General features: G+C 41.9%; 4 protein-coding genes across 7 annotated transcripts; 2 read left to right on the plus strand and 2 right to left on the minus strand.

Annotated features, from left to right (window-relative positions):
* Window positions 1-198,582: 198,582 nt before the first annotated feature.
* On the minus strand, window positions 198,583-198,960 carry LOC121289668 (histone H2B 7-like). The gene has a single exon (XM_041209294.1). The coding sequence runs from the start codon at window positions 198,958-198,960 to the stop codon at window positions 198,583-198,585; it is 378 nt and encodes a 125-aa protein (XP_041065228.1).
* Window positions 198,961-215,346: 16,386 nt separating this feature from the next.
* Window positions 215,347-908,596, plus strand: dock1 (dedicator of cytokinesis 1). Its single transcript, XM_041210280.1, has 52 exons — window positions 215,347-215,658; window positions 266,107-266,190; window positions 275,563-275,603; window positions 283,705-283,760; window positions 311,003-311,099; window positions 315,612-315,760; window positions 322,060-322,195; window positions 332,525-332,682; window positions 342,202-342,283; window positions 346,849-346,984; window positions 355,215-355,287; window positions 360,514-360,593; window positions 363,255-363,380; window positions 369,785-369,909; window positions 370,221-370,319; window positions 370,425-370,497; window positions 376,248-376,351; window positions 376,485-376,668; window positions 389,099-389,196; window positions 404,519-404,608; window positions 406,350-406,450; window positions 409,759-409,893; window positions 425,278-425,386; window positions 427,726-427,796; window positions 434,569-434,675; window positions 445,022-445,149; window positions 454,784-454,879; window positions 605,826-605,927; window positions 609,852-609,946; window positions 674,784-674,862; window positions 704,997-705,097; window positions 719,339-719,397; window positions 750,469-750,617; window positions 767,738-767,823; window positions 768,016-768,172; window positions 771,868-771,908; window positions 772,841-772,931; window positions 779,278-779,397; window positions 789,370-789,459; window positions 789,560-789,664; window positions 817,715-817,856; window positions 820,343-820,424; window positions 827,326-827,410; window positions 828,776-828,862; window positions 854,627-854,803; window positions 855,208-855,291; window positions 879,142-879,279; window positions 891,369-891,514; window positions 895,301-895,499; window positions 897,656-897,794; window positions 904,676-904,821; window positions 905,933-908,596. Exons 1-52 carry the CDS (start codon window positions 215,616-215,618, stop codon window positions 906,026-906,028), a joined length of 5,577 nt encoding a protein of 1,858 aa, XP_041066214.1. The 5' UTR covers window positions 215,347-215,615; the 3' UTR covers window positions 906,029-908,596.
* On the minus strand, window positions 482,782-539,088 carry LOC121290102 (inhibitory synaptic factor 2A). Of its 4 annotated transcripts, XM_041210281.1 has the most exons (5): window positions 538,773-539,088; window positions 530,899-532,098; window positions 523,216-523,287; window positions 516,423-516,608; window positions 482,782-484,215 (listed from the first exon to the last, which is right to left on the minus strand). In XM_041210281.1, exons 2-5 carry the CDS (start codon window positions 532,089-532,091, stop codon window positions 484,026-484,028), a joined length of 1,641 nt encoding a protein of 546 aa, XP_041066215.1. In that variant the 5' UTR covers window positions 532,092-532,098; window positions 538,773-539,088; the 3' UTR covers window positions 482,782-484,025. The 4 variants fall into 4 exon arrangements, 2 of the variants coding, with proteins under 2 accessions (XP_041066215.1, XP_041066216.1); XM_041210282.1 differs by lacking the exon at window positions 516,423-516,608 and having other exon boundaries at window positions 538,773-539,087; XR_005945704.1 differs by lacking the exons at window positions 482,782-484,215; window positions 516,423-516,608 and adding an exon at window positions 527,765-527,844 and having other exon boundaries at window positions 538,773-539,086.
* Window positions 908,597-931,977: 23,381 nt separating the features above from the next.
* LOC121289670 (ribonuclease H-like) lies at window positions 931,978-932,580 on the plus strand. The gene has a single exon (XM_041209295.1). It carries the CDS (start codon window positions 931,978-931,980, stop codon window positions 932,578-932,580), a length of 603 nt encoding a protein of 200 aa, XP_041065229.1.
* Window positions 932,581-1,153,433: the final 220,853 nt, after the last annotated feature.

The raw sequence follows: 1,153,433 nt of genomic DNA on the forward strand, positions 1-1,153,433 counted from the left end.
ATTCTTTGCTGTTTTTTATATCCTGTCCAACCTTCTGACCCACCACTAATCTTCATGGAATTGTACACTTTTTCAATTTAATATTATCTTTAACATCTTTAGATGATGTGTCCCACCCTTAGGGTTTTTCTTTCTCACTGCAATATATCTTTGCTGAGAGTAATAAAATATCCCCTTAAGTATCTCCCACTGCATCTCTGCTGTCCTATCCCTCATTTCCCAGTTCACTTTACTCCTTCAACTCTCTCTAATGCTGCCCTAGCCCTGAAGTTGTATCTTTCTCTAGTTTCTCTCCTATCTCTCCACATGTCCTTTCTGAGCACATCTTGTCCATGAGCCCAACCTCCTGTTCTCTCAATCCTATTCCCAATAATCTATTGACCACCCAACTTTCTCCCTGATCCCCATGTTAGCCAATATTGTAAACGGTTCTCTCTCTTCAGGTGTTGTTTGTTTCTTTTTTTAAATCTGCTGTCATTACCTCTCTCAAAAACCAACTCTTAACCCCATTGTTGCTGCAAGCTAACATCCCATCTCCAGCCTCCCTTTCTTCTTCAAGGCCCTTGAACACATTGTTGCATCCTAAATCCATTCTGATTTTTCCTGGAACTCTATGGATCCCCACTCTAGGCTTCCACCACTCTACAGTACCAAAACAGCCCTTGCCAAAGTCACAAATTCTATCCTGTGCAACTGGGACAAAGGTAAACTCTCCTTTCTCATCCTTCTTTCCCTGGTGCTGCTGAATACAGAAGAGCTGCCAGCCTCTGATTGGCTGCAGCTCTTGGTGGGTGGGGCTTCCATCCTCGGGGTCCTGGATCTCAGGGAAGGCCTATCAAATGCCTGAGCGGCCCAAGGTGCAATGGGCCTTCTCGAAAAGAGGTGATGGTGGTTCTCGGCAGCTTTCCAGCTGGCGGCCAAGACCCCATCGTCTCCACAAGGTTCGGGCCAATATCTCCTTATGTAGCCTGGTGTCATATTTTGTTTTATATTGCTCCTGTGAAATATCTTGAGATGTTTTATTATGTTAAAGGCGCTATACAAATTGTCACTTTTGGACATACCAGGATAAACGCTTCACGATGTGAGGTGCAGTGTTGATGTTCTGCAATAGCTCAGCTTATGGAGAGGGGGCAGCTCATTCTAGCACACAGGTTTTTAGTACTACCATTGGGAAGTGGTCAGGATTCATAGATGTCACTATATCCAGTGCATTCAGTTATTTCTTAATGTCACATGGAGTGAACCAAATCAGGAGTTCGGCCATCACATATAATATATTCATAAAGTGAAACAAGGCCCTCTTGGAATGGAACACATTTCAGACAAAACAAAATAATTTCAAGACACAAAATAAATATACTCACAAAGATTAGTTATTAGGTTAACATGTACGTTGACATAAATTCTCTGCAGATTGTAGTTGTAATAATTCAGAAATATATAGAAGAGTTCTGACTCTTCATAAAATGCTAATTTCTGCCTGAAAGATAATGCATTTTAAAATGAAAAGTCAATTCACTTTGTGAAAAATCTGAAAAGGTAATTCAGATAAAAAGGAAATGGCATTTCTGAATATTTAAAAAAAACAATTTCTGCTTGAGTAGAATCTGATGAGAACAATACCAGGCATTTACATATGTCTTTGAAATCTAGACACTAAAGTATTGTCAAACTGCCAGCCAACATTTGAATACAAATGTATGTTATTCAGTTTAAGAACCAGGAATACAATGAACTAACTATCAGGATTATCTTGCAAGCAGTTTTCTGGTCAGATTCAGATAGTCTAATTTTGGACTCTTTTGTAATTACTATCTTCAAATGTCAAATTTGAAAGTCAATCAAACCTTTTTCAATTGGAGTTTGAAATTCTAAAAGTCATATGTAATTTTCCATTTCAAATTTTTTGATTTGAAAACAAATCCCTTTTTTTGTCAATTTTCTCCCTTCTTTCATTGCTGAATGTGTTAACTCTGGTTGAAGTATATCTCAACAGATGGCAGCTGCTTATCATGCTCTAGTAACCATTGTTCTGGTGTAAGCCTGAAGAGTGAGGGCTGACTATTTCACCTAGAGGTTGGGCATCACAACACAAACTCTCTTTGTTCATGCAAGTGTACTTTCTATCCGGTGTCACTATCAGCCATTCAAAGACAGATGTTATTCCATCTTTAGATGTCCCGGCATATATTCACCGTAAGTTCTCTCAGTCATTGCACTCTGCTTAATTGGTGCTCAATCCAGCAACCGAGGCGCTGATTTTTCCTGGGTACTTTATGCACTAAAGAGCTTCTGAAGTGGCCAAGGTGCAGCTTTAAGCTGAAATGCTAGTTTAGGCTTTGTTAAATACAAGATGCCACCTTGGTAGGGAGTTGAAGCTTGCTTTAAGAATCACTGTCTGTAAGATAGCTAAGCAACTGATTACCACAAAAATTGCCTGCCAACATTTATTAACAAAGCTGCACTGTATTTTGGTGGACAATGTTTGAACTGATGCCCACTTCTAACAGCAATAAGCTGACTGGGAGTAAACAAGTGGTTGCTGAGAATTTTGAGTGCTAATTAAAATATATAATCTTTGTTCACATGCTGGAGATTTGAGGAAGACACTTGAAACACATTGGCTGTCTTTTACAAACACTTTGTCAAGACTTCACCAGCATTCATCATCATTTATTTCAGAAATTCTCTGAGGACCTAAAAAGAGTGAGTGCTGTGCTATTCTACCTTATTGGACACCTTATAGTCAACATCAAGAGAAAAGGAGAACTTGGGTCATCAGCATCTTCTTAGGGGATCCCTTGGTCTGCAGGGGTATTGGGTGGGTGGGAGGAAGGGTGGGGAATAAAGCCAGGCAGAACAACTTAAGCTGTTGCAGGAGAGATGGACAAGATGGTCAGGTGGACTCCTTCCCACCCTATGGGTACAGGACATCCTTCCTCTGTTCTATCTCCTCCACTGGGATCTCCAGTGCCATGTTCGAGCATCTGTGCATCCTCCCAGTCAGTCCCTCAGCCACCCTGAAACCACTGTTGGCCAGCCACCTTTGGTGAAAGCCCAATATGCTGTTTCCTGAAAATTCCGTTTAATCAATCCTTGAATGCTAAAAAGGCACTGTTTTAGCATCTCCAGGCAAGTTCAAATTACAGTAATCAGCAATTAAGACTAAAATTGTGTGCTAAAACCAGACTTTCAAACAGATGTGTCTTATTAGCACAGCGTTCATTGAACATCTGTTTTCACCCTTTCACCAAAACATCTCTCCCGAATCTGTAGATAGTGAAATTTTGTAGACTATTTTTAGAAGTTATTGGCTTACCTCAACTTCTCCTCAATCTCAACAAAGATCTCCACCTGAATAAGACACTAGGGTTAAGGTAAATGGTTGCAGTAGGTCTTCAATTGCCTGAACCTCTGACAAAGGATAAAATTATGTCCTCACACCCTCCCTTTTCCAGTGCCTGGATCACTGGTGAATTGGACTTTTCATTATTGTTGAGACAGTCACATTCTCTTTAGTTTACCAAAAGTTGACAATAGAGTTCTATACACCAATGATGACCATGAAACCTTTGCCAATTGTCATAAAAACCCATCTAGTTCACTAATGTCCTTTAGGGAAGGAAATCTGCCATCCTTATCTAGTCTGGCCCACATGTCACTCCAGATCCACAGCAATGTCATTGACTCTAAATGCCCTCTGAAATGGCCTAGCAAGACACTCAGTTGTATCAAACTGCTACAGAAAATTGGATAAGGAATGAAACAGGAAGGACCATCCGGCATCGACATAGGCACCGGAAACAACTACAGCAAACTGAGCCCTGTCAACCCTGCAAAGTCCTCCTTACTAACATTTGGGTGCTTGTGCCAAAATTGGGAGAGTTGTCTCACAATTATTCAAGCAACAGCCTGGCATAGTCATACTCACGCAGTCATACTTACAGATAATGTGCCAGACACTACTACAAAGCTTCAGGGTATGTCCTGTCCCACCAGCAGGACAAACCCAGCAGAAGTGGCAGCATAGCGGTATACAGTCAGAAAGGAGTTGCCCTGGGAGTCCTCAACATCAACATCGGACCCCATGAAGTCTCGTGGTATCAGGTCAAACATGGGCAAGGAAACCTCCGGCTGATTACCACTTACCACTCCCTGCCCACCAACCCCCCTATCCCAGCCCCCGCTCAGCTGATGAATCGACACTCCTCCATGTTGAACACCACTTGGAGAAAGCACTGAGGGTGGCAAGGGTGCAGAATGTACACTGGGTTGGGGACTTCAGTGTTCATCGCCAAGAGTGGCTCAGTAGCACCACCACGAACCAAGCTGGCCGAGTCCTAAATGATATAACTGCTAAACAGGAAATAGAGAATAGCAATAAATGGGTGTTTTTAGCAGTGGCAGGTGGTGACTAGTGGGGTGCCGCAGGGATCAATGCTTGGGCCCCAGTTATTCGTAATATGTATAAATGATTTGGAGGAGGGAACCAAATGTAATATTTCCAAGTTTGCTGATGACATGAAACTCGGTGGGAATATGAGCAATGAAGAGTGTGTTAAGAGGCTTCAAGGTGATTTAGACAGATTGAGTGAGTGGGCAAATACAAAGCAGATGCAGTATAACATGGATTAGATGTAGCTGCCATTTGGGAGGTTGATGTTCTTAAACCACTAGCTTTTTTTTACTCCATATACATTCACAGAGAGAGGCCAAGCTAATCAGAAATTCAATCTACATTTGCCATTCTGAATTGAGAAAAATGTTAATCAAAGCAACTCCAGGGAATGACAGCATTAATTCAGAAATAGTGGGCTACATACTAATAAGTCAGCTGGGGAAATGTACCTTTCGCACAAGCTGTCCCTTGTCATACTAACCACTCCCTCATCCATAAGGTCAATCATATCTACCTGCTAGATATGTTTTTAAAAATCTATGCATATGTGTTGTGTGCTGACATGAGTTATCCTAGACAGAAAATTGAATTTGAAAAGTACATAATCTGTCACTGATTTATCCTGCCATATAAATAAAACATGTCATGTTGCTAAACCCTGAAAAAGGGACAGGTTTCAATATTAACAAGGTGTAAGCTTAGTGACCTATTGAGCTCAATCCTTTGAATTATTAGTTTTTTAAAAAACTAATTGATATTCAGTTTGGGCATCTCACTTCTTCTCATCATAAAACCCTTTACTAGACTGTAAACAATTGTTTCTTGGCTTCTAAGAGTATTACCAAATCGTGCTCAAGTTTTACAATACTGCAGGTATCCTGAAGGGGATAAGAAATTGAGCGACACATCATGGATTTGGCAGTTAGCCAAGCAATTGTTTAAATTGCCACTACTGTTGAAGAGAAAGCAAAGAACCGCAGCACTTAATGTAGCAAGTATGGACCAAGTGGCAGGAACAAATTAAGAAAGTATGAGTTTTGTCTCTTTTTGGATTCTAGTGGTATATCAAAGCTTTCAAAGTTAATTTGTAGTTTAATGCAAGTTGCTGCTCTCAGCACTGCTCAGCTGTTCAACCCTGTTCACCAAAGCTTTTCACAGCTGAGCAATACCTTGCTCAAAGTGACAGCTTTTAGTTTGAAAACTGCTCCAGAGCACATTATCAGACTTTCACGTGTAGTGACCATTTGTTAATAGTGATCATTTTGGGACTTATCTAAATTGGTAACTATAGCTATCAGATATGTTATCAACGTGTAATTGATGTAACTCTAGGTTGTTAAGATGCTTGCAATGGACTTACAATTGCAGCTGCAAACAATGACACTTAGTTGGAAAAATCCCAGAACCCCAAGGGCAGCATAGTGGTGTGAAGACCTAACACAATGGCCCATAAATCCAGCCGTTTTTCTAGTGCTGAATGGCTTACTAAGGCTCATATTTTCACCGAGATGAAAAGTCTTCCCACCCCAGCCAAAATGGCATAGGGGTCCTGAATCCAGAAATCCTGCCCCCATATTTTCAACAGGGTGGGATGTATTTCACATATCTGCGAATCACAGAGGCAGCAGTACTTTTAAAATGCAGCTACCTGTTGTGATGTCACTTTAAGAGAGAATATGCTAATGAGTAAGTAGCCAGAATGTAAATCATGTGATCAGCAGACATTGTTCAGAGGATCCAAAACAAAAACAGAATTATCTGGAAAAACTCAGCGGGTCTGGCAGCATCGGCGGAGAAGAAAAGAGTTGACGTTTCGAGTCCTCATGACCTCTGTGCGGAAGAGTCACGAGGACTCAAAACATCAACTCTTTTCTTCTCTGCCGATGCTGCCAGACCTGCTGAGTTTTTCTAGGCAATTCTGTTTTTGTTTTGGATTTCCAGCATCCACAGTTTTTTTGTTTTTATATTTGTTCAGAGGATCTTCTAGTTCAGCTAGCAGCATATGGTGTGAAGAGATTGTAGCTGTACTTTCATGTTAAAAATAGCTGTTGAATCTTTAGAATAAATATGTCCACAGAGCAATCCTGCACTCCATCTTCAAATAAACTGAACCTATGTTTAGTTTATAGTCCTGTGTGAGATTGGTAAGTTTGTATTAAGCAAGCATAGAAATTGTGAGCTGCAGTAGTTCCTCTTAAACAGAATGATAAAGATTTGAAGATCACAGGAAAAGCCACAGACAAGATTTTGTGTTGTATAGAGGTTGTATATGCATTGAAGACCCTGGGAAGCAGAGTCCCTATACAGACAATGCTTTACAGAGATGTGAGTAACTGATTTGTGAAGTAGCTGATTTGATGGTGAATCAGGCAGTTTGACTTTGAATCAGGCAGTCAATTTTGAGTTGGACAATACAAGCTGCTGGGCCACCATTACATTCTCAGGTGCCATTCCAGCACAAAAGACAGAAAGCGTGTGAAGCAATAAAAATAACCCAAACTCCAGACAGCAAAACAAAAAGAGCTTCTGCATTGCTGAATCTCCCTACAGAGTAGAGGAGCTACAAATCCCCTACACATTGACAACACAAGATAGGAAACATCAGGAAGATGACTACCAAGTTTTCCAGCATGAGTTAGAAGGCCGCAGATGTCCTATCTGAATTCAGGCTTTCTACACAAAGGATGGAGCCACTCTTTTTATATTTATCTACTACACAACTGGATAAACAAGTTGTGAAAATAAAGATAACCATTTTAAATAAGGGGATTCACCTAGTTCTGTCGAAGGGTCATGAGGACTCGAAACATCAACTCTTTTCTTCTCCGCCGATGCTGCCAGACCTGCTGAGTTTTTCCAGGTAATTCTGTTTTTATTTTAAATAAGGGGTTGGACAGAGTCAACAATTTGGGCCTGAATGCCGTGCCTATCTTCAACACCTTCCTTTTTATTCTGAGAAAACTTCCTGGGAATTTCCAGCTACTCCTTCTCAGAATAAATTGAACGCCTGCAATGGGCAATTTTTCCACCACTCCAACTTCACCTGTCTTCCATTTGCCCTTTAAACTTACCTTCCACAATGAAATAGATTTAGCATCTTCATGAACCCCATTTATTATTACTATCTCCTGCAATACTCCCTTCCTTTCACCTTCCCACTTTTTATCCTTTTCCAATTTGAAAGGGTGACAAAAAAAGTTTAGCTCTATGAGCTAACTCATAATTGTCAGCCATTCCTGCTGTTTGTCTTACAGAATCAACCCTCTGTTCCTCCACATGAATTCTCAATACCGAAGGGATTGATTCTTTAAATGTTTCCAAAAGAATTACTTCCCTAAGAGCGGCATAGGCTGTTTCTATTTTTAATGCCTGTATCCACCAGTCAAAATTACTTTGTTTTACTCTTTCAAACTCAATATAAGCTCGCCCAGGCTGTTTTCTCATATTCCTAAATTTCTGCCTGTATGCTTCAGGAACCAACTCATATGCACTCAAAATAGCCTTTTTCACTACATCATAATTTGCCGACATTTCTTCTGATAGTGAAGCATATACCTCAAGTGCCCTATCTAACAACTTAGACTGTAAAAATAACGTCCAGTTTTCCTGTGACCATTTCATCTGTTTAGCTAGCTTCTCAAATGAAATAAACAACGCTTCAATATCTTTTTCCTCAAACTTTGGAATAGCTTGTACAAATTTAAACATATACCCACTGGGTTATACTCTGGAGATAAATCCTTCCTCATCTTCTGGCATCTCTTTTTTAACTGGCAACATTTTCATTTGGAATTTTCTCTCTCTCTTTCTCTTTCTCTTACCTCCTTTTTCTTCACAATTTCTAATTCCATTTTAAAAGCCATTTCTCTGTCCTTTGCTTCTAATTCAAGCTTTTTCAATTGCAACTGAAGTCTCACTACCTGCAGCTGTGACTCACTAGTGTCAGGTTTCACTTCCAACTGTACATGCTGTGCTATACTTTTAATGTTATCTGATTTCCTAGCCCTGACAGGTAACCCCAATTTTAACTTATCTGCCAACTCTGTTAACTTACTATTGGTTATTTTCTCCAACCAAATCAGAGTTGTCTCTTCTACTCACAGACAAGTCTTAGCAATTGCCAAAGCCATCTTGCAGTCTCACCGCTTCTATAATACTTCACTAATTTCTGAATTCAAAGTGCTTCTCGTACTTGTAACCTTAAGATTCACCATTTCCAAATCAATCAAGGAATTTAAAATATTTTAACCCTGGACAAGCCTCCAATTGTTATGACACAGCAGTTGGTAAAGCTGAGTTCTTTAATAATCCCTGAGGGAAACTTTAAACAACTGTCATAACCTATATTTTTAAATTCAGGAATCATGACCCAGTTCTTGAGAGGTTTTATATTAAACTAAATGAAACATTTTATTAAGTTACAACACATTAAACATATATTCATGACTACAAATTACTACTATTATAACTTTTAACAAATTCCTAAACTAATCTCCACAAGGGCAACAGCACCCATAGACTTAACCAGACACCAGGCAAAGCATTTTCACCTTACAAGTTCAAAATGAAGTTCCTCTCACTTTGGTTCCTGTGGATAGTTGGAGGTTTACAGCTGCTTTGATCCAACTTTTCCTCTGCTCTGCACACACGAAAACTGCTATTGGTTCCAGCACATCTCATTGAATATAAATTCTCATTGTATCACCAGCCTCTTTGAACTTCATCTCTTCTAACAATAAAACCCCTTTCATAGTACCAATTTTATTAGTAATATAAACATATTGCTTGGTCTCTTCTAGCTAGGTGCCAGGTTTTACCTGACTTCTTAAATACTGTATTCAAAAAATGCAAATGTATTCTACCTCTCTGTTTACTTCTCAAAACTAGAATACATCAAAGCATCCAGACTATCTGGTTTTAATCCAATTAAGACACACCCAAAAACTAAACGTCTATTTTAAAAGAAAACTATTTTCCAATAATATATACATTAATAGCTTCATGACAAAATCCATAGACACCACATTAATAGCATTGCCCTTATCAACCTTCTCTATTACCTCCTCAAAAATCTCCAGCAACTTAGTTAAAAATAATTTAAACAACAAGCTAAAGAATGAGTTGAATGACATGGAGTGTAACAACATTACCAGCTGTGTGCATCAGCACATTGACTAGTGCAGTTCCATCACGTACATAGTGAAAAAAGATGGCATAATTCGGGTATGCTGAGATCCAAGACATCTAAATCTTGCTCTAAAGAGGTGCCCACACAAGATTCCAACATTTGAGGAATTGAATCCCAAATTCATAGGAGCAAAGTTTTTCTCCACATTGGATGCTAAATATTGATACTGGTTGGTTCATTTGGCAGAGGGATCTCAAGAAATCACTACTTACAGGACACCATTCAGAAGATATTGCTTCTAGAGCTTACCCTTTGCTTTATCCATTAGTCAGGATCTGTTCCAGCAGCATATGGAGAGAAAATGGATGTGTATCCGTCACCGATGATATTGCAGTGGGGAACAAAACCAAAGAGCATGACCAAAATCTACAGATGGCAGCGGGTCATTGTGAAGGACTCATCTTCAAGAGCAAGAAATGTCAGGTGAACGTGGGTCAGATTGACTTTATTGGTTCTATCTATTCAAGCTTCCAAATCCATCCTGACCCACTTGAAGATGTATGAGACATGCCTACTCCCCAAGACAAAGAGGACTTGTAGAGATGCCTTGGATTTTTCAACTTCTTAGCAACATGCATAGCCAACTTTGCTGATAGAGAAACACTGATTGTGTTTATTTACACAAGGTTAAGAGATGTGTAGTGGAGAACAGTTTTTGGCATTGATATTTTAAATGGCTGTGATTGATTAAAAGCTTTATGAGAAGGGAAGAAGGCCAATGCATTTCAATGCAAATGCTGAATGGCTGCTTTTTCTCGTTGATAACTCGGGACTAGTTTCTCCCATTGTTCACAACTCCTCTGAGGCACTATGAAGCATATCTTCTAATGGAAATGGGCCTGACTCCACCAAAATTGTTGGGGGCGGTTTGAAATGTTAACCCATGCAACAGAGCTGGCAGTGGTATGTGTGCTTCCTACTTGCATCCTTATCCTGCACTGGCAAAAATGACTAGAAACGGGATTGGGGTCAGGAATCCCGGAATTGGGTCCTGCTTGCCATTTTTAAATCCCTCCGGACTCAACCCAATTTGGCAGAATGAGGTGTGCCTCTAACAAAGCTTTTCCAGTAAATTTACAATTGACCAGGAATGTCTTGTCCATAAAAGACAGGATAAACCCAATCTGGCCAATTACAGCCCAATCAGCCTATATTCAATCAATCATCAGCAAAAATGGCACTTTCACAGCAAAATCTGCTCATATTAGCTTCAAAGTGAGGGTCACTTAGCTTCAGACCTCATTACAGCCTTAGTCCAATTTCAGAGATGAGGTGAGATTGACTGTCTTTGGCATCAAAGCAGCATTTGACTGAGTGTAGCTTCAGTAAAACTGAAGTCAATAGAAAATAGGAAGAACACTCTCCACTGGATGGAATCATACTTGGCACAAAATGTTGTGGTTGTTGAAGGCCAATCATCTCAGGCCCAGGACATTACTGCAGTTCATCGGGACAGTGATCTCAGCGCAACTGTCTTTAGCTGCTTCATCAACAGCCTTCCCTCATCATAAGGTCAGGAGTGGGGATGTTCTGATGATTACTCAGTGTTCAGTCCAATTTCCAACTCCTGAGGTAATCCAGCTAATCTGTGTCCACATGCAGCAAGCCCTGGACTACATTCAAGTTTGGGCTGATAGCTGGTAAGTAACATTCACGCTTTGCATGTGTCAGGCACTAGTCATCTAAAACAAGAGAGAATCTAACCATTTCCCTTTGACATTCAATGGCATTACCATTGCTGAATGCCTCACTATCAACCTCTTGGGGGGGGGGTGGGTAACAGAAACTGAACTGGACGAGCCATGTAAATACTATGGCTACAAGAACAGATCAGGGGCTGGGAAGCCTACAGCAAGTAGCTCACTTCCTGAAGCTTGACCAGCATCTAAGTGGCACAAGTCAGGAGTGCGATGGAATACTCTCCACTTGCCTGGATGAGTGTGGCTTCAACACTCAAAAAATTCAACACCAAAGTGGCTGTGCTCACTACTGATCTTGAAGAAAGCTGTGCACAAAAAAATGTGTTTTTTGCAGTGAGAATTTCACCTTTCCTAACATTAATTTGATTCTGCCACAAATTATAGGGGATTCATGATGTTCAGAAACAATGATTTCATTAAGTAAGCCAAGCAGTCCATGACGTTGAAGAACCCTCAGACAGCAAATCAGGAGGTAAAATGCTCTCTTGTCATTCACTTTTCAATTATTTTACAGAGACCAAAACAAAGATTGGGATGTACAAATGGAGATTAAGGTAGAAGCTGAAATATTATAATCAAACTTTAAAAAGAAAATAATTTTTGTCATCTTAGACACCTATGGGTGGAATTGTCCCAGATTGTCCCAAAGTGCAGTAACGGGCAGGAAAAAGCATGTTTTACTCTCCGGCTGCAAAAGTGGCTTTTGGTGCTGTTTCATCCTATTCCCGGCATGTCCCGCCTGCTTAATTATGTATTCACAGGGAACACATGGATTGCTGGCGGGCGGGCTCAGATTTGCCTGCCATGCCTGACCTCAGCGCTCCAGGCATCAAATTTAAAGTGCACAAGAGCTCGTGCCTACTTCATGTCTACAGACCAGGACTGCTGCAGATGGCTGGCGGCCTCGAAAGCAAAGAAGGCGACAGCCCCCAAATTTAGAGACACCTCTCTGGGGCACCTACTGGACGCAGTGCAAGGCCGCTATGATGTCCTCTATCTCCACTCTGGGCACAGGAGGTCCACCAGAGTCATCAATCCGGCCTGGGAGGTGGTGGCAATGGTGGTCAATGCCATTGGAACACAGAGGAGGTTAGTCATGCAGTGCAGGAAGAGGATGAATGCTCTCATCTGTTCTGCCAGGATAAATCAACCACCTCATCACTCTCAACTCACACACTCACAAGCCCATCACACATCCACAGGGATCTCACACATCAAGGGACAACGCCACTAACTCTCACACAAACCCTCACATCTCCATCAGACTTACATCCTCTGGAGCTCACGTGCTCATCCCATCCAAGGCTCTGCTCACCACACGAACATTCCATGCAGTGCCTCATGTTCTGCTCACACTCTGCATCTGTTTTCATGCAGGAGAAGCTGGCTCAGAACAGTAGGGAGAGGTCCAAGACTATGGGTGGAATGGCCCACATTAGGCCTTTTTTCACTTTGAGGAGTGTGCCATTGTGCTGACTGGTGAGGATGTGGACCATGCCCGCAGCAGCGGTGAGGTCGGCGGCAAACATCCTCGTGAGGATCCTGCATCACATCATCCCTCTCCCAGCACAACTGTGGGTGCTCCCTCTCCTGCTGCCATGCACTAATTATCTCCACTTTGTTCACAGGGTGCTCTGCCAAACGACCGACACACTCAACCACCCAGTCCCTCAGTTCCATCCAGGTCCTTACCTACAGCTAACAGGACACTTCCTCTATTGAACAGCTGGAAATAAGCAGCCTGGAAGACCTGTCACAGCGCTCACCCACACCCTCCACCAGAGACACACTCCTCGGTGGGACCTAGATCTAGGGCAGGCTCGGGTTCACAATCTGGTGGTCACCGCACAGACACATGTTCATGGCAGAAGGAGGCAGGTTCAGCCAAGTGGCCTAGCACTCAGAGGACTGCTGGGGTAGAGGCAGATGACAAGCCTCTAGATTTGGCCTTCCAACTCATCATGGAGAGTCAGTGGAAGGCAGGGGAACATCACGCGGAGCTGTTGGAAGCCCTCAACAGAGTGGGATGCCAATCGGAAGAGTGCGTCCACCAGCTCTCTGATGAAGTGGTGCCCACAAGTGTGCATATGGAGGTCTCCATGGGAAAGATGACAGATGCATGAAGTCCCTGATCCAGCAGAACATGGAGATGTGCGCAGACCTGTACTCCATCGGGGTAGCTATGGGTGAGTTCCTGCAGTGTCAATGCGAGAATGAACAGGGCACCTTGACATCCCTCCAAGTGCTCCTTCCCCTCAAGGAGACAGGCCAGAGCCCTCAAGCACCCAAAGAGTGGAGGAGTGGCAGCTGGACACCCCTGGGTCATCCACTCAGATATCCCGGAGGCTGTCCTTTCCCCTAGAGTCCCCTTACCTGTGATACCCTCAATCTCATCCTCTGTCAACACAGAGGGAGCAGCTGGCCTACAGGAGGACAGCAAAAGCAAGTTGGGGCCCTCAAGGCCTCAGCTGTCTAGAGGACACACGCCAAAGTCACCAGAGGCAATAGGGCAAACCATTGCACGAGCTGTCTCCACCCTTGCTGCGGAGGCTAGTGCAGCACTTAGAAGAAGTGGTAGGCCTAGAAAAATTAAGAAGTTCTGATCACAGTTGGTTGCAAGGGTGAACACATTTTGTCACTTTATAATCTGAAAATACATTCACTTTCACTGAACAATGTGCAATGTTGTCTTTCAGCTTCATTTACAGGCTTCGCAAATCCTTCCCCTGCAATAATCTCCCACTAGCATTTCAGCTGCAGGTAGCCAGACCAAGAGTGAGAAGCATGTGTGCGGCAGGCCTTTTCGGAGCCACATGCAAGAATTCTCCCACGTACGCGGAGCCTTCCTCTATCACACCCATCTCAACGTCCCAAGCATTTTCAGTGCTGCCTGCCAGGGTTCTCTTTCAGTTGTCCATCTGAGCTGACCTGCATCTTTACCCGCCCACTGCTCACAATCTTATGCAGCACCCGTGCCCGTCCAACACAAGGCTCCGCTCACTTTTGATTTGAGAAAACTGGTAGTCATCATGTTTCTACTCAGCTCCCCCATCTGTGCCCCTCCCCAGTCACCCATGTCCATTCCCCCATCACTAGTGAACCCCCTGGCATCACCTTCCGCCTCCCCATCATCACCCACCAACCTGAACCCTTTTCTTTCCAGAATGTACAGGTAGACGTATATGTTCCCTACCTCCCTGAGAATCCTACCTCCATCCACATTGATCTGCCCAACCTCCTCCTTCCCACCCCCCCACCTAGGGTCCGAGTCTGACTTCGAGACCCCACCAATGACCATCTCCATCCCGTCTACTGCTACTGTTGCATTCTCGCCCTCCCACCCTTCTGGCTCACCCTGCCCCCTCTCATACTCAACAATTCCTCCTACCACGTCCACAATCAGTTTGCTCCCCTGGAGGTAGTCATTGATTCCAGACTCTCTCCCTTGCATATTCACCTGAATGTCCCCCCCACCATTGCTCCCCTCTCCACACTTACTTCCTTCTCCACCATTATACCTTCCCCCCTCTGAACTCCTTCCTCCTCCTGAACTCTACCCCCCCTCTGAACTCCTTCCCTTTCACCTACCTCCCCACATGCCGCATTCTCCCTCATTACACCCTCCTACCCCGTACTCCCTCCTCCCCCCTCCCAACTTCAACCCATCACTGACACCTTCGCTTCTCCCCCGCCACTCCCAACATCACGTCTCCATCCCGGTACACCTTCTTCTGCCAGTCAAACCTTGACCTTCCTCTCCCACCACCCCCTCCCACCAAGTACACCTTCCCCTCCCACTCACAGGGGGGCCTTCTTCCCTCCCCCTTCACCGATCATCCAAAGCAGTCCAAAGCCAAGACGGTGTTGTTCTGAAGCAGGCCTGAAACATCAACAGGGACCTCCCACCTTCCAAGAGCTGCTTCTGCGACGGAGCTATTTCCATGAGAATCCACCCAGCATGCGATGCACTTGTTGCTCCAGGTTCTGGTAGCTGTAAGGCTCCAGCATCTTCTGCTCCTCAGATGTCTGCAATCTGAGCAAGGCCCTAACGGTAAGTCCTGACTTCTGCACGTCACACTTGTTCAGGTATGTTCTGACGCTCACATCCATGAATTAATTTCTTTTTAAACTTCTGAATTTTTGTGCTTAATTGCGTATGTGCATATGCCAGAAGTTGCTGACAGTTTCATAGTTGTAATAGCGGTAAATGCTGACAGTCTCACCGTCATTACAACAACAAAATTTGGGCCAAGAAAACACCTCGCACTTAACAAGAACTAGTTCATGGATAGTAATTGCCATTATCTGCCAAGTCAATATGTGGAGTGCCCTCTGCTTAATTTTATCATGAATGTTTAAAAACTGCTGTGCTTGTGAAGCTATCGCCTATTTGAATGAAAATCTTGAGGTAGCTCCAGCTGTTATTTATTTGCTGAACATATGAGCTGTGGACCTTGCAACCCAGTTCACACAAAGTATGGTGTGTAACAGCAGTGTATGATATTGTACCGATGGGAATGGGTTCATTTAATTTAAAAATGGCTTAAAACATTTTTAATTACAGCTGTAAAATTTGTAACTGTTAAGAAAGACAACTCTGCTCTAATATATATGAAGCTGGAGGAAAAGATGCTATTGTTTGATTGCAGTTTTCTGAATATTTACATGTAGAAGTTGATTGGAAGCTACAGTAACATAATTTTGCTACTTAAATAAATATGTTTTGGAGCTGGAGGTTAAGGGAAGAGTATGAAAATCTTTGCAATTATTACTTCCATGTTCTATTTAAATCCCAGAAGTGCAGATCTTTAAAGGAGCAGTGTGCACTCATTTTAATTTTAAACAAATGAATTTCATGGATAATTATAGCTCATTAAAATTTGTTCAGAGGATTTTCAGTGGCAGAAATGGCTCCATAATTCATTTGTACAAAGTCAGTGTTTGCATCCTCCTCACCCTACAATTCCAAGCTGAGCCTCTGGCTCCATATCCACTGCATCACAAAGATCGCCTATTCCCAAACAATGTAACTTAGTTCACAACCATTTCAATCTCACCCCATCACTTGATGAAACCATACCTTCAATACCTTCAGAGTTAACCATTTTCATATTCTCCTGGACCCCACTCAGCCTCCACCCTCCAATAACTCATTCAAAACTCTAATGCCCTCTTCTAATCCTTTCTACATATCCATTGCCTCAATCCTTGCTAATTTACATTGGTTCTCAGAGCCCCAGGTCCTCAAATTTGAAACCATTATCCTTGTTTTTAAAGTCCTTCATAGTTTCACCCCTTTTTATCTGTATAACATTCTCTAATCCTACAACACCCTCCCCCTACGAACTCTTTTGTCCTCTGTATCTGACCATTTGTACATCCTGTATCATCTCCCTACCATTGGCAGCCATGCCTTCAAGTCATCCAGGCCCCATATTCTCGAAATCACTTCTTCAGCCCCTTTGCCTCTTCAGCTCCCTCTTTCTCCTCCTAATATCTTCTTATAAAATTTAAGAAGAGCCCTATACTTGTTGTAGACCCTTTGTGAAATTAATCTATCCAGTGTTTGACTTGCCATGAAATGGAATCACCAAGCAAATCGTGACTACAACAGGCAGCAAGTTTCCTTCAGGAATGATATTTAAATGGCTCATGCAGTCTCACCATGCAGTTTGGTTTCTGGTTTCATCTCAGACTGCTAATTAATTTCTGGGCTATTTATTGGCTATTTTTTGTGCTCATCAACTGAATTCTGTTAATAATGCTGTTAATTCTGCTGATAATTCTGCTCTCCATTTTTACGAGTTGCCACCATGAATTTTATGCGGTCCTTGCACTATGTGAATTTCTATGCCCTTGCTTCTATTTTGCAATGTTGATGGTCTGTTATACCAACCTATCTTCAATTTGTGAAGTTAGATGATCCATATGTTGGCACTGAATTGAAAGTTCAAATATATCCAAAGCCATATCCACATGGGCCAGACCAAACTATTTTTTCTCAGTTCAATGGTCTGTGAACTTAGGGCTTGTCTAAGAATGGTATTGACCTCAGCCAATTTGTCACATTTCTCCTGACTTCTATGTGAAAGTAATGATTTTAACAGTTTAGTCAATCACAAGATCGTCAAACCTGGGTCCGATTTCCACAAAGCTAAGCAGTATTCTTTTGCTCCTGTTATAGCATATTGCATTCTGCACTGCTACTGACCTGGTTCACAGCCAAATCGAGAATCATTCAGCACCATGAGCAAAAAACAATGATTCCATTCTTCAATGCAATTATTTCTTGCAGCTTCCCAAAATGCGATTTGCCTCCAGTTTTCATTTGAACGACTTTATTCATCTATTTCCATTCTACCTCGAATGATGATTTTACTCATGACTGTCAGAAACTAATTCTGTCCCACAGGAGGAGTCTTGGGCTGCAAAATTGTTTCCTTAGCCGCCTATTTCTCGGCGCCATGTTTTGGCTTCAAAATGGTGTCCAATTCAGTTGAAGCGTTGTGTCCTTCAAAATGGCAAAGCTGGATTCAAATCAGTATCATCCTTTGACTAATGTCACAATCTGCCTACTCTGTGTACGTTTGCGGACACTCCCTACGTGCGTGTGTAAGGAAACGCCCTCACCAAAATGAGGTGGCTACTGGGTGAAAAGACCTATCGGTTAATCACATGGCTCATGACTCCAGCACACAGCCAATGCATGTGTGGGTAGCCGACATACAATGAAAACCATGCTGTCACATAAAATCTGATAGAGCAGGCCATTGGCAGGCTGAAATACTTCTGCCGCCAGGACTACTCTGGAGGTGCACTGCAGTATTTGGCAGAGTGGATGTCAAGATTTGTGTTGGTCTGCTGTATGCTGCACAACCTCCCCATTACTAGGAAACAGCCCTTGCTAGTAGCTATGAAGTGAGCAGATGAGGAGGAAGAAGAAGAAGACAAGACACATTAAACACAACCTTTCTGTGCATGAACGACTCATCTGACTGTGATTCCAATAGAGACAACCAATTCCCCATTCACTAACAGTCCCGTACCTTAACTTTTTTGTCACTGACCATTACAGCATCTGTTTGGCCACATTGCGAAAATAAAAGCCAACACAAAATAAACATTCTAAACCAAATTTGTAAATCAAGCTATTTTAAAATGCATATAAATGTCTACTAATCATCCTTGTGCAGTCTCTTAGTGCCTGTCTTCCAGGAACCTTTGCCTGTCCTAGTGCCCCAATGTACTGCTACCCCAGCGGCTGCAACATGGCTGGCAGAAGGCTGCTGATTTCCAATGGGAAAGACTGCATTTAGCCTTGCAGTATGACCACAAGTAGCACTGCCCCTAGAAGGCTCGAATTTGGAGTGCACCAGCTTGCCATGGTCAGTCTTGTCTGGCTGACAGGCAACAGCAAGGGCATTTGTGGAGTACCAGATTAGGAGAATGCTGTTATCCTGGGAGAGGACAGCACAATCTTGCAGCGTGGAACCACTGCCAATCCCCGAAGGCAACCCTTCAAAAATCCTCGTAATCTATCAGAGGGCAGATTGCTGAACTGCTGTCACTTTGAACACCAGAATTTGCAGGAATTCCATTGCAGCAAGCTGAGCTCATATGACTTCAGTCTGAGTCCAGACATTGTGTGCCTTTCGCTGGTGCTGCAATGGAAGCTGAGACATCGGTCATCACACATTGCATCATGGTTAGGTCCACTAATGAAATTGACCATAATTTCCAAGTTACAAAGGATGGGCTCGAAGCTCCAAGCAAAGATCCTTGCAAAATTGATGTCAGGTTCCTCACTTATCAAAATGCCACTCCAAATGTTATTTATAGACAGAGCTCTGTTTGTGTAGCAATATGCAAAAGGTGGACAATCTGTTGTGTGGTAGTTTTATTTGAGGAAGTAACATTAGTGTGTAATATTTTTCAGACTTTTTCATGGCGAGGCTTCTTCCAAGGCTATCATCAAATGCATGCAGGCTTGCTGGCCGACCTGCCAATGCATTAGGCATTTCATTGTGCATATCCATCTGATGCTTTCTGGGGTTCACCCCATTGAAGTTCTTATCTGAGCCCTCTACAGCAGAACTTGTGTGACCTCCCCCTCTGTTACTATTTCCCCTGCCCTAGCAGCAGGCCAGTTATGCCCAGTGTCTCATCATGTGAAAATCCCCCCCTCTGTGCTATGCTCTAAATTACCCGTAGTGTCAGTATTTGAGCCGGTGGCTGTGATGGTGTTTTCATTACTGTCTCTTTGCTCCTTCACCTGTTGCTCTTCCGCTAGTGCCTGTCCAGATTGCATTTCTTGGGTGTCTGAAAAGAGAAAGGCACAATGGTATTGTGGTGATGAAGGGAAAGTGGTGGGGAAGTATGAGGTGCAGCTTGTAAATCAGAGGAGATTGTGATATGAAGGGGAAGTGGGATGCAAGAAGAAGGATTAGGTATGAGGATAATGTCAACTGTTCAAGTCTCAGTCCACTTGCTGGTCATAGGCTTAGCAATGAACGCTCCAATAATAGTGAGCACCATATCCTCCATCAGGGCAAAGTCATGCTGCCATGTCTATCCCCCACCAGTTAGGTGCTGCTGCCTCCAATTATGTGCAAGAGAGAGGGAAGGGTGTCAGTGACCGTGGTCCAATGCCTTTAAAATGTCATGATTGAATAGCAAGCAGTGTGTGGAACTGTGAGATGTGGGTTTGAGACTTGCAATGGTGCTAATTGTGTGAGGGTGAGGTGAAGCTATGAATGTCAGGTATGAGTTGTTATCGACAGAGATTGCTGAGTGAGGGGGGTGTGGTGCACTACGCAGTGTGTGAAGCGAGTGGTGCAGTTTGCTGGGTATGGCATTTGAAGATGCATTCCTTGACCTTGATCACTCATGTGAGGTCATTGAATATGTTATGGTACTGTATCCAAGTCTTTGGGGTTTGACTCCTGACATTGATCACAATGGTTATGTAATCCCACAGCCTTCCGAGAGTTTGCCTACCATCCTCTATGGATAGATGATCTCTTTTCTCCTTTCCAATTCCTCCATCAAAGTGTCCAGTGATGTCAGAGAATCTTGGAATATGCTATTTCCCTTGTTGTACTATAATTCACTTTTCTTCCTGCTCGGAGTCTCTTCCACAAACAGTTCCAGCACCTGTCCCATCTCCCCTTCCAGTGGTGCACGCTAGTTTCATGTGATACTAGCCTTGCACAAACATGAAGCCCCTGCTGACGTGTGCAGCTGCCTATTTGGTGCTGGCTGCACACAACAATCATGCAAATTAGTAGACAGTGCAAAGCTGGCATCTTGCCTGTATTGGAAGTAACAGGCATGGGTGAATCACACATTATAATCCCCGTGCCTGTTTTGGGGGAGCTAGGGAATTTTGCCCTCTGGGTTTTGTGTTGACCCAGATGAAAAATGCACAAATACTGATGCTATCAAGCCTGAAATTCCCACTCCAGGAATTATGGCTATGTGATTTATCACATTAATCATAATTCCAGCATATGAAAATACTTCCATTGTTGTAAATCTAACCTGCATTCAACAGGTTTCGGTTAATCACAATCAACAGATTACATCTAAAGTAAACCATATGATGTGCTTCCTTTGCGTATGCAGATTGAGTTCACTCATATGAACGCACAACACTTCAAATAATAAACAAACAGCTGTTGCTCCACATCAATTTCTGTTGCTGTTTTTTTCATTATTAACAGAGTATGAGAGAGCCAGGATACATAAATTTAAATAAGGAGTAGTCAAAGCATGTGCATGTGAGTGATTTGCATATTAATTACTGCATTGATAAAGAGATTCTTCTATTACAAAATATTTTAATGTCAAATGTTTCAGAAAGTTATATTTGATTTAAAGAGACAATTGCATGACCTGAGTTACAGTTCTCGGAGGTAATGAAATACAATGGACGGAACTTTAAGCCGGTGGGATCTTATGATGCCGCTGAAGTCAATGTACTTTTGAACGGCTCGTCGCATTTTACAGCCCCACCCCTGAGGCGACAGGGCCGTAAAATTCCACCCAATGTATTACTGTGAACTATCCAAATACAGCCTGGTGGTTCAGTCCTGTCTGCTTGGCCAATGCATTTTTCTGACAAAGATTGCAGTGGGATACAGAGGCAGGGATTTTCTGCTCCGGGGCTTAAGTCCTATGGTGGGGATGGGAAGGGGGGATGTATTTCCCTCCGTGGAGCCCAGCAAGAAATTGCACCAAACTGCGCGATGTTGGGCTCATTAATTATGCAGCCAGGTGTTTCCCTGCATTTTACGTGGTGGAGTGGGCAGGATTTCACCTTATTGGGTGCCATATTTAAAAGACTCCTGGTCAGCTGCTGCTCTCATTGAATCTGAGCAGCGGCCTAGAAAATGGCCCTGAGACAGCAAGCTGCATCGGCACCCAGGTTTAGTGGTGCGTCCCTGGAAGTACTGATGATTGCAATAGAGGAAAGGAGGGACATCCTGTACCCCAGGGCTGGAAGGAAGAGGCACACCCGACTCACCAACCCTGCATGGGAGGCAGTTGTCAGGGGGGTGAGTGTGAACAGCACACGCCAGAGGACAGCCCCTGCGTTGCAGGAAAAGGATGAATGACCTCATTCCCACCGCCAGGGTAAGTGAACTCTCGACTGCTCCAACTTACCTCACAGAGTGGGAACTGGGTGATGGGCCTCACTGGACAGACTTTATACCCACGCATAAAGGGCTTCTCAACGTGAAGCGCTGAGGCCTCATAGTCATGCTGCAGTTCATGTAGTCTGCAGGTACAGAGTCGACTGCAGGTCACTGACCCTGCCACACAGTGAGCTCATATTGTGGAAGGTGGGGTAGGGAGTCTGGTGTAGGGGACACCAGCAAGTCTAGCAGGTGCCATGCCTCCTCCTGCCTATTCCTTCTATGCGCATGGACTCACCTTTCTGGGGGGGTGCTGCCAGAGAGCCCTAGTGGTCTAGGTGCAGTGGAGCTTTCACATGGCATAGAGTAGCCAGAGGGTTGCTGCTGTCGACTGGCAGCATGTGTACGCCACCCGCATGCCAAGTGCTCTCAAGCCATTTTGTCTCCTTGTGCAGGAGGAGCACAACAAGCACAAGAGAGAGAAAGCTTGGGGTGGGGCATGGCTGTACTCTGGCACCTGGCACCATACGAAGAGCAGACTGCCAGGCTGGCAGAGGAGGCTCGGGAGCGGGCATGCGGAGATGGCAAGGTTGGCTTCCGGCCTGCATCCTGTTAGCAATGAAGCTTAATTTCTGTGCTTAGAAACCGAAGCCTCATGCGTGGCGTCATGTTGGAGGCAGCTCATGCAGACATGCACTCTCTACACCCACAATTGCAGGTGCTACCAAGAAGAGGCTGAGGCTACAACCTGAGGCCAAGTCCATCAAATCTGGCAGCCCACAGATGAGTGAGGAAGATGAGGGCAAACTAGACATTTCACCTCTAGAGCCATCACAGCAGTCACCTGCACCCACCACCAGCCCAGAGACATTAATCTGGGTGGGTTCAAAGGTTAGTTCAAGCAGGGTTTCACAATCTGGCGGTCACTGCACGGGCATATTTCCACAGCAGGAGGAGGAGGCATGGACAGCCAAGGTCACTGGTGCTCAGAAGACATGGGGAGGAAGGGGCAAAGTCCAAGTCAGATGATAAACCTCTGGGACCGGTCCTACACAAGATGCTTGACATGCAGCAGGAGGCAGGGGAGCATCAAGCAACAAAGAAGTCGGAGGCTCCCAATAGAGGTAGAGGAGTCAGTCAGCCTGCTCTCTGATGAAGTGTTACCGACATGTACACATATTGAGGTCTTCATGGCATTGGTGATGGATGCCATGGCAACCCTCATCCAGCAGAACAACCAGTTTCTTCTGGAGATCTGCACAAACCTTTCACTCCATCACAGTATCCATGGGCGAGGTTTCACAGTGGCTACATGAGAGGGTTACAGGGCACCTCGACCTCCATCCAGATTTCCCCTTCTCCTCAAGGATTCAGGCAGGGGCCCTCGGGCACCCAAAGGGAAGAGGAGTGGCTGGCAGACACCACAGGGACATCTGCTCAGGGCTCTCAGGGGGGTGTGTGGCCCTTCGGAATCTCCTCAGTCTGTGACACCATCAGCCTCGGCCTCAGTGAGTGCAGACTGTGCAACTGCAACAGAGCAGGAGACCCAAAGTAAGCAGGGGCCCTCCAGGCCTCGAGGCAGAGTCATTTAGGACAATAGGGCACAGTGGTCAGCAGGCTGACTCCACCCCTGCTGCGATGGTCTAGGAGCAACAAGACACAAGGGCAGGGCACGCAAAATTAAGATTTCACAAATGGTTGCATTTGTGCACTATAATTGTTAAATGTTCATACAGCTTTGTGAGTAGGCTACACTTATACCTTAATCAGGTCTGATGTGGTTTCATTGCGATTCTTACTCATTAATCCTGTGCAATTCCCCCCATCTTCAGGGGGACACACAGGCTGGTCTATGACACCCGGAATCATGCATGTGCAGGGAGGCAAAGGTATTGCCAGGACTCTTGCAAGCCATGTGCATGAAGTCTTCCACACATGCTGAATATTTGACCTTCACACTCATCTGTTCCAACGCCTTAGCTGTAAGGACTACATGCTGGGGTTCCCCTTCAGTTATCCAGTTGTGATGACCCTGCAGCTCCACCCACCCCTGATGACCTACCTCCCACGCAGCATCTTGAGATCTCCACCACAAGGCTCTGGATAGTTGCAAGTGGCCATGGTTCGTGTTATGTTTGAAGTGCAGATCAAGACCTTTATCCCTCCCCCTGGGACCCACAACTTCTCCCCTATAACCATTGACTCCCCCCTCCAGGTGTAACATTAGACCTTCCCATAGTTACTCTTGGACCCACCTCCATCACCCTCCATCCCTCAGGTGAATGTCCACATCCCTACTTTCCCTAGGAGCCGACCCCCACGACAATAGATCTGCCGATCCCCAGAATCTGCTTTTACTTTCTTATCTCCTCCAACAACCCTCAGCACCCCTTCACCTGTCATCACTGAACCCGAACCCTCCCACCCTACTGGCTCCCATCACACCCTTTAACCCTCATCACCCCTTCCTATCAACAATTCTCTCAGTATGCCCCCAGGACTCATCTGTTGACAGCACAGACCCCTCCCTCTGAACCCCTTTCTCCCTCCTTTCCACCCCCTACTGTCCTTGATCACCTACATACCCCACCTGTCGGTACTCGAACATAGCCTTTCCAACCCTCCCGCTCCTTAAACCACCTCGCCTATTCCACAATCATCGCAGCATCCTACTCTTTCCCCTACCTCCCCTGCCCCCCTCTAGGCCTACACACCTGCCCCACCTCTTCACTCCTCTTCTCCATGTTTCATGCACACCCCCAACACAGGCTATCGCCGCCCAACAGTGCCTCATTCAGCCATCCACCTGCAGCTTGAGGGTCCACATGATAGATGCGCCACCCACCCATTGCTGCACATGATCTTCCAGGGTCCAAGGTCACTGGAGGCCTCCATCTCTTCCACACTCAGCAAGCTGCCCCAGATCCTCATCCAGGTAGGTCCTGACATAAGTCCGAGACATGTTCTGGACTGGTGTGAAATCGCCTCGGCGGGAGGGTGATTGGATGGTGAGGGAAAATTCCAGCCGGGGCTTAATTTGCATCCCACAAAATGGCTTTCCAACAGCCTCTGGTGGGAATGGCGACCCGCCATGACTGTCGGGACTGCAGGTTTTCGCCGTCGATTCCTGCCAACAGGAGATCAATTTTACAGTCCCAGGGTGATTGTCCGCCCCTGCTCACCATGACTCCTGCCAGTGATGGTATTGGAGCGGGGGGGGGGAACAATTCCAACCAGAGAATCAGCAAGGGCATTCCAAGCTGACACCACAATTACAGCATAAAGATTCAAATTATTTGTTGAGCATAATTTACTGCCTCATTCTGAGCTTCAGGACTTTCCTCTGAAGGTAGATGATGAAAGCTTGCTAAATGTCATTTTTGGCTTCATTCCATCACATCAAAATTAACTAGCCACCTGTTTTCAGGTTTTAATGAAAAATAATTGTCAAGCAATTACTCATCTACATATTCATACTTAATTAGATCCAGTAATTGTATCTATAAAAGAGCAATTCCAAGGGCTGAAGAAAGGTTAAGCTCATTTTATGCATCATATACAATGTCATAGCTGTTAAGTTGGCAACCTGGGCCAGTTTGAAACCAGTGGTCACCCAATCCAGTCAATTTCCCACCAGATAAGTTAAGTGAAAAATACAAACTGCCTCAAAGTACTTTATTGGTTAGAGGTCAAAATGGAACAGTGGTGTTCAAATTACTAACTGGAAAGGCAGAATATAAAATTATAGCACAAGTGGAAGCCATTCAGCCCATTGCAACAATGCTGGTGCTAGCTTTTCAGCTGGAGCTCTTCACAGTAGTCCCATTTCACTGCTCTTTCCCATATTCTTTTATATTCTGTTTTTCAAATAATTGTCCAGTTGTCTTTTAAATGATAATATAATCGCTGTCTCACTAATGATTTGTGATAAAGGATTCCCCGTTCTACTAACAATCTGCATGAAGAAAATTCTTTTAACTTCCCCCTTCCCTTTTCTCAACCCAGCGTCCATGACCTATAGCTGATTTTCAAAACATTCAGAGTACCCTTTCATTATTTATTCCCTTTTTGAATCTTTTTTAAGTTCAGCTTCTCTTTTCTGGTACAGTCTATTCCTGCAAATTCAAAGATTTTTTTCATTCAAGGAAGTCAAATTATCCAGTAATTTGAATGAGACAATTTCATTAAAATGACACAAGGCTGCTTCTTTTCATTTTTAGTACACTTTGGCTTTGAATTGTTCGGTAATTAAAATTAAGTGACTTTGAATTAACAGGAATAAAATAATACAACTGTGGCCTCACTAATGCCTTGTATAAATTCAGCATCATTTCCATGCTTTTATACTCAATGTCCTATGCAAAGGATCCAAATCCTATTTGTTTATTTTTTCACTAATTATTCTACCTGCACATTTCAACCTATATAGACATCAATTTTAATTCCACTTGCCTGGTGGAAACTAGGCTTGGAAGGGGGATGGTGGTGGGAGTTGATAGATAAAATGGAGTAAAGGATTTATCCACTCCTTTCCCTCTCCATTCTAGTCAACTGCCATTTTAAATTAATGCAAGCTCTTTAATCTAGTAGGAATGTATTTCACCTGCCTTTTATTAATCTGGCATTTAAATATCTATAAATAGAGTGCAGTTTTATGAGTAATATTTTCCAACTTATCTAGGGCGGGCAATTTTCATTTCACTGAAATTAACTAATTTATAGTCCAACAGCATTTTCCTTATCCATATCTACATCTTCAGAATTCTCCCACTACAGTTGCTTACTTGTCCTACTCCATTACCCAATTTAATCTGAGTCTACCTTGCATCAGTTCTGACAATGCCACCTCTCAGCCCAAGATTTTGAAATGTGCTCCCTTTTGCTCATCCAAGTATTCACTTCCACAGTGGTTGACCCTCAACTGTCCCATTTCCTGCACTTCTGCTCTCACTCCTTCCCCTTCCTCCTACAGAAGTTTTCTGCCCCCCTTGTCCTCACCTTCCACCTCACCAGCCTCCACATTCAATGGAACATCCGCCGTTATTTCAGCCTCCACGTGATGCCTCCACTAAACACATCTTCCCCTCCACTCCTCTTTCATCATTCCAAAGAGACCCTTGGCCACTCTTCAATCACCACCAACACCACCTCCTTCCACGGCACCTTTCCATGCAAGTACAGGAGATCCAACACCTGCCCTCTCACCTCGTCATTTCCCACCATCCGGAGCCCAAAACATTGCTTGCAGTTGAAACATTTTTACTTTCAATTTAGTTGTACTGTATTCACAGCTCATGGGGCAGTTTCCTGTACAAAACATAGGTTGGGTGATTTTGTTACGGAACGCTTCTATTCAACCTGCAATGTGACTCTAAGCTTCCTGCCGCCTGTCATTTTAAAATCTCCGCTCTACTGCCATTCTGACCTCTGTCTTTGAACTTCTACACTATTCTAATGAAGCACAATGGAAGCACATGGAAAAAACATCCTATCTTTTGATTAGACACTTTACAACCTTCTGGACTCAACATTGAGTTCAACAATTTCGGATCATAACCATCACTCCCCTTTTTGGACAGTAGCTGTTTTCTACAGTTGCCATTTGCATCTCCTGCAGACCCATCTTTTGTTTCTTTATGTGCCCATTACCTTCTCCTTTTGACTTGTACTATTGTTCCTCTTGTCATTTGATCTTTCCTACCTTCCATCCTATCATAGACTTTCCCTTTTGTTTTTTTTATGCCCCCCACCCCACTCCCTTTTCCCTCTCTCTGTGGTTGCTTAAATCTCCTTTTCCAGTTCTGATGAAAGACAATTGACCCACAATATAACTGTTTCTCCACAAATGCTTCCTGGCCTGCTGAGCATTTCCAGCATTTTTTGCTTTTATTTCAATTTTCAACATCTAAAGTATTTTGCATTTATATTTGTCTCACACTTGACAGGGTGGATGCTGAGAGGATGCTTCCCCTTGAGGGAGTATCTAGAACTAGTTAAAAAATTCAAGGTCTCCCATTTAAGACTGATATAAGGAGAGATTTTTTTCTCACAGAGAGTCGTTGGTCTGTGGAATTCTCTTCCCCAGAGAGCAGTGAAGACTGGATCATTGAATATGTGGAAGGCTGAGTTAGGTTGACAAGGGCATCACAGGTTATTGGGGGCAGACAGGAAAGAGGAATCAAGGCCACAATCAGATCTACCAGGATCTTATCGAATGGCGGAGCAGGCTCGAGGGGTGGAATGGCCTACTCCTCCTCCTAATTCTTGTGTGTCCTTGTGTGTTGATATTTAGACATATAAAGCACTGATTGAGAAACAGTCCTAAATGTATTCTAGAATCTCACTGTCATTTTAATAAACTATTGTCTATCTAACTTTACTTTTATGGACAGTGAAATTCTCTTTAAATTTCCCAAAAATATTATCTTAAAATTTTCCCCATTTTTCAGTGGTTAACAGACCCATTAATCCCCCTTCTCCATCCAGAAAGACCATTTGAACACCAACATCAATAGTCGTGTTTCTTCCTATGACGGTAGCCATGTTTAATTCATATGCAATCCCTTAATTTTTAATTCATGGAAGAGAAACAGGTAAAAAGTATCTGAGTACTGCACTTAAAACCCAATGAATTTATAGTGGTTAGAATTCAATAGTTAAATGTCATTATGAATAAAACACATATTTAATGGACACCAATTTAAGAGATCACCGATTTAAGACACTGAATCTATTACTGTTTTTAATTTAGCAAACAAAAATCTGCTTTCCTTCCAATAAGTCTGTGAAAGGATTAGTATCACTATTGAGATGAACTGTTTATGAACACCCTATTTATCATATATCAATGTCCTTTGAAAGGAATATATATTTTTATTTCTGTTGGACTGTTATAAAGAACATATCTTTTTATTTTCTGTAGTTCTGTAGATTAAGAATACAATGGCTGTAGTTTGAAAGACATGTCCACTGAAACAGGATGAGAGATGTGCCATGAAAGACAGGATGGTGCTGGAAAGGAGTATTGGACTAAGGGAACTGCCTGGCAACTACGTTTTAATTGGCTACTGAGCAGGTGACCAGGATTTTGTGTGAGGAAAGTGCAACAGAATAGCTCTTAGCCTGAAAAGAACAAGACCTAAAATCTCTTTCTCCTATGTGTGGAAGATTCCAGTAATTCCACAATAATAGCTAGCCGGCCTTTTCTCCTCATATCTCTATAACCTGCTCTCTCTCTGATAACCTCTGCCAAAAGTTAAAGAGGAAAATCACTGTTAAAGACATTAAAAGGCAAGTATTCAACCAGTGAACTATAGGCTGGAAATGCTGGAAGACCACCTTGTGTTATCAACAAGAACTGAAAAGAATTTGGAAGACACCAATCAAAATCAACCCATCAAATCCTGTATTCTGGATTGGTGCTATTGCACTCTTTTATCTACCCTTAAAATCCTTGTTTTGTGTGTCGTGTGTGTGTGTGTGTGTGTGTGTAGGGGTTGGTGGGGGGGGGTGGTGGTGGTGGATTTAAGAAGGGGTAGAATTTAAGTTATAGTGTTAGAAGTTAGCAGTTCATATTTCTTTTTGTTGCTCATGTTCTCTTGACCTAATTTAAACAGTTAGGAAGAATTGGGGCAATCTGGTGGTTTGGTCAAACCTTTCACATTTGTTGTGGCTCGGGGAACAGTGGGGCTTGATACTACCGCGCATTATCCGCAGTGAGTCATGACACCTTTTAAATCGGTACTGTTTAAATATAATTCCTGATGTCGGCAGGTTTTATTCAGAAAATCCCAATACCCAAGATTTCAGCAAATTCTTTAACTTGGTAACATAGAGCAATCTTTTGTTGGTTTTATTTTGCATTCAGATTGTTAAATTAGACTAGTGGTGTCCCATTATAAAGCAAGTGAATATGATAATTTAATTGCTGCGTGATTGTTCAGAAAAATTTAGTGAACTAATCCTTTGGTGTTTCCCAGAAGCAGGAAGGTGCAATTTGAGATTTCCCAACTGAGATTTAACAGAGTCATGGCGCTGACAGCACTTGAAGTTGTAAAGAGTGAACCTAATTAAGATGTTAAGAAGTCACCAGATACAGCAGAGAGGTTGTAAAGCTAATTAGTCTTGCATAGGGACTAAACAAAATGGAGCAAAAGGACGTGTGATTGCCTTAGGGCACTACAATATACAGGAATTACAGAAGTTCAGCTCAGAAAAATGGATTTCTCCTCATTGAATTGCATGTAATCAAAGATAGGTATTCTTGAGGCTGGATTTTTTCCCTCATCGGGCAGGCGTGGTATGCAGGCCACTTAAGGCCATTAACAATCCAATGGTCTGTGATTTTTTTGTTGCCAGTGCAACAAGCAAAAAATTGCACGGGCAGCGAAAAATCACAAACAATTGGATTATTGATGGCCTTAAGTGGCCTGTTAATTAGTGGCGGGCACCACTCCGGCACCCACATGCACCCACCAAGCAAAATATTCCACGAGTGTGCCTTGATGTCGGGATGCTCACCCAACGCCTTTGCGCACTATTGTACTCCCTGGTCAGGCGCATGCCTGCCTGCGGGATGAAAAATTCAGCCCTTGAAAACAAAACAAGTTAGTGTAAAGGACACTTGGTGGAGCAATGCTAATTGCAAATTTGCTTGTTATGATCCTGGACCAGATCCCCATGGCTTTGGTAAGATCTGGTTAGGGACCAATAACATTTTGTTTAAAGCAAACAATGTTTGAGATTCAAAATACTTACTCAGTGAATAAAGACACAATATTCCATGGGTTTTGATCAAACAAAAATAAACTTTACTGTACAAGGTCAGAAAGATAAAACAATTTACAATATCCATCTTATACTCTAACATTTAGGGTTAATAGGAGATATATGTGAATTAACAGGCAAACTGTGAACAAACACATCACATCACATAATCAATGGCAAATGCGACCAAGACAGAATCCATGGGTTTCTCAACAACCCACCCAGACATCGGTAAGCACTGTGAGTCAACCAATCTCATTGGAACTCTGCCTCTCTTACAAGGGATTCCCTTCTTTGCCTTTGAAGATCATGCCTTGGAATTCCTCCACAAGTCGCTCCAACTTGAATGGCCTCAACAATCGTCCACCTTGTACAGTTTCACCTTCGTCTCCCAAGATTCTGTTCCCCTGGATTCATGAATCTGCACTCAAGCACTAAATCACAAGCACAGCTTTAGTTCTTCAGTGTGCTGAGTAGAACACCACTGCTCTAAAGGGTTACCTTTGCCCCAGTGGCCCGCAGCATGGAGTCACCAACATTCTACTGCATTCTTGCATCTTCAGGACTTCTCCTGAGCACTTTTTGATCACCAGGCATTATCGTGAGCCCCCTTCACTTAAAGTCTGCAACCCGCAGTCCTTTTCCTGCTTGGTGCCTCTTTCTTTACTCCTCTCTTTTTAACTTAACTGTGACCTCTTCCTATCCCTGTTCCCCTGCCTGGGACTGCTCTTTTTGGGACCTCTCCTTTTCCCCTCCACCTTGGGACCTTTTCCTGCCCTCTCTCCTGTCCCCTGCCAGGGACTCTTAGCTTCAGTGGTGTTCTGCTCCTGGTCCCATGATCTGAGTTTTCACTCCATTTTCACTTATGCTAAGGCACACTGGGCCCAAAGAACTTAAAATGCTGCACTGCGCATGTGCAGCCCACTACTGGTCTGTATGCACGGAAACTCAGAGGTCTGTCAGGATTTGGAGTTCTCAACCTCTGCTCTCAACGAGAAGGTGAGTTGGATTTCATAAGATGCTACATTGTTTAGTTTGATGAAATAATGAACATAAAGCAGAAGGAATGTTGTTTTGATTTGGTAACGGTCAGTTATGTATGCATTAAGTTGAATCATTTAGAAAAATTTTCCTTCCTATGCTGTTCCTCTGGATTGAGGATGACTTGCTTCCATTCTGGATCGATGGGTTCTGAGATGACCAATCAGTCCAATACATGATTTGCAAACTCTGGTGCGTGTGGGGCAGCTGCTGCTTGAAGGCTCAGGTGAATGAGTTGCCTGGAAGTTTGTGTGCTCTCTCCAGCACCTTTACTTTGCCACTGCATGCTCTTGGCGAAGTCTCTTGATGTGCTCAGTGCCTTCCCAAAAGAACCTTCTCCATTTTGGTCAGTCACAAGCAAGGAACTCCAAAGAGTTGGAGTGGGTATTTGAACTCTTCAGGGATGTTTCAGAACACCTCTAAAGCACTCCTGCTGTCCGCTTGAGAGTCCTGGTCCTCAAATGTGATGAATTTCATCATTTGTGTCTGCCTTTGCCTAGAGGAGGCTCCCAAGATACGGAACAAGTAAGACTCTGCTTCTGTCCAGAATCTGCTGCTATTATTTTTTTTTTGATCAGTGGCCTGTGGAAAAGGTCTGGAAAAACCTAGATTGACATCATCTTTCAAGCTTGGCTTCAAATTCCTCTGCTCCGCTCAACATCAAGAAGATCTCTGTGCTCTGGACTGCCTGGCCATACTGTAAGACCCAATTTCTCTCTCTGCCTTGATGATATTTTGTGCCATTTAAAGTATCTGGGGTCAGTCTACTTGTCTTCCCCTACCACTGCAATGAGAAAAATTAATCTTACCATGATTGGTGGTATAATAACACCAAGGCCAGGATTTTCCATTTGTCTGGCGGGCTCGGTGGGAGTGGGCAGGGGACGTTGTGGAGCTGACAACCGCCCACGATTGGCTACACACCGCGATTTCACGTGGGCAGGCCAATTAAGGCCCACCTTGTGTGGATCGCGAGCAATAGCGAGTGCTACCTGTGCGGGTGGGGGGAGGAGGGAGAGCCAGGCCTAGCACACAGTTTGCGCATGTGCTCAAAAGACGCTTCAATCTCCCTGAGGCACAGACTGCCTCAGGGAGATTGAAATGCTTTTTGAAAAAATTAATGAAGAGCAGAAAATTGAATGAAACATGTCCAGTAGCTTCCAGACTGTGTCATATGAGATGGGACATGTTTTTATGTTCAAATGAAACTTTTTATTTAATTTGTAATAGCTTCAGAAAACCTCATCCCACTCGTGGGTGAAGTTTCCTGAAAAACGTAAAGGCTGCTTGGCCTTCTCACCTGCCCGCCTACCAGAAGGTTTGACAGGCAGCGTAAGATTCAGATAATTACCTAGCTAATGGCCTTTCAATTATCAACAGGCCCGCAGCCAACTCCGGTGCGCACCCACCAAATGAAATATCGCGCGACTTCACGAGGACATCGGGTCGCACGCCCAATGCCATTGCGCGTCACTTTCCACTCTGGCGTGTCGGGCGCGTACCTGCACGCCAAATGTAAAATTCTGCCCCAAACGCTGGAAAACAAAACTGCAGCTTTTCAACTGGTGAGACCTAGATTCAAACCAATGATTCCAATTACTGTGAATTACTAATTTCAAACCAGCCACTTCGGGCAGATTCCAAAGTGAGGTAATCACTTTCCAAAGGAGTGAAAATTAGATGGAAAAGCATCTCAAGTACAATCTTATGCACCTTACAGCAGATTATAATGGAACTGCTGAGATTGATCTATATCCAACATTGGACCCATCAAATGCCTTCCCTTCAAGAAGACATGCCAATAAATGTATTAGTACTTAAAAGGTTTTACTAACAGTGGTATAGTTTACAAATAGTTGTGAAACTTAACAGGGGTAGTAAGGTTTATTAATTATAAATTAATTAAGAAAAATAATTAATTAACACATAATAAAGTTGGCAAGGCAGATGATGTGTTATGATTGCATAATGTGGGAGCTACTGGACATCATTATTATCCAGGGCAAACATATCTGCAGTAAGTGTCTGTAGCTCGAGGCACTTTGGCTCAGAGTAGTTGAGATTGAGGCCAAGCTATGGACACTGCGATGTAGCAGGAAGGGGGAAAGTTACCTGGACACTATGTTCCAGAAGACAGTCACCCGCCTTAGGCTAGGGTCATCTGATTTGGTCAGTGGTCAGGGGCAGGAGGGTGTGACTGGGAGTAAGGCAGGTAAGGGGACTGAGAAGGTGTAAGTGAAAGAGCCTCAACCCTTGCAATTGTCCAACAGCCTCGAGGTTCTTGCAGCTTGTATGGATGAAAGCGGGGGTGGTAAGGTGGATGAGTGAAATGACCATGGCACTATGGTACAGGAAGCCATTCAAACGGGGGAATTAAATAAGAATGTAGTGATAGTAGGGATAATAATATAGTCAGGGAGATAGACAAAGTTCTGTGAAGCCGAGAGCATGAATCCACATGGCTATGTTGCCTGCCCGGTGCCAGGGTTTGGGGCACCTGTGCTGGGCTGGAGAAGAACATGCAGTGAGAGGAGGAGGATCCCGTTGTCATGGTCCACGTTGGTACCAATGGCATTGATAGGACTAGGAAAAAAATCTGCTTTAGGATAATGAGCAGCTAGAGTCTAACTTAAAAAGCAGCATCTCAAAGGTAATATTCTCTGGATTATTACCTGAGCCACAAGCAAATTGGCATAAGATAAATAAGATTAGTGCGATAAATATGTGGCTCAAAGGCTGGTGTGGGAGAAATGGATTTCATTTCATGGGGCACTGGCACCAGTACTGGAGAAAGTGGGAGCTGTACTGTTGCGATGGGCCTCACCTGAACTGTGTTGGGACCAGTGTTCTAGCAAGTCGCATAAGTAAGGTAGTAGAGACAGCTTTAGGTTCAATAGTGGGGAGAAGGGATCATGTTAGAGGAGATATAGTACATTAAAGTGTAAAAATAATGTAATAGAGCTGGGTAGTGATTTGGGTAATGATAACCAGAGTGTGGCAGGAAGTGACAGAGAGTACAAACTTATGAGTGCACCAGCAGATAAGGGCAGAGTGGTAAAGGGCAAAAATGGTAAAAAGACAGGGTTAAGGGTCTGTATCAGAATGCGTGCGACATTCGAAACAAAATGCATGAATAGTTAGCACAGATTGAAAAATATATGTATGACCTTATAGCCGTCATAGAGACATGGTTGCAGGGAGACCAAGTCTGGAATCTGAATATTGAAGGGTATGTAACATCAATAGTGATCATAACATATAAAATTTCATGTTCAGTTTGAAGGGTAAAAGTGTGGATCTAAGACTAGTGGTTTAAACCTGAATAAAGGTAATTATAAGAGTATGAAAGTAGAGCTAAAATGGACCGAGGAACTAGGTTAGAAGATAGGAAAATAGAGAAGTAGTGGCATTCTTTTAAGGAGATATTTAATAACTCTCAGCAAAGACTTATCCCAATAAGAAAGAAAGGCTCTTTGCTTTGGCATCTCTTTTTTCAGCAATACTCAAAGATTCTTTGAGAAGGATGCATCATCCGTGGCTGAATAAAGAAGCTAACAAAAGTATCAAAATGAAAGAAACACTGTACAAATCTGCAAAGATTTGTGGTAGGCCAGATGATTGGTCAGATTTTAAGAACCAACAAAGAAGGACTAAAATAAAAGAGGAAGAAAGTAGAATTTCAGAGAAAGCAAACTAGTAATGTAAAACAATAATAAGAGTTTCCACAAGTATTTAAATAGGAAAAGAGTAAATGAAGCTTATGTTGGTCCTCTAGGGAGTGAGTATGGGAAATTAATATTGAAAAACAAAGGAATTAGCAGAGGCTTTGAACATGTTTGTATCTGCCTTCACTATAGAAGACCTAGAAAACTTCCCAAAGCTACTTGACAATCAAGAGGTGAGAACTTAAAACAATGATCATCACTAGGGAAAAGGTACAAGGAAAACTATTAGACTTAGAGCTGACAAGTCCCCAGGACCAGATGGCCTGCATTCTAGGGTTGTTAAAGAAGTTGCTGCAGACATAGCAGCTGCATTGGTTATAATCTTCCAAAATTGCTTAGATTCTGGAAGTGTCCCAGTGAGTGGAAAATAGCTAACATGACACATTTATTCAAGAAAGGAAGGACACAGAAAGCAGGAAACTACAGGCCAGTTAGCCTGACATCTGTCATAGGGAAATTGCTAAAATCCACTTTAAGGAGGTTTTTGCAGGATATTTGGAAACATGGCTTTGTGAAAGGGAAATCATGTTTAATTAATTTATTAGAGCTTTTTGAGGAAGTAACAAGCAAGGTGAATAATGGGGAACCAGTAGATGTGTTGTACTTGGATTTCCAAAAGGCATTTGATAAGGTGCAACATTAAAGGTTACTACACAAGATAAGAAAACATGGTGTAGGGAATAACATATTAGCATGGATAGAGGATTGATTAGCTAACAGGAAACAGAGAGTAAGGTCAAATGGGTCTTGTTCAGGTTGGCAAGCTGTAACTATTGGAGTGCCACTGGGGTCATTGCTGGAGCCTCAACTATTTACAATCAACATCAATGGTTTAGATGAAGGGACTGAATTTATGGTAGCTAAATTTGCCAACGACATCAATGTAGGTAGGAAAGTAAGTTGTCAAGAGGAGGTAGAGAGTCTGCAAAGGGATATAGACAATTTAAGTGAGTAGGCAAAAATTTGGCAAATGGAGCATAATGTGGTAAAGTGTGAACTTATCAACATTGGCAAGAAGAATAGAAAAGCAGTATACTATTTAAATGGAGTGAGATTGCAGAACTTGATGGTACAGAGGGATCTGGGTTTCCTGCTACACAAATCACAAAAAGTTAGTAGGTAGGTACAACATGTGCTTCAGAAGGCAAATGGAATAGTTGCATTTATTGCTAGGGGATTGGAATATAAAATAGAGAAATTTTACCGCTGCTCTGCGGAGCATTGGTGAGACAACATCTGGAACACTGTGTACAGTTTTGTCTCCTTATTTGAAAAAGGATATAATTGCATTAGAAGCAGTTCAGACAAGGTTTACTCAACTCATATCTGGGATGAAGGGCTTATTAAGAAACGTTGAACAGGTTGGGCCTACCTATTGGAGTTCAGAAGAATGAGAAGTTGAAACATATGAGATCCTGGGGCAACTTGATAGGGTAGATATTCGGAGGAGGTTCCACTTGTTGGGGAGACTAGAACTAGGGGACACAGTTTAGGAAATGAGACCATAAGACGTAGGAGCAGAAGTAGGCTATTTGGCCCATCGAAACTGCTCCGCCATTCAATGAGATCATGGCTGATCTGATAATCCTCAACTCCAGTTTCCTGCCTTTTCCCCATAACCCCTGATTCCCTTACTGATTAAAAATCTGTCTATCTCAGCCTTGAATATACTTAATGACCCAGTCTCTACAGCCCTCTGCGGTAAAGAATTCCACAGATTCACTACCCTCCAAGAGAAGAAGTTCCTCCTCATCTCTGTCTCAAATGGGTAACCCCTTACTCTGAGGTTATGCCTTCTGGTCCTAGACTCTACCACAAGGTGAACAACCTATCAGCATCTACCCTGTCAAGTTTCAATAAGGCTGCCTCTCATTCATCTATAATCCAATGAGTACAGGCCCAACCTACTCAACCTCTCTTCATAAGAAAATCCCTCCATACCTGGGATCAACCTAGTGAACCTTCTCTGGACTGCCTCCAATGCCAATGGATATTTCCTTAGATAAGGGGACCAAAACTGTTCCCAGTATTCTAGGTGTGGTCTAACTAGTGCTTTGTATAGTTTTAGCAAGATGTCCCTATTTTTATACTCTATTCCCTTTGAAATAAAGGCCAATATTCTATTTGCCTTCCCTTTTACCTGTTGAGCTTGTATGATAGCTTTGTGTGATTCATGCACAGGAACCCTCAAATCCCTTTGTGATGAAGTTTCTGCAGTCTTCCCCATTTAAATAATATTCAGCTCCTCTATTCTTCCTGCCAAAGTGCCTAACCTCACGTTTTCCACATTATATTCAATCTGCTAAGTTTTTGCCCACTCACTTAACCTGTCTATAACCCTCTGTAGACTCTGTCTCATCCTCACCGCTTGCCTTCCCACCTATTTTTGAGTCATCCGCAAACCTGGCAATAGTGCATTCACTTCCCTCGTCCAAGTCATTAATATATATTATAAATAATTGTGTCCCCAGCACTGATCCCTATGGCACTCCACTAGTTACAGGTTGCCACCTTGAAAGTGTCCCCCTTATCCCAACTCTCTGTCTCCTATTAGTTAGCCAATCCTCCATCCATGCTAATATGCTACCCCCAACACGATGGGCTCTTAACCTACTAAGCAGCCTTATATGCAGTACCTTATCAAACATCTTTTAGCAATCCAAATATATTACTATTGGTTCTCCTTTATCTATCCTGCTTGTCACCTCCTCAAAGAATTCTAATAAATTTGTCAGACATGATTTCCCCTTCATGAGGCCATGCTGACTTTATTTGATCATATTATGTATTTCTAAATGCTCAGCTATTACATCCTTCATAATAGACTCTAACATTTTCCCACTGACAGATGTTAAGCTAATTGGCTTATAGTTACCTATTTTTTGTCTCCATCCCTTTTTAAACAAGGGTATTACATTGGCAATTTTCCAATCTTCTTGGAAAGTTTACTACCAGTGCATCCACTATCTCTGTAGTTACTTTCTTTAATATCCTAGGATGCAACCCATCAAGTCCAGGGGACTTATCGACCTTTAGCCCCATTAGTTTCGCTAATACTTTTTCTCTCGTGATAGTTATTTTATTTATTTCCTCCCTACTGCCGCCACCCCCCTCCCTGTTTTTCCCCTTGATTATTTAATATTTTTGGAATGCTATTAGTGCTTTCTACTGTGAAGACTGATGCAAAGTATTTATTTAACTCCATGCCATTTCTTGGTTCCTCATTATTATTTCCTCAGCCTCATTTTCCAAGGGGTCTGTGTTCACTTTGGCCTCTCTCTTCCTTTTTATATATTTAAAGAAGCTCTTACTGTCCGTTTATATATTAATTGCTAGTTTACCCTCAAAGTTTATTTTCTTCCTCTTTATTTGGACATCCTTTGTTGGTTTTTAAAACTTTTCCAATCCTCTGGCTTACCCACTAATCTTTGCCACATTTTACATTTTTTATTTCAATTTGATACTATCCTTAACTTCCTTGGTTAACCCTGGTTGGTTTATTCCCTTCCTAGAACCCTTCTTCCTCAGAATTTAAGACAGAAGAAATTAAGACAGAAATTAGGAGAATTTTTCTTCTCTTAGAAGGCTGTTCGTATGTGGAATTCTCTTTCCTAGAAAGAAGTGGAGGCTAGGCCACTGAATTTATTCAAGGCAGAGTTAGACAGATTTTTGATAAACAAGGGAGTCAATGGGGAAAGAGGGGCAGATAGGAAACTGGAGTTGAGACCACAACTGAATCAGCCATGATCTTATTGAATGGCGGAGCAGACTCAAAGGGCTGAATGGTCTACTCCTGCTCCCAAGTTCTATGTTCCTATGTTCTTAAATGTTCAGGAAGTAATTATGATCTCAGGAAGCAGACTCTATTGGAGATACACTGATGAAGCCTTCAAATATTCTATTGGAGTTACATTGAGGTTTCTATTTTAACTGGGTTCTTCTGACATCCAGGCTCTTTATTGAGAAAGAAAGCCGTTGCTCATGATTCACAAACAGACAAAGTTAGCTGATGTGATGGTTCCACAGAAAACCGTACCCCTGCCACAAGTGCCAATTCAGATGATACCCTTTCATCAATTTGCAGTTAGAGAGGTGTGTCTCCAGGCACCTGGGAGTATGCCACAAGAGAGACATTTTAGTTTTCCCTAGCCATTCTTCCACCTTATGTTAGATTTCTTGACATAATGACAGTTTAAAAAAAAGCTTTAGACTTGCAAAAGCTATCACAACCCAATCATCAGATGTCAGATGAAACTATATTAGCTTGAATCAGTCTGCAGGAAAATTAATGAGATCTTAGTTTTGCTTGACTAGTTTCTTTTTAAAAAGATTATGAAACCTATCTACATTAATATCTCTCACCAAATTATTTTATGCAGCAGGGAAATGTGCTGCCCTGACAACGAGTACAGCCCTTTAATAGCTTTTTAGAAATGAATTGAGATGGTTTGTTAGCATTCAGTATTGATTCAATTAAAAGATTAATAAGATGTTGCAGAGCAGATATGCTCTTACTGATATTTTCTTAAACACTTTGGAGTTGGAGGCAGTGCTGAGGAATGCACTAACGAAAGCAATAATGTTGTATATAAAAATCGATGATCTTGTCAACTGACAAACCCAACCATCCGTGAACAAATCCCTAAGAGAAACTAACCTATGACTTTCTGCAAAGCTGTATTCATCCATCTTAAGTAACTTAAATAAAATGTTGTTCAGTCCCACTTGTTTTTCAGTTCATGCACATCTCACAGCCTAGAGGCTTGATAGCCCAGCTATGCTGCTCTGAGCCGGCCCTAGGAGTGTGTTTGACAGAAATGCAGGAATTACTTTTCTTCCAATTTTCCCTCCCTGCTATCTTGCCAGACAAGGTGAGAAATTTGGCAGTTTAAGAAATTCACTCCGTGTCTTCCTTTGTACTGGTGCTCCTCCATATTGTGCCAAATGTGAAAGATCTTAAAGGTATCAAATTTTATTAATTCCTTGAAAATATTGTTATTAGACGTTACTTGTGTTATAAATTCACAGAAACCCAATGTAGCCATCAAGGTCTGAAAAAGAAGTTCAAGTGTCGATCAATTCATGACCTCTGGAAAAATAAGTAATAACAGACTACACAACGAGAGCTTGGAATGAGGCAGTTTCATTCCCCACTCCTAAATTATTTCCTAAATTGGTGGATTCATTCTTCCTTTACAACTACACAGCATGAAGTGAATTTAAAACAACTTGTTATATCTTAAGTAAGCAATGTTATTCAAAAGGAAACAGTAGATTTGGTTAAAATGATGTTTTTCCTTTATAGAATACCCTCTGTTTCAATTTGATTCACAAATCCTTGAAGGTGGTGGGGCAAGTTGAAAGGTGGTTAAGAAAGCATTGAACACAAAAACAAGGAGGTTTACAAATCACAGTGTTGGCCTCAGCTATGGTATGGAGTACAATTCTGCATAGCGCATGATAGGCAGGATGTCATAGCCTAGGAAAGGGCACAAGGAGGTTTACAAAAGTGACACCAGAGATGAGGGACTTCAGTTATTGGAGAGACAGCAGAAACTGGGATTCTTTACCTTTGAGCAGAGAATGTTAGGGAAGGCCTAATGGAGGTATTCAACATTATGAAGCATTTTGATAGATCAGGCAGGGAGAAACTGTTTCATTTGGCAAATCAATCAATAACCAGAGGTGATAGAGTTCAAATAATTGGCAAAAGAAATAGAGGAAAGTGAGAAAAATTGGGCTGAGTTATGTGGCTAATGGTGAGCTTTGTGGCCGGTGATACAAGTGGGCACAACCTTGCTTCAGCTGGCGGTGGGACCAGGGCAGCATATTGCTAACAGTGGCCAATTAAGATGCCACAGCCCAGTTAAGAATGGTGGACCACCAAAAAGAGCTGCTGGCTCAGTCAGATGCCCCTGCAGTTGATAGGTGGGGATTATTGAGCACCAGTGCCACCATTGCCACAAAGGCAATCATTGCCACCGGCAGGACCCGCCATGAACCATGGAATGTCCATAAAAGAGGGTCCCACAAACCTGCTGGGGAGTTGCTGGGTTTCAACCAGTGATGTCCACAAGCGGTGGCAAGACTTGCCAATGTGGGAAAAATGCCAGCTGAAGTTGGAAGTGACTCTTAAGTGGCTCAATTGACCATTGGGTGGCCAAGCTGCCACATTCTCACCAAGTAACCCCCATGTTTTCTGAATCACCTTATCAACTTGCTCTGCCACCTTCAAGGATTTGTGAATCAAATTGAAGCGGATGTTATTCTATAAAGGAATTGCGTTAATGTCACTAAACTTATTGTTTACCTTTGAGTAACATTACTGGTTTAAGATATAAGTTGCTTTAAGTTCTCTTCACATCATACACTGTGCAGTTTTAAAGGGGAAAAAATGCAACATGGCAATTGGCAATATGGCATGGTGGCAGGAAGACATTAGGCACCCCTCCTCATGCTTCTCCCTGCCATTTTGCCTGACCTCCCATCTTCCAGCACATCATCAATGGGCTGGGAAAATTCAGTCCATTGGCCTGAAATGTATACTGTAAGGGTCTGGCACATATAGGGTTAATGTGGGACAGAGTACAGTACCGCCCACACAATGATGTAAAAAGATAACCCAGAACTAGGACCAGTGTGGTATTGAACAGAGACATGTAAAGACCTAGGCATGAAGATGGCTGTTTGCCTGTACCCTTTCCTGTATATATGTGTATGGCTACAAGTATTTAATAAAGACTTGCTGTTAACCTACAGAAGACTAGGAAGACTTCTTTAAGAGATAGTGTTCTGTAACCAACACTCTCCTAACAAAATGCACTACCTGAAATCAGGTTCCATAAGAACTTTCAAAAGACAATTGGACACGTATTTGATGAGAACTCATTTTCAGGGTCAAAGAGAAAAAACTGGGATGCGGGGTTGAATTGGATAGCTCTTTCATAGAGCCAGCACAGGCACAATGGAGTATCGACTCTCCTGTATTGTAAGGATCTATGATTTTAAATATTATCATAATGCATGAAGATGATTAGTAATATTCAATAATTTATTAATAATACTAATCCCAATTCCTTTAACTGCAAATTTATCATCAAACTACCACTTAATTTGCAACTTGCCCTCAGTAACCAATAAACAAGCACATGTTAACTCAAACTGACCAGATTAATTTATCAGTGAACAATTGTGTCTCTTAAAAAGACATGTTTACCTTTTCATGAGGCAGAAATTTCACCCCGTTGGGGGGGTTGTGTGGGGGCGGGCAGGGGCGGGTGCGAACCTGATTGGCACCCCTAATTGGGGCCGTGCTGCCATTTTACATGTTTGGGCCAATTAAGGCCCACTCAGCGTGACGTGCGCCCGGAAGTGCTGTGCACTCCCTGTGCGGGCAGGGTGGGATTCCCTGAGTCGGGACCTGCACTCTTCTGTGCCTCAGGGAGATTAGTTTAAGGTTTAAAAATTTAAATAAAGAAAAGGAAATATTTTAAGACATGTCCCCTCATGTGACAGTGTCACATGAGCTGGGACATGTTCATTAATTTGGATAAGAAATTTTATTTAATTAATGAAACCTTCATGAAACCTCATCCTGTCCGTGGATGAGGTTCCATTAACAATGTAAAGGCCGCCTGGGCTCTTCGCCTGCCCAACTCAACTAAACTCAAGGTTGGACAGGCAGCCCTGTTAATTGCTTTAATGACTGTTTAAATAGCTTTAATAGGCCTTTGACAGCTCGGTGGGTGCACAGCCGACTTGGCTGCGTGCCCGCTGAACTGAAAATTGGCGAGGGGGCCCTGCCCCCGCTTGCTGACGCAAAAATTCTTCCCATGGAGTTCTTGGCTGACTCAGTACATAAAGCACACAATGTGTGGAATTTGGTGCCCTCCCTCAAGGCAAGTTTGGTGGCGGGGAGGCATTTAATTATGTGGGAGGGTAATGGTGGGCACCCAGTCACCATTCTGCCTCTGCCCTGATTGAGTCCAGGGCAGGAAAGCTCGTGGACGGCCTTCCCAACCCACTGCTAATTGAGGACCTTAAGTGGGAAATTAATGCCCACTTATGGGCCTCATTCCGTCTCTGCTGATATTAACCCAAGGCAGGCGGGGAAGTCGCCACATGAGAAGTAGAAAAAGCAAACCCTGGCATGCTTGCTTGCAAGCTACCAGGGAAGGACTCTCGTTGTCAGACATTTAGTGCCTAATCAAGGGACCTGGCATTGGGAAGGGATTAGTGTTATTAATAAGCTATTGAATATTGTCATCTCATTGCTGAAAGTCAGCCGCTTGCTCTTGCTACCAGCCGTCTCCCTCTTTCCCATGACCCCCAATGTATGAGTCCCATCCTGCCCTCACTCAACTGTGGCCTGGGTCGCTCAGTTATTCTGGGCGTCTGCTGGATACACTACCACCCCTGACCCGGTGTGCTGCATGCAATGAAGGGCTGCCAGCCTCTGATTGGACAACAGCCCGAGGGGCGTGGGGGCAGGACTCTTGTCGCCTGGATTAAATTTTGCCCAATGACTCTGTTTTGCAAATAGCACATCAGTCACTGGGAGTATTTATGCAGAAGTAATAAGATATCTGTTTCATCATGAGTTTTTGCAATGCAGGTATTCCTGGGCCATGAGCTTCAAATGATTTTCAGGAGCACATTCACTAAATTGACTGACATCATTCTGTTGGCAAACCTGTCTAAAAAAAACAGCTTTCCATACACTCTCAATGGAGATGATGTCTTTAAAATATTTTCCAACACTTTGGGTCAAAAAATGAGCCAGAAAGCACCAACGGACTCTGGTTTTCTGGGAACAATACGGTCAGATTCTGAATAGGATCAGGATATTCAGTAAAGCTAATTACAGGTTCTCTCACCATAATTATGTAACACTCAGTTCAAATTTCAGTCGAGCTTTGATCATTGCTAATTCATTCTGACAGGAAACAGAACCATCAAAAAGTAGCTTCCTGCATTAATAACCAAATAATTTCAAAAATATGATTGAACAGAGTAATTTCAAAAATATAATTGAAATAGAGCATTGGAATCAAACAAGGCAACATATTTCATTTTAATGTAGACTTCAATGTAAGCAAATAAGGAAGAAATTATGTAAATATTTGACATGAAAATGAATGTACTTATCATTAAATGTAATAACTTTATGAATCCACATTAAAGTTAAGGCACACAGCTTGGCACCACAGTTTTTATAAATTCTACTTGACAAAAACAACTTGGTCCCTGGAAGCTTCATTCTCAACTATAAACCAAGTCCATCTCACTCAACAATTACACAAATCCTCACAATTCATCACGACAAGGCTTCTGTCCCCTTTATCAATCTGAACTCCAGGTACTGAAAATCAAGCCCAAGTGAATTCTTCCTTGTATTGAACAGATCTGCCAACCAGATGGGAATCAAGTCAACTAATCTGGTTGTTTTTCTCTCAACATCATGGCAAATAAAGATTAATGCCTAACAACCAGGCAAGGCAAGACTAAAAAAATCTAATTTCAAACTTTGTTATTTTTCAATAGAATACAGGAAAAATGTAAATGAGACTGACATGCTTGCTCCTGAAAAATCCAGTTGTAACACTCAAGGTCTGAAGACTTCTTAGACAGATGGGAATCCTGAAATAATGCACATTTGTATAGCACTCTTGTGTGGAAACTGACAATTGAATACATTTTTCCAATGATCTTTCTTTTCCATGATTCATTCAGCTGTGTGGACCAATATTACTTTACTGTAACGTACTCAAATGGTCAGAACAATTCTAGTCAAAGCTTTATTTGTCACTACCTCCTGGGGCAGTATTTTCTCCCCGTCGGGGTAGGGGACTTGTGCGGGTGTGGGCACAGATGGATGGATTTCTGATCGGTGCCCCCAATTGGGGTTGCACCGCCATTTTGTGTGGGCGGGCCAATTAACCCTCGCTCAGCATGACGTCCGCCCGGAAGCGCTGTACACTTCCTGTGTGGGCGGGTGGGGGGTGGGGTGGTGTGGGGGAGGGTATCCCTGAGCCAGGAGTGCATTTTATGGGGCTATGTGCTGCCTCAGGGAGATCAGCTCCGATTTAAAACTTTTAATAAACACGTTTAGAAATTTTCCCTGCCATGTTGCCTCATGTGACACGTCACGTGAGTTGGGACATATCCATAAGTTTTATTGAAACCTTTCTTAAAAATTTAAATACCCTCATGAAATCTCATCCCGTGGATGAGGTTTCATGCTTTTTCCGAAGCCCGCCAGGGCTCCCGGCCTGCCCGCCAATTTTGAGGTAGGTAAGGTTTAACCTGACAGGCAGGTCCATTAACGGCCTTAATTAGTTTTTCAATGGCCTCAATAGGCCTTTGACAAGTCGGTAGGTGCACAGCTGACTCAGCTGCACACCCGCCGATCTGAAAATGGAAATGATGAGGGGTGACGTCAGGAGTTCCACCCGATGTCATCCCACATCATTTTACACATCGGTGAGCAGCCCCCGCCCCCACTCGCCGACCGGAAGATCGTGCCCATAAGATAATAAGAAGGATTTGAAATTAATGTAGGTGTTGGGGTCTCATCTGCCATCTGGAGAACAAGTGAGAGCAGCTGTCTCCTCTTTTCAGGAAGGCCCACCACATTAAGTGCCAATCAGACACTTAAATGGGCCGTGGCGGACCTTCCCTGGGATCAAGGATCCCGGGGGTGGGGGGAGGAGGGGGTGTGGGGGTGCAGAGGTGCTCATGTTGGAAATTATTGGCCAATCAGAGGCCATCATCTCTTCATTGCTCAGCAGCATCACCAGGGAGGTGGTGGATGTTGCTGGTAATGTACCCACCTGAGGCTCAGGATTGCCAAGGGACCCAGGCCATGGGTGAGTGATGGCAGGAGGGGGATTGCAAGGTCGGGGTCATGGGGGGGAAGGCGGAAAAGGTTCAGCAGCAAGGGCTGGGGGTGGTTCTCAGCTGGCCTTCTTCCTGATGCCAGGTCTGGCGATCAAGCACTGAGTATCTGATAATGAGGGATCCCTTTCAGAGGCCCACACATCCTCAGCAGGGTTTGATTTTTGGACCATCTGCTGCTGGATGAATATCAGCAATTGAGGGATGAGGCCCTTAAGTGGGCATGTCAGCGGGCTATTATCACTCTATATTTTTATAAAATGCATATTTAGGTCATCAATGATACTTAATAAAATTTTTAGAACTGGCAACCATTTTAAAATAACTGAAGCCATGGCTGGCTATGGCTCAAACAAAAGGAACTTTCCGGCATTCAGAACAGCTGTCACCTCGTTATCTCTGAAGAGTCACTAAGGTGAACTGCAGAAGACCAACTTCCAAGGGAATTATACCAAGGCCATTTATATTACTTAAGCCAGGCCTGGCCAATAAAGACTGCCATTCTGCTAGGACAAAGGATTCTGAAACCTCTTTTGAAATTCTTAATGGTTAAAACATTACCAAATTTAAGAATCCAGACTAAGGAATATACATCCTTTGTCCAAGCCAAAGAACAGCTCAGAACCAGAGCTCTGTCCTGATTTAACTGCTTGGCCTCATCTACACTGTTTCTACTGGAACTTTTGTACCAACACCTACAAGACTAATACATTTCTACATGCCTATGCCATCATGGAAGGCATCTCTACTGGAAAAGTGAATTATCCAGCATCAGTCATCAACCTGCCGATTCCATGAAAGTGTAAGCCATTGGACTTTGATTCTGGACTCCTGTCGGGTTTGTGTAGAAATAAACTACCCCTCTGAGTTAACCCTATCTCAGGTTTGCTGTGGAGTTGTTAATAGCAATTGGATCACACCAAAACTGAGGGGTTGGGAAAATACACCACCGCTTATAAAGGGGGAAATCAAAATCAAAACATCTTTCTGTTTATGGACGAGTGGTGGGAGGAGAAATCAGTGCTGCATAAATTAATCCCCCTCCTGTCCATAACAGGCATTAACTGCCCATATAAAGACCTCAATTGGCAGTGGTGCAGCAAGGCCATTCACGAGAGTTCCCCAACACAGACTTAGTTGGGGCAGAGGCAGGAAGACTACGGGAAAGTGGTGGAGTCCCCACCCGCCACCCTCCTGCCTGATTAAATGAACCCCACCACCACCAAACTCACCATGGGGGAGGGCACTAAATTCCATTCAACGCTAAAACATTAATTAAAAAAGTTAATAAAATAAACAGGAAATTGGCCTGTATCTACCTATAAATTCTGACTTTCGTTCCACAAAAAATATTTAAGATAACAGATGAACAGGAGTAGGCCATTTAGCTCCTTGAGCTTGTTCAGTCATCCAATGAGATCATGGATGATCTGCGAGCTAACTCCATCTTTTTCCGATATCTCTTCACGCCTTTGGTTAACAAAAAAAAAAAATCTCAGTTTTACAATTAACAGCTGATCTAGCGTCAATTGCTGTGAGTTCCAAACTTCTACGACCCTGAGTGTGAAGAAACGTTTTCTACCTCACTCCTGAAAGGCCAGCTCTAAAGTTTAGACTATGCCTCTATCCAGACCCTTAATTTTCTTTGGATCTCCACTGTTTCTAGATTTTCACAAAGCACCATGGTCTATCTGTTTTAGGCCCAAAGTGGATGACCTCACATTTTCCTACATTGAAATCCATTTGCCAGAGTTTTATTCATTCACTTAACCCGTCAAAATTTCTTTGTAATTTTACACTCCCAGCTACATTGCTGACAATACTGTCTACCTCTGTGGCAAATGAACAAAACCTTATAAGACAAGTTGAAAGCCACTTCAGCTGAAGATATGAAGGATGTTACAGCAATATCCATAACTTTGAATGGACTGAGCTGATGTAAAATGTTTTTCTGTACTAACACTATATTTTCCACTGCACTTGTAGTTAAGCATGCAATTTGACAGTAGGATCAACAGAAGTTCCTTACACTTGCGCTGATTGAGTTTTTCAATTTTTAGGCAGAAACCATGTTGCATATAAACAAAATTTTGAGTTTAAAAGAAACTCAACATCACAAGAAGGATATTCTTGGGCCATTGTTTGGCAGCTTGATGTACTTATTCAGCAATATGAAGAAAAGTAGATCCGTTCACTTTATAGATGCTTTTAATCATTCCAGATTGTCAGTAATAAATCCTGTTTACATAGAGCAATTCATGCTGGAATGAATCCAACGTTGTTCCTCCCTGAAATATTATAATTCTTGAAAACCCTATTGAAGATTACATTTCAGATAGTACTAGCTTAGTTTTCTACTACAGATTGATTCCAAAAGTCCACTCCAGAATAAAGAATGATATGTCATCTACTTGCAAGTATGAACTGTTTATATTAATGTAAACAATCCATAAAATGTAAAGGAAATCCAGCACAGGAGTAAGCTCCATTCTAATATAAATTGACATGATTTATCAGCAGAAAAAGAAGATGAATCATGTTCTATATCAGGCATCCAAGCAACTTCCAAATTGGGGCTATTGATGGCACACGGACATCAAGCAAATGCTAACATCCTCAAGTATGACAAATCACAAATATACTACAATTAGTCTGCTATTTTAAAAGCCTGTGTATTAGAACAAATCATCTTCACAAGCTCTGTCTGTTTAAATGGTTATTCTTGCTAGCGTTGAGGCTTTCTTTTAGATTACAGGTCCTGAGTTATAAAATAAGAAAAATGTGGTTGTACTTGTTATTGTAATGTGTAGGTACACCTGGATGTGTAGCTCATCGGGCAGGTCACCAAACTTTACAATGCTAAATGCCCATGGCTTTGTATGCAGCACAGTATGCCCCAGAGCAATTGGCTCCCCATGCAAGAGGGTCAATGCAATAACCATTGAATTGTGGAATTGTTATAGTACAGAAGGATGCCATTCATCTCGTGTGCCGTGTCTGCTTTCAGCAAGAGCAATTCACCTAGTTCCTTTCCTCTGCCTTTTCCCCATAACCCTGCAAATATTTTCCCCCAGATAATTATCTAATTCCCTTTTAAATGTGTCAATTGAATCTGCCATACTCTTTGGCAATTCATTCCAGCTTCTAACCATGTACGGCAAAAAGAAATTTTCCCTCATGTCATCGTTGCTTCTTTTGCTAATCTTAAATCTGGTTCTTGATCCTTTTGCCAACAGAAACAGTTTCTCTTCATCTACTCTTTCCAAACACCTCATGATTTTGAACACCTCTATCAAATCTCCTTTTAATCTTCTCCTCTTCAAGTAGGACATTCCTAGCCTGTTCAATCTATCCACATAGCTGAAGTTCCTCATCCCTGGAACCTTTTCTGTGAATCTTTTCTGTACCTACTCTAATACCTTCACATCTTTAATTATAGTTAAGTCATAATAATAGTTAAATATCTGTTATGTCATTTGGCATACTAGAGTCCAGTTTAATTCCAGGTCCCAAATGAGCTGGAGAAATGGGAATTCCTGGCGTAAGAAGTTTCATTCCCCCTCCCACACACCAAGAACCATCCCTGTGGCATCACTTGTCTTGGAAACAGAGGGTGTATTTTTCACCCTTTACAAATTGACTGGAAAGTCTCAGAAACAGCTTTTTAAGGTCATTTTGTGTTAAATCCATGTTGAAGCAATGAAATTTAGGTATGCTGGGAGCAGTGTGGGGTAGTCAGGGAGGGTCCTGTTAGCACACAGGAAAGTTGGAAGTCTGGGTGGCCCTGCACGCTATGGAGCTTTAACTGATTGACAGACTTGGCATCCAATTGGGCAGGAAGCGCTCGAACAAGATAAATCCTATCCCTGATTTCGGGGGACGTCCGACTCTGAATGGGGGTCCAATCCTCGACCTTGATGAGAATTGTCCCATTCCAGGGTGGGGATGGCAGTTGAATGGGGTGGCATGGTTTCTGATGGGTGGAGAGCTTGAGCAGGCTGCGAGGAAGACTCCTGCCTTTCTTGCCAAAATAGGAATTCTGTGAAAGTATTTGCCTTCTCCCTAAGTTTGTCTTGCTTCCAGCCTCATTAATGTATTTAACATGTCAACCTGCAACTTGGGAATGGGAGGACTCCACATCATTTGTCACACAGTAAAACCTGGAAGTCAGTGGGTTAGAGTTGGCTTCCTGAGGTGCTTGGAATTTTTTTCCATTCAATCCCCACCAGCACCCAATTTTACCTGCTCACTGATTTTAAAATTCCCCATAATCTCTGGGAATGTTATACTAAAAGCTGTCCCAGAGAAATGAAGGAATTGTCCTTTGATGATTTATTTATGCATGAAATAATCATCCTTTTGAAGACCAGAGATAGATTTTAAGTATTTTTTGAGGGAACTGATCATCTAGGAATCAAATAGTATTTTGGAGATTGCTAGTATTACATCTTTCAACCCTGATTGACTGTAAAGAGCCTTGGTAAAAATTCACCTCTGAAACAATAACCACACGAATGGTTATATAAAAAAATGTACTTGCTCCTGTTCCAAATATTTACAATTAGCAATTAACTTTGATAGGAACACTCAATTTGAGCTCTCTTTGAACATGATAAGTGTAGCTTTACAATTCAAAAACCAATCAATTCTCTTTTGTTTTTGATAAGGATTTTTGTATAATACTTTCATAAATAATCATAGATATTGCACTGTCTGCAATGCCTGCTGATATTTTTTTCTGCTCATCCTCCTTATGAAAAAAATAGCAAATCAGGACGGCAGTGCTTGTGGTTACATGATTTTCAAAAGATAAACAATGTATTAATTGATCTTTAAAGCATTTTTATGTTGAGCATTTATCACAAGCCTTTACGAAAGAATTCTAATAAAAACAGTTCTGAGCAATTTAATTCCTATGACATCAGCTCACCAATGTGACATTGGTTAGCTGGAGTCAGTCATAAGAGACTTAACTACTTCAACTATGAGAATTGTGCATATTTGGCAGTGGCATGTTTTTTAAATTATAGCAATCAAGATGGCCTAGGAACTCGAGCAGTCTGCACTTGATTCCCAACCAGAAGGTCATCGTACTGCCTGTCACTCACTCCTTTGTCTTAGTTGGATAAGATTCATCAGTTCTTATCAGTGCTGTAAGCCTAAGTGACAAGGAATAAGAGATATTTCATCCTGGACAGATGCTGATGAAATTATTATTACTGACAGTGGGAGGGAATTCTTGCCCATTCTGCTGACCTCCCAGACAGAGAATATATCTTGGTTAATGTACTGGCATATAAAAAAATTAGTTTGTTGCATGCAGATTATGTTATGTTTGCTATATTTGTCTCAAGTAGTTTATTTCCATGAGTTGGTATTATTTCTGTCAGTAATTATTCTTAAATGCTGCATACAGCAACAAATTGCCTATAACAAATTTTGCGCTCTTATACAAGAGAATTTTCATATATACAGTGTTACAAATATGTCTGTTTATAGACCTGGAACAGAAATAAAGAAAGCTGATAATCTGCAAAGAAATGAAAGAAAGGAGAGAGCTATATCTTGGAATTCCATTGATGGGTTGCACTGATTTTAAAAATGTTTTTATAGGGCATGTGAAACAGAGCAGATCAAAGTTGTGCCTCCTCTCTTGAGGCTCATATTGAACATAAACGCCAACATGGACTATATGGGCCAAATGGCCTATTGCTGTACTTATAAACACTATGTAAGCAATCAACCATCATTAAACATCCATTTTATTTTTCCTTTGTCTCTTGAAGACAGCAGACTGGATTATCTGCTGAAGATGGTTTGACAATGCAGTGGAATATTGCCCACCAACATACATTTGCCACTAATCTTCCTGGAGCTCTAATTAAGGATGTAGAGCAGGACTAGGGTAGATAAAACAAAATGTTTCTATCATTGGAAAGGAGAAAAATTAATTTCTGATACAACTTTTAAGAGTCTGAATTAATTAAAAGCAGAGAGGTGGTTGAGACAGTCAACATCGCAAGAATTACCACAGTGTCTTAAGTGGTTCAATGACCTCCCAAGAATAGCTATGTTATGCCTAGATACTCGTGCCAATACATGTGTATGACTGGGAAAGCTTTCAATACCTCCTGAAAGAAAAGAGAAAGTTGCATTTATGTAGCACCTTTCACAAGTTATGGTGTTCCAATATAATTTACATCCAATTAAGAACATTGTTTGAAGCATAAGCACTGCTGTAATACAAGAAATGCAGCAGCTAACACTTAAATTGCTTTTCAGTGCCAAGTGACAAAGATAGGCATTGGCCTAGACTTCATAGCTGTAATACCGAGAAAACTGTTAGCGATCACTATCAATAATTTTCTGGGAAACTGACAGCAACTCTTGGCATTCGCACATGCTCTGTTAAAGAGAAAAATCCAGATGCTGATGTCAGCTATTCCCTGTTCCTTCCCTGTTCCTTCACAAGGTGCGCTGTTGAAGTCCTTGCAGATGGAAATCAATTTGAAATAACTTAATTGATATGAACTTCCACATTTAATGCTATCCTTCACGTTGTAAGAATCCTTGAAAATGTTAAGCCTTGTTGAATGAGGTGTAACTGGATTCTTAACGGCATACTATGTTCATAATTAGTGCTAAACCGCTCTGGCCTCAAAAAACTACTTTTATATTCGTGGAATTTCAAATTTCTTCAATGATAATTTTAATTCCTCTCTGGCCACGGGGGAGGTGCCAGAGGACTGGAGAACAGCTAATGTGGTTCTGCTATTTAAGACGGGTTGTAGAGATAAGTCAGAGAACTACAGGCCAGAGAGTCTCACGTCAGTGGTAGGGAAACTATTGGAGAAAATTCTGAAGGAGAGAATCTATCTCCACTTGGAGAGGCAAGGTTTGATCAGGGATAGTCAGCATGGCTTTGTCAGAGGGAGGTCATACCTAACAAATTTGATTGAATTTTTTGAGGAGGTGACCAGGTGTAGATGAGGGTAGTACAGTTGATGTAGTTTATATGGATTTCAGCAAAGCCTTTGACAAGGTCCCACAAGGGAGACTTATAAAGAAGGCAAATGCACATGGGATACAGGGTAATTTGATAAGGTGGATTCAAAATTGGCTGAGTTGTAGGAGACAGAGGATGATGATAGAAGGATCTTTAGTGACTGGAAGACAGTGTCCAGTGGCGTACCACAGGGATCTGTGCTGGGTCTCCTATTATTTGTCATTTATATAAATGACACAAATGACTATGTGTGGGGTAGGATTAGTAAGTTTATGGATGACACAAAGATTGGCCAGGTTGTTAGTAGTGAGGCTGAGTGTCTTGGGCTAGAGGAAGATATAGACAGGATGGTCAAATGGGTAGATAAGTGGCAAGTGGAATTTAACCCTGAAAAGTGTGAGGTGATACACTTTGGAAGGAGTAATTTGACATTCAATGAATGGCATGAAACTAGGAAGTTCTGAGGAACAAAGGGACCTTGGCATGTGTGTCCATAGATCTCTGAAGGCGGAGGAGCATGTTAATGGGGTGGTGAAAAAGGCATATGGGACACTTGCCTTTAACAATCGAGGCATAGATTACAAAAGTAGAGTTGTATAGAACCTTAGTGAGGCCACAGCTGGAGTAGCGTGTGCAGTTCTGCTCGCCACATTATAGGAAGGATGTGATTGCACTGGAGGGGGTGCAGAGGAGATTCACCAGGATGTTGCCTGGGATGAAACATTTAAGTTATGAAGAGAGGTTGGATAAACTTGGGTTGTTTCCGTTGGAGCGGAGAAGACTGAGGGGCGACCTGATCGAGGCATACAAGATTATGAAGGGCATGGACAGGGTGGATAGGGGGCAGCTGTTCCCCTTAGTTGAAGGGTCAGTCACGAGGGGTCACAAGTTCAAGGTGAGGGGCAGGAGGTATGGGGGAATGTGAGGAAAAGCTTTTTTACCCAGAGGGTGGTGATGGTCTGGAATACGCAGCCTGGGAGGGTGGTGGAGGCGGATGGCCTCACATCCTTTAAAAAGTACCTAGATTAGCACTTGGCATGTCATAACATTCAAGGCTACGGGCCAAGTGCTGGTAAATGGGATTAGGTAGGTAGGTCACGTGTTTCTCATGTGTCGGTGCAGACTCGATGGGCCGAAGGGCCTCTTCTGTGCTGTGTGATTCTGTGGTTCTGTGATAAAAATTCCATAGATAAAATGGGAGCAGTTTTGGTCAGTTGGCTAGATGGCTAGCTTGTATTTCAAAATAACACCTACAGCATAGGTTTGATTCCCATTCCAGTTGAGGGAGACTTGGGACCTGCCTCCTTGCCCTGCCCCTGAAAGTAGAAGGCAAAGGCAAACCTCCACTGACAAAAGACTGCCAAGAAAATGGCTCAGAATGAAGCATCATCAGACAATGAGCCAAGGACCTGCCTTCAGACAGATCACGCACAAATGAATGAATAAAAATTATAATATGCAAATACTTAAAAACCTGCTTGTTACTTCCTGGTTTTCTGTAGGTGAGAATTCTCTAATGTCATTAGCTGCATAGCTTGTTTGATGATATTACTGTTGTGGGACATCAGAGATCCCCAACAGCTGCCTCCAGAATGAAGTTAACATCGGGAAAGATGCTATTCACACTGTAGAGTTCTCTGGATCTTTGTTGGCAGCTTTCTTTGAGATCAACAGCAAGTGCAGTCACTTAGGCACTGCCTGGATAATTTAGGTCAATTATGCAAAGGGTATGCTTTGAAAACACTCAAACTCCAACTAAAAGCCTAACTACCAGCTACTGAAATTATATCAAATTAGACAATTCCAATGGACAGCAGTGTCAATTTCTATGGGCCTGACAGCTTAACCTCTACTTGATTATCTCTCCCTACTTTTGTCCAGAATAATTCTCTCATGTGGAATTTCTGAACCGAGGCATTGAACCCTTATTATGCTCTGGAGTCCTGAAAAACACCAAGTAATTAAACTTTAAACTGTCAATTTTGAATACATTCCATTAAGTGTATATTTCATAATTGATGGTTACTGCTGCCATACAAGTTTAAAAATCTATTTAGTTAAAGCAATAGAGTCCACCATTTCTTTTCAAGTCCAACATATTTTCATTTACATTACATAGGTTATATGGCACAGAAGCGGGCCATTTGGCCCAACCAGACCGTGTTGATTTTTATGCTCCACTCAAGCTTCTTCCCATCTTTCCTCATCTAAATTTACTATTGTAAACCTCTATTCCTGTCTCCCATGTATGCTTCTCCAGTTTCCCCTTAATTGCATCTATACTATTTGCTACAACCACTCCCTGTGATAGCAAGTTCCATATTCTCATCACTCTTTAGGTAAAGAAGTTTCTTCTGAGTTTCCTATTGGATTTCTTGATGACTATTATATATTGATGGCCTCAATTATGATGAGCCTCACAGCAGGAATCATTCTCTATGTGTCCACTCTTTCATAATTTTAAAGACCTCGATTAAGTCACCCCTTGGCCTTATTTTTTTGGAAAGAGACCCAACGTGTCAATCCTTTCCTGATATGTATACCTAGGCATTTTTGGTATTATGCTTCTCTACACCCTCTCCAGTGCCTCTATATCCTTTTTATAATAAGGCTCTCAAATCTTCAGTGTGGTCTAGCCAAGTTTCAATACACATTTAGTGTAACTTCCCTACTTTTCAATCCTATCCCACTAGTAATAAAGCCTAGTGCTCGGTATGCTTTTTTATCACCTTGCTAACCTGTGGCACATCTTTTAGTGATTGATTCATTTTTTGTTTTCGTTGGACTTGTTGGATTTGTTGGATTTGTACTTCGAGATCCCTTTGTTCCTCAACCCCACCTAGCGACCTCCCTACTTTTCCTACCAAAACATACTATCTCACATTTATCTGTGTTTAACTTCATTAGCCAATTATTTGCACATTCTGAAAGTTTATTAATGTCCTCCTGTCATTTGTTGCAGTCCTCCTCAGTAGTGACTATCTCCCGTCCCAATTTGGTGTCATCTGCAAATTTAGAAATTGAGCTTTTGGTTCCAAAGTCCAAACTGTTATTGTACATTGTCAACAGCAGTGGCCCCCACCACTGATCCTTGTGAAACACCACACCCTACATTCTGTCACTTTGAATACTATCCTCTATTCCCAATCTCTACTTTCTGTCTTGAAACCAGCTATCAATCAGTTCTGCCACTTGTCCACTGCTCCAAATTCTCTGATTTTATTCATTAGTCTATGATGGAGCACCTTTTCAAAGGCCTTTTGAAAATCCAGAGAAATTACATTTACTGCATTACCATTGTCTACTCTGTCTGGTACCTCTTCAAAAATTTCAATAAGATTGGTCAAGCAAGATCTTACCTTTTGAAATTAATACTGACTATTCAGGTTTTTTTGTTTCTACATGTTCTTCTATTCTCTCCTTTAGTGGGGATTCATTGTGTTTCCTACCACTGAAGTTAAACTGACTGGTCTATAACTCCCTGGACATGTTCTGCCCGCCCCTTCTTAAATATAGGAATTACATTAACTATCCACCAGTCTTCTGGCACTACACCTTTTTCTAAAAAAATTATTAAATATGTGTATTATTGTCACTGCTATCTCTTCCCTAGACTGTTTTAAAGTGCAATCCTACACAATGAATAAAAGAACACAAAGCAGGTTGTATAATCAAAATATTTTTCCAACTTGTAGATTTTTCTACCAATTTACATATTTGTGACTTTCATCCGGTCAGATATCAGCCTTGGCTAATTGTTAGCACTCGTACCTCTGAGTCAGAAGATTAAGGGTTCATACCCACTCCAAAGACTTGGGCTAGAATTTTTAGCTGTCAGGGAACACATTCCTGCCAAATCCAAGAGTTCCGCTGCCATTTCACACTAACGAGTGTTGATTGGCAATAGACGGGACTTCTGCACCCTCACTTGGGAGGAGGTCCCACCTTGGACAGCTGCCAGCCAATCAGACTGGCCGGCAGCTCCTCCATCCCTCCAGGGACAGTGCTGCAGTCGCCGGAAGAGGCACTGCAAGAAGCTTCCTGAGCCTCCCCAAGGAAACCGGAGAAAATGATAAGTGTCAGGGGTCCGGGCAGGGAGGGTAGGGGAGGTCTGAGGGGTCAGGAGGAGGGCAACTGTGGTCTTGGGGGATGGGAGGGAGATCCTCAGGTCACCAGGCCTTAAAGGGAGGGCACCCCTAGTCAGAAGGGGGCCTTTGATGGAGGCGTCCACCCACCCCCCCCTTCCCGTCTGAGGTCGAACTCCCTTCATTTCCGGCCTTTCCCCCTGATCTGTCGTCTGCCTGCCAGCCTAAAAATTGAGGTTGGCTGGGAAACGGCTCTTAAGTGGACACTTAAGGGCCTTAATTGGAGCAAGGGTGGACTTCCTGTCTGAGGCCCTGCCCGCCCCAGGGTGAAATCAAGGGATGGATGGAATCTGGAGGGCATCCCGTCTGTGCAATTTCACACTGCCCCCAACCACCTCACTGCCCCCAACCACCGGCCGAGGGGGCGGTGTAAAATTCTGGTCTTGGGTACAAAGCCCAGGCTAATATTTCTGAAGGACTGCTGCACCATTTGAGATGCCAACTTTTGGATGAGATTTTAAACAAAGTCTGCCTCCTCAAATGGACATATAAGATCCGACGGCTCCATTCAATAAGAGCAGCAAGTTTGCCATTTTTATGGCCAATATTTATGCCTGAACCAACACACAAAACAATAATTTATTACATTGCTGTTTGTGGGACCTTATATGCAAATTGACTGATGTTTTACTATGTTACAACAGCGACTGCACATTGCACTTCATTGGCTGAAAAGTGCTTTGAGACATCTGGAGATCATGAAAGGTGCTGTAGAAATGCAATTCTTTCTTATCTTTCTTACTAATTCCTAACTCCTGGCTATTTGGATTATTTACAATCACTATTATTTTAGAGACTTCCTGGTCAGGGAAATTGAAACCGACTGAAAATCCATGGCATCATTCTTTAAAGGGACAAGGATATCTGAATATAAATAGCACAAATCAGCTATGATATCAGAGTATGCTCCAGCAATTGTCCTTGGTACTATTCCAAACTGACTGCAAAGCTGATTACATTGGATTTCTGTTGACAAAAGTTTTCAGGTTCAATGAGTACAGTGTTTTTTAATAAAAGGTTTGGGCAGATTTTCCATTACCTTGAAGAACATAGTTTTCCTTCTGGGTGCTCAATCTATTGTTTTGAATGCTTTTGGTTGGGACTGATGAAAAAAGAATGTTTACTTTCTCATCCTGTTAAAACAAAATTACAATTGTATCAATACAGTATCCTTGCAGCATTTTGACACCTTTGAAATATATTAACTAAGACCTTTATAAGACACAGTCATCTGTCAATCATTCCTCACATGTGAAGAGACTGGCTGTTTGTAGACAGCTATGTAACCAGCAATTAAAAATTGCAAAACTCATCCACCGCTAACTTGCTTGACAATTTTTGGCTTTGGGCAACTGGAAATCACCTCACCTCTGATTATCAACATGGCCAGAGAACCGAACCTCAATAAGAATTTCGGGTTTGGATGTTTTGTGGGGGCATGATCTTTGAAGGATATTGGTGGTGGGGTGCATTGGGGTGGCACTGCCATCCACCCAATGTCCACAAGCACTAATCCCTCCATAATTTCCACGGTTTGCCTTCTTATAGTAATGGCTTTGCTCAGTGATCAATCTCTTGTCCCGAGTCAGAAAGCCATGTTCAATAGCTTGAATGTAATCCAGATTGACACTTGCTGCAGTACTGAGGGAATGCCACATTATTCAAAATGGAATGCTTAGGATCAGACATTAAAGCAAAGCTTTGTCCACCTGGACAAGTTTTGTGGGCAAGTTTTGTCAGCAAAACTCTCATGGAAACATTTAAGAACGAGGAAGGGATTCCAATAATTTTCAAGCCAACATTTTCCCCTCAATCAACGACATTAAAACCGATTAGCTGATAATTTACCTCACTTGCTGTTTGTGGGATTATGCACCAAATTAATTGATGTATCCATCTACATAATAGCAGTGGCAACACTTCAAAAGTAATTCATTGGTTGTGAAGCTATACAAGATATTCTGAGGATGTGCCTTTTAAATTTAAGTCACTCCTTTCTTTAACGTGGGCTACCCCAAATTATTGGAAAAGAGTCTGGTTCAGATGATTTCCTATGAGGAAATGGGAAATGTAGCCTACATAAATTATAATTACATTTTTGACAAACAAGTGTAGAAGATTTGAAAGCTGCACTGGGCTTGAATTTCAGAAATACATTAAAATAAGATGAGGGGCCATTTAATGGATTTTTCAATTTGCAATGCCAGATCTAATTTTCAAAACAATATTCCTATTGAAAAGCATTACTCCTGACAATAACTTTTTCTTCCCCATGGCTAACAGACCAGGAGTGTTTTTCAGCACTTTCTGGTTTCATTTCCTGAGTCTTTGGGACATTAGAATAGCTACATTCCATTTCTGAGATTAGGAATTTAGTTTAAATGGACTTAAACAATACTTCACCATAATGGTAAATGACTTTTGAACATATCCACAGTTACAATTGTGACAATTGTGTCCTTTTGAGGTGTCCTGGGATTTTTGAGTGTCTTGTTTAGCTAAGGGATACTAATGGTTGTGTACTGAGTAAGCTGACAAAGGGATTATGAAGTCATGGTCCTATGTTAAAGCTTTTTTAAAAGAAACAGTATTTGGTGGGGAGGAAACACTTTTAACCTAAAATATCACACTGCCAATGAAAAAAAATGCTAAGCAATCCCTAGCCTTGATTCCTTCTGTTGGAAAATGCTGATAGCTGGAAACCCACATATTGGACCACGCACCAGAAAAGTCTCTTCAACAGTTTATTAGGCTATGGACTTTCCAGCTAACTGTCAATAATTTGCACAGAAATGAACGAGGCCAAAGTCCTTGGTATTGATATGATGCTGAAAATCCACAGCCATGTCAGTATACTTTCCAATAACTCAGTCAAGGATGTATTAGAAGTGAGTCAAGGATCTGATAGGCCTGGTCTGACATGTGGGTTCCAATCAGAGCCTCTGCTCGCCATAAACAAAGCCATCAGTGCAAATGGGAGCAGGACCTGAAGCGGAGACTCCTTAAGTCAGGATCCCAGGTTCCCAGTCCTCGAGAGGAACTGGCATTGGGTCAATTGAGGTACAGCTAATAAGACGAGATGTACCGACTAAAGTGGGTTTACTTGAGGTTCCAGCTCAGAATTGCATGCAAGATGACATAAGGGTAAGAGAAATACCTATATTTCATACATATAAATTCAAACCTTCCTTATAAATGGGGCTGGTAGGGCCATTTCAAACCTATTTCAAAGGAGGGAACACCCTTCCAGAACCTTAAATCTCCATTTCAATATGAAGCTAGTAGAACAAGTAGCTGCCATGGATGTATCCCTAGTGGTGTTGGTCTTTATCAGCAGGATTGAAACCAAGTCACTCTCCTGACCCCACAAGCTTTCCTGGGGATCATCAATGGAGGTCCCAATCAGTTACATTTCAGTACTGACATAGGGATCTGTTCCCCTACAGGGTTTTCAGTCCATCAAATCAATACCTATTAATGCTCTCACGTAGGTCTTTTCAGCAAAATGTTGCTATGGATAGTTGGAAGAATGTGTCTATGATTTTGCTAGAAATACTGAACAGAGACATCTGGATGGACATACTTACAGTATTAGTGCTAAGAAAAATTTCCCTACTGCATTCCACTGTGATAGTAGCAGACAGATACATCCACAACCTGGTCAGAGTTGTTAACATGCTTTGGATCATCTATTCACCTTCAGATTAGACTTATTCACTATCAGTCTGCATTTGTATCTCGTACTTTGCAGCCTGACTGTGCCGAAAACATATAAATGTACAACTATATATTCTAATAAAAAACAGTGGCTTTAAGAATAAATTAGAATGTTTTCTGTAATTGATGCTCTGATTAATGAGGAGTATTGTCATTATTTTTTAATATCATTGGAATAATATCAGCATTTTGAAGTTATTGTCTTACCTCTGTGTAACGTATTGCTTCTTTGTTGTTGCTTTGATTTTCATCGACAATATAAACTGCAACAATGCTTCGCTTGGGTAATTGGCGGTATTTTACAGTATCAGATGTTACTAGAGTAATATATTCTTTCTTTTGCATGCAAGTGTTTTTTATTCGTACTTTCTCAATGCTTGTACCAAAGGCACTTTCGGTGTTAGCTGCTCTGTAAGCTGAAGAATCTTGTATTCTCTGGGCATATGCTGTAAAAGGAATATCTAAGTAGTTCAGGTTGGATGTACACTTTGTGGAGCCTGAATAACATTGATTTAGTCCTTCTTTGTTGCCAGATCTATCATTTACATTCTGGTTGTTCAAGCTTGGTGTGTGTATAATGTGCTCACTGGACAGTCCTGGCATTGATGCCGTCCGGGAAGCTGGTGGAGCAGCTCTTTTTTTAAAGTCCCCTGTGACTCTTCTCTGTGTCTTTTGAGCCTGGAATGGCATGTTTCCCAAACTGCTGTTTCCCATAAATTGTCTGGGTGGCAAAATCTTTACCTGCGACATCATAAATTCCCAGTAGTTGCCCTCGCATTTCTCATTTGTGTGAGCTGTGGGCACTCGTTGAAAAGACAGCTCCATTGTTCTACATTCGTCAGCTACACTGTCAGTATTCCTCAGGCAGCACAGGCCGAAGCACAGTATTTCACTTTCTGCTTTTTGATGACCTGATCAGGAAATAAATTTCTTCCAGTTAGAGGTCCAGCTCACATATTCCACTCAGGAGCAGAACAGCAAAATCCGGAGAACCTGAGAAGCATGAAATATCCACAATATTACATTATCAATAAATGCTAACCTTGTTAAAATGATCAAATCCAACAAAGACAGATATAGTGGAGGGTTGTTTTCTGACAAATCAGCAAACATGCAACTCCCTAGCACACACATACCTTCATTTCCATTGCAGTGTGTATTTCTGTTTTCTGTTCTTTGAAAAGAGAGATGATACAAATAAATGTTTTATAATGTGCAGAAACTTTGTAACCCAATCTGCTTGCTCACTTCAGGATTGATTACACTTTGCAAGCTTTACAGCTTTGCTCAGTCTCTTTAAGTATCAGGCATGTTGACCCAATAAACAATAAATTGTTTTTCAGCTTCAAAAACACTTAAAACTTGTTTGTTAGTCATACTTTGTAACCATTGGAACATTTTCAAGTCATGCATGAAATAACTGAGAAAGTCTCCCCTCAAAATGGACAAAAGGCAGCTCTGTTAGAATTCAAGGCAGAGATCACACTGGTTCCATTCAGAAGAATAGAGCTGTTATCTTTTCAGATTGAATTACTTCTTTATTTTGTGGTGTTAGGCCAGTTTCAACCCATGCATAGAACATATTCTGAGGTTGCTTTGCTAAATCATATGAATTTTGCTATAAATAAATAACCTATTTATTATTATAAATAGATTTATTCCTAAAGTTGTTCAAATTCACCAACAACAGTGATGGATAATGTTGCTATCTGTATTTATTCAGTTATTACTGTAATTAGTTCCCTGTGTCATCAGACTCGGCAAGAATTCATTCCTCTGAACGTTATACTCCACCAGGCAATTTAAAAAATGTTCACTTTATTGTTTTTATCAAAAAACTTCCATTTGGAAATCACTTTGCCATCTTTATATTCTTCCAAATGTTTTCATTAGTAGAGGGTGTTGGCCCATCCCCCACTGGCCGCTGCTAATGCTACACTGTTATTGGGCTCTTGTATATGGTCCTTCCATCACTCTCCAATCTTCCCTGCACTAGAGACCTCCCTCACCGTCAGACCTAGATATATCCTGCCACACTGGAGGATCACAGGATTGACATTTATTCTGCAAATGCATGGGGTTGCTCGTCGAAGCGCCAGCATACCTTGTCACCATTCAGCCTTAACCTGTACAATACTATGCAGCGTGGAGTAAACACATCAGAGCAAAAATACATTCCAGAAACTGCTAAACAACTTACACAGCCATGCTTTTATGATGTTTTGATATTGAAGGGGCTGAAAAAGGTGGACAGTGGAGCCAATTTTCATCTGGAGGACCCCAAAATTCACAGGGGCTGCAACCTAGCACAAGGTCTGGGATGTTGATGTCCAGGCGTCTCTGCTGTTGATCCTAACAAAGTTTACAGGGTCAAGGGAAGATCCCTTGAGAAGAAATTCTGCTTGTCTTCAAGCGCCTAAGCCACTAAAGTGGAGTTGATGTGAATTCAATATATTATTGAATGGTGAAGCATACAGCTATGGTCTATTCCTGCTTCTTTTTCTTATGTTCTTATTCCAGTTGTCAGGGATGTTGCTGATCCAACAAAGTATAACTCTGCCAATCCAACTTCTAAATTGCTTTGCCATAGTGATGGGTGCTTTTGGGGTAGGCAAAGGCTCTGGCCCCAACAAGCCATCTCAGATACTTCAGCACAAAGTCAGGACCTAGTTACCCAGGTCCTCAGCTAGTCCCTGGCCATTCTTGCAAATTACAGCTGTCAATTTTTGGGAGTTGTTTTTTGATTAAGTTGTTCACAATTCTAAACTAGATGGTGATGACCAGAAGCACAAAGACATTAAATAAGAAAAATGGTTTTAATTATTTTGAGAGAAATATGAAAAAAATAGTCTGGGCAAAAATAAATCTTAAATAGTGGGGGAGAAAGACTTGATATATGAAAAGCAGGGTGAGCAAAACAGTAGTGTTTAACTATTTCCATTAAAATTGCATCTTAAGCATTTAGAGTTAAGGTTATTTATGATAAAAGTACCTTTTACATTTGAGGAACTTTATTATGTATTATATTTGTGTTTGTTTCAGTTTTGCAGTGGAATATATATTATATTCTAACCTTCATGAGATAACAGTCAACATACCTCCTGCTGATAGTTACTTGCTTATCCTCGTACTTTGGACTTGAATCGATTGCAAAAGCTAATTTAGTCTGAGTCACGACAAGGTTTTTACTTTTATACCAGCATTCCAGTGAGTTGGTCACTGAAGAAATTTAATTTATATAATGCTTTACACATCCTCAAGATGCTGCAATGTACTTCATACCTTCCCTAGGCACTGTGGTTTGCTGTTGTATGAAGGTTTAGATGCTTCTAGGATCTTCATTCTAGCAGGAGTGTGACCACCCAAAGCAAACAGGTTGAAAGATAGCCCACCTGTCCTCCTGTTCACTTGCTGTGAGTCAGGCTAAAAATGCCTTCTAATAATGCAAACAGCCCAGAGATAAGGCAAGCTTATTGAAAATATAAAAATAAACTATGAAGAACCACAACCTGCTGGATGCAAGGCAAGATGATACTTTGACAGAGTGAACTATCTTGCTCTGGACAGACAACAATGGAAGAAATCAGAAACAAAAATAGAAAATGCTGGAACAAATCAGCAGGTCTAACAGCATCTGTGGAGAGAAAGACAGAGGGCAGGATATTGAGGTCGGCAAGGGGGGGGGGGGGGGGGGGGGGGGGGGCCCGCTCACCGACGCTCAAAATGACGCAGGATGATGTCGGGTGGAACTCTCGAGGTCACGCCACGTCATTTCAATTTTCAGGTCGGTGGGGGCACAACCGAATCAGCTGTGCACCTGCCAACCAGTCAACGGCCTATTGAGGCCATTTAAAAAGTAATTGACCTCGTTAAAGGACCTGCCTGTCCAACCTTAAGGTTGGCGGGCAGGCCGGGAGGCCAGGCGGGCTTCAGAAAAAGCATGAAACCTCATCCACAGGTGGGATGAGGTTTCATGTAGGTTTTTAAAAATTTAACAAAAGTTTAATTAAAAGTGATAGATATGTCCCAACTCATGTGACAGTGTCAGATGAGGGAACACGTCAAGGAAATTTTATTTTTCTACATTTAACATTTTTGAGTCTGGTGCCAATCCCCCTGAGACAGCACTTAGCCTCAGGGAGATGAGTGCTCTTTTTCACGCGCATGCATGAAATAGTGCACTCTCGGCTTAGGGAATCCCCCCACCCCCCCACCCCAGCCTGCACAGGGAACGCACAACGTTTCTGGTGGACATCACGCTGGCCGGGCCTTAATTAGCCCGCCCACATAAAATGGCGGCATGCCCTGATTGGAGGCACCGATCGGAGGCGTGCCCACATGCGCCCGCTCCTGAAACTCCCCCCCCCAACGGTGGGGGGGGGGGGGGAGGGGGGGGCGTAGGGGGAAGGGGGGGGAAATTCTGCCCAGGGGTAATGTTTCGAGTCTGTATGACTCCTCTTCAGAGCTTTTATTATAATGAAAGAAATCAGTTGTTTCATAAACCACAAAGAATGGGAGACTCTAACTTACTAAAAATAGTTCCCAGTCAGTGAAGTATTTTTGACTTATTGTCCATGTTGTATTGTAGGCAAATACAGCAATTAAACTGGGTTAAGAGCAAAGTCTCAGTAACAGGATTGAGATAAATCAGCTGATCAGTTCAATGCTCTTTGTTAAAGGATAAACATTGGCCAATATAGTTTCATTGGTTTTCTTTGCTTGGGATCTTTTACATCCATCCAAGATGACACACAGGGCTTCAGTTTAACCTCTTGTCCAAAAGATGGCCCTCAGATAATTTCTCACCGCTAAAGCATTGCACTGAATGTCAGCCTATATTCTGTGCTCATCTGCATAATTGGGTTTTGAACCCATAAACTTTATAGCTCAGAAGCAACAATATTGCCAGTGAGCCAAGGATGACACCAACTGGTTAATTAGGTTACTATATTAGACAACTGAAAATGAGGTTGCTGACTACAGCATTGTTGATCTTCCAAGCTTTAGAAGTTGTCTCTTCCCATGTTCCTATGCATCAGCTAAGTGGGCTGATTCAATCTTTACTTCTCTCAAAAACTTGAGATAAGGTAATAGTTCAAGCTTAATAGATATGCAATGCGAGTAGAAATAAAACAGAGTGATGAGAAAAATAACTTTAAAAATCAAAGTATTACTGATCAGGGGTCTTATTTTCAATCCTTTATTTGTCCTGAGTTAGTCAATCTCAGCTGAGGTGGAAGCCAGTACAATTGGCCTAAGGATACTTACCCTTAAGAGGGGAGAAATCAACCAGAGTTCTCACTCGTGATTGCTACTCAATACTCCTCTAATGGTGAAACAAAAGTGATGTAGGCAATGGTTCTGATTAGTAGGTATGATAATCCAACAAAGAGAAAAATATTGAGGAGTGCAAGCTTGGATACTGAGCAAAAACATGGTTAGGTTTGACTGTGAAGACCCTCAAGGTCAAACAGCTTATTAACACTGACTGACAAGGTTCACAAATTAAGAATAGTAACTTGGGTACAGGAATGGAGAAATCTTGCAACTTATGGTGAGCACAGGGAATGTTGTAGGTAAACAAGAGGAAAAGTATTGCAAATAATTACAAAAAAATAAATTAGGTGGTATTTAAATTTACAAGAAGTATGCAGTCAAAATGTTTACTTTGATTTCAGGACGATTGTACAGAATCCTTCTTTTCCCTCTTTGTTTTTCTATTGTTTTGCTTTGTACTTGCCACAGTCAAAATGGTGGTCATGAAAACAACTTTTTATCAAGGCTGCTATTCTGTTGGAAGCATACAACAGTAGCCTCATCACAATTTTCCCTCTCATTTGCCGCCTCCAAAAATAAGCACCTGAACGCTGTATGATGGTTCACCATAACGACAAACTTGAAATTAGAAACTTGGGAGTTAAAGTGGGGCATAAACCTGCATCTTTACAAAAACGTTCAAATATACTCTCCTGGACAGAACAATATCCAAATAACAAGACCAGGAATTTTTTGTTGAACACTGATTTTATTTAGAAAGAATTTATCATGTTTTGGAACAAAGTTGAAGTTATTAGCTATAAAGAACCCATAGTTACAGGCCGTTTTATTGTCATGCCTGACACAAATCTATGCTCATGACTTTCTTTGGTAATCACAGCAGCCAACGCAGTTGTGGCTCACAGCTTTTAAAGGCTAGGTCATCCAGCTAAGATTTTTGAAGAAGTGTTTACGAGAGACATCATGCAATTATCATGGCCATGGTCATATCAATAATAGTCTGATCCATACGACAATAAACTGTTTGTCTACTATTCTTTAAATAGTGCTACCTTATAGCTCAGGAAATCCACTGTCAATCATAAAAAACAATTCAGATTCAATGGGCTTACTCTATTAAAAATGCAGATGAAATATAAGAAAGGAATATATACTAGCATAAAACGAAGTACTCAGCTATTAAGTCCAATTCTTTTAATGACAAAAGCTTATTTATCAGTACATTAAATATATCTACTTAGAGACTCATGGCTAACTGAAACATTCCTGACTTCTTAATTCCAGGAAATAGCTTACCCATGAAAAGTCCAGTTTATTTAATAATCAGCATGAAAGCATCCTCCTCCTCATATATACAGCGTACATATGGTACATCTTCTGAAGTTTCTAATCATAAAGTACTGTTGATTTTTGAAAAACAGTAAAACAAAATTCAAGCTTAGTAAACTTCTTTGGAAACGGTTTGATGTCAAGTCAATCTGTTATGAGGACTGGGTGCAATCAATCATGCATTCATAACATTTAAGGGTCACTTAATGATTAACATTGAAAAGCTTGTTTGCAGTAGAAAACTGTATTGAGCTTTCTGTTGGATCACTTTTAAAGGGTAAATTCACAGAATTGTAATTTTCTGAAGTTGAGGCATTTCAGTTTTTTTAATTGTACTTAATTCTCCTAGACTTATTCAATTTTATCTTTGGTGAATGATCCCATGAGAAGTATGAATTCAAGTATGTAATGAAAAAAATCAATCTTGTTCCATAAAATATATGATAATGTATATAAAATAATGTTTCACTTTGTATATTTTAATTTTGTCTCAAATTCCTATCACTGCTTTTGTTCTCACTGCAAAATCAAGCAGCTATTCACATTTGTTTGCAACTTCAGAAAATAATATGCATTGTAAGGGTTTATAACTTCAATATTTAAGAAAAGTCAGAGAGAGGGGCAGAAACAAGGGGTGGAATTTTCCACTCTGGAGACTAAGTGCAGTGGGGGGGGGGGGGGGGGGCGGGGTTTGCAGCGTGTTTCCCACTGGGCAGCGTGATGGGAAATCGCCCCGATTTCACTCTCAGAAGCTCATTAATTATGCATCGGTGAGTAGCTCTCTGAGTCACATGGCAGGTCGGGTGCTGATTCGTCGACCCTGCTATTATCTAATGGGGTCAAAGGTCCAGCACCATAATTAAATGCCACCCGAACATACACATTACTCTCAGCAGCTCAGCTTTGTGTGTAAGAAACTTCTTGATATGGCTCCACTGAAGAAAAAAGCTGCTCCCAGGTTCAGCAATGATTCCCTTGTGGCCCTCATCACTGGGGTCCACCAGCACTGGGATGGCCTCTGGGATGTCTCCAGAAGACCCACCAACCTCACCTTACCAACCTGGGAGGCAGTTGCAAGGGAGGTCAGCTCAATGGGAACCCGCCCAAGAAATGCCATTCAATGCGGGAAGAGGATGAATGATCTCTTCCGCTCCGCCAGGTTACGTCAACCTTCATCTCACTCCAATCTGACATTCTCATATTGCCATCATGCACTCAAAGGGTTACACTGCTCAGGGATCTCACACAATACTAGCGGGGGTGCATCAGCACTGAATGTCTCACGGGCACATTAACATCACCAGGATCTCACCTAGCATGCTGCACAAACTTCATCCTCAGGCCTTACTGGGGAGGCATCAGCACACACAGCAGACATGCATGCTCCATCCCTACTCATCACATTCCATTCTGTTTATCTTCATGTAGGCCAAGCCTGCCCACAACCGGATGCTGATATCACAGATGGGATGAGGGACGGCAGACACCCAGGAGCTGTCCCAGATTGAGGAGGATGCCGCCAAGCTAGTGGGAGATGACAAAGATCACCCTTGTGGGGAAGGCGAGGTCGGCCTCTTCCAGCAAGAAAGTAGGGATGAGCTCTCCATGAGTTGGTCACATCCTGATAATCGCAGTGAGTGACATGTCATGTTGTATTCTGCCTGCTTACGAACTAAATCTATCTCCTCTCTCTTACAGGCAGCAGCAGGCCCAGGCAGACCTGCAGACCAACCATAAGCCCCAGTCCCCAGGCTGCCTCAGAGGAAAGTGCTGAGGATGAATCAGATGAAAAACTGTCACTGCGTTCACCTGCGCCCTCAACCAGCGCAGGGACGGACACCTAGGTGGGTCATGGGTCTAGATTAGGCTCGGGGTCACATTCAGGGAACACCTCACTGACACATCTCTGCAGGCAGTGACAGCCCAAGTCTCCGGCACTCAGAGGACTGTTGGAGATCAGGCACCTGCTGAGTCTGAATCAGATGATGAACCTCTGCAAGCAGCCATCTCTGACATACTGGAGATGCAAAGGCAGGCAGCGGAAAATCAGGTAAAGTTGCAAGAGGCAGTCAACAGTCTAGAGCAAAGGATGGAGGTGTCTATCTGCATTCTGCCTGATGTTGTCGCTCCAACATGCGAGCACCTCAAAGTCGCCATTGGAAGAGAGGCGGCTGCCTCGGAGACCTTGGTCAGCAGGTTCTGCTGGATTTGCGTCCGGATCTGCAATCCATCACTATCGGCATTGCTGAGGTGAGAGGGGAGTGCGGCGTCTTGACTTCACTCCAGGAGCCCTTCTCCTCAGGAAGTCAGGCAGGGGCCCTCATAGGAAGGAGGACCAGCAGCTGCAGAACCCGGGGCCAACCATCCAGGGATCTCCGAGAGTGTCTAGCCCATCCCAATCCCCTCTCCCTGCGACCCCACCACCTCCAGCTGTATAGGCCAAGGAGGGTGCACCTGCCGCACAGCAGGAGACCTAAAGCAGGCCTGGGTCCTCCAGGTCTCAGCCCTCTAGAAGACGCCCGCCAAATTCACCAAAGACAACAAGGCATAGCAATCAACGGGCTGCCTCCACCTCTGCTAGAGATGTTGGGGGTGCACCAAGTTATGACGATAGGGGTAGAAAAATTAAGAAACTTTGACATCACTTCTGGGTCACAGGTGTTCAATCACTGTATATATCATGCACCTTTGTAAATACACTTGCTGTTCATGAGAGTGATCTTGTCATTTGAAAGCTGAGTGCACATGCGTCCTCTTATTGTGAGGGTGAGCCATGTTCCTCCTTGGTGATTGCCTCCCTTTGTGAACCTCAAATTCATGTGAGGTGTAGCTGAGTCATGACATTTACTTGACCCTTGTGTTAAGTCAGGGAGATGTGTCAAACTCTTTACTGGAATTGTTTACAAAATGCATTAGTAACCTTTACTCCTTACAAGACAACATGGAGATGGGCATATAACTAGCCTTGGAGGGTTAGCAGTAATTGTATTTCTTCATTGTTTGTGCCAAAGCATAAGACCTGCAGCCATGATGCTCTCTCCAACCACACATGCATCTCAGTGTCCGCTAAAAGTTTCTCATTAAGCTGGTGAAGACTACATCAAGTCCTTTGAAGCAGCGTTTGCGCCGTTGTACTGACTTTCACTTCCCAGAGCGCACGGATACAGGGTTCGCCGCTGACCCTTCCAAGGATTAGGGCCAGGTGAATCAAGAGGGTTGAAGGTGTAAGTCTTGAATGCTGAACTTGCTCTCGCTGTTACTGGTTGTAAAGGCCTTTCAGTGCACTGGCATGGCACTAAGGGGCAGAAGGAATGAGGCCATGTCCCGTTGCCTGCACCTTACTCCTCCTGGAATCTTGTGGCTGTTGGTGTGGCACGGACACGTCTTCCACGTCGTGCTTCTTTGATGGCATTGTCATGTGGAAGCTGACCCATATCTCCCTCTTCAGGTTCCTACCCTTCCTGCCCTTCATTATCCAAGGAGCTCTCAATCTCCTCCATGTCTCCCTCTAACAAGGGATCCCTTTTTGAAGTGCCAGGTTGTGAACGGTGCAACATACCACAATTATGTGGGACACCTTCTGTGGAGGATACTGCAGAGCCCCACCTGAGCAGTCCAAACATTGGAAGCGCATCTTCAGGATGCCAATGGTCTGCTCGATGACGGATAATGTCAAGATATGCACTGCATTGTATCTCTCCTTCGATGCACTCTGAGGACGGTGCATGAGCCACCATTTGAGCGGGTATCCCTTATCCCCAAACAGCCAGCCCTGTAATTGCTGAGACCCTGTGAATATGTAAGGCATCCTGGCAGTGACTCAGTATATATGAGTCATGGGTACTTCCAGGGTGCCTGGCTCTAACGTGCATGATGCGCTTCTGATGATCACACACCAGCTGAATGTTCAAGGAATCCTTTCCTGTTAATGAACATCAGGGGCTGCTGCTATGGAGCTCCCAAAGCCACATATGTGGAATTAATTACACCCTGTACTCTAAGGAAGCCTGTGATAGCTGCAAACCCCAGAAATCTAGCAGCCTGGCTAGCTTCATCGAGTGTGAACTTCACAGAATGATGAGCCTTATTGTAAAGGGCATCTGTCACCTCCTTGATACATTTATGTGTTGTGGACTGTGAGATGCTGCATAGGTCCCCTGTGGATCCCTGGAATGATCTGTAGGCATAAAAGTGAGCGTGGCAGTGACCTTCAAGGACACTGGCAGGCAATGTCCTCCCAGCCCATGGGGTGTTACATTCTCCCACAGAATATGGCAGATATGATCCACCACATCTCTGGACATTATCTTTTGCTCATCTCCAGATAGGAAAGTCTTCGGTAGACATTTAGTCTTAAGAGTAGCCTCGTGGGATGGGTCTGACTTCCTCACCCTCTGGGTCTTTATGGGGCTCCCCTGGAACATGAACCTCAAGCTGGGCCTCCTCTCGAAGCTGTGCTAGGTGGCGCTGGACCTGTCTCCTCTTCAATCAGATCACTGCCGTCAAGGAGGCAGCATTGAGCACAGGCTCCATTATTCAATCCTCCTTCTCCCTGTGGATTGAGAGATGCAAAAGGTTAATGAATACTGGGCAAATATAATAGAGCTCCTCCTGTAAACAGAAAGCCACTGTCATGACCTTGAGCTGTGTCTGTGTTACTAGCTTCTCACTGATACAGCATTGTAGCTGAGGACCACACTCACAGATCTAGGTGACCAAGATGCCAACCCTGATACCTGACATCTCAATCCCACAGAGGTTGAAAGATGCTTGGGCGCATTCATGAACTGTGCCACCTTACCAAAGGCACCCCTGCAATCTCTGATCTGGTATGCTGATTAAGCTCAACTTGCACTTCAGCAATGACTGGATGCCCTTTGGCCCATTATCCATGCCAGTTGGAGAAAGCACATTAGAGGCTTTCATTGATGATTTGGCAGATATACAGCAGCTGTGTTTCCTTTATGGTTGTCTGCATTTTCTATTCTCACATACCTCTCTGTTAATGCTCAAATGGAACAAATGTATTGTGGAGCCAATGACTCCTTCCTTCGCTCGTTAAAGTCCACCAAAAGGCAATGGCTCCAATTGCACCTTCTCAAGGGAAGTCTTCCTCTTTTCTCTCAGTCTGACTCTATTTCAATGTTGTGACTCTAAGCAGTTTGAGGGTGTCCCCTTCGTCCAGCTTTGGACTCCACCCACACTGGCTCAAACCCCTCCCAAGCAGATTTGTTTCCAGTTTCGATTTAAAACTGCACAATAACTTTGAGGTTTCAACATGGTGGTGCTGCATTTCTACTTCCAGACCAGCTTCAACATTCTCTCTGTCAGTCGGGTCCCTCCAATTTTCCTGGAACTTCACGAGTGCAGATAGACCTCCCTCCAGTTATTCTCCAGCCTCCCCCAGTAACCCTGGATCCCATTGCAGTTGTGGTGCATATTCCAGCCCTGCCCCCCACCACCATGAAACCATCACCCCATGCCCCATGTGGACCTCACCCCTTCCCATCTCGAGGCTGTGAGGCTGTGTTCATGCTCAGAGGAGAGCAGCTCCCCTCCCCACCCCCCAGAGAGCTTTGAGTACCCCTCCTTATTACCTTTTCCTCACTTACAGACTGCAGATGCCTCCCCTAACCATGATCATCCCATCTGCAGCCCAGTACATAGCCAGACAACCCCATGGCCACCAACAGTAAGACCACGAACATGCCCTGCACACCAAGTTGTGCCCTAGCCTAGTTGAGAGCATAGGCCTTGCCCCTCCTTGGAAGCAGGACTATGACATGCATAGCACTGCAGCATGGCCTGCAAAACCCCAGGCCTGCTTTAATCTCTCACTCTGACCATGAGGCCCACAAAACCCCAGGACTGCCTTTAATCTCTCACTCCAACCTCTTGGCTCCAGATGAAGGACTATGACTGTCTTTCAATGAGCTCTCCCATTACTTCATGACTGATCACAACACAGCCTCCCTTCCCCACCAACCATGAATCTCTGCGCAACCCATTCCTCTTGTAACACACTAACACAACACCCTCCCTCTCCTATTCCGGAGTCTACATGAACACCCTCCCATTCATACAGTTTGATTCCCATCCATCCCCTTCTGTGTCTATGTTCCAGTCTTCCAAGTTGGGCTCCAGCTTCTTCATCCTTGGTCTCCCCTCTGCTTGCCATCGTCCCGCCCACCCCCACCTCCTAACCCACCATTGCCCATCGTCTCTCATGTCTCTGTCATCCATATCCCCGTCACCAACCCCACCATACCCCACTGACCCCCATGTCCCTGTCATATCCTTCCGCCCCACCCCAATCACAATGCTGGTCTCTGTTTCAGAGTGCAGCCATGCCTGAGACCTGCAGGGCACACAGAGTGCTGTCATCCTAGTGTACAGAGGCACCCATCACGAGTGGGCCAACACTACACCGCCACCAGTGTGGTGTAATACTGGCATTGCTGAGAAACCAGTGCAGAGCTGTTGCAGGTAGGTTTTGAATGTTGCACTTACCTCGAAGTCACAAACAAAGTGAGGGCAGACAGCTGCATGCCACTTATATTCAGTCATGATTTAGATTGGTCTAATATCCCATTGGCGTGGAATATAATTGGGAGGAGGAATGTGATTCCTGTGAGTAGCGTTTATAATGAGTATCACGACATGCTAATAGATGCAAATTATATTCCTGACATAGATCAGCAGGAAACCCAACTGGCCAGCAGCCTGCCATGAAAGTGGTGGGGGGAACCTTCCTGACTGATTTCCTGCTGGCGGGATTCCAAGTTTTAGGCTCTCTTCGAATTTTCCCCTCCCGCCTGCCATGAAACCTACCTCTGGCAGGACTATAAGATTCCCAGAGTGTGTGTAAGAGAATGACACACGCACTCTTACACCTCCATCTGGCCTCATCTCCTCTGGAAACTTCCTCCTCAGCCCTCACCATCTTGAGGCCACTTGCACAGATCAACTTGAGCCCCCACACACACTCTGGGATACCCACCCTTCCTGAGTATAGCCCTCACCCTGCAACCTCTTCTCTTGTCTGAGGCCACTTCTCCCCCTTCTCTGAGCAAGCACTAGCCCTGCAGCCATTGAGAAGCCACCCCCTGCCTTACTGCTGGTCTGGTAGGTAGAGATCTGCCTGTGAGACCCCCCTTAACACTAATGTAGTGTTGCCTATCAAGCCTGGGGCTGATGACCATGAGTGCTGCCTGAAGAAATGTAGGCAACAAACCTCAAAGTCCCTAGCGAAGTGCAGCTTGCCATGTGCAGGTCGCTTATGTACAGTTGTAAAACACATCCCATGATGATCCAGCATGAAGGGACGATTCCAGCAAACAGGGCTTATAAATATATGCAGATGTCTGAGAATGAAGTTCCCCACCTCTGATGGCGGGAAAGGCGGGAAAACCATTGATGGGCGGAAGGGACGATTGAAAACTGGCTTCACGGTGGCCAATTTTTGGCCTTTTCGCCATATTGTCCGCTCACGCTTGCCATGATGCCTGATGCCAATGGGGGTGGAAAATTCCACCCAAAATGTGCTAGCGGATGGAAAAGTCAGCACAGTTCCCACCAGTTGGCATGGCAGGTTGCCGCGCCAGTGCGTTGGATTTTCATCTCATTATGTATGTATAAATAAGCAACGCGTGGTATCTCGCAGCTGGACGGGCTGGGATTTGTCTGCACCGCCATTACCTCATTGGGTTATTTAAACAGCACCCGTGCACACATTCATTCTCTGCAGCCCAGGCCTTGTCGTGGCAAGCACTAGGAAGGCCCCCAGAACAAACAAGCACTTTGCGCTCACGTTCAGTGACAAGGGACTGCAGCACTCCTCCAGACAGTTGAGGACTGGCTGAAGATCCTTTACCCCTGTGATGGGAGCTAGAGGTCCACCAACCTCAACCCACATGCTTGGGAGGAGGTCACCAGGGCGGTTAGTACCTGCAGTCCTCAGAAGAGGACTGCTCTCCAGCGCAGGAAGTGGATGAATGAGCTCATCTGCTCCACCAAGCTAAGTCAACTTTCTCTTAAATCTCAACACACACTCTCAGAAGACCATCAGGCACTTGCAGGCTTACAGCACAGAGGGATCTCACACACTGCCAGCACAAGGGACATCATCACTGATTCTCTCACACACACATTTACATATTCATCTCTTGTCACATCCTGCACAAGTCACATCTTCAGCCCCTACATAGGTCCACTCAGCACACACAGAAGGCAGACATGCTTATTGTCTACTTTTGCATCTTTCCTGCTCACAGTCTGTCCATTTGTCTTTATGCAGGAAAAGATCAGCCCCAACAATAGGGAGAGATCCCAGACAAGGCGGGGGGGGGTGGTGGGGGGGGGGGATGCCTGAGCTCAGGCCATTCAGCCCCTTTGAATAGCAGGCAGCAGAGCTAGCTGGCGAGGACAGGGACCGTTCCTGCACCAAAGGTGAGATCAGCATCTCCCAACAAGCCAGTGAGGCCCCATTCATTAGTTTCCATCCACCCACCGAAACTGTGGTTGCTCTTTAATATAGGTGACCATCCAGCCAATCATTAATTCTCTTTTCTGTCTATTACAGTCACCAGCAAGGAAAGGAGGCACACTGCCAGCCAACCCATCAGCTCCAGCTCCCAGAGCACCTTGGAGGAGGATCATAAGGATCCACTGAATGTAGAGCCGTCTCTGCACCTCCACCAGTATAGACACACACCTCGGTGGGATCCAGTTTTAGAGCAGGCTCAGGGTCACTATCTGGTGAGCACAGCACAGATCCAGGTCCCCAGCAGGTAGAAGCAGTGACAGTCAAGGTCACCGACACTCGGATGACTGCTGGAGGCCAGGCTCCTGCTGAATCTGAGTCTGATGACGAGCCTCTGGAAGTGGCTCTCAGAGAGATGTTGGAGTTCCAAAGACAGGCAGGGGTACAGCAAGCAGGATTGTAAGAAGCCGTCACCAGATTAAAATGGAGGATGGAGGAGTCTGTCCACGTTCTGTCTGATGTTGTGTCGCCAACATGCCAGCACATCAAGGTCACCATTGGATGTATGCCGTCCACCATGGAGACCTTGGTTCAGCAGTTTGTGCCGGATATGCGTTTGGACCTGCACACCATCACTACAGTCATGAGTGAGATCCATCAGCAGCTATGCAAGAGGAGAACGGGCACGTCAATCTCATTGCAGGAGCCCTTTCCCCTCAATAGTCAGGGAGGGGCCCTCAGGCACTCATAAGAGGGGCATCAGCCGGACACCCCAGTGTAATCCACAAAGGACTTTCCTCGATTGTACAGCCGCCCCAAATCCCCTCTGCCTGTAACCTCATAAACTTCAGCTGCTCATGCTGAGGATGGTGCACCTGCCCCAGAGCAGGAGGCCCGAAGCAGGCTGGGGCCCTCCAGGCCTCAGCCCTCCACAGGACGCCCGCCAAGGTTAACACATACAACAGGACATAAAAGTCAGCAGGCCACCTGCACCTCTGCTGGAGATGTCGGGGATGCATCTAGATGTAGCAGTAGGGTAAGAAAAGTTGAGAAATATTGAGAGAACAATGGTGGCATGAGTGTTCACTTCGTAAATATATTTTGCTTTTCTGTAAGTCTAATCTAGTGCCTAACTCTTCTAACTCATGCAATGCTCTGAGGTCATACAAGTATACTTCCCACTTACTTCCTATCGTGTCCCTCAGGCCTATAGTGTTTTGCACAATTTCAGTACAGTGAGTCTCCTTTCTGACCACAGCATCGACATGAGCAAAGGCAGTTGCTCTGCCAACATGGTGGATGAGCAATGAATATCTTAGGCTTGCGTCAGAGGATCATATCATGTGGCCTCATGAGTATAGATTTTGCAGTTATTTTTATTCTCATGATGCTCCTGCACTGAAGTCTGTTCTATGTGTATCAATGCTGAGCTGCATTGGAGTTATTCTAACTCAGCGCAGTTTTCAATGGCCTCCATACAATATCTGTCAGGCTTGGACATGGGTTACATTTCAAGTAGTAGTCAGGACCTTAAGCACTCATGGAGGCCTGTAGTGTGATGTCATGACAGCGTGTATAGCTATAGTAGTTCTACTCTTCACCTGCATGATGCAGAGCTATGGACCTAGCTAGCATTTGGTAATTTATGAAATGTCTGCTAGATGGCCACGACTATGCAAGATTAGGGGGGTGTGTCTAGCCTCATGATGCTGACCTATTAAATAGGAGGATGCTGGGTTGCACCTGAAGGTCTGGCCAGTATGGCTTGACAGAATCCCTGAGCTAGCTCTCCAAATGGCAATCAACATGGTTATTTGATCATGACGACAGTGCCAACAATGTTCCAGGTTTCCTTGTGTAAATCTGAAACTGCTGGAATGAAAGTGTGGGGGCCTCAAATCAGATTAGAGTATAGTAACACTATGTCTGATGCGTACACTTTACTATCATTGAAGTTACTAAGTAAGGCCTTAATGCAGTGTTGACATTTACTGGGGGATCACCTCAATCCCAGAGGCCAAGGCAATGCTGAACATGAACTTGGGAAGCTCCAGACAAAGGCTGGGTCATGAGTTCTTCTCAATGATCAGACGATGGTGCCGTTAAAGCTCTCTCTGTGCACACAAAGGTCATCTGACTCACAGGCTCACATCCAAGACTGAGAGTGACAGATCACTGTGTCCTAATGAACCATCTCATGCTGGGGACTCAGTATGAAGATAAGACCGGAATGTTATTCTTGCATGAAGGATGGTCTGTGCAGAAATGGAACCCAGATTAAGATCAATCCTCAGACATTCACATGAGAGCCAGTGATTGATGATTGTCCTCCTTGAGGCGCCTTGCAACACTCCTGGCATGCTGCCATGCAGGCACTGAGGTTTGCAGTGCTGCTCCTGCCTGCTAAAGACTGCCATTGGCAATGAAATATTAGCATGAAGCTTGAGAAGACTGCACCATTCCTCATTTCATTACAGCAAGCACTAGTGGAGTTCTTATCCCATAACAGAACGGCCACATGCTCCAGAGTCTGTCTAGTCTTCCAAGGATGAGGCCATCAGCGTGTAAGATTTTGACTACTCATTTGTGACTGATGTCCTGCATTGTGTTCCTGAGGACAGCAAAAAAGGTGTTAATGTTGAGCCTGCAGGGAGTGCACGGGTGAAAGAGGCTTGTTTGAGTTAGTCATCTTCAACATCCTGGAACCGTATAGCTATAAAGATCTCACGGGCATGTCTGCTGTGTCTGGCCCATGCTATGGCCTCTTCCTCCCCCTCATTGAGCTCATCCGTTTAGATGTCCTCCTTATCAACGGAGATGTGTAGCTCCTCTGTCTCTCCATCTGGCAGCTCATCCCTCCTTTGGAACACCAGGTTGTGTAGAGCACAGCAAGCCACAATGATTCAGCAAACCCTCAGGAGCAAGTACTGGAGGGCACCACCTGACCAGTCCAGACATCTAAAATGCACCTTCAATATGCCAATGGTCTGCTCAATCAAAGACCACCGCTGAATGAGCTGCATTGTCCCTCTCCTCTGAAGCACCCTGTGGCCACCAAATGGAGGTCATTGGCCACAGCATGCACACCATGAGCTAATGTGCCCAAATCCTTCAATTGGAATTTGAGTCTTCCTAACATGTCTCAGCTGAGCCTTATTCTCCATGTCCTGAAGCAGAAATTATTAGGGTGCCCCTTCAATCGGCCCAAATGTGCAGTAGTCGACTCCTCCCACAAGCCCCCTGACCCCCTCCCCAGCGATTGTTTTCCAAGGTTATTGTTCAACTGTGTCATTCCATCAGCCATTGAAATGGTGCTGCTCCACTTCTATAATGAGACCAGCTTCCAACCTAACGTCCGTCAAGGTCCAAGTTCCTCCAATCACTCTGGAAGAGCAAATTTCCCCTCTCCAATCACTCTGCTGCCTCCCCCTTTCGCTGGAGGCCATCATTATTGTTGTTGTTATCCCTGTCCTCCCCTGAACTGTTTTCCGTGGATGTCCTGATGCCCCATATCGACTTCACCCTTCCCCATCTTGAGGCCCTATGCACAGTGACCTATCAACACCACCCCCCACGAGACCATCGAGTGCCCCCCTCTTAGTTACCAGTTCACCACTTACAGGCTGCAGATACCTCCCCTGACTGTGACTGTGCCATCTGCGGTTCAATACCTGGTCACCAACCCCCAGGACCCAAATTTGTGAGGGACTGACCACACCATGCACACCATGCTGGGGACGACTGATGCAGCACAACAGACCCTCCCCCTCTCTGGACTGGGACCAGGAAATGTGCGCCTGGCACAGCCTTGTAGCAATGTGCACACTGCCCCAGGACTACCTTTGCTTTCTGGGCCCCAACTACATGGTGCACACAGCCCCGGGATTGGCTTAGACCTATACCCCTCTTCCTTTAAACCCCCCTTAGTCATGTGTCTCTGTCCACCCTTTCCCTCCTATGCTCCAGTCAACCTCCATCAATCCCTCCTGGGGTCCAGCCAATGCACCTAGCCCACCACTAGTCAAACATGTGCCTTCCAGCCTCTTTCCTTGCCTCTGCCCAGTCTCAATGTCCCCCCACCACCACCCCTCACCACCACCTGAGCCAAGCCCTTTCTCTTGCCTTCCTGCTAATCTTGCCTGAGCAGCCTTGGCATGGAGTGAGAGCAACTGCGAATGTAGCGTAGTGAAAGGTAGGTGACTGCTGCATGACGAATCTCGAAGTTGCACGTGAAGTTTGCCAAGTGCATGTCAGTTATACTATTTTAAGTACTCAAACCAAATTAAACAAATTTAAACAAATGGGACAGTTCCTCAAAAGCACTAATGGATTCTCAAGTGAAGAATTTGTTTCCTATTGAATTATTGGAGGACAATGCTGCAAGAATTCCTCAAGGCAGTGACTGTCCTGAGGAATGTGAGTTGAATGGCTATGACAAATTCATAAGCTTCTTAAGAGGCTAATGTTAAGTGCACATTCAAGTGATGGGTGTTTATTTTGACAGATATATGAGATTCTGAAGTGGCTAATGGTTCTTCAGTTGCCAATTCAAGTAATGTTTATTTATTTTGACAGATTTATGAGCTTTCCAACAACTTCAAAATATTACTATGGGGTATGTGAGCTCTCTTTATAAAGTGGATCCTGAATGAGTGTGTTGGGGATTAAAAGTGTAAAGAGGGTTATGGGGGCTGAAATGGGAGTAAGGGGGTTAAGGGAGTGAGGATGAGGGGGATTTACACTGATCTGCAGGTTTAACTAATTGGTGGGGCACTAATGGCACCAAAAAATGGGACAATATTTTTGGAAAAGGAGGCAGGCCTTTTAACTTGCTGCTTTGGCAATGCCCTGCCCAGTGTCAGGCCCAACTCCAGTTTCATCCTTGAAGAGAGGAAAGGCCCGCCTGCTTGGACACAGGCAGGATCTAGATGTCAGGATTAATCCCAACTCCTGCCTCCCAGGAAAATTCCGGGCTGTTTCAGGTGTTGTCTGGGGTGCTGTCATGAAGATATTAATATATATAATGTTATTGGAAATTATTTTAAATTGGACTTGGAGTAGGGTCTGTGCCTGTGGATGTGAGTGCCTATGTTTTAACTGGATTAAAGCCAGCTAGCCTGCTTTGATGTATAGTAGTTTTGAGCTGTTAAGTAGTAAGGTAGAGGGTACCTTTGCATTTTGTTGAATAAACCATTCAAAGGCTGGGGCTGAAATCTTGCACCTAGCTAGGAGACACCAAGCAATATGTTTATATTACTAATAAAATTGGTATGCTGAAAGGGGTTTTATTGTTAGAAGAGGTGGAGTTCAAAGGGCCTGGTAATACAATGAGAATTTGCATTCAAAGGGAAGGAAAGGTAAATACAGAAGAAGAGCTTTGTATGTGAGACAGAGGCATGCCACCTGTAAGCCTACAACTGCCTGTGAAGGATCCAAATTGAAAAGAACCTAATTTTGAATTCATAAGATAAAATAGCTTTGCATGGTATCTGTTTAAGTCTGTGGGTTATTGTTGCCTTGGGGAAGATTACCTGGTTCATTTGGGGATTTGTTTAAGAGTTATTATGGTAGCAATTTGTAGACGTCTATATGTATTTAATACCTTGTTAAATTAATAAATATTTAGTTTAATTTATATAAAAACCTTTGGAGGTTTGGTGGTTTGATTTCTGAATTCAGAGCTGCATCTCAAACATACCAATAAAAATATAGGTTATGACAGTTGTTTAAAGTTTCCTTCTGGGATTTTAAATAACTCAGCCATTACCAAATGCTGTGTCATAACAGGAGCCAATCAAGTTGCATTGTGCTGTCCTGGATAATGTCAAGTTCTCAACTATCATTGGAGCTTCGTTCAACCAAGCAAGTTGAGAATATTCTATCACATTCCTGACTTATGCCTTGTAGATGGTGGAAGGGCTTTATGAAATCTGGAGTGAGTCACTCACTGCAGATTGCAAAGCCTCTGACCTGCTTTCACAGCCATACTAGTTACAGGGTTAGTCCAGTAAAGTTTCTGGTCAAGAGTGATCCCAGGATGTTGATGGTGAGAATTCAACAATGGTCATGCCATTGAATTTCAAAGAAAGATGGTTGGACTCTCTTTTATACAAGATGGTCGTGGCCTGTCAATAGTATGGCACAGATATGACTAGCCACTTACTAACCCAAGCCTGATTGTTGTCCAGATGTTGCTGCAGGTGGGCACAGACTACTTCATTAGCTGAGGGATTATGAATGGAAATGAATACTGTGCAACCAATTGTGAATATCCCAACTTCTGACCTTATGATGAAAGAAAGTCACTGCTGGAGCAGCTGCAATTGGTTGGGCCTAGGTCACTGCCTTGAGGAATTCTTGCAGCAATATCCTCCAATAACTTCAACCATCTTCTTTTGTGCTAGGTATGATTCCAACCAATGGAGAGATTTCCACCTAATCCCCATTGATTTTATTTTTGCTAGTCGCCTTGGTGCCACATTCAATCAAATGCTACCTTGATGTCAAGAGCAGTCACACTCATTTAACTACTGGAATTTAGCCCTTATGTTTGAGCCAAGGATGTAATGAGGTCTGGAGCCGAATAGTTTTGGCTAGACAAAAACTGGGCATGAATTAGTAGGCTATTGCTGAATAAATGCCACTTAATAGAACTTGCCTATGACTGCTTCAATCACTTTGCTGATGGTGAGCGTTGGCTGAGGGGTAGTAATTGGTTAGATTGGATTTGTCCTGTTTTTTAATGGACAATTTTCCACTTTTTCCCGTGGATGCTGCTGTTGTAGCTGTACTGGAATAGCTTGGTTATGTGGCTAGTTCTGAAGTGCAGGTCTTCAGCACTACAGCCAGAATGTTTTTAGGGCCTATAGTTTTTTCCATGTCCAGTACATTCAGCCATTTCTTGATATCACCAGTAGTGAATTGAATTGACTGAAGACGGGCACCCATGATGCTGGGGACCACTGTGGGAGGACAAGTTGAATCATCCACTGAGCACTTCAGGCTGAAGATCATTGCAAAAGCTTCAGCTTTGTCTTTTTCACACATATGCTTGGCTCTGACATTATTGGGAATTGGAAAGTTCATGGAGCTCTGTCCAAAGCATGTTGCTTCTGATGTTTAGGAACCTGGCTTCACTAGGTTGGCACATAATTTCCAGGTATACCTGGTGCTGTCCCTGGCATGATCTCCCACTCTCTTCACTGAGCCAGGATCGGTTGTTTGGCTTGATGACACTGGATGATTGAAGAATATGCCAGGCCTGAAGTTACAAATTCTGGAACAATATTTTGCTCCTGCTGATGGCCATAGCGTCTCATGGATGCCCAGTTTTGTGCTGCTAGATCTGATAAGTTCACTAAAATTAAAGCTCATGGAATTGAAGGCAAATTATTGATATTGTTGAGAGATTGGTTAGGCAGTAGAAGTCAAATATTAGGAATAATGGGTATGCACACAAATTGAAAAAAATGTGACTAGTGGTATCACAAGGGTTGGTGCTGGGCCTCATCTATTCACTATATTAAGGACCTAAATAACAATACAGAGAGCCATAAATCCAAGTTTGCCAATGACATAAAGATAGATGGCATAGTTACGTACAGATAGGATCATGAAATTACACTGATAAATTAAATAAATGGGCAAAATTGTGGCAGCTGGATTTCAACACAACTAAGTATGATGTCATCCATTTGGGATCAAAATAGGTTAGATCCGAATATTTTTTAAATGGTGAAAAGCTGGGAACAATGAAGGTCCTAAAAGATGTAGATGTTCGTGTAGTTCTTGGGAGCTAGAATATAAACAGGAGGATTTTTTTCTACAGTTATACAGAGGCTGGTTAGACCATATCTGGTGTACTGTGCACTGTTCTGGGCACTGCACATTAGAAATTATATTTTGGCTTTGGAAGGAGGGCAGTGCAGATCCACCAGAAATTGTCAGGGCTCCATGGGTTAAATTATAAGGAAAGATTACGTAAACTAGGATGGTATTTCTGCAATGCAGAAAGTTAAGAGGTGACTTGATTGAGGTTTTTATGAATCTGAAAGGGATTGATAGAGTGAAACTTTTTCAACTACCTGGTGTGGTGCAAGAGTGCGGTGCCTAGGGCAAGGAAACATGACATTAAAATTATATCCAGGCAATTGAGAAGTGATTTGAGAATTTAAGAAAATTTCTTCACACAATCGGTGGTAAAGTTGTGGAACTGTCTTCCACAAAAACATACAAACATACAAATATGAATTAGGAGCAGAAGTCGGCCAGCCTGCTCCGTCACTCAATAAGATCATGGCTGATCTGATTGTAACCTCAATACCACATTTCTGCCTACCTCCAATAACCTTTCCCCTCCTTGTTAATCAAGAATCTATCTAGCTCTGCCTTTAAAGTATTCAAAGACTCTGCTTCCACTGCCTTTTCAGGAAGAGAGTTCCAAAGACCCTCGGACCCTCTGAGAGAAAAAGATTCTCCTTAAATCTGTCTTAAATAGGCAACCCCTAATTTTCAAGCAGTGACACCTAGTTCTAGATTCTCCCATAAGAGGAAACATCCTCTTCACATCCATCCTGTCAAGACCCCTTGGGATCTTAAAGGTTTCCATCAAGTCACCTCTTACTCTTTAAACTCCAGTGGATACAAGCCTAACCTGTCCAACCATTCCTCATACATCATCCTGTCCATTCCTGGTGTTAGTCTAGTAAATCTTCTCTGAACTGCTTTTAAATACATTTATAGCTTTCCTTAAATAAGATCGGTACTGTACACAATATTCCAAATGTGGTCCCACCAGTGCCCTGTACAACTGAAGTGTAACCTCCCTACTTTTGTAATCAATTCCCCTCACTATAAATGATAACATTCTATTAGCTTTCCTAATTACTCTCTGTACCTGCATACTAGCCTTTTGTGATGCATGCATTAGGACACTGTATCCCTCTGAATCTCAGAGCTCTGCAATTTTGTGCCATTTAGATAATAAGCTTCTGTTTTTTATTTAAGCTTTTAAAAAAGTTGGCGAGAGGGTACATTCATGTTGAAGGGCAGGCTGCTCCGGCTTTCAAGTCTACAGGCCTCTGACAGCCTTGAGAGCCTCCCTGCCACCCTTTGTTGGGCAGGGGACATGTGACTTTCCCGAGAGTGGGTTCAGGATCCAAAAACAGTCCCAGTTCCCATTTCCCAGCCCTGGAAGGAAAATCCAGCCCTAGGTGTCTGCAATATTGACAAAGACTTTTCTAAGGTGATGTAAGGTGTTTGCTGCCTTGAGCTCACAGAGAAACAAAACCATACTTTTTAATCTTTATTATGCCTCAGTTAAATGCATTTCACTATCATGGTAATTAAGCAAGAATACTGCCTTCAAGATTTTTTCGATATAACATATAATTTTAATATTTGATAAGAATCAGTATCAAAAGTTTGTTAAGTAATATTTGTTAATATATTAAAAATCTGACATCTACATATATTTTCTGTCAATGGTTCAGATTATAAATTCCAATGATCACATTTAAAATAAAAACTGTCAATGTAATTACGCTCTCCTCCCAGTGGAGACACCGCAGCTTTGATCAATCATTTGGTCACAATTCCGAATATCTCCTTCTTTGGCTCAGTGTCCATTTTCCTTACACTTCTGCAGGGTTCCCTACATAACGGTACTATATAAATGAAAATTGTTGTTGATGCAGTTCACAAAAAAACTTGCACTTTTATCAAATGGAATCCCCTCCTCTTGATAAATGTGATCGCCTTGTTGAAAGGAGTTCATATGGTTATGTGGGTTGCACTGATGAATCTATACTCCTCCGGGAATCTTGCTTCTTTGAAAAATATGAGAACTCTTCCCTGTTGGTTTTCTTCATCCTTTGAAAAAGTTATGTAGTCTGTGTCTCTAGAAAACAATGCTTCATTCACTGGCTGTTTCCAAAAGGTAAACTGGTTGATCTGGTATTTGTCACCCATGACACCCTGAAATGGGGCAGATATAAGTGATTAATATTAGATTCACTTTGTGATCCTCATGTTTATTACAGTTTCAAAAGAAACTACAATAAAAGAAGTAAATGGCTTCAAATATAAGCTTTAACACAGCAAATAATGGCCAGGATTTTACGGCCCTGCCACGCATGTCTCCCCCTGGCAAATGCAGTGAGCCACTTAAGTCTCCATTCAGTTTGGTAGGACCGCACTATCCCATTGGGTGGGAGGGGCTGTAAAATCCTGCCCAATATGTTGAAATCAATCAGTTAGCATCACAATGTTCCAAGGTGATCAAGCTCACTGTGCCTTATCCAGGGCATACTCAGTTTTGCTCTGAACATTCTAATAAACTAGGCTTTACGCCTTCCTTATATACATTATAAAGGCATTCATACTCCTAACTATCCTTGCTCCCCCAGCTGCCTCCATTAATTATAGTTTTTTTGTCTTGACCTAATAGCCATCTGTTCTATTAGCTCACCTGTGATGGCACATAGAGTACCTGAGTCTACTGGTGGAAGGATCAAGAACAAGGGGCACAGATTTAAAGTAATTGGCAAAAAAAACAATGGCAACATGAGGAAAATATTTTTTACTCAGCGAGAGGGTCTGAAATGCACTGCCCCAAGATATGGAGGCAGTTTCAAACGAGGCATTCAAGAGGGAATTGGAGTATTACCTGAAAAGGAAGAATGTGCAGGGCTAGAGGCAGGGGAGTGGCACCAGGTGAATTGTACCTATGGGGTGACACGACAGAATGAATGGCCTTCTTCTGTGCTGTAGCCATTCTGTGATTCTCCAGACCTCCCTCAAGCTTTCCTATAAAACATAAGATAGCAAGAATGAATTAATGCCTCCTTATTTGGAATGCTGAAAGGGCAGATGTTACTAGACAGTGTTTCAAGCTTTAGCTACCTAATTATTAATTATACAATGTTTATATAGAAAGCCTTATTCTAAACTTGATGTCTCATTTTAAAATGGAAACCAGCAAAAGCACTTTACTTACACAGTGGTATGAAAGTTCAAGACAATCATCTCTTTCACTGCCAGGGATGGAGTCATGTCAACATTGAGTATGCTTGGATTCCCGCTGCAGGTGACAGCAACATTCCATGGCTTCTTCACTGGTGAAGCATAACAGACTAAACTACAACCTCTCTGAATTATCCAAGAAATTGTGGAACTGTCTGTACATATCAATCCATGGACAGGCACATGCCTGCTGAGTCTTTCTCCAATGCAGCTGCACCTGTGTCTACTCATGGCTACAAAATTCCTCTTCCTTCTCCTACTCAAGGCAATATAGAGAAATTCCTAAAAGAATGCCCAGGTTATACACAAAGGATTGGTGCCTAACTCAGGAAAACTAATCAATTTTCTTTTTTGGTTTGGAAGGAAGTTTTGCTGCACTCCCGTTCAAAATTAGGTTCCAATCTTAAGAAATTGAAAACACAAACATGCAATGGAGAGGAAGCAATTTAAGGCACCAAAACTTCTGAAATCACTCAAAGGTCAGGCAGGATAGCTGGTTGTGCATCAGCAGGAGAGTGCCAGACTCCCATGTTTTACAGCAATAACATTTTGCCAATGATACAATGCATTAGAATTTCAAGGACAACAAGGGCATAAAATGAATGAGATACAAGAGCTCATTCCCATGGTTTCCCATCCCTTCTTCACAAAATGTAATTTCAGCCCTGAGATTTGTGTTCTTGAGGGGTCTGGGTCCAGCCCATGAGCTAATCTTAATTTGCAATGTTTTATGAAATGCCTTTTCTGACATTTTGGAGCCTACTATAATTCTGCATTTATCTTGTACAGGCTACAGGAAAGCAGCAGTGTGGTCTTCAATAAAACTTCCCAGGTCCAATTGTCACGAGGAATCTAACTCAAGTATATCACGTTAATCTGTAAACTGAAACCTATTACAATAATGTAATACAATGGCAGGTGGGGCATTAGGTTATGCTAATCCAAATTTTTTGAATAAATGCTTATTTTAAGTAGTTATTGGAGGGTTAGTAGAGTATCAACACTATTAACACAAAACTTTAGAACCGTTGTGATGGTCACACCAAATCATTAACCTGTCTTTCCCTCTTTTACATGTTGAGCAGTCTGTTGTGTATCTCAAACTCTACAGGGCCAAAAAGTACCATTGGAGGTGATCGTGGGCAAACACATAAATTATATTATAAAGACCTAATCTAAATCAAACACAAGGCATATTATATTATCATTTCGAAACATTTGCATCTTCTTGTAATAGTATGGCCTCAATGCCTATATCACTTGCGTCAATGGCCAACTTAAATTGCTTGGCATAATTGGGTGCTGCCAAAACTGATGTTATTGTTAATGCAGTTTTCAAGCTGTCAAATACCTTCTGACTCTCCTGTGTCCATTGAAACTTCTTGTTCATTTTTAATAGTTCCGTCAGTAGAGCAACCACACTGCTAAAATTTGGTACAAATTTCTGATAAAACCCACTCATGCCCAGAAATCTCAAAATTTCTCATTTTGTTGTAGGCACTGGGAAATCTATGACAGCCTTGACTTTCACATCTCTCGGAGCCACCTTACCAGTCCAATGGTATAGCCTAGATATGTAACTTGCGCTTTTGTAAATTCACTTTTAGCCAAGTTCATCACCAAATTAGCTTCTTGTAATTGAATAAATAATCCTTCCAGATGTTGTAAATGCTCCTCCCACATCTGACTGAAAACTATCAAGTTGTCATTATAAACAGCACAATTGCTCAAACCTGCAATTACTTTGTTTGTCGGTCTTTGAAATGTTGCAGGTGCATTTTTCATATCAAATGGCATGACTTCAAACTGATATAGTTCATCTGGTGTCACAAAAGCCAATACCTCCTTTGCTCTCTCCAATAATGGCACTTGCCAAAATCTTTTTAGCAAGTTAATCTTTGTGATAAATTTTGATTGTCCCACTTCCTCAATAAAATCTTCCAACCATGGTATAGGATATGAATACACTTTTGTCACCACATTCACCTTTTGATAGTCCACACACAGTCTTTGTGTTCCATTTGATTTTGGTACCAACACAATAGGTGAACTCCAGTTACTGCAGCTAAACACAGTTATATAATTTTGAAGCATGAATTTGATTTCTTTCTATACTTGTGATAACCTTGCCAGATTTAATCTACAAGGATGTTGCCTTAGTGAAGATGAAACTTTTACAGACACCTCATGTAAAGCTAAATTTGTCCTCCCCAACTTGGATAGATTTAACTAGATTTGTGTGACCACATTAGCTTTCCCAAATTTGACACTTGCCTGGAAGGTAACTCAATATTACATTTAAATTTAAAGTACCCCCTCATTATTCAATTTGATTAGAGGAAAATCAATTTCAGAATCCTGCATTTCTACTTCTTTCTCATTATCAACCACCACTAATACATCCTTTTGGTCCTCTTCCCTGTCAAAGTACTTTTAAAGCATATTTACATGACATGCCCTCTGCTTCTTTCTTCTATCTGGAGTATTATTAAATAATTCACTTCACTCAGCTTCTTTTCAATCCTGTAGAACCCACTAAACCTTGCCTTTAATGAGTCACCCAGTACTGGTAACAGAACTAATACTTTCTGCGCAGCAATAAAACTACAAACTGTAAACTTCCTGCCTGTTTTCATTTTTATCACTTGCTGTGATATCTTTAAATGTTCCCTAGCGAACACACGTGCTCTGTCCAATCTCTCTCTGAAGCTTAATACATAACCCAGGAGAGTAGTTTCTGAATTTTGACCCACCAATTTCTCATGAATCAATTTCAGTGGTCCCCTTACCTCATGACCATAAGCTAGTTCAAAAGGACTAAAACCAGTCAATGCTTTAGGAGCATCCCTAATAGCAAACAAGAAGAATAGAATTCCCCTATCCCAATCCTGTGGATAATTCTGACTATATGCCTTTATCATAGTTTTTAGCGTTTGTTGCCATCTTTCCAAAGCCTCTTCTGATTCAGGATGATAAGCTGTTGACTTCAACTGTTTAATTCCCAAACTGTTCATTACTTCCTTAAACTGCTGTGACATGAAATTTGAACCCTGATCTGATTGTATTTCTTTAAGTAAACCATATCTTGTAAAAAAAACTTAGTTAACTCTTCCACAATTTTCTTTGTTGCAATATTTCTCAAAGGTATTGCTTTAGGAAACCTTTTAGATTCATCCATTATTGTCAGTAAGTACTGATGTGTACTCTTAGTCTTGGGGGCGGGGGGGTCCTACACAATCAATCATGGCCCTAGTAAAAGGTTCTTCAAATGCTGGAATTGGAATTAAAGGCGTAGGCTTAACCACTGCGTATAGTTTCCCTATCACCTGACATGTGCGACATGTTCTACAGAAATTGACTACATCCCTAAGTAATCTAGGCCAAAAAAATGTTTTTCTGTCTTTGCCTGTGTCTTTCTAATTCATAAATGTCACCCCCCCCCCATTGGAATTTCACGAGCGATCCTCAGAATCTCATATCTATATCCAAATGGTAGTACAATTTGATGCACCTCCCTTCAGCTTTCATTTGCTGAAGAATGATAAGGCTTTCATTTTCTCATTAAAACATTACTCTTAAGGTAATAAGATCCTGGAACACATTTTGCCTCTGTTTCTGAGTAAGCTGTCTGATATAAATGTTTTATTTGCAAATCCTTTTTCTGTAACTCCGCTAACCTCCTTGAGTTAAACACTTCAGCTGAACATTTATTAATAAGAGAAATGATTTTCAGCACATACATATGTCTACAAATTATTAATATAATAACTTCTAATTAATCTAACTCCCAGTTACACCTCCGTTAAGGCAATAGTAAGACACATAGATTTTAAAAGGCCCAGGTAAAGAAACAATATATCCTGAACAATCCAATTCAAAGTGAGTTTTCTTAACTTCAGTTCATTGTAGACAGCAGCTTGAGGCATAGATGCTGAAGGATTTTCACACTTGTTAGTGTTAAATAAAATAAAATAGACATAAAATGCCTACATTTACACACAGCCTTCACTCCTTTATACATATTTTCCCCTTTGAATGCAAATTCCCATTGTTTCACTGTGTCTTTAGACTTTATCTCCCGATCATAAAAGTACTTGTTTTACCAGTAATCTTTGGGGACAATAAACATACTATTTCTGAACTTCGCCTGGCTAGGTGACACATTTCACCCCTCTTTTGAAAACAATCTAATCTGGTTTATTTAAAAATGCAAATGTCCTTTTACACCTTACATTCTAAACTTCCCCCATGTTTATCTACTTAATGTTTCAAACCTAGCTTGCCTTTTAACACATCAAAGCCTTCAGACCAGCTGCTTTTAATTCAATTAAGTCACACACACGAAGACACATATAGACACAGATATCGCTATTTTACAATAAATTCCAATAATATTATTATATCTTCCTAACATTCCCTCCCTCACAGGATGGAGCTCATTATTGTTATTTCTCAAGTTTTTTGTGGTTATTGACCACTCTTAAAATCTGTGGTTGCCTTTCAGGTTACTGTCTGTAACAATGAGACCTTCACCACATATGAATAAACAAACTGAAAATAACATTAAAGCTATAGAACATAGCTGGGTGCTTTCATTCATCCACTGTACATATCATAGTGGTGCACTGCAACAAAATCTGATACACCTATCACCACACAAACCACAGGTAAAAGAGCCTTGGAGAAAACATATCACCACACAACTGAAAAAGTATTGCCCTCCCCAGAAAATTGCTTTGAGGAAAATTAAATCCTCACTATCTAGTACATTTTTATGGGAGGGAGCAGGCTATTTATTATATATAGTATGAAGTACTAAGGCCTCATTATAATGTATACTTTTATAAAATATATGTAGATATCTGCATGGTAATTTCTAAAACTGAACGAAGATCCTTAAAATGACGGAAACTGTGTCCGTCTGTGACCCCAGGACAAAATAAGCCACTTTACAATTTCAGAAATCTCATGCCTCATTATTTCGAGGAGCTACCAATGCCTGGGAACTGCAAAGCCCCAACTTGAAAAGGAGCTACACTAAGGCCATTTGTATTTGATAACCCAGGCTGGCTAGTGGAGACGGAATGGCTACTAAGACAATGGCCTCCCAAACATTCCTTTTAACCCATAACGACTGAGACATTATTAGTCTGGAACACAAAGCCAATTTCCAAACACTGGATAAACACTTTTTGTTTGAGAGGTCATGTAGAGGTAAAGTCACATGACCTAGGCCTCTGGCTTGTTGAACAAGTAATATTGTGTTGCTGGGTTGAATAGCTCAGTCTGTTGCTTAACATCTCACTAGCTGGCCACACCAAAGAAGCTCTGGCAAAGGTCAGACACCTGGCTCCATCTACCTTGCTTCTGCTGGAAGTCTGTACCATCACTCACAAGACTGATTCATCTCTGCATGCCTACCTCATCATGTGAAGTCAACACCATTGGAAAAGTGAATTATGCCACCTTGGTTTTCAGCCCACCACTCTCTGTGAAGGAATACCTCATTGGACTTTGATTCTGGACTTTGGAACACATATGCAACAATATTTCTTTTCTCTGTGGTCTCTGTACTGTAAATTGTTCTTTTCTCTATACCTCTCTTTACTTTCTAAATAGGAGGAGGGTGTTGTGAACCTTCTTTTCCCTTTTTGAGTGTATGCAAATAAACTAACCTTTTGAGTTCATCCTATCTCAAGTTAGCTGTGAAGTTATTAATAAAAAATTGGATTACACCAAAACCAAGGAATTGGGAAATAGCCACCGCTTATAAAGAGGGAAACAAATCAAAACACCTTTCTGTTTAGGGACACGTGGTGAGTGGATAAATTAGTGCTGTTTAAATTAACTTCCCCTCCTTTCTGTAACAATAATCTTAGATGGGATTCCTGCAACTCAAACCAATTTTTCATCTTAAAACGTTTTGGTCTTAAATTGTAGGCAACTAACAGTGAAAATCAACCTGATCCCATCTTCCAATTAATCTGATTCATCCTGATAAATTCTAGTTCCATCCTCTACCTGATCTGATTGGTTGATACTAACAACCTTAAATCTCAGAGAAATTGACCAATGAAATACTAATACATAGGTTTATATTCTGTCAGCATTAGAAACCTGATTTTTTGCATTGTCAGCTCTCTTTGTAACAAGCAGGAATATGTATTTTAATGTATTTTTTTCACTTAGTTTCGCATTCAATTGTAAAACAAATCAGTTACATATCCTCCCCATTCAAAATAAAGAAAATTCCACCTCATTCATGAAGTTGCTTGCTGTAAAGGATAATCTTCAAGGTATCCCAATCACTTTGGTACATGAGCTTTGAAGGCAAAGTTTTGCAGATTGGTTAACTCTAATGCTTTTTTGAAAAATCACATTCATGGGTAAGCAAACCAGTGTTCCTTTCAATCCCTAAGGAAATGACATTGTCATCTCTCTGCAGTACTTTTTGCGAAACCTCTCAATTGAAATAACATTTACATTCTTTTTATAGTGAGTGCTGAAAAGACTATAAAACTGACCATGATAGAGATGTGGGGGAAAAAAGAATGAGAACTACCCACTGGTAGACAAGTTAAGCAAACAGATAGTTCTAGCTTCAATTTACCAGGTGGCATATATATTAAATCTATGCTCCAAGGATTACAGGACTCTGTGGTAATTTGTTACACAATATACAAGTCCATTTTTCTGTTTGGTACTGTGTAAAGTTAGAGGTCATTGGTTAATCAGAGTCTGCATAACATATTCAAACCCCATTAAAGTGGGTAATTGCATATCATTCTGCTGAAATATGAAATGAGTTTACTCATTGACAGCAATTTTGTAAGGTACTAACAATTTCATAATCAATCTTTGCAATTCATAACGCACAAGGAGTGACAGTTAGCTGTACATTGTGATACCATCTGGAAAGCTGACAGAATGGGATGGGGGATGGGCCCAGTTTAGTTCATGAGACGGAGGGATGCTTTTGCACTAACCGTAATCGTTAAAGTAGCTTGTTGTTACAGACAGGGGAGAGCTGATGGGCATAGCACCCTTTATTTTTCACCTATCCATTGACCGAAGGCAGCCTTTTTTAAAGTTGTGTTTAAAATTCTGAGTGCTTTAATTGCCAACAGCAGGCAAGTGTCAGGCTTTTGTAAGTTTTGAAAAAAAGATGAACTGAAGGAAAAGCACCTCATCTTCCGACTAGGCACTTTACAGCCTTCCGGACTGAATATTGAATTCAACAACTTTAGATCTTGAACTCCTTCCTCCATCCCCACCCCCTTTCTATTTCTTCCCCCTTCCTTTTGTTTTTTTCCAATAATTTATATGGATTTTTCTTTTCCCACCTATTTCCATTATTTTTAAATATTTTATGCCCTGCTAGTCTTTCCACCCCAGCCCCACTAGAGCTGTACCTTGAGTGCCCTACCATCCATTCTTAATTAGTACATTCATTTAGATAATATCACACCTTCAACACCTCTGTGTTCTTTTGTCTGTGACATCTTTTGATTATCTGCTCCTATCACTCCTTGCTTGTCCCTACAACCATACCACCACCCCGCCACTTCTCTCCCCCCAACCCACCCCACCTCCCCCTCCCAACCCCCACCTTAAACCAGCTTATATTTCACCCCTCTCCTTATATTCACTCAGTTCTGTGGAAGGGTCATGAGGACTCGAAACGTCAACTCTTTTTTCTCCGCCGATGCTGCCAGACCTGCTGAATTTTTCAAGGTAATTCTGTTTTTGTTATGAATGTTTATTGTTCAACACCCGAATATACGCAACTACACCTGTGCTCACACAGATACACATATGTTTAGGAGAAGATTGTAATTATAAAAGTAACATGCATTATCTTTTATGATTTCAAGAGTTCCTTGTTACATCTTTCCCTGGGGTGAGGAGATTTCCGGAGAACACTTCATAAGCTCTTATTTGTAATTCATATATTCATACTGAGTGAGAATTGCAAGCTACCCAATGCAAGTTAATAGGGAGGGCCAACGGCAGGAATTATGTGATACACATTCATATCCATTCCACTGTCATTCACAAGTGGGCTTTGTCTGATGATAAATTGTTGATCTCAGTGATCAAAAGCAAAAAACAGGGAGAATCAGAGGGAAGAAAATTGTAAAATTCTTTGATTTCATGGTCAAAACTTTCCACGCGTAGATTTTGCCAAATAAACAACAAAAATCTGAGTTTCTACTTTGTAGTAAGTGTAAGTGAGTGGGAGAAAAGGAGCGACAGAATTTTGTTCAAAAATCTGGGCTGAAGCCAAGCCTCTGAATTCCCCAAACACAACTTCTGTGGCTTTGCTGCACTTAATCATTGATTCTCTCCTCAAAAGGATTGAGAAGACAGAGGACAGCAGGAGTGTGACATGCACACACCTTCGCTTGCAGCTTCAATCCACCTTACGTACAGTTTTGTCCTGAAAATATTGTTTAAAAAGCTGTGAATGCTCAATTGCCAGGGCAAATATAATGACACGTCCACAGTGGCTGTCAAAACCTGATGGCACGATATGCAGATTAATTGGAGAAATACCATTTAGGGAAGTCAACAATGGAGCACATAAAGTAAAATAGCTGCTGCAAAGAGCGACCTGCTGTGCAGTGGGTGTTCATGGAAAGCACTCAAAGTAAGACTGTGTCCAGGATTTCCCAGTGGGTGAGCGGGGCCTGCTCGCCGACATGTAAAATAACGCGAGATGACATCGGGCAGAACTCCCGATGTCACCCTGCGTCATTTCAATTTTCAGGTCGGAGGGGCACAGCCGAATCACCTGTCAACTGCCTGCTGACCTGTCAACAGCTAATTGAGGCCATTAATAAAACAACTTAGATAATTGACAGGGCTGCCCGTCCAACCTTAAGGCTGGCAGATGGGCCAGGAGCCCTGGCAGGCTTCAGAGAAAGTATGAAACCTCATCCACGGGCAGGATGAGGTTTCATGTAGGTTTTTAGAAATTTAATAAAAGTTAAACTAAAAGTGATGGTTATGTCCCAACATGTCAGGGGAATTTTATTTTTCCATTTTTAGCATTTTTAAATGTGGAGTCGATATCCCTGAGGCAGCACTTAGCCTCAGGGAGATGAGTGCATTCTTTCGCACACATGCACGAAAAAGCTCACTTTCAGCTCAGGGAATCCCCCCCCCCCCTCACCCGGTCCCCCGCACAGGGAGCTCATAGCACTTCCTAATAGATGTCACGCTAGGCAGGCCTTAATTGAGCCACACGCCCGCTCCTGCTCCTGAACTTCCCCCACGATGGGAGAATATTCTGGCCTGTGTGTAGATGTTCTGCATGTTTAATACATATCATGCAGCCAACGACATTTAGCTAAATACCAAAGGTACCTCTGCATGCTCAATATAAAACCTTGCTATTTACTGAGTATTTTTTGTCAGACTTCACGTCATTGGCACATTTGTGTGATTAATAAGGCCTGTTATTAAATTGTACTGTACATAAGCTTAGTGATGAAAAGTATTAATTTGTATGCATTATTGAGATAATTCCTGAATTTTGGGAAATATTGTTAAGACATCTTAAAGTTGGCGTCTCTAAGTGTCAAATACTGTGATATCGCTTTAAGAAAGAAAAACTGAAGTGGTGGTCAGAGCACTAGGTTTTCCAAGACATCCAGTCAAAATCTTACAAGATGAAGTTAGAAGGGACGCCAGGACTGTGAAGCTGATTGGCTCTTGGAAGGTGGTCTGAGGGCCACCTCTTTAGATACAAATTACAGTCAGCCTTTAGAAAGAATGCTAATGTGAGAAGATTGTTGGGTGAGAAGTTTGAGACTTAGCAGTGGAGCATTTGCTATGAAGTTAGTATTTGCACAGGGAATTGCCAGTCAATGGGTAATTGTCATGGGTTGGGGTTGCTGTAAGAGATCAGAAGTGCCTAAATAATTGTCACAAGTTGGGGGCTATTATATGAATCCAGTATTAAGGTTGAAGGTAATTGCCTTAACAGAAAGTGAATAGTCTTTGTTAGGAAGCTGTTTTCTAATTGTGAGAGAAGGAGAAACACTCAGCAGCAGCTGTAAAGTCTGTAGATTGAGAGAGAGAGAAAGAAACATTCAGCAAACAGCTTTGAAATGTGCAGCTTCTGCAGTTAAGGTGAGCTGAAAGCTACAGCAGGTAAGGTAGACTAGGGAACTAGAGTTGCAGTCTTAAGCTGCAGAGTTTTTAGAATTTAGAATTTTAGAGTTAAGTTGACTAAGTTAAAGTCTTGAAGGGCTTTGTGAGTCAAGAGACCAGAATCAAGGGTCCAAAAAGAAGACCACAAGTCCTGGGGTTCGGGCAAAGACAGACGGACACATGTTGAATTTGTGTATTGTGCCATGTCTTGATTAGTGGAATGTCAAGTAATAATCTTTGTTCAATAAACATTGTTAATTTACATTCCAAATTAGTGATTATCCTTTTTTTGTCAATAAGATCATTCCTTGACAAGAATTTTCTTACTCTGGGGTTTACTATGGAGTCCAAATCCCAACACTGTTGACGTGAATGTTAACTATCGTACTTGGCCTTTTCATTCAGAATCAGCAATGGCACTCAGAACTGCTGCAAGGAATACGCCTATTGTGCTTCTATAGCAACAGAGAGCTATAGCTATATTGCTAGCCATAAGCACAGCATCCACAGTATTTTGCTTTTGTATCAAGATATCTATTGGGATTGCCTAGCAACAGAAAGTATTGCTACCATTCAATAATTTGGCATTTCATGAAGCTGGTTACTAATTATTTACCATACAAAGCATAATCTTACATCTATTTTAAGAATAAATCCTATTTTTCTTTCTAATTATTTCCTTTATTGTGAGTGCTAGTTGTAATTTCCATTTCAGTCCTACGTAATTAATGCTTGTGAATTGAAAATTTGAAAACTGGAAATCAAAGAGGCTCTGTCTTCTGAGAAATCAGTTTATAAACCTTGATTTGTTTTCAGACGGAGGAGAGCCAGAGGAGCTGATGGACCATAACAACATCACATATAAGTAATACATTATGAGCAGATTTGCACAATTGTCTTGTATTTTGAAACAAATGAAAGTTTGCGAAACATTTAGCATAAAGACAGTGCTCCTTTCATACCCAATTTATAGTGCAGCACTGCTTATGGAGCCAATGAAACTCCTCTCAGGAGCTGGTTTCACATCTGTTTTAGCCTGTGGACGTAAAGGGACTGAGTTCAAGCTATTTTATTGGTCTTAAAGCCATGAATATGACTTTGCAGTAACTTTAAAGGCCCTTTGGATTCAATTAGGACCTAAAGGAGGCTAACCAACAGAACTGAGTGATTGATGCCATATGTAGAAATCTAAGCGTCCGCTTCCATTGACGGCATGACAAAATGGCGAGAAGGCCAAAAATCGGCTTTACACTGTTGTGAAACAAGTTTACAATCGTCCACTCCACCCGTCAATAGCGGACCACGGTTCCCACAATCCAACACCGAGAACTTCATTTTAATGCATTTGCATCTCATCATTGTGGCCGCACATTGGAATCACCCCCCCTTGTCAAATTTACTCCCACTTTGGCATGAATTCAGAATGGTGTGACTTATGACTGCCTTTAAAAGGGAAATTCGAGGGGAACTCCAGAGGTGAGTACACACAGCCTTGTGCAGCACTCACAAGGATCGCCCATAGGAAATCAAGGAAGAGGCACCACACATTCGGCGGGGTGGCACAGGCAAATCATTTCTTCCCAGCTGGCTTTCAGTGAGGTGCCAGGGCAAGGGCTCCAGTGCAGGTGGGGCTGGGATGACAGGGGTGGAGGGGGGGGGGTGCCAAGGCAGCACAGACTGCTGGAATTACACAAGCAAATGCCGGGGGAGGAGGTGGGGAGAAGGTGTGAGAAGCAGATACACACTTGGAAAAACTTGTCAAAAGTGAGCATTCTTCTGCAGCTGAGACCGTTCAGCTGCAGCTCCATTGACATGTTTGGAGTCGGGCCTCTGAAGCATTTCTGCCCCCTCAAGCAATGCAAAAGCATGAAAGAGCCACCAAATGCTCCAGAACTTTTCACCCCTCAGATGCAGAGTGCAAATTAATGTGAGTTTTAGGGGGCCTCAGAACAATTGGACGATTGGGCAGGCTGTACAATTCCTTTGTGAAAGGCAGCCATGACGCAGTCACTGGTGGAGGTGCTCACAGCCCCTTGCAATGTCTTTATTAAGGTTTGGGGAAGAATACAGCAACTGGGGAGGTAGGTGTAAGGGGGGATGGGTGAAGGTGTAAGGGAAGGAGTTTGGAGGGAGGGAGGAAGGAGTCCATGGGAGGGAGGAAGGAGTCCAGAGGGGAGGGGGCGGGGAGGAAGGTGTCTGGAGGAAGGGGGTAGTGGCAGAGGGGGGAGGGAGAAGTCTGGAGGAAGAGGGGTGGAAGGAGGATTCTGGAGATGGGATGGAGGAAGGAGTCTGGAAGAGGGGGGTGGTTGGAGGAAAGAGTCTGGAGGTGGGGTGGAGGGAGGAGTCCGGAGGAGGAGGGTGGTGGGGGCACCTGGAGGGAAGAGTCTAGAGGAGGGGGGAGTGGAGGCTGGAAGGAAGGAGTCTGGAGGAGGGGGGTGGTGGTGGGATGGTGGAAGGGGTTTGAAGGATGGAGGGGGTCTAGAGGAGGAGGGCGGAGGAAGCAAGGAGTCCGGAAGGGGGGGGTGGGAGCAAGGAGTCCGGAGGAGGGGGGAGGGAGCAAGGAGTCCGGAGGAGGTGGGGGGAGGAACGGGTCTGGAGATGGGGGTTGGAGTGTTGGAGGAAGGAGGCCGGGATCCTTCCTCTCTCCCCCTCTCCTCTGGACTCCTTCCCCCAGCACTCCAACCCCCATCTCCAGACCCCTTTCTCCCACCGCCCCTCCCACACCTTCTCCAACTCCTCTGGACTCCTTGCTCCCTCCCCACTCCTCTGGAGGAGGGGGTGTGGAGGAAGGAGTCTAGAGGATGGGGGGGCAGTAGGGGTGGGAGGTGAAATGAGTCTAGAGGAGGGGGGTGGTAGGTGAGGGAGGAGGAATGAGTCTGGAGGAGAGAACGATGGGGTGAGGACAGGAAATGCCCGGAGGAGGGGGTGGGGAGGAAGGACCCCGGAAGAGGGGGTGGGGGTTTGCAGAAGGGAGTTGGAAGAATGAGTCTGGAGGTGGGGGGTGTGGAGGAAGAAGTCTGGAGGAGGAGGGCGGTGGGGGCATTGGAGGAAGGAGTCTGGAGGAAGGGGGGTGGGGTTGGGGAGGAAGGAGTCTGGTGGGGAGATGGGACAGGGGAGAGGAAGGAGTCTGGAGTGGGGGAGGGTGAGGAAGGGGTCTGGAGGGTGGAGTGGTCGGAGTCTGGGGAGTGGGAGGAAGGGATCTGGAGGGGGGGGGAGGAAGGGGTCTTGAGGGCGGAGTGGAAGGAGTCCTGAGGAGGGGGAGATGGAGTAAGAGACGGTGATGTCCAGGTGAACTTACCAGGGAAGTTTCTGTGTAGTTGATAAAAACAAAATACTGCGGATGCTGGAAATCCAAAACAAAAACAGAATTACCTGGAAAAACTCAGCAGGTCCGGCAGCATCGGCGGAGAAGAAAAGAGTTGACGTTTCGAGTCCTCATGGTTCTGTTGAAGGGTCATGAGGACTCGAAACGTCAACTCTTTTCTTCTCCGCCGATGCTGCCGGACCTGCTGAGTTTTTCCAGGTAATTCTGTTTTTGTTCTGTGTAGTTGATGACTGCTTCCTGGGAAGCGAAATGAGGGTGGGCATAGTAGGAGGGAATGGTGAGAATGAGAGGGCAGAGTGAGCCAGTGGGGTGGGAGGGTGACAGTATCAGTAGAAGGGACAGTGGGGGTGGTTGGTGGGGACTCAGAGGCAGACAAGGACCCTGGGGTTGGGAAGTAGGGTTTCGGAGAAGCTAATGTAGATGGAAGTGGGATTTTTGGGAAGATAGGGAGCATCCTCGTTCATCTGGACATCCCCGAAAGAAAAAGATTGTGGCTGGTAGGTGATGGTGGGGAGGTGGAAAGTGGTGCCGGGGGGTCAACAGTGATGGGGGAAAGACCATGGGTGACTGGGGGAGGGGAAAGGATGGCAGAGTTAAAGATAAATGTTACACGCACAATGCTTCTAAATCTGAAAGTGAAAGGAGACCCCTGGTGGGTGAGATCAGGTGCTGCATGGGAGTGTGATCAGAGGGTGGGCGGAGATGCAGGTCAGCTTAGATGGACAACTGAAATAGAACCCCTGCAGGCAGCATTGGAAATGCTCAGAACATTGTGTGATGGCACACACACATACACACAGGGACACACAGACTTTTCTCTCCCAAATCACTCATGGACCAGCTGTGAGCAGCTGAACTACTACTGGGAGGGGGAGTGCAATGCAGTGGGAGGACTCACGAAGTCTGTCAACGAAGCTGAAAGACACCATTACACACTAAGTAAATATATTTTCAGATATAAAGTGACAAAATGTGTTCATCCATGCAGCCAATTGTGATCACAATTTCTTAACTTTTCTAAGCCTAGCACTTCTAGGCACTGCCTTGACATCCACAGCAGGAGTGGAAACAACTTGTGCAATGCTTGGCCCTGTTGCCTCTGTTTGGTGTGGGTCCTCTGGAGAGCTGAGGCCTTGCGGCCTTGTGGGCCAGCTGCTCCCTCTGCAGAGACAGCAGATGAGGTTGAAGGGGTCACAGGCAAAGGGGTCTCAGGGGGAGAGGACAGCCTCTGGGATTCCTGAATGAATGACCCAGGGCTGTCCAGCTCCTGCTCCAAAAGGACCCGATGGCCCCGGTCTGATTACTTGAGGGGAATGAGCACCTGGAGGGACGTCAAGGTGTCCCATTTCCCTATCGCATTGCCACTGCAGGAACTCAGCCATGGCTACCATGATGAAGTGCAGGTCTGTGCATATCTCCATGTTCTGCTGGACCAGGGTCTCCATGGCATCCTCCATCCTTCCCATGGAGACCTCCATATGCGCACATGTGGGCACGACTTCAACAGGGAACAGGCTCACCAAACATATTCCATGCAGTGCCACATGTCCTGCTCACACTCTCTCCATCCGTTTTCATGCAGGAGAAGTCAGCTGAGAACACCAGGGACAGGTCCCAGACTGGGGATGGAATGGCCCACATTAGGCCCTTCACTCACTTTGAGGAATGTGCCATTGCTTTGGCTGGTGAGGATGTGGACCGTGCCTGCGACTCTTCCAACTCGTGTGCCACTCTATTGAGGGCCTCCAACAGCCTTGCATGATGTGCCTCCACCTTTTGCTGACTCTCCATGGCAGATTGGAAGGCTGAATCCAGAGGCTCGTCATCTGACTTGGGCCTCACAGATGCCTCTTCTCCAGTAGTCCCCCGAGTGCCGGGGAGCTCGGCTGAACCTGCCTTTTCCTGCTGTGGACACATGTTCATGCGATGACCACCAGATTGTGAACCCGAGCCTGCTCTATACCTGGGCCCCACCAAGGTGTTTGTCTCTGTGCTGGTGTGGGTAAGCGCTGTGACGGGTCTTCCAGGCTGCTTATTTCCAGCTCTTCATTGGAGGAGGTGTCCTCTTGGCTGGAGGTGAGGATCTTGGTGGAGATGAGGGATTGGCTGGCTGAGGATGTCGATCGCTTGGCAGAGCTCCCTGTGAACCAAAATAGAGATAATTGTGCATCAGAGTCAAAAGCAGGAGAGAGAACACTCCCGTTGTGTTGAGGGAGGGATGATGTGGTGCAGGATCCTCATGAGGGGATTTGCTGCCGACTTTGCCATCGTCGAAGGCACGGTCCACATCCTCAACAGCCAAAGCAATGGTACATTCCTCAAAGTGAGTGAGGGGCCTAATGTGGGCCATTCCATCCCTGGTCTGGGACCTCTCCCTGGTGTTCTCAGCTGACTTCTCCTGCATGAAAACGGATGGAGAGAGTGTGAGCAGGACACATGGCACTGTATGGAATATTTTTGTGTGGTGAGCAGAGACATGGGTGGGATGAGGACGTGACCTCCAGAAGATATGAGCCTGTTGGAGATGTGAGGGCGTGTGTGAGAGTTAGTGGTGTTGCCCCTTTGAGGTGTGAGATCCCTGTGGATGTGTGATGGATTTTTGAGTGTGTGATTTGAGAGTGATGAGAAGAGTGACCATTCATCCTCTTGCAGCACTGGGTGGCTGTCATCATGAATTGGGGGGCTGCAGTCTTCTTGTCTTTCAGGGCCATGTCTTCTGCGCAGCAGTCTTGGGCTGGAAGCACTGAAAAGGTGTGTGCACGACTGCATTTTAAATGCGGCGCCCGGCTTGAGGAAGCAGTGAGGTGACGGCAGAATGGGCAAATGAGAGGCTGCCCCCCAGCACCCCGGCATTTTTCCCAAGAATACACAATTAATGAGGCGGGGTTGAGATGATATAGCATGAAAAGTTGCCTTTGCGGCCAGCGGGTATTACATTATCTTTCCCGCCTGCTACCGCACTTAATGCAAAGCTGGGACAATTCTGCCCTAAGTTCAGTTTTAATCACCATTTTGTTGTATCTCTTCCCTTGATAAAGTAAAAGCTGGATCATTATAATTACACTGAATATCAGATCAGTTCCAGAGCAAGGATGGATGAAAAAGTTGTTTGAAGCCAGATTTGAATATGAGTAGACTGATTATAGTATTTCCTTCTGCTTTATAAGGAACTAAATTGAAGCTTTAAGCAAGTTTCATTTTTACCAAATATTAATCAAGAAAATCTGATAGAAAACACTACTGTCGCAACCAGTCAAATCATACTCTGATGATGATTAGGTGGACTTTTTTGCTTTTCCTGGTCCAATACTGGGTCTTAATCTATGGAATCGTCATAGAAATCCATTCAAAATGTCAGTGGTGAACACGGTTGTTTTACATGGAATTCAACTTGCTTTCATTGTTTTTATTCTTTGAGGACATTAATCTTCTAATGCTTTTCACACTATTTATGTTTAATTATTACCGTCTGTGTTAGAAAAGGAGAACACCCAAAGATGTAATATTCTGAAAGCGATGTGTCATGTTGATAAAATGTATAGCTAACGATTAAAAAGCTCAATGTATTGGCAATGTCATATTTAAGTCCCAATGTTTTATGTCTGAGAGGGAGCTTTTATTTGCCAGCAAGGAGATCTGCATGCATCAGAAATTCACACAAATCGTCTCACCTACCTCAAATTGTATACTGCATAATATCAAAGGCATTGCAAATTATAGTTTTCTAGATGGTTCAAAAAAAATTCCTGAGCAGATTTTCACGTTTAATTAGTCTACTGCTGATTTAGAAATTGTGGGTATGTTTGTTTGTGCTTTCACCAGCAAAGTTAATCATTTACTGATTTTATCACATTATGGTCAATCCTGTAGGATAGAAATTATTGGATAAGAAATTGATAAAGCTAAGATGGTATACACCTGCTCCAAGTATGTTGGGCACATTTAATATACTGTAAATACAATTCATTTTAGATTCTTTCTGAAATTACAAATTTCAAGTAAACAATTCTTGATAGACTGCTAGAATAACAGAGCTTTTTTTCACCTCTGGGGCTTGGATAGAGTTTTGCCAAGAATGTGATAAACCTTGCATTGGGGTTTTGCGGGGTGTGTCAAGCAGCAAAGCTAAATGGTTGTAGCCAATGTCAGGTTAACCACCTTGAGTTCTGCTGGTCTTTTAAGCACCTTCTCCTGGCATCAGTGAAGGTCTCAGCCAGATTGCCTATCGTGATTTACAAGCAACTGCCCCATGATCAAATCTTGCAAATGCACAATTTTTCAATTGTTACCAAATCCACTCCATGGTATAAACAGAGCATATTTGGCAGGTATGGAACCAGCTTGTATTATGAACCCACTTCTATGAATGGAATATGAATAGCGAGACATTACTGGGATGTACTGGACTTTTACCTGAGACTAAAAGTTTGTCTCAGGTGGTGACGTATATAGGGTGATGTTGGATCAGTTGTCCATTATATGCAGTGCCTAGCATTCAGTCAATGGAATTAAATATCAGGCATTGAGTAATGAGCAACTAATCCATTACTGCCTATTTTGCACCACTGCCTGAGATGACTTTCTACCCCATATTCTCTTAAAGCTGACAGATTTTCATCCAACATAAGATAAATTTGGGCAGTCTAAATCCAATTAATAGTGGCCAAGGACTTAGTGCAAAACTCTCCATAAATCAGAATTAATCAATATAATTTGAAGTCTGTCATACATACAAAGTATATATCACGAAAGTTGGCATGTTTGCTTGTTTGGATTAATATCATGTTTTTTAAGTTAAAGTTAAATGAACAATGCAGATTGGCTCACATTACTGATCAGACTGGAAAACAAATAGGAAACCTACCAAATACCCAGGTAGCAGGCCTGGGTATTAAATTTTATTTTAGTAGGATTTAGGTTGTCTGCTTAATTTGACCATTTTTAGCTGTTTTTACAAGACATGTATTCTGCAATAGGCTAACAACAAGGTCAAGTGCCATTTTATGCTAACACTGTATTTTCCACTCCACAGACTAAGTGCGGCAGCGGGTCGGAAAGATGGTTCGGCTCCTGCTGGCCGGCGGGGGGGGTTGCCCATGCCAGATCATCCGCTTCTTACCTCATTATGTACAGATAAATGAGCAGCTTGTTGTATCTCGTGGCAGGGCGGGCTGGGATTCATCCGCCTCTCTGTTACCTCATCAGGTCAAAGGGCTGGGCACTTGGACACTTAGACACACACGTTCACTCTCTTCAGCCCAGGACTTTTTGAGGCAAATGCCTGAATGGCCACCAGAAGAAGCAAACCATCTGCCAGAAGTTCAGCAACAGGTGCCTGTAGAGTCTCCTCCAAGCGGCCCAGGACTGGCGGGATGTCCTCTACCCTCATGATGGGACATCACAAAGCAGGCTTGGAAGGAGGTCGCCAAGGATATCACGCCTGCGGACCTCAGAACAGGACTACTCTCCAGTGCAGGAAGAGGATGAATGATCTCATCCGCTCCTCCAGGATAAGTCAGCCTTCTTCTCACTCTCAACACACACTCTCAGAAGGCCATCAGGCATTTGCAGGGTTACGGTCCACAGGGATCTAACATACTGCCAGCACAAGGGACATCATCACTGATTCTCTCACACACTTTAACATCTCCATCTCTTGTGACTTCATGTCTTCAGCCCTTAAATAGGTCAGTTCAGCACACACAGCAGGCATACTTATCATCTAGTTTTGCATCTGTTCTTCTCACAATCTGTCCATCTGTTTTTTTGCAGGAAAAGATCATCCACAACAAGATTGAGAGATCCCAGTCTGGGGTGGGGATGCCGGATCTCAGGCCACTCACCTACTTTGACGAGCAGGTGGCAGAGCTGGCTGGCAAAGAAAGGGACCATTCCTGCACCAAAGGTGAGTTTAATGTCTCCCAACTAGCCAGTGAAAGTCCATCTAACACTGTGAGTGCTATTTAATGTAGGTGACTCTCCAGTCAATCACTAATTATCTCTTCTCTCTATTATAGCCACCAGCAAGAAAAGGCCATGGGAAGCCACCAGCCAGCCCATGAGCTCCGGCTGCCAGAGCACCTCGGATGAGGAGGCTGAGGAAGCATCTGAAGAAGTCCTGTCACTGCATTCACCTGCACCCCCCACCAGTGCAGATTCACACCTTGGTGGGACATAGTTTTAGAGCAGGCTCAGGGTTACCATCTGCTGAGCACAGCACAGGAATGGGTCCACAGCAGGTGCAGGCACTGACAGCCAAGGTCTGCGGCAGCAGGCAAAGTTATCAGAGGTCATCACCAGATTAGAATAAGGATGGAGGCGTCCGTCCACATTCTGTCTGATGTCATGGCACTGAAATGACAGCACATCAAGGCCACCATTGGAAGGGTGGCAACCACTATGGAGACCCTGGTCCAGCAGTTTATTGCCAGATATGCACTTGAACCTGCACACCATCGCTCTAGTCATGAGTAGGATCCACCAGTGGCTAGGCAAGAGGGGGTCAGGGCACCTTGATCTCCCTCCAGGAGCCCTTTCTCCTCAAGAAGGCCTCTCTGGCATCCACAGGGAGGATGACCATCAGCCAAGGCAATCCACCAAGAACTCTCCAAAGTTGTCCAGCTGCTCCAAATCCCCCCTGCCTGTGACCCCAACAACTCCAGCTGCTCCAGCTGAGGAAGGTGCACCTGCCATAGCTAGAGACCCAAAGCAGGCTGGGGTCCTCCATGCCTTGTTTCTCCAGAGGATGCCAGCCAAGGTCACCTCGGACAACAGGGCATAGCAGTCAACAGGCTGCCTCCATCTCTGCTGTGGGCGTCGGGGCTACACCTAGACATAGCAGTAGGGCTAGGAAAATTAAGAAGTAATGATAGCACAATGGTGACACAGGTGTTCACTCACTGTATGTACTTTGCTATGTATGCATTATACTATACCCTGTGCTAGCTTTCTGAAAGGCAATCAACATGGTTATCTAATCATGACAGTGCCATCAGTGTCCGAGGCTTCCTTGTGCATATCTTAATTTGCTGGAATGAAAATGTGGAGGCCTCTAATGGAATCAGGGTGAAGCTCCAATACATCTGCTTTGTGCTCCCTATTATCAACCAAGTTACTACGTAATGCTTAAATGCAGTGTCGACATTTACTGGGCCACCTCACTCCCAGAAGCAAAGGCAATGCTGGACATGAACTTGGGAAGCTCCAGGCAATGGCTGGGTCATAAGTACTGGTCAATGATCAGCTGATGGTGCTGCCGAAGCTCTCTCTGTGCACACAAAGGTGACTTGACTCACAGCCTCGCATCCATGACTGAGAGTGACAGGTCACTGCATCCTAAAGAATGATCTCACGCTGGGGACTGAGTATGAGGATGAGGCTGGAACATTATTCTTACATGAAGGTTGGCCCTTGGAGAGGTGCCACAGTCTGGATTCAGATCAGTCCTCAGACTGCAAGCACCTGGGGTACATTGCGCAGACCTACATAATCTGCTTTTGGGAGTAACAGATCAACTGCACATTGAGAAAGCGTATCTGTATCACTTTGGCTGTTGCCAGGGAGCTCTGAATGCCAAGTGTGCACTCGATGGTACCCTGCACCTGTGGGAAGCCGAAAATCGCTGCAAATCCCACTGCTCTGGCAGCCTGGCTGGCTGCATCCAGGGAGAACTGAATGTAATTGTGTGCCTTATTGAAAAAGGGCATCGGTGACCTCCCTTATGCATTTATGGGCGGAGGATTGTGATTTTCCACAGAGGTCCCCAGTGGAGCCCTGGGGCAAGCCATTCGCAAAAAAATTTGAGTGCGGTAGTCACCTTTAGGGTCACTGGCAATGGATGGCCTCCCAGGCCATGCAGTGTCAGATCCTCCAGGAAAATGTAGCAGATGTGGGTCACCACATCTCTTGACAAGCGAGGGCATCTTTGTCTGTCACTCACCCTGCAAGTATGAGAAGCGTCTTCGATACTGGGTCATGCCGAAGGACTCTGTGGAACTGGTCTCTCCTCTTCAGCTTCTTGGTCTTCATGAAGCCCTGCTGGCCCATGTTCCTCAGGTTAAGGCTCTTTCCTTTTCCACACCTGATGGCAATAGGCCCTTCTTCTCCTCAGTTGCATGAAAGCCATGAAGAAAGCAGCATTGCCTGTTGCCTCCATTGTGCACTCCTTGTGTCTGTGGAAAAATAGTTCAGAGACATGATTGAACCTTACCCTGCAATGGTCACTTTTCATTGGCAAGCTAGAGAGTCATTGTGAAGACCTTAGGTTGCCCTCATTCCAGGCATTCCATCCCCATATCCTCCCTTGCAGCCTTAAGGATCACTGGTAGCTGAGTTCTATCCCCACCCCCCCTCATTATGCCCCAGGCATGATAGCACTTTCACAAACGGGGTAGGATCTGGATGAGTACAGCCAGGCATGATCAGCCTCAGTCAGGGCATTATCAGGCTCAGCACAAAAACAGAATTACCTGGAAAAACTCAGCAGGTCTGGCAGCATCGGCGGAGAAGAAAAGAGTTGACGTTTCGAGTCCTCATGACCCTTCAACATTATCAGGCTGCCTTCTTTGGAATAAACTAGAACACAGCCTTGCACTAACGTAGTGACTGTAATCATTGGTCCATGTAAAGCCTGAACTTCTCGACTGCAATGTGTAGGGTTGTTTGCAGTATTTTGCATATCACTTTAGCCAAGTCCCGTTTATAGTTGCACCCTTCTGACTTTTGCACATTCCTACGAGAGGAACAAATAGTCAGTCACAGCCAATTTATATTTGGCATCTACGTAATGGAGCTGATTATTATTTACATGGAGAAAGACTGCAGAAAGCCGCAGCACAGAGGGATTTGGGGGTCCTTGTGCATGAATCCCAAAAAGCTAACATACAAGTTCAGCAGGTAATAGGGAAGGCAAATGGAATGTTGGCCTTTATTTCAAAGGGAATGCAGTACAAAATTAGGGAAGTCTTGCTAAAACTATACAAAGCGCTAGTTAGGCCACACCTAGAATACTGTGAACAGTTTTCTTCCTCTTATCTAAGAAAATATATATACTGGCATTGGAGGCAGTCCAGAGAAGGTTCACTAGGTTGATCCTGGGTATAGAGGGATTTTCTTATGAGGAGAGGTTGAGTAGGTTGGGCCTATACTCATTGGAATTTAGAAGAATGAGAGGCAGCCTTATTGAAACATATAGGATTCTTAGGGGGTTGACAGGGTAGATGCTGAGAGGCTGTTTCCCCTTGTGGGAGAGTCCAGGACCAGAGGGCATAATCTCAGAGCAAGGCGTCACCCATATAAGGCAGAGATTAGGAGTTTCTTCATTCAGAGGGTAGTGAATCTGTGAAATTCTTTACTGCAGAGGGCTGTAGAGGTTGGGTCATTAAGACTATTCGAGGCTGTGATAGACAGATTTTTAATCAGTAAGGGAATCAAGAGTTATGGAGAAAAGGCAGGAAAGTGGAGCTGAGGATTATCAGATCAGCCATTATCTCATTGAATGGTGAAGTAGACTCGACGGGCCAAATGGCCTACTTCTGCTCCTATGTCTAATAGCCTTGTGGCCCTAAACCATAATGGATTCTCACAAGAATGTGCACCATGAGTTAAATTGCCCAAATCCTTCAGTTAGCTTTGAGTCTTCCTGACATGTCTCAGCTGAACCTTACTCCCCATGTCCTGAAGCAGAAATTATTAGGGTGCCCCTTCAAACAGCCCAAAAGTGCAGAGGTCAACTCCTCCCACAAGTCCTCAGAATTCTCCCCTTGCGATATTTTCCAAGGTTATTTTTCAACTGCATCATTCTATCGGCTATTGAAATGGTGCTTCTCCACTTCAATTATGGGACCAGTTTCCAACCCCATCCAAGTCCAAGTCACAGTCCAAGTCCCTCCTACTATTGTCCTAGAAGTGCGTCATGTGCAAGTTTTCCTCTCTACGATCACTCTCCTGCCTCCTCTTTAACCCTGGAGCCCATCGTCATTCAAAGAGATATCCCTGTCCTTCACCTTGAACTCTTTTCTGTGGATGTCCCCATGTCCCATGTCAACCTCATCCCTCCCTATCTTGAGGCCCTATACACAGTCACCTACCGAGACAACCCCCATGAGACCATCGAATGCCACCCTCTCACCAGTTCACCATTTACAGGCTGCAGATGCCTCCCCTAGTGGTGACTGTGCTATCTGCTGCCCAATACCAAGCCACCAACCCCCAGGACCCAAATGTGCGAGGGGCTAACCGCACCCTGCATACGATGCTGTGCATGACCAACACAGCACAGACAGGGCCTGCCCCTCCCTGGACTGGGACCAGGACATGCATGCCAGGCTTTGCCTTGTAGCATGGCACACACTGCTCCAGGACTGCCTTTACTCCCTGACTCTGACTACATGGTATGCACTGCCCCGGACTGCCTCAGAGCTATCCCTCCTTTTACTTTAAACACCCCCACCCCTCGGTCATTTGTCTCTGTCCACCCTGTGCTCCAGCCACCCCAAATTCAAGCATATCCCTTACCAACAACTCCCCCCCACCACCTTCCGTTGTGCCAAGGCTGCTCGGGAAAGACCAGCAGGAGAGTTGGAGCGGCCACAAGAGGAGCGCAGTGAAAGATAGGCGAACGCTGCTGGTACAGACCTCAAAGCCACGAGTGAAGTGCAGTTTGCCAGGTGCATGCCAGTAATATCAGGTCGTGAATCAGACCGTCTACTTATCCACCGGTGGGGCGATTAGACTGAGAGTGCGAACGTGATTCCAATGAGCTTAGTTTTTAAAGAACATTCATGAAATCCCCAACATGGCGCAGTGGGAAACCTGACCCATCATGAACGTCTGGTTGGGAAAAATGCAACTTGTTTTCCTGCTGGCGGAAAGCTATTGGCTGCGCTCCGAATTTTCTGGTCCCACCCGCCACAATGCCTGTTGCTGGTGGCACCAGAAAATCCCACCCCTTATTTAAAGGAAGTTATTTTGTGATTCGAACACCTGCTGCCAAACTATACAATATTTTAGTGCACTAACCTGCAACACGTGTATTGGAAAATGGCAACAAACCAGCTAATAACAGATGATTGTATGAGAAGAAGTACCTCAATTACTCTGTCACTGAAGAGTAAATAATTAATCAGGTGGTTAATAAGGGTTGGATTCTATTCATTTCTGTTTTTTTTACTAACATTGCTATTCCGTATTTTAAACATGCTGTGAGTGTGGCTGTGGGAAGCAACTACATTATTCTGTCAAGGCCCTTATCAAAACAAACTGTCCTTGGCTATTCTGGGAAGTGCCCCTAATGAATAAGGAGTCTACACGGTTTAGGATAAAGAATACATCTTAAAATAATCTATTATCTTATGTTTACAGCAATGTGTGCAAATGGCCAGATCCAATGAAATTAATCCTTACAACATTACTGACCAATTGGCTATTAACAACAACTTTGGATCAAGGTGGAACGTGCTGTAGGAATGTGCTGTAAGATTGTATGTTGCCTCATGTGGAGGTCTAGAGGCTTGTATGGTTGAAAAGTGACTTCTTTTTATTTACAACACATAATTATGTGTATATAGGATACAAACCTGACTAGGTACTATCTTCAAGCTGACTTCTACCAGAGTCGCCACTTCACTCTACTACTCACATGTGACTCTCTACATCATAATGTGGACAGTTATGTTTCCCCAGTCCCACATTAACCCTTACAGTCCTGAACACCTTAATACGACAGAGTGATGCCAGAATCAAGTGTAAAAGAGGGTTTTGGGAAGCATTTTATTTGTGTAAACCAAGTAAAGGTCCCCATATTGTGCTTTCTCGGGGCGGATGTAGAATTCCTGTTGGCGTGGACCCTGAATAATGCAGTTTTCTTCGAGGATAGAGAGAATTTCTGTCAGCGAGAAGATTTGAGGTAATTTTCTGCTTCTGGACTAGCCATACACTACAGACTTCATGATTTTAAATGTATTATTCATTAGTATGGCTTGAATCGTATGTTTGTCAGGTGTGCGCAATTGGCGGGCCCAGAAGCAGATTCAAAATGTCCTTCCACTTGCAATTGGCCCCTGAACGCAATTTCACACTGGCTGGCCAGAAACGCACAATGAGAAAGCCTCACCATTGCCGAGGGGGGCGGGAAGAGGACAGGCACTGACAAAAGTGAGAGTGCGGGTGGGCACTTCTAGCGAGCTCCCTGAAGGCAGACAGCTGCTGTTGCGGAGCTGCCTCAGGGAGCTGCAGACATGGGCAGATTAAATGGCAAGAAAAATATACACCAAATTGTGTCTACGTAACACATTCAAGCACCAGACAGCAGAACTCAAAAAACATCAAACCCTAGTTATCTTTTTATAATCATATTTCATCCTGCCCTGGATTGAGATTTCAGTGAAAATGTAAAGGCCGCCTGGCTGATTGACCCGTCTGCCAGCCGTAAAAGTGGACAGGCCATATAAAGTCGATTTCAATTGCTTCCTTAATTGGCTTAATTGCACGCCTGCCAAGCGAAATATCATGTGACTGCGCAATGACGTTGGGGCAAGCACCTGACGTCTTCTCGCTCAATTTCACGTGCTGTCAGATCAGGCGCATGCCCGCGCACCTAGCACCGAATTCTGGCCCATATGTTGGTTATTTTCCTCCTTTAGTTAATTGATGTGTATTTTTTTAATCCTTTGTTCAATAAACTTTGGTAATATTTGTTAATTCAGTGTCTATTTCTTTGCCTGATGGTTATATCCCTGTTGAACTAAAGCAGGTAAAGGGTGCATTTGAGATCCAGTAATTAAGTTGTGCACAGCTAAAGTAAATCATGTCTAACTTTATCAAACCACCCCTTGCAATAGGAAAACTATGAATAAAAAGCAAACAACCATTGATAAATGGCAATGGACAGAAACCAATGGAATTGTTCAATTTTTTTTCTAATATTGCGTCTACTGTCATCGAAAACAAAATTTCTCATCTAATAAACATCAAAATTGAATACGTCACAATAAAATCATGAAACATACCATTAAGTCACCATTTGTGCTTGAAATTTCTAACACACCTGGGCCCATGACATGATTACTGCTATTTTGCAGAATTTTCATCACATACCTTGTTAATAAGGGTCAATCAGGAAACAGATTATAACACCTAAAACACATCAGCATGATTCTGGGCATATCGCTCTGATAGATGATCACTTCCAGAATATAAGTGAAGACTGCCACCTTCAACTCCAAGGGCAGAATTTTCCTTTTGGCGTGTGGGAGTGGGCCCTGCACTTCTGTGCGTAAAATGGCGCGCGATGATGTCGGGTGAGCGTCCCAACATCATTGCGCACCATTGCAATATTTCGTTGGGCGGGCGTGCGATGATGTCCGATGCGCGTCCACAATTAATTATCGGGCCACTTAAGGCCCTTGACTCACCAATCGACGCCGATTTTTCAGCGTCCTTGCAATCTTCAGGTTGACGCACAGGCGCAACGGGCAGGCGGGTAGGACACATTTGTAAAAACCTCATCCACGGATGGGATAAGAGGGCTCAGTGGGGTCGAGAGTGTGCTCTCTCAAGTATTTATTTTTCAAAGTTATTGAAACTTGCCTGTGAGATCTGCAGTACTTCAAAATGCATACCAGCTGCTTTGTCTGGACTCATTACCTTCAGGTCAGCACACCGCAGTGAGGAATCTTTTCTGGGTCTGCAGGTTTCAGAAAGCCTTCCTGTAGCCTGGGAAGGCAGCTGAACTATCCACTGGAGGCAGCTCCTCTGAGGAGGAAGGGAGGGCTAGAAGGGGGAGGAGGCCAAAAGTGCACATTCAACCTCCAGGGGAGCCACCTTTGGGAGGAGAGGCACAGGCACAAGGGGTGCAGGGCCAAGAGGTGGACCAAGGCAGAAGGGGCCGCAGAAGACCCCGCTATCCTGCTGCCAGGGTATACAGGCGGCGAAGCAGCTACCTCAATAATTCTGAGGTGCAGTGCAGAAGGAGGCTCCGTCTCTCGAAGGAGACAGTCAATTATATCTGTCAGATGATTGGCCCTGAGATCTCCCCTAACTGTGTGGGTGGACACCCCATGCCAGTGGCTCTGAAGGTCACAGTTGCCCTCAACTTCTCCCTCTGGCTCCCTCCAGGGGTCGGTGGGTGATCTTTGCAGTGTCTCCCAATCTGCTGTCCACATTTGTGTCAAGCAGGTTACAGACGCTCTGTTCAGGCGTGCATTGACCTTCATCCATTACCTTTGGGACCAGGCACAGTGAGCCAAGAGGCTTTGCGGCCATTGCTGGCTTACCCCGTATCCAGGGTGCAATAGGCTGCACACAGGTGACAATCAACGCGCCAGCAGGTGAGCCCAGTGCCTTCGTCAACAGGAAGGGCTTCCACTCCATGAATGTGCAGATAGTGTGTGATCACAGGATGCTGATTCTACAAGTCTGTGCAAGGTACCCAGGCAGCTTCCACGACGCCTACATCCTCAGACATTCCCAGGTGCCAGGGATCTTCAGTGCTCCAGCCCAGCTTGATGGATGGTTGGTAGGTGATGAGGGCTATCCCCTCAGAAGGTGGCTCATGATGCCTCTCCGCCATCCAAGAACAGAAGCTGAGCAGTGGTACAATAGGAGCCAGGCCTCCACAAGGGCTGTTGTGGAGAGAGCCATCGGTCTTCTCAAGACGTGCTTCCGATGCCTGGACCACTCGGGGCGCACTCCAGTACCCCCCAGATAATGTCCCGGTGATAGTGGTAGCATAATGCACTCTCCACAATCTTGCACTGGAAAGGGGCCACACGGTGGACGATGAAGACATTGACGCAGTGGCTGGGGCTGCACACGATGAGTCCAGCAGTGAGTCTGAGGATAAGCATGAACAGGGAAAAGCTGAGGGGGTAGACACTGACCTGGGTATACAGCAGATAGGCAGGGATACTTGGGAGGCTTTAATCCAACGAACCTTCAGCCAGCACACCACAGATGGACCTCCAGGACAAGCCTGGGCTGTCGGCTCGATACTCGGCACCCAAGTGTAAAACCTGCTAGGTTAGCAACAGTAACGAAGGGCCTTGTTAATAAAGCTGAATGTCCAACAAAGCACTCATTACTGTTTTGGAAACCATCTACATGCAGAAGAAAAGAGTCACCCTCAGCCATGGTGACATATCTGAACTTAATACATCAAGCAAACAAACTTATGCAACAAAAACAAACTGTTACAAATCAGAACAAATCATAAGGATCTCATCTCGGGCCAACACAAATGCGCCAGTGAAAAACCCATGGTGTGCCTAAGGTGCCTTATGTTTTCGTTTCCTGGTGCTGCGTCTTGGTGCTGCCCCATCGCTCGGTGAGGCATCTGAGACAGCCTGCTGGCTCTGCTGTCCTGTTGGCCTCTATGGCCTTGGCAGTTGTCCTCTGGCCCGTGGAACCTGTGCTGGCCCCGCCTGGGAGGGAACTGCCTGTTCCGCAGCTGGCATCTTCCCAGACGTCGCAGCCTCACTGGATGTTATGGTCACTGGGAGAGGGGCGGAGGAGCTGCCGACCTCAACTGGAGTGCCCTGAGAGGAGCCTGGAGAGATGACAGGCAGCTGTTGCACTGACATGAAGTCGCTTCAGAACTCCCTGCTCACCGTGGATGGATGGGCACCGAACTGGGAAACTTGATGCCCACACCATCTCCACGCTGGCCATGACTAACTGAGATCAATGCTGATGTGAGGGCTTGCTGGTCATAGCGCATCCCCAGGAAGCCCTGATGGGTCTCCTGGAGGAGGCTCTCCATGAGAGTCGCCACTCTGTCCATGGAGGACGCATGGCGCTCAGGCATATGGCTCATTGCTTCGGCGATCGTCCACGTAAACTCCTCCACCATGGAGACCAAGCCAAGCATAGCCTCAAGTATCTCCCGCAGATGCTCCCGCACACCCGGCCACATTTCCTGTGCTTGCTGTGTCGCGGATGACTCCAGAGGCACATCATCTGGCACTGACTGAGCATGTGCCTGGTCCCCTGAAGTCCTCCGACTGCTAGCGTCATGGGCATTCTCTGTCTCTACCAGCTCCTCCAGCGACTGTGAAGTGCCCTCACCGGTGTGCCCCAGGACACTAGCCGATGTTCAAATTCCCACCGAGGTGCCAGTATCTGCGCTGGTGCCTGCCTGCCAGAAATGGTGTGACACTGGTGAGACTTCAGGCCTCTCAGGTGTGTGAGGAGGCATCTGCTGCTCCTCCTCCTGGCCCTGCTCCAATAATGCTGAAAGGAAGAACAAGGAATGTGGATCAGTTAACGTGGAGACAATGACAAAGTGCATCCCTGTCCCCAGGATCATTATGCATTCATCCTTTCATAAGCAATGGTCAAGCCATGTTGCAAAATTAAATCAATTAACATTCAGCATTGCTATGGCTGTTGGGAGAACAATGCTGACCTTACTGGGCATAAATACCTGGTCGTGGCACCCCAGCCTCACTGACACCAGTGGACCTTGGCGCATGGCGCCTCTCCAAATCCAGGGCCTCCTGCTTGAACCGGCTAAGAATGGTGATCCGCACCTGGCCACCTCCAGTCCTCGCATGCTCTGCCGCGTTATGAGCATTCTTCTCCTGAAAATGAGAGACGAGAATTGATTTGTGCAAATCGTACATGGACTCGCTTCGTGCACGGCCCACCCCAACCCGAGTGGGACATATCAGGGCTCCAATGTCTCCTCGCCCTGCTGCTGCTAAACACTCACGCAAAGATGCTAGGCCTGTTCCCCACCCCCCAACCCTAAGCCCCCCCTTGGACACATGCTGCCTACATCACATTGGACACCACACGGTATATCCTTCCATGGCAAAGAGGCGCAAGCACATGGAGTGCAGAGGGCAGCAGATGGTTTGTTGCCATGCCACCTTGAAGCTCCCCTCCCAGCATGTCATTACCCTGTCTTTGACGTGTCCTGCAGTTCCAGCACTGCGCCTAGGTGCAGCTCCTCCAGGTTGTCCCCAAAACAGTCATGCGGGTCTCAGTGTGCCACATGCTGCGGGCGCAGAGCCCATCTCTTCACCACCCTCTCAGGGTGACCTCAGCATAGGCAATATCTGCTGGCCCACCCAGCAAAGGACACATGCCGTCAATGATTCAATGCAGTTGTGACACTCAGACTCGGGGGCAGGGGTCCCGCTGAGGGTAAGGCTACCTGGGTTAAATGCCCAAAGCCAACATGGTACTCACCCTGCCAGAGCGCAACAAGTTGTTGAAGTGCTGGTGACACTGGATCCAGGTGCACCGCACCACATCGTGGGAGCTCACCACCTCCGCCACCTCCTCCTAGGCACATTTCGTCATGTGGGGAGGGGGCCTCTTCTTCCCATCCTGGGGAACCAGCACCTCCCACTGTGCTGCCACCTCATCGAGGAGGGCAGCAAGGCACACATCTGAAAAATGAGGGGTACACTGGCCCCCCCACTACCCTCCGGCCTGGCCTGCTCCGACGGGCTACCCTCCGGCCTGGCCTGCCCCGATGGCCTACTTACCGGACTTGCGTGGACTTCATTGCCCCTCTGCATAGCCCTTCGCCCAGCCATTGGAGCTGCCTTTCCGAGGCTGCCAGGGCCTTCCTTTATACAGGCCGCCGGGTTGTTATTGGATACGTTGGCCTGAGTGCACCTGCCGCGGCCTGCCCACTCCCACTATGCACAGGAGTTGTGAAGTACGCTGGGTGGGCCTTAATTGGCCCGCCCCGTAAAATGGCAGCACGGACCTGATCACAATTGGCGATCGGGTTCACGCCCCCCCACCCACCCAACACCACCACCCCCCCCCACCCCCCCCGCCCCACCTGGCCAACCAGAAAATTCAGCCCCAATTGAGAGAGTAGGATTTGCCATCAGGATGTTAGAGTCCATTTTGAATGGAAAGTTACAATGCCAATTATAGGAACTAAATATGATTTATTTTAAAGAAACAATTAGACCTTCTGATTCAAAATCAAAAATAAAATTCTCTGATTGCAAATCAGATGCAGGCAAAAAGTTCTATCAAGACATCTGCCATTACTGTTTATTGTGTCCTCCACTTTAATGTGCAGGTAAGCTCTGTGACAACAGGCAATGGTTAGCCTATGGCCTAATTTTGGCTATGCCTCTTAATTAATTGAACTAATTTGCCTCAGTACCACCAAACAAAAGATCGAAAGAATATGCCCCTTTTTTTTAAAGAGGGGTACAGTTAATAAAACCAAACTTATAAAAAAAAGACAAAGGAAACTTAGCAATTTAAGTCATAATGGCCCAGGTTTGCCGATCTCTGGATGGTGGTACCCCAGAAGAAGCGCTCCCCTCGGAAGTCCCAACACAAGGACTCTGTGGGAATTGCCCAGGAAATTTCGACTTCCAATGGGCAATTCCCCTGCATCTGGAATACTCCGAAAAAGTTTCCAACTCTGAGTTTGATTCAGAGACTTCAGAAGGTTCCAAGTCACTTACCAGAATTGTTACCCAAGAAATATTGGACAGCAGGATAAAACCACACCTAACTTCTGGGCAACTACACAACTGATGGTCCCTCCCAACCCTTCAAACTCCCAACTTCACCACCCTACCACCCTACCCAGCTGGCACTCTGCCACCCTACTCACTCTGCCACCCTACCCACTTAACTCACACACTCCTTACTCCTTCACTAACATGATGAAAAGTTATTTAAATGTCCCAAAGCTTTTCACTGTGTCAGTGAATGAAGACTTGCCCAAATACAGCACCTAGTGTCGTTAAAAAGGGGGCATGGCTTGGCTTCTCCTGACAATCCGGCCTTATGAAGAAACACTTTGAGAACAGGTATCCTCCTCATTTCTGAAGAGGCCCAGTTTGGAAGTCAGGGCAAGAAATGCGGAGCTCTGGCACTGTGTAAAATAAAAGAGTGCAGTGACAATCTGAAGGTGATTGCCACAGCTTGGAAGATTCAGCCCAATGTTTCCACCCATCTTCTGTACACACAGTTCACGCGACCTTCTCAAGGACAAATAGGGATGGGCAATAAATGCTGGCCTAGCCAGCAACACCCACATACCATGAATGAATAAAAAAATACACACTCCAGTCCCTACAGTGCCCACAAATCATTAAAGGCCTCAAGTGTACCAACAGACATAGCATGCTCCTTCTCCAGGGCCACCAGATGTAGACAAAGCTGGGGAAGACAGGCAATCAGGGCAACCACCATAATCTAAGGATGGCCAGGTACAGGAGGTAGTCCTCTGACTTGCCTCCTAACCCTGAAGGCACCCAATGGCCAAAAAGGAGCGTGCATCTGAAGTAGATCCAGGCATTGAGGAGTAGCCCTTTCAAATAGTGAAAGAGGGGTAGCAACTTCTAACACTGCCTGTAAATGGGAAATGCGGATTAAGCCGGAATGCAAAAACTACAGGCAAAACTGGTATGTAATTGAATTAAATAAACTAGGTTTCTTATTGTTCTGGTGAGTTATGAGATGCTTTAAAGTTATTAGTGAGATTAAAAATGAGAATAAATCCTACATTCTCTTGAAGTTTCAATATTAATATTTGATGTGTGTATCTTCCCACCATACCCATTCACTGTGCAGCCTTCCCTGGCTTAGAATGGGACCATCCTCATCGATGGCTCTGTGACAAATGTAAACTCTCATATAGATGCAGTAAGAGTTGCTGTTCTGGAGTTACAGCTCAGGCATGTTGCTGAGGTGAGAGTGTAGTACTCCTTATCTGATGAGCATAAAATTGAACAAAAAGGCTTAAAATTGATCCATATTATTGCAAATCCAGATGTTTTATCTTTAGCTATATGCATACTTCTTTAACTAAGCCTGGTAGATTGAAAAAGCTGGATTAAAACGCTTCTTTCACCTCTGGAACCTAGAAAAAAAACAAACAAAGCAAGATAAAAGTTTCCTTTCTCTGATAGCTGGATGATACTCAAGTAATGCTCTCTGTGAAGATTCAAATCACTGGACTCCATAATATCTTCACATTTATATTTAATGGAATATTATTGTTTAATTACTGTTGAAGAATATTTTAAAAGTCAAAAGATGTCAGATTTGATCTTTATTATTTTTGTTCATTTTTACGGTATTCTACAAGCAAATCAAAGTGCAAAAATTATAATTCACAGAGTACCTATTTTCAAATGTTCCACCATCAAGATATTGCCATTATATTTGGAGCTATTTCATGGAATGGATAGGATAGCTTAGTACCAATATTATGCCTCACTGAGTTACTTCATTATTGAATAATGGCTAGAACTTTCTCTCTCAATCACCTAGGCTGGGATTTTCTGGCCCTGTTGGCTTCGGGTGTCATGGTGGGCAGGGGGCTACTATAAGGCAAGAAGGCCAAAAATCTGTTTCATGCTGGTGGAAAGCATAGTGGGGTCATCTGATGGTGTCCGCCATGGCGGAACGCCAATCCCGCTGGAGGCCAGCATGAACATGCTTTGCATCCCGCTAATAGGATGCAAAGCAAGACCCAACTGGAATCATCCACCCATGCCAGATTTACCCATTACGCCAGTGGGAAAACACACCAGTGCAGAACACATCTGGACAATTGTGACACGCAGAAGTTGGGACTTACCGTTAGGGCCTTGCTCAGGTCATGGACATCCAAGAAGCAGGAGATGCTGGAGCCCTGTGGCTACCGGACCATGGAGGAACACATGCATCACATGCTGGGTGGATTCTCATGGACATGGCTCTGCCGTGAAGCAGCTCACAGAAGGTAGGAGGTCTTTACTGATGCTTCAGGTCTGCTTTGGAACATCACAGTCTTGGACACGGGCCGTTACAGGTGATTGGTGAAGGGGGGAGAGGAAGGTCCAACTGTGAGTGGGAGAAAGTAGTGTATCTGGGGTGGGGGATGGAGGTGGGAGAGGAAGGTGTAGGTTTGACAGGGAAAGGAAGCTGTACCAGGGCAAATGAGGTTAGAGAGGGGACAAAGGTGTCGGGGGGGTAAGGTTGGGAGGAGGGAGGAGGGAGTACGGGGACGAGAGTGTGACAGGGGAGAATGTAGTGTGGGGAGGTAGATGTAAGGGGAAAGATGTAAGGGAAGGAGTCCAGAAGGGGAAGGAGTACAGGGGGCCAGAAAGTATCTGGGCAGAAGAGGGAGTAAGGGTGGAGAAGGGATTAAGGGAGGAAGAAGGAGTAAAGGCGGGGGGTTGCTGTCCAGGTGAATGTGCAAAGGAGGGGTCTGTGGAGTCAATGACAATTCACTCCCCAGGAGGCAGGGGGTTGGTGTGGTAGGGGGGTATGGTGAGCATGAGAGGGGGCAGGGGGAGCCAGAAGGATGAGAGGGTGAGGGTGCATTGGTAGCGGTAGAAGGGATGGCGAGGCTGGTTGATGGGGACTCGGAGAAAGATACAGGCTCTGGGGGTGGGAAGGAGGAGGTTGGGAAGGTCAGTGTGGATGGGAATGGGATTCTCAGGAAGGGAGGGAATGTGCACGTTCACCTGGACATCCTGGAAAGTTCTGGTTGGTAGGTGACAGTGGGAAGGTGGAATGTGATGCTGGGAGGTCAACAGTGAAGAGGGAAAGGACATCGCTGACTGGGGAAGGGAAAAGGACTGGGGAGCTGATCAGAAACTTAACAACTACCCTGGTTGTCGAAATCAAAAGTGAGCGGAGCCTCGTGTTGGACGGGCAGGGGTGCAGCACTGGAGTGCAATCAGTGGGTGGGCGGAGATGCAGGGCAGCTCAGATGGACAACTAAAACATAACCCCAGCAGGCAGTACTGAAAATGCTCAGGACAATGAGATGAGCGTGATGGAACGTGGGAGAGTGCTTGCACGAGATTCCGAAAGGCCCCTGCCAAACATGCACTTCTCCCTCCAGAATCATTCATGCTCTGGCTGCTTGCAGCTGAACTGCTAGTTGGGGTGGGGGGCTGAAGACTCACAAAGCCTGTCTGTGACCTGAAAAACATGACATATTATTTAGTGGAAGTAAATATATTTTCAGGTTATACAGTGACAAAATGTGTTCACCTGTGCAATTACTTGCGATCAGAATTTCTTAACTTTTCTAGGCCAACCACTTCTTCTCAGTGCTGCCCTGGCATCCACAGCAGGGGTGGAGACAGCCTGTGCAATGGTTGGCCCTGTTGCCTTTGATGACTTTGACATGGGTCCTCTGGAGCCAAAGCCTTGAGGGCTCCAGCTTGCATTGACTGTCCTCATGTGGTCTAGCTGCTCCCTCTGCAGTGACAGGGGGTGAGATTGAGGGGGTGACAGGCAAAGGGGACTCAATGGGAGCAGACAGCCTCTGAGATTCCTGAGTGGATGACCCAGGGTGTTCAGCTGCCACTCTTCCTCCCTTTGGGTGCCCAAGGGCCCTGGCCTGGCTCCTTAAGGGAAGGGGCACCTGGAGGGATATCAAGGTTCCTCGTGTCCCTGTTGCATTGCCACTGCAGGAACTCACCCATGGCTACCCTGAGGGTGCCGATCTGTACACATCTCCACTTTCTGCTGCACCAGGGTCTCCATGGCCTCCACCATCCTCCCCATGGAGACCTCCATATGCACACACGTGGGCACCACTTTATCAGAGAGCAGGCGGACACACTTTTCCGACTGGCGTGCTACTCTGTTGAGGGCTTCCAACAGCTCTGCGTGATGTTCCCCCTCACCCCCTTCTTCTGCTGACTCTCCATGGTGAGCTGGAAGGTTGATTCCAGAGGCTCGTCATCTGACTCGGATTCACAGATGCTTCTTCCCCAGCAGTCCTCCAAGTTCCGGGAAGCTCAGCTGAACCTACCTCTTCCTGCTGTGGACACGTGTCTATGCGGTGACCACCAGATTGTGAACCCGAGCTTGCTCTACATCTAGGACCCAACAAGGTGTCTGTCTCTGCACTGGTACAGGGTGTCGGTAAGTGCTGTGATGGGTCTTCCAAGCTGCTTATTTCCAGCTCTTTGATGGAGAAGGTGTCCCCTAGGCTGGAGGTGAGGACCTGGATGGAGTTGAGGTCCTGTTAGCTAGAAGTGAGGACATGGATGGAACTGAGGGAATGGCTGGCTGAGGGCATTCATTGCTTTGCAGAGCTCCCTGTGAACCAAAGTAAAAAATATTAGTGCATGGCAGGAGAGTCTATAGCAGGAGAGAGAGCACTCACAGTTGCACTGAGAGAGTGATGATGTGGTGTAGGATTCTCACATGGGTGTTCGCTGCCGATCTCACAGCTGCAGACATGGTCCACGTCCTCACCAGTCAGCGCGATGGCATGCTCCTCAAAATGAGTGAGGGGCCTAATGTGGGCTACTCCACCCCAGCGTCTGGGAACTCTCTCTACTGTTGTGAGCCAGCTTCTCCTGCATGAAAACAGATGGAGAGAGTGTGAGCAGGACACATGGCACTGCATGGGGAATGTTTGTGTGGTAAGCGGGGACATGGACAAGCTGAGGACATGAGCTCCAGAGGATGTGAGCCTGATGGAGATATGAGGGTGTGTGTGAGAGTTAGTGATATTGTCCCTTGAGGTGTGAGATCCCTGGTGGATGTGTGATGGGTTTGTGAGTGTGTCAGCTGAGAATAATGAGGTGGTTGACTTACCCTGGTGGAAAAGATGAGAGCATTCATCCTCTTCCTGCATTGGTTGGCTGACCTCCTCTGTGGTCCCGTGGCACTGACGGCCATTGCCACCACCTCCCAGGCCAGATTGATGGCTCTGGTCGTTCTCCTGTGGCCAGAGTGGGGGTAGATGACATCACAGTGCCTTTCCACTGTGTCCAGCAGGCCCCCCCAGAGAGGTGTCACTAAATTTGAAGCTTGTCGTTTTCTTTGCTTTCAGGGCCATCTGTCGCCTGAAGCAGTCCTGGTCTGTAGACATGTTGTAGGCATGTGCTATGGTGTGTTTTTAAATCTGGCGCCTCGAATGAGAAAATGCCGAGGTCATGGCGGGGCCGGCAAACCTGAGCCCACCGACCAGTGATCCAGTGTGTTTCCCATAACTGCTTTATTAATGAGGTGGGACACGCTGGGAACGGGACGATATGGTGTGAAAACCTGCCATTGCGGTTGATGGGTAAAACGTCCATTTTCCCAGCCGCTGTCACGCTTTGTGCAAATCTGAGACAGATGTACCCCTAAACTCATCTATTGCTGTACACATGGCAATTTCTTTGTTAGGAAAGCCAGAATGCAACAAGTAATTAATCTAAGCAGGGATTTAACTTATCATCTACTAATAATCAAACAATTTCTGGGATGAGAAGGTTATCCTATGAGGAGAGGCTTAGTAGCCTTGGCTTCTTTTCTCTAGAATTTGGAAGAATAAGAGGTAATCTAATTGCCACATAGATTGACAGCATAGATGCTTGCAGGATATTTTCCCTAGTTGGGGAGTCTCGAACCAGGGGTCATAGTCTCAGAATAAGGGGTTTAGAACTGAGATGAAGAAAAATATCTTTACTCAAAGGTATGTGAAACTTTGGAATCCTCCACTCCAGAGATTTTAGGTCATTGAGTGTATTCAAGACAGAGATCAATAGATTTTTGGGTACTTAGGAATTTAAACAATATGGAGATACTGCTGGAAGGTGGAGTTGAAACAGAAGATCAGCCAGCCAAGGCAGGCTTGAGGGACTGAATGGCCTACTCTTGCTTCTATTTCTTATATTCTTATATAAAAAAAACTATATGAATACAGCATTGAAATCATAGTTAGCATATGTTAACACTTTTAAATCAAATGATAGGAGTATATGATCCATTTATATTATATGGATTCATTTCATCTGAAAAACAGTAGTACACAAAGCAATAAAGTACCTTAAGCATTTGTACAGGAACATCAATTGAAAAATATGTTCATCGGAAGCAATTTATATATTCATATTTCCAAAAGTAAAACCAGACCATGAAGCAGGTGGAAACTATTAAATTATGATAGCGTAACTTTCTCTACTTTACCTAATTTTACCGCCATATTTTTATATGTGAGATTTTTTCTCATATAATGTGGTAATTCTTGAAAATACACAACCTCAGTTATGTTAAATGTGCTGCACACTAATCTGCATAAATTGCTACTAAGACCTTGATTTTGTGAGGCTCCACTGGGAATGAAGAGCCTCTTTACGGATGAGCTTGGATTGAAAATTCAGATGGGCAGGCTTATTTGCCTGATTCATTGCAGTCGCCTCCTGCAGTGAACAAACTAGCCAGGCAGAAGGAAGCTAAACTAGAGTCTTGCCTGATTTAAATAGTAAAATAGATAACTAAGTTCCCCATTGAATTTCATATCATTGTGTCCAATTTCACTCCAGCTATGCACCATATAAATGGGAATGTATCTGCTCTATGGTCTGACCTGAGTAAGTAGGCTTTTTAAAGTCAAGAGAAAATTCAATGTTGTTTTTCATTAGCATCTACTTTAGGTACCTTTTATACTAGTTTATATTGCTGAGAAAGACTGAAGTTTTGCACTGGAAACTTTACATACAAACTTATGTATTGGGAGCAGGAGTAGGCCATTCGGCCCCTGTTCCCCCGTTTGTTAAAATCACAGTTGGCTATAGTTTTAGTACTGTATTCTTCCTTGCAGATATCAAATCAAGTTTGTTCCCTTAAATACATTAAGAATTAACAGGATGTGGGAGGCACTGGCTCTGCAGAGATCCAAACATACTGTTGTAATGTGGATTCTTTAGATGTCTCAGTGATGAGACCTTGAGATTTGTGTATTTAAACAAGAACTACTTATTGTTAGTCTTTAACTATTTACAGATCCCAGGTTAATGTCTTGCATGGTGCTGTTACCTCCATGCTGGCTGGTTCCAGAGCATTCTTTCTAGCCTGTTCTCTGTCTATTACCATGTGACTGTATACTCATACAGCGGGAGGTGCTACTCTCCAGTCCCACATTAATCCTTGCTCTGCTGAGCACCCTTACATTACATTGGCATGCAGGCACATGATACAACACATACTAGGCAAACTCACAACTGGATCCAGAGGTATAGGGCCACTGTCATCCCTGAGGCCTATGCTGATGCTGCAAATGCACACCTGTCCACACAATTGATTGGTTTGGCCTCAGTTTTGCCTCAATTGCAAAACTGGAACTTAATTTGGCAGAGTCGCTCAGAGAGGCTTAAAGGATGATTAATTTGGGAAATGGAAATGCATAAGAGATGCAAGACTAACATATTTCATTCATTTAGACTATTTTAATGCATCTCATTCTGAAAAGTAAACACAACACCGCATTTCTAAATGGATTTGCAATTGATTTTACTCTGCCAACCATAAATCTCACTAATAACATTTCTCTGAGTGTTCTGCACTCAACAACTTGCCAGAGCCTGTATGTCTCAGGAAGTCCATTTGTATCATTCAGCACTTCACATGCTTACAGAATTTGCTGATAGATAAGTGACTTTTTTTCTCATTTCTGACGTAACCACAGATCTTCAGTTTCATTCCATGTGTTTCTATATATTTATTTTTGCCGAAAGTTTCCCTTCAATAACTGAAACTGATTTGTTTAACAAAAATGCTGGAAACACATAGGTCAATCAGAATCCATGAATTGGACAGATAAAGTAATACTTCATCTGCAGATCCTTCTTCAGAACTCACAACTGTTTTCAGATGCTTATTTTTCTGATTTTGTTTTAGGTTTCCAGCATCTGTAGCATTTTGTTTTTAAGATTGGTTAGTGCTTTATTTTTGTCCCAAGAAATGGAGTTTAGAAGTATTACTGGGGTGGGGATATCCTGCCCTCTTTAGCAAATGTGCCACTGACATTTTAAGCCATTTTGTTCACAAAATATATATAATAGCAATATCCTTTCAAAGTATATGAGGAAACAAAACATGAGTTTTAGTAATATGTTCAACTTTATATATCTTGTCCAATTTTAAAACATAGATATGATATTTTTAGCTGTATAATTCAAATTAACATGCAGTTCTCTGATGAAGAAACATTAAGTTAGTTGATAAACCTGGGATTTTAATCACTATTTCATTGACAGCCAATCTTCCTAAGTAATTTAAATTGGAGTATCAACTTGTGTTTCAATTAATTTTGGGGATGGGGAAATTGTAGCGCCTGACGTTTGAGTGGCTGAGTTGATCTCTTATTAATATATCATTTGCAATTTACATTCATACGTTGGTGAATTATGTTAAATGTGATGGGATATTAAAATATTCCAATTTTAAAACTGGTCTAAAAACAAACCTTTCCTTAATTGTGCCAATATATTTAAAGTCTCCTTTTTGAGACAGTAGGAATCATTTCCTTGGCAAAACAGGATCCCAGCAATGTGAAATCACATCAGTCACTGCAATGATAGTTTTATTTAACCTGAGCGTGTATTCAGTCTGCAGCATGGAGCTATGTCAAAAGTCACTTCTTTTCCAGTGTAATTCCAGAAATTTATTGTGATTGTGTCTCAGCTTAAAATATGCTTTTTGTAAACTTTTAGTCTTCCCTAGCGTATTCCTTTAATAAACTAGCAAATTGATTTGTTTTATCTAATAAAAAATTGCCAACATACTCAGCACAGTGGTTGCCCAGGATTTTAAAACTGAGGAGTATTTCCTGGCTCCCAGCTATTTACTCTGCCAACTAGGGTTGTCAAAAGCCTTACTACATGATATACATTACATGATGTATAGTGTTTGATTTAAAGTGGCAATGCATGGTTCAAAAGTTTGATTTTGAAGTAAATACCAGAACTAATAGTCACTGATATTGTTCCATCTTCTATCCCTGCCTGTGACCCATGTGGAAAAACACCTTGGTGCAGACTTGGTGGGTCAAATAGTCTGTTTCAGTGATGTAAGATTCTAAACCTATAATCATATATCTCCAAGAATAAAACTTATGTCAGAAATGAAATAAGAATTCAGCAACTATGGGAAAGAAAACCACAAAACTTATCAAGTAACGTCCTTGCAATATCTTTCAATACCTTGAACAGATTTTTTCCACACAGGCTTCCCCTCTTTCGTTGGCCTCAATTTTATTTAATACTCTGTAGTGGAGCTTGGATCATTTAGCTGGACCTTGGATCAATGACATCCACTTAGACCTCAATCTCCTGCTCTCCCCTGCACATGCTACCCTATATATCTTCTGAATACACTATATGTCTTTACATTTTGGTGAACATTCCATCCTCAGCTTAGTTAATGTGTTTAAAACAGCATGTTTGCTGTGTCCAGCAGGTTGAATATGCTTCCAGTGGCCATTCTTTTGCTCAAAGCCCCAGGTCTCCACATTGCTCCCAGTTCCAGCCTGCTTCAGGGTCCCCAGAGCCCACCTGTACTCCAAACCCATTTTTTGAGTGCTCCCAGATACCCCCACAAATACTCCCAGATCCCAAACCACTACAGTGTTTCCAGGCATTTCAAATGCTCCCAAGCAGCTGGAACATCTTACTGCGACTGATCACAATATTGTAATGGAATCCATGACGTGGAATCTTCAGGTCCCACCAGCAGCCGGAATCGTGGCGGGAGGCAAAAAAAATATCTGTTACTGATGGCAGGATAAACTGCTTGAATTTTGTTCTCCCAACTTCCAAGGTGGGTTAAAGGGGGGTCAAACTTCCCGACAAACAATGTCAGAAACTTCATTTGCAAGCATTAACATCTTATGCATGTTCATCAAAAGTCCGCCTCACCGGAATTAAGTTCGCTCTCCAAAATAAGTTCTCCACCAGCAAGAATTTTGAACATTCAGTTTTATGACTGTATATAAATGGTGTGCACCTTCTTCATCTCTTCAATGACTTTGAGGTCAGTGGATGCTGCTTTTGCTTTCCTGGGGATGTCGCATAACTTCACTCATATTGAGCGCCGGTTGCAAAAGCTGCGCCAAAGCTGGACATGGGAGGCAGGCGAAACGGGAAAGTGGGGGAGGGAGAGTCTCCAGGAAAGTTGGGAGGTGGGCGACTGAGTGTCTTAGAGGATGGGGTTGGTGGTGTCGATGGTGGGGTCCTGGAGGATGCACTCTGTGACTGTTCGCTTCTATCACCAGTACACTGTCAGACTGGGGAGTGGGGTGCAGTACGGAAGCAGGTCTAGGTTGAGAGTTTGGCAGGTGAAGGTCTCATGGGCGGATCACGGTGGGGGAATAGACAGGTGGCTTGGGTAATGGGAGGGAGCAGGGTCAGGGTGGGAATGGGGATGTTTACAGGCGTTGGCTCTGAGGGGAAGGAAGATACATGGAGATGGATTGTAATAGGGTCCAGAGTAAAGGGGGGAGTTACAAGAGTGACAGAGGGGAGAGGAGTGGTGATATTGGGTGGGTCAGGGGTGAAGGGGGGAAGTTGGTAGGGGGCAGGGGGAGGGTAGAAGGTGGTGAACTGGGTCTGGGAGGTGACGTCCACCATTTTTCAAACCAGACCTTGACCAGTTAGTCAGTGTCATGAAGACATATTAATGTCTATAATGTTATTGGAAATTATTTTTAAATTGGAATTGTAGTGGGAGCTGTGTCTATTTGTTTGACTGTGTGTGTCTTAATTGGATTAAAGCCAGCTAGTCTGGGTGCTTTGATGTATAGTAGTTTTGAGATGTTAATTAGATAAATGTAAGGAGGAGAAGGTAAAGAGTAAATTTGCATTTGTTGAATAAAGCATTCAAGAGTGGGAGTAAAATCTTGCACCAAGCAATGTGTTTATATTACTAATAAAATTGGTGGAATGAAAGGCTTTATTGTTAGGAGATGTAACATTAAAAGCCTAGTGATACAATGATAAATTTATATTCAAAGGAAAATCTAGGTATAAACAGAAAGAAGTTTGTGTGTGTAAGGCAAAGGCATTTAAGATCCAGTTCTGTCGAAGGGTCATGAGGACTCGAAACGTCAACACTTTTCTTCTCCGCCAATGCTGCCAGACCTGCTGAGTTTTTCCAGGTAATTCTGTTTTTGTTTTGGATTTCCGGCATCCGCAGTTTTTTTGTTATTATCTCTGCATTTAAGATCTAATCAGCCTTTAAGCCTACAACTGTGTCTGCAAAGGAACCAAATTACAAGGAACCTTATTTTGAACTTAAAAGGTCAGATGTGCTTTGCCTGGCGTCTGTTTAAAGTCTATGGGTTATTGTTACCTTGGTGGAGATTTACTTGGGACTGATTTATTTGGGGATTTGTTTAAAAGTTATGGTAATAATTTGTACACATGTGTATGTATTTAATCTGTTGTTAAATGAATAAATGTTCAATTTAGTTCTATATAAAAAGTTTTTTGAGACTCGGTGGTATTATTCCTGAATTCAGAGCTCCATCTCAAACATACTAATTGAAAATATAGATTATGACAGTTGTTCAAGTTTCCCTCTGAGGTTTAAACAACTCAGCCTTTACCAACTGCTGTGTTGTAACAGTCAGTAAGTAATATCCCTCAAAGTGGGAGGAAGATCTTTTCAGGTGGGTAGAGTTCAAGGTAGGCACAAGGGGCCAACTAATAGGGCACCTAATAACTTTTAGGCAACTGGATGACAACCATACTCAGTTGTATTCTCCTCTCTTTGGTGAAGCCCCACGGCAGCAGGTTTTTTTCCTGCTCATGAGCCTCATAACATCGAGATCCCAAAAAGGTGTGGAGATCCCATTCATTCTGTGGCATTTGCCAGTCAGAGTCAGGGATGAAGAAAGGGAGGGAGATGGATGCCTCCAAGAGGCACCACTGGTGGACAGCAGCCAACTTCCGACTCCAAACCTCCATCGTCCCAGGTGAATGGTCATGGCTAAAAAGGGATCACGTGGTTACTCTTTCTATGCTGTCAAGGAAATGGTCTCTCCATAGAGTTTATAAGGTAGTGGAGGCAAGTGGAATAGTGTCAAGTTAGGTTTCTTGTACATGGCTCTCACCACCCTGGTCAAAGAGAAATGTCACCATGTGCAGAAATGGATGAACGAGATGAGTGTCAATCTCTGATCCTCCAGAATGTCCTTCACCTGGAAGGCGTGGAATGGGGAAGCCATGTTTAGATGGAGACCAGACGAAGGGTTAACACTGGTCTGCTGGTTTTGAGATAGGGGGAAACCTGTAAAGGACATGCCTGCTAAATTTATCACTTCGATTTGTTCACTGTTCCACGGAGACATCAATGATGCAGGCTGCAGGCAATCCTGCCTTGGTAATGGCTGTCATTCCGTTAAGACGAAATAGAGCCCAATGCAGGTCGGCACAGCGTTAGGTGGAGCAAGGACCAGACCAGCAAGAGGCATAAGGGCCTGAAGAAAGTCAAGATGCTGGTGAAAAGAGTCCACTTCAACAGCCAGCATTGGCCCTACCATGGATATATCGCAAGCGGTGCTATTATATAGAAATGAGTGAAAGGCAATGCTGGCTGTGCCTTCATACCTGCCAGCTTTTCCAGTACGAACTGCGGCCAGAAGAACTCTGGAGGAGTAATGTGGAGCTTCAGGCCTGCATTGAGGAAATGGGTGGCTGGCTGCTGTTTAAATATGGGGTGGTGAGTGAGCTTCTGCTCGACCCGCCATGAGATTCATCGAGCTCCTTGCGGATGCCTAATCAATGAGCTGAACAGCAGGAGATTGTGAATGTTCAGCTGTTGCACTGCATAGCAGGAATCAAACCAACAATCCCGCCCACCAACAGACTTCAACTCCAGAACGACAGATTCCGCTCATGATTTCAAATCTTGTATTTTTTGAGACAGACCCTAATTGAAAAGGGAAATTGAGAAAGGTAACTGATCCTCCCAGTTGCTAAGGAACCCAAGACTGAAACTGAGATTGGAAACCAAAACCTCTGGTTGAAACCATGGGCAGAATTTTTAGGTCAGTGGGCAGGCATGATCAGCAGGTCCAGGATCAGCCAGGGAACGGACTGCTGACTGCGATTGGCCCCTGACTACAATTTCACACTGGCTGGCCAATTAACGGCCAGCCAGCATGAAGTGTGTGCTGAAATGCTCAGCGCTGCCAGGGTGGGGGCAGGTGGAGGGCGGGCGCTGACATTTCCGCTGGCATGGGTGAGCACTGAATGAAAACTCCCTGAAGACAGAACTGCCTCAGGGAGCTGAAGACTTGAAAACAATTAAAGGTTTTAAAATCTGGAAAAAGAATGTCTAAGCATCACAATCAGTCACCTGAACATATACATGATAAAATTGCTGTCCATAGATATTTCAAAAATTTATTAACGAAAACTTCATCCTGCCCTTGGATGAGGTTCCATGTAAAACGCGAAGCCTGCCTGGCCGGATCACCCGTTCACCAACCACAAGGTTGGACTTACCATGAAAATTTGGAGACAATTGCAACTTTAATTACACTAATTGGCCTCTTAATTGTCAGTAGGCACGCTTCCGCCGACTGAAATATCGGGCGAGCGCAGGATAACATCGGAGTGCTCACTCAACGTCATCTTGCGCAATTTTGCCTCTGATTGGGTTGGGCACGCACCCGCCCACCAACCTAAAAATTATGCCCCATATAGGAGACAGAATCATCGGAGCTCAGTTGATGGTGAGTTCAATGGTGCAGTACAAGCAGGCTGAATATAGAAGCTAGATCTCGAAACTGATAATAAGCAAATATATAGTTGCTGTAGCTTTTCCTGCTACTTGAAGATAACATTAGTGGACCTACACTATCCAGACTATCATATGCAGAGTTGAGGAGGTTAAGGAGCGTTGAGGAGGTTCTGCAAGTATACTGTTTTTGGTGAAGACCATGTCCATGGAACTCTGGTTGTGCACTGCTGTTGGCTGAGGATCAAGTAACATCCTAGAAGAGAAGCTGAAATTCTTCCTAAGGAAGGTGGAGTTTTGAAGGACTCTTTGACTGAGTTTGATTATCTATATGCTGAATAAACTGCTGAGCCAATTCATAAGATCTGTCTTAGTTATATCTGCAATTTAATGTGTAATTTATAGTTTATAACTGATTGCAATATGTCTGTTAATTCATGTTTAACTAATGTTGACTTTGGGTATTAGGGTAATTAACTAAGATAATTAGTGTTTGCTTTTTTGACTCTTGTATAGTAAAAACTCTTGTTTCAAAAAGTGGAATCTTGCAGTTTCATTCTTTGAGTAACTAACAGTAATTTGGGATTTCTTTCTTTTTAAAGTTACTATCTCAAACAAGAGCAAAACAGTGTCCACCTTTGAACTGTTGAACATGTTGGCTGTCATCACTGCTTTCAGAAAAATTGAGACACATTCAGGAGAGCAGACAGGAAAAAAATGACTTCCACAAAGGAAATAGTCAGGTAAAGAGTTGGAGCCAATTAGGAAGAAACAGACCAAATTAGAGATGCCTCACCGCAGTGAAACATAAAACAAAAGGCCAGATAGAGTGACAAAAAAAAAAGAAAGAACAAGAGAAGTAACTGCAAGAAGAGGTACGCTTGCTTTTATTTTTTTCTGCAAATAAGACTATGGGAGGTCCATTAGTTATTATTTCAGAAGCTTCTGATGGGGCAAGCTTGATGGACTAACTAGTTTTTTTCCTGCTGATCAATTTTGTATGTTCGTATATATTACTATTTGAATTTTAAAAGGAATCTTCTTGAGTGGGAATACTTTCTTTAACAGGGCAGTTTACTCACAAACAAAAATTTGCAGAGGAGGTAGCAATTCTCATTTTAATTCTAGAACTTTTAACATATATGGTTGTGGGCTCCAAATCAGTTTCTAGGTTGCAAGTAGGAGAGGAGAGAGTTAGCAGTAAAATTTCTGTTATCGGATAATCTACCAATTAACCAGAATTCTGTTATCGGGTCTGTCAGGTCTCTTTTTTGATTGGAGATGTCAAGCTCCCTGGTAATATTAATCAGCGGCCTGTCCTCCTTCGGGTCTCAGCCTCCTACTGTTCTGCAGCACCATCTCTCCTCAGTGTCTCTCATTCGATTCATGCACTCCCGTACCTTTCGTTAGACCTCAATACCCCATGATTATCCTGGAGCTTTCTCATTGGATGAAAACGCAGAACTCACCTTACCTCTCAATTAACTGCTAACCATCATAGTTGATCAACCAGCACCTCCCAGACCTGAAGCATGGCGGATAACAAAAATTTTCCTGGAAATCCACCTAACATGGATCGAGATGAATTCAGAAATAACTGGTCCAGTAACTGAGTGAGTTGTTGGTTCTTTAAGCACTTTATTGAGTTACATTGTTAATTAAAAAGGTACAAAAGTCTTTATATTGCATCAGTTTAATAATTGTAAAAGTTCAATCCATTTATTACATCAATTTTCAAATTTGAGCCACATTTTTATCAAAGGCGAGCAATGCAATAAAAATATTCATTTCAAATGTTAATCAAATCACAATGTAGGATAATTGAGCTAGAAGAGAAAGCAATGCCATTATTTTATCTAGGAACTTCCTATCTCACAGCATCGTGGATGCACCTACACCACACAGACTAGAGCAGTTCAAGACAATGGCTCAAACCGGTGCAGACATAATGGGCTAAATGGCATCTTTCTACACTAACTTTTCTATGGTTCTGTGGCTCACCAGCACCCTCTCAAAGTGAATTAACAATGGACAGTAAACACTGGCCTTACCAGAGACACACAAATCTGATGAAAAAGTAATTTTTTAAAAATCAGAAAGCAGTGTGATATCTAGGGAAAAATTAGGGAAAGATTTCCTTTGTGAGCCATGTACATTCCCTCCATCTGATATTCCTTCAGGAGTATTGATTGTGAACTGTTAGATTTTGTGGATGTTTACCCGCCAAACCTGCTTACTGAATATTAATTTGTTCTTTTGAGACTTTCACCATTGAGTAATAGGCGACAACTTAGTGATGTAACTCAGGAAACATTTATTAAGCAAAAAAGTTATACTTAACAAAGCTAGGCAGAAACTTTACTGGCTCAACGCAGTTACTGTTTCCCGGTTCAACCGAGGGCACGAGGTGACATGGGGTCTTCCCTCTCTCGAGTCCTTTCGTCTTCTGCTTTCAGCTGACAAGCAGTCCTCAATTTCAAATTCAGTACACACCTTGTAGCACAGAGCTGGTGCTTTTTAAGTCTTTCCCAACCACAACTCATGTGCATGATCAGTGATGTTACTGATTACTGATTGGCTCATGCAATGCTTGATCAGGCCTGAGTGAATTAGGCGGTGCATAATCAGTTTCTGATTGGTTTCTCAAAGGTGATGATCATCCATTAATGGCATTTCCTATTGTCCCCTGACCGGCTCTCTGAGGTGTCAATCACTTGTGGGAGCATCTCATTATAGCCTTCTCCTGTAATTTCATTAAATTTTACAACTTTCTTCTAAGATAATGGAGGTTTTAGGATGGTTTCGATGTCTGCTTATTTGAGATAAGACAGCATGTGATGTCTAGTAACTCTGAACTCATTGGTCCAGATGTCTAATTAATCTAAAGATATTAATATCATATGTATTGTAGAAGTCTCATTATGACAGGCGCTTACCAGTGTGTTTTGGTTGAAAGAACTGCCTTGTCATTGTACGTTTTTGTTGTATCTGCCAGTGCTCGGTATAATTTAATTAAAAATACAGGATAGTGCATAGCCTTACAAAAATTACAAAGTTACAAAAATGACAAAGTTACAAAAATTACAAAGTTACAGAAATTACACAAAGTCTATATAAAATACATATAAAATCGCTCCTTAAAAGTGATTGGAATGCTAAAGTTAAGGCAACAAGATATGCATAAAAATATAACATGACACTTCCTAAGTAATAAAAGTCAAGAGAACTATATAACTAGAAAAGGCCAATTACAGAACTTAATTCTAAACTTACAAAATCAAACATGGTTACACATTGTGATGGAAAGTGACTGCTTCTTCTGATAAAACATCACTAGTTATACTAAATTAATTAAAGACACAGGCTGAATGTTTTAACTTTTTCTTTACACAATAGGCCCTTGAATCTTTGAGGAATACAACTGATAAGTTTTAATGGCTAGAGAGGTTGATGGTCCCAGACCAGAACTGTACAACCTTGACATCTTGCAACACTGGTTTGAGGCATATGGTTTTTCTCCTTTGTCATGTATGAGTAAGAGGCTAACAAAGATCAAGTCATGTGATGTGCTGGTGTCCGACAATTCAACATATCATATTGGGTTTGTATACTTCAATTAGATCCAACAGAGGGCATTGGTGAGAAGTGACTGAAGCATTCTGGGAGAAGTCATCGCACCACCGCGACTCAGGAGGGAATGGAGGAGAAGGACTCTTGCATTCAATAGGAGGAAGGGCATCCAACAGAGGGCGCTGGTGAGAAGAGACTGAAGCATTCTGGGAGAAGTCATCGCAGCCATCGCGACTCAGGAGGGAATCGAGGAGGACCCACTGTCAAAGAATGGAATAGCCCCAAACATTACATTGCTGTAGTGTTTCCATCCCTCCCTCCTCGTCAAACCTAAAAAAAAGAGAGAGGAAGAGGCAGTACCTTCAGGAGTGCACTAGACCTGTGAGGGACACTCTTCTGAAAGTGGATTTTAAAGAAAAAGCAGCTGACTGTGAGTAAATCCTGGGAGCAGACTCGGAGGGAGGAGCACCGGAGCAGTGAGTATAAATCTAGCTTACCTTGGGGATTCGTGGCCTTGTCTCTAAGGAGCAGACTTGGAGGGAGGAGCACCTGAGCGGTGACCTCGGGGCACAGAGTAACTGAAGCCAAAACTGAAAAAGTCACATCACAGGAAAGCTGTGACCTGATTGGTTGGTCGGAAATCTGCACCTAATTTGAAAAAAAAACACTGCAAAGCTAATTAATAAATGAATTATCTAAGTAGAGATGGCTGGGCAGGTGATGTGCTGTAGCTGTATGATGTGGGAGCTGGCAGATCCCATTGCGAGCCGCAGTGACCACATCTGCAGCAAGTGTTGGTTGCTGGAGGAACTCCGGCTCCAGATGAGCTCCAGACGCTGCGGCACAACCGGGAGGGGGAGAGTTACCTGGACGCTTTGTATCAGGAGGCAGTCACATCCGGTAGATTAAATACCTCAAGTCTGGTCAGTGGTCAGTGTCAGCAGGGTGTGACTGCAAGTGAGGCAGGTAGAGGGATCCTGTGTTCAGGAACAGAGGAGCCTCAGCTCTTGACCTTGTCCAACAGGTACGAGATATTTGCTCCCTGTGTGGATGAGGAAGAGGGCTGTAGGGAGGATGAGCTAGCTGACCACAGCACTGTGGCACAGGAGATGATTCAAGAGGGGGGAGCAGAAAGACAAGTGGTTGTTGAAGGGGATTCTATAATTAGGGGAATTAATAGCTTCCTTTGTAAGCAGGATCGTGAGGCCCACATGGTATGTTGCCTGCCTGGTGCCAGGGTGAGGGACATCTCTGGCTGGCTTGAAAGGATATTGGAGAGGGAGGGGGAGGATCCAGTTGTTGTGGTCCACTTCAGGACAAATAACATAGGTAAGACTAGGAAAGAGGTCCTGTTTGGGGATTATCAGGAACTCGGAACTAATTTAAAGAATAGGTCCTCAAGGGTTATAATCTCTGGATTACTACCCGAGCCATGTGCAAGTTGGCATAGGGACACGAGAATAAGGGAAGTAAACACGTGGCTAATGGAGTATTGCAGGAAAGAGGGGTTCCATTTCGTGGGACACTGGCATCAGTATTGGAACAGGAGGGATCTGTACCATTGGGACGGTCTCCACCTGAACTGATCTGGGACCAATTTTCTGGAGAAAAGGGTAAATAGGGTAGTCAACAGGACTTTAAACTAGAAAGTGGGGTTGGGGGGGTGGGGTGGGGGGGGTGGTGGGAGGGAAGGGTAAAACTCCAAGAAGAATGACAAATGGGAAACAAAGCAGTAGTGTGTGGGGGGTGGGGGAGGGGGGTTGGATTCAACTTCATGGAAAATTATGAAAAAACTGAAAAGAAAGGAGAGCCCAGGAGAGGCTATTAAAGTCTCCAGAACACAAAATAGGACAGAGTGTTTGGAAAGGGCTAGGAATCTAACTTCAAGCACATCAGATAAAGGGACGACAATGAGAAAGGGGACAGGAAATACAGGACTGAAGGTGTTGTATCTGAATGCATGCAGTATACGAAATAAGGTAAATGAGCTTCTGGCGCAGATTGAAATTGGCAGGTATGATGTGGTGGGCATTATGGAGACATGGCTGCAAGGGGATCAGAACTGGGAGCTAAATATCCAAGGATATACATCCTATCGAAAAGATAGGCAGGTTGGCAGATGGGTTGGGGTTGCTTTGTTAGTAAGAAATGAAATTAAATCGATAGCAAGAAATGATGTAGGGTCAGATGATGTAGAATCTGTGTGGTTAGAGTTGAAGAACCACAAAGGTAAAAAAACCATAAGGGGAGTTATGTACAGGCCTCCGAACAGTAGTCAGGATGTGGGGCACAAGATACACCAGGAGATAGAAAAGGTGTGTAAGAAAGGCAAGGTTACAGTAATCATGGGGGTTTTCAATATGCAGGTAGACTGGGAAAATCAGGTTGGTAGTGGATCCCAAGAAAAGGAATTTGTGGAATGTCTACGAGATGGCTTTTTGGAGCAGCTTGTGGTGGAGCCCACTAGGGAACAGGCAATTCTAGATTTAATGATGTGTAATGAGGCAGATTTGATAAGGGAGCTTAAGGTGAAGGAACCCTTAGGAGGAAGTGACCATAATATGATAGAATTTACCCTGCAATTTGAGAGGAAAAAGATGGAATCAGATGTAACAGTGTTACAGTTGAATAAAGGCAACTACAGAGGCATGAGGGATGAGCTGGCCAGAATTGATTGGGAGATGAGCATAGCAGGAAAGACAGTGTAACAGCAATGGCAGGAGTTTCTGGGAGTAATTTGGGAGACACAGCAAAATTAATTCCTAGGAAGAAGAAGCATACTAAAGGGAGGACGAGGCAACCATGGCTGACAACGGAAGTCAGGGACAGCATAAAAGCTAAAGGGAAAGCATACAATGTGGCGAAGAGCAGTGGGAAACCAGGGGATTTGGAAGCCTACAAAGACCAACAGAGGACAACTAAAAAAGAAATAAGGAGGGAGAAGATTGAATATGAGGCTAAACCAGCCAGTAATATAAAAGAAGATTGCAAGAATTTTTTTAAATATATAAAGGGTAAGAGAGAGGCAAAAGTGGACATGGGCCTCTGGAAAATTACACTGGAGAAGTAATAGTGGGGAACAAAGAAATGGAATCGAATAGGTACTTTGCGTCAGTCTTCACAGTGGAAGACACAAGTGACACCCCCAAAGTTCAAGAGAGTCGGGGGGCAGAGGTGAGTATGGTGGCCATTACCAAGGAGAAGGCGCTAGGAAAACTGAAAGGTCTGAAGGTGGATAAATCCCCTGGACCAGATGGATTACACCCCAGAGTTCTGAAGGAGATAACTGAAGAGATAGTGGAGGCATTAGTGGTGATCTTTCAGGAATCACTGGAGTCAGGGAGGGTCCCAGAGGACTGGAAAATCGCTAATGTAACCCCCCTGTTTAAGAAGGGAGTGAGGCAAAAGACGGGAAATTACAGGCCGATTAGCCTGACCTCGGTCGTTGGTAAGATTTTAGAGTCCATTATTAAGGATGAGATTTCAGAATACTTGAAAGTGCATGGTAAAATCGGGCAAAGTTAGCGTGGTTTCATCAAGGGGAGGTCATGCCTGACAAATCTGTTCGAGTTCTTTGAGGAGGTAACAAGTAGGTTAGACACAGGACAGTCAATGGATGTTATCTACTTGGACTTCCAGAAGGCCTTTGATAAGGTGCTGCACAGGAGGCTGCTCAGTAAGATAAGAGCTCATGGTGTTAGAGGCAAGGCACTAGCATGGATAGAAGATTGGCTGTCTGGCAGGAGGCAGAGAGTGAGGATAAGGGGGTCCTTCTCAGGATGGCAGCCGGTGACTAGTGGAGTTCCGCAGGGGTCAGGGACCAGAACTTTTCACTTTATACATTAATGATCTAAATGAAGGAACTGAGGGCATCCTGACTAAGTTTGCAAATGATACAAAGATAGGTGGAGGGACAGGTAGTATTGAGGAGGCGGGGAGGCTGCAGAAGGATTTGGACAGGTTAGGAGAATGGGCAAAGAAGTGGCAGATGGAATACAACGTGGGGAAGTGTGAGGTCATGCACTTTGGTAGGAAGAATAGAGGCATAGACTATTTTCTAAATGGGGAGAGAATTCAGAAGACTGGAGTGCAAAGGTTAACTTGCATGTTGAGTCGGTAGTTAGGAAGGCAAATGCAATGTTGGCATTTATTTCGAGAAGACTAGAATATAAAAGCAGGGATGTGTTGCTGAGGCTTTATAAGGCTCTGGTCAGACCACATTTAGAATATTGTGAGCAATTTTGGGCCCCGTATCTCAGGAAGGATGTGTTGGCCCTGGAGAGGGTCCAGAGGAGGTTCACGAGAATGATCCCAGGAATGAAAGGCTTAACATATGAGGAACGTTTGAGGACTCTGGGTCTATACTCGATGGAGTTTAGAAGGATGAGGGAGATCGGATTGAAACTTACAGAATACTGAAAGGCCTGGATAGAGTGGACATGGGGAAGATATTTCCATTAGTAGGAGAGACTAGGACCCGAGGGCACAGCCTCAGAGTAAAGGGAAGACCTTTTAGAACCGAGATGAGGAGAAACTTCTTCAGCCAGAGAGTGGTGAATCTAAGGAATTCATTTCCAACAGAAGGCTGTAGAGGCCAGGTTATTGAGTGTATTTAAGACTGAGATAGATAAGTTCTTGATTGGTAAGGGGATCAAAGGTTATGGGGAGAAGGTGGGAGAATGGGGTTGAGAATCTTATCAGCCATGACTGAATGGCGGAGCAGACTCGATGGGCCAAATGGCCTAATTTCTGCTCCTATGTCTTATGGTCTTATTTCTTGATTACTACACCTAACTAAACCACGAATTGTAAATAATTATCAAACTTAAGCTTTTCTACAGAACCAAACAGTTTGCATAAATGTCCATCTCTGCAATATGAGAGAAATGATGTGGGCTGTCTCACACCAATTTAAGCAGATGGTCAGTTCTACTTCCTTGGTGGGTTAATCATTAAATCTGTCCACAAAAGACTTATGTATGACAATGATTCAACACTGTGAGCCTTTAATCACCTACCTCCTCCCCAAAAAACCCTTGGTGGGTTAATCATTAAATCTGTCCACAAAAGACTTATGTATGACAATGATTCAACACTGTGAGCCTTTAATCACCTATCTTCTCCCCAAAAAACAGACAGGATCCTTGAAATCTCCTTTGACAACTAAACCTGATCCTCAAAGTGTGGTTTTTTAGCATTTGCTCAACTAAGCAAACAACCTCAATGTGTCAACATATTCTCTTGCAAATACTATGTTTTGATACAGACTGTGGTGCGAAGAATTATCCGGCTTGTGACCTGATTCTTGTAAGACAATGCTAATGTTATTGCTTCTAGTCAAATAAAACTACCATGAGAATTTATGAAATTTATAAGCAAATGATAACATGGTAACATCATAATATTTTGGGTAGGTCTACTAGCATCCCTTTCCAAACCATCAGGTTCCTTACCATAGTTATGGATTTAATAGCTCTATGTCAATTTTCTGAAGGGAAATTAATTCAGTCAATTTTTAAAAGCAACTGGCATAGCTTTGTCTCACCACCCTGCTGGTAATCTGTTTCATAACTTTACCACCACTTAGGAAAAAACTTTATTCAAATTTCCTTCTTTTAACGTTAACATTAAATATCTAAAGATTGGATTTTATTGTTTCTTGGCTGAGGGGAACATGATGCATGATTGCCCTACATCCCATTAAGGTGACACAGCACTGTCAGGAAAATATAATAATTTTCATAATGTTATTGGAATTTATTGTAAGGTAGGAATAATGTGTATCTGTGTGTGGGAGGTGGGGGACTTAAGTGAATTAAACAAATCTTGTCTGAAGGCTTTAATGTATCAGAAGAGAAGCTAGGTTTGAAATATTAAATAGGTAAACATAGCTGAAATTTTAGAATGTGAGGTGTAAAGGGAAAATTTATGTTTTTAGATAAACCAGAGTAATTTGAATTTCAAAAGAGGTGGTGAAATGTTACACTTAGCCAGAAGAAGCCAAACTGTGTGTTTAATTTTCTCAAAGCTTACTGTTAAAATTGGTACTATGGGAGATTTTTATTATTAGAAAAGTAGAGTTGAAAAGACATATTGGGACAATGGGATTTACATTAAAAAGAAAGAAACCTGTATAAAGGTTATGTGTAAGAGGAAGGCATTCGAACGTCTAACAAATGTGAAAAGTCTCAGCCTCTAAGCCTCAAGTTGCCGTCTAAATGAACTGAAGTGAAGAAAACTCACTTTGAATTCGATTGTTCAGGATATTGTGTTACTTTGCCTCGGTCTTTTAAAATCTATGGGCAGAATTTTCTCCCTTATGGGGGGGGGGGGAAGTTCAGGAGCGGGTGCGTGCAGGCATGCCTCCAATCGGTGCCCCCAATCGGGGTGTGTGGCCATTTTACATGGGTGGGCCAATTAAGACCCGCCCAACATGACGTCCGCCAGAAAGTGCTATGTGCTCCCTGTGAGGGTGAGGGTGATTCCCTAAGCCGAGAGTGCGCTCTTTCACGCATGTGCATGAAAGAGCGCACTCATCTCCCTGAGGCTAAGTGCTGCCTCAGGAAGATCGTCGCCAAATTCAAAAATGTTAAATATAGAAAAATTAAAATTTCCCCGACATACCCCCTCATGTGACACTGTCACATGAATTGGCACATGTCCATCACTTTTAATATAACTTCTATTAAATTTTTAACAACCTACATTAAATCTCATCCCACCCGTGAATGAGGTTTCATGCTTTTTCTGAAGCCCACCAGGGCTCCCGGCCTGCCCGCCAACCTTAAGGTTGGACGGGCATTACTTTTTAAAAGGCTTCAATTGGCCGTTGACAGGTCGGCAGCGCACAGCTGATTTGGCTGTGCCCCTGCTGACCTGAAAATTGAAATGACGCAGGGTGATGTCAAGAGTTCCGCTCGATGTCAGCATGTGTCATTTTACAGGTTGGCGAACGCCCCCCTCCCCCCCCACCCGCCCCACCCCCACCACCACCACCCCCCCTCCCCCCGCCACTCACCATCCTCAATATCCTGCCCTATGTGTTTTACTGTTGCCTTAATTGAGGTGTAACTGGGAGTTAGATTAACAAGGGGACCTAGGAGTTATCAGAGTAGTAATTTGTAAACCTATGTATGTGCTTAAAGGTTTAATTTAGTTTTGTAAGAAACCTATAAGACTCGGTGGTTTTATCACTACTGAATTCAAGGCATGCACCTCAAAATAAAGACAAATTGTAAAATCGTTGTGCAATTGTTTCAAGTTCCCCTCTGGGATTTGAACATCTCAGCATTTACCACCTGCTGTGCCATAACAGGCACATAAACTGTATGCTGCCTGCTTATCTCAGTGATTGCAACATGTAGTCCAGCACTAAACATGCTGCATATGCTCATCAGGGGCAGGTGCATGCAGAACTATCAGTAGTTAGAGCTGGTCTGCACTTCTTAAACGAAAGGTGCATTCTTGCAATGTACATGTTGGACCTGTTTCAGAACATGTTTTTTTTTTACAAGAAATAAAGAATTCTAATGGAGCAGCAGGTCAGAGAAAGAGATCCCATTGTTATCTGATGCAGATCTGGAGGCTTTAGTCCAGAACATAGAAAGGAGGAGAGATGTCATGTTTCTATAAAGGGCCAGGGGGCCTTCCAGGCATACACAGTGAAGGAAATGAGAGCAGCCACAGAAGTCAATACAAAAAATCTAACCCAATAATCAAGCTGTAGTGCTGGAAAAAGCACCCCAATTGCCTTACACGAATGGTCAAGGTCAGTGAATGCATCCTTTAATTCTATCTGCTACCCACTACACCGTCAACATCACACACTGTTCAATGCAACTAAGCCTCATAATTAATCCATCAGCTATCTCTAAAAATCAGGACTCATGAATAACCTCAACCTCACATACTTCCGTTGCTGAAACCTCATGCTCATACCTCACAGCTCCCATACACTTCCAGCTATTCAGCTATGACAGGCACATTACCCAAACACATTGCGATACAGTCCCTGTCACTCTTCCTTCTTGCTTGCAGGACACAGTGATGCATAATAGGAGGGAGCAGCAAAGAAGTGGAAGGGGACAGGCACAGCTACAACTCCTGAACCCTGAACATATTGGAGGCGATGGTGCTTTGAATAATTGGTGAGGCAGTGACTAAAACCATTGTGACTGGTGTAGCTGAAGCTATCCAGTTGATGGTAAGTTCCTGCATTATGCACCTTCTCGAATCCACTTCACCTTCATCCCGCAAACTGATACGATGTAAAAGCTGCATATGGAGTGACCATGCACCAAATCTTTCCACCACATCTCCTACCCACACCCCAAACCTCCCTTTCTTCATTTATGCTTTCAGAGACCCAAGAACTGCTGCCTGGCTAAACAGTGCAACCTGACCATCAAGGACAAGAACAACAGCAGACACCTGATGAAGAAGCATCATCACTTGATCTGACATTTGCCAGCACAAGTGCAGATACTGGTACTGCATATAGTTTAGAGGGCATTATAGAGTTGGGATCAGCATGTGGTGAGGCGCTTGGGCGAGACCTGCTGAGTTTTTCCAGCATTTTCTGTTTTTATTTCAAATTTCCAGCATCTGCAGTATTTTGCCTTTATCTTAGAGTGTATCCCTTGAATCCAAGGAGCCATCCACTGATTCAGCTTGGTTTTGCAAATATCTGTGGAAAATGTGACTGGTGAAGTATAAATGCATCATGGCAGCTGCCTGGATATCTTGTACAGACATGCATAATAGTTTATTAGTGGGTGCAGACCAGCTGAACATTAATAGAGTGGAATCCCTTTTGGTTGACCTAGTCCTGGGTGACCTAGAGGCACTTTGATTGCCATATGTGGGCAATTGATGACTCCCTGTACCTGTGGGAGTCCAGTTATAGCAGCAATTCTGTCATTTTGACTGGCCTCTTCAGTAGCAAAGTGCAAACATGGCATTCATCACCTGGAGATACACTTGTGGACAGCAGATCATTAGATTCTACAGATATCTCCAATATATCCCTGGAAGGATTCGGAGGTAAAGAAATTAACGGTTGTGGTGACCTTGACCATCACTAGTAATGCATGCCCACTTGGTTCACATGGAAAGTGGTCTTCTGCCAGGAGGCTGAAAATGTCAACAACCACCTGATGGGAAGAACTGGGCCTCCTGGGGCTCTGGTAAAGAGTCATGACCAGAAAGCTAATCCTTTGCCTGTATAGGCTGTGTTGGAGGTGCCCACCTCCTGAGCTGGAGTGCTGTGCTCACCCCTTCTGTTCTGCAGAGCAGCAGGTGGTGGAATAAAAGGCTGCAATTGGCGCTGCTCCTCTTGTTCCTCATCAGAGGTTTAAGATACAGCTGCAAAATCGGCTCCCATGCTGCTGTAAAAGCCAACATCTGTGAAAAGCAGATCAAAGGCAAAAAACTACAAGGTGCGAGAAATGACCTCCAAAGTGTTTCCAGTATTTTCTGTTTTTATTTTCTATTTCTGGCATTCACAATCTTTTACTTTTGTCCAAAATATTACAAATCACTTTGAAAGCAGCGAAAGCAAACTCTCATAAAAAGTTCTATGAGTAAAGACCTTTCACTTGAGCAAGGAAGCAGGATCTGGTACCTGTCAATTGCTCAGCTCCAACAATCCGCACTGTCATTTCGTCTTGTTTTATGTGGTAAGTTTCATGAAACCCACGCACTAAGGATGGGATTTTCCAGCCCCGCCCGCTCCAGGATCATCCAGTTCCAAAAAAAGCAATGGACCTTCGGCTGGGCCGCCATGGTGGGGCCAGAAAATCCCAGCCTAAGAGTTAAATGCAGAATTCTGTGTTAAAGGTGTGTTAAAATATCCTTAAATCTCAGATTCACCTGTCCCATTAGGGTTTCCTACACACTAATAAAAGCACTCTGGTTAAATGTGGAAGTCGACGGGTTCTTGTTGGCTTCTTGACATGTCAGAAGTTTCTGGTCTTTTTAACACCACGCACCGTAACTGGTTAAAATGTTCTCCTGCGTGGTCTGGCACTGGCTGCAGAAATCTGGGCTGGTCTGATGGGAGCATGATTGCTCTTTTCCTGAGGAAGGAAAGCAGGTTCATGCTCCCTAGAGGCTCTGGCAATCCCCCTGGGACTGTGCCTCAGCAATGCTAGTAATCTGTTGGAGTGCAGTTTCCTGTACTGCTGTGAGAGTTTGCATGTCCCTTTGAGTACTGAGATTCATAGCCATACTGGCAGCAGCCAGAGCCTGAATGACAACAAGCATGGATGTCATAACCTCCTTCTAGGCTTCCACTGCAGCATTGAGACATTAGGTAGCTTCTACCAGTGCTGCTGTGGAAGTTGAGATAGCAAGGTTCTGGAGTATACAGCAAATCACCACAAGCTTGCTCTGGTGAGAACTGGAGTGCTCTCCCTCAGCTGTACAGACAACGGAATCATATGTGGATGGGTGCTGATGGTTTGTTCCATGATGTTTCTTCTGGCTGCCTGGATCTTGTTAGGGGCATGTGATCCTTGCATGGTCAAGTGTCAGAAGGGAGTCATGAGTCACATGTACCGAAGTTATCCCTTGTCTCCAAGCAGCTAGTCTCAGGTGGTCCAAAAATGACAGGAATGGCTAACTGCCACAAGGTGTCATCGCCGCTACCAGGATACTGAGCATTCACCATCATGATTATCATGGTTGCATACCACAACCCTTGTGGTTCCTTTACTACCTCCTGTTAACATGTTGAGCCTCCGAAACAATGTGTATGTGGTGATGCCTTCCTGCACATTGGGAATGCTAATATCCTGGCAAAGTCATGTGCCTGTTCTTCCTGCTTCTCTTTGTAAGAAGTCCCCTCTCTTGGCATACAGGATTTCTACTATCTCCTGAATGCAGTGATAGACAAAAAGCTAGAAAATGTTAGCTATGTTGCCTGCTCTCATCTGGAAAGATCCATTTCCGTAGAAGTTTAGGGTGATAGTGACTTGATGGCCACTTGCAGTGCTGTCCTTGATCTGCTGTGCAACTCTAGGTCTTGTAGAAGGAGGTGGCACAATCCAGCAACCATCCCTTTTGTGAAATGTAGGCACTTCACACACTGTTCCTAGCTGAAGTGGAAGTGGGAGAAGTGTTACCTGAAAAGCCTTGTTGGGTAGAGCTTCTGAAGAGCCCTCCTCCTTCCTCTACACAATGCTTCCCTTTTCACAGCCTGTGCTCTATGACCGTGTCATGTTGCAGGCCAAAAACAACTGTAACAATAGCTGCCATAACTCCAGTAAGCTTTCTTTACACAGAAAATTCCTCCAACTTCCCTGTCAGATTGCCGCAATATTCCTTCAAAATCTAATAAATCACCAAAACTCTTCCAAGAATACACCCTAAACTTTGCAAAAATGCCTCAACTATGGTTGAATGGCTTGTCTTTTAAATAATGCAGTAGTTTGGGGCGGGTGATGTCCATTTTTCAGCTGAATGCATATTCAGTTGGGACTGTTTAGGACCTTCACTAGACCTTCGCAGTTCAGATTAGTGGAACATGTGTCAAATCAGCCTGAGAGGCAGTTTAATGTCAAAATCTGAAAGGTTCTGGCACAAGCATGCTCACTTTTACCAGCATGGGGTGCTGAGCGAGTCATGTGAGAAGTGATTGGAAGCAGTATGATTGCCATTTTTGGCAACTCTGGGTCCTGTTGCACCAGTACTAGCAGCACCTCAGAGCCAAACATGCTGGCCCTACTAATCCGTTTGCACAGCTAACACAATCAGATTTTGAACCAATACATACATATGCACCAAGTTGAGATTGCAGTTTGGAAATTACTTTTTCTCCTGTTTTTACATAGTCTGCATTGGTAAAATTAGTTTCCAATGAAACAATATAATAATAACCATAATCATTATACTGGTCACAAAACAAAAACAGAATTACCTGGAAAAACTCAGCAGGTCTGGCAGCATCGGCGGAGAAGAAAAGAGTTGACGTTTCGAGTCCTCATGACCCTTCGACAGAACTTGAGTTCGAGTCCAGGAAAGAGCTGAAATATAAGCTGCTTATATTTCAGCTCTTTCCTGGACTCGAACTCAAGTTCTGTCGAAGGGTCATGAGGACTCGAAACGTCAACTCTTTTCTTCTCCGCCGATGCTGCCAGACCTGCTGAGTTTTTCCAGGTAATTCTGTTTTTGTTTTGGATTTCCAGCATCCGCAGTTTTTTTGTTTTTATCATTATACTGGTAATAGCTTCAGTGTGCTCAACTGTCATACATTTCTATCACTGGCTATTAATTCAAATAATCAAAAAAGCCACATAAGACAGAATGAATGAGAGTAGATATTGAACAAACAACATAAATTGAACCCACTGAAAGCTTTGAAAATGTCACCTTAGATTAAACAAATTTCAGGTGAAATGTTGAAGTGAGCGATTAAAAATATGATGTGTTTGAAGAAGAGAATTTTCATTTAAAACATATTTATCAAATATCCCCTGTTACAGTATGGACTTCCTTCAATTACTTTCATTTTGTGTTTATAAGAGAAAGCAATAACCATGTGCATACAAATCTTCCTTGAACTGAAAACTGCAACATTCTGCGTGCCTTGATAGCCTGGCATAGGGTTAACAACTACTTTCTAATTATGTATAAAGCACCAGGGAACACATGGGATGCCAGCCATAATCTCTTATAAATTGTCTAAATACCACAATGTCAACCATTATGTTAAGAATAAAACTAATAATCAGAAATATTTATAAATTGGGTAATTACACAGAAGCAGACATGCACAGCAAGCTACTAATGGTGCAAATATTTAGAGGCTAACTGTGAAGAAGACTGGAAGTAACTGAAGGAGGAAACAGATTAAGCAGATGTCAGATGAAATTTAATGTAGAGTATTGTGGGATGATACATTTTGAGCGACATAGGAACATAGGAGCAGGGGTAGGCCATTCGGCACGTCAAATCTGCTCCGTCATATAATTAGATCATGGCTGATTATCTACCTCAATGCCACTTTCCTGCACTATCCCCAATATTCCTTGATGTCATTAGTATCCAGAAACACATCTTGTACACACTTCAGGAATTCATCCTCCAAAGTATTAGTGCTAATTAGGTTTACCTGGTCTATATGTAAATTGAAGTCATCCATTATTACTGTATTACCCATGTTACATGCAGCTCTAATTTCCTGATTTATACTGTGCCCAATGTTACCACCACAAAAACTCCCACCAATGTTTGCTGCCCCTTGCTGTTTCTTAGCTTCACCCAAACTGATTCCACATCTTGATCCCTCAATCTGAGATCCTCTCTCACTAAAGTACTGATCTTATCCCTTATTAACAGCATTACCCTCACTCCTTTTCCTTTTTGCCTATCCTTCCTAAATGTTGAATACCCTTGAACGTTCAGTTCCCGGTCTTAATCATTCCGCAGTCATGTCTCCATAATAGCAATTAAATTATCCCATTTACCTTTATTTGTGCCTTCAAATCATCTACCTTATTGCGAATGCTGCATGCGTTTAGATAGAGTGCCCATAATTTTGTTTATTTAACATTATTCCGTATTCTGATCCTATTTGATGCTTGCCTTCACTTCATCTGCCTGTTAATTTCACTTACTACTTTTCTACTTCCTGACACTAGTTTTGCTTATCTCCAAGCTGAGCTCCCTCTCAAACTCCCACACTCCTTGCAATCTAGCTTAAACCCTCCCCAACAGCGCTAGCTGTGAAGATGTTAGTCCCTGGTTCTGCTAAGGTGCAACCTTGTACAGGCCGCACATGCCCCAGAACCAGACCCAATGCCTCAGAAATCTGATGCCTTTCCTCCTACACCAGTTCTCCAGCCACATGTTCAATCATTCAGTACTCCTAATCCTATGCTCCTGAGCACGTGGCATTGGGAGTAATCCTGAGGTTACTGCTTTTGAGGTCCTGCTTTTTAATTTTTTTCCTAACTTCCTAAAATCTGCTTTCAGGACCTCATCCCTCTTTCTACCTATGTCGTTCGTACCAATGTGGACCATGACCTCTGGCTGTTCACCCTCCCCCAGAGGAATATCCTGCAGCTGCTCTGTGACATCCTTGACCCCTAGCACCAGGGAGGCAACACAGCATCCTGGAATCACATCTATGGCCGCAGAAACACCTGTCTGTCCCCCTAATTAATGAAGACCCTATCCCTATTTCTCTCCCACTCTTCTTTCTCCCCTCCTGTGCAATATGGTGCCATGAACTTGGCTGTTGCTGCACTTCACTGAGGAACAATTGCCCTCACCAGTATCCAAAATTGAAAACAGGTTAGCCAGCGAGTTCGACTAAGGGGACTCCTGCACTACCTGTCTGGTTCTCTTAGACTACCTGGTGGTCACCCATTCCCTTTCCATCTGGCTGCAGTGTGACCACCTCCCTAGAGGTGCTATCCACATAGTTCTCTGCCTCATGAATGCAACACAGTAACTCCAGCCACCACTTGAGTTCTGAAACATGGAGCTCAAGTTTCTGCAGTTGGTGACGCTTCCTGCAGGTGTGTTTGTCTAGGACACATGGCATGTTTCATGACTTCCCATGTGCCATTCGGCTGAGCCACCCTGCCATATCTTAACTTTACAAGCTAGTTATTAAAAGCAGAATAACTTACCAGTTATCTCACCAATCAGCTTCTTCTTCTGTACTAAAATAAGAACCTGAAAAAAGTAGAAAAAGAAAGGAGCACCTCCTTCCCCTAACTCCTTCACTCACCAAACTCCAAGCTGCTCATTCTTTCTTTCTAATTGCACTCTGTTTGTCAGCTGCACAGGGAACCTTGTATTTATACTGGCTGAAACTCAGATGAGTCAACTCTGCTAGAAACCAGAAATAAAAACAGGCAATGCTGGAAAATTCTAGCAGGTTTGGCAGCATCTGTGGAGAGAGAAACGGAGCTAATGTTTCAAGTCTGTGTGACTGTTCTTCAGAGCTGTTATACTGACCCAAAATATTAACTCTGCTTCTTTCTTCACCGATGCTGCGAGACCTGCTGAGGTTTCCCAGCATTTTCTGTATTTTTTTCAAATTTCCAGCATCCACAATATTTTGCTTTCATTCCTAGAAACTGGCCTTCCATGGAAGGAGTAGTCAAAGTTTCTCTGAGCATGACCAAGCAAATGCCAGAAATTTACCCAAAATTGGTGTCTTGCCATTGCTGCCCCACACTACCAATTTGCTGTCACACTGATCTGAGATGAAAGAAAATTTTTGTCAGGCATTCACATTTATTCTGCTCATCAAAATTCATATCAAACAATGAGAAACAATAGAGAAATGTGCCCTATTTGATGTGGGAATGAAGCTCATTCCTTAACTCAAAAACATTCTAAATTTTTATTTCAAATTTCGTATGGAACTCTTTCTTAAAAATAGATTTTATTGCATAAATCATATACAGTACAGCAATTAGGTCTCAATAGATAAATACTAAGAGCAGTGAATAGGAATTACTGTAAACCAACATTCTGTCGTGGATTCACTGAGATTTATACAACTGGACACAGGAAAGCATTGATATGGCCAATGGTTACAGTACTTAATTTGATGTTTGCTTGTTTCTGTGGAGGTACATTTTAATGATTTACTTATCTACTGTAGTAATGTATCATGAATAAAAGCAAAAATATCAATTTTACATTTTGATAAGGCTGGTTTCCCAATTGGGCTCTTCCAATGATGTATGGTGCTCTCAGGACTCTCAGACCTTAACTTGAATGGTACGGAAACTAGGGCCGCAGCCCTTAATTTTCCCACCAATGCCTCCTAAGACAACAGCTCCTAGTCAGAATAAAATTAGAGAGATGAATGCGTGGCTCAAAGACTGGTGTGGAAGAAGTGGGTTCTGCTTTGTGGGACACTGGCACCAATACTGGGGAAAGTGGGGGCTGTACTGTTGGGACGGTCTACACTTGAACCGTACTGGGAGCAGTGTCCTTGCGAACTGCACTACTAGGGAAGTACAGAGGGTTTTATTCTAAATAATGGGGGCATTGAATGTGGAAGGATGTGGTATATCAGAGTAGAGACAAGGTAAGAAAGGAAAGTAGTAATGTGGGAAATGAGGGTCGGAGAATGACAGGAAGGGACAGAGAGAAAAAAGCTTAGAATGCACCAAGAATTAAGACTAGCTGTCACAAAGATAACCAAGAAGACAAATCTAAAGGCTCTGTATCTGTGTGCGTAGCATTCATAACAAAGTAAACTAATTGATAGTGCACATTGAAGTAAATAAATATGATCTGATAGCCATTACGGAAATGTGGCTGCAGGATGATGAGGATTGGGTCCTGAATATTGAGGGGTATATGACATTCAAGAAGAATAGGAAGCTAGGTAAAGGTGGAGGGGTAGCACTGTTAATCAAGGATGCCATTTGTGCAATAGTTAGAGATGATCTTGGTTCAGGAGATCAGGATGTAGAATCAGTTTGGGTAGAGATGAGGAATAGTAGGGGAAATAATTCACTAGTGGGAGTGGTCTACAAGCCTCCTAAGAGTAACCATGACGTAGGACAAAGTTTACAAGAAGAAATATTGTGTTCTTGGGATAAAGGAACGACAATAATCATGGGTGACTTTAATCTACATATAAACTGGAAAAATCAGATTGGCAGTAGTAGCCTTTACATTCTGACCAATCATCTGACCTGCTCATTTTTGTGCTGTTGTATGCTTTTTCCTTAAGTTTGATGCTTTCCCTAACTTCTTTGGTTAACTACAGATGGTGGGAGCTCCCTTCAGAATCCAAGTACAGTACATCTACAGGCTCCCCTTTATCTGCAGCACATGTTACTCCTTAAAAGAACTTTAATATATTGGTTAAGCATGATTTCCCTTTCACAAAACCATGCTGACTCTTTGATTACCTTGTGTTTTTCTAAGTGCCCAGCTATAACCCCTTTAACGATTGACTCTAATGCCTCCCCATGACAAATGTGAAGCTAATTGGCTTAAAGTTTCCTGTTTTCTGCCTCCCTCCCTTCTTGAATAGAGGGGTTATATTTATTACTTTCCATTCTGATGAAACCTTTCCAGAATCTAGGGAATTTTGGAAAATTAACATCCACTATCTCATTAGCCACCTCTTTTAAGGCCCTAGAATAGACCTGGAGACTTGTCAGCCCGCAGCTCCATCAGTTTGCTCAGTACCACTTCCCTAGTGACTGTAATTTCACCAAGTTCCTCTCTCCTCTCCACTTCCTGATTTATAGCTATTACTGAATTGTTTTTATATCCTCTATGGTGAAGACAGGAGCAAAATATTTGTTCATTTCATCCACCATTTCCTTATTATCTACTATTAACTCTCCATTCTCAATCTCTGGAATGCCAACAGTCACGTAACCTTTTCCTGTTTAAATACCTGTAGAAACTCTTGCTATCTGTTTTTACATTTCCAGCTAGCTTGCTCTCATACTCTAATTTCTTACTCCTGATTAACCTTTTAGTCATTCTCCATTTGTCAGATGATTAGGCCTGAGACCACCTCCAACTGTGCGGTTGACACCCCATGTCAGTGGCTCTGAAGGTCACAGTGGCCCTCAACTTCTATGCCTCTGGCTCTTTCCAGGGGTCAGTGGGGGATCTGTGTGGAGTGTCCCAATCAGCTGTCCATGTTTGTGTCAAGCTGGTGACAGAAGCTCTGTTCACGTTGGTCATGACATTTATTCATTTTTGGACAGATGAGGCCAGCCAGGCTGAGCAAGCCAGAGGGTTTGCAGCGATTGCTGGATTCCCCTGGCATCCAGGGTGCAATCGACTGCACACTTGGCCATCAAGGCACCAGTGGTCAGCCGGGTCCCTTTGTCAGCAGGAAGGGATTCCACTTGATGAACATGCAGATAGTTTGTGACCACAATACGCATATTCTGCAAGTCTGTGCATGGTACCCTGGCAGCTCCCATGATACTTACATCCTCAAACACTCCCAGGTGCCGAGGCTATTCAGTGCTCCAGCCCGACTGGAATGGGATGGCTGCTGGGTGACAACGGCTATCCATTGAACACCCAAGAACAGAGGCAGAGCAATATTATAATAGAAGTCATGCCTCTACAAGGGCGGTGATAGAGAGCACAATATGTCTTCTGAAGATGCGATTCCAATGCCTGCACCATTCAGGGGGAGCATGAAATACCCCAAATACTCCCAGAGCGGGTATCACTGATCCTGGTTGCATGCTGCGCTCTCCACAATCTGGCTTTGGCAAGGGGGGACCCACTGGAGAAGGAGGATCTTGACATAGCTGCATAGGCCACAGGTGATGAATCCAGTAGTGAGTCAGAAGAGGAGCACGGTGAGGAGGACGCTGAGGGCATGGAGGCAGATCCCTGTAACCTTCAGGGAGGCAGGGACACCAGGGATGCCTTGATTGAACCCTCCTTCAGCTAGGCTTCTGAAGATCCACTCCCACCTCATGCCAGGGCTGTAGTCTCATCCAAGATGTTTGAAATGCCCCTGTCATGTGAAACCAAAGTCCACTCAGTGCCTATGCAATAAAGTTTAGAGCCACTCATTATGTACTGGTGTACCTTGCAACAAAAATAAAAGGTGAAGCATACTCAGGCCACAATAACAAAAGCAAGTTTAACGTTAGAATCATAGAGATCTGCAGCACAGAAAAAGGCCCTTCAGCCCATCGGGACGGTCAAACAAGTACCTAACTATTCTAATTTCATTTTCCAGTACTAGGCCCATAGCCTTGTATGCCATGGCATCGCAAGTGCACATCCAAATACTTCTCAAATGTTATGAGGGTTTCTGCCTCTACCATCCAGATTCCCACCATCCTCTGGGAGAAAAAATTCTTCCTCACATCCCCTCTAAACCTCCCTGCCTCCTTAAATGTATGCCCCCTGGTTATCGATCCCTCCACCAAGGGGTAAAAATCCTTCTTGCCTACCCTATCTATGCCCCTCATAATTTTATACACCTCAATCATGTCCCTCCTCAATCTCCTCTGCTCCATGTTATTGTCACATTCAAATCACGTTGACGTGACCATTACTGGTGTTGATGTCCACACCAGTAGACATATAAACCAAACATAACTGAACAGAACATTACACATGAACAGTTCCTCTTGTGCTCATGGTACCTTAAATTTACATTTGCGAGTGCTGTGTCTTGGTGCACCTCCCTCGCTGGCAGAGGCATTGGGGACAGCTGCTGACTCTGCTGTCTTGTTGGCCTTGATGACCTTGGCGGTTGTCCTCTGGCCAGTGGAGCCTGTGCTGCCCGTTTGGGAGGGACCAGCCAGTGCCACAACTGGCATCTCCCCAGTCATTGTGGCCTCACCAGATGCCATGGTCACTTGCAGAGGGGCAAAGGAACTGCTGCCATCATCTGGAGTGCCCTGAGAGGAGCCCGCAGAGACAAGCAGCTCGTGTGCCAACGTGAGGTTGCTCTGGGCTTCCCTGCTCGCCATTGATGGACAGGCACCTAGCTGGGATACTGGGTGCCTAATCCATCTCCCACAGTGGCACTGACCACCTGAGGTCATTGCCTGTGTGAGGGCTTGCAGGTCCGAGCGCAATCCCAGGAACCCCTGATTCTGCTTCTGGAGCTGCCGCTCCATGAGAGTCGCCATTCTCTCAATGGAGGAGACAGTGTACTTGGCCCTTCAGCCCATCGGGACAGTGAAACAAGTACCTAACTATTCTAATCCCATTTTCCAGCACTAGGCCCATTTTCTTGTATGCCATGGCATAGCAAGTGCACATCCAAATACTTCTCAAATGTTATGAGGGTTTCTGCCTCTACCACCCTTTCAGGCAGTGAGTTCCAGATTCCCACCATCCTCTGGGAGTAAAAAAGTCTTCCTCACATCCCCTCTAAACCTCCCTGCCTCCTTAAATATATGCCCCCTGGTTATCGATCCCTCCACCAAGGGGAAAAAATCCTTCCTGCCTACATAACAGAGACCATGGCACGTATATCCTCATGGATCTCCATCAGGTCTTCCCGCACATCCCGCTGGACATTCAGCATCTGCCGCTTAATGGATGACTCCAGAGGCTCATCATTTGCCTTAGACCTAGCATCGTCCTGGTCTCTGGCAGTTCTCCTACCCATCTCCGAGGTGCTGGTATCTGCGCTAGTGCCTGGTTTAGAAAGCAGGTGTGACACAGGTGCAGATGAAGCCCGGCAGTCCTCTGGAGTCAGGGGTGGCCCTTCGGGGTCCTGAGAGTGAGTGCGTGCTGGCAAATCTAGGAAAGAACAAGGATGTGTCATTAGTTAAATTCACCATTCTGTAACTGTGCATGCCAGGCACCCTGGAAAGACAATGGAGATCTGCATCACGGTGCCATTGTCTTTCAATGATCAATGGGGACTCCAGGTTCAAAGCTCCCATCATTTAAGAGACTAGAAGGGTTGTATGAACCAAAACTCTCACCTCTGTGCACTGCGCTCTTAACTCGTCTGACACCCCTACCTCTCGATGACTGGTTGCATGGGGAGAGTGCCGGCTCTCCAGCTCCAGGGTGTCCTGCTCGAACCTGGTCAGCAGCAGCAGCATGCTGGGCAGGCCGCCACCTGTATGAGACCTCTCCAATTAATTATGGCTTGTCTTCACCTAAAAGGACAAAGGAGCATTGATTAGTCCCCTCTCTATGTGCAGTGGCACTGCAGCCCGGCCAACCCCAGCTGAGGAACACCTTGAAGGGCATGTCCAAGTCATGGCCCTTGAGCCACAAGGCTCTCAGTCCAAGCAGCCAGGGCTCACTCCCATAGCCAGCTTCGGATTCATTGACAGTTGGCAGTCGGACTTTAACACCCCTGAGCTCCACAGGGGAACAGCCAGCCCTTAACACTTCAGCACACTGATCCAAGCCAACAAGGTACTCATCCTTCCTGAGTGCAGCAGGTCATTGAACCTCACGGCACTGCACCCATGTGCACCGCACAACGCCATGGCTGCTGACCTGGGTTGCCTCCTCCCAGGCTTTCTTCGTCAGATGTGGTGGCCTCCTCCTCCTGTCCCTCGGTACAAGGGTGTCCCTCCTGGCAGCCACCTCCTCCAGGAGCAGGCAAGGCACTTGTCCGAAAAGCAGGGGCTGAGTGCCCACCCGACCTGCCCTCCCCCCCGGCATCTCCAGCCACTGACAAGGCCATAAGTACCGTCTTTGCAATGCAAACTGTATGCTTCTCCACCAGCATCCTTCAGTGGCTGCCTGTCCTTTTTTAAACTGCCCACCGGGTCGCCATTGGACCCAGTGCACAACACGCCTCCGTCCCCGCCTGGCCCCTCCCAACCTTTGGGAAACTATGTTTCCTTACTTGGCCTGAAATCGTGGTCATGGGCCAATTGCAGTTGGGGGCCTGTTTCCCAGATGATCCCAGGCCTGCCAATAGCACCTGCCCGCTGAGCTGAAAATTCAGGCCAAGGAGTTTGCAGACAGATATAAATAAGTTGAGTGATTGGGCAAATATCTGGCAGATGGGGCATAATGTGGGAAAATGTGAAGTTGTTCACTTTGGCAGGAAGGATAAAATAGCAGAGTATTACTGAAATAGAGAACGACTGCAGAATTCAGAGATGCAGAGGGATCTAGGTATTCCTGTGCATTTTTAAAAATTAATTTCTGGGATGTGGGCATTTCTGGCAAGGTCAGCATTTATTGCCAATCCTTAATTGCCCTTGAGAAGGTGGCGGTGAGCCACTTTCTTGAACCTCTGCAATCCATGTGGTGTAGGTAGACCCACAGTGCTGTTAGGTAGGGAGTTCTAGGTTTTTCACCAAGTGGTAGAGAATGAATGGCAATATACTTCCAAGTCAGAATGCTATGTGGCTCAGAGGGGAACTTCCAGGCGGTGGTGTTCCCATGCATCTGCTGTCCTTCTCCTTCTAGATGGGTTTGGAAGGTGCTATCTAAGGGGGCTTGGTGAGGCTTGGCATGAGTGGGTTGACTTATGAGTCCAAGTTTGGGTAGTCTTGTCTTGAAATCCTGGTTCCACGTACATAAGGAACAACCACTTTCCTAGCTCAAGTCATACAAAAACTTAGTATGCAGATACAGCATGTAATCAAGAAAGCTGACAGAATGTTATCCTGTATTATGAGAGGAATTGAACAGAAAAGTATGAATGCTGTGCTTCAGCTATACAGGGCATTGGTGAGACCGCATCCCGAATACTGTGTGCAGTTTAGGTCTCCTTATTTAAGGAAAAATGTAAAAGCATTGGAGGTTTTTGAGAGGAGGTTTACTAGGTTGATACCTGGAGTTGAGTGGGTTGACTTATGAGGAAAGGCTGAACAGGCTCGGTTTGTTTCTGGAGTTCGGATGGATGAGGGGTGACTTGATTGGAGTATATAAGATCCTGAATGGTCTTGACAAGGTGGCCATCGAAAGGATGTTTCCTCTTGTGGATGAGTCCAGAACTAGGGGGCACTGTTTAAAAATTAGGTGTCAGCCTTATAGGACAGAGATGAGGAGAATTTTTTCTTTCAGAGGGTTGTGTGACTTTGGGAATTCTCTGTGTTAGAAGGCAGTGGAAATGGGGTCACTGAATAATTTTAAGGCAGAGGTGGATAGATTCTTGTTAGGCAAGGGGATCAAAGGTTTTCAGGGGGTAGTTGGCAAAGTAGAACTTGAAACACAAAAGATCAGATCTTATTGACTGGCGGAGCAGGCTCGAGGGGCCGAATAGCCTATTTCTGCTCCTATTTCATATGTTCATATGTATGTATGTTTGTAAATAATTGAGGCAAGTGCCCATTTCCATAATGGGAAAACTAGAATACTCAATTCAAAGAAGTGACATTTATTTGGGTGGTACCCTATTGCTTTGAAGAAGTAGCGGTGGGACATAAGCTGGGCTATATGAAGAGTAAGTTGGTAAAAATGGTTCAAGAAACTATCCCACCTTAAAGGGAAGCTCTTTGGTGATAAGCAATCCCATGGGAAGTCCAAGTTTGGGCAGTCTTGTCTTGAAATCCTGGTTCCACATACATAAGGAGCAACCACTTTCCTAGCTCAAGTTTTCTTCAACATTCTAAAAAAGGTTTAAACCCAGCAAATTCTGCACCAAAATTATACACAGGTGGAATTGCTACCATAATCCTTCTAAGCTTCCTTACATTATTGTGAGATGAATGATCCATGAGAGTAGTTTAATTTTGCGAGGGTTTTGCTGGTCTTATTGGTTGAATCATGTTTACACAATATTTGCATTTATATAAAAACAAGAAGTGCTGGGTGTGCTGGTGACTTCTGTGGGTTGAAGGGTACACAGCTGAAACATCATGGCCCATAACTTCTGAGTTCCCCACCATCAGATTTGGGGGGTACCCCAAAGATGCACTGGGGAATCCCTCTAGGAAGTTCCCAGATAAGGGCTTGCATGGCAATTGCTTAGGAGTGCACACTTCCTCTGGACATTTGCACTACATTGTGAGCCATCTGAAAATGCAGTTTAAATCGCAAACTTCAGGTGATTCCGCCAGGATTATACCAATTGTTACTCAGGAAAAGTTAAAAGAATTAAAACATCTTCTAACTTCTCAATAACTATTGTGAAGACCCAGACCAACCCCACAGGACTCCCCCCACACCCCCGACCTCTCTCCCAAGGGACACACCACACCCCTCCCGAGGCCCCTGACCTCCGACACCTCCTTCCCCCTATGACATCTGAACCCCACTCCCCCCCTAGCCTGCATTCTCCCAGACCTCGGACATCCACACCCCCATGGACATCTGATCACCTGTCACCCCCACCGCCACCCCCAGACCTTTGACTGACCTCTGCCCTCGACCTTGGACCACATCCCCATTACCCATGGACTTCCGACCTAGCCCCACCCAACCCCCGGACCTCCAAACCCCTGGACCCCAGACCCCCCTCACGATCACCTCGGACCTCCGACCACCAACCCACGATCCCCCTGACCTCTGCCCAACCTCTACCCCCGAACTCGGACACCCACCCTAACAACTGCCCCAAGACTTCCAAACCAACCCCCCTCCCGCCCACCGGACCTCCACCCAAAACCCCCACCCCGGCTCCTCGTACCCTCCGACCAATGCCCCCACACCCCCAGACCTCCCACCCATCCTTGGGACTGCCCCAGGACACCCCCCACTCCCCAAATCGTATCCACTTATCTTAGTCACTTACCTTCTCCCTGGCCTGTCAATTTCTCTGGCCCTTTAAACTTACCTGCTTTATGGCAGCAAGTGCCGTTAAAAAAAGGGGGCATGGCCTCCTTGAATTCACTGGGGCCTGCAGGGAGTCTTTCGATGTCGGTCACAAGCAGCTCCGGCAAACGGAAGTGTCAACGTTATTTTCAAGGGCAATTAAATAGGTATTTATTTCTTGTAATTCCTGCGAGCCAGCACTTTCTGAAGCCAGTCGGAAGTTATTGCCCCGTATGTCTTTTCTCTTTCCAGATTCCAGTAGGCCTGTTGCTTTTCTTTAAAGCATTTTCTGTTTGATATTATATTCCTGGCAGTTTTTAATCAATTTATTTTATACTAGTAAATCTTCCACGCACGGTTAATTGCAGAATGTGGGGCAGGATTTTCAGATTGGCGGGCAGGCGTAGTGGGTGGGCCCGGGAGCAGCCGGGTAATAGGCTGCCACTCACAATAGGCCCCCGGCCGCGATTTCATGCTGGCTGGCCAATTAGTGGCCAGCCAGTGTGAAAGGCGCGCTGAGAAGCTCAGTGCTGCCTCAGGGAGCTGAAAATTTTAAAAACAAAAGTAAGGACTATGAAATTCTGAAAAAACATGTCCCCACATAGGACTCACTCAACTGAACACATAAATAATAAAAATTCTGTCAAAACACTTTTACTTTTTTAAATTAATCTTGGAAACCAAATCCCGCCGGTGGATGAGGTTTCCTCAAAAATCCAAAGGCTACCTTGCTGATACGCCCGCCTGCCAACTGTAAGGTTGGATGGGCAACGAAAAAAAGCAGTTAATTCATTGATTAATAGTTTTACTGGGCCCCTTAATTGTTGGCAGGCGCGCTGCCGACTCTTTCATGCACCCGCTGACCAAAATATCATGCAAGTGCACGATGATGTTGGGACGCTCGCCCGATGTCATCGCGTGCTATTTTATGACTGATTCTGCACATAGTCTCTTTCTCTAGCCTGTCCGTTGTTCGTTGCTGTTTCATTCTCTGTCTCTTTTCAATTTATTCGAAGTCTGTCATTACATCCTGACATCAAGTCATGATTCTAACTCCAAATGCAAATCGGGCAGGTGGGGATCGAAACATGTGGCAATTCATAACCTCAGCAGCACGAGACCCAGGAGATTTTGACTATCAGCCATATTCTACATGCCCATGGTTGGTTTCCCACCTGAAAGTTATGCAAAGTTGCAGTGACCAGTTGCTGGCAGCATTGAAATGTTAGGCAGTGTATGGATGTGACCAGGGATCAAGCGAACGCTGGCCAGCCTGACCTAAGTAGATCATGGAGGGAGTGCCTAGCGGAGGGGGAACAGGAACAGCCTTGTTCTTCTTGTCCCCACAAAGAAGGTAAAAAGAAGTCAAAAGACAACTTTCTCAGTTTCTCCTTGCTCCCACATGTCTTCCTACTCGGTTGGCCTGTGGAAAGCCACCACCACCTTTTCACTCAAGTTAACTGCAGTTAAAACAGTAGTTGGGCTCCGATGACATCATCGGAGCCCAATCTGAATAGTTAAAGATGGATCCCACCAGTCTCTAATGGCTGTCCTTACCGGCTGCTCAGAAGAGCAGGTTGAATTGTATCCTGTAGAATTTCTTCTTTGGTTCTACTTTGTTGACATCAGCATCACCAACATTCTGTCAGCATTTATGGATATGTTTAACAATGGGCAGAATCATCCCAGATTTGCACTATGTGCGGTAGCAAGCGGGTAAAATGACGTTTTACCCATTGGCCGCAATGGCGGCTTTTCACGCCATATTGTCCCAAACCTACCGCATTAATTATGCACCATCAGGATACACACCATCTCGCTGGTGGGTAGACTCCAATTCGCATGCTACGCTGTCACCTTGCCACTTCTTTACGCCAGGCACCACATTTAAAGCATAGCCGCACTCAGTGCTTCCAGCCCAAGACTGCAGCAAAGAAGACATGGCCCTGAAAATCAAGAAGACTGCAGCCCGTGAGTGCCTTTTTAACACCGTGAAGGCTCACTGTGATGTCCTCTATTCCCGCTCTGGCCGCAGGAGGGGCAGCTACATTACCACTCCGGGTTGGTAGGTGATGGCAGTGGTGATCAGTGCTAATGCTGCACAGAGGAGGTTGGCCATCCAATGCAGACAGAGGATGAATGGTCTCATCCATGCAGCCAGGATATGGCAACCATCTCATCGCATTCACATGCACACACTCAAGGCCATCACACATTCACAGGCATCTCACTGATTGCCAGCTCAAGGGACATCATCATTCACTCTCTCACACACACTCTCACGTGTCTATTTGGCCTCATCTCTGAAGACTGCCTCCTCAGCCCTCACCATCTTGAGGCCACTTGCACAGAGCAACATGTGCCCCCACACACACCCTGGAATACCCTCCTTCCCCAGTACAGCTCCCATCCTGCAGCCTCTTCCCTTGCCTGAGGCCACTTTTCCCCCTTCCCCAAGCAAGACCTTGCCCTGTAACCTTTGAAAAGGCACCTACATATGACTGATCTGGTAGGTAGAGACCTACCTGTAAGCCCCTCCTAAAAGTGATGTGGTGCTGTCTGTGAAGCCTGGCGCTGATGACTGCAAGTGCTGACTGAAGCAAGGTAGGCAAATAAACTTTTAAATCCTGAGCAAAGTGCAGCCCGCCAAGTGCACGCCTTATATATGCTGTTGTGAAACACATTAGTGTGTTTTCCTGCCGACCTGGGCAGACAATCTAGTGGGGGGGATGAGTTCGGCAGGCTGGCCTTATGTATTATGTATGATATGTATTACAATGAGGTTCCTGACGTCAGATGGTGGACAACATGGTCCGACATTGGCAGGCGGAGCGGATGATAGTAAACTGGTTCACCATGTCGTGAAACCAATCTTCAGCCTTCTCGCCATTTTGCCTGCTCATGCCACTGGTGGTCATGGAAAATCCCTGCCAATGTGAGATGACCAGATATTCTATTTTTTGCAATGTTGATCGAGGGATAGTGTCAGGACACCATGGATAACTCTCCTGCTCTTCTTCAAAATAATGTCATGTTATCTTTTACACCCACCTGAACATACAGATGGAGCCTCAGTTTAACATCAAGAGAAGGCACCTCTAATAATGCACTGGAGTTTCAGCCTTGATTTCAGAAACCTAAGCTCCGGAGTGGGTCTTGAACCAAGAACCTTGTAATTTAGAAGTGATAGTGCTATCAACTGAGTCACAGCTACCATGCTTTGGATTGGTGGGCGAATTTACTGGGTGAGATCTATGGGCGATTTTAATTGCCTACAAGATTAAAATCATTTCTAAAGCATTTCCAATAGGGTAATAGGGATTTTATGATCAGAAAAATGTGACTAAAAGGTGCTCTATATGGGAAAACTCTAGTAGAGCGCCATCTATTGGCTTTTGCAGCCACTTACAAACAAAGGTGCAGCCACAATCAACATCTAAATGACAATATGTATTTCTATGGATGGAAAAGCATACCCATTTTAATAACATATTGATTTACATGATAAGTCTGTTGGTACAACTGCATATACTGAAGTTGCATTAAATACTTGAGAATCATGTTGTTGTATTAGTGTTATACTGAGAACTGAGGTACATGGTAGGCGGAGGGGGTAGTCAAAATAAAAGCAAGAAACTGCGGATGCTGGAAATCCAAAACAAAAAATAAAAATATCTGGAAAAACTCAGCAGGTCTGACAGCATCTGTGGAGAGGAACACAGTTAATGTTTCGAGTCTGTATGACTCTTCAACAGAACTAAGGAAAAATAGAAGAGAGGTGAAATATAAGCTGGTTTGGAAGGGTGGGGGGGGGTTGGGTTGGCGGGACAAGTAGAGCTGGATAGAGGGTCAGTGATAGGTGGAGATAACCAAAAGATGTCATAGACAAAAGGACAAAGAGGTGTTGACGGTGGTGATATTAGCTAAGAAATGTGCTAATAGGTGACATTAAGGGTAGAAAGCAGGACGAGCAAGGTACAGATAGCCCTAGTGGGGGTGGGGTGGGGGGAAGGGATCGAAATAGGCTAAAAGGTAGAGATATAACAATGGATGAAAATACATTTAAAAATAATGGAAATAGGTGAGAAAAGAAAAATCAGTATAAATTATTGGAAAAAAGGGGGATCGGAAAGGGTGTGGGGATAGATGAGAGAGTTCATGATCTAAAATTGTTGAACTCAATATTCAGTCTGGAAGGCTATAAAGTGCCTAGTCGGAAGATGAGATGCTGTTCCTCCAGTTTGCACTGAGCTTCACTGGAACATTGCAGCAGGCCAAGGACGGACATGTGGGCATGACAGCAAAGTGGAGTGTTGAAATGGCAAGCGACAGGGAGGTCTGGGTCATGCTTGCGGACAGAGGAGGGGGTAGTCAAACTCATTTAACCCTAACCCTACAAGGTCTTCTGTCAATTAAAATTAATAGGCATTAATGTCCATTGACCACCCTGCCCTGAGTCACAGATACAAACACCCTAAGCACAAATCTTCAAAATCTACCCCACTGTTTCTAGGAAGACGGTCCAGACAAATGATACTTTGAATGCAGATAATGCTGCAACAGGTGATATAGCTCAGTAACTATCTCCCAGGTAAAGTGGAGTTAACAGACACAATTTTCTCACTCGAGGTAAAATACTGTGTTGCAGCGGAAGTACATGCATAGAGGATTCTTGCAGCCTGCCTACCACCCTCACATTTTCTCTCTTCTGCCAGCAGCTGCTGGTCACCTCTCTTCTTTGCTGCTTGTCCTCCTCCAACCCCAATATAAGCCAGAGCAACACATCTATTCTTACCAACCTGTTTAGCAATAGCGCTGAAACTCCTGAAATTCAGTTCTCCCTGAATTTTCTGAACAGATATAGCAACTACAATAGCCAGAAGAAAAGCCCACAAGTCTACTAGCAAACTAAAAAGATAAGCAGCTTAGTAGAATTTTACATTAAGGTAACTGAGGATCTCATCAAAAATAAAATAAAAACAGAAAATGCTGGAAAAACTCAGCATGTCTGGCAGCATCTGTGGAGAGAGAAACAGAGTTAATGTTTCGACTCTTCTTCGGAACACATATTCCTTCAAATATCATTGACGCATTCTGCTTATTGACTGTTGGCACCCAGGCTTACTGGCAGGGTTAAGAATCCATTAATCCTGCACTTTGGTAATTCAACAGTGAAGGACTTTTATTTTAATGAAGCCTCCACTGCTTAGAGACAGCTGTCTAGGATAGCTAAAAGCTGCCCAAAGTAATATGGCAACCAATACACGTCCAAGAGTGATTGGGAGTGAGAAATCATGAGCCAAAATTCATTTAATAACCACGTTGAATTTCTCCCCCACCAACCCCGCCCATGTGCCTATATTTTGATTCGGAGTAAAACTAATGGCGCGCAGCAAATACTGTGTACCACATAATAAACAGCATTGCCAGTTTTTGCTTTTAGTGCATAAGTAAAAAGACAAGAGGGTTGAAAGAGAACAAACCACATAGAGCTTTCTCAGTCTCTGGCATCAGATACCCATGGCATTCCATGATCTCTGTTTGAGAACCAGCTACCTGGATATGACTATGAAATAATGCATACACTATCTGTGGTTATCCGGAGAATGGTTTATTGAATTGTGCCATTGTCTACCTGAATGATATGGTACCACCTTTTCACTCAAGTTAACCGCAGTTAAAACGGTAGTTGGGCTCCGATGACATCGTCAGAGCCCAATCTGCATATTTAAAGATGGATCCTTATCGCCTGCTCAGAACAGCAGGTTGAATTATATCCTATAGAATTGCTTCTCTGGTTCTACTTTGGTGGTGTTAGCATCACCAACATTCTGTCAGCATTTATGGATATGTTTAACAATGGGCGGAATCATCCCATATTTGCACTATGTGCAGTGGCAAGTGGGTAAAATGACGTTTTACCTGTTGGCCGTAATGACGGCTTTTCACGTCATATTGTGCCAAACCTGCCGCATTAATTAAGCACCCTCAGGATACACACCATTTCGATGGTGGGTGGGCTCCAATTCGCCTGCACGCTGTCACCTTGTCCAAGACTGCAGCAAAGAACACGTGGCCCTGAAAAACAAGAAAACTGCAGCCCGTGAGTGCCTTTTGGACACTGTGGAGGCTCACTGTGATGTCCTCTATCCCCGCTCTGGCCGCAGGAGGGACAGCTACATTACCACTCCGGCTTGGCAGGTGATGGCAGTGGTGATCAGTACTAATGCTGCACAGAAGAGGTTGGCCATCCAATGCAGACAGAGGATGAATGTCTCATTCATGCAGCCAGGATACGGTAACCATCTCATCACATACACATTCATGCACTCAAGGCCATAAATGGTGAAACTCAGGGCACATTCAGGTTGTGTCAGCAAATAATTGCATTATTATCAATATTCTTAGCAACAATTTTAGAAACAGAGGAATTGGCTTTGAAACATGTTAAAACCAGTTGCATGAGAGTATTTTCATAAGGAAAATGTGAATCTTTTCTGCAGGCTCCACAACAACAAAAGAATAACATAAGAGAAAGTTTGGAATAGAAATTTGAAGGTAAGGATAAACTTCTGTGGGAAGCTGCCTAAAGAGATCATCCTTTGGGACTCTCCTGGGAATCAGCATCTCCCAGACTGCTATACTCTTAAACTTTATCTACCTGCTGGTTCTAAATTCCATTTCTATGTTGAGTGTAATTGGCTTTAAATCAGAAATCCTTGAGTATGTTTTCAGTCTAACTTTGTTAGTGACCAGCAAGCTGATTATATAATTCAGGCCAAAGTCACATATTTCACACTTTTGTGGTTCAAATCTTTCTTCGGCATATCTGCTCAATAATGACTTTTCCAGTCTAAGACTTTCATCTCGCTGCTTGTGTTACCATGTTAGAGTCAAGTTCTTCAGTCATCTACATAAAAAAGCATTTGTGTGCAACTAGCAGCATTTGGTGTGCTAACTCACTATTTATAGAATGTTCTGCCTGCTTGAGTTTGACATGAAGCCATCAATATTCAAGATACAACTGCCACCATCATAACCAGGTTAAAACCAGTGGCTCTAAATACACTATAAAAACTGGTTTGGCTATTCATTTAACATATTCATAAGTGTTCTGAAAGACTTTTTCCACGTTATTATTGCTCTTCTGTTTAATAATTAAGTGAACTTCAAGAAGTATTGTAGCTCAGGTTCTGGCTATGTGCTAGACTATGCACATGCATGACAAAGTGACCTTCAAATAAAATGACTGTAAATAATGATGAAGTTCTGCATGTAATGAATCCAAGGCGTTTAAGAATGGATCAGGTGTCAGTCGCTGAATGTGAAAATTTACTAGTTCTGTATTTTCCCTATATTTCTGTAATTTACTGATGTTCATACTTTCACATATTTAAGAACTAAATTAAGAATTGTCATCCAGTAACAAATATAAACATGCTTGAAGAAGAAAGCTTGCCATCAGGACTCTAGTTAAAAATCAAATGATTACAAAAATATTGCAATTCATATCCTTCTGTTCTGCCTGTTTCTATTTTTTACATTTACATTTAACAGTTAATGCTGAAAGCTTCATCAAGAGTATTGATTTAAGGAATTACCATGGCTGACTATTAGGGAGCTCTTACTATTATGAGATATACAACCTTTATATTCATAGATAAATCAGCAAGTGTGTAGTCCAATTTAGATTCTTAATGCCAGTAATCCTTTAAATCAGCATTTGCAAAGATGCCATCAGCCCTCACTATTTGACAAAAATATTTTAAATAATGACTGAAGTGAGAAAAGAGTAATTTTTACAATTAAAAATCTTGCTAATTTGAAATGCATCTTTCCTGAGAATATAACCTAGAATTGTCCAATTCATCACACATCACTGCTCTCTTCATTAACCATTTATCTATTTTACTATTCAAATATCCAATCAATATATGTGAACAAATTAAAGGTAACAAAGCGTGTTAATAAGGAACTAGTCATAACCAGAAAACTGAGCAATCAAGTTTCTTATTCATCTTCAAAGTTACCATTCGAGAGCTAGCAAGTACCACAACATTGACCAACAAAGTCACTCAAATAATTTCTTCACACAACTTTCGCCTGATATTTTCCTTCTTTGTTCACCTAGAAATAATCGGCTGATTGCTGTTGCACTCCAGTGCTGGACAGATTTATCAGGGCCCAAATGAACGCCCTGCTGCTGCCCGCTCCAATGATGCAAAGACCATCTCCTCCAAGGAAGTAAGGAAACAGATCCGTGTTTGTCTTCCATCGGTTAGGTGCTGCTGCCTGCAGTTATGTACCACCTTCAGAAGAGAATTAAGTGCCCCAGTGAGTGTAGTGCAATGTGTTTGGATGATGTGATTGTGATGGCAGAAGACCTGGCAGTATGTGAAAGGTATGAGATATGGATGTGAGGCTTTCAGCAGTATGAAGTACGTGAAGGTGAGATGAAGCTATGAATGTGAGGTATGAGTCATAGTTGATAGTGATTGTAGGTGAGTGAAGGGGTGGGGGTAGTGGTGAATTCAGCAGTGTCTGAGGCTAGTGGCTCAGGTGTAAGAATATGGCATTTGAAGATTAATTCACTGATCCTTACCAATCATTTGAGGTAATTGAACTTCATAAGGCACATGCATCCAGGTCCTCAGGGTGTTACGATCCATGTAGAACCAATAAGTTTAAAAAATAAATTTGAACTTCCAGTTAATAGCTGAAAGGATGACATGATAAGATTTCACGTTTTAAGCTTTTACTGTAACAAAAGACTAAAAGCATTATTGACTAAACACCATTGTTGTAGGCTACTTATACTTTAAATTACAGAACAGAACTTTTACTTTTAACACAACCGAAAAATCAACTTCACAGGTATACTTTATGCTGTCCCTTAAATAGTTATTCAATTTTCCTGGACATACTCCAAAGCGATTCTTAGCACCCGAGGGTTTAATTCTATTCTTTTCCTTTCCGAGCCTGGTAGCTTTTCATCCCAGAACTGTCTTTCATGGTGATGGTTTTTCCTGGAAATTCTCCCACTAATGCAAGCTTCCAGCCTTGTTTCAAATCCTCACAAATTTGGTCTTTTCAGTCTGAATGTGAGCTCTCACCCACATTCCTGAGAGGTGAACCTTAGAGTCTCTTGTTCTCCGGCTGCTCTCTCTTTCTCCCAAATCCTGGCAGACTGTCTGTGTCTGTGGGTTTTCAGAGATATCTTAGAAACCTTTCTCCTCTCACAGCCCATCTCTATGGCAATGTGAATTGCCTGGGCTTTGTATTCAGGTAGAAATGCTAATTAGCTATTCTTGATACCCTAAATCTCTTTTACCTTGGAAGTAAATGAACAGTTTAAAGCAAAACTGTTTACAACCCAACATTCTCAACATATTCCTGGGACTTTAGAGACTAGTAGCCTAACCATTGTAAACACAGATGCTGCTGCCATTATCTCCAAGTGTAAACACCTTACATCTTCTTTCCAGCAAACAACCCAGGACTCCCTTTAATCTTTAACAGACACATCACCCAGTTCTGCTGTCAGGCAGACTTCAGAATAGGTCACTTGACCATTTTATTTTACCCCAAATTAAAGGCACTGTCCTAAAATATAACAATCTCCTAAAAGTCATATTTGTAACAAGGGCTACACTGCTTGCATTGACAATACAAATATCCTCTTCCATGTCTCCTGAGATATTTCTGGTGGTCCTCCTGGCTCCCTGTGTATCGAGGACTTCTCTCCTCGTCTACCTCCTACGACTAGTCCTCTAATGATGTTTCTGAGAACCTTGAGTACCTTGTTGCGCCATTAGCTATTCTTCTTGCAGGTAATTCTCTTTCCCAAGCACTTCAAGGGTCTCCCCTAGCCAGAATGCACCTGATCTTTAAGAGATGTAAGCTGGCTTAAATGAACTTGGGCACCATTCCCTTCCTAACAGCACTGTGGATGTACCCACACCACATGGACTGCAGCGGTTCAAGAAGGCAGCTCATCACCACCTTCTCATGGGCAACTACGGATGGGCAATAAATGCTGGCCCAGCCAACGAAGCCCACATCCCATGAATGAATAAAAATAAAACCATGCTGAGGCATGCCAATCAACACTGTGTTTAGCATTGGGTTGCACACAGCTATCATGTAAATGAGCAGGCAGCACAAAGTTTGCATGCTGCCTGCATCGAAAGGAATGGGCACAGGTTAAACATGCATTATGATCCCCATGAAGGTTTTTGGGGGTTATCCAATTTTGCCCCCCAACCCTTATCTTGATTCACCAGATCTATGTAGCAGCCCTAAATTATTTAATGACATTTCAGAATAGTATGGTTGAGCTTTCAAATCATATCTTCTCTAGAGTTAAAAAAGATGAAAAGCCTTAAATCTGACCATCTGTATTCCTTTATCCCCAAGAGTGGGAAGGCCCTAATGATGGTGCTCATGTGTCTCATAATGTAATTATTGAACGGAAAGCAGAAAATAGCTGCAGACAGAAATAGGAAGCATTTTTCATTCCATGTGGTGCTCATTTGGAACTTCCCTTCCCACCCCAATCTACCAGAGTCAGGACAGGATGTAAGACTTGTATTAGATTCAGTGTATCCTTTGTCAAAGACTAGAGCAGTTTTACAAAATTGGGCTCAGCTCTGTGACTATCAGCTGGGCAATTTAAGATTTGATGCACAACCATTTATCATGTAAAAAGGCATATGCTTGTAGGAGTACAGCAGAATATTGCACATGCAGTCTATTAAATAGAAACCATGCAAATATACAGTACAACAAACAGTTCTAGTAAAGTTGAATAATTAAATTCTAACAGTATGGATCAAACTGAGATGAAATATAGGGCAGAATCTTTTGGAGGCGAAGGGGTCTCAGACGCCGGCTGAAGAGCCACTGTGACCCCTGTGTCGTCTCTTTTTGGGAAGGTCTGCCCACTAAACAGGCCAACAGTGAGCCTTACACAGGGATCAAGGGCCCTGGAGGTGGAAATACTGCTCACCATGAGCTGCCAGCCAATCAGAGGCCAGCAGCTCTTCTGTACTCAGCAGTGGGGAAGGTGGTGGATGCTACCAATACCACACGCACCCAAGACTCAGGATTGAGAAGGAACCCAGGTACACTTGAGTGATGATGAGAAAAAGGTCACGGCATGTGGGTCATTGGGCTGGCAAGGGGAGGAGGGCTGGCAGCAAGGGCAGGCAGTGGCTTTCAGCAACCCTCTCTTCCAGCTGCCAGGTCCCACAATCAGGCACTGAGTGCTTTTGAACTAGAAACCCCCCACCCGCCGCAGCTGCGAGAGCCCACAAGCAGTCATGCCGCTAATGCATGTCAAGCTCCCTGCAAGGTGAGCCCTCTGCCTACCATTGGGTTAATACCAGCGGTGGCAGGTTGAGGCCCTTAATTGAGTAATTGTTGCCACTTAAGGGCCTCAATTTGTGGCAGGGCAGGGAGGCTATCCACAGTCTTTCTTGCTATGAACATAATCAGGGTAATTGTAGGAAAGTGGCGGAGTCCCTACCTATCACCCTCCCATCCAATTAAATGCACCTCCTTCCATGAAACTTGCCACAGGGAGGATACAAGATTCCACCTAAAGATGCAAAATGGCAATCATGTTCTCAGAGAGGTGAAAATAGCTATTTATTACCAGGAATTGTCCCCCTCTCCCTATCATGACCTCTCTTCCTCCTCCAATTGTGGTCTTTCTCCCTCAACTCCTAAATCTGCAGGCACTGTCCCATTCCAATCACTACAGGATATTTGAACGCCCGATACCTGCCACCTTAAAATGGCTGCAGACTACATGTATGGTGGGTTGGGGAGGCAAACAAGTATTTAAATCTTTAAACCCCCACTGTCGACCCTCTACTGACCATCATGGGATGGTGGTTAATATTGAGTACATAAAGTTTGTAACTTGCTGCTTCTATGCATGAGCAGTATTTGCATGTGTATGGATATGGCAAATTATGAACTTTATTGAGTGAGAACTCATAGGAGCCAGAAATTTGATTAGAAGTAGTAGGCAGCACAATTGACATGAAGCAAAAAGGTGAGCTGCCAAATCTGATCGTAAGACTTTAAGTCCTGCAAACTCTGTAAAATCTCTGTTGGCAGCTGTGTGGAAACAGGCAGAAGAGAGAAATTGGTAACAAAAAGAATTGTTATCAATTAAGAGGAAAAGCAAGAAAGTACAATGTTTCTAAAAGTCTTGAGAAATAGCTGACCTCACAACAAAAATGTTATAGTAGATTTTCCCAGGGTATCTGGAACTATACCTACACAGAGGTTAGAGCTATCATTCATTTCAATAATCTACTTGACCAGTAAGATCTTCCATTCCACCAATGTGTAGGTATGTTTTGACGTCTGAAAAATTCTGCTTATTAAAATTATCCAGGTACAATTTTTTAATTGCCAGCTGCCCATTTCTCTCCTGAAAAATGGATTGATCACAATTGAAAATCAGGTGAAAATGCATGCTGCTGGGATATTACTTAAATTCTTAGCTCAAGATTTCTTTGCACCACTTCCCAAATGCCAGTGTATAGTAATGCAGAAAGGTTCACACATGCTTGGGAAGACATTTAAGGCAATGAATTATCGCTGTGTTGGGGTGTTGTAATATGAGCCAACTAAAGCTGCTAATTCTGCACATTTCATAACTTTATTAATCAGTAACAAATAACTTTGATATCCACAAATGTTGGAACTGTGTCCTGGCTGTGCGTGAAGAGGAACTGCAATAGTCTGCATGTGGTAACACCCTAAAATTGACAAGGCAGGACAACAGCAATCTTGTTTAGCATTATATAATTTGATAATATCTCTGTTGTTTATGTAGTCTCAGTCAACTATTATTTTTGTCTAATTTTGGGCTTGGAATGTCATATTATAAATTACACATTGCTGTCAGCTCATTCTGAGGATAGGATACACTGACTGGAAATTCATCTGGTTTCCTTGTGGTGAACGTGGTAAGGCAGAACCTTTACCTGCCCCTTGCAAAAATCATTGATCCTATCCAAAATTGCAGGGTTGGGGCATTAGCACATCTTGAGTGAGTGTCCACTTCGTTTTCAGTGCAATGGGAACATCCACATTCAGTAGGAGAAAGGGAGGGTTTGCCAACATCATGCCACACAAGTGCCTGGCAATGACCATCTCCAGTAACAGAGAATCCAGCCATCTCCTCTTGACATTCAATGACATTACCATTGCTAAATCTCCCGCAATCAACATCCTGGGGGGGTTACCATTGACCAGAAACTCAATTGGACCAGCCATATAAATATTGTGGCTACAAGAGCAGGTCAGGGCTGAGAATTCAGTAGTGAGTAACTCATCTCCTGACTCCCCAAAGCCACAAGTCAGGAGTGCGATGGAATACTCTCCACTCGCCTGGATGAGTGCAGCTCCAATAACACTCAAGAAGCTCGACACCATCCAGGACAAAGCAGCTCGCTTGACTGGCATCCCATCCACCTCCTCCAACATCCACTCCCTCCACCATCATGGTGACAACAGTGTGTACCACCTACAAGATACATTACAGCAACTCACCAAGGCACCTTCGACAGCACCTTCCAAACCCGTGACCTCTACTACCTAGAAGGACAAGCGAAGGAGATGCATGGGAACACCACCACCTGCAAGCCCCCCTCCAAGTCACACACCATCCTGACTTAGAATTACATCGCTGTTCCTTCACTGTTGCTGGGTCAAAATCCTGGAACTGTCCCCCGCACCTCCCCACCACCCCCCCCACCCTCCACCGACAGCACTGTGGGTGTACCGGCACCACATGGATTGCAGCAGTTCAAGAAGGTGGCTCACCATCACCTTCTCAAGGGTGATTAGAGATGAACAATAAATGCTGGCCTAGCCAGCAACAACCACGTACCATGAAATGATTTTTAAAAAAATTCTGCCCTGGTCTGCTGCTGTGTTGTACAACTGGCCAAGGATCAAGGATCAGTTATAACTTTCTGGAGCTTGACATTGTTCAGCTTCCACTAAAAGTCTGAAGGGGGCTTTCAGCCCTCCATTCCTCTTCCTGATTGTTTGCTTAGACTAAATCTGACTAGCTAAACTTATTCAGAGACATGGCATTGCCAGCAGCCTATAACCTCTATGCTTTTGGATCATTCTGATGTGCCACATTAGTCAATCAGTAAATTTATGTATAGTGTAAGTTTAGGTGTATATCTTATTTACTTGAGCAAGTGATTTCATCTTCTTCCCTATAGCTAACCATCAACAGTATGAAAGAAATGTAGAAATTTATACAGTGACAGATTTTCCGAAGGTCAAAGAGATTATAGATTGAATTCATGTCTCTCTACGTGCTTTAATTGCACAATGTTACTACCTACATGGATTGCAAAGAATTTCACTCTGACCGTCCAGCTTGTTTGTCACCATTAGCATAGAATTATGCACGTGATTGTTCATTAAGCAGGCAGCTATCACAATGCCTTGACTTTAAGGTAGTTCACTGTCAATATATTTTGACCAACAAACTTGTCAAAGCTACACCTGTACAATCAAAGATATCCTCTCTAGCTTTGACTCATGCACTTATACAAGATCCAAGGTCACCACCATCTGAAAACAGTATAATGAGGTGGATCTTACACAGAGTAATCATACAGCACACCACTGGAATATTAAAGTACCCCTTCAGATTCTGTTGCAGATGCTTATTTGTGCTCAAATTCACCTGCTATGTGCAACCTGCTATAATATGATTTCATGAGAAGGTTAAACTTGTAATTATAGCATCTTTCTTGAACTCAGGCCATCCCAAAGTGCTTCACAGCCAATGAAATACATTTGAATTGCAAGCAGTGTTGTAGGGAAACATGACAGTCATGCACAGTAAGATCCTATTCAAAACAATGAAGATATCATTGTTTTCGTGCCGTTGGTCAAGGCATACCTTGACCAGGGCACTAGTAAAACACTCCTACTTTTCTTTGAACAGTATCATAGAATCTCCTTCATTCACCTAAAGGAGCAGGTAGGGTCCTGGTTTAATGTCTTACCCAAAAGAGAGCCCCGTGGACAATGTATCACAGTCTCAGTATTGCACTGAAGTATAAGCCTAAATGATGAGCTCAACTTCATTGGAGTGCAACCTTGTAACTTAATGGTGAGACTACTACCTCTGAGCCAGGGCTGAGATTAGTATTGCAATTGACCAAAGAGAGCCAAAAAAAAGCAGCAAAGGGCTGCCCGAGTCAGGTGCCATCCAAGACTACTGTGAGGTCCTGGCAATACACAACACAGCAAGGAGATTCTAACAAAGCTTTGCCATCTACTCTGTGCATCCCCCGAGTAATAAACCAACATCTGTACAGCACTGCCAGTGTTTACAGCTCTCAATATTTATTTATCCGGGCCATTCAGGCTAACACAATTTAGACACAACGCAGTGTCAGATATTTAGTCGTCCACAGATCTATTAAGGAAGCTTTGGGCGCCATAGACACACACCGTATGGAATTACCTTGTTAATTATAAGCCACCTTGCTGTGCAAGCAGAAGAATATAATTTATTTCTTAAAAGACATAGATCACTGGTACCAATTTTTTCTCTTAAAGCCCACAGAATCAAATACTGGACTGGCTCCTGCCCATTCCCTGTCTATTCATCAATAAAAAAAAATCTATGTTTTCTTAATTATTTTTGGTCAAAGCCGGGATTTTCTGCTCCCAATTGTGGCGGGTGCCATGGCAGGTGCCATGGCGGGCACGAGAGCTAAATCTCACAAAATGTAGAGGAATCTGGGTGTCTTAGTGTATGAATTGCAAAAGGCTAGTATGCAGGTACAGCAAGTAATTAGGAAAGCTAATAGAATGTTATCATTCATTACGAGGGTAATTGAATATAAAAGTAGAGAGGTTATGCTTCAGTTACACAGAGCACTAGTGAGACCACATCTGAAGTACTGTGTACAGTTTTGGTCACCTTATTTAAGGAAGGATGTAAATGCATTGTAAGCAGTTCAGACAAGGTTTACCAGACTATTACCCAGATTAGGCAGGTTGTCTTATGAGGAAAGATTGGACAGCCTAGGCTCGTATCCGCTGGGGTTTAGAAGAGTAAGAGGTGACTTGATTGAAACATAAAAGATCCTGAAGGAACTTGGCAGCGTGGATGTGAAGAGGATAGTTCCTCTTCTAGAATCTAGAACTAGGGGTCACTGTTTGAAAATAAGGGGTTACTGATTTAAAACTGAGATGAGGAGAATTTTTTTCTCTCAGGGGATCATGAACCTTTGGGACTCTCTTCCTGAAAAGGTGGTGGAAGCAGAGTCTTTGAATATTTTTAAGGCATAGATGGATAGATTTTTGGTAAGCAATGGGGTGATAGATTATCGGGGGTAGGTGGGATGCAGGTTTGAGGATACTAGCAGATTAACCATGATCTGATTAAATGGCAAAGCAGGCTCAAAGGGTTGAATGGCCTCCTCCTACTCCTTGTTCATGAGTTCGTAAAATCAGTTTTATGACAACGTAAAACTAGGAAGCGATTGTGCGCTTCAGCTGTCAATGGTGGGTTTCCCGCAGCTGAACATCGCGATTGTCATTAGCATAAATCAGCATCTCATTATGATACCTGCTCATCGGAATCATCCCTTCATGTTGGATTAAGACTCCATATCAGCATGCAATTGGAACGATGTGTTTCACAACAGGATTTAAATGACGTGCAGCTGGTGACCTACACTTCGCTCCTGACCCTGAGTATCTTGCACTGTGCAGTGCTTGGGGGTTTCAGTGCCAGGCTTTGGAGGCTGCACCACATCGGCTTCAGGGGTGGGTTTCAAAGCAAGTCGCTACAGGTACCGCAGCAGGGTTAAGGCAAGGGTGGCTTTTACTGTGCTGCAGGACAAGGACTCCACTGGGGAAGAGGCCAGACAAGACTGAAGGAAGGGAAGTGGCTGCAGGGCAAGGACCTCACAGTGGAATGGGCCAGACAGGGCTGAAGAAAGGGAAGTTGCTGCAAGGCAAGGGCTCCAATAGGGCCAATGAGTGGGGAAGGTTACACTGAGACACATGGCTGGGGGTGAGGACACTAAAGAGCCACCCAACTGAATTGATTGTTCCAAAATGAGGACAAAGGCACATCTGAGACAGCTTAGCAGCTGTTCAACTGACATGCAGAGAGTCAGTAAAATGAAGCAATAATGCCCTTTCATGTAACACTAATTCCTCAAAGTAGCAATGATTGTTCTCCTAGTTTTAACCCCTTATTTGCATCCTTCAAATTCACCAGAGTATTATGGAATTGCAAAACTATTGGGTGACTGGACAAGCTTGAGAACCCCCCTGGAAATGTGGCCATTCACCACTAACAGAGGAGAAGCCTCCAGACCCTTTAAATTAATCCCATGTACTCACCGAACATTAACCCTTGTGTTTAATGCAAATGGTGCAGTCTTGAAGTACAGGTAATGATGATCTCAGGACGGAAAGCAGAACATCCAGTCACCTGACTGAAGCTGCCGCCGGTCTGTCATGTGGGCTGCAGGGGGAGGGGTTTGTATAAATATTCACGCACACCCTGCACTGGGCATCATTTCAGGGGCCAGTACTCTCTGGCAAGAGATTAAGCAAGACAGAACGCAAGAGTACTGGGCTTTACAGAGCTTTCTGGTTTCCCACAGGTGCAGGATGCCATCGACTGCACTCATGTGGCTATAAAAGCTCCCTGGCAACAGGCAGTCCAGTATGTCAACCGGAAAGACTACCACACACTCAACATGCAACTAGTGTGTGACCATAACAAACTTATCATGCAGGTTTGTGCCAGATTCCCAGGTATGTCCATAACTTGTGCATCCTGAGTAGGTCTGAGATCCCTGACATCTTTGAGGGACCACACAGGATGCAGGATTGGCTCCCCAAGGACAAGGGTTACCTGCAAATGTCGTGGCTGATGATGCCTGTGCAACTGCCTCAGAGTCCTGCAGAGAGAAAGTACAACAAGGCTCATGCCACAACCTGGACATTGGTGGAACACACCATAGGGATCCTGAAAATGCAATTCTGATGCCTGGACAGATCTGGCAGAGCACTGCCCGGTACACTTCCAAAGGGTCTCACGCATCATTGTGGTTTGCTGCGGAACTTTGCGCAACAAAGGGGCAGATGCACATCTTCTCCAATGAGGAGAAACTTGAAGGGGATGATGATGATGATGTCTTGGAAGCCCAGGATGTAGGCAAAGAGGACATTGCACCGGCCAGACGAGGCAGGCATGCTCATTGCCAGCAGATTTCAGGAGGAGGATGATGAGATGCATTGAGGATCCTCCTGGAAAACTCTCCTCCATCATGGCCAGCATGACCACCAGCATAGTACTCCTTGAATTTCACCCATGAACTTCCAGATGACAGTGCATCGTTGCACAGAACGATCACATTGCCCTGATGCTGTGAAGGATGAGCAAGCCTCGAGGGCATGTGTCTGTGCTGAGATGTGGTGCTACCTGGAGAAGGGCATTCCAGCATCAGACATCAGAAAGTGCTGCCTCTTCACACATCCATCCAGCATTCCAGTCACAACAGCATCCTACAAAACACGGGAGTACTTGCATGACCCTTAGTGGCCCAGTGTCTGCATGCCTTTAATCTGGCACGGCTCCTCATGGAGATCCATCAGAATCAATGCAGCCATGCATGATGTGTTACATCAATGGTGACACAGTAACATAACACTTGGAACAAGGCAGCAGATGAAATACCGCTGCTGTGACTGTATTTAGAATGACTCAGCCAACTGTGACACACTCCCTGAAATGACAGTGACATCTGGCAGTTAAAGTTATGGATTCTGAGCTGCATTTCTCCTAACCCTAATATGGAGACGGAGCACCTGAGCATGATGAGGTCAGACACTTGGCTGCTTGATATTGAGCTGATTCCTCTTGCACACAACCAGCTTACCCTCATGGCCAGTCCTGGTCCTAGTGAAGTCCAACATGATCAGAGAACATGAAGCCCTCAAGGACGCGCACCATTACTAATGAGGAGCACTGTTCTTTTTCTGAGCAAGCTAGTCCTGCATGAAGACAGCTGGAGAGAATGTGAGCAAGATACATATAAAGGCAGATGATAAGGATGCCTGGCATTTGTGGGTGTTGAGTGGAGCCCTGAACAGGATTAGGATGCAAACTCCAGAGGAAATGAGGACAGATGGTGATGTGGGGGTATATGAGAGTGAGTGGTGAGGTCGCTTGTGATGACAGTGAGTGAAATCCTTGTGAATGTGTGATAGGCTTGTGAATATGTGAGTTGAGAGTGATGATATGGTTGACATACCCTTGTGGAATGGATGAGATCGTTCATCCTCTTTCTGCATTGGGTGGCTGACCTTTTCTGCAGGGCATTTGCACTGACCACCGCTGCAACTGCCTCCCAAGCGGGATTGGTCACCTTAGTGGAAGGCCTGTGGCCAGAGCGGCAGGAGAGGACATCACAGCGGGCTTCGACTGCATTCAACAGGTGCTCCTTGAGGCTTCGCTGACTTTGGGCGCAGCATGCTTTCTGCCTTTGGGAGCTGCTGCAGAGAGTGAGAATGCTGTGCAGGGGCATCGTTTAAATATGGCATTCGGAGTTAGGGAGCGCCAAGGTAATGGCGAGGCGACCAATCAGATGCCGCCCGCCATTGGAACGGCGTGTTCCTTGGGGATGAATAATTAATCAGCTGGGATGCAGGTGATTTGCTGCAAAAAGCTGCTATTGTGGCCGGTGGGCTGAACACCATTTTACCTACCCACTAATTTTGCGCATTTCAGGGAAAATCCCAGCCAAAGTGTCAGATTTTTAAATTTGAGAATTTTTTCCCCTTTCAGAATTTAGCACTGGAGGGCCTCTGACCTGAAGAAACAGAGTCAGGACTGGTGAATGCAAGATTTTTTTTTCATAATTTGAATGTGTAATAGGGTAGTCAAAGTATGCTATCTGAGTTTGTGAATTTTGCTGTGCGTGTGCATAAAGGTCCAGTAAACTAGTGACAACAGAGTAGAGGACATTTTTATACATTGACCTCTGCTACAGTATTGCATGTAATTAGATGTTTAAAATGTACTATATGTTTAAATTTGTAATATATAGTGTGAGTTGCTAAAAGTATAAAAGTGGGTGGAATTTTATAGTACTCCTGCAGTGGGTTTTAAAATGAGCGGGGAGCACAATGTGGTGGAAACTGAAAAATCAGTTTCCTACCGGCATAAAATGGTGGTGGGAACGTGCACATCCAGCTGTCATGGCGGGTCGTCATTCCTGTCAGAGACTGGCATGAAACTGTTTTCCATCCTGTTAATGGGATGCAGATTAAGGCCTAACCGGAATACACCCTTGCTGCCCAATTATTCGCACTGCCAGTGGGATTTCATGCTAGTCCAGAACACATCTGGACCAATGCGGTGTGAACATGTTGGGACTTACCTAAAGAAGGCCTGGGGGAGTCTGCAGAGATTGGAAAATGGAGGCCTCCAGCAACTGTAGACCTTGGAACACTAGGTGCAGCAGTGAAAGAGAAAATGTTGGCTTTCATGGAAATTGTTTTTGACTCTTCAAGCCAAATAGAGCATTTTAAGATTAGTTCTAAGTCATTAAAATATAATTTCTGGAAGAAACCTCTGTTCAGTTCACAGTCAAAGCTATTCAGAATCAGCTGCTACCAATCTTATGCCAATCTCCCAGAAATATCCCCCTTTTTTTAAGCCAAATATTCAATAGTGAGTTTGCTGTGATTGATAGTGTGAAATCTGCACTATAATCACTGCAGTAAAAGGTCAAAGGACCAAAGCAAAATATGTTGGGATCCAATAGCAAATGTGAAATACCTTCTTTGTTGATTTTAGAGCCAAAGCCGATGCCTGTTTGACCCTGATCACAAATTTGTTTTTGCGCTAAAGCATGTGACAGTATCCATGGTTGATCATAGCTAACTATCTCATCCAAAGAGATGAAATTTTGTTAAATTCTTAAGATTAGAAAAAAATATATACTCTGTGTAATGGAATATAGATCAAACATTATGAATATAATAAAGTGGTAAATATTGTGTCATTGAAATATATTAGTATGCAAACTGTGCAGCTGAAACTACAGACGGAAGAAGACAAAGCAATGCTGCCTGTATGCCCATTGTAGTATCACAAAGGTATCACTGTACTCTGGCACTTGTCCAGTTTATTTATTATTGTCATACTATAAAACAGGAATTTGGGCGATAAGCAGAATGACAAATAAGAGAGAAATCTTGCACAAAGTCAAAATAAGGGTCACTGTCGTGAGAGAAAAGCTTTTACCTGCATCTTACGTGCATTTTCTTTGTTTCTGTTTTCTTAATTATTTTGGATAGTGTAATTTTGTTGTAAAATTAACGTTGGTTCCTGTGGCTGAAAAGATGTCTTTTCATCTTTCAGATAATGGACAGAACTTTTCAAGGTCCCACCAGTGTGACTTCAGATGCGGCAAATGACTTATCCGAACTTTTGCTTTGCCAACAGATATTAATGGAAAGAAAATCACAGCAGATGCACTTGCAACTTTCTAATAAACTGTTGCTGTGTGAGACCCAGTTGGTGACATGCAGACTTGGAACATTCTACCCAGTGAATCATATTGTAGAAGGATGTTTCGAGCTGAAAGAATGCAGCTCAATTTAAAAAGATGAATAAAAACAGATAGATGTTTTTACTTTGGTGCTGTTACTAACATCTTGTGGCAAGCTAAAAACAGCAATGGTTGTGACCTGAGGCCATGTTGCCCATCCACCCTCTTGGACCATGGCATGGGAAAAAAACACATGATAAAAATAGAGGAAATTGTCTTAATTGGGAGATCCTCCTCCTAGTACCATGCCCTAAGAGTGCATTGGCAACCATGGGCTCCCATTGGATTGGTCCATGATTATGCTTGGCAAAGTACTGCAGTGGATTGGCATTGCCTTCTGCAGTATGGCTGACCTGGAAACTGCTGTTCTTACCACCTGCCATCAGGCATATTGGAAGGATTTACAGGTTGATAATCAACCTGTTTTGCCACATTATTACTGCACCTTCTGTGGCCATCAAGTCCTTCTAGCCTAGAGCCTACCCAATGCACCACAAGTCCTCCAGTGAGTAACAGATACTCACAAAAAATATTTTTAATGAAATCAAATAATTTCAACAGTTTGGGTTATCTCTCAACACCAAATATTTATTTCAACTTAATTAATATCTGCTTTGGGTCACATGTTGGTTGGTCAAATTATTTTGAACTGGAAGAACTGCTGATCTTAATTACACTCAAATTGTTGCACTTTCTGATTTATTGTTTCAGTTTACATTGCCATGAGCTCCACAAGATCATTTCTGTTATTTTAATCAAAGCTATAGATTCCTTTTCCAATATCACCAGCCAGTATGTTCCCATACAAATTTGATTTATATCATCTAAGTCTTTGGAAATTCCATTAGTAAGATGCAGTACAATTTAATAATGAAAATGCACATTTCCGACTTTGAAAATTCTTTTCTGCTGTATGTCAAGATGGCACTGTACTAAAAACAAGAAGGTGACTAGAGATAATAGGGCAGAATCGTCCAAAAATTGAACGAAGTGCAGTAGCTGGTGGGAAAAAGAACATTTTACCTGCCATTGCAGCTGGCGGGTTTTTGCACTGTATTGTCACATTCCCAGCGCATCCCGCCTCATTAATAATGCATTCACGGGAAACACACTGGATCACTGGTGGGCAGGCTTGGCTTTGCCTGCGCCATCATGACCTCAGCGCTTCCTCGCTCTGAGCACCATATTTAAAGTGCACCAGAGGGCATGCCTACTTCATGTCGACAGACCAGGACTTCTCCAGGCGATAGATGGCACCGAAAGCAAAGAAGACCGCACCCGCCCCCCCACCCCACCCCAAATTTAATGACGCAGGGCAAGGCCACCATGACATCTTCTACCCCCACTCTGGTCACAGGAGGTTCACCAGAGTCACCACTCCGGGATGGGAGGCAGGGGCAGCGGTGGTCAGCGCCACCGGAGCACAGAGGAGATCAGCCATCCATTGAAGGAAGAGGATGAATGCTCCTATCTGTTCCACCAGGGTAAGTCAACCACCTCATCATTCTCAGCCCACACACGCACAAACCCATCTCACATCCCCAGGGATCTCGCATCTCAAGGGACAACATCACTAACTTTCACACACACCGTCACATCTCCATCAGGCTCATATCCTCTGGAGTTCGCACACTCTTCCTGTCCATGGCTCTGCTCACCACACAAACATTCCACGCAGTGCCATGCATCCTGCTCACACTGTCCATCAGTTTCCATGCAGGAGAAGCTGGTTCACAACAGCAGGGAGAGGTCCCAGGCTGGGGGAGGAGCCGCTCACTCACTTTCAGGGGCATGCCATCATGCTGACTAGTGAAGACGTGGATCATGCCTGCGGTGACGGTAAGGTGGGTGCCGAACACCTACGCGAGGATCCTGCAACACAACACATCATCCCTCTCCTAAAGCAACTGTTTTTGCTCTCGGTCCTACTTTTGACTCTGCTGCCATGCACTAACTATTTCTGCTTTTGTCAAAGAGCTCTGCCAAGCGACTGACGTCCTTAGCCAGCCAGGCCCTCAGCACCATCCAGGTCCTTACCACCAGTGAAGAGGACATCTCCTCCATTGAAGAGCTGGAAATAAGCAGCCTGGAAGACCTGTCACAGTGCTTCCCACACGTTCCACCAGCACAGAGACACACACCTCGGTGGGACCCAGATCTAGAACAGGCTCAGGCTTTGCAATCTGGTGGTCACCACATGGACATGTGACCGCAGCAGGAGGAGGCAGATTCAGCCGAGCTCCCTGGCACTCAGTGAACTGTGGGGGAGAGGCATCTGTGAGGAAATTGGATGACGAGCCTCTGGATTTGGCCTTACAGCTCATCATGGAGAGTCAGCAGAAGGCGGGGGAACATTACAAACAACTGTTTGAAACCCTCAACAGAGTGGCATACGGGTTGGAGAAGTGTGTCCACATGTCAGCTCATGGAGGTCTCCATTGGAAAGATGGTAGAAGCCATGGAGACCCTGGTCTACCAGAACGTGGAGATGCTTGCAGACCTGCACTCCATCACAGTAGCTATGGGTGAGTTCCTGCAGTGGCAATGTGAGAGGGAAACGGGGCACCTCAACATCCCCCCCAGGTGCTCCTTCCCTTCAAGAAGTCAGGCAGGGGCCTTCGGTTACCCGAAGGAAGGAGCAGGGGCAGCTGGACACCACTGGGTCATCCACTTAGGAATCTCAGAGGCTGTCTGCCCCCTCCGAACCTCCTTTGTCTGTAAGCCCCTCAACCTTGTCCTCTGTCACTACAGAGGGAGCAGATGGGCCGCAGGAGGACAGCCACTCAAGGCTCTTCAGAGGATGCATGCCAAAGTCACCAGAGTCAAAAGGGCCAACGATTGCACAGGCTGTCTCCAACTATGCTGCAGATGTCAGGGCAGCACCAAGAAGAAGTTTTAGGCGTAGAAAAGTTAAGAAATTCTGATCACAAGTGGTTGCATGGGTGAACACATTTTGTCACTTTATAATCTGAAAATATACTCACTTTCACTGAATAATGTGTAATGTTGTCTTCCAGCTTCATTTACAGGCTCCACCCACTGAATCCTTCCCACCATTAGCAGTTCAGCTCGCTGCAGCCAGACCATGAGTGATTCTGAAGGGAGAAGTATGTGTGTGCATGTGTGTGGCAGGGCCTTTCAGAACCTTGTGCAAACACTCACCCATGCACGTGTGGAGCCTTTATCCATCACACTCATCTCATTGTCCTGAGCATTTTCAATGCCGCCTGCAGGGGTTCTCTTTCAGCTGTCCATCTGAGCTGACCTGCATCTCTGTCCACCCACTGATCACACTCCCATGCAGCACCTGTACCCATCCAAAACGAGGCCCCTCTCACTTTCAGTTTCGACAGCCATGGTAGTCATTAAGTTTATTCTCAGCTCCCCTGTTCTTTTCTGCAGTCACCTGTGCCCTTTCCCCCGTCACTGTTGACGCCCCTGGCATCACCTTCTACCTCCCCACCGTCACCTACCAAACTGAACCCTTTTCTTTCCAGTATAACCAGGTGATCATGTACGTTCCCTACCTTCCTGAGAATCCCACCCCCATCCGCATTGACCTCACCAACCTCCTCCTTCCCGCCCCCAGGGTCCGTGTCTACCTCCAATTCCTCCCCAACCACCCTGACCATCTCTTTTACCGTTACTGTCACACCCTTACCCTCTAAACCTTCCGGCACCCTCTGCCCTCTCACATATTCAACATTCCCTCCTACCACACTGTGAGAATGGAGCTATTTTAAAAAATATTTAGGGTATATTGTGTTATTCTGTAAAAAAGGCTGGATGTGTGCATGTGTAATTTAATTAAGCAGGACAAGGGTTTGATAGGAGTCAGGTTGTCTGGGGGTTTGGAAACATGAAAAGGATAGAGGTGTTAAGTTGAGGTACAAGTAAATAGGTTAGATCTAACATTTACATTTTTAGATAAGTTGAGAGTTTGTTTGAATATCAATGGGGAGTCAGACGTAAAGAGAAACATGTTTACATCTTGCAGGAGTCCATAGGTAAACAAGTAGTGAGGATATGATATTTTATTGACCCAAAAGCAAAGACAAGATGGAAACATGAAAAATCTTATATTTGGAAGGGTTTGAGTTCAAAGAGGTGTGTGAGAGCAATAGAAAGAAGATAAAAGTGAAAAAGGTATATTAGAGTTACTATGGATAGCTATTGTGTTGGAGAGAAAGCTAGAGACGGCTAGAGATGGCTGGAGCTGTTTGAGCTGTTGAAAAAGCTGGAATGCTGGGCTGGAGGAATTTGCAGTTTGAATCACCCATCCAGTCAAGCCAGAAAAGTCTTGGGCTGCAGCAAGCAGTTTTATTCTAAAGTGGATTCTATCGCAGAGTGGAAGAAGATAAAGGTCATGTGGTACACTTTTATTGAAGGTACAGCAGTTTGCCTTGTGTAATATTACTGGATTTCATAGTTAGCAAGTGTTGTCTGGAAGGTGTTTACTTGTGGGTTTGACCAAATAAAAAGGTTTGAGGGAATATTTTGTAAGGCTAACCTTAATTGTATAATTGTAATCTTGTGTGCATAAGTTTTCTTTTATTTTTTTGTTAACAAAACTTTTACTTTTAATTTAAAAATGGCTGTGGACCATAAGCCAAGTTTCTCCCTGGGGTTTGGTTTGCACAGCAATTAGTACCAGCTGTGGTCATAACAACGCCCACCCTCGGCTACCCAGGAGTCAGTCATTGGCTCCACAGACCCCTCCCTTAAACATTCATCTGGACATTCTCCCCTTACTTTCTCCTCCACCCTTACTCCCTCCTCCATCTATACTGCCTCCTCCCCCTGGGCCCCCCGAACTCCTTCCACCCCCGAGATGCCTTCGTCCCCCTGACTCCTTCCCCCCTCTGAAGTCCTTCTCCCCTGCAAACACCTTCCCTTACACCTACCTTTCCACTTGCCGCATTCTCTGCCTTGACACCCTCCTTCCCATACTCCCTCCTCCCCTCTCCCAACCTCACCTCCCTGACACCCTCGTTCTGCACCCCCACAAACCTCACCCCCACCTGACACCTTCGTCCACCTCTCCCAACCTCACCATCCGCGGTACACCTTCTTCTTCCAGTCAAGCCTAGACCTACCTCTTCCACCACCACCTGCCTCCATCCCAGTACACCTTCCACTCCCACTCACAGCTGGACCTTCTTCTCCCAAACCCCCCGCTGATCATCCGTAGCATCCCATGGCTAAGACCGTGAGGTTCCAAAGTAGATCCGAGACATCAATGAAGATCTCCCACCTTCTGAGGCGGAGTCATGTCTTTGAGAACCTACGTAGCATGCTAGCATGCGATGCATGTGTTCCCTCCAGGGTCCAGTAGGTGTGGGGCTCCAGCATCTTCTGCTCCTCAGAGGTCTGTGACCTGAGCAAGGCTGTAATGGTAAATCCTGACTTCTGCACGTCACACTTGTCCAGACGTGTTCCTAGCTGGGGAGTTTTCCCATCAGTATAATGGTAAATCTGGCACAGGGGGATGATTTCATCCCACTACTTTGCATCCCATTAGAGGGATGCAAAGCGGATTCATGCCGACCTCCAACAGGATTGGTGTTCCGCTATGGCGAATCAGATGTTCCTGCTGTGGTTTCATGCCGGCATGAAGCCGATTTTTGGCCTTCTCGCCATATTGTGCTCCCCCCCCCGCACCTGCCATGACAGCTGACGCCAACAGGGCCGGAAAATTCTTGCCATATTTGTTACATACAAACCATCATTTGTGTAGTGCTTTCTGTAGCCTGCGTCTGAAGCACTGCAATTCCCTCCCTAAAATTCTCCATAAACAGAAATTTTGAAGTCGGCGGGCAGGCATGGTCGGTGGGACCGGGAGCAGCTGGGAAGCAGCCTGCTGCCCGCGATCGGCCTCTGACCGCAATTTCATGTTGGCAGGTCAGTTAAGGCCTGCTCAATGTGAAACACAGCTCTTCACTGGTCTGGAAGGGCCGAGTGGGGGCGGGGGCCTGTCAGTCGCTGGGTCCAATGACAACCCGGTGGCCAGTTTAAAAACAGCCCAGGCAGCCCCAGAAAGGCTGCCATGGAAGGACATCTATTCTGCATTGTCTTGATGGAGTTGAGTGTAGCTGGAGACACCGGGTGGGAGTGCAGGTTGGGTGGGCACTCGGACCCCACTTTTCGGATTAGTGCCTCGCGGTCCTGGAAGAGGTGGCTGCCAGGAGGGACACCCTTGTATGAAGGGAAGGAGGAGGCCACCACACCTCACAAAGAGGGCATAGGAGGAGGTGGCAGCACTGGTGAGCAGCCATGATATAGTGCGGCACACACGGTGCAGTGCCTGCTGCCCTCAGGAAGGGTGAGTACCATGTTGGCAAGGGTCAGTGTGCAGAAGTGTTAAGGTCTGGCCATCCCCCTGTGGACCTCAGGGGTGCTAAAGTCTGACTGTCAACCGTCAATGACGTCGGAGCTGGCCAAAGGGGTGAGCCCTGGCTGCTTGGACTGAGTGCCCCTTGCAGCTCGAGGGCCACGACTCGGATGTGCCCTGTGAGGCATTCCTCAGCTGGGGATGGCCAGGCTGCAATGGTGCAACAGGTAGAAAGTGGACTAATCAATGCTCCTCTGTCCTTTCAGGAGAAGACGAGCCATAACTAAGCAGAGAGGGCGTGTACAGGCGGAGGCCCACCCAACCTGCTAGTGTTCAGCACATTTGAGCAGGACATCCTAGAGCTTGAGAGCCGGCATGCTCCCTCCCGGCGTGGAGGTGGGGGTGCCAGATGAAGGTAAGAGTGCAGTCCACATAGGTGAGAGTTTCAGATTGTGGAACCATTTTAGTGTAGTGTCTTCATTGATGTGAGCCTTAAACCTGGAGTTCCCATTGATCATTGAAAGACAATGGCACCATGATTCAGATCTCCATTGTCTCACCAGGGTGCCTGGCATCTACAGTGACAGTGTGGTGACTTTAACTAATGACATGTCTTGTAGGTTCACCAGCACGTACTTGTTCTCTGGACCCCGAAGGGTCACCCCTGACGTCGGAGGACCAGCAGGCTTCACTTGCATCTGCATCGCCCTCGCTCTCTGAAGCAGGCACCAGCGCAGATACCAGCACCTTGGTAGGCATTAGATCGGTGGCTAGAATGTCGGTGCACATAGGTGAGGGCACTTCACACTTGCTTGAGGTGCAGGCGATGGTTGAGAGTGTCCAGGGCGCCAACAGTCGGAGGACCGCAGGGGACCTGGATGATGTCCAGTCAAAGGAGCTGATGAGCCTCTGGTGTCATTCATTAGACGGCATTTGCTGAGTGTCCAGCGGGATGTGTGGGAGGATCTGGCAGAGATCCATGAGGGTCTGCGTGCTATGGTCTCCATTGGAGGAGCTGATGCAGATGTGAGGACTGCGTTTCCCCTCAAGGCTGAGCGCACTGCCTCCTCCATTGAGAGTGGCAACTCTCATGGAGGGGAAGTTCTAGGGACAGAATCAGGAGTGCCTGGGGTTGCGCTCCGACCTGCAAGCCTTCACACAGGTGGTCAGTGCCAGTGTGGGAGATGGATGAGGCACCCAGTATCCTAGCTAGGTGCCTGCCTATCCATGGTGAGCAGGGAGGTCCAGAGCGACCTCACATTGGCACATGACCTGCTTGTCATCTCTGTGGGCTCCTCTCAGGGCGCTCTGGATGGCGGCAGCTGCTCCTCCACCCCTCTGCCAGTGATTGTCACATCTGAAGAGGCTGCGATGACTGGGGAGATGCCAGCCGTAACACTGGTCCCTCCCTCCCAGGCAGGGCCAGCACAGGTTCCACTGACCAGAGGGTAACCGCCAAGGTCATCAAGGCCAACAAGACACCAGAGTCAGCGGGCTGTCTCCAATGCCAGTGTCAGTGAGTGGGGTGGGGGGGCACCAAGACATAGCACTCGCAAACGTAAGTTTAAGACAACATGAGCACGAGGGACAGTTCACGGGTGATTTTCTGTTCATTTATGTTCAGTTTTTATGTTGGTGTGGACATCAACACCCAGTAATTGTAATGTCATAATGATTTCAATGTGGCGATACATTAAATTTGTTTTGGTTCTGTGTCCTGAGCTTTGCATTTTTTCTTTCTGGTGCAGGGTACGCCAGTGTGTAATGCTGGATGTGAGTGGCTGGATACTTTATTGTACAAACATTGAGTGGACTTAGGGTGCAAATGAAAGGGTCATTTTAGACATCCGGGATGGAGGCGGCAGCCCTGGTGTGAGATTGAAGCTGATCTTTGGTAGCCTAGCTGGAGGAGCGTTGGGTCAAGGCATCCCTGGTGTCCCTGCTTCCCTGGAGGTTACAGAGGTCTGCCTCCATGCCTTCAGCGTTCTCACAGTGCTCCTCTTCTGACTCATTATTGGACTGATCATCTGTGGCCTGTGGAGCTGCATCAAGAACCTTTTCCTCCAGTGGTAAAAGATAACTTTAAGATGAGAGAATTTTTAAGTTTATATGCTGTGAAGTATATCATAACTTCAAATTGACCTTCACAGGGTCAGCACTGATGATAACTTAAGTTCCCACTTTGTGGATCATCTGACATCTATTTGAAGATATAAATCTGTTATAAAACAAAAATAGCTGTAGTGAGCAGGGATTAGCTTCAGGATTAACAAGGCAGCAACTTTGGAAGTAATTGTGTCTCCTGTTCGGGTCAAAAATATTTTTCAGTGATTGGTCTGCTATTTTGCCACAATGTTTCAGATAAGAACTTGATTGATGTCTCAGTACTCTGTATGATTGGTTAACTGAACACTCAATCTTAATGATCTCATTATTGTTTGTCTGCTTCATAAAAAGAGGAGATATGTCAAAGATATTGGCAAAAGTCTGCTGAGCAGCTTGAACTCCAACGTGAAGTGAAAGATTAACTACAGAGATTGTATTTCACTAATTTGAAGCAATCATCCATCTAACTGCTGAAGCCAATAAAATGTTCAACTGGAGCAGCTTTGGGTTTTGTGACAGTGCATATCCTTAACTTTTTTGTGCTAAGCTTTTGTGGAGACTTCATTTAAAAAAAGAGTGGGCAGAGTGCGGAGGCTTCATTTTAAAAATGACGGGGAGAGTGTGGAGACTTCATTTCAAAAACGAGCAGGGAGAGTGTGGAGGCGGCATTTAAAAAACGAGTGGGGAGAGTGTGGAGACTTCATTTTAAAAAAATGAGCAGGCAGAGTGTGGAGACTTCATTTAAAAAAAATGAGCAGGGAGAGTTGGAGACTTCATTTAAAAAAAAACGAACGGAGAGTGTGGAGATTTCATTTTAAAAAAAGAGTGGGAGAGCAGCTGATTGGTGAGTAAGATTGGTGAGCATTTCTAGCCTTTAAAGTAAAATTAAGGTCTTTAGTTTGTGTTTCGGTCTCTAGTCCTTATTTTCTCTTTCTTAAAAATAGCTTGTTAAATATAAGATTGATACCGGTGTGTAAAAAAAATAATTACAATCAAGTGTAAAGAGCGGGGGAATCATCAAGTGTAAAGAGTAGCGATACTAGAGTAATTAATTAATAAATTAAATTAGATACGATATTGATGGCACGACAGGTGATGTGTTGCTGCTGTAGCTTGTGGGATCTGCTGGACACCAAGGTGATCCAGAGCAAACACGTCTGTGGTAAGGGTTTGCAGTGCTAGGAAATTCGGATCCGAGCTGCAGACATTGTGCCATATCATGGAGGGGGAAAGTTACCTGGACACTTTGTTCCAGGAGGTGGTCACACCCCAGAGATTAGGTAATTCAAATTTGGTCTGTAATCAGGGCCAGGAGGGTGTGACTGCAAGTGAGGCAGGTATGGGGACCCAAGAGGTAGCGTTCAAGGGACCTCAGCTCCTGCAATTGTCCAACAGTTACAAGGTTCTTGCAAGCTGTGTGGACGAGAGCGGGTACTGCAGGGAGGATGAGCAAACTGACCACAGCACTTTGGTATAGGGAGCCATTCAAGTGGGGGAGGAAATAGGAACGTAGTACTGGTAGGGGACAGTATAGTTAGGGGGATAGATACGGTTCTCTGCAGCCGTGAGTATGAGTCACAAAGGCTGTGTTGCCTGCCCAGTGTCAGGGTTAAGGACATCTCCTCAGGGCTGGAGAGAACTTGGAGTGGGAGGGGAGGGATCCAGTTATTGTTGTCCACGTTGGTACCAACAACATTGATAGGACTAGAAAGAGGGTTCTGCTGAAAGAATTTGAACAGTTAGGAGCTAAATTAAAAAGCAGAACCTCAAAGGTAATAATCCCAGGATTACTTCCTGAGCCACAGGCAAACTGGCATAGGGTAAATAAAGTTAAGGATTAAATGTGTGGCTCAAAGATTGGTGTGGGAGGAATGGGTTTCAGGTTATGGGGCACTGGCACCAGCACTGGGGTAGAAGGGAGCTGTTCTGGTGGGACAGGCTTTAGTTGAACAGTGCTGGGACCAGTGTTCTGGTGAATCGAATAACTAGGGCTATAGAGAGGGCTTTAAACTAAATAGTCAGTCTGCGGGGGAGTGGGGGGGGGGGGTGCGGTGGGTGGTGGTCTGGAGATGGTATACATAGGCTTACAAGACAAAAGGATATGGCAGCATAGCAGGGCAGCTATTTAGGTTATGATTCCCAGAGTGTAAAAGGCAGTAAGAGGGTGTACAAACATTAAAAAAAAGCAGCACATAGGGTTAAAGCAGGAAGAAATGGTAAAAGGGCAAAATTATTGGCTCTTTATTTAAATGCACGTAGTATTCGGAACAAAATAAATGAAATAATGGCACAATATAGGTTAATGGGTATGATCTTATAGCCATTACGGAGACAAGGTTATAAGGAGATCAAAACAGGGAACTAAATATTCAGGGATATGTAACTATTTAAAAGGACAGGCAGGCAGACGTTTAAGAAAATAGTTCTTGACTCACAACAAAAATATATCCCAGTGTGGAAGAAGGATTCTAGGAAGGGGTAAACCAACCATGGTTAACCAAGGAAGTTAAGGAGTGTATCAAATTGAAAGAAAAAACACACAGGGTTGCATCTTCCGGTTGGCAAGCGGGGGGCCGGGGCCCGCTCGCCGATGTGTAAAATGACGTGAGGTGATGTCAGGTGTGCATGCTGTCGTCACCTCTCGTCATTTAGATTTTTAGTCGAGTCGGCTGCGCATCTGCCAACTGTCAGTTGCCACTTAAGCCCTTTTAAAAAGTAATTAAAACACTTAATTGACTTGCCCGTCCAACCTTAAGGTTGGCGGGCAAGTGAAGAGCCCAGGCGGCCTTCAGAAAAAATATGAAACCTCATCCACGGGCAGGATGAGGTTTCATGAGGGATTTAAAATGTGTATGAAATAAAAGAAATTGACATGCGCCAGCTCATGTGACAATGTCCCATGAGGGGACGTCAGGAAAATTTTTTTCGTACCCTTTAAACATTTTTAAAATGTCCAACGATCCTCCTGAGGCAGCACTTTGCCTCAGGGAGATCTGTGTGCTTTTTTGTGCGCATGCGCGAAAGAGTGCACTCCTGGCTCATGGAATCCCTTCCCCGCCTGCACAGGGAGGGCATAGCGCTTCTGAGCGGACGTCACGCTGGGCGGGCCTTAATTGGCTCCTGCACATCACCCCCTAATGGGGAAAATCCTGCCCACAATGTGGCAATGATTAGTGGTAAGCCAGAGGATTGGGAAAGTTTTAAAAACCAACAAAAGAAAATCAAAAAAGTAATAAAAAGGGAGAAAATTAACTTTGAGGGTAATCTAGCAAGTAATATAAAAATGGACAGTAAGAGCTTCTTTAATTGTATAAAAAGGGAGACCAAAGTGAACATGGGCCCTTTAAGAATGAGGCTGGGGAAATAATAATGGGAAACCAGGAAATGGCAGAGGAGTTGAATAAATACTTTGCATCAGTATTCACGGTAGAAGACACTAAAAGCATTCCAAAAATACTAAATAATCAAGGAGCAAAAAGGGGGAGGAAATAAATACAATAACTATCACTAGAGAAAAAGTACTAGGGAAACTAATGAGGGTAATGGTCGATCAGTCCCCTGGACCTAATGGGTAGCATCCAAGGATATTAAAGGAAGTAGCTACAGAGGTAGCGGATGCATTGGTAGTAATCTTCCAAGAATCCTTAGATTCTGGAAAAGTACCAGAGAATTGGTAAACTGCCAATGTAATACACTGATTCAAAAAGGGAGGGAGACAAAACACTGGTAACTATAGGCCATTTAGCTTAATATCTATTATTGGGAAAATGTTAGAGTCTATTATAAAGGACATAATAGCAAAGCATTTAGAAATGCATAATACAATCAAGCAGAGGCAGCATGGCTTCATGAAGGGGAAATCATGCTTGACAAATTTATTGGAATTCTTTGAGGAGGTCACAAGCAGGATAGATAAAGGGGAGCCAGTACGTGTATATATTTGGATTTCCCAAAGGCGTTTGCTAAGGTACCGCGCATGAGGCTACTTAACAAGATAAAAGCCCATGGTGTTGGGGGTCGCATATTAGCATGGTTAGAGGATTGGCTAACTAATAGGAGACAGAGAGTTGGGAAAAGGGGGAAATTTTCAGGATGGCAACCTGTAACTAGTGGAGTACCACAGGAATCAGTGCTGGGGCTACAGAAGTCTACAGAGGGATATGGACAGATTAAGTGAGTGGGCAAAAAGTTGGCATATTAAATGTAATATGGGAAAATGTGAAGTTATGCACTTGGGCAAGAAGAACAGAAGAGCTGAATATTATTTAAATAGAGAAAGACTGCAAAAAGCTGTAGCACAGAGGGATTTGGGGGTCCTCGTGCATGAGTCCCAAAAAGCTAGCATACAAGTTCAGCAGGTATTAGGGAAGGCAAATGGAATGTTAGCCTTTATTTCAAAGGGAATGCAAATAAAAATAGGGAAGTCTTGCTAAAACTATACAAGGCGCTAGTTAGACTACACCTAGAATACTGTGAACATCTTTGGTCCCCTTATTTAAGGAAAGATATAATGGCAATGGAGGCAGTCCAGAGGAGGTTCACTAGGTTGATCCCAGGAATAGAGGGATTTACTTATGAGGAGAGGTTGAGTAGGTTGGGCCTGTACTCTTTGGAGTTTAGAAGAATGAGAGATGACCTTATTGAAACTAATAAGATTCTTAAGGGGCTTGACAGGGTAGGTGCTGAGAGGTTGTTTCCCCTTGTGGGAGAGTATAGGACCAGAGGCCATAATAAGAGTAAGGGGTTAGCCATTTAATACAGAGATGAGGGTAGTGAATCTGTGGAATTCTTAACTGCAGAGGGTTGTAGAGGCTGGGTCATTGAGTATATTCAACGCTGTGGTAGACAGATTTTTAATCAGTAAGGGTTATGGGGAAAAGGCAGGAAAGTGGAGTTTAGGATTATCAGATCAGCCATGATATCATTGAATGGTGGAGCAGACTTGATGGGCTGAATGGCCTACTTCGTCTTACGGTTTTAAATTTGATTTCTGTATTGTCTCAACCAGTCTCTTTAGAAATGCCTTCTTCCCAGACTTGATTAGATTCTACTTTAGCTCTTAGGATAAGTTGTTTTTTAAAAAAACCTATCTTTACCTTATTTACTTACGCCTTTTTACAACCTGCATATACTGAGAAGAAGGATTAGTTCACATGAGTGTTGGACAGAGATCAAAACTAACCTGCACCTCTGACTATGCTTATGGAGCTGCTGGCCACCCTGGCGTCATTCCACCTAATGCTACTTTGATTTTTGATGTAGAGCTCTTGAGACTCGAGTGAAATCATTATTCGGTTTGTCTCCTGTTTTTGGCACACAAACATGAGCAAGCTTGAAGATTGTGCATTGAATGTGCAGGGCTTGGCTATAATCACACTACATTTACCTTCCCCATTCACAACCTGCTGTATGTCAGCAACAAATCTGCTTCTCTCATGTTCCTTTTGGGCTGTAACTTAAAACCTGATGCTCTTAATCCTGAACTTTATTTTTTTAATTTTTTAAAGAAAATCATGCTTTGCTTTCTGATAGTTCTAAGTTGTGCATGATCAAGAATGAACATCAAGCTGCCTGTTAGTAAAAAAGGACAGCTGATCATTTATGACATACTACTTTGAATTAAAACAACTCAATTCAAAACTACTCCTGTTATTGCTTTATGTAAAACTCTGAGGTTCCTCTTGGTTCATTAACATATCTAAACAACTTCTTACTTGTTGGCTTTAGACTCTTGCAGTCATTCTGACTCTTATTCCAATTATTATATTTACACCCCCAACAGCCTGTCTTCCAGTGCATAAGAAATATGGCAGGGTTATTAACAGAAGAAAAATATTACAATTTCTTGTTTTCTTGACAATATAAACCTTGCTTGAGGACCCCAGTGGTTTGTTCAGTGATATTTCTGTAGTCATGTGTGTGAACAGCTGGTGTCTAGAATTTTCTCAGGGAAGTCAGTCCTGTGCTATGGCAACAGATCATATCCCTGGCCACTAAGTATCCAACCCTGTACATTGCGCCGGGTAACAAAGATTTGTGGAATGGATGAAAGTATCTTTATAAAAGCACCAGGGCAACTTCCTGTCATTCACCTATATGATGAGCTATTGGTGGTCACACACAAAATGTACACTAAGGGAATGGAATCCTTTCCTGTCCTGAACATCTCTGAGCTTAAATGAGGGGCTTGCATGGCTCTAAGTGTGCAGACAATGGCTCCCTCGATCCTGGGGAATCCTGAAATCCTGTTGAATCCTAGAACTCTCTGCCCCTGCTCATAGCAATAGGGAATGACATATAGTCATTCTTGTAGAGTGTGTAGGACCTCAATGACCACCGTTATGCAGAATTATAGAGGTTCATGACACGTAACCACTATCACCTGTGCAGCCTGGAAGGTTTCAGTGGCGTAAACATTAAGTGCTACTGTGATCTTGATTGGCACAAGCCGTGCCATCCTGCGAGATTTAAGTCTTCTTTCTATGAGGCTACAGATCTCTGTGATGCGCTGTTTGGAAAAGAGCAGCCTTCTCATGCACTAATATAGGGTCATGTGAATGTGCTTCCTGAAGACCCTGGGTGGACAGGGCCTTCTGATGAGAGTCCCCTTGTTCCTCCTCCCCATCTCTCCTCCTACAGTTGGTGCTGCTCTTCCTGGAGTCATCTTCTCCTCCCACTCCTCCTTCAGACCAAAGGGGACTCCTTTCTGTATTCCCCATGGCCAACCACTCCCTTTCTAATGAAGATTCCCATAAGGTCTCTAATAAGACACAGTGGTATTCCACTCACTTTTTTAGGTGAGTTCCTCAGAAAATTTCCATAAAAATATTCTTAGAATGTTGGTGAAGCCTTGAGAAAGTGTACCAGAAAGGCTCTCGTCTGTGGCAAAACTCCTCCTCAAGTTCAGTGAAGTCAATTTCAATCAGTAAGCGGACAGCAGAAGCGAGCATGTCTTTAAGTAGCGATCGTAATTGTCACCAACAATTCCTTTATTTCCATTCAGCTGATCACTGTTAGGAGGGGTTATTAATTGCAGCACCCAATAGCCAAGTGGTTATGGTACTGGGTTTGTAACCCCAAGATCAAGAGTTTAAATCTCACAATGGCAAACTATGAAACAATGTAACTTCATCTGAAACAGATGGAAACAGGTTTACTCAAAAGAGTATCAAGAGTTCAAATCTCACAATGGCAAAACTATGGTGAATGGGAGCTTAAGAAATCAACAAATGCTTAAAAATGCTGCATCAAGAGTTCAAATCTCACAATGACAAACTATGAAACAATGTAACTTCATCTGAAAACAGATAGAAATGTGTTTGTACTCAAAAGAGTTACCAGCAATATGTGTGTGGTCTCTTTTAATGAGCATTAAGGGCCAATTTAATTGGTAATCAGAGGCTTAATGATCCTTGGGGTGTTGTTATTATCATGCACTTAAGATGTTACTTTGGCAATGGAGTTTGCGCTTGTTCTTTTGTTCAGTGCATCGTGGCGTTTCACTTGGAGCTGGTGTACTTGGTGACCGCCTTGGTGCCCTCCGACACGGCGTGCTTGGCCAGCTCCCCGAGCAGCAGCAGGCGCACGGCGGTCTGGATCTCCCGGGAGCTGATGGTCTGCCGCTTGTTGTAGTGGGATTGGCGGGAAGCCTCGCCCGCGATGCGCTCGAAGATGTCGTTGACGAACGAGTTCATGATGCTCACGGCCTTGGAGGAGATGCCGGTGTCCGGGTGGACCTGCTTCATCACCTTGTAGATGTAGATGGAGTAGCTCTCCTTCCTGGATCTCTTCCTCTTCTTGCCGCCCTTCGGCGGCGTTTTCTTGATGATTTTTTTGGACTCCTTCTTGGCCGCTCCTGATTTCTTCTCGTCCACCATAGCGTCGCTTAGCCTTATGGCACAGCTGATGACAAATGCTGAATTGTTCAAATCCCAAAGGGAAACTTGAAACAACATCCACACCTTGTTTTGCAATTTGCATAAATTTTGAGATGCATGCCCTGAATTCAGTAGTAATAATACCATCAAGTCTTATAGGTTTTTACAAAACTAGATTAAACATTTATTGATAGAAGAAATGGTTTTAAACATATACATAGATCTACAACTTACTACTACGATGATTTCTAAATCCCCTAATCAATCTAACTCCCAGTTACTTTTGTTAAGGCAACAGTGAGACAAATAGGGCAGAACTTTGCCCTCGTTGGACAGGCTTGGCGGGGGTGGGCAGAAGTCGTTGGGAAGCCGACCGCTGCCTGCGATTGGAGTCGGACCGCGATTTGTCCACCCAGCGTGAAACATGTGCTTCAGCGCTCATTACTGCCTGTGTCGGCGGGAGAAGTAGGACGAGTGCGCAAGTTCACACATGCGTGCGGGCGTGTGCAGGAAAAGCTCCCTGAGGCACAGAGCTACCTCAGGGAGATAAAGATATAAAAAATTAAAAATAAAGCATTTTAAAAAACATGTCCCCTCATGTGACCCTGTCAATGAGCAGGGACAGTTTAAAAATTGATATGAAAATTTTAAATTTCTTTTTAATGATGGATCAAAACCTCATCCCGCTCGTGGATGAGGTTACACAAAAAATGGAAAGCCTGCTTGGCCTTTTTGCCTGCCCGCCAACCATAAGGTTGGATGGACAGAGAAAAATTTAATTCAGTTAGATTGTTAATGGCCTTAATAGGCCTTTTAATTGTCAGCAGGTGTGTTGCTGACTCCCGCATGTGCCAAAGACTGAAATAAGCTTGGCCTAAATAGCCAAGTGGTTATGGTACTGGTTTTGTAACCCCAAGATCAAGAGTTCAAATCTCACAATGGCAAACTATGAAACAATGTAACTTCATCTGAAACAGATGGAAACGGGTTTGTACTCGAAAGAGTTACAGTTTCACCACAACCCTGTTTTAGCTTGGTCTAAATAGCCAAGTGGTTATGGTACTGGGTTTATAACCACAAGATCAAGAGTTCAAATCTCACAATGGCAAACTATGAAACAATGTAACTTCATCTGAAACAGATGGAAACATGTTTGATTTAAAGGCTTGGCCTAAATAGCCAAGTGGTTATGGTACTGGGTTTGTAACCCTGAGATCAAGAGTTCAAATCTCACAATGGCAAACTATGAAACAATGTAACTTCATCTGAAACAGATGGAAACAGGTTTACTCAAAAGAGTATCAAGAGTTCAAATCTTACCATGGGAAACAATGTAACTGCAGTCAAGCAGCAGATTGTCAAGGTCCAAGGAGAAATGTTTATTGTAGCTGTTTCAGAGAACCAAAGACTGAAATATTGCTCGAGTGCGTGACGATGTCAGGATGCTCACTCACTTCATCGTGCGTCATTATATACTTTTGGGTTCAGGCGCGCGCTGCCCAACAAGCAAAAAAATTTGTCCATAGATTTTAAAAGATCCAGGCAAAGAAACATGATACCCTGAGCAAGTCGACTACTAAGTGAGTTTTTTTAATTTCAGTCCTTTGAAGTCAACAGCTTGAGGCATGGATGCTGAAGGATTTTTCACACACATGTAAGATCTTAAAAATGCCTTCCCTGACACACAGCCTTTGTTCCTTTATACATATTTTCTCCTTTGAATGCAAATACCCATTGTTTCACTATGTCTTTGGACTTTAACTCCCTAATAATAAAACCCTCTCATAGCACAAAGATTTACCAATAATCTTTGAGAAAAATAAACACACTGGGCAGGGTATTTCAGTTGGTGTGCAGGGGCGGGCCTGACATGTTGTCACGTAAAATGACACGTGATAATGTCGGGCGTGCGTCCCGATGTCATTGCGCAGTCCTGTGATACTTCAGATGGTGGGCACATGATGGAGTCGGCTGCGGGCTGCCGATATGTAAATGGAACATTACGAAAGTAATTGATGAAATTGTTAACGCTGCCCACCCAACCTTAACGGTTGGCTGGCAGGTGAAAAGGACAAGCGGCCTTCACGTTTTTTGGGAAACCTCATCCACGAGCATGATGAGGTTTCCTAAAGCTTTTATTAAATTAGTAAGTAAATATCAAAACGTGCCCCTTCTCATGCGACACAGTCACATGAGGGCACATGTTTAAATAAATTTTTAAACCATTTATTTGATTATTTTGATGTTGATTCAATCTCCCTGAGGCAGTTCCATGCCTCAGGGAGATTGAAGCACTCTTTCTCGTGCATGCGAAAGAGCGCTGGCCCCGACTCTCTCTCCTCCCCTGCCCACACAGTAGCGCTGAGTGCTACAGCTTGCGTATTGTGCTGGGTGGGCCTTAATTGGCTCGCCCGCGTAAAATGGCGGCACGGAGCTGATTGTAGGCTGCGACTGGCTCCGTGACTGGCCCTGCCCGCTCCTGCTGAGCCCACCCACTGCCTGAAAAATTCAGGCCACTGTTTCTAAACCTCACCTGGCTAGATGACACATTTCACCCCTCCTTTGAAAACAATCCCGTCTGGTCTATTTCAAAATGCAAATGTTCCCTTGACGCCTATATTTCTAAACTTATCCATGTTTATCGAATTAACATTGCAAACTTAACCTCCCTTCTTAGATCAAAGCACCCAGACTAGCTGGCTCTAATTCCATTAAATCTCTCACAATCACACAGACACATAGGGCAGAATTTTCTGCTGGTCGGGAAGGTGTGTGCTGGAACGAGCGTAAAATGATGTGCGATGATGTCGGGCAAGCGTCCCGAAGTCATTGCACACTCACGTGATATTTTGGTCAGCGGGCACGCGTGGGAGTTGGCAATATGCCCACCGACAAGTTGAGTGCCAGTGTGACCTTCAGCACCACTGGCATGGGGTGTCCACCCACACAATTGGAGCTGATCTCAGGGCCAATCACCTGACAGATGGAGGTCATGGTCTCCTTTGGCATTGCACCTCAGACATATTGAGGTAGCTGCATCGCTGTCTGTAAACCCTGGCAGCAGGATAGTGGCATCTTCTGCGGCCCCTTCCGCCTTGGATTTCCTGCTGGCCCTGTGCCTGCGCCTGTCCTCCCACAGGTGGCTCCACTGGAGGCTGAATAGGGACACCTGGCCTCCTCCCCCTTCTGGCCCTTTCTTCCTCTTCAGAGGAGGTGCCTCCAGCGGAGACCACAATCCCCATTCCCAGGGTAAGGGAAGGCTGTCTGATACCTGAAAGGCCCCAAGTGTTATGACTCCTCCGGAGTCCTGAACTGGAGCTGTTATTTCAAAGCAGCTCTGAAGTGAAATGAGGTTGTCCTGTTCACACAAGCAAGTAGCAGTAAGTGATAATCCAAAATTCTAACAACTCACCTTAGAAAGCCCTCCCACCCCTCTTATCCCGCCCGTGGATGAGGTTTTTGAAAATGTAGCCTACCCGCCTTCTAGTTGCCCATGTGACACCCTGAAAATCGCATGGGCTGTGCAAAATCGATTTCAATTGCTGCCTCAAGGGCCTTAATTGGCGCCGTCATCCTCATAGTGCCTGCTTTCCGAGATATCGTGATGGCGCACAGTGACGTCAGGACGCACGGCCGATGTCATTGCGTCATTATACGCTCATGCATGTTGGGCCCGCCCCCCACACGCCAACTGTAAAATCCTGCCTTATGTTTCTTAGAAAAATGCTCCAGGTCTGTCAAATAGGAGGTGGATTCCCAAAGGTGAATCGCCTTTCACAGTCTCTGAAGAAGGTCAACCACTTACCCTGTAAAACAGGTAATGCTGAAAATTACGATAGGCAAAGTTAAACATTTGAATTACATTTCTCGGTTTGCTATTTTAATGCAGAATGTAGCCCAATTTAAAGTAAATGTGTAATGCCTGAGTTCAAATGACAGAGAAATGTCAAACAAATATGTTAAAATGGTTACTAATGTCATAAGTAGTAATTTATAGGCTTCGGTTCAGAAATATCCGAGAAATAATTGCAAATCAAGAGGTGAAAGGGAGGGAGGAACTTAAAATGACGTGGGATGACATTGGGCGTGCATCCCGAGGTCACCACGCGTCATTTAGAGTTTCAGTTCAGCTGGCACGCAGCCGAGTTGACTGTGCACCCGCTGAAATGCCAAAGGCCTGTTAAGGCCATTAATGAACTAATTAAGGTTATTGAGAAAGCTGCCCGTCCAACCTTAAGGTTGATGAGCAGGTGAAGAGCCCAGGCGGCCTTTGAATTTTTCATGGAACCTCACCCTTGGGCGGGATGAGGTTTCATGAATGATTTAAAATTTTCAGGAAAATTTTTATTAAAATTAATGCGCATGTCCCAGCTTATGTGACAGTCTCACATGAGGGGACGATTCATAAAATTTTTGAAAACACTTTATTGAACTGTTAAAGCTTAAAACTAATCTCCCTGAGGCACCTCTGTGCCTCAGGGAGATTTCTGCACTCTTTGGCACGCATGCGCAAAAGAGCGCACTCCCGACTCAAGGAACTCCTCCCCCCCACCCGCACAGGGAGCGCACAGTGCTTCTGGGCGAGCATCAGGCTTGTCGGGCCTTAATTGACTCGCCCATGTAAAAGGGCGGTGCAGACCCAATTGGGGGCGTCGATCGGGTCCGTGCCCATCCCCGCACAACCCCACCGACAGTGGGAAAATTCTACCCATAGGCTATGACAGTTGTTTAAAGTTTCCCACTGGGATTTTAAATAACTCAACCTTTAACAACTGCTGTATCATAACAGTCGCTGATAATTTTTATTTGATTCTTTTTCAAAGTTGTTTCAAAAATAGTAAGCAAAACTCAAAAGCTTTAAATAAAGCCTTTATTTTGTTGAAAATAAGTGTGTCTGTGGTTCTAAGTGTGTTATAGAGAAGAAAAGAAAGAATGAAGAAACAATGACTGATTGCATCAATTACGTATCTTAAGTAGCTTTAGCTTGTGCATGAACTACAAATACTGTTTAAGTAACAGGAACCAGTTTAAGATGAGAAAATGTCGAGGCCAATAAGAGATACATAAATTCCCAGTGACCAATGCAAATAATCACATGACAAAATTTCACATTTTAAGACTTATATTGTATCAAACAAACTAAAATGAACATCAAGTAAACATTACTTACTAGGTGACTAATGCACTAAACTACAGAAAAGGTATTCCTTAATAACTTCTAAATACAAGAAGGGGAGGCGATGGTAATGTCACTGGACTAGCAATCCAGAGACCCAGGCCTAATGGTTTGGGGACATGGATTCAAATCCCACCACTGCTGGAAATTGAATTCATTTAATTAATCTGGAATTAAAAGCTAATGTCAATAACGGCGCCCGTTGTCGACTGTCATAAAACCCCAACTGGTTCGCTAATAGCCTTCAAGGAAGGAAGGGAAATTTGCAGTCCTTACCTGGTCTGGCCTACATGTGGCCTTTAAATGGCCCCTGAAATGGCCTACAAAGCCACTCAGCTGTATTAAAACCACTACAGAAGTGTCAAAAAAGAATGAAACTGATGGGCCACCCGGCATCGACCTAGGCACTAGAAATGACAACGGCAAACTCAGCCCTGTTGACACTGCAAAGCCCTCCTTACTCACATCTGGAGCTTTGCCAAAATTGGGAGAGCTGTCTCACAGACTAATCAAGCAACAGCCTGACATCGTCATACTCACGGATTCATACCTTACAATGTCTCAGACACCACCATCCCTGGGTATGTCCTGTCAAACTAGCAGGACAGACTGACCAGAGGCAGCGACACAGTGGTATACAGTCTGCCGTGGGAGTTCTCAATATTGACTCCGGATGCCATGAGACTTCATCGTGTCAAACATGGACAGGGAAACCTCCTGCAGCTTACCACTTAATGCGTTCGGCCGCCCGTCAGCTGACGAGTCAGTACTCCTCCATGTTCAACACCGCTTGCAAGAAGCACTGAGGGTGGCAAAGGCACAGAATGTATTCTGGGTGGGGCTACATTATTCACCACCAACAGTGGTTCAGCAGCACCACTACTGACTGAGCTGACCAAATCCAAAAGGCAATTTGATAGAAGTTAACAAAATTATGAGTGGCATGGACAGAGTAGATAGTCAGAAGCTTTTTCCCAGGGTGGAAGAGTCAATTACTATGGGACATAGATTTAAGATGAGAGGAGAAACCTATAGAGGAGATGTGCGGGGCAAGTTTTTTATGCAGAGGGTAGTGAGTGTCTGGAATTCGCTGCCAGAGGAGGTGGTGGAAGCAGGTACTATAGTGGTATTTAAGAGGCAGCTTGACAAATACATGAATAGGATGGGAATAGGGGGATACGGACCCCGGAAGTGCAAAATGTTTTAGTTGACAGGCAATATGATCAGCGCAGGTTTGGAGGGCCGAAGGGCCTGTTCCTGTGCTGTACTTTTCTTCGTTCTTTGTTCTTTGACATTTGCTAGATTGGCTCTGTGGCAGGTGGTGAAGGAACCAAGAGGGAAAAACCTACTTGACCTCTTTCTCACCAATTTATCTGTGCATGTGCATCTGTCCATGACTGTATTGGCAGGAGTGATCACCACATAGCCCTTGTGGAGAAGTCCCATCTTCACATAGTTGTGTGGCACTAACACTGTTCTAAAGGGGATAGATTTCAAACAAATCTTGCAACTCAGAAGTGAGCATCCATGAGGTGTTATGGGCCATCAGCAGAATTGTATTCTACCACAATTTGTAACCTCATGGCCTGGCAAATCCCCCACACTACCATACCATCATGCTGAGGGATCAATCCTGGTTCAATAAAGAGTGCAGGTGCGCAGGCCAAGAGCAGCACCAGGCACACCTAAACATGAGGTGTCAACTTGGTGAACCTACAACACAGGACTACATGAATGCAAAACGTCGTAAGCAGCATGCAATAGACTGAGCTAAGCAACCCCACAACCAATGGAGCAGATCTAAGTTCTGTAGTCCTGCCACATCAAGTCGTGAATGGTGATAGAAAATTAAACAACTAACTGGAGGATGAAGCTTTACAAATATTCCCATCCTCAATGTTGGGGGAGCCAAGCACATCAGTGCAAAAGATAAGGCTGAAGCATTTGAACCATCTTCAGCCAGAAGTGCCAAGTACATGATCCATCAAGGTTTCCTCCTGAGATCCCCAGCATCACAGATGCCTGTCTCCAGCCAATTTGATTCATTCCACGTGATATCAAGAAATGGCTGAAGGCACTGGATACTGTAAAGGCTATGGGCCCAGTCAACATTCTGGCAATAGTACTGAAGACTTGTGCTCCAGAACTAGCTGTGCTCCTGACAAGCTGTTCCATGATAGCCACAATACTGGCCACAGCTGTGTCCTGTCCCCAAAAAGTAGGACAAATTCAACCCAGCCATTTACTGCCCCATAAGCCTACACTCGATTATCAGCAGTGTTGGAAGGGATTGTTGACAGTGCTATCAAGTGGCGCTTACTCAGTAATGGCCTACTCACTGCGCTGAGTTTGGGTTCCATCCCAACTCAACTCCTGACCTCATTACAACCTTATCCAAACATGGAAGAAAGAGCTGAACTCAAGCGGTGAGGTGAGAGTCACTGCTCTTGACATCAAGGCAGCATTTGACCGAGTGTGGCATCAAGGAGCCCCAGCAAAACTCGAGTCAATTGGAATCAAGGAAAAACTCTACACAGGTAGGAGTGTTACCTAGCACAAAAGACGTAGCTTGTGGTTGTTGGAGGTCAAATCATCTCAGTCCCAGGGCATCACTGCAGGAATTCCTCAAGCTAATGTCCTAGGCCCAACCATCTTCAGCTGCTTCCTTTCGTCATGAGGTTTGAAGTGGGGATGTTCGCTGATGATTGCATAATGTTCAACACCATTTGCAACTTCCCAGATACTGAAACAGTTTGTATACATATGCAGCAAGACCCTGACAACATTCAGGCTTGGACGTTAAGTGGCAAGTAACATTCGCGCCACACAAGTGCCAGGGAATGTCCATATCCAATAAGAGAGAATCTAACCGTCTGCTCTTTACATTCAATGGCATTACAATCACTGAATCCACTACCAATATTTTGCGGGTTCCTGTTCGAAGGAACAAAGCTTGTTGTGAAGTGTTGAAGGAGTCACCAGTAGATGTCTTGCTGCTAGAAGTCCATTCAAGTATAATCAGATGATTGGTCGAAGAGGACTTTGTTTAAAAGGACACTGGAAGATTTAGCCTGGCAGGGCAGGAAGGAGGGAACCTGTTGAATTGCCAGGAGACATTTGGGACTTAAGGCTACATATCAGCTAAGAATGTGCCATAATGTATAAACATGGCAAGGGATTTTCAATTTTTTTTTATTCTTTCAGGGGATGTGGGCACCGCTGGCTAGGCCAGTGTTTATTGCCCATCCCTAATTGTCCTTGAAAAGGTGGTGGCAAACTGTCTTCTTGAACTACTTCTGCCGATGTGGTGTAGGTACACCCACAGTGCTATTAGCGAGCGAGTTGTAGGATTTTGACCCAGTGACAGTGAAGAAATGGCAATATAGTTCCGAATCAGGATGGTGTGTGGCCTGGAGGGGAACTTGGAGGTGGTGGCAGTGTTCCCAAGCATCTACTGCTCTTGCTCTTCTAGGTGGTAGAGATTGCGGGTTTGGAAGGTGCTGTTGAAGGAGCCATGGTGAGTTCCTGCAGTGCATCTTGTAGACGGTACACACTGCTGCTATTGTGCGTCAGTGTTGAAGGGAGTTAATGTTAAAGGTGGTGGATGGGGTGCCATTCAAGAGAGCTGCTTTGTCCTGGATGCTCTCGAGCTTCTTGAGTGTTGTTGGAGCTGCACTCATTGAGGCCAGTGGACTTATGCTTTGTAGGTGGACAGGCTTTGGGAAGTCAGAAGGTGAGTTATTCTCCATAGAATTCTCAGCAACTGACCTGATCTTGTAGCCATAGTATTCACATGGCTCTTCCAGTTTAGCTTCTGGTCAATGGTAACTCCCAAGGTGTTGATTGTGGGAGATTAAGTGATGGTAATGCCATTGAATGTCAAGGGGTGATGGTTAGATTCTCTCTTGTGGGAGATGGTCATTGCCTGGCGCGTGTGTGGCACGAATGTTATTTGCCACTTGTCAGCCTAAGCCTGGATATCGTCTAGGTCTTGCTGCATTTGGACCTGGACTGTTTCAGTACCTGAGGAGTCATGAATGGTGTTGACCTTTCTGCAATCATCAGCCAACGTCCCTACTTCTGACCTTATGATGGAAGGAAGGTCATTGATGAAGCAGCTGAAGATAGTTAGGTCTAGGACACTATCCTGAGGAACTCCTGCAGTGATGTCCTGGAATTGAAATGATTGGCTTCTAACAACTACAACAGTCTGAGGTCAGGACCTGAGTTATCCTGGTGAAACTCAACTTGAGCATCAGTGAGCAGGTTAGTGCTCAATAATGGAATTGTTTCATTTTTGAACTAAGATTTTTATCAAAGATTACATTGCTCATTAGCATGAGTAAATTTATGCACTGACTTGTCGTGTGTCTCTTAATACCTTGTGACGAATATCTACTTCATGGTTTACTGTTAATGTTTTAGAGGTAATGTTTAGTTCTGGAAGGTTGTTGTCGTGAAGGTAAGATAACTACAATTCTGAGCTTTAGAGATTGCCAGAACACCTAGAAGAAAATGGCAGTTCAGAAGGTTACCTATACAAAAACAGAATTACCTGGAAAAACTCAGCAGGTCTGGCAGCATCGGCGGAGAAGAAAAGAGTTGACGTTTCGAGTCCTCATGACCCTTCAACAGAACTGATTGAATCTAAGGAGATGGGTGAAATATAAGCTGGTTTAAGGTGGGGTGGGGGGGGTTGTTGGGTGGGGGGAGAGAAGTTGCGGTGGGGGGGTGGTGTGGTTGTAGGGACAAGCAAGCAGTGATAGGAGCAGATAATCAAAAAATCAAAAGATGTCACAGACAAAAGAACACAGGTGTTGAAGGTGGTGATATTAGCTAAACAAATGTGCTAATTAAGAATGGATGGTAGGGGACTCAAGGTACAGCTCTAGTTGGTCTAAATAGCCAAGTGGTTATGGTACTGGGTTTGTAACCCTAAGATCAAGAGTTCAAATCTCACAATGGGAAACAATGTAACTTCATCTGAAACAGATGGAAACGGGTTTGTACTCGAAAGAGTTACAGCTCTAGTGGGGGTGGGGTAGAAAGACTAACAGGGCATAAAAGATTTAAAAATGATGGGAAAGAAAAATCCATATAAATTATTGGAAAGGAGAAGAAACAGAAAGGGATGGAGGAGGGAATTCAAGATCTAAAGTTGTTGAATTCAATATTCAGTCCAGAAGGCTGTAAAGTGCCTAGTCGGAAGATGAGGTGCTGTTCCTCCAGTTTGTGTTGGGCTTCACTGGAACAATGCAGCAAGCCAAGGACAGACTTGTGGGCAAGAGAGGGTGGAGTATTAAAATGGCAAGCGACAGGGAGGTTTGGGTCATTCTTGCGGACAGACTGCAGGTGTTCTACAAAGCAGTCGCCCAGTTTACGTTTGGTCTCGCCAATGTAGAGGAGACCACATTGGGAGCAACGAATACAGTAGACTAAGTTGGGGGAAATGCAAGTGAAATGCTGCTTCACTTGCAAGGAGTGTTTGGGCCTTTGGATGGTGAGGAGAGAGGAAGTGAAGGGGCAGGTGTTGCATCTTTTGCGTGGGCATGGGGAGGTGCCATAGGTGGGGGTTGAGGAGTAGGGGGTGATGGAGGAGTGGACCAGGGTGTCCCGGAGGGAACGATCCCTACGGAATGCCACCAGGGGAGGTGAAGGGAAGATGTGTTTGGTGGTGGCATCATGCTGGAGTTGGCGGAAATGGCGGAGGATTATCCTTTGAATGCGGAGGCTGGTGGTGTGATGTGAGGACAAGGGGGACCCTATCATGTTTCTGGGAGGAAGGAGAAGGTGTGAGGGAGGATGCGCGGGAGATGGGCCGGACACGGTTGAGGGCCCTGTCAATGACCTTGGGTGGAAAACCTCGTTTAAGGAAGAAGGAGGACATGTCAGAGGAACTGTTTTTGATGGTAGCATCATCAGAACAGATGCGACAGAGGCGAAGGAACTGAGAGAATGGGATGGAGTCCTTACAGGAAGCAGGGTGTGAGGAGCTGTAGCTGAGGTAGCTGTGGGAGTCGGTAGGCTTGTAATGGATATTGCTGGACAGTCTATCACCAGAGATTGAGACAGAGAGGTCAAGGAAGGGAAGGGAAGTGTCAGAGATGGACCATGTGAAAATGATGGAGGGGTGGAGATTGGAAGCAAAATTAATCAATTTTTCCAAGTTCTGACGAGAGCATGAAGCAGCACCGAAGTAATCATTGATGTACCGGAGAAAGAGTTGTGGTCAGGGGCCGGAGTAGGACTGGAACAAGGAATGTTCCACATACCCCATAAAGAGACAGGCATATCTGGGGCCCTTGTGGGTACCCATAGACACAACTTTTATTTGGAGGAAGTGAGAGGAGTTGAAGGAGAAATTGTTCGGTGTGAGAACAAGTTCAGCCAGACGGAGGAGAGTAGTGGTGGATGGGGATTGTTCGGGCCTCTGTCCGAGGAAGAAGCTAAGGGCCCTCAGACCATCCTGGTGGGGGATGGAGGTGTAGAGGGATTGGACGTCCATGGTGAAGAGGAAGTGGTTGGGGCCAGGGAACTGGAAATTGTTGATGTGATGTAAGGATTCAGAGGAATCACGGATGTAGGCAGGAAGGGACTGGACAAGGGGAGAGAGAAGGGAGTCAAGATAACGAGAAATGAGTTCCGTGGGGCAGGAGCAAGCTGACACGATCGGTCTACCGGGACAGTTCTGTTTGTGGATTTTGGGTAGGAGGTAGAAGCAGGCTGTCCGAGGTTGGGTGACTATCAGGTTGGAAGCTGTGGTAGGAAGATCTCCAGAGGAGATGAGGTCAGTGACAGTCCTGGAAACAATGGCTTGATGTTCAGTGGTGGGGTCATGGTCCAGGGAGAGATAGGAGGAAGTGTCTGCGAGTTGACGCTCAGCCTCCGCGAGGTAGAGGTCAGTGCGCCAGACAATAACAGCACCACCCTTGTCATCGGGCTTGATGACAATGTTGGGGTTGGACCTGAGAGAATGGAGTGCAGTAAGTTCAGAGAGAGAAAGATTAGAATGGGTGAGAGGAGCAGAGAAATTGAGACGACTGATGTCGCGCCGACAGTTCTCAATGAAAAGATCAAGAGAAGGTAAGAATCCAGAGGGAGGTGTCCAGGTGGAGGGAGAATATTGGAGGTGGGTAAAAGGATTCATTGAACGGGGAGAGGACTCCTGCCCAAAGAAGTGAGCACGGAGACGAAGACAGCAGAAGAAGAGTTCAGCATCGTGCCGAGCCCGAAATTCATTGAGATGAGGGGGTAAGGATATGAAACTAAGTCCTTTGCTGAGCACTGAACGTTCAGCTTCGGAGAGGGGAAGGTCAGGGGGTATAGTGAATACACAGCTGGGGCTGGGATTGGAAGATGGGGTGGGGACGGAGGGACAGGCAGGGGTGGAGGGTCCTAGATGGCTGTTGGTGTTGATGAGTTGTTGGAGCTTGCGTTCCTTAGCACTTGAGAGAAAGAGAAAAAGTTTCTTGTTGAGGCGTCGGATGAGACGAAGAATAAAATGAAATTGGGAGCATGCGCAGCTTTAAAAAGGGTGCGGTGGTGCTGCTGGAGGGAGAGGTCGAGTGTGTTCATATGGCGGCGCATGGCACTGAGTGTGGATCTCAGAATGCGACGGGAACAGCAGTCCAAGAAACGTTTTATGTCCCAGAGATACCTGTAATCCTGGGTGGGTTTGAAACAAGAGGGATGGAATTTCAGTTGAAATCCACGTGGGATAAGTCGGAGATAGAGACAGTCACTAAGAAAGGAAATGTGGCTGTGAAAGTGGGTTTTAGTAAACACCTTGTCAAACACCAGGAGAGAAATGGAAAGCAATGAAGGTGAACAAGGCAAAAGAGAGATACGGAAATCTTGTCGCAGAGCGGAACAAAACTTCTTCAAGGTAGGCATTTCTTGAAGAGAAATGGCAGTCAATTAAACACAGAGATAAAAACAAAAAACTACAGATGCTGGAAATCCAAAACAAAAACAGAATTACCTGGAAAAACTCAGCAGATCTGGCAGCATCGGCGGAGAAGAAAAGAGTTGACGTTTCGAGTCCTCATGACCCTTCAACAGAACTGAGTGAATCTAAGGAAAGGGGTGAAATATAAGCTGGTTTAAGGTTGGGGGGACGCTATTGGGTGGGGGGAGAGAAGTGGGGGGGGTGTGGTGTGGTTGTAGGGACAAGCAAGCAGTGATAGGAGCAGATAATCAAAAGATGTCACAGACAAAAGAACACAGAGGTGTTGAAGGTGGTGATATTATCCAAACGAATGTGCTAATTAAGAATGAATGGTAGGGCACTCAAGGTACAGCTCTAGTGGGGGTGGGGTGGAAAGACTAACAGGGCATAAAAGATTTAAAAATAGTAGAAATAGGTGGGAAAAGAAAAATCTATATAGATTATTGGAAAAAACAAAAGGAAGGGGGAGGAAACAGAATGGGTTGGGGATGGAGGAGGGAGTTCAAGATCTAAAGTTGTTGAATTCAATATTCAGTCCGGAAGGTTGTAAAGTGCCTAGTCAAGGTTACCTATGTTTGTTTAATAGAATCAGAGTAGAAGAGAGAGAGAGAGAGCCATAAAACAGCAGGTGGGCTCATTTAGCTGGTGATATGATGTCTATGCTGCTTGCAAAGAAATGCAGTTCTGAGAGATGTTTTGTTGTGGGAGTTAGTTTCAAAGCATTGAGTGAACCCTGAAAGGCTGTGTTGTTATGGAAATAGGTGGAGCTTAAGAAGGTTTTTTGGTTTCAATTTATCTGTGTGTTTGCTGGGAAACTGGGTTGGTTGCAGTTTGGACCTCAGGTGGATCACAGCTCACCGAGAAGTCTTAGCAGCTGGTACCGGGTTCCAGGCAGTTAGGGCTCAGAAATGTCCTTGGGAGCTGAGAAGGTGATAGAAGGTCACTGTTTCCATGCCAGGCAGTTAGTACTCTATGTTTCTATTGGGGATAAAGTGGGAGCAGGCTATTGAGTTGGATGATCAGCCATGATCATAATGAATGGTGGAGCAGGCTCAAAGGGCCAAATGGCCTACTCCTGCTCCAAGTTTCTATGTTTCTAGAAGCCCAGGGAGCCATTTATAGCTTGGTGCAGCTGGGCAACTTAAATTCATGAAAACCCAGGGGCAGTGCTAGCTAGCAGTTTGTGAAAGAGTTGGAATTGTGCCAGTAATTAGAGGCAGAAGTGCAGTTTTGTGAATCCCATAGAACACAGTTTCAGAAGAGCTTAAACCATTAGGAGGTGAGCAGTCATTGAGGCAGTTTATAAGGGAATTCAGAGGCTAAATCCTCAAAAGTGAAGACTGAAAATCTCTCATGAGAGAACAAGAATCTTAACAATATATTGTGACTCACAGTGTTCACTGACATCTGGGTGGGTTGCTGAGAATTACGTGGGATCTGTCTTGGTTGCATCTGTCATTTAAGGTGTAGCGTGGTGTGTTCAACCACAGTTGGCCTGTTAATTCATATTTACCTCATGTTAATTGTGAATGTTAAGAGTATAAGATAGATATTGTAGATTGTTTTGCTTTTCTGACTTTGTATAGTAAAGTTTATTTTGTTTGTTTAAAACCGTGTAATTTTGTGGCTGTATTCTCTTAATGGGTAACTGGGATTTCAAACTTTATTTGCTTTAAACAAAAAGCTACTGGTCCCAAACCAGATTGTAACAATCTTTACATTAAGGTTTTTACTTCAAGGCCTCAGCTTGTCTCAAGAGTCAAAGCTTTAACTAGATGTTTTACCTTGGAATAGCTGGAACCAGCTTCATCTACATCTATGTGTTTGATTGTATAATTTAACCGCCCCTATTCTATGATTTCTGAATACGTGTAGTTTGCATAATTTTTCAACATGCAATGAGAATTTGAGAGTTATTATGCCTTCTTGAAAAAAACTGTCAACAAAACAAAATTTGAATTGTTGAAACTTGATTTCAGGAAAATAGTGACATTCATTTAAATTTATTTTGCTTTTCTGTTCTGAACTGCTCGAAACAGATGACATGTGATGAGCAATACTAATGATTGAGGTTTCATCGTTGATGGTTAGAAAATAAAACAAAAAGATTGTTTATTGAGAATGGATTTCTTTTCAGGCATTTAGATTCACTTTTTCCTGAACCAATTTTGAAGCGTGAGGAAACTTCTTTTAAAGAAACTCAACAACTTAAATGTATTTTGGGTATTTTATGAAATCATGGCTCATCTGATTCTGATTAACTCTACTTTCCTGCCAGTTCCCCATAACCTTTGCCTACCTTGTAGATTAAAAATTTGTCCAAAACCACCTTGAATATATTCAAGGCTCAAGGCTTTTCGCAAGTAGCAGGTACCACAGGTACTCGAGGGCATGGTGGATAAAAGTATGAAGTCATTTTTTTTGTTTATAGTTTAGTTTTGGCCCTCTAAAAAAGGCAGCCACTTTTGTTGAGGGCTAATTTTTGTTTGTTGACAGTAGGGCAAACCAATGTCTTCCTTATTTTTAAAAAAATTAAAAAGTTTACCTAATGGAGGTCTTTAAAATTATGAAAGCTTTGATGAAATAGACAGAGTGAAAACGCTTCCATTTGTGGGGAAGTGCAAGACTAGAGGCCATGAGTATAAGATAGTCACCAAAAAAAATAATTGGGAACTCAGGAGAAACTTCTTTAGCCAGAGAATGTGGAACTTGCAATTACAGGAAGTGGTTGCAGCCAATATACAGTAGATACATTTAAGGGAGGCTAGATATGAGGAAGAAGGGAATAGAGGATTACATTGGAAGAAGTAGAAAAGGCTCACTAGGTCAGGCAGCATCTGTGAAGAGAGAAACAAAATTAATGTTTCAGGTCCATTCCGATGAAAGGTCACAGACCTGAAACGTTAACTCTGCCTTTCCACGGATGCTGCCGGATCCACTGAGTATTTCCAGGATTTACTGTTTTAATTCAGATTTCCAGCTTCAGTGTTTTGGTGTTGTATCAGGATACCGCGCTAGAAGAGGAAAGATGGGAGGGGAGCTCCAGTAGCGCGTAAAAGCTGACAGCGACTGGTTGGGCCGATTGGCCTGTTGCTGCGCCGTCTATTCCATGTAATGAAAGGAAAGGCAACTGGATCACATCGTGGATTTGTCACGGCGCAGTTGGAAGTTCCCTAACAAAGGAAAGCCCTCCCACATCCCCGAACAATAATAGTTAAGAGCCAGCGCCCCACTGGAAACTGGTTTGTTAGTAAAACAAAGTAAATGGGATAACTAATTAACTACCTACCTAAGTAACTAGTGCTTGGACAGGGAACGTAACCGTCAGAGGACAGCGGTGATGAGGATGAGGCGGTAACTCGCAGAAGTTTTTTTTGGGGGGGAGTTTGATGGTCGGTGACGCTCGAGACACATGACTGGAACTTTCTCTCTCCTCCTGTGGAAAATGGCGGCCTGGACTTTCCGGGAGAAATAAGGAAAAGCTGGAAAATAAACACCGCAAACAAGTTGAAGGAAGTTTAATCAGCAACAATGACGCGTTGGGTTCCAAGCAAAAGGGAGAAATACGGAGTGGGTGAGTGACAATTCCTTCACAGTGTGTCCCAGCCATTCCTGAATGGAAGATCTTGCTGTTAAAACTAATTCTAATTGTTTTTGTTTGCAGTTTCTTTCCCTTTTCATTCCGTATGTCCTCAAACCCGGGGCCCTTGGCCTCCTTTCTCAGCACAGCTCAGTCAAGGGTATTAAATTCTTTAGCCTCCCGGGTGCGTGTTTCCTAATTTTAACGAATAATTAACGAAGAGGATGAATTGATCCTGGGAATCTCCCTCCGTCCACTTTTCTATCAGATGAGGCTGATTGGCGTTGAGGCGCGCCTAGTTCGAAGGCCGTGTACATGGCGATTAGTTTTATAAGGACATGAATTCAAAACTAAATCACTCCTAAACTCAAGTCTCTCTGATTTGAAATAATTACTGTGTAATGTTGAGATGTAAATCTGCGGATATCTTGTAACCTCGCAAAACCAGTAGTAGTTACTCCCACTTTTTCAATCTTGAGCATAATGGCATCCACCAGTACACTTAGCTACGACTTTTATTTTGAATAGTTGTTTATTGAATTTCCACTTTATTAGTAAAAGTATTGGCGATCTGAACCGAAACCTTACAAATTAGGTAAATGAAGATAATCACACTTAAAAATAAACTTGCATTATAAGTGAAGAGCCAGAGTCGTAACACACTACAGCACCCGGTCATCACGAATGGATTACTGTTCGTGATTTAAAGACATACGCTACCATGTTTATAAGATCGTGTTTTTCAGCGCACATGCTTTACCTCGGTGTGGTCCTATATGTTGAGTATAGACAAGTAATATGATAATTTAGCATTTTGTACAGACAGCTTTAGTTGAGCATGGAGCATAACTTTTGTAATAATGCAGCAGTTCGGGACCTGTCAGCAAAAAGGTGCATAGCAGTTAAAGCCAATTCATAGATGAAGGTTGAGCTATCCTACAAATTTGTATTTGGTCAATTAGCTCAAAACTACACATCCTTTTTTTTCTATTTCTAACTTTTTCCTGATTATTCATGTCTATAGTCAATGCCTTATTCAACACATGCTGGTACATAGCCTCAAGTAATGCTCCAATATGTAGCATTTCTTTATCTGTCATTGAGACTTTACTTTCATTGTAATCTGTATTTTGGATTTCCTCCTATGTTTCTTTAATGTGCTTCATAACATGTACCTGTAATTTGGCCTCAGTCTCCTAATGCATATTGAAAATATGTGTATTAATATGTGCAGCTTGTCTCATGGTTAATGGCTTAGCTTTAACATATTAACAGTTAAAGGAGGGACAATGTTAAGGGAGTACTTTGATCATAGGATTCTGATATTTTTACAAGGTAAATAAGTGACAAAGATATTTAGAATTTGATATTTTTCTGGTTATGTGCTTGAAAGTAATTGCTATGGTCGCACACAGGACTGGAAGAATGAAGTCTAAGTAAGAAAGCTTGGAAGTAACTTCTTTGTGCTAGTTTTGCAGGTAGTGTCAGGAAGGTAAGCATGGTATTGGTTTGATGGTAATTACATGTTATGTTCAACAGTATAATGCTATGTCTTGACATTATAGGGAGTATAAATTAAAGAATGTTATGTTAAAAGGACGTTTTGCATTCATTCTGAAAATGTCTGACCAATGTAAGTGCCCCTGTGTGGATTAAATCTAAACTTATGCTTCAGATGGATCTTGAATTCAGTGTGTGACTTAATGTCGAATCTTCATCTAGTTTTGATTTACTGACTTTCTCCTTAAATTACTTATATACTGGGACTGGATTTTAAAATGCCAGTACAAGCCAGAATCCTATACTAAACTTCCATCAATACAATGCTGCAAGTTTTTAAATCATGAGATAGAGAAGTAAGTTAAACCATTTTTAAAATTTGATAGGATAATTAAATTTGATAATGCTTTTCTGGGATATGAAAAAGCAAATTTCAAATAAGAACCTGCTTGAAAAAGAGCCAGTCAGTGTGGAATTACACAACTTGTGTTTATACATTGCTTTGAGTGAGTAAAATATTCCAAGATGCTTTGCTAGGAAGCAAAATATGACACTGAGCTACATAAGGTGATATTGAAGCAGTGGCCAAAAGTTTGGTCAAACAGTTTGGTGCCAGAGGACTGGAGAATTGCGAATGTTACAGCTAGGCACAACAATTTCAGGCCGTCAATTTAACTTTGGTGGTGGGAAGCTTTAAGAAACAATTTGGGACTAAATTAATAGTCACTTGGGCAATTGCTAGTTAATTATGGAAAACCATCAAAGATTTAAGGCAAATCATGTTTAACTAACCTGCTGGAGTTTTTTGATCAAGGAAGAGAGAGACTTGATGATGGTAATGCTGTTGATGTGGTGTATGTGGATTTCCAGAAGGCGTTTGATAAAGTGTTGCACAACTAACTTGTGAGCAAGGTTGACGATCATGGAGTAGAAGGATCAGTAGCATCGTCAATTTGAAATTGACCGTGCGATGGGAAACAGTAATGGTGAATGTTTGTATCTGGACTGGAGGAAAGTTTATAGTGGAGTTCCCCAGTGTTCAGTGTTAGGACATCTGCAGTTTCTGATGATATTAATGATCTAGACTTGAGTGTACAGGACTTCATTTCAAAATTTGTGGACATTATGAAAGTATTGTGAATTGAGAAGAGGATGGTATAGAACTTCAGTAGGACATAAACCGGTTGGTGCAATGGGTGGACAAGTGACAGATGAAATGTAATGTGGAGAAGTGTGAATTGATTCATTTTGATAGGAAGAATACAAAGAGATAATATAAAATAAAGAATTATATTCTAAAGGGGGTGTAGGAGCAGCGGGACCTGGGTGTATGTGTGCATACATATTTGCAGGACAGATACAATAGCAACATGAGGAAAAATGTTTTCATGAAGTGAGCGAACCTGGAATGAACTGCCGGAGAGTGTGCTGGAGGCAGGTTCAATTGAAGCTTTGAGAAAGGAAGTAAATTATCTGAAATGGAAAAAATGTGCAGGTCTACGGGGAAAAAAGTGGGAGGGTGGTGGGGGAAGTGGCACTAGATAAATTGTTCCTTCAGAGAGCTAGCACGGACATGTTGGGTTGAATGGCCTCATTTGTGCTGTAACCATTCTATGATTCTAAAAGGTGGGTTTTAAGGAGAGTTTTAAATGATAAAAGCGAGGCAGCGAGGTGGAGAGAATTCAGGAGAAAATTCCAGAACTCAAGGGCTAGGCAGCTGAAGGCATGGCTGCCAGCAGCAGAGCAATTAAAGTCGGGTATCCTTACAACACCAGAATTAGAGTGCCGATATCTTGGAGTTTATAGCGGTAGAGAGGGATGAGGTCAAGGAAGGATTTGGAAATAAGGATAAGAATTTTAAACTCGATGTGTTGCTTAACAGGGGGCTGGTTTAGGGCAATGAGCAGAGGGATGATGGGCAAATGGGACTTGGTGTGAGTAAGCAGAGTTTTGGATGAGCTTGTTTACAGAATGTGGATGGCTGACCAAGAGTGTGCTGGAGTCTAGAAGTAGCAAAGGCATGAATGAGTGTTTCAGCAGCAAGTGAACTGAGGCAAGGGTGGAGTTGAATGATAATGAGGTAAAAATACGAGGCCTTGGTGATCACAAATATGTGGTCTGACTCTCATCTCAGTTCCATATATGTGCAAAGTTGGCGAATAGTCTGGTTCAGCCTCAGGCAGTTGCAAGCCTGAGGGATTGGGTTGGTAGCTAGGGGATGGAGTTTATAACAAAGATAATGGCTTTGATCTTGCCAAAGTTGACGGAGGACCCTTCTGGTACTGGAAGTTGGATGAGCGGTCTGATTTAGTGACAGTTGAGACGTGGTGGAGAAGTACCGTTATGTGTAGTCAGCATACATGTGATTTCTGACGTTTTCTTATGATGGTGCTAAAGGGTCAGTATAAAGATGAGAAATAGGACGGGGCACAAGAATGGGAGACACCAGAGGTAACAGTATGAGGCTGGGAAGGGAAACCATTGCAGGTGATATTCTGTCTTGGATTAGATAGTAAAGGACAAAACCAAGCGAAATATGTCCCACTGAGCTGGGTGTTGATGGAGAGATATTGGAGGAGGATAGTGTGGTCAACTATGTCAAAGGCTGCAGACAGTTTGAGAAAGATGAGAGGAATAAGTCATCTTTCCTGGACATAAATGGCATTCAGCGTGACTGCAAAAGTCTTTTTGGTGCAGTGGCAGCAGTGCAAACTTAGTAGAAGGATTTGGACATGGAGCCCTGGGAAAAGTGGGTGTGGATTTGCAAGCTGACAACATGTTCAAGGATTTTGGAAAGAAAAGGGAGGTTGAAGATGGGCTGGTAGTTTGAAAGGATGTTAGGTGTTGAGGGTTATGTTTTTGAGGAGAGGGGTGTTAACAGCGATAGATTTGAAGGAGTGGAGGGACAGAACCTGAAGGAGGAGAAAATCTATTATAATATCAGCTAACATGGGGACCAGGAAGGGAAGTTAAGTGGTCAGCAGTTTGGCGGGAATAAGGTTGAGGGAGCTGGTGGTGGGCCTCATGAACATGAGCTTGGAGGAAGCATGAAGGTGGATAGGAGAGAATGATGAGGTCAGAGCTAGGGTGGGTGGGAGGTAGTTTGACCCAGTGGGCTAGTGGAAAGGAGGAAAGTAACAGAGACTAAAACAGACAATGCTGGTCAAACTCAGTAGGCCTGGCAGCATCTGTGGAGAGAGAAACAGCGCTAATGTTTCGAGTCCGTATGACTTCTTCAGAGGCAGCTGTTTGGATGGTCTCAACCTTTAGCGACAAAGAATTCCATGAGATCCTTGCACGAATTGTTGCAGGTAAGGGTGCAAGAGGTAGTTGAGAGGGATTTAAGAAGTTGGCTTACAGAGTCAGAGTTTATGTTGGCATTCCAGAATGATCTGGAATAGCGAGCAGTTTTAGCAGAAGAAAGCAGGATTCGAGAGTGTCTTATGTGGTCCAGCCAAATCTGGCAGTGGATTATTAAACTGGTTCTCTGCCATATCCACTCAAGTTTACATCGCTTGGACTTAAGGGAGTGGTGTTGAGGCCTGTATCTGAGGAACAACCAAGGTGGGAGTGTAATAGTTTTAGTGGGGACTGTGATATCAAAGACGGAGGTTGAACGCAATTGGTAACTGTAAATACGTGTGGTGCATGGAGGGCCAAATAGGATTTTGAGAGTACTGTTGTAAGTGAATTGGGGAAGAATTTTTTTCAGGGGTGGACACTTAAGGAAATAGGGTTGGGAAGGGGAATGTGGGTGGAGAGTTAAAGGAGGAAGTGATCAGAGATTACCTTATCTCTGTGATTGAATCGATGGGAGTAGCAAGGCCATGTGATATTTGAAGGTGGAAGGGGTGGCTGTGAATATGGATTGGGAATTTCCATGGTGGCAGAGATTAAGGGAGGTTAAGAAGGCAGTGAATTCAGGAATTGGAGCATGATGAAATCATTGAGGATGCAAAGTTGTTTGATGCAGAGACTGAGGAAAGAAAGTAAAGGCATCTCAATGAGAAAATTTTAATGGCACATGGTTGGGCGTAGATATGAGGATTTTGAATGAGGTAAGAACAGGGTGAGATGCTCAGGTGAAAGTGTCAGAGGAGTAGGGGCAGATCAAGGTGTAATTTGGTGATTAAGAACTCCTGAAAAGGGAGTAGAACCAGTTTTAATTTGCAAGAAGCTACACATTAATTAGGCGCTCTTAGTTGTAAAAACATTCAAGAAACTCTGCTATTTAAAAGTTTAAATAACTTATTTATTTACAAAGAACTAGGTTAATTGTTTTTAGAGTTGTAACCTTTACGTTGTTCAGTTAGTTGGTTGGAGGGATGACCATTGTAAATCTATGACTTCATAAGCATGTTTATCTATTTAGTAAATTCACTTAAGTCCAGACCTCCAAGTTAAAGATATTATGAGATGCTAAATCAGTTTAGAGATCGGAATAAGTCTGATAACTAAAGGAAATTAATGATACTTGTTCATTTTCCTGGACATGTTACCACAAACCTATTTGGATCTCGAGGCAGGGATAGAATTGGATACAGATTTAGGGCTTGTTTGTCAGAGTGATCTAAGATGTGAAAACCAAAATAACACAGGATAAGGTGGTTACAAGAAAAAACAAAACGTATGGTCAAGTCAAAGAAATTGCATTCTGCCAGAGGCACAAATTTTAAAATTACTCACCGCTTCAGACTGTGACGATTGTGCACATATATCAAGTAAATACTTTTGAAACTTGTGTTTCATGCATTTACTTGCAGTCTGAGTTGTAGTCATGCTTAATCTCATCGATTTTTGTTTTTCGTTTCCAATTCCTATTTTTCATCTGATGCTTTTCCTACATTTGTCATTTTCACTCTCCCTGCTCCTCTATCTCTCTTTCCCTTCTTTCCCAGTTACTAGCTGTTTGTGTCATAAACCTGAGTGGCACCTCCACTCCAGGTAATGCCATCTGACATCTTTTATGCTGTAGAAACCTGTAACTTACCATAAATTTGTGCCTATGGTTAAAGCAGTGTTGCTTCCTGTTTTGCTTTTCTACAAGGTGCTGGACGACTTGCCAATGTGTGTAGCATTATCCTGCTGGATAGTTTGAGACACATTTTGATTCGAATGAATTAGCTTACATTACTATTAGTTTAAGATTTTTGGTTACTTGGTTCAGAGCAGGAGTTTGAGTACATTGGCAGTCCTTGAATAAAGAATTTATAGAGGCATGTGTCAGCGATGGAAGAGCTGCATGCAGTTCATGAGATGCCAGTTGGCCATGTCTGAGATGCAGGTTGAAGCTATTGTTAATAGACTGTTTTGTGCATTGCAATTCTATCTAATAATTTATTTATAAATGCTGAAATATAAGTTCAACTTGAAACTAAATATTATTTGAAATTATTCATTGATAAATTGCAGTTCTGCCAAGGAACTCCAAAATATTTTCAATTGGAGTGAAATTGACAATCAACTTAATATAAGGTGTTTGTTTACAGTTTTTACACCTAACATTTAGCTGTTTTTGAAATAAATTTTGCATTGACTTGCTGTTTGGATGGTCTTTCTCCCCAAACACTTCCTGAAGCGTAGGTAGGCCCTACGGTCCATGTAGATACCCACGACATAAGCAGAACTAGGAACTGAGGGATTTTAAGAAGCTAGGGGCTAAATTAAAAAGCCAAACCTCAAGGGTAATAATATCTGAGCTACAAACAAATTGGAATCGGGCAAATAAGATCAGAGAGAGGATGTGGGAGAAATGGGTTTTGAGCTATTGGGCACTGACACCAGAAGTGGGAGCTGTATTGTTGGGATGGTCTACACCTGAACCATGTGGTGACCAGTGTTCTGGCAAATTGTATAACTAAACTTTAAACTAAGCTTTAAACTAAATAGTGCGGGAAAGGGATCATGTGAGAGGATATATAGTAAAGTAGAGGGAAACAATGAAGTAATAGAGTGTAAGAGTACCACAGTGTGACAGGAAAGAACAGAACATGCAATTGTAAGAGTTTACCAGCAAACAAGGCCACATTGCAAAAATGGTAAAAAGAAAACAGAGTTCAAGGCCCTATCACTGCGTGCACGTAGCATTTGTAACAAAAATGGATGAATTGTTATCACAGAAATAAATATGCATGACTTGAAAGGCATTACAGAGACGTGGTGGAAAGGTGTCCAAGGCAGGGTTCTGAATGTTGAATAGTATTTGACATATGAGAATGACAGGAAGCTAGGAAAAGGTGTTGGAGTAGCTCTGTTAATTAAGGATGACAGTTTGATACCGAAAGTTGATTAAGAGCAAGAGGTTGGATCAGTTGGATTGGGATAAGAAATAATAGAGAAGTGGTAACTTCTGGGAGTAGTTTATCGACCCCCTAACAGTAACCATGCTGAAGGATAGAACATACAGGAAGAAATAAATGGGGTGTGTAAGGCACAACAATAACCTTTGGTGACTTTAATGTGCACATAGATTGGGTAAATTAAATTGGCAAAGCTAGCCTGGAAAATTAGTTCATAAGTGTTTTCAGGGCACATGCTTATGGTAGTACGTTCTAGAGCCAATCCGGGAGTTCACTATCCTCAATCTTGCAATGTGCAATGAGTTGGGATTAATCAATAACCACATGGTAAAGGAGCATCTAGGTGATAGTGATCACAACATGATAGAATTTAAAGGGAGAAGTGCGGATCCATGACTAGTGTTTTAAACCTAATTAAAGGTAACTGAGGGTATGAAGGCAGAGCTGGTTAAGATGAACTGGGAAACTATGTTAAAATTTAGCACAGTAGAGTTTCATTGGCAGACATTTAAGGAGATATTTAATAATTCTCAGCAAAAATTTATCCTAGCAAGGGAAAAAAAGGCTGTTTGAGAAAGATGCATCTTTTCGTGGCTAAATAAGGAAGTGAATCATAGTATTAAATTGAAAGAAACACTGAATAAATCTGCAAAGATTAGTAGTAGGTCAGAGGATTGGACAGATTTTAAGAACCAGCAAAGAATGATTTAAAAAGATGATAGAGGCAGAAAGAACATGAGAGAAAGCTAACTGGTAAAATAAAAGCTGATAGTAAGAGTTTCTACAAGTATTTAAATAGGAAAGACTAACTAAAGCTAGTGTTGGTCCTCTAGAGTGAGAGTAATGGAAAACAAAGAAATGGCAGAGGCATTGAACAGGTATTTTGTGTCTGTCTTCATGGTAGAAGACTTGGAAAACCTCCCAAAGATACTTGATAATCAAGAGGTGATCGGGAGGGATGAACTTAAAATGATCACAATCACCAGGGAAAAGGTGCTAGCAAAGTTCAGACCTAAAGCTGACAAGTCCGTAGGACCGGATAGCCTGAATCCAATGGCCTTTAAAGTGTTGGCATAGATAGTAGATGCATTAGTTATAATCTGCCAAAATTCCTTAGATTCTGGAATAGTCTTGGCAGGTTGGAAAATAGCTAATGTAACACCTTCTATTCAAGAAAGGAGGGAGGCAGAAAGTAGGAAACTATAGGCCAGTTAGCCTAACCTCTGTCATAAGGAAAGCACTAGAATCCATTATTAAGGAGGTATAGCAGGATACTTAGAAAATCACAAATGTGATCAGGCAGAGCAAACATTGCTTTATGAAAAGGAAATTGTGTTTAACTAATCTATTAAGAGTTTTTTGACTAAGTAACATTCAAGGTGGATGAAGGAGAACTGGTAGATGTGTATGTAGATTTCTAAAAGGCATTTGATAAGGCACCACATCAAAGGTTACTACACAAGGTAAGATCGCATAGTATAGGGGGTAGCATATTAGCATGGATATTGGATTTGTTAGATAACAGGAAGCAGAGTAGGGATAAATGGGTCTTTTAGGTTTGGCAAGGTGTAACTAGTGAAGTGCCAAAGGGATCAGTGCTGGGTCCTCAACTATTTACAATCTATATCAGTGACTTGGGGTGTAGGGATCGAATGTATGGTACCTAAATTTGCCAATGACACCAAGACAGTAAGTTGTCAAGAAGAAGCATAGTGCTTGCAAAGGGAAATGGACAGATTGAGTGGGCAAAAATTTGGCAGACGGAGGATAACATAGGTAAACATGAGCCTTTTCACTTTGGCAGGAAGATTAGAAAAGCAGTATACACTTTAAATGGATAAAGATTGCAGAATTTGTTGGGTGTCCTGGTACGTGAATCACAAAGTTAGTATGCAGGTACAGCAAGTGATTAGGAAGGCAAATGGAATGTTGGCTTTTATTACAAGAGTGGAATATAAAAGTACGGAAATTTTGCTGCAGCTGTACAGGGCCTTGGTGAGACCACATCTGGAGTATTGTGTACAGTTTTGGTCTCCTATTTGAAAAAGGATATAACTGCTTTGGAAGCAGTTCAGAAAAGGTTCACTTGATTCATTCCTGGCTTGAAGGGCTTATCCTATGAAAAAAGGTTGAACAGGTTGGGCCCATACCCATTGGAATTTAGAAGAATGAGAAACATATAAGGCCTTGAGGGGACTTGATAGGATAGATACCAGGAGGATGTTTCCACTTGTGACAGAGACTAAAACCAGGGGACTTAGGTTAAGAATAAAAGGTCTAGCTTTTAAGATGGAGATGAGAAGAATTTTTTTTCTGAGGATCGTTGGCCTGTGGAATTCTCTTCCCCAGAAAGTAGTGGACTCTAGGTCTTTAAATTTATTCAAAGCTATATTAGACACATTTTTGCGAGACAAGGGAATCTAGGATTATAGGAAAGTGGAGCTGAGACCATAATTAGATCAGCCATGATTTTATTGAATAGTGTAGGGCCAAACAGTCTACTCCTGCTCCTTTGTTCCATATCTTTCATTTCTTCCCAGATCTGTATTTAACTGTGGTGTCCAAATATTACAGAAATGCTAAATATGAAGCACAACACGTTTTCCATTGATTGTTAATTCAGATGAATAACTCATGACATCACAAATTCCCTTAGGTACTTTTTATGCATTAGTTTGTCTAACATGGTGCAGCTAGAATAGATTCTGGAGTCCAGAAGGAACAATATTAATCTTTATCCTGCGTAACCATGATGAAGGCGGGAGAGCAAGAACTGTTTGCACAAATTAGAATAAGGGTCAGGTGGGAGAAGAAAGAGCTTTCAACTTACATTGTTCCTGTCATGTTCTCTGGGCTTGAAGTTTAACCTCTGTATTGTTGTCAATGTGAATGCTATTTTGTGGACCGCAATGAGATAAATGGCCAGTTTGGTGATGGCTGAAGGTTAAATATTGGCCATAATCTCTGTTTTTCTTCAAATTGTGCCATTTGAAGGAGACCTGATAAGGGAGAGGGGAATGCAATACCTCATTTGAAGGATAGTGCTTCCCAAAAATCAGTATATTCCCTGGCATCAGCCTTAATTATGTACTTAGGTCCAGGATTTGCATTTAAACCTGTACCTTTGTCACTAGTGGGTGAGAGTACCACGCTAAACAAGCTTTCACAGCAGGGCAGGGAAAATCATGTTTGGCATCAATGTTTTGTGGGAGAAAAGGAAAGACGCCTCGGTCATCATTGATACAGATTTCCATTATTTGTATGTTGCCAAACTTGCCCAATTTCTTTTATAAGTAAATCAAAAATTTAATATCTGAAATCTTATTAAGTTTATTTGTCAGTCTTGGTTTAGTGGTAGCATTTTTACCTCTAAGACAGAAGGTTTATGGGTTCCAGTCCCACTCTAGACACTTGAACACATGATTTAGGTTGGCACTTCAATGCAATTCTGGGAAGAGCTGCACTGCCATGGGTGCCATCTTTTAGCTGATGTCACAGAATCTTGCAGCACAGAGGGAGGTCATTTGGCCCATTGTGCATGTGCTGGATCTTTAAAACAGCTGTCTAATTTAGTCCCTCTTCCAGTTTTTTTTCCCATAATCCTTCAAATTGGTCCTGTTCACGTACATGCTCAGTTACCTTTCGAAAGTTACTATAGAAACCTATTTCACCACACTTTCAGGTAGTGCATTCCAGACTCTTAACAACCCTTAGTGTGACAAGTTTCTTATTTCCCCTCTAGTTCTTTTGCCATTTATTTGAAATCAATGAGCTCTGATTACCAACCTACTTGCCAGGAGCAATAATTTCTCCCAGCCTGGTTCTATCAAAACCTGATATAATTTTGAATACCTCTCGTGGGTCTCCCCTTAACCCTTCTCCACTCCAAAGAGAATAATCCCCTCTTCTCCAATCTCACCATGTAATTGAAGTTCCTCATTTCTGGTATCATCCTGATAAACTTGCTCTCTACCCTCTGAAGGGTTTTGACATTTTTCCTAAAGTTTAGTTCCCAGAATTGTGTACACTACTCAGATAAGGCCTAATCACTAATTTGTTAAGGTTTAACATGACTTCCTTGTTTTTGTATTCAGTGTCCCTATTTACAAAGCCAAGTATCTCATAGTTTTCTTAACTGTCTTTGCAACTTGCCCTGCTACCTTCAAAGATTTATGATTACACACCTGAGGTCCATTTGCCTAGCATACCCCTTAAAATAGCACCATTTAAATTATACTGCCTTTCTGTAATTTGTCTCTGAAAGTGTATCACTTCACGTTTTCCCACCTTAAATTGCATCTGCCATGTGTATGGTCATTTCACTAGTCTACCCATGTCCTCCTGAAGTCAGCTGCTATCCTGTTTATTATTTACTATGTTGTCAAGTTTTATATCATTCACAAATTTTGTAATTGTACTCCCTGTACCCAAGTCCAGGTCATTTATATACTCCGTCAAAGCAATGGTCTTAATGCCAACTCCCATGGTCCCCCCCACATACTTCCCACTAGTCAGAAAAACTTTGTCTCCTATTACATGGCAGATTTCGTACTCAAAGTTCCACCACTTTTGCAGCATGTGCTTCTATTTTCAGAATAACTGTTACATGCTAATTTATCAAATGCTTTTTGAAAGTCCGTATATACCACATCTGTTGCTTTAATTTTATCAATCCTGTCTGTTACTTAATTAAAGGACCCAAATTGTTAGTCAGACATAATTTTCCTTTAACAAATCCATACTGGTTATCGCTTATTAACTAACGCTCCTCCAAGTGAGAATTAATTTTGCCTTTCATAGTAGGGTCTCATAATTTCCAACAACTGACTTTAAACTGATTGGCTTGTAATTACCAGGTTTATCCCTCTCTTTTTTTGAACAGGGGTGTAACGTTTGCAATTCTCCATTCATCAGGTAGCAGCACTCTCATATCCAAGAAGTATTAAAAGATTATGGTTGGAGTTTTTTCCTGTCTCCACTCTAGTTTCTCGCAGCATTGTAGGATGCATCCCATCTGGACCAGCTGACTTATTAGCTCTAAGTGATATCAACTTATTTTGTAGCTCTTCTATCTATTTTTGTCCTATCTAATATTTTTATTTTACCCCTATCACACCCCTCCGCCCCATTCCCCCACCTACCTTACTGCAACATCAACTTCATCCCTTTTTGTGAAGACAGAAGTAAAATATGCATTCAATACCTCAGTTTTGCCCTCTGCCTCCAGGAAAATTTCCTTTTCTGTCCTTAATTAGTCCCACAATTCCTTTTCCTCTCCTTTTATTTTTTATATGTTAATCTTGGGTTCCTTTTTATGTTACCTGATGATCTTTTCTCATATTTAATCTTTACCTTCCTTATATTCCCCCTTTGCTTTCCCTCTGTACTCTCCGTATTCTGCACCTAACATTTCTCATAAACCTCCTTCATTTTGTTTTATTTTAACTTTTATTTCCTTTGTCATCAAGAAAATGTTAGCTGTGGATGCCCCTTCTTCATTATTGGATATGTTTTGTTTGTACCAAACATATCTCTGTTTTGAAGGTTTGTCATTGCTCATCAACTGTTTTCCTGGTCAATATTTGTTTCTAATACACCTGTGCTAGATCTCTTTCCACATAGCTGAAATTAGCTGCCTTCCAGCTGGACATTTTCACTTTTGATGTTCTTTGTCCCTTTCAATAACTACTTTAAACCTATTTATATTGTGATCATAGATACGCTGATGTTTTCTCACTGCAACACATTCCATTTGCCCTACTTCGTTCCTCAAAACCCGACCCTGCACTACTTAGTCATTGGGCTCGAAACACACTGCTTAAGTAATTTCTCTTGTGTGCAGTTTAGGAATTTTTGCTCTTTACTTTTTTTCCCCTGGTCTATAGTAGGGACATTGAAGTTCCCTACAATTACTGTTCTATTATTTTTACATTTTTTAAAAAACTTGTCTACAGATTTTCTGCTCAATCTCTTCATTATTTGGGAACCTATGGTAAGCACTCAACACTGCAACAATTTTTTTTCTGTTCTTAGGATTAGTCTTTGAACCCTATAGAACGTTGTCCCTCGGCAGAACTGTAATCTTATTCTTGATCCATACTGCCATCCCTCTAGTCCTTTTTCCTTCTCTTATTCCTTTTAAATACATTGTAACCAGGAATGTTTAATTTCCACTCCTGCCTATGTTAAAGTGAAGTCTCCACCATAGCCATTTACATCACAACCCCATATGGCAAACTGTGTCCATTACTTGTCAATTTTATGTACAATACCATCATTAACACACACACACACACACACACACACACACACACACACACACACACACACAAACATGCATTCCAAAGCATCTTAATAGGCTTTGCTTTCTTCTCCACCCAACTTACTGCTCTTGTTTGCACTATTCTTTGTTCTGTTGTTGCTTGTCTGTCCCCGTTTTCTAGTTTAATTGACGCTTGCTTGCTCTCCGCAGTGAGCTTAAAGATCCCATGGCACTATTTGAAGAAGAGCATGGGAGTTCTCTCTATGATCTGGCTGATATTTATCTCTTGACTAACAATACTGAAATTATCTGGTCATTATCTCATTGCTGTTTCTAGGACCATGCTGTGTGCAAATTGTCAGCTGTGTTTCCCTACAGGACCATAGTGACTGCACTTCAAAAATTATTTAATTGGCTGCAATACTTTGAGATGCCCTTTAGGTTGTGAAAGGTACAATATCAATGCAAGTCCTTTTCTTTTGCTTTATTTAGTGACCATATCATTTGATGTGTTTTTAATTAGTTTATTCACCTTCAGTTCATAAACTTTTTGCGTTAAAACATTTCAGCTTTGTGGCATTATTTAAAATGTTTATGATCAATGAGCCAAACAAATCTTATTGCTTAGAAGTTACAGATTAAAAACTTATTTATAATCTGTCCTGATCTGACACACTGGTTGTAGTATTGTTAAAGCTGTATTTTAATGATGTCATAGTCAACATAAGTTTAAGGAATAATCCAATGATAAAATTAGTTCCTATACATGACCAGAACAGTGAACTGAGAAGAGGGATATAGTAACAGTTTCACATCAATAAATTTTTATAAAATATTGTACTTTTCCTAAGTTGCAATGTAGTGCTTTGACTAAGCTTTTGTAATAAATTCATGTGTCTTTAGACTTGACTTTTTTATGAATACTATATAATCTCAAATGTTCAGTATTTCAGGAAACAAACAATTGAATTATAAAAAATGGACACACTTAGATTGATACTTGTTCAAGACAAAGTTAATTTTTCCTAAACATGGACTTCAAAATTTTTAGCCAGTTTTTACAATAGATGTCACATGCTTTGTTAATCATAATTGAACTTTAAGACTTGGTGACAGATTTTAAGGTTTAAGATCATTCTTGGGAGGAAACTCTGGCTTAAGAATTATTGTTGCCAGATTCTTGAAACATTGCGGTTGACCAACAAAGGGTATTAATGACTTGGAAATATGTGCACTCTTAATCATTGAGAAGATAGCACGAATTTACCAAATAACTTCAGGAAAGAGTCGTAATCTCATTGCTGTTTCTAGGACCTTGCTGTGTGCAAATTTTCAGCTGTGTTTCCCTACGTTACTAAAGTGATTGCGTTTCAAAAACTATTTAATTGGCTGTAATGCTTTGAGATGTCCTTTAGGTTGTGAGAGGCACAATATAAATGCAAGTCCTTTTTCTTTGCTTTACCTAGTAACCATATCATTTGATATGTTTTTTAATTCAAAAGTTAGTTTATTCATCTTCAGGAAGAAAATAAAGAATAGATGATTAAAGAATTATGAATAAGTCCCTGAATGCATTCTTCTCTTCTTATGAAACTGCACACTATTGTTTTTGCATGCCTAGAGCTGGCTTCAGATATGCATTAATGTAAACGTGCTGGGAGCTGGGTCTTGATCTGTCTCAGTGTATTTAAGCCAAGAGGCCCGAGACCATTTCTGGTGGGAAAGCCCCCACAATTTTGCCTTTACACTCAGCACAACATCACTGATTCCCAATATGGAGCATGTTCAAAAGTAGTTGGCCAGTCCATTGAATTGCTTTAAACATTAACGGAGGATTAATTATTCTATTTGTGTTCTAACATTTAAAACAAGCTTGCTGGAGAGGAAACTATAGTTGGCTTGACTGTAATGCACAGCTAGAGGTTGAGGTTAGAGCTTATGATATATTGGATCTACTGGTTGTGTATCGCATGACATATTTTGTTTTAAACTTGTAAAACACTGGTTTTATAAAGCAGTGCACATCTATTCGGTACAGCCATGTTCGCACAGGCCATTAAATTATTAGGAAATGTTTTAAGGCTTGTTTTCTTGTGTTGCATACAACACCCGCATGAGTAGGCGATGAATAAGAATTTTGGACGAGCTACTACTGATTTAAAAAAAAATTCATTTGTGGATTGGGGAAGTTGCTCGCAAGGGCAGCATTTCTTTCCCATCTGTGGCGATGGGCTGGCTACCTTCTTGAATTGCTGCAGTCTGTGTGTTGTAGCCCACAGTGCTGTTAGGTAGGGAGTTTCAGGATATTGATGAAGGAATGTCAATATGTTTCCAAGTTAGGATGGTTTGTGCCTTGGATGGGAGCCTGGAGATGGTGGTGTTCCCATGCTTGTTCTTCTAGGTTGTAGAGGCCAAGGGTTTGGAAGGTACTGTTGAAGAAGCCTTGATGAGTTGCTGCCAGGCACCTTGTGGATGATAAACAAAAACGGAATTACCTGGAAAAACTCAGCAGGTCTGGCAGCATCGGCGGAGAAGAAAAGAGTTGACGTTTCGAGTCCTCATGACCCTTCGACAGAGGACTCGAAATGTCAACTCTTTTCCTCTCCGCCGATGCTGCCAGACCTGCTGAGTTTTTCCAGGTAATTCTGTTTTTGTTTTGGATTTCCAGCATCCGCAGTTTTTTGTTTTTGTTTTTACCTTGTGGATGATAGTGGAGGGAGTGAATAGTTAACTTGGTGGATGGGATACTGATCAAGTGGGCTGTTTTGTTCTGGATGTTGTTGAGTCTCTTGAGCATTGTTTGAGCTGCACTTATCCAGGCATATGGAAAATATCGCATCACACTCCCGAGTTGTAATTTGTGGAGGGTGGAAAGACTTTGATGAGTCAGTGGTGAGAATTCCCAGCCTCCGACCTGCTCTTGTCACCTCAGTGTTTAAGTGGATCGTCCAGTTAGTTTTCTTGTTAATGGTGAACACCACCCAGGGTGCTGATATTGCTGGATTCAGTGATGGTAATGCCATTGAATTTCAAGGGGAGGTGGTTAGACTCTTTCTTGTTGAAGATATTAAATGTCTGGTGCTTGTGGTGTCAATGTTATTTGCCGCTTAGCAGTCCAAGCCCAAATGTTGTTAGGTCTTGCATGCAGGCACGGGACTGCTTCGTTATTGAAGGTGCTGTGAAGCGAACTGGATAATTTGTGATAATCAGCAAACATTGAGAATTGTGGCTTCCCATTTTGATATTGAGTTTATCTTAAATGTGAAGTTTCCTACAATTAGTGCATTGGAATGGTAAATTAAATAAGCTATTGTGGCGTTAGTTTGTACTTTGGTCGATGGTGTGCCCTTAAATATGAGTTCTGTAGCTATCAGTCTAGGAACAAATCCATTAAAAATTATCTTCCCACATTCTGTGTATGAAGCTGTTTTGATGTTACTTGCATTTCTGTTTCTTTTTACAGAAGTTCAAATGCTAGTGTCGGTCCCTTGCTAATTCATAATTACTGGGCCATGCATTAGGCTATGCAAAATTTCTGACTTGCTCATTTGTACCTTAGTATAATTTATCAGTGTCTTTCCATGTTTTCAAACAATCACCAAAATCAAAGTTGCAATAAAGTTACCTTGCTTACAGTTATCTCTTGTACCCTGTGTTGCTATTGCTTCAGATATTTTAAAGAAACTCCAAACAAACCGTATCTTGTGACAGCGCATTCCAAATTCTCTGTGTAAATGCCGAATGATCGTGTCACTTCAGGCTTAAACTTGTCCACCCATAACCTATCTATGTTTGCATATCGGATTGCACATACCATTTTTTAGGGTGGGGACAATAGGAGATGCTAACATTTGCTTATATCTAGATTATGTTACAAAACTTTTTCCATTTGAAGCAGTTGTGCAACCTGTTGATGCTTGCAGTTTTGAAGAATTTTTCGTTTATAATCAGAATCCTGCAGCACTAGTGGCAATGAATGAAAGAGTGCACTTTCTTTTGGAAGTCACAGCTTGTGTTCTGGTGATGAATCTGCCTTGATGGTGAGCAGTAAATCTACTGAGCCTGAGCCAACATCTTAGCCTGAATGTTGCTAGAATAAAATAGTGGATGGTGCTGCTGATAGTAGTAATTTACATTTGCTCTGCTCTTCTGCATTGGTGAGGTTTCATGTAGTTCAAGAGGCATGTTACTGCCAAAAGGGTGAAAGTTGATACCACTTTGGGCAATGGCACTTTAAGGTAAATACTGCATTAGTTTAGCTGTGTTGCATGTTGGTTTCTAAATAAGTTAATGAAAAGGTTTTATGTAAATGCACCACAAGTATTCTCAACTACACTATTCCCCTTTCAAGGATTAAATTAGTTGAATTATTAGGGTCTTAAATACATTTATTTTTGTGTGCCACATCCAGATTGCAGTCCCAAGAATTCCACTATCAAATATTTTGTGGCAACAGATTTTTTTTCGTAGATAAAGATGAGATTTTTTTGTCTACCACTCAAGTTCCCGTGTTAGAATTGGACTTCAGATTCTTTGAGTGGTTGATGCCTCATTATTATAGTCTACACCTTGATACAAGATTTACTGTGCCAAAGGTATGAAACCAAGGAATGCTTACATCTCTGTAAATAATCACAGTTGTTAATGGTTTATAGGATTAATGTAATCTTGGACTATTTTGCACATGTAACATTGCTCACAAAATGTTTCAAAGACACCCTGTTGGTATGAAAGTTTTATTTCAATGATCATATTGCACTTGATGTCTACTGAGATCCCTGACAGTGATGCCTCACCACAGAGCACCTTTCCATGCAAACACAGGAGATGTAACACCTGTCCTTTTTACCTCATCATGCAAGGCCATAAATACTCCTTGCAGGTGAAGCAGTGATTTATGTGTACTACTTTCAATCTAGACTGCTGTATTCGCTGCTCACAATGTGGCCTCTACACTGGGGAAACCAAATGCAGATTGGGTGACCACTTTGTAGAACACCTCTGTTCAGTCTGTAAGCATGAACCTGTAAGCCTCTGGTGGCCTGTCATTTTAATTCTTCATCTTGCTCTCAGGCTGACATCTCTGTCCTTGGCTTACTGCACTGTTTCAATGAAGCTTAGCGTAAGCTTGGAAAACAGCACCTCATCTTTCACTTAGGAAATTATAGCCTTCCGGACTGAACATATCAGACCATAATCTCTGCCCCCAATTTTGTTTCGTTTTCTTTGCTTGTTTCGGTTTTTCTTAGTTTTGCTTTCAGTTGCCAGCCCACCTGCTCTCGGCATATCTTTTGATTCTTTGTTTCCTTTATTGCCCCCTCACCATTTTGTTTGGCCCTGGAAGACTAACTCTTCTGTTATTTAATCTCTCCTGCCTTCCACTCTACCACAGAGCTTTCTTTTGTCTTGTCCCACCTGTCCCTTGCTCAAAACCTATTATGTTTTTGACTTCTCCCAGTGTTAATGAAAGGTCACAGACCTGAAACGTTAACTCAGTTTCTCTCTCCATAGATATTGCCTGACCTGATGAGTATTTTCCAGCATTTTCTGTTTTATTTGTGGATCCTTTTAATTTAGGTATTGCTAGACCGGGATCCAATTTGGGCCAATGAGCACAGTGGTGATGGGTTGTTCCAAATTAGGATAAGGGCAATAGGGTTTTTGATGAGTTTAAGTTTATGAAGGCTGCTAAGTAGGAGACCAGCTAGGAGAGCTTTGGTATAGTCGAATCTAGAGGTAACAAGACGTGGATGAGGGTTTTTGCAGCAGATGAGCTAAGGCAGAGGCAGTGATGGGCAATGTTATGGAGGTTGAAGTAGGGGATCCTGAGGATAGAAGATACAGAGTTAGAAGCTCAAGACCAATATGTACCCTTAAAGAGCAGAAATTCAACTTGTGTAGTCAAACAGCCATGGTCAATGTATGAGGTATGATGCAATATAAAGCTGAAGGAAGTGGTAATGCAATGAACTGGGAGAAATATAGAAAGCAACAATGGGACGCAAAATGTTAAGAGCTGTAGGAAGGAATGCAATAAAAAATTTGCAAATAATATAAAGGCTTGGACTAAACGTTTTTATAAATATATTAAGGTTGAGGGTGAGCAATGGAAATGTGGGCACATTAAGGACAGGCACAAGTGATTCTATAATAGACGACAAAGTAATGGCAGATATTGGTTCTGTTTTCACAGGAGAGGAAGAGGTTAAAATACTGGCGCTAAAAATGGAAAATAAAAAAAGAGATGAACTTACTAGAATAATTCCTGTGATGAGCATGATGCCCTATGAAGAGAGATTGAGTAGAATAGGCCTATACTCTCTGGTGAAAAATGAGGTGATGAGGGACAAAGAGGATAAGAACAGATGAGCAAGTAAAATAAGGGGAACCCAAACATCTAGACAAAAGAAGGATAGGCCACAGTAGGGAACAAAAACTCTGGGATGCTTTTCTCTGGGAAAGTGAAAATGTGGGGTGTGGAATTGATCATTTGCAGTTAGTCTTTTCAGCATATGAAAGGGTTTAGTAGGCTAGTCATAAACAAGATGTTTCCACAGGCAAGTGAGTCCGGAACTAGGGGCTGTAAATATACATAGTCCAATATACCAATAAATCCAATAGGGAATTTAGAAGAAACTGCTTTACCTAGATAGTGGTTTGATGTGGAACTCACTATCACAAGGAGTAGGCCAAGTGGCCGTCTTCTGTGCTGTATTCTATGATACCATCATAATCTCAGGCCATCTCAAAGCACTTTATAGCCAATGAAATACTTTTTGAATTGCAGTCACTATTGTAATGTAAGCAATGCTGCCAACGTGCGCACAAAAAGGTCACGCAAACAGCAGTTTGATATTGACTAGAAAATTGTTTCAGTGATGTGGGATGAAAATATTTATGCCTTCCTGGCATAAATGGAAAATATTTATGCCTCCTGTTCTTCGAAATATTGCCATGGGATTTTCCATGTCAACCTGGGAATGCAGATGTAGCCTTGGTTTAACTTTTTATCTAAAATAACTCAACAGTACAGTACACCCCCAGAGCAGCACTGAAATGTCAGCCTAAATATTGTGCTCAAATCCCTGGAGTGGAACTCCTACACACAGCCTTTCGGGCTGGATTTTACGCCTGCCGTCACCCCCTCGCATCTCCCTGCTGCATTTATTAACAGTGGTGGATAGCCCACTGTCTTCCTGCTCATTCCTGAACCAGTACCCTTAGTACAGTAGGCCACAATTTTTAAATAATTGAGTAATTGAGCTTGTTACCAAACCAATGGATCCAAATTACACTGCCCATGTCATAAAATGGTTGGTGTGGGCTGGTGGGTGGGAGTGGATAGGCATTTTTTTTAAGCAAACTGCTTGAAAGGTGGGAAAGAAGGGGGCGGCTACATTCTTTGGGTGTTGCCCTGTGCCTACTGGGTAACCCCACCCCCAAGATGTTACTCCCTTTTTTTCCTCCCTGCCTGTCCTCCAAAATCTACCCCCTTACCCCTTGAGCCCCTTCCTAGGCTCCCCTACTCCCTGTTCAATACTCCCGACTTGCCTCACTCCAGGATCCATGTCCTCTTTATCTTCGGGCTTACTTGCAGCTTCAGCAATGCCCACTGCTGATTTCTGGCACTGCTGGGACTATTAGAATGGCCGGCAGCTCTAAGAGCTAGAGGGGCAGAAGTCCTACTCTCACCTTGTCCATGCCGCTGGCAGTACTTACTTCTGCGGGGCAGCCTTATTGAGCATCGGTTGGAGCAGCACCGACTTTCCTTCTTGGTGGGTGTGGGGGTGGCGGGAGGGAAGCAATAGCGCCCCTCCCTCTCTCTCTCACACAGACATACACACACACCCTCTCTCACAATAAAAATCCAACTGTTAGGTGACAATGCTACCACTGAACTAACAGCTTGCACATAGCTCTTCATGTACAGCACAGCTGTTTTTGCATTTTAGAAATACAGCAATCTGAATTTTATTTCAATTATCTGCCATTTATGCTGATTAAATACTAAATAGCATTTTTTTCACTTGCCAAGCAATTAAAAAGGCCCCACTTCTAACCTCTTTTAGGCTCATTAATACTATTCAGTACCCTCTGGTTCAGGCTTGGCCTAAATAGCCAAGTGGTTATGGTACTGGGTTTGTAACCCCAAGATCAAGAGTTCAAATCTCACAATGGCAAACTATGAAACAATGTAACTTCATCTGAAACAGATGGAAATGTGTTTGTACTCAAAAGAGTTACATTGATCTAGAGCTTGGCCTAAATAGCCAAGTGGTTATGGTACTGGGTTTGTAACCCCAAGACTCAAGAGTTCAAATCTCACAATGGCAAACTATGAAAAAATATAACTTCATCTGAAACAGATGGAAACAGGTTTACTCAAAAAGAGTATCAAGAGTTCAAATCTCACAATGGCAAACTATGAAACAATGTAACTTCATCTGAAACAGATGGAAACGGGTTTGTACTCGAAAGAGTTACCCTCTGGTTCAGTGGGTAGTTTACACTTTATAGTTGGCTAATGGGTGGTAATGAGAAAAACCTGATGGTGTTTGCTTCTTGTGAGGAAGAATAAATCAATTTTGCTCACAAGCTTCCGTACCAAATTAGCTGGGGAATTCACCACTTATGTACCTCTGTCATAGGTATAAATTGCTGCTTTTTCTTGTTCAGCTACGTGCAAATCACTTTAAAAATATTTTTATTCCGTAACTGCCGAAAATCTTGCTGAAGCAATTTCTGACTTTGTACTTAGTCATTCAAAAAGTTTGAAAGACTTGGAATTCTCAAAATTGTCTTGATTGACTGCCTTTTGTTTCTAACCAGGCTGTTGGATAGAATATTGAATGTAGCCTGTAGTGAATGATGAACTTAGCTTGAATTTCTATGGACATAAATAATGTAATCTTTTCAGCATTTGCAGATTTTTCATTTAAATGGAATGGGTTTATGATCATTTTTCTTCCCTCATCCCTTCCACCCCTCCAATTTTCTCTGCACTTCTCCCCTTCTTTCCAAATACTGACTTGCGCTCCATGGTCACCGTAGTAGCTATATCTTTTGTGTGAGCCGAGACAGTAAGTGATGAAAGGCAATTTAAGAATAGTTGGAAAGATCAGAAATACAGAGGGCAAAGAAATACCTTCAGTATGTGCTTGGCTTAAAATCAGATAGCCAGTTTTTGACCATAGGAAATGTTCTGTGTTCTTTATCAAAGTGTGGGTAGATGAAGGCATGAAATGGTGAGTGATAGCAAATTTCATTATTTCGAGCAAAGATTTCTAAGCTTTTGCCCAGCAATTTATATTGTTGGAAAATCTAAAATGTAGAATACTAAAAATGACAGTGCAATTCTCGCAATTGATGAACATTGTCAGAAGCTGGAGATTTAATTAATGTATTATTTTCATGTCATAGAGCATATTTGTACAATTGATGTAGTGCTGCATTGGTGAAATTCTGGTATAAAAGTAGAAAATTACACCATGTGTCCACTCCAGCCAACTCTGCCCTCATTTATTTGTAATTACCCTTATTTAAGTTTAGCACAGTTATTTCCGACCCAAGTTTCTCACTCTCAAATTGAATGCTAAATTCTACCATGTTATGGTCACTGTTTTTGTGGGGATCTTTTATTCTGAGATCAGTTATTAAACCTGCCTCATTACATATTACCTGATTAAAACATCCTGATCTGTGATTGGATCCACAACATATTGTTCTAGGAAACTGTCCTGAATACATTCTATGAATTCTTTCTCATGGCTACCTCTGCCAATTTGATTTTCCCAACCTACAAGAAGATTAAAGTCACCCATGATTAATGTACTGTCTTTTTTACATGGCTTCATTTATTCTCTGACCTACAGCATAGCTACTGTTAAGGGGCCTATAGACTACTCCCACCAGTGTCATCTTCCCCTTGTTTTTTCTTACCTGCACCCAAATGGATTCTACATCTTCCGATCCAAGATCATTTCTTGCTATTGTACTTCTTCCATCTCGTACTAACAAGGCTACCCCACCACCCTTTCCTTCTTGCCTGTCCTTTCAAAAAGTCACATACCCCTGAATATTTAGTTGCCAGCTTTGATCTCCTTGTAACCATGTCTCTGTAATGGCAAAAAGATCATACCCATTAACCTCTATTTGTGCTGTTAATTAATGTATTTTGTTCCAAACGCTATGTGCATTTAAGTAAAGAGCCATTAATTTTGCCTTTTTATCATTTTTTCTCCCCTTTGACCCTATTTGCTGCTTTTTAAAAAAATGTTTGTAAACTCTTTCCCTTACTGTCACACTGTAGTATCATTGCCTAAATAGCTTCCCTGCAATGCTGCCATATCCTTTTGCTTTGTAAACCTATGTATCCCCTCTCCAGAACCACCACCCCCCCCCCAATTTAGTTTAAAGCCCTCATTATTTGATTCACCAGGACACTGGTCCCACTACAGTTCAAGTGAAGCCTGTCCCACCGGAACAGCTCCTTTCTACCCCAGTACTGCTGTCAGTGCCCCAAGAAATGAAACCCATTCCTCCCACGCCAATCTATGAGCCACACATTTAACTCTTTGACATATTTACCCTATGCCAGTTTGCCCGTGGCTCAGGTGGCAATCCGAGATTATTACCTTGGAAGTTCTGTTTTTAAATTTAGCTCCTAGCTGTTAAGATTGTTTCAGCAGAACCTCCTTTCTAATCCTATCAATGTCGTTGGTTCCAACGTGGATGACAACAACTGAATCCCTCTCCTTTCACTCCAAGTTCCCCTAAGCTCTCCTGGGTGCCCTCCCACTTTCTACATTCCATAAACTTGAGGTCATCCTAAGCCCTCCTGCCCATGTCTTACCCCTCAAGAAATTCTATTTACCCATCGTCCCCATGCTCGTTGACCTACAGTGACTCCCACTCAAGCAATGGTTCAATTTTTAAAATTCTCATCCTTGTTTTCAAATCCATGGCCTAGCCCCTCCCTGTTTCTATAATCTCCAGCCCTACAACCCTCCAAGTTACCTGCACTCATCTAATTCTAACCTTTTGAGCATCTGCAGTTTTAATCACTCCACCATTGGTGGTTATGCCTTTAGCTGACTAGGCCCCAAGCTCTAGAATTCCCTCCCTAAAACCTTCTGCCTCAGTACTTTAGTTTCTTCCGTTAGGAGGCTTTTTTGAAACTTCCATCTTTGGCCAAGCTCCTGGTCATGTGACCTTAAATCCCTTTGGATGCCTCGAGTCATATTTTGTTTTATAATGACTTTGTCAGGGGCCTGGGTCATTTTATGTTAAAGGTGCTATATGAATATAAATTTAGTTGTAGAGTGGTATTTGGGCACCCTTGTCCTTGAAACACAAAGGTAAGGGTACAGCAAGCATTTTGGAAGGCAGTATGCTGGCCTTGCAGGGTGGTTGAAGTACAAGAGCAAGCAAGTCTTGCTGCAATTATACAGGGGTTTGTTGAGATCACATCTGAAGTACGATATACAGTTTTGATCGTCAAATATAAGGAAGGATGCACTTGCCTTAGCAAGTGATTGCTGGGATTAGAGGTTGTTCTACAAGGAAAGATACAGTAGAATGGGCCGATGCTCTCTGGGGTTTAGAAAAACAAAAGGTGATCTGATTGAAATGTATGACACCATGACTCTGTTCTCCCTGGTCTAGAATTAGGAGGCATGTTCTCAGGATAAGTGAATCGTCATTTTGGACTGAGATGAGAAATTTCTTCACTCAGAGGTTTGTCTTAGCCCTTCGGGGTAGAGAATTCCTGTGGGTGCCACTTTCTCCCCCCTCTTTTCTTTTTCCATTTCTTCTCCTCTGCCATCAGCCTCCTGGCCCCAGAAGATGTTGAACTGGTTGGACTGGTCATCCAGGGTAACTGCTTCTCAACCTCCAATCACAGGCTTCCTCCCTTGCTGCTCCTTCAGTCATAGATTCTGTCTCTGGAGGAGTAGGAATGGGAGGGAGAGAACCTGAGATAGGAGGAGCGAGCATGAGAGAGACAAAATCTGTGACTGGAGGAGTAGCTACTCTCAAGTTCTGTCTCTCCCACACTCCCTGCTCCTCCGATCAAACTCTGCATTATTTTCCTGCTCCCACTGAGATGCCTGCAGCTCCAATTGTTCAGCCATAATGTAAGCTAATATGCACAGAAATGATTTATCTTGAATTTTTTGCCCCCGTCTTTGATTCTTCTGAGCTTTCAAGGGCGAATCCACTTACTGCCACTTTGAACCCTGTTTCAGCCCTAATATCTCCTTATGTGGCTTGGTGTCAACTGTTTGGTAACATTCATATGAAGTTCCTTAAGGTGCCCTTTACTATGTTAAAAGGAACTATATAAATTAAAGTAGTTAATGTTGTTGTTGCTGAATCTCAGTTTTTCAGGGCAGCACATAGGTTCACATTAAAAATAAGCCTGTTTTTAAACAGAATTACCTTTAGTTTTTAGTCTTTAGTGTTCAACGTTTTATGATTCCCAATAGTTAGACAAATTAGTTTATTGCCTGCTCCCTCCCTAAATTAAGTTTCTACTCCCTTTCTGCTGAAAATTTCTGCTATTGCAACTTTAATTCTTCATTTCATCGGCATAAACATATTGTTCACAATTCTGTAGCAATTGTCAAACTATCAGAGATTTTCACATTACTGCTCTTCAGTGTAAACCTTGGAGCTGACCAATTCAAACAAACCAATGTCATCAATTAAGTCTTGTCAGTTCAACATCAAAAACTAACCAACAGACAGTCAGCATTTCCGGATTCTTACCAAATCATAAATCACACGTATAAAGTAACCAAACTGCTAGGAGGATAAGGCAAGAAAAAGTGCATGGATTTGCAGGAAGAGTTTGTTCTTGTGTATTTCCTGCCAGTCACCTCAATACAGCATTGGTAGAGCTTGAAAAGCAGTGTTCCACTCTCCACATAGGTAAGGTGTGACCCAGAGAGTAAAACACCCTTCTTAAGAAATAAAACTTTAAATAAAACTTCTACACTACTGCAATGGAATTAGAATGTTTTTTTGCTGGTAGGAAAGGAGTGTTTGGATAAAATAAAATAAGTTTTATTTACAAGGAATTTGAAAGAGGGATGAGTTTTTGGAATATTTTGTGATTTGAAAACTTTGACATCCTGTTTCCTGTAACGATTTGCATAAAAACAATTTCTGCAAGAATTAGGAATATTCCAGAAATAACTTCCTCTTAAAGAATTCTGAAATGGATGTGCTACAGATTTTCAACCAGAAGTGTGAAAAAACGTAAAGAAGCACCAGTTAGTGCAAGATATATTTGTGATGGTACAATATATGGTAATTAAAAAAAATTATTCAAGCACTGTACACTGACTAGGCTATCTTTTATTGATGCCAATAGCTTCCTAACCAGTAGGAACTAGAGCCAACCTTTTTAAAAATTGATTTATGGGATGTAGGTGTTGCTTTAGGCCCATCCCTAATTGCCCTTCAGAAGGTGATGGTGAGCTGCCGCCTTCTGTGGGCACCCACAGTGCCTTTAGGGAGAGAGCTCTGGGATTTTGACCCAGCAACAGTGAAACAACAACAATGTATTTCCAAGTCAGGATGGTGAGTCGCTTGGAGGGGAACTTCCAGGTGGTGGTGCTCCCAGGTGTCCTTCTCATTGGATATGGGCATCGCTGGTTAGGCCAGCATTTATTGCCCATCCTTAATTGTTTATGTTCAGAGGGAATTTAAGAGTCAACCGCTTTGCTGTGGAGTCACATGAAGGCCAGACCAGGTAAGAACATCAGATTTCCTTCCCTAAAGGACATTAGTGAACCAGATGGGTTTTTACAACAATTGGCAATGGTTTCATGGTCATCATTTTAATTCCAGACTTTTATTGAATCCCGTGGCGGGATTCGAATCCGGATCCCAGAGCATTTGCCCTGGGTTTCTGGATTACTGGTCCAGCGACAATACCACTACACCATTGCCTCCTGTTTTGGGTTTGGGAAGTGCCGCCGAAGGAGCATTGGCAAGTTCCAGGAGTGCATCTTGTAGCTGGTACAAAGTGCTGCTACTGTGCGTCAGTGGTGGAGATAGTGAATGTTTGTTGATCAGGTGCCAATCAAGTGGGCTGCTTTGCCGTGGATGGTATCTAGCTTCTTGAGTGTTGTTGCACTCATCCAGGCAAGTGAAGAGTATTTCATCACACTCCTGACTTGTGCCTTGAAGATGGCAGACAGGCTTTGGGAGTCAGGAGATGAATTACTCGCTGCAAAATCCCTAGCCTCTGACCTTTTCTTGTAGCCACAGTATTTATCTGGCTCGTTCAATTCAGTTTCTGGTCAAAGGTAACCCTCAGGATATTGATAGTGGGGGATTCAACGATGGTAATGCCATTGAATGTCAAGGGGCGATGGTTAGATTCTCTCTTCTTGGAGATGGCCACTGCCTGGCAATTGTGTGGCCGAATGATACTTGCCACTCGTCAGCCCAATTGTGGCATTTTCCTGATCTTGCTGCATTTGGACATAAACTGCTTCAGTGTGAGCAGTTGTGAATGGTGCTGAACATTCATCAACGCACATCCCCATTTCTGACCTTATGATCGAAGGAAGGTCACTGATGAAGCAGTTGAAGATGGTTGGGCCTAGACACTACTCTGAGGGACTCTTGCAGTCATGTCCTGGAACTGAGATGATTGGCCTCAAATAACCATCACAGCCATCTTCCTTTGTGCTAGATATGACTCCAACCAGCGGAAAGTCTCCCCCCCGCCCCCAACTGATTTCCATTGACTCCAGTTTTGCTAAGGCACCCTGATGCCACACTTGGTCAAATGCTACCTTGATGTCAATGATTCTCACCTCATCTCTGGAGTTCAGCTCTTTTGTCCATATTTGAAACAAGGCAGTCATGAGGTCAGGAGCGGAGTGACCCTGGTAGAACCTGAACTGAGTGTCGGTGATTAGGTTGTTGCTAAGCAAATGCCGCTTGATAGCACTGGTGATGACCCCTTCCATCACTTTATCGAGAGTGACTGATGGGGCATTAATTGGCTGGATTGGATTTGTCTTGCTTTTTGGGAACAGGACATACCTAGGCAATTTTCCATGTCGTTGAATAGACACTAGTGTTATAGCTGTACTGGAACAGCTTATGGTCCAGGACCTGTGCGGCAGGTCCTGGACCACAAGTCTTTAGTACTATTGTCAGAATATTGTCAGGGCCCATAGCCTTTGCAGTATCCAGTGCCTTCAGCCGTTTCTTGATATCACTTGTAGTGAGTCGATTTGGCTGAAGACTGGCATCTGTGATGCTGGGGGCCAGGAATTTAGAAGAAAAGATTGTTGTTGATTAATGGCAAACGTTTAAGAAAATAGTTCATGACTCACAACAAAGATATATCCCAGTGAAGAAGAAGGATTCTAGAAAGGGGACAAACCAACCTTGGTTAACCAAGCAAGTTAAGGGGTGTATTGAAAGAAATTGAAAGAAAAAACATACAATGTGGCAAAGATTAGTGATAAGCCAGAGGATTGGGAAGTTTTAAAAACCAACAGAAGATGACCAGAAAAATAAAAGAGGGAGAAAATAAGCTTTGAGCGTAAACTAGCAAGTAATATAAAAGCGGACAGTAAGACCTTCTTTAAATATATAAAATGAGAGAGAGAGGCCCAAGTGAACATAGGCCCCTTAGAGAATGAGGCTGGGGAAATAATGGGGAACCAGGCAATGGCAGAGGAGTTCAATAAATACTTTGCATCAGTCTTCATGGTAGAAGACACTAATAGCATCCCAAAAGTACTAAATAATCAAGGGGCAAAAGAGGGGGAGGAAATAAATACAATAATTATCACTAGAGAAAAAGTACTAGGGAAACTATTGGGGCTAAAGGTTAATAAGTCCCTTGGACCTAATGGGTTGCATCCTAGGATATTAAAGGAAGTAGCTGCAGAGATTGTGGATGCACTGGTAGGAATCGTCCAAGAATCCTGAAATTCTGGAAAAGTCCCAGAGGATTGGAAAACTGCCAATGTAACACCCTTATTCAAAATGGGACGGAGACAAAAAACAGGTAACTATAGGCCATTTAGCTTAACATCCTTCATTGGGAAAATGTTAGAGTCTATTATAAAGGATCTAATAGAGCATTTAGAAATTTATAATATAATCAAGCAGTTAGCATGGCTTCATGTAGGGGAAATCATGCCTGACAAATTTATTAGAATTCTTTGAGGTAACAAGCAGGATAGATAAAGGGAAACCAGTAGATGTAATACATTTGGATTTCCAAAAGGCATTCAATAAGGTACCACACATAAGACTACTTAATAAGATAAGAGCCCATGGTGTTGGGGGAAGTATATTAACATGGCTAGGGGATTGGCTAACTAATAGGAGACAGAGTTTGGATAAGGGGGGCATTTTCAAGATGGCAACCTGTAACTAGTGGAGTGCCACAGGAATCATTGCTGGGGCCTAAATTATTTACAATGTATATCAATGACTTAGATGAGGGAAGTAAATGTACTATTGCCAAGTTTGCGGATGACACAAAAATAGGTGGGAAGGCAAGAAGTGAGGATGACAGAGTCAACAGAGGGATGTAGACAGGTTCAGTGGTGGGCAAAAACTTAGCAGATGAAATATAATGTGGGAAAATGTGAGGTTATGCACTTTGGCAGGAAGAATAGAAGAGCTGAATATTATTTAAATGGAGAAAAACTGCAGAAAGCTGTAGCACAGAGGGATTTGGGGGTTCTGGTGCATGAATCCCAAAAAAGCTAGCAAACAAGTTCAACTGATAATAGGGAAGGCAAATGGAATGTTGGCCTTTATTTCAAAGGGCATGAAGTATAAAAATAGGGAAGACTTGCTAAAACTATACAAGGCACCAGTTAGGCCAGACCTAGATTACTCTGAACAGTTTTGATCCCTTATCTAAGGGAAGATGTACTGGCATTGAAGGCAATCCAGAGAAGGTTCATTTGGTTGATCCCAGGTATGGAGGGATTTTCTTATGAGGAGAGGTTGAGTAGGTTGGGCCTGTACACATTGGAGTTTAGAAGACTGAGAGGTGACCTTATTGAAACATATAAGATTCTTAGGGGGCTTGACAGGGTAGATGCTGACAGGTTGTTTCACCTTGTGGGAGAGCCTAGAACCAGAAGGTGTAATCTCAGAATAAGGGGTCGCCCATTTAAGACAGAGATGAGGAGGAATTTCTCTTCTCGAGGGTAGTTAATCTGTGGAATTCTTTACCACAGAGGGCTGTAGAGGCTGGGTCATTAAGTATATTCAAGGCTGAGATAGTCAGGTTTTTAATCAGTAAGGGAATCCAGGGTTATGGGGAAAAGGCAGAAAAGTGGGGTTGAGAATTATCAGATGAACCGTGATCTCATTGAATGGTGGAGCAGACTTGATGGCCTGAATGGCCTCCTCCTGCTCCTACACCTAATGGCCTAATTAAACCTGGCTTCATGATCATTGGTATAGATTGTGAATTGCTGTGGCTCTAGCACGATTCCTGCAGCACCCTACTGGTAACAGCTTGCTGCCCTGAAAATACCCCACTTATTCCTACTTTTATGTGTCCGTTAAGCAATCCCTTATTGATGTTAACATATGATCCCATGCCCATGAGCCCTTATCGTGTGCAACAACCTTTTGTGTGGCATCTAACTGTATGCCTCTTCAGAATCCAAATATAATGCATCTGCTAGTTTTATTTCATTTACCCTGCTAGTTACATTTTCAAAAACCTCTTTAATAGATGTTTCAAACATAATTGCCCTTTAATTAAACCATGTGATTTTGCCCAATCATATGATTTTCTAAGTACCCTGTTACCATTTCCTTAATACTGGACTCTTGTATTTTCCCAATGTCTGATATCAGGCTAACTGGCCTTGAGTTCCCTGTTTCCACTCTCCTTTCTTGAATAGTGGTGTTAGATTTGCTACCTTCAAATCCACGGGATTGTTCCTGAATTGTGAATTTTGGGAGACTGCAAGCATTGCATCCACTATCTCAGCAGCCACCTCTTTTAGAACTGTTGAACATAGGCCATCAGGTTGAGTGGATTTGTCAGCTTTCAGTCCCATTAGTTTTTCTAGTACTTCACTAATATTAATTACTTTAAATTCCTCAGTTCCCCTTTATTTCTGGCATGTTTCTTGTGTCTTCCACTGTGAAGGTGGACACAAAATATTTTGTAATGTCTCTGCCATTTCTTTATTCCCCGTTATAATTTCTCCTGTCTCTGCTTCTAAGGGGCATGTGTTGACTTTCACTATGTCTACCATTTTACATACCCTGCAGAAACTCTTACACAATCTGTTTTTATATTTCTGGCTTGTTTATTCTGATTCCTTTTCCTCCTCCCTTTATCTGTCAGTCCTTCAGTTTACTAATCTACTTGTAAATATTATCTGCCTCTTTTAATCTAATATTGTTGTTAACACCTTTTCTTAGCCACGATTAGATCATTTTTCCTGTGGAGCTTTTATTTCTCAGTGCAATGTCGATTTGTTAAGAAATATGAAATATTTATTCAAATGTTCACCATCGTAACCCTTTTAATCTAATTTCCCGATCTATCTTGGCTAACTCACTCCTCATACCTATGTAATTGGCTTTATTTAAGTTCAGTAGCTTTGGCCTGTTGTATATCACACTCAACCTCAATGTCAAAGTTTATCATACTATGATTGCTTGTTCCCAGAGGATCTCTTATAATGGGATTCCTAAGTATCTCTGTCTCATTCCGCAAATCAAGGTCTAAAATAGCCTCTTTGTGGGCTGGTTCATGCATTGCATGAACTTTTCCTCCGAACTACCTTTGCTAATTTGATTTAACCGGTCTACATGAGTATTAAAATCCCCCATAATTATTTCATTGCCTTTGTTCCAAGCTCCTCTTATTTCTTAATACTGTCTCCTTCAGTATAGTTTTAAAAAACGTTTTCCATGGGCTGAGAGTATTGCTGGCAAGGCCACTTGCCCTTCAGGATTGTGGTGAGCAACCTCTTGAATCATGGGAGCCCACCTAGTGCAGGTCCACCCACAGTGCTTTTAGGAATGGGGTTATAGGCTTTTGACCCGGCAACGGTGAAGGAACGGCAATATAGTGCCAAGTCAGGATGATGTGTGACTTGGAGTGGAACTTGCAGTTGCTGGTGTTCCCTTGGGTTAGCTACCCTTGCTGTTCTTGGTAATAGAGATTATGGGCAGAATTTTCTGGGTGGCGGGCCCTGCACGTCAGCGCTTAAAATGGTGCACGCTGACGTTGGGCGAGCGTCCCGACATCCTCGCAATATTTAGCTGGGCGAGCGAACGATGAATTGCAACGCGCGCCCGCCATTAATTAAAGGGCTTGTTAAGGCCCTTAACTCGGCATTCGACGCTGATTTTGAGGTGCCTGTGTGATCTTCGGCTCGGCGCACGGGCGCAATGGGCAGGCGGGTTAGTGACTTTTTAACAAAACTCATCCATGGGTGGGATATGTGGGCTCAGTAGGGTTGTCAATGTTTTATGTGAAGTATTTAATGCAGCAAGTGTTTTAAACTTGCCTGTGTGATCGGTAGCAGTTCAGATCGATTTCCAGCAGCTTTCTCTGTACTTTGACGCTTCAGCTCAACATTCTGCAGTCAGGAATCTTTATCGGGCCTGCAGCTTTCCGGAGGCCTCCATTTAGCCTGGGCATGGGTCCTGACATCTACTCTGGAGGCTGCTCCTCTGAGGATGAAGGGAGTGCTAGAATAAGGAGGTGGCCAGGATTGGATAATCAGCCTTCAGGGGAGCCACCATTGGGAGGGCAGGTGCAGGGCCAAGAGATTGTCCAAGGTGGAAGGGGCCGTAGAAGATGCCACTATCCTGTTGCCAGGCTATACAGGCGGCGAAGCAGCTACCTCAATATGACTGAGGTGCAATGCCAAAGGAGGCTCCGACTGTCAAGGGAAACAGTCAACTACATCTGTTAGATGATTGGCCCTGAGATATGTGTGGGCGGATACCCCATGCCAGCAGTTCTGAAGGTCACAGTTGCCCTCCAATTCTCTGCATCTGGCTCCTTCCAGGGCTCAGTGGGTGATCTTTGCAGTGTCTCCTAATCAGCTGTCCACACTTGTGTCAAGCAGGTTACAGACGCTCTATTCAGATGTGCATTGACCTTCATCCACTTCCGCTGCGACCAAGCAAGTCAGGCACAGCGAGCCAGAAGCTTTGTGGCCATTGCTGACTTCCCCTGTGTCCAGGGTGCTATATAGTCTGCACACATGTGGCCATCAAGGCGCCAGCAGGTGAGCCCAGTGCCTTCATCAACAGGAAGGGCTTCCACTGCATGAACGTTCAGAATAGTGTGTGATCACAGGATGCAGATTCTGCAAGTTTGTGCAAGGTACCTAAGCAGCTCCCATGATGCCTATATCCTCAAACTCCAGGTGCTGGGGCTCTTCAGTGCTCCTGCTCGGCTGGATGGACGGCTGTTGGGTGACGAGGGTTATCTCCTCAGAAGGTGGCTCATGATGCCTCTCCGCTATCCAAGAACAGAAGCTGAGGAGTGCTACAATAGGAGCCACGGCTGCACAAGGGCTGTGTTGGAGAGAGCCATCGGTCTTCTCAAAATAAGCTTCTGATGCCTGGATTGCTCAGGGGGCTCACTCCAGTATCCCCCAGATCGCGTCTCTGTGATAGTGGTAGTGCTCTGCACAATCTTGTACTGAAAAGGGGGGATGCAGTTGATGATGAAGACTTTGACCCAATGGATTCGGCTGCACACAATGAATCTAGCAGTCTCTCAGAGGATGAGGAAGCACAGGGCAATGTTGAGGGGCAACACGCCAACCTGCAACTACTCCAAGGAGGCAGGGACATCCGGAAAACTTTAATCCAACGAACCTTCAGCTAGCTCCACACAAGTGGATCTGCAGGACCAGCATTGCCTGGCGCATCCGTAGATGGCACTTAAGTGCCACATCTTCCACTTCATCAGCTGCAACTAAGGGCTTAGTACATAAACATCAATGTCCACTCAAACATTCATGATCTGTCTGTGAAACAGACAAATAGAGCACAAAGGGGACATCCTCAGCCATGGTAACAAATGTGGACTTAATTCCCATCCATCAGATGGTGCCACCAAAAACATCACAAAACGTTGCTCTGATGTTGACAAAAATAAATTCTCTAATTTAGGGGCAACAGAAAAGCACCACTGAGAAACCCGTGGAGTACCTAACGTTCGTTATGCTTATGTTTGCGGGTGCCTCGTCTTGGTGCCACCCCATCGCTCGGAGTGGCTTGTGAGACAGCTTGCTGACTCTACTGTCCTGTTGGCCTCGATGACTTTGGCAGACGTCCTCTGGCCCGTGGAGCCTGTGCTGGGAGGGAGTGGCCAGTTCCAGAACTGGCACCTCCCTGGTTCTTGCAGCCTCAACGGATGCAATGGTCACTGGCAGAGGGGCGGAGGAGCTGCTGCCCTCATCCGGAGCGCCCTGAGAGGAGCTCGCAGAGACGACAGGCAGGTGCTGCGCTGACGTGAGGTCACTTTGGACCTCCCTGCTCACCGCAGATGGATGGGCACCAAACTGGGACACTTGGTGCCCAGAACATTTCCCACATTGCCAATGACCACCTGTGGCCATTAGTGCTGTGAGGGCTTGCAGGTCCGAGCGTAACCCAATCAGATGCTGATCAATCTGTTGGAAGCCCTTGTCCATGAGAGTTGCCAATCTCTCAATGGAGGAAGCCTGACGCTCTGACATGAGGTTCATGCCATCACTGACAGTCTGCCTGAATTCCTCCACCACAGAGACCAAGTGAAGCGCACACTCATGCAACGCTGCCAGATGGTCCCATGCACCCAGCCGCATGTCCTGCAGCTGCTGCATGGCGGATATCTCCAGAGCACATCATCACTGCTAGACTCAGCATGTGCTTGGTCCCCTGCAGTTCTCCGGCTGCTGGCGCCATCGGCACTCTCTGTCCGTGCCATCTCCTCCAGTGATTGTGAAGTGCCCTCTCCACTGTGCCCCGGGACACTAGCCGATGTTATATTCCCCAACGATGTGGTAGTCGCTGTGCTGGTGCCTGGCTCACTGAAATGATGTGACGTTCGTGCCAATTGACGCCCCTCAGGTGTGGAAGGGGGACTTTGGACATCCTCCTGGCGGCCATGTGGTGGCGATGCTGAAATTAACAACAAGGACAGTGGATCAGTTAGCGTTCAGTCAGTAACACACTTCATCCCCCCAGGCTCATAATGCGCTCAACCTTCAAGGACCTAAGGAGACGAACATTGGTGGGGTGGTAAATAGTCAAGAGGAGACCCAAACATTACACGTGCATACAGACAGGCTGGTCAGATAGCCTAAGAAATGCGACATGGAATGTTATATGGATAAGTGTGAGGTTATGCACTTGGGCAAGACAAACAAGGTATGGGAATACAGGAGAAATGGTAGGACTGTGGAAAGTAAGGACTGATTGCAGGGACCTTGCTGGGCAGACCTGTTAAGGTAGCAGAACAGGAACATAAGGCGTTTAACAAGGTAAAAGCCAGACTTGCCTTTATTAGCTGAGGAATAGAATGTAGGAAAAGGGAGGTCGTGTTGCAAGTGCAGAAAACGCTGTCGAGGCCACAGCTACACTTATGCGTTCAGTTGTGACCTGCACTTCATTGGAGGAATGGCAGTGGAGTGGAGAGAGTGCAGAGTTTCCTGACCAGGATGCATGCTGGCCTGGAGAGTTGGAGTTTTGAGGAAACATTGCATACACTTGTGACATTTGCCATGGAGCACAGGAGATTGACAGGTCACATTATTGACCTCCATACCATTATGAGGGGCATAGACCGGGTGGACAGAAGGCAACACTTCCCCTTGGCGGAGGGATGACTAACATGGTGGCATTTATTTAAGTTGAGTGCATGAGGTTGACAGGTGAGGTGCTGGCTGAAAGGGTGGTGGAGGTCCAAACCCTCCTAAGATGCAATAAGTATTTGGATGTGCAGCCGTGATGCCATGGCATGTTAGGCCATGGGGATAGTGGTCAGAAAAGGGATAAGGCAACTTTGGAAGGTGCTAGAGACGTGCATCCTCAAGGGGCTGAGGGACCTTTGTGTATGACCCACATGTCTGACTGTGTCTGTGAATGAGCAGTGTTGCTGCATTAACAGTTGCAGCAATCATCAGTGCTTTGGATGGTGGGAAGACAGAGTGGATGGGACTGTGGACCCCCTGCTGGCCTATCCTGCAGCCTGCCCTTCTCCTCTGGCCTGCCCTCCTCTGGCCTTTCCTCCACCGGAGCCTGCTGTGCAGACCCTCTGCACCTCGAGCTGGCCATGGTGATCAGCCTAATGGAGGCTGCCTGGCCTTTATGCAGACTGTCGGTTCCCCATTGGTGTCAGGAGGTGAGTTACTCACCACAGAATTCCCAGCTTCTGATTTTTTACTTGGAGTATTTATATGACCCCCAGGATGTTGATGGTGGGGGTTTCAGCAGTGGTAATCCTATTGAATGTCAGGAGGAAATGGTTAAATTAATTGTTGTTGGAAATGGTCATTGACTGGCACTTGTGTGGCATGAATATTACTTATCAACCACTTATCAACTCAAACCTGAATATTATCCAGGCCTTGCTGCATGCAGGCATGGACTGCTTCAGTACCTGAGGAGTCGTGAATACTACTGAACATTGTTCAACCACCTGTGAAATCCCACTTCTGACCTTATGATGGAGGGAAGGCCATTGATGAAATAGCTGAAGATGGCTGGGCCTAGGACACTATCTTTAGGAGCTCCTGTAGCAATGTGCTGGGACTGAGATGATTGAACTCCAACAACCACAGCCATCTTCCTTTGTGCTGGGTATGAATCCAACCAGTGAAGATGTTTCCCCCTGATACCCAATGACTTCAGTTTTGCTGGGGCTCCTTGATGTCACACTTGGTCAACTGCTCCCTTGATGTCAAGGGCAGTCGCTCCCACCATTACTTGGTCACCAAGCAACTACACCCCTAATGGTAAAAGCGAAATACTGTGGATACTGAAAATCTGAAACAAACACAGAAAATGCTGGAAAAACTCAACAGGTCTGACAGCATCTGCGGAGAGATCTCTACATCTCTAACGGCTAGGACAAGGGGTCATCTCAGAGCCAGGGCATTCAGGGAAGTTAAGAAACATTTCTTCACACACACTGTGGTAGAAGTGTGGACTCCTTTCCTACAAAAGCAATAGATGTTAACTCAATTAATAATTTTAAATCTGAGATCATGGACTTTTGTTAACAAGGACATAATTGGATATGGAACCAAGACAGGTGGATGGAGTTGAGATGCAGATTACCAAGATCTCATTGAATGGTGGAACATATTTGAGGGTCTGAATGGCCTCTCCTGTTCCTATGTTATTCTAAATAATGTCAGAATAAAGTTCCTCAGTGCCTGTTGGAATATGGAGAGGAAGCTACTAATTAAAACCATAGATTATGTCTCCTTTTTCAAAGGAGATCAGATGTATTAAGGAACTTGATCATATGTATGAAAGAATTAGTTCACGTGGTTACCACACCAGTGAGGGGATAAAGAGGTACATACATTATTGAAAAATCTACTTTTCCCACTAAATGTACTTACGTGAAGCAGTCGCAGATAAGCAAACTTGTTGGCACAGAACTTGCAGTGAAATAACAGTGCTTGCTGTTGACCTTTGAGAAAGCTGTTTACTAAGATCTAGCACTCTCTTGTGGCATGGACTTCCCCTTTCCTGACTGCAGTTTAAATCTGATGTCAAGTCAACAGGATGTCTTGATATGCTGAAACAGTGATGTTAGCAAGCAGGTAGGAAACAAATCACATTGAAGTATTTACACTCAGTAAACCAGGAAATTAAAAACTTGCATTTTTTAAATTGTCAGATAGCAAAATCAATTATTCTGATTGCATTAAGATAGAAACTAAAATAAAGGTAAGTAAGCTTTTGAAAATTTTATTTTTAAATGTGAAATTGTTTTATGGAGACATTTGACCCTCTGCAAATATCAAATTAACTTTTTAGGCATGGTGGCGGTGTTTAGTGGTAATTATCAAATTAGCATGTTGTTTAAAAACCCATTAAAAACCTTATTAAACAAGATACAACTTTTTCAAGGGTTTTTCCAGTGAGTCTACCAGTGAGAGAGTGGAAGTTTGCCTCAATTCAATTTATTTCCCTTGATTGCAGTCTGCGGGTGCTGAAACATCACATCCCCTGGACAAGTGTAGAACCACTGACAGCAACTTCGGGGGTCTGCAAATATGCAGAATTATGCAGAAATCCAGAAGTTGCTGTCGGTTTAAGTGGAGTAATTGCTGCAAACACAGACAGTTTTGCATCCATTATACTGTAAAACCTGGGTTGTTAAATTGTTCTGATTTTGAATGAAAAGTTGAAAAAAAATTGATCACTTTTTGTTTGAGAATGTAGCAACTGGATTTTATACCTGTCTTAGAACCTCATTTAAGAGTGAAGAATGTGGTTAAGTGTATCGCAGTTTTAGATGGGATTGATGGGAGTGTGACGGGGAGGTGGTGGAGTAGATGGAAATGCAAGATAAAAAAGAACAAAAAAAACTTGCTGGAAAGTATGCCATAAATTTGAGAAATGGGCTTAGGGCTTAGGTGCTCTTGCTCATTGTTTCATAGGTCCACTTTGGCACATTATTGGTAGATCTCTGCATGTTCATCAAAAATGCAGGTAGATGGTAGGCAGCTGGAGCAGCTTTGGAGCAGTATAATAGATGATGTGATCAGGGTTCTGATTTCACTGGTTCTGAGTGGGTGTAGGATTACTTCAAAGGGAAAGGAAAGTTGAATGCAAGTCATTGTTCTACTTTTGAGGACCTCCCAAGAGCTGACATAAAGAGTAATTTAACAGAGACCTTGAAATTGGGAATGCCGTATTGCTTGGTGCCATCTCATTTGCAGTTTGTGGAACCTTGCTTCAGGCAAATTGGCAGCTAAGTTTACCTAGAACTATAGCTACACTGCACTTGTCCTTTATTGGCATTAATTGTTTTTCGAAATCTTGAGGATATGAAAGTCTCTACATGTCTTATTAAACATAAGCAGTGACAGAGGAGCACTGTTTGTGATTTTTGAAGATCATTTCTACAAAACATTATGTTGGGGTTGGTTATTGATTCCCTGTTAAAATATTCATTCAGCTTGTATCAAAAGCGTCTTTTTTGATAGTATTGTACTTGTGAGCAAAATAAAGGTCCCAGGCTTTATTACTGAAAAAAATCTTTCTGCTAAAATAAACCACTTTACCACTTTATTTCTTAATGCTAAGTTACAACAATTTTTGTTTAGGCCTTGCAGCATGGCTGTTGAGCTGAGTCCTGACAATATTGAACCTGACTCAACATTTTGCCATGTTTTTTGACCTATGTGCATTTTCTAACACAATACTACACTAGTTTAATGTTTAGCACAGACTCAGGTTCATATTGAGTATCCTTGGAGTCTTGTAGTTCAATTACGTGAAAAATACAGAATCTATCTAGTGAATGCTTTAATAGGCTTGACTTAGCTCACAAAAATTGGCATCTTTTAAACTGTGAGACAATTGAATGACATTATTCTCTGGAGGCTGGATCTTAGTCTAAAAATCAAGAATAAATTGGGGTAAATAAAAGCAAAACACTGCGGATGCTGGAGACCTGAAATAAAAACAAACTGCTGGAAAAATTCAGCTGGTCTGATAGCATCTGTGGAGAGAGAAACAGAGTTAACATTTTGGGCCCAATATGACTCTTGGAATAAATTGATCTCTTGCTGGGTGAAATATGGGCAGGCTGTTATAGTAAAATATTTTTATTAAGAAATGGAAATGTAATTTGTTATACATAGCAGTTACTGTATTCTGAGAGATTTAATACTGTGCTGATTGTCTGGTACTGTAGCAATGACGTCAATAGATTAACCCTTCTTGTGAATTTTGTACCATAACTTTATGACTTTGAAAGTCTTTAACTTATCTCTTGAAGTAATTAGCTAATCTTTCTTATATTTATGGAATTCTGATTTCTTCAACAAGTCAAAAGTTTAATGTGTCAAAAATATAAGCATCTCTAAATGTAAGGAATAAGCAAAAAAGCACCTGTGAACCCACCCAGGTTAAACCTAGAAGTGGGCAGGACCATGAATAATTCCTGGCCCAATGCCATTTTATGAGGCTTCACCCTCCTGGCTGCAGCCAAACCCATGTCCTCTTGGTAGTTAAAGTTCTGCCCCTAGTCTTCTGTATGTGCCAAGGCTTCAATTTTTCTGTTGTAATTGTGACAGCCTTTCAGGAACAACAAAAGACTGGTTCTGCTGTTTCTGTTGCTTCCCGAAATTGGAAATGCAGATCTTGGAACTGACAGTGATCTTTCTAAGTTTGTATAACAGCAGAACTACAGAATTATTTGTTCTGGTGGCAAAAAATAAACCTATAAAAACAGTTGGTCTATACTGTTGCTGTGCTTGGAAAATTATCTCTTTGTACTTGGAGCACAAGAGGCCTGCTCACTACACACAACAAAAGCACCTCAACTGGAAAAGATTTCTGGTCCTGCTTCCATTTAAATCGGAAGAAGTGATAAATTGGAAAGAATAGGTTGTAGTGATATTTCTATGCTTTCTAGCTAAATTCAATTATTTGAACTGTATGTTCAATCAACTCATTCATTGAAAGATATTGTGCAGTAAAAACTTGAACTGTAATTTTGAAGCTGTAGATATTTCCATTATTACTTGATAAATATTAGTTCCCTATGAAGTTTAGAAGTAAAAATTGGGAATAAATGCATGCTGCGTGTTAATCCTGTAATTAGCGTTACTCAAAGCAGTAATCTTAAACTGTATGGAAATATATAAGAACGTAGCTATAAGAAAGGACATTAATTGCATCCTTTTTGAAAATTCTTCTTTTCAGGGCCTGTGCTGACTTTCATTTTTCCTCATCAAAATTCATAATAATTCTCCTCTTCACTGAATTTGGATTTCTTCAGTTTGTATTCGTATTTCCTGGTGTTGCATTAAGTGCCTCTTCTGTATCCCTTTGACTTAATTCTCATTGGTACTTCAGGAAAATTCCCAATTTCCCCACTCTTTAAAAACTTTCTTCACTGAACCAATTTAACTTGCTGAAATTGTCTTTATAGCCCTTTGGTTTATAGTTTGAAATCTACCAAACCAGAACAAATGAAGAAGTGCATGAGAAATTAGCTGCCACTGACAAATACTTGAATTCCCTATCAGCTACTTGTTTTGTTTGCAGTATTTTTTTCTCTGTTAGCTGGTTTGAGAAATGGACCAATTTTATGAACTATCATGAGAACCGATGTTTGTACTGAATAAAATTCCTTTCTGAAATAAATGAGATATTATTTGCTTGGTATAGATTCAGGTCCTTCATAATTCTGGTTTGATAATGCTTGGGCTTGGTTATCGTTCAAATGCAACAGGCAGAAGTGAAAAAATGTGAAAAATGTCTGATTAAAATGAGCTACTTTCCTGGACATATAAAAAACATGTACAATAATTTGTACATGTAATCTTCTTGTAATCATTTGGGAAATGTTGCTAAACCTGTTAACTGTACAAATTTTCCTGGATTTTCTCAGTTTTAACTGCTCCTTCCAGGAGGTAAGAAGCTTCATAACATTAAATTTTATTTGCAATCATCTTGAGTTAAGCTGTTGGTATAATAATTGCAGTGATAATATCTATCTTGTATTATTTAAATGCAATTCAGATGAGTTCGGCAAAGGTTTACACGTAGATTCCTCACCACTTGAAACATCTAGGTTTAAAATGAACAGTCACTTATATCAGCTAAAAAGTGGATAATCATTATCCGTTTACATTAACATTAATTTCAAAGTTTCCAGTTAAGGTGTCTTAAGTGTTTTATTTCGGGCAGAAATAACTGTGCTCACTCTCTAGTTCGCTGAACCAAACAATAAACAGCTCACTAGCAGTGTTCAGTAATTTGTTTTTATTGCTCCTTCAATCAGTATTAAAGTGGTGTAGTTGTGCATGTAAGCACTGTTTAAAATTTAAGCAAGTGCAAATGGATAACATAAATGAAATACAGATCCTTCCAAGAGTTGGATTGCTCTGTGTGATCAAAGATTGACAGGTAGGTTTTAACATGCCAACACTTCTTCCCCTCCTGGTCCAAAAGATTCTTGTTTCACAGTTGGGGTGAAGTGGCACCACTTGCTGCTAATCTCAAAGCCGTCCACAAAGATTTAGGGATCTCTGGTGCCACTTTCACCTTTCCCGATGTTTGACGCCACATCGAGGGGCTCTCCAGGCATCCAACAACAGTGCTGTCATCAGGCAGATTAAGCAGCTAATTACATTAAGAATCCTCACAGACAGCAAACTAGGAAGCAAAATGCACTCATTATCCATTTTACAGAAAGCAGAATAAAAATTGAGACATACACACGGGTCTTTTAGAATTAAAGAATTTTTTGAAAGGCCAGGAGTTGAACCATTTCTTGCAAAGCATCCAGTCTTTGCTCTGCTCTTGGAGAGACAATGTTGATCTGCTTGACTCAGTTTAGCTTCTGACCAGTGGTAATTCCCAAGGCCTTGAATGGAAGTCAGGGACAGATAACTGGGTTCCTTTTGTTTGAAGTGATTATTACCTGGGACTTGTGAAACATTCATACTACACTTGTTAGTCCAGTCAATATCTGTATTTTTGTACAAATATTGAAGAACAAAACAGCAATGTAAGCTTTTTCCTCTGCTGATAGGAATGTTTTCGATACTGCAAATATAGGTGAGTCATTAAAAGACTAAACAGCAAATTCACTTAGTTATGAAGGCTTTCCTCACAAATCAAATAAAACAAATGAAGAGGACACTCAGTAGGGCACATATCTCTGTCACACTGTGTTAACTCAATGTTATTAGAATTATTCAACTTTACCCTGAGGCCTTTCCCTACTTGGCTGGTGCTCTGTAACTACAAAAGAGAGGGACTTAGAGTGGGAGGGGAAGGATCCATTTGTCGTGGTGCATGTGGGTACCAGTGACATAGGACTAATAAAAAGATTTTGCTGAGTAGCTAAGGAACCACAAAAGTAGTAATCTATGGATTACTGCCTGAGCCATGAACAAATTGGCATAGGGTAAATAAGATCAAAGAGTTGAAAGTGTGGCTCAAATATTGGCGTGGGAGAAGTGGGTTTCCACTTTAAGGAGCTTTACCATTATCATGGTCTTCACCTAAAATGCACTGGGACCAGTGTCCAGGTGAATTGTAGAGAGGGTTTTAAATTAAATAGTGAGGGTGGGGATGGAGGGTGCGTTCCTGTGAGGTGAGATTTGGAAAATTAAAGAGAGCAAAGCAATAGCGTGGATTGGCGATGCAGGTAATGGTAACCAGCGTGTACGGACATAAAAGTGCACCAGCAAATGCAGGGTAGGGAAAAATATGTTTTAAACAAACGGAGGGGGGAGAGTTCAGGTAAAGGGGGCGGGGGGTTGGTGATGGTGGCAGTGGCAGACGGAGCAGTAAAATATAAAATTGTGTTCATAATATATATATATATATAGTTGTAAACTATAGTGTTAAGCTAATAGTGATTATTTTGTTTAATTCCTTTTGACATAGAATAAAGTTTGTCACTGAAAAAAGTGAAATCTTGTGGTGTAGTTCTGTCAGTTAATTGATGGATGTTTGGATTTCTTCTTTAAATGTTAACAAGTTCCTAACAGATTGTAACAGTACATAAAAAGGAAGAGAGTTGCTAAAGTAAATGTTGGTCCTTTAAAAGCAGAGATAGGAGGAATGTCAGAGACATTAAACAAATATTCTTTCTGTCTTCACAGTAGAAGACACAAGTTACATACCAGAAATAGAGGGGAATCTAGGGGCTAAAAAGTAAGGAAATTGAAGAAAGTAATATCAGCAGAGATAAAGTATTGGAGAAACTTAAGTGACTGAAATGTAATAAATCCCCAGAACCTGATGGTCTGCACACTAGGGATCGAACAGAGATAGTGGGTATGATTTTTCAAAACTTCCTAGATTTGGAACAGCCCCAGCAGATCGGAAGTGAGCAAAAGTAACATACCTAATCAAGAAAGGGGGGCAGAGAGAAAAGAGGGAACTGCAGGCCAGTTAACCTTACGTAAGTCATCGGAGAGATGCTAGAATCTATCATTAAGGAGATCTTAACAATGCACTTGGAAAAGCATAAAATAATTAGAACAAGTAAATATGAAAGAAAAATCCTGTTTGACAAATTTGTTAGAGTTTTTTGAGATGTAACTATTAGAGTAGGTAAAGGGGAAAACCAATATATGTAGCATATGTGGATTTCCAAAAGGCATGCGATAAGCTGCTACACAAAAAGGTTAGTACAAAAGTAAGGGCTCAAGGAGTTTATTAGCATTGATAGAGGATTGGTTAATGGACAAGAAGCAGATAGTAGGGAAAAAAATGGGGTAGTTTCAAGTTGGTAGGCTGTTACAGGTAGAGTTCTGCAAGGGTCAGTGCTGGGCCATCAGCTATTTACATTCTGTCTCTAAGTCATTAATATAGAGTAATGTATCTGACGTTTACTGACCATACAAAGCTAGATGGGATTGCAAGCTGTGAGGAGGACACGGAGGCTCAAAGAAATATAGACAGGTTGAGTGGGTAACAAGGTGACAGATGGAGTATAATTGTGAGCTTATTCACTTTGGTTATAAGAATCGAAAAACAAAATATTTTTGTAAGCCTTGTAACTTATAAGTGTTGATCTTCAGAGAGACTGGGTGTACTCATACAAGGAACACAAAGTTAGTATTAATGTTCAGTAGGCAATTAGGAAAGCAAATGGCATGCTGGCGTTTATTGCAAAGACATTGGAGTACAAAAATAAAGAAGTACTGTTAGAATTAAACAGTGCTTTGGTGAGACCACACCTGAAACACTAATTTTGGTCTCCATATTTAAGGAAGGATATACTTGTATTGGAGGCAGTACAGTACAGGTTCGTTAGATTGGGCCCTGGTATAAGAGGGTTGTCCTTTGATGAGAGGCTGAGTAAATTATGTCCATATTCCTTGGAGTTTAGAAGAATGAGAGATAATCCCATTGAAGCACTCAAGATTATAAGGGGCTTGAGAAGGTAGATAATGCAAGGTCGTTTCTCCGAATGGGAATTTCATTTAATTTTTTCATGGGATGTGAGTGTTGCTGGCTAGGCCAGCATTTAATACCCCATATCTAATTGCCCTTGAGGATGTGGCAATGAGCCACCTTCTTGAACCTCTGCAGTACATGTGTAGGTACACTCACGATGCTGTTAGAAAGAGGGTTCCAGGATTTTGACCCAGTGAAAGTAAGGAATGGTGATTTAATTCCAAGTCAGGATGTGTGGTTTGGAAGGGACTTTTCTAGGTGGTGGTATTCCCATGCATCTGCTGCCCTTGTCCTTCTAGGTGGTAGAGGTCATGGGTTTGGAAGGTGTTGTTGAGTTGCTGCAGTGCATCTTGTAGATGGTGCACACTGCTGCCACTGTGTGTTGGTGGTGGTGGGATTGAATGTTTAAGGTGGTGGATGGGGAATCTAGAATAAGGGAGCACCGTTTCTGGATGAGGTGCAGATCAGTTAGGGCTGAGATGAGAAATTCCTTCACTCGAAGAATTGTGAATCTATGGAATTCTCTACCCTAGAGAGTTTATGTGCTATTATTGACTGTTTAAGGCTGAGATAAACAGATTTTTGGTGTCTCAGAAATCAAAGGATATGGGGAGCGGGCAGGACGTGGAGTTGAAGTCTAAGATCAGCCATGATCAAGCTCAGCAATGATGATATTGAATGATGGAGCATGGTTTCCTTCTGTTTTTGTTTCTTTTTCTTACCTCTGCCACTGAAGGTAGGGGCAAGTAATATTTTTGTCCCTGTTTGTTAGCCTGTTAGTCTTTGTCTATTTGTAAACAATATACCTCAAAAGCTAATGGATAGATTTCAATGAAATTTGGTATGCAGGGTATGGCCCAAGGAGGACTGATTAGTTTTTTGCCGAGATTTGGATCCTGGAATTTTTAAAGGATCTGTTAACACTGAGTGATATGGCAAATATTTTTATAATATTGTTGATTTTATTTTAGAATGTTGTGGATTGTCTCAGCTGCTGTGGTGGAATTTGTCACAGCGGCCAAAATGTGAGCAGAGATTTCAGAGCAGATTGTTGGATGTAGATTGGCTTAAAGCCTCAAAGAGATGAAAGCTCTAGTAAAAAGATTTCTTTTTTCATCTTTGTAATTACAGAGCATCAACCAGGCAGGGAAAGGCCTCAAGGAAGAACTGCAAAATTGTAAGGAACAATGTTGAGTTTATGCAGTGTGGTGGAGCTCTGTGCTTACTGAGTGCCTCTTCACTTGTACTTTTGTTCTTAAAGCTGAAAAACTAAATATTTTTATTAAAAGCTTACATCTCTCAGAGGAGGCTGCGGGTCAATCCACATCCACCAACCAGCTCTGGAAACTGCTCACGTTGTGACAGCTGTGAGCAAATCCACCACAGCAGCTGAGGCAATCCACAACATTCATAAACAGTCAGCAACATTCTAAAGCAATGTGCTCCATGTTAATGGATCTGCATTAGGGTTAGGATTAGCACTAGTATTGCATGGGTGTATCAGTGTAGACAATGCTTGGGTCCTGGAATGGGTCATGAACTGACAACTTCTGATTTGATTTTAAAACAAAATTCCCGGATCTGCATTCATATCCTCACCAAAATGTAATCATTTCTTCCTTGGGCCATACCCTATCTCTATACCAAGTTTCATTGAAATTCATCGATTAGGTTTTGAGATATATTGTTTATAGATGAACAGAGTAAAAGCATTGCCTCTGCCCACCTTCAGTGGTGGAGGTAATAAGTCTATTATGATGAATTCCGTTTGTAAAAGAAGTGTGGGGATGATTTTGTATTGAAATCTGAGAGTATGGTTGTTTCATCTCTTTGAGGAACAGTGACATGGGACAGAATTTTGCCGTTGGCAAGCAGGGGGCGGGGCCCGCTCGCCGATGCGTAAAATGATGCGGGATGATGTCGGGCGGAACCCATGACGTCATCCCACCCCATTTAAATTTTTAGGACGGCGGGCCTGCAGCAAAATCAGCTGCGGACCCGCCGACCGGTGGGATGAGGTTTCATGCAGGGTGTTAAAAATTCTAATAAAGTTATTCTGTAAATTATGAACATGTCCCATCTCATGTGACATCGTCACATGAGGACATGTTAGGGAATTTTTTTGCTCTCTCATTTTTAATATTGTTCAAAGTGGAAGCAATCTCCCTGAGGCTGCACTTGGGCACAGGGAGATTTGCGCTCTTTCGTGCGCATGCGTGAAAGAGCGCACTCTCACTTTTAGGGAATCCCCCCGTCTGTACAGGATGTGCATAGCACTTCCTGCTGGACATCACGCTGGGTGGGCCTTAATTGGCCCGCTCACGTAAAATGGTGTTGCGGCCCACTTCGCTAGCAGGGATCGGCTCCCCGCCTGCTGGAGATTGGGTCGGGCCTGCCCGACAGGCAGAAAATTCTGCCCATGAACTTGAGCATGAACTGTAGATGTTATAGATTTATTGAGAAGCTGTCTTGCTAATTTTCAAAGAAATTCATCTATAATATAATTTAGCTTTTAAAATAAATTGATTTTGATGTTTCTTTTCAGTTTTGGTCTAGATCACAAATGAAGACCCTTTTCACAACTCCTTATACAAAGACCTGCTGTTTGTTTCCTTCGGCATGTGTCATGAAAATCCCCTTTGAGGGAAATATTTTATCAAATTCATCTAGCTAGTTCTTCTTCAAATATTGCTAGTTTCACATGGGAATTGGTGTATCTTCATGATTCTATTTGAAGATAACTTAATAGCGCTGCAAAAAAAAGCCTGTTGGTTGATTCAACTGGATAGAGCAGGCTACGGTATGGCATTGCTGCTGTAATGCAGTTGAATGTAGTAGATTTATAACAGTAGTGGGAGCAAGTGATTTTGGTTGCAATATTACAGTTCAATGTTTTAAGTTTACGCAATGAATGAAGAAAACAGGTATCCTTTTTTTTGGTTGATATTGAGCATTTATTGAGAGAGAAAATCTGTTGGTGATTAGTAATTAGATAAATTAAGCATTGTAAGATTTAAGTTTCCAAAGGATAATGGCTGTAAAATTTTCAGTACTATGGTGTTGAAGGACTTGCATTGCATTTCTGTAGAGTATAGCATCCTCTAGAGAATATGCACATAGCAAGATCTCATGAATAACAGAGATGAATGTCAAGAAAATTTGGTGGATTTTTTGGTGTTTGAGGGAGAAGTGTTGGCCAGGACCCAGGGAACTCCCTCGGATAGTGCTGTGGATACTTTAATTACCAGTTGATTCACCTGGAACAGGCAAACTGGTAACAGTTTACTGTTTCACCTGAAGGTCAGCATCTCTGGCACATCATATTGCATGGGAGCATCAATGTAGACCATGCTGGGTCCTGGAATGGATCATGTACTGACTATTTCTGACTTGATGCTGAACATGCTGCCAATCAAGCAGACGCTGTAATATTTTATCTGAAAAATAATAGAGAATGTAACTTTTATCGCCAAATTACTTTGATCTATTATGACTCCTGTGGTCTGTTTTGATTTTTGATTTAAGACTCCCTTGACTTGTGGTTCCTTTCCTGAGAGAGTAATTACAAATCTCCCTCTTTAAAACCTCTGATAAATCTTCTGTTCAAAGACATAAAACGGTAAAGAAAAAAATAGTTGAAAGAATGGGGGACCAGAGGCAGTGGGACGACTTACATCCAATTGGGACAAACGCTGACTGTTGAGACATTTTATTCAAGACTGAAAGGGAAACCCGAAAGTAGAAGCATGATCAGTGAATTTTTAAAGTAAAAGCACAATGCATCGATTTGCCTTCTTATCTAACCTGAAGAAAGATCCAATAAAATTGCCAGAGAATTGCAATAGAATAGTCAATCATTGAGGCTACTTTCATTTTGCTGAGGTCTGAAGCCATGCTGAATGTTAAATTCTCAATTTCTTCCCCATTTCTCTAGGCTGGCTTGTAATTTTCTTTTTACTCCCTCCTCCTTGTTTCCTTTCATCTGTCTCTCTTCCTCTCCCTTGCTTCCCTCATCACCATGCCCCTCAGCACACCAATAGTGTACCATTATCAGAAATATCCTCCTTGCTTTGGTTTGCAAAATGCTGTCTACTTTTTGAAAATTGTTTTACATTGTGGAATGCGCATATTTTAAAAGAAAAATTACCAAAAAGAATGTTGCCTTGATAGAAATTTGTGTAATATTTGTATTGTAAACTGAATTTAAATAGTTCAATTTTTGTTCGTTTTCAGCCATATACAATTATGACTCCAGGGAGGAAGTGGAGCTTCCTCTGCAGATTGGTGATACAGTGCACATATTGGAAACCTATGAAGGCAAGTACAAATATTTTCTGAATTCTAATGTGGATATTTAAAATCAGGAAATTTAGATCTGCTTTCTATATATCTCTGGTTGAAATTTGTATCTTAAGATTACTTTGAACTGGCATTCATACTTAGCTTTTTAACTTTTGTGTGTGGAGATAACAATGTCAAGGAGTTGTAAGATGTTGGCTCATGTAAAAGGTTGCCCACTTTCCATTCAAGACATCATTGGTAGTCCTATGGAAGTTATTGAATGGAGGGCTGCTGTATCCTCAAAAGCAAAACCCCCTTGACTCTACTGGCTTTCTGCAGAACTGCTGCCTTGTTTGGTGATGTGTTTGACAAGGAAGGAAATAAAATAAGGCGCTTTTTCAAAAAAAAAAGGAAATGTAGCACACATATTTGAGACCCATTTTTAGTTGTTCCCATTTTTTTCTCTCTTCCATCTGGAGTGAAGTAGTTAAATATCCCTACGTACAGTGAAACCCACAATGTGGCCAACTTGGGAATTAGACTTTTTTTACTTGGTCATTGATCATTTACTGGTTTGAAAAAAATTGGTGTTGTTCAAAGTTCATGTGGATGTGGATCTGCAACAGAATGCAGGTAGTTCTCCTGATCTGTAATTTCCTAAACTTTACAGACACTTGGCCGTACTAAGTGAAACATCTAAAACTTAAGAAGTAGGAGCATTCAGTCAAGTGTGCCTGATGTAGATAGCAAGTATCTTAGTTCTGACTTTTATATAACAAAATATTTTGGCAAAGAAACAAGATTATAGTATTGTAATAATTTTACATCCAGATTACAAGTTGGAAATCTGATGATTTGATGAAAGGAGTTTCCTAAAATTTCTTTGCACCCATAGAAAAGAAAGTCTGGTAGTTCCTGCAACAGGTGGTTGATTTACATCTTTCAGACAGTAAATTGAGACTTAATCCCATCAAGTTTCTGGAGTATTGTTGAATTGATCTGGGTATGAATATTTGATTCATATGGCTTTGTTGCTCAACTCATTTGTATTTCAGAGAAAGGCTGCTCCTACCTTTGTCAGAGGATTAGGCAAATGACTTCAGAATTAGTTTAGGTAGCTATTTGGAAAGTTGTGATTTTAATTTATTTATGCACCACTTTTTCACATATATGGCAACCTAGAAAACTAGCAAAGCTGATCCAGAGCTTCAAAAAAGTAGGACACAGCCCCGTAAAAACTAACTGCTCAATAATGACTTTGGCATTAAGTCACGGAAGTCAGATATGACCTCACATGGGCTTTGTGAGCAGTAAGTATACATATTAATATTTTACTTGCATGTTGGGCAATGATTTATGAAACCCTGATCCGGATCTTGACTATACAAACATGGGGGTACATTTTTGTGGGGGAGCAGGGGGAAGAGCGGGTGTAGTGGGGGCATGCTTTTCAGAAAGCATTGAATTTAAAAATGATTAATTCTGGTTAATTTAAGCACTTAATATCCTAATTAAAATTAATTAAATAAAATAATAGCATTTGATGAAAATCAAAGCTGGTAGTGTCCCACATCCAACCTCTCATTGTCCCAGTTTCCATAGTCCCTCTACATCCTATTGTTTTAGTGAACTGAGACACTGCATCCCATCCAATCTCCCAACCTTTTGCAGGGACACACTTTTCCACCGCTCCCAATTTACGTCTCCTAGTTCCTTCTTTCCGGACTTCCTCTCATTTGAAGCTTGCATGCTCCTTTCCTCTTTCCAACACCTGCCCTCGCCCCACCAACCTTGCTGTCACATCCTCTGCCCATCTCACCTTGCCACCCACTTTGCCCTTTTTCATCTGTTTCCTCTGTTGCAATGCATTCAACCATATATCACGTTGCCTGTACGTTAATCTAGTGTCTACTGCACCAGGAAGCACCTGCTTCTGATTTTGTCTTTGCACATGGTGGTAGTAAAGGATTGCTGTCTATATATTGAAGGTGGCAACTCCTGTTTTCATGAACTTAATGCATAAAGTATAGAAAGACAGAAATCTGGTCATTGGCGCTAAGAGCAGCACAGAAAGGAGCAGGACCTGCCTGGTGGGTTGGGAAGCAGTGGGTATCCAGTTGAATTGTTTCAGGCTTCAAAACGGTGACAATAAACCCGAAACACTTAATTTGGCTTGTTATAGTATGATCACTGTGTTTTCACTATGTAAAACCTGATCTTGAAAGTGTGTCATTAAGACTGATATTAACTGGTTACTGTACTTGGAAGGTTGATTTCACATTTTACAGTAGATCTACTCTTGCTTTGATGGAAACTGAAAGTGATATGACTTGATTAAAAGAACTCTCATCTATTACTTCAGTAGTTCCAGTCTTGTATGAAAAATGCTGCACATGGTGATAGTGTCTAAGAGCAGCATTTTATTATTTCAGATGTAACATAAGTTAAAAGTATGATTTGAATGCAAAGCTGCACTTGTAAAGATAACTCTTTTCAGTGTAGAGGAAGCAAGGAAGATTATATATTAGTAAAACTTTATTTTTGAGAGAATATTGTAATTCTTAATGTAAGATATGCTTGGGAATAAATCTATTTTCATTCATTATCACCTGCATTAAACATCCAAAATCCTAGAAATTAATGACTACCTATAGCCAATTGCTTACTCAGCAAGATACTAAAATTGTGACTTAACTCAGTGCCTCAGAATATCATCTCCTATTGTGTCATTGTGCCATTTTCATTTTTGATAAACTTCACCTTTGTCTCTCTGTGATGTCCAACTAATTGAATAATTTTACACTGTGGTTCTTTCGTCAGACGAGTTGTATTAGGAGTTGAGAGTGAGAAGTTCTTTTTGAGAACCCTGGACTGAATTGGAATCCGGTTGCTGAATTAAACGGGAAAGTGTTTCAATTCATTCAGAGCACCAAATCCCTCAAGCTATCTTTTAAAAAGAGGGCCTCTTCTGATTCGAAGCTTTAGAAGTTGTTTTTTAAAATCTTGTCCAAGCTAATCTTGTGAAGAATTGGAGGACTATGTGAGAGATAGTCTTGAACCATATCTATTATGTTATGCATATAGTGATTGGTGAATAATATGGCCATATGTTAAAATGTGGCAAGCCAGATGTGCCAGTGATGACTTTAATCATTGTGTTCAAAAGTCTGATTCCCTGTCAGTGCTGATAAACTCAGCTCGGTCAAGATGGTGGTATGAATTCTCACTTAATACCTCTATCCAGTGACTCCTACTGAAAACAATGCATTTGTGGGTTCTTGTTGAGAGAAGGATACAGCATATCTGTGATGTCTTCCATATTTAAAAACCGTGGTAGTGCTTACATTGTTTCATACAGGGAAGCCTGTTGGGTAATGTACTGGCCAGTATCAGTCTATGTGGCTGCATCTCAGCATGGATCAGTGCTTTTGGGTGAAGAAGTAAAAACTGGTGCAGAAGTAAATACTTAAACACAGTGATCTGAATTCATTTAAATTTCATAATCCTATAATCAAATAATGAGCTGCAGTTAAAAGATCGTCATAATAATCGGAGAGGCAGTAGCATAGTAGTATTCTCACTGGACTGGTAATCCAGAGACCCAGGGTAATGCTCTGGGGAGCCATGTTAAAATCTCACCACGGCAGATGGTGGAATTTGAATTCCATAATAAACTGAATTAAAGTCTAATGATGACCATGAAACCATTGTCAATTATTGTAAAAACTCATCGGGTTCACTAATGTCCTTTAGAGAAGGAAATCTGCCATGTGACTCCAGTCCCACATTATTCACAGCAATGTGGTTGACTCTTGAATGCCTAGCGAACCACTCAGTTGTATAAAACAGATAAAAGGAATGAAACTGGATGGACCACCTGGCAAGGACCTAGGACCTAGGCACTGGAAATGACAATGGCAAACTCAGCCCTGTCGACCCTGCAAAGTCCTCCTTACTAACACTTGGTGCCAAAATTGGGAGAGCTGTTTCACATACTGGTCAAACAACAACCTGACATAGTCATACTAACGGAATCATACCATACAGATCATGTTCCGGACACCACCATCACCATCACTGGCTATGTCCTGTCCCAGCGGCGGCACCATGGTATACGGTTGGGAGGGAATTGCCCTGTGAGTCCTCAACATCAACTCTGGACCTCGTGAAGTCTTATAGCATCTGGTCAAACGTGGGCAAGGAAACTTCCTGCTAATGACCATGTACCGCTCCCTTTCAGCTGATGGACCAGTGCTCCTCCATGTTGAACACCATTTGGAGGAAGCATTGAGGGTGGCAAGGGTGCGGAATGTACTCTGGGTGGGGGATTTCAATGTCCATCACCAAGAGTGGCTCGTTAGCACCATTAAAGACAGTTGGCAGAGTTCTAAAGGACATAGCTGTTAGACTGGGTCTGTAGTAGGTGATGAGGGAACCAACGAGAAGTAAAAACATGCTTGACCTCATCCTTACCAACCTGCCTGCTGCAGATGCATCTGTCCATGACAATATTAGTGGGAGTGACCACCGCACATGCCTTGTGATGATGAAGTCCCACCTTCACTTTTGAGGATCCCCTCCATTGTGTTGTGTGGCACTACCACCATGCTAAATGGGAAGATTTCAAGCAGATCTAGCAACTTAAGACTGGGCAAGACTGAGGATCTGTGGACCATCAGCAGCAACAGAATTGTACTCAATCACAATCTGTAACCCTTATGGATAGAGGGTCAGTGATAGGCGGAGATTGCCAAAAGAAGTCATAGACAAAAGGACAAAGAGGTGTTGACGGTGGTGATATCAGCTAAGAAATGTGCTAATAGGTAGAAAGCAGGACGAACAAGGTACAGATAGCCCTAGTGAGGGTGGGATGGGGGGAAGGGATTAAAAATAGGCTAAAAGGTAGAGATAAAACAATGGATGAAAATATATTTAAAAATAATGGAAATAGGTGGGAAAAGAAAAATCTATATAAATTATTGGAAAAAAAGGGGATCGGAAAGGGTGTGGGAATAGAGGGGAGAGTTCATGATCTAAAGTTGTTGAACTCAATATTCAGTCCGGAAGGCTGTAAAGTGCCTAGTTGGAAGATGAGGTGCTGTTCCTCCAGTTTGCGTTGAACTTCACTGGAACATTGCACCACCGTCAACACCTCTTTGTCCTTCTGTCTATCACTTCTTTTGGCAATCTCCACCTATCACTGACCCTCTATCCAGCTCTACTTGTCCCACTCAGGGGTTAAACCAGCTTATATTTCACCTCTCTTCTATTTTTCCTTAGTTCTGTTGAAGAGTCATACGGACTCGAAACGTTAACTGTGTTCCTCTCCACAGATGCTGTCAGACCTGCTGAGTTTTTCCAGGTATTTTTATTTTTGTTGTGTTGTAAAAAGAAAATGTTTGGCTAAGACAAACGTAGGTCCATTATAGCAGAGTCAGGAGAATTTATAATGACGAATAGAGAAATGGCAGAGAAAATAAATGATTATTTGTGTCTGTCCGCACTGGGGAAGATACAAGAAATCTCCCAAAATTAGAGATCCAAGGGACCAAGATGAAAGAGGAGTTGAAGGAAATTAGTATTAGCAAGAAAGTTGTATTGGAGAGTTTAATGGGATTGAAGGTTGCTAAGTCGCTGGGACCTGATATTCTCATCCCAGAGTTGAAAGAGATAGTTATGGAGATAGTGAATGCATTGATGATCACCTTCCGAAATTCTATTGACTCCGGAATGGTTCCTGTTAGATTGGAAGATAGCAAATGTCACCCCATTATTTAAGAAGGGAGGAAGAGAGAAAACGTCGAACTACAGACATGTTAGCCTCACATCAGTAATAGGGAAAATGCTAGGCTCTATTCTAAAGGATGCAAAAATTGGACACTTAGATAATAACCTGATTGATCACAGTCAGCATGGATTTATGAATGGGAAATCATGTTTGATGAACCTGTTGGAGTCTTTTGACGATGTTATTGACAGAATTGATAAACGGGACGTAATGTACTTGGATTTTCAGAAGGCTTTTGATAAAGTCCCCCACAGGAGGTTGGCTAGCTAAATTAAAGCATATGGGATAGGAGGTAATATGGCATGGATTGGTTAACAGGCAAAAAGCAGAGTAGAAATAGAGGGGTTATTCTTGCGTTGGTGACCTGTGATGACTGTGGTACTGCAGCATTTGGGCCCCAGCTGTGCACAATATATAATCAATGATTTGGATGTGGGGCGCAAATGTAATATTTACAAGTTTGGGAATGACACAAAGCTAGGTGGGAATATGTGGTGAGAGGAAGATGCAAAGCAGGATTTGGACAGACTTAGTGAGTGGACAAGAACATGGCAGATAGAATACAATGTGGGAAAAACATGAGGTTATCCACTTTGGTAAGAGGAACAGATGTGCAGAGTATTTCTTAAAATGGAGAGAGAGGTATTGGAAAGTGTATATGTACAAAGGGACATGGATGTCCTCATTAGTAAGTCACGCACGCTAATATGTAGGTACAGCAAGCAATTAGGAAGGCTAATGGTATGCTAGCCTTTATCGCAAGAGGATTTGAGTACGGGAGTAACAATGTCATGCTTCAATTGTATAGAACCTTTGTTAGCCCTCACCTCGAGTAGTGTGTGCAGTTTTGGTCCCCTTACCTTAGGATATTATTGCCGTAGAGAGAATGCAACAATGGTTCACCAGACTTGTTCTCGGGGTAGCAGGACTGTCCTATGAAGACAGATCGGGGAAACTGGGCCAGTATTCCCTAGAGTTTCGAAGAATGAGAGGTGATCTCATTGAAACCTACTGAACATTTAAAGGGATAGACAGAACAGATGCAGGTAAGATGTTTCCCCTAGAGTCTAGAACCAGGGATACAATTTCAAAATAAAGGGGAAGCCACTTTGGACTGAGGTGAAGAGAAATTGTTTTACCCAGAGGGTTGTGAATCTTTGGAATCCTGTACCCTGTGGGCTGTGGAAGCTCAGTCATAGAGTATGGTTAATGCAGAGATTAACAGATTTCAAAATAACAGTGACATAAAGGGATATGGGGTTAGTGTGGAGAAAAAGGTATTAAGTGGACGTCAGCCATGATTGTATTGAATGACGGGCCAGGCTTGATTTTAGTCACTAATTGCCCAGATGTAATACTTTCACCCTCCTGGATCAGGAAGTCCCACCTCAGAGCAACCAGAGACCAGCAGCTCTCCAGCACTTTGGGAAAGAGGTGTGTTATGTTGGATTAGGATTTGGGCTTATCAAGCCTGCTGCCAAGCTGGCAGGCCGTGACATGGGGGATGGGAGGTTGGGGGGTTTGAGAGGCCATGGTGGGAGGGCAACCTGGTATGTTAGGGGCTGCCCTCTGATGGGCTCAGGGAGCCTTTTAAAGAGGGACACCCCTGCCTGCCTCTGGCTCGTGCACGGAAACTTGTCAGGTTGGCCACTTGTTGTGGTCTTCTCCCCCTGTTGGTTAAATACCACTGGCAGCAGGATGAGTCCCTTAAGTGGGCATTAATTTCCCACTTAAGGGCTTCAATTGGCCCACTGGCGCTGGGCTGCCTGATTCCACCATTGCTAATGGTGTAATCGCAATGAGGGCAGTGGCAGGCAGACAGGCTGCCTGCTGGATTTAACAAGCTTCCTCTTTCAAACCTGTCGGCAGGGGAGTGGTAAATCAAACCCGTTGTTATTTATTGTTTGTGCCATTTCAAGGTGAACTTTTCACCCCTCCAAAATCAAAATTTTGACTGCATTATGGAAAATCTGCAAAATTAAAGAAAAAGCCTGTAGAAAGAGGCATGGCACTCAAACATGAAAAGCAATCAAGTGTTTATTGTAAATTAACTCATCAGTTCTCAGTTTTTAGGCCATCCATTCCAAATGACCAGTAGCAAACAATTCCACTTGAATAACTGGGAAAAAAGTGACTGCTATCCCTGCCCACAACAAGCACACTTTGAAACCAGTGCTATCCTCTGAAGGACTGATTCAATATATACACTGGAAGCACAGACCTGCTTGTTTGCCATCTGCTCACTTACACCAGTCTAAAAGAACACATTTGTGTTTACATCAGGACTAAGCAGTGGGAATTGGGGCGGCACTACTATTAACTATCCAAAAAACAACTTTTATTGACGCAGGAAACATTAGCATAGTGGTTATGTTACTGGTGTAATTATTTGCTAGTGTGAGTTCAAATGCTGTTAATTAAGTAAAATCTGACTGAACAGCTAACATTGGCAATGGTGACCATGAAGGTACAGCTAAAAAAGAACAAACTTGTAACAACCCATCTGGTTCACTAATGTTCTTTAGGAAGGAAATCTGCCTTTCTTACCCAGTCTGGCCTACATGTGACACCAGATCCAAGGAAATATAGTTCACTTTTACCTGCTCTCTCAAATGGCCTAGCAAGCCACTCAGTTGCATCAAACTGCTATAAAAAAAAACAATACGATCAAAAGCACACTGACCTAGGTGCCGGATGCAACAAAGGCAAACTTAGTCCAGTCAACTCTGCAAAGTCCTCATCAAAAACATCTGGGACTTGAGCCAAAATTGGGAGAACTTTCCAAAAGACTAGAGCAGCAACAACTTGAACACTCATACCTATCAGCCAATGACCCAGACTCTTCCATCATCGTCCCTGAGTTGCCATCATCTTCACCCAGTGGTGCCAATCCATCTTGATCTCCCTACTTCTGAGGTCCCCTCCAGCACAGAACTCAGTCTTTTGCCAATGTGATTCACACCACATGATATCAAGAAATGGCTGAGTGCTCTGGAGAACAGCAACCTGGCACTGCAGTCCTGAAGAGTTGTGCTCCAGAACTAGCTACGCCTCTAGTAAAGCTGTTCCGGCACAGCTACAACACCATCTATCTGACAAAGTGCAAGACTGTCCAGGTATGTTCTGTCCACAAAGTGCAGGAGAAATTGAACCAGCCAATTGCTGTTCCACCCATAAAATTGCAGATAGACGGTGGCGCAAGGGTGTCCTAACCTTGCCTGCAAACCTATTGGAGGGAGACAGTAAAATCCTGACCCCTGATTAACTAAAGGTCCAATTCAGTCTTAAATATACTCAGTGATGGAGCATATACGATCCTCTGGGATAGAGAATTCCTAGGATTCATAATCCTTTAAAAGAATTTTTCCTCCTCTTGGTCCTAAATGATTTAGAGCCTTGCTGAAACAGGTGAATGTAATTATATAACTCTTCCTCCCCGTTCAAAACAGCGGCAATGATGAATTTCTATGACTCCTGTACTTTTATTTTGTCTGCTTTGTTTTGTCTATTCTGTTAATGCTATCCATTTTGACATAAGCTAAATTCAGATCTACTGCATAATGACTTGATTACTATATTTTCATATTATTAGCTGTATTTAAAGCTATTTTTCTTTTTAGGTTGGTATAGAGGATATACACATCGGCGCAAAGCCAAAAAGGTGAGCAATTATTATGGAGTTTACAAAGCTGATTCTTTGGGCATAGTGAGAATTATCAAATGAATGTGTTATAACAAAGGAATTGAGAGACATAAAAAGACCAGGATCCATCTGGTCACATGTTCCTGCCAAGCATGCTACACATACCATATGCCATGTCTCACATTACTCATACTGTTTTCCAAAATGCTGTTTTTTGAACAAAATCTTTCAAATTTGCAATTGAATGAGTACTGTCTGCTTCCACCATCCCCCCCAAGGAGCCTTTTCCATAGTTTTACCACTTGCTCGTTGCAATGTTCCTAGTTTAGCTTTGATGGCTGTTTTACTGGTCAAGACTACTCTTTTAGAAAACAATGTATGATATTGTGGAAGGCAATCCATTAAAATTCCAGAATTGTATGTCTGAATAGAAGTTGATGTAATCACCATAAGCCATTGACCCTAATTATAAATGGACTGAACCGCAGAATGAGAGAGGTGATTTTAACTATTGGGCTGGCTGTCAAATTCCTCCGATCGGTGGCTGGGTTGGTTTGGTTTGAGGGCTGAATCTGGGTCATCTGTGTGTGAACTGCGTGCCCCAACAGGTGTTCTGTTGCAAGTTACTGGTGCAGTATTGGGCTGTCTAAAGGGGCCATCAACGGTGCTATCAAGCAGCACTTGCTTAGCAATAACCTGCTTACTGATATAAAGGCAAACTGTTGATGCTGGAAATCTGAAGCAAAAACAAAAAATGCTGGAAAAACTCAGCAGGTCTGACAGCATCTGTGGAGAGAGAGAGACAGAGATAACGTTTCGAGTCCATATGACTCTTATTCAGATCTGCTCACTGATGCCTACTTTGGGTTCCACCAGGGTCACTTAGCTCTTGACCTCATTACAGCCTTGGTTCAAACATGGACAAAAGACCTGAACTCCAGTGGTGAGGTGAGAGTGACTGCCCTCGACATCAAGGCAGCATTTCACCGAGTGTGGCATCAAGGAGCTTTAGAAAAACTGGAATCAGTGAAAATCAAGGGGAAAACTCTCCACTGGTTGGAGCCATACCTAGCATAAAGGAAAATGGTTGTGGTTGTTGAAGGTCCGTCATCTCAGTTGCAGGATATCACTGCAGGAGTTCCTCAGGGCATTATCCTAGGTCCAACCACCTTCAGTTGCTTCATCAATGACCTTCCTTTCACTATATGGTCAGAAGTGGGGATGTTCGTACCATTCGCGATTCCTCAGATAATGAAGCAGTCCATGTCCAAATGCAGCAAGACCTGGACAATATCCAGGCTTGGGCTGACAAGTAGCAAGTAACATTCACACCACACAAATTCACGCAATGACTATCTCCAACAAGAGAGAATCCAACCATCGCCCCTTGATGTTCAATGACATTACCATCACTGTATCCCCCACTATCAACATCCTGGGGGTGTTACCATTGACCAGAAAATGAACTGGACTAGGTTAGAGGCTAGGAATCGTGCGACGAGTAACTCACCGTCTGATTCCCCAAACCCTGTCCACCATCTGCAAGTCACATGTCAGGAGTGTGATGGAATACTCCCCACTTGCCTGGATGAGTGCAGCTCCCACAACAAGAAGCTTGACACCGTCTAGGACAAAGGCCGCTTGATTGGCACCACATCCACAAACATTCACTCTCTCCATCACCGACGCACAGTAGCGGCAGTGTGTACCATCTACAAGATGCACTGCAGGAATTCACCAAGGCTCCTTAGACAGCACTTTCCAAACCCATGGCCACTACCACCTAGAAGGACAAGGGCAGCAGATAGGTGGGACGCCACTACCTGGAAGTTTCCTTCCAAGTAACTCACCATCCTGACTTGGAAATATATTGCCGTTCCTTCACTGGCACTGGGCCAAAACCCTGGAACTCCCTTCCTAACGGCACTGTGGGTGTATCTACACCACATGGTCTGCAGCGGTTCAAGAAGGCAGCTCTTTACCATCTTCTCAAGGGCAACAAGGGATGGGCAATAAATGCTGGCCCAGCCAGCAAAGCCCACATCCTGTGAATTAAATAAAAGTCTGAAGGTAGCTTCAGCTGGCAGAAAGGCAGGTCCTTGGGGGAGCAGCGGGTAGGGTGACCCTCAATATTTCGAAGCCTGTTATTATTCCTGACAACAGGAAACTTTTTGAGGTTTCTTTTCGACCACCTGGTTTTACTGAGTAGAGCATCTATAATGAAGACATCACAAAATAGGCATTTTAAATTGTACTGGGGTCCTATATAGTTTGGCTTGTTGCACTTGTGTTGTCTTCTAGCTGGATGAGGTTTCTCTTACTCTGACTGACTTGGACATAGCCTATGTTAAATTTTTCTTAAAACAAAGTATTTGCATCCAAGACCTCATGGTAAGTGTAGAAGCAAAATACTGCGGATGCTGGAAATCTGAAACAAAAACAGAAAATGCTGGAAAAATTCAGCAGATCTAACAGCATCTGTGGAGGAAAAAAACAGAATTAAAGTTTCGAGTCCTTATGACTTCTTCAGAACTGAAGAAGAGTCATAAGGACTCAATGTCAACTTTGTTTTTTTTCCTCCACAGATGCTCATGGTAAGTGTTATTATTCTTTGACACAGGGTGTTCTGTGTTTTGCTCCCTTGGAGTCCCTTCATCATCTGACCCTGATGTCATGCTTACATCATCATTAATATCATTGGCTGATTAACATAATGTTTAACCCTTTACATCTCCCCAAATTATAATCTCTAAACTGTTAAATTGTTTTATTAAACTATTTATATTCTCACCATCTGTTAATCTCATGTACTGTTTACAATTTCTATTCAACTCCCTCCGCCCCTCCAAGTCACTTTCACCAAAGGTGTCAATTCTCTACAGTATTCTCTGCTTTCTTGGTGGACATGTAGGACATATCTGTTCCCTTACCTTCGCCTTGGAAGGACACATTGGTGGAGTAGGATAGCAGCTTTTCATGACAGCTGGCTCCTGGGCTGCGACTCGTATGATGACCTGAATGCAAAGGCAGTGAAAACTAATCAAGGAAAAACTGACTGAAGAGTGAGCCCTGCAGGACTCAAATGATCACAACCCCTTGAAAAGAAAGACCAAGAACTGAAAGTCTCTCTCTTATCTTCTTCTGTGTTGCACATTTGAATCCTGAATGAATTTGGTAGACGAAAAGAAGAACGAAGAACATCCTGAAGATACTGCTGGATACGAGGAAAGGAGGACTTCCCTACTACACTTAAGGTAGGGATTTCACTTTCTGTAGGTAGTGGTATCGTTTCCACACTTGCTTCAGTGTGAGGCTACTCCGCTGCAGACAATGAAATCTTGGAGTCAGCTGGAGAAAGTAGGATTGCGCTGTCATCAACAATGGAATAAAGCTCAGGAACACGATCTGTAGGAAGCTCCTGCATAGTAGTCTGGTTGAAAGTTCAATATGCGTGTTGGGGATTGTTACTGCAAGGTCTCAGTAATAATAGGAAAGACAGCTAGTGTCAGGTACTTGTTCAGAAAGTTACTCTATAACCAACACTTTTGTCTCATGCTGTGGCAATTTCCTTAGATGCGGTATAGCATTTATACACTCCTGTACCGCAATATGTTCAGTTACTTTTGTTGCACTATTTCTAACGTGTGAATACTGCTCTGTGACTTTGGAGTGCTGTGTGACTGCTAGTGGCTGGGCTTTTAGTTCAGCATTCTCTTTTTTAGGTAGTTGGACTTCTCCAACTATTGCTTAATTTCAATACCTTCAAGCTCCATTTTAAGTTTCACAAAGGTGCTCTTCAGCTGTTAAAGCTCTGACATTTGGGCCTCTGATTCTTTACTGAAAGAAAGCTTTGAGTGCTTCCATGTCTTGCTGATGAGATTCAAGTGAGAGCTCCAGCTTACATTTGTACAAATTAATAAGCTCTGAACTTTCACTATTGGTTTGACCGAATTGGAGTTAAGGACCTCATTCTCCCTGGGTAGCTTTTTGCTGGTTGCTTGCTGATGGATATCATCGGTGGGCTCAGTGGAATAAGTAGATAAGTTCATTTCTTTATTACCACCTTCAACAAAAGGATGATTTTCCTCAACAGAGACTTCACGATGATTGGCAGTGGAGTCAAAGAGTAAGGTCTAGGAATTCTTCTTCAGTTTTTCCACATCATCTGCCTCTGTGGTGGCTTCATTCTCTTGACCTGTGCCCCGAAAGAGCAAGCCAAAGTCTAGATGCTCATCTAGTGGATGGTTACATTCATTGTTGATGTATCCTGTTTCTACCTCTTCTAGCCTGTCTCCAAAGAGAAGTGAAGATCTGCAATCTCATCCTGTGGTAAAATGGATGGTGTTTTTTCAGTAAAGATTGGCTCACTGCGTAATGAGTCGTCTTCAATTTCTGATGCAGTTCAGAGCTTTCCTAGTCCTCGAAACAACTTTGGAAATTTGTCCCTGAATGTTGCTCCATTCGTCACCTATTATTGGCTATTTGTAGAAGACCAAGTCCTGCACACACTGCCCTGCTGAGCAGAGTTGCTGAACAGAGTAAATTGCTGGTTCTGTAATATATAGTTTCATTAATTTCTTTATCATTTATGTCTTTAGGGTTTTTGTGATCTGACCCTTCATTTTAAGGTCTTTGCCTATTGGCCCCTGTAGCTTTATTTTAGATGGCTGGATTTCTACTTCATTAAGCCAGTCCTGAAGCCTGTCCAATTTGTCTGGTAAGACTGTGACCCCAGTCCCAGTGTCCAGTTTAAATTGCGTTTTGTATCTTTGAACTTCCAGCTGTACATACCAGAACTGCTTATTGGGATCTTTGATTTCTCCTAGGGAATTATCAAGGAGAAATGTTGTATTTCCAATTTCTAGGACTTTAAAATGGTTGGAAACTTATTTCAGCTTTCTTTCTTGAAATTGTGCTTCAGACTTGCCAAATTGTTTAAAATGTTCAGTCTTGCCACAGAGAAAGCATTTGGCACCCCTTGTGGTGATTCTTTGTGGTGATGCTGCTTTTTTGGTGCCACATCTGGAACATTTTTAAATAGCTGGAATAGTTCTTCCAACCCCTTCAGTGGTTTCGGTGGGCGTTTCGGTGAGCGGGTCTCCTGACTTTGGGTCTACATACTGGATCGATACCTCCTGAGCCTTGACGTCTCTCTGAAGTACATCCCAATTCTGCTTTCGCAGCTCCACCTGCTTTGCAATCTGTTTGTCCTTCCCTGACCTAAAATCCCTCTTGGTTTGCAAGAAGTCCAGTAGCGCCTCATTGAGCACACTGACTGCAGTGAGGTCGCGGATTAAGTCTCATTTTAAAGCTCTGTAGCCACAACTACTGGCCAGCCTATACGAGTCACTAATCAATGAATCAATGGGTTCACCCGGCCTCTGGCTACTTTGGTTGAATCCTACCCAGTCAATGAACAGATTCTTCTTAGGACTGAAATAGTTATCAAAGGCCTTCAAAACCTCTTCGTAGGACGCTTGGGTCTCCTTGACTCCTTGTCTCGCTCGGACATCATTTGGCCCCAGTTGGGTTTGAATGAGTACTGGCCTGGTGCTTTTGTAGCTTCTCCTGTAAGTCCAAAGCTGTTCAGTATCTTTCAACCTGGCATCTCCAGAGCTGGGGATCCTTGATGTGTTGGAAGGGCTGTAGAATGGGTATTTGTTGTTCAGTGGCTGTCAACATTGTGACTGGTTTGCTCACTGTCCCTTGCCAAGGTATGTCTTATTTTTGTTGTTGTTCCTTGCAAAGTCAAGCTATCCGTAGGACTTCACCTATGTGTTACCAACCTATGGCCTCAGTTTTCTTAAACTGTAGCCCTCCAGCACTGCCACCATGGCTTGGCATGTTGCCCTATGCTTGTGTCATCTTCTAGGTGGATGAAGTTTCTCTTACTGAGTGACTTGGACATAGTGCAGATGAATAAACTATTTACATCCAAGACCTTATGATAAGTATGCACAGTATTATGTCTTGGTCATTTGACCCTGATGTCATGCTTACATCATTAACTCATTGACTAATTAACATAACCATTAATACATTACACTATAACATCACAAGATCTGAATTTGCATACAGTAATTAGGCTCCCACCTGATTCAGAAGGGCCATTGGGTTGCTCAGCCCAGAAGATAGAATTAAGATTGTGGAAGAACAGAAATAGACTAATCTGTATCCAATGAGTGGATGAAGTTAAAATTGTCCTTATGTCCTTCAAAATAATGGCAAAAATTCAGAATTTTTGTAAGAAACACTGATTTACCTTAGTTAATTACTGTAAATGAGTGAACTTGTGATGAATGAAATGTAAAAATTTCTGTTGAGTGTTCTGACAACATTTTAAAGTTAAATATGAACTAGAATTTGTAACAGCTATGAACTGCTACAGCTGTGTAAGGCCATAGTAGACCACACCAGTAGTATAGTGAGCAATTCTGGTTATCATATCTTAGAAAGGATGCATTGACCTTGGAGGGAGTACAGTGTAGATTTATCAAAGTGATGGCTGGACTCCAAGGGTTAAATTACAAAGAGAAATTGTACAGGCTGTATTCACTGGATTTTGAAAAGTTATGAGGTGATTTGATTGAAGTTTTCAGGATATTAAGAGAAATAGATGGAGTAAATGGATGGAAACTGTTTCTGCTGGTTGGGGAGTCTAGGGGGTGTTGTCTAAAAATTAGGCCTAGACCTTTTAGAACTGAAATTTAGGAAACACTTTTACACAATTGGTAAGAAATAACAATTGATGACATAATTTTAAATCTGAAATTAATACATTTAGTTAGCCATAGACATTCCACTTTGTGTATCATTAGTTAAATTTTGAACTTAATAATTTTGATCCATTCTCTCAGCAAATACTACTAAGTAATTAGCCTGTCTCCCTTGATTCCACTTCTTCTAAGTTAAACAACATGATTCAACCTTTTTGTTTATATACAGTCCTCTGAACAGCATCTTCACTTTCTCAGCAGTAAAACCTGACTCAAATTTAACCAGAATATAAAACATTATTCAGGTGCCATGCCAAACTTTGAAACACAAGCTATGTGTACAAGAGCTGCTCATTACACGGTATGGTGCAGTATTGCTCAGGCTTTTTACTCTCTCATATGTAATTACACAAAATGTAAGAAATATCTCTAGTTATCTATAATGTATAACTTGGCTTTGCATGAAATATGGAAAACAAGAAAATTGTGTGGCTGGCATACAATTCCATTATTTTGATAACTTCAACCACAATTTTTTAAAAATCTTAGGCATACTCATTATGTTAAAAGAAAGAACACACTACACAATTACATGAGTAGAAAGATTTACGTAAACTAAAGAATCCAATGACAAAACTACTTTCCTGTATATTACTTAGAACAGAAATGTCCAAGTCATATGTGCTTTTTAAAAAAAAATGGTGCTCAACAACATGGAATTTCAACAAACCTGGTTTCAGAATACTTTTTCAATTTCAAGTTGGGATACATGATTTAAAAAAAAATAAGCTGAAGAGACTAGAGAGTTTGGATTTCATTAGACTTTGACTTTGGATAGTTAAATCTTAAACCCACAGTGATTTTTATTTTGCTGGGTAAACTGAAATGTTACAATAACAATAAGTGTCTTTGTGTTTACAAATAAATTTTCAGGCTTGCAGTGGGAACAAACAAGAAAGGTACTTTAAGAGTTTACAGTGATTTGATTTATGTCTTATTAGGGCTCATCTCTTATAGATTTTCAAGAGACCCCAATGTAATATTGATACAGGCTTTGTCTAAGTTCTGCTATTGTCTGAGGAAAGTAGTTTGTAATGCAGTTACCCAACTGAGCCCAGTGACATTATGAAGTGGTCTCATTGCAGTTTTGGAACATTAACTATGGCATTTGATTAAATGAAATTGTGCATTAATGAATACATTTGAGTGGAATACAACAGCTGTGTACAGCAGTATGTTAAAAGTGTGATGTTTTCTCCTGTGCTAATTCAGTTGGCAGTGAACATTTGTATATACTGATCTTGGCAGAATTCCGAAGTATTTTCTAAAATCAGAAAATTAATAAAACCATCATTTCTGATGGCAAAATGCCACTGTTCTAATTAAACATTGTCTTCTTACAGGGCATTTTTCCTGCTTCATATATTCAGCTCAAGGAAGCAACAGTTGAAGGCAAAGGGTGAGCTATTTAATCCAAGTATTTTTGTATCCTTAGAATTGTCTCGCTTTTTAATTATAAACTTGCATTACACAGCAACGTTGTTCTCACTCACTACACTTAACACCTACTTCCTACAGTTGTGGTCATGTCTGATGTCTTCCTAGCTACAAAAAACGAAGTGGGTCATTACAGGACATATTTTTTGTGAATAAGATAATTGAGCTATCTTTGTACAAATTAGGTGGAACTTGAGTATAACAGTCATTCTACAATAACAGAGCAGATATAAACTACTTTTAAAAAGAGTTGGTATATATAACAAACTGTTACTCTTTGGAAAATGAATATAAATTTAGAGTGGCTGCAATAAAGCGAAGTGGGAACGTAAGGAACATATCTTTTTACTTCTGTTGGACTGTTTTAAAGAACATATCTTTTTATTTTCTGTTGGACTATGGATTAAAATTACAATGGCTGCAGGTTGAAAGATATATCCACTGGAACAGGATGAGAGATATACACAATATTGCAGTCCTGCAATAGAGTATGTCATGAAAGACAGGATGGTGCCAGAAAGGAGTCCTGGACCAAGGGAGCTGCCTGGCAACAACATTTTAATTGGATCCTTGCCAGGTGCCCAGGTTTGTGTGAGAGCAGTGCAGCAGAATAGCTCCTAGACTGAAAGGAAGAAGACCTAAAACCTCTTTCTCTTATGTGTGGATGATTCCAATAATTCCACAATAATAGCTAGCTGGCTTTTTCTTCTCATATCTCTATAACCTTTCTCTCTGAAAACCCCTGTCAAGAGTAAAAGGGGAAAATCACTGTTTGGGACATTGAAAGGCAAGTGCTCAACCAGTGAACTAAATGTTGAAAGTGCTGGAAAACTACCTTTGAATTGAAAAGAATTTGGAAGACATCGATCAAAATCAACCCGTTGAGTTCTGTACTCCGTAATTGGTGCTATTGAACTGTTTTATCCCACCCTTAAAATCCATGTTTTTGTGTGTCTTGCATGTGTGTTTATAGGGATTTAAGAAGGGGTAGAGTTTAGGTTATGGATCTAGAAATCAGCAGTTCATATTTCTTTTGCCACTGATTAATGACAGTTTGTTCAATAAACAGCTTACTTATTAAGTTTGCAAAACTGGTGCTCATATTCTGTTAACCTAAATTAAACAGTTGGGTGGAATTGGGGCAATCTGGTGGCTTGATTAAACTTTTTCACATTTGTCATGGCTTGGGGAACAGCGGGACTTGATATTACAGCGCACAATCCCCAGTGAGTCATGACAGGAGGTCACGGTATTTAAATACACTTTATTTGAGTACAAGAATAAAGTCGTCTTGCCACAATTGTGCAGGATTTTGGTGAGACCATATCTGCAGTTTAGGTCTCCACATTTAAAGGATATACTTGCATTGAAGGCAGTACTGTGAAGGTTCACTAGATTGGTCCCTGGGATGAGAGGGTTGTCATTTGATGAAAGGCTAAGTAAATTGGGCTTATATTCTCTGGAGTTCAGAAGAATGAGGTGTGAGCTCATTGAAACCTACAAAATTCTGGGGGGAACTTGATAGGGTGGATGCTGAGAGATTGTTTCTACCAGTTGGAGAGTTTAAAACATGGGAGTATAGTCTCTGGATACTTCAATCAAAGGGTAGTGAACCATTGCAATTCTCCCCAGCATTGTGGATCTCCATTATTGAATATATTTAAGGATGAAATAGATTTTTGGTGTTTGAGGGAATTAAGGGGTATGGGGAACGGGCAGGAAAACGGCGTTGAAGCCGAAGATCAGCCATGATTGTGTTGAATGACAGAGCAGGCTCTCCAAGCCATATGGTCTACTGCTGCTATTTCTTGTGTTCTTCAGATATCCTGATGGTTCTTGAGTTTATCCACAGGCTCGCTAAACCTTGCAGATCTGATAGTTGTGTATTGTTTTGGATGTTTTGTTAGAGAAAGGACATGGCAACAATGGGTACATACAACCTAGATTCACCAGGTTGGTGCTACAGATAGAGAACTAGTTATAGGGAATTTGAGATACTAGGCCTTGTTACATTTGATTGAAGAAGACCAACAGTGGGACTAGTTTTGGATTGCTCTAGCAAGGAGCAGGGAAAGACATGGTGGGCCAATTGGTGGTTTGTTGTGCTGTTAGCATCTGTAACTATAAAACCTACTGTGTTGGATTACTGACATGGGTGTAGAAAGAGTGAACTGATCCTTTTTCCCCACATTTAATACTCATCATCAGCTGAAAGAGGAAAAGTATGTTTTGATTTAAACCAAACAAAATTGGGGCTGGGGGAGAATATGGTGATTCCATTAGCATGCTGTTATTTCATTTCTGGAACCTGGATTTGAATTCAACCCAGATTTGATTGCTTGAACTTTTTTACTAGTTATGAGTACTAATTTAAATAATTTTAGGCAGTTTCAACTCATCAGATCCACAGTGTAGAATTGCCTTGCAAATCATGATCTTTTTTAAGCTATGGTGTGAAGAATGAAAATATCACACCGCTGCAACATTGGGTGCTCTTTTGAAGTTTGGATGGATTTGGAAGAATTTTACTCTACTATTAATTCATATGGTCCATGAATTTAGAATGTTTGATTGCTAGGTGACTGAAATGGGGAAAGTACTACTTTTTCAATGCAGTTTTGAGTTCACCCATGTTGTGTAATGGGCCCTTTTTGCTCCTTTGCATCCTTCAGCAGCACCAAAGAAATATTTCCATCTGGTAACGCTTGATTGGGGGGAAAAAATGCAAAAATTCATAATGAAACACTTTTGCTAATTGCTAATTAGTTTATTGAAAAATTTATCATGGTGCCGAATTGTGATGGCGATACAAATAAAGTAAGTAATCATAATTCATAACATAGTTATAGACTAACATTAAAATAAAGTATAAAATAATGATGGACGCATGACCCAAGATGGGTGTTGGGACCCTGCGGAAATACCAACGTGCTGACCTCTCTGAGAATTGTCTGGGAAGTTTGAACATCTGATGGGGATTTCCCCTGCTTCCCAAGACTGTCTGTGATTGTCTCCAGTTCTTCACTAGAGTTGGAGACTTTGGACAGTTCAGTGGCACTTGCCTAAATAGGAAATGACAGGAAAATGCTAGTCTAACTTCTGGGTAACTACAGAACTGCCCCCCCCCCCCCCCCCCCCCCAAACCACACCCACCCACACCCACCCCATCCCCGATTACTACAAAACTGACACCTGCTGCCCGCACTCCCCCCCCCCCCCCCCCCCCCCCCCCCCCCCCCCCCAAATCACTCTCATTGACCCCCGACCCCATCAACGATATCTCCTTACCCCCACCCAACTATCCCTCCAGCCACCTGACTACCTCCCCCTGCCCCAACTTGACCTGACTACTTTTCTGACTTGACTGCTGACCTACCCACTCCATCCACCCACATTCACACTGGATATTTAAGCAGCTTGTGCTGTAAAAAGTGGGTGTGTCTTATCTCCCCCTCGATGCTCCAGAGCTGTGATGGAGTTCTCCGAGGGACACTGTGTTCCACATTTCTGGAGAAGCCAGCCTTGTCAAGAAATGCAGAGCAACACCAAGATGTGAAAAGGTTCGAGTGGAGTGGCAATCTGACGATGATTGCTGCTCCATGGAAGATCCAAGCCAATAAAATATTTGCACAATGATGAGCATTTCGGTGTACAAAGAATTGTAATATGTTGAAAAATAAAATTCTCCTTAATTTATAGAATAAAAATTAAACGTCTACTGCACTCTGCATTTTCTATTAAAATCTGTAGATCATATGTCATCAGCTTGTTTGTTACTCAGACTCAAAGCTTCATTTTTAATGTACTTATATAATGCATAAAGTACTGCTAAATTGATGTGAAAATGTCTGTAAAATTATCTTGCAAACAGCAGAGATATCATTGGTTTAGTCATGTTGTGACTTTGAAATTAGAATTTAGCTTTATCCTTTGCAGGAGGTTTGTTCTGACTTCCAGAGCCTTTGAGGATTATTGCTATAATTAAATTGTGACAATTGTTACTATATAATGCTTAATAATGCTTTCAGAATGGAGCTTTTAGATTTGTTCTCTAGATTAAAAATTTTTAAGCACTAAATATTGGTGCAGTTTGGGGAGAATCTGGATGCTGACAAATGTTCTCAGGGGGCTTTATAGTATTATACTTAGCTATTCCATAATGTCTGCTTTTATGAAACTTTGCAACTTGTAATTTGTACTGTGTTGCCTCTGAGAGGCAAACACCTAAGGGGAAAAATCAGAAATTTTACTTTTTGACATTTGAAATTTTGATAGTCTGAGTGTCACTGAGATGGGTTGTGTTCTGCAATTAGATTGAAGAATCTCTGTGCATGTCTTACAGCTGCAATCATTTCTACTTGGAATTTCTTATTCTGAACATTGCTAGTTATGATTCATTGGCCCAAATCTTCCTATATGGGGAGAAGCCACCAATGAAACTAAGCTTTTAAACTGCTGATGCACATCGGAACCCTGAGGAAGTCCCAACGTGGGCACCTCTGAGAAAAACATGGCAAGTATTCGCTTTTCTGAGTCCCTGGTTCCTGTCCAGCTGATGGCTGAAGAGTTAGCATTGTCGGGGAATGTGGGGGTCGGGGGATGGAGATGTTGAAGGTGGAAATGTGTTGATCGTTTTCATGAGGCAGAGGGTTGACTTTGTCAGGGGGTGGTGAACATTTTCAGAGGGTTGAGCATTGTTGGAGGGGTGTGCTGTGAGGGAGGTGGGTGAATACTGTTGGGAGAGTGAGAGGGGATTAGCATTGCCAATGAGGGGAGGTTGTGCAGTGTTGGGGTTGAAGGCTCCATTTAAACCAATATAAGTCAATGAACTGAAGACAGACCTTAAGGGGCATGTCTTCAGTTTGTGATGAGAAAAGGGACCATGGCTGTGCTGGAATTATGCTCGACGATTGGCAGCCCGACAATGTTTGTCCCTGCTGGAGCTGGGACCAGGAGTTGCAAAGGCTCTATTGTAACTGGGCTGATTAAGTCGCAGTCGCTGTCGAGTATTCACTATCCGAAGCTGACCAGAAGGTTTGGGCCATTGGAATTTCAAAGCAAGTCTCTGTGGACTTCATCCAAGAATTTGACTTTCAGCTTTCTGTAAGGATCTTACAACTAATCTGTACAAGATCCTTGGTCAAAGCTGCTGAAATAATGCAGCCAATAACATCGAACTGTTGGAGGATGCCTTTCTTTATGATTAGGTACTCTATCCATTTTTCATACTCCGTAAGGTTTGTGAAACATTGAGGTCAAGCACTCATAAATCTATTAAGTAGAAAGTATTTGCAATGATATTTGAGCACTTAAATCAATACCTACAACCACAATGAACGACGTTGATTGGGAAATCAATGTGTTATGGTTCTGAGCTCAGTATTCAGGTTGATTAAATTTTCAAATCTAAATTTGAGGTACAGTTCGCTACACCTGTACCTTTCTCTAATCCTCATTATCTGACAATATGTAGCTCTTTACATTACGCAGTGATATAGTGAAAAACAGCTCTGTATAATGTTACAATCCCTATAGAGGCTGATAATTTTTTAAGAGATGAATTTCCCAAATGATCAGTGGAAGTAACTAAAGGACAATATTTCACATTTTAAGACTTTTATTGTAACAAACAAGCTAAAATCAACAGAAATCAAACATTATTTAACAGGCAACTAATACATCAAACTAAAGAAAAGGTACTTTTGCGACAACTAACCCAATCAAGATGCTTCTTATAGCTCCTTTCACTGTACACGCCACCTTTGCCAGCCATATAGTGTTCCACTTAGCCTGAGTATTTCAGAACTGACTTCCACCTGCAAGGCCCATCTCGGCAACTCATTACTCCTTAAATCTCCAAAAGACCCATCTGCTTTATCATCATCCTTTTGAATACAGAACCAGCTCTTGCCATCAGCCTGCTCGTTTGTTAATACAAATTTCACAGCAGTAGGTGTATTCTCTCTCTCTCTCTCTCTCTCTCTTGCGCATGACACATCAGAACCAGCATTTGGTCCAGCCTGAGTGTCCAAACAGTAGAACCGACCAACAAGCTTTGCAGTTGCTCTGTCCCTTCTTTCGGGAATTTAATACTGTTTGATCGTGTGCATTTAATTAATCCTAGCTTGACTTTGTTATCAACTTGAAATACAGCCAGCCTTTCTAATACCGTCTCTTTTTATAACTAATTAAATATTTTAAGATGTTACAGTTTACGAGTAATTCGACTGTACTTGACAAAGATTAAAGGTTTACTGCAATCTCAAATCACTTGCAACATCCTGCTGTTAGTTTGATTAACTCTTTCTTTACATAACTGACAGCTATAGTTAAGTATTTGATATACAGCGAGTCTAATAATGCCTCCAGTGTGGTTACAAAAGGACTTGCAAGATCTTGTTGAAATTAGTTTCCACTATTATGGGCATACAGTCTGATCAGATGACAACTTTGACATGAAGAGATCCTGCTTGGCATCCCAATCCAGATTTTCCAGATTGGTGTACACCTTGACACTGACTGAGAACCATATAGCAATGCAGAATTTTTAAAAGTTCAAATTGGGCTTCCAATCTGCATGGCAGTAAGCTCAATACAGAGAAGGCTGAAAACTTCACACATGTAGCACCTCTGCTCATGTCTTTTTAGACTTTTGCTCAAAAGTAAATCAAAGTGCAAGTCTATGACCCATGTGGGAGTACCATCACTGCAAGGAATACAATTCAAGGACAAGTCTCACCAACACCTCAGAACAATTAGGATGAGCAAGTAAATCCAATCTTGCCAGTGTTACCTATGTCCCAAGCACAAATAAAATAAAATAAATTAATATTGAGATAAATGATGCTATCTTGAAATTGAGATGTATTGCATATAATAAAGTCATAGCACATGGTATGTTGTAATAAACTCTAAACTAAGGTTGGGAAGCTTATAATAGGTAAAATTAACAGCCCTTGTTATTAATACCCTTTCAAATTTGGAAAATGAAAGTAAATGCGGACTGGGATAAGTTTTCTTTCTCCGGATGAAAAGTTTCAATGTACAGTTCGTTTCATAAACCTAAACTGAGTCCAAAACAACCATGTGTCCATAATTTATTTGTTGGGTGGGTATTATACCTCATAGAGCCATATTGATAATTTGAGACCATAAGACAAAGGGACAGAAATTAGGCCATTCGGCCCATTGAGTCTGCTCCACCATTCAATCATGGCTGATAAGTTTTTCAACCCCATTCTCCCGCCTTCTCCCTGTAACCTTTGATCCCCTTACCAATCAAGAACCTATCTATCTCGGTCTTAAATACACTCAGTGACCTGGCCTCCACAGCCTTTTGTGGCAATGAATTCCATAGATTCACCACTCTCTGGCTAAAGAAGTTTCTCCTCATCTCTGTTTTAAAAGGTCTTCCCTTTACTCTGAGGCTGTGCCCTTGGGTCCTAGTCTCTCCTAATGGAAACATCTTCCCCATGTCCACTCTATATTCAGTATTCTAAGTTTCAATCAGATCCCCCCCTCATCCTTCTAAACTCCATTGAGTATAGACCCAGAACCCTCAAACGTTCCTCATATGTTAAGCCTTTCTTTTCTGGGATCATTCTCGTGAACCTCTGGACCCTCTCCAGGGCCAGAACATCCTTCCTGAGCTACGGGGCCCAAAATTGCTCACAATATTCTAAATGTGGTCCGACCAGAGCCTTATAAAGCCTCAGCAGCACATCCCTGCTTTTATATTCTAGTTCTCTCAAAATAAATGCCAACATTGCATTTGCCTTCCTAACTACTGACTCAACCTGCAAGTTAACCTTAAGAGAATCCTGGACTAGGATTCCCAAGTCCCTTTGCACTCCAGATTTCTGAATTCTCTCCCCATCTAGAAAATAGTCTATGCGTCTTCTTCCTACCAAAGTGCATGACCTCTCACTTGCGCATGTTGTATTCCATCTGCCACTTCTTTGCCCATTCTCCTAACCTGTCCAAATCCTTCTGCAGCCTCCCTGCCTCCTCAATACTACCTGTCCCTTCACCTACCTTTGTATCATCTGCAAACTTAGCCAGGATGCCCTCAGTTCCTTCATCTAGATCATTAATGTATAAAGTGAAAAGTTGTGGTCCCAACACTGACCCCTGCGGATCTCCACTAGTTCACCATCCTGTGAAGGACCCCCTTATCCCTCCTGCCTTTACAACTCCTGCCAGACAGCCAATCTTCTATCCATGCTACTACCTTGCCTCTAACACCATGGGCTCTTATCTTACTGAGCAGCCTCCTGTGCAGCACCTTGTCAAAGGCCTTCTGGAAGTCCAAGTAGATAACATCCATTGGCTCTCCTTTTTCTAACCTACTTGTTACCTTCTCAAAGAATTCTAACAGATTTGTCAGGCATGACCTCCCCTTGATGAAACCATGCTGACTTTGCCTGATTTTACCATGCACTTCCAAGTATTCTGAAATCTCATCCTTAATAATGGACTCTAAAATCTTACAACGACCGAGGTCAGGCTAATCGGCCTGTAATTTTGAGAGATAGTTCACCGCATTGTGAATTGTGCAGATTCATCAGCATGATGCCAGAACTGAAAGGTCCAAAGTTAAACTGACCCTTAAGATAGTTGGGATGATTTTCCTCTACAGATTACTTCACAGGCAGTTAGAATTTAGGATAGTAGATGGGTGGACATTTGAGAGTGTAGGGTGGCACAGAGTACAGGAGTATGGGGCATCTACTCTCAAGCAGGTACTTGGCATGGGAGACTGCAGGAAATGACAACGCCTGGAAGGAATGCTTTTCAGACTGTGTCACTAATAGACTAGGAACTGCACAGGAGGAAACAGCAAAGAGCAGAATTGAAGTTCTAGGAGATTCCATTGTCGGGGGACAGAGGAATTTTGGTAACCGTCATTGTGAGTCCTGCATGGTGTTTCCTCCCTGATGCCAGGGTAAAGGGTATCATGGAGAGTGTAGAGCATTCTGCAGGGGTCGGGAATGAGTCACTACAAGGACTGCAGTGGTTCAAGAAAGCAGCTGACCACCACCTCCTCAAGGGCAACTAGGGATGTACAATAAATGCTGGCCCAGTCAGCGAAGCCCACATCCTGTGAATGAATTAAAAAAGAGTAGAAAGGAGAAATAAGGTGCATAAAGTGAGAGTATTTGACAGTAGGAGAAGTATATCATATTAGACAGGGGAGGACGAAAAGACTATGAGGAATACAAAGACCGGTTTACAATGCGTATTATGATCCCTGTGGGGACTGATAACTTAGATATGAATTTCCCAGTGATGGAAGCAAAGAATCGCACAAGATTTCATGTTTTAAGACTTTTACTGTAACAAACTAAAATCAATATTGATTAAATAATACATAGTAAGAAATTACTACATTAAACTACAGAAGAGGTATTTTCCCCATTAACAAATTAATATAACCGAAATCCCAGGCCACATTTATACTTTACACCACACGCTCTGTAATCTTCTGATAAAGTCCCAAATTCTTCCTGGTGATTCAACAGGCTCTCTTCTCCCTGCCCCACTGGAAGAGTCTTCCAGTGATCTTTTAAAGGTATCTTTACTCAATCCACCTGAGTATAATTGGATTGACTTTCAGCAACAAAGCACACTCTGACGACTCCGCAGGTCCCATCTCTTTGAACAGGGATTCGATTCTCACTAGCGTTCTGTTTGGTGGTTAACACAAAAACACACTCTCCCTCTGCTTGGCATAGCAGCTGCTGCTTTTGGTTTCCTTCTCCAGGTCTCTCTATCTGGCTGAGAGTCTGTGATGGGCAAGACCTGCTTGCCCCTCTTTTGTCTCAAGGTGTGAAAACTAACACTTAAATTTCTTCTGAGTTTCAACCAGGGCCCAATGGCAACCAGATCACAGGCCTGGCCTGTCCCTGGACAGATCTCAGTACAATTGCATAACCTCCATTCTAAGACATTCTGTTTTACCTTAAATTAACAGAAGCAGTTTAAAATATAACCACCCTATAAAGTCTTGCATTCGTAACCAAGTGTTGTAAATAAGATTGATGAGCTACAAGCACAAATAGCCATGTGGGAATTTGATGGAATGGCAATAACAGAAACGTGGCTTAAAAATGGTGAGGATTGGGTGCTTAAAGTTCCAGGACATGGTGTTCAAAAAAGATAGGAAAAAAGGGAGGTGGAGTGGCAGTACTGATTAGGGAATACGTTATATGGATGGAAAGAGAGGATTTCCCTGAGGGGGCAAGGACAGAATCCATTTTGTTAGAGTTGAGAAGCAAAAGGATATGATCATGCTACTGGGGATATTCTATAGAGTTCCAGATAATGAGAGGGGGTAGAGGAGCAAATCTGCAGGGAAATGACAGATGGGCAAGAACTAGAGTGGTGATATTGGGGAACTTTAATCACCCAAATATCAATTGGGTTGTGTTAAAGGGTAAGGAGGAGATGGGGGGTGGGATTTATGCAATGTGTTCTGCAGAACTTTCTTATCAGCATGTTCATAGTCCAAGTCTAAAGGATGCGTAGCTGGGGAACAAGGTGGATCAAATGGACCAAGTGTTGGTAGGTGAGAGTGATCATCGTATCATAAGGTTTAGACTAGTAATGCAAAAGAGCAAGGAGCAATCTAAAGCAGAATGTCTAAATTGAACAAGGGTTAATTGCAATGGGTTGAGAAGGGATCTAACCAGGCTAAAATTGAACCAAGACCGACAAAAAAAAAACTGTAATAGAACAATGGGTGATCTTTAAAGAACAGATGCTTCATGTACCGGCTAGGTACATTCCAACAAGGGGAACCAAAGCAAGGGCTCCTTGGAATATGAGGAAGCTAAAGAATATGATGAAACAAAACATGTCAGGTGAATTTTTCAAGATAGCCAGGTGAGATACGATCTGTTGAGAGGGGAAGTGAAGAGGAAAATGAGACTGGCAAAGAGAATATGAGAATAGAATGGCAGTCAACATAAAAGAAAACTCAAAAATTTACTATTGGCATGTAAATAATAAGTGGGTAGTGAGAGGTGGACCTCTATTAGGGAGAAAGGGGGTGATATATGCTTAGAGGTGCAGGGCAAGATTAGAATATTTAATGATTACTTTGTATTGGTGTTTACTAAGGAAGAGGAACCTGACGGTAGAAATGGAGATGGTAGAGGTAATGGGGTGAAAATTGAGAGGCTTGCTGTGCTTAGAGCGGATAAATGACCTGGTCTGAATGGCTTGCATCGCAATTTGCTAAAGGAAGTTACGGGTGATGATGTTGGGAGGGCGTACCATAATCTTCCAATTTTCCCTAGATATGTGGAGGTGCCAGAGGATCAGACTTGGAAAACTTTCCTCACCTAGTGATGTTTAAGGCAGACAAAACACATGGTTACATCTGGTTTCTGTAGCTTGTTTTCCTGGAATATGTTTCTGCTTGAAGCCAGAGGCTATAGCTTGAGGGGCACCACTCTTCAGTGTCACAAAAGTATAATAATTTTTATAATATTATTGTGATTTATTGTAAAAGTAGATTGAGTGTGTGTGTGAGAGAGAAAGATTTAATTGAATTGGAGACAGCTGGTCTGGAGGCTTCGATTCATCAAAAGAAGGTAGATTTGCTAAATTAGTAAATATGAATGAAGTTTTAGAATGTGAGGTGAGGAGAATTTGCATTTTTAGATAAATCAGGTTAGTTTGAATTTCAGAGATGGTAGGATGTTTCACCTAGCCAAAGAAGCTAAGCAATGTTTGTTTATTTTTCCCAAAGGTTATCAACAATATTAGCACCATGCAATGATTTATATTATGAGAAGAATGAAGTTCCAAAGACATCTGGGAACAATGGAATTTGCATTAAAAGGGAGAAACATGTATAAAGGAGATTGAGATTATGTGTTAGGGGGGGTATTGCAAGATCTACCAGAAATATGAAAAGCTTCCAGTATTTGTACATTAAGCTGCTGTCTACAGAAACTGAAGCTGGGAAGAACTGCTTTGAATTCTATTGTCCAGGGTATTGTGTTGACTTGCCTGGATCTGTTTAAATCCTTTTTTACTATTGCCTTGACAGGGGTATAATTAGAAGCCAGATTAATTAGGGTTTTTAGGAGTTATTATGTAGTAATTTGTAGACCTATGTATGTTCTTGAAATCTGTTCTTTTGTTAATAAATATTTAATTTAGTTTCCTAAAAAATCTCAAGTCTTGGTGGGCTTGTTGAATTCAGGGCATGCATCTCAAAAAAAAAATATGGATTCGCCTGGCACACATCATCTGCTGCATCATAACATCAAACAAGACTGACTAGGAGTGTCTTCCGCTCTTAGCGACTGCCGTAGAGTGTGTTGTAAGGGTTTACAGGTAATCAACTTGTTTGACTATGTTATGAATGCACCTTCTGTGGTCATCAAGTCCTGGAGTGGGACTTGAACCTGGAGCTTCTGACTCAGCTGTAAAGCACTACCCCCTCTGCTGCAAGACCTCCCTGACAGAGGATTGGAGAGTGGCAAATGTGACAGCCTAAGTGAAGAAATGGCATAAGGACAGTGCTAGTAACTACAAGCCAGTTAGTTTAACATCAGTGGTGGGTAAGGTTTAAGAAACAATAATCGGGGGAAAATATCAACAGGCATTTGGAGAGGTTTGAATTAATTCAGGATAGCTAGCATAGATTTGTAAAAGGCAGATCGTGCTTGACGATTGAATTTTTTGATGAAGTAACAGAAAAGGTTTATGAAGGGTAAGCAATGAATGTTCTCTGTATGGATTATTATAAGATTAATAAGGAGGGAAAAATTAAGAGTATAAGAGAAAGCTAGCTAGTAATATAAGGATGGATAGTAAGAGTTTCTATAGATGAATAAGAAAAGAGTTAACAAAGTGAGGATTGGCCCTATAGAGAGTGCGCCTGTGGAATTGATCATGGAAAGTAGGGAGATGAAGGATGAATTAAACAGGTAAATTTGCTCCTGTCTTCACTATAGAGGACACAAATAACATCCTGGAAATAGTTGCAAATCAAGAAATGGAAGGGAGGGAGGAACTCGGAGAAAATTACAATCACCAGGGAAGTGGTATTGAGCAAATTGTTGGGGCTGTGGGCTGACAAACCCCCAGGTTCAGATGGACTTCAATGTAAGGTCTTGAAAGAAGTGGCTGGTGACATAATTGATGCACTGGTTTTAATTTTTCAAAATTCCCTAGATTTGGGGAAGGTTCCATTAGATTGGAAAATATAACTCCCTTATTTAAAAAGACAGGGAGACAGAAAGCAGGAAAATATAGGCCAGTTAGCCTAACATCTGTCATAGGGAAAATGTTAGAAGCTATTATTAAAGATATTATAGCAGGGCACTTAGAAAAATTCAAGACAATCAGTCAGAGTTAACATGGTTTTGTGAAAGGGAAATCGTGTTTACCCAATTTATTGGAGTTCTTTGAAGGAGTCACTTGTGCTGCGGATAAAGGAGAACCAGTGGATGTACTTACTTAGATTATCAGAAGGCTTTTGATGAAGTGACACATCGAACGTTATTGCAAAAAATAAAAGCTCACGGTGTAGGGGGTAACGTTTTGGCATAGATAGAAGATTCACTCGCTAACAGGAAGCAGAGAGTTGGCATAAATGGGTCTTTTTCTGGTTGGCAGTTTATGATGACTGGTGTGCCACAAGGATCAGTGCTAGGGCCTTAACTTTTTACAATTTATATGTGACTTGGATAAAGGGACCAAAGGAGTGGTTGCTACATTTGCTGACGACACAAAGATAGGTAGGATAATAAATTGTGAAGAGGACATAAGGAAGCTACAAAGTGACATAGGTTAATTGAGTGGGCAAAGATCTGGCAAATGGAGTATATTGTGGGCAAATGTGAAATCATTCATTTTGGCAGGAAGAATAAAAAAGAAGCTTATTATCTAAATGATGAGAGATTGCAGAGCTCTGAGATTCGGAGGGATCTGGGTGTCTTAGTGCATGAATCACAAAAGGTTAGTATGCAGGTACTTAGGAAAGCTAATAGAATGTTATTGTGAGGGGAATTGATTACAAAAATAGAGAGGTTATGCTTCAGTTGTACATGGCATTGGTGAGATCACATCTGGAGTATTGTGAACAGTAATGGTCTGCTTATTTAAAGAAGGGTGTAAATGCGTTACAAGCAGCTGAGAGAAGGTTTACTAGACTAATATCACGAATGGGCGGGTTGTTTTGTGAGGAAAGGCTGGACAGGTTAGCTTGTATTCACTGGAATTTAGAAGAGTAAGAGGCGACTTGATTGAAACCTTTAAGATCCTGAGGGGTCTTGATAGGGTGGATGTGGTGAGGATGTTTTCTCATGTGAGAGAATCTAGAACTAGGGGTCACTGTTTAAAAATAAGAATTCACTCATTAAAGACAGAGATGAGGAGAAATATTTTCTGAGGGTTGAGAGTCTTTGGAACTCTGTTCCTCAAAAGGCAGTGGAAGCAGAGTCTTTGAATATTTTTTAAGACACAGCTAGGTGGATTTTTGATTAACAAGGGGGTCAAAGGTTATCAGGGGTAGGCAGGTATGTGGGGTTGAGGTTACATTCAGATCAGCCATGATCTTATTGAATGGCGGAGTAGGCTTGAGGGGCCAAGTGGCCACCTCCTGCTCATATGTTAAGAAAGAATTTCAAAAAGTACTGCATAACAGGCTGGTCACCAAAATTGTGGTTTATGGAATTAGGAGGGTCAGTGTCAGCTTGGGTAAAAAAAAAATGGCTCAAGGGTAGAAAACAGCGAGTCGTAGCAAATGGTTATTTTTCACACTGGAGCATGGTGGGCAATGATGTTCCCCAAGATTACCACTACTTTTTTTGATATATATAAATGACTTGGATAATGGAATACAGGGTAACATTTCAAAGTTTGCTGATGGTTCCAAATGGGGAGGTGTGACAAGCAGTGGAGATGATACAAATCAACTATAACAGGATGTGGATAGGCCAACAGAATGGGCAGAAATGTGGCAGATGGAGTTTAATAGAGAGGAGAGTGAGGTGATACATTTTGGCAGAAGAGATAGGCAGAGGCAATATAGAATTAATGGTACAGGCCTAAAGGTTATGCAGGAACAGAGGGAGCTCTGGGTGCATATGCAGAGATCCTTAAAGGTAGCAGGACATGTTGAGAGAGTGGTTAGCAAAGCATATGGGGTTTTGGGATCCCTAAATAAAGGTATTGAATACAAAAGCAGTGAAGTTACGCTGAACCTTCATAATCTCTGGTTAGGCCACAACTAGAGTATTGCTCCCAGTTCTGGTCACCATACTTTTTAAGAAAAATGTGAGGGTCATTGAGAGGGTGCAGAAGAGTTTTACCAGAATGGTTCCAGGGGTGGGTGATTTTAGCTACAAGGATAGTCTGGTGAAGTTGAGGTTATTTTTGAAGCAAAGGAGATTGAAGAGAATCTGATAGAAGTGTACAAGATTATGACTGGTTTAGATAAAGTAGATAAGTGTTCCCATTAATTGATGGTACATAGACTAGGGATGGTGCACATTTAAGGTTTTGGGAAAGAGATGTAGGAAAAACCATTTTACCAAGTGTGTTCATGACCTGGAACTTGGTACTGATAAGGGTGGTGGAAGCAGATATCATCATGATTTCAAAAGGAAATTGGATAGGCACTTGAAGGAAATAAACTTGCAGGGCGACAGGGAAAGAATGAGGGAATGGGACTATGGGTTGTTCTACAGAGAGCTAGTTTGGACTGAATGTTCTGTGCCATAAATGACTCTGATTCAATGAGATTAGCACTGTTTGTACTGAGGTTGATATAAAAGCTGGTACTTCTAACATGGCTAGAAATCAGGTACTGGTGAATTCATATACAGCATAAAGTCATAGATAATAATTGGCTCTCTCCAAGAGAGACTGAGAGCTAAGGACAGGACTTTAAAATCCAGAGAATATTTTATTTTGAATGCTTTCAATGTGAGGTTGTCTCTTCTCCTCCTACTCCATTCCCCACCCATTGATGATGGTGTGCAAGCAAGAAACCTCCATTTTGTTGATGTGTGACGTCATTCCTAGATAATTGCATTCTGATGTCATTGCATTATTAGCAGAATTCCATCCATAGTGTTTAAGCTGAGAATAATATTGCTTAGTATACAATATTTAATACGATCCATAAACTGGATTAAAATTCTGCAATGACCATTTTCTCAACTCCAGGCAGAGTCTTAAATTGAAAAATGGACTTTAATTGAGTGAAGCAACTTCAAATTTGGACCAAAAATTGCCTCTGGAGATGTTTTATTTAAATTACTTATGAATTAACAGAAGTCTTTGTCTCTGTAATTTCACAACACAGCGAATTGTGATCTCATCATTTATGCTTGAATATAATCAAACTCGTTTCCCTTTCTCTTTAGCTCCAAAAAATATGCCATTCGACTTTTTTTTCACAACTTTTTAAAACTTTGGATTATGGCTCAGTAAAATAGATCTATTGCCACAAACTCACCTCTAGCTGCATTCTATTTTTAGATTGCTTGAATTTATCTCAAGTGGTTCATTTGAGACTATGGGAGGCTAAGCTGAGTGCATGTCTATTCACATCTTTTTCATTTCCTAACGTATGAAAAAGTACCTTCCTCAAGTTCTTAGTAGTTACATTTTTATTATTAAAGTAAACTAGCAACGATATTGCTCACAGTGAGTAGGAAGTTTAATAGAAACAGTGATTAGTCATTTGGTATTACTGAACTTGAGTATTGCTGAAAAAGGAGAATTTTTTGTTAAAGCTTTTCATCTTGCACTCATCAGGACAGTTTGCAAGAAAATACCAACATCGGGGAAACAACATATTTATACTGACGAGAAGAGAGTGCTGATTGGTGGAGGTGTTGTCATGGAGAATGCACCGGTTGATGGTGACTGACAGATAACTGCCAAACAAAACTTAAACCAAATAACCAGACTTCCATTGGTCAAGATGTTGCCCTGGGGAATGAACCAGCGAATGGCTGCCACTTATTTTGATTCTTACAGTTCTATGTGCTGTAAGATTGGCCTTATCAGCAACCTTGTAAATAGGGCCCGAGCCATCTTCTCACCGTAAAAGCTTGATGCTGCAAAAGGGTGCATTAAAGACATCCTTCGGGATAATGGTTACCCTGATCAGATCATTTTATGCTGTATATTGCACAAACTCATGAATGGGCCTAAGGTTTGGCCCTGAAAAATGCCCTTTCTACCTCATTACCTTGAAGGGCAAGGTACCTCAAAAATTTGAGCAACAGGTTAAACTAGCTGTTTCATGCTGCTACTATGAAGTAGCAACATGAGTGGTATTCTCCACTAACAGGATGCTGCCCTCAAGCCAAAAAGATGCTCTGCCTATCACACAAATGAGTAATGTGGTGTATGAATTTCAATGTTAGTGTGATGCTAGGCATGTAGGCTTTATGTCCCAAAGACAGGTGGATCATATAAAACAGCATGCCCCTTCTGCTGTTCACAATGGGTAAGGTACGGACCATACCCACCAATCTGTGCTTGCAAAACTCAAAAAACAGTGTCCTAAATTAGATGTGATTCTGCTATTGGACAACATTTGCTAAATACTCCTCAGTGTGCTAAGAATTACGCTGTCCACCAATTTAAGCTTGTCAGTTGGGCTTGCAGTGTGATGCATTTATGGGTACTGGAATATATTAGTACTCGGGGCCCTGTTCTTTGCAGAAAGAAAGAGCATATACACATGTTATGCCTGTTTCAGCTAAACAAAATATGTGACAACCATTTGCTAGGTCATTCCCTGGGGCAATGTCTTGACCAATGTGAGTCAGGCTGCCTGGTTTAAAATTTGGACAGTGCTTGGCAGTTATCCATCAGTTACCATCACCTGGTGCATTCGGTATGGCAACACTCTATCAATCATAGTCCACTTGCCAACCAATCAGCACTCTATTTTCATACAGTTGTTTCCCTTGACGTTGGTATTTTCCTGCGATTTGTCCTGTTGAGTGTAAGACGAAAAGCTTTGACCAAAATGGCGCTCTTTTTCAGCAAGAAACAGTGGTATTCTGCAGAGTAACATTGTCCATGATGACGTTGAATCTGGAATCCAAAAGTAGTAGTTTTTTAATCAATCTATCCTCTCAATAGGCTTTGTTACCTTTTCAACAAAGAAATTACGGGAACAGCTGTAGCTATTCTTAGTGCATACTTCCTCTTGCTTGTGAGGCATTCATAACAGTAAAGCACGATTATGGATATAAAATCTCTAGTAAAGCAAGGATATGCTCATTTGCTCAAGAGGATGAAGCAATATCATAAAATTGTTACAGCACATTCGATCTCTCCATTCTTTGCCAGCTCTCTGGAAGAGCACCTCACCTAGTCTCGACGCTCATCTTTTCTCTGAAGTTCTCCAAATTTTTTTGCTTCCTCCCAATTATTCAATTCTCTTTGAAGGCCTCAACTGAATCTGATTCGCAACATTAAGGCAGAGCATTCCGGATCCTAACACTGGCTGCGTTTAAAAAAAAAAAAATCCTCATACCATTATTGCTTCTTTTGCCAGTCACCTTAAATTGGTGTCTTCTGGTTCTCAAATCTTCTGACAACGGGAACTGTTTCTTTCTTTCTATTCTTCAGACCCCTCATGATTTTAAATGGCTCTATAAAATCATCTTTTCTGCATGGAGAGCAGCCCTAGATTTTCCAAACTATCCAAGTAGCTGAAGTTCCTCATCCCTGGAACCATTCTTCTCTGCATCCTTTCTAATGTCTTCACATCCTTCGTAAAGTGTGGTGCCCAGAATTGGGCATAAAACCCTGACCTCAACTGAAAAATTATAATGGTTCGTTATAACTTCTTTGCTTTTGAACCGAATGCCACTATTTATAAAGCCCAGGATTCCTTATGTTTTATTGTCTGCTTTCTCAACCTGCCCTGCCACTTTTAACGGTTTGTGCACATATACCCCCAGGCTCCTGTGCTCCTGCGCCCCCTTTAGATTTGTAACCCTGCAAATTTTTTCACTTCAGATAATTATTCAATTATTTTATGTTGCCTCCTTGTTCTACCTACCAAAGTGAATCACTTCAGACTGCTCTACATTAAATTCATCTGCCACTTATCTACCCATCCCTCCCACCAGCCTGTCTGAGTCCTCTTGAAGTATATCACTACCCTCCCCAAAGTTCACAGCGTTTCCAATTTTATGTCACCTGCAAATTTTGAAATTGTGCCCTGTACACAAAAGTCTAGATAATAATATAGATCAAGAAACATTGACAGCTGGACCCACTGTATATATATATTCCTTCAGTCCGAAAAACAACCATTCACCACTACTCTCTATTCCCTGTCAGTCATTGGATTCCGTATTCATTCTGCAACTCCCCCTTTTATTCTGTGGACTTTTGAACTTTATTGATAAGTCTATTATGTGGCACTTTATCAGATGCCTTTTGGAAGTCAATCTACACCATATCAGCTGCATGACCCTCATCAACCTTCTTTGTTAACTCATCAAAATGCACAAGCAGCTATTTGATCATGTTTTGTGCTTAACAAATTTGTGCTGGCTTTCCTTAATCCATGTTTGTCCAAGTGACTCTTAATTTGGTTTCAAGTTACTGTTTCTAAAAACTTCATTCCTACCACTGAGGTTAAACTGATGGTTCTGCAGTTGCTGGGCTATCCTTAGGCTCTATTTGAACAAAGGAGTAACATTTGCAATTCTCCAGTCTCATGGCACCATCCATGTATCTTAAGTTTGGAAGATGATGGCCGGTGCCTCTGAAATTTTCACCCTTACTTCATCTTATCAGGCCCTAGTGACTTATCAACTTTTAATTACAGATAGCCTATACAATACCACCTCTTTATAGATTTTTAGCCCATTGTTATGATCCCAGCTGATGTTACCCCTTGATGAGCATGATCCCAGAGTGAAACCCAGCTTGATAGATCCTAATTTTTATTTGTTTGTTTTGCTACATGGAGAGTAGCTACTGAACAGAGTCACAAGAGTCAGCTGATGAACTTTTAACAAAAGAATAAAACATTTTTTCAACAAGAAAAGCTGAACAATGTTACAATACTCCTTCACCCGCAACTATGGATATACAAAGATTTGTGAGGATAACACAAGTTACAAAAGTACTTGCTATGGATATTTAAAGTATATAGTCCATGTACCAACAGGCACCCTGTGGTCAGACACGCCACACTCTGAAACCAAGTGATAAACGCTACCTCAACCAGATTCTTTGGATCTCTCCTCGACTACCCCCCCTCCACCACAACGCTTGTTACACCGTGAGCCAACCAGTCTCACTGAACTCCATTTTTCACACGAGGGTTTCCAATCTCCACTCTCCAAATTCTTGCTTTGGAATCTTCTACCAAACCAATGTTTTCTCTCAGATGCCTTCTGCAAGAGTTCATCTCCAGGGCTTTGAACTCTCCTTCTGATGTTCCTCTTCCCTAGGTCCACACATGCATTCAGGTTGTCTTCCATGCACTCTCTTTCACTGACTGACTCAGCTGTCAACAGTACACCACTGTTTCACATGCCCACAGGAAAGAGTTACAGACCTTCAGCTGTACCTTTTGGACCTTCTGTTCTCACTTTAAATCTGCTTTCTGCAGCTGTTGTCTTTAAATCTGAAGCTTGGAGCCTTTCTCTCTGCCCCTCACTCTTGACTTTACTTAACAGGACTTTTTCCAGGTTCCTGTCCTTCCTTTGACTAGAAGGCCTGTTTTCCCCCCTTCCACTCCCATGGATTTTTGGAGTTTTCCTTAGCTTGGGACTGGCTATCTGTTCCCTTCTAGGTTGCTTCTGCTTCACAGCTGTCTTCAAACCAACTGAATTCCAACAGCTTCCAAAACAAACTGCTGTTGCTCTTGTATGTGTGTGTTTGTGGGAGGGATCTGCCTCTCCGGCCTCCTGTTGCTAGGCAACAGCTAGTTTTCTGCTGTTGTGTTTGTTTAACTTCTAGGAGTCATAAAACTCATTAGAAATGCAAGCACCCTTTTAAAGTGAAACTAAAACTCGATTTGACCTTCCTTAACACGCAGATACAGAAATGCAAATCAAACTTAAACTTTAAAGCTGAAACTCATTCCTAACACCTGCAAATACAAATATTTGTACTTAAACTACCTCTATTTCCTAACACTATCCAGTGTCTCAGCTACCTTCTCTTATATTATGACTTGGGCAGCACCTTCTTCCTTAGTAAAAACAGATGCAAAGTACTCAATTAGTATCTCAGAAATGCCCTCTATCTTCATGAATAAATCTCCTTTTTTCTTCTCTGATCGGCCCTACTCCTCATTTTACTGCTCTCTTCCGATTTATATGCCTATAGTAAACTTTTGGAATCCCTTTGGTGTTACCTACTAGTCTCCTCATCTACTCTCTCTCTGCTTCTCTTATTTAATTTTCTCATCTCCTCTGAATTTTCTATGTTCAGTCTGGTTCTTAATTCTGTTACTTGCCTGATATCTGTCATACACACAGTAAACATAGTTTAGACTTAGTTGATTGTCTCGTACTCTAACCCCACCGAACACCATCCTGTTTCCTACCCTAGTGCTATCCATCGCTCCCAATTCTCTGTTTTACCTTGCTAATATTTCCTAGTTCCCACATTTCTGCCAAGTTATTTTAAACCCTCCCTAATAGAACTAGCGAATCACCCCACAAGGATATTGGTTCTAGGTCTGTTCAGGTGCAACTCATATGTTCTGCACAGGTCCCATCTCTCCTAGAATCAATGTATCAGGAATCTAAACCCCACCCTCCTGTACCATATCCCCAACCATGCACTCATGTTCTCTCCTCCTGTACTCACTAGGTGTCAAGGTGGGAGCAGTCCAGAGATTATTAACTTTTGAGGCTCTGCTTGCTAGTTTCCCTCCTACCTCTCTAAGTTCTGCCTGCAGGATCTCATCCCTCTTTCTACCTATTTCTTTGGTGCTGCTATGGGCCACGACCGATAGTGGTTCACCCTCCCCTGAGAGTGCTCTGCAGCCACTCAGTGACATCCTTGACCCAGCACCAGGGAGGCAGCATACCATCCTGGATTCACGTCTGTGGCCATAGAAACCCCTGTTTGTTCCCCTAACTATCAAATTCCCTATCACTATTCATTCTTCAATTTTCTTCCTGCCCTCCTGTTTACCTGAGCCAGCTGTGGTTCTACAGACTTGGCTCCGGCTGCACTCCACAGAGAAATCATCACTGTCACCAGTATTCAGAATTGAACACAGTTGGAGAATTAGTTTTTTTATAAATTTATGGGATGTGGGTGTTGCTGGCTAGGCCAGTATTTATTGCCCATCCCTAATTGCTTTTGAGAAGGTGGCCTTCTTGAACAGCTACAGCCCTTGTGGTATAGGTACACCCACAGTGCTGTTAGGAAGAAGTTCCAGGGTTTTGACCCAGTAACAGTGAAGGAACTGTGATATATTTCGAGGTCAGGGTGGTGAGTGGCTTGGAGGGAAACTTCCAGGTGATGGTGTGCCCATGTGTCTGCTGACCTTGTCCTTCTAGGTGGTAGCGGTCATGGGTATGGGAGGTGCTGTCCAAGGAGCCTTGGTGAGTTCCAGCAGTACATCTTGTGGATTGTACACACTGCTGCCACTGTGTGTTGGTGGAAGAGGGAGTGAATGTTTGTGGATGGGGTGCCACTTGGAACTCCTGCACTGCCTGCCTGATTCTTCTTGACTGCCTGGCGGTCACTCATTCACCCTCTCCTGGCATACCCATAAGATGTGGGTGACCACAGCTATAAATGTGCTAGCAACAAAACTCTCAACCTTGTGGATGTGCTGCAGTGACACCAGCTGCTGATCTAAGCTTGAAACCTGGAGCTCAAGCAGCTGCAGCTGACAACAGATCCTGATATTGTCCAGGACATGAGAAGTGTCCAGGAGTTCCCACATGGAATTTGATGCACAATCCATGAGTCATAGATGACCTGCTTTGCCTCTATTAATTAGACTATTAAACTTACTACTCAAATAAATAAGGACTCACCAACTACTTGCCAATCAGCTGCTTCTATTGTGCCAACGTCACTTTAACTTCTCGGGACTTTAACTGAAATGTTCAACTTAAAGTTTAAGGTTTTAAATAATTTAATTTCCTGAAAAATTCAGAACCCTTTAACGTTGTTATCCCTTATTTAATTTTAACTTTATCACCAAGATCTGATTAGTTGAGCACTGATTGTAATTATGTTATAAAATTGGCTTCAGTTTTTAGTATTTGTACTAATTATTTAACCAATCAATCAATTTAAACTTACGCTATAGTTGATTAATTTAGATTAATTTAAGACTTGAAATTCAAACTCACTGCACATATCGCCTCATTGTGTGGTGTTACTTTGCTTCCTGGACAGCCGAATCCTGCTTCCCTTTGACTCTCAGCTCATGCTCTTTTTAAATCTCCACCCTGAGTGCTCAGTTTCCCTCTTTTAAATCTCTGATCTGGCTGCTCAGTTCCCAGAGATAAAAACAAAAAAACTGCGGATGCTGGAAATCCAAAACAAAAACAGAATTACCTCGCATGATGCTGAACTCTTCTTCCGCCGTCTTCGTCTTCGGGCTCACTTCTTTGGGCAGGATCCTCTCCCCGTTCAAAGGATCCTTTTACCCACCTCCAATACTCTCCCTCCACCTGGACCCCTCCCTCTGGATTCTTACCTTCTCTTGATCTTTTCATTGAGAACTGTCGGCGCGACATTAGTCGTCTCAATTTCTCTGCTCCTCTCACCCATTCTAATCTCTCTCTCTCTGAACTTACTGCACTCCATTCTCTCAGGTCCAACCCTGACATTGTCATCAAACCCGCTGACAACGGTGGTGCTGTTGTTGTCTGGCGCACTGACCTCTACCTCATGGAGGCTGAGCGTCAACTCGCAGACACTTCCTCCTACCTCTCCCTGGACCATGACCCCACCACTGAACATCAAGCCATTGTTTCCAGGACTGTCACTGACCTCATCTCCTCTGGGGATCTTCCTCCCACAGCTTCCAACCTGATAGTCGCCCAACCTCGAACGGCCCGCTTCTATCTCCTACCCAAAATCCACAAACAGAACTGCCCCGGTAGACCAATCGTGTCAGCTTGGTCCTGCCCCACAGAACTCATTTCTCGTTATCTTGACTCCCTTCTCTCTCCCCTTGTCCAGTCCCTTCCCACCTACATCCGTGATTCCTCTGACACCTTACGTCACATCAACAATTTCCAGTTCCCTGGCCCCAACCGCTTCCTCTTCACCATGGACGTCCAATCCCTCTACACCTCCATCCCCACCAGGATGGTCTGAGGGCCCTTAGCTTCTTCCTCGAACAGAGTCCCGAACAATCCCCATCCACCACCACTCTCCTCCGTCTGGCTGAACTAATATCACCAACTTTAATTTTAACACCTATGTGTTCTATTGTACTATTGTCGTTGACATCTTTTGATGATCTGCTTCTATCACTGCTTGTTTGTCCCTACAACCACACACCCCCACCCCCCCCTCCACCTCTTTGTCTCTCTATCTCTCCGCCCCCCACACACACACCTTAAACCAGCTTATATTTCAACTCTTTCTTGGACTCGAACACAAGTTCTGTCGAAGGGTCATGAGGACTCGAAACGTCAACTCTTTTCTTCTCCGCCGATGCTGCCAGACCTGCTGAGTTTTTCCAGGTAATTCTGTTTTTGTTTTGGATTTCCAGCATCCGCAGTTTTTTTGTTTTTATCTCTTTGTTCTCACACTGAACAATTTCTCCTTCAACTCCTCTCACTTCCTCCAAATAAAAGGTGTGGCTATGGGTACCCGCATGGGCCCCAGCTATGCCTGTCTCTTTATGGGGTATGTGGAATATTCCTTGTTCCAGTCCTACTCCGGCCCCCTTCCACAACTCTTTCTCCGGTACATCGATGATTACTTCGGTGCTGCTTCATGCTCTCGTTGGGACTTGGAAAAATTGATTAATTTTGCTTCCAATCTCCACCCCTCCATCATTTTCGCATGGTCCATCTCTGACACTTCCCTTCCCTTCCTTGACCTCTCTGTCTCAATCTCTGCTGATAGACTGTCCACCAATAGCCATTACAAACCCACCGACTCCCACAGCTACCTCAACTACAGCTCCTCACACCCCGCTTCCTGTAAGGACTCCATCCCATTCTCTCAGTTCCTTCGCCTCCATCGCATCTATTCCGATGATGCTACCTTCAAAAACAGTTCCTCTGACATGTCCTCCTCCTTCCTTAACTGAGGTTTTCCACCCACAGTCGTTGACAGGGCCCTCAACCGTGTCCGGCCCATCTCCCGCGCATCCGCCCTCACGCCTTCTCCTCCCTCCCAGAAACATGATAGGGTCCCCCTTGTCCTCACTTATCACCCCACCAGCCTCCGCATTCAAAGGATCATCCTCCGCCATTTCCGCCAACTCCAGCATGATGCCACCACCAAACACGTCTTCCCTTCAGCCCCCCTATCGGCATTCTGTAGGGATCGTTCCCTCCGGACACCCTGGTCCGCTCCTCCATCACCCCCTACTCCTCAACCCCCTCCTATGGCACCACCCCATGCCCACGCAAAAGATGCAACACCTGCCCCTTCACTTCCTCTCTCCTCACCATCCAAGGACCCAAACACTCCTTTCAAGTGAAGCAGCATTTCACTTGCATTTCCCCCCAACTTAGTCTACTGCATTCGTTGCTCCCAATGTGGTCTCCTCTACATTGGAGAGACCAAACGTAAACTGGGCGACCGCTTTGCAGAACACCTGCGGTCTGTCCGCAAGAATGACCCAAACCTCCCTGTCGCTTGCCATTTTAATACTCCGCCCTGCTCTCTTGCCCACATGTCTGTCCTTGGCTTGCTGCATTGTTCCAGTGAAGTCCAACGCAAACTGGAGGAACAACACCTCATCTTCTGACTAGGCACTTTAAAGCCTTCCGGACTGAATATTGAATTCAACAACTTTAGGTCCTGAACTCCCTCCTCCATCCCCACCCCCTTCCTGTTTCTTCCCCCTTCCTTTTGTTTTTTCCAATAAATTATATAGATTTTTCTTTTCCCACCTATTTCCATTATTTTTAAATATCTTTAAATCTTTTATGCTCCCCCCACCCCCACTAGAGCTATACCTTGAGTGCCCTACCATCCATTCTTAATTAGCAAATTCGTTTAGATAATATCACCAACTTTAACACCTATGTGTTCTTTTGTTCTGTTGTTTGTGACATCTTTTGATGATTTGCTTCTATCACTGCTTGTTTGTCCCTACAAGCACACCAACCCCCTCCACTTCTCTCTCTCTCTCTCTCTCTCTCTCTCTCTCTCTCTCTCTCTCTCTCTCCCCCCCCCCCCACCGCCCCCCCACCGCCCCCCAAACACACACCTTAAAGCAGCTTATATTTCAACTCTTTCTTGGACTCACTCAAGTTCTGTTGAAGGGTCATGAGGACTCAAAACGTCAACTCTTTTCTTCTCCGCCGATGCTGCCAGACTTGCTGAGTTTTTCCAGATAATTCTGTTTTTGCTCAGTTCCCTCTTGTTTTAATTCTCTCCCCTGGCTCTCAGCTGCTCTTTTTAAATATCCATCCTTCTTCCCCTTAGTTCCTGTAAGTGTAAAAATTGCTTGCTGAGAATTTGTGTAAATCGCATGCGCTCTGAATGTGATTATCATAACTGAACTATTAAGATGTAAAAATATCCACTTTAAGCCTAGGCCTTTGAATTGGGCTGAAGCCTTGCAATAGAAACTTGAATGAATGTATGACAAGACATGAGCAAATTTACTGTGTAAATGTAATGCTGTGTTGAAATTTACTTTAATTTGAAATTTCTTTTTGTTTAAAGCCTTATTTTGGGATATAATGTCCTTTTTAAAAAAACATTTTGAGTGATTCATTTGGATCTTCAAATGGCTTCAGGCATCAAGTTATATAAAGGAATTGAATTGTATGTTGATATTGGCAACTTCAGTGTTAAATGTTGAAAAAATGTGATTGAAATGATGACGCCAGGTAGCGAAGTTTGTGGAATGCAAAGATGCGCAAACAGAATTTTTAATAAGTTGCAGATGTAACATTTTCTATGAAATCTGATCTTGTTGCTGAAACAGGAATGTTTCTGCAAGAAAACATCTAAATTGGGAAACTAAATTGTCAATCCGAATATAATCACACTTTTTTAATTTCATTCAAGGCAACATGAAACCGTTACACCAAATGAACTTCCATTGGTTCAGGAAGTCACGACAACCCTTCGAGAATGGTCAAGTATATGGCGGCAGTTATATGTTGTGAGTGAAATTCAATTTGTTAAAATTTTTTTCCCACACTTTTATGGTTTGAGCTATTATATTTAACATTGGTTAAACACTTTGGTTTCCTGAATTGATACTGTAATTACATGAAGCACAGTAATGAGGATTACTCTCTTGGTCTTTGACATTAAGTAGCACTCCTATGTCTCAATCAGACTGAACTATAGATTGAACTCTTTAATTTTCTGACCTTGTTTTCCCTGCACTTTCTTTGTTTATACCTGAATTTGACCACCTTAGGTGGGGGTGGGGGGGGGGGGGGGGGGGGGGGATATTAAAACTAACTAATTGTTTTCAAAATTAAACTATTCATATTCTTGGTATGGACAAATTAAATCTGGCCAATTACTGACCCATCAGTCTACTCCAGATCATCAGCAAAGCGGTGTGAGGTATTTTTGACAGTGCTATCAAGCAGCACTTACACAGCAATGACATGGTCGCTGATGCTCAGTTTGGGTTTCTGCAGGGCCATCGGCTCCTGACCTCATTACATCTTTGGCCCAAACATGGGAAAAAGAGCTAAACTCGAGCTGAGGTGAGAATGACTGCCCTTGACATCAAGGCAGCATTTGACTTAGTGTGGCACCAAGGAGTCACAGCAAAATTGAAGTCAGTGGGAATCTGGGTCGGGGGAAATTCTCCACTGGTTGGAGTGATACCAAGCACAGAGGAAGATGGTTGTGGTTGTTGGAGGTCAATCATCACAGCTTCAATATATCATTGCTACAGCTCCTCAGCACAGTGTTCTATGCCCAATCATCTTCAGTTGCTCGGTCAATGACCTTCCTTCCGTCATAAAGTCAGGAGTGGGAATGTTTGCTGATTGCACAATGTTCAGTACCATTCATGACACCTCACACTGAAGTTGTCCATGTTCATATGCAGCAAACCTAGAACACATTGAGGCTTGGGCTGATAAGTGGTAAGTAACAATTGTACCATAAAAGTGCAAGGCAATGACTATCTCCAACAAGAGAGAATCTAACCACCTCCCTTGACATTCACCATTGCTGAATCCCCCAATATAAACATGCTGTGGGGTACCATTGCCCAAAAGCTGAACTGGACCAGCCATATAAATACTGTGGCTACAAGAGCAGGCCAGAGGCTGGAAATTCTGTGGTAAGTAACTCCTGACTCCCCAAAGCCTGTCTACCATCTGCAAGGCACAAGTCAGGAGTGTGATGGAGTACTATCTGCTTACTTTGATGAGTGTGGCTCCAACAACATTGGAGAAGCTCAACATCATCCAGGACAAAACTGCCTGCTTTATTGACGTCCCATCCACCACTTTAACCATTCACTCCCTCCACTGTGGATGTACAGTGGCATTGGTGTATATCATAGAAGATGCACTGCAACAACCTGCTAAACTCCTTCAACAGCATCTTCCAAGCCAGCGACCTCTGCCACCTAAAAGGACAAGGGCAACAGCCACATCACCTGCAAGTTCCCCTTCAAACCACACGCCATCCTGACTTGGAACTGTGTCGCTATTCCTTCACTGTTGCTGGGTCAAAATCCTGTAACTCCCTTGATAATTGCACTGTGTACCGGCACCAGCTGGATTGCAGTAGATGAAGAAGGCCACTCACCACCATCTTCTCATGGGAAATTAGGGCTGGGCAACAAATGCTGGTCTCGCTAGTGACGCCCAGATCCAATGAATTAAAAAAACTTAGTGTAGGAAACAATTGATCTGGGGTTAACTGCAACTTAGTGTTTTTTACATGCTTTAGTGGTATCATTTCTCTTATTGCTTCTGAATTTTTGAATATCGTATTGTTTTCCTTGTTTTTTTCTATTTTTTTGTCCCCCCCGCCCCCCCACCCCCCAACTGAATTCGAAGAATGAAATTAAACCTGACCCAAAATAATGTACATTGAATAAGTGGCATCAAAATTTCAGAAAGTCTGTTATGTTATGATTTTTGGAGTCATTGTAAAGAGAATGGCCAACTACACTGATAAGAAGCTTGTTGATAGTCAAGCATTCATGGGAAGTCTTTCTATCTTGCTTCCATATAAATAGGATCCTTGGTTGTAAAGCAAATGAGAGAGAGAGTTGTGTAATTGCCTGGTGAAAAATGTCGTTGCAGCCTGCAAGAGCTGTGTGCCTTTATAGTATTTTCTAGAGAATAGGACCGGTCAGAAATGATCATTTAAGGTCCTGTACAGTGCAGTTTTGCAGCACTGCAGTAGAATATATTTTCACACTCAATTCTGAATTCATGCGACTGCTCTGGGGAGTGACTTATTTGGGATATTTGGCCATTCATTTCCTTTTCCACTAAATCTATTTCCCGAGACCAAGTTAACCTACTGCCATAAAATACCATTTAGTTATATATGATTCTGAAAAAATTCTTGTTTTCAAGTGTAGCAAAATCTCACCAATTGGCAGCTTACTGCATCTCCCCTAGTACTGCACTACACAACATTAAAAAATTGGAATAGCTCTTTATGTAGGTTGACATGGCTCTTCTCATATGACTCTTATATGTTGAAAGAATGTTGTAACCATTTCATGGAATCTAGTGCATGAGTCACACCTTACTGTCATGCTTGGATACAAATCCTACAAAATGGTCCAACACATGAGAACCTTTGGTCCATTGAGCCTGCGCCAGCTCTTTTGAAAAGAAATCTAATTGGTCCCACTCCTATGTTCTTATCCCTGCAGTTTTTACTCATCAAGTATTTATCCAAAGTTTGCTTGAATCGATTACTATTCCCTTACTACTGATTCTGTTTACCCCACCTTTAGGGAAGGAAATCTGTCCTTACCTGGTCGGGCCTACATGTCACTCCAGACCCACAGCAATGTGGGTGACTCTTCCTTGTTGGACAGGAAAGATACTGATCAAGAAGGTTCTCCTGCACGTAGTCAATGTGACTCTTAAATGCCCTCTGAACAAGGGCAGTTCGGGATGGGCAATAAACGTTTGCCTAGCCAGCGACAACCACATCCCATGAATGAATAAAAAAAAGTCGTAGGGAAGTGTTTAGAAACAACTATAATCCAGGAGAAAATTAACAGTCACTTGGACAAGCGGGGACTAATAAAAGACTAATAATGTAGATTTGTTAAAGGCAAATCATGTTTGATTAATTTAATTGAATTTTTTGATGCACTAATAAAGGACTAATAATGTAGATTTGTTAAAGGCAAATCATGTTTGATTAATTTAATTGAATTTTTTGATGAGGTAACAGGGATGAGGGCAGTGGAACTGATGATGTGTATTTGGTCTTTCAAAAGGTGGTTGATCAAGTATAGGCTTGTTAGCAAAGTTGAAGTCCATGGGATAAAAGGGGCAGTAGCAGCAAAATTGGTGGAGTACAAAGCATACAGTTATGGTGAAAGGTTGTTTTCACACTGGAAGGAGGGAGACTGTGGTATTCTCAAAGGTGCAGTACTAGACCACTGCCAGTTTTATTAAATATAGTGTTTTGGATTTGGGGAAGATACAGGGCACCCTTTCAAAATTTACAGAAGACAAAACTTGCAAGAGTAGTAAAAACTGAGAGTATAGTAATAAACGTGAGGAAGATATAGGCCCAAATATTCCGGTATATGTATGGATGAACTCTGGAATAAGTTGGGAGATGTGTGTCCGACCCCACGGATGTCCTGACACATGCACATGCGCTGAAACTGCCAAAACGTTTAAACTTCCAATGGGCTAATTTCTGCTGCCCAGGACCCTCTGCGAATGTCTCCAACACCGAGCTCAGTCTCAGAGAATTAGGCCAGATGCAGGACTTACCTGCATACATACCCAAGAAATGTTACACTGGTTGATACCTGGTCTAATTGTGTGATTAGCCGGTGTAACTAAACTGAGTACCACAACCGACACCCCAAATCATCCCACCAACCCAACGCAACTATTCCCCCCCAAACCAACCCAACCCATCCATCCCCCCCAACACTACCCACTCACCCAACAACCCACTGAAGGACCAGATACCTTTAAATGGCAGCTAATGTTATAAAAGAGAATGCACCCTTTCTTGGTCTGTTTTCTCCTACATACTAAATGTTCTTCTGTCTGGTGCATGATACTAGAAGTGATCCAGAGATTACTTACGTTTTAAAATTCTGCTTTTTAACCACCCCCCTAGCACTTTAAATTCTAATTGCAGGATCTCAATGCACCTTCCTTCCTATATCATTGGACCGAAATGAGCCACAACTTCTGACTGTACCCTTTTCCCCCTTGGCAGAATATTCTGCACCTTTTTGGTGATGCCCCTTGCCTTGGCACCTATGAATTGTCAATGTAGAAATATCTTCTGTACACATAAAAGTTTGTGCAACAGGTTTTATAGCCAGCAATTCAAAACTTAGTGAACAATATTCTTTGTTGGTAAGATTAACTTGTGGCAGTTTTGTTGAACGATGTTGAGAATGGTTTTGTGAAACACTTATTATTTTCTATATAATGTATTTAATTTTCTATTCAAATCTTTTCTACTTTAGAATGACAACAGAGAGATGTTCAGCCGAGTTAGGCACATGATGTATGATCTTATTGAATGGCGATCTCAGATACTTTCTGGAACACTCCCACAAGATGAGCTGAAGGAACTGAAACAGAAAGTCACTGCCAAAATAGATTACGGCAACAGGTCTGCACAATATAAAATATCTAAATAAACTATTCTTCTTCACATCTGACTATTTTAGCCTGTGAAATATTGGTATTGTTGATCAATAATATGCAATTTAAACATTAGTAGCTTGTCAATCTATTTTGAATGGAATATTTATTCTACTGACCATTTATTTTTGTGTGGGACATTTGATGTGCGTTTATGTCCATCTGCAGCTTTATTCAATTTTCAAGCATTTTGTGATAGTTTAAAGAGTGATAGGTTTACCCAGTTGACCAAAGACTGAATGTAGGAGGCTATATTGTGAGATTAATTCCATAATTAAGAATCAACTGTCAAAAGTAACTTTGAGGAATGGATATAAATTCATTGTTCTCAAGTTGGGTGCTTTTGTACTTAGCTGTTGGACTTGACTCTATGCTTTGCCACCTCTTCAACCTCTCCTGTGTCAACTAAACCTTCTTGGGCATTTGCTTTTGTTCAGTCTATCCTCAAGAGGCGAAATTCCTCCTGTTCTTCAAGCTATCATTCTCCTACTTTTACTTTGGTAATCTCTGAAGCTAAGAGTGCTAATGTTGACATTCAAATGATCTATTATCCATGATGTTGAAAATTCTGACCTAACCATTGATCACCATTTGGTTTTATAATTTGGGTGATCAGCTATAAAATTCTGAATGAGATGTTACTAATAATCACTGACATTAGATTTTATTAATGCTATGATTAAGTGAGAGGTAATGCATGTATTTCAGCTTCAAACTGTATGTAAATTTGTACATTAGTTACATTCATTGCAAAGCCATAAAATGTACTGAAACCAAGTTCTCAATATCCATGCCATAAACGAAAGCTGTTATCTTCATATCCTCGGTCAGCTCAAATGGTCTGTTCTTCGAATATGCATATGCAAATTTCTATTCATTTTTAAAACTATTTTTAAAATGCTCATGTCCCAATTGTATGATGACCTTCAGAAATATGGAAAGAGCAGAGATGAATAATTTCATGACAATAGCTGCTTCCGTTGCGAAACTGCATAATAAGCTGCTTTGTGGCATAAATTTGCATGTGAAGATTTGTGACTGTGCACACACAAATGATTTGAAATTGTTAGCACTGCTCTTATAATGGGCAACAGGTGAGGAACCAGGGAATTTATTTATTAACCCCAGAAATGAGGAAGACCTTCACACTGCTTAAATGATGGTGAAATTAATGAATTCCTAATATTGTCTTTGTCAAAGTGGGGAGATTAATATTTACGTTGTTTGCTGTAGTAAGGCTAATTAAATCACAAGAAAGAGAAAAATACCAATGTACCCCAGCGTTTGCCTACAGCAAAATACTTGATAGAGTGAATTTCTTCCCATGTTATTTACGGTATTAATCATTATTTGCAGTCTCACTAAAGGAACATAAGGACGCTGTTTCATTCACCTGTCCCCAATAGAATGCACTCATTGCTGATAACATTGTTCATAAATACTCATTTTTTAAATATACTTGCAATGTGACCCAATTGATGGTCATGGCAAAAATATATTGGTAATTGTTTGTAAAAGAAATGTGTGTACATGTAATAATTACTTATATGTATGTGTGTATGTATATATATTTATATAAAGAGACCCACAAAAGATGTCAAATTAGTATCTTTATTGCAACAGTACTTATTTTAAATCCCATTGCATGCCGTCCCTCTCATGCAATATGCATGCCATTCCTCTGAGATCTATCATCCCCATCCCACCCCCTCTTCCAATGCTATCCCTATTCCCCATTCAGTGCATGCCAATACCTCCCATGTATTCTGCCATCTTATGCCACTGCTGTTCTTTGTATTATCTTTCCTTCCTTGCTATTCTCACCCCTCTCCACCATTGCTATTCCCCTGTTCCTCAAGGCAAGGTAACTTTACAGCCTTTCGGACTTAATATTGAGTTCAGCAACTTTAGATCATGAACTCTCTCCTCCACCCCCATCCCCTTTCTGATCCCTCTTTTTCCAATAATTTATGATTTTTTATATATATATATATTCTTTCCCACCTATTTCCATTATTATTAAATGTATTTCCATCCATTGTTTTATCTATACCTATTTAGCCTATTTCAATCCCTTCCCCCCACCCCACCCCCACTAGGGCTATCTGTCACTTGCTCATCCTGCTTTCTACCCTTAATGTCATCATTAGCACATTCCTCAGCTAATATCACCACCGTCAACACCCCTTTGTCCTTTTGTTTATGACATCTTTGGTAATCTCTTCTTTGCCTGCGCCTGTCACTGGCCCTCTATCCAGCTCTATCTGTCCCACCCCCCTTCACCCAGCTTATATTCCACCTCATTTCTATATTTCTTAGTTCTGATGAAGAGTCATACGGACTTGAAACGTGAACTGTATTCGTCTCCGAATATGCTGTCAAACCTGCTGAGTTTTTCCAGGTACTTTTGTTTTTGTTTCAGATTTCCAGCATCTGCAGTATTTTGCTTTTAACTTTGTTGTTGGGCTTCCCTTACCTTCTGCTGTTCTATAACTGCACAAACCCTTCCCCCAAGTCTCTGCCATGAACTGTTGGCAGCCACACGTGCATCATGCGCTCCAGTCCTCTGTGTATGCTTAGCTCCACCCACCAAATCAACTCACTGATTAATGTGAACAATATGGACAGGCAAAAACTGCTCATTATTACAATAGATCAAGTATCTCGTCACAGCTTTGCCTTTTGCTGTTTTTCTTTCTCCACCAGCCCCTCTTATCGTTATCAGCACCAATCGTACCTCTTGTGCTGTTTCCTCCACCCTTACCTAAACCCCTCCAGCTAGGGTAACTACAGCATTGTTCCAGTGAAGATCAAAGTAAGCTTGAGGAACAGCATCTCATATTTTGATTAGGTCTTTATAGCCTTCTGAACTCAACATTTCAGACCATAATCCCTGTTCTTATTTTGTTTCCTTTTTTTTTGCTTTTTTTTTTCCTTCAGTCAGTAGCCCACTTGCTCTAGGCACCACTTCTTGCCCCATCAAACATAGAAACTAGGAGCAGTAGTGGGCCATTCGGCCCTTCGAGCCTGCTTTGCCATTCATTATGATCATGGCTGATCCCCTTTCTCCGCCACATTCCCGCTTTCTCTCCATATCCCTTGCTGCCCCTAATATCCCAAAATTATCAGTTTCTTTCTCGAATATAGTAAGTGACCTGGCCTCCACAGTCTTTTGGGTAGAGAATTCCACAGGTTGACCACCGTCTGAGTGAAGACATTTTTCCTAATTTCAGTCCTAAATGGTTTGCCCCATATGCTGAGACTGTGGCCCCTGGTTCTAGACTCCCCAACCAGGGGAAACATCCTCCCTGCATCCAGTCTGTCCAGCCCTGTTAGAATTTTATACCTTTCAATCAGATCCCCTCTTATTCTTTTAAACTCTAGTGAATACAGGCCCCGTCGAACCAATCTCTCCTCATATGATAGTCCTGCCATCCCTGGTGTCAGCCTATGAACCTTCGCTGCACTCCCTCTATGGCAAGTATATTCTTTCTTAGGTTGGGAGACCAAAACTACACACAATACTCCAGGTGTGGTCTCATCAAGGCTCTGTATTAACTGCAATAAGGCATCCCTACTTCTGAACTCAAATCCTCTTGCAATGAAAGCCAACATACTACTTGCCTTCCTAATTGTTTGCTGCACCTGCCTTTTTACTTTCATTGACTGGTGTACAAGGACACCCAGATCCCTTTGTACATCCACATTTTTCAATATATCATCATTTAAATAATAGTCTGCCTTTCTGTTTTTTACACTGAAGTGTATAACTTCACATTTATCCACATTATATTGCATCCGCCATGTGTTTGCCCACACACACATCTAAATCATCCTGAAGCATCCTTGCATCTTCCTCACAACCCTGCCCAGTTTTGTGACGTCAGCAAACTTGGAAATATTGCATTTGGTACCCTCATCCAAGTCATTTATATATAGCATGAATGGCTGGGGCCCAAGCACTGATCCCTGCAGTGCACCACTAGCCACCCCCTGCCATCTGGAAAAAGACCCATTTATTCCCAAACTCAGTTCTGGTCTGTCAACTAATTCTCAATCCATGCCAGTATATTACTCCCAATCTGAAGTGCTTTAATTTTGCCCACTGGCCTCTTATGTGGGACCTCATCAAAAGCCCTCTTGAAATCCAAATACACCACATCCACTGGTTCTTATCTATTCTACTAGTTACATCCTCAAAAAACTCCAGTAGATTAGTTAAGCATGATTTCCCTTTTATAAACCCATGCTGACTTTGGCTGACCCTGTTAATGCTTACCAAGTGTTCTGTTACCATGTATTTTACAATAGACTCAAGCATTTTCCCCACTACTGATGTTAGACTAACTGGTCTGTAATTCTCTGTTTTGTTCTCCCTCCTTTTTTAAATAGTGTGGTTACATTTGCCACCCTCCAATCTATAGGAACTGCTCCAGAGTCTATAGAATTTTGGAAGATGACCACCAATGCATCCAATATTTCTGGGGCCACTTCCTTTAGTACTCTGTGATGTAGATTATCAGGCCCTGGGGATATTTCAGCCTTTAACCCCATTAATTTCTCTAGCACCATCTTTTTTTACTAATACTGATTTTCTTCAATTCCTCCCTCTCACTGGACCCTTGGTTCCCTAACTATTCTCTTTGGCCCTGGAAGACGATCTCTGCTGTCAATCGATCTCTGCTGTCAATCAATCTCTCTTGACTTCCACCTTATCACAGACCTTCCTTTTGTCCTTGCTCAAAACCTATTACATCTCTATCTTTTCCTTGTCCTGATGAAAAGTCACAGACCTGAAACATTAACTCTATTTCCCTCCATAGATGCTGCCATAACCTGCTGTGTATTACAAGCATTTTCTGTTTTTATTTCAGATTTCCAGCATCTGCAGTATTCTGATTTTTGATTAGGGTAATTTTGTTGTTGGGCCCACTCTTACCTCTGCTGCTCATTTTCTCCAACAACCCACCCTCACTCCACTGCCACCTACCATTGGTAGCTGCATGTGCAATATGCACTCTAGTCCTCTGCGCATCCTATGTGACTTCGCCTGCACCTGGCTTTGCCCACAGAATCAACCCACTGACCAATCAAAAGTGTGGATAGACAGAAACTGCGTATTATTATAATAGATTAAGTATCTCAGGTCACACTTTTAGCTTTTGCTATTTTTGCTGCCGCTACCACCAGCCATTCGCAGCCCCTTGTTCATCAAATGCTCCAGTTCTCCATGTACCCCACGTGTCTCCGTACACCATAGCTTAAGTCAGCAAAAACCTTTGTGATCAAAGGAACTTTATTTCAAAAGCACTTTTTAAATTCAGGATCTCTAATTATTCTTTCAGAATTAAAACTTCTGACTCTGGCAAAAGCTACATAAAGATGTGCATGTGTGAAAAGGTTGGGTTTAATATAAATTGCAGTGAGGAACCACTTCCCTGAAAGACGCACATACCTCAAAGATTAATTGAGTGCAATAAATGGGATTAGATTTTAAAAAAAAAAAATCAGTGTGCTGAAAACTAAATGTGCCCACATGAACAATACTCGCTTATCACTTTAATTTACTGCAGTCCTCTGCGTCCCCACGTGTCTTGTGTGCACCATAGCAGAGATCGGCAAAACATTTGCAGTCAAAGTAGTTTCTTTATTGTAACAGCACTTCTTTAAATACAGGATTTCTAGATATTCTTTCAGCAAAGACTTCAACAGAATCAAAACTTCTGACTGGAAAAGCTATAAGAAGTATTGCATATATAAAAAAAACATTGGGTTTAAAATGGCACTGAAAAGTAAATGTCCCATGTGGACAACGCTCAGTTGTCCAAATGTTATAAGTTTTAAAATATCTAACCAACCTACTGCCATCGAACAGGTGCAGAACAAATCAACTCAAAACCAATCTGAAAAGTGTGGACAGACAAAAACTGCATATTTTTTTTTTAAATGGTTAACCTCAGTAGGGATGAATGGGGAAAATCATTTTACTGAAATGCTTATTAAATCTTCAAAGTGTAGTGGAGAGATACGCAGCAGTACAACGTATTATTGTCACTATCCAGGTTCTTGTGAGCACGTGCTCACACCTCAAAGTTTCCTTAAATTAAAGCCCCTAAATTTTGCAGGTTCGTTTAGGGGCATTTTATAACAAAATAGAAATGTCACATTAGATCACCATGGGCTTTGCTTTTGCTGGAGTTAACATGGAACGTTTAGAGATGTGTCATATATTTAGTTTATTACAATTCTGCTCTTATTAATTTCAAGAATCCTTGATCTCGATTTGGTGGTACGAGATGAAGATGGCAACATTTTAGATCCTGATCAAACTAGCACCATCAGTCTGTTTAGAGCTCATGAGATGGCATTGAAACGAATAGAAGAAAGAATCGAGGAAGAAAAGGTGATTAAAATAAATAGTCAATTGCAGTTAAAATGCTGTAAACCATTCACTTCTGAATTTTTGCCTGGCTTTGATTTTTATACATTGTCCATTATTATGTGCTAAAGGTCTTGAAAATGTTTTGTCAAATTTGGGGTAAGCTTTTTGTTTATGGTACTTAAAGAAATATTGGATGATCTTGCAAAGTGTTTCGAAAAATAAGGAACATGAAGATGTCTTTTCTGAACCTTCTACATTCTCTTTTAAATTAAGATCGAATAAGGGAAATGTTGCAAGATTGTATTACTTGAGGTAAAAATTGAAACTTTTACTTAATGTAATTTGTCTAAATTACTTTTATGGTATCATCCAGGTATAGTGATCAATTTGGCAAATAGTGCAGGTGATCATTATATCTGAGCAAATATTGTACAGTTGCATGTGCCCCACAGTCTTCCTGTTCGAAATGATCTCCACTCCGATTCATACATTTATGCCTGCATAAAACTGTAAATAAAAGACTCTGTTAGTTTTTGCAGTTTAATTGTAAAAATGCCATAATTATAAATGCTTTAGAATTTAACAGAGTGGTAATTTGAAATAAATTTTAAAAGAACAATTTAATAATAGGTAAGCTCCAACTATTGCTTATTGTTCCTCATAAGACTCAATGCATTGAATTGAGGGGAGTTTAAAGTACAGAGCTAAAATCTGACTTATTTAGGCAATGTATCTGTTGTCTACAAAATTTCCCCTGTAAGTGGCAGAGTTTAATTCAACTCAATTGCCATAAGCTACTATGCAAACTTGGATAAGTGCCTCTGTTTAGTGCCACATTTGATTTTTTCATTACAACCCTGGTTTGAATTTTGTAATTAGCTTAATAATTTGAGTACATATTTATCTTATGAATTTCTTGATGTGAAAATTCAGTAGGCAGACTAGAAATTAGTTTATACAAATAATTTATAATAATGCCCTAATTTTTAAAATAAAAAAGCTCAACCTGTCCATGGTGGTTGTTTGTTTTCTTCATACTCATTCTAGAGTTAAACTGCGATTGTTTCAAGAAGTAACCCAGTTTGAGAGCTATGCATTTCATTGTGCCAGCTTTTCCACTTCTAGAGAGAAACTGGCTGGGATAAGACCAGCTGGCTTTTTGGTGCTAATATTCATTATTGGCAGAACTATTTGGGTTGATAACAGAAGCAATTCCTGATGGCTACTGCCTTTGTTCTATGAACAGTTAATTCAGTGAATTCAGGTTTGTAGCCGGATAGCAAATGGATTTGCATCAATCACCTTATCTGGAATTTGCTGCCACTGAACATTCTCTGTCTCCAATTCCATGTATACTTGGCAGCTTTTTGTTTTTACAAGATTCATATTTGATTTCCTTTGTTGTTAATTGAGTTTCAAAGGCAATGGGAAGTATATTTTTCAACTAGGTCTGTAGCAGTTCTGAGGCAGTAAAGAGAATAGTGGGTGGCTCTTGAAGCCCTGAAGACAAATCTCATGTAATGTTATTGTTAAAAGATGCTATCTTAAGATCTGGTATTACTAAAGCTGTTGGTACAGGGCTGCATTTTCTTATTATTTTCTCTATCTAAGGACTGTCCTGTTTAATCTGTATTCTATATTGCTACAGCTTGTCTGCTATTTTTAATAAACCTATTCCATAGTTTATAATCTAAACCATGGTCTGATGGTGTTTATTCTGCCGCTTTCTGAAGTCTGGAAGATCACAGAAGGTCTCATGATGTATCTGATTGCTAAGAACAGTGACCCCTGGGATTGTGCACATTTGGTGCACAAAAATATACTCTGGTGTGTAAACAGTAAGGGTGTACACTTTGGAATTAGATGCTAAAGAAAGAGCTGAGTAAAATGCAGAAGTGTTAATAGCAAATTATTGAACCAAGAGTTACTATTCAAATTTGTAGCAAATAACAGTGTGAAAGATAATTTTAGAAATGAATTTAATAGTACCTTGAATAGAAGTGGTAATGAGGCTGGTTTTACCAAAGCAATCGGAGGAAGTGAGAGTATGCTCTGCAATTCAATAAGATCATGGCTGATCTGATTGTAACTCCACATTCCCACCTTCCCCCCCGAAAACTTTCCACTCCCTTGCTTATCAAGAATCTATGTAGCTCTACCTTCAAAGACTCCGCTACCTTTACCTTTTGAGGACGAACGTTGCAAAGACTCAGTACCCCCTGAGAAAAAAACTCTCCTCATCTCTGTTTTCAATGGATGACCCCTTATTTTTAAACAGTGACACCCAGTTCTAGATTCTCCAACAAGAGGAAATATTCTTTCTACATCCACCCTGCTAAGACAACCTTGGGATCTTATGTGTTTCACTGATGCCTTATTCTTCTAAACCTCAGTAGATACAAGCCTAGCCTGTCCAAACTTTCCTCATAAGGCAGCCCTCCCATTCCAGGTATTAGTCTACTAAACCTTCTCTGAACTGCTTCCAACGCATTTACATCCCTCCTTAAATAAGGAGACCAGTACTGTACACAGTATTCTAGATGTGGTCTCCCCTGTATAACTGAAGCATAATCTCTCTACTTTTATATTTTATTTTCCTTGCAATAAACGTTAACATTTTTATTAGCTTTTCTAATTACTCGCTGCACCTGCATACTAGGTCTTTTGCAATTCATGGACTAGGACACCCAAATCTCTCTGCATCTCTGAGCTCTGCAATCTCTCACCATTGAGAGAATATACTTCTTTATTCATCCTGCCAAAATTGACAATTTCACATTTACCTACATTATACTCCATTTGCTAGGTCTTTGCCCACTCACTTAACCTATCTATCTCCTTGTAGCCTCCTTATGTCCTCTTCACAACTTACTTTCCCACATACCTTTGTATCATCAGCAAATTTAGCAACCAGACCTTCAGCCCCTTCATCCAAGTCATTTATATAAATTGTAAAAAGTTAAGGCACCAACACTGATCATTGTGTTCCATCTTACCAACTAGAAAATGACCCATTTATGCTTACTCTCTGTTTCCTGTTAGCTAGGCAATCTTCTATTCATGCCAAAATGTTACCCCATATAGAGGAGGCAAAAGTATTTCACTCTAGACTTGTCGAGGTCTGCAATCCTCTAGATGAAAAGGTAGTGAAAGCTGATTTCTTCAATAATTAAAGAGGTTTGGGGGGAAATTTTTCAGGGCTATGCCCTTGTAAACCACTATCTCATTTCCAACTGCATTTTCCTCTCAATTCCTTGGTGTTGTTGCCTTTTAAATCTGTTCCCATCTTTCCTGGAACTCTGTGTTTGAAACTTTCCAATCAGGTTTCTGCTCTTGCTACAGAATCCAAATAGTTCTTATCAAAGTCACAAATGACATTCTGTGTGACTGTGACAAAGGTAAACTATCCTTCCTTGTCCTGTCTGCTGCCGTTGATATGGTTGACCACAGCATCCTTCTCCAATGCCTCCCCATTTGTTGTTTCCATTTTGTTGGGACAGCTCTACGCTCGTTCAATTCTAACCTATTTAATTGCAGCCAGAGAATCACTTGCAACGGCTTCTCTTCCTGCTCCTGCAACCTTATCTCCAGTATCCTCCAAGCATCTATCCTTGGCCCCCTCCTATTTTTTGTTTACAGGCTGACCCTTGGTGACATTAGCCAAAAGCACAGCGTTAGTTTTCACATGTACTCTGACACCCAGCTCTACCGCGTGGCCTCCTCCCTGGATTCCTGCACTCTTGCTAAATTATCAGACTGCTTTTCTGACAACCTGTACTGGATGGACAAATAGGTTCCCCAATTAAGCACTGGGAAGACTGAAGCCATTGTTTTCGGTCTCCGCTCCAAACTCTGTTCCCTAGCTACCGACCCATCACTCTCCCTTGTAACCGTCTGAATAAGCCAGCCTCTTCTTAACCTTGGTCTCACATTTGACCCCATGTGAGCTTCCAACCTCATTTGCGCCATCATTAATACCGCCTATTTCCACTTCTGAAACATCGCTTGACTTTGCCCGTCTCAACTCAGCTGCTGCTGAACCCTTCAGCCTTGTCTTTGTTACCTCCAGACTTGACTATTCCAATGCAGTCTTGGCTGGTTTCCCACATCCTACCCAATGGAAACTTGAGGTCATCTAAAACTCTGCTTCCTGTTCCCCTTTTAACCCTGTGCTTCATGATCTACTTTGGCTCCCAGTCAAGCAGCATCTTGATTCTAAAATTCTCATTGTTGTTTTCAAATGGCCATGCTCTTGCCTCCCTATCTTTGTAAGTTTCTTCCATGCCCTACAACCCCCTGAGATATCTGAGCTCCTTTTGATTCTGGTCCCCTGAATTTAATCACCACCATTGGTGCCTTCAGTTACCAATGCACTAAATCTTGAAATGCCCTCCCTACACCTCTCCACCTTGCTTTCCTCCCTTAAGACACTTAAAACCCACTTCTTTGACCAAGCTTCTGGTCATCCAACCTCCTATTTCCTTAATGTGGCTCAGTGACATACTCTGTTTTAATGCTCCTGTTTAGCACCTTGGGATATTTTATTACCTTAAAGGCATGGTATAAATATAAGTTGTTGTAATAGACAAAAAAAGGCTGGAATGCAGGACTAAATATAACACTTTCACTGAGCCAGCACAGGCAAGACTGGTCAAATGACCTCCTGGGCTGTCAATTTCTGATGCTTTGATCTTCTCTAAACAATCCTACTGAATCCCGTCATAATTTTAATGACTTCCATCAGATTACCTCTAAATATTCGTAATGAATCAGTTCCAGCAGCAGGCTCAACCAAATTAATATGGTATTTCCTGCCTCAGGAAATATGGTATTTTCCCTTTTTCTTGGCTTTTTAGGAATTTTTAATCAAGACTAATCCACTTATGCACATTTAAAAAAAAAGTATGCTTAAGGGAGTGATTGACAACACTGAATTAGAGTTGCTACCTGTGACAGACACACATTCATAATCAAGGCCAAGGGGTGATTGCAGGAGGGGAGAATAGAAGAATGGCTGAGTACCAATGTCATTATCTAATTGTAAGGTAGAGGAAAATAGAATATTAATGCCTCTTTTATCCTGAAGGGGTTGAGAGGTATTTTGTCAAATCACTTTCCTGCCATTGAATGGAAACATTACTTTGTGGATGCATAGAGAGCATTATCTTTTGCGTTAACTAATGAAAAATTATCTTCTTGTCTGGGCAAACATTTTGTAAATGAAATGTTAAAACCATTATCAAAAGTTAACTAACACAGGGAGCTGAGGCCAGGTTTGTCTCTTGATTTTTCAAAGCCCCCTGCTGCTGCCGCCACCCCCCACCCCGGTAGAGAAAAGATAATCAATATTCTTTGTTTAATGGCCTGCCACTTATCTTTCCATCAGCAATAATTCAGAATTCTTGGGAGGGGAATTAAAAAGAGGCGAATAATTATATTCAAGGTTTTATTTGCTTTCCATTCTGATTCTTAAAGTTAAGCAACTTCTCTCAATCCTGTGCTATTCATCTACCCATTGGGAGTTGTTTTTACAGAGACATGGTAATGACTCTCCAATGCACTGTGTTGGCAAACAACCTTGTCAAAGTGTTAGGTTATATTTCAATTTAGTACTGAACATATGGGTGATATTCCCAAAGTGAAGGTTATAAATTATGGGTAATATTTATCAAAGTGAATTTCTCCCATCAAGAACATAGTTCTTTTTGCAAACAGATGTGCTAAGATTAAAAACTTGTTGAGATTTAACAGTATTTTTCAGATGGATTGGTAAGGTGAGCTTTGGCATAGCTGCATAATTTTTTTATGCCACACAGTTAATCTTCAAAAACTACATTACACGAAGAACACAGCTCACTTCGGTTTCTATTGATGTTTCCACTCTGTTTTGGTTGTGAATTTTGAGGCTGTTTGGTAGTTGATTTTTATAACCTCTGAGTTCTTTCTTCATGAAGAACATTAATTGCATGCTTAGTTGCTCCAAACTCGCTTTATTTTAAAGTAAATTTATATAACTTAAAATGAGGTGGCACAATGCAAGTTACTCTTTCTTCATGAAGAATATATACAAAGCACTCTCTCCACTATGCAACATTAGCAGTATTTAGAACAGGATTTTTTTTTTTTTTGTTACAAAAATCAAAAGATTTGTTTTTCAACTAGTCAGTACAGATATCCAATTTATATTTTATGCAGTGTTCTTCAGCTAGCAAATATACTTCCATTAAGATAGTATGCTGCTCATTTTCAAGAAGAGTTGATGAAACTGCATTAATCCATTACAGACCCCATTAGTCTTCAATACAATGCAAAATAAAAGTTGAATGTCAGGAATAAACTAATTACCATAACAGACTAAGCAATAACCAACTTGGATTCAGAAAGGGAAAAGCCTTCCTAACCAATTTTTTTGATTTTTCTTGAGTATATGATATCACAAGTAGAAGGTGATTAGACATCTTGTGTGTTGTATCAGAAAGCAATTTAATAAATTATGCCATTAATTAGATTTGAAGCTTTGGTGATTCAGGATAAACCTCAGAGACATATTAGGGTGGGGAGGAAATGAGAGCAAGTGATGACTATGTACCCGGTAATCAGTTTTGGGATCACTACCATATCTAATTTACAACAAGTTAGATTCAGAAACTTTAAGCCAATTGCTTGGCATTGCAGATGTGATCAAAGCAGGAAGAACAGAGCGGTTGAATGTTCAGAAAAATCCAAAAGTAGTTACAGATTATTTGGAATTCCTCCTCCAGTACTCTACTTGGAAGTCCATTCTATGTATTTACCATGTATTTGAGAAGAGTTTCCTGATATTAGTTCTAAATGTACTTTGAATTGGCTTGGAAAATTGAGTCTAGAAGCCAATATGCTACCACCAAAGAACACTGCACATTGACAAACGAACTCACCACCCTACACTGAGGCAGCTTTCCTGTAATAAGAGAAACCTTTAATGAATTTGGAAACGGCCAATATGAATCGAGTCAAACTTGTAATTTTAAATTCAAGGTTAAGACTCAAAGAAAAATCAATACCATTTTCCAAAGGTTAATAAGAAGTCATCAGCCGATTGTGCTTGCTGCTCTGCTTTTACATTAATGTAAATGGCACAAGTAACCATGAAGCTTATTGATCGTTTCACAGCCTTAAAAGATGTTAACACTTTGACCAATGATATTCAAAATAGAGCATCAGTTTCAACCTAGCTTCAGTGGTGTGAAATTTGTGCCAGAGCTGCTTAATTTTTAATTTTAATATCCACTAAGGAATTAACTTCTCACAATCGATGATTATCTACAATGCATAGATTACTGAAATGCCATCTATAGATTAAAATACAAAATTTTGTATCTTAAGTATTTGCAAGAAGTATAAGGAAATTGGGGGATAGTTCAAGAATGTAAGGTTGAATGTAAGGTTATCTATGAATTGTGGAGCAGATTCTAGGGGCTGTATGATGTACTCCTGCTCCTATTATGTTCTTATAAACAGTTGTCACCAAGTGATTGCTGATAACCCAAATGGTTCATTATTTTAAGTTAACTTTGTTCTGATTATGTAGGCAAACAAGGGAGCATCATTTTTAATAGAAGACCTGTAGACCTCACCTGTTGTACCAAAGTTATTTTAGTCAATAAAGATGTTACTGTTTGTAATTTGTATGACAAATGTATGATGCTAGTGATTGAATAGAACTTTAATTTGAGAAGAAAGCTTTCAGCCTCGAGGAACTAGACCCATGCAGATAGTAGATTTAGATGTTTTGCAAGCATTTGCCACAGCTCAGGCCTGTTCCACTGGTTTTGAAATTTGTAGTTACTTACCTATCCCAGCCAATATATTTACAATCTGTTGTTAAAACCGAGCAATATATGTATTCAGAATGGTTGAGATTTTATGAAATAGCAAGTTTTATTGAATTCATTTATATGCAAGTCTTGTCAAGTGATGCATTTTAATCCGTAAAAAGATTTTATATTATTTCTATTTGGACAAAAATAGTTTTGAAAATTGCAAAACCAGAAGCTTCCTTTTTTTCAGTTTTGATCCCCTTCAAAGAAAACAGCCATATTGGATATTTCTTCCAATGTTGTTTACTGAGACCTGGTCAGTCTGTAAAAAGTGAAACAATGGAGGAATACTTTTGCTAAATTATAGCCAAATTATACAATTGTACAAACCTTTATGTTGTTGCTAAAAATAGCAACCATTAGAAATCTTGCGCTCTTTGCCTTTAGGTTGTACCATTATTACTAAAGCGTAATTGCAGGTTTTATTTGTATAGTTGTAAAATCTGATCGTAGTAGCAGCAATCAAAATTGTTGAGCAAGTACATTAATTTTAATTGTAACTGCCTTAAAACTTGGCTTCAGGGTTGTGTGAACTGATTAATTTAACAATTCAATGTTCTATTGATTTCTGAAATGGTTTAACGTTTGCAGCTTATCTAACAGTAAATTGCTAGGATCTCTTGTTAAATATTCTGTTAGAGTGTATTGACACACTCAGAAGTAACCCCTATTCATTCAGTTTGTTTTCAACTAATAGTTGCCTAATTAATAAACTGCAAGCTGAGGTTTTTGGCTGTTTTGGTGATTGTTCCCATAACACAGTCTGCTGTAGATGATGACTTATGTGACAAGATCAAATGTGCATATTTATGATAATGCTTAATCAGTTCCCATCTTTTGACTATGGTCAATTTGACAGATCTAGTAAGCTTTAAACCTAATTAATGTATAATTTTGGTTATTGAAGTGGATATCCTGTAAAGTAACTGGCTTAACCAGCTTAAAAAAATTGATGGCATTTGTAAGCATTGTTTTGTTTCCCGCACCCCAAGTTGTAAGTGCTCCAAGGGTAGTATATGCAGACTATGCAGTATATATTAATGAACAAATTACAAACAACTCAAAATAATTTAAGATTGATGCTTCTGGAATTATGATTGCAGCCTGAGGATGTTATACATGACACATATGCTCCTGATTGTACCCTTGCTAACTAAGAGTGGGATCAAATGAAGATTAGTTGACTCCACATTAGGTGAGAAATAGACTTTTTTTTTAGCACTTTTGAGTGCCTCGGCGACCATTTACGGAGTCCCTTTTTGGGTATGATGCCTGAAAGAAGGCTTGAACACAAACAGCAAGAGGGGAATTTAGCTTTAAATGTGATTAGTATTTTTTAAAACCCAAGTTGTAGCTTAACTTATTTTGTTTATGTACAGAGAAATTTTAAACCTGTTCATTATTAATAGATTTATAATTTCATTATGTATAGTGTATTGAGGAAATATTCCAAGATGGGTTATTGGCATTAGATCTGCCACCATGAGGGCTTGCGTGGAATTAAAACTTTTCCCAATTGCAAAGACATTTTCTCCTTCCCATGTTATTATTTTATCCAAATCATGTCTCTAACTGCATTGTGGAATTTGGTATTCTGCTTGGAGCAGGACTGCAGTTTGCTGTGGCAGTAGAAGTTAGGCAGGTTTTGCCGATAGAAACAATCTGTCTCCTGTGAGATTGCCAAAAGTTCATAAATAAAAGCTGTTGTTACTGTTGATGTAGTTATTACTGTTATTCACAACTTTAGTTACAAGCAACCTTATTCACCCCAAACATTATACTGTTTGCCGATTTACATGTTAAATTATGTAGGAATTCCTACATGGCTGCAGTTGCATGATTTTTAAAATTTTATTTAGAATTAAAGCTGTAATCAAAATGCTTTTGTAAGTTGAGTATGTATTTTTACTACTAAATTTATATGCCAAAATAAACTCTAACTTGATTTTCAAACACAACAACATGGTCATCACGATTGTAAATATACTGGCAAATAGGACCAGGGCTGTAATACCTTGGAGAAGAGATGTTTTAATGGAGCAGTCTTGCCAGTAATGCCCTGATTCCATGAAAGAAAAAAAATCCTTTATAAATCTGAATACTTAAAACTTTCAAGATTGTTTTAAGCTAATATGATTTGGGACTTTGCAACCTTAGATTTTTTTTGCATTCATGCAGAAAAAGGAGAATGTGGTGATAAAAATGTAACTTCCAATTTGAGCATTTAATTAGCTCCAGGAAATGATTGAGATTCTTTACGGCCCTAAAATGGTGGAAGTAAATAAACTGTAGAATGGTTAAATAGGTCTTCACATCATGTGGTAATTCTCCAGAGACAACTTTTTAAGTGGTATTTGTATGCATGGGAAACAGTTTTTCTCAGAGTATATGCTTCTGCTAATTAAGTGGAATGTATGGATGAAATACTGAATTGTTAGGAGATGATAAGTTTTGAAGCCTCTAAAATAACTTTTTCTTGTCTGTCTTACAGTCTCAGAAGCATAACATTGACATAAACAGACAAGCAAAGTTTGCTGCCACACCTTCTTTCAGTCTCTTTGTAACTCTGAAGAATGTTGTCTGCAAAATAGGAGAAGACGCCGAAGTCTTGATGTCTTTATATGACCCTATTATGTCTAAATTTATCAGGTTGGTGTTCAGCCTAATTTTGGCTTAGGTAACTTTATGGCATTTTGGATAACTTTTAAGTTATCTATTTATCTGTTTCCTAATCAAAATCACTCAGCAAGGAGTATCTGTATAATTAATGCATTCCACAGCAAGGCCATCAGTATAAAAGACTGTCTCTTTGATATTTATATGAGATTAGCAAACTTTTATATATTTAAATGTAGTATAGCAATGGACATATTTAAAGCCCAGGAAAAGATACTGAAAGTTACAATATGTTCACTCCTTTGGAAAATAATCAGCCTGAATCAATGTATAGCATCTTTCTATTTTTTCCTTTCAAAATTAGATGTCAGTGGACTATTGTGTTCATTATTCTTACTGTTGTTTTGCAACTGCTTTTAATGTGTTTGCAGCTAGAAAGCTGTTGTGTAATCTGAAAAATAAAACATAAATCGCCTGGATTTCATACATCCTTATTGGAACATATTCAGCTGTACACCTTTACCCTGAAATGTTAGTTGAAATCTATTCTGCTTTTTCTGTTTTAGATAATTTCAGTTTGGCATTAAGAGATTGAACTTGCTTTAAGATGCAGAACAAGAACAGACTATTCAGTTTCTGAACCCTGTTCTGCCTTTCTATTTTATCATGGCTGAGCATGTATGGTTCTATATTGTTTTTCCTATGTTTCGTAGTCCATATCAGTACCAACGACATAGGTAAAAAGAAGAATGAGGTCCTGCAAGCAGAATATTGGGAGCTACGAAATTAATTAAAAAGCAGGACCTTAAAGATAGTAATCTCAGGATTATTCCCAGTGCCATGTGCTAGTGAAATTAGGAATATGAGAATAGACCAGATGAATGCGTGGCTGGAGAGATGGTGTAGGAGGGAGGAAGGGACTTAGATTGCTGAGGCATTGGAACTGATTCTGGGGAAACTGGGACCTGTACAAGCTGGACGGGTTGCACCCCAGCAGGACCGAGACCAATATCCTCGCAGGGGTATTCGTTAGAACTGTTGGTGGGAGGGGTGGTTTAAACTAGATTGGTAGGGAGATGGGAACCTGAGCGGGGAGACACAAGAGAGGGAAACAAAGATAGGAATAAAAGACAGAGGAGAAGCGAGCAAAAGTGCAAGGCAGAGGAAATGAGGGATAGCAGCAAATAGGGCCATAGTACAAATGAGATGTGTAAAAATGTTAAAAAGACAAGTCTAAAGGCACTGTATTTGAATGCACAGAACATTTGCAATAAGGTAAATGTGCTAATAGTGCAAATTGATGCAAACAGGTACGATATGATGTGATTGCGGAGACATGGCTGCAGAGTGATCAAGGCTGGGAACTGAATATCAAAGGGTACTCGATGTTTAGGATGGGCAGGCACAAAGGAAAAGGAGGTGGCATGGCATTGTTAGTTAGGGATAAAACCAGTGCAAAAGTGAGGGAGGATATTGGCTCAAAATCTAGATGTAGAAACAGTCTTGCTGGAGCTAAGAAGCAACAAAGGGTGGAAAATATTCGTGGGAGTTGTCCATAAGCCTCCAAACAGTAGTGATAAGTTAGGAGATGGTGTTAAACAGGAAATTAGAGATGCACGTAACAAGGGTGCTGCAGTAACCATGGGTGACTTTAATCTACATATAGACTGGGCAAACTAGATTAGCAATAATACTGTAACAGATGAATTCCTGGAGTTTGTATGAGATGGTTTCTTAGACCAGTATGTTGAGGAACTGACTAGGGAACAGGCTATCCTAGATTTGGTATTGTGCAATGAGAAGGATTTAATTAATAATTTTGTTGTGCCGGGTCCTTTGGGAAACAGTGACCATCTCTTGATAGAATTTTTTATTAGGATGGAAAGTGAAGTAGTTCGATCTGAAACTAGGGTCCTGAATCTTAACAAAAGAAGCTACGAAGGTATGAGGTGTGAGTTGGCTAAGATAGATTGGGGAACTTCATTAAAAGGCATGATGGTGGATAGACAATGGCTAATATTTAAGGAACTAATGTCTGCTTTGCAATAGTTAAGCGTTGCTTTCTGGTTAAAAAACACAACAGGAAAAGAGGCCCAACCATGGCTAACAAAAGAAATTAAGGATGGTATTAGACCCAAAGAGAATTCATATAAATTTGCTAGAAAAAGCAGCAAACCTGAGGATTGGGAGCAGTTTAGAATTCAGCAAAAGGAGGACCAAGAGATTGATTAAGAGAGGAAAAATAAAGTACAAGGGTAAACGTGCAAGAAACATAAAAGCGGACTGTAAAAGCTTTTATAAGTATAAAGGAAAAGATTAGTGAAGACAAATGTAAGTCCCTTACAGTCTGAAACGGGAGAATTTATAATAGAGAACAAGGAAATGGCTAAGCAATTAAACAACTACTTTAGATCTGTCTTTACGTCGGAAGACAGAAATAACTTCCCGGAAATACTGGGGAACCAAGGGTCTAGCGAGAAGGAAGAATTGAAGGAAATTAGTATTACTAAAACAATAGTGCTGGAGAAATTAATGGGACTGAAAGCCGATAAATCCCCATGGCTGTGGAGGCCAAGTCACTGAATATATTCAAGAAGGAAATAGATTTCTCGACTCTAAAGGTGTCAAGGGGTAAGGGGAGAGCATGGGAGTATGGCTGTGTTATTTCAGGCGGATGGTAAATGCCAAGGTGTCCAAATCCCAGAGGGAAACTTGAAGCAGCTGCCACAATTATTTGCAATTTGTTCTTATTTCAAGATGTGGGCTTTGAATTCAGTAAAAAGGCCACCAAGTCTCATAAGTTTCTTACAAAACTAAATTAAACCTTTATTAATAGAAGAAATGATTTTAAGCAGATAAATAAATCTACAAATTACTGCTGTGATCACTTCTAAATCCCCTAATTAACCTAAACCCCAGTTACATCTCTGTTAAGGCAACATAGCTTTTAAAGACCCAGGCAAAGTAACCCACAATACCCTGAATAGTCAGATTCAAAGAGCTCTTCCCAGCTTCAGTTCCTTGTAGACAGCAGCTTGAGGCTTAGAGGCTAGCGGCTTTTCACACTTGTGTTAAATCGTAGAATGCCTTCCCTGACATATAACCTTCACTCCTTTATACATATTTTCCCACTCGAATGCAAATTCCCATTGTTTCACTATGTCTTTGGACTTTACCTCTCTAATAACAAAACCTTTCGTGGTACCGATTTTACCAGTAATCTTTGGGGAAAAATAAGCACACTGTTTCTTAACTTCTAGCTAGGTGTAACATTTCATTCCTCCTTCTGAATTCATGCTAGTCTGGTTTATTTAAAAATGCAAATATTCCCATTACACCTTACATTCTAAAACTTCCCCCACGTTTACCTACTTAAAATTTTGAACCTAGCTTATCTTCTGATACATCAAATCCTTCAGACCAGCTGCCTTTAATTCAATTAAGCCTCCCCCCAAACACACATACATGCACGCGCGCACACACACACACACGCACACATATAGACACAGATTCCACTATTACTGTACTTTACCATAAATTCCAATAACATTAAGAAAATTATTATATCTTCTTGACAGTCTGTTATGACCCGGCAGATGATGTGAGCCAGGCGGATCAAATCCTTGAGGGAAACTTGATCGCGCCATCACAGTGGTTTTGCCATTTGTATTTAATTTGAGATGTGTGCACTGAATTCAGAAGTAATAAGTCCACTAATACTTTGAGATATTTAAAGAAAACTAAATTAAAATTTTTGTTAACAAAAGAGAAGATTTCAAGCACATATAAAAGACTTACAAATTACTACAATGCTAACTCCTAAAATTCCTAATTTACCTAACTTCCAGTTACACCCTGTTTAAGGCAACAGCCCAAATATGGATTTTTTAGAATTTGAACAGATCCAGAAAATTAACACGATACCCTGCACTTTGGAATTCAAATGACTTTCTCCAGCTTCGGTTTCTGTAGACAGCAGGCTTATGCACAAATACTGGCGGCTTCATTAAGGCTATTTCACACACCTCTCTTAGATCTCACGATGCTTTCTCCTTACATACAGCCTCATTCTCCTTCATATATGTTTTTCTCCTCTTAATATGTAAATTCTATTGTTTCCATATGTCTTTGGAACTTTACCTTTCTCACAATATAAATCTTTTCATGTTGCCAATATTCTCATTAACTGCATTGAAATTCAAAATTCCCTTCACCTATCTAAAAATGCAAATTCTTTTCACACCTTACATGCTAAGACCCCAACCATGTTTACGTACTTAGCATTTCAAAGATACTTCTACACCTTACACCTTCTGATAACTTCAGCTTGCAGTTTGCTTGGCACACACGCACATACACACAGAAGAAAACACAACCCCCCCCCACCAATAAAGCTACTTTACAATAAACCAGATAAATATTATGAAGAGTATTATACTTTTGTGACAACAGAGCTGAGATAGTGGATCAGCCATGATCATATTGAATGGTGTAGCAGGCTGGAAGGGCTGAATGACCTCCTCCTCCTATTTTCTATGTTTCTATGCCCTTTGATTGTCCTTGAGGCGAAGATGTCGGTATGTTGCAGCTGTTAAGTTGGATGATTCTGCTAGGGCTGACCTTGGCAGATTCACGGTTAGTTCCGGAAGGTAGCTAAAAAGGCTGTCCTATTTCATTTTTCTTGTGGATTCTGCTGAGCCTTGCCTCCAGCAACAGAGAGGGGGAGAGACTCTGCCTGCAAATTGCAGGGGTAGCTGCTTTTCTCCTTGCTGACACACACTAGTCTGCAGCTGGCTTTTTAACCCATTTTTTCCTGTGTATTCCAGGAGAGGAAATACTCTTCTCTTGCATCCATCTCAGAACTATTAACCCATTCTGAGCTATAAATCAACAGGAGATGGATTTTTGGCTGACGGCTGAGACGTGCAAATTGGTCTTTTGTCTCAACAACTACCTATTGACCCTGCTCCGCCTTTAAATCAGATCATGGCTAATCTGATTTTGGCCTTAACTCCACTTTCCTGCCTGTCTGCCATAACCCTTTACTCCTTTGTAGATCAAAAATATGTCTTGTCTCAGCCTCGATTATATTCAATGACCCAGCCTCCGCTGCTCTCTGTGGAAGAGAATTCCAAAGACTCATGACCCAACGAGAGAAGTAATACTTTCTCATCTGCATCTTAAATGGGAGACCCTTTCTTTCTAAACTGTGGCACCTAGTTCTAAATTCTCCCACGAGGGTAAGCATCTACCCTGAGAAAATAATACGTTTCAATAAGATCACCTCTTGTTCTTCTAAATCCAATGAGTAAAGGTCCAACCTTTTCAACCTTTGTTCATAAGACAGCCCCTTCATCCCAGGAATCAGCCTAGTGAGTCTTCTCTGAACTCCTTGCAATGTATGTATATTGCTCCTTAAGTAAGGGGACAAAACCAGTCCACAGGGCTCTGGGTGCGGTCTCACCAATACCTCATACAGTTGTAGCAACACACCCCTACTCTTATAATCCATCGGCTTTGCAGCCATAATGCACGGTAAACTTGACTTTTAAATGGAGCCAGTGGGATCCAGAATGAAATGTGGGCTATGTTATGTCACAGCTGATGGTAAATGCCGAGCTGCCCAAATCCCAGCAGGAAACTTGAAACAGCTTCCAAACCGGTTTTTGCAATTTGTATGGTATGAGGAGAGGTTTTGAAATCAGGAAATGATGGTCCCGACTACTTGTGATGATTTGAAAGTAAAGTAAATGTTTATTAAAAGAAAATAGAGAAAAAAATGCACAATTACACTTGAACACAAGCGGCTTCACAGTAAACCTTACTTTAAAACAGTTCCACAAGATCTTAACTACCCTCAGATTTAACTGTCCCCTTTTCTGTTCAGCAACTATCTCTATAGAGTTCAAAATCTATAGAATTCCAGTAATTTTTTACCACAGTGCCTTTTTTTGTTGGGGGTGTCCTCTCAGGCTGACATCTGGCCTTGTTCACACTGTCTTCTAGAGTTCTGATCAGCTATAACTGTTGTCTTTTGGGAGATCTAAACAGCTGTCCTGCTGTCTTCTGGGAGATCTGAGCAGCTACCCCACCTAGGCTTCAGTATTTTCTTAAATGCGTTCCTTCCCTTTGATCTCTCTATTGTCTCAACCAGTCTCTAAAGAAATGCTTTCTTCCCAGAATTGATTAAACTTATTTCTTTACTATAGCTCTTAGATTTATTAAAAACAAACTTACCTTACCTTTAACAAAAACAATAATACCTGGAAAATTCAGCAGGTCTGACAGCATCAGAAACGTCAACTGTATCCCTCTCCACTGATGCTGTCAGACCTGCTGAGTTTTTCCAGGTATTTTTGTTTTTGTTCTGGATTTCCAGCATCCGCAGTATTTTGCTTTTACCCTACCTTTACCTTACACCTTTTTACAAACTGCATATATCACCCTTTGAATTAAAATAACTCAATTTGAAACCACTCCTATTATTGCCTTATGTAGAACTCTGATTGAAGTTCCTCTTGGTTCGTTAACATATCAAAACTGCTTCTTACTGTTGGTTTTAGATTCTTGCAGTCACTCTGGCTCTTACTCCAATTACCATATTTACAAACTCCCAACAGCCTGTCCTCGAGTACATAAGAAATATGACAGGGTTATTAACAGAAGGAAAATCTTACAATTTCTTGTTTTCTTGACAGCCAGGAATAGATGTTTATATTCAAGCAAGAACCTGTCACTACTAAATAAGAAAAAGCTGATCTTCAGAGATAAGAATAGATCTAGAGAAAGTAAACTGGAACATTTTCTGACAAGCAAAGAAATAGAATAGCAGTGGGAAATATTTACAATAGTGATTAATAGAGTCCAGGAATAATATATCCTACTGAAACCCAAGAACATGCTAGCCAGTGATGACATATCATGGATAAATAAATAAGGGCAACACAGAAACTGAAGAAAAAATGCATATGCTAAGAACTTGGACAATAAAGGAGAGGATACAAAAGCAATACAAAATGCTTAGGAAAGAAGTCTAAAAAATAGTTAGGAAGACAAACTAAGTCATGAAGGAATATAAGAATAAACAGTATTCTACAGACACAAATAACAGAAGAAACAGGATAGAGCCACTAAAGGATGTATATGATAACCTCACAGGTACTGACAGTGATATTACAAAAGTATAATAATTACTTTGCCTCAGTATTTACTAGTGAGATTAGCGTGGTGTACATGATATTAGAAGAAGAGGTCAAAAAAGACACCGAGATATTTAAGATAAAGTTTGGGTGGTGCGATAATTGGAAAACTAATAAAACCTCTGGCCTGGATGGATTGGATCTGCATATATTAAAAGAAGTTGGAAAAAGAGATAGTGGAGACACAATGACAAATACATAAAAATTCATTTGAGAAAGAAATAATGCCAGAGGACTGGCAGACAGCTATTATGATTCTTGTGTATAAAAAGGGAGCTAGAACAAGTGAAGGGAACTTTAGACCAGTTAGCTTCGTGTAGGTACTAGGAAAGTTAATGACACCCTTGCTCAAAGATGTAATGGAAAAACATTTAGAAACTGAAAACATAATAAAGAGTAGCCAGTACAGATTTCAAAAAGGAAAGTCATTTTGTTGACCAATCTTTATTTAATTCTTTGAAAATATAAGAACATAAAAAATAGGAGCAGGGGTAGACCATATAACTTCTTGAACCTACTCTGCTATTCATTACGATCATGGCTGATCTTCTGCCTCAACTCCATTTTCCTGACTGCTCCCTATATCTCTCGATTCTCTTGGTGACCAAAAGTCTGTCCATCTCAGCCTTGAATGTATTTAACAATAGAGCATCCACAAAGTGTTGATGTAGAGGAATCTGAAAATGCACAACCCTTTGAATGAAGAAATTTATCCTCCTCATAGTTCTAAATTATCGGCTCCTTATCCTGAGACATTGCCCTAGTGTCCTAGATTTTCTTGCCAGCGAAAATAACCTCTAGGTGTCTACTCTGTCAGGTTCTGTTCAGAATCTTGTATGTTTCAATGAGATCACCTCTGATTCTTTTAAACAGAAAGTGTAGATAAGGGTATTCTAGTAGACGTAATATATTTGCATTGCTAAAAGCATTTTGGTAAGGTCTTACCTAGTAAACTCATGACTGAGATCAGAACATAGCAAAATGGATCGCAAGCTGGCCAAAAAACAGAAAACAGAGTAGAGATAAAAGGTAGTTGCAGAATTGGTGCTGGGATCATAGTTGTGCACCATTTACATTGACTCGAGCATTGGCAGTATAATTTCAAAATATGCAGATGACAAAACTGGAGGGTAATTAATACAGAGAAGGGCTAGGACAAAATTCAGGAAGTCACTTGCAGAATAAGTGTGCCATTGGCAACAACTTCAATATTGGTAAATGTGAGTTGGTACATTTTGGTAGGAAAGATGTTGGAGGTTACGCATCTTGGAAAATGTGCTGAAGAAACAGAGCGATCTCGGGGTACAGCTACACAAATCACAGGAAGTGGTGGTGCAGGTTACTAAGACCATAAAAAAACCAAACAGAGCACTGGGATTCATTTTTAGTGGGATAAAATTGAATAGCAGAAATTATGTTAAACTTGTATAAAACTTTAATTAAGTCACACTAGGAGTACTGTGAACAGCTTTGGTTGTTGTATCATAAGGATATATAGATACTGGAGAAGATGCAAAAAAGATTTACTGGAATTATACCAGAACTGATTGGTAACAACTATCATGAAAGTTGAACAGGCCGTGGAGCTTGAAAGGAGACTTAATAGAGTTCCTTAAGATTATTGAAGGGCTTGAGAGAGTAGGCTTAGAGATGATATCTCCACTTGCATGCAAAACCAAAGCTATGGAGCATAAATATAAGATAGTTACTAATAAACCCAATATGGAATTGAGGAGAAATCTCTTCATCCAGCGTGTGGCCGGAGTGTGAAACTCACTACCACAAAGAGTAGTTAAGGTGATTAGCAAAAATGCCTTTTGGGGGAAGTTAGAGATAAGCACTAGGAAGAAAGGAATAGGTAGAAAGGCATGTTGATGAGGTAAGATAAAGGAGTCTCTTGTGGAGCCTAAATATCGACATGGAACTGTTGGACTGAATGGCCTGTTACTAGGTCTTGTAATATTGCAAAATACTTGATCACTAACTTGTTTATCGTATAAATTCATGATTCTTCTCATCCATGGTATTTGGCACTATTTTGCTTCCTGCCATTGGTTTCTAAAGTGGTATGCATTCTGGGTGTGACAATGAAGAGCGCATTTTAAATGTGTATTTCTGTATGCATGCCTACTGTCTCAAACTTGAGAGAGTATATTTTGCATATGGTTTGGAATTCCACATTTCATTTTAGCAGAATGTTAGCCTGATGTCATAATGATTTATATTGCTAAAGTCTACATAAAAATAAATATTTTCATTCGCAGTGTAATGTACTAATGAATAGAAGGAGTAGTGAGGATGAGTGCAAGTGTGTTTGGAGTATCAAATTTACAAATTAGTTTTATTTTTACAGTGAAAACTACCTAGTTCGATGGGCGAGCTCAGGTCTTCCAAAAGACATAGACCGGCTAAACAACCTGAAAGCCGTATTTACTGTAAGCTATTTTCGCCTTTTACATTTTTTAGTGAACTAGTAGCTTGATAAACCTTAGTGTGATAGAGTGGTTTTTGTTCTGATACTTCACTTTTACTTCAAATTGGTTTTACGTTGCAGAGATTAATGATGTAGCTAATCCCATGCAGTTGGTTAAAAATTTGAAATAAGGTTATAGTTGAAAGGGCTTTGCTTGTTCCTCCGTTTGGTTAGGTTTAGGTTAGAAGTTTTAAAATGCCGCAGTCTAACATTTTTTTAGAAAATTGTTTCTCTACAGGTACTAAAATCTAAGGAAGAGTGCAAGAAAAGCCAACATAATATGACCAGAGTAATGAATGTTTTAAAAATAGGTGGAAAGGTTTAACACAAAAAAATTAGTTTTTAAAAATTTCAAAATTTGTAATTTATTGAAATTATGCACGTAATCAGCTATTCAGATTGGATATCCTGCATTCATTAATAAACTTCTTGAGGCATCATAGCACAGGAAGAGCACTTCACCTCAGGAGAAGACGGAATGGTAGCATAGTGGTAATGTTGGGCTGATGCTCCTGAGGCATGGCAACCAGGGGAACTTAAACTGAATTAATTAATACATTTGGAATAAAAAGATAGCCTTAGTTATGATGATAATGAAACTACTGGAACCCATCTGGTTCACTAATGGCCCTCACGGAAGGAAATCTGACAACCTTGCCTGGTCTGACCTATATCTGACACCAGACCGAGAGCAGAGTTGGGAACTCAAGTGCCCTCTGAAAGGGTCTATCAAACCCCTCTGTTATATGAACATCAACAGAAAAATCAAATAAGAATAAAACAGAACGGCTCACCCAACATTGACCTAGACACTGGAAGTTACAAAGGCACAGCTAACTCTTTAAGACCCTCCTCCTTAACCCCTGGGGACTTGGGCTAAAATTAGGACAACTATCTCACAGACTAGTCAAGCAACAACCTGACATACACATACACACTGAATCAAACCTTACAACCAATGTCCCACACCCCTCTATTGCTTTCCATGGGTATGTCCTGTCCCACTGGCATGACAGAACCACAACAGGTGGCAGCAAAGTGCTATATAGTCGGGAGGGATTGACCCTAGGTGTCATCAAGATCGACTCTGGATCCTATGGAGACTAATGGCATTGAGTCAAACATGTGCAAGGAAACCCCCTGTTGATTACCACCTACCTTCCTCCTTCAGCTGATGAATCAGTGCTCCACTTTACCAATGTCATCAAACTGGGGTATTAACCCTGGTTCAATGAGGAATACAGGAGGGCATGTCAGGAACAGCACCAAGTGTACCTAAAAATGTAGTGTCAGCCTGGTGAAGCTACAACATAGGACTAGTGTAGGCCAGACAACGAAAGCAACATGCCATAGAGCTTAGTGATCTCAACCAATGGATCAGATCTAAGCTCTGCAATCCTGCCACACCCAGTAGTGAAGGTTGTGGACAATTAAACAACGATCTGGAGGAGGAGGCACCACAAATACCCCCATTGTCATTGATGGAGGAGTCCAGCAGATCAGTGCAAAAGATAAGGCATTTGCAACAATTTTCAACCAGAAGTTCTGAGTGGATGATCCGTCTCGTGAGGTCCCCAGCCTCACAGATGCCAGCTTTCAGCCAATCCAATTCATTCAATGTGATATCAAGAAATGGCTGAAGGCATTGGATACTGCAAAGTCTATGGGCCCTGACAACATTACAGCAATTGGACGGAAGACTTGTGCTCCAGAATTAGCTGCATGCTTAATCAAGCTGTTCCAGTACAGCTACTACACTGGCAACTACCCAGCAATGTGGAAAACTGCCCAGGTATGTCCTGTCCACTAAAAGCAGGACAAATCCAACAGACCAGTTACTGCCCATCAATCTACTTTTGATCATCAGCAAAGTGATAGAAGGTACCATCGACAGTGCTTCAGCCTTAGTCCGAACATAGACAAAAGAGCTGAACTCCAGAGGTGAAGTGAGAGTGACTGCCCTTGATACCAAGGCAGTGTTTGACCGAGCAAAGGTCATCCATCTCAGTCCCAGGATATCACTGCAGGAAATTCTCAGGGTGGTGCCCTGGACCTGACCATCTTCAGCTGCTTGATCAATCCGTCGTAAGGTCAGAAGTGGGGATGTTCGCTGATGCTTACACAATATTCAGCACCATTCACAATTCCTCAGGTACTGATGCAGTCCGTGCCCATATGCAGCAAGACCTGGACAATACTCAAGACTTGGGCTGATGAGTGGCGAGTAATATTTGAGCCACACAAGTGCCAGACAATGGTCATTTCTAGCAAGAGAGAATCCAACCATCTCCCCTTGATATTCAATGGCATAACCATCACTGAATCCGCCACTATGACCAGAAACTGAACAGGACAAGCCACATAAATACTGTAGCTACAAGAACAGGTCAGAAGCTGGGAATTCTATGGAGAGTAACTCAACTCCTAACTTCCCAAAGCCTGTCCACCATCTTACAAGAGACAAGTCAGGAGTGTGATGCAATACTCTCCATTTTCCTGGATGAGTGCAGCTGCAACAACACTGGAGCGCGACACCATAAGGACGAAGACTGCTTGATTGGCACCCTATCCACGACCTTCAATACCCTCTCCCTCTGCCACCGATGCACAGTGGCAGTGCATCTGCAAGATGCACTGCAGTAACTTAACAAAGCTCCTTCAACAGCATCTTCCAAACTCATAACCTGTACCACTAGAAGGAGAATGGCAGCAGATGCATAGGAACACCACCAGCTGGCAGTTCCCCTCCAAGCCACACACCAACCTGGCTCGGAACTATATCACTGTTCCTTCACTGGTGCTGGGTCAAAATCCTGGAACTCGCTCCCCAACAGTACTATAGGTGTACCTACACCACATGGGTTGCAGCGGTTGAATAAAGCAGCTCACCGCCACCACCTCAAGGACAATAAAAATGCTGGCCTAGCCAGTGACACTCTCATGCAGGGCAAGAGTTGAAAAAGAAACACTTTCAAGTTCCACTCCATGTCCGCACCATCCTGGTGTGGAACTCTTTCACCATACCTTTGCTGTCACTGAGTGAAAATTCTGGAACTCCCTACCAGCACTGAGAGTGTATACCAGACATCACGTGGATTGCAGCGGTTCAAGAAGGTGGTTCACTACCACTGTCTCAAGGGCAGTTAGGAATGGATGATAAATGTTTGCCTTGCCAGCAATGCTCAGATCCCATATTCATTCATTTATGCGTTCATAACCTGTAAAACAGTGTAGTTCATCTACACTATGGTTCAATAATGAGATTTTTCATAAGACAGTATTTCCATTCCCTATATTCTCACACACATTCAGATCAGAAATTGTACAACGCAAATAATATTACGCATCCAATTTAGTTGTTATTGCAGAAATAGAGATTTTAGAACAATTTCCCATTTTCCTTTGCACAGATGCATCAACATCCAATGCCTTCAAGTAGTCGTAGTTGCAGACTATGCCTTCTGTGTCTGCAGCAGCGGCCTTGAACATGCTGTGACACTGGTAAACTGATCAATTTTTGAGAGATATAATGGCACGTCTCACCAAATTGTTGATTTTCTTGTGATCAAATGGATAATGATGTGTTGAAAACTGCAAGTTGGCACAGGCTTGGTTCAACTGTGTTTTTGTGAAGACTAGTAATTTCCTTAGATGCAATTGTTCTCCACATCAATCCTACACTGATGATGGTCAGATGACCGTTACTGTCTAGCATGAAAAATTAAGAGCATTTAAAGGCTTTCTATTTCTAACGTAGAGTTTGCTTACTAAAGTAACTTTGAGTGCTCATTTTCATAATGACCTCTCAAGGTAAAGCTTTAATCCCCTGGTAAGATACATAATTACTCAGCTGAAAATAATGTCAATTATGGAAGAAATTAAAGGTCAACTTTAATGTTACATTTTAATTAGAATATTAATTCAGGCATTTTAAAGGAAAAACTACCTTGCATAAGATGAGTAAACTGTCTCAATTAAAACAAAAAGGCTGGAAGTACACAAAAAACCTTGCATTTATATAGTGCCTTTCGAGACCACTGGATGTCTCAACAGCACCTTACCATGCATGTAGTCATTGTAGTAGTATGGGAAATGCAGCAGCCAATCTATGCACAGCAAGCTCCCACAAACAACAATGTGATCATGACCAGATAATCTGTTTTCGTGATATTGATTGAGGGTTAAATGTAGTCTAGGACACCAGGGGAATCTCTCCTGCTTTTCTATGAAATACTGCCATGGAAAGTTTTATGCCTACCTGAGATGGTGTTTGAGATCTCATCTGAAAGATGGCAGTGCAGTGCTCCACAGTACTGTACTGGAGTTTCAGTCTTGATTTTTGTGCTCAAGCCCTGGAGTGGGACTTGAAATTCAGAACCTTGTGACTCAAGGATAAGAGTGCTGCCAACCTAGCCACAGCAGTCAGCATCTGTGAAAGGAAAAGAGAGGTTATGATATTTTGAGTGTATGTGTATACCTCATCGGAACTGAAATATTTTATTTGGGATATTTCTATGTTTTTCACAGGACCTTGGCAGCAAAGATCTTAAAAGAGAAAAAATTAGCTTTGTGTGCCAAATTGTCAGAGTGGGTCGCATGGAGCTGAAGGACAATAATACCAAGAAACTCACTACAGGGCTGAGAAGACCCTTTGGAGTGGCAGGTAAAGGCTCACCTGTAATATATAAAATATATTACTAATTAAACTTGAACTACCAAGTATGATAAATGCTCTTTAATTTTCTTCCTTTCGGAAACTTTCAAATTTTCAACTAGTTTAATAAACATTACAACTTGTAGGGGTATATGTAGAATTCTAATCTTTCAAAGGTTTTGTATGTGACTTGCCAATTAACCACAGGCAATGCAATGTTTAGTCTTCAGTTGACAAAGAGAATAAGCAACTCACTTGAATAAGCTAATTGAGTAGGTGAATGGGGGGAAATGGGGTGAAAGCATCTAGGATCAGAGTGGGTAAGTACAGTGAGGGTCATTTGCTTTCCTGGATGATAAACACTTACGTGGATTGGTTGGGCCAAATGGCCTGTTGTTTCTGCATTGTAACATTGATGTATTTCAATGTGTAATGGTAGGAAGACTGCTCAAGAAAGCTCAGCGTGACTTGGCGCTTAAATATTGCAACAAATCTGACCACCCAACTACAACCTTACTGACTATCTCCCAAGCTGACACCCCCGATACCTACCTACCCCCCACCCACGTACCCATCTCTCACGCCCTGGCCCCCCACCACACACACACACACACACACACACACACACACACACACACACACACACCTCTCGCACTCACCCCCAATCCACCTCCTTCAATCACCGATTCATCCATTTACTAACATTCAAATCGGACCTTTAAACTCATAATACGGCAGCTAATGCCATTAAAAAAGGGGCTAGTCTGCTGTGCTGATCCTCTTCACAAGTCTCTGCATGGGCTCCTGCACTGAGGGGGCTCATCAGGTTGCTGCATTGAAAGTCAGACTGTTTTAAGCATAACCAGGTCAGTGCGCAGTTTCCTGGCTGATCAGTGTTGGATGCAGTGATTTCAACGCTGATTGAAGCATTTGGGCTTTTAGCTCAGTTGGCTAGATGGCTAGAGTGTGGTGTAGAATGAGGCCAATGGTGGGGGTTCAATCCCTGAACTGGCTGTGGTGATTCCTGGAGGTCTACTTCCTTGCTGTTGTGTCCCATGCTTGGTGTGGAGTAGTGCTCCTCAAGCTACATAACCAATTGTGTATCTCTAATGGAGAGAGATGCCTCTGGTCCCTTGTGGACTATGGTTAATCGCCTACTTTTAAAAAAACATACTTGATAATGGATTTCATTGGATTTCTTTGGTTACCTTTATATCTGTGGATGCAGCTTTTCTATTTTAATAAAATTTAATAATTTTCACAAGGAATTTGAGTGATTTGTGGTTTTCAGCAGGGAACTGTCAATGTGTCTAGCAGCAATTATAATTACTCAACAAAGTGGAATATGACAAATGATTCATCTGGATGCATGGATAACTATTTACCATCCATATAGGGAAACATTTTTACATATTAAAAAATGGATGATGACATTGCACTATACAAATTGCAACTGTTTGCTGTTTTTAAAAGTAATCTCTAAAGATTTACATGCTTTCTGTGTGACATCATCTGTTTGCTATTGTATCACTTTGATTTTCATAAGCAATTTTCTGCGTAATGCATTTAGGAAGGGATAAATGTTTCAATAGTTAGCTGCTGAGAAAGCACTAATAACTTAATTGCTCTTCATTTCCAAAAAGTTGCCTGAATTATTTTTAGAAAGCCTTCATTTATTGTGTAATCAATATTTTTTTAACGGTTTTGTTCATTTGAGCAGTAATAGTCACAAAAAATGTAGCTAACATACTGGAGAAACGTATGTTTTATTTGTATGAATCTTCGATGAACATCTTGGGATGATTTTTTTGAAAAAAAATGTTTCAATTCTTCAATATTTCAGTTGGGATTTTAAGTATTAAACAGAACGCTGTACAAGAATTTGATAACCCACTAGTTATATTTACCATAGGCTGACATGCATGCAATAGTTGGGAGTCAGGAGTATGCTGGGCTGTATGTACACAATCAGACATAATGCTACATAAGGGCAAATTTGATCATTTCTACTTTAAAGTGTAAATTTGAATACAGCATAAAATCTTGCACTAACAGTATGCAATTTATCAGGTGCTATTTTAAGTAAAATGTGGGATTCCTGCACACACTGCTCTGGCACAGATCAAAAAACATATATGTGCAGGTTAAATGAATACAAGTCAGTAATCTGGATGCTGGTGATGTCATTCTGCCAAAAATGAACATTACCTCACGAGATTCTACTTTCCATTCATTTTCACATAAAGTGGATGCAAAGCTGCATTCTTGGAAATATATAGTTGTTGAAATTGTTTACATAGGTTCTAGAGTGATGACTTCAAAATAATCAAGGGACTGGATTAAAAGTGAGTCATGATTGCAGTTTCTACATCTGTTCCTTTAATTTGTTATCCGAATATCGTATTTAGAACTATTGACTTCTACACTAATATCTAAGATTGGATCTTTTGTCACAAATGTGAATAGCAGTTATATATCAATTTACATATACCTGGCACCTGAACAATGAGGACAACCACCATGTGTATCTTGGCCTCAAGTGTACACAAGTTAGCAGGCTGCCTCATCTGAAACCACAAGAGGAGCACTGCTAGAAGCGTCCGGAGCGAAGGTCACCACGTCGATCATAGCATTGAGCGATTCACTTGGGTTGATTTCATTTATGATTGTGCACATTGTAATTTATTATTAAGATTGGAAATGCTGAGCCATGACCCCAGCTGTATGAGCTTACATTTTTTAATGGTAAGATTGGAAAAGAAAGAAGTGGTGAAGGGAAGCAGTGGTCCTTGAAAATGGACACAGATTGTTGGAGAGATATGTACTATGCATTGTCAGTAAGAATGGATCTGTTCAAAGTTGTGCATTTAATGGATCTGTTCTCACAGGCAGATCAAAGTGAGTGCCAATGCAGACAGTCCTGCTGGATGAGTAGCACTTTGGTGAAATATGCTTGGATCAGATGTTCATGCCATCCTGATGAGGGCTTTGATACCTAAGCTTCGTGGATAGCATGGTTATAGAGGTGGTCACACTGCAGCTTAGGAGCATTGAGGTAGGAAGGGAATGGGTGACCACCAGGCAGTCCAGGAGAACCAGACGTAATGCAGGAGTCCCCTGAGGTCCCGCTCGCAACCGGTTTTCCATTTTAGATACTGGTTCCTCAGGAGTACAGTCAGAGCCAAGTTTGTGGTGCCATGGGCGGCTCAGCTGTACAGAAAGGGTGGAAGAGGAGAAGAGCAGTAGTGATAGGGGATTCGTTAATCCGAGGAACAGACAGGCGTTTCTGTGGCTGTACGTGTGACTCCAGGATGGTATGTTTCCTTCTGAGTGACATGGCCAAGGATGTTGAGTGGCTGCTCTTCTGGGGGAGGGTGAACAGCCAGAGGTTACGTTCCATGTCGGCACCAGTGACTTGGGTCAGAATGCTGATGAGGTCCTGAAAGCAGATTTCAGAGAACTGGGAAGCAGATTGAAAAGCAGGACCTCTAAAACGTTAGTCTCAGGATTATTTCCAGTCCCATGTACTAGTGAGCATAGAAATAAGAGAATTGAGAGATTGAACACGTGGCTGGAGAACTGGTGTAGGAGGGAGGGCATCAGATTTCCAAGGCATTGGGACTAGTTCTGGGACAGGTGGGACGCATACAAGATGGATGGGTTACACCTTAACAGAACCGGGACTAACAACCTTATGGAGATTTGCAAGTGCTGTTGTGGGTGGTTTAAACAAGATTGGCAGGTGGATGGGAGCCTTAGAGGGAGCTGAGATTTGAGGGAAGCAAAACAGGTAAAGGCATTTAGAAAAGTAGAAAGCAGAAATAGATTGACTAAGTATAGGCAAACATCAAATAGAATCAGAATAAAGTTATAAAAGCAGAACTAAAGGCACTCTGAGTGCACATAGCATTTGCAAAAAGGTCGATGACTTGAATGCACAAATTGAGGCAAATGGGTATGATTTAGTTGCCATTACGGAGACGTGATTACAGGGTGACCAAAACTGGGAATTGAATATCCAAGAATATTTGGCATTTAGGAGGGATTGACAAAAAGGAAAAGGAGGTGGGGTAACACTCTTAATAAGGGATGAGATCAGTACATTGATAAGAGAAGATCTTAGCTGCACCCAAACTGATTCTACACCTTGATCTTTCAATCTAAGAAACAGCAAGGCGCAGCAGACATTGGTGAGAGTTGTTTATAGGCCACCAAACTGTAGTGGTAATGTTGGGCAGGTTTTAAATCAGGAAATTAGAGATGCATTTAATGTGAGTAATACAGTAAGAACAAGCGACTTCAAATTACACACAGTTTGGGTTAACCAAATCACTACTGCTGTGGAGTATGAATTCCTGGAGTGTGTACAAGATCAGTTTCTGGAACAGTACATTGAGCCAGCTGGGGATTGAGATATTTTGGATTTAGTTTTATGCAGTGAGAAAGGGCTAATTAATAACCTTGCTGTAAAGGAGCCTTTGGGAAATAGTGACCATTATATAATAGAATTTTGCATTAAGTTTGAATGTGATATAGATCATTCTGAAACCAGGGTCTTAAATCTGAAGAAAGGAAATTAGGAAGGTATGAGGGGCAAGTTGACTATGGCGGACTGGGATAATACACTAAAAGATTTGACAGTAGACAGGCAATGGCTAGTATTATGAAGAAATACTACATGGGCTACAACAGATATATATTCCTCCAAGGCACAAACACACAAAGGGAAAGGTAAATCAACCGTGGTTAATGAAAGAAGTTAAAGATTGCATTAAATTAAAGGAAGTGGCTTATGATGCCAAAGAAAGTGGTAAGTCTGAGGATTGGGAGCAGTTTAGAAACCAGCAAAGGAGGATTAAGAAAGGGAATATGAATCTAAACTAATGAGGAATACAAAGGGTGTCTGTACAAGCTTCTTTAGGTAAGTGAAAAGGAAGATATTAGCGAGGACAAATGTGGGCCCATTACATGTAGGGACAGGAGAATCTTTAGTGGAGAACAGGGAAATGGTGGAGAAACTAAACAGTCATTTTGCATCTGTGATACAGAATATCTCCCAGAAATACTAGGCAACCAAGGGACTTGTGAAACTGAGGAACTAAAAGAAATTAGTAATAGTAAAGAGGTAGTACTTGAAAAGCCAACTAGATTGAAGGCTGATAAATTCCCTGGACCTGATGAGCTTCATCCCAGGGTGTTGAAAGAGAGGTGTAGTGGATGCATTGATGATTGTCTTTCCAAAATTCTATAGATTCTGGAAAGGTTCCTACAGACTGGAAAGCAGCAAATGTAACCCTACTATTTAAGAAGGGAAGAAGGAGACTGGAGAACTATACATCCGTTTGTCTGATGTCAGTAGCAGGGAAAATGTTAAAATCTATTATAAAGGATGTGATAACTGGACATTTAGCAAAGAATGATAAAATTGGGCAGAGTCACCATGGATTAATTAAAGGGAAATCATGTTTGACAAACTTGGATTTTTTTGAGGATGTCACTTGTAGCTTAGATAAAGGACAACCAGTGGATGTGGTGTATTTGGATTTTCAGAAAGGTCTTGATAAGGTCCCATACAGGAAGTTAGTAAATAAAATTAGTGAGTGCATGGGGTTGGGGGAAATATACTTGCCTGGATCGAGAATTGGTTAGCAGACAGAAAGCAGAGAGTAAGAATAAACAGATCATTCTCAGGACGGCAGGCTGTTATGTTGGGGTACCACAAGGATCCGTGTGAGGTCCATAGCTGTTCACAATCTCTATAAATGATTTGGGTGTGGGGACAATTGTAATATTTCCAAATTGCTGATGGCACTGAACTGGGTGGGCATGTAAGTTGTGAGGAGGATGCAAGGAGGCTTCAAGGGACTTGGACAGGCTAAATGAATGGGCTAGAACATGGCAGATGGAATGTAATGTGACTAAGTGCTAAGTTATTCACTTTGGTAGAAAAAACAAGAAGGCAGAGTACTTCTTAAATGGCGAGAGATTGGGAGGTGCGGGTGTCCAAAGGGGACCTGGGTGTCCTTGTTCATGAGTCACTGAAAGCCAGCATGCAGATGCAGCAAGCAATTAGGAAGGCAAATAGTATGTTGGCTTTCATCGCGAGGGGATATGAGTACAGGAGTAAGAATGTCTTGCTGCAGTTATATAGAGCCTTGGTGAGCCCCCTTCTGGAGTATTGTGCATGGTTTTGGTCCCCTTATCTAAGGAAGAATATACTTGCCATAGGAAGAATCTAACAGAGGTTCACCAGATTAATCCCTGGGATGGCAGGACTGTCTAATGAGGAAAGACTTAGGAGGCTGGGTCTGTTTTCCCTAAAGTTTCAAAGAATGAGGGGTGGCCTTATTGAAACTTTCAAAATTCTTACAGGGCTTGACAGGCTGGACGTGGATAAGATGTTACCCCGAGCTGGTGAGTCCAGAACCAGGGGAGACAGTCTCGGAATGAGGGGTAGTCTATTTAAGACTCAGATGAGGAGGAATTTCTTCACTCAGAGGTGGTAAATCTTTGGAATTCTCTACCCCAGAGCGCTGTAGAAGCTCAATTGTTAAGTATGTTCAAGACAGAAATCGATAGATTTCTGGAGACCGATGACATAAATGGATATGAGGATAGTGCAGGAAGGTGGCATTGAGGTAGATGATCAGCCAAGTCAAATTGAAAGGCGGAAAATGCTCAACAGGCTGCATGACCTACCCCTGTTCCTATGTTCACCATTGATGGCACAAATTTCACTTATCATCTGCTTAGATCGGCGCAGTTTCCTGTTGCACTGATTCTCTCGTATGCCCAGGTAGCTTCTTGATCAACGATATGCTTGATACTCAGGGTATGGCCATCACTATCTTCTTGCTCCTCATTTCTCTCATCTGCCTCATGATTTACCATTGTTTGCTGGAGTGTAAATACATTGTTAAAACATGAATTATGTAATGATGCGTAGGTACACATGCAAAACTCCACTGAAAACAGAGTTCCACATTTATGTCTTCATATTTTTTGAGGATTATACCCTATATCTTCCTTATATAAGAGTCACTCTTTTTGTTTACTCTGAACACTTTTCAAAACATAGTGGTAGGGAGCTTAAATCAGTAAGCAGTACTCTAAAAGTGAGCCCCTCATTGGTCTACTTTGGGCTATAATCCAGCCTCTTTTGTAGAGGATTTGTCTTCCTCCTGTGAGCTGCTACAACATGGGTTGGCTAATTATTTCTAACTTCTTTCATTATTTCATCTGGCTTGATGGTTAAGATCGAAGTCTGTGGTATGTTGGTCTGCTGTTTACCTTGCTGACAGCTGGGTTGGGGGAAGTAAAGCACAAAAGGCTAAATGTACCATTATTTTTTCCTTTGTAAAAGGGCAAGGATAGCATGATGCAGTTTTTTTTAAAAGGCTGTATTGATCTGCAGCAGAATCCAATGATACTTTGATCACTTGGGAACATCAAGTCAGAGTCCAAGGTATTTCAGTCCAAAAAGTGTTTTGTTTTACTCATTTACAAGATGAGAACGTCACTGGTTAGGCCAGCATTTTTATTGCCCATCCCTCATTGCCCTTGAGAAGGTGGCAGTGAGCTGCCTTGTTGAACCGCTGCAGCCCCTGTGGTGTAGATACACCCATAGTGCTGTTAGGGATGGAGTTCCAGGATTTTGACCCAGCGACAATGAAAGAATGGCGATATATTTCTAAGTTAGGATAGTGAGTGGCTTGGAGGGGAACTTCCAGATGATGGTGTTCCCACGTATCTGCTGCCCTTTTCCTTCTAGATGGTAGAGGTCATGGGTTTGGAAGGTGCTGCCAAAGGAGCCTTGGTAGATGGTACGCACTGCTGCCACTATTGTCGGTGGTAGAGGGAGTGAATGTTTGCGGAAGAGGTTCCAATCAAGCAGGCTGCTTTGCCCTGGACGACAAGTTCCTTGAGTGTTGTTGGAGCTGCACTCATCCAGGCAAGTGGACAGTATTGCATCACACTCCTGATTTGTGCCTTGCAGATGGTGGACAGGCCTTGGGGAGTAAGGAGGTGAGTTACTTGCCACTGGATTCCTAGCCTCAGACCTGCTCTTGTAGCTACAGTATTTATATGGCTAGTTTACTTAAGTTTCTGCTCAATGGAGTAAATTTGTGTAAGTGAGGGCGCTGAAACTCTTGTCAGCTTGTGTATCACCAACTTCTGCAAAATTTCCCAGACTTTTAAAATAATTGAAAAAAATACTTTTTTTGTATTATTATTTCAGTTATGGACGTCACTGACATAATTACCGGGAAAGTGGATGACGAGGACAAACAACATTTCATTCCATTCCAACCGTAAGTAGTCTTGGTAGCTCACAATCTATGGTCAAAACATTATGTTTATTTACCCTTATAAATGTGCTTGTATGTTTGATGATACTTGTAGGTGTTTGCATTTCAGTGTAATGTCGATGATTATGATTGCCATGTGCCTAGCAACAAAAACTAACTTATTGAAATGATTTATTTTGTCTTCTCAAAAGCTAAAATGATATGCTGTAGTTTGCTTTGTAAATCTATAATGGCCTATATTATAAAGATTTTCTTTTCACAATAAGAAAGCAGATGGATAATCAAGCATTGCCTTGCTTTGCTTTGCATGTGCATATGGTGCATAATAGGTAAAAATGGAAATGAAGATCAATACATTACAAGTAACAACAGAACATTTCTTTTTCTTGAATGCAACAGTATAATGAAATGTAAATAAAAGAGATTGATACATTGCATTGGGTAAAGCTTTATCCTGTGACAATTCAGGCAGGTATTGAAAATTCAAGTATTTCAAATTTGTTTCTTGAAAAGCTTTTTTTTCTTTTTTATAATTTCCACACACATTCAAGTTGGCAGGTCTGGCAGATAATATATTTGAAGATCTTTGCCACTCTGTAATTGGCTGCATGGAACAACTAAAATGTTGCCAATTTTCATTAACGATCTCCTCCACTATCCTAGTTTGCAGTTCCACCATCTCAGGGGAGATGATGGCATACTTGTTATTTCACTGCACTTGTGATCCAGAGGCCCAGGCTAATGTTCTGGGTACATGGGTTCAAATCCCACCACAAATCCCAAATTCAATTAATTAATTAAAAAAAAATCTGGAATTGAAAGCTAGTCTCAGTAATGGTGACCATTAAACTATGAGATAAAAACAAAAACAAAAAAACTGCGGATGCTGGAAATCCAAAACAAAAACAGAATTACCTGGAAAAACTCAGCAGGTCTGGCAACATCGGCGGAGAAGAAAAGAGTTGACGTTTCGAGTCTTCATGACCCTTCAACAGAACTTGAGTTCGAGTCCAAGAAAGAGTTGAAATATAAGCTGGTTTAAGGTGTGTGTGTGGGGGGCGGAGAGATAGAGAGACAGAGAGGTGGAGGGGGGGGTGTGGTTGTAGGGACAAACAAGCAGTGATAGAAGCAGATAGAAAGGAGATATGGCTGTGAAAGCATTTGACTGCCACTGCTCTTCAAGAAATGCCTACCTCCTTGAAGAAGTTCTGTTCCTCTCTGCGACAAGATTTCCGTATCTCTCTGTTGTCTTGCTCACCTTCCTTGCTTTCCATTTCCCTCCTAGTGTTTGACAAGGTGTTTACTAAAACCCGCTTTCACAGCCATATCTCCTTTCTATCTGCTTCTAACACTGCTTGTTTGTCCCTACAACCACACCACCCCCCCTCCACCTCTCTGTCTCTCTATCTCTCCGCCCCCCACACACACACCTTAAACCAGCTTATATTTCAACTCTTTCTTGGACTCGAACTCAAGTTCTGTCGAAGGGTCATGAGGACTCGAAACGTCAACTCTTTTCTTCTCCGCCGATGCTGCCAGACCTGCTGAGTTTTTCCAGGTAATTCTGTTTTTGTTTTACCATTAAACTATCATCAATTTTCATAAAAATCCGTCTGGTTCACTAACCGTGTCTGGCTACCTTCTGGAAATATGCTTGGGTGGAGCTGACTCCACCAGCTCCTGGAGAAGTCCCAGTGGCTGTTGACAGCTTCAAGAAGTCTTGTATCATTTAAGGCTGGGAGTTACAAACAAATAACTGTAAAGGATGTCCTGAGGAACATGCTTATGGCCACGGAAATTGTGATGTGGTTTTACATTGGCGAGGTCATTGGCCGAAGAAGCCTGATTGGACATAATGTCTGAACTCTGCCCTGTGTTGGACCAGCATTCCGTTCAAAATGAATGAATAATATTTCAAATTAATTGAAGCCATTATTAGGACTTTAAAAAAAATCCTCTAGGGAAGGAAATCTGCCATCTTTACCTTGTCGGGTCTACATGTGACTCCAGACCCACAGTAATGTGGTTGACTCTTAACTGCCCTCTGAAATGGCCAAATAAGCCACTCAGTTCAAGGGCAGCTAGGGATGGATAACAAATGCTGGCCTTGCCAGCGATGTCCGCATTCCATGAAAGAATAAAAAAAAAGTTCATTGCTCTGGGTACCTTCTGTTTTACTGTTTACAGCTGTTTAAAAGCTAGAAAAACAAAGCATTCTTATTGTTTTATCAATTCATTAGCATTTCCCTACACAATGATAGGTGTTATACAGACAGGCATGACAGTTGATTTGTCCACAGAAGGGTCTCCCAAACATCAAAGAACTGAAGCGCTCTGTCATCTGCTATATGCTGATGGTGGTTGAGGAATTAATGTTCTCCAGGATACTGAAGGAAGATTATGAATATTTGCCTGAGTACACATTGTTCAAATGCACAGTATTTAATGTAATGTGAAATTATTTAATGTAAAAATTGCCCAAAGCCTTGGTGCGCTAGTCATAAAGGTTCCTAGCCCTGGTGTTGACTCTTTCTTCAGGACCTGCAAATGCATGGACTTGAAATTTAATCAGCAACATGAATGGGTGTGTTGTGGGTGCGGGGTTGAGATTTCCTGAAAATTTGGTGGGTGCCTTTCCTGCTTGACCTCGCTGCGAATTAATGGGCGGTGAGCGAGGCTTTGGATGACCTGCCTGTGCTCGCACCAATTCAAGCCCTTAAGTGGCCAATTAATTGTCACTTAAGGGCCAATTCTGGCCTGGCTGCAATTTTTCGGCCAGCGGGAGGAGGTCGACAATGGATGGGATCCCCGGCAGGTAAGCCTGCTTGACCCTCAGGTGGGAAAGGGAGTGGGGGGCAGGGCACCTCCTTTGCAGGCCCCCTACCCCCCCCCCACACAGGTCTGACTCCACCCCCTAGACCCCAACCCAGGCTGTGCCTGTGCACCCTGGCCCCATGGGGAACATCCCAATTTAAGTTTTATTTGGCTCCTGGCTCCTCTTCGCTGGGACTGAATGCAGCCCCAGTAGTGGCTACCTCTCCTGGTGATGCTGCTAGAATCAGAGAGCTGTTGGCCCTCCGATTGGTTGGCAGCTGTCGGAGGCAAGTCTTCCTCCCCAGATGGGGGTCTTTTGCTGGTTTTTAATGCAGCACTTGAACGATTTTTTGGATAATTGTCACATAAGATGATAGCAATGAAGATCTAGAAATCTGATGGTTCTGATCTCAGAAATTCAGGACTAAATATTCCATCAAACAAACTGTTCATTATCATATTAAGTTTATGGGGCATGCTTACAATTATTTAAAAACCTTTAAAACTCATACCGGTAAAGATAATTGAGGCAGTTTGATATTTTTGCTAGATGGTTTAAAAAAAACAGTTCACATTTGATATGCTTTCAGTGGGCTACACTTCTGTTGATTTGGTTTATGCTGTATATGCAAATCTTTCACTCCTTCCAAGGTTTGGTGTTTCTCTATTTTCTTGAGTTTATTATGTGCTTGTGTATTTCTTTACAACTATTGTAACATAATATGTAGGGCAGTCTAGCTATCTGTCTTATCTGATTCTTTTTATTTCCTGCCTTTTTGTATTGCTATAAAAGCTATCTGAAATAGTGGAGTCCATTTAAGCTCAGTTGTCATTGAGTTCTATTCAAGATGGTTATGAATAGCTAGGGGGTATAATGTAGTTCTGCTGGAAAATAGAATTTGTTGGGAGGGGGAGGGTGTGCAGAGGAGTTTGGGGCATTGGGGAAAAAGGTTCCATAAGTTTGACTTAAGTTTCTTGCTGCTTTTCACAGAGGTGTTAATGGTTTTGTTTAAGAAGAGGTGCCAGGAAACTTCAGTGGAATGACCAAGGAGAGACATGCAGTAGTGAAGAGTATCTTACAAAGCAGATAAATGCCCTAGCATATGTAGTAGCAAACTTGATAGCATTTATCTTCTGAAGTGCTGGTGTGTTCTGAGGCAGCTACAGTTTATTTGAAGGCTTTAGAGTTGGAAAAAATATAGATTTTGTGTTGGAATCTCAAATTAGCTGAGATTGCACAACAAAAAGCACAAGGTGTGCTGCACGCAAAATCCTCAAGGTTAGAATCATTACTGAGTGCAAGTTTAGTAGGAATTGTTTTGTGCCCTCTGATTTTCACAGTCTTAGAATTGTGTTATAACCTAGTTAGTGTAAGTTTATTAACCAGAAGCTATAAAAGAGCAAGTTATGTTATGGCAACAGAGGAAATGGAGAGATTTTAAACTTGGTTGATTAATTGATAGCATTCTGTGTGGAAAAACATACTTTATTATATTGTAAGGAATTGATTTGACTTTTAAGCAGACAATTCTTTTAAAAGTGTCATCACAGTGTGGACCATCAATTAACCATGGAAACAGTATATGCAGTGAAGTCCAAGGAGTAATGTTATCAGGTATTTCTTGTTTTCCCCTACCTCTTTGTAGTGAACCATCTTTCAAAATATGTGGGTTATTTCTGATTCTCTGCCTTTTCAGTAGTCTCATTATGGCGTCAGGAAGGTGGAACCAGCTTTAGAGGGTTTCCATGGAAAGTAATCCATTTAAGGAGAGAAAAAAAGACTTGAATTAAATAATTTCTTACCTATTACTGTGGAAGCGTGAGGGTGTAGACTTTGATTAGCTAATATATAGAACGTTCTTCGATATTGTGCATGAAACAGAGGAATGGGATGAAATTGATACAGTTGAATGGACCTATGTGTGTGTCTATCATTATTGTGATCAAATGTTCAGTCTAGATGAAATTACACCGAAGATATTTCTTTGAGCACTCATTTTAGGAAGATTTCATTGTATTATGAAACCAGACATGCGCACATTAAGATTTTGTATTTTCTGTGGAAACAGGGTGATTCTTTTCGTTATGTTGTTGGGGGAGGGCTTACATTAGTCCATGAAGATGTTGGTATAGTGATGCAGATTTGCATTTATTCTTGTGCAATCAGCATTTTCTTGAATAATGATCTTCCTATGTCTTTCTTGTTATCCATCTGTCCTGTCCCTTGCCTTGGCTGATGATAACTGTTTGTTGCATTTATGCAATGATATTTTGTGTCCCCTTGTACTGTGAATTCTGGTTTGTGTGGCCCTTCTGTTTCCTGTGGTGTTGGTCGTCATGTGCATCTTCCAGGCTAGCATTGGATGACGCCATTCGACACAAGCAGCTGAACATATCATCCCGTTTTTCACCCAGGGTAGCAGGGGAGAATGACTTCCTTCAGACTGTGATCAATAAAGTCATTGCTGCCAAGGAAGTAAACCACAAGGGTCAAGGTAAGTGCAGTTTTGTTACAAAATATAATTATGAGAGATTAAAATACCTTTCATCTTAACGGAACATTCTGAATTTTTTGAACATTGCTCTATTTTTAGCAAAATAAAGTATAAACGGGAAGATCTCATGAAATTGCTCACTTTAAAAAAGCATTTCCGATTATACCAATGTACAGTTTTTATATCAGCCTTCCTCTGGCATAAGCAAAATTATAACTTTTTTTATTGAGAGTCTATATTAAATAGGAACAGGATTGAAACTGGCCAAAACAGGATACTATCACTCTGGGTTGAATTACCTTGCAGTCTATTACCTGGTCACTGTTTTCCTTAAAAATGCTATTAAAGTGATCTGAAGTTCAATTCTTATGGCCTTTAGAGGAGCAGTAAACACAATTTTGTCAAAATGACTTGTAAAATATTAAAAAAATAAATCGTTATGACCCTAGATCTGACCCCCAAGTTTTTGGTGAGATCGGGATAGGGTTCAATAACGTTTTGTTTAAAGAAGACAAGGTTTGAGATTCAAGACATTTGCTCAGTGAATAAAGCCACAAGATTCCATGGGTTTTAAACAAACAAAAATTAAGTTTACTATACAAGGCCAAAAAGATAAATCAATTTACAGCATCTATCTTATATGCTAACATTCAGGGTTAATATGAGATACATGTGAATTAACAGGCAAACTGTGCTTGAACACACCACACTGCACACTAAATGGTAGATGCAACCAAGACAGACCCCATGGATTTCTCAACAACCCATACAGATGTCAGTAAACACTTAGTCAATCAATCTTCACCTTTGAAGATCTCGTCTTGGACATATCTCAACAAGTTGCTCCAACTTGGATGACAACAGCAACGGCCCACCTTGCAGGATTTCAGCCTCGCATCCCAAGATTCCATTCCCCTAATTCCCGAATTTGCACTCAAGCCCCAACTCAGAAGAAAAGCTTCAGCTCTTTGGCCGAACTGAGCAGAACAACACCAAAGGGGTATCTTTGCCTCAGTGGCCACTCCCCCAATCTAAAAGTTGGTCAGCACCTTGCCAGCATTAAATTTGGCTGCCCCAAAGCGATATTTACACTGCACGGCGGCCTTAATTATGCCCCATCCCTCATCCAATGCACTTATTTTAAACACTTACCTTCCCCTGGCCTCTCAATTTCCCTGGTCCTTTAAACTTACGTGCCTTACAGCAGCATATGCAGTTTAAAAAAAAAAGGGCGCATGACCTCCTTGAATTCGCTGGATTTAGATTTTGCTGGGGCCTGCAAGGAGTCTTTTGATGCAGACCCAACCAGCTCTGGCAAGCGGAATTGGCAACGTAATTTTCAAGACCGGGTAAGTAGGTATTTATTTCTTCTAATTTCTGCAGGCCAGCATTTCCGACTAGTGTCAGGAGGTTATGCCCCATTATATCCAATAGTCCAGACATTGTAACGAGTACACATATGCAATAAACAGCATTTAAATGATCTTAAATGACTTATTATCACCCATGGAGTTAATCAATTTCACACAGTGGGGAAAAATCTGTTCTAATATGGAAGTATATATGCTTGAGCAGAGATATCAACATGACAAGTTCTGGCCACCTTAACTATTCTGATTTAACCTGTACTGATTTATATTGCTAATCTCCCATTTGCCTTCAGAAGTTCAGAATCAATTGATAAGGAAGTTGGGTTTCTATTGCTACACAGTTTCATGTACTTCGGGGTGAATTCTACAGACTGGCTGATAGCTCTCTAGAGTGGACTTTCTGAAGGACAGAAATTAAGGCATAATTAAGTCCGCTACATGGTGTAATATCACGCCAGGCAGCCAGATTTAACGCTGGTGAGGTGCTGACCGACTTTTAGATTGGGGGAATGGCACGGGAGCAGGTAACTCTGGACCTGAGTTTCCTTACCCACCATCCCTTAGTTCCAATCTACCAGCTTTTTCTTACTTTGTTGTCTTCAGTTCCCATTTTCTATTTTAATTCTGACATCCACTCTGTTCATCCTTCCTGATCCCTGTCACCATCTGACAACTAGATCTGTTAAGCTGGAATCCCTGCTGGATGGATCCAAGCTGAGGCACAGCTTGACATTTTCCACCATAGCACATATCGCTAGTCCTTCCAAAGGAGCCAAATGAATTGCTCAATTTTGCTTCTGTTACCGCCTTCTCTTCCTGCAGAAGCAGCAATTTTTTCAGCTGCAGATCTCACCAGCATTTTCCTACTATTTTGGAAATGAGACCCTCCAATTTCCGACTTCAGTGTGTGCATCAGCATCATGTTTTTGAGCGATGCCTTGCTCATTGACAGCGACTCCTTCCCCTTCACGAAAGCCGTCATCTAGCTCACCTAGTTGTACTTCTATTCACAATGACCCCCGCCTTATTTCCAGGCTCTGTTTCAGCTTTTCTCTGAAAGCCTTACATTTGGATGGATATAGTAGAAACATTTGTAGATTGTATTTCTTATCTGCAGTTCATAAAAATAAAAAGAATAAAATATATTGATGAATTATTATTATCCTTTGGATTTCAACAGTAGTTTCACTGAATTTTAAAAGTCAGTTCCTTTTCTATTGTGGAGATAAGTCTTCTGATCTAAATAGTTTGAATTGTGATTTTTTTATTTTGGTATCTTTTATTCACCTAGGTTTGTGGGTGACAATGAAGCTACTGTTAGGCGATGTTCATCAGATTCGAAAAGATTTTCCACATCTTGTTGACAGAACCACAGCAGTTGCAAGAAAAATGGGTTTCCCTGAAATAATAATGCCTGGTGAGTTTATCAGCAAACAATTTAAATGTGGTAAATACTTCATCAGCCTGTATTTTTGCTTACTGTAAATATATTAACATTAAAAGCAAGTTTAAAGAGTCTGCCTCTGCTGACAAGATTGAAGACCTTGGGAAGGTCTATGAAAACAATGTAGATTGGTCTGTGTTGTTCATGGCACCTCTCTTGTAACTGCTGAAGTGAGAAAACGATGTCAACTGTCGATTTGCCAGCTCTGAAGCCAGGCTGAGACTCATTGTGGATGCGCATGCCAGGCTCTGCAGTTTGGTCAGAACAATGAGAGCAAGCATTTTCCCACAATACTGAGCAAGAAGATGCCTCAGTAATTGTTGCAGTCGCTGCCATTCCCTTTATTTTTGTGTCAGGTAACTGTTTTGGCATCATAATGTCTTGAGGCATAAATCTTGCCTCCCAGCGGAGACGCAAAAATTCATGGACTCTTTAAACTGCTGCGGAAAAGAAGTTGTTTGCCTGAACTCCTGGGCATCCTTTCTTCTGTCCATGAGCACATGCATAGTTTCATTAGTTATGATGGAGCATCATTGGAGGCTTTCAAGATCAGCAGCGGGTAAAGACAGTAAGATGTAGGAGCAGAAGTCGGCCATTTGGCCCATTGAGTCTGCTCCGCCATTCAATGAAATGATGGCTGATCTGAGAATCCTCAACTCCGCTTTCCTGCCTTTTCCCCATAACCCTTGATTCCTTTACTGATTAAAAATCTGTCTGTCTCAGCCTTGAATATACTTAATGACCCAGTCTCTTCAGCACTCTGCGTTAAAGAATCCCACAGATTGACAACCCTTTGAGAGAGGAAATTCCTCCTCATCTCTTTTAAATGGATGTCCCCTTACTCTGAGATTATGCCCTCTGGTTCTAGACTCTCCCACAAGGGGAAACAACCTCTGAGCATCTGCCCTGTTAGGCCCCCTAAGAATCTTGTATGTTTCAATAAGGTCGCCTCTCATTCTTCTAATTCCAATGAGTACAGGCCCAACCTATTCAACCTCTCCTTGTAAGAAAATCCCTCCATACCCAGGATCAACCTAGTGAACCTTCTTTGGACTGCCTCCAATGCCAGTGTATATTCCCTTAGATAAGGGGTCCAAAATTGTTCACAGTATTCTAGGTGTGGCCTAACTAGTGCCTTGTATAGTTTTAGCAAGACTTCCCTATTTTTATATTCCATTCCATTTGAAATAAAGGCCAACATTCCATTTGCCTGCCCTATTACCTGTTGAACTTATGTTAGCTTTTTGGGATTCATGCACAAGGACTCCCAAATCCCTCTGTGCTGCAGCCTTCTGCAGTCTTTCTCCATTTAAATAATATTCAGCTCCTCTATTCTTCCTGCCAAAGTGCATAACCTCACATTTTCCCACATTATATTCCATCTGCTAAGTTTTTGCCCACTCACTTAACTTGCCTATGTAGACTCTTTGTGTCATCCTCACCACTGGCCTTCCCACCTATTTTGTTAGCCAATCCTTCCCACCATCTATATGTTAGCCAATCCTCTATCCATGCTAATATATTACCCCCAACACCATGGGTTCTTACCTTATTAAGCAGCCTTATGTGCAGTACCTTATTGCACGCCTTTTGGAAATCCAAATATATTACGTCTACTGGTTCCCCATTATCTATCCTGCTTGTTACCTCTTCAGAGAATTCTAATAAATTTGTTAGGCATGATTTCCCCTTCATGAAGCCATGCTGACTCTGCTTGATTATATTATGTATTTCTAAATGCTCTGCTTTAACATTCTTCATAATAGACTCCAACATTTTCCCAAGGACAGATGTTAAGCTAACTGGCCTATAGTTGTCTGTTTTTTGTCTCCCTGCCATTTTGAAGAAGGGTGTTACATTGGCCGTTCTCCAATCCTCTGGGACTTTTCCAGAGTCTAAGGATTCCTGGAAGATTACTACCGGTGCGTGCACTATCTCTGTAGCTACTTTTGTTAATATCCTAGGATACAACCCATCATGCCCTGGGGTTATATTGGCCTTTAGCCCCATTAGTTTCTCTAATACTTGTTCTCTAGTGATAGTTATTGTATTTATTTCCACCCACCCACCCCGCCATTTGTTCCATTTTTATATTACTTCCTAGTTTACCCTCAAAGTTTATTTTCTCCCTCTTTATTATTTTTTGGTCATCTTCTGTTGGTTTTTAAAACTTTCCCAATCCTCTGGCTTATCGCTAATCTTCGCCACATTGTATACTTTTTCTTTCAATTTGATACTGCCCTTAATTTCCTTGGTTAACCATGGTTGGTTTACCCCCTTCATTGAATCCTCCTTCCTCACTGGGATATATATTTGTTGAGAGTCATGAACTATTCTCTTAAACGTCTGTCATTGTTCATCAACCGTTTTTTCTGCTAAACTGCTTTCTCAGTCCACTGCAGTCAACTCTGCCTTCATTCCATTGTAATTACCCTCGTTTAAGTTTAGCACAGTTGTTTCTGACCCAAGTTTCTCACTCTCAAACTGAATGCTAAATTCTACCATATTATGGTCACTGTTTCCTAGGGGATCTTTTAATCTGAGATCATTTATTAAACCTGCCTCATTACATATTACCAGTTCCAAAATAGCCTGACCCCTGGTTGGATTTACAGCATATTGTTCTAAGAAGCTGCCCCAAATGCACTCTGAATTCTTGCTCGTGTCAACCTCTGCCAATTTGCTTTTACCAATCTACATGAAGATTAAAGTCACCTATGATTAATATACTGTCTTTTTTTACATGCCTTCATTGTCTCCTAATTTATTTTCTGTCCTACAGTATAGCTACTGTCAGCAGGCCAAAAGACTACTCCCACCAGTGTCCTTCTTTCCCTTGTTATTTCTTACCTCCACCCATATGGATTCTACATCTTCCGATCCAAGATCCTTTCTTGCTATCATACTTATTCCATTTCGCACTAACAAAGCTACCCTACCACCCTTTCCTTCCTGCCTGCCCTGAATATTTAGTTCCCAGCTTTGATCTTCTTGTAACCATGTCTCTGTAATGGCTATAAGATCATACCCATGAACCTCTATTTCTGCCGTTAATTCATTTATTTTGTTCCGAATACAATGTGCATTTAAGTAAAGAGCTAATAATTTTGCCTCTTTACCATTTTTTCTCCTTTTGACCCTATTTGCTGCTTTTTAAAAAATGTTTGTACACTTTGTCCCTTCCTGTAACACTCTGGGTATCGTTAAGTAAATAGTTGCCCTGCAAGACTGCCATGTCCTTTTGTTTTTTAAGCCAACATATCCCCTTTCCAGAACTCTTTCCCACCTTTCTATTTAGTATAAAGCCCTCTCTATAGCGCTAGTTATTTGGATCGCCAGGACACTGCTCCGAGCAAGGCTCAAGTGAAGCCTGTCCCATCGGAACAGCTTCTTTCTACCCCAGCACTGGTGCCAATGCCCCATGAATTGAAACCCATTCCTCAAACACCAACCCGCTTTGGCATATTTTTATCCATGTTGCTATTATATGCTTGCAGCAACTCAAATGAGGCTGCCTATCTCCATACTGGAACCAGCGGCAAGCTTGGCAAGACTGCGTGCCAAGACCGAAGTGCATAATGTCCTAATTTGAGAGTTATGGGACAGGATGTAGAAACTCCTCCTTCCACCAACATTGACAACCTTACTCTGAAGCTTGTCAATGGCTTTATATATTTTGGATCAACAATTACAAGAATCTTGTCCCTTGATGGGAGAAATCAGCACCAAGATTGCCAAGGCTGCAGCTGTCATGTCAAAGTTGAAAAGTCGAGTCGTAGACCAACAGCAAACTAACCGAAAACGCAAAGCTCCGTGTGTAGCAGGCTCATGTTCTCAGCACTCTCCTTTATAGTAGTGAGGCATGGACAACTTATGCAAGCCAAGAAAAGTGGCTGAACAGCTTCCACCTCCGCTGCCTCAGACAAATATTGGGCATCTGCTGGCAAGACAGAGTACCAAATATGGAAGCACACCAGTGTGCAGGGATCCCCAACATGTTTGCCCTTTTGAATCAGTGGCGAATCCATTGGCTAGGTGTTGTGAGCCGAATGGATGACAACTGCATCCCGAAGATACACTTTATGGCGAACTTGCTATCAGCACGAGACCAACAGTTCAGTTCGTCACATCTGCAATGCAAGGATATCTGCAAGCAAGACTTCAAGTTGACAGGGATTGGAGTCAATGCATGGGAGGTCCTCACTGTTGACCAGAGTTACTGAAGATAAGCAATCAGGAAGGGTGTGGAAAAAGCAGACGACAAAAGAGAAGACCAGATGGCAGAAAAGAGAGCCCACTGGAAAGAAAAAACATCACTCGACCTTGGGCTAGCACTACTCATCTGTGCCAGCTACGCAAGGTTCTGCTACTCATGAATCGGCCTCTACAGTCAAAACAGATGATGCTCAGTGCTGAAATGACATACACCCTGGATGCAGTCCTTCATTTCCCGAGGCGGATGGATGCCAATAATAACAATAAAAGCAGGTCAATATGGAATGAAATGGCAGAGTTATTTTAATTTTGTTGCAACAACCAATTTATCATACTTGGATTTGATATTTTAGTTAAATATCAAAATTAGTGTCACTTAGTAATGCAGAGAAATAGAGTTAGTTGGAGCATAGGAGTTGCTTTGCACTGAAGGTTTAGGAGTGGGGAGATACAAAGTTTTGGTGTTACATTGCCATAATTGGAGGGTTTGATTGTAGTGACAGGTTTATCTAGGCAGTTCCATTATAAATTGAGGAACTTATAATGGCAAAGCTGACACAAATATGTGATGAAAATGCAACATCAGGAAATAAGATTTCGCAAACATGAAGTATTCACAGATATAAGAATTTTAATAGATATATTAGTTACAGTCGATATTAGACTATGCCACCTTCCTCAATGTGTAAGTAAGAAATAGCTTGCAATATCTGTGCACATTAACTATTTTATATAAAGTTTTTTTTCTTAGCAAGCACAAAAGCTACCAGGCCTGACCTATTTCTTTGATAGTTCCAGACTAAAACTTTAATTAAAGCAGTCCAGGTTAATGCAAACGTAGTTTTTGGAGCTTAGTGAAAGAATTACTTTGCAATTTTGAGAATAACAGGAGCAAACTGGAATTTATGTTTGTGTTTGAATTGTGTCGTTTGGCTGCTTCCTCAAAATTGCCTGGAAGCAACTGAACAGTTGTCATTCAACATTAGGTTAGACTGGGATTTGTTATCTGAGTAGTTTGTTTTTGATTTCTTATACGCTGGGACTGTATCAAAGAAGCCAATACCATGTTAGAAGTGGTCATAAATGTTTCACCATTGTTTTTGGATGTCCAGGGGTTCCCTGAAGAATTGGTTGACACAGTTTAGTTTATGAAGTTTCTGCTGTTTGGCATCAATTGACGCTTAAGGATCTTAAATAGGCAGGATCTATTGGATCAGATTAGGGCCAGATTTGAATAAGCTACGTGGAAAACATCTGATTCCAATTTGAGGTCTGGCTTGGTGACCTAGGCTCCCCAGAAGTTGGTAATGTCTACCCTCCTCATACCCAAGAGAACGGCCTGCATTGTAATCTATTGGGCTATAGTATTGCAAAAATGTTTGTCTTGTAATGAATGCTGCTAGGGCAAGAACATGATTTCTGTTCATTGAGAGTTCATTTATTAACACCAGGAATGGTGTTTGGAAAATTCTGTGAAAACCAAGCTTGATCTGGCTGATACTGCCATTTATTTGTCAGGACCTTAGATTCAATCTGTACTTGATGGTGAACTGATATTTCATTTGATATGCATATCTGCCTTTTCCGGACTGTATTCATCTTCATACGAAAAAATCGTTTGAATTTCAGTTGTCTCGGTAAGTTGAGGTACTGAGGTTTTACCTGCTGCCTCATATTTTTTCAATTAATTATTTAATGCAAACTGTACTATAGCTCTTTATCAATATCTCTTATCACTGGATAAAGGCCAGAAATTGTGCAGTAGAATATATATCCTATGTATGTCCTGTTAGCAATCAAGTCTTCCAAAGTAAGTCACACCTCACTACTGGTGCTTGCATAACAGGTGTGATCTTCCCTTTATTTTCAAATATTGAATCTGTTCAAAAACTGCTCCTTGATTATTTCTTCAAATGACTTCTTAACCATATATTGCTTGACCTACTTTTGACTGAGGTTTAAATGCTATTTCTGGTCAGGATTAAATTGTATGGAGCTTTGTTTACCCCTACTTGTACGCTATGGCAATTCCAATATGCATGTAAAATTTACTTTCAAATGATCATATCTCTAGTTATAAATAATTTGAGTTGATGCAGGAAAATAATTTTTATTTTACCTACAATGATCTTAATGACATTTATCTTTATTTCATCATCAAGGTGATGTTCGTAATGACATCTATGTTACATTAGTGCTAGGGGAGTTTGACAAAGGCAACAAAACAACTTCCAAGAATGTAGAGGTCACAATGGTGGTATATGATGAAGAAGGCAAACGCTTGGAGGTATGACTGCAATGGATGACACAACAGTGGGGCTGAGAGAGTTGGGCTGTTTGTGTATGGAACAGTTAACTTTTTTCCAGAATTGAGCCCTATGCTCTTATGCTGTTATTGTTATTTTACAGTTATTGCTTCAATTGCGTCTTTGTGTGAATTATATCCTAAACATTGGAGGATGCTGAACAGAAATTTCATATAAATTTGCCTGTCTTGCATGCATTTTGTCTGGAATGTTCCTCAGTAATTTTTCAATTCCTTAAAAGCGTTATTACATTTTTAAGACCATACTGACATTTGTTTCTTGTTTTTAAAAGAATGTAATTTTTCCTGGTGCGGGAGATGACGGTATCTCTGAATATAAATCTGTTATCTACTATCAAGTGAAGCAGCCCCGTTGGTTTGAGACGGTTAAGGTATATGACCTCTGTATATAAGCTGGAATTGCAAAAGTTAAACTAAACACATGAGCAATATTATTTTAAGCTTTAGCTTGAGTATATATTGGTATTATATTGTAGGTGGCAATCCCTATTGAAGATGTAAATCGAAGCCATTTAAGGTTCACGTTCCGACATCGATCATCTCAAGATTGTAAGTACTTCAGCTGATTTTTGTTTTATATAATGTGGAAAATAGTAAAGTTCTTCTTTATGTTTACACTTATTGTTGAAAAACGTGCCCTTTTTAGGCATGTATTTTTAAAACTGTGATGCTACTATTACGATTTGCGCTTTTCTTCTCCATATTTTTATTTGCAAAAGTTGACTTCCATAAGTTGGTGCATGCTTCTTATGATCAGAAACTTGACCTTGTGCATTATGTATTTAGGATGCTGAAGGCGATTAATTTATATTTTTAATGTTGGTGTGCACACAACCTCAACTCTTGATCTCTCCAAAATTGGCAGAAAATAATACTTTGCAGAACACCTTCGGTCTGTCCGCAAGCATTACCCAGACCTCCCTGTCGCTTGCCATTTCAACACTCCACCCTGCTCTCATGCCCACATGTCCTTCCTTGGCTTGCTGCATTATTCCAGTGAAGCTCAACGCAAACTGAAGGAACGGCACCACATCTTCCGACTAGGCACTTCACAGCTTTTCGAACTGAATATTGAGTTCAACATGAACTCTCTCCTCCATCTCCACCCCCTTTCGGAACCCCCTCTTTTTTTTCCAATAATTTATATAGATTTTTCTTTTCCCACCTATTTCCATTTTTAAATATATTTCCATCCGTTGTTTTATCTCTACCTTTTAGCCTTTTTGGATTCCTTCACCCTACCCCACCCCCACTAGGGCTATCTGTACCTTGCTTGTCCTGCTTTCTACCCTTAATTAGCACATTCCTTAGATAATATCACCACCTTCAACACCTCTTTGTCCTTTAGTCTGTGACATATTTTGGTTATCTCCACCTATTACTGGCCCTCTAGCCAGCTCTACTTGTCCCACCCCCCCTTAAACCAGCTTATATTTCACTTCTCTTCTATTTTTACTGAGTTCTGTTGAAGGGTCATTCGGACTCGAAACGTTAACTGTGCTCCTCTCCACAGATGCTGCCAGACCTGCTGAGTTTTTCCAGATATTTTTGTTTTTGTTTTGGATTTCTAGCATCCGCAGTTTTTTGCTTTTATCTCACTGATACATCATGCGGTTCAAATTGAAAATTCAGTAATTAATATTTATTAGGAGACAAATAGCACACACAAATAAATACAGTGGCAGATTTAGATAAGTTACAGTACTTAGCGATATTTGTTTCAAAACAATTATTGATAATCACTAGTAGCATTCTATGGTAAATTATTTTATACTTTATATTTTCTATTTTATACTTGCACCATGCATATTTGATATAAAGCATTTGTGTGTGAAATGCTTGACCGAGTTCACGCTAGCATCAGGCCTGTGTAGTGATACTGCAAGAAATGAATGCAAATGAAGATTCTAGTCTTAATTAATAAATAAATAAATATATATATATATATATATATCATTGCTCTAGAATGGGACATAAGGAAGAAACTACTGATTTGAAATCAAAACTACTGAGTGCAAGAGTTCAAAATGTTTTTTGATCCAATTTTCATGCCTCTAGTACAAAGCAATACACTCTCATTGGGCGAAAGTATCCCCTCTCCTGCCCCCCTTGTTGATCACCAACACAGATAATATTGTCTGCTGTCAGACAACAGGAAATTAATAACTCAGTGATCAGTGTAATGTCTACTACTATTTGCTAGGCAATTTTTATGACATGGCAGGTGATGTGTGCCAAGCGGACCAAATCCACAAAGGAAACTTGGCCACGTTATCACAACGGCTTTGCAATTTGTATTTATAATGAGAAGATATGTGCATTGAATTCAGAAGTAATAAGTTCATTAAGACCTTTAAAGATTTTTAAAAATATTTTAAATTATTTATTAACAAAAGGAAAGATTTCAAGCACGCACATAAGATTGCAATTACTTAATATGACAACAAATCCTAAAATTCTTAATTAACCTAACTCCCAACTACACACCCCCTTTGAGGCAATAGGCTAAAATAGATTTTAAATTTAAAAAGCAAACCAGCCATTTACCACAGCACCCACTCAGCAGTGGAATTCCAAAGATTTTTTCCCAACTCTAGTTACTGGACATAGCAAACTTGCAGAAATGGCTGGAAGCTTCTTCAAAGCTGTTTCACATAACCCTGTTAGATCTTACATGGCCGCCCAGTGTGATCTTTCGTCTTTCATATGCATGTACGAACATACAAATTAGGAGCAGGAGTAGGCTACTTGGCTCCTCGAGCCTGTTCCCTCTTGCAATAAGATCATGGCTGATCTGAATGTAACCTCAACCCCATATTCCTGCCTACCCCCTTTAACCTTTCACTCCCTAGTTAATCAAGAATCTGCCTAGCTCTGCCTTAAAAATATTCAAAGACTTTCCACAGCCTTTTGAGTAAGAGTTAAACCCTCTGAGAAAAAAAAATGTCTTCTCATTTCTGTCTTAAATGAGCAACTCCTTATTTTTAAACAGTGACCCCTAGTTCTAGATTCTCTCACAAGAGGAAGCATTCTCTCCACATCCACCCTTTCAAGACTCCTCAGGATCTTAAAGGTTTCAATTAAGTCGCCTCTTACCCTTTAAACTCCAGCGAATACAAGCCTAACCTGTCCAGTCTTTCCTCATAAGAGAACTCACCCATTCCTGGTATTAGTCTAGTAACTGCTTTTAACACATTTACATCTTTCTTTAAATAAGGAGATCAATACTGTACACAATAATCCAGGTGTGGTCTCAACAATGCCCTGTACAAGTGAAGCATAACCTCCCTACTTTTGTAATGAATTCCCCTCACAGTAACTGATAACATTCTATTAGCTTTCCTAATTACCTGCATACTAACCTTTTGTGATTCATGCATTAGGACACCCAGATCCTTCTGAATCTGAGCTCTGCGATCTTTCACCATTTTGATAATAAGCTTTTTTTATTCTTTCTGCATTTATCCATATTTTACACCCATTTGCCAGACCTTCGCCCACTCACTATCTATGTCACTTTGTAGCCTCCTTATCGCCTCTTCACAATTCACTTTCCTACCTATCTTTGTATCATCAGCAAATTTAGCCAATATTCCTTTGGTCCCTTCATCCAAGTCATTTATATAAATTGTAAAAAGTTGAGGCCCCAGCACTGATCCCTGTGGCACACCACTCGTTACATTCTGCCAACCAGAAAAAGACCCATTTATGCCAACTCTGCTTCCTGATAGCTGGCCTGTCTTCTATCCAAAATGTTACCCCCTACACCATGAGCTTTTATTTTCTGCAATAATCTTTAATATGGCACTTTATCAAATGCCTTCAGAAAATCAAGTGCAGTACATCCACCGATTCCCCATTGTCCACAGCACATGTGACTCCTTAAAAGAACTCCAATAAATTGGTTAAACATGACTTCCCTTTTACAAAACCATGTTGACTCTGCCTGACTGCCTTGAATCTTTGTAAGTGCCCTGCTATGACATCTTTAATAATAGCTTCTAACATTTTCCCTATGACATTCCCCTTCCACCCCCCCCCCCCCGCTTTATATATGTTTCTCTCTCTTTAATCTGTGAATTCCATTGTTCCTTAAGTTTGTGCAAATTTACTTTTCCCATAATATAAAAATCTTTTATGTTGCGAATATGACCTCTTCCTTTTTGGGAAAAATAAACACACAGCTTGATCTCACTTATCTTGCCAGTTGCAAATATCCTACCATCCCTTTGAAACCCAAACAACTCCTTCACTTATCTAAAAATGCAAATTTCTTTCACACTTTATATGCTAGACCTCATCCACATTTACTCATTAGCATTTCAAGTACCCTTCTACACCTAATTCCTTTTGATAATTTCAAGTTTGCAGTCTAGCTGACTCTAATTCAATTAAATCACACACAGAGAGAATCATCCATTCTCCCCCCCAAAAAACCTACTTTACAATATCTCACAATGATGTTATGAAAATTATTATAATTGTGTGACACAATGTGTCTAGCTTTGTTCTGTTAAATTTATGTTTATTTAAGAGATGGAACTATTTTGATGGGTGTATTTTCCACAACACTCTCAAAAGTAGAAATGAGAAGACATTTAAAGATTTTTACATCCTAGCAAACTATAAATTTAAATTTTTTTGAAAAACATTTAATATTCATTTAATATATAAACTGTATCCCCAATCATTCACAGCTACTTTGCTCAATAGAAATACTTTTTTTTAGAACAATTAAATATGAAATTGTACCGTGACAAGTATTTGGTTTAAACAGCCACAGTGGGACTATGCCCTGCAACCTTATGTCATCAGACATGAGTGGGTTGAAGTGAGGATCAGAAAATAATTTCAGGAAGTTGCTGCAATGTTGCCTGCTTATGTCTTCTCTTCTGCAACGCAAGTAGTGCACTTAATTCACCCATTACACATGAGCATTAGAAGCAATACAGATTCTTGTCTGTTGGAAGAGGATCCTCACTAAACAGCAGCATGCCAGTGCTACCTAATTTTACCACAATGTTGAATTTGCCAAAGTTTATGATCATTGATGCCACCTTTGTTTCCATCAAGGTACAACGCTGTAGTCTCTGAACAGATATCGTTTAATTGTTTCAATTTGGAGCTGATCAGGGATTGGCAGAATCATATTATATAACTCATTGGCCATCAGGTGGTCATGGACAAAAGCCAATTACCAACATCATGAGGCTCTTATAGCACCCATGATAATTATAGAGCACCATTGGTACCGTGAAACACTCACATATCTTGACAAACCATGTCAGTGTCTCCAAGATCATCGCATTATATCCTGCACATTCCACCACATTGTGATACTAAGCATCTCCTAGAAGGGGAGGAGAAAGGACACAGACAGTGACCAAGAACACATTGCTGCAGATGCACCAGCCAAGAAGATTGGTGCACAACAAACTCATCCGGAGGGAAATGTTTCTTGAGGTGCCCCTTGAAAGCCCCCTGATATCTCAAGGGCTGCAAAGTGCTCTGAAGCACCTTCTGCAAAACTGGCATATGTTTTTCCTCATTGGACGTTAATCCTCTACTGTTGCTATGTTGCTGCCTTTTTCTGCAGGATCAAAGAGAAACTCTTTTGTTATAGTTCAAACACTCTGCAATCAATTTATTCACTTAGTTTATGTTCGGTGCCTGTGATAAAAATGTCATTTGCCACAGTGCTAACCCATAGCCTGGTGGATTGTGCAACTTCTAACTCTTAATCTGTCATTCCTGTGATCCCCCAATGAAAGAGAGTGGAAGCTGGCTGCTGGCTTTCAGTGTGAACTGATTGGAATTCAGATGGCCTCATTCGAGCATCTACAATTTCCTAAGATTCCTGTGATTCATTGCCATTCTTAGCTTGTCTTCTCCACTTTCTGGTGCATATTGCTTGAAAGCAAATATTTCTACTATTTGTTAAAGGTTCTGAATACATTTCAAATATAAATGCAAGTTAATAAAAATAGAAACCCTGTTTGGGCATTTATTAATTCAAAAGAAGAAATAAGTTACCTTTGCGATTTGAGAGATTCCTCCATCAAATGCATATCACACTTTCTCTGTTTTAAATATTGCCTTTTTTCCTACAGTACTAATCCAATATACAAAGATAAGTCCTGTACTGAGCACATTGCAGTTCTTTAGTTGTAATATTTATATTATGTTTTGCAATTGTAGGCATGTGTTAACAGTTTACTTTTGGTTTAAACAGGTATTTACTGTGGTGTTGCATGCATAACGAGAATCATTTAAGACTCATTGTGACTTTCTTTGTTTAGCTAAAGACAAATCTGAGAAGATATTTGCATTGGCATTTGTGAAGTTGATGAGGTATGATGGAACAACGCTAAGAGATGGAGAACATGACCTAATTGTATACAAGGTATGTTGGTTTATAATGTTTTATGCACACACCACTGAAGAAGCTTAAGCACTGGATAATCTGATAGTAATTGTGCTTTTAATATATATATATTGAAATATAACACATTGAGTCTAAGGTTTTTTCTGAACAGTGGGATGCCAAAAAACTGGAAGATGCATCACCATATTTAAATCTGCCAGCAACTAAACCTGCGCTTGAGGAGAAAGGCTACACAATGACTGGGAAAAATATGCACAGTTTTGGAAACTTTGCCATCAGCAAAGACTCATTTCAAATTTCTACTTTGGTTTGTTCGACAAAACTCACACAAAATGGTAAGATATTGAAAAGAGCAAAAAAATGACTCGTATTTTAATTGTGTTGCTCAGTTTAGAAAGTGATGGTTTCTCATTAGATTATATTTATTGTTTGTTTTCAGCATATTGAATTTCTTCCACTAACTTTTTTTAACACCTGAAACTTTTGGTTGTCTTGCCTCCAAATTTTTCCACAAAAATAAATAATTGGGATTGTTGATGAGTGTTAGGACATAGAAGGTGGAAATGCAGAGAACACAAGATTTTTTGAAAATTTCACTGAGTTTGGAGGCATATTTCCAGGTCCTATTGGTGTTTTTCTGGTATGATTTTATTTTCTTTGAATAAACCAAATGGTTCAATTTAATGATTTTCGAACAGCAAAAACTCTTTGTTACAATAGCCCATGAGCCAGTTGAAAACAATGGATTCATCAATGAAAATTAACAATGTGAAAAAATTGTCGAGCTTGATACGAATTGAGCAATAATGCATAATTGGATGCATGTTATTGTACCACAGTGTATTGTACCACAGAATGTGCAAACAATTCGCCCCATGCTGAGTTCATAATCTTAACAGTGTTGTATGGGAGGATTGAGTGGAGGTAATAGGCACTTTCTCACAGAGAGGCAACAAGAATTTAAATGGCAGTTCTCAGATACTGCCAATCACTTTAGAATAATCATGTATACATACACACGACTTAGGAGTAGGAGTAGGCCACTTGGCCCCTTGACCCTGCTCTGTCTTGCAATAAGATCACGGCTGATCTGATTGTAACCTCAACTCCACATTCCGACCTACTCCTAGTAACATTCCACCCCCTTGGTTATTAAGAATCTACCTACCTCTGCCTTAAAAATATTCAAGGACTCTGCTTCTACTGTATTTTGAGGAAGGGAGTTCCAAAGACTCACGACCCCCTGAGAGAAAAAAAATTCTCCTCATTTCTGTCTTAAATGGGTGCCCCCTTATTTTAAACAGTGACCCCTAGTACTAGATTCTCCCACATGAGGGAACATCTTCTCCACATCCACCTAGTCATGACCTCTCAGGATCTTACATGTTTCAGTCAAGTCACCTCTTACTCTTCTAAACCCCAGCAGATACAAACCTAGCCTGTCCAATCTTTCCTCATAAGACAACCCTCCCATTCCAGGTATTAGCCTAGTAAGCCTTCTCTGAACAGCTTCCAATGCTTAACATTCCTTTCTTAAATAAGGAGACCAATACTACAGACACTCCTCCAGATGTGGTTTCAACAACACCCTGTATAACTGAAGCATAACCTCCCTACTTTTGTATTTAGTTTATTCGCAATAAACAATAAAATTCTATTAGCTTTCCTAACTACTTGTTGCACCTGCATACTAGCCTTTTGCGATTCATGCACTAGGACACCCAGATCACTTAGCATCTCAGATATCTGCATTCTCTCACTATTTAGATAATATGCTTTTTTATTCTTCCTGCCAAAATGGACAATTTCAAATTTTTCTACGCTATACTCCATTTTCCAGATCTTTGGCCTTAACCTCTCTACATCCCTTCGTAGCCCCGTTATGTCCTCTTCATAACTTACTTTCCTACCGATCTTTGTATCATCAGCAAATTTAGCAACCATACCTTCAGTCCTTTCATCCAAGTAATTTATATAAATTGTGAAGAGTTGAGGCCCCAGCATTGATCCCTGTGGCACACCTTGTCAACCAGAAAAAGACCCATTATTCCTACTTTAGAACCAAAGAAAAATTACAGCACAGAAGGAGGCCATTTGGCCCATCTTGTCCACGCCAACCCGAGGACACCCAGGTGCCCTTTCTAATCCCACCGTTCTGCACCCGGCCCATAGCCCTACAGCTTACAGCACCTAAGCTGCAGATCCAGGTACTGCTTAAAAGGGTTTAGAGTTTCTGCCTCTACCACCAACTTGGGCAGCGAATTCCAGACATCCACTATCCTCTGCATAAAAAAGTTTTCCTTCGTGTTCCCCCTACACCTTCTGCCACTTGTCTTGAATCTATGCCCCCAGGTTCTAGAATTCTCCACCAAGGGAAACAGTTTTATCCTATCCACTCTATCTATTCCCCTCCTAATTTTGTACACTTCAATCAAGTCACCTCTCTGCCTTCTTTGTTTTAAGGAAAATAACCCCAACCTATCCAATCTCTCCTCGTAGCTACACTTTTCTAACCCTGGAAACATTCTTGTAAACCTCCTCTGCACTCTCTCCAGAGCTATTACGTCCTTCCTATAATGAGGTGACCAGAACGGCACACAATACCCCAGTTGTGGCCTGACCAGTGTTTTCTCCAATTCCAACATTATATCCTTACTTTTATATTCTATACCTCTGCCAATAAAGGAGAGTATTCCATATGCCTTCTTTACAACCTTGTCTACTTGAACTGCTGCCTTCAGAGATCTGTGTACTTGTATGCCAAGATCTCTCACTTCATCTACCCTCTTAGTATATTCCCATTTATTGTGTAAACCCTGTAACTGTTTGACCTCCCTAAATGTATGACCTCACACTTCTCTATGTTAAAATCCATCCGCCACTTACCCTCCATTCCACCAACCCATCTATATTGTTTTGGAGATTATGGCTATCCTCTACACTATCCACTACTCGGCCAATCTTTGTGTCATCTGCAAATTTCCCAATCGTGCCCCCCACGACACGTCCAAATCATTAATTATATAACACAAACAGCAAAGGTCCCAACACCGAGCCCTGTGGAACACCACTTGAGACAACTTTCCATTCGCAAGGGCATCCATCGACCATTACCCTTTGTTTCCTGTTACAAAGCCAACCTTTTATCCAGTTTGCCACATTACCCTGAATCCCATGGGATTTTACTTTCCTGACCAATCTGCCATGTGGGACCTTGTCATATGCCTTGCTAAAATCCATGTACACAACATCCACTGTATTACCTTCATCAGCCCTTCTTGTTACTTCCTCAAAGAATTCAATGAAATTTGTGAGGCAAGACCTTCCTTTAACAAATCCATGCTGAGCATCCCTGACTAGTCCATGCCTTTCCACATGGCAGTTAATCCTATCTCTCAGGATTGCTTCTACTAATTTGCTCACCACCAATGTAAGATTAACTGGCCTATGATTGTTTGGCATTTCCTTTGATCCCTTTTTAAACAATGGAACTACGTTTGCATTTCTCCAGTCCTCTGGTACCTCCCCTGTATCTAGTGAAGATTGGAAAATCATCCTCATCTGCTATTTCCTCTCTGACTTCCTTCAGCTGCCTTGGAAACAATCCATCTGGCCCTGGTGACTTATCAACTTTCAAGGATTTCAACCGTTCGAGTACTTCCTCTCTCTTTATGACTATCCCTTCCAATGTCTTGCAGTATTCCTCCTGGTCTACTATACCTACATCCTCCCTTTCCTTTGTAAACACGGAGACAAAATATTCATTCAAAACCCTTCCCACATCCTCTGTATCTACACACAAGTTTCCATCTTCATCTCTGATAGGTCCTACTTTTTCCTTAACTAACCTTTTAGCATTAATGTATTGGTAAAATATCTTTGGGTTATCTTTAACTTTACTTGCTAATCTTTTTTCATGCCCTCTCTTTCATTTCCTTATTTCCTTTTTTACTTCGTCCCTGCACTTCCTGTATTCATCTAGGCTATCTGCAGTGCTTAGCTCTTTGTGCCTATCATACGCTTTAGTTTTCTGTTTGATCTTCCCCTGTATTCCTCTAGACAATGACGGGGGTCTAGATTTGGAGTACTACTCTTATTTTTGTAGAGGACATGTCTACTTTGTACAATTAGGATCTTGCTTTTTAGTGCTTCCCACTTTGTTTCCTGTTAGCTAGCCAATCTTCAATCCATGCCAAAATGTTAGCCCCCTACACCATGAGCTTTTATTTTCCACATTATCCTTTGATGTGACACCTTATCAAATGCCTTCTGGAAATCTAAGTACAGTACCTCCACTGATTTCTCTTTATCCACAACATATGTTACTTCTTCAAAGAACTCCAATAAATAGGTTAAACATGACTTCCCTTTTATAAAAATCATGTTTACTCTGCCTGATTACCTTGAATTTTTCCAAGTGCCCTGCTTTAATGTCTTTAATAATAGCTTCTAATATTTTCCCTATGACAGATGTTAAGCTCACTGGCGTGTAGTTTCTTGCTTTCTGTCTCCCTTTTTGAAGAAAGGGTTACATTCACTATTTTTCAATCTAATGGAAACTTCCCCAAATCCAGGGAATTTTGGAAAATTAAAACCAATGCACCAACTATCTCACGAGCCATTTCTTTTAAGACCCTAGGATGAAGTCTATCAGGACCCGGGGACTTGTCAGCCCGCAGCTCCAACAATTTGCTCAGTACCACTTCCCTGATGATTGTAATTTTCCTGTGTTCCTCCCTACCTTTCATTTCCTGATTTACAGCTATTTCTGGGATGTTACTTGTATCCTCTATATTGAAGACAGATGCAAAATATCTTTTGAATTCATCTTCCATCTCATTATTTTATATTATTAATTCCGCAGACTCACTTTTTGTAGGAACAATGCTCACTTCATTAACTTTTCCTTTTTAAATATCTACAGAAACTCTTACTGTCTTTATATTTCAAGCTAATTTTCTCTCTTACTCTAATTTTTCTCTCCTTATTAATCCTTTAGTCTTTGCTGTTTTTTATATCCTGTCCAACCTTTTGACCAGCCACCCACCTTTGTACAATTATATGCTTTTTCTTTAAGTTTGATACTGTCTTTAACTTCTTCAGTTAACCGCAAAGGGTGGGTCCTCAATTGAAATTTTTCTTTCTAGTTGGAATGTATCTATTCTGTGTATTCTGAAATATCCCCTTAAATGTCTGCCCCTGCATCTCTGTTGATCTCTCCCATAGCCTAACTTGCCTGTTTATTTTGGCTAGCTCTGCCTTCATGCCTTTATTATTGTCCTTATTTAAGTTAAAATACTAGCCTTGGATCCACTCTTCTCTCCCTCAAACTGAATGTAAAATTCCATCATATTATCATCGCTGCTACCTAGGGCCACCTTCACTATGAGGTCATTAATGAAAGCTATCTTATTGCACAATACCAGGACTAGTATAGCCTGTTCTTTGGCTGGCTCCAGAATGTACTATTGTAAGAAACTATCCCGAAAACATTCTATGAACTCCTCATCTAAGCTACCTTTGCTCATCTGATTTTTCCTGTCTATATGTAGATTAAAATCCCACGTGATTATCGCCGCACCTTTCTGACAAGCTCCTATTCTTTCTTTCTTTCTTTTATACTCTGTCCTACTGTGTGATTACTGTTTTACTGTTAGGGGACCTGTACACCACTCCCACAAATGCCTTTATCATTTTTCATCTCTACCCAAAGTGCTTCTACATCCTGGTTCCCTGAACTTACATCATCCATCTCTAATGTGCTAATACCATCAGTAATTAACAGAGCCACTGCTCCATCTTTTCCTAGCTTCCTGTCCTTCCTTAATGTCATGTACCCTTAAATATTCAGGTCCCAATCTATGTCATGCTCCAGCCATGTCACTGTAATGGCTATCAGATTGTACTTATTTGTTTCTATTTGCGCTATCAGTTTATCTGTTTTGTTTTGAAATTTATGTGCATTCAGATACAGAGCCTTTACTTTTGTCCTTTTATTATTTTTTAGCCTCTAGCTTTATTTGCTGATTTACTCTGAGAGTTGTACTCTCCATCTCTTCCTGTCATGGTCTGTTTATCATGACCCATATTAATACCTTTCCCTCTTGCCTCATCTCTAGTCTTTGGTTTGTCATATCTTCCCAAATTTGATCCCTTGCCCCAGTATTTAGTTTTAAACCCTCTCTCTACTTCCTTAGTTATGTGGCTCACTAGAACACTGGTCCGACGTGGTTCAGCTGTAGACTGTCCCAATGGTACAGCCCCCACTTTCCTAGTACTGGTGCCAGTGCCCCATGAACCGGAACCCACTTCTCCCATACCAGTCTTTGAGCCATGCATCTTATTTGCCCTATGCCAATCTGCATGTGGCTCAGATAATAATCCAAAGATCATTATCTTTGAGATTCTGCTTAATTTGCTACCTAGCTCCTCATTCTGACTATGCAGAACCTTTTTCTTTGCCCTACCTATGTTGTTGGTACCTGCATGGACCACAAGGACTGGATCTTCCCCCTTCCACTTCAAGTTCCTCTCCAGCCCTGAACAGATGTCCCAAACACTGCCACCGGGCAGGCAACACAGCCTTCTGGACTCCCGCTCTTTGTTGCAGAGAATGGTGTCAATCCCCCTCAATAAACTGTTCCCTACTACCAGTACGTTTGTTTTTGCTCCCCCCACTTGAATGGCTTCCTGTGCCACAGTAGCACCTGAACCCTGCAGCCCACACTCTCATCGAAACAAGCAGAGAGAACCTCAAAGCTGTTGGACAATGGCAAAGGCTGAAGCTCTTGCATTCCTTCCCCCGGGTCCTCTTACCTGCCTCACTTTCACTCACACTCTCCTGTCTCTGACAACTGACCAAATCAGAAGACCCTATCATAAGGTGTGTGACTGCCTCCTGGTACAGAGCATCAGGGTATTTCTTCATCTTCCCCCCCCCCTCCACCACACACACACGCTGATGTGTTGCAGTATCTGCAACTTGGCCCCCAGCTCAATGACTCTGAGCTGAAGCTCCTCGAGGCGCAAACACTTACTGTAGACATATTTGCCCTGGATCACACTGGCATCCAGGGGGCTCCCTCATGCTGCAGCTATGCCATATCACCTGTCCTGCCATCCTTAATGTGTTTTAATGAACTACTGAATTATTTTATTCATTTATTTCTTTTCCTTTTTATATATATTGTATTAGCCTTACCACCAGTTTGTGTACTATTTTAAACCTTATGAATTGAATAGACTACTTAGCAGATACCCACCAAACAGCTATTGTCTTTCCCTGTAGTAGAGTAAGAACCAATTGCTGCTGGGTGAAAATGTTGGCAAAAACAAAAGCAAAGAAGCAACTCTTTCCCCTCCTCACCTAATTCTCTCGTTCACCAAACTCCCAGGTATCCACTCAGTAACAAACTGCACTTGTTTGCGAGCTGCACTAAAGACCCCTGTATTTTTCTATCTGAATTGCAGCTTCAGAAACCAGTTATCTAATTAACTACTCAGCTACTATCAGTGTTTACCCTACCTAAGGCTGGAAGGTACTTACTGTACTTACACAGTACTTTCCAGTTACTGCTAACTACAAACAGGACTAGATTTTTCAAGAACAAGATTAACACTTTAAATTCCTCCACTCACCAAACTCCCAGGTATCCACTCAGTAACAAGCTGCACTTGTTTGCAATTCCAAACTTTTGAATTGGCTGTGGCAGGTGCACGATATGGAGATGTTCAATTGTTTTTTTTTAAAAAAAGCATTTTACTGTTAATTTGCCAATTGGAAACAAAAATTTGCAGTCTCTTCTGGTTATCGAACACTTAAACTCAACATGCAACTGCTCACAATTTCTTTAAGAGTAATATATAATATAATTTGTTTGTGATTAAAGCAACATGTGGCACATACTGGGAATCTTAAATAAAAAAGAAAATGCTGGTAATACTCAGGACGTGAGGCAGTATCTGTTGGGAGAGAAACAAGAGTTAATGTTTCTGTTAAGGACCATTTGTGTTGTCTTTCTTTTATTCTTTCACAAGATGTGGGCATCACTGGCTAGGCCAGCATTTGCTGCCCGTCATTAATCTCCCTTGAGGAGGTGATGGTGAGCTGCCGCCTTCAACCTTTGCAGTCCATGTAGTGTAAGTACACCCATAGTACTGTTATGAAGGGAAACAGTGAAGGAACAGTGATACAGCTCCAAGGCAGGGTTGCTTGTGGCTTGTAGGGGAACATCCAGGTGGTGTTCCCATTAATCTGGTGCCCTTGTCCTTCTAGCTAGTAGAAGTTACGGTTTTGGAGGGTGTTGTCAAAGGAGACTTGGTGAGTTGCTGCAGTGCATCTTGAGGATGGCACATGCTGCTGCCTCTGTGAGTTGGTGCTGGAGGGAGTTAATGTTCAAGTTGGTGGATGGTGCCCCAATCAAGCAGGCTGTTTTATCCTGGATGGTGTCGAGCTTCTTGAGCGTTGTTGGAGCTGCACTCATCCAGGCACTCATCACACTCCTAACTTGTGTCTTAAGGGTAGACCAGCTTTAGGGAGTCAGGAGGTGAGTTACTCATCGCAGAATTGCCAGCCTCTGACCTGCTCTTATAATATTTATATGGTGGTCCAGTTAAATTTCTAGTCAATGCTAACCCTTAGGACGTTGATGGTGGGGGATTCGGCAATGGTAATGGCATTGAGTGACATGGGACGATATAAGTTTTTCTTATCTAGGCAAGAGCCATGGATGGGCAACGTACGTGGGATTAGAAAATAAAAACAATCAGGATGAACGCATATAGAAGCGCGAACTATATAAGGACAATTATGCTGAAAGCAGTTTAGCAATGGGGGATATTGGAACCGATGAATAAACCAAATACATTGGTTATAATTGAGGACATCGGAGGTTGTGTATACCTTAAAAAATAAAATCATGAGAAAATGAGCAGCATTTAAAAAAGCTTAAGATTATTAAAATGACTATGTTGCAATACACAGGGTGTGGAAACTAAACTAGTGAAACTGGAAACAATTATTTTACAGGAAGATTTAGATCTATTGGCATTAACAGAAAATTGGTCGCAAACTTGACAAAATTGGAAAATAATTATAGCAGGATATAAAATTTTTGTTTTGGGAGATTCTAGTTATCTATTCGTCAATTGGGACAAATTTTGCTTCTAATTTGTAAGCTCCAATTAAGTTCCTTGCCAGGTGTTAACACAGTTCCTTATTTTAAAGGAGATAGTCAACAAATAATTTACTGGTTTTGTTGAGCCCATTCCACTGCTTGCGTTGGAGGAGAAGGTGAATTATAGTATTCTGTGTTGCTTCTCAATTCAAATACTGAATTCTGAGTCCTTTTAACTTAACTAAGCATCAGAATTGGCACCAGTGAGTTTAGAACTTTTTCAATGTAACTGTACCTGTAGTTGAGGAAATTGCTCACCATATTGTGAAGGTAGGCTCACCAATAAGCTATGTCGTGTTAAAATGGCACAGTTCAATTTTGAATTGAAGTTGTCGAGTCACATCACAGTGCTTTATTTGTCTTGTCAACAGGCTTGCGTTAAGTAGGCATTTGCAATGATTGGAAATATAATTGTCAGAGTAGCCCAGGTTAGATAGCGTTCCTTTTCCTTATTACTTGTGATTTCTCATCCTACTATAACCCAAATGGTTGAACAGCTTGCTAGAGTTTGTTTCCTGGACTAAGAGATGAAGTAGCCATTTGGGTGGCACTGGTGGAGAAACAGGACACCTTCAGGACATAAGGAAATATAGGGGAAAAAAATCAGCTTTTTGTTATTTCAAAGTGAAAGTAAACAAGTTTGTGGATTTGTAGAACATATCTTAAATGAACACATTACTTGAGTTGAAGTGTGAAGAAAAACATCTTCCCTCTGATTATTATGTGGTTCATAATTAACTAGAGTTCTCACAATATGTTAGCTTTTGTGCGGATGCATGTCTGAGTATGAATCTAAATTGAATTTGGTGGCATAACAGCCCATGGCCCTTTTCTACCTTGGAAAACTTCAAAGTAATGTTGAGATACTACTTTGTTTGAAAAGTGGTGCCATGACTTTTTTTTGGAGAGTTTACTTTGCTGTACTACAAAAACACAGATTTCTTTGTAAGCATAAGGGTGTCTGGCATAGCAAGGATTAATGTGGGACTGGGAAACAGTACCACCCACAGTGTGATGTAAAGAGACACATAACCGACCCTTGTCTCAGGTCATGAACTGTACAGAGACCTGGGTAGAAGCAAGCATGGAGTTAGCTCAGCTTGTGCTATATCCTGTGCGCATGCACGTAGTTATATGTTACCAATAACCAGTTAATGGTGAGCCATTCAAGACTTGGAACCTTTTTGTGAGACCTACTCAACACACAAAATACAGCATTCTTCATTTTTAGATCTATCATTAACTGCTTTGAGAATGATAAAATTGAGCAATATGACAATCTGTGATATTGATGCACAGAATAAACCTGTTTTGTGGAATAGATGAGGATGGAAGAATCATTTCTGAGATCAGTTTTAAAATCAAGTTCAGACTGATGGATTAAGATCTGCTCTCTGATTAATGGTCCTTTGTTAAATGAGTTTTCTGATCTTAATTCAGTGTCTAGTGGGCTTAAGGCACAAAACTAACTATAATTGGGACTAAATTAGCAGTACCTCTTCAGACACCCCTGAGGAAGTGGAATTAGCAATATAAATGTTTCTTTGAACAGATGCTAGAGGCTTATACAGGTGATAGAATTTGCTCCAATCTGCTTACAAGGTCTGCAGCTTCTCTAAAGAAGGTGACGTTTCTAACACAACATCTGTTGTGGCATTAAAATAAAATATAACTGCTAGCACTTTTACAATTTCGCACTAAGTAGATGTTATTTCAACACTTGTTTCAGTCTTTCCACTTGTGTGTTGAACTTTGCTTTGATGTATTGAAGTAAGGACATGTTCAGAATCCTATTTTAACCTCTCAATTCCAAACGTCTCAAAATACTCATCGGTCCAGCAGGCAGTTTAAATGAAACTTTCCTTAGAAATCTAAAAAGAAACAGGGCTATCTACTGTCTCTGCTTTACTTCACAGTGAATATGTCTCTGTGCAGAAAGATCAATTTATTGGAGGTAAATTTAATTCTACTCAACCAACTGAAGGTTATTTTGTTTTAATTCATTTAAAACTCAGCAAAAGTAAATCATGTAATTGTTTTCCATGGATGGGTGTGGGGGAGAAACGTTTCACAAGTTAAATTGCATAGATTTTGTCTACAATAGATCATTGTGACTAAAACACATTACTCTTAACAGCCACATGAAGTACAGTTGTAAAATGAAAATGTAGCTGCATACAACAGCTTTTGTGCTGTCTAATCCTTTGGGATTGGATTGAGTTTCTGTTTAACATTAAGATAAAAGCAAAAAACTGCGGATGCTGGAAATCCAAAACAAAAATAAAAATACCTGAAAAAACTCAGCAGGTCTGGCAGCATCTGCGGAGAGGAACACAGTTAACGTTTCGAATCTGTATGACTCTTCAACAGAACTAACTAAAAATAGAAAAGAGGTGAAATATAAGCTGGTTTGGGAGGGTGGTGACAGGTAGAGCTGGATAGAGGGCCAGTGATAGGTGGAGATAGCCAAAAGATGTCATAGTCAAAAGGACAAAGAGGTGTTGAAGGTGGTGATATTATCTAAGAAATGTGCTAATTAAGGATAGAAAGCAGGACAAGCAAGGTACAGATAGCCCTAGTGGGGGTGGGATGAAGGGAAGTGATCAAAATAGGCTAAAAGGTGGAGATAAAACAATGGATGGAAATATATTTAAAAATAATGGAAATAGGTGGGAAAAGAAAAATCTAATATAAATTATTGGAAAAAAGGGGGGTATCGGAAAGGGGGTGGGGATGGAAGAGAGAGTTCATGATCTAAAATTGTTGAACTCAATATTCAGTCCGGAAGGCTTAAAGTGCCTAGTCGGAAGATGAGGTGCTGTTCCTCCAGTTTGCGTTGAACTTCACTGGACCAATGCAGCAGGCCAAGGATGGACATGTGGGCATGAGAGCAGGGTGGAGTGTTGAAATGGCAAGCGACAGGGAGGTCTGAGTCATGCTTGTGGACAGACCGAAGGTGTTCTGAAAAGCGGTCACCCAGTCTGCGTTTGATCTCTCCAATGTAGAGGAAACCGCATTGGGAGCAACAAATGCAGTAGACTAAATCGAGGGAAGTATAAGTGAAATGCTGCTTCACTTGAAAGGAGTGTTTGGGCCCTTGGATGGTGAGGAGAGGGGAAGTAAAGGGGCAGGTGTTGCACCTTCTGCAGTTGCATGCGAAGATGCCGTGGGAGGGGGTTGAGGTGTAGGGGCTGATGGAGGAGTGGACCAGGGTGTCGCGGACAGAATGATCCCTGCGGAATGCTGCCAGGGGGTGTGAAGGGAAGATGTGTTTGGTGGTGGCATCATGCTGGAGTTGGTGGAAATAGCGGAGGATGATCCTTTGAATGCGGAGTCTGGTGGGGTGATAAGTGAGGACAAGGGGGACCCTATCATGGTTCTGGGAGGGAGAGGAAGGTGTGAGGGCAGATGCGTGGGCGATGGGCTGGACACGGTTGAGGGCCCTGTCAACCACTGTGGGTGGAAAACCTCGGTTAAGGAAGAAGGAAGACATGTCAGAGGAACTGTGTTTGAAAGTGGCATCATCAGAACAGATGCGACGGACATTGTTGGTCAATGAAGAAGTTTTATATGTGTGGTTTGTTTACAGTGGATCTCCTGGGACTTCTGAAATGGCGGTCAAACACAAATTTGCTACAGCAGAACTTGAGACAGCTGATGAAGGTGGATGGAGAAGAGGTGGTTAAGGTAATTAGCTTCCTTTTGATATGAGGTCCAAATCTGTGCAAGTCTGAAAAAGAACTGTGAAAATAACTTAAGGTAACAGGAAACTATTTCAAATCGTGCTAAAACTATCAATTACACTTGTAGAAGGATTTTAATTAAGGTGTCAGACTTGATTCAGTGGTAACACTTCTACTGTTGATCAGAAAGTAGAGTCCCTCTCTGTATCCCTAAGCACATAATCCAGGCTGACACTTCAGTGCAGAGCTGAGGGTGTACTACACTGTTGGAAGTGCTGTTCTTCAGGTAAGACATTAAACTAAGGCCTCATCGACCTTATTTGGTGGACGTATAAGATTGTTTGTACTTTTGAAAGATGACCAGCAGATCGCTCCTGTTGTCCTGGTCAGTATTTGTTGTTCAACCAACATCATGAAAACAGATTATCATTGCTGCTTTTGGGAATTTGCCAAGTGTAAATTGGCTGACATGTTTTCTTACAACAATGTTACACTTCAAAAAGTACTTAATAGGCGGTAAAGTGTTTTCGCATGTCCTGAGGTCATGAAAGGCGTTATGGAAAATGTAAATACTTCTCTGTTGCTTTGCTTTACCTAATGACACACCTGAACCCCTAGATTAATGCACTGTCTTGATGAGTTAAAATTAATTGATTAAAAAACAAAATATTACTTTATTGTAAGATTTTTGGATTCACGACTACAGACACCTAAATAGGCAATTGGTTTATTAAGTTGTTTAAGGAACAACACTTTTGATATGATACATTAACTAATTAGACAGAAAAAAAGTATACGACTTGTAACAGCTTGTGATAACTACGTTCTGTTTGTCATCTGTAGAAGGCAGCTGCCCAACGAGCACTGTCACCTCACTAGCACCTCAGCCGCAATACCAGCAGTATGACTGTCATGAAAGTATAATAATTTTCATAATATTTTTCTGGTTTATGGTAAAGTTGGTTTATGGGGAGTTGTGTTTTTCTGTCTGTGTGTGACTTAATTACATTTTGTAGCCAAGCACACTGCAAGTTGAAGTTATCAGAAGAGGTAAGGTGTAGAATTGTCTTTGAAATGCTAAGTAGGTAAACATAGTTAGGGTCTTAGCATATAAGGTGTGACAGGAATTTGCATATTTAGATAGATGAAGGGAGGTTTGAATTTCAAAAAGTTTAATGAGAATATTGGCATCATGAAAAGATTTATATTATGAGAAAGGCAAAGTTCCAAAGACATATCGAAACAATGGAATTTACATATTAAAAAGAGAGAAACATATATAAAGGAGAATGAGACTATGGGCAGAATTTCCTGCCTGTTGGGCGGGTGGGTGGGGAACCAAACCCCACCGGAGAAGCGGGCCCCGCCGCCATTTTACGTGGGCGGGCCAATTAAGGCCCGCCCAGCGTGACGTCCGGCAGGAAGCACTGTGTGCTCTCTGTACGGGCAGGGGCATTTCCCCAAAATCGAGAGTGAATTCTTTCGCGCATGCGCACGAAAGAGCCCACTTCTCCCTGAGGCTTAATTACTGCCTCAGGGAGATCGCTGACGCTCTTAAAAATATTAAAAGTAGAGAAAAAAAATCCTTAACATGTCCCCCTCATGTTCACATGAGCTGGGTCATGTTTATAATTCACATAATAACTTTATTAAACTTTTTTAAACCTGGCATGAAACCTCATCCCGCCGGTGGATGAGGTTTCATGATTTTTCTGTTTGCTGCCAGGGCTCCTGGCCTGCCAGCCAACCTTAAGGTTGGACGGGCAGGTCCTTTAATTGTATAATTGATCCTGTCAATGACCTCAATTGCCATTGCCAGGCCGGCGGGCCCGCAGCTGATTTTGCGGGCCCTGCCCCCTGCTCGCCGACAGCAAAATTCTGCCCTATATGTCAGAAGGCATTGTGAGCTGTAACAGAAATATGTTAAATAGCCTTAATGAAGTCTTCAGTATTTGTGCATAAGCCTACTGCCTACAGAAACTGGAGTTTCACTGTCCAGGGTATTGTGTTAATTTGCCGGATCTGTTTAAAATCAGAAAATCTATTTGTGGATTGTTGCTTTAATGGGGGTGTAACCGGGAGTCAGATCAATTAAGGATTTTTTAATTAGGGAGTTACTATAATTGTAAATTGGAATTCTATGTATATGCTTGAAATCTTGTCTTTTGTTAATAAATATTTTAATTTAGTTTATTTTTAAAAAAACTCAAGTTTTGGTGGACTCATTACTTCCGAATTCGGTGCACACATTTCGAAATAACTATAAATTGCAAAACTGTTGTGATAGCGTGATTAAGTTTCCCTCGTGGATTTGACCTGCCTGGCATACATCATCTGCGGTGTCATAACAATGACACTAATCTACATATCCTTTTTTGGGGTGGTAGTTTACCCAGTGTCGATCATCTATCTAACTATTCTGACCAATGGATGAAGGACAGATACTCAAAACATCAGGGTGGTTACCACCACCACCACCACACACACATACACACATACCGCCCCCCCCTCCCCTTGCGTCACCCTGCCCGAGGTCTGTTTTTTTTAGCTTACACCTTGCTGAGGGTCATAATCTTGGTCTTTTCTAAACGCTTGGGAGATAAGGGGGTGCACAGGATGCCATCTAACAACTTGGGAACCTGAAAAAGACAGCCTGGACTAAGTGACCTTGATGTTTCTGAAAATTGTTCAAAGGTCAAAGTGTTTAGAAAGAGATGCAATTAGTGCTTCTTAGAAAATTCTATAAAATGCAGAAGATACCTGCTTAATAAAGACCCCGATTTCTTACATTATTGGAGATACTAGCTTTTTTATATAAAAAAAGACTGCTTACTCCCATAATTCACTGGCCTATCTTGCTGGAGGTGAGGTGGGAGAGACAAGAACTACCAATTTTGGGCAAATAGGGTCACGACAGGGATTTTCTTGGCAGGTGCCTGGAGATGGCTTGTGGGTGCTGGCCCTTGGCCTGCGAGGCTTCCTACACTTCCGTTTCCAGCCCTGCCACTGGAGCTGCATGTATCAGCAGGTAATTTTTGCAAAATTGAAAAGTCTTCAGAAGATGCCTAAGATGGCAGTCCCCTCACAATCCTTTTTCTGAAGCATCAGTGCCCACCTCTGCTGCTAGGGCTGCCATCCTTCCAAGGTTGCAGGATCTCTGGGCTGCAATCATTTATTGAATGGCAGATGTGGAGGTGTCCACTTAGGCCACCTCCCAGACGATCATGCAATTGCTTCACTGCTGATCACATAATTCTGCCCCTGGAATTTCAGTGGAATTACCTCTCTGAGTAAAGTCCACTCAATAAATGGTCTTTATAATTGTATGTATGTGTTTGTGGAGAAGAACTAATATGACTAAGTACTTACAATGGTGATTAATTTATGCTGCCTTATTGCTGAGATTCTCAACAAAGGGTGTGCTAAAGCCCAAATTATGATCCATTTATTGCAGTGCCTTCCCAAATTGAATTGAGGATAGTCTGAGTATACACTCATTTAGTATTGCCTTGATATGACTGTTTTAGGTTATGATCTCCATAGAGACCAATATCATTTGAAGAGAAATTTGAACATCCAGGTAACAGCTGAAAGAATGAGAGGTAAAGATTTCACGTTTTAAAACTTTTACTATAATAAATGACTAAAAAACATGTTTGCATAAACACTATTTTCGTAGCCAACTTATACTTTAAACTACCGAAAGGAGATTCCCCATTTAACTTTTAGTACAACCAAAAATTCTCTTGCTACAGTTATTCATTACACTGTTCCTTAAGTGGACACTTCATTTTCTAGGAACCAATTTAAAATTATTCCCAGATCCTAATGACTTGCTTCCTTTTTAGTTTCCCAGCTGGGTAACTGCTGATTCCAGAACTGACTTTCACTATAAGCATTACACTGTAGATTCTCTCCCTCTAGCCCAAACTAGGCAAATATTCCAGCCTCCTTTTAAATCATCACAACCTTGGTCTCTTCAATCTGAGCATAAGCTCCCACCCATGTTCTGCATGGTGAACAATAGAGTCAGCATTTTCTCTGCTTCAGTTCTAGGATTGACCGTTTCTGTCTCCTGCACCCTGCCTCTCGGATGGCTGCAGACCACACCAAACAAACTGCTGTCTGTGTGAGATAGTCATGGATTTGTAGGGAAGCCTGTAACCTGGTCTCAAAAATGGCTTCCTTTGCCCGTGGTAATGTGAAATGCATTAACCTTGTATTTAGGTAGAATTGCTAATTATCTATCTTTGATCCCAATTCCTCTTAATGTTAGAAATAAATGGACCATTTACAGCACAACGGTTTACCACCCAATATCTATAACACTTTCCTGGGACTTTGGGAGACTCAGGGTCTACTCATGGTATACTCAGAGACTGCTCCTATTGTATTAAAGTGTAAATATCTTGCATCTTCTTCTCAGTAAGACAATATGAGCTTTCCTTTGATCTCTAACAATCAAACCATCCTGGCTTACTGTCAGAACAGATCACATGACCCCTCCCTTTACCCTAAATTTAAAGCTTCAGTCCAAAAATATAAACCTCATAATTGTAACATAGGGTAGATGCATTCAGCCAAGAATGCAGACTAACGACAGCAACCCAGGGAACTATTTTTCCCTCATAAGAGGTGGCTCAATAGTTGTTGCAATCGCTGCGGTCGCCCTTGTTCTTGTACAAGGTCGCAATCTCTGTGTCATGCAAATCTTAGGGAACTGCCCTCTCCCTCTGGCAGAGGCAGAGAAGTTTGTGCAGATGCTGCAGGAGTGCTGGTTTCAGGTGCTGAGTTCAAGCTGTCTAGCATGTATAGCATCGTCACCTGGAGCTTTGCCAAGCTCCTCCAATGTTTTTTTAGTATCTAACTCTTCCATGACAAGTAAGACATTTATGTTGTCTAGAGCTTCCTCAGTGATGGTATTTTCAAATTAGAGTTCCACTCATCTCTCCATTTGCTTATTGGAATCTCTCATGTCTTTGTTTTTACTGGAGCTGTTTTCTATTGATGAATCTGGTGCCTTTTTGATCCCATCATAAAAGCCCCTAATGGTCCTTGTGTCAGAGAACATCTAGATATTCTGGCAGAATTGTAGCCAAACCGTCTATTGGGCTTCACTTTGAATAGCTCATTTGAGTGCATTCATTCTTCACGCCCAGTTCTCTCTCACAATTAATGAGTAGATTGCTTGACTATCCTGAATCTCAATACAGTTTCAGAAGCAGAAGATCTACAGTTGACATGATCTTCTCAGTCCAGCAGCTGCAAGAGAAATGCTGTGAACAGAGAAGGCCACAATATTGCCTTCGTCTATTTAAGCTGATGAAGAAAATTGACTGCTGCCGAAGCTGCTCCTTGTAATCATCTCATTCCATGACAAACTGAGGGGTAAGATCAGCAATGACGGGCAACTTTGGAACCCTTAACGATCCGCATTGGGGTCCAACAAGGTTGTGTTGTGGCACCAACACTCCTTGGCATATTCTTCTCTCTGCTCCTGTCATACCTTTTAGTTCATCTGCAGAGGGACAGAATCGACAGAAAGCTGTTCGGCCTTGGCTGCTTGAGATTCACGACAAAAGCGTGCCATGTCCTCATCGAGGAACAGCATCAGCAGGAAATGAATAGAGTCTCTTATGCCTGTAAAGAGTTTGATTAGACTATCAGAATCAGGAAGAGGAAAGTCATGGTTGAGGTGGTTGATAGCTTCACATATCTGGACACTTTTGCTCCTGAGGAGAGTGCGAGAGGAGGACTCTGGGACAGATAGTCAGCAACATCTAGAGGAGAGTGTGAGAGGAGGACCCCGAGCCAGGCAGTCAGCAACACCTAGTTCTCAACATCACAGGAGAAACATAAGTTCATTGGTTGGTGAGAAACTGCTGTTAGGGAGTGCCATCAAGTATCTGAGAATTAGAAAAGCACATTATTTTTTAAAAGAAGGGGCTACTTACATTTAAGGAAGAAACACAAGCAATAGGGAAATAAAGTGAAATTGAGGCCAGGTAAAATAAATTGCATAAGTAAACCAAAGTAAAATAAAGTTAACGCTAGGGAAATAAATTGAAGCCATGGCAGGAGAGCTTGGTTGTGTGGAATGTGGGTCTTGTAATATGTGGGAAGTTGTGGACATTACCAGTGTCTGAGATGACCACGTGCAGGAAGTGTCACCAGCTACGCAACTTTGAGCTCCCAGTTCGACCTGCAAGTATAGAAAGAGGAGAATTGAACGAATAAACGCATGGCTGGAAAGCTAGTGTAGAAAGGAGGGCATCGGTTTCTGAGGCATTGGGACCTGGACAAGCAAGGCGGTCTACACCTGAACAGAACTTGGACAATTATCCCGGCAGGGAGATTTGCTAGTGCTGTTGCGAGGTGATTTAAGCTAGATTGGCAAGGGGGGTGGAACCTGAAGGCAAATTCAGAGCAGGAACAGGAGATGGAGAAATAGTGATTGACTCTGAAAGACAGAAGCAGCACAGGTTAAAAAGTGTATAGCACAGGAATTTGGTAGTGTTAAAAGGTATATATGTAAATGCAAGGACCATAGTAAATAAAGCCGATGAGCTGAGGGCACAGCTTGACACATGGCAGCATAATATAGTTGCTATAATGGAAACTTGGCTTAAGGAGGAGCAAAAATGGCAGCTCAACATCCCTGGATATAGAGTTTTCAGGCAGGATAGGGAGGGGGAATAAAAAGGTGGGGGTGTAGCATTATTAGTTAAAGAATCAATTACAGCTGTGAGGAGGGATGATACAGCAAATGAAGCATCAAATGAGGCCATATTGGTTGACCTCAGAAATAAAAAGGGGCATCCACATTGCTAAGAGAGTACTATAGACCCACAAATAGTAGAAGAGAATTAGAAGAGCAAATATGTAGACAGATTTCTGAATGCATAAACAATAGGGCAGTAATCATTGGGGACTTTAACCACCCTATTATCAGTTGGGGTATGAAGACTGTGAAGGGCACAGAGGGTGCAAAATCTTTGAACTGCATTCAAGAGAACTTTTTTAGTCAGCACCTAACAAGCCCAATGAGAGGGGGCACAATTCTAGATTTAGTCTCAGGACATGAAGCTGGACAAGTGGATGAATTAGCAGTGGGCGACCAATTTGGAGATAGTGACCGTAATATATTTAGATTTAGCATCATTCTGGAAAAGGACTAAGATAGAACAGGAGTAAAAGTTCTAAATTGGGGGAAGACAAATTTTTACAAATCTTGAGAGGCGAGCTGGCGAGAATGGACTGGATACAGCTTTCAAATCAGTGAGATTCTATGGACACAATGTAGACATGTCCCCACAAAGAAAAAGGGTGGTACTGCCAAACCTAGAGCTCCTTAGTTATCCAGAAGCATACAGGCCAAAATAAAGTAAAAATAGAAAGCTTATGACAGTCACAAATGACTTAATACTATAGGAAGCCTAGAGGGGTATCGAAAGTACAGGGGTGAAGTAAAATGGAAATGGGAAAGCAAAGAAAAGATACAAACAAATATTGGCAGGTAAAATCAAAGAAAATCCTGAGATGTTTTACTAATATGTTAAGAGCAAGAGAATAACTAAGGAAAAGGTAGAGCCTATCAGAGATATATATCAGAGTAACTTGTGGGTTGATGCAGGAGATGTGGGCAGGGATCTCATTGAGTACTTTATCTCTGCCTTTGCTAAGGAGAGGGAGCTTCAGACATTCTAGTTAAAGAGGAGCAGTGTGAATTATTAGATGCAATAAACTTAGTGACAGAGGAAGTACTGGAGGAACTGGCATCTTTGAAGGTGGATAAATCACCAGGACCAGGTCGATTGTATCCCAGGCTGTTGAAGGAAGCCAGGGAGGAAATAGCGGATTCTCTGAGGATCATTTTCCAATCCTCATTAGATACATGCAAGGTCTCAGAGGATTGGAGGCCTGCAAATGTTGTACCTTTATTTAAATGCGTGTGAGGGATAGGCCACAAGATTATAGGCCAATCAGCCTGACTTTGGTGGTGGCCAAATTATTGGAAACAATTCTGAGACACAGGATAAACTGTCACTTAGAAAGACACAGATTGATCAGGGATAGTCAGCACGGTTTTGTTAGGGGAAGATGTTACCGTACTAACTTAATAGAATTTTTTGAGGAAGTAATCAGGAGGATTGAAGGTAGTGCAGTGGATGTTGTCTGCATGGATTTCAGTAAGGCATTTGATAAGGTCCCACATAGCAGACTTGTCAAGAAAGTGAGATCTCATATATACAAGGGGAGGTGGCAGGTTGGATCCAAAATTGGCTCAGTGACAGGAAACAAAGGATAATGGTTGATGGATGTTTTTGTGATTGGAAAACAGTTTCCAGTGGTATTCGACAGGGCTCCGTGTTGGGGCCCTTGCTGTTTGTTGTATATATTAATGATTTAGACTTAAATGTGGGAGGCATGATTGGGAAATTTGGAGATGACACAAAAATTGGCCATGTGGTTGATAATGAAGAGGATAGCTGTCATCTCCAGAATGATATCAATGGTTTGGTCAAGTGGTCAGAGAAGTGGCAAATAGAATTCATTCCAGAAAACTGTGAGGTAATGCATCTGGGGAGGGCAAACAAAACAAGGAAATACTCAATAAACGGGGAGTTATTGAGAGGAGCTGAGGAAATTAGAGATCTTGGTGTGCATGTCCACAGCCCCTTGAAGGTGGCAGGACAGGTGGACAAGATGGTTATGAAAGCATATGGAATGCTTTTCTTTATTGAGCAAGGTATTGAATACAAAAGCAGGAACGTAATGATGGAACTGTATAAATTTTGTGTACAGCTCTGGTCACCACATTACAGGAAGGACATAATTGCTTTGGAGAAAGTGCAGAGATTTACAAAAATGTTGCCAGGGCTTGAATATTGCAGCTATGAGGAGAGATTGGGTAGGCTAAGATTGTTTTCCTTAGAACAGAGGAGGCTAAGGGGTGACCTAATTGAGGTGATCAAAATTATGAGGCCCTAGATAGGGTAGACGGGAAAGACTTGTTTCCCCTAACTGTGGGGTCAATTACTAGGCGACATAGATTTAAGGTGATTGGTAGAAGGATTAGAGGGGACATGAGGAAAAACGTTTTCACCTAGAGGATGGTGGGCATCTGGAATTCACGGCCTAAGTTGGTGGTTGAGGCAGAAACATTCAGCTCATTTAAAAGGTATCTGGATCTGCACCTGAAGTGCTGTAACCTGCAAGGCTATGGACCAGATGCTGGAAAGGGATTAAAATGAGCAGGTACTTTATTTTTTCTCTTTTTGACCGGTGGAGACACGATGGGCTGACCGGCTTCTTTCTGTGCCATAACTTTGCTATGGTTCTGTGGTTACATCTTTTGTTTGTTTTTTTCTTGCCCCATCACCATTCCCTTTGGTCCCGTATGACAAATTCTTATCTCATTCAATCTCTCCTGTCTTCCAGCCTACTGGAGGCCTTCCTTTTGTCCTTTTTCCTATCACTGCTTGCTCAAAACCTATTTACATTGCTACCTTTTTCCCAGTTCTGATGAGAGAGTATCAACCTGAAACGTTAACTCTGTTTCTTTCTTCACAGTTGCTGCCATACCTGCTGAATATTTCCAGCATTTTCTGTTTTTATTTTAAACCCTTCCCTATGTAGTTATTAGGACCATGATCCGTATGAAGCATAATAAATGAAAAAAGATGGTTTACCTATTTTTAGGGATGATTATGGCCTTTTCTCAAAGGGATATTTGTTTGGGATGCATCCAATTATCTATCACACAGATTTATCTCTAAGTTATAAATGTCCCGACATTTTAGCATTGAAGGCTTCTTCTCTGCTCTCTGGTCCTTAATAGACGCCTAATACAAAATTAGGAAGGTTATGCCTCAGCTGTACTGGGCACTAGTGAGACCACGTTTAGAATGCTGTGTACAGTATTGGTCATCTTATTTAAGGAAGGATGTGAATGCATTGGAAGCAGTTCAAAGAAAGTTTACCAGATTAATACCTGGAATGGGTGGGTTGTCTTATGAGGAAAAGTTGGACAGACTAGGCTTGTAAACACGAGTTTAGAAGAGTAAGGGGTGACTTGATTGAAACATATAAGATCCTGAGGGTTCTTGACAGGGTAGATGTGGAGAGGATGTTTCCTCTTGAGAGAATCTATAACTAAGGGTCATTGTTTAAAAATAAGGGGTCGCCCATTTAAGACAGAGATGAGGTGAATTTTTTTCACTCAGAGCATCGTGGAACTTTCTTTCTGAAAAGGTGGCAGAGGCAGAGTCAGGTCAGCCAAGATCTTATTAAGTGATGGAGCAGGCTTGAGGGGCTGAATGGCGTACTCCTGCTCCTTGTTTGAAAGTAATGTGTAGAGGAAAACTATATCTCTTGTATTAATGCTTTTACAGATTTATTTCAATACAGGCAATACTTAGTGTATTTTAGAAATTAACATGGGCATCTTCATATACTGCATCATTTTGCTTGTCTTTTATGATGGTTTCGATTATACTGTTTGCTACTAATTTTTCTGATTTCTTATTTCAGTTGGTATTCTTTCTGATGTAAGGCCTGGATGCCAATCTCCTTCTTTACATGTTTTTCTGTGCCTCTAATTCATCATAAAATAAATGAGATTTGCATGCTATACTTGGAAAATTTTGCCTCTCTTCAGAAAACCACACATTCAAAATTGGTATGATATAACAAGATGACCATTTTCTTTTTAAAGGGACATGCTTGTATAATTCTCTCATTGCATTTCTTATGCTTGTTTTATTTGGAGTGTTTGAGCAATAACGACTGTTGCACTTATATGTCAGTAATGTTCATGTACCAACTTATGCAAAGACAATAATGTTGCCTTCAGAGCAAGGAAGTACTTTTCTATGAAATTTTCTTCTAGTTTTCAATTTTGCCTGTTAGATCTGTTGCTCACCAGAAAGGTCTATCACTCATTGATAGTGGAGTTATTTTGCTTTGTGTCCAATCTGGCAAAGCATGCTTGTACTAACTGAAACAATGGTAAATTGATCAGTTGATTAGCTGTCATATAAATGAAATAAAGATGAGAGCATTTGCAATTGAGAAATTACACATCTCAAATGAAAAATCTGCTTGTTCTGTCCCATTTCTAACTTTTAAGTTGCTACTAATTTTTCTGATTTCTTATTTCATTTGATATTTTTTCTGATGTAAGGCCTGCATGCCAATCTCCCTCTTTACGTGCTTCTGTAAGCTATTTTCTTCTGTTACCTATTCATGTATACTATTACATGTGTTAAAATTCCTGATATATCTTGAATATTCTCAGCAATGTTTTTGAACTACCTGTCATTTCTTCTATAGCACTTTTTTCCTATAACTATCCTACCTATAGTATGGTGCCCTGAATTGGATGCACTATAAAGCACTGGTCAGGCCTCAGGTGGAGCAGAAGTTCAGCATAACATCCTTGCTTTTGTATCCTATCCCTCTGTTTATAATTAAAAAAACAGGATACCATATGCTTTTTTAAGAACCTTATCAACTTGCCCTGCCACCTTTAAAGGTTTGTGCCTGTGTTCTCTCTGTTCCTGCTTACTCTTTGAAATTATATCATTCAGTTTATATTGCTCCTCCTCAACCTTCCTTACAAAATCCGTCACTTCACACTTCTCTACATTAATTTTCAGTTGCTGTTTCAGATTTCCAGTTTTTGTTGTTTTTCTTTTTCTGGATATTCATAGTATCTGCTTTGCATTTCTTCAGCTATATAACTTTCAGAAGCGTTGGACCTGCTCCAAAGCCATCACAAGTGTGCATCATAATTCAGTTGAATGTCCATACTGACAAAATGTTTGAACATGATCCATCCATAGCAAAGCTTGAGCCCTGGCCTTCTAAGAAGGAATTTTTGAGTTCCAGGTCAGGTGCTTTCAGGAGAGATTGCTAAAAACAAATTGTACCAGTTGATCAGTGTGCTCCATTTATTCATATGATTAGGAAGGGTTGTTATAACTCAAGCTTTTCGCAACACTTTAGTCTTGATCATGATGATTAGAACTCGATTTCCCCTGACTTGAAACCTGCACCATTAATGTGCATGAGTTAATATGCCCAGATTTAATAGTTAACCTCTTAAATGTTGGGTCTGGTTAGCTGGTGAATAGCGTACAATGCACATTATGTTTTCCTGCCCCTCTCAAAAAGTGAAAAATACCATGTCATCAGACTGGTACATCTGGACTAAAACATTACATTTATTTAGAATTTAATAAACAACAGTCAGTAAAGAAAATAGTTATTGAATAAAAATTAATGACATTTAAGTTGTTCATAGGAAATTAAAATATTATTTTTAGAATGCACTTCTCTGGCCAAATGGTTTGAATCTGGGGTAGTAGAGCAAGGGGGAGCCTGAGGGAATATTTTCATATTTGTGCATTTCTTGTCCAACTTCTCACTGTCATGATTCTTTTTCATGCCATTGTGTCAATATTTAAAACAATCTTTGTAAACATATATATGGAAATATTTGCCTATAATGGTTTTGTTGCAGAATCAGGCCAGTAAGTGATGCAATTGAGTAAATTTCTGATTTTCCAAATCCATTTGCCACCTTGTGTACATATGAACAAAAAAATGTAATAAGCCACTGACTGGGCAACACTACGGGCACTTTACATTACGTTTTCTGTCACGATTATAGTTTCATTTAGTTTATTAAGTCTTCACTCCTTCAGTTTGGGCTCCAATGCAGGTGCCAATATTGCCTCAGACTTCCCAGCTTAATCTTTCAGATAGGTGGTGATGTGGCATCATACACAGTACAGCTTCTAAAATTAGACCTGTGGGCTACTGCCTCCTATTCAGGATACGATGAGAAAGAAAAGAGAGGCTTTCAGCAAGTACAAGGGAAGTAAATCAGTGGAGAAATTAGTGGAGTACAGAAAGTGCAGGGTGGATCTTAAGAAAGCAATTAGAAGAGCAAAGAGGGGATATGAGAAAGCTCTGGCTGGTAAAAGTAAGGAAGATCCCAAGATATTCTATAAACATATCAATGGGAAGAGGATAACCAGGGAAAGAGTAAGGCCCATTCGGGACCAAGGTGGCAATCTATGGGTGGAGCCAGAGGACATCGGTAGAGTGTTGAATGAAAACTTCACATCTGTCTTCACCCAAGAGAATGAGGATGAAGGTATTGAACTTGGGGAGAGAAACTGCGAGGTTCTTGAGCAAATTGCTATAGGGAGTGACAAGGAGTTGGAGGTGTTGACAGGCTTAAAAGTGGATAAATTTCCAGGTCCGGATGATTTGTGTCCCAGACTGCTGAGGGAGGCAAGGAAGGAGATCGCAGGGGCTCTGACCCAAATTTTTAATTCCTCTCTGGCCACGGGAGAGGTGCCAGAGGACTGGAGAACAGCTAATGTGGTTCCGCTATTTAAGACGGGTTGTAGAGATAAGCCAGGGAAATACAGGCCAGTGAGTCTCACGCCAGTAGTAGGGAAACTATTGGAGAAAATTCTGAAGGAGAGAATCTATTTCCACTTGGAGAGGCAAGGTTTGATCAGGGATAGTCAGCATGGCTTTGTCAGAGGGAGGTCATGCCTAACAAATTTGATTGAATTTTTTGAGGAGGTGACCAGGTGTGTAGATGAGGGTAGTGTAGTTGATGTAGTTTATATGGATTTCATCAAAGCCTTCGACAAGGTCCCACATGGGAGACTTATAAAGAAGGCAAATGCACATGGGAAACAGGGTAATTTGATAAGATGAATTCAAAATTGGCTTAGTTGTAGGAGACAGAGGGTGATGACAGAAGGCTGCTTTAGTGACTGGAAGCCAGTGTCCACTGGCATACCACAGGGATCTGTGCTGGGTCCCCTATTATTTGTCATTTATATAAACAACATAGATGACTATATGGGGGGTAGGATTAGTAAGTTTGCGGATGGCACAAAGGTTGCCGGGTGGTTAACAGTGAGGTTGAGTGTCTTGGGCTACAGGAAGATATAGACAGGATGGTCAAATGGGCAGATAAGTGGCAGATGGAATTTATCTCTGAAAAGCATGAGGTGGCACACTTTGGAAGGAGTAATTTGACAAGGAAGTATTCAATGAACGGCATGACACTAGGAAGTTCTGAAGAACAAAGGGACCTTGGCGTGTGTGTCCATAGATCTCTGAAGGTGGAGGGGCGTGTTAGTGGGGTGGTAAAAAAGGCATATGGGACACTTACCTTTATCAATTGAGGCATAGATTACAAAAGTAGGGGGGTCATGTTGGAGTTGTATAGAATCTTGGTGAGGCTACAGCTGGAGTACTGTGTGCAGCTCTGGTCGCCACATTATAGGAAGGATGTGATTGCACTGGAGGGGGTGCAGAGGAAATTCACCAGGATGTTGCCTGGGATGAAACATTTAAGTTATGAAGAGAGGTTGGGTAGACTTGGGTTGTTTTCATTGGAGCAGAGAGGACTGAGGGGCGACCTGATCGAGGTGTATAAGATTATGAGGGGCATGGACAGGGTGGATAGAGAGCAGCTGTTCCCCTTAGTTGAAGGGTCAGTCACGAGGGGACATAAGTTTAAGGTGAGGGGCAGGAGGTTTAGGGGGGATGTGAGGAAAAATATTTTTACCCAGAGGGTGGTGATGGTCTGGAATGCGCTGCCTGGGAGGGTGGTGGAGGCGGGTTGCCTCACATCCTTTAAAAAGTACCTGGATGAGCACTTGGCAGGTCATAACATTCAAGGCTATGGGCCAAGTGCTGGTAAATGGGATTAGGTAGGTAGGTAGCTCAGGTGTTTCTCATGTGTCGGTGCAGACTTGATGGGCTGAAGGGCCCCTTCTGCACTGTGTGAAATATTTAAAGAACTAGAAGCTGGATGATGGTAATGGTAATGGTGAGAGCTGGAACTTTTCCCATGATAAGAACAGGGTCCCCAATTGTGTTTGCTTATTAAATAATAGAGGCTTGCTCAAAATTTTCGGGGTTTCTCTATTTATCCCAGCAATATCTATTTTAAGTAATTGTAGTTTCCATAGCCTGCTGTCCCTAGTTGGTCCTGCCCCACACCAAGGACTAAGCATTTCCCCCTGCAGAGCGGAACTACCACTAGCATAGTCATGATGGTCCAAATAGCAATTCCTGTGTTGAAATTTCTGTGACTTCAGAAGTGCAATGAAGAAAGATGTAGAGTATCAGATTTTTTTTTTCGGGTAAATGATGTTCCACCAAAAGCTTTTGAGTTCTTTGTCACAAGGTATTTTATGAACATTGGAAAGAAAAAAATGAACAATAAGCACTTGATATTGTATTAGTTTACAGATGTTCAAACCTAAGTTTTGTTTTTCTTTCAGTTTTTGCAAGATACACTTGATGCACTTTTTAACATCATGATGGAGAATTCTGACAGTGACACTTTTGACACATTAGTTTTTGATTCTTTGGTAAGTTTCATTTTTTCAGCTATTGTTATTTTCTTTTGATTCTAATCCTGTTCAGTATATCAGAATTTTTGATAGTGATATTGACTTGCGTTTTAATCATTAACCTTTGAATAATATCCTTAGTGATTGATAAAGATATACTTGGCTGTAATTTCACATAATTTGACTGTTCTTTTTCTCCTTTCTATTGTCTAGTAGATACTAATATTATGCATGATATTGAGCACTGAGTTATTTTGGCTTACTATTTTTGAGTGCTAAATGGATTATGTTTTCATTATTTCCTAAACAGTTTATAAATATTGACATTTTTTGAATGGAACCTATCTCATCCCCACTTTAATGGTATTTTTGAGAATACAGTATAGAGTTTAAATTTGATTCTCCTGCTTGTACTAGTCATGAGCAAGTGGAGGATTTTAGAACAAGCAAGGTGCATCACAGAGAAGATTTGTAAATGTTTAATTTTAATTAAGACGGCAAAACATAACCTGTCTTTGATCAGTTTACAGGTTGTTGTGTGGGGTGTTTTCAAAGAATAATTTCTCTATTGCAGTTTACATTTTTATTATATTTTCTATAAGCTTTATTATAACTTTATTCTAAAATTACGTGAATTACTCACTCAGCCTTCTTTTAAAAGACAATCAATAAACTTGAGCTGGAAAAAAATTGAAATTTGTCCACTAGCTTACCTTAAATCAGTTTTGAATAATAGCCCAATTGGTACTGCTGGAAGCTGAAGACTGAGGTGGCTATTTGGCCTGTCATATCTGTGCTGGCTCCATGAAAGAACAATTTATCTAATGCCACTCAGTCACCTTCTCCCTGTAGCCCTGCCCATTCTCCCTGATGCATTATGGTAAATTGTGCATATTATACATGCTTGGACAGTAGGATGTGCTTTCAGTTAGCAGAATTCTAAGGTTTTTGACAAAAAAAATTATTCATTGAGGGGAAGAAAAGCATTTTGAATGCATTAATTCTTTCACCTGATTTGTGTGGTATATTCTCCTGATTGACCATTCACGAATGGTTGTTTTCCGAAGTTTTTAGTAGTTTCTTGGTGGTTTCCCTAACTCTTCAGTTACGATGTCTTTCTATTTTACTTTGGTGAAGAAAATGTTGCAGCTGGAGAAAGAAGGAATGAGTTTTGTAATATGCTTAGAGATTTCAGAAACAGGAATGGCTTGTAGGGTTAAAAAAAAGTAGCAAAAAAGGTCAGGTCACGTCTGGGAGTTGGCTGAGAGGATCGGGGAGCAGAAACTTCTAATAGAGCCAAAAAAAACTTTGATGTAGAAAAAAAAATGTTAGCACTATATTCAGAAGTTGGTATTCCCTTCCTAATCCCTCTTATTTGCTCTCTACCTCTCTTTCCTGCTTTCAGATGTTCCTAAAGCCTACCTCTTTGATAAAGCTTTTGATCCCCTGTCTTAATATCTCCTTTTGTGGCTTTGTGTCGAATTTTATTTGTAAGACTCGTGTAAGGTGCCTTGTTACGTTTTACCAGTTAAAGGTGCTGTATGAATGCAAGTTCTTGTCATATATGGCTATTTACTGTAGGTTTTATTTGTTTTGCATTTACCTTAAGCAGAATTATTTGTCAATCTTTAGTAGCAAAATAATATTGAAAATTTGGCAAAATTAGTTTAAGATCAATTATATTATCATGTTACAGGCTCAGTGAATGAGTGCTGCTTGTTTCAACTCTTTTTCTTTTATTTCCCCCCCGTCAACGCAGGTATTTATTATTGGACTGATTGCTGATAGAAAATTCCAACATTTCAATCCTGTTCTTGAAACCTATATCAAAAAACACTTTAGCGCAACCTTGGCTTACACGTAAGTGTTTCAAGTGACCTATTCTTAAAACCTGTATGAAGTTTAACATGTTCTGATTAGTTGTCCTTTTATACCAAGAGTTAGTGTTTGTATCAAAGTATATGTAAAATGTGGAAAATATTCAGCAGGACTGGCAGCACCTGTGGAGAGCTAAATAGAGTTATGCTTTCGAGTTGAAATGAAGAAGGGTCATATTCAACTCAAAATGGTAACTTTCTTTCTCCACAGAAACTGCCAGACCTGCTGAGTATTTCCAGTACTTAGTATTTTTATTTCAGATTTTCAGCATCCACAGTATTTTGCTTATAAGGGTTATCCATAATATATGCATGTCCTCTGTTTCATGCTCAACAAAATGGTTTGTTGATTCACTTGAAGCTGTTCTGCTGATCATGGAATGCCTGGAGCGCCCCAGCTCAATTTGTGCCAATGCAAAGCATCTTAATGTCAAGCTTTCATCTGTTGTGGCTGGCTGTGTTGGACAGGACCATACTCACTGAAGGGGTTCTGAAAATTAGATGAGTAGTCGTTCCGTCTGTGATTCCCCAGCATTGGAAAATTATTAGTGTTGAAGTCTCTCTTACAAAAGCACCCATTATGTAAAAGGCAAATTTGAGCATTGGTGAAAAAAGACATTTTGTCAAAGCTTTTTGTCTTGCCCTCATCAGGACAATCGCGAGAATACCAATGTCAGGGGGAGCAACAACTTCATACTCTGAAAAGGAGTGCTGATTGGTTGGCAAGTGGAATCTGATTGATAGAGGCGTTGCCATGGTATATGCACCAGTTAATGCTGACTGACAATTAACTGCCAGCATTGTTTAAGATTTAAACCAGGCACTTTGACTCTGGTCAAGGCATTGCCCTGAGGAATGAACCAGCGAATGTTATCACATTTTGTTTAGCTGAAACAGGCGCAATGTGTGTCCATGTTTTTTATGTCTGCAAAGGGCATGACCCTGTGTATTAATATATGTAGCTTCCAGTACACGCAAATGTGCCACACTGCGAGTCTTACTTAAATTGGTTGTCAGCTTAATTTTTAACACACTGAGGACTATTTAACAAGTATTGTCCAATCGCAGAACCACATCTTATGTTTGACATTGTTTTGTGTTTTGCAAACATGGGCTGGTTGGGCAGAAAGGCTGTTTGATACGATCCGCCAATCTTCAGGATGTGTGGTCTACATACCTAGCATTACACTGGCACTGATATATTCATATACCACATTACTCATTTGTGTGATAGGCAGAACATCTTTTTGGCTTGATGGCAGCGTCCTGTTAGTAGGGAAACCATGCGTGTTGTTACTGCATAGCAGCAACATGAAACAGCTAGCTTCACCTGTTGCTCAAATTTTTGAGATACCTCGCCCTTCCAGGGTAATCTGAGGTAGACTGGGCATTTTTCGAGACCAAAAGTGACAGCCTTAGGCATATTCATTAGTTTGCATGATATAAAGTGTGAAATGACCTGATTAGAGTAGTCATTATCCCTCAGGATGTCTTTGATGCACCCTGTTTCAGCATCAAGCTTGCATGGTGAGCAAATGGCTTGAGCCTATTTACGAGGTTCCCAATAAGGCCAACTTTATAGCATGTGGAACTATAAGAACCCCAACGCATGCATTGACCAGTGAAGGTAGACTTGCGATAGACCGTGGTAGAGAACCCTCTGGAAGATTTCTCAACTAGTATGTCAAAGGAAAGGGAGTTCATTTGATTGCTCCACTTCAAAGTTGAATTTGAGTGCAGGATGGAGCCCATTAAGACATGCAAGGAAACGATTACATGCTGCTACGGATTTAAATATAGCAAAGGCTTCATCCACGTATCGGAAATATGCAAAGGGGTCAGAGGTTAGGTGTCATTCCATTGAAGACACGTTTCTCATGGAACCCAACAAAGATGTTTACGAGAGCTGGGCCTAGAGGGGATCCCATGGCAACATTGTCTATTTGGACATACATGGTGTCATTAAAGCTAAACTCAACAGTGCGAGCTGTTGAGTTCCTTAGCTCAATAAATATGATTCACGCAATGGTAGTGGGTTTAGATTGTCCTGATATAGTTCTGCAGCGCAAATATCTATGACTTTGTTAAGTAGAACATTGGTGAATAGGCTAGCAATGTCAAATGAGCACATGGACACAGCATTGCGATCGATATGCAAGTCCTGTATGATCTTTGCAAATGTGAAGGAATTCTTCACTGTGTATCTGGAGAATTTGTTCAAAACTGGTTGTAACAATTCACCCACCCATTTGATCAGTTCAGGCTGTGCAGAACCCATCATAGGCAAGATATGGGGGAAAAGGGACATCACTTTTGTGTGGCTTGATCAGCCCTTACCTACATGGACGCAGCGAGCAGTAAGAGTGAACCCTGTCATATATCATGCGGCAGCTCATCGCTCTTACACAAGTCCAACAAGTGTTTTTTTAGCTCATTGCCTCAAATACTCCAAATGGTAGCAAGTTCCCTTCTCTGGGCAAAGATGTTCCTCCTCAATTCCCTATTGATTTATTTGTGACTATCTTATATTTATGGCCCTTAATTCTGCCTACATGTGAAAACATCTTCTTTACGTCTTCCCTCTTAAATACTTTTATATCTTAAAGGTCTCTATCAGGTGTCCCCTCAGTTTATCTTTTAGAGAGAAAAAAAGCCCTAACCCTGTTCATCTTTCTTTGACCAGTATAACCTCACAGTTCTGGTATCATTCTAGTAAATGTTTTTTTGCTCCTTCTCCAGTGTCATTATATTCATATGTTAATATGGAGACCAGAACCCTGAGACTAGGATTCAATTAAGTTAATTAGTTAAAATAAATGGATCTGTTCACTGCATCGGACTTGACTGCTTGTTGTTCAAATTGGATGTAAAATGTTTTAAATGTTGCTTTCTCCAGTGTTAAAACCATTAGCAAAAATTCACAAGAAAATATGAGTGTTGCAGCATGCTTGCAATTGTTTAGATTGTGGGGAATACATTTGCTCAAAAAACGTGCCCTGAAGCAGAGAGGCACTGAGCTGCCAGTCTGCTGTGAAATGAAGGAGTGAAAGTTGCATTGAATTTCTCTTGCAGATCGCTTGGTTACAAGCCTGGGAGAGGATCACCGTCTAACACAGGAGATGCATATATTAGGGGTCTAGCAACAGTAGAAAATTGGTTTTGTGCAAAGGGTTGGTGGAACAGTCTGTAATCAGGCTTCTTGCAGATAATGAATGTTTAGTTTAATTCTCTAAAGCATCATGATGTGTATAAATGGTGCGCTGAACTGATCAAATCTTAATTTTTCATCAGGAAACTTACCACAGTATTGAAAAACTATGTGGACAATTCAGAGAAACCTAATGTGACAGACCAACTCTTCAAAGCAATGAAATCCTTAGAATATGTCTTCAAATTCATTGTTCGTTCAAGAATACTCTTTAATCAGTAAGTATTAAGTTTTGTTGTAATGATTTTATTCTTGCTAATGTACTCATGAACCCATTGAAAAATGTTTCAAAATATATTTTAACATGTTGCTGGCTAATTACATTTTCTGAATTGAAAGTCCCTTAAGTTACCTAATTTGACCTGAGAAAATGCGTAGAGGCCTCCACAATGGCACTCAGATTATGTGGCTTAAAATATCTCAAAATTATGGGTGTAAGTGAGCTACACACAAATTAAATGTGCCAAGTCTCCTTGACCTTTTATGTCCCCCGATCAAACCTTCTATCCACATGAATCTTTGCCTATACAATTGGCCACATCTCTCTGGACTCACTAATGGGAATGTCCTCTAGTTACGCTCATTCAAGGGTCGCAACGTTGCATTCAGATTTTCAGGCACAGCATTTTTCTGATTTTTTTTAATTGCAATTTTTTTGATTGTTTAAAAAAAAATCCTCACCGAGTATTATGTTTCTTTCAGTTCATTCTTCTGGAAGAATATAAGTCATAGTAAAGATTCAAAAGCTCCGATTGCACGTTCTTAAAATTGCTGTGCCTGATGTGCATAAAACATAACCTAAGAATAGGAGCAGGAATAGATCATACAACCCCTTGGGCTTACTCTCCACTCTGTAAAATAACATCTGATCTGATAATACGGCCTCAATTCCATTTTCATGCCTGTTTCCCATCACTCTTGACCCCCACACCTCCCCCTTCCCCCACCCACCCCAGCAGAGCTGAAGAATCTGTCTACCTCAGCCTTGAATATATTCAATAACTTAGCTCTCTGGGATAGAGAATTCCAAAGGTTAGTGACCCTCTGAGAAGAAATTCCTCCTTACCTCCATCTTAAATGTGAAACCCCATTTCTGAAACTGTGCCTCCTGGTACTAGATTCCGACACAAGGGAGAACATCCTCTCAGCATCAACCCTGTCAATCCACCTCAGCCTTTTCTGTTTCAGTAAGATCACTTCTTATTCCTCTAAATTCTAAGGTGTATAGGCCCAACCTGCTTAACAATTCCTTATAAAACAGCCCCTTCATCCCAGTAATCAAATTAGTAAACCCAAGACCGATGGTTAACTAAGGTTAAACAGACGCAAGGAAGCAATATACTGCTAATGATAAAGTGTTTTATTGATTAATTATGCTCATTTGCCTCCTTTTTAATTTTAAGTATGTACCCTAAGATAATGGAGGGATGCTTGGGCGTAACTTGCCAACAGGAAAATGAACACAGCTCAGGTGCAGTTTTCAGGTTGTAACCAAGGAGGAAACTCCAGACAGTACACTTTAAATAAAATGAACCTATTGAATTGGCTGTCACTCTGGGCCAATTGCATTTCACAGTAATGGGCAAAGTCTTATAATTTTACTCAATAAAAAGTACATTGGTAGAAATTTCTTACTTATTAAAGTTTTGTCCAACTGCATGTTCAATATCCAGTCCTGTATGAGCTGCACTTCCCTTCAATTAAATAATGAGAAGTCCAAAATAATTGTCTTTTGCCCCCACCACAAATTCCATTCCTTTGACCCAATTCCATCCCTCTCCCTGGCAGTTTGACTTAGATTGTTCACAGCCTTGGTGTTCCATTTGATCTCAAGTCAGGATGCGATCCTTTACCCTCTCCATTTCAAAGATCACTTATTTTCATCTACGTGATGTTGCTCCTTCCCACCCTTCGCTCAGATCTGCTGCTGAAACCATCTATGCTTTTATATCACTAGACTTTATATTTTCAGTGCTGCTTTGGCCAAACGATAAGCTCAGAAACTACATGTCAGTCAGTTTAACCTTGGTGGTGGGGAAGCTTTTAGGAATGATAACCTGGGACAAAATTAATAGTCACTTGGGCAAATGCATGTTAATTAAGGAAAGCCAGCATGGATTTGTTAAGGGCAAATCATGTTTCACTAACCTGCTGGAGTTTTTGATGAGATAACAGAGAGGTTGATGAGGGCAGTGCTATTGATCTGGTGTAGAACAGTGGTGAATGGTTGTTTGTCGGTTTGAAGGAAGAGCCATAATGGAGTTCCCCAGGGATCAGTGTTAGGATGACTGCAGTTCCTGATATATATTAATGACTTAGACCTTGATGTACAGGGCACAATTACAAAATTTGCACATGATACAAAATTTTGAAGTATTATGAACCATGAGGGAAATAGTGTAGAACTTCAAAAGGACATAGGTTGGTGGAATTGGCGGGCAAGTGGCAGATGAAATTTATTACAGAGAAGCGTGTAGTGAATCACCTTGGTAGGAAGAATGCAGTGAGACAATAAAAAAAAAAGGTACAATTCTAAAGGGATGCAAGAGCAAAATGACCTGGGTGTACGTGTACATAAATCATTGAAGGTGGCAGGACAGGTTGAGAGAGTGGTAAATAAAGCATATGACATCTTGGGATTTATCAGTAGGAACATAGAGTACAAAAGCAAGGAAGTTATGTTAAATCTGTCTAAAACACTGGATACACCTCAATTGGAGTTTTGCACCCAGTTCTAGGCACCACACTTTAGGAAGGATATGAAGAAATTGGAGAGGGTGTAGAAAAGATTCATGAGATTGGTTACAGGGATGAGGAACTTAAGTAGCATAGATAGGTTGGAGAAGTTGGGACTATTCTTCTTGGAGAAGGCAAGATTGAGAAAAGATTTGATAGAAATATTTAAAATCATGATAGGTCCGTATAGAGTAGATAGGGAGAAACTGTTCCCATTGGTGGAAGGATTGTGAACTAGAGGGCGCGCAGTAAAGTGTTAGAATCTGGAATGTACTGCATGAGTGTGTGATGAAGGCAGGGTCAATTGAGCTTCCAAAAGGGAATGGATCATTACCTGAAAAGGGAAAAATTGCACGGCTGCAGGGAAAAGGCAGGGGAGAGGCATAAGGTGAACTGCTCTTTCAGAGGACCAGCAAAGACATGACGGGCACTTGAGAAGGCAATGGTGAGCCCCCTCCTTGAACAACTGCATTCTCTTTGGTGTAGGTACACCCACAGTGCTTTCTGTTTGGTGGTTTGATACAACTGAGGGCTTGCTACAATATTTCAGTGAGCAGTTAAGAGTCAACCACATTTCTTTTAATTTGTTCACAGGATGTGGGAGTTGCTGGCTAGGCTGGCATTTATTGCCCATTCCTAATTACCATGAGAAGGTGGTGGTGAGCTGCCTTTTTGAACCATTGCAGTCGTTTAGTGTAGGTATACCCACACTACTATTAAGGAGGGAGTTCCAGAATTTTGACTCGGTGACAGTTCCAAGTCAGGGTGCTGCATAGCTTGGAGGGGAACTTGCAGGTGGTGGTGTTCCTATGCATCTGCTGCCTTTGTCCCACCAGGTGGTAGAGGTTATGGGTTTGGAAGGTACTGTCAAAGGAGTCTTAGTGAGTTGCTGCAATGCATCTTGTAGATGGTGCACACTCCTATTACTGTATGTTGGTGATGGAGGGGGCAAACATTTAAGGTGGTAGATGAGGTGCCATTCGAGTGGGCTGCTTTGCCCTGGATAGATGAGATGCCAATTGAGTGGGATGCTTTGTCCTGGATAGTGGTATTGAAGCTGCACTCATCAGGCAAGTGGAGACTATTCCATCACACTCTTGACTTGTGCCTTGTAGATGGTGGACAGACTTTGGTGAGTCACGAGGTGAGTTACTCTCCACAGAATTCCCAGCCTCTGACCTGCTCTTGTGGCCACAGTATTTATATGGATGGCCCAGTTCAGTTTGTGGTCAGGATGTTGATAGTAGAGGACTCAAGTGATGGTGATGCCATTGAATGTCAAGGGTAGATGGTTAAATTCTCTCTTGCTGGAGATAGTCATTACCTGGCACTTGTGTGGCATGAGAAATGTTATTTACCACTTTCCAGCCCAAGTCCCAATATTATTTGGTTCTTGCTGTGTATGAACATGGACGGCTTCAGTGTCTGAGGAATCACGAATGGTGCTGAATATTGTGCATTCATCCGCGAGCATCCCCAATGCTGACCTTATGATGGAGGGAACGTCATTGATGAAGCAGCTGAAGATTGTTGGGACAGGACCCTATCCTGAGGAACACCTGCAGCGATGTCCTGGGACTGAGGTGATTGACCTCCAACAACCACAACCATCTTCCTTTGTGCAAGGTATGACTCCCAGCTAGTGGACAGTTTCCCCCTAATTCCCATTGACTAGTTTTGCTAGGGCTCCTTGATACCATACTCGATCAAATGTGGCCTTGATGTCAAGGGCAGTCACTCTCACCTCACCTCTTGAGCTCAGCTCTTTAGTCCATATTTGGATCAAGGATATGATGAGGTCAGGAGCTGAGTGGCCCTGATGACACCCAAACTCAGCAATAACTCAGGTTATTGCTGAGTAAGTGCCGCTTAATAGCACTGTCAATAACACCTTCCATCACTTTATTGATGATCGATAGTAGACTGATGGGATGGTAATTGGCTTGGTTGGATTTGTCCTGCCCCTTGTGGATAGGACATAGCTGGGCAGTTTTCCACATTGTTGGGTAGGTGCCAGTGTTGTAACTGTACTGGAACAGTTTGGCTTGGAGTGCTGCTAGTTCTGAAGCACAAGTCTTCAGTACTATTTCCAGAATGTTGTCAGCGCCCATAGTCTTTGCAATATCTATTGCCTTCAGCTGTTTCTTGATATCATGTGGAGTGATCAAATTGGCTGAAGAACTGGCATCTGTGATGCTGGGGACCTCAGGAGAAGACCAGAATGGATCATCCACTTGGCACTTCTGGGTGAAGATTGCCCACTACCATTCACGACTGGATGTGGCAGGACTGTAGAGCTTAGACCTAATCCATTGATTGTGAGATCTCTTAGCTCTGTCTATCGCATGCTGCTTCCGCTGTTTGGCATATAAATAGTCCTGTGTAGTAGCTTCAGGGTGACACCTAAATTTTACGTATGCCTGGTGCAGCTCCTGGCATGCCCTCCTGCACACTTCAATGAACCAGGATTGATCCTCTGGTAATGGTAGAGTGGGGGATATGCTGGGCCATGAGGTTACAGATTCTGGTTGTATACACTCTACTGCTGATGATGGCCCGCAGCACCTCATGGATGCCCAGTTTTGAGTTGCTAGATCTGTTTGAAACCTATCCCATTTAGCATGGCAATAGTGGCTCACAACATGATGGAGGATATGCCCAATATAAAGGTGGGACTTGGTCTCCATAAAGACTGTGCGATGGTCACCCTTACCATTGCTGTGATGGACAAATGCACCTGCAGCAGCTAGATGGTGAGGACGCGATCAAGTAGATTTTTCCCTCTTGTTGGTTCCCTCACTACACCCACTCAGTTATGTCTTTTAACACTTGACCTGTAATGGTTCTACCATGCCACTATTGGTGAAGGACATTGAAGTCCCCCACCCAGAGTACATTCTGTGCCCTTGCCACCCTCAATGCTTCTTCCAAGTTGTGTTCAACATGGAGGAGTGCTGATTCATCAGCTGATGGGGTTGGGGGTGGGTGCAGTAGGTAGTTCCTTGCCCATGCTTGACCTGATGCTATGAGGCTTCATCCGGCCCAGAAGATGTCATGGGGCCCAGAGTCAATGTTGAGGACTCCCTGGGCGACTCCCAGGGCAGCTCCCTCCCGACTATATACCACTGTGCTGCCGCCACTGATGGGTCTGTCCAGCCTGTGGGACAGGACATAATCTGGGATGGTGATGGTGGTGTGTGGGACATTGTCTTGAGGTAAGATTCTGTGAGTACGACTATGTCAGTCTGTTGCTTGACTTATCTGTGGGATATCTCTCCCAATTTTGGCACAAGGCACCATATGTTAGTAAGGAGGACTTTGCAGGGTTGACAGGGCTGGCTTTGCCGTTGTCATTTCTGGTGCCTAGGTCAATGCTGGCTGGTCTTTCTGGTTTCATTACTTTTGTTCGACTTGTGGCGGTTTGGTATAGCTGAGTGGCTTGCCAGGCCATTTAAGAGTCAACCACATTACTCTGGGCCTGGAGTCACATGTAGGCCAGGCCAGGTAAGGATGGCAGATTTCCTTCCCTAAAGGACATTCATGAACCAGATGGGTTTTTATGACAGTAGACAATGGCTTTGTGGTCATCATTACTGAGACTAGCTTTTATTTCTAGATTTATTAAAATTAAAATTTCACCAGCTGCCACAGTGGGATTTGAACCTTTGCGCCCACAGCATTAGCTTGGGCCTCTGGATTATCAATCCAGTGACATTAACATTATGCCACTGCCTCCCAGTAAGTCTTAGAAAAGTTGTGGTGGCAAGTGCCTGTACCCCCTGCCTGTCCTCTGAGCGCCTCTTGACCACACCCCTTGCCCAAATTCCTGGCCCATCTTCTGGGTGTCTTTTAAAGTGTTGTTCACCCGCCATCTGCGTGGAACCCCTTCTTAATCCCCTTTATATATAATCCACAAACACTAAATTTCACTCACCCAATCATTTTCTTATACCTATCGTGCTATTGTCCAATTGGAGAAATGCCATGCACACAAGGTCCCTGTTTGCTCAGGCTTTGGTCTTTTGAAACCTTTACATTGTTTTTGGCCGTTAGAGTTGTTATCGGATGCAACTATGGCAGCATAGTGTCTTTGGCCCAACCACTTTAGCTGCTTCATCAATGACCTTTCTTCCATCATAAAGTCAGTCTTCCATCATTCTGGGGATGTTCACTGATGATTGCACAATGTTGAGTACCATTCATGATTCCTGATAGGCTGAAGCAGTCCGTGTCCAAATGTAGCAAGACCTGGACAATATCCAGCCTTGGGCTGACCAGTTGCAAGTAACATTCGCATGGCACAAGTGTCAGGTAATGACTATCTCCAACAAGAGAGAAACCTAACCATCGCCCGTTGACATTAAATGGCATTAGCATCGCTAAATCCCCCACTATCAACAACCTGGGGGTTACCATTGACCAGAAACTGCACTGGACTAGCCATATAAATACTGTGGCTTCAAGAGCAGATCAGAGGCTAGGAATCCTGCGGCGAGTAACTCTCCCCCGATTCCTCAAAGCCTGTCCACCATCTGCAAGGAACAAGCCAGGAGCATGATGGCATTCTCTCCACTTGCCTGGATGAGTGCAGCTCCAATGACACTCGAAGCTTGACACCACCCAGTACAAAGCTGCCTTCTTGATTGGCACAAACATTTACTCCCTCCACCATCGGCAAACAGTGGCAGCAGTGTGTACCATCTACAAGATGCACTTCAGGGACCCATCAAAGTTCTTTCAACAGCACTTTCCAAACCCATGATTGCTACTAAATAGAAGGACAGAGGCAGCAACTGAATGGGATCACCACCACCTGGAAGTTCCACTCCAAGCTACTCACCATCCTGAACTGGAAATATATCGCCATTCCTTCACCATCGCTGGGTCAAAATTCTGGTACTCCCTCCCTAATAACACTGTGTGTGTACCTACACCGCATGGAATACAGCAGTTTAAGAAGACAGCTCACCATCACCTTCTCAAGGGCAATTAGAGATGGGCAATAAATGCTGGCTTAGACAGCGATGCCCATGTTCCATGAATGAATTAAATAAAACACAGACATATTTTTACACTGGAAATATATTTGGTGCCTTTGTTGTTTTCTTTTCCTGTTTTGAATCATGGCACAGCCTTCCATTTACTACTTATTGCTTTCCAATTGAGATGCTTACTCTTGATTCTTATGACATTATAACAATCTCTGCTGCCCTGTCCTTTCTTATTTCTGCTGCTGTTCTAATTTAATTATCATGTTATCCATTACTTCTCTAATCTCCTATCATTACTTCCCTGCTGTCAACTGCATCTGTTAGGCAAAACCACACATATATGTGTATATAGATATTTTTGAGATTACAGGGTAATCTCAGGGTAATACATATTCTAATTAAGCATTTGTTCAAAAAGTAATTAGTGGCTACATTGGAGGACTGCCAGATACTCTTAAGTGTGATTTTTTTCTTTTGTACACAAGTGAAAGAATGCTGTCAGTGCATTACTTATTACATTCTTGGTATGTGATTGGTAAGATTATTGGATACAATTTTATCTCATGATAAAGAATTGGAAGTTGAATGTAAAATGTAAACTTCCTGGATTATCCTTGATACCTTTATCTTTCATGTGATCTGCCTTCTGTTTGCTCTTAATGAGGCTATATTTGCACAAATCATTGAAGGTTGAGAAAGCGGGTAATAAAGCATACGGGCTCCTGAACTTTATAAATAGGGACATAGAGTATAAAAGCAAAGAAATTATGACATACCTGTAGAAAACACTGGATTGGCCTCAACTGGTAAATCGTGTCCATTTCTGGGCACCACACTTTAGGAAGGATGTGAAGGCATCAGATAGGGTACAGAAAAGATACATGGGAACGGTTCCAGGGATGAGGAACTTCCGTTGTGTGGATTGATTCAAGAAGCTTGGACTGCTCTCCTTGGAGAAGAGAAGATTAGAGGAAATTTGATAGAGATGCTCAAAACATGAGAGGCCTGGACAGAGCAGATGGAGAGAAATTGTTGCTGTTAGCAGAAGGATTGAGAACCAGAATGCACTGTTCTAAGGAATAACTACAACATGAGGTAAAACATTTCTGTGCTTTGAGTTCTGGAATGCACTGCCTTATAGTGTGGTGGAGGTAGATTCAATCAAGGCTTTCAAAAGAGAATTGGAGATAAAATTTACCTCCTCAGCTAGTGGGAACAGATGAGTTGCTCTTGCAGAGAGCTGGCATGGCCAAGATGGGCTGAATAGCATCCTTTTGTGCTGTAACCATTCTATGATTCTATGTCTGCTTTAGAACCAAGTTAGGTTATTTTAGAAATTGTATATTTCTTGTTTGAGTAGCAAATAACAACATAGGAAAATTTGATTTTTTTGGGATAAATCTTACTTGTATTATGTATGTGACTTATTTTGGGCTTTGTACTTTTACGTGTTCTGGTGTGCATATCAAGGGATCTACATAGAATTACATTTTGTTTGTTTAAACTCCCTGATTTTCAATATGGCCTTGTTCTCCTGTTCAATCTTTTTCATCTTCCCAAAGTTTATCCCTCTTGGGCTATTTACTCCTGTTTGGGTACATTTCCATGCCTACCAGAAGCTCATCAGTGTGTCATCCAAGTGGCTATCTTTCATATGAAGGGCAAATGACTTGGCTGACTACACAGTCCTGGCAATTGCCACATATGCTGCTGTAATTCAATTTTCTGTTCAAATACTGCAATGTACAGGTTGAGTAATAAATCATCTTCTGCAACTTACCATTTGCTCCACTCGTAAGCCCAAACAGGGTGTGCTGGTCAACCAATCACGTACATCAGAGGTGAGCTTGATCCTCTCCTCAACTGCCGTCTAAGGAAATCATTTTAATACTGATCAGAATTTGGTGCTTCAGCTTATTTTTTTGCTTTTTTTTCTCTTGCTCCCTATCCCATGGAAGTTATTTGTTTTATTTCTTTTATCACTCTGGGTGAGATCAGAAAAGTCAGATCTTGGGCCTTCTTAGTATGACTCAGTATCATAGCAGCTGCTACATTTGTCTGTCTAGGCATCAGGGGAACCTAGAATGTAGATTTTAATTGTAATAGATATAATCTTTTGGCATGCCACCAATATCATCATTTCTGAAATGCATTTAAGGAAAGGCATGCACTGCTGCTTTTAGTTTCAGGAGTGCAATTGATGTGTAATATATTTGTTTTCATTAGGGTTGAAGATTGACCAAAGTTTTATATTGATTAAACTATATCCATCATATTGTTTATTGTTCTGTTTTGTATTTTATCAATTATAACAAGCTTGCATTTGTAATTTTCCATATAAGTCAAGCTGACAGTTATTTACACTTCAGAAGATGTTCAGTTCCCTCCTTCCTCTTCTAACGCATTTAAGCATAGTCAAAATGACAGCTTATGCTTTTTTTTACCATGGTATGATACTTTAATATTTGATGCACAGTGCCATTCTAATATGTATTTTAAATACCATAATATCTAATGTGTGATCCATATAAGTATATTAACATTTTTCCTATTATTACCATTCTGGCTTAAAACTAATAAGTTGCATGAGTATATAGTCGGCATTCTTAAAATTAAAATACAGAAAAGTTCCTGAAGGTACAATTTCCAGCTATTATTTTGTTATGATCCTATTGGGAATTGTTAACGTTTAAAAGAGAAATCCAAATACCCAGTAATTAACTGACAGAACTACGCCACAAGGTTTCATGATTTTTAAACACAAACAAACTTTATTGTATATAAAAATTAAACAAAGCAAGCACCATTAACACTAGCTTATAACTACTTATGCTATGAACTCAATTCTACTTTTTACTTTTCCCAAGAGTTCCCTTATACATTACAAAAATCTTGAAGGTTCACTCATTTTCCTATAACCAACACAAAGGTATGCCACAGTTCTTCAGAATTCACTCTAATTCTGCTTAGTGTGTGAGGGAATCTATATTTTTAAATTTAATCTGTATGATTTGAGGCAGAGCCTACCTAAAAACAGAAGCTGGTCTGAAAATGAAATTGAAAGGGAAGCAGAAAAGATAAACCTAGAAATGAAACTGAACTTCCCACTTTCTAAGGAAACCAAAAACAAAATGAGGCTGAATGAAACTGAAATCTTGTTGAAAGATATAAAAGGCCACCGATCAATCCAAGCTGAGCAGTACCAGTTGTTGAGTCCACTGAAGCAGAACAAACAAGCTGAAGAACATTCAGGAAGAGGAGACTAGATCCAGAGGCTAAGATAGGCAAAAAGCATAAGTTGCTGCAGCTGTTTTTGTTCCTTGGAAGATAACGGTGGTGGATCTATGCCATCCAGACCAAGTTGAGCAGGTTCTGCAGATGTGGGCCATTTGTGGTGAAGACCATACACGTCAAACTAGGTTTGGCTATGCTCTACTGTCGGCTGAGGATCGCACTAGGTCATAGAAGGAAAAGCTGAAATTTCATGTGAGGAAGACTGAATTTTAAGGATTCTGCAACTGAGTATGGTCACCAAAATCTGATTGGACTGCTGAGCCAATTTGTAAGATCTGCCTCAGTTGTGTCTGCCATTTAATTTTCAATTAGCCTCTATTTGACCACAATTTGTCTGTTATTTCATGTTTAACTCATATTAATTCTGTATGTTAGAGCCTAGAATATATAGTATTTAATGGTTGCTTTGTTGACTCTTGTATAGCAAATGTTCCTTTGTTTAAAATTGGAATCTTGTGACTTCATTCCCTAAGTAAATAACCAGGATTTTGGGTCTCATCTACTAAAAAAAATTACTGATCCCTACCGAGATCACAACAAATGTTCCAGCTATCTCCGAGGAAAGATTCTACGGGGGTTGTAACATTAGTTTTTTTGATACGTGACTCTCCACCTTATCATTACAGATCTCACGACAGTGGATGCTCCAGCTCCCTATTTGGGTTGCCAACAAAAATACCCAACTGGTTCCCGTAGCTTTCCAAGCTAACTCTGCTGCCTGCCCGTGAGAGCCACTGTGGATTTCTTTCACTAGTTGCAAGCTAGAGCAAATCTTCCAGTTGCTGTTACATCACAAAATCCAAACTGAGCTGGAGCCCCACCCACATTCCACATGGTGAACAATGAAGTTAGTGTTTTCTCTGCTTGCAGTGCAGGCTAACTTGTTAACATTTATTTTCTTTGGCTCAGTGAGCAGCAGCCTAAACCTAGGCCAAAACTGCAACTGCCTGTCTGTTCCCAAACTTGTCTCTGTCAGCAAACACATGCAGATAAATGTAACAAAAGAACCTTTTCATCAAGGCTCCACCCCGAAACACTGTCTCTATGGCAATGTCGCAAACTTTGGAATCATTCGAACAGAAATGCAAATAGATTATTTTACCTTCAGCACAGTTCTTTGATTCTGTGACACATATGAATAATTTCTATCTCCGATGGCATTTTCGACCTTCTTTCTCAGAATTTATAGCTTTTAGCTTCTCTCATAGAGATAGCATTAGATACCCTGTCTCTACTAAGAGTTCCAAAAATGGGTCACCCATTGTTTAAGTTTTATTTACTATTGGCTCTAACCTGTAAGATAAACACAGATCAGCTTTTAACTGTAATTAACTTCAAGCCTGTATGAATTGCATTTGCTTATCCGTTTTTTAATCAGATGTCCTCATTTATCTTTGGTTAACTTCTGGTTTTAGGAATTAAAGATTGATATTCTAAAACATATGAATTATGAACTAAATTTTCACAACACTTTGGGAAGTTTTCCTGCAACTGGAAGTATTCATTGTGCTGTTCTGTAAATTTCAAATAGCAATTGCATATGTAGATCTAAATTTACTGCAAGATTTCTCATTGGGAATTGGGATTCATGAGGAGAATGATATGCTAAGACATGGAAATGGATCACGGATGCATATCTGGACTGAAGGAATTTGGAAGAAAATATAAATGAAAAAATTAAAGCAATTACACAATGCACAATAACATTATATTTATGAATTGCCTTTTGCATCTTTCACTGCTTTCATTAAAGTTGGTCCTTTAAAACATTAGTCCCTCCTAAGTGGTTGGGCTTGGGTTTCATACTTTTGCTCAAAGCTCTGCTGCTAGCTTAATCTAGATTATGTAGCCTGAGCATATGAAGTGTAATTAATTTCTCAGGAACATCGCAACCATTCAGTAGTTGAACTGCTGATTTTGTTTTTGTCACTTTAGGCAGTTTCTGATTGTCTCTTGTTTTAATTACATGAAGAAAAATTAACAAAGGACTTTTCAAAAGCTGGAAATATGAAGTAGATAATGGGCGGGATTTTCCAGCCCTGCCCACTGTTGGGATCATCTGGTCCCTCCGAAAGCCAATGCACTTTTGGCTGGGCTACTGCTTTGCAGAACACCTGCAGTCTGTCCGCAAGAAAGACCCAAACCTCCCTGTCGCTTGCTATTTTAACACTCCACCCTGCTCTCTTGCCTACATGTCTGTCCTTGGCTTGCTGCATTGTTCCAGTGAAGCCCAATGCAAACTGGAGGAACAGCACCTCATCTTCCGACTAGGCACTTTACAGCCTTCCGGACTGAATATTGAATTCAACAACTTTAGATCTTGAACTCCCTCCTCCATCCCCACCCCCTTTCTGTTTCTTCCCCCCTCCTTTTGTTTTTTCCAATAATTTATATAGATTTTTCTTTTCCCACCTATTTCCATTATTTTTAAAACTTTTATGCCCTGCTAGTCTTTCCACTCCACCCCCACTAGAGCTGTGCCTTGAGTGCCCTGCCATCCATTCTTAATTAGCACATTCATTTAGATAATATCACCACCTTCAACACCTATGTGTTCTTTTGTCTGTGACATCTTTTGATTATCTGCTCCTATCACTGCTTGCTTGTCCCTACAACCACACTCCCCACTTCTCTTCTCTTTCCGCCCCCCCCACCGCCAACCTTAAACCAGCTTTTATTTCACCCCTTTCCTAATATTCACTCAGTTCTGTTGAAGGGTCATGAGGACTCGAAACGTCAACTCTTTTCTTCTCCGCTGATGCTGCCAGACCTGCTGAGTTTTTCCAGGTAATTATGTTTTTGTTCTGCTGCAACTGGTCCAGCAAAATCCCAGCCAAAAAGTGCTGGAAATACTCAGCAGCTGAGGCAGCATATGTGAAATGAGAAACAAAGGTTGACCATTCATCAGAGTTTCATATCAAGTGTTTTCTAAACAGAGAGAAATAAGAGCATACTGATTAGACACCTGTTTTATGTTTTGTAAACTTCATGAATGCATTAAGCTAAGTGTCTTCCCTCACTCTAATTTGAGTTAATTTATAAAGGAAACAAGCAATTTTAACCTTGAAGCAAGCCACCTTTAAGTTTTATCTGATTATTAACAGTTATGTCAATAGTAGAGCTAATTGGTTCTAACTAGTAGCATTTGCGAGATACAGAAGGAGGGACAGAAGTATCTTTACTCATTTTGATTTGAGCTCATTTTTCAACTTGCCACTCCTGTTCATACTAGTTAAAATGTTTGCTTTTTCTTACACTTGTGTATGTAAGGGAGATAGACAGGGAGAGGCACAGAGTTAAAGTTCGCCTTGTTGTAAATTCACAGTTTTAAGGGTGATAAGAGGTAACAATGAATCACTTATAGGTAAAGAAAATGACTTGTCAGTCATTTTCATTTACATGGAGTAACAGAGAATGTTGTGGAGTTCAATCCCGAAAACATCCTCTGATTCACTGTGAGCCAAACTTGGTATCATGTTATCTATATGATCCATCCGTCACTTTTTCCAAGTGCTAGTTTTTAGCTCCCCCATTCTCTCCAAACACCAGGTTTCAGATCTTTTCTCCATCTCAAGTGTAACAAAGGCCATGTGCCTCTGAGGATTACAAATATGCTAAGAGATATGACTTTCTGCAGCCTAAGTCCATTTTCTAGAGGATGTGAATTCACAGTGCAAAATAACTTATAATTTGGCATTTACTGCTCTTTATATCTCTGGCAATGACATTCCTTCTTTTAAACATAAATAAAAGCAAATAGAGAGACTCATCTGTCTCACTTATGAAGGGTCCTATTGTCTGTTATTATTTCATTCCTATACTGAAACTACATTGATTTTCAAAATGCCAATTGGATGCTAACATACAAGAAGACATCCCCGAATTTGTACTAATAATCACCATTTACAAATAGGAAATGGAAGATAAAAAATCTGCTATAACACACGCATTCACTGAAACCCAATCTTTGTTGAACAATGTATTGCAGGATTAAGCCTGAGTTTTTAGTAGACTCATTTTTAATGTTTCATTCAATCTGCAATTTGAAAGTACACCATTAATTCATAATTATATGTACTTTAGCCTGAGTGGAACAGATCATATTCCATTTTTTGATAACAGTATGAAGAGGTTCCTTTCTTTCGGTAAGTATTTACATCAGCAGCCTACAGTCTTTGCCATCATAAACCAAGACCTCTTGGTGGAATACTTCAGTTTACGATTCTTATTTATATACAGAACATATAACAAGAATTTGTATTCAATTCCAACGTATCAAAAATGCCGTTCCTTATCCATGGAAATCTATTTTCATCAATTGTACAAGATTTATCTGATATACTCATTTTACATGACCACATGTACATAATCTTTTACCATTGTTATTGGAAAGTCAATTTTATAATTCAATTTGTTTTAATAGTGTGTCTTGCACTATGCATTTATAAGAGTTTTGGTGAATTCATCATTCAATATTTATAAGTAGGAGACAAATTAATTCATTAAGTATAGTTATTTTTTCTTTTCAAATTTTAACTGAATTGTAAGACATTGATCAGATATGTTTCTGTTTTCTTTAAGATTATATGAAGATAAAGGAGAAAGTGACTTTATGGATTCCTTGAGACAGCTCTTCAGGTCAATCAATGACATGATGAGCAGCACTTCAGATCAAACAGTGATAGTTAAGGTAAAACCTGCAAATTTAAAATAATGAAAGCTTCTTCATCGATGCTTAAACCAGGTTTGTATTTGGGTCTGCATAACTTAAGATAGTTTCAAAAAACTCATGCAGAGTAGACATCTGTAAAATATTTTAACTTGTTTATTTACATGTTAGTTTTATAAATTTATATAATTTTTATTTTATATTTCATATATGTTTGTTTATATTATGTGCATTGTTATGATCCCCATAGAAATCAATAACTTTTAAAAGTGATATGAGTTACCCAGCAGCTGACAAAGAGCTGCAGGATAAGATTCCATGTTTTAAGACTTTGGCTGCAACAAACAAAGTAAAATTAACAGGGACTAAACATTACTTAACAGGCAACTTATACAGAAAACTAAACAAATGTTACTTCCCCATTAACAAACTAACCCAATCAAAATACTTTACGCACACTTGCAGCAAATATGTAGCTCTGAAGATTAAACCCCAAACTCCTCCAAGCATCCAGCAGGTTCTGCTCTCCCTGCCGCAGAATTTCCAATCTTCCTGTGTCCTTTAAACATCATTTCACCCAGTCTTCTGAGTATCCCCAACCCAACTTCCAGCAGCAAGGGCCACACTGTTGATTCCTTGTTCCTTAGATTTCCACAAGTCCTATCCCTTCGAATAGAGAATCAGTTCTCACCAGCATCCTGTTTGGGGGTTAGCGAGAAATATTATCTTTTCCTCTGCTTTCACAGCAGCAGCTGTTTCTGTCTCCCTCTCCGGGTGTCTCAGTCTGTATGTGTTTATCTAGAAAACTAGTTGCCCTGCTTTTGTGTCAAGGTTTGAAAACCTGGTATTTGATTTTCTATAGGTTCTGGTTACAGATCACATGGACCTGTCTCTGTGCAGACATAGTATAATCACACCATCTCCCATTTATAAAATTGTTTTACCTTAAAGCAGATACTTCACACAACCATCTTCTAAAGTTTTGCATTCACAACAATGTATTTAAAATACACAAATGTATGCACATGTATATATTTATATCCATACATATTTATATATTATGAAAAGCAATTTTGTGCAATAATTATGTCAAATTGGCCCACAAGTCTTTTTTCCTGCAGTAAATTTCTGTCATGAGAAAGTATGAAAGGACAATTGGAAAGAATTGTTTGAGACATCAGCACAAATCCCCTTGGTCTACATGTGAAATAAATCAAATCAGTTTAGGAAAGCAAGAGTAAAAAAGGAGACAATGGCCCAGGTTTTTCAAACAGTGGTGAAGTGATGCTGCTCGCCACTGAACCTGAAAAATTGCTGTCTGCAATAGGTCTACCAGGCTAAGCACCAAAAAATTCTTACAATAGCAAACTAGGGATAAGCCTTCACTTAATACTTTTAGAGAAAACAAAATAAAATTGGTCCATACACACGGGTTTAAGGTAGAAGCTAAACTATCATAAATTTTAAATAACAATTTGTTAATTAAAAAATCTTTTTTTAAATCATAATGGAGAAATTTGATATTCCACAATTCTAGAATTGCTTTTACATGTCCAGGGAGGCTTTTCAGTAATTATAACTTCTTATGCGGTTTAAAAAAAAACAGCTTTCAACAAGATGTAACTTTTCAAAGGTTTGAAGAGCAAGACTAATAGTGCAAAAGTGGAAGTTCATGTCAAATTAAGTAATTCCCAATACCCCCACTATCGGGGACTTCACTGACATCAACTTCTGGAGTTTCGCGTTTAATTGCACATGTGTGGGTACCAAAAATTGTTGTCATTTTCACAGTTGCAATGGTGATGAATGCTGACAGTTTCATCATAATTGCAGCTGTAAAATCCAGGCCAAAGTCTATTACTTAGTTGTTTCTAAGCTCTACCAGACACTTTCTCCCTTAGGAACAGGGACCTTAAATAAGGAATACATTCATTTGAGCCCTAAAGGATTCCCCAACATCTGCCTTTCTTTCACCTCCCACTGTATCTCTATAACACTCCCACTGTATCTCTATAACAGTTCTGGCTCTCATGTTAACAGAGATTGAGATTCTGCTCTCATCCAATGAACTCTAGCAATGTTCAGTATTTCAGATATTTAGGTCTATATTGCATCAATACCTCCTCTCAGTGGACAATCCTTTCTCTTATGAAATATTTTGAGAGTTGATTTTTAAAAAAAATCTCATTAATGTTTTTTACTCCAGAAGGACAACAAAAGAACAAGTAGCTGTAATTTTTCAAGAATTTTGGTCATTTTTTTTTAAACAATTGCTTTTTCAAAAAAATGGCCTTTTCCAAAAAAGGGTGTCATTTCTTTTCAGAGCTGAGCTGATCTTATCTTATCTATGGTGTTTACAGGGGGCAGCTTTGAAATACCTACCGACAATTGTCAATGATGTGAAGCTGGTATTTGATCCCAAGGAACTTAGGTAAGGAATGGGTTGCCCCGATGCATTTTTAATTACCCAAGTATTTTTTCTTTTATTAAATGCAATATAAGTTGTGACTGTTAGGGATTGTCAGTTATTTTTTAGAGTTTCCCCATGCCAGGTCCACTAGTGAACCAGTTTGTTGGTCATTCATTAACAGGGCCTGGAGTACAGTGAGCCTCACTGGTCCAGATTTTGAATGGCTGAGCCTGTCACAGTCCTCAAAACAGGATTGCACTTCTTTGCTGCACTTATTGCAGCAGGACATCCAAGGTGTAGTCCTAATATAAAGTGAGTGTATTCTGCTTTCAATTCTCCTTATTGGAAAAGTGAATTTCTCTTATCAACCAAAAAGCTGTTTAGAGTTGTTGCCCCACCTGATTTTCTCTCCTGAAGCCTATCATGCTGCTGGCCAGTCTTCCTGCACATAGAGAATGGGGAGTTATTATGTTATTAGATTTGGACTGTGGGTGGATGCCTTGTAGATCTTGTCAGCATCACAAAATTGGGGATTACGTCTTTTCTTGGTTTTGCGCTGAGATTCTTTGTGACAGATGTATGTCAAGATAAATTGTTCTGTCTGTGGTCAAGCTGCCTGACTGATAACGGCTTGAAATTTGGATCTGTAGCACTGCTGAAAGCTGCTCTATGGAAGACGATTGCCCTCCTGTGGAAGTGTGCGATGTTCTGCCAGCCACTTTCAGTGACCCGCGCAGCAGACTGTCTTGAGAAGGATGCTCACATGGGCAGCCCCTGTGAAGTATCTGGATGTCATGCATGAGTCCTGAAAGTCAGGGAGTGTTGCTGGGTGTGTGATAGGGGTGTGGTGCATTGAACAATATGAGAATCTGATGGATAGGAGATGTCATGTGAAGATGTATTCACTGACCTTGACCACCCCACGAGGCCATCAGACTTCTAGTGCTCTTTTGTCAAGCCCTTGGGTCCATGCATCAGCCATTGACCTCCCTGGCCACCTGCCCTCAATCCCTTTTGAGGGTTATTTCTGGAGCCTCCTGGCCCCCACAGAACCAGGGCACTTCCTTTCCTGTCCGCTTGCACCACTAAGGCTTCCAATAACGTCACCTTGACCCTGGAGCTCTCTCTTTCCTTTTGTGGTCCATTTTCCTTGTTTAGAATTGCAACAGTAATATTCAGCAGCAGCGTCCTGCAATTTAGTGCAGCTTCCCTCTAAGAGGGACAGACTGCTTTCAAGAATAGAGGCTGGGTACATGCTATTGATGCATGCTGTTTGGCTTCTTGCTGAACGCAGAGGCAGCCATCAGTGTGGCAGATGCTTGGCCATACTCTACAGTAAGGTAAATGAGGCAACAGCACCAAATTTGCATTCTACCTGCCTTCACCTGAATGAGCATGGGCAGGTCATAAATTGAAGCCCCCGTGCCAGAAAAATATTGCGGATGAATTTGTAACCCATAGTTCCTTAATGATGTGCCTTTTCATTTCTGTACCCTCTACTAATTCTCAGAAATCTTCTGATCCATCCGTAGAAGATGTTCAATTTGCATTTGGTTCTGCATGGAATCTATATTTTACGGAGATGTGTATGCTGGTACTTGTTGGCTGTAATAGTAATTGATAATTTATCATATGGAGAAGAAAGTGATTGTCAAGTTTGGAAGCTTTGAGAAGAAATGTTACACTCAATTTGTGAAACTGTCCATTTCATAAAATGGCCAGTCAAATTGCCTATTTCTTGAAATGGGCAGCCTACCTGCACAGTTCATGAAACTGGCAGTTTGACCACGTGGTTCATGAAATGAGCTTTGGGAAACTTGCCCAGTTCATGAAATGGCCAACTTTTAGAAACAAAAAATAAAATTTCATTCACAAATGTATAACCTGCTTAATTTACGTTCACTGTCCTCTTATGTTTCATCTAATATTATACCCAAACCATTCAGATATAGCTTACATTCATCAATGATTGCAAATAGCAAAAACAAATAAAGAAACAATTCATACGTGCATAATGTGCCTTTATTCAATATACATTTCAGATTTATTGTGACATCCAAACATTTCAAACTCATTGGCTTATGTTCTTGTTATATTTCATTCGGGATCACACCCAAACCTCTCAGCTTATACGTCAATGTTTACAAAAGCAGCATAGATACAATTCACTCATTTTTAACATGCCAGCACTGGTCAACTTTTTCACAGGACTGTGGTTGTGACAGACACTGTTGCAGTGGAGATCTGCTTCCAAGCAGGAACATTATCTTGATAAACAGTTATTTCTGCAGTGACATCCCTGGAAGCCTTTCCCACCACAAACACTTTGAGTACGTACAATCTCACGAAGACTGAATTGTTCTGGTGGAATGCCTTCTGCACTAAGTCCACTGTACTGCACAAATTCAAACTAATTCCTTGCAAGTTTGACTTTCACAATCGCCTTAGCTGTTCCAATGGTGTAGCCAGTCCCATCTGCTGCCAGCATTATACCTATAACATTTGCTGGGTCCCCTTTACAGTGGTCAAATGCTGTCACTGGGACAGTTGTCTTCACTGGGCATTGCCTCCAACACCAACTGACCGAAGTGACCTTGTGCTGCATGCCATCATCTGCTTGGCTCACTGTGTAATGCCCTGATGTACCACCTTCCTTCACATCTGACAGGATGAAGTTCTTCATCAGATTTAGGGCCATCTGTAGTGGATGATCCAGAGGCCTGATCAGGGTCATTCATGGAGATTGGTGCCGTCTCACGATCATCCATGTTGAACGATCCTGGTACTCACTCAGGATCTTTCATGTTGGATGGTGCAGGGGCCAACTCAGGTCATCTGTGGTGGATGGTTCTGGTACTCGCTCAGGATCTTCCATGTTGGATGGCCCAGGAGCTGACTTGGAGTCATCTGTGGTGGATGCTTCTGGGGCCAGCTCAGAATCAGGATTTTCCATGTTCTCCTCAAGAAGTCTTTCCAGTTTTCCTTCAATAGCTGTGGAGATTCTGTTGAGGAGCTCATCTGGCAACTTTGGTCTGAGGCCGCACTGTGGTTTGTTTCCAGTGAGCGCTTGGTAAGGAGTCATCTTTATAGCCTCATGGTAACTGCTGTTCATTGCTCACTGAACAAAACAGACACTGTAGCTCCACTGAGCACAGTTGTTGTCATGCATCCAGGCCATTAACTTCACCTTCATATCGCCATTATGGGGTTCCACAGGGTCTTGACTCTGGGGATGCCTGGAATGCCCGTTGACCAACACCAGTTCTTTGCAGAGTATTGCCAGCTCGTGGATGAGCTGTGCAGTGAACTCCCTTCTGTTAGCTGACTGTAGCATATGTGGAGCTCTGATGTCTAGAAATATGAGAAGCAGCTAATGGGCAACCTCAGCTGCTGTCTTGGATTTCAGAGGGCGAATGTCATGGAACTTGGTCAGGTACTCCATGTAATGCAGTATGAAATCATAACATCCATCCTTCATAGCCTGCATGTCAACCAGGTTTACTTGCCCATGTTCATTCAAGTTGTTGACGGACAGACGTCTCACAACCAGTCCTGTAACTGCCTCCTGCTTGCAGTGCTTTTCTATGCATGTCTCACAGCGACTGGGGTACTGTCGTATGAGAGACTGTGGGATGTTTGCATACTTTTTACAAAGTTTCTTGTAAGTTGTCTTTTCACCACCTTGGCCAGTTCAATGTGGGCCTGTCGCATGATGTCTGGGACTGCTTCCTTGGTAGCCATGTACTTCCCATTGCACTTGGCAACCTTGTCCAACCACCTAGAGATGTAAGCATGAAAATTTTCAGGATGTGATAATCATCTCTTGGGAATTTCTGTCCAGTTGTTCCACTTTTGAGGACAGCAATACCCTTCCATTCATATTCAGAGCAAAGGAAAGATGAACTTGTCACCAATGAACTGTTAAGTGTTACTTGCCATATGAGCCTTTGAAGTCAACACCATGTTAATTTCACTTCCAGCCTGGAATTCCACACCTTGCATCACCTGCTGTGTGAACCATTGAAGTCGAATAGGAAGGTGTAAACAATTACTTCTCGTGCCTGTTCCTTTTGAAACTTATATTAGATTTTACACCTTGTGCCAATCACCATTTGTGCCTTTGTAAACAGGCTGGCTTCCCCACCTTGACAATGGTTATGCTGTTACTGGGGAGCTTAGATTTTTAAAAATTCATTCATGGGAATGTCGGCATCGCTGACTTGGCGCCAGCATTTATTACCCATCCCTAATTGCCCTTGAGAACGTGGTGTTGAGCTGTTTTCTTCAACAGCAGAAGTCCATATGGTGTAGGTACACCCATAGTCCTGTTAGTGAGGGAGTTCCAGGACTTTGACCCAGTGACAGTAAAGGAACGGCGATATATTCCCAAGTCAGGCTGGTGTTTGGTTTGAAGGGGAACTTCCAGATGGTGTTCCCATGCATCTGCTGCCCTTGTCCTTCTCGATGATAAAGGTCGTGGCTTTGGAAAGTGCTATCTAAGGAGCCTTGGTGAATTCCCGCAGTGAATCTTGTAGATGGTACACACTGCTGCTACTATGCGACGGTGGTGGAGGGAGTGAATATTTGTGGATGTGGTGCTAATCAAGTAGACTGCTTTGACCTGGACGGTGTCCAGCTTCTTCAGTGTTATAGGAGCTGCACTCATCCAGGCAAGTGGGGAGTATTCCATCACATTCCTGACTTGTGCTTTGTAGATGGTTGACAGGCTTTGGGGAGTCAGGAGGCGAGTTACTCGTGCATGATTCCTAGCCTCTGACCTGCTCTTGTAGCCACAGTATTTATGTGGCTAGTCCAGTTCAGTTTCTGGTCAATGGAAACCCCCAGGATGTTGATAGTGGGGGATTCAGTGATGGTAATGCCATTGAATATCAAGGGCGATGGTTGGATTTTTTCTTGTGGGAAATGGTCATTGCCTGACATTTGTGTGGCATGAATGTTACTTGCCACTTGTCAGCCCAAGCCTGGATATTGTCCAAGTCTTGCTACATTTGGACATGGACTGCTTCAGTATCTGAGGAGTTGCGAATGATGTTGAACATTGCAGTCATCAGCAAACTTTCCCACTCCTGACCTCATGATGGAAGGAAGGTCATTGAAGAAGAAGTTGAAGATGGTTGGGCCTAGGACACTACTCTGATGAACTCCTGCAGTGATGCCCTGAGATGGAACTGAGATGACTGACCTCCAACAACCACAACCATCTTCCTTTCTGCTATGTATGACTCCAACTAGCGAAGAGTTTTCACCTGATTGCCATTGACTCCAGTTTTGCTAGGGCTCCTTGATGCCACACTTGGTCAAATGCTGCCTTGATGTCAACGGCAGCCACTCTCACCTCACCTCGGGAGTTCAGCTCTTTTGTTCCTCTTTTTGAGGAACAGCCTCATCTTCCGACTAGGTACTTTACAGCCTTCCGGACTGAATATTGAATTCAATAACTTTAGATCTTGAACTCCCTCCTCCATCCCCACCTCCTTTCCGTTTCTTCCCCCCTCCTTTTGTTTTTTCCAATAATTTATATAGATTTTTCTTTTCCCACCTATTTCCATTATTTTTAAATCTTGTATGCCCTGCTAGTCTTTCCACCCCATCCCCACTAGAGCTATACCTTGAGTGCCCTGCCATCCATTCTTAATTAGCACATTCATTTAGATAATATCACCACCTTCAACACTTCTTTGTTCCTTTGTCTGTGACATCTTTTGATTATCTGCTCCTAACACTGCTTGCTTCCCCCCCCCCCCTCTAAATCAGCTTTTATTTCACCCCTTTCCTAATATTCAGTCAGTTCTGTTGAAGGGTCATGAGGACTCGAAACGTCAACTCTTCTTCTCCGCCGATGCTGCCAGACCTGCTGAGTTTTTCTGGATAATTCTGTTTTTGTTTTGGATTTCCAGCATCCACAGTTTTTGGTTTTTATCTCATGTCCATGTTTGAACCAAGGCTGTAACGAGGTCAGGAGCCAAGTGGTCCTGGCGGATCCCAAATTGGGCATCAGTGAGCAGGTTATTGCTAAGCAAGTGCCGCTTGATAACACTGTTGATGACCCCATGCTGTCAAGCTTCTTGAGTGTTGTTGGAGCTGCACTCTTCCAGTCAAGTGGGGAGTATTCCATCACACTCCTGACTTGTGCCTTGTAGTTTGTGGACAGGCTTTGGGGAGTCAGGAGGTGAGTTACTCACCAAAGGATTCCTAGCACCTGACCTGTTCTTGTAGGAGTATGTGATGTTAAGCTTGAGCAACAATTCTAGAAATAAAATTTTAAAACTCATACATAGCACTGGCCATTTCATGAAATGAGCAATCAAACTGCCTATTTCATGATACGTGCCATGGGTTTGCCCAGTTCATGAAATGGGTTCTACCAGTGCCCATTTCATGAAATGGGCAGTTTTGCAAATTGGGTGTAACATGTGCGTGTGTGTAGATGCATCAACTTCATCAAATCGATTAAATAGCCTGAAGAATTCTTTATTTCTACATGCTGGAAAACAATATTTTAAATATTGAGTTATAAGAACCTATAATCCAAGGCCTTATCAAACCACAAAACTGTACATTATATTTTTGTCTGCAGTCTACCGAATCTCTTAAGGAATCAAAATTTAAGTATTGTTAGAATTTATTTATGATTTAGAAAGTTGTACTGAGCTTTTTGTGGTGAACCTCATTAAGAGAAAATTTTGAATATAAGCTGTTTTTTGATAGTCTATTTAAGGCCCTAATTCGATCATAATTTATTAATGGCTTGTTTAATTGCCTTTCTGTACAGTAAACTGTTTACAGACTTTATCCACAATGTTCCACCGGGCAGACTTGTGCGTCAGAAGCTGTACTGTTTGATAGAAATAGTGCACAGTGACCTCTTCACACAGCATGGTGAGTAAGAATTTCTAGTAATTAAAGTGACGTTTTTATAGTGCTGGGGCCTCTTCCAGGCTTTAATCTATGCTTGTTCTGTGGAAAAAGTGAGGGTTTCAACCAATTAAATTAACTCCACAAGAGCAACAATATCCTCCAATGCAGCTTCTAATTCAGTTTTCTGTAAGAGGAAGCTCAAATAAAATGCTTTGTGTCAGTAAACACCTCAGAGTTTCTAGAGCTTTACTTTATTAAAAAAATGTTTAAAACTCCAGTGCTGATGAGTAAATTAACCAAGTTACTTCTGTTGCATTGTTGCATCTAACTTTTAATGGGTTTCAAATTAGCAAGGAACATTGATTATAATATAAATTATCACAGCTTTGGAGTTCATACTATATTCAGAACAAAGTTATGAAGTTATTGCTTGAGTGTATGAAACATATTTAATTTTCCATGATGCTTAAACTGCATCCTTTTCTCGTTGTAAAAATGTACCTATCATCTACGGTCACTGCAGCAAATGCTGTAGAGGTTTCAACAATTTCGCCTATTTTCTGACTTGCCTAAGTGGAACTATTTTAAAATGTGCATAATGACAGCATCTTGAATTTTATGCTTTTGATGTTAGTGCCTTAATAAAACCCCACACAGTTAAAATTACATGCTTGCTGTTCTGACGTAACAAAATTTGTGCTATGATGTATATAAATAAAATTTGTGGCATTAATTTAGACTTATTGTTATCAAGTCTCCATTTTGCAGCTGATTTAGTAGATTCTTAGTTAGCCTTGTTGCAGCAAAATTCCTTTGAACTACTGCATCGGAACAAAATTCCACTATGCATGTGGAATTGTATGATGTTCAGTTACCTTTTCTTTTCCACTTGGCACATTATGCCTCTGTGAAGTCATCTGAAATTGGCTGTCGTAGATCTACTTAGATTACTTTCTTAGTTATTCATATGCCAATTGTTAACGTGTATAACTGTTTCAACGCATATTCTTTTATAAAGATTAATAAAACATTGGGAATGCGTAATGCTATGTCATTAATCCTTCAGGTTTGCAGCAGTGCAAAATGGAATGAACAGAGATAGCTAATCATTGTTATTTGTGAACAGATAGCTAATGCTTGGCAATCTTATCTGGAGAGATTTCTTTGAAATGCAAAAAAATTGTTAGATTATTGATTTATCAAGGTCAATGTAAGATCAATGCTGGTTCATTGCATGTAGCGGGCAAGGTGATGAAGGTTGAAATATAGAGCACCTGTGTTTAGAATTATTAATTCTTCTTCATTTGCTCAAGTTCCACGTAGGTGCAGTGCTCTCGCTCTCTCTCACCTTGTTACCCCCAGATTTGTTGCACTGGCTTCCTGTTCCCTGGTTAATTGGCTTTAAGATTCTTGTTCAGCAGTCAAGTCCTTACATGGCCTGGCCTAACATAATTCCGTGATCTCTTCTACCTCTGCATTCTTGCTCAAAACCATCTGCTCCTTCAACAATGGCATACTCATTGTTTCTTCACTACAGGGAGTTCTCCTTCAGCCAGGCTGCCCCTATCCTCTGAAGCTCTTTTCACTCCTGGACTTCTGCCTTGTTACTCCTATCCATGCCTTCAGAATTATCCTTCTGGTCTTTCTCTTTGACAGTGCTTTATTCCCAGGTGCACTTTTCCCCCTTCCTTCTCCTGCTCTGTGTCTACACATTTTTAGTCACCTTGAAACATTGCTTCATTTGAGGAACATTATAGAAATGCAAGATGTTGGGTGGACACAACGTCGTGTCTCGCTGTGCAAAAACATATTTCGGTAAATGTATATTACTCTCTGTCCTTTCAGCAACAGTAAACTTCTCTGTTAATTTCATAAGAAGCATTTCACAGCAGTAACTGTTCGAACTCCCATTTGTTAATTTAAAAAATACTTTAATTTATATAGCTCTTTTCGAGACCACTGGATGTCTCCAAGCTTCTTGCAGCCAATGAAGTATTCTAGAAGTTTAGTCATTGTTGAATTTGGAAATATGGCAGCCAATATGCATACAGTAAACCCCCACAAACAACAATGTGATAATGACCAATACTTTTTAGTGATGTTGATTGAGGGATAGATATTGGCATGGACACTGGGGATAACTCATAACTCTTCTTCAAAATATTTGCATCCACCCGAGCAGGCAAATGGGGTCGTGATTTAATGTCACATTGAAAGACTGCGCTTCCAACAGTGCAGCAGTCCCTCACTACTGCACTGCAGTGTCAGCTTTGATATTTGTACTTAAGCCCTGGAGTGGGACTTGAACGTAGAACCATGTGAGCAGAGGTTAAAGTTCTACTAACTGAGCTGCAGCTGACACTTATTATTATTGAACAATTCAGATGATGTTTTGTGAACTTTTGTGTTCATAGGAAGGAAGTATTTTTTCAAAGTTTGTAAGGACCCCTCAGTTATTTGTAGATCCAAATTTGCAAAAGTTCTTTCATCTTTTTTCCCATGAATGACATTTTTCTGTTTAGTGGCATTCTAAGACTACTTCTGTTGGTATGTCTCCACTCGACAGTCACATGGCATAAGACAGATGGCAATTCCTAACTTTCAAGTTTACTTTTAATGACTCTTGCACAGCATCTGTTGCCCATTGTTTCAATTTTGAAGTATGAGGCCTGCTTTATAATTCTCACAATGGTTTAATGGTATCACTGCTGCCGAGTAAACCATGACCTTAGTCTCGGGGTTGAGACCCTGATCCTTAGACACTCTTCCTCAGGCAGCCAAAGGCTGAGCCGGCACATTGGGGGCGATGATGAATTTTGTGTCTATGTCTGCCTTTATTGAGATGAGGCTCTCAAACTAGAGGAAAATGGTCCACATTTTCCAGAGTTTTGCCATTTACCTTAATAGATGTGGGGAGGTGTTTTGCTGTGGGACTTACTTGGAAGAGGACCTTAGTTTTCCAGGTGTTTAGTGAAAGTCCTATTTTCTCTGTACTGCTCTATGCTTTGGAGACGTACAGCAGAAAACTGAAAGTACTGTAGAAGTACTACTGCTAGTACCTTCACAAGATCCTCCAAATCCATTGGCAAGAAAGGTGGTCCAACAGCATTAAGCACTCAAACGCAGCTCCACTGGGTGGAACATGTCGTTCATATGATGAACATCACACTTCCGGAACAACTGTTCTACTTGGAACTGAGTCATGGCAGTAGACTCCCAGGAGGTTGTCCTCAAGGTATCTATGAAGTGATCTATCATCTACAGTGATTCATGGAAGTTCCTGGCTTTTGACCAAATAAAGTGGAGAAGGTTTATTTGGGAGGGCACTGAGCACCTGCAAAGACTTCATCAGGAGTTCGCAGAGGCAGTGTTGAGGGGTCGGAGAGAGTGCACAAACCTCCAACACCTCATCAGCTCAACCTTTAAAGCACCACCTGCCCTGCATTTGGCAAAGTCTGCAGATCACAGACTAATTAGACATCTCAAAATCCATCAAACTGGTGTGGAAGCAATTCATCCTCGAACCCGAGGGAGTGCCTCAGAAGAAATTAAAAGCATCTCCTCATGAATTGAAATGGGGCCCTGGTTAAAAAAATGTTGAAGCTTGGTTCTTGCTACTGGTTCTTGGTACAGAGATATCTCCACTCCAGAACACTCCCAAATCAAATGGGTATCAGATGTGAATGAGTAACAGTCTGTAGCCTCCCCACACAGCCTCTTCCACATTGATTACATACTAAACCTTTTCGTATGCCTGCTGGTCTGATTCCAGACAGATGTGAAGTGTATGGAGCGTTTAAGTCGTTGATTGGTGTGCAGGTCATTTTGTTGCTTAAATTAATTCCAAACTTAATGTCAGTCTATGTTAATGCAACGTTGGGCTACAGCTGGCCTTGATAGTGAAGTCAAACCAATTTCTTCCTGATTTTTTTTTTTAAGAAAGCATGATTAAGGATTCAGCTCTGAGAACTCATGGTGTTGTGCTTTCAGTCATTGAAAACCTTTCATAGCATGGCCAGCTTTGTTGCTTCTCCAACTCTCAGGCCATCATGATGATGGTGGGACATCTCCTTGGGACTTTTGCTACAAGGCTTTTAGCTATAGATGTACTAGCAAAGGTAACTTTGATCCCTGTGAGGACGTGTGGCTTTGAAAAAAGGAGGCTTGCATTTAAAAAGTGACTTTTATGACTTCAGGATGTTCCAGAGGACTTTACAGCCAATGATGTATTTTTTGAAGTGTAGTCACTATTATAAGGTAGGAAATGTGACAGCCAATTTTCACACTGCATACTTCCTCAAAGAGCAATATGATAATGACCATGGCGAGATAGCGATGTAGTGGTAGATATTTATTTACTTGATTCCCATTCCAGTGAAAGGTCAGTCACATCTCCTTGAGTTTTAAAGACTTTTTATTCACGTTGCAGCTCAGTGAAACATCAGTCATGTTGTGGATATAGGTAAAAAGGAAAGGCAAGTCCTTTACCCTGAAGTGAACAGCAGTCCCTCCAGAAGAGTAGCAAAACATGGATTCACAGACAACACTCAAGATATAAATGACCTCTCCTGTGTCATACATGAAACTTATGCACAATACAGATTCTACCTGGAATGATTTGGCTACTGTTTAATATCTATTATATCCAACATATCGATTATTTGCTAACGTGGAACATATCGGCAGATGGCAAGCTAGTATAACATTGTCAAGGGGTGCATTAAACAACGATGCCTGAGAGTACGATGCTATGTGGTTTTATGTTGCTGAAAATTGCTGTCTTTCTGTCAGAAAAGTTTTGTAGCTGCCTTTTTGAAGCCACTTACTTGGGGACTAGGTTAAAACAACTCGAAAAATTAAAAATTTAAGGCAGAGCCTTCCGTCCTTTCTTGTTAGATCCTTAAGAGTTTAATCAAGGGCATTGTTCAAGCTGGCCTTTGTTAGCAGTTGCTTTTTGGTGCAAAATTGATTAAATATTACCACTGAATATTCAGTAAGGAACAAGAAAAAAACAAGCCTGCTAGTGGAATAAATGTGGAAATAATACCAATGAGGCAGAGGGGAGAGATGCATATCTGATCAGGTTGTCTGAGAATGCAATATGGTCTTAACCCCATATCTCCCAATATCTCAAACCATGGTAACAATTAATATTCATTGTTACATGTTCCAATTATATTAAAATCCAAACAAAGACATTTAAGGTACTCCTATTACAGTGTAAGAATGAATCCATCCAAGAAGGGTTAGTCGACCCAAACTATTCCATACCATCTGAAATGGAATTACTTACAGTTTGGTTTACACTCTTCCAGCAGCAATTAAATTTAAATCCAAATATTATTCTTAACTGGTCTTGGATAATTTTATGCTTCACCACAGTCTATATAGACAGCTAATCCAAATCGTTCATAATTTCTTATTTCTTGTATTCTCTTCCTCACAGTTTTCTGGTGTAATGTGCAAACTATAGAGTAGATTACAGCAGTGCAAATAGTTTTAAAAACAAAAAAACTGCGGATGCTGGAAATCCAAAACAAAAACAGAATTACCTGGAAAAACTCAGCAGGTCTGGCAGCATCGGCGGAGAAGAAAAGAGTTGATGTTTTGAGTCCTCATGACCCTTCGACAGAACTTGAGTTCGAGTCCAAGAAAGAGTTGAAATATAAGCTGGTTTAAGGTGTGTGTGTGTTGGGGGGGGGGCGGTTGGAGAGAGAGAGAGAGAGAAGTGGAGGGGGGGATGTGGTTGTAGGGACAAACAAGCAGTGATAGAAGCAGATCATCAAAAGATGTCAACAACAATAGAACAAATGAACACATAGGTGTTAAAGTTGGTGATATTATCTAAACGAATGTGCTAATTAAGAATGGATGGTAGGGCACTCAAGGTATAGCTCTAGTGGGGGTGGGGAAAGCATAAAAGATTTTAAGATATTTAAAAATAATGGAAATAGGTGGGAAAAGAAAAATCTATATAATTTATTGGAAAAAAAAAGAAGGAAGGGGGAAACAGAAAGGGGGTGGGGATGGGGGAGGGAGCTCACGACCTAAAGTTGTTGAATTCAATATTCAGTCCGGAAGGCTGTAAAGTGCCTAGTCGGAAGATGAGGTGTTGTTCCTCCAGTTTGCGTTGGGCTTCACTGGAACAATGCAGCAAGCCAAGGACAGACATGTGGGCAAGAGAGCAGGGTGGAGTGTTAAAATGGCAAGCGACAGGGAGGTTTGGGTCATTCTTGCAGACAGACCGCAGGTGTTCTGCAAAGCGGTCGCCCAGTTTACGTTTGGTCTCTCCAATGTAGAGGAGACCACATTGGGAGCAACGAATGCAGTAGACTAAGTTGGGGGAAATACAAGTGAAATGCTGCTTCACTTGAAAGGAGTGTTTGGGTCCTTGGACGGTGAGGAGAGAGGAAGTGAAGGGGCAGGTGTTGCATCTTTTGCGTGGGCATGGGGTGGTGCCATAGGAGGGGGTTGAGGAGTAGGGGGTGATGGAGGAGTGGACCAGGGTGTCCCGGAGGGAGCGATCCCTACGGAATGCCAATAGGGGGTGTGAAGGGAAGATGTGTTTGGTGGTGGCATCATGCTGGAGTTTGGCGGAAATGGTGGAGGATGATCCTTTGTATGCGGAGGCTGGTGGGGTGATAAGTGAGGACAAGGGGGACCCTATCATGTTTCTGGGAGGGAGGAGAAGGCGTGAGGGCGGATGCGCGGGAGATGGGCCGGACACGGTTGAGGGCCCTGTCAACGACCGTGGGTGGAAAACCTCGGTTAAGGAAGAAGGAGGACATGTCAGAGGAACTGTTTTTGAAGGTGGCATCATCGGAACAGATGCGACGGAGGCGAAGGAACTGAGAGAATGGGATGGAGTCCTTACAGGAAGCGGGGTGTGAGGAGCTGTAGTCGAGGTAGCTGTGGGAGTCGGTGGGTTTGTAATGGATATTGGTGGACAGTCTATCACCAGAGATTGAGACAGAGAGGTCAAGGAAGGGAAGGGAAGTGTCAGAGATGGACCACGTGAAAATGATGGAGGGGTGGAGATTGGAAGCAAAATTAATAAATTTTTCCAAGTCCCGACGAGACCAGTTTATATTTCAACTCTTTCTTGGACTCGAACTCAAGTTCTGTCAAAGGGTCATGAGGACTCGAAATGTCAACTCTTTTCTTCTCCGCCGATGCTGCCAGACCTGCTGAGTTTTTCCAGGTAATTCTGTTTGTGCAAATAGTTTTGTTGTTTGAGTAAATTATATAAGAAGTTACAAATCTGGAATCAAATGATAGCCTGACAGATAAAAATTTAAAATGGGCTTAGATTATAAACACCACAGGTTTAACAAAGCTAACTCTCGGTTGGCATTAAAGCTGGGGAGTAACAGATGGCTCATAAATGAACTATCGGAGCTAAGCAAATAAACTTTCATTTTGTCGGACTTTTTTTTGCAATTTTGAGTTGGTATTTCTCTTCCTCCTCCTTCAATTTATAGGTCCAAATCTTCCTGCCTCCGGATTGCTGGAGATGGGACATTAATGGGAGTTGTGCATCAGGACCTTGTGGAAGCTCTGACACGTGGACGTATGTGGGAATTACCCAGGAAGTTTAAACTTTCGATGGGCTGATTCTCTGCTGCCCAGGACCTTCTGTGAAAGTCTCTGACCCTGAGCTTAGGGTGGAAACTTTGGCTATATACACACGACTTACCTGTGTACTTACTCTTGAAATGCTAGGCAGTTTAAAAGTCCCCCACCCACCTGACCGCTCTGCAACCCGACCCGACTACCCCCTGAGCACCGGACTACCCCCACGACCTGACCCAACCACCCCCTGCCCTCTTGACTACCTCCTGACCCCACCTGACCACCCCCTCCACCTTGACCTGACTACCCCTGACCACCCAATCCAGCTACCACCCAACAACACTCCTCCCTCCGACCATCCAACTAGAACTGCAACCCACCTACACCATCTCACCCACCTACCTATTTCTTTGTTCACCCACTTATCCATTCACTCATCCATTCACTAACCCACACATTTCAGTAAAAGACTTGGACGTTTAAAAACTTGCCTGAATATGGTAGCTAGTGCCATGAAAAGGGGCCTGCTCCTTCCCCTGATTCTACTCAGCTCATTGGACTTAGACAGGAGAGGCTGTGCTCCACATTGCTTCTGCCGGGAAGAAATGGGTGGTAGAGTTGTGTGTGTGAAATCTTGTGAGTAGCGGCAGTGCATCCAGATGCTAACCAAAGTATCTTCTATTTTGCTGTAAAAATACATGATATCAAAAAAATGACAATGTACTGCAAACAGCAAAACCTATGGGCCTTCCCGATATCCTGGCTGAAGTACAAAGATGTGTTCCAGAGCTAGCTGCACGCTTGGCCAAACTGCTTCAGTACAGCTACAGCACCGGCATCTACCTGACAATGTGGAAAATTGTTCAGGCATGCCCTGACCACAAAAAACAGGACAGACTCATTCGGGCCAATTACCGTCTTCGTCAGTTTACCCTCAATCTTCAGCAAAGTAATGGAAGATGTCGGTGACAATGCTATCAGGCAACACAGAGCCTGCTCACCGATGCTCTGTTTGAGTTTCACTGGCAATTCTTGGCTCCAGACCTCAGAGCCTTGATCCAAATGGACAAAAGAGCTGAATTCAGAAGTGAGGTGAGAGTGACTGTCCTTGAATCAAGGCAGCATTTGATCGAATATGGCATCAAAGAGCCCTAATGAAATTGAAACTGAGAGTCAAGAGAAAACTATCCACTTCTTGGAGTCATATCTAGCACAAAGGAGGATGACTGTGGTTGTTGGAGGCTAACCATTTGAGCCCTAAGACATTACTGCAGGTGTTCCTCAAGGTAAAGTCTTTGACTCATCTTTAGCTGCTGCGTCAATGACCTTATCTCCATCTTAAGTTCAGAAATGGGGCTGTTCGCTGATTGCTCTGTGTTCAGTGCCATTTGCAACACCTCAGATACTGAAGCAGACCATGCTTGCATGAAGCAAGATCTGGACACCATTTAGGCTTGGGGTGGTATGTGGCAAGTAACATTCGCACCATACAAGTGCCAGGTGATGACCACCTCTAACAAGAAAGTACCAAACCATCTCCCCTTGACATTCAATGACATTACCATTGATGAACACCCTACCATCAACATCCTGGGAGTTATCATTGACGAGAAATTCAAATGAACCAGCCATTTAAATACTGTGGCCATAAGGCTATGATAGGGGCTGGGAATTCTGTGGTGAGTAACTTGCCTCCAGACTCTCCAAAGTCTGTCTGCTACCTACAAGGCACAAGTTAGGGAGTGTGATGGAATACATCCAACTTTCCTGGATGAGTGCAGCTACAACAAGAACACTGAAGAAACTTGATACCATCCAGGACAAAGCAGCCCACTTGATTGGCACCCCGTCCACCACCAGCATCAAGTGCAGCCGTAAGCAGCATTTACAAGATACAGAGCAGAATCTTGCCAAGGTTACTTTGACAGCGCCTTTCAAACCCGCAACCTCTTCCACCAAGAAGAACAACAGGAGTAGACATGTGGGAATACCACCACCTGCAAATTTCTCTCAAAGTCATATGCTACCCTTACTTGGAACTGTCTCGCCCTTCCTTCACTGTTGCCGGGCCAAAATCCTGTCATTTTCATTCCCCCACCACCACCACCACCACATGCACACACACCTACCCACACCCACTACCCCCCCCCCCCCCCCACCCCCCACACACACACACACACACACACACACACACACACACACACACACACAGCACTGTGGGTGTACCTACACCACATGGATTACAGTGGTTTAAGAAGGTGAACCACCACCTTCTCAAGGACAATTAGGCATGGACATTAAATACTGGCCTTGCCGGTTACACTCATATTCCACGAATGAATAAAAAAAATGACGTTAACATGACAACATTAAATAAATTTTTTCTGTGTAGAGTCATAGGGCAGGATTTTCTGGCCTTGAACCGGCAGGGATTGTCTTGGGTGGGAAGGGAAAATTTGGAGAGCTGTTGACTTCTAACAGCTCTCTGAATTTTCCCATCCCGCCCGTGATGATTGACGATGCCCGCCTGTGTCAGGGCTGGAAAACCCACAGAGTCATTGGGAATTTTTCACTTAGCTATTACAATCCTAATTATAACAATTATGAATTTGCAAGGAGTTTGTATATGAAAATGTAGTTATTTATTGCAAGAATGATTTCTTTACTGATGAAAATACATTTGCAGTTTGGGTATTTTTCGGGTTTAAGAAGCAAAATAGTGAAAAATTAACTTCTGCTTATTACCTAACAAGAGATTTTGTGTTATTTTGAATGGTGCCACTCGCTGTGCCTAGACTGCAGAGACATCCTTCTACCAATGATGACTGAACAACTGAAGTATCATTTAGAGAAACAAGAAGAACTGGAAGCATGCTGCCATCTCCTTAGCAACATCTTGGAAGTACTCTACAGAAAGGATGGGGTTAGTAGTCCTACCTGCTTGTCAATTACAACTTTTCAGTTTATCTTTTGATATGGATTGACAACTTTTCATATGTTAAAATGTAGTATTTAAATTATAGTTTGTTTCTATTTTAGATTTTATTATGGACTTATTCTTGTCTGTGTTATCATTGTCTGATTCTGCCATAACTGTTGATGGAATCTGTTTTCTTTGTTCTCATTACTTAATGTTTTTCTCTATTTGTTATGAGACCCAAACTCACCTTATTGTCATTGGGAGGCTGGAAGCTACAACTCCCAGCGTGCCGCAGGATGCGCGGGACAGGAGTGGGCAGCGAATGCGCGCTGTTAGGAAATAGAGATCGATTAAGTAAATTATGTGTATTTGGGTGTTAGGAAAAGGTATATCTTTAAGTTTAAGTTTAATTTATATTTGTTTCTATTTGTGGGTTATAAGATGAAATCTGGAACCTACTTTTGTTTTTGAGTGGAGACAGCAGGTCTAAAGCTCTGTTTGTATACCTGCATTTCTGAGTTTACGACTCCTGAGGAGAAGTTAAAGCCAAACAGTTAGAGCATAAGATAGTAACTTGTGTTACCCTTACAAATCTTTTTATATCTGTAATGGTATAGTTGTAGGTGAAGGAGTATTGTAACATAGTTAATTCTTTCTTGTTAAATAAATGTTTTATTTTGTTAAAAGTTTTATCAGCTCACTCCTGTGACCCTGTTCATTAGCTACTCTCCACATATCTAAACAAAAAAAAGTTAGGATCTGTCAGCTGGGTTCCACCCTGGGATCAAGCTTACCAGTAGTAATATCATCTGGGCTTGTAACAGCAATCTGACGTTTTTATAGTTCTTCAGGCTGAGGATGGGCCCAGTGTGCCTGCGCAAAAAGTAAGCGGTGCAAAAATCCTAATCATGTGACCCAGGGTTAGAGCGCCATAATTGGAAAGGAGCCTGGGATAGGGAGAGGCCCCAGTTCAGAGGCCCCAGTTCAGAACTAAGAGGAGCAGAACAAGAGGCTCCAAGCAGATTAAGGCCTGTGGTTGGTAGGCTTTAAGTAATGAGGGCACAGGAGAAGTCCTGGTAATAGAAGAGGGCTTAGGAGAAACCCTGGCACTTGAAGGAGGCAGCAGAATGTTGGTGACTGTGCTATGGGCCATTAGGGCAAAGGTATGCCTTTGGACCAGTAGTGTTCTGCTCGGTGCAGCTAATGACCTGAAGCGCTTGTGAGTTGATGCTGTAATGGAGACTCTGGAAGCAAGAGGAACATAGTCTCTGGAGAAGAGATTGAAATCCTGCGAGGTGGGCTGTCTTTGAGGTTGTCCAAGTTGGAGCGATTTTTGGAGAGAATTCCAAGGCATGATGTTTGAAAGTGAAGATTGGAATTCTTCATGAGATTGGTTGACTCTGTGTTACTGACATCTGGGTGGATTGTTGAGAAATCCATAGAATCTATTTTGTTCACATCTGCCATTTATTGAGCACTCTGGTGTGTTTGACCACAGTTTGCCTGTTAATTCACATGCACCTCATATTGATCCTGAATGTTAGATTATAAGATTTTGTAAATGGTTTTATCTTTGATCCTGTGTCATAAAGTTTATTTTTGTTTGTTCAAAACCTGTGGAATCTTGTGACTTCATCCTCTTAGCAAGTGTCTTGAATTTCAAACTTTTGTCCACTTTAAACAAAAAGTTTTTGGTCCTAAATCGAACTGTACCAAAAACTTGGGAGTCTGGTCCAGGATCATATCACATTATAATTGACTGTTTTCTTTATTTGCCAATGGAATTATGTCAGAATTTCTGCTTAACTGCGTTCTTCCAAAAAAGAATTCTGTTGCATCAGTTGTATCAAACAAAAACCCAATGATCTTTCAGCAAAAACGTGTAGATATCAAGGCAGCATTCGACTGAGCATAGCATCATGGAGCCTTTGCCAAAAACGGTCAGTGGAGATTGGTGGCCCCTCATTATTATCCTAAGTGGTCAACTTCTTAAATATGATGCTCACTGCTGTAATTAGACCTTTCATTTGATTGCTCATTAGCCTGCTTGCTCACCATTCCTAAATGAGCCTTCTCTATTTCTGTTCGCCACAAGCCAGGGGCTCTCATAAGTCACTGGGGATATTTGACCTCACCAAGGATGCTTTGAGACATCGCTAAAGTGTTTCCGCTGTCCTCCTGGAAGTCTCCTGCTGTGACCAAGTTCTGAGTAGGCCAGTTGCTTTGGGAGTCTGGTGTCAGGCATAAGGCACTATGTGACCCGACCAGCAGAGTTGGTTTTGAGTGATTAGCACATTTATGCTGGACAAGTTGCTTGGGAGAGATGCTGCAGTTGAATTGTCTTTTTTTGCTTTTGGTTTTGGAGGATCTTGCGAAGGCATTAATGTTGGTACTTCTCTAGTGCTTTGGGATGCCTGCTGTAGGTTGTCCAAGTCCAAAGTATATAGGAGCATGGTGATCACTGTTGCCCAGAAAACCATGAAGCTTCTCTTGGGTTTGAGATCCTGGTCTTCAAAAATTCTGTTGCTCAGTCGGTCAAAGGCTCAGCAGGCATATTGAGGCAATAGGGGGAGACGATGGCGTGGTGGTATTGTCAGTGGACTAGTAATCCAGAAACCCGCCACGCCAGATGCTGGAATTTGAATTCAATAAAAAGTCTGGAATTGTTGATTGTTGTAAAAACCCATCTTGTTCGCAAATGCCCTTTAGGGTTGATGAAGGTAGTGCAGTGGATGTTGGATACATGGATTTTAGCAAGGTATTTGACAAGGTCCCACATGGCAGATTGGTCATGAAAGTAATAGCCCATGGGATTCAGGGTAATGTGGCAAACTGGATAAAAGGTTGGCTTTGTAACAGGAAACAAAGGGTAATGGTCGATGGATGCCCTCGTGAATGGAAAGTTGTCTCAAGTGGTGTTTCACAGGGCTCGGTGTTGGGACCCTTGCTTTTTGTGTTATATCTTAACGATTTGGACGTGAACGTGGGGGGCACGATTGGGAAATTTGCAGATGACGCAAAGATTGGCCGAGTAGAGGATAGCCATAATCTCCAAAACGATATAGATAGGTTGGTGGAATGGGCGGTAAAGTAGCAGACGGATTTTAACATAGAGAAGTGTGAGGTCATACATTTAGGGAGGTCAAACAGTTACAGGGATTACATAATAAATGGGAATATACTAAGAGGGGTAGATGAAGTGGGAGATCTTGGCATACAAGTACACAGATCGCTGAAGGCAGCAGTTCAAGTCGGCAAAGTTGTAAAGAAGGCATATGGAAAACTCTCCATTGGCAGAGGTATAGAATATAAAGGTAAGGATATAATGTTGGAATTGGAGAAAACACCGGTCGGGCCACAACTGGAGTATTGTGTGCAGTTCTGGTCTCCACATTACAGGAAGGACTTAATAGCTCTGGAGAGAGTGCAGAGGAGGTTTACAAGAATGTTTCCAGGATTAGAAAAGTGTAGCTACGAGGAGAGATTGGATATGTTGTGTTTATTTTCCTTAGAACAAAGAAGGCAGAGAGGTGACTTGATTGAAGTGTACAAAATTATGAGGGGAATAGATAGAGTGGACAGGATAAAATTGTTTCCCTTGGTGGAGAATTCTAGAACCAGGGGACATAGATTCAAGATAAGTGGCAGAAGATGTAGGGGGAATATGAGGAAGAACTTTTTTACGCAGAGGGTAATGGGTGTCTGGAATTCGCTGCCCAAGTTGGTGGTAGAGTCAGAAACTCTAAACCCTTTTAAAAAGTACCTGGATCTGCAGCTTAAGTGCTGTAAGCTGCAGGGCTATGGGCCGGGTGCAGGAAGGTGGATTAGAAAGGGCACCTGGATGTCCTGGGGCTGGCATGGACAAGATGGGCTGAATGGCCTCCTTCTGTGCTGTACCTTTTCTATTGTTCTATGGTTTAGGGGAGGAATTATGCCGTCCTTACCTGGCCTGGCCTACATGTGACTCCAGACCCACATCAATGTGGTTGACTCTTACATGCCCTCTGAAATGGACTAGCAAGCCACTTAGGGGTAGAAAGCCATTACAAAATCTCAAAAAAGGAATGAAAACTAGGGGCTAATGCCAAAATTGGGGGAGGTATCCCACCGACTAGTCAAGTACCTGCCCAACATACTCATTCTCACGGAATCATACCTTACGGATCATTTCAGTTCCTGGAATCATACCTTACAGATCATTTCTGACACCATTCCTCGGTATGTGCTGTCTCATTGGCAGGCAGATCTACCAGAAGTGGCAGCAACACTGTGGTATACAATCGGGAGTGTGTTGCCCTGGGAGTCCTCAACATTGCTCCGGACCTCACGAAGCCTCATGGCATCAGGTCAAACATGGGTAAGGAAAGCTCCTGCTGGTCACTACATACTGCCCTTCTTCAGCTGATGAATCATTGCTCCTCCATGTTGAACACCACTTGGAGGAAGCACTACTGGTGGCATGGGCGCAGAAAGTATGTTGGGTGGGGGGACTTCAATGTCCAACACCGAGTGGCTCAGTAGCACCACCACTGAATGAGCTGGCTGAGTCCTAAAGGACATAGCTGCTAAGACTGGGTCTGCAGCAGGTGGTGAGGGAACCAACAAGAGGGAAAAATGTCCTTGACCTCATCCTCACCAGCCTGCCTGCTGCAGATGCATCTGTGCATGACAATATTGGCAGGAGTAACCACCACTTGTGGAGACGAAGTCCAGCCTTCACAATGAGGATCCCTCCATCGTGTTATGTGGCACTGCCACCAAGCTAAATAGGACAGATTTCGAACATATCTAGCAATCAAGACTGGGCATCCATGAGGCACTGTGGGCCATCAGCAGCAGCAAAATTGTACTCAAACACTACCTGTAACCTCATGGCCTGGCATAAACCCCACTCTACCATTACCATCAAGCTAGGGGATCAACCCTGGTTCAATGAAGAGCGCAGGAGGGCATGCCAGGAGCAGCACCAGGCATCCCGAAAAATTAGGTGTCACCCTGGTAACACAGGACTACTTGTGTGTCAAACGGCATAAGCAGCAAGTGATAGACAGAGTTAAGCCATCCCACAGCCAACGGATCAGATCTAAGCTCTGCCACATCCAGTCATGAATGGTGGTGGACAATTAAACAACTTACTGGAGGAGGCAGCTCCGCAAATATCCCCATTCTCAATGATGAAGGAGCCCGGCGCATCAGTGCAAAAGATAAGGCTGAAGCACTTGCTATAATCTTCAGCCAGAAGTGCTGAGTGAATGATCCATCTTGGCCTCCTCCGGAGATCCTCAGCCTCACAGATACCAGTCTCCAACCAATTTGATTCACTCCACATGATATCAAGAAATGGCTGAAGGCACTGGAAACTGCAAAGGCTATGGGCCCTGACAATATTCCACCAATAGCGCCGATGGCATGTGCTCCAGAACATGCCGTGCCCCTAGCCAAGCTATTCCAGTACAGCTACAACACTGGAATCTACCCGGCTATGTGGAAAACTGCCCAGGTATGTCCTGTACACAAAAAGCAGGACAAATCCAACCCAGCCAATTACCGCCCCAACAGTTTACTCTCAATCATCAGTAAAGCAATAGAAGGGTCATCAACGGTGCTATCAAGCGGCACTTGCTTAGCAATAACCTACTCACTGACGCTCAGTTTGGGTTCTGCCAGGGCCACTCAGCTCCTGACCTCATTGCAGCCTTGGTTTAAACATGGACAAAAGTGCTGAACTCCAGAGGTGAGGTGAGAGAGACTGCCCTTGACATCATGGACTGCAATGGTTCAAGAAGTCAGATCACCACCAACTACTCGAGGGCAACTTGGGGTGGGCAATAGAATGCTGGCCCAGCCAGCGAAGTCCATAAGCCGTGAAAAAAGAATGATAAATTTTGTCGTTTCTGTCTCCCTTCATTGAGAGGAGGCTCCCAAGATGGAGAAAACGGTCCACATTATCCAAGATCTCGCCGTTGAGCTTAATTGAGTTTTGGAAGTTGTTGGAAGTGGAGTTTAGTTTTCTGGATGTGTAGTGTTAGGCCCATTTCCAAGTGCTTCAGAGAAGGAGTCAACACTCACTTTTTGAGTGAGCGCCAGCATACGCATTACTTGTATAGTGAAGCTCTGAAGCTGGAATGGTTCTGGTTTTGGACTGAAGGTGGCATAGCTTCAACAGCTTGTTCTTTGTGTGTCGTTTTCTGGAGGTGAGGTGCAGTATTGCAGTGAGGAAAATGGAGAAGAAATTTGTTGCAATGACACAGCCTTATTTCACCCAGTCTTCACTGAGGTAGGATTTGTGGTCTTTCCGTTAGTGAGGATCACAGCTACCATGTCATTCATGGAGTGGGCAGAGGATGGTGACGAATTTCTGAGGCAACCAAAATTAAGGTTAAAATTGAGGAGCCTTTGCTGTTGATAGAGTCAGAGGCTTTTGTGAGGTTGAAGAAGGTCTCATACTGCAGTTGGTGCTGTTTCTTGCACTTTTCTTGAATTTGCTGTGCAGTGAAGAGCACATCAGTGGTGCCTCTGTGAGTGCAAACTGCATTGCAACTCTGGAAGGAGTTTGTTGGTCACTGGGAAGAGGTGGTTGAGGAGGATATTTGCAATGATCTTCCCTGTGGCAGACAGCAGGGAGACCCCTATGTAGTTACCACAATTGAACTTGTCCCTTTTCTTGGATATAGTCATGATCACAGTGTCCCTGTGATCCCCCAGGCATGTGCACTTTTCCTAGATGAGGGATATGAGGTTGCAGCCATGCTAGGAGCCTATTGCGATAATGTGCTTGCTAATATGTAAAGTATGCTCATGTAAATATATGATTGTGTAAATAGGTATGTCATCACAGGAGATGATCTATGTCACGATGCTGCAGCCATCTTGGCATAGTTAGTCTGCACAGTTAACAGCAAGAAGAAGCCTCGATTAAACATCTGTGTTCAACCTTTACACCTGCCTTCAGCTTCATTTGTAGAAAGTATAGAAAGAGAAAATGCAACACTTATCTTGGCAGGGTTTCAAAATTTCAGCAGGGATCAGAGTGACCAACTCTTATGAGGTAAAATAAGAGACATTTCAACCGGGTTATGTTGGTAACCTAAGAGTAGAATGTATGGGGTGGTGACCATAATAGCAGGTGAAGGGATTGCTGGTAACCGTAAGAGTGGCTGGTAACCATAAGAGTGGCGTGATGATGAGGGAGCAGCCACACACTGTATGCTCACCTCAATAACCAAAGAGGCAAAGGCAAGAGGATACTCCTAGGCTCTGTCCTATAACAAAAAGTGACCCTTAAGGGAAGTAGGATAAACCATTAAAATAAGGGACAGTGCTTAAAAAACTGGACAGTTGGTTCCATCTGCTCCAGAGGCATTGTTTTGCAACTGTTGAATGGCTTTTTCAACCTTGTTCCAGACCAGCAGTCCCATTTGGCCTTGCTCACTGAACACTAGGTAAATACTCAATGGCATTCTGCTATGCACCTTGTGTCAGGCATGTTGCACCCTATTCCCTTTCCATGGTTACCAATCTTCTACAACATAACTACTCCATATCTTTGCCAATCACTAATTTTGCTGTTGTGTTGAATAAACTCCAAGACAAATTTTGGTTTGCCTGTTCACGCCGATTTGTTTTACCAACCCAATATGGCCAATCATTCCCGATCACTTTGACTTTTTCCATACCAAATTTGTGGCATGAATAGTGGACAGTGATTGTCCCCACAAATCATCCTATTACCTTTGAGCCTATAGACCGAAAACCATGATTCAACTGGCCATGTTGTAGCTGGGTGCTTCACAGCAGCTTTCAAAAGGGGCAGTGCACCTCAAATCTTCATTGATAAAAACAAAAAAACTGCGGATGCTGGAAATCCAAAACAAAAACAGAATTACCTGGAAAAACTCAGCAGGTCTGGCAGCATCGGCGGAGAAGAAAAGAGTTGACGTTTCGAGTCCTCATGACCCTTCGAAGGGTCATGAGGACTCGAAACGTCAACTCTTTTCTTCTCCGCCGATGCTGCCAGACCTGCTGAGTTTTTCCAGGTAATTCTGTTTTTGTTTCAAATCTTCATTAATGGGGCTTTTGTGAGAACGACAAATGTCCTTGCAAAGATGCAAACTATGTCCCATATCATTGATCCATGCCCATTAACTAAACTATTTGATGACTCATGCTGTTTTAATGCTGGTGACAACTGCTCCCAAGATGGCTCAGATAATAACCCTCCTTAGCTGTAATCATACCTGTTAGAAAGGAAAATGATTGTAGTTTTCCAAGATTGTGGTTTTCTAGTCATAGACTGGGGCATGCCACAGGAGTTCCTCAAGGAAGTATTCTCTGTCAACATCTTGAGTAGTTTCATTAATGACCTTCCCTCCATCAGAAGATTGAGCAGACTGTTTGTTGATGATTATGTTCAGCTTCAGTCACGGCTCCTTCAGTATTAAAACAAAGCATACCAGCCTAAGGCTTTTTTTATTTTCACATGTTTAGTTGCTCTCAGATCTCATTACTTCCTCTTCTCAGCAATAATTAAACATTTGAGGTAGCCTTTTTTTGTTGTCAGGGTTGGCACATGTCATGATTTGCATGTTTGTTAGTAGAAAATGCTCCTCAATGATAAATTCTCCTACAGAATGATTTAAGAAATAGCTTCTTTATGATTTTGCCTCTTGAAGCACCTTGTAACCTTTTTAAAGGCGCTATAAAAATTCAAGTTGTTGGCGTATATGAATATTGAAATTCATTCATAGGATGAGGCAGACCATACCAATGCCTAGTAGCCTTATTGTTGAAAAGAAACATCAGTATGCCATCATTTTGCCTTCAATGGAGTTCCCCATTTCAGTTGAAAAGGATGGAAAATAAGGCAGATCAGACTACCTCCCAGTGGCTATTTCAGGTTTTGTGCTTTGTGGAAGCCCTGGAAGCAGGTGCCTGTTCAGTTGGCGATAGTATGTAGCCTATATGAATGAATGGGTAATCGTAATTATATTTCAGCATTTCCAGATCATTTCATTTGTGTTTTCAAAATGACTCCCAAAAGGTGCACATGTTTTTGTAGATTTAGCTTCTGTCTTGATATGATTTATTTAGGAACATAGCAACTTAGGAAATAAGAGTAGGGGTAGGCCATTTGGTCGCTTGAGCCTGCTCTGCTATTCAAATAGATCATGGCTGATTTTTACTTCAGTGCCATTTTTCCAAACTATCCCCGTATCCCTTGATGTCTTTATTTTCTAGAAATCTATCAATCTCTGTTGTGAGCATACTCAATGACTGAGCCTCCACAGCCCTCTAGAGAATTCCAAAGATTTACCACCCTCTGAGTGAAGAAATTCCTCCTCATCTCAGTTCTAAATGGCCTACCCCTTATTCTGACACTCTGTCCCCTTCCTTCTTCGTTGACTGTGGAAATGACAATTGGTAAGAAATCATTTAATCAAAGTGTGATTAATAGCAACCCCTGCATTTTATCCTGCAAACTTTGATTTGACGTTGAATGGTCATTCTGACGTTTTGACCTTGAGTGCAATTATAATTGATCTTCTTAGAATGGAAATGGATTTTAATGGTAAAAATCAATACTTTTTTTCATTCATTATTGTTAGTAACCGTCTCCATTGGTTGATTTCTATCCTAGGGACCAACTCAGCGACATGTCCAGATAATTATGGAGAAGCTACTGAGAACTGTAAACAGGACAGTCATCTCCATGGGACGTGATTCTGATCTAATAGTAAGTTCCTGTGGAAACTAATGTTTGAATCTAAATCAGAGCTACCTGTCTGTAACTGGCTTAAGTTAATGATGGCTAGATTAACTTTTATTCATTTATGGGATGTGGGCATTGGTGGCTAGGCCAGCATTTATTGCCCGTCCCTAGTTGCCCTTGAGAAGGTGGTGGTGAGCTGCCTTCTTGAACCGCTGCAGTCCCTGTGGTGTAGGTACACCCACAGTGCTATTAGGAAGTGAGTTCCAGGATTTTAACCCAGCGACAATGATGGAACAGTAATACGTTTCCAAGTTAGGATGGTGAGTGGCTTGGGTGGGAACTTCCAGGTGGTGGTGTTGCCATTTATCTGCTGCCCTTGTCCTTCTAGATGGTAGCAGGTGTGGATTTGGAAGGTGCTGCCTAAGGAGACTTGGCGAGTTCCTGCAGTGCATCGTGTAGCTAGTACACACTGCTGCCACTGTTCGTCGGTGGTGGAGGGAGTGAATGTTTGTGCCTGGGGTGCCAATCAAGCGGACTGCTTTGTCCTGGATGGTGTCAAGCTTCTCGAGTGTTGTTGGAGCTGCGCTCATTCAGACAAGTCAACAGTATTCCATCACACTCTTGACTTGTGCCTTGTGGATGGTGAGCAGGCTTTGGGGAGTCAGGAGGTAGGTTACCTGCCGCAGGATTCCTAGCCTCTGGACTGCTTTTGTAGCCGCAGTATTTATATGGCTAGTCTAGTTCAGTTTCTGGTCAATGGTAACCCCCAGGATGTTGATAGTGGGGGATTCAGTGATGGTAATGCCATTGAATGTCAAGGGATGATGGTTACATTCTCTCTTGTTGTAGATGGTCGTTGCCTGGCACTTGGGTGTCACGAATATTACTTGCCACTTGTCAGCCCAAGCCTGGGTATTGTCCAGGCCTTACGAACATACATACATATGAACATACCGCATTTGAACTAACTGCTGGGGTACAAAATAGTTGAAATCTTGATCTAAATTTGTTAAAGCAGGAGTCAGTCAGTATTTTGTCTTAACCCAAAGGCTTGCCTTTAAGGCAGTGAAATGCCAAGCATTTTGCGTAATGGCTTAGTTCACACTCTGGCACAAACAAATACAAATACTTCAATGATGAGACGATTCAGATGTAAGGAGTAACTTCATTATTATAATATCATTCTATACAATCAAAATATAAATTTAATTGCTGTTTGTCTTTGCTTTCCTAGTTTTATACTTTTATTTTAAATTTCACTTCCAGCAGGATTTTCCCATGGACTTTGGGGCCCCAGTATCAGGACCAAATGGGTGCTTTGAGCCAGCAGTTGCTGGCAGTCAGACCAATGGAGCTATTTTCCTAGAGGTGACCTCCTAATGGGTTGCCCCTGACCTTGCTGTCCAATTAAAGACAGTGGCGGGCTCCAGATGCCACTGACACAATCACAGCTCTGAAGCCTCAGCAGCCCCGCCGAGACTCTGGGCTCTGCTGAGGCTGGTTGGGGATCAAGAGGGGAACCTCAGCCGATCCGTATCTCTGCCTGCCACTGGGGAACGTCGTAATGTGTCAGGGAGCTGTTTGGGTGCAGCTGTCAACAATTTCCCCGGCAGAATTACACCTCGGCTCACCTCCCAGTCCGCCATCCGGGGCTGGGAAAATTCAGCCCTTTCTGTGTAGTCTACTATGTCTATTTTGTCTTAAATTTTAAACACATTTGTTTTTTTCTGAGCCTCTAATGTCCTGAGCATTTTGGAGTAGGGAAGAACATTGAAGCTAGTTTTACACAGATCTAGTCTGGATCATGGTCTTGTAATGCTCAATTTTTAAAATAGGCATCTAAGGATCCAATATGGCAACAGGCGCAAGTCTGTCCTGCACCAGAAGAATGCCACCCACATAATAAATTGGGCACATAACCCCTATTAGAGCCCAGGCCACTTGTGGATGTATTGAAAAGCCTTATTGTTAAAAAATAAACATTTTATGCTAATTCTAAGATCCTTTTGTGAAATTTGCCTGCCTGTCTCCGATTTGCCATGTGATAAACTTGTCCAGTCAATCATGGCTTGAACAATCGGCAAGAATTTTGCAACAGTTTTAGTTAAAGGGCCTGTCACCTTGACATGGGTCAGTTTTTTTTGCCTTGCTAGACTGCTGGTAAACTTTGTGGCATTTTTGAGTTTGCAAAGTTTTGGCAACAACTTTTTACTAGCCCTAAACTGTTTGTTTGCCTTGGAAATATTTTATGTCACTCATGGGTGATCTATTACGCTTGCTTTTGGGGCTGAAAGGGAATAGTTAGAAGTGGGAGTTGGAGTACACTGTGCAGGATGCGCTGGTCACAGTGGGTCTTCGAATTAGATTTTTCTACCCTAGTTTTATTGAGAAGCAGTGTGCAAGGTGTCTGTTCTTCAATAAGGAAAATGTAATGTCACTCTGTCATCTGATGCAGCTACAACTAGATCTCTGAATCACAGCATGGATAGCAGTACCTGTGACTGTCAAAATCATGGTTGCGCTTAAATTTTTTTTGTAGCCTATGGCAGGTGACATCAGTAACATATCCCCGCTGCATTATGCTAGCGACCAAAGCTGTCTATTTGGGTGGAGTGGTGGGGCAGTTGCATCTCCTTCCGTTTGCTGAAGTGAAGCAGGGTGAGAGAGGACTAGGCTTCTCAAGAATTGTAGGCTACAAGAGTCAAAGACTGAACAAATATTGTCCTGTGTGTTCCCCACCATCAGCCTGGCATTTTCAACAATGAGAGATACCACTTCCTCAACATCTAGATTGGTTGCAACTGCTGGCAATGCAGATGTGTGTCACTTCTGTACCCCAGCTCGGTATAGCCACTTTAACCACAAGCTCTGACGTTTCCTGAAAAAACCCTGAACAGATTTGTCAAGTGTGATCACCTGCTCCTCTAGAAAGCCTACGTTTGCTACTGTCTTTTTAAAAATCACACCATTTATAATAGAAAATCTCGACAACGACTTATTGACAATTAAAAAGAGAACTGCACAAACTGTCCCAACAGCCAAATTTCCAAATAAAACAATAATTCGCACTATCCAAATCATTTGGCGCTTGTAGAGCGGCAATAGGTATAGGATGGCCAAGCCGAAAAATAATCCCATGTTTTGCAGAGGAATATAATCCAGGGATTTTACCACAGGACAAGTAAATAAAAAATCAGAGCCTGAAAATTGTATTACAGACAGCCTATGAACATTGCTGAATTTTGGCAATTACCTTGGATTTGTTGTAATTAAAACTGTGCCAACCCCTTAGGGTTTTGTATGCTACGGTCATGGTCTGCCTGTTGTCATTGAGAGACTGTTTCAATGTTGCTGGTCTTGAGAGTACACCTTGGTAACATTTTATAAGCATTTACTCATTTTACGTTGCTTTTTAGAGCAAAATGGAAATTGCCCAGATATATGGATGGAAGATTGTAATACCTTCGGCGTGAGGATGTATAAAAAGCTAATTTTTAGCATTTCAATATGTGTCATTGTTTGTCACTAATTAATTTTAATTATCACAGAGTTGGCTGTATAACCTATTCTTTCAGTCATTTGGAATTTTTCTATTCCAATTCCAAGTTAGGTGGTTTGGTACAGTACACCAAATCCAGCTATCTGAAAACTGGCAGTGTCTAAAAAGTGGATTTTTTTTAAAGCGGGCCATGCAAGAATTTTAAGTCCTATTAAACTTAGTGGCTTGTACGGGAAGTTGCTGCATTGGCACAGTGGCTTGCTGAATAGTTATCCACTTCGTGTGACGTTTCCTGCACTGTCGAGTGGTCAGAGCAACCGATGATCCCACACCCAGCTCAGCCTGACCCACCTGACCAAACCCGGCTCCAACCACCCGACCTGCATAGGCGCGCCCACCCGAATCCCAATGGTTAATAATATGGATAACTCTGTACAGGTTAAAACAATAGAAGCCTTGATACAGGCAGTGATAGTGATATACAGTGCAGAGCAATAAAGTTAAAATAGTCATGTCAAAAGAGCCACCAGATACCCCCAAGTAGCATCAATAGGAAAGACAGATGGAGCTTCTTGGCAGGAAAGTGTCCTAGAAAGGCTAGGAACTCAGATGGATAGCAAACACTTCAATAATAAATAAAAACAGAAAATGATGGACAAACTCAGGAGGTCTGGCAGCATTTGTGGAGAGAAAAACAGAGTTAACATTTTGAGTCTGACTCTTGTGGGCTAAAAAGAAGTAGCAATGTGATGGGTTTTATAATGTTTAAGAGGGAGTGGAGCAGGTGGAGCAAAATAGGTCAGGGATAGGTGGGAGCTAAGGAGAAATTTTACAAAGATGCCATGTACACAGGACAAAGGAAGTGTTAATAATAGCGTTAAAGACTAAAGAAGGTGCTAATAGTGACATAAAGAGTGTGTTAATAGCAGAAAAAGGGTCAGCACTCTGAAAGCACAACATAAAAACAAGTGACAGAGGGCCCTGTGGGGTTGGGGGAAAAGGTTTAAAAAATGTTAAAATTGAATAAATAATTAAAAGAAAAATAAAACAAATGAAAATAAATAAAAAATAATTGGTTTAAAAAAGGGGTAGAGATGGACACACTCCGTGACACCTTGCTGCACTCCTCCATCACCCTCAACTCCTCATCCCTTTCCCACAGCACCTTCCCATGCAAGAATCCCATTCAAGAAGGTGCAACACTGCCTCTTTACCTCTTCCCTCCTCACTGTCCAAGGCCCCAAACACTCCTTCCAGATGAAGCAGCGCTTCATTTGCACCTCTTTCAACTTGGTCCACTGTATTCACCGCTCCCAATGTGGTCTCCTCTACAGTGGGGAGACTAAATGCTGACAGGGTGACCGCTTTGTGGAACACCTTCACTCAGTCCACAAGCATGACCCAGACCTTCCTGTCATTTGCCATTTCGACACATCATCTTACTCTCATGCCCACATGTCCATCCTTGGCCCACTTCAATGTTCCAGTGAAGCCCAACACAAACTGGAGGAACAGCACCTCGTCTTCCAATTAGGCGCTTCACAGCCTTCCAGACTTAACATTGAGTTCAACGACTTCAGATCATGAACTCCTACATCTTTACCACTATTTTAAGCCAATTAGTTTTTTTATTTTTATTTTTATTTCCTTTTTATTTTTGTTTTTATTTAATTCCGCACCCCCCCCCCCCCCCCCCCCCCCCCCCAACTCACCCCACAGGACTACCTGTCTCTTGTCTTATATTGTGCTTTCAGAGTGCTGACCCTTGTTTTGCTATTAACACATGTTGCTATCTTATCTTAATGCCACTATCAGCACCTTCTTTAGTCTTTAATACTACCATTAACACTCCCTTTATCATGTGTCCATGACATCTTTGTTAAATTTCTCCTTAGCTCCCACCTATCCCTGACCTTTTATTTTACTCCACTTGCTGGATTTTGATCTAGCGACATTGAAGGAACGGCGATATATTTCCAAATCAGGATGGTGAGTGGCTTGGAGAGAAACTTCCAGGTGGTGGTGTTCCCATCTATCTGCTGCCCTTGTCCTTCTAGATGGTAGTGGTTGTGGGTTTGGGGGGTGCTGTGTAAGGAACCTTGGTGAATTCCTGCAGTGCATCTTATAGATGGTACGCACTGCTGCTACTGTGCGTCAGTGGTGGAGGGAGTGAATGTGGCGCCAATCAAGCGGGCTGCTTTGCCCTGGTTGGTGTCAAGCTTTTTGAGTGTTGTTGGAGCTGCATCCATCCAGGCAAGTGGAGAGTATTCCATCACACTCCTAACTTGTGCCTTGTAGATGGCGGACAGGCTTTGGGGAGTCAGGAGGTGAGTTACTCGTCACAGGATTCCTTGCCTTTGACCTGCTCTTGTAGCCGCAGTATTTATATGGCTAGTCTAGTTCAATTTCTGGTCAATGTTTGGGGTATTTTCACTGGACTAGTAAGACTAGTAATCCAGAGTAATGCTTTGGAACCTGGGTTCGAATCCCACCAGATGGTAGAATTTGAATTCAATGAAGATCTGGAATTAAAAACTTAATGATGACCATGAAACCATTGTCAATTGTTGTAAAAGCCCATCTGATTCACTGATGCCCTTTATATGCCGACCTTACCTGGTCTGGCCTACATGTGACTGCAGTCCCACAGCAATGTGACTGACTCTAGCAAGCTACTTAGTTGTATCAAACCGCTACAAATTCTCAATTTCAGATTAAGCAAAAAAAAACACAGCCTATATTTAAAAGCTAATTATCAAGGTTAGGTTAATTCTTAGAATTGTGTTATTTTACCTGATTGGAATTATTTAGAAAAGTTCTACTGAAAGTATGGAAATTTCAGCTTTGGCCCTCAATGGTCACGCTCTTACCTCTAAATCGGGAGATTGAGAGTTCAAGTCCCACTCCAGGCTTTGAGTATGTAATCTAGGTTTAACTCAAAAAAAGAATAATTTATTTTTTGTAAAGTGACTTGGAATATCCTCAGGATGGGAGAGGTGTTACATGAAGGCAAGTTTTTTCTTTTAAATGTAACATATCGCTAACATATATATATATAAAAAAATAGATGTTCTTGTAATCAGAACGACTTGTATTTGAGTCCAGTGATTATTGACCATGCAGAACCATTTCGTTAGAGTACAAATTGACAAGATAAAACTTTCCATTATATACTCATCTGATCTGACTGCAGGTAATGTTTAAATTGTGTAATTTTTTTTTATAGGAAGCACATAATTTTAGGTGACATTGTATAGGCGCATTCCAGAAAAAAGAATTAGCAGTGTATAAAGTTTTACTTTTAGCTTACTGTGCAGCATGCTTATCCCTTAGGGTGTGCTCTTGAATTTTTGGGGGACTGATGAAACTATGGGCTGAATCTTCATTGCGCAGTGGGGAAGGTCTGCAATTGCGTACTGCTCAGGGACATGCAGGCTTCCTGGTGTGGTAATGTTGCATAGCAATTTTGATACCACTGAGGGATGTGAGACCCAACCAGCCACCCAGATCAGTGGATGAACAATTGATAATTGCCACTGGGGACACTGCTACATGCTGCTGAACTGGCATCAATGCAGGGGCAGCCTCTGCCACAAGGCTTTCGTGCAGATGGTTCCTCAGTTGGAGGGCCAAGGGGCATGCGTCAGCCCTTTTATGGCATGCGTGGCCATGAGAAAGAACCAACAGCTGGTGTGCAAAGGGCATTCACTCCATGTATCTTTGTGCTATTAGCACCATAGACCAGTTGATGCTACAGAATATGTCTCACATTCTCTGCATGTCAGTGCGCTGCTCCTGCATCCACTCTTGAGTGATGCCACGTGTGTCTCTCTAAGAGATTGACCATTGATTCAACGAAAGAGCTCATGCACTCCAAATCCTGAGACCTAGTGGAACACATTTGATCAATGGATTCCTCCATTCTGTGCTCATGACTCTGCATTGCCTAAGGGAACTGACATGTGGGCACACATCTCACGCTGCTGGACTCAGAATATTGGCCTTTTGTGTGACTCCTAAGGCTTTGCATTCCCACCCAGCTGAGCATGGCTGCATCTATCCTCCATCCTCCCACAATTGACTCTGCCTCCATCACCACCTTCTGCTCACTTGTGTTCTGTGCTTCACCCTGAGCCACCCATACTGAGGTGAAGGATATTTGTGCTGGTGGAGGATACACTTGATTCATATAACAATGCAGACCCTGGTTCTTTAACCTCTATGCATGATTCCCTTCCTGCCCCCACTGACTCCGCTTCTAAGGTCACCCTGTGGGAGACATAAGGATAGAAATATGAGAACTCATCTCCATCAGCAAGTATTTCTGCGGAGCTGAATTATGTCACTACAGTTGATGTACTAAGGTGGCGTTGACCAGGAAGGAGTACACTCCAAGCCATCACTTGGATATTTTGAGATCATTTTACTCGGTCTTTGACAGATTCCTACCTTTCCATTATCTACTCCTCAATTCAATGGTACCTTCGCCAAATCAAGAGCTGCCTCCCCTGTGGATGTCAGTAATGGTAAGCCGCTGCACCCCATCGCATGAACAAGCCATCTCTCTCGTGCTATGCACCCTTTTATCCTGAAAAGTCAAGAGAAAGAGTTAAGACAACGCTGCCCTCCTCATCTCTTCCAGCAGAACAATCAAATGAGATTTGACAGTCTTCAGAGTTGCCTCCACCACAATAGCATTATGTTTGTGAACTTTGCTCAGGGCCCAGTAATGTTCCTGTGTACATACTTCTCCTGTGCTCAGTAGTACTATGCATCGTCAGGCTGTACAGCTCGTGTGCATGCTGAAGATCTCTTGTGGGTGTCACATTGCAGCCCTAAGGTCGTCATTGAAGCACATCTGGCATTTGAACCCATGTCCTTCTCACAATAACAGGAGCCACCTCCAGCCATGCCTCCTTTGTTTGGCTGGATGGCCTTCTCCTGCTTTCAGAGAAAAAAATGCTTCTTTGGCCTCCAAAAACACCTCTAGGGAGGCATCAGAAAAACATGGGGCATCTTCACATGAATGCCTGAAGTGTTGCTGGCCTGCTGCTCTGATCTCTCTTCTACCTGTGGATGAAATGGCAAGCACCATGATAGCTGCTGTTTGCCCTTTAAATTGGGCCTTTTCTATGTAAGTCCTGGCTCTTCCCCACACCTGCTGCTTTCATTTGGACAGCCAGTTCGACCTTGGGCCAATTAGTAACTTCTTTCTAAAATCACATTGTGCATCCACTTCTGATGTAGTGCAGGGCCGGGTCCCAAAGGTTCTCCCAATGTCCGGTCCTGACCTCAAGAATGAAAATGCCACTCTATATTTCTACAATATGCAGAGCGTGGACACAGGCTAAACTGCCTAGCAAGTAATATTTCTTTTTTTTTTCTAAAATACACTTTATTCATAAAATACCTGAAAGAACATTACAAACATTTCAGAATGGTCGTTATAGAAAGTGCAATGATATTTTAAGTTGTCTACATTTATCATGTTGCACTCTGAGGTGCTTCAATATAATTGTGATACATGTAATATTCACTGCAAACATTCAATGTGAGTCATACAACCCAAGGTGGTTCTATATAATTCACAGTCCCTTTGTGCACTGTGGTTGAAAGGTCTTAGACAGCAACCTTTCCCCATTGTACGTATGCAGTGGCTGTCCCAAGCTTTAGCGCATCCCTCAGCATGTAGTCCTGGACCTTGGAATGTTCCAGTCTGCAACACTCAGTTGGGAACAACTCTTTGCACTGGAAGACCAACCAGTTTCGGGCAGACCAAACTGTGTCTTTCACCGAGTTGATGATCCTCCAGCTGCAGTTGATATTTGTCTCAGTGTACTGTAGAGCACAGCATCATAGAGCTGCTCAGGTTGAACCTCAACAAAAACCACTGCATCACTCTCCATACCTTCTTTGCAAAGACACATTTCGCAAAGCGGTGGACAACGGTCTCTTCCCCACCACAGGCACCTCGAAGGCAATGTGCGGACAGGGTGAGACGCCGGATCTGTAGGAAGGACCTGATGGGGAAGGTGTTTCTCACCACCAGCCAAGCTATGTCTTGGTGCTTGTTTGAAAGGTATGGCAATGAGATGTTTTACCAAATGACTTTGCCAGTCTACTCAGAGAACCATCCGACAGGACCCACCATCTCCTTTTTCTGCAGGGCCTTCAGGACATTACGTGCAGGCCACTGCCTGATGGACTTGTGGTGAAAGGTGTTTCTCTGCATTAATTTTTCCACGAGGGACAGGTGTTATGGTCTAACTACTTGGAGTGTTCTGCGGCAGCGTGGCCAGACCCATCCCTCACAACACTGGGGACAGGTAGAACCTCAGCAGATAGTGACACTTGGCGTTTGCATACTGAGGATCTACGCACAGTTGATGCAGCCACATACAAAGGTAGCCATCAGGATGAGAGCAATGTTGGGCATGCTTTTTTCCCCCTCTATCTAGAGATTTGTACATCGTGCCTCTGTGAACACGGCCCATTTTTGACCTCCAGACAAAGCAGAAGATGGTTCAGGTGATCGCCACAGTGCATGAGTGAGGAATGGGCCAGACTTGTGCCACGTCCAGCAACACCGAGAGTGCCTCACAGCTGATGACCAGGTTCTTACCTGCAATGGAGAGGGAGTGTCACTCCCACTTCCCAGTTTTTTTTAAACCATAGCTACTTGTTCCTCCTGGTTTCTAACGCTGACCTGGTTCCTCCATAGCCCCAGCACCTCAGGCAATCTGACCAGATGGTGAAGGGGACAAAGGATCAGTCAGCCCAGTTTCCAAAGAATTTGGCCTAACTCTTGCCACGATTTACCTTGGCACCTGCGGCCTGTTCAAACTGCAGCAGATGTTGATCATTCTGTGCACCAACAGTGGATCCGAGCAGAAGACAATGACATCGTCCATGTACAGGGATGCTTTGATTGAATGCCCCCACTCCCTAGGATCATCAATTCTCTTATGACCGAATCCTTCCTGATGGACTCAGCAAAGGATTCTGTGCAACACATGAATAAGATAGGGGAGAGAGGGCAGCACTGCCTGACTCCAGATTTAATTCGAAAGCTTTCTGATTCCCACCCATTGATTGAAACAGTGCTACTGATGTTTGTGTAGAGCAGTTGCGGATTCCCTCCTCAAACCCATTTTGGAGAGCACATCCACCATGTAGGTGTGCGATACTCTGTAAAAGGCATTCTCCTGGTCCAAGCTGATGAGGCAGGTGTCCACACCGCTGTCCTGTACATGGGCAATCGTTTCCCTGAGCAGCACGAGGCTGTCAGAGACCTTCCTTCCAGATACAGCGCAGGTCTGGTCAGGGTGGATCACTAACTCAAGAGCAGATCTGACCCATTTGGCGATGACCTTGGACAGAATTTTATAGTCCACATTCAGCAGTGAAATGAGTCGCCATTTTCTAATTTCCTCCCTTTCCCCCCTTTTCCCCTTCTGCTTGTAAATGTGGGCGATGATGCTTTTCCTCTTGGATTCTGACATACTGCTGGCCAAAAGCATGCTCACATACACTTGCAGGTCTGGGCCAATCCAGTCCCACAGAGCCAAATACAACTCAACTGGTAAGCTGTTGCTTCTGGGTGTTTTACTCTTTCGAAGGACTCAGCTCGTCCAGACTCCCCCATGTACTCTTGTCCAAGACCTTCGAGATAGAGGACAGGAAAGACTGAGAGGCCATGCTGTCTGTGGGCTTCACATCATAAAATTTGGCGTAAAAGGATTTGCTGATCCTCAAAATGTCGGACTGCGATGACTTTACTGAGCTGCCCCCTCCCTTCAGGCTGCTAACCACAGAGCTCTCTGTGTATACCTTTTGGAAAAGGAAATGTGAGCATGTCTCATCCTGCTCCACGGAGTGGACTCTGGACCGGAAGATGATCTTGGCTCTTCATTTCTTGGAGATCCTCCTTGACATCGACCTACGTCGGCTGCAGCCAGAGCAGATTTTGCATCCTTTTCTGGAGTTGGGACATTTCCGTCTGTTTCTTTCTAGACTTCTGAACCTCTTTATATTCTCCTTGATTGCTTTCCACTCAAAGACACTCTGGTCTTCCTGTATCTGACAGTCAGCCAGTAGGAGGCAGTGGTCAGAGAAGAATATTGGTTTCACTTCGGTGGATCTGACTGTAAACGCTCAACAAACAGTAAGTCTACCCTAGAACGGATGGACCTATCTGACTGTGACCAGGTGTATCTACACTGCCCTCTGTAGGGTTGCTGAAAACATTGTGCAGCATGGCATCCTTTATTGTTCCCATCAGGATTCTAGGCATGGTATCTAGTCTGCTGTCAGCCCTGCTGGATCGCCCAGTCACATCGATGATGCAGTTGAAGTCACCACCCAGAATGACTGGCCTGGACATCACCAGCAGCAGTGGGAGCTGCTGAAGGAAGGCCAGCTGGTCGCTTTTTTGAGCCGGGGCATACACATTCATTAACTGGAGCGGAGTATTTTTGTACAATACACCTGCTATGAGGAGGGGCCTGCCCACCACTTCTTTAACTTCGAAGATACTGAAATGCCTCCCTATAGCAGAATACCCAGGCCAGAGGGATTGAGTCACTTCCTCCCGACCAGATTGATGGCCCATGGGACCACCATCACAAGCGTTACCTGTAGGAGCTGATGCGGTATCTCTCACTCCTGCAGAAACAGCATGTCAACTTTGTCCTTGGCAAGGTAGTCCAAGGTCGCTACACATTGTATAGTAGATTTAACAAAATCTTTATCCCCATTTTAAAGCATTTTGTCACTTAGCAAAAACTGTTGTCTTTGACAGCTCCAGTCCTTTGGTCTGCTCCTGCATACCCATAGCATTCCCAAATTGTCTCACTTTTGATGGACTGAGGAAACTATCCTGAATAGCCCCGCTGGAAATGTTCCATTCAGGTGACATAGGTAGGTTTGTGCAAAGAGTGAGTTTGTTCTCTGTTGGAAAAGTTTCTCTGATCCATTCCCTCCCAGGGGCGTTGTTGCTCCCGGCTTCCTGGAGCAAGCTCACAACTCTTGCCATGGATTTCTTCCACATTACCCATTGATCTTAGAGATTTCAATTTAATCTGCTGGAAGCATTACAACATGATTGTACTTAAACGTGAGGTTTGAGGGTATTTAGTCAGGTCCAGATATTTCAGCTCAATGTATATTTATCCACCTTTGTTCTGTAGTAGAAATTCACTATTGCTAACCTTATTGTTTTTCACATCCATATTCCACTTTCATTCAAATGTCGGGATTTTGCAGCTTTTCCATTTACAGAAGACTTTTTCAGAGTTTTGTGTAGCTCTGTCTTGCTTGCTGTTTCTTAATCATACGTTCTGAATTTTCTCTCATGTTGACTGGTGATCTGTTTGACATTCTCTTGCGTCACTTTGCCTGGACTGTGCTGAGATGAGTAGAAATCAAAAATGTTCAGAATAAGAAAGAAAATAATAGATTCTCAGGTGTGAAATTCTTGATCCATCATCTTGTATAGTTTCCCTGAATATTGTGCTTCATTAGCATAATTGAAGAAAAATACAGGAATAGCTTGCGTACCTCCAACTTCAATTTTCAATGCAAACAGGCATTGTAGTGTTCTAGATAATTGCTGTTTTTAATGCCATGTAGCTGGATAATAATATTTGACATGGCACAGAATTTTGTATTAATAGTGATTTGGAATTTAGAAATAGGTAGCTGGAGTACTCTTTATGTTTATGCACAATATGCAGAACCATGTTTTTTTCACAAATGATTTCATCAGATAAAAAAAGGCTTTATTTTAGCTGCAATGACAGCTCTTTTTAAAATTCTATTTCCATAATAGGTAATTGAAATTAATAGATTGGTGTAGCAGCTGCTCAAGTTACTAACAAAGGAACACTGATCTATACTAAATTTTTTAGGCACCAAACTTTAAAGCATACTTGTAAAGCATAGTGTTACAAACTACATTCAGATAAGATGCTTTTGGCTGACTGATCAATTTGTTTTTCAGCTTTGTCTAGCTGGATGTTTACACTTGATTTTTTTAATTTTTAAAATTCAATTGCTACAAATTGCTGATTTGCATTACAGGTGTTGGCTTCAGAGGCACAATATTGTTTATGTCTATGTGGTTATAGTATGACCCTCATATAGAAATTGGTGGGTTCTGTGTTGTAATGAATCCTCTACTTAATTTGAAGTTCCCTGTTGCATCATGAAATCTGGGTATCACCAGTGCTGCTGATAAATTGCAAGTATGACAGGTATTTAAAATGGGTTTGTAGCAGCATTGGGAAACCAACCTCGTGCTGAATCTGCCATCAAAAGCTGGCAGCAATCAGCATTGTGCCAAAAGAGGCACAAGTAAGTTTGTTTTAACCTTGGTGAGGTCTGCTTCCTGACCGATTTTCAACTTCCACTTGCGGGTTCTGATTTCATTCCCTCTGGCTTTGGTGGGTGACAGTACAGACTCATTTAAATAAGCACCAAGAGTTAAAATAACCAGGACTTTGCGCTGAGCTTGCCACAGATGTTTTTCTGCTGCTCTGCACTCTGTTCATTCTGAACTCTCCCAGAGCTAAAATCAGTCAAGAAGAGTTGGGCAAGGTACTGGAAAGGAAAGGCAAAAAAAGAGACTGAGAAAAGAAATGCATGAGCAACAAAAGCACAACAGGGAACAGGAAAGTGAGAAAATAACAGACTTGGTTGCATGATACAGGTCGGGAAAATAGATCAAAAATTGATAGAAATGCTTTCACTTGGGATGTTTGCTGGCCTGTGCATATACAGAACAATGCACAAACAATCAAAATGAAAATGCAACCTTTTTTTAAAATTTCATGCTTTGAGATTTTTTTTTCACCGGGATCTAAAGATGGGCCGGTTCAATGGCTTGTGTGCAAATACTGATTTGTACTGATGGACAACTGAAATTTAACTTAGTAGGTTGGTTGTGTTGTTTTCTTAGCACAGTTTATTTGCCACAGCAGTTTGAAAGATCACAGAATGTTATGCTTAAATTGCGTTAGAGTTGCCTTGATCTTTTGTACAACTTTATAAATGTTGTGCTAGAAGCTACATCTGCCCACAAAATTGGCCATATCCTTTGATCAAATTAGTCACCATTCTGAGTTTCCACGAGTTGCATCTGTTTGCAGACCTTTGAAGAGGCTCTTAAAATTAAGCTGGTCCTTTTGGATGCTAATTGTTTGTTTACACCATGGCCTTAGTGGAGCCATTATTATCATCTTGCTCCTTTTCTGGCTTTCTCCTAGCCTCCCTCAGCCCATATCTCAATGTCATTTACCAATCTGATTTTATTTTTTCCTCTTCTGTGTTTACCCTCAATTTCTCCTTCAATTGTTGCCAGGACATGGCTGTCAGTTCTTTGTTTCCAATGTCTGATATTCGACTGCCTTTCTCTCTCTAACTGTACTTACTAACCCTTTTGATTCCTCAACATCAGCTTCTGAGTTAGGATGGGGGGGTGCTGCTGTTCAGCTCCTTAGTGAGGAGAGAAGTTCAGCATGGTGGGAATTGTTTAAACTGCAGGGCGTTTTTAAAAAAAAGAAACATCTATCTTTTCACAGGCGTTTTTTGTTGCAGCAATCAGGCCTCAAAGATCTGTCCACCAGGCCACATACCAATAGAAAAAAGCAAGGATTTAAGGGGGACTCACAGCTGTTAGCATTCAGTCTGATCTCCACGGCAGCCATTGCTGCTTCGGCGCTCGCGACTCTGAAATCTCATCTCACGACCCCTCCGGGGTCGCATCCACAGTTTAGGAAGCCCTGCTCTCTACCTCTTCCTTTGTTCTGTCTATGAGTATGGTGTTGGCTACATGCCTGAGATTCCATCTGCTACAACCTTCTATGATAGAGCCACATCCCTCTGGGCAACTGTTCCTGCACCATCCTCATTACCTTCTCTCCCATAGCATTGAAAAGCATGAGTGACAGAAGACACCCTGCCTGACTCTCTTCTCAAACTGGAATTGGTTTGTAGTTGGGTGCTAATAGGAATATTGTAAAAGCTTTGGAATATAATTTCTTTTTAATGTGCTGAGAAACTGGCTACTTGACATCAATATAATTAGCAGATGGCTCTGCGTAGTTTTTGGAAGTCATTTTCAGCTTTTTAAAATCAGGTTACTAATGGGTGATGGACTAGACAGTCTCATTTAAATGTTTATGTTCTGTGATAAACCCATTTTCAACAGCATTAATCAAACTTCAGCAAGTGACCACTCTTAAATGTATCCAGGAATATTTATAAAGTAATTTTTTACATTTTAAATTACATTATAATACGCTACTTCATTGCGAGGGTTCATGGCAGATTTTTGATAAATGCAAATGAGTTTGAGTGGAAAGTTAGGAAAAGATGCTGCTCTGTTCTGGATGCAAAATTCACTAAATATGCCCAAGGTGGAAACTACCCCATTGTCCTTTGATACAGCAGAATACCTTGACGGCAGCACTGTGATAATTTTCAAACAGTTGTGACCTCACGGAGATTTGTGCTACATTAACACTGTTGCTTGAATATGCATGCTTTGTTGTGTTTAATTAGATTCCAGCAATAAGCTATTGAAGTGTTTAAATGAAGTTTTAGTTTTGAATTGGTTAGAGCATGTCATTTTGCTACCTTGAGCCACTGAGTTACCTTTATTAATGTTTTTGTTATTGTGACAATTAATGTTTGCCATCCTCCTGTGTGGTATTAAAGATGAGAAGATGGGATTGTTGGCCACGATGAATTCAGTTGTTTACAGTAGTTTTCTTTTGAACTTTTTGATGAGGCCTGTATTAAAGTTTAATATTTTTTGTCATGCAGTCTGCATGGAGATCCTAAGGAGCATTAACTCACAGATGTAGTAGATTTATGTTTGCTTGACATTGACTTTTGTTATTGAAATTTGAAATAAAAACTTATTAGTTTGGTTCATATTTTGCACCATTGTGATGATAATAATAGAGTCAAGCAATTGAATGGAATGTCACTCTTCCATTAAAATTTCCTACCACAAAGCTATGTCTTGATTTAGGCATGTTTTTGATTTCAGTGACTATATAGTTAAACTGTGTACTGTATTTTTCCTTCCCTGATCTCATTTACCTTTTAGACCTCCCATCACTTACCTTTTATCACATTAATTTTTCTCCCAGCTTTTCTTCCACTCTCTCTGTACTTGTCTCTTCCTTGAGATCCAAGTTCTGGTTTCTCAATCCAACACCTGACCATCAGTTTATTCTCCTGACCCCATGTTTGTTAACTTTTTTCCTTAAGAAGCAATGTTAAAACTAGCATTACCCTTCTGCTCAAAAAAACACCTTCATCTGTAACTTTATTTCCACCTCTTAAGATTCTTGTGCATGTTGCAACCTCCTAGCTCCATATCTCCCAAAATGCTCGCCTTGAGCACACCAAGACAGTACTAACTAAAATCACAAATTACATTCTCTGTAGCTATTATCATGGTGCACTGTGCCTCTTCATCTTCCTTAACCTTTCTGTTGTGCAAACATTTTTAACCATACTTTTGGCCACTTTTCCAGACTGCCCTACCATGCCTCCGCATATCTTTTTAATTTTTCCTGCTGAAGCGCTTTAGATGTTTTTCTACAAGTGCTACAGAATGCAAGTAGTTGTCAATTAGATATAAATATAACTTGTTTCCCACTGATTCTATTGTGAGTAAGGAAGGAAATTGATTACTAAATAGTGCAAACTGTAATTACAGACTCTTTTGTTTTGACTTTGTAATTTTGAAAAAAAACCATTTTAAACATTTTATTTTGTGAAACAATAATAATGTACAAAACAGATACATGTTTGGCTATTGCATTGTTGTCATATAAACCATATAAAATGGACCATTATTGGCATACTTAGATATGACAGGAATGCTCTTCTAGTGGTATTCTTTCTAATGTATTAAAGTAATCACAGTAAATTAGTATCATTATTAAAATAGATACTTTCTATACCAGTTCTTCATTAGGATGAGGGGAATGTTGGACTTTTGGGCAATGGTTTAAACTTCCAAGCCTTTAAGGCTGCATATCATCTTATCGCTACCCTGAGATGCGAAGCATTCTACCTACGTTAGGATCCATAAATTTGTTACTTAATCAGTTATTAAAGGCGCATTATATATTGCTCCAGTTTGCTATGATGCAGCAGTAGGGACTAGCAATAGATAATTCAGTGTAATCTGAGTTGTGTTCAGCGAGAGATCCTTAGGGGGAGAGTTGGAGGAGGCAGTGGGCTGGAACCAATTATAGAATCATAGAATAGTATCATAGAATGCTCAAAGCATAGAAGGAGCCCTGTGCTGGCCCTCTGAAGGAACAGTTCACCTGGTGCCTCTCTCTTTCCCCATATCCCTGCATTTTTTTCCTTTTCAGATAATGATCCAATTCCCTTATGAAAGCCTCAATTAACCCTGTCTCCACCACACTGTCAGGCAGTGCGTTCCAGATCACAACAACTCACTTCGTAAAAATAAATTCTTCCCATCACCACCTCTTTTAACTTGTACCAGTCATCTTTGTTTCCTTTAAGAAATAGTCATGGCAGACTTCCTTAACGCCCTTATCTTAGTTTTTCCTTAAGGAAAACATAGTCCTGTTCTTACAAACTTTCAATGCACAAAATAATTCATTCCATGTAGTGAACCTTAACCAGCTGATAGTAACAGGCACCATCGCAATTTCATGTTTGTAGTGAGGCTGAAGTATGGAATCTTAAACAAGAAAGAGGCACTTTGTTGAGTAGAAATATAATGTGTACTTGGCTTTGTAAGTTATCAATCTCCAGACTTAATGTGGCTTCTGGTTGTAGATTTTTATATATTCATAATTGAAAGACTTTCCAGTTGAATATTGCTCATCATCTGCTATTCTTACATTATTTAATTCATAGAAATATTTGACCTGACAGACTATTTTCACAAGTGATGAGTCCTGAATAATTTTTTGTATATCTTTCTTTGTCCCTGCAAATGTTTCTGTTGGCGTGGTGATTCTTGTGGTAAATGTACTTATTACAAAGTGATTATATTGAACAATAGGTGAGAGCTTGAGTAAGATCAGTTGAAATTTTCTTGAGTCTAGTTTCAACTCTCTTAGACCCAGAATTTGGGTCTGTTACAGATTTAGGTCTTTGCAATAGATATTGTCGTGGATCCAGTGTCACCAGTCTTTTATGTAAGTGCATCTTACATCCCTTACAATCTGGAATGCATCCGTTACTGCTCAAAATTTTGTTAAAAAATAGCAGAGCCCAGTGACTGTAGCAGCAAATTTTTGCACTTTATATCTGCTACTAAAATATTGCACACCTTGCCAAATGTGTTCTCTCTCTATGGAAATTGGACTAAAAAACCCTCATCAATATTGATACAGATTCAAACCAGCTACTGTTTGCTTTTTACATAAAATGCAATAATAAACAATATAATTTTCATAGTGACAATAATCTACTTCTCATGCTCTGTGATGAAAAATAATATGCAACTTGCTAGCTTCATAAATTTAGGCATACCCCCCTAAGCTTGGAAGCGAGATAGAAAATTTCTGCATGACTTAAATCTCAGATAGGAAATTTGGCCTACTGAACTACAAATTAAAGTTGATCTGCAATCATGAGGCTTCCTTCTGTTTTAACAAAACTCTTTGCTATCTAAATTGAATGAAGTAACAATTGGCCTCTCAGGTAGCAGAGATAGCTATGTTTTACCAATGACATAATATGCTTGAGAATATACATGATGATCCTTTGCAGATTAATTATGTCTCCAAATTGCTATTATTAAGAGGTTCGCACTGCTGCCATAATACCTATAAAACAAATGTTGCATGCAGCCATGTAAATTAAGCTAATCTAACATTGTGGAAATATTATGAGCTTGAAACAAAAACAGCTCAGGCAAAGTCCAGTCTATAATAAAATGAAAGAAAATATTGCATTTATGTAGTGCCTTTGACTCCTCAGGATGTTGCAAGCACTTTATAGCCAATAAATTATTTTTGTAGGATAATTACTGAAACCATGTCGGTAAAACTAGTGGAGTTTCTGGAAAGGTGGCTGATAACCAATGTAATGAATGGCAAAAGGCAGTGGATGTGGTGTGCATGTACTTGCAGGAAACCTTTGACAAAGTATCGCATTTGAGACTTGAAGAAATTTAAGGGGCATGAGAAAAGGAGAGTAGTAAATTGGATTTAAATTGGTTAGAGGAAATGGTAAGAAGATTTGGTGTTATGAGCAGTTGCGCAGGGCTCAGTTCTGAGACGACTTCCTTTCACTGTGTACCTCAATAATTTAGACATAAGGTTTGAGGGACTGCCATCCAAATTTGCAGACAACACTAAAATAGAAGTCATTGTAAATAATAAGTACTAAAAGAAACTGCAAGGAGATGATGGAATAGGCAAGAAAGTGATGGGTCAAATTCAATGTTAATAAATGTAAAGTTTTTTAAAAAAGTAATATTTGTTCTGTACATAGAATTTACAGCAGAGAAACAGGCCATTTGGATCAACAGGTCTATGCTGGTGTTTATGTTCCCCATAAGCCTCCTCTACCCTTATTTCATCTCACCTTGAATTAATAATTTTAAGTAGAATTTAAATATGTCTACCAAGAAAATAGTTCACCATAATTTCTAGGGGAAACAAAAATTCTATACTTACTAAATTGTGTACAGAAATCTGACTACAGTGATCCACCCAGACATACAAGTTTAATACTTCGGGGAAAATTGAAGAGCAATGTCGAAGAGCAGAGGGATTTTGGGTTTCAGGACCTTACGAGATCTTAAAAGCAGCAATTCAAGTGGATAAAGCAACAATGAAAATCCAACGAATACTGAGTTTTAGTGGCAAGAAGTTTGGAGTATGAAAAAGGCTTGTGTTTATATAGTGCCTTTCATGACCATCAGCTGCCTCAAAGTGCTTTGCAGCTCGTGACCGACTTTTGAAATTTAGTCGCTGTTGTAATGTAGGAAACATAGCTAATTTGCACACATCAAGCTCCCACGAACAGCAGTGTGGTAATGACTAGATAATCTGTTTTTGTGATGTTACTTGAATCACAGAATTGTTATGGTGTAAAAAGAGACCATTCGGCCCATCATGTCTGCACCAATTCTCTGAGCATTTTAACTCAGTACCAATCTCCTGCCTTTTCCCCGCAACCCTGCACAATGTTTCTATTTAAATAATCATCCAATGCCCTTTTGAATGCCTCAGTTAAACCTACCTCCACCATACTCCCAGGCAGTTGGATAGATATTGGCCAGGACAATGGAGATAACACCTCAGCTCTTCTTTGAAGCTGTGCATTAGGATCCTTTGCAGCCACCTGAGAGGGCAGTTGGGGCCTCAATTTAATGTCTCACCAAAAGATGGTGCATCTGACATTACAGCACACTATCACTAATGCATTGGAGAGTCAGCCTAGATTTGTGTGTTCAAGACCTGGAGTGGGAGTTGAACCTAAAATCTTAGAGGCGTAAAATGCTACCAGCTGAGCCATGGTTGAGATGTAAAGGTATACTATGTTATGTAAAACCTTAGTAAGACTGCAGTTGGAGTACCATATCCCATTTTGGACTCCATAATGTAAGAAGAATTTAAGGCAATAGAAAAATGTACAGTGCAGCTTTACTAGGATGCTGTCTGGTATGAGGGAAAACAAATATCAGAAGAACAGCTGTTTTAGAATGAACAGATTATGGGGTGAATTGATGGAGCTACTTTAATTATGAGCAGATAGAAACAGACTTTCAATTTCTCATTAGGGAGCCTCAGAGGAACATAGAAATATTACTATAAATGTAAGAAATTTAGGATTGAGAATATGAGAAACTTTTATAGACAGAGGGTTGCAAGTCTGTGGAACTTACTATCAAAGTTGGTGATTGCAACAGATCATATCAGCTTTTAAGAATAGATCAGATAGGAGGTTGAAGGTAAGGGGAATAAAAGAATATGAGAACAGGGCAGATAGAATTATGACTACTGCCTGTAGGGAGGGATGTACAATACCACTGGTTGAACAGCCTGTCCTCTGTCAGAATTACATAGGTGGAGTCTACATGTAAGTTGCAGCAATCACTTTGTACACAAAGAAAAAAGCAATTAGGCACATTCTGGGTTTAGTTAAAGACTGCCTGAAATTAGCCTTTTATTAACTTTTGCATGTGTTCATTCATCACTGTTGAACATTTTGGCAGTAATTTTGACTTTGTGAGGTAATTTAAAAGGAATAATAGTAAATTGGCAGCCCATCTTACATCTGATTTTTATTTCCATTGCTCCCTTTAGCTTTAAAGGGGCAGGCAAGATTAAATTTAGTTCTGCCTTAACAAAAATAAATTGTACTGTACTTGTATTCTTATAAAGCCATCTACCTCCAACTCACCCTAATCACCATGATAGCAATTGCATGAATTAATTTTCATTGGACGTTTAACTTCAATATAATAGAAAAAAATAGGAAGTACATGCATGTCAAAATCCAAAGACACTAAAGGTAGATAATGACAAATCAAATTTTACACAAGTCAGGACAAAATGGGGTCTAACTTATGTCACCTTGCCATGGATCAATACTCCAAGCTCTAATGTCACCTTACTAAACACTATAGACTAGACTTGATCTTGACTCTTTTGTGTCATACCATGAATATTGTTTAAATCTAGATGAAATTGAGACTTTATGCAGTAATTAAAATATCCAGCAATAAAGAGTAACAAGATCCTTTGCAGTGCTGAAGATATCAAACAAAAATGTATCATAGTTGTAAGGTGGATTTTACTAAATCTGGTTTATTTTCCCACAAAACAAAATTAATTGAAAACTGAGAATGCAAATCAATAAAATTCTAATTTTAAATTATTTTTCTTATGCATCTGTGAGGTAAGTGTGGCCGTGAAATGCGAGTTTTATTTCCATCAACTGAACAGCTTTCATGCATACAAGTCCACTTCAGAATGTTGAATTCTCATTATTAACTTGAATAGTTAGTTTATTTATTTAACCTGATGTAAAAAGATGGAGCATAAACTTAAGGGGCCATTTAATATTAGGAGTTTATTTAAAAGTAAGTAATTCTCCTACTGTTTTAGTTTTTTCATCTCTCCACTTATAATTACTTGCTTAGGCTGATACCTAAACATCTAAATGTTCATTGCCTGAGGCGGACCTTGAGTGACAAGAATCTTTTTGACATACTTGGGTTTCTCACTGTTGAGCCCAAATATATAGTCAACAGATATCCACATGTACTTGTCAGGAAGGATTACTGAAAATTGATCAGGAGAAAAGTCCTGGTTGTTTTTTTTTAGCTCCTACATTGTTCCATAACTCTGGGGCAGTTGTAATGTCACATGGCAACCTTAGTTGAGATTAGCTAATTCAGCATAAATCTGAGATCAAACCTGGGAAATTGCTAGTTTGCATAATTAGGTTTAATCTTCAGCTGTTTGGGTGATTTTCACTGCTGGAATGTAAACAATTGGCACCACTACTTTAGGGGAGGACTTTTGAGTTGAAAAGCCAGAAACTAATGGTATGTTTCCTTAGCTGAAAGAGAGATTTCTATGTTCCATTTTCATGCAGTACATTTTCAACATCTTTATTTGATGTACTTTTTAAATTAAAATTTCATCCTATGTTTGGCTGAGTTTTTTTCTATATTTAAAGTTTCAGATACCAATATGTTTCAGATACCAATACATACAAGTTTCAGATACCAAGTATGCTAGTTATGTATAAGTACAGAATTAAATTCTACAATAATATTTTTCTATAACTTAATAAGGTAAATTAAGCATTTTTTAATATGAATTTTCATTGTACATTTCCGTGGAAGTTAGTGAAAGGTGATTTGGCATTTTTGTATCGGTGGTGCATTGATAGCAAAGAAGTTGGCTTGGTAAAAACTGACTTGAAGTTTTAGACAAATCACAATTCTATGCCTCCGTTGTCTTAAATAAAATTGAATATTTTTTTAAGGAACAAGAGTAAGCCATTCACCCTCTCTGGCCTGCTCCACCATTCAGTTAGATCATGGCTGATCAGCATATCAATTTTACTTTCCTGCCTTTGCTCTATATCTCTTTGTAGCTTTACCTAACAAAAATAGATTTATCTCAGTCTACAAATGTCTCAGCATCTGCTGTCTTTGTTATGGTGGGGGGTGTTGGAAGGGGAGCGGGGGAGTTGCAAATTTCTACTACCATTTATACAAAAGGGTGCATCCTGATTTTGCTCCTAAATAGCTCTAATTTTAAGATTGTGTCTCCTGGCATGACCCCTATGGTGTTTCTCCTGTATTATATGGGTTAGAAGCTTGTCAAGAGTCCCCAGACTAGTGCTACAGGTTCCAACCTATGGCTCATGTCTAGTGAGTGGAAGAAAAGATTATTGTGACTAATCAGGTAGTAACCCAGATATTCAGAAATTGTTGACAGCTTTTTTTTTGTTAGGAAATGATAATTATATTGTTTGGCCTATGGATACTGATCCTTTATTGATGCAACTTCAGAACAGAAACATGGTTAAAAAATTAGAAATCACACACTCCAGGCCTCTTACTATCTATGAACTGCACCTCAGAAGTTCTCCATTTATTAAAAGGAATGGTGACAGTTAAATTTTTAAAACAATAAAAAAGCCATAGTAGTTGGTTAAAAGTTTGACTGGTTGCAGTAGAATCTGAGATGCTGATAACTGATTGAACTTGCTCTCCTGCTCTGTGACATCCATTGGAATTTGCATTTTATTGTGCCATGAAGAGATATTAATGTGTGTAATGTCATTGGAAATTATTTTTAAATTGGACTTGTAGGGCCTGTGTCTCTGTGTGTGTCTTAATTGGATTTTAAAGCCAGCTAGTTTGGGTGCTTTGATGTATATAGTTTGAGATGTTAATTAGATAAATGTAAGTTAAAAGGTAAAGTCAGTTTGCATTTATTGAATAAACCATTCAAAAGAATGGGTAAAATCTTACACCTAGCTAGAAGATACCAAGCAATGTCTTTCTTTTTAATAAAAGCAAAAAACTCTGGATGCTGGAAATCCAAAACAAAAATACCTGGAAAAACTCAGCAGGTCTGGCAGCATCTGTGGAGAGGAGCACAGTTAATGTTTCGAGTCCGCATGACTCTGTTGAAGAGTCATGCGGACTCGAAACGTTAACTGTGCTACTCTCCGCAGATGCTGCCAGACCTGCTGAGTTTTTCCAGGTATTTTTGTGTTTTTTTGTCAGCTTACTAATAAAATTGGTGAAAAAAAAGGATTATTGTTAGGAGAGGTAAATTTAAAAAACCTAGCAGAACAGTGGGAAATATACATTCAAAGGGAAAGCTAGGTATAAACAAAAAGGAGTTTTGTGTGTGCAGGGCTAAGGCGTGTAAGATCTAACCATCCTGTAAACCAACAATTGTGGAAAGGAACCAAATTGCAAGAGACCTCATTTTGAATTCGTAAGGTCATGTGCTTTGCCTGGTATCTATTTAAAGTCTATGTGTTAGTGTTGCCTTGAAGATTTATCTGGGAGTGATTAATTTGGGGATTTGTTTAAAAGTTATTATGATAGTAAGTTGTAGACCTGTGTATGTGTTTAAATTTGTTCTAAATTAATAAATGTTTAATTGAGTTTTATATTTCAAAAAAACTCCTGAGGCTTGGTGGTTTTGTTTCTGAATTCAGAGATGCATCTCAAACGTTTCAATTGAAAATATTGCTCATGACAGTTGTTCAAGTTTCCCTCTGGGATTGAAACAGCTCAGCCTTTACCAACTGTTGTGTCACCACAATTGTAATAGAGCCTTTATATCTGTCTTGATATCTTCCATATCTGTCCTCATATAGGATTAGTGCAGGTGATGTAAACGTATACAGAACTATTTAATTATTTTGTTCTAATATAGTAGTTTTCTCTCCCCTCATCCCATCCCAGAGCATTTTCTGAGAATGAACATTAAATTGGGCTTATGTTTGTCTGTTTGTGATACCCTGCAACAATATAACTTGGCAATAATTATGTGGAAAAACAATGTATTTTGTTGAATATGGAAATTTAACTGTCTAGTTAATTCAAAATGAAAAATATAATTGTGTCCTAAATTTTGAATTTTGATGAAGACTTTTGATGGCAGATGAATTATTTGCATACTTTACACTAAATATAATTCCATGGAGGACCCACCAAATCATCTAATTTTTAAAGAAGCTTCCTGGTTCAATATTCCAGGCCTATGAGCACTACTATTTTGAGTCAAAGTATGCTTTTAATCCTTCAAACATCAAAAGTTGTCCTTCCAAAACCACATTTTTTTCTATTTAGGTCTCCTGCCTTGTTCAAAACAGATAATGAAACATTGCACCTAATCTGATCATTATTTAAATATCCATGGAGCAAGAAATCCAGAAAATGACTATAGCAACATGATACAAACTATTTAATGATCTTGGCATGAAACAATGTATAAAAAATTAGTTGGTAATTGAAAGGAAGAATAACATATGTGTTATAAGAAAACACAATTTGACACTTATCTTCAATATTTTATCCGTGAAAGTACAATTATGTAACTATCTGCAGTAAAACCGATTATTGCCATGTGCTTGTACAGGAGCACTATTTCTTGCAGCCCGTTCTTCTGAACTCTGTCATATTTTCACCTGTCCGCTTAGACCTTTCTATCCTCAAAGGCTGTCTCAATATTACCTGCCCTTCCTCCCAGAATTAATTTCTCTTCTGGTTATGTTTGTGCTTTTTTGGTCAGTTTTATTTCTCCTTTATATTTCAGCATACTCTTTTTCATGGTCTCCTTCTCCCTTCAGTATCTGCTTGCTGCTGAAAAAAGACTGGGTTCTGTGGGCGCGGCACGGGGAGTGGGACAAGATGGGGGAGGACAGGTTGTGAGATGCAGAGAGATTACAATATGGAAAGACCAAAAATTCCAAAATTTTAGAAGCAAAAGAGAAATCAAGGTCGTGAGATCTGTAATGGGCGTAGAGTCAGGTATTTTTTAAGTAGCATTTTGTAATACACCCTTTTCCTTTACAAATTGCCCAGTCATTTAGAGAAAAATTCCATCCCTGTCACAAATTCTTGAAGTGCTACACAAATCAAAATCAAAATGGATGAATGGGTAGGATTTTTCAGTCGGTGTGCAGGGGTGGGTCTGACACGTAAATGACGTGCGATGACATGGGTGTGCGCCCTGGTATCATCGCGTATTGCGATGTTTTGTTTGGCAGGTGTGCGCCCGAGTTGGCTGCACGCCCACCGATATGTAAACAGCCTATTAAGACCATTACGGAAGAAACTAATGTTATTGTTAACACTGCCTGTCCAATCTTAAGGTTGGTGGGCAGGCGTAAAGGCCAAGCGGCCTTCATGTTTTTTTAGGAAACCTCATCCACGAGTTGGATTAGGTTTCCTAAAGCTTTTAATAATTAAGTAAATCATTTTTCCAAAACATCAAAACATGTCCCATCTCATGTGACACAGTCACATGAGGGGACATGTTTAATTAAATTTTGACTCCATTTATTTAATAATTTCAAAAGTTCATGAATCTCCCTCTGGCAGCTCTGTGCCTCAGGGAGATTGAAGCACTCTTTTGCACACGTGTAAAATGATGGCGCAGCGACATTCGGCTCCGCGACTGCCCACTCCCACCGAGCCCGCCCACCGCCAACTGAAAAATTATGGCCCATGATTTGAAAGCACTTTTTAATGGATAAATGTATGTAGGCAGCCTGTTTCTTAGGAGAGAGCAATAGAAAATGCATTTGGTTACTGTTTTGGATCTGGCTCCTTATCATGGCAGAAGATTCCTCTGATTTTGCTATAAATGGCAAACAGGAAATTCTGCTCCCCCATTTGTATGCGCAAAGCAAGGGCCTTCAGGATTGCAGCAGTATGAGATGTCATATTCCAAATGACGATTGTACAGCTTTTTAAAAAAACGTAATCCGCTAAATATTACAATAGCTCAAAAATTAAAGCTACTTAGAGATTAATATAGAAAAATGTGGAAATAGAATGTAGTTTAAAATTAATTACAGATTTTTGAGGGAGAATGGCAAAAACCTGAAGATAGACCCTTGTTTTCAATGTGTGTTTAATTCAAACCTTTGGTTTCCTCCAATGTAAAGCATAATTTTGATTTCCAAAATAATCATTTGACATGTACTTATGTTCTCAAGGGAATAATGATAAGCTATGATTTTTATAAATTCCAATGCTCCAAACATAATATTATAAAATAAAATATGTTGGCTTCAAGCACTACTTAGACTTGATTTACAAATTAAAGCAATATTGAAGTTTATATAAAATTAGTTGCATTTATTGTAATAGTTTACAAAGAGAAATGTTAAAATAATTTCCCAGCAAGATTACACCAAATACGAAATAGTGATTTATTTGATTCGTGTTTACAGTTAAACAATTTCATATATATACTGTTCGATATATGCTTGTTTCATTACTTTAGTTTAATATTTGACTTCAAGTGACTCTTTAAACTTTTACAAGAAAATGAATTATTTTTGTAGTGCAAAGTACTTGTGAACTCTAATGTGTACATATAACAAATGCTGTTTTATGTGTTCTGTGAAGGTTTATTCACAGCATTTAATTTTATAATTTAGAGCAATGAAACTCTTTAATGCTATGCAATCAAATCATCATCTTTTACATTTTTATGCAGCTTCCTATAATGTGCTTTACATAATGCACACATTTTTTAAAAACAGTTTTTATAATAGCCATTAATAATTCCTCTCTCCCTTTCCTCTTGGAAAAACAAAATATATACAATTGCGATCGATATTTCCAATCAACATAGTTTTCAAGTACCAGTGGATTAAAATTTTCCTCATGGAGAAAAATATACCCTGTACTCAGAGCTATCGACTGGAAATGATTAAAGATGTATCACTGTGCATTTAGGTATAGTTCAGATTTTTCATATGAATCATACATAATGCAGATTTTGGAAAGCATTGTGTGGTTTTAAAGTTAAATATTCTATTTTATAAGCAGAATTACAGGGTTATCACTTGGCAAGTAAAAATCTTATGACAAGCATCACTGACATTTCTCTTCGGACGTGCCTATTTGAAGAATTGTGCTTTTTCCTCCCTAATCTGTAATGTGCTTGACAATGTTAATTTCATGCTCTTGACTTAAGGTTACTGAATTAAACATAAAAATGAAAAACCCTATAAAAGTACAACTTTCTCTATTTCTTTGCTGTATTATTTAATGGGTGAAGGCATCAGAATATCTTGCTTATTAGCACATTGTGAAACGACAGCTCGACATTAACGGGCCAAATCATAGCATTTGGAGAATTAATACAAATGTTTGAATATATCAATTTAAATTATTAGTATACTCTTTGCCTGTGACCTGTAAATAAGAAAAAAATGTGCGCTATTTCATGCCCCTGCATGGTAGTGATTTATTAGAACAAAAATCTTTTGAAATGGATCATTTGAACTGAATGCTGCCTTGTGCATATAATGACTTGCTGGCTGATTTTAAACTTTTTGAGTATTGAGTATTCAGCTCAACTCTAAAACCAGTCAAAAAGGGGTCACTTCAAATGAATTGAATTGACATTTAGAAGCTTTTAATAGGTTTACTTAAAGAAACCACAGTTTCCATTTCCCATGCTTTTTTGATTCAGTCTTGCTAGGTTTTTGCTTTTGGTAGGCAGATGAACAGAATTCTTGTGAGTAAGGCAGGGTTGAAACCTGAGTTTCTTCAGTAGGATGTAGTTTTCTCATAACAGGCTGAAACTTGTCCTCCTGTTGCTTGAAGTCCAGTTCAACGCTAGGAAGTAATAATAAATGTAGTTTTAAATCAGTTAAGGGGAGACTACACTGTCGTTAACCATACATACTAACAAGATGTAAACAGCATCCATTGTGTGCATTAGGTCATTCTGAATGTAAAATGCTCTTGCACACAGTTAACATTAAACTGGTGCAGTGAAGACTTACAACTAAATTAAATCCTTGAAATAAAGAAGGGAAAATGTATTTTCCCTTTCAACTTAAATTATTCAGGACTGCTATGTTTTTCAGTTTTTCTGCTCATTTCAAATCTGTGTAATGTGACTGGAGGACTGTATTGTGCATGTATATTCATGTATGTTCATGTATATTGTTAAGATTTTTTAATCAAATGCTCTACTCCTAGATGATGGATTTTGAAACACTGTTGTCATATTATCCAAATTACTTAGTAATCCACATGGTTTGTTACCAGAATATATCTTTATGCAACCTGAACTAAACAAGTGGAACTGAATGCTTATCCAATTATTTATTGTGAGCTCAGAGAATTGTAGGGCTGTATTTTTAATGAAGCAAATGGCTATCTTTAATATATGTTGACTAAGAACATTTAAAGGGGAATTGGCTAAGTATTTGAAAAGTAAGAGTATATAGGATGAGCAAAGAAGTGTGGTTAAATAGATACCTCCAGTTGGACTATTGGCAGCAGTATCGGCTTGATGGGCAAAATGACCCTTTCTGTACTGTAAATTTCATTGAGGGGATACTTTACAATCTTCCTACCAACCCCACTGTCTGCTTGCACACCAAACTGGGGGATAATTCCCCATAATTCTATTTTACTTGATTTTAGTTTTTTTTAAGGAGGTTGCAGTATAGTTTCTGAGGTGCTATAGACACATTTTCTAAACAGCAGAACTTTTCATATGAAGAGATATACATTGAGCCTATATGGATCGGAAAAGTTGTCGGGAAATAACTTTTCTTTCTCCAAGAGATTATGAACACATAACATTGTTGAGAAAATTTATACAAGCACTTCGATAAAACCACAAGTCTAGCATACAAACTGTTGGGTAAAATAGTAAAGATTGTAAACATTAATAGTTTATGTTAACTAGTAATCCTGCAATTCGTACATCAGTTCAGATATCTTAGTGAGATTTATTATCCTTCCATCTGTGCTACTTTCTTCATCCCAAGCTGCACTGAGTACAATACCTGCGCAACATGAAGGAAAATATTCAACAGCACAGAGATAGTGGTTGAGTTGTAATTCTATGCGCATTTTCTAAAGGCATTGAAAACTGCTTAGGTGCAATCTTGTTTTATGTTAAACAATCTTGTAATTTCCCTTTTAACTTTTCTATAAAAAATTAATATAACAAGATGTATTTGTTGGAAGTGGGATGTCACAATTGGCCTCAGAGTTCCCTTGGTCTGGAAACAGAAGCAAATCATCTAGAGTTCCTGCTCCATGATAGATTATTCAAAATGTGTGTACATACCTAATGACACCACGATTAAGTTTGACTGCAGATCATTGGTTAGACTCCATTTGCAGTATTGCATTTGGTTTTGGGCAGCACAGTTTATGAAGGATATATTGGCCTTGGAGAGAGTACAGCATAAATCCAGAATGATACCTGGATTTAAAGGATTAAATTAAGAGGACAGGTTGCATAAATTTGGCTTGTACTCCCATGAGTTTCAAAGACTAAGAGATCTAATTGCCAGATTTAAACTGACAAAAGGACAAATGTCAGATGCAAAGAAACTAGTTATTCTCTTGGGGAGTCCAGAACAAGAGGGCTTTGTCTTAATATTACATTGCACATCTTGCTACATAGAATTGATATGCCCATGTGTTTTCCACTAAAAGAAAAATAATTAAAATATCTGAACTTTTTTTTTAGTACAGAGAGTTAGGTGCACCATTATGTGCATATTGAGCGACACAGTTAGGACAGTTCTAGATTCAAGCCCTGGTGTGTCATGAGTTCTAAGATCTTTCTCTCAATAAAAATGGAGAAGTGAGCTCTGATGGAGCAGAATTCATTTTCTGTGAGGTTGGTGGTATTTGAGGGATGCCACTGGTTGCAATCAGTGGGTGAGAAGGTTGGCACGAGCGCAGTCTGACGTGGGAGTCGCTGAACTTTTACCCCTGGTCTATCATAAGGCAGAACCAGGGTACATCTCAGAATATATTTATTATTTATGTTTCTCTCACAATTAATCATTGACTGAAAAGAATGAGAACTTTTCCTTTATATAACATCCTATTATGGTAAAATATCTGAATGTTACAGCTTAAAATACTCCTGAACTGTTGTAATAGGCAAACTACTTAAACTCACAATATGGGCCCAGATCTTCTGAGGGGTGACAGTGGTCAATAGATTCCTGCTGCACTCGAAAACTCCCCTGACTTGATGCTGCTGCGTATTTCTACTGGGGTTTTCTGAACCCAGCTTTCACAGATGTGTGCAGCGCAGTGTCCTTTGTGGAACTCCTTTGGAGCGCGTTAGAGTCAGGAAAAGACAGGACACTCCCTTTTTATAACTAGTTTCCATATGCTAAGATTAAAGGTCCAATTTGAATGTTAGTCAGTAAATGGTGGGTGAGTGGGTGAATGGTGAGGTGGGTAGGGGTTAAGGTGGTTAGGGGCAGGTGGGTGGGGGGTGGTCAGGTCAGGAGGGTAGTTGGGTGGTTGGGGGTGGGGGGGCGGTGTCAGTGGATAGTTGGGTCAGGAAGGGAGAGTAGTCAGACATGGTTGGGAGGGTTGGCCGGGTTGGGAGGGTAGTTGGGTTGTTGAGAGGGTAGTTGGGTCGGCCGGGGATTTGGGAGGTTGGTATTATGGGGAGCTGTTGCTTCTGGGGTGGCCAAGAGGGTAATTGGGGGTTGGTTGTGGAGTTACCCAGGCGTTAAACTAGGTTTTAATCTGTCTAATGTTTCCTGGGTAACTATCCAGGTAAGTAGAATGGAACTGTCTGAAGTCTCTCTGACTTTCTCGCAGCGGGTCCTGGGATCAGGGGAATTGCCCTTCAGAAGTTGAAGCTTCCTGGCAATTCCCTTGTAGGTCTGCGCACCAGGACTTCCACGGGGTCCCAACATGTGTCATACGCCCAGCCTCTGATGATCTGGAGACTGGAAGATTTGACCCATTGCATTTACAGAATTAAACTATAGAAAAGGGAAACTTCCTAACATGCTTGCTCAGTTCACATTTATGATTTTGTTTGCGCTCTCATCTTGAGTGAAATGTTTGTGGGTTTAAACCTATCCTCAGGACTTAAAAATCAATTTATTGTTAGAGATACTGTCTTTCAATTGAGATGTGAAGCTGAGGCCCCATTTTATCTGCTCAGGTTGACATGAAAAATCCTAAGAAATTATTCAAAACAGATCAGGCAGTTCTACTGATATATGGGCCAAGATTTCTTCCACACCCATCATCAATAAAAACAGATTATCTGTTTAAGTTGCTCTTTGTGGACCCTTACTGTGTGGCCTGCTCACCTTTTGCATTGTGACCAAAGATGGAGGAGTGGTTCACTGTGATGGCAATAAGAAACATGTTTAAAAGGGTGCCCAAAGGTTGAAAAAGAAACCAAAGAAGTGTAAAATAATCAAAATTTCCTGAGGTGCATGTCACAGTTTCCTCCTTGAAATTTATTTTGCATGATACACATTCCCCCTTTTAAAAAAAGTTCTAAATCTTCTCTGCGAAAGTCACATGTTTAAGTATTTTAATCTTTTTGTCCCTATAAAAGAGTTGTGGAATATTGAGTTGATTGAGTGTTAGACCATGACAAGTTCATGACTCATGCTTTACTATTGTAAGTACTTTCTTTATAAGTCCTGCGCGAGGTCATTGGATTTCAGTTTTTGTTCACAGAAACACATTGAATTAAGGAATGTGATTCTAAAACACTAATACATATACTAATGTCTAACACAATTCATTTTCACTGTCACATTGAAGCAGTGTCATAAGCTTTTATTCAGATGGCTCCAGTTTTTTTTTGAGTTGTCAACCTCTTTGAAGCTGTTGGTTAGCTTTTCTAAGTTGGGAGACAAGTTGCCAACATCATATTCCAACAATATTTCAAACAGATCTAACAACTCAAGATTGCAAAACTATGGGGCATTGTGGGCCATCAGCAGCAGCAGAATTGTACTCACTCTCAATTTGTAACCTCATGGCCCAGCATATCTACTGCTCTAGCATTACCACCAAGCCAGGGGATCAGCCCTGGTTCAATGAAGAGTGCAGAAGGGCATGCCGGGAGCAGCACCAGGCACACCTAAAAGTGAGGTGTCAACCTGGTGAAGTGACAGCACAGGACTACTTGCATGCCAAACCGCATAAGCAGCAAGTGACAATCAGAGCTAAGCGATTCCACACCCAACAGATTAGATCTAAGCTCTGTAGTCTTGCCACATCCAGTCGTGAATGGTGGTGAACAATTAAACAACTCACTGGAGGAGGAGGTTCCACAAATAGCCCCATCCTCAATGATGGGGGAGCCCAGCACTAGTGCAAAAGGTAAGGCTGGAGCATTTGCAAGAATCATCAGAAGTGTTGAGTGGCTGATTCATCTTGGCCTCCTCTGGAGGTCCCCAGCGTCACAGATGCCAGACTTCAGCCAATTCAATTCAGTCCATGTGATATCGAGGAACAGCTGATGGCACTGGTTAGTGCAAAGGCTAAGGGCCCTGACAATATTCCGGCAATATTGTGCCCCAGAATTTGCCGCAGGAGTTCCTCAGGGTAGTGTCCTAGGTTCAACCATCTTCAAATGCTTAATCAATGACCTTCCTACCATCATAAGGTCAGAAGTGGAGATGTTAGCACAAAACATTATGCAATCATCAGCTTTATTTGCAATTCCTCAGATACTGATGTAGTCCAAGTCCAAATGCAGCAAGACCTGGACAAAATCCAGGCTTGGGCTGACAAGTGGCAAGTAACATATACAACACACAAATGCCAGGTGATGACCATCTCCAACAAGAAAGAATCTGACATTCTTGACATTCAATGTCATTGCCATCACTGAATCCTCTACTGTCAACGTCCTGGTCAACAACCATTGACCAGAAACTGAACTGGACTAGCCATATAAATACCATGGCTACAAGAGCAGGTCAAATGTTAGGAATCTTGTGGTGAGTAACTCCCTTCCTGATTACCCAAAACCTGTCCAATATTTACAATGTGCAAGTTACGAGTGTGATGGAATACTGTCCACTTGTCTGGATGAGTGCGGCTCTAACAACACTCAAGAAGCTTGACACCATCAAGGACAAAGCAGCCTGCTTGATCCCATCCACTAACATTCACTCCCTCCACCACTGACGAGCAGTGGCAACAGTGTGTACCATCTACAAAATGCACTGCAGGAATTCAAGGTTCCTTAGACAGCACCTTCCAAACCCATAGCCACTACCATCTAGAAGGACAAGGGCAACTGACACATGGGAACACTACCACCTAGAAGTTGCCCTCCAAGCCATCCACTGGTCTGACTTGGAAATATATTGCTGTCCCTTCACTGTCGTTGGGTCAAAATTCTGGAACTCCCTCCCTAATGCAATGTGGATGTACCTGCACCACATTTACTGCAGCAGTTCAAGAAGGCAGCTCACCACCACCTTCTCAAGGGTAATTAGGATGGAAATTAGATGCTGGCCTAGCTAGTGATGCCATTGAATAATGAAAAATGAAAAGTTCTTGATATATTTGAATTGACACAGAATTTTTTAAATTGATGTTTCCTACCTATGAGGCATAGGGAGGCTTTCTTAATTTGTTGAAATTACAATGATCTCATAGCCATGCTGCAACTACTTGCACTTCAGTGGAGATATCTAATGTGACCTTAATAAATCTGAGCTGTAAAGTGGGACATAAATAACAAACCTCTGGCACTACACCATTTTCTTCAGAATTATAATGAGCTATACATGAACATAATAAAATAGTTGACTGGTTTGTAGAAACTCAGTAAACTTTTTACTTTTGGGGAAAATAGTGGCTTCTGATAGATTTTGTGACTCCCACTTAAAAGATGTTAGCATTCTAAGGAAACCTTAAATTGTGATTTAATTATTTAATGCAGGCTGCTGCATGATCTTGACCTTGTCCTCCTTAAAGTATGCTCAAAATTGGGCACAGTGTCCCATTTATATTGACTACACACAACTTCCTGGCTTTTGTACTCCATGCCTCGACTTATAAAGCCCAGGATCCCATGTGCTTTATTAACTGCTTCTTTAACCTGTTGTGTTTCACCTTCAAAGGTTTGTGCACAACCCCACCTAGGTCTCTCTGTTCTTGCACCCCCTTTATCACTATCATATTGAACTTTTTTGAATTTCATCTGCCATGTGGCAGTCCATTCCAGCAGTCTCTGCCCTCTTGAAATCCATTGCTATGTTCCTTATTGATTACTTATTATATCAACTGCAAATTCCAAAATTGTGCCCAAATCTCCAAGCCCAAGTCATTAATCTATATCAAAAACAGCAGTGGTCCTAGTGCTAAATCCTAGGGAAGACCACTGTATATCTCCCTCCAATCTAAAAAACAGCTATTCACTACAATTTTGTTTTTCATCCCTTTGATAATTTTGTATCCATGTTGCTATTGCTCCTTTCATCCCATGGTTTTCAATTTTGCCAGCAAACCTAATATGGGGTTCTTTGTCAGACGCTTTTTGGAACTATATACATACAACATTAATTGCACTGCCTTATTCCACTGAAGTCAAGTTAGTGAAATGATTTGGCCTTAACAAAGTCATGCCGGCTCTCATTTATGATTCCTCACCTGACTTATTCTAAATGATTCTTCCCACCTCCGCCACCAACCGCTGCTCTCTAAATGTTTTGATTGTAACTTAACTGCCACTGGGTCAAAATCCTGGAGCTCCCTAACAGCACTGTGAGTGTACCCACACCACCTGGATTGCAGCAGTTCAAGAGGGCAGCTCACCACTGCCTTCTCGAGGGCAATTAGGAATGGGCAATAAATGCTGCATAGCCAGCAATGCCCATAATAAAAAAAACCTTGGAGAGAGTTCTAATGTTTCTCTTTGAAATTTCAATTGTCTGTTTATCTGGAACTCAGAATGCAGCTACTGATCACAGGCAGTGAAAATAACAAATTGCATTTATATAGCAGCTTTAACACAGCAAAATGTCCCAAGGTGCTTCATAGGAGCATTAATACAAAATTTGACACTAAACCACGTAAGGTATTAGGGGAGGTGATTTAAAACTTGGTCAAAGATTTGTTGAGAATTATGAAGTATTTTAATGTTTGCCATTGTTCATCTACCATTATACCTTTTAATCTAACTTCCCAATCTACCATAGCCAGCTCCCCCATCACTTCTACGTAACTGTCTTTATTTAAGTTCAGCACTCTAATTTTGGATTTAAGTACATCACTCTTTAACTCCATGCAAAATTCTATCATATAACCACTCCTTCACAGGGTATCCCTTACTATGAGATTACTAATTAACCCTGCCTCATTACATGAAACAAAATCTAAAATAAACTCTTCTATGATTGTTCCAGAAAACTGACCCAAGTATGTTCCAGGAGCTTGTCTTACAAACTATGTGAAGAGTCAAGCCCTCTATGATTATTACATTCATTCATTACAAGCTCCTCTTATTTCTTGATTAAAACTATTCCAAATTTTACATCTACTGTTAGGGGCTTAATGAGTACTCTCCCATCATTTATGGAATCTTGTTATTTTTTATACTCACCCATACTGATTCTACTTCCTGCTCTTCCGAGCCAAAATCCTTTCTCCCTGCTGTCCTGTGTCACCCTTTATTATTGGTGCCCATCTGCCCACCCTTTGCAACCCCCACACCCACCTTTATCTTTCTATTTTGTCTGGCTTTTCGAAACATCAAGAAACCTGGAGTAATTAGTGTCCAACCTTGGTGGTCATGCAACTAATTATTTGTAATAGCTGTGAGATCAAACTCATTTATCTTTATTTGTGCCATTAATTCATCTATCTCATTATGAATCACTCATGGGTTCAGATAAAGCACCTTTAGTTTCACCTTTTTACCCTGATTAGAACTTATTCATTGTTGCACTATTACTGTTAAATTTTTAGTCCCTTCCTATCATATTCTGCTTATCTTTACTCAAAACTCTCCACAGCTCTGTGGCATTGATTCTCCCCTACCTGCTTTGTAGTTCAGAGCCCTATCTAAAGCCCTCGTTATACCTTTCGCCAGGACACATGTTCCAGTCCAGTTTCAGCAGAACCTGTCTCAATGGAACAGCTCCCTGTTTCCCCACTACTCGTGCCAGTGTCCCATAAATCAACTTCCCTATCTCCAACACCATTCTTTGAAGCCGACATTCAACTCTCTGGTGCCAATTTAGATATGGTGCAGGTAGTTATCCAGAAATTATCTTTTAAAATACAAGTTTTTAATTTGGAACTTTAGCTCCTCAAACTCTCCCAATGGAACATCATTCTTCCTCTACTAATATCATTGGTTCCTATGTGGACCATAACAACTGGATTCTCCCTCTTCCGCTCCCAAGTTCATTTCTAGCCTCGAGATGTTTTTAACTGTGGCAATGGGCAGTTAACACAACCTTTTTAACTCCTGATCATGGTTGCAGAGAACAATATCTTTTCCCCCTAATTATACCACACACTACTATTTAGCGCATTTATTTTCCATCTCACATCTCCCTCCCATTTGAATTGCCTCCAATACCACGGTACTGTAGTCAGCATGCTCATCCACCTTGCTGTCTTGACCCTCATCCATACAAACAGAAAATACCTTACACCTTTTGGGTAAGGGCAATGGTCAAGCCTCTTGCAGCATTGTACCTTTGGTCCCTGTGTCTGCCCAGCTCTCACATACCCTCTTATCCCTGAATGCTAACATATCTGTACCACTTCTTAACTTAAGAGGTGTTAAAACATCCTGGATCAAAGTACTCAGGTAAATCTCCCCCTCCCTGATGCATCACAATATTTGCATTTCGGACTCCAGCTCAATAACTTTGAGCTGCAGTTCCTTTATGTGCTCTTACCTCATATATGGTTGCCTGGGATTACATTGCTCTCCACAAACTCCCACATGCTGCAGTTGTGACATTCCACCTGTGCTGCACCGAGTCTTACAACTCAGAAGGAGGTAATTCAACTCATTGTACTTGTGCCGACTCTTTCTGAGAAATTGACCCAATTAGCTGTCATTCCTTGCTTTTAATAGTTTAACTACATATCCAGTTCCCTTTTGAAAGTTACGATTGAATCGGTTTCCACTATCCTTTTACTCAGTGCATTCCAGATCATAACTCATTAGGTAAAATCTTTTCTCTTTATCTCCTCTCTGGTGCTTTTGGCAATTGTCTTAAATATGTATTTTGGTTATTGACCCATTTGTCAGTGGGAACAGCTTCTCCCTATCTCTTCAATCACAACTCTTCAGAATTTTGAACATCTCTTAATCTTGCCTTAACAGTTACTTGCCCGAAGGAAAACAGTCCCAGCGTCCCCAGTCTCTCTGCATTACTGAACTCCTCATCTGGTAGCACTCTTATAAGTCTGCTCTGCCTCTTCTCTATGGGCTTGACATCCCTCCAATCGTAATCCTGTAATCATACAGAATTAGATGCAAAACTCCAACTGAGGTGGTTATTTGTTTTAAAACTATGGAATTTTTAAACTTTAAATTGAAAAGCGTTCAACTTTTAAATAATGCTGGGAAATGTATAAGCAGATATTCTGTTGAAACCTGGGGGATTTCAGTTACTGTTATATTAATTGGACAGACGTGGTAGATAACGGGGATAAGAGAATGGAGTTCCTAAAATATGTACAGGACTGCTTTCTAACTCAATATCTAAAAAGGAACAAGGAAAGATTCCCTATTGAATCCAGAACAGGTAAGAGAAGTAATAGTCAGGGAACATTTAGGCAAGAGTAACTCACTTTAAGATGATGATAGAGAAGGACATAAGCATGATGAAAACCAGATGAATTGATGGGAGAAAAGCTGATTTTGAGGGCTGAGAATAGAACTTAGGAAAATAAAATGGGCACCAATATTGGCAAACAACGATGTAGATCAAGAAAGGGAAACATTTAAAATGGTGTTCAAAACACTGCAGGAAAAATGTATTCCACTAAAAGGAAAGAACAAACTAAATGATAGTGAGACTCCATGGTTGAATCAAGACACAGTGGAACAATTGAGGGTTAAGAAAAAGGCACTTGTAGCAGAAGTGTGCATGATAAGAGAGAATACAGTGATTAGGAGAAGAGTTAAAAAGAAAACAATTGAGATGACAAAGAGTAACTATGAAATTAAATTATCAAGGAATGTAAGACAAAATAGTAAAATATTTTAACAGTAAAAAAGAGGCGGTTATGATGGGAATAGGACCATTAAGGGATAGGCAGGATAATACCATAGGTAATGATAGAGAGATGGGAGAAATAATAATTAAGTCATTTCTGTTTTTACCAGGCCAATAGAATGGCTGATATAAGTGATGAGATCAGCAATGAGATAAATGCATTTAGAAAACTGGCTTGTATTAAATAAACTGAACAAACTCAAGAAGATAAAGCCCCTGATCTGGATGGATTGCATCCAATTATTTTAAAAGCAGAGGCATTAATATACATATTAAATAATGCGTATATGGAAAAGTGTAGTGCCAGAGTACTGGCAGATAGCTGATGTAATTCCTATATTTAAGAAGGGGAACAGAACCTGTCCAGGAAATTGTAGACCTTTCAGTTTAACATTGATAGTAGGAAAAATAATGAAATCTCCACCAAAGGAGAGAACAGAAGAACAAAAAGAAACAAAAATCTACTAATGAATATTAGGCATGGATTTCAGAATGGAAAATCTTGCATGTCGAACCTTATTGAATTTTTTGAGGAGGTAGAAGAAAGAATGGATAATGATAATGCAATAGATGTAATTTATCTGAATTTTCAAAAGGTCTTAATAGACTAATGAGAATGTGGAGTCAGGGGACAAGCAAGAGACTGGGTTTCTAACTGGCTTCAAGACAAAGCAGAGAGTGAAAGGAAAGAATAGTTAATCAGAGTGGCAGAAGGTGGGAAGTGGTGTTCCACAAGAATCAGTGCCAGGATCATTGGAGTTCATGATTTATGTTAACGTTTTGACTTTGGAATCATAAACACAATTTCTAAATTTGCGAATTACACCAAATTGAGGGGGGTGGGGGGGTGGTTTGTTAATCTGAGGACTGTAACAAATAGAAAAGGAAACCTCCTGCTGATTGCCTTCTACCATCCTCCCTTAGCTGATGAATCAGTACTCTTCCATACTGAACAGCAGTTGGAGGAAGCACTGAGGGGTGCAGGGTTGAGGATTTCAATGCCCATCACTAAGATGACATGTTAACGCCATAACTGACCAAGCAAGACAAGTTCCGAAGGCTATATCTATACCAGACTGGGCCTATGGCAAGTGGTGAGGGAACCAACTAGGGAAGAAGCTGCTTAACCCGCCTTCACCCATCTAACTGTCACAGATGCACAGATCTATGACAGTATTGGTAGGAGTGACCACCTTACAGCCCTTTTGGAGACAAAGTCATTTAGAACAGGTCTAGCAGCTTAAAAGTGGGCATTGATGAGGTGCTGTGGGTCATTAGCAGCTGAACTGTATTCACCCACAATCTGTAACCTCCTAGCTCAGCATATCCCTCACTCTACCATTGCTATGAAGCCAGGGGATCAATCCTGGTTCAATGACGAGTGTGGGACAGCCTGCTAGGAGCAGCATCTGGCATACCTAAAACTGAGGTGCCAACCTGTTGAAGCTGCAACACAGGGCTACATGTATGCTAAACAGCAGAAGCAAATGTGCAATGGCAAAGCTAAGCAATCTCACAATCAATAGATCAGATTAAAGTTCTGCAATTCTGCAGTCGTGAATGGTGGTGACAATTACAAACATCTCCATCATCAGTGATGGGGGAGCCCATTCCATCAGCTCAGAAGACAAAGCTGAAGCATTTTCAGCCATGTTCAGCTAGAAATGCTGAGTATCTCTCCTCCTGAGGGCTCACAGATGCCAGTTTTCAGCCAATTCTGTTCACTCCGTGTGATATTAAGCAACAGCGAAAGACACTGGGGGCAGCAATGGCTATTGATCCTGACAACATCTCAGCAATACTACTGAAGATTTGTGCTCCAAAAGTAACCTTCCCCCTAGCCAAGCTGTTCCCATATAGCCTCAATACTGGCATCTACCTGACAATATGGAAAATTGCCCAGCTATGCCCTGAACATAAAAGGCAGGGCAAATCCAATGCGGCCAGTTACTGCCCCATCAGTCTACTCTTGAGCATCAGCAAAGTGGCGGAAGGTGATGTTGCCAATGCTATCAAGCGGCATCTGCTTTGCAATAGCTTGCTCAGTTTGAGCCTAACCAGATCTAATTGGCTCCAGACCTCATTATAGCCTTGGTCCAAACATGGAAAAATAGTTGAATTCCAGATTTGAGGTGAGAGTGACTGCCCTTGACATCAAGGCAACATTCAATCAAGTGTGGCTTCAGGGAACCCTACAAAATTGAATCAAGGGGAAACTCTCTACTGGTTAGAATCATACTAACACAAAGAAAGATGTTGGAAGCCAAATATCTCAGCCCAGGACATAGTGGCAGGGGTTCCTTGGGGTAGTGTCTGAGGCCCGACCATCTTCAGCTACTTCATCAATGACATTTCCTCCATCATAAGCTCAGTAGTGGGGAAATATGTTGATGATTGCATGGTGTACAGAAATCAGACGGAAAATGTGGTGATAATGTGGAACTCTCTATCACAGGGGCTGATTGATGTGAATAGTGTAGATGCATTTAAGGGAAAGCCAGACAAGCATATGATGGAGAAGAGAATAAAGATGATAGATTTTAATGTGGCAAGATGGGAAGAGGATTGAGTGGAGCTTAAACAGCAGCATGGATGGGTTGGGTCGAATGGTCTGTTTGTGGTGTATATAATGTCAGGGGACTTTATTGTGGTGGTATTTTGTTGATAACTGAAGAGTATTAATGTAAGTAGCAGAAGTCATCACAAGAAACATGAGGAATAATATATGTTGCTCATGAATTATTTGAAAGCGTGATTTAAATTCTTATCCCTGGCATATGTGAGGAGATTATAGTGTTCAATTTATTTCCCCGTGCTGTAGTATAAATTGATCCTCTTCGTATAAGTGGAGAAATTGATGAATGTACTGTAACTTGCATTTCAATGCTTTTGTGACCAGAGCAGAAAATAATTAGAAAAAAGACTGCACAAGTATTTCAACTGCACTTAGATGAGCTATTACAATTTACCCAGTTTAGTTTCCAATGCATTATACAATGTAATGGCAATTTTATTAAATTCACCAAACTGAATGGAGTAAATATCAGGCTTTGAAATATTTTCCTTTAATACAGGTTATATGTGTGCTTTACATTGATTTAGTGTACGTGAAAAGATTTCTTATTGTTAATCAATGTCAAGAGAAGCATTGCAGGATCAGATGGGATTGATGATGAGTAGCTAATTATACTGGATAACTCTTCCAAAAGATCAATTTGGTCAGATATAGCTGCTGAAGTTAAGCATGCTGAGTAAACATTACTGAAAAATATTACTCAAATATAGCAAAAAGATGTATAGAAAAACTTGTTCCCATGTAGAGTAGGCTTTCAAATTGAGGTCCATGGAGAGATCCTGGGATATTTTAAGAGAATCAGATTTTTAAGTTCATTGTATTTCTTGACTTTCTGTTGCATTAATTTTATTGCTGTATGTAAATATTACATTTTCTGCAATCAAAGTCCTGTTTCCTTTGGGTAATTTGTCTATAAGAAGTTAGGTAGAGGTGGGGATAGTTGGGATCAAGGAACGGAGTTCATTATGTTAATAGTATTTAAATTATGTTTTTTATATTGTCAAGATCTACAGGTGACTAACATTGTTTAATTAAGTACTTTGATCATATTAATTGGGGACAAGTGGGACAGTGAGAGTTGAAGGAGAGACTGAACAAAGACAATAAACTCAGTAAAAAGCTCTGTCTTGGTTTTGATTTCGCCAACTGACTTGGATTCTGTTAACATTGGTAGCTGAGAATGGTCGGCTTAAAGATGAAGATTGGCAACTAGAACTTATTTTCAAACAAAAGGTTGTAATTGGAGTTACTTTGGAGGAGAATGGCTGAAACCAAATGTAAAGTACAAAGGTATGATTCTCCATTCTCCCATAGGTGATAAGGTTCTACTTCACAGAACAATGGTGAAGTGGATACGGGTTACATCCTTACTAAAGTGAAAGCAAGGTGTGGCCTTGGCACTTTTGCTTCCCCCACCAGAAGCAGGATCAGGTGCAAAGTATTTTTGGAGCTAGAGGCTCATCAGTTGGACACTGAGGAAAGTTTGGCTGAACTCTTAAAATTTACGGATAAAATTTATAAGAAAGATAACCTGTTAAATGAGGCATGGACAAACTTTGATAAATTTAGAAGGATGGACAGTTATTCCATTGAAGAATATATCATAGAAATTAACATGTTGATTTTCTGTGGTGCGGTTCTGCAGAATTTGAGCTATGGGTGATAGCTAAAATGAAGAAGGAGTTTAAGATTGGAAGTCGGGTTTAAGAGGCCTTTAAATATATAGTGTTAGATTTTAAACGGAATAAGTCGGGACTGACCTTGAATCAGCAGTCTTACTCAGAAAATGTCGATCGCATTCCAATGAATCAGGCCAGGTCCTCACAAAAAGAGGAGCCTGCATCCAAGGAAGAAATAGACCAATTAAGAAGTTTGGTTGGACAGTTGAACTGGTTATGCATTTAGACTAGACCTGATGCTAGTTTTGATATATTGGAACTGAGTGCTATGGTGAAACATGCAACAGTTGAGAGGAAGTTCTGAGAGCAAATAAAACATTAAATAAGTTAAATTCAGAGAAATGCACACTAAGGTTTCCAGCCTTGGGTGATGCAGAAGATATGAAGTTAATCATTTTTAGTACTGCTTCACCTGCCAATCTTCTGGATGCATATTCTAGTACATCAGGGTTAAATATATTCTTGGTGGAAAAGACTAACAAATGTTGTCCATTGGCCTAGGAAATGAAGAAAATAAAAAGGGTAGTTAAAAGCACCTTAGCTGCAGAAACACTGACAAAATCGAAGCCATAGGTATGGGATTTTACTTGTCAAATATTTTGAAGGAAATCCTATACAAGGACAATCTGAGGAAAGTTTGCTCTTGAATGTTATGTGAATAACTATTTTCTGTGGAATAATGTACATTCAGTGAAGAGTGTGACTGAGAAAAGGTTAAGGATTGACCTTGCTAACATAAAAGAAATGTTAGTGAGAAAAAAGATGTCTAACATAAGAGGGTTGACACAAGACACCAATTACTGGACTGTTTCACAAAAAGGGATGCTTGCTTAAAGAGATTGTTGGACGTCCTGTATTATGATGGGTTATATGAAATATGGAAAATCAATTTTTTTCTTTGATTTGTTTTTTATTATTCATTTATGGGATGTAGGCATCATTGGCTAGGCCAGCATTTATTGCCCATCCCTAATTTCCCTTGAGAAGTTGATGGTCAGCTTCTTTCTTGAACCGCTGCAGTCCCTGTGGGGTAGGTATATCCACAGTGCTGTTAGGATGGGAGTTCCTGGACTTTGGCCCAGCAACAGTGAAGGAATAGTGATGTATATCCAAGTCAGGATGTTGAGTGGCTTGGAGGGGAACTTCCATGTGGTGGTGTTCCCATCTATCTGCTGCCCTTGTCCTTCTAGATGCTAATGATCATGAGTTTGGAAGGTGCATCTTGAGTTTCTGCAGTACATCTTGTAGATGGTACACACTTCTGCCACTGTTCGTTGGTGGTGGAGGGAGTGAATTTTGAAATTATTTATGTGTGTTATAAAGTTTATGTTTAAAGAAAGAAAGGGGATCTGTTCATAGTAATTGTTTATTTTAAGATACACAGGTGAAGGGCATTGTTTACTTAAGTACTTTGATCACATATAAATTGGGGACATGGGGTTGGAGGAGAGGCATAAGATGGAACAAAGTCAATGAAATCTCTTGGTAAAGAAAAGCTCTGTGCTTAGGTTTTGACTACGCCAACTGGCTTGGATTCTGTTAACACAAGAGGGGCAACATATATATAGTGCACCAATGCAGGAAAGCTTGAAAACAGCTGCAGTTGCACTTAATTAACCCTAGCCTATACCCTCTCCCACAAATGCTGTCTGATCTGCTTAATGTTTGCAACAGTTTTATTGCACTTTGTTTCTTGATTGTCCAATTTTGGGGTTAAAAGAGGTAGCTTGTTACCAGGATAAATGTACTCTAATCTTGTGAAATAACCAGACTTTTGTAACTTGAGTTTTCCATATGTCTATTTGCCTGATTGTTTGTGTTGCTGCTCTGGACCCAAGCCCATTATTTGTATTTCCACTCTTTTCCCCTCCTTTTATTAATACTTTTCCCCTATTACTCCTAGTCCTCTCTCTGCTGCTCTTATGATTCCTTTCATTTCTCCCTTCTTGGGTACTTGTTCCTCTCAAATCCCTATTCAAATACTTGAGCACTCTTTGACCTTCTGACACTCCTACTGCTGCTCAAGTTGACTCCCTTTTTAATAAACCTATAGCTTCCCTTTGCGCATCTCTTGGATCCTCCGAAGGGCTTATTGAAACATGGCGCTGATTGCTTATGAGCAGCAACTCCATCTGTCTTTTCCTATTTTCTTGCCAACCTTCTCAAACGCTGCGCCTGTAGGAAGCTAATGTTCCCTACATCCTTCCTATCCCACTAACCGTCCCAATGCTCACCCTGTGGATTCTGTCATTGGATCAACTATCTCTATCTGTATTCATATCTACCCGTAGACTGTTCACTTGTGGACATGATTGCGTCGATATCCTGGCCTTCACAGACACTTGACTGAGACTTTGTGACATCTGTACCCTAAATGAAGCCTCCCATGGCTGGCTATACATGGCTTTTACTGCCAAATCACACCTTGATCTGTTCCTCTGCTCCTCTGGCACCTTCTCCTTTGAGCACCTTGCCTAGTTCCACCCCTCTTGCCTCATTTAAAGTCCTTGTTCTCTACCATCTGCCCATGTATCATGAAAAAAATTCACAGTTAGGAAATAGAGAGAGTTTAATAAGTTATATGTATATTTGTGAGTGTGTTAAGAATAAGGTACATCTTTAATGTTTAAGTTTGATTTGTATTTCTGTATTTGTGTATTAAGAAAAGGAGAAGTTGAGTTTTTATTTCATTTTAAAAGATGCCTGCATTTTAATGAAGATTTTATGAATTTTGAAGGGAATAAAACAAACACAAGGTTAAAAAGAACTGTGCTGTTGCCTAGCAACAGGGGTCCAGAGAGGGAGACCCTGCCCACAGACGTACAGAGAAATTGAAAGCAGTTTTAGTTCAGTTGATCATTATGTTGTAAGTTGAGGGGAACAGTTTAAGGCTCTCTCTATGTGACATACTAGCAGACTGCTGAGGGAGATAAGTCTAAGAATCTTAGATGAGTTGCTCTGAAGTTAAAGTAAAAGTGAATTTCAAGTGAGTTCTGGATCTCAAGTGAGATACGAAATCATTAGCAGTCTACTGGGAGAGGGAATTGCAGAGAGAGTAGATCTCCCAAAAGAACGGAAAGGTCCCAAAGCCAAGGAGTGAGACAGAAAGGAGGGGTCCCAAGAAGACATTCTAGTTAAAGAAAGGACAGGTGTTTGGAAAAGGTGCTGTTCTGTGGAAGGAGAGGAAGGCCCCAAGCTTAAAGGCAGAAAGCTGCAGGATGCAGATTCAAAGCAATATCGGCTTGGGAGAAGCCAGAAGTTCCAAAGAGACAGCTGAAGGTCGTAACTCTTTACAGTGGGCATGTGAAAAAGAGGTGTGTTCTGCTGGCATGGCTGAGCCAGAGAGAGTGCGTGTGGAAGAAGGCTTGAATGCATGTGGTGATCAGGGGAGAGGAACATCAGAAGGCGAGTTCTAAACCCTGAAGGTGGACCCTTGCGGAAAGTATCTGAGAGAAAGCGTCGGTTTGGTAGGAGATTCCAAATAGAGTTCTTCAAGAATGAAGATTGGAAACCCTTGAGTGAAATAAAGGAGTTCAGTGAGACCAGCTGACTTACAGTGTGACAGGTGTCTGAGGGGAGTTGTTGAGAGATCCAGAGCATTTGTTTGGGGTGGCATCTGTCACTTGGTTTCAGAGTGTTATCCGTTTGACTACACATCACCTATTGGTTTACAAGGACTGCATACTTAGTGTGAACGTTAAGAGTACAAGATAGCTTTTGTAACTTGTGTTATCCTTACAAACCTGTATACATCTGTGAAAGTATAGTTGTGGGTGAAGGAGTATTGTAATACAGTTCATCTTTTCTGGCTTAATAAATGTTTTATTCTTTTGTTAAAAGTTTAGCAGCTGACTCCTGTGACCATTAAGTAGCCACTCTCCGCGTATCTAAACAAAAAATAAAAGTTAGGATCTATCAAGCTTGGTTCCACCCTGGGATTTGGCATGTCCAGCAGTAATATCAGCCAGGATCATATTAGCACTGATATACTTCGCTACTTTTCTTCCTCAGCCTCTGCACCAAACAACTTCTCACCTGCAGTGTCTTCGATCTCTGTTTAAGTTCATCAGCTGTCTCCCCTTGAGTTCACTGCTCTCCTTCTCTCCCTTAAACTCCTTCTCAATATAAATTTGCCTACCCATATTTATGACCACCCCTTTGATTTGCTGTTTCACATGACCTCTCCCATTGTGTTAATCAAGATAAAGCCATCTTTGATCACTTCCTTGGATCACTCTCTACCCACACCCCTCCCCCTTCCAACCATACTCCTGTGTCTGCGGAATGGAGAAAACACTCTCCTAATTCACTTAAACTGCATTTTCAAAATCCCAACTGTCAAGCCTTAGGCCTTCCATTCACCTCAACATTTCTGCAGCTACCGATCTGTTCAACCTTACCCTCACCTCCTCCTCTGTTGTCCCAGTTCTCTTAAAACCATATTCTGTCAACCTGGTCGCTTCACCGGGGTATGGCTCTCATCTCCGCTCCCTTAAGTACAAGGAGAGAGGAGTGCAGGATAAAGAGTTTCTCTTCCACTTCTCCTCAAGCCGTCTCCAAGCTCACCTTGTTTATGAGGCTGATTCCCTCGACCTCATTTTGACCAAGCTGCTGACCACCTAACTTTCCTTCTTGGCTAACCATGTTAGCTGATATTGTTCATGGATTTTGCTCCTCTGGTAATATTCCCTGCTTCTTCAAATTTCCCATCATCACCCCTCTCAAAAAAAAAATTGCCCATCCACCCTTGCAAACTACTGCCTCATCTCCAACCTCCCTTTCTTTTCCAAATCCTTGAACATGTTGCCTTCCCAATCCTGTCCATCTTTCCTCGAACACCATGTTTGAATCCCTCCAATCAAGTTTATCTGTCCGCCACAGACTCTTATTAAAGTCACAGTAACTGCAACAGTGGTAAACTATCTTTCCTTGCCTATCCCAACTCGCCTGCAACCTTTGTCACAGTTGACCACACCATCCTTCTCTAATGTCTCCTCCAGCCGAGTAGGACAGCATTCGCCTGACTCTATTATGTAGTAAGCTTTGTTATCTGGTGCTCCTCCAACTGGAATTCTCCATTAAGCAGATTTTTCTGACAGCTTCATTTTTTTAAAGCTGGTCACTTTTAGTGTTCAGATTATGCATTCTTTAAAAAAAAAAACAAATAATAACTTGTTCCCCGTTAATCCCACTCTCACAACTGCTAAAAAAAATTGGCAAACTCACAGATATCCATGTTACCCGTGACCTGCCCTCAATTTGGCCTCACCTCTCACTATTCTGCAGCTCCATGTTCCCTCTGCAGCGCTCACTAGATTTACACAAACCTGCACCTCTCACGAGACCTCAACATCTGCATACATGAGATACACCCAGGATTAGATGAAAATGTGGAACTCCTGGGTGACTGGCATTTTTGATTAACCAACACCACCTTTTCCCCGTGAATGCTGGTTAACGAAGATTATATCGTCATAGACAGAATCACTCGCAATGGCTTATTTTCCAACTGCCGTACTTGTGCCCCCCAAAGATCCATCCTTTCCCCCTCCTATTTTTCACCTACATGATGCTCCTTGGCAATATCATCCAAAAATATCAGTTTCTACATTTACACTGATGATACATTGCTTACCTGGGCCTGGGGCTACTCACAAAAGGGCTGGGAAAACCACCCCAAGGCCTCAAAAGACCCTGCAACCCTATTAGGATAGCACTGAACAAACTCTGGAACTTTGGGGAAACTTGACAGTAGTATCAGTCCAATGCAAGGCCACAAACACCTAAACAACGGCAAGCACTGATGCAGCTACATCTTATCTCATCACTCTTTAATCCATTCATAAAGTCCATACAAAATGCCAGCTAAAAATATTCACTTCTTACTTCAAATTACTGCAAATTGAACCTTGCCTCTCTTGACAGTCTCTGAGTCATCTGACTACTTGTTCAACATCTAGTACTGGATGAGCAGAGGACCAAAGCCAATGTCCTCATTTCCCACCACAAACCCGGTTCCCTAGCCACCAACTCCATCCCCCTCCTTGGCAACTATCCGAGTGGATCAGACTGTTCCCAATCTTGGTGTTATATTTAACCCCAAGATGAACATCTGACCAAATTGCTGCGCCATAACTAAGACTGCCTCTTTGCACAATAAAAGTGAATTCAGTTACCTCATGAATAGAGGAGCAAAGAAAGATTGAGAGATTTTGTCACCCAATTTATGTTTAAATGTTACTAGTTCAAGGCATAACTAATTTTCCACTTGACTTTGTGCACAGAAATATTGGGAGGCAAGGTTCAATTTGCAGTAATACTACTGGGGAGTGTTCTATAGGCAGAGTTGAAGTAAGAAGAAGTGAATATTTTTAGCTGGCATTTTGTATGGACTTTATGAATGGATTAAAGAGTGATGAAATAAGATGTAGCTGCATCAATGCTTGCCGTTGTTTAGGTGTTTGTGGCCTTGCATTGGACTGATACTACTGTCAAGTTTTCCCAAAGTTCCAGAGTTTGTTCAGTGCTATCCTAATAGGGTAGCAGGTTCTTTTGAGGCCTTGGGGTGGTTTTCCCAGCCCTTTTGTGAGTAGCCCCAGGGCCCAGATAAGGTTCCAATGCTCCGGGTTACATGGCCAATGGCGAAAGCAGCAAATTTCTGGTGGTGATGGCAGAAGGGCTAGAACCTTGAGGGACAACGACTACTTGTAGGTGGAGAATCCTTCAGGAAGAGGAATTGTGTTTTGATGAAGCACACATGAGGAAGGCAACGAGGAACTACTTCAGGTATTCTTTTCCCTAGTCATGTTGCTCTTTGATGTTGATGTTACAAGCCAATGAAGGTTAAAGCGCAGCACCTTGAGGCATGCTAAATGAGCAGAGGGCATGTCCTTGGGTAGATCACTAATAATCCTAATGAGATCCACTAGGTTATAGGAGTAGGGGATTGATTATTCTTGTAGTAGGTATGGGATTAGACTAATTTAGCAATAGCTATAAAAAAGATCCCATTCTTTCTCTAGTTTTCCTAGTCACCTTGGACATGTCTTTACCCCAGCAAAGATTAGATATTAATATCAAGCCAAAGATACATACTTGAGAATATATACTAGTTTGTTTTATAAGAGAAAATCTTAATGCTTTTATTGTGTAGGTGTGAGCACGACATTGTGATCAAAATTTTTCAGTAAAATTATAAAATAAAATTACCCCAGACTACATCTATTCATCAGTGCTTGTAGTGATTCATTTGCTACTCATCTTTCAGACAGGGGCATTGTTTTAAGCAAAGATATCACAAATATACAGGTCACTGATGAAGATGAGAAATTTAGAGGCTCAAGCATGCTTTCTTCAGGGGCACTACATGAATGATGTGACACAATTGCCATTCATTTATAATGGCCCAATATTTACATATTCTGATAAGTTATCTATATATGCTACAAAAGAACAGTCCGAGGAAAACTTGAGTGCCATAACGTTTTGTGTGCTGTAGAAATTTTGAGACTTATTATTTTGGTTTTGAGTGGCTAGAAATTTGTCTCTTTCTGGACAGTGAGATTATGACACAATTCATCAATTTGCCTTGAAACCACAATGACAACAAAAATGTTGCAGATGAGATGTTACAATTGCTTCTCATTTGTTTTGTTTTCCATGAGCTATCGTGATTAATAGTAAGGATTTGGTCTGTAGCTTTAATTGTTTGTGTTCTGTTGTCAGAGTAATTCATAATAAAACAGCTAATTTTTATGATCCAAAAAAATTGATTCTAATTTTTACAAAGAAGTATTTACTGAATATTCTAAAAGGACCAAATACATTCTTTTATATTGTTTACAAGATACTAAGCAACAATATGGTTCACACGCTTTGAAAAATTTAAAAATACACACTTCAAAATAATAGGGACATGAAATTGGCAGCAATGTCAAATATCACATTTTTACAATACTACCTAAAGAGTAGGATAAAATTGCACCAAGCATTGCAGAACTTACTGACAACCAAAGATAAAGAAGAAATACCCAACTGCACAACTTCATCATGCACAGATGGCTTCAAAGCACAATGTTAACAGCCAAGTAAGTTGAATTCTTCCAAAATCAATGCCTTAAACATTTCACTACAATTGTCAAAATAGACAGTAGGCCTGATTAAGTCTCTAAATGATCAGTCTCTAGTATGATGAACATAAAGAATGGAGACACATCTAAAAGACAAAAATTGAAGTGTTGCATTGTGACTGAAAATCTCATCTCACAAATAAAGCTGTCAAATGAAACTGCAAAGAACCAACTATCCTAAAAATGTGCAATTCATTGAGGTTCATGTTTACAATAGCTCTTGGACTCAGAGATCAGCAAAGATTAATTATATATGACTACATTATTTCACAGACAACTCTGATGCATATATGCAGGATTGGAGAACCACAAAATTAAATAATTTATGTGAAAAGAAAAGGTCAACCTTTAAATTCCTAGATAATTTTTAGCAGTGGTAATTCTTGGAACCTAATTCGATTTTGCTGAGAGATTTTTCCACAATACACAGCCATTTTTCCTTACAATAATGTTTAAGTTATTCTTACTGCTCTCCTTCAAATTTATATGTTTAGTTTGTCATCATAATCCTACAGAAATCATCCTGGCCAATTTTATAAACTGCATCAAAATAAACTTGCAATAGAAAATGTGTGAACAGATTCTATTACAAATTACTGCACAAAATATATTAATACACAAGAATTTAATATATTATGGCAAAATAAAATTGGCAGTGCAAGATAATTTCACATCTCATTGCTAATTTTGAAAAGGAATATGTGCTCAACATACAACTCCTCCACCCTAACAAACTAAACACTACAATGAACGGCTAATATTAATAGAAAATCCATTGAAAATTACAATATTGTGAATGAGATGTTACAACTGCTAAGGGACGGAGCGTAACATAGCTCGCAACATTTATGGAGTGCATTGTAAAAAGAGTAGGAAGTTGAGAATTTGGTGAGACTGAGAATTCAGCACAGAAGAAAGTGTTTTGTATGTTTGAAATAAAAATGTATTGCGATTCAGAAAACAAGAGCTCATTTAAAGTCCTTTCAGGATTTCCCCGTACAGCCAGCATTAACAGGTCAAAACACCGGTGATAATGCTGTTCAAACCTGGCTCCACTTGTGTGTCAGACTCAGTAACTTGTCCAAGCCCTCAATGTCCTGTATCCCAACCCAACAAACACTGCCCCTTCCACGCCCCATTGCAGTCAGGAAAGAACCTCGCTCCCTCGCCTGAATTTCTAATGCAACTGAGCACCACAGAACATGAAAATCCTTAAAATAAACGCAGCAAATGCTGGAAATGTACAGCAACAACTGGCATTTAAGTACCTCCTGTAAAGGTAAGAAAACACCCAGAGCACTTCACAGGGACATAAACAGATAAAAAATGACATTGAAACAAAGCTTTGTCAAAGAGCTAGGCTTTTAAGGGTGGCTTTAAAGGAGGACAGACTGGGACATTTTACTATGTTAAAGGCACTATATAAATGCAAGTTGACGGACCTGCGTATTCCCAGGATGCAAAGTACAACCATGAAGTGCCATAAACTACTCCCCCTGCCAAAAAAAGCACCGAACCCCACGGCAAAGCTCAGATAAACAGTCTGGCTGCCATAGCGACTTTGCAAAAAAAAATCAAACCATTACACAAATGCCACCAACTCCTCTCTCTCCCCCTCATGCATAAATGCAAGTTAGCTTATTTGTCTAAACACAATTGTGGATAAAAGGACTGTTCAGCTGTGTTGAGGCTGTACCATGAAAAATATTCCATTCCTAATAAACCAAGGTACAGTGTCAAAATAGGTGAAGAAATTTCATAAAGTCTATTTTGACAATTCGATTTTTAATCAAATCATATAGCTATGAGTTTTAGTAAATATTTAAAACTAGGAACGTATAACTAATATTTTAATAAATTAATAATTTGAACTAGTTAAATAAATGAATTTTTAAAAATATCTGAAACTAAACCAAATGAATTAACCCAAATGAATTAATCACAAACTATAATTAATTAAAAAATACATTAAACATGGGTGGTTAGCGATGGCAGTGCAAGAAATGTGCTGCATCTGCAGCATGTTGAATTTTGCAGGGAGATCTCGGGCAATTACATTTGTGGTAAGTGTCTGCAACTTAGACATTTTGTCTCAGAGCTGTTGAACTGGATCCTGAGGTGTAGACATTGTAATGCGCTAGGGAAGGGCAGAGTTGGCTGGACATTTTTATCCAAGGGGCATTACACCTCTTGGATTAGGTTGTGGTTTAGATTTGGTTAATGGTTAGGGGCAGGGGGATGTGACTGTAACTCAGTGATGTAAGGGGCCTGCAGATGCACTGATGGACGAGCCTCAGCTTTTGGCATTGTCCAACAAACATGAGATACCTGCTACCGGTGTGGATGAGAAAAGTACTGCTGGAAGGATGGGCAAATGGACTATTGTACCATGGTACAGGAGGCCACTCAAGCTATGGGACCAAAAAAAATATGGTAGTGGTAGGGGACAATATGATCAAGGGAATAGATACTGTTCTCTGCAGCTGCAACCAGGAATCCTGAAGGCTGTGTTGCTTACCTGGTGCCGGGATTAAGGACATCTTCCTGTGGCTGGAGTAGAACTTGGTGGAGGAGTGGGGAGGATCCAGTTGTTGTGGTTCACATAGAATCCAATGAGATAGGTAGAACTAGGAATGAGATTCTGCTGAAGGAGTTTGAGGAGCTACGGCCCAAATTAAAAAGCAGAATCTCAAAGGTAATCTTGGGATTACCACCTGAATTATGAGTTACACATAAATTGACATAGGATCAAACAAATTAGAGGTTTAAATGCATCGTTGAAAGAATGTGTGGAAGGAAGAGGTTTCAAATTCACGGGGCACTGGGACCAGTAGTGGGGAATGATGGACTGGAGACACTGTCCTGGAAAATTTAATAACAGGACCAGAATTAGGACTTCAAACTAAATAGAGGGAGAAAGGGTTTGGCTAAAGGGCCAATTTATAACTCTGAAGATAAATGTCAAGTAAGGTAGCACTTTGGGTAAAATTGACAGATTGTGCCAGGAAGCGGAGTAATTAGTTCACTTCTGTCAATAGGAGAATAGCGCAGCTGAATACGTGACTTAAGAGTTGGTGCAGGAGGGAAGGTTTTAGATTCCTAGATCACTGGGACCGTTCCTGGGGAAGGTGGGACCTACACAAGCGGGATGGTCTACATCTAAACCAGAGTGGGACTAACATTCTTGCGGGCGGGTTTGCTAGTGCTTTTGGGAGGAGTTTAAGCTAATTCGGCAGGGGGAGGGGACACAGAATGTTAGCAGAATAGGGACACATCATAATACAGTAAAACAATCAAGCCAGAGGGAGTACAGCTGCATAAGTTTCAAGGAAGTAAGGCAAGGCTGGATGGCCTCCACTTTAATGCCAGGAGTATTGCAGATAAAACAGATGAGTTAAGGGTGAGGATTGACACGTGGAATTGTGATATAGTAGCCATCACAGAGATGTGGTTGAGGGAGGGGCAGGATTGGCAGCTCAACATTCCAGGATATAGGATCTTCAGGTGAGATAGGGGAAGGGGGTAAAAGAGGAGGAGGTGTTGCATTATTAGTTAAAGAGTCAGTTACTGCAATAAGGAGAGATGATATCTTGGAGGGGGCAACGAATGAAGCTTTGTGGGTAGAGCTTAGGAATTAAAAAGGGGCAGCCACATTGTTAGATGTTTATTATAGACCCCCAGATAGTCAGCGGGAAACTGAGGAGCAAATATATGTACAATTTGCGGAGGTGTGTAAAAACAATAGCAGTCGGGTAATTATATTAGGTGGTTTCAACTTTCCCAACATTAATTGGGATAGACATAGTGTTAAGTGCTTAGATAGAGTAGATTTCTTAAAATGTGTACAGGAGAACTTTTTAGGTCAATATATAGAGGGTCCAACAAGGGACGGCGCAGTGCTGGACCTAATTCTGGGGAATGAAGCTGGACAGGTGGCTGAGGTGGTGTTGGGGGAGTATTTTAGTGATACCGACCACAACATAGTACAATTTAAGCTTGTTATGGACAAAGAAATAGACAAGTTGCAAAAAAATGTTTTGGATTGGGGGAGAGCTGATTTTAGTAAAATAAGGCAGGATCTAGCCAAGGTAGACTGGGAACAGCTACTTGTGGGAAATCTACAGAAGAGCAGTGGGGGTGGGGGGGGGGCGGTGTTCAAAAAGGAAATGGGGAGGGTACAGGCTCAACTTGTTCCCTCTAGGGTGATAGGAAGGAGTAACAAGCCCAGAGGACCATGGGTGGCCAGAGATATTAAGGATACGATGAGAAGGAAAAGAGAGGCTGATAGCAGGTACAGTGGGAGCAAATCAGCGGAGGCATTAATGGAGTACAGAAAGTGCAGGGTGGAGCTTAAGAAAGCATTTAGGAGAGCAAAGAGGGGAAATGAGAAAGCTCTGGCTGGTAAAAGTAGGGAAAATCCCAAGATATTCTATAAGCATATCAATGGCAAGAGGATAAGCAGGGAAAGAGTAGGGCCCATTTGGGACCAAGGGGCCAATCTATGGGTGGAGCCAGATGGCATCAATAGAGTGTTGAACGAACACTTCCCATCTGTCTTCATCCAAGAGAATGAGGATGAAGATATCGAACTCGGGGAGAGCAAATTAATATAGGGAGTGACAAGGAGTTGGAGGTGTTGGTAGGCTTAAAAGTGGACAAATTTCCAGGTCTGGTTGATTTGTGTCCCAGACTGCTGAGGGAGGCAAGGGAGGAGATCGCAGGGGCACTGACCCAAATTTTTAATTCCTCTTTGGCCACGGGGGAGGTGCCAGAGGACTTGAGAACAGCTAATGTGGTTCCGCTATTTAAGAAAGGTTGTGGAGATAAGCCAGGGAACTACAGGCCAGTGAGTCTCACATCAGTGATAGGGAAACTATTGGAGAAAATTCTGAAGGAGAGAATCTATCTCCACTTGGAGAGGCAAGGTTTGATCAGGGGTAGTCAGCGTGGCTTTGTCAGAGGGAGGTCATGCCTAACAAATCTAATTGAATTTTATGAGGAGGTGACCAGATGTGTAGATGAGGGTGGTGTAGTTGATGTAGTTTATATGGATTTCAGCAAAGCCCAAAAGGGCCCACATGGGAGACTTATAAAGAAGGCCAATGCACATGGGATACAGGGTAATTTGATAAGGTGGATTCAAAATTGGCTTACTTGTAGGAGACAGAGGGTGATGACAGAAGGCTGCTTTAATGACTGGAAGCCAGTGTCCAGTGGTGTACCACAGGGATCCGTGCTGGGTCCCCTATTAGTCGTCATTTATATAAACGACATAGATGACTATGTGTGGGGTAGGATTAGTAAGTTTACGGATGACACAAAGATTGGCTGGGTGGTTAACAATGAGTTTGAGTGTCTTGGGCTACAGGAAGATATAGATGGGATGGTCAAATGGGCAGATAAGTGGCAGATGGAATTTAACCCTAAAAAATGGGAGGTGATACACTTTGGAAGGAGTAATTTGACAAGCAAGTATTCAATGAAAGGCATGACACTAGGAAATTCTGAAGAACAAAGGGATCTTGGCATGTGTGTTCATAGATCTCTGAAAGCGGTGGGGCATGTTAGTGGGGTGGTGAAAAAGGCATATGCCGCACTTGCCTTTATCAATTGAGGCATAGATTACGAAAGTAGGGAGGACATATTGGTGAGGCCGCAGCTGGAGTACTGTGTGCAGTTCTGGTTGCCACATTATAGGAAGGATGTGATTGCACTGGAGGGGGTGCAGAGGAGATTCACCAGGATGTTGCCTGGGATGAAATATTTAAGTTATGAAGATAGGTTGGATAGACGTGGGTTGTTTTCATTGGTGCAGGGGGCGACCTGATCGAGGTGTGCAAGATTATGAGGGGCATGGACAGGGTGGATAGGGAGCAGCTTTTCCCCTTAGTTGAAGGGTCAGTCATGAGGGGACACAAGTTCAAGGTGAGGGACAGGAGGTATGGGGGGATGTGAGGAATAACATTTTTATCTAGAGGTTGGTGACGGCCTGGAATGCGCTGCCTGGGAGGGTGGTGGGAGGGTTGTCTCACATCCTTTAAAAAGTACCTAGATGAGCACTTGGCACATCATAACATTCAAGGCTATGGGCCAAGTGCTGGTAAATGGAATTAGGTAGGTAAGTCAGCTGTTTCTCACGTGTCCATGCAGACTCAATGGGCCGAAGGGCCTCTTCTGCACTGTGAGATTCGGTGATCCTGTGAATTCCTTGGGGGTAGACAGCACTATGGTCTCTGATGTTGCCTGCCTGTGGGGAATTGTAGTTCGGGTGACACTATGCAAACAAATTTCTTCCCAGAGAGTTTAATAATGATAATAGGGCATTGGCGACTATGGCTACGTCAGGAAAAAAGTTTAAAAAAAATTAAGGACCCTACATCTGAATACACAAAGCATTCATAACAAAATAGATGAATTGATAACATAATAAAGAAAAATGGATTTGACCTGTATCCATTGCTGAAACCTAGTTGCAAGGTGACCAAGGTTGGGAACTAAGGCCCAGATTTTCATGGATTCGGGTCTACTCCAGAGGCATTTAAAAATGGCGGACAGGATGCTACACTGGGATTCCTTTCCTGATTCCTGGCGCCAGCAGTTTTCATTGGCATTGTGATAAGGGTGCAGGTAGCAAGCATGCATTCTGCATTCCCAACCTGGCCAGCTCAATTGCAGAAGTAGACATATCATACCCCACCCTCCTCTAACTCGTAAATTTTTTGCGGAGTTGGGCCATCTTCTGGATGACTTGTGGTTCATTGTCGCTCAGAGATGTCATGAACCTAGTCTGAATTCAGGAACCTTTTGAATGATAAGTTTGAATGGTCTTATCCATGTCTCCATTCCCCATTGTACCCTCCATCCCCTCTGTACTCCCCATGTCCTCTCACTGAGTATGCACTATCCACACAACCAATATAATAATGTCAAGTCCTGAAATGTTAAGGAAAAATAAAAACCCATTCAGAAACCTACTTTGGGAATACTGCTGTTATTACAACCTTGTATAAATATCAGACAGAGGCACTCATTGTTTCAATAACAGAAGCCATCCCTCCCTTCACACTTCTTAATTTTGTCCAAATAAACATACAGCCATTGACAAAGCAAAAGAAAGAAATCCTAACTTATTGATTGACATCTTTGAGGTTATAATCAAAGCAAACACTTCATTTCCAGTTGTCAAAATAGAACCCCTGCTGAGTTAATTCATTTGTGAATTTGGAGCTCAGCCAAACATTCAAAATGAGGTCATTTGGAAAAACATGTTTAGCCAGCTTTCTCTGTTGATATAGTCCTGAATAGCTATGCCTGATTGACACTTTTAAACGGTTGTAAGAACAGCAGTTGTTTTTCAAAGCAGATTTCTGAATGGGTGATTTTTTTTTCTCAGCTTCTCAGGACTTCCCATTGTTATTAAATGGCTCATTGGTTCTGTATATAGTGCATATTGGGTGAGTGGGCAAGAGGAAGTGGGTGGGGTGTGAAGATTGAGGGTTAGAGGGCTTAAGAGCGTTTAAATCAACTGGGACAAAGTCTCAGAGGCTGTCCTTCTAGCCAGCCTGCCCCCAGCACTCACCTGCCCTCATGGCCGCCATCGATCTGCTTCCGGGGTCAGCAGGCCTAACTTGACCCTGCTCCCTCCTCTCCGGTGCAAAAATTGTGTGAGACTTGACCATTTATATCTGCCAAGTCGGGAGATTTCCTGACTGAAACTACCCGCTTTGGTAGTGAAAATCCAGCCCTAAATATGCTATGGGATATGACTTTTGGAAATGATAGGCAAAATGGAAAAGAAGAGGAGAATGAGATAAAGGCAGTAGGCATAAAGTTAGAAGACCAGAGAAACAATGTAGAATCAGGATGGATGGAGCTAAGAAATAATAAGGGGCAAAAAACACTGGTGGGAGTGTCATATAGCTCCCTCCTAATAGTGTTGGACAGGATACAAATCAGGAAATTAGAGGAGCAGGTAACAAGGGTAATGCAATAGCTTTTAATATTTATATGGACTGGGCAAACCAAATTGACAAATGTAGCTTGGACAAAGTTCATGGAATGAATTTAAAACTGTTTTCTAGAACGTTTTTCAAGAAACCGACTAGGGAACAGTCTACTTTAGACTTAGTGTTGTGTGATGAGGAACTTTTAATTAGTAATATTATAGTCAAATATCCTCTGGGGAGGAGTGATTGTAATATGGAAAATTTCCCATTAAGTTTGAGTGCGATGTGGTTAAGTACAAAACTAAAGTCTTAAATTTAAACAGTGTCAAGGTATGAGGGGCAAGTTGGTTGAGCGTAGATTGCAAATTTGATAGGAAAAATATGAGAGGCAAGCAATGGCTAACAATTAATTAACTTATAATTTTTAACAAATTTGTATTCCCTTAAGGAACAAAAACTCTGGGAAAGCGGTCAAACCATGACTAACTGGAGATATTAAGGATAGTATTAAACTAAAGGAAGAGGCCAACAATGTCGGCAAGAAGAATAATAAGCCTGAGGAATGGGAGAGTTTTAAAATTCAGCAAAGGATGGCCAGGAAGTTAATAAAAAGGGAGAAAATAGAACATGATTGTAAACTAGCAAGAAATATTAAAACAGATTCCAAAGGTCTTTTGTAAATATGAAAAATAGAAGAGATTTTCTGCAGTAATGTGGTTCCTTAGAGGCAGGAGAAGTCATAATGCGTAATAAGAAAATACAAGCAACATTTAACAAATATTTTGTGTCTATCTCCAGATTAAAAGAGACAGAGTATACTGGACATTGCAGGGAACCAAAGGTCTAATGAGAATGGGGAACTTAAAGTAATTTAATATTTGTATTGAAAAGGTACTGGAGAACTGAATGGGACTAAAAGTAGACAAATCCCCTGGACCTGATAGCTTATGTCCTAGGGTTTTACAAGAGAATGCTTTAGAGATATGGATGCATTGTTTTGATTTTCCAAAATCATTGTAGAATGGTATCTATGGATTGGGAGGTAGCAAATGTAATTCTTTTATTCAAAAAAGGAGACAGAACAAGAAGACAGGATCAGTTAGCTTGACTTCAAAATTGGTAAGGACATGGTAAGAGGTTACAATATGATTAGGTAAAGTCCAAACAGTTGTATGAGAGGGAAATTGTGTTTGTGTTGGAGTTTTTTGAGGGTGTAGCCCTTTTCAGAAGGCATTTTAAGGATTTTAGATTGAGCGTTTAGGGACTGAGATTTTAGATTTCTTGTTTGTAGAAAAGCTTACCGGTCCCAACTGGGATCATAACACAGCATGCCTTCACTCATCAGTACCATTGAAGCTCATTAGTTGTACAGGTACAGTGTCTCAAATCCAGCTATCCAAAAACTGGCAATGTCCAAAAACTGGACTTTTTAAAAGTTTTCATGCATGGATTTTAATTATTATTACATGAGCAAAATAACTTACCAGCTTGTTCTGCAAGGTGCTGAATTGGCGCAGTGGCGCACTGAATAATTATCGGCTTTGTGCGCCTGTCTTATCCCATGCTCTGAGTGGTCCGAGTGACCCTTGATACGACCCGAACTGCCCGACCCGAAAACCGTCAAGATCCGAAATCTTGGTTCCGCGGTTACCATTTTTGAGATACTGTACCTGTATATTAAGTGCACGTTTGCAGTGATTTGAATTTTATATTTCATTTTATATATAAGTCTGCCTAGTTACTATTTCTCACTAGCAAGAAATGTTGAACTGTATGGAAAAGTTAATGTAAGTTGGCGTCTAGAAGAACTTCTTGTATTAACTTTGAAAGATTTCATATCTGGGCATATTGAATTATCTTCTAAGCATTAACTATTCATTAGACAAAACATATGTTTTATCACATTAGCATTCAAAGAATACAGATCGTCTGGAGAAAAAAATAATTAGTTTAAGAATTCCAGTGCAATGCTACTTCGTATATGAAGGAACTGACTGATGTACTTGAGCAATCAGCACAAAATTGGTATATTTGTGTGCACCGCAGCATTCATTTTGTATTACTTGAAGTAGTTGACAGCACTGCAAGGAGGATATAAATTTTGTCAAGTTTACTTGATCCTTCCAGTTTTAAAACCATCTAATTTTGAATTTACCCGCCTTGAAGTACTAATTTTGGACAGGATGAAATAGTTTGTGTAGCTAAATAGCATTATGTAGTCACTTCACAAATGTAATAACATCACAATCCAATCCCTCTATCATTTAGGTTTCTCTCTAATGTCTCCTTTCCAAACTGTAATATCCTTTTTTTGTACTGTGGCAACATAGCTGTAGACAGTATTTTAAGTGGGGTCACACTAATGATTTACAAAGTGGCAGGATTACTTCATTATCTCGGTTCAGTATTGACCAATAACATAGCCACAGATTATTTATAATCTGATATTTACTATGCCAGAACACTTCCAAATTGTTGTTCTTTAAGAAGGGTTGTTGGCTTTGGTTTTAGCTCATGATTGGCAAAAATGACATGGAAAGCAGAGATCCATATTGCAAATCATGATTTTTCCCAGTAATTTTAAATGGTAGTTTAAAGCAGAAAGACAGCACTGGATTTTACCAGCTGTCTAGGGACAGGCTAGGAAGCAGACAGGCCCCTAAAATGGCAAGAGACAGCCCTACTGCCACCATGGCATTGTACCAGCAGTGGGTAAGGTGGAGGACCATCCTCCCACCAAGAGGCCAATTGTGCCACTTGTTTCAAATATCTAGTTCATAGCTGATCTAAATATTTTAGAGGTAATGTTTTGTTCTGGGAAGATTGAAGTTTAACTGTAGAAAAGGGGATAAATGCAACTAAAGCAGCTTGGGACAAAAACAGAAAATGCTGGAAAAACTCAGCAGGTCTGGCAGCATCTGTGGAGAAAGAAACAAGGGCCATATGGACTTGAAACGTTAACTCTGCTTTTCTCTTCACAGTTGCTGCTAGACCTGCTGAGTTATTCTAGCATTTTCTGTTTTTGTTTCAGACTTCCAGCATCTGCAGTATTTTGCTTTTATCTTAAAGCAGCTTGGAGTTTTCAAAAGGGCCATGTTGACACACTCCCTGGAGACCCACGATAAGTACTGACACATTCCCCTATTACTAGAAACTCACTGCTAGAAAGGTAATATCCTAAAACAGCAGGTACATTTACTCAGCTGCAGAGTTGGAGACGTGATGTCTTCACTGCTTGCAAAGAAGTGCAATCCAGAGAGATGTTTTGTTTTGGGAGTTACTGCTAAATTTGTTTAAAGGCATTCAGTCAACTCTGAAAGGCTACCTCATCCTGGAGATGGTTGGAGCTTAAGAAGGTTCTCTGGTTTCAGTTTATCTGTGTTTACTGGAAGCGTTCTGCAGCAAGGTAAGAGGCTCCATTGTGAAAAAATGCTGCTTTTTTTTTATTCATTCATGGTGTGTGAGTATCACTGGCTAGGCCAGCATTAATTGCCCACCCCTAATTGCCCTTGTTGAGAGGGCATTTAAGAGTCAACCACATTGCTGTGGGTCTGGAGTCACATGTAGGCCAGATCAGGTAAGGAGGGCAGATTTTCTTCCTAAAGGACATTAGTGAACAAGATGGGTTTTGACGATAATTGTCAATGGTTTTCATCAGACTTTTAATTCCAGATTTGTTTTTATATTGAATTCAAATTTCACCATCTGGTGTGGTGGGATTCAAACCTGGGTCCCCAGATCATTACTCTGAGCCTCTGGAATACAAGTTCAGTGACAATACCACAAGCCACCACCTTCCCCAGCAGGCTTCAGGCAGTTAGGGTTCAGAAAAAGTTCTGGGAACCGTTCGGTGCAGTGTGAGTTGCAGTTTGAATCTCATGTAGCTTGCAGCTCACAGAGAAGCCCTGGGAGCTGTTCTGTGCAGGTGCAGTTCAGGGCAAGTCCTGGGGAGATGAGAAGGTGACAAAGGGTCACTGGTTCTGTGTTGGAGGAAGTTGGGGCTCAGGGAAGCCCTGGGAGCCATTAATAGTGCAGCCGGGAGACTGGAGTTTGAAGAAACCCAGGAGCAGTGCCAGCTTAGTGAACCTAGTAATCTGTGAAAAACAAATTGGAAGTGTGCTGGTAATTAGAGGTGGAGGGCAGCTTTCTGAATCTTGTGGAATGCAGTCTCAGTAGAAGAAACAACGATCAGGAGTTGAGTGGTTCTTGAGGCAGTCTGAGTCAGAGCAGCTTTTGAGTAAATTTAGAAGCTAGATCTTCAAAAATGGAAGACTTGAAATCCCTCTTGAGGGAATCAGAGTTTTAATGAGATATTGTGACTCAAAAGCCACCGATGCCTGGGAGGGTTGCTGAGAAATCTGTGGGATTTGTCTTGTTTGCATCTGCCATTTGACGTGCAGCATGGTGTGTTCGACCATGGTTTGCCTGTTTAATCATGTTCACTTTGTTAATTCTGAATTTAGTGTATGATATAAATATTGTAGATTGTTTTACTTTTCTGACTTTGCATAGTAAGGTTTATTTTGTTTGCTTAAAACCATGGAATCTTGTGGCTTTATTGTCCTATTGGGTAACTGGGATTTCAAACATTGTCTATTTTAAACAAAATGCTACTGGTCTCTGACTTGATTGTAACACACTTAAGTGGCCAATTAAAGCCAGAGTGGCATTTTATCAGCAGTGGGTGGGCTCTCCTTTGCATGGGGAGATGACCTGGTTAAACCTGGTGGCCTCCCTGTGGGCTTGGGGAGGAGCTGCCCTCCTAATCAGGCACCCTCTGGCCCACGAGGGCTTTGACCACCCTTGCGGCAACATACCCCCTGGCTTCACCAACTACCCATCCCCACTTCCTTGCTGGGCCTTCTTGACAGACCTTGGTGTTTCAAGACTCGACTCACTTATTTGCGAAGGTGGTGTCCTCTCCACTGGGTGCAGTCCCAGCAATGCTCACTGTTCCCAGGGGCGCTAATGAGACTGAAGAGCTGCCTGCTCTTTGATTGGCTGGCCATTTTTGGGGACAGACTCCAATTGGGAACCCCAATGACAGCTAATTAGTTGCCAGATGGGCCCAAAATGTGGTTGGGGGTCCCTCATATTGCCAAGGTATGGTTTCCCTCATCATTACGGCTGTTGAGTGGATTCTTGCCATCCTAACTAAACTCAGCCCATAGTTTCAATAAGAAGAATGAGGGGGAAAAATTTGTTTATGTCGTCTACTCAGGCATATGTTGATTCCCAGGGCAGCTACCTGTGGGCCACCACCTGCACGCCCACGTTCCATTCATCATTGATATTATTGAAGAAAGCTCTGAGGGTCATGGCCTAGGTGCTGCCTGCCTTGGTGAATCAATGTTAAATCTGAAGTGAACCGACATTAATCTACATAGTGCCACACATTGTGGCACTATGTGAACAAATTTCTTCCCTGCGTCTCTTATGGATCAAAGCCTGTGCTCTTAAATGTGTTATCTATGGCATAGCATGCCAAAGGACTAGCAATACTTTTTTTAAAAAGAACAGAAACAACATGCCCATATTATTTTCCTGCCTAAACCAAAATTCAGTAAGTACCATACCGTCAGGTTGTTACATTGAGCGATGGAAAGCTTTATTTACAGATTAGTTAGTTACACAAGTAGAAATACAGAAAGAAAATGGCATTGATTGAATTCATGAAGTGATAAATTAATTTTTGCAGAACATATTTCTTGCACTGCCTGATATTTTGAAAGTCTTTTGGTGGGAAGTCTTTGACTTTCCAGTGCTCTGATTTTGTGTGGGTGTGGAGATATTCCTGCCCATTACAAGCACCTGAAGTGCAGAATTGTGGGTGGTCTCATCAGGGCTAAGGTCCAGCCACGTGAATTGGGCCTACTATTTAGAAGATACAAAATTCCACCATCAACCTATACTGTCACCCTTGACTACCTTTCAGAGTAAGAGAGGCTATCAGAGTTCAATAAAGAAGCTTTATCAGTGATCCCATGTCTTTTCAAAAATAGTAATTATGTATTAATATGCATGCATGTCAACCATATTCATTTTTTGGAAACCGGATCAACTTGCCCACTTTGTTGTGGAATTTCTGAATGTTGTGTTATTACTTTGTAATAAAGAAAGATAAAGCACTTAGGTCAAATGCACAGGATTCTCCCAAAGATCATGTACAAAGCATCAAGCACATACCATCAACATGATTTACCCTGACCTTATTGTTTTGACACATCAGTGCTGCTATGTTGCACGCTGAAGATATGGGCCTTCAAAAATCCAGTATTGGCCTTTCTTTGAATTTATTTAGTATACCTTACAAATGTTTATATGGGGAGGTTGAACAAGTGCAGATGGATAACAAAAACAGAATTACCTGGAAAAACTCAGCAGGTCTGGCAGCATCGGCGGAGAAGAAAAGAGTTGATGTTTCGAGTCCTCATGACCCTTCGACAGAACTTGAGTTCGAGTCCAAGAAAGAGTTGAAATATAAGCTGGTTTAAGGTGTGTGTGTGGGGGGCGGAGAGAGAGGGAGACAGGAGGGAAATGGAAAGCAATGAAGGTGAGCAAGGCAAAAGAGAGGAACGGAAATCTTGTCGCAGAAAAGAACAGAACTTTTTCAAGGAGGTAGGCATTTCTTGAAGAGCAGTGGCAGTCAATTAAACACAGATAAAAACAAAAAAACTGTGGATGCTGGAAATCCAAAACAAAAACAGAATTACCTGGAAAAACTCAGCAGATCTGGCAGCATCGATGCTGCCAGACCTGCTGAGTTTTTCCAGGTAGTTCTGTTTTTGCAAGTGCAGATGGATGTTAGGTTAGGTTACTTACCATGGATGTAACCATCTTCATTGTTTTAAAAAGTTCATCCTCCACATTTAGACCTCCCACCCAGCTTAGTCCTCATTTTCCTTTTCATCTGGTGTGAGTTTGGAGTTGTATTATTGTTTCCGCAATATATTAGCGCTCTTGTTGCTTCCTTAAGCCTCTTCGTTGCTATTGCTGGCAAAGAACATATTGGACCATAGCTTCCTAGCTCCAGGGTGTCGTGCTGGGTTGATAACCCAAAGATGTGCTGGAGAATCCTGTTCGGATGTTCACAGGTAAGACTTGTACAGCAGTGGCCTGGAAGTACAAACTTCTCCTGGGCAATTGCCCTGCACTGGGAACCATCCTAAAGTGTGATTTAAATTGCAAACTTCAGATAGTTCCGATTGGCTTACATCAATAGTTACTCAGAAAACGTTAGAGGAATCCAAACCTCTTCTAACTTCTAGGTAACTATTGTACAGGCCCACGCCCACCCCCCACCCCCACAAGGCCTGAAACACTGTCCTGAGGCCAAACAACACCCCCCCCCCCGCAAACCCTGACCTGACCTGACATGAGGCCCAAAATCCCCAACCCCCAGTGACCTCTGTCCCCCCACCCCAATCAACCCCCCAAATCCTACCCACTTACCTAATGCATTCACTTCCTCCCTGGCGTGTCAAGGACCTTTAAACTTCAATGGACCTTTCACTTTCCTGCTTTATGGCAGCTAGTGCTGTAAAAAAAAAAAGGGGCATGTCGTCCTTCCATTCAACAGAGCTGCTCTTCAATGCTAGGCTCCGGGGATGCTCAGATTAGACTGCAGTACTTGGATCTCACCCGGCCTGAGTTGGAAGGTCGGACAAGACAAGATGGGAAAAAGACTTAAAATAAAAAGCTCGGAGCGAAGTGGCAATCCAATGCTGATTGCCATTTAGAGGCAATTCAGGCCCAATATCTATCTAATGTTGAAGGTATGATGCACCTGTGTGGGAGAAGATTACCTGTTTATGAGGGTGTGAATATCTTGACAAGTTTTTTCTCCATAAGCTTGACTTTGTAAATTTGCCCCATTGAAACAACTCTCTACTTTTAATGTTAATGTGGTGATTACTCAAACACAATTAGAGATGGGCAAAAAATGCTGGTCTTGCCAGTGATACCCACACCCCATGAAAAAATTAAGACTACAATCATGCGTTGTTGGTTCGAAGATCTTGTGTGGCAGTTACCATTGCTAGAACTCTAAAGGATGGTGTCCTGGGCTTTCTTGCATTGAGATGACTGATGTGCATTGTATACAGAGACTCACATACATTCAAAAAGCAAAGAATTAACCGAAACAAAGTAATCTTTGATGTGGTTTGGTAATGTTTAAAGATTTGATACTTTTTTTGAGACAACCAGAAACTTACATTTTTAAGGAGGTGCAGGTTATCAAAAGTGACTTTGTTTGTATTTTGATTAGCAGCTTACCTATAAATGATGCATGCACTGTTTCGACAGGTGTCACAATTTGCAGTATCCTGTCCTGTTCGGTAGGAGAGTCTGTAAAGATAAGAGTGCACATTATATTGTAAAAGTGAATCTAATTAGTTTTGAGGGAATAGTTGAAAACTAATTAGATTTTTAAAAGTTTCATTTTTCGATTTCCAGTTAACATTGACTTACTACCATAATTTAATGTGAATGTTATTTTTTTTAATTCATTTTAACTTATATATTTAAATTAATAAAAAGTCCATTTTTGGGATAGAAAAATAATCACCTATTTGTTTTTCGATAACGATTTTTAATTTGTTTCTCACACTATGGATCAACATGAAAAACAAGTTAATTTTAAGACAATTTAAGGCAGAATCTCTTTTGACACTTGGCATAATGCATGTCGATATGATTATCATAATTTTTTTTAAACATTAAAGTTGGTGCCAACTCCAGCAATGACATACCTCTACAATGCTCTGCTGCCTTCACTAAACCATGAATCTGTGTCGGTGCTTGTTTGTTGGACTTTTCCATCAAGGTTATAGAAAAAAAATGGTATCAGTAGTTCATAAATAGAATGTAAAAAATATATATTTATTTAAGATTAACAGAGAAAGTGTGAAAAATGGAAAAGCGTGTCATGTTTTTCTTGCACATCGACAGATGGCCAAAAGCACTGCAAAAGAGAAACATTTGGGTTTGGAGTATAGTTCTGTTTCATTTCCTTCTGTTGGATATATTTGGTAGGTATTTAAAAATTATAAGTATGATGAAGAAGGCATATATTTTTGTTCTAAGTTAAAATCCTCTATCTTTTGTCCTGGTACAACATCGGGGAAAAATTAGATGGTTCTTCACTCATCATTTGCCCTAGTATCTGGTGTATAATTGCAATAAAGAGTTTTGATCCCACGGATGGTCGATCTGATGCATTTGTTTAGGCTACTTGGATGACAGATACGCCATGTCTCTATTTCTCTATTTAACAATTAGAACCACTATCTTTTATTAGCAATATGGAGAGGCAATCATGATTTCTTTCGATTGTTGGCCACTTTGTTGTAAATAGATGTTTGAAAAGTAAATTCTTCCATTTTTATTTCAGGTTGTATTTTGGAACCAACCCCAACCCCAACACTTTCCTCAGTTGTCATGCCCTCAGAATTTTCAGATGCTATCTCCAGTGAACCATTGCTGGAGCTTCAGCCATTCCACTAATCTTACCAGATCAACCTTTATCACAAGAGGCACTCATTCTTAGGTCAGAGCCTTGTTACCCTTATACCTGATTAGGTACGTTGTCCAACCAACTGAATATTCCTTACCATAAAAGTATTGGTGATATACCCGGTTCTTTGTTTTCCCATCGAAAAATAATATTTTGGGAGGTGTTACGAGACCCCATATAGTGTCTGAGACTTGGAAGTATGGTCAAGATATCAACAGTTGTACCAAATTTTGGGCAAGCAGTTTACTATTTTAAGAATGTAAGGGATATTAATGTAAGGGATATTAAGACTCTGAAAAGGGTGCAGAGGAAAATAGCCAACCTCCCCTCCATTAGCCAACCTCCCCTCCAACAAGTGCAAGTACTCAGATTTTTTCAGTTTCAAGATAGATACCATTAATTTAGTTTCTGCTCTATTACAAATTCAGACCTTTTGCGGCTATCTTCTCAATTTAATCAGTTCACTGGTCATGATCTGAATATCTTGCTTCTGTGGGAATTGGCTATTGTCAATATTAAACATATAATAGCATAATGCAGGAACGTAATTTTGTTCTTTTCCATTTTCTCTCTTTTTTGTCTTTCTTTATATATTGTGTTTATTAATTATACTTTTAAATGTATGTATGTGTAACAATGACATTCCTATTCCCTATTTAACCTTGGGCTTTATGATTTGTCCTGGGTCTTGTTATTGTATCTCCCACCTCAATGCTGGCAGGGCTGTCCAGTGAAGACTTGCAACCACCAGAGTAGGAGAGGTAAGGGACTGACTAACTGATAAGAGATCAGATTTGCTTCACATGATCAATCCTAGTCCTCCATTTGGAGGGACAGTCATTCAGAAATCAATTTTTGTGTATTATTAATTTCAATGTTACCTGAAGCAATGAATCATAGGCCAGGGTTTTCCAGCCCCATCGTGGCAGGACCTCCACAGGAGATCTGGTGGGCCAGCCAAAAGTCCGTTGATTTTCAGTGGGAGTGGACAATCCTGGCAGCGGGTGGGGCTGGAAAATCCCACCCATATAGTGATTAAAACACAGAAAGTTGGCATTCGGACCATCGGGTCTGTGCTGGCTCTCAGTAGGGTAATCCAGTGTCCCATTCCCCAGCTCTACCCAAGAACATGTAAGGAAAAGCCTAGTTTTAAAAATAAGTATCTTTTGACAAAGCAAAATCTTGGTTGTAAGTCATTGTTGTATTTTGAGCTATTACGTGATTCCAAGTGAAAAGCAAACAAAATGCTTTTTTTCCCTCTGGTACAGGAACCTAAATTAAAGGATAAGAAAAACTCAATTGTTTTTCCAAGTAAAAACAGGGACGCAAAAGTAATTGTGCATGTTAGGTTGTAAAGTTAGTTCCTGTTCTCTTTGGACAGGAATTTCTGTTATTGGAAATTGAAAACAATTTCCCCAAAGAAATAGTAATATCACAAGCGATATTGCATTTGCAATTTGTAGTGTCCCTCAGACAGCAATGAAACTTAAAGATTTTAGAAATGTTGAAAATTACAAAAAGCGAAAGATAGCTGTAATGTGTATTTTGAAAGGAATATTTGTATTCCTGTATAATGTTGTTGTAGCCAAAATAGTTCTTAATATAATGATATCCTGAATCCTTGCAATTGTGCAAATTTTGGTTGCTAATTTAAAAAGACCAAGTGTTACTTCTGTGGTAGAAGTTGTTTATTTTAATGCAAAAGCTAGAAAGTTTTGCATAAAATATTTTAAATTGTAAATTAAGGTCTGTGAGATTCTTCATATAAATTATAAGGTGAAAATGACATGTGATTGAAAGAATGCAGCGCTTTTTCATTCTTGTTTTTGCATGCTTACCATGAAGGCTACAACGCCCAAGTTATTTTGGCCTGGATATTTGCTCTTGGGCTGGGAGCGCAGGATTGGCGTGTTTCCCGGCTCTGCAAACCCAACCTGGGGAATGAATGCCCTGGAAGTTTGGATTTCGTTGACCGGGCCACCCTGCAATGGATGCGGATGTTCTCTGGCACTGTGTTGACGTTTTTAAAGAGAACCCAATAAAACGTAAAACAGCCCTCCAGCTCACACCTCTTCAAACTGCCCCACCCACACTCACCATGTCCATCAATGCCAACCCATGCTCCCCACCCACCCCATACCTCCAAGGGCCCTCATACCCTCCATGCCACCTCATGTTCCCCTTCTTCCCACCCCCATGACTGTTTAGAGCCCCTATGTAAACTTTGCCAACCCATGCCCCCTACCCACCATCTTTTGCCCTTACACCTACCACGGCAACTCACCCAATATCTACCGTGGGTGTACCTCAGGACCCATGCTGAGATTAAATAAAATAAACTTGTATCTATTGATGAATTCACTTTTATAAAAAAAGTCTCATTCATAAAAACCCATACACTGCATTTACATCCCATCAACTACATCCTTATAAAAACAAACATTTCATTCAAGTGCTTAATCCTCAAGCAAAGCAAACATTAGAATCACAGTCTTACTTCAGAGAGCCGATAACCACTTGGAGCTGTCAAACAAACTGAAGTGAAAGGCACCCTACTTTGAAAATGGAAGGCTATGAAATCAGTCATGCAGCACTAATCTGGTAATGGTAACCATCAGGTTTAATGTCAGCAGACAGAGTGAAATAGCAAGCATTTTTTAAATAAATACTCTAGACATTTTTTTCCTCCAGACATTTTTCAAGAATGTAAGGGCAGGAGTTTTAATGCCTAATCAGCTTCTAAGTTAGCTTTAACAGTTCATTTTGAGACTTTAGACAGTTCCAATGAGCTTGACAGTTAACGAGTTTATGCACTTTATACATACATTTATGCCTAATTTTAACAACCTCAAGGGGTACCTGAGCTGCCCAAAGATGTCCCGGGATCATTATTCAAAGGGGTACCCTGCCGCTCCAAATAGGCACTCCACCTCTCCAAAGGACTCTACAAAGTTCAGACCTGCTCCATAACTTGCGCATGTCATGCTTTACACACCTGGTTCACCAAAATCATACAAGTGGAGGCTGTTGCTGATTTAAATAGGCAGCTGCTTCCGTGAAAAGCACAAGCGCGCGTCCCAATGCACTGAATCAGACCCTTTCCTGCCCACGTGAAAATGGTAGGTGCCGTGTTCGGGTTTGTGACTTGCGGATTTTGGGTTCATCCGCCATTTTCATTATGAAGGCGAGGCTCTCCATCATTGCAAACTCCTAGGCCTTTAACTTGCTTTAAGAGTTGTCTAAAATTGCAGTGTAATTGACAATTCTTATATTCTAAGTTGCACGTGATGCTATTGAACAATTGCATACCCAGTTAGATGCTCCATTTATTTTCACACCATGGGCATACATTTGTGGATCTAATTCAACTTTGTCCTCTCTTTCCTCACCTGTCCAAAAAGAAGACATGATCTGTATTATAAAGGCCAAATTGCACTTATCATGCAAGGCAGGATCAGGCGCAGCAGCTTTTTTTTAATCTCCAAAGTAATGTTAGTGTGTAGCATACAATCCTAATACATATTAATAGTTCAATTTTGAACATATCTTGAACAATTATTTTGTTAAGTTTCAGCCTTATCATATAGCCATATTAAATTTGTGATGGTTCAAATCTCACCATGGAAGTTTTAGCATTTTAATTTCGTTTAAATGCTGGTACCGGTAACAAGTGATCACAAAGCCGTCAGATTGCCAGTTAAAACCCAATTGATTCACTATTGTACTTTATGGAAGGACACCTGACTCCCTTACTGTTAAAGGCACGGATATGACTCCAGGACACACCTGCATGCTTGACTCTTAATTGCCTGCAGTATTGCCTCAGATGTATCAAATTCCACAGCATTGGACTGCATCTTCACCCAGATTGACTACAGTGATTCGAGAAGAGGGCCCATCACTACCTTCTCAGGGCAGCTAAGCATGGACAATAAATAGTATCTTTGCCAAATCACCCACTTCTCTGAATGAATGAAAAAAAAATCCAGATTAGCTGCTTCCTCTGCCTCCCACCACCATGATCAGACCTATCTACTTCACCCAGCAGTGTTCCCTGTAAATGTAGCTGTTAAATGTAGCCCATTCTTTTCAGTGGAAAACCTTTAAGTTCTTTTATGCAACCATGCAGGCGCATTCGTTATCATGGGGTACGGACTGCGTGGTAACTTCCAGGCTTCTGTGTAGATATGCACCCAAGTAGCTTAATGGGAATGTTGCCCCTCCTCCTCACCCTAAGCCATGATTTCCCCTCTACCTCTTAGCTCCCACCATCCTGTTTCACCAGTCTCTCCCTCCTCTGCACTCCCTGGCTGCAGTCCCTGATCTCCTCCAATACTTCTGGTCTTCTGTGCTTCCTGGCTGAGGCCTGATGCCATTAAATTTGGCAGCACCTGAGCAAAAACCATTCTCCCATGCTCCCTGACCATAAAACAACACCCCTACTCCCTCTCTGCCTCCAAGCTAATATCAGGACAATTACTTCCAATGGTGCAATTGAAAATAAAGACCACAAAAAAGACTGATAGTAATTTAATGACTAAAACTCTTAAAGGGAGTAAACATGCATGGTGGTATCGCAGGCTTCAGTGAATGTAATACATGTCCTGATTAGAAAGGTAGTTCACACCGGCGCTAAGCACACAAAGCCACCATTGTTTTTATTAATTGGATGATGCTAACATAAATATAGGCCTAATCCGTTACAATAAATTAGATACATTTTAATAAAATCTGCCTTTTGTGCAATGCAAAAACATTATTTCATTTGGTTACTTGAACAGTTTAAAAGCTCCATTCGAAATATTTTCTTGAAATACATATTTGTAACTTAAGAACTTCAAGCTGTGGAAAATGTTGGTTGTTTGGAAAAATTGTCAAGGTTACTGTTCAGACCAAGGTAATTACTGCCCTTTGTTGAATAATTAATCTTGGGGTCCTGGGTAGAATACACAAGAGACTAGAAATTCATATATTAAAGGGTTAAAATGCAAGAAGAAATAATGTTATATCATGACACTAATTGCTTGTCCACTAATAACAGCAACAGTAATTTATTACTACTGTCTGATTCTCAAGATTAAGGTATTTATATAAAAATAATCATATACTAATAAAGTATAAATTGGATTGGTTTTGAAGAGATAATGTCAGTGTTTCCTAATGTATGTCAATTTTACCTTTTGTTTCATTAACATTTTTGTCTTCAGAACTCAACTCTATCAAATATCCCTCTTCCTTGTCTAGACTATTAAAATTCTACATTATTCTTGCAAAAAACATATTTTCTGATCTTTTTAAAAAATGCTGGTTTGCATGTTAGCCTTTATGTTAAAACAATCTTGGCACTATTTTTTTTTTCAAGCTAGTTTAAGTTTTAATGGGCTTGTTTTAGTTATTTTTCCATTTTGGTCCAGGCCTTCTAATTTTTTAGATTTTAATTTCCCTTAACTTGGGTCACAAATCTGATCACTTTTTAAAATCGAAGATAAAGCAATTATTCATAACCTTAGAACTTCAAGTTTAATTCACAAAACAATTTTTAAAGGAATTTTTTATGTAAGGCATTTAAAACAGTGCTTAAAAATCATCATGCTTATAAAGGAGTTTGTTATCAACTGCTCCCAGTGGAACTTTATTCAGCTATGTGCTCACGACAGATGCATGTGCTATGCTTCATGTTGATGCTGCTTGTTGGAATAGAGAGCAAATGAAGTGATACATTCGTTAAACAAACATTGTAATTATTTTTACCAATACATTATAACAGATTTTCCTTACTTTAAGAAAGCATTGTGGTGGAATGTAACTAACTTGCTTAGTACTTTTTGATCATGTCATAATCTGATTCTCCAGTAGTGAGACATGATAATCCTCCAGGAAATCATCTTATACCACTTACAGTTCTCACTGGCTGCAGCATAATTCTAACCAGAGGCATAGCCACAGTGAAAATATCCCCAGCTGGTCCAGGACTTCTGGGGATGTTGAAATGTGACTGCCACATGAGCGGAATTCTGTGCATATATTCAAGCAGGTATAAGAAGAGTTTTTTTCATCAATGACCTCAATGTAATCTATAGTGAAGTGCAGCTGGCAGTATAACTGTCTACTGGCTGTGCATTGCACTCGCTGGCTATTAATCTGAAAAGGATAAGTGCAGTTTAAGTTATTATTTAGTCCCGTTGGACTCGAGTTTAAGCTTTAGAAATTTTTGGGAAACCACCTTGAATTTTACTGATCAATATATTGCATATGAGCCATCCATGTTATTTGGTATGCACTTCATTAATAATTTTGACATCTAGCCTTACCTCCTTACCTCTGCTTTCTAGGTCACCATGTAACAGTTCTATTCCTGACTTTTGTTATTTGGACATACATACTTTTTCAGTTTAAAAATGAATGTGTATACCTTTTCATAAAACAATTTTTTGTGGTCTTACCCTTCTCTGAGGGCTTCACCTTTTTCTAATTCTTGAATAACCCCAAGTAACACCTTAATGGTTTCCTGACTGGAACTGATCAGGTTTTCCATTATTTGCAGCTGTGCTTTCAGATCCATTACTTCTGTAAGAGGCATGATTTGTTGATTTGACTCCATTACAGATACTGCTGTCTGATTAGACTGACTTTGACTTTCATCACTGGGTGAAATTTTTGACACACTGGATTCAGAGGGCTCTTCACTTTGTGGGGACTGTACTGAACAGGCTTGACCATTCACGGGCAGAGAATGCAGACTGGTTGGATGCAAAGTTCTCTCATGTACTTCCTGTGTTGTCGTATTTTGTGGGGAGTCCTGTGTAAAGGAATTAGAAGAATCAGGCTGCGTAAGTTCACAGTTGGCTTCTGTTAAGTGGAAGGAGGTGAACTCCGTTAGCTGTAGCTCACTTAGCACTGATTGATTAAGGTTCTGATTTTCTGATGGCACCTTATCATATTTTGCCATATTGCACAGCTGGTAATTTTGCTCAGTTGGATTAGAATCTGTCAACTTTAAAACGTGAGAGGGCTCTTCAGTGTAACTGTGTATTTCTGGATCTTTGCTGCTAGGATCATCAAAACTGTCACTACCAGCTTGTTTATTCACTTTGATGAAGTTATTATGTGAGCTGATATCCGGGTTCTTTTGATTCCTGCGGTCTGCACTGCTAATAGTACGTTCTCCTGAATTTTTATTGAGGTCACTATCTTTAATATCAACTGCCCAATCATTGTTTTGTCGCCTGAATGTGTCAACAGTTGGAGCAATTTTAATGACATTCACTTTCTTCCTTTCCAAAGGGAATGTCTGATACCGCTTTTTGAGATCAGGAGATGTCTGCACACCTGTGCTTCTGGTTACATTTGGGATTGATCTTCGTGCAGGCACTGTCATGTATTTGCGATAAGCTGCCTTATAAGAAATAGCTTTCATTGTTTTTTTGTCCAGTTGCTGTGCTGCAGAAAGTCTCTTTTCTTGTTCATTCTGAGCTTCCCGGATATCTTTAAATCTCACCTGTAGGGCTTTATTTCTTTTTCTAATCTGCCTATTTGGATCCAATGCATACTTCATCTCCAGTGTTCGTGAAGCTGCTTGCTCAGCTTCATTCTCTGTACTTGTGAGTTGGCATCTGCTTGGTTCCTTACTGACCATCTTTTACCTACAATTGAAAACAATGAGGAATTTTTTTAAACACAATTTGCAAAGTGTCAAGAGCTGTGAGTGTAAAAATCTTGGTTGCAAAATTATTGTTGAACTGAGCATGAGATGCACTCCACAACAGAAGGATTTTATAATTTGAAAATATAAGTAGTGGTACAGACCGATTTTAGGTCACACCTCTTTGGAAGTGCTAATTTTATACATAAACAAAAACTTACCTTCTTGACTGAATTCCTTCAGCCTTTATAAAAAAACGTTTGCAAGTTACTGAAAATTAATTTTAGGCTATGTGATTTATTTTTGAATTAATTCATCTCTCCCTCCCAACTCTACTTCAGTGGCTGTAGCCTAAAACATTATGGCAAATCTAAAATAAAACACTTTATAAATCTGACGGTTTTGCTATTCTGCGCAAGGGCCACTATTGCTTTGGAGCAAGACTGGCTTGTCTCAAGACTAGAGATCAACTGAAAACTATCTAAGCATTTAATTCTTTAAAAAAAATTCAGAACAAATCAGCTCAACTGTCCTTGGTTGTGTTTCATTGCAATTAAACTTTTTACAGCTACATGTATACATCTGGACTGAAAACTGATGCTGGAAATGAGGCGATAGGATCCTCTCAAGAAATATATAATCTTTGACTTGAGTGAATGCGTAAGCAAAGTGCAAGCAGGTGCTGATGAATTCATTCAGGGAATCAGCAGGCAAAACCCCTTTAGCTGCATCAGAAATCAAGTGCTGCCAGTTTGACAGCAATGATATATGTGCCTGATTTTAAAAAAAGTGTACTTTACATGTGTGGCGTTATCGGGCTGTGTTGGAATAATTGTTTTTACCTTGACCACTGAGAATGTTCATTTACCAAGATTAGTTCTCAATGAAAATATTGTTTCATTACGTCACAACAGAAAGGCATGAAATGTGTACTGAAAAGTATGTATGGCCCAAAAGGAAAGGCTAAAAAACTTATTTGCCTGAGTAAACTCAAGTTTCATTAGCCGTAGACTTTATTCGATGTTGAAGTCTAGTTATTTTGTTTTTATGCTTTAAGTAGGGATTATTTTAACACTGTCTGCCCAATGAAAATGTGGGTAGGCATTTAAAATGCTTGAAGTTACTTAGTCATCCTGAAGTAATCAGGAACCTGGTATCTGTAATTTTAGCCTGCAGGGCATCAGTTCAGAGTCAGTGGGACCCTTCGCATATGCATCTGAATTTCAGTAACATTATTGTGAACTGACTTTAATTTTAACTCGGGTCGAAGCATTAAAACCACTGCAACTTTTCCACCAAACCAACTGGAAATAGAAGAGGGTCTCAGTGCTCCAAAGACATGGTCCCAAAAGGAAAGAAGACTGCAGCCCCTGATTCAGTGACCATCCATGGGACGCTTTCTGGACACTTTTGGAGCCTGCAGCAATGTCCTGTACCCCCATTCTGACTGCAGGAGGCCCATTAGTGTCGCCATTCAGGCTTGGGAGGTGGTGGCAGTGGTGGTCAGTGCCAATGCTGTACAGAAGAGGTTCGCCATCCAGTGCAGAAAGAGGATGAACTTGTCTATGCCATCAGGGTAAGGCAACCATCTCACCACTCTAAACTCTCACACTCACAAACCCAACACATATTCACTGGCATCTCATTCACTGCCAGCTCAAGGTACACCACCACTCTCTCTCTCTCTCATGCACCTTCACATCTCCATCTAGCATCATTTCTTCTGGAGACTGCCTCCTCAGCCCTCACCCTCTTGAGGCCACTTGCACCAATCAACATATGTCCCCACACATACCCTCTGATAACCCCTTCCTCAGTAATGCCCTAGCTCTGCAGCCTCTTTTCTTGCCTGAGGCCACATCGCCTACTTCTCCAAGCAAGCCATTTGACTGCAGCCATTGAAAAGCATCCCCCCCCACCCTTTATGCCTGGTTTCGCAAGTGGAGATTTGCCTGTGTGCCCCCTAAAAGCGATGTGGTGCTGCCTGCGAAGCCTCATGCTGATGACTGTGAGTGCTGCTCAAAGACAGGTAGGCAAACAAACCTCGAAGTCCAGAGTGAAGTGCAGCTAACCAGTTGCAGGTCGCTTATGTACAGTTGTGAAATGCCGATGTATTAAATTGAAGTTCCCAACGTGCGGCAATGGGAAATGTAGGCCGCTATTGATGGACCGAGTGGATGATTGCAAACTGGTTTCACTACAGTGTGAAAACAATTTTTGGCCTTCCTGCCCTATTGCCCACTCACGCCTGTCAGGCCACCCGACTGCAGCGAGCATGAAAAATTCCACCCAAAGAATTTTTTTTCTCTGTTTTATTTTGTGGAGCCAGGAGGAAAACAAATCCGTTTCCTGGCCTCACTAGAAACCTTCCCACTAACCTGGTACCTCAGCACTTGTCTCAACATCCTACTTCCACCTCGGCTTCACATAGAAGCCTCCTAATTTCTTGATGCTCCAACCCCGCCACCCCCCACCCCACCCCACCCCACCAAATGTTTAGTCATCATTCAATGCTAGCAGCTTGCCAAAATTGTCCTAGTGAGGCCCAACCATGAAAATTAATTAAGCCTAAGGCCAAGGCCAATGCCAATGGGTGGATGGCAGTGCCCACAGCTGACAGAATTGGGCACACAAAAATATATCCCATAGTTAAAATGATGAAATTTTCAAAATGTTCTGTTCAATCTTCACATCTTTTTAGATGTTTAGGCATTATTATACTGCAGAATGATTTATAGTATTCAAATTTTATTTCTTTATGTTATTAAGTCCAAAAATGAATGTGATTAAAATTATTATAGATTTAGGTCAAAGTGTTGAAAACATCTGATTTGCAGTCCAGGCAGCTCAACATAGAGATATTGTTTCCTTTCAACAGACCTGTTACAGATGAATTGTCTTGCTGCTACAGTTTATAAAGAAAACTATACTCCAGGTATTACTGAACAGAGGTTACACTTTCCAGAATGAAATGTTTTCCTTTTTATCTTTCTTGACATTATGAATCATAGCAACAGACATTGTATTATTCACATGCGTACAACTCTTTTACTCCTACATTCTTTATTCTTTATTCAATTCTTTATTTTCATGGTATGTTTTATAATATCTAAGAAAGAAAGACTTGAATTATATCATGCCTTTAAAGTCCTCAGAGGTACCAAAGGACTTTACAGCTGATGAGGTACTTTCGAAGTGTGGCCATTGTTCCGCTGGAGAAGCAGCAGCCAATTTGCACACAGCAAGCTCCAACAAGCAGCAATGTTATAACGACCAGATAATTTTTAAAAATGTTGATTGAAGGATAAATATCGATCAGGACACTGAGAACAGCTCTCTTGCTGTTCCACCTGAGAGAGAAAGCAGGGCCTTGGTTTAATATCTGATGCAGAAGATGGCCTTTCCAACAGTTCAGTGCACCCTCAGTATTGCACTGGCGTGGCAGCCTAGAATTTTGTATTCAATTCTGTGGAGTGGGGCTTGAACTCATGACCGTCTGACTCAAGCGAACGTTCTACCAACTGAGCCATGGCTGACACAACATGGCCACCTGAGTAGCAGCAGATTCTTAAAAGGTGATAATTTAAGAGATATAATAAAATTGAGATAGGGAGATTTAGTAAGCATTATGCTGGCATTAATTTGCTCTTTTTACTTTTAAATTCTGTGTAACACCTTTCAGAAATGTTATAATCTCCATGTCACAGGCAGAAATGCCTTGAAAGTGGAAAGTACTTGTCATTTTGCACAATTCTTTCCTAAGGGTTATACACCATCTTTATGTAACTCAATGATATAGACAAACATCACTGTAGTTTCAGGACAATGCTACCTCTTCACCTGATCCAAAGGCAATCTCTTGGAATGTTTTGGGAAGTATAATTTGAATACTTTGAACTTTTCTCCATATACCACAACAATTATATAAAATATTTAAAATGCTTAGGAAATGGATGCTTTGCAAATAAATATGTAATGAACCTGCAGTATAACCTGTTTGAAGGATTATGTACTCTTTAAGCTGCCACATAACCCTCTTACACTTTTTGGAGTCTATTTTTTAAAACTGCCTCTCCTGGTCTGTACTATTGTTTCCTTATGGTATAGAGCATTGAATGAGTTACTTCCTATTTAATATGTGATTCACAAAGAATTTTGAACTTCACATTCAAAGATGGAAATATTAATTGTTAATGGTTCTGATTTCTGAATTTTTAATTGGTTTGGTTTACAGTTCAGGCTTAATGAACACATTTATTTAAAGACTATTGTAGTACTTTTACTACGACAAAATTATTTAATTTTCAAAAGCTATTTGAATATACTATGATGTTCATTATTTATCATGAATATTGGATTGCATTTCATGGCATGGCTAATTGGAAATTTCACTTTCTAAAATAAGCAAAAATGGAGCCAGGATATATGACTTGTAATCATTGAAATTGACTATAAATGAATTTGTCTTATACAGGTTGTCTTATGAGGAAAGATTGGACATGCTAGGCTTATATTGCCAGACTTTAGAAGAGTAAGAGGTGACTAGATTGAAACATATAAGATCCTGAGCGTTCTTGACAGGATGGATGTGAGAGGATGTTTCCTCTTGTGGAAGAATCTAGAACTAGGGGGTCACTTGAAAAATAAGGGTTTGCCCATTTAAGTCAGAGATGAGAAGACTTTTTTTCTGAGGGTCGTGAATCTTAGGAACTCCCTTCCTCAAAAGGCAGTGGAAGCAGAGCCTTTGAATGTTTTCAGCTCAGAGATAGATGGATTCTTGATAAGCAAGGGGGTGAAAGATTATTTGGGGTAGGTAGGAGGTTACGGTCACATCGGCCATGATATTGAATGGCAGAGCAGGCTTGAAGGGCCAAGTGGCCTACTCCTGCTCCTAACTCGTATTTTCATATGTATGTTCGTATATTGTTATGGTGACAGCATTTTTTAAAGAAATACAGAAAGTTAGTGATATCTCTTTGAAGTGGCATTATGCATTATAGTTGTAATGTTACCTTTGGGTTCAGGTCTTATTCTTTGCATATTTTAGACCTAGATCATGATTACCTTTATTCAGTGTAAGTAAGAAAGTATTCATTTCTCTACTTCAGCCATGCCAAGAATAGATTTCTACCGTTAAATTCTATTTGAAAGCACCTTGTGTTTCAGTGCATCTTATGTAAATTCAGCAATAACAAACTGACCAGGAACGTATTCAACTGAATCAATTATTATGTAGATTCCATCTGCAATGAATTCTATACGCATATCAGTTCCAAACTGAAAAAGGTCACAATACAAAAATTACTTACTCTAAACAAATAAATTTTAGTCAAGGATCCTTCTAATAATTTTACAGCTTTAGTTAACAAAAATATATACCTTCTAAAAGCTCATTTATAGCTTTCACTAAAGAATATCGCTTAATGAAGATCATCCGCAGAAATATACTTGAAACGTAAATTATATCTAATACTTGATATTATTCAGAAACATTGGACAAGAAATGATTCCCTGATATTTTGATTTTTAAGCTTAGTAACTCAAAATCAACTTCACGATAAACTGAGATGAAGATATTGATGAAATTCTGATTGATAACATTACGATGAAGTATCTCAAGGTTTTAGTTCTTAAAACTTTCAAAAAACTGAACTTTGTTAGCACTGAGATAGTATATCTCTAATATCCCTGATTGTGCACTTGACCATTAGTAAAATGCAAGTTTTTCCTCAAATTACTGAGACAAAATGATAACTGAATTGCCTCATCATTCATTGTTTACTTAATCATAACATTTATCAGTTAGATAGACAATTTTAAACATCAAAAAGTACCGTTTAAGGAAGAAGTGAAGGGTTAAAATGAAGTAATCCTTTCCATGCTGCAAGCCAGTGGTATGAAACAAAATGGTAAAATGGACTACTGTTCACTTGAGCCTAACCATTTGTAAGCCTCTGTAGCAAGCTTAAAATTGATGTTGGAGGCGTTGTTTCTAAATTGTTGCTTGCAGTGTAGACAAATAATTTATTTTTCTAAAGTTGCTAAGCTGGGGAATATTTTCTCGATGGATTTAAAAGCCATGAGAATATTATTTATCATCTTTTCAGCATTATAGAGGTATGATACGTTGTTGTATCTTTAAAAGGGATTTCCAGGGTAACAGGCACACAATAAAAAGCCAGCTGTACTGTGAGTATCCTAAAGTGCTTTAATTATTTCAGATCATTGTCTTGTAGTTTCTCCTTGTCATCGTTGACCATCAGATATCACTGGACAGTGTATCACAGAAGGTTTTTATGCTTGCCTGTTCTCTAAATTATTTCTGTCAAGCAGACACTTATAAATTATTTGATGATAGAAAAACTACTGCATTGGGGATGCAGGTGAAAAAGCTCATTTGGATGTTTGGACAAGAATCTGGCTAGTAAATTCCTCAAAATGAATCCAATTACATTCAGTGTAAAAGTGTAGTAGACTTTGGAAATAATTACAGTTACAAAGTGCAAGTAGAACATTATTTTCCTTTCAAGGCAATCTGTTAAGTATGTTGTATTTAAGGTCTGTGTTATACATGTTCAGATCTACATTTTTAAATTAGATATATCAGAAATTAATTTAAATATTTGTTGTGGGAAATGAGAGGGTTCTGCAATTACAATAGAAATGATTGCTTACCTTTAGATAAATTAGAAATGAAAGCGCAACGCCTGTATGCTGCTTCTGTTGTGAAAATCCATGTGTATGTGGAGTAGATTTTCAGTAATGATCCAGCACTGTAGAATATGAAGTGTTAGCTTACTTTCCAAGCTGCACATTAAGCTATTGCTCAAAGTTCCCTCTCCTCCATAGTATTTAGTCTGCACCTTTCTCTTTATAACAGTGAGACATTTAGCCAGCTGTGACCAACGATGCTTTCGCTAGAGGCAGCCACGCACTTATGAAATTTCCTGTTACTGAGATTGCCGTGTGCAAGCTCTCCAGGCTGCTGGGGAAGTCCAATTTCTATCAGCTGCTACTGGCAAGCTGTGCATGCAAAGCAAGACCTCGCCTCCTTATCATCTTGGCTGAGATGTTTCAACAGTGGATACATGCCAGCAAGCTATTACACAAACTGAATTCCAGGCTTCTTGAAGTGAGAGTGAAAAATGATATTTTGCTGCAGTTTTTTTTAATTGGATGTTTTCTGCCCACATGTTCCATGCTGACATTTGAGAGAAAACAATCAATTCCTGTAGTATTGTAGACTGCTGGCTCCCCACTAGGGAGAGTTAGAATATAACTGATTTTAACCCTTCTTCAAATGTAGCTGAATTTTAATGAACTTGTTGAATCTGATACTCAGACCATTCTACAATTATGTACTAATATGTGCAACTGATCATTGAGCAAAAAAACAGTTAATTTGTTTTCTAGTCTTTGGGCTTGTCAGTCTGTTGAGCACTATTGAACAATTAGTTTAACTAAAGCTGCATAGCAGCTTTGTTAATTATTGCTTTCCTCTGCCACTTAGTGGCAGGACATTTACATTCCAAAGAGTACTTTGCCATATAGGCTTTTTAAACTCAGATTTTTTTTAAAAAATTGAAGCTACTTTTAGCAGTATCTGAATTTTATTGCATCTATTTTAGCCAAAATTCTAAAATCCACATATTTCATTGGCATTCAGATAAAATAAAACAGTACCATCATATTTTCAAAGCAATGGAGGTCATATGACAGCAGTGCATACTGAAAGTTGGCAGCTTTTATTTAATTGCGAAGGGACTGCTGTCTGCATCAGTTGACGCATATAGCGGTGAACTGTTGGGAGTCGTTCATCAGTTTAGTCAGTTGGGAGCACTACCATCATTAGTTGGTGAGCTAAAAGCAATTCTTTTCATATTGCTGCATCTTCAATGACATTAAATAGGTCACTGCTCTTAAACTTGTAATGTGACTCTGGAGATTTTTCTTATTGGGGAATCATAACATGCAGAAACTGCAGATGCATTTCATTTGAACAGTCACTTGTTAGTACCTACCCCTGCTTAGATGTATGTAAAGCTAAATTATGCATGTTGCCCAAGAAAATCTTCTTTCTGTACGCGACCATTCGAATGCCACCTTTTGTCCAGCTTCAGGATTTTTCTGTAGTACCCTTTTAAATGCAGATCAGTTTATGAATAACCCATTATTATATTTCATCGCAATTAACCATTTCAATTTGAGTGAACTAAAACTTAATTGCTATTTTCTTTTACAACAAATATGGTTTGTAAGTAGTCAGCAGTACTACGCAGACTAATATGGGTTACAAATGTTTGTAATTTGTGTCAACAGTATGAACTTAGTTTTTGTAGAGCACTGAAATATAATTTGATGAATGGGCAAAGATCACATTTAGTGTCTAAAATAGGCACTTCTTATGTCTAAGTATCATTTGAGCTTGTCATTGTTACTGATGATTTGTGTTTGTAAGGGTCTTATTGAATGCACTCCTGAAGGTCTTAATGTATGTGCGGGTTATAAAGCTTCCTTAGGCAATATGTTCAAGAAGGTTATGACATGTAGCAGAAGGTACTATGAGTGTGGTTAAAGGACTTAGGGATGCGTGTTATCAGAATATTGCATTGAATGTGTTCAAATTGCACTTTGTACTCCACAGGATAATTGCCGACTTTTGCGCACACAGGACTGTATTTTACATACCCAAATAGGGTACACTGCCTCCCCTGCCCTGATGAAAATTTCGGTGTGATGTCATGTTGGCAATACATCATCACTTCAGTCGCCCAAATTATGGAAGTTGGAGAGCGGAAATCAGCAGCCCGCCCACCATTTTGAAATCACTAATTAACAAACTATTAAGCTTGTTAAAGTCCCAATCGTCCGCAATTTTTCATTGCCTGCTGCATTTTCAGGCAAGGGATGAGCAAAGGTTTGGGAGTCTTTTATGCCTGCTAGAACTGACAGCATAAGGGCGGTAGAAAAAGCAGATCTGATCGGAAACTTGGCAGTGTCTATGATTTTTAATGACATTTTTTGTGTTTTGAGTCTTCAGTACTAAATAAAGAATCATTCAGAGAGCAGGAGGCATTTACAATTCCAGCCATGACCAACTTCCTGTTCACAACAGCAGCCCTCTGCCACATTTTATCCTGGCCTACAGTGCCAATTGGGCATGGAACCCCCTTTGCACCTATAATTGGCCTCCATTCTGCTGGATGGCCATTAATTGGCTATCTGACACTTGATTGAAGGAGCAGAGATAGCTGTGGTGAAACTGAGCAGTCTATTCAGTTTCCGTTCCGCCTTCCTCACTGTAGGGAAAAGTAAAATCTAGCCCATAATCTTTTCAGATGCACCATTTCTTTATCAATATATAGTTTTTAATTTGTTCTGTTTCACACTGTAATAAAAGTTTATTGCCACTTTGAGATGATAAATACAATAATGCAAGCACATTTATGGTCTCCTTAAAGTATGTTATTAAATTTACAAGATAATTTGGAATGAGAATAATTGGTTGAAGCACACTATTTTCATATTAACAGGAACACAAGGCGTAAAAAGTACTGTTTTAATGCTTCACCCAAAAATATAATGACAATATATAATAGTTATCTTCATAAGCAAAAGCAATGTGATTTGTCAGTAATGTGTTTCTGTTGTTAAGTTTGCCAAATTCAAGTATTGCTTTGCCTAAAAATTCCCTGTTAAAGATAAAGTGTGCTGAGCCATCCCCAAAAAGCACTTGATTGTTTCTCTCTGCAGGAACTGCAATATTTTACTGATATACATTTGGTGATTGGCAGAGGAGAAGCATGTGGAGTGAGAAATGTGATCTCAGATGCATGGGACTTGAAGACCATTAGAAAGGGAGGATGGAATATTTGGATGGAGGAAAAAAGACAACTTTTTTCCCAACCAGTGTGCTTCAGATTTAGCAGGCCAGCTTTCTGAGCTGTGATGGTCCTCTGTACCTCAGTAGCTGCACATGCATTTGCTGAAGAAATGCAGAAACAAATTAATGTGTAAGAAAGGAAATTGTGGCCATAACAATTGACTTCATGGCACATGTTTTATTATGCTACAGGTGCCGTTTTGTGTGCAAAATTGCATCCGCATTATGCATGCACACCATTGCTGTGAGCTTGTTGAGGGTGCTTTTAGGGATGTTAGGAGCACGCTCCAGAAATACGCAGAATAGGCTGATCATGACGTCAGTCAGCATTTGGTCCTTATTTGGACTGTAGGGGTGCCATTTTCAACTTCTGTGTTCCCACTAATGCCTTCTCTTATCCTCACACAGCTAACTATGCATTCAGCAGCAGGAAGGAATACCCACCAATGCTATTTAAAAGGATCATCAACTACTGCTGATTTATTTCTGCTGGATGTTATTGAGTTGGTCTGGCTTGTACTCTTATTTAAAGTTGATGAACCTTGTAGGCAGTGGTGTTACACTTGGTGACAGTCTTGCTTCTCACTTCAAGGGTTCTATTCACAATACTTGATCTCAATCATGGCTGCTGTAGTTACCATCCGCTTTGGCCTGCAGCACCACAGGAAGATTTAGAGCAGAGCCAATGCAGAGGAGGACATGCTGGTCGAAAAAGGAGGAGGAGTGGGGAGAAGAGCTCTCATCAGGAGGTTATATTCACCCTGGTTCTTTAGGAAGCATTCTCTTACCTTAAACTCAGCGAGGAGAAATGTGTGCAATGTTCCATGTTACAAAGGAGGTGCTCACTGAGATGTGTCACCTGCTGCAGGCAGACATGTGGCCTCAGGGAAGGGTGAGGGCGATGCTGCCAGTGGCTGTAAAGGTGACCATGGTCGTTAATTTCTTCGCATTGCAAACCTTCTAGGCTGGAAAAGTGATATCTCCCAGTTTGCCATCCTTTGCTCTATCAGGCAGGTGAATAATAATGTGTATGTCAGGAGAGGGAATATGTTGCATGCTGTCTTACCAGAGAGAAGCAGATGGAGCATGTATGTGACTTTGACAGGGTATTATTTACTGCACATGTTGCTTTTCAGGCACCCTATCTAAATGTAGAGATGTATCGCAACCACATGGGTTTCCACTCCCTGAAATGTGCATTTCCTGTGCAACCATACCCAGCATATCATGCAGTGAATATTCAGTATCAGACTAGCAGCCATGATGTCTTTATTCTGCACCAGTCTGCTGTACCATCGTTGTTTGAACCACCATGCAAAACCAGATGGTGGCTAATAGGGACAAGGACAAACCACAAACCATCAGGCTCATGACTCCAGTGTTCAAACCAGTCACATGTGGGGAGCATGCATTTAATGAGAGCCATGCTGCCGCACAAAATCTGTTGCCCGGACTGCTTAGCGGAACCCTGAAGTACTCATTGGAGCATGTTTCATAGTTTATTGTGGTCTACTGCATTTTGCTCAACCTCTCTATCATGAGGGCACAGCCGTTGATGCAACGTATACAGTGAGTAACTGATGAGGAAATAAAACGGAGGAGGTAACTAACACATTCCCTTTCTGGCCAGGCTAGCTGTGATCAGTTCATCTGACTATGTTGCCAATGAACACAACCCAATTCCCCATTCTATAAGAGTCCTGATTTTATCTTCTCCCAGTTACTGATCATCACAGTGTCCCCTTGGCCACAATACCAAAATAAAAAAAGAACTTGAGTATTGCTGAAAAAGAGGCATGTCAAAGCTTTTCATCTTCCACTCATCAGGATACTTTGCAAGACCACCAGTATAAGGAGAAAACAACAATTTATACTGTAGGTGAAGAGAATGCTGATTGGCTGGCAAGTGGACTCTATTGATAGAGGCGTTGCCATGAAGAATACACCAGTGATGGTGACTGGTAGTTAACTGCTAAGCAATTTTTTGAAATTTAAACCAGGCAGCTTGACCCTGATTGGTCAAGGCATTGCCCTGAGGAATGAGTCAGCCAATGGCTGTCATTTGTTTTGTTTAGCTGAAATGGGCGCAATGTGTGTACATGTTTGTTCTATCTGCGAAGAACGGGGCCCTGTGTACTAACATGTAGCTTCTAGTAAATGCAAATGCGCCACACTGTGAACCCAACTGACGATCTGAAATTGGCTGTCAGCATAATTCCTAGCACACTGAGGATTATTTAGCAAATGTTATCCAATTGTAGAATCACATCTAACATTTGGACACTGTTTTGACTTTTGCAAGCACGGGCTGGTTGGTACGATCTGTACCTTGCCCATTGTGGACAGTGGCTGGGACGTGCTGTTTGATACAATCCGCCAGCCTTTGGGACATATGGCCTACATACCCAGCATAACACTGGCGCTGAAATTCATAAACCACGTTATTCATTTGTGTGATTGGCAGAATGTCTTTTTGGCTTGACAGCAGCATCTTATTAGTGACGAGTACCACTCGTGTTACTACTGCATAGTAGCAGTGTGAAACAGCTAGTTTTGCTGTAGCTCGCATTTTTGAGATACTCTGTCCTTCCAGGGTAATCTAAGATATACTGGGCACGTCTCAACGCTGAAAGTGATGGCCTTAGGCCTGTTCATAAGTTTGCATAATATACAGTGTGAAATGATCTGATCAGAGTAAATATTATCCTGCAGCATGCCTTGATGTGCCCTATTTCAGCATCAAGTTTACATGGTGAGCAAAGGGCTCAGGCCCTATTTACAAGGTTGTTGCCGATGAGACCAATCTTATAGCATGTGGAACTATAAGAATCCCAAGGCGTATATTGACCAGTGAAGGTAGGTTTGCGGTAGAGCATGGTAGAGAACCCCCGGCAGATTTCTCAACTAATACGTCATGGAAGGGGAGTTCATTTGACTGCTGTATTTCAAAGATGAATTTGAGCGTAGGATGGAGACCATTAAGATATGTAAGGAAGTTATTACATGCAGCTGCAGATTTAAGTATAGCGAAGTATCATCTGCATTTTGGAATTATGCAAGAGGGTAGGAGGTTAGGTGTCATTCCATCGAAGACATGTTTCTCGTGGAACTCAACAAAGATGTTTGCGAGAGCTGAACAGAGAGGGGATCCCATGGCAAGACCATCTATTTGGGCATGCATCATGTCATTGTTGTGTAAAGTGTTGTTTTCCCCTTATAGTGGTATTCTTCTGATGTGTCCTAATGAGTGCAAGACGAAAAGCTTTGACATGTCTCGTTTTTCAGCAATACTGAAATAATTAGTTTAGCAATGCAGATAATTAAATGCAAAAAGCATTCATTTGTACTTTTGATATTTTGTCAGTCTGAAATTTAAGAAATTATTTTAATTGCCAGTGTCTTGTTAATCCTTATCCCTTTCTCAAAAAAAAAAGTATTGTATGGTTAATTGATACACTGGAGTTAGTACTTAAAAGGAATATCTAATCATTTTATGAGTCTAGCATATTCTTAACTCATCTAGTCTTACCTTCCCCTAAACCAGTCAGAATTTCAAGATGCAGTAATGAACCTATGGTGTAGCTTCTATGGCAGGTGGCAATGCTGAACTGCAGTTTGATCGATTGGTACTATATAGTTGCAAGAGTGCTGATCTATTTCATAGAAATCATCCTCTTCATTCTTAAGATTCATCAGTAAAATTATACACTTGAAATCTCAGTCATTATACTGCAAACTTTGTCAATCAAGACATAACACTTTTTAAAATATTAAAGCATAGCTGTGAGATTTCTGTGATACTGAAACCAGAATCACAGATAAAATAGTTACAATTAGTTTGGTAACAACTGACTTATGTGTTTGTTGTCTTTTTCTCTCATCTTCATAATGTCAAATTTATACAGTTCTTATTTGGGACCTGCACAAAACCTATTTGAAGAGCTGTAATATATTTTGCTGTTTGAATTTCTGTAATTCAGTTTGATTATATACTTTGTGAAGAATGTATATGTATTTTATTGAATTACTCAATTAAGATAATTGTCATGACTCACTGGGGATAGTGAGCTTTAATATCAAGCCACTCTGTTCCCTGAGCCATGACAAATGTGATAAGTTTGACCAAACCGCCAAATTGCCCCAGTTCTACCTAACTGTTTAATTTAGGTTACCAGATTATGAGTACCAGATTTGTAAACTTAATAAGTAAACAACTATTTATTGAATAAATTGTCTTTAACCAGTTGCAAAAGAAAGAAATATGAACTGCTTACTTCTAACCAATACCGCAGTTTTTTTGTTTTTATCTCTGTGTTTAATTGACTGCCACTGCTCTTCAAGAAATGCCTACCTCCTTGAAGAAGTTCTGTTCCTCTCTGCGACAAGATTTCCATATCTCTCTGTTGCCTTGTTCACCTTCATTGCTTTCCATTTCCCTCCTAGTGTTTGACAAGGTGTTTACTAAAACCCGCTTTCACAGCCATATCTCCTTTCTCAGTGACTGTCTCCGTCTCCGACTTACCCCACGTGGATTTCAACTGAAATTCCACCCCTCATGTTTCGAACCCACCCAGGATTACAGGTATCTCCGGGACATAAAACGTTTCTCGGACTGCTGTTCCCGTCACATTCTGAAATCCACTCTCAGTGCCATGCGCCGCCATATGAACACACTCGACCTCTCCCTCCAGCAGCTCCGCCGTACCCTTTTTCAAAACTGCGCGTGCCCCCAGTTTCATTTTATCCTTCGGCTCATCCGACGCCTCAACAAGAAACTTTTTCTCTTTCTCTCAAGTGTTAAGGAACGCAAGCTCCAACAACTCATCGACACCAACACCCTTCTAGGACCCTCCACCCCTTCCTGTCCCTCCGTCCCCACCCTTTCTTCCAGTCCCAACCCCAGCCGTGTATTCACTATACCCCCTGACCTTCCCCTCTCCGATGCTGAACATTCAGTGCTCAGCAAAGGACTTAGTTTCATACCCTTACGCCCTCACCTCAATGAATTTCAGGCTCGGCATGATACTGAACTCTTCTTCCGCCGTCTTCGTCTCCGGGCTCACTTCTTTGGGCAGGAGTCCTCTCCCAGTTCAACGGATCCTTTTACCCATCTCCAATATTCTCCCTCCACCTGGACCCCTCCCTCTGGATTCTTACCTTCTCTCGATCTTTTCATTGAGAACTGTCGGCGCGACATTAGTCGTCTCAATTTCTCTGCTCCTCTCACCCATTCTAACCTGTCTCTCTCTGAACTTACTGCACTCCATTCTCTCAGGTCCAACCCTGACATTGTCATCAAACCCGCTGACAAGGGTGGTGCTGTTGTTGTCTGGCGCACTGACCTCTACCTCGCGGAGGCTGAGCGTCAACTCGCAGACACTTCCTCCTACCTCTCCCTGGACCATGACCCCACCACTGAACATCAAGCCACTGTTTCCAGGACTGTCACTGACCTCATCTCCTCTGGGGATCTCCCTCCCACAGCTTCCAACCTGATAGTCGCCCAACCTCGGACGGCCCGCTTCTATCTCCTACCCAAAATCCACAAACAGAACTGCCCCGGTAGACCGATCGTCTCAGCTTGCTCCTGCCCCACAGAACTCATTTCTCGTTATCTTGACTCCCTTCTCTCTCCCCTTGTCCAGTCCCTTCCCACCTACATCCGTGATTCCTCTGACACCTTACGTCACATCAACAATTTCCAGTTCCCTGGCCCCTACCGCTTCCTCTTCACCATGGACGTCCAATCCCTCTACACCTCCAACCCCCACCAGGATGGTCTGAGGGCCCTCAGCTTCTTCCTCGAACAGAGGCCCGAACAATCCCCATCCACCACTACTCCTCCGTCTGGCTGAACTTGTTCTCACGCTGAACAATTTCTCCTTCAACTCCTCTCACTTCCTCCAAATAAAAGGTGTGACTATGGGTACCCGCATGGGCCCCAGCTATGCCTGTCTCTTTATGGGGTATGTGGAACATTCCTTGTTGCAGTCCTACTCCGGTCCCCTTCCACAACTCTTTCTCCGGTAAATCGATGATTACTTCGGTGCCGCTTCATGCTCTCATCAGGACTTGGAAAAATTTATTAATTTTGCTTCCAATCTCCATCCCTCCATCATTTTCACGTGGTCCATCTCTGACACTTCCCTTCCCTTCCTTGACCTCTCTGTCTCAATCTCTGGTGATAGACTGTCCACCAATATCCATTACAAACCCACCGACTCCCACAGCTATCTCGACTACAGCTCCTCACACCCTGCTTCCTGTAAGGACTCCATCCCGTTCTCTCAGTTCCTTCGCCTCCGTCGCATCTGTTCCGATGATGCTACATTCAAAAACAGTTCCTCTGACATGTCCTCCTTCTTCCTTAACCGAGGTTTTCCACCCAAGGTCGTTGACAGGGCCCTCAACCGTGTCCGGCCCATCTCCCGCGCATCCGCCCTCACGCCTTCTCCCTCCCAGAAACATGATAGGGTCCCCCTTGTCCTCACTTATCACCCCACCAGCCTCTGCATTCAAAGGATCATCCTCCGCCATTTCCGCCAACTCCAGCATGATGCCACCACCAAACACATCTTCCCTTCACCCCCCTTATCGCCATTCCGTAGGGATCGCTCGCTCCGGGACACCCTGGTCCACTCCTCCATCACCCGCTACTCCTCAACCCCCTCCTATGGCACAACCCCATGCCCACGCAAAAGATGCAACACCTGCCCCTTCACTTCCTCTCTCCTCACCGTCCAAGGACCCAAACACTCCTTTCACGTGAAGCAGCATTTCACTTGCATTTCCCCCAACTTAGTCTACTGCATTCGTTGCTCCCAATGTGGTCTCCTCTACATTGGAGAGACCAAACGTAAACTGGGCGACCGCTTTGCAGAACACCTGCGGTCTGTCCGCAAGAATGACCCAAACCTCCCTGTCGCTTGCCATTTTAACACTCCACCCTGCTCTCTTGCCCACATGTCTGTCCTTGGCTTGCTGCATTGTTCCAGTGAAGCCCAACGCAAACTGGAGGAACAACACCTCATCTTCCGACTAGGCACTTTACAGCCTTCCGGACTGAATATTGAATTCAACAACTTGAGGTCGTGAGCTCCCTCCCCCATCCCCACCCCCTTTCTGTTTCCCCCTTCCTTTTTTTTTTCCAATAAATTATATAGATTTTCCTTTTCCCACCTATTTCCATTATAAAAAAAACCCCACTAGAGCTATACCTTGAGTGCCCTACCATCCATTCTTAATTAGCACATTCGTTTAGATAATATCACCAACTTTAACTTTAACACCTATGTGTTCTATTGTACTATTGTCATTGACATCTTTTGATGATCTGCTTCTATCACTGCTTGTTTGTCCCTACAACCACACCCCCCCCCTCCACCTCTCTGTCTCTCTATCTCTCCGCCCCCCACACACACAACTTAAACCAGCTTATATTTCAGCTCTTTCCTTGACTCGAACTCAAGTTCTGTCGAAGGGTCATGAGGACTCGAAACGTCAACTCTTTTCTTCTCCGCCGATGCTGCCAGACCTGCTGAGTTTTTCCAGGTAATTCTGTTTTTGTTTTGGATTTCCAGCATCCGCAGTTTTTTTGTTTTTATAACTTAAACTCTACCCCTTCTTAAACCCCTATACACAAATACACGTACATTTAAGACACACACAACATGGATTTTAAGGGTGAGATAAAACAGTTCAATAGCACCAATCCAGAGTACAGGATTAGATGCATTGATTTTGATTGATGTCTTCCAAATTCCTTGCAGTTTGTTGATGACATGAGGTGGTCACCCAGCACTTTCAGTCTGTGGTTCACTGGTTGAAAAACTTGATTTTCAATGTCTCTACTGGTGATTTTTCCCCTTTTCCTCTTGACAGGGTTTTTTGAGAGAAAGCAGGTTACAAAGATGTGAAGGATAGCCAACTAGCTATTATGGCAGAATTGCCGGAATCTTACAAAAACAGGAGAGAGAGTTTTTAGTGTGTTCTCTTTGCAGACGAGGATCTCCCTGCTCATTGCTATCGCACAAAACCTTGGTCACCTGATCAGGAGCCAATTAAAATGTTGTTGCCAGGCAGTTCCCCTTATGTCAGGACCCCTTTCCGGCACTATTTTGTCCAACCTGGCACACTCTGTTCCAGGAGATAGTAACATTGTAGATATTCCTCATCCTGCTCCAGTGAAAATGTTTTTCATCTGCCCCCATGGTAGCTTTTAAAGCCACCGTCCAATTTTAAAGCCACAGTCCAAGAAAATAAAAAGGTATGTTCTTTACAACAGTCCAACAGAAATAAAAAGATATGTTCTTTACAATAATGACCCTTAATAAATCTGAAATACATATTTTATGGAATAGCTAAATAAAGTAATGGCCCTTAATAAATTCTATCCTTGTAAACTTGAGGCCATCCAAAATTATGCATTGTGTCCTGACTCACTCCAAGTCCTATTCACCTTATCACCCTTATGTTTGCTGATCTACATTGGCTTCTGGTTAAGCAGTACCTTGATTTTAAAATTCTCTTCCGTGCCCTCGACCCTTCCTATCTCTGTTATCTCCTTCAGCCCTATAGACCTCTGAGATATTGATGCCCATCCATTTCTAGCCTCTTGAGTGTCCCGAATTTTAATCGCTCTGTCATCATTGGTGGCTGTGCTTTTAGCTGTCAAGGCCCTAAGCTCTGAAATTCTCTCCTTAAATGTCTAGGCCTTTCTTCATCTCTTTCTTTAAGACACTCCTTAAAATCTACCTATTTTACCAAGCTTTTGATTATCTGCCCTAATATCATCATATATGGCTTTGTGTCAAATTATATGTTGTAACACTTCTGTGAAGCACCGTGGGAAGTATTACCATGTTAAAGACACCATATAAATCCAGTGCAGCATGGAGGAGTGCTGCATAGTTGGAGGTGTCAAATTTTGGATGAAACATTAAACATGGGCCCCATCTGCCTGTTTGGGTTGATGTGAGATCATGGTACTATTTTGAAAAGAGCAGGGAAGTTCTCCCTGGTGTCCTGGGCAATATTTATCACCCAGTCAACATCATTAAAACAACAAATTATCTGATAATTACCATATTGTTATTTATGGGACTTTTCTTTGTGTAAATTGGCTGTTGCGTTTCCACAGCGACTACAATCCTAAAGTACGTCATTGGCTTTAAAGCACATTGGGACGCACAGTATCATGAAAGATGCATAGAAATGCAAGTCTTTTTTTTACATTCCCATCTGATTGGATTCAATGAGTGTTGTTGAGCTTAATAAGTAGAATTTAGAAAATTTATCTTGCAACTTTAAGGAATAGATTTACGATAGTGAATGCAATTCCTCATGGAGCTGTTTGTAATTCTTTAGAAAAATGCTGCTATTTATAATATTGACCTATCCATTTAGATATTGAGTGATAAATTTAAATAATATTAAAGCTTGAGGATATGGTTTTCAGAAGATCACATTTGTATGTTACTACAGATTGTCTTGTTGGGAAATGGCTATTTAAAAAAAATAAGGTTTTTGAAAGCCTTGAATCTGAACCTAATGCAGGTAAACCTTATTTTGTAGTGTTCAATTTGAGGCCTTTTGTCTTCAAAGTTAATGAAGTATGGCATATGTTTCCCCTGGAAGCAGAGCATATGTTTGACACTTACTACAAAATGTATTTGGGGGTTACTGATCATCTTTGCAATATTAACATTCATTTGTTTGAAAGACAAAAGTATAACGAATTTAGCTTGCGCTTAGGCTAACAGCTCCAGTGCATTTCTGACAGGGGCCAGTGAATTGTAGTGCCTGCCTTTTTAATTTACAAGACCTATTCAGTGCTCCTTTGATCCTGTGCATTATATTTTCATCTCCAACCTGCAATTAAAATGCCAGAATAATTTGTAGTCCCAATTATTTTGTTTAATTTATAAAATCATACCCTTGAAACAGTAAGAATTATTCTGCTAGATGTATTTCAGTAATTTGTTATGCCAATTTATGAAAGGAAACAGTTTAGCTAGGTGCAAATATCAGCTACATATTATACAGTGCTGACTTCCACAACTGAAGCAGACTTTGAAAATGTACTTTTAATATATATTTAGCACATCTCCTTCAGTCTTAAAGTGAAAATTTGGGATCTTGTGCACCCATTTTTTGGGTGCTATGAGTGCCCTTGAAGGTTCAAAAAGACATCTGCTCTGTGCACACATTTGTTGGGCGGATCATGCTGGACATTATTTGGTGAGGGTGGTAGTGCCAGAAGTGTGCAGAGCAGGCCGCTGATTTAACACAACTGTGCCATTTTGGAGCTGAACACACCAGCTATTGCCTTCCCTTAACCTCACGCAGAACCATGCTTTCAACAACAGGACGGTTGTCCCTCTGACCCCCCCCCCCCACCCCACACCCCGCATCAATTTTTATAGGAATCATCAACAGGCTAAATGCTAGTTGATTTTGATGCATTTTATGATTGTTTAACATTGAAAATGTCTACAACATATTATATAGCAGGCGCTGAAGGAGTTTTTGCTGATTTCGAGGCTACACTACAAACCTGGTCACAAGCATGGGTGCAATAGTAGGCATTTCCCTTAGAATACAGAATGATTTGGACAATGAGCAGAGGCCACACAGAGCAGGATAAGTTGCAGGAAGGGGAAGGAGGAGTGTGAGAAGTCTTGCAACATGAAGTCATATCCACCCAGGGTGTTCAGGTCTTCAGCCTGAACTCCAATAAGGAACAGTGTGTGAGATGCCTACAGATCAGAAAGGATGCCCTCAATTTAATCTTCCACCTATTGCAGCCACAACTGCAACCTTAGAGCAGGACAAGGACCACTTTGTCAGTTGAAGTGATGATATTTTATGTGTTTAGCTGGATTTGAAGATTTTGCCATGTCTTACAGCTGTGTAAGGGATATCACTGCGGCTCTCTATTCAGTGAGAGGTATCTATATTTCATGCTTTCTTGCCAGAGAGAAGCAAGCAGAACAAACATGTGGTTTCATAAGGATTGTGGGCTTTCCAGTGGTGCAGCATAAGATTGACTGTACACATGTGTAGGCTTTGTGGGATCCACATGTCAACTCTGCTCCAGACTGCAATCAAAAGGGGCTCCACCCCTTCAATGTGTACCTGTTGTGTAACTATAGACAATAAATCTTGCAGATAAATTATTCTTTACCCTGGCAATGGGTGTTTTTTTTACTTCCACATGCAGGGACATCATCTTCAATGGTTTCAGCTGTTCTGTTGGCCACAACCTTAGTAATGGATGTCCCTTTAATGGCCAGCACAGACTCCTTCATGGAGGTTAGGAAATGCAGGCATGCCTGTCTCCTCCACTTAGCTCCTGCTGCCAGTACTTAAATGCCACCCTGTCCTGTATAAGAGATGGATGTGTGTCAGTGAGTATTGTACAAATTGGTTGAGTGATGTGAGTGCCATGATCAAATAGCTGGCAGTATGTGCAAGCTGTGGGATGTGAGTGAAGCTAGCAACAATGCTAAGTGTACGAGGGTGAATGTCAGCTGTGAGTACTGATTGATTGTTGGTAGGTGAGTGATGAGAGTGTGGTGCAATGTGATCTGTAATGCCTTCTGAGCATGTGTCTGGAGGATTTTCTGCCTCTCTTAAGATATAAGATATCCACCTCCACCACCACCACCCCCGCCCCACCCACCACCAACGTTTCCAGTACATTACCTGAAAACTTAAGGGCTAGCTATCTCCCATGTTTTGCCATTCTTCAGTGCTTTCCTGGCCAGAATTACTACTTGCGCAACTGCCTTCACCTGCTCCAGCCACAAAGCACCTCCCTTTAGGAAATGCAAACTAGCTTTTAGCAGTGCAGACTAGCTTTTCAGAAAAATCTTGGTGCATTGAATCCCAGGGGGACCACCTCCAAATTCGTGACAAGTGGAGCTGCATGACAGAGGAGGAGGCCCCGTACCCACATGAATGCGTCTCCATGTAACCTGATATGCTAACAAACTCGGTCTATGTCAAAAACAACCAATTCAAATGTTGAATGAAAACACTGTAATGCAGTAACTGTGAGAAAAATTCTTTATTCAATTTATTCACGCCTTACCATGACATGACCTTTGCATTGAAAAGGGCCAGGAGTTAGCTCTGGAAAAACTCAAATCTTTTTCTGCTTAGCATGAAGTTTTCGAACCCTCATGACACAATCCGCCAGGTTGTCAATGCAGTCAAACATCTTTTTGGCATATATGTGCTGCAGCGTGAAACCCTGGAGCATCTGCATGACCTTTGCGGCATTAGCTAGGGAAACGGGTGGGTGTGGGAGCAGGAATTCATTGAACTCTTCAGGGTCATCAGTCTTTGTGGGTTAAAGAATGTACTGCATTTAGGATGGCATCATCAATCTGTTCCGTTGTGCATCATATGGCAACTTATACCTCTGCTTAAATTTTCATGGCTGCATTTGCAGGAATTTCCATGCCGGCCTCCTGCAGCTGAGCAAAAAGTGCCATGTCATTGGGTTGCTTAGTCTCATCCTTCTCCCCCTTGTTCTTGTCTTGTACAGTCGTAACCTGTTTGAACCCAGTGTGGTGGAAGCAGTTGGCAATTGTGGCTTCCATCACCATCTTCCACACCTTTTTCATCATACACATGGCCTATAGCACAGTATCCCAAATACTCTATCACTCCTTCTTATTAATGGCCTCGATAACCTGAGAGATCAGCTGCCATTGGCAGTGGGTTTTCAGGTTCCTAATGACGCATGATCCATTGGTTGGAGCTTGACCATAGTGCGCAGAGCTGTTGTCTGTGATGATGACAATCTTCCTTTTTTTTCGTTAAAAGATTTTGTCCTCTTTCCTGATTCACACATCAAAAATGCTGGAGATCATCCAGGCAGTTTTGTTAGCCTTGTACCGCATGGGTAGTGTCTTGAGATTCACAAATCAATATAGCTTCTTGGAATTTCCTATCATAAAAAGTGGCAGCTTTTCAGTACTATACAGACCATAGCAGTGTCAGGCTCCTTTCTGTGCTCTCCACCTTTATATGTTTTACCTTTAAACATCAAAGAATGGTCTGGCAAAAGATGGTAAAACAGTCCTGTTTAATCTGCGCTAAAAATATCACTGTTCATGCTTTTTTCATGGGTGAGACCATTTTGGAGCTAATCATCTGTCATTGCTGCCATAACCGCCACGCCCTCATCACTCATCCTAACTTTGCGGAAGACGATGATGTGCCTTGTGTTAAATTAGTCCAGCAGGTGAACTCCATGTGGCCCAGCTTCTTTGCCAGGGTGACTCCCTTTTCCTGCAGAATTGGACCGGAGATAGGAACATTCTCTGCTCAGGCTGTCATGAACTATGTTAGCAGAGTTTCTTCAGTGTCGAGATAGGCAGCAATTTCCAACTCTTCCTTGCTGGAGAGAAGGCCTGTTTGTCAAACTGTTCCAAGATGTCTGTTTTATGTTTCATAATGGTGGACAAACATGATGGTGGAATCTCCCACCACTTTGCAATGCCCGCTTTCCACTTCACGTCACGTTTTTTTCACTTGCTGTATCAACCCCACCTTTTCTCAGATCAACAACACTGTTAACTTTCTCACAGGATACTCATACTTGTAGGCTTTGTATGTTCTTTCACAGGAGGATCTCGATGTCAAATGATGCTTTCCCAGAGCTCCACAATTTGCGCTATTGTGTGGTCAAACTCCGCTCTGATTGGTTGGCACAGTCATATAACAAGTTTAATCAAGACCGGCTAATCTGGGAGTGAACAGTGTGGAATTTCGGTTTATCATGGGCATCACTCTATGGGATTTACTGTTCTGCTGGTGGAAATGGTTGACGGGCTTTGACATAACCAAAATTTAGTGTCATCTGAGTTTGACTTATCACGATTTTACTAAGTGGTGTTAACCACGCACAGTACTGGCTCCCTGCTGATGTGTTCAGTCAATCAAGCAATTAGCACTGGATGAACATCGAAATAATTGAAATGAGCAGAGAGCACAAAGTTGGCATGCTGCCAGCATTGCAATCACCCACCATGGGTAATTGCACATCGCAATTCCCCCACCCACTAGAACTCTTAATATATCCAGCATGCGTGGCCATCAATTATATGTTTTATCAGAAGACACCATTAGGTATGAGCACCTAAATGTTCAGAGTCTATGGACTGAATTTTACCAGTCCTCTGGAGACAGGCTGGGGCAGTGAAATAAAATAGCAGTGGAAGGCATTGTGATCGAAGCCCAACATCTCCTCAACACCATGGGATATTGTCAACAATGGGAATGGCATTAGCCAATTAATGGCAAAGTCCCAGCTCCTCGCCGGTATTTTACCAGCATCAGGATGGACCACCCACCACATTGGGAGACTGTCAGATAAATCAAGGCGGCCTCCGGGCAGGTCCCCAGTCATGGAGGGGGGAAGATGGGGCATTCCTTTATGACCACTCAATGGCGCACGGAAGGACAATGGCAATGGCAGCCCCCCCACAACTCTGATTCCACCACAGGAGGGCTCAACCCTCCAGTCACCAGGTTCTGTCTGCCTTACCCTGGCACATTAAAAAAATCTTAACTGCCCTTTGTGGACATCTCAACATGGAGGTGACCTCTTCTCCCTGTGACTCGACATCAACTGCCTCTATTACTGGTGCTACCAAGCTGTCAGCTCCCCTATTTGACCGGCAGCTCTGGATAATGGGACTCTCTCCTTAAATGAGCAGTGGCCCTATCAATGGCCTCTTAATTAGCTGCCAGTGATAAAATCATATGCAGCACTCACACTTCTGAGTAAGAAGATCAGGGTTTCAAACCCCACTCCGGAGACTGTTCAGCATTGAGGGAATGTTGGGCTGGGAGAGTTGCAGTCTTTTGGATGAGACATTAAGTGATACCCCACCTTTCCTCTCACGTGGAAATAAAGAAACTCCCATAGCATTATTAAAAGGGGAGTACTCCTAGAGTCCTGGCCAAAAATTATCCCGCAACGAACACCAAAAACAGATCTGGTTGTTTGTTGGAACCTTCTGTATGTAGCTTGTCTGTTGCATTTCCATATTACTGTACCTGCAAATGTTGTTAGACTAGCTGCTTTCTCCAAACTTGTTGACAGTGTACCTGTCCGTTAGTTAAAAAAGGATGATTTCTGGGAATATGAAAAGTGCTTGAATCAGATTTAAATGTTGCCTTGATGACATCATTAATAACACCTTGGGATGAGATGTTAATTCACCTCAAAGCACATCCACTTGTACATAGTTAAAATTGGTCCCTATGTCTCTGCCCTAGAAATACTTACATAACTAATTGGTCTTGCCTATTCCTGTCGAAAGCACTTTTGAAAACCTATTTCTTCAACTGTGTTGGACTCCCCATTTAAAATCCTTCACTTCCTGCTCAACATACATCTTTTCTCCTAAGGCTTTCAGCCTAAAAGTTAAGTGAAATAAGTTTGGAAGCACACTGCATACTTAGAGCATTGGTATAAAAACTCATTTCAAGCTTTTAATGGGAAATGAGTGTTGCCATTGGCGTTTCATTAAAATATGAAAATGGTCTGTGAGATTTTAATATTGCTGTTACCTGAGTTGTGAATAGCATCCAACATCAAGGATTATAGATTTTTGCTCATCCAAACTAGGGTAGTGTCTAAATAGAGCAGAATTTGAGCTATATAACACTAAGTCAAGATATTGGTAGTTTCAGATCTTGTTGCTGCTGCAATGATGATAATGGGAGATAAGCTGATAAAAGGAACTTTTATACTGTTTCTTCTGATTTGATCGTCAAAAAGCAACTTTCATATACCATAAAAAGCTAAATAAATCATATTATAACTCTAAATTACATCATATGTATTTTTCATAGGGAGTGACTGCAGAACATAGATGAACACTGATGAATAGTAGATTCAGAACTGGTCCAATGGAATTCTGGATGAGCTAGCAGATGTGGGGATGAAATGAGGGATGATAGTACCTGAATCCTTAAGTTTCTTATTTTTCAAATGTGGAATGTTAGTTGGGATTGATGAAGTCTAGGATCAAGGTGTTATTTACAAATATTTGTAAATTTAGAGGATTCAAATAATTTATATTTATAACATAATATACTTTATCATAATAATGGAACCAATATTTGAATGCGAACAAATATGCTTCACACCTGCAAACATGATGACCAAAATGGTTAATATAAAATACTCTTACAGATATTATTAATAGCATGTATAAAAGTGAATCACTCTTCAGTTTTCCTCCTTTGATGCTCTGGATCACTACTTGATAAATTCCCTCAAGGGAATGTTTGAGACCGGGGACTTAGGACATGGGATGTCATGGATGCAGATCCATATTTCCAATGCATGCCAGTATATTGATGTTCTTTTCCACTTCGTTGTCATGCATGGACTTTTCTAATCGCATTTACATAGAAGATTTTTCTTTCTCTATTTATTTTATTATGTCTCGTTAGTTTAATTCCCTTCAATTTTCTTCAGGCTATGCATCTCCTCCCTTCACCCAGACTCAGTAGATAGGCACCTTATCCAATTTGTCTGTCTATATTATAGTGAAAATGACTTGATTTTTGATAACTAAAAAGATTTTTACATTTTTCACTTTCACTTTTAAGTGGCTCTATGACCAAATTATGAAGCCAGCTTATTTCATTGCGCAGTTAAATAAAAAGCAAGTCCATGTGTTTCCACTTCAAGTGTTGATGAGGGGTGAATGGAAGATGGCATTTCAATAATTACAATAACTGGAACAGTTAAGAATCTCTAAAATCATCATTGTTTTTTCTGATTTAAACTAAACTGCTGCATTTAGGAAAGTGGCAAAGTGCAGTGTTTGCTGAGTATTATAAGCATATTTGTTTTATTGATTATGATAAATTGGATTATATAATCACTGTAAGCAAAAGCTGGAATGCACTTAGATTTCAAGAGGACTCCTTTGCTTAAATTTATTGTTTCTATTGTAGTTAAGAATTATGGCAAATTCTTTACAGAAAGCTAAACAATTTGCAGAAAGGGGCTGTAATAGTGTAATACTGTAATAGTGTATTATTACAAACTGAAAGCAAATCATCCTAAAATATGCTCATAGTCAAATCTAATGAGCTGCTGATAAAATGAAGGTATACTGTTTTAAAGGATATATTATGTAATTAAGACGTTGGCTGAAAGAGGGCATTAGTTAATGGACTTCTTTCAGATATAATGACAGTGTTTCCTCCCCTCACCACCCCCAGAGCAATGTTACACATATTGTTATGAATACATGTAAATGTTCTAGATTTTGGTATGAGCAAATATATCAAAATTTACAGAGGACAGAAAAGTTGCTAGGGGCTTGGTGGTGCTTGGTTAGCTTTAAAGATTACTGTAAGCAACCACAGGAGGCTTTAGATATATTAGTAGGTTGGGCAGGTGTCAGAAAAATTCAATGTAGCGTAATGTGAGGTGATAGGCCTTGGAAGAAAGAATAAGTTGCACACAGTAAATGGTAAACCTTGAAAAAGAGTAGAAGACCAATACAAATCTTTAAAGTTGGAGGACCAGTTGATTAGGATGTGTGTAAAATAAAATATAGGATCCTGAATGTTGTAATTGGGAACCTAGATCATAAATACAGGAGGCGATTGACTAAAGTAATAATGTCATTCTCTGTTTGTCACTTTCACTTGATATTTCGGAACTTGAATATCGCTGAAAGGAGGGACTTGTTGCTGGAGCTTTCCATTTTGCACTCATCAGGATAAACGCAAGAATGTCAAATTTCAAATGATCACAATTTATACTACAGGAGAAAAGGTTGCTGATTGGTTTGCAAGTCAACTCTGCTTGTCATGGAGAAAGCAGTGGGGAACCATAGTGCAAGACAAAAAGCTTTGACATCGTGGGCAGATTTTTACGGCCCTTTCACAGTGGGGACAGGGCCATAAAATGCCCCGAACAGTTCAAAAGTCCATTGACTTCAGCAGGACCAGAAGATTCCGCATGCAGGAGGGGCTATAAAATTCTGCTTCATGTCTGTCTTTTCAGAAATATTCTGCCAAATTTGTTGATTAGGCAATTAGGATATTTTTCAATTCTAGGTGCCTACTTCAAGAAGTATGTTAAGGCTTTGGAGAAGGCATAGAAATGATTAACTAAGATAATAATGAGGAGGCTTATTTAACAAAAGAGTAGAAAAATTTGCGGTGTTTTTACTAAACAGTGAAGGTTAAGAGGCATAGTGATAGAAATATTCAAAGTTGAGAGGATTTTTGATAGTGCAAGGAAAAATTTGCCATTGACTAGTTAGTTAGTTAGGCATCCATCCATATTGGGAGACAATGGACTGCGCCCAGGGCATGTGTCAATTTTGTATTGAACATTATCTGTTGTGGCTGTAGAGGCCGATTCATGAGTGGTAGTCCCTTTTGCTGCTGGCACAGATGAATAATGTTTGGCCTAAGGCCAACTGATGTTTTTTCCTTCTGGCGCTCTTTTCCACTATCTGGTCATTTATTTTGCCCTCAGCTTTTTCCACACCCTTCCTGGCTTCTTGCCTCCAGGCACTCCAGTCAGAAGTGAGGGCTTCCCATGCATCAACTCCAACCCTGGTCAACTTGAAGTCTCTTTTGCAGGCAAATTTGTATCGTAGTTGTGGACAACCTGTTGATCTCATGCCAATTGCAAGCTCTCCACAGATCAAGAATCGATGCATGACCAACAGCAAACTAACCAAAAATACAAAGTTCCATGTGTACCAGGCTTGTGTTCTCAACACCCTCCTTTGCAGAATTGAGGCTTGGACAACTTATGCAAGCCAAGAAAAGCGGCTGAACAACTTCCATCTCCACTGCCTCAGACGAATATTAGGCCATAGATTGGTAAATCCATAATAGGTGGGTCTAAAAGAGCAAAGGGAGAGATTAGGATTATTTTATGCAAAACGCATCCTATCAAAATTTCTTACCAGAAATTGTATTGGAAGCAGAATCCATAATACTTTCTCTTTTTGGCAGCTCATCAAGGTGACAAAGCTTCGTTCTGGGGAATGGCATCTCCCCATTTCAGACACCCATTCTCAGCATCACAAGCTCCCTAAGGTTAGGTGTTGCACAGCCAGATATGGAGTAAAATTACTTCTGCGGCTTCATTCCCAAGCCCTAAACTCAGTACATTCCTTAATACTATTGCATACAGTTGAATCCTTACTAGCCACTCAAAGGAGCAAAGTAGGAACTTGGCAATAATTAGCATGTATTTGAACATTGCTGATAATGTTCTATATGTGAAGGACTTGGTGAATTCAAATTATAATAAATATGAGTTGCTTAATGGGAAACTGAGATGTGGAACACATTTCCATGAGTGAAGCTGATTCAATTCACAACTTTCCCATTCAAAATTCATTCTCATCCCCACAAGTGCAAAGCATATATGTTCCACAGATTAGAGTTCCCACTAATTATTTTGTTTGTTTGTGGGTGTGTATGTATTTTTGGTGAGGATGCAAGGTGTCTCCTCTTAAGTTAATTTTCACTGTTCTCTGGGTTCTCCAAATGGTTGTTAGATTAATTAATTGATTAATTAATTGTTAGATTATGCAGATAAGATACCCAGGGATGATTCAAATTTGTTCTATCGCTGTGGGGAAATGCTCCTCTGAGCAATGTTGGGATTATGATCTGAAAACATGCCTTACCTTTCACTGGGGTGCTGTGCATTTTTCCAGTTTTCTCTCTTTTTGGTGTTGACTTGAAGTGATTCCATGATTCCTTGAGTGCTTTGTTCAAACGGTGATACATTCTGTATTTGTGAGAGAGTCATCTAAAATACCAATGAGATTCAAAGGTGATAAATTACTGGAAAGAAGCCCCCACAATCACATCAATGCTTCAATTTCTGTTATTTTTAATGACATCATGGAGCTACAGCTGCATCGTAGCTCAGTGACTGCATTCTGAAATAAAGTAGGAGTTTTGTGAATTTGATTTTTATCCCCTGGATAAAAGTGAATGTTTGAGAAGGTTACTAATAACTATGATTGCAAGTGTTACAGCCATAAATAATTGTAGGCAACAAGCTGACTGCATCCGTAATAACTGCTGCATTCAATGGATTTGAGACAAAAGACATTATTATTACATCTGTATAATCATGATGTTACCTGTTGTACATTTTTATTATTATCAGCATGAAACAAAAGAAAAATAACATCCTATTGGTTTTCTATGATGCAGCATAGTGTAATTTGAAAATTCTTTATTGAACTATTGCTTTAGTGCAGAAATGGTACAGCAGATTTTATACATTCAGCTAACCTGTCTAGGCCAGCGTTTGGTACCTCCCAACAAACCTCTACCCAGAAACTGATTCATTCCACATGTTCGTATCCCTCAAAACTAGTCACTGCTGTTAAATTTCGGAACATAAAACTTAACCTATTTTATTAAAACTGTGTTTGACAGTTAAGTATTTCTCAGTTTTAACAGGCCTCTTAAATATGACCGTTCTAAACAATACTTTACTAATAGTCTTTATTTATGGTTTTGTTTTCCCCATAAAATATTTTTGCTGCAAGATGTGTTTCAGTAAGCACTTAAACACTGAAGAGTGCTTGCAAGTAGATTCCAATTTGCCAATTCATTCAACTTGCCAGCAGGCCTATATGCTAAGCGGAAGTGCTATAATAGCTACGTATAAAATGTTAACTTCAGTTTTTACTAGTCAAGTGACAAATATATTATGGCTGCATTTCTCTTGTATATACAATGAATTAGGATGGTGAATGTTAGAATTTATCAGTGGGAGATGCAATAGTGATTTACATGGTTACTATAGGAAATAACTTGAAGCTTATGCAACATGAAAGATAAATTTAGCAGAGAAGTTTAAAACTTTTAAAATATATAGTTGCTGCAATAGATGCTCCCTATGCCTCACAGCTGCCCTTATAATTTTTTTTAGTTCTACCTGTTAGAGAAAACCAATCTACTTTGTGGAAAGCTTTTAGAACACAACCTGTTATGTGCTTAGTGCAATATGCCAGATTTCCATGTTTATGTCATACACAATACTTTTACTTAACTGGGTATTTTATTATGCCAAATAGTTTCAGAACACTTCGCACAATTAATTACTTTCTGAAGCAGTTGACAGTGTTTTATGGGCTTAGGGGTGAAGAAGAAAAATAGAAACAGGATGAGACTATTCAGCAACTTGAGCCTGTACTGACATTAAATTAGATCATGGTTGGTCTGTACCTCAGTTCCATTCACTCAACGTTTCTCTACATCTTCTGATACTTTTATAAATATTTTTGTCATATCTTAATTTTATAATTGCTGATGCAATACCATTGTTGTATTTTCCTTTTACACTTTGTAGTATTGGTCAAAAGTCAATTCTGTTCTAGTTTGTTGGTTCTAATCTTTATTATTTTCCAAACTCACTGACATGAAAAATAAGGGGTGGAGTTTTTTCTGCATTCATGCTCTAATATGCATGTCATTGGGGCATAAAACAAATATCTGGCATAAATGATCAATGTAATTCGAATACAAGTAAGTTTTATATATATGTTTGTGCCTTGCCCACTTTTCCTCACTCTCTCAAGCTGTCTATCAATTCCTGTATCTCAACATATCTTGATTCATTATGATTGCTTTGCCTCTAGAATAAAAATATGCACACACAGCCTGTTGTAATTATGCTGGTTCAAAATGAGATGTAAACTTAAGTCCAGAATTTTAGGCAGAGCTGGTAACAGTAATTTTTCTGCTATGTTAATGCAATATTTTGAGCAATTTTAAAAAGCTTATCCTCACCAAAACCCTGACTGTTTACTTAGATGAAAATGAGTCACATATAATTGGATGGATTATATTTTCTTAAACAGACTAAAGTTTCTGCTTTGGGCACAATTGGCAGTCCGGGTGCAAATTAAGTCTAAAATTGTGTTAATTTTTAGAAGTATTTTTTGCTTCCACTTAATTTTCCAGTTATTTGTATATTGCCAAATGTAAAACCTGTATGAACAAGCACAATTGAGTGGTGCTTCAGAAAATAATTTACTTTAAGTAGTATTCCTTGGTGCAGTTTGACAGTTGAAAATGGATTTATCACAAAAAATAAGAATTTTTAAAAATCAGAATTCACACCCTGTGAGTAAATGATTTTGAATAACTGAAAATTACTTTAGGAAACCATGCATAGTGGTTTGCTAGTTATATTTATATTGCTGTATGGTAGTCAGTTTCTTAGTAAATTAAAAAATTCAAATGCTTTTAACATTAATGTCCTTGAGCACCAAACAAGCTTAATTTTATGAGCATCCTCAAAGGCCTACACATGGGCACAATCTGCGGAGACTCGCAATAGTGATTAATTCCATTGGGGCACTTTCTTCGACAGCACCTTCCAAACACATGACCTCTACCACTTAGAAGGACAAGGCAGCAGCAATTTCCTGTCAAAGCCTCACACCATCCTGACTTGGAACTATATTCCCATTCCTTCACTGTTGCTGGGTCAAAATCCTGGAACTCCCTCCTTAACAGCATTGTGGGTGTATCTACACCACATGGACTGTAGCGGTTCACTACCACCTACTCAAGGGCAATTAAGGATAGGCAATAAAAATGCTGGCCTAGCCAGTGACGCCCACATCTCGTGAAAGAATTTTTAAAATGACCAGTTTTGTGGGTTGCACTTTTTTTTTTATAATACCATAAAGATCTTGGACACTCAAACTCATCCTGGCTGACATGCCCAATTTGTATCAATGATGATTAGAAGACTTGAAACTTAAATATTCATACATAAGAGTCAGGCATGGCTCAGTGACATTATCTTCACCTCTAAAACAGAAGTTTGTGGATTCAAGGCCTATTCCAGAGACAGCAAAAATGTAGGCTGGCAATCTAGTGGAGACCTGAGGTTATGCTGCACTGTCAGAGAGGTTGACTCTAGGAAAAGCCTGTATTTTCTTTTTGTGAGGCATTCTTTTAAGTCCAAAGTGAAACTAAAGTAATTCTAGAAAGAGTGATAATTGGATTCCTGGTTATGTGGTCATTAAGTGCTGAAAATTAAATTCTGAATGAGGTTGCTATGGAGATGAAAGCCAATTGCTGCAGTGTTGGGTTCCAGTCTGCTCCATGACAGCTGGTCTGATCAGACAACTCAGAACACAGAATTCATGTGAGACAAAGCAAGCAAAGCACTTTATGGACAGTGCAGTTTACTGTTTGGCAGTGAGAAGAAAATAAAACTCCAAACACTCTTGGTCAGGCAATATGCAAGCGAATTAAAAGGGGCTGAAGCCTAAAAGCGGTGTGACCAGCTCAGGCATGTTAAGGAGCCAGATGTTTGTATCAGAGGACTAGACTGTGAACTTGGTGTATTGATTGGTCAATTGAAAAGGAATTCTGGAAAACTACACCATAGTGTGACCTGAATGAGAGAGGGTTCATAGACATGTGCCTTGTTGGTGTTAACCTTATCCAGGAACATCAGATAGAATAGGGCTGTTGTTGAAAGTGACGCAAGGCCCAAATCCATTGAGTGGGATAAGGGAGAGACCCTATTTATTGGAAGTCGAGTTGTAAAGATTGTGAGATTGCACGTGGTGCTACATTTGTGCAGGAAGTGATGTGAGTGTTTGTAACTACCGTTAGAATCCCTGTAGAAACGATAATTTTTTAAAAGAAGTTTGAACTTCCAGTGAATGATTGAAAGGATCCCATAAGATTTCAAGTTTTTAAGACTTATACTGCAGTAAACAAACTAAAAGCAACATTGACTAAACAATATTTGAGTAGGTAACTTATACACTAACCTATGGAAAAGATCCACCACTCAACTTTTACAACAGCCAAAACCCCTTAACATGGTTAAACTTTACTCTGTCCCTTAATTGGAGATTTCATTCTCCAGCAACCAGTCCAAAGTTATTCTCAGCTCAATTTGCAGATGACACAAAGATAGGTAGGAAACTAAGTTGTGAAGAGTACATAAGGAGGTTGTGGACTGATATAGATAGGTTGAGTGAGTGGGCAAAAACCTGGCAGATGGAATATAATGTAGGAAGATGTGAATTTGTTCACTGTCAGGAAGAGTAAAAAAGCAGAGCATTACTTAAACGGAGAACGGCTGCAGAATTTCAAGGTGCAGAGGGATCGAGTGTTCCAGTGTATGAGTCATAAGAAGTTAGTATGGAGGTACAGCAAGTAATTAAGAAGGCTAATGGAATGCTACCCTTTATTACAAGAGGAATTAAACATAAAAGGAAGGATTACCTGAAAAAACTCAGCAGGTCTGGCAGCATCGCTGGAGAAGAAAAGAGTTGACATTTCGAGTCCTCATGACCCTTCAACAGAACTCGCATCTGTTGATGCCTCCGTCGCATCTGTTCTGATGATGCTACCTTCAAAAACAGTTCCTCTGACATGTCCTCCTTCTTCCTTAACCGAGGTTTTCCACCCACGGTCGTTGACAGGGCCCTCAACTGTGTCCCGCCCATCTCCTGCGCATCCGCCCTCACGCCTTCTCCTCCCTCCCAGAAACATGATAGGGTCCCCCTTGTCCTCGCTTATCACCCCACCAACCTCCGTATTCAAAGGATCATTATCCGCCATTTCCGCCAACTCCAGTATGATGCCACCACCAAACACATCTTCCCTTCACCCCCCCGTCGGCATTCCGTAGGGATCGTTCCCTCCAGGACACCCTGGTCCACTCCTCCATCGCCCTCTACTCCTCAACCCCCTCCTATGGCACCACCCCATGCCCACGCAAAAGATGTAACACCTGCCCCTTCACTTCCTCTCTCCTCACCGTCCAAGGGCCCAAACACTCCTTTCAAGTGAAGCAGCATTTCACTTTCATTTCCCCCAACTTAGTCTACAGCATTCGTTGCTCCCAGTGTGGTCTCCTCTACATTGGAGAGACCAAACGTAAACTGGGCAATGGCTTTGCAGAACACCTGCGGTCTGTCCACAAGAATGACCCAAACCTCCCTGTCGCTTGCCATGTTAACACTCCACCCTGCTCTCTTGCCCACATGTCTGTCCTTGGCTTGCTGCATTGTTCCAGTGAAGCCCAATGCAAACTGGAGGAACAACACCTCATCTTCCGACTAGGCACTTTACAGCCTTCCGGACTGAATATTGAATTCAACAACTTTAGGTCTTGAGCTCCCTCCTCCATCCCCACTCACTTTCTGTTTCTTCCCCCTTCCTTTTGTTTTTTCCAATAAATTATATAGATTTTTCTTTTCCCACCTATTTCCATTATTTTTAAATATTTTTAAATCTTTTATGCTCCCCATTCCCCCACTAGAGCTATACCTTGAGTGCCCTACCATCCATTCTTAATTAGCACATTCGTTTAGATAATATCACCAACTTCAACGCCTCTGTGTTCTTTTGTTCTGTTGTCTGTGACATCTTTTGATGAACTGCTTCTATCACTGCTTGTTTGTTCCTACAACCACACCACCCCATTCCACTTCTCTCCCCCAACCCAAACCCCGCTCTCTCCCCCCCCCCCCCCCCCTTACACACCTTAAACCAGCTTATATTTCACCCCTTCCTTGGATTCACCTAGTTCTGTTGAAGGGTCATGAGGACTCGAAATGTCAGTTCTGTTGAAGGGTCATGAAGACTCGAAACGTCAACTCTTTTCTTCTCCGCCAATGCTGCCAGACCTGCTGAGTTTTTTCAGGTAATTCTGTTTTTGTTTTGAATTTCCAGCATCTGCAGTTTTTTTGTTTTTATAAAAGGAAGGATGTTATGCTAGAGTTATACAGGTCATTGGTGAAACCACATCTTGAATATTGTATGCAGTTTTGGTCTCCTTATTTAAGGAAGGATGTAAATGTGTTGGAGGAGGTTCAGAGGATGCTTACTAGTTTGACACCTGGAATGAATGGGTTGTCTTATGAGTAAAGGCTAGACTGACTGGGCTTGTTTCCACTTGAATTTAAAAGAGTGACTTGACTGAAGTATACAAGATCCTGAATGGTATTGACAAAGTGGAGGTGGAAAGGATGTCTGGTGGGTGAGTCCAGAACTCGGGGGCACTGTTTTAAAATTAGTGGTTGACCTTTTAGGACAAAGACGAGGATAATTTTTTTCTCTCGGAGGATTTTGCAACTTTGGAACTCTCTGCCTCCGAAGGTGGTGGAGATGAAGTCATTGCATATTTTTAAGATAGAGGTAGATAGATTCTTGTTAGGCAAGGGAATCAAACGTTATGGGGTGGATGAGAATGGAATTCAAAACACAAACATATCAGCCATCATCTTATTGAATGACAGGGTGAACTCAAGGGGCCGAATGGCCTACTCGCGCTCCTATGTCATATGTCCTGCTCCCTTTTCCTTTTCCAGCAGATAACCTCTTCCCAAACTTACTTTTACAGTGCGGGATTATTTAGAGCTCCCTCTCTAGCCAAAGCTAGCCACATTTCCAGCTTCATTTAAACACTCATGAATTTGGTGCCTTCAATCCAAGTGTGAGCTCTCTCTCACTCTTGCACTAGCTCTCTCTCTCTCGGATTCTTGTAAACCTCCCGTCTGTAAGGTTCAGTGATATTCTTAGGAAAACCTGCAACCTGATCCTACAATCACTTGCTATGGACTCTTACTCTCTCAAAGTTCATCTCCGCAGCAACCTGCATCACGTGAGCATTGTATCCAGGTAGAAATGCTACTTAGTTATCATCAAGACACCCGACTTCATTCTATTTTGGAATGAAATGGACAGTTTAAATTATAACCGTTTACAAAATCTGACATTCCTAACAGCTGAAATGGGTGATCACCACTGTGTAAAAGCACTAGGCAGGTAGTGGAGGAGCCCCCTGGGTCCATCCACCTCTCTAACAGATTTTCAATTTTGGGTACTGTTTGAGGAGATGGCTTCTCAGGGGAATGCAGCAAGAGCTAAGTCCATGGCCCACGAATGGCTCAGTTGCACAGGGCGGAGGGTGGGGGGGTGGGGGGGGGCGGTGGTGGGTGGAGAAAAAAGAGCAGGAGAGCAAATAGTGATAGGGGATTCTAATTTAAGAGGAACAGATAGATGCTCCTGTGGCTATAGATGTGACACCAGGCTGGTATGTTTCCTCCCTGGTGCCAGGGTCAAGGATGTCACTGAGCAGCTGCAGGACAACCTGAAGGGCTTGTAGTCCATATTGGTACCAACGACATAGATAAAAAGAGGGGTGAGGTCCTGAAAACAGAATACAAGGAGCTAGGAAATAAATTAAAAGCAGGACCTCAAAGGTGGTAATCTCAGGATTGCTCCCTGTGCCGCGTGCTAGCGAGATCAGGAATAGGAGAATAGATGAATGTGTGGCTGGAGAGATGACGTAGGAGGGAGGGATATAGATTCCTGAGGCATTGGGACCGACTCTGGGGAAGATGGGACCTGTACAACCTGGGCGGGTTGCCCCCCAGCAGGATCTGGACTAATATTCTTGCAGGGATATTCATTTGTACTGTAGGGGAGGGTTTAAACTAGATTGGCAGGTGGATGGGAACCTGAGTGGGGAGCACGAGAGGAAACCAAAATAGGGATGAAAGACAGAAAAGTAGAAAGCAAAAGTAGAAGGCAGAGGAAACAAGGGGTAGCAGCAAATAGGGCCATTGTACAAAAAATATGTAAAAATGTTAAAAGGTCAAGTCCGAAGGCACTGTATCTGAATGCACAGAGCATTTGCAATAAGGTAGATGAATTAACAGCACATATAGATGTAAACATGTACGATATGATTGCGATTATGGAGATATGGCTGCAGGGTGACCAAGGCTGGGAATTGGATATCCAAAGGACAGGCAAAAGGGAAAAGGAGGTGGGGTGGTGTTGTTACTTAAAGATGAAATCAGTGCAATAGTGAGAGAGGATCTTGATTTAGAAATTCTAGATGTAGAATCAGTTTGGGGGAGTTAAGAAGCAACAGGAGGTGGAAAACATTAGCGGGAGTTGTCTATAGGCCTCCAAACAGTAGTGGTAAGGTAGGGGATGGCATTAAACAAGAAATTAATGTAACAAGGGTTCTACAGTAATCGTGGGTGACTTTAATCTATGTGTAGACTGGGCAAACCAAATTAGCAATAATATAGTGGCGGATGAATACCTGGAGTGTGTACGAGATGGGTTTTTTGAGACCAGTACGGTGAGGAACCAAATAGGGAACAGGCTATCCTAGATTTAGTAATGTGCAATGAGAAGGGGTTAATTAATAATGTTGTGCAGGGTCCTTTGGGGAACAGTGACCATAACTTGATAGAGTTCTTCATTAGGATGGAAAGTGAAGTAGTCCGATCTGAAACTAGGGTCCTAAATCTAAACAAAGGAAGCTACAAATGTATGAGGTGTGAGTTGACTAAGATAGATTGGAGAACTTCATTAAAAGGCATGATGGTGGATAGGCAATGGCTAATATTTAAGGAACGAATGCATGCATTGCAACAGTTATACATTGCTTTCTGGCACAAAAAACACAACAGGAGAAGTAGCTGAACCATGACCAACAAAAGAAATTAAGGATAATATTAGATCCCAAGAGGAGCCATTTAAAGTGGCTAGAAAAAGCAGCATGCCTGAGGATTGGGAGCAGTTTAGAATTCAGCAAAGAAGGACCAAGAAATTGATTGAGAGGAGAAAAATAGATTATAAGAGTAAACTTGCAAGAAACATAAAAGTGGACTGAAAAGTTTCTATAAGTATGTAAAAAGAAAAAGATTAGTGAAGAGAAATGTATGGCCTTTACAGTCCTAAATGGGAGAATTTGTAATAGAGAACAAGGAAATGGCAAAGCAATTAAACAACTACTTTAGTCCTGTCTTCACGGAAGAAGACACAAATAACTTTCCAGAAATGCTAGGGAACCAAGGGCCTAGTGAGGAGGAGGAATTGAAGGAAATCAATATCCTTAAAAAAAAAAGTACTGGAGGAATTAATGGGACTTAAAGCCAATAAATCCCCAGGGCCTGATAATCTACATCCCAGGGTACTAAAGGAGGTAGCCATGGAAATAATGGAAGTATTGCTTGTCATCTTCCAAAATTCTGTAGGTTTTGGAACAGTCCCGGCAGATCGGAGAGTGGCAAATGTAACCCCATTATTTAAAAAAGGAGGGTAGGAGAAAACAGGGAATTACAGAAATGTTAGCCTAACATCAGTGGCAGGGAAAATGTTAGTGTCTATTATAAAGAATGTGATAATAGGGCACTTAGAAAATATCAGCGGGATTAGACAAAGTCAACATAGATTTATGAAAAGGAAATCTTGTTTGACAAACCTACTGGAGTTTTTTGAGGCTGTAACTAGCAGAATGGATAAGGGATAACAAGTGGATGTGGTGTATTTGGATTTTCAGAAAGCTTTTGATAAAGCCCCACATAAGAGCTTAATGTGCAAAATTAAAGCACATGGGAATGGGGGTTGGGGGTACTATTTTGGCATGGATTCAGAATAGGTTAGCAGACAGGAAACAGAGTAGGAATAAATGGGTCTTTTTCGGAATGGCAGGTGGTGACTAGTGGGATACCATAGGGATCAGTGGTTGGTCCCCAGCTATTCACAATACATATCAATGATTTGGATAATAAAACCAAATGTAATATTTCCAAGTTTGCTGATTTGCTGACTTGGGAATGTGAGTGGTGAGAAGGATGTGAAGAGACTTCAAGGCGATTTTGACAAGTTGAGTGAGTGGGCAAATACATGGCAGATGCAGTATAACGTAGATAAATGTGAAGTTATCCCTTTGGTAGGAAAAACAGAATGGTAGTGTATTATTTAAATGGTGATAGATTGGGAAATGTTGATGTAGAAAGGGACTTGGGAGTCCTTGTACACGATTCACTGAAAGCAAGCATGCAGGTGCCGCAAGCAGTTAAGGCAAATGATATGCTGGCCGTCATTGCGAGAGAACTTGAGTACAGGAGCAGGGATGTCTTACTGTAGCTGTACAGGGCCTTGGTCCACACCTGGAGTATTGTGTGCAGTTTTGGTCTCCTTACCTAAGAAAGGACATAAATGCCTTGAATGCAGCGAAGTTTCACTTGTCTAATTCATGGGATAGCAGTATTGTCATATGAGGAGAGATTGGGTTGACTAGGCCTGTGTTCTCTACAGTTTACAAGAATTTGAGTGGATCTCATTGAAACATATGAAGTTCTGACAGGGTTGGGCAAACTGGATGCAGGGATGATGTTTCTTCTGGCTGAAGGGGGTGTCAAGAACAAGGGGTTCATAGTCTCCGGATACTGGGTAGGCCATTTATGACTGAGGTGAGGAGAAACTTCTTCACTCAGAGGGTGATGAACCTGTGGAATTCTCTACACAGAGGGCTGTGGAGGCCAAGTCATTGAATATATTTAAGAAGGAATTAGATTTTTAGTCTTGAAAGGTATCAAGGGGTATGGAGAGAGAGCGGGAGTATGGCGTTGAGATAGAGGATCAGCCATGACTGTATTGAATGGCAGAGCAGGCTTGGAGGGCCGAATGATCTACTCTTGCTCCTATTTTCTATGTTTCCCTGAGATGTGGATATTAACAGTCTATCCACCATCAGCACAACTGTTTAGGTGTGAATATCTTGCATCTTCTCCCCAGTTAAATAACCTGGGCCCCCCTTAACTTTTAACAACCATGTCACCCAAGTTTCTTGTCGGACAGAATTCAGAACAGATCACATGATCCCCTTCATTCCTCCATTTTACCCTAAATTAAAGAGATAGTCCCAAAACATGACAAATCATACAAACCTCATATTTGTAACACTACGTGAGGTGTATCTTTGTTGTACCGGCTGTTTAAAGTGAAATTTTCCTTTTCTTTTTTGAAATATCAATTGCCTGTTAATTAACTTGTGAATTATGTTGATTTTAGTTGGTTTGCTGCAGTACAAGTTTTAAAGAGCAAAATCTTGTTCATTGGTTTCCTTTCCGTTGGCTTCGGGGGAGGGTGGGGATTCCTTTCTCTTGAAAAGTTATCAGCTTCTATAGAGATTGTACACATTACAACAAAGACTGCATTTCAAAATACTTAATTGTAAGGTGCTTCAAGACATCCTGAAGCCATGCTAGGTGCAAGTTTTTTTCCTTTAAGAATGTTCTGTGTGTTCACTTTCCTCAGTTTTCTACACTGATTTCTGCATAGTTGTATTCAGTTTTACATTCTGACATATGTTAATGAGATTGAAGGAGAGTTGGATATAAATAGCCATCGGTAAAATGGGCGCCTGAGTGGATGTGATTTTGGTGTCACTTCCTGGTTATACCCGCACAGGAAATTTCATTCAAGTTATTTACACTTTTGGGGTAAATGCATGTATATGTTACTTTAGCTTAATGTTAATCTATGTTTCATTGATCTGCATTTTATTGGAATTTTGCATTTGTTTGTTGGTCACTATAGAAATTTTGGTGTTTCCCACGTTAATATCTTTTCCAACAGAAAGGCAGAAGTAAAAATTTCACAGCTTCTACCTTGAGGTGCTGAATAATTTACTCCAGCCAAACAATCTCCTGTAATGATGCTTACACAGTACGTCTGTTCAGCAATGTCAGCAGAACTCTTACTTTTCATGGTCACAAATTTGCATCCTGATTTGTGAAGCTTAAAAGGAAATTCATCCAAATTTTTGAAACAGTTCAAAACAACATTTTGCTTTATGGCTTGTCTTAACTTTTCTGCAATGATTTCTCATGTCATTAGACTTTTAGAAGCCAGAAATGGCCTTTGATGAGGTTTATTGATCCATTTGTGGATAAATCTCAAGTGGAGAAATTGATATGATCCAATATTGGTGGCTAAAAAGAATGGGAGGCGAGTATATGAAGGTGATTATCATAATTGATTTTCATGATTAACCTAAAATTTGAAGATATAGTTCCTTATTTGATATTTTAAAAGATTGGTCTCCCTCCAAGTTTTTTTTATACTACTTGGTATAATAGCTTGAAAATGTGTATTCATTATTATTGATAGGTGACTGGGTCTACAGTCTTTTAGTCCACCCAAAAAATATTTACCCAGGAAATCTAATCAGGAAACGGGTCATTAACTTTATCTAAATGCATTGCACTTTAGTTTCCTTTATTTAGTCACTGAATGGGCACTTGCAGTTGGTTAGATGGTTGACTTTGAGGGAAGTCTAAAAGCAGGATGTGTTTAATGCCTAGTATGAAGATCAATTTCCTCTGTTTAACTCCTGGTGGACTTTTTCAATGTGTAATACTACACACAGTTATTTGACCTTGGTTATAAACACTCATTCGGTCAATGACCTTTTGAGATTTATACTGGACTAATTAAACTGTATAAGCCTTGCAAAAGAAGAAGCAGATCTATAGTATGTAGTTTTAAAAATGACTGTTGCTGAATTGTCAGGTTACAGTGAGCCACTGACCTGCGATTGCTACAGAAGGTGCTGAACAATCTAGAGTCGCAAATTTCTAGTATCTAGGCACCTGTAAAACATGAGTGTCACATAAACAATTATACAGAAGGAACACTTAATTGTTTAGTTTTAGTATCATAAAAATTTACTTTACAAAAATAGCCATTTGGCCTACCAAGATTCTGATGGCCGAGAAAGAGCTATTCAGTCTAATCCTACTTCTAGCTCTTAGTCCATAACCTTGTAGGTTATGGCATTTCAAGTCTATATCCACATACTTCTTAAATGTGATGAGGGTTTCAGCCTCTACCATGCTTTCAGGCAGTGAGTTCTAGACTCCTACAACCCATTAGTGAAAAAAATTCTCCTTCACTCTTCTCTAACCCTTTGATTAAATCTGTGCCCCATGGTTATTGACCTGGTTGCTAAGGGCAACAGGCCCTTCCTATCCACACCATCTAATGTTATAATTTTATGCATCCCAATGAAATCTCTCCTCAGCTTTCTTTGTTCCAATGAAAACAACCCGAGCACACAACTAATATTTTCCAGACCCTGCCACATTCTTGTATACCTCTTCTGTGCCCTTTCTCGTGCAATCATACCCTCCCTATAATGCAGTGGCCAGAACTGTATGCAGTCCTCCAGCTGTGATCTGACTAGTATTTGATACAGTTCCAACATAACTTCACTGATCTTATATTCTGTGCCTCGACTAATAAAGGAAAGTATGCCATATGCCACATTAACCATCTTAACCACCTGCCCTGCTATCTTCAGGGATCTGTGAATATCCACTCTGTTCCTTTACACTTCTTGGTATCTTATCATTTATTGTGTATTCCTTTGGCTTGTTTGGACTCCCCAAAATGCATTACCTCACACTTCTCTGGATTGAATTCTGTTTGCCCCTTTTCTGCCTACCTGACCAGTCCATTGATAGCTTCCTGCAATCTACAGCTTTCTTCCTCACTATCAACTACACCACCAGTTTTTGTATCTGCTGCAGACTTCTTAATCATGCCCCCTCCAAGTAAGTGTGGATCATTGATATATATGACGAAAAGCAAGGGACATAGGTACTGAGCCTTTTGGAACACCACTGCCAGCTGCCTTCCAGTCACAAAGCACTCATCAAACATTCGCTTTTGCTTCTTGTCACTGAGCCAATTTTGAATCCAACTTTCCACTTTCTCTTGGATCCCATGGGCTTTCGTTTTTCTAACCAGTCTGCCATGTGGGACCTTAACAAAACCTTTGCTTTAATCCATGTAGGTGCTATCAAATGCACCAATTTCATCATCCTTCCTTATTACCACCTTACAATTTAATCAAGTTAGTCAGACCTATTCTCCTTTAATCAAGGATTTTTTAATCGCACCTGTCTAAATGACAATTAATACTGTCCCTCAGAATTTTCTCCAATAATTTGCCCATTGCAATGGTTGAACTGACTGGCCTGCAATTACTCAGATTATCCCTTTCTCATGTTTTGAACAATGGTATAATGTTAGTAATCCTCCAGTCCTCTGACATTACACTTGTATCAGGGTTGTGCTGCATAAGTTATAGGTTATAAAGAAAAACATAAAAAGTACCTCATCAAAACAGAGTCTTCATTTGCTAAAGCTAGTTCAGTTTTATGATGTTTCAAGCTATCAGAATTCAGAAATATAGAAATTTAACTGTATGTTTGCTTTTAGTGTCCAAATGCTTAAGTGGTGTTGCTAATCACAAATGTTTGAGTACTCTGGTTTGGGGCAATTGATGGCATTGATGTCAGTTATGGCACTTGCAATGTTAAATGATAGCTAACTGATTGTTTTAGGTGTAATTGATGTCAAATATGGCTAAATGATTGCTTTTGAGTGCAACTGATATCAAATGAGTGTAAATAAACACTGTTGAATGCAAATGATGTCAAACTTCTCAGGTAAGGACAGGTTTCCATTTTGGTTGTAATATGCCCTCATCTTTTCTTAGTTATCTTTTTGCTCTTTATGTATTATAAAACATCTTTGGGTTTTCCTTGATTTTATTTGCCAATATTATTTCATGCCCTCTCTTTGCTTTCCTAATATCCATATAGCTTCACCCCTTCATTTACTATACTTCTCTAGACTTTCTGCAGTATTGAGCTCTCGGTACCTGGCATGAGCTTCTCTTTCTTGCCATATGCAAAGGCTCTAGGTTTGTGAGTCCCACCTTTATTTTATTGTGGGGTCATATTTGCTCCTAACCCTCAATATTTCCTCAATGAATACCTCTCATTGCTGTGCCACTGATTTACCTTTAAGTAGCTGTTTCCCATTCACTTTTTTTTGCTAAATCTCAGCTTAGTAAAATTGACCTTTGTTGAGGGCTTTTTACACCTGGCCTGCAGTATCATTATTCTTTTAGATTTAGAGTAGTTTTGGGACTGAATTATTATCACTACCACCAAAATTCTCTCCCACCGAAATCTCATTCACTTGTGCAACCTCCATTCCCTAAATCTAAGTCCAGAACTCTTGTTGGGCTTCACTGAATACATTTTAAGAATTCTGCACCCTCTTTTTTTTTGTTCTTTCACAGGATGTGGGCATCACTGGCAAGGCCAGCATTTGTTGCCATCCCTAATTGCCCTTAAACTGACTGGTTTGCTAGGTAATGTCAAAGGTCAGTTAAATGTCAACCACATTGCTGTGGGCCCGGAACCACACGTAGGCCAGACCAGGTAAGGATGGCAGATTTCCTCCCCTTTAGAGAATTAGTGAATCAGATGGATTTTTAATGACAATCAATGATAGTTTCATGTCACCATTACTGAGACTAGTGTTCAATTCCAGATTTTAATAATTGAATTTAAATTCTCCCAGCTGCTGTGGTGGGATTTGAACATGTGTCCCCAGAACATTAGCCTGTCCTCTGGTCCAGTGAAATTACCACTACCACTGCACCACCTCTATACATTTTACACTGGTTCTATCCCAGTTAGTATAAGGGTAGTTGAAATCCCACACTACTACTGTTGTTTTTGCACTTCTCAGAAATTTATTTACATTTTTTACGCTTTTCTGTCTCCCTCTGATTATTTGGGGGCCCATGGTACACTACCAGCAATGTGATTGCCCTTGTTTTGCTCCTCAGTTCAACTCATTTACACTTATTTGTGAATCCTCCTGGCATATTATTCCTTCTCACTGCTGTAATTAAAGGAGCAAGAGTAAGCCATTTGGCCCCTTGAGCCTGCTCCACCATTCAATTAGATCATGGCTGATGAAAGAATCACAGAATTTTAATGGCATAGAGGGAGGCCATTCAGTCTGTTATGTCTGCACTGGCTCTCCAAATGAGCATTATGACCTAATGCCACTGCCCTGCCTTTTCCCCGTACCCCTGCATATTGTTTCTATTCAGATAATCATCTAATGTCCTCTTGAATGCCTCAATTGAACCTGCCTCCACCATACTTCCAGGCAGCACATTCCAGACCTGAGCCACTCGTTGTGTGAAGAAGTTTTTTCCCATGTCACATTTGCTTCTTTTGTAAATCACTTTGAATCTATGCCCTCCCGTTCTTGACCCTTTTATGAGTGGGAGCAGCTTCCCCCTATCTACCCTGTCCAGCCCTCTCATGATTTTGAACATCTCTATCAAATCTCCTCTTAGACTTCTTCTCTCCAAGGAGAACGGTCCCAACCTCTATCTTCGTACCTGAAGTTTCATTCTTGTAAACCTCTTCTGCACTCTCTCCAATGTGTTCAAATCCCTCCTATAATATGGCACCCAGAACTGTACAAAATACTCCAGCTGAGGTCTAACAAGTGTCTTATATAAATTCAGCATAATATCCTTGCTCTTGCACTTTATGCCCCTATTAATAAAGCCCAGGATACTATATTCTTTATTAGCTGCTCCCTCCACCTGTCGTGTCACCTTCAATGATCCACGTGCATGTACACTCACGTCTTTCTGCTCCTATGCTCCCTTCAAAATTTCACCCCTTATTTTATATCTTCTTCTCCATGTTCTTCTACCTCAATGCTATTTTCCCACACTATCACCATATCCCTTGATATTTTCAATGTCTAGAAATCTATCAATCTCTGTCTTGCACATACTCAATGATTTAGCCTCCATAGCCCCCTGGGGTAAAGAATTCCAAAGATTCACCACCCTCTGAATGAAGAAATTCCTCCCCGCCTCAGTCCTAAATGACCTACCCCTTATTCTGAAACTCTGAAACTATGTCCCCTGGTTTGAGACCACCCGCCAGCCAGGGGAAGCATCCTTCCTGCATCTACTCCTTTTCTGACAAGTATAAGTAAGGAGACCAAACTGTACATAATACTCCAGGTACGGTCTCACCAAGGCTCTATTCAATTGCAACAATACTTTTTACTCCTGTACGCAAATCCTCTTGCAATAAAGGCCAACATATCATTTGCCTTCCTCACTGCTTGTTGCACCTGCATGTTAGCTTTCTGTGACTCATGAACAAGGACACCCGGTCCCTTTGGACATCAACCCTTCCCAATCTCTCAGCAATTAAGCAATACTCTGCATTTCTGTTTTTCCTACTAAAGTGGATAACTTCATATTTTTTCCACATTATATTCCATTTGCCATGTTCTTGCCCACTCACTTAGTCTATCTAAACCCCCTTGAAGCCACTTTGCATCCTCCTCACAACTTACATGCGCATCTACTTTTGTGTCATCGGCAAACTTGGAAATATTACTTTTAGGAAAGCTATACTTACCTAGTTGAGCTCAGAGGTCGGGAACTTCAACTCCCAATGGACCTTAGACTTTCTGTGCCTACACAAAAAGAGAGGGGAAAAGGGCATGAATATCTGGGCCAGGTGACTGGGAGTGGAGCACCATGAAAGTGTCGAGGTAGGGGACAGGGAGAGGTCCCAAAAAGGGGAGAGAAGACAGGGAGAAGTTCCAAAAGGAAGTCCAGGTAGGGGACAGAAACAGGGGACAGGAACAGGTCCCAATTTAGTTAAGGCAAAAGTGAGGAGCAGCGAAACAGTCTCCAAACAGGAAAAGGGATATGGACCATTGGCACAAGAGTACCCTTCTGGAGCAGTAGCGTTCTGCTTGGTGTGGCCAAAGACCTGAAGTTGTGCCTCTAATTTGGATGCAGGGAAACCAGGGGAACAGAATCTCAGGAGACAGGATTGAAAGCCTGTGACGCTGGCCATTGTTGATGCCGTCCAAGTTGGCAATTGAAGAGGGCTCAAGAGAAGCCTTGAAGCTCCAAGAATTCAGCCAAAGTTGATGACTCCGTGCTGCGGGTCTTTGGGGCAAAGGTACTCTTTTGGAGCTATAGTGTTCTGCTCATTGTGGCTGAAGAGTTGAAGTTGTGCTTGTGAGTTGGTGCTTGACTGAGTACTCGGGAATCCAGGGAAACAGAATCTCGTGAGGCGAGGTTGAAACCCTGTGTTGTCAAAGCCGTTTGAGTTGGAGCAACTTTTGGAGAGAATTCCAATGTGAGATCTTCGAAGGCGAAGATTGAAATCCCTTGTGAGAGGCATGGAGTTTTAGTGAGATTGGTTGACTTCGTGTTACTGACGCCTGGGTGGGTTGTTGAGAAATCTGTGAAATCTGTTTTGGTCGCACCTATCATTTATTGTGCTGTTTGGTGTGTTGCCTGTTGATCTCCTAGTACTTCATGATAACCCTGAATGTCCTCAACCTTGAATTTCCCTCACCACTGCCTTGTTGAGTTGTGTCAGATCGACAAAGATGCAAATGGACCTGTTTGGTTTTGGAACTGAGACTATCTCTTAACACCATTTTGTCAGCTGAGTGATGGGAGATCATCCCCATCTTGATAATCTCATCAAGTTGCTGTTGTACCTGCTTCATAAGCGGGTGGGGTATTTTCCATGATGTAAGCAAGCACACAGGTTTGGCATCATTTCTCTGTGTTATGCTATATGCAGTCTTCAGTTGCTGCAACTCAGTGAACAGTTTTTGGAAAATCCTTCTTAAAATTGGAACCAGATACTTTCTGGTAAATCTCGTCGACTTTTTGGATGAAGTTGAGGTCGACTTTAGACTTTCTTGCTCAGGAGAAAAGATTCTTGGTTGTACAACATATATAATGTCTCCCGTATTTGTTTGTTTTTATATTGGAATGTTGCTTGCAACATACCATTGACCTGGAGCTTGATGCCTCCTGGTTCATATAACTGTGTTGTAGGTGGCTTCAGACATTGTTTCACTAGCCACAGTTCCTTATCTGACAGGACCATCACACTGGCTGCTGTGTCTAATTTGAAATCGTTTGGTGACCATTTATAGATATGTCAACATTCCAAAATGTGAATTTGGGATCCTTAATTTCTCCCAAGAAGCATTGTTGGATGACTTCTTGGTGTGGTTCATCTATGGACTAGTTTAGGATACTCTGCATATCTTGAGGTTTTGGACTTGCACATCTTTCCAAAGTGTCCCAAATGGTTGCAGTAAAAGCACTATACAATGATTGCTGGACATTGCTCGTGCCTGTGAGGTCTTATTTCTGCCATTATCTTGTGTTTTCCTTGGGCATTGTTTTCCTTGCCTGGAGCCTCCTTGTCCTTTTGTTGCTTTATCAGCTGGACTGTTGGGGCTGCTCTGTAACACACTTTCACTTCACCCGCAAAATGGATCGGTTTTGCTGGCGGACTTGCAATTGTCTGACAATTTGGATGGCTTTTTCCAAAGTTTGAACTTCTTTTGATTGAAGCACATCTGAAAGAGTGTCATCGGCCACTCACAATACTATTCTCTTAGGTCTCTTATGAGCTCCAACTTAAGTTCATCATAGTTTCAGCCTTCAAACTACCTGTATAACTCATTTATGAAAGAGTCTACGGGTTCCCCAGGCTTTTGGACTCTTGTTAAATTTTGCACGCTCCAAAATGTTATTGCTTCTTAGGTTAAAATGGGTGTCAAAGGACTTCATGACCTCTTTAAAGATATTGGAAGATTTATTTATTCCTTGTCTGGCAATTATGTCATTGGCTATTAGACCTACTGAATATAATAGCCTATTCACTTGTTCGGCCTCTGTTTCCTTCTTCAAGCCTGATGCTACCATATATCTTAAAAATCATCTTCTTCATAATACCCAAGTTTATGCATGGTCTGACCTTTCCATCTGCCTTAATTGATATGGCAGTGTTGATTTACTATCCATGTCTGTTTTCAGCACAGGTGGATACAGTTTTAGATTTACTTTTAAATGGGGCTGCAGTAATCTTTTTTTCTCTTCCTGCACTTACCAGGATTTGGTGGGCTCCCATTGCAGTTATGGAACCATTTTAAACTTCAACAATTCTGCAGAAAATCTTTTGAACAAGTTGTTTTGGCCAGCTAGTTGCTTTCCTAAGCCTGGGGAATCAAATTCAAGCTGATATTTTACTCTGATCTCTCTTCAAAAAATTTTTTCCATTCGTGCGCAGTCGCGTTGTTATTGTATTATTGCGCCGACCCTGGATCCAAGCTGCAGCGTTCTTCAAGACGCGCTCGTTAAAACAATTTTAAAATGGTTCCATAACTGCAATGGGAGCCCACCAAATCCTGGTAAGTGCAGGAAAAGAAAAAAAGATTACTGCCAGTGCTACCTGATCTTTGCATTGAATTTAAAAGCTTATTTCAACCTTTTTTTGGAGTTTGCTCACCCTTTTGGGATCTGGCTAGGTCCTTTGACTCTTGTGAGGGACAAGGACTTCACCCTGTATATTTTGTAATAGGACATATAGAGATATGCTCCTTGCTATCTCTAAAAAAAAAATTCAAGCTGGACAAAGACCTAAAATGGCTGAATCTATGTCTGTTTGTGACCCGAACAAAGGAAGCTACCTGGCAGTATCTTGCACATTGTTAATCCTAAAGAGCCACAAAGACCCCCACCCACCCACCCAACTGCCCTGTCCCCCCTCTGCTGTGGGCTGCACAGACCAAATTCAAAGAGACCTATACCAAGACCATCTGCATTTCATAACCCAGGCTGGTTAACAGGAGTCTGGTCATCTGCTGAGACAAAAGACCTGCAACCTTCCTTTCAATTCTTAATAGTTGAGACATTCAACAGTCTTGGGGACCCAGATGAGGGATACATGTCCTTTGTCAAAGGCATTGTGGAGACATGGAACTCATATGACATGGACCTCTGGTTGTGGAACCAGTAATATTGTTGTGTGGAACTGAAAAGTCAGTCTGCCATTTTACTATCTAACTAGCAGCAACACAGAGAAGGAGCTCTGGCCCAGATTGGACACCTGGCCCCATCTACACTGCTCCTACTGTACCATTATCTACAAGACTGAATCATCTCTGCATGCCTCTCTCATCGTGTCAAGTCAATGCCACTGGAAATGCGAATTATCCAGCATTGGTTTTCAGCTCGCTGACCTCTGTGAAGGAATACCTTATTAGACTTTAATTCTAGGCTCTAGAACCCATATGAAACAATATTTATTTTCTTGGTGGTCTCTGCACTGTAAATCTTTTTTTCTATCCCTATTTGTATGAATACAAAGGAGGCAAAGTTGTGACCTTCCTCCCATGTTTCGAGTACGTGCAAATAAACTTACCCATTGAGTTCATCTTATCTTGAGTTTGCTGTGGGAATATTAATAGAAATTGGATTACACCCAATCCGAGGGGCTGGGAGATAAGCCACCGCTTATAAAGGGAGAAGCAAATCAAAAACACCTTTCTGTTTACAGACGGGTAGAAAGAGGAAAATTAGTGCTGTTTGAATTAACGCCCCCTCCTATCCGTAACACTCTGCTTTCAATCGAGTCTTGCAACAGACCTCCACATCTCTGGTGGAGTCCTCTTAAGTTGCACAGTGGATTTTTTTTCCTGCTCTTCAGCCTCCATGCCTGTAATGGAGCTTCTTAGGCAATCTCCAGCTGAGTATTCAAGGTCTTCAGGTTAAACGTGTGTCTCTCAAGTCAGACTGCAATTTCTTTACTTCTTTATTCTTGAGGATTTTGGGGTCCTTCACCTGCTGCCGCCATGTCTTAAGGTTGTATGTTGTCTCATGAAGAGGTCTAGAGTTGAACAGTAACTGTTTGTTAACAACACATAACTATATACATATATGTAGTTTACAGTCCTGACTAGGTACTATCTTTATGCCGACTTCTACCAGACTCTATACTCTACTACTCCCATGTGACTCTCTCATCATAATATGGGCAGTACTGTTTCCCCAGCCCCACATTAACTGTTACAGCCCCGAACACCCTTAATACTACATTCACCAATTTTCAGTTTTGTTATTTCTAATTAATAACCAACTGGAGCATTCGCAGTGGTCACAGCTGAAGCCTGGGTCTGGTTCCTCGGGTGTCAACTGCCCTCTTTTTGCCTCAGTCTGATGACTGTTGTTCAGTTTTGAACCTTGACAGCAAGTGGTGGCCATCTAATCAACAGTGCGACATCAAACTGAATCTGGCTTCATCTTTATCTGATATTTACACATGCAGATATTCTAGTGGGATCACTGGGTTGAGACCATAAACAGGATTTCTGGCTGTCTTGGCGTTTATGCAAACTACATACCATTGCTGTATTGAATCATACAGCAAACACCTTTCATATAATATCAAGGCATTTGTGAATAAAGGAACATGAAGTCATAATGCATATGCTAAAAACAACAGAGAAATTAATGTTAAATCAACAGAGAAAGTGACCAGTATGGAGAATACAAAATTCTATAATAGTCCAAGATTCAAATATAGAAATACAGCCACATAACCATGAAGCAAGTTAGCATATGTGATGAGAGAAAATAGAATATAAATATAGGATGTGCATTCAGATCAGAGAAGAAATTTGATGTTAATCTGTATGCTACAGAATTTTTGTGTCGTTAGATGAGAAAGACAATGATTTTGTTTCAGGAGTACTGTGATGGCAATGCTCAGAAAATTGAGACACAAAGCACATTCATTATTGCCTGAAGCATGCTGAATTATAGAAATGAAAAGGGAATTATTTTCTTTTTCTTTTGAAATTGTATGACAACCAAAACAAAGTAGAATAACAATAAGGAGGTTTGATGGTACTGACCACACATAGAATCTGAGAATATTTTAGTGTTACATTGAAAAAGTGTCTTGCTGGTAATCAGTTGAAAGGAGCATTTAACTCTTAACTTGTATTGCTAATAATTGAGTGATGGGAGGGAATAGGTTTCGTTCAGTACTCTCCCTTTACTGACATCTGACACCTTATGTTTAGTATGTCGGTCAATTAAGCAATGAATAGTTTTAACTAACCAGAATATTGTAGCTGTAATGTTCAACTGGTGATGCATTGAAGGGCTAAATTACTGTTAAGGGTCCAAAGTTCTATGACACAGCTTTAAATGTAACTGTTGTACAATAACAAGTACCAAACACTTCTCTAAATTTTTCTACACATACACAAATATAAATGAGGGAAAACAGTTGGCCCATCCTGCTCATACTTTTGTAGAAACCTATGGATTCCCCATCAGAGTAACTAATAATGAGTTTTTTTCCTTCATTATCATCTCCAGAAGACTATTCACTTTTTGCACGAAGTATTCTTCTACTTCATTCCTAAATTTACCTTTTTGCCAGCTTATACTTAATAGGACTATTGTGGTTCACTTTGATGGATCAGTTTATTTTTATTTTGTGAAGCATCTTGGATTTTTTTTACTTAAAGGGCTCATAGAATTGTAAGTTGCATGATGTTACTTGCCATTAACTTCCTTTCACTTCAGGCTTCAGATGAATGTTCCTGTATTTTCCAATCTTAACTCTTTCCTCTGAAACTAGTCTTCAGCCATATGATTTTTGTCTGCATTTTTGTACACTGCATGTTTCTTTAGTGCCTTGGCGAACGAAACTGAACATAATATTCAGGGTATGGTCTGATTAGGGTACTGTACGGATTCAACATGGTAGTCTCAGACCTGCCAATATAGCTGAGCAGTGACTGGACATAGAAAGTGCTGAATCTACTGTCATTCCCAGATCACTTTCAGCTTCTCCCCTAGCTAGTTCAACATTATTTTGTATTGAATTTCATCTGCCACAGTTGTGCCCATTTGTAAATTTTGTCCATGACTCACCACTTTTACCACTTCAGCATTATGCCGCAGAAGTTCCATAGTGAAACTCTCTAACTTTCCTTTAATTTCCCATTTTTGGACTAACTTAGAGATATGGTAATCTTATTATTTCTATTTTCCATAGGATAAAGCTTCCGTTCTGTTTTGTAATCATCAGTTCCTTTCTTTAAAACAGCTGAATTAATTAACACTTGTAACTACTCACTTTTTTATTTCCCTGAAGTGAAAGAAAGGGTTCATGATAAATTCGGAGAGGTTTCTTTTTCAATGGATAAAAGACAGATAGAAAAGGTTAAAACAGAAATTAGTCTATAAAATCCGTAAACTATTTCGTAAATGTATAATAGGCTTGAAATAATAGTAATATAGGCATGTAAAATTGCAATTGAATTAACTAGTAATTTTAAGACTCTTTGATATATTGAAATACGTTTTACCTTGTTTTGGCCTGGTAGCTGTTTATTTAAATTGGGTGCAACAAAGATTTCAAAAGCCACTTGTAGCCACAAACTAATTCATTATATGTGTTGTGAAGTTTGTTGTAATCCCCCTGGTAACAGCTTAAGAGGACGTCTGACGCACATTTTTCAAATATATAAACATTGTGATTCGTTCCTGAATATGACCGTGTTCTATTTAAAATGAGGCTGGCAGCTATGAATTTCCAATAAGCCTTGGCAACAAAAGAGCAAATGAACTGAGTTTCTCAGAGTGTACTTGAATTGAACAAGCTAAGATGTGCACTAAGATGCAGGTAGATTTTAGCTAGCTTTCAGCTCATAAAGACATAAAAAGGATAGAAATTGCATATGAACATTTTCTTCATATACAAATACTGGTTTAGTACAATTTGAGATCTTGTTAATTTTGCCTTCAGGGAGGTAGATGATAAAAATGTGAAATAAAAATTTGTGTGTCATATTGTTACTGATTTTTAAAATCAATTTTATTACATTTGCTTAATATTTTAAAACTACAGTAAGCGTAATATGCTCATTAAAGACTGGTGGTGAATCATGTGAGGAATAAGAATAATTACAATATTTTAAAAATAGTTGACAAAGGTTTTCTATTCTTTGTCCTGTGCATGTTAACAGAAGTTCTATCTAAATGCTAGGACCAGGAAAGACATTCTAAAAAGCATAGAGTTGGACTGACTTAGGAGTCACAATAGATTGTTTGACTCTCATATTTTAGACGGGTGGAAGACATCTAAAAATGTAGCACTGGTATCCTGAGCTATAGTCCCAGATAACATGAAAGCACATTTTATAAGCCAAACAATAATCACTTGTGATGCATTATAATTTATTTCACATGTAAAATCAACCATATTTTAAATGTGATGAACCATGGCCTTGTTCTATTTATTTCCAACTTTCGAGAGCTAAAATAGTTTGCTTTCATTGTATCTGAATGAACCAAAGGAATAATAAATATCAATATTCAGATCATCAATTATTATAGTTTGAATGACCATGTGTTGTGTTTGATCCATAACATGGGACTGGTTTTTACGCTGGGGGCAGTGATCCGGCTCACTTCCCGTAAAATCTGTAGGTGTGCTCACTTCCGGGTGATGGGCACATCCCACAAATGTTTAACTGCTGTCTGGCCGTTTAGTGGCTTGACAAAGAACTTCTGCCTCAGAGAGTTGCTGGTCAATCAGAGACTGGCAGCTAACCAGTACTTAGAGCATTTGTAGGATTTATTTGTGGTTCATATTGAAAATTTATTGAAAATAAATATCTCTAGTTGCTTCAATTTGTAAAATCTCTGATCTATGTTTAGTATCCGTCAGTTTGAAAATAATGGTATCATAGTGCAGTACTGTGGTAAATTCAATAAGCAGATTACTGCAAACAAAGATAATTCTTAATCTGCTGGTCATGGGGCTTAGTAAATTGAAGATTATCAATAAAATACAGTTTCTATATCAAAGGGGACTTGGTTGGCTTATGGGAACTTCTGTGAATTGTGGGATAAAATGTCAATAAAAAATATTGCAACCCTAATGTATTGAATGGGAGTCTAAGAGTCTATTTGAGCGCACTGTGATGAGCACCAGAAGGGGAATTATGGAAAATAACAATGGTGAGGGGGAGTTTTTCGAGTACTACTGAGGAAAATGCCTGCCATATATATATATATATATATATATATATATATGGCTTAAATCTGTTAACTGGCTATAAATTTTTACTGTTTTGATGAAAATAAATTGTTTAACATCTTAAAGCCAGTCTAGTTTGACATGCATTATTGGATGTGTTTGTCGAGGATTTGCTTGACAGCAGTTGTCGGATGATAGCGTAGATGGAGGCCAAATGCAGTGAGGGGCAGCAGATAGGAAGGAATGAATGCTTACAGAAGAAGAGGAAGTAGGAAAGAAGAAAAGCTTAAGCTCAAGGTTGTGGCAGGGGTTGGAGCAAGGCAGGCAAGATTGGTTGATCGGACAAGTGGGAGTGAGGTTGGTAGTGGTGATTGAAGGAGAAATTTCAGACAAGTGTTTCCCTCACCCTGCTGCATTCCTAGTCATGGGCTTCAGATTGCTTAAGTTTTTTTTAACTAAGATATATTTTTGAAAAAATGCTTAAATCACTTAAAACATATTCCAAGTTACTGCTTTCTGCAAAACATGGGATGCTGTGCTTTATGACCCATCAGAAGTCTTGACAGGTGCACAGGCTCTAATTTCCTGGGGAGCTTAAACATCCAATTGCTGATTTGACCTGCCCTGAACCATTTGGAAATGTCTCTTACACTGATCTCATTGTTGGAGACTTGGGCTAGATACATGCTACATACCCAGATACTAACCGTAGAGTTGTTACACTGTTTAATCTCTGGCGTAATTCACTAAATAACAGCATAACTCAACCCACCACCCCAAATGACCCCCAATCGCACCTCTGCTGACCTTAATTCTTATTTTACTTCCCCTCTTCATTGAAAACAAACTTTTTTTAAAGTCATACTGCAAGGTGGTTAGGGAACTTGGTAATGCTCATGATGATCATGAGATTTTTCACATCTCTTGGATTCAGGTTCAAATTTGCCACATGAAATAATCCTCTATTTACAGACTATAATGGTCCTTGCTGATCGAAGCTTCATCAGTCTGCTAATTTTAAAGTAGCTGAGTCCACAACAGAAAACCACCTACAATAATATTAGGCACTAAAATTAGCAGATTAGCCAGAGAAGGTACAGGATTAAAACAAGTATGCACAGTTGTGCAATAGGGGTTCCCTTGTGAGTTTGGGGTATGTCACATAGTTGAACAAGAAAAAGGAGGCACTTTATCCTGCATTTGTCTGTATTTTATATATCCTCTTGGAATATTTGGTGACATCAGGTACTAAAGCAGAAATTGCCATTGAACGAAAGTTACATTTTACACTTAAAGGCTGAAATTGTTATAGACCTAAAACTATGTTGAGTTGAATGTACTCATAATAGATTTACAATTGTAATTTAATGCTGAGATTATGCATGTTAAAAAAGTGGCATATTTTTATTGCATCAGTTGTTGCATAACTGAGTTTAAGGTGCTATTAAAACTTTTATTAGCATTGTATGTACCGAATTACATGAAGTAAATTTTGATTGTGCGTTAGTTACTTGGAGGCTTTTTAGGTGAAATATCATGCAATTGAATCATTCAGAAAAGAATGCAATTATATCTTTTGTAAATATACTCAAACCCATTATTTGATTTTAATAAAAACAGCTTTTACTCGTTTAAAGTAAACGACATATCTGCAAAATTTTGAAAATTGTGATTTAAGCATTAGCTGACATGAGACTGCAAAATGCCCAATTACAGGAATGTGCTCCCGCAAAATTAACAATCTCTTTTTTCTTGAAAATGGTGAACAGTACACATTATAGTTATGGAGCATTGAGTTGATTGTGCTGCAGAAGCTATTTTACCCAGGTCATCAATCTTATTTGGCTGCCAGGATCACGTAAACAGTAAGCTCTTCATTTTGCTGGAAGTGCTCAATATGGTGGTTTCTGTTATTCGTGGCATTAAGAATGCTTGCACACTTTACTTAAGCAAAATGCCAGGAGATTTGAACTATGATGCATTTTTTTATCTGTACTTTAGAGAAATTAAGTCAAATGCTTTACAATGTATAACCATTTCATCAATATGTTCTAACTAATCCACGTTCCACAGGCTCGTAATTGGAGGAAAAGTAAAGTACTTAGACTTTTTTTTTTAAAAATCAATTTTTTCTCATAGCAATCAGATTTTGAATGAGTTTCACTGTTGAATGCATTACTATAAATTACCAATAGCATACATTAGATTGAATTTTAATCAATTTGATTTACTGGCAAGAACACACATTAAGGCTGAAACACAGAATTAAGACTGCAGTTTCGGTACAGACATAATCTCAATGCAGTTTCTATAGAGTGCAAACCTGTGTGAGGCAGTCTGTGGTCATGCTACCATAGTGATTCTCGCTGAGAAAAAATAACTCTACGTACATGATTGGACTCATGCGGAAACCATTGCACCCATATAGGCATACTTCATTTTGCAGAAATCCCACCATTGGGCCAGATTGACAAACAGATTTATGAGCTGCAATTACTTTCCAATCAATGTGTATCTGAACTCAGTCTGCAGTGACATGAAAATAACGGTATAACTACATCCACTGTTGGTTTTTCTGGACCAGGAAGAACAAAACTACTTGAACCCGATAAAATTTAATTTTAAAATTCCTTCCTATATCTCTGCTAGAAGTATCTGAAATTACATGTCAATTTGTACATTCATTACATGCAATTATCAAACAAAAGAGAAAGTATGGGATGATATGCAGGTATCGGATTACTTAAATCCAGCTTTCTTTTTAAAACATGAACTCCATGTCATACATTTAAGTTATTTGGAAGTACTTTTTGCTCCAAATCTCCTCACTGTTCTAAATATAATTTGCAATCATGTGGGACAGTAATCTTGTGGGGCAGTGCCACTTCATGGTTTTATTTCTGATTATCAGAAGTAAGTTCGTTGCCAGCAGAAAATGTGTTTTTGCTAGATACGTTAAATCTCCTTGGTTTTCCTGGCCTGCTTTCTTATTCATCCTAAGGCAAAGGGGGGTACATTTTATGACCCTCACAAATGGGCTCAGGGAACACAATCCATGATTAACCCACGCACATTTACTGTAGCACAAGGAGTGTGCCTGTGTTTTGAAGTTTTTCAGTGTTGAAGTAACACTAAACGTGCTGTTAATTGGCTTGAGATCTGAACAGGGAGCCAATATTGTGAGTAGCTGACACCAGTTAAAGCTAGCCTGCACCTCAAAAAGAGGAGGTGAAATGCAGCTGGAACAGTTGCTGCAGTCATGCAGGAAGTAAACCTGATCTGTGAAACATTGAAAAATGGCACAGCATGGGAGAGCATAGGCTTCAAGGTTTATGAACTGAAAATGGTGTTGGAAGAGGTAGAAAAGAAGAGAAATTTCCAGTATCCACAGGGAGCTGGGAAACCCTTCAGACACACTCAGAATACAGTGGCAGTTGATCGCTATAGAGGTCAATACCAAGGATCAAACCTGTGGACCTGGATACAGTGCCGCAAGAAGTTCATTGATCTCATGAGTGGTCAAGGTCAGTGATATATCTTCAAATGCCATATCCTACCACCTGCCTCAGACACTCCTTGATCCACTGCACACGCTTCACACATCAATGAGCAATCTCACTCATTGAGGACTCAGTTGACAGTCGTGATCTACTGCACCCTCAAAAACCTAACACTGCTGCAAACCTCATAGCTTGTACACACTGCCATGCTATTCAACCACGATAGCCACATCACTGAAACAGATTGCACAACACTGTCATCCACACTTCCCTTTCTCTTGCAGGATCGAATGGCACTTGACTGGAGGCAGTGGTGCTAACTGGAGTGAAGCAGATGCATTTGCATGTCCAGAACCTCATGGAGCAGACGGTGCTGACTGTTATTGGGACTGCCACTGCTGAGGCTGTAGCCAGTGATGGGACTGAAACCATTGAGGCTCCTGGTATCCTCATTCTTGACCCTCCTCCTCATGGGTCTCTTCTCTCCACCCCCCACCCCCTCATTTTGCTTTCTCTTCTGATTTAAAAACTGCTAATGGTGTAAGCACACACATCTTGCTTTCCTCTTTTCACACCACAGTCTTACACTTGTGCCTTTCTCCTTTCAGGCACTTAAGAAAACCAAACTGACAATGGAGGAACAGCAAGAAAACAGTGATGAAGATGCACCGTCACTCTATTTCACGCTTCTAGCCACCAGCTCAAACACTGACACACTGCATAAATTAGAGGATAGTACAGAGGTGGGGTCTGCATGTGGTGAGACAAGGGGCACAAGTGGCCTGCAACCATGGTGGATGGGAAAGATTATGCAGGTGCTGGCTCACTAGAGGGCGAGGTCACACATGAATTCTGCTGCAGAGAACTTAGATGAGCACTTTGATGGGACAGCTTACAGAAGATGTCTGAGGGGTAAGCACAACAAAATTCTTGGTGAGGTTGGGAAAGCTGTCAGAAAATCTACAGCAAATTTCAGGGAGCGTGGAGGAGTCCAGCACCAAAGCACCACAGAACTTTGCAAAGCTTGGAACCCATTCTTGCCAGCATGGAAATGGTGACCAATTGTAAAAGCACACAGGTGGACCCAACCATAATTCCATATCTTATGGCTGCTGTCTCTACTGCCATTGCAGCACAAACAGCTTTTACCAGAAGTCTGAGCACTTCAGTAGAAGCTCAAGTTTCTGCCATTATGGCTGTGAATTAATGTGCAAGGGGCTTGCAAGATGTCTCAGCAGTCCAACAATTGTCTTCCAACAGATTACTAAGATTGCTCCCCCAGGAGAGTGACAGTGCCTCCACCTAGCACAGACCTGCTTTCCTCTCTCAGGAAGACAGCATTTGTCCTTCCACCTCTGCCAGTTGTCCAGCCCAGATTGCTGCCACCCAAGTCAAGAAGGTGCAGTGCAGTTTGCATCTTGGCATTCAAGGCCTGAAACTGCTCGAGGTCTTTCTCCAAGGTCATCTGTAGCCTTCTCCAATGAAAACTAGCAGCTTTCCACCAGCCATGCCGCAGCCACTGAAGTAGCACTGCATAATAGAACAGGCAAAGGCACATGGGAGATAGACACTAATGGAATGTACCAGACTGGTTGATTGGCTTTTGTATATGGAATGATTTCACTTATAAATCTGGTTTGGAATTTTTATTTTGTGGTGGCTTTTATTTTTAATTGTGGCTAAGCACATACTGTGATGGTCAGTGACAGAGGGAAGGTCTGGTGCAGAATTTGGTGAATGGGGAATTGGGGTTGCAAGTACTGGTATCATACATGGATGAGTACTTCACTGACAGCCTAGCAGAAAGTGGCTGTCCAGCATGCCTCCTCTCTTCCTCCTCCTCCTCCTTCTTATCATGCTGTTGCAGCTCTTCCTCTGCCTTATGCTCGAGTTCCTGAGCTGTGCACCATATAGCTGGTGGCATTTAAGGGCTTTCCCCTCATGGTGACCATGTTGGGCAACATGCTGCAGACCATATTGAATCATAACACCAGCTCTGCTGAGTACAGCAGAGCTCCTCCAGAGTGGAAGAAGAATTGCCTCAGAACACCAATGGCCTGCTCTATCACATCTCATGTAGCAGGCTGGCTTTCATTATATGTATGCTGCACGCGTGCACATGGCTTGTGGACCAAAGCTATCAGTCACACAGTCAGCAGGTATCCCTTGTTGCCTGTAACCACCTTTTAGTCCGCGTGGTGGCTGAAATTCCGTTGGCACACTGGACTGTCGTAAAATGAAGGAATCACGACTGTGTCCTGGAAACTAGGCATTGTCTGTGGTCATACATCAGCTGCACATTGAATTAGTGGAATTCCTTTCAGTTCTAGTATAGTGCAAAGTTGACATGAGGTGCCCTCAAAGCGGTGTGTGCAGTCAGGAGCATCCTACGCCATTAGGAAGTCTGCAACACTAGTGAAGCCATGTGTTCATTTCCCCTGCACATTTCTAGCAAAAGAGATTGAAATATAGTTAGCTTACAATGAATAGAGAGCATTAGTGGCTTCCTTTATGCTACAGTGGATGTCAAACTGTGAGATTTTGCAAATCTATCCAGATCTTTCCTGGAAGCAGCCAGATGGATAAGAACTCATTGCCATGGTCTCCTTCACAGCCATTGGCAATGCAGTGATTACCCTGCTCTGAGGTTGCAATTATAGCTGCGCCGGATGACAGATTTCGGTGAAAATGTCCTTATTGACATGCAGACAGACGTCTTATACATTGTTACTGGCTGAGGTTCAGGCAGGAGATTTGCTCCCTGAACATCCTAGGTGATACAGCGTTCTGCTGACAGCCTATCTCCCCCTACTCCCCCTTCCAGTAGTATGTCCTGCTTTGTGTGCCCTCTGTTCACCCTTTACTCATTCTCCAAATCATGGTGTATTGCAAAAGGATTGACTTCTAGTGCATCTAAGTCTGAGAACAAGTGGCTTGTACAGAAATCTTGAAGTGAGCAAAAACTGCTTCAGCACCTGTCACCTCCCTGAGGACTTTTGCAACTTAAAATAACTACAGAAAGCACCAAATACTTGTGGAAATGAAGCAACTGCAATAACAAATCAACCAAAAACTATTTAAGTTGATGACCCCCCCTTAAATAGTGCTGGTGATGGGGTCTTCCTGCTGCTCCTCACGTGCTCAGCTGTGCGAGGTTATGAGAGAGTGTTAGCTGGAGCATTGAACTCCAAAATGGCACCACTGGTGTCAGATCAGAATTTTACCCAAACAACAAGCACAACCAATCCCAATTTTGTACCAAAAATGTTTTATCAGTCATAATGCTTCATCTTACAAATGGATGTGAGCTGCTTGAAATGTTTTCACATGGAATGACATCTCTCACTTCTGCTCAGAGTTTTAACACACTAATTCTACACCACATGATCAACATTGCTTACAATCCTTCAGTAATTTTAGCCACCATAATTTTTTAATTGTCCTGGAACAGTAAGACATGTATCACTGAATCCACTTTATGTTCATAAATTCTATTGTGTAGAATCTTGTAAAATTAGCATCACCCTCATCCCCATTTCCTGCCAAGAGTTGCATAATGATGCCTTAATCTTGGTGCATCAAAACTTTTACTAGAAATCAATACTTATCTTTCAGCTGTTGCAAGAATGAAATGTTATTGATCAAAGAGATTCATGACTTCAGTTATCCAATCCACTTCCTGTAATCAGGTTTCAGAACTTTTTTTTCACCTGTTTCATATATCCAATGTAACATGAATGCATCTCCTACTGTATGATAATGGACATTTCATTTCCCCAGACGAGGCTTCTAGCTAGGTGATAGTGTGGCTTTATAGGACTGGTTCTATGACCAACACTTGTCAAGAAAAGTTCCATGTCAGGAACAGACTTGGATAAAATGACCATGTAAAGCACTACTACAGTATGGATTCTGTATATGAACTCAAATAAATATATGATTTAGAAATTGAACATGGTCCAGTAGTGGCTTGTCTTAAACGCTTAGCATTTCACAATATGGTGCATGATACCATGCTGCCTTTGGAATAATAAACCTGCTTTGCAGGCATTTTCATTAAGCTTTCTTTTCTGTAAATTGCCCTCTCACTGTGATGGCTCATATGCTTTCAAGAGGAAATGCCAATATTTTGTGATGGGGCAATGGTCCCTTTAAGAACTTGGTTTCTCTCGGATATGATTTCTGGTAAAGCACCTGGCTTTCAGCAAATGATTAAGTGAACAGGCTGCCTGGAAGATAAACAATAGATTAAAAGAGGTCAGTGTAACTTTAATTATGGGGGTCTGATTCAGCATTTAAACAATTTAGGTTAGGTTCGAGAACAAGCTGGCTACAGAAGAGAAAACATCTCTCTTGAGTTCAGTTGAAATTTTGTGTGTTGGCTAAAAGAATTTAAAATCTTGTAAACTGAAATACTGCTCACAGTGAGTTGGACCTCTTGTATAGCCAAGCTGAGAGAGAGAGTTTTAGATGCAGAACTCCACAGTTAAGGAATATTAGAACCAGGAGAGTTCTCACCTGAGGTGGCTACCCGTATTATGCTGATGGTGTGAGATTTGAATGGGGAATTTGCAACCATAGGGCTTTGGAGGAGATTTGAAGGGAAGATCTTGCCAGAGGTGAGTGGAAGGTCCAAGAAATCTCAAGCCTTATGCAAATCTTCAAAACAATACCCAGACCAACAGGTTAATGTTCCATTTTTTTGATAATTACATGACTTGAGTTATTGGAGAAGTAAGTCTAAAAGGCATTGAAGGAAACATAATTTAGAGCTTGGTTTAGATTAAATGTAACTCAGTTCATTGTACTTTTATTATCTTTAATGTAACTCATTATTTTAAAATAGTGTAGCTATTAAGATTCGTGTTTTTTGATTTTGGTATATTAAAATTCTTTTGTTTTGAACCGTGAACTTGGTGGCTTCATTCTTTTAGAAAATACCTGGGTTTTCAGATTCTCAAAAAAACTAATCATGTTACTGATCTGTACCGAGATCATAACAATTGGGAGTTCTTGTCTGGCATCATAACACCACTAAAAATAAGTTAATCAATCTGTGCTCTTGTAAAATAACATTTTTGCTTGTGGAGGGGGTGTGTGAAATATAAGTGTTGAAAATTTGCCACATTTTTAAAAATTAAATAGAAAGTGGAAAACTATCTGATATTTGATTTTGTCTTTCATATTCAAGAATTTCTGTTGTTGGTAATCTTATTTAGTTCTTTAAATTCTGTTCTTAATTATAGAGGCCCAGCCATGTGTTGGGCAATTATGAGCAGTTGGAGGGATTATTAGCACAAGTGTAGGGGAGTTCTCCAAAGCATCTCCAACTTAATTTCAGTGGCCCCTTATGAAAGAAAACAAATGAGTTGAATGTTGAAAGCAACGGAAATCTTACCTGTGCTTGGCGGTCAGTTCGAAAATGTAAACATTCTAATTCTAATTATTATGAGCACTCTTGAAGCATAAAGATTGTGACCACAGAGAGAGATACATCGCCCAGATTTTTGCCAAGACCGAGGGATTTAAAAATATTGGGCGAGACCCAATTCTAGGCAGCACAGGATAAGGGTGTGCATATCCAGCCCGCATGCAGTGCTTCTGCCCTTGCCATCTCCACTGCAGTGGCGGGCAGTACATAACCCCCTTGCAATTTTGATGGATTTGGGCTGTTTCCTTAGTAGGCATCATTCATGACATCTCAGAATAGTTATGAGCCACAAGGGAACCCTAGTCTGCAGTGGGGAACAAAATAAAAAACAGCCACCAGCTCCTGGAATTCTTTGAATGATGGGCCATCTGGTTCAGCTTAGAAAACCCAAGCCCATCCGTTCTTTCAATTTGAATAGGCTCCATTGTCTGGTGCTGTAATGGTTTGTTTTTATAGCTGAGCCCATTATGAATATTTGGCTAAGTTTCAAAACTTGGATCAGCAGGAGGTTATGTATACTGTTTGACAGTTTAAGGGCAGAATTTTGCCCTCGTTGGGCTGGAGCGAAGCTGACCACCACCTGCAATTGGGTCCCGACATGGATTTTACGCTGTCTGGCCAATTAACAGCCAGCCAGCGTGAAATGCATGCTCCAGCACTCAGTGCTGCCAGGCTGGGGGCAGGAGGAGCGCGAGCATTGAAGTTAATGCATGCATGGGGGTGTGCGCAGTAAAAGCTCCCTGAGGCACAGAGATGCCTCAGGGAGCTGAAGAATTTTGAAAATAAAAAATAAGTAATTTTAAAATGTTACTAACACATCCCTTCATGTGAGTCTTGTTACATGAGCTGGAATGTTTTGAAATTAGTTTGAACATTTTTTGTTTTTTTTATCACTCATTGAAACTTCATCCCGCCTGTGGATGAGGTTTCGCAAAAAAAACAAAGGCTGCTTGGCCTTTTTGCCTGCCTACCAACTGTAAGGTTGGACGGGCAGTGAAAAGTTTAATTTAATTAGAACTTTAATGGCCTTAATAGGCCTGTTAATTGTTGGTGGTCATGGTGCTGACTCCTGTGCGCGCCCGCTGACTGAAACAGCATGTGTCATTTTACGTTAGCTCAGGTTGAGCACACGCCCACCTGACAAGCGCAATACCCTGCCCCAAAATTCATTTCAATGGGTCTGAAGCTTGGTTTTCAATGTGAAAGGTTGTGTGTTTGAGTGACAGCTATGTGAGATTGTTAGAGATTTAATTCTTTTTCATCCAGTTCAAAGACTTCCCATTGCTATTGCATAGCTCCTGAGGCCTGTTCATGGTGGATGTTGGGTGAGTAGCTATGGAGGATGCATGGGGATATGAGGGGCATGGGGGTGGATGGGATGGTGAGGGAGAATGATGGATGAGGGCATCAGCTCCTGGCAGTCATGACTATAGTTGAGCTGATGGCCCTGTAAATGGAGGCAGACCTTGTAGCCTGGCCACGTTGCCATCTGCCCACCTCTGTTGCTGCCTCAGGCCTTCCTCTGAAGATAAAACAAAAACAAAAATTGCTGGAAAAATTCAGCAGGTCTGACAGCATCTGAGGAGAGAAAGACAGAGTTAACGTTTTGAGTCTGTATGACTTCTTCAGAACTGAAATGTGGTGAAATTTATACTGTTTAAGGGGGTGCAGAACAGGTGAAACTGGATAGAAGGCCAGCCATACGTGGGGGCGAAGGAGAGATTGCAAAAGATGTCATAAACAAAAGGTCAAAGGGTTGTTACTAGTGGTGGTGCTGGCTAAAGGAGGTGCTAATGGTGACATTAAGAGTGGGAAGCAGAATGTGATAATGGTAGGATCAGGGTAAGCACTTTGGAAAATGACAGATGGCCCTAGTGGGGTTGGGGTGTGGGGTAGGGACGGTGGTGGGAAAAAAGATCGAAAAGGCTAAAAGCTGGAGATAAAACAATGAATGAAATGGAAATAAATTTTAAAAAGTATAATAATAATAATAATGAAAATAAGTGGGGAAAAATAAATAAAAATTAATAAGAAAAGGGGGGGATCAGAAAGGGATGGGGTTGGAGGAGAGAATTCATGGTCTGAAGCTATTGAACTCAATGTTAAGTCCGAAGGGCTGTTAAGTGCCTCATTAGAAGATGGTGGGGGGTGAAGGGAAGATATGTTTGGTGGTGACATCAATGGAGGAGGATGATCCTTTGAATGTGGAGGCTAGTGGTGTAAAAAGTGAGGACAAGGGGGACCCTATCATGGTTCTGGGACGGAGAGGAATGTGTGAGAGCAGAGGCATGGGAGATGGGTCGGACACGGTTGAGGGCCCTGTCAATCGCTGTGGGTGGGAAATCTCGGTTAAGGAAGAAGGAAGACATGTCAGAAGCACTGTTTTGGAAAGTGGCATCAGCGGAACCGATGCGACGGAGGCAAAGGAATTGAGAGAATGGGATGGAGTCCTTACAGGAAGCAGGGTGTCAGGAGCTGTAGTCAAGGTAGCTGTGGGAGTTGGTGGGCTTGTAATGAATATTGGTGGACAGCCTATCACCAGAAATTGAGTCAGGAAGGAAAGGGAAGTGTCAGAGATGGACCATGTAAAAGTGATGGAAGGGTGGAAATTGGAAGCAAAATTAATAAATTTTTCCAGGTCCAGACGAGAGCATGAAGCGGCACTGAAACAGTCATCGATGTACCGAGAGGGGAGGGGACCTGAGCAGGACAGGAACAAGGAATGTTCCACATACCCCATAAAGAGGCAGGCATAACTGGGGCCCATGCAGGTACCCATAGCCACACCTTTTATTTGGAGGAAGTGAGACACGTTTAAGGAGAAATTGTTCAGTGAGAGAACAAGTTCAGCCAGACGGAGGAGTGTGGCGGTGGATGGTGATTGTTCGGCCTCTATTCAAGGAAGAAGCAGAGAGCCCTCAGACCATTCTGGTGGGGGATGAAGGTGTAGAGGGATTGGATGTCCATGGTGAAGAGGAGGTGGTTAGGGCTAGGGATTTGGAAATTGTTAATAAAATATGGGGCATCAGAGGAATCACGGATGTAAATGGGAAGAGACTGGACAAGGAGAGAGAACAGAGTCGGGAGAGGAAGAAATAAGTTCCGTGGTGCAGAACAGGCTAACACGATTGGTCTACCTGGACAGTCCTGCTTGTGGATTTTGGGGAGGAGGTAGAAGCGGGCTGTCCGAGGTTGGGACACTGTGAGGTTGGAAGCTGTGGAGGGAAGATCTCCAAAGGAGAAGAGGTCAGTGATAGTCTTGGATATTTGGTGGTGGGTCATGGTCCAGGGGGAGGTAGGAAGAAGTGTCTGAGAGTTGGTGCTCAGCCTCTGCGAGGTGGAGGTCAGTAGGCCAGACAAAAACAGCTCCACCCTTGTCAGCAAGTTTCACAACAAAGTCAGGGTTGGACCTGAGAGAATGGAGTGCAGCGAGTTCGGAAGGAGACAGGTTAGAGTGGATGAGAGGAGTAGACAAATTGAGATAGCTGATGATACGCTGACAGTTGTCAATGAAAAGATCAAGGGCAAGTAAGATGCCTGAGGGAGAGGTCCAGGTGGAGGGAGAATGTGGGAGGCGGGTGAAAGGATCCGTTGAATTTGGGGGAGTTCCTGCCCAAAGAAATGAGCACAGAGACGAAGGCGGTCGAAGAAGAGTTCAGCATCGCGCCAAGCCTGAAATTCATTGAGGTGAGGGCGTTAGAGTATGAAACGGAGTCCTTTGCTGAGTACTGAACATTCAGCATCAGAGAGGGGAAGGTCAGGGGGTATGGTGAATACACTGCAAGGGCTGGGGTTAGGAGACAGGATGGGGTCAGAGGGAAGGGAAGGGGTGGAGGGTCCTGAATGGGTGTTGGTATCAATGAGTTGTTGGAGCAGAAATGCAGCAAGAGTTCAAGTTGTGCAGGCAGGAAGTTCATGGAGATATTCAATGTTTAATAAACCCTTTTAGTGACTATTCAGATCAAGTAAATTCTATCATTTCTTTGAGTTCCTTCTTTGCATAAATTGTAAATGGCCAAGATTAGTAGGGTGGGCAATTAGTGCCGCTTTATAAAATACTGTATTACAGCCATTATCCATACCAAGTTTAGTTTCTGATGGAAATATCAAATAATCACGATCCTTCTGCAGAGGCTGATGTGCGTATGCATTTGTCATCTGTAAGTTCATTGATGTCTCCCCTTTACTTTTGGCCCTTTGTAAAGGCAGATGAGATTTTGTAACCCCTCAAAACGGATGATCTTATTGCCCCCCAGAGGAGAAAGTCAAGGGCCATGATTAACTTTAAATACAGTCTGTCTCAATATGAATTTCTTGAAGTTTAAATCACAAAGCAAGGAAATGTTGGAAGTGCTGCTTAATAAGATTGGCTACATCTATGTTAAGGATAAAATACAGCTCCTATCCAAAATTGCAACTTATGCTGCAATTAGTCTGAAATCTCACCTTGAAATATATTTTCTGCATTATGAAATACAATCCTGAACTGTTTCACATCATCACCATACATTGGTAAACCCTGTCTCTCGAGATGCAGGTTAAAGCATCTGCTAGACATTTTAATTTTTACTTTATTTTTATTATTACAGCTGTTGGCACTGTGACCTCAGCAAGAAAGAGTAGAGTTCACCTCCCATGGGGATGCCCCCAATTAAAACTTGAACCCAAGTCATTTACTAATGCCTGGTGGAATAAACATGAATTGTACGGAAGCTGAATTTGATGTGTTAATGTGTGTTTGCTGCTGGCTCTGTTGCCGTGTTTATAATTATTTACAAAAATCATGGTGATTGAATCTTAATTTTTTTGTGAGTAATATAAACTCTGTATCTAGCATTACAATACTGGCTACTATACCTTGCACACTGCACTTTATTCACTTTTGGCAGGCATACCAACAAAAACCAATAAGCGCTGTCATTTTTGTTATCAGGGCAAGAGCTCAGTTGCTAATTATAGTTGAGATAGCAATTGTTTTGTTAAATTTCAAAATGCAAATCAGAATCAAATCATGCTGTTAAATCTAATTGCAGCTCGTAGTTTCTTTACATTTTTATGGGAAATTCATGCCAGAACCTAAGTCATCGGGTGTAATTTTAAATGCTTTTGGTAAACAAAATATTAGATTCAGTTTAACACTGAGGTCTTATGACTGATGAGGAATATTTGAACACTTGATCCATTCTGAGACAGTAAAAGACCTGTTAGTAGAAAATGGGTTTTCATGCATCTGGGGAACCAACTATCCAAACTGCATGCATACAGAATGATTTTATGCTTCTTTCATACATATTTTTATATGAATAGGTGCCTTTAGAGCACAAGTTGATGGATGAGAGCGGCAATCAGACGTGACTGGAAATTCACATTAATGCATTTTCTTTGGAATGGCAACATAATACAGTTAAATATATTTAACCTTACTGTAATAAGACCTTCAACACATTAACATAAAACATATCTCATTTCTTAACACATTTTTGTAGCAGCATCTGATCTTAAGATTATCTCATCACATTACATTGTAATTTTAAGGTCAGCTTCTTAAAAGGTAGTTTTTCTTTACCATCAATGCTCTTTAGTGACTGATGAGACTGAGGTATAGCATTAGTCTTTGCATTGTTGGTCTTACTATCTTCTTTTTTGTGAAATGATAGTGCCTGTGCTGTGGTGCCTTTCTTGCATTATTAATCATGCTGTATTGGGTTGGGTATTAACCCAGAGGCAAGGAAGGAGCAGGAGAGTTTTGTGTTTGATAACCTGGACGAATGGGTTTCCCAAATTTAACAAAATGAGCCGATTGCTTTCCTTTGTCCCTAGTTTCCTGATCCCAGCCAGAGGCTGTCGGGGGGCTAACCTTTGGCACTTGGCCACATCAGGGATCTAGGGAAGACGGGAGGGGAGGTGGAAGTTGGAAGAAAATTGATATCCAGGACTAGGGATCATTTTGGCTGAAGGCTTGGAGTGATCAGGGTATGGATCCAGACAACATCAAGGAATGGGGAGATTGGAGCTGAGAGGCTAATCGGGGGGAATCAGTGACTTCATAGAAGAAATTGGAAGGATTGGGCTGAGAGCTAAGACATTGTGGAGGAGATCATAAGGGTTGGGGAGTGGTGGGTGGCATTTATTTTGGGTTGGTCAAGCATATGTACTGGGTCTAACAGGCAAGTGAAAAGGCCTAAAAATTGCCAACCCACCTCCAGTGAGCAGATTGGTTGCCCACCCCTATCCCATTCCCATTAAATCCAGAAATTAGCAGGTTAGGCTTGGGATTCAGACTTTTAACATCCCACTTAAACCAATTTTCCTGTTTTTGGGGGTTAAAATTCTGTGGGTTTTCTGATAATCTTCTACAAACATTGTTAAGTGAACACTGGGTCCAGAAACCTGACTGTGTGCAGAAAACATGGAGAGTTGATGGGTATACGAAAAGAGTGTCAGTAATAGAGACAAACATGACTTCATTTAGATTGCTGCAACTAAAATATAAAATTATATTGGATTAATTTATACAATTAATTTTATACACTCCTATTTGTCAACTGAGCACAGCATTTGCACTTCTCCTTCTCAGCCACCAAATGTGGAGTTATGTGATCCAGTGGCACATGAATGATTAGAACTGAAGCACAAAATTTGTGGGGCTGTGTCAGAACAGGAATTTAAATGCAAGTGGCTTGAATTTTATTCACTGCTGATTTGAGAGTCTGAATGTGGAACAAACAAATGCACAGTTCTAATGTTTGACTGTGTTTGTAAAATTATGGTTGGTTGATGTGCCTCTTGTTTTCTTTCCCTTACGCCCCTGTTTTTCCCTTTCCTCTTCAGCCATATTTTTTCTCTGATTTTATTTTTTAAAATCTCCCCATCACTCCTGTTTTTGCTCTTTTTTTGTACTCTACTCACTTTTAATTTAGCCTTTTTTCTTTTTGTTATTTTTATCTTCCTCTTCTATTTGTCCAAAACTTCTTTTCTCTATTAGTTTTTTGTAACATTAGCGCTGCCAGATGGGGAGATTGAAGACTTGAAAATCAGGCCCGATGGCTTCAAGTGCCATGCAGAGCCAGAGAGGATACCAGCCAAACGAAAAAATCATAAGCGGGAGATAATAGACTGTAGCCCCTGATGTAATTCAGAACATGAGTGAGTTGGGCCTCCCTCATAGATATTCGACACTGCAGTTCTGGGGGAGTCAAAGCTATGCTCCATTCTGTGGTTAGGACTTTCTGATGTGAAATAATTCCAGGATTAGAATTTCCTAACTGTACTGTATAGCAGAGTTCTGATTGCCTGGTTCAGCAACTTAAGATGAAAGTGAGTTGTTAATAGAGGAATGCTGCTGATTTTGGTCAGCAAGCTCAGACACCAAATCCTAAACACTAATGCATCAAGTACAGGTGTTTGGAATTTTTGTATTAGGCCTGCTTTTATTACTTGTCACCTTAAAAGATAGCTTGCTTTGTGTTATGGTAATTGGATTAGACAGGAGCAGATGGTTCATAATTGACAACGATGGCTAAATGGTATAAAGTATGCAAATTTACATGTTTATCCCGATGCAGGTTCTAAAATTAGACAATGCAAAATAGAAAAACGTACTATAAAATGACATATATATTTTATATGCATTGTATGAACATTATATATTGGCACATGTTTATGCATATTTTGTATTTATTAACTATTTTCTATACTAAATCTACTAAAAATGACCATAAATATCTGATATAATATTTCCTGCACTGAAGAAGCAGACTATTTTTGTGATTTAAATGTATAATAATTTTAAAGTTTTTACGTGTAATAATGCAAGGTAATTTGCAGATATACTAACCTTTCGCCCTTTGTACATTTCAGTAGTTTACTTTTTCTCTGTAGTGCAAGCTAGGGTGAGTTTGTCTCTTTTTGCAAACAAGTTCATTTGATATTCAGTGTTTGCACCAAAAACCCCAGGGTGAGTTTGTCTCTTTTTGCAAACAAGTTCATTTGATATTCAGTGTTTGCACCAAAAACTCCACATCATACTACAATACTTTAATTTTTTTTATACTTGAGCAAGCAACAGCTCGTATATATTTAGAAAGCACTAATGCCGGGAGTTTCCTCTGGTTTCCCTGCCTGCTCAGCCACTATAACAGCCCATGTCTACACTTCAACAAGATTTTGGCTGGTCCTCCACTGAAGTTACGTTAGCTAACTAGGAGAACGTGCAAGGAAGTTTTCAGTGAAATGCTTCATATGTTGAAAAGTAAACAACCCTAATAATGGGTGGTACTAAGATTGAGAAAAATTGTTTTTTTTATCAAATGTCAATTGGGTTAATTCTAACAGATGCTCAAAGTAGTGAAAGTAGCATTACTAGTAGCTTTTACGAATACTCCTGATGTTGGTGGTCGTGCTGTAAGAAAAACGGGGATTGGGTGCCAGGGTATCATGGAGAACTTCATCAGCAAATGCTTCATTTCCCTCATGAGACAGGAGGTACTAGAGCCAAAGCAATTGGATGCTGGTTGTGCCTCTCTTTCCGCTCAGGTGCTGCCAGTTCAAATCTCTTCCGTTTTTCCCTGTCAGTGGTCATGCTGAGCACTCAGACAAATCAAATCAATCCAATAATGTAGTTTTCACACACTGTACAAGTTAACATTGAAAGCCACAGTAACAACTTTCAAGTAACTGCAAATATCCAGGTTCAGTTTTTTTTAATGTTGCCTCCAGTGCTGTGAAGTCAACTACAACATATATTAAATGGGGTCAATTTTACAGTACCAGGAGCCAGAACAAAGACCAAATAGCAGTGAAGTACCCTACAAAACTAAGGAATCAATATCTGGAAGATTTCTTCTCTAAGAAGTACTTGGAAGTGAGGGTTAGTTTCTCTACTTATACCCAATCCACAATTCCAGCTAATGCTGTAGCAGTAAATTGAAAATTATCCTGTAATATCCAGAGGATCCAACAGACCTCACCTAAACTTTGTAACAAAATTTGACACCACCATGTGACATCAAATCAAAGTGGCCTACGACTACCATTGCCAGAGAGTTTGACTGCTTTGCTGTGATTGGGTCCTCAGTCTGCATGTGCACTACCAATTTAACAATTTTAAAATTTACTTTGTATTAATCCTATACTTGCCATATGAATTGACCCATAGTCACATTTTCAGAAATTTTAAGAACAGATTAAAAAGGGCTATTTTCAGAGGATAATATAATTGAAGATTCATGAGAGCAGTGATTTTTTTGATCAAGTAGTAATAACACTAACTATTTTTCATTTCAGGGCAACTTTGTTGCTTGCATGACAGCCATCCTAAGGCAGATGGAAGATTATCATTATGCCCATTTAATCAAGACCTATGGGAAGATGAGATCAGATGTTGTGGTAAGTGGAACAACTAATTTTGCATAATATTGTGCATTTGGCTTTCAGAACTGAAGAATATGGCACATCGAACAGGTGCACAGTAGTGTTTGAAACACGATTGTGCCACAGTGATAGTGTTGAATTGTAAACACACTTAATCCTGATAGTGCATTTCAAATTTATTGCAAAGGTTACTTTCAGCCTTTTTAATAGCACTTTTGAAAGTAAGCTTTGGATGCTCTTAGAGTGGTTTTGAAAGCTTTGTGGAATATTGTTGGATCCTATAAATTAGCAGTTCACCACAATCTTCCCATATGATTGTCCAAGCAAACTTCTTCACCTACCTCATCAGTGTCCTCACATTTACTACCTCTTGACTTTCCCAGCTACCTGTTGCCCTTGTCCGGCTTCATTCTATCACTACACTTTTCTCTTATCCTTTGAACTGCCCATATAAACCCACACCTTTCATCCTTCTTTACTCTGCTGTCACTGGCTTTATCCTTAATCCTTTATCCACTTTCTTTCATTTGATTTACCCCCTCTGAGGTTAAGTTGCATAATGTATACATATTACTTTTCTTCCATTTTTCCTTCCTTTATCTCTCTAATATATTTTAAAGTTCATAGAAAAAAAGTGACATCTACACCCGCTGCATTATCATAACATTGGGCAGAATTTCCGTTTGTTGGGAGGGTGGGCCTGACCCAATCGCAGGCGGGCGTGGAGCCGATCGCCACCAGCGATTGGGGCCACACCGCCATTTTATGTGGGTGGGCCAATTAAGGCCCAGCCAGCGTGACGTCCGCCAGGAAGAGCTATGCGCTCCCTTACTTTGCGGGCGGGGGGGATTCCCTAAAATCGAGAGTGCACTCTTTCGCGCACAAAAGAGCGCACATCTCCCTGAGGCTAAGTGCAGCCTCAGGGAGATCGCCTTGACTCTTAAAAATATTAAAAAATAGAGAAAAGAAAAATCCCTTACAATGTCACATGAGTTGGGACATGTTCATAATTTACAGAACAACTTTATTACAATTTTTAAAACCCTACGTGAAACCTCATCCCACCACTGGATGAGGTTTCATGTTTTTTCTATTTGCCGCTGAGGCTCCTGGCTGATCTGCCAACCTTAAGGTTGGATGGGCAGGTCCTTTAAATGGATAGTTATTTGATCCTGTCAATGGCCTCAAGTGGTCATTGACAGGTCGGCGGGCCCACAGCTGATTTTGCTGTTCCCCCGCCTTCCTGAAAATTTAAATGGAGTGGGTGACGTCAGGGGTTCCGCCCGACATCATCCCATGTCATTTAATGCATCAGCGAGTAGGCCCTGCTTGCTGATGGCAAAATTCTGCCCATTGTTTTCTTTCGCTCTTTTTAAAAGAATAGTACACCCAATAGAAATTTGTCCTCTGACATTTATCTCTTTCAAAATTATTTGAAGAAAAGCTGCTGGACAGAAAGTACTCAGAGTTAAAGAAAAATATCCCATTAATAGAGTTGACTGAACAGTATTGATGCAGCTTGAGAGATTAGATATACTGAACATGCTCAGACTGCACAATCCAAATTTAGCTCACAGCCACAATTCTGGGCATGGATATAAAATACAAACCTTGGTTTTGGAAGCCTGGGAAAACTTTGATTAAAATGTAGAAAAAGCAAAAAACTGCGGATGCTGGAAATCCAAAACAAAAATAAAAATACCTGAAAAAACTCAGCAGGTCTGGCAGCATCTGCGGAGAGGAACACAGTTAACGTTTCGTATGACTCTTCAACAGAACTAAGTAAAAATAGAAAAGAGGTGAAATATAAGCTGGTTTAAGGGGGGGGGGGTGTGGGACAGGTAGAGCTGGATAGGGGGCCAGTGACAGGTTGAGATAGCCAAAAGATGTCATAGACAAAAGGACAAAGAGGTGTTGAAGGTGGTGATATTATCTAAGGAATGTGCTAATTAAGGGTAGAAAGCATGAGAAGCAAGCTACAGATAGCCCTAGTGGGGGTGGGGTGGGGTGAAGGGAAGGGATCTAAATAGGCTAAAAGGTAGTGATAAAACAATGGATGGAAATACATTTAAAAATAATGGAAATAGGTGGGAAAAGAAAAATCTATATAAATTATTGGGAAAAAAGGGGAGGATCGGAAAGGGGGTGGGGATGGAGGAGGGAGTTCATGATCTAAAATTGTTGAACTCAATATTCAGTCTGGAAGGCTTAAAGTGCCTAGTCGGAAGATGAGGTGCTGTTCCTCCAGTTTGCGTTGAGCTTCACTGGAACAATGCAGCAAGCCAAGGACAGACATGTGGGCTTGAGAGCAAGGTGGAGTATTGAAATGGCAAGCATCAGGGAGGTCTGGTCATGCTTGCAGACAGACCGAAGGTGTTCTGCAAAGCGCTCACCCAGTCTGTGTTTGGTCTCTTGAATGTAGAGGAAACTGCATTGGGAGCAACGAATGCAGTAGACTAAATCGAGGGAAGTGCAAGTGAAATGCTGCTTCACTTGAAAGGAGTGTTTGGGCCCTTGGACGGTGAGGAGAGGGGAAGTAAAGGTTAAAATGTGTTTTGTGCTTTCATTATTCAATTAATAATTTTATTATGGAAGATGAAAAATTCTCTTCAAATCCTTGCTTTGGAAATCAGAAATTTCAGTTATCAAGGGGGAAAAATGTTAAGAACAGTTTTTGAAAAGCATTTTGATTCAAGTGAAGGAGTCCACTGGCTAGATTTTGCAATCACAGATTGAAATAATTTACATAATAGAAGCTTTTGCATGACAAAGTAACCCTTTTAATGTTAAAAATATTTAACCACAGTACCCTAAAAGAACTAACAGATATGAGTTTTCAATGAAAAGCATGCTCCATATAACAATTTAATATATATTTATCCCAATTCTGAAGATAGTGACTCATAACCTGGAATTGAACTTGGAACCTTGTGAATCTGTATTGCACAGTTTCACTTTAGCAATGATATCACTGAGTCATTAAGGAACTTAAAATAACGTACAAATCAGTTAATTTCTCTTCTGAGTTGACATGCCTAGTTTTCCCACATGTCTCATGGTGGCTCAAATCTTGTGGATTGAGGTACAGGACCAAAAAAGTATTCAAACTAATTGCAGACAACTCAAAATTAAAGCGTAAAGAGCCAAAGCTGAATGAAAGAAAGAAAAAAAAATTGCACCTATCACGATTGAGGAATTCCCAAAGTATTTTACAGCTAATGAAATACTTTTGATGTGTAGTTACTGTCACAATGTAGGAAAGGCAGCAGCAAATTTGTCTACAGTAAGTTCACAAACAGCAATGTGATAATAACTAGATGATCTGAGTGATTTTGGTTGAAGGATAATTATTGGCCATGTCTATTTGAGAGGGCAGAAAAGGGACTGAGAACCTCATCAGAAAGATGGCACCTCTGATAGTGCTGCGTTCCCTCTGTACTGCACTTTTGTGCTCAGGTTTCTGGGGTGAGACCTGTATGCCATGACTAACACCAGCCATAATTCAGAAGTGAATTATTTCATTTCATGTGATGCTTACTAGACTCTGGAACAAGAAACTTTAAAGCTATGAAAGACTCCATAGTTCATCTGGGCAATACCAAAATCTAATATCCATTATGAAATACAATGTTCAGAATAAAATACTTGTTAAAATTCTAATAATGTAAAGATTATGTATTACAACTTGGTATTAGAGTGCAGAACTACAAAGAAATAATTGGTATATTAAAATATGATTTTTAATAATTTTACTTTGAAGTTATGATTTTGGAATTGGAAAAGTTTATTTTAAAAGTTTGAAATTATGCATCTAATTTTGTAAAAAAAAATTAATTTTATTGTTCAAAAACTACTGTTAGGCAACTTGCCTATTTAGTCACTGATCAGTAGTCTTGACCATTCCGTGCCAAAACAATGAAAGTTTGTACTCTATTTCAGGACTTTCTGATGGAGACATTCATTATGTTCAAAGATCTCATTGGAAAGAACGTCTATCTTCCTGACTGGGTTATAATGAACATGATGCAGAATAAGTAAGTTTTGAGAGAAGCACTGAACATTTACTCCAAAATTTCTACTCCATGTTTTGCCCCATATTGCATTTTTACTTGGAAACAACAACTGAATGGAGAAAAGCACATTTCAAAAGGCTAGTTCATTGTTAATATTGGTTTCAGTGGGATCATTTCACAAATTCTGTTCACAAATTAATGGCGTATGAAAGAGTATAAATTCTTAAAAACATTTGATATCTTTAAAAGAAAACAAAGGCAGGTATAATTAACTTTGGTTTTGCTTTTCAGTTATTTCTCTCTTAATCTGTCAAATGCACACTGCTGTTGCAAATTGAATTATTTTCATATTAACTTGCTGGCCTGAGTCAATCTTAGTGTTAAATACCAGATGATATTTAAAATTCACTGCGTCATTCACCATCTTGTTGCACCAAGTAACTCTGATTCAGTGCACTGAATCTCATTAGTTCAGGTGTTCATGTTGATGTGGTTAGACCTTTGTTTAATGAATTCATTGTTGGTTGAGAAGGAAAATCATAAATTGAAACAGTTATATTGTGTTCCTCTGACTGAAATAGATTACAGGTGGAAGTTGGTGAAAATCAATTCGCATCTCTGGTGTTTTAAGTAGCCTATTAGAAATTTTTCTTCTGTGACAATTGGTCACACAAATGTAGGAGCCTATCATTCAGAAGAATGTCTTTCTAGTCAAAAATTGGAGTTGTTACTGAGGTATAACTATCAGTAAATAGTGCACAAATATTTTAATTTAAAAAGTTTTGTGTAGCAAAAACTTTGTGGATTTGACAAGCACTAATTTTCTGGCCAGAATCTTCGCGTTGGCAGGCGGGGGTGGGGCCCGATTGCTGATGCATAAAATGACACGTAATGACGTGGGGCATGCGTCCCAACGTAACTGCGCGTCATTCAGATCTTGAGTTCAGCGGGTGAGCACCGGAGTTGGCTGTGCGCCCGCCAAACTGACAGAGGCCTATTAAGGCCATTTAAATATAATTTAAACTAATAAACTGAGCTGCCCATCCAACCTTAAGGCTGGCAGACAGGCAAAGAGCCCAGGCGACCTTCGGATTTATCATGAAACCTCATCCAAGGTTTTTAAAGTTTAATAAAAATTTTTAATATAATTTATTGATATGTCCCAGCTCACTGTCACATGAGGGGACATGTCATAAAAACTTTCTTTTCCTTTTTAAAAAATTTACAAAAATCGAACTAATCTCCCTGAGGCAGCCCTGACTCAGCCTACCACCCCCCCGCCCCCCCCCCGCCACAGGGAGTGTAAGGTGTTTCTGGATACGCGCCACGCTGGGCAGACCTTAATCACCCATGTAAAAAGGCGGCACACAGCCGATCACAGGCGGCGATCGGCTATGCGCCTGCCCGCTCCAGCTCCCATCCAACTCCCCCAACGGGTAGAAAATTCTCCCCTCTTTATAGGGAATTCACAGAGTTATTAGTTTACTCATGTCCTAGGTATTTTCTTTTTTATTCATGGGGCATGAAAGGAAGGCATGAGAAAATATGATTTCTCTTCCAATTGAAGGCTTACAGTAGTTAAGACGTGGATACTCAGCCTCTCACAATGACATACGGGTTGCCTACCCTGTAACTGTTCACTTGTGTCACTTTTTTTTTGTACTGTTGACTTTTTTGAGTTTGGACTTGCCATTCATCCATTGGAGTTCAACATTGTGTGATATTTTAAAGATAAGGAAAAGCATAAAGTTCGTTATTGTGGTATGTTTTTAGCAAATATAAAATTAATTCAGTAAGTATCTTTTTTTATGAAATGGCTTGTGTCAGGGGAAATTGTGAGCTCATCTATTCAGTGTGGACAAAGCAGGCATGATATTAAGTATCCTCCTCATCCAATGTGAATTACCCAAACAGTGCTCAGCACATTGTAATCCGAACATTTAGGATTGTTCTAAAGGGTTGGACTTGTTTCTTAGAAAACTGTGTTTATCACAGCTGTTAATTTATGAATTGGATGTGAATAAGGTTGGTCCAAATGCTCGAATCTTCTGTACTTTGAATTTCGGCAGCTGAGAATGTCTGAAGAATAACTCAAACAAGACTTTTCCCATGGAGTGACAAAGTGTTTATTTCTTGAGAGATTGATCCTGTTCGTGCCCTGCGATCTACAAAAATCATGTGATGACCACTTACATGACTCAGTTAATCAGGGATCTGATCAAATCGGTTGAGATCCAGCTTTCTGGGGATGTGTTCCTATGTACATTAATGATGGTCTAAACACAAGAGCAAAGCTAAATAAAAGGTTGAAAATTTTTAACTTCTATCACACCTTTATTGACCTCAGGATGTTCAAAAAACACTTTGCAACCAATGAAGTATTTTGGAAATGTAGTCACTATGGTAATACTCTAAAATGGAAAACACGGTAGCCATTTTTTAACATTACGCACCTTCTTTCAACCATTAGGATATTAACAGGTAGAGAGGACATACTTAAAATATTAGCATTGCTGAAAGTTGGTAAGTCCCCTGGTCCAGAGGGAATGTATCCTGGTTGCTGAAAGGAGCAAAGGTAGAAATAGCAGGTGCATTGGTCACAATCTTTCAATCCTCATTGGATGCAGGAGGAGCGCCAGATAACTTTAGGGTTGTTAGTTATACTACTGTTCAAGAAAGAGGAGAGGGATAAACCAGGAAACTACAGGGATGTTACTGGAAACCATTATCAGAGACGTAATATGCTTTCAGTTGGAAAGAGTTAGTCAAGGAGAGACAACATGGATTTGTTAAAGACAAATAGTGTCTGACTAACTTGCTTGAATTCTTTAACAAGGTAACAGAAAAGGTTGTTTAAGGTTAGTGCAGTAGATATACATATGTGGACTTTCTGGAGACATTGAACAATGTGCTACACAGGAAACTTGTTAAGAAGATGACAAGCCCATAGAATTAAGGGGAAAGTGGTGGTATGAACATAGATTTGACTCAATGAGCGGAAAAATGGGGTGTTGGTGGATAGATGTTTTTGAGGCTGGGAGGTGGTTTGCGTGGTGTTCCTCAAGGGTCAGTTTTGGGTCCGTTACTCCTTTTAATTTTTATAAACGATCAATAAACTTATGTGTAGGAAGCAGCATTATAAAGTTTTCAGATGACAAAGAACAAAAAGGAAGGCCTGAGATATGGTGGAGGGCAGGAGAGATTAAATGACAAAAGGGCATATGGTGTAAGGCCAAAAGGAGTCGTAATTGCACAAATAAAGAAATAAAAGGCGTGTCTAAGTATAATCTGAATGACAGGATCATGAATAGTTGCTGTCTGAAACCAACAAAGAGAAAAGAGAGAAACAAGAAAAAATGCAAAGAAAAAGAGAACAAAATAGGGGCAGACATTCTGATCAAAAATTGTTGAACTCATTGCTAGTCCAGAAGGCTATAAAGTGCCCAGTCAAAAGATGAGGTACTGTTCTTTGAGCTTGTGTTGAACTTCATTGGAACACTGCAAGAGGCAGAGGTCAGAAAGATCAGAGTTGAAGCAAGGTGACGAATTAAAATGACAGGCAACTGGAAGTTCAGGGTCACGCTTACAGACTGACTGAGGTGCTCTGCAATGTGGTCACAAAGTCTGTGCTTGGTCTTGCCAATGTAGAGACCACGTCGTGAACAGCAAATACAGTATACTAAATTTAAAGAAGTTCAAATAGATCACTGCTTCACCTGGAAAGTGTGTTTTGGACAGTGAAAAGGGAGGAGGTAAAAGGGCAGGCATTACATCTCTTGCTCTTGCAGGGAAAGTTACCCGAAGGGAAGGGAGTGCTGGGGGTGACTGTGAAGTAGACCAGGGAATCGTGGAAGGAGAACGGTCTTTTTGGTTAAAGCAGATTCAATTTAGCAGAATTTCACGTCTGTCCTTGCAAACAGTGGATAAAATGTTAAACTGTGTGCCATGTGTGCCCTTTTCATGCTGTTTTTGGCATTTCCTATCTTTTGGACTACAACTGCAATAATTAATCTTTTGAATTTTTAACTTCCATGTTCAGGATGTATCTCATACACCTGCATTTAAAATCTAACAATTCTGTGTCTCTTTGCCTCATTCTATTATCTGTAACCCCAGAAAGCAGCCAGATAACACCCCTAGCCCATTCCTAGACAATGTTACGACCAAGTCTGGAAGGGTGAATAAATACCTTTTTCCCACTCCTGAGGTTGGCTATTACAGAGTTTGAATTTTTAAAAAGGTTGAGGTTTTTCAATTCAGTATATACTTGACAGTATGTGGAGCTATAAGGAGAAATAAGCCAATCAAATCTTTTGAGTTCACTAGAAAGGGGGGTAGTTCTACTATTAAAACTCACTCAAGTAAAAGCACTCTCTTTTCATGCAGTATAAATTGCTGTTCCCTTGACTATTGGTATTCTTGCAAACTGTCCTGATGAGAGCAAGACGAAAAGCTTCAATGGCACGTCTCTTTTTCAGCAATGCTCAAGTTCTGTACTACCAAATCACTGTTTAAAAGTCATCTATAAGACTTACTAAAATGGTAAAAACGTGCCCTAAATCCTGCGACATAACACACACTAGCATGCAAAAGCAGAACAAGTTACAGGGTGGAGGAGGTGGAATTGAGAAGAGTTAAAGTCCGTAAGAAAAAAAAAGAAATCTATGTTCTGACGTTCCTTTGGAAGTGTTGAAATTCCAGGGGTGTTGCAGCCAATGTAAGCTGGTTGTTTATTTGCAGACAGTCTCTTTTAAACTGTAATCCATCTTTTTCCAAAGCGGATGCTATGACACTTCAGGTTCCTTTCGATTAAAGTTCTCTGTCACTGTGATGTGGTCCAAACTAACAAAGGTATGGGCTGGAACTTGAGAATAGCAGGGTGAAAGAGATGATGGGCTGTATTTTCCAGTCGGCGAACAGGGGCGACCCTTAATTGGCCCGCCCACATGAAATGGCAGCGTGCCCCCAACTGGGGGCGCTGATCAGGAACCTGCCCGCTCATGCCTGCTCCCCCACAATCCCCCAATGGGGGGAGAATCCTGCCTGATGTTACATTCTGCAGTCATCTTTTGGATATTATCAGTTCATTCTGCAGACCCCTCTTCTGCTGTAACTCTTTCGAGTACAAACATGTTTCCATCTGTTTTTTCAGATGAAGTTACATTGTTTCATAGTTTGCCATTGTGAGATTTGAACTCTTGATCTTGGGGTTACAAGGCCAGTACCATAACCACTTGGCTATTTAGGCCAAGCCTAATATGTAACTCTTTCGAGTACAAACCCGTTTCCATCTGTTTCAGATGTAGTTTCATAGTTTGCCATTGTGAGATTTGAACTCTTGATCTTAGGGTTACAAACCCAGTACCATAACCACTTGGCTATTTAGGCCAAGCCCCTCTTCTGCTGTAAATCAGCTGCGCGCCGGCCAAACTGTCAAAGGCCTATTAAGGCCAGTTAACGAGCAATTAAAACAATCAACTGAGCTGCTCGTCCAATCTTAAGATTGGCGGGCAGGCGAAGAGTCCAGGTGGCCTTCAAGAAAAACATGAAACCTCATCCACTGGCGGCTTGACGTTTCATGAGGGTTTTAAAATTTGTATAAAATGTTTAAATTAAAGAAATTGGCATGTCCCAGCTTACGTGACAGTGTCACATGAGGGGACATGTCAGGAATTTTTTTTCTGCCTTTGATGAACTTTTGAATCTTGAGCTGATCTTGCTGAGGCAGCACTTTACCTCAGGGAGATCTGTGCATGCGAAGGAGCGCACTCCCGGCGCTGGGAATCTGCCGCCCGCACAGGGAGCGCACAGCGCTTCTGGGCGGGTCTTAATTGGCCCACCCACTTAAAATGGGATCGGAGACCTGCCCGCTCACGCCTGCTCCTGCACATCCCCCCCAATGGGGGGAAAATTCTGCCCGATGTTATATTCTGCAGTCATCTTTTGGATATTATCAGTGCATTCTGCAGACCCCTCTTCTGATGTAAGAAACATATAAGTTTATAATCATAGCTTTTTGTGAGTAGAGCCAGTCATGTGTCAGCTGCTATTGACACACAGTGGAGGGCAGTCCATATTAACGAAGGAGCTTCAATCTCCCATTTTCAAAGCTATCAGGATGCTATTGAAACAGATAGTGGGGGTCCTTAGCATCCTCCTCCTTGCATTATGAGTTGCCCTTTGTTCCTGGCAGTTTCAGGAGCCAGGAATTCTGGTGGCCTATTGTCCTTATGTTTTGCAGAGTGTGCAGACAATAGCAGATGTGAAGTCAATCAGGAAACTGCCTGGACATGTCCCTTGGTAATCCACTTTCAGAGGCTGCTAGACACCTGGCCATTTCGCAGGTCAGGTGACTTCTGCAGCCATTTTAAAACAGTGTCTTTGCCATTATAACTATTTCTGTTTTTAAAAAAAAATGAGACATTAACCAGCTGATGAAACTAACAATTGATATTCCACATTGCACGCAATACATCTTTGTGACAACAGGGATTAATCACCAGGTCAGCCAATCAAACCGACTATCCATTCTCCTAGCAGTATCTGCTCTAAAGCCACCTCAAGCTGGCCCATACATATAGAATCATCCTCATGGTTGTTAAAATATTTTTGACCAACTAATATGAATTGATAAATTGTTCAACAATGAATTGTTCAACAATGCTTGTCATTCTGGCCCAACCTACATTCTCACTTTTAAGCTTGTGTGCTATTGTCAAGAACTCCTGTTAGTATAGCATTTCACATGACCTCAGGATTCCCAAAGAGCTTCACAGCCAATGAAGTATTTCTTTGAAGCTTAAGAAATGCAACAGCCAATTTTCAGTAGCCAGATCCTACAAACAGCAATGAGATATGACAAGATAATCTGTTTTAGCGGCTTAGATCTTGTGGTTCCAATACCAGCAAACTTTAAGAATTAAGTCTCTATTGAGAGCTGTGACAGTTCCGCAACTTCCAGCCATATCACTTGCACTGAAGTCTGGAAGTTGTGCTGGTCCTGAATGGGCTCCGGAAGAGTCCTTGTTGACAGTTCCACCTGGCCTTGTTATTCGGGAACTTGGACTGATTGCCCAGCCATTATATGACTTCTAACGTAGATTATTTTTAGGACTGCTCCTAGTAGGTGCAGAGCCTGCTAGGAGTGCACCCTTTAAAGCAACAAGTGTTAAGTGCCTACTGCTCTGGTTTGCAGTGCACTTCTCATCCCACCATCCCCCAACCCTCCAGTGCCTCCTACCCAGTTACCCAGTTCTTGTGGCCTCACTCCCCAGCTCCTCTCCCCTCACCCTTGACTCCTTTCCACCCTGGCCCCTTAGTCACCTATGCTGGGAACATCACCTGATGGAAGGGCTTTTCCCATGGGGCGAAAGGGGGTACTGGAGTTAGAGGGGTGCCTGGGGTCATGGAGTAACTGTAATTAAAACTTATACACAAGTACATTGAACATGGAGATTAAGGGGCCTGTTTTCAGCTTGTGATGTCAAAAGGGGGCATGACTTCACCAGTATCACCCCACACCACTAGACCGCTGCATTGACTTCACCATTGGACCCGTACTGCAGACTGGAGAGCAAGTTCCCACTGCAGCCTATGACCATGGTAGAGTCCTACCTCATCAGGCAGTCAGCTGTGAACGTCTTTGCTTCACCACTGTCCACAAGGTCTGGGCCAGTGAATTTGGTTGAGGGATGAACGTTGACAAGAATACTTCTTCGAAATAGTGTCATGGGATATTTTACGTAAAGCTGAGAGGGCTCTGTTTTAATGTGTTATCAGAAAGGCATTAGTTCTGACAGTGCAGTACTCCATTAGTACTGAATTGAAGTGTCAGCCTAGACTTTGTGGTATTAAGACTTGTCAGTGAAACTTGAGCCACACTGTTATGAATTGAAGTTGAGAGTACCACTAGTGTCTGATTAATCTAGTTGAATATTTTGAGGTCAATAGCATGGGGAGTGTCTATGGATATTATTTACTCAGGCTTAAAGCTTTAAATTATGATGACAAATTGCATAAACTTGGCTTGCATTCCCTTAAGCTTAGAAGACTGAGGAGTGATTGCATCAAAATATTTAATATGGCCAAAGAATTTGTTAAAGTAAATACAGAGAAACCACTTCCTCTGGATTCCCCCACCAGAACAAAAGGGCATAACCATAAGGCTTAACCTTGGTCAAGTGAAATCAGGAAGTACAGGATAATAGATAGCTACAAATCAGTCCCCAAAAGGCTGTGATCCAATATCAATTTGAAATTTTCAAGACTGAGATTGATAGGCTTTTGTTTGGTATGGCTATCTAGATGTATGGAATAAAGGAACAAAGGTGGGGAAATAACATTGATCAGCTATGATCTATTGAACATCGGGGTAGGTTTGAGGGGCTGAATCACCTACTCCTATTCCTGCATCCACTTCTACTGTCTTCCTTGCTTTTCTTCATTCATATGTGCTACTACCACTATCCGCTGATGTGCATACCATAAAGTTTAGATGATTGGAAACTTCATCGGGCCTGAAGGAAGATGGTAATTATAGATATGCCTGCTTAAAATAGACATATAGACCCAATGTTAAAATATCCTCACTTTTTTTTTTATTTGTTCTGGGATTTGTGCCAGCATTTATTTCCCTTCCCTTGAGAACTTGCTTGCTAGGTAATTTCAGAGGACATTGCTTGTCTGGAGTCACAGGTGTGGATGGCAGGCTTCCTTACCTAAAGGACATTAGTGAACCAATGGATTTTTATGACAACCGACAATGGTTTTATGGTCATCATTGGACTTTTAATTCCAGGTTTTTATTGAATTCACATTCCACCAGCTGCCATGGTGGGCTTTGAACCCGGGACCCCAGAGCATGACCCTGTGTCTCTGGGTTACCAGCCCATTAACAACACCACTATGCCACCACCTCCCCCATTACACTTATCTGTCATACTTATTACTTTTTCATCTAATGCCAGTAACTGATGCTCTGTTAGGATTTTCAGTGTTAATCTTATGATTTACTAGTTCCTGTAACACCACTACGTGGGACAGTATTATTTCCCTTCACAAATGGCTCCATCTTTTCTGGAGAATATTTTGCCCATTTTTGTTTTTGTAGTGACAGAATATTCTACTACACAAAGTAAAGTTTTAACGAACTAACAAATTCAAAAAAGGATACATTTCGCAAAATGATGACGTTTATCTGTTTATTATCTTTTCTGTCTTTTAATGCATTTATTAAAGTTTTACCTGAAAGCCTCAGTCCCTCACACCAACTTGATCCCTATGATTCTGTTAGTTGAACGCAGATAACGGAGCCTGATAATGTTCAGTTAACTCAATTTCCCAGGAAGCTTAGGTACTTAAGTCTGTTTAGGTTGAATATTTATTTAAGTTGTGAGCAATTTTAGTCAGTTACTTGTCAAACAAATTTGAAGAAAACTAGAGAATACATTTGAAACTTTTGATCAGTAAAGTTTATGTAGCTTTTTTTCTGGAAAAACATACAAACTATGCTGAATACACATCTGTTGTTCTATTTTGTATTTTATAAATATCAGAGAGTATATTAAGCTGAGAACACAAGTGTCTTTCCTGATCCTAATTAGAACATAGTTTTCAAAGAAATGGTGAAGAGAAAGCTTCCAAAACCTGTATTTTGTTAATAGTGAATGTAAACATTTTAATTGCTGATATATGTTAAGACAGAGAGAGAGAAAGACAGAGTGAGTTATTGAATTTTGAAATTAAGTAAATTTTTCTGAAGGAAGTGAATTGAAGTGGAAGAAAGGAGGAAAATAAAATGAGATTAAGGAGCTTTCTGTTGTCTTACCACCTTTGGGGAACAAGTGGGAATCCGATGTGAGTGGTACGGAACAACAGAGTGAGGGCAGGGGAGGATACAAGATTCAGAAAGGTGCAGTGTTAGAGATGATAATGGGAGTAAGAGGGCGGTAAGACAAGGAGGAGGCACTGGAAAAGCCAAAGGCTTAAGATTTTGAAAGGAGTGTGGGTAAGGAGCGATATGAGTAATGAGGGAGGAAGCCACTTAGACCAGGGGAAAAATTTTCCCTCTGTTTGGGGGGGCAAGTGCAAGAGCAGGCACGGGCAGGCGCACCTCCAATCGGCACCTCCGATCGGGGGCATGCCGCCATTTTACGTGAGCAGGCCAATTAAGGCTTGCCCAGCGTGACGTCCACCAGGAAGCGCTATGCGCTCCCTATGTGGGCAGAGGGGGGAAATTCCCTCAGCCAGGAGTGCTCTCTTTCATGTGCATTGATCTCCCTGAGGCTAAGTGCTGCCTTAGGGAGATCAGCGCCAAATTTAAAGATGTTAAAGAAACAATAGCAAAATTTCCCTGTCATGTCCCCTCAGGTGACACTGTCACATGAGTTGGGACACGTCCATCACTTTTACTGAAACCTTTATTAAATATTTAAAAACCCTCATGAAACCTCATCCCGCCCATGGATGAGGTTTCATGCTTTATCTTAAGCCTGCCAGGGCTCCCAGTCTGCCCGCCAACCTTAAGGTTGGATGGGCAGGTCCATTAATGATGTCAATTACTTTTTAGATGGCCTCAATAGGCCGTTGACAGGTCGGCGGGCGCAGAGCTGATTCGGCTGAGCCCCCATCGACCTGAAAATGAAAGTGATGCGGTGTGATGATGGGAGTTCCATCTGACGTCATCCGGCGTCATTTTATGCGTAGGTGAGTGGGCCCTGCCCCCGCTCGCCGACTGGAAGATCCTCCCCCAGGAGTCTGCACTTTCCTCAGAATTCCCACTTCAGGTAAAGAGCATATCTTATTGCCTGACCACTTCCAGGAAGGAAGAAGAAGAGATGAGAGAGAATCAGGAGAGGACAGTGTGAGGCAGAAATTCAGTTAGGGAGCAAAAAGAGAAAGAGGAGAGCTGGAGAGCAATATAAAAACAACAGGTAAGATCATTCTTGTCAATTCACCATTGTAATACCACAGGAAATCTACCAATGTGTATGTATGTTTATAAGGAGCATAAGAAATATGAATAAGCCATTCAGCCCTTTGAACCTGCTCTGCCATTCAGTATCATGGCTGATTTTCTACCTCAGCTTCATGTCCCCATATCCCTTGATTCCCTTGGTAGCCATGAATATGCAAATATCTGACTTGAATATACTTAGTGACTAAACATTTATACGGCTCTACAGAGGTAGAGAATTCCAAAGATTCACAGTGATTCGAGTGAAGAAATTTTTCCTCGTTTCAGTCCTAAATGGCCATACCCTTATTCTGAGGCTATGATCCCTAGCTGTAGATTCTCCAGCCAGGGGAAACATCCTCTCAGCATTTACCCTGTCAAGCTCCTTAAAAATTTTGTATGTTTCCATGTAATCATTCTTCTAAACTCTAGGGGGAGAATTTCCTCGCCGTCAGGCAGGCTTGGCTGGAGCGGGCACGGGCAGGCACGCAGCCGATCGATGCCCACTATCTGCTGCATGACACCATTTTACATAGGTGGGCCTTAATTGGCCCGTCCAGCATGACGCACATCCGGAAGCGCTGAGTGCTCCCTGAACGGGCAGGGGGAGGAGGGAGAGTTCTGGCCTGCGCTCTTTCGTGCACTTGTGCACGAAACTGCGCAGAAATTTCCCTGAGGCATGGAGCTAGCTCAGGTATATTAATTTCATTCTCAAAAATTGAAAGAAAGAAAAATAAAATTACTCAGACATGTCCCCTCATGTGACATTATCACGTGAACTGAGACATGTTTATGTATTTTAATAAAAAATGTTATTTAATTTATAAACTCTTCATGAAACCTCATCCCACCTGTGGATGGGGTTTCATGAGAAATACAAAGGCCGCCTGGGCTCTTCGCCTGCCTGCCAACCTTAAGCTCAGACAATCAGCTTAGTTAGATTATTAACGTTGGGCGCGCAGCCAACTCTGGTGCGCGCCCGCCGAACTGAAGATTGGAATGATGCGCGGTGATGTCGGGATGCACACCCGACGTCACCATGCGCCATTTTACGCCTTGGACTGGGGGCCCACCCCCACAAGCCGAATGAAAGTTTCTGGCCCAGGGAATATAGGCATAGTCTACTCAATCTCTCCTGATAGAATAACCCTCTCATCCCAGGAATCAGTCTAGTGAATCTGTGACGCACTTCTTTTTAGGCAAGCCTATCCTTTCTTTGGTAAGGAAACCAAAACTATACATAGTACTCCAGGTCCAAGGCCCTATATAATTGCAGCAAAACTTATTTTCTCTTATATTCCAATCCCTTTGTAACAAAGGCTAGCATACTGTTTACTTTCTTAATTGCTTGTTGTACCTGTTGTAACCTGCATGTTAACTTCCTGTCATTTGTGTACAAGGACACCCAGATCCTTCTGAACACAAACATTTCCTAGTCTCTCACCATTTAAAAAATATTCTGCTATTCCATTTTTCCTACCAAAATAGATAATCCCACATTTCTCTACATTATGTTCTAAATGATACATTATTGCCTATCTAAATGCGTTGTAACTTTGTGTTTTCCTATCAGCCTATTTCCCATCTAACTGTGTATCATCAGCACACTTGGACATTATACTCAATCACCTCACCGTTAATATAGTTTGTAAATAGCTGAGGTCCAAGCACTGCTCCTTGTACACCATCTAAGGCAAGTATGCCCTTTCTTAGGTAAGGAAACAATAATTGTACTTAATACTCCAGGTGTGGTCTCACCAAGGCCCTACATAATTATAGTAAGACTTCTTTACTCTTATCCTCCAGTCCCTTTGTAAAAAAGGCTAACATACTATTTGCTGTACCCACTAATTACTGCCTAACAATTCAAAAATGACCCATTCATCCCCATCCCCTAATTTATGTCCACTAACCAATCCTCAATCCATTCTAATATATTACCCCAATTCCATCAGCCCTAATATTGGGTAATAATCTCTTCTGTGACAGTTTATTGAATACTTTTTGAAAATCTAAACACACAACATCCTCTAGTTCCTCCTTATCCACCTTACTAGTTACATACTCAAAACGCTCCAAAAGATTTGTCAAACATCATTTTCCTTTCATAAATCTGTTTTGACTCTGCCCAATCATATTACAATTTCCTAAGTGCCCTGTTATCACATTCCTAATAATAGATTCTAACATTTTCTCAACTGCTACTGATGGCAGGCTAATTGACTGATGATTCCCTGTTTTCTTTCCCTCCTTTCTTGAATAGCCAGTTACATTTGCTGCTTTCCAATTCATGAGGACTGGTCTAGAATGTAGGGAATTCTGAAAGATTAAAATCAATGTATCCACTATCTCTGTAGCCACCTCTTTTTAAACCTTAAGGTGTAGGCCATCAGGCACATGGAGATTTGTTGGCTATTAGTCCCATTAACTTCTCCAGTACTACTTCTTTACTAATATCCTTAAGCCCCTGATTTTCATCGGGCCTTTAGTTTCCCATTTCTTCCAGAATGCATTTTTGTGTTGTCTGCCATGAAGATAGATTCATGCAGTATCTTTGCCATTTCCTTATTCTCCATTATAATTTCTCTTTTCTCTGCCTCCAAGGCTCTTACCATGCCCTAAGAGGGTGTTGGCAAACGTATGTTGGTTCATGATTAAGTTGGCAAGGTACTGCAGTGGTTTGCTGTTTACTTTTGATAATCTCTTTCTTTTTACATTCTTATTAAAACTCTTGGATGTTTTTATATTTCTCACAAGTTTACCTTCATATCCTAATTTCTCTTACCCATTTTTTTTTGTCAGCCTTTGCTGAGTTTTAAAATTCTCCCAAGCCTCAGCTTACAACTGCTTTTGGAAATATTATAAACCTCTTGCTTTAATGCTATCTTTAATTTCTCTTCTTTGCTACAATTGGACCATTTTTCCTGTGGGGTTTTTATTCCATAAGGGAATTTATATTTGTTGCAAATTTTGACTTAATTCTTTAAATATTTGCCATTGGCTATTGGCCATCGTTTCTTTTAACCTAGCTTCCCAATCTATTTTAGACAACTCACCTCTCAACCACTTTGTTTGTTTTGTTAAAATAAAGACCTTAGTTTCAGGCTTAAATAAAGTTCACTCAAACTCATTATAAAATATTATCATATTATGCTAATTGTTCCCAGAGGCTCCTTTACTAGAGTTGACCATGTCTCAAAACTAGATCTAAAATAGCCTGTTCCCTAATATAAAAGCAAAAAACTGCAGATGCTGGAAATCCAACACAAAAACAAAAATACCTGGAAAATCTCAGCAGGTCTGACAGCATCTGCTGAGAGGAATACAGTATTGTTTCGAGTCCATATGACCCTTCAAAATACCTGTTCCCTAGTTGGTTCCTCAATATATTAATCTAGAAAATTGTCTTGAATGCATTTCATGAACTCATCTTCCCCATTATTATGCAAATTTGCTTTACCCAGTCCATATGAAGATTAAAATCTCCCATGGTTCCTGGATTATCCCTATTATATGCACCTCTAATTTCCTGGTTTATACTCTGCCCAGCACTATAACTACTATTGGGGGTCTGTAAACTACTCCCATCAGTGTTTTCTGTCCCTTGTTGTTTCTTCGCACAGAATCTTTCCTGATTCTGTGGCTGGATGTTCCAAGATAAGATTTTTTTTCTTTTTCTGTCTTTATACCATCCTTTATCATCAGAGCAAGCCTCCCTCCTTTTCCATTTTGCCTCTATTCTAAAAATCAAGTGTCTTGGAATATTTAATTCCAACCATGGCCACTCTGCAATCACATCGTCACACTACAGTACAGCAAAAAAGTAGGTACTTTAATGGGAGCCTTATGTTCGTATTGCTGTATGCCTGTAGCACACTTTTGATGGGGCAATGCTATATTTGTCCAGCTGTATTTGATGGATAGTTCATGAATTAAGGCATGTATTTTGCCCACTGTGCAATCTTTTAAAACTAAGGAGTATTATACCAGTTGCTTCAATAATAAATCAGCTAAATTTACAGTTTTGTGTAGTCATATAAATAAAAGTGTTGTAATTAATGATTGGCAATATTAAATTTAGAGGTTCAGTGTGAGAACAGTGTGCATAATTGGCTGCTTTTGCCAAAAATCAACACTGATTATGATGCAGATCTCTAATGTGAAGAACATGGACATGTAGATTTCCACTGAATCTGCTCTTTGGTAGGGATTAATATGCTACTTTTACATGAAATATTGAACTAACTGGCATTTTTAATGTACGTTACAGTTTAATGTTTTCCCTGTTCTGTTTTTGATCTTGCATATCACAAGCCTTTCTCTGTCTAGCATCACATCTGTCATGTTGTTCCCAAGAGCTGCATCTGTGAATTAATTTTTAACAGAACAGCTGCTCTGTTCATAAGCCTTGCGCACATGAAACCCATTCCATAAAAGCGTTACCTGATAGCTTCTAAGATTTGCCAGTCTATTACAATTGAACTATTTATTTGAATAGATTTTATGTAATTTTCTGGCTATCATTAGAGAAGGTTCACTTCATCCAATATTTGCTCCTCAGTGATTCAAATTTTGCACTTACCTCAAAATTTACCAATTGTGTTTGATGTGTACCCCAAACTTTTTAAAAAATAGATGAAACAAAGAAGATGAATTTATACCCTCAGGATGTCCTAAGGTAGTCCATGACCCCCAACTAGTTATTTTTGAAGTTTAATCACTGTTTCTTCGCTAACTGTTTTACATCATATTTGTCAGCAGGTGTACATCAATAAGACAGTTGATCCCATTGGGTGGAAAAATACAGGGTTTGCACTCCAAAAAGTAGTGAAGTAAAAACCCAAAAATGCTACATTAAAAACAAAAGGAACTGTCAAAACCCAGTAGCCTAAAAACCACTGTGCACACTTTCTCCCCTTTAAGTAGGCTCACAGTACAGTACCACCAAAATAAGCTGTGGAGTACTGAAAAAAGAACTATTAAGACTTCAATGATAATGTTACAAAACCACTACAGCATCATACTAGCTGCTAAAAATGTCATGAACGAATAAATTATTTCCATATCTAGAGATTAGAAGTGCATCATATTCAAAAAATATCATTCATAGAAGAGAATGTCCAAGGAATAATGCTCACTGATACAATATAGCACAGGAATAATGGGAGAATGGAATTTCAAATATCTTGGCGGGAACTGGAAGAAAAGTACTTTAAATGGCTAGTAGGAAGAAGGAAAAAATATCTTATTTGCTTCCTCTCAAAGTTCAATGTCATAAGGCATGCCTTATTGAGTCATCTGTAAGGTGACATTAGGCTACCAGTGCTATGTTCTTAAAAAAAATTGAACTATTATCATAGGATTAACCTCAGAGTTGTATTATTAGAATACTTGAGCGAAAAACACTATTCTGTACTGCGTTCTACATTTGCTGTCTGCTAAACTTGATATCTGTGCCAGTAATCAGACTGAATTTAGAGATGTCTTAATGACCTTCAACTAAAATGCTAATCTCCTTTCCCATGTGCCTTTGCATCTATAATAGAAACTAATAGCTGAAGTTTCCCACCTATATATATATATATATATATATACAATGAGATTACAACAGTCAACAGATCAAATTCGAATTTCAAGTGTGCTTGTTATATAAAATAGCAGTAAAAACTACGTTTTATCAGGAATACTGCTAGATTACAATATTTCTGTATTGATATTTGCATTGGTCATAGCTGCTATTTAAAGATTACTTAGCTGCTGTTGCATTTTTTATGTTGTTGCAAAAACATATCATCATTGACAACATTTCATTTGTAAATTGGTTACACTAAGCCCAAAATTTTCAATACCCGTAATGTGTTGAAAAATGTTGATTATGTTTGTATTGTTTTTTTGGCTCCTAAATGTGGTACAACAGCTTATTACATTAACAGATTTTTAAAAAATGAGTTGGAGGTTATTATTTAAATCCACCATTCTGCCTTTCTTTATTTTTTGTTTTGATGTTAGTTAGTTCTTGTCATAATTCTGTCAATGATTTCATTAGAATCGATTAAATGCTTAACTGTAGGAAATAAGTAGGTACAGCACGCTCACTATATACCCTAATCATAGAGTAAAACTCTGCCTGCACTTCCTGTCAATTTTTCGTATTATAAATTCCTACATCCGCAATTAAAATACAAACAGAACTGCCTACCTAAACTTGTCACACCATAATTATACCCTCCAACCACTCGTGATAATGTACATTTTTAAAACTCCCAGTTCCTCAGCGTTTACACCAGAGCTCCAATCAGCTCTGCTTCTCAAGTGCACTTTGGCTTACTAATTAACTATAGATAATAACAAATAAAATTAAAGTTAAGATGTAGGGTCTAAAATTGAGATTGAAAAAGCGTCTGAGTACCTCAGTGCAATTATCATTCATCCTTTAACATCACGTGCCTTGCCATAGAAGATCAAACAATATCTTATTAAATACTAGTCATCGATAGACTTAATCTGTTTTTAATTTTCCATTCAACATCCCTCAAGTTGATCTTTAATCCAGTTTAATTAAGTACCCCATGTAAGGAGAAAAACAAAGGGCATTAACTCTAAAAGTCAATAGTTGGAAAATTGAGAATATCCTCTTGTGACATTTCACTTACAAACTACAGTCCCCTCTGCCTATAGCAAGTACATTTGTTCAAACATGGTTTTCCCTGCTGTGCACGATGACCAGTATAATGTTTGACAGACTTCATAGGAGGTGAGCATCACTTCTTATAAGACTTCTCTCAAAGATATGCAACAAAATGAAGCTGATTTCTTCCTATTCATACAGTGTGCAATGTGAGTGAATGCTGTGGATTTCCATAGTACTACCACTTTATAATAATATACAAAATTAATGTTTAATATAATTTTGTATAGATCTAATAGGAATGTTAGGAGGAAAAACATAATATTAGCACAATTATTTAAGAGCATCAACTACTTTGCATTTATGTGTAGATAAAACATGAATGTATAACCAGTATATTTTGGCCTGAAAGATGTCAGCATCAACTGTTGGAGCTTTCCGATATACTATAAGCGCATGTAGAAGACAACTTAATTAAAGAGACAGCACATCCCAGGCTGATTTAACGTAGTGCTAATTAAGCAAAAAATGCAAGCTACGGTTTGCAGAGTGTGATCTAAATTAACAAAAGCTGAAGTGTCCATCTGAAGTACACAGAGCACTTAAGACACTATAACGGGCAAATTTGATGTTAATGTTAATGGATGATAGTTAGAACTTTTTGACTAATATAAATGCTGCCCATTTCAAACATGGGCGATTTAAGTAGTAGCGATTGTAATTGTATGGTAGCTTCAGTAGTTTTCTGCAGCACTGCATTTCCCTGCTAATCATTTCCAACCTGCATGAAATCAATGTGTAGTATCTTCACCGATATTCTGCTGTTCTTTCTACTATTATGCTCACCATCCTGTGATCTTCCACTCAATAAAATAAAAATAAACAGAAAACCCTGGCCTCTGTGCTTAAGCATAGTTCAGCTTGCCAAACCTGTAGTAGTAATTGACATTTGAAGATATCTTGAGCACTAGTCTCTGCCTTGTACTTGTGTGCATGGTGCATTGAAAAGGCATGTTTAAAATTGAAGCTGCAGTAACAACAATAAAGGTGTCTCTGTTCTTTTTTCTGGTTCTCCTCTGGCAACCCGGAAGGAAAAGCAGCAAAACTTGGAAATGGCTGATACTGGTCTGAACTGGAGTTCCATTTTAAGGTATGTGAGATCAGTTTGGACCAGTACCAGTCAATTGCAAAACAAAAACAGAATTACCTGGAAAAACTCAGCAGGTCTGGCAGCATCGGCAGAGAAGAAAAGAGTTGGCGTTTCGAGTCCTCATGACCCTTCAACACACCAGTCAATTGCAAGTTTTACTGGTTTTTCCTTCTGAGAAATGACACGCTCAATGCTCAATGTAACTTGTTCAAAACAGAAACAAACTGCTTCCAGAATAGTTCCTTGAACAGCTATTTTCGCTGCACCCTGAGATCCACACTCAACGCCATGCACTGCCACTTGCATACCCTTGACCTCTTCCTTCATCAGCACCGATTCATTCCATCTTGAAGCTGTCCTGGTACGCAGTTTCATTTCACTCTTTGTCTCATCTGTTGCTTTAACAACAAACTATTTTTCTTCCTTTCAGTTTTGAAGGATTGCAAGCTTCAACAACTCATTCGTAACAACAGCCCTCCAAAACTTTCCTCCCCTTCATTTCCGTCTGGCCTCGCCCCTTCTTTAAATCTTACCCCTTGCACTACGTTCACAATACCCTCCAGTCTTCCCCCTCTCTGACCTTGAATGATCTGTCCTTAGCAAAGGCCTCAACTTTATAACCTTATGCCCACACCTCAGTGAATTGCAAGTTCAGCATTGCCTTTCCCCTCACCTCCATCCACCAACATCTTCACCCACCTAGCTGAATTTTTTTACACATTGACCAACTTCGCCTTTAACTCCATTCACTTCTTCTACATAAAAGATGTCACGATGGGTAACTGCATAGGTCCTAGCTATGCCTACCTTTGGTGGGGGGATATATAGGACGTTCTTTGTGCCAGTCTTACACAAGCCCCCCTCCTCACCTCTTTTTCTAGTACATTAATGACTGAACAGTGCAGTTTCCTGCTCTCGCCCAGAATTGGAAAATTTCATCAAATTTGTTTCCAAGTTCCACTGTTCTCTCACCTCCACATGGTCCATCTTGCCTTCCCTACCTCGACTTCTCCATCTCCATTTCTGGGGATAGACTGTTAATGAATATTCGCTAAAACCCCACAGCTACCTCGAAAGAAGTTCCTCACACACACTGTTTCCTGCAAGAACTTCATTCCATTCCCCCAGTTGCACCTGTTCTTATGATGCAATCTTCCATATCAGTGCTTCTGATATGTCTTTTTTGTTAAAGCAAGGATTCTCACCCATTGAAGTTGACAGGGTCCTTAATCATGTCTGTTCCATTTCCCACACTTCTGCTCTCACTTCTTCCCCTCCATCTCTGAACCAAGCTAAGGTTTCCATTGTCCTCATCTTCCACCCTACCAGCCTCTGTGTTTAATGGATCATCCTCTGCTAATTTCACTACCAGCATGGTGCTACCCCTACACCCCCCCCCCAACCCCTCAACATTCTAAAAGGACAATTACCTCTGTGATGCCCAAGTCCACTCCTCAATCACCCCTAACAGTCCCATTCCTTCCCACAGCACCTTTCCTTGTAAACACAGGAGATGTAACGCCTATTCTTTTATGTCCATGGCTCCAAGCCAGGTGAAATAGTAATTTGCGTGTACTTCTTTCAACTTGGTATGCTGTATTCACTGCTCACTTCTGCACTGGGGAGATCAAACATTCCTTCCCACAGCACCTTTCCTTGCAAGCACAGGAGATGCAACGCCTATTCTTTTATGTCCATGGCTCCAAGCCAGGTGAAATAGTGATTTGCGTGTACTTCTTTCAACTTGGTATGCTGTATTCACTGCTAAGTTCTGCATTGGGGAGATCAAACACGCAGAGTGCATGACCACTTTCATTCTCCATTCAGTCTACACGTATGGCTCTGAACTTCCGGTGACCTGTCATTTTAATTCTCCTGACCTCTTAATTCACTCTGATCTCTCTTCTCTTGGCTTCCTGCAGTGTTCCAGTGAAGCTCAACGTAAGCTCATGGAACAGCACCTTGTCTTTCGATGAAGCACTTGACAGCCATCCAGATTGAACATGAGTTCAACAATTTCATAACAAAATCTCTGCCCTCATTTTGTTTCTTCATTTTCCTTTACAAGTTTTGTCTTTTGTATTTTGCTATCGGATGTCAGCTGTTCATCCTTCTGCCATTCACACCTCCTCTAGACATGTTACTACCTTTACTACCCCCTTTAGCCCTGCACCACCAACTCTTTCATCATTTAATCTTTCCTGTCTTTGACACTATTACAGACCTTGCCTTTTGTTTTTTTATCACCATCCCTGTCTACACTTGCTTAAAGCCAATTACTTTTCTAACTTTCCCAGTTCTGATGAAAGGTCATCATTCTAAAACATTGGCGTGGGTTTTCGAGGAGTTGGGCTGACTCTGCTATTCATAGTTTCAATAGCAGAAGTTTTATCCCACTCACACCTTTTTAATCTTGTCCCAATCAATCAATGCTATCACTCCACTTCAGCCTGTGTGAGGCCATCTGGAAAAACAGATGCCTGATCATCTATTTGTGTTGATGCAGTTGCCAGATGGCCTCATTATGAATGTTAACTCAGCTCCAAGACTCACTACTGGATCAGCTTAAGAGGGGTCTGTTTATACAAACTGAAGTGGAATATCAGCTTTGATTGATCAACATCTTTATGAGGATATAATAAATTGTTCTTCTTTTAATCTGTTTTCAATGTATGTATGTTTTTTGGACAAAATTAGGAGGTGTGGAATGGGGTAAAGCTTCTTATTGAAACTGAATGGCAGTGTCCAATTGACACTTCTTTATGCAGCAGTTTCTTTCAAAGCAGATTTCTGAATGGATTTTTTTCTTGTGCATTTCAAGACATATCGTTGTTATTAGTTGATTCATTGATTCTGTACAGGATGCACACTGGGTCACTGGGCATAGAGGATGCAGGGGGTGCATGGAAGGGGCATGTGAGATATGAGAGTGCATGGGAGATATGAAGAGATATATGCGGAGTGTGTGCATGGGTGAGGCGGTGTGAGGGGTGTGAGCTAGAGGGTCCAGGAGCCTTTAATACAATTGGACCAAAGTACCAGAGTGCTGAGGCAGACTTCCTCCAGTCAAGCCCACCCCTGCACTCATGCATTTCTGGTGGCTTCTGGGCTCCACTCGATCCCACCCCCATCTCCATGGAGTAAAAAAAGTAGGTGCAAGGCCACCAAGTCAGAAAATTTTCCAACTCGAGATTCCCACCTTGTTAGCAAAACTCCAGCCCATTAACTTTGTTTCTATTTCCACAGACACTGCCTCACCTGCTGATTATTTGCAGCACTTTTTGTTTCACTTCCAGAATACTTCTGTTGTTGCTGAAGGTCCAGTCTTAAATGTGTTATCTAATGCAACTAATAATTTGTCGTAACTAAAAGAGAAAATGCTGGAAAAGCTTCTTCTATCTCTGAAGAAAAGTCATATGGACTTGAAACGTTAACTCTGTTTTTCTCTCCACAGATGCTGTTAGACCTACTTAGTTTTTCCAGCATTTTTTGTTTTTGTTTCAGATTTCCAGCATCTGCAGTATTTTGCTTTTGTCTTAGTAGATAAGAATTGGTTGTATTCTTTAGGATAGCTTCATTTTTATTTTTTTTAAAACAGACTTCACCCTATGGTGCTGTTGGCTGATCCTGATGTATATGTTTGCATAGCAGAATAAGACATTGTATGAGCTCAGTGATCCATCAAGGCATATCAGACTGACTGATGGAACAGTCACTAATTAGAAAAGCCTCACTACATAGAAACTCAAGGCTGTGACTACTATCACTGCATACACAGATTTTGGAGTGTACCTGCAGGTGGTCTTGCAGCAAATAGCATGTCACTACTTCTCAGTTTAATCTCAAACGTTTTTTTGTAAACTCTGGCCAGCACTTTTTGCGATAGTTGCTATGGGTGGAATTTAATGCCCTCCATTGGGTCGAGTTTGGTGGCGGGGAGGGCATTTAATTGGTTGTGAGGGTTGCGGGTGGGCAACCTACTGCCTTCTGGTCCCTGCCCTGATTAAGTTGTGGGTGGGAAGGCTTGTGGTTGTCTTCCTGCCCTGCCACCAACTGAGGCCCTCGAGTGATCCTCATCCAAAGGCACTCAGTGCCTGATCGGGGACCCAGCATCAAGAAAGGGGGATCGCCGAAGCCCATCACCTCTGTCCTTGCTGCTGACCCCTTCCCCTCTCCACAGTGAGTCCCATCCCATCATCACTCATCTTTGACCTGGGTACCTTGGTAATCCTGGGTCTCAGGTGGGCGCATTGCCAGCTGCAGGCACTGCTCCCGCTGGCACTGCTGAGCAAGGCGCAAAGACCAACAGCATTTTGGGATGGGATTTCCGCCCCTGGGATCCTTGATCCTGTTTAAAGCCTGCCCTTGCCCAATTAATAGTGTGAGAGGCACTTAATTTGATGGACTTTCTCGAAATGAGGTGATTGGGGGAGGGGTGCTCTCACTGGCTTTCCAACCAATGGGTCAGACCTATATGCCTCCAATAAATGCTACTCTATGCGCTGGATGAATGTCTCCTATTGTTTTCCCAAAAATGTAGCAAATCATTACTCATTTTTCTATTTGTGTTCCTGTGTTTAACATCATACACTGCATGATTAGAAAGACATCTTACTCCATTGTCCAACTGGGATGCCACCTGCTGTGTAGAATAAAATAGTTCAATGCCTGGGAGCTTGGAAAACATCTTTATTTTAAGGCAATTTACTGTGCCCTGGTGATGAAAAGAAAATAAATTTTGAAGTGTAGTAACTTTAGTTACCTGCTACAGTCATGGCTAATGGGATCTTTATCCCACTGATGTACAGCGTTATAACACAGCTACAGTAAAATTCCTGCAAGCAGAAGGATCGTCATTGAATGTGCATTTGGGATCTCGAAGCAGGATTTCCAACACTTATAATGATGTGGTAGGTAGATGATTGGCATCAATACACAAGCTTCATTGAATCTCCAAGGTTAATTATACGTGACATTGCTTCTGCTGAAAGAAGTCTCAACGTAAAAGATGATGAGCATTGATAAGCCAAGGCAATTGAGACTGTCCATAGTATGCATGGGAGAAACTGTTACAGGATGATAGATTGGTCTGAAAGACCTTCATAGCTGAAGTTTTCCACTAGGTCTTGCAAAAGATCCTTTAAAGAGGCTTCAGAACAGAAGTGGCCAGTCCCCAATAGCATCACTAACTTTGTTACATTCTGTCTAGATGGTTTTGGAGATCCATGTACATGAATCACAGAAGGTTAACATGCAGCAATTAATTGGGAAGGTAAATGGTATGTCAGCCTTACAGAAAATGCTGGAAGTACCGCAGCATCTCTGGAGAGAGAAACAGAGTTAATGTTCCAGGTCAATGTCCTTTCATCAGAACTGAGTTCTGCTGAGGCTTGCTGACTATTTCCTGCATTTTCTGTTTTTTATTTCAGATTTCCAGAATCTGCAGTATTTGCTTTTGTATTGGCATGCTGGCCTTTATTGCAAGAGATTGGAGTATAACATTAAGGAAGTCTTGCTGCAATTATAGGGCTTTGGTGAGACAATACCTGGAGTATTGTGTACAGTTCTAGTCTTTTTACTTAAAGAATGATATATTTGCCTTTGAGGGAGTGCAATAAAGGTTTATTAGTTTGATTCCCAGGAGAAGAGGATTGTCCTGTGAGAAGTGGTTAAGTAGAATGGGCTTCTATTGTCTGGATTTTGGAAGAATAAGCGATGATCTCATTGAAACTTATAAAATTCTGAGGGAACTTGACAGGTTGTTGCTCCTGGCTGGATTGACTAGAATTAGGAATTGTTGGGGCTGCTTTCTTGTTCTAATTTGCTTTGTTACTTTAAACATTAGAGTTGTACAACACATTGGCTGTAACAACCTCAGAATCAGGTTTTTAATGAGACATCAAACTACTATGTGTACTCAGGTGCTTCACACTACAGGATTTGAGTACATGGATCCTTACTGAGTTCACATTACACCATTCAACTTGAGTACTCAGGTACATCACACTACCCAATCCAGAATACAACATATAGTAGTTCTCTCACAACTCTTAAAACTATTTCTATCTTTAACCTTTACATTTCATGCATTCTACCACTTAATCGCAATACATCAGAAATAGATAATTGTGACTTAAGAATAACAATATGGAGACAAGGAGATGCATTTAGCTTGTCTCAATCTCTCCCGGTCATTGTTGCCATGGCTATAGGGTCCACTGCATTTTATTATAAAAACTAGTGACCAAATCAATATCCCCATTAAGACATGCATGAGTGACTTTTACAGATTACATCAGTTCCTCAATCTTAAGCGAAAAGCCTTTTCATAAACCCACTTCCACAATGCATTCCTGCTTAGCAGAAAGCTGTTTTATCTCAGCATGTTCTGATCCCACAAACAACCAGAATATCGAGGTAAACAGATACGGTGAACTGTCAGTTCCACAGGGATTATCGTCTTTGGATAAGGGTTTAACCATTTAGGACTGAAATGTGGAGAAATACCTTACCTTAGAGGGTCATGAATCTTTGGAATTCTCTACCTCAGAGAGCTGTGAATACTTTGTCATTGAGTGTATTGAATTGGCTGATTGATTTTTGCACACTAGGCTATTTAAAACTTAGGGGAATAGGGTGGGAAAGTGGAGTTGATATAGAAGTTCAATCATGATCTTGTTGAATGATGGAGTTGGCTTGATGGTCGTATGGCCTACCCCTACTCCTATTTGTTATGTCCTCCTGTCTCATTGTTGGTTGTCTTGACCGTGTTTTTGTAAAACGCTGTAAAATAATCACTTGGCGCAACAAACCTTTGAAGCATAGTTTTAATTATAGTTTGTGTGTATTGAACATAGCTAACATTGTCGTCTTTAAGGACACAAATCTATTCATCAGTTTGAGCAAAATGTGTCCTAGATGGTAGAGAGCCATATAATAATTTCTACTGATTTGCCCTCGTACTCAACAAACTATATGTAAAATAGACCCAATTTATAAGATACTTGAACAACATTCTAAGTTCAATAAATAAGAGTTATCCATTATTTAAAGTGCCAAAGACCAGTCTTAACAAGCAGTTTTAATTGATGTTCAAAATTAGTTATTCTCAGTGAGCAAGCTTTAATTGTGTCAGCCAAGTTGCCAGTTGGAAAACTTCATTGATCAGTTTAGATTAAGGGATTGTAAGAAAATTAAAGAGAATATTGTCCATATTTTTTTTATTCATTCACGGAATGTGGGCTTCGCTGGCTGGGCCAGCATTTATTGTCCATCCCCAGTTGCCCTTGAGAAGGTGGTGGTGAGCTGCCTTCTTGAACCGCTGCAGTCAGTGTGGTGTGGGTGCAGTGCTGATAGGAAGGGAGTTCCAGGATTTTGAGCCAGCGACAGTGAAGGAACGGCGATATATTTCCAAGTCAGGATGGTGAGTTATTTGGAGGGGAACCTTCAGGTGGTGGTGTTTCCATCTATCTGCTGCCCTTGTCCTTCTAGGTGGTAGTGTTTGTGGGTTTGGAAGGTGCTGTCGAAGGAGCCTTGGCGAATTCCTGCAGTGCATCTTGTAGATGGTACACACTGCTGCTACTGTGCGTCAAAGGTGGAGAGAGTGATTGTTTGTGGATGTGGTGCCAATCAAGCGGCTGCTTTGCCCTGGACAGTGTCCAGTTTCCTCAGTGTTGTGGGAGCTGCAGTCATCCAGGCAAGTGTAGAGCATTCCATCACGCTTCTGACTTGTGCCTTGTAGATGGTGGACAGACTCTGGGGAGTCAGGTGATGAGCCACTCATCGCACGATTCCTAGCCTCAGACCTCGCTTGTAGCCACAGGATTTATATGGCTAGTCCAGTTCAGTTTCTGGCCAATGGTAACCCCTTGGCTGTTGATAGTGGGATATTTAGCGATGGTAATGCCATTGAACATCAAGGAGCAATAGTTGGATTCTCTCTTGTTGGAGATGGTCATTGCCTGACACTTTTGTGGCGTGAATGTTACTTGTCAGCCCAAGCCTGGATATTAAGTACATGTTCCTGCATCTTGCTAGCTAGTTAGAAAATATTTGCACAGATTATTTGATTTAATAGAACTTGTAAGTATCAGACTTTAATATTGGTTTTCTTTGTTTAACTGAATACTTTAGATATACATATCCAAGCAAATTACCAGATATTTACAAATCTACCTGCTTAAAAATCATAGATGATAACAATATGCCAAATTACTTCAAGAAATATGTGAATTCTAGATCAATCATGTTCTAATCCTCTGCCTATATAATAAAAGTTTGTAATGTTCTGTACTATGAATAATTTATCCTTATGACTTTTATCTTCATTACACAAAATTACTTACTGAGAATTTTAAATAATTGCAAAAATTAAAAATGTAAACTTCCTACAGAAGAAATAGACAACATAGCTTTCTTTAGTTCATTATGTCATTTCAACCCTTCAATATGCTCCTGTCTTGCGCACACATTAATGATACCACCATTTATTTCGAAACATTACTATTAACTCTCATAGTGCAAAATGCCAGTGCTAAAACTGAGGGAGTGATGGGAGTGTGACTGCATTTTAGGTAATATTTTGGTGACTTTAAAGTATGTTGGTTACTGTCATAACCAAGTGAAAGACGGTTTCCTTAAAATGGTCCATGAGCTAAGAAATTGTGTTTGTATGTAGGCCCCCCCCACTTTTAATTTAAGTGATTCAATTAAAAATAACCCAGCAGGCAAGCTTTAGTCTTAAACAAGATAAAGGTTAGTCCATTACAAAGACTACTGCTGGAAGTTACTTAGGTAAAAGTGATAAAGTTACTAACTAAAAATACAGATTAAAAGCAGATGAAGATAAAAAGTTACTTAAAGATTAGGTTTCAATTCAATCTCTGTGAGATATTGTTGTGGGCCCATTACTTGAGTTCCTTTCTTTCTGAAGTAAAAGGGTTGAAACTTGAGGTTCAGTTAAGCAGCTGTAATGGCTTCTGAAGCTGACCAGTGGACTCAGCGGGTCAGCTTTTGAGAGAGAGAGAGAAGGTTTCCTATTCCTGTTGTGAACCATCCCCTCTGAATGTCATGTAAATTTCCATTAAGTAGAACAACTGAATTGCTGAAACTATCCAGGGTCTTTGTGAAATGCAATCCGTTTAGATTTTTTTTTACATGAGCTCTTTGCTGTGGTAGAATTTGAAGTCACAAAATCCAGAATTACTTAATATAATTTACATAACCTAGACTTCAGGGACATAAGGAAACATATCTCTGGCTTCCAGTTTGCAAGGCTACACCAAGCAGGTTTTAATAACGTTCCTTGATGTTGCTCAGACGTCTGTGCCTTTCTCTTCACAGTGTCCCTGAATTCACCTCCTGTCTCCCTGTCTCCTTAATCACAGTGCACTTCTGAATGCTGGCAAAATGTTGAATAGGATGCCTTGCCTTAGCACTTTTTAGTTCCTCAAGGTTAGTCAATAACCTGATCCCATACAACACCATAATCATAGGATATAGGTTAGTGGCAGAAACTTGAAACCATTTGTAGTTAGTATGCACATGGAAACCCAGTATTTACTGATTACGTTTCAGAAGGGTCTTATAATGAGCTTGGAATGCAAGACTAGTTTCTTGTAAGGAACAGTAAACTTTATTTACAGACTCCAGATGAGGCTACATGCTTGTTCCAAGACCAACGCTAAAAAGCTCCACCTCGAAGATTCCCCGCACTTAGGGCTTAATTCATCGATATAGTCACATGAACCCCATAACAGTAAGAAATGGTTTAATTTACAATTATTACATTCCCCCACCCTTTAATTTTGTTTTACCTTCTTATTTGCAAAAACATCTTAATCCACATTATATACAATTATATACAGTTCATGCCATTACAAATTTAGTCCATTGAGGAGGTTTCCGGATTCAGGTAGAGCAATGCGACTCTACAACTGGAGATTGTTCTATTGGATCAACTTGCAGAGGAACTACAGCATCAGTTACATCCTTAGACAATGGCAGTTCAGAATTATTTACTTGAACAGAGACATTCGGTATGCCTATTCTTTTTCAATCTGGCACCTCAGGCGTCAAAGTTTCAACTTCGATTTCAGGTGGATTAACTGTTTGTTAGAGGGTTTCGCGACTTCTGACATGATCCACGTGTTTCCTAACAATCCTGTTTTCCACTTCGACTTGATAAGATAAAGGTCCTGTTTCAGAGACGATTGTACCAGGGACCCAGCATGGCCTAGTTGAAAAATTTTGTACAAAAAATGTCTCTCCCACAGTAAACTCTCAACCTTTTCTGTGAATGTCATGATTCACTTTGACTACCTAGGTTTCTCTCCACCCTCCCCTCTAAATTCGGGAATCTTGCATGAAGTCAGTGCTTCAATAACAATTCTGAAGATGTTAAACCAGTGGTCGCATGAGGAGTTGTGCGATAGTTAAACAGAAATCTTGAAATATTTGTTTCCAATGTTCCCTCTATTAATTTCTTCATGATGATTTTTAAGGATTGTATGCTCTTTCTGCTAACCCATTGGACAAGGGATGATATGGTGCTGTTCTAACGTGTTTAATCCCATTTAGATTCACGAATCTTTAGAATTCAGTGCTAGTGAAAGCCTTACCATTGTCTAACATAACAACTTAAGGTAAATCATGAACACTGAAACTCTGATGCAGTTTTTCAATGGTTTCAGACGATGTAGGGGATCTCACTTCAAACACATCCATCCACTTTGAATGAGCACTGTGGGAGGTCACTCCCACAGATGCAATGGAGTTGAAACAGGCAAATTCTGCTGTTGCAGGCACTGGAGACAGTGTTTCACCATTTTTTCTATATCACTGTCTATATCTGGCCACCAGATATAACTTTGTGTGAGCACCTTCATTTTCGAAATACCAGGATACGCACTATGAAGTTCTTCCAATAATGGTTCTCTTCCTTGCACAGTGATAACGACTCTTGCTCCCTCATAACAAGATACCATTTTGACAACTCAGTTTGGATCTACATACAAAGAATGGTTTTAATTCTTCAGGGACTTGTGCATTTGACCGTTCTTGTAATACTAGTTTATGGACTTTTGCTAAGATTGGATCCCGATTTGTCCAACTCTTTTCTGTATCAAGCAGACTGGTGAGGAGTCCACGAAATTCAATACAAGTGCTACCTCTTGAGGTGCTAGAGCATGTATAATACTATCTAGCAAAGGGAGACGACTGAAGATGTCTGTATTTTCTATATGCACACGCAAACGGTGCATATAAGAATACTCGTATGCCAACAGAATTAAAGGATTGCCTTATCTTCACTAAACAATCTTAACAATGGTTTGTGATCTGACACTATGGTGAAGTATCGACCGTGCAAATATTGATGGAACTTTTTTACTCCGAATATGATAGATAAGCCCTCTTTTGCAATTTGTGAGTAACCTTTCTCAGCTGCAGAAAGGGTTCTGGTTACATATCCTATCGCCCTTTCAGATCCATCCTCCATCTTGTGTGAAAATACTGCTCCCACTCAGAAGTGAGATGCATCACAAGTGAGTATCAATTCCTTAGGCAAGTCATAGCGCACTATCAGACACGACGAGTGTAAAAGCTCTTGAACTCTTGTAAAGATTTCCTCTTGCTTTGCCTTCCAGTACCATCTGCGGTTTTTCTTCAATAATAAGTGTAGATAGATTAGGCAAGAGACGACTAATAATTTACGATACCCAAAAAAGACTTGAGCTCTGTGACGTTGGTAGGAAAGGGCGCTTCCTTGATTGCCCTGATTTACTCCCCTAATAGGTGCAACCCTCGGGCATCCACTCAATGACCCAGATAAGTAACTTCCTTTGCTTGGAAAGTGCACTTTTCCTTTTTTTAAACGATTGCCAGCCTCTGAAAATCTTTTCAGAACCCCTTCCAGGTTTGTCACATGTCCTGCTTCTGTAGATCCTGTGATTAAGACGTCGTCCAGGTACACTATAACTCGGGGGAGTCCTTGTAGTAAGCTTTCCATGATTCTTTGGAAAATCAAACAGGCAGATGACACACTGAAGTGTAGGCGTGTATATTGGTACAGGCCCTTGTGCGTGATTATGGTGACGTAACATTTTGGTGTGTTGTCCAGCTTGAGATGTTGATATGACTCATGTCCAGTTTAGTTTAGGATCTTCCTCTTGCGAGTTTAGCATACAGATCTTTAGTCTTTAGGATTGGTATGTGTCTAATTTTGCAACCTTGTTAACTCATCATCCCCGCAAATGTGAATGGTTTGGTCTGGTTTTAGCACAGGTACTATGGGTGCTGCCCATTCTGAAAATTGGACTGGCTATATTATTCCTAACTTCTCCAAACAACATAATTCACATTTACTTTTCCTTTTAAAGTATAAGGCACAGGCCTTGCCTTAAAAAACCGGGGTGTTGCTTCAATCCACGTATATTTTTGTTTGTCGATCTTTGATTTTCCCCAATTCATCTCGGAATACTCTCACGTTTTTTCAGCATCTCTGGAATTCCTCCTGCCCTGGCTTGAAAAATTTCTGACCAGTTTAGTTTTTTTTCTTTGATCCAATCACAGCCCAGAAGGCTAGGTCCTTCTGCTGTTACCACAATTATTGGCAGCTGGGCTGCCTGTTGCCTCTATGATACAGATACAGAGGTGATGCCTTTCACCTGTATTGCTTCTCCTGTATATGTTTTTAACTGATAAGTGGTTTTATCCAAGCTCAATGGCTGGGTATCCTCTCTGAGCTATTTAAAGATGTATTCTCCCATTACTGTGGTTGATGCTCCTGTGCCACCTCTATGACCAGAGGTTTTCCATTTACTTGAAGTGTAACAGTGATTGGTTCAGTATTCCTGGCCTTCAGATTGTGTAGGGAATAAACATCAGCCTCAGTAACTTCTGGGTCATTTATATTCTATACATCATTTGACTTGACCTGCTGTCTGAATGGCTGTCTCGATCTGGTCCTGCACTGTTTAATAGCATGCCCCTTTTTGTGGCAGTGGTGGCATTCTGCCTCTTTAAATATACAGACTTCAGGTGCTTGATTTCCCCCACAACGACAACACTTCAATTTCTGGGTTACTGGTGAACTGCTTTCAGGTTTCTTTTTGTTTTCTTAGCTGTAGGGACCAAGTCCCGCTTTGCAGAAGCCTCTCTGATCTTCATGCCATGCCTGGCGGCAGGTTCCCGCCCTAGTTGCAAAATGGCACCATGTTGCGCACTCTGAAAAGCCTGCAAATCCTTCTTGGCACTCTGCATCATTAGTGCTATTTCCATGGTGCACTTCAGGTCTATCTCAACTTCTGCAAGCAAACGGTGCTGAATGGCATCGTCGTTTACGCCACAAACCGAACAATCTTGCAACACAAAAACAGAATTACCTGGAAAAACTCAGCAGGTCTGGCAGCATCGGCGGAGAAGAAAAGAGTTGCCACTAATCTTGCAACATGTCATTTGAAGTATCACTGAAATGAGTGTCCCGTTAACTGTTTTAACTTCATTGCGATTGACTCACTGGGGGCCCTTACTCGAGAGTTAAACTATGATCATCAAGGATTTAAGCTGAAAATGTCCTTCCATGAGGTCTGCTAGCTCAGTGAAGGATCTGGAATTTGGCACCTTCGGAGCCGTCAAACTACGGATTAGGTTATGCGTTTTACTCCTCCAGATATTTAGGAGAATTGCTTTCTGTTTCTCCTCTGCCGTTATTTCGTTAGCTATGAAGTAGAAACCTAATCGCTCAATGTACTGACTCCAGTCCTTGATGGATGAATCGTACAGGTCAATTCTGCCAAAGAGAGGCATTGCTGGTGAGTATACATCTTTTCTTTCTTCCCTTAAAATAAATCAAAATATTCAGTCGCGAGGTGAGGTGCTGTATCGGTGCTATTTATCCTCTTCACTAATTGTAATAAACTTGGAATATAGGAATAGTTTATTGTAAGTAACATTTATTTACAGATTCCAGAGGAGACTGAATGCTTGTTCCAAGACGAAGGCTAAAAAGCCTCACCCCTAAGATTCCCCGTGCTTAGGACTGATTTGTCTATGCAGTCACATGATTCCCATAACAGTAAAAAATGGTTTAACATACAATTGTTACAAGTCTCATACAGATGTGGCATAGGAAGGGGCAAAAGTTAGAACCTTGGAATGCACCAGTGGTGGCTGCGCCCAGGAGAAGAACCCGTTACAGGACATGTCATGGTTACACTGGAACAGGTAGTGCGTTAGAAGTGCACAGCCAAAGATAACATTGGAGGCGAATTGTTTGGAAAGCCATATTAAAAACTGCAGAGGGATTAGGGAAGAATAGTGTGTTACATAGTTAGTCACATAACATTGGTAACTTTGTGTTACTGTTGTGGGTGAGACAGAAACTAGGCTTGAGATATGAGTAGAGATGGGTAGGGATATGGAGTTGAGGAATAGTGACATGTGGCACAACATTAGAAAGAATGACAAACTTTGAAGTGAGGTATTATTTGAATTGGACAAAGGTGAAGGTGTGTGCAACAGTACCTCAGGAAAGAAAGCAGTGGATGATGTCAGTAAGCATTGGGCCAAGCTTTCGCAGTTAATTGATGAGGAGCTTGGCTTTCAATGGGGTCTCTGGAATATGCATGTTAAAGAGCAGCATTCTGTGTACAAAGCTAAGTGATCCCACAATCCGCGGATCAGGTTGAGGCTCTGCACTTCTTCCATATGTAGGCTAGAATTTAGTTCTAACAAAGGGGTACCTCCCCCGGTTCTCCAACCAGTGGGAACACCATGTTGCTTCATTGGAGGAGGCCTAATGCTATTTAAGTGCCCTCAGGAATTTAACTGGCCAGCGTTAGGCCTTCCACGCAAGCATGCCCTCAGTGGGGTTGAAATCCCGCTCCTACCGGCCAATCAGAGGTTGGCAGCTGTCCATTGCCGGCAGTGTCACCTGGAGCTCTGACTGCTGCTGATAATGCACTGCTGAATCCCTGGGCACAATGAGTGGGGCAGGACGAGGGTCAGAGGCAAGGATAGGGGGGTGGTTTTCAGTGGCACCCTTCACCCAACCTCTTCCTAAATGCCAAGTCCCTCAATTGGCCACTCAGTGCCTGTCAATGGAGGATTCCCCTTACAAGGCTACAGGGCTTGGCCTAAATAGCCAAGTGGTTATGGTACTGGGTTTGTAACCCCAAGCTCAAGAGTTCAAATCTCACAATGGCAAACTATGAAACAATGTAACTTCATCTGAAACAGATGGAAACAGGTTTACTCAAAAGAGTATCAAGATTCAAATCTCGCAATGGGAAACAATGTAACTTCATCTGAAACAGATGGAAACGGGTTTGTACTCGAAAGAGTTACAAGGCTACAGGCAAACTGATCAGGTTTGCTGAGCAGTCTTTGGGAGCACTGGAGAATGTGAGAGTCCCATTGAATCCCTGAACCACCACTAAATTCCAAGTGGCTCGGATAATTGGTGTCAAGTGGCTTATTAAGGAACCTAATTGACCACCTACCACCAGTCGGTGGGATTTCCACATCGGACCCTTAATCGGACTACTTAATTTGGGACAGTTTTCCCGACATCAGGAATCCAACGCAGGTATAAATACAGAATAGATTATAAAGTTGCAATTTCTGAAAGGCTAAAAATATAATACCCAGATCATAAATACTGGAATAAACTTCCACACTATGCACAAAGGCTGATTAAGAAATATTTTTACTCACAACAGACCAGAAGTTCAGATTGAAAGTCGTTATTATTCCACAATGTAGAGCAGCTCTATTAAACTGTCAAATGCAGCTTGCTAAAGAATGCAATGATCACGCTTGCAATTTTGAAACTGGCTTTTGCCTGAGAGCTATAATCCTCTGTAAATTGACGTAATGATATAAAAACAAAATATCCAGAGTGTGTTTTTGATTTTTTCTTTTTATGTCTTTGATTTCTTTTATGATTCGAGTTTTAGACTCTTAAGGTTTAGAGCACAACTAATTTAATCCTAAACGTATTGTTAAATATGTGTTTTCTTTGTGGTCACGTATGACTTAATACTCAACGGGTCATGTCTTAAACAGTAAGCTATAATATTTGTCATCATAAAATTCATATTGGTCATGAATTGAATTAATAATTATTTGCAGTTTGATTAGAGTAATTGATTTTTCAAATTAACTTGACAGAATTTTGTTTGCATCAACTTACTTGTAGGTATTAGTTCAAAATTCAATGACTGAATTTTTTATTAGAGAACGTAAGGATTACTCTGTTAAAATTATATGTGGGGTGACAATATAATAAAAAGATTTGAGTGTATGTGTGTACACAAGTTCTATTAAGCTGTAATTCCAGTAATTATACTTCGGTGATTCATGCATTATTTCTTTGTTGTAATTATAATATATGGAACCTAAGTGTAATTTTTAAATGCAATATAATACTTGATGACCATTAAACATTGGTTGCTAAACCTCCCCGATATATTCAGATATATTTCCTGTTGGTTTTTGTTTTATTTATTGGAATCCTCATGCTCCAATAGTTCAGCTGCTAGTTGAAGAGTGTTAGTTTTACAACTATTGGTGACTGAGCATATGGTTGCCTTCAGGGATTGAGAGTTAATAATATTTCACCTACAAAGTATATGGTTACCTCAACTCAGTTAATAAGCTTGATGAATCATATAGTTCAAACATGTAAATATTGACCAAACAAAAGTTAGAACAAAACAATTTATGATTTCCAGTTAAAGCAGATCGATCATAAATCTGTCCTGCTTGCAATAGATAATGTGCTGTCTTGCAGAACTGATTGTTCTGTGCTACATGTTGGATTTAGAAAGCCAAGGGAGTAGCCACACAATGTGGAAGAGACAACATTATGATCTCTAGACTATTTAACGCTCCAGTTGACCTGAAACAAAGTGCCAGCCTTCATTGCAGTAGTGGCATATATTACCTCATTCCCCTAATGCCCAAGGGTAGTCATCTGATTTATAACCCATTAGATCTTAGTCAGCAGAAATAAATTAAGGTGCAGATATGATAGAGAATTAATTTAAATTGTAAAAGGCACCCTGAAATCTTTTAACAAAGATGATCTTATAGTAAACTTTTTAACAACATTTATTGATTTAACTGAAAAATGCAGTTGTAGCAGATGTGACTTTTATGATATAATTATCTGACCTGTAAAACAGCAGGTTGTATAATAGTATCATCAATGGCAAGTCTCTCCGTATCATAATAAATGTCAAGACAAGTCTTATCGCTTTACCCTGAGAAAAAATGCCTGAGATTCATCATTAGCGAGAGGAAATGTTCTTTCAGCTGTGGTATCACGTTACTAGTTGAATTTAAGTTTATGTTTTCCCAGCATCCAAAATATTGAAATTATTAAGCAAAGTCTTTTGCAAACAATTTGAAGGAAAACATGCTTTTAGAGTGGGACTGCACAGTGCAGACCAGAGTCAGAAGAACAAATAGTACATGCTGGGATTTGGAGTTGAAAAAGATTGCATTGGAAAGGATTTGAAAATGAGAACAAAGTCAATGCACTGGAGTAAAAGCAAAATACTGCAGATGCTGGAAATCTGAAACAAAAACAGAAAATGCTGGAAAAACTCAGCATCTGTGGAGATAAAACAAACAGAGTTAACGTTTCGAGTGCTTATGACTCTTCTTCAGAGCTAAAGAGTAGTGAAAATGTGATGAAATTTATACTGTTTAACAAAGATGGAGCTGGATAGAAGGCCAGTGATAGGTGGAGGCAAAGGAGAGATTGCCAGAGATGTCATGGACAAAAGAGCAAAAGGGTGTTAATGATAGTGATACTGGCTAAAGGAGAAGCTGATGGTTGCATTAAAGTCAAAAAGCAGGATGTGATAATAACAGGACAAGGATAAGCACTCTGGAAAGAACAACATGAACAAGTGACAGATGGCCCTTACGGGGGTCGGATTGGGAGGGGGGGTGAGTGGAGAATGGTGGTGGGAAAAAAATTGAAAATAGGGTAAAAGGTGGGGGTAAAACAATGAAAATAAATAAAAATAAAGATAGGTGGATAAAAAATGAAAAAAATTAAAATTAAAACACGAAAATGAATATTGAAAAAAGGGGATTAAAAAAGGGGGTGAAGATGGAGGAGAGAGTTCATGGTCTGAAGTTGTTGAACTCAATGTTAAGCCCAGAACGCTATAAAGTGCCTAATCGGAAGATGAGGTCCTGTACCTCCAGTTTACGTTGGGCTGCACTAGAACATTGCAGCAAGCCAAGGACAGACATGTGGACATGACAACAGGATAGGGTGTTGAAATGGCAAACGACAGGAAGGTCTGGGTCATCTCTGCTGACAGACCAAAGGTGTCCTGCAAAGCAGTCACCCAGCGTGACACCTGGCAGAAAGCGCTGCTTCACCTGAAAGGAGTGTTTGAGACCTTGGATGGTGAGGAGGGACGAAGTAATGGCACAGGTGTTGCACCTCCTGTGCTTCCATGGGAAGGTGCTGTAGGAGGGGGATGAGGTGTTGGGAGTAATGGAGGAGTGGACCAGGGTGTCCCAGAGGGACTAGTCCCTACAATATGCCGACAGTGGGAGTGAGGGGAAAATGTTTTTGGTGGTGGCATCATGCTAGAGTTGGCGGAAATCGCGGAGGATGATCCTTTGAATACGGAGGCTGGTGGGGTGAAAAGTGAAGACGAGGGGGACCCTATCATGGTTCTGGGAGGTAAAGGAAGGTGTGAGGGCAGAGGTGCAGGAGATGGGTCGGACAAGGTTGAGGGGCCTGTCAACCACAGTGGGTGGGAAACCTCGGTTAAGGAAGAAGGAAGACGTGTCAGAAGCACTGTTTTGGAAAGTGGCATCAGCAGAACAGATGCGACGGAGGCGAAGGAACTGAGAGAATGAGATGGAGTCGTTACAGGAAGCAGGGCGTGAGAAGCTGTAGTTGAGGTAGCTGTGGGAAGTCGGTGGGCTTGTAGTGAATATTGGTAGACAGTCTATCACCAGAAATTGAGACAGAGAGGTCAAGGAAGGGAAGGGAAGTGTCAGAGATGGACCATGTGAAGGTGATGGAGGGGTGGAAATTGGAAGCAAAATTGATAAATTTTTCCAAGCCCAGGTGCGAGCATGAAGTGGCACCGAAGTCATTGATGTACCAAATAAAGAGTTGTGGGAGGGGGCCTGAGCAGGACTGGAACAAGGAATGTTCCACATACCCCATAAAGAGACAGGCATAACTGGGGCCCAAGTGGGTGCCCATAGGCACACCTTTTATTTGGAGGTAGTGAGACAAGTTTAAGGAGGAATTGTTCAGTGAGAGAACAAATTCAACCAGATGGAGGAGAATGGTGGTGGATGGGGATTGTTGGGGTCTCTGTTCAAGGAAGAAGCAGAGAGCCCTGAGACCATCCTGGTAGGGGATGGAGGTGTAGAGGAATTGGACATCCATGGTGAAGAGGTGGCGGTTAGGGCTAGGGAACTGGAAATTGTTGATATGATGTAGGGCATCAGAGGATTCGCGGATGTAGTTGGGAAGAGACTGGACAAGGCAGGAGAGAACAGAGTCAAGAGAGGAAGAAATGAGTTTCGTGGTGCAGGAACAGGCTGACATGATCGGTCTACCAGGACAGTACTGTTTGTGGATTTTGGGAAGGAGGTAGAAGCGGGCTGCCTAGGATTGGGAGCTGTGGAGGGAAAATCTCCAGAGGAGATGAGGTCAGTGACAGTCCTAGAAACAATGGCTTGATATTCGATGGTGAGGTCATGGTCCAAGAGACAGTACGAGGAAGTGTCTGAGAGTTGGCGCTCAGCCTCTGCGAGGTAGAGGTCAGTACGCTAGACAACAACAGCACCACCCTTGTCAGCAGGTTTGATAAATCAAGCCAGTGTTGGACTTGAGAGAATGGAGTGCAACAAGTTCAGAAGGAGACAGGTTAGAGTGGGTGAGAGAAGCAGAGAAATTGACACGCTGACAGTTCTCAATGAAAAGATCAAGAGCAGGTATCAGGCCAGACGGAGGGGTCCAGGTAGAGGGGTGAAATGGGGTGAAAAGACCTGTAGAACAGGGGGGAGGTCTGCCCAAAGAAGTGAGCATGGAGGCGAAGGCGGGGGAAGAAGAGTTCAGCATCGTGCCGAGCCCGGAATTCATTGAGGTGAGGGCGTAAGGGTATGAAACTGAGTCCTTTGCTGAATACTGCATCAGAGAGGGGCAGGTCAGAGGGTATGGTGAAGACACGGCATGGGCTTGGATTAGAAGATGGGATGGGGTCAGAGGGATGGGAAGTGGTGGAGGGTCCTGCATGGACATTGGTACCCATGAGTTGTTGGAGTTTGCGTTCCTTAGCACCTGAAAGGAAAGACAAAGTTTCTTGTTAAATGGTCGGATAAGACAAAGAATAAAATGAAACTGGGGACAAGGACAGGCTTGAGATAGAGTGAGTTGGTGCTGCTGGTGGGAGAGGTTGAGTGTGTTCATATGGTGTCACATGGCACTGAGTGTGGATCTCAGGATGCGGCGAGAACAGCAGTCCGAGGAGCATTGTATATCCCGGAGATACCTATAATCCTGGGTGGATTCAAAATATGAGAGATGGAACTTCAGTTGGAATCTACGTGGGGTAAGTCGGAGACAGAGGCAGTCATTGAGGAAAGAAATATGGATGTGAAAGCAAGTTTTGGTAAACATCAGTAGGGAAATGGAAAGCAATGAAAGCAAACAGGGCAAAAGAGACAAACAGAAATGCACTGGAGTACTGGAACCTTTGTATGCTCATTAGACCTGGGGAGCCGCATGTTGTACACTCACTATAGTTTTGCCAGTTGTAAGTGCTTTAGTTTGAAGGGATATTGGAACAGTAAGGATATTTTCATTGCCACCAAAAGATGCTGCATTAAATGTCTTCTAAGCATGAAATCATACAACATGGAAGGGAGCCGTTTGGGCCAGCATATCTGGACCAGCTCTTTGAAAGAGTGTAAAATTACTTCCATTCCCCGGCTCTTTATCATATTATACAATATTTATCCAATTTTCTTTTAAAACGTACTATTGAATCTGCTAACACCATCCTTCCAGGCTGTGCATAAAGACTCACCAATTAAATAATTGTTCCTACTCTCTTGTCTTGCCAATTATTGTAATCAATCCTATAGTCCTGCTAGTTCTGATGAAGGGTTATTTATTGGAAATGTTAATTCTGCAGGGATGATGTTTCCCACGGTTTGGGAGGTGGGGTCTAGAACAAAGGGTCACAGATACGGGGTAGGCCATTCAGGACTGAGATGAATAGAAGGGTCATACGGACTCGAAACATTAACTCTGTTTCTCTCTCCACAGATGCTGCTAGACCTGCTGAGTTTTTCCAGCATTTCTGTCTTTGTTTCAGATTTCCAGCGTCTGCAGTATTTTGCTTTTATCTGAGATGTGGAGAAATTTCTTCACTCAGAGGACAGTGAATCTGTGGCATCCTCTAACACAGAAGACTGTGGAGACCTAGTTACTGAATATTTAAGAAGGGAATAGATTGATTTCTAGACACTAAAGGCATCAAGGGGTATAGGGAGGGAGCAGGAGTGTGGCATTGAGATAGAGGGTCAGCCATGATCATATTGAATGGTGGAGCTGGCTCGAAAAGCTGAATGACCTAACCTTCCTATTTGCTTTATGTTGGCTGCCAGTCTCTTCTCATACTCTTTCTTTACTTCCCTTATTTGCTTTTTCACTTCTCATTTGAACCTTCTGTATTCAGCTTGGTTTTTAATTGTATTATCCACCTAACATCAGTCATGCACACTCCTTGGGCCCCAACTATTTACAATCTATATTAATGACTTGGATTCAGGGATAGAAGGTACTATAGCTAAATTTGCAGATGACACCAAAATAGGTGGGAAAGTAAGTTGCAGTGAAGAAATAAGAAATTTACAAATGGATATGGACAGCTTAGGTGAATGGACCAAAATTTGGCAGATGGAGTATAATGTCGTCAGAAGAAAATAAGAGTATAACTTTGGTCAGAAGAATAAAAAGGCGACTCATTATTTAAATGGAGAGAAACTTCAGAATGCTTCAGGGCAGAGGGATCTGAGTGTTCTCGTGCATGAATTGCTGAAAGCTAGTATGCAGGTACAGCAGATAATAAGGAAGGCAAATGGAATTTTGGCATTTATTGCTAAAGGAATAGAGTATAAAAATAGGGAAGTGTTGTTGCAACTGTACAAGGCATTGGTGAGACTGCACCTGGAGTACTGTGCACAGTTTTGGTCCCCTTACTTGAGGAAGGATGTAGTTGCATTGGAGACAGTTCAGAGGAGGTTCACTAGATTGATTCCAGAGATGCAGGGCTTGTCTTATGAGGAGAGATTGAGCAGTTTAGGCCTATGCTCGCTAGAGTTAGAAGGACGAGAGTAGATCTAATTGAGGTATATAAGATGCTAAAAGGGATAGACAAAGTAGACGTGGAGCAGATGCTTCCCCTTGTGGGGTATTCTAGAATGAAAGGCCATAGTTTAGACTAAGGGGTGGTAGATTTAAATCAGAGATGAGGAGGAATTACTTTTCTCAAAGGGTCGTGAATCTGTGGAATTCACTACCTCAGAGTGCAGTGGATGCCAAGACGCTGACTAAATTTAAGGAGGAGATAGACAGATTTTTAATTAGTAACGGGTTGAAAGGTTATGGGGAGAGGGAGGGAAATTGGAGTTGAGGCCGCAATGAGATCAGCCATGATCGTATTGAATGGCGGGGCAGGCTCGAGGGGCTGAATTGCCTACTCCTGCTCCTAGTTCGTATGTTCTTATGTTCCTTTTCTGTTTCATCTTACTTTCTATCTGTTTCATCATTCAGAGAGCCCTGGATTTGTTTGCCCTACTTTTCTCCATCATAGGAATATACCTTGACTGTAACCAAACAATCTACTCTTTAAAGGCAACCCATTGTTCAGTTACAGTTCTGCCTGCCCATCTTTGATTCCAGTTTACCTGGGCCAGATCCGTTCTCACCCCACTGAAGTTGGCCCTCCCCCAATTTATTATTTCTACCCCAGATTGTTCCTTGTTCTTTTCCCCAGCCAGCCTAAATATATATTATGACCATTGCCCCCTAAATGGTCCCCTATTGACACTTGATTCACTTAACCCGCCTCATTCCCCAGAACCAGGTCCAGCAATGTCTCCTTCCTTGTTGGACCGGAAACATATTGATGTGAATTATTCTCTTAAACACACTCTAGAAGCTCTTGCCCTGCTTTTCCCTTTAAACTATTACTAGCTCAGTATCAGAATAATTAAAGATCCCCATTATAACTGCTCTGTAATTCTTGCAGCTCTCTGTACTTCCCTTGAAAATGTATTCCTCTATATCTTTCCCAATGTTGTTGGCCTAGGTTCGTGTACTATAATGTTTTGATTTGGCAATGCGATAGAAATTTTCAGATCCAATTAACAAAAGATTGAACACTATAATACGTATTTCAACCCTTAAGTTTTTATTGTGTGAATAAATAGTGACCTGACAAGAGTGTTGCTTATAAATGCTTCATGTTATTACAAAGGTGTTGCTTCTTGCAAGGGCAGACATTTAGGAGAGACTGTTACAGTATAGTAATTTAGGGCTTATCGTGTCTATCTTGTTTTTGTGAGAATAAAGCACAAATATCTGAATTTGAGCCACAAGAATGAAATTGCCAGTGCTTTGGGCAAAAAAGCCAAAGTTGCAGACTGAATTAACAAAAGGATATGGCACCACTCAAGCAGACACCAGCAATATTTAGAAAGAACAACATGATTCTGTCTTGAATTGAAGTAGAAGCAGAGATTTCAACATTGACATGAAATGGTTATACATTTGATGACACTGGAGCAGAACCTCTTGAATGGTTCAAGAAGAATATAAAAAAAAATCACTGGAATTTCAGAACAAATATTATTTGATAAAATTATATAAGTGACGTATGAAATTGGGTATAACTTTCTCTTCAAGTTAACCTTGGGTTGAACCAAAAGTTTGAAAAAGTTGACATTTGTTTAAAAAAAAAGTCAGAAAAACCAATAAAGTGACCCCTGAAATAACAAATGAATGGCTTTTATTAGCTCTGCCTGCATTACTTCTAAAGTTCCAGCCTTGTGATGTGTTCACCATTGATGAAACAGAATTTTCCTGAAAGACTGTGCCAAGGAAACTTTTATGTCTACTGTCGGAAGTGCTTAATGGGTAAAGAAGCAAGGCATGTATGTCTCTGTCTGAGCATTAATTTATATACAGACCTGAGAAGCTACCTCTTCTGTTCATTGGTATAACCCTGGGTGTTCCAAAAATGTTTGACAATTTAACATTTTAATTAGCAATTTTGAATGATTTCTACACTTTGAGGAATACGTTCAGCCTCTGGTTAGAAATTTTCAGGCTTACAGTAGAAGCGTGTTATTCATTGTGGATAACTGCCCTGCGCAACTTGAAATTTCTGGTCGAACAAATGTGAAATTTGTCTGTCTTCCAATAAGAACTACTATTAAGCTTCAGCAGATGTAAACTGGAGTTATCAATTTGGGTCACCATGGGAAATTTCTGGCTAGAAAAAGGCCAACTTCTTATGGAGCTGTTAAGGAATTTAGGATATGTTTGCTGAATGCAATGAATTTTGTTGTTGCAAGTTGAATCATTTGACTCCAAGCAACATCCCAAACTGCTTTTGTCATGCAGGTATTGTTAGTAAAGGTAGAGGAGAATCTGACCCTGTTCAAAGAAGTTGAAGCCACCCCTGAGCTGCAGTGTAGTTGGGAGCTTCTTTTGCAAAGTGGACTGATTATGTTGCATTGGTCCAAGCCAGAATTAAATAGTAAACATTTTGAGTGGGTGGACCAATTAAGGCCCACCCAGCGACCTGCCCAATAGGAAGCACATAGCGCTTCCTGTGCGGGGGGGATTCCCCATCTGTCAGCACACATCTCCCTGAGACTAAGTGCTCTCAGGGAGATTACTGACAGTGTAAGAAATTTGGAAAATAGAGAAATATAAAAATTATTAACATGTCCCCCTCATGTGACAATGTCACACGAGATAGGACATGTTAGTAAGAAGCACTCAATGGCATCAGATATTCCAGGGAGGTGATTTATGGCAGAACCCCAAACACCTGGTTCACCAGAAATGGCTCTATGGGAGCCCTTGCTAATGGTCCCCCAGGACCTGTAAGCATGCAAACCTGGGCTGTTCGCTTGATATTTATCTGGCTTTTTATCCTGATATGTTAAGGCTGTTTCTAGCAGACTTTACTCCTGCTAGGAGTGCAACACTTTAAAACTTCATTAAAGTTTTTAAAAACAGACATGAAACCTCATCCCGCCAGTGGATGAGGTTTCATGTATTATCAGAAGCCCGCTGGGGCTCCTGGCCTTAAGGTTGACGGGCAGGGTCTTTAATTATCTTATTTATCCTGTCAATGGCCTTAATTGGCCATTGACAGGTTGACGGAGAGACTGCTGATTTCACTGTCCACCCGCCTTCCTCAATATTTAAATGGGCCGCGATGACGTCGGGGGTTCCTCCCGACGTCATGCCGCGTCATTTTTCCTTCGGCGAGCAGGCCCTGCCCCCAAATCGTCGATGGGAAAATTCTGCCCGGCTGATGTCCTTCTCATCCTCCCTCCAATTCCAGCAACTGGTCTCCTTATGCATTCTCTCATTTGATAAAAAAATGTAATGCTTTACTCACAACTGGTTTGACTCAAAATATTGGTTAGTCTGGTAAAATTTAAAGAAACAATCACGTGATTTAGCATTGAAGATAAAACAGACCAAATCAACTGATTTTGTTAAACATATTAATGATTACAGTGTCAATAATTAGAAAGTACTTGTTGGATTTAAAAGTTATTAAAATAATGCCTTCATTTGCAAATACTTCCAAATTGTTATCAAGAAAGTTTTGTATTTCTGTTACAGTACATAGAATCCTATTATTTTGTCCGGCCCAATAAAGTAAAAAATTAGGACTCAACTGTATTTTCCACGTGCAATAGGCAAACTTGACAATCCATTACCAAAGACTTTCCCCTGTTTAAACATTTTCAATTAGATGTCCTTTCTTAGCTACCTTGGGTATTTTCCCCCCATTGGCATTAATCACATACAAGTTGATCGTTGCCATGGCTTCATTGCACCTAGTGATTTATCATTTTATTTGATAGGCCTCTGAATTAATCGCAGTTTTATTGTAGAATTTGATCCATGTTATATCCAGTTAGTGAAGCGTAGCACACGTTTTCATATATTGTAAAGACTGGTCACTTTTTAAATCATACCAATTATTTTGGGACAGTTTTAAAAGAAAAGCAGTTGCTGCATTTGTTATAGAACTGAACTGACCATGATCCATTCCATGACAAAACACAAGAAATATATCGAGTTAGAGCACAATACCACCTTCTAATCATGGAAATCAGCCAAGAAATCATTGGAGTACCAGGCAACATTAGCCCAGATCTTCCAATCCCAATAATGGTGAACACTAAGATATTTGAACCCATTGAGGTTCTCAATGGCATCAGATATTCCAGGGAGGCAATTTATGGCGGAACCCCAAACACCTGGTTTGCCAGAAATGGCTCTATGGGAGCCCTTGCTAATGGTCCCCCAGGACCTGTAAGCACGCAAACCTGGGCTGTTCGCTTGATATTTATCTGGCTTTTTATCCTGATATGTTAAGGCTGTTTCTAGCAGACTTTACTCCTGCTAGGAGTGCAACACTTTAAATCAGGAGGAGTGTCAAAGCAGCCCAGCACCCCTGACACCATTCACTGCCTCCTACATCATCACTGCTCACCCGCCCCAATGACCCACTGCATGCACCCTCCTATTGATATTGCTAAACCAACCCTCCTGAAACTGCTCATCCCCTTCCCACACTTCCAGAACTGACCCCTCCTGCACCCTCCACTGCTCACACCCTTCCAACACTGCTTACCTCCTTCTAACACTGCTCAGCCTCTCTGGGGTGTAGGGTGGGGGTGAGCACTTTGGGGAGATGGGTGAGCAGTATTGAGTATTGAACAGTGTAAGGAGGAGGGTGAGCAGCATCAGGAGCTGGGTGGGGTGAACAGTTTTGGGTATGCTGGGAAGGGTGAGCAGTATCAGGAGGGGGGTGAGCAATGTCGGGGGCGACGGGGTTGATGAGGGTTGATCTAGTATTAAAAATGGTTAAGAGGTCCATTTAAAAACAGTGAAATTCACTGAACTAAAGGCAAACTTCAAGGAGGGTGTCTTCAGTTTGTAACGCAAAAGGAGGCATAGCGTCACTGGAATTGCAGCTCGCCACTAGGCCTCCCACCTTACCTTGTCAATGGAATCAAGCTGGAGCTGAGACAGGAAGGTCCTCAGGCTGCAATGTAAAAACATAAGGCCACAGTTTCAAATGTGGTGAGTGGTGTGTACTCCCACTTTGCTACTGACTGGAAAGTTTAGGGCACTTCATTTAACAATCCAGTTAAATCCTCTCATTAAAGTCATGAGTATCTTCAGCATCAGGCATCCTGATGTAAGCAGCACATATTTCACAAGAGAGGAGTCATACCCTTTAGATGGAAGTCTCTATAACAGCATTAGATCTGCTATAAAAGAAGTGATCCTTTGATATAGCTATAGCAAGCACATAGAGATTCACATAGTCACAACCACTTGGTGGCATATTAATGAGCTTTAATCACATTATATCTAGTTGACACTATGTCAAGATTACCTCCAATATTTCCCTGTTGCCCCCTCTCACAAATACTGTTCTTACTTCACATTGGTGTTGCTTTCTCCCTAAAAATTGTTTAATCAGGTTAAGATCAGGACTCTTTCTAATCTATAGTGATTTTCCTGCTGCTTCTAAATATTAACATTATGTGATAGTTTCTATTGCTGCCTTAGGTGGCCACACAATGAATGGGGCACAATGTCCCGGATTTTTGTGTGGACTCAGGGAACCCTACCTGTGCACTCTGTGCCTTCCAAAATGCACACTCAACCCATGTGTGACTTTGCAGGAATTTTGTCTTTTCACACAAGGGTCAGGTTTGTAATGCATTTGGTATATGGGTATGGAGGCAGGCTGGTTAGAAGGCCCTCCTTGGTTCTCCAACACAGCAGCCCAGCTCCCAACATCGTTTAAAGGCCCCCTAAACCTCACCCCCCCAATCCTCCAAGCCACCCACGTACCCTCAGATCACCCATGCCATCTCAATGCCACGTCAGATCCCCCATGTCACCTCCATGCCCCCCTGCATCCTCCATGGCCACTCCCGCAATATGTACTATGGTCAGTCCTCAGGAGCCATGCAGTAGCAAAGGGAATTATTTTAAAATGATCAGAAATGCATTCCATTTCCATTTTCAAGCAGAGTGCCTGTCAATCAATGGAGGGGAGCAGGTGCAGAGATTCTTTTCAACTTTCAAAAGCAGGTTTTATTTTAAACAGCCAGCAATGTCAATCGATTTAAATCACAGCACAAAACATGATAATAGAAGATGACAGGACAGTTTTTTTTACATTTTTAATGCATTGTGCAACTTTAGACAGTGGGAAAAGTATTATAATGCATGACAGCAAACAATGCTGGTCAATGTAAGGGTCAACTTACCTTTGTAGGACAGATTCCTATGATGAATGATAAAAATACATCTACATTAGAATATCTAATAATGACATTTGGGGATGCTAACCATTTTAAACTTGTCTGTCAGAATGTTCCTGACTCCTCAGTATGCTTCTTTTGTTACCCGTTCATGGGATGTGGACATTGCTGCCTAGGCCAGCATTTATTGCCCATTACATTTAAGAGTCAACCACATTGTTGTGGATCTGGAGTCACATGTAGGCCAGACCAGGTAAGGATGACAGATTTCCTTCCCTAAAGGACATTAGCGAAGCAGATGGGTTTCTAAAGACAATCAGCAATGATTTTGTGGTTATCATCAGACTAATGGATTCAAATTTCACCATCTGCCACGGTGGGATTTGAACCCGGTGTCCCCAGAGCATTACCCTGAGACACTGGAATACTAGTCCAATGACAATACCACTATGCCACCACCTCCTCAGTGGTCACAAACTCTCCAAGGAGGTGCAATTTTTTTGAGTTTTCAAACCCAACATCAGCGCGCACACAGTATGCGTAAGGAATCCCAACTTTCTTGTGGCCCTCACGTATGAGCATACGAACATACATACATACAAAATAGGAGCAGAAGTAGACTATTTGGCCCCTTGAGCCTGCTCTGCCATTCGATAAGATCATGACTGACCTGTTTGTGTTTCAAATTCCATATTCCTATCTACCCCAATAATGTTTCATCCCCTTGCCTAACAAGAATTTATCTACTTCTGTCTTAAAAATATTCAGTAACCCCGCCTCCACTGCCTTCTGAGGCGGAAGAGTTCCAAAGTCACACAACCATCTGAGAAAAAAATTCTCCTCATCTCTGTCCTAAAAGGGCAACTCCTAATTTTAAAACAGTGCCCCCCAGTTCTGGACATCCTTTCCATGTCCACCTTGTCAGTACCGTTCAGGATCTTATATACGTCAATCAAGTCACCCTTCATTCTTCTAAATTTAGTGAAAACAAGCCCAGTCTGTCTAACCTTTCCTCATAAGACAACCTGCTCATTCCAGGCATCAATCTCATAAACCTCCTCTGAACTGCCTTCAACACATTTACACCCTTCTTTAAATAAGACCAAAACTGCACACAATATTTGAAATATGGTCTCACCAATGCCCTGTGTAACTGAATCATAACATCCTTACTCTTACGTTCAATTTCTGTTATAATAAAGGCTAGCATTCCATCAGCCTTCTCAATTACTTGCTGTACCTGCATATTAACTTTTTGTGACTCAGGCACTAGAACACCTATATCCCCCTGCGCCTCAGAATTCTGCAGCTGTTCTCTGTTTAAGTAATACTCTGCTTTTTTATGCTTATTGCCAGTGAACAGCTTCACATTTTCCCACATTATACTCCCTCTGCCAGATTTTTGCCCACTCGCTCAACCTATCTATATCCGTCTGCAACCTCCTTATGTCCTTGTCATAACATACTTTCCAACCTATCTTTGTGTCATATGCAAATTTAACTACCATGGCTTCACTCTCCTCAACTAAGTCATTGATATAAAATGTAAAACGTTGAGGCCCCAGCACATACCCCCTGCCAATCAGAAAAAGACCCATTTCTGCATACTCTGTTTTCTACCAGCCAGCCAATCTTCCATCCAGGCTAATATGTTACCCCCTACACCATGAGCTTTTATTTTCTGCAATAACGTTTGATGTGGTATCTTATCAAATGCCTTCTGGAAATCCAAGTACCGAATGTCTACAGGCTTCCCTTTATTCACAGCATGTTACTCCTTCAAAGAACTCCAATAAGTTGGTTAAACATTATTTCCCTTTCACAAAACCATGCTGACTCTTCCCGATTACCTTGAGTTTCTCTATGTGCCCAGCTATAACCTACATAATGATAGATTCTAACATCATCCCCACTACAGACATCAAGCTAACTGGCCTATAGTTTCCTGTTTTCTGCCCCCCTCCCTCCCTTCTTGAATGCTACTTTCTAGTCTGATAGAACCTTTCCAGAATCTAGCAAATTTTGGAAAATTAAGACCAACGCAACTACTACCTCATTAGCCACCCTTTTTAAGTCCCTAGGATGAAGTCCATCAGGACCTGGAGACTTGTCAGTCCGCAGCTCCATTAGTTTGCTCAATACCACTTCCATAGTGATTGTAATTTCACCAATTTCCCCTCTCCCTTCTGCCACTTGGTTTACAGCTATTACTGGAATGTATTTTGTATCCTCTATGGTGAAGACAGAAGCAAAATATTTGTTCATTTCATCTGCCATTTTCTTATTATCTAATATTAACTGCCCACAGTCACTCTCTAAAGGACCAACACTCACTTTCCTTACTCTTTTCCTTTATAAATACCTGTAGAAACTCTTGATATCTGTTTTTATATTTCTAACTAGCTTCCTGTCATATTCTAATTTCTTTCTCCTGATTAACGTTTTAGTCATTCTCTGCTGTACTTTATATTCTGACCAATCATCTGACCTGCTACTCATCTTTGCACTTATGTGCTTTTCCTCAAGTTTGATGCTTTCCTTAACTTCTTTAATTGACCATGGATGATGGGTCCTCCCCTTAGAATTTTTCTTTATAGCAGGAATATACTTATTCTGAGTATCCTGAAATATCCCCTTAAACGCCTGTCACTGCTTCTCTATTGATCTATCCCCTAGTTTAGTATCCCAGTTCACTTCAGCTAGAGCAGCGTGCATGCTCACATCATTGCCCTTATTTAAGTTTAAGACGTTAGTCTTACACCTGCTCTTCTCCCTTTCAAACTGGATGTAAAATTCAGTCATATTGTGGTCGCTGCTACCTAGGGATGCCTTTACCCTGAGGTAATTAATCCTGTTCACGTTACACAATAGGAAGTCTAATATAAGCTGCTCTCTGGTTGGTTCCAAAATGTGTTGCTCTAAAAATAACTCTCCCAAAAGCATTCTATGATCTCCTCATCCAGGCTATTGCTGCCAATCTGATTTTTCCAGTTTATATGTAGATTGTTACCATCCCATTATCACATTCACCCAATATTTCTTGTATGCTTTTTCCTACGTCATGGTTACTGTTAGGGGGCTTGTAGACCACTCCCACTAGTGACTTTTTTATCCTACTATTCCTCATCTCCACCCAAACTGATTCTGCATCCTGACCTCCTGACCAAGGTCATGTCTAACTATTGCACCAATGTCATTCTTGATCAACGGTATTATCCCTCCACCTTTACCAAGTTTCCTATTCTCCTTGAATGTCATATAACCATCAATATTCAGGACCAATACTTGTCATCCTGCAGCCACGTCTTGATAATCGCTATCAGATCATATTTATTTACTTCACTGTGCAATATCAATTCATTTATTTTATGAATGCTACGTGCATTCAGATACAGAAGCTTTAGTTTAATCTTTTTGTTATCTTTGCAACATATAGTCTTCACTATTGGTGTATTGTTAGGTTTTATCTCTGTCTCTTCCTGCTATTCTATGGCCTGGTTTCCCATATTATTATTATGGTTTCCCTGCCTTGAATCTACCCCTTGATTTGCTACATCTACCCAAGCTTGATCCCTCAAATCCCCTTGTTTAGTTTAAAGCTCTCTCTACTTCCCTAGTTATGCAATTTGCAAGGATACTCATCCCAGCATGGTTCAGGTATAGGCTGCCCCAACGCTACCCCCCCTTTTCCCCAGTCCTGGTGCCAATGCCCCACTAACCGAAATCCACTTCTCCCACACCAGTCTTTGAGTCATGCATTCATCTCTCTAACCTTATTTTCCCTATGCCAATTTGCACGTGGCTCAGGTAATAATCCAGAGATTACCACCTTTGAGGTTCTGCTTCTTAATTTAGTCTCTAGCTTCTCATACTGACTATGCAGAACCTCTTTGCTTGTCCTACCTATGTCGTTGGTATCTACATGGACCACGACAACTGGGATCCTCCCCCTCCCATTGCAATTTCCTCTCCAGCCCTGAGCACTTGTCCCAAACTTATCACTGGGCAGGCAACACAGCCTCCTGGACTCTTGCTTTTTGCTGCAGAGAACCCTACTACCAATACTGTTCCTGTTTGTTCCCCCTGCATGAACGGCTGCCTGTACCATGGTGCCATGGCCAGCCTGCTCATCCACTTTACAGACCTCGCTTCCCTCCACATAGGTTGTGAGCACCGCGAATCTGTTGATAATTGCAAAGCCTGAGGCTCCTTCACTACTGTCTGCTCAGTCCCTTTACCTGCCTCACTCACAGTCACATCCTCCTGTCCCTCAATGCTGACCAAAACAGATGACCCTATTCTAAGAGGCATGACCATTTTCTGGAACAAAATGTCCATGTCTTTCTCTCGCTTCCTTATGTTGCACAGTGTCTGCAGGTCCGCTTCCAGATCAATAATCCTGATCCGGAATTCCTCTAGCTGCTTGCACTTTCTACAGACATGTTTGTCCATGGATCACCTTGGCATCCAAAAGTTCCCACATTCCACAGCTGCAACTTTTCCATTGTTATTTATGTTATTTAGTTAACTTAACTTAATTGCTCACTTAATTAACTTAGAATAATTCCTACGTATACCACACCACTTTCCCTCGTGCACCGAATTCCCACATGAACCTAATTAGCTGCTCGGTCTCCATCTCACTCACCTGTCTCCTCACCCGCCCCTTTACTGATCATGCGGTTTGAAAAGCCTGTTTCTTTTATAGGCCCTCTGATGAGTCACTAGCTGGTTTAGTTTCCTGCTACAGTAATTAAAATCACTTGAACCAACTGCTTTCAGGTGATTTACAGATAACTGCCACTCCAGGTAGTTCTCTACTTAACATGCTAGCCTAATTTACTTGAAGGTTAGTACTATGTCAGATCTTGATTCTTAATCTATAGTTAAACCTGAAAAGGACTTACCGTAACTTACCATGTGAGCCTAATTCACAACTCACTCTGTCTCCGTCTCACTCTCTCTCTGGCGTAGTCACCTGTCTCCTCATGCACCCCTTATTTCCTCACAGTGAGGGCCCTGACCTCGGTAGCGGCGTGTGTGAATTTTGTACCTAAGGCTTTTTCTACCTGTCGGGAAGGCACAGGAAAATTGTTTTCCCAGTAAAGAAAAGCTAAGTTCAGCATTTTGCAACCCGATTCATACCTCCAAAATCTGGCCCTTGGGTATTAGGCATAGAGGTAATAGGATGCAATTATAGCGATCGTTTGGGATTTCCCTAAGCGTTTGGCATGTTTATGTAATTGTCACTTAACTACAACCTAAAGGAAAGGTTTATTTATAAGTCTCGTGATGCCACATGCTCCTCTGATTATTCACTTCATGACAAATACTTGTCTTCTGTTGTCAGGATTATCTTAAGATTTTGTATTTAGCCAGAAGATATAACTGAATTAAGCTTTTAAGTTAATTAAGTCCACAATGTTTTTCAATTCATACATGAGCATTAGATGTGTTTGCTTTCTGATTAAGTAATTTATTGCTGAAGATATGATAGAAAGCCATCTACTGATCATTTGAAATGTTTAATGCTTGGAAATTTGAATTATTCAATAAGCAATGTAAATAATGTAATGTGGAAGGTTAGCATTAAAAATGGAATGACATGATATGAATTAAGCATTTTTCAATTAAGAAGAGTAACTATTATTTCTTGATAGCAGGAGAGAAACATTTATGACCTCACTAAGGTGAATATGAGTGACCAGAGTTTTGTTTGCATATTCAGTACTGGACTTTGTCAAAGTGTATCATCTGTTCCCTTTAGCAGATCAAGTTTCCTTATACCCAGTTTAATTATACTTGTGCTGCTTTTCTGTGAGAATTGCTTTATGTCTCAAGATAAGTTTTTTATTAAACCATGGGCATCTTTCTAAATGTTCATTGAGTTGTAACAAAATGGCAGAGGTGTGACCTTAATCAAATCACTGATCCATTATACACAACCGAATGACTCATATTTTAAAACGCTTACAGTAGGATTGACTGAAATTGAACTTTCACCTTTTTCCAAGACAACTTATTGAATTGAATTTGAACCAAAACCTCACAACACCCTCTCGGATCTTGCTATATAATGCAAAATGCTGAAGCGTTCTTAGCGTAGCATTATTTTGGCTCCTTCTGTTCTTTTAGATCATTACTATTAATTTTGATTTGAAGCCATCATTATGAGTTTTTCAAGGGAAGATCACCAAGTTAAAATTCATTTGTCTGCCTCAGACTAAATAATCTTGCAGAGATAAATGGCAGAATCTTGTATGAATCTAGGATATATCTCTGGGTAGTCGGGGACAACCTCTGTCCATTACAGAGATACATCTCTGATTCACATTTAAGCTCAGGACCATTTCCAACAATAACAACTTGCATTTGTAGTGCGCTTTAAATTAGGAAAATGTCCCAAGGCACTTCACACAGATAATTGGACAAAAATTGATATCATGCCGTAGAAGGAAACAATAAGACAGGAAGTAGGTCAGCTTTAGGGACCTTTTTCAGAAGAGAGAGAGATGGAGAGGTTTGTGGAGCAAATTCCAAAGCTTAGGGCACACTTAGATGGTTGCGGGCAAAGGTGCCAGTGGTGGTGTGAAGAAAATGGGGAATGCACATGATACTGGAGTTGGAGGAACACAACATTCTTGAGGGGTTTGAGTAGGTTCAACAGGAGAGTAGAAAGTTGAACAACAATTAAGAGTTGGTGGGGGAGAGTAGGGATTTTAGGGAAGCAAAGTACCAAGGGGGGAGAAATGTAAGGGCATATGACTAGCTAACAGAAAGGAGAGGAAGCAGGTGAGAAAGGCTCACTGGGTAAAGAGAAAGGGAAATAGAAACTAAGCTCAGGCCTGGTGTCGCAGCCAAAATGCACACATGATTTGTAGCAGGGAAACTGGAAAATATATTAGTCCTTGTTTTTACGTGATAACAGAATGTATCATTTTTACATTGTCTACATTTCATTTTATGATGACTCCAAATGTATTTTGTGTGTAAACCAGCAAGAGGCTGAGGTTCAGAAGAGGAGTCCATAGCAATTATAATAGCCAACTAGGTTTCTGTGTACAGTTGAAGCTTTTAAATTAGCAATGTACAATAAAGCTATGATATGAATGTCTGGCTATTGAACAAAGCTGCCCAAGTAATTTACACAGACACAGAGATAAGTCCCAGTGGATATATATTTTGGAATTAAGCTCCTTAGCTTCCTCTGGACAAATCATAGCAAACTGAAAGTGAGATTTTATTATGGCAGGCCTCAGAAATTTCCCACATCCTGGCAACCTCCATGTTGGCTACAAAATTGGAAAAAAACAAACTTAAAATCTCATGACTACTTCTTTGGGATTTGTAAGGCAAATTGCATAAGCTCTTGCACAAGGACCCCAGAAGAAAAGAATTCTAGAAAGTTGTCCAAACCCCACCATAGAAACATAGAAAATAGAAGCAGCAGAAGGTCATTCGGCCCTTCGAGCCTGCTCCACTATTCAATATAATCATGGCTAATCCTCTATCTCAACGCCATACTCCCGCTCTCTTCCCATACCCCTTAACGCCTTTAGAGTCTAGAAATCAATCTATTTCCTTCTTAAATATTTTTAGTGACTTGGCCTCCACAGCCCTCTGTGTAGAGAATTCCACAGGTTCATCACCCTCTGAGTGAAGAAGTTTCTCCTCATCTCAGTCATAAATGGCTTACCCAGTAACCTGAGACTATGATCCCCTTGTTCTCGATCCCCCAGCCAAAGGAAACATCATCCCTGCATCCAATCTGTTCAACCCTGTCAGAACTTTATATGTTTCAATGAGATCCCTTCACATTCTTGTAAACTGTAGAGAACACAGGCCTAGTCAACCCAAACTCTCCTCATATTGTAATATTGCTATCCCAGGAATCAGTCTGGTGAACCTTCGCTGCACTTTATGGCAATTTTGTCTTTCCTTAGGTAAGGAGATCAAAACTTCACACAATACTCCAAGTGTGGACCAAGGCCCTGTACAGCTACAGTAAGACATCTCTGCTCCTGTACTCAAGTTCTCTCGCAATGATGGCCAGCATATCATTTGCCTTAACTGCTTGCGGCACCTGCATGCTTGCTTTCAGTGATTGGTGTACAAGGACACTCAGGTCCCTTTCTACATCAACATTTCCCAATCTATCATCATTTAAGTAATACTCTACCATTCTGTTTTTCCTACCAAAGTGGATAACTTCACACTTATCCACGTTATGCTGCATCTGCCATGTATTTGCCCACTCACTCAACATGTCTAAATCGCCTTGAAGCCTCTTGACATCCTCCTCACCACTCACATTCCCAAGTCAGCAAATCAGCAAACTTGGAAATATTACATTTGGTTCCCTCATCCAAATCATTGATATGTATTGTGAATAGCTGGGGACCAACCACTGATGCCTGCGGTACCCCACTAGTCATCACCTGCCATTCTGAAAAAGACCCATTTACTTCAACTCTGTTTCCTGTCTGCTAACCAATTCTCAATTCCTACCAATATATTACCCCCAATCCAATGTGCTTTAATTTTGCACATTAACCTCTTATCTGGGACTTCATCAAAAGCTTTCTGAAAATCCAAATACACCATATCCACTTGTTCTTCTTTATTTATTCTGCTAATTACATCCTCAAGAAACTCCAGTAGGTTTGTCAAACATGATTTCCCTTTCATAAATCCAAGTTGACTTTGTCTAATCCCGCTGATATTTTCAAAGTATCCTGTTATCACATCCTTTATAATAGACTCTAGCATTTTCCCTACTACTGAGGTTGGGCTAACCAGTCTGTAATTCCCTGCTTTTTCACTCCCTTTTTTAAATAGTGGGGTTACAGTTTGCCGGGACTGTTCCAGAATTTTGGAAGATGACAACCAACACATCCACTATTTCCATGGCCACCTCCTTTGGATTTTCAAGCCCTGGGGATTTATCAGCTTTCAGTCCCATGCATTTCTCCAGCACTGTTTTTTTAGTAATACGAATTTCCTTCAATTCCTCCTTCCCTCTAGGCCCTCAATTCCCTAGCATTTCTGGGAAGTTATTTGTATCTTCCTCCGTGAAGACAGAATTAAAGTGGCTGTTTAATTGCTCTGCCATTTCCTTGCTCTCTATTATAAATTCTATTATTTCAGACTGTAAGGGACCTACATTTGTCTTCACCACTCTTCTTCTTCTTACATACTTAAGAAGCTCTTTTATGTTCCTTGCAAGTTTACTCTCATACTCTATTTTTCCCCTCTTAATCAATCTCTTGATCCCCCTTTGCTGAATTCTAAACTACTCCTAATCCTCAGGCTTGCTACTTTTTCCAGCAACTTTATTTGACTCCTCTTGGGATCTAATACCATCCTTAATTTCTTTTGTTAACCATGGTTGGGCCACCTTTCCTGTTGTGTTTCTGTGCCAGAAAGGAATATATAACTGTTGCAATACAGTTTGTTCCTTAAATATTAGCCATTGCCTATCCACCATCATGCCTCATACCTTTGTAGTTTCCTTTGTCTAGATTTAGGACCCTAGTTTTGGATTGGACTACTTCACCTTCCAACCTAAGGAAGAATTCTGTCATGTTATGGTCACTGTACCCTAAAGGACCTCACATAGCAAGATTATTAATTAACCCCTTCTCCTTGAACAAAACCAAATCTAGGATAGCCTGTTCCCTAGTTGTTTCCTTGACATACTGGTCTAAAAAACCATCTTGTATACACTCCAGGAATTCATCTGCCACCGTATTATTGCTAATTTGGTTTGCCCAGTCTATAGGTAGATTAAAATCACCCATGATTACTGCAGCATCCTTGTTACATGCATCTCTAATTTCCTGTTTAGTACAGTCCCCTACCTTACCACTACTATTTGGAGGCCTATAGACAACTCTCACTAATGTTTTCTGCCCCTTGTTGCTCCTTAGCTCCACCCAGACTGATTCAACATCTAGATTTTCTGAGCTAATATCCTCTCTTACTATTGCACTGATTTCATCCTTAACTAATGATGCCTTTCGTTTTTTGCCTGTCCTTCCTAATTATTGAATACCCTTGGATATTCAGTTCCCAGCCTTGGTCACCCTGCGGCCACATCTCCGTAATCGCAATAATATCAAACCCGTTTACATTTATTTGCACTGTTAATTCATCTACCTTATTGCAAATGCTCTGTGCATTCAGATACAGTGCCTTTAGATTTGCCTTTTTACGCATTTTTTTTGTACTATGGCTCTATCTGCTGCTAGCCCCTGTTTCCTCTGCCTTCCACTTTTGTTTTTTACTTTTCTTGTCCTTCATTTCTACCTTTGTTTCCCTCCCTGTGTCTCCACACTCAGGTTCCCACCCCCCCCCCCCCGCCAATTTAGTTTAAGCCCTCCCCTACAATACTTGTGAATATCCCTGCGAGGATATTGGCCTTAGTCACGCTGGGGTGCAACCTGTCCAGCTTGTTCAGGCCCCAACTTCCCCAGAATCAGTCCCAATGCCACAGGAATCTAAATCCCTCCCTCCTACACTATCTCTCTAGCCACACATTCATCCAGTATATTCTCATATTCCTGATCTCGCTAGCTTGTGGCACTGGGAGTAATCCTGAGATTACTACCTTTGAGGTCCTACTTTTTAATTTATTTCCTAGCTCCCGATATTCTGCTTGCAGGACCTCATCCCTCTTTTTACTTATGTCGTTGGTACTGATATGGACCACAACCTCTGGCTGTTCATCCTCCCCCTTCAGAATGCCCTGCAGCCACTCAGTGACATCCTTGACCCTAACACCAGGGAGGCAACATACCATCCTGGTGTCACATCTGTGGCCTATCTGTTCTCCCCCCACCCTGTGCAGCTGTGCCACTCATGTCACGGACTTTGTTCTTGCTGCATTCCCTGAGAAACCATCTCCCCCAACTGTATCCAAAACGGAAAATCTGTTAGAGGGAAAGATGGGACTCCTGCACTACCTGCCTATTGCCTTTACTCTGTATGGTAGTCACCCATTCTCTTTCCGCCTGTGCACTCTTTACCTGCGGTGTGACCATCTCACTGTACGTGCTATCCATGAAGATCTCAGCACTGCGGATGCTCCAAAGTGACTCCAGCCGCTGCTCTGGATCAGAATCGTGGATATCAAGTAGCAGCAGCTGGAGACACTTCTTGCACACATGTTCACTAGAAGTGTCCCTGACTTCCTGCTTTGCACAGGAGGAACATTCCATGTGACAGAGCTGTCCTACCATGACTTATCCTTAAATTACTCCCTTTACTTTTACTTCCTGTAGTTTAGAGAATATTAAAGACAGTAGAAATACTCACCATGTCCTGCTTACCAAGGCTCTGCTCTGCTTTTGGAGGAAAGGTAAAAAATGAAAGGATCACCTCCTTCCCTCTTCACCTCCTTCCCTCACTCACCAAACTCCAACTGAAGTACTCAAATGCAACCCAAGGCAGCACTGAGTGAAGACAAGGCAGCACAGTGGATGGTCTGAATTGGTGCTCCTTGAATCTATCTTCTGAAAACCTGTTTAAGTCAGTTCCCCAATTAACTAGCTGCAAGCAGAGCCTAAATGAGCCCTGTTTTAAGGCTCGACTGAAACTCACCTTCTCCCAACCCAAAGTGTAAGTTTTAGTTAATTGCTTAATTAAAGACTGACTAGACTGTAGATAGAAATTAACCCTTAAATTAAATTAACCCTTAAAACTCCCTCACTCACCAAACTCCAACTAAAGCACTCAGATGCAGCCCAAGACAGCACTCAGTGCAGCCCAAAGCAGGTGCTTGGATCTAATGGGCATCTTTTAGGCCTAGTGTGCAAATAACATGAATAGATCAAGGTATGCAAATGATACATTTCCTTCAGCTTCATTCTTCCATGGGATCTGGGCGTCATTGGCAAGGCCAGCATTTGTTGCCCATCCTTTATTGCCCTTGAACTCTGGTTTGTTTGGCCATTTCACAGGGCAGTTAAGAGTTAACCATGTTGCTGTGGGTCTGGAGTCACAGGTAAAGATGACAGATTTCCTTCTCTAAAGGGTACCAGATGGGTTTTTACAACAATCGACAATGATTTCATGGCCACCATCACTGAGATGGCTTTTAATTTCAGATTTATTCATTGAATTTAAATTCTACCAGCTGCCATGGTGGGATTTGAACACGTGTCCACAGAGCATTAATCTAGGACTTTGGATTATTAGTCCACTTACATTACCACTATGCCACTGCCTCTTCCCCCAAAGTATTGAATGGTGCCTGAGGAGTGAGAAATGGAGAATGCAGCAAGAGGAATAGGCATGGCAAACCATGTCCTGTTCCACTGAAAAAAATGGCAAGAGCAGAGCAAAAATCCATAACCAATTTTGCAATAGAATTAAGAAAATGGTAAAGGGGGTGATTTTCAATCTGAAAAAACCTGATATTCCCATAGGTAAATAAGTCTTGGGCAGTTTTTAGAGATAATAAAAGATAATTGCGCTTGGGAATTTGCAAATGGAGAAAACAAAGAAAAGCAATAATGTGGGGCAGGGAAAGAGACATTTTACAAGGAGCCTTTGGAAAGACAAAGGAATTTGGGAACAGAAAACCTGGAGAACAGATGTTCAGGAACAAAAAGAGATGGTGGACATCAACCATTCCCGAACAGAGAGATAGTACAGGATTGATTAGAGATGATGGAAAATAGTCATTTCAGAAAGGAGATTGTGCACGATTAAATAGAGATAGTAGGGAGTGGAAAAGTAAGGGTGACAGAGGCTTGGGTGGAACACAAAAGGAAAGGAAAATTCAGTAATTAGCTTTTTAAAAATGAGAAGCAAAAAAGAAAACATAGCACAGAAAAGGATTTAATAACTGCAGCAGGACCAGGAACTAAGAAAAATGCAACAGCGGGATGCTGAGAGGCTGGGAAATAAATTGGAAAAGGAAACAACAACACAGGGGACAAGGGTTCTAAAAAAAAGTCATATTGGATTTGAAATGTTAACTCTGTCTCTCTTGCCACAGATGCTGCCAGACCTGCTGAGTTTTTCCAGCAGGTTTTTATATTAGCACATGGGGCAACTTGGGCTTGAGTGTGGGCAGTGAATTGGAGTGGGCTGGTGGAGGAAGAAAGAACACCAAAAAATGCAATGGGAAGTTGAAAAAATTGGGCCAGGCAGGGAATTGGAGAATAAAAACAAGTTACATTGTGGAGTGAATGGAGGGGAGGTGTTTTAGTGCAGGGCTAGATGAATATTGAATAAAACTTCAGCAGGATGTGCTACAGAGTTCTGAAGGCTGGATTAAGAATTACAATGACAAGAAGCTGGGGAAAGTTATTTGGAGACACTTAATGTATTTAGGATTTATGAGGCAAGTAAATGTAGTTCTGTTGTTTTGTCACCATTATATCACATTGACATTACAGGCTGCTGTTTGCATACTTTTGGAGCTGGATTTTCAATCTTGAGTCAGGAACCTGATGCCCTGCTAATTTCTGGGTCCTGACCCTGCAACGCATCTGCATTCAAATGTAGATGGCCTAATGGGGCCAGTGGCAAGCTCAGCACCCAAATAGTGGAGTCAAGCTCTGTCAGGAAGCAGGAGCTGCCTGCAGAGCATACATGTCAAAGGTCATAATGAGGCCTGCTGCTGCCGCCTTGCCGAAGTGAGGATGCAGAATATTGGAGGTCCAGCAGCCTCATTGTGCAGAGAAGTGGCCAAATTACCAACTAAAATATACTGAGCCCAATCTTGCACAAAAACCCATTGTGTTAAAATTTTTAATCATCAAAAAAATTCCAATGTTCCCTGCATTAAACTCAACAGTGTGGACTAACATGCACCAGATTTTTCAGGTTTGCCGATTTGCAAATTGAAATCGTTGTCTGGATCTCCCTGGCCCATTAACAAGCTCCTCAATCAGCTTAATAGGCTGTTAATTTAAGGAGAGCAGGTTCGCAACTCTTCCCCACCTCTCCACCCCCACTGCCCCCACCATTCCTCACTTTGAAAATTCCGCCTCATCCTGGAGATACTGGGACACTGACGTGCCATCCAAGAACGCTATTTTCAAACTATGCCCACTCCTGTTCTTGCCCCCATGGGTATTTGAAACGCCTGGCCCTGATTTCTGATTCCAATATTGCAAATGAGGGACATTGTCATTTGGGTGAAGATGATAACACATTTAGTACGTTTCACAATTATTTGTTGCTGGATTTGTCATGTGCTGCACCATGCAATGGTTCAATCCAGCTTTGGCATCTCACTGTTAGCTTCTATTTTTAACAATGTAATTTTATTGAGATGGCAGTTGGATCTACATACTCACCAAACTCTTACTGCTTTTATGATGCGTAGTTTTAATTGCAACCATCTGTGCCACTATGCCTGTGAATGCTGTAATAGGCATATGTTGGAGGCAGACATGAACACTGAATCCTGCTTTCTTCCTCCTCCTTTACAGTTGAGTCCTTACCTGTCGAGCAGTGGCTTGAGAGGATGGAGGCAGCAACAGAGGTCATGCAAATTAGCAACAGAGGTTGGCCAGTGTCTGCACTGCATTAAGTACCTGGGCAAGTAGCTCCAGACCCCCAGTGGCTCCAGCAGGCGATCCGTAGAAAAGTGGTTTCCCTCCTATATGATGTAGTGGGAGTCTGGTAGTCTGCACTGTTGGTACTGGAAGCCGGCGACGATTGAGTTTGATTCCCCACTGCCATCATTCACAAACTTTTGTTTGAATCATATGTATTTACAACCTGACAATAATTTAGAATTTTGTGAGATGATATGCAGGTAGGGATGGTGAATCTAAGTCCATAGTTATCACATTTTACTAGAAAAGTTTACATTTACTCTTGGTGGCAGCTCAACCTGTGTTGATGATTCTAATAATTCTGGTATGCTACCTATGGTTTCTGATTAAAAGGTTAGGACATCGAGCTTACCAATTAGACTTAGCTATGTTAGTCAGGCGCTGATTGTGAGAAATCAATGATAATATTTCCTTCTCAAGCTGGGAGATTTTTAAGAACTTGCTGTCTAATAACCTTATAAAATCTTAAGAAATTTATTGAATATTACAGCAATAGCACTCTCTCTTTCTCTTTCATATGAAAAAAGTTTTCATAGCAGCTTGTTTGGCTATCAACAGGCCTATCCTGCCCTTTGTTTATCTTTGCTAAAGATATGTCTCTAGCACAAGCTCTGAAACAAGACATTCCTAAAGCCTGATAAGGTGGGATCTCATGATGCAAATGTAGCCCGAGTAAAGGTTAAACAGGCTCTTGAAAGGGAAAAAAAAATCACATCAGGCAGCCCTTTACAGGAATTTTAACTGTCCAAAAGCCTCATTTCTGCTAGACAGGTTGGACTTAAACTGCCTCTAATGTTATAACACTTCTGAGATATTTAAGGAAATTACGATCTATAAAAAAAAGGAGTTTGTGTATAACTGGGACTGCTTCTGTCTTCTGTTTGCACAAAGGTTTTAGATGTATTCACAAGAGGAATTGTTTTAAAGTTGCTACTAATGCCAAACTAGGACTTGTGACTAAGAGGAAGTGTGTAGGAGTCAATCGACAGGTAAATGCAGTAGGCAGATAGGTGGCAGTTACAGTTCAATAAAGATAAATATGAAGTAGAACACTTAGAAAAATTAACAATAAAATAAAGCTAAATGGTAAGATTATTAGAACAGGTATTCATACATATATTTTAAAGATAGATATGCCAGTATGAAAGGGCAAATAGTATCCTGGGTTTTATCTGGAAGCATTGAATGCAAAAGCAATAGAGCTTAAATTAATTTTGTACAGGTTGTTGGTTAGCCCACAGTAGAGTATTGCATGCATTCCATTGTATTAGAGCTATGGAAGGGATGCACTGAAGCTTCACTGGTATAATATAGGAATAAGGGGTGACAGCTTTAAAGAAGGGCTCAGAAGATTATGAATAAAAGGTCATGGAGAGGATCTAAAAGGTTTTTGCGATTATGAGATGTTTTGAGTAGTGACATTGATTTGTCAACCAGTAGAAACAGTAACAAGACTCAGGATTGTTGATAGAAAATGAAGGGACATGTTAGGAATTTTTTGTACATGGCCATTAGAGCATGAAATCTCTTACACAAAGTGATTTTTTTATTCACCTACGGGATATGGGCTTTGTTGGCTAGGTCAGCACTTATTGCCTATCCCTAATTGCCCTTGAGAAGATGGTGGTCAGCTGCCTTCTTGAACCGCTGCAATCCCTGTGGTGTAGGCACACCATATTGAGACAATTTAAAAGGGACTTGGGGAAGCATTTCATAAACAAGAATATGTGATATGGGGAAGGATTGAGATTACTCCAGTTAAAGATCTAGCAACAGAACAGGTGCAGGTGTCTGAATAATCCGACCATTAATAATGACTGTTTTCCTTAATCATGTACTAATAAATACTGACATTTTTACAACATTTATATGTTGCTGGAATTTGTTGCCCTTTTTCCCCCAAAGACTCACGAAGTTGGAGCTCGGAGTCTCAATGGCAGCCATTTGCACCAAACTGCAAAGGCTGGTAACACCTACTTTTGCAAGACCCAGCTGCAGCATCCCTGGAGTAGGCCTTATACAAAGCAGATTGCAGTGTGCTGATTTCAAGTGACATGGCAACGCGCAAGCGGGAAGTAGACTCATTACTTTCCACTAAGGTGCTGAAACTGCTTGGAAGGCCTTCCAATACTTGATATAATTGCTTGTGTGTGGCGAGCAGTGTTAATTTCATAGCTTAAACTCCTGAAAGCCTTAATCCTGGCTTCCCAAGCAGAGTTGAGAGTGACCTTGCTTTCCAGCAAACCATCTCCTGCGTTGTGCTTGCTGTTGACCATTCACACTGGGTGCATCATGTTAAGGAGACCCTTGATGCTGGGGCGCAATGGAAAATATGAAAGTGCCTCCTCAGAAGTATCATCCTGTTTTGATGTATTTTCTTCTGGATGCTCTTGACACTGAATGACCTAAAGGCAAGAAAGGGAGTCAGAGGTTATTTGGCACAGACTGACTGCACAATTGCAGGTGACATATTTTACAATGTCGTCAGGCTGGCTGTTTTTCTGAGGTATATGAAGAGGTATAAGAAGTAACCAGTGACCCTATTCACAAACGCTCAGCCTCAAAACCACCAATTCGGACAGCTTCTAAGGGTCAGTGGGCCCCCCAGTTTTACTCCTCTCTCTTGTGTTACATACCATTTTCTCCTGCAGGAAGAAAAGAGATTCATTTGTTCTGACATTGCATATTAATAAAAATGTCCTATGTGTATGTATTGCATTCACTTCGTATTCTGTATTATTCAAAAAGCTTCGATCTCTGAACTAATATTCCAAACAAAAGATTTGCTTCTATTGAAAGGAAGTTCATATGTTATCTAGAGTATGTTTCATGAAATTGGTGTTTTTCATTGTACAATGTTCATAAAATTGTTCACATTGACAGGTTTTATTCATCATTGATATAATTTGAGGTGGTAATTCAGTGTGTTTTTATTTTTTTTTATGTTTCAGAGTCTTCCTCCGAGCAATAAATCAGTATGCAGATATGCTGAACAAGAAATTTCTTGATCAAACAAACTTTGAGCTACAGGTAAGTGAAGTAAAACCAACATCCTAGGATCTTTGGGTTATGCAGCAAGATTAGTTTGGTTAGAAGTAAAATTATGTTTCTGTTTGCAGATTGTGGGGGGTGACTCAAGTGTGCATACTGTAAAACAAGAATAAAAGTTACTAACTATGAATATCTCTTTAAGTGGAACTTGTGAGGAACAAAAGTTTTATCTTGTGGGAAAAAAGGGAAATAAACACACACACAAATCCTCAGAATGCAGTAAGATTAAGTGATTTTATTATAAAGTAATTTGAAACATTTCAAAGCACTTGACACAATGATCAACCTTTGGAGTGCAGGTACTGTTATTATCTCAGTAAATATTGTGGCATTCTGTATTATTAACTTCCCATAGGCAACATTGAGGTGAATTTATCTGTGAATCTGCTTTTGGTGGCGGAGTCCTCTGTTGTCCCAGACAGCCAGCCACCTATATCATCATGACCATAGATGCCGGTTACAAAAATGCCAATTACTTCATACTGTATTAAATCTGATGACTGTTTTAGGCAATTCAAGCAGCTGTTCACATTTAAGTATGTTACCTGCCATTAAACCCTAATTCCTCAAGGTTCTGTGCCGTAGCTCTGAGCTGTTAATACTGGATTTCTGAACTAGACATCTCCCAGCTTTGTTTTAAAATTAGCATGGCAATTAAGATGAGAGAAAGGATTTAGCTTGTTAATATTGAACCAGGCAAAGGGGGAGGGGAATAAAGAGGCATCTTTCTTGAGATTGTAAAATGGTTGCATGATGCATTGAGTAATGGCCTTGTAAATATTCACTAGGGGGAAGTGGAGAAACAGAAGATGAAAAATTCCTGTGTGCATTTTAGATCTTGTTTGGTTATACCATATGCCAGGTAAAGTGAGCAACTTGTGTTGAGACCAGTGTTCCTGCTATAAGTGGAAGGTGAAGGTGAAATATTGACCAAAATATTGGGAGAACCTTTCTTCAGGAGATTGTAGAGTCTAGGTACATAAGGCATTGGGTAACAGCACTATAAATATAGACCAAACAAGAAGAGACGAAAGATGAATGTTCCTTCTGTGCTTTTTGAAACTTTTGATGTTAAAAGTCTATCTGAAGCACAAGAACTGGCAAAGTGAGATTTTGGCTTAACATTTCATAACTAGGATGGGCCGTCAAACAGTGCAAAACTCCCTCAATATTGCATTAGAATGTCATCCAAAGTACAAGCACAAATTTTGTATGGCTTAGACTGAATCTTTTGATGCAAGGGTGAAAATGCAACCAGCTCAAACAAATTGACAGCCTACTTTGGTGTGTTGCAACATAATAACCTTTGAAAGAATAACTACAGTTGCATTGTCTGATGTATATAGAATTTGCCCTTTTAGTAATAGCTAATTTGAGTCACAGCTGTATTGACATAGTTTCATAATTCTTGCATAATGAGAGTCTGTGGGCCAAATGAGTCCCTGCATAAAAGAGTTGCCAGATGCCAGGCTGGGCATAGTATCAGTGCAGTTATCAAAGCATTGTGTTTCTTCATTAATCTGAATCAGTTCTGAAAACTACTTAAGTTGCAGTCTGCTAAATGTTTATTCTTCAATTTTCTGAATCCTTGGAGATCATGAGAGATCTAATGTAATAGAAAACTAAAAATATAATGTTGAGCGTTTCACTTCAAACCTATGCTTCAAAATATTAACATACTTTGGGTATGCTGGTACATGGCTTTGTAGGTTGGTTTATGGAGAGTGATGCTCACTTGCACAGGAGTAATCTTTTATATAAGGAGCAAGAGAAATAACTGAGTAAAAAATGCAAAATTGATTCTAAATGAATAATATATTCCTGTGGAATGAACTTCCATCACTTGGAGTTCAGCTGCTGATGTGCCATGCACCTAATGGTGGACTGCATTTCTATTAAGCTGTCATGCGCGATCATATGGAATTCTCCACAGTCATTGCCAGACTTTCCAGGCTGTTTTGCGTTGTAACTGCAGATGACCATGCTCCTGCACTGCCATTTCAAACTGTTTAATTTGCCCAAGATGGATGTATTTGTACTAATAAGTGGGGGTGTTGTGAGAATCTAATTTCCACCATTTCACTGGGAGCTCAGACAAGTTCTTGGAGATGAGATTATAAAGAAGGAAAACAAAACTTGCATTTCTTTAAGTGCGTTTCATGTTCTCAGGACATACAAAGTGCTTCACTTGCAATAAATTACCTTTCAAAGGTAACCACTATTGCTTGGTAGGCAAACACAGCAGCCTATTTGAGCACTGTAAAGTTCCAAAGGTAGAAATGAGTTAAATGACCAGCTAATCTGTGGTTGATTGAGCCTTACCGTGCTGTACTTCCTCAATGCATTCATATTTTCAATATTCCTTTTTGAAAGGAAGTCAATAGGCAGAAATTGCCAGCTTCTCCTCCCTTGCAGAGTTGCTATCTTCTAATACAGCCCATCGTGTTTTCCAAGCAGATATGTAGCATTGAGATTTTAGAAGATTGAAGAGCATGTCCTACATTCCAGCATATGTATGAGTAAATAAACACGAATCATGCTTAAATTGAATGCCTGATGCTCTTTTTCTTTAATATTTAGACTTTGTGGCCTTAAAGCAACACCTTGTCTCCCAATCAACAGCAGGCTTCTTTCTCAATTATGTGACATAAAACAGATTATCATCTGAATTACTGATATTCATTTTTAAGCTTTTAATTAAATTCATATAGAGACATTTCTTGAAGATGTTCTAAGGTAATAAATCTTACTTATCCCCTGTTGAAGAACTCTTCAGCAGTTCCCAAGGACCTCTCTTTTTAGATAAGCATTTGCAATGCAGATGTGCCCTCAGGATATGAAGAAGAGGATTTCTCAATTCAACATTTCTGTTACTCACTGAAAAATTCTGTGCACTAATTCCTGCTTTTGTGAAGTTTACTGTAGCCTAGTAAAAATATATTAGAACATACCGAATGAATAAGGACTACTGGCAGTTGGCGCCTCAAGTCTGTTGCTTGCAACAGACCTCAGACAACTTAATACATCATGGACATTCTCTAGCTCATTTGATACCTTTAGAAATAGTCCAGTAAAGCTTGCAGGCATATTCTGAAAAGTAATTTCATAATTAACTGCTCATAATCAGCATAAACAAACAGCTCCAATTGATTGACATGTTTTCTTCTGCATGATGCTGCCTAAGTGTGTATCAACTGAATATGCTTATTTCAAATAAAAACAGCTCCTGGGTTCTAAAGGATTTCCCATTGTATCTGGAATAACAACGATGGTCTTACATAAAACTCACAGTTGTGACCTACATGCATCCTTATATGCAATGTACTTTACTCTTAAATTCCCCTTTAAACCTGTAACATGCTAATTAGTCCAAAGCTACAATTTCCCCTTAACATAGAAATAATATCCCAAGGCACTTGATAGAAACAAAATGGGCTGGATTTTCAGCTTGGCATGCGGGCGCGCGCCAGACATGCAAGAACGTAAGATAGTGTGCGATTACATCAGGGTGAACATCCCAATGTCATTGCGCACTTGTGCGATATTTCAGTCGGCAGGTGCACGTAAGAGTCAGCAGCCGCCCGCCAACAATTAAGAGGGCTGTTAAGCCCATTAATCCATTCATTGAAGTGAATTTTTCCCTGCTCGTCCAACCATATGGTTGGCGGGCAGATGAATAGGCCAAGCGGCCTTTTGATTTTTGAGGAAACCTCATCCGCAGACGGGATAAGGTTTGCGATATTAATTTAAAATAAAATAAAAGATTTTAAAACTCATTTTTAACATGTCCCTGCTCATGTGATAGAGTCACTTGAGGGGACATGTTTTCGTTATTTTTGAAAACTTTATTTTTAATGTTAAAAATCCTCAGCTCCCTGAGGTAACTCTGTGCCTTCAGGGAGTTTTCACTGAGCGCACCCGCGTGCATGCGCACACCTCAACACTAGCGCTCCTCCCGCCCCACCCCGGCAGCGCCGAGGTTACCAGCACATATTTTACGCTGGCTGGCCATTAATTAGCCAACCAGTGTGAAATCGCGGCCCAATCGCAGGTGGCAGACCGTTGCGTGGCCGCTCCCGGGCCCGCCTGGCAAGGAGGAAATCCTACCTAGTCAGAAAAAAAGCAATATTAAACCAAAGGAGGAAATATGAGGAGCAGTGGCTAAAAACAAAGATGGGCTTAAAAGGGGAGAGTTTTAGGGAGGGAAGTACAAAGCTTAGACATGCTGCAGCTGAAGATTGGCTGCCATTGGTGGAGTGGAGGGAGTGAGGTTGCACAAGTGATCAAAGTCAAGAGAAATGCAATTTTCAGAGGGTGTAGGGTCAGAAAATATGACAGAGATAAGAAGGATTAAAGCCTTGAAGAGATTAGGAGATTTGAACATTGGAATGAGAATTTTAAATTGGAGACCTTGAACAATGGGAAGACAATGTTGATCAATAAGAACAAAAGTGATGAATGAACAGGACCATGCGCAGGATAGGCTATGGGCAGCAGAGTGTTAGATAATCAGAACTTTTCGAAGAGTGGAGGATGAGAGGCCATCCAGGAGAACATTGGAATAGCCAAGCCTTCAGGGAATGTAGGTATTAATCAGGGTTTTAGCAGTAGGTAGGCTGTGGCAGGGCAGAGATGCGTAATTTTGTGGTGGTCAAACAAAGCAGTCTTTTTGATGGAGAAAATATGAGGTCTGCAACACAGCTCCAGATCAGATAAGAAGCTCAGGTTGCAAACAGTCTGCTTCAACCTGAGCAGGTGTCCATGGAATGAGATGGGATACAGAGTTTGGGTTGTAGTAGGATGGTGATGCGACATTGACAGCTTCCATCTCTCAGTGTTTTATTGGAGGAACTTGAAGCTCATCCAGGTCTGAATGTGAACAGCAAAAATTAGAGGGGTTGAGACAGTGATGGAGAGGTAGAGCTCAGTATCATCAACAAAAGAAGAAAGTTGACTCCTTGGGCCTGATTTTAACTCCATGCAAGTGAATGGGTTTTGAGTGAGTTAAAATTGGGCTCCATGTATTCAATGGTCAGCATATAGACAAGGAACAGATAAGAATAGATTATGGTTGAAGATAGCCAAGCCTAAATTCTGTGGGATTCAATAGGTTAGGATGCAGAGGCAGAAAGATAAATCATTGCTGAGGATGCTTAGGCTACAATTGAGTAGAATAGGACTGCAACCAAGTGAAGGCGGTTGCAGTGGGTTGGATGATAGAAGAGGCATGTTGGAAGAGGCTGGTATGGTCAGCATTGTCAAAGGTTGTAGAAAGGTCGAACTGGGATATTGTGCCATAGTGAGCGTCACAGAGAATGTCATTTGTTACTTTGGGGTTGCTCCAATGCTTTACCAGCAAAGGGAACTTGATTGAAGAGATTCAAACATAGAGTTGCAGGAAGATTTTCAAACAACTTGGAGGCCACGTCACATACCAGGGCAATAGTTTGCTAGGACATTGTGTTGGAGGATGGGCTTTTTGGAGAGAGGATGATGATGTCAGTTTTAAAACTGAGGGGGCCAGTTCCTGAGCAGGTGGAACCTAGCATGGGGTACAAGAGTGGAAGTTGGGCAGTCAGTGTTTTAGTGAGAATGAGCTCATCAGAGCTGGAAGTGAATATTGTGGACAAAGTAAGTTTTGAGAGGGCATATGGGGAGGTTTAACAAAGCATAACCACATTAAAGGTCTATGGAAGGTTGCTGCATCAAGATACAAAAATATGACCATGTTGCAAGTTTGTTTTTAATTCAATTAGAGAATATGAGGAGTTACTTTTAAATCTTCAAAATTCACAAGCTATTTCTGTTGCTCGTCAATTAAGGAAAAGATGTGGATAATGTGGATTTTTCAAAAGCTTAAGCTGCATGTCAGTATTCAGTTGACAGGGCTGTCCTTAGGGGAGTGCGGGGCCCGGGGCAAAACACACTGTTTGGGCCCTCTGTAACATTTTTAAATAAGTTTCCTCTGATGGCTGGGCTCTTGAGCATGTGTGTGAAAAAGAGCACCAGCAGCATCCCAGCTACTGAGCACTTGGTTACAAGTGCATACTGCACCATTGACTGTGATAACTCTGTTGCACGTAAAACTACACCTTGCTTCCAAGGCTGAACAAAATTGTTGGCTCTCCTTTTATTAAGTAGAAATCCATGATCTCTATGGGATTCCGTAATAGCATTTTTACTAACACACCCCACATCCCAACTGGAGAAAACTTTGTGGCCGGAATTTTCCAGCCCCTCACATCGATGGGATCTTCCGGTCCTGCTGATGTAAATGGAATGCTGCTGGTGAGTGGAAAATTCCACTGGAGTGAAGACATTCTCTGTGTTCAGTTTTTTTTAAAATTACAAAACACAATGCAATAAATAATTTGATTTAAAAAAAAATGACTGTCGATCTTCCAACGTAAAGCAAATGTTAGTTGCAAATGCATACTAGAAGAAATTGCCCGGGACTGAAAATAAACACAGCAAGTGAGGACTTACCCTGCAAGCTGGATGCTACGTGCTATATGTTTGTAAGATGTTAACTAGGTACTGAATAATTCACCTTGCCCCTCTATGGTGAATGAGAGTTGGAATAAAAGCCACTCCACTGCTGCCGCCAAGGTCAGCACTTCAAGAGTGACGAACGGTGCTGAGCCCACACCATGCTTTCAGTTGCCTGGCCCGCTGCCTTGGCAGGGATTCATTCCAGTTCATATGGTTTTAATCTGCTTTCTCTTCTACTCCTTTATGAGTTTTGGAGAGGAGTTACCTGCTTCGTTTATTTGCTTATAACCAGCAGTAATCGCTCATTTTGAGCTTAAAAATGTGAAAGACAGCGAATCAGTTGGTATATACTACAGGATGTATTACTTCTGACACCTTGACGTTGAAGCCCCCGCCCTCTCTCTCTGTGTCTCTCTCTCTTTCCCCCCCCCTCCCCCACCTCGCCGCCCCCAAAACGTGGGGCCCAGGGCATTCGCCCTGATTTGCCATACCCTAGGGATGGCTCTGTTAGTTGATATAGATTCAGTAATAATTGGGATTCAAAATAAGTTTCATAAGTATTCAGCCTTTATGGAAATTATCTGCCTGCATAGTGCTATAATAATTTCTTTTAACATAAAAATATAGACAAGCTTTTGTTGTATTTTTCATGACAATCGAAAGTACCACCTGCTGTAATTAATTAGGTTTCCAATGAGAATAAGAATAAACACTTGCTTCAATATACAAATTAAGCAACAAGATTTTGCAGAATGCCTAAAAATCACAATGGAAGCACCATTGTTACTGTGTTACAAGTTGAATATCGCTGAATACTAACTAATTCTGGTGCAAATAAAGAACCTTTCCAAGATACAGTTTGAAAATTTTGTTATGAATTATCTAAACTAAGATGACTGACCATCATCCAACATCAATCCCCTAGTTGCCTGTCATCAGTTTGACAACTCAGATTGAGATCTCAGTGTCTGGTTGATATTGTGAACTTCCTTTGTAAAAACGCCGATAAACTGGGAACAACCTCAACCATTATTACAACAAAATTTCCATAGGAATTTTACAGGTTTGATCTCACAGTTGTGGCTAGGAAGTTGATAAAATTAAACCTATATTAGAATCTTGTCCAGTGGAATACTGACACTCAGTGTGTCAGATACCATGTCTATCTACCCAAAAGTGTTCATTGAACAGCAGGTGTGCCTTGGGGCACTTGACTAGGATCATTTCTTTTTCTGATCCTCATTAATGATGCTCTCTCCTCTTCTGGCCTCAATATACTCGAAGGTGCAACATTCACAGATTCCTGACTGTGGGGTGCAGTTGGTGAGGTTCAAAAAACTCTTGACACCCTTAATGAATAATGTTGGCAAACAATGTACAGTTAAATGCTACTAAATGTAATGCCACACAAGTAGATTTCGGTAGACATCAGCACATGTCTCTTGACATAAAGTAAGACAATAACACCCTGACAAAGGTGAAAGTCTTGAAGATCCTGGATATAAACATTCAAACCAACTTGAAACGGGAGGTCAAGTGGACAGTATACTGTAAGATGCAAGATGGAAAAGGTACTGATGTAGCCCTCTTCCTTACATGGTTTGGGTCTGCAGCGAAGTACTTAAATGATGAAATGTATATGTTCTTCAGTGTCTGTAATGCAGAAATAGTGTGTTGGTTTGGAATTTTAATATCATTTCAATTCAACATTACCTTTCTTTAATATCCCATCCACCACTTCCCTGTTACCTGCTAAATTTGTATTTTTGTTAATACATGATTGTTACATGTTTACAAGTTTTTAATCTGATTTATTTGACAATGTATGTGAATTTTTCGATGTTAAGTCACACGACAATTCAGCCTTCAGGCTGCAAACGTGTTTCCTGGATAAACTACCATTGTAAGAATTGCAAGATTGATGACACTACGATTTTACTCATACAAGTTGTGCTAATTCATTTGCAAATTTGACAAAGGAAGCACTGTTGTTCCTGTGTAATAAGTTGAGTTTTTTAAATTCGCTCATGGGATGTGAACGTCACTGGCAAGGGCAGCATTTGTTGCCCAGCCTTAGTTGCCCTTGAGAAGGTGAGAACTACCTTTGTGACTGCTGCACTCCACGTGGTATACTGCTTGTGTATACAGTACACCTACAGAGTTGTTGGGTAGGAAATTCCAGGTTTTTGACCCAGTGACAAATTCAAATTCAAGTGATTGTTTCTACATTTCACCTGATGCATTTCTTTTTATGTTCAAATTATATGAATTAGTGCAGAGTATTTCTGCAGAGCATACAGGCTGCAAAAATTACATTAACATATAGATGATAGTACCCTGCTCTCAAAGACATTGAAATCATAAAAGCAAGGAATAGCTTACTCATTATGCATGAAAATGACATCAGACCTCTAACCAGAATTACCGACAATGTTGAAATTTACTGGTTCTTAATTAAAAGCACATGCCCGTGTTGGAACGTAGATAAACTTGTATAGAATTTGACCCAGTAAAATATGTGATTGAATACAGATAGTTTTAGGACAACTTCTCTGCCTAGTATTTTCCATTTGTTCGCTCGTTCCCCCTCTCCATTGCTTTTGAAAAATTATAAAATAATATCTTTCTTTAGAACATGAAGCATCAAGCTCTGAGCATTTCACACTATTGTAAACACACTGATTTATTTTTTTTCCAGTAATGCAGGCACTGCTGCTCACAAGAACGTATTATCATTAATCAAATACTGAAATCTGTCGAGTTTATATTTTTGTGCAAGAGGTTGAGGTCAAAGTTAGGCATTTGAGTAGATGTAAAAACAAAAAAACTGCGGATGCTGGAAATCCAAAACAAAAACAGAATTACCTGGAAAAACTCAGCAGGTCTGGGAAACGTCAACTCTTTTCTTCTCCGCCGATGCTGCCAGACCTGCTGAGTTTTTCCAGGTAATTCTATCTGAGTATATGTTCTTGGCTCACATTACTGTAGAGATCTCATCACTTTAACGGTATGTTCAATTTACAAATGAATTAGCATAACTTGTATAAGCAATATATAGTGGCATCAATCTTGCATTTCTTATCAATGTGATTGCTAATCTTATTTTAGATGATTCGTAAGGAAATTATCAAATTGCATCTTTTTACTCTTGATCATTAACAAAGTGATGGAAAGGGTCTTCAACAGTGCTATCAAGCTGCAATTACTCAGCAATAACCTCCTCACTGGCACTTAGTTTGGGTTCCGCCAGCCCCACTCAGCTTCCAGACCCCATTACCTTAGTCCAAACATGGACAAAACAGCTGAACTCCAGAGGTGATATGAGAGTGACTGCCCTTGATATCAAGGCAGCATTTGACTGAATGTGGCATCAAGGAGCGCTAACAGAACTGGAGTCAATGGGAATCAGGGGGAAAGCTTTCCACTGGTTGGAGTCATACCTAGCACAAAGGAAGATGGTTGTGGTTGTTGGAGGTCTATCATCTCAGCTCCATGATATCGCTGCAGGAGTTCCTCAGGGTAATGTCCTAGGCCCATCTATCTTCAGCTGCTTCATCAATGACATTGCCTCCATTGTAAGGTCAGACGTGGGGATGTTTGCTGATAATTGCACAACGTTCAGCACCATTCATGACTCCTCAGTTACTGAATCAGTCCATGCCGATATGCCGAAAGACCTGGAAAACATTCAGGCCTGGGCTGATAAGTGGCAGTAAACATTTGCACCACACAAGTGCCAGGCAATGACCATCTCCAACAAGAGAGAATCTAACCATTGCCCCTTGACATTCAGTGGCTTTACCATCGCTGAATCCCCCACTATCAACACCCTGGGGATTACCATTGACCAGAAACTGAACTGGGCCAGTCATATAAAAACTGTGGCTACAAGAGCAGGTCAGAGGCCATGAATCCTGTGGCAAGTAACTCACCTCCTGACTCTCCAGAGCCTGTCTGCCATCTGCAAGGCACAAGACAGGAGTGTGATGGAATACTCTCCACTTGTCTGTTGTCTGGATGAGTGCAGCTCCAACAATGCTCAGAACGCTTGGCACCATCCAGGACCAAGCACCCTTGATTGGCACCCTACCCACCACCTTCAACATCTAACCCCTCCACCACCGATGCACAGTGGCAGCAATGTGTACCATCTACAAGATGCACTGAAGCAACTCACCAAGGTTCCTTCAACAACACCTTCCAAACCCATGACCTCTACCACCAAGAAGGACAAGGACAGCAGATGCATGGGAATACTACCACCTGCAAGTTCTCTTCCAAGCCACGCACCCCTTGACTTGGAACTATATTGCCATTCCTTGGCTGTTGCTGGGTCAAAATCCAGGAACTCCCTCCCTAACAGCACTGTGGGTGTACCTACACCACATGGACTGCAGGGGTTCAAGAAGGCAGCTCACCACTAACCTTTCAAGGGCAATTAGTGATGGGCAATAAAAATGCTCGCCTAGCCAGTAATGTCCACGTCTCGTGAAAGAGTTTTTAAAAAGTAATTCAGTTGGTATTCAGCAATAAATCTTTTTAAGTTCTGGCGTGTGAGACTATTTGAAGGTGGTTTTGTGGCATACTATGCTAAACCTTGGATTAAGTTAATTTCATCATGTAGCAACTACATATTAAAATTATTTAAGAAACTGTGGTGAAGGACTGAGAAATTCCATATTTGTCTGGCCTTTGCATGCAAACCATTCTGTGCAGCCTGCCAGAGTTTGAGATCTTGGACAACCACGTCTGTTAAGTGTCTGTATCTCGAGGAACTTGGCATAGAGTTGTTGATCTGGAATCTGTGGTGTATACATTCCGAGGCATCGCAGAAGGGGAAAGCTATCAGGACACTTGATCCAAGAGGCAGGCATATCCCTTACAAAAACAAAAATGCCTGGAAAAACTCAGCAGGTCTGGCAGCATCTGCGGAGAGGAACACAGTTAACATTTTGAATCCAAATGACCCTTCAACAGAACAATGTAAAAATAGAAGAGAGGTGAAATATAAACTGGTTTAATCCCTTAGATTAAGTTAATAGTCAGGAACAGTGGGGGCTGGCTGCGAGTCAGTCAGGTAAGAGGACCCTGGGTGCAGCGTTGGAGGAGCCTTAGTCTTTCCCCTAATCAAACAAGTATGAGGTTCGTGCTTCCTATGTGAATGAGGGCAAAGTCTCCAGGGTAATTGAGCAAACTGACAATGGCACCTTGGTACAGGAGGTCTTCAAGTGGCATGAGTGTAAAGGATTGTGGTAATGATAGGGGACAGTATAGTCAGAGGGATAGATACTGTTGTTTACATTCGCGATGGAGGATTCCCAAAGTTGTATTGCCCTTCCAGTGTCAAGCTTAAGAACATCGCTTCATAGATGGAGAAGAATTTGTAGTGGAATTGGGTTGGCCCAATGCTTCACACAGCAACCAATGATATAGATAGAATTAGGAATGAGCTTCTGTTGGAACAGTTTGAGGAGTGGACCAAAATTAAAATGCACAACCTCACAGGTAATCTCTGGATTGTTACCTCAGCCGCACACTAACTGGCATAGGGACAAAAAAATTAGAGGGCTAAATGTGTGGTGGAAGATGATGTGGGATGCAGGAGTTTTGATTCATGGGGTACGGGGGACAAAGAAAGCTGTTCCATTGGGATGGGTTGCATGTAAATTGAGCTGGGATTGGTGTCTTGGTGAATCGAATAACTAGAGCAGTCGACAGGGTTTTGTACTAATGAAGGTGGGGGGCGAAGGTGGTCCGCCATTTCCGCCAACTGCAGTATGATGCCACCACCAAACACATCTTCCCTTCACCCCCCCCTATCGGCATTCCGTAGGGATCGCTCCCTCCGGGACACCCTGGTCCACTCCTCCATCACCCCCTACTCCTCAACCCCCTCCTATGGCACCACCCCATGCCCACGCAAAAGATGCAACACCTGCCCCTTCACTTCCTCTCTCCTCACCGTCCAAGGGCCCAAGCATTCCTTTCAAGTGAAGCAGCATTTCACTTGCATTTCCCCCAACTTAGTCTACTGCATTCGTTGCTCCCAATGTGGTCTCCTCTACATTGGAGAGACCAAACATAAACTGGGCGACCGCTTTGCAGAACACCTGCGGTCTGTCCGCAAGAATGACCCAAACCTCCCTGTCGCTTGCCATTTTAACACTCCACCCTGCTCTCTTGCCCACATGTCTGTCCTTGGCTTGCTGCATTGCTCCAGTGAAGCCCAACGCAAACTGGAGGAACAACACCTCATCTTCTGACTAGGCACTTTACAGCCTTCCGGACTGAATATTGAATTCAACAACTTTAGGTCGTGAGCTCCCTCCCCCATCCCCACCCCCTTTCTGTTTCCCCCTTCCTTTTTTTTTCCAATAAATTATATAGATTTTTCTTTTCCCACCTATTTCCATTATTTTTAAATATTTTAAAATATTTTATGCTCTCCCCACCCCCACTAGAGCTATACCTTGAATCCCCTACCATCCATTCTTAATTAGCACATTCGTTTAGATAATATCACCAACTTTAACACCTATGTGTTCTTTTGTTCTATTGTTGTTGACATCTTTTGATGATCTGCTTCTATCACTGCTTGTTTGCCCCTACAACCACACCCCCCCCTCCACTTCTCTCTCTCTCTCTCTCTCTCCGCCCCCCACACACACACCTTAAACCAGCTTATATTTCAACTCTTTCTTGGACTCGAACTCAAGTTCTGTCGAAGGGTCATGAGGACTCGAAATGTCAACTCTTTTCTTCTCCGCCGATGCTGCCTGACCTGCTGAGTTTTTCCAGGTAATTCTGTTTTTGTTTTGGATTTCCAGCATCCGCAGTTTTTTTGTTTTTATTTTTTTATATAAGGTGGGGGGGGTGGTGGGAGGATTCAAGAAAGTGTGAAATTTAAAAGCAGTAAGAGAAATGTCTAAATTGTAGAGCTCAGTGTTGATTTGTGTAACAGTAAGCAGAGTGGGTCAGGACGTATTGAGAACTTAACTAAGGTAATAGGGCAATAGTGACTATGAAGACATCAGAGAAAACTAGATAAATGTTAAAGCTGAAAGCACTATATGCGAAACATATGCAACAAAGTAGATGAATCCATAACACAGATACAAATTGTTGATGGATTCTCCTGACACTTCGACAGATGAGTGTTCGGCAAGTAAAAAAAGATTGGTTTACAGCCTGGGCTGATGTCATCTTGTGTGATGCTAGGCCAAGTCTTGATATGCATAACTGATTGTAAATACTGTATATGAAGTCAGTGTTGGAAGGATGGATGAAGGCAATGGCTTTGCGCCACGTTCACTTGTCCTTAAGGCACGACTTTGTTTTCCTCAAATGTCAATATCACTTGAAGGCAGGGGCTTCTCCATTTGGATGTGTCCAAGGTTGTTTTTTCCCAATGATTTGGGATCCAGCTTGCAAGCCCTGAGGTTGGCTTTCAAATTGTCTTTATGTCCAAGAGCTCAGTTATGTTGAGTTGAACTCCAGTGGTGTGAGTTTCAGTGCTCATGTGGCTGTAGAGTACTGTTTTTAGTATGTAGGAATCTGCCACATGAACCGCATGACTGGTCCAACGAAACTGAGCTCTGATGAGCACGCTGTCAATGCCAGGCATGCAGCAAGAACTTTGGTGTTGGGGATTTGGACCTGCCACCTTATGTTGCAAATAGATCTCAGACAGCAAAGGCGAAATGCTTCTAGTTGTTTTATGTAATGCCGGTAGGTTGTCCAAGTCTCGCACCCATAAGGAAGTGAAGTAAGAAACACTGCCTAGTAGACTTTGATGTTTGTTCTGAGACAAACTCCATGCTCTTTCTAAAGTCTGTGGAAGAACCTGCCACATGCTATATACTCCTGTGTCAAAATATTTAAGTACGTATTGGAGCATGCCAAGAAGTATATGGCAACAGAGCTGAGCCAATACAAAGCCTTGCTTGGTGCTGCTGATGATAGGAGATACAACAGATGATGTATCACTTTGCATCATGCTGATCATGATGCCATCATGAATCTAACAAATGACACTGATCATCTTTTCAGGGCAGCTAAATTTGTACAGAACCTTCCACAGGCCTTCCCGGTTTGCCGTGGTAAGGTCGACAAACACCGTATAAAGGTCCCTATTCTGTTTATGGGACTTCTCTTGAATTTGACATGCTGCAAAGATCATGTCCTGTTCCCCATTCTGCGGAAGCGACACTGTGATGCTGGGTACACAGAGTCAGTGAGGTGACAATCTGATTAAGAACAATCCTTGCAAGAATTTTTCCTGCTGTTGAAAAAAGTATTCTATAATGATTGTCACAGATAGACTTGCCTCCATTCCATTTGTTGAGATGATTTATGTAGTCCAAATTAGGCATAAGAGACTAGTGAGTCCCTCTGTACTTGAACACTTCAAGTGGGATGCCATCAGCTCATGGCAACTTGCTCATAGAAAGTTATTTTTATGACCTGTGTCACTTCTGGCTGAGAAGGATCAAGACCAAGCTCTACCAGAGTGAGGTGCTGTGGAAGTGACTTAATGACTATTATTGTTCACAATGGATTGTTGGTTTAGGAGATTACTGAAGTGCTCTGCCCAACGAGAGAAGCGCATGCCTATTTGTTAGGAGCTGATTGCCATCTGCTGAGAGGATTTTGGATCCATAGACTGATCGCAAACATTCATGTAGAGTCTTCATGTGATTTTTATTAGCAACTGCTTGACCTTATTTTCCCACCATCAGTTCGTCATCTCTTTTAGTTTGGCCTGCAGCATGTGTTTTGCACGATGGTATCTGGTGTTCCTTGCTGGTGATTTCTTGTTCGCTATGTAAGATAGAAACATTAAAAAATAGGAGCAGATGTAGACCATTCAGCCCTTCGAGCCTGCTCCACCATTCATTATGATCATGGCTGATCATTCAACTCAATAGCCTGCTCCTGCTTTCTCCCCCTATCCCTTGATTCCTTTCGCCCCAAGAGCTATACCTAACTCCTTCTTGAAAACATACATTTTTTTGGCCTCAACTACTTTCTGTGGTAGCGAATTCCACAGGCTCACCACTCTCTGGGTGAAGAAATTTCTCCTCATCTCAATCCTAAATGGTTTACCCCGTATCCTCAGACCATGACCCCTGGTTCTGGACTCCCCCACCATCGGGAACATCCTTCCTGCATCTACCCTGTCCAGTCCTGTTAGAATTGTATAGGTTTCTTTGAGATCCCCCCTCATTCTTCTGAACTCCAGTGAATGTAATCCTAACTGACTCAATCTCTCCTCATATGTCAGTCCCGCCATCCCAGGAATCAGTCTGGTAAACCTTCGTGGCACTCCCTCTATAGCAAGAACATCCTCAGATAAGGAGACCAAAACTGCACACAGTATTCCAGGTGTGGTCTCACCAAGGCCCTGTATAATTGCAGCACGACATCCCTGCTCCTGTACTCGAATCCCCTCGCTATGAAGGCCAACATACCATTTGCCTTCTTTAGCACCTGCTGCACTTGCATGCTTACCTTCAGCAAAATCATTAGACTTCTTAATTTACTTTTGTTAATTCCAGATTTTTATTGAATTTGAATTCCACCATTTCCCATGGCAGGATTTCAACCCAGAACATTACCCTGAGTCTCTGGATTACTAGTCCAGTGACAATACCACTACATCACCACCTCCTCCTTGATCTGTGAGTGTCGTGCACCTTGTCTAGACACTTGCCTATGTCTTGGTAGTTGTTGTCAAACCGTCTTCATGCTTCTGTTTAACGAATTAACGATTTTATCTTCAAATACACAATACTGCTGACAAGCCACTGGTCAGACCATCATTCTGCACCTCTAAGAGAGCAGGTAGAGAGCACATCCTTGCGATCTCTCTATCATTTAATAAAATTGTCCAGCATGTGCCAGTATTTGGATCTGGGATTGCTCCATGTTGTTTTCAGTTTATCTGCTTGCTGGAAGACTGTTATTGATGGTTCAGACAAACTCGCTGCACTTAGAGAGGAGTATTACTCCAGAGAACATCCATCTGGCAAAGGAAGAAGCTGCAGCCGCTCTATCGTCAACATAGGTTTATTTACAAAACTCGTAAGTGCAGACAGGTGGAAATTGGTTCTTATATATGTGCCCTAACCTTTCCCCAATTAGTATCAGCTGCTCTTAATCACAACTAGAGCATACATTCAATTGTCACAGTATTTGTTACATTAACCAGGAGAGCTGGTCATTGGAGTTTGCACTGCCAATACTGCAGTGTCCTAGTACTCCTCTGCATGTATTATAGTCTGTGCCCTCTTGAGCATTGAAATCACCAAGGCTCGTGAGTGTGTCCTGGTGGGGGGGGTTCTCTAATTATCTTGTGGAAGCTATCATAGAATGGTTTTTTGACCTCGTCTATATGTGTTATTGATGGAGTATAGGCACCAATGAGTGTTGTATGCTGCTCAAGAACTATGAATCGATCGTTGATCCCTGGAAGTGAGTCAAGCTTCCATGCTAGTTCAAATCAAATGGCAAAGGCCACGCCTGACTGTCAAGGCTGGCCCTTGGACTTGCCAATCCAGTAGAATGTGTAGCCTGCACTATTCTTCTCATTTGAGATTCCTCAGCGAGCCCTGTTTCACTTAGACCAGCTATTTCAATGTTGTACCTGCTCAACATTCTGACTATGCAGACTGTTATGTGCGCTGGTCTCATATTATCTAGAAATGTTCTGACATTCTATGACTGAGCTTCATTGACTTGTTCTTTATAGTCGTTTGACAGTACAGAACTTGAGTATTGCTGAAAAAAAGACATGTCTAAGCTTTTCGCCTTGCACTCGTCAGGACACTTCGCAATACCACCAATATAAGGGGAAACAATTATTTATATTGTATGTGAAGAGAGTGCAGATTGGTTGGCAAGTGGCGTTGCCATCAAGAATGCAACAGTGATGGTGACTGACAAACAATGCTTGGCAGTTAACTGTTAGTCACCATCAGCTTGGTATGTCCGGTGTTTTGGTTGATGATGACTTGCTGACCAACCTGCACGTTGATTATATTTAAATCAGTGGGATTTGTGCAGCCTCTCCCACTCCCTCATCCAAGGCAACTAATAATACATTGATGCAATGTGTGCCACAGGTGAAGCAGCTGAAAGGATGCAGATTTGATTTTGGAGTTGTACCTTCTCTTAGATGAACTGCTGAGAAGGCTGAAGAGCCTCATCTACCCTTGACATTGCCGGCCAGTCCGTTGGCTTTATTTGTGATCTTCTGCACTGTCAGCTGACGTATAATTTACTAGTTAACCCATAGCTAGAAGTTTTGAAATCAGAGTTACCTTCTCCTAGATAGACTGCCAATTAACGCTGATGAGCCCTACTAACCTAGAGTTGTCTGGCTTAGAGGTCCCAAGCACCTGCCTTCATACCTCTGCCCACAGTTCCAAACAGGGATTGGCACATGAAGCTGGGCAGTAGGAGTTTGATTAGGAGAGGCTATTTGAGACGCTGACCATGTGGGACTTTTTGTAGATGAAGACCATCTCAACTCTCTTGACCATTTCAGTCCTTCCTAATCCTTTGACCCCCTCGCACCCAAATGCAATTTAATGGTTTAATTTAATACCAATTACAGTGACGTGAAAGCAGAGAGACCAAGTTTGGGAACCAAATATGCCAGGATTCTTGACTTTTAGAAGTGATAGGCAGAATGGAAAAGGAGGGGTATCCCTGATAAAAGGATTACCCCTCCTTTTCCAATCTGCTGATTGCTTCTAAAAGTTAAGATTCCTGGCATATTTGGTTCCCAACCTTAGTCACTATGCAATATAAAGACAGTAGAAAGAAAATCAAGATATAGGATCAGTTTGAAAAGAGTTAAGAAACAACAAGGGACAGGAAACACTGTTGGAGCAGTTTATAGGTTCCCTAATAGTAGCTGCAGTGTCTGAAAGAATATGAAACAGGAAATTTGAGGAATACGTAACAAGGGTAATACAGTAATCATGCAGTTCTTTAATCTTTGTATTGACTCAGTAAACCAAATTTGCAGTAATAGTGTGGAGGATGAGTTCATGGAATATATACAAGATAGTTTTCTCAATCAGTTGAGGAACCAGCCAGAGAACAAGCTATTTTAGATCCAGTTATGTGCAATGAGAAAGGGTTAACGAATAACCTTGCAGTAAAGGAGTGCTATGATGGAATTTTATATTGCGCTTGAGAGTGATTTAGTTAAGTTCAAAACTAAGGTCTTAAACCTGAACAAAATAACGTACATATGCATGATGTGTAAGTTGGCTAAGGTAGATTGGGAACTAGATTAAAATATATGATGGTAATAAGCAATGACAAACAATAAAGAAACACATTCAGAATTTGAGACGATATAGAATTCAGCAAAGGATGACTAGGAAATTAATAAAGAGAGAAAAAGAGTATGAGAGTAAACTAGCAAGAAACATAAAATCAGATTGCAAAACCTTCTATGGCTCTGTAAAAAGCAAGAGATTCAAGAAAGCAAACATGCATCCCTGTAAGACAGAGATGGGAGAAATGATAATGGTGATTGGGGAATAATGAAATGATAGCAACATTAAGAAAATACTTTTGTATTTGTCTAAATGGTAGAAGACAAAAGAAACATTCCAGAAAGAGTGGGGAGCACAGGATTTAGAAAGAACTTGAAGGAATTAATAGTAGTAAAGAAATAGCCCTAAATGAATTAATCATACCGAAAGTCAACAGATCTCCTGAACGTGATGGAATGCATCTTGGGGTTTTAATGGAGAACAGCTACAAAAATAGTGAATGCATTGGGTTTTGGTTTTAATCCTCCAGAATTCCCCACATTCTAGAATGGTCCTCATGGATTGCAAGGTAGCAAACATAATTCAAGAAAGGAGAGAGAGAGATTATGTGGAACTACAGGCCAGTTAGCTTGACACCTGTACAAAACACCTCTGGAGTACTATTTACAGGGTTTTTTTTTTGTATCTGTACCAAAGGAAGGATATACTTGCATGAGTGCAGCAAAGGTTTACTAAACTGATTACTGGAAAATGCTAGAATCTATTATGAGGAAGTGGTATCAAGGCACATAAAAAGTAATCATACACAGGCACAGTCAACACAAATTTATGAAAGGAAAATTGTGATAAATAAATCTTAGTTTTCTGAATTTTAATTTTTAGGTTAGATAAGGGTGGAACCATTGGATAAGGTGCCACAGAAGAGGCTACTACACAAAAATAGGGTGCATGAGTAATATATTAGCCTGAATTGAGATTTGGTTAATGATCAGAAAACATGGAGTAGAAATAAACGGGTCATTTTCGGGTTGGTAGACTGTAAGTCGTAGGAATACAGCAAAAATCAAAGCCTGAGCCTCAGCTAATTAAAATCTATATCGATGACTTAGGTGAGGGGACCAAGTATAATGTATGCAGGTTTGCTGACAATGCAACATTGGAAAAGTAGGCTGTCAGGAGAATGCAAAGAATCTGCAAAGGGATATAGACAGTGGGAAAAAAAAACATTGCCAATAGAAGATAACGTGGGAAAGTGTTAAGTTATTTGCTTTGGAAAGAAAAATAGGAAAGTAGAATATTTTTTTTAATGGTGAGAGTTTGGGAAATGCTAGTATTCAGAGGGACCTAGTGTCCTTATCCATGAACCACAAAGTGTGTACATGCAGGTACAGCAAGCAATTCTGAAGGTAGATGTTATGTTAGCTTTTGTTACAAAGAGATTGGAGCATAACAGTAAAGAGATCTTACTACAACTATATAGGGCCTTGGTGAAAACACCTCTGGAGTATTATATACATGGTAGTTTTTGTATCCTTATCAAAGGAAAGATATACTTGCCTTAGAAGGAGTGCAGGAAAAGTTTACTAGGCTGATTACTGGAATAGGGAATTGGCCTATGAGCAGAGATTGAGTAGACTTGGCCTATATTTCCTAGCATTTAGAAGAATGACAGGCAATCTAATTGAAACAAACAAAATTATTAAGGGAATTAGCAGGATAGATGCTAAGAGGATGTTTCTGTTGGCTGGGACGTCTTGAACTAGGGTTTAGAATGAGAGTTTGGCTATTTATGAAGGCACCTTCTATGGCCATAAAGTCCCAGAGTGAGACTCGAACCTAGGGTTCGGGCTCAGAGATTGGGACACCAATACTGCACCACAAGATACTTCCATTCAGCTGTATAGGTAGGGGGAATGCAGTTTACCTGTACCAGATGTGGTACGAAGCTTTGATAGCCCAGGGGAATGGTTTTGGACTTTAGGAACATTAGGAGATTGTTCAGTGTTTTGGTAGTATTGAGAAGTTTTGGAAGAACTGGAATTGGGCTGATGGTGCTTCACAACATGGGAATGAAGTACTTTCATTTGGCATAGCTGAGAAAGAGGATGGTACTCTAGTTTTGTGAAATGAGGATAAAATGTGAGATTTAACTCACCAGTGGATTCCTATTGTCTGAGGGAAGTTCACGGGCCTGACTACACAGGGGAGAGAGCATCCCACATCTGGTAGCATTGGTTTGTAACTGTATAATGGATTTCTGAAAATTTCTGTTGTCTGAAATAAAAATTTGACCATTTCTACAATAGGAATTTAATTTGAAATTCCAGATTTATGCCCAGATGAAAAGTTGAAAATCAACCCCCCACGTTTCTTGTGCTTGGAAGCAAGAAATAGGAGAAGCCTCTTTTACCTTTGTTTCATATAAATATGACCTTTAAGTATTTTATTTGAATGAGTTAAAGATGCTATTAACAAAGATTAATGAAGATGAGTCATTGCTAATGATAATTTGAGTTTCTCATCCATTACCTCATGGTTTGTGTGTAAAGTACACTTATCAAATAAAATTGGTGTTTAGCTCCTTTTTAGGATGATGCAAAACATTGCTATTTATAATCATTCCATGAGGTTATCACACATCATTAGTGCTTCATTCTAGACACTCTTTATTAATATTACATTTTAATTATATGGAAATCTATAAACACTGAAGTTAGTTGAGCTTCAGTTACTGTTAAATTGATTGATTTCTGGGATGAAGTAGTCCTGTCAGGAGAGATTGAGTTGAATGGGCCTATATTCTCTTGAGTTTCAAATAATAAAAGGTAATCTCACTTGAAAAATATAAAGGGCAGAAGTTTCCATTCTGGAGACTAAGTGCAGTGGCTGGCAAGAAAGTTGGCATGATTCCCACGTTCTTGCACACGATCTTCCGCTTTTCAGCTCATTTATAATGCATCAGCGAGGAGCTCGTCGTATCTCGTGATGGGGTGGGCAGTGATTCGTCCGCCCTGCTGTTACCTCGTGGGGTCGAAGGTCCTGGCACTCGCACACAAGTTCACTCACTGCAGGCCAGGTGTTGTGGTGAAGAGGCAAACTATGGTACTGAAGAGAAACAAACCCTCTGCACCACGGTTCAGCGAGGCCTCTCTCAAGATTCTCCTTCATGCCGTCAGGAAAGATGGCCTCTTTTTTGGGGATGGGAGCAGGAGGTCCATGCAGCTGACTGTGCCAGCCTGAGAGGAAGTCATCAGGGAGGTTAGGGTCTTTGGCTCTCAAAAAAGGACCACCCTGTAGTGCAGGAAACAAATAAAAGATCTGATGCCAGGGTAGGTTCACCTTCTCCTCACTCCAAACTCAGTCTCATAAGGGCATCAGGCAGTTTAAGGGTTAGAGTCCACAGGGCTCTTACACACTATCAGCAGATAGGACATCAGCCACTTCAAAATTCCCATTTCATGTAAGTTCCCGCACAAACGGCATCTTAATCCCCTCCTGGGGAAGGCACAGCATACACAGCAGGCATGTAAGCTTCTGAACTACCCTTTCATCCATAGCACTCACAGTCAATCCATCTGTCCTTATCCATGATCAGTGGGAGAGCGCAAAGACCAGAAGGAGTACCAGGGAGCTGAGGATACTCTCCTCCTATGAGAAGCAGGCTACTGAGTTGGCTGGCAAGGACAGAGATTGTTCCTGTGTGGAAGCAAGATCAGACTCCCCCAACAAGCCTATGAGACTCCATGCAGCATCCATCGGCCACATGTGAATAATGACTGTGTGTGAGCTATACTGTAGGAGCCTGCCTAGTCAATCACTAATTATCTCTTCTCTCTATTCCAACTGCCATCAAGAAAATGCGGAGAAAGAACTCCAGCAAATGCCTCAGCCCCAGCCCCCAGAACACCTCCAATGAGGATCCTGAGGATCCATCCAATAAAGACCCATCACTGCATTCACCTGCACCCTCCACAGATATATACACCTTGGTAGGTCCTAGTTCTAGAGTAGGCTCAGATTCACAACCTGGTGGTAATCTCACAGTCAGGTGTACACAGCAGGCGGAGGCAGTGACAGTCAAAGTCTCGGACACTCGGAAGACCGCTGGGGATTAGGGCCCTGCAGAGTCCAGGTATGATGACGAGCCTCTAGAAATCTGAGAGAAATGTTGGAGATGCAGAGACAGGCAGGGGAACATCAAGCAGCGTTGTCAGAGGCTGTGACCAGACTGGAATGAAGGATAGAGGAGTCTGTCCACTTTCTGCCTGATGTCATGGTTCCAGCACGCAAGCGCATCGAAGTCTCAATAGGAAGAGTGGCAGCCGACTTGGAGACCCAAGTCCAGCAGAATGCATAATTTCTGCCAGATTTACACTCAGACCTGCACTCCATCAGTAGCCATGGGCGTGTTCCAGCAGTGGCTAAGCCAGAGGGGAATGGGGCACCTCGACCTCCCCCCAGGTGCTCCTGTTCCTCAAGGAGTCAGGGAGGGCCCCTCTGACACCCAAAGGGAGGTGAAGTGCCAGCCACATACCCTGGGGACATCCACCCAGGACACTCCAAATTCCTTTTGCCTGTGACCCCATTGACTTCAGGAGGTCAGGCCGAGGAGAATGCACCTGTCCCAGAGCAGGAGACCCTTAGCTGGCTAGGGCCCTCCAGACCTCAGGCCTCCAGAGGATGCCCGCCAAATTAATTTCAGACAGCACAGCATAGCAGTAAGCTGGCTGCCTCCACCGCTGCTGCAGATGCTGGGGCTAAACGTAGATGTGGCGGTAGAGTTAGGAAAATTAAAAAGTTTGGAATGCACAATGATGGCATGGGTGTTGATACACTGTATATAATCTGCACTATTGTAAATATATTTTGCATTTATCCCTCTCGAAGTCTCAGTTATTGAATGGCTAATTGATGTGATGCAAGGCCCTGTGTTCATTCAAGGGTGCCAAATGACCACCCCTCACCCCCAACCCCCACAAAATATCTCCCATCTTGTCCCACAGTTCCATTAAGTCTCATTCAGTTTCATCACAGCGAATCGCCTTTAGTTCCACATCAGTGACATGAACAAAGGCTCTTCCTATATGAAAATGATGGCTGGACATTTAACCGTTGCACCCAGGGCACACATTATGTGACCTCATGAGAATTGCTCGTCAAGATTAGTTATTCTGATGCTGCCGCACTGAAGCCTGTAGTTTGTAGATGTTATAAGTATTTATCGTGACCAACACTGGAGTCTTTTCACCCAAGTGCACTTTGCAATGGCCTTTGTTTTATGAATGTGAAGTTTTTGCAAAGTAATTAATTTTAGTGGAGCACCATAGCCTTTCATGCCTCCCTGCAACATCATTTTGACTACATTTTTAAGGCTGAATGTTATTCCTTTATTAGTTCCCACTCTCCCCATGCATGACACTGAGTGATGGAAGTTAGTTCCAATTAGTTACATTTGCCATGCCTGCTAGACGGAAATGAGTGAGTGATGTCAAAGGTGTGTACTCATCCTGATATAGCCATCTACTTACTTGGGAGGATGTTACTTTGCTCCTGAATGGCTGCTTCATGGAATCCTTCTGCGAAGTCACAGAATGACAATTGACATGGCATTCATTATGACTGTGCACTCAGTGCCTTTGGGTTCAGAGAAAGGATTGGCCTTTGTGAGATGGACAATGTTGAAGACTGTAATGGTATGAAAACGATGCTCCATCACATCTCCTGAGTGCTCATCAGTACGAATGAAGAGAGTAAGTTATCATTGAATGCTGTGTCTAACACTGACTGGGCCACATCTCTCCCAGATGCCAAGGCAATGCAGAACATAAACATGGCAGGCTTCCAATGAATGCAGCATAATGAATGCTTGTCAATAATCACACGATGGTCCAGCTAAACCACTCATTGTGAGGACAACGCTAACATGACTTGCAGGTTTGTGCCCATGCTGTCATATGGAAGATCATTGTATCCTAATGTCTGGTGGCATCATGGGGCTCAGTATCAAGATGTGACCTCTGCATTAATCATACATGAGATCTGGTGTTTGGAGAGATGTGGTGTTGTCCAGATGCAGCTTCATCTTGAGACAGTCAAGCACTAAACATTGACGAACATTTTTCCTCTTAGGGTTGTCCTGCTAAGGTGCTGTCACACTGACATGCATGCATCTATGTGTACAATAGAGTTTCAGCCTCTTCAAGGATACTATGGCCACTGAGTTGCTGGCACCATGGTTGAAAGGACTGCACTGTATAGTTGCTTAAGGATGTGCACTGGTGGAATACTTATCCCATTCCACAGTGGCCACCTGGTTTCCAGGTTACTGTGCCTTCTAAGAATGACCCCATCATTAGGGTTGATGGTGACTTATGCTTCCTCCATGACCTTCCATGATATGTTGAAGATGACAGTGAAGGTGTAGCTGTCTTCCCTGCATCAAAGCGTGAAGAGAACTGCATTCGTAACAACTTGTCTTCACCTTATTCTTCCTGGAATCTTGTAGTTATCCTAAACTATTTCTGGCACCTGGGAGTGACTCAAAATGTACGAGTTGTGTAAGCTCCCTGGGTACCTAGCACAAACATGCTCGATCTGCTTTCAGTGATCACAAATTAGCTGGACGCTAGTGAAATCCTTTTCTATTAATGAATCTGACAGGCTGCTGTCAGGGAGCTCTCAAGCCACATGTATGCAACCGATAGTGCCCTGCACTTGTGGAAAGCCACAGATTGCAACGAATCCTGCAGCTCTGGCAGCCTGGCTTGTGGAACTGTACATAATAGTGAGCTGTATTGAAAAGGACAAGGGTCACCACCATGTGTTGTCAATTGTGAGATTCCGCAAAAGCCCCCAGTGGAACTCTGGAAGGATCCACTGACAAAAATGTTCAGTGCAGCAGTAACCTTCAGAGCAATTGGCATTGGATGCCCTGCAACTCTGTGCGGCATGAGTTCCTCACAGAGAATGGGGCAAATTTGAGATACCACATTTCTAGACAAAGAAAGGCACCTGCGGCACTGTCCATGTATGAGCTGCATCTTCTGTAGAGCCTTGGTCGTGCATCAAAGCGTCTTTATGTATTTGGCCCATCCTCATCAGCATCTGGGTCTTCCTGGGGCCCCACTGGCTTTCTTTCTTCAGGGTGACTGTCTTTCCTGAGCTGTGCCAATCAGCGTCAGGCCCTTCTTATCCTCATTGTCATCAAAGCTATCGAGAAGGCAGCGTTGCCTGTAGCCTGCATCCGCCACTCCTTGTTTCTGTGAACTGATACAATTGAGCAATCAATGTTAGTTCCCAATGAATTGTCTTCCTCCATATACAAGTCAGCTATTCATTTTCCAGCCCTTGACTTTCCATTAGTCTGCACATAGTTGTCCAAGGCCATCCCTTGCAGGATGATATCATCCTGAAGGACGACAAATGGTTGATTGTTCCCCTCAGATGTGAATGCATATTCAAAACCAGTGTGTTTATTAGGGTCAAAAGACCCAAGTCCTAGGAGCCACATTCAGCCTTGTGTTGGTTGTCCTTCAGTAGCCTTTATAACAACTATGGATACCCAGTCCTTGCACTTAGGTCCTGACTGCAAGTATAGTGCCTTGAATGCCACAACTCATCTGGTTCACGAATGTCCTTTAGGGAAGGAAATCTGTGTCCTTACCTGATCTGGCCTATATGTGAGTCCAGACCCACAGCAATGTCGTTGACTTTTAAATGTCCTCTGAACAAGTGCAATTAAGGGTTGGGCAAAAAATGCTGCCCTAGCCAGCGACACCCACATCCCAAGAACAAATAAAAAAGAACAATGCTCTAGGAACATGGAGGCTCGTTTGGCCCATGATTCTTGGAGCATGCATCCATTCTGATATGCCTCTGAAAGGATCCAATGTCAATTAAAACCATATGCACCACAGCATCTAAACTTAATGGATTGTCGCCAGAATATGCACATTTAGAAAAAGAGCCAAACTTATTCATTGTGGATGAGATCCTTGAGTCCAGCACCCAGCTGAACCATGCTTTTCATGGTGTGAGTAAGACAGTTATACGGTACCACTTCAGTTGGCCAAGATTTGCTATGCTGAACTCCTCCCACACACCCTGAGATGCCTCCCCAACCGATTTTTTTCTAGCTTGTTTTTCAAACTGCCTTGTTCTTAGGTGAATGTGAAAATGGTGCTGTTGACTTTTGTGTGTGAAAGCAGCTTCCAACCTCCCCCACCACCAAGTTCCTCCCATCCTCCTCCATACTCACCGCCTCCTAATTCCCATTCCTTCTGTCACTATCCAGCCTCCCCCATTACCCTTGACCCCATCATTATTCATGATGATATTCCTCTTTCCCCCCTCCCCAAACCTTTTAATGTTGATATCCCCATGCCCTTTGTCGATTTGACCCCTCCCCTCTCAAGGCCACATGCACCCTGCCCTGCCTCCCCCCAGCCACCCCCCCCCAACCATGAGACAATCCAATACCACCCCACCCATGATTTATCGGCTACCAACTTAAAGGATGCAGATGCCTCCCCAGACCATGACTATGCCATCTGCCTAACAGTACCATGCCTCTAACCCCCAGGACCAAAATTCTTAGGTAACTGACTACACCATGGTATGCACAACTGTCATTGCCCAAAGAATCCTTCCCCTACCCAAGACCAGGACAAAGACATGCGTACCATGCGGAGCCCTCTAATATGTCATGCACAGCCCCAGAACAGTCTCTTCAATTTTTTTTAAGAGAGTCATTATACCACAGAAGGAGGCCATTTGTCCCATCCATCTCAGCTCTCTGTGGAGCAATCCAGTCAGCCTCATTCCCCTATCTCTATCCCCACAGCCCTGTAAATTTATTTCTCTCGTACCCATCCAATTTCTTTCTGAAATTAAATTGATTGTTTCTGCTTCCACAACCCTCGTGGGCAGCGAGTTCCAGGTCATTATCACTTACTGCATTAAAAATTCTCCCTCACATCCCTGCATCTCTTGCCAAAAACCTTAAATCTGTGTCCCCCAGTCCTTGTGCCATCAGCTAATGGGAAAGGTTTTTCCTTGTCTATCTTAACTAAACCCATCATAATCGAGGACCGGTTGCAAAGACCTGCATACCCTTGAATGTAGAAGATAAAAAGGTGATCTAATTGAGGTGCTTATGCTGATCAAAGGAGTTGATAGGGTCGTTAAAGAGAAACTGTTTGCTCGGGGGGTGTAGTGTGGATGTGGGGGGTGGCGGGGGTGTTATAGAACAAGGGTGTAGGACCTCAAAATTAGAGCCAGGCCGTTCAGGGGTGTTATCAGGATAGACTAGTGGAAATCTGGAACAATCTCCCCCAAAAGCAGCTGGATGTTGGGAGTCAAGTGTAATTTTTTGATCTGATATCCATCAATTTATGTTGGATAAGGATATTAAGAGATTGGAGCAAAGGTGGGCAGACAGAGCTGAGATGCAGAACAGCCGTGATCGACTGAATGGCGGAGCAAGCTTGATGGGCTGAATGACCTCCTTCTGTTCCTGTGGTTCTATATTTTATAGTAATTGCCAACACTGACCTTAGTTCCTGTAGTCCATACATCTGGCATATAGATTTTTATGGGCAACTTGCATATCCTCGGGTATAACTTACATGCCCTCGTAAAGCCATATTTCATGGATTAGAGGAATCGATACCCAATGAATGAAAGCCTTTGGTTTCTCAGCCGTGTCTGATTTTCTACAAGTGGCTTCTGACTCGACCACTTTCTCATTCTTATTCTGTAAAGAGAAAATGCCCCCAACAGTATGACCTCAGCCCCAGGACAGTCTCTTCAATATGTCCCGACAGCGTGGCCTCAGCCCCAGCACAGCCTCTTCAATATGTCCCGACAGCGTGGCCTCAGCCCCAGGACAGCCTCTTCAATATGCCTCTAGCAGCATGGACTCAGCCCCAGGACAGTCCCTGACTCCTCCTTGGACAGTCTTTTAACTCTTGCCCCAGGACAGTCTTTCACTACACTCATCTCCCTGAGGGTAAGTGCTACCTCAGGGAGATTGGCTCCACATTTAAAAATGGTAAAGGTAAAATAAAACAAAATTTCCCTGACATGTCCCCTCATGTGACACCATCACGTAAGTTGGGACATGTCCATCACTTTAAATCAAACATTTATTACATTTTTTAAAACCCTCATGAAACCTCATCCGTGGATGAGGTTTCCAGCTTTTTCTGAAGCCCGCCAGGGCTCCCGGCCTGCCCACCAACCCTAAGCAGGTCCATTAATGAGGTTAATGACTTTGTCAACGGCCTCAATAGGCCGTTGACAGGTCGGCGGGTGCACAGCTGATTCGGCTGCGCCCCCACCTACCTGAAAATTGAAATGATGCGAGGTGACATTGGGAGTTCTGTCCAACGTCATCCCGTGTCATTTTATGTGTTGGCGAGCTCGCTCACTGACCTAAAGATCCTCGCCCATGTTTAACTGCACGTTTGTGGATGTTCGAGTTTGCTATCCTATTTACTCCTTAATAATAATGAACGCTGATAGCTTCAATGTTAGTTAAACCACATAATCCGGGCTATTATAAATATGATTCCACTGATGATAATCCGTGAAATCCAAATTAACATTTACCATCAATCCGCACTTGGGGCAGAATTTTGCCCTTGGCTTGCAGGATCGGTGGGGGTGATTGGGAAGCCGACTGCTGCCACGATCGACAGTGCACCGCGATTTCACACTGGCGGGCCTTACACGAGCAGCAGCACTGAGCGCCGCCTGTGGGGTGGTTGGGGGGGGCGCCAGTGTAAGCAGGCCTGGCGCGAACTTTGTGCATGCGTGCAAGAGAATGCTGAATAATCTCCCTGAGGCAACTCTGCGCCTGAAGATGATATTGAAAAAATTAATAAAGAACAGAAGAATGTCAAAAAACATGTCCCATCATGTGACTCTGTGTAAAATTGTTATTTTATTTTTATTTGCTTTAGGAAACCTCGTCCTGCCTGTGGATGAGGGTTCCTAAAAAGTACAAAGGCCGCTTGGCCTTTTCACCTGCCCACCAACCATAAGTGGTGAGTGGAACAGCATAAATTTGAATTCAATTACCTTTATAATGGCCTTAATAGGCCCTTTAATTGTCGGTGAGCGCGCTGCTGACTCTGGCTGTGCGCCCGCCTACAAAATATCACAGAACTGCACAATGACGCCGGGACACTCACCCGACATCATTGCACGTCACTTTACACTTGGCCGGTTGGCCATGTGCCCACCCACCAACCTTAATATTCTGCCCTTGGTTTGACTGATGGTTTTATGTTTCTAACTTACTTTCTGTTGCTGTCTAATTTACAGTTATGGAACAACTACTTTCACCTTGCTGTTGCTTTTCTCACTCAAGAATCACTTCAGTTGGAGAACTTCTCCAGTGCAAAACGTGCCAAAATAATCAGCAAGTAAGTGAATGATTCCAATCTCATGATAAAAAGATTCCTTAGAACCTTGTCCAGTTTTCTCTTTGTAAAGGAAATGTTTACCACTTCTACAATTTGAACAATTGGTATCACTGCATCTGTATGTATATTTTTTTTGTTGCATGTTCATGAAATTTTGCATTTAATAAATCATGAAATTGCAAACTTAAATCAACCTACAATAGGAAGATTATTATGAAATTGTGAAAGACAAAAATAAAGTTGGTTACTTTGCAGAGAAAAGTTCTTCCATTGGAGGATGAGCATCCCCTTTCATAATACTATAGCGGATTAAATTTTGTGACCAACAGCCAATCAGAATTCCTGTTCAGAATTTCCATGTGCATTTGAGCACAATTCATACGTTGCAGAGTTCAGCGTGGGCTTACTATGGATAAAGGTACACCTGAAACATGGACATACATCTCCCCAATTTCTAAATAAATCACAATCAAGGCTTAATTGTGTTTTATTGGACCTGTTATTTCTCTCTAGCATCTGTTATATCAGACATCTGCTCCTTTCTGGTCGTCTTAAATTGGTCAGACCTGAGCCTGCAAAGCCATAAAATTGAGATGGGTACTGCCATTTGCAGACCTATTCTTGCAGTTTTGCCTCAGAGTGACAGAAGGGTATGCAACGAAGCTGGTGTTCAGCCTTAACTTGTAATTTATTCCAGTCATAAGGTTTGAAGGTGCCAGTAAACAAGGAAACAGAGACCTGCAAAGTAAGTCCTATAATTTGCTGACCCTCTCAGTTGGGAATAAGGAAATTATTTAATTTTAGCATTTGGAACCTCCCCATTCATCTTTGGGTCTAGAGGCCTTCTAACTGCTGTTGAGGAACAGCAATCAGACAGGACAAGCAGCTCTGCCTATCTTCCAGCTCTGCTGCTCAAGGCAAGATCCTTCTGTGGGCTGTTGTCCTGGGTGTGCAACCAGGTTAAGCAAATGACCCAAGAGTGTGTGTTCTAAGTTCTGGACAATACAGAGTAAATGGTGAGAGGGAATATCAGCACCTTTAAGGCTTTATATGCCTAGAGAAATTACTAAATTAGCACCAGAATAGTAAAATATAGTAAAATTTATTATGGTCTTGACAATCTGGCATACTGATTTGATTCCATGCCTTCTCTATCTTCAAGTGTAAAAATTAAACAGAAAGCATTTTCTAACCTTTAAATTCATATTTGATGTCAGATGTATTGTGGGATATTCTCATAAATTAAGTCAATTTCAGTGCTCAGAGCTGTACCATTAGCTGGGCAAAGCTACACAAAGTATTGTGTAATTGGTTTGCTGTTGGCTTGGAGTTATTCTCAAATTGTTCTGATTTTTTTTCAGCTCAGTAAAAGCTATAGGAATAATAAGGTCTTATGCTATTGTTTGGGACTGAAAGTAATCATTTCTGTCCCTGTGTGTGTGTGCTGTGAATGTGCAGCAATAAATGAGGAATCAGTTTAGATAACTGGCTACATAAGCTTGCTGTGAACTCCATTACACATTACTTACTGCTGCAAGTAACTTAGTGAGGGAGAGGAGAATCATTTCAGTTTTGGCATTTTTATTTTTTTTTCCAGTGTTCGTTCTTTCTTTCTCACCTTTCATGAATGTGGTAACTTATGCTAGGGTACAGCTCAAAGGCTCTAGCGCATGCTTAGTGTGTTACCCAAAAAGCTACTTATGTGTGAGTTCAGACCATGAGCATTGGTATAGTTTTTGACAACGCTGAAAACTTGTCTTTACCTGATATCCAAAACATGCACAGTTTCATTGACAAAAGCAGTGGATCGTGAGCAGCAGCAAAAACCTAACTGAGACAAAGTATAATGTTCACCACTGCCCCAGATGCCAGTCTCCAGCCAAACTGAATCACTCCTCATGATATCTAGAAATACTGAGTACACTGGATACAGTGAATGCCATCCCTCCCCAAAATTTTTGACATTTTTTATTCAGATGTGCTCAAAAACGATCAGCAATCATTTGATATCAAATATTCTAATTTGGAATGAGTTTTGCTTGCACTCAACATTTTGCCATCAAATGGCAAAAGGCTCTCTAAGGCGTTGAGTGCACTCAAAATTATCCAATGCGCTCAAAGGTGGCAAATGCACTTAGCAACCTGCATTGAAAATACTGGGAAATTAATTAATATCTGAATTTATTCCGTTTTTTTTCAGTGAGTCCAAAAAATCTTTCCATCATACATGATTGAAAATGCCACCAGATCCCCATCAGTTTTTAATTTTAGTCTCCGGATCTATATTTTCCACACCCCCAACCTCCCCCTTCCCATGGTCTCAGGATCCAAACACTTTCTCCCATGCACACCCCCACTCCCCCCACTCCCATCCTCAGGGTCTAAACTCTACTCCCACCCCGGTCTCAGGGTCTAAACTCTGCCACCCCCTCCGGTCTCCAAACTCTCAGCCTGCCTCTCTCCTTCTAGCCTCCAAACTCTTCACCTCCCTCCAGTCACTAAACCCTGTCCACCCACCCCTCCAATCTCCAAACCCTGTCCACATCCTCTCTCCCTTCAGTCTTCGAGCCCTTCGCCTCCCCTGCTAGGTTTTATTTCATTGTACCGGATTTAGTTAACATCTCACAGTGGCAAGGTAACCTCCTACACCTTATCGTCTACCGTCTTCCCTCAGTTGATGATTCACTACTCGTTCATGTTGAACACCGCTTGGAAGAAGCACTTAGGGTAGCAAGGACACAGAATGTACACTGGGTGGGGAATTTCAATGGCTTGGTGGCATGACTACTAATCAAGCTGGGTGAGTCCCAAAGGATATAGCTGCCAGACTGAGCAAAATCTAATTGATGTCACAGTAGCATCTGTTCATGCCAGTATTGGGTAGAAATAACCTTGAGTGAAGTCCCATCTTCACAGTGAGGACACCCTCCATTGTTTTGTGTGGCACCTCACAATGCTAAATATGATGGATTCTGGGCATCCATGAGGCACCACGGAAGCAGTAGCAGAATTGTAATCCATCATAATCTGTAATCTCATAGCTAGACATATCCCCAACTCTACCATTGCCATCAAGGCGACCAACTGGAATTCAATGATGAGTGTAGAAGAAACAGGACGAGGCATACCTAAAAATGAGGTGCCAACCTGATGAAGCTACATGCGTGCTGAACAGTGGAAGCAGCGTGCTACATATAGAGCCACACGATCACACTGTTATGATCATGGACCAGACCATCAAGTTATTGTTAAGATCCAGTTAGGGACCAATAATGTTTTGTTTAAAGAAGACAAAAGTTTGAGAGTCAAGACACTTGCTAATTGAATAAAGCCACGAAATTCCACGGGTTTAGAACAAAAATGAACTTTACTATACAAGGTCAGAAAGATGAAGCAATTTACAATATTTATCTATATTTTAACATTCAGGTAAATATGAGATACATGTGAATTAACAGACAAACTGTGGTCAAGCTTACAGTTTGATTCACAAACCTTCCACTTCCTTCTTGGATTTTCAGGGCTTTTCCTGAGCCCTCTTCGATTGCCAAGACTTCCACTGAGCTGCAGCCGTTTTCCTACTTTTTAACTTAACTGGGACCTCTCCCTGTTCCCTCTCCCTGTGGGCACAGTCCCAGCCTGCGCATGCCGAGGTCTGTCAGGATTTGGTGTTCCTGATCTCCCTCTCCCCAACGAGGTAAGTGGTTTTCATAACAACAATGTATCAGATCAAAGCTTTGCAAACCTGTACTTCTAATCGTAAATATTGGTGGACAATTAACAAGTAAGAGGAGGATGAGTTGCCAATGAACATTCCCATTCTTAACAATGGTGGAGTGCAAAAGACAGGTGAAAGCATTTGTAACCATCTTCAATCGGGGTGCAGATTGGGTGAAGCATCTCAGCCTCCTCCTGAGGTCCCTGCCATCACAGATGCCAGTCTTCAGCTGATTTGATTCACTCCCAATAATATCAAGAAATGGCTGAGTGCTTTGGATACAGCAAATGCTATGGACCATACTAACATCCCAGCTGTAGTGCTAAACATTTGTGCTCCAGAATTAGTCACACTGCTAGAAAAGCTGTACCAGGACATGTACAACACTGGCATCTACCTGACAAAGTCCAAAACAGCCCAGGCATTTCCTTTCCATAAAATGTAGAACAAATCCAACCCAGCCAATTACTACCCCATCAGCCTACTCTTGACCTGAGCAAAGTAATGGAAGGGTGTCATCTATCAATCAGCACTTAGTAACAAATGACCTGCTAGCAATACTTAGTTTGGGTCCCACCAGGACCATGCAGCCCCAGACCTCATTCCAGCTTTGGTTAAAACGTGGACAAAAGAGCTGCATTCCAGAGAATATGGTGAGAGTGACTGCTGCTGATATCAAAGCAGCATTTGACCAAGCATGGCATCAAGGATTCTTAGTAAAATTGAATTAATTGAAATCAGGGAAAATGCTCCACTGGCTGGCTCATACCTAGCACAGAGGAAGATGGTTGGGGTTGTTGGAGACCAGTCATCCCAACCTCCTGCACATTGCCGCAGGAATTCTTCACGCAGTGTCCTAGATCCAACCATCTTTAGCTGCTGCATCAATGATGTTCCCTCCATCATGAAATCAGAAGTGGGTACAGTTGTTGGTGATTGCACAGTGTTCAGTTCCATTTGCAATTCCTCAGATACTGAAGCAATCCTGAGCCCATATGCAGCAAGACCTGGATAACTTCCTAATTTGGGCTGATAAGTGGCGAGTAACGTTTGCATCACACAAATGCCAGGCAATGACCATCTCTAACAAGAGAGAGAATCTAATCACACCCCTTTGACATTCAATTGCATTAGTATCATCAAATCCCTCACCATCAACATTTGAGTTGACCAGAAACCTAATTGGACCTGCCACATACTGTGGCTACAAGAACCGGTTAGAGGCTGGGTATTCCGCAGCAATGATTCACCACCTGAATCCCCAAAGTCTTCCCAATATCTTCAGGGCACAAGTCAGGAGTGTGATGGAATATTCTCCATTTGACTGGATGTGTGTAGCTCCAATACTTGAGAAACTTAATACCGTTCTGGAAAAATAAGGCCACTTGATCAGAACTCCATCCACCACGTAAATCTTCACTGGTGCAGCATGGCTGCATTGTGTACCATCTGCAAAATGTATTGCAGCAACTTAACTGTCGTTCATTGACAGCACCACTCAAAGTACCCGTGATCTCTACCACTTGGAACAACAAGGGCAACAGGTGCAGGGGAACACCACCACCTGCAAGTTCTCCTGAAAGTCACATAACATCCTGGCTTGGAGATATATTGCTGTTCATTATTAAATCAAAATCCTAGAACTCCCTATCTAATCGTACTGCGCGTGTACCTACACCACGGGTATTGCAGCAGTTCAAGATGATGCTCAGCACCACCTTCTCAAATTGCGGATGGGCAATAAATATTGGCCTTGTCAATACCCACATCCCATGAATGAAGAAATAAAAAAAACTTCGCTCAAATGACAATGTCCCACAATTGCAATAATCAACAACTTTCAAATGCAACAGCCTGCATTTTCAAACTGATATCATTTGGGCTAAATAGTAAAACTATGCTTCATTGGTCGTAAGTACAGCAGCAGCTTTTCCAAACTTCCCACTGAAGCCCCAGCCTTCAGCACCCTGTAGTGCTTCTTGCTGCAGTTTTACTCAATTCCTTTCTAGGCCTGCTCCAGAAATCCTTTCCTCCAGACACTTTATTCTGCATTCAATGAGCCAGAAACCAAATCTGGGACCTTCTGGCGCATAGGGCTTTATATTTATATTTATTTATATTTATATTTAAAGGCCATGGGAAAGCTCAAGTGTGTGTTTTGTGTCGGATGTTTTAAACCTTATATCCACCACTACAACATGATTTAAAAATTAGTTTAAAAGTTCTGCAAAATAACAGTAAATACTCCTCATTTTTATCTGCAAAACATTAGCAAATACTCCTCATTTTTATCTACTTCACTTACCAGAAAGGACACCTAGTACCCAAAACATTAACACATTGACAAATCAGCTGAGTTGAGACTGCACATTAATGTCATTATATTTGAACTCCTAGAAAAGATTAGCTTTTATTGAAAACAACTTTCCTACAATAACTTCATTTATAAATACAAACAGCAGAAAACTGAGAATTTCAACCTCTGTACAGTACCTGCTGCCAACTGGTCTGGAAGACAAATTTTGAGGGTAGAATTATGGTAATTTGAGGGATAAAGTTATTGTTTTTGTAATGAGACATCAGATAGTTATCAGGTACAACTCAGTCAGCCTTGGTGGCACAATACTTTCATAGATAATAAAGATGGCAGCTGAAAAGGGTTAATGCTCTGTGGATTTGTACTGTAACAAAATCCATTTTTAATCTATTAGAAGTTGTCAGACAAGGAAAACAGATATTCTTCCAAGCTTAATGAGACATCATCTGTGTGCCAGCATGAATGAAGAGTACAATGGTTCATCACAGAACAAAAATAGCCTAAGAAAACAGCTGTCAACATATATACAAAAAATTTAGGTCAACAGACATGAAATCTATTAAATCAACTTCCATAGTTTCCTGTCCAGCCAAATCAATTGCTATATAAATCTGCTGAACTTTGTGTCTTTTGATTAAATCGTGTTACATCTTAAATCCTTTTTTCCTGGTAAGTAAAAAAGAGGCCCAGTCAGTTTAACTGTCAAAATATATTATATACTGTGTATTAATGGGGTAACTGCATACCTTTAATCCAGTTGCTTCCCCATGTGAGAAATATAGCTGAAGTGATACCTCACAATTTCTTCATTTTTTTTACTGTAGTAAAACAAGTAAATGATTTGTACACCAAATTCAATTTGTTGAAGTTGAATTTCATGTCTCCAAAAGGTTGCTAGGACAAGAAGGGGAAAATCTGACAGGTTCCCACCATCTACTAAAAGTGAAGATCAGATGAGAACAATTTGGGCTGAGTTGTTTTTCCCCTGTTCAAGCATGTACTGACATTCTAGTGCTAATCTAGCAACAATGAGGCCAATGGAATAAATGTTGAGCTCATCCTGGCTTGCTGTTGTAAGACCCAAGCCATTTTAGCTCTCTTGACTCATTTGAAATGACTGGAACTAACTTCCAGGCATCAGGCCAGTAGATGAGAGTCTAAACATGGCAGGACACCACACCCAGACACTCGTGGGAATGGTCTCTAGCACGTTAGATGAAGGGTGGGCTCCTTTGCTGGAAGCATGGGAGGAAGAGGCCCAAGAATTCGTTGTGGGGCCTAGAAAAGCTCCTGGTGGCCCCCAAGACACTCATTTAAAAATTAGCCATGCTTTGGACCTGCTGATACTTGGTATAGAGTTTTCCTGACGAGGTGACACCAGGCCACCTTGCTACTACTATTAAAAAAATGTTTGGGGCCTTGGGTCAAGGCTACACACTGCACTGTTAAAATGGCGATGAACTTGTGCACAATGTAGCTCCAGTAAGTATGACACTGCTGATATTTTAACCGCATCTGCCTCCGCACCCCCAACTTACCCTTCGTTCTCATTAAGTGCTGGGTTTTTATATTTATCAAATGGCCACCATATAAGAACACAGCAACAGGAATAGGCCGTTTGGCCTTTCAAGTCTGCTCTGCCATTCAATAAGATCATAGCTGACCTTCTACCTCAACTCCACCTTGCTGCACTTTCCCCTTTTGACCCTTAATTCCCTTAGAATCTTAAAATCTATCGATTTCTGTGTTGGATATACTCAATACCTTAACATCCACTACTTTCTACAGTGAAGAATTTTGAAGATTCATGACACCCTGAAGAAATTTCTCCTCATCTTCATAATAAAGGCCAACTCTTTACTCCAACACTGATCCCTTGTTCTAGACTCCCCAGCCAGGGGAAACATCCTCCCAACATTTTCCCTGTCAAGCCCCTCAAAAATTTTATATATTTCACTGAGATCACCTGTCATTCTTCTGAACTTTATCTAATATAGGCCTAGTCTACTCTATCCTTCCTAATAAGTCAATCCCCTCATTCCAGCAATCAGTCTAGTGAACCTTCATTTCACTTTCTCCAAGGCAGGGTTCCCAAAGTCTGGTACATGTGCAACTGGGGATACAGGAGACTCTCTGGGGAGTACAAGAGAGAATTGTCTAATAGTAGATTTAATGTATAATGTAAACAATGAACCATTTTATCCTCTTTTTTTGAATTCATTTTTTGTGTTGTGTACGTATATAGAAATAAAAAGTTAGGAGACTTCCTGGTGGATGTTTGTTCTGTCATTCGTGGCCCAGGAATGACCAGGCAGGTTTGTCGCAATGGGACAGGTCTCAGTGCTATTAGCCGTCAGTGACCCCTCAGCACACTCTTTGAGCTTCCCGGCATGGATCGGAAGTCTCTACAGAGGACTCATCCTCTCCCAAACTACTCGGAGCTGGCAGGATCACCTGGAGCAATGCACCAAGTGGAAGGGGGAGATCATCACATGCACATACCTGTAATTTTCTTTTTTTTTCCTGGAGGAGTGAGACGAGCCATCAACCACTAATGCTGAAAGTGTGAAACTCACAGCTGGAGATGGACTTGCAGGGTCTGGAAGGACGGGGGTCAATTGCTCCAGACCACAGGACTCAACCACCAACCAAAAACCCTTGGCTCTAGGCTGACTCCTCTAAGGCAAGCTAGAAATCATTGTCCACACCCGCTGCAGTGTGTTCCTACACCCAAGAGAAGACTGGTTCCCCTGGGAACCCAACCCTGATTGGCACAAAGGAGTCAGGGAGGCTGGATAGTTCCTGATACTGAGATGTGGAGTGAGACTCTGCTTAAAACTTCATCGACATAGGTGGGAAATTAAGAGTTTTCATTTTTTTTTAAATATCTAATTCTCTATCACAGAACAGAAACTAAATATCATTTAACACTCATTAATGAAATGTATCATTTACATTTTATATAAATGTGTGCATTATGTCACCAACTTTTAAAGGAGCATGTCTTGATGAAAAAGCTTCAATTGATTTGTGTGCTGGTATAACACAATAATCTGAATACCAAATTCATATAAAGTTTGCATTCCTATAGCGCCTTTAACATAAAGAAAAACATTTCCAAAGTGACTTCACAAATGGAAGTTGGCAGGATAAGAATGCCAGTCATGGAGGGAGAGATTAGTTGGTGGTGACCAAAATCTGGCCAAGATAGATTTTGAGAATGCATTTAAAGGAGCAGTGACTGGTGGACATGCAGAGGAGCTTAGGCGGAAACCGAAGCTAATGTGTAGAAAGCAATTACAACTATCAGCTATCACTCTAAACATTATGCAGCTATTCTCAAGAAAACAATCTCATCAGCCATATCAATGGAAATCCATTGTTTAAGTTATATATGTGTATTATAATTTGTACATTTTGTACAATGTTTCGACATTAAAGAGGTTAAAATATTAAACCAGTTTGTTGGTAGGCCTACGTGGAAAGCTGTATTTCTGTAAGAGGGTAAAAAATAAGTAAAGGTTGGCAACCTCTTCTCTAAGGCAAGCCTATCCTTCCTTCGGTGAAGAGACCAAAGCTGTATTCTGTACCACAGGTGTTGTCTTACCAAGGCCCTCTATAATTGTAGTAAGACTTCTTTATTCTTATATTTCATCCCTTTATAATAAAGGCTAACATACTATTTGCTTTCCTAATTGCTTGCTGTGCCTGCATGTTAACTTCTGTGATTCATGTACAATGACACCCAGATCTCTCTGAATATGAGCATTTCCCAGGTTCTCACCATTTAAAAAAAAAATCTTTTTTATTTTGCTTCCAAAGTGGGTAACTTCACACATTCCTACATTATATTCCATCTCCATGTTCTTGCTCACTCACTTAACCTATCTGTATCCCTTTACTGCCTATACTTTATGTCTTCCTCAAAGCTTATGTTCCCATCTAATTTTGTATCTTCAGCAATCTCAGATACATTACAAGCAGTTCCCTAATTTAAATCATTGATATAGGTTATAAATAGCTGAGGCCCAAGCACTGATCTTTGTGACACCTTGCCAACTTGAAAGTGACCCATTTATTCCTAATCATCTTGTCTCTTTGTTAACCAATCCTTAATCCATGTTAATATAATACCCAATCCCATGAGTCCTAAATTTGTGTGGTGCATTATCGAATGTTTTTTAAAATCCAAAGAAACTACATCCACTGGTCCACCCTCAGCTACCTGCTAGTTGCAACCTTAAAAAACCCAACAGATTTATCAAACACGATTTCCCTTCCATAAATATTTGTTATAATTTTCTAAGTACACTGTTAGAATCCCCTGTGTTCTCAGCACCTTATTGTATGGGTGTGAAACATGGATAACTTACAGCTATCAAGAAAGGAAGCTCAACAACTTTCATCTTCGCTGTTTGCAGTGCATTCTCGGCATCTAATGGAAGGACAAAATCACAAAAGTGGCAGTGCTCTCAAAAGCAGCTCTCCCAAGTATGTTGACACTCATCAAGCAGAGACAACTTCGCTGGTTGAGGCACATTCACAGGATGGAAGACAGCTGCATCCCTAAAGATTTTCTGAATGGTAGCCAGAGTCATGCTTGCAAGCATGACATGAAGGCCTTAAACATCAATTTTTGCATCTACAAGACACCAGCTGATAACAGAGGAAAATCGCGAGATCACCTGTGGGGCAGCGTGTGCCGGTGATCAGTGGCTGGAATGGCTTGGCAACCGGCACTGACACCTGATAATCACTTGACATGTAGCACTTGTGGCAGAACCTGCTTCTCATGAATTGGTCTCTTCAGCCATCAGCAAAGGTACACCATATGATACTACCCCATCCCCAATGGATTTGGATGACAACAACTGTTACCCTGTCCCTAATAATAGGTTCTAACATTTTCGCCAATACTGATGTCTGGCCAGCTGGCCTTTGGTTCCCCATTTTCTCTCTTTTTACTTCTGGAATATTGAAGTTACATGTGCTACCTTCCAATCCATGGGGACAAAATCAATGTGTCCACTAGCTCTGCAGCTACCTTGTTTAAAACCCTTGGGTGCAGTGAGACCCCAGATGAATGTTAGACCCTCTGGATCTGTGTCTTGGCAAGAACTAGCACTTTCAGGAGAGCATGAGTATCAGAAAAACACTAATTCATGGAAGAAATAAAAACATGAATGGAGCTGTCTGGCATGAGAAGTATTGAATAAACAGCCAGTTGTGTGGTAAATATAGACATCCGCTTTATAAAGTTTTGACAATGTATTTCAGGAAGCAACATAATACTGTCTTGATGCTTAGCAATCATTTCAGTTTTGAATTCAGTTACAGTGACACACGCAAAGGTCATTTCTTTGAAGTATCTCAAAGATGTCTATCGTAGACATTGTACCATCTTTGAGATTCTTTGAAGAACTGGTCGTTTGATGCTGTACTTAAGTCACAAGTAAAGCTGCCTTGCTTTATATTAATGCAAACATTCTTTTAAAGGTTTTATGTACAAAATATAGAAAAGTGGGGAGAGCAGGGTGACTTTTTATATAATCTGTATCTTTAATCTGATGCACAGTATAATATGATGGCTTTGTGTTATGACTGCAAGTTAGTATGTAAAAGTGGATATTTTGTGTTTTTATATTTTAATTGCTGTAGTAATTTATGCTAGTAATGGATGTTTCATTGCCAGTATGTCCAATTTCAAGAGGCTTAAAATACTTGCTTGTGTAGGTATGAACTGCACACAGAATGATCTTTCTTCATGATGTCTGCCTCCTTGCCAACGAGCAGCTATTCCTCAGAACATCTCAAGGACATATTGAACCATGTGTAACCCTCATTCAGTCCAATTTTGATTTTTTACACAGCTTTCTCCTATACATTTTTCCTACATCATTCACCAAAAATGGACTGGAATAGAGGTTCGTCTGACTGCCAGTTGCAGTAGCAGTGAATGTGAAGTTTGTGTAACTCTGTATACATCAAGTTATGTTATAGTTGAGATGAAATGATTTTTCTAAATCTTGGACCTGGGGTTCACCCATTTCCTGAATGCAAAGGTGAGCAAAAAGTGATGAGACCCATTTCAGTGGTTTCTGCCGCTTTTACTTTTACTTGAGATTTCTAGGACCACCTGGTTGGTTGTTGGGGGGGGCGGGGGGGGCGGGGGAGAATGACAGGGATGTGCCTGTAATAGCCATAGGCCCAGTATTAGTATGCAAAAAGAGATGGGATGAGGCATTTCCAGCCCAAATTCACTACTAAATTTTCAGGTGCATAGCACATCCAGGAGATAAGCCTGGACAGGAAATGGTGACAGTTCTGGGCCTGGACAGGTACAAAATACTGTCCTGCACAATTCCAGGGCAGATGCCAATTGACCCCCAGTGTGTAGAATATTGATTGGCACTTGAATGTACTGTCACAGTTATATTTGTGCCTAGTAATACAATGTTTTAACAAAGTTGAATAAAAGGGAGTTTAGTTGCAATACAAACTTGTATTGCTGTTGAGTAGAAGAAGACAGAGATGTGTGCGTGCATATTCCAAAACATGCAATGAACATGCCTCTAATTGCAATGAAAGTTAAGACAGTATTGATAGTAAAGATCAGACCAATAAGTTGTTTCAGTTTCTTAGAAATGTAAATGTAAAGATGACAAAGCAATATGCAGCACAAGATCAGGTGAGCTTGCAACACTCTTTGTGCTTTATTATGCATGTACAACATTACTGAGAGGTAAAAGACTGTGCTGCACTAGGAAAAATGAGAAGCAAAACTGGAATTCAAAAATATTATGACTGATGAATCAAGTAATTGACAACAGTGGTATTGTTGTTAAGACTTTGAACTTCCTGGAGATTGCTTTATTAAACACATTTTAATGCATACTAATAATGCAAGCAAAATGTTTTTATGATTTTTATATTAATTATGGAACTGTGAAAATTACCTCAGTTAATTGGGACTGAGATGAAAACTGAATCAATATTTGAACATCACTTAGAAACCTCAGTAAACGCTTTAGTAGTTAAAATATGTTTCACATTTTTATGTCTGTATGCTATTCTCTGAAGAAGTAAATATCTTATGAAAGAGTATTTGGATAATCAGAAATGATGCGAATATATGTGAATCAAGGATCAAAACACTGAGGTCTAAGAAAAAGGCTGATATTAACTGTCGGTTAGTTAAAATTCAGAACTTCATATCAAACAAAACACTTAAGGATTCAAAACTCATATGCAAAGGCTTGTTATTTGTAATCATATCAATCAAGTAAAAGGTTACCTTTCAAAAATTAATTCTCAGCTATTTTATTTTTACTGCCTTATTTAGTGCTTATCATAGTGATGGATACTAGAACTAGGAAGTGGAGCATTTCTCAGTCAACACACACATTATAGGAATCAAGCATTCCCACATTAGATCTAATGGTTGCAAAGTAGAACTCTTTCCACTCTGTTCCTGCAGCCTGCACCTTAAGAAAGTGCCTGCTAGTGGTTCAGTGTGACATTTAATCTGTTTCCTCCGCCCTTGATGGCAAGTGGGAACTGCAGGAGACTACATAAATGAATTTCACTGCAAAACTTTATTGTGTGTGGACCTGGAAGATTTTTCATCACATCAGTTTGTGCTAGGTTGGAAATCAGGTGTTAGAGGAGAATGTCTAGTCCACTGTACCCTTCCCCCACTCTGGGTTCCCCAAATTCTAGCTACTTTTGTTTGGCAGCCAAATTTATTTAAACAATAGTAATTATTTAAAAGCAAAATAAGACGCCCTCCTGTAGCAATTGCCAAAGCTACAGCCAAACACAAGCTACTGGAAACACTCAGTAGGTCAGTCAGCATCTGTTAGAAAAAAGACAAGTTAACATTTCAGACATGTCCATTTTACAGAACTGTAAGATATTACAGATGAGCAGTATATAAAAGCAAACAAAAAGTGGAAGGCTGGAAGCCCATTTTGTGTTTTTGTTTTCCTTTTTCCATCCCTTTGAACTGCTCTTTTTTTTAAGTGTTCTTTCATCAGATGCTGTCTGACGTGCTGAATATCAACAGTGTTCTCTGATATGGAATCTTGCCAAGTGTTTTTTAGCTGCCACATTTTATTTCTTGGAATCAATTAGTTCTGCTTTGAACCAAGCAAAATATTAAGGATATCGAAGTAAATTTGTGTTAATGATTTTATTTTTTTCTCAGATATGGTGACATGAGGAGACAAATCGGATTTGAGATCAGGGACATGTGGTATAATCTTGGTAAGTTCTCCCTTTGAATAACTATGCAATGTTAATATTTTTGATGCAAGGAAATTAATACACTTTGTGTCTTAGCTCATTGTCTTTGTCAGGATAATAGTTAATACAGTCATTGTTTATATTGGCTGTCAATTTGATGTGTGCAGAATAAACAGGGGAAAAAAAGCTTCGTATTTGCATAGTGTCCTTTTGAAAATTAGTCAGTCATTTTATAGGCAAACACAGCAGCCAATTAGTGCACAGCAAGGTCTGGTAAATAGCAATGAGATAAATGACCTGATAATCAGTTTTGTTGTCACTGGCCAAGGGATAAATATTGGTCCGAACACCATGAAAATGCCTCTCAATTCTTCAAAAAAAATCCAAATCTGAGAGTATCAACTATTGTAGCATAATAGTTATCTTACTGGAATAGTTATACAAGGCCTAGACAAATAATCCAGAGACATGAGTTCAAATTTCACTACAGCAGTTGAGGCATTTAAATTCAGTTAATTAAGAATAAATCTGGAATAAAAACCTAGTATCAATTATGTGACCATGAAATGACCATTTTGTCGTAAAAATTGAACTGATAAATTGATGCTGTTTAGGGAAGCAAGCCTGCCTTCCTTATCTGGCCTGGCCTATACGTAGCTCCAACGTGGTAATGTGGTTGACTCATAGCAGTCCTCTGAGATGACCTAGCAAGCCACTCGGTTGTTTCTTAACTTCTACAATGGACTGTAGCATATCAAGAAGGTTGCCTATCGCCCTTTCTCAAGGGCAATTGGGGATGGATAATATATGCTGGCCTTGTCATAATGGCCACATCCCATGAATGAATAAAAAAAATACAGTATTCACAGCTCTGTGCGAACTTCTGACACAGAGGCAAGAATGCTCCAATTGTGACTGACACTGACAGAAACATTTTTTTTGATCTATCATTTTAATTGTCAGTATCTTTCTCTCCTAATGGTATTAATCAAGGATCTTTCAAATCACTTTTTATTGTGCTGATTTAAAAAACTTTCTCTGCTTCTGATGTTAAAATCAGATGAAAAACAAGGGGAAAAATTTGATGCTAAAATACCTGGGCCTGAATTTCACGCTTCCTATGCCAGTGGGTTTTTAGGCAGTGGGTGTGGAGGAGCGTGAAATTGATGAAGCAAGATTCCCTCTGTGTTCCCGCCAGCCCCGACTTTGTAGCGATTTTACACTGGGGCGGGCAAGGCTTGGGCAGAACGCCTGCCCTTGCCCCATTTGAAGCACTCTAGTGACAAATGATTGGCCACTTAGGGACCGTTTCCCACCCAGCCTCAATTTTTAGGCTGGTGGGAGGATTCACTTGGCGTGGAGGAAACCCAGAAAAGAACGGGCTTAGATCTCAGGTAGGAAAGGGGGTGGGGCACCTCCATCAGAAGCCCTCTTCTGACTGCAAGCATCCCCCACCTCCTAAGGTCCAGTGGCTACTGGACCTCCTTTCACTTCTCCCCCGCCCCCCGCGCCCCAGGCCTTCTCTACCCTCCCGGCCCTGGGATCCCTTAAGCGTACATAGTCCTCTGGTCCCAGGAATTGGGCTCAGGCATCTTCCTGACGTTCCTCTTCAATCCGTTGCAGCTCTTGGTTGCTGCAAGGACTGGAGAGTTGCCGGCCAATCTGGTCTCTAAGGCAGGACATCATCTCAAATGAGGGGCAGAAGTCCCACCTGCAGCTAACTGATGCCCATTCAAGCGTGAATCCCTGCCGACTCTTTGGATGCTGGGAAGGGAAACCGCACCATCCGAAAAATTCTGGCCCTGGTTATGTTTGGAGAATATCAGTAAAATCAGTTTTTTTTTGGAACATCAGTACAATATACAATGACACTCAAAAGCATACACCAATACTCCATAAGATAACATACTATTACATCAAGAAGTCACATACATCAATACATCATAAAATAATTGTGACTGCCACCCCAAAATAATGCAAATGTGCCCATTAAATAACCACCAAGTATGAGAAGAGTTTGATCTAGATCTCTAGTGGTAAGAAGGTATGGCCAAGGCTTTGAGCACTGTAAAAATGATGCAAGTATGAAGATAAGTTATGATTCACATCTAGGAGGAAGCAGTTTTGATGATGGATAGTATATCTTCGGCAGAATGTAGGATAAGTGATGGAATAATTTAGTATTTCAGAGATTATCTGGATAGTATAGCAACCTGTTCTTTGACTGCGTGGGTTCAAAGCTAGACCATGCAAATCTGATGGAAGTTTACTCTTTCTGATAGTTCCATGATGCCAGCAGAAAAATACGCTTGTGTATTACGTATTCTTTTCTTTATAAAACAGTACATCATCAGATTTACTGCGAATAATCCCAGGGGTGGTTTGATGCTCCAGTGTCACACTTCCTTTGGCTTAAATTGCATCTTTACAAAACAGCAACAAATGAATGCTGTAGCCATGAGCAAAATATACCAATTAAAAAAGTAGAAAAATAAACTAATCAAATCATTCAAAAAACTGTTTAATCAACTGGCGTGTGTAGGAGATGATGCTAATTATTTATTTTCCAAGATTCAATGAAAAAATGCTTCACTGTTTCTGGACAAAAACATTTGACATTTCTTTCCAAATTCAAGGTCTACACCTCTTCCTCCATTTCCATACACAGACGTTCCTCCTCTCCCTCATAGCAACAGCATAACCTTGGATTCACCGTAAGCAACATCAGGGAAAAACAAAATTGTTGCAATATGTCATATTCGATAGTTTTGAGATCTGAATGACATAATCGATCACTCAAACTTCACTTTCATACCTTGATATTGCTTTAACTCTTGAATTGCTTTGCAGCATTTATTCAGATTTTTACTAAGGGCCGGATTTTCCCCTAATTGCAGTGAGTGCTTCAGCAACCGCGAAAATGTCATTCTACCCCCTGGCCTCAGTGGCCGATTTTCATGCCATATCGTCTGCTCCCTGCTGCATTAATTATGCATGCTCGGGAAACATGCCAGATTGCGGGCCGGCGGCCTCTGATTCATCCATCCCGCTGTGAGCTCGCGGCTTCCTCACTCCGGGTGCCATATTTAAAACGGCACCCGTGCATCTGTAGCCCAGGGCTGTCACAGATGAGAAACATGGCCCAAAGGGGAAGAAGATGTCAGTCCCCAAGTTTAGTGAAACCTCACTGGAATGCCTGCTGGATGCTGTGGAGGCCCGCAGCAATGTCCTCTACTCTCGTGATGGCTGCAGGAGGTCCACCAACCTCACCACTCCGGCTTGGGCAGCGGTAGTCAGTGCCGATGCTGTGCAGAGGAGGGCAGCCATCCAGTGCAGAAAGAGGCTGAATGGTCTCTTCCTTAACATAAGTCAGTGATCTCATCATGCTCAACTCGCACACTGACAAGTCCATCTCACATTCACTGGGATATGACACATTGCCAGCTCAAGTGACACCACCACTCACTCTCACAGAGACCTTCAGACCTCCATCTGGGTTCATCTCCTCTGGATCCTGCGTCCTCATCCTGTCCATGACTCCACTCACCATCCACATAGCCAGGCATCCTTAGCATCCGCGGCATTGGCGGAGAAGAAAAGAGTTGACGTTTCGAGTCCTCATGACCCTTCGACAGAACTGCAGTTCTGTCAAAGGGTCATGAGGACTCGAAACGTCAACTCTTTTCTTCTCCGCCGATGCTGCCAGACCTGCTGAGTTTTCCAGGTAATTCTGTTTTTGTTTTGGATTTCCAGCATCCGTAGTTTTTTGTTTTTATCCTTAGCATCCGCCCTGGCATGCGTTCTACTCAAGTCTCCATCTGCCTTTATGCAGAATAAGCTCACACACAAGCAGGGAGAGGTCCCAGACCGGGAGGGTGGAATGCCAGAACTCAAGATCCTCGTCTATGTAGTGTGCTTCCATATCACCACAATGTGTGGCCCTTTTTCAGATCATTCTCAACATCGTTGATGCCTCGACCTTAATGTTAAGTGTGCTTCTGAAAGGAACCTCGCTCACATGCTTTACAGGGTCATTTCATATTTATTCTTGGCTGTGTCACATTGAGGCATAGGTGTTCTCCCATTGTATCTGCATCCTTGAAAGGCGAAGGTATAGTGCACAAGGAGAGAAGTGATCACACATGGAGAAGGGTCATAAATCATGTAACTCCATGTGCTGTCTGTCATCCAGCAGGGTTTTCATACAGTGAGCCCATACTCAGAGCTCGTGTGCGCTCCTGTCTGCCAACCACGTTTTTGACTTCCCGAGTGTACAGCTGCTAAGCTCACCAACAAGTAGAAGCGCTTTGCCACCTTAAGGTGCTGAAGCTCTGCCCCTCTCAGCCGCATTATTGCCCTGACGCTTCTTCAGGGACCTTCAGCATTTCTCAACCTGTAACTGTCTGTATTGTGGCCACAAGGCTCTCGTTGCAATATTGGGATACAGCGCTGTCCACCCCACCATCCAAACACTTGCCAAGATGAGTGATGCTAATTGCAATTGGTGATTTCTGGTGGTCAGTAAAGCCTTTGAGCATGTTTTGAAAGCAAGCATCGTAGCATTAGACAATGTTGAGGGGAGCAATGGGATAGGAGCAAGGATGTACTGAAGCTGAAGTGCGTCTTTATTAGCAATGATTCATGACCTTGAGGGCTTCATGGTGTCTGAGCATTTTGGAGTTTGCAAGGGCCAGGGCTGGCCATGAGGGCACAATGCGCCTCTTGAAGGGGAGACATCGTAATGTCTGGCATGCAAGTAGTTGAACATCGTCAACCTCGGGTGGTCCACATTTATAATTAGGCAAGGATAAAAGCAGGCCAGCATCCCCAACTGAGAGTGTTAAATGTTAATGTGATAGGGAAGGTAGTGACACAGATGATGGAATCATCTCTGATTAGCTGCACACCTGCAGAATGTCCTCGGCTGTTTTCGCCCAAGAGTCACCTATCACTTTCACCATCGATGTTACATAAAATGCATTGTCCCATTGCTGGAGATAGATCTCTTTGAGGGACAAAAAAGGCACACTGATGGCATACAGCTACGAGCCCCCTGAGGATAGTGGAACAGCTCCGGTTCTCTGCCACTGGGATTCTGGAAAGATGCTTGAAGAGGCAGCACCTTCTGTCTCGTGCCGGGACTCCCTCCTCCAGTTAGCACCTCATCTCAGCAAGGACACATTTTCCCAAGGCTTAATCATCATTCAAAGGATCAAGGCAGTGTAAGCCTGATATGTAACTATTCACCCTCATATGGAGTGCATGGTTGAAATGAGAGGAATAGCAATGCTGAGGTTATTGCAGGCCCATGATGGAGGACACTTGTCTAAGAGGGTACTCACTGCAACTCGTCATCCTCCTCATGGAATCTGGTGTCTGTCAGGGCCTCACGCAAACGCCTGCCTCATCTGGCCCCTGCTATGGCCTCTTCTCCTACTGTCTCGGCTTCCTCAAACTCAACCCCTCATCCCCTTCGATGTCCTCTTCATCGGAGGAGAGGTAGAGCTCCTCCAAGTCGGCATCGGGCATGTCTTCCCCACTTTGCAGCACTAGGTGGTGCAGCGCACAGCAAACCATGATGATCCATGCGATCCTCTGGGGAGTGTACTGGAGTGCTCCACCAGATCTGTCCAATGGAATCACATCTTTAAGGTGCCTATGGTGCGCATCACCAATGTTCAGGTTGTGGCATGAATTTCGTTGTACATTCTCTCTGCAAGATTCTGTTTCATCAGCCACGGCCTTTTTTGGTACCCATTGTCACTTTGGAGCAGCCTGGATCCTGTGTGGTCCCCAGAAGGTGTCCGGGATCTGCAATCTACTCGAGACGTATGATTCGTGGATGCTTCCTGGGTATCTGGCACAAACCTGCATGATCAGTTTCTTTTGGTCGCAGACCAGCTGTACATTGAGGGAGTGGTAGCCTTTCCTGTTTATGTATTGGAGTACCTGTTGCCAGGGAGCTTTTATAGCTACATGAGTGCAGTCGATGACACCCTGCACCTGTGGGAACCCGGAAATCTCAGCAAAGCCCCATGTCTTGGCATCTTGCCTTGCTTGATCTATGTCAAAGTTGGCATAATTGTGGGCCTTGACAAAAGACCTTCTGTTACCCCATGTACGTATTTGTGCATGAACGCCTGAGAGATCCCACGGAGATTCCCAGTGGAGCGCTGGAAGGAGCCACTTGCGTAGAAGTTTAGTGTGGCTGTTACTTTCAGAGCCACTGGCAATGGATACTCTCCCAGTCCCTGTGGCGCCAATTCCTGGAGAATGTGGCAAATGTGAGTCACCAGGTCCCTGAACATGCAGAGACATCAGCGACACTGTCTCTCACTCATCTGCAGATAAGACATGCGAGTTCTGGACACCCTCAGTCTTGCAAGCTGTCTATGCACAATGTCTCTGTGAACATTATCCTCTGCGTCCGGAGGGGCTCCTACTGCCCCTTGATCTTGATGGTTTTGTTCCTCCCTTTGGCGAGCCAGGCACCTCTTTTGCAATCTTTTCCTAACTCTCTCCTGCCTGTATGCGATTATGCAGCAGCAATAAATCCAGGCTCCATCCTGCCGATGGTGTCCGCGCTGCAGTATCAAGAGAAACAGACATGAGTCACCATTAACTCCAACAACTCATCGACACCAACACCCACCTAGGACCCTCCACCCCTGCCTGTACCTCCGTCCCCATCCCATCTTCCAATCCCAGCCCTGGCCATGTATTCACTATACCCCCTGACTTTCCCCCTCTCCGACGCTGAACGTTCAGTGCTCAGCAAAGGATTAGTTTCATACCCTTACGCCCTCATCTCAATGAATTTCGGGCTCGGCACGATGCTGAACTCTTCTTCCGCCGTCTTCGTCTCCATGCTCACTTCTTTGGGCAGGAGTCCTCTCCCCATTCAACGGATCCTTTTACCCACCTCCAGTATTCTCCCTCCACCTGGACCCCTCCCTCTGGGTTCTTACCTTCTCTTGAACTTTTCATTGAGAACTGTCGGCGCGACATTAGTCGTCTCAATTTCTCTGCTCCTCTCACTCATTCTAATCCGTCTCTCTCTGAACTTACTGCACTCCGTACTCTCAGGTCCAACCCCAACATTGTCATCAAACCCGATGACATGGGTGATGCTGTTGTTGTCTGGCGCACTGACCTCTACCTCGTGGAGGCTGAGCATCAACTCACAGACACTTCCTCCTACCTCTCCCTGGACCATGACCCCACCACTGAACATCAAACCATTGTTTCCAGGACTGTCACTGACCTCATCTCCTCTGGAGATCTTCCTCCCACAGCTTCCAACCTGATAGTCGCCCAACCTCGGACGGCCCGCTTCTACCTCCTACCCAAAATCCACAAACAGAACTGTCCCGGTAGACCGATCGTGTCAGCTTGCTCCTGCCCCACGGAACTCATTTCTCATTATCTTGACTCCCTTCTCTCTCCCCTTGTCCAGTCCCTTCCCACCTACATCCGTGATTCCTCTGACACCTTACATCACATCGACAATTTCCAGTTCCCTGGCCCCAACCACCTCCTCTTCACCATGGACATCCAATCCCTCTACACCTCCATCCCCCACCAGGATGGTCTGAGGGCCCTTAGCTTCTTCCTCGAACAAAGGCCCAAACAATCTCCATCCACCACTACTCTCCTCCGTGTGGCTGAACTTGTTCTCACACTGAACAATTTCTCCTTCAACTCCTCTCACTTCCTCCAAATAAAAGGTGTGGCAATGGGTACCCGCATGGGCCCCAGCTATGCCTGTCTCTTTATGGGCTATGTGGAACATTCCTTGTTCCAGTCCTACTCCGGCCCCTTTCCTCAACTTTTTCTCCGGTACATCAATGATTACTTCGGTGCTGCTTCATACTCTCGTCGGGACTTGGAAAAACTTATTAATTTTGCTTCCAATCTCCACCCCTCCATCATTTTCATGTGGTCCATCTCTGACACTTCCCTTCCTTTCCTTGACCTCTCTGTCTCAATCTCTGGTGATAGACTGTCCACCAATATCCATAACAAACCTACCGACTCCCACAGCTACCTCGACTACAGCTCCTCACACCCCGCTTCCTGTAAGGACTCCATCCCATTTTCTCAGTTCCTTCACGTCCGTTGCATCTGTTCTGATGACTTTACCTTCAAAAACAGTTCCTCTGACATGTCCTCCTTCTTCCTTAACCGAAGTTTTCCACTCATGGTCGTTGACAGGGCCCTCAACCGTGTCCGGCCCATATCCTGCGCATCCACCCTCACATCTTCTCCTCCCTCCCAGAAACTTGATTGGGTCCCCCTTGTCCTCACTTATCACCCCACCAGCCTCCGCATTCAAAGGATCATCCTCCTCCATTTCCGCCAACTCCAGCATGATGCCACCATCTACCTTTCACCCCCCTCCGGGACATCCTGGTCCACTCCTCCATCACCCCCTACTCCTCAACCCCCACCTATGGCACCTCCCCATGCCCACGCAAAAATGCAACACCTGCCCCTTTACTTCCTCTCTCCTCACCATCCCAGGGCCCAAACACTCCTTTCAAGTGAAGCAGCATTTCACTTGCATTTCCCCCAACTTAGTCTACTGCATTCGTTGCTCCCAATGTGGACTCCTCTACATTGGAGAGACCAAACGTAAACTGGACGACCACTTTGCAGAACACCTGCGGTCTGTCCGCAAGAATGACTCAAACCTCCCTGTCGCTTGCCATTTTAACACTCCACCCTGCTCTCTTGCCCACATGTCTGTCCTTGGCTTGCTGCATTGTTCCAATGCAAACTGGAGGAACAGCACCTCATCTTCTGACTAGGCACTTTACAGCCTTCCGGACTGAATATTGAGTTCAACAACTCTAGATCTTGAACTCCCTCCTCCATCTCCACCCCATTCTGTTTCGTCCCCCTTCCTTTTGTTTTTTCCAATAATTTATATAGATTTTTCTTTTCCCACCTATTTCCATTATTTTTAAATCTTTTATGCCCTGCTAGCCTTTCCACCCCACCTCCACTAGAGCTGTACCTTGAGTGCCCTACCATCCATTCTTAATTAGCACATTCGTTTAGATAATATCACCACCTTCAATGCCTCTGTGTTCTTTTGTTCTTTTGTCTGTGACATCTTTTGATTATCTGCTCCTATCACTGCTTGCTTGTACCTATAACCACATCACACCCCCCACTTCTTTCCCCCGACCAACACCTCCCCCCCACCTTAAACCAGCTTATATTTCACCCCTCTCCTTGGATTCACTCAGTTCTTTTGAAGGGTCATGAGGACTCGAAACATCAACTCTTTTCTTCTCCGCCGATGCTGCCAGACCTGCTGAGTTTTTCCAGGTAATTCTGTTTTTGTTTTGGATTTCCAGCATCCGCAGTTTTTTGTTTTTAAATCTATGAGTCACCATTAGCCTCCAAACTTCCTCTTTCTGCCAATTACTCGTCAGTGAATGTGGGTTCAAGGACTTACAGTGTCGACAACTATTGGCCTGAAATCCTGCCTAGCACAGGGTATGTTTCAAGGTGCTTCTTCCACCTCTACTACCTCCCCTGTTTACATGACCAACTGCTATGAGATTGCTTTGGCCAGGCACTTGCATGTGCTGCTTTTAGCCCAGGTGCTGGGAGCCTCATTCACTGCACTCTAATCCTACACATTTTAAAATAAACATGAGGGAAAATGTTTAGTGAGGACAAGAGATTATTTGAGAGGGTCCTGAGGCTTCTTTTCTGTGAACCTGCCAGCGCCACGCTTCTAACACGCATCTGAAGCTTGTCCAGTCACTTAATTTCTCTGGAGTTCGTTATCGCTCTGGGTATTTTTTATGCTCTGAACAAGGGGTTAAAACAAGGAGATCGATTAGAGCCAATTTTCTGGATTAGTCTCACATGAATGCAAATCATTGCATCACCTTCCTGATTGTATTATTGAAAGTCTCCTAACATGATTCAGCTCTGCATCTCTCCTCATTTGGGAATGCACAGTACAATTGGGTGCCCCATTAATCAGCCACCCCCCTCCCCGGTGCACACAGTTGCCCTCCCACCTGCAGTGTATCTCCTCATTTTAATTTTGTACTGCACCATCGCTGCAGGTTGAAAGATGGTGGTGTTGAGCTCTCACTGCCAGGCCAGCTTCGACCCTCCCTGTGTGAGAATGGAAGATTCTCCCATCATCCCAGAGGACCTTAATGTTCAGGTTTTCCTTCCCCCAAGACCTCTCAATACTCCTCCGTATTCCTTGATTCTATTGTGATTTTTGTGGATATCCGTTTGTTAGACCCTGAACATTTTGTTGTGGATGTGTCTATACCCCATGTAGATCTCACCCCTGCCCGTCTTGAGGCAACTTGCAGAGTTAAACATATAGCGTCCCCCATCCTGCACACAACTTTGGATGTCCCCACAATATCTTCTCCCCATTGGTAGGCTGCAGAAACCTCCTCTGACTGAGTGTGCCATCTGTGGCCCAGTATGATGCCAGAAACCCCATGGACCAAGGCACGTGATGTTTCGACAATGCCCTGTGCACAACTTGCTGAGACTGGACTGACATTCCCTCCTGCTCCCTGGACTGGGATAAGGACAGTCTTTGCAGGCTCAACAATGTAAACTGAAGCGCTTCTTCACTCAGTGCTCCTCCCATTCTGGCCTCAAGTGGCTTATGTCATTCTGAGCACGCTAACCACCTGCACTTGCCCCGCCCAGTCATGTATCTGAGTGCAACCTTCCCTGCTCTTATCCCCTGTAAAGCCTTGCCCGGTAGCTCTTCCTATGCCTCAGGTCAGTTTCCCCCCTTCCCCAGTGGAGCCCTAACCTTGCAGCACAATAGAAGACACTACCCTGGTATGGTAGATAAAGACTTGCATATGACAATCCTCTGAGAGTGATATGGTGTTGCCTGCGAAGCCTGGCGCTGATTACCATGAGCACCAAGCATACGTTGCTTATATACCATTGCAAAACATGTCGTTCTAACTACACACCAACATGCCCTGATGATCCAGCATGGGGGGATGATTCCGGTGAGGAGTGTTACTCACAATAAGAGGTTGTGGTGGAAGAATTAATGCAGGCAGGTCTCTTGGTTAAAGCTGGTTTATTTCCAAGACAACTCCTCAGTGCTATTAATTTCCTAGTAGCTTTTACACAAAGTGTTCCACCTTTTTATTCTATTCAGTTGGGATAATTAATGCCCATCACCTGTTTAACTGCCAATTGGTTTTAACAAGATGATTGCCATATTAGCAAGGAGCCCTTACAATGAGATGCAAAAATATTGAAATGACGTTCCCGACTTGCTGCAGCAGGAAATGTGGCCTGCCATTGAAGGCTGCAGTGCACAATCACAAACTGGTTTTACAATGCCGCAAAACTGATTTTGGCCTTCTCATGCTCCCGCCCACCATGATGCCCACTGTGTATGAGAGTGGAAAATCCCAGCCCATACCTTGTGAGTTAGCTCCTAAACTGTGACACGCAAATGTGAGTTTCAGTGCCACACTTCATCAGGCACAGACAACATATATTATTGCTCTATGATGAGCCTTTGCATGTATCGTGGTATAAGCACTAATGGTACTGGCCATGCTTGATATACAATTGGTCCATTACAGGACCAAAATATAGGTAAATAAAATTCAGTTCTGTTAATATGGTCTCAATAGCTGAACAGCTATTGCATCTCTTCAGTGACCATATGGAACCAGCACTAGATAATAAGCTCCAATATAGCCCTTGTTAAGAAGTCTGCCTGCTAGTTGTAAGAAATGGGTGTAATTTGAACCAATAACCTTTCCATTTCTTTTAGTTGTATTTTTTTTTGCTTTCACTGTCCATGGGAATTGGAATTGGACAGGGCCTATAGGGCAGCAGTGGCTATTCATTATTTATATCTGGAGAAGATTAAGAAGGATCTGTGAAGGCATACGAACCAGATGCCTTTATATAAGTATAGGAACAGGTGTATGTCATTCAGCCCCTCAAGCCTGTTCTGCTATTCACTTAGATCATGGCTGATCGGTACATCAACACCATTTAGCTCCTTTGATCCATGTTCTTTGATGTCCTTACTTAAGCCTTATATGGGAAAGAATCCAGATTTCCACGATCCTTTGTGAAAAAGAGCTCCTGATTTCACTCATAAATGTTGTAGCCCATCAGAGAACTACAAATAGGAGGCTGAAGAGATACCTGTAGAAAGCAACAAAGATAAGTTACAATAAATAACAGCTTTACTTAAATGCCCGCACAATTAAATGCATTAGTCCTTTACCCAATTTCTATTGATATCCTAGAATTAATCTGTTGTAACAAGTTGCAGGAGCCACATCTCAGCAGCAGCACAGCTTTACAAATAACCAGCTTGACCTCACAGCACCCGTCGCACAACAAGCATTTTGTGCTGGGAGTGTCATGATACTGTTTAGTGAGCTAATGTAGCATTGTACTACACGATACCTCTCAGCATTCTAGGCACACATAGTAACCAAAAAGCAAGAGCCCTGCCTATTCACAAGCTTTAGTAATTAAGATTTTTGCATCTTATTTGCACTGGGTGACAATATTTGGTTAGCATTTCACAATCATACAAGACATCAACATTCATATACCACCAAAGCCTGCTTGATTGGTACCCCATCCACAAATATTCACTCCCTCCACCACCAGCTCACGGTGGCAGCAGTGTGTACCATTTACAAGATGCACTGCAGGAACTCATCAAAGCTCCTTAGAAAGCATCTTCCAAGCAAAGGACCACTAACATCTAGCAGAACAAGGGCAACAGACATATGGGAACACCATCACGTGGAAGTTCCCATCCAAGCCACTCAGCATCCTCACTGGGAAATGTATCGCCATTCCTTCACTGTCACTGGGTCAAAATCCTGGAACTTCCTCCCTAACAGCACTGTGGGTGTACCTACACCATATGGACTGCAGCGGTTCAAGAAAGCAGCTCACCACCACCTTCTCAAGGGCAGTTAGGGATGGGCATTAACTGCTGGCCCAGCCAGCGACGCCCACATACCATGGATGAATTTTTAAAAAAACTTTCATGTTCCAATTTTGCTAGCAATTATTATGGATTTAAATATCCTTTCGTTTAAAAGAATAACATCTCACCAAATATAATGTACAAGAATACACAGAAAATCAATAACTATCTAAGGTATTTTTACATTTCTGAAATATATACACATCATGAGCTAAATATCCTGGGCTATGACCATGTTGTAAGTTTTTGCTTTGTACTAACTTGGGAAGTGTGAATCCAGAGCTGAGGTCCAAAATGACTTCAGAGTGAAGTAGAGTAAGAGTCCCTCCTCCACAAAATGTTAATATAACAGGAGTTACATTAATTAGGCAATTACTCTGGATTCAGGCTGCATTTTCATTGTAATTGTAGAGAGATTCCAAAGTGAAATAAGCAAACTTTATGAGTTTGATTATATGACTGAATAATGTGAGATGCTACATGCAAGGGACCTTTTACTTTTCATTTCACAAATAAAGCAAACACATATATCTCACAGGTGTGGAGGGGAATAGTCTAAATTTCTGGATTGCAAGCCAATTTTTTTTCACTTTTTATTGGAAGGGAACTTCTTAATAGTGGAATACCTTAAGCTAGGCACTGTATGAATCAAAAAATATTTTTGGCAGAGATATTAATTGAATAACAAGTTATTTCAAAAATAACAAGAGAGGTTGCTAAAAACGAGAACTTAAAGATTGTATTAGATCAGAGGAAGAGGCTTATCAAGCTGCCAAAAAATCTAGTAACTGAGGATTGGGAGCATTTTAGAATTCAGCAAAGGAGGACAAAGAAACTGATAAAGAAAAGGAAAATAGAATATGACAGTAGACTAGCAAGAAACATCAAAACGGACTGTAAAAGCTTCAATCAGTATGTAGTCAGGAAAAGATTATCAAAGACAAACATGGACCCATTACAGGCAGACACAGAAATTTATAATCGGGAATAAGGAAATAACAGTGAAACTAAACAAACACGTTGGCCCAGGTTTTCACTCCTGGGTCAGATGTGCAGAAACAGGAGAATTCTTAACTCTGAGAAACCAACCTTTAAAAATGGCTGATTTTTAATCTGTGGGGGGTCGGGGGGAATGAGTGTTGACGGTGGTGGGCTGGATTAGAAGTCGAGTCCGCCAGCCCACCCCAGTGTGGAGGTTGCTGGTTGCGGAGATGGCCTGGACAGAAGGGCTCCCTCGATGCTCCAACACTTTGTTGAATTAGATTTGTAAAAAGGATTGAAACAAAAAAATAGCCCTCCAGCCCACACCACCCTCCCCCTCAACCTCATGCCATCCACCCACCCCATGGCCCCTTGTGCCCCCATGCTCCTACCTACCCTCCATAGCCCCCCACATCCCCTATGCTAATCCCTGCCTCTCTACCCATCCTGCCATGGCCCTTCATACCTGCATTTGAATCCATGAACCCCTACAAACCCCTCCCTATGACTCCACATCTCCATGACCCTTTATAGCCCCTATTCCAACTTAATGCCAACCCATGTATCTCCACCCACCACCCTTTGCCCTTAACACTCATGCCTACCCACCTAATATCCTTTGATAGTTTTTTGACAGTTTGACAGCTCGTTGACAGCTTGACAGTTGTTTGAGAGCTTGACAGGCATTTGACAGCTTTCAAAGTTCTTTGAGGGCTTTGACAGTTTGACAGTTCTAATGAATTTTCTGCCCTTTTTACACACAATCATGTTTAGTTTTAACAAGCCAAAAGGGTGCGTCACCTCTCCCAGGGGTATCTCGAGACCATATCCAGAGGGGTACCTTACCTTTCCAAATGGTTGCTCTGGCTATACAAATAAATCCATCAAGTTCAGACCAGCTCTAACCTGGTCTAATCTGCACATTCTGGGTTTTGCACTCTTGGCCTATCAAAATCCCACTTCAGTGGAGGTAGCTGATGACTTACATGGCCAGTTGCCCCCATAAATTGTGCATACGCAAACCCTAGACAAGCTCCAGTCCCACCCCTGCGAAAGTAGGAAGTGCCGTGTTTGGTGGTGGGACTTAGGATTTCCAGGCTCGTCCGCCAATTTTGCCATGACGGAGAGACTATTGTGCCTCTCTTCATGGAGGAAGATAAAAAAAACCTCCCTCCCGGAAATGCTAGAGAGCCAAGTTACTGGCGAGAATGAGGAACTCAAAGAAATTAATATTAGTAAAAAAATTAGTACTGGAAAAATTAATAGAATTGAAAATGGGTAAATCCCCTGGACTTGATGATCTATATCCCAGAGTGTTGAAGAAGATGGCTGTAGAGATAGTGGATGCATTGTGGTGATCATCGTCCAAAATTCTAAAGATTCTGGAATGGTTTCTGCATATTGGAAGGTACCGAATATAACCCCGTTATTTAAGAAAAGAGGGAGAGTGAAAACAGGGAACTACCAATCTGTTAGCCTGACATGAGTAGTTGGGAAAAATGCTGGAATCTATTATAAAAAATGTGATACCTGAATACTTAGGCCAGAATATTGCCCTCATTGGGCCAATTAAGGCCAGCCCAGCATGAAACGCATGCTGCAGCACTCAGCACTGCCGGTTTTCGGGGGAGGTGGAGGGCGAGCAGGGAACTTTGTGCATGCGCGCAGTGTGCGCAGGAAAAGCTCCGTGACACACAGAGCTGCCTCAGGGAGATGAAGATTTTTGAAAATTAAAAATTAAAGAATTTTAAAATGTGACTATGTCACAAGAGCAGGGACACGATATTAATGAGATGTTAAAATTTCTATTTACTTCTTAATTGCTGTTAGAAACCTCATCCCGCCCATGGATGAGGTTTCCTGAAAAGTCCAAAGGCCGCTTGGCCTTTTCGCCTTTCCACCATTCCGCCAACTGTTAGGTTGGATGGGCTGTGAAAAATTTCATTTACTTGGTACTTTAATAGCCTTAATAGGCATGTTAATTGTTGGTGGGCGTACTACCAATTCCCGCATGCACCCACTAACCGAAATATCACATGTCATTTTATACTCGTTCAGGTAAAAGTTTCTGGCCTTAGAAATTAATGGTTGGATTGGGCAAAAGTCAACATAGGTTTATGCAAGGGAAATAACGTTTGACAAACCTGTTGGAGTTTTTTGAGGATGTAACTAACAGAATAAATAAGGTTTTTTCACATTTTCAGGGATTTTTAGAAGGCTTTCCATAAGGTCCCACACTAAAGATTAATAAATGAAATTAGAGCACACGGGATTTGGGATAATATATATTGACATGGAGCAGGAGTTAGTTAATGGACAGAAAACAGAGAGTAGGAATAAACCGGTCATTCCCAGGTTGGCAGCCTGTGACTGGCGGGGTACTGCAAGGATCAATGCTTGGACCCCAGCTATTCCAATCTATATCAATAATTTGGATGTAGGGACCAAATGTATTATTTCTAAGTTTGCTGATGACACCAAACTAGGTGGGAATGAGAGATGTGAGGAGATGCAAAGAGGCTTCAAGAGAATTTAGAGAGGCTAAGTGAATGGGCAAGAACATAGCAGAGGGAATATAACATAGAAAAATGTGAAGTGAGCCGCTTTGGTAGAAAAAACAAATGCAGAGTATTTCTTAAGTGTTGAGAGATTGGGAAGCGATGATGTTCAAAAGGTCCTGGGTGTCCTTGTTCATAAGTCCCTGAAAGCTACCTTGCAGGTACAGCAAGCAATTGGAGAGGCAAATGTATGTTGGCCTTTTTTACAAGAGGATTTGAGTATAGGAGTAAAGATGTCTTTCTGCATTTGTATAGAGCTTTGGTGAGGCTGTATGTGGAGTTTTGCGTAGCTTTTTGGTCTCCTTAGAAGCGAAGGACACTTATACTTACCATGGAGGGAGTGCAATGGAATGGCACAATTGTTCTATGAGAGGAGAAACTGAGGAGACTGGGCCAGTATTCGCTAGAGTTTAGAAGAACAAGAGGTGATCTTATTGAAACTTACAAAATTCTTACAAGGTTGACAGGAAAAATGTTTTTCCTGGTTGTTTAGGGAAGGGGGGAATTGAGTCATTGGCCGAAATCTTCTGGGCACGCCAACAACAGGAAGCTTAGTGGGCAGGGGAACTTAATTTGCAGGAAGGCCAAACATCAGTTTCCCGATGATGGGGTAAACATTTGCAATTAAATTCTCAAGACTTCGAAGACCCAACAAAGAGTATCGGGAAGCTCTTTTGCATGCATTTGCATGTCATGCATGCTCATTAAAAGGCCAGTTCATCAGAACTAAGTGCCTCCTCTAAATTAAGTTCTCTGCCAGTGAGAAATTAAAGCATTCACATTTATGACTGCTTATAAGTGGCGTGAACCTAGCAAGGTAGACTTCTTCCTGGACTTTGAAATGAGTAGCCACTGCTTTGGCCATCTTGGGAAGCACTCAGAATTGTCAGCTTCTTGATTAAGATTGAGTGCTGGTAGGTCAAACTGCGCAAAGGATAGACAAAGGAGGTAGGCTACACAGGCAAGAGTGGAGGAAAGGTTGGGCAGGGGAGGCACGTTCAGCAGGGAAGGATGGAAGGAAGCCAGATTGTCTGGAGCTTGTTTGGCGAGTATCCGAGGAAGGAAACCAGACTGTCCGGGGCATGTAAGGAGAATGTCCAGGGGAAGAAGCCAGACTGCCCGGGGCTATTTAGGAGGGTGTCCAAGGAGGGATGCCAGACTGCCCTGGAGCTAGTTTTTTTATTCACTCATGGGATGTGGGCTTCGCTGGCTAGGCCAACATTTATTGCCCATCCCAATTGCCCTTGAGAAGGTAATGGTGAGCTGTCATCTTGAACCACTGCAGTCCATGTGGTTTTACGAAGAGAGTTCCAGGATTTTGTCCCAGCGACAGTGAAGAAACAGCGATATATTTCCAAGTCAGGATGCGAGTGAATTGGAGGGGAACTTCCAGGTGGTGGTGTTCCCATTTATCTGCTGCCCTTGTCCTTCTAGATGGTAGTGGTTGTGAGTCTGGAAAGTGCGAAAGAGCCTTGGTGAATTCCTGCAGTGCATCTTGTAGATGGTACACACTGCTGCTACTGTGTGTCGGTGGTGGAGGGAGTGAATGTTTGTGGATGTGGTGCCAATCAAGTGGGCTGCTTCGTCCTGGATGGTGTCAAGCTTCTTGAGTGTTGTTGGAGCTCCACTCATCCAGGTAAATGGAGGGCATTCCATCACACTCCTGATTTGTGCCTTGTAGGTGGTGGACAGGCTTAGGGGGAGTCAGGAGGTGAGTTACTCATTGCAGGATTCCTAGCCTCTGGCCTGCTCTTGTAGCCACAGTATTTATATGGCTAGTCCAGTTCAGTTTCTGGTCAATGGTAATCCCCAGGATGTTGATAATGAGAGATTCAGAGATAGTAATGCCATTGAACGTGAAGGGGTGATAGTTAGATTCTTTCTTGTTGGAGATGGTCACTACCAGGCACTTGTGTGGTGCAAATGTTACTTGCCACTTGTCAGCCCAAGCCTGGATATTGTCCAGGTCTTACTGTATTTGGACATGGACTGCTTCAGTAACTGAGGAGTCGTGAATGGTGTGAGCATCTGATGGAAAGAAGGTCATTGATGAAGCAGGGTTTAGGAGGTTAAGCATGTTACACATGCGCCATCCATCCAGGCTGCCATGGTCAGAGAGGAAGGAGGTCCTCCTGCTGCCTTCCCTGGGCAACAGTACCTGCTGCCTCTCCTGGACTGGCTGGAGGAGAAGTTGCAGGGAGGCTTCACTGAACTGTGGGGCCACACATTGTCTCCTCTGCAATATCCTGTTATCTGCAGAAGGTCTCCTCCTCTGGAACAACAGCCAAACTGATGCTCCTGGTTTGCAGTGAGTGAATTACTGTCTTTCTGCCCACCCTGACACAAGATTTGCCGTGCTTCTCTTACAAGCATGTGTAATGAGCTAAACAGCATGAGATAACATGTGGCCAGCTGTCCCGCCCACAAGTGGAAATCACTCTCATTTCAGTGCCTGCCTCCCAACTTGTACACAGAAGGGAAGATACTGCCCATTGATAATGTTCAAGACTGAGATCGATAAACTTCTAGATATTAAAGACATCAGGGATATGGGGCTAGTGCAAAATAATGACATTGGGATAGAAGATCAGTGATGGAAATTGTTGTCGACAGTGCTATCAAGTGGCACTCAGTCAGCAATAACGTGTTCACTACTCAGTTTTGGTTCCGCCAAGGCCACACAGCTCCTGACCTCATTACAGCCTTGGTCCAAACATGGACAAAAGAGCTGAACTCGAGGTGAGAGTGACCACCCTTGACATCAAGGCAGCATTTGACAGAGTGTAGTATCAAGGAACCTAAGCAAAACTGGGGATAATGGTGCAAACTCTCCACTGGTTGGAGTCATACCTAGTACAAAGGAAGATGGTAGTGGTCATTGGAAGCCAGTCATCTCAGTCCCAGGACATTGTTGCAGGAGTTCCTCAGGGTACTGGCCTAGGCCCAACAATCTTCAGCTGTTTCATCAATGACCTTCCATTCATGATAAGGTTAGAAGCGGGGATGTTCGCGGATGATTGCATAATGTTCAGCACCAATTGCGGCTCCTCAGATACTGAAGCAGTCCGTGTCCAAATGCAGCAAGACCTGGACAATATCCAGGCTTGGGCTGACAAATGGCAAGTAACATTTGTGCCACCCAAGTGCCAGGCAATGACCATCTCTAACAAGAGAGAATCTAAACATCTCCTCTTGATATTCAATGGCATTACCATCGCTGAATCCCCCACTATCAACATCCTGGGGGTTACCATTTGATCAGAAACTGAACTGGACCAGCCATATAAATACTGTGGCCACAAGAGCAGGTCAGAGGCTGGGAATTCTTCAGAGAGTAACTCATCTCTTGACTCCCCAAACCCTGTCCACCATCTATAAGGCACAAGTCAGGAATGTGATGGAATACTCTCCACTTACCTGGATGAGTGCAGCTCTAACATTACTCAAGAAGTTCCATCCAGGACAAAGCAGCCAGCTTGATTGCCCCTGCTCCTTACACCACAATAAACATTCACTCACTCCACCACCGACGCACAGTGGCACCATTTGCAAGACGCACTTCAGCAACTCACTGGCTCCAATGACGGCATCTTTCAACCCACAACCTCTACCGCCTAGAAGGACAAGGGCAATAGACAAATGGGAGCAGCACCACTTCCAAGTTCCCCTATGAGCCACACACCATCCTAACTTGGAACTGTATCACCATTCCTTCATTGTTACTCAGTCAAAGTCTTGGAACTTCCATCATAACTGCACTCTTGAGTTTTCCTACAACACGTGGACTGCAGTGGTTCAAGAAGGCAGCTCACCACCACCTTCTCAAGGGCAATGAGGGATGGGTAATAAATGCTGACCTCGGCAACACCCATATCCCATGAATGATCTATAAAAAAAATCACATGACTTAGTTGAATAGCCTACTCATGTTCCTATTTCCTATGTCCCATATTCCTATGTAAGTTCTGTATATAAATTTCAGAAGTGTAAAAATACCGTTGATAGTTATTCATTTTCTGTGTATTCTTGTGTGTCATTTTATGTGTAATGTTATTCTTTTATAAGAATTGCTAGCAAAATTTGGACATGCAAGTTTTTTGGTGGCATGTGGCCATAATATGATAGAATTCTTCATCAAGATGGAGAGTGATGTAGCTGATTCTGAGATTTGGGTCCTGAATCTTAATAAAGGAAACAACGATGGTATGAGGCGCGAGTTGGCTATGATGCATTGGGAAACGCTACTTAAAGGGATGACGGTGGATAGGCAATGGTAAATGTACAAAGAGCACATGGGTGAACTGAAACAATTGTTTATTCCTGTCTGGCGCAAAAGTAAAACGGGAAAGGCAGCCAAACCATGGCTTACAAGGGAAATTAGAGATAGTATTAGATGCAAGGAAGAGGCATACAAATTGGTCAGAAAAAACAACAGACCTGAGGATTGGGAGCAGTTTAGAATTCAGCAAAGGAGAACCAAGGGATTGAATAAGGAGGGGAAAATATAGTATGGGAGTAAGTTTGCAGGGAACATAAAAACTGACTGTAAAAGTTTCGATAGATATGTGAAGAGAAAAAGATTGGTGAAGACAAATGCAGGTCCCTTACAGTCAGAAACAGGGGAATTATAATGGGGAACAAAGAAATGGCTAGCCAACTAAATACATACTTTGGTTCTGTCTTCACAAAGGAGGACACCAATAACATACCAGAAATGTTGGGGAACACAGGGTTTAGTGAGAGGGAGGAACTGAAAGAAATCAGTATTAGTAAGGAAATGGTGTTGAGGAAATTGATGGGATTGAAGGCCGATAAATCCCCAGGGCCTGATAATCTACAAACCAGAGTACTTAAGGAAGTGGCCCTAGAAATAGTGGATGCATTGGTGGTCATCTTCCGAGATTCTATAGACTCTGGAACAGTTCCTACAGATTGGAATGTAACCCCACTATTTAAAAAGGGAGGCAGAGAGAAAACAGGAAAGTATAGACCAGTCAGCCTGACGTCGGTAGTGGGGAAAATTCTAGAGTCCATTATAAAAGATTTAATAGTTGAGCACGTGGAAAACAGTAACAGAATCGGACAGAGTCAGCATGGATTTATGAAATGGAAATCATGCTTGACAAATCTACTGGAATTTTTCGAGGATGTAACTTGTAGAATTGATGAGGGGGAGCCAGTGGATGTCGTTTATTTGGACTTTCAGAAGGCTTTCGACCTAGTCCCACATAAGGGATTGGCGTGTAAAATTAAAGCGCATGGGGTTGGGGGTAGTGTATTGAGATGGATAGAAAACTGGTTGGCAGACAGGAAACAAAGAGTAGGAATAAACAGGTCTTTTTCCGAATGGTAGGCAGTGACTAGTGGGGTACCGCAGGAATCGGTGCTGGGACCCCAGTTATTCACAATATATATTAATGATTTAGATGAGGGAACTAAATGTAATATCTCCAAATTTGCAGTTGACACAAAGCTGGGTGGGAGGGTGAGCTGTGAGGAGGATGCAGAGATGCTTGAGGGTAATTTGGACAAGCTGAGTGAGTGGGCAAATGCATGGCAGATAATGCAGTATTATGTGAGGTTATCCATTTTGGTAGCAAAAACAAGAAGACAGACTGAGTGGCTATAAATTGAGTGGGGAACGTGCAGTGAGACCTGGGTGTCCTCGTACACCAGTCGCTGAATGTAAGCATGCAGGTGCAGCAGGTGGTAAAGAAGGCAAATGGTATGTTGGCCTTCATAGCCAGAGGATTCGAGTACAGGAACAGGGGAAGTCTTGCTGCAATTGTACAGGGCCTTGATGAGACCACACTTGGAATATTGTGTGCAGTTTTGGTCTCCTTATCTGAGGAAGGATGTACTTGCTATAGAGGGAGTGCAGCAAAGGTTTACCAGACTGATTTCTGGGATGGTGGGACTGACATATGAGGAGACATTGAGTCGATTAGGATTATATTCGCTGGAATTCAGAAGAATGAGGGGGGGGATCTCATAGAAACCTATAAAATTCTAACAGGACTAGACGGTAGATGCAGGAAGGATGTTCCCGATGGTGGGGGAGCCCAGAACCAGGGGTCACAGTTTGAGGATATGGGGTAGACTGTTTAGGACTGATATGAGGAGAAATTTCTTCACCCAGAGAGTGGTGAGCCTGTGGAATTCGTTACCATAGTAAGTAGTTGAGACCAAAATATTGTATGCTTTCAAGAAGGAGTTAGATATAGCTCTTGGGCCGGAAGGGATCAAAGGGTATGGGGAGAAAGCAAGAGCAAGCTATTGAGTTGGATGATCATCCATGATCATAATGAATGGCAGAGCAGGATCGAAGGGCCAAATGGCCTACTCCTGCTCCTAGTTTCTATGTTATGTCTTGTATGATTGTGAAATGCTCCCATATATTGTCACCAAGTGCAAATAAGATTAAAAAATCTGAGTTACAAAAGCTTGTTAATAGAGCTCTCTTAAAGCATTTCTCAACATTTGAAACAAATATCTTGCAACAGAATTTGGCATGAGCTGCCCATTAGTTATTTGATGAAAGCTGTTGATTGAAGTAAATGCCAACAAGCTTTCTTCTGATCTTTCGTGCCACTTTCCCAGCAACATTGAAATTAGTGAAATTTGTGAAGAATCTCCTTGATATGAATCTGCTTTTAAGCAATATGTTGGCCCAGATCTTCCAAGGAGCGGCAATCATCTTCAGATTGCCACTCCGCCCTAAAATTCCACCATCTTGATGCTGCTCCACATTTCTTCTGAAACCTTCCAAGTCTGGCTTCCCCAGAAATGCAAAGTGCAGCAAGGGTAGCTGGGCCGGGTCTGGTAGTGTGGTCGCGGGTTTAGTTGGGGGATAGTCAGGTGGGATTGGGCGGTCTGGGATGTAGTCTGTTCTGGTCAGCAAGGTAGTCAGGTGGGCAGGAGGGATAGTCAGGCGGTCAGGGGGTGGCCGGGCCTGGTCAGGGGGGTGGTCGGGTCAGGAGGCTAGTCAGTGAGGAGGTCAATGTGAGTGATTGGACATTTACTTATATAGTTACCCAGATGTTAGACTAGGTTGTAATCTGTCTAACATTCCCTGGGTAACTTCAGGTAAATACATCGGAAGTGTCCAAAGTGTCCAAATCTAACTCAAGGTTGGAGACATTTGCGGAGGCTCCCAGGGAGCATGGAAATTGACCATCAGAAGTTGAAATTTCCTGGGCAATTCCCTTGGAGTCCAAACGCACATCCTTAGTCAAATATCCAGTCTCCAACAATCTGGAGACCAGAAGATTTCAGCCAATATGACCGAGATTATGCTTTCGAAAAAATAAGGAAATGTTATTTGGAGTAACTCTTTGGTGTAAAAATTGCAATCTGCAAACTAATTTAAACTACAGACATCTTGGCAGAAAATGAAATAAGGAATCAAGAAAGACCATTTGGGCCATCAGACCTCTCTCTTATAATTTCAAATCTTTTGTGCTTTCTCCTCATTTGTGTCCCTACTCAACCTTCCTAACCTTCAAGGTGGTTTACAATGACAGCCAAAATCTCCAAGGAGATGAACGTCTCCCAGTCCTCAAAGGCAATCTAGTGAAATTCCAGGTTGACAATCCAACCCCACAACCCATTACTGAACAGTGATTATTTCACATTACACAGAAGAGACAGATCCAGAAAAATGGAAAGCATGACCTTCTGAAGACTATTTCAAAAATTTGTATGTTACTAAGCCTTTAATCCATCCTAATGACCCATTTATCCTTTTTTATAAAATAAACTAATTAATTATACTAAGGGCTTATTGCACATATCTTCCAGTTGCAAATCACACAAGGTAGGAGGCATTTGTGTGTGTGTGTCTTTTTTTAAATCCATGACAACTTCTACAGCAAGTAATTTAAAGCTTTGATTTGGCAAAGCTGCACTAGGGTAACACTGGAATCTAGTGGAGTCAAGATATTGGGCATGCAATCACACGCATCCAATCACAGTGCATTTGATTTCTGACCATGGTTTCAGGAACGTGCATGGGCCTTTTCACATCAAATAATCATTCAATATGATCCCAGCAAGGGTCTGCCCGTGACATGTTGCTTGCTCGTTTTAAATGGGTACATTTTCTTGGGCCCAGCCTGCTCAAGCAGGTTCCTTAAATATAGGTAACCATCTAAATGTTAGGAAAAAATGTCTAACAATTTAACTGCATTTTTCTTCATGAGTCAGTTGTTTTGGAAACACAGTTGTTTTGGGGTTTTTGGCCAACAATACTTTCCTTTGATATTCTTGGTTGCTTCAACCATTTAGATGGCACTATTTAAAGTGCTGGGTTTCAGCTTCCATTCCAGGTTCTGAACATGCTGAATATCTCAAATCAAGAGAACATTTCACAAATGCAATGAAATCACCTGTCTGCACTTTTCACTGCTCGGGATCTACATTGATACCAACTTCTACACATATCTGGACATGTCAGACAAGATTTATCTTCTTGTACCTCAATTTTTAAGGACATGCTGTCACATAGTTCTACCATCTTCTGCAGAATGTGCTTTAGGCAACAGGGCAACTTTTCCCATAGAACTGTTAACTTCTTTGCAGCCACATTCTTACAAATCACAGATATCAAGCAAGTGATAATCATTATATTTGCAACTTCCCTGTGGAAAGGAATTATCAGCTGGACAGGGTAGACAGCCTTCTTTCCAGAGTGAGTCGTCATAGATAGCATGCATAAAAAAAAGACTTACATATATATGGTGCCTTTCATGTCCTCAGGACTTCCCAAAGCACTTTACAGCTAATAAAGTACTTTCTGAAGTGTCTCTCTTAGGCAGGCCCTTGAATCAAAGGTGACTTGCTTCCACAATGGTTTAGTGGGCTCTGAGATGGCTGCTAAGTCCATTGTGCGATTTGCAAACTCAGCCATATGTTGGGCAGCTGGTGGCTGAAGGGCCAAGCAGATGAGGTTTTGGAGGTTTGTGCTCCCTCTCCAACACTTTAACTATGCCTCTGCCAGATCCCAATGAAGTGCCTCAATGTGTTCACAGTGTCTTCCCGAATAAGCTTTCTCCATTTTGGTCAGTCGCGAGCCAGGGACTCCCATGAATCTGTGGGGATGTTTGATCTTTTCAGGATTGCTTTGAGGACACCCCTAAAGCGGTTTCATTCCTGGGAGTTTCCTATTGCAACCGAGTTCTGAGTAGAGCAGTTGCTTCGAGAGTCTTGTGTCAGGCTTACGAACAAGAGGTCTCATCCAGTGGAGCTGGTTTTCGGTGATTAGCATTTCAATGCGGGGCATGTTGGCTTGGGAGAGGACACTGATATTGGACTGCCATCTTTGATTTGGATTTGGAGGATCTTACGAATGCACCACTTATGCTACTTCTCCAGTGCTTTAAGGTGCCTGCTGTTTATTGTCCAAGTCTCTGAAGCATATAGCAGCAGAGGGAGCATTGCTGCCTGGTAAACCATGACCTTAGTCCTGTGTTTGATATATGGTCCTTAAATACCCTTTCCCTTAGTTGGCCTAAGGCTGAGTTGGCTCATTGGAGGCGATGATGAATGTCACTGTCCATGTCTGCCCTCATTGAGAGAGTGCTCCCAAGATATAGAAAATCACCCACATTTTCCAGGATCACGTCATTGGTCTTGATTGATAGGGGGAGGTGTTGTTCTGTGGATGCTGGTTGGAAGAGGACTATTGTTTTCCGGGTGTTTGCCGAACGGCCCATTTTCACATAAGCTTTGGAGGCAGAGCTGACAATGACCTGAAGCTCAGTTTCTGAGTGAGCCACAGATGAGTGATATTTACATATTGAATTTCAATGTCAGAGGTTGGAGTGATTTTGGTTTTGGATTGAAGGCGGCGTAGGTTGAACAGTTTCCCAACTATTCTGTAAATTTTCTGCACGACTGTGAGTAACTTGTTGGAGGTTCAGTATTGCAGTGAAGAAAATGAAGAATGGAGTTAGTGCAGTGACACAAACTTGTTTGACCCCAATCTTCACTGAGAGAGGATCAAAAGGTCGATGAGACCTCGGTTTAATATCTCATATAAAATATGGCACTTCCAACACTGGGAATCGGCAGCATGGGAATCGGCAGCATGTCCGCCAACAATTTAAAGGCCTTTTAAGGCCATTAAAGTCTCAGTTAACTGACAATTTTCGCTGCCCATCCAACCTTATAGCTGGCAGGCAGGCGAAAAGGCCAAGCAGCCTTTGCACTTTTTAGGAAACCTCATCCACTGGCAGGGAACATGTTTTATGACATTTTTCAATTTTTTTTTGAAAACTCTTCATCTCCCTGAGGCAGCTCTGTGCCTCAGGGAGATTTTCAAGCACGCATGCGTGAAGTTCGCACTCACTCCTCATGCCCCCCGCCCGCCTCGATCACAGGCAGCGACCAACTTCCCGACCATCCCCACTCGACCCACCGAGCCCACCTGACAAAGGCTAAATTCTACCTTTGGGGTAATGGAAGGTACTCTAATTGGCAGCATGTGACCAGTGGTGTCCTGCAAGAATCTCAACTATTCACTGTAGTCATTAACAACTTAGATGATGGCATAGAAAGTCACATATCCAAATTTGCTGATCACACATAGATGGCACTGTAATCAGTATAGATAGAAGCAAAAAACTAATAAGAGATATTGGTAGATAAAGTGAATGGGCAAAACTGTGGCTAATAAATTTCAAGGTAAAAGGCAAATGTGAGGTCATCCACTTTAGAACTAAATGATGAAAAGCTAGAAACAGTGGCGTTCAAAAGGGTCCAGGTGCACAGATCATTAAGATGTCATGAACAGGCACAGAAAATAATCAAAAAGGCTAATGAATGCTGGCTTTATTATCTAGAGGAATAGAATACAAGGGGATAGAAATCATGCTTCAGTTTTACAAAGCCCTGGTCAGACCAAACCTGGAGTATTTTGAGCAGTTCTGTGCACTACACCTTAGGAAATTATATTGCCTCTGGTGGGACTGCAGTGTAGATTTACCAGAATGACACATGGACTGCAAAGGTTAAATTACGAGGATAAATTATACAAACTAGGGTTGAATTCCCTGGAATTTTGAAGGCTAATGGGTGTTTTGATCAAAGTTTTCAAGATATTAATAGAAATTAGGGTAGATTGGCAGAAACTATTTCAACTGGATGAGGAGTCTAGGTCTAAGGACCATTGTCTAAAAGTTAGAACCAAACCTTTCAAAAGTGAAATTAGGAAACACGTCTATTCAAAGTGTGATAAAAGTTTGGAACTCTCTTTTGCAAGTGGCAATTGATCCTTGATCAATTGTTAATTTTAGAAGTGTGATTGCTAGATTTATGTTAGCCAGAAGTATCAAGGGATGTGGGCAAAGGTGAGTACAGTATGTGGAATTGGCCTCAGATCAGCTATAATCTCAATGAATGATAGAACAGGTTTGAGGGACTAAATGGCCAACTCCTGTTTGATGTTTCTGGAGACAAGGGTGCTATCACTGAACCATGGCTAAAACACACATAAATATCAAGCGTTCCTCGAATCAATCCCATGGTCCTGCATGCAAAAGAAGGGTTGCACTCTATTACTAATTAGGTTATACTGAACCATAGAAATATATGCACATCCATGATCATTATTTGCAAGAAGCAGCAGTCTTTTTGCATTTTTGGAATGAGAAGAAGCACCAACATGATTCAGACAGGGAGGGGGTGACCTTTAAGAGCCTAAGCTACTTTGCATTCATGATTACTGATCCATGAAGAACCCCCTCCAAAGGGGATAATGGCCTGGAATTTTCGAATGACGGAGTTTCCCTTCAAGCCATCCGAGGAGTTGGTGCCGAACACTTTGCCATCAATACTGGCTGCCCAGCAGCCATTTACTCCTCACTCAGGAGAAAGTCGCACCTCAGAGAACTACTGAGCAGTCAGATTGGCCCGTAACACTCTAGCCCCAGCAGCGCCAGAAGCTGCAGTGGACATGACTGGGATTACTAGCAGTCTCAGAGTCTTAAGTCCAGGAAGTTCAGGACCAGGTAAGTTTTGGAGTCTAAGGGCGAGGAGGGGAGGTGAGGCCGGCGGTGGGGGGTGGGGGTGGGTGGGTGGGTGGGGGGGGGCGATGGGGTTGTGGGCAGAGGGGAGTAGGGGTGTTGGTGGAGAAGCATGGGGGGATGAAGCACCCGCAGGAGCCAGACCTTTATGGGGTGGGGGTGTTACCTGATATTAAATGGAGGCGACTTCCCCCCACCCCCATCATGCCAGAGGCTTGAGCAGGGTCACTTTTTGAGCTTTCCCCTGCCCCTGAACTCCTCCTGCCAGCCTGAAAATTGAGGCTGGGTGGGAACCGGCCCTTAAGAGGCCAATTAATGAAAACCTGAGGCCTCAAATGGAGTAATGGCAGTGGTCCGGCCTAGGCTTCACCTTTCCCACCCTAAAATTGCAGAGAGGTCAGGGCTGGCGAGAGCGCAGTGGGAAGGCCCTCCGAAGAATTTTACGGCCACCAACACTCCCCAAGCGAAATGCGCTGTCTGTCTTTGGCTGAAGAAAAAAGTTTGTTCAAAAAGACACTGGTTATGTGCAATGCTTGAAATTGTACTTTTCAGAGAAGTTTCCTACTTAATTTTGTATCATGCATGATGTCCCCTTCAAACGTGCATGCCTAGATAAATACACTTATCTTTACCTGTCTTCAGTTATCAGCTACCTTCTTCTCTATTGCAAATAGGTGCAAAGGTGCCAAGTGACTGCAATGGTTCAGGCAACAAATCTCCTTCTTGAAATTTGCACCTGTACTTTTCTTGGAAGGTCTTCAGCCCCAAATATAGTCACCCTCATTTGGTGCATTGACAGCATCAAGACTTCAGGTTCCTCAGTGATAAATGTATTGCTCTCATGATTGTAGTCTGTTCTTATTAGGGCAGGGACTGCAACAGAAGATAGGGACCAGGACCACTCTTAGACGGAAGCAAGCCTGTGAATTGGATCACCTCAATCCCATTGTTGGGAAATTAAAGCCTAAATTTTTATTTTCTTTTAAATGGTAGTAATGGATCAAGGAACTGACCGTCTTTCCCTATTAATTCATCTTTCCATTGTTAACAACAAAAAATTGCATTTCCAAAGCACTTTTAATGTAGCAAACATCTCAAGACACTTCACAGGTGCACTATGGAACAAAATTTGACCAACCATATGAGACATTAGGCCAGATAATCCAAGCTTGGCCAAAGAGGTAGATTTTGTGAAGATTCTTCAAAGAGGGGAGTGAGGTAGATGGGCAGAAAGGTTTAGGTTAAGCTCTATAACTATCCATACTATTTCATACCATATCATACTATAGTGATCATTGATAATGTTGGGCCACTTAATCATAACAATTAACAAATAGATATTAAGCGCTATAAGTAATAAAATTTGATATATATAATATGATGCCAATTATTGAAGTGGTGCTGACTCGAGAGCATTTCGCTACCAGATCTTTACCTTTTAGTGTGCCCCAGTGGAGTTAATACAATCAGAATCCATTGGATGTGTATTGTACTTACACTACCAAATAAAATATAACTTACGAATCCTAGTGTGACCAGGTGAAATGGAGGACAAAGGGGTAAGTCATTAACAGTAAACAATTTTCCCTCCGCTAAGAAGCAAATCATTTTAGAAGTCATTTGTTGCTATTTTGCCAAGTGCATAATCTTAAAAGGTGTTGTGTTAAATGTGGCCCCTCTGTCTATGCACCTAATCTGCTTTGGAAATTGACGGCTCCATAAATGCTTTGTTTGCAAGAGAAAATACACATTAGGTTTTCTTAAAATCCATCTACAGTGGGCAACCACTATCAATGTACCCTTACAATGTAGACAATGTAGTAAGGTCACGAGAATGTTGCTGTCGTACTACGAATAGACATAGCAATGCACTTATAGGTTGTAAAAGTGGTCTGAGTCAGGCAGTAGATTAATACTAAAATAAGTTCAGAAAACAGAAGCTGACAGATTAAGTTTCAATTTATATCTATTTATGTTAGCTAAGTAAAACTGTTCTATTGCCTTTTTTCTTGTTTTATTAATTGCTAGTGATCAAGAAGGAGATTGTTATAATAATGCATGGCCTGTTTTGGACTGTGACTTCCAAACTCTGGGGCAGTATATCTTGGCGGGGGGACCCCAAAGATACACTAGGAAGGCCCCCCCACCCTGGAAGTCCCCAGTTAAGGATTGTGTGGCAATTGGCCGGGAAGTTCCAGCTTCCTTTGGGCAATTGTCCTACACTAGGAACCATCCAAAAATGCGATTTAAATCACAGTCTTCAGGTGGTTCCTTTCCTCCAAGGCTGCAGCCCTGGACAGAAGACCATGAGAACCCGCTGCACTACACAGATCTCGCCCGACCTTAGTTGCAAGGTCGAGCAAGATAGGAGCGGCTGGATTTCAAGGTAAGTAACAATGAGTTGGGTGGCAGTCCAACTCAATTGCTATCCCACCAGATGTTACAGGTCTTTGTAAATTTGCTTAATTTTGTGTTGTAGCAGTATTTTCTTTCTTTACATAATTATTTGTATTTATGAGATATTCTTTCCTTCAAGGCCAACACAAAATCAAATTTATCCCAGAAATGGTGGGTCCTATCTTGGAGATGACTCTTATTCCAGAAACTGAACTGAGAAAAGCCACAATCGCAATATTCTTTGATATGATGCAATGTGAATTTCATTCAACAAGAAGTTTTCAGATGGTAAGTGAATTAAAGATCATATTGAAATCTACTTGACTGTGACTTAATTAAATTACATATCTATAATAAAAACTCTCAATGCAAAGAAATATTTATTTCTGCAAATAAATGTAGGCTCAAATCTTCTGGTATCCGACTCATCGGAGATTGGATGTAAGGTGGGAGATGCACATCAGGACCCTACAATTCTTAACACACGTACGTGTGCAGAAATTGCCTGGGAAGTTTAAACTTCCAATGGGCTGATTTTTGCAAAAGTCTTCAACACTGACAATAGTGTCGGAAACTTGGGCCAGATACGTGGGACTTAACTGCATAATTACCTTGGAAATGTTACGCTGGTTAATAACTGGATTCGGAGATTAGCCCGCATAACTGAACTGACTCACTCAATTATCTCACCCGCTGACTAACCTAATGAAAGACTCGTACCTTTAAAAACTTACCCGAATACTGTCAGCTACTGTCATGAAAAAGGGACGTGACCTGTCTTCGTCCGCCTTTTCTTGCACCGATGGGCTTCCCTGGTTATGTCTGTGCTGGCCCATCAATGCTTCAGTTGGGATCAGAAGTCCCAGCTGAAAAATCTCAAAAAGATTAGGTCGCAGAAATCAAGCATCAATTAGCACAGCATCGATGCTGAACAGAAGATTTGGGCCATGGTTTTCACTTTTCTTCGGTGAAGTTTAATGTTATTTGCAGAGTTATCCATATTGATATTTCGCTCTGATAAGTGTAGATGAATACACCTGCTGTACATAGTGTTCCAGTGACAGTCAAGTGGGTTATGCCCTCTAATGCATTGTATACTGCTGCTGTACATGATGCTCTAGTTCTATATGGAGCATTCAGCGACTTTTAAAACATGAATTTTGTAATCAGTGTAAAATGTAAGCCAAGCAGATGGTGTTTGGTCTTTCATTTTCAATAGATTTATTTCATTCATGACATGTGGTACTCATAAATTAGTTATCTCAGAATTTTAAAAAGTAATGAAGCAATGCAATCAAAGTAATTCAATTAGGGTGCATTTTTAAACTAAGTTAGCAGATCTCCTGTAGCTTTGCTTGTGGTCTGTAGTAGAATTATACTTTCATAAAACTGTAGTAGAATTATACTTTCATAAAACTAGAAAGGTGTTGTCAACAAAGTGCAAAGTTAATTAATGTGACATAGGAAGTCTGTGCCTATGTAAAACTTGTGATATGTTACTCACAGATTTCCTGTGGAGTGGCTTACAGTGAGTTCTTTAAGCTGCTGACATTTGTTTGCACCTGATTGTGTTTGTATTTCTGTTTTGTTATTTGTTGCACGATGCATGTATTTTGCTGCAATTTGTGTCTGTACATATTCATAATTATTATGTTGGGTTTGTATATTTGTGTTGAGGGAATGTTTGTGTATAGCAATGTTTGTTGTGATGGATGTGTGCTTGTGAATGTGTGCAATTGCCTGTTTTTTTCATAATGTGCATGGTTAACTTTGAAGGTAAATATCCACATTTTTAACTAAGTAGATGAATTGCAATTGAGTTAGACTTGGAGGGATTCAGTGAAATGTGGAGTTAACAAAATACCAAAAGAGCTGGGTTACTCATGACACTGTGCCTCCAGTTGTGAGGATTGAAAAGTAAGGGCAGGGAGCTGCCTCAGGGAGCTGAAGAGTTTTACAATCAAAAAGAAAGATTTAAAAAATGTTAAAAGCATGTCCCCACATAGAACTCAGTAACAATAGCAGAAACATAATAAAAATTATGTGAAAATTTTAATTTTTTTTAAATTACTGTTGGAAACATCATTCTGCCTGTGGATGAGGTTTCATTAAAATCCAAAGGCTGCCCGGCCAATTCGCCCACCCGCCAACCATAAGGTTGGACAGGCAATGAAAAATTGCTTTCAATTACTTGATTAAGGCCTCTTAATTGTCAGCAGGCGTGCTGCCACCTCTTCCGTGCCTGCCGACCGAAATATCGTGCAATGACATCAGGGCACTCACCCGACATCAGCGCGCAATATTTTACGCCTGATCAGGTCGGGTGTGTGCCTGCCCCCAAGATGTAAAATCATGTCCAATGTTTCTTTTCAGAGTACAGCAACATATTGCTGATTTAAAGAGCATTCACTAAGATTGACAATACAAAATTATAAAAAGAAGTACCAAATTCAATGCCAAGTTTAAATTGTACCATAGGTCATCTGTACAGTAGTAATTACGTTGAAAACAAGATTTGCTTGCCTCTGATTATAGAATGAAAATTGGCCACAGAATGAATTGAATGTAAGTAAGAACTGATGCACTTTGGGAAGACTAGTATGGAAAGAAGTATATTATAAATGACATGATTTTGAAAAATGTAAGTGATCAGAGACCTTGGTGACGATACACACAAATCCTTATAGGTGGCATGGTAAGTTGATGAGGTGTTGATGAAGCATATGGTTTACTTGGGTTTATAAATAGAGGTTTCTTTTTATCCGTTCATGGGATATAGGAATTACCAACAATGCCAGCATTTATTTGCCATCCCTAATTGCCCCTGAGACAGTGTCGGTGAACTGCTGCAGTCCTTGTAGTATAGAATATAAAAGCAAAGAGATCATGCTACAACTTTATAAATCAGTGGTTAGGCCTCCAGCTGGAGTATTGTGGACAAGTCCAAGCACCATACCTCAGGAAAGATACAAAGGTCTTAGAAAGAGTACAGAAGAGGCTTACTAGGGTGTTACTTGGGATGACAGACATCAGTTATGAGGGGAGGTTGTAAAAGTTGGGACTGTTTCCCTTGGAACAGAAATGTTTAAGAGGTGACCTTATATAATCTTTCAGGAGGGTAAAAGATTTTAATAGAGTACATAGTGAAAAACTGTACACTTAAATGAGTGGGTCAATAACCAGAGATCATAGATCTAGAATAGAGGTGACGAGAATGTTTCCCACTCAGACTTGTCAAGGTCTAAAATGTTGTACCTATAAGGTTGATGGAAGCTGATTCCTTAAATGCTTTTAAAAGAGAGTTGAACAGGTACTTGAATAAGAGAAACTTAGGACAGCTGCAAAGAAAAAGTAGTGTTGTGGGATCAAGCCAGATTGCTTTCTCAAAGAACAAGCAGAGGCAGAATGGGCCAAATGGCTTCCTGCATTGTAGGTTTCTATAATTCTAATCATGTACATGATAGTGTACCAATGTATTGTGCACTTCAGTGCTACAGGCTCTAAAGAAAATGTTATACTGGAAGTTGTGGACTGTCATGCAATTTTGGTTTCAAATCTAATTTAAACTTATTGCAACTGACCTCAGAATATTGCATGTATTAATGATTACAGTTTGCCGGTCTGCAGCTATTATTTTCAAAAGGTATCATGAAACATCCAGCCAGATACTCTTTATAAATGTACATAATTTAGATGTAGTAATGTAACATTTTCTAGCTTTTTTCAACATATAAAAAGTTTTTAAAACAGTGAGTTATTTGAACTTCTTTCAATATAATATGTTGTATTTGTGGCTCACAAAGTGCTCTCCTCTACATTGGGGAGACCAGTTGCAGGCTGGATGACCGCTTTGAGAAACACTGCTGCTCAGTCCACAAATGTGACTCTGAGCTTCCAGTTACCTGTCATTTTAGATGTCCACCCTCTTCCGCTCTGATCCCTCAGTCCTTGGTGTCCTTTGCTGTTGTGGTGAAAACCAATGTAAACATAAGCAATAGCAGCCCCCTCAACTCCACCACCATCAACACCCCCCCCACCTCCCACCATAATCTTTCCCTGTCTAAATACTTACTTAAAACCTGTTGAATCCCTAATTTTTCCCAGTTTTGTTGAAATGTCATCAACATGAAAGGTTAACATTGTTTCTCACTCCACAGATGCTGCCTTACCTGCTGAGTGTTTCCAGCATTTTCTGTTTTTATTTAGAGTTTCAGCATGCATAGTATTTGACTTTTAGAATCATAAAATAGTTACAGTGTAGAAAGATGGTATTTGGCTTGTCGTTTTCGTGCTGGTTACTAGCTACTGAGCTAGTCCCACTCCCCTGTCTTTTCCCCATAGCCCTGCAATTTTTCTCTTCAGATAATTATCCAATTCCCTTTTGAAAACCATAGTTGATTCTGTCACATCCATACTGTCAGGTAGTATATTCCAGTTCCTAATCACTCACTACATAAAAATGTTTTTCCTCATGTTGCCTCTAGTTCTTTTGCAAATCACCTCAGATTGGTGGCCTTTGGTTCTCGATCTTTCTGCTGATGGAAAGAGTTTCTCCCTATCTGCTCTGTCCAGACCGCTCATGATTTTGACAGCTCTATTAAATCTCCTCTCAACTTTCTCAAAGAAAACAACTACAGCTTCACCAAGATAAAAGCAAAATACTGCAGATGCTGGAAATCAGCTTATATTTCATCTCATTTCTATATGTCTTAGTTCTGATGAAGGGTTATACGGATTCGAAACGTCAACTGTATCCCTCTCCGCAAATGCTGTCAGACCTGCTGAATTTTTCCAGGTATTTTTGTTTTTGCTGCAGCTCCACCAATCTATTCATATCCCTGGAACCACTGCGTAATTTTTTTCTCTACCCTCTCCAATTCTTTCACATCCTTCCTGAACTATGGTGCCCGGAATGGGGGACACAACTCCAGTTGAGGCCAAACCAGTTTTTGAGAACGGTTCACTATAACTTCCTTGTTTTTGTACTCTATGTCTCTTATTTTTAAAGGCCAAGATCCAGCATGCCTTAATATCTAATGTCCTTTAGGGAGGGAAATCAGCCGTTCTTACCTGGTCTGGTCTACATGTGACACCAGGCCCACAGCAATGTGTTTGACTGTTAAATGCCCTCTGAAATGGCCTAGCAAGCACTCAATGGTATCAAACCGCTACAGAAAATTGAATAAGAAATGAAACTGGGCGGACTACCCATCATCAACCTAGGCACCAGAAATGACAATGGCACACACAGCCCTGTTGACCCTGCCAAGTCCTCCTTACTAACATCTGTGGGCTTGTGCCAAAGATGGGAGAGCTGTCCCACAGACTAGTCAAGCAACAGCTGAACATAGTCATACTCACGGAACCATGCCTTACAGTCAATGTTGCAGACACCACCATCACCATCCCTGGGTATGTCCTGACCTATCGGCAGGACAGACACACCATAGGTGGCGATACAGTGATAAACAGTTGAGAGGAAATTGCCTGGGAGTCCGCAACATTGACTCCAGACCTCATGAAGTCTCATGGCATCAAGTCAAGTTTGGGCAAGGAAGCCCCCTACTGATTACCATCTGGTGCCCCACCCTGAGTAGATGAAGCAGTACTCCTCTATGTTGAACATCACTTGGAGAAAGCTCTTGGGGTGTCAAAGGCACAGAATGTACTCTGGGTGGGGGACTTCAATGTCCATTACCAAAAGTGGCTCAATAGCACCACAGCTGACCAAGCTGGCCGAGTCCTAAAGGATGTAGTTGCTAGACTGGATCTGCGGCAGGTGGTGAGGGATTCAACAAGAGGCAAAAACCTACTTGAACTCACCTTACTAAATCTAGCTGTCACAATTGCATCTGTCCATGACAGTATCAGTAGGAGTAACCACTGCACAGTCCTTATGGAAAAAAAGTCCTGTCTTCACATTGAGGATACCCTACATCATGTTGTAAATGGGATAAATTTCAAACAGATCTAACAACTCACAACTGGGCATACACAAAAAGCGGGACAAATCCAACCCGGCCAATTACTGCCCCACAATCTACTCTCCATCATCTGTAAAGTGATGGAAGGGGTCACCAACAGTGCTATGAAGCCACAATTGCTTAGCAATAACCTACTCACTGATGCTCAGTTTAGATTCCGCCAGGGTCACTCAGCTTCTGCCCTCATTACAGCCTTGGTTCAAACATGAACAAAAGAGCTGAACCCCAGAGGTGAGGTGAGAGCGGATGCCCTTGACGTCAAGGCAGCATTTGACCGAGTGTGGTATCAAGGATCCCTTGCAAAACTGGAGTCAATGGGAATCGGTGGGGGAGGGCGCGGGGTGAGTTGGGTTGTGTTGCAGGATGCTGTGGGCAGGAGAAACACCCTGCTAGTTGGAGTCATACCTAGCACAAAGGAAGATGGCTGAGGTTGTTGAAGGTCAATCATCTCAATTCTAAGACATTACTGCAGGAGTTCCTCAGGGTAGTGTCCTCGGCCCAGCCATCTTCAGCTGCTTCATCAATGACCTTCCTTCTATCATAAGATCAGAAATGGGGATGCCCGCTGATGATTACACAAATGTTTACCACCATTCGCAACTCCTCAGATAATGAAGCAGTCCATGTCCAACTGCAGCAAAACCTGGACAGTATCCAAGCTTGGGCTGCCATCTACAAGGCACAAGCCAGGAGTGTGATGGAATACTCTCCACTTGCCTGGATGAGTTCCCACAACACACGAGAAGCTTGAGACCATCGAAGACAAAGCAACTTGCTTGATTGGCACTCTGTCCACAGACATTCACTCCCTCCACTACTGACGAACAGAGCCAGCAGTCTGTACCATCTACAAGATGCACTGCAGAAATTCACCACAGTTCCTTAGGCAGCACTTTTCAAACCCATGCCCGCTACCCTCTATAAGGATAAGAGCTGCAGTCTACATGGTACATGGGAGCACCACCCCCTGGAAGTTCCCCTCCAAGCCACTTTCCATCCTGACTTGGAAATATATCACCGTTTCTGCACTGTCGCTGGGTCAAAATTCTGGAACTCCCTTCCTTACAGCACTATGGGTGTACCTACACCACAGGACTGTGGTTCACAAAAGCAGCTCACTACCACTTTCTCAAGGGCAAATTAGGGATGGGCATTAAATGCTGTCCTAGCCAGCAATGCCCACATTCCATAAATGAATTTTAAAAAAAGCTGCATGTAATATCAAGAAAAGGCTGAAGGCACTGGATACTGCAAACGCCATGGGCCCTGACAACATTCTGAAGACTTGTACTCCAGAACTAGCCATGCCCACAGCCAAGCTGTCCCTGTACAGCTACAGCACTGGCATCTACCCAGCAATGTAGAAAATTGCCCACATACGTCCTATCCACAAAACACAGCACAATCCAACCCAGCCAATTACTGCCCTATCAGTCTACTCTCAACTATCAATGTGCTGTCAAGCGGCACTTACATAGCAATTAGCCACTCATTGACGTTTAATTTAGGTTCCGCTAGGGCCTCTCAACTCCTGATCTCATTACAGCTTTGGTCCAAATATGGGCAAAAGAGCTGAACTCAAGAGATTAGGTGAGAGTGACTGTCCTTGACATCAAGGCAGTATTTGACTGAGTGTGGCATCAAGGAGCCTAAGCAAAACTGAAGTCAATGAGAATCAGGGTGAAAACTCTCCATTGGTTGGAGTCATACCTAGCACAAAGGAAGATGCTTGTGGTTGTTGGAGGTCAATCATTTCAGTCCCAGGACATTGCTGTGGGAGTTCCTCAGGGTAGTGTTCTAGACCCAACCATCTTTGGCTTCTGCATCAATGACCTTCACTGTATTGTAAGGTCAGAAGTGGGGATGTTTGCTGACAATTGAACAATATTTAGTACCATTCACGACCCCTCAGACACTAGTACAGTTTGTGTCCATATGCAGGCTTGGGCTGACAAATGGCAAGTAACATTCGTGCCACACAAGTGCCTGGCAATGACCATCTCCAACAAGAGAGAATCTAACCATCACCCCTTGCAATTCAATGGCATTATCGTCACTGGAGCCCCCTCTATCAACATCCTGAGTTGCCATTGACTAGAAACTGAAAGGGACCAACCATATAAGTACGGTGGCTACAAGACCAGTTCAAAGGCTGGAAAATCTGTGGTGAGTAACTCACCTGCTGACTCCCCAAAGCCTGTCCGCCATCTAAAAGACATAAGTAAGGAATGTGATGGAATACTCTCCATTTAGCTAGATGAATGCAGCTCCAACAACATTCCAGAAGCTCAATGCCATATAGGATAAAGCAGCCCGATTGGCACGCCATCCTCCACCTTAAACATTTGCTGCCTCCACACCATGGCAGCAGTGTGTACCATCTCCAAGATGCACTGCAGCAACTTACCAAGGCTCCTTTGACAGCACCTTCTAAACCGGTGACCTCTACCACCTCAAAGAACAAGTGCCGCACATGCATGGGAACACCACTACTGGCAAGTTGCCCTCAAAGCCACATACCACCCTGACTTGGAACTATATTGTTCCTTTACTGTCGCTGGGTCAAAATCCTGGAACTCCCTTCCTAACAGCACAGTGGGTGCACCTACATGACAGCGATTCAAGAAGGCAGCTCACCACTGCTGGGATGGGCAGTTGCCCAAACCCTGCGAAGAATAAAACAAAACACTTTCTCAACCTGCCCTACTGCCTTCAGTGGTTTGTGCATATATACCTGCAGGTCCCTCTGCTGCTGCACCCCCTTTAGAATTGTATCCTTCATTTTATATTGCCTTTTTCATGTTTGAAATGTATCACTTAACAGATGAAATTTAATACACAGCAGTGTGGCAAAAAGGATCTTTTACTCATTCCACCTACATGTTGAATTGTATATTTTACTGGTAGCTTTAGCCTGATTTGACTTTCTAGCTTCTTTAAGACTTTTTTCCAGCCAATTAATCCTTTCTCTCCCGATTTGACAAAGGATCACAGCCTTGAAACGCTGACACTGTTCCTCTCTCCATAGATTCTATCTGACTTGCTGAGTATTTCCAACATTTTCCACTTATATTTCAGATTTCCAGCATCCGGAATATTTTGCTTTTGTAGTTCCTTCTCTCTTTTGTGAATAAACCCTTTGAGATGCTTTTGAACGGGCTATGTTGGTACTTTCCCAAGTTGCACATCTTATATATGAACTTAGCCACTGAGTTACAAACCATTGACACCAAAGCTATGCCTGATTTTGTCATCACCTGACATTCACACGCTTGCACTTTCAAGCAGGGGTGGTGATCATAATCAGGATAATTCTTAGACCTCCCATTAGCATAGTGATAATGAGGCCAAGTCCCCCAGCTACTGTCCAAGATCAGTTCAATTAGCTCAGCATAGAAGAGATTCAAACATGGGACCTCGTGGGCTATATGCTTCAATATTAGAACAGATGATAACATTTAAGTCAATGGGGAAACTTCACATTTTAGTTTTATGTCCTTTTAATTCCTCTTACTTTGTATAAAATCATTATGAAATACTTTTTTGTGCTTTACTCATTTATGATAACAGAAATTACCATGTCCATTTATGGTTCACACTGTTGGGCATATATGCTTTGCATAAAAGGATCAAAGGTTACGGGGAGAAGGCGGGAGAATGGGGTTGAGAAACTTATCAGCCATGATTGAATGGTGGAGCAGACTCGATGGGCTGAATGGCCTAATTTCTGCTCCTATGTCTTATGGTCTTAAAATGCAAACATTTAAAACATTAGTATTTGATAGCTACGCAGCATCACTTAGCTCTGTCGATCCATCACAGCTGCCAATACTCTGATCCATGACTTTATCATTTTGGTTTCTTCACTGGTCTTACTGGCTAATGCATTTCCACTCTCCACAACCTCAATTTATTCAGAAGACTGCAACTTCTGTTTTCACTAACATAAAGTCCTACACTCCAATTTCCCCTTTGCTTCACCGGCTCCCAGTGCAAACATCCTTATCCTTGCTTTCAAATGTAGCCTGATCTAAACCTGCTCCCTTTGTTGCTTATCTCTTTCAAGGTCCCACATTTGCCCTCTGTTTCTCCAAATCAGTTGCTCAATGTTGTCCATTTTATCCATTTCACCATGAGTGTCCCTCCTTCAGCCATTATATTGTTTGCCCTCTGAAACTTACTATCTTGACCCTTCTGCTTTGCCATTTTCTTACCCACTTTAAAATGCCTCCTTTGATGTCCTTCCCCACTCCCACAGTTCCCTTGTATCATTTCCCTCATATTTTCCCTCTGCTTTGTAAAGCAGGCGGTCTACCTCTGTGAGTTTTTAAATTCTTGTTAATGTCATAACTTTCAAATGCAAACTAAATCTGTTTGAAGCACCGTCTTTTTTTAAGTTTGCAAAATGTTGGACTTATATTGGTTTTGCTTTCATTAAGAACAGATTACCTAATTATGCAATTGCATTGGGTTCTAATTTTTTTTTAAGTACAATGGCAGAAATACAGTACGTATGTATAATTATAACATTAAATCCTAATGTCAAGGCTACAGACTATATGTATAATAAAATTAAAGCCATAATGTCAAGGCTACAGTCTATCAAGTCGGACTATCAGGCAGTTTTAGCAACTGACGATTTATTGTGAAAGAGAGAGCTCTTATTTCACTCACAAAATAATCTAAGTAAAAGGGAAGAAAAAATGATGGCTTTTAAAACTTTTTTTGTTAAATTTAAGCATGTGAACGTGGATTAAGAACTCACAACTTGAGTGAAGGGAATCAGGCATCATTGACTGGGGTAGTGAGGGGATGGGAATTGGACACGCAGTGGATGGGGGAATGGTGAAGAGAATTGGGCATCGCATGGGTGTGTACGATTTGATAGACATTTCAGAGACATGGCTACAGGATGACATAGATTGGGATCTGAATGTTGAAGAGTACATGGCATTTAGGAGTGACGGGAAGTTAGGAAAAGGCGGAGGAGTGGCTCTGTTAATGATGGTATTAACACATTAGAAATGAGTGACTTTAAGTTCAGGAAACCAGGATATAGAAGAGGTTTAGGTTGAGATGAGAATTGGTAAAGGCAAGAAGCCACTTGTGGGAGTGGTGTGTAGGCCTCCTAATTGGGTAGGACAAGAGTATAAAAGAAGAGATAATGGGAGCTTGTCAGAAAGGTACAACAATAATCATGGGACAATTTAATCTACATATAGACTGGAAAAATCAGGTGGGCAAAGGTAGCATAGATGAGGAGTTCATAGAATGTTTTCGGGATAGTTTTTTTTAGTACAGCACATTCTGGAACCAACCAGAGAGCAGGCTATACTAGACCTGATATTGTGCAACAAGATAGAATTAATTAATGACCTCATAGTGAAGGCACCCCTCCGTGGCAGCGATCATAATGGCCAAGATCTTTAGAGTGGGGGGGCGAGGCCCGCTCGCCGACGAGGGATAATGTCGGGCGGAACTCCCGACATCACCCCGCGTCATTTCAATTTTCAGGTCGGAGGGAGTGTAGCCGAATCAGCTGTGCGCCCGCTGACCTGCCAACGGCCTATTAAGGCCATTTAAAAAGTAATTGCGACAATTAACCTTAAGGTTGGACGGGCAGGCTGGGGGCCGTGGCGGGCTTCAGAAAAAGCCAAACCCTCATCCACAGGTGGGATGAGGTTTCATGTGGGTTTTTTTAAATTTTAATATATGCATGCTTCAAAGTGATGGACATGTCCCAACTCATGTGACAGTGTCACATGAGGGGACATGTCAGGGAAATTTTATTTTTGCACCTTCACCATTTTTAAATTGATGCCGATCTCCCTGAGGCAGCACTTAGCCTCAGGGAGGTGAGTGCGCTCTTTCACACTCTCGGTTGAGGGATCCCCCCCCCCACCTGCACAGGGACCGCATAGCGCCTTAACTGGCCCACCCATGTAAAATGGCGGCCGCCCCCAATCAGGTGTGCCAATCAGAGGTGTGCCCGCTCCAGCACTCCGCTGCCCCCCCTCCGAATGGGGGGATAATTCTTCGCAATGTGATTTAATTTTACATTCAGTTTGAGGAAGAAAAGAGGAGGTCTAAGACTAAAATTTCAAACTTACGTAAGGGCAATTATGAGGTCATGAAAGAAGAGCTAGCTGAAGTGAACTGGAAAATGAGGTTAAGGGACAGGATCAATAGAGATGCTGTGGCAGACTTTTAAAGGAATATTGCAAAGTATACAGAATAGATACATTTCAATGAGAAAGAAAAATTCCAAGGGGAGCACCTACCATCCGTGGTTAATAAAAAAGTTAAAGACAGTATCAAGCTTAAAGAAAAAACATATAGGGCTGAATTTTCCCCCTGTCGGGGGCGAACTTGAAAGGTGGGTGTGCACAGGCGCGCTTCCAATCGGCGCCATTTTACATGGGCGGGCCAACCAAGTCCTGCCCAGCGGGACGTCTGCACAGAAGCACTATGCGCTCCCTGTGCAGGCGGGGGGAATCCCAAAATCGAGAGTGCGCTCTTTCTCACATGTGCACGAAAAAGCGCACTCATCTCCCTGAGGCTAAGTGCAGTATCAGGGAGATTGGCTCTAACCGTAAAAAACCTAAAAATAGAGAAGTAAAATCTCCCTAACATGTTTCCTCATGTGACAATTGGGACATGTCCATAATTTTTGCAAAAACTTTATTAAAATTTTTTAAAACCTACATGAAACCTCATCCTGCTTTTTCTAGTTCGCTCTGGGGCTCCTGGCCTGCCCACCAACCTTAAGGTGGCCATTGACAGGTTGGCGGGCGCACAGCTGATTTCGTTGTGCCCCCGCCTTCCTGAAAATTTAAATGGGGCGCAGTGACATTGGGAGTTCCCCCCGACATCACCGTGCGTCATTTTACGCCGACACGTAAAATCCAGCCCATGCTTGTGCAAAGACAGGTGGTAGGTCAGAAGATTGGACAGAATATAAAGAACAGCAAAGAATGATAACAGATTAATAGGGAGTACGAGAGGAAGCTAGCTAAAAATATAAAATATAAAGACAAAGTGTTTCTATAGATATTTAAATAAGAAATGTTTAAAAAAGTGAGCTTTGACCATATAGAAAGCGAGAATGGAGAATTAATAATGGAAAGTAAGGAGATGGCAGGTAAATTGAACTGGTGTTTTGCATCATTCTATACTGTGGAGGATAAAAGTAACATGCCCAGAAATAGCTGTAAATCAAAAAATGGAAGGGAGGGAGGAATTTGGGAAAATTACAATCACCAGAGAAGCGGTATTGAGAAGGGCTGCAGGCTGACTAATCCCTGCGTTCTGATGGACTTCATCCTAGGATCTTGAAAGAAGTGGCTAGGGAGATAGCTGATACACTGGTTTTAATTTTCCAAAACTCCCTGGATTCAGGGAATGTTCCATTGGATTGGAAAGCAGCAAATGTTACATTTTTATTCAAAAAGGGAGGGAGACAGAAAGCAGGAAACTACAGGCCAGTTAACTTAACATCTGTCATAGGGAAAATGTTCAAAGCTATTATTAAAAATGTTATAGCAGGCACTTAGAAAAATTCAAGGCCATCAGGCAGAGTCAGCATGATTTTGTAAAAGGGAATATGTTTAACCAATTTATTGGAGTCCTTTGAAGGAATCACATGTGCTGTGGATAAAGGATTTCCAGAAGGCATTTGATAAGATGCCACATCAAAGATTATTGCAAAAAATAAAGGCTCATGGTGTAGGATATAATATATTGGCATAGGTAGAAGATTGGCTAGCTAACAGGAAATAGAGGGTAGCCATAAGTGGGTCTTTTTCTGGTTGGCAAGATGTACCGAGTGGAGTGCCACAGGGGTCGGTGCTGGGGCCTCAACTTTTTACAATTTATATAAATGACTTGGCTGAAGGTACGGTTGCTAAATTTGCTGATGACACAAAGATAGGTAGAAAAGTGAGTTGTGAAGAGAACATAAGGAGGCTACAAAGTGACATAGATAGGTTAAGTGAGTGAGCAAAGACCTAGCAAATGGAGCATAATGTGGGCAAATGTGAAATTGTCAATTTTGGCAGGAAAAATGAAACGCAAGCATGTTATCTAAATGGTGAGAAGTTGCAGAGCTCTGGGATTCAGAGGAATCTGGTTGTCCTAGTGCATGAATCATAAAAGGCTAGTGTGCAGGTACAGCAACTAATTAGGAAAGCTAATAAAATGTTATGGTCTATTGTGAATGGAATTGATTGCAAAAGTAGGGAGGTTATGTTTCAGTTATACAAACACTGGTGAGACCACATTTGGAGTACTGTGTACAGTATTGGTCTCCTTATTTAAGGAAGGATGTAAATGCCTTAGTAGTTCAGAGAAGATTTACTAGACTAATAACAGGGATGGGCTGGTTTTCTTATGATGAAAGATGGACAGATTAGGCTTGTATCCACTGGAATTTAGAAGAATAAGAGGTGACTTGATTGAAACCTTTTAAGATCCTGTCGGGTCTTAACAGAGTGGATGTGGAGAGGGTGTTTCTTCTTGTGGGAGAATCTAGAACTAGGGGCCACAGTTTAAAAATAAGGGGTTGCTAATTTAAGACACAGATGAGGAGAAATTTTTTCTCTTAGATGGCCATGAGTCTTTGGAACTAACTTCTTTAAAAGGTAGTGAAAGTAGAGTTTTTGAATATTTTTAAGGCCGAGCTAGATCAAATTCTTGATAAACAAGGGGGTGAAAGATTATCAAGGGTAGGCAGGAATGTGGAGCCATGATCTTATTGAATGGTGGGGCAGGCTCGAGGGGCAGAGTGGTCGCCTCCCCCTTAAAAGTGTCTTCAGATGTATGGTGAGGGGATGCAAATGTTGCTGGAACCATGATGAGGGGAATTGGACATTGCAGGGGGTGGCGAGGCGAATTGGGTTGTGGCTGGGATGAGGAGGCATCACAGGAAGGTGGTGAGGGAAATGAGACATCACGGGAGGGATGGTGAGGGGAATCAGACATTGTAGGGAGGAGTCAGGTGAATCAGTCATCGTAGAGGAGTGGTGAGTTATTCAGTCATCAGTTGGCAGTGGTGAAGGGAATTGGACATGACAGGGGGTTGATGAGTAGAATCAGACATCACAGGAGGGGATGTTGAGGGGAATCGGACATCACAGAGTTGGGTGGTGAGGGAAATCGGACAACACGGGCAAGATTGTGAGGAGAATGAGACCTCGCAGGGCAAGATGGTGTTGAGAATCTGGCATTGCATTCAGTAGTAAGGGGAATCAGACATCACGGGGAAAGATGGCGAGGAGAATCGGACATCGCAAGGATAGTGAGGGGAATCTGACATCATGTGGGTGATGAAAGAAATCTGAAGCTGGGGCTTGGGTTTTCGGTTTCTTTATTTTTAGTCCCCCACCACCACTTTCTGCCGCCTCCTCCAGTTTCTGTTGGGAGCATTGTGTCAAAATAAACTGGGCCTTTTTTGAGTGAGAACCTGGATTTTCACCCGTATGTATGTGATAAAGAAGTAAATCATTTCATGAGGTGTTAGACAAAAAAAAAAGCCTCATTTTGGCAACAGAATGCCAGCATTAAACAGACACAGATGATTTGTCTCTCTGCTTTCCCCACAACTGCCTTAATCTCATTTTGTGCTGTTCTGGCTCACTATTTAGATTTAGCAACCAAAAATGGAATGCTGGAAAAGTGAGTGAAAAGAAGCAAAAAAGCTGAATTTAAAAAGTATTAATATGACATAGATGTTTCACTATGTTGTGCTCAAGTGCATTGCATGGACTGGTTGCAAAAAACTTGAATGGGCTGAGAGACAAAAAGTGGCAGAGTTCAGGGCAGAGAGAAGAAAACCAACTGAGAACCAGAGAAATAAAAACATTTTTTTTTACTCATTCATGGGATGTGGGCATCGTTGGCAAGGCCAGCTTTTATTGCCCATCTCGAATTGCCCTTGCTCAGAGGGCATTAAAGAGTCAACCATCTTGTTGTGGGTCTGGAATCACATGTAAGCCAGACCAGGTAAGGACGTCAGATTTCCTTCCCTAAAGGACATTGGTGAACCAGATGGGTTTTTACAACAATCGACAATGGTTTCATGGTCATCATTAGACTTTTAATTCTAGATTTTTATTGAATTCAGATTCCATCACCTGCCGTGGCAGGATTTGAACCCGGATCCCCAGAGCATAAAATGGTAGAAATACATAGCATTTTTAAAAAGAAAAGACAAGTAACTGATTTACGTCCAAAACGTTAACCTACCTTTTCACAGATGCTGATTGACCTGCTATGTCTCCTGCCATTTATAAATTTCAGATTACCATCATGTTTTTTTTTTCTTTTTATCGGTACAAAGATGCAGAGGACATCAGGAAGGAAAATCAGAAAAGACTGGTCAGTGAGAAGGACCTGGAGCAAAGGAGAGGGCAATGCATCTCTTATGCTTGATTAACTGCATGAAATGCTCCTGATGTACCTTACAGTACTGAGTGTACATATTTTGTGCAAAAGTGAAATATTGTGGATGCTGGAAATGTGAAATTAACACTGAAAATGCTGATAGTACGCAGTTCTGGCCACACATGTGGAGACATTACAAAGTTAATGTCTCAAGTTGTGACCTATCAGAACATACTTTGTGGTTCACCTTTTCATACAGATACATAAAGACCATGTAATGCACTACTTTAGTTTTTATACAAAGGTAATGATGCTTCAAGTTTTGCAGGAGGCCTAAACACCTAATGTGTGGGATTGACATAAGTGGATGCCATTTGTTATGCTTAACAGCCGAAGTGACATCGAGCAGGTGAATTAAATGTGCCCTTGTAAATTAAGTATAAGGGACAGCATAATTCACAATGGATTGTAGAGCATTTTGTTGACTTCTCATGCTAGAATGAAATTAACACTACACTGCCACTTGGACAGAGCTCAGTGCAAATGACACTCTTAACCAATTAAAGAATTTGGTGGATCCATCTGTGGACTCTTATGCTGTTTGTACAGTTGTAATTGTATACAAGGGTGCAAATATTTCAATACAATACCTAAAAAGTAGAATATTCTAAAGTAGTTCCTGCATAGGTTACACAACAGAAGGAAAACCATTAACATTATCGTGCTTGTGCTGGCTCTTTGAAGGAGCTGTCTAATCTGATCCCAAAATCCATTTTTTTTCCAATATTTTTAGCCAAGATAAACTTCATTAACGTTGTCTACATGCATTCATACAGGTTAAACATAGCTTTATTTAAATAAGATAAGTAATCCATTCTTCAAAGAGCTATCAACAAGTTATGCTTGAGCTAGCAAGGTTTCCACAGATTTGCTCTGTGTTCCTGCCAGTGTCTGCAAATGCACTACAACTAACAATGGATCATTTGGCATTGAACTAATAACAAAATGTATTGCTGATTATTTACACTCACTGTTTAATTATAGTTTGAAAATGAGATCATCACCAAGCTAGATCATGAAGTGGAAGGAGGCAGAGGGGATGAGCAGTACAAAGTGCTGTTTGAGAAGATGTAAGTGTCAAATAATGAGAAAAATTATCCTGTAACAGAGACAAATAGCATAATAATTATACTGCAGGACATTTGACTTTGTAATAATGGAAATGTATGAATGATATATAGCATCCTAATACTTTAAATTTGACCTCAATTAATTTTTTTCCCTATGCATGAAATTAATGTGCTATTTACTACTTTATCCAGCCTTCTGGAACACTGTAGAAAGCACAAGTATCTTGCTAAGAATGGAGAAAACTTTGTCATGCTCGTTGTCAGGCTTATGGAGAGGCTTTTGGATTATAGAACAATCATGCATGATGAAAACAAAGAAAACCGTATGAGTTGTACAGTTAATGTACTGGTAAGTGCTTACTATGAATGTTTTTATGATTTTGATCAACTTCAGAAATTTATAGTTTGCATAGTTGTATTAGTATTTTCCACTTATTACCGCAAAATGACTTCATACCAATCATAGAGAAAGAACCCCGGGTGAACGGCAAATGCCTGTGGTGATCGGAATTCCCCTTTTTCCTTGTCAGCGTAGGGCAGAAGCAGAAAATAGTGCAGAATAATGTTCTGCATATGTCAAGCTCCAGTATGTTATGAACTTTCAGACAATGCCTTAAAATTTTGAACACACCAGATTGTTAAAATGGCCGCTGAAAACCATGTGACTTTTGGCAGTATCAGCTCCAGACAGTCCTGAGACTCAAGCAAATACGGACATTCACAACCATCAGGAAATTCACACATCACTTTGTTTAAGGATGGAATGTCAAAAAGACAATGCCATTCCAGCCAACTCATCTTTCTGGTTCACCATGGACAAAAGATACATCGAACTCCCTGTATGTTAGACAAATTTAAAGAGGCCCCCATCGACCTCCCATTGTATTATGATGGTCCCTCATCTGATTCCAGACTGGGTACATTTCAAGTGTCAAATGTTTACCAGCCTGACCATCCACCTTATTTGGAAAAGGACTTTGGACTTGTAACAGATCACATGGGTTAGTCAGCCTTGTTTGTTGCCTGGTTTTAAAACAGCAAGAAACAGCTCTGCAGAGACAGAGAGGCCATCAGAAAGCCATCAAATCAGCTGCAGTCAATTTAAGTGGCCAAGATGATAAACAGCAATACCTTGCAAGTGGGAAGACTCTCCCCAACCTGTCCGACTTCAAGTTCACCTGAGAACCAACCTCTTGGAAATTCAACTACAAGAAGCCTTGCAGCTTACTGAGAAATTTCTGCTTACAAGACCTTTACTTCAACCAAAAACATCAACTCACCTAAGAAGCTATAGGCCTGCAACAAAAGAGTGAATGATTCAATTATACATTGGAATTATATTGTTTTCTTTCTTCTTTTGTATCTAATCTACGTATGAATGATAGTATGTGTGAGACATCACGTTTTTAACCTTTGGGCAAGTGTGCGATAATAACTAGCCCTCTTTACTTTAAAACTCACTAAACGGCTTTCTGCTGGGATTATTTAGATTGGGGCAACCACTCTGAGGAAAAAAATATACACCTCATACAAAATCACGTTTCCCATGGACATGAAGAAAACACACAAATTCTGTCCATGACAGTTGTCTGTGGGGAAATTCAGTGATTGCATTGCTCCACCAGGGCGGGAGGGGGGAGATCTGTGTTTAAAGTTGTTAATTCTGAAGCCCTATCTCTAACTCAGGCTTACTTCCAATGAAGATCCTGTTGGGATTGTTGAATTTATTCACTACATTGGTCTGAGTACCTATTCCCATAGTATTAAATGTTGGTTCAGTTATTCATTAAATGTACCTCAGATTATATTTGTCTAATTTCAGAGAACATGTTACAGTCAGACCTAGATGAAGAAATTGATTCATATGGCCTTTAACAAAAACAGTATTAATGTCATTGTAATCATTTTAAAGAATATGCTTACTTTGAGGGCAAAATATGTATAAGTTAATGTATTGTATAGATCAAATATCAAAACAGCATTCTTAATTATTAAAGTTTAATCTCCATTTACAACATTAAATACAAGTTCCTGGTCTAGTTTATAGGTGGAAAATCAATTAAATATCACTTTGCAAGAAGTGTACCGTATTTTGAAAAAGTTATAATAAATGAGAAATTAATAAATGAAACAGTAAGAGAGGCTGTTTATCACATGAAGACTTGTGGAATTGTCACAAGAGGGATGCAGTGACATAGTTTTATTAAACTCCAAATGTTAGACTAATACTGAAGGCTTTTCAAAATAAAAACAGGCAGATAAACTGACTTATATCTTAGATGGGCCCACTAATTCTGGAGTTTTCTTAACCGTTTAAGTGACCATATGTTCTCAAGATTTTCTGTAGTGCCATCATGGTAACAATTGTAGTGAGACAATGCCTGTTACCAGCTAAAATGTGTATTACCACGAAATGTAAAACATTACGTAAATTTCCGTGAAAAACACCTGAAACAATTCTCCATTAGTTGAAACAGACATAGGAAAAAAATAGGAAAACTAGGGCAAAAACCCCCCCGTCTACTTGAGTTTATAGTAGCCTTTAAAGAATCATATTGTTGAATATTTTCTTGTTCAAGCTGAAAAAACTGTATACATGTATACTTTGGAAATACAAGAGGTAAATCATAAGCAGCTGGTTAGATGGTTTTTGTATGCCACTGACCTTTGTTAATATAGCTGAACAGTTAAACATACACATGCCATTTCATGTCACTGAATTCTTGTACGTTCTTGGCAAAAGCGCTTGAAGAGCTCAGCAGCAATTGCGCACCTACACCTTTCTGACAGGGCTGTAGACAATGTAATGTCTGAATATATTGAAATGTAACATAGCAATAGGAGTAGGCCATTCAACCCCTCAAGCCGGTTCCTTCATTCAGTTAGATCATCATGGCTCATCTGTAATCCGAGCAGCCACCTTGGCTTCATATCCCTTCATACCCTTGGCTAGCAGAAATCTATTGATCTCAAGTTTAAAATGTTTAATTACTGAGCTCCACTGCTTTTGTGGGAGAGAGTTCCACACTTCTACCACCCATTATGTGAAAAATATTTCTTAATCTCTCCTAATCAGCCTGTGGTGCATTTTGATCCTTTGCAATAATTGATTTTTTCAAAAATTGGACATTTTGTGTTGGCATAACCAACTGCAAGAGACAAACTTGCACTCCTTATATTGCTCATCACTGCAGAGAGTGATCTCTGCTTTCAGTTTGTTCAAAATTCCAAAAGCTTACTTCACCACAGCTTAACTGCAAATAATTGAAAGAAGTTAACCATCCTGACTTTTGAGCCATGTGAAATTTCACTGACAATCGAAAGCTAGTAATCTGTGTTTGCATTGGAGTATGCATCCCCAAAGTTCTGTCTGCGCTCTCTCAACAGCAATGCAAGTGGATAGTTTAACCATAACTGCTTGGTCACATCACTAATAAAATGCATCAGTGCTACACCAGTTAGAGCAGTATAATGGGTATGTTAGAGATTCATAATGTGAAAGGTTTACTTTTGTGAAAATCCAGTTTGACATCGGTAAGATTAACAAGCTCAAAGAGCCAATTTTGTGAAAAATTCCAGGCCTTGTTGCACATGGAAATGAAAAAGACGTGTTTGCCATGCAATAACCATAAACAGGGTGCAAAATAGTGTATCACAATGGGAATCAACCTGAGAGTTCAGTTGACCTTAGGAGAGCATTACAACAGTAAGAGAGCAACTGAAACTTGAAATTTCATTGTTCAGCTAAGCTGCCCTGATGGATTGGCAATATGCCATTTTAAAATTCCATTGCACAGATGTGCTATGAGCACTAATTATGGAAATGACCCCATTTCTTAGATTTGGGCAAAGTCAGGGTCAGAGCAGACAAGTTGGTTGAAGCCCTGGCATATTGTACTTCTGCCAGTGGAGCAGGGCTTCTGGATTTTTTAAGCTATTGTCGTTAAATAAAAAATATTCTGTCTGCTTTAAGATGGTTATTACTTTAAAAACCTATGTGTATTACAAAATTGGAAGAAAAATATTTTCTAATCTGTATTTCAGAACTTCTACAAAGAAATTGAGAGAGAAGAAATGTACATCCGGTATGCAAAATCGCTTTCACAGTACAGTTAAAGTTGGATTGTTACAAATGATTCATTTCCAACATATGAGTAAGAAATAAGAGGAGTTTGGAATTGGTCGGGGCCCAACTGGCGAGCTACTTTGGATCTCTCAATTGGTGTCCACAGCTTCCCTGTTTAATGTAAATAAGGTCCAAGGTCAAATTTAAATTGAGGCTTAAGCTACTGGAGACTGGCGTACAAAGTAGTTGCTTCGATGATCTGCTCCCCAAATTGGGCAAAGTCCAATTTCTCTCCCTATGATTTGTTTACTTTCAGTGCTTCAAGGTGAATTCCTGCCAATCACAGAGCAATAACTCAGTGGCTGAGAGCAGAGGCCAATGATAGTTTATACTGTGACATTTTTGGAAGAAAAACTGTACTATGACATTTTTTTCCATGGCTATCTAGCTTTCAGTACCCATAATTGACTGTGTAGATGCATTACGTGCCAGTAAGTTATATTCAGCAAGTGTTACTACTGCTGTGTAACATAGCGCTTGTTATATTTTTTCTTACCAATCTTCTCTTCCATTTTCCCCATACATCCTCTCATGCAAAGTCTGGCTCCATGATAGGGTGCAGTTCCAGAGATACTGAACATCCTCCCATACATGACCCAATGGTTACTAATCATTTGTGTGCCTTGAATACTGAGTGTTGTGAGAAGGTCTTGTTTGAACTTGTAGTCGCTTGAAGTTCATTTATGCACACTTCAGCAGGGGTCCCTGGATAATGAGTACTCCCAAACTCACAGGTCTGCAGGCTAATTAAACCATCCATGTTGCAGTACAAACAAATGTAGATTTGTTCAAACTCTACTTAAGAATAGCCTTTTTGTTTTGATACATTAGATTTCCTTCATAACACTTGACAGTGTTTCATATTCAATATTGATAATGTTGTTCCCTTAGATATCTATACAAGCTGTGTGACCTACACAAAGAGTGTGATAACTACACTGAAGCTGCCTACACATTACTGCTTAATGCAAAACTCCTTAAGGTAATGTTTTAACTCAAGGTATCAAATTATTTTCTAAATTTTGAAACTGTTGTCATTATGTGCTGGTTTCACTAAAATCATGAAACTTAACTAACTGTGTAATGGGTCCAGTAGGTGAACCTTCTGTTTTGCTTCTCTCGTTGTATTGAGTAAAATAGTATGGTGACATCACTTTGCAAATTCCAATTGTGTTTCAAAGGTTTGGAAGTATCACTCTGCCATATGTTGCATTATATTTTAAACACAGCACTGTTTTTATGGAAAAGGTTGTTTCACACAAGGGGTCAGAAGAAGCTTGTGTAATTTCCTCATAAAGAAATGGGGCACAATTATAGCCATGCGAGAGAAGTCGCTTCATCTGGCGAGACCACTCCATCGTCTTCATTGGGGAAGGCCCACTCTATTAACTTCTTATCAGGCACTTAAGTGGACACCGTAGGGCCTTCCCCAGGGTTAAGAACACCAGGGTGAAAATCCCTTCCCCTGAGTGTTACCAGCCAATCCGAGGCCAGCAGCTCCCCGTTGCAGGCAGCCCTACTGGAAGCGGTGGCAGTTGTCAGCAATGCCCCACCACAGGCCAGGATCCGTGATGGACCCAAGGCCAAAGGCGAGTGTGGGTGGGATGGGGGTCACTGGTGGTGGGAGGTGCAGTTGGACGAAAGGGCAGAGGGTTGCTCTTTGCAGACTCTTGCGGCATCTTTTCCTGATGCCAGGTGCCTTTATCAGGCAGTGTGCCTTCAAATGAGGAACCTGCTAGCAAACCCTCACCAGGTTGATTCTTGTGATCCCGCATGGCGACTCCCCTCCCTGCGTACCAGAAGTGGAGGATAAGGTCCATAAGTTGTCCACTTGATGACCTCAAGCGTCTGGGCAGGAAGGCCGACCATGAACCTTTCTGCCTGGGTTTAATTGGGTGGGGACAGGAAGGTGGCAGGTGGAGGCACCCTCTCGTCCAATTAAATGCCCCTCCACTTCCAAACCCGCTGCTGAGGAGGCATTAAATTATGCCCATGGTTTGAAAGCTTTATAATAGTACTATATCTTGTGTTTGTAAATAAATGCAAAAAAAAATGTTGAATACTTTTCTAATTCTCACATTTCTTTTCCCTTACCAGAAAATTTTGATTCTTTCCTAGGTATTTTTCATGAATACAAGATTCTCTGAATCAGTTTACCTAGCGGTCATTTTTAATGACTCAGCCTAGATTAATAATTTGAGAGCATCACAACTGAGCTTAATCTTAACCACACTTAATGCCTATATGCATACATTTTCCAGCAGGAATTGCTGGATGTCAGGTGTACTGCATTTTCAGCTGAAATAATTTCAGACCAGGGGCAGAATTTTCCCCCCGTTGGGGGGAAGTTGATGGGCGGGCGCATGCAGGCGCGCTTCCTATCAGGGCCTCCAATTGGAAGCGCGATGCCATTTTATGTGGGCGGGCCAATTAAGGCCCGCCCAGCGTGACATCCGCAGGGAAGTGCTGTGCACTCCCTGTGTGGGCAGGGGGAATCCCTAAAATTGAGAGTGCGCTAGTTCGTACATGTGCACAGAAGAGCACACTCATCTCCCTGAGGCTTAGTGCTGCCTCAGGGAGATCGGCTCTGCTGTCAACAATATTAAAGTTAGAAAAAAAATGCCCTTACATGTCCCCTCATGTGACAATGTCGCATGAGTTGGGACATGTTCATAATTTCCACAACAACTTTATTAACATTTTTAAAACCCTACATGAAACCTCATCCCACCGGTGGATGAGGTTTCATGTGTTTTCTAGTTCGCGCTGGGGCTCCTGGCCTGCCCACCAACCTTAAGGTTGAACGGGCACGCCCACTAATTACTTTAATTGATCTGCCAATGGCCTCAATTGACCACTGACAGGTCAGTGGGCGCACAGCTGATTTTGCTGCGCCCCCGCCTTCCTGAAAATTTAAATGCGACGGGATGATGTCCGGAGTTCTCATGCCATTTTATGGTAAAATCCTGCCCCAGGAGTTACATCTGTAATCTTTGTAAAAACCTAGATAATGGAGTATAGAAGGCTGCCGTTTGGTCAATCCTGCTGATTTCAGTGCTAGCTCAACATTAGCTCCAATCCTACTGCTGTTACCAATGTTGCTGTTGTTCTCATTAGTTCACACATTCCAGTCCCAATGCACTATATTAATGAATGTTCTTTTTCTTGAGGTTTCCTGGGGTGGGCATTAGGATGTATTTTTGCATGCGCATCAACATGAGGGACATCTGGGAAATGGAACATTTTCTCATTCCAAGAAACTGTTGTAAGCACAAAGGGCATCAAGTTAGATACAGTGTACCAGCCATATTTCTGGTCTTTCCAGAAGTCATTTTAATGCCAATTAATGCGCTTGTACATACTAGGGAGTAGATTGAGACTGCACAAACTAATTTCTCTGCACCTTTACCAATCTGCTGCCAGAACTGTTGCCAACAATCATTCCACAAGCAGTTCTGCCAATTGGATCATTTGACTGTCTCCCAGCAGGTGGTTCGATTATTGCTTTTAATATTTGTCATCTTCCTGATGAGATGTAGACTGGTGCTTCCCCAACACTACTCCTTAACCATACTCTCAGAAATACAACTTATTTTGTGCTTGTGTGAAATTTCTATTTACCACACTAGTTAGCTTTTATTTATTGGGCTGTGATTGTCAGTTTGTGTCGGATCAGTGAAGACATTGTTACTTTCACATCCAGGTTGGGACTTCTGCCCCTCTGCCTCTCTTCCCTCCCTTATTTCCATCAATGTTGTGGGGCTGTGTAGATTGGAAATGAGACCCAGCCTCACCTCCTATTTTCCCTCTCTCCTTTGAGAAACCCCTCAATTCCAAGGGCAATATAAACGGATGAAAGATCTGTTATAATGGACACAACATTGTCTAATCAGAAATGTCAGGTGGAAGAAATTACAATTTTGTCATTGAATTGGAGGGTGGATAATGATTTCTTTCCAGTTGGTGCAGGTCTGGGGAGCTTTGTATTAGCTCTCTTTCAGGATATCAGGAAGTTTCCACAGGCCGAATTCTTGATATGGGGGATGGTAGAGGTTTGTGGTGGAAGTGGGTGGGTGGTGCATGGAAATGCTGGCGGACAGAGAACTTTACGTTGTGATTTATTACTCACTACCACCCAGCGGACCTTTGGCGGTGCTGCCTGAGTAGATAAAATAATTTAGGGTAACAGCCATCCATCCTCTGTGGAACCCACCTGATTTTCATTTCAACCATCCTATAAAAGGAGGGTGACCTGCTTTGCCCTTCCAGATTCCTGATCAGTCATTGAAAATGGAAATTATCCCAATCAAATTTAAAGACCAAAAGGCCAAGTGTTTGCCTAATATTACATGACAGCTCTTTAACATCATAAATACCGGTCATGGTATCACTTACAGGCATAACTAGTACTGCAGGTAATTGCTGACAGTTTTTCTATAGGTTTCCCATTTACAAAGCCTGACATGGATTGACTTTTCAATTTTAAAAATTTATATAAATAATAGATATATATTTAAAATCAGTGTTAGTTTATTGGCAACTATTTTACATGTACTTGTATAGATGTTAGTTTGCTTGGGTTCTGATTCTGATTTGGAAAACTTTACTTACATTTCAAATAAGATTTCTAGCATTTGGATGATGGCTGACAGATTCTAGTATAGGCATGCTATTTTTTTCTGTGCCATGCCTTACATTGCATGTTTCTTCCAATACATCATGCTCTGGGTTGCATAAATAATGTATGTCATTAGCCTGTCTGGCAGTTGGGTGGCAGGTGTGCCAGATCAGTTACGTATGATTGGGAGGAAATGGTGGGGGGGAGGTGTTGTCATTTTACTCTTATTGGACACAGTTATACCTCAACCCAGCATTTGAGTCCTAGATTGCTAGCCTCCTGCTTGATGGGGCTACAGCGGAGAGGCCATTCCACTCCCAATGGGTTCTGATATACTGTTGGATTTCAACCCAGTATTCAGAGACTGTAATTTCCCCACATCTACGGAGCTGAGGGGAGTGGAATTAGGGTTAGGCTTAAGGACGCTGACCTAATAACATAGATTCAGGAATGTTATAATTGAGCCAAGGCTAGTGCAGAACAGGCATTCCACTATTTGCAATTTCTGAGTAGCATTTAATCTTAGCCTTATAATCAATAGTTTTACTATGCAGAAGGCTTGTGTTTATTAACATAATTCATAGCAGAACATAGTAGTGCAACCATGAAATAGAATCCCTTTGCATTGGCCTTTAGGCCTTAAAGTATTTCAGGCCTGCGATGAGGCATGGTTAAGTCCTGCTAACCATCACATCAAAGATTTTACAGTTAATTTATAATGGTGTTATTTGCGATTAAGTCCTGTTTAATTCTAGTCAAATTGTGGGAAGACTACCATTTGGCTTTGAGGAAAATTTAGATTTCCTTCAAAGGTTTTGTCTTTCTTAGAGCGCAAATATCTGCTCTGTAAAATCATGTTGAGGTTGTATGATTTCCTGTATATGCTGATTACTCCACTGCTGCAGACTTATCTTCAACTGCTGAAGGGCAAGCAGGCTTTATCAGTTCTGATAACACTTTGATCAGTTTCCTATCTTTTCACTGTACTCTCTGAGTAAATACATTTTCCAGATTAAATTAAAACACTGAACTGCAGATATTATTTGGTACTCTCTGAGTAAATACATTTTCCAGATTAAATTAAAACACTGAACTGCAGATATTATTTGCTGAAAGTTTCATATTATTATTGACTACATTGAGTCCTACACTCCACAACTTCAACCGGTGGCCTTTCCCTCACTCACATTTCAAACTTGTAAGAACTGTGATGAAGTGAAGGCTCATTTAGTTTGTTCTTGTATCATCTGGCCCACTCAATCTGTTCGGTATTTTAATCATATAATCTTGTCTTTTATTCCTATAAATTTACCATTTTTATTTTAGCATCATATCCTCTATATGTCATCAGATGCGTGGATTATAACCTTCCAATCCCAATTATAAGAATCCAATACTACTTTTTCATTGATCACATGTGTTAAGTTGCATTTTTCCCACATTTTATCACTATTTACATGAGCAGCCCCATAAAATTTTGCTAGATTGTATTTTCCAAATTGCAAATGCCTATTTTATACTTTCTGCAAGCAAGTCCTTTTGTACATGAAGGAAGACTCACCTAAATTTTTTAAACTATTCTTTTGTAGCATATAAAGCTAAAAGCCAAACAGGTCATATGCAAAAGAAGAGTTTTCAATTTGATTTGAATAGTTATTTAGCCCTTAAAAAGTAGAAGTGAACCCAGACTTTGGCTGATACCATACTTCGTTCAAATCCTGAAGCAATGTTAAGGGGTAGTACTGAATTATTCCCTTTGCTTGCTCCTTTGATTCTAACTTGAAAACTCAAACACAGTGGGATATACTCAGCTTTATCACCAGATTGAAAGAGTTGAAGGAACAGTCAACTCTGCATCAGAAAGAAATAATGCAACTACAACATAAGTTTAAAAAATAAAATTAAAGGCAGTGATACTGCAGAAGCACAAAAGAACAACTGAAAAAAATATCTCTTGAAGGCCAGGTTGCTATAGCATTGGCAATGCAATTTTTGGGGTGGAATGAGGAGAATCGCAATGTTGCGCCAGTTTTATGCTTTATTTAATGATTGCATTCATAATTTCATTGGACAATCTGTGGGAGAATTAACTGTGTCTTTAAACAGTGGGTGTCTGGAATTTGCTGCCCAAGTTGGTGGTAGAGGCAGAAACTCTAAACTCTTTTAAAAAGTACCTGGATCTGCACCTTAAGTGCTGTAAGCTGCAGGGCTATGGGCTGGGTCCAGGAAGGTGGGATTAGAAAAGGCACCAAGGTATCCTCGGGCTGGCATGGACAAGATGGGCCGAATGACCTCCTTCTGTGCTGTAACTTTTCTATGGTTCTAAAACCAAAAGCAAGTCAGTTTTGTGCTTAACCCTTGATTTGCCAGCTGTTTGAAATGGGCACTTGATAAATTATATTTTCTCATCTTGCTGTTGATGCAAGTTATTTGCTTTATGAGAGTTTTCTTTTATTGCCTTTTTCACTGAATTAAAAATGTACTGTGAATTACACTGCCATAGGAAGTAGTTTTGTCAGATATCATTGGATCCTTCAAGGGAAAAGAATATTATGGGATAGCATAGGTACAAGCCCAGTGAGGGATTTGCTTCCTTATTGTATTAAAAATCAATGGTGCAGTGATCTAATTGATATTGAAGAGTTTAGAAATGTATACATAAATATATAAAATCATAAAATATACCTGTTCTTTTGTTATTTTTGTTAAGTGGTCTGAACAGCCATGTGCCGCTCACCTGAATCAGAGAGATGGATATCAAGCGCAGACCCAAGGCCAACTGAAAGAACAGCTTTACCAGGAAATTATCCATTACTTTGATAAAGGAAAGGTAAAATGATTTTGCAATGTTGTGTCATTATGAGATGTCATTACAAAGAGAATGTTTTCAATAGCAATATTCATATCGCCTATTTATAGTCTAACATAATACTGTTGAATGACCAGGCAAAACCTTTTGCAAATACCACAAAAAAGCTTTTATATAAAATAATGTATCACATAAAAAGTTCACCTTTCTCTTACAACTTGTCCACACTGAGTAATCTGCAAATTCAAGTATTCCAGTTACACAGGACAGAATTTTGCCCCTGGTTGGCGGACAGGCCCCACCAACTCAGCGGCAGGCGGGCAGCCGAACTCTGCCACTGAAACAGGGCCTGCCGCCATTTTGAGTGGGCAGGCCAATTAAGGCCCTCCCAGCAGCTTGTCCAATGGGAAGCGCTATGTGCTTCCTGTGCGAGGGGGGGGAGGGAATCCCCAACTGTCAAAGTGCATTGTTTCGTCCATGCGTGCGAAAGAGCGCACTACTCCCTGAGACTAAGTGCTGTCTCAGGGAGATTACTGACATTCCAAAAAACTTTAAAAATGTAAAAATTATTAACATGTCCCCTTCATGTGACAATGTCACATGAGATGTTAATAAGAAGCACATAAACTTTATTAAAGTTTTTGAAAATGGACATGAAACCTCATCCCGCCAGTGGATGAGGTTTCATGTATTATCAGAAGCCCGCTGGGGCTCCTGGCCTGCCCGCTAACCTTAAGGTTGGACAGGCAGGGCATTTAACTATCTTAATTATCCTGTCAATGGCCTTAATTGGCCATTGACAGGTTGGCGGGTGGACAGTTGATTTCGCTGTCCGCCCACCTTCTTCAATATTTAAATGGACCAGGATGATGTTGGGAGTTCCTCCCGCATCATTTTCCCGTCAGCGAGCAGGCCCCGCCCCCAGATTGCCGACGGGAAAATTCAGGCCATACTTTTATGCAGCGATATTTTAGGACTTCCAAATTCTTGGGACCCAGACTTCGACCTAATCACAGCTTAAAACTACTGTTCACCATGACAAAATCTTCCTGTCAGAAATGTTAGCACCTGGTCTCAGAGTTGACCCAATAGGAATTTGTCTCCATTCAAGCACTGCATCCACAATTTGAGATAGAGCCTTCTCTGTGAAATAAGCTCTCTTTTGAGTTTATGGCTCAGACTTAGCAGTCCCAAAGTTGGACTTGCTGCATCTGCCTTAACAGTGATGGATGTTACATATCCTGGTTAACTTGCTGTTAAGACACTTTAATATTTTGAAACCAGCACTATTGTTTGCAAATCAAGATTGGCTAGATTTTCAGTGTTGACTTGTACATCCAAGTGTTGAAAGATTGCTTCCAGGGTAAAACACGAGGAGTTTCATGTGGTCAAATGTTAGTAGTAATCAAAAAATATAAACATCACTAGATCTGGAAGAAAGCACCCTACTATTGTTAAAACCATCCAGCTGTATGCCATTTGAATATAATCCTATTACCTCAGAGCAAGCCTAAGCCTATTCATTTCCAAATTAAGTACAGCTAAAAGGCCGTGTGGCCAGAATCATATCCTGTCCAGTTCCGAGGGGACACCCTGCCACTCAATTCCATCTTTCTGAATATTAGCCAGCTCCTTAGCAGGATCTGACATTAGCAGACTGGGCAGGATTTTGAGCCTCCCAGGTCATCAACGTATAGCTGCTACTGGAGATCGGCGGTTAGAAATCCTGACTAGATAGTAACACCTGGGAGGGAGGATGTTTAACTCAAAATAATTCCTACCATGCAGTGTTTGACCCAATCCCAGTACCCCTTGCACACTGTGAATTTGCAAATTTTGGAGCCACGTCACAGTACCATGTTTTCTGCATGTGTCTGTACTCTGTTGTCCATTCAGTTTTGGATGCTGAAAGTCTGGTGAGAAGCTGGAACTTGCCCCATCCAGCTCATTTGCATTGCCCCAAATGGCTTGCACTTACTACAGGTACAAGCAAAGCTTTGCCAGCCCAGCCATCCCCCAGAGCCCCCAAAGTAATTTGTAAGGATGGAGACCCAGTCACTCAGATTTCCACTCTTATCCTGGCCTTCGTGTTCAGGAAACTGAAGCAAGTGTCAGTAAATCATTCCTTATAAGACAACACATTAGCAGTTAAGAGCCTTTGTAGCTAAAGCAACTGTGCATTCTGTTACACAGATTTATTACAAGTATCAAAGTGCAGTACATTTTGTTAATTAATGATATCTGCTAATTGTATTATTTTTAAATTGATATTTTTATTTCAATCTGCATTCAGTAGATACAGTATTGAATTTAAAGCTTCTTGTTCTTGGGACATGTAACAAGCTCTGCTTCCATGGAACTAAATTATGCTAATTAAAATACTTATATTCTTCCCACGCAATTTTGAACTGGATCAGACTAGTTTCTTAACTGTCTCATTTGTTCAACTGCCAACACCGACATAATCATAATCACACAATTTTTCATTGATTGTATAATAACATTAACAATTTAATATCTTAAAAGGTCACATTTTCTATTTTTACGTGCACTTTACTACATAATTATTTTTTTTAATTTTTATGTTGCATGTGAAGATAATGGCATTCTTGTTAATTGTATATTGCCCAATTTATTGACTTTACATATTTTAAATATTAGATTAACCCCTGAACTGCTTTACTGTTTTAAGAATTCCTTATCAGCAGAATTATTGAAAAATTGGAATGCTTTGGCAAAAATTGTAGATTATTCCCTTCTTATGGAAGAATTATGGATTATTGTAGATGTGAATTGTTGCTAAATCTGATTTTTTTAAAATCTAAGATACTCCCTTTTCGCTCCCTTTCTCCAACTGCCCCAATCTTCCCAGTTAGCCTGGCATCCGTCCCTTCTTTTCATTCCGTGTTGACACTTTTCTTCACCATGAAGGCCACTTGATACTTGTACATCCCACACTCTACCAATTCAATCTGTCACGTTTCTTCCTCTAATCAATTCATGCTAGTACTCTGCTTTCATGTCTTGCCTTCTCCCCTTATAGGGCCGGATTTTAGCAGAGTCAAAAAGACTCCACAGACATTTAAGAATGGCAGGCGGGACTCGGATGCCAGAGTCTCATCCTCTTTTCCGATAGATCCAGATTTTGCTGGCAGGAGGAAGGGGGTGCGGCGGGGCATGAATCACACAGACAGGAAAACCAAACTCAGCAGGGCCATTTGAATTTAATGTTCAAGTAGACCCCATTCTGGATGTTCCAAGGGCCTTAACCCACATTGTGGGAGTCACAAGTTGATAGTATAGATATAGGTGATCTTAAAGGGCAGATAAGGTCTGCCCTCTCTTTAAACATGTAAAAAAAACTGGCTGAAGCTGTCAATAAGAGTTTAAAAAAATTCCCTCTGCTGGACTGTATTAATTGACAGCCCATCTGATGTAGGTTGAAAAAAAATTATTACCATCTGGTTGTACAGTTTCATTGAATTTCTTCATTAAGGGCTATCATTATGTCTTTATGAATGTTCAACTGAGTTTCAAATGCTACGATTATCTTAGCAAGGGGTTTTGAGTTCAAAATTTGATTGACAGTTGGAAGAGGTTATTAAAGGATTAGCTTTATTTTATGTGGGGTCTGAATAGAAGTTTGTTTCTTTTAGGGAGTTAACCACTTTCAGTGATTTAAAAGTTTTAAATGGATTTCATGAATGAGTTTTTTCACTATCAATTGTGCATCAGTGAGAGCTGTATTAAATTGTTCGGTGTTCATTTTTTTCATCTCCACATGACTCCTGTGGTCCATCCATGGTGATTATTGGTTGGCTATTAAGGTGGTATAGGGGTATGAGAGGTCATCGGGTGTGGCTGGGGAACATGAATTGGCATGGAAGTGATATGGGTGTTATGAGAGGCCATGGGGTTTGAGGGAGGAGGGCTGGGGGCCCTAAAAGCTTTTAAAACAACTGGGATGAAGTCTCAGAGAACCAAGGCAGGCCTTTTAACCTGCCGACCTCAGCACTCACCAACCCCTACTAGCCACCTAGGATCTGCTTCCGTTGTCGGTGGGCCCGACTCTATCCTGCCCTGCCTTCCTAGAAGGATAATTAGGTTTTAAGGGGCCCTTTAAACTGGGGCAGGACTGCTGAGTCAGAAAGTTCCCCAACTCGAGCTACTTGCCTCACGAGTGAAAATTGGCTCATAGTTCCAATTCACATTATTCTTGTTCTCCTCTCCAAATCACAGTGCCTCTTTTCCTGGATTCAGCCTCCATCATAAGTCCCAACATCTGCCAACTACTTCTTCCAGGATATAATTCTGCTACACGTTGTTAATGAGAATTCCAGATGACACCGAGTTATGACAGGATCATGAGTTCCTCCCTATAGCCTGCAGTTTGAAGAGGCTATTAAAGGATTAGCTTTATTTGATGTGGGATCTGAATAGAATTTTTTTAAGATTTTAACCACTTGAAGAGATTTAAAAGTTTTGAATCTTATTTTGAATCTTGAAATAATCTTATTGTTTAAAGCAAGGCATTTTTCTATTGGGCTAAGGCGGAGGACATGGAATTTTTGCATTCTGTAATAAGAAAACAATTTTTCATTAGCCTTGCTCATAAGTTTATAGTTTGCTTTTGAAAAATTAGTTCACATGAAACAGCAAATCTCTGCATGCCACTCCAGGAAGAATGAGTTGTCAAAAACAATAATGAAATCTTCACTATTTTGCTGAACTTGATAAATGTCCTGTTTGTTTAAAAATACCATGTAATGTGATGGAATGGCCTATTATTTTATGTGTATATAAACCTAACTATCATGCAGAAGCTAAAAAAACATTGGCCAGCAAGTTTAATCAAAAAAGTTAAACTGGTTACATTTATATTTCTTCTGTACATAATAATTTGTCAGTTCCTTTAAACAGTATTGCATTGGATATATATATCCCTTCAAAATCATTAAGTAAAATTTTCAAATCCATATCCACTTAGTATTCACTGGACTAGAAGTACTTCTTTTTCAGGGGCTACATAGTTTATAAAGCCCCCAAAATGGCAGGCAAGAAGTGCAAGCACACTTCCACTCCAAAATGCGCCATCTGCCATATTGGGTAAGGACACACAAGAGGGATCTATTATCTATTGTTGGCACAGGCATTAGAACTTTTCAATTTGCAAGTTAAGGTATCTACTTCCAACATTGCTTTTTCTTGAGGCAGCCAGCATTATCGCAGGCTGAACTCAGGAAAACCAGCCTAATGGAAGCCTTCAACAAAGGTAAGTAACCTACCTGATTGTAATACCATAAGGAGCAAGAGTGCTCCTCTCAGTTTCACATTAAAGGATCCTCCTGATGGCCATTGCTCCCAACCACTCCATCTCAAGATGTCGAACTCCTCATTTTTGATCTCTTACCCTGTGGCCCTAATCTTTCAACCCACATTCCTGATCTGCCAACCCCCCAGGACATCCTATCTCCAAAATTCCAATCCCACCCTGCCCTGAGTCCTTATGTTTTAATGAAATTTATTTAGTCTAATCTTATGATGGTAAACTGTGCAATGCAATTCAGAGAAGAGAGTGCAAGAGGAGGACCCTGAGGCAGGCAGTCAGCAGCATCTTGAGGAGAGTGCGAGATGAGGACGCTGGGACAGGCAGTGAGCAGCACCTAGTACTCAACATCACAGGAGAAACAAGTTCATTGGTTGGTGAGAAACTGTTGTTAGGGTATGTCATCAAGTAGCTGACAATTAGAACAACACATTCTTTTTAAAAGAAGGGGCTACTTACATTTAGACAAGAAACACAAGCAATAGGGAAATGAAGTTAAGTTGAGGCCAGGTAAAATAAAGTTGTATAAGTAAACCAAAGCAAAATAAAGTTAACGCAAGCGAAGTAAATTGAAGCCATGGCAGGACAGCTCAGTCGTGTGGAATGTGTGTCTTGTAATATGTGGGAAATTGTGGACAATACCAGTGTCATAGATGACCACATGTGCAGGAAGTGTCACCAGCTGCAGAACCTTGAGTTCCAGGTTTTGGAGCTCGAGTGGTGGCTGGAGTCACCGTGGTGCATGCGTGAGGTTAAGAGCTACGTGAATAGCATGTTCAGAGAGGTGGTCACACCTGGAGCCTGGAGGCAGAAAGGGAATGGGTGACCACTAAGTTGTCCAAGAGAACCAGGCAGGTAGTGCAGGAGTCCCCTGGGGTCCCACTCACCAGTCGGTTCTCCCTTTTGGATACTGGTGAGGGCTTTGGTTCCACGGAGGAGTGCAGTCAGCGCCAAGCTTGTGGCACCACAGGCAGCTCTGCTGTACAGGAGGGGAGAAAGAAGATGGGAAGAGCAGTAGTAATAGGGGATTTGTTAGTTAGGGGAACAGACAGGTATTTCTGTGGCCCTAAACGTGACCCTAAGATGGTATAAAGCCTTCCCGGTGCCAAGGTCAAGGATGTCACAGAGCGGCTGCAGGACATTCTTCTCGGGGAGGGTGATCAGCCAGAGGTCATGGTCCATGTTGGTACCAATGCCTTAGGTAGGAAATGGGATGAGGTCCTGAAAGCAGACTTTAGGGAGATAGGAAGGAGATTAAAAAGCAGGACCTCAAAAGCAATAAGGTCAGGAGTACTGACATGCAAGTAAGTATCGAAATAGGAAAATTGAATGAACAAACATGTGATTGGAAGGCTGATGTAGGAAGGAGGGCATCAGATTTCTGAGGCATTGGGACCGGTTCTGGGGAAGGTGGGATCTGTGCAAGCCAGACGATCTACAGCTGAACAGGACTGGGATGAATATCCTTGCAGGAAGATTTGTTAGTGCTGTTGAGGGGTGCTAAACTAGATTGGCATGGGGATGGGAACCTGAGGGCAAATTCAGAGCAGGGAGTAGGAAATGGAGAATTAGTGAGTGACTCTAAAAGGCAGAGGCAGCACAGGTTAGTATACAGCACAGGAATTTGACAGTGTTAAAAGGTATATATGTAAATATAAGGGGCATAGTAAATCAAGCCAATGAGCTGAGGGCACAGATGGACACATGGCAGCATGATATCATTGCTATAATGGAAACTTGGCTTAAGGGGGGGCGCAGAAATGGCAGCTCAACATCCTGGATATAGAATTTTCAGGCAGGGTAGGGAGAGGGATAAAATGGTGGAGGTGTAATATTATTGGTTAAAAAATCAAATACAGCTGTTAGGAGGGATGATGTACTAAATGAAGCATCAAAACAGGCCATAGGGGCTGAGCTCAGAAATAAAAAAGGGACATCCACACTGCTTGGAGTGTACTATAGACCCTCAAATAGTGGAAGGGAGTTAGAAGAGCAAATATGTAAACAGATTTCTGAGTGCAGAATCAATAGGGCAGTAATTGTTGGGGACTTAAACCACCCTAATATCAGCTGGGATATGAACAGTGTGAAGGGCGCAGCAGGTGCAAAATTCTTGAACTGCATTCAAGAGAACTCTTTTAGCCAGCATGCAACAAGCTCAACGAGATAGGGGTAGTAATTGTACATTTAGTCTTGGGAAATGAAGCTGGGCAAGTGGATGAAGTAGTAGTGGGAGACCATTTTGAAGATGTCAGTCATAATACAGTTAGATTTAGCATCATTATGGAAAAGGACAAAGATAGAACAGGAGTAAAAGTTCTAAATTGGGGGAAGACAAATTTTACAAAGCAGAGAAAGAAATCTTATGACAGTCACAAAAGACTTAATGCTGTAGAAAACCTAGGGGAATATAGAAAGTACAGGGGTGAAGTAAAAATGGAAATTAGGAAAGCAAAGAGAGTGTACGAAAAAAATATTGGCAGGTAAAATCAAAGAAAATATAAAGATATTTTACCAGTACATTAAGAACAAGAGAATTACTAAGGAAAATTAAGGCCTATCAGAGATGTACGTAGAAACTTGTGGCAGAAGAGGTGGGCAGAGTTCTGAATGAGCACTTTGTCTCTGACTTCACTAAGAAGAGGGATGATGCAAACATTCTAGTTAAAGAGGAGGAGTGTGAAATATTAGGTACAATAAGCATAGTGAGAGTGGAATTACTGGAGGAACTGGCACCTTTGAAAGTGGATAAATCATCAGGGCCAGATGGATTGTACCCCAGGCTGTTAAAGGAAGCCAGGGAGGAAATAGTGGATGCTGTGAGGATAATTTTCAAAAGTTCACTAGATACAGGCGAGGTCTCAGAGGATTGAAGGTCTGCAAACCTTGTACCATTCTTTTAAAAGGGTGCAAGTGATAAGCCAGAAAATTATAGCCTGGTCAGTCTGACTTCGGTGGTGGGCAGATTATTGGAAACAATTCTGAGAGACAGGATAAACTGTCACTTAGAAAGGCACATGTTGATCAGGGATAGTCAGCATGGTTTTATTAGGGGAAGATCGTGTCTTACTAACTTAATAGAAATTTTTCAGGAAGTAACAAGGAGGATTGATGAGGGTATTGCAGTGGATTTTGTCTACATGGATTTCAGTAAGGCATTTGACAAGGTCCCTCATGGCAGACTGGTCAGGAAAGTGAGATCTCATGGGATACAAGGGAAGGTGGCAGATTGGATCCAAAATTGGCTCAGTGACAGGGAACAAAGGGTAATGGTCGATAGATTTTTTTGCAAATAGAAAATCATTTCCAGTGGTGTTCCACAGGGTTCAGTGTTGTGGCGCTTGCTGCTTGTTGTATATATTAATGATTTAGACTTAAATGTGGGAGGCATGATTGGGAAATTTGCAGATTACACAAAACTTGGCCATGTAGTTGATAATGAAGAGGATAGCTGTCAACTCCAGAATTATATCAATGGTTTGGTTAATTGGGCAGAGAAGTGGCAAATAGAATTCAATCCAAAAAAATGTGAGGTAATGCATTTGGAGAGGGCAAACAAAGCAAGGGAATACTCAATAAATGGAAAATTATTGAGAGGGGTTGAAGAGGTGAGAGACCTTGGAGTGCATGTCCACAGGTCCTTGAAGGTGGCAGGACAGGTGGACAAGTTGGTCAAGAAAGTATATAGAATGCTTTCCTTTATTGGGTGAGGTGTTGAATACAAAAACAGGGATTTAATGATGGAACTGTACAAAACGCTGGTTAGGCCACAGCTGGAAGTTTGTGAACAGTTCTGGTCACCACATTACAGGAAGGACATAATTCTCGGGAGAGAGTGCAGGGCTTGAAAATTGCAGTTTCGAGGAGAGATTGGATAGGCTAGGATTGTTTTCCTTAGAACAGAGGAGCTAGGGGTGACCTAATTGAGGTGTACAAAATTATGAGGGGCCTAGATAGAGTAGACAGGAAAGACTTGTTTCCCCTAGCTGAGTGGTCAATTACCAGGGGACATAGGTTTAAGGTGATTGGTAGAAGGACTAGAGAAGACATGAGGAAAAACTTTTTCACCCAGAGGGTGGTGGGCATCTGGAATTTACTGTGTAAGTTGGTGGTTGAGGCTGAAACACTCAACTCATTTGAAAGGTAATTGGATCTGCATCTGAAGTGCTGTAGCCTGCAAGGCCATAGACCAGGTGCTGGAAAATGGGATTAGAATGAGCAGCTAGTTACTTATTTCTCTTTTTGGCCAGTGCAGACACTGTGGGCTGAATGGCCTCTTTCTGCACTGTAACCTTTCTATGGCATTCATGCTGTGCAAGTCAAGAGCATAATATAAATCGAGGATATTTCATTCTCATGGACAGGATGAAAGGCAGCCGAGTTCATCTATATGTACAATAATTGCAGAAATTAATGTTTTTTTAGAGTAGTGGAAGGAGTGAGAATGGATGTTTAGAACTTTCACCTTGTTGTCATTCAGAGTAAAAATGACTGCACAATTCTTAAGGCACACATAACCAGAATCTTTGCTAGCAAAAAGAATTACTGAAGTAGAACAAACTAACCTTGAATAACTGCTAAGTGCATGTAGATTACTATACGATATTGAGTAATTAGAAAACATTAAGTACTTATGCTGTGTATGTGCTATTTTCTCTCCTTATCAGATGTGGGAGGAGGCCATTTCTCTAGGCAAGGAACTTGCAGAACAATATGAAAATGAGCTGTTTGATTACGAACAACTCAGTGAATTGCTGGTAAGACATTAAATGGCAGATCATGCAACATATTTTGTAATTACATTTTCTTGCATGAACTGTTAATCTATTCAAACTGTTTTGTGGATCACTATTGCAGCAAAAACAAGCCCAATTCTACGAGAATATTGTTAGAGTGATACGAGCAAAACCAGATTATTTTGCTGTTGGATACTATGGTCAAGGCTTTCCTTCATTTACTCGGGTAAGAGTTAGTTCTCTTTTAATTTTTGATATTGGTTTGGGGAACATTTTAACAACAGAATCAACAGGAAAACTTTAATTCATTTGCTTAATATACTGGTACACTATTTTACAGAAGGGGTTATAGCCTAGCTGTTTCTTGGGTTCAGAACCCGAAATATTCCCAGATAGTGGAAAGAAAATTGGTGGGTAGGAAATTATTGTATTATGAATAACTGACTCCATTTTACCATAAACCTCAAGATAATTATGGCATAAACAAACGTCATAGCAGTCATACTTCGCAATGATTTTGCAGCATAAACATGGATGAACAAGTTAGACAAGCCAAACCATATTGAAATCTTATGCATTCCCTTATATGGATTTTTGTTTCCCTGTCCCTGAGAATAACTGCCAATCCTGTTGTATTGATGCAATAGGCACATTCACCTCAGTGGTGCTGCTGCATCATCAGTTAATACCTTGACAGATTTGATGCTTACTCTTCAATATTAATGTTTGAAAGAATGTCTTTTTTTGAGTGTCAACATAGATTAAACTTAAATATTAACTTTGTCATTATTTCCATTTGCCAGAAATACTCTTTGTCTACTGATTTTTGAGTTACTCAGTGCTTTTATAGATATACAATACAAGGTGCAGAATAGACCAGCACACTGTTGAGACAATGAATTCCTTCTAAAGTTGTCAAAAAGAACTATAGGTTTATAATGTACATTCAGAAGAAGGTGGACTTATGCATTTGCATTTACTGAAGGAAAGGTCATTAGTATTTATCCCTAAGATGTGATTTTTGTATCTGAATTTAGACGTCATTGAGAGTCACAGGCTTCAACAATGCATTTTTCTTTTCAGTGTTCCATTCTGAATTTGTTTTGACTTAAAACACCCTAATTTAGATACTTTAAAACTCATTATCTCATGAATAATGCTGACAGTTGCTCAGACAATATTTTTAAAAGCCCTGTACAAGACTGAGTAAAGAATAATTTTCAGGAACCTGGCAAGTTGGCACTATTTTATAACTGGAATCCCCATATTTTAAAGATAAGATTTTCAACTGTATCCTAAATGTTTTTATTTACTGGGGGTATATACCCTTCATTGAATGGTAGCTACCCTCAGTTGTCTGTGGTTTTACATGTTCCTGGCCAGCTTCCAGTAGGCCAGTAGGAGACACAGAGGATCTGTGGATTGGGAATGCTACCTATTCTATCCCTGCTGAAAAAAACTGTGTTCGCATCAGAACAATTCTTTGAGAGAATGAATTAAACCCATATTCCCTGACTCAGTATTGCAACCATGGGTTATAACTTTGCTATACCAAGAGCAAATTGCCCTGGATGCTGGAAATCTGAGATAAAAAAAGAAAATGCTGAAAATATTCTGTAGGTTCAGCAGCATCTGTGGGGAGAGAAGCAGAGTTAAAATTTCAGGTGATGAACTTTTATCAGGACTGGGAAAAGTTAGAAGTAGCTTTTAAGTAGGTGAAATAGCGGGGTAGAAAATACAGGAAGGTCTGTGATAGGGCAGAAAATGGGAGACATTAAATACAAATGAGTTAGCAGACCCAAAGGGAATATTAATGGGACAAGTAAAGAAACAAAAGATGAGTCCAGAGGAGGTGTGAATGGCAGAAGAATGAAGAGCTACCAGGCACAAGAAAAACAGGATTAGTACAGTTACATGGAAAGAAAAGTAAGCAAAAGCGTTGGGGCGTTTGGCGGGGTTGATGGGCAGAGATTGCAGCCTGAAATTGTTGAACTCTGTTTTGAGTCCAGAAGGCTGTAAAGTGGCTAATCGAAAGATGAGGTCTCTCAAGCCTGTGCTGACTTCATTGGAGCAGTGCAGGAGGCCGTGGACAGAGATGTTGGCGTGCAAGGTGGAGAATTAAAATGGAAGGCCATTGGAAACTTGTGTCATGCTTGCAAACTAAACGGAAGTGTACGGCAAAGCAGTCACCCATCTGCGTTTGGTCTTCCCAATGTAGAGCAGACTGCATTGTTAGCAGCGAATAATTATTGTCATGCCCAGTTAGGAATGTCGTATTCATAACATTAAACATTAATTGCATCCTTTTTTATTCATTCACTGGATGTGGGCATTGCTGGCTAAGCCAGTGTTTATTGCCAATCTCTAATTGCCCTTAAGAAGGTAGAGGTGAGCCGCATCCCTGAACCGCTGCAGTCCATATGGTGTAGGTAAGCACACAGTGTCGCTAGGAAAGAAGTTCCACGATTTTTACCCAGTGATAGAGATGAAACAGCGATATAGTTCCAGGACAGGATGGTATATGGCTTGGAGGAGAATTTGTAGGTGGTGGCATTCCCATGTATTGCTGCTCTTAGGGGTTGTGGGCTTGGAAGGTGCTGTTGAAGGAGCCTTGGTGGTATGTTGCAGTGAATCTTGTAGATGGTACACACTGCTGCCACTGTGCATCAGTGATGAAGGAAGTGAATTTTTGAAATAGTGGATGGGGTGCCAATCAAGTGGGTTGCTTTGTCTTGGATGGTATCGAGCTTCTTGAGTGTTGTTGGAGCCTCACTCATCCAGGCAAGTGAGGAGTATTCCACCACACTTCTGACTTGTACCTTGTAGATGGTGGACAGGCGTTGGGGAGTCAGGAGGTATGTTCTCTCCCTAGCCTCTGACTTGCTCTTATAGTCACAGTAGTTATATGGTTGGTCCAGTTCAGTTTCTGGTCAATGGTAACTCCCAGAATGTTGCTAGTGGGGGATTCAGCAATGGCAATACATTGAATATAAATGGGAGATGGTTCGATTCTCTCTTGTTGGAGATGGTCATTGCCTGGCACTTGTGTGGTGCGTATGGCTGTGGGCCAAGTGCTGGTAAATGGGATTAGGTAGGTAGGTCAGGTGTTTCTCAGATGTCGGTGCAGACTCAAGGGGCCGAAGGGCGTCTTCTGCACTGTGATTCTGTATGTTACTTGCCACTTATCAGCCCAAGTCTGAATGTTGTCCAGGTCTTGCTGCAAATGGACATAGTCTGCTTCAGTATCTGAAGGGTTGTGAATGGTACTGAACATTGTGCAATCATCAGCGAACATCTCCACATCCGAGCTTATGATAAAGGGAAGATCATATGAAGCATCTGAAGATGGTTGAGCCTAGGACACTACCCTGAGGATTTCCTGCAGCAATGTCCTGGAGCTGAGGTGATTTACATACAAACTGCAACCATCTTCCTTTGTGGTAGGCATGACTCCAACAATTGGAGAGCTTTCCCCCTGATTGCCCATTGCAGGGGTTCAATTTATTCTGGGTAATGATATAGCTGATCTGAAAATGTGGGTGATGCCTATGGTAGTTGAGCAGCCTGTAGAAGTGTTACAGAAGGAATATCCTGGATTGTTTCCTGATTGTGTTGTAGCAAGATCAAAGGCTCATCAGGAAGAACAAAATAAACAAGAGGGGCATGCAGTCCAAAGGCAAGAAGAAGGTGTCGAAAACCAATCAGCTGGCACTGTATTTGATAACGTTGTTGAAGAGGAAGGAATACAGCTGAAGTGTTTAACTCAAAGTGGTTAGTGGAGTTACAGAAAAATGATTTGTAATTAAAGCAGTTATATCAGAAAGCTTATTTAGAAACAGAAACAAAAATGTATTCCAGTATGTTATTGTCTTCGGGAAGGTATTTTGATAAGAAAGTGACAGTTGGATCATGTCTCAGCAACTGAAAGCTGGAAGGAGGTGCATCAGATTGTTATCGCAGGGTAGGGTATAGAAATGAGATTCTGAGGATTGCTCATGAAGTTCCAATGGGGGAACATTTAGGAATTAGGAAAACACAGCAAAAGATACAAGGGTTTTTTTTTGGCCAGGATGGCGTAGGGATGTAGTCAAATTCAGAACCTGTTATATATGTCAAATCATAGGAAAATCACAAGCAGTGATTAAGCCGGCGCCGTTAATCCCAATACCAGCATTTGAAGAACCTTTTACCAGGATCATGATTGGTTGTGTAGGACCCCTCCCTGAGACTAAAAGTGGAAATCAGTATTTATTGACTCTAATGGATGTGTCTACCAGGTTTCCTAAAGCAATACCTTTAAGAAACATTACAACTAAGAAGACTGTGGAGGAGTTAATTAACCTTTTTACAAGGTATGGTTTACCTAAGGAAATACAATCAGATCAGGAGTCAAATTTCACGTCGCAGCTGTTTAAAGAAGTAATTAACAGTTTGGGGATAAAACAGTTTAAGTCAACAGTTTATCATCTGGAGTCGCAAAGAGCTTTGAAAAGATGGCATCAAACTTTAAAAATTATAATAAGAGCATGCTGTCATGATTATGCACAGGACTGGGATACAGGAATTCCATTTTTGTTATTTGCTATTAGAGAAGCTCCTAATGCATTGATTGGTTTTAGCCCTTTTGAACTAGTTTATGGTCATGAGGTAAGGGGACCACTGAAATTAATTCATGAGAAATTGGTGGGTCAAAATTCAGAAACTGTTCTCCTGGATTACATATCAAATTTCAGGGAAAGATTGAACAGAGCATGTGAGTTGGCTAGGGAACATTTAAAGACATCACAGCAAATGATGAAAGTCAAAGCAGATAAAAAAAGCTAAAACTCGCAGTTTCGTTTCGGGGGAGAAAGTACTAGTTTTGTTACCAGGACTAGGTAATTCATTAAATGCAAGACTTAGTGGGCCTTACAGGGTTGAAAAATTGAGTGAAGTAAATTATTTAATAAATACTCCAGATAGAAGAAAGAAGCATGCAAATACGCTTAAAAAGTACTTTGACAGGGAAGAGGAACAAAATGTTCCTTATTAGTGATGGTGAATGATGCGAAAAAGGTAGAAGTGCAGGACTCTGAAATTGGTTTTCCTCTAATCAAATTGGATAGTGAGGGGGTGCTTGAAAATTTAAATGAAATATTGAGTTACCTTCCAAGCAAGTGTCAAAGTGATTTAGAAAAGCTATTGCAGTCACACAAGCCTATTTGTGGAAATAAGGTGAGAAGGACACGTTTAGCTATACATGATGAAGGTAAAGAAATATCATCTTCAATAAGGCAACAACCTTATAGATTAAATTCTGCAAAGTTATCACAAGTACAGAAAGAAATTGATTTCATGCTTTAAAATGATATCATTGAGTCTAGTTGCAGTAATTGGAGTTTGCCTATTGTACTGGTACTGAAACCGGATGGAACCCAAAGACTATGTGTGGACTATCGAAAGGTGAATACAGTGACAAAAGCGGATTCATATCCCGCACCACAGTTGGAAGATTGCATTGAGAAATTGGGACAATTGAAATTTACCACAAAGATTGACTTGTTGATATCATTTTGAAGCATGAAATCAATTTCTTTCTGTACTTGTGATAACTTTGCAGGATTTAATCTATACGGTTGTTGCCTTATTGAAGATGATATTTCTATACCTTCATTGGCAGGTACCATTGTCGGGGAGAGCAAAGGGGATATCAACTTTTGTAACGCCAAGTGGACTATATCAGTTTAAAGTCATGCCATTTGGTACGAAGAATGCACCTGCGACATTTCAAAGACTGACAAACAAAATAATTGCAGGTCTAAGCAATTGTGTGGCTTATATCTAATCGTTTTCAGTCAGATGTGGGAGTAGCATTAACAGCATCTGGAATAATTATTTACTCGACTACAAGAAACTAATTTGGTGATGAACTTGGCTAAGAGTGAATTGTAAAAGCGCAAGTTATGTATCTAGGCCATACCATTGGACATGGTAAGATGGCCCCGAGAGATGCGAAAGTCAAGGCTATCGTGGATTTCCCAGTACCTACAACAAAACAAGAGGTTTTGAGATTTCTGGGCATGAGTAGGTTTTACTGGAAATTTATACCAAATTTTAGCCAAGTGGTTGCTCCACTGGCTGAACTATTAAAAAAAAAACAAGTTTCAATAGACACTGTAGTGTCAGAAATCATTCTAGTTTGAAAACTGTATTAACAACATCACCAGTTTTGGCAGTACCCAATTATGCCAAGCAATTCAAGTTGGCTGTTGATGCAAGCGATATAGGCATTGCGGTTATACAGTTACAAGGATGTGATACTGGAATTGAAAAACCAATAAGGTATTTTTCACGGAAGCTGAATGTACAACAGAGAAGATATTCAACGGTTGAAAAAGAGACTTTGTGTTTGGTGTTAGCATTGCAGCGTTTTGAAATTTATGTTGCAAACAATTCACCAGAAACAATTGTTTATACAGACCATAATCCTTTGAAGTTTTTGGACAAATTTCGAGACAAGAATACAAGGCTTTTCAGATGGAGTCTATTATTACTACCATTTAATCTACAGAGTATATATATTGCTGGAAGAGAAAATCTGTTCGCAGATCCATAATCAAGAGTTTGAAGCTTAAAAGAAAATCATGCATCTGGTAATGTAATAGTGCAGTATGTATTGGAGATAGTGTGAGATGTATTATTAAAATGAAGCCGTCTTTTAGAATTATGACAGTTCATTTTTCGATGGAGGGGGATGTCATGAAGCTATTAATGTATATAATATTATTGGAAAGTATTTTTATTTTAAAATAAGAGGTTTAGTCTGTGGGTGTGTCTTAATTGGATTAAAGCCAGCTAGTCTGGGTGCTTTGATGTGTACTAGTTTTGAGATGTAAAAAAGGTAAAGTGCATTTGCATTTTTTGAATAGAACATTCAAGATGTGGGTTGAAATCTAGCACCTAGCTAGCAATATGTTTATATTGGTACTATGAAAGGGGTTTTATTGTTAGAAGAGTCGAAGTTCAAAGAGGCTTGTGATACAATGAGACTTCACATTCAGTGAGATGTGCTAGGTATATCAGAGGGCAGTTGTGTGTGTGCAGGGTAGAGCCAAAATAAGATCAAAGCAGCTGTAAGTATCCAACTGTCTCCACTGGAACCAAAGTGAAAAGAACTTCATTTTGAATTCGTAAGGTAGAAAACGCTTTGTCTGGTGTCTGGTTATGTCTATGAGTGCTGTTGCCTTAATGGAGATTAGTTTGGGAATTTGTTAAAAGTTAGGATGGTAGTGATTTGTAGCCATGTGTATATATTTAACTTATATAAATTAATAAAATATTTCATTTAGTTTAATATAAAACCTCTTGAGAACTTGTGGTCTGATTCCTGAATTTAGAGTTGCATCTCAAACATACCACTTAAAAATATAAGTTATGACAGTTATTTAAAGTGACCCTCTGGGATTTTAAATAACTCAGCTTTACCAACTGCTGGGTCATAACGGGTATCCCCTTGAATGAGTATACCAAGAGAAAACCATTTGTGGAATTCAAACCTCCTATTGTTTGTGGACTTACAAAACTCAAAATCCATGGACTCCAAGATTCACTGCCTCTGAGCTCAAACTTTACAAAGAGAGCTGTCGAGAAACCAATTTTCCATAAGTAGGTGTGAATGTTCACCACCCATTCTTTGTTGATCGATGGCTTCTAATTTGACACCATTCTAGTTGTGGACACTAGAAAAACTGATTGGGTAGTCACCTGATCGAAACTGACCCCAGATATTACTCCAGTAACTAGGGAAAAACTAGTCAGTTTGCAAACAACACAACAATATATAGCAGCTAGCAAAGGTAGCAACTTCCATGTTGTAAGACTGTAGAATACAACATCGTAAGTTCTCCGAGCCTGTTCCTTTTTAAGCCAGTACAGGAAACCAAACTCCTAGTAATAAGACCACAAGCAACTAATTCTAAAAGATGGCTTCATTTTAATAATACATCTCCCACTATCTCCTATACTTATTGCACTAACTGCTGTAAATCCACAGTGCCATTTCCGATGTCCTTCCAAACAATCGGCCTCCAGAGGTCACAGCCCCTCAGCAACCATCTTCCAGTTGTGAGTGTCAATCTTCATATCTCGCTTGCACGTGCCCTCATAGCAGTGGTATGGGCACACAGGAGGTCGCGACCCACTGGCCAGTTCACTGTACAGAAGATCTTTGGATATGCAACCATAATCCATCCAACGAATGTGGCCGAGTGAGTGCAAATGTCGTCGATTTACCAATGAGTATTTGCTGATGAAATTTGCAAGCTTCAAGAGCTCAGAGTTGCTGAGCTTGTCCTGCCAAGATATACCGAGAATACGTCTGAATCAGCAAAGGTAGAAACTTTTCAGCCTTTCTCCTGCCAAGCATATGTTGTCCAGGTTTCACCACTGTAGGGCAGCATGCTAAGGGTGCAGGCTTGGTAGACTTGCAGTTTGGTGCTGTCAGTCAGATTGCTGTTGTTCCACACTCTCTTTCTCAGCTTGGACATAACAGCTGCAGCTTTTGCCATGTAATGTTGATTTCCACACCAAATGACGGATTGCTGGTAATTGTGGAGCCTAGATATGTGAAGCTATCAACAACTACCAGCATCACATTGCCAATGAGGATAGATGGCGGTGGGGCAAAATCCTGGACCTTGACATTTGTCTTCTAAATGCTGATGGTCAAACCAAACTATTTACAGCCATGAGAGACTCTGTCCATTTGCTACTGAAGGTGTTCTTGGCATGGACTATGTTACGATCCCCAGCTGAGGTTACCACTGGACAAGCCTGATCCCAGGGTGGAACCCAGCTTGATAGATTCTAACTTTTATTTGTTTGTTTAAATATATAGAGTGGGACTACTGAACAGAGTCACCGGATTCAACTAATGAACTTCTAACCAAATAATAAAACATTTATTTAACAAGAAAAGATGAACTATATTATAAAAATCCTTCACCCACAACTATATCTCTACAGATATGTACAGATTTGTAAGGATAATGCCTTTTACAAAAACTATCTTATACTCTAATGTTCACAGTAAGTACACAGCCCATGTAAACTATAGGCACCCTGTGGTTAGACACACCACATTCTGAAACCAAGTGACAGACGCACCTCAATCAAATGCTATGGTTCTCGCATCAACTGCCCCCCAGACACTTGTCTCACCATGAGCCAACCGATCTCACTGAACTCCGTCTTTCACACATCTCCAAGAACTCACTTTGGAATCTTCTCCCAAACCGGTGCTTTCTCTTAGATGCCTTCCGCAAGGGTTCACTTTTCAAGGTTTCAAACTCTCCTTCCGATGTCCCTCTCGCCTGGGTCACCACATGTATTCAAGCTGTCTTCCACACACAGTCTCTCACTGACTCAGCTGTTAACAGTACACCACTGCTTCACATGCTCATAGCAAAGAGTTACAGGCCTCCTGCCATCTCTCTGGACCTTCTGGCCTCTTGCGAGCTGTTCTCACTTTAAATCTACTTTCTGCAGCTTTTGTCTCTTTAAATCTGAAGCTTGGAGCCTTTCTCTCTGCCCCTCACTCTTAACTTCACTTAACAGGACCTTTTCCAGGTTCCTGTCCTTCCTTTGACTAGAAGATCTGCTTGGGACTTTCTCCTGTTCCACTCCCCTGGATTTTTGGGGTCTTTTCTTTGGCTTCAGACTTGCTATCTGTCCCGTTTGTTCCAGCCTCTCTCTGGCAGCTACTTTCAACCAATTTTAGCTTGCGACTGGCTATCTGTCCCTTCTAGGTGGCTTCTGTTTGGCAGCTGTCTCCAAACTGAACTCAAAACTGCTGTTTCTTTAGTTTTTCTGTGTATGTCTGTGGGACCTGCCTCTCTGGACCCTTGTTAATAGGCAATAACGCAGTTTCTCTACTCTTGTTTGTTTAACTTAGGTGCAGCAGGTATAAACCTCTCATAAGAAACGTAGGCACCTTTTAAAGTGAAACTAAAACTCAGTTTGACCTTTCTTAACACACACATACAAAAATACAAATCAAACTTAAACATTAAAGCTAAATCTCATTCCTAACACTCTCAAATATAAGTATAACTCACTTAAACTATTTCTATTTCCTAACAAATGCTAGTGCAACATTGTTAGCATAGAGCAATTCTCTGATGAGGACTTGGCATACCTGTGTCTTGGATCTCAGGCAAGCAAGATTGAACAGCTTTCTGTCAGTTCTGGTATGTAAGTTGACACCCTCTGTAGATGACCTGAAGGCATATGAGAGGAGCAAAGAGAATAATATATCAAAGAGTGCCCGTGCCAGAACACAACCCTGTTTAGCCTCTCTGCGGATCTCAGAGGGTTCAGATGGTGCACCATCGTTGCTGACCTTAACCATCAGGATGTCAAGGAAAGAGGATGTCACACTGAACAGCTTTGGCAGGTAGCCACTTTTCTCCAGCAGCTTAAATAGACCACCTCTGCTCAAATGGTTGAATGCCTTAGTGAGATCGATGAAGGCAATATTTAGTACTCTCCTTTGTTCATGGCATTTCTCTTGCAGCTGTTGCACTGAGAAGATCATGTCAATTGTAGATCCTCCAGTTCTAAACCAGACTAGAATTTGAGGTAAATGCATTCAGCCAAGATCTGCAGTCTGAAAAGGGCAACACGGGCAAATCTTCAGGGAGATGACTCAATAGCTGTTGCAATCGCTGCAGTCACCCTTATTCTTGTACAAGGTTACAACCTTTGAATCACGCATGTCGTGGTGCACTGCGCCTTTCGCCAGCAGATATAAAGAAGTTCATGCAGATGGTACAGGATTGTTGGTTTCCTGTACTTGATGATTTCAGGTGGTATAGCAGCAGCATCTGGAGCTTTGCCAATGGCAACTGAGTCAATAGCTTTGCTAACTTCGTCCACTGTGGGTTGGATATCCAGCTCTGCCATGATAGGCAGACTTTATATGGTGTCTAGAGCTTTCACGGTGACAGCGTTCACCCAAGAGTACAACTCAAGGTAGTGTTCCTCCCATCTCACCAAGTGTTTATTGCAGTTGGTGATGACCTCCCCTGCCTTTGTTTTCAATTGAGCCATGTTCTTTTTGACCCCTTCATGCATGCTTCTCGCATCCCCTATGTCAAAGGACATTGGGATATTCAGGCAGAGTTATAACCAGTAGTCATTGCTGCACCACCTAGCAGTCCACTTGACTTTACTTTGAGCAGTTCTTAGCACAGTTAGAGTTTTCTCACTTGGATCTCTCTTTTGAATGGACCACGTGGCTTCAATGACAGGTTCCATCACAGTGATGTTAACTGTGAACCAGTCAGCGCTTTTCCACTTTTGCTTCCCATATGTTGAGAGTGCAGTATCATAGATGGTGCCTCGAAGTATGCTCCATTTTTCTTCTGCACCCTGTGTGGGAATGCCGGAGAGCGCCTGCTCAATCGAGCTGAGGAACTTTTGTTTTTTATCTGGGCACTTAGCATGACTGATCTTGATACAAAGGTGGCATTTCTGCTTTAAATGAAAAACTTAAAGGATTGCATCCTAACCTTGATGTACACCAGGGAGTGATCTGTATCACAGTCAGTGCTGTGGTAGCTGTGTATGTTGAGAATGCTGTTCAGAAAGCGAAGTTTGGTGATGATCAGATGCAGCTGATGCTAATGCCCTGATCTTGGATGTCTCCAGGACACCTTGGGACATGGCTTATTCTGGAAGGTATTAGTTACACAAAGCTCATGGTAGCAGCAAACCACAAATAGTCTCTACCCATTCTCATTTTTTTTTTATTCATTCACGGGCTGTGGATTTTGCTGGCTGGGTCAGCATTTTTATTGCCCATCCCTAGTTGCCCTTGAGAAGGTGGTGGTAAGCTGCCTCCTTGGACTGCTGCAGTCCATGTGGTGTAGGTACACTCACAGTGCTATTAGGAAGGGAGTTCCAGGATTTCAACCCAGTGACAGTGAAGGAACGGCGATATATTTCCAAGCCAAGATGGTGAGTTACTTGGAGGGGAACATCCAGGTAGTGGTGTTCCCATCCATCTGCTGCCCTTGTCCTTCTAGGTGGTAGTGGTCGTGGTTTTGGAAGGTGCCTTGGTGAATTTCTACAGTGCATCTTGTAGATGGCACACACTGCTGCTACTATGCGTCGGTGGTGGGAAGGTGTGACTGTTTGTGGATGTGGTGCTAATCAAGTGGGCTGCTTTGTCCTGGACGCTGTCAAGCTTCTTGAGTGTTGTGGGAGCTGCACTCATCCAGGCAAATGGGGAGTATTCCATCACACTCCTGACTTGTGACTTGCAGATGGTGGACAGGCTTTGGGGAGTCAGGAAGTGAGTTATTAGCCGCACGATTCCTAGCCTCTGACCTGCACTTGTAGCCACAGTATTGATTTGGCTAGTCTAGTTACTGTGTGCGGTTTGGTTCACCTTGCTTAAGGAGGAACATTCTTGCATTGGAAGTAGTTCAGAGAAGATTTACTGCATTGATTCCTGGGATGAAGAGCTTGTCTTATGAGGAAAAGTTGAGCAGGTTGGGTCTTTAATTATTAGAGTTTAGAAGAATGAGAGGTGATCATATTGAAACCTATAAGATTCTAAGGGCGTATGATAAGGTATGACTGAGGGCAGTCTCTCTCCATTTAAGTACGCTGAGAGGATTCATCCCCTTATGGATGAATCTAGAACTGGGGGGTGGTGGGGAGCGATGGAGGGCCCAGTTTCAAGATAAAGGATCTCCCATTTAAGACGGAGATGAGGAAGGATTCTTCTTTCAGAGGGTCATGAGTGTTTAAAATTCTCTCCCCCAGCAAACAGTGGAGGCTGGGTTATTGAATATATTAAAATCTGAGTTAGACTGATTTTTGATTGACAAGGGAGTCAAGAGTTATGGGGCACAGGTAAGAAAGTGAACTTAAGTCCACATCAGATCAGCCGTGATCTTATTGACTGGCGGAGCAGGCTCAAGGAGTCAGATGGCCCACTCCTGCACCTACTTCTTAGATTCCCTACAAGAACATAGATTATATGGCAATGTTCAGCCTATCAAGTTCCATGTCAGTCACATATTGACCAGTTGGAAGTCATCTGTCAATCCCATGCACATGGTCGTGACATTCCAGCATGCCAATTGAAGAGTTGGCATCTTCAAATTTTTTGTTTGTTTGTCTGGTGCAATGGATTTCTCCACTTATAGAGCAGACACTCACAGCTCCAAACACCCATTGAAGCCGATGGACTGTGGCAGGCCAGCACCTTACTAGTTGAGGGCTGCCTGACTTTGAGGTGGGCAGTGGCTGACCAGTGGCACATGGTGGTCTTCCCCGCCGTTGGAGACAGCCCATAGCAGGTGTTCTCAATGCTAATTGAGTTGGGCTTGTCACTTGTAACTGCTGTCCCTCATTTTGTGTTAACACTCTGCAAAGAAACTGGAAAGTTCTCTCCAGGGCAAAGGCCTGTGCGAAATTTATGGAAACCCTGGGCTGCCCAAACATCAGAGTTCCCCACTCGACTTCCTCGATTGAGTCCAAACGAATGCAATGTACTATGTTTGGTGCCGGCTTGGTCGCCAGAAGTATGACATGCTTTGACATCAGTCTGACATTGGACTCCACTCCAGACTTTTTGTCAAGGCTTACTCCTTTGGTTTTCAACTTTCCCAGGGTAGCCACAAGAGAGTGGAGCTGTCCATCCATATCTGGGAGTTTAGTTCATGAGTGCCAGGGCGTGTCCACATGCCAATGGGCCTGCATACCGCATATCTGGGGGCCAAACCTCCTCTGAATTCCTCTGAAGCTTTAGCCTGGGGCCACGAGTGCCCCAGTTTCCATGTATCACCACGAGTAGGCACAGCTGAGGACTTGCCAATGGAGAGGGTGTGTACTGACGGAGAGAATTAAACATTTGGCTCTCTTTTTCACATTGTTACGAACCAGGCTGAAAATGAAGAACAAACTAGCACACAAAAGCAGAAAGCATGCTAACTCTCTTCACCCACACGCTCAACACATCACATCTACCTGTTGGATACACACAAATAGATGAGGTAAATTTAAATGACGTAATTATAAAATAATCCCCGAAAAATAGAAAACATCTATTTTTAGGATATGTTATATCTTTTGTTGGTTAAATTGCTATCCTAAAGAAGCATATGATGAAGACCCATATGAATATCCCCATAATATATTGTTCTACCGCAGTCATATTTTCAGGTATTTTTAAAAGTTCTGTGGCAGTTCATGGAGGCCTGCCTCCTTACCTTGCCCCACACTTGCAGAGTGGCACCTCTCAAGCTTTACTTAACCAATTGTCTCTCTCAAATGAAGTAAGATGTCTTATGGTCCTTTGTGAAATATGGCTAATTACTCATTCCCAGTATTTCTGGTGCTGTCGTACTTAACAATAGATTTATATTCTTAAGGAATTATGTCGATCTCTGTATATAATCATGGTTTATTTTTCATGTCTATTTATTTACAGTACTTATGATTCAAGGCATTGATATTTTAGATATCCTTATGTCCAGGAATTTAAATAATAAACTGTGCTCAGCAACTCAAGTCAAGGTATATGATGAAAGAAAATATAGGTGATCTAATATCAGTGAAAGCTATCAGACTGTGTAGATTTCACTAAATCTTAAATCATGTGTGTATTGTGATGTTTGAACTACTTCAAGCATCATCTTTAATACAAGGCCTTCCTATAAAACTTGCATGTGCTGGTTGTAAGTTAGAAAGTGCAATGTACCCTTTGCATCAAAATGTACCTGCCTGTAAATTAGACCCGCTAAATGTTAATCTATAGCAATGTATTATACCGTGATCACTTGAGAAGCAGCATGTTGCTATGAATACTTGAATGATGTTGCACTGGGTGAATGCACTGCATGGCTGAATTGGTGACACGTTGACATTCAGAAAATGTTTCAGATTGCCAAATGTAGCACTCAGTTTTCAGTTTGACCTAGTGAATATCTAAATTTTCAAGAGAAGAATGTGAAAGCTGCCTACCCACCATGAATTTACTGAAGGTGAGGCAATAAGGCTGGTTTTGTAAGTGATCACTTTCAATTTTCAAGATACGGGTATTATTTATATATGTTTGTAATTTGTTGCTTGAAAAGAGCGATGTGGTTTGGAAGTTGCATTCAAAATTATGGCCAGAGTTTTCTGCTCATCGGGTGGGCAAACGTTCGACCTGAACGAGCATAAAATGACGCCCGACATCATCACGTGAGCATCCTGATGTCATGACGCACTCGCGCGATATTTCAGTCGGCGGGCTGGCATGCGGGAGTGGGCATGCATGAGTTGGCAGCACCCCCACTGACAATTAACAGCCCTATTAACACCATTAAAAATCTAATTGAATTAAATTTTTCACTGCCCGTCCAACCTTATGGCTGGCGGGCAGGCGAAATGCCAAGCAGCCTTTTCATTTTTTGTGAAACCTCATCCACGGCGGGATTAGGTTTCAATCTGCCATTTTTAAAAAATTAAAAATTTTCAAAAATTTCTAACATGTACCTGCTCATGTGACAGAGTGACAGGGAGCTTTCCTTGTGCGCACGTGCAAAATTCCCCACTCACGCTTCTTCCCCTCCCCCCCCCCACCCGCCACACCACCACACAGGCAGTGCTCAAAGCTGCAGCTCGCATTTGACACTGGGTAGGCCTTACTTAGCCCGCCAGCGTGATATTGCAGTCGCAGCCCAGTCACTGGTGGAGTTCAGCTTCCCAACCACTCCCGCTCACCCCTACTGAGCCAGTCTGATGAGGGCAAAATCCTGGCCTATATTATTTTATAATTTTATACAATTATAATTTTATATCCTGGCCTTTATTATTATTTAAAATTATGAGGGGCATACATAGGATAGACAGGAAGGAACCTTTCCCCTTGGTGGAGGGATCAATAACCAGAGGGCATGGATTTAAGGTAAGGGACAGAAGGTTTATAGGGAATGTGTGGAAGAATTTTTTCACTCAGAGGGCGTTGGGAATCTGGAACTCACTGCCTGAAAGGGTGGAAGAGGCAGAAACCCTCATAACATTTAGAAGTATTTGGATGTGCACTTGAGATGCCGTAGCATACAAGGCTATGGGCCTAGTGCTGGAAAATGGGATTAGAATAGTTAGGTACTTGTTTGACTTGCAGACTCGATGGGCCAAAGGGCCTTTTTCTGTGCTGTAGACCTCTATGACTATGACTCTATTTTACTTCTTGTTTTGTGATAATTTCCAGAAGGGCAAATTAGTAATCCTAAAGTCAACAACTTGTACATATATAGCACCTTTAACGTAATAGAATGTTCCCAGGTTCTTTACAGAGGCATTCTAAAACAAGTAATGACACTGAGCATCATAAGGAGGTAGGTTTTAGTAAGTGTTGTAAGGGAGGAAAATGAGGCAGGGAGGTTTAGGAAAAGAATTCCAGAGCTTAGACCCCAGAAAGATGAAGCACAGCCATTGATGATGGATCAATTAAAATTGGGGTTGCTCAAGAGGTGCTCAAGAGGAACTTAGATACCTCAGAGGGTTGTAGGGCCAGAGGAGATTTCAGAAATAGAGAGGGACCAGGCCATGAAGGGATCTGAAAACAAGGGTTGGAACTTTAAAATCAAGGTGTTATTTAACCAGGAACTGGTATAGGTCAGCAAGCACGGGTGATAGGTGAACGAAGACTTGGTGCAAGTTAGGACATGGGCAGAAAAGCTTTGGATGACCACAGGAAAAACCTGCAATATGCAGGTTGATTTCATAACATTGATTGGGATGCATATGTCCTAGCCTTGAACAGGGAATAGAGAGGAGACAATAGGAGTGAGAATATTGCAACTTACAGTTAAAGGGCTGCTTTTCAGTGTAAAATATTTAATGAAAATTCTACATTATTTTTAATTTTCTTTCTCTTCGTGTAATTTCTTACATGAAGGACAAACAATTGTGCATCCCATGGAAATGATTGTAAACATTGAAGTGCCAAATGTATTTTTTTTCTTAAATAATTTTGTATTCCATCTTTAAAACTTATGCTAAGCAAAAATCAATTTTGTAAAAATTCGTACTGTGTATGGCTTGGATAATTTTAAAACCACAGCTTAAACAAAAATTGGGCTTTTTCACAACTTGAAGATTTTCATTTTCACGTTAATACAACATTTTCCTTGTTATATGTTCAGCCAAAATGTTAATGACATGTTAATTATATTATCAAGGTTAAGGATATGCAAGTGAAGGGCATTGATTGATTAAGTACTTTGAGCATAGATAAAGAAAGACTGCTGGGGCACTGGGTGTTGGTGAGGGAGGAGGCAAACATTTGTAATGTTGCATTCTGTAAATAAATCTGGTCTTAAGTAAAAGATTGGCACCTGCTTTCCCACTTCATCAACTGCCTTCTGTGTGAATTAACATGGTAGTAGAGGATGGTTGCCTAAAGTTGAAGGTTGGAAACTAAGAAAAAATATTCAGACAAAAGATTGTAATCTGAGTTTTGTGAAGAATGGCTGAAAACGAGTGTAAGTTGTCAAGATATGATTATTCACATATATTTTCTGAATCTGAACTTTACGACCAATTGAAAAATAGAGTGGTTATTTGGACACAGGTCATAGCATTACCAAAGAGGGAGGTATTGCTTTGGCATTGCCACCTCTTGATGGAAGTAAGATCAGTAACGTTTTTTGTGAACTGATTCCCCGTTAGTTACTGATGAAGGTTTGGATATTCTATGAAGTTTCATGGATAAAGTTTACAAGGAAGATGATCTATTAAATGCCTATGAGGCACGATCAGGTTTTGATAGATTTCAAAAAATGGATGGTTATTCCATAAAGGAATATATCATGGATTTTACCAGGCCATCTAAAAGATAGCAGAAATTCAATTTGGGAATTCCTTGTTCAGTGCTCGCATTCAAATTGCTAGATTGTGCTAACGTTGCATATGTATAGACTTGTGGTCTTAATTAACATTAGATTCTCAGAAAGAGACAAGCTTTTGGATCAGGTGACTGATGCTTAAACAATTTCCTTGAGAAGCAGTTCTTTCTAGCAGCCATGATGGCACAAATGGGAGATACCATGCTGTTGCAAAAAATGGAGCACTCAGTGAGTGCAGATTTTCAGTAGTATTAGGTACAGGGCACAGGTGTTAGCACAACAGAAGAGTTACAGGAGAAAGGAATGAAGATGAAGTCATTTTTAGCAGATCTGTAAAACAGCAGGGTTGGAGGAGTAATAATGAACTCTTAAGAGTGCCCGGCAAATTGTTAACAGGTGTTTCAGATGTGAATCAAAATATGATTATGCGGTGAACTGCCCAAAGTGGAACAGCAGAATTTTTGAAGCAAAGCATGCCAAAGAGAATTTGCAAGCTGAAGTTGATAATGATCAGTCTGAGGGAATTAGTCCAGTGTTGAGTGTACTTGCGCAGATTCCTCTAATTGTGCCATGTGGAAAGTGGCACACCTTGACAGTGTATGGAATAGGTTGGTTAAAATGTTATTTAGATTCGCTCAGTAATGAGGATCAGAGTAAGGCCAGGAAGTATGAAAGTTCTCCATGTTTCAGGTTTGGGGATGACATCACATTGAGGTCACTGAAAAGAGTGGTGATTCTACACAAAGTAGCTGGAGTAAGTCACTTTATTAGTACAGACGTAGCCTCTAGTGAGATACCCTTACTGCTGAGCAAGCCTTCCATGAAAAAGGCACAAATGAAACTGGACATGGAATATAATCAAGCAATTGTTTTTGGAAAATCAGTAGATCTGCAGTTTACCCAATCATGGCATTTTTGCAACCCCTTAACAAAATCTGGCATTTCTGATCCGAACGTTAAAGAATTGTCAATAGCATAAGGTGATAAAAATTTGAGAGAGACAAAGCAAAATTGTCTTAAAGTCACATGGACAATTTGCTCAGCCTACTTGTCATAGATTAAAAATCCTATTAAATGACTCAGGGATGGTTGATGAAGAGTACACAAGGCTCATCAAAGAGATTATTGAAAAATTGTGATATATGCAAGACGTATTGGAGGATGTCACCACATCCTGTTGTAAGTCTTCCATTGGCACAAGACTTTAATGAAGCAGTAGCCATGGATTCAAAGGGGACAAAGACAAATATTTTCATTTTACTCTTTTTAAAAATGGCAATCAGATTCAGCCTTTCTACAGCCATACATGGAAAGGAGGAATGGGTATCTTCGGAAAAAATCATGGAAAATTGGATAGGTACCAGACTGGAAGCACCAGCTAAATTTCTGACTAAGGAAATTTGCCAATGACGAGTTTGGAGATGTGCAAAAATATAAGTATTGTGATCATGAACACTGCAGCTGAAAGTCCTTTCAGTAACGGACTTTGTATAAGAAATCACACCGTTATAGATGAGATTCTTAGTAAGATCTTGGCCACTCAAACAAACTACCCTGGCATGGGCAGTCCATGCAAAGAATTCACCACAAATGGTTAAGGGTATTAGTCCTTATCAATTAGAAGAAACCCAAAATACCTTTAGCGCTGTGTGATAGGACAGTCAGTCTTACCATACAGATGCAATGTACAGAATATCCTCCCAGATGGGACCTATAAGGCTAAAATTAGATTTAGTGGCTTGGAGATCAAGATGTTAGAGTGATCTTACTCACGGCAGGAAGAGTAATACTGAAAATTTTCTTAGCTGTTATTCGTGAGAATGTAGGTTGATCAATATAAAAGCTGCGTTTTTACATGATGGAAAGTTTCATGGAGAAATGTTTTTGAAACCACCTAAAGAGGCAAGTGATGTAGAAGGGAAACTGTGGAAATGAAACAAATGTGTTTGTGGAGTGAATGGTGCATCAAGCGCATGGTATTTCTCAGTTAGGTCTGCCTTGCTGGCACTATACTGTACTCAGCTGAAAGCAGATCCAGCAATGTTTTACTAATACCACAAAGGGAAATTCTCAAGCATCTTTATGATACATGCCAATAATTTTCTGTGAGAAAGTTATCTGAAATTTGCTGTAAATAAGATTAACGGGGAACTTAACATCGGAAGTCAGGCTTCAGGGGCCTTTAAATGTATAGGCTTAGATCTTAAATAGAATATGTCTAGAGCAGCCTTGAATCAAGTATCATATCTAGAAAGTGTTACCCTTATCCCGATAAATTATGCTAGGTTATTACAGAAAGATGATCTTGCACCTAAAGAAGAAACAGAACCATTAAGAAGCTTGATTAGACAGTTAAATTGGTTAATCAGCCAAGACCCAATGCCAGGTTTGATGAATTGGAACTAAGTACCATGATGAAACATGCTGCAATTGAGGATGTTTTAAGAACAACTAACACTTTAAAGAAATTAAATACAGAAAAAAATGTACTCAAGTTTCCAGCCTTGGGTCATCCAAAGGTCATGAAATTTGTCCTTTTTAGTAATGTTTCCAATGCCAATTCTAGTTGGGTATTTTAGCACAGCTGGGTTTATAATACTTTTTATGAGTGAAAATGGAAAATGTTGTCTCTTGGTCTGGGAAGCTAAGAAAGTAAAAAGGGTGGTTAAAAGTACCTTAGCTGCAGGAACACCAGCTTTATAGAAGCAATAGATATAGCATTTTACTTATCAAATATTTTAAGAGAAGCATCTGAAAACAAGGGGCATCTGAGAATAGCTTGCATGTTGAATGCCATGTAAGTAACCGTTTGACAAAGAATGTGACTGAGAAAAGGTTAAGAATTGACCATGCTAGTATAAGAGAGGCTAGAAAGAAAAGATTTCTCCTAGATAAAATGGGTCAACGCAAGTCACCAATTGTTGAATTGCTTTACAAAAGAAATAGACCATAAGATATAGGAGCAGAAATTAGGCCATTCGGCTCATCGAGTCTGCTCCGCTATTCAATCATGGCTGATAAGTTTCTCAACCCCATTCTCCCGCCTTCTCCTTTGATCCCCTTACCAGTCAAGAACCTATCTATCTCGGTCTTAAATACACTCAATGACCTGGCCTCCATAGCCTTCTGTGGCAATGAATTCCATAGATTCACCACTCTCTGGCTAAAAAAGTTTCTTTTTTCTTAAAAATAATTGCACAAATAAGTTATCAGAGGACCTAGAAGAATGGCATCTTGTATTGTATTGTGATGTGATATACTGAATATGGAAAATCATTTTTTATTTTAAAATATTGTTTGTGTGTTACAATTTTTTAAATAAAAGAGGAGAATCTATTAAAGGTACATAATTGTATTATCAAGGTTAAGGACACACTAGTGAAGATCATTGATGGATTAAGTACCTTCAGCACATATATATTAATACTCACAGGATGATAAGATCCGTAATGGGTGTGATTGGCACCAGTTTCTGCCCAGCGGTTTTCTTTATACCTCTTTATGGGGCGGTTCATTAGTTTTTATACTCCAAAGCATATATAGTAATCTGGCTGAGACACTGAGTGTTGGCCAGGGAGGAGCCAGACATTTGTACTGTTGCATTCTGTAAATAAATCTAGTATTAAGTAAAAAATTGGTGCCTGGTTTCCTACTTCACCAATTGACTTCTGAATGAATTAACACAATATGCCTTAATTTCAAAATATTTTGATTAACAAATACTGAAAATTGAAACTAATGTTCAGAATTTACATAGGTTAGTACATAGACTTACACAGAATTTTACAGCAGAGAAACAGGCCATTCAGTCCAATAGGCCTACACAAGTGTTGATCCTCCACACAATCCTCTTCCAACCTTTTTTCATAAATAATAAGGCCAATTATTCTAATTCAATGGTATATAATACTATTAATTAACTTTGCAAAATTCAGTTGTATTAAAGTTTTCAATCTGCACGGTCATTTCCCTGTTACACTGAGAATTATTTTGATTATCTCAAAATAATTTATTATGGTAAGTTCTGTGTGTCTCATTCAGACATTGCAAAGCATGGCCTTATGCAAGCTTCCACAACCTTTTCCTATGACGTGACCTGTGAGTTAGTGCCTGCATGCCAATCTAGAAAGCTAGCAAAAGCTAGTGACTCAGAAAACAACCTAGCACATCAGCCTATGACATGTGAAAACAAGTAATTACTATTAACTGTGACCGTCTGAGCCACCACGTCACCTGTAGGGTCTCACATGTAGCAGACAGCTTGATGAAGTAAGGTGGAAGGAGGCTCATGTGGGAGGCTAAATACCCGTATAGACCTATTAGTTTGAGCGGCCTGTTTCTGTGCTGTAAAATTCTATGCAATGTTATGTTCTCACTTCATAAATTACAGAAAAATATAAATATGTAAGTTTAGATTTTCAGTATTTGTTCCAGCAAAATATTTTGAAATTAAAGCATATTGGGCTGAACAAATAGAAAGCAACATGTATTAATGTTAAAATGGAAATCTTTAAATTATGATCCTTATGATCTATGTGTGTGAGATTGACAATTTGGAACAAGCCTTCCTGTGTTCACTAATTTTTAATAGCCTGGATTTTCCTGTCAAAATGATAATGAGGTGAACAGTGCATGCCATTACTAATGCTCAAATGGTACAGCAATTTCAAGTGAGGGGCAGATGCATGATTAAACACAGATGTCCAAAAATTGCTGCCCATTCCACCTTTAGCCTTATAAAAATGGCTTCAAAATGTATTGCATGGCATAGCAATTCTGTATCCATATGGCAGGTATAAACTAAATTCGTTGCAGAAATTTAAGCTTTGACTATTTCAGCCGAAGTATACTTTTAATGACATGATAAATAGCCCAGAACGTCCAATCTCTCTATGTTCGTACTCGGAGGTACCCCCCCCAAGATACGCTGGGGGCTCCTCAGAAGTCTCCCGCACTGACCACATGGGAATTATCCAGAACGTTTAGATTTCCGGTAGGCAATTATGCTGCGCCTGGAACCCCCCAAAACGCTGAGTTAAAGCTGGAGACTCCAAATAATTCCAACTGACTAACTAGAATTGTTACCCAGTGCAAATTGGAAGGATTGAAGACAGTTCTAACTCCTTGATAACTACTGCTGACACCCCCCGACTACTCCCTCCACCCTGACTACTTACCTGTCTACCCCCCCCCCCCAACTACCAACCGGAGTACTTCTCTGATCCCCCCATGACACCCCGACCCATTCAACCTCCTCACCCACTTACCTGCCACTCTGCCCGTTCACCCACCCACCTGCCACCCTACCCCTTCACCCACTTACCTTACACACTTCTCTTCTCAAAGCGGCTTTGGGGCATTTAGATTTACTGGAATATGGCAGCTAGTGACATAAAAAGAAGGCGTGGCTTGGCTCCCCACGACGCTCCTGCATTACAAGGAAAGAGTCCCAGAACAGGCATGTTCCACATTTCTGAGGAGGCTCAGTTCGGAAATCTGGGCAAGAAATGTGAAGCTCTAGTGCAAGCTAAGTAAATAGAAGCAGAGTGGCAATTAACTATTACCAGTGTGGAATATCATTCTTTCAGGCTTTAATTGTTGGAGATTTTAAAAATGCAAACCTATTACTGTTTTTAATTTTCCATTCTGACATTTTTTTCTCAATTCAGTCTTTCTTTCCCTCATTTTTTCTTTTTGTACCTGATTTCATAGTGCATTCACCTAATTATCACATTTACTTCTGAGTTTTTTTGCTGTTTTTTGCACAGTGCTTCAGTCTGATTCGTTAAGGAAGTACACAGTTGTTTTCCCTATCCACTCAGATCTCAGATGCCTTGTTTCCCTTGCTGCAATGTCACCAACTTGCACATTCAGCAACTTGCCATGCAAAAAAAAAAATAAAAAACCTAAATGCGCAAGGGCAAGTCAAATTAATAGCAGATGTCGTTAGATGCCTTGCTACAGGAAAATTCGCTGAATATCTCTAACTACTTCTTCCTTTCAAGTCTATATATATCCTATTCTGCTTCTTTGCAATCATTATTCATGTGTCATCTTTGTGCTCCTCTTTAAGTTGTGCAAATTCTCTAAATCTCTAGGTCGGTACCTTGCACAGTTGACCTTGCGTTCATATTATGAGCAACATTTTGCCATGTTTTTGCCTACCTTCTATGTCTGTGGGCCATCTTTCCCATCAAATATTTGTTCATAACATCCCATTATAGATGTTGGCAGTTAGTGTGCTGCTTGGTGAATAAATTAGGGCAATCACAACTATTGCAGACCTATTTTAATCAAACATACAATATCTGCTTTAACAAACATTTTAATCCTGGTTAATATCTCGAACTGCTTGCAAGGTGTCAACTGAGCATTATTGTAGATAGGTGCATTCCTGGTGGCAGCTTTTAATTTACTTTTATTCAATCATATTGTCAGAACTGCATATTTACAGAATGCTGTTGCATTAAACTTGAGGTCATCCAAAATTCTGCTGCCATTCCCTAACATGTTCACCCATCACCACTGTGCTCACCGACCTACATTGGTTCCTGATTAAGCAACACCTCAATTTTTCAAGCCCCTTCATGATCTCACCATTCCCTATCTCAGTAATGTCCACCAGCTCCACAGCCCTCTAAGATATCTGCACTCCTCCAATTCTGGCCTCGCGAGCATCTCCTATTTAATCGCACCACCCTTGGTGGCCATGCCTTTAACTTCCAAGGCGCTAATTATTGGAATTCCCCAAACTTTTGGTCATCTTCCCTAATATTTCTGTGTATGCTCAGTGTCAACTTTTGCCATATAGCAGTGCTGTGAAGAGCCTTGGGATAGTTTAGTATGTTAAAAGTGCTATATAAATACAAGCTGTTGTTGCTTGTGTTGGAAATTATGATGAAAATGAGGCATCTCCATTTTTTTTTAGAATAAGAAAATAAAACATAGTTCTTGGCGTTAATTTGTGATAATTTGTGGCTAGTTTTCTACTAAGAGCTGGGTTGACATCACCTAAACACATTTTAGATGTGACCCATACTGCTACAGAAAACATCGGATATATCAGCAATATGAGTTTTATTTGCATTCAGCTTTTGGATGTGAAATGACTTTGCAGCATCCTTATACCATCAAAGTACCTCAGCCGCCATCTCTCTTAGATTTTTTTTGTATAATGAACAAACATTAAGGGCAGGATTTTCCCATTGGGAGTGGGGCCTGCTCACCGACACGTAGAATGACGCGCAATGATGTTGGGCGGAACTCCCGACGTCACTGCGCCCCATTTAAATTCTCAGGTAGGTGGGGGCGCTGCAAAGTCAGCTGTGTGCCCACCAGCCTGTCAATGGCCAATTGAGGCCATTGACAGAGCCATTAAACTAATTAATGGACCTGCCCGTCCAACCTTAAGGTTGGCGGGCAGGCCCCAGAGCCCTGGCTGGAATTAGAAAAAGCATGAAACCTCATCCTCGGGCGGGATGAGGTTTCATGTAGGTTTTAAAAAATTTAATTAAAGTTTTTTTAAAAATTATGGACATGTCCCAACTCGCAGACATATCAAGGAATTTTTTTTTTCTATTTTTAATACTTTTGACAGTAGAGGCGACCTCCCTGAGGCAGCAGTTAGCCTCAGGGAGATGAGTGCGTTTCTTTGTGTGCATGCACGAAAGAGCGTACTCTCAGGTTTAAGGTTTCCCCCTCACCCCACCTGCACAGGAACACATAGTGGTTCCGCAAAGGTGTCATGCTGGGCGGGCCTTAATTGGCCCATCCACATAAAATGGGGCCCAATTTGGGCGCCGATCGGACTTCAACTTCACCCCCTACAGGCGGAAAATCCTGCCCTAAGTGTTGCTCACATTTCTAGTTTTAGGCAAGATTTTGTGAATAATTTTACTCACGGCCAAAAGAATTGACAACAGTATTGTTACCCTATTCATGTTACAGTACTTGAAAGAAAAGTTGTGATGTTCTCCCAATACAATGTTATCTGTTTTTTCCAATACACCTTTTCGCCAATGAATTCAAACAGCTACTTACATGTGTAATTTTACTGCAAAAACTGTATCTCCTCCTAAATTTAATTACTTGTGGTAATCTAAATCAAGTTAATGCTTACTATGTAGTCTAATACAAAATTTCTGTTAAAATTATAGATTACAAGTCAATCTAAAATGTATGTTCACATTCAATTATAATTGTCTTATGAATATCTTGTGAAAGTTTCCATTGGAGCTTGTCTAAAGTCATTGCCTTCTATGGAAAGTAATATAAATTATCAGTGCAACTTACTCAAAGCACTTCAAAAAATGTCTATAATAGATGTTCTAACATGGTTTTTAAAACTCCCAGTTTTAAAATGCCTTGTTTTGTACATTAGCAATCGCTTACACATGTCAATCTATTAAATTGACCTTCACATTGACCCTTAAGTGGACTAGAGTATATCAAATTAATACAAGCGTTGCAATCCTTCAAAAAGCATGAATTCTTATTGTGTGAAGGTTTAAAAAAATCAGATTTCTCTTAGACTTTTAATTGAAATTAAAAAAAATGATTTTTGGTGCTTCAACTGACACTTATAAATTATGTATGACTTCTCACTGAAAGAATAAAATGTATTTGTCATTAATCAATGTGTGAGTTTTCCAGTTAGAAATGTTAAGTTCTTGCTTTGTTCTTGGACACTTAGGGCAGGATCTTCCAGTCGGCGAACAGGGGCAGGGCCCGCTCGCTGGTGTGGGCTGACATCGGGTGGAACCCCCCGAAGTCACCTCACGTCATTTCTATTTCCAGGTTGGCAGGGGCGCAGCCAAGTCGGATACACACCCACCAACCTGTCAACGGCCTATTAAGGCCATTTGAAAACCAATTCAGCTCATTAATGCACCTGCCTGTCCAACCTTAAGGTTGGCGGGCAGGCCAGGAGCCCAGGTGGGCTTGTGAGAAAACATGAAACCTCATCCACTGGTCATAAGGGCATTTAAATTTTAATGGAAGGCTTAAATAAAAGTTATGGACATGTCCCAACTCATGACAGTGTCACATGAGGGGACATGGCAGGGAAAATTTTTAAATTTATTTTTATTTTTAGTTTATTAAACTTTGAAAACCTGAGCCGATCTCCCTGAGGCAGCACTTAGCCTCAGGGAGATCTGTGCGCTATTTTGCACGTATGTGCTGAGGGAAACCCCACCCCCACTGCCCACACAGGGAGTGCATAGCGTTTCCTGGCGGACCTCACGCTGGGCAGGCCTTAATTGGCCCACCCACGTAAAATGGCAGTGTGCCCTCAACCGACTCGCTGATCAGGAACCCGCCCGCTCCCACTGGTCTCCCCCTGATGGGGGGAAAATTTTGCCCTTAAAATAGAAATATGCAACCGGTTATAAGAATGATTAAAACTTTGCATTTGAAAATGCAATCAAAAAAAAGAAAGAAAGCAAACAGCTTGAAATGTAAACAGTAAAAGGGTAGTCATGAATTTTCACTCTTACATTTTTTACATTTGATGCATTTGAAAGTAAAAACAAGCTGATTGGTATGTCCAGACTACCATATTTTCAGTATACATCAAAAGAAAAATTGAACAGGTGCAATATAAAAGTGTATGCGTGAAATTGGCAGGGCGGATGCTCTGTGCATCTTTTCATTCCAGAGTGACACACAAGCCACTTTGAGGCATTGGCTCATTAACATTCCCCCAGTGAGATTTGGGCACCAGAAAGATGCTCAGCCGCAGCTCACTAGATCTGGGAAGGTGGCAAATTGGCCAGCTCCCATTATTCAGCCAGCGTACAAATTGGGCTTTGGGGGCAATGATCTCAAGAATGGCCCCAAAGAAACCATTATCAGGGTGGAGATCATTGGGAGGCCAAGCAAAAGATGGATTTCCTGGACTTTTTCTGAGGAGCCTCAGCAGTGGTGTACAATAGCAAACATTTTCACTGTGAATCTACTGAATTGACTTTTACACTGACTCATGAGTGAACTGGAGTAAATTAAATATATACAAGTGCTGCAGCCCTTTGAAAAGCCAGAGTTCTCATTGTGTGATGATTCACATCTATCCTGAAATTCACCCATTTATACTTGAAAATAGTAGTCGGGGTCTGACAATACCATGGGATGACAATTTGCCTATTTATGCCCCCTCACCCATTCCAGGTAGGTGGGCTGCTGGCTCATTTCAGGCCTTCCTGAAAATTGCTTCAATTGGGCCTTGGGCATTAATGGATGCCTGAGATATGTCATGACGAAGATGAGTTGGTGATAAATTTTACTGTCTTCTCCATCTATTCTGTGCAGCAGTGAGACTGCAGGAGAGTTAACTGTTCTAATTAGCTACAGAGCTTCATAAAATTTTGTTTTAAAAATATTTTTTCTAGAACAAGATGTTCATTTACAGAGGAAAGGAGTACGAGCGACGTGAAGACTTTGAAGCAAGGCTATTCACTATATTCCCCAATGCAGAAAAAATGAAGACAACATCTCCTCCAAGTGATGACACTAAAAATTCCTCTGGACAGTGTATCCTTAGAATGTGCTGGCATGTGTATCTTTGGGCAGGGAAGGGATGCTTTCCTAAGCAAACCAATTTTTCAATTTAAAAGAATTCTATAAATGAAGAAAATATGAGTGTGCATGCTCGTAGTGATTTTGTAAAATTTTCACCGGATTTATTTTATACATTGGATCCAAAGCACTGCTTGTGCATCACATTTATTTCATAAGCCTAAATTGCTCTCACCAGTACCACATCAGTAATAACTTGTTGCCAATACCACTTCACTCTAATTTGTCCATAATTCAAAATGCACATTCCAAAGGTAGTCCAAATTTAAAAGAAAAAACTCAATAATTGTTCAGCTGGGTGGCTATTGCAGTTAAATTTCCATGTCAAGTTATGTTTTCCTGAAATTCTGGTGACAATAGTATGTATCATGTTCAAATGGCATTGCCACAAACACCAGAATATAACAATGTATTCAGTGCCTTGCATTTTTTCCAATTAAAACTCTCCTTAATCTTGCTTAAAGTAAATTTGTGTCAGGAAGGGCTCTTAAAGTAGATTGAGTGCCAAAAAGTTGCTTTGTTTTTTTTTAAATGTTAATTTATTTCAGTTTTCTTTGCTATATATCTTAAAAATTTGGTTAGCATAGCTCTTAATTAGGGGTTTTCCACCTGCAATGTTTATAGTCTAGAAGGAGCTTTGGCACAATGATGTAATTTTATGGTCCCAGTCTAATTGCCTTTAAATAGAGGAGTGAGGAAAGATTTATTCCTAAACAATGTTCCATAAAGATACCATTTCTTCCTCATGTAAATCATGTACATGATAATATATTTAGTGAAATGCACATTGACAATAATATAGGTGAACCTATTTTTTTTGATACCTGGTGAACAATCAGCATCCATATTTGTCTGATAGATTGGGGATATATGACTTTATTACTATTCTTACAGCATATAAACAGTAAGATTATTTTTTCCAATGTAACTACCTATTAATAGTTCTCTGTTTAATTTTATTCTTAGTTTTCAATACTGCAAATGAAGTCTCCAAAAACTTTAATAAAGTAGCTGTAATGAAAAGGATGAAAACTGGATTTTCTAGTATAATTGGATGATTACTTTAGAATAGTAACATTGTGAAGTGAAACAGCAACTGGCACTTGCATAGAGCCTTTAACGTACAAATAAATCATCCCAGGATGCTTCATAAAGTTGTCACTAACCAAAGACGGATGGTGGGCCAAAGCAGGAGGTATTAGGAGGGGTAACCAAAAGCTTGGTTGGTGTGGATCTAAGGAGGAGGAGAAGGAGGTCAGTGAGTTTAAGCATTGAATTCTAAACCTTGGCTAGATGTGTGAAGGCATCACCGTTAATAATGGGGTGGAGTGAAGAAAAGGGAGGGAACACACAAGGATAAAGGCTGGGGAAGGTGTTTTATAGGACTGGATGAGACACGGAGGTAGCGAAGGCAAGACAACAAAATACTTTAAATATGAAGTTGAAAATCTTACATTGGAGGACTGGGAGCCAATTTAAGCCAGCAAGGTTAAGGGCGCTGAATGATTGGGATATGATATGGAATAGGATATGGGTTAGCAGGGTTTTTGATGGGCTGAAGTTTACAAAGCATGGAAGACAAGGCTTCCAGGAGAATATTGAAATAGTCTAATTTGGAGGTGACAAATACATTGATTGACGTTTCAGCAGCAGATGAGCTATGGCAGAGGTGGAAGCAGGTGGTGTTTCACAGGTTAAGGGGATCTTTATGATGGAGAAGATATGGAGTCAGAAATATAAGTCTGTTATCAGAAAGGTATAGAATCAGTCAGTGGAAAATGTGCAGAGTTTGTAGTGGGAGCCAATGATGATGCCTTCAACTCCCTATTGTTTAACTCAAAGCAGTAGAGAGATCAAAATGGATAGTGTGGCAGTACAGCTGGGTGTCATCAGCACGCAAGTGAAAGCCAATCCAATGTTTTCATATGATTTATCAAGGGCAACATGTAGCTCTGGAAGAGGATAGATTCTTGACAACCTCCAGAGGTAATGGACAGAAAAAGAATCCATTGGTGGAGATGCTCTGACCACAAATTGATAAGTAAGATAGGCGAAACACTCAGTAAGGAAGTTTGATCCAGACTAGGGCAGGGGAGAGCCTGTGGGGGAGATTTGGCTTGGTGACAAAGAGGAAAGGGGTAGCAGTAGAAGCTGTGGAACAGATGGATTCAATTTTACTGGCAAAAAAATTTCATGAGCACCCCATATTTATTTCTGGAGGTGAAAGTGGGATAAACAAAGAGGGGTTTCTATAGACAGTTGGCTATTGAAGAAAAAAGCCAAGGGTTATCTTTACTTTCCAGATTGATCCTGGAATAATGGGAAGATTTGGCATAGACAAGTGAAGCTTGATAGTGCTTGGTGTGGTTCAGCCATATCTGATGGCTAAACTAGTGGTGTTTGAGATATACTCAAGTAAACTCTTTAACAAATGTATGTAGATATTCAGTGTTTCACAGTACAAACCATACGTGAACTCCCACCAAAGTTCAAGAACAAATCTGTCTCGGAACAAATATTGAGGTAAAACCTTCTGCTGCCTACTTTGCTTACAAAAGTCATGAGATCCATACAGATGAGAAAAGCCTTTTGCCCCATCATAATTCATCCATCTGTAAACAGCCCTTTAAACTTCCTTGCTGCATCTTTATTGTTTTTTAAATGTTTTCATAGTTCTTGACTCACCGTCCTCCCAAGAAATTCATTCCTGGTGTTTATCAATCTCTGCATGAAGGACTTTGTGATATTAGTCCTGAAGTTGCCTTTTATTCTGAACCTGTGTTCCTTTGTCATAATATCATAGTTTAATTTGAAGTAGTGTTTTGAATTGACCTTTCCATTTACCATCTTACATACCCCTATATGAGATCATTTTCAAGATGCTTTCTCTCCAGGATGAAAAACCCAAGTCTGTTTTTCTGTATTTGTATTTAATATGTTTCATATTTTCTCAAAATTCAGACCTCTACCACTTGGAATCAACCTTGTGGCTCTTCTCTGCATTGTCTCCAGCACTTGAATGCTCCATTTGTCTCTTGGCAACTAGAACTAGGCAGAGCACTCAAGCTGCAATCTGACCAGAGCAATACACAGTTTGATTACGACGTCCTCTGACTTGTATTCTACTGTAAAAAAAAGCAGAAAAAACCTGCAGGTCGTTGGATATTTGAACCTAAAGCAGATAATTCTGGAAACGTCAGCAGGTTAATTGTGATCTGTGGAGAGAATAAGTGAGTTAACTAATTTTGACAAGGAGTCCGCACCCAAAAGGTTAATTTATCTGTTCTTTCCACAGGTATTGCCTAACTGCTGAGCGTTTCGAGCATTTTCTGTTGTTTTCTATTTTATTTTACTATTTTGGTTTTGTAGTTGCTGCTCTGTCAAATGTTGAATCCACTAAAATGGACTTCACTACATGAAGTATGCACATTGCTTATTGTATCCTTCCTATCTGCAATAATTTACACTTATCTGCATTCAGTTTCATAATGCCATTGTTCTGTCTGTGCCAGTTTGACTGTCATCGTGATTTTTCATCTGAACCTCCAGTGAAGCTTTTAGCTTTTAAATTATTGTAATTTTTTATTTGACCAGGAAGTATTAAATGTCATGGTTTCTTTCTTACTGTTTTCTTTTTTAAAAAAGCTGAAATTACATTGCATGATTCAGCTTGTGACAGATTCCTCTCTAACAATCAACATTCACACCAAGCATGTGGAAGACTTATGGAAGATAAGGCTCATGTAGCTGAAGAATGAGAATTATAGGGTGATATTTCCACCATCATTCACTTGCAATAGAAACACGTGAGGGTGGTGGAAAATGACGCTGCCAAATTGTGTGTTGTCCTTAAGCTTCAAAATTGTATACAAAACTTGGCAACATTGTCAAAAAAGTGAACAGGATGATAACAGATTTCAGAAAGATATCCATTGGTGAGGTGGGCAGACACATGTCAGATACAATTTATGTTGAATAAATGTGAACTGATATACTTCAGGAGGAGCAAAATGAAGCAACAGTATAATTGAATTGGTTTGTGGTGAGTGAGAAAGCAGAGGGTCATGAGGGTGCGTATTCAGAAATCTTTGCAAGTAGCATAGCAAATTGACAAGGTGGTTAAGAAAGTATATGGGGTATTTGGCTTCCTAAATAGGGCAATTGAATACAAAAACCAGGAAATCATTCTAAGCCTTTACAAATCATGCATTAAGCTTCAGCTGGAGCTTGAACCTCTCCAATCAGGTTTCTTCCTTGCCAAGGTACCGAAAAGAAAACATCCTACCATGATGGTAGCAAAGATAATCAATCCCCATCCTATTATTCATCTACATGCTGCCCCTCGGCAACACCATCTGAAAGCACGACCTTGATTTCCAATGTAGTGCTGACAACACCCAGTTCTTCATCACCAGCACCTCTCTCCATTGTCTCTAAATTGTCAGACTGCTTGTCTGACATCTAAAATTGAATGAACAGAAATTTCCTCCAGTTAAGTATTGGGAAGGTCAAAGCCACAATGTGGGACTTTATGGCCCCGCCCCGCTGCTGGGATCATCCGGTCCTGCCAAAAGTCAGTGGACCTTTGGCTGAGCTGCCGAATCTCCCATGACAGGTCTTGCCACGACGGTGCCAGAAAATTCCACACTCTCTTTGGCTCCCACCACAAACTAAGCATTTCTGAGCCACTGACTCAATACTCCTTGCTCACAACTGTCTGATGCTTAACCAGTCTGTCTGCAGCTTTGGCATCATATTTGACATCGAGATGAGATTCCAACCGCACATCCATGCCATTACTATGACTGCTTATTTCTACCTGCAAAACATTGTCTGACCCAGCCTCTGCCTTAGTTCATCTACTGCTGAAGCTCTCATCAATGCCTTTGCTACCTCCAGACTTGACTAGTCCAATGCACTGTTAGCCTACCTTCTGTCAACTTGAGATCATCCAAAACTCTGCTGCCCGTGCCTTAATTCACATCGAATCCTGTCCTAGCACCCTTGTGCTTGCTGATCTATGATTGGATCTCAATTGAGCAACACCTCAGTTATAAAATTTTCATCTTTGCTTTCAAATCCCTCCATGGCCTCAACCCTCCCTGCCTCTGTAATGTCCTCCAGCCCCACAACCTTTTGAGGTATCTCCAGTCCTTTAATTATGGAGGACAATTTTCTTCCTGTCAGGCATGCTGGTCGGGAGCTGGCATGGGCGGACGCAGAGCCATTCGCCGCCTGCGATCAGCTCAATCACGCCATTTTAAGTGGGCAGGCCAATTAGAGTCCGCCCAATGTGACACACGGCATGCGCACAAAAGGTTGCAGAAATTTTCCTAAAGCACGGAGCGACCTCGGAGATTAAGAATATATTGAGAATTTTTAATTAAAAATCATTTACACATGTCCCCTCATATGACAGTGTCACATGAGCTGGGACACGTTTATGAATTGAGCAAAATTTATTTATTAATTTAATAAAGCCTTCATGAAACCTCATCCCTCCCATGGATGAGGTTTCATGAAAAACGTGAAGGCAGCTTGGGCTCTTCACCTGCCCATCAACCTTAAGGTTGGATGGGCAGCATTGATAATTATGTTAATTGGTTTTTAAATAGCCCTAACAGGCCTTTGACAGCTTGGCCAAACAGAAGATCTGAATGACACACGTCCGACATCATCACACATCATTTAATGCATGTGGGGCCCGCCCCGCACGTCGACATGAAAGTTCTCCCCATGATCTTTTGCACATTCCAATTTTAATTGCTCCACCATTGGTGGTGGTGCCTGCCACTGTCAAGGCCCTAAGCTCTGGAATTCCCTCCTTAAACCTCTCCACCTTTCTACATCCCTTTCCTCCTTCAAGGCACTCAAGCCAATTTCTTTGACCAAACGTTTGGGCACCTCTTTATGTGGGTTGATGTTAAATTTTATTTGCTAACACTCTGTTGAAGCACCTATGAACATTTTACTATCTTAAAGTTATTATACAAATACAAGTTATTGTTGCTGAGTATTATTTAATATCCTGAGCACCACACTTTAGGAAGGACATCAAAGCCTTGGAGAGGTTACAGAAGAGGTTTACCACAGATGAGGGACATCAGTTATGTTGGGAGGTTGGAGAAACTGGAATTGTTCTCACAGCAGAGAGGGTTAAGGAGAGACATAATAGTGGCATACCAAATTGTGAGGGATTTTGATTGAGCAAATGGAGAGAAACTGTTCCCTCTAGCAGGGTCAGTAACTTGATGTTACAGATTTTAAATAATTGACATAAGGAGCAGAAAGGAAATGAGAAATTTTCACACTTGGCAGCTTGTTAAAATTTGGAATGCACACCCTGAAAGAGTTGTGGAATCAGATAGTTTCAAAAGGCAATTGGACATAGAATCGTAGAATAGTGCAGCATAGGAGGCAATTCAGCCTAGTGAGTCTCTGTCAGCTCCTTTGAAAAACAATCCTAGTTAGTCTTGCAGCCCAGCTGTTTCCTCATATTCCTGTAATTTATTTCTCCTTCTAGTATTTATTCAATTCCTTTTTGGAAACTATTATGGAATCTGTTTTACCACCATATCAGGCAGGTAAGCTGTGGCACCCAAAGCACCATAGGCATCTCTCTCCATTGGAGACAATTATAGCTTTAGGGGCACCACTCCACATCAAACATGGAGCAATGCAAGGAAGCAGGCCTCCATGAACTAGCACAACCAAGAAAGGAATTGAACCCATGCTATTGGCATCATTCCGCACCACACTCTAGCCATCTAGCCAGCTGAACTAACTGACCTCCATTTCAGTGCATTCCAAATCTTAACTACTCATTGCTTAAAAAGTTTTTTTTCATGTCATTTTTGGTTTTCATCAATCATTTTAATTCTGCCCTCTGCTAATCTACCTTTCAGATGTAGGAAACAGTTTCTCTTTATTTACTCAATCTAAACCATTCATGATTTTAAACACCACTATCAAATCTGTGAGCCTTCCCTGCTCTAAGGAGAAAAAAACCCAGCTTCTCCAGTCTATTTGTGTAACCAATAACTCACCCCTGAAAACATTCCCCTTTGGAGCCAGGTGTCACAATATTAGATACATTGAGGGTTATTTTGGCATAAGGGTGAAAACAGGCACAAAATGAGTGCTGCACCAATTAGGCACATCTGAATTAAAGTGTGGATTCAGTACACAATTTTTGGTGTGAATTGCTGATTACCATAATTTGAACTTGACAAGAGGTGCTAGATCAAACATTTACAAGTTTTGCATGCAAGTGCTGACTTGGTACAATTTCATGGAGCTGTATATGTGAACTCCTTGTAATGAAAGTGTGGAGTGCACTGTCTAGCACCTTGTGGCATGTTTCAGGGTGGCTCAGGGAAGAGGGTGCACAAATTCTCAGATGTCACACTCAGGGGGGCTTTTGGAAGAGATCTAGAGGAGGAGGAAAGTCCTGTCCTCTCAGGGGGAAGGAGTCCACCTCACCCTCATCACCCTTATGTCCCTCTCCCCTGCAGAAACTGGTGATGTTCTTTGTCTCATGTTCATCTCCCATTCCCTGTCCAGACCAAGGCAGCCCCTAACATGATACCCGTGACCAAGTATTCGCTTCTCCCTGTTGACTCCTATAAGAACTCCAGCAACATTTGTTTTTGTTTCAGATTTCCAGCATCTCCAGTATTTTGCTTTTGACTCCTATAAGGTGTCCATTAAGGTGATGTAGCACAACACTTAGTATTTTTAGATGAAATGCTCAGAGAATTTGAGGAATAAATGTTGCTCGAGCATTGGCAAAGCCTTCATAAAGTATCCCAGAAAGTCTGCTGATGTATTTCAGAGGCCCTCTTCGCAGCTGAAGCAGCAAGTGTAAATGAAGTGGTGAATAACCTTTTAAGTAGTGTTTGAAATTCATATCAGCTGCCGCTGTTAGCGGAAGGTGCTAGGCTAAGCCATAGCCACCAACCAACTTCTTTAATGAGTGCCAGCAAGCACTTCAAGTGGCAATCAGCCCCTTAACAAATCTAAAGTCCCGTTGTTTCTAGCGTACTTCAACCCATTTAACAAGGTGACGTCTTGCACTAAAAGTGGACTAAATGGTCATTTCAGCTCAAGACTAGCTAGCTCGGAAGATATTTTGCACCTGAATGCACTGCTGACAATTGTCCCTCGTGTCCTTTCTTCTTTGGAACTGGGTGTCGCAGTTTATTATCTATGTTGTTCTTTCCCCTCTGGGACTGGGTGCCATGTCCTTGACGAGGATTAATTTACAGGGTTATAGGGAAATGCTAGCGAGTAAGTCTAAATTGGATAATTCCAAAAGTTTGGAAATAGACTGGAAGCTTTTCTGTTATGTTGCTTGTAGGTGTTGAGAAGGCTAGCTGCAGAATCAGGTTGGGAATTAAAGTGAGGATAATGGGTCAAGCTGGTCAATCGTTAGTCCTGAGTTTCAGTTTGGACAATGGTCAGTTACCAGCAGGAAAATAATTTTTGAAGACCAGACTAGCTTGGGATCAGGTTTTCTGGTCTTATTTTCCTTCTGCACATTTCTGAGATTTGATTGATACCTGCTGAGCATGAGTTATACCACCTAGTTAGCACAGCAACTCTAAGACAGAATGTATTTTGATGAAATTTACCATAATTATTACATTTATTTTTAAGGCTGCTATTATGACATGAGAAGCTAACATATAGACATCTGAGGCTGAAATTCCTCTCTCCACTTTGAATTCGCAGCATTAATCTATTTTTTAAAGAAAGGATAACAACTTTGCTAAAATAGCAGAGAATTGAATTTCAAATGAAATATTCATTATTAGCATAATTTCATGGTCTAGTAATACTATGAATATCACTTAAAAATTTAAAACAATTGGAACAATTGTTGATGTTTCAGTGTAGAAGCTTTTCCAACAGCATGGAGTGTGTCAACTGTCTCTCAGACCCTCACCAAATAAGATTACAAATAATTTGTGTGTGTGTTTATCGTGGAAGTGATTTGAAACTGCAACCTCATTTCTGGGTTTAGATAATGTTTGGTTTGTGGCATCTTCTGTAACTAACCGCTTGCCATCAGTGCCCTATAGATTACTATCTTATAGTTCTTAGCAGCTATATATTGTATCCCTGAGCAGAAATTGTTCATGAATAAAATACACAACAAGGGATGAATTATGTTTGAAAGTTTTATTTGTATTTGTATTCCAGCATATGTTAATGTCAGGGAGTCATGAATATTAAATATCTCTTGGAAAATTGAGTTGTATTTAGTAGACTCTTATAAAAATAATTTAGATTCCCTCTTTGTCATAGGAATGGTCTGAGGGCCTTTATTAAAAGAGTCAAAAGGTTTAGCTTTGGCCTGTCCTATTTTAGCTTATTCATATTTGTTTTACTATTACATTTTTTTGACCTTTTTCTTTTACAGTTTTTACACAGTGAATGAGGTGCAGCGGTTCCAGTATTCAAGACCAATCAGGAAAGGAGAGAAAGATCCAGATAATGAATTTGCTGTAATATATTATACTTCTTATATTGAACGTTTGTCATAATTGGAATTTCAGTTGTTAACATTATTTGGCAGAGATAGGCATAAATTGAATAGGCTTATGACAATCATTCCTTTTAATAATTTGCTGTTAATTGGCAATCTAAAGCAGTGGACTGCCAATTAATATTTGCATTAATAAAAGGAGAGAATATTGGAATTGGACAGGGTTGGAAAATACCTTTGTGGTCTATTTACCTAGTCCCAACGATCAAAAAAAAATGTACTGTTCTCTAACACACAATCCTTAAGCAGTTTGTTTCATTATCATCTCTTAAAGTACTTAACACCTTAAAAGTCTGTTCACCTTTCCTCTTAGATTTAAAGTTGTGTCCCCAATTATAGAGCTTGCATTTATGTTTATGTTTCCTCTGATTAAGCTAATTTCTGAATTGGTCAGGCAGTTTGCCAACACCATTTAATATGTAAAAGTGTGAAAAAAATTAAAATGCAAGATATAAAATAGAAAAGAGAAAAATAGTTGGAATTAAAATAACTGTTGTGCAAAAATGTCCTATAGCAACAGTGCAATGTAGTTAGATCGCAACAGTGCTAATTTTTCAAAGTGTGTGTTCAGTAACAACGTGCATTTCACAGCTGAGAGGGGAATGTGTTGTAACTATTTGCTATTTGAATTTCATTCTAATTCACCATCCAACAGAACATAATTTTCTGTGAAGTCTCAAATAGTTCTCCATACCACTATGACCATCTGTGTGGTTTATCCTTTTACTATTCATCGGTTCAATAGTTTGTATCATTTTCCAATGGCAAAAGATTTTTTAATTTTAAAAAAGTAGATGAATGGCAGAAGATTACAACGAGTAATTTATTATTGTGATTCTAATCACTCAAGCTTCTCCCATTTTCAATTATCTAAACCCTCAGTTGGGTTGTAGAACAATCTCAGTTATCCGTTATAGTATTAGTATTTTGTTTGAATGTTCAGGGGTTAAGAAAAATTGTTCACCCCAGATTTCTAATCAGGGTGAACAGTAAATGCTTTGCTTGCTTATAAATAACCACATTGCCTGATATGCTACTATTCGGAAATGGGAGGGGATGGAGAATAATTAAAAATCAAAGTCACCATACTTAGAATTTCAATAAACCTGACACTACAGAAACTGATATAATTATAAAGATGCTTCAGTTATTTTGAGCCCATACAACATGAATAATGTCAAACAGGAGTCAAATATATTTTTGAACTGTATCATAGATGAGTGCAGTTTTGTACAGAATAGATTTAAGTGCGTGGGCCAGTGAGTGATTCTCAGTGGTTTTATTTTTCTAAAACTAGACTAATTGCTTTAAACTGTTTCCATAGAATATGTGGATTGAAAGGACCACTTACGTGACAGCGTACAAATTGCCTGGCATTCTAAGATGGTTTGAGGTGAAATCTGTCTCAATGGTAAGCATGATCTAGAATGTCCAAAATCAACTACCTTCCAAATACAGCATGCAGATAAAATTAATGTAATTTGCCTGTTTAGAATTCACAAACAGTCTGGTCAATGGGTACTTGTGTTCTTGTTTGCAACAAGCTGGAATCATGTTGGAAACTTTTATATAAGATCGTATTATTTATAGATTTATAGAGCAATGATTAGTAACTTATCTAGTATGATTGTTAATAACTAATGTCGCCGATCTTTAGTTAGATGTAATGCGAATGTGCAGATTCCCTAAATTAATTTGTTAAATTTGAATATTATAAAACCAATTATGCCCATTCTAGAATATAATTTGTTGTAAGGAGTTCCAGCAGATATTTTTTAATATTACTAACTAAAGTTTTATAAGTTGTATTTATATTATTATTTAATGTAACATATCACTAAAATATTTGTTTGCAAATTATTTTGACTAACTGATACCTAAATTAGTTGGTGATCAGTGTAACAGATGTTTCAATAGAGTCAGGCTGCTCACCTCTCCGCTATACGACATTTCTGCAGGGACAGCTGTCATCACTGGGACATGTACCACAAGCAAGGACACTGGCAGAGGGGCTAGGGAAGCAGTGGAAGATGAGGGTGCCGAAGAGATGTTGGAATCCTCATCCTCCTTGCCCACCTCCACAGCCCAGGGTTGGCATTCAGGCAGTTAAATGGGACTGACTGCTGGGGTGTAGCAGATGTCACTTCTAGCCACTGTTCTGCCACCAGTGTGAATGTCCTGTTATGGAAATGTAGCTCCTCAATTACTCCATGCTCATACACTGGTCAGCCTGCTCCAGACTTCTGAATGAGCCTTGAACCCTTTTCAGAACATCGCACTGCTCTTGCATGCACTCTATGCGATGCTGCATGTTTGTCTCCATGAGATTGACCATTCTCTCATGTTTGGAGCTCCTGCGATCAAGTCCCTGAGAATGGTTGAGTTCATCACCTTGATGAACTCCTCCACTCAAAGTCCGTGAGCTCTTATTGCCTCTGGTAACTCTGACAGATGTCCACACATCTGCTATTGCTCCAAGTAATGTGCCCAAAAAATGTGTCCTGAGGCCATACCTCAGTTTCTACTGAGGCATCATTGTGACTGTCCTCCCTCCTCTCAGGGGGACAGTGCACAGATGTCTCTGACTCAGATACCTCCACACCTTCTGCACTCTGGTGTGCTGCACTTTACCACGTCCCAGCCACTCTAAATACTTGCAACATCCCTCCCATGTGCTAGCATCTGTGTTCATGGAGTCTAGGCAGTACAGATGTGACAATGCATCCTCAGACATCTCTTCACCTTCCTGATGCCCAAGGGATGAATCAGCCTAGGGATGAGGGGGAGGGAGTAGTGGCGGTAGGGTGGGCAAGCAGTGATGGGATCTGTGTGAGACACAAAAGGAGGCAATTAGAGTAAGCCAGAGACAGTTTGAGAGCGTGCATAGCTCCAGGCCACTTGTCTCCAACCATCTTAGTGAAACCCTTAGCAAGCAACCCACCCTTCATACTCTCCCTCGAACCAATTTCCCAATTTGCGCCATGCACTATCACCATCACCTCCACCATTAACAGTATGCTCCAAAGTGCCCCTAATAGCGCCTTTGGCATCTGCTATGGGCAATTCACCATCACTGATACTGAGCTGGAAAGGCACCCTCGCAATCTCCCATTGCTGACTCCTCAATTGCCCTTATCCGCACTGTAGCACTGCCCCCCACCCCCCCAAAATCAGGGCCATCTCTTTGGCATTGTGAGCCCTCTTCTGCAAGTAAAACATACAGTGTGATGCATCCAGAGGTAGAGCTCATCAATGTGGCAATGGATCACAATGGGCATTCATATGTCACCCCATAACTGCTTGGACCTACATGAGTGCCTTGGCCATACATTCGTCAATTTTACAGGAGAGCTATGTGCCAAGTATACTCCAGCTGCTGCATCATTCAGCTGTCAACCATCATGAGGACATCTGTGTGCTTCTGCCAAATAACTCACCTTGCCAGAATGCAGCAGGTCATGGAACCACTTGCGACACTGGATCCATGATTGATGGTATTACCTTGCTGTGCTGACTGTGACTGCTATCTCCCCCCTGCCCCATGTTCGCTTGGTGACATTGAGAGCATTCCTCCATCCTCTTGGATAGAGAATTTTCCTCCAACATTGCACCTCCTCTACTAGAAGCTCGAGGTCCTGCTCACAGAACCGGGGTGCCAGCCCCACAGGACCTTCTAGAGCTATCCTACTCTGCGACATTCTTGCAAGACAGTGAAGAAAGCACATGGACAAGTAAGGTTTCTCGCTTCTTGGGATGCAATATAAAACCTGTATCCATTCACATGCTGACACCTGTTTATCTAGTTGAGCACAGACTGATGTCACTTAGGGGGCAGTATGAATGCTGGATGGTGTGCCATTTTTTATTTTCATGTCAACATGGTATGGTGGGTTTCTGAGTGCACTTGCCCCCTCTGGCCTGCTCCCTCTGAGTCACACTCATCTGTGATGACTGTGTGTCGCTTTGAGGGTTATGGACAAAGCACATTTGGGTGCCCACACCCTGATAGATGGGGGTGCTGAAAGGGTAAAGCAGAGCATCAGAACCTACTGAAACTGCCAAGATTCCGCCATCTGCATGGCTGGGTCTTTTGAAGCTTTGCCAGCATTAAGTGACTGCTCACGTCATTATACAAGGTCAATACACTGCATTAAAAGCTATAGTTTCCTATGGAAGGCCCATGACGGCTCACCTTTTCCAATATAGCTAACCAGGTGCCAACTATTGCAATTCTTACTCACCTGATTGCTGTCAGACGTCTCCTCCCATGAACCTGCAGCACTCCACCTGCTTCCAACCTCACAGGAGGAACAACGTGCAGGACAGCTCTTTGTATCGGGCTCAAAATGTGATCTGCCCTTCTCACCAACATGGCCCACCCCTGCCTCCAATCTGCTTCTGGGGTCAGTGGGACTAACTCGGTCACACTCCTGCACCGCCCCCTCCCCAGAGTGAAAATTGCACATAACGGGGCCTGCTGAGTTGGGATATATCCCGAATCTCGCTATCCACCTCAATAGTGAAAAACCTGACCTTAAGGCCTGAATTTTTCGGTTGGTGAGTTGGGGGCGGGGACTGCTCACCGACGCGAAAATGACGTGGGATGAAGTTAGGGGGAACCCCCGACGTCATCCCACCCCATTTAAATGTTCAGGAAGGCAGGCAGACAGCGAAATCAGTTGTCCGCCTGCCGACCTGTCAATGGCCAATTGAGGCCATTGACAGGATAATTAAAATAATTAAAGGCCCTGCCCGTCCAACCTTAATGACTGGCGGGCAGGCCAGGAGCCCCAGCGGGCTTCTGAAAAAACATGAAACCTCATCCACTGGCGGGATGAGGTTTCATGTCTGTTTTTAAAAAGTTTAGTATAGTTTTAGTCAGATTTATTAACATGTCCCATCTTGTGTGACATTGTCACATGAGGGGGACATGTTAATAATTTTTTGATTTTTCTATTTTCGATATTTAAAGCGCTGTCAGTAATCTCCCTGAGACAGCACTTAGTCTCAGGGAGATGTGCGCTTTTTCGCTGTGGGAAAGATGGACACGAATTTGTGAGGCAACCACACGTTCCAGGGCTTTGGAGAGGAAAGGCTGGATGGAGATGGAATAGTAGTTTGCCAGGGCAGAGATATCAAGGGTATTTTTTTTGAGGAGAGGTGATTATAGATTTGAAGGGCATGGGGACAATGCCTGAGGGAACTGATAACACCATCAACTAAGATAAGGGCCAGGAAGGGAAGTTGGATGGTTGGTGGGAATAAGATTGGGGGCGTAGGGAGTGGTTCGCATGGAGGGTTTAAAAGATGATTTGTTGTGGAGAAAAGCTGTGGGTTATCTTTGCATTCCAGGATGTGTGAAATACTGAGCAGCTTTGGAAAGGGTTCCTATATTACTTTAGGTGGTCCAGCCATCTCAGGCAATGAAAGGCTAAAGCAGTTGTTTACCATAAATATTCAACTCTGCGTCCCTTGGACTTGGGGAGTGCAAATTTGGGCCATACCAAGGGTATGACCAAAGTGAGAGAGGGTGATGGTTTTAATGGGGCAAGGGTATTAAAGTGGAATCTGAGCAGATTGGTAGCAGCAGAAATGTCACAGTGAATGGAGAGATGGATTTGTGAGGCCAGACATTTGGAAGCTAAACTGGAATGGGAGCAATTGTTAATGTGACATTGCAATATTTGCAGCAATTTACATAGACATGTTCATGCTAATAGTGGACATTTTAGGGTAATGATGAAAGGACATGCATGTGGAAGGAACAATGAAGTAATATATAACTACCATATTACAAACGGATATATGGATTAAGCTAAAGAACAAAAAAGAAAGCAAAATGAGTTTCACGTTCTGCTTGCTGGCCAACACAAAGCTCAATAGCAGCCTGCATACTGCACAACTCCAAGTTGAAATGCAATGCAGTGAGTAACCTTTAAGCCTTGTGCCAGCATCTGTGAATTTTCTGTTTTTTGAAGTACATTAATAAGGATTAGTAACTATGGTTATACAGTTCATTTTTCTTATCCTATTTAAATCTATTGATTGAAACCTTTGAAAACTATGTGATATTGAGAAATGTCTGCATAAATTCTTTCCACAAAAATATTCATAATTGCACTGGAAAATTATTGAAAAAGCAGGGAAATGTTTATGATGTTTAATCTTTGAGTTTGCTAATTATATACTGGAGTTAAATCCTAGATATAGCAATATTTTGCATTGGCATCTTAACAGTTTGTACCTGCTAATTTTACATGATGATCACAGTTTGGAGTGAAAATAAGAGTGAACTGTATAGTTTCATGACAAAATGCCAGTAACTATTAATAGTACTGTCAGTGTGAATAAATTTGAGTACAAATTATTTAGCTTGTTTCAGCCTTTAGTCCCATTTCTCCTCTTGATGATTTTCATTGTCAGTGATTAGAAGGGTGAAGTTTTGCCACCTATGCATCATTAAGTTCTAAAATTTCTTCTATGTTTGAAATGGGTATAATAATCTGTTAATGTCATTGTTTGCTGCATTCACTTGGAATTACCTTTGGATCTCATCAGATTATTTTACCTCCAAGAGCATCTATTCATGGAGCAACATCGCCTTTAAAAGGCCGGGTGACCCCACAGTCTATTGATCTTCATTCACATTTTAAACAGGATAGTTCGGAAGAAAGCTTTAATATGGTGTTTTTTTAAAAAATCATTAGTCAATTTCTATGGCATTTAAAAGAGGAGGTAACCAAGCAATCAACTTGAATTTAAAAATTAACACCAGCGTCTCTTTTATGGAGGTGTTCATGCATTAGGAATTAAATTGGCATAATTTTGCTGGTGAATCATTTGCAAGGAGGCATCGTTTTATTTTGTCTGCTAGTCTTGCAAGCCATCTGTGAACACCTCAACCGAGTTTTGCAAATGGGATACAGGACTTGCTATCATCAGGTTTTCAGTACATTTGCAATTTGGCATGTGGGAATCTGACCATCTGTCCAACCATAACAAATAACTTCTCACATCTATAACTTAAATTATTATGTTTACCAGGCTCTTAAATATTAATGATATTGTGCTTTTATGTGTATCCTATAAATTCTATGAATACTAATTTAGTCGAGCAGTTAATTGGCATTGGAAATCAAGAAATTACAGACATTTTTTGTTCATTCATGGGACGTGAGCATCGCTGGCAAGAGCATTCATTGCCCATCCCTAAATGTCCTTGAGAATATGCTGGTGAGCAGCCTTCTTGAAACACTGCAGTTCACGTGGTGTAGGTACACCCACAGCGCTGTTAGGGAGGAAGTTCCAGAATTTTTGTTTTTATTTCAGATTTCCAGAATCCTGAGTATTTTGCTTTTGCCTTAGCAGGTGGCTATGTTCAAGTTTTGATTGAAAGTTTGAAGAGGTTATTAAAGGATCAGCTGTCTTCGATGTGCTTCCTGAAATCGATGTTTGTTTTTACAACAGTTGAGGGGACTTACATATTTTCAATGGATTTCATGAATAAAAGTTTTTTTAATATCAAGTGTATTTGACTGTGAGGGCATTAGCATTGGGTCATTAGAGACTTAATGTTTTTCGTCTTCAAATGGCTCCAGAGGTCTGCCCATGCTGGGTACAGGAGGAGACATGAAGTGGCTATGGAGGAGACATGGTCATGGAGAGGGCATGGAGATTGGTGTGAGATGACATTTATCATTTAGCATTTATCATTAAAACTGGACCATTGTCCCTTGTCATCTGCCTTCTGATGTTGCCACTTCGGGCCGGACCTTGCCTCCCTGACACGAAAATATGATGGCAGGGGCCCTCTTAAAGGAGACGGATCTGCTGAGTCACTGTGTTCCCAACTAGACCTTCCTGCCTCCTCCACAAGACCTGGCCCATTATCACCATGCCACTGTCCCCTATTACTAAACACGACTTTGTGTTATCTTTAAGGTGGAGGATGAGGATTAAAAAGTCAGAGATTTAAGGAAAACTAAAAATAAAACTAATGGGACTAAAATAGACTGATTTCCAGGATCTACTGGTTTTCACCAAGAGGTGTTAAAAGAAGCAGGTGAGGAAATTGTCGATGCAATAGTCATGATTCATCAAAACTCAAGATTCAGGAATTACCCCTTCAGATTGGAAAACCACTTCATAATTTAAGAAGAGGAAGAGTGATAAACTACAAAATGTTAAGACTATTAGTCTTACATCAATTGTGCAGAAGGTACTAGAATTTATTATTAGGAACAGATTGAACAAGCATTTGAAGAAATAAGAACTGCTCAGAGAAAGCTAGCATGTTATTGGTCTCTATTGAATCAAGCTACCTAATTTTTTAGGTTGATAACTAATGTGGTAGGTAGATGAATGCCAGTGGGCAAAGTTATTTATGTGGACTTCCAGAAGACATTTGACAAGATTCCACATAAGAGACTGTTAACAAAAATGAGAACGCCTAGAATTGGAGACAACCTATTGGCTTCGATTGGGAATTGGTTAGGAAGTAAGAGAGAGTATTCGCTTGGTGGTACAGAATTTAAGAGTTGCTGAAAAAGACACGTATTGACAATGCTTTTCATCTGGCACTCATTAGGACAGATGCAAGACTGCCAAATTTCAAAGGGAGCACCAATTTATACTGTGTGAGAAAAGGGTGCTGATTGGTTGGGAAGTCGACACTGGTTGAGGTGTTGACGTGCAGAATGCACCAGGGAACTGTTGTCCTTCATGCTTTTGTTCAACTAAAAAAGATGCAGTGCCTGGACATATTCCTTTAGCCTGCAGAGGACAGGTCCCTGCGTATGAATACATATAGCTTTTAGTAAGCATAAATGAACCACATTGTGAGCCCAACTGATAATCTTAAATTGTGTTTTTTTTTTGTAATTCTTAGCGCAGTAGGGGTTATTCAGCAAGTGTTGTCCAATCACGGAATCACATCCAAAGTTAGAGAAAGTGTAGGCATAATGGGTGTGTACACAAATTGACAGATGTGAATGGTGGTGTCCGCCAGGGATCTGTATTGGTACTGCAGCTTTTCACTATATTTATAAATGACTTAGATGAAGGAATAGAGAGAGAGAGCTGTATGTCTACGTTTGCTGACAACTGTAAGCTATGTGGCATAGTAAAGAGAGTTGCAAAAGGGATCGTGATAGATTAAGTGATTGCACAAAACTGTGACAGATGAAGTTCAATGTGAGAAAATATGGGGTCATCCACGTAGGAAGATTTTTATCTTCATATAGCTTGGACAAATCAAATTGGTAAAAGTAGCCTGGAGGGTGAGTTCACAGAGTCTATTCAGGATAATTTATAGAACAATACTTTCTGGAACCAACCAGGGAACAGACTATTTTAGAACTGGTAATGTGTAGTGAGACAGGATTAAGTAATACTTCTGACACATTCCGTCTTCCTCAACCAATGATTCCCACCCAGCGTGGCTCCAATGTTTCCGATCCACGTCACACCCTTCCCCTCTTTCCCAGAACCATGATAGGGTTTCCCTTGTCCTCACCTTCCGCCACACCAGCCTTCATATTCAACAGATCATCCTCTGCCATTTCTACCAGCTCCAGCTTAATGCCACCATCAAACGCATATTCCCCTGCCGCCCCCCTTTCAGCATTCCATAGGGACCGTTTCCTCATTGGCACCCTGGTCCACTCCTCAGTCACCCTTAATACCCCCGTCCTTCCCTCCAGTGCTTTTCAGTGCTAGCATGGAAGATGTAACACCTGTCGTTTCACCTCCTCCCTTCTCACTATACAAGGCCCCAAACACTCCTTCCAAGTGAAATAGCAATTTATTATACTGTATTCGCTGCTCACGATGTGGTCTCCATTACACTGGAGGTACCAAACACAGACAATGGATCACTTTGCAGTACACCTCCATCCAGTTCACAGTGCAGCCCAGAGCTTCTGGTTGCTTGTCATTTTAATTCTCCCCCTTGCTACTGTGTTCCAGCAAAGCTCAAAGCAAGCTTGAGGAACAGCACCCTATCTTTTGACTCGGCACTTTACAGCCTTTTGGGCTCAACATCGAGTTCAACAAGTTTAGATCATAACTTCTGCCTCCCTCTTGTTCCACATTTGTTTTCCTCTTGTTTTTTGTGTTGCTGGGGTGGTCATGTCTTGTATCTTTCTTCATCCCTTCAACTCTATTGCATTCAGATGTTTTTTAAGTAGCCATTTACACCTCATTTGGGCACCAATATTTGTTTCTTTCTATATTTATTACCATTCGCTTTGGCTGTTGCATCATGAAATCCTTTGTTATTTAATTTCCCCTGGCTTCCACCCTATCACAGACCTTCTCCTTTGTCCTTCCTGTCATCTCCTCACTTCTACTGGCTTAAAAACTGTTACTTTTCCATCTTCAGTTCTGATTAAAGGTCATTGACAGATACTGCCAGACCTGCTGAGTTTTCCAAGCATTTTTCTTCATTTCAGATTAACAGCATCGGTAGATTTTGTTTTTGTGTAATCATACTAAAATTCACTAGCTAACATGATAGAATTTCACCTTCAGTTTGAAGATGAGAACTGTGGGTCTGATACTGGTGTCTTACCCTTGTAATTGCCTTTATTTAAGTTTATGAAGATGGAGTTGGCTGAAGTGGAACAGAAAAATAGATTGAAAGGTAAGATTGTGGCGAAGCAGTGGCAGACATTTAAGGAGATTCTTCATAACTCTCTACAAGGATATATTCCACTGAGAAAGAAAGACTACGAGAAGGATGTCCCATCTGTGGCTAACTAAGGAATTTAAGGATGGTATCAAATTGAAAGTAAAGATGTACAATGCTGCAAAGATTAGTGGTAGGCTAGAATATTGGGAAAATTTTAGAAACCAACAAAGGATGACTGAAAAAATAATAGAAGGAGATACCAGAGTCTGAGAGAAATATAAAAACAAACGATAAAAGTTTCTACAAATATATGAAAAAGAAGCGAGTCGCTAAAGTGAATGTAATTCTCTTAGAAGGTGAGACTGGGGAATCAATAATGGAACACAAGGAAATAGCAGAGACTTTGAACAAGTATTTTTTTACCTGCCTTCACAATAGAAGACACAAAAAACACCCCACGAATAGTGGAAAAGCAGGGGCAAAAATGAGGGAGGATCTTAGAACAATTATAATCACTAGAGAAAAAGTACTAGGAAAACGAATGGGACCAAAAGCTGACAAGTCCCCTAGACCTGATGGCCTGCATCTTAGAGCCTTAAAGGAAGTAGCTGCAGAAATAGTGGATACATTGCTTGTAATCTTCCAAATTCTCTAGATTCCAGAAAATCCCAGCAGATTGGAAAATGAAAATATAACAACACTATTCAAGAAAGGAGGCAGACAGAAAGCAGGAAATTATATGCCAGTTAGTCTCACATCTGACATTGGGAAAATGCTAGAATTGATTATTAAGAAGGTAATAGCAGGACATTTAGAAAATCTTAATACAATTAGACAGAGCCAAAATGATTTTGTTAAAGGGAAATTGTGTGTGACAAATTTATTAGAGTCCCTTGAGGATATAACAAGCAGGGTGGATAAAGGGGAACCAGGAGATGTGGTGAATTTGGATATTCAAAAGGTATTCAACAAGACTCTGGGAGTCCTCAACATTGGCTCCGGACCCCCCGCCATGCTTTCTCATGGCATCAGGTCAAACAGGCACAAGGAAACATCCTGCTACTTACCACCTACAGCTCCCATCCACCCCAGCAGCTGATGAATCAGTCCTCCTCTATGTTGAACACCATCTGGAAGAAGCACTGAAGGTGGCAAGGATACAGAATGTACCCTAGGTGGGGGACTTCAATCACGAACAGTGGTTCAGTAGCACCACTACTGAACAAGTTGGCTGAGTCCTGAAAGACATTGCTGTTAGACTGGGTATGCGGCAGGAGGTGATGGAACCAACAAGAGGGAAAAACCTACTTGACTTTGTCTCATCAATCTACCTGTCTATGACAGTATTGGACAGAGTGACCAGTCTTATCCTAATGGAGTCCTTATGGAGGTGAAGTCCCATCTTCATATTGAGCATATCCTCCATTGTGTTGTGTGGCACTACCACCATGGTAAATGGGGTAGATTTTGAACAGATCTTGTGACTCTAAACTTGGTATCCATGAGGCATTGCAGACCATCAGCAGCAGCAGAATTGTATTCAACCTCAGCCTGTAACCTCATGGCCTGGCATATCCCTCACTCTATAATTACGATCAAGTTGAGGTTCAACGAAGAGTACAAGAGGGCATGACAGGAGCAGCACCAGGCATACCTAAAAATGAGGTATCAGCCTTGTGAAACTACAACACAGGACTACTTGCATGTCAAACAGCAGAAACAGCATGCGATAGACAGAGCTAAGCAATCCCTTAACCAACAGATCAGATCTAAGCTATGCGGTCCTGCCATGTTCAGTCATGAATGGTGGTGGACAATCAAATAACTAACTGGTGGAGTAAGCTCCACAAAAATCCCTATCTTCAATAATGGAGCATTCTAGTACATCAGTGAAAAAGACAAGGGTGAACAACAGCAGCTATTTTCAGCTAGAAGTGCTGAATGGATGATCCATCTCAGCCTCCTGCTGAGGACCCTGGCATCACAAATACCAGTCTTCAACCAATTCGATTCACACCACATGATATCAGCAAACAGCTGAAGTCACTGGATACTGTAAAGACTACAGGCCTGAACAATATTCTAGCATTAGTACCAAATACTTGTTCTGCAGAACTAGTCATGGCCCTAGTACAGTTACAACATTGGCCATCTGAAAAATTGTCCAGTTATTTCCTGTGCACAAAAAGCAGGATAAATCAAACCCTGCCTATTCGAGGCTCATCACTCTGCATTGATCATCAATGAAGTGCTTGAACGAGGCATCAGCAGTGCTATCAAGCAGAGCCTACTCAGCAATAATCAGCTCACTGACGTTCAGTTTGGCTTCTGCCAGGGCCATGCAGCTCCTGACCTTATTACAGCTTTACTCCAAATATGGACAAAATAGCTGACCTCAAGAAGTGAGGTGAGACTGACTGCCCTTGACATCAAGGCAGCATTTGACTGATTGTGGTATCAAGAAGACCAAGCAAATTTGAAGTCAGTGGGAATCAAAAGGAAAACTATCCACAGGTTGGAGTCATACCTTGTACAAGGGAAGATGGTTGTGGTTGTCGGAGGTCAATCATCTCAATCCCAGGACATTGCAGCAGGAGTTCCTCAGGGTAGTGTCCTGGGTCCAGCTATCTTCAGCTGCTTCAAGAGTGACCATTTCCCATCAGAAAGTCAGAAGTGGGAACATTCGCTGATGATTGCACAATGTTCAGTCCCATCCGCAACAGATACTATAGCAGTCTGTGTCCATACACAGCATGACCTTACCCGGACAACATTCAGGCTTGGGCTGATAAGTGGCAAGTAACATTTGCACTACACAAGTGCCAGGCAACAACCATCTTTAACAAGAGAGAACCTTACCATCTTCCCTTGAAATTTAATGGCTTTACCAATACCGAATCCCCACTATCAGTATTCTGAGGTTTACCATTGACCAGAAAGTGAACTAGACCAGCTGTATAAATACAATACCTGTTGCAAGAGTAGGTCAGAGGCTGGGAATTCTATAGTAACTCACCTCCTAACTCCCCAAAACCTGTTCACCATCTACAAGGCACAAGTCAGGAGTGTAATGGAGTACTCTCCACTTATCTGGATGAGAGCAACTCAAGAAGCTCTACACCATCCAGCTTGATTGGCACCGCATTCACCACCTTAAACATTCACTTCCTCCACTGCCAACGCACAGTAGCAGCAGTGTGTACCATATAAAAACTGCACTGCAGCAACTCACCAGGGCTCCTTCAACAGCACCCTTGAAACCTGTGACCTCTACCACCTAGAAGAACAAGGGCATCAGATGCACGGGAACACCACCACAGCAAGTTCTCCAAGCCACACACCATCCTGACTTGGAATTATATCGCTTTTCCTTCAATGTTACTCAGTCAAAATCCTGGAAATACCTTTAAAACAGCACTGAGGGTGTACCCACAGCACATGGACTACTGCGCTTCAAGAAGGCGGCTCACCGCCACCTCAAGGACAATTAAGGATGAGTTATAATGCTAGCTTAACCAGCAATGCCCACATGCTGTGAAAAAATGAAAGAAGTACCACATAAAAGTTTACTGCATTAGATAAGAGTTCACAGCATTTGGGGTGATATATTAGCCTGGGTAAAGGATTGGCTAACTATCAAGAAACAGAGAGTCAGGATAAATGGGCTATTTTCAGGTTGGCAAACTGTAACTAGTGGAATGGCACAGGGACCAGTGCTGAGGCCTCAACTATTTATGATATATATTAATGACATGGATGAAGGGACCAACTATATTGTAGTAAGATTTGCTGATGATAGAAAGGTAGGTCGGAAAGCAAATTGTGAAGGGGACAAAAAGAGTCTGCAGAGGGATATAGATAGATTAAGTGAGTGGACAAATATTTGGCAGATGGAGTATAATGTGGGAAAATGTGAGGTTGTCCACTTTGGCAGGAAATATAGAATATTATTTAAATGGACAAAGACTGCAGAATGCTGCAGTACAAAGGGATCTGAGTGTCTTTGTACATGAATCAGAAAACGTTAGCTTGCAGGTACAGCAAGTAATCAGGAAGGCAAATGAAATGTTGGCCCTCATTACAAGGAGAATGGAATATTAAAGAAGGGAAGTCTTGCTGCAACTGTGCAGGGCATTGGTGAGACAACACCTGGAGCCGTGTATAGTTTTAGTCTCCTTACTTGAGGAGGGATATATTTGCATTGAAAGCATGTCATAGAAGGTTCACCAAGCTGATTCCAGGGATGAAGAAGTTGTCTTATGAGGAAGGATTGGGCTGTGCTAATTGGAGTTTAGAAGAATGAGAGTTGATCATATTGAAACATACAAGATTCTAAGGGGAACTAGACAGTATAGATGCTGAGAGGATGTTTCACAGTTTAAAAATAAGGGTTTTCCTATTTATGACAGAGATTAGGAGGAATTTTGTCTCTGAGAATTGTTAGCCTTTGAAATTCTCTTCCCTAGAGAGCAGTGAAGGCTGGGTCTGAAGGTTTTCAAGGCTGAGTTGGGCAGATTTTTGATTAACAAGTGAGTCAGGCAGGAAAGTGAAACCAAGGCATCAATAAGACCAGCTTATCAAATGGCAGAGCAAACTCGATGGGCTGAGTGGCCCACTCCTGCTCCTATTTCTTATGATCTGATGATCTTACCAGAACTGAAGTATGAGAACTGGTGGCAGAGAGTAGGCTTGTATTTCCTTGAATATGAAATATTAGGGGGTGACCTAATTGACATGTTTCAGCTGATTGAAGAATTTGGCAGGGTAAGTAGAGAGAAGCGACTTCTTCTGGTCCAGAGAAAGAGACGTAGTCTTTAATATTAGAGCTAGGCCATTCAAGAGAGATGTCGGAAAGCACGTATTCCCACAGTAGAAATCTCAAATGCTCCATGCTCCCCCAGCCCCTGCAAAAGAACTGTTGAGGCTGAGTCAAATGAAAGTCGCAGAATGGTAGATTTTTGTTAGGCAAGGGTATATTATGGGCTATGGAACCAATGCAGGTAGATGGAATTAAGATAAAGATCAGATATGATCTCATTGGACAGTGGAACAGGCTTGAGGGGCTACTTCTGTTTCTATGTTTTTATGGTTGATGGGATGACCAGGGGTATATTATAAATACCCTCAGGTGAGATTGAAGATACTGCTGCACAGTAAAGGTAAAAAAACTATTTTAAATCCCCAGAACTATAATCAATACTTTAATTCTTAATTTGGACTTCTCTTTATTAAACGGAAAACCTTTTGAATTATTTTGTTGCTATCACTTATTCAGACCACTGACTGCTGACATCAATCAATAGGAAGTGAAGCTTAAAGCAGCCATGTATTGATGTTTCAGTTCAGAGGTATACGCAAGCTTTTACAATGATAAGCAATATATTTATAAAATATAGCTTTCTTTGGTGAATTTCCTTTGGGCTATCACCTTAATTAATATATAAGCAATAAAACATCTAAATAAAAAATCTCTTTAAAGTGCCTTTGATCTGTTCACTTTTTAATTTATCAAAAGCTATTCCTACCAGAGTGTTCCTCCTTTGTTGGAGTGTTTTGTGAGTACCAGTTAATAAGCAAAATAATATTTGCGCAGACAGTTGGAAAATCTTCATCAGCCAATCATAGGACAGGATTTTATGGGTGACAGTGTTTCCCCCCTCGTCATAAAACTGTCCCCCCTCTGGCAGGTTGCCCTGCAGCCATTTAAAATTGGCTTGAGATGGACCTTGTGCCCCCATCTGGGGAGGAAGTCCTGCCTCCAAGAGCAGCCAGCCAGTCTGACCAAAAGCTTTCTGGGCCCAGCAGCACCATTTCGAGCAGTGGCCACTGCTGGGACTACATCCAGCCCTGAAGAATAAGAGGCGGGCCGGATGACAAATAAATTTGGGGGAATTATCGTCAGCAGGGCCAGGTTAGGAAGCCCCAGGGACAGGGAGGGGTGGGGGGGGGTGGGGGCGGTGGGGTGGGGGAGTAGAGGGGACACCCAGGGGGGTAGACGTAGGGGGTGGCAGGGGCACAATTGGAAAAAATGGGAGGGAAGCACCTCTCTTTTCCAGGCCCTTAGTAGGCTTACATGCCAGGTTTCCGCCCATGGCCAACCTCCTCCCACTGACCAAAAAGTTGCGGCTGGGTGGAAAATGGCCTTTAAGTGTCCATTAATTGGCTTCTTAAGGGCCTTAATTACCATGAGGGCAGGCAGACCAGCTGAGGCCTTGCTTGCCACCCATTAAATCACAGCCAGGGCGCGGGAGACAGCTCATTGGTGGGAAAGGCACCCACAGAATTTTACTGGCCCTCCTGCCACCTCCCCCCTCCCCCTCCGCCAATATCCGGAGCCTGCTAACCCATTGGCAGGGGACTGTAAAAGTCTACAGTAACATAGTTAAGACACTTACAATTAAATCTCTGCAAATGGTTAGACAAAGTAATTTTAATATTAATGAAAAATAATAACACGATGACTATATAAAATATTTTATTGAGTCATTGTAAATTTAACTCAGTCATAAAATCTCTAGGTTGAGCCAAGGTTTTTACACTAAGTCTTATTTTAAAGTCAACATTGTCAGCACATAAACATATGAAAACATAGCATCTGAAAAGTAACTGACCAAGATTTACAGTTAACATTTTGAGTACACCTTTGTATGTGTGCTTTTTAAATAATGCATAACCAATACAGGTGTGCCTAAATCCCATTTACACTACTGACTCTGCAAGGCTTTTATAAAACCCATGAAAAAGACCTGTTACATTGAACTTGCTACGAAAAGAATGTAAAGTCACATCAGTAAATTAGCTTAACTGTCTCTTTAACCTCTTATGCAAAAACAATATGCTGTGAATGCTGGAAATCTGAAATCAAAAGCACGAATGCTGGAAATACTCAGCAGCTCAGGTAGCGTCTATGGAAAGAGAAACAAAGATCAATGCCCTTTGTTAGATCAGCAAGAAGTTTAAGATTTAATTAATTTTAGCAAAGACAGCAGGAAAAAGTGAGGGCTGGGGAGAACAAAGGGAGGTCTGTGATAGGAGGAAGGCAAAAATGATTAAATAATGTAAGGGATGATGGTGCAAAGACAGGAGGTAACAGGAGAAGTAAAGAAACAAAAGATGAGCCTGGGGAGATGTGAATGGCAACAGCAGAACCATCACCCTAGTTACTAATTACAAGTGTGTACTAACAGTGTACAGGTGTGGCAGCCAAGGAACATACACAATTATACTACCTCAGAAATTAAAATTCTTTCTAGTAGATACAATAATCATGAAACTCTTCTAAATGGCTGTAGTTGAGACTACTTTCCTTTTTGGCTGGTGCTCTTTAAAGGTGCAGAGATTATTGAACCAGGCAGGAAGGGTTTTTGGTGAGCAGATCTTTCTTCATGAAATCTGCTCTCGAAGAATTTTGACGAAAATGAAGAGTGTCATGAACAATGAGAATCAAACCTTATTTCACTATTGCTGTTGGTTGCATTGCAGGAAAAGGCTACAGTGTCTCAGGTGCAGGACAAATTGGCTCCTGAACTTGTTTGTGCCCTTCACTATAAGAACTTTTAACAGGAGTTTGATGTATGGGTGAGGATATGCACTCAAGGCGGGACTCGCTGATTATCTTAATCCATTGGAATAGTTTTTAATACATATTTTAATTAAAGTTAAATCTCTGTGATAGGGTAATCTTTCTTTTATTGTTATTATTCATTTATATGTAATTTTTCACCAAACAAGCAATGTACCCAAAACGAATTTCCATTTGGACAATAAAGTGAATTTATTGATTGATTGACCAGCACCTGCTGTCCAATTAAATGGGAGCAATATTTATGATCTGATATGTGGAACTGATTATTTAGCCGGGAAGTGCCTGATCAAAAATGTAGGCTATGGTCATGCCAGATAAGTGGCAGTTTATTATCTGGCATCCTTTTTTTTTTTTATTCATTCATGGGATGTGGGCTTCGCTGGCTGGGCCAGGATTTACTGCCCATACCTAGTTGCCCTTGAGCAGGTGGTGGTGAGCTGCCTTCTTGAAGCACTGCAGTCCATGTGGTTTAGGTACACCCACAGTGCTGATAGGAAGGGAATTCTAGGATTTAGCCCCAGTGACATTGAAGGAATGGTGATATATTTCCAAGATAGGATGGTGAGTGACTTGGAGGGGAACTTCCAGGTGGTGGTTCCCATCTATCTGCTACCCTTGTCCTTCAAGATGGTAGTGGTTGTGGGTTTGGAATGTGCTGTCTAAGGAGCCTTGGTGAATGCCTGCAGTGCATGTTGTACATGGTACACACTACTGCTACTGTGCGTCGGCAGTGGAGGGAATGAATGTTTGTGGATGTGGTACCAATCAAGTGGGCTGCTTTGTCCTGGATGGTGTCAAGCTCCTTGAGTGTTGTGGAAGCTGCGTTGATCCAGGCAAGTGGGGAGTATTCCATCACACTCCTGACTTGTGCCTTGTGAATGATGGACAGGCTTTGGGGAGTCAGGAGATGAGTTACTTGTCGCACAATTCCTAGCCTTTGACCTGCTCTTGTAGCTACAGTATTTATATGGCTAGTCCAGTTCAGTTTCTGGTCAATAGCAACCTCCAGGATGTTGATAGTGTGGTATTCAGTGATGGTAATGCTGTTGAACATGGTTGGATTTTCTCTTGTTGGAGATGGTCATTGCCAGACACTTGTGTGGTGCGAATGTTACTTGCCACTTGTCAGCCCAAGCCTGGATATTGTCCAGGTCTTGCTGTATTTGTACATGGACAACTTCAGTACCTCAGGAGTCACATATGGTGCTGAACATTATGCAGTCATCAGCGAACATTCACATTTCTGATCTTATGATGGAAGGAAGGTCATTGACGAAGATGAATGACCTCCAACAACCATAACCATCTTCCTTTGTGCTAGGTATGACTTCAACCAGCAGAGAGTTTTCCACCTGATTCCCATTAACTCCAGTTTTGCTGGGGCTCCTTGATGCTACACTCGGTCAAATGCTGCATTGATGTCAAGGGCAGTTGCTCTCACCTCACCTCGAGAGTCCAGCTCTTTTGTCCATGTTTGAACCAAGGCTGTAAAGAGGTCAGGAGCTGAGTGGCCCTGGTGGAACCCAAACTGGGCGTCAGTGAGCAGGTTATTGCTAAGCAAGTGCCGCTTGATAGCACTGTTGATGACCCCTTTCATTACTTTACTGATGATGGCGAGTAGACTGATGGGGCGGTAATTGGCCAGGTTGGATTTGTCCTGTTTTTTGTGTACAGGATATACCTGGGCATGTAGATGCCAGTGTCATAGCTGTACTAGAACAGCTTGGCTAGGGCGCGGCAAGTTCTGGAGCACAAGTCTTCAGTACTATTGCCGGAATATTGTCATTGCCCGTAGCCTTTACAGTATCCAGAGCCTTCAGCCGTTTCTTGATATCACGTGGAGTGAATCAAATTGGTTGAAGACTGGCATCTGTGATGCTGGGGACCAGAGGAGGCCAAGATGAATCATCCATTCGGCACTTCTGGCTGAAGATTGTTGCAAACACTTCAGCCTTATCTTTTGCACTGATGTGCTAGGCTCCTCCATCATTGAGAATGGGGATATTTGTGGAGTATCCTCCTCCAGTGAGTTGTTTAATTCTCCACCACCCTTCATGACTGGATGTGACAGGACTGCAGAGCTTAGATCTGATCTGTTGGTTATGGGATCAGTTAGCTCTGCCTATCACTTGCTGCTTATGCTGTTTGGCATGCAAGTAACCCTGTGTTATAGCTTCACCAGGTTGACACTTCATTTTTAGGTATGCCTGGTGCTGCCCCTGGCATGCCCACCTGCACTTTCCATTGAACCAGGGTTGATCCACTGGCTTGATGGTAATGGCAGAGCGGGGGATATGCTGGGCCGTGAGGTTACAGATTGTGTTCGAGTACAATTCTGCTGCTGCTGAAGACCCACAGCACCTCATGGATGCCCAGTCGTGGGTTGCTAGATCTGTTCAAAATCTATCCTATTTAGCACGGTGACAGTGCCACACAACACGATGGTGGGTAGCCTCAATGTGAAGGCAGGACTACGTCTGCACAATGACTGTGCAGTGGTCACTCCTACCAATGCTGTTATGGACAGTTGCATCTGCGGCAGGCAGGTTGATGAGGATGAGGTCAAGTATGTTTTTCCCTGTTGTTGGTTCCCTCACCACCTGCCGTAGACCCAGTTCAGCAGCTATGTCATTTAGGACTCAGCCAGCTCGTTCAGTAGTGGTGCTACCGAGCGACTCTTGGTGATGGACATTGAAGTCCTCACCCAGAGTACATTTTGCACCCTAGCCACCCTCAGTGCTTCCTCCAAGTGCTGTTCAACATGGAGGAGCACTGATTCATCAGCTAACAGAGGGTGGTACATGGCAATCAGCAGGATGTTTCCTTGCCCATGTTTGACCTGAGACTTAATGGGATCCAGAGTCGATGTTGAGGACTCCCAGGACAACTTCCTCCCACCTGTAGACCACTGTGCTGCCACCTCTGCTGGGTCTGTCCTGGCGGTGGGACAGGACATACCCAGGGATGGTGATGGTGGTGTCTGGACATCCTCTATGAGATATGATTCCGTGAGGATGACTATGTTAGGCTGTTGCTTGACTAGTCTGTGAGGCAGCTCTCCCAATTTTGACACTAGCCCCCAGCTGTTAATAAGGAGGACTTTGCAGTGTCAATAGGGCTGCGATTGCTGTTTCCGGTGCCCAGGTCAATGCCAGGGGGTCCGTCCGGTTTCATTCCTTTTTTGTGACTTTGTAGCAGTTTATTACAACTGAGTGGCTTGCTAGGCCATTTCAGAGGGCCTTTAAGAGTCAACCACATTGCTGTGGGTCTGGAGCACACGTAGGCCAGACCATGCAAGAACAACAGATTTCCTTTCCCAAAGAACATTAGTGAACCAGATGAGTTTTTACAACAATCGATAATGGTTCCACGGTTATCATTAAACTTTTAATTCCAGATTTTTATTGCATTCAATCCACTATCTACCGTGGCAGGATTCGAACCTTGGTCCCCAGGGCATTATCCTGAGTCTCTGGATTACTAGTCCAGCGACAAAACTCTACTATTTATTGAAGTGGGGAAAATGATTTTTTCTCAATATCTTTTTGAGGGAAGAAAAAAACATTTGCTATGGCTATTTGTCCACGCAAATCAACTAGTGGCTGTCATTCTAAAAGGGTTCAAACAGATTTTTACTAGCTTACTATCTGAAATTGATTATTTTATTAACTTTCCATATCATTTTCAAGTTTCAGTAAGTTGTGCTGTCTCCCTTCAATTACTTGAAGTTTCCTCTTCAGTTTTTCATCCAATATGGACAAGTGATTTTTCTATCATCACCATCTGACTTCCTGACAAGAAATGGATATACAAGGAACACCTCAGTACACAGCTTTGCTAAAAAAAGGGCTTTAGTTAACTCTAATGAAGGACCTGCTAAATAAATTCTAACTGAACCTATTAATATTCACTTTTTGGTGTGATTTGATTCATAATGTTATGTAGGACAGGTTATATAAACTAAGTACAGCATTAGCAAAAACAAATAGACTTTTTCACATAAGTAGACAGTAAAATATGTAAAAGACAGACAGTTGCATTTGTATATGCCTGCTTTCTTGTTTTGACATTTTGGTTTGCATTTGAATGAGAATCAACCTTCTGCAATAAGAGCTATGAGTAGAATTTTAGGGGTAGAGATTGGAATAGATTACCTTTTGAAATTTGCTTTGGAAAAGTTGGAGAATACTTTTCAAATTAGGATGAAGCAATGGCAAAGAATATTTGAATATTGAATAAAAAGTTAAACCTAAGTAAAATACTGCAAATACTGGAAATCTGAAATAAAAACAGTAAATGCTTGGAATGCTCAGCATGTCAGACAGCATCTGTGAGGTGAGAAACAGGGCTAATATTTCACGTAGATGACCTTTCATCAGAATTGGAAGATGTTATATAGATTTAACTACTTTTCGCAAGTGCAGAACAAGTACCAGTGGGATTGGGGGAGCTGGTGGGAAAACAAAGGCAAGATCTATAATAGGAGAGAGGCCAGGAGCAACTAAATGAAAAAGGGGATGATGCTGTAAGGCAAAAGGAGTTGGTAATGGGATAAGTAAGAAGCAAAACAGGGTCCAGATGAGGTATAAATAGTTGTAGCAAATCTATTACTAGCATCTGCTGTCCAATAAATCGGGAGTGATAGTTATGACCTAAAGTATTGAACTCAAATATTGTGGACAAATGTTTAGAGAGCTAAAACTGCAGGATTACAGTCCATTGGTGATAGGATGACAATATCAGCATGCCATTGCCATATTTCATTGACATTTTAGTCAGTCAGACTAAGTAACTTTATTCTAAAAATGAGTTGATCATCATTTAAGGAAATCCAACTGTGTCCTGTAATAATTTACTCCTCCAACAAATGGAATGTTCAGATTTGACAATCCAAGAAAAAGAACCAAACATCTTACTATCTGATCAGATATTTTGACTATATACTGTAGACTCGCTACTGTCAATTCTAATATGTTTTATTTGTAGAAAAAAGAAGACTTGGAGCTGATAGAGACCTTCAAAATTATGAATGGGTTGAACAAGAAGATGTGGGGAGAATGTTTCTAATTGTGGGAGAATCCAAAACTCAGAACTATAAATAGGGACACAAGGCAGAATTTCTTTACTCTGTGGTTAAAAGGTGGAACTCGTTACCACAGGAAGTGGTTGATGTAAATAGCTTAGATTTTTTCTAAAAGAAACCAAGACAAGACATAGGAAACAACAGAATAGAAAGATATGTTAGAAGGCTGAAATAGGGTAGATGGAATAAGAGAAGTGTATGGAGTATAACCACCAAGACAGATTGAATGGTCTGTTTATGAGCTGCGTATTTCATGTTACAGAGTAAAGTTTATTTCTACAATTTTATCACAGATGAATTCTTAAATTAGATCTTCAGTGTTCACAGTGAAGCTTATTTGAATTTTGATTGATAGTTTACTCTGTAATTGAGAAGAGAACAGAATTACAGTGCAGGTATAGCAGAGGGCTTAGAAATAAAATGAATGTAAACTTTAATGTTGTTTTTAATTAAAAATGTTATGCCAGATCAAAGCTTGAAGTTTCCTACATGGGTGCAACCCCAAAGTTAGACCCAAAAAAGCATCCAATGGCACACTTATTTTACCAATGCCAAAATGCTCAAGAACCCTCCCAATCTCATTAGGATACACACAACCTTAAATGGACATAAAGAAACAGAAATTAGTGTTAACAATCAGTGCTCAAAAAGCACTAATTTCACACCAATATGTTTCCTCTTTGAATTGTAAAATTTAAGTTTCAACTAATTTAATCATCCGCCTTGCACATCAGGCACAGCATGTTTAAAAACTTGCAATCAGTGAAACTGTTGAATTTTTAATGTGACTTACACTTGTGCAATAAAAATAAATTTTTTAAAACAGCAAAAACAATGCAGGTCTCAAGTGAGAATGAATTTTTTAAAATGTTCAAAAATATTGCCATCACAAGACAAGAAAAATTACGTTGTTTTCTGCTACATCTGAGAATCTGTTCTCAATGTTTTGAGATTTATAACAGCAAGCTAGTGCAATTAAAGCATATTCCCATTTGAGAGACAGGGGTGTGGCAAGTTTTGAGGACATGGCTTTGTTTGGACACAGTGTTTGATGGATTCATTTCACATTCATTTTATTTGGATGCTCTGCTATACTGTTACTGTTCTCTTCACAACCACAGAGTAAACTACCAGTCAAGATTCAATTAAGGGAGTGCTTTAGAGGTCAAAGAGATTGGACATATTGTAATGATGCACATAACTCACTTAGACCCAAATTCCCACAATCTATATTTAAATAGTTTATATGTGATCAGACTTAGGTGTGTGTGTAGGCATATGTGCAGAGGAATTTCTAGGCCCGCATGGTTCCTGAATAACTCCCAACTGATATTATCTACTATTGAGGAATAAAATCTAATCTTGTTTGGATTTTGCAGTAGAAAGATCATAAGAAATATTAGCAGGGCCTAATCAGTGAGATCATGGTTGATCTGATTTGCAGGCTTACTGCACTTTCTTTCCTGTCCCCCATAACCCTTGACTCCCTTATCAATCAAAAATCTGTCTGACTCATTCTTGAATAAATTCAATGAACCAAGCTCCACTGCTCTCTGGGGTAGACAATTCCAAAGATGATAACCCGCTGAGGAAAGAATTCCTCCTCATCCCCATCTAAAATGGTGACCCTTATTTTTAGTTAGTTCCCCCTAGTTCTCCCCCACGAGAGGAAACATCTGCTCAGTATCTACCCTGTCCAGCCCCCTCAGAATCTTGCATGTTTCAATAAGATCACCTCCCATTCTTCTAAACTCCAGTTAGCATAGGCCTAAGTTGCTTGCCTTTCCCCATAAGACAACCCCTTCATCCCAGGAATCAGCTGCCTCCACTGCAAGTACACCCTTTGTCAAGTAAGGAGGCCAAAACTGTACACAGTACTTCAGGTGCAGTCTCACCAGTGCCCTGTCCCTTTGTAGCAAGACTTCCCTACTTTTGTATTTCATCCGCCTGACAATAAGGGCCAAAATTCCATTTGCCTTCCTAATTACTTGCTGTACCAGCATGCTAACTTTTTGTGTTTCATGTACCAGGACACTCAGATCCCTCTGTACTGCAGCCTCTGTCCATTTAGATAATCTGATTTTCTATATTTCCTACCAAAGTGGACAACCTCACATTTTCCCACTTTATACACCATCTGCTAAATTTTTGTTCACTCACTTTATCTATATCTCTTTGCAGCCTCTAATGTTCCCCTCATAACTTGCTTTCCTACCTATTTTTCTATCATCAATAAATTTGGCAACAATACAATTGGTCCCTTCATCCAAGTCATTAATATAGATAGTAAACTGTTGAAGTCCCAGCATTGGTCCCTGTGGCACTCCCAATAGTTACAATTTGCCAACCTGCAAATGGTCCATTTATCCCAAATCTGGCTGTCAGCATGGACAGAGGACTAGCTAACTAATATATCGCCCTAAAACCATGAGCTCCTCTTTTGCACAGGAACCTTTTATGTGGACCTTATTTGAACGCCTTTTGGAAATTCGAGTACGTGACATCAATTAGTTCCCCTTTATCCCACCCTCCTTGTTATATCCTCAAAGAATAATGCTCAAGGAATAGCACATGAGTGCTCATCGTTACTAAGGAATAAATCGTACCACAACTTTCAGGGTCCACGTGTGCGCAGCTAAATGCAGAAATCAGAAAGGTCCTGTCCGGGTTGTCCTGCACCTCCCCAAGCTTCATACCAAAAGTATCTAGTCACAAGATTCGGCATTCAAAAACGTGATGGGTATGAAGTAGCATTGTTCCCCCACTAGTTACCAATATACTAGAAAGATTTAAATTTTGTCCATTCACATAAAAGTGAATTTTTAATGGTGTGCCTTAATTACTGAATAACAACCTCTCTGGAACTGAAAATTAACTTTTATACTTCACATTTTAATAATTGAAGAAGATTTATTTTTAAATTTTAAATCTTTTTCTCTCTCTGTCTTTATCCCATCTTTCTTTCCCTCTCTTTATTTCACTTTCTGCACGTGGTTTTAGAATGAATTAAATATTCAATTTTACACTTCCTGGTTTGGAACTGTGTGCCATAGTAAAGATTCTTCAATCTAATTGGTTGAAGAGATACGCTGTTGCTTACCCTGTTCTTATAGGTCCCAGATTCCCTGTAGATGTTAGCGCATTGTATTGGACTCCCTGTGATCATAACCTGCCCACGCAAAGTCTCTGGAAAAGCTGTCAGCAAAAAGGACGGGAAGTGTTATTTGTTCGCACCTGACCTCAAAATCCAGGCCATTGTTCTGTGCTCTGGATACTTACTGATTTTAGCTATAGGGATGAGATTGGACAGCCAGCTTTATATAGGCTATATTTTAATGTCTTACTTATGGTTGTAGAAGTGCATCATAAAAACTGAAATTCAAGATTATAGTTGACAGGACTTCTGTCATCCAAGGAGTAATATTGTAACAATGCTTAAAGCAAACTAAATCATTTTAATTTGTTTAATTTTTAGATAACTTACCTGAATGTACCTTACTCACAGATTGGTGTCTTCTAAGGGAAATCACCATGTGGAATATAACAGTCTGGAACTCACATAATAGAAATAGTAGCATTCTCTTTACTTTTTAACCAAAAAAAATATAGTCCATGGGATTATAAACCATTTGAGTCCTGATTTTCTTCAGATTGTGGAACAAGTATTGCTGCTAATTGGTCATAGTGGAGAAACTTAGAACTAAACGTGAAAATGTTTATCGCACTTGAATAAAATGCAAAATACCTTATATTGATTTCTGAGCATGGTACAAATATATCAGAAGTCATTCAAATAATAATTACTTCAAGCAGAAAAATACTAGTTTTAAGTTTATATTTTACACATATACAATATATATACACATTCTCTTTGTAGGTCGAGATAAGCCCCTTGGAGAACGCAATAGAAACGATGCAGTTAACGAATGAGAAGATCAATAACATGGTTCAACAGCACATGAATGACCCAAATCTACCGATTAACCCTCTCTCCATGCTGCTGAATGGAATTGTGGATCCTGCAGTAATGGGTGGTTTCACCAATTATGAAAAGGTTTGTTCATTGACTTTTTTCCCCTTTTCTATTTAATAATACAGATTTCAAAGTCAGAAAATCTTATTTAAATGGCGCTATCATTGGGTAATAAAATTAACGTGATTATTCATCTTTTATAGATAAATTGTTTTTCTCTGGTACATTTTACCGTTATAAGCTCAGTTAATTTTAGCAAGGGTAAGGATAAATACATCATTGTGTTACATATTTTCCTACATCCATTAGAAACTTTTTGTTATGTGTTCACTGAAGTTTACACTTGGAAGCTTGATCTTCCCTATCACATATTTTCTAATTATGACATCACTTTCAGGAATGCAAGCTCCATTCTGAAAATGCTTCTTAAAAATAGATTTCTAATTGTTTTTATTAAAACTGCATGAGTGTTATTTTTATATCAGGCATTCTTCACTGAAAGATACCTGCAGGAGCACCCTGAAGACCATGAAAAGATTGAAAAGCTCAAGGACCTCATAGCTTGGCAGGTAAAATCCATATGATTTTAACCACTTGGAATGTTGCGAGCCTTGAAAGGAATAAATTAGCATCACATGAGACAGAAAATGAGCACTGCATTTTTCCTGGTGAAAAGTTGTCAGTGACTTCATCTGACAGAATGAATGCCACAAGATAATGAGTTCCAGATTGTGACACAGAAATGTCAGTAGATGATCCCATGTGAAACTAAAAAAGCTTAACTATTTTCTCTGTCAATGTTTTTTATTCCACACATAGTAACCTGCATATACACTCATAGCCCGCTGTACTTTGGTGGCACCTTCTGTAACATTGGTAATACAAATTCAATAAATTAGTTATTATATAAAATAAACTGAACTTCATTTTAAACACAGATAAAAACAAAAAAACTGCGGATGCTGAAAATCCAAAACAAAAACAGAATTACCTGGAAAAACTCAGCAGGTCTGGCAGCATCGGCGGAGAAGAAAAGAGTTGACGTTTCGAGTCCTCATGACCCTTCGACAGAACTTCAAAGTTCTGTCGAAGGGTCATGAGGACACGAAACGTCAACTATTTTCTTCTCCGCCGATGCTGCCAGACCTGCTGAGTTTTTCCAGGTAATTCTGTTTTTGTTTTTTCATTTTAAACACCTTTTTCTAATGGTTTCAAACTCATTTTCTGGAAAAGAAAGTAGTTATTTAAAACTGATGAAATGATTATAATATCTGATGATTAAAAGGGATCTTGCCATCTGACCAAGTAAGTACAATATAAAAAGTTCTATTTGTAGGTATTAGGGTACCCATTGGCACTATTGGTATAACTTGATACTCTATTACTCCTGTCCCTCAGGTTGTGTGGAGCATTCCAATTTTTAACAATGATCACACTTGCCCAATAGCCCTGCAATAATTGTGCATTGGAATGAAGAATGAATGCTATTTTCTCTTTACCTTTTATAGGCATCAACATTAACAAATAAACACAATATTTGTAGGTGTTTTAGAAGTCTTTGTCTTAGAGTGCAATGGGAGCATCCTGGTTCAATCCCTGACAATCCTTTTCAGAAATAAGCTGCATCAAGCAGATAGACTCTCAGTAGAAAAACATCTCCCCTAGGACTAGAAAATTAGGTCAAGATTCAAAAGAAAGCTCATTCCTCTTGCATATCCTACCAGGGTCTGACGGACTGAACTAAAAGCAGCACAGGTAAAGGGGCAGTATTAGCTGGTCGTCATCATCATCGTCATGTGTGCTCTGCCCAAAGGCATTTCCTGAGCTCATGGTCTTCTCCATGTGCTTCTGTCCTGTGCCATTCTTTTCATTTTCCAGTAACTCCCTTCAATTTTCAAGTCATCATGCATCGACATTCCCTTCTTCCCTCTTCCTCTTTTTCCTTGAAATCTTCTCTCCATAATGTCTCTTACTAGTCTGTTTCCTGTTAAATGTGCCCTTCCCAGTCTCTCTGCCTTTTCCTAATTATGTTCAGTTGATTTCTTTCTTTGTTCACTCTCTACAGCACTTCATCATTTGTTACTTTATATGTCCAACTGATCCTTTCCATTAAAATAAAAGCAAAATACTGAGTAAGTTGGAGATCTGAAATAAAAACAAAGTGCTGAAAAAACTCAGCAGGTCTGGAAGTATCTGTGGAGAGAGTAGCAGAGTTAACACTTTGAATCCAGTATGACTCTTATTTTGAACTCAGCTCTGAGGAATATTCAACATAACTTCTCTGCTTTTAATTTCTGTTTTTCTATAAATAAACTCCAGTGCTTTGTTGTATATCTTATGGCTCTTTTTAATGTGCATTACTACTTGTAATGATTTGGTAATCTATATCCCTAAATCCCTTTGCGTTTCTATCTCAATTAGACTCTTATTTTCCAAGGAGTATGTGGCCTCCTTATTTATTTGAACAAAATGTACCATCTTACACATCTTACACAAACGAAATTCATTTGTCATTTACATACCCATTCTGCAAGTTTGTTGATGTTGTCTTGTATTTTGTCTTGCTCAATACTAACTATATCCCCTAATTTAGTGCTATCTGTAAATTTTGAAATTGTACTTCCAATCTCTGAATGCATACTATTTATATAAATAGTGAACCACAATAATTCCAGCCCCAATCCCTCCAATCACTTCCTATCTTCACCAAAGATTCTAAAATCTTCAACATTTTGCAATCTTTAAGAGGGGAGATGGGAGTTTATGTTATGACATTGACCTAAGTCCATGGCAACCCTGCCTTCTTTCTGTAACCCCCTGGTTTGGACTGTGTTTATTGAGTCTAACTGTCCATCAGTCTAGCTTCCTTAGAAATATCAAATTATATTGGGTTGAAGCTAGAGCTAATTTAGAAAAAGTAACAACTTGCTGAAAAATCATGAATTCCAAAAGCTGTATGCAAGAGAAAAGAACTGATTATTCTTTTTATTCAAGATAAGAATGTCCCAATAGGATATGTTGCTTAGTTTTAAAGGAAAGCTGGCATTCAACAAAAATGCAAGCCATGATTTCATGATTAGAGCAGCCCTCAGATGTATAGCTTTTTTGTAAAAAAATTTGCAAAATGCTTCATTAATTACATACAGATGAGTCGAGGTGGCCCCATTTCCTAGTCTAATACAGGTTTACTCTGTGGTATCCATCTGTATGATCTGCCCAGCCGGCAATCTGCCTGCATTGTTAATGTGTCCAATGTATCTGGCTTCAATTAAAGTCAAATATAGTCTCATAATTTAGAGGAATTTTTATCTTGTGTTTCATTGGGGTACTGAGCCCCCAAAAAATTATGTTTTGTTTCTATAGATAAAGATATAACACTTGCTAAGTTTATCCTTTTCTTGTGTGAGTCAATCCCTTAAACCTAACCCTGGCTGTTGAAACATCTGAGGTATCATTGAACCATAAATATGCACTTCAGTCTGTCTGTGTGATTATTGTTCTGAGAAAAGTATGCATAATATACCCATCTATTAAGGAGGTGAATAGTGGCAGCTGTTAATTCTATCTGTCCTTAAGCAAGTCAAACAAGCATCATGTCCTGGGATACAAAAAATGTACCTTTTGAATTATGACCTAATAGACTATTCAGTGAAAGGTGTAATTTTGACCTCCTCAGGATTTCCTATTTGCCATTCAATTATTCAATTATTGAATAAACCCATCACACCCATCATTAGTTACAGTTGATTAAAGATTTGGCTTGGTTCTATATGAACCTATACAATACCATTCATTGTAATGAAGCACTTCCTAGTTTTGACCCAATTTTTACATCAAGGGTTGACCAATTTCATCCATGAGGTAACCATAGCAATCTTCCCAAACTAGGCTGCTAGTAAAAACAAGGTCTTTGAAGATAGTTTTCATTAATCCCACCTTCAAAATGTGTGCAGGAGATATTGAGATAAAGGTAAAATAATAAAACATATCAGCTTCATTAAGTGAAAAGGGTTAAAATAGATGGAAAGAATAAAGTTGAAATAAAAGGAGGGCTGAAAGAGACTAGAAAAAAGACATGACAAATGAAAAGCTACTTAAAAGTGTTTATTACATAAAATTCTACTTTGTGTTTCATTTAGTAGTTAATATTACAGTAATAGAAAAGCATAACATGCTTGAAATCTGGAATAAAAATAATCTTATTCTTACTGTTTAAGTAGCTTTATTCAGGTAAATAAAAACACTATATGCTGGAAATACTCAGTAGGTCAGACAAAATCTGTGAGGAGAGAAACAATGTTAATGACTTTTCAGCAGAACTGGAAAAAGTTAGAGATGGTACAGGTTTTAAACAAGTGAAGAAACTGAGAAAGGTTGGGGGACAGGGGGAGGAGAAGAAAAAGGGGAGATAAAGGCAAAATACTGCGGATGCTGGAAATCTGAAACAAAAACAAAAAGTGCTGGAAAAGCTCAGCAGGTCTGACAGCACCTGTGGAGAGAAAGACACAGTTAACGTTTCAAGTCCGTATGACTCTTCTTCGGAACTGACTGAAGAAGAGTCATACGGACTCGAAAAGTTAACTCTGTTTTTCTCTCCACAGATGCTGTCAGACCTGCTGAGTTTTTCCAAGAAAAGGGGAGATCTGTGATAGGGTGAAAGGCAGGATTCATGAAATGACAAAAGGGAACAGAAAGAAGATTGAAAATGGGACAAGAAAAGAGACAAAAGATGGGTCTAGCGGAGCTGAAAATGATGATAACAGTGTTATCACTAGCAAGTGCTATCTCAAAAAATGGGACCATGTTCATTTCCAGAATTCTTTTTTTTATTTCAGGTTTTCCACATCCACAATATTTTGCTTTTCTATTACAGTAAATTCATTTTTCCAGCTTCACAGCTAGCTGGTATAGAGAGAGACCAGAATTCTCCTGAACCTACAGAAATCAAATGGTTAATACACTAAGATCTTCTTAAATATGAACAGAAAACAAAAGTATAAATTAGAAACCTTGAAGTAAGATTTGGAACTGGAAGAACTCCATTCTCCTTCTACAGAATAATTGAAATATGGACAAGACACCTAGTTAATGGTGTGTCAATTAATATTTACAAAAGAAGTTGGATGAATGGCTCGTTAGGGATATGATTAACATTGTAGTATTAAGCACAAATAGAAATAATTAAATGGTGTGTGCTGCATGCTGGTTTGTAAGATAATAAACCATAGAAATGCCATAAGAAGGAAGAAATTTTTGGCCCTGACTGCTGTTCCTGGCAGGTTTGGACTGGTGATGAAGCCTTCGCTGTTCTTCTGCCCAGACTTCAGGTTAGCGTGGCAGATTAGTGTCTAACTTGCATATTTAAAGAGCACTTCAGCGGCCTCAGGCCGGTGTCTTTACTGCCTGCCAATTAAAATTGGAGCCAGCCAGATTGGAGTGAGGGAGTAGTGTGCAAGTCCATAGCTGCATTTTAACTCCCACCCCAGCTGACTTCCACCTGGTGGGAGGAGTTAAAATTGCAGCCCAGGCAGTCCGAATGCTCTAGGGTGAAGCAGAACATGAAGGCTGAAGCTACTTTAATGTAAACATTATGGCAAGAAATATTATGAATTGAAGTGTCCCTATTGCATTATTTTGTTAGACACTATTGGGGAATGCAGTTAAAATTGGATGCCAAAATCAACCTAAGAGAAGGTAGCTACATTTGTTTACATATAACTATACAAAACAAATGGTTTTATGCTTCTGAAAGTTGCATTGTATGGTTTGTCCTCAATCCATTACTCAGCACAGAACATTTATGCTGTATCAGAGTTAACGAGATTATCCCAGTGGTTTTGCACATACCATGATTTGAGTCAAGAACCTGTTTCAAATACAAAAGCTGTCTTCACAAGGAAAAGAGTTCTGCCATCACACAGTTCAGTCATTTTTTTGTGTGTGTGGGAGAGTTTCTGACCTTTAAAATAGTGTTTAAAAACATATTTGTTTTATCCCTGCAGCTGTACAAATCTGCACAAATCTCCTTCAACAAATCTGTATCTCGTCTTATTTGCCGTCTGCCCACACATCGTTCCGTGCCCTTAGTCATGCAAGAGAATGCTACCGGGGCACAACCTCCCACTCACCACCAAACCATTTTCCAGCAAGTATTTGAAATATAGATTTGCCCACATACTGTGACATATTTCAGATTGAGATACAGCGGAACAAAAACTTCAAAATCTAATCCATAAAATAAGAAATAAAACCATGCTGTTGACAATTACAGGGACCCCTCAGTTCTTTTATAAATGCTAACCAAACAACAATCAAAATTTAAAAAACTAAAATGGTGGAATACTTTACAAAGAAGATAATGAAAGAAAGTTGATTGAAGTGATAATTACTGATGTAATTGTATATACATTTTAGCAGATGCCTCATAGAATCTAGTGACTGTATAAGAATAGTGTTATTGGGAACACTGATTATTGGCATGAAGGGCAACCCAGGGATCTGAGAACCCGGGGAGAAAGCTCAGTTTTGGCTGTGCTAGGTTTCTCTGGGTTTAGCAGTGATTGGAAGGGGTTCCTAATGTTTGCAAATAAATGGAGGAATGATTCCCCTTGAGACCTTCGAGCTTTTCTTTTATAGGCCAGCATTTTTTGCACATCTCTAATTGCCATTGAGAATTTGTTGGTGAGCCAGCTTGAACTGCTGCAGTCAATGTGGTGTAGGTATACTCACAGTGCTGTTAGGAAGGGAGTTCAGGATTTTGACCCAGCAACAGTGAAGGAACAGCGATATAGTCCCAAGTCAGGGGAGCTTGAGGGTGGTGGTATTCCTATACATCTGCTGTCTTTGTCCTTCTAGGTGGCAGAGGTCGCTAGTTTTGAAGGAGCTGTCGAAGTGACTTGGTGAGTTTTCTGCAGTGCATCTTGTTGATGGTACACACTGCTTCCGCTGTGCATCGGTGGTGGAGGGAGGGAATTTTTAAGTTCGTGGATGGGGTGGTAATCAAGCTGGTTGCTTTGTTCTGAATGGTATTGAGCTTCTTGAGTATTGCTGGAGCTGCACTCAGGCAGGCAATTGGAGAGTGTTCCATCACACTCCTTACTTATGTCTTGTGGATGGTGGACACAATTTAGCGAGTCAAGAGATGAGTTACCACCACAGAATTCCCAGTCTCTGACGTGCTCTTGTAGCCACAGTATTTATATGACTGGTGCAGTTCAGTTTCTGGTCAATGGTAACTCCCAGGATGTTGATAGTGGGGAATCCAACATTGGTAATGCCATTGAAGGTCAAGGGAAGATGGTAAGATTCTCTCTTGTTAAAGATGGTCATTGCCTTGCACTTGTGTGGCACAAATGTTACTTACCACTTAGCAGCCCAAGCCTGAATGTTGTCCACTACTTGCTGCATGTAGGCATGGACTGCTTTTAATATCTGAGGAGTTTCAAATGGCACTGAACTTTGTGCAATCATCAGCGAACACTTCTGACCTTATAATGGAGCAGCTGAAGATGGTTGGACCCAAGACACTACCCTGAGGAACTCCTGCACCAATGTCCTGGGACTGAGATGATTGACCTCTAACAACCATTAACATCTTCCTTTGTGCTCAGCATGATTCCAACCTGTGGAGAATTTTCTCATTAATTCCCATTGACTTCTGTTTTGGTAGGGCTCCTTGATGCCACGCTCAGCCAAATTCTGCCTTGATGTCACCTCACTTCTTGAGTTCAGCTCTTTTGTCCATGTTTGGATTAAAGCTGTAATGAGGTCAGGAGTTGATTCGCCCTGGCAGAACCCAAATTGAGCATTAGTGAGCAGGTTTTAGTTGAGCAAGTATCACTTGATAGCACTGTTGACGACACCTTCCATCACTTTACTGATGATCAAGAGTAGACTGATGGGGTGGTAATTGGCCAGGTTGGATTTGTCCTGCTTTTTGTAGACAGGACATACTTGGGCAATTTTACATATTGTCACGTAGATACCAGTGTTGTAGCTATACTGGAACAGCTTGACTAGGACTGTGGCTAGTTCTGGAGCATAAGTCTTCAGCACTACTACCGGAATGTGGTCAAGGCCCATAGCCTTTGCAGTATCCAATGCCTTCAGCTATTTTTTGATATCACGTGGAGGGAATCCAATTGGCTGAAGACTGGAGTCTGATACTGGGGATCTCAGGAGGAGGCCGAGATGGATCATCTACTCGGCACAAATGCCTTGTCTTTTGAACTGATGTGTTCGGCTCCCGATCATTGAGGATGGAGTTATTAGTGGAATCTCCACCTCCTGTTGGTTGTTTAATTGTCCACCACCATTCACAACTGCGTGTGGCAAGACTACTTGATCTGATCCATTGGTTGTGGGATCGCTTATATCTGTCTATTGCATGTTGCTTCTGCTGATTGTCATGCAAGCACTCCTGTGTTGTAGCTTCACCACATTGACACCTCATTTTGCCTGGTGGTGCTCCTGGCATACTCTCCCACACTCTTCATTGAACCAGGATTGATCCCCCGGCTTGATGGTAATGATAGAGCGGGGGATATGCCAGATCATGAGGTTACATATTGTGGTTGAATATAATTCTGTGGCTGCTGATGGCCCACAGTACCTCATGGATGTCAGTTTTGATTTGTTGGATCTGTTCGAAGTCTATCCCACTTACTACGGTGGTAGTGCCAACCAGCACAATGGAGAGTGTCCTCAAATTGAAGGTGGGACTTTACCTCCACAAGGACCAAAACAATCGTGGATAGATACATCTGTGACAGGTAGATTGGTGAGGACAAGGTCCCTCTTGTTGGTTCATTCACCATTTGCTGCCGGCCCAGCCTTGCAGCTATTTTCTTCAGGACCCATCCAGCCCAGTCAATGGTGGTACTGTAATACCTCCTTCGTATTTATGCGTCGGGCATTAAATTGTTATGTGTTCCATGTCCTGGATGACCACAGTTGCACACAAAGAGTTTTTAATTTTCCGTTAGTGCATCAGGTATCCGCAGCTGCCATGGTTTGTATGGATGTGGTTTAAGGATGCCCATGAACTTCGTGAGAGGTTGAAACCAGGGACCTGCTATGTCAGGTCTTTCATGAGGTGTTTGTTTGTGACTTCTTGTGAGGACCATTCATTTTTCCAAGCTGCTTCAAGGTTGAAATCGCATTGAGGTATTACAGTGATACACACTGCCACTTCTGACATAATATTCTGACTTGGCCATCTTGATGTGAAATTATAGTTGTTGCTGTATAGCCAGCCATACGGAAGAAGAAGTAGTGGTGCTATCAAGCTACTCTTGGTAATGAACATCGAAATCCTCCAGCTAGAGTACATTCTGTGCCCTTGCCACCTCAGTGCATCTTCCAGTTGTTGTTCAACATAGAGGAGTACTGATTCATCAGCTGGGCTGGGGCGGTGGGATATGTGCTGTGCAGTATGTGGTAATTAGCAAGAGGTTTCCTTGTCCATGTTTGACCTGATGCCATGAGACATCATGGGGTCTCGGGTGAATGTTGAAGACTCCCAGAGCAACTCCCTCCCCATTGTATACCACTGTGTCGCCACCTCTGGTGGGGATGTCTGGGATGTTGGCTGTATGTATGATTCAGTGAGTATGACCATGCCAGCCTGTTGCTTGACTAGTCTGTGAGATAGCTCTCCCAATTTTGGCATAAGCCCCGGGTGTTAGTAAGGAGGACTTTGCAGGGTCGACAAGGCTGGGTGTGTTGTTGCTTCCGGTGCCTTGGTCAACGCCGGGTGGTCTGTCTGGCTTTGTTCCTTTTTTTGACTTTGTAGAAGTTAGGTACAACTGAGTGGCTTTCTAGGCCATTTCAGAGAATATTCAGGAATCAACCACACTGCTGTGAGTTTGGAGTCACATGTAGGCCAGAATAGGTAAGGACGGCAGATTTCCTTCCTTAACAGATATTAGTGAACTAGATGGGTTTTTATGACCAATTGACTATAGTTTCATGATCACGATTACTGAGACTATCTTTAAATTCCTGATTAATTAATTGAATTTAAATTGCATCAGCTGCCATGGTGGGATTTGGACCTTGTCCCCAGAATGTTAGCCTGGGTCTCTGGATTACTAGTCCAGTGACATTACCACTATGCTATTGTCTCCTGCTACAACACTGACGCTTATGATCTTCTCCCAAAGTTTACGATTTCTTCCACCACCCATCCTTCTGATAATCTCCACCACTGACCATCCTGTCACCCAACTCTGACTCTTCCAATCTCTTCCTGAGGCATCCAATTTCCTCTATCATCAATCCTTTCGGTCTTCACTACCTCCCCGCCACACCACAGGTTCTTCCACTCCTTGCCCCGATTCTTCAATCTCGACAATGACTTGTTTTTATATAGCGCCTTTAACATCTCAAAATGTCCAAGGCACTGCACAGGAGTGTTACTAAAACAAAATTTAACATCAAGCCACATAAGGTCATATTAGGGCAGCCAGCCAAAAGCTTTGTAGGAGAAGTAGGTTTTAAAAGGAGAAAAGCAAGGTGGAGAAGTGTAGGGACGGTATTCTGGAGCTTGGTGACTAGACAGCTGAAGGCATGGCGAACATTGGTGGAGCAATTAAAATCAGGGATGCACTAGAGACCAGAATTAGAGCAGCATAGATATCTTGAAGAGTTGTAGGGCTGGAGGAGATTACCATGATAGGGAGGGGCAAGGCCCTGGACTGAAAACAAGAATGAGAATCTTAAAATCAAGGCTTTGCTTAACCTGGAGCCCGTGTAGGTTAGCGAGCAAAAGGGGATGGGTGAATGGAACTTAATTGCCCATATCTTTACTTACACTGAGTTTTAGTTAAAAAAATGCATGGATGAAGCTTTCAGCAGCAGATGAGCTGAAGCAGGTGCAGAGTTGGGTGATGTTGGGCGGTGAGGTAGAGCTGGGAGTTGTTCACATACATATAAAAACTAACAACTTTATTTTGGATGATGTTGCTGAGGAGCAGTTTGTAAATGTAGCTTTGCCACAGTCACTTAAAATCTCATTTGTGACTTTACCGAGAGCCGTTTTGGTACCGTGGCAGGGACAGAAACCTAATCGGAAGAATTTGTATATGGAGTTCCAGGAATGATGGACATGCATTTGGGCAACAATGTGTTCAAGGACTTTGGAGAGAAAAGGGAATTAATTTGCAAAGATGTAAGGGGTCAAGGGTTTGTTATTTTCTTGTCTCAACTTTTCCAATCGGTCCCGAAGACCTAGATATCCTCCATCACTGACTGTTCTGATCTCACCTCCTGCACAGCCCTGCCTCCTCAACAAGGTCAGGACCAGTGACCTTGCGGGACAGTTTGCTAGTGCTGTTGGGAGGGTTCTTGGCAGAGGTGAGGACCATGATGTAGCATTAGGAATGATAAACAAGATGCACAAAGGATTGGCTACGGCACCCATCTGTCACAAGAGATGATGGACTGCTCTTGGGGTGTGTATCACTTCTGGATTGAACATGTCTGTTGTGACTGTAGAAGCCGATTTGCGAGTGGCAGCCCCTTCCTCAGCTGGCACAGATGAATAGCATTGACCTGAGGCCAAATGATGTTTTTTCCTTCCAGCGGGCTATCATTTTTTTAGTCCTTTGCTTTTTCCACACCATTACTGACTGCTTGTCTCCAGGCACTCCAGTTAGCAGTGAGGACTTCTCATACATCGATTCCAATCCCGGTCAACTTGAGGTCCTGCTTACCGGTGTCCTTGTATCGCAGACATGAGCAACCTGTTGGTCTCGTGACTATGCTCACCATAAAGCATGTCTTTGGGGCAGCCGTCATCCACTCGGTGCACGTGACGCAGGCATCAACATCAGAAATCTGCATGGACTCGAGAGCAAACATCCTGGGGATCCTTGCACATTGGTGTACTTTTATGTTCGGCACTCTGTCCTGCCAGAAGATGCCCAATATTCATCTGAGGCAGCGGACATGGAAGCTGTTCAGCTGCTTTGCTTGGCTTGCATAACTTGAACATGCTTCACTACTGTAAAGGAGGGTGCTGAGAACATAAGCCTGGCACACACACAGATTTGTATTTTTGGTTAGGCACTTAGAAACTTCGCACTAGAATAAGTAATAGATTATTAGGTAGGGCCAGATGAAAAGGAAATACAATAAGGATTTAGCTCAGGTTTATAGTGCATGTATGTAAATGCACTAAGTATGGTAAATAAGGTTGGTGAGTTGCAGGCACAAATAGCTACATGTGGATATGACGTTGTGACAATAAAGGAGGATTGAGTGCTAAATATCTCTAAATACAAGGTGCTCAGGAAAGATCGGGAAGGAAAGGAAGGAGGAGGGCTGGCCATATTTATAAAGAGAATATTGCAGTTTTGGAGAGAGTGAATGTCTTGGAGCGATAAGGACAGAATTTACTTGGTAAGAAACAATAGAGGTGCCATTACGCTTATATTCTTTCAATCACCAACTGGTGGGAAAGATATAGAGGAGCAAATTTGCAGGGAAAATACAGAGAGGTACAAGAACTATAGAGTAGTGTTAATGGGGAACATTAATTATCTTAATATAAACTGGAAAAGCAAAACTGTAAACGGCAGAGAGGGAGAAGAGTTTCTGAAGTATGTTCAGGGTACTTTTCTTGATCCAAAGGAAGAAGGCATTTCTGGATCTAGTCCTGGAGATCAAGAGCTGGAGTGTGCATAATGGCAGCGGTGGGGAGGCAGGGTGGGTTGGGAGAATTGGGCGAGAGGCCCCACATCCAATTTCCAGCAGCAGGAAAAATGTCCTGGATTTAATGAAAGGCAGGAAGGACCTGACACCGGAATCCCACCCACTGGTGGCAGGGTGTTAATTAGGCTCATTAACAAACCACTTTAGAGCAATTATCCCTGAGCCCACCAGGATTTAATGGTGGCTCAGGGATTTAACGGGACTCTCACAGGTTTCCCTCCCTTTCCTGTAAATCTGACAAGGGATGGGCTTCTCTCATTTACAAGTACTCAGTTCCTTACCAAGGGACTTGGAATCAAGAAGGGGTGAGGGGGGTGTTTGCTGAAAGCCATCCCCTGCCTTTGCATCTGAACCTCTTCCCCACCTTGCCAGCAATCTCCTCCCCTTGACCCCCATCTCATCAACACTTAGCTGTCTCCAGGGATCCAGCAACGATCCCTGGTGTAGGCCTCAGTACGTTACCGGGAGCAGCCACTGCTGCCGGTAGCGCTATTAATAATGGGGAGAGGCAGGATTTCGGCATGACTGAGGAAATGATCCAAGTGGAAGGCCCAACATTGTCTAGGTTGCATTTATTACACTTAAATTACATCAGGCTTACCCTGGAAAAGTGATGTGTGGTTCCCACCTGGGACCCCTGTCGCCTCAGCTAAATTCTGCCCCAAGTTTGAGTAGGGGAACATATTATTAAATTCATTCACAAGATGTGGGCTTTGCCAGAATTTATTGCCCATCCCTAGTTGCCCTTGAGAAGGTGGTGGTTAGCTGCCTTCTTGAACCACTGCAGTCCATGTGGTGTAGGTACACCACAGTGCTGTTAGGAAGGGAGTTCCAGGATTTTGACCCAGCGACAGTGAAGGATCAGTGATATATTTCCAAGCCAGGATGGTGAGTGACTTGGAGGGGAACACCCAGATGGTGGTATCCCCAACTATCTGCTGCTCTTGTCCTTCTAGATGGTAGTAGTCATGGGCTTGGAAGGTGTTATCTAAGGATTCTTGGTGAGTTGTTGCAGTGCATCTTGTAGATGGTACACACTGCTGCCATTTAGGGAACAGTGATCATAGTATCATAAGGGTTAGATTAACTATAGGAAAAGACAAGGAGCAATCTAAAGCAAAAATACTTAATTAGAGGATGGCCAAATTCAGTGAGTTGAGAATGGGCCTGCCCTGGATAAATTGAAATGATAGATTGGCAGAGAAATCTATAACAGAATAATGAGCTCCTTTTAAAGAAGAAAAGATGATTTGGGCGCAGTCAAAGTACATTTCCATGAGAAGCAAAGGTAGGGAAATCAAAGCCAGAACTCCCTGGATGACAGAAGAGGAGAGTAAGATGAAGCAAAAAGGGCATGACATGTCAAATTGATAATACATGTGAGAACCAGGCTGACCATAGAAATTTCAGAGAGGAAGTGAAAAATTACATTGGAGCAGCAAAGAGAAAGCGTGAAAAGAGGCTGGCAATTAACATAAAAGGAATCTAAAAGTCTTCTACAAGCATATATATATATATTTAAAAAGTGGTAAGAGGAAGGGTGAATACATTAAGGAACAATAAGGGGATCTGTGCATGGAGGCAGAGGTACTTAATGAACATTTGCATTTGTCTTTACCAAAGAAGGAGAGATATTAGAAATGCTGGTTGTATTTAAAGTTGATAAGTCATCAGGAACAGATTGGATGAATCCGAGGTGGCCATAATTCTTCCAATCTGGTGGTGCCAGAGAACTGGAGAATTGCAAATATTATACCCCTGATCAAAGAAGGGTGTAATGATAAGCACTACAACTAAGGGCCAGTCGGTTTAACCTCAGTCATGTTGTTAGGAATGTAATGTTTTTTTAATGATTACAGTATAAACTGTTTAATCAATTCCAAGATAGAATTGAGCTGTGGGGTCTAGAGAATTGCTAATTGAGTTGTGGGGTCTGGAGCATAGCTAATTGAGTTGTGGGGTCTGGAGAATGGCTAATTGGCTTTTCTACCTGAATACAAGGCTCATGTGATTTGCAAAGCCATGGAGACGGGCTTCAAGAGGGGAAGAGTCCATAAAAAGCCATTGTAAAATTGGGTTGCAGATTGTCCTAAATATCAGTGAACCTCACAGACAGGGTCAGTCTGCAAGAATCCAAGAGAGAGAGAGAGCATCAAGAGATAGAGCAGCAAATATTGATTATTCACCATGCAAAAGGTAGGTGGGAGGTCACACTCCTATCGAAGAGACCAAGTTTGCGAGGGTTTAAATAAAATTGAAAGATTTGCCTAGCATTAGCTAGAGGGAGTTATCGCCAGGGTAACCCACACCATGAAAATCAGTTCGCAGACTAGAAGTTATTGGGCTGGAAAAGGAAAAAGGAACTAAGAATCCCTGACACAATAACAGAAAATGCTGGAAAAACTCAGCAGGTCTAACAGCATCTGCAGAGAGAAAAGCAGAGTTAACGTTTCAATCCCATACGACTTTTCTTAAGAGCTTTTTGCTTTTGCTTTTATCTGAGAATCTCTTTGGACTGGTTCCTAGAGAATGAAGGGACAGAGTAAAGTATAACCGTGGAGGAAGATTTTCAGCCATTTTAATTGGTAAATGGGGGATCTTTTTTGTAGTTTAGAGCATAGGCTGCCTACTGAAATAGTGTATAGTCAATGTTCTAGTTTGTGTGTAACAGTAGAAGTTTTAGCCTGTCAGCTTTTGGTTTATGTGTTATAGTAAAAGCCTTAAAACTTGAAATTTTAATGTGATCTTTCAAACATTCACTGGAAGTTCACATTACTTTTTCAAAGTTATCAGTCTCTACAGGGACCGTAATCCTATACATAAATTGATGTATAATTCAGCACTAATTGCATGACAATAGCTGGTTTGGGAAATGAAAATATTGCATTGGTGTTATAAAGACATTTCACTGAAGTTGAAGTTATAGCACTTTAGTGTAAGTGCATTATAGTGCCAAACTATGCAGCAGGGAGTGCTTGGTGCCAACACTGGATGCAAAAAATGAAACATTTTTATAATTTGCCAATATTATAATCATTTACTTTGAGCACACAATTCACTTCTTCACTTAACACTCAACCCAAAAACATAAAGATTAAAAATAAGTAACAACGCACTGCGCACAATTGAATATATTGAGCAAATTCAGTTTGTTACAAGCCAGCAATGTAGTTAGAATACAATACAAAATAACACAATAAAATTTGCTTTCAAACATGAAAGGAATATTATCATGTCATGAATTCAGAACAATGGGTTTAAATTAACTATGGAAAATCCAGTAAATGTAGCTTGTAATGCACATCCCTTTGCCAAGAATGAGTGAGAAAAGATGATTATTTGTGTTTAATTAATAAAAACTGAACATTTAGTTTCCAGAACTATTTATATGAACAGATTATTAAGCAGGTTCACTTAAGATTAAATGTTAGTGAGATCAAAAACAAGTGGTGAGAATAAAAATGAATCAGAATGAACTGGAATTTAAGGTTGTTGGTAAAGATATGGTCAAGTAATAAAGATGCTGTAAATGGGTGCCTGGAAATGTTTGGATGATATTAAGAAACGGTTCCACAATTCAGAGAAATTAGCAGGAAAGCAATGAAAAAAACATGCATTGGAAGTCACTTGGAATCTCAACTGAGGCTTATCCCTGCAGATGTCGATTTAAGGCTAATATCAGTTAACTCTACCTGCCAATATTATTAAATTTATAATCTATCCCATTTTCAGGATAAACTCGTGTTCTCTGTAAACAGGTGTCCTGTTTGACCCTGAACTGTGCTTCAATTCCTACATCTGCTCTGTCACCAAGCCACCTGTTTCCACCTCCACAACATTGCATCCCTACATCCATACCTCATCCACATCATTGCTGAATCCTTCATCCACATCACCTTCATGGCAACGCTTGATTTGCCTCAGCATTCCCCTTGCTGCTGCTCGTGTTCATCCAAAAAAATATTGGGATAGAATTTCTTCTTTGGGCGCAATTGCAATCGGATGCAATTGCACTGAAAATTGCGCTCGTTTTCTGAAGTGTAATTAGGTTCAAGTTTCTGCTCAATCTCATTTGTGTAATCATGAATCTAAAATCTTCCATGAGTCAGTGCCTGAGAACTGTGTTTTACGACATAATTGTTTATTTTTTCCCTTGCATTAAAAAATATTCCTTGATATATTTAGGAGTGGTAACCTGGAGCTGTTTTCATGATGCAGTTCAAAATGTATTTATCAGAAAAAAATAAGCATTTTTAATAAGCAGGACCAAATTTTAAATAACTGATATTCAAAACTATACAGAGCCATTTACTAGTTTCATTGGTGTACACTAGTCATTTTCTTAGTGAATTAAATGTTTTTTTAATATTTAAAAACTATTAGTGCCCTTGTGTCTAAAGCAAAACTTTAATTTTAAGATAAAAGCAAAATACTAAATTTTAAGAGCTTCTTCAAAAGGCACAGTTAACAGAAACTCGCCATGGTGATTAAGTCAATCTGGAGACATGGCCAGTTTTGTGGGCTGGATTGCAGTGCAGTGTTTTTTGAACTACAGTCAATTCCTGCCATTCGCAACCCACTCTATCACAAATTTGTTTACCCACGTGAAAGTGTTTGTACACCCAATCACTGGTCACGGCCCCAAATCTTTGCTCATCCGTGATGTAACATTTAAAACTTCTCACCTAAATATATGTTGGTCCCAAAATAAATAAAATACTTCAGGCCATCTGAGGAAAAAATAAGGACCAGTGTTAGTGTTTCTGGTATTTGTACTGCCAGGTTAACTTATGTGAGCAGGAGAGATCCACACTTAGAGGAAATGGAGAATTTACTCCAAGTGTGAATAGAACACTAGAATCAAAGGAGGCCCCTAGTTAATGGCCCAATCATTCGAAACAAAGCTCTTGAATTGCACCATAAAGAGTAGTAAAGGGGGTAGTGCTGGTGATAACAAAGGTGGTGCAGAAGGTGCCCCTCCTTCAACTTCCAAAGGATTCTCAGCCAGCACAGGATGGATCGGGAACTTTAAAAAACGCTCAGGGCTGCATAACGTGAAGTTAGTGAGGGAGGCTACTTCAGCTGACCATGCAGCTGCAGGAGAGTTTCCCAAGGTGCTGCAAGATTACATTGAGGCAAAAGGTTACCAGACAGAGAAGGTCTTCAGTGCAGATGAAACTGGCTTGTTATGGAACAAGATGCCAAATATGACCTACATTTCGGAAGAAAAGACAGCTCCTGGTTTTAAAACAGCAAAGGACAGGCTGACACTTCTGCCATGTGCCAGTGTGGCTGGCTTTAAATGTAAACCAATGCTGGTTTATAGGTCAGAAAAACTTTGAGCTTTTAAAGGGAAAAATATATCTCACCTGCCAGTCTTTTGAAAGGCTAACAGCAATGCCTAGGTTACAGCAGTAGTATTTGAAGACTGGTCTGCCAACTGCTTTCTGCCAGAGGTCTGCATTTATCTAAGGGAAAAGAACCTGACTTTCAAGGTCCTACTAATCCTCGATAATGCAACTGGACATTCACATGCTCTCACAGAGAGCCATCCAGATGTTGACATCTTGCTTTTACCCCCAAATACGACTTCACTTATCCAATCAATGAACCAGGGGGTCATTACCTCATGCAAGGCTTACTACACCTGACAAAGTTTCAGCCACATCCTTCACTTCTGGAAGCAGACCCTTCAGCCACAGTCCATGATTCCTGGAAGGAATTCAACACCCTCATAGCAGTAGGCATAATTAAGGACTCATGGGTTGAAGTTAGAGCTTCAACCACAAACACCTGCTGGAAAAAGTTTGGCCTGAGACTCTGAATGATTTCACAAAGTCCCCCAATGTGGACGCTGAAGTGGGCAGGATTGTTGACTTGGCAAAACAAGTTGGAGGGGAGGGATTTGAAGACCTGACCACAGATGAAGGCAATGAGTTGCTTCAATCTCATCAAGAGAATCTCTCTAAGGAAGATTTGGTTGAACTGATGAAATTAAATAAAACTAATTGGGAGCAGGAGGAAGAACCTAAGAAGGCTTAATTCACAACCAAGATGATGGCGGATCACATAAGATCAGCTGAATATTTGCAAAAACAGACGTCAGACCATGATACAAGCATGGAAAGAAGAATCACCTTTTATGGAGCAATTGACACAGCCATTGCTTATAGCCTAGAACTTTGCAAAATTGAAAAACAAAAGGCAAAGCAGTCAAAAATAACATTGTTCTTTTAATCCACATCAATATCTGCATCAGCCACATCACCCACTCCCTTTACCTCCACTCCCAAGTACAGTAACGTACTGTAATTTATCCTATATTGTAATTAGCAAGTTTTACATTGCTCCTGTTTCCTTGTGTTGCCAAACAATTTCTACAGTAAAATTGACTTGAATTTACTCCAAAACGTGGGGCAGAATTTTCCATGCCCACTGACGTCAGGTGTGTTTGGTGGTGTGAGCAGACAATATGGCGCGACGTCATGAAACCAGTTTGCAATTGTCCGCATTGGCCCGTCAGTGGCGGGCCCTGTTTCCCACCATGGGACGTCGGAGACCACATTTTAATACATCAGCATATCATTATAAGCCCAGCTCTCCGGTTTCATCCCTCCCCCCGGCTGGATCATCCGCTCACGTCAACAGAAAAACACGCCGGTGTAGAACACATCTTGACAAGTGTGTCGTGCAGAAGTTAGGACTTACCATCAGGGTTTTGCTCACATTGCGGACATCCAAGGAGCAGAAAATGCTGGAGCCCGACAGCAACAGGGTTCTGGAGGAATGTCCATGGCATGCTGGGTAGATGCTCAAGGACATGGCTCTAACATGAAGCAGTTAATGGAAGGTGGAAAGTCATCATTGAGGTTCTGCTCACAACAGATGATGATCGGGTGGGTGGAATGGAAGGTCCAGCTGTGTTTGGGAGAAGATGATGTATGGAGGGGGGGTGGGGGTGACAGGAGGGTGTAGGATCAAATGGGAGAAGAAGGTGTGTCAGGCAGGTGAGATTGGAGGGAGGGAAATAAAGGTGTCGGGGGGATGAGGTTGGGAGGGGGGGACGAAGGTGTCAGGGGGGTGAGGTTGGAAGGGGGGAACTAAGGTGTTGGGGGGATGAGGTTGGGAGGGGGGTCGAAAGTGTCGAGGGAATGAGGTTGGAAGGGGGGAATGAAGGTGTCAGGGGGGTGAGGTTAGAAGGGGGGAACAAAGGTGAGGGAGGGATGAAGGTGTCGAGGGGGTGAGGTTGGGAGGGGGGAATGAAGGTGTCAAGGGGGGAGGGAGTATGGGGGAGGATGTGGTAATGGTGGAGAAGACGGCAACTGGGGAGGTAGGTGAAAGGGGGGCGGAAGTTGTAAGGGAAGGAGTTCAGTGGGGAGAAGGAATCCAGAGAGGGCAAGGAGTCCAGAGGGTGGAAGGGAAGGAAGGAGTTCCAACCAGCTAAGGAGTCTGGAGGGGGGGATATCCTGGTGAACGTGTAAAGGAGGGCTCTGTCGTGTCCATGACTGCCTCCTGGGGAGCGAACTGCGGGTGGGTGTGGGAGGAAGTGGTGAGAATGACCGAGGGCAGAGTAAGGTGGGAGGGTGAGTGTGTGATGGTATTGGTAGAAGGGTCAGCAAGGGTGGTTGGTGGGGACTCGGAGACACAAACCCTGGCGTGGGAAGGAGAAGGTTAGGGAGGTTAATGTGGGTGAGGGTAGAATTTTCAGGAAGGAACATTTTACCTGGACATCCCCGAAAGAAAAAGGTTGGAGCTGGCGGGGAGGTGAAAGGTGATGCCGGGGAGTTGACAGTGATGTGGGAAAGGAAATGGATGATTGGGGGAGGGGAAAGGACTGGGGAGTGCAAGAAAAACTGCTATGCTTGCTAAATTGAAAGTGAAATGAGAGTCGCGGTGAGATCAGGTGCTGCATGGCAGTGGGTGGGTGGAGGGGCAGGTCAGCTCAGGTGGACAATTGAAAGGAATCCCCAGGAAACAGCATTGAAAGTGCTCAGAACATTGAGATGAGTATAATAAGGGAAGGATCCGCATGCGTGGGAGAGTGCTTGCACAAGGCTCAAAGGCCCTGCCACACGCACACTTCTTCCTCCAGAATCACTAGTGGGCCAGCTGTGTACAGCTGAACTGATAGTCGGGGGGATACAGTGGGAGGACTCGCAAGCCTGTCAATGAGACTGAAAGACACCATTACACATTATTCAGTGAAAGTGAATATATTTTCAGATTGTGATATGGTTAGCCTTGTTGCTTCTAATGACTTCGGCATGGGTCCTCTGGAGAGCTGAGGCCTTGCAGGCCCCGGCTTGATTTGGTTGTCCTCCTGTGGGCCAGCTACTCCCTCTGTGGTGACAGAGGACGAGGTTGATTGGGTCAGGGGCAAAGGGGGCTCTGAGGGAGAGGATAACCTCTGAGGTTCCTGAGTGGATGACCTACAGATGTCCAGCTGCCACTCCTCCTCTCTTCGGGTGCCCAAGGGCCCTGGCCTGACTCCTTGAGGGGAAGGAGCACCTGGGGGGACATCGGGGTGCCCCATTTCCCTCTCACATTGCCACTGCATGAACTCACCCATGGCTACAATGAAGTGCAGGTCTGTGCACATCTCCACTTTCTGCTGGACCAGGATCTCCTTGTCCCCCACCATCCTCCCCATGGAGATCTCCATATGCGCACATGTGGGCACCACTTCATCAAAGAACCAGCGGACACATTCCTCCGACTCACATGCCACTCTGTTGAGGGCTTCCAACAGTTCTGCGCGATGTGTCCCCACCTTCTGCTGACTCTCCAGGGTGAATTGGAAGGCCAAATCCAGAGGCCCATCATCTGACTTGATCCTCACAGATGCCTCTTCCCCAGCAGTCTTCCGAGTGCCAGGGAGCTCGGCTGAACCTGCCTCCTTCTGCTGCAGACATGTGTCCATGCAGCGACTACCAGCTTCTGAACCCAAGCCTGGTCTGGATCTAGATCCTACCGAGGTGTGTGTCTCTGCACTGCTGGAGGGTGTAGATGAGCGCTGAGATGGTTTTCCAGGCTGCTTATTTCCAGCTCTTTAATGGAGGACGAGTTCTCTTGGCTAGAGGTAAGGACATGGATGGAGCTGAGGGATTAGCTGGCTGAGGGTGTCAATCACTTGGCAGAGCTCCCTGTGAACCAAAGTAGAGATAATTATTTCATGGTAGCAGTCAAAAGCAGGAGAGAGAGCACTCACAGTTGTGATGAGAGAGGGATGATGTGGTGCAGCATACTCATGAGGGTGTTCACCGCCGACCTCACCGCTGCCGCAAGCACGATCCACATTCTCACCAATCAATGCAATGGCACACTGCTCTAAGTGAATGAGGGGCTTAATGTGGGCCACCCCATCCCCGGTCTGGGACCTCTCCCTACTGTTGTGAGCCAGCTTCTCCTGCATGAAAACAGATGGAGAGCGTGTGAGCAGGACACATGGCACTACATGGAATGTTTGTGTGGTGAGCGAAGACATGAAAGGGATGAGGACGAGAGCTCCAGCCATTATGAGCCTGACGGAGATGTGAGAGTGTGTGCGAGAGTTAGTGGTGTTGTCCCTTGAGGTGTGAGATCCCTGTGGATGTGTGATGGGTGTGTGATTGGAGAGTAATGAGAAGAGTGACTTATCCTGGCAGAATGAATGAGACCATTCATCCTCTTGCAGCACTGGGTGGCTGTCCTCTTTTGCTGGGCATTGGTGCTGAACACCGCTGCCACCGCCTCCCATGCTGGATTGGTGACCTTGCTTGTTGGTCTTCACCCAGAGCGGGGGGAGAGGACATCACGGCAGGCCTCCACAGCGTCCAAAAGGTGCTCGAGGGGCGCATCATTAAATCGGGGGTTTGGAGTCTTCTTGCCTTCTGGGGCCATGCCTTCCGTGCAGCAGTCTAGGCTGGACGCACTGAGAGGTGTGCACGCAGCTGCACTTTAAATAAGGCGCCTGCAGGGGGTGACGAGGCCGTGAAGTGATGGCGTGGCAGGCGAATGAGAGCCCGCCCGCCATTGAAACGGCATGTTTCCTTGGAATGCATAATTAATGAGGTGGGATTTGGACGATATGGCGTGAAAAGCTGCCATTGTGGCCAGCAGGTAAAACATCCTTTTCCCCATCCACTACCGCACTCAGTGCAAACCTAGGACAATTCCATCTCTAGTTTTTATTGCCTCTTTTCCTTTAAAAATGCCAAATTTTGGGATGGCTGGAACCTATCTAATTCATTTCCATTATAAAATATGTTCGCTCTTTGCGAGATTTTGTGGGAACGTAAACCCCTGCAAACAGCAGGCCTTTACTATAACACAAAAGATCACTGTAGGTTGATTTGTGTTGGACCCAACTTGCAGTTGAAATTCTGCAATCCTTTATTCTGACTTTGCCAATTTTGAGCAAATTGAACTGGTAAAACCAGCACCAGTAACTAAATCAGATATTCTGTTGTGTACTAAGTCAAACACTCTTATCATCCTAGTCATAGCTGACTTTCATTAGCTCCCCATTTCTCAGTGCATTAACTTCACAGTCCTTGTATTGTTTTCAGATTCCACCACAATCTTACTTTAGCTATGTCTGAAATGTCTTCTGGTCTTATTTCCTAGCTTAAACGTTCTACTTTTAAATGCTGAAGTGTGGGAAACAGGGTAGTCCACAATGAATCTTGGAGTTTTAGCTACCATATCACAGCACTCTAAGATTCTCTCACTAAACCCCTCTGCCTGGTCACCTATCCAATTTTCAAAAGCCTCCACAAAGAATCCCAGAGGGAAACTTTAAACAACTGTCATAACCAATAATATTAAGTGCTAAAATAAAAGCAAAATACTGCAGACGTTGGAAATGTGAAATAAAAATGTGTTGGAAAAACTCCAAGGCCTATCAGCATCTTTAGAGAGAGAGAAACAGAGTGAACGTTTTGAGTCCAATATGGCTCTTCTTCAGAATTGGAGAGAATTAGAAATGTGATGGGCTTTATGATGTTGAAAAAAGGGTGCGGAAAGTTAAGTAGAACTAAACGGAAGGTCAGGGATAGGTTAGAGGGTCAGAAAGATTATGTTACAAGGTGTCATGGAACAAAGGGCAAAGTGCTCACATTTCTGTCCTTGCCCTCTGCAATATTCCAATGAATCCAATGCAAGCTTGAAGATGAGCACCTCATCTTCCAATTAGGCACTTCCAGCCCTCTGGATTCAACATTGAGTTCAACAATATTGGATCACGAATTCTGTCCTCCATTTTGCGTTTTTGCTAAATGCCAGTCTGAATCTTGTTTTCGTTTTCAGAGCTATCCTTACCACTCCCTTTGCTTTTTGTTCTATGACATCTTTTTTATTTAATCCCTCCTGCCCTCTAACCTATCCCTGACCATCCCTTTTGTGCTACCTATCCCTTTCCCCCTTTCGACAGTCTAAAACATTTCTACCGCCTTTCAATTCTGAAGAAGAGTCATATTAGACTTGAAACACTATTTCTCTCTCCACTGATGCTGCCAGACCTGCTGAGCTTTTCCAGCACTTGCTGAGTTTATTTCACCAAATTTGCTTTTCTGCCAGTGTCTTTGAACACCCCTCATAAGTTTCCTCCCAATTACCCCATCTCCTGTAAAGTTTTTTGAGACGTTTGTTATGTGAAAGGAGATGTATAAGTGTAAATTGTTAATGTGGAACATTGGCATCATTGTACATTTTTAAAAATTATTTAGATCCCATTCCTGAACGAAGGAGTCCGAATTCATGGTGAGAAAGTAACCGAAGCATTGAGGCCTTTCCATGAGAGATTGGAAACCTGTTTCAAACAATTGAAAGAAAAAGTGGAGAAACAATATGGAGTCAAAACATGTGTGAGTATATTTTTCAAACTTTTTGTTGTGACACATACCATAGATAAGGTGCTGCACTGATGCTTTTCTCTTGTCAATTTGTTCATCTGTTATGACCGATGCAGTTGGTAAAGCGGAGCTATTTTAAAAAGCTCAGAGGGAAACTTCAAACAACTGTCATAACCAATAATATTAAGTGTTATGTTTGAGATGCGACTCTAAACTCAGGAATCAGACCACTAGTTCTCAAGGTTTTACATTAAAGTAAATGAAGCATTTTATTAATTTACACAGGTTAAAATATATGTACACTCCAAATTACTACTATCATAACTTTTAACAAATTCCCAAACTAATCTCCATTAATGCAACAGTATTCCATATACTTAAACAAACACTAGGCAAAGCATTTTTATCTTATGAATTCAAAATGAGTTATTTTCACTGTGGAGCCAGTTGGAGGCTTGCAGCTGCATTTTGACCTTACATTGCCTCTGGCCTGCACACCCGAAAACTACTGAAGTTATACCTACCACCACTGATTGAATTCAAATTCTCATTGTCTCACCAGTCTCCTTGAACTTTATCTTTTAACAATAAGACCCCATTCATTGTATTAATTTTATTAGTAATATAAACATATTGCTATGGCGTCAAGTTTTCACCCCATTTCTTGAATGCTCTATTCAAAAAATGCAAATGCACACTATCTCTCTTACATATCAAAACTAGTACATATCAAAGCACGCAGACTTGCTGGCTTCAATCCAATTAAGACACACCCACAAACTAAACCTCTATTTTAAAAGGAAAATATTTTCCAAAACATTCCATACATTAATAGCTTCATGACATCATCTCATTTGTTGCTGCTTGCTGAGTAGTGCTCCAAAGACCTTCCATGCCCACTGGGATATTGACCAAATATCCATTATTGGAGTCAGAGACTAACCCATCACAGTGGGAAGGGGGTAAAAAGAGTGCCAAACCCTCCTGGCCACTGTCAAAAGTTTACTCAGATTTTCAGATTGGGTTGCTGCAGAACAATCTAGGCAGAGATATCAATGCACCAACGAAAGGTCATTAACCTGAAACGTTAACTCTGTTTCTCTCTACACAGATGCTGCGGGACCTGCTGAGTATTTCCAGCTATTTTTCTTTTTATTTCAGATTTCCAGCATTTTACCTTTGCATCAGTGGCACATATCTGCTCCTTAAACAAGGGTCATTGATACAGGTTGTAACCCTTAATTAAAATCAGCTAACTCAGCATGGACTATGAATAAACTATCTCATTTAGATCAGCTACTCTTGAGTTGTGAGTCTTTGGAACTCTGTTCTTCAAAAGGCAGTAGAAGCAGAGTCTTTGAATATTTTGAAGGCAGAGGTAGATAGGTTCTTGATTAACAAGGGGGTGAAAGGTTATTGGGGGTAGGTGGGAATGTGGAGTTGAAGTTACAGTCAGACCAGCCATGTCATTGAATGGTGGAGCAAGCTCGAGGAACCAAGTGGCATACACCTGCTCCTAATTCGTATGTTTGTATATACTCTTGCTAAGCTCACTGAGCCATTGATGTTTTTAATTCGAAACATGGAAGTTAGTAACCTGTTATATTCTTCCTTTTACTTGGTAACCAGTATCCCAGTGTCCCCCAAAAGCCTCATATTATGCACCTTTGCAGCTCTCGAAGCACAGGTTGTTGATATGTGCCTAAATACTCTTGAGTCAACCCCAGGGAACAGTGTAGAGTAATAATTTGCCTAGTGACTCACTCCCTGTGGGGAAAACACCTCATTGCTCATTACATCTTCATAATGAGCCATTGGAACTGAAAAATCACAATGTGAGGTTCAAACTGATATTCACCTGCTCTATGTAGCATGTTATTACATCAACACAGAGATTTTCCACTTTTTAGGTATTTAATAAGCTTTTGTTTGATGCAGCAGAATATGTCTTTAGTAGCTGCCTGTTATGAAGTGCTGCAGACTTAATGGGCTGGATTTGAACTCCTAAAAATAAGTGGTTGAGGTCATGCCAGAGGTTAAAATGGAAACAATCTGGAATAGGAAATGAACCCACTTTGAAATCGTCCATTCCCAGTTTTAATGCAGCTGGGACAAGGGGCGGGCAACCTATTTGCTTGTGAGTATTGGGTTGGTCATTTAAATGAGGCTGCCTTCCTTCTTTTGAACAGTCATTCTACTTTAAACCCATGTTGGCCAGATTTCTAGGGAGATCCAGCAACTGAAAGAAGGTGCCAAGGGTGCCAACTGAGGCAGCACTGCTATTGGGCTCCTCCAGATCACCATCACCGCCTCAACCCCAAGACCACCATTGACTTCCACCCACAATGGGGACCTTCACACCCCAACCTATCAGGACCAGCCTTGATCACCACTGGACCCATCCTCCCCGATTCCCCCGATGTGAGTTTGGCAGTAGGTGAGGGGATTTAATCGGGCAGGTGGAAACCCTTGCCGCCTTCCCACCTTCCCTGATTATGTCTGGGTGGGACAGCTCATGGAAGGCCTTCGCCAACTGAAGCCCTTAAGTGGGCTATTAATGCCCACTTAAGGGTCTCATCCCGCTGCTGGTATTTACCCTGGTCAAGGTTGCTTGCGAGCTTCCAGGGGGACAGTCCCTCATTCAAACGCTCTCAGTCCCTGATCAAGGCACCCGGCATCAGGAGTGGGGAGCCTGCTGAGAGCCCACCCTTGCTGCTGACCCCCCCATGACTCCTACTTGCCATCACTCACCAAAGGAACTAGTCACAGCCCCATCACTTGAAATCTTCAAGACCCATCTTTAGATTATTTCTGTTTCAAAAATTTCCGTCATCAAGACTGCTACTTCAGTAGATTTTGTCTAGTTTAGCTAGCGCTACCCATATAAATATTGGTGGATAATGGATATTAGTCTGTGATGCCTACACAACTAAAGCAGAAACAGAAATCTGTGGCCTTGATCTCACACTGATCCTAGTCCTTTCCCTGGGTGAATTTCTGGCAGCAACCACCATTCCCCTGGTGGCACTGCCTGCACTGATAGCTGCCGTCTTTGATTGGCCAGTTGCTCTCGGGGGGCAGGATTTCCTCCCTGGGGGTTTCTTGATTCTTGATCCTGGGAAGGCTCGCCGCTGTCCATACTGTGGACCTTCCCAAAAGGAGACACCACTGGGCTCTCACCAGCTCTCTAGCCAGTGGGTGAGACGCCCATCACTCTATTAAATAATCCCCTTGGTTATGGGATGTGTTACGTCCAGATTGGAGCATAAAAAGACATTCATCATACTTCGCAGAAAAAAAGCTGCAACTCCCAGTCATGAATGAAAAAAATTATTTAAGCCACATGTAAAACTGAGCACTTAATGTAGAAATTAGAAATGTCTACAAAAGCTTCCCCACCCTTAGTCTATCATCATGGGTGCTAGGAGTTGTAGTTTTCACCCTGCTCTGCATATTACCCTGACTTGATACAGGCAAAAAAATGCAGGTAACTAGATGCAAACAGTAGGAGAAAATAAGTCAAAAATAAAAGGTTTAATTTTTTTTACAGCGTTTGATACAATTTAAGCCATTGCCTAAAAATTATGTGCAAACAGTTATTTGAAATGAGAATTCTTTTGTGCAATTGAAGGATACTGACATTTACATTGAGGTCAGAAAAGATGTTAATAAGATGCTTTGATATTGAAAGTAGACACTACAATCAAAGTATTTTACCAGTCATAACAAATGACATCTCTTTGATGATTAGATTCAATCTGTGATACTCATAAGCCAGAGGGAGCCTTGTTCCAAAGTATATAGTCTTATTATCCTTGTTAAAGAGACCAAAACCCTCCATAAAGTTAAAATATGCAATGATACAGTGACTAACACTGCAAAGTTCCAAGGTGATCAGACTCGAAATAGCCTTGTACAACTTGAATGTATCCAGTTTCACTTCAAGAGTATCCTAACACCTATGATCCAAGTTCTGGCTTATATACTTTAAAACACATACTTAAAAGGCTAAAACAAAAACAGAATTACCTGGAAAAACTCAGCAGGTCTGGCAGCATCGGCGGAGAAGAAAAGAGTTGACGTTTCGAGTCCTCATGACCCTTCGACAGAACTTAAAAGGCTTCCCATCTGCGATGTTCTTTGTCTCTCACCTAATCGCTAACTGTTTTTTTACCTCATCTGAGATAACGCACTATACATAACCTCCCCAAAACCATCCTATAAAATAATAACAAGAATGCCTGGGTGCCTCCTTACTCAAAGTGTTTCCAGGACATGTTTGACTTGACAAGGTTTCAAACTTTAGCTTTCTGATTAAAATGCAATGTTTTATAAAAGCTCTGTTCTAAAGTGGGGGCTTAATTCAAAATGGAAGCCTGCAAAAGCACATTGCTTACAAAATGCTAGTAGCTGGAGATGCAACATTGGAAAAAAAAACTATGGTGGCATAAATCTATGCCTAAAATAACTTGAGCAAGAGTTAAAACCACTGTGAAAATTCAGGAAGAGTTAAGATATCTTTTCTAGTCATGTGAATAATTGTTAAGCAGAAGCAAGTTTTTAGGGAAGGATAAGAAATTAAATTGTTAAATTGTAAAGCAAAATACTGCATATCTACAGTGGGCAAAATTTTTAAAGTTCCATGTCTTCAGCCAGAAAGCTCCTGTGTGATCTAATGGCGATGCAGGTGTTGAGGTCTTGCAAGAGGTGCGGGAGCACGTGAAAGTGGTGAGCAACGCCAAGCAACATGGTACCACAATAAGTGGGAGACTGAAGTGGAATGAAGGCAGGCCACTGATAACAGCTGCCCATGAGTTTGACAATTATTAGTGGTTGTGTGAGTGGGACTGATGGGGAGCAAGTTATTAGTTTTTTTTTAAAGAATGCATTTTCTGAACACTGGAAATGACCGGCTTTAAAAAATATTTGAGCTGTCAGAAATTCCAGTTATAGAGAACTCTGTATGGTACAGTGCCAGATAAGACAAATTTTACTGTAAATAGTTTAGACCTAATCACTGTCACCGATACATGGTTATGAAGCGACCAAGGTTGGGAAATAAATATTCTACAGAACACAAAATTTTGAAAAAACAAGCAGAATGGAAAAGGAGGGGTAGCCATGATAATACAAGATAACAGAGGGGCATTAGTGAGAAAGGCTCTTGGATCAGAAAACAAAAGGTGGAATCCATATGGGTGGTTATGAGGACTAACAAGCATCATAAAACACTTATGGGAGTAGTTTATAGCCCCCCCCCCCACTAATATTAGTTATACCATTGGACAGTGCATTAAACAAGAAATTATTGAAACTTGTACCAAGACAATGTAATAGTTGTGAGGGGTTCTAATCTTTATATAGACTGAATCAATCAAATAGGCAAGGATGATCTGGACGATGAGTTTGTAGAATGCTTTTGTGACAGTTTCTTGGAACAATATGTTGGGGAACCAACTTGGGATAAAGCTATTTTACATCTAGCATTGTGCAATGAGGTGAGGCTAGTTAGTAATGTCATAATAAAAAATAGCAATCATAATCCTATTGAATTCCACATTAAGTTTGAAACTGACACACTCCAAACACAAACAAGAAACTTAAAATTAAACAAAGCCAATTATATAGGTATGAGAGGAGAGCAGGTTAAGGCTGATTGAGTAAATGGACTAAAAGATATGGTGGTAAGCAAACAGTGGGAAACATTGAAAGAAACAATTCAAAATGTTCAACAAAATAACATTCCATTGAAGAACAAAAACTCAGTGAGAAAGATCCATGGCTTACTAAGGAGTTTGAGGATAGTATTAGATTAAAAGAAGAGACTAATAATGTTGCAAAGGATAATGTTGCAAAGTAGTAAGTCTGAGGGTTGAAAGTGTTTTAGAAACCAGCAAAGGACCACCAAATAGTTGGTAAAAAAAAAAAGGGAAAAGTAGAATATGAGATTAAACTAATCAGGAATGTAAAAAACACTATGTAAGAGCTTTAACAAGCATATAAAACAGAAGAGAGTAGATAAAGTAAACATTGGTCCCTTAGAAGCAAAAAGAGAAATTATCATGGGGAATGAGGGAACGGCAGAGACATTGGACAAATATTTTGTGTCCGTCTTCACAGTAACAGACACAAGTTACATGTCAGAACTAGAGGGTAACCTGAGGGCTAATAAGAGTGAAGAAATTAAGGTAATTAATATTAACAGAGAAAAGTACTGGAGAAACTCAAGCGACTAAAATCCAACCAATCCTCAGGACCTGATGGCCTATATCCTCGGGTTCTCAAAAATGTGCTAACTATGGTTTTCCAAACTTTCATAGGGCAGAAAATTTTCGCTTTGCGGGTGGGCGCAAGCCCGATCCCACTTAAGTGTGAAATAACTCGTGATGACGCCGAGCAAACGTCCCAACGTCAGCGCATACTCGCAATATTTCAGTCGGCGGACGCATACTAAACTGGGAAGTGGCCATCGGCAATTAAGAGGGCAATTAAGCCCATTAATGGCAAAATTAACAGATTTTTTTGTTGCCCGTCCAACGTTACAGTTGGCGGGCGGGTGAATCAGCCAGGCGGCCTTTGCATGTTTCAAGAAACCTCATCCATGTGTGGGATGAGATTTCCGTGATAAATTAAAATAAAACTAAATTTCTGTGAACAGCATTTTCATGACCTACATTTTCAGGTGACTGATTATAAAGCTTGGACGCTTTTTTTCCGGTTTCTGTGACCTTTATTTTAGATTGGTCAGGTCTTCAGCTCCCTGAGGCAACTTCCTGCCTTCGGGGAGCTTTCTGTGACCGCTTGCCTACGCTGACTTCAGCGCTCGCCCTCCTCCCGCTCCCATCCTGACTGCACTGAGCTTTTCAGCACGTGCTTCATACTGGCTGGCCGCTAATTGGCTAGCCAGCATGAATTCGCGGTCAGGAGCCGATAGTCGGCGGGCTGATCCCGGACTCACCCGCCGACCTAAAAATCCTGCTCCCAGACTCTGGAATGGATCCAGCAGATTGGAAGTTCGCAATATAACCCTGCTATTCAAAAAAGGAGGGAAAGAGTTAGCCTGACATCAATCATTGGGAAAAGGCTGGAATCTATTATTAAGGAAGTCTTAACAATGCACTTAGAAAAGCAAGATATGATTAGAACAATCAACATGGATTGATTAAAGGAAAATCCTATTTGAAAAATTTATTAGCATTTCTTGAGGATGTAACCAGTAGAGTAGATGAAAGGGAAACCAATGATGTAGTATACTTGGATTTCCAAAAGGCATTATGGTGCCACACTAAAGGTTAGTACACAAGATAAGGGCTCATGAGTTGGGGGTGATATATTAGCATGGATAGAGGATTGGTTAACAAACAGGAGACAGAGAGTAGGGATAAATGGAGCATTTTCAAGTTGGCAGGCTGTGACTAGTGGAGTGCCACAAGGATCAGTGCTGGGGCCTCAGCTATTTACAGTCTATATTAATGACTTAGATGAAGAGGCAGAGAGGAATATATCTATGTTGATGATATAAAATGGGAATGCAAGCTGTGAGAAGGACACAAAGAGGCTGTAAAGAGATTTAGACAGATTAAATGAGTGGGCAACAAGGTGACGGACAGAGTATAATGTGGGAAGGTGTGAGGTTATTTAATTAGGTCATAGGTTTAGAAAAGCAGAATATTTTATAAGAGGTGGTGTACAGAGAGACTCGGGTGTACTCATGCACAGAACATTAAAAGTTAGCATGCAGGTATAGCAAGCAATTAGGAAAGCAAATGGCATGTTGGCCTTTATTGCAAGGGAGCACAAGAACGAACAAGTCTTGCTACAATTGTATGGGGTTTTGGTGAGACCACACCTGGAATGCTGTATGAAATTTTGGTCTTCATATTTAGGGAAGCACACATTTGTATTGGAAGCAGTGCAAGAAGGTTCACTAGATTGGTCTTTGGGATGAGATGATTGTTCTATGATGAGAGTATGTGTACTCTCTATATTCTCTGAAGCTTAGAAGAATGAGAGGTGATCTCACTGAAATGTTCAAGATTGTGAAGGGGCTAGACAGGTTAGATACCGACACGTTGGGGTATGTAGAATAAGGAAACACAGTTTCAGGTTAAAGGGCCAATCATTTAGGACTGAGATGAGGAGAAATTTCTTCACTCAAAAGGTTGGGAATCTTTGCAGTTTTCTGCCCCAGAGATTGTATTTCACCATTATTGAATATATTTAAGGCTGAGAGAGACAGATTTTTGGTCCCTCAAGGAATCAAGGAATATGGGAGGTGGGCAAGAAAGTGGAGCTGAAAGCCCAAGATCAGCCATGATCACATTGAATAGATGAGCAGGCTCGCCAGGCCATATGGTCTTCTCCTGCTCCTATTTCTTATGTTCTTAATGTTTTTTTTCTGTAAAATGTCAATATTTTTAAAAAACAAACAGAATGGCGATATTAACTTTAAACATAAAACATTATTTGTAAGCTTCTGCCTGAAACTGAAAATCTTTTATTTTTACCTTCTGAGCCCTAATTGCAACCAAAAAATAACAATATGGGGTCAAGAATGGAGGCGGATGGACATGTATTTTGCATGTCCGCTTGCTAGCTCCATCCTGCCAGCCATCCATTTTCCTATGGGTGGGATCAGGGGTAGAAAGACAAGCAAGCAGTAAGTAGTCAATTCAGGTACATTGTTGGCAAAATAAGACCAATTATAAAAGGCCGACTGGAATTTTTCAGTCAGTCCATGGGCCCCCTACTGTATCAGGAATAGGCCAGCTGTCTGGAGGCTGCCTCCTGGTGGCAGACTGGAGGGCCAATGCTCCAGGCATGTTTTAAGGCCTTCCCTGCTTACCTGTCCATAACTCCAGCTGCAACTTGCCCTGTGGAAGGGTTCCTTCTTCATGATGGTGGCCCGGCAGCATTCCTGTTCCTTGATTGAAAAGTTATAAAAGTGCCGAGGGAGCACCTCAAGATGGAGGCGCCCACTCTCACTCTTATCAGAACTACATGCTGCAGCTGCTTCCAAGTTAAGAGCCTCCTATTGGCCCCCCAGCTTTGAGAGCCTGCCCATCATCCTTAGTTGGTTGATGAGCCCAATCTGGCCACCAGTTGGGGAAAATCACTGTTGGGTGATTGTTCCCCATGCAGTGCATGGTCGAGACCTGCTTTTAACCTCTGCCAGGGTCTCAACCTAAATCTCAAAATCCTGCCCAATTTCTCTCTAATTTGTTAAGAGCTATTTTCAGCGTGGGTTATTGCCACTCTTCAGCATTATGCACTAAGTCCAAATTCCACATGGGAATTCATTTTAGAATGCCAATCCAAATTAAATTCAGTATCTTTTTATTAAAATCATGCCAATGAAAAATACAAATAAGAGTTTCTTTTTGCCTGATTTAGGGTGGCATTTTATGACCCCATCACAGCGAGCCATTCCAAAGTCCATTGGCTTCAGCGGGACCAGAAGATCTTGCCAGCGGGAGGGGCTATAAAATTCCACCCATAGTGTGACACCCTCCTGTAGTGACTAAGTTCAATTGGTTTAAATGCAGGTTGGCACAGCATAACCTTGAAATTAGAGCTGAACATAATCCTCAAATTAGAGCTAGGCAATTTGGGATTGAAATCAGGATGCACTTTTCACACAGGATAGTGGAAATCTAGAACTCTCACCCCCAAGAGACTGTGGATGCTGTAGATCAGTTGAAATTTTCAGGTGTGAGATTGGCAGATTTTGGTTAAGTAAGGCTATCAAAGGATATGAAATAAGATGGCCCACTGGAGCTGAAGTACAGACCAGCTATGATCTGGTGGATCAGACTCAAGGGGTGGAACAGACTCAAGGGGTTGAATGGCCTCTTCCTGCTCCTCTGTCCCAAATGTGCAGAGATACTGTTGAAATTTAATCAACTAAACTTGCAAAGATTACAGTGCAATGAAGTCTGTCCTGTCTATTTAGCGCTTGGCTTGAACGGTTATTCGATGAGCGTGTTCTCATGGGGGAAAAAAGAAGATTCAGATTTCTGTTTTTCAAATTCCAAAAGGACAAGACCATGACAAGCTCTTTCCCCTTGCCCAAGGCTGTAGAGATAGTGGGCGTAGCCTGCATTCAAAGGGGGATCAATAAGGTCGAAACAGTTGGAATTGATTTATTCAAATACAAATTAGATAAATTTCTTTTCGAAAATAACATTTTGGGATACAGTATGTGGACAATTTTAGACTTAACATGGTAAACATAAGGTAGAATTTTACAGGCCCTCGCCAGCATGTTTGCAGGATCTCTGAGGTAAGACTCCTGCCCAAGTGAGGGCAGAAAGCCCACCTTAGAGCGTTAAATGACTGTGGGGCATATCCCCACTGACCTCTCTGCTGAATTTGGAGCTGTGGTTCTCAAAGCTCTCCCCAGTTGGGTGTCTCCTCATGCCATGTCAGGGTCTGTTATAGATTAATCATAGCAATAAATATCTATTAATTAGTTAACTGTAACTCTTTGCATTTGTATACCTTAAACGTGGTCTACTCAACCTAAAAGTTTAGTTTAACTACTCCCTTCCATTTCCCCCTAACAAAAAATTCTCCACTGGTTGGAGTCATACCTCACACAAAGCAAGATAATTATGGTTTTTGGAGGCCAATCATTTCAACCCTAGGTCATTGCTGTAGGAGATCCTTAGGGCCCAACCATCTTCAGCTACTTCATCAGTGGCCTTCCCTGATGATTACACATTGTTCAGTACCATTTGCAACTCACCAGATACTGAAGCAGTCTGTTCCTGCCTGCAGCAGGACCTGAACAATATTCCAGCTTGGACTAATAAGTGGCAAGTAACATTTGCGCCACACAGCTGTCAGACAATGACTATTCCAACAAAAGTCTAACCACTTCGCCTGTACCTTTAATGGCATTACCATCATTGAATCTCCCAACATCAGCATCCTGGAAGTTAACATTGACCCGAAACCTAACTGTACCATCCATATGAATACTGAGGCTTAGAAACAGGTCAAAGGCTGGGAATTCTGTGGCATGTGACTGTCTGCCATCTACAAGGCATAAGTCAGGAGTGTGATGGAATGTTCTCCACATGCCTGGGTGAGTGCAGCTCCAAAAACACTCAATAAGCTCAACACCTTCCAGGACAAAGAAGCCCACTTGATTGGTACGCCATTCACTGCCTCCACCACTGATGCACAAGTGGCAGCAGCGTATACCATCTACAAGGTGAAGTGAAGCAACTGAAGTGTCCTTCGACTTACCTTCCAAACCCATGATTTTTACAACCTAGAAGGACAAGAGCAGCAGATGCATCGAGCATCAACATCTGCAAGCTTATCCCCAAGCCATCCTCCCATGGAAATGTATCGTCACTTGGTCAAAATCCTGGAACTCTCTCCTTAACAGTACTGTAGACTGCAGTGGTCCAAGAAGGCAGCTCACCACCACCTTCTCAAAGACAATTAGGGATAGACAGTAAATGCTGGCTTGCTAGTGATGCTCACATCCCAACAACGAATAGAAAGAAATAGACAGACAACAGACACACACACTGCTGTAAACTCTCATTCGTTGGTTAGTAAGTGTCAGCAACTTCTGTCAGATGGCATAGTGAGTAGTATAACTCATCACTAAATACGTGAGTGCGTTGCCATCATTGTCTTGGCAAGCAGTCTGTCCACTGAATGATGTCTCCATCTGTTCTGGAGTTTTAGCAGAAACTACTTGGCTCACCTACAACTCATCCACAGAACTTTGGATATCTAGGCATATGTTCTTATACTCGGCGACGCATTTGGCTAGCCACAGTTCCAAGTTTCCGATTTTCTTATTAGTTATAGGATGGATATCTGCTTCCAGGTTGATAAAGGAACCAGTTTTAATATTACACCAAAATTTTACTCCCCACACTCTTGCAGATTAAAGCTGGCAGATGAATTCTGAGTATTGTCATATGTTACAGAATCATGTTCACATTCAAGAGGATTGAGTAACTGTAAACAGAAATGTCACTCTTACTTTAAATAAAAAATTGTGTTAACAAAGCAGTCACCTTTAGTTATGTTTGGAATTTGAATGTGTGTTTACAATGTAAATATGTTACTTCCAGTCTGCAAATCCAGATGAGCGCAGAGGAAACCGGCCTCGATCAATGGTACGATCCTTCACAATGCCATCAACTCCAAGACCTCTATCAGTTGCATCAGTCTCCTCCATGTCATCTGACAGTACCCCGTCTAGGCCTGGTTCTGATGGGTATGTTTTAGAGTTAATATGATTAGCTTTCTGAGAAATTTGGCAAAGTTGAAGACAACAATTGTTGCTAAATTAATGAATATTCATGTGCATTATGAGCCCATCCACAGCAAAACCTTGTGCCTGAAAATGAGGGAGGAAAGGAAGCTATAAGGCCCCAAAATCCAATTGATAAGAAACAGAATTTATTATTTGGGTGCTCTTCAACATTCAGCTGGGGTTTCCTCCTAATCCTCTGATCTGGTTAGGAGTGTCCTGATAGGTCCATTACCAACTTCTTGAAGTACTTGTACTTCTGGGAGCCCCGTATACAAAACTTTGGGAAATAGAGGTTGGAAATGCCCCCCCCGCCCCACTGACAGTGATCCTGTACCTGTTGCAAGCTTGGGCCCAGCTTTCTACAAACCCTGAGGTACTATAAAAGGTGCAGAGACTTGGCATAATGATTTTTTGCTCACATTCTCCTGATTTGTATTATGGTTACACAAAAATATATAAATATTGTGAATGCAGAGGTCTCAAAACAGAAAACAGAAGATAAATAGTGCAGTAGAGGGAGTATTTAAACTAGTAAGGTGTGAAGGAAGTGTGAATTTTAAACACCAAAAAATGGAAATTGATTACATCAGTAGCACAGTGATCAAGTAAGAAAGACAAGTTTTGAAGCGTGAGTTTAAATGCAAAGAACTTCAGAAATAAAGTACTGGAGTGTGAGGAAAATGCAGCTAGCAAGAATGTTGATATTGGCATTGAAATGTAAATCAAGCACTGAAGCTAAGGTGGTATAAAATATCTCAAAGCTAAAACCACAAAGAGAGATACATTATTGATGAAGAATAATATATCAACTTTGAGTGGTTGGTTATAACAGCAGATGAATAAGAGTGGAACAATACAGATAGAACTATCAGGGCAACAATTAATTAATTGATAATTGTTACTAACCTCGTAAAAGACATTTAGGGAATTGCTTAGGCAGGTAAGGAGAACTGCAGAAAATGTAGCTGAATAATCATAGGACAACTTAAACATTCTGGAGATAGAACGGACAATTGGGGATGTTCAAAATGGATGTGTTACAATACATGCAAGTTTACAGGGTTGACATATGAGAGGCTACTAGTGCAGATATAATGGACGGAATGTAATGCCCTCCACTGTGGTGGTGGGGGCATTTAATCAGGCAGGAGAATAGCGTGGATACCCTGTCACATTCCCGCCTCCACCGCCAATTTTATTTTATTCTTTCATGGGATGTGGCATTGCCAGCGTTTTTTGGCCATCCCTAATTGCCCTTGAATTGAGTGGCTTGCTAGGCCATTTCAGAGGGCAGTTAAGAGTCAACCACATTACTGTGGGTCTGGAGTCACATGTAGGCCAGACCAGGCATGGATAACCGATTTCCTTCCATAAAGGATATTAGTGAACCGGATGGGTTTTTGCAACAATCAATGATAGTTTCATGGTCACCATTAATGACACTAGCTTTACATGACAGATTATCACATGATGGGATTGGAACCCATTTGCCCAGAGCATTAGCCTGGGTCTCTGGATTACTAGCCCAGTGGCATTACCACCACGCCACCGTCAACCCCTCACCCCCCCCCCCCCCCCCCCCCCACCACATGCCACGCTGCCCCCCCCACAACAATTAACAATTAACGACCACTTAAGGGCCTCATCCCACCGCTAATGATATTAACCCAGCAGCAGGTGGTGGATTCACCATGTGGGGAACACGACAAGCAAACCCGTACAGGGATGCTTGCATGCTCCAGGGGAGGGTCCCTCATTCAAAAGCGCTCAGTGCCTGGTCAGAAAGTAGGGTGGGTGCTCACTGAGAGCCACCACACTATCCCAGCTGCCGTCATCCTCCCCCATGATCACTTCCCACCATAACTAACCTGTGGCCTGGATTCCAGCGATGACCCTAGGCCTTAGGCGTGTGTCATTCCAGCAGCAGCCATCGCCTCCCTAGTGGCCCTGCCGTTCAATAGAGATGCTGGCTTCTGATTAGTTGGTAGCTCTCAGCGAGTGGGGCTTCCACCCCCAGGGTCCTCGATCCTGGGGAAAGCTCTCCGCTGAACAGTTAAATGCCTGAGTGGCAATTAATTTAGCAGGCCTTCCCAAAAAGAAGTGACAGAAGGCTTTCACTGGCTGTCTAGCTGATGGGCAAGATCCCCTTCACCTACATTAAATACTGACCTATGTATTTGATGTTTAATAATTTACCAAAGCTGCTTAATAAGGTGGAGGTCAGTGAACATCTGGGATAGTAGATTTTATACAACATTTTACAATCAAAAATTATAGCTGTTCTAGACTTTTGAGGAGCAGAGTTTGGATCCTTGAGAAGAATCTTAAAGGACAATAATTAGGAAACCAGAATAGAACAAAAGTAAAATGGAATGTATTTTAGGCTAATATCCAGGATGTGTCATGAGGAAAGAAAGCATATTTCATAGAGCAGAAAAATAAAATCTATACCACTGTAGTTTAATAAAGAAGTTAAATTAAACTGAAAAACAAAACACAAATACTAAAAAAGATAAAGGGAAGCAAAAGTGAGGTGGATTGGAATTCATTTTGGGATCCAAGGATGGAGGAAAAAGTATTTGTAGTGTCAAAGAGAAGTAGAGAGAGATCACACAGGGTAAGATGATTCTGGAGAGTACAACAATGATTGTCAGAAGAAGTTCAAAGGACAGGTGTGTCCATTAAAGGATAAATTGGGTAAAAGCTGTTACAGATCATCAGGATATTGGAGACATATTGAATACATTCTTCTCGTGAGCTTTCACAAAGAGGACTGATGATGATGGTAGACAAACTCTAATAGTAGTAAATGGGACCAATCAATCCTGCAATCTTTGAGAAATTAATACTAATCTATTAAAATGTTGCTGAAAGGCAAGCCAAAAATGTCCTTGATTTCCTAATGCTTCCTCAAGGTCCTATCTGTTGTATACCTGCTAACTACTGGTCATGTAATGATTTTTAATTGTAATTTGGAACAACAGAAAAAAGGGATGAAATTGGTTTCAAAATTTGTCTTGGTTAAAATAAAGAAGTTTTCAATTTCATAAGTGTCACAAACGTAAAGTATATATACAAGGCTTAGCTGTTAGGTTTACTTTAGAAATAAAGCTATATGGTAGGAAGGAAATTGATTTTGATTGTCTATTCGTTTTGCTTATGAAAGTCTAATTTATTTCTAATTTATATAGCCTTAATGCTTCAATCTATATTATTTATGATCTAAGAATGATTCTACAATACAGCATGACTGAATATACCAAAACCGTGTTACATATCTTGTTCTGGCACATGTACCCAAAATGGTGATTTAATTTTTAAAATAAAACTTGTGAAAATGTTGTACTTATTATTCTGATGTTAATATCAAAAATATGTTTCAGAATTACTGTAACATGCCAACATTCAGTTTTCTGAGCAGAACTATTATCACCTGTGGTAATGCCAGCATTAAAATAATGCAGTATGGAAAATCCAGGCATGTGTACTGACCTTTGGGGACTTACTTCTGCATCTTCATGAAAATAAGGAAGTGTTTAAGATTTAAAATTAAGAAGTAAAAACTGGTAAACTTTCTTTGGGTTGTAATATGCTGCAGTGGAGTTTTACCAGATACCATCAGAAATGTTTTTTCAAGATCTCATTCTTTAAATTGCGTTAATAAAAACAGGCTTTTGAATAGTAACAGCAAGTTTAATTATTTATTCAAAAAACTTTTTTTTCATTATTCAATGTGGTTCATTTCAGATTTATTCTTGAGCCCCTTCTTCCAAAGAAGATGCATTCAAGATCGCAGGATAAATTGGATAAGGATGAAGCAGACAAAGACAAGAGAGAGCGAAAAAAGGAAAAAAGGAACAGTAGACATCAAGAAATGTTTGACAAAGAATTTAAAACTACTGATATTTCTGGCCAGTCTACAGAGGCGGTGATTCTCTCTGAAACGGTAATTACAGAATAATTTGTGGACTGGGACTTCTGGATAAAGTAACTCATTTAAATATTCAATGTTCCTCCTGACTACTTAAAATGCAAGTTCTGAGAACCATGAGATAATTAAGAGTAACTGTTTTAATAATTGCAAAAAACACTTAGCATTACACATTGTAAGTACACATGAAGTAATGTAACGTTAAGAAGCTGAGCAGCTGACATTGAAAATGCAACATAAATTGCGTTTGACAATTCTCTATATTTTAAACCTTCACTTTATATCACTTTTTAAGGACTTTTTTGAGCAGTGAACTATAACAACTTTAATGTCATAATTAGATTGTCAAAAAGGGATAATGGATTCACATTAAATTTTCAAAACAAAGTTGCTTTTTCAAGTACAACAGAGACGCTTAAAGACGTTGCACAAGCGCTTAGGACAAGAAAATTCCAGATAAATGACTAAGTATATGGAAAATGCAGCCACCATTTATAGATGATGAAAACAGCATCGATAAGTGAAGCAGATTATGGAGGAGGATGGTTGGATCTTTAAAATTCCATCAGCTAGGCACTTATTTGAAAAAATCTTTGTAAAGCATCAGGCATTAAAGACTTCTACCCAGTTGAACATTAGCTTTCCACCAAAAAAAAGGGGAACCAAAATAGCATCCTGTATATTAATCAGAAGTCCCATTTAACCATTTTGTGTTTATATAGGGCAGAATTTTGCCCTTGATGGGCAGGCAGGCTCCACCAGCTCGGCAGCAGGCATTCGATCGCCGCCGCTGAAATGGGCCCTGCCGCCATTTTGAGTAGGCACTTCCTGTGTGGGGGGGGAGGGATTCCGCAACTGCCCGAGTGCGCTGTTTCGCGCATGCGCACGAAATAGCACACATCTCCCTGAGACTAAGTGCTGCCTCAGGGAGAGCGCTGACAGTTTTTGAAAGTTGAAAAATAGAAAAATAAAAAAATTATGAACATGTCCCTCTCGTGTGACAATGTCACTCGAGATGGGACATGTTAATAAATATCACAGAAATTTTATTAAAGTTTTTTAAAAAAAACATGAAACCTCATCCCGCCAGTGGATGAGGCTTCATGTTTTTTCAGAAGCCCTTTGGGGCTCCTGGCCTGCCCGTCAGCCTTAAGGTTGGACGGGCAGGGCCTTTAATTGGCTTAATGATCCTGTCAATGGCCTCAATTGGCCATTGACAGGTCGGCGGACAGACAGCTGATTGCGCTGTCTGCTCGCCTTCCTGAGTATTTAAATGGGGCGGGATGACGTTGGGGGTTCCGCCAGTGTTATCCTGCATCATTTTCATGTCGGTGAGCAGGCCCCGCCCCCAGCTCACTGACACAAAAATTCTGCCCATGGTATGTAGTGTTTCTTTTTTTAAAAGGAAGTTTTGCACCTTGTCTGATTAAGCTTTTGCTACTTGTAATAATTTTACTTAGAGATTTATGATTTTAATTTGATAGTGAACATGAAGCTAGACATGTATGGATTAAAAGCCTGATGAGGTTGCATTATAAGGACCAAATTCAAGTGCGATCAAAAACAATATGTAATATTTCCAGTTGTTCCTGCTATTACATTAAATAGATTAAGATAAAGTGGAGACTTAAGATTTTGTCTTCCTAACATTTTCTTCTCCTTTCCTGAAAGTTGTTGCTCTTTTTGTATACAGTTTCAGAAGAGCTACCAGTCCTTAAGTATGTTGCTATTTCTCATGTATGAGCCCAGGTGATATGTGTTAGTTGATTTATGATTGTGATGACATCAAATCCAAATCCAATCAAATCAGAAGCAAAATCTTTGAATCTTTTTCCCTCCCTGTTTTGGAACACTAAGATAAATTGAAACATCCCTACTGGCGCCCTTACTGAGATCTAAGTACTAACTAACATCAAACTTAGGACTTCCTGGTCTGCCTGGCCCACTATAGCAGTGCATGTACCACAGAACTAGAAGCCCTAGGACTTCAGAATTGTGATATTAATGTCACGTTATCAAGCTACCACTGAACAAGAAATGTATTGAATCAGCAAAGTAGTAACCATCAACTTCAGTAAATTAATCTGTCATATGACAAGCCATTCATGCATTGTAAAACAAATTGATTTCATTCAAACTGTAGTTCTTTTCATGAAATGTCATGTTTTCAGATCAGTCCATTAAGGCCACAAAGACCAAAGAGCCAGGTGATTAATATAATGGCACCTGATAAACGGTTTACTCCATCACCAATGCCAACTCCGATAACTCCCAAAGCCAAGTTATCTTTCTCCTTACAGCCTGGCCTGAGTAAGTACTGTGATATATCCAGAATGAGTTATACTGATCCGCAATTTTTGTTTATCGTAGCAATCAACTATTCAATTGCATTGATTCTGAAGAGAAGATATAAAAACGTTTTGTTGACACATAACTAGTCTTGATTTTCAGGTTTTCTTTTAAATTGCAAACACTATGTATGCTAAACAGCTAATGTCTTCTTGGATCACAGCTTTCTAAACTACCTTCATCAACTTAACCTTGGCAATCCCAACCCCACATTACTTGCTGAAAGCATTGTCTGGTTTAAAGATATTGAGTTACTAATGACATACCCTCATCACACCTATTTTGATTGCTTCCTATTGCTGCACAAAATCTGAATGTGAGTGATTCAATAGTTGGAAGGTAACTTTGACCACCAGTATGTCCAACCTGTTTTCACTTTGCATAGAGACACGTCAGGGTCATGCTTGATCAGGCATTGTTTTCCCAGGACAAATTAGAAATAGGTGTAAGCATGAAGCATTGGTCATTGGTAAGCTCAATTCCTTAGAAATGCATCAGGAAAGGCATATTCTACATTGGCCCACATAGTTGACTGGAGTCCTGTTAAAGGCCTTAAGGCCCAACACAACCTCTTACATCATAAACCACAGATTAACCCAGTTGTCAGATTCTCTACATGCCAGTCAGTTTTCAGCCGTGAAGCAACCAAAGTATTTAGTTCCAAAGTCAAATGCCAAGTGATTACATACATTTGCTAAAGTGTTCATTAACATTCTAAGTCATGGCTCAGATACTTAAGAACATAAGAAATAGAAGGAGGAGTAGATCATTCAGCCATTTGAGCCTGCTCCACCATTCAATATGATCATGGCTTAACTTCTATCTCAACTCCACATTCTTACACTATCCCCATGTCCCATCAGTTCTGAGGATTTGTCAAATGTAAGAACATAAGAAACAGGAGCAGGAATAAACCATTCGGCCCTTCAAGCCTGCTCCATCATTCAGTAAGACCATGGTTGATTTGATTATGGCCTCAACTCCAATTTCCTGTCAGCCCCCCATAATTGTTGATTCTATTGTATATCAATAATCTATCTGATTCAGCCTTGAACATATTCAATGACCCAGCCTCCACTCCACTATGGGCTAAAGAATTACAAAGATTAACAACCCCCGAGAGAAGAAATTCCTCCCCATCTCTGTCTTAAATGGGAGATCCTTATTTTTAAATTATGTCCAATAATTCTAGATTCCTCTGTGAGAGGAAACATCCTCGCTGCATCTAACCTGTCTAGCCCCCTCAGAAAGATCTTAAATATGAACAAAATAAACTATGTAATAGAGAGTAAGTTGCCTAAGGTATAATAGGAAACAAGATTTAAAAATATGATGGCAGATAAGCAATGGCAGACATTTAAAGAATCTATTCATATTTTGCAACAAATATACATTCCCTTAACAAATTAAAAACCCCATGGGAAAACTCGTCCAACCCTTGGTTAAGAATATTAGAATAAAGGAAGAGACGTTTAACATTGCCGAGAACAGTAGTAAGCCCCAGATTTGGGAGAAGTTTAGAATTCAGCAAAGGGTAACCAAAAAACTAATAAAGAGAAATGAGAATATAAAAGTAAAGTATGAAGAGACACAAAAATGGATTGTAAAAGCTTTAAAAGTATGTAAAAAGGAAGGGATTAACAAAAATAAATGAGATAGGAGAAAATATGATGGGGAATAAGGAAATGGCAGAGGCATTAAAAGAATATTTTGTATCTGTCTTCACAGTAGAAGACACAAAATAACATTCCAGAAATAGTGGGAACTGAAAGTCTATCAAGAATGAGGAATATCATGAAATTAATGAGTAAAGAAACAGTATTAGTGAAATGAATGTTTCAATCACATCAGCTCTCATTCTTTTAAACTCCAACAAGTATAGGCCCAACCTGCTCAACCCAGAACATCCAGATCCTTCTGTACTGCAGTGTTCTCTAGCCTCACCCCAATTAAATAATATTCTGCTTTTTTTATTCTTCCTATCAAAGTGGATAACCTCACATTTTCCTACATTATACTCCATCTGGAAATTTTTACCCATTCACTTATATCTATATCCCTTTGCAGACTCTATCTCCTCATCAGAACTTGCCTTCCCACCTATTTTTGTATTGTCAGCAAATCTGGCAGCAATATATTCTGTCCATTCGTCCAAGCCATTGACATGGATTGTAAATAGTTGACTTTTAGTCCCTTCATTTCACTAATACTATTTCTTTACTCATTAGTTTCATGATATTCCTCGTTCTTGATAGACTTTTGGTTCCCACTATTTCTGGAATGTTATTTTGCATCTTCTGCTGTGAAGACAGATACAAAATATTCTTTTAATGCCTCTGCCATTTCCTTGTTCCCCATCATATTTTCTCCCATCTCTTTACTTTTGTTAATCCCTTGCTTTTTACATACTTTTAGAAGATTTTACAATCCATTTTTGTGTCTCTTAATACTTTACTTTTATATTCTCATTTCTCTTTATCAGTTTTTTGATCACCCTTTGCTGAATTCTAAACTTATCCCAAATCTGAGGCTTACTACTGTTTTCAGCAATGTTAAAAATCTCTTCCTTTAATCTAATATTCTTAACCAAGGGTTGGACCACTTTTCCCATGGGGTTTTTAATTTGTTAAGGGAATGTATATTTGTTACAAAATATGAATGGATTCTTTAAATGTCTGCTATTGCTTATCTGCCATCATATTTTTAAATCTTGTTCCTATAATACCTTAGGCAACTTATCCTCTATTACATAGTTTATTTTGTTCATATTTAAGACCTTAGTTTCTGATTTAACTAAATCACTTTCAAACTCAGTATAAAATCCCATCACATTATGATCAATTTTCCCTCAAGGCTGCTTTACTGACCCTTAATTAACCCTTTTCTTTTTGCATTGTACTAGGTTCCCTGGTTAGTTCCTCGACATACTGATTTAGAAAATTAATTTCCATACTTTCGATCTCCACACTATTACCGCAAATTTGGTTTGCCCAGTCTATATGAAGGTTAAAGTCCCACATAAGTATTGTATTACCCTTGTTCCGTGCATCTCTAATTTCCTGAATTATACTCCTCCCTACACTACAACTACTGATAGGAACCTATAAACTATGCCCACCAGTATTTTCTGCCCCTTGTTTCTTAGACCATCCAAATTGATTTTACATCGTAAAATTCTTCTTCTCTACTGTCTTTATCCTGTTCTTTATGGGCAAGGCTAGCCGCACCTGCTTTTCCATTTTGCCTATTGCTTCTAAAAGTCCTATATGCTGGAATATTTAGTTCCCAGCCTTGGACAATCTGCAGCCACATTTCCGTAATCATTATTAAATCAAGCACATTAATTTCTAGCTGTGGTATTAATTCATTTGTTTTGTTTTGATACTTCACACATTCAGATATTGTACCTTTAGCTTTAACTTTTTTCTATTTTTCCCTGATGCCATCTTAGTCAATAATACCCTGTTACTTTTTGTTAAACGTTCTATCCGTTCCTAACCCACTGCTTATTTTTACTTGAATTGTTATTCTACTAAACAGTCTTGACAATTTTGTTACTGCTTTTGAATTTATCCTTTCCTTAATCCTCTTACCTCCCTCTTCATTAGTTTAAAGCCCTACCTCCCTAGTTACTCAATTTGCTAGTCCATCCCAACAAAACAGTTTCTTCTTTCCCCAGTACTGTTTCCAGAGCATCACGCAATGAACCCCTTGTCTCTTACTCTATTATTTCAGCCTATTACGCTATTATTTAAGTCTCCTGAGATATTGTTTAAAAGAACTTTGGAACAGCTCAGTGCTCAACACACGCTGCGGGTTAAGTACTGTGCTTAGTTCTAGTAACCAAGACAGAAGGGATTAATTCAAGTGCTAGAGGCACAAGGCTGATCCATAATGGCAAACATCCCAGTTGTGAGGAAACACGCAAGGAAAGTTGGATTTACAGCCTGGAAAGGAAGCATTTAAAAGCTGACAGTGTTAAAGAATTGGAAAAAGGAGATTGTGAATATTTAAATAAAATTATCAAGAATAGGATGAGGTGATGCAGACTTCAGTAGTAGTAAAAAGTAAATTTATGATGTCAGGATTTTTCTTTACACTGTGATCAATGTATGTAACAGTCTTCAGAGGCAAAGTCTCTGATATTCGTTAAAAAAAATTGGTTACTGAAGTAGAAGCAATTTAAGGTCTTTTTGGATGGGTGAAATGAAATGGACCATAATTATCTTGTGATCAGGTAGATATATCTCTTAAAGTAAGAAGATAAAGCGGGTTTTTTACTTAAAACATATGGGTTAGCGGTTTTATAAATGTAAGGGCACAGACTACAAGAACAAAGGGATAATGCTAAAACAATACAGATCATTTGGATGGCTGCAGCTAGCATATTGTGTTCCCGTTTTGGGCAAACAAGTTCAGGAAAAGGTTTACGCTGTGGGGAGGTTACAGAAGCAATTTATTGAAATAGTAGTAGGGAATGAGAGGCTATAATTATAAGAATCTAGAAACACCAGGACTCTTTTCAGTGGAATAGAAAAGTTACGTTATGTGAGTTGGAATAAAGCTCCGTCTGGAAGATGTAGAGACTTGGTTTCTTTCTTACTAACTAGCCATTGGAGTTTAACACAGTGACATAGGAAAAGAAGCTCAGAGTGTGTTTGTCAGAGAGGGAAGACAGGAGTTCTAAGCTTTCTTCTAAGAAATACTGAAAGGCTGCTGGAGGACTGAGTTTAAGGAACTTATGTTTGCTTTGCACCTGAAGTAATAGTGGTTTAGAGTATGGTTTTGGGTATCTCAGGAGAGATACCAGTTGAGGGAAAAAGCACCTAGTGAATGCTCAGAAATCCACCGGAAGAAAACCGTTTGCAACTGGGTCAGCCCAAGTTATAAGCCTTGATGTTAAGATGGTGGTAAATCTTCACTAGAGTTCTGTGTCTGTAAGGGTATTGTTGGGATAAAAGGAATAGTGTGGAGTTTGAACTATTTTCTGGTGGCTGCATTGAGATCTTTACAACTTTTTGTAGTGTAATATAGTTAATTTTCTTTTCCTTATTTAATAAATGTTTTATTCTTTATGTTAAAAGCTCATCAGTAAACTCTTAAGAATCTGTTCAGTAACTTTCTCCCACGGTTTCTAAACCAAAAACAAAGTTGGGATCTATCGGGCCCAATTTACTCTGGAGCCTGACTTGTCCAGTACTAACATCAGCTGGAATGATAACAAGAGGTAAAACTATTTCCACTGATGGATGTATAAGAGGTGCAGATGCAAAAAAAAAAAGGGAGCAGTAAGAAGCATTTATTTTGAAATAGAGAACTGTTGAGAATTGAAATGTCCTACCTGGAACAGTAGTGGGAGCCAAAACCATAATTGCCGTTGACAGCAAAATGGGAGGAATGTTGATTTATTGATCCTTGGTTTTAATGTAAACTATACCACTTATGAATGGAATTGACCTGGAAATTGCAGGGTTTTTGATGGCGATCATTACTCACTAAATCTGACCGCATATGCGGATTAACACAGAAATCCTGAAGTAAAGGCCTGTCTTTCATTACTCCACCACAGGCTGCACATTGGACCACCACCAGTGGAATAAGCTGATCTGACAATTTCACCATTTCCATTCTTGTGTCACTGTTAGAGACCTCAGAAAAAATTCACTGAAGTGTAACTGTCTTTATAATCTGAACGATAACTACTGTTGAACAACCAATCAGGCCCTGAAAAATGTGGAATATTCTTAAATGTCTCCATTGTTTGCTTTGTGTAAAATTATTAAAACATGATTTAAATATTAATGTTTTTCATTTCCTGGTTGGCTGTCTGCGATTATTCTTTAATGTAATTGACTTGAACAACATGATGACATCACTGCAGCTTGACCTTGGGAACCCCCATTGAAAAAGGCTACAATCAATTTCACAGCAAAAAAATTAAAGTTCTCACAACAGAGATCAGTAGTTCTGTAAATGACTCAATAGCACACACCTTTGATTCATCACTAGCCACAAAATCCAAGCTATGGTGTATGAAAAAGGCTTGTAAGTAATTTTATTTGGAGGTAATGCTGTCTTTAAAGCTGGGGAGAAACAGTTATGTATTATCTTACTTGAAAATACAACATGGCCTATGATCAAATAATTTGTCTTTGTGTGTATGTGCAAAATGGAAATAATTGGAAGAAATGTGGAAAACATCTTGATACAAGATGAGTAAAACTTGTGTGAATGTATTTTATATATAGATATATATTATATATTCATCAAAAAGGAACAAAATATCTAACCTATGCCTCAAATTTTAAAAAAGAACAATTCCACCTACACATGATAAAATCTCTTCAGTATATGGGAGAAAATTATGTAACACTTAGAGTTCAATATAAAAGAAATAAGTCAAAATGAATCAAATTAAGGCACTCTGGAATGATCCTGAGATTTAATTATTATTCAAATTCAAAATAGTTACATCAGGTTAAGCTATTAAAGTCATTTTGTGGTGCAGCTGGAAGCATTATTTGATAGTATTAAGTCGCTTGCCATATTTTCCTGTTGCTGGTTAAATATGAGTAGAATTTCTACTGTTACAGTTAGGAGCATACGTTGCTTATTGCAAGAAATTTTGATTCTCCTTCATAGTAACATTTTCAGAGGATACTTATAATTTAAATTATGTACTTGCCTATTTCTATATTATTTTGTTAAGCTAGTTTGTGTCTCTCAGGAAGTAATCAAATAAGTTGCATTTTACAATATATTTTTGTATCAGGGAGAAAAAGTTGCAAACCAAATAGATCGTGATTAAAATTCCAATATAATTTCAATCTTTTTCTTTCTAGATTTAGATCTTAATGGTGCAGATAATCCTGAGCAGACTGGAATACCACCTCCTCTTCCTGTCAAAGGCAACACTGGTGATTATGGATCTCTGACTGAAAGTCAAGAACTCGCCATTTCTATCACACCACCCCCACATCAATCAAGGGTAATCACATATCTAAAGTTAACTAGCAAGATTTCTCTCTGTGTTTTTCATATTAAATTGTATTATTTTAAACAGACTATCTGTATTCTGCAAAATGTTTAATTTAGTATTTCCAGTAAGTCTATTTAAACACAACTGACCCCTCTACCACATTAATTGTAATAAAACTGTGTAAAGTTGCAATTTACTTTGTTCGATAAACTGACACTAAATAATCTTAATCAATGTTGTAAAACTAATCTTAGATTTGCCACTTAAAATTTATCGAACCTCCTTTTGAACCATTAACACCTAACAATAGTAGCAGTTTTAAATAAGATTCACAATCAAACTTCAAAAATGACTCAATAAAATTGATTCTTATTTCGATAAATATATTGGTCCACAATTTGCTGTAGCAGAGCAGAGAGGGTGAATTCAATGCCAAATCAAGTACGAAAAGAAAGAATAAAGAAAGAAAGGTTGGAAAGAGAGAAGAAAGTGGCTGAACAGAAACATTTTAAAGATTTATAACAATTTCAAATTTTACATTTTTAAAATGAACAACTAAAGCCTGAAGGAATAAGAGTTCATACTTGTAATAGTACACTTTCAGAACCAGAGGGTAATTAACATTTATCACATTGTTAAAAGTATACTTAAACTGAAATAGACAAAACTTAACTTGGTCTGACAAATTTAATTCATATCTACTACTATATAAATATAGCAATTTGGGGTCATTTAATGCCTTTCAGCAGTGAGACAGAAAGCAAGATGCAATTTTTATGAAACTCAGCACAGTTCAGACACCAACTTTTAGATTTCCAAGTTTAACTGCACATTTGCCCTTCACCTGAAGTTGCAGTATCATTTGCACATAAATCCTCACCATTATTTTCACAGTAATTTCTGATCTATTGTGTTCTGTGTAATAGAAAAATGACACTGTTTAATCGTTTAAAAAATAATTGGCAAAAACCAGTTCTGGTGTACTTGTATCTTTGTCATAACTTGATGGCATTAAATATATTTAAGGTCATTTACCACCATTCAATTTAAGCAAGGTAACTGCTAGAGATGCTGTAAGTGCAAAATGAACAGCTCACCAAAGTGATTTTCTTTCCAACAGCTCCCGCCACCTCTACCAAGCAAGACGCCTCCTCCTCCTCCTCCAAAGACAACTCGGAAGCAAGCATCAGTAGATTCTGGGATTGTGCAGTACTGACACTATATCCAATACAAATTCCAGCATACACTGCTCCCTTACAAAAGATAGAAAATGCAGTCTGTCCATTCTTTTGCCCTTCAAACTGAGGGGACATACAAAATGATTCACCTCATTTAGGTCTACACAGTCAAATAAGGAGACAGAAAATATGTAATTTAGCCAACAGATTCTGCTGCTGAGTTTTAAATATTAACTAATACATATAATGTGCAAATAAATTGCTAAACAGCTGAAATGTTATATTTGAAACTTCTTTTATGCTGTAAAAGATTGAAAATGTTGTTTAGTGGATCAAAATTCCTGGCATTTGGTTTGGAGACTTATTTAATGACCCAGATTTAGTGGTCAGTAGCAAAGTGATGTTGCTCATCACTAACTTTGAAAGAAGATGTCCACAAAGATCTAGTCATCTCTGTGGCATGAATTTCACCTTTCCTGACATTAGTTTGAATCTGGTGCCAAGTAAAGAAATTCTCCAGGTGTGCAACAACAGTGATAACATCAAACAGGGTATGATGTGGCAGCCTTCCGCCTCGTAAGATGATGGTTTGCGCCATGATGGCCAACTCTGTGCCAAGCATTGCCTGGTGTGGCTCAGGAGCCTCAATCTGGCATGGCAGTCCCTGCTCCATTTGCTGCAGAGGAAAACAGTGGGCTGAGAAGGTGCACAATTGACCGGCCTCTGTTTTCTCCAGGCCCTCTTAGCCGGTTTTGTTTGTGCTCACCTTTTCCAATGCCCTTCCAAACAGTCTACATCCAGAAGTCTCAGCTGTCAGTGACTGTCTCCCAGTTATCATTGTCAGTATCTGCCATCTTCATATCTCACTTGCATGTGTCCATGTAGCGGAGGTATGAATGCCCAGAGGCCGTGCTCAGTAGCCAGTTCAGAAGGTCTTTGGATATAAAACCATCATCCATCTAATGAACGTGGCTGAGCTAGTGCCGATGTTGTTGGCTTAGCAATGAGTGTAGGCTGATGAAACTAATACTGTTCAGGACCTCAGAATTGGTGACCTTGTCCTGTCAAGAGATTCTGATGATATATCTGAGACAGCAAAGTGGAAACAATTCACCCTTTTCTCCTGCCTAGAATATGTTGTCTAGGTCTCACCACTGTAGAGGAGTGTGCTGAGGATGCAAGCTTGGTAAACTCACAGTTTGGTGTTCAGTCAGGTTGCTGTCGTTCCACACTCTCTTATTCAGCTTGGACATAACAGCTGCAGTTTTTGAAATGTGTGTGTTGATTTCAGCATCAAATGACATATTGCTAGTGATTGTGGAGCCTAGGTATGTGAAGCTATCAACCTCCAGTGTCATATTGGTAATGCTGATAGATGGTGGTATGACAACATCCTGAACCATAACATTTGTCTTTCTGATGCTGATGGTCAAACCAAACTCTTCACAGCTTGAGGAAGTCTGTCCATCTGCTGCAAAAAGACCCTCTGAAAAAACAGGGTAAACAGCCAGTTACATTGAAGTAATCTTACAGCAACCAGCCAGGAAGTAAAATGCACTGAATATCCTTCATTTATTTTAATATCGCAGAGAGTGAAGTAAAGATTGGGACATACATATTAAAAGCTGAAATATCTTAAAAATCAAAGGAATTCATTATATTAAAATCTAGGAATTTTGATCAGAATGGAAAAAAAATTGACATTGCACAGATATAAAATTAGTTATCCAAGGCGAGAGAGGCTCTTCATCAGTAGATATGACTTAGTAACCGTTAAAAAATAATTTACACCTCATTAGCAAGGTGTAACATTTTAGGGGGTTTTAACAGCAATATTACAGTATAAAAGAGGAATTTCTCATAAGTTCCGTGATTTCTAACTGGTTACAGTCTGCAGGGACTTCAACAGTGCGCCCTATGGAGAAGCGTGGAATCACTGACAGCATCTTCTAGATTTCAGCGTTTAACTTCGCATGTGCGGATTCCAGAAGTTGTTATCAGTTTCATAGGAGTAATGACAGCAAATGCTGACACTTTCACCATCATTACCACTGCAAAATCCAGACCAATGACTCTTGCGTTAGAAGCACATGAATATATTACTTTTCTTGGTTTCAGTTTATATAGTTATTCAACAGTTAATTCATTCTCAGATATGAAATTTTGCTTACTTTTCAAATAAGACGGGTAAAGTAATAGTCTTTGATGAAACAAATTACTGCTTTGTCCATGGAGTGTAATCATTATGTACAGAAGTTTGTATATATATATGAAGCTGAAAATTTTAAAACTCGTTTTATGGTGTCAACATTTATTACAATTGCTTAGTATAATTCTGTCATGGATTTATTCCTAATAAGAGCTTTTAGATTTTGAAGCTTGTTGACTGTAAACTATTGGTCATATTTTGCTAAAAGATCATGTTTTTGTTTTATTTAATAGGGTCAAAATGGGAAATGGAAATGCCAACTAACTCTATCTTCAGTTCTTTTGTTATGATCTAATGACTTCTAAAATGTAATTTTTAGCCTTTCCTGTAATCATGATATGAGTGATTAATCAATTCACTACTGATTCCCAAAATAAAAACAAAAGTGTTAAAAGTTTCAATGTCTGAAATTTTCATTGTCTGTTAATTAGATTTGCTTTGACTGGTTTATCTTTCAATTCTAAATAATGTGTCACTTCTATCTGAATACTTCCAGATGTGAAATGTCAGTGTTATTTGGAAAGCCAAGTATGAGATATTTACAATTTTGGCTTTATTGTTCAGTGTGAGTACAGTACATGAAGGATCAGATTTTGAATTATTGAAGTATTTTAGTAGATATCTGTCTTCCAAGTTCATTGACTTACTTTTCATATTTAAATTTATATGAAAAATATAAATAACATCATCCTGCTTAGAGGGGAACAAAACAGCAATTACTTGAGAATATTAAGTGCAGATGGATAGTTAGGTAGTTACGCAGAAACCTTCCAAATTATCTAGACAAAAGCATAAGTGCATCTCTTGATCAACTGTTCCATTAAAGGTCAATGTGATACAAACTGTGTGCAAATTAGCACCCCAATATTGGGTCAGTTTTATCAACAGATTTGAGGAGTTATTGTATTGATTTTTCCTACTCACCAGTAAAAAAGCCTTTTTGGTCTTGGTGGAAGACAAAGCCAAGAAAGCCCCTAAAGCTCAACTGAGACAAACCCGATGCAGAAACTTAATAAGAGGGTTTCTGAGGCGGGTATGATCTAAGTATATTCCTTCAAGATTGTAATGACTTGTCGGACCAGATAGGTTTCCAGAAAAAACAGATAAGCTTTATTACAGAGAGCTTTTCAGATGCTATATGCTCGATCAGAACTTTCGACAGGAAGCCCTGCCACCTCCCTCCCACCCCACCCCGGATTACCCGTGCTTAGGGCTCATTGGTCGGAGCCTCCAAGAACATCACATTTCCCCTGATAGACAGCAGGAGAGGCTATAGCTTCAGTTACTATATTTCCTCTCCCTTTAGTTTTTTATATTTTCTGTTTACAGAGAACATTTGAATACCAACAGCATATACATAGATATAACTTCAGATGATTATAAAGATTAAGTCCCTGAGGTACTTTCCTTATTCAGTTAGAGAGGCATAGCTCTACCGCTTGAGGTTCCTGCGCAGGATCGACATGATCAGGAACTGCAACACAAGATGCATCTTTAGAAAGTGGCAGTTCAGGATTTGGCAACGCCACAGAGACATCAGGTATGTCTATTCTGGGTTGATCTGTCAACTCAGCGATTGATGGATCGATGTTAATCATAGGCAGAATAGTTGGTTGTTGGAATGTGCCTCTATCACAAATATGGTCCACGTGTTTTTGAGCAATTCTGTTTTCCACTGCCACCTGGAAGGATAAAGGGATCAGTCTCTGAGACAATGGTTCCAGGGACCCAACAAGGTCCACTTCCGAAATTCCACATGAATACGGTGTCTCCTATAATGAATGTGTGAGCTTTGCTATGAATATCGCGATTCAATTTTTGATTACACTGATTCCTCACTACCTTGCCCTCTAAGTTTGAAAACACCAGATGTAACCTTGTACGTAGGCGGCATTTCATCAATAATTCAGACAGTGTTGAACCTGTATTCGAATGAAGCATTGTACAATAAATGAGAAGATAGTGGGAAAGTCAAGTTTCTAGACTATATTCTGATAATCTCGTCATTCCAGATTTGAAAGTTTGCAAAGCTCTTTCAGGTAAACCATTTTGATGAGGGATGGTATCAGGCTGTTTTAATATGTCTGATTCTATTTAAATTCTTGAACCTCTGAAACTCTGTACTGGTAAAGACTGTACCATTATCAGGAACGATGAGTTCTGGTAGGCCATTTATGTAAAACAATGATGCAGCTTCTCGATAGTTGCCCTCGATGTTGGTGATCTGACTTCGTACACATCCATCCATTTAGAATGTGCATCTACAATCAACAAAAATACTGTACCTAAGAATGGGCCTAAATAATCAATATGTAGTCTATCTAACCCTGGGTCGACCAGGCCACTCCACGGATACAGTGGAGCTGAAACAGACAACTTCTGTTGTTGCTGACAATGGAGGCAATGCTTGACCATGCTTTTAATATCACTGTCAATGCCTGGCCACCAGACATAGCTTCACGCAAACATTTTCATCTTCGAAATGCCTGGATATGCACTATGCAGCTCTGTCAAGAGTGGTTCTCTTCCTTGCGCAGGGACAACAGCTCTTGATCCCCACAACAAAATTCCATCATCACAACTTAACACCGATTTTCAGGCATGGAATGGTTTCATTTCTTCAGTTACAGATGATTTTGACCACTCTTGCAAACCAAGGTTTCTGACTTTCAACAAAATTGGATCACTGTTCATCCAAATTCTAATTTGCTTTGCACACACAGGCAAAGAATCCAAAAAATTCAGTACTACCTGTGGCACTGAAGCATGCACAATGCTATCTGGTAACAGGAGACAACTGAGTGCGCCCACATTTGCAATCTGTAAGCCAGGATGGTGCATAAAGGTATACTCATATGGAGATAATATCAAATCGTAACATTGTATTCTTGCTGATGCTTTTGGTGGAGTGGCTTTATCCTCACTGAATAAACCCATTAATGGTTTATGGCCTGACATAACGGTGAAATGTTGTCCATGCAGATACTGGTGGAATTTCTTCACTCTGAATACCACCGATAAACCTTACTTTTCTAGGTGGGAATAACCCTTCTAGCAGTGAAGAGGGTTCTCAAGACATAGCCAACGGGCCTTTCTGATCCATCTTCCATTCTATGTGATAACACAGCTCCTACACCATAAGGAGAAGCATCACATATTAATACCAATTCTTTTGATGGGTTGTAGTGTACTAATAAACAAGACAAATGCAATATTTATTTTCACAAAAGCTTCTTGCTGTTGTGAATTCCACAACCAAAGGTGATTTTTTAACAACGAGCATATTGGTGCTAACTTGATAAGTTAGGCAAGAAGCGGTTATAGTAGTTGACGATACCCAGGAAAGACTTAAGTTCAGTAACATTGGACAGTGAGGACGCATCTTTGATTGCCCTAACTTTCTCTTCTACAGGACGCAAACCCATGCCGTCCAACCTATGACCCAGGTAAGTAACTTCAGGTGCTTGCAATGTATATTTTTCTTTCTTTAATCATACACTAGCTTCCATGAATCATCTTAGCACTTCTTCCAGGTTGTCCAAGGGTTTGGTCTCGGATGATCCTGTGATCAGAATATCATCTATCTATACTACCACTTGAGGAAGCCCCTTCCAAACAACTCTCCCTTGTCCTTTGGAGGATTGCACATGTGGATGATACTGCAAAGGGTAGGCGAGTATACTGATAAAGATCTTTGTATGTATTAATATTCACGTATCCTCCAGGTGTGCTATCCAGCTCTAATTGTTGGTAAGCATGGCTCATGTATAGCATTTGCCTCCAGCTAGCTTTGCATATAAGTCGATAAAAACAAAAAACTGCGGATGCTGGAAATCCAAAACAAAAACAGAATTACCTGGAAAAACTCAGCAGGTCTGGCAGCATCGGCAGAGAAGAAAAGAGTTGACGATTCGAGTCCTCATGACCCTTCAACAGAACTAGGTGAAAACAAGGAGAGGGGTGAAATATACATTTGGTCTCTACATTGGAGAGACCAAACGTAAACTGGGCGACCGCTTTGCAGAACACCTGCGGTCTGTTCCCAAGAATGACCCAAACCTCCCTGTCGCTTGCCATTTTAACACTCCACCCTGCTCTCTTGCCCACATGTCTGTCCTTGGCTTGCTGCATTGTTCTAGTGAAGCTCAACACAAACTGGAGGAACAGCACCTCATCTTCCGACTAGGCACTCTACAGCCTTCCAGACTGAATATTGAATTCAACAACTTTAGGTCCTGAACTCTCTCCTCCATCCCCATCCCCTTTCTGTTTCTTCCCCCTTCCTTTTCTTTTTTCCAATAATTTATATAGATTTTTCTTTCCTACCTATTTCATTATTTTAAAATCTTTTATGCCCCCACCCCCACGAGAGCTGTACCTTGAGTGCCCTACCATCCATTCTTAATTAGCACATTTGTTTAGATAATATCACCAACTTCAACACTTCTGTGTTCTTTTGTTCTTTTGTCTGTGACATCTTTTGATGATCTGCTCCTATCACTGCTTGCTTGTCCCTACAACCACAACCCCCCCTCCACTTCTCTCCCTCACCCCCACCCCCCACCCCCACCACCACACCGCCACCTTAAACCAGCTTATATTTCACCCCTCTCCTTGGATTCACCCAGTTCTGTTGAAGGGTCATGAGGACTCGAAACGTCAACTCTTTTCTTCTCTGCCGATGCTGCCAGACCTGCTGAGTTTTTCCAGGTAATTCTGTTTTTGTTTTGCATATAAGTCATCTATCCTTGGAATGGATTACTTGTTTAGTTTGCCTTATTTACAGTCAATTTATTGCCCCCACAAATGCATATGGTTTGGTCAGGCTTAACCACTGGAACTATGGGTGCTGCCCATTCCGAGAATTGGACAGGTTGAATGTTGCCCAGCACAGATCTGCATCCACCTCCTTCAAGGCATAAGGCACAGGTCTGGCCTTAAAGAAACGTGATGATGCCTGACGATCCACATATATTTTTGCTTGCCAGCCTTTTAACTCCCCTAATTAATCCCAAAATACACTGCCATATTTCCTTAGCAGCTTAGGAACTCGTCCTGTTCTCAAGTGAAATATTCAGACCAGTCAAGCTTGATTTTTTGTAACCAGTCTCAGCCCAAAAGACTAGGTCCTTCTGTCACTGTTATCACTGAAAGCTGAGCTGTCTGTTGCCTGTAAGACACTAGTACTGTGGCGGTGCCCTTTCCTGTATAGATTCTCTAGTGTATGTCTTCAATTTAGTGGTTGTCCGCTCCAGATTCATGGCTGGGTACCTTCATTTAGGTATTTTAAGGTGTGTTCTCCCATCACTATGGTTGAGGCTCCCGTATCTACCTCCATTATTAGTGGCTCCCCATTCACCAGGATTGTGGCAGTGATAAGTTTGGTTTTACAGAGGTGACATTGTACAGGAAATAAGTGTCGGTGTTGGCAGCTTCAGGTTCTGCTATACTTTTCAATTCAATAATACTGGTTTTCTACTTTCTGGGCTGTTTTGACCTTGCCCTGCATTGCCTTACTCTGTAACCTTTCTTATTGCAGTAATGGCATTCTGCCTCCTTGAATCTGTGTGTGTCCGGTACGTGATCACCCCCACACCTTGGAGTGTCTGCTGAAGTATTTCTACTAGGCCTTTTTGTGTTTCTAACAGTGGACATTGCCACTCGCTTCGCTGCTGTGTCTCTGGTTTTCATGCGCTGCCCGGTGGTAGGACCCCACCCCACATGAAGAACAAAGCCATGTTGTGTGTGTTACAAAGCCTGCGAGTTTCTCACAGCACTTTCCATCGTGAGTGCTATTTCCAAAGCGCACTTTAAATCGATGTCGACCTCTGCAAATGGTGCTGAATGGCGTCGTCGTGAACTCCACGAACTAATCGGTCCTGCAGCATTTCATTTAATGTGTCACTGAAGTTGCAGTGTTCTGTCAACTGCTTCAGCTTCACTACATAGGTTGCAATGGACTCTCCCAGGGCCCTGACTCTGGAATTGAGCTTAAACCGATGCATTATTACGGATGGCTTTGGCTGGAAATGCGTTTTCACAAGGGCCACTAATTCATTAAAGGACTTAGAATTGGGCACATTCGGGGCCGTCAGGCTACAGATGAGATTGCATGTCTTGCTACCACGTACACTTAAAAAGTTTGCTTTCTGTTTTTCCTCTGCTGCAATTTTGGTCACTACGAAATAAAAACCAAGGCACTCTACATACCGGCTCTGGTCTTCCATAGTCGCATCGTAAGAATCGATTCTGCCAAAGATTGGGATGACTGGTGAATAGTCTTTTCATTTTTCTTAAGATTCGATGTACTCACAGTAACAGGGCGAGGTGCAGTGTCGGAGCTATCCTGCCCTCATCGCCAAATGTAACGATTTGACGGACCAGACAGGTTTCACCAAGAAACAAATAAACTTCATTACAGAGAGCTTTTCAGATGCTACATGCTCGATCCCCGCACCACCCCACCCCACTCCGGATTACCCACGCTCAGGGCTCATTGGTCAGGGCCTTCAAGATCACCACGTGACACCCTATTAGACAGCAGGAGAGGCTATATACCCTCAGTTACTACAAAGATACAATGAGGGAAGGTTCCTCTTTGGGCTCAATCAGCAATCCAGATATAAATTGTGCCAGTTTTCAGAATTGATTTATTCTTCTGCTCAAGTACCTACTCAAACTCATTTGCATATGTAAATTTTCCATATACTAATGCAATTGCACAGTGCTTTGGAAAGCAATTGTTTTTCTTTCTTGCATTAAAAATATTCCCTGACGTATTTAAGAGTGGTAACCTGGTGCAGTTCTACTAACACAGTAGAACATGGATTTATCACAGAACACAAGCATTCTTAATCAGTGTCTAGTCCACCACATGACTTTAAACAAAAACAAAAAATGCTGAAAATACTCAGCAGGTCTGACACTTTGACTCTCTCCACAGATCCTGCTGGGTATTTGCAGTATTTTCTGTTTCTATTCCAGATTTTCAGTATCCACTGTATTTTGCTTTGGATTAGCAATTTTAAGTAACTGAAGATGACTTTATAGAACACTACAGAAGATGTACTTGTTTCACTGGTGTACAGTAGGAACTTTCCTCGTCTATTGAACATGTTTTAGTATTTAAAGCCATGTGTCCTTTCGTGGGCTAAAAAAATTTAATCTTAAGAGCCTCTTTGAAGGCCTACAAATTGGCAGCATTAGTGGAAATTCACCATGGTGATTAATTCAATCCGAGGGCATGCCCAGTTTTGTGGGCAGGGCTGGCTTCCAGCATGATTTTTTTTTAAAACCAGTACACAGATTGTGGAACAAAAACAAAAGTACCTGGAAAAACTCAGCAGGTCTGACAGCATCTGCGGAGAGGAGCACAGTTAACGTTTCGAGTCTGTATGACTCTTCAACAGAACTAAGGAAAAATAGAATAGAGGTGAAATATAAGCTGGTTTAAGGGGTGGTGGGACAGGGAGAGCTGGATAGAGGGCCAGTGATAGGTGGAGATAACCAAAAAATGTCATAGACAAAAGGACAAAGAGGTGTTGAAGGCGATGATATTATCTAAGGAATGTGATAATAGGTGACATTAAGGGTAGAAAGCAGGATGAGCAACATACAGATAGCCCTAGTGGGGGTGGGGTGGGCGGGGGAAGGGATCGAAATAGGCTAAAAGGCAGAAATAAAATAATGGATGGAAATACATTTAAAAATAATGGAAATAGGTGGGAAAAGAAAAATCTATATAAATTATTGGAAAATAGGGGGATCGGAAAGGGGGTGGGGATGGAGGAGAGAGTTCATGATCTAAAATTGTTGAACTCAATATTCAGTCCGGAAGCTTGTAGAGTGCCTAGTCGGAAGATGAGGCACTGTTCCTCCAGTTTGCGTTGAGCTTCACTGGAACAATGCAGCAGGCCAAGGATGGACATGTGGACATGAGAGCAGGGTGGAGTGTTGAAATGGCAAGCAACAGGGAGGTCTGGGTCTGGGTCATGCTTGCGGGAGACAAGAATGAAGCTTAACAGTCTTATACTCTGCTTCATCCACACACACCTTCCAATTGAGCCAGCCTCACATACACCTGCCACTGCTTCCACAAACTTCTAGCCATTCAGCTGTGGCAGGCAAATCACCCAAACACAGTGCAATGCAATCACTGCCATTCTTACCCCTTGCAGGACAAGGTTGCCCACAATAGAAGGCTGCAAAGCCAAACTAGTAAGTGACATGCTTACCTTCATCAGCTGAGCTGGACAGAGAAAATGGTGCTGCCCATAGAATATGGTGTTGCTGAGAACATTCAAAGTGATGGTATGTTGCATTATGCCCCTTATCAACTCCCACCTCATCTTCATCCTACTATCTGGCAAGATGTGCAAGCTATAGATGGTGTGACCATGGATCTCTTGTTTTATCTTTCTGCACAAAATTTAGAATAGTGTCAGGATCTGCACATGATGAGTTACCAGACATGAGTAGGCTGCAACCAAGCCAGGGGGAATGGGCTCACCAGAGGGTCAAGCCACGGACGAGTTCTGCTGCCGAAGACTTGGATGAGGACTTCGATGAGGCAATGTATAGCAGAACACTAATAAATATGAACACCAAGGTGCATCGTGTTTGGTGCATTTGGAGATCCAACAGAGACAGCCCTTGTCCTATCAAGGAGCATGGGAGAGTCCAGCTCCAATTTAACACAGGGCACCACAGAGAACTTGGAGCCTGTACTTTCCACTATGCGAGTGATGGCCAACTCCATCCGAAGAATTGTAGATCCACCTAGTAAAGCACCTGGTGGCAAAATTCTCAGCTTTCACTGCAGCACAAGCAGATGCCACCAAATATCTGAGTTTTCCAATGGAAGATCAGATGGAGGTCATGATCCCCAACTGCGCTAGGGAGCCAAATTTCCAGCCCCACATTTTGAAAACGGGTATGTGGGAGGTGGGTGTGAGGCTGCCATCATTGGAAGGTGTGTGAGGATGAAATAGAGTATATGACTGTTATACAGTTGCATGTAGTATTGACTTGCTGTGCCTCTTTCATTTCTGCTAAATCTGCTGCTCAATACTTCCTTGGCTGTTTCATGACCACCAAGGAATGCGGAGAAAACCCCGGCTTCCCTTCTCATCTACAACCATTTTCCAAACTGCTGACCACCCAACTTCTCTCCCTGACTCCCATGTTAGCTGATTAACAGTTCCTCCTGCACAGGTATTGTACCCCACATCATCAAACCTTTCGCCATCACCTTCCTTCTCAAGAACCTAACCTTGACCTCTGTCTTTGCAAACTACCACCCCACCTCTGAGCTCCCTTATCTCACCAAAGTACTTGAAGTATTGTTGCTTCTCAAAACTGTTCATCTATCCCATGACTTCATGTTCAAACCTTTCCAAGCAGGTTTCCTCTTCTGTTACAGCACTGTAATGGTCCTTACTAAAATCACAAATGACATCCAAGCTAACTGATGGTGGTAAGCTATTCCCCTCTGTCCTTTTCATTTTGCTTTTTATGCTGTTGGTTACACTATTCTCCTACAATGCCTCTCCTCAGTTATCCTTGGGTGGGACTATCCTCGGCTGTTCAATTCCTATCCAGACATCCCCAAAGAATCACCTGCAATGACTTTTTCCACTTCTGCGCCATTACTACTGGAGTCTCCCAAGGATCTATCCATAACTCCCTCCTGTTTCTCATCTACTTGATGCCCCTTGGCAACACCATCCAAAAGCACAATGTTAGTTTCCATGGGCAGAATTGTACGTCCCAGAGGCGGGCGCGCGCCTGACCCAAAAGGGTGTAAAATCACGCGATGTGACATTAGACAAACGTCCTGACGTCATCGCACACTCGCGTGATATTTCACTCGGCGGGTACACGCAAAAGTCGTAAGAGCGCCCGCCGACAATTAAGCAGGCAATTAAGCTCATTAATGGCCCACTTGTTAGCGATTTTTTGTGGCCCGTCCAACCTACAGTTAGCAGACAGGCCAGTTGGCCAGATGGGCTTTACATTTTTGATGAAACCTCATCCAAGGGTGGGGTGAAATCTTCATTAGGATTTAAAATAAAAATAAATATCTGGGGACTGTTTTTTTTTAATGAGATCTGCTTTCATGTGCTTGATTGTGCTGCATTGACATTTTTTGCAACATTTTTGTGCTTTCTTTTATTATTTGCAGGTCTGCAGCTCTGTCTGCCTTCAGGGAGCTCAATGGAAGTGCTCACCAGCATCCATGGTGATGTTGGCGCCTGGTCTCTTCCCGCCCCCAGTAGCAGTGCTGAGCCTTTCTCCAGGCGCATTTCACACTGGCTGGCCATTAATTGGTCAGCTGGTGTGAACTCGCGGACGGAGGCCGATCAGGGTCAGTGTCCCGTCCGCTCTGAGCCCGCTGATCGCGTGTGCCAATGATCGCAAAATTTGAGCCATATGCATGTTAGTGACATCCAGCTCTACCTCACCACAACCTTTCTCAACCCCTGCACTGCCCTTGCTGCTTATTCAACGTTTAGTATTGTATGTACAGAAGTTTTTTCCAATTAAATATTGGGAAGATCAAAGCAATTGTTTTCCCTAGCCATTAATTCCATCCCTCTCCCTGGCTGTTGAAGCTGGATCAGGATGTTTGCAAAATTGGCATACTATTTGACACTGAGCTGAGCCTCTGACCTTATATCCTCTCGCATCATCAAGACTTTCTACTTCCAACTCCATAACATCATCTATCCTCATCCCTGCCACAGCTTATCTGCTGCTGAAACCTTCATCCATGCCTTTGTTATTTCCAGACCGGACTATTCCAGTGCTCTCCAGGCTGACCTTTCACCTTACACTCCGTAAACTTGATCTCATCCAAAACTCTGCTGTCATACTTGCATCAAGTCCCATTCACTCATCACCTCAATGGTCGCAAACCTACATTGGCTCCTGCTCTAGCAACACCCCAATTTGAAACTTTTCATCCCTGTTTTCAAACCCCACCATCACCTCATCCCTCCCTATGTCTAAAACCTCCTGCAGTCCTCAGAGATATCTGCGCTCCTCCAATTCTGGTCTCCTGGACTCTTGTGCCTCCCCAGCTTCCTTTGCTGTGCCATTGATGGGTATGTTTTCAGCTTACTCGGCCCTAAGCTCTGGAATTTCCTTGATAAATCTCTCTGTCTCACCTATTTTAAGATACTCCTTAAGACATACCTCTTGAGCATGCTTTTAATCACCTCTTCTTATAACTTCTTTGCTTGATGTCCAAGTTTTGCTTGAAAATGAAGCAGCTTGGACTTTTGGTACATTAAAGACAATGTATCAATGCAAGTTCTTGTCCATCTTCCTGCTTCTCTGATCTTCCACAGATCTGTTGCTTCCTCACAATGGATGAAAAATAGTGCATTATCACTGCTGCCACTCCTCCCCCACAGCAACCCCCCCCCACCCCCGCCACTGCTCCCACCCCATTACTCAATGTGAAGTTAGACACCTTCAATATGTTTTCAGCAGCTACCTGCTCCACTTCAGCCTGCCTCCACTGGGCTTTTTGCTTCCTTCCAGTATTGCATTTACTCCTGCTCTCTCTCACTTTCTGTCAACACATGTATATATACATATATTTATACATATATTCTTAAATGTCAATGCCAAAATATTCCATTCCATTCAATTAGATGCATATATTATCAAAATATTTGCATAGACTTTATATACATGCATACAATACTACTTAAATATTTCACATTCATTTATTTAACTCCCATTCAGCCTGTATTCCTGTCCCCTCCCCCTGGCCTCTGACTCTCCATGTTCTTTCCCCTGCTGATCCTATGAGCCTATAACATTGCCCCATCCCATTTCTAAACGCTGCTTTAACATCCTCTCCCTATCCATTTTCTAACCTCACTCTACTTTCCCCTTTTGTCCCCTAGCTTTGCAGTCCACTTGTGTACTTAGGATTATTGTGTGTCTGGGGTAAAGGAACTAAATTGGAAGCCAGAAAGACCACATGGAATTTTGTGCTACTAAACCATTGGAAGGGAGGTCTTGTGGGACAGTGGTAACGTCCCTGCCTCTGCTGGGTTTGAGTCCCACTCCAAGACTTGATGGTGCATTCGAAACATGGCCGAACAGGTTGATTATCAATCTGTAAATCCTTCCAATACATTTATGGCAGATGGTAAGAGTGGCAGAGATTCCTGGTCAGCCATGCTTGATGCAAAGTAGTGCACCTCAAGCTCTGGCTTTAGTCTAGTGACCTGTCCCAGGAAATACAAGCTAGAGAAACAGATGTAAGCATGTGCTTCGTCTGCCTCATGCATCACTCAGCACGGGAAGAGAATCAAGAAGAAGAAACCATTGGAAGACTTACCTGTGTACATGCAAAGAAAAATCAATCCCGAGACATCAAGTCATGACTCACCATTTTATTTAATGTTTAACACTATAAATATTAATTAGCTTGTGTAGCACCAGAATAACTTGTTTTGAGAAATTCCAGGGCTCCTCAATTTTGAAGATTAGAACTTTCCATAAATGAATGCTCAATTATTTGGAAACAAGCAATTCAATATTTTCAGTGTCTCTTGTCAAGCTAAATCTTGAACAGCTACAAGCAACATAATGACAATTACTTCAAAGGTACCACTGAAAATATCTACCCGTGCAACTCACCTCTAATTTATGAAAGCATCAACAGGACAGTGACAGTCAACCAGTTTATCTCCCTCCAACTTGCTTTCAGTTTGCACAACATTCAATGGATGTAAATGTACAAAGTATAGCAGCTAAAAGATGCAGGGTAGCAATCATTGCCTATAGGCGCAATAGAAAATATCTTCCAAGGAAGGCTGAATGAAGGATTGATGCAGAAATAACACAAACCATTGCTGCAGCATTATTTAGACACTTTATGCAAGATAGAGAGCAGTGAAATTCTAAATCAGCTCATGGCTGTCAAGAAAAGTTTCTGACAAGAATATGTGCTTAATAATAAAAGCTCCCTTGAAACAATATTTTAGATTTGTATTTCCCTATCCATTTAATTTTATAAGAAGTTTTCAATTATTTATTTGTGCCCTGCTTTTCTTTGCACTAATAAGTTGTATAAAAACTACATAAATTCAGTTATGATACCTACTATTTATAAGTCAAATCAAGGAAAAACTATAAGCAAATTTAGAAAACATTTACAAACTGATTAATTGTGGCTTACATTGACCACTCGCTTGCCAATTGAGCTGTTGCCTGTAATTTATTTAGAGGTGTCCATCTGTTCTCTCTAACTTTCCCACCTCCCAACATTCTCCTCACCTTCTTTCCCCATGTTATTTCTTAATGGTGTATAAATATTCTCCCCCTCTCTCTACCTATATATATACATATATATATATATATATATACATGTGTGTGTGTGTAAATAGATATTCTTAAATGTCGATATCAAAATATTCATTCAATTGAATTACATACTATAATAAATATTTGCACAGACTTTATATACATGCACTCATTACTACTCAAACATTTCATATTCATTTATTTAACTCCCATTTTTTTAACTCATAAATCAATGAAATTATATAAAGCCTTCCAATCTACAAAACATGTTTTTCTACATTACATTAATTTCAATTTCTACATTGTTTTGTCTGTTTTGCATTTATTTCTTAATTTTATACTGCCTCCTTTCTTCCCAGCAACAACATAAACGCCACAATACCAATTACAATAGGTATCCCTCTTCCCAGTATGAAATTAAATTTCCAACTTTCCATGAAGAATGCATAGACAGATTCATGATATAAACATTGTGTATTTATGTTTGTTTACATTTTTTACTTCAAATTATTTTTCACTTCTTGCTGCAAGCAATGTCACGGTGATCCACCAGTAATATAGTAAAAATAGTATGGGAGTGCACACTTCATGTCCATCATATTCTGTTTTGTCTGTCACACTAAGGTATCACACAATTTAGTAGCCTCAAATAAAATCAACATACCAGACCTATGACCAGCTAGGTGAATCTACCAACCAAAATAAAAAGCTGTTAGATCTTTAATTCAGCGAGAGAGACTAGCTCTGACAGAAATGCCAAGGCAGATGATCACAACAATCCACTTTATTTTCTTTCCATATAATAAGAAGAATAGGAGTATGCCCCTCGAGCATCATCTGCCATTCTATTAGATCCCGGCCAATCTGCACCTCAGTTCCATTTACCTGCCTTTGATCAATATCCCTTGATGCCTTTACCCAGAAAAATTCTGTAATCCCAATCTTAAAAATTTCACTTGGCCCAGTATCCATTGCAAATAACACTCCAAGCACATGGTCACAGCTATCAATGTGACATGCCACTTTTATGAAGAAAAATGACTTTTCCTTCCCATTTTTGCCTTTGTGTATATTTTGGGAGCTGTCACAATATATTTATCTTATGACAATCCACCACTCTTTACTACAGAAAGGCAAGTTTTCTGGATGAATTTTTGAAATCAAAGCTGAGGCCAAATGTTTACTTTCCCAGAAGCCAGCTGAACAATGCTATAGCTAGATCTAGTCATCTGCCTGAATTATGATAGAGCAAACCATGGGCATTTAAAGTCATGCTTCAGGTGCCTTGATCAATCCTACAACATTGCTGGCAAAGGTGTAAGCGACTGTCTGTCCTGCCCAATTTCATTTTACAAAATGGCCACCTCAAGGATACAGCAGCTAAACACAGCAAGAGAAGCAGCAGCCTAAAGAACATTCAGATGACATCCAGCTTGTTCAGGCATCCGAAGATGTTCTTGCCTCAGTACAGGAAACTTTGATCCCGATCTTGGTCAAACTACCACCCCATTTTTGTTAACAGGAATGGAGTGATAGTGAAATCAAAATTTCAAAGTAATCACTTACCTGCCGACTTCCTGCCAAGGCCTATCTGCTGCAATTTTTAAATGGGCCTCAATTTAGTCACCAAGTGTTCCCGTGGATGCCTCATTAGAGCAGGAGAATTGGGGTCCAGTGATGTTGTCTGGACTCTGATGCCAGTTGTTGATGGATGTTGCATTACTCTGTTGTTTTTGGCTAAAAATTGTTACTTTTGTTTGAAATTACTACAATTCAGAAAGCTAGAGAGAGGTGAAAACATAAAACACTGGAAATACTCAGCAGGCCTGTCAGCATCTGTGGAGAGAGAAACAGAGTTAGTGTTTCAGGTCTGAGACCTTTCATCAGAACTGGGAAAAGTTAGAAACATAATAGGTTTTGAGCAAGTGGAAGGGGAGAGGGTGGGAACAAGATAAAAAGGAAGGTCTGTGATCGGTGAAGAGCAGAATAGATTAAATGCAAGGCCAAATGGAGTGGTAATGGGACACACAAAGAAACAAAAGTTGTGTCTAGAGGAGGTGTGAATGGCCAGATTCTGAATGCATGCTAACAGAAACTAAATAAGAGAGAAGCGAGAGAAGAAAGCACATCAGCATCTGCAGCATTTTGCTTTTGAGCTAAGGGTGGTGCTGTCTGCTGCAGAAGATGGAAATCATCTTTGCTACTTCAATCTAGCTAGAGGAAGAGGATCAGCATCAACAACCTTACAGGACCTCACAGAGCTGCAGTTGACATTATAATAAGTGCACAAGAGGTATGCAGTCAGTTTTACCTTGACCATTTGGTCTAAAAGCCCAGAGTCCTTTACCAGTGTCCTGAGGACCTGCATGTAAGGAGGCCATAACTGTCCACGAAGATTGTCAGAGTTTGTGCAGCCTCTTACCAAAAGACTTGCAATCCATTGCCACAGCTGGCAACCTATTAACTGTGACAACGCAATAATAACAGCGCTCAACTTTTTTGCCTCAAGCTCTTTCCAGATTGCAGCAAGGGATATTAATATCAGTCAGTCTGCAGTCCATGCCTGCATCAACCATGTGACTGACACCCTGGTGCAAAGGCCAACCAGTTCATACCTTTCCCCTTTGACACCTGGAATCATCAGGAAAGGGCTCCAAGGAGATCCCACACATTGTGAGTTTCCCCCAGTACTTTTTTGGCATTCTCATACTTCTATGATGTTTGCACGCCACTTCAGTGTGGGAGACAGAATCTGATAGCTGTTCAGCTGAGGGCTTTTGGATGCTTACCAGCTATCTGCTGGAGCTCAGAGGTGGTAGGGCCTAGCTGCAGACTACAGTAACTCAGCTTTTGGCAGGCCCATCCCCCAAACCATTGTGACCACCTAAATTCAACTTTAGTGTGAAGAAGTGCTTGCAGCTTTTTAATTGCAGCCAACTGGTGCATCCCATTGAGGGGCAGGAGGAGAACCCCGCTGTCCGCACCTAACACTTAATTGACATGAATAATAAAATCCATGGAACCTAATCCAAGAAAATCATGTATTCAATTGGTAGAATTTTCTGAGGCTTGAGGCCAGGGGACAAGTGGCTTATCAGAAGATCATGAGTAAGTTTCCAGCAAGTTTCCATCCATTATTGTCAACAGATAGAAAATCACATGTGGTACAATCGCAATTTTCCTATAGTCTGCCTGTTGTGTAGGTGGACTTGCTGCTGGCATGGCTACCCTTGAAAATTGTAAGTGTAAATGAGGATAATTCCAAAATCTGACTTCCATCAGTAACTCCATCACTAGCCCAGAGCCAGAGGTCGGCTGCTACAGCACTGCAGCTCTTGGAACATGCTGTCCCTCAGCCAAACAGAATAACTGACAATGCTCTTGCTGGAACAATTAAAACTCATTAGATGCTGAAAGAGTTGTCTTCTATAAGCATATAAATAATGGTAAAAGAAAGAATACGGCTGATTAGGGATAAAAAAGGGGACTTCCATATGGAGGTAGGAGAAATAGTGAGGGTATTAAATAAATACTTTTCATCTGCCCTTACAGGCTGAGGTGAGAGAGGAGGTAACTGGTATACTAGAAGAATTTGCAATTGAGAAGGAGGAGATTTTAGAAAGGCTATCTTTACTTAAAATTGATAAGGTGCCAGGACCAGATGAGATGCATTCAAGGTTACTGAGGGAAGTGAAAATGGAAATTGTGGAGGCACTAGTGATAATCTCCCAGTCTTCTTTAGACACAGGGGTGGTGCCAGAGGGCTAAACAATTGCGAATGTTACACCCTTGTTCAAAAAGCAGTGCAAGGATAAAGCCAGCAACTATAGACCAGTCAGTTTGATGTCAGTGGTAGGGAAACTTCTGGAAACTATAGTTCAGGACAAAATCAATAGTTACTTAGACAAATCCAGGATAATTAAGGAAAGCCAGCATAGATTCATTAAAGGAAAACTGTGTTTAACTAACTTGCTGGAGTATTTTGAGGAGGTAACAGGGAAGGTTGATAAGGTGATTTGGTGTATATGGACTTTCAAATGACATTTGATGTGGTGCCACATAATAGACTTGTGAGCAAAATTCTAGCTCATGGAATAAAAGGGAAAGTAGGCACTTGGATAAGGAATTGGCTGAGTGACAGAAAACAGAGTAGTGATAAATGTTCGGGACGGAAATAGTTCAAGAAGTTCAATTGCTTATTATTAGGTTGTTTAAGCAAGTATCCATTTAGTTGTATAAAAGGGATATCAGCTAAGACTAGTGCTGTCTGTAGAGAGTTTTATGACAAGCAATAAAGCTCTGAAGGAGTCTATCTTGGTTTCGGTCTTCATCTCTAAATAACTATTGGTGCTTAACAGTGGTAGCAGAGGATGGCTGCTGCTTGTAAGTTAGATTGGAACCTAAGCTTTCTTCGGACAACACACTGTATTTGGAGTTAATTTTAAGAGCAGAGTGGTTTGGGAAATAAAGGAGAATGGTTGAATCAAATATAGAGTTTCAGGGTATGATTACCCACCGATGTTATCTGAGAGTGAAGCTGATGAGTAATGGAAGAATGAAGTAACTATGTGGACACGGGTTCCGTCCTTGCTCAAGAAAAAACAGGAAATGGCCTTGGTGCTTTTACTACCATACAAAAGCAAAATAAGATGCAAAATATTTTCAGAGTTGGAGCCTGAGCATTTGAACATGGATGAAGGTTTGGAAACTTTATTAGAATTTATGGATAGGATCTATCAGAAGGATGACTTATTAAGTGCTTATGAAGCATGGTCTGATTTTGACAAATTTAGAAATTTGGGAGAAAGTTCCATAGGAGATTACATAATGGAATTCAGTAGAGTGTATGCATGATTGGGGAATTTGTAGACGCAAATTTTGCAATTGGTGCTGGCGTTCAAGTTACTAGACTGTGCCAAAGTATGGAGTATGGACAGGCTTCTAGTTCTAAAGGGGAGTTAAGTTTACAGAAAGACACACACCGCTAGAACAGTTGTCAGAAGTTCTCAAAAGAAATCCTCAGAAAACATTCTTTTCTGGCAGCGTTCATGACACAAATGAGCCATTCGGCGGTAAGACAGAAAATGGAGGATACGATGTTAACGGGATGGAGAGATCATTTAAAAACAGGACGCGCGGGGTCAGCATGAAAGGAGATTTGTAACTAGAAACAATTGGGACAGAAACACCTTGGACAATTATGGCAAGAGAAAAAAAGTAGGGGTTTACGACAAAAGAATGAACCCCAGGTATGCCCAGGGGGTGGTCCATCAGTGTTTTAGATGTGATTCAAAATACCATTATGCTGTCCTGAATGATATAAGGTGTTCGAAATTAAACTCAAGACAGAAGACTCAGAGGAAGATGGAGATATTAACCAAAGAGAGGGCATTGTTTTAGTTACAAGAAGTTTCAGCTTGGTGATGAATGTCTTGGTGGCAGAGTCCTTCAACTGTGCGGTGCTAGATAGCAGATGCACGTTGTCATGACTCACTTGGGATAGTGCGCTGAAATATCAAGCTCTGCTGCTCCCCAAGCCGCAACAGATGTGAGAGGTCTGGTCAACCTACCTAATTGTTTAATTTAGAATACGAGCACCAGGTTTGTAAACTTAATAAGTAAATAACTGTTTATTGAACAAATTGTCCTTAACCAGATGAAAAAGAATGAACTGCTAATTTCTAACTCTATAACCTGAACTCTACCCTTTCTTAAATCCCTATATGCACACATACAAGACACATAAGACACATAAAAATATGGATTTTAAGGGGGGAATAAAACAGTTCAATCTGGAGTACAGGATTCAATGGGTTGCTTTTGATTGTGTCTTCCAAATTCCTTTCAGTTTTTTATTGGTGTTACAAGGTGGTCTTCCCAGCACTTTGAGCCTTTAGCTCACTGATTGAGCACTTGCTTTTCAATGTCTTTAACAGTGATTTTCCTCTTGACAGGGGTCTTTCAGAAAGAGAGCAGGTTACAGAGATATGAGGGGGAAAAAACAGTGGCTGTTGTTGGCCAGGGGCTGCAGCTGAACTGCTGACACAGGCAAAAGTAACTTTTGACCTGAAGTAACCTGAGTCCAGTCACTGGCCTAAGCAACTTTTGAAACCTGAGTCCAGTCACTGGGCTGAACTGGCTAGAACCGGTTTTGAGGTAGCTGAGTGTCTTGAAGACAAAGTAAATATGATGAGTCCTTATTTAGAAAAGGAAGAACGAGGTGATACTGCAAGTCTTGGAACAGAGCCAATGAGAATATGCCACAGATCAGGCAAGCAGGCCTAAACCAACGGGAAAGAGACAGCACAGCTTGAAGAGATAAGATTCAGTATAAGACTGAAAGGATTTCTGGCATGGAGCAGCGAGACTCTGGAAACCAACCATCACAGGAGCAGAAGAACCTACGTCAGCAACGTAGAGACGCAAGAGAGAGAGAATGGAATGCCTGGCCAGCGTCAGCTCTCCTTGTCGGGTATTAGCTTTTATATTCTGTAACCACTCAGGGAGTGTCAGAGAAACCTAGTGTGTGTGCGCTTAGATCCTAGTTTTGGGTATAAAACTGTACAACCTGCTGTAAACTGCATGTCTATATTTAACCAGATGTATAAGCTATAGGTAGATGACCTAACGACGTGAATAAAGTGAATTTAAAGTTAAGAGAGAATTGACTCTTCTCCTCTGTGTACTAAGCCAATAACTGTTACCGGTGACCTCCAGCAACATATCTGGCGTCCCTGGGTGGGCTCGAGGATAAATCTCTCCATTGAGTCAGCGGGAGACTCAAGCCGAACCAAGTTGGCAAAGTAGACAGAACAGGAGTTTGGGTTAATTCATAGCTGTTAACGTAAGATGACTAATCAAAGGGATTCTCCAAACCCCGGGGACTTGGACTGTTTCGACTGGAAGGGACTCCTTCAAAAAATACGTAATAGGGAAGTGGCCACAGTATGGGGAGTATGCGGGCCACATTGGTAACAAGGGAAAACCCGCTGGGGAGGCCCTTTGGAGAATTGCACAAACAAAGATGTCAGATAAGAAATTTAAAAAGGTACAGAAGTCCGTAGCGATTGGATGTTTATTTGAGGAATGGATAGAATGCCAACAGCAGGCTAGGAGAGAGTGGGGCAGATTAGAGGAAGAGAATAAAAAACTCCGTGAGGAGATAGCCCGCCTTAGTGAGAAGGTAACTGATTTAAAGGGACAGAGAAGTGCAGATTTGATGCACATGAACCAATATCAATTACAGTGTGAAAAATTGGCTAATGAAAAGAGTAAGAGAGAGGGAGAAGCCCAAGCAGCTAATGCTGAGGTGGAGGGATGGAAATAACAATGTAATGACTTAAAAACCGCTTTGAATGTGATTCACAGAGCAGCTCAGAAAAAGAAGAGCAGTACTGGTGATCACACAAAATGTCAGAAACTGATAGTGAAGCTGCAAGATCAGCTAGCTGCACAGAGGGGCATACAGTGTACTTTCGCACCCAGAAGAGGTGAAGAAAACGGTTAAGGGGATATAGATTGGGATGATTTAGCAAACGGGGCGGATAGATACAGCGACGGTGACGGGGAACCTCCACCAGAGGATCCACAACCGGCATATATTCCAGAGCCGGGAAAACTGTCTGCCCCAATGGCCCCCTTGTAACCACTAGAGCACAAGCAGGGGCAGATGGCCAAGGGCCAGCCAGCCCGGATATGACGTATTCCACCCCACTTGGGATACAGGAACTGAGGGATATTGCGAAAGATATTGGGACGTGTGCGCCTGGGGATTGTCCTAGGGAGTTGTTCCTAGCAATGAGGCAACAGCTGAGGAAAGAAAATTAATTCTAATGGGCCTACACCCACATATACATTCTGCCCTACCAGAGAACAAAAACTTGGTAGAGGCACAAATGAAGCCTTCAAGATCCAGGTATTATCGGTCATGGGCGATAACAGAGGGGACCCAGTGGAGGCGCTATGAAATGCTACCAAAGAAAAGGTGAACACCCCACTGCATTTTCGGCTCACACCTGGGCGTTGTTTCAAGGGGTCTATGGCACAGGCCTAGATAGGGATAACTTACAGCCGGAGATTAGGAACTGATGGCTGAGAACGCTAGTGTTGCATGGCACTGAGGAGTCGAGGAAAGCATTGGATCAGTTTGATCCCACTGATGACACACATACAGAGCCCTGGATAATTAGGAAGATGGTTAGAGTATGGGAAAGGGAAACACCAAAACTACCCAAGGCATCCCGGGGCAGAGCAATGCCTGTTAAGGATCAGGCGACGACCTGGAGAAATGAAGGGAGGGGACCTACTCAGAGGGAAGCCCCTCCAGCTTATCAGACAGTGGGTTGGGGTAGAGGTAGAGGAAAAGGAAACTCCTGGGGAACGGGGAGAACTCAAAGCGAGGGGTCCAAATGCTATAACTGTGGCCAAGAGGGACACTTCGCAAGGGACTGCCCAAACTCAAGACCAGAGAATGCAGGTCGGGGAGGAAACCAGAGCCTATCCGTGGAAGGGCTGAATAGATCAAGTCCTCAGTGTGATATGATAGAATACCACCGCGTTCCGGGTTGTACCCCGAACTGCAATGATGGTCTCAGGCCTCTCCGTTATGGGTGTGTGATATGCGGTGGGATGACATGGGGAGACCCCTAGTGAATGGTAAGGTTGGAGGCCGCCCTATTACATTCCTTTGAGACACAGGGGGGTCCCGAACCACCATTAACACCACTCAGATCAATGACATAGATTGGAAAATTCAAAACAAAATTATTCTAAGCGGATTCACAGGGCATTCACAAGTGGGATATGTGAGTGTACCGTTGGAAGTCAGTGTGCGAGACATATTGATAGAGCATTCAGTGGTCCTTATCAAATTACCCAGAGAACAAGAACATATATTAGGGAGTGACTATATGGCCAAAGCGGGACTCTGCTTTGACCCCGTTAATTGTATGATATGGCAAATGCCTTTGGACATAGGCAGTATAAATCATACACTCATCCCAGTGGGGGAATATCAGGATAGGATATGCATGATCGGGGAAATGTGGGTAGAACTAGGAGAAATGAGTGACGATCGTGAAGTACAACAAATTATTGCACAAAACTCAATATTATTTGCCCGACATAAACATGATTGTGGGAAATGACCGGGAGTGTGTGTATACAAGGTCCAGACCCCAAACCACAAAAGCAGTGCGTTTTCCCAAAACAAGCAGAAGAAGGGATAGAGAAGGTGATACAGAATCTGCTGCAGCAAGGGACATTAAGACCAATAGCTTCTACTAACAATGCGCCTATTTGGCCAGTAAGAAAACCCGACAGTAGCTGGCAACTAATGATAGACTACAGAGGATTAAATAAAGTCACCTCACCTCGTTAACAGCCCCTACTGTAGCAACTAGCCCAGAGACAGTAGTTCAACAAAATGAGGATGTGCAGTGGTTTATGGTTTTGGACATAAGTAACGGTTTTTAGTCTATTCCATTGGAGAAAGAATGTCAATATAAATTTGCGTTTACTTTCCAAGGACAGCAATTTACATGGACTGCCTGCCGCAGGGATTTCACAATTCCCCGTCCATATTTCAGCAACGGCTGAGGGAAGGGTTAAAAAGATTCTCAAGGCCTGAATGTCTAGTGCAGATGACTTACTCCTACAAACTAAAGCCAAAAAGGAACATTATCAACTGCTAAGTGAATTACTGCAGTTGTTACATGATTTGGGATTAAAGGTTAACCCTAAAAAAGCGCAGATCATGAAACAAAAAGTTACTTACTTGGGAATGATTCTGACACTGGGGAAGAGGGACATTGACAAGCGAAGGGTAGAGACTGTTGGCAGACTCCCTGTTCCGTGGGATGTGAAAGGGTTAAGGTCCTTCTTAGGCTTGCTGGGAAATTGCAGGGGCCACATTGATGGATTCACCACAAAAGCGGCCCCGCTAATGGAATTATTAAAAAAGGATGTGGTCTGGGAGTGGAAAACAGAACACACCCAGGCCATGACCGCTCTAAGGCAAGCATTAGCTGCCGCGCCCGCTCTGAAAACCCCAAATCTGTTTTCATTGGAGGTGGCTACTACAGACACCACCCTTTCAGTAGTTCTATTACAGGAGACACACGGGAAATTACAACCAGTAGCATACACCTCACGCATACTCTCACCAGTGGAGCAGGTGTATACGGTATGCGAAAAACACTTGCTAGCTGTCTTTTGGACAGTGCAGCATTTTACCTATATAGTGGGACTAAACCCACTTACAGTATTAACAGAACACACCCCTGTACAGCTACTGTTAGATGGAAGGATTAAGGATGGTGCAGTTAGCCAAAATAGAATCGCTAGATGGATATTGTTGCTGTAAGGTAGAAATATAACTGCAAAGGGGGTAAAAACCATCATTATGTTAGCAGATAACTTGGTTTATCAGGGAGAAATCATGAGTATCAATTGATGATAGCAAATGACCCCAAGGGCCCATTTGTATCAAAGAAAAAGGGAGGGAGTAAGACGGGGCCTGAAAGTAGAAAAACAAAGGAAACAGGAAAGGAAGAATCCTATTTTAAAATTTTTGTGGATGGCTCTTCATCAGTACAGGATGGGGAAAGGAGAACTGGCTGTGGGATATACATGGAGGATGAACACGGACAGGAAAGATATAGTGCGGCTTTGAAATTACCTAAAACCATGAGTGCACAGGCAGCAGAACTAACAGCCGTTGCATATGTGGTTGGTCACCCGGAATACTTTCCGCCTAGATCAGTCATATACTCTGATAGCATGTATATCTGTAACAGCCTCTCAGAACATTTGCCCCTATGGGAAGCAAGAGGATTTGTCTCAGCAGATGGAAGGCCCCTTCCTTCGTCCCCGATATTACGGTACATCTGTGAAGAAGCACAGGGGAAAGGGTTCGGGGTCACAAAAGTGAAAGCTCATTCAAAACTATCTCCCAAAGGGAACAGGAAAGCTGATGAACTAGCCAAACGAGGTGCTGTAAGTGGACAGGAATGGCAGCCACCGATTGGGGAAATCGGTGGCCAGAGAGAGAAGTAGGTCAAAGTAATAGATTTAACGGACGAGCAAAAGAAAGATGGAGAATTGAAAAAACTAATAGAAGGAGCAGAGTCAAACACATATAAAAGGCACGAGGGGGTCTATATTCAAGACGGAGTGGTTTTATGTGAAGGAAAATTTGTGGTGCCAGAGGGGGGACGAAACCAAATAATCCACTGGTACCATGACTTATGGGGACATAAAGGGATGGAGAGCACCCTGGATCAGATAAAGGAGTGTGCTGGTGGCCAGGAATGAAAGGTGACGTGGAACACCATGTCAAGAATTGTTTGATCTGTGCACAGCACAACCCCTATAGAAATGTTGAGAAAGTGGCCCTCCGACATACTAGACCAGTAGAAGGGCCTTGGACTAATTTACAGATAGACTATGTAGAACCCCTTCCCCCCACTCCAGGAGGATACAAGTACATTCTAGTAATAGTGGATACCTTCACTAAATGGGTGGAAGCTTTTCCGACCAGAACAAACACAGCCAAAATTACTGCGAAACTTCTATTTGAGAAGGTGTTTACCCGTTGGGATTTACCCCGAAGTATAGAATCGGATCAGGGAACACATGTTACAGCCCAAGTAATGCAAGATGTTATGACTCTTTTTGGGGTCAGACAGAGATTCCACATACCCTATACACCACGTTCTAGTGGAATTGTGGAAAGAATGAATCGGACATTGAAAAACATGATAGCCAAAATGGTGCAGCAGCACAAGACAACCTAGCAGGTTGTTCTGCCCTATCTGCTGATGATAATCAGGAATACCGTGGCTTCATTAACAGGCTACACTCTTTATAGACACATGACAGGAAGAGACATGAGGGGAATGGAGGGGTTGGTAGGTTTGGATTTGTCCGAACCCGAGGTAGACCACAATATATCAGAAAAATGGGTACAACAGGTAGTAGAAACAGTAAAAGAAGCAAATTATGTAGCTGCTCACCAACAGGGAAAGAAGAAACAACAAAGCAAGTCTTATTTCGATGCAAAAGCTAGCCCGATAGAGTTGAGCCCCGGACAGAGAGTAATGATTAGAATACATCAACCCACCTCATTCTTCAGTCCAAAGTTTGCTGGCCCCTATGAGATAATAGATGAAGCTAGCCCATCTGTATTCAAGATATTAACGACACCAGATAAGAGTGGCTGGTATCACATTAATCAGCTAAAGTTAGTGGGAGAAAAACAAGATAATCACCATTGGTATGTGCTGCTCGATGCTAATGATGTTCCGAATCTCGAAGGTCAGGGAGATCAAGAACAGGACCAGCTACAGATCAAAGAGGAGGTGATTGAAAACAAATTTGATACTGTCTGTTCACATACAAAGGCGAATCCAGGAAAAAAGCGAAAGAAAAATAAAACAAAGAAGGGGAATAAGTGGGTTAGGAGAAACGGACGGTTAGAATCTGAAACAAATTGGGAACAGGAAATGGACTGTCTGGCTCAGTATATGGAGACACTGGACTTAAAATAGTACTCAAAAGAAACTGTAAATAAGGACAGAAATTACACTTGTTCCGGCCTAAAATGAAAGGAGTAATGCATTTTGTTGCTATCGGATTGACCATCATCAGAACTGCGGTTGAACCTGCCTCGGAGCCGTCACAACGAATGAACGTACCTGAAGCAGTGTCTACAGAGGAGGGATATCCCAAGACCAAGAAAAACTTTACTCTGCAGAATAAGACAGTCTGAACCAACAAAGGGAAAAGATAGGACTTAAATTTGTATTACACGGGAATGAATGTGTTAACGTGCGCGGGAAAAACTTTGGGTATACCGGAGGAAACGGGAGTACAGTTTTCATGCAACAAAGTTCTAGAGGTGACATTGTCGGTAATCCCAGAGGGAAAAATTATTAGTCAATTTGTGGGTCCATTTATTGAGCGACCATCGAGAGCAACAGTCGAGGTAAAATTATGGTTCACTGAGACCACACCTATGTGAATATTGACTGAGGTAGTGACTCATACCAGAGCTGTCCATTCTGCCTGTTAACAGCCAGTCCTTTTTACAATACGCCCTTGTGGGACATACATATTACATAGCCACGAACTATAGCAAAAGATGGAAACAGTTCCCTCTGGAAGGACACAATGTGGCCATTAACAATGTGACCTTAGACCTGGTTATCGGTGAACAAGTTCTGCCTAAGCCAATAATGAGGATAGTAATAAATGAAAACCTCACAGTCCAACGTACTGATATAGACCAAGGTCTGCAGAAATATGTTCCAACTGAACTACCACCTATTCCGCACCTGACTGCAGATTGGACACAAATAGCAGAGAAAGCCAATGAGATCATTCATCAATGGACTAAACATACTATAATAATTAGAACTCATGCTGATAAAGCAGACGAACTGCTACGGGACCCCGAGTTCTGGGATAAGTTTTAGAATTGGGGATCTAATGTTCAAATACATCCATGAGTCAGGATTTTATCACATGCTGCTGTAGTTGTGGTCATATGTGCTTTAATACTAGTCATATTCAACATAAATCAGCTTAGAAGGTGGAAAATTGAAATTTTGCACTGATTAAATGTTAATGTTATAATGAAACAGAAGAAACAATTATCAGTATAAGGATACTGTGTGAAGCATATCTTATATAAGCTTCTCTTTTATATTTTTATATAACCATATGATATCGCAGATGTAACATGCCCATTGAGGGACAATGACAACCTCAGGAGTGGTACGCAGAAAGGGAGAATAATGATCCTAAGATAAGTATCTTTGCAACTTTTGACCTGAAGTAACCTGAGTCCAGTCACTGGCCTGAGCAACTTTTGAAATCTGAGTCCAGTCACTGGGCTGAACTGGCTAGAACCGGTTTCGAGGTAGCTGAGTGTCTTGAAGACAAAGGAAATGTGATGAGTCCTTATTTAGAAAAGGAGGGACGAGGTGATACTGGAAGTCTTGGAACAGAGCCAATGAGAATATGCCACAGATCAGGCAAGCAGGCCTAAACCAACAGGAAAGAGACAGCACAGCTTGAAGAGATAAGATTCAGTATAAGACTGAAAGGATTTCTGGCATGGAGCAGCGAGACTCTGGAGACCAACAATTACAGAAGCAGAAAAACCTACGTCAGCAACGTAGAGACGCAAGAGAGAGAGAATGGAATGCCTGGCCAGCGTCAGCTCTCCTTTTTGGGTATTAGCTTTTATATTCTGTAACCACTCAGGGAGTGTCAGAGAAACCTAGTGTGTGTGCGCTTAGATCCTAGTTTTGGGTATAAAACTGTACAACCTGCTGTAAACTGCATGTCTATATTTAACCAGACGTATAAGCTATAGGTAGATAACCTAATGACGTGAATAAAGCGAATTTAGAGTTAAAAGAGAATTGACTCTTCTCCTCTGTGTACTAAGCCAATAAATGTTAGCGGTGACCTCCGGCAACACTATCATTGTAGAATTACTGTAATCTTACACACACACAGGAGAAAGAGGTTTTAAGCCTTTTCTCTTTTCAGGCTAGGAGTTTCTTCTGCTGTGCTGGTCTCACGCAAACCCTGGTCACCTGGTTAGGAGCCAATTAATATGTTGTTGCCAGGCAGTTCCCAATTAAACTGGACTCCTCCATGGCACCATCCTGTCTTTCACGGCCCGCCTCAGTTCCAGGACAGCAGCATTGTATATATCCCTCACACTGTCCCAGTAGACATGTCTTTCAAACTGCAGCCATTGTAATTTTAATCCACAGTCCAACAGAAATAAAAAGATGTTCTTTACATCTGTGGAATAGACTGGTTAAAATGACAAGGACCGGAATAAGGTTAAAGAATTTGACAGTTCCACCAGTTTTAGATTTGGAGATGATAATTCCCTAAAATCTTTAAAAAGGGTAATGATTCCCTATAAGATAGCTGAAGTCAATCGTTTCATCAGCACGGATGTAGTGTCTAGCGAAATACCTTTACAGTTGAGCAGACTATCGATAAAGAAAGTGCAGATGAAACTGGACATGGAAAATGAAAAAGCCATTGTATTTGGAAAACCCGTGGATTAGCAATCTAGACACTACTGTAACCCTTTAATGAAACCTAAATTTTCTACTAATGAGATTAAAGAAGTGTTATTAGCGTCAGGGGATAGGAATTTGGAAGACAAAAAGCTAATTGTGTTAAAATTGCATTGACAATTTGCCCACCTTCTTCGCAAAGATTAAAAATTTTGTTAAGGGATGGAGAGTATACTAAACTTATAGAGGAGATAAGTGACAGATGTGATATATGTAAGAAATAAAGAAGGACACCATCACAGCCGATAGTGAGTCTACCTTTAACGAGGGATTTCAGTGATGCATTTTGTAGATTTGGCAACAAGGTTTAGCCAGTTGACACTTATATATAGTAAAGAAAAGAAAATAATTGTGGATCAGGTAATGGAGAAGTGGATAGGGACCGGATTGGGACCACCAGTGAAATTCCTGATAATGGCGGGGTGGATTTGCTAATGATGAGTTCCAGGTATGTGCGAAAATACAAATATAATAATTATGAATACCGCAGCTGAAAGCACATTTAGTTACAGAGTGTGTGAGAGGTATCACGTGGTTATGGATGAGATGCTTCGTAAAATATTGGCGAATAGACCAAGCTGTAAATTAACATCAGCTCTAGCGAGGGCTGTCCATGCCAAGAATTTACTGCAGATGGTTGGGGGCTATAGTCCATTTCAGTTGTTTTTTGGTAGAAACCCAAAAATTCCTTCAGTCCTGATTGGTCATCCTCCAGCTTGGGAGGGAACTACGGTTTGCTCTACCTTTTCTGAGAATTTAAATGCACTACACACGGTTAGAAGAGCGTTCCTTAAAGCTGAAGTTTCAGAAAGAATTTGGCAAGCTCTAAGACACAATGTACATCCATCAGAAACTATTTTCAACCAGGGAGACATGATATACAGTAAATGATATACGAGACAGATTATAGGTATAGTAATATTTGCACCATACAAGTGTCAGGCAATGACCATCTCCAGCAAGAGAGAATCCAACCATCGCCCCTTGATATTCAATAGCATTACCATCACTGAATCTCCCACTATCAACATCCTGGGGGAAACTGAACTGGACTAGTCATTTAAATACTGTAGCTACAAGAGTAGCTCAGAGGCTAGGAATCGTGTGACGAGTAACTCACCTCCTGACTCCCCAAAGCCTATCCATCACCTAAGAGGCACAAGTCAGGAGTGTGATGGAATACTCACCACTTGCCTGGATGAGTGCAGCTCCCACAACACTGAAGAAGATTGACACTGTCCAGGGCAAAGCAGCCCACTTGATTGGCACCACATCCACAAACATTCACTCCCTCCACCATCGACGCACAGCAGCAGAAGTGTGTACCATCTACAAGATGCACTGCAGGACTTCACCAGGCACCTTCCAAATCAATGACCATTACCACCTAGAAGGACAAGGGCAGCAGATAGATGGGAACACCACCACCTGGAAGTTCCCCTCCAAGTAATTCACCATCGTGATGTGGAAATATATCGCCGTTCCTACACTGTCGCTGGGTCAAAATCCTGGAACTCCCTCCCTAACAGCACTATAGATGTACCTACACTACATGGACTGCACCGGTTCAAGAAGGCAGCTCACCACCACCTTTATTTAACACTGCCAAATACTTGTGCTATACACTTTTTAAGCTGTACAAGCCAGACAGTCTACAGCTGAACAGGACTGGGACGAATATCCTCACAGGAAGATTTGCTAGTGCTGTTGTGGGGAGGATTTAGGGTTTAAACTAGATTGGCAGGGGCATGGGAATCTGAAGAAAAATTCAGAGCAGGGAACGGTAGATGGAGAATTAATGAGTGACTCTAAAAGACAGGAGCAGCACAGGTTAAAAAGTGTACAGCACAGGAAGTTGGCAGTGTTGAAAGGTATATATGTAAATGCAAGTATAGCAAATAAAGCCTATGAGCAGAGGGCACAGATAGACACATGGAAACATGATATCATTGCTATAATGGAAACTTGGCTTAAGGATGGGCAAAAATGGCAGCTCAACATCCCTGGATATAGAGTTTTCAGTCAGCACAGGGAGGGGATAAAAAAGGTGGGGGTGTAGCATTATTGGTTAAATAATCAATTTCAGCTGTGAGTAGGGATGATGTACTAAATGTAGCATCAAATGAGGCCATATGTGTTGAGCTCATAAATGAAAAAGGGGCATCCACACTGCTCGGAGTGTACTATACACCCCCAAATAGTGGAAATGAGTTAGAAGAGCAAATATGTGGACAGGCTTCTAAGTGCAGAAACAATAGGGCAGTCATCATTGGGGACTTCAACTACCCAAATATCAGTTGGGATATAAACAGTGTGAAGGGCACAGAGAGCGCAAAATTCTTGAACTGCATTCAAGAGAACTTTTTTAGCCAGTACAAGCCCAACGAGAGGGGGCACAATTCTAGATTTAGTCTTAGGAAATGAAATTGGGCAAATGAATGTAGTAGCAGTAGGGGATCATTTTGGAGATAGTAACTATAATATAGTTAAATTTAGCATCATTTATGGAAAAGGACAAATATAAAACAGGAGTAAAAGTTCTAAACTGGGGGAAGATAGAATTTACAAAGCTGAGAGGTGAGCTGGCGTGAGTGGGCTGGATACAGCTATTGGAAGGAAAAACTGTGCCAAATCAGTGGGAGGCATTCAAAGGCGAGATTCTACGGGCATAGTGTAGACATGTCCCCACAAAGAAAAAGGGTAGTACTGCCAAATCTAGAACCACCTGGTTATCCAGAAGCATACAGGCCAAGATAAAGCAGAAAAAGAAAGTTTATGACATTCACAAAAGAGTTACTCCCCTAGGCTTTCTACAGTATTATAGAAAGCACAGGGGTGAAATAAAAATGGAAATTAGGAAAGCAAAGAGAGGATACAAAAAAATATTAGCAGGTAAAATCAAAGAAAATCTTAAGATGTTTTACCAGTACATTAAGAGCAAGAGAATAACTAAGAAAAAGGTAGGGCTTATCAGAGATGTATGTGGTAACTTGTGGGTTGGTACAGAAGATGTGGGCAGGGTTCTCAATGAATACTTTGTCTCTGTCTTCACTAAGGAGAGGGATGATGCAGATATCCCAGTTAAAGAGGAGGAGCGTGAAATATTGGATATGATAAGCATAGTGAGAGAGGAAATGCTGGAGGGACAGGCATCCTTGAAGGTGGATAAATCACCAGGGCCAGATGGATTGTATCCTAGGCTGTTGAAGGAAGCTAGTGAGGAAAAAAACAGATGCTCTGGGGATCATTTTCCAATCCTCAATAGATATAGGCAAGTTCCCAAAGGATTGGAGGTCTGCGAAAGTTATACTATTATTTAAAAAGGGTGCGAGGAATAGACTAGAAAGTTATAGGTTGGTCAGTCTGACTTTGGTGTTGGGCAAATTATTGGAAACAATTCTGAGAGAAAGGATAAACTGTCACTTAGAAAGGCGTGAATTAATCAGGAATAGTCAGCATGGCTTTGTTACGGGAAGCTTGTATTTTACCAACTTAATAGACATTTTTGAGCAAGTAACAAGGAGGATTGATGAGGGTAGTGTAGTCGATGTTGTCTACATGGATTTCAGTAAGGCATTTGACAAGATGCCACATGGCAGACTGGTCAGAAAAGTGAGACCTCATGGGATACAGGGGAAGGTGGCAGGTTGGATCCAAAATTGGCTCAGTGACAGTAAACAAAGGGTAATGGTTGATGGATATTTTTATGAATGGAAGACAGTTTCCAGTGGTGTTCCACAGGGTTCAGTGCTGTGGCCCTTGCTGTTTGTTGTCTATATTAATGATTTAGACTTAAATATGGGTGGCATGGTTGGGAAATTTGCAGAGGACACAAAAATTGGCCATTTGTTAATAGTGAAGAGGGTAGCTGTCAACTCCAGAATTATATTGATGGTTTAGTTGAGTGGGCAGAAAAGTGGCAAATGGAATTCAATCTGGAAAAGTGTGAGGTAAGGCATTTGGGGAGGGCAAACAAAGCAAGGGAATACTCAATAAATGGGAAGTTATTGAGAGTGGTTGAGGAAGTGAGACCTTGGAGCGCATGTCCACAGGTCCTTGAAGGTGACAGGACAGGTGCACAAGGTAGTCAAGAAAGCATATGGAATGCTTTCCTTTACTGGGCGAAGTATTGAATACAAAAGCAGGGATTTAATGATGGAACTGTATAAAACACTGGTTAGGCCATAGCTGGAATTTTGTGTTCAGTTCTGGAGAGAGTGCAGAGGATATTTACAGGAATGTCGCTTGGGTATGAATAATGCAGCTATAAGGAGAGATTGGGTAGGCTAGAATTGTTTTCCTTAGAACAGAGGAGGCTAAGGGGTGACCTGCTTGAGGAGTACAAAATTATGAGGGGCCTAGATAGGATAAAGAGGAAAGACTTGCTTCTCATAGATGAGGGGTCAATTACCAGGGGGCATAGATTTAAGGTGACTGGTAGAAGGATTAGAGGGGACATGAGGAAGAACATTTTAACTAGAGGGTGGTGGGCATCGGAAATTCATTGCCTAAGTTGGTGGTTGAGGCTGAAATGCTCAACTCATTTGAAAGGTACCTGGATCTACAAGTGAAGTGATGTAACCTGCAAGGCTACGGACCAGGTGCTGGAAGGTGGGATTAGAATGGGCAGCTGGTTTCTCTTTTCTCTATTTGGCTGGCGTAGACATGATGGGCTGAATGGCCTCTTTCTGCACTATAACTTTTCTGTGGTTCTATTATGAGGGGCCTAGATAGAGTAGACAGGGATGTCCTGTTTCCCCTCACAGAGAGCTCAATTACCAGGGGGCACAGATTTAAGGTGATTAGTAGAAGGATTAGAAGGGGCATGAGGAAAAACGTCTTCACCCAGCAGGTAGTGGGTGTTTGGAATTTGTTGCCTGGTTTGGTGGTGGAGGCAGAAAACCTCAACTCATTTAAAAGGTACCTGGATCTGCACCTGAAGCGCTGTAACTTGCAAAGCTACAGACCGGGTGCTGGAAGGTGGGATTAGAACAGGCAGCTAGTTTGTAATTTTTCCTTTTCAGCCAGTGCAGACACAATTGGCTGAATGGTCTCTTTCTGTGCCGTAACTTTTCTATGGTTCAATGTTTTTCTTTGAGAAAAGAAGGCTGAGGAGACTTGATAGAGGTATTCAAGATCCTGAGGGTTAAGGACAGGGTAAATAGTGAGAACCTTTCCCTTTCAAGAGAGCACCAAGAACTAGAGGGCACAGATTCAAAATAATTGGCAAAAGGAGTAAAAGTGATATGAGGAAATGTTTTTTCACCCAGAAGGTGGTTGGAGTCTGGAACAAACTACCTGAGAGGGTGGTGAAGGCTGGTTCAGTTGAAGTACTCAAAAGGAAATTGGATTGCTATCTGAAAAAGAATGTGCAAGGTTATGGGGATAAGGCAGGGCAGCGGAACTAGATAGAATGCTCTTTCTAAGAGTCAGTGCAGACTTGATAGGCCAACTGGCCTCATTCTGCACTGTAAAGAATAGGCAAGTACAACAGTATTCACTATACTACTGTTATTGTTTGAAATCAGTCACCTGTTACCCAACTGCAACCATCAGTAACTCTCCATCAATTTTACAGCCTAAAATTTACATTAAAGCTTTTATGCTGTATATGTTGAATGTTAAATGTGCCAATGTATTGCAATTTCAATAGACTTGAAACATTAAAAAAAGGATACAATGATGTGCATTTTCTTTAATTTGTTCTAAAGGAAAGCAATAATATGATGTTAAATAAACATGAAAACAACTCTGGATACATTCTGTTCAAAACTGATTATAGATTCTGATCCAAATCCTTATGCTGACAGACATTGACAACATAGAAATAAGTAGGTTGTTTAACTTAGGCTGTTACTTGGGGCCTAGAAGATGGAAGTACAAAATTAACAAAATTAACACGCCTGAAATGAGATTAGGGGCAAACTTTTACATGCCCCTTGGGGTGGTTTGCAGGAAGAGGGATGTAAAATTGGACATAATGTCATGGATGCCTTTCTCAGTGCCTGCCTGCCCACCCAACCCAATGCCCACTGCCATTTTATCAAATGGTGTTGGGCAGCCCAACTGCCTGTGGGACAATTGAGGCCCTTAACTAGCCAAAATGGCCACTTAAGGGCCTCTTCCTGCCTTCGCTGTAAATTTTTCCGTGTCTGGTAGAGGCCGGTGCCAAATGGGAAATCCAGCAGTTCTCAACTGCTTGGGCTGGCAGCGGGCAAGTTGGGGGTGTGGGAAGGGGCCTCCTTTAGGGGACCCCTGGACTCATCAGGGTAAACCCCAAGTTCTTCTCCCCCAGGTTTTCCCCCTGTCCCTGGCAAACCCCACCCGACCGCCGGGACTTGCTAACCTGCCTCCCCATCCAGCTCCAGCAAAGATCCTTGTTGGCCATTGTTCACTGTGGCACTGCAGGGACCAGAGAGCTGCTGGTCATTTGATTGGCCAGAGTATCTCAGAGGTGAAACTTCCTTCCTGGATAGGGGCAGAAGCTTCGCACTGAGCCAATTAATGCCCTGCTGAGCATTAAATGGCTATAGCCCCATCCACCAGAGTGGAGCAAAATTCTGCCCTTGAAAAAATCAAAGTAAAGCCTGCCATCTGTTTGTGTCTGCTATTCCCTTTTTTCTCTTCTATAGAGCAATGGATAGGTAAAATATGCTACACCTAAAGCAAAATGTGGAAAATAGTCAGCAGATCATTCCTGAAAGAGAAATGGATTTAACAATTCAGGTCAATGGTTTATCATCAGTTTTCAAAGATGTTGCCAGAGCTGCTGAGTGTTTCCAGAATCTTCTGTTTTTACTTATGTAACACATACTCCCAGATAATATTGTGTTGACCACCTCCCCCTTAAATAGGAGCTAGATGAATATGTTGAATGTTGCTTCAGTACATTTAAGGAAAAGCAGAAATTTTGCAGGCCTTTATCTTCCTGGAAGTTTGACATGTGCTCAGTTACTTCTTTACAGAATTAAATGAATATCCATGACAGAGATGTTATGGTGAAAGTATTGGGATTCCCACTCTTCATCACTGCATTTATTTGATTTTTACATCCCTACCTTATTGTCAAATACAATAGTGATGTTTTTGAAAACAAAAAGAACTATTAATTAGAGATTCTGAAGCTCTAATTATTTTTGCTCACTAACATTGAAAACTAATATTGGCTCTTTAGAATCTACTGCTGGAAGCAAACTGATGCTATCATCTTTGAATTGCCTTTTCAATAATTGAGTGTGCTTTTCTTGCAGTCAGGTTGGCTGAACTAAACTGATGCTGTGTCATTTAGCCTTCCATGTGGAACTTCTCTGCATAGTATTTTGGCACTGTAGTTAAGTACAATGTATTTTATGGTGACAAGCAACACAAAATGGTTTCCAGCAAGCTCCATTAACTACAGGATATTTCACTATTTTCAATATTTACCATCAGAAATTAATTTTATCTACGAATTAAAAATTAGTGGCAACATTCGAAGGAAGATAAACATAATTTAATAAACACATTGACATCATTCAGCTGCTTTGATTTCTATCTTTAAAATTGAAGTTGTCAATACAAATAAGCCAGTAGAAAGGAAGACTTGTATTTAGATAATGTTTTTCAGGACTCACAAAGGACCTTATCTCTGGTGAAGTACCTTTGATGTGTAGCCACTGTTGTAATGTAGGAAACGTGGAAGGCAATTTGTACATAAAAAATGCTTACGAATGATATTGTGATAACCATGTATTCCGTTTTAATGGCTGTGGGGTAAATATTAAGCAGAACTTCCCTGCTCTTCTATGGAATATTGCCATAGGCTCTTTTATGTCCACCTGAAAGGGCAGACACTGCTTAAGTTTAACATCCCATCTGAAGGTCAGCACCGCCAACAGTGCACCGCTCCCTCGGTAATTAAGATAATTGGCGCTTCTATGTCTATTTCTTAAATAAAATAACCCAGTTGCCAGATGGATGGAGGTTATTTTAAGACTTGTTTCCCATATAAGGTAGATTTGGCACCAGCAAATATTTAAAAATTGGCTCCTTTTCCAGTTCCCAAACTGCATTTTAAATTTGGCTAAGAAACTTCCAAAAATGTAGATGTATCACTTATGTGTTAAACTATTTGAATTGTTTTTGTTTTATTTGCAAGAGCTGAGTTAATAAAGTTCTATGGTAGATCAAAACTCTCAGGGCTAGTTTACCCATTGTTCCATGCCATCATCAGAAGTGCAGCATAGATGCATTTGTTCCGGTCCCATAACCATTACACACTTTCTGAATAATGTCCTACAATCAGCTCATTAGCATAATTGTCAGTGAGTTCCTAGTAGCAACCTGCTAGGGATTGACTGCATTTGCTCATGGCAGCAGAACGTGATATGCTGATGCATGACTTAAAGCCCATTTAGTGGCTTAAACAGGATGAGTAAGTAAATGAGGCAGAGCAGAGCTGAATGTGAGAATTGCCAGCTGATCTGCAAGATGTTACAATGGTGAAGTTTGTACAATTATTATAGTTTAGACTCTTAACTTTTGATTTGTAAGAAGGTTATAGTTTGGCACTGTATCTTTAAATTTATGGTAAATGAGAAGGATCATGTGATCTGTGCTGGAGTCTACCTGTCTGTAAAAGCTGCAAGGTAATTGGTAATTGTTGCAGGGTTTTGGATACCATTCTGTAGGTCTTAAGGAAGACTTCATAGTCTTAAGTAACTGTATGCATTTATTAATTACAAGAACTATGTACATATACACAGTAAAGTCTTCAAGCTAAGGGCTGTCTCCATACTTTCTTGTACATACAGCTCTATCCAACACTTGACTAACCCTGGGTGCAGGTCGTGTGTTCTCTTACATCACTGTGTGGGTGATATTGTATTCAGTTCCACATTAACATTATAAGTGCCAGACCCTTATACTACAACTTCCCCCAACTCTTTATCCAAAGTATTTCAAGTTATTGTAGTTTACCCTTTGTATTTACATCATTATTACTCCCCCATCCCCCCGTTTCAAGTCTCTGAGTTCATAGGTTCAGGCGGTCTGGAGGCCTTATAACCCTTCCATATCTTGTTCACATTTTTTTGGAGGAGGTGTAGTCTCCATTGTTGCAGCTAAACTCTGTTGATTTGAAGGTTGTTCTGGCATCTGGGTATCTTTTCATCCTCTTTTTTCATTCCTTGGTATTGAACTGCTCTTTGTCATTTCAGCAGTTGTGGTGATAGGTAGTTGATTTATCCCACTTTTTCTGGGGTGGAAGAACACTGTGCTCGCCCCCATAGTGCATTTTCCTCTTCTTTCATTGTGCGGCTTGCCGTAATGCATGTGGAAGTTCAAGTTTCAATGGAACCTTCATTCCCACTTGTTTCACAATTTTAGCCAAATTTTTGATTACCACCTCCTTTTCCAGTTGTTTTTCGAGCTTATGAATCTTTTCATTCAGCTCCGCAACAACTCTGGTAAGTGGAGTTGCTTTTGTTTCAAGGTTATCTGTGTAACTCTTGTATAAGCTGAACAACTTCGCTTGGGCATTCAATTGCTCCTGGAATCTTTCTTCCATGGTCACTGACTGCTTCTTAGGCTCTTTCCATTCATTCGCTAGATCTTCAATCTGTTCCGTAGAATTCACATTTTCTGCTTTTAAAGTTTGGATTTGCTCTTCCATTCTGCACATCTCATCCTTCGTGTTGTTCAGATTGGACCAAAGTTCAAGCAGTTCATCAGTTTTGGTTATTAAGCCTGCTTTGAAGCAACTGTTCTGACACATCCACAATTTCTTCTCCTGCTCCCAGCAATTGCACAATGTTTACTAAAGACTTCTGTTGCTTGAAGTTTCAAGTTTTAATTGAATATCCAGTTTTAAAAAAAATATTTCTACAAGCTCATCATTTAAGCATTTCAAGTCATCTTTCAAGTTTGACACTTGAGCAACATTCCTGTGAGCGACATTTATGTTCTCATTAGTTCTCATTTTTTCTCATCACTCCTTTTCACTTAGGCCTGGCAGAGCTTTTTTAGGCGATGTCCAGCTTTGTCTTAAATTCAGCTCAGTTTGCAGTTTCTGTACTTTGTTATGCTTTTGGGATTTTGGGGCCCATCCTTCACTGTCATCATTTTATAAGTTGTTGGTTACCATTCGGTAAGTCTTAAGGAAATCTTCATAGTCTTAATTAAGTTAACCGTATGTATTTATTAACTTTAAGAGCTATGTGCATATACACAATAAAGACTTCAAGCTAGGAGCTGAATCCATGCTTGCTTGTACACACAGCTCTGTCCAACACTTGGCTGATCGCTAGACGCAGGTCATTTGTCCTCTTACATCACTGAGTGGACTGTACTGTACTCAGTTCCACATTAACCCCTATATTACAGTGAAGATCCAAGAGAAGGCTCAAATTGTATTACTGAAAGGGAGGTGATAGATATTGCATGTGAGGATAATCACAGCTGTGGCTATGTCTACAATCAAAAGGCTTTAAGTCTCCTGGCATCCATAATGATATTACTGGTATCAAGATAGTAAATTGTTGTGCTGAAACCTGTCCTTTGTTTCTAAGATGAAGGGCTGTAGTGGTCAGAGATAGCTAATTAACATTTCTAATTGGAGGCAGACTTAGCTGTTCCCCATTACCATATGTGAAGGGGAAGCCCTTTTCTGAACAAGTTTCAAGCTTTCCCATAAACCCAGGAATATCACACACAGAGATAAAAACAAAGAACTGCGGATGCTGGAAATCCAAACCAAAAACAGAAACAGAAATACAGACAGAGGTGGTTGCAGTTTTGGTCTTGTATCGTTTGCAGCTCGTCTGGAGTTTGTGAGGGGAAAAGAGACTGGAAGATTTGCTTAGCTTGGAACGAGAGGAAGAAATTTACAGTCGCCCTCCTGATGAAAGGCAATTGGCCTTTTTGCAGTTGGAGCTCTGTGAGCAATCAGCTTGGCGAAGGCAGAGAAAGGAATCTGCTAAGAGCTGCAGGACAGATTTGATCTAGGAGAATTGAGCTATTAGAAATCAAAGGTGTTTCTAGTTTTCTGTGAAATTGTTGCCCAGGAATTGTGTGCGTCTCAGGCTTGAAGTGAAAAGTCCCAGACCTTCCAAGGCAGCTGTGAAAAACTTTGAAAGTGGTCAAAAGAAACTGGATAGCCTTCAAGAACCTGATGAGCAGCCAAAGACTTTCTGAGGGGAAGTTGAATGAAAAGAGAAAGGTTGAGTTGAAGATTTCAGTTTAAAGTATAAATGATTATGTCTTATTGTGCTTTTCAATTTTAAAGCATAAATAGTTACGAACTATAGTGTTAAGTTAGAAGTGATGCCTCTGTTTATATTTTTATATGCAGTAAAGTTTGTTTTTGCTTAAAAGCATGAAATCTTGTGGCGTGGTTCTTTCAGTTCATTACTGAGCATTCAGGTTTCTCTTTAAATGTTAACCGTCTCTACAAGGATCGTAGCACAGAGTTGAAGACACTTTTAGAAGAAATGAGAGCAAGGAAGACAGGATTATTTGGTAGTAAAGGAAAGAGACCAAAGTTGTACAACAGTGAGGAAACTGCAGAGGTAGCTGACTAAAGCAGAGAGTTCCAGATCAACAACCTGGGTGCTGAAAATTTTTTAATGACTTGACCAGAGTTGGCAAGATAGGTGAATCTCTCATTGGACATCTGGGACCATCTTGTTTGTTGTCCTTTTGGTTTAATAAATATCTCAGAGTTACATACTGCAGTAAGAGCATTGGGTGGAATTGTCCTAGATTTGCACCAAGTGCAGTAGCAGGCAGGAGAAATGACACTTTACCTGCCGGCCACAATGTTGGCGGGTTTTCATGCCGTATCGCCCCAATCCCGTGCATTACTTACGCGTTCCTGGCAAACATGCCATTTCAATGGCGAGCAGGCTCTCATTCACCCACAACGCCATCACCTCGCCACCTCATCCTGCCAGGTACCACATTTAAAGTGCAGCCGTGCGCACACCTCTCAGTACTTTCAGCCCAGGACTGCTGTGAAGACAAATTGGTCCCAAAAGGCAAAAAGACTGCAGTCCCCCGGTTAAATGATGCATCCCTCGAGTGCCTTTAGGATGCAGTAGAGGCCCACCGTGATGTCCTCTACCCCTGCTCTGGCAACAGGATGGCAGCAACATCACCAACCTGGCTTGGGAGGTGATGGCAGCGGTGGTCAGCACCAATGCCCTACAAAAGAGGACAGCCACCCAGTGCTGAAAGGGATGAATGGTCTCATTTGTTCCACCAGGGCAAGTCACTCTTCTCATCACTCTCAATTCATACACTCCCAAATCCATCACACATACATAGGGATCTCACACCTCAAGGGTCAACACCACTAACTCTCACAGACACCCTCACATCTCCATCAGGCTCATATCCTCTCCAGCTTGCGTCCTTATCCTGTCAATGGTTCCGCGCACCGCACAAACATTCCACACAGTGTCATGTGTTCTGCTCACACCCTCTCCATCTGCTTTCATTCAGGAGAAGCTGGCTTACATCAGCAGGGAGAGGTCCCAGACCAGGGGTGGAGTAGTCCACATTAGACCCCTCACTCACTTTGAGGAGTGTGCCATCACGCTGACTGGCGAGACATGAACCATGCCTGTGGCAAAAGTGAGGTTGGCAGCGAACACCCTCGTGAGGATCCTGCACCACATCATCCCTCTCTCAGTGCAACTATGAGTGCTCTCTCTCCTGCTTTTAACTCTGCTGCCCTGCATTAACTATCTCTACTTTGGTTCACAGGGAGCTCTGCCAGGTGACTGACACCCTCAACCAGCCAGTCCCTCAGCTTCATCCACATCCTCACCTCAAGCCAAGAGGACTTCTTCTCCATTGAAGAGCTGGAAATAAGCAGCTTAGAAGACCTGTCACAGCACTTACCCACACCCTGCACAAGCACAGAGAAACACACCTGTTGGACCTAGATCTATAGCAGGCTCGGGTTCACAATCTGGTGGTCACCGCATGGACACGTATCCACAGCAGGAGGAGGCAGGTTCAGCCAAGCTCCATGGCACTTGGAGGACTGCTGGGGAAGAGGCATCTGTGAGGTCCAAGTCAGATACGATTTCTGGGTTTAGTCTTCCAACCCATCATGGAAAGTCCGCAGAAGAGGGGAGAACATCACGCAGAGCTGTTGGAAGCCCTCAACAGAGTGGAATGTGAGTTGGAGGAGTGTGTCTGCTTGCTCTCTGATGAAGTGGTGCCCGCATGTGCATGTATGGAGGTCTCAGTGGGAAGAATGGTGGACACCATCTGGACATCTGGTCCAGCAGAACATGGAGATGCGCGCAGACCTGCACCACATCGCAGGAGCCATGGGTGAGTTCCTGCAGTGGCAACACAAGATGAAATGGGGTACCTCGACGACTCTCTAGGTGCTCCTTCCTGGGGCCCTCGGACACCAGAAAAGAGGAGGAGCAGCAGCTGGACACCCCTGGGCCATCCACACAGGAATCCTAGAGCTGTCCTCTCCCTCCGAAGTCCCCTTTACCTGTGACCCCCTGAACCTCATCCTCTGTCACAGCAGAGGGAGCAGCTGGCCCACAGACAGCCAAAGCAAGCCGGGGTCCTCAAGGCCTCAGCTCTCTAGAAGACCCACATGGAAGGTATCAGAGGCATCAGGGCCAACCATTGCATAGGTTGACCCCACCCCTGCTGCAGAGATGCCAGGACAGCACCTAGAAGTCTACGGCATTCAAAAGTTAAGAATTTCTGATCACAGTTGGTTGCACGGGTGAGCACATTTTATCAGTTTACAACCTGGAAATATATGCACTTTCACTGAATAATGTGTAATGGTGTCTTTCAGCTTCATTGAGAGGCTTCGCAAGTCCTCCCACTGCACCTATACCCCCGCCATTGGCAGCTCAGCTGCACGCAACCGGCCCACAAATGATTCTGGAGGGAGAAGTTTGTGTGTGTCAGGGCCTTTCAGAATCACATGCAAGCACTCTCCCACGCGCGCGGAGCCTTCATGACACTCTTCTCAATGTCCCGAGCATTTTCAATGCCGCCTGCTGGGGTTCTCTTTCAATTGACCATCAGAGCTGACCTGCATTTCTGCCCACCCAATGCTCACACTCCCATGAAGCATCTGATCTCCCCCATCCTTTCCCCTCCCCCAGTCACCCAGTTCCTTTACCCCGTCACTGTTGACCCGGCCTTGCATCACCTTCCACCTCCCCTCCATGAGCTACCAATGACAACCCTATTCTTTCAGGAATGCCCAGGTGAATATATACGTTCCCTTGCTTCCCAAAGACCCCTAACCTGTCCACATTAACTCCCCACAACTGCCTCCTTCCCATCCCCAGGATCCATGTCTGCCTCCAAGTCCCCACCAACCACCCTCGCTGGCCCTTCTACCACTACCGTCGAACCCTCACTCTCCCATTCTACTGCCTCGACCTGCCCTTGATCATTCTCACCATTTCCTCCTCATACACCCACACTCAGTGTGCTCCCAGGAGGCAGTCATGGACTCTACAGAGCCCTAACCTGCATGTTCACCAGTATATCACCACCACTCGGACTCCTCCCCCACTCCGGACTCCTCCACCTCTCCAGACTCCTTCCCCTCTTGGAAAACCTTCTCCACTTGGAATCCTTTCCCCCAGTGGACTGTCCCCATCTTAATCCTCCTCCACCCACCCCCCTTCTCCCGTGTCTCCCCCGGCCCCAGACTCTTCCACCCAGACTCCCTCCGTCACTCCTTCCCCCTTCCTGACTCCTTCTTCCACCCTTACTTTTTCCTCCAGCCTTACTTCTTCCCCAACCTTATTCCTTCCCACTTCCTGACTCCTTTCTCAACCCTTACTCCCTCCCCTCGCTGCACTCCTTCCTCCCCCAGACTCCCTCCTCCCCTGGACTCCCTCCCCTCTCTGCATTCCTTCCTGCTCCAGGACTTCTGCCTCCACTTGGACTCCTTCATCCTTCTGAACTCCTTCCCTTACACCTTCCACCCCACCTTGCACCTACCTCCCTAGTTGCTGTCTTCTCCCCCGTTACCCCCTCCTTCCCCGTAGTCAACACTTTTGTTAGCCCTCTCCCAAACTCCCCCTCCGACACCTTTTTCACGCCCCTCCCCCACTCCCAACCTCCCCGTCCTTCCATCCCCAGTCGATCCTAGGCCTTCCTCTCCCACTCCTTGTACATCTTTGTCTCCCAAACAGAGCTGGACCTTCCTCTCCAACCGTTTGAACATCATCTGTTGTGAGCAGACTTTCAGCCTTCCATGAGCTTCCATGGGTTACTGGTGGCTGAAGCTGTTGAGAAATTAGTGGGTAGGTGCATCTATAGCTTTTTTGCATAGATGATGCAGTTTTTGGATCTAAGATCTCTTCAGACAAAAAGCTATCCACATAAGCTAATGCTATTGAATGCTACTGTAGCTGACTCAGCATTCAATCTACTGTTGAATGGCTGCAGAATCATTTCTGTTATTTTCTGTTCATGCAGGTCATTCCTGGTCAGATGTACTTGAGGCTATAGGAAAAAAGGTGGCAGCCCCCTCTATGCCGCCCTTCCTGCTCTCCATAACCCACCACCATGATTCATTTTATCACTTCCAAGTTTCCAGGAGGTAAACACAAATAAACATCAGGATAATGATCAGGGAAGGGCAGCTTTGGTCATGCACAGTAAACAAGATGAGACTCTCGAGAATGAAAGTCCAGTGAGCATCTCTGTCAACTAAGTCCCTGAGGTGCCTCAACTAATTAACTTACAACCAGAGCACCAGGTTACAATTTGGAATTTGACCCGGCACCAGATTTGCTGATGCAACCTGCAGTTGCTCTTTTGTGGAACAATGACTCCTAAATACAGTCATCAGTCTCTGAAGCTCATGTTGTAACTCAGCAGCTTGCACTTTGGGCACTTAGGTGGCATCTAGAAAGAGGTTATGATTGGTGAAAGGTGCTAGAGTGTTCAGAGGCATAAGAGGGAAATATAGAGAGATGATTGTGAATCACTAGGGATTATGTTTAATATGAAGTAATACATTTCACTGGCACTTATCTTTAAGTTTTGATCCCTGGAGAGTTCTGAAATGGATGCATGCCCTTTGAAGAAACAATGTCCATGGGAGAAGTGAGATGAGTTCTCCAATAGTTATCAAATAAACCAGCCTGTGCCTGAAAGCTACAAGAATTATTTTCTCATGCATGAAATCCCTGAAATCATTTAAAAAACAATTGAATTTTACAATGGGCTTGCTTGGATTTCTCTGAATAGATGAATTAAGATGGGTTAATTGCCTTTCACAGCTGTAATTATTTTGTGATCTTGTAACAGAAGGAGTTGTGGGAGGTCCTGCACCTAACTTGTGTTCAAGCAGGCAGCCAGCTCCTTATATTTCATCTGAAAGAGCACAGGGGCAATGGCCTGCTCAAGGATGAATGAACTATAACAGTTTCCTGAATACTGGGCATTGACACGCATAAGCCTGTGCCTATAATTGCATACTAATTGAACATTAAGCAAGTAAATCCCTTTTGGTTTATATAATAGTGTGGGTTGACAGCAGGAGTTTGTATGGCTACATGAGTACAATCTTTTGTTCTAAGCACTCATGGATATTGTGATCTGATAATTAATGGTCCACTCACCCATTTGTCTCTTTCTTACATCAAATGTAATGAACTGGACTGGCCTGCCTTGGCAAGCTCAGCATTAATTCTTAGCTTTATGCGAGAATGAACAACAAATTACCTGGCACAAAAGGATCTAGAATGAGGGCCCATGGATACAAGATTGGATGTAAGAAATTTAGGGCAGAGCAAGGGAAACATCTTTACACAAAGCTGTGAGGACGCTTATAGGGTTCATGGTTTCCATTGAAGTTATAACAGAGGGAGAAGCTCTGAGGAAATTTGGCACCTTTGTCAACATTCAGGATGATGCTGGATAAGGGAATGAAAGGTTATGGGAACTGGGTGGGTAAACATGATTAGGAATATTACCTCATGTAGTAAATACATGGGCTGGTTTGGGCTGAATTCAGGGATTCCATCTTGCAATTCCTATATATAAATCAGCTGCTGCCCATTGGAATGAAAAATTTGCCAGGAATTTGTGTCACAATAAGAACCATCCTGATTCTGAAGGAAGTTTGTAGATTTCCCTGCAGGATGGATCAAGGATTTTCCAAGGCTCCCCAGCAGAAGCAGGGCCTCTTTATGCATTACTGCAGGGCTATATTCATTGGATATATAGCACAGAAATGGGCCATGCGGGCCAACCAGTCCATGTCAGAAATCTTACTCAAATAAGATTTTCTGGATCTAGACACCCTGATGGCTGAACACCTGTGGACCAGTTTGGCTCTTCTGTGGTGCGGTTGTGTGAACTTGATCGACCATCGTCTTTGTTATTCCTCCTCCTTTTGCTCCAAGATGCTCATTGGGGAAACCCCATAATGCATCCTTACAGATTATTTTAAGGATATGTCCCAAACCCAAAATTAATTTCAAGGAAGACTTCCAAATGAAGCGAGGAGCCTCAAAAGTAAATGGCAACAATTTTTGACAATGTAAATGTATGAGTCCCCATCTAACTGCCTAATGAAAGATAATAATTCATTTTTGAAATTGTCCTCTTTTGCTGTTTTAAGACACCCTTGTTTTATAATTGCATCAGTTAGATAGTTTTTTTTAGCGTAGAAGTAATGGAATTGAGGCCTGATAACTTCCTTACTATCAGCAGGCTGGAATTTCAATGTAGTGTAAAACTGGCAGATCCTCCTTTCTCCCTTATTCTAACTCTTTGCCACCACTCGCAGATAGATCTACTGAATTTGCACAACATCAAACTATCAAAATTTCTGGGCAAACGTTGATGCCTTTAACTATTTGAAGTACTTTCATTGGAAAACATTTACTTTACGAAAGTGCATATACAATTCTATGTTTAATTGACATTAATTTTATTTCCATTTCAATTTCTTTGAAATTTATAGTACAAGCTGAATTTAGGGCTGATTAATAGGAAGTTCTTCTTCCTACAAAAAGTAATCAACATGTGTAATAGACTTCCAGATAGAGTGGAAATGAAAATCCTAGAATCATTTAAGAAATAATATGCTATATCTCGGGGACTATCAGGTCATTCTGGAGGGATGAATTAGGATGGGCCAAATTGCCTTCCTCATTATAATTATCATGTGAATAATTTTTGACATGGTGAGCTGCTGATTTCAGCTGTAGAAATGTGGTAAAGCACACTGTGAATAGTAAGCAAACTCTCTTTGGAAATGGCCACAAAGATATTTTGTCATCAATTATAAATTCTCGCAATGTGATACAGAGTGTAAGGGAGTGCCTGGTCAGCTTTGGACTTTTCCTACTAACTGGTGACTTTATGGATATGCATAAGATCGTAAATAATATGGAAAATGTAAATCTTTGATATTACTTTAGGTTAAATTGTTCAGTTAGGATCCCTCAGATAAGTATTTCTCAAGCTGAAATTTCATTTAGCATTTAGAATTTGAAATAGAGCTTTAAAACTCTACAAGAAACTGCAATAAAAACAGAAAGTGCTGGAAATATCAACAGGCCTGGCAGCATCTGTAGAGGGAAAAAGAGAGTTAACTGCCAGGATTTTCCTGCCCTGACACCAGTAGGCATCATCATGGGCATGATGGGAAAATTTGGAGAGCTGTTGACTGTGTCAGGGCTGGAAAATCCCACCTAACATTTCAGGTTATGACCTCTCATCAAAGAAACTGCAACTTAAGAAAGCTAGTTAACAGAATCTGGTTGTCAGTGTCAGCTAACTGTCAATCAGCTGAAAGTGATTCTCTGAATAGGTGTTAATTACTGTAGCATGAAGTTGATTTAGCCAGTTGGGTGATTTAGCAGTTAGTAACTTGGGTCTGCGTTATAAACTCTCCAGACAGTGTTTGCTACTGCACATTGGACAGGATTTAGTGTAGGAACATAGGAAATAAGAACAGGAGTAGGCCATTCGGCCCTTCAAGCCTGCTCTGTCACTTAATCAGATCTTCACCTCAATGCCATTTTCCTGCACTAATCCCATTTCCCTTGCTGTCTTTACTATTGAGAAATCTATCAATCTCTGTCTTGAAAATACTCAGAGTGGGCCTTCAAAACCATGGGGAGGAGAGAATTCCAAAGATTTACCACCCTCTAAATGACAAAATTCCTCCTCATCTCATTACTAAATGGTTTACCTCTTATTCTTTGTGGATTGCTGTTGTATAGTGATCATACATGTTTAGCATGAATTCAGTCAGAGCCCTTAATTTCTTTCTTCATCTGTCGGTATTTTGTGAATGGTGAAGCATTATCATTAGACCTCTACCTGCCAGAAACCATATAGGAAAAAGATAAAAACCCAAGGCCAATTATGGAAAGAATATGGAAAATTCCTCTCTGACTTCCATAGGTGATCTTACCTAGTCCAGGAGCCAATATTCACCATACTTATTTTGCCTGGTGCTTCACCTATGTAATTTCTGTCACAACAATGAAGACAAATGCATGTTGGCATTTATTGCAAGGGGACTGGAGTATAGGAACAAGGAAGTGTTACCATAGTGGCCCAGGGTTTTGGTGCACAGTTTTGTCTCCATATCTAAGGAACAATATACTTGCCCTGGGGACAGTACAGTGAAGGTTCACTGGTTGGTTCCTGGGATGAGAGGGTTCTCTAACAAAGAGTGGTTGAGTAATTTGTGCCTATACTCTCTGGAGTTTAGAGGAATGAGAGGAGATCTCATTGAAACATACAAGATTCTGCTTGACAGGATAGACACTGTAAGGTTGTTTCCCGGCTGAGGAATCTAGAACATGGGGCACAATCTTAGGATAAGGAGCTGGTCATTTAGGACCGAGATGAGGAGAAATTATTTCATTCAGAGGATTGTGAATCTTTGAAATTCTCTATAGCCAGAGGGACGTGGATGCTCCATCACTGAGCGTACACAAGTCTGGAACAGATGGATTTTTGATCTCTAGGGAATCAAGGGACTTGTGGAGCAAGAACATAGAATTGAGGCAGAAGCTCAGCTATGGCCATATTGAACACTTGAGGCTTAAGGAAACACATTGCTCACACATACTTCTATTTCTTATGCCCATGAAAATCCTCTCATGAAGAGAGTAATGAACACATGGAAAGGGCTACCCAATAAAGTGGTGAAGATGAAAACATGAGATGCATTTAAGAAATAATTAGATACTGCATTCAGAGACAGTAGGTTAGTTCAGGATAGAGAAACCAAATGAATCAATTGGCCCCCATCATTGTAATTATCTTATGAATAAATTAAGTTTGGCACATAAAAATATTCTTGCATTGTATCATTGTTTTCCGATTAGAAAGTGTTATGTAAACCATAAGACCTAATAAAATGTGATTCTCTATTCTTATTTATCATAAGGCTGGTATATGCACCATGGCAACCAAACTGCTCTGCAGAGACTGCAGTATTTCCTCCTGCTACACTTAACCAAATACTCAGTGATTCCTTTATGAAATTAGTAGAGCTAAAGATTTAATGTCAGAAAATTTATTTTTTAATAAGACATCATTGGTACAGGAATTTATTCAAAATGGAGTAATTTTATAAAATATATGCTGCTACATCTAAAGTGGGTCTTAACATTTAGGAGTCCATATCCATTAGAATATATGTATACTTCATCATTATTATTAATGTATTAAGCAAATCTTAGAAGTAGTGCTTTTGTAGAGGATTCTGCCTACCTCCAAATGTTTAATTTTGAATAAAAGCCAACAAATAGGAAAATAATATACAATGAACTCAGTCGTAGATTAAAAGAACACTTAATATGAAGAAATGCACCTAGCGAATGTTAACATGTAACAGCTAACAGGCCAGTTAGACAGAATACATGTTTTATAGGGATTTATAAAGACAGAGAACAACATAGAAGCACACAGCAATTTGTGGGAATGATTCAGATTCCAGTTTTAAAGCAGCTTTTTGAATTAATTCTTATTGCCTTATCTTAAGGATGCCAACGATACCAGCAAATGAATTGCATTATAGACTGGTACATTAAACAGCAATAGGGTTTGGGTGAGAGGAATTGAAGGGGTGCCATTGAATAATCTTTTATATCTATTCTCAACATATTTCTATTGTTGAACAAACTTTCTTACATGTTTTCTGGTTTATGCTAATCATGTTAAATTATTGTAAATCCACACTTCTAATAGTTGTGAACTGGTGAACTTTAATAAAGTAGCCACTAATTTAAAGTCAGAAATAAGAAAGGCAGCACTGTAAATAGAGTAGCTCACATTTTTAAAAATGTAACCATAAAATTGCTTATCAGAATATGCAGTGCACACTGAAGGGTAAAAAAATGCTAAGGAATTATGGATTAGTTTGTGAAAGGGTAGTGTCATCAATATATGGAAAAAATTTTGATCTTAAAGAACATTTTTACATGCCAGTGTAATAAATGTACTGTGGAAAAAAGGAAAAAATTTAGAGCTCAAAAATTCCATTATTAGATGATAAACCTTTGGTTTGAAGTTTAAGAGGTGATGAAAAACAGTTTTGAAATGGGCTACATGTATTAATTTGATGAACAAGGGACTGAAAGGAACAATAGTTGGGGCTAGTAGCTTATAGCAATTGAAGAAGTAAAATTGCATTTTTATTGTCTGATGTCCACCCTTTCTTGCCAGTGGGAGACCTGAGCTACTTGGAGGTCTGACCTGATTTCCATTTCACAGACCAGTGTGGACACCAACCAGCACTCTGCTACAGCTTGGGAGGGTGGGGCATCAGTTAGCTGATACTTTGAGATTGCCAAATTGATCCTGGCAGATGAGGTTCAGATAGCCAGTAACAACTAAGATTTTTTTTTCATGGGCCAAAGAGAGACACTCCTGACCTCACCAATTCCTTTTAGGAAGTTCTTGGATAAATATTGGCCAGACCCCAGGAGCACCACCCTGCTCTTCTTCAAAACAGTGCCACGTGACCTTTAATGTCCAACTAAGAGGGCAGACTCAGTTTACACCTTGTCACAAACCCTTTTTCTGAGATGAAATTGATTGAATGAGATAGCGTGTAGATTTTCAATTGTCCTTAGGATTCTAATCTTCTCAAGGTTGAAGAGTTCAACCTTCTGGCTGAACATATATTTTAAAACTTCAGTTATATTAATAACCAATGGATATTATCCATATCCAGAAGCATTTAATGACAATTACAGTCTTTAACTGAGAATTGGTAATAAATGAATGATGTATTGTCTCTTGACCTGTTATGGTTTCATTGATTCCTTTACCAATCAAAAGCTTAAAGGATAATAAAATCTCATAAGGAAAAAAAATGCAGGTATTGCAAGAGCTATGTACCTGGTTGGAACTGGGCTTATACAGCTTCCAAGGTAAGTCTTAATGTTAATATTAAGGAGACTGTGCTCAGGAGGTTCTTGCAACAGAGGTGGAATAGATTAAACTAAAATCTTCTAATCCTGAAACCTTGTTCTTTTAAAGTTATTAATTCTTAAATTATAGATGTCACTGGCAAGGCCTAGATTTATTGCCCATCCCCAGTTTTCTAATACAACTGAATGGTTTGCTAGGCCACATCAGAGGATAATTAAGAGTCAACATCCTCAGTGTTGGTGGGTTAGAACTGACTTGGCTTTAGGCCTTGGGCTGTGGTTTTGTTAGGGATCCTTGATGCCACACTCAGTCAAATGCTGCCTTAATATTGAGGCCAATCACTCTCACCTTACTTCTAGAATTCAGCTCTTTGGTCCACTTGGACCAAGGCTATAATGAGGTCTGGAACTGGGCATTGATGATCAGATTATTGCTGAGTAAGTGCCACTTGATAACACTGTTGAGGACACCTTCCATTACCTTGTTTATGACAGTTGGCTGATGATGCAGCAATTGGCTGGATCAATCACATTTCTCTGGACCTGGAGTCACATGTAGGCCAGGCCAGGTAAGGATGGCAGATTTCCTCCTCTGCAAGGGCTTTCATGACAATCCATTAGTTTTATGATCATTATTTGCGGAGATGGTGGTGTAGTGGTAGGGTCACTGGACTAGTAATCCAGAGGGCCACTAATGCTCTGGCAACACAAGTTCAAATCCCACCACAGCAGCTGGTGGAATTTAAATCCAATTCATAAAATTTGGAATTGAAAGCTAGGATCACTAGCTAGGTGGTGAACATGAAGCTATCATCGATTGTTGTAAAATCCCATCTGGTTTACTGAGGTCTTTTAGGGAAGGAAATCTGCCATCCTTACCTGGTCTGGCCTACGTGTGTCTCCAGATCCACAGCAATGTGGCTGACTCTTATTTGCCCTCTGAAATGGCCTAGCAAGCCATCAGTTCAAGGACAATTAGGAAGGGGCAACAAATGCTGTCCTTGTCAGCAATGTCCACATCCCATGAAATAATAAATTATTAATCAGACTAACGCTTTATTTCCAGATTAATTAATTAATTGAAGTTAAATTATCCAGCTGCTCTGATGGGATTTTAACACATGTCTCCGGGGATTTGTCAGAACCTCTGGGTTACTAGTCCAGTAACATTGCCATAATGCTACCATCCCCAATACTTGGGTGGCTTTGGAAGAAAAAAAGAGATGAAGCTTTTTAAGATGAGTTAATGGCCCTGAACTTCTAAGCTCCAGGGCACTGTGTCTGGGGAGTACCCCAAAGAACCCCCTTCCACAGAAGTTCCCAGGTAAGGTTTGCATGGCAATTGTTGGGAAGCTCAAGCTTCTGGTGGGCAATTGCCCTGCGCTGGGAACTATTGAAAATGGGACTTAAATTGCAAATTTGGGATTGTCCCAACTGTCTTACAGCAATAGTTACCTAGAAAATGTTAGAAGAATTAAAATCACTTCTAGTGTCTGGGTAACTATTCTACTGACCTCCTCTGACTCCCCACAGAGCCCCGGCTACCGCCGACACCCCCATGAGATCCACCCAACATCCACCCAACCGCCAACACGACTCCCCCCAAGGCTCCAACGGAAACCCCAAAACGCTCCTGGCCCACCACTTAGTCCCCTAAACATCCACAGGAATGGGATGCCCCCTATTCACCATGACCCCCACAGGACACCCTGACCACACCCCCACCGACTGCACACTGCCACCAACTGCACTCCCCCAGCTGCACTCCCCCCAGGTGCACCACCCCAACTGCAACCCCGCCACTGCAGTCCCCCCCGACTACAACCAGCCAACTGCAGCCCCCTGGGACTGCACTCCCCCCTGACTACAATCCCCAACTGCATCTCCCTGGGACCGAACTCCCCCCTGACTACAATCCCCAACTGCACCCCTCTGGGACTGCTCTCCCCACTGACTACAATCCCCAACTGCACCCCTCTGGGACTGCTCTCCCCACTGACTACAATCCCCAACTACACCCCTCTGGGACTGCTCTCCCCACTGACTACAATCCCCAACTGCACCCCTCTGGGACTGCTCTCCCCACTGACTACAATCCCCAACTACACCCCTCTGGGACTGCTCTCCCCACTGACTACAATCCCCAACTGCATCCCCCTGGGACTGCTCTCCCCCCTGACTACAACCCCACTGACTGCCCTCCAACCACACACTCCTTGACTGCATTGCCCCAACTACACCTATCTGACTGCACCCCACCCCCACAACTACACCCCCCTGTACTGCGCACACCCCCCAACTACACCTCCACAGCTGCATCCCCCTTTTTCGGCTTATACCCCCAAGAACAAGCCCTTGACTGCACAACCCCCAACACCACCCAGACTTCACTCCCCTGACTACACTCCCCAACTACACCCCCCCAGCCACTACACCCCTGACTACACCCCCCACCATCCACACCTCCCTGACTACACACCCCTATTGCAAACCTCCCCCAACTACACCTCCCAGATTGGCTTTCCCCATTGACGACCCAACCCCTTCCGTCTCCAACCAACTCTTATCCCTGAGTAACCAATCCTCCCCACCCCCAAGCGACTGCCCACCCCCCAACCCCATTGACTATCCCCACTGACTACCTCGTGGCCGAAGGTCAGATGAGAAAGGATCACTTGGATTTTGGGTAAGAAACTAGAAGAGGAGTGGCAATCCAGCTCTGATTGCCACTCTGTGGAAGATCAGGCCCAATGTATTCATAGAATTCATTTATATCCCCTGAATGTCCCAAATTACTTCACAACCAACGAATTTGTTTTGATGTGCATTCACTTTTCTTGTGTAGTTAAATGCAGCAGGCATTTTGAATGAGCAAGGTCCCAGAAACAGCAATTTTAATAAATCAATATTAATTTGTGATGGGATGTTGGTTGATGGAGAAATGTTGGCTAGGACAGCCAGAGAGTTCCCTGCTCCTCTTCAAATGTTTATAGCTACCAGAACAGGCTGACAGGGCCTGAGTTCAACATTTCATCTAAAAAACAGAATCTTTAGTAATCATTGATTTGTCAGCCCACACGATGCACTCAAGCCTGTAGTAAGGTTGAACATACAACCGACTGACTCTGAGACAAGAGTGGCACAAATTGGCCAAAAGCAACAATGAAGAGAAAGATAGAGAAGGGAGCAGACTTGAAACAATAAGGGTGGAGCAGGGAGACAGCAGCACAAAAGCTGAGGCCAAGCCCAAGCCTGAAGCAGAAGACAAGAAGAATAGGTAACATACTCAAAGTAGAAGATTAATAATTAAGCTCGGAGCAATCATTGTGGCTAAAATCAGGTTGACTTATTTTTCCGAAGGCCTAATTGATCTGTGGTATCACATGGTTAGCATGGATCAATGTAGGTATTATCAATATTGATATCACTTAGTTGTCATGAATGAAGTAGTAATACTAGTGGCTCACTGCTATATTGGAATCACACAATATTACAGGTGCAGATGTTTAATGCAAAGTTACAATTACACGATATTCACCAAACACCTGCACCTGTGCACTCAACAAAAATACATTTTACTGGCATTCTTTGTGATTCTAGCATTAACTGCACTTTAAAATAGGATTGGTTAGACAAATCCTGTTTTATATGAATAATTGGCAAAAGATCACTTCAAATCACTGGCTTATTGTTTATGAGCATACATGTTCATGTGATGAAATTAGTAGTGGCACTTCATCTTCATTTCCTAAAGCTCAGCTACAATGATTTCACTGAGCATATACATCTGCAATTCCTCATCAAGGATTCAGTTTCAAACCACTAATGCGAATTGAACTGTATGAGGAAATGCAGGTTTTCATATACCCAGCCAATAAATATAATGCAATAAAACAAATCCATTTATATAGCACCTTTAACAAAAGAAAACTTCCCAAGGTGCTTCACAAGAGTGTAATCAGACAGAAACTGATATTGATCCAAAGAAGGAGGTTTTAGGGGAGTGACTGAAAGCTTGGTCAAAGAGGTAAGCTTTAAGGAGGTTCCTTTAAAGGAGAGGTGGAGAAGTGGAGAGGCCTCAGGAGGGAATTGCCGAGTTTAGGGCCAAGCTGGCTGCTGGCATGACCACCAGTGATTGGGCAAAGGGAATGAGGGATGCCCAAAGAGCAACAACTAAGGGAATTTACATCTGAAAATGTTATTGCAGAGAACTCAAAGATGCTAATTTGAATCTGTCAAGCAGAGTTGAGCATAGGGAGCTGTTGACCATTTTTAAACAATGAGCTTTGTTTAAATGAGCCAATGGAGTATTGTTAAACAGCTACCTGCTAACCTTTATAATAGCAATATTTATTTACTCTGAAACTGAAGGTGTTTCAAAGTCCAGGATTGAGGCTTTCCTTTTCGTTTCCAATTTGTTTGTTCAAGTATTAAATCATAAACTTAACAGGATTCAGAGCACTACTGATACTCGAACAGAAATAAATAAAAGATGAAAATTGCAACCTCAAGCAGTAACACAGGACTGTTTCTGAATAATTCCTTCCAAAGATAATTATGATCACACTTTAGCTGTACACTAAAAATTAAAGTCAGACTGTGGATTTAAATTCTGATGAAGGGCTGTCTGCCTCATTAACAAAGCAAACAATAATTAGTTCTGTGTATTGTATTGCATTCTGATGAAGGAAATCTGATTTAGCTGTGGGTGTTTTACACAAATCGCATTAATTTGTCATAGAACAAAATTCAATCCACAGCCCAGAAGTACTAGATTTTGCTTTACGAAGATGTCATCAAATATTGTCACAATGTTTACAAGTAATAAACTAATTCACAACAGCTTTGATATGACATAGATCTGGCATGTAAACAAAATTCACTAATATTCAACCTAAGTGATATTAGGGAATCCTCAATGTGACAACTCAGGTTTATGTAATTATTTTACATGATCCCTTATGATATAGAGCAGTATATTTTCATTTTCTGGGTGTAATGGGCAATCGGTAGATAGAGAGCATGTATCACCCTACCCACTGTTTAAGATTTCCATTTGCAAATGATTTGCGTCTCTCCATTGATTTTACATTGCTATTTTTGGCTGGGAAGGTAAATGGTCTCTCGATCTCCCGCAGACTGAACTCCTAATCTCTCAGCCATGCTGCCATGTGAAGCTGATAGGCAAAGGCAAGCATTTTCTAAAACAGTGTAAGGGATAACTGAAGGAAGGATCAACTTGGACCTCTCTTGGAAACCTCCCACTGACTGCTTTCAACACAGCTCTTGTGGAGACTTAGAAACAAGTCACCCGATTATCCCATAAACTGGATCCATTATTCATGGTGCAGGGAAATGCTGCAACAGAGAAAAAAATGATGTAAGAAAGGAATCTTAATCTTGGAAATGAAAAGCACCTTAAACCCAGTGTACCCTTTTCACATTATTTATCATATAATAAGACCCTTATAAATTGCAATGGTATATGTCACTTGCCTATATTTAAAACATTTACAAAGGCTACCTGTGGGTTACATTATAGCATATTTCATGCTTATAAATGTACCCTGCAGCCTTCCTGTAGTTTATAGGCATCACTGTTAGAGCTGTTCCCAGTCATGATGCTCAAAAATGCTAAATGACATTGCAGGACATACAAAAATAATGGAAAGGTTTTTGAAAGTAATGATGTTATTACACCAAACAAACAAAAGATTATATACAAATAAATTCAAGACATTCAGCCATAATTCAGTCGATCTATGTAACTTGGAAGAAGAAATACAACAGCACTTTGCCTTGGGAATAACATTTATAAGTTTGTAATTTTATGTTTTCTTTTTGGTTTAACATCTGTACTGTTTGTGTCTTTCTGCTTTCCAATTGGATTTCTCATCATTGCCATTCCACAAAAAGGGCAGCTCACATTCTAACAAAAACAGTTCTCCATTCTGAATTTTCTGTTTCACCACAGGCATTCTAAAAAGTATGATCAAATTACTATCACATTCTGCAAAAAATGAAAGACAGCTGCCACAACATTTCACATCTGGATTAAATGTTGCCCCACCTGACTCAGCCCCCTGACCCGTGCCACCAATATTTAGCTTGCATATTGAAGGGCTTATCTGCAGGGCAGTGAACCCAATGCTGTCTAATTCCTCATAGAATATACGTCAGTCCTTAATGGTATTGGGATTGGAATGGTAGAAATTAGACAGCTTCTTAATAATATTGCATCTTTTTTATTTTCTAAATCTTCCAGTTCACAATGGACCTAATAAGAAAGTTCAATTAAGCTTCACGGATGTCTGTATCTTGGATTTTAAAGGCTGAATTTGAACTTGAAGCTGAAGAAAATTGCATTCTTACTACTATTCAGAGGTCACCTGCCCCCTTCCCATTGCAGCAATCAATACATTGTAACAGTTTCAAAACCCTTCAAAGCCTATTTAACTACGAGTGAGAAAACATTTACACCGTGCTGTTGAAGTTGTGACAAAAAAAACTAGCACCCTTTAGTAACCTAAATGGATAAATATGCTTTACAATTAACTAACCAGAATGTGTTAGGAGGCTGAATGTGTTGCCATTTTTTCTCTTGACTGCTTGGTAATAGATGTTGTTCAGACATTGAAAATAGCTTCTCACCAGATTCTAAAGAGTTAAGCTAGCAGCCAGCTGAAAAGTGGATCAGCAAAACAAGTCACCCATTTGCAAAGATTTTGGTGAACTACAGAGGTACAGCTCAGTTATCAAATGTTTTAATCTTCTGTTGATGAAGTCTAAAAGCAAACCACAGTTTCAGAATTTCATAATACATCAGGAAATTGAGTAAAAAAAAGTTTCTTTTTTTTCTACAGTTGAACCTGAAATATATATTATTTCCTCCATTTTTATTTTTTGTATGTTTTATTTTGAATAGGCTGAATCTAGGTTGAATGCTTTCATGTCATATGTTCATACCCTACAAAGAGATTGAGAAAGGTAATTTCAAACACAAAATCTTCAAAAGCTCCAAGTATTGATGTTGGTGATCTTTGATGGCAATTTTGTTCCTCAGTGACTTATGATGCACTTCAAATACATGAATCATACTAAGTAGTAGCTGAGATTGTCACTTAAGGCCTCTACTTAGTTATATAAGGCAGGGTAAGCAGTTCACAGGATCACATAATTCAGGGTTAAAACTTTGCTCAAAACTAGCAGTGCAGAGGTTTACATTCAAGATAGATTCATAACCTTAGGCTACTCAAATACATGGATCTGTAATTGCTAAGACTGATTCTGTTTCTACCTTTTAGATTGCATTGTTTTCCAGTTCGATGGAAGCGACATTCTGAATCGATTGTATTTTTTTAAAGAAACCGTGACACTCAGTCTGGAAAATGGATTTAAAAGCTTGCAAAAAGTGAGTCCTGTACAATTGTGTACAGTTTCACAAGCATGTTATTCTTAACATTGTAATTATCATACAGGATAATGGACACATGTATGCACAGGATACTCTTATTTTGTTGGTTCAAATGTCATGCTTCTGTACTGCACTATGTTGCAAAATGTAACTTAATACACTTTGTATCTTATAATGTGGAACAAATGTAAAAAATAAAAGCCCATACCTAAAGCTTTTTGCATCAATAATGGCAGATTGGACAAGAGGTGGTTGTAGATTATGGCGAGGTGTCAAGAGATTTGGGATGAGGTCAGCAAAGAAAGACTAGACTTCTTGGGCTAAATTGTATTTTCTTGCTCCTAAAAATTGCCCATGTGCCTAAAGTGAGACAGAAATAATATTCTATCTAGGACACAGGTCAGGAAAATTAACTTTATTCAAAATAAGTAAATTATATATTTTTTATTCCCATTCTTCTAATCCAAATCATTGTGCACTGTGACAAATTGTACTGAACACATATTGGTAAAGCTATAAAACTAGGAAGCATGGTACTTTACTGAGCTGAGACATATAAAAGGAAAATACAAATTTGCAAACAATAATTGTAATAAAATAAGTTAGTGCAGAAATGTTCCAGAAGGATATGGTTGCTGTTGGCATTCTTGGGCTGCTATGGAGAATACAAATTAGTCAATGGTCCTGTATCTGATGTGACACCTGCTTCACATTACCCATGCATATTGGGTGAGAACAGAGTCAGTGTTGTTGTGTACTTCCCCCGTAGATAATTACTCTGCCAATACTCACTTTCCAAGCTCACACTGAGCAAAATATTGGGCAAGTTTTCCACACACTTGGAAATGTAATGTAATACAGCCCCTAATAGAAATGGAAAGAAAAATCAAATGGGGTGCATAATGTTGGTCAATCCGCAAATGCCCATTTTTTCCATGCTCCAAAAGTGAATATGAACCTCCTTATTTACTGTGGATGGCTGAATTGTTACTGTGGAGAAACCATTTACAGAGACATTGCATTTATTCATTTGCAGGTAGGTTTTGTTTACAAAGCAAGTAGAAACCTCTTAACGTAGAGTTTTTTTTAACTTTGTGCTGAAAGCAATCAATTTTTTTGAAGAAAGATAATGGTGCAAATGTCTGTGAGCTTTCGTGACCCATCCAACACTATAATTGGTGGTCGGGCGAATCAACCAGGTGGCTTTTACATTTTTCATTAAACCTCATCCAAGGGCAGGATGAAATCTCTGTTAGGAAGTAAAATAAAAATAAATACCTGTGGACTGCATTTTTATGAGGTATGCTTTCAGGTGCTTGATTGTGATGCATAGACATTTTTTTGCATCTTTTTATACCCTTTTTTCATCATTTCCAGGTCTGAAGCACCCTGAGGCAGCTGCCTGCCATCAGGGAGCTCTCTCGCAGTGCTTACCTGTGTCCACAGTGACATTATCGCCCACCCTCTCCCCTCCTACACCCTGGCAGCGCTGAGCTTTTCAGCGGTCGGGGATCCGTTTCCCAGCTGCTCCGGGGCCTGCTGATCGCACACACCCGATGACCTGAAAATTCAGGCCTTGGTCATATTTGCCACTATTTTACTTGGAAATTCATTTGGAGAGTCAGTGCAGAAGAAAGCAAATGATGAAAGACTTGCTGGCAAAAGAGACCTTATAGACCTCAAGCTTATCTATGATCAGGCTAAGGTATGCATACCGATTGTTAGATTAAAAAGTTGACAGTCAACATTTTGGTCCATACGTTAATTTGTTAGTGTTTCAGAAGAAAAATCTACTTTTTTTGCTGGGATCAATATGATCAATTTAGATCATTTGAAGGGCAGCGATACAGTTGTTAGAAGTAGTTAATTAGATTCTGCTTTCTTTAGCAGATGTGTTTTAAGATGAAATGTTGGGCAGAATTGTCCCAGGTTTGCACGAAGTGTGGTAGCAAGCAGGAAAAAGGATGTTTTACCCGCTGGCCGCGATGGCGGCTGTTCACGCAGTATCATCCCAATCCAGCTTCATTAATTATGCATTCCCAGGAAACACACCGTTTTGATGGCGGGCGGGCTCTCATTCACTTGCTATGTCATCAACTTGCACTTCATCACGCTGGGCGCCATATCTAAAGTACAGCCCCACGCATGCCGCTCAGTGCTTTCAGCCCAAGACTGCTGTATGGAAGACATGGCCCCGAAAGGCAAAAAGAGTGCAGCCCCCACGATTTAGTGACATGTCCCTGGAATGCCTTTTGGACGCTGTGGGGGCCAGCTGTGATGTCCTCTCCCCCCACTCTGGGTGAAGACCAGAAGCAAGGTCACCAATCCAGCATGGGAGGCGGTGGCACCAGTGGTCAGTGCCAATGCCCAGCAAAAGAGGACAGCCATGCAATGCTGCAAGAAGGTGAATGAACTCATCCGTTCCTCCAGGGTAAGTCACTCTTCTCATCACTCTGAACTCACACTCACAGACCCATCACACATCCACAGGGATCTCACACCTCAAGGGACAACACCACTAACTGTCACACACAGCCTTACATCTTCCTCAGGCTCATATCCCCGAGAGCTTGTATCCTCATCCCGTCCCTGGCTCCGCTCACCACAAAACATTCCCTTCAGTGCCATGTGTCCTGCTCACACTCTCTCCATCTATTTTCATGCAGGAGAAGCTGGCTCAGTAGGCAGAGGTCCCAGACCGGGGGTGGAGTGGCCCACATTAGACCCCTCACTCACTTTGAGGAGCGTGCCATCACGCTGACTGGTGAGGATGTGGATGTTGCCTGCGGTGACGTTGAGGTCGGCTGCAAACACCCTCGTGAGTATCCTGCATCACATCATCCATCTCTTAATACAACTGTGAGTGCTCTCTCTCCTGCTTTTGACTGTGCTGGCATGCAGTAATTATCTCAACTTTGGTTCACAGGGAGTTCTGCCAAGCGACCAATACCCTCAGCCAGCCAATCCCTCAACTCAATCCATGCCCTCACCTCCAGCCAAGGGGACACCGCCTCCAGTGAAGAGCTGGAAATGTGCAGCCTGGAGGAATTACCGCCACTTTTACCCACACCCTTCACCAGCACAGAGGCACATACCTTGGAGGGACCTAGATCTAGAACAGGCCCGGGTTCACAATCTGTTGGTCACCGCTTGGGCACTTGTCCGCAGCAGGAGGAGGCAGGTTCAGCTGAGCTCCCCACCACTCAGACGACCGCTGGGGAAGATGCATCTGTGAGGTCCAAGTCAGATGACAAGACTCTGGATTCGGCCTTCCAACTCATTGGCCAGAATTTTTAGCTCATCAGGTGGACATGTGTCCGACACAAACACGTGTAACATGATGCATGATGACGTCAGGCAAGCGTCCCGATGCCATTGAGCTCTTGTGTGATATTTCGGTTGGTGGGCACGTGCGGGTATCAGCAGCGACCCCGCCAAGAATTAAAAGGCCTTTTAAGGCCATTAAAGTAATAATTGGATTCAACCTTTCACTGCCAGTCCAACCATTCGGTTGAGTTCAGGTTTGAGCCAACAATGATTCTGTGTGTACAATTGATTAGAGAACAATAGTGATTAACTTAGCAAGTCTGGTAAGATTTGATGTGCAGGTAAAGTCAAAGATGTTCTGAGTGCAGAAAAATTCATTTTGGGCCAAGCTATGGACATAGACCTGGTCTGGCAGTTAATTTGAGAAGGTAAGAGTCCAATTCAGGCAAAGTGGTTGGAGGGTTTTAGCTCCTTCCTGTAAAGAATGTGATCCACTATGGAGAAAGGATCTGCAGTGATTGTGTAAGTTTAAACTAATCAGGGCTTTGTACTTGAAGGGCAATTTCATAGAAGAAGAAAAATTACTTGTATCCTGTAAGTAAAAGTCAATTTGGTAAGAACATCAAAATAAGTTAGGAATGATAAAGATTTATTCAGCCTATCAATGCGCAGCCCCCTATTGTTCTAATTCTCCTGTAATACCATCCTAATTAATTTTGATCTGCAAGATTCAAATATAAATCATTTACTTATCAGTACAGACTTTCTAACTGTTACATATTGTCCATGTGATATACCAGTTTAATTTTAGACACACTTCCTTCCCCGTATATTTCTTCCATCCCCCACTGAGATCAGCTATCAAATTCATTAACTTTCTCTTGGGTTGCTGTAAAATCTACATTTCTCTAACCAACTGTAGTCAACTAAGTAGGTCAAAATAATCTAAAAAGGTCAAGCAGAAATATTTGAAAGGAAGCAAAACATATTATGGATCTATAAACACACGAAAACAAATATTAGAAGAAATAGAAAGGCAATATAAAAGCAAATTACAGCTAGTGATAGAAAACAGGCAGTGATTTGTTTTAGATTTGTACTTAAGGGCAGGATTTCCCATCATTGGGTGGGTGATGATTTCACCAGAAAGGCTGTCAGGGAAGGACTTCTGACATCCGTTGTAGTGATGGAATCTAGTGTGGCTGCAAACACCAGGTGAGAGGGCAGATCAGGTGAGCACTCAGCTCCCCCCTGCTTTTCTGATGAGTGCCTCAATGTCCGCCTGGAGGAGGGGCTACCAGGAGGGACACCCTTGCCCCCAGAGATGGGAGAAGGAGGGCATCGCACCTCAACAAGAGGGCATGGGAGGAGGTGGCAGCCCAGGTGAGCAGCCATGATATGGTGCAGCGCACATGGGTGCAGTGCCAGAAGCGCTTCAATGATCTGTGCTCAGGAAGGGTGAGTACTGTGTTGGCATGGAATCGGTATGCAGAAGCGTTAAGGTGTGTGGCCGTCCCTCCATGGACCTCAGGGGTGCTAGAGTCTGAGTGGCAACTGGCAATGATGCTGGAGATGGCCACGGGGGTGAGCCCTGGCTGCTTGGACTGAGTGCCTTGTGGCTCGAGGGCCACGACTTGGATGTGCCCTGCGAGATGTTCCTCAGCTGGAGTTGGCCAGGCTGCAATGGTGCTGCAGGTAGAGAGTGGACTAATCAATGCTCCTCTGTCCTTTCAGGAGAAGGCAAACAATAACCAGGGGGTGAGGGCACGTACAGGCGGAGGCCCACCCAACCTGCTGCTGCTCTCTCGGTTCGAGCGGGACACCCTAGAGCTCGAGAGCCATCACACTCCCTGTGCAACTGGGCATGGAGGCCAGATGAAGGTAAGAGCGCAGTTCACAGAAGTGAGAGTTTCAGATTCTGTAACCATTCTAGTGTAGCCTCTTCATTGATGGAAGCCTCGAACCAGGATCCTCGTTGATTATTGAAAGACGAGGGCACCATGATGTAGATTTTCATTGTCTCACCAGGGTGCCTGGCATCTACAGTGACAGTATGGTGACTTTATCTAATGACATGTCCTCCTTCTCCCTTTCAGATTTGCCAGAAGGCATCCAATCTGCAGACCCTGAAGGGCCACCCCTGTTGCCGGAAGACCACCGTGCGTCATTTGCACCTGTGTCACCTGTGCACTCTCTGAACCAGGCACCAGCGCAGATACCAGCACCTCGGTGGGCATTAAGCAGCAGCTAGTATATCTGTGCACATTGGTGAGGGCACTTCACAGTTGCTTGAGGCACAGGTGAAGGCAGAGAATGCCTAGAGCACCGACAGTAGGAGGGCTCCTGGGGACCAGGGCATTGCTCAATTGAAGGCTGATGATGTGCCTCTCGAGTCGTCTATTAGGCAGCAGATGCTGCATGTCCAGCGAGATGTGCGGGAGAATCTGGCGGAGATCCATGAGTGTCTGTGTGCCATAGTCTTTCTTGTGCAGGAGTTCATGTGAAGCGTGAGCACTGCGTTCACCGTCATGGCAAAGTGCACTGCCTCCTTCATTGAGAGAGTGGCAACTCTCATGGAGAGGCAGCTCCAGGGGCAGAAAGAGGGGTTCCTGGGTTTGCGCTTGGACCTGCAAGCCCTCAGACAGGTGGTCAGTGCCAGTGTGGGGATGGATGAGGCATCCATTATGCCAGCTAGGTGCCCGTCCTTCAATGGTGTGTAGCTCCTCTCAGGGCGCTCTGGATGATGGCAGCAGTTCCTCCACCCCTCTGCTAGTGACCGTGGCATCTGATGAGGCTGCAGCGACTGGGGAGATGCCAGCCGTGGCACTGACTGCTCCCTCCCAGACGCGGACAGCACAGGCTCCACTGGCCAGAGGATGACCGCCAAGGTCATCAAGGCCAACAAGACAGCAGAGTCAGCAGCTGCCTCCAATGCTGGTGCCAGGGAGGGGGCAACACCTAGACATAGCACTCGTAAGTGTAAGTTAAAGGCACCATGAACATAAGAGGGACAGGTCACGGGTGATTTTATGTTCATTTATGTTTACTTTATCTATAATGGTCTGGGAATGAAGACCAGTGAAGTTTATATAAATGGTTTGGAATTGTCAAAATGAGATAAATTTTGTTTTTGACATGATGGCCTGAGTATGCTTCACCTTTTTATTTTATTGGTGCAGGGTACGCCACTATGTAATGCTGGATGTAAGTGGTGTTGAACTTAATTGCACAGGCATTGAGTGTTTTTTGTGTTCAAATGAAAGGGTCCTTTCAGACATCTGGGATGGAGGAGGCAGACCTGGCAAACAGTTGAAGCTGATCTTTGGTAGCCGTGCTGAAGAAGTGTTGGATCAAGGCATCACTGGTGTCCTTGCCTCCCTGGAGGTTACCAAAGTCTCCCTCTACACCCTCAGTGTTCTTTTCACTGTGCTCTTCCTCTGACTCATTACTGGATTCATCATATGTGGCCTGTGTAGCTGCGTCAAGAACCTATTCCTCCAGTGGGTACCCCCTTGCCAGTGCCAGATTGTGGAGAGCGCAGCATGCAACCACTATCAGTGACACCCACTCTGGGGTATTGTAGCGCACCCCTTGAACAGTCCGGACATCGGAAGGACATCTTGAGAAGATCTATGGTCCTCTCTACCATTACCCTTGTGGAACTGTGACTCATATTGTAACGCTGCTCTGCCTCTGCTCTTGGATGGCGGAGAGATGTCATGAGCCACCTCTTCAACGGATACTCCTTGTCACCCAGCAGCCATCCATCCAGTCAGGCTGGAGCACTGAAGAGCCCTGGCACCTGGGAGTGTCTCAGGATGTGCATGTCATGGGAGCTACCAGGGTACTTTGCACAAACTTGTAGAATCTGCATCCTGTTGTCACACACTATCTGCACGTTCATGGAGTGGAAGCCCTTCCTGTTGACAAAGGTACCCGGCTGACCCGCTGGTGCCTCATGGCTAAATGTACAGTCAATTGCACCCTGGATGCAAGTGAATCCAGCAGTCACTGCAAAACCTTCGGCTCGCTCAGCCTGGCTGGTCTCATCCATATGGTAAAGAATTAAGGTCAATACCTGCCTGAACAGAGCTTCTGTCACCAGCTTGACGCAACTGTGGACAGCTGATTGGGAGACTCCACATAGATCCCCCGCTGACCCCTGGAAAGATCCGGAGGCATAGAAGTTGAGGGTCACTGTGACCTTCAGCACCACTGACACGGGGTGCCCACCCAAACAGTCGAAGCTGACCTCAGGCCCAATCATTTGACAAATGGAGGTCACAGCCTCTCTTGAGAAGTGGAGCCTCCTTCGGCATCGCACCTCAGACATACTGAGGTGGCTGCATCACCACCTGTAAGCCCTGGCAGCAGGATAGTGGCACATTCTGCAGCCCCTTCTGCCTTTGACTACCTGCTGGCACTGTGCCCCTTATGCCTGCACCTCTCCTCCCACAGGTCCCTCCCATGGTAGCTGCATTGGGACACCATGGCCTCCTCTACCTTCTGCTCCTCTCTTTCTCCTCAGAGGAGGTGCCTCCAGCGGAGACCACAATCCCCATTACCAGGGTAAGGGAAGGCTGTCTGATACCTGGAAGGGTCCACACGGTCTGAATCCTCTGGGGGCCTGGCAGGCAGCAATGAGTCCTGAAATGAAGCCTGGAAATGTGAAGAATGAAGCCCCGAACTGAGATGAAGCTGCCAAATACCAATAAGCAACCTGCTGCAAACTATCTTCAAAACTCCTCACTATTCACACTGGCAATGCTGCTGACCCTTTTTACCCCGCCATTGGATGAGGTTTGTGAAAATGTTTTACCCATGCAATAAGCAGAAAATTGCATGGGCAAGGAAAAATCAGTCGATTTTCAAAAAACATCAGAAGTGGGGATGTTCGCTGATGATTGCATTATGTTCAGCACCATTCGCAACTCTTCAGATAATGAAGCAGTCCATGTCCAAATACAGCAAGATCTGGACAATATTCAGGCTTGGGCTGACAAGTGGCAAGTGACATTCACACCACACAAGTGTCAGGAAATGATCATCTCCAACAAGGGAGAACCCAACCATCACCCCTTGATGTTCAACAGCATTACAATTACTGAATCCCCCACTATCAATATCTTGGGGGTTACCATTGACCAGAAATTGAACTGGACTAGCCATATAAAGACTGTAGCTACAAGAGCAGGTAGATGCTAGGAATCATATGACGAGTAACTCACCTGCTAACTCCCCAGAACCTGTCCACCATCTACAAGGCACAAGTCAAGTGTGTGATGAATTCTTCCCACTTGTCTGGGTGAGTTCAGCTCCAACAACACTCAAGAAGTTTGACACCGTCCAGGACAAAGCAGCCCGCTTGAAAGGCACCACATCCACAAACATTCACTCCCTCCACCGCCAACGTACAGTAGCAGCAGTGTGTACCATCTACAAGATGCACTACAGGAATTCATCAAGGCTCCTTCGACAACACCTTCCAAACACACGACCACTACCATCTAGAAGGACAAGAGCAGCAGGTAAATGGGGACACCGCCGCCTGGAAGTTCCCCTCCAAGTCACTCACCATCCTGACTTGGAAATGTATCGCCGTTCCTTCATTGTCGCTGGGTCAAAATCCTAGAACTCCCTTCCTAACAGCACTGAGGGTGTACCTACACCAGATGGACTGCAGCTCACCACCACCTTCTCAAGGGCAATTAGGGTTGGGCAATAAATGCTGGCCCAGCCAGTGAAGCCCACATCCCGTGAATGAATAAAAAAAACTGGAGATGGTTGGGCCTAGGAGACTACCCTGAGGAACTCCTGCGGTGATGTCCTGGAGCTGAGATGACCAACCTCCAACAACCACAACCATCTTCCTTTGTGCTAGCTATGACTCCAACCAGTGGAGAGTTTTTCCCCTGATTCCCATTGACTCCAGTTTTGCTAGGGCTCCTTGATCCCAGACTCGGCCAAATGCTGCCTTAATTTCAAGGGCAGTCACTCTCACCTCACCGCTGGAGTTCAGCTCTTTTGTCCATGTTTGAACCAAGGCTGTAATGAGGCAAGGAGGTGAGTGGCCCAGGTGGAACCCAAGCTGGGTATCAGTGAGCAGGTTATTGCCAGGCAAGTACCGCTTGATAGCACTGTTGATAACCCATTCCATTACTTTACTGATGATCAAGAGTGACTGATGGGGTGGTAATTGGCCAGATTGGATTTGTTCTGATTTTTGTGTGTAGGACATACCTGGGCAATTTTCCACATAGAATATTGTCAGGGCCCATAGCCTTTGCAGTATCCCGTGCCTTCAGCCATTTCTTGATATCACGTGGAGTGAATCGAATTGGCTGAAGACTGGCAACTGTGATGTTGGGGACCTTCGGAGAAGGCTGAGATGGATCATCCACTCGGCACTTCTGGCTGAAGATTGTTGTGAATGCCTTATTTTTTGCACCGATGTGCTGGGCTCCTCCATCGTTGAGGATGGGGATATGTGTGGAGCCTCCTCCTCTAGTGAGTTGGTTAATTATCCATCACCATTCATGACTGGATGTGGCAGGACTGCGGAGATTAGATCTGATCCATTGGTTGTGGGATCGCTTAGCTCTGTTTATTACTTGCTGCTTATGCTGTGTGTCATGCAAGTAGTCCTGTGTTATAGCTTCACCAGGTTAACACCTCATTTTTAGGTATACATGGTGCTGCTCCTGGCATGCCCTCCTCACTCTTCATTGAACCAGGATTGACCACTGGCTTGATGGTAATGGTAGAGAGGGGGATTTGCCAGGCCATGAGGTTACAGATTGTGTTCAAGTACATTTCTGCTGCTGCAGATGGCCCACTGTTCCTCATGGATGCCCAGTCATGAGTAGCTAAATCTGTTCAAAATCTAGTGCCACACAACACGATGGAGGGTATCTGTCTCTACAATGACTGTGCAGTGGTGACTCCTACTGATATTGTCATGGACAGATGCATCTGGTGTTCACTGATTCATCAGCTGAGTTGGGGCAGTGGTTGGGGGTGGTGGGTGGGTGTGTTATCAGCAGGAGGCATCCTTGCATGTTTGATTTAATGCCATGAGACATCATGGGGTCCAGAGTCGATATTGAGGACTCCCAGAGCAATTCCCTCCTGACTGTATACCACTATTCCACCACCTCTGCTGGATCTGTCCTGCCAGTAGGACAGGACATACCCAGGGATGGTGATGGTGGAGTCTTGGACTTTATCTGTAAGGTATGATTCCATGAGGATGACTATGTCAGGCTAGTTTGTGAGCTAGCACTAGCCAAGGAGTAAGGAGGACTTTGCAGGGTTGACAGGGCGATTGCCATTGTCTTTTCCGTTGCCTAGGTCGATGCTGGGTCATCCGTCTGGTTTCATTCCTTTTTTTGTGCCTTTGTAGCAGTTTGCTAGGCCACTTCAGAGGGCATTTAAGAGTCAACCACATTGCTCTGGGTCTGGAGTCATATGCAGGCCAAACCAGGCAAGGACGACAGATTTCCCTTCCTAAAGAACATTAGTGAACCAGATGGGTTTTTACAGCAATCAACAAGGGTTTTATCATTAGAGTTTTAATTACAGATTTTTATTGGATTCAAATTCCACCATCTGTCATGGCAGGATTTGAACATAACCCTGGGTCTCTGGATTACTGGTCCAGTGACAATATCACTACACCATCAGGAAATGTTTCAGGAAATGTAATAAAGGAATAGGGAAAGAGAACAGATTAATGACAAGATAGAATTTAAGTGATATCAAGGTTTGGTTTTCAAAACCTAAAAATTGAGGGAGGGAGAACAGATTAAATGAGGGAATAATTCCATAATTTGAGGTCCTGTGGCATAACAAGTTTAGCATCTGATCAGAGGTAAAGTAATGCGAGCATTCGGGCAAGAGATAAAAACAACAAAAGTGACATCAGCTCAAGAAAAGTAATTGATTGATAAGTAGCTAGTATGTGTTTTTTAGTCTGAAGTTTATTTCTGCTAAGACTGTTAGTAGACTAATAAATAGAGGCATAGCAGGGCACTTCAGTTCTGTGGGATGCACATCCTGTTCCATGTAGGAACTCCAGGTTACTTTTCATGTCCTGGCCAGCTGCATGCATAGGCGCCTCATGGATGCCCAGTTTTGAGTTGCTAGATTTGTTTGAAATCTATCCCAATTAGCACGATGGTAGTGCCACTCAACATGTTGGAGGGTATCCCAATGTGAAGGCAGGACTTTGTCTTTACAAGGACTGTGTGATGGTCACTCCTACCAATACTGTCATGGACAGATCTGCGACAGGTAGAGTTGGCAAGGATGGGGTTGAGTAGGTTTTTCCCTCTTGTTAGTTCACTCACCACCTGCCAGAGACCCATTCTAGCAGCTATGCCTTTTAGGACTCAGCCAGCTTTGGCAGTAGTGGTGCTTTGAGTGACTCTTGGTGATAGACATTGAAATCCCCCACCCAGAGTACATTCTGTGCCCTTGCCACCCTCAGTGCTTCCTCCAAGTGGTGTTCAACATAGAGGAGCACTGATTCATCAGCTGGGGGTGGTGGTGGGGTATGTGCTAATCAGAAGGAGGTTTCCGTGCCCATGTTTGACCTGCACTATGAGATTTCATCAATTTTGAGAACTCCCAAGGCAACTCTATCCCCACTGTATAGCATTGTGCTGCAACCTTGGGTGGGTCTATCCTGCTGATGGGACAGGACATACAAAGGCATGGTAATGCTGGTGTCTGGGACATTTTCTGTAAGGTATCATTCTGTGAGCATGACTATGTCAGGCTGTTCCTCCACAGCTTTCCCAATTTAGGCTCAAACCCCCAGGACCCTCTGAACTCCAGTGGCAAGAAGCCCAGCCTATCTAACCTATTCTCTTAAGATAACCTGCTCACTCCAGGTATCAATCTAGTAAACCTCCTTTGAACTGCCTCCAACACATTTACATGCTGCACACAGTATTCGAGATGCAGTCTTACCAATGCATTGTATAACTGAAGCATAACATCCTTACTTTTATGTTCAATTCCTCTCGTAATAAAGGATAACATTCCAGTAGCCTTCTTAATTACTCACTGTACCTGCACAGTAACTTTTTGTGACTCATGCATGAGAATATCTAGATCCCGTTGCACCTCAGAATTCTGAAGCTGTTCTCTGTTTCAGTCATACTCTGCTTTTTTATTCTTCCAAAGTGAAAAACTTCACTTTTTCCCACACTATACTCCCTCTGCCAGATTTTTACCACTCACCCAACTTACCTATATCCACCTACAAAATCCTTGGGCAGAATTTTTTGTCCTGCAGTCGGGCATGCACCAGACCCAAACAGGAGTGAAATAGTGTGCAATGATGTTGGGCGAGCGTCCCGATGTCATTGCGCATTCTCACGATATTTCACTTGGAGTGCGCGCACGAGAGGCGGCAGCCCCCCGTTGACAATTCAGAGGCCTATTAAGGCTTTTAATCAATTCATTAAATTGACTTTTTCAACCATTCAGTTGGCGGGCTGGTGAACAAGCCAGGCGGCCTTTGCATTTTTAACAAAACCTCAACCAAGGGCAGGATTAGGTTTCGGGCAGTAAATAAAAAAAAATACAAATTTTTAAAACTCTTTTTTAACATGTCCCTGCTCATGTGGCAGAATCATGTGAGGGGACATGTTTTCCTTACTTTTGAAATCTTTCTTTTTAATGTTAAAAATCTTCAGCTCCCTGAGGCAGCTCTATGCCTTCATGGAGGTTTCAGTGCACGCTCCCCAACGCATGCACACACTTCAGCGCTCACGTTCCTCCCGCCTCCACCCCGGCAGTGATGAAGCTCTGGTGTGCCTTTCACGCTGGCTGGCCGTTAATTGGCCAGCCTGTGTGAAACCGCAGTTGGGGTCCAATCACGGGTGGCGGTCAGTTTGGCGGCTGCTCCCGGGCCCACCCACCGCACCTGCCCAATGAGGTAAAAATCCTACACCTTATGTCTTCTTCGCAACATACTTTCCTATCTATCTTTGTATCATCTTCAAATTTAGCCACCATGCCTTCGCTCCCCTCACTGAAGTCATTGGTGTAAATTGTAAAAAGTTGAGGCCCCAGCACAGACCTCTGTGGGAACCCACTAGTCATATCCTGACAACCAGACAAGGACCCATTTATGCATACTCTGTTTACTGCCAGACAGCCAATCTTCTATCCAAGCGATATATTACACCCTACACTGTGAGCTTTTATTTTCTGCAATAATCTTTGATGTGATACCTTATCAAATGCCTTCTGGAAATCCAAGTACAGCATGTCTACAGCCTCCCCTTTATCCACAGCACATGTTATTCCTTCAAAGAACTCTAAGAAATTGGTTAAACATGATTTCCTTTTCACAAAACCATGCTGACTCTTCCCGATAATCTTGTATTTTCCTAAGTTCTCAGCTATAACCTCTTTTATGGTCGACTCTAACACCTTCCCCATGACAGAGGTCAAGCTAACTGGCCTATAGTTTCCTGTTTTCTGCCTCCATCGCTTCTTGAAAAGAAAGATAATACTTGCTACTTTCCAGTCTGATGGAACCTTTTCAGAATCTAGGAAATTTTGGAAAATTAACATCAACACATCTGCTACCTCATTAGCCACCTCTTTTAAGACGCTAGGATGAAATCCATCTGGACCCGGAGACTTGTCAGCCCACAGCTCCATTAGTTTGCTCAGTACCACTTCCCTAGTGATTGTAATTTCACGATGCTCCTCTCTCCCCTCCACCTCCTGATTTGCAGCTATTACTGGAATGTTTTGTGTATCCACGATAGCGAAGGCAGAAGCAAAATATTTGTTTATTTTATTTGCCATTTCCTGATCATCTACTGTTAGCTCCCTGTTCTCACTCCCCAGAGGACCAACACTCAATTTACTTACTCTTTTCCTGTTTAAATACCTGTAGAAACTCTTGCTATCAATTTTTACATTTCTATCTAGCTTCCTCTCATACTCTAATTTCTTTCCCCTGATTAACCTTTTAGTCAATCTCTGCTTTTCTGTATATTCTAACCAATCATTTGGCCTGCCACTTTGCGCAGTTGTATGCTTTTTCCTGATGTTTGATGCTTTCCCTAACTTCTTTTAGTTAGCCATGGACAGTGCATCCTCCCTTTAGAATTTTTCTTGTAGCGGTTTGATACAATTGCTAGGCTCTTAGGGCAGACCAGGCAACGACAGCAGATTTCCTTCCCTGAAGGGCATTTGTGAACCAGATGGGTTTTTAAGACAATAGTTTCATGGTCACTATTACCAAGACTAGCTTTTTAATTCCAGATTTATTAAATTCCACCAGCTGCCATGGTGGGATTTGAACCTGTGTCCCCAAAGCATTAGCCTCTGCAATACTGGTCTGGTGACATTACAACCATGCCAACACCTCCCCCAAATCAATACTCTCCACTACAGAAACATGGGAAAGTACCTTTGGCAGAGCAGGCTTGAATGCGGGTGAAGTAGCAATGAATGAGTAAGAACAATCCCTCCAGTAAGCAAAAATTAGGCTGAAGCAGGGATGTACTTGGACCAGATTCACATTAAATATGACAAAAGCCGTTTCTGGTGGATGTGGAAAATGTTGGGATTTAAGGGAGACACTGTGTCACTTTTGTAAGAGGGAGAAAGGCTATAGGCCTTATATGGGAATGGATGGCTGCTACCAAGGTCCTTCTTGACCATTGTGGAGGGTAGCTTTAGGTGTAATAAGCGGAGGGCATTTCAGAAGCTTTTTTGCAGAGGGTGGATACTATAGTGACAGAGAACTTGAGAAAAAAGGGATGGCCCTTTCATAGGGAGAAAACTGGGAAGAAACTTAATCCAAATGATGGTAATATGTTGATGTATTGTAGATACCTCTGAAAAACCTAATGGCAGAAGTTCAGGCCCCTTTTTCCAATATCCATGCTCAAGATGGCCCTTAATTATATCATCATTAATTCCTTCCCTCTTCTCTCAGAAATAAAAATGTCTTTTCTATTCCCTGTTTCCACCCCATTAGCCTCCATATCAAGTCATGTGATTGCAGAAACACATCCTCCTTTTTTACTTGTTTCTGCTTTTCGAAGGAATTTCTGCCTCTATGACATGCTTGTCTGGCTTCCACCGCCCTACCCACATCAGTTCTGATAGAGGTATCCCAACTTTCCTTTCTCTCTTGTGTTGGGCACTTGTCAAACACAATGCACTTTGAAGGCTGTGCAGCCTGACCCAACCTGAACCTGGTTCAGATCATTAGCATAGGCCAATGTAGCGCTGGCACAAGGGGCTTGGCCCGGGCGAGGAAAGCCGATCACTGCTAAACACCTGAGAAGCCTTCAACAGAGGTAATGTTTTCAGGCTGTGGTGATTTTTGGCTGTCACTTAAAAATAACAGCCAGAGGGCACCATGCTTGGTCACCCAATGGATCCTATTGGGGAATTTTAAACTATGTACTCAGCTATTCAGGCTTCTTTTGTCTTGCTACTTGCTTCTCTCATGCTTTCCAATGTGATAGAGCCAGGCATAAGAGTTAGAGACAGCTTCTTTAGATATCCTTGATTTTTGATGGCCTTCTGATAAATCATTAGGAAAATATATTGGGAAGGCCAGGAACACTCATCCATTTTCTATGTTTGACCTATGCCTTGAGATTCTCTGGAGATTCCCCTGGGGTGCAGGCAATGTAAAAAAGGGTAAGACAACAAGCTTGTTGGGTTTCCAAGGCTTTATGTTCTCCTTTGCACCCAGAAACTGAGGCTGGAATTTTCCAGTCCCATTTGCGGTGGGCGTCATGGCGGACGTGAGCGGAAAACATGGCGAGAAGACCAATAATTGGTTTCAGGATATTGTGAAACCAGTTTGCAAATGTCTGCTCCATCCATCAACATTGTCGCATATTGGGAACCTAATTTCAATACTTTAGCATCTCATTATAAGCCCTGTTCACTGGAATCATCCCCCGACATTGGATCATCCAGGCACACACCGACGCGTTTCACAACTGTACATAAGCGACTTGGCAAGCTGCACTTCATTTGGACTTTGAGGTTTGTTTGCCTACCTTGCTTCAGGCAGCACTCACAGTCATCAGCGCCAGGCTTCACAGGCAGAACCACATCACTTTTAGGGAGACACACAGGCAGGTGTCTACCTACCAGACCAGCCGTAAGGCTTTTCAATAGCTGCAGGGCCAGGGCTTGGTTGGGGAAGGGGGAGAAATGGCTATAGGTGTGGGAAGAGGCCACTTACACAGGTCGACATGTGTTCCCCACGCACCCCAGGATGCCCCCCTTCCCCAGTGAGTGAGCTGCCTAAAAATGATGTGGTGCTGCCTGCGAACTGTGTCTGCGGCTGCAGTTTAGGTGTGGCACCCAGAATGAGGAAACGGCACGGTAGCAGCATGGCGGGTGATGCAGAGGCCATGCGCCAGCTAGACGGCATATGGCTTCATTACTAATGAGGTGGGAAGCGGACGATACAGCGTGAAAACCCACCATTGCTGCTGGTGAGTAAAATGTCTTTTTTTGTATCCACGAACACACTTAGTGCAATTCTGGGATGATTCCACTCTGAGTCTTCCCAGACAAACTGCTGAGGAGAATTAGGGCCAGGGTCTGACCAGCCTATTTTTTTCCTTTCAAATACTGATTACATTTCTTAAAATTATTTTCTGTTTTTGTGAAATAGTGGTATTTAGAATTGATATTTTTTTCATTTCTCATTTTATTCATAGCTCTCTCCATAATCATTCTATCACCCAAAAGTGTCATGATTTTCACTCTCTAGGATACATCTATGAGCTACAGACATTTCCATGGTTGTTATTAATGTTGCTTCATGATTAGTTAACATGAAGAAGCATTTAGCAGGAGTGCATTGATCTGTGTCAGCTTTAATCTACTACCCTTTGTCTCTGAATGCACCCCACGGGTGCAAGTTAATGGAACACATCCAAATAAGGGAATTTGTATTCTTAGGATGCAAGTATGAATCTCATGACTTCTCTTGCATCAAAATATAGAAAGTAAAACTCGCAGCTTTACTTTTCTAAAGATGCCTATCATTTTGTGATTAATAATGAAATGATTCTATTTCACGCTAAGAGCTGTTTTACTGCTTCCTTGATTTATTGGAAAAATGTAATTTAACGGAAGGTATTTTTTTCCAAATTCTCTCCTCTTCTGTCCTGAAGGCAGTGGGCTCATGCTGGGATGTAGTTCCATGAAAAGTGGCATGTCTCCTGTGCTATGCCCAAAATGGCGATTTGTGAAGCTTAGACAATGATTATTAGGGGTGAGTCAATAGGGAAAAGGATGGCTGAATCTCTTACCTCCGATCTGCTTACCAGAGCGGAGAAATTATTTTTGTGCTACTGATCTCTGTCTATAGAACCCAGCAAAAGGCGTGGCCTTAGTGCAGACAGTTATGGAAATTAAGTTGTTAATATTAGATACAATACTAATGCCATTCACAACAAGAGTGTTGCATTCTAACCACTGATGACACTGTCAATGAAAAGTACCTGATTGTGACCTCAGCCAACATTTAACCACAGAGGTGCAACTACACATAAAGTGTTGCACACTCATTTATTATATATAGTTACTAACTGAATTTGGCATTTTTTTTTACAATACATGGACAATGATAAAATTTTCCCAAAAGCAGCAGGCAGAATAGTAAAAATAATCTCCCACGCAGTTGAACCATTGACGCAAAAGTGAAATATAGAAAGACTTTGCATTTATGTAGGTAATTTCATGACTTCAGGACATCACATAGTACTTTGCATCAAATCAAGTATTTTTAAATGCACTCTTTTAATGTAGGGAAGTGAGTTATATTTTGAGGAGAAAAAGTTAATGAAAATACATTAACAGGGCTGTTAAATTTTATTGCCCACTTATTTCCTGCTGTTTATTTGTATTTTATTTGTTGATATTTTTGCACTATTTAGCAACACTTGAAACCCTTCCCTACAAATAGCACGATGAAGAAAATATAGCCTGAACTTTTGTTAATTCTGGAAGTCTTGACCCTAAGCCCAGCACCCACTATTTTTGATGGTGGTGGGGGTGGTGGGGAGAGGCGGAGGGCATGTTGTAGTTTGCGCATCTATGGTTCATGTGCAGCTGCCTTCAAACAATTTTCAAAACTGGGATGTCCAAACCACATCATGTGGACTTTAGACCTTTCAGGAGAAGGTCTAAAGCTGCTGGAGATCTTTGGAGAAGTAAGGTGTCCTTTTGGATAGGTCCAGGGACACCTTTGGGAGAGATGAAGTGTTCTTTGGGATTGCCTAAAGTAGCATGAATATGTATAAAAAATGGATAAACTCATTGGAATTGTTAAGCTGTAAGGGAACTGTCAAACTTCAAGGCATTTAAATATTCTGACCTTAAAATTAAAAGAAAATAGCCTGCAGATTTAAAAAATCAGTGCTTGCTATTTCACGCTGCCTATTGACATAAGCCTGAGGACTATCATTCTCGGATTTGTGCTGTATGATTGATTCCACAACCTATCATTGTCATAGTGCGGTGCTTGCCAGTTCACAATTTGATTCACAGTTCAAAGTGGTTATAAAATCTTTGATGTGGGGTAATGAATACAAATGTTTGCTTTTGTAAGGGATTAAGCAATTAAATGAAATGTTTGTTTTTTTAAGGGATTAAGCACTTAATGGAATGTAAGTACAATGAATAGGCTTTTATGAATGAGAGTTTTTTTAAAAAATTGTAGTCATCAACAGGCACATAGAACTTTATTTTATTGCATCTCAGCGTGGTTCCTGAGCTCTGCCCATGGTGGATAATGTGAGTTGGCACAGAGGGTGTAAGGGCAAAGGGTGTGAGTTGGGGGCATGGGTTGGTATGTGTTGGCACTAAGTTTGCATGTGGCTATAAAGGGCCATGGGGTAGGTAGAGGGAAAAGGTTGGTGTGGAGAGTATGAGCGCCCATGGAGCATGAGTAGAGGGGCATAGGTTTCATGGAGGGTATGAGGTACCACAGGAGGGGTGAGGTCATGTAATGGCATGGGTTTGCATGGTTGGAACATAGGTAGTGTGCGGGGGTGGTGTGAGGGATGGAACTTGTCTTTTGTTTTAATGTTTTCTTTAAACAGCTGTGACAAAGTTCCGGGTCACCGAGGTGGGCCTTTCACACAGCCCGCCTCCCCAGCTGGCTGCTTCGAGCTCTTTCTGGGGACAGCGAGCCTCACTCCTGTTAACACCCGGCCCACTAGAACTAAAATCTGACTGTCCGGGCACTTTCTCCTGAGTCAGGTTTGCAGAGCTGAGAATTTTCCCGACTTTGCGCTCCTGACTTGGGATCAAAAATGTTGGGAGTGAACTTGAGTTTCCCAGTTGGTCCACTCGCGTCTGATTTTTGGCTGCTGCTCTGGACCCAAGTCCATCGGTTTTACTTCCACCTTTTTTCTTCTTTTCTTTTTACCCCTCCAAGGCAAATTTCACTTGCCATTATGCCTCCTTTCATTTCTTCCCTCTTTGATACTCTGCCACTTCCCTAAATCCTTATCCAATATTTCACCACTCCACGGCCTTTATATTCTCCAAGGCTTGCTTTTTCCTCGGATAAGCCTACCTTTTCCGTCTGTGTCCCTCTTGGCATCCTGCAAAGGGTCAACTGATCTCCATATGGCTGCTTTCTTACAAGCAGCAACCCTAATTACCTTATCCTACCCTCTCGACTATCTTCCTGCCCAATGTGCCCAGTGGGAGCTAAACTTGCCAATGCCCTTCCTGTCCCATTCACCTCAACCAGCACTAACAGTGTAGACTCTGACAGTGTATCAGCTACAATCATCCTCTCTGCATCTCCCTTCTGAATATTTATTCTTGTGAGCAAGGTCCTTGCTATTCACAAGCTTATTGTGGATGATGTATTTACATTGCAGCCTCAACAGAAACTTGGCTGATGGGTGATGACAATTCCCCCCTCAATGAACCCTGCCTGGCTATACCTTCCACCACATGCCCTGTCCAGACTGTCATACTGGCAGCGTGGGCCTTATCACCATAATCACACTTTGGCCTGTGACCTTACTTCTCTGGCATCCTATGTTTCTTTGAGAACATCCTTGTTCTACCCCTCTTGTCTTTCATTTAAAATCATTACTCCCCACTGCCAACTAAGTAACATTGCGGTAACTTTCCAGCTCCAGGGTGTCGAATTGGAAGGGTACTGGGGATGTGCTGGGGAGCCCCCCCACCAGAGGTTCCCAGGTAAGGGTTTGCACAGCAATTGCCCAGAAGTGCAAACTTCCCCCGGGCAATTGCTCTGCACTGGGAGCCATCCGAAAATGCGATTTAAATTGCAAGCTTCAGATTTTTTTTTTGTTGTTTATTCGTTCGTGGGCTGTGGGCATCGCTGGCTAGGCCAGCATTTATTGCCCATTCCTAACTGCCCTTGTTCAGAGGTCATTTAAGAGTCAACCACATTGCTGTGGGTCTGGAGTCACATGTAGGCCAGACCAAGTAAGGACAGCAAATTTCCATCCCTAAAGGACATTAGTGAACCATGGTTATCATGAGACTTTTAATTCCAGATTTTTATTGAATTCAATTTTCCTCCTATCCTCCCTTAATTTTTTCCTCCATATAATGGTGACCCACATTCACTACCACGCCCTTGAACTTATTATCTCACATGGCCTCTTTACCCCTATCATATCAATCCTTGGTGAGGTCATCTCTGATCACATAATTGTATCCCTCTCAATTCACATCCTCCTTCCCTCTGCCAATCCCACTTCTTTCTGTGCCTGTCCCTGGAAAAAACTCTCCCCCAAAGCACTTACATATGGCACTTTCAAATCTCCAACTGCCTAGCTATTGGTCTTCCATTTACCATAACACTTCTGTTGCTGCCAATCTGATCAATCACACCCTCCACTTTTAATGCCCTTGTTCCTCAGTAAAACCATTACACACTATTTTCCTGGCAGCTCCCCCAGAACAGCCCCATATCCGCTTATTAAAGTCCAGGAGGTGCAGGCATGCACTTTTATGGGGAACAATTAACCATTCATTGTCAGATCTGGCTGGACCATATAAAACTCTCGGTGGAATCATCCCAGATTTGCACTAAGCGCGGTAGTGGGCGAGTAAAAGATGTTTTACCGCTCTGGCCGAGAGGGCGGGTTTTCACGCCGTGTCCTCCCAAACCTACTGCATTACTTATGCATTCCGGGAAAACACACCATTTCCATGGCGGGCGGGCTCTCATTCACCCACCATGCCATCACCTTGCTACCTCAGCATGCTGGGCGCCATATTTAAAGTGCAGCTGTGCACACACCTCTCAGTTCTTCCAACCTAGGGCTGCAGCATGGAACACATGGCCCCGAAAGGCAGGAAGACTGCAGCCCCCAAGTTTAGTGATGCGTTCCTCGATTGCCTTTTGGATGCTCTGGAGGCCTGCCGTGATGTCCTCTACTCCTGCTCTGCCCACAGGAAGGGCAACAACATTACCACTCTGGCTTGGTAGGCAGTGGCAGTGGTGGCCAGTGCCAGTGCTGCACAGAACAGGTTGCCCATCCAATGCAGATAGAGGATGAATGATCTCATCCATGCCATCAGGGTATGGCAACCATCTCATCACTCTAAACTCACACACTCAAGCCCATCACACGTTCACTGGCATCTCACTCACTGCATCATCACCACTCACTTTTTCACACACACTGTCACATCTCCATCTGGCCTCATTTGCTCTGGAGACTGCCTCCATAGCCCTCACCATCTTGAGGCCACTTGCACATGTCAACATGTGCCCCACACACATACCCTGGGATATACTCCTATTCCAATGCAGCCCTCACCCTGCAGCCTCTTCCCTTGCCTTTCCCTGTTCCCCAAGCAAGCCCTAGTCCTGCAGCCAGCTGTACAAAGCACACCCGCCTTACGGCTGGTCTGGTAGGTAGAGACCTGCCCGTGAGCCCTCCTAAAAGTGATGTGGTGCTTCCTGTGAAACCTGGTGCTGATGACCGCGAGTGCTGCCTGAAGCAAGGTAGGCAAACCTTGAAGACCCGAGCGAAGTGCAGCTCATCAGGTGCACGTCACTTCTGTGCAGTTGTGAAACACGTTGGCGTGCAATCACACCGATATGGATGGACACTCCTGTGTGGGGTTGATTCCGGTGAGCTAGCCTTATAATGATATGCAGATCTATTACAATGAGGTTCCTAACGTTCGATAGCTGGAAATGTGGCCCATCATCAACGGGCTGAGTGGACGATTGCAAACTGGTTTCACGACATCGTGAAACTGATTTTTGGCCTTCTAGCCATATTGTCTGCTCGTGTCGCCGAGCATGCTCGACACCAGCTGGCATGGAAAATTCCGCCCACTTACTCCTTGCCAAAACCGCTCACTACTTTAGGATTACCCTTGAATGCGAAGATAACCCTCAGCTTCTCTTCTTCATTATAAACAGTCTTTTTACACCTATCTCCCCTTCCCTATGACCCTCATCTCCAACAACAAGCTCACTGATATTTTTGTCACCAAGATTGAGAAGATCAGTGCAGCTGCCTCTGCCGCTGCCCTCCCCTAGCCCACCAAGCTAAATTTCCTCTTGCTCTAGCCCTGAACTCATTTATTTCTCTGTTTTCCCTCCACCCTTCCTCATGCCTTCTTCAAGTTTATCTTCAGGTCCACCTCTTGCTCCCTTGACCCTATTCCAACCAACTTGCTGACCACCCAATTTGCCATCGGCTCCCACATTAGCAAATATTGTTCCCGCTTCTCAAGTGCTGTCTCTTCCCCTTCAAATCTGTCACCACTAACCCTTCTTCAAGGAAAAAACAATATCGATTCCTCTGTGCCTCTCAAACCCATGCCCACTTTTCATGGAACTCCATGTTTGAATCTCTCCAATTAGGTTTCTGTCCCTGCCATGTCACAAAAAAGCCTGTATTAAAGTTACAAATGCCACCTTTTGTGATTATGACCAAAGGGCAGAATTTTTACCTCGTCGGGTGGGTGCTGTGGGTGGGCCCAGAAGCGGCCGCGAAACCTACCGCCACCTGCCATTGGCCCCCAACCGCGATTTCACGCTGGCTGGCCAATTAACAGCCAGCCAGGGTGAAAAACGCGCTGAGAGCCTCTGCACTGCTGGGGTGGGGGCGGGAGGAGCGCGAGCGTTGACGTGTGTGCGTGCGCGGGGGTGCGCTCAGTGAAAGCTCCCTGAAGGCGCAGAGCTGCCTCAGGGAGCTGAAGATTTTTAAAATGAAAAAGAAAGATTTCAAAAACAAGGAAAAAATGTCCCCTCATGTAACTCTGTCACGTCAGCAGGGACATGTTAAAAACGTGTTTTAAAAATTTTGACTGGCTTTTTATTTACTATCCCGACTGTGGATGAGATTTCATTAAAGATGCAAAGGCTGCCTGGCCTATTCGCCCACCTGCCAACTGAACTGTGGACAGGCAGCGAAAAATTCAATTTAATTAATTGATTAAGGGCCTTAATAGGCCTCTTAATTATCGGCAGGTGTGCTGCTGCCCCTCCCGCATGCCCGCCGAGCGGAATATTGTGTGAGTGCGAAATATCGCCCATCAGCGTTGCGCACTGTTTTGCTCCGGTTGGGGTTGGGGGTGCTCCCGCCCGATGAGGAAAAAATTCTGCCCATTGTAAACTAACTCTCCTCATCCCTCTTGATGACATTCAGTCCTAACTCCCCTCACTGGGCCCTGTCACTGCCTTTGATTTGCCACACTGCTTCTCCAAGATCCAGTATTGGATGAGTAGAAATTTCCTCCAACTAAATATTGAGAAAACCAAAGCCACTAACTTCATTCACGAGCCACCGATTCCGCCTCTGCCCTGGCCATTATCTAAGGGTGAACCAGAGTGTTCAGGCCTTGGTGTCCTATTTGACCAGGTGCTGCACTTCTGACCCCATAACCTGAACCTTCAGCTCAGCGCGGGGGGTGGGGCCTGCTCGCTGAGGCGTAAAATGACACGCGGTGACCTCAGGCGGGCATCCCGACTTCATTTAGATTTTCAGTTATGCGGATGTGCAGCTGACTCGGCTGTATGCCCGCCAAACTGTCAAAGGCCTATTAAGGCCACTTAAATATCAATTAAACTAATAAACTGAGCCACCCGTCCAACATTAAGGTTGGCGGGCAGGCGAAAAGCCCTGGCGGCCTTCGCATTTTTCATGGAACCTCATCCACAGACGGGATGAGATTTCATGAAACGTTTATAAATTGAATGAAAAATTTTCATAAAATTCATTGACATGTCCCAGCTCATGTGACACTGTCACATGAGGGCACATGTCTTAAATTTTTTTCTTTTCTTCATTAAAATTTTGGGGACTTCAACCAATCTCCCTGAGGCAGCTTTGTGCCTCAGGGAGATTTCTGCGCTCTGTTGCAGGCCCCGACTCAGAGACCCCTCCACCCGCACAGGGAGCGCTCAGCGCTTTCAGGTGCATGACACGCTGAGCGGGCCTTAACTGACCCACCCATGTAAAATGGCGATGAGGACCCGATCAAGGGTGCTGATTGGGTCTGTGCCCGCGCCCCCCCCCCCGCACAACCCTCCCCGATGGGGGCAAAATTCTCCCCCATATACTCTCCACCACCAAGAATCCTAGTTCTACCTCTGTAACACTGCCCATCTCTGCCCTGTCTCAGCTATTGTGTTGGAATACATCACAAATTTTATTCTCCAACAGCATTTGAAATCAACACATTTTGCTGACATTTTGCATAAAATAAAGAATATGCTAATTTTATAATTAATGCAAATTTAATAATATGGCCAGAGGGCAATGCTGCCCATTAGTGAGTAAAATGGATTCATTCTTCCTCTCACTAACCAGCTCTTGTGTTTAATATTTTTACATATGGTTGAGGTAGCAAAATAATATTGAAGAAAATTAATTCCAAGATAAACACTTGCCTCAATCCTGTCCTCTTTGTGGTTTTGAGCAACTAATTTTTCGCTATCACAGTTCAATTGCTTGGCCCACAAACATTGCCTATTAACTTTTTCTCATTGCCAGTTTCCAAATGAATTTTACAGCTGTTGGAAGCATATTGATTAGCAGGCAGCAGCAGTATAATCTACTAATTAGAATAAGGGATGACTGACTTTATGAAATGAATTAAGCAGGAATGAATATGAGAAAAATATCAGTGACTGAAACTGTGGGTGGTATTTCTTGGAAGCAATGGTGGTCTCACCTACTGGCTGCAGATCTGGCAAGAACCCTGCATCAACTCTTTTCAGGAAGGCCCACTGGATTAAGTGCCAATCAGGCACTTAAATGGGAAGCGGCAGCTTCCCCCAGGTTCAAGGACCATGTTGGGGAGGGGGAGGTACAGTGGTGAAGTCCTGCCAATCAGAGGCTGGCATCTCTCTATTGCTTAGCAGCTCCACTGGTCCCCCGTGAGAGGGTGGGGGGCAGTGGTGGCTCCTGCCTGCACTACACCCACCTGAGGCACAGGATTGCTGATGGGTCCAGGCACAGTCAAGAGAGGAGTTGGCAGCAAGGACAGGCGGATCGGCAGCCAGAGCAGGCGACCCTTCATGATGCTGGGTCTCTTGATCAGACATTGCGTGCCTTTTAATGAGGGACAGCCCCTGGATGCCCGTAACCATCCACGACAGTGCTTACTTTTTGTGCTTCCCGCAAGGAGCATTCTGCTGGCAGGTCTCAGTGGTGATGGGATGAGCCTTAAGTGGGACTTAATTAGCGGCGGGGCATGAAGACTGCCCATGGGCCTTCCCGCCATGGACTTAATCGGAGCAGATCTGGGAATGCACCGGGTCCACACCCACCACTCTCCCATCTGATTAAATGCACCCACCCCCCACCCCCACCATCAAAGTTGCCGTGAGGGAAGGCATTGAATTTCACCCTATATGTAACTCAAATGCAGAAGAAACCAGCCATTTCAAAAATAGTCAGGTCTTCACCATTTCCAATAAGTAATCAAGAAACACTTCTCTAATAACATTCGAATCATTAACATCAAGGCTTTGGTGGCATATGATAAATAAATGACTTTGTGATCAGGTTCCTAACCCAGAGATGCTGCAAAGTCAATAGTGTTAGAAGGATTACAATTTAAGACAGGTTCAACTTTTGCATTCTATTTATGTTATTACTCTTTGAGAAAATTATTTAATGTGTTTGAATGAATATATAATTTTTGTGTGGAAATACAATATAATAGATTGCAATGTCATCCAATGCAGATATGCCTGTTAAGCATCTATAAGACCAACATTCAGTTATTGGGCATTGTATTGTAAATAAAGACTTGGATCCATTCTGTGGGAGATATCCTAATTAAAGACCACAGAAAAGTTTAAGTTTAGCTTTGTTTTTGTTTTTGTGGTGGAGGCAGCAGAGGTAATGGATCACCTTGGGAATAGATATTTTAGGTAGATAGCTCCTTGGATTACCACTTAAATGAATGCCTCATATGCATAATCAATTGACCACCATAGGGACAAAATAAATTAAGCAATCAGATCAGCAAATACAAAAAACATAGAAACAAGATCTTCCAATTGCCGACAGCAGAAACCTGTGGAGCAGTTGTATGTGATTAAACATACAACATGATGTTACATAAACATGGAGAGGGCAAGTAGATGCATTGTGCATGAGTTAAAAGTTTTTTAAAATTTTAATCATTCAAATTGAGCCAAGATTTCAGTAAACATCAATATAATATTCTCAACCTTGGAATCTCAGGTTAATGGGAGGAATACCTTTTTCTGAGTGCCTTCAGGCTTTTTATTAATTGAGCTTGAACAGTTTGTATTCAGTTCTTAATAGCCAGTAATCCACAGCATAAAACTGCCTTTAATTCAGGACTAATTGGTACTAATTTGGCAATCTCATTCCTAGAGACCATAAGGACGATTTGTGTAAGAATAAAGCTCTCACACTATTACATAAAAGTACTCTTGTTGAGGCCATGTATTGAGATGCTCCATCTAACTCAAACTACATTTGGATTGGTGAATGTTCAGTAATGACACTGGGTTATCAAAGTAAAGATGTTCCCAGACATTAAAATATTGATGATCATGAATTAATTAATTTTATTTTTTTCCGAGGGCCCCTGGCTTACTCCTTGAGGAGAAAGGGAAGCTGGAGTGAGATTGAGGCCAACTATGATGTCAGCAATGGAGTTAAGCCTGCACAGTAGTGCAGGAGCGATGTCCTGGACCAAGGCCTCTATGGCGGCCGCCATGCTACCAGTGTTGATCTCAGTGTGTTGGCATGCTGGCGCTATCACCTCAGCCTGAAGTGGGACAGACTTCTCCATTGTACCTTGCAATTTGAGGACATCCTTTCCTGAAGTTCCCCAGCTTGCCTTTGCAGCTTCAGCAGTTGATGTATGACCCAGTCCAGAGGTTCCCCATCTGTCTCAGACTCAGCAGATTTCTGGCCTCAAGCTGTCTTCTGAGTGCTGAAAACCTGGGAAGTTCCTGCCACCGCCTGCTATGGACCAGAGAGTGTAATGTGCTCACCAGGTTGTGACCCCGAGGCTACTAGTTGTGTACCTCTGCGCTGGTGGAGGGTGTGGGTGAGCGCTATGACAAGGCTTCAATTAGGGTTCCTCAGATTCTTATTCCGAGGAACATTTGGGGCTTGAGTCAAGGACCTGGGTCTTGGACCCCCTTGGCTGCTTTCCAGATGTACCTGTGAAAGCAAGAAGAGATAATCAGTGCATGGCAGGGGACTGTGGAACAGGGGAACTGTCTTACAGCATGGTTGTCTGATGGATGTTGTACAGCTGGATCCTCACTTGGTTGGGCACTGCTGACCTCATCGTCAGTGCAGGAATGGTCCAGATAGTCACCGTCCAGCTGGATGAATATATTTTCCATGTCTGTGAGGACCTTGATGTCAAGCATTCCTCCACCAGGCTGTGGCCCCTCTCTTTTGTTGTGTGCCAGCTTGTCCTACATGAATAGAGATGGAGCGTGTGTGTGCAGGATACATGCCAGGCCATATGAGAAGGATGCCTGGCATGTGTGGGTGCTCAGTGATGCCACGGATAGGATGAGGACACGATCCAGTGGGCAGATGAAGCGATGTGTGAGAGAGTGAATGGTGATGTCCCTTGAACTGGCAGTGAGTGAGGTCCCTTTGGATATGTGATGGGTTTGTGAGTGTGTGAGTTGAGAGTAATGAGAAGAGTGACTTACCCTGATGGAACAAAGCAGATCATTCATCCTCTTTCGGCACTGGGTGACTCTCCTCTTTTGTAGGGCCTTGGTGCTGACCACAGCTGCCACCGCCTCCCATGCTGGATTGGTGACCTTGTTTGCTGGTCTTTGCCCAGAGCAGGGTAGAGGACTTCACGGCGGGCCTCCACTGCATCCATTAGGTGCCCTAGGGAGGTGTCGCTAAATTTGGGGGCAGCATGTTTCCTCCCTTTGGCAGTCATGACTTTTCAGCAGCTTTTGATCCCTTAGAGAGAGCTAGCTCGGTGCGGGAGCAGCCTTTAAATATGGCGCCCGGATTACTGAAGGCCTGAGGGGGCAGGGGAATCAAAGGCTGCTCTGTCAGCGATCCAGCGTGTTTCCCAGCGCTGTATTATTAATGAGGCGGGACACGCCAGGAATGGGACGATATGGCGCAAAAACCCGCCGTTGTGACCGGCAGGTAAAACATCCTTTTTCCTGCCTGCGACTGCACTTTGTGCAAATCTGTGACGATTCTGCCCCAGGGCCGGGACTTTCCAGTGCTGCCTGCCACGGGTCTGGATATTCCTGCCTGAAGTCGAGTTCGGCTGGCGTCAAGTTTTCTGCCCTGTCCTCGATGATTCCGGCCATGGGCGGAACCGGAAAATCCTGGCCTCGGTTTTATTACTAGAGGGATAGCATTGAAAAGTTGGGATGTTATGCTCAACCTGTACTGAACTTCAGTTAGACCACACTTAGGCTATTGCATACCATTTTGGTCGCCATATTATGAAAATGATATAGAAGCACTGGAGAAGGTACTGAGGAGATTTACAAGGATGATACCAGAAGTGCATGGATATACGTATCAGGAAAAGATTGACAGGCTGGGTCTCTTTTCTTTTTAAAGCTGGCTGAGGGTTGACATAATAGAAACATTTTTTTAAGAGTGGACACAGAGAGAATGCTCCTTTTTGTGGGGAAGAGCATATCTAGAGTCCATCAAAATAAGATGGTCACCAAGAAATCCAATAGGGAATTCAGAAGAAACTTCTTCACCTAAAGAGAGGTGAGAATGTGGAACTCGCTACCACAGGAAGTGGTTGAACTGAATAGTATAGTTGCATTTAAAGGGAAACTAGACTAGCAAATGAGGGAGAAGAGATTAGATAGTTATGATAGCAGATTTAGATGAGGAAAGATGAGAAAAGTCTCAAGTGGAGCATAAACAATTGACTGGTTGGGCTGTATGGCCTGATATACATATCCTACATAACCATAGGTAATATATAAGTTGTGAGTATGCCTTTCTCCCTTTTAACTGCTCCACCAAACAGGTGGAGTTAAAAATTGACCTCAGGATGTCACAGCAACTGATGATTTTAAATGAAACTCCTACTAGAAACAGAAGATGGAGAAAATACAAATCAGCTATAAGGACATAGATTAGAAACATGTCTCAATCATGTCTCAAGGGATGAAATTAATGAGATTAATTTCCTGTATGCACATTCCTTCCATGCATTTAATAATGTAAATCAATCCAGATTTGTGTACATGCAAATTCTAAACCTTATGGTTAAGCATATTTCAGGCACGTTTGATAATTCTCCAATATCTGTCAGTCCTCCAATTTATTTGAGATTTTTCTTCAGGTTTTTGTTTATGTGGAACGTTAAAAGGCTGACTCCATGTGAAATAGAGGCTAAGTTTCTGAAGACCAGAGGCTGAAGGCATAACTGGGCCTAATTTTCTTAAACTTGTGAGATGCTATAATGAAATGTGTTTTTTAGCATTTCATTTGCTTGTATCTTCCTGATTGTGTAGATCAAGTTAAAAACATATGAGCAGCGTCTTATGAAAAGATTAGGGTGGAATTTTCCGCTCCCATTGGCGGTGGGTGTGCTTGGCGGCACGAGTGGACAATATGGCGAAAAGGCAAAACATCAGTTTTACGCCGTCGTGAACCCAGTTTGGGATCGTCCACTCTACCTGTCAATGGTGGGCCACGTTTCCCATCACCGCACATTTCAATAATTTAACATCTCATTATAAGCACTGCTTGCCAGAATCATCCACCCAAGCTGGATCATCTGGGCACACCTGCACATGAGTGACATGCATCTGGAGAGCTGTACTTTGCTGTTTGCCTATCTTGCTTTGGGCAGCACTTGTGGTCATCAGTGCTAGGCTTCAAAGGCAACACCGCATCGTTTTTAGAGGGGCTCATGGGCAGGTCTCTACCTACCGGACCAGCCGTAGGGTGGGGGTGGCTTTTCAACTACTGCAGGGCTGGGGCTTGCTTGGGAAAGGGGGAGAAGTGGCCTCAGGCAAGGGAAGAGGCTGCAGAGCAAGGGCTGTACTGGGGAAGGCGGGTATCCCATGGTGTATGTGGGGCACATGTTGATCTGTGCAAGTGGCCTCAAGATGGTGAAGGCTAAGAAGGCAGTCTCCAGGATAGATGAGGCCAGATGGAGATGTGAGGGTATGTGTATGTGAGAATGAGTGGTGATGTCCCTTGAGCTGGCTTTGAGTGAGATGCCAGTGAATGTGTGATGGCCTTGTGAAAGTGTTAGTTTAGAGTGATGAGATGGTTGCCTTACCCTGGTGGCATGGATTAGATCATTCATCCTGTTTCTGCACAGGATGGTCAACCTCTTCTGTGCAGTGTTGGCACTGACCACCACTGTCAGCGCCTCTGAAGCTGGAGTGGTGAAATTGCTGGACCTCCTGTGGCCAGAGTGAGGGTGGAGGACATTACGGCGGGCCTCCAAAAGGCATTCCAGTTACGGGTCACTGAACTCTTCTTGGCTTTCAGGGCCATGTCTTCACTGGAGTGGTCCTGGGCTGCAAGCATTAAGAACTGTATGTGCGGCTGCAGTTTAGGTATGGAACCTGGAGTGAGGCAACAGAGAGGTAACAGCATGGAGGGCAATTCAGAGGCTGCCTGCCAGCAAAATGGCATGTTTCCTGTGGCTACATAATTAATGAGGCGGGAAGTGCGCAATATAGCACCCAAACCCACCATTGCGACTGGCGGGTAAAACGCCGTTTCTCACGCTCGTTACTTCACTTAGTGCAATTCTGGGACGATTCTGCCCATTGTGTCTACTTAGATAAAAATGGTGAATTAGTTAAATTACAGAATATGTTTGGTGCAATTAAATGAGCATATAAAGTTTCAAGATTTTCAGTACCCGTAAAAGTATCATAGGCTAAATGTAAAATTCAGAAGTTATGATAAAACTACATTTTACAGACTTTTAAAAAATTCATTCACGGGATGTGGGCTTCGCTGGCTGGGCCAGAATTTATTGTCCATCCCTAATACTATCACTAATCATCTGCATTTTACACAAACATGTAGGGTTTAACTTTTAGCTAGCCCACTCATTATACCACTCATTATAAACCCTGTCTGATTTTTATTGAAAGGAAAGATTAGAATTAGAAGTGGAAAGATCAGACACACATGGCCATATTCATGTTGCAGCTTGTTTATTTTGGCCTCCAAGATTCCACATCTGTGAATCAACTTTTGGTGTTTATCTGATTAAATCAGGCCATCCTATCCTGGCAGCAGAATTGCAGACTTGAACGTGCATCAGTATAAATGCTCATGAGCACCAGAAATGAGACCTTTTAAACAGGGGTTTTTATAATAGACTGGTGCTGTATTATTGCCATTGAACTTCATATGGCTAGTGGCAACCTCAAAGGAAACTCACTGAGGGAAGTTGGCAAGAAGACCTGTTAAAAATTAGTCTTCCCAACTCCTGACTTTAATAATGTGGCATGTTTGCATTGGGGTTACTGCTGATTATGTGAGACTTTAATTTTGGATGGCACTAATGCGACATTAAAGGAATAAAATGAACATATTCTCAGAAGACAACATGCCATGGCCATTTTTAAGAGAGACATAACCCCCATTGCTTATAGTGGGTGCATTGATGTTAATGTGGCTAGTCCACTATAAGTGTTGGACAGGAAATGAAAGAGTTGACTGCCCTGGGAAGAACTGTTTCTCGGTGCAAATATGATAATAGAGATAAGGGCCCAGATTTTCACCTCCACGTGCTCACAAGGTGGGAAGTGGACCAAGTGGGTTAGCACCTAACTGGATGAAGGTGGGCCCAACCAGGACTCCTGGGGCTAGAAATATGTTCACACTAGCTTCATACTGGCGTTATGTAGACTATGCGGGTTTGCCGGTGGGGCCAGGCCATGCTGCAGGATGCTACCTGCACAACTTGCACAAGTTTCTTCAATAATATCAATGAGAAAATCCACATGGGTGAGCAGGTAACGGGTGTGGTGCAGTTTTCCCCCAGGGAATTGGTGCAGTTTATGTAGTACCACTTTGAAGCACAGCTACATAAGTGGATTTTTAGCCTCTTGCATTTGATAGGAAATCTTAATGGGGTGTGATGACTTAATGTGTGTAATGTGTAATATTCTGAGATTTTTTAAACAGCATTTTCAGGATTGAATTTCATGAATCTCTCCATTGTTTCATGAAGACTGTGAGTCAATAGATTTGATTATTATTACATGTACCTTTGTGCATCTAATTAATTATTTCTGTTACCATCTTTAAAGATCAGCATACACAGCAGCGGGGTGGCAGGATCTTTCTTTCGCTTTGATACCATTGGATGAGATGGCTGTGGGAATTTGCAGATTTGAGTGTTGACACTAGTTTGGCTTTTGAAATATTTTTGAACAGAATATTGAAAATTCATCTTCCCTTCTTTTGTTTTCATTACCTGCTATGGACAGTTGAAGATGTAGCCAGCAGTGCTACATAATTAAATGTTTCTGTTCTTGAGTTCTAAAAGTTAACAAACCACCAATTATGTAATGAAAACCTTTTCTTCCTCTCCCTCAATTTATTCTCATGCAGCTTCTCTGAATGAAGTTAAAAAATATTGTGTGGAACTTAATGCCCACTGTCTCCCCCACCCCTGCCCATCTGGGGTGGGCTCAGAGGTGGGGGGGTTGGTTTAATTGGATGGGAAGGCGCAGGGTAGAGAGCCTGTCATCTTCCTGACTCCTATCAATTAAGTCAAAGGGAGGGGAGGTCGAGGAGGGCCTTCCTGCTGCTAGGCCAATTGAGGCCCTTATGTGGTCACTTAAGGGCCACCATTCATCCCACCACCACAGGTATTTTCCCATAGGTATTTCCCATGGGAAGATTCCCCCTGCCACATTAACTCTCATGCCCCCCACCCTTTACTGGGATTTCTATTGCTGTTTCTCATCCTGGGCCTCCTGTAGTCCAAGTAGTGGCCACTGCTCCTGGTGTCATTGGCTGGTAGCTCTTGGAGGTGTGGTCGTCACCTCAAAAGGTGCAGGAACTCTGGCAGCAGGCAGGTAAGTGCCTGACTGGGATTTGATTCCATCACCACTCCTGGAAATGGCCGTAGTGGGATTGCAACCAGCTCTCCAACTGGTAGACAGTGCTACTGCTGCTGTCATTAAATTCAGCCCATGGTTTTTCTAAAAGCAGGAATTTTTAAAAAATCTTTGCCATTGGCCTGTTTCTATTTCTCTCCCTCTCTGAATCAGCCTTTCTGTCTGATGTACAAAACACTCAATATTACATGGAAAATATGTATGAAATGTGTTGTCCAGCATTTGAAAGAATGGATACATAATGCTACTGCCTGGTGAAAGACATGCTCATAGTTAACTGAGACTATTATACTGGTGGATGCTGGGATACTCTTGACAATGTATGCCTAGAGACAGGCATTCTGGGAATTGAGGGAGCAGGTATAATTTGTAACTTTCTACAAACAAGTGAAATTGTAATGGTGAGAAAGTGTCCATTCCAGGTTTCACCAGAAGCTGATACCTCCTTGTAAATATATTAGTGTTCAAACACAAAGTCTAACATTATTGGTAAATTTAGTTATATAATTGTGAATTTCAAAACTTATTTTATTATGTTAGAAGTCTTTATTATGACTCCATATTCAGCAGGCTAAAAGAAGAATAAATAGCAGATGAAAATCTTTCAAAAAGTATTTTGAAGAATTTGATTGGTTTGCCTTTTATTTGGTAAGACATTTTCTTATGAGTGAATCACAATTAATAAAGTGGGATATCAATCAATAAAAGATATTGGTGTGAGCTAAATTAAATTGGCATATAAGCCAATCTATTGTAACAACATTGATTGGCAGGTTTTTAGATGAGGAAGAGGCATTGATATATGATGCTGCAATGTGATATACCATTTTAATAATATTAGTGGATCTCTTGTGGCATTGTGTATGGTAAATCAATGTTTATGCTGTAGTAAGTGAGGTGGGGGGTGGAGGGTAAGGATGTACAGTCCATTGAAAGGACTTGGTAAGGACTTTCTAAAATCTCTCTTTGTCGCAAAGCAGGTGTTTTAGGTTCTTGGGAAATAAACTGTGTTCCACTTATTCATGCTCCACCACATGGACTGCAGTGGTTCAAGAAAGCAGCTCACCACTACCTTCTCAAGGGCAACTAGGGATGGTCAATAAATGCTGGCCCAGCCAGTGAAGCTCACATCCCCTGAATGAATAATAAAAAAAAACCTTTAAGTAAACTATTCTCTTAAAACAAATTATTAAAACAAATCACTATTAACAAAATAAAAGTGCACTAGTCAACCACTCTCTCTTCCCTGGTTCCTTAATGTGCATCCCTCTATTTCTCCCTTTTGTTTTCTTGACCACGTGAAACTAGATCTATTTTCATTTGTCATGTAACCCTGAATTAAGGTTCCAAGATTTATTTTCCAACTTGTTTTCAAACAAACATCTGAATTGCTGTGAGAAAACACTTGTCCAATCACACCAAGATAATCATACACATATACACATATATATATATATATATATATATATAGTGAGATTGTTCACATTACTCATGCTGCAGTTTCCTGGGAATTGCAGACAGGCTATAATTGGTAATTCCTTTCAATTGGAAGCCCGAGGGAGAATATCAACTTCAAGCCTGGACAGAGAGGCTGAGGTCTCTAAGTATAAATATAATTGAAGGTACTTAAAGATGCAAAAGACATTTCTATAGGTAAATATAATCATGTTATTGCAAAACAGATAACTTTTTAGTATTTATATTGTTAGAAAACCTATTTCGATCGCTAGATAATTACATTTGTAAGAAAGAAAGTGGGAGATGGAAAGATTTTGAATTTTTTTGTGTGCAATATTTAATTGGTTTATTTTCTCCTTGCTATGCAATTTACATATGATTGAATCTGTTAATAAGTTTGCACATCAGCTAGTTGGATGGAAGACATTTGCATTGTGATGTAGAAGTTTGAATATGAGCCAATCAGCTACAAATAGAAAATAACTATGGGTGAGCATTTCTTAACAATATATGTAATGTAAGATTTTAGGGTAAATGCTAGACTTAATTGTGGTCAGTAGCAAAATAATGATGCTCGCATTGATCTCAAAGAAAGCTGCCCGCAAAGATTTAATGATTCCTGTGTGTGGATTTTACCTTTTCAGATGTTAATTTCATTTTGGTGTCCAGCAACAGTGATGTCATCATGCAGGCTTAGCAGCCAATGACATGGAAAACTTCTCACAGACCGCAAACCAGGAAGTAAAAGCATTGTTAATCCTTCACTTTTTAATAATTTTACAGAGAGTGAAATAAAGGGCAGAATCGTCCCAGATTTGCACTAGGTGCTGTAGCGGGGGTGCAAACAAGATCTTAATGCTGGCCGCGATGGTGGGTTTTCAGGCCACATCGTCCCAAACCTGTCGCATTACTTTGTTTCCATGGCAGGCAGGCTCTCATTCGCCCGACATCCATCATTTCGCCGCTTCATCATGCCGGGCCCCATATTTAAAGTCCAGCCACACGCACACATCTCAGTTCTTCAAGCCCACGACTGCTGCAGGGAAGATGTCCACAAAAAGCAAAAATCCTGCAGCCCCCAGGTTTAGCGACGCATCACTGGAAGGCCTTTTGGATGCCGTGGAGGCCCGCCGTAATGTTCTCTACCCTTGCTCTGGCCGCAGGGTGGGCAGCGGCATGACCAACCAGGCTTGGGAGCGCTGGCAGCTGTGGTCAGCTGCCCTTCCAAAGAGGACAGCCACCCAGTGCCACAAGAGGTTGAATGATCTCCTCCATTCCGCTCGGGTAAGTCTTCTCGTACACTCAACTCACACACTCACAAACCCAGCATATATTCACAGGGATCTCACTCACTGCCAGTACAAGGGACATTACCATTCACTCTCCTACACTCACCTTTATTGTCTTCATCCTGTCCATGGCACCACTCACCACCAACACATGGCAGGCATACTTATCATCTGCCTGACAGGCATCCTGCTTACACTCTCTCCATCTCTATTCATGCAGGACAAGCTGGCAGACAAGACAGAGAGGTTACAGACAAGACAGAGAGGTTACAGACTGGTGGAGGAATGCCTGAAATCAAGGTCCTCACAGACTTTGAAAACAGAGCCATTATGCTGGCCGGCGAGGATCTGGACCAGTCCTGTGCTGACAGTGAGGTCGGTAGTGCTCTACCAAGTGTGGATCCAGCAGTGCAACATCATCAGACAACCATGCTGTAAGGTCATTGCCATGCACTAATTATCTCCCTTTGCTTTCGCAGGCACATCTGGGAAACAGCTGACAGAGTCCATGATCCAGGGCCTCCAATCAAGCCCCGAAGAAACCTCTGAAGAGGAATCTGGAGTCACCCTCTTTGAAGTCACGTCACAGTGCTCGCCCACACCTTCCACCAGCTCAGAGCCACACAACTCGGTGGGACCTAGCTTTAGAATAGCCTCGAGATCACAATCTGGTGAGCACATCGCACTGTCTGATCCACAGCGGGAGGCGGCAGGGACTTCCCAGGTCCCCTGCACTTAGAGGACTGCTGAAAGCCAGAACATTACTGAGTCTGTGTCAGATGTTGAATCTTTGGACTCAGTCATGTCACAGTTGCTTGGGCTTCAAAGACAAGCTTGGAAACATCAGGAAGGGATGTCTGATGTGCTCCTCAGATTGCAAGGCACGATGGAGAAGTTCGCCTGCCTTCAGGCTGAGGTGATAGCGCAGGCATTGCAATGCATCAAGGTTAACACAGGTAGGATGATGGCCATCATGGATATCTTGGTCCAGGACTTCGCTCATGCACAGTTGCGTGGGCTGAACTCCATCATAGATGCCATAGTTGGCTTCCAACAGTATGCGAGAGGGGTGTGGGGCAGCTCGATCTCACTCCAGCTACTCCTGCTCCTCAAGAAGTCAGCCTGGGGCCCCCAGACACCCATGGGGAGGGAGATAAGCAGGTGCATACTCCGGGTCCATCCATCCACCTGACTCTGGGAGTAACTGGCTTATCTGAATCCCCTCTTCCTCTGATCCCAACAGCTCCAGCTCCATGGGTCAAGGAGGGTGCCACCACTACCACAGAGCAAGTCCCCAAAAGCAGACTGGGGCTCTTCAGGTCCCTGCTGTCCAGAAGACACCCACCAAAGTCATCACAGACAGGGCATCACAGTCGGCAGGCTGCCTCCACCTCCACTATGGCTGTCCAGGGAGCACCAAGACATAGCAGCAGAGTTACGAAGGTTAAGAAGATGTAATTGCACAGCCTGGGCATGGGTGTTAATCACTTGTACATAACGTTCACTATTGTAAATAAACTCCCAAGAATGTCTCCCTGCCTATGGCTTCTCAATCTGATGAGCAGCGTTTGTGTCACTCAGATGTGAAATCTTTCTGCACAAGGTAAAGGCAGGTGTCTCAGTCCAGGGCCTCTTCCCTTGCTTTGTGCAGCCTTCACACCAAAGTGATGGTCCGGTCTCACACTGCCTGGACACATTACTCATGCCTGCACCTCAAATGTGCTCGTCGTTGCTGCCAGAATGTAGTGGGCAGGCGTCTCAGAGTTCCTTCATTCTGTCTGTGTTCTCTCAATACCTTTAAGGTGGGGCTGGCCCCCATCTCTTCAGCATCTGTGACCAGTGACACTGCTCCTGAAGGGGTCAGGTGCTGAAGATGGATAAAAGATCAGGTGCTTCTAAAGTTTCATGGCTGCATCTATATGAACTGACCCTGATCACAAAGCGTTAATGAGCTTCCTGTGGCCAGACAGAAGTCAGATATTCTCAGAGGCTATGTGAAGATCTATGGAGTGTCCTCACTGCATGTCATCATCATCCTCCTGCAATTGAGCGACTATTAGGGCCTCCACTGTGTCCCCATAACAGGAGCATTATCACGGAGGGTATTCGCGCTGCCATAAGTCAGTCTGGAATCAAATGTTCACAGATGCAATGTGAGGATCTTTGGAGTCTTCTCACTGCATGTCATCATCACCCTCCACAAATCTAGCAGCTGTGAGGGCCTCCCAAGTGTGACTGCCTCGTCTGGCCAGTGCGAGGGCCTCACGCCCATCATCACTACCTTCGAGGACTTCCTCACTCTCATCCCTGTCAGTTGTGTCCTCATCCGAGAAGACCTGCAGTTCCTCCGTCTCCTCAGCCAGCTCCTCTCCAGGCTGTAAAGGGCTCAGCAGGCCAGGACGATGTGTGAGACCCTCTGTGGACTATATTGCAGAGCTCCACCTGACCGGTCCAGGCACTGGAACCTCATCTTCAGCATCTCGATGGTCTGCTCCACCAAGGTGCGAGTTGCAGCAGGATCCTCATTATACTGTCGCTCTGCTGTAGTCTGAGGCTGCCACACGGGTGTCATCAGCCACGTCCTCTGCGGGTAGCCCTTGTCCCCGAGGAGCCATCCCTGCAGCTTTTGTGGACCCAGGGATCTGTAGCTGATTGAGAATGTAGGAGTCATGCACAGTCCCTGGAAACCATGCACAGACCTGCAGAATGTGCTTGTGGTGGTCACAAACCAACTGTACATTCAGCAAATGAAATCCCTTGCGGGTGATGTTATTGACCTTGTGTTGTGATAGAGACCTGTGAGTGTAATCAGTGGCACCCTGCATCTGTGGGAAACCTGAGATCAAGGCGAATCCAATCGCTCGGACACCCTGGCTGTCCTGGTCCCGGGCGAAGTGCCCTCGCGAAGATGGCATCTGTGGGTGGAGGGTTGTGATATCCCACAGATCTCAGCTGTGGAGCCCTGAAAGGAGCCACTGGAGTAAAAATTGAGCACCATGCTTACTTTCACAGCCACTAGCAGTGGATGCCCTCCATGTCCCTGTGGCACCAAATGCTGCAGCAGGTGGCAGATGTGACCAACCAGTTCCCTGGACATGCACAGTCTTTGGCAATACTGATTCTCAGTCATCTGCAGGAACGAAAAGCGGTGTGTATAGGCCCTGGGTGTCACTAAGCACCAGCCAGCGATGGCTCACTGTGGCTCTTTGGTGGCATGTGCAGGAAACCCAGCCGTCCCTTCTTCCTGAGGGTGCTGCTCCTCCCTCTGTGCAGCCAGGAACCTCAGTCACCCTCTTCTTCAAACCAATACAACCTAGAAGTGGGTGAATACATGAGTGTACCAACCTTAATGTTGGTTATTGACTAGACTGGCTCATTACTAAGAGCTAGAAGGGTAGGCAAGTCATTGGAGTTCTTCCCACTCAGCTACAGAAAGATTTACTGTAGTGATTAGGCTGGTGTGAGCTGGACAAACAACAGGAAACTAATTAATGCTCCATGTAGTAATTAACACAGTCTTACCAAGTAATGGACCAGGAGCTTCCTTTGCACCCAGATCTGAGTTTCTGGTCTCATAGTGGTGGCTGCCATTCTGCATTGCAGAGGGCTGTGACTTCCTGCACCCCTGCCTCAGGAATGCATCTAATTGGATGGTGAATGCAGAGGTGTCTCATTAATTGGCCGCCTCCTGTAAAATAAGGCTGGCAGGCACACACCAGAGAGGTGCCAGGTTGGCACCCGGAAATGATCCCAACATCAGGTCCCAGACACCCGTTGGAAAGTTTAGTCTGTTGTTCATGGCAGTATATTGTAAGTTTTAGCTTCCATCTGACTCTGCTCTACTTGACCTGGGTTGATGCTAAAACTGTGTACCCGATAGGATTCAGCTCCCCAGTATTATTATCCCTGAATTTCATGCACTCAAGAAGTAAAAAAGAGAGATTATGGAGGGCTGACCCGGTAGTAATTGTCCAAGAAGTATAATTATGAATGTGTAGTTCAGAAATTAAGGGCCTAGATTTTGAGTGAAAACCAGCAATTAAGGCAGTTAGTAATATTATGTTTTTAGACCAGAAACACTTAAACGATTGTGTGAATTTTCACAAGAAATGTCATGCAGCATCTCTAAAATTTCTAACTAAAGCAATTTTTGCAGTTATTTCACACAATCTTTGTCAGGATGTCGATGGGGTGTCGTGAATCTGTGATAACTTCACAGTGACTGTTAATTGATCAGCAGACCAACTGTGTATAATGAAAGTTTGTTCCAAACACTGCAGCATTTGTGGACACAAGAGTTCCCTTCTGCAGTTAGTGCAGTTTGATGATCAGTTAGAGTACCTTCATATCACAAATATTTTGATCATTTTTGAAGTTACTTCTGTATAGTTATTTTAAGAATGATATTTTTCACTTAAAACTTCAGATATAAATTTCATGTAAAATGAATCGCTGCTTAAGGAACTTTTGAGGAGCAGAGGAAAGGACGTGGAAATAAAAGACTTGAAAGTCAGTATGTGAACCACTGACTTTAGCAGCAAATACCTGGAAATAATCCATGTAGGTGGAAAGATAACATAAATAGTTTCAGTTTTACATAGTTTATGCTTGAAGGTTCTATAAACTATCATTGGCCTCTACAAGGGCAGCAGCTAAATTTAAATTGAAAATCAATCCTCATCTGCATGTCAGTCGTCCTCTGTAAATCTGGTGGCGTCAAAGAGGAAGTGCTCAACTGAAGCTCTAATTTTCACCTCTTGATGTAGCAGTTGCTGCAATGAAGGAACCTATTCAGTACTGTTTCACACATTTCTTGGCACGACTCATGTTAGAAAATTAATTTCTTCATGATGCAAATATTTCTGAGCTGGGTTTTTCAGAGGGTTTCACTTGGTGGAAATATTTGTGCTGACTTAGGGGAAAAGGGAAAGTTTATTTCTGGGGGAACTTGGTATTATTATAGGCTTGTTTGTGCTCACAACTGAAGTGGGAGAGGGCAGAAAACAGAGGCTCAAAATTCGGTTGTGTAGCCCCCATACTTTGAACATTTTGGGTGGCATTTCAGGTACAAAATGGCACCTGTGCTATATGCACAAACTTCTGGCGCTGGCCGCACTGGATACCATTTTGGTAAGGGTGTTAGTGTGGGTACAGAGAGTGGTGCCGGAAATATGTAGAGTAAGCAGATTGCCAGTCAGTGTGCAATGCTTATTTGATACCTGCTATGCCATTTTAGATCTTAAAGCCCTAGCTGATGCCCTCTCTTAACATCACACAGCTGAACATGTGTTCAGCAGTAGGAAAGAATCCACCACTGCTAAATGAAGGGATCATCAACTACTTTCAGGTTGCTACTGGTTGATGTTACATTTTTAAAAGTGTTGGGTGGTTGGTTTTGCTATTTATTAACACTGAAGTCTACAGGGAGTGGTGTGGCACAAGTTGCAGCCCTTGGTTCTGTCTTCAAAGGTTCTGATCAAGCTTGCTCTCAGACATGGATGTAATAGTTTGTATCCCCTTTGATTTGCATCTTGATAGGGAGATTGAGCAGAGGCAACACAATGGAGGACAAGCTGCTGGAAGAGGGAGGGAGTGGAGCGGAAGATGGGCACTCAGCAGGAGGCGATATCCATCCAGGCTCTTCAGGGAGCAATTCTCCTGTCTCAACCTCCGAGAAACTGTGGACAGAGCCTTGTGCCCTCCCCTATGGCAAGTTTGGTGGTGGGAGTGCATTTAATCGGGCGAGAGGGTGGCGGTTGAGAACCTTGCCACTTTCTCGCCTCCACCTCAATTAACTCCATGACGGGAAGGCTGGTGAATGAGCTTCCCACCCTGCAGCCAATTGAGGACCTAAGTTACTGTTCTCTTAAGGGCCTCATCCCACTGTTGCTGGTATCAACCCAGTGATGGGCGGGGGGACTTACCATGAGGGAAACGTGATAAATAAATGCTTTTGTTCCCTCCTGTTTGGAGGAATGGAGAACCCTGGACTGTTTGCTTTTGGGCTTCCCAGGGGGAATTCCTTATTCAAAGGCGCTCAGTGACTGATCAAGGTCCCAGCATCGAAAGGACGGGGCACTGCTGAAATCCACCCACTTGCCCTTGCGGCCAACCCCTCCACCCTCCGCCATGAACCATCTCCTGTGATCACCCACCTTTGCCTGGTCCTTTCCCAACCCGAGGCCTTAGGTGGGTGTAGTACTGATGGGACGTACTAGAAAGAAGTGACATGGGAGCTGAGACTGAAGCGGGAGGTGAAATAGTTAAAAACAAAATACAATGGACAAAGAGGTGGCTTTTGATAAACGACAAATCATATGTATACATCGAATAGGAGTGGATAATATAATCATGTACAAGTGTCTTGAAGATAGTAGGATAGAACTAACAAACTAATTATGTGTGTAAATGATTGGATCCTGTAACGAGGTTAAAACATGCACAAATTGGTCATTGGTGCATGCAAATATAGTAAGATAAGAGAAAAGTATAACTGCAAGGAAATATAACAATTCGGGGAGCTTGTACCCATCTGGTAAGGATACAGTCTCCCCTGCATGCTTGAAACCAGCGAAAGAAGCTTGAGTCTCGTGTGGTCACTGCAGGATCGGAGGGTGCTTGAACTTCCTTTCAAGACTTACATCAAGATACTGCCCTGTGCATCAGGCATCTCCGCTTCACCAACAACAAGGTGAATAAACTCTGCCAACCATTGCAACCCAAACTACAGCCTCAGGATGGCATTGCCAGGGGCTGCCAAGATGACTGTGATCATGAACTTTTATGCCTCAGTCTCCTTTCAGGTTCAATCGAGCAATATTTATAACACCTTGCAGTTCACCATCCACCATTGCATATGGGATGCTCCCCAAGGTGCAGGGTGCCACTGATTGCAAACACATCACTTTGTGGCTGCCACACATGAACTCCAGGATGTACTGCAAGTGGAAGGAATTCCAATTCCTCAATGTCCAGCTGTTGTGCGACCATACTCAGCAGATCATGCAGGTCAATGCCTAATATCCTGGCAGCGACTATGATGCCTTCATTTTGGGGCAGACCACTGTACTACCTGTACTTGAGCCACTATGACAGAATAGAGGGTGGCGTGGGTTAAACACTCAACCCCTAACTCATGACTCTGGTGTGCAACTCATGTACATGTGAGCAGCCAAAACAAAAGCCAAACTATCACTAATCAGATCATGGGGATGCTTAAACAATGCTTCTGCTGCTCAGATTAGCCTGGAGGAGCTCTGCAGTGCCCTCCAGAGCAAGAGTCACAATTCGTCATAGTCTGTTATATCCTGCACAACTGCAACATCATAAGGGCACAACCCTTGCCATGAGTTGTAAGGCCAGCAGTTGAGGAGGAGGAAGAGGAGGGAACAAAAACATCCCCTTTCTGGCCGGGTGGTCCACGATCAGTGCATCCAACTGTGATACCGGTGAATGCAACATCATACCCATTCACTTCATTCCCGCACCTTAACTTACCTTTGTCACCGACCATCACACCTTCCTCTCGGCAGTAATGCTGAAATAAAACTACCATAAAACAAACATTCTAAACCACTTTATCAATCAAACCATCCAATTTCCCATTCAAAAGCCAACTGATCACGCTTGTGCATTCCCTTAGATCCTGTCTTCTGTGAACCATTGCCTGTCCTAGCGCTCCAGAGCAGTGCTACCCCAGTGACTACAGCATGACTGGTAGAGACTGCAGACATTAAATGGGGGGATTCTAGATGGCCAGGATAACCTCATGCAGCTCTGGATCTAACAGGCTAGGCATTGGAATGTATCATCTTGGTATGGATGGCAACTGTCTGTGCTGCCTGGCTGGCTGGCTGACAGACAACAGCAAAGGCACTAGTGGAATGGCAGTGGTGGAAGGACAAATGTCGTCATCCTGGGGGAGGACAGCAGGTTTGAGGTCCATGGAGCCGCTACCATTGGCCAGGGTGGAACTTCAATGTGTTGAGGTCAGATTGCTGAACTGCTTGTTGATCCTGCAAGCTGACTTGAACACTAATATGATGGCAGCAGTCTGAGCTTGCATGACTTCAGACTGAGTTTCCACTGCAGCAGCCAGTCACTTCTGCTTCTGCTTGTGCTGCAATGGACTAAAGACATTGGCCATCAGATACTGCAGCATAAAAACAAAAAACTGTGGATGCTGGAAATCCAAAACAAAAACAGAATTACCTGGAAAAACTCTGGCAGCATCGGTGGAGAAGCACAATGTTGACGTTTCGAGTCCTCATGACCCTTTAACAGAACTGAGTAAAAATAAGTGAGGGGCCTCTCCTATTTTTACTCAGTTCTGTTGAAGGTCATGAGGACTTGAAACGTCAACTTTGTTCTTCACCGCTGATGCTGCCAGATCTGCTGAGTTTTTCCAGGTAATTCAAATACTGCAGCATAGTTGGGTCCACAAGTGTTGTTATGGCTTTGGCCACCATTTCCATGTCGCAAAGGATGGACTGCAAGTTCTGCACAAAGCCCTGTGTTAAGTTGGTGCTGGATTCCTCTGTAATCCTTGACATTTACCACAAGCTTTCTGGCTGGTCTGCTATTTGCATGCATATTTGTCAACCTTCTTCTGTAGTCCATCCCATCTGAGTCCTCTGCAGCAGAACCCATGTACAACCTTACCCTCAAACTGACACTTGTACTACCCTTATCCTCTACCTTGGCTGCAGGCCATTTGTGCCTAGTCTCATCAAGTGAAGATCCCACCTCAAAGCTGCCCTCTAAAGTACGTTCATGTCGATATCTGAGCTGGTGGTTGCTAATATGAGAGCAAGTGCTCTTCCTTCCCCTTCAGTCACTGCAGACCAGATGGCAGCTCTGGGTACCTGAAAGGAAAAAGATAAAAGAGTAGGGTTGAGCTGAGTGAGGGCAGGGAAGGGGGAAGTAACAGGTGCATGCTCACACCATGTGCAGCTTGTAAATCAGAAGAGATTAGGTTGAAAGGGAAGTGTGTTGTGAAGAAAAAGATTTGGTATGAGGATACTATCATCTACAATGGTTTTAGTCCTGTCACTGGCCGTGTCCACTGTCATGGCCATGCCAATGATGGCTGATTCCATCTCTTCCATGGGGGTGACGGCATGTGCTTGTCCCTTGCCAGTTAGCTGATGCTGTCTGTAGTTATGTGCCACCTTGACCTGCAGGTAGAGGGAAGGGCGTCAGTAAGTGTGGTGCAATGTGTTTGGGTGATGTGCCTGTCAAGGCTGAATAGCTGCCAATGTGAACAAGCTGTGAAATATGGTGTGAGGCTTGCAGCAATGTGAAGTGTGTGAAGATGATGTGAAGCTATGAATGTAAGGTATTAGTACGGTTATGAACATTTTCTGGCAGTTGGTGAATTGAGCAGTTTCTGAGGCTAATGGATCAAATGTAAGCAAATGGCATTTGAAGATGCATTCACTAAGCTTGATCATTTGTATGAGGTCATCAAATGTCTCGTAACACTATATCCAGGTCCTTGGGGCTATCCTGTTGGCATTGATGATGGCTATCTTGTATCACTGATTTTTCATTGTTAGGAAATAGAGATAATTTATATTTGTATTTGTGGATGTTAGGAATGAGTTTTAGCTTTAATGTTTAAGTTTAATTTGTATTGTGTGTTCAGAAAAGGAGAAGTTGAGTTTTAGTTTCACTTTAAAAGATGCCTGCATTTTAAGGAAGATTTTATGACTCTTGAAGGGAGTAAAACAAGAGTAGAAAAAAACTGTGTTAATGCCTAACAACAGGGGTCCAGAGAGGGATACCCACCCACCCACCCACACATACACACACACACACACACACAGACAGAAAACAAGAAAAGCAGTTTGAGATCAGTTGAAGCCAGGATTCCAGAGAGATTGGAAAGCAGAGGGACAGATAGTAAGTCCCAAACTAAAGTTGAAGCCAGCTGCCAAGAGAGGCTGGACAGGAAAGGAAACTGCAGAAGCAGGTTCCAGAAATTAAAGAAGAAAATCCCAAAATCCAGGGTAGTAGCACAGGAAAATTCCAAGAGGACAGTCTAGTTAAAGGACAAGGACAGGAATCTGGAAAAGGTTCTGTTCTGTGGAAAGTACGGAGCAGAGGGGAAGACTTCAAGTTTCAAGCTTAATGGGAGGAAAGCTGCAGGAAGCAAAATAGAAGCCAGAAGGTCCAAGGAGACAGATGAAGGCCTATAGCTCTTCACTATGGGCATGTGAAACAGTGGTGTTCTGTTGACCTGGCTGAGCATTTGAGAGAGAGTGTGTGGAAGGAAGTTTGAATGCATGTAGTGATCCAGGAGAGTTCAAAATCCTGGAGGTGGACCCTTGTGGAAGGCATCTGAGAGAAAGCATTGTTTGGGCAAAGATTCCAGAGTGGAATCTTCGAGAGTGGAGATTGGAAACCCTCATGTGAAAGATGGAGTTCAGTGAAACTGGTTGGTTCATGGTGTGACGAGCGTCTAGGGGGAATTTGACGAGAGATCCATAGCATCAGTTTGGGGTGGCATTTGTCAGTTGGTTTCAGATTGTAGTGCGTTTGACCATTGGTCACCTATTGGTTTACATGGACTGTGCACTTACTGTGAACATTAGAATGTAAGATAGCTTTTGTTGCTTGTGTTTTCCTTACAAATCTGTATTTATCTGGAAAAGTATATTTGTGGGCAAAGGAGTATTGTAACATAGTTCATATTTTCTTGTTTAATAAATGTTTTATTCTTTTGTTAAAAGTTCATCAGCTGACTCCTGTGACTCTGTTCAGTAGCCACTCTCTGCATATCTAAACAAAAAATAAAAGTTAGGATCTATCAAGTCGGGTTCGACCCTGGGATCAGGCTTGTCCAGTCGTAACATCAGCTGGGATCATAACATCAGTGTCTGCCTGGAGGGCCTTCTGTCCCCCTGTGGATAGAGGACATTTCAATTCTCTTGTCCATCTCCATCACCAAGGCTTCTAAGTGCTGCCTCTGAGAACCTTGGAACATTCTCTGTTCCCTGTAACACTACTGGTCACTCTTCTTCCTGTTTAGAATGCCTTTCTCAGCCACTTCCAGCATCCACTCCAGCCAGAATGCAACTCTCCTTTAAGTAGTGCAGGCTGACTTTGAGTGGTGCTATCCCTGCATGAGCTTGGGTCCCCTGCTGAGAGGTACAGTCACTCAGCAGCACCTTTAATGCTGATCTGCAAGCAGCTAGCATGTAAATGACAGGCAGCACGAAGTTTGTGTGCTGCCTGCATTGGAAGGATTGGGCACAGGATAGTCATGCATCACAATCCATGTAGTTTTGTGGGGCTACATCCACTTTTCCCCCCAAAGTTTCTGTTTCTCCTGCCCAGGTATTGTTAGTTTTGCAGCTTGAATGGTACAAGCCCTGCAATGATCATTTGAAATGCTCTTTAAAGGAATCCTCAGGTGTCCTCAAAGAGACTTTTTTCTTGCAGTAGCTTGTGTGTAGGTTTGGCATTTGTAGATGCTTGCAGTACTATGGTATTTCTCAAAATGTTAAGGAGCCTCAGGGAATTACCATTGTATTTTTACTGTTGAAACCAAGACATTCCATCTGGCAGGAGAAGAAGAAAAGCAGGAGAAGGAGACTGAATAGAAAAGGGTATACTCAGAGAAATGCTTACTCTCTCAAGAGTGTTTCTGGTCCAGAACAACATACCCACAGTTCTTTGAATAAATACCGGCTTGCCAGTGACAGCCACTTCCTATGAATGAATTAAGAAAACACTGTTGATATTCATATCACTTAATATTGCTAGGTCACCAGCTATGACAGGAACACGCTTTATATATAAACTTTTTGAAACTACATGTGGTTTTATAAGCTTAAAAGAAAACCTGCAGACTGTTTCTCACTCCTGTAACTCCTGCTTTGTGCTTCAGTGAGGTGTTTTGCAGTGGCTGCAACATGGGAGGAGAGATACTGTTGCAGCTCAGTTAAGGGACAATGAAATACACATGGTTAGTGACCTCTTTGAGTTCAGCCATGACAGGCTCCAGTGGGCCAGTTTGGCCACAATTTATTTCTGATACCAGTGTAGGCATTGGTTCCCAATTGCATGTTTGAACCTCTTCAATTTGGCATCTAGCTTTGCTACAGAACCGAAACAGCTCTAATCAAAGTTATAAATGACATCTTCTCTGACTGTGACTGTGACGATGGTGCACTATCTCACTTCATCCTCATGGCAGCTCATTGACCATAGTATTCTACTTCAATGCCTCTCCTCCACTGTCCGAGTGGGGCTTTCACCTGTCCTATCATTGTCAGTGTATCTCCAGCAATGGCTTCTCTTCCCAATCACGCAACATTACATCTGGAGAACCCCAAGGATCTATCCATGGCTCCATCTGCTACCTTATCCATGTGTTACCCTCATATCATCTGAAGACAGATCCCACATTTACATTGATGACTCCAGCTCTATTTATCTATCTGCATTCTTGATCCCACCATTGTCTCTATCTTGACAGCTTACTGGTCTGATATTCAGTCCTAGATGAGCTGCAGTTTCCTCCAATTCAGCATGAAGAAGACAATAGCCATTATTTTCAGCCTCAATCTCCGACCTCCAAGAACTTCAGCTCATTCAAAATTCTGCTTCCTGTCTTCTCATCTTCAGATCTTCTAAGGCATCACCTTTGTGTTCACTGACCTGTAACAGCTCAAGGTTCTACTAATATCTCTGATTTAAAATCCTCATTCTGGTGTTCAAATCTCTTCATGGACTCACCCCTTGCTATCTTTGTGATCCCCTCCAGCTGAACAACCCTCTAAGCACTTTATGTTTCTCCAACCCTTTTCCCCTCAATTGACAGCTGGACCTTTAGCTGTCTCATATTGCCAACCTAAATCTCTCGTTTCTCCACTTCAACTTAAAGTCTCTGATTCAAACTGCCTTTGTTCCAAGATTTTAGGCACCCCTCCAAATATCCCCTTTCTTGACTTGGTCTTAAATTTGTTTGATTATGCTTCTGTGAGGCACCTTGGGATGACTCCCTATGTTAAAGGCATAGTAAAAAGGCAACTTTCTGTTGTTGCCACATGAGAGATGCTGTCATTCCCTAGATTCTGGAAAGGCCCCATCAGATTGGAAAATAGCGAATATGACCCCTCTATTCAAGAAAGTGAAAAGACAGAAAACAGGAAACTACAGGCCAGTTAGCTTCACATTTATTGTAGGGAAATTGCTGGAATTTATTATTAAGGAGGTTTTAGTGGCACACTTAGAGAATCTCAAAGTAATTAAACAGAGTCAACATGGTTTTGTGAAAGGAAAATCATGTTTGACTAATTTATTAGAGTTCTTTGAGGAAGTAGCAAGCAATGTGGATAAAGGGGAACCTGTGGAAGTGCTGTACTTAGATTTCCAGAAGGCATTTGACAAGGTGCCACATCAAAGGTCACTAACAAAATAAGAGATCATGGTGTAGCGGGGTAACATATTAGCATGGATATAGGATTGATTAACTAACAGGACGCAGAGAGTAGGGATAAATGGGTCTTTTTCAGGTTGGTAAGATGTGACTAGTGGAGTGCTGGGGCCTCAACTATTTACAATTTATATCAATGACTTGGATGAAGGGACTGAATGTATGGTTGCTAAATTTGCTGATGACTCAAAGATAGGTAGGAAAGTAATTTATGAAGAGGACGTAAGGAGTATGTAAAACGTCATAGATAGGTTAAGTGAATGAGCAAAAAATTAGCAGATGTGGGCAAATGTGAACTTGTCCATATTGGCAGGAAGAGCAGAAAAGCAGTATATAATTTAAATGGAGAGAAATTGCAGAACTCTGCAATACAGAGGGACCTGGGTGCCCTGGTACATGAATCACAAAAAGTTAGTATGCAGGTACAGCTACGAAGGCCAATGGAATGTTGTTGTTTATTGCAAATGGAATGGAATATAAAAGTACGGATGTTTTGCTATAGTTGTTCAAGGCACTTGTGAGACCACATCTAGAGTACTGTGTACAGTTTTGGTCCCCTTATTTAAGAAAGGATATAAATACATTAGAAGAAATGCAGGGAAGGTTCACTCAACTGATACCTGGGATGGGGGCACTATCTTATGAGGAAAGGTTGGACAGTCTGGGCCTGTATCCATTGGAGCTTAGAAGATTGAGAAGTGATCTTATTGAAACATATAAGAACCTGAGGGGACTTGACAGGGTGGATGCTGAAAGGATGTTTCCCCATGTGGAAGGGACTAGAGCTAGGGGATGCAGTTTAAAAATATGGAGTCTCCCATTTAAGATGGAGATAAGAAGAATTTTTTTCTCTCAGATGTCGTGAATCTTTGGCATTATGTTGCATATAAATTGCATACCTGCTCCATTGCTCCAGCTTAACACAGCTACTGCTCATTGGAAAAGCATACTCTGGGGGTCCAGTGATCCAAACCAAGCCAGTATCCATTAGCTCACCCAACCTACTCAAGTTGAAGAAGATGAATTAACTCAGATCCTGTGTGGTCGCCTATCCGAGGTCTCTCCCTCACTCAGATTCTCCAGCTGTTGGCCAACTCAGAATGGAAGCCAGCTGTTTCTCACCCTCCCAGAACTGGCTAGCTGTCATGGGGCGGCTATAGCTTGCAGGCACAATGGAAAGAAGGCCCGGCCCATTAAATGGCTTGAGCCTTCCACTGGCAAGCATGGGTGAACAGTGCATTCATCTTACCCACTTGCTGCTGATTCGCTGCTTGTGGATAGTTCACCGTAATGTTTGTAAGATGTTTAGGATTCAGTCACAATCAATTAAATTATTAACATGGTCATATTGTTTATTGTCTTGTGATATACTCCTAACCAGAATTTATTGTTTTATTTAATCAGAATGTATGGTGAGCAGCTGTAAAATATTCATTATTTAATTAATTTGCTAACAGAGTAAGGTGCAAATTAGGCTGGCATACATTGTGCTGCACTGAAGCATGATTAGTGTTAATATGGGACACAAATCAGCTTGATCTTCAGTTTAATCTTACTTTGCATAAAAAGCAGGAGTCATTTTGGTTTGACCTAACTGGCATTAGCTTGCCATTTTTAGCTATCTATTTGCAAGATGCTGACTCTTTAGAAATGTATATAGGCTACACGCGTTCACTGATGATGAGGGAAGTGTGGAATAAAACCATAATTCACCACAGACAACAAAATACAACTCAATGCTTTTATAGCTTACTTAGGAGCTAGGAGTAGGTTCTAGCACCCCTTTAACCTCAGCAATTCAATATAATCATGGCTGATCTCCTACCTCAACTCCACTTTCCCAGCTCATCTCCATATACTTTAATTCCTCAAGTGCCAGAAAGGTTTATCCATCTCATCTTTAATATACTCAATAACTAAGCATCCACATCCATCTGGGGTAGAGAATGGGAATAGGATCATAGCAGAAAATGGAAATAAGATCAAGGGAAAACTTGTGGTCTCATGACAAGATGAACTGGAATGAGAAATGACAAGAGGTAGGGGAGAAAATAGAGGAAGATACAATTCAAGGCTGGGCAGCAGCAACCTTAAGGAAAGTTGGCTTGTTGGACTGAGAAGATTGGGAATCAGCAGAGACAGCTGAACAGATAGTATCAATCTTGGTGACAAACAAGTCCATGAGCTCCTTGCACCTGTTGTTGGAGGTGTGGCTAGAGACTATAGAGAGTGAGGTTTAAGAAGATGGTTTGTAATGGAGAAGTTGAGGGTTATCTTTGCATTTGAGGATGATTCTGGAATCAGTAACCAGTTTTGGCAGAGGAGAGCAGGACCTGATCGTGCTTTATGCAGTCTAGCCAGAAAATGCTGAACCAATTGTGCACTATAAACATTCAAGTTTCTATCTCTTGGACTTAAGGCAGTGGAACTGAGGGCTGTACAGGGGCAATGACCAGAAAGAAAGAAAGATTTACATTGATGTCACACTTGTCATGACCACTGGACATCTCAAAACACTTTACAGCCAATGAAGTACTTTTGAAGCACTGTTGTAATGAAGGAAATGCAGCAGCCAATAAGTGCACAGCAAACTCCCAAAATCAGTAATGTAATAATGACCAGATAATCTGTTCTTTTGTAATGTTGATTGATGTATAAAAAATTGGCTAGTGAGAACTCCCTTGCTCTTCTTCAAAATAGTGCCAAGGAATGTTTTCCATTAAGCAGGCAGATCTGCCGAAAGATGGCAATTCTGACAGTGCAGCACTCTTTCAGTATGCATGGGAGTGCCTGCCTTGATTTTTGTGCTCAAGCCCTGGATGAGGTCAGGATGCGAAAGATTGATTATTTTATTGAAATAAGGCAATCAAAGGTGGAGGAGAGGGTGTGATTGAGCAGGTTAAAAACTGCAGAAATATCATAGTAAATGGAACGCCAACAGCTAGAGTTGAGAATTTGAAAATGTCACTGTAAGTGGCTTGGTGGAAGGTATTTTCCAGGGACTGGCATGGAAAGAAATGGGATTGGGAAGGTGAAGAGGTATGTGAATTGAGAGGGATGCAAGCAATTGATCAGAGATGACCTTATCTGTGACTGGCCTGGTAGAAGTACAGAGGCCACATAAGATGGTCAGTCTGAGGGGATAATGAGGCTGAGGGAATGGTGAGACACAGAGGATGGTGAAGCTGAGGAGATGGTGAGGCTGAAGGAATGGTGAGGCCAAGGGGATGGTGAGGCTGAGGGGATGGTGAGACAGAGGGGATGGTGAGACAGAGGGGATGGTGAGACAGAGGGGATGGTGAGACAGAGGGGATGGTGAAGCTTAGAGGATGGTGAGGCTGAGGAGGTGATGAGGCTGAGGGGATGGTGAGGCTGAGGGGATGGTGAGGCAGAGAGAGTGGTGAGGCTGAGGGAATGATGAGGCAGAGAGGGTGGTGAGGCTGAGGGGATGATGAGGCAGAGAGGGTGGTGAGGCTGAGGGGATGGTGAGGCTGAGGGGATGATGAGGCTGAGGGATGATGAGGCAGGAAGGGTGGTGAGGCTGAGGGGATGGCTATGAATATGGGCAGGGGTATTTATATGGGGGGAGAGATTAAGAAAGGTTAGGAGGCCCATCTTCTTAGAAGAGAGAGGGCATTATGATTTGAGATGGAGGTTGAAATCATTGCAGATGTGTTGGTACTCAGTGCAGAAACCGAGAGAAGAAAGCGGTGAAGATACCTTGAAAAACATAGTACGGTACTTGAGTGGGCAGCGAAGAGTGAGGATTTTATAGAAGAAATGAGGAGGGAGGAACAAGGTGAGGCGCTCAATGATGGAAAAGGTATCAGAGGAGCAATGGTGTGATTTGGTGATAAGGACCACACCTGCCATTGCAATGGTTTGAACAGGAAAGGTAATGGAAGGTATAGCCAGCTGGGGAGGCTTCAGTAAGTGGAAAAGTGTCATCACCTGTTAGCCAAGTTTCCATCAAGGCCATGATGACAATGCTCTGGTTCACCAGACTAACCACGGGGATGGCAGGATTGTCCTATGAGGAACAATTGAGGATACTGGGCCTGTATTCTCTAGAGTTTAGAAGAATGAAGTGATCTCAAAATTCTTACAGGTGCAAGAGGGTAGATGCAGGAAAGATGTTTCCCCTGTTGGGGGTATCTAAACTAGAGGACACAGATTCAGAATAAAATGTAGGCCATTTAGGGCTGAGTTGAGAAGGAATTTCTTCAGTCAGAGGGTGGTGAATCTTTGGAATTCTCTATCCTTAGGGTCTATGGAGGCTCAGTCATTAAGTATGTTCAAAGCAGAGACCAATAGATTTCTAGATACCAATGACATTAAAGGATATGCGGATAGTGCAGGAAGATGGCCTTAAGGTAGAAGATCAGCCACGATCTAGTTAAATGACAGAGCAGGCTTGAGGGGCCGAATGGCCTACTTCTGCTCCTATGTTCCTATGTATTCATCCACTCCATTGATGGCAAGGGCCTCTTAAATTTAATAGGGTAAGAAAGGGGAGCAGAAGATTTCCCCAAAATGGATGTCATAAATAGGGCGCTACACAATTGTGACCATTTATAACAATTATCGGATGCATTTAATAAAGTTACCTAATGCACATCATGGATATAATGCAATTACTGAAGGCTTATTCAAATAAAAGATAAATAATGAGTAGTGTAATAACTAATTAAAACTGAATATATGAATAATTGATGAGCTAAGAAAGGACAAATAGAGTCATGTCCCTTGATTCATCTAGACTGCACAATTTGCTTATTTTGCGTGCTGAGAAGGAAGTTTGATGTCAGTTTCTCGACATGAGTACTTGATAATTAACTTTTCTCAGGCAATTCGGTTAGGTTTACACAAGAATTACATAGAATTTACAACACAGAAGGAGGCCAATTGGCCCACCTATGCAAATGCTTAGCCTCTACCTCAGCTTCCTCCAACCCCAGTTCATCAAACCCTATCAGCATAACCTTCTGTTCCTTTCTCCATCATGTATTTATCTAGCTTCTCCTTAAAAGCATCTATGTGATTTAACTCAATTCAGACAGTGCAGGACATATTAATCATGCTGCATCTCTTTGTCCCCTGATGTCCTATCATTTGATGATATTAAACGGAAATAGTGAAAATTTCTGATCAATGAGACTTTCTGTCAATTGAACAGAACTTGAGCACTTCACCTTGATTGTAGCCATTATTCATATTTTTTAGCCTGCAATTCCATTATCAACTGATTGCCGTCTAATCCAGAATCACAGATCATCATTACAATCACATTTTACATTAAGTCCTGACTGCCTTTTAAATTTTTCACCAAATGATATGATTCTCTGTCAGTTCTTTTTAGGATTGTCAAAAAAACTCATAAGATGCATTCATGAAGCAAGTATGCCCAAGATATCACTGGGAATCTTAATACAAGTAAATTTATAATCAATAGTGAAACTTTTTTTCCTGAAATCTACAAGTGCAAACAGTTGGTTCCAATTTTCTTCCCTTCCCTCCTGATGGCACTTTTGTATAATTTAGGGTTCTCAATCCTCCCGATTTTGGGCAGGGATCTACTGGTGACTGGTTTCCAATGCTCAGCTGCTGGTGACTCGGGAGAAATGTTTCTTGTAAGGAACAGTTCAGCCATGTGCAGTATCCCAGCTGACTTGGTTGGCAGCCGACCTAAGTTTTGAGCCCTGTTGGTCTCTCCACTATTTAGAATGTACCACTTCATTGGTGGTTCTGTGGATGACAGCACTGGGGCCTACAGAGATCATCCATGAGTCCTGAGAGAGCAATTGCATGAGGAAGAGATAGCAACACAAACTGGAGGAAAGAATGTGTGAGAGAGTATTAAAATTAAAGGAAGGAGTGAGTGAGTGAGAGAGACTGAGACAGAGAGAGAGTGTAACTGTCATGTCCAGTAAAGGTGTGTTATAGTCATAACTTTAAACATGGACTGTATTCAGGATATACTTTCTGGTTTTTCTTTTAAAAATGGCCATTAGAAGTTGGCTAAACTGGCTGATAAGGGTCAGGTGACTTTTGCAATTTCTGCATTGCCTCAGCAGTATCTCAAGCCTCTGGAACGTTCCTAATTGAATGACGATGGGTGAAATGCTTTCTCCTTGAGTGGACAAACCAAGCCAAAAACATTTGTGAAACTCATACCTTGTATTATCTGTGGGCTTACCTAAAACTCAAGTCCAGACTTCATGTCTCCTAATTCGAAACTTAACAAAAGAGCTGCAAAAACCAGTTAATCAAAAGTAAGTGTGAAAGGCCACCATCCACCTTCAATTGTGTATCAATGCTTTCTAGCTTTAATCATTCTGGGTAGACAATAGAAGTATTGATCATGCGTTCAAAACTGTTTTCAGATAACAAATCTTTTATGCCAAGGACCAAAGAGAAACCAGTCAGTCTACAAACCACACAGTAAGAGGCAGCAGCAGCCACGGAAGCAACACTTACACCTTTAAAAATTGGAGACTGCAATATCTTAAAGTTTCAAAGTCTGCTCCTCTTCAAGTTCACTAGGCAAAAACTGACCTCTTGCTAAGAAGAATACAAGTAACTAACTTCGTGACCTGTTGAAATCCATCTCTTCGAGGGAATCCTGCAAATATCTGATATATGGCTCTGGCTATTGACTTTACCTAGACTACCTTCCAGGAGTGAAAATGCCTTCTTCACCAGGCCTGCAATGTGTCCTTCTTTTCTAAGATGAGCCAAACCGGTGAATTACATTTCTTTGCTTATATTTGATAAAGGTACACCCCCTCTTTAACTGTAGTTTTCTTGATTGCGTGTGTGTGTCTCACATATAGTTGGACTTTTGGGCTGAATGTATGAATAAATAATCCTTTTTGTTTAAACCCATAAAGAGTGTGCTGTTCGTTACTCAAATTGGCCATAGACTCAGGGGTTAAAAAATGCATACATCCTGCTTTTCAAAAACACACTGATTGCAAACAGTAATGAAAGGGAATCAAGGTTTCAGTTCTCTTTCATTCCTGTCCATAATCGTAACACAAGCTAGAAGGAAGGGGTGAGAGGGAGTAACACAAACTATGGGGAAGGAGTGAGAGTGTTGTAAGTAATGGGCAGAACCGTCCCAGATTTGCACTAAGTGCGGTAGCAGGCGTGAAGAAAGACGTTTTACCTGCTGGGCTGCAGTGGTGGGTCTTTGTGCCTTATCGTTTGCTTCCTGCCTCACAAATTATGCAGTTACAGGAAATATGCCGTCTCGCTGGCGGGCAGCCTCCAACTAGCCTGTCATGCCATTACTCCCTGATTCATCATGTCAGATGCCATATTTAAAATGCAGCTGTGTGCACACTTCTCAATGCTTGCAGCCCAGGACTGGTCCAGTGAAGATATGGCCCTGAAAGCCAAGAAGAGTGCAGCCGCCCCCCCTTTCAGTGATGCATCCCTGAGATGCCTTCTGGACACCGTGGAGGCCTGCCACGATGTTCTCTAATCCCGCTCTGGCCGCAGGAGGCCATCAGTCTCGTCTCTTCAGCTTGGAATGCAGTGACAGTGATGGTCAGTGTCAACGCTGCACACAAGAGGTCAACCGTCCAGTGCAGAAAGAGGATGAATGATCTCATCCGTGCCACCAGGGTAAGGGAACCATCTCATCACTCTGAACTCACACACTCACAAGACTATCACACATTCACTGGCATCTCACTCACTGGCAGCTCAAGGGATATCACCACTCATTCTCTCACATACACCCTCACATCTCCATGTGACCTCATCTCCTCCGGAGATCACCTCCTCATCCCATCCAAGGCTTTATTCAGCACACCCAGATGCCTGGCATTCTTCTCATTTGGCCTGGCATGCACCTTGCTCACACTGTCTCCATTTGTCTTTATGCAGGACAAGACTGTGCACGATCACCGGGGGATGTCCCAGGCTGGGGCTGGAGTGCCAGACATCAAGGTCTTCACTTTGTTTGAAAGCCGGACCTTGAAGCTGGCTGGAGAAGACGTCATGGTGATGGTGAGGTTGTCAGTGAACACCTGCATGAGAATCCTGCACCACATCATCCCTCTCTCAACGCCACTCTGAGTGCACTGTTCTCCGTTCAATACGGCTGCCAAGGATTAATAATCTCCACTTTCTGTCTTAGGCACATCAGACATGTTGCCCTCAGGCAACCATGACCTCGACCCCAGCGCTGAGAGCACATTTGGTGAGGACCCTGAGGACAGCACCATTGAAGGCCCGTCATGGCCCTCACACATACTCTCCACCAGCGCAGCAACACACTCCTCTAGGTGGGACCTAGATGTAGTGTAGCCTCGGGATACAATCTGGTGAGCACATTACACAATCCGTTCTGCAACAGACAGAGGCCAGAGGCAGGGACAGCCTTAGTTGCTGGCACTTGGAGGACTGCTGGAAGCAAGGAATCTGCTGATTCCGAGACAGATGATGAGCATCTGGATTTGGTCCTCAAACATTAGGTGGAACTGCAAAGACAATCATGGGAACATCAGGAAGGAATGTTTGGTGCATTCATCAGATCACAAGGGACAATCGAGGAGTCTGTCCGCTTTCAGTCCGAGCTGTTCGTGCCAGCCTGCTGACACGTTGAGGTCAACACTGACAGGATGGCAGCCACAATGGAGACCTTGGTCCAGGACACCGATCCTGCATTGCTGTGCTGACTGAACTCCATTGCTGATGCCATAGTTGGCCTCCCACAGTGTCAATGCCAGAGGGGTGCATGGCAGCTTGATCTCACTCCAGCTTCCCCTTCTCCTCAAGAAGTCAGCCAGGGTCCATCGGGCACCCATAGGGAGGAGGACCAGCAGCTCGACACCCTTCGGGCATCCACCCAGGTGACTCCGGGAATGTCCGGCTGATCCAAATCTCCTCTTCCTGTGACCCCAGCAGCTCCAGCTCCACAGGCTGAGGAGGGTGAAGCTGGCCCATAGCAGGACACCTAAAGCAGGCCAGGGCCCTTCAGGTCTCAGGCCTCCAGAGGACACTGTCACGATCGTCACAGACAGGGCATAGCAGTTAGCAGGCTGTCTCTACCTCCACTGTGGATGCTGGGGGAGCACCAAGGCGCAGCGGCAGCGTTAGGAAGATGTAATTGCACAGCCTGGGCATGGGTGTTAATCACTTGTACATAATGTTCATTATTGTAAGTAAACTCCCAAGACTGCCTCCTTGTCCATGGCTCCTTGCTTGTCATTGCTGCCAGAATGTCACGGGCAGGCATCTCAGAGTTTCGCCATTCTCTCTGTTTGCACTCAGCACCTTTGAGGTGGGGCTGGCTCCCATCTCTTCAGCATCTGTGACTGGTAATGCTGTGCTCCTGAAGGGGTCAGGTGCTGAAGGCTGACAAAGGATCAGGTGCATTTAAAGTTTCACAGCTGCATTGCCTTGATATGACCCTGATCATGGAGTGCAAGTGAGCTGCCCTCATCCAGACAGGAGTGAGACATTCACAGAGGCTATGTGAAGATCTATGGAGTGTCCTCACTGCATGATGTCATCATCCTCCTGGAATTGAGTAACTATTAGGGCCTCTGCTGCATCTCCATGAAAGGAACCTGAGCACTGAGTGTATATGCACTGCCATCAGCCACACAGCACTCAAACATTCACAGATGCAAGTTTAGGATGTCAGGACTGTCCTCACTACATCTCATCGTCATCCCCCATGAATCTAGCAGCTATGAGGGCCTCCCGAGCATGCCTGCTTTGTCTGGTCAGTGCGATGGCCTCATCGCCATTATCCTCGCCTTTGAGGACTTCATAACTGTCATCCTCTTCAACATCCTCCTCAACGTAGGAGATGTGCAGCTCTTCCATCTCCTCCTCAGCCAGGTCCTCCCCACCGTTGCAGCATGTGGTTGTGTAGCATGCAGCAAGTTACAATGATGCGCAACATCTTCTGGGGACTGTATTGCAATGCACCGGAACCTCATTTTCAAGATGCCTATCATTTGCTCTACCAAAGTCCACATCACACACAAGCCTTGTTGTACCATTGCTTTGCTGCAGTCTGAGGCTGCCACATGGACGTCAACTGCCATACCTTCTGTGGGTAGCCCCGGGAAGCCAACTCTGCAGCCTCTGTGGATCCTGGAAGATCTGAGCCCTGCTGAGGATGTAGGAGTCATGGATGGTCATTGGGAATCATGCGCAGGCCTGCAGGATGTGTTTGTGGTAGTCACACACCAGCTGAACATTCAGCAAGTGGAAGTCACTGTAGTTGACGTAGTTGACTGCTTGTTGCCATGGATATCTAAGTGCCAGGTGAGTGCAGTTGTTGGCACCCTGCACCTGTGAGAAATGTGAGATCTTCACAAATCCCAGTGCTCTTGCTTCTTGGCTTTCCTGATTCCGCTCAAAATGGCCATTGTTCTGTGACTTTGCGAAGATGGTGTCCATGATCCCCTGTATGCACTTGTGCGTGGAGGCTTGCAAGATCCCACATAGGTCACCTGTAGTGCCCTGGAAGGAGCAACTGGCGTAAAAGTTAAGCGCGGTGATAATTTTCATGGCCACTGGCAATGGATGCCATCTATGTCCCCGTGACGTTAAATCCTGCAGCAGGTGGCATATGTGACTAACCAGTTTCCTAGATATGCACAACCTTAGGCGACACTGGTTCTCGGTTATCTGCAGGAATGACAGGCGCTGTATATAGACCCTGTGTCTAGGGAAGCATCTACGAGTGATGGTTCTCTGTGGATCTTCAGCTGCGTGTGCAGCAGATGGTGCCTTCATCTTGAGGAAAGTGCTCCTCCCTTTGCCAAGCCAGGTTCCTCTGCTGCATTCTTCTTCTTCTCTGGTCTCCGTAAGCCATGAGGCAGACCACTAAATCGCCAGGCACCTTGATCCTGATATTCTCCTCCTGCAGGTTCAAAGAGAGAGATGTGTAGTTTAACATATGTGTCCTAAGAACCTCTCTTGGTTAGGTCTGAAGGCCCCTTCACACATGCAGGAGTGTGCTGGCCACCATTGGATGGCTAGTGTATATTGTGCATCATGGCTGCCCGAAACCCCACCCACCTCCACCCTACTCGACCTGACTGATTGGCAACAGCTTTGCCTGCTGGACTGCATGCTGTGCTCTCAGCTCAGGCATTCTCCTAACCTGCACTGCAAGGCTGCACTGTTAGCTTGAACCATAATGAATACTGGTCCACACCTTAATAAAGACATTGCAAGGGGCTGTGAGAGTCTCCACCAATGACTGGACCATGGCCGCCTTTCACAAGGGGATTCTACAACTTGCCCAGTCGGCCAATTGCTCTGCTGCCCCCTAAAACGCACATTAATTTGCAGTCTGCACCTGAGGGGAGAAAAAGTCTAGAGTATTTGGTGGCACTTTCATGTTTTTGCAGTGCTTGAGTGGGCAGCAAAGCTTCAGAGGCCTGACTGCAAGCTGTTGCTGAACAGTCTCAGCTGTGGAAGAATGCTCACTTTTGACAAGCTTTTTCAAGTTCGTGGCTGCTTCCCCCACCCCTGCTCCCCCCCACAACCCAGCATGTGCTTGTGTAATTCCTTGAGTCAGTGCTGCCTTGCCCCCCCCCCCCACACTCTGCCTTTGGTCTGATCTGCACTGGAGCCCTTGCCCCAGCAGTGCGTTGAAAGCCAGTTGGGAAAAAGCGACTTGCCTGTGCCCCCAACAAATGCGCGGCATTTCTTCCTTGATGCCCTGTGGGCGATGCTCACAAGTGCTGTGCAAGTTTCCCTCGAGGTTCAACTCACCAGGTGCATGCCTTTGAAAGGCAGGCATGAAGCACGGGCGGTACTGAAATTAGGTTTCTGACATGTGGCCCGCCATTGACAGGTGGAACGGACGATTGCAAACTGGACTCATGGTGACGTTAAACTGATTTTTGGCTTTCTCGCCATTTTGTGTCCCCAACACACACACACCCCACCCCCAACACCCCCCCCCAACCACCACCCCCGTCCCCCTGCCCGCCGACAATGACCGGATGATTTCGCCCAATATATTTTGTTAAAGGAGTCAAACAACTTTGGCACTGCTTCCGGGGGCCTGACATCCCTTGAAATTGGGTTTCCGTAGTGGAATATGGAAGTCACTGAATAGAATTAGGTTTAGTTTTGGTTTTTTTTAATAATTTTATTACTTGCTGTGTATTGTAAAAAATCATAAAATTGTATGAAAACTTTAGTTGGAAATTACTTACATAAATCATGTTTATGACGAATAAAGCCGCACTGACAACCTTGCACTGGCAACGACAATGACAACAGCCAACACAGCAAACCCAGAGCTGATAACCCCGCAAAGTTCTCCTTAATAACATTTAGGGTCTTGAACCAAAATTGGGAGATCTGTCTCACAGACTAGTAAGCAACATTTACCCAGTATTTTGCATTGTGTTTGATATTGGGAGGCAGTGGCAGTGGCTAGTGGTAGTGGTATTGTCACTGGGCTAGTAATCCAGAGACCCAGGATAATGCTCTGGGGTCCCAGGGTTCGAATCTCGCCATGGCAGATGGTAGAGTTTGAATCCAATAAAAATCTGGAATTAAAAGTCTAATATTGACCCTGAACCATTGTTGATTGTTGTAAAAATGCATCTGGTTCACGAATGCCCACCTGGTCTGCCCTGCATGTGACTCCAGATGCACAACAATGTGGTTGACTCTTAAATGCCCTCTGAAATGGCAAAGCAAGCCACTCAGTTGTATTAAACCACTACAAAGTGAATAATAAGGAATAAAGCTGCACCGACAACCTTGCACTGGGAATGAAAATGACAGCAGCAAACAACAGCAAACTCAGAGCTGTTGACCCTGCAAAGTTCTCCTCGCTAATATTTAGGGTCTTGAGCCAAAATTGGGAGATCTGTCTCACAGACTAGTCAAACAAAAGCCGACATACTCATACTCACAGCATACTTTACAGGTAATGTCCCAGACACCACCATCAACATCCCATTTGTGACTCCTCAGATACTGAAGCCATTTATGTCCAAATGCAGCAAGGCTTGGACAATATCTAGGCTTGGGCTGACAAGTGGCAAGTAACATTCGTGCCACACAAGTAATAGGGAATGACCATCTCCAACAAGAGACAATCTAACCATCGCTCCTTGACTTTCAATGGTATTACTATTGCTGAATCCCCCACCATCAACATCCTGGGAGTTACCATTGACCAGGAACTGAACTGGATTAGCCATATAAATACTGTGGCCACAAGAGCAGGTCAGAGGCTAGAAACTCCCTCCACTACCAACAATCTGTGGCAGCAGTGTGTACCATCTACAAGATGCACTGCAAGAATTCACCAAAGCTCCTTAGATAGCATCTTCCAAACCCACGACTGCTACCATCCAGAAGGACAAGGGCAGCAGATAGGTGGGAACACCATCACCTGGAAGTTCCCCTCCAAGCCACTCACCATCCTGACTTGGAAATAAATCGCCATTCCTTCACTATTGCTGGGTCAAAATCCTGGAACTCCCTCCCTAACAGCACTGTGGGTGTACCTACACCACATAGACTGCAGCGGTTTAACAAAGCAGCTCATCACCACCTTCTCAAGGGCAATTAGGGATCGGCAATAAATGCTGGCCTAGCCATCAATGCCCACATCCCAGGAATGAATAAAAAAACTTTAGAAAAATCATAAGTAGTTTTTAATTATTCTTAAGACTTTCTACTGCATTCATATTCTTTCTTTGATTTTTAAATTATGCTATTCATCTAACAATAAAACAAAAAAACATTTTTATTCAGGGCTTGTTGTTAGTGGTAAATGTAATAACATCTGCAAACATTAGGATGTATCAAATGTCATATGAATAACTTTCAAATGAGTGGTATTATGTGATTGAATGACATGTGATTAAGTGTCACATGATCAAATCTCAAGGAATACATCAAGATAGAGTTGGGAACCCGAGTGTAATTTCATGCACATTGGCATACCTTGATTATCTTGGTTAGATAGCATTCTTTCCTGTGAGCCTAGGTATTGATTGGAAGCCATCACTATTAAGCTTCACTTCATCTAACATTTACAAGGATGTTGGATCAACACCCTTCTCCTTCCTCACCTGAATTCCCTAGTCCATGGATACTGAGCCTAATTTTAATGGCTCACAACCACCCAGGCTGAAACCAAGCACCAGGTTTTCCAAATGGGATCAGGAAACTGACAACCAGGTGAATTCCAAGTCCCATCACCATGCCATGAGTGATGCAAGTTTTGAATGCATATTCAGCCAAGGCAGGTGGCAGCCATGTTGGGGCTTGCAGTTGCCTTGTCGAAGAGAGCAGGCAGCTCATCAGAAGGCCATGGAGCATGAATGGTTGGAAATGAGGGTGACCAGGCTAAATTAAGCAATGTACATGGTCTGGCGCAGATTACCTGAGGGCCCAATAACTCTCAGTATCACACAAGGAACTTTTCTTTGATAACTCCGAAAGTGGTGCAAAAATGTGCACCCTCCTATTTGGGTACATCAAATGAAACTGCTAAAATTGCATTCCCAAACACCCCGGCCTCTTACGAAGACCCTAAAGGCACTTAATGGGCTGTTAATTGATGATGAGTAGGTTTCCCATTCCCCCTTCCAAAATTTCAAACCGCCCTGGAGACATGGGCCAGAATTTTCTGGCCCCATTGGCGCTGGGCGTCATGGCTGGGTCGGGGGTGGGGGGGAGAATCAATGTGGCAAGAAGGCCAAAAATTGGTTTCATGCTGGTGTGAAAGCACAGCGGGATCATCCAATGGTGTGCGCCATGGTAGAATGCCAACCGCACTGGAGGCTGATGTGAACCCACTTTGCATCCTGCTAACGGGATGCAAAGCAAGGCCTGAACAGAATCGTCCCCTCATGTCAGATTTTGCATTATGCCAACGCGAAAATATGCTGACCCAGGACAAACCTGGACAAGTGTGACATGCAGAAGTTGGGACTTACTGTCAAAGCCTTACTCAGGTAGCGGACATCCGAGGAGCAGAAGATGCATGGAAGGTGGGCAGTCTCCGATGATGTCTTAGGTCTGCTTCGGAACATCATGGTCTTTGCCATGGGCTGCTGTAGATGATTGGTGAGCGTGGATTTGAACATCTAGGTCTGACTGGGAGAGGAAGGTGTATCGAGGGGGTGGGTGGGTGTGGGGAGGGGTTGGAGGGTGAGGTTGGGAGTTGGGGGACAAAGGTATCAGGGTGGGGTGAAGCAGGGAGGGTGACGAAGGTATCATGGGGGAGTGAGGTTGGGAGGGGAGAGATGAAGGTGGTGGGGGGCTGGGTTTGGGAGGGGGGAGGAGGGAATACAGAGGGAAGAGGGTATAATGGGGGAGAATGCAGCAAGTGGGGAGGTTGGTTTAAGGGAGGAGGAAGGTGTAAGGGAAGGAGTTCAGAGGGGGGAAGGATTCCGGGGGTGTGGGAGGAAGGAGTAAGGCTTGGGGAGGGAGTAAGGGTGGAGGAGGGAGTAAGCTTGGGGGAGGGAGTAAGGGTGGAGGAGAGAGTAAGCCAGTGGTGGGGGTAGTGGGGGGAGGATGTCCAGGTGAACGTGCAAGAAGGTATCTGTGGAGTCAATGACTGCCTCCCGGGGAGCGAACTGAGGGTGGGGTTGGTAGGAGGGAATGGTAATAATGAGAGAGGCCAGGACGAGGGTGTAATGGTAGTGGTAGAAAGGATGGTGAGAGTGGTTGGTGGGGATTTGGAGGCAGACACAGACTCGGGGGTGGGAAGGAGGAGGTCAGGGAAATCAATGTGGATGGGGATGGGATTCTCAGGAAGTTAGGGAACGTACACGTTCAAAAAAAAAACAGAATTACCTGGAAAAACTCAGCAGGTTTGGCAGCATCGGCGAAGAAGAAAAGCGTTGACGTTTCGAGTCCTCACGACCCTTCAACAGAACTTGGTATATCATACACATTCACCTGGACATCCTGGAAAGAAAATGGTTCTGGTTGGTAGGTGATGGTGGGGAGGTGGAAGGTGATGCTGGGGGGGACAAAATTGATGGGGGAATGGACATTGGAGACTGGGGGAGGGGAAAGGGTGAGAAACCTGACTATGACCATTTTTGTCAAATGGAAAGTGAGCGGAGCCTCGTATTGGACGGGCACAGATGCTGCATGGGAGTGTGATCAGTGGGTGGGCAGAGATGCAGGTCAGCTCAGATGGACAATGGAAAGAGAACCCCAGCAGGCAGCACTGAAAATGCTCGGGACATTGAGAAGAGTGTCATGAAGGCTCCTGGATGTGGGAGAGTGCTCACACAGGGCTCCAAAAGGCCCTGCCACTCACACACTTCTCCCTCCAGATTCACTCCTGGTCTGGCTGTGTGCAGCGAACTGCTAATGGGAGATTATTGCAGAGGAGGGACTTGCGAAGCCCGTAAATGAAGCTGAAAGACAACATTACACATTGTTCAGTGGAAGCGAATATATTTTCAGATTATAAAGTGACAAAATGTGTTCACCCATGCAACCACTTGTGATCAGAATTTCTTAACTTTTCTAGGCTACCACTTCTTCTAGATACTGCCCTGACATCCGTGGCAGGGGTGGAGACAGCCTGTGCAATGGTCGGCCCTGTTGCCTTTGCTGACTTTGGCGTGCGTCCACTGGACAGTCAAAACCTGGAGGGCCCTGGCTTGCTTTTGCAGTCATTTTTTGGGCCAGCTGCTCCCTCTATGTTGACATAGGACGAGATTGAGGTGGTCACAGGCAAAAGGGACTCAGAGAGAGAGGACAACCTCTGAGATTCCTGAGTGGATGACCCAGAGGTGTCCAGCTGCCTCTCCTCCTCCCTTCAGGTGCCCAAGGGCCCCGGCCTGACTCCTTGAGGGGAACGAACACCTGAAGGGATGTTGAGGTGCCCTGCTTCCCTCGTGTGTTGCCACTGTAGGAACCTACCCCTGGCTACTGTGATGGAGCGCAGTTCTGCACACATCCCGGGTTCAGCTGGACCAGGGTCTCCATGGTGCCCACCATCTTTCCCATTGAGACCTCCATACGCGCACATGTGGACACCACTTCATCAGAGAGTAGGTGGCGCACTCCTCCAACTCATGAGCCACTCTGTTGAGGGCTTCCAGCAGCTCTATGTGATGTTCCCCTGTCTTCTGCTGACTCTCCACAATGAGTTGGAATGCTGAATCCAGAGACTTGTCATCTGACTCAGACTTCACAGATGCCTCTTCTCCAGCAGCCCTCCGAGTACTGGGGAGCTCGGCTGAATCTGCCTCCTGCTGCAGACATGTGTCCATGCGGTAACCATCAGATAGTGAACCTGAGCTTGGTCTAGATGTAGGTCCCACCAAGGTGCATGTCTCTGTGCTGGTGGAAGGCGTGGGTAAGCGCTGTGATGGGTTTTCCAGGCTGCTTATTTCCAGCTCTTCAATGGAGGAGTTGTCTTCTTCGCTGGAAGTGAAGACATGGATGGAGCTGAGGTACCTGGCTGGGTGAGGGTGTCAGTTGTTTGGCAGGGCTCCCTGTGAACCGACGTAGAGATAATTAGTGCATGGCAGCAGAGTCAAAAGCCGGAAAAAGGGAGAGCACTCAGTTGCGTTGTGAGGGATGATGTGATGCAGGATCCTCACATGGGTGCTCGCCACTGACACGGTCTATGTCCTTACCAATCAGCATGATGGCACGCTCCTCAAAATGAGTGAGATGTAAAATGTGGGCCACTCCACCACTGGCCTGGGCTCTTTCCTTGCTTTTGTGAACAGGATGCATGGAATGTTTGTGTGATGACTGGAGTCATGGACAGGATAAGGACACGAGCTCCAGAGGATATGAGCCTGATAGAGATGTGAGGGTGTGTGTGAGAGTTAGTGCTGTTGTCCCTTGAGGTATGAGAGCCCTGTGGATGTGTGATGGGTTTGTGAGTGTGTGAGTTGAGAGTAATGAGGTGGTTGACTTTTCCTGGTGGAATGGATGAGATCATCCATCCTCTTCCTGCACTGGATTACTGACCTCCTCTGTGCTCCGGTGGTGCTGACCACCACTGCCACCGCTTCTCAGGCTGAATTGGTGACTTTGATAGACCTCCTGTGGCCAGAGCAGGGGTAGAGGACATTGTGGCGGCCCCCCACTGTGTCCAGCAGGTGCTCCAGTGAGGCGTCACTAAATTTGGGGGCGGCTGTATTCTTTGCTTTTGGGGCCATCTGCCACCTGGAGCAGTCCTGATCTGAAGACATGAAGTAGGTTGGGCTCTGGTGTGCTTTAAATATGGTGCTCGGAGCGGGGAAGCGCTGAGATCACGATGTGGTGGTAAAATTCGAGCCCCCTCGCCAGCAATGCGGCATGTTCCCTGTGAATGCATAATTAATGAGGCCGGATGCACCAAGAATGGGACAATAGGGTGCAAAAAGTCACCTTTGCGGCCGACGGATAAAATGTTCTTTTTCCCACCTGCTACCGCATTTTGTGCAAATCTGGGACCATTCTGCCCATAAGGATCTTGAGATGACCTCTGGGGCTAAAATTTTCAAATTATGGACGCATAGGGTCCTAACACCTCCAGCATTAAAAAACCTGGCCCCAACTGTCTCAGCAGAGGCAAGAATGACATCTGGCATTCTCCTGATTCATGTGGTTCAACACCATGACAGCTACCACAGGAATCTTCAAAATACAAACATGTTTTCAATACTGGGGCAGTGAGCTTGGAAAATATTTAAAACAGCTAGTGTGTTGCACCTGAGGATTTTCAAGCCCCTCATTTCTCATGTAATTGGATATAAAATGATTATGGAGGGTTTTAATTTATCCAGCTGCTGTTTGAAAATGTTTCTGTTAATAAATTTCACCTTTGAAGCCTGACCTATGGAAGATTCTGGGAGTTGAGATTTACCCCAACAGCAGTGTCATGCTCTTAGGGCTGTGCTTTCTGGACCCCTTGGCACAACTAGGAGCAACACCAATATTTTAAAAATATTTTTCCCCACTGTTATGCTCAGTGAGGGCATATCCTCTTCATCATGTTAAACATGGACTGTGGTTGTATGGAAGCTTCTGGAACTATTTTTTTTAAATGGAAAATACCCAGTTGGCTAAGATGACCGCCAAAGGTCTGGTGACTTTTGCAAATTCAACACAGACCATATCAAGCTTCCAGAATGTTCCTAATTGAAAACACCCTTGGTGGTGGATTCCTTGAGTGGACATACCTTGACAGGAATTCATGCCTTCCATTGTTTGTAGTTTCATCCAAACTCAGAACCCATGGAAGGGACTCCATGTCTCTGGGCAGAATCTTGCCCTTGGATGGCTTCCTGTGCAGGGTGGGGAGAGGGAATCCCCAGCAGTCAAAGTGCACTCTTTCATGCATGCGCGCAAAAGAGTGCACTTCTCCCTGAGACTAAGTCCTGTCTCAGGGAGACCAGTGACAATCTGAAAAACTTTAAAAATACAAAAATTAAAACATTTTTTAACATGTCCCCCTCATGTGACAATGTCACATGAGATGGGACATTAATAAAGACCACATAAACTTTATTAATTTTTTAAAAAATGGACATGAAACTTCATTCCGCCAGTGGATGAAGTTTCATCAATAATCTGGAACCCGCTGGGGCTCCTGGCCTGCCCGCCAGCCTTAAGGTTGGACAGGCAGGTCTTTAATTACTTTAATTAGCCTGTCAATTGGCCATTGAAAGGTCGGCGGGCGGACAGCTGATTTCACTGTCCGCCCGCCTTTCTGAATATTTAAATGGGGCTGGATGACGTCGGCGATTCCTCCCGACATCATCCCGTGTCATTTTCCCCTCAGCGACCAGGCCCCGCCCCCAAATTGCCAAGGGGAAAATCCTGGCCTCTAAGTTTGCAAATCAACAAAAGGAGAACTTCAGAAAATTTGTTTTCCACAAGTGGGTGTGAAGATCCATCGTCGATCTCCAGTGTATAAGGAATAGTTTTCAGCTTTATACCATTCTGGGAGGACAATAGCAGTTAACCATGTGACTGAAATTGGCCTCTGGTATCAAAATCCTTTATTATCAAAGACCCAGAAATAGCTGGGCAGTCTGCAGAGAACACCACAAGAAACAGTAGCTGCAGGAAAAGGCTGTATGATCTTTGCCTTTAGGAACCTGGAGGCTATAAAATCTCACAAAGCCTCCCAGCTTGATTCCTGAATCCAAGTCAACCTGTAAAGAAATTGGACCTCCTGATATAAAAACCATAAATGCCTAGCTTTGTGACTTGCTGAACATTCATCTCTTTGAGAGAATCCTGCAATAATCTGATATCGGACTTCAGCTATTTGAACCCATCTAAATTACAATTTTAGGAGATGGAGGAGACTCCCTTCTTTACCAGGCCTACAACGATAGTTCTCCTACAATAAGCCAGACATGTGAACTATGTACTATTCTTTTGCTTACAACTTGTAAAAGTACACTATTCTCTGTGTGTGTGTGTGTGTGTGTGTGTGTGTGTGTGTTTGTTTGAATGATTGGCATAGTGTTTACATTTTTGGGTTGAATACATGAATAAATAATACTCTTTATTTAAATCCACAAAATCTTCTGCTGTTATTTAAATTGACTACACGCTACGGAAGATAAGAAACACACACATCTTTCTGTCCAAAAACCACAATGATTATGAACAGTAGGTTCACTTCTGATATGCTCTTCGCCACTCCAACACATTCTGGCCCATCAACCCCTTCCATTTTTAACGTATAATATGAATCCTACTGAATTTTCTGACTGCATTGAGTGTATTTGGTTACAAAATAAACAAAGTCAAGTCTAGAACAAACCCCAGAAGCCTAGCCAGTGAACAAGGTGGTAATGACTTGGATTAATTGTGTAAATGGGCAGAACAATAACATATGGAACTTAGTACAGACAAGGGTAAATTGTGACCCATAGGAAGGAAAAAGATTGCATGCATATTCCCTGAGTAATACTGCAACAATTAAGGAGGAATCTGAGAGAGACTTGAGGTGCTAAATATACCTAACCAGTGCAGACCAGAAATCCACAAAGCTAACACGATATTGAACCATAAAGCCAAAACAGCAGAAAATAAATCCAGAGAGGAAACAATCAAAGTATAGTGCTATGGTCAGACTGTACCCTGAATAGTTTTTTCAAGAGACAATGGAAACATCAAGTACTGAAGTTAATACAAAGAACTAAGAACAAAGGCTGACTCTGAGCATCAGGGGCTTGAGTTATGAGGAAACTCTTGGAGAGTCTTGGGATTTTCATCCTGAAAAGGAGATATCTCAGTGGTGACCTTTCAGGAATATGCAAGATTATTAAAAGATATAGAAAAAGTCAACCTAGAATTTAAAAATACATTCCCACGATGTGGATGCTGCTGGCATCTTGCATACTATCTCACGAAATAGTTGAGGTGAGCAGCACAAGTGTATATAAGGGAATCTAGTTAAGCACGAGATAAGGAGGAGAAAGGAATAGAAGGGCATATTGATAGGATGAGCTGAAGCAGGGTTGCAGCTCGTGTGAAGCATAAATGGTATAGACTAGGTGGGCCAAATGCCCTGGTTTTGGTGCTGTCAATTCTATGTAATTCTTTGTAGCAGTTTGGTACAACTGACTGTTTTTTTAGGCCATTTCATTGGCCTGAATTTTACCTTTGATGGTTGCGCGTGATCAAAGGCCCGGGAACGGTAGGGAAATGGGCCCCCAACTGTGATCGGCACCTGACCCCGCTGGCGGGATGAGTGGGGGTGGGAAGAGGGTGGCCGATGACGTTTCTGCAGGTGTGGGTGAGCGCTGACAGAAAACTCCCCAAAGGCCTCAGGGAGCTGCAGACCTGAGAATGCTCAAATAAAGGTTTAAGAAGCTGCAAAAAAAATGACCAAGCATCACAATCAAGCTCCTGAGAATATAGCTGATAAAAATGCTGTCCACAGATATTTATTTTTATTTTATTTCATAACAGAAATTTCATCTCACCCTTGGATGAGATTTAATGAAAAATGCAAAGGCTGATTTGACCGCCCGCCAACCGTAAGGGCCATGAAAGGTCAGAGACAAATGTGCCGTTTTGGGCTTAATTGTCCTCTTAATTGTCGGTGGGCGCACTTCCAACTTCTGCGCACGCCTGCTGAGCAAACTATTACGTCAGTGCCTAATGAGGTCGGGGCGCTCGTCCGATGTCTTCTCGTGCAATTTTACACTCATTGGGATTGACCGCACGCCTGCCTGCAAGACGTAAAAATCATGTCCACTGGCAGTGAAGCATTAACCAAATTGGTGTCAGACTGGAGTCACGTGTAAGTCAGACCGAATAAGGATGGCTGTAATTGGGTTTCCGGGCTTCATTAAAGTTCATGTACAAGCTAGCAGCACCTAACGTACCTTCTCTGGCAGCTCAGTCATCGTAAATGTCGGGCCGCTTGCCTTGTCTGCAGAGGATCGCAGTTGAATTGTGGGGGTTGCACCTTTAGTTTATATAAGCTGTGCTGCTTGGTATTCCTTCATAATGACAGTATTGAAGTCAGAAATTGTCCATATTGTAGTTATATAGAAGGTAAGAAACTTTTCATTAATCTAGAAGCTGCTGAAAGAAATTAATTCCTGAATATAGTTATCTGCGAAAATTAAAAGGAAACAGATGCTTATTGATTAACGACATAGACGCAAAATGACAGAAAGAAATTGCATCAGTGCAGTGCACCTGCGGTTTGCTGAGGAACAGCTGGTGCTGGTGCAGCACCACTAAGTCACATTCAAATGCAAGCCATAAGTCTGTGCAAACAACTAAAATGTTGCATATATTGAACCAAATTAAAACATGCATAGCAGTTTCTGTAAATAATGAGCACCTACTGTATTATTTGAACTAAACATTTTCCTGACTCCATTATTTGCTTATCTTAATAACTTAATGCTTCATATTTTCATTTTCCCAATAACCTTTAGTCTAAACCTCACTAATCATGTTTTGGGGTTTCATGCTAGTCAGCCAGTAATTAAGTTCCTGCTTCTGTTACTTCTAGTGCTGACCAAAGAAAAAGTGGCAAACCCCCTTGACATCCAGCATAAAGCGCCTAAATTGAAAGGTGGGTTTAAAAGATACTTGCAACAGATTCTTCGGATATGATACAATTCTGCTCAAGGGTACTTTGTCCCAATAAAACAAAATTTTAAGATCAACTAGCTAAACAAATCCTGACAAATAAGAATGAAAGCATGGGAAAAGACAATGAATATCCAACAGCTAGCAGTATCATCCAGGGCCTATTTAAGGACCTGATCGATGACCACATGGCAGCATGCATTTTCTTTTCACCTCTGTGAGCTGAGTTTGAATTCAGCTCTAATCGATAGAATGAAAGGCTCTTTATCTGCTAGTTATAAAATGGGTACATATATATGAACACACAGGAAAAGTGAACAACTACCAAAGCAGTTTCTTAGCTAACATTAGTCATATGACCAGTCCAGTATCATGTTACTTTCTAGCTGTCTAATTGATCAAAAAAAATGTCACTTTATAGCAGTAATCACTGGACAATTGTTTAATGCGGTGACTGGTTTCTAAAGTAGAAAATCTCATTTGTTGTTGTTCTGCGTTAACCGACAATCATTGGTGGTTCTTGGCCATCTGGTGACTGCTGCCATGATCAGCCTGTGGAACAATCTAATTGAAGAACCTCATCTGACATTGAACCATGGTAATTCCTACTCATTGATCCCTGGTAACCATATAACGGTAACGAGGAATTACATCACAATCACAACGATACATCACAGATCCATTTCTATTTGATTTTTTATATAGGTTACAAAAGATCCCTTCAAAAATACGTTACTGACAGTGTTACATTGGATATATGGGGAGGGGCAGGTTTGATGATTGTTTGACATTATTATAGCATTTAAATTGAAATTTATAATATGAACAGAAGAGTAATCACAAAATATACACTGTAACCATATACAGTACACAATACACATAAGGAAACATTCTTCTTGCTCTACAAAAGCCGTACTACAGGACATCAACTAGTATGTAAAATTGATTTGACACAAGTGGCTACAGTTCGCTGTACTGATCCCTCTTTGTGCTTATAAAATTTTCATCATGTTAAAACAGTGCCATTAAGGACATAATTTATGTATAGATATAGAGAGCAACAATGCTTTCAGGTTAACCTGTATAATTCAGCCACAGCTTCCTCTTGTGGTTTCATTCAATATGATGATGTTGCAGTAAAGTACTGCAAAACATGTATTGAATTTGCCCCCAAAACTACCACACTCTTAACTAAATCTAAATTAAATATGATATTGCACTGTTGGCAGGATGTTACAGGAATTGTTTTACAAATAGAGAAGATTCACCTGACTGAGTTTTAATCAAGAATACCATCTTCAGTGTGCACTGGAAACGTTACACTTTTAATTGCTATTCCATTGGTTTCTTTTTAAAATGTGTTCTGGAATGAATCATGTGTTATTGATCATTGAATGTTAATAGAATAGAATCATAGCATGGTAACAGCACTTATCTGTACTGTCTGAGAACATTACCACAAGTCAACCTGTCTCCTCTTGTCCTTCTATCATAAATACTGAGGCGAACAGATCCAAATCCTAACATAGCAGATTGGCAATAACTGGACAAAATAAGCAAAAATGCTATAACATTGTAAAAATTAATAGTTAACTTGATTTAATATAAGATTTTCATGTTTTATGAAGCTATGTATGCTACTTAATTTCTTTTACTGCTTTTTGAGACACTCTAAGGCAGCCAATATTTAATTTATCGTATCCTTGGGCAGAGGAATTACCATTAACACCCACACAGTGTAGCCACTTATAATAGAAAATAAGGTCTTTCGTATGAGAGAGTCAGAATGATGGGGGTCAATAATGTTAGGCTATCTATTTGCTATATGATTATGTGGGAACATTTTATGCTTGGAAACTGATAAGAAATAGGTTTGCAATATGAAATTTCAGGTTGGCGGGGGCATGATTAGTAGGCCCAGGAGTGTCTGGGAAACGGACCGCTGACTGCATTCAGCCCCCAACTGCGATTTCATGCAGGCTGGCCAATTAAAGGCCAGCTACCAACACGCGCTGAAAAGCACTGCCAGGGTGGCGGTGGGAAGAGGGCGGGTGATGATGTTAATGTGGATGCGGGCCAGCACTGAGAGAAAGCTCCCTGAAGGCAGAGAGCTGCCTCAGGGAGCTGAAGACCTGAAACATCAAAAACAAAGGTTTCAAAAGCTGAATAAAAATGCCCATCTATCAGTCACCTGAAAATTTTGCCTATGAACATGCCACAGAAATTTATTTATATTTCATTTCATCACGGAAATCTCATCCCGCCCACGGATGAGGCTCGTTGAAAAATGCAAAGGCCGCCTGGCCGATCCGCCCCTCCGCCAACCATAAGGTTGGATGAGCTATGTAAAATGATAGACAATTGCGCCATTAATGGGCTTAATTGCCCTCTTAATTGTCAGCGGGCATGCTTCTGACCTTTGCGCGCGTCTGCCGATTGAAATGTCATGGAAGCGTGGGATGATGTCAGGACGCTGGCCCAACTTCACGCCCAATCAGCTAAAATTCAGCCCTTTATGTTTGTTTCAGATTTGCTTTAGAATCCGGAGTCTGTTGTGCATTCAATTTCAGTCAGGCTGTAGAGACTTTCCTTTAACACCCTTCCATAGTGGAGGTAATATCCTTCATATACAATGCCCTGTAATACTTAGCTTTACAGTAAATGTTTCTGTTCAGCAGCTTTACGTTTTCAGGCAGTACACCCTGTCTGGTACTGATTGCACTGGAAAACACAGATGGAGACAAACAGTACAGCAAATAGATAGGGTGGATTGAATATTGCCCTGTTGGACTGGGTTTCCCTTCATATGTGAAAAACTGTAGAACAAATAAAGTTGCAGAAAATGCAATTTTTTTAAGTCTAGTAGTGTGTTATTAATTTTGAAAGAACCTATTTCCCAATCATATCTACAATTTATAAAGAAAAAAAATTTATGGCATCAAGTTCAAATCTGAAAATGATCTTAGTCTTGAAAATACTGCCACCATTTGGTTGATAGTCTGAATTACCCAGTATATTATGAATAGAGGAGCTTCACCATAGGAATTCACTGTTTGGTAGTGGTGATCTATAGTAATGCAATTAAAACTAATGTTGCAAAGTGTGGCAAAGATAGTTATTATACTGAAAATTACATTTTGTAACGATGATTTTGTTTATTTAGTAAATTTGTGAAATCATTGTGAAAACACCTCAGAGTAAAAGGCTTGGGAAATTAAAAAGGAAAGTTGCTGAGAAAGTAAAAAAAAATGCTTTGGAAAACTGCTTTATAATAAAAGATTATTTGTGAAGCTTTAGACCACAAGATTTTATAGCAAATTGTTCTGTGTGCTGGATTATTTGACACATTGATAATATCAATCCTTTAAATAATTTATCTGATTGGCCAATGCAAGAGATAGTGATAAATTATTAAATGAACTCAACTTCTCTGCAGGCAACCCACTTTCATTACAGCACTGTACAATGTCCCTGTAGATTTGTACTTCGGTATTATTCCACATAAACCAGGAAGCATTGCAGTGTTTTGAAAGGACACGGAACTTTACTAAAAATTAACTAATTGCTAGAATTCTGAATCTTTGCTTCCCTGTTGGAAGAGTAACATAAATATTTAAAGTTGTTACTCGAATCATGCCTTCAATGCCTCAATGTAAAGAGAATGTCACCTCATCAAAAAATGACCTATATACACTGTAAATAAAATCCGTGAAACCTTATCAGAAGTAAAATAATATGGGTCTAAAATAATATATGCCTGAACTACCATTCATGGGTTTCATTCCCCAGCAGTTCAATCATAGAAAACCCGAAACTCAGTTCTAATCACACTCATGTCTCTTATAACTGGTTGTCTTGTTCTTAGCACTGTTGGATAAGTCAGATACCGAGGAGCTGTTCCTATCATCAGCCTGACATCTGTACAAATTAATGCCAATTGAAATTAAAGCTTTATGTGGTTGAACACTCATGATCCTGCTCAAGCTACGCAACAATGGACGAGTTTAAAACCCACCCTGCCAATCAGACGAGAGCTTGAAACTGCCAATGTTTTTAAGGTCAAGGCATTTGCATAAAACCAGCAGTTTGGTGCACAGTGAATTCCTATGGCGAGGTTCCTCTGATTCTTTACCCTTCCGCCAATAGGAACAGTTTCTCTCTATCTGTTCAGTCTAGAGCCATCATGATTTTGAACACATTTATCAAATCTCCTCCCCACATACTCTACTCCAAGCAGAACAATCCCAGCTTCTCCAATCTATTATTTGGTGTCATGGTTCAGGTGGCAGCACTCACACCTGCGAATGATAAGTTGTGAGTTCATTTCAGGACTTGAGCACAAAAGATTAAGGTTGACACTGCAATGCAGTACTGAGGGATAGCTGCACCATTGGGAAATGCCATCTTTTGATGCCCTGCCCTCTCAGGTGGATGTAAACAAGTGGGGGAGTTACCCCCAGTATCTTGGCCATTACTTATCCCTCAATCAGCATCATGCACAAAAAACAGTTTATTTGGTCATTATCAGATTGAGAGCTTGCTGTATGCAAACCAGCTGCTGCATTTGCTACATTACAACAGTGACTATGGGAAGAATTTAATACCCTCACCCATGGTCAGTTTGGTGGCCTGGGGCATTTAATCAGGTGGAGGGTGGTGGGTTGGGACTCTGCCACCTTTCCACATCTGCCCATTAAGTCCATTGTGAAAATGGTGGATGGCCTTCCCATCCCACCACTGATTAAGGCCCATAAGGGGCAATTAATGCTGGCTATCCAGAATTGGACACAACACTCCAGTTGAGGTTGAACCAGTGGTTCATCATAATTTCCTTAATTGCATAATGAGGAAGATCCCATGGCTAGCTCTTCAGAGCACAGGCCTGGTGTTACTTGGTACTGGCCTATTTCTGGTTTTTATTCGTCACTATAGCTCCACATAGCTATAGTCCAGAGGCCCCCCAAAAAAACTCTGGAATTATATGTAGCTGCGAGGTTTCATGGTACACACTTAGGATTCCTACAGAATTAAAAGATTTGGATACACCTTCTGATGGTTGAACAATATAGATGGTTGTGATTATTGGAGCGTAATTATCTTAGTCTGAGGAGTTCCTTAAGATAGGCCCAGCCATCTTCAGTTGCTTCACTAATGATCTTCCCTCCAGCATAAAGTCTGAAGTGGGATTTTCACATTGTTCAGCTCTATTCGCAGCCGCTCAGATAGTGAAGCAGTTCGTGCCTACATGCAAGATGTGGACAAGATTCAGGCTTGGGCTGATAAGTGGCAAGTAACATTTGTGCCATACAAGTGCCAGGCAATGACTGTCTAAAACAAGAGAGAATCTAACCACCTCCCCTTTATGTTCAACAGCATTACCATTGCTGAAACCCTTACCATCACCATCTGGGTTATGGGGGCGTGAGAGTCACCATTGACCAGAAAACCTAACTGAACCAGCAATATAAACACTGTGGCTACAAGAGCAGCTAAGAGTCTGGGAATTCTGTGGCGAGTAACTCACTTCCTGACTCCTCAAGGCCTTTCCATAGTCAATAAGGCACCTGTCAGGAGTGTGATGGCATACTCTCCACTTGCTTGGCTGAGTGCAGCTCCAACAATACTCAAGAAGTTGGACACCATCCAGGACAAAACAGCTAATTTGCTTGGCACTCCATTCACCACCTTAAACATTTGCTTAGTCCACCACTGGAGCAAACTAGCAGCTGTTTATGCCATATACAAGATGCACTGCAGCAACTCACCAAGGTTACTTTGACAGCATCTTCCAAACCACGACTTCTAATATCTAGAAGAACAAGGACAGCAAATGCATGGTAACACCATCACCTGCAAGTTCCCCCCCAAGTTAGTTATGTCAAGAAAACAAGGATCACAGAATCACAGAATTTTAATGGCACAGGAGGAGGCCATTCGGCCCATCATGTCTATACCAGCTCTCCAAATGAGCATTATGACCTAGTGCCATTGCCCTGCCTTTTCTCCGTACCTCTGCACATTATTTCTATTCAAATAATCATCTAATGCCCTCTTGAACGCCTCAATTGAACCTGCTTCCACCACACTTCCAGGCAGTGCATTCCAGACCAGAACCATTCATTATGTGAGAAAGCTTTTCCTTATGTCACTTCTTTTGGAAGTCAACTGTGCCCTCTTGTTCTTGATCCTTCTACCAGTGGGAACAGCTTCTCCCTATATACTCTGTCCAACCCTCTCGTGATTTTGAACATCCCTATCAAATCTCCTCTCAGTCTTCTTCTCTCCAAGGAGAACAGTCCCAACGTCCCCAATCTATCCTCATAGCTGAAGTTTCTCATCCCTGGAACCATTCTTGCAAACCTCCTCTGCACTCGCTCCAATGTGTTCACATCCTTCCTAAAATGTGGTGCTCAGAGCTGTACACAATATTCCAGCTGAGGTCTAATGAGTGTCTTATATCAATCCAGCATAACCTCCCTGCTCTTGTACTCTATGCACCTATTAATAAAGCTCAGGATACTATAAGCTTTATTAACTGCTCTCTCCACCTGTCTTGCCACCTTCAATGATCTATGCATATATATATACACAAGTCTTTCTGCTCCAGCACCCTCTTCAAAATTTCAACCCTTATCTTATATTGTCTGTTCATGGTCTTCCTACAAAAATGCATTACCTTACACTTCTCTGCATTAAACTTCATCTGCCACCTATCTGCCCACTCCACCAACTTGTCTACATCCTCTTGAAGTTCCACATCTCCTCGCAATTCACAACATTCTCAAGCTTCGTATCATCCGCAAACTTTGAAATTGTCCCCTGCACACCAAGATCTAGATCATTAATTGTAATATTTTGTAAATTGTAACATTTTTCTTCTGTTAATAACCCTGTCATATTTCTTATGTACTAGAAGATAGGCTGCTGGGGGTATAAAATGGTAACTGGATTAAGAACCAGAATGACTGCAAGAGTCAAAAACCAACAGCAAGAAGTGGTTTTGATATGTTAATGAACCAAGAGGAACTTCAAGCTGAGTTTTACATAAAGCAATAACAGGAGTGTTTTTGAATTGAGTTTTTTTTAGTTCAAAGGATATATGCAAGTTGTAAAAGATATAAGGTAAAGATAGAGCAAGTTTGTTTTTACAAGTCTAAGAGCTAGGGTAATGAAACAAGTTTAATCAATTCTGGGAAGAAAGCATTTCTGAAGAAACTGGTTGAGACAATAGAGAGATCAAAGGGAAGGAACACATTAAAGGAAATACTGATGCCTAGGTGGGGGTACCTGGTCAAATTTCCCAGAAGCTAGCAGGGTAGCTGGTTAGATCTCGCAAAGATAGCAGGATAGCTGGTCAGAACTCCAGGAAGACAGTATGAACAAGGCCAGACTGGGAGAGCCAGGTGCTGTCAGCCTCAGAGGTCACCCCAAGGGAAAAAGGCACAATTTGATAAAAATTGCTGGAATTCTATAGATTCTGATGTCTATAAGGATAGTTGGTGAACAGAAAAGGGGAAGGTTAGCTCTGAAGGTAGTTAAGCTAAGATCTTGTGGAACTGTTTTAAAGCACTGTTTACTGTGTGAAGCCATTCTTGTGTTTAAGTGTAATTGTGTTTTGTTTTCTATTTTCTTTTAGTAAATGTTTACTCTACTTTAAAATCATTACAAGTAGTTGGGGACATCATTTCTTGACTTCAGAACCTCTCCTCATACTGTACCAATAGCAAAAACCATTTTGACAGCTGTTTCAAGTTTCCCTTTGGGGATTTGGGCAGCTTGGCATTTACCATCAGCCAAGCCATAACACTCACCATCCTGACTTGAAACTGCATTGCTGTTCCTTCACTGTTGCTAGGCTAAATTCCTAGAACTCCCTCCCTAACAGCACTGTTAGGGTGTATCTACGCCACATGGATTGCAGCAGTTCACTACCATCTCTCAAGGGTAATTAGGGATGGGCAATAAATGCTGGCCTTTCCAGTGGCATGCATATCCTCTACACAAATAGCAAAAATAACAAATTTTATATTTATGCAATGTTAACTTTCTGTTATGAAAAAGCCATATTTCTATTTTTAAAGTTTAATCTTTCAGCTTCTCCCTTGAGTCTGGCCCATTCATTTATTTCACCCTCTGTGAAATTTTCATTAAAAGTGAAAAATTTGGTGCATTTTGCTCCCAGGTTGCTGTTCGTGTGAATATTCAATGTGGTTGGCTGCTCACCCTGTCTAATGACATCACAATTGTTGGACTATTGGAGATCCCATTAACTTGGCACTAGATTTAAACTAAATTGACTTCAGGAAAGGCAATATCTATGCTACAGAAATCGTTATATCTTGTGGACAGCTTTCTTCAAGGTCAGCGGCAAGTGCTATGACTTCACCATTGACCACAAAATGTGGACCATTACATTAAAGATGCTATATGAGTGAAAAGCTATTTGCTAAAATAATGTTTTATACAGCTCTTATATATTGTTTAGATGGAGCTTATTATTAAAATTGTCCTGCTAGGTAAACAAATATTGTACAAATCACTGTTGGCAGCTATTTGAAATTCAGTGGAATTGTGGGTATGCAGTGACTGCTGAGATAATACATCACTTTTAAATTAGTGTTACAGACTTTGTTTAGGGATTCACAGCAGAGCTAGGGAATCAATGAATACTCGATTAGGTTTATTTATTTTCAACATCAGTGAACTTCAATTTTAGCAAAAGAAGAAATGATTATAAGAGACCATACGAAATGTGAGTTAAGCTTTAGGTTAGAAATTTTGGGAAATTCATGGCTGCTAAAGAAGCTACCACTGCTTATTTTAACTTATTTCAGATCAAAAAACTGTGAACCCTTCATTCATTAAAGAACACTGTACATCTAGTTTAACCACGTAAACCCTAAAAATGGTTTACGTATGTTGTTAGTGAAAGATTTGAGTTAACTCATCCGTGTACACAAGTTAAATTACTGCATATATTACAGGAGCACATATAACTATTTGGAGTGTAAATTTATAACTATCTTACTTTTCTACTCCATTTGTTCATTTTTATTTTAATTATATTATCATTTTCTACTTATCTCACTGTTCCATGTGCCAAATCCTTGCTGAGGAGGTGATCAGGAAACCTTGACTAATGTTACTGTTTAATCTGCCATCAGGAAATGTGGTGGGTGATTTACCAACCAATTTTCCCAGTTCCCCAGAATAAGCATGGCGCTGCCACTCAGTGCACCCTCCTGATGATCTGGTCGAAATTATGAACTTGCCATCGAGGAACCATAATTGCAAACCTTTACCTAATCACTCCATAGTGCATTGTACAACCACAGTTTATCTTTTGTTAACTGTAAAATAAGCATTGGTTTGCGAAACTGAACTTGAGTACATCTGTACCATTAGCACCAGATGAACATTTTAATAATTAATTCAGCCTTTGTTGGAGTAGTTATCAGCTATTAATTCATACTTACTCAATGATATGTCTATGTGGTCCAATTGTTGAATGCCAGAATTAACATAGTGTAACCAGTTTCTTTTCACGAGGTAAAGATTAAGACTATTTGCACATTAACACATGTTAGCCATGGTTAGGACTGGAATAACCTTGCTTCACCAGGACAAAAAAAGAGCAATTGCAATGTTTGATTTTATGAAAAGAAAGGTATGAACCAGGATTTGTTTGCATTTCCGTGGAATTGGTTGATTTACTGTTGTAATGTACAATACATATATAATTTCTAGCCTAAAAATTTTCTTATACCTCATGTAAACGTTGATCCTAGTGTTTCAGGAATCAAGGCCCAGAAATTTCAGAAGCAAAGTATAATCCTGGAGATGTTAAGATTCAATTTCATTGCAAATGTATAAATATGAATGAAAATGAATACCAGTAAGTAGATGCTTAAAACATTTCTAAGTTTAAGTCTTGTTTTTATTTATTCAAATGATTAAAGTGATCAGATTATGAATGATGACTAACATGAATTCTTATAATGTGTTGGTTTTTACTTTATTCCATTGTGATGGTCTGTTTTGGATTTCACTTGTGCCCAAATCAAGCACAGATGTCAACCGCTCAAAAACATTACCATGTAAAAGTCAACCCCATGACCTTTGGCCAAAAAAATTGGTCTCAAAAATTCAACTTTTACATGAGTATATACGATAATTTAAGAGCCAAATGATATAAAACATACAGCTATAAAGAAAGTAGCATGAGGCCTTCACATTTCAAATAGTTAAGATCATATTGTAACTGGTTCCATATCATTGCTTTATAAATGGTTTTTTGTGATAGTACAGTTCAGATTGTTTCAGGTAATGTGCACTTTCATCACACAGTCATTTTCTCACTCTCAGTTCCACATTACATTCACTTTCCTCCACACTTCTGTTTGGTTACTTCCAGACAGGGTGCTGTTAAGTGATGCTAAAGATAGTATTAAATTGTTACTTTAATGCATTAAGGTCCATTTTAGTCTTTGCCTGGCCACTCATTGGCATTTTAAATGCAGAAGGAATTTGAGTGTAATGAATTACCATGATTCAGTTTCTAAAGATCTACTTAGTGATGACTAATGGCAAGTACATTCATTCATCATTATTATTTCAACAGCTCAGTGCAGTACTATGTTCTGGTATATCTTTCAGAAATGCTTAGTATGTCATGCATTTTATTATTCAGTCATCAATATTTGTCACTGGTTTTATGTTTAGAACTTTATTACACTTAGAAAACTGATATTCTCTAGTGTTGCAGGGCAAAGAAATTGTATTCTGATTTATTTTTCATCTTAAGTGATAATATTTTCTGCAAAAGGTGAAATGTGATTGTTCCCATTTTATAGAAAGAAGAAGATTGGATTGTTTCCATGTTATTTTGTTTTGTGGAAATTTAGATGAAACAAACACACTTTCTAATGGCAGTGTCATAAAAGAAAAATGTGTTCTGAACCATTTTGTTCAGATGAAGACAGTATATTTCCAATTAATATGAAACCCATTGAATGAGACACATGATGGAGTGGCATGACAATGACAAATTTGACACTACTGGAAAAGAATAGTGACCTTAGCAAGGGAATATTCTATGTGAAATAGAGATCGTAAATGCGGGCTAATCATTTCTCGCATTAGCTGTTCAATTGCCAAGTGTCCAGAATATATTAACTTGAAATGAACTTTTCTCCAACTAATCATTATGAGCTACTAAGGGGTTTCTCAATGTCATCTGGTGGTTCAGGTGAACATTAACAGTCCCACAACAGTACTTGAAGAGTTCTCCAAAAGTCTTGGCAGACATTATTATCTCAATCCAACATCACCTAAAACAAGGGGTGGAATTTAATACGTGCAATAGGGTCCCGCCCACCAGTTGAAGAATCGGGGGGAACCCCTTGTCTCTTCTCTCTGGGAGGCTTGGTGAAATTACCAGGCATTCTCATTGCTGTTTTGTTGGATCTTGATATATGCAAAATAGTTGCTACCTTTACCTAATTACATAGAATGTACAGCACAGAAACAGGCTATTTGGCTCAATCAGACCATGCTTTATTTATTGCATTTCAAAGTAAATCACCAGTGGATCGGTTTGAGCTGCTTCTCCAAGATCAGATTTGTAAATTCAAGCCTTTCAATGAAATGTTTTACCTTCCATAAAATACTTCTCGTATCAGTTCACCTACACATAAGGAATGTTTGACATTGGAAAACACTGTGCTAGTAATGTTCATCATAAGAAATATATTTTTCAATGTATAATGCAATCAATAAGGAAACAGCTGCTGTGTTTGGGCAATGGCAATGAAGATGTAATAGAAGCTCAATATAATAGGGCAACGTACCACAATTATATATAAACACAACAATCTTTCAGTATAAACCTCATATAATATGTTCATGGCTCCCTCATTAATGAGGTAATGCCATAAAAATGCTATTCTAAAATACATTCTTTATTATAATAGACTTATGTATGGCTTCCACTGTTAATCAAACTGATAAATGGAAAAATTCCATATCTATTGCAATACTCTTTCATATGCAGCCTTGGAATTTCTTTCATTGTTTCAATGCTGCCGGGGAATATTATTATTATTTCTTATTACTAATCATGAAAGTAATATTTGCATTTTCACACAAAAGGCAACAGAAGCTTTTCCATGTTAGAAATGGGTCAGCTTCAATTAATTAGTAATCTATTACTCCATTTAATTCAATGATCCCATATTAGATAGAGCAAATTCAGGGACTAATTAGCTTAATGTCAGTTGTAAGGGAGATAATGGAACCTTTATTCAAAGATGTAATAGAAAATTATCTAGAAACTGAAAATGATAATAAAGAGTAGCCAGCATGAATTTCAAAATGGAAGGTCTTATTGGAATTTTTGAAGAAAGTGACAGAAAAGATAGATAAGGGTGATGCAGCAGACGTATTAGGCTTGGATAGACCTTCAATAAGATACCATCATTGACTTGCACCTAGGTTAGAACATGTGGGGTAGGATTTTCCGGGGGCTTCTGAGCCCTGACGTTGGGGACAAATGGGGGCCAGATGCCCGCACCATGTGGGAAACAGTTACTCAATTGTACTTCTCTTCAAGTTGGCCAACTACTGGATAGACGGCAGGATCACCATCCAATTAGGGACAGCGAATGTGCTCCCGAAGCTGGAGGGCCAATAGGAGGCCTTCCAGCTTGAAAGCAGAAGCAGGATAACATGGCAGGCATTTAAAATAAAAAAAATGACCTTTGCAGCTGAGCTGTAGTGGTGAGGGGGGGGGGCAACCGTTCCATAAGGGAGGCAGTGGCCGCTGCTGTACCCAGACAGGGATGGCCTCTAAGCTTGCCTGGAACATTCGCACCCCCACCCCTGGCCTGCCAACAGGAAGCCATCTTCAGCTGCACTGCCACCTACCCTCAGTGAAAACCTGGAGGCTGACTGGAAAATCACAGTCAGCTTCCTTCAATAGGCTTAAGTGGCCATTAACAACTTCAATTGGCTACCCGTCACTTTTTTTTTCTCAAGGGCAATGAGGAAAGGGCAATAAATGCTGGCCCAGCCACCGAAGCCCACATCCCGTGAATGAATAAGAAAAATACTGGGGAAGCATCTCACAGGAGCATCAAGATAGGAAACAAGACAAGACATTAAGAACCTACCTTTTAAGCCCCAGTTTGTCCGATGCTAAAAAATAGCATCACCAGCCTGTGTGCCCATTCCCTGGGCCATTTTCCATGAGGCAGGATGGGGAGGGGGTGGAGCTGAGGGCTATTTGCCCACAAGCTGATTCAACTAATTAAAGACCAATTAAGGCCTATTGTTGGAGGTCAACTGGGATTTTCCTGACTGGCTTCAGCTGCAGCCCCAGAATACCCTTTGGAAGGTTTCCCCCCTCTCTTTGCGAATAATGATGGCCAGGCTGCTGTTTCTAGTATTTTTTAGTTTGAATTTTAATCGTTGGAGAGAAGGCGTCACCTCTAGCTTTTAGAGCTTAACCTCCCATTCTTATTTGGTTAATTCAGGGAAAATCATAGCTGATTGATTGTTCCCCACACAGAGCAGGCTCCTGAACCCTATTTAACCCTGATGGTGTGGTCCTGAATTCCGAGAGATAATTTTGTTTTAAGTGTTAAAATAAGCTGTAGTATTAGTATCTTTAGAAGCTATATATTTCCCAGAGTTAATACATTAATGGATACTTATAAACACAGTTCATATTTCCTTTGGTCACGGATAATCAATTTTTTGTTTGTTAAAATTGAAGTTGATTGGTGAAAATAAATAGGTCTAATCAAGTATTCATTGATTTCTTAGCCCTGTTGTCAATCGATAAACAAAGTCTGTAGTACTCATTTAAATGTAAATCCTTATCTCATTGATAAATATATTGCTTTTCGTCCATCTTCCATCCCCCATAAAAACTCTCCCTCGTCCAAAACTGTGCTGTCCCTATCTTAATTCGCAACAAGTCCCATTCACTCATCACTCCTGCCTTGACCTACAATGGGCGGAATCACCCATACCCATTGGTGGCAGGTGTCATGACAGGCGTAAACGGTGTTACAACTGGTCCCCGGGTGAGGTCCCCCCATTTTGCTATGATCCCGGACACGATCCCAAATTGTTATGCTGTCAGGTGAGGAGGAATGAACTGGCTCCTTTTCTTTATTCAACCCCTCTTGGCTGGCTGTAACAAGGTTAATTTAAAAAACATCCCTTCCCTCGTCAATACCTTATCCCAGTCCAAATATATTTATGTTTTAGAAGGAGCCAATTTAACCAGGCTGCCTTGAGCCAAAGAAAGAGTGAGTTTATTAGTTACTAAAATGCGAGATAAAATAGTAAAAATGCCTTGCACAAAGTCACAGATTAAAAATGAGTTCAAAAATAGAAGTTAAAACGATATACAAATCAATCTTTGGCTTGTCTGTGAGGAGTTGAGCAGCTGGTTTGGAGATTCTTGGTTCTGCAGGTTAGCTGAAAGGAGTTGTCCTGCTTCCTTTTCAACTGCGGCTTTGCTGACTTGTGACTTGTTTCCAGCAATCAGGGAGAGAAACTTTTTTATCTGCAAGCCTGGGAATGCCAAGTTAATGTTCTTCAGCTATGACCTTCACAGCACACACACACCAGAACAGAAGACCAGACTAGCACACAGAGACCGTGGTTGCAGTTGGCTTTTTAACCCCTTTTCCTGTGTATTCCTGGAAGGGAAAAACAAACATGTCTTTCACCCAGCCTGCTTTCTTTCAACTCAGATCATGTCCTCAGTCTGGAATATAACTCAGCAGGAGATGGTTTCTGCTGAGATGGTAATCAGCCTTCATTATCTCTGCAACAACAGGAGTTTACAGTTCAGTTTTTGGCATTCCATCTCTTCCTTTGAAACGCCTCTGGCTGAAGTAGGCCTTGACATGTTTTTAGGCACAACATTCCATTCTCTGGACAAGTTGGCCCAGTGTAATCCACATTGAAATTTTCCAGCAAGTGGTTACATTACAGTCTCAGCCAGCTTTTGCTTATAAGTACTTTTTAAATAAAAAAACACATCTTAATTAAAAGTTCAATACGTCTGTTAGTAATTCTGAGCTATGACGCGCGGGCAATATGGCAGGAAGGCCAAAATCAGTTTCACGCCATTGTGAAACACGTTTGCAAATGTTCGCTCCACCCACCGTTTCCTGCCATCGAATTCGGGAACTTCATTGTAATACATCTGCATAAGCCTAGCTCGCCGGAATCATATCCCCACGTCAAATTTACCACCCACATCGGCGGGAAAACACATCATTGCAGAACAAGTGTGACATGCAGAAGTCGGGACCAACCATCAGGGCCTTGCTCATATCGCGGACATCTGAGGAGCAGAAGATGCTGGAGCTTGACAGCAACAGGACCCTGGAAGAACATCCATGGCATGCTGAGTGGATTCTCATGGACATGGCTCCACCATGAAGCGGTTCACAGAAGGTGGAAAGTGACCGTTGAGGGTCTGCCGTGGGACTTCAGTATCTTGGCCATGGTCTGTTACAGATGATCGTTGAGGGGGTAGAGAGAAAGGTCCAGCTGAGTGGGAGAGGGAGATTTACCAGTGGTGGGTGGGAGAGTAAGATCTAGGTTTGACAGGAAGAGGAAGGTGTGTTGGGGCGGGGGGGGGGGGGGGGGGTGAGGTTGAGGAGGGGAGAACAAAGGTGTCGGGGGCGTGAGGTGACGAGGGGGTTACAGAGTATGGGGGGGAGGAGGGTGTAATGAGGCAGAATACAGCAACTGGGGAGGGAGGAGTAAGGGTGAGGATGGTGTAAGGGAAGGAGTTCAAAGGAGGGAAGGGGTCTGGAGTTTGGGGGGGTGGGTGGGGTGGTGGAGTCAGGGCGGGAGAATAGCCAGGTGAATGTGCAAGGGAGGGGTCTGTGGAATCAATGACTGCCTCCTGGGGAATGAAATGAGGGTGGACATGGTAGGAGGGATTTGTGAGAATGGGAGAGTGCAGAGTGAGATGGTAGGGTGGTACAGTGAGGGTGCGATAGTATTGGTAGAAGGGACAGTGAGGGTGTTTGGTTGGGACTCAGAGGCAGACACAGGGGTGGGTGTAGTGGGAGGACTTACAAAGCCTGTCAATGAAGCTGAAAGACACCATTACACATTATTCAGTGAAAGTGAATATATTTTCAGATTATAAAGTGATAAAATGGGTTCACCTTTGCAACCAACTATGACCAGAACTTGTTATCTTTTCTAGGCCTAACACTTCTAGGCGCTGCCCTGACATCCGCAGCAGGGGTGGAGACAGCCTGTGCAATGGTTGGCCCTGTTACCTCTGATGACTTCAGTTTAGGGCCCCCAGCTTGCTTTGGCTGCCCTCCTGTGGGCCAGCTACTCCCTCTGCGGTGACAGAGGACAACGTTGAGGGGGTCGCAGGCAAAGGAGACTCAGAAGGAGAGGATAGCTCCTGAGATTCTTAAGTGGATGCCCCAGGAGTGTCCATCTGCTGCTCCTCTTCTCTTCTGGTGTCCGAGGGCCATGGCCTAACTCCTTGAGGGGAAGGAGCACCTGAAGGGACGTCGAGGTGCCCCGTTTCCCTCTCGCATTGCCACTGCAGGAAATCACCCATGGCTACCATGATGGAGTGCAGGTCTGTGCAAATCTCCATGTTCTGCTGGACCAGGGTCTCCATGGCATCCGCCATCCTTCCCATGTAGATCTCCATACACGCACATGTGGGCATCACTTCATCAGAGAGCAGGCAGACGCTCTCCTGTGACTCACATGCCACTTTGTTGAGGGCTTCCAACAGCCCTGCATGATGTTCCTCCTCCTTCAGTTGACTCACCACAATGAGCTGGAAGGTGAAATCCAGGGGCTCATCACCTGACTCGGACCTGGCTGATGTCTCTTCCACAGCAGTCCTCCGAGTGCAGGGCAGACCAGCTGAACCTGCCTCCTCTGCTGTGGGCACATGTCCATGCGGTGACCACCAGATTGTGAAGCTAAGCCTGCTCTAGATCTAGGTCCCACCGAGGTGTGTGTCTCTGCACTGGTGCAGGGTGTGGGTAAGCGCTATGATGGGTCTTCCAGGCTGCTTATTTCCAGCTCTTCAATGGAGGAGGTGTCCTCTTGGTTGGAGGTGAGGATGTGGACAGAGCTGAGGGACTGGTTGACTGAGGGTGTCAGTCACTTGACAGCTCCCTGTGAACCAAAGTAGAGACAATTAGTGCATGGCAGCAGAGTCAGAAGCAGGAGAGAGATTATTCACATTTGCACAGAAAGAGGCACATGTGGTGAAGGATCCTCACAAGGGTGTTCACCATCGACTTCACCATTGCTGCAGACATGGTCCATGTCCTCACCAGTCAGAGCGATGGAACGTTCCTCAAAGTGAATGAGGGGTCTAACGTGGGCCACGTCATCCCTGGTTTGGGACCTCTCCCTGCTGCTTTGAGCCAACTTCTCCTGCATGAATACAGACGGAGAGGGTGTGAGCAGGACACATGGCACTGCTTGGAATGTTTGTGTGGCGAGCGGACCCCTAGAAGAGATGAGGACGCAAGCTCAAGAGGATATAAGCCTGACGGAGGTTTGAGGGCATGTGTGTGTGTGTGTGTGTGTGTGTGTGTGTGTGTAAGAGTTAGTGGTGTTGTCTGTCGAGGTGTGAGATCCTTGTTGACGTGTGATGGGTTTGTGAGTGTGTGAGTTGAGAGTGATGAGAAAAGTGACTTACCCTGGCAAAATGGTTGAGACCATTTATCCTCTTCTGGCACTGGGTGACTGTCCTTTTTTCTGGGCATTGGTGCTGACCACCGCTGCCACTGCTTTCCATGCTGGATTGGTGAACTTGCTTGTTGGCCTTCACTCAGAGCAGGGGAGAGGACATCTCAGCAGGTCTCCACAGCATCCAAAAGTCCTTCCAGGGACATGTCACTAAATCGGGTGCTGCCGTCTTCGTGCCTTTCAGGGCCATGTCTTCTGTGCAGCAGTCCTGGGCTGGAAGCACGGAGCGGTGTGCGCATGGCTGCACTTTAAATAAGGTACCCGGAATGAGGAAGTGGCGAGGTGATGGCGTGGCAGGAGAATGAGAGCCCACCCACCATCGAAACAGTGTGTTTCCTGGGATTGCATAATTAATGAGGCAGGGTTGGGACGATGCATCATGAAAAGCCACCATTGGTGGCCATGCCTTCATTGTCGAGGCCCTATAACGCTCTGGAATTCCCTCCCAACACAATTCTCCACCCCTCTATCTCTCTTTCCTCCTTTATTTGTTCCTTAAAACATACCTCTTAAACCAAATTTTGGCCATCTGCTCTAATATCACCTTGTGCTGTTCAGCATCAAATTCTATTTGAACACTCCTGCGAAGCACTTTGGGATGTTTTAACTCTGTTAAAGGCACTATATAATTGCAAGTTTTTGCTGTTGCTATTTTGGATTTGGTATTGATGTTTTTGTTAGTGAAGCAAGGGAAAGGCCATCAAGTTTGGAGTGAAGGAAAGCTATCGGATGATATTTGTAGGAAGAGCGATTCGATGGTGGGACTGTTGGTGAATGAGGAATGGGAGGGGTGATTTAGCTGAAGCACTCCTTGCTTTGCTTGTGTCTCAGAGCTTGAGCAGTTATGGGGTCTGGTGGACACTGCCTCTACTCCTGCTCGTCAACCTCCTTTTCACCCTGCATTTGTTGCCACTCAGGAGCTGGTAATGAAACTATGGAGAATGCAGCAGATGATGGCAGACCTGGATACCTACTCGGCTGCATTACAAAGATTCCTCAGGGGAAAAATTTTATGTCCGGGGGCAGGCATGCTCCCGACCCGATCGGGTGTAAAATAGCGCGCAATGACATCGGGCGAGAGTACTGACGTCATCGCGCACTCGCACGATATTTCAACCTGCAGGCCCGTGTGAGAATTGGCAGTGTGCCTGCCGACAATTAGAAGGCCTATGAAGGCCATTAATCAATTAACCAACTGCTAATTTTCCCTGCCCACCCAACCTTACGGTTCACTGGTGGGCGAATTGGCCTTTTTTTGCATTTTTGAGGAAATCTCATCCATGGGCTGAATATTGAGCTCGGCAGGTGGGCGCACGTCCGACCCAGCCCAGTGTAAAATGATGCTCGACGATGTCGGGCAAGCATCCTGACAACATCCGAAGCCCCGCGATATTTCGTTTGGCGGGCATGCGCCAGAATCAGCAGCGCACCCGCTGACAATTTAAAGGCCTATTAAGGCCATTAAAAAAATAATTAATTTCAAATTTATGCTGCCTGTCCAACCTCGTGGTTGGCATCGGTCTCTTCTTCTCCTGCCTGTAAGCTATACAAGGCAATTTTTGGGCTGGAGAGGTGGACGGGGCTCCCCCTACAATTTGTACGGGGATACCATATCTTGGTTTCCTCTTCCATCTCCCTCCATTTTATGGAAAAAAAATACTTATGGTTGGCGGGCAGGCAAAAACACCAAGTGGCCTTTGCACTTTTTAGGAAACCTCATCCACGGGTGAGACGAGGTTTCCTAAACCTAATAAAAATAAAATAAAAATTTTACACTTGAATTAAAAACATGTCCCAGCTGATGTGACAAAGAGTCACATGTGGGGACATGTTTGACGACATTTCTATTTTCTTCATTAGTTTTTTTTTAACAGTGCTTCACCTCCCTGAGGCAGCTCTGTGCTTCAGGGAGATTGAAGCGATATTTTGGGCGTGCGCGCGAAGATTGCCCTAGGCCTGCTCACCCTCCTCCCGCACCCCCCGTCCGCACAGGCAGCACTGAGCGCTGCTGCTCGCGTTCCATGCTGGGCGGGCCTTAATTGGCCCACCCCGCGTACAATCGCTTTGCCCTGCCGATCGTGGGTGATGGTCAGCTTCCCGACCAGCCCCGCCCGCTTCCCCCCCCCCCCCCCCCGCCCCGAGCACCCCGCCAAGGGAAAAATCCTGCCCTAAGTTTGTGTGTGTGTGAGTCCTATGCGGGTACTTTTTTTAAATCACATTTTCCCCATCCTTGTTTAAGGGGTTTATTCCTTCAACTCCCTGAGGCAGCTCTCCGCCTTCAGAAGCTGCCTTCAGGGAGCTTTCATTGGGTGCTCCCCCGCGCACGCGCAGACTTTGGCGCTCACCACCACCCCCCCCCCCTCCCCCCACCCCGCCAGTACTGAGCCTTTCAGCGCGCATTTCACGCTCGCTGGCCGTTAATTGGCCGTCAGGGCACGATTGCGGGCGGCGGACAGCTTCCCTTGCCGCTCCCGGGCTCACCTGCCGACCCGGAAATCCTACCCCAGGGCAGCAGAAACATTGCTTGAGCACAGTGATTGTTTACTTGATTGAGGTGGAAGCATGGTTCTCACTGTTTGCCTCCTCTGCAGCTGGGCATGGGTTACTGACTCAAGTCAGGAGGTTTGTCTTGAGAAACGACTCCTTGTCACCCAGCAACCAGCCTCTGTCCTTGCAGAGTTGTTGAAATAAAGGTAGCGTGGAGGACTTAGCACAGAGGATGAATGAGTGATAACTGCCGTCAGGATAGTGGACACAGAGCTGCATGATATGTGGGTGAAAACTACCGGGGTGGGGGGGGAGTATCCCTTTTGAGTGATGAGGATGCCAGTCCGGTGATAGGGAACATGCAAGGCAATGCGCATACAGCCAATAGCAGCCTGGAAGCCTGCTCTGTGGGTTAGACCTCTCTCATTCTGCTTTGCTCCATCAGATGGGAGCATCTGTAGGTGCTCCTCAACGGGTAGGGAGACTGAGTGACCTCCCTCATACCTCAATGTACGACAACCTGCGAGGTGTTGCTGATGAAACTTGTTGCAGAGTGAGAAAGGTCTGTGGCATAACTGAGGGTGACACTGACCCTGAAAGCCAGATGCTGTCTGCGCCCTGGTTTGTGGGTGAAGTTGTAGCTGTGGCATGTGACCGAGCTCAGTGGTGAAGCGAAGGCACCTCATACATTGTTGCTGCATAAAGTTAATTTATGAGCAGTGCTCCATTAAAACCCACTCTGGATATGGCTTCCTCTTTAATGCCGCTGTCCTCCTCCTGCTCCTCCCACTTTTGGCAGCTTCTATAGTTTTGCAGTCTTTCCTGGTCCTCCGACCTCAGAGGCATTTAAAAGACCACCCGTGCCTGCATCCAGACTATCTATGAGGTGAAGATCTACAACAGTGCTGAATGACTCTGAGTACAAAGTGAACTTCCCAGAGTAATACAACATAGCATTAAATGCTTTGAAATAAAGCAGTAGTCAGAAATTAACTTGTCAATTCTATCATCATGCCTTTAAATGATGCTGGCGAGGAGGCTTTCACATTGATAATTATCATGTAGCAGCCTGTGAGGTTAGAATGTGTTGAGTGAAGCGCCAGGGCAGCCCAAAAATGAACATGTAACCTGCAAGAAGCACAGGACCCTAATTTAAATATGTTATTCTCTACTTAGAGCATTGCTAGTGTGCACTCCAGCTGCTATACCAAGATAATGGGTGGTGCCATTCTTGCTGGAACAGCGTGTGCGCTTACTGCCTGTCATATCAGGAAGCTGCACATGAAATCGGGATCTCAATACAGGGATGCAGGCAGCAACATCCCTGCTCCAGAAGCCGGGGCACGATTTTTCAGTTGGCATGTGACGGTGGGCCCGACACGCCGACACATAAAATGACACACGATGATGTCAGGTGTGTGTCCCGACATCATTGTGCTAAGTTGCGATGTTTCGTTCAGCTGCGTGCCCGCCGATATGTTAATGGCCTGTTAAGGCCATTAAGGAACTAGCTAAGTGATTGTAAACGCTGCCCGTGTTGGTGGGCAGGTGAAAAGGCCAAGCAGCCTTCGCGTTTTTTGGGAAATCTCAACCATGAGCGGGGGATGAGGTTTCCTAAAGCTTTTATTAAATAAATTTTTTTTAAATTTCATAAATATAAAAACATGTCCCATCTCATGTCACACAGTCACATGAGGGGACATGTATAAATGAAATTTTAAGCCTTTTATTTAATAATTTCAAAAGCGCTTCAATCTCCCTAAGGCAGCTCCGTGCCTCGGGGAGGATGAAGCTCTCTTCCGCGTGCATGGGTGAAAGAGCGCAGGCCCTGACTCTCCCTCCTCCCCACCCGCACAGGGAGCGTAGCACTACCACTCACGTCTTACGTTGGGGCTTAATTGGCCTTCCCCCGCAAAATGGCAGCGTGCAGCCGATCGCGGGCGGTGATTGGCTCTGCGACCGCCCCCACCTGCTCCCGCCGAGCCAGCCCACTGCCTGAAAAATTCAGGCCCAGCTGGCCGTAAATATTGGCGAGGCTCCGACCCATGGCTCAACGTATCTGCATTACTCCACCACGCTACAGGTAGAAGCTCCAACCACAGTGACTGGTAGATGGCACAGAGGGTAGTACCTTAAGAGAGTCGGGGGATTTCTTTCCTTTCTGTACCATTCCTCTTTCTCCTTCTTGTTGTCCAATGTGGGAGTTAAGGCGGAGAGACTTTTTGAAACATTGTTTAATTTCATTGATTGCCCATTTCTAACTTTTGAATAGATGCTAGTTATTTGAACTTCTCCAAAGTTTACACGTTTTGAAGTCTGACATTTCATGTTTGCATTTTTTTAATATTGAATAAATTTTGAAATTTTTGTACTTTTCCGTGTGTGTACATTTTTCATTGAAACTTACAGTTGGAGATTTTCAAAACAACAATGGGTGGAATTTTATGCTGGTGGGATTTAACAATTCCGCCGAAGTCAATGGGCTTTTGCATGGCTCACTGCATTTTATGGCCTCACCCCCACCCAATGTCTGAGTTGTCTTCTGCTCTCAGTATGGGATTGGGAAGGAGGGACATGAGGATTGGCTCATTACATGAAAATATACTGGAGGTGCTGAGCTCTGCCCTGCCCAGTGGAGCAGTTGTCTCCTGTGCGGGCTCAGTACCCCTCAGCTACAGTTCCCAAGGCACCTCATTTAGTTTAAGCGGCTCCCCTCCCAGGATGTCCAAGTCCAGACCTTGCTCGAGAGTGAAATTATGCAAAGCCTAGTATACTAAAATAACCCTGGGCACTCTTTGAAGAATACTGCAGTACACTATCTGATCTATCCAAGCATCTAAGGCAGATTTCCAGGATCCCAATGGCTCTCTTCACAACTTGCTTGGCGGAGACATGGGCCTTTTTAAATTTCAGCTCCACCTTTGTGTGTGGTGCTCGAAATGGTTTCATCAGCCACAGCAGCAGGAAGTACACCTTATCCCCAATTAGCCAACCATTAGGCCCACATGTTTGGGAAAGCTATGTGTGAGCTCCTTACATTAAACACATTGCAAGTTGCTCCAGTGCATGTGGCATTGACATGTTGGAATCACAGAAAAGAACACAAGAAATAGGAAGAGACAGGAACACAAGAACACAAGAAAGAGGAGCAAGAGTAGACCATATGGCCCGTCGAGACTGCTCTGCCATTCAATACAATCATGGCTGATCTTGGGCTTCAACTCCATTTTCCCGTCCATTCCCCATATCCCATAATTCCCCAATACACCAAAGATCTCTCCATTTCAGCCTTAAATGTATTCAATGAAGGAGAATCCACAACTCTCTGGGGTAGAGAATTCCAAAGATCACAACTCTTTGAGTGAAGTAATTTCTCCTGCTCTCAGTCCTAAATGATTGGTCCTTTATCCTGAGGCTGTGCCCCACATTTTAGACTCCCAAACCAATGGAAACAATATCAGCGTCCACCCTATCAAGCCCTCTCAGAATTCTGTAGGTTTCAATGAGATCGCCTCACATTTTTCTAAACTCTAGAGAATGTAAGCCCAATTTACTCAGCCTCTTATCAAAGGGCAACCCCCTCACCCCAAGGACCAATCTAATGAACCTTTGTTGTACCACCTCCAATGCAAGTATAAACTTACAGGGATTGCGCACTACATAGTAATACATTTGATACTGTATTTTTAGTACAAACAAAGCACTAGCAGCTAACAGGTGTCCTTTGCAAACAACTATTCAAACTAGACAAATTGCAGGAAATATGTCATAGCACATAGTTCCCTCATTTGCATTTAATTGTAATACCCTCACCTGTCAGGCCTGGGCTCTGGAAGATGGATGGGTGTGGAAGGTGATGGTGATGGTGTGATGAACATCTTCAGCAGTTTAAGAATAATGCCCAGCTTTACCTTTTCCCAAGAAATATATGTTGGCCTGATATCCACAACCCAAGAATGAATAAATAAAGCAATTTTCCAGCCCTGAATTTTCCAGGTCCACTGAAAGATTTCTAGGGGTGGAATAGGCATGAAATCTAGACCACTGAGTTTAATGAAGGAGAAGAACTTGAATTATCGCCACAGCAATAAGTAAATAACATGAAGGAGTAGAATTCCCAACTTTATATATTGTATAGAAGGAAGAGGGGGGAAGTAGAAGTAGATAACATAGGAGACAAATGATTAAAAGACCAGGAGCATTGCAACAGAGTCAGCAGTCCAGATATAACAAAACAGCACTGTATGTGTTAGCTGTGATTCATGTGTGCCATCTGGTCCATGAAAACCTGCAAGAACAGTTAACCATCTGCCATACCTTACCAGCAGCCATGAAGGTCACCACCGCATTCAACTTTTATGTCACAGGCTCCTACAATACATCCATAATCTCACAAAAGTCAGCCACTTTGGACATATTGTTTTCTTTGAAATCCAATGCTATCTTTCCTTTGCAATGAAAATATTACGGCCTCTAAGCTCTATTAAATTTAATCAATTTGGTTTAGTTTTTCGTTGCTTGTAGGATTGGAAAATATTTGTTTGAATTGGCAAGTTAGGAGTGCAGGAAGCAGAACAGAAGGGAGCAAATGCTAGTGAGGCAACATCAATGAACGGTTAGGCTACCTCAATGTACCTTTGTCTATGATGAGAATATTGTTGTAAGATGGGTGTAGTTTGGTAGGCCTCATGAAGAGGTTCTGAGTCTTGTATAATTTATCAGTAAGTGCTGATTAACTAGGTGTAACTATATGTATCTATACCATATAAGATCTAAGCTAGGAGCTGTCTCCATGCTTGCCTTTAGACAAGTCCCTGTCCAGTACAAGACTGCCCCCTAGACTTGGGTCATGTGTTCCTTTACATCATACTTTGAGTGGTACTGTGACCAATTTCATGTTAGCCCTTTCTATGCCAGACCCTAATATCACTGTTTTGTCAATAAGAAGTGAAAAGAAATCCAAAACCATGTGTAGCAAAGCGTTATTTTTTTCTTGCTATTTTTAAAATAGACTTTCTGTTGAACTAAACAGATGGCTGCTACAAGTCACATGACCACAGGATTGGCCCTTTGTTCTGGAAGTTACCAATAGGAGTTATAAGAACAAAAAATCCTCCTCTCATAATTGTGGAATCTCACACCCAATTATAAGGACATTATGATCACAAAACCAGGGGCTTGCAGATCAAAACTTGTTATTCCTGAAGAGTTGTTAACAGACCCATCCCACACCTGGGACTGTCCAGATCCATTTCAAAAGAGACCATTGAGGGGACAATGGATATCATTTGCATCTTGATAAGCTTACCCTTCTAATGGAGTCAGAGGGTCTGCCTAGACAATGGTTTCCTGACATAAGAACCTCAATATGGATGGTAACTGTTCCGAAACTTATGGCTGGGACACTATCAGCCCTGAAACCAAAACCAGTCCCAGGCAATAGATAAACATTGCTTTTGACATAGTTGTGTAGAAAGAAGGTCACATGACCCGAATGACCATTTTGAAATCTCTATATTCCTTTGAGAACTGAGAAACTTTCAGTCTGCTGATTTAACATCATCCGGTAGGAACTCCAGCAGCTCCTGGCTGAGCAAGCAAATGGCAACCATCTGTCAACTCAAAGCCTGTTTGATTCTGAAAGTTTCTGATCATTGCCTGCCAAGCGGTCTAAGCACAGAAAGCCCATTGTGCTGGAACATCACTCGTTTCAGAGACTCTTGTGTTGTCCCCAACCAGAAACTCATCTGAACTGAACCCTTCATGAAGGAAACAACCTCTGGAATTTGACTTCTTGGACCCTGGGAATCACATGAACTAATATTCATTTCTGTGGTTATTTTATTGTTGTTGCCCATAGTTATAAATCTTTGCCTTTTCTATCTTCCCTTACTGCATATGTGTATGTGTGTGTATATGTGTTTGTGCATGTGTGCGTGTGAGGTTGGGCACACTTCCCCCTGGGTTTGAATGTTAATAAGTTAACCTTCTGAGTTAATCATAACGTGAGTTTTCTGCGAGTGATTAGTAAATTGGGTCACACAAACTGAGAGTTTGTCACAGCCTACTTTAAAATAATTCAAAAACACCCCTGCTTATGGACAGATGGGGAGAGGATAAAGAAGTTCAGTTTTTCTCCTTCATGTCTGTAACACTACAAATGCAGATCTAGTGAGGGATCACATGAGGAATTGTATCTTTAACAACTTCACTTCACTTCTTGAAGGCCTGGGTGAGTTATACCACCTTCTGCACAATCTTGATCTTCTATCCAATAACTGAGTAGCTTATTACCTTAGTCAACACGGATCTCAAATTTTATGCCACGGACACCTTCCAGACTGCAACTGAGGACTTCCACAAGATCAGACTCTAAGTGGGCTGGGTAGTAGATTTTAGTTTAACTTGACCATCCTTTGGAGGTTTTCACATTATATGTACCGTATGTAAGCTCACAAGGTCAAGATACCATTTTGAACTAACAAATTGGGCCTAAGAAGCCATTTTGCAACCTGTGTAACTATATAACCTAGAAGCACACATACTAATCAGGACTTGCTGTATAATTAGTAACCAGCCAGAAACAGATGATTGAATAAGTAGTGGGCCTCAATGGTATAATGATATATTAACTATTGGGGCTGGGTAACATTCTAACGTTTGGAGCTTAAAGCATTAACTTGCTGCAAACCAATATTTTCTGCAGTGCTGCTTTGTTTGTGGGAAAGGGAACAATCAGATACCACTGAGCACAAATCTCCATTTTGTCCCTGGACGTCTGGAACAGGTGCATGGTAATAAATAGGGACTTGTACAAATTCAGATAAGGGAAACATCATGAACATCCTCCTTCTGTTCAGTGGGGCAATGAACACAAATGGTTAAACCCAATGTAATTAATCCAGTAACAACAATTGGCCAATTGGCTGGGAACAACAGGCTAGATTCGAGATGAAGTAATGCTAATTCAAGGGTTAAAAATTGAGGTTTTGCGAATCATCTATACTGTCAGTCATGAGAGAAAGGGTCTATATTTGTAAGAGGTACTAAGTGCTCCCTGGGGCAGGATTTCTGGGGATTCGCTGTCAGAGAGGTATTATTTGCTATTCCAAGAGTCCTGTCTTGTCTTCCCAGAAGGAGAAAAAAATAGTAAAAACTGGGAAATAAGAATACTGGTCCGAACTGGTCTTGTATACCTTAAAATGGGACACCAGTAAAAATTGGGAAATAAGAGTACTGATCTGAACTGTTTTTTCCTTCTGGGTTATGGTTGAGTCTTGCCTGAACTTTAGGGTTTTAGGGGGTTGATTTGGAACTGAATGATTAAGTGCGCATAAATTAAACCAATTTACATTTACTTTGAAATACCCCATTAACACTTACAAAGGTGCCATTTGGTCCTGCTCATTGTACCCACAGAGGGTAATGAGGTACAAGCCTTCTGATGTTCTATGGCAGCATTGTCCTTTAAAGTGCTGTCACAGGAACAAATATTGCTTACAACCTACTCAATTACAACAGGTATGGGCCACAGACTTTTCATCTTAGGATATACAGTATAATCAAACGACAGCATAAATCACAGGAGACATTAATGAATCTGCCCAAGGCACTGGTACAGCCACATTCTGAGTACTGTGTGCAATCCTGGTCACCTTACTACTGCAATGATATTCAGACATTGGACGCAGCACAGAAAAAAAAAAACAAGGTAAAATCTAGTTTAAAAGACCAAAGCTATGAGAAGTGGTTGAAGACTTACTTACTGAGAAAAGAAGCTTAGAAGTTATTTTACAAGTATTCAAGATTTTTCAGGAAGAGATGAACTGAACCCAGATAGTCGGTTTGAGATTGTCACTACTAATAGAACCTCAGGATATGGGCTCAAGCTGAGAAGCAGAAAGGTGAACAGTTTAGATTTCAGTCCTATGCTTAAAACAGAGGGTGACGAACGTATGAAATGAACAGCCAAGAAAGGGAGTATATGCAGACAAAATAGCAAAATTTAAGTGGGATTTAACTTGCTATTTAAGGGATCGAGTGATTGAGAGGTATTGGTTTTATGGACTACAGATACTTTACTGACTCTTATTCACTTTTCTATGTTTCAAATAATTAAGTAATTTGTGCTTCTAATCTTTCTTTGTATATACTGCATTTTATTTTAACAACCACCAATTTCCATCCTATCAATATATTTTATCATTGAACTCATCTTTAGGTTGTGCACTTTTCTTTGGTCTAAGTAGTTTGCATGGTCCATTCCAGAGGTTATGCTCCAGGTTTTGTGGTAATAGTGACAGTGAAACTGTCAGTGTTTGCTGTCATAATTCCTCTGAAACTGTCAGCAACTTCTGAAGTTTGCACATGTGCAGTTAAACACAGAAATCCAAAATTGCTGTCACTGATTCTACACTTCCTCATGGAGTTCCACTGTTGGAGTCCCTCACAGGCTTCAATTAATTAGAAATACTGAACTGTCGAGAAGTTGCCCTTTAATGCTATTGGTTTCACTGTATATATTTACATAGTGCCTTTAACATAATAAAATGTCACAAGATGCTTCAGTGGAACATTATATAAAACAACATTTGGCACCAAGCTACATAAGGACATAGGTCAGGTGACAAAAAGCTTCATCAAATTTAGGTTTTAAGATTGTGTCTGAAAGGAGGAAAGTGAGGCAAAGAGGGAGAGAGATGTAGGGAGGGAATCCCAGAGTTTAGGGGCATAGGCAACTGAAGGTGTGGTCACCAATGGTGGAGGATTAAAATTAGGTTGCTCAAGAGGCCACAGTTTGAAGACCAAAGTTATCTCAGGATTATGAGACTGGAGGAGGTTACACAGGAAAGGGCAAACATAACAGAACTAAACAACGAAGGATCTTCCTTTTACAATCAGGCAGCTATGAGACTATCTATCAGCACTGATAACATCTATTTCATGGCTGTAAAGATTAAACAACGTGAATTCACCAAATTGATGTAACTATAAATCCCAATTTTAAAATCTAAGATTGAGACTGTATTTCCCTATAGTCTGTTGGTTTTAACCACACAAATGGGATTTTTAAAAAATAATAGACAAAATGTTCTAGAAGGTGAAAGATGCTTCATGTGGGAAATATTTTTCTTTTTATTCCACTACATCTGACAAGTCTGAAGGATGAACTTGGAGTCTTCCTCCTGGCGTCACATTCATCAGCACATACCAAAAAGCCATCATGAAATGCTGGCAGTGAAGTGTTACACATCACCTCCTCGAATCCAATGGCAGTTCTCCATGCCAGAGTCGCAGGTCTGCTCAAAAATCAGATCAGATGTTAACACAGCTGTAAATCGGCATAACTACTGTTGACTTGCTTGCGGTTCCGCTTCTCCATTCTTAAACAAGCTGGTGGCGAGAAGAAAATAGTCTCTTTTGGCTACTATCAGTTTAGCCATTTGATCTCTCTGGTAACTATGGTTTTATGTAATGTGTCATATACCTTTAAGAAGGACATACATGATATCACATATCACATGATCTTGTATAACCAATAGTGGAGTAGCGCGGGCCAACTCTGAGTCAGTTGGAAATCAGTAATCTGCTAGTGCGCAGCAAAAGAATGTATATGGAGTTTGGTGTAGAAGCATGCATGTGTAGCTGCTGAGTACCTTGTAAATAAACATGTGTTCCAACTAAGAAGTGTCTGCTGAACTACTCCAACTTAAGTACCAACTCGGCCATCCTCCAATGACCATGCAATTGGGACTCACAAGTCACAACAATCTCCCAAAAAGACATTGAGGAATTAGACAATTTAAATAAGGAGACCCAGATGGTAACTTAAATCACCTATTTCTCTACAGTAGCTAAAAGCTTAATAACCAATTTTTTTGCTCTTTTGTGATTGTTCTTTCGGCTTGCAATTAAATTTCTTTCAGGCATATTTTCTTTTACTCTTTCAGTTGTCATCTTGATTTCCTCTTATTTTTGTTTATCTAATGTCTCCAATCCAGATTGCTCAAACTTAATTACATCCTGATTTTTTAAAGGTGATAATTTCTACTTAGTCATTGAATAAAATTGAATGCATCATACTGGCTACAGATAAATAGTGGTACTTGTTATTCTATGCAAAAAAAGTCTTCACCTTATCAAAACCTTCCAGGAACTAATCTGTTGCTGATGCCAATTATCTTTGTGGCAAAGCAACCTAATGCTTTTCTGTTGAAAATTACTTTGCTGTTAATATTGTAAATAACCTGAGTGTGACTCATGCTCTGACAGGGATCTGGGTGGCCTAGTGCATGAATTTCAAAGGTTAGTATGCAGGTACAGCAGGTAATTAAGAAAATTAAGAGAATGTTATTGTTTATTGCAAGGGGAATTGAATACAAAAGTAGAGAGGTTATGCTTCAGTTATACAGGGCATTGGTGAGACCACATCTGGAGTACAGTGTACAATTTGGTCCCCTTATTTAAGGAAGGATGTAAATGCATTGGAAACAGTTCAGAAAAAGTTTACTAGATTAATATCTGGAATGGGAGAGTTGTCTTAGGAGGAAAGGTTGGACGCTAGGCTTGTATCCACTGGAGTTTAGAAGAGTAACAAATGACTTGATTGAATGATATAAGATCCTGAGGGGTCTTGACAGGGTGGATGTGGAAAGGATGTTTCCTTCTGTGGGAGAATGCCCAACTAAACTGGTTTATTTCTGTTTGTTTACATACATACATATACAAATAGCACAAGCGGGTGGATTACACTCCTCCCTCCTTAATGAAAGGGTTACACAATGTTCGAAATTCTATACAATTTATATGCATTTCTTATTTTTCATTTATTTACAAATCAAACATAACCACTGGTTTCCTTTTCCTAAGAGGACACATTCTTCCTTGACCAAACTTTTGGAACGTGGGGAAGAACCTTGACCCATATTGACCTGAGCCTGAGGAGAAGTTTTCTCCTACAAAGATTTTGACCTTAACCTTCAATTGCAATTTCCACTTCATCAGCCGTGTCTGTCTGACTCTGACTTGGATCTGAACTGGTTTCAGGATGACTAGTGTTGGAGTAACTATTGGTACACCTACTTATATCCCAATAATCCAGTTCACCAAACTCAGTTAATTCCTGCCAGCTTCCTTGTTCTTCATGAACCTCTGAAGGTAAAACATGATCTATATGCACAAACCCAACCTTTCCACTGCCAAATATCTTGATCAAATATGTGTGAGGACCACATATTTTCAAGACTCTTCCTGGGAGCCACTTCAACCACTTATGGTGATGATAATCTTTCACCTTAACCTTCTGGGTTCAACTTCTGACTTCTTTCTCTCACATTACCCCTATCACGACTCTCTTTCTGCCTTGATTGTTTTTCTTCTACTGACTGTGCTAAACGTGGCTTCAGCAATGAAAATTTCATTTTAGGCTGTCTACTAAGAAACAGTTCAGCTGGTGGTCTGCCGGTAGTAATATGAATGTAATACTCGAACTCAAGTTCTGTCGAAGGGTCATGAGGACTCGAAACGTCAACTCTTTTCTCCGCCGATGCTGCCAGACCTGCTGAGTTTTTCCAGGTAATTCTGTTTTTGTTTTGGATTTCCAGCATCCGCAGTTTTTTTGTTTTTATATCTGTAATATGAATGTGTTATGATAAATAAACAAAAAAATTCACTAGTTTCTGATTCAACGATAACTGACTTTTCTTCCAATTTGTATCTAGCATTTTCTTAACAAGAGCAGGCTTAACAATTTGTACTGTGTTCTGCTGCTCCATTTGAAGCAAGATGATACAATGTGTTTTACTCTGTTCATTCTCATGAATCTACGAACATATGAATAAGGAACAGAAGTAGGCCACTCGGCCCTTCGAGCCTGTTCCACCATTTAATAAAATCATGGCTGGTCTGTTTGCATTTTGAATTCACATTGCCACCTACCCCTGACAACCTCTGATTCCCTTACCTACCAAGAATCTATCGACCTTGACTATAAAAATATTCAATGACCCCGCCTCCACTGCCTTTCAAGGCAGAGTCCCAAAGTCACACACCCTCTGAAAGGAAAAAATTCTCCTCATCTCTGTCCTAAAAGGGCCACTCCTAATTTTAAAACAGTGCTCCCTATTTCTGGACTCGTCCACGAGAGGAAACATCCTTTCCACCTCCACTTTATCAAGACCATTCAGGATCTTATATACTTCAATCAAGTCACCCCTCATTCTTCTAAACTCCAGTGGAAACGAACCCAGCCTGTTCAACCTGTCCTCATAAGACAGCCCGCTCACTCCAGGTATCAATTTAGTAAACCTCCTCTGAACCACCTCCAACGCATTTACATCCTTCCTTAAATAAGGAGACCAAAACTGCACACAGTATTTGAGATGTGGTCTCACCAATGCCCGGTATAACTGAAGCATAACATCCTTACTCTGATGTTCAATTCCTCTCATTATAAAGGATAGCATTCCATTAGCATTCTTAATTAATTGCTGTACCTGCATATTAACTTTTTGTGACTCGTGTACTAGAACACCTAGATCCCCCTGCACCTTGGAATTCTGCAGCAGTTCTCTGTTTATGTAATACTCTGCTTTTCTATTCTTCCTGCCAAAGTGAACAACTTAACATTTTCCCACATTGTACTCCATGTGCCAAATTTTTGTCCACTCACTCAACCTATCTATATCCATTTGCAACCTCCTTATGTCCTCCTCACAACACACTTTCCTATCTACCTTTGTGTCATCTGCAAATTTAGCTACCATGCCTTCGCTCCCCTCATCTCAGTCATTGATACAAATTGTAAAAAGCTGAGGACCCAGCACAGACCCCTGAAGGACACCACTTGTCACATTCTGCCAATCAGAAAAAGGCCCATTTAAGCATACTCTCTGTTTTCTGTCAGGCAGCCAATCTTTTATCCATGCTAAAATGTTACTCATTACACCATAAGCTCCTACTTTGCACAATGACCTTTGATGTGACACCTTGTCAAATGCCTTCTGGAAATCCATGTTCGGTATATCTACAGGCTCCCCTTTATCCACAGCACATGTCACTCCTTCAAAAACTCCAATAAATTCGTTAAACATGATTTCCCTTTCACAAAATCATGCTGACTCTTAGAACCATAGAATTATAGAGAAGTTACCGTGCAGAAAGCGATCATTCAGTACATCGTGGCTGCGCCACCAAAAAATGTGAATAAAAAGAAACTAGCCGCTCATTTTTCATCCCACTTTCCAGCGCCTGGTCCGTACCCTTGCAGGTTACAGCACTTCAGGTGCGGATCCAGGTACGTTTTAAATGAGTTGAGCGTTTCAGCATCAACCATTAATTTGGGCCATGAATTCCAGGCGCCCAGCATCCTCTGAGTGAAAAAGTTTTTCCTCATGTCCCCTCTAATTCTTCCACCAATCACCTTAAATCTATGCCCCCTGGTAATTGATCCCTCAGCTAGGGGAAACAGGTCTCTCCTTTCTTCCCAATCTCGACCCCTCGTAATTTTGTACACCTCAATTAGGTCACCCCTCAGCCTCCTTCGTTCTAAGGAAAACAAATCTAGCCTACCCAATCTTCCCTCATAGCTGCAATTTTCCAGCCCTGGTAACATTCTTGTAAATCTCCTCTGCACTCTCTCCAGAGCAATTATGTTCTTCCCATAATGTTATGACTAGAACTGTACATAAAATTCCAGCTGTGGCCTAAGCAGCGTTTTATACAGTCCCATTACTATGTCTCTGCTTTTGTATTCAATACCTCTTCAGGTTAGCTTGAAAATTCTTCTAAACAAAACTGAGGTCTGTTGTCAGACACAATTTTCTCTGGGAACCCATAAGCAGCAAACTATGCAAAACATCTAGAGTATTTGATTCATTGAGAATCCCTCAAGGGCTCATTCAATGGATACAATAAGTTGTCAAATTTGGTATGAATTTACAATAGTAATTCATAAACCCAAAAAAGATCTGAGCTCAGAAATATTCTGGGGGCATGGTGCATTTCTTATTGCTTGAAACTTACTCTTGGTAGGAGTAACCCACCTTTGTCTATCTTGTGACCCAAATACTCTACAGAGTTTTGAAACATTTCACATTTGTGTGCCTTTGCCTCAACTCCATGCTTTTCCAGACATTGGAGCACCTTATTCAGCCTGTCATCTGGGTCTGCCTGCTTGGAGCTGAAACAAGAATATCATCCAAATAGCACACTACTCCCTGAATTCCTTGGAAAATTTGGTTCATTGAAAAAATCTGGGGACTGAAGGAACACCAAATGGCAGCCTAAGGCTCTGAAATAAACCCATGTATGCTTGGCTGAGAGCCCAGACCGCTATTAGAATACTAAAACAGAGGAAACATTGCTTGATTGACAACTCAGGCTCACTGATACCTGCAGTCAATTTCACAATGCTTGTTTGCACAAGGTAAGTGGTTTCAAGGATGTGAGGCTTTGTGGTTTTTGAGACTTCAGAATCACTGAACACTTGACACTTATATTAACTTGTACTTTACACTTTGTATCAACAGGAGAAATTTCTCAGTGAATGACTTTTTTTCAAGGGTCTTTTGTTTACATACCCCACTTTACACTGTTAGGGCTCATCGGTTCTAGAAAGTGTACAGCGGGTTAATGGGGATGGAAGTGCCTTGGCTTGGCATAGGGGGCATGAGGGGCCATGGGGATGAGTAGGGAGCATGAGGTGGCGTGAATGGGGCATGGGGAATGTTTGGAGGGTAAATGGGTGTGAGGGGTGAGGAATGGAGGGCCTTTGTATTTTTATTTTAGCTGGGACAATGCCCCATAGCACTGAGGCAGGCCTATTAAACAGCCCCATTCTGTACCTGAAAATCACTGTGGCTGCCTCCAAAATTCTCTGGCTGACTAGCCCAACTCACACCTGTTCCCCCCCACCCCCCACCACCCTTTTACCGGTCTCAGCTGACCCCTCATTGACAACAGTATGCAGTGACTGCCATTTCTTCCAGCCAGTGTTTTCTTCAATTACATTCTTTCGACTTGCCTTGGCAAGATGACCTTTATTCTTGCAGCTGCAGCACCCTGCCTTCACAGTGGACAATTCTGTGCCCAATGTTGGTCTAAGCACTGGTAATAGGGCTTTGTAATACTGCAATTACTAACTGCCATCATTAGGGCTTTCTGCTTGCTCAGCTACAGCTTATTTACTTCAGCAGCCGACTGGCAATTGTTAACTCCATGCCTACATCCACCATGCCCATGCACAATGTCATTGGGCAAGCTATGTTGAATGTCAGTGTGAGGAACTTACTGCGAATGCGTTCACTTTTTAAACTGCCCACAAATCTGCCCTGTAATGCATTCTCTTGAAATTCTCCAAAATTGCAATGAACGGACAGCTTTTTAAAGGTCATGATAAACTCTCCAATGTCTCACTGGGCAACTGATTCCTTGTCCAAGCTTTCTGAAATTCCTTCGGCAGCACCTTCCAAACCTGGGACCTATACCATCTAGAAAGACAAGAGCAGCAGATGCATGGGAACACCACCATCTGCAAGTTCCCCTCCAAGCCACACACCATCTTGTATTGGAACCATATTGCTGTTCCTTCACTGTTGCAAGGTCAAAATCCTGCAGCTCCCTCCCTAACAGCACAATGGGTGTACCTACACTACGTTGATTGCAGACGTTCAAGAAAGCAGTTCACCACCTTTTCAAGGGCAATTAGGGATGGGCAATAAATGCTGGCCTAGCCAGTGATGCCCACATCCTGGGAATGAACAAAAGAAATCTCCGACAGCGTGGGATTGTAATGCCGCATAAGCTTACACAGAATATCTGACAGCAATGTGGCTTTTGGCTTAGCTCTGGCAAGCAAATTCTTGAGTGTTTCATGCACTTCTGGCTCTGCTTCAGTGAAAAATGTCACCCTTTTCCTTTCCCCCACTGCCAGATTAACAGCTGGATTATCAGGATATTATTAACAGTGAAAAACATCTTGAGCCACTCCTCAAGACTCTCGATGACAGCTGAACTCTGCCAGTCATCCAATAATACCTGCTGATGCAGCCATCTGCAAAGGTTAGTCCCCCATGTGTACAAACATCTAAAACTGGATTTTTATGCCTATTTCTCAGCAAAAAAACATCAGAAATAGGAACAGGGGTAGGTCATTCAGCCCCTCAACCTGCTCTGCCATTCAATAAGTCCATGGCTGATCTTCTTGTATTTCGATATCCACATTCCCAGTTAACCCTGATAACCTTTGATTCCCCCCTTGCCTAACAAGAATCTATCTAGCTCTGCCTTAAAAATATTCAATGACTCAGCCTCCACCACCAACTCACAGTTCCTCTGCTGGTTTGCTGGAAGCTTTTCTTACCCAAAGTTGTTTGGCTAGGGAATTAGTAATCCCACCTCATTGCCAAACTGTGGTATCTTGCAGGACAGAAACGTCGGAGCACACACATAGGGCATGATTTTCCCTTCATCCGGCGGGCGCAGAGGGGCAGGCCCTGGAACAGCCCCGAAGTGAACCGCTGCCCATGATGGGGCCCCGACCACGATTTCACACTGGCTGGTCAATTAACGGCCCGCCAGCGTGAGAAGCACGCTGAGAACATTAGCGCTGCCGGGTTGGGGGTGGGAGGTGCACGAGCGCTAAAGTCTGCTCATGCACTGGAGAGAGCGCACTGAAAGCTCCCTGAAGGCGCAGAGCTGCCTCAGGGAGCTGTAAAATTTTACAATGAAAAATAAAGACTTTAAAAATAAGGGAAACGTCCCCACAAGTGACTCTGTCACATAAAAATGATGTTTCAAAATTTTTATTTTTTAAAATTATCCCGCCCGAGGATGAGGGTTCCTAAAAAATGCAAAGGCCGCCTGGCCTATTCGCCCACCTGCCGACTGTAAGGTTGGACAAGCAGTGAAAAATACAAATCAATTGTTAGTTTTATGGCCTTAATACGCCTCTTAATTGTCAGCAGGCATGTTGCTGATACACGCACATGTCTGCTGATCGAAATATCACGTAAATGCACAATAACGTTGGGGTGCTCACCCAATGTCATTGCGCACCATTCAATCCCAATCGGGTTGGGCACACACGTCCCCGGGATGTAAAATTCTGCCCGTGGATTTCTAATACCCAACTAAACTGGTTTCTTCCGGTTTACTTATATACATCCATGCAAAAATGGCCACAAAAAGATGCTATTGCGTGTGTGACTAAACACAGGGCAGGATTTTTCACTGAGCAGGCAGGGGCCCGCCCGACTCACTTGAGCGTAACATGATGTGCGATGATGTTGGGCAAGTGTCCTGACGTCATCGCACACATTTGCACGATATTTCAGTCAGCGGGCTCACGCGAGAGTCAGCAGCGCACCCGCCGACAATTAAAAGACTTATTAATGCCATGAAAGTCCCAATTAAATGTTAATTTTCACTGCCCATCCAACGTTACAGTTGGCGGGAAGGTGAAAAGGCCAAGCGGCTTTTGCACTTTTGAGGGAATCTCATCCACGGGCACGATGAGCTTTCCAACAACAATTAAAAATAAAATATAAATGTTAACATTTCATTAAGAACATTTGACAAAGTCTCATTATGGGACATTTTTTTTAACATTTTAAAATTGTTTATTTTTATTCCTTAAACTGTTCATCTCCCTGAGGCAGCTCTGTGAGTTAGGGAGCTTTTCCTGTGCATAATCACGCACATGCACCAAGTTGTGCGCTCGCCCTCCTTTTCCCCCCCCCCCCACCCCCGCTGAGCGCTGCCACGCAGGTTTCACGCTGGGTGGGCCTTAATCAGCCCACCAGCGTGAAATTGCGATCTGGCTCCAATCGCGGTCGGCTTCCTGACCACTCCCACCCGCTCCCGCCGAGTCCACCCAAGGAGGGAAAATCCTGTTCACAGTCCACTGGCAGGGTTTTGGGCTTTTCGTGAGTTGGGTTAATGATCTATCCACATAAAAATGCCTTGTGTCATGGTAACTCAGACACAAGACAAGTCTGTTACAGTTTCATTGACTGTGTGGGTATGCATATCAGGAAAGGCTGCGTTTCTATTCTTTGAAAAAAGAAGGCTGAGGGATGACCTAATAAAGGTCGTTAGAATTAAGAAAGGTTTTGATAGAGTCGGTACAGAGATAATGTTCTATTTGTGGGTAAGAGCGTAATGAGAGACCAATGGCAGTCAGCAAGAAATCCAAATAGGAATTCAGAAGAAACTTCTTTACCCAAAGAGTGGTGGAATCTGGAACTCGCTACCACAGGGAATGGCTGAAATGAATAGCATAGATGCATTACAGGGAAGCTAGACAAGCATACAAGGGAGAAGACAATCGAGGGTAATGATGATAGCTTTAAGGAGGAAAGATGGGAGGAGGTTGGAGTGAATCATAAATGCCAAAATGGTCTGTTTCTGTGCCATATATCCTATGTGTAATCCTATGTAGTAGCAAATAAAGAGGATCTGATGGGTATAAGACAAGATGAGTCAAATATCTTAATCTGGACGCATGGCACTGGAATAAATGGGTTGCCTTGTGTGCCACTAGGCATAAGAGACTCTAAACCAAGCAAACTCCATTTCATTTCCAAACCCTCTGCAATTCTTCAAAGCCAGTAAATCTATTCACAGCAGGAATATTTCAAAAGAATATCTAAATGAATCATTGAATGGCTACAGCACAGAAGGAAGCCATTCAGCCTGCCATGGCTGTGCTAGCTCTCTGTGGGAGCAACTCAGCTAGTCCCATGCCCCTGCCTTTTCCCTGTGGCTCTGCAAATGTTTTCTCTTCAGAGAATTATCCAATTCCCTTTTGAAAGCCATGATTAAATCTACTTCCGCCACATGCTGAGGGAGTGAATTCCAAATCCTAACATTCACTGTGTAAAAATATATTTCCTCATGTTGCCTCTAGTCCTTTTGTGAATTATCTTAAATCTATGTCCTCTGTTCTTCACCCTTCCACTAATATGAATAGTTTCTCTCTGTCCACTCTATCTTGACCCCCTCATGAATTTCAACACTTTTATCAAATCTCCTCTCAAATTTCTTTTTAAGGGGAACAACCCCAGCTTCTCCAATCTAACCTCATACCTAAAGTCTCTCTTTCCTAGAATCATTCTTGTAAATCTTTTCCACGTGGTCTCCAATGCCTTCATATCCTCCTAAAGTGTGGTGTTCAGAATTGTACTCAATACTCCAGTTGAGGCCAAACAAGTATTTCATAAAAGGTTCAGCATAACTCCTTTGCCTTGGTACTCTATGCCTCTATTTATAAAGCCCAGGATTCCAAATGCCTTATTAACTGCTTTCCCAACATTCCCTGCCATATTCACTGATTTGTGCACATTTACCCTCAGGTTCCTCTGCTCCTGCACTCCGATTAGAATTGCATCCTTTAATTTATATTGCCTTTCTCATTCCTCCTACCAAAATGTATCACTTCACACTTCTCTGCATTAAATTTCCTCTGATACGTGCCTGCATATTACACCAGCCTGTCTATGTCTTCTTGGAGTCTATGGCAGAATTTTCTGCCTGTCGGGCAGGTGGGCCCGACCCAATCTCTGGCGGGCGGGGAGCCGATCCCCGCCGGACAAGCGGGCCCTGCCGCCATTTTACGTGGGCGGATAAATTAAGGCCCTCCCAGCGTGACGTCTGGCCGGAAGCGCTATACGCTTCCTGTGTGGGCGGATGGGGGGATTCCCCAAAAGCAAAAGTACGGTCTTTTGCGCATGCGCACGAAAGAGCACATGTCTCCCTGAGGTTAAGTGCTGCCTCAGGGAGATCGCTGACACTTTTAAAACTGTGAAAAATAGGAAAGAAAAATTCCCTAACATGTGCCCCTCATGTTACAATGTCACATGAGATGGTACATGTTCATAATTAACATAATAAGTTTATTAATCTTTTTAAAACCCTACATGAAACCTCATACCACCGGTGGATGAGGTTTCATGTTTTTTCTATTGTCCACCGGGGCTCCTGGTCTGCCCGCCAACCTTAAGGTTGGACGGGCAGGTCCTTTAATTGTATAATTGATCCTGTCAATGGCCTCAATTGGCCATTGACAGGTCGGCGAGCGCGCGCTGATTTGGCTGTGCTCCCACCTTCCCAAAAGTTTAAATGGGCCAGGATGACATTGGGGGTTCTGCCTGAGGTCATCCCGCATCATTTTACGCATCAGCAAACGGGCCCCACCCCCTGCTCGCCGACGGCAAAATTCTGCCCTATCACTATCCTCCTCATAGTTCACAATATTTCCAATTTTTGAGTCATCTGCAAATTCTCAAATTGTACAGCCAAGTCTAGGTCATTAACATAGATCAAGAAAAGCATTGGCCCTTACACTGACCCCTGGGAATCCCCACTTTATACCTTTTGCCTGAAAAACAACTGTTCACCACTATTTTTTGTTTCCTGTCACTCAGCTAACTTCAGATCCATGCTGCAACTGACCCTTTTATTCCATGGGCTTCAACTTTGCTGACAAGCCTGTTATGTGGCACTTTATCATGTGCATTTTGAAAGCCCATGCACACCACATCAACAACTGTACCCTCATCAACTCTCTCCTTATCAAAAATCTCAATCAGATTAATTAAACACAATTTGCTCTTAAAAATCCATGCCAGCTTTCCTTAATCAATCCACAGGTGTCCAAGTGACTGTTAATATTTTCCAGGATAATTATTTTTAAAAGCTTTCCAAACACTGAGGTTAAACTGATTGGCTTGCAACAGCTTATCTTTATATACTTTTTTGAATAAGGGTGTAATATTTGCAATTTTCTAGTCCTCTGGCATCACACCTGTACCTATGGAGGATAGAAAGATTATGGCCAGTGCCTCTGCAATTTCCACCCTTACTTCATTCAGTATATTTGGATGCAGCCCATCTGGTCGTGGTGACTTATCAACTTTAGGTACAGCCAAGCTTTCTAACACTACCTTTTCAACAATTTTTAGACTATCCAGTATCACAACTCTTCTTTTACTATGACTTTGGCAGTTTCTTCTTCCTTGGTGAAGACAAATGCAAATGCTTGTTTAGTACCTCAGCCATGTTCTCTGCCTACATGTGTAAATCCTCTAATAGGCCCTACTCCTCCTTTTACCACCCTTTTACTATTTATATGTCTAAAGCTGACTTATGGATTCCCTTTTGTATTAGCTGCCAGTCTCTTTTCGTACTTGCTCTTTGCAGCACTTTTTTGTCACTTCCCCTCTGAACTTTCTATATTAAGCCTCGTTCTCTCTTTTACTATCAACCTGACATTTGTCATGGACACCCTTTTTCTGCTTCATCTCACTCTCCATCTCTGTCACTATCTAGAAAGCTCTAGATTTGTTTGTTCTATCTTTTTTCCTTGTGGGAATGCACCTTGACTGGACCAGAATAATCTCTTCTTTAAAGTTCAATTACAGCTTTGCCTCCCAATCATCATTGAAACTAGTTCTCTGCCAACTAGTTGTTTTTGCATTAGATTGACCTAACTAACAGCTAATTTAAACCATGTGATACCACAATTCCTTTCTGTTCCCTGAACTGTAGTATCCCCATCACCAATGCTTTCCCAATCTCCCTTCTACCCCGCTCTATGCCTGAATCAGCTCTGCTTCTGTGATCTTAGCTCTGGCTACACTCACCAGAAGAACTATTACTTTCACTTTCCTATGACCACTGACCCTTAAATGATCAACTACTGACACTTGATCCACTTGTTCCACCTTATTGCACAGAACCAGATCTAGCAATGGCTCCTTCCTCATTGGACCAGAAACATCTAGAAAATTCTCCTGAACACACTTCAGAAGCACTTCCCTCTCTGCTCTCTACACTATAACTATACCAGTCAATAATCGGAAGTCCTTAGTTATAAATGCTCTATGGTTTTTGCACCTCTCTGTAATTTCCTTGCAACTTTGTTCCTCTATATCTTTCCCATTGGTTGGTGGCTTATGGAATACAGCCAGTAATGTAATGGTACTTCTATTGTTTCTTAACTCTAACCAAATAGATTCTGTCCTTGACCTCTCTATGACATTGTCTCTCTTCAGCACTTCAGTATTAGCCATAATCAATTCCTCCTTTCTTTTTTCCCATCAGTATCTTTCCTAAAAAAACTTATACTGAGAAATATTTAATACCCAGCCCTGCCTTTTTTTGAGCCAGGTCCGCATTATCACCACAATATCATGTCTAGCTGTACCTGCAGCTCACCAACCGTATTTTGCATACCCTGTGCATACACATACATGCATGATAAACCAATTTAGACTATATTGCATTTCCTCTTCCTCTGAGGTCCCTGAACCTGACTATTTCTTACTCTAGTACTATCTTGTCTCCCAATTCTTTGTGCACCTTGTTTTTCCTCTCTATTGTTACCTCCTGGTTCCCACCCGCCCCTCTCCCCCCACCAAATTAATTCAATCTGTCTCTAATGGCATCAGCAAGAACATTGGTATTGGCTCTGGTCAGGTTCAACCCATCTTCTCTGCACATGTCCCATCTCCCCCAGAACCAGAACCAATGTCCCAGAAATTTAAGGCCCACCATCCTGCACCATCTCCCCAGCCACATATTCACCTTCCCATCCTCCTAAACTCACTAATGCATAGCACCAGGAGTAATCTGGAGATCACTACATTTCAGGCCCTACTTGTTACTTTTTCCTAGCTCCCTAAAATCTACTTGCAGGACCTCAGTACTCTTTCTACCTATGTTGTTGGTACCATTATGGACCATACCCTTTTGCTGTTCATACTCAGAGTCATAGAGGTCTACAGCACAGAAAAAGGCCCTTCGGTTCATTGAGTCTGCGCTAGTCAAACAAGTACCTAACTATTCTAATTCCATTTTCCAACATTAGGCTCATAGCCTTGTATGCCATGGCATCGCAAGTGCACATCCAAATACTTCTTAAATGTGATGAGGGTTTCTGCCTCTACACCCTTTCAGGCAGTGAGTTCCAGATTCCCACTACCCTCTGGGTGAAAAAACTTTTCCTCACATCCCCTCTAAACGTCCTGCAACTTACCTTGGTTATTGATTCCTCCACCAAGGGGAAAAGTTCCTTCTTGTCTACCCTACCTATGCCCCTCATAATTTTATACACCTCAATCATGTCCCCCCCAATCTCCTTGGCTCCAGGGAAAATAAACCCAGTCTAAACAATCTCTCTTCATAACTAAAACTCTCCAGCCCAGGCAACACCCTGGTAAATCTCCTCTGCACTTTCTCTAGAGCAATCGCATCCACTCCAGAACTGCACGCAATACTCTAGCTGTGGCCTAACTAGCGTTTTATACAGTTCCAGCATTAACTCCCTGTTCTTATATGCCCCGGCTAATAAAGGCAAGTATCCCATATGCCTTCTTAACCACCTTATCTGCCTGTTCCGCTATCTTAAGTGACCAGTGAACACGCACACCAAGGTCCCTCTGATCCTCGGTACTTCCCAGGGTCCTACCATTCATCGTGTATTCCAGTGCCTGTTTGTCCTGCCCAAGTGCATCACCTCACACTGATCTGGATTAATTCCATTTGCTACTGATCTGCCCATCTGACCAACCCATCTATATCCTCCTGTAATCTAAGGCTATTATCCTCACTATTTACCACCCCACAATTTTTGTTTCATCCGCAAACTTACTGATCAACCCTCCTACATTCATGTCTAAATCATTTATATATACCACAAACAGCAAGGGACCCAACACCGATCCCTGTGGAACACCACTGGACATACTCATCCAGTCACAAAAACACCCCTCGACCATGACACTCTGCTTCCTGCCACTCAGCCAATTCTGGATCCAATTTGTCAAATTGCCTTGGATCCCATGGGCTCTTACCTTCATTATCAGTCTCCCATGCGTGACGTTATCAAAAACCTTGCTGGAGTCCAAGTAGACTATGTCAAATGCATTGCCCTCATCTACACACCTGGTCACCTCTTCGAAAAATTCAATCAAATTGGTCAATCATGACTACCCTTAACTATCCTTGATTAATCCCTGCCTCTCCAAGTGTAGATTAATTCTGTCCCTCAGGATTACTTCCAATAGTTTCCCCACCACTGAGGTTAGACTAACTGGCCTGTAGTTCTCTGGTTTAATCTTTCCTCCCTTCTTGAATAACAGTACCACATTGGCTGTCCTCCAGTCCCTTGGCACCTCTCCTGTGGCCAGAGAGGTATTTAAAATTATTGCCAGTGCCCCTGCTAACTCCTCCCTTGCCTCACTCAACAGCCTGGGATACATTTCATCTGGGCCTGGAAGTTTATCTACTTTTAAGACTGCCAGACCACATAGAACATCCTCCCTTTCTATGCTGATTTCTTTAATTATATCACAGTCCTTCTGCCTGATTTCCATACCCACATTGTCCCTCTCACTTGTGAACACGAGCACGAAGTATTCATTTAGAACCCTACCCAGGTCTTCTGGCTCCACACACAAATTACCATAATGGTCTTTAATGGGCCCTATTCTTTCCCTAGTTATCCTCTTACTCTTAATGTACTTGTAAAATAACTGGATTTTCCTTTATTTTACCTGCCAATACTTTTTCATGCCCCTTTTGCTCTCCTAATTTCCTTTTAAAGTTCCCCCATAAACATTCTATACTCCTCTTGGGCTTCCGCTGTTTTGAGCCCTCAGTATCTGCCATAAGCCTCCCTTTTTCTGTTTATCCAATCCTGTATATCCCTTGACATCCAGGGTTCCCTGGATTTGTTGGTCCCACCCTTTATCTTTACTGGAATATGTTGGCCCTTTATTCTCCCTATTTCCTTCAAGAATGAGTCCCACTGTTCTGACGCAGATTTACCTAAAAGTAGCTGCTTCCAGTCCACTCTGGTCAAATCATATATGATCTCATTAAAATCAGCCTCCCCCAATTTAAAACTCTGATTTCTGGACCATTCTTGTCCTTTTCTTTAACAACCTTGAATCTAACAGAGTTATGATCACTACCTGCAAAATGTTCCCCCATTGATACCTTTACCACTTGCCCAGCTTCATTCCCTAAAATTAAGTCCAGGACCGCCCCTTCTCTTATAGGACCTTCTATGTACTGGCTTAAAAAGCTCTCCTGGATGCATTTTAAGAATTTCACTCCCTCTAAATCTATCACACTATGACTAACCCAGTTCATGTTGGGGAAGTTGAAATCCCCCACCATTACTACCCTATTGTTTTTACACTTCCCTGAAATTTGCCTACACATTTGCTCTTCTATTTCTCTCTGACTTTTTGGGGGCCTATTGTACACTCCTGGCAATTTGATTGTTCCTTTTCTGTTTTTAAGTTCTACCCATATGGTTTCATTTGAGGAACCTTCTAAGATGTCATCCCTCCTTACTGCTGTAATTGATTCTTTGATCAATATTGTGATACCGCTTCATCTTTTACCTCTTTCCCTGTCTCGCCTGAAGACCCTACATCCTGGAATTTTGGGCTGCCAATCCTGCCCCTCTCTCAACCATGTCTCTGTGGCAGCAATGACATCATACTTCCATGTGTTAAGTTGTGCCCTCAACTCATCTGCCTTATTTGTCAGACACCTCGCATTAAAATAAATACCATCCAACCTTGACAAACTCCCTTGTGCCTTAACTGGCCTATAATTTCTATGCTTTCCAGACTCACTTGCTCTCTCTTCTAATTTTGGGTGTGCATCTCCTCCTGCTGAACCTCCTCTCAGGATCCCATCCCCCTGTCAAGTTAGTTTAAACCCTCCCCAACACCAGTAGCAAACCTCCCTGCAAGGATGTTGGTCCCATTCTGGTTCAGGTGCAACCCGTCCGCCTTGTAGAGGTCCCACCGCCCCCAGAAATGGTCCCAATGTCCCAGAAATCTAAAGCCCTCCTGCCTGCACCATCTCTCCAGCCATGCATTCATCTGGACTAACCTATTTCTATACTCACTAGCGTGTGGCACTGGAAGTAATCCAGAGATTACAACCTTTGAGGTTCTGTATATTAACCTGCTTCCTAGCTCTCTAAATTCTGCTTGCAGGACCTCATCCCTCTTTCTACCTATGTCGTTGGTACCAATATATACCATGATCTTTGTCCGTTTGCCCTCCTTCTTTAGAACACCATCCAGCTGTTCAGTGACATCCTTGGCCCTGGCACCAGGGATGCAACATACCATCCTGGAGTCATGTCTATGGCTGCAGAAATGCCTGCCTGTTCCCCCTACTATTGAGTCTCCTACCACTATTGCTCTTCTATTCTTTTTCCTCCCCTGCTGTACAGCTGATCCACTCACAGTGCCATGAGCATGGATGCATTCTCCAGTGGAACCATGACTCTCACCTTTTTCCAACACAGGAACACGGTTCTCGAGCGAGATGCACCCTGGGGTTTTCCTGACACCTTTCTTCTGACTGATGGTCACCCATTCCCTCTCTGTCTGCATTTCTGTAAGCTGTGGGGTGACCATGTCTAAAAACGCACTATCTACGAAACTCTCAACCTCACAGATGCACATCAGTTCCTCCAGTACTCCCTCCTCAGAATGTTCCGCTCAGTGACATCATTGACCCTGGCACCAAGGAGGCAACATACCATCCTGGATGCACATCTGTAGTATCCCCTGCCACCATTGCTTTCCCAATCTTCCTCCTGCCCCACTGTATAGCTGAGCAGCTCTGCTGCTGTGAGTTTAGCTCTGGCTACACTCACCAGAGGAACTTTCACTAGTATACAGAACTGAATACTGGATGGAGAGCAAGATGCATTCAGGGAACCCCTGCACTACCTGCTTGGTCCTCCTTGACTGCCTAGCTGACACCCATTCTCTTACTGCCTGAATGCTTTAAGCTCTGGGTGTCTGCATCCAGAAACGTGCTATCCATGAAATACACAGCCTTGTGGATGCACCACAAATGGCAGCTGATGCTCAAACTCTGAAACCTGGAGCTTGAACCGTTCCAACTGAGGAGACTCCCTGCACATGTGGTTGAGCAGGACACAAGAACATCCTGGAGTTCCCACATGGAGCAGGGTGTGTTCTCCATGGCTTTGAGATGCCCTACCATGCCTCCATTTACTAGACTGTTAACTGAATTAACAGAAATAAACTTAAGATTAAATAAATATATTAACCAGCTACTCAATCAACTGTTTCCCTTGTGCTGACATCAGTTTATTTCATATGCAGTTAACTTAAATGTTTTTACTTAACTCTTATTATCTATATACTTCAGATTTTAATTTACTGAAAAATTCTGAACCCTTCAGTGCTACTACTCCTTGCTATTTAATTTTAACTTTTTTCCTGCGGATCTGATTAATTGAACACTGATTTTAATGATATGATAAATTATCAAAAGGGTACAGATTTTTATACTAATTAATTGACCTAGTCTTACCTCATAGCTGGTAAATTTAAATTAATTTAAAAGCTTACCAGTATACTCACCCTACATTACTTTTTGTCCTGTGACATAGCTTCATAATATTTTTTCTTGTTTGGTTCAGATTTGCAGAATGATCAGAGTTCTACTCCTCTCCCAGGCCTCTCCTTTCAGCAAGTTTTGAAAAAAAAGAGTCTCCATATAAAACAAATGCTTGGTATGCTCCAGAAAGTTCCTTTGAAGGCAATTATGTTTTAAAAAGCTGTATTTTAGCAGCTTATGTCTTTGGTACACTCTATAAATTGACGTATCAGTAACTGTAACTCTCATGAACAATCAACCCATCTGAAAACATTTCTGCTTCAACTTATATATATGATAAATAAATAATTGCTCCTAATGGTTCAGTGCAATCGCACAACCAATTTAATTGGTTGATCCTGATAACCTCCAATTTGCTGTGGGGGAGAAAATCTGCTTTGTATTGTCAAATGTTGACCTGCTAACACATAGGTTGAAATATTGTCAGCTTAAAAAGGCAGATGGTGGCATGTATGATTGCAGCCAAGTAGCATGCTATTTATACTATATTTATATTTAGACCTGCTGAGTTTTTCCAGGTAATTCTGTTTTTGTTTTGCTATTTATACTGCCCAGTTGGAACTCCAATTCTTGTGGCAGGATAAAGCTTTGCACATGTTTACTCACATGGTCATACTCACCCAGTTGTTGAACTTTAAATATTTAGAATGTGTGGGTGGTGGTGGCTTCACTCTTTAAGTATTTAGATGAGCTCGAGGTAGATTTGAAGAGAGGCTCCTTGGACACATTTTCTAAAACTGCTTTTATGAGTGCCTGGATTAAACTGCAATTTATGTCAAACCCAGATAGTGTGAAATATTCTTCTCTGGGAATTCTTGAGCTGCTTCGCTCCAGAAGCCACTTTGCAACAAGGATAAAATTGTGGTGGTGAACAAGCCTTAGGGCTCAATCTTTTAAATGCCTGGGTGGAAATCGAGCAAAGCAAGTGTTGTGCTAATCCTTGTGCTACTGTAGGCAGGCTCATCTGATTTTGATGGCTGGGTCTTAGCATGTCACTTGCTGACTTTCTGATTGAAACAGTAAAGCAGGTAGTAAGTGACCACCTACAGGGACCCAGGAATATGGTCCACATAAGTGTTTCAGGACAGAATTTCTAATTGGGCAAGGAAGCTAAGAGCAGAGGAGGTCCAATGTTTCTTTGTGGGGATGATGGGGCAGGGGGATGCGGACACGTCCCAGCACTTTTGCATCTTTTTACACATCAGGAAACATAAATCTTTGTTAAAACTTACTTTGCTAGAACAGCTTCCCCACTTAGGCCTCGTTAAAAGAACAGATTGTGTCCGAATTATGTCATCATTACCCAATCTACATATTTCAACGGGCCCTTTTGCTTTGGTGGGATACTCTTGACATCTTAAATTTAAGACCATAAGACCATAAGACATAGGAGCAGAAATTAGGCCATTCGGCCCATCTAGTCTGCTCTGCCATTCAATCATGGCTGATAAGTTTCTCAACCCCATTCTCCCGTCTTCTCCCCATAACCTTTGATCCCCTTACCAATCAAGAACCCATCTATCTTGGTCTTAAATACACTCAGTGACCTGACCTCCACAGCCTTCTGTGGCAATGAATTCCATAGATTCAACACTCTCTGGCCAAAGAAGTTTCTCCTCATCTCTGTTCTAAAAGGTCTTCCCTTTACTCTGAGGCTGTGCCCTCGGGTCCTAGTCTCTCCTACTAATGGAAACATCTTCCCCACATCCACTCTATCCAGGCCTTTCAGTATTCTGTAAGTTTCAATCAAATCCCCCCTCATCCTTCTAAACTCCATCGAGTATAGACCCAGAGTCCTCAAACATTCCTCATACGTTAAGCCTTTCATTCCTGGGATCGTTCTCATGAACCTCCTCTGGACCCTCTCCAGGGCCAGAACATCCTTCCTGAGATACGGGGTCCAAAATTGCTCACAATATTCTAAATGTGGTCTGACCAGAGCTTTATAAAGCCTCAGCAGCACATCCCTGCTTTTATATTCTAGTCTTCTCGAAATAAATGCCAACATTGCATTTGCCTTCCTAACTACTGACTCAACCTGCAAGTTAACCTTAAGAGAATCCTGGACCAGGAGTCCCAAGTCCCTTTGCACTACAGATTTCTGAATTCTCTCCCCATTTAGAAAATAGTCTATGCCTCTACTCTTCCTACCAAAGTGCATGACCTCACACTTCCCCATGTTGTATTCCATTTGCCACTTCTTTGCCCATTCTCCTAACCTGTCCAAATCCTTCTGCAGCCTCCCCGCCTCCTCGATACTACCTGTCCCTCCACCTATCTTTGTATCATCTGCAAACGTAGCCAGGATGCCCTCAATTCCTTCATCTAGATCATTAATGTATAAAGTGAAAAGTTGTGGTCCCAACACTGACCCCTGCGGAACACCACTAGTCACCGGCCGCCATCCTGAGAAGGACCCCCTTATCCCCACTCTCTGCCTCCTGCTAGACAACCAATCTTCTATCCATGCTAGTACCTTGCCTCTAACACCATGGGCTCTTATCTTACTGAGCAGCCTCCTGTGCAGCACCTTGTCAAAGGCCTTCTGGAAGTCCAAGTAGAAAACATCCATTGGCTTTCCTTTGTCTAACCTACTCGTTACCTCCTCAAAGAATTCTAACAGATTTGTCAGGCATGACCTCCCTTTGATGAAACCATGCTGACTTTGCCCAATTTTATCATGCACTTCCAAGTATTCTGAAATCTCATCCTTAATAATGGACTCTAAAATCTTACCAACAACCAAGGTCAGGCTAATCGGTCTGTAATTTCCCGTCTTTTGCCTCACTCCCTTCCTAAACAGGGGGGTTACATTAGCGATTTTCCAGTCCTCTGGGACCCTCCCTGACTTGAGTGATTCCTGAAAGATCACCACTAACGCTTCCACTATCTCTTCAGCTATCTCCTTCAGAACTCTGGGGTGTAATCCATCTGGCCTAGGTGATTTATCCACCTTCAGACCTTTCAGTTTTCCTAGTACCTTCTCCTTGGTAATGGTCACCATACTCATCTCTGCCCCCCAACTCTCTTGAACTTTGGGGATGTTACTCTTGTCTTCCACTGTGAAGACTGACGCAAAGTACCTATTCAGTTCCTCCGCCATTTCTTTGTTCCCCACTACTACTTCTCCAGCGTCATTTTCCAGCGGCCCAATGTCCAATTTTTGCCTCTCTCTTACCCTTTATATATCTAAAAAAAACTCTTGAAATCTTCTTTTATATTACTGGCTAGTTTACCCTCATATTTAATCTTCTCCCTCCTTTTTTCTTTTTTGGTTGTCCTCTGTTGGTCTTTGTAGGCTTCCCAATCCTCTGGTTTCCCACTGCTCTTCGCTGCATTGTAAGCTTTCTCTTTAGCTTTTATGCTGTCCCTGACTTCCTTTGTCAGCCATGGTTGCCTCGTCCTCCCTTTAGTATGCTTCTTCTTCCTAGGGATGAAATTTTGCTGCGTCTCCCAAATTACTCCCAGAAACTCCTGCCATTGCTGTTCCACTGCCTTTCCTGATAGGCTCATCTCCCAGTCAATTCTGGCCAGCTCCTCCCTTATGCCTCTGTAGTTGCCTTTATTCAACTGTAACACCGTTACATCTGACTCCAGCTTTTTCCTCTCAAATTGCAGGGTAAATGCTATCATATTATGGTCACTTCCACCTAAGGGTTCCTTCACCTTAAGCTCCCTTATCAAATCTGGCTCATTACACATCACTAAATCTAGAATTGCCTGTTCCCTAGTGGGCTCCACCACAAGCTGCTCCAAAAAGCCATCTTGTAGACATTCTACAAATTCCTTTTCTCGGGATCGACTACCAACCTGATTTTCCCAGTCTACCTGCATATTGAAATCCCCCGTGGTCACTGTAACCTTGCCTTTCTTACACGTCTTTTCTATCTCCTGGTGCATCTTGTGCCCCACATCCTGACTACTGTTTGGAGGCCTGTACATAACTCCCATTATGTTTTTTTTTTTACCTTTGCGGTTCCTCAACTCTACCCACACAGATTCTACATCATCTGACCTTACGTCATTTCTTGCTATCGATTTAATTTCATTTCTTACTAACAAAGCAACCCCACCCCTTCTGCCAACCTGCCTATCTTTTCGATAGGATGTATATCCTTGGATGTTTAGCTCCCAGTCCTGATCCCCTTGCAGCCATGTCTCCGTGATGCCCACCACATCATAACTGCCAATTTCAATCTGCGCCACAAGCTCATTTACCTTATTTTGTATACTGCGTGCATTCATATACAACACCTTCAGTCCTGTATTTCCCGTCCCCTTTCTCATTGTCATCCCTTTATCTGATGTGCTTGAAGTTAGATTCCTAGCCCTTTCCAAACACTCTGTCCTATTTTGTGTTCTGATTTAAGATGCCAGATTGGGGCAGCAGGGGAGCGGGTAATGCTCTGCTCCATTTTAACTAGCACATCCATAACCCCTCCAACTTCTTCTTCATTTCCACCAAGTTAAAATTGACCACTTTGAGCTAGCTAACAATCAGAATTGTCATGTGCCCTGGAAATTGAATGCACTCACAGGTTAATCTTATCTAAAGTAGATGAAGTTGACAGATTTTTGTAAAACTGCTTTAATATCAAGCATTGATAAAATCAGGAACACAGATAGAACTGAAAAGAACGTGATTTACAATGGATATCAAATTGCATTTCTTTCCAGATTTATCGACTGAAATCCACAGGTAAAGGAAGACCTTTGCTAAAATATACAAGGAACTATAATCTCACAGAATCTGTTCCAAAATATTCTTTTCAGCATGTGTCAGAACAATGTGCTGTACGCATTAACATTCTCTCCACACCACAGGAGATGGTGAGATCCCTCAGAGAGCACAGAGAAACGCACAGGAGTGTTAAAGCAGTTTTACCCAATACATTCATCATTAGTCACAAGTAGCTAACTGGGAATCCAGATGTGGCTAAATGCATTTTTGATTAGTAAATATAAAAAGAGTAATAGACACGGTCGCATGGCATGAGATCTCATAATTGTTCGAGGCATACATGTATAATTATTTGTTTCTTTGTTGGTAATGAAAAGCAGAGGATGTGAGTATTTTTTTGATCATTGTGTGCAGTTTACTTCCTTGGTTACTGGTTATTAATTATCTGCTAAAATGGTATTTTGTATAGTTGTAAGCAGCATGGAATACAGCACCATGTGGAACCAGCAACAACATTACCGAGAGGAGCTGGCATGGTAGCCAGGCAACCGTTCAGAATAACCATTTTGAGCCAGCAGAGGAAAGAAAATCCAACCAGTAATGAGCAGCTCCAGCAGGGCACATCATGGGCAAAGAGTAAGCAGCATCCAAACACATTCTACATGGAGGGCTCAGGCAGAGCTGGTGAGGCTTGTGTGAGTCAACATTCTCAGTAATCACTCTGAGGAATTCAAACTCCCTTTGCAACTGCTGGCCAAAAACCTAGAAACTGCACTAAGTTATGCTGCACCTGATAGACTTGTATCATAATTACAAACTTTGGTGCAAGAGAATTACTGTCAAGTTTTGCACTGAATGTTGACTTTTTTTTAAGTAAATACATATGTGAAGCACATTTACCTATATTGTGTGTGTGCGTAAAGCATTTTCTATAAAAGTTTGTGGATGTAGCTTAAATAGTACCACCACGGCCACACTTGTGGCTAGCTAGTAATTTATGTTAAACAACACTGTGTCAACCAGTGGCGCAGATTAAAGTGTAAAGTTTCCATTGCTTACATCAGATGTGTTCATACTAATATGGTTTGACTACTTTATGAGGTATATAGTGCTTCTAAAACATTAACCTGCCATTTAAAATGCACCCAAATTATCAATAAATTAAGTAAACCAGTGTTCTTCTGCTTTCACAACTTTATTTAAGCCCCATTTACAAACACATTTTAAAAAGGAAGTTATATATTACAGAGTATGTAATTGCCCTGAACTTTACCTTTACACCGTAGCATTCCTATTGGTCTCTAGTGAACAACTTCATAGTCAGCATCTGCACTATCTTTTCATGGCTGTTTGGATGCTAAAATTTGATCCCCTCTCTTATTGTGCCCAAGCCTGGCTCTATATCAGAATGTTACGCCATAGCACACCCCAGTATCAAAACAGCACAACCAATTTCAGTTCTTATTATCATTACCATAATCTCTCCGCTGTTTGAATCCAAGTTCTATTCTCCCCTGTCATCATCAACAATGACATCAGTTCACATTGCACAGACCAACTCTCCTCTGCGCAGGGTGGGATTGTCATGTTCACCAAGGTGACACAGCTGAGGGAATTCTTTCTCTGACATTGACATCCCACCTGAAGATATTATTGCCACAGCTTTGCCTGTGATTTCCACGCCACCAATAGAAAACCCAGCTTTCTTGGAATGGCATTGTATTCTTTGTTGACAGGTTGAGACCTATGCATGTAATAACTGACACACATCATCTAACAAAGACTTTTTCACACATTGCTGAGCCCATTCTGCATTAGAATCCCAGTTCTTCAACAACACACGCTCACTTTCTTTCATGATCTGACGTGTTGCTACTTGGTACAGCAACTTATGACCAATTCCAATAGCTGGATCAAGCAACTTGTGCTGGGGGGAGGAATAAGTGATGTTCTTCAGACCACAGATATGAATGAGGTAGACCAGAAAATAGTCTAGAATGAGACACTCCTCAGTTTGCGATTCCACAAGCAGAAAAATGTTCAGGCGATTGTATTCACAGACTAAATCACAAGTGGCTCATGTACTCCTCCACAATAGTAAGGGTTTTGTGATTTGCCAACCAGTAGAATGTATTTTTCATTGCATTTTGCAGAAAGTCATAAAGGAAATTTGTTCCATAGTTTTGATTTTAGACAAACAGACCTTAACTTTTGAAGGCAGGTATGTCACAAACTTACAGAAAACACCTGTAAGTGCAAAATTTGGTTTTGTAACACCTGTAGTTGTGGGGATACAGATGCAATTTCACATCAAAATGATGCCTGCAGATTTCTGGTGATAGGTTGTTAATGCGGCTGCTTGAGGTGTGGCGCAGAATATAGAACAGGCAGATCATGCAACGCTGGTGCATTTTCAGCTTGAACGCTACAGTCAACACTCCCTCAATCTCACACAGCTGAACATGCATTCAGCAAAAGTAAAGACCCCCCATCAGAGCTATTTAAATAGGTTGTTGCTGATTGATCTCTACTGAATGGTTGCTGCGTTATTTTAAGTGTCAGGAGATTTTACTACTAGCTAAGGTTGCTGGGGTCTTCGGGCAGTGGTGTGGCACATGGTGAAGGTCTTGCTTTTAATGCAAGGGCCCTGCTCAGACTATTTTCTCCCAGTCATGTGTGCTGCACTTGAAATCCTCACTTGAGTCCACTGCAGCAGAATTTGTGTACAAACTCACTCTATGATGAGCTGGCACTTGGGCTAACCTTTCCCCCTGCCCGGTTGTAGGCCACTCAGGTCCAGTGTCTCACCATGTGCAGATCCTGCCTCCTAGCTAACCTTTAAAGTACACTCACGTCAGTATTTGAACTGATGGCTGAGAGTGTGAGAATGAGTGTTGATGTTTCTTCATCAATAGTTTCTTTTTCCTCTTCCACCTCTTGCTCTTCTACCACTGCTTGATAGGTGGCAATTCTGAAAGGAGAAAGGGGCCAGAGTAGGGTTACAGATACATCAAGAGGTGTACATTTATACCATTTGCAGCTTGTAAATCAGAAGATGATTTGCAAATTGGCATCTGAGAAAGAGGATTAGGTATGAACATACCATCATCTTCAGTGTTTTCAGCCGCGCTGCTAGCCACGAACTCAGTCATGGCTGCTTCAGTGATGGTGAGCGCTGTCTCTTTCATTGGGGTGAGGACATAGAGTCATGCCTGCCCCCTGCCAGTTTGCTGCTGCTGCTGCTTCCATTACCTTATCCCACAAGAGAGAGAGCAGTGTGTCGTTGAGTGGGGCAATGTGCTGGGATGATGTGTGTATCATTGTTGAAAAGCCAGCAGTGTGTGCAAGCTGTGAGTTGTGGGCCTGAGGCTTGCAGCAGTGTGAAATGTGTGAGGGTGAAGTGAAGCAATGAATGTGAAATATGAGTCATGACTGATAGAGGTTATTAGTAGGTGAATGTTAGAGTGTGGTGAATTGAGCAACATGTGAGGAAACTGGTATTTAAATATGTATTCACTGATTTTGACCTCACTCGTATGAGGGCATTAAGCTTCTTCTGGCACTATCCAGGTCCTCAGAGTGAGACTGTCATTGGTCATGATGGCTATCTGCTCCCACTACCTTGGCAGTGTCTGCCTGAAGGGCCACCTGGCCTCCTCTCTACTCCTGATCACCACCTGCATCAAGGCCTCCAATGCTATATCTGGGAACATTAGAGCACATGGTCTGCATGTTGTGAGGCTCAGATGTTAGCACCCCTGCCTCTAAATCTTGCTCCAGGGCTTCAGTACAACAATCAAGCTGCACACTAAGGAACTGCTGCACTGTTGGAGGTGTTGTTTTTCATATGATATATTAAACGAAGACTTATCTTGAGCTGATGTAAAAGGTCATATGACACTATTTTGAAGAAGAGCAGGGGAGTTATCCCTTGCATCGTGGCCAATACCCCTCAATCAACATCACAATAAATGGATTATCTGGCCATTATTGCATTGCTGTTTGTGGGAGCTCTCTGTGCGTAAATTGTCTACTTATTTCCTAACTTACAACAGTTGCTATATTTCAAGAGTGCTTCATTGATTGAGAAGTGCTTTGGGACATTTGATGGTGGAGAAAAGCTACAATAGATGCAAGGCTTTCTTTATAAATGTAAGCCTTTTCTTGTATCTTTCCTTGATCAAACCCTATTCGGCAATGACTTCCAGTACTCGGTCCAGTCAAAATGCACTTCCCATTTAAGAGGTGTAAACTGGCTTTAACTTGTGCTAGCCTCTCATGATTTAACACCCCTAATAAGGCTTTTGGCCACATGATGGCATGCTTAACATTGGGAGACACTGAAATCATGTAAATGAGCAGGCAGCATGAGGTTTGCATGCATCAAAAGCAATGACCGGGGGTTAATCACGTATCGCAATCCCTGATTTTGGGCTGCATCAAATTTCATGGTTCAGTTTTCTAAATAGCCCAGGCAATACATTTTCTAAACCCTGATCTGCAGCTGTGGCATGTGAGTTTAATTTTTCTCACATGATGGAGCCCTGTGTCATCCTTCAGAGGGATTAGAAATCAAATGTTCCAAATAATACTTCAGCCAACTGCGTAGCATTTCGGGGTAGAAGGGAGCCACTGATAGATAGCAGGTCAGGCAGCACCTATGGGCAGACAGAAGTCACTTACAAAAGAGCAAGGGAAAGGAAAAGGCACACAGAGCAAAAGAAATAGAAATACCTGTGAAGTGCTTAGGTGGGGAATGAGAGAAGACTAAAGGCAGGAGTGAAATTAGAGGGAAACAAGTGGAGGAATAATGAGAGAAATCAAAGAAATGAAAGATATGTATGGACACAAGGAGAATATGTCAATAGTAAAGATAGGTGGAAAGCAAATACCAGCAAGGTGAAGCAGGCTCTAGGATCTGGTGAAAGAATAAAAGCAAAGGGCTGAAATGATACTTGCTTATGGTACAGACTTACAGTTAGGTTAATGCTATGGCTTGTTAAGGCTAATGTTCCACAGGTCAGCCTGAGTACCTGACTGGCATAACCAACTTCCAGTATCACTGAATTAAATAAATAATCAAGGAAGCCAGCAGAAATAATGAGCCTATAGGGTACAAAAATCAACTACACAGTCAGTTGTAGGTAAAATAAATCATTACAGATGCTTCAGCTCAACAGCACGCTCTCACAGACTGAACACTCAAACAGCAGGGGGTCAAAACTCACTGCTGAAAAATGTTACTATAGGGTGGAATTTAATGCCATCCCCCAGGCGAATTTGGAGGCAGATGGCCATTTAATTGGCAGGAGGGCGCTGGATGGGGACCCAGCCTCCTTCCTGTCTCTGCCCTAATTAAATCAGGGGTGGGAAGGCTTGTGGATGGCCTTCTTGCCCTGCTGCTAACTGAGCCCCGTAGGTGTGGCCTGAGATCGCTCACTGACCATGGGCCTCTGGTGGTTGCATTGCCGACAGATGCAATGGACAGCTGATTGGATTTCCACCCCCGGGGCCCTTGATCCCAGAGAAGGCCCAACGCTGAATACCCAAGTGCTAGATGGGCATTTAATATGACAAGCCTTCCCCAAAGGGAAACGTGATGGGGGAATCATCTTCTCTTAAAGATATCCGCTCTGGAGGAACACACAGGAACATAGGAGGAGTAGGCCATTTGACCAATCTAGCCTGCTCCGCCATTCAATTAGATCATGGCTGATCATCCACCTCAATACCACTTTCCCACTTTCCTGCACTATCCCGTAATCCCTTGATGCCATTAGTCTCCAGAAATCTATCAATTTCTGCCTTGAACATGCTCAGCGATTGAGTTCACAGCCCTATATGGTAGAGAATTCCAAAGATTCACCGCCCTCTGGGTGAAGAAATCCTCCTCATCTCAGTCCTAAATGGCTACTACCTTATTCTGAGACTGTGCCCTCTATTTCTAGACTCACCAGCCTGGGGTAATATCCTATCTAAATTTATCCTGTCACTCCCTGTGAGAATTTTGTAAGCTTCAATGAGTTCACCTCTCATTCTTCGAAACTCTAGAGAATATAGGCCCAGTTTCCTCAATCTCTCCTCATAACACAATCCCGCCATCCCAGGGATTAGTCTAGTGAACCTCTGTTGCACTCCCTCCATAGTTAGTATACCCTTACATAGATAAGGAGACCAAAACTGTACACAATACTCCAGGTTCAATCTCACCAAGGCTCTATACAACTGCAACAAGACATTTTTACTCCTGTACTCAAATCCCCTTGTGATAAAGGCCATTTGCCTTCCTAATTGTTTGCTGCACCTGCATGCTAGCTTTTTGTGACTCATGAACAAGGACATGCAGATCCCTTTGGACATCAACACTTGCTAACATTTCACCATTTCAGAAATACTCTGCTTTTCTGCGTTTTTCTACCAAAGTGGATAACTTCACACTTATTCACATTATATTCCATCTGCTATGTTTGAGCCCATTCACTTAGCCTGTCCAAGTCCCTCTGAAGCCTCCTTGCATCCTCCTCACAGCTTACATTCCCGCCTAGTTTTTCCCCAGGTAACTGCGTCCGGGAAAAATGACCCTGTTAAAAAACAGGCTGTGCCTATTTGTAGATGACTATGTGGTTTATGCATTAGGGAATGTTCAAGATTATATCAATTCATGGCAAGATGATCTCCAGGAATTGCAAAAATGGCAGGACCAATGAGAAATGGCATTCAATGCCAAAAATTTCAATGTCATGTGCATATGCCAACAAAAGAGATCTAGCAACAGATAGCTTTAAGTTCTATAATCAAATTCTCCAACAGGTAGATACATAACCATACCTGGGGGGGCTGGGGGTTCACCTTAAAAACAATCTCCAATGAGGATTCCACTTTCAGCAGATAACATCCGAAGCAAACGGGGTTCTTGGATTTCTGAAGAGCAATCTTTGATATTGCAACAAAAATATCAGAATTATAGCTTACCAGCCATTTGGTCATCCAATCCTGGAGTATGTAAATTGTATGTGGGATCCTTATATGAGGAGATATACAAATAAGATTGAAGTGATCCAAGGATGCACAATTCTGCATGAATCAGTATTTGAAATACTAATGTCACATCCTTAATCAAAGGTTTGGAATGGGAATCATGACAGCAAAAGAGGGATAAGAATAGACCAACCATATTCTATAAACTAAGGAATGGACTGATGGGAATTGACAAAAACACCTGGTAGCTGGTGCCTGGTGCCCTCTGGCAATGACAAAACACAAGGTAGCCATCCACATAAACTGCAAAGACCATTTGTTTCCAAGACAGTGTATCAGCATTCTTCCTTCCCAAGGACAATCCCACAATAGAACAAGCTGCCAAAGGAAATAGTCACAGCGCCATTACTTGAAATCTTCAAGACCCATTGTTAGATTACTTCCATTATAAGTTTACATTATCAGAACTACCATTTCAGCAGGTTTACAGAATCACACAGTGCAGAAGAGGCCCTTCAGCCCATCGAGTCTGCATCGACACGTGAGAAACAACTGACCTACCTACCTAATCCCATTTACCAGCACTTGGCCCATAGCCTTGAATGTTATGACATGCCAAGTGCTCATCCAGGTACTTTTTAAAGAACGTGAGGCAACCTGCCTCCACCACCTACCCAGGCAGCACATTCCAGACCATCACCACCCTCTGGGTAAAAAAGTTTTTCCTCACATCCCCCCTAAACCTTCTGCCCCTCACCTTGAACTTATGTCCCCTCATGACTGACCCTTCAACTAAGAAAACAGCTGCTCCCTATCCACCCTGTCCATGCCCCTCATAATCTTGTACACCTTGATCAGATCGCCCCTCAGTCTTCTCTGCTCCAATGAAAACAACCCAATTCTATCCAAACTCTCTTCATAACTTAAATGTTTCATCCCAGGCAACATCCTGGGAATCTCCTCTGCACCCCCACCAGTGCAGTCATATCCTTCCTATAATGTGGCGACCAGAACTGCACACAGTACTCCAGCTGTGGCCTCACCAAGGTTTTATACAACTCCAACATGACCTCCCTACTTTTATAATCTATGCCTTATTGATAAAGGCAAGTGTCCCATATGCCTTTTTCACCACCCCAGTAACATGCCCCTCCACCTTCTGAGATCTATGGACACACACGCCAAGGTCCCTTTGTTTCTCAGAACTTCCGAATGTCATGCCGTTCATTAAATACTTCCTTGTCAAAGTACTCCTTCCAAAGTGTATCATCTCACACTTTTCAGGGTTAAATTCCATCTGCCACTGCCCATTTGACCATCCCGTTTATATCTTCCTGTAACACAAGACACTCAACCTCACTGTTAACCACCCGGCCAATCTTTGTGTCATCCGCCAAGTGCTCATCCAGGTACTTTTTAAAGGATGTGAGGCAATCCGCCTCCACCACCCTCCCAGGCAGCGCATTCCAGACCGTCACCACCCTCTGGGTAAAAAAGTTGTGTCTGACTGAGATAGTGTTACCCATATAAATGTTAGCAGACTATGAATATTAGTCTGTGATGCCGTAAAGCAGAAGTGGAAGAGGCTAGTGGATTGGATGAAGATGGCCAAACTTATGTCAGAATGTTGATTTTAATTTGTCCTTTGGTGATCTTAACAAGGTTGACAAGGCAAGAAAATCTTTATAATGACTTTTTGAACTTTCTATTACATTTTAGCTGAAATAGGAATAGTTCAAGCAGCACAAGATGTGAATGAATTGTTCGACAACATCTTTTCTGCAAGTTCCGTAATTTTTATTGATACTGTTTCAGCCCCATAGTTAGTAGGGACACACATTTTTAACAAATTAATCATTGCTGACTTCTGTTAAACCAATTATTTATGACAAATGAAACTTGGCTGGTCAAATATTGAGCAGGAAAATTTTTGAAATGAAGTGTGTCAAATGGAGACTGATTTGTAACTGCTCCTCAAGGGGCACCAAATGAACTTCAACTGTCTCAGATGTTAGATCTCTGCATTTATGAAATGAACTATGCACGATGTTAGAACCATCATTATGCCATGCTGATCTCCTGGGGGAGTTGGTAAGTACCAGATATATTTTCAGTAATGGAACTTTGTCAGAATTTTGATAGGTGATGCTACATGACTTCTGTTTCCTGGCAGATGGAAGCTCTGAGGCTCTTAATGAACTCTAAAACTAGGTGATGAAAGTATTAGTACTAGGCTGCAAGTCTATGTGGGAGGTTTTGAGCATGATTGCTTGAGGCCTTAAACCAGCCAAATGCAAACTCAGATTATTTTTTTCTCTAGCTGAAGGTTTTTTTTAAACTTCTGCACTCACTGGTATTTGGCCACAGATAAAAATCTGATTAACTCTAGTTTAAAAGCATGGTCTGACAAAAAGAGCCCTGAAGCCCTGACAAATTGAGCCTAAAACCATGGTCTTTGTTTTAGAGAAAAAAATATTGAAAGAATTATGGATTAGTCTGGACATAACCCTAAAGGGTGCTGTTATTCTCCAAACTGTAGGTGATTTATAGCTGAAAACAGAATCTTCACAGCCAAAGATGTGACAGGAAAAAACGCAGTCTCCCATCTATAGGTCTGATAGCGAGGACGCTGGATGGTTGAGTGCTCAGAACTATGCAAAGTGTTAAAAAGCCCTCAGTCTCAGCTCCTGTTTCATCAATAATAGTGACACAGAGAATATAGAGTTACATTCTGTCTGAAGCACTACCTGCCCCAGTGTGGACGCCTCCCATTGTGCATAAAGTTCTTCTTAGCACATGTTGGGCCCTGGCTGGTTCAGTAAAGTGCTTTGTAAGTTGTTTCACCTGCTTCCCTGAGGTTGTGAGTTGTCAATCCCTTTGCTTTTACATCTTGCCCTGGAGCTGCAGCAAAGAAGTAGTGAACCTATCAAAACCACTACAGCTCAATAGACAGATTATTTTTCTACTCATTTCCTTGTCTGATGACACTTAAGTATCTGAGAATCACAGAAACTCACACCAGTCAATCACAGATGTTTGGGTGAACAAATTTTTGCATTTCCCCCAAACCATCTGCTTTATTGTTTAAGTTTCTAAAATAATCCTTGCTTTTACCTATCTGACACTGGAAGGTTCTGTTTTTTGAATATAGAAGCATATTTTAAATATATTAAGGTCATCAGGCCAATACACTAGGGTTAAAAATCTAATTATTATTGGTCCCTTTCAGACTGACTTTAAATTACCAACATGCGGTTTAATGATTGCTGCATTTTACTTGTTTGCCAATGCTGCACTCAGAACTCCCTGGGGTGGGAGGCATTCTGGACAGCAATTCTTCTATTAAATACTGTGTTTTTTGTAATTAAATGACTAATTAGCTTTAATCCAGTATCAAGCCAAACAATGTGTAATCAATTTAAATACTGAGCTCGGTATAAATTGTGGAAAATATATTTGCTTTCTAACTTAGCCTCAATACTCTTGTTTTGCAGTGAACTAATTTGGAAAAGCCTTCCCATGTGGTAATATGACTGCTTCATTTTCTTGATGCATCCCTATGAATATTTACCAGAAAAGTACAGGCAATTGAATATCAATACTCATAGCAATATCAAGAACTTTTTTGTAACCTGAATCTTAACCACAATCCTTAAGGAAAAGATATTGCCCACTTTTGCAATGTAATCATATTTCATTCTCAGGCACATCACATGCATAAGATAAATGATTGTGTTTAAGTAATACGAGTTATAAAAGTTCAAGAGTTAACAGTCATTTTTCAGTTGATAAGATGGATAGAAAAGGCAATCAGGAAAAAATAAGTAACTCATCTTGAATTATTCAGTTTACTTGACTACACTATGAATGTTGTTTAATATATTTGTTTCACTTGATCTTTTATGGCCTGCACGCAAGAACACAATGGAACATTCGATGCATTGTAATAGATACAGTAAAAATGTTTCAACTGTGAATTATGATAAATTCAATCCTAAGTAGGTTGATAGACTTTTTCTGTAGATTTTAAACTCGTATTTAGAAAGAAGATCCATATAAACTATATATATTTTATATGTATCCTTCTTATTCACTTTATTCTTCAAGTAACAACTGCATAGTCAATTCCATTATGTGAATGAAAATTATATAATGCCATTAGTCACCAAATGAGATTTATAATGGAATATATGGTATCGAAGACTACTGCTTGTGAGACTGGAGAATCCACTACAGCATATAAAAACATGGGTCACAGAGAAAGAGTAGGTGCTGCATTATTCAACATTTGAGCTCACCCAGGCAGGATTTCTTGCAAGCCCCTAACACTATTCAAACAATTAGAGCAGTGTTTTTAAATTCAAACTTTGAATACAAAAGAGTTTAGGCTTAAAACAAAAGTTTCTACTTTTTTCAAGAGTGTGGCATGGGATGGAATGATTTATCTTGTTCCTCAGAAAAATGGGCCACTTCTTAAGGTTTTCTGATGAGATTAGAATGATTTTGATGGGGCATGAGGATATATGTAGTGTGTGGATAGTTTCACCTAAGATTCACCTCCTGATAAAGTGGGAACTCTAAAAAGATTAGACAAGTCAATCTTTAAATGTATCTTTCTACTTGAAATGCTGATGGGAAAGCAGAAGCATTCACCCCATAGGTAACTCCTTGATATATTTATTGAAAATCTTGAAAACTTGTAGTTACTTAATGCATGTCAGAAGAATTGAGAGTCTTCAGATGTTCTGGACTCTAATGCATAACACATAGGCTGAAGTGGTTCTGTTATTGCCTTTATTGAACTGTCTATGGTTGAAATTAGAAATTAATTGGCTTGCCAATTAACCCAATGTACCAGCGTATTCCTCTGTAAATACCAATACATTTCTCCTGAGGACAAACTACACAGTGATTTTATAAATATATGTATGTTCTTTTGTCTTAATGAAACTGATATATCTATATTATATATATTTATATAAATAACTTGATTAAGGGAAAAATTACTATAGGGAGTTGAGGTGAACGTATCAGCTCCATTGCTTCTATGTCTCTACCTCTCTGTTCTCTTTAAGGGTAACAGAGCCCATTAGATTCAGAAACGGGAAGAAAAATCAAAAGCCACAACAGTAGCAGAGGCTATGGGGTTGATTTTAACCCTAACTGGCTATGTGGACCTGGACAATTGGTCAGTTAAAATCAGCTGGTACTAACCCACTGAATTCACACATCGATCCTACTGTCTTCTAATTGAATATTTCAGTTAGGAATTCGGTTATGATTGTTAGTGGAGGACGTATTTTTTTAATTATTCCTGGGATATGAACATTGCTGGTAAGACCAGCATTTATTGCCCATCCCTAATTGCTCTTGAGAAGATGGTGGTTAGCTGCCTTCTAGAATCACTGTAGCGTAGGTACACTTACAATGCTTTTAGGGAGGGAGTTCCAGCGACAGTGAAGGAATGGCGACATAGTTCCAAGTCACAATGGTGAGTGATTGGGGGGAACTTGCAATTGGTGGTGTTCCCATGTGTCTCCTCCCCACTACCTTTTAAGTGGCAGAAGTTGCGGATTTACAAGGTGCTGTCGAAGGATCCTTGGTGAGATGCTGCAGTGCATCTTATAAATGGTACACACTGCTGCCACTGTGCATCGCTGGAGGGAATAAATGTTTTAGGTGGTGGATGGGATGCCAATTGCACTGGTTGCTTTGTCTTGGATGGCGTTGAGCTTCTTGAGTGTGGTTGGAGCTGCACTCATGCAGGCACATCACACTCCTTCATGACTTGCACCTTGTAAGTTTTGGGCAGATTTTGGGGAGTCAGGAGGTGAGTTATTTGCCACAGAAGTCTTACTATCTGGCCTGGTTTTGTATTCATATGGCTGTTCTAGTTTAGTAACAAAAACAGAATTACCTGGAAAAACTCAGCAGGTCTGGCAGCATCTGGCAGCAAGAAAAGAGTTGACGTTTCGAGTCCTCATGACCCTTCAACAGAACTTGAGTGAGTCCAAGAAAGGGGTGAAATATAAGCTGGTTTAAGGTGTTGGGGGGGTGGGTTTGGGTGGGGGGAGAGAGAGAGAAGTGGAGGGGGTTGGTGTGGTTGTAGGGACAAACAAGCAGTAATAGAAGCAGATCATCAAAAGATGTCACAAACAACAGAACAAAAGAACACATAGGTGTTAAAGTTGGTGATATTATCTAAACAAATGTGCTAATTAAGAATGGATGGTAGGGCACTCAAGGTATAGCTCTAGTGGGGGTGGGGGGAGCATAAAAGATTTAAAAATATTTAAAAATAATGGAAATCGGTGGGAAAAGAAAAATCTATATAATTTATTGGAAAAAACAAAAGGAAGCGGGAAACAGAAAGGGGGTGGGGATGGAGGAGGGAGCTCAAAACCTAAAGTTGTTGAATTCAATATTCAGTCCGGAAGGCTGTAAAGTGCCTAGTCGGAAGATGAGGTGTTGTTCCTCCAGTTTGCGTTGGGCTTCACTGGAACAATGCAGCAAGTAAAGGTCAGACATGTGGGCAAGAGAGCAGGGTGGAGTGTTAAAATGGCAAGCGACAGGGAGGTTTGGGTCATTCTTGCAGACAGACTGCAGGTGTTCTGCAAAACGGTCACCCAGTTTACGTTCGGTCTCTCCAATGTAGAGGAGACCAGTTTCTAGTTTCTAGTTTAGTGGTCAATGGTAACTCCCAAGAGGTAATGGTTGTGGATTCAGCAAAAGTAATGTCAATGAAGATCAAGGGGAGATGGTTAGATTCTCTCTTGTTGATCTCATCTTATGGGTGGTTGATAGTAGACTAATGGGACAGTTATTGGCTGGGTTGGATTTGTCTTGCTTTTTGTGGACAGACATGCTTAGGCAAATTTTCACATTGTCTGGTAGATGCCAACATTGTAGCTATATGGAAACAGCTTGGCTAAGGCCAATTCTGAGGCACAAGTCTTCAGTGCTACAGCTGGAATGTTGTCAGAACGCATTTTGCCTTTGCAGTATCAGTGCCATTACCTATTTCTTGACATCACATGGAGTGAACTGAGGTTTCTGAAAACTGGCATCTATGATGGTGGGACCTAGGGAGGAGGGTTCACTTGTTCTGTTGCTTGCACAGAATGTTTGCAACTAATGCATAGTACATAACTCACAAATCTCAGGCCTCATATTACTTAGAAATATCAATAGGTCTCTTGCCAGTTACAACTGCATTTTGTAAATATTTTGTTTCCTAAAGTTAAGGGATAGCATGCACATTTTAAAAGTTGTTTATGACCTGCAAGTCTAAGATCAATATTTTTGTTCTCAGTAAACTTTAAGAGGACAGATCCATAAGGCACAAATGCATACTGTTTCTCTGCCTGCACAGATGATTGAAGTACTTTGATATTTCCACTTTAGTGTACATTATCTTTGAGAAACTTGTTCTTGCAACTGAAATAAAATCCTCAAATATTTCAACAAGAAAGCAACATATGCCAATATCCTTTTCATAAAAACCACAAACTCCTTTGAACTGTAAAGTGAGAATTGATGGTTTCAGATACATCTTTCCCAAGGCAAACATGGTCTTTTCTTCCGAGAAACAGGGTGATTTTCAAGATCCTAGTGTGCTCGGCTGATGGAGCAAATTGCCTACCTGTGCAGTCAATTAAAGTGAAAATCTGACTGGTTCTATAACATGTGGATGATCTGATCCATCAGATTATTGTAATTGCAGCAAAAGTGAAAATTACTCCACAGGGGCCATTAAATTAACATTTAAAGGACAGTTGCTTTCAAATGTTTATGACTAACTGTTGTTGTCTGCAAGATGAGGCTACACTTAACATTGCAACTGTGGGGCCTGTATAATGTAATGTAATTTTACACGAATGCTAAAAGATTGTGGCCAGGATTTCCCAGTCGGCGAGCGGGGAGCGGGGCCTGCTCTCGCCGATACGTAAAATAACACGGGATGACGTCGGGCGGAACTCCCGATGTCACCCTGCCCCATTTCAATTTTCAGGTTGGCCAAACCAGCTGTGCACCCACCGACCTGTCAATGGCCTATTGAGGTCATTAATAAAACAATTTAGATAATTGACAGGGCTGCCCATCCAACCTTAAGATTGGCAGGCAGGTCAGGAGCCCTGGAAGACTTCAGAGAAAGCATGAAACCTCATCCATGGGCGGAATGAGGTTTCATGAAGGTTTTTAAAAATTTAATAAAAGTTTAACTAAAAGTGATGAACAGTGTTCACTTGAGTTGGAACATGTCAGGGAAATTTTATTTTTCTGTTTTTAGCATTTTTAAATGTGGAACCGATCTCCCTGAGGCAGCACTTAGCCTCAGGGAGATGAGTGCGCTGTTTTGTGCGAATGCATGGAAGAGCGCATTCTCGGCTCAGGGAACCACCCCCCCCCACCCCCCCTCCACCCCCCCCCGACCCCCGCCCGCATAGGGAGCGCATAGTGCTTCCTTGCGGACATCACACTGAGGTCCCCACCATCATAGATGGCCCACCCACGTAAAATGGTGGTGCGCCCCGATCAGGGACGCCAATCGGAGGCACGCCCCCATGCGCCCGCTCCTGAACTTCCCCCCCAACGGGGGGAAAATTCTGTCCTCTGAGTGTAAATCCATACTCAGCATCCAACTTGAATATGAAGCAGAGTAGATTAAAATGTCCTGCTCTTTTAGGAAGTTTCGCTCTCCTTTATTTTAGTGTCAGGCTGGACCCTGACTTGGTATTTAACTGGCGAGTAGGGAATCCGCTTTGCACTATGGTAGGGCTTTATTATAAATGCAGCCTAAGTTTAGAGGCATTAAATACTGTGGGCTGAATTATATGTGTGTGTGTCAGGGGGGGAGGGGGGCTTACTGCTCTCCCACACCCAGTTGAAATGTTGGCCCCAAAGCAACTGATGTTAAACAAGGCCGTCCTACCACTGTAATGTGCTGCCAGTACAGGTGAGATTGGGACCTCTGCCCCTCAGTGGACGGAAGTCCTGCCCAGCAGCGCCAGAACTCGGTAGTGGACACTGCTGGGACTGCAACTGTGCCCAGGATAAAGACAACATGGATCCTGGAGAGAGGTAAGTTGGGGGTAATGGATGCGGAGGGTTTAGGGAGCCTGGGGGGTGGGGGCAACATCTTTAAGGGGGTGCCCCTGATGTGCACAGGGCATCCTCTGAAGGAAGTACCACCCTTCCTTCCCACCTTTTAACCAGGCTGGTTAAAAAAAATTGACTATCCACTCCCGTCCACCTGCCCATGCCAACTGTATTATGGTGTGGCCAGCGTAATATTCTGGTCAATTGGCTTGCTTACCAGCTCAATTACCCATTAATTATTTTCTGAAAAATGGTGGGTGGGCTGGTAATTTTGGCGGCCACCCCCCTACCGTTTTATGAGGACCGGGTTGTATGCGAGTGGGAAGGCAGTGGGCTAGCCACCCATCATAGCTTTTGTGCCCCCATCCACTGAAAACATGCCCAGGGGGGAATGTAAAATTCAGCCCCTGTGAGAACCTAAAATTAATCAGTAAATGTTTTTAATTATAGCAGCATTAAAGAATCATATTTTGATTATGTTACATTGAAAAAATAGCAATATAGAATATAAGTTGCATTCAATGTGAATAGTACCAATAAGAAACAAAGTTCCCCTCAATTAATTAACAATCTGCATTAACACTACTAACTGCCAAGAATTCATTCTTAAAATGGCCACGCACATTAAATATGAAATGAATGATTGGTATTCCCCTGGTAATATTATCATGCACAAAAAGATCGATCTTTAAATGGTCCAGCATTGATTACTTCATTGGCTTGGATCTCATGGTCAGGACTGAAGCTCCACATTTGTTGCTGACCTTAAAGCAAGCTGTGCATGAAGCCACAATCTCTGTAGTGCAGGTTTCCTTTTCCCAACATCAGTAGTACAATGGCGTATACTCACAGACAGCAAACCAAGGAATAAAATGTACCAAACTTTTGGTTTTTAAGTAAAAATTTTACAGAGTGAAATAAATTATTGGGACATACACTAAGATTAAAGTAGAAGCTGAAATGTCATGAACAAACTGTTAAATAATATATTTTTTTAAATGTTATTTTAAAAAATTGTTTTTATTTATCATAATGGAGAAAATTGACATTCCACAATCATAAAATGAGTTTTTTTCTGGGACACTTCAGTGGGACTGTTCAGCAATAATTATAAACTTAGTATAGCATTAAAAACCCAGTTGCAACTCATTCAAAAAGTGCAACTTTTTCAAGGGTTTTTGCAGTGTGACTAATAGTATAAAGGGGCAAGTTCTCGCCAGATCAGTGACCTCTACTTGATTGCAGTCTGCTGGGACTTGAACACCACACCTCATGGGGAAGCATGGAATCACTGACACCACTGAATTCTGCATTTAACTGCGCTAGCTCTGGAATTTGCTGTTAGTTTCAGTGGAATAATGATGGCAGCCACTGAGTTTCACAATCTTTACGACTGCAAAATCCTGGCACGTAATAGATTCCATTACTTCAGGCATCCTGCTGCAGTGTACTTTTACATGCCCATAAATAAATAGCACAGACATGTTATTTTCTTCAATGTATCAAAAAATCCTTGAACTTTAATACAATGCTAGAACGTGCAAAGCATTTTTTTGTGTAAATCCAATTATAAATTGAACAAGCCTATGTAATTCATCAAAATGATTGCCATTTCATTAATGAGTTTGGTCCACTTAAATTTTGGCAATTGATTTTAAATGGCTTCGAACTCATCTTGGTCATATATATTCACATTTTATTCAAAAGATTGTAGGAGGGCACTGAATATTCTGTTAACAGTCATGACTTTTTAATATAAAAGAAATATATCGGTTCAAAAAATATTTTGTTCAATAACAATTCAATCTCAATATAAACCAGATTAAATTGAAGCTACATGATTCTTAACTTAGAAACTATTTGTGAATTTTAATATCGCTATGAGAGAGAAATTTCACATATTAGAATTTGAGGCGGCCAGCAGAATTAATTATCATCAATTGTGAAGAAATTATAAGTGATGTGCAACACTGCGGTTTCCTCCTGTGCTGCAATTTTGCCCATTATTCACCAAGTTTAGTCAATTATTTTGAATTGCTGATGGCTGATCAGCGATCAGTACAATTTACTACTTTAACAGCATAAATGTAGAGGCTCTAAGCCATACAAAACCTATTGCAACTTCTCAACCATGGTCAGAACTTGGCATAATGAGCTATCAACTTTCTTCTGAGCTTTTCCACCAGACTCCTGCCAGGCCTATGGCAGAAGTCTAGCAAAACAGCCGAGGGGATACATAAGAACATAAAATATAAGAGCAGGATTGAGCCTGCTTCACCAGTCAATAAGATCATGGCTGATTTGATGTGGCCTTAAATCCAATTTTCTGCCTGTTCCCCATAACCCTTGACTCCCTTTTTGATCAAAAATCTAACTCAGGCTTGAATTTATTCAATGACCTAGCCTCCTATGCTCACTGGGAGAGAGAATTCCAAACATAAACAACCCTCTGTGATATTTCAGTCCCAACAAGTTTCGATGAATTTCATTAACGATCTTTTTTGATACTTTCAATGGATGTGGGCATCACTAGCTAGGACAGCGTTTATTGCTCATCCCTAATTGCCCTTGAGAAGGCAGTGATGAGCTGCCTTCTTGAACTGCTGTAGTCCATGTGGTGTAGGTACACCCATAGTGCTGTCAGGGAGGGAGGAGAGAGTGCAAGGAGGTCCAACCTTTTTGAGCAATGTCTGGATCTTTGTACACAATAATGAGTAGACTCTGTCTAATTAAGTCAGTTTCAGACAGAATTACAATTAAATATTAGTTTAAGTTTCTTGGTCCAGGCTATTCCCACCTTTCACTTCTGACCCTCTCTCGACTTCTCTTTTTCATCTTTTCCTTTCTGTTTGTTCCCCTTTTCCTCCACTTCTGTTGCTGTCCCTCGTTAGGCTTTTTCTTCATGATGTCTTTCTTTCACTTCCTGCATTTCTGCCTATTTCTCTTTCTCTCTCTCTCTCTCTCCATCGTTCTCTCTCCTCCTCATTTGCTTTTTCAGAGAATCACAGGATTTACATCACATAAGGAGGTTATTTGCCTCATCATGACTGTGCAAATGTCCTTGAATAGGATATATACACTCTAAACCATCTTTCTGTATCTTCCTTTTTTAACAAAAACAACTTGCATTTCTGTAGTGTGTGGAACTTTCCATTCTTGAGACTATGTGCAGTGGCAGGTGGGAAAGTCGGCATAATTCCCGCTGGGTGGCAGGTTGGCTGAACATGCCCGATCTTCCCCTTTTCAGCTCATTAATTATGTATCAGCGAGGAGCTCGGTGAATCTCGTGGTAGGGCTGCCAGGGATACGTCTGCCCTGCCATTACCTTATGGGGTCAAAGGTCCCACCACCATATTTAACTGGCACCCGGACAGATATTCACTTACCATAGTCCAGGTGTTCCGTCGGATAGATAATCCGTGGCACCAAGAAGATCTAAACCATCAGCACCAGCAAATCTTCCCACAGATTTTCCTCCAGGCCATCCTGGAAAGGCAGGACGTCCTCTTTCCTGGGGATGGGAACAGAAGTCTTCCCACTTGACCATGCCGGCCTGGGAGGAGATCGCTAGGGAGATTAGCGTCCATGGCCGACAAAGGATGAGCTATCTACTCTGCTCTGCCAAACTGATGCTCTCCAAAGGGCATCAGGCAGTCTAAGAGTTAGAGTCCACAGGGACAGCACACACGACCAGCAGATGAGGCATCAGCACTGAATGTCTGTCAGCCACTTTAAGCTCACCATCTCAGGTACGATCCCGCACACGTGGAGTCTTCATCCCTAAATGGTGAGGGCTCAGCAGACACAACAGGCATGCATGCTTATGAACTGCTCTTTCATCCATAATGCTCACAGCCAATCCATCTGTTTTTTGTGCAGACAAGATTTCCCATAACAAAAGGGAGAGAGCCAAGACTGGAGGGTTAGGTTTAGGGATAGAGTTACCCTAACCCCGGAGTTGAGAACACTCTCACCATTCAAGGAACAGACTGCAGAACAGGCTGGAGAGGATAGGGATTGCACGGAAGGCAAGTTTGGCCTCCCCCAACAAGCCAATGAGGATGCATCCAGCATGCATCAACAATATGCGGACAATGACTGTGAGTGACCTATAATGTTGAAGCCTGCCTAGTCAATCACTTATTCTCTCTTCTCTCTATTCCAGCTACCAGCAAGAAAAGGTGAAGGACATCCTCCAGATGACTCAGCTCCACCCCCCAGGCCATCTCAGATGAGGAGGCAGACCTACTACTGAAGAACCATCATTGCGTTCACCTGCACCTCCCACCAGTGCAAATACGTGCACCTTGGTGGGACCAGTTCTAGACTAGGATCGGGTTCATAACTTGGCGATCAGCTCACCAACATGGGTACACACTGGCGGAGGCACTGACAACTGCAGTCTGTGACACTCTGATGACTGCTGGAGACCTGGCCCCTGCTGATAAACCTCTGGAATCGGCTCTAAGTGACATGTTGGAAATGCAGAGACAGGCAGTGAAACATCAGGCAGGGTTGGCAGAGGGCATCAAGCAGACTGGAATGAAGGATGGAGCAGTCCATCCATGTTCTGTCTAAGGTCGTGGCTCCAGCATGTGAGTGCAGCTAAGTCTCCATTAGAAGGGTGGTAATTGCCTTGGAGACCCAGGGTGGAATCATCCCAGATTTGTACAAAGTGCGGTAGTGGGTAGGAAAAAGGATGTTTTACCCGCTGGTCACAATGGCAGCTTTTTGTACCATATCGTCCCATTCCCAATGCGTCGCGCCTCATTAATTATGCATTCACAGGAAACATGCCGGCCCCCTGGCAAGCAGGCTCGGATTTGCTCGCCATGCTGTGATCTCAGCGCTTCCTCGCTCTGAGCGCCATATTTAAAATGCACCAGAGTGCATGTCTACTTCATATCTTCAGTTCAGGACTGCTCCAGGCAACGATGGCCCCAGAAGCAAAGAAAACAGTGGCCCCCAAATTTAGTGGCACCTCTCTTGGGCACCAGCTGGACACAGTGGAAGGCTGCCATGATGTCCTCTACCCCAGCTCTGGCACAGGAGGCCCACCTGAGTCACCAATCTGGTCTGGAAGGCAGTGGCAGCGGCCGTCAGCACCACTGGAGCACAGAGGAGGTCAGCCATCCAGTGCAGGAAGAGGATGAATGCTCTTATCTGTTCTGCCAGGGTAAGTCAACCACCTCATCACTCTCAACTCTCACACTCACAAACCCATCTCACATCCACAGGGATCTCACACCTCAAGAGACCACACCACTAACTCTCATACTCATCCTCACATCTCCATCAGGCTCATATCCTCTGGAGCTCGTGTCCTCATCTTGTCAATGTCTCCATTCACCACACAAACATTCTATGCAGTGCCATGTGTCCTGCTCTCATACTCGCCATCTGTTTTCATGCAGGAGGAGCTGGCTCACAGCAGCAGGGTGAGGTCCAAGACTAGTGTTGGGTGGTGGGGAGAGAAGTGGCCCATATTAGACCCCTCATTCACTTTGAGGAGCGTACCATCATGCTGAGTGGTGAGGACATGGACCGTGCCTGCAGCAACAGTGAGGTCCGTGGCGAACACCTACGTAAGGATCCTGCATCTCATCATCCCTCTCTCAATGCAAATGTGGGTGCTCCCTCTCCAGCTTTTGACTGTGCTGACATGCTTTAATTATCTCTACTTTGGTTCACAGAGAGCTCTGCCAAGTGACCAACACCCTCATCCAGCCAGGTCATCACCTCCAGCCAAGAGGACTTCTCCTCCAATGAAGAGCTGGAAATAAGAAGCCTGGAATACCTGTCACAGCACTTACACACATCGTCCACCAGTGCAGAGACACACGCCTTGGTGGGACCTAGATCCAGAGCAGGCTTGAGTTCACAATCTGGTGTCACTGCGTGAATACGTGTCAGCAGCAGGAGGAGGCAGGTTCAGCTGACCTCCCCAGCACTCAAACGACTGCAGGGATAGAGGCATCTGTGAGGTCCAAGTTAAATGACGAGACTCTGGATTCAAGTTCTAACTCTGTGGAGAGTCAGCAGAAGGTGGGGGAGACATCACACAGAGCTGTTGGAAGCTCTCAACAGAGTGACTTGTGAGTTGGAGGAGTGTGTCCGCCTGCTCTCTGATGAAGTGGTGCCCACATATGCTATATGGAGATCTCCATGGGAAGGATGGTGGATGCCATGGAGAACGTGAAGATGCGGGCAGGCCTACACTATATTGTGGTAGCCATGGGTGAGTTCATGTAATGGCAATGCAAGTGGGAAATGGGGCACCTCAACATTCCCCTAAGTGTTCCTTGCCCTCAAGGAATTAGGCTGGGGCCCTTGGGCACCTGAAGGGATGAGGAGCGGCAGCTGGGCACCTCTGGATCATCCACTCAGGAATCTCAGAGTTTGTCCTCTCCCTCCAAGTCCTCTTTTCCTGTGACTCCCTCAACCTCATCCTCTGTCACTGCAGAGGGAGCAGTTGGCCCACAGGAGGACAGCCAAAGCAAGCCACGACCCTCAAGGCCTCAGCTCTCCAGAGGATGCACAGCAAAGTTATCAGAGGCAACACGGCCAACAGGGCTGTCTCCACCCCTGCTGTGGATATCAGGGCAGCATCTGGAAGGAGTAATAGGCCTAGAAAAATTAAAGATTTCTGATCACAAGCGGTTGCACGAGTGAACACATTTTATCACTTTATAATCTGAAAATATATTATCTTTCACCCAATAACGTGTAATGGAGTCTTTAAGTTTCATTTACAAGGTTTCTGGAGTCTTCCCCCTGCATCCCTTCTATCTCTTTCCATTGTCCATCTGAGCTGAGCTGCATCTCCGCCCACAACCTGATCACCTTCCCATGCAGCGCCTGTGCCCATCCAACACGAGGCTCCGCTCACTTTTGACTTCAACAGCCATGGCAGTCATTAAGTTTCTTCTCAACTCCCCTGTCATTTCCCCTCGCCCAGTCACACATGTCCTTTCCCCCATCACTGTCAACCCCCCAGCATCACCTTCCACCTCCCCACCATCACCTACCAACTGGAACCCTTTTCTTTCCAGGGTGTCCAGGTAAATGTATGTGTTCCCTATCTTCCTAAGAATCCCACCCCCATCCACATTGATCTTCTCCTTCCCAGCCCCAGGGCCCATGTCTGCCTCTGAGTCCCCACCACCCACCCTCACCGTCCCATCTCCCGCCCCCATCACGCCCTCAGCCTCCCACCCTTCCAGCTCACGCTGCCCCTCTCATACTCATCATTCCCACCAACCATGTCTACCCTCAGCTCGGTCCCCAGAAGGAAGTCATTGACTCCATAGGCTGCTCCCTTGCACCTTCGCCTGGATATTCCCCCTCTTAATCCATCTTCCACCCTTATTCCCTCCTCCACACTTACTCCTTCTCCCTTCTGAACTCCTTCCTCCCCGTGGACTCCTCACCCCCTCCTAAGTCCTTCCCCTTAAATGGTGTCCCTCCAAATACAAGGCCAGAATTTGATCTGCCCTCAGTCTGTACATGGCATCCTCAGGCTTGCAGGGTGATTATATCCTGGAAGATGACAGGTGGCTGACATCCCCCTCAGACATGACTGCCCAATCACGAGCACTTTAGTTAGGTTCAATAGACCCGTGTGGTATAACCCTCAGTCAGTCTATTGTTAGTTGTCCTCCAGTTAGAAGATAACTATTGAAACCCAATACTTGTACTTATGTCATGATTGTAAGCATGGTGCCTTGAATGCCATGATCAGCACCTTGGGAACACCGAGGTTTGTAGCGTCCATTTTGCTTCTGTGCAGTAGCTGTGGCCCTTGATTGTTTAGACCCTACTTTTGTTTTCACATGCCTCTGTAAGGATCAGATGCCAATTCAGACCAAATACACCACAACGCCTAAACTTAATGGATTCTCACCTGAATGCGCAACGTTAGTAAAGGAGCAACGCTTGTTCCTTGTGCATTAGACCCTTGAGTCCAGCGCTCAGCTGAGCCATACTCTCCAGGCTTTGAGCAGGAAAGCTATAGAGTGCCCCTGAATCAGCCCAAAATTGCTTTACTGAACTCTTCCTACACAGCGGCCCCTCCCGACGATTCTTTTCAAGCTTGTTTTTCAAGCTGCGTCATCCTTTGGTGACTGCAAAAATGATGCTCTTAACTTTTATAGGTGAGAACAGCTTCCAGCCTCCCCCTATCACCCACCAAATTCCTCCCATCTTCCTCCATAGTCACCGCTTCCTAATTTCCATTGCCCCCTATTATCCTTGACCCCATCATTGTTCATGCCGATATTCCTGTTCTTCCCCATGAACCCTTCAATGTTGATGTCCCCATGCCATTTATCAGCCTGACCACCACCCCCCAGCCTTCTGGAGGCCAGATGCACTCTAACTTTTCAGGCCACCCGCACCATGAGACCACCTAATGCCCCACGACTTTTCAGACACCAGCATATTGGATCCAGATGCCTCCCCTGAATGTTACTGTGCTCTCTGTCTCACAATACCATGACTTGAACTCACAGGATCAATTTCCTTAGCTAACTGGTCACATGCTGGATACCACTCTATGCATGATTGTCACTGCCCAGAGAGGACTTGCCCTGTCCAAGACCGGGACCAGGTCATGCATTCCATGCAGAGTCCATGTACAGCCCCAGGACAGTCTCTGAAATATGCCCCTGACAGCTTGGCCTCAGCCCCAGGACAGCCTTTGGCTCTTCCATGGACAATCCTCTAACTTTTGCCCTCGAACAGTCTTTCTCTCTTCAACTTTGCTCCTTAACCACCACCCATTCCTGTCTCCATCTCACCCCTCCTCTATTGTGTTCCCGCCAGTCCTCCCTCCGTCTCACCACTCCCCTCTCATGTACCTCTTCCCCAGTCCTGCTTCCATCTCAACCCTCCATGCTGGTCCTGCCTTCCATGCTTTGTCTTGGCACAGCTTGTGCTACAGGCATCCGATGTTTCACGGTTATGATCTTAAAGGAAGGAGAAAGCAGAGTCTGCTGACCTTCAAGTTGGGGATGAACTGAAACTTGCCGGGTGTGCGCCACTTATATAAAACAGACCATTGTAATTATCCACTGGCAGGGCACCTAATTTGGAGGGGGAGCATAATCCTGGCTAGTTGGCCTTTTAAAGACCATTCATGAGTTGCAAGTGAATGTAAATGTGGTTGCTGACATAGATCAGTGAGAAAGTCTGCCATCCAAGTGGGCAGAACAAAATTCCAAACTAATTTTCCATTGGCAGGAAATAGACTTTTTCATTCACACCAAATTTAGTGCCCCTGCCCGCCATGATTCCCGCCACTGGCAGGAGTGGAACATTCTGCCCGAGCATTGTAAACATTGTAAAACATCCCAAGGCACTTCACAGGAATGTCATCACACAACGTTGGACTGAGCCACATAAAATGATGTTAGGGCAGACCAGAAGGCTGATCAAAGAGCTGGTGTTTAAGGAGCGTCATAAAGAAGAATTAGGGAGGCAGAGAAATTTAGGGAGGGAATTCCAAGCTTAAGGCCTAGTTGGTTGAAAGCATAACCACCAATAATTGGGAAAAGGAAATTGGGGATGCACAAAAGACTGGAGTTGGAGAAACATATGGCTAAATTTTACAGGGAGGCGTATTGCTCATCCCCCCACCACCCCTGTTACAAAGGTTGGTTTCAAACTGACTGACTTAAAAAGAGGCCGCCCACAGCGATAACATGCTGCCAGCTGCCTAAATGAGAAGACAGTGGGGCTTCCACCCCTGACCCCATATATTTCAAACCTTTCTTCATAACTATAACCTTTGATTTCTGGTATCATTCCAGTGAATCTTTTACTGTGGTGGAGAGTATTGCAGGTAACATTAAACTGTGACCTAGCTGATATTTTGTACAAATTCAACAACACTTCCTTGGTTTATATTCAGTGCCCTTGTGATTAGGACTGAGGCTAGGGGGAGAAGGGGTGTTAAAGACAGTTGTATCAGTAGCCAATTCATCTGTGCTATGATGAGAAGCAATACTGGAGACACTGCCATATGGTGGGTGTGCATAAACATTCTGGGATTTTATTTAGTTACTGTTGATGATCAAGCAACATTAATGCAGTGGTTTCATTCAGCAGGTTAAATAAGTGGTGAAGACCTCATATGAGAGTAAGTTATATGTGGCCTATGAAAGATATTACAGGTATTGATGTTTTATTAGTTGGCTTTAGTACAGTGCAGTGAATGTATGTATCTGTCTTCCTTTCAACATATTTATAGTGATTATAGTTCTGATAAATGTAGGGCTGTAGCTTTAAGAATAATCCTGTGTTGTAAGATCATATGATCTGTATAAACCAATGAGTTAGCAGTGGGGAACCGCTAGGAGAGGGTTCTTCTTTAAATATAGATTTAGATGCTCCCATGTAGCTGCTGCTGCTGTCTTGTAAATAAAGTTCAATGTTTTCATCATAAACGTTGCCGGGAAAATCAACTCTATAACAAACTGGTGACAAGGGTAAATCAGATCCGATGCTGTCCCTCACCCAGCGATTGTGAGTATCTAAGATAATTAAAAAGAAAGGAAGATGTACTCATCTAAGATGCCACAGTTTGGCAGAATCAGTCCCGTTGACCAGCCACAGATGACTGATGTCAATGTACAGGATGTCTTTCTACTTTCAAGTCAACGAAATCATGGGGGAGGAAAAGAGGAGAGTGATTCTCCTGAGTATTTGTGGGAGCAAGACCTACAGTTTAATTCGAAGCTTGATGGCACCCAGTGCCCCAGATTCAAAGACTCTCAGTGAATTAGTAGACCTCATCAAGGAACATTTCCAACCCAAGCCCTCAGTCACTATGCAGAGGTTCAGGTTCAATTCACGGAATGGAGCCCCGGGGGAGACCATTGCTACCTACGTGGTGAAATTAAAACAAACTAACGGAATATTGTGATTTTGGTGAAACTCTGAATGATATGCTCAGGGATAGTTTGGTCTGTGGTGTGCAAGAGGATGCCCTTTTCCTAGTTTGGCGGGAACAGTCAGTCGAAAGTGGTATGAAAAGCCGGGACTCTGCTGTGAAGCGGGAAACAGCCTCCGTTAACTGAAAATTTAGAGGATACAGCTTAGCAGTAAATTCGAAAACTAATTTTTATTGACATGGAAACAATCATACTTCTAACAAATGGCAATTTAAAAAAATGGAGTGTTATTTATGTCACAAAAGAGGGCACATATTGAAATATTACAAAGCGAGATTAAAACAGGCTTCCAGGCAACAAACAAAGTCCAATGAAGTATTTAATGTGGGAGAGGCAAAAATAACCAATTCTGACATTTATTCCTTTTTGAAAATGAAAGTTGGGAAGACAGATCCAATTATTATCACGTTACAAGTGAATGGGAAACCCTTAAAAATGGAAGTAGACACTGGTGCTTCTACTACAGTAGTAGGAGAACACACTTTCAGATATTTACATAAAGGTGCTTAACAATTAAATTTGGAACAAACCTCTGCCAAGCTGAAAACCTACACAGGCAAAGAAATCCAGGTAAAAGGTATCACCAGAGTAACTATTTATTATAGACACCAAACAGCACAGCTACCAATGATGATGATAGAAGGCGAAGGACCAAGCTTTTTAAGTCATGATTGGTTGAAGGAGATTAAATTAAACTGGTCCAAAATCTTCCAGTTGTGAGCAGGAGGATTGCCAGAGCTGCTTAAAAAAAATGACACCATCTTCAAGGATGAACTGGGAAAAATCAGGCCAAGGTTTACATAGAACCAAAAGCAACTCCTCACTTCTTGAAAGCAAGACTGGTGCCATATGCTCTGAGAGAGAAGGTTGACACTGAGTTGAACCGGCTAGAGAGGCTGGGTGTTATAAAAGCGGTTCAGTTTTCAGAGTGGACAGCACCCATAGACCCTGTCTTAAAACTAGAGCAGGCCATCCGGATCTGTGGGGGCTATAAGCTAACGGTCAACAAAGCAGCCAAACTGGACAGGTACCCTATTCCCAAGATTGAAGACTTCTATGCCAAACTAGCAGGAGGGACGACATTTACAAAGCTTGACTTGAGTCACACATATCAGCAACTGGAACTGGATGATGCCTTCTGAGAATTTGTGACCATAAACACCCACAAAGGGTTATATCAATGCACATGCCTGCCCTTCGGGGCTTTCTCAGCCTGTGCCATTTTTCAGAGGACGATGGAGAGCTTGCTGCAAGGACTAACTCAAGTTGTGGTCTCCCTGGACAATGTACTAACAACTGGATTCACGGAAAAGGAACATTGGCTATTCTAGAAGAAGTCCTGAAATGATTTTTAAAAGCAGGAGTGTGCCTAACGAAGGAAAAATGCACTTTTCAAGCAAATGAAGTCATTTATTTGAGCCACCAGGTAGATGCCAAAGGGTTACACCCTGTTGAAAAGAAGGTTAAAGCAATCAGAGAGGCACCTACACCTAAGGATATCTCTGAACTTAAATCATTTTTAGGGATGGAAAATTATTATGGCCGATTTCTACCAAATTTATCAATAGTTCTAGCCCCTCTACATTCACTGCTAAAGAAAAACCAGTGTTGGGATGGAAGTCACCCCAAGAAGAAGCCTTCATGAAAGTAAAACAGTTCTTGCACTCTTCAAATTTGTTAGTGCACTATGACCTGACAAAACAATTGGTGCTAACCTGCAATGCGTTCCCCTACGGTGTGGGGGCAGTACTAACCCACCCGATGGATGACAGCACACAGAGCTCTTCAATCTTGGGAATAGAGTACCTGTCCAGTTTGGCTGCTTTGTTGACCGTTAGCTTATAGCCCCCACGGATCCGGATGGCCTGCTCTAGTTTTAAGACAGGGTCTATACATGCTGTCCACTCTGAAAACTGAACCGCTTTTATAACACCCAGCCTCTCTAGCCGGTTCAACTCAGCGTCAACCTTCTCTCTCAGAGCATAGGATATGTATCCAGGATGCTTACCACAGCTGATAAAGAGTATTCTCAGATCGAAAAGGGAGGTCTGTGGATTATTTTTGGTGTACAAAAATTCCACCAATACGTGCTTGGGTGACATTTCATGATAGGATCAGACCACAAACCACTCTTGTGTCTGTTTAATGAGGAAAAGTGTATCCCTCCCATAGCTTCTGCATGAATTCAAAGATGGGCTCTAATTTTGGCAGCATATGAATACACCTTTGTGCATAGACCAGGGATACATATAACTAATGCCGATGCCCTAAGTCACCTTCCTTTGCAGGAGAACAACAACCATATCCCAATTCCCCAAGAGTTCGTATTAGTGTTTAATTTCCTGGTTTCCTTGCCAGCCTGTGCCAGTCGTGTCTCAAGTGAGACACCAAATGTTACATGGATGTTCTCAGGAACCAGTCTCTGATGAATTGAAGCCATTTTTCAAATGAAGACATGAAATGAGCAGTAAAGATGGTATTCTATTATGGGGTGCACAAGTAGTAGTTCCTCAGAAGGAAGGGAACAACTCTTAGTAGATTTAGCCAATGCCCATCCGGGAATCTCAAGAATGAAGACAACAGTGTGAAGTTATCTTTGGTGGCTGAGGATGGACGGTGATATTGAGAAGGTGGTTAAATACTCTCTGCAATGCCAACAGCCACAAGTGTTGCCGGTGACAGCCCCATTACACCCATGGGAGTGGCCTGGTAGACCCTGGGTGAGATTGCACGTGGATTACTTCGGTCCTTTTCTTGGAACCATGTTCCTACTGATTATAGATGCTCATTCCAAGTGGTTAGACATTTATGATGTTAAGTCGCCAATGTCAGGTGCTACAGGAGAAAAACTACGCGAAAGCTTTTCTATCCGTGGATTGCCAGAAGTAATCGTCTCAGATAATGGTAAGGTGTTTACGAGTGCTGAATTTCAAAGATTTGTCAGCCTCAATGGTATCAACCATGTGAAGATTGCACCATAACATCCATTGTCTAATGGACCGGTGGAAAGAACAGTACAAACTTTAAGGTGGGCATGAGAAAGTTAACAGGTGAATCATTGGAAACTAAACTTGCTCATTTCCTATTGCAGTACAGAACAACCCCCCCCCCCACCCCCACACTACGACAGGTGCAACACCTGCAGAATTACTGATGAGGTACCATCTTCGGACAAGGCTAAACCTGATACCTCCCTTTTTGGAGGGGAAGGTGGAGAAAGGTCAAAGGAACCAAAAAGCGACTCATGATTTGCATAGTTGTGAGCAGAAATTTACTGTTGGAGAAGCAGTATATATAAGGAATTTCAGTCGAAGACTGAAGTGGTTACCTGGTAAAGTAAGCTCTGGGACTGGACCATTGTCATACCATGTGGAAGTGGAGGGCTGTGGATCATTTAAGAAGGAGATACCCAACAAAATGATGTTCCACCTGTAAACATTGTTGAACCTGTGGTTCCTGTTGAAGTTGCTCAGTCAAGGATAGACATGCCTGATGTCTCTGTCAGAGACACTGAACTGCCTATGCCTAATGAAGTAACTCATGTTAATGCGGTTCCAGAGACTGTGGTTCCTGCAAAAGAATTGGAAGTCATAGAGTTAAGACGTTCCATACGGATCAGGAACCACCTGAAAGACTGAACTTTTAATTTCATGACTTGTGTAAATATTGTAATGACATGAGATAAATATCCTTGTAAATATAAAATATACAGAAAAGTTAAAGGTGGAGGAATGTAGTAATTATAGTTTTGATAAACATAGAACTGTAGCTGTAAGAATAATCCTGTGTTGTAAGATCACATGATCTGTATAAACCCATGAATTGGCAGGGCGGGGAAGCTCTAGGGGGGAGTTCTTCTTTAGTTATAGAGTTTGTTGCACACATGTAGCTCCTGAAACTGTCTTGCAAATAAAGTTTAATGTTTCCACCAAGAAAAGTTGCCTGAAAAATCAACTCCATAACAATATTGTGCTTTATTAGCCAGGTAAAAATGAATTTCAACTATGCTGTGTATCGAAAATTCACATTGATATGAAGAAAAATTAATCTGTATGATTTTACTTTAAACTTTTGCCTTTATTACCTAAGCATGATTATTAAGATTTGTAAGTGTTTTCACACAATTTTGTCATTTTTCAAATTAAAATTAGGTTTTTGTTTACATCATTAAAGTTAATAATTGAAAGACAATAGATTCACAAGATATGTATGAAAAGTATGTGAAATGGCCAATGAAATGTGCTAACTGCAGATAATAAATGCTAACAAAGAATTGGAAGACCATCTAATTTTAACTGATCCAGACTAGAGTAGTGTGTGTTTGTGTGCATGTCCCTTCATTTTCCATAATTGTATCATTTTTCCACAATGGTAACCTGGGAGTTACCATTGACCAGAACTTGCCACGCCCCTTAACTAATTGTGTTGGTCTTTTTAAGGTTTTTTATTCAATACAGGCATAATTGCCACTAAAGATCATGTAATTTTAAGCGCAAGTTGTATCCAGCACAACTTGCAATTCTGTGATTTTTGTTTGCACTAGTTTTACAAATTTTGTGCTTGAAAAAGGCCCTGCCCTCAAAACTGGCCAATCCCCAGACCACATTGATCATCACTGGGAGTTTCTTCTAATTGTGCTGTTTGCAGGTTTTCTCAAAGGCTTTAAACGTTAAACTGTACCCTTTGGGTGCAAGGACGCCAATAGATAAGTTTTCAAAAGTTTTGAATTAATTTATTAAGAATTTACTAAGGAACTGAATACTGCAACCCAATCTAACTAGAAAATAGTTCTGTATATTTTTTCAAAATAATTTTGAGTGATTTAGAATTGGGCTATTCACAGTTTGTGAATTGACACTGTTATTTAAAATCTTTATCTTTTGCAATATACCCAGATTCACCTGCATTATTCAAACTTTACCAAGTTACCACTCCTTAATACATCAAGAAATATTTTTAAGACAACCGTTTTTTTTCTAAAAAATTATGTTTTAAAACGCTGTTCGATTGCACTGGTTTCATGGCAGATTTTACGCTCAGTGATATGTAAATAAGTTTAAGTAGAAACTCAAGGATACAAAGTGCTTTTCATCATGGGCACAATTCTGAGCACAACTTGTACCAGAATCAGTGATTGTGGTCAGAGCAGAAACACTCCCCAGGGAAACATAATTGTAATCAACTCCTCGTAATTAGGCACAGATGACATCGCTTGTAAAAAAAATTTCAGTGGCCTTTGTCCCTTGTTTCAACGTGTAAAATACACTAAATAAATAAGGCTTGTAACTTTGAAAGCTGTCTGTGGTCTGTGATTTGTGAGTATCCATTAGTTCAAAGTGCCTAGTATTCTATTCTATGGTGAACTTTGATACTGAAGCCAATCTTTACTCAGTCTTACTTTTATTTAGAGTTAAACATTACAAGCATACACCTGCTAACTTAACCACACCACACTTTCAATGTGCTCTTTATATGTGCTAAGTAAACCCCAATTAATGCCCACCACCTGCATATAACCAAACACAACTAACATACAATTAGCACCTCTCATATCTTTTATAATGTAAAATATTTGTGACCATTATGAAGTGTCCAGCTTCGTTTGAGTATTTGTAGGACCAGTAGATTGAAACGAAACAAAATGTAGTGTTAAGAGCAGCTGAATTCTTCTACAGCAATTACTCAAAGCTTTTAATGAAGTTAGCTGGCTAATATCCAGCATCAGAGGAGACCATAATAATAAACAGGACACTGTATTCACAAAACAGTGTGTTACCAGAGCACAATCATTAATGTTCTGTTGAAGGGTCATGAGGACTCGAAACGTCAACTCTTTTCTTCTCCGCCGATGCTGCCAGACCTGTTGAGTTTTTCCAGGTAATTCTGTTTTTGTTTTGGATTTCCAGCATCCGCAGTTTTTTGTTTTTATCACAATCATTAATGCGTTTTAAAACCAAGACCCATTGTACTGGAAGGAGATGGTGTGAACGTTGTTCACTTCACAAACTGACTGCTCCTTGTTTCATAAGTACAGCAACACAAATATAATACCTTCACATGCACCACCATTGCCTGAGATACAGACATGTCACCATAATAATTTCCTATTTATTTCTTCAAAGACTTCCATTAAAAACATGCAGGCCTTAAATACAGGTAAGCTATGATGGAACAGCATTTGTGGCAATTCTTATTGCAATAAACAAATATCTTTAAGAATTGGAAAATTTTATCTTTTCAATAAAAACAGGGTCTACCATGAAATGAACGTCAAAAGGTAAAGTGACTTGCTGAAGCACGCAAAGTTACACTTATTTCTTATTATCTTATCTTAATTATTCATGAGAAAAGATGGTTCTACCAGTCAGCGAATTGGTAGATAGAGGACACTAATTTAAAATATTTGTAGTTTTAGATTAATAACTCAAAAAGTGTAACCACAAATCACACCATGGCAAATTGTGAAATTGAATTAAATAAATTTGGCAATATATGGGCATCCATCTGGAGTAGTGATCATCAAATACCAGTAGTTTGTGTCTTTCAACTGGTGCTTCACAGAAGTATAAGAAAGCAAACATTGATCCAAAGAAGGAGAGGTTAAGAGTGGTAACCAAAAGCTTGCTTGAAGAGGTGGTTTTTAAAAATGAGATGGTGGGGGGCAGTGGGGAGCTGGAGAGTGGAGGCAAAGAGGCTTACAGAGAGAATTCCATAAAGTCATAACTAGGTGGCTCAATGCACTGCTGATTATGCCTAGATAAAGGAAAATAGATAAGAAGCCAGAGTGAAAGAATGGAGAGTATGGGAGGGCAAACATGTAAGTCTGGAGGAGAGAACAGAGATAGAAAAAGATGAGGTTGTGGAGAGATTTAAATGTAATAATGAGAAGCTTCTCTTTGAAATATTGAGAAACTAGAAGCCAATGTAGGACAGTGTGACAAGGGTATGATGGATGAGCGTGACTTGATAGGAATGGGCAGCAAACTTTTGGATAAACTGAAGTCATTGGAAGGCACAGGATAGAAGATTAACCAGGAGAGCACTGAAATAATTGATTCCAGAGATGACAAAGGCAAAGATGAAAATGGAAATGTTTGGCCTTTGTGATGGAGAGGTTGTGAAGCCAGAAGAACAGCTTGGTTTTGAATAAGCTGTTGAGAGTGTGAATGGTCTAATTCAACATGGAACTGTGGCCAGGGTAGGGTTCAGGTTAGTGGTTAGGGAGTGGAAATGGGGACAGGGGCCAAAAACTGTTTAGATAGCGGAACCTTCAGATCTAAGGTTGGATGTTGGCAGCACAGAGGCAATGAATGGGTGAAGAAAGATGGAGAGTCATCAGTATATACATGAAAGTCAACCTCATGTTTGCTGAATGGTGTAAAAATACAACAGTTTTATTAATGTCCTGACACCCCCTTACTTGGTTTGGTCTACATTCCAGTTCTACATTATGTGCTTGACTCTTGATACCCTCTGAAGGGTATTTAGCAAGCCAGTCAGCTGTAAAGTAATTGCTACAAAAAGAACCATAAGAGAATTGAAGAGGTAATAGAAATGGTTGATGAGGGCAAGGCCATTGATGTGGTGCATCTGGTCTTCCAAAAGGCATTCGATACAGTGCCACAAAACAGACTTGTGAGAAAAGTTATAAAATAAATTGGACAACAGCAACATGAATACAAAATTGGCTGAGGAATAGGTAACAGAGAGTAATTGTTAATGGGTATTTTTCAGGCTGGAAGAAAGTTTGTAGTGGAGTTCCACAGGGGTCGGTATTGGGACCCCTGCTCTTCCTGATGTATAAATGATCTAGATTTTGATGTGCAGGCAACAATTTCAAATTTTGCAGATGATGCAAAACTTTGGAGAATTGTAAACTATGAGGAGGACTGTGTAGAACTTTAAAAGGACATTGACACATTGGTGGAGTGGGCAGATAGGTAGCAGATGAAGTTCAATGCGAAGAAGTGTGAGGTGATACACTTTGATACAAAGAACGTGAACAGACAATATAAAATAAAGGATACTATTCTAAAGGGTGTGCAGGAGCAGAGATGCCTGGGTGTATATGGACATAAGTCATTAAAGGTGGCAGGAAAGATAGAGGGAGCTGTTTCTAGTATTCTAGTATTCTAGATTTCATTAATAGGGTAATAGAGGACAAGAGCAGGGACATTATGATGAATTTATATAAGACACAGGTTAGACCTCAGCTGGAGTATTGTGTACAGTTCTGGGTGCCACACTATTGCCAGGATTTCCCGGTGGGTGAGCAGAGGGGGCAGGGCCCTCTCGCCAACGCGTAAAATGACACGAATGACATCAGGTGGAACTCCTGATGTCACCCCGCCCCATTTCAATTTTAAGGTCAGCGGGGGCTCAGCTGAATCAGCTGTGTGCCCCGCCAACCTGTCAATGACCTATTGAGGCCATTGACAAAGTAATTAATGTAATTAATCTTTAAATTAATTAACCTTAAAGTTGATGGGCAGGCCAGGAGCCCTGGCGGGCATTGGAAAAAGCATGAAATCTCATCCATGGGTGGGATGGGGTTTCATGTAGGTTTTTAAATTTTTAATAAAAGTGAAACTGAAAGTGATGGACATGCCCCAACTCATGTGACAGTGTCACATGAGGGGACATGTCATGGAAATATTTTTTCTCTGTTTTCAATATTTTTTAACGTGTAGCCGATCTCCCTGAGGCAGCACTTAGCCTCAGGGAGATGCGTGTGCTGTTTCGTGCAAATGCGCAGAAGAGCGCTCTCTCAGCTCAGGGAATCCCTGTCACCTCACCCGCCCACATAGGGAGCACATAGTGCTTCTGTGTGGACGTCACGCTGGGCGGGCCTTAAGTGACCCGCCCACGTAAAATGTCGGTGCGTCCCCGATTGGGGGCGTTGATCAGAGGCGCACCTCCACTCGCCCGCTCTTGATCCTCCTCCCCCCCCCCCCAAAATGGGGGTAAAATTCTGCCCTATAGGAAGGATGTAAATACATTGGAGAGAGTGCAGAAGAGGTTTACAAGAATATTTCCAGGGATGAGACACTTCAGTTATGAGGAAAGATTGGAGAAGTTGGGACTGCTTTCCTTGGAGAGGAGAAGGCTAAGAGGAGACGTAATAGAAGTTTTCAAAATAATGAGGGGCCCAGCAGGTTGGGGTCAGCTTCCTGAAGTGCTCAAAATTTGTGTTATTTAATCATCCCGCCACTTGCATCCAATCCCACCTACTCATCTATGTTAAAGTTTCCCTCTATATTTTTATTTTAATATGAAAATATACTGTGTAACATTTTCACCGTCTTTCAAATGCTGAATCACAGTAATGAAGCAAAACCCCTGAATGTTTATCGACCTTTATAACTCAAGTGGTTGATTAGAATAATTGACATCGGATAGGTAAGATAAAGGAATCCGGCAGGGGTGCCTTCTCTTACCCATGCTGTTTAATGCTGTGGGAGAGAAGGTAATGCGGGTGTTGCAGGAAGAGTTACCAGAGAGATGTGGTTGCAACATAGAAGATTGTAGTATATGGAATCTCAGGTATGCAGACGGCACCACACTCACAGCCAGAAAAAAGGAAGAGCTGGAGACTATGGCAGGTCTAGTTAAAAGACACAGTGAGACTTTTGGACTGAACATAAATGAAGCAAAGACCAACATTATGGCTCTAAATGGCAATGGAAAAATCAAGATTGTAAGCACTGACATAGTGGCAGTGGACAATTTCAAGAACCTTGGCTCGATGATAAACACCAAAGTTACATCCAAGAATGAAATCCAGGTTAACTTAGCTATGGCAAGAGGTATGACCAGTGAGTAAAGTGGTGTCTGGAAGTCCAAAAGCATCAGCATGAAGCTGAAAAAATAAGTCAAGTGCAGTCATTGGTGTGAAATATTGCACTCTTTGGTGTGAGAGTTGGGCTCTAAAGAAAGAGGATGAGAGAAGGATAACAGCTTTTGAAATGTGGGTAGGGCAGAAGATCCTCAGAATTAACTGGATGCACAGAAAGACAAATGGGTCGGTCAGATCAAGAGTAGGAGTTCAGGAGTCAAAAGGGTTGCTAAGTACAGTTAGAGGGAAAGATAACTAAGTACAGACATCGAAAACGAAGAACTGACAGTCTTGCCCTGGCAACAATTGAAGGCGAAGTTGAGGGTGAAAACAGAAGAGGAAGAACAATCAGATGGATGGATAACATTGAGACGTGGACTGAGGAAGCCAGTGAAGAAGCAAGACAATGCCAGCAGCCACATTAAGGCTATGATGAAAACGAATGAACGGACAATGTAAAATAATAAATGAAAACAAATTGGTGTTTTGTCAATTTTGCATTGTCAGCTATACATAACAAAAATTATTTGATTAAGGTTTGTGCTTTATAAAGTGGGGAATTTATGCAGTATAATAATCAAATATGTGATATGATTATGGTATAATAAGTAATTAACAACTTGACAAGTTGGACAATCCTCATGTACTTTACACCTGGTGACATATGAAAGATGTGAATGTATGGGGATAATGTAATGCCAATGATCTCACATCCTTAACCAAATGGTCTTGCAGAAACTTTCAATCCCATTCAGTAAATCAATTGTGTGAAATGCTTAGAAATTAACAAAGTGCAACTCAGTGGGGATTAAAAATAATGACGTCAACTGGTACTAATCCGATTCAGCACACTAAATATTGGTGCTATCACACCAGGAATTGGTATTGGTTACCTGGTATTTAAACCTGACTGTCTCAGCTGGCTGGCTGAAAGGCTGAAAATGCTGGAAATATACAACTGGTCAGTGAGCATTGGCGCAGAGGACATAATAATCATTATCGTCATAATATTATCTTCTTTGTTCTTTCCATACACTAATTGACTTGCTGAGTGTTTCCAACATTTTCTGTTTCTTGTTTGAGATTTGAAGCTTCTGCAGTGGTTTTCTTTTTAATAGGTGAAAAATTAGAAATGACAGCTCAATCCTAAGTGATAACTCTTTCTATAAACAGTTAAGCACCATGCGGGGAAAATCTCAGCACAGTAAATTGCTTTAAAATTCTTATTTTTCACTGTTGCATGGTGGCTTGTTGCTTGAAGGCAATTATCTGGCCCTCTGATACCCCTTGAAAATTGTTTGCTATGGCCGTTTCCTGGTAAGCAGGCCAGAGCTTGCATCTTGGCAGGTATGGACAATTAAGATATGCTTCCTGTTGATCACCCTGGCATGCCTGCTTTTATGTAGAGCCACTAAAAGTGTGACATAATGTGATTGGAATGTGTCTCTAAGGAAGCATTCAGCATTAGAATTAATAAGACATGTACATGTCTTAGTGATGCTATCGTGACCACTGTGTCAGGGTTTTTTGGAGAGGAAAGGAGCTTCAGCACACACTGATCACTTGCCAAAATGAGGCATATTCACCCCCACTGACTATCTATATATATGTATGTTTGGGTCCCCAGTGCGTGGGGACATCACTTGCACTATCTAATCTGTTTGGCATCATTTTGTAGGTTCTCCCCTTATTCCAAATACCTCAGTGGGAGACCTACTGGTGCCAATAATAGTGTTAGAGGAAATAAAATTAAACACAAGACACAAAGTCTCAGATAAATTCAAGTCCAACATAAAAAACTGCCAAAAATAGTCAAAAAAATGAAGGAATGGCCATTGATGGAACAGCAGGAACAAGGAGTAGGCTGAGAGGGGCAAAGGGTGCACCAACAGATTATGGCTGCAGGACTTTGTGGAGGTATGGATGGTGATCCTATGTTGCAATTTGAAGATGCAGACCTAAAATCTTTAAGTCAATCCTCAGAGCCAAATGGAACCAATGGGTCTTGGCCAGACAGAAATGATTGAGATAATGGCCTTAGGTGAGAATGCCGGCCCAGCATTCCAGATAACTTGTCACATGGAGGGCAGAAGCAGGCTAAACGACAACTGCAGAAATCCAGCCTCCAGGTGATCGTGATATGAGATAGGATTTTAGCAGTGGAGGGAACGATGGAGTGACAGAAGCAAGCAATTTAATGGAAGCAAAAAAGTTGCTCTTGCTAATGGGTTGAATGTATGTTCAGGAGCCAAGCTGAAGGTGCAGGAGTACATCTAGATACTAGGGCAAAGATTTAAGAGTGGTGCAGGCAGGAAGATGGATTAGCCTCAGGTCAGAGACTCAGAGATGTCTACAGGAGCCTAGAATGCTGATTTTGTTACTTTTCTTTACATTTAGTCAGAAAGAGCTTGGGTCTTAATGTGCATTTGGAGGGATTGACAATAGCCTTAAGATTGAGACAGAGTGCCAGAGGTGTACATATGAATGTACCCAATGTTACAAAGAGGTAGTATGTAAATGATGAAGAAGAAGAGGAGGCCAAGAAGGAGTACTAAAACATGAATGGAATATCTGTTTATTGACCAGCTAACCTGATTTAATAATAGGGCATGGAGAGGTAGATCTGCCACTGGCGAGGGGGTAGCTTTTCTCTGGGATCCGGGCAACGTTGCAAACCACTGCCCTAATGGTTTGCATGAGACCTGCCCTGGAGACAGGATCCTTTCCATAGAATCATAGAATTGTTACAGCACAGAAGAAGGACATTTGGCCCTCTGAAGAAACGCCACTCTCTCACCTTTTCCCCACAGCCCTGCAAACCTTTCCTTTTCAGATAATGATACAATACCTTTTTGAAAGCCTCATTGACCCTGTCTCCACCACATTCACAGGCAGTGCATTCTAGATCCTAACCACTCGTTGCATGAAAAAGTTTTTCCTCATGTTGCCATTGTGTCTTTTGCCAATTACCTTAAACCTGTGCCCTCTGCTTCTTGATCCTTCCACCAATGGGAACAGTTTTTCCTTATCTACTCTGTCTAGACCCCTCATGATTTTGAATACCACTATCAAATCTCCTCTCAACTTCATCTTCTCTGAGAAGAACACTGAAGAGAAAATGACAGTATAACTACAACCTTACCCATGCTTTTCTTGTAATTTAAGCACCTGGCTGACCAAGAGTAAAAAACATAAGGCCAAAATGTTGGTGGGGAAAACTTCTGTCCTACAAGATGTTTCTCCTATTGTTAGTGCTGACATCACGGAGAAGTTCATGAGCCCAAGCTATCCTATTCAGTTGATTAAAGGGTGATAACACTGAGACATAGGAAGTGAAAGGAAAACAAAGCTTGTTTCCCAAACTTTTAAAAATAATTGAACTATTCTTGGATAAACAAGTGTTTGAGATCCTTGGCTTCGTAAACAGATGCGTGGAATAGAAAAGCGAGGAAGTTCAGCTAAACTTTTATAACTGACTGGTCAGGTGTCAGCTGGAGTATTGTGTCCAATTCTGGACACCATGGACGGAATCGTCCCAGATTTGCACTAAGTGCAGCAGTGGGTCGAGAAAAGGACCTTTTACTCACCAGCTGCAATGGTGGCTTTTCACGCCATATTGTCCCAATCCCGCCTCATTAATTATGCAGCCACAGGAAACACGCCGTCTCGCCGACAAGTGACCTCTGAATTGCCCGCCAAGTTTCCTCACTCTGGGTACCATATCTAAACTTCAGCTGCCACACGGTCCTTAATGCTTGCAGCCCAGGACCGCTCCAGTGAAGACATGGTCCTGAAAGACAAGAAAAGTTCAGTGACCCATCACTGGAATGCCTTTTGGAGGCCCGCCATGATGTCCTCCACACCCACTCTGACAGCAGGAGGTCCAGCAATCTCTTCAGCTTGGGAGGTGGTGCCAGTGGTGATCAGTGCCAATGCTGCACAGAAGAGGTTGGCCATCCAGTGCAGAAAGAGGATGATTGATCACATCCGTGCCACCAGGATGAGGCAACCATCTCATCACTCAAAACTCACCCACTCACAAGCCCATCACACATTCGCTGGCCTCTCACTCACTGCCAGCTCAAGGGACATACCACTCACTCTCTCACACACTCTCTCATGTCCATCTGGCTTCATCTCCTCTAAAGATTGCCTCTTTAGCCCTCACCATCTTGAAGCCACTTGCATTGATCAAAATGTGTCCCCACATAAACCCTGGGATACCCCGCTCCCCAAGTACAGCCCTCACCCTGCAGCCTCTTCCCTTGCCTGAGGCCACTTCTCCCGCTTCCCCAAGCAAGTCCCAGCCCTTCAGCTGGTGAAAAGCCACCCCTGCCTTACAGCTGGGCTGGTAGGTAGAGACCTGCCCGTGAGCTCCCCTGAAAGTGATGTGGTGCTGCCTGCGAAGCCTGGTGCTAATGACCATGAGTGCTGTCCAAAGCAAGGTAGCCAAATAAACCTCGAAGTTCTGAGCCAAGTGCAGCTCACCAGGTGCACTTTGCTTATGTAAAGTTGTGAAACACGTTGGTGTGCTTGGATGATCCAGCGTATGGGGGATGATTCCAACAAGCTGGGCTTATAATATGTAGATGTATTATAATAAAGTTTCCAACATGCTGGGGTGGGAAAAATGGCCCGCCACTGATGGGCAGAGTGGATGGTTGCAAAATGATTTCACAACGGCGTGAAACCGATTTTTGGCCTTCTCACCATATTGTCTGCCCACACCCGCCATGACGCCCATTGCCAGTGGCTACGGAAAATTTTGCCCCATACCTCAGAAAGGACATCAGGCCCTTGGATGGGGTGCGGAGGAGATTTACTAGAGCGCTGAGAGATAAGGGGCTTCAGTTAGATGGGAAGATTAAAGAAGCTGAGATGGTTCTCTTTAGAGCAGGGAAAGTAAAGGACAGATGTAACAAAGGTGTTTGGGATTTTGAGAGTACTTAGAGGGAACCAGTTTCCACTTACAGTAGGGCCAGTCAGCAGAGAACACAGATTAAAGATAATTAGTAAAAAATCAGAGAGGAGGTGAGAATTCTTTTACGCAGCTAGTTGTTAGGATCCAAAACGTACCGCCTGAGAAGATGCTGGAAGAAGATTCAATACGGATCCATAGTTAATCACATTTTAGTTGGGTTCAAAAGTGATTTTCTCAGGACAGCCTGTCAAGTTAACTGTAATTACTATGGATGAGATGCTTTTATTTACTATCTTGATTGGAAAAAAGTGCTAGTGAATAGAAAAAGAAGGGAAAACATTAGTAGTGTTTGCATTTCATTGACATGGTACCAACTCAGCCATTTTCTGCTTGGCTGCTGGAATTATGAAAAATTATTTCCAGGTAACACAACTACCCACTTTTCAAACAAGTTCATCTTTTTATGACATTTTGCATCTTGATTATTCTGCGATCGCCTGGGGTCTTTTTGGACTAGCTCCAATTACCAACAGCTAAGCAAGCCACTTTGGAAACTATTGTGTGAGTATGTCACACTGTACCTTTAAACTTTAGTTTGCAGCATGTCTCACAGCATAGAAGGGAAGGCATCCTCTGGTGGTGAAGAGATAATAGTGCAAACAGAAATTTTCAATTCTTCGTTAATGACACTTGACAGATGGGTTTTAAAGAATAATTATTTCAAATTTACTTATGTTTCAAAAACAAAGTACTTTCTTTTAACAGTAAAGCTTTATCATCCAGATATCATAGAAAGTCAGCATTGAAGCATTCGTACACTGAAAACATGCTTTGGTGAACTCAAAGAATGCCATTTTTAGTTTATAGATTGTCACTAAGCTGTCTATTTCATAACTGAAAATTGCACTGCTTAACCCCATCCTACATGTGAAGAAATGCAATGAATAATTTTGATTTCTTCTATGTGCAGTTACTGAGTCTCAGCCTCACTCACTTCTAGCACTATGTTCCATTTGGGAATACTTAGAATGCAAGCATTTGAGTATTGGAAGCAATATCACTCAGATCAGTAAAATTAGATTGTAAAATCAAATTGGGAATGCAAACTAAGCATTACAAGTACAATTATTAGCAGAGATACAAAGACCCTGGCTGCTGACAAATTTTAAATGGACAGTATAAAGCATTCTTCAATTTAGTTTGTTTGATGAGGGTTCCATCGTTATAAAGATGATTCTTTGGCAGCCCAGTATGAACTACACATGTCCTTTTTCTTATCAATTTGTGTTTTGCTGAAAAGGGAGCCATGTTGCCGAAACTCTTCATCTTGGATTCATCAGGACAAATGCAAGAATGCCAAACTTGAAATGATCACAACAACTTATACTGCAGCGGGAAAGAGGTGCTGATTCTGATTGTTTGAAATTTGGCATTCTTGCTCTTGTCCTGATGAGAGCAAGATGAAAAGCTTCGGCGACATGTCTCTCTTTCCAGCAATATTCAAGTTCTGTACTATCAAGTGACTATTTGGATTTTGTGTGAATTCCTTCATGAGGATTCTGACTAATCTCACCTATAGTTCTATTTAAATCCAGCTATTCTGCACTTGGAATAAAATAGCGGAAAAAAAAACTGAGGTTAATGGTCTAAAGCTGGATAAATGTGTTCAGTACTTTGATCTGCCAAATACAATCATACTGTAGAATCATTGTTTATACTAGAAACAACTTGAGGAAAACATTAATCCTTGAAATTATAAAACATGATTTGCAATAATTACAGTCAGATCACCCATACATTCCCATTTCTAGAAATATCAAATTTCAACCACTTGAGGGCAGCATAATCACTTTATGAAAAAGTTTGTGACTTACCTGCTACAGCCTAATAAGAAAAAATGTTATTTTGTCAACACAGAAGTAATTAGTACCAACAGAGGGAGACAATAACTACTTGGCTCCTAGCACACATGCCATTGATGGCATTCCTTTATCAGAGAATAATGTGCAGTTTATTTAAATATTTTTTTAAACTTGTTCATAAAAAGGTTATGCTCATGTTTGCAATATCAGCCTGAAGTGGATTATGAACCTTTTATAGCTAAATTATCAAAGTAAATTTCTTCTATCTTATTAAATCTCATGTCAATGTTGTTTTTAAGTAGAGATTCAAAATGTCTTTATAATTGCATACCAAAAAAAACTTGTATTTATATAGCACCTGACTATGTCTTCATAATGCTCCACCTATGATGAATTAATTTTTGAAGTATAGCTCACTTGGTTGATAAAATAATACAGCCAATTTTCACACACAATTCCCACCAATAGTAGATCAAATAAATGACAAGTTAATTTGTTTCAGTGGTGTTCGTTAGGGGATATGATGGATTCTACCACTGGTATTATGATATATTCTGTTGTCGCTACACCTGAAGGATACTGCTTGGACACCAGGAAGCAGTCTTACATAAGTTACAAGGAAGTCTTTATTAACAATACTGAAATACGCACATATTTACAGTATATGGAGAGGACTCCATACTGGGTCCTTACATATTGCTGCTCATCTCTAGACTAGCCCTAGCTCTAGGTCACGTGCTTTCTTACATCACTGTGTGGACAGTACTGTACTCAGTCTCATGTTAACCATTTGGGTACCAGATCCTTCTACTAGACCACCCCTCAAGTCTTCATCCCCTGGATAGAGACTGACATTACTTTACTTCCAGTTTGCTTCAAAACCTACATTACTATAATTTTTGGTGTACCAACTTTAAGGTTACAACTATAAACTATTCTACCCCTATGCTATTTTATTATAAACATTAACAACATTAACATTAACGGCATGAATTAACAATGTTCTTACTACCCCAATTTCCCCCTTCAAGTCCTTGACATCAGAGATTTAGACAGTCTGGAGGTCTTACAACCCTTTCACTTCTCGTTCATCATTTGGTCGGGAGAGTGGCAGGCTCTGGAGGTTCTTGCATTTGGCAGTGGTTTAAAGGTCATTCTGGGGTGTAGGCATGGCTTTATTTGCTGTTTCCATTGACTGATGTGCTCCATGCCTGGTCGGACTAGATGGTTTGGTGGTGATTGGCTGTAGTTAGTCAAGATTGTTTTTTTGTGGGTGATTGAAGCTGGTATTCGTCAGAGTGTCGGTGTTTTTTCCCTTCTTCCTTCACCTTTTTGGGCATCTGCAAGCTCTTTGCAGTTGAGGGAGAGCCTTTCTGTGGATAGAAGACTGGGTAGGTAGCTCACCTTTGTTTAGTTGCACAGGTTGAATGAGATTGCTATCTGTTTGCAGCAGATGCTGTGGTTTCAGCACGCTGGCTAGAGGTTGTTGTGTTTGTGTGGCATTTAGCATGTCTACAGTCGCTGTTGGAGGTAGAGGCTTCTCTGAAGGTTGTTCCGGCTCTGGCGTAACTTCCCCCAGGCTGTGGTAGCCTCATGCGTGGTAGGTTAATCTGACTCTTGGGAAGGTTTGGGAACTTGGAATGGAGAAGAACAGATCTGTTCCGCAAAAGGAACAGAGAGGTTACAAATGAAGTTGACATTTGAATGCTGTTTTATGGCTGAACCTTCGGGAGGATGCCACTCTGGCTGGGTGGGGCTCGTGGTTGTCATCACCTCTTTTGCTGGTTGGAGGAGATTGAGAGCAGTGCAGGCATCCCTGTTGAGGAGAGAGAAGGGCTGACTTCACATGACATACATCAGCTCCGTGAACTGTTTATTGCCGTACCTCAAGAGTTCCTATATCATGCCAATGACTAGGAGTTGGACTCTCTCTGCGCTGTAATGTGGGGCGTCTGTCATTTGGACTCAGGCACCTTGGAACCCTGGTTCCTCGTCCAGCACCTGAATCTAACTTAAAGTTGGTTAGCTGGCCATTCACCATGATGCCTACATTCCAGAAGCAAGAGTCACCTTGTTTGATGTTGCCTAAAAGAAGCTATGTGTATTCTGCGATGTTGGCCTCGACCAACTTTTGGGTTGTCTGTGCAGTGCTGGGGTCTTGACTTGCACAGCTTGCCAGAATGGTTCTGTCTGTAGCAGTGGAAGCACTGGACAATACTCGCAGAACATTCATCTTTCCTGTGAGGGTGCTTTGCACCGCAGTGCTGGCAAGGGTGGCTCAGAGGTGGCTTACTCTGACTTGGGTGGTCCCTGCACTTCTGTGGCTTGATATGGTGGACAGAGGTGTGGCTTCTGCCCCATGAAGCGTTCTTTCCTCTGAGAATGGCCTTGTGCTGGTCACACAGCTCAGAGTGTCTAACCAGCTGAACAGCCTGTAGAGATTAAGATCGACTTTGGCTTGGAGGAGGTCAGAGAGTGAATTGTCCACTACACCTACCATGATTCTGTCTCTGGATGAGTTCAGATTTTAAGTTGTCATATTCACACCCTTCTGCCAAGCAATAGATGTCATTGATGAAGGAATCAACAGTTTCCCCAGGTTGCTGGACTCTCCTGTTGTATTTGGCATGTTTTAGTATTTTATTGGATCTCAGGTTGAAGCAAAGGTCAAAAGATTTTAAGACATTGTCGAACTTAGCAGGTGACTCATCTATGGTTTGCTTTGCAATGATGCCATCTGCAATTGGCCCAATGGAATAAATTAGTGTACTAACTTGTTCTGCCTCCAATTTTTTATTTAATCCTGCAGCAGTGCTATGCCTCAAAAATATTTTTCTTCAATAATTCCAACTCTGGGACTGATCAGGGCTATAGGTAAAGCCCATTGGAGGTGGGAGCAAAGAATTGTGATCCATCTTTAAAATTCTTAAAGTATAGGTGTAGCTTTAAGAGAGATGAGGGTTTCAAGATGGCGTTTCTGGTTATCAATGAAGAAGGGATTTTCTTGCACTTCCCAGGTTTTGGCATGAATTTCAAGATGGCAGCTCCAATGAAGAAGAAGAACTCAAAATGGCTGTTGGGTTGGAGGGCTGCCAAGGGATTTCTCGCTGTGCGACAGTGTTCTGTGCATTTGGACCGATTTGGGAGGACATAGTTCTTGCTGGCAGGGAGGTAGAAGAATTTAGAGTTACTTGTCTTTATGAAAAGAAATTTCTCTGTCTTCATGATTTTTTCCATTCCGAACTTGGGAGGACACCGAGTCGGGGTTTGAGTTAGTGACTGAAATTAACAGTGTTTCTGCCTGATGCGATTAAAGAGAGGATTCACAGAACTGGTTAGTCTGGAAATTTAAAAGAATTTTCTTTCAACCTGCAGACTGCTGGCTCTGCTTGGTCGAAGTGGAACTTCCACAGGGGGTTCAGTGGAGTCTTCTGCCTGAGTTTAAACTTCTATCTTTTTCCTGCTTCCAAGCTCTCATGTCTCTGGAGCTTCTCTGATGAGTTTTCCTAGTGTCTTAGCTTCTGGAGTGAGGTTGCTTCAGTGCTGAAAGCTTTGAAGGTGACCTTTTCTTTAGTTATTCAGCATTCTAGTGAAGATGTGAATTTTTTATCCCTTACTGCCACCACTGGTACCTTACTGGTACCATGATATATTCTGTTGTCGCTATGCTTGAAGGATACTGCTTGGACACCATGAAGCAGTCTTGCTTAAGTTACAAGAAAGTCTTTATTAACAATATTGAAATATGTACATACTTACAGTAGGGTATGAAGAGCACTCCATACTAGGTCCTTACACATTGCTACTCATCTCTAGGCTGGCCCCAGTTTCAGGTCATGTGCCTTCTGGTGGGTGGTATTGTGCTGAGTCTCATGTTAACCTTTTAGGTACCAGGTCCTTCTACTACAGGATGCATGTTGGCCAGGACAAGGGTGAACTGCTTGTGTTTTTCAAATAGTGCCATGAGACCTTTCTACATTCACCTGAACTTAACATATGCATCTAAATGCTGGAACTAGAGGGGTATTAATCCCAAGAAATAATAGTGAGCTTACATTGAGCACTCGCTCTTCCCCACCTGGAGCACCATGTACAGTTTAGGTGCAGTGGAGACATTTGGACAGAGGAGATCAAGTACATTCACAACAGAGAGTGAGTCACTAAGCTCCCATGAGGAACTAGAGAAGTTGGGATTTCACTGGAGATAAGAACATGAAGGCTGAACATGAAGGGTGTGAATTTCCACCAGAGTTTTCCTGATCATCTGCTGTAACTTTGGTGGAAGAGCTGCAGAAACCCAGGAAAATTGGCAGGAACAATAGTGGGAAGAAAACCATCCTAGAATTTTAAAGGAGAGTGAATAATTATTGGGGCAAAAAACATAATTAAAAGGCATGGGGATAGCTCAAGGGTTGAAACTCACTGGGTAACTCTTTCAGAGACCAGTGAGAGATGAAGTGGGCCTCCACATATGCCATAAAGGGTCAGTGGAGACAAAGGATTCCAAGGGGTACAGTTAAAGTGTACTAAAAATTGTTTGATATATTCACAACTTTGAACAGAAGGAGGGGGTGGGAAAATTGCCTCATGCTGAACACATATGAGTTGCACAGAGATTAGATTTACTTACTTCACACGGATAGAGGGCAATATGTTGAATACACTGCCCAAGAAGATAATGTAGACAATAAGTGTTAACTAATTCAAGATGGAACTAGATTTTCTTTTTTGCACATGACACATCATCGCGACACACCAAAGTGGACTATTAACTGGTAGTTTAATCGGCTGGTGTAACGCTGTGGACTGTTTTTAAAAAGGAAAAGAAATAGCTAACACTGCAAAAACACTGGGCAGAATTTTGCCCTTGATGGGTGGGCGGGCCTCACTGGCTTGGCGGCGGGCGGGCAGCCAACCCCCGCTGCTGAAACAGGGACCGCCGCCATTTTGAGTGGGTGGGCCAATTAAGGTCCGCCCAGCGGGCTGCCCGACATGAAGCGCTATGTGCTTCCTGTGCGGGGGAGGGGGGGAGGGATTCCCCAACTGTCAAAATGCGCTCTTTTGTGCATGCATGCGCAAGAGCTCACATCTCCCTGAGACTAAATGCTGTCTCAGGGAGATTACTGACAGTCAAAAAAACTTTAAAAATAGAAAAATAAAAAAATTATTAACATGCCCCCCTCATGTGACAATGTCACATGAGATGGGACATGTTAATAAGAAGCACAGAAGCTTTATTAAAGTTTTTAAAACCAGACATGAAACCTCATCCCGCCAGTGGATGAAGTTTTATATATAATCAGGAGCCCGCTGGGTCTCCTGGCCTACCTGCCAGCCTTAAGGTTGGGCGGGCAGCGTCTTTAATTATCTTAATTATTCTGTCAATGGCCTCAATTGCCATCATCCTGCATCATTTTCCTGTCAGCGAGCAGGCCTCGCCCCCAAATCGCCAACAGGAAAATTCAGGCCACGGTTTTAAAATGGTTGCAGAAGTCACCTGAGCTACAAATTGGCCAAGTTTCCAGAAGCTTCTGAAAATGGATTACTGGGGCATGTCTTGCCTATTTGCCTGGTGGACTTTACACCTGCCATTCTCAGAACTCTCTGCAAAACATAAGGACAATGGGGTACTAGGCTTCATGACTATAAAAACTGCCAGGAACAAAGAAGTGAAACCCATTATGCAAAGAGGGTGCTAAGGATCCCATATCTGTTTTGATGGCATCCTGATAGCTTTGACAATGAAATTGAAGCTCTTTGGTTAATATAAATTGCCCTCCATTGTGTGCTAATAGCCAACTGTCACTTAGTCAAAACCCCATGTATGAAAAACTATGATGATAAGCTAGTCTGTTGGTTACAGCAGAAGAGTCTGCAGAAAGTAACATCTAGAAAAAGCACTGTAGAATGTCTCATCACCTCTCTCTCCCTGCTATTCTCAAGGTCAGGACTCTATCTCTGTTACATTTGGAATACATCATGGAGATAGAGGATTTCAATCATAAAGAACGTCAAGTTTACAGATTAAAAGAAGCTGTCTTTAGAAAATAACCAGCTTACATCAGCCACAACCCCACTGGAATTTCAAGACCATCAAAGGAACATTGGAAACTATATTTCTTTCTTTCTCTTATGGACTTTAACTGTTATCAATTCCACCTCCTTCAACCTGTAACTTGTTCTGCTTTGCATATGCTTGTTTAAGTTGTGGGATTTGCAATGTGTTTTTACCCTTTTAATAAGTCTTATACTTTTACCTGAGTGAGCTTTTATTAGCAATAAAACTAACTCCATACTTGTTACCTCAAGAGATTGGGCTAGCTTATTTCTTTGTGTAGCTTTACATATGATCAAGGACATACTGAACCACTTAAAAAGAAAATTCAAACTCTATTATAGCCTATCTCAGGGGTGGAAAAGAGGAATTTGTTCACCCCTCTGAGCTCGGTCATAACAGGTGAAAGAACTGATTGAGGGATTTAAAAAAATTAGAGTGTAATATTTTTTGAATTTGAGAGTAACCAGCTGGATCACATGGTCTTTTCTGTTTTGCATATTTCTACGTCCCTACATTCCTATGGTCAACTGCAAATGTTATTTTAAAAATCAAATTTGCAGTTGAAAGAATTCAATTTCTTGTCATCTGACAATATCTGTTATTACAGTTGTTATTGCTTGATGTTGCTTTACAGCATTAGCTTTCAGATATTCTGTTGCATTTTACTGGGTTTAGGGACAGGATGTGTAATCATATAGAGTATTGTGCACAGAAGAAAAAGTATTTCATATACGCAGTGAAACCAATACATTATAGAAATGCAGTTAAGGTGGAAGAATTACTTCGTACTTTAATTACCTCTATTATTAGGTTAATTATCAATATCACAAAAGTTAAAAACATATGGAGTTTTGCAAAATTTCTCATTTTTGCTCATCTTGCTGACATATGCAAGTGCTGTGAGATGAAGGTTTTCCATGTTTGGGACCCAGCACCAACATCAACAACAACAAAAAACTTGCCTTTATGTTGTGCCTTTAGTGTAGAAAGACATTTCAAAGTACTTCTTAGAGGCATAAGGGAGAAAATAGATGCTAAGCCAATCACATACTCACAGTCGGATACTGTGTTACATACAGAATGAAACTTGCTTTCTCTGCCACAACAAGTTGCTTCAATCTCTGTCTAAGAAAAGGATCCACTATTGCACCAATGTGATTTTTATTGTGCAGATTCTGTGGCAGCCATCTTGTGGTTTCTCTGTCTGATTCCAGGTTTAGTGCCAATGTATCTACGTAACAGAAAACAGCAAAGGCAAATTTTGGCCAGTCAGAAAGGGGCCTGCAGGAGTGTGGTTAGACATGATTTTCTTCAAGTCAAATATGATCTACTGATGTGAGAAGCATAGGGCTGGATTTTATTGGGCACCGCAATCCCCTCCCCCACCGACAGCTGGGCAAGGGAGGTTGGGGGCCTGACCATGATTCCGATAGCTGTCCTATAGCAATTTAACACTCGGAGCAGCGATAATTGCTATAAGGTGAGACTTCTGTCCCTTTCTCGGGAGAAAGTGCTACCTTAATGAATTGCCAGCCAACTGGATTGGCTGGCAGCTCTGTAGTCTCAATAGCACTAGCTGGGCCACTGGGGGGCCTACTGGAAATCCTTCCACCTTGAGGAGCACGTGTGTCAGGGGTTGGAGGCCTCAGCGAGGGGGGTGGTGGGATATGGGTCCAGGTTCAAGATGCGATGGGAAGTTTAAGGGGGGGGCGAATGACCTGGGGGGGGGAGGTGCCTCAGATAGGCCTCGGGGCCTGCAAAGGAGGTTGGAAAGGATGTGAAATAAAGCAACTTGCCAATTTATATCTGGGATTGTCTTACCATGTTCTTTGTCAATCTGCCTTTGAAAGTGTTCCAGAAACACTGAGCAAAAGGCACAAATACCCAGTTCAGATCAAAGGGGGCCTTAGGTCATACTATCATATGGTTAGATAAATGGTAGTATAGACACACCTTAAGCACAAGATACCAGATTACTTACAAGAATGACCAGAACTTCTGCACCCAAGATAACGGCCCGTCACTTCTGGGACCCAAGGCACCGTAACTGGGGAACCCCACCTCTCCCCACTGCCCCTGAAGTCCCTAGGTGAGGGTTGCCTGGTAATTGCCTGCGAAGTTCAAACTTCTATTGGGCATTTGCCCTGCAATGGGAACGATCTGAAAGTACGATATAAATCAGAAACTTTGGATGGTTCTGACTGTCTTACAGTAATAGTTACCCAGAAAAAGTTAGAAGAATTAAAATCACTTCTAACTCTTGGGTGACTTAGTACTGATACCCTCTCCAACCTCCCACAGGATTCCTCCCACCCCCTGACCTCCCCACAGGACCCCCATGACCACCTAACCCCTGCGCTGACCACAACCCTCGATGATCATACCCGACCCTCACCCCCCATTAACCACCTGACCCCTCCACCACTGACCACCCAACAACCCCACTGACCACCTGATCCCCCCGATCAACCCCCCCAACCAACTAACTCCCCTTACTGACCACCCAATGCACCCCAACCAAGTCCCCCTGAAAATGTCCACCCTGACTGACCCTCCCGACCCCCTGACCCTCCCTGACCAACAACCTGCCAATTGACACCCACCCACTGACCGCCCAACCCCCTGACAGACCCTGCTGATTGACCCCGCTCTGACTGATCCACCCCCACTGACAAACCAATCCCTGACCACTCTCGACCGACTCCCTCTCCGACTGACCCCCCGCTCACTGACCACCCAAAACCCCTTCAACACCCCAAACCCTCCACCCTGCCAAACCCCACTCACTTACCTTACAAACCTACTTTCTCCATGGCTGCTGAAAGTGGCTGAACCTTTAAACTTACTTGCTTTACAGCAGCTCATGCTGTAAAAATGGGGCGTCAGTACAATAGAAGGCCTCGGGAGTGCACTGCCTTTCACACTTCTCGCCCGGCCTGAGTCGGAAGGTCGGGTGAGAAATGATCGGCTGGATTTCGAGGTAGGAAACTAGGAGCGAAGTGGCATTCCGATTCTGATTACTACTCTGTGGAAGTACAGGCCCAATAACTTAGGCACAAATCTAGACTCGTAAAAAAAAATTTACAATACGACAGTTCAACTACTGATTTATTCATGCATTTGGATTTTTATTTTAAGGTTAACAGTGTTACCAATCACAGTTTAAAAAAAAATCTTCTCAAAGCAACCAGGCATGGGCAATAAATGTAGCCATGACTCATTCGGAGAACATTTCTTTAGGTATATGGTGGTCCTTGTAGCAATAAAACAACTGCCACAGGCACATCTACCAGCCAACCACCAATCTTAGCCAGGGAATAAAGAAATAAAAAAAAGAGGGTAAGGCGTGACCATTCATTTGTTCATTCATGTGTGCTTTACTCAAAGGAAGGTCCTTGGCTCATTGTCTACTGATGCTTCATTCTGAGCCATTTTCTTGGCAGTCTTTTGTCAGTGGGGTTTGCCTTTGCCTTCTACTTTCAGAGGCTGGGCAAGGAGGCAGGTCCCAAGTCTCCCTCAACTGGAATGGGAATCAAACCCACATTGTTGACATTATTCTGAACCACATGCTAGTCATCTAACCAACTGAGTGAACCAGCACCCTCCCAAGATATGGCAAGCTAAGACATATTGTGAGCATCTGCAAAAGGAAGGCTAATAAATCAGTTGTAAATAGTAAAGTAGTTAGTCATTTCATTATATAGGTTATGGCATGTCATCACAGGGGATGGATTATCTATTTACAACATTTTGAAGAGGTTTATATGAGAAAGGATTAATTTTAAAGGAGTCATTTTTATAATCCTTTGTGAAGTTACTCAATCATTGTAATATTTCCACTAATATTCTCTATTCAAAATGAAAATATTGTAAGAACTGCAGCAAAAGCTAATTTATCCTTTGCCTTATAGGCTAAAGTACTCTGGTGAATTCTTTTAATATATCAGTCTTTCTGCAGCTACTTTATTAACAAAGTATTATCTGAGATTACAACATTAGGTATACAATAAATTTTAGTTATACTACATGGAGATTTGTCTGTCTCTGATCTTGTTAAACCATTATTGAATTGATGTTCTGAAGTTTGCATCAGCTTCAGGGATATTACAACATACTGAACAACAAGCTCATAAACTGAAATGGGAGTAATTGGATCATAGAATGATTCCAGCACAGAAAGAGGACATTTGGCCTGTCGAGTCTGTGACATATTTTTGCAAGAGTAATTCAGCTAGACCCAGTTCCCTGCCCTTTCCCTTTAACCCTGCACATTTTTTTATCTTCAGGTACTTTTCCTATTCCCCTTTGAAAGCTACAATTGAACCTACCTCCAATACCCCCTCAAGCAGTACATTCCAGATCCTAACCACTCTCTGTCTAAAACAATGTTATCTCATGTCACCTTTTATTCTTTTGCCAATCACCTTAAATCTATATCCTCCAGTTCTGGTCCCTTCCACCAATGGAAAGAGTTTCTTTCTATACTCTGTCCAGACCACTCATGATTTTGAACACGTCTGTCAAATCTCAACCTTCTCTAATGAGAGCAGCCCCAGCTTCTCCAATCTATCCTTGTAACTGTAAATTAGATAGATACATGGATGGGAGAGGTCTGGAGGGTTATGGACTAGGTGCAGTCAATGGGACTAGCGGAATAATATTTCGGCACAGACTAGAAGGGCTGAATGGCCTGTTTTTCTGTGCTGTAGTATTCTATGGTTCTATGGTTCTAACTGATAACGTAATTCCTGGAAATATTCTTGCAAATGTTTTCTACGCTTTCTCTAAAGCCTTCACTCTATATAAAGCCCAGGATCCAGCAGGCCTTTCTAACTACCTCCTCAACCTACTCCGCCACCTTCAATAATTTATGCCCATGTACCCCCAAGTCTCCTTGTTCCTGTACCCCCTTTGGTTTATATTGCATTCTTCCTATCAAACAAAATGTGTCACTTTACATTTCTCTGCACTAAATTTCATTTGCTTCATGTCCGCCCATTCCGCCAGTCAATCGTCTTTTGAAATCTATCACTCTAAGTTTCCAAGTTTTGTGTTATCTGCAAATTTTGAAATTTTGTCCTGTACATCCAAGTCTAAGTCATTAATATACATGAAGAAAAGTAGTGGTGCTAATACTGACCCCTGGTGTTCACCACAAGGATACCCTCCTCCAGTCCAAAAGACAATTGTTCACCATTATTCTGTTTCCTGTAACACTCCAACAACTTCGTATTCACGGTGCCACTGTCCCTTTTATTCCATAGCACTCAACTTTTCTGACAAGCCTACATTATGTGGCACATTATCAAACATCTTTGGGAGTCAATATGGAGAGATGACATCAAATGCATTATCCCCATCAACCCTTTGTTACCTCATCAAAAAACTCAGTCAAGTTAGTTAAACAGGAGTTTCTTTTAAAAATTAATGCTGGATTTTAATTAAACCAAATTTGCCCAGGTGATTGGGAAATGTTGTCCCATATTATCATTTCTAAAAACTTTTCTTTGCTGAGCTTAAACTGACTGGTGTGTGGCTACTGGGTTTATCCTTGCACTGTTTTAAACAAGGGTATAATATTTGCAATTCCCCAGTCCTCTGGCACCACCCCTATAACTAAGAAGATATTGGAAGATTATAGATAGTGCCCCACAAGTGCCAACCTTATTTCCCTCAGCATCCTCAGATGCATCCCATCTGGTATTGGTGATGTATCAGCTTTATGAATTATCAACAACCGGTTTTCTAGTACCTCTTATTAAATTTTTAGCCCATCTAATATCTCAATCACCTCCTCCTTCACTATAACTTCGGTAGCATCTTCTTCTTTGGTAAAGACAGATGCAAAGTACTCATTTAGTACCTCAGACATGTCCTTTGACTCTATGCATAGATTTCCTTTCTCTTTCCTAATCAGCCTAACTCCTCCTCTTACTACCCTTTTACTATTTATATGCCACTAGAAGACTGTAGGATTCCCCTTTATGTTAGTGTCCAGTCTATTCTCATTCTCTGTCCTTGACCCCTTTATTTCCTGTTTTACTGCCCCACTCAGCTTTCTATAGTTAACCTGGGTATTACTTTTTTATCAACCTGATATCTGGCAGTTGCCTCCTTTTTCTGCTTCATCTTACTTCCTATCTCTTTTGCCATGCAGGGAGCTCTGACGTTGGCTGCCCTACCATTCTCCTTTTTGTGAGAATATCTCAACTGTATCTGAACCATCTCCTCTTTAAAGGCAACCCATTATTGCATTAGAATTTTGCCTGCCAATTGTTTATTCCATTTTTACCTGGGACGGATCCATTCTCAACCCACTGAAAAAGTAGTCTTCCTTCAATTAAATAGTTTTGCTCTAGATTACTCCTTGTATTTTTCCATAATTAATAAGAGCTTTATGATACTATGAACACTCTTCCCTAAATGTTCCCCTGATACTTAACCCACTTGACCCAACTCATTCCCAGAATCAGATCCATCAATGCCTCCTTCCTCATTGGGTCAGAAATGTAATAGTTAAGAAAATCTTCCTGAACACACTTCATATACCCTTCTCACTCTCTGCCCTGTATACTATTGCTACCCCAGTTTATATTAGGATAATTAAAACTCCCCATTAGTACTACTCTATAGTTCTTCTCTGTATTTTTGCTACAAATTTGCTCCTCTAGTTCTTTCCCCCTAGTTGGTGGCTTATGGAATACAGCCAGTAGTGTAATGACACCTAGTTCCAATCAAATATATTCTCTCTTTGACCTCTCCAGGACATGCTCTCTCTCCAACACAGTAATGTTCTCTTTGGTTAACACTGTCACCCCTCCTCCTTTCTTTCATTCCCTATTTTTCCTGAACACCATGTATTCAGGGATATCTAACACACAGTCCTGCCACTTTTTGAACCTTGTTTCTGTTATCGACATGATATCATATTCCCACGGTGCTATTTGCACCTGCAGCTCATCAACCTTATTTGCCATGCTCTGTGCAATTATATACATGCCACTGTAAATCTGAATTACATCCTACAGTATTTCCTCTTAGTCTGACCCCACCTAGCACCTCACTATTTCTTATTCTAATGTTATCTGTCTTTCCCAAACCTTTGTCTACCTTGCTTATCTTTCCTAATGCTGCTTCCTAGTTCTCACCCCCTCAAATTAGTTTAAACCTTCCCCGACAGCATTGGAAAAACCACCCCATGCAGACATTGGTCCTGCCCTTGCTGAGTTACCTGTCTGGTCTGCAAAGGTTCAGTCTCTCCCAGAACTGGTGCCAGTGTTTCAGGAATCTAAAACCCTCTCACTTGCATTCTCCAAACACGCATTCATCTGCTCTATCCTCCTATTGCTATACTCACTAGTGCATGACGCTGGGAATAATGAGATTACTACTTTTGGGGACCTATTTGCTAGACTCCTTCCTGGCTCCCTTGAGTCTGCCTGCAAGACCTCATCCCTCTTTTTGCCTAGGTCATTGATACCTATATGGACCCTGACCTCTGACTGTTGACCCTCCCTCCTCAGTGCTCTGAAACTGCTCAGCGACATCCTTGACCCTGGCACCATGGAAGTAACATACCATCTTGGAGTCACATCTGGGATCACAGAAAGAACTGTCTGTTCCCCTAACTAATGAATTCCCCACTATCACTTTCCCAATTTTCCTCCTACCCCGTCTCCCCCGTACAGGTAAGCCACCCATGGTGCTGAGGACTTAGCTCTGTCTTCACTCCCCAGATGAACTATTACTCTCATCAGTGTTCAGAACAGAATACTGGTTGGAACACGAGATGCAGTCAAGGCACTCCTGCACTACCTGCCTGATCTTTCTTAACTGCCTGGTGGTCACCCATTCCCCCCGCCCCCCCAAGCCTACACATAATTAAGTTGTGGGGGTAACCAGTTCCAGAAGTGTGCTATCCAGGAAGCTCTCAGCCTCAAGGAAGCACAGCGGTGCTGAACAAACTTGGAAACCGGAGCTTGAACTCTTCAAGCTGATGACACTTCCTGCATGTGTATTGTCTTCTTGCACAAGAAGTGCCTCAGAGTTCTAACATCGAACAGGATGTGCACTCCATGGGACTGAGGTGCCCTGCATGCCTCTATTTATTCCACTAACTAAATTTAACAAAAATTAACTAGAGGCTCATTAAAGTTTTATATGCAAAATAGAATATATCTAGTTTATTAATTTAATAAAGTAATGGTAAGTTACAAATTCCCAGTTTTGAGTTTGTCACGTTTCCCTAGCTGAAAGAGCAAAACTAATGTGACAATGCTCACCAATCAATCACTTACCTGTAACCCTGTGATGCTCACTTTTGAATCCCACAATGCTCTAGTCTCTGCGGCTACTGCTGCCTTGCTGTTTTATATCTTCAGCTTTCTCCCATGCTGCCATGGTGTCTGCTGTTGCAGCTGCCATCACACTGTTTATGTACCTTCAGTCCTCTCTTGCAGTAATGGTCTCTGCTCCTGACACTGCCGTGCTGCTTTTATACCTTCAATCCTCTCCCATGATGCTCTGGGTCCAGCTCATTATTTGATCACAGTTTATAGGGGTCATTTTCAACTTTGCTACTAATGGTAGCTTTATTCTCTAGTCAACCAGTCCACCTCCTATACTTCTTTTCTGTGATCTACCACCATCATTCCTCTCTTAACTGTCCCAATGTAACAAGCATATCTTGTGCTTCTCCTTCAGTGGATGCATGGTTGACAATGACAAGCTCTCATCGTGCATCATCCTATTCCTCAAATACATGTTGCCTTTTGAAGTCAATGTTTTGCAGGCATTGGTTGAGCTTCCATATACACACAGATGATAGTCAACTTTGCCTCTTTGCTACCAAACTTGGCCTCACAACTGTTATTGTGCAATCTGACTGCCTGTCATTCATCAGGCGCAGATGAGTCAGAAACTCCTTCAATTAAACATTAACAACAATCTGAAGACCTATATGATCTGACAATGTATGCATTCAATTAAACATCAGCAACACTGAAGACATCCTGTTCTGTTCTTGCCAGAAGCTTCACACACTAGTTTTTGATTCCCTATTTCTGCCCTACCTTCTTCTGTGTGTAACTTTGCCATATTGTTTGACTCCGAGTTCTAAACCACATATTTTAAGACCAATGTTCACTTCTGCACTATCACCCAGCTTCAACTCATACATCAAGTCTCCATAATCTCCGCTCTACACAAACATCAACTCATCCAGAACTCTATCGCCCAGATCCTATATTTTACTAAGCTCACTTACCTGTGACCCTGTGCTTGCAATGATTCACTAATTCTATATCCTCCGATGCAATGATTTCAAGGTCCTCATCCTTGTTTACAAATGTATATCTTCACTCAGACCCACTGTTGCAATTTGCTCTGACCATACACCTCCGTTTAGATTTACTTATCTAAGTATGAACTACTGTACATGTTCCCTCCCTTCACCCCCTTCATCAGTGGTACATACTTTAACCTTGCACATAGGAATACTCCCCTTTTTCTTTATCTCTCCCCACCTTCAAAGACCTCTTCTAAATCTATTTTATCAAAATCACCTTTAGCTATCTCCCTCTGAGTCTCCTCTCAATTTCCCTCATTGTTTAATTTTGCCCCTCTCTTGCGAAGCGATGAGATTTTTCAGCATGTTAAAGGTGTTGCACAAATGTCGTTGTTCTTGGAGGGTCACCTCATTTCCCTCATGAGATGCGTACATAGGTACCATGATTGGGAAAGTAGAAATAGTTAAGCAGGGAGGAAATTTGATTGTTTAAATGGTCTTTTCTTGTGTTATACTTCATGCTACAGCAGCAGTGAGAGCAACAATGGCTTTTGTGATATCAAATAGTAACCATGATTATTAACATGCCTCTGTATTGTAGATCTGGTTGTGTGTCAGGAACTTAAACCTTATACTAGGACAATGGACAAAGAACTGAATATGCAAGCTGATTATAGGAAAAGAATCTCCACTGATGACATATAACTATTCAGTTGCATACTTCATCTGTAAATATACCAGAAATACACAACAGTCACAAGAAATGTTATAAGAATTTAACGAGTAGTGTAGCAACGATAAAAGGATTCATGTCACGATCCATTCAGCTTCCCATGGTCAGAATTCAGAAGTTCCAGGACTGTTCCATTTGTGACAATTATGGAATTTATACTTTGATCATTTAGCTTTAAAATATTGAGGTGTATGCACACATTGTCAGATCAAATAGTCTTCAGATTTGCATAAAAGCAAAACACTGTGGATGCTGGAATTAGTTCTGATGAAGAGTCATTCCGACTCGAAACGTTAACTGTGGTCCTCTGCGCAGATGCTGTCAGACCTGCTGAGTTTTTCCAGGTATTTTTGTTTTTCTTCAGGTTTGCAGTTCTGCACAGCCAAATGCTCTTGGTGATTATACAATGAATATAAAATTGGATTCTCAATGACTTAAAAGCCATTCAATTTGCTGAAATGTTGTATTTGGGATTTGAATCACCAGCTGAACTGGATCAGACCTGTGTTTTTGTTTGATAAAAGTCAGCTTTTGCCTTTTAACCAATACAACAATGCCATTTTCAGGTGTGTGCTGTAAATAGTTAATATAATGTATATGCAAACAAAAAATAAAAAGCTGCTGATTTTATTCATTTTTTGGGGTGAATTTTATGAGAGGCCAGATTACCCACCACACCGCACCCCACCCCCTGCCTCCCTGAACCTGAAAGTCGGTCGGTACCTTGCCAACATGAAATCTGGCTGCAGCAATGTTACCTTGGCTTTGACTAGTGCAGAGTGGACTTCTGCCTTTCATGGACAGGATGTCCCACCCTAGAGAGCTGTCGCCCAATCAGATCGGAGCAGGTAAGTCTGGTGATTTTGGGGGGAGGGGGGGCATGGCTGGGAGACCCCAGCCTGGGGAGGGGCAATGGATAAGGGGGGCAGTGGTGTGTTTGCATTCGGGAAGGGACAAGGGGAGGTACCATCAATGAGGTGGGGGAGGGTACTCCTGATAGGCACAGGGGACCCCTACCCACCACCCACATCCCCCCTTCCTGCCCGACAGCAGCCTGTGCTGTCAAAGCTGCTGGGCTGCCCAACTTACTTCTATCTCCCCCCCATAGACTAAAAAATTGCAGCAGAGGCAGAATGAAGCCCTTATAAGTGACAGTTAATTATCCAATTAAGCGCCTCAATAGCCCTATGGGAGGGAAGGCTGCCTGATGCCTTCCCCGCCTAGCGTAACATGGGGGACAGGTCAGGGGTTGGTGGAAAGGTGGCAGGCTGGCCATCCATTTTATTTTACATGAACACCCTGCCCCCATCCCAACCCCGGCCTTCAAATACGTCAGCTGGGAGCCGCAAAATTCACCCCTTGTTATAAGCAATGATCTCAGACAATAAAATTCTATGAAACTTCTCACCAATCAATTAAGACACTACATCAAACTTAGACAGCACACTTATGATTGATTAGCTTACATTCCCTAAGGGGTTGCCACCTGTCTTGTTTTCAGTTGGGCAATCTGCTTTTTCAGTGCGCTATCTTAAAAAAAATGCACTGGGCAATAAAAGAATCATTTGCATATATGTGGCCTTGTTTTCATCTCAGCCACACCGACAGATCTGGCTCTATTCTGGTTCCACCTTTTCCTCCACAACTACAAATGTGGGTCTTTTATGGTCCCACAATTATCCTCAATTAACTTAAAGGAAAACCGCGCAATTTCAGCCATCACTCACAATACCTTATACAGTATGATGTC

The sequence above is a fragment of the Carcharodon carcharias genome, chromosome 17, assembly GCF_017639515.1.
Source record: "Carcharodon carcharias isolate sCarCar2 chromosome 17, sCarCar2.pri, whole genome shotgun sequence".
Taxonomy (NCBI): Eukaryota; Metazoa; Chordata; class Chondrichthyes; order Lamniformes; family Lamnidae; genus Carcharodon; species Carcharodon carcharias.

Bases quoted from the DNA above. Each gene is read 5' to 3' on its own strand.
- LOC121289668 (XM_041209294.1), bottom strand. From the start codon at position 198,960: ATGGTGGACGAGAAGAAATCAGGAGCGGCCAAGAAGGAGTCCAAAAAA.
- dock1 (XM_041210280.1), top strand. From the start codon at position 215,616: ATGACGCGTTGGGTTCCAAGCAAAAGGGAGAAATACGGAGTGG. The intron at 789,460-789,559 runs GTAAGACATTAA...TCACTATTGCAG, and splicing joins AACAACTCAGTGAATTGCTG to CAAAAACAAGCCCAATTCTA. The intron at 879,280-891,368 runs GTGAGTATATTT...TGTTACTTCCAG, and splicing joins AATATGGAGTCAAAACATGT to TCTGCAAATCCAGATGAGCG.
- LOC121290102 (XM_041210281.1), bottom strand. From the start codon at position 532,091: ATGGTCAGTAAGGAACCAAGCAGATGCCAACTCACAAGTACAGAGAAT. The intron at 523,288-530,898 runs GTAAGACCACAA...TTATCTTTACAG, and splicing joins GGTGAAGCCCTCAGAGAAGG to ACTCTCCTACCGAACAGGAC. The intron at 484,216-516,422 runs GTAAGTTATTTT...ATTACTTCCTAG, and splicing joins GCACCTTGCAGAACAAGCTG to CGTTGAACTGGACTTCAAGC.
- LOC121289670 (XM_041209295.1), top strand. From the start codon at position 931,978: ATGATAGCAAATGACCCCAAGGGCCCATTTGTATCAAAGAAAAAGGGA.